The sequence below is a fragment of the Stegostoma tigrinum genome, chromosome 2, assembly GCF_030684315.1.
Source record: "Stegostoma tigrinum isolate sSteTig4 chromosome 2, sSteTig4.hap1, whole genome shotgun sequence".
Classification (NCBI taxonomy): Eukaryota; Metazoa; Chordata; class Chondrichthyes; order Orectolobiformes; family Stegostomatidae; genus Stegostoma; species Stegostoma tigrinum.
The window spans coordinates 110,485,296-111,638,728 of record NC_081355.1 but is presented as its reverse complement, the minus strand read 5'-3'; the positions used below and the strand labels follow the sequence as shown (position 1 = coordinate 111,638,728).

General features: G+C 42.6%; 1 protein-coding gene and 2 long non-coding RNA genes across 8 annotated transcripts; 1 reads left to right on the top strand and 2 right to left on the bottom strand.

The window, feature by feature from the left end:
- Nucleotides 1–239,499: 239,499 nt before the first annotated feature.
- Nucleotides 239,500–803,027, bottom strand: LOC125446424 (G patch domain-containing protein 8). Of its 5 annotated transcripts, none has more exons than XM_048520008.2 (5): nt 802,105–802,184; nt 379,463–379,578; nt 330,731–330,874; nt 247,023–247,153; nt 239,500–244,236 (listed from the first exon to the last, which is right to left on the bottom strand). In XM_048520008.2, exons 2-5 carry the CDS (start codon nt 379,484–379,486, stop codon nt 240,423–240,425), a joined length of 4,113 nt encoding a protein of 1,370 aa, XP_048375965.1. In that variant the 5' UTR covers nt 379,487–379,578; nt 802,105–802,184; the 3' UTR covers nt 239,500–240,422. The 5 variants fall into 5 exon arrangements, with proteins under 5 accessions (XP_048375965.1, XP_048375980.1, XP_048375974.1 ...); XM_048520023.2 differs by lacking the exon at nt 802,105–802,184 and adding an exon at nt 468,453–468,527; XM_048520017.2 differs by lacking the exon at nt 802,105–802,184 and adding an exon at nt 447,835–447,899.
- Nucleotides 323,072–326,251, top strand: LOC125446448 (uncharacterized). The gene is made up of 3 exons (XR_007246405.1): nt 323,072–323,177; nt 325,886–325,956; nt 326,100–326,251. It is a non-coding gene; the product is annotated as an uncharacterized LOC125446448 (long non-coding RNA).
- A 43,111-nt stretch (nt 803,028–846,138) lies between the features above and the next one.
- LOC132206076 (uncharacterized) lies at nt 846,139–1,137,964 on the bottom strand. Of its 2 annotated transcripts, XR_009442806.1 has the most exons (4): nt 1,137,816–1,137,964; nt 1,114,408–1,114,471; nt 1,059,360–1,059,422; nt 846,139–846,263 (listed from the first exon to the last, which is right to left on the bottom strand). It is a non-coding gene; the product is annotated as an uncharacterized LOC132206076 (long non-coding RNA). The 2 variants fall into 2 exon arrangements; XR_009442807.1 differs by lacking the exon at nt 1,059,360–1,059,422.
- Nucleotides 1,137,965–1,153,433: the final 15,469 nt, after the last annotated feature.

The following is a 1,153,433-nucleotide window of genomic DNA, read 5'->3' as shown; positions in this document are numbered from 1 at the left end:
CAGTGTTGAGACTACAACTATTCACATTATACATCAACAATCTAGAAGAAAGAACTGAGAAGGTTTTGCAAATAACACAAAGGTACATAGAGGGGAAGATCCTGATGAGGAATCCAGAAAACTGCGGAAGGACTTGGATAGGTTACACAAATGGTCAAAGAAATGGCAGGTGGAATGTTATGTGGGAAAGTTTGAGATTGTGCTCTTTGGTAGGAAGAATAGAGGCATTGACTATTTCCCAAATATGTAAAGACTTCAGTAAACTGAAGCACAATGAGACATAGGAGTCTTGGTTCAGGATTCTCTTATGGTTAACATTTAGATTCACTTGGCAGTAAGGAAAGCATATGCAATGTGAGCACTCATTTTGAGAGGGCTAGAATACAAGAGCAGAGATGTACCACTAAGGCTGTACAAGGCTGTGGTCAGACCATATTTGGAATGTTGTGAGCAGTTTGGGTGCCATATCTAAGAAAGGATATGCTGGCCAGAGGAGATTTGCAGGAATGGCCCAGAATGAGGAGTTTGTTAGATGAGGAGTGGTTGAGGACTCTGGATCTATACTCAATGGAGTTTGGAAGGATGGGGAGGTGGATCTCATTGAAACTTACAGAATAATGAGAACCCTGGATACAGAGGTTGTGGATACAATGTTACCACAAGTAGGAGGGACTAGGACTCGAGAGCACAGCCTCAGAGTGAAAGGATTGAGATGAAGGGGAATTAGGGAGCACATGCTACAAGTACTAGATAGGTTTGTCCCACTGAGGCAAGGAATGGATGATAAGGTGAAGGAACCTTGTATGTCAAGACATGTGGAATGTCTAGTCAAGAGGAAGAAGAAAGCTTACTTAAGGTTGAGGAAGCAAGGATCAGACAGGACTCTAGAGGGTGATAAGATAACCAGGAAGGAACTGAGGAATGGACTTAGGAGAGCTAGATGGGGGCATGAAAACGCCTTGGCGTGTAGGATTAAGGAAAACTCCAAGGCGTTCTATGCTTATGTGAAGAACAAGAGGATGGCCAGCATGAGGGGATGGCCAATCAGGGATAGTGGAGGGAACTTGTGACAGGAGTTGGAGAAGATAGGGGAGGTCCTAAATGAATACATTGCTTCAGTATTCAACTGTGAGAGGGACCTTGATGTTTGTGAGGACAGCATGAAACAAGCTGATATGCTAAAACAGGTTGATGTTAGGAAGGAGGATGTGCTAGAAGTTTTGAAAAACATTAGGATAGATAAGTCCCCTGGGCCAGATGGGATATACCCAAGGTTTCTGCAGAAAATGAAGGAAGAGATTGCTGCCCCTTTGGTGATGATCTTTGCTCTTCATTGACCACTAGAGTAGTATCAGATGATTGGAGGGTGGCAAATGTCATTCCCTGGTTCAAGTAAGGGAATAGGGATAATCCTGAGAATTACAGACCAGTCAATGTTAGATCTCTGGTGGGCAAATTATTGTAGAAGATTCTGAGAGATACTATTTATGGGTATTTGGAAAAGTACAGTTTGATTTGAAATAGTCAGCTTGGCTTTGTGAGGGGGCAGATCATGCCTCACAAACCTTATTGAATTCTTTGACAGTGTGACTAAACACATTGATGAAGGTAGAGCAGTGGATGTGGTATATATGGATTTCAGTAAGTCATTTGACAATGATCCCCATGGTAGGCTCATTCAGAAAGTAAGGACGCATAGGATTCAGGGAAATTTGGCTGTCTGGGTACAAAACTGGCTGTCCAATAGAAGACAGAGGGTGGCAGTAGATGGAAAATATTCAGCCTGGGGCTCGGTGAACAGTAATGTTCCACCGAGATCCGTTCTGGGACCTCTCCTCTTTGTGATCTTTATAAATGATTCGGATGAGGAAGTGGAAGGGTGGGTTAGTAAGTTTGCTGATCACATGAAGGTTGGTGGAGATGTAGACAGTGTAGAGGGCTGTTATAGGTTGCAATGGGACATTGACAGGATGCAGAGCTGGGCATAGAAGTGGCAGATGGAATTCAACCTGGAAAAGAGTGAAGCGATTCATTTTGGAAGGTCGAATTTGAATGCAGAATACAGAGTTAATGGCAGGATTCTTGGCAGTGCAAAATGAGGCCATTTGTCCCATCAAGATGCTCGACGATTTGATCATGTGCTGCTTCTCAACCTGGATGTTCCTCATAAGCCTTGATCACTTTACGAATCAAGAAACCATCTATCCCTGTCTTAAACATACACAATGACTTAGCCTCTACATCCTCCTCCTTGACAGAGGGATCGTGGGGGTCCACGTCCATAGATCCCTCAAAGATCCTACCCAAGTTGATAGGGTTGTAAAGAAGGTGTATAGTGTGTTGGCTTTCATTGGCAGGGGAATTGAGTTTAAGAGCTGCGAGGGTATGCTGCAGCTCCAGAAAACCCTGGTTAGACCACGTTTGGAATATTGTGTTCAGTTCTGGTTGCCTCATTATAGGAAGGATGTGAAAACTTTAGAGGCGGTTATAGAGGAGATTTACCAGGATGCTGCCAGGAGTGGAAGGCAGGTCTAATGAGGAAAGGTTGAGGGACCCACGGTTCTTCTCATTTGAGTGAAGAAGAATGAGGGGTGACTCAATAGAAGTGTACAAGATGATGAGAGGCATAGATAGAAAGGATAGCCAGAGACTTTTTCCCAGGGTGGAAATGAATATCGCAAGGGGGCATAATTTTAAGGTGATTGGAGGATGCAGAGAGGAGCTGTCAGAGGTAGGTTCTATACACAGAGAGTGGTGGGTGCATGGATTGCACTGCCAGTAGTGGTAGTAGAGTCAGATACATTAGGGACATTTAAGTGACTCTTGAACAGGCGTATGGATGATAGTTAAATGAAGGGTATGTATGTTAGTTTTGGCCTTAGAGTAGGATAATAGGTCAGCATAACATGGTGGGCTGAAGGGCCTGTACTGTGCTGTACTGTTCTATGTTCTAATTTCTTCAGCAAGAGGGTGGTGAATCTATGGAACTCATTACCACAGGAGGATGTAGAGGCTAAGTCATTGTGTATGTTTAAGACAGGGATAGATGGTTTCTTGATTCGTAAAGTGATCAAGGCTTATGAGGAACATCCAGGTTGAGAAGCAGCACATGATCAAATCGTCGAGCATCTTGATGGGACAAATGGCCTCATTTTGCTCCTATAGCTTATGATCATATGGTGAAGAGGCTGTTTTAGATTCTTGATGAAGTGCCAAATAAATAGGTTCAATATATGTTCAATATACAAATAGATGTTCACCTGCACATCTGCCAAAGTGGTATATTGTATCCATTGTACCCGATGTGGCTTCCTCTGCATTGGGCAAACCAAGCGGAGGCTTGGGGACCGCTTTGCAGAACACCTCCGCTCGGTTCGCAACAAACAACTGCACCTCCCAGTCACAAACAATTTCAATTCCCCCTCCCATTCTCTAGATGGCATGTCCATTATGGGCCTCCTGCAGTGCCACAATGATGCCACCCGAAGGTTGCAGGAACAGCAACTCATATTCCGCTTGGGAACCCTGCAGCCCAATGGTATCAATGTGGACTTCACCAGGTTCAAAATCTCCCCTTCCCCCACCGCATCCCAACACCAGCCCAGTTCTTCCCCTCCCCCCACTGCACCACACAACCAGCCCAGCTCTTCCCCCCCACCCACTGCATCCCAAAACCAGTCCAACCTGCCTCTGCCTCCCTAACCTGTTCTTCCTCTCACCCATCCCTTCCTCCCACCCCAAGCCGCACCTCCATTTCCTACCTACTAAACTCATCCCACCTCCTTGACCTGTCCGTCTTCCCTGGACTGACCTATCCCCTCCCCACCTCCCTACCTATAGTCTCCTCTCTAACTATCTTGTTTTCTCTCCATCTTCGGTCCGCCTCCCCCTCTCTCCCTATTTATTCCAGTTCCCTCTCCCCATCCCCCTCTCTGATGAAGGGTCTAGGCCCAAAACGTCAGCTTTTGTGCCCCTGAGATGCTGCTTGGCCTGCTGTGTTCATCCAGCTCCACACTTTGTTATCTTGGATTCTCCAGCATCTGCAGTTCCCATTATCACTGCCAAATAAATAGCCTGGTTTTTCTTGTTGTGAAGCTTGTTGATTGTTGTTGGAGCTGTTATCATCCAGGCAAGCAGGGAGTATTCCATCACTGTCCTGATTTGTGCCTGGAAAGCTTTGTTACTCACTGCTGGATTCCTAGCCTCTGACCTGCTTTGGTTCCTTCGGTATTTATTTGGCTAGATCAGTTCAGCTTCTGTTCAGGGCTAACCCCCCAAGATGTTGTTAATGGAGGTATTGGCAATGGTAACGCTTTTGACTGTCAAAAAAGTGTGTTTGGAGTATTGCTTGTTGGAGATGGCCATTGCATCGCATTTATGTTGTGCAAATGTTACTTGTCACTTACCAATTCAAGTTGGATAACAGCAGGCAGCAAGCATTCTCTGCTTCCACAAATATTGGAAACATCACAACACTTAAATCTTTACACTAGTACCATTAATTAATGTTGTCTGTGCAGAATTCTGCTGCAAAGCATAAGGGGCTCATCTTCATTATTGCAACTCTTTCACAGCATCTTCACTGTACTTTTAGACATAATCATTGGAACCAGTTAACGGCAAGTGTAATGAGTCAGGTATTACTGGCAAGTGTATAGGTTGGGCTAGAAAGGGAATTGTCATCAATGTCAATTTACTGAAAATGAAACACTGGAACATTTTGTTATTAGGGGGATCTGTGGTTATCTTTCAATGGTGATCAATGTCAACAGTTTTACGATTTTGCTGACTGTGCTAAAGAGATTAAAATTATTAAATATAATGGAAATCTAGTGGATAAGAGAAGATTGGAACATTATTAATGGATGTCTGACTTAATTATTTTCCACTAGCCTCAGGTATTTACTAAGACTTATTTGAACAGTGCCAGATTTACTGTACATCTGACAATAACTCTTCACACTTGTGATATACCGCAAATGCCCCAAATATTTTTAATTCAACAAATAGGTATTGTTTGCTACATATCCACTATGAAATTTTCCTTCACATTATGCTAGTCATGCTTGTGATATCTGCACCAGAATTCTGGTCTCTTGCTGATCTACAGTTTAAATTAATTTGGCATTCATTGCTGTACCTTAAATTCTATTGTCCATAAAATTTGGAATTGCATTCTTAAACCTCTCTGCCTATTTACCTTTCATTTCTCCTTTAAAAGCCCCCTTACCTTGCAATTTGCCCAAGCTTTTGAACATCTGCTCACATACCTCCTCACCAACCTCTCCATCCAGCGCATCATCCCCTGCCACCTGCAATGTGACCCCACCAGCAAAGAGATGTTTCCCTCCCCATCCCTATCTGCCTTTCATTGGGACTGCTCACTCTGCGACTCTCTTGTCCACTCCAAACTCTCCACTAATCCCGTCACAGCTGGCACCGCACGAAGTGATACACCTGCCCCTACACTTCCCCTCTCACCTTTGTCAGAGGCCATGAACAATCCAATGGGAATTCACCAGTATATCCTCCAACTTGGTCTACAGCATCCGTTGCTCCCGATATAGTCGGTGAGACCAAGAGTAGTCTCGATCACCTATTCGCGGAGCATCTGTGCTCTGTATGCTATAATCAACAGCACCTGTTAGTTGCCAACCATTTTAAATTGCTGTCCCACTCCCTTGACAGCATGTCCTTCCTGGGCCTCCTCCAGTGTCACAATGATGCTACACATAACTGGAAAAACAACGCCTCATATTCGACGTCAGGAGCTTATAGCTCAATGGCCTCAACATAGAATTCACCAGTTTCAAAATGTCCCCATCCCTGGCCTCATCCCACATCCAACCCTCCCTCTCGTCCTCGCCTCCTTGACCTGACACAACCTGTCCATCTTCTTTCCCACCTATCCCATCCTTCCCACTGAGCAATCCCTACCACTACCTGCCTGCACTCACCCATCACCATCCCACCTACATTCCCCCAGCCCAAACCCCTCCCTCTATTTATTTCCGAGCTCCCTTCACTCTCCCAGTCCTGGTGAAGGGTATAAATCTGTAACATCAACTTTCCTGCTTCCCTGATGCTCCCTGACCAGCTGTGTACCTCCAGCTCCACACTGTATTTATCTAATTTCACTTTATGTTCCTCAATATTTTGCTTTGTTCTCTGACAGATCAATGAAGTATCTTGTGGCCTTTTATTATATTCAAGATGGTGTGTAATTACAAATTGTTGCTGACTTTTAAGAATAATTGTTGTACTAAATTCATTAATGTTAACTGTTTGAATTTGCTGAAACTGAACTGAGAAGCAAGAAATAATAAAAGCAACATCTGAGTTTAGGATGAACTTCCTTTGGACAATTCTTCACCATTGTAAGTTAAAATATAGTTCCTTCACCTACCCATTGACTTCAACAAAAGGGGTCATGATGACATTTCATGAAACGCTGATTAAGTTGTGGAAAAAGAAATCTTGTTGGAAGGCATCAAACTAAGAATGCTTACTGACAGTGCACTTCTCATTAACACTGGATCTTTGAATGATTTTTTGCTGAATATTGACTGGAATTCCTTTTGTATTCTTTGCAATTAGGCAATGACACCTTTATCATCATTAGAACTGGAAGACAGTGCCTTTCATTAATTTCTCTTCTAGGAGAATGCTCTTGTCAACATGGTCAGGGTATCTAGTGGAATATTGACAAGTCTTTTGAAAATTCCTGCGTTTTCATCTGTTTGAGCAATCTCAGTGTTCAACAAAGTGATAAGCTTACTTCTAATTTGGGAAACTTCTATACTACCAACTTATCATAAGAACGGAGCAGGAGTCTGGACCCTCCAGCCTGCCCCACCATTTAGTAGGATCATGGCTAATTTTTGAGACTCAGCTCCACTTACCCGTCTACTCACCATAACCCTTAATTCCTTTACTGTTCAAAAATTTATCTCGCCTTGACTTAAAAACATTCAGTGAGATAGCTTCAACCACTTCACTGGGCAGGGAATTCCACAGATTCACAACCCTTTGGGTGAAGAAGTTCCTCCTGACCTCAGTCCTACATCTGCTTCCCTTTATTTTGAGGTGATGATCTCTAGTTCTAGTTTCACCTGCTTCCACCTTCCCTATTCCCTTCATAATCTTATATGTTTCTATAAGATCTCCCCACATCCTTCTGAAATCCAATGAGTATAAACCCAGTCTACTCAGTCTCTCCTCATAATCCAACCCTTTCAACTCTGGAGTCAACCGAATCTCCTCTGCACCACCTCCGGTGCTAGTATATCTCTTCTCAAGTAAGGAGATCAAAACTGCACTCAGTACTCCAGCTGTGGCCTCACCAGGACCCTATACAGCTGCAGCATAGCCTCCATGTTTTTAAACTCCATCCCTCGAGCAATGACAGACAAAATTCCATTTGCCTTTTTAATTACCTGCTGTACGTGCAATCCCACCTTCAGCGATTCATGCACAAGGACACCCAAGTCCCTCTGCACAGCAGAGTGCTGCAATTTTTTTTACCATTTAAAACATAGTCCATTTTGTTGTTATTCCTGCCAAAGTGGATGACCGCACACTTATCAACATTGTACTCCATCTGCCAGACCTTTCCTCACTCGCTTAGACTATTTATATCCCTCTGCAGACTTTCAGTGTCTTCTGCACACTTTGCTCTACCACTCACCTTAGTGTCATCTGCAAATTTTGGCACACCACACTTAGTCTCCAACTCCAAATCATCCATGTAAATTGTAAACAATTGCGGCCCCAACACTGATCCCTGAGTCACACTAGTAGCCACTGACCGCCAACCAGAAAAATAGCCATTTACCCCTACTGTTTGCTTTCTACTGGTCAACCAATCCCCTATCTGTGCCAATACATTACCTGTAATCCCATGCAGCTTTATCTTATGTAGCAGCCTTTGGTGTGGCACCTTGTCAAATGCCTTCTGGAAACCCAGATTCACCACATCCACAGGTTCCCCATTGTCCACCATGCAAGTAATATCCGCAAAGAATTTCACCAAGTTAGTTAAACATGACCTACCCTTCATGAACCCATGCTGGGTGTTCCCAATGGGACAAATTACATCCAGATGTCTTGCTATTTCTTCCTTAATGATAGATTCAAGCATTTTCCCCACTACCGAAGTTAAGCTAACTGGCCTATAGTTACCTGCTTTTTGCCTACTTCCTTTTTTAAACAGTGGCGTCACATCGGCTGTTTTCCAATCTGCGGAACCACCCCAGAGTCCAGTGAATTTTGGTAAATAATTACTAGTGCATTTGCTGTTTTCCCCATCCCTCTTTTAGTACTCCTGGGATGCATTTCATCATGGCCAGGAGACTTGTCTACCTTTAGACCCCATTAGCTTGCCCAGAACTGCCTCCTTAGTGATGATGATAGTTTTTAGGTCCTCACCTGCTTTAACATTCTTGCTATTAGTTTTTGGTATATCGTTTGTGTCTTCCACGGTGAAGACTGACATGAAATAACTGTTTAATGTCTTGGCTATTTCCTTATTCCCATATATTAAAACGGCCTTCTCATCCTCTAAAGGGCCAATATTTACCTTCACCACTCTTTTATGATTTACATGTTTATAGAAATTTTTGCTGCCTGTTTTTATATTCTGAGCTAGTTTACTCGCATAATCAATCTTACTTTTCATTATAACTTTTTTGTGGCTTTCAGTTGGCCTTTAAAGATTTCCCAGTCTACTAGTTTCCCACTATTCTTTGCTTTTTTGTATATGTTTTCTTTCAACCTGATACTTTCCTTTGACATCCATGGCTGGCTCTCTCTTTTCCTATAGTTCTTCCTTATCAAAGGAAATACTTCTGCTGAGCAACGTGAAAAATTGCTTTGAAAGTCCTCCGCTGTTCCTCAATTGACCCAACATAAAGTTTTTGCTCCCATTCTGTCTTGGCTAACTCCTTCCTCATTCCTTCATAGTCTCCTTCGTTTAAGCACAGGTACTGGATTTAGCCTTCTCACACTCCATCTGTATTTTAAATTCAACTATACTGTGATCGCTCCTTCCGAGAGGATCCCTAACTGTGAGATCATTAATTATTCCTGTCTCATTATGCAGGACTAGATCTAGGATAGCTTGCTCCCTCGTAGGTTCCATGACATATTGATCAAGGAGGTTATCGTGGATGAATTCTATGAACCCCTCCTCAAGACTGCCATGACTGACTTGGTTTGACCAATCGATATGTAGATTAAAATTCTCCATGATAATTGTTGTACCATTTTTACATGCATTAGCTATTTCTATGTTTATTGCCCCACACCACTATGATGTCGTTATTTGGTGGCTGATAGACCACACCTATCAGTGACTTCTTCTTCCTGCTCTTCCTAATTTCCATCCAAAAGGGATCAACATTTTGTTTAGTAGAACCTATATCATCTCTCACTACTGCCCTGATATCATCCTTAAAAATCAGAGCGACACCACCTCCCTTACCTTCCTGTCTGTCCTTCTGAACAACTTGATACCCCTAGATATTTAACTCTCAGTCATGACCATCCTGTAACTATGTCTGTGTAATGGCCACTAAATCATACCCAATTGCATGATTTGCGTCGTCAACTCATCCACTCTGTTTAGAATGCTCCAAGGATTCAGATAAAGTGCCCTTATGCCAGTTTTTGCACCTTCTTTTGGGGTCCTATTACGTCCATTACTGACAGTTCTTGAGTTCTCCTTCCCTTCAACGTTTTTCCTAATTTTCAGTGGAGTTGAAGCTTCCTTGTCACCTGCTAACCTGCTGCTTTGCCTTCCATTAATTGTTATACTCCCTCGACACTCACTTCTCCCTTCCCCCCTACTCACTAGTTTGAAGTCCTATTAACCACCCTATTTGCTGTTTTTGCTAGAACACTGGACCCAGCCCTGTTCAGGTGGAGTCCATCCCAGCTCTATAGATCCCTCCTGCCCCAGGACTGATGTCAGTGCCCCATGAAAAGGAAACCCTCTTTCCCACGCCACTCTTTTAGCCACGTGTTTACTTCCCTGATCCTCCCCTCCCTATGCCATTTACACATAGCTCGGGTAGCAATCCAGAGATTATGACCCTTGAAGACCTGCTTTTTAATTTTGTTCCTAGGTTTTCGTAATCCTGAAACAGGTCTTGTTTCCTAGTCCTGCCTATGTTGTTGGTACCTACGTGGCCCACAACAACTGGATCCTCCCCCTCCCTCTCTAGTATGCACTCAAGCCGGTCAGGGATGTCTCACACCCTGCACCAGGCAGGCAACACATCATGCGGGATTCTATAACCTGCTGGCAACGGATACTCCCTCTCCCCCTGATGATGGAATCCCCTACAACTACAATCTGTCTTTTTGCTCCCCTGCCTCTTGAATGTCTCCCTGGTCCATGGTGCCATGGTCAGTTGACTCATCCTTCCTGCAGCCACCTTCCTCATCCACGCAGGGAGCAAGCGGCTCATATCTGTGAGGCAATGTCAAGGGCTGTGGCTCCTGTGTTCCTGTCTGCAGGGTCCCTCTACCTGCCTCACTCACAGTCAATTAATTTGATTGAATTAACATTAATTAATCTACCAGGTGTGACTACCTCCTCGAACATAGTATATACAATAAACAATACGCTGCACTGAATCTTGTGCACTTTTGATTGTTCTGGAATCGCAATGCCTATCGCCATGTAAAGGTAGACAAATTATAGATTTTATATTTCCATTATTTCTTCATTGTTTGGTAGAATCTTCTTCTCCTAGAAACCCTACCGTGATTATCCTCCTTTTACCTCCTATCTTAATGATGCACATTCTGTCAATATTTCTGGCTTAAGCTATAAGCTGCATGAAGTCATGGTCTTATTGAACAGCAGGGCATGCTTAAAGGGCCGAATGATCTACTGCCTACCCTATTTCTTTTGTTCTTACACAACTTATGCACTGATATCCAGAGATAAGGTAAGCTAAACATGGGTTAACAGACAGGCTGTTGTCAAATACATCAGCTAACAGATACAGTTAAAATAGATTTCATGAATTTCTCAGTATCAGAACTTCAAGAAAGCAACATGCAGCTTACAAAATCACATTAAATTTAATACCCTTTTCAAGAGATTCCAAATCTTTACTTCCAAAGAAACTGGTTTTGAAATTTGTCATTCTCTTACAGACTGCCTCAGTGACTGCTCATGTCCTGGTTGTTCAGCCTCTTTCCCTGATTTTATGATCTGATGGATTCCTTAGAATGTGCTTCAGCAAGTACCCACAGGCATAATTCCAGCTCTTTTGAAGACCGTTAAATTCTCTAAGACTACACAAACCTTGTGGATCATCCAAAATCCAATATTTCTCTCAATTGGACCAGACATGTGGGCTTCTTTCAATCCCACTTTCAGTTGCACAAAATTATCAATTCCTTCTAAGCCCTAATCCTCCAGACAGCTCCTAGGACTTTTCCTAAGCCCTAATCTGAACTCTCAGCTGCACTTATCCACCCACTCAGTTTCTGTGAACCCTAACTGCCCAGAGCCTGCCATAGCAGGAATTTGTTAAAATGGAGCTTCTCCCTTACAGCAAAAGGAAGTATTTCTTTACTCTGGATATGTCCTCTGAACACACATGAAATGAACTATGTCACAGCTGATGTGGACTTCAGATCACTTGGAACTGGAGCTTGGCGCTGTCAGGCTCCAAGTGAGATGTCCTCTATTACTATCCACTATATATCATTATTCTCAAAAAAAACAGTTACAGTTCACTCACAAGAGGGTAGATCATGTCTTACCACATTGCTCTTCCCACAGAGCACTTCCAGTCCTGTGGACCTCCCATAGTGGAATTTTTGTGCCACCACCATCTCACTGACACCTTCCCGACACAGCAGAGGTCAAAATAAAGAGGCTGGAACGCTGGGCACAGCGTTCGTGGCCTGTTCCACCCACACATGCCAGAACATATAGGGCCTGCCAGGAATTTTTAGGTTTGCTAGACCTTACCTTCCACCCATGAAACAGTAAGTTTGGATTTCTAGGCTGCAGTTGACATTTAAAAGTAAAAGTTTTAATCTAGAGGCGTAAAAATCAAGGTATTGGTTTTTTAGATCATCACAAACATTATTTGACTATATGAATCTGAATCAATGAGCAGAATTGTTGAGGAGTCTGAACAACATGGGCTATCGTGAGATTTTTGGCAGAATCGAGCAAAAAGTCTGGCAAAGACTAACTTAATATTCAGAACATCTCACTCCATTCTTATGCTTTCGCCAAATGTTGAGACAAATCTTTTGTTGGGCATTGGTGAGTTACTGATTAAAGAGGATAATTGCTTGTTAAATGCTTTATTAACAGGTCAACTCACCTCATTAATATATAACTCACTCTCTTGCCAAAGATACTGAGATTGTTGTAATAGTGCCTTTCTTACATACCTTTTCTATTTCCTGATTTATTTGCTACCAGACATCCTCAATACTGCTAGGAGGTCTGTAAATAACTCCCATCAGGGCCCTTTTCTCCTTTGTAGCTCCTCAACTCTATCCACACAGATCCTATGCCTTCAGGCTCTATATCATTTCTTGCAATCAATTTAATTTCATTTCTTACTAACAAGGCAACCTTGACATTTCTCCTAATCTGCCTGCCCTTTATTTGTTTCCTTGAATATTTAGTTTCCAGTCCTGATCTCTTTGCAGCCAGATGCCTGTGATTCCGAGAAAATGGGACCCAACAATTTCAGTCTGCGCTACAAGCATATTTACATTCTTTCCTACACTACATGCATTTAAGTGTGACACCCTCAGGCTCTTATGAGACTCCCAGCAGAGGGTCTGCTTTCTGAGTGGGTCAGCTATAGAAATATGTGTGAGCTCTAGTGCTTCAGGCTTTCACAGCAAATTGCTGCTGAAATCGGCATTGCCATGATATCAGTGTTTTTCACGGTGGAATAGATGGGCACTGATTGCCAATGCTTGGTAATGTGTCTGTCACTGGAAGCCTTCTGCCTTCCAACCCCTTACCTCTTGCCAAGGAAGCAAGCTGGTGAACTTGTTACGAATGGATCGCATGTAGAGGGGTGAAGGGTGACTGCGTTGCTTGGATATGAGAGTGTGTTAGGCTAAGTGTGGGCATGAGTGTAGGCTGCCCAGATGACCAGACAAGGGAGAGGGGAATTACTGGAACTGGAATGTGTGGTGAGCCCTCCTCTGCTAGAGATTGCAAGAAGGCATACCAGGAATAGCTCTGGGCATATCTCTATCACAGCCACATACTGGGCATTTCCTCAGAGTGTTTCATGGAATAATAACTTGTATCAGCTTGTTTCTAATCCCCCATTTAGTTTATCAAGTATTTCAATTTAAAAATAGATGGCAGTACAGCCTACATTTCAAAGAAGATAAAATATTAGCTTTTTATGCCATTTTTCTGAAGGTAAAACATAGTCGAGTTATTTGTAAATACAGGTAAAAAGATTTAATGTCATAATACCTCTGAAGATGAAACTCTCAGGGTCTTCCAGCACTGCAGGCCTGATTTACTTGAAGATTCTCTTTCAAAAGTGAAGAGGTAGAAAACTAGGAGTGAGATTCAACAGTTATGATGGCTTCTATAGTTGAAGATTAATCCCATAGATGGACTTAGCAATAGACGTGCTGGGAATGGTGAATGCTTTTCAGCTTCACTTTTAGGGCCTTGAAAGCTACAGTTCTCGGTAGGTAAACAGGAGGCTGGAAAAGCACAGCGAGCCAGGAAGCATCTGGAGGAGGAGAAGTCAACATTTTGGGTATTACCCTTCTTCAGGAATGGGTAGCCTGATTTAGCATAGCAGCCCATTAGTTGGTTGTCCTGGCACTTCCTCACTGTCTCAGCTGAAAAGGACTTGCTGTTTCAAGGTGTCTCTCTGTGTTCATATAGTCACAGAGCTATACATCGGCACAACACCAAGGGCCAAAGGGCCTGTACTGCACTATAATGTTCTATGTTCTATCACGGAAACAGACCCTTCAGTTCAACTTGTCCATCCGACCAAGTTTCCCTATTGAAACTAGTCCCATTTACCTATCGTTGGCCCATATTCCTCCAAACCTTTCCTATCCATGTACCGGTCCAAATGGCTTTTAAATGTTGTAACTGAACCTGTATCTACCATTTCCTCTGGCAGGTCATTCAACATATGAACCACCCTTTGTGTGAAAATATTGCCCCTTGGTACCTTTCAAATTTTTCTCCTCTCACCTTAAAATTATGCCCTCTAGCTTTGAACTCCCCTACATGAGGAAATAGACTTTTAATACTCACCTTATCTAGGCTACTCATGATTTTATAAGCCTCTGTAAGGTCACCCCTCAATCTCCTCCTATCCAACAAAAGGGTTGGCATGATGACTCAGTGGCTAACACTGCTACCTCACAGTGAGTGGCGGGGTTCAATTCCACACTCGGGTGGCTGAGCATATTTGACACAGGTGGTTGCCCTAATTCTGTGTGGGTTTCCTTCAGGTGCTCTGGTTTTCTTTCACAGTCCAAAGGTGTGCAGTTAGGTGGACTGGACATGCTGAATTGTCCACAGTGTCCAGGGATGTGCAGGCAAGATGGATTAGCCATGGGAAATGCAGGGTTACAGACATAGGACTAGTCTGAGTGGGCTGTTCTTCAGAACGTCAGCGTGGATTATATGGGCCAAATGGCCTACTCCCACAATGTAGGCATTCTATCCAGAGCCTCCTCATAATTCAAACCCTCCAGCCCCATTAACATCTTTGTAAATCTTTTCAGAACCCCCTCCCATTTAATAATATGCTTCCTACAGCTGGGCAAACAGGATTGTAGATAGTATTCCAAAAGTGACCTCACCAATGTCCAGTGCAACTGCAACTTGATGTCCAACTCTTATACTCAATGATCTGAACAATAAAGGCAAGCGTGCTGTATGCCTTCTTTACCACCTGTCTATCAGTGACACAAATTTCAAGGAACTATGTACCAGAACACCTAAGTCTTTCTTTTCAAAGACACTCCCTAGTGTCTTACCAATAACTCTTTGAGTTCTGTCCTTGTTCATCTTACCAAAATGTAACACCTAGCATTTATTCTCCTCTCAGAGTTGTCTACCATTAGCTAGTTCTTCTTTCACCCCAGTGTAACAAATTAGCTGCAAATGTTACCTTTGAAGCATTGCTCCACACACCAAAGTCAACTCTGCAGGAATTCATTGTGATGTCCTGCCTGCTTTCTTTCGTCTTATGCTACAGAGGGTTTGAGCCATCGCGTCCTTCAGGATGGTGATTCTTAAGATATCTAGTTTGATCGTCTGCTTTGGCTGTGGTCAATCCACGTGTAATTTTTATGAGCTAATTTGTAAGCCCTATTTGCAAAACAGTTTAGCTTTCTTTACAAAATATATAGATTTATGATGACATTTGAGAAACATACAAATGACTTATCCACAACTAAGTTATCTAACCTTTTTGGCACCATGCATTGTAAACATTCACTCCTTCCATTCCTGCTGTATAGTGTCAGTAGTCTGTACCATCTGCGATGTACTGCAGCAAGGGTGGCACTGTGTCTCAGTGGTTAGCACTGCTACCTTACAGTGCCAAGGACCCAGGTTCAATTTCACCCTTAGACAACCGTTTACATAATTTCCCTGCATCTACAGGGCTTTCCTTAGGGTGGCTCTGGTTTCCTCCCAAGTCCAAAGGTGTGTAGTTAAAGTGAATTGGCCATGTTAAATCCCTATCTGGAGATAGGTAGGTTTGGTGGATTAACCATGGGAAAGAGATAGGGATAAGGTGAGCCTGGGGATGATGCTCTTTGGATAGTCAGTGTAGACTCAGTGGGCTGAATGGGCTGCTTTTATGCTGTAGGGATTCTATGAACTCACCAAGTTGCCTTCAAAAGCAGGTTCTAAACCCACAAATCCCATTACCTAGAAAAACAAGTAAATGCATATATAGGAATACAAGCAATATAATTGTAAGTTTACATTCTTGTCACTCTCATTCTGACTGACAACTGCACCATCGTTTTTTCACCATTGTGGGATCAAAATTCTAGAACTCCCTTCCCAACAACATTCGTGTATCTACAACACATGAATTGCAATGGTTCAAGTAGTCAGCTCAAAACTACCCTTCTGAAGGGCAATTAGGGAGGACAAAAATGTGCTAGCCCAGCCAGAAATGACTACATCCTGTGAAATTTATATTTAAAAAAGCACTGCCCCATTATCAGAGATGGGGTTGTTCATTGGTCCTCCAAATTACATTATTTTTATTATTGTTTATTTTTCTCACACCACTCTCTTACTTTTATGTGATCTTCTGGTTGTGGAATCATTTTATAGCCTGATACTTCACTCTTTAGGAGAATATAAAAAATTAATTATGAGCTAGATTGATTTTTTTAAAAAACTGGTACTATGTTTTTAACCCAAATTTATTTAATCATTTGAAATTAAACTTTCCAATAGCTGAGGGGCGAATTTGAACTTTCCACTCCTCCTGGATAGGTCAGGACTATTGATTGCTTATCGACCCACATACCCACTGTACGATCATATCTGTTATCAGCTGATGTGTGACCTGAAATGAAATTTAGCACCAGGCAAAAGGAATTCGAACACCGACATAAATTTCCTGCAAATTTCAAGCTTGGAAGATTTCAAATGATATCAAAATTTTTCCTTCTGCTTTTGTTAAGTGTTATTTTTGGTGGCAAATCCCATAGCTATGATATAATTTCAAGCAGTATAGCTACAAACACAAAGAAATTGAAATCAGTCAATTTATATATTAAAGTTGCAAAGCAATGTGACCCAAATCAATGCAATATAAATATATTTATTTGTATACGAACAGACGCAATGTGCTGCTTATCATTATTGACATAAATTGCTGATATGAAGGCAACAAAAACTTTGCTTACACCTTCCCCGCCAACATCAATTCCATTGATTCCAATAGTCATTTTAGTCATTAGTCTGACTTCACATACACAGATTTAGAGATTATTTGTGTCTGAGGTTAGGTGCTTTTCAAGTTTTGTACTAAATGAAACACTAATGCCAAACTGATTTTGAAATTAGAACATGTTCTGAAAAAAATTGATCCTGTCTTTCAGACTTGATTCTGTAACATTGTTGAAGGTCATTTAATTGAACAGGTCCTCAAGGACGTAATAACTCTGCCCCATTGACATATGTAAATGTCAAGATTTATGCTAATCAGTTGGATTGAAATGATAACTACAATGGAGCAATATTAAAGGTTTCTCTTGGGTTACTCACCATGGTTCAGATAACTACAAGAGAAATGCAGGGAACAACATCACCTCTTTGACATGGCCATCTTTCAGCTCACTAAGGGCTTCAATGTTGTGAACTGTGAGAGGTCGTGGCATGTTACTGTCAGTTTTGGCTGCCCCAAAATTTTGTCACCACCCTCTACCTGCTCAATATGAAGTTTAAGCCTTGATTCTAAGCAAGGGATCCGCCACAGACTCAATTCAGGTTTGGACTGAGATCAAAAAGGACTGTGTTACCGCACTGATTCTGTTTTCAATCTGCCTTGCTGCAATGCTCCACCTCACCCTTCACAAGCTCCCTGCCAGAATGGAGCTAATGTACAGAACAATCCCCAACTTCGAGGCAAGAACAATGCTCCCTCATCTCCATTGGGTAGCCACATTGTCTGCACATGAGACTGTTGAAGCAAGAATCCTAATAGGAGCTTCGCAGGGCAAGTGAGCTCCAGGAGGGCAGAGAAAGCACTTAAGCACACCCTCAAGAGGTCACACAAAATGGAGGGAAAGCATCTGGAAAGGAGCTGTACAACTTGGGTCTCATCAATGACGACAAGCTGGCATGAGGCATCAATAGAGAAGGGAACGTGTGACGGCCCGAACATCCAACCCTCCCATTCCCTGACAACTATCTGCCATCCCCCACCCACAGCAGAAACAGTAGGTCATGTGTTGGACTTCTCAGTCAACTGAGAAATCATTTCCAGTGTGACGCCAACTTCAAGAGACTGCCTAAGAAGATAATGCAGTGTGTTTAAATTGACACCAGTTCAATTTTAATGAATTGATACTCTGAGCAGTGCTATCATAAATGAGTAGAATTCAGAGATCAGGCATTAATGGACCAAGAGGGAGAGGACTTGACTGCTTAATGCTAATCATCAAACATTTTAATTCAGCCGTGTGTGTGCAGAGTATAATGACATGTATAATGACACAAAAAATTGGCGAAAGGGCAGGTTGCAAGAGTAATACAAATGATTTATGGAAGGATATTGATAAGTTAAATGAATGGGCAGAGAGTAGGCAAAGGAGTATAATTTGGGAAGATGTGAAGTTATTTATTTTGGAAGAGAGAACGAAAGAACCACATGAATTTGATGGAGAAAACCTACAGAAAGTTACAACACTAAGGGACTTGGGGGCACTTGTACAAGAAACACAGAAATTTAGCACACAGGTACAGCAGGTAATCAGGAAGGCTGATGGAATGTTTCCCCTTATTTCAAGGAATTTGGAGTGTAAGAGTAGGGAAGTCTTACTGCTGCTGTACAAGGTGGGGTGAGGCCACATCTGGAGTTCTGTTAGTAGTTTTAGTCCCTTCATTTTAGGAAAAATATCAATTCATTGGAGGCGGCTCACAGAAAGTTCACTGGTACTAACCCCAGTGTGGTGGAGATAATAGGAACAGCAGATGCTGGAGAATCTGAGATAACAAGGTGTGGAGCTAGATGAACACAGCAGGCCAAGCAGCATCTTAGGAGCAGAAAAGCTGACCTTTCGGGCCTTGACCCTTCATCAGAAAAGGGGGAGGGGAAGAGGGTTCTGAAATAAATCGGGAGAGCGCGGGAGGCGGATCAAAGATGGATAGAGGAAAAGATAGGTGGAGAGGAGACTGACAAGTTAAAGAGGTGGGGATGGAGCCAGTCAAGGTGAGTGTAGGTGGGGAGGTAGAGAGGAGATAGATCAGGGAGGATGGACAGGTCAAACAGGCGGGATGAGGTTAGTAGGTAGGAAATGGAGGTGCGGCATGAGGTGGGAAGATGGGATAGGTGGGAGGAAGAGTAGCTTAGGGAGGTGGGGACGAGCTCGGCTGGTTTTGGGATGCGGTATGGGGAGGGGAGATTTTGAAGCTTGTGAAATCCATTCACGCCTTTTTAACTTGTCTGTCTCCTCTCCACCTATCTTCTCCTCTATCCATCTGTAATCCACCTCCCTCTCTCTCCCTATTTACTTCAGAACCCCCATCCCTTCCCCTATTTCTAATGAAGGGCCTAGGCCCGAAACGTCAGCTTTCCTGCTCCTAAGATGCTGCTTGGCCTGCTGTGTTCATCCAGCTCCACACCTTGTTATCCTAGTATGATGGAATTGTTTTATGAACAAAGGCTAAACAGGTTAAGACTCTGCTCACTAGACAGTAGAAGAATAAGAAGTGATTTCATTGAAACGTATAGTATTCATAAGGGGTAAATGCAGAGAATATATTTCCCCTCATGGGAGAGTCTAGGACCAGAGGACATTGTCTCTTAATAAAGGGACACCAATTTAAGGCTGAGATGAGGAGGAATTTCTTCTCTCAGAGCTCTGTCAGTTTTTGGCACTCCTTGCCACAGAGAGTAGCGGAGGCAGAGTCCTTGAGTACATTTAAGGTTGAGATAGATTCATACTCAGTCAGGGAATTGGAGTTATTGGGAAAATGCAGGAAAGTGAAGGTGAGGAATGTCAGAACAGATCTTACTGAATGGCAGAGCAGGCTCAAGGGACCTTCTCCTGTTCTTATTTCTTCTCGTCTTACAATGATGTAATGATGATGGCAGTGTCACACGATCAGGTAGAGGGAGCAGAGTTCGAAGTAGAGTTGGACCCTCAAAATGCTGATGAAACAGTGCACTAACATCTTAAAGGGGAGATGTTTACAATGAAGTATTCTCAAACTTCAAGACTGTGAGCTAATCTTCAATATTTGGATTACTCAGCAAACCACTTGAGCTAAGAAGTCTCTGTTTCAAACAAATTTTGAATATCTAGTAATTATAGTCTTGCAATGTGTTCAGTTTTAAGACAGTTTTGGGCACTTATATATGTAGTTAAATGGAACTTGTTTTCAATTTTACTGCACACTCTGACCTTCATCCATTTCCTCATTTTCTAAAGGGATCCAAGCTGAACTAAATGCAGTTCACTGAAGAAAGGTACAATGAACATAGAACATAGAACATTACAGCACAGTACAGGCCCTTCGGCCCTCGATGTTGTGCCGACCTGTCATACCAATCTGAAGCCCATCTAACATACACTATTCCATGTACGTCCATATGCTTGTCTAATGATGACTTAAATGTACCGAAAGTTGGCGAATCTACTACCGTTGCAGGCAAAGCGTTCCATTCCCTTACTACTCTCTGAGTAAAGAAACTACCTCTGACATCTGTCCTATATCTTTCACCCCTCAATTTAAAGCTATGCCCCCTCGTGCTCGCCGTCACCATCCTAGGAAAAAGGCTCTACCTATCCACCCTATCTAACCCTCTGATTATTTTACATGTCTCAATTAAGTCACCTCTCAACCTTCTTCTCTCTAACGAAAACAGCCCCAAGTCCATCAGCCTTTCCTCGTAAGACCTTCCCTCCATACCAGGCAACATCCTAGTAAATCTCCTCTGCACCCTTTCCAAAGCTTCCACATCCTTCTTATAATGCGGTGACCAGAACTGTACGCAATACTCCAAGTGCGGCCGCACCAGAGTTTTGTACAGCTTCACCATAACCTCTTGGTTCCGGAACTTGAACCCTCTATTAATAAAAGCTAAAACACTGTATGCCTTCTTAACAGCCCTGTCAACCTGGGTGGCAACTTTCAAGGATCTGTGTACATGGACACCGAGATCTCTCTGCTCATCTACACTACTAAGAATCTTACCATTAGCCCAGTACTTTGCCTTCCGGTTACTCCAACCAAAGTGCATCACCTCACACTTGTCCACATTAAACTCAATTTGCCACCTCTCAGCCCAGCTCTGCAGCTTGTCTATGTCTCTCTGCAACCTACAGCATCCTTCGTCACTATCCACAACTCCACCGACCTTAGTGTCGTCTGCAAATTTACTAACCCATCCTTCTACGCCCTCATCCAGGTCATTTATAAAAATGATGAACAGTAGTGGATCCAACTGATGAAAAGCAGTGGACCCAATGCATATTGTTTTTTGTATCTGCATAAAACTGAAATATTTTTCATGATGTATGAAAATTCTTTATGCAAATAATGAAGCCGTTCACCACTTAACCTACAATATAGCATGAAGTGCTTGTAGGAAGGTCAGATTTTGCCATTTCCACCACACATGGCTGTCATTCTATGGGTTAGCTTTGAGTTGGTAAGTTTAAGTTTACCATCAAAGAACCATATCTTTTCACCTTTTCAGCTCCAAAAGAATAGCTTCTCCAAGGACAGTAGAGTGCTACGTTTTACAGACGCATAGCTTCCAGGATACTTCTTTTTAACCTCCCCTGACTTAGGTTGGCACCCACCAAAGCAGCTCTTATGTCTAGGCATTCTCTCTCCGCCCTTAAGCCATTATCTAAGGGCCCAAAGGCCTTTGTGATACACTTGTACAGAGAAAAAGGTTAGCAAACGCACTGTGACCCATTGCAGTCAGAAGCCAGAGAAATTATCACAAGGAACAAAGAAGAATTGAATACAAACCTTGGTTTAGTTTTCACAAAAGAGGGTACTAGTAGCCCGGAGAGAGAGAAGAGCAGTTGGACAGACAAAAGAGTTGACAGCGATCTGGCAAGGAAGGTGAATAGTTGTTAATGGGGCTATTAGTGACGAACAATAGGTAGTGTGTAATGGCAGGCTTTGTGATAACAAAGCCTGGTGAGTTGGATAGGGGGCTAGGACATGGAAGAGTTTAGGCCCTAAAATTATTATGCTTGATATTGAATCTGGAGGGCTGCAGGGTCCCTAAACAGAACATGTGTTGTTCTTCCAGCTTGCATTAAGCTTCGCTGGAACACTGCAGCAAGCCAGAGAGAGAGAGATGTTGGCCAGGGAATGGGTGGTGTATTAAAGTGGCAGGCAACGGGTAGTTCAGGGACTTTTCTGAGAGGAGAAATGTAGATGCTCTGCAAAGTGCTGAACAAGTCTATGCTTCATTTCCCCAATGTAGAGGAGACCACATTGTGAGCAGCAAATGCAGTAGACTAGATTCTGGGAAGTGCAGGTGAAGTATTGCTTCAGCTGAAAGGTATGCTTGGGCCCTTGGAAAATGGGGAGGGAGGAGGTAAATGGTGTTGCACCTTTGCCAGTTACAGGGGAAGGTGCCCTGGGACTGTGGTAAGGGGTTTTGAGGGTGAAGGAAGAATGGTTCAGAGTGTCCCAGAGGGAACAATCCCTGTGGAAGGTGGACAAGGGAGGAGAGGGGAATATGTGTCTGGTGGTGGCATCTCGCTGGAGGTGGTGGAAATGGCATCTGATGGTCTTCTGGATATGAATGCTGGCGGGATGGTTGGTAAGGACAAAGGGAACCCTATCGCTGTTGCAGGAGGGAAGAGAAGGGCTGAGGGCAGAAATGTGGGAAATGGGTCAGACCCAGTTGAGGGCCCCATCGACCACTGAAGTGGGGAATCCTCATTTGAGGGAGAAGGTGGACATTTCAGAGGCTCCCTTGTCGAAGTTGGCCTCATCTGAACATATGCTACAGAGACGGAGGAGCTGAGAGAATAGGATGGAATCTTTACAGGAAGTGGGGTGTTAGGATGTATAGTCCAGGTAGCTATGGGAATCAGTGGTTTTATAGTGGATATTGGTGGCCAGTCTATCCTCAGAAATGGAAACAGAGATGTTGAGGACGGGAAGGGAGGAGTCAGAGATAGACCAGGTGAAAGTGAGGGAAGGATGGAAATTGGAAGTGAAATCGATGAACAAGAGAGGGAAGCAGTACCGATGATATCATCGATATATCAAAGAAAGAGTTGTGGGTGGAGGCTGGAATGGGTCTGGAACAAGGAATGTTCACGTACCCCACAAAGAAACAGGCATAACTGGGGCCCATGTGAGCACCCATGGCCACCTCACTGACCCCAAGAAAATGAGAGGAGTTAAAAGACAAGCTGTTGCGGCTGAGGATGAATTTGGCCAAACAGAGGAGGGTAGTGGTGAATGGGGATGGTTCAGATCTTTGCTCTAGAATTGTGAGTTGTGTGGAATATACAAGGAGGTTTCAAGGTGATTTAAGTAGACTACCATGTTTTTGTCCATTCACTCATGCAGCACAATGCAACTAAATGTGAAATTTAATAGTTTAGTGTGAAAAACAAAGAAGCAGATTGTGTAAATGGTGATTTATTGGGAAGTATGGATGTAAAAAAAGTGATCTGGGTGTGTTTTTACAGTCAGTAGAAAGTAGACAGGAAGGTGCAGCAAGCAATTAGGAAGGTAGTTAACATTTTGGCAGGTGGATTTGAGTTCAGAAGTTGGAATGTCCTATTGGATCTTGGTGAGACCGCACCTGGAATGTTGCTTGTTGTTATGGTCTCCCTACCTATGAAAAGATATATTTTCCACTGAGGCAGTGCAGCGGCGGTTCACTAGGTTGATACCAGGGATGGCAGGATTGTCCTACAGGAGAGAATGGTTTGATGGGTCTTGTATTCATGACAGTTTAGAAAGACGAGTGGCAATCTGATTGAAATATACAATTCGAGCAGGACTGGGCAGATCAGATGCAGGAAGAATGTTTTCCCTGACTGGGGAGACTAGAACCGTTCTCACAAAATAGGGTAGACCACTTAGGACTGAGATGAGAAATAAACAGGAGTGAACCTGGGTAATTCTCAATCTAAGAAGACTGTGGATACCAAGTCACTGAATATAATCAGGAAAGAAATACATTTTGAGATTTTAAAGGCACCAAAGGTTATGGTGAGAAAGGAGGAATACAGCAGTCAGACAGAGAATCAGTTACGATCATCCTGAATGGTAGAGCAGCTCAAAGGGCTGAATAGTTTCTTCCTTCTGGTTTCTATGTTTCTTCTATGATACTGTTGGCATTAAATGGTAACATCCCCTTATCCCTTACAATTCTTCATAGCTACTACTCAAAACATTGGCATCTCGCCAACCTCAACCATCCTGTGCAAACAACTCCATCCCTAAATTTTCTTATAAATCTCACTATCCCTGCCTTATAGATATGATCCTTCCTCAACTGCCTTTATCAATTTTTCCCTAAGGAAATGATTCCCTGGGTCCAAAATACCCAATGGAGAAAGATCTGCGGCAGGGAAAACAAGTCAAAGATGGAGCAGAGAAAGAGGTGAGAAAAATGGGCAGCAAATGGAGGGAAGAACCTAAAAGGATCAAGAGAAGATGAAGCAAAAAATTGCTAGAGAAGAAAGAACGATAAAATGAAACCAAGAAAATGAGAAATTAGGAAAAGGCCAGTAATTCAAAGACAATAATAACAGTGTGGAGCTGGAGGAACACAACAGGCCACGCAGCATCAGAGGAGCAGGAAAGTTGATGTTTCGGCCAGGACAGCTCCTTGACCTTACATAACCTGTCCGTCTTCTCTCCCACCTAACCGCTCCTCCCACCTCACTGACCAATCGCCATTGTTGCCTACCTACACTCACCTATCGCCATCCCACCTACCTTACCCAGCCCCACCCCTCCCCTCTATTTATTTCAGAGCTCCCTTTCCCCTCCCCATTCCTGAAGAAGGATCCTGACCCAAAATGTCAGCTTTCCCGCTCCTCTGGTGCTGCCTGGCCTGCAGTCTTCATCCAGTTCTACACCTTGTTATCTCCAACTCCAGCATCGGCAGTTCTTACCATCTCTGAATTCAAAGACAATAGATGTGTTAAGCATAGATCAGAAGACGTGCTATTAGCACCATTTTCTTTTACCGCCCGTATAGTTATTCAGTGGTGAGATGGAAAAATGGACAGGGTTTTGGAGAATAATCTAGGAAATATTGTCTGTGTAAGATATAGCTGAAAATGGATTGATACTATTCTCAACTTTTGATTCATAAAATGTGAGTTCAAATTACAGTTCTTTGGCATTTCAGTGTGGTGTGGAGGGAGGATTTTATTGCAGGATATATTACCTTTAATATCAGACATTAATCCATGATTCTTGTCAGCTTGTTTGTTGGATGTTAAATATTCCATGAAGTGTACAGGAAGGTGCCTCTTGTATTTCTGATTCATATTCCTCTGGCAACACTCAGAAACAGAGACTCAGTTATATAATCTATTTGTGGGGTCTTGCTGTGCACAAATGTTTCCCTTGTTTACCATACAGTGATGGATGCTCTTTCAAGTTAATAAATTAGATGTGAAGCATAATTAAAACTCCGCATTTGTGTATCTGAGCTTGCATGTCTTTTAGGCACTTACGTTATGTGTTCAAAATGGGGAAAAAAAAGCTTTGACTCAGGTAATATTCCATCACTACTCAGTGCAAAAACTGGGATAAATTACTCCGCATAAGATAAAAGGAAAGTTATGTTCACTTCCATCCTAATTATCTTCAGTTCAGTGTATTAAAAAATTCTAAATGTAATCGTCAATGTGGTGATAGGAATAAAGACTCAGCTGGCTGCCAAGTTAAGTCTGATGAATGACAACCGCATATAATTAATACTGTCAGCTTCTTTCAGACCAAAGAGCGACTGCAGCAACTGTAGACTGTAATTGTCATCTTTGTCACATAAAACGTGCTGTTATGAAGTTCAGTCTGGATTTTATTGCCTGGAATACTCATAAATTGAATGGTCAGTCATTTAAATTACTGGGTAGAGTGCTCCACAACTTGCACTTGAGCTGCTTCATGAGACAATCTTCCTGAGTCGAGCCCTTTGCACCTAATTGCATTTCTTTAAGCTGAATTCTACAAGACATGGGCAGACTATAACCTATAAACTGCACTATCCTGACAGCCCTAACTGTGCCTGTGCTAAAAGTGCTTCAAAAATAGCCACAATACCATGTTTACACACAACGTATTATTTGTAAATGCTTACTGCTGCAAATGTTTTCAGATGGATTTTAAAGTGGTGATAAAGAAGATCTAAATATGTTCTTTCAGAGGGGAATGTGGAGGGTGCAGAAAATATGGCAGGGAAAGTGTATTTACTGAATGATTTTCTACTAATTAAACATTACAATTGTGAATAGCTGGATTAAGATGTTGACTTGAAAAAGTGTGGAGAGCTGCCTGGCCAACTGCAAATTCTATGCAAAAACATTCTGGCTGTCAGAACTTCAAATCCAAGGCATGGGAACTGAGGTAGCGGCTCAAGGTGAAGGAAAAGGAAATGAGATTATAACTGGCACTTGAGAGTGTTTGGTTGGTGTTGGATGCAGTTTTGTTACTTATTATTGAACATACAAGGATCCAAAATATGAGCAGAAGTGGGCCATTGGTTGAGGGTATTCTATCATTCATTAAGGCCTTGGCTAATCTGTTTGTGTGTTGTGTTCCACATTTCAATCTCTCCCCAGTAACCCTTGATTTTCCTGCCTAACAAGAATCAATCCAAGAAAACAAAGTGTGAAGCTGGATGAACACATTAAGCCAAGCAGCATCTCAGGAACACAAAAACTGATGTTTCGGGCCTAGACCCTTCACCAGAGAGGGGGATGGAGAGAGGGTTCCGGAATAAATAGGGAGAGAGGGGGAGGCGGACTGAAGATGGAGAGAAAAGAAGATAGGTAGAGAGGAGAGTGTAGGTGGGGAGGTAGGGAGGAGATAGGTCAGTCCAGGGAAGACGGACATGTCAAGGAGGTGGATGAGGTTAGTAGGTAGGAAATGGAGGTGCGGCTTGAGGTGGGAGGAGGCGATAGGTGAGAGGAAGAACAGGTTAGGGAGGCAGGTACGAGCTGAGCTGGTTTTGGGATGCAGTGAGGGAAGGGGAGATTTTGAAGCTTGTGAAGTCCACATTGATGCCATTAGGCTGCAGGGTTCCCAAGCGGAATATGAGTTGCTGTTCGTGCAACATTCTGGTAGCATCATTGTGGCACTGTAGGAGGCCCAGGATGTACATGACGTCGAAGGAATGTGAGGGGGATTTGAAATGGTTCGCATCTGGGAGGTGCAATTGTTTATTGCGAACTGAGTGTAGATGTTCTGCAAAGAGGTCTCCAAGCCTCTGCTTGGTTTCCCCAATGTAGAGGAAGCCACACCAGGTGCAGTGTATACAATATATCACATTGACAGATGTGCAGGTGAACATCTGCTTGATATGGAAGGTCATCTTGAGGCCTGGGATGGAGGTGAGGGAGGAGGGTGGGGGTAAGTGTAGCACTTCCTGCGGTTGCAGGGGAAGGTGCCGGGTGTGGTGGGGTTGGAGGGCAGTGTGGAGCGGACAAGGGAGTCACGGAGAGAGTGGTCTCTCCGGAAAGCAGACAGGGGTGGGGATGGAAAAATGTCTTGTGTGGTGGGGTCAGATTGTAGTTGGTGGAAGTGTCGGAGGATGATGTGTTGTATCCAGAGGTTGGTGGGGTGGTATGTGAGATTGAGGGGGATCCTCTTGGGGCGGTTTCGGCGGGGCCGGGGTGTGAGGGATGTATTGCAGGAAATGTGGGAGACGCGGTCAAGGGCGTTCTTGACCACTGCGGGGGGAAAGTTGTATCCCCTGAAGAAGGTGGACATCTAGGATGTGCAGGAGTGGAATGCCTCATCCTGGGAGCAGATGCGGTGGAGGCAGAGGAATTGGGAATAGGGGATGGAATTTTTGTTGGAGGGTGGGTGGAATGAGGTGTATTCTAGGTAGCTGTGGGAGTCAGTGGGCTTGAAATGGACATCCGTTTCTAGCTGGTTACCTGAGAACGAGACTGAGAGGTCCAAGGAGATGAGGGATGTGTTGGAAATGGCCCAGGTGAACTTGAAGTTGGGGTGGAAGGTGTTGGTGCAGTAGATGAACTGTTCGAGCTCCTCTGGGGAGCAAGAGGTGGCGCCGATACAGTCATCAATGTAACGGAGGAAGAGGTGGGGTTTGGGGCCTGTGTAGGTGCGGAAGAGGGACTGTTCCACGTAACCTACAAAGAGGCAGGCATAGCTTGGGCCCATGCGGGTACCCATGGCCACCCCCTTTGTCTGTACAGCAACTCATATTCCGCTTGGGAACACTGCAGCCCAATGGTACCAATGTGGGCTTCACAAGCTTCAAAATCTCCCCTTCCCCCACTGCATCCCAAAACCAGCCCAGCTCGTCCCCTCCCCCCACTGCATCCCAAAGCCAGCCCAGCTTGTCCCCGCCTCCCTAACCTGTACTTTCTCTCACCTATCCCCTCCTCCCACCTCAAGCTGCACTTCCATTTCCTACCTACTAACTTCATCCCGCCTCCTTGACCTGTCCGTCCTCCCTCCACTGACCTATCCCCTACCGACCTCCCTACCTCTATTCTCCTCTTCACCAATCTTCTTTTCTCTCCATCTTCGGTCCGCCTCCCCCTCTCTCCAACCCCCTCTCTGATGAAGGGTCTTGGCCCGAAACGTCAGCTTTTGTGCTCCTGAGATGCTGCTTGGCCTGCTGTGTTCATCCAGCTGCACACTTTGTTATCTTGGATTCTCCAGCATCTGCAGTTCCCATTATCTCAAGAATCAATCCAACTCTGTTTTAAAAATATTCAATGCCCTGACTTTCTGTCAGGTCTGTTAAATCCTCAGTAAAAGAATAGGTACGTAATGATTCCAAAAATTATATATACAAACGAAGAAATGTCTTTTATTTAAGAATGAAGGTTCAGTCAATGCATTTTTACAGCAAATCCTAATGACTAAAAAATGTATGGCTCATTTGATGAGCATCTAATTTGACATTTCTTTCGCCAGAAGATTCAAATATAGTGGGCCAAGTTACAGTTTGGTCCCTGAGTATTAACTGTTTCCAATTGTTAGCATAGAACAAGTAAACGTTTTTTTTTGACCACTGAAAACTAAATGGATGCTCACATCTCATCATGATTTTAATATGGGTCATGGACAGGCTGTGGCAGTGGCCCGGAGATCCCTACCTACAACGGAGCTTGAGGAATGGACTATCTTAACTGCAGTCTTCATTTAAGATAACAAAGTGTGGAGCTGGATGAACACAGCAGGCCAGACAGTACTCCTAAGATGCTGCTTGGCCTGCTGTGTTCATCCAGCTCCACACTTTGTTATCTCGGATTCTCCAGCATCTGCAGTTCCCATTATCTCTGCAGTCTTCATTTAAGTGTTTTCTACTATTCCCTAGCTAATGTCAATGCCAATGCCAAATCTGAGCGAAAGAACAAGGGCAGGGATCAGGCAGGAGGTTGACTCTGTTAACAAGCAGATGGAATTGTTCCCAATGTAAGCTTAACAGTGGAGGCGGGGTAAGGAGTCTTCAAAGTGTTGCAGTGAATCAGAAACAGAGGGAGAGCCCAATGATTCCTTGTTCCTGGTTTAATGAGAATCTTAATAAAAAGAAAATGTAGTGTTCAATTATTCTGCATTTGATTACGAGTCCATTTACTTTGTTCACACTTCCAATCGGATTTTTAAGTTAACTGAGTTCACGAGCTGCAATTTAATCACAATCAATCCAATCCACTCAAATTTTGGTAAAGATTTAATAAATAGTTTAAATAAAATTTTAACCTTGAGGCAAGATGGGACTCAGGAAGTTACGTAAAATAAGATCTTTAAAGAAAAAAGGTATTTGTTTAAACTCAGGACAAATCTTTATGATTCCATCCAGATAATCAATTCATAGAACTGTAACACATTAGAATATCCACATTGACAGCTATTCTTTTAGAATTCTGCGTTGGGGGACTTTAATACCAATCAAGAAAGCCAGCACCCAGGAGCTTCGGCATTTTGTTGCTAAATTGCTATTACCTCATTTTGAAGGGGCTTTTTATAACCAGTCAAATCTGTTACCTTGGGGTAGGGTAATGGCCTAATAGTATTATCGCTGGACTGTTAATCCAGATATGCACATAACGCTCTGGGGACTGGTGTTTGAACCCACCCGGGCAGAAAATGGAATTGCAATTCAAAAAAAATCTGGAATTAAGAATCTAATGATGACCATGAATCCTTTGTCAATTGTTGTAAAAACCCATCTGGTTCACTAATGCCCGTGGAGAAGGAAACTGCCATCCTTACCTGGTCTGGCCTACATGTGACTCCAGACACACAGCCATGTGGCTGACTCTTAAATGCCCTCTGGGCAATTAGGAATGGGCAATAAGTGCTGTCTGGTCAGTGATGCCCTCATCCTGTGAATGAATATTAAAATAAAACCTAAGTTAATTTGATTGGATCCCAATTACCACAGTTACCTCCATTCATTGTCTCAGGCAAGAATATAATGGAGGTCTTTGGCTCTCATGATGCAGTGGCAGTGGCCCTCAGAGGTATGTCATAACATGTCTAAGCAGATTGATTAAAATAGCTACATAAATAACCATATAACGTTCAACGAATACCAGTCACGGTTGGACATAGAGCAGTTTATCCGCCGTCTTCGCCTCCATGCCTACTTCTTCAACCGGGAACCTAACCCTCCTTCCACTGACCCCTTCACCCGCTTCCAACACAAGTCCTCCTCCTGGACACCACCCCCAGGCCTCCTACCCTCCCTCGACCTCTTCATCTCCAACCGCCGTCGAGACATTAACCGCCTCAACCTCTCCACCCCTCTGACCCACTCCAACCTCTCCCCCGCAGAACGGGCAGCCCTCCGCTCCCTCCGCTCCAACCCCAACCTCACCATCAAACCCGCAGACAAGGGTGGCGCAGTGGTAGTATAGCGCACTGACCTCTACATCGCCGAGGCCAGACGCCAACTCTCCGACACCTCCTCCTACCGCCCCCTCGATCATGACCCCACACCTGAGCACCAAACCATCGTCTCCAACACCATTCACGACCTCATCACCTCAGGGGACCTCCCACCCACAGCCTCCAACCTCATTGTCCCCCAACCCCGCACGGCCCGTTTCTATCTCCTTCCCAAAATCCACAAACCTGCCTGCCCTGGTCGACCCATCGTCTCAGCCTGCTCCTGCCCCACCGAACTCATCTCCACCTATCTGGACTCCATTTTCTCCCCTTTGGTCCAGGAACTCCCCACCTACGTCCGTGACACCACCCACGCCCTCCATCTCCTCCAGGACTTCCAATTCCCTGGCCCCCAACACCTCATATTCACCATGGACGTCCAGTCCCTGTACACCTGCATTCCGCATGGAGATGGCCTCAAGGCCCTTCGCTTCATCCTGTCCCGCAGGCCCGACCAGTCCCCCTCCACCGACACTCTCATCCGCCTAGCTGAACTCGTCCTCACACTCAACAACTTCTCTTTTGACTCCTCCCACTTCCTACAGACTAAGGGGGTGGCCATGGGCACCCGCATGGGCCCCAGCTATGCCTGCCTCTTTGTAGGTTACGTGGAACAGTCCCTCTTCCACACCTACACAGGCCCCAAACCCCACCTCTTCCTCCGGTACATTGATGACTGTATCGGCGCCGCCTGTTGCTCCCCAGAGGAGCTTGAACAGTTCATCCACTTCACCAACACCTTCCACCCCAACCTCAAGTTCACCTGGGCCATCTCCAACACATCCCTCACCTTCCTCTCAGTCTCCATCTCAGGTAACCAGCTAGAAACTGATGTCCATTTCAAGCCCACCGACTCCCACAGCTACCTAGAATACACCTCCTCGCACCCACCCTCCTGCAAAAATTCCATCCCCTATTCCCAATTCCTCCGCGTCCGCCGCATCTGCTCCCACGATAAGACATTCCACTCCCGCACATCCCAGATGTCCAAGTTCTTTAAGGACCGCAACTTTCCCCCCACAGTGATCGAGAACGCCCTTGACTGCGTCTCCCGTATTTCCCGCAACACATCCCTCACACCCCGCCCCCGCCACAACCGCCTTAAGAGGATCCCCCTCGTTCTCAAACACCACCCTACCAACCTCCGGATACAACGCATCATCCTCCGACACTTCCACCATTTACAATCCGACCCCACCACCCAAGACATTTTTCCATCCCCTCCCCTGTCTGCTTTCCGGAGAGACCACTCTATAGCAAAAGGATATAAGTATTATTAGCAAATGTTCCAATGATGGTATTTAGAAAAGAAATGTTCCAAACTCAGCATTGAACATCTTTCCTTTTCCCTTCCCCCAACTTGGATGAACATTCCTCAGGTTATGTAACATTGTGTTGCTATCTCTGATGGACGTGCCTTACCATTGAAACAGGACCAAACAGGAATGATAATGGAGAAATCTGTAACATTGTCTGAAAGGTATGAATCCCTGAGTTTGACTTTGTCACACTATTGCTTGGTTAGTTTATGGGACAATTTATGGCATCATTCCCCATACGACAGTTAATAGAACTCTATTGTGTTAACTCGGTCAGTTTGCCTTTTTGTTTGCCCATACCCAAGTTAAGGTTGAGTGCTGTGTTATATTTTTTTCTTGGACAGTAAAGAAACAATTTTATGTTATTAAACTGTTTTATTGAGTTACAACCACTTAACATCTTTCAATGCATTTCAGTTACCAACGCTGCATATTACCTATATATAGAGCATTGCTGCATGTTATTTTTCTGTTCCAATGGCAAATTTTTGCTATTTAAAAAAAGAAAGCTTGGAACTTAGTGACTACACTTCAAACAGTGCTTAGTTGGCAGTGAAGAGCTTTGGGGTCATAAAAGATGAATGTAAGTTCTTTCCTTTTTTCTTCTGATGGATTATGCTTTTGGAAACTGCATTTATACAATTTCAGCATGTGGAAACTTTAGTAGAATGCTGTGATTTTTTAAAAAATACACTTGAAGCAACCAAGCTGCCCAGGGGAATCAGCCTTAACATTTGCTATCCAAAACTGTGAGCAAGCAGTGCAGTGGTGGAGCGTAGCATAAGCAGATTAAATCAATTAATGTTGATGAGCCACAGCGTAGTTCCCTCTGTACTGTTATAGGACAAGGATTCTAAGCCCGTGGATTAGTGAGATGAGTACTTTTGCTACAAAATATAATTGTAATCTAGTATAATGCGTTGTGAAAATTTGCACTGAGCGCTGCCATCAGTCAATAACGTGGTGTCTAATGCTCAAAGAGGGTGAAATTAGAAATACGTATAACATTGTCAGTTGTCCTTCAACTTGAGGGTAATGCCGACTCTGAGTTGAGAGTTTCTGTCATGGGTCTTTATTTGACTGATTCTCGTCTGACCTATTTTTGGGCACATGGGGAAGAGCATTCTATGGCATTGTGGGATCTTTGAATGCAGTATTCACATTCTTACCTCCTTTGCCATCGTAGTGCCTTATCATTAAGATGTTGGAACTCTAAGCTTGAAGCAGTTTGACGGAGAAATTGTTGCTCAACTGAATGATTAGTAGCGAGCTTCTCCAATGATTAATGCCTTCAAAGAGAGCTTTGGTGTCTTTGAAGTATTTTTATTGTTCTTCCCTGGAATGTTGTTATTTGAAATTTCAGAGATCAGGTCCGAGAGATTGTGACAGTATCTGTACATGGTATCCATCCAGTCAATTGTTGATGATTTAGGAATTTTGCCTGCATACGCAAGGAGCTGACTTCAAGAAAGAAACTAACGTTTGCCCAAGTTCACCCATTGAATCTGGAAGATGATTAAGAGGCATTGCTGGTGGAAATTTTGTAACATTTGTATGTGTTGCTGATATACAGTACAAGTATACATCACTACAGAATAGGTATGTTGTGACAACAACTAATTCGGTTACTATGTATTCTGTTCACTTGTGGAGGTCTTTGTTGTCAAACATTCATTGTCTTAGTTTGCTGAAGTTTGAGCTGGTACTGCAGATACTATGACAAATGGACTGCTTTGGTTCAAGAAGGTAAGCTCACTATTACGTCAAGGGCTACCATGCATGCTAAGTAAATACTGACAGAGCCAGCAACTCCCGCATGCCATGAATTAAAAAAGAAACTCCTGTGCATTTGAAAATAAAACTGCAGCATTACATGCTTATATTTCAGGGAAAGAACACCTTGCTAAATAAAGAAAAAAAACAAATTATGATCCATCAACCCTGTTTTCGGATTGGCCCAGTAGTTACCTCATCAGGGACCATAACAAGCAGGGGCTCTGTCAATATTCAAACTCATGGGATTAAAGAGGTTTCTGTTTCTTTCTTCTAAAATATTGAGCGGGTGGAAGTTTTGGACATAACCGTGAAGTTTATTATGCAGATTTTGAATGTACTTATGAATTTTCTGGAAATGTAAGATATGACACCAAATTATTTGAATCTTGGACTGCAGCTAAACTGAGAGAGTTTGCAGATAAATTGAAGATAAACATAAAAGCTGGGTCTCAAAAGGAGGAGATACTTCAAGTGATTATCCAAAATTTAGGGTTGAATGAAGGGAAACATGAAAATGGGATCTCCCAGCTGGAATTAGTTTAAATATAGTTAGAAATGGAAAATATAAAACATGGCTTAGGGAGAGAAAGAGAAATGTAAAGACTTGGGTTTTGATGGATTTGTTTTATTTCCTCTTCACTTCTAATGTGTCATAAACCTCAGTTTCAATTTTAAAACAAAATCTGCAGCATTGCATAGTAATGTTTCAGTGAAACATCATTATGTTAAGTTCATTAAAAAAATCAAATACAATCTGGGGTTTAACTTGTCCAGTAATAATGTTATCTACGATCTGTAAGGGCTGTATCTATTTTTTTTATTTTTGTTTTTTTAAAACTAGGGACTGAAATGAGAAAGAACTGTTTCAAAAGCCAGTGTTTGAAAGAGTGGCTGCAGGTTTGAAAGCCAGTGATTTGATGTCCTTATACTGTAAATAACTGTTACAACAAGCAGCAATTGAAGGTCAAATTGCAAATGATGTGGAGTTGACGATGTGAACTGATGCAGCTCTTACTGACAACAAGAAGTTGATTGATCTGTGGGCTGGTGACAATTATCAATGAATGACAGAGATATTTTACTTGCCAATAAATGTGTGATTGATTTTTGGAGACTGAGCAGCTCGGAGCTGGAAACAAGTTACAGAGACATCGAGAGAGAGGGGAAAAAATATGTACAGACCTTCTCCCTGCCCAGAAACTGCCTGTTCTCTGCAGTCAAAAACCTAGTTGAAGAAAACCAGTTACCTTTTCCTGTAGTGGTTTCTGTAATTGGCAGCTTTTAAATTACTCACTCACAGACATTTCCTAAATGAATCAGTTACTCTGTACTCCTTACAAACCAGTGGAACGATTCAGAAAAAAAATACCTGAATGAAAGGATTATCTCCACATCAAAATCAGGAAATAAATACTAATGAGCTGATTTTCTACCTCCACCACTTAACTATTTTCACTATTTTGTGTGTGTGTGTGTGTGTGTGTGTGTGTGTGTGTGTGTGTGTGTGTGTGTGTGTGTGTGTCTGTGTGTGTGTGTGTGTCTAAGTGGGCTAGAGTATTAGTTAGTTTTTCAAGCCAATAGTTTGGAATTATTCACTTCGTCACCTCATTACTTGTAAGAAATAATAAGTCTTGATTAGTACAGAAACCCAATCCATGTGCTCTAACAACCTTGGTCTGAGCAAATCATTGAATATTAAGAAGTAAAATAATTTGTATTTACAAGCCCCAGATTTGTTCAAAGAGAGTAGTTTATTTTCTTAAAACGGAATCTGGTAAAAGTATAATTTTTTTTTAAGATGCTAAGGGGAGTGCACTGGATAATGTCTACGTGGTCTTTCTGATGAAGATCAATGAGGCACTTCTCCAAGAAAAGTCAAATGTCAATTGCTGCAGACTCTGTGTGATACCTTATCTCTTAACTGTCCCATGTTTTAGCATTAACTTGACGACTTTTATCCACCAAAGCCAGATTGGTGCATAATCCTTGCAAGTTGTTACGTGTCCTAAATCTTAACATGTACAACATCTCTTTTTTGATTGCATCGATATTTGAAGTATTGGAGAACTGCAAAGACATTGGATAATTTCAAGAAAGCAGAAGCAATGGAACTTCTATAAAACGTGAGACAGAAATAATAAAAATTAGAATGTACACAGCACAGTGAAAAATGTTTGCAAGACAAGGAGAAAAAAAAAGATGCAGAACAAAGGCCAAGAAAGCAACCGAATAAGAATTAGACAGTGAGAAATAACCACAGTTACTGGAAGAGATCTATCAGTTCCTTTGCCAGTGAGTAATGCCACATGAGATGAACTGAATTTAATATATTGTGTGTTACATGCTACAATGCTCCTGTCATTATAAAATATTGTATCCTTTGAGCCACTGTGAGCAATGACACAGGAGATCTACTGTTGTTGATTAAAATTTAGTAAATGTAGTCAGCCAGGTAGAACATCTTGGAGCCTTTGAGCAGCAAAATGTTTTGTTAAAGCCAAACATATGACCAATAAAGCACAAGTCTTTTCTTGACAGGTTGCGTTAAGTAAATGATCTATTGGAATATGAGGCTCCCCCAATTATAGCCAAATGTACACATCAATGAAATGAAAAGACATCAGTCTGACAAGATGATAGTTGTATTCATGTACCTTTGTTGCTTTTTTATACAGGGCTATTGTTAATGAACATAAAGAAGAGTGTGGCAACAGCAGACAGTAATCACTGGCAGATATTATTCTGTTCTTTATGTCTGTTATTAGCAGAATTCTAGTGAGAAGGCACAGGCAAAAATCAGTTACTTGATGCAGTACACTAAATAACATCCGAACAGATTTACATCATAACACAGTTGGTGAAATTTATGTTTTGAGAGAGTGCAATGAAAATAGCTGACAAACTGTTGCAGAAGAGCCATTTTAAATTACCCAAATAAAAGGCAACTCATCAAGTTAACATTACGCTTTCTGAGGCTTTTATCTTTATACTAACTATGGTAGAAATAGTTTCTTTATATTATTCAAAATATTAAAGGCATTTAGGCTCATGTGTTCCAAGCAATAAAATGCCAAGTGCAAGCTGTGAAAGTTCAAAAGTTAAAAGAATACAAAGTCACTTTCTAACTGTGTTTTATTCATTTGTAGAAGTGAAGGTAGTTGATAGGTAAAAAACATTTTCTACTTACCTAATTGTGCATATTGCAGTACAACAGGCTTTGTTATGACAGTTATTGATGAATATTTTCCATTGCCAATTCTTTATAACTGAAAGTAGGTGACTTGAAGAACGTACTTTTACTGGAGGTTTGGTATCTGCTGGGTTTAGTCTGCTATCTACTAACTGAAAAGCCTAATGAGAATGAATCATTCAAGGACTCAGCCAATGTTATTTTGTGCCTAACAAAAATATGTCTGACCCATAAATACTGCGTTTTATTTATTTGTAAATTAAATATTTTAAAATATTGGTAAAAGATGAACCCCCCCCGAACCAATATAAGACCATTTCAGAGATTCAGATTTCAAAAGAGATGGTAACAAACCTTTATATTTAGGTTCCCAAAGGAAAAATGACTGATTTACCACAATCTGTTGCTATCATTTTCTTTTGAAAATTGTACTCAGATGTGTAATTATACTGAGGATTATGCTGTGGAAAGGCGTCTATTGTTTCTTGTTCTTTTTTGAAAAAAAAACTTTTTTTGCTATAACATTCACTGTGTAGATAATGCCTGCTGCCTTGATATTATGGGTGAGATATTAAGTAACAAACATGCTTCAATTCTGTCTGCTATAAATCCCTTCTGAAGGCAAGCTAGATGAATTGTACAAAGCAGATTGAATTTTGTAAGCATAAATGATATTTTAATCACATCATAATGTGCAGACATAACCATACTTATTCACATTGGGGAAGCTTTCTTGCTGATTTTTCGTTAACATTTGAAATAACAGTAAGAGGAACACAGCAGAGATTTTGATATGATTAGAAAGAAAAGGCAACCGCCCTCCACAAAACCAAACTGGATATCTTTCTTCCTGCTGATAGCTGTAAAATGGAAAATAGTGAAGCAGGAATATGCTGTATGGCTGTAATACTAGTAAGAAATTGAAATTTTGTCATAGACTTTGAGATAAAGCTCAACCGGCTTATTAACATACATCAACATTTTGGGCTGAAATCCTTTGTCAGGACTGAGGAAGCAGGGGAGTGGGAGGGTGGGGGGATACCAGAAATAAATGGTGGGAGTGTGGGGCTGGGGTAGTGGTAGATGGGATGGAGATAGGTGGATTATTGTAGGGGGTTATTGTGCTTGGTCAGTGGGAAGTGTGGAGCGGATAGGTGAGTGGAGAGATGGACAGGCTGGGAGTGGAGAGGTTTCGAAGCTGGTGAAATTTTCAAGCCATTGGGTTGTATGCTCCCGAGTCAAAATATGAGGTGTTGTCCCTCCAGTTTATATTTGGCCTCACTCTGGCAGTGGAGGAGGCCAAGGATGGACATTTGACCAGGGGAGTGGGAGGGGAGTTAAAGTGGATGGCAACCAGAAGGTAGGATTGGTTGGTGTGTGCAAAGTGCAAGTGCTCCGAGTTTGCATTTGGTCTCCCCAATATGGAGACCACATCAGGACTAATAGATACAGCAGGTTAGATGAAGTGCAGATGAACCCCTGCTGGATTTGCAAGTGTTGTTTGGGACCTTGGATGGAGTGAGGTGTAGGGACAATGTAGCCCCACCTGCACGCACAGGGAAAGGTACTGGGTGTGGTAGAGGGGTTGGTGGGGAGCGTGGAGTTGACAATCGAATCACAGAATGAATGGTCCGTGCAGAAAGTGGACAAGGGTGGGAAAGGATGTATCTTTTTTGCAGTGGAGTCTGGTTGTAGGTGATGGAAATATCGGAGGATGATGCGTTGTATTCGGAAGTTGATGGGGTGTTATGTGAGGACTAATGGGTCTCTATCCTTATTGTTGTGGGGGGGAGATGGCTTGAGTGCAGAAGTGTGGGAAATGGGGGTGGTACAATTGAGGGCATCCTTATTAACTGAAGAAGGGAAGTTACGGTATCTAAAGGAGGACAATATCTGGGAAGTCCTAAAGTAGAACACCTCATCCTGGGAGCAGATTGAAATCTATAGGCAATATACTTACCTTTTCGTCCAGTCAGAACAAATTTGCACAATGGGACACTGTGGTCATTGTAGTTTATTTCCAAATTAGAACATTTGTCAGCTATGTCAATGCAAAAGCTTAATCTGCCATCAAATTGATTCAGAATGGCAAATATGATCTTCCTTCAGGTAATATATTTTATTTTCAATATGATCAGGACAGGTTCTACACTTTCATGCCTGATTGTAATATTTGACAATCTTTTTGATGAGCTGGAGAAATGAGAAGAAGCAATATTACAAATCCCCCAATTTTTAAAGAGATCATGAGAATAACAAACTGGCTCAGGTGTAAAAATCTTTGAAGGTAATAAGTCAAGCCAATAAGAATTTTTTTAAAAATATAAGGAATCCTTGCATGTGTTTTTTAAAGAAAGATGAATAGAATAAGGTTAAAGAGTTGAAAAATTGTAAGACCATCAGATAGAGAAGTAAAGTTAGACCATTCAGCCCATTGAGTCTGCTCCACTATTAGATCATGGCTGATTGTGGTTCTCAAACCCATTCTCTGGACATCTACCTGTAATCCTTAATCCCCCTTACTGATAAAGAACTTTTCTATCTCTGTCTTAAACCACTTGGCCTTCACAGTCTTCTGCAATGAGTTCCATGGATTGACAACCATCTGCCTGAAGAAATTCTTCCTCATCTCAGGTTAGGACTGTACATGACATATTGTGTCTTTATGAAAGTACCAAAGCTGCAGTGTAATAGTCAGGAAGAAATGGCTAAAAGAATTCTTGAAATTGACTCAGAATCAATGAAGTCTCATGGCACCGTGCCAACAAGAAGACAAGTCAAGCTTCTGCTGATTATCACCTCCCTTATCATTGCCCGAGCTGATAAATCGATGATTCTATGTGCTGAATATCCCTTGGATGAAGCACACAGGATAGCAAAGACATAAGCACATGTATACAACCAGTAGATACAGCATCCTAATCAGCCCTACTTCCAACTGAGAATGATTGTTTTTACTCACGCAGCATGTGGACATAGCTGGCAGGCCAACATTTTATTGCTGATCCTTAGTTGTCCCTTGAGAAGGTGGTGGTAAGCTGCCTCCTTGAACCGCTGCAGTCCTCATGCTGTAGCTTCATCCTCTCTACTCCTAGGGAGTGAGTTCCAGAATTTTGATCTAGTAACAGCAAAATAATAGTGATATATTTCTAAGTCAGGATAATGAGTGGCTTGGAGGAGAACTTGCAGGTGGTGGTGTTCCGATGTATCTTCTGCTCTTGTCCTTCAAAATGGAAGTGGTTGTCTGTTTGGAAGATGAATCTTTGGTGAATTTCTGCAATGCATCTTGTAGCTGCTGTTACTGATTGTTGGAGGGAGTGGATGTTTATGGATATAGTGCTGGTCAGGCAGGTTGCTTTGTCCTGGATAGTGTCAAGCTTCTTGAGTGTTGTTGGAGTTGTAGCAATCCAGAAAAGTGAGCAGTAGTTCATCACACTCCTTAATTGTGCCTTTTCAATAGTGGACAGGCTTTGAGGAGTCATGAGGTGAGTTACAAGCCAAAGTATTCTAGCATCTGACCTGCTCTCGTCGCCACTTTGTTTCAGTGATGTGTCCAGTTGAGTTTCTGATCAATGGTAATCCCCAGGATGTTGATAGTAGTAATTCAGTGATGGTAACAGCATTGAATATCAGGTGGTGTTGCTTAGATTGCCCTTATTGGAGTTGGCCATTGAATGGCATTTGTGTGATATGAACATTACCTGCCACTTGTCAGCCCAAGCCTGGATATTGTCTAGATTGTATTACGTTTGAACATGAATTATTAAGTGCAAATGGATCAAAATTCTGCAATCTTGTCCTAATCACTTATGATTGTGACACACAACAAAATGAGAGGAGGAGCTCCTCAGAATATCTCCATTCGCAACAGTGGTGAGAGGAAAAGACAAAAGTGGATTATTTTCAACCAACTTCAGCAGGATGTGACGAGTCGGTGATCTGTATAAACTACCTTCTGAGTTTCCTCCCATCACAGAAGTCAGTTTTCAACCAATTCAATTCACACCCCATGCTGGCAAAAAATGATTGAAGGCACTGGAGAGGACAAGGGTTATGGGCCTGGTAACAAAGTATCTGTCGGCTGGAGATTTATGTTCCTGAAATAGTTATGCTACTAGCTAAGCTGTTCCAGTGCATTTACACCACAGGCATTTAAATGACAATATAGAAAATTGCCTTTGTAAATCCTGTTTATAAAAAAAGGAACAAATTCAACCCAGTCGATTACTGCTTCATCAGTCTCCTCTTGATTATCACTGAAGTGATGAAAGGGGTCATTGACATTGTAAGTGTCACTTACTCAGCAACAACTTGTTCACTGATGTTCAGTTTGGGTTCTGCCTGGGCTAGTCAGCTCTTCACCTTATTAAAACCTTGGATCATATGTGGATAAAACAGCTGAATTCTAGTGTTGAGGTGATATTGACTGCCCTTGACATCAATGCAATATTAGATGGTGTATGATATTAAGGAGCTATAAAACTGATCAATAGCAATCAGAGATTTTTTTTTACTGGTTTCAGTCATACCTAGCACAAAGGGAGGTAGATTGGATATCATTACAGGAGTTCCTCAGGGTGGTATCCCAGGCCCAATCGTTAAAGACAGGAGTATTATTCACTACTCTCCTCTTGCCAGATGATTATACTCCAAAAACACTCGAGAAATATGATTCCATCCAAGATAAAACCAGCTCCATGCCCCATCCACCACCTTCACTCCCTTCAATAGTGGCATTCCACTGTTGCAGTGTGTAGCATTCACAGTCCATTTTTCACCTCAAAAATGAAGGCTGAAGATGCTAGGGAACACTACCATCTGCAAGATCCCCTAAGGCACGTTCATTTTATCTTGAAAATATATTGCTGTCCTTCATCACGACCAGGAAAAACTTGCAACTCCATACCTTCTGTTGTCAATAAACTCTCACTTTGCCAGTGACACTGTCATCCCAGGAATTAATCCTTTAAAATTAATGTCTTACAGAGGATAAACCTACCAGGAACATCTGGCTTGATTAGATAGATTCGCTGCCACCAAATATTCTTGTAGTGATCTACGTTGCTGATATTCAGTGGGAGAAGGATGGCCACACAATGCCTCAGGCTGAAGATGGGGCTCTTAGTTATACAAAATGTGTGCACACATACCGCAATAGCCAAATAATATTTCATCTGAGGCAGCTGATGGATTCTCAGGCTCAACTTATGAGTAATTTTACATGACTGATACAAAAACATTTTTATAGAGTTTTGGTAACAAACACAATTTGGTTTGGCTCCATCAAAGCACGATGCTTTGTATTGCAAAGGGTAGAGTTTACCTACGGGGTTAGATAGCCCTTTTAGGTTTCTAACTGCCTTATGACCGCACGATCCTGACACCCATCTTGAACGTAATAACCCAGGAAATTAATTGTGCATTGTCATTGCCATTCAATTAGCTCTGGGCTTTGAGCAACTAGAATTGACCCAAGCATGGAATCACAGAGGAGCACAGCAAAATGCTTGAATCTCAATGTTTGAAATCACTTCCCCTCTAAAGTAAACAACCTATAGCTTTGTGTGGAATTATTTCTCAGTCTCTCTCCGTCTCTCTACCCTAAGCTTTGTATTTGCCATTAGATAGTGGCACTGTGCATGAGTCAAAGATATATGTGGACATACGCTATGCTTAAGTGAGGAGGCAAAGTTACTTCCAAAGGCAATACACCTTAAAAGAAAATGACAGTAACCTTCAAATAGATCTGGATAACCACATGTAGCCTTACATTGTTTCATTTGGCAGATGAATTCTGCACTTATGCATGGAAATTACCTATCAATTTGTTAAATTTTGACACAACTATCAGCAGGTAAGCATGAAGCAATGTTCTTTATCCTATTTTTACTTCTCAAAAGCTTTGAATGAAGGACATTGTAAAATTCACAAGCTGTCTGAAGTAGGTTTTACTGATTGTATATTTATTCATTCTGATCAGAACGTTTGAATGAATCAAGACAGATAATACTGAAAAAAATATTAAATCACAACTTTTTTTGTAAATGAGTTCTCTTGTTCAACTTCCTTTAAACTTCTTGTGAAATTTTCAGAGAATAGAAGCTTTCAGACATCTGTATACAGTACCATGAGACGGACTGGGTTATTGTTTGTGGCACTTGTCCAATTCCAATTTACACGTCTGCTGATTGTCCTTCATGTGGAATAATTTAAACAAAATCTCATCTACTCTCAACCAAAAGGCCGTATGTTCAAATCCCAGAGTTGCCTGTCAATCAAAGAACCTTGTCTCAAATAAAAGTGTTTTGACAGGGTTGTGAGATGGAATAATGTTCTGGAAATGAAGCAGAAAAATGGAAAAATGAGAATCCCCAATTTCTCTTGCATAGCTTTTTCTCTTGCGATCTAAATATATAGCAGCGCTATCGTCAGTCTGCAGTGTCAACATGTTTCCTTTCCAGCTCGAGAAAGATGAATGGTAATAAACAAACTGTAATGGGGAATGAATAGAATGACAAACTAAAAACATGTCAATGCTTGAATAAATGCTTCCTGTGTTTCTTGTAGCCATTTAAAAGGGATCTGTTTGAAACATTTTGGTTTGTCTTACTAGACAAAAAGTTCTCAACATAAGAGAACATTGAATTTGACAGCTTGAATATTTTTAAAAGGCTATGTCAAAATGCTGCAACTTCTTCTCCGACAGCACTGTGGGTGTGCCTACAGCAGAGCGACTGAACTGTAGCAGTTAAAGAAGTTGGTCACTGTAACTTTCTCGAGAATTTAGGGGCTGGCATTCACTGCTGATCGAGTCAGTGACGCCCATATTCTATAAATGAGTTTTTTAAAAACATGCAGAATTATGCCATGAGGCCCATTGTGGCTGTGCTTCCTCTTTGAAAGATTTATCGATTTAATCCCACTTTGTTGCTTTTTCCCACAAATGTGCAAATATGACTTTCGAAGCCAAAATCCAATTCACTTTTAAAAGTTACGATTAAATCTGCATTCAGCTTAACTTCAAGTGGCACATTTCAAATTATAACAACTTGTTGCATTAAAGAAAAATGTTTCCCCAGTGTCCCCTTGGATATTTTAGCCAGTTATGTTTAAACTGCCTTGTCCAAGGTTGCCACCCAGTTTAAAATATTCACCGTCATCTGGAGGAATGACCAGCACTTGAGGAGAAGGTCAATGTCCTTCTTCAACCTATTTTAACTCCTCCTCCCATTCCTTAGACAACATGTTCATCATGGGCCTCCTGCAGTGCCACTACGATGCCACCCGAAGGTTGCAGGAACAGCAACTCATATTCCACTTGGGAACGCTGCAGCCCAATGGTATCAATGTGGACTTCACCAGCTTCAAAATCTCCCCTTCCCCCACTGCATCCCAAAACCAGCCCAGCTTGTCTCCGCCTCCCTAACCTGTTCTTCCTCTCACCCATCCCTTCCTCCCACCTCAAGCTGCACCTCCATTTCCCACTTACTAGCCTCATCCCGCCTCCTTGACCTGTCCATTTTCCCTGGACTGCCCTATCCCCTCCCTACCTCCTCACCTATACTCTCCTCACTATCTATCTTCTTTTCTCTCCATCTTCGGTCCGCCTCCCCCTCTCTCCCTATTTATTTCAGAACCCTCTCCTCATCCCCCTCTCTGATGAAGGGTCTAGGCCCGAAACATCAGCTTTTGTTCTCCTGAGATGCTGCTTGGCCTGCTGTGTTCATCCAGCTTCACACTTTGTCATCTAGCATAAGTGCCCCATCTCCTTTCCAATGCCTCACACACACTCTCTCTCTGCTACTGCATCCACTTCCCACCAAGGTTTATGCTTGCCGCTCTTACTGTTGCCTGCAATATCCTCCCTTGCCTTTTGCATTATTTTCAGTACTTTCTTAAGCTTTCTAAATGTTGCCCAAGGCTTCTTTAAACGTGAATGCTTTTTTGTTTGCTTTTGGGTGCAAGCAAACGACATAAGATCTGCGGTATGGTCACTGACACCAAGGCAACCTGTATAACAGTAGCTGTCTTAAATGATTTTGTAACCACTATCCCTATTGTTTGAAAACCCACTGCACTCCAAATTCTACAAGACCTCCCACCACCAAATATCACTCATGGGGTCACAACAATTGCTGAAAAACAGTTAGAATTATTGTTTCAATGGCAATGCAAAAACAGAAATTTGCGGATGCCAGAAATCTGGAATAAAATTATTAAAAAGCATGAAGACAGAAATGCAAAAGAAACTCAGTTGGGGAACCATCTGTTGGAATAGAACAGAGATAGTGTTTCAGGTTAATGATTTTTCAATCGAATCATAAGACCATAAGAGAAAAAGTAGGCCATTCACCCATTAAATCTGGTCTGCCATTCAATGTGATCATGGCTGATCCGATAATCCTCAACTCCACTTTTCTGTCTTATTCCCCGTACCCCTTGATACCGTTACCGATTAAAAATCTGTCTGTCTCAGCTGTGAATATATGTAATAACCCAGGTTATACCCTTTGCAGTAAAGAATTCCAGAGATTATTAGCCTCTGACAGAAAATATTCCTCCACATATCCACCCTAACTGACTAATCTTTTACTCTGAGCCCGAGCTTACTATTACCTCCAGTCAAAACTAGGCCCTCTGATGACTTGAAATAAAAATGAGCAGGCAACATTTGAAAGCATACTAATTTAGGTCTCTTGTCATTCTACGCAATAGGGTATTTTAAGAGTGTGATTTGATATTGTTGATGCTTTGAGTCCCTGGCCACCAGGTGCCATTGTGGAGCAAAAGTAGTTTAGTCCTTGATTTCCAAAATCGATGCTGTGCAATGTCTATATAGGTTTTAAAATTGTGTTTCACTTCTTGGTATATACTTTGATTGCGTATTATTCTGCGGATTTTTAAGAACAGTTTCTTGGGATACTTGAGATTCTGGTCAGTCCTACAACTATGTGGATCATCCTCAAATTCATCTCTCCCCTTTGTCTGCAACTATCATTTTTAGATGTAAAATAATAACCCAACTCCCTCTCCTCTGCACCAAAGGTTGCCAACAGTTCATAACTGTCCAGGGCTCAAAGAATAATCTCCTGCATGTTACTGTGTGCATCTCAAGTAAAAGTTATAGGGGCATTAATGATGATCACTGCCTGCACATTGCATTGAATTCAAGCCTCACTTAGAAACACAGAAAATAGGAGCAGCAGTAGGCTATTCAGGCTATTACACATGATCATGGCTGAATCCCTCAATGTCATCTCCTGCTGTCTCCCTTGACACCTTTAACTGAGGAATTTATCTATGTTTTCTTAAGTATATTGAGACACTTGGCCTCCATGGCTCTATGTGATAGAGAAGAATGCAGGCTCATCACCGTCAGAAAAGGAATTTCTTTTCATCCCAGCCCAAAATGAGATATACCATATCTTGAGACAAGTGATCCCTTCTTCTGGACTCCCCAGCCAGGAGAAACATCATTCCTGCATCCAGTCTGTCCAGCCCTCTCAGAAATTCATGTGTTTCAATGAGATCTTCTCCCATTCTTCTAAACACTAGAGAATGCAGACTTAACCAATTCAATCTCTCCTCATACAACTAATTTGCAGTGCCAGAAATTTGTCTGGTGAACCTTTGCTGCACTTTATCTATAACAAGTATGTCTTTATTTGGGTAAGGAAACCAAAATAAACACAGCACTCCAGTTGGAGACTCAAAGACCTGTACAATATAAATCAATGATTTGGGTGAGGGTATCAAATACTAACAGCACAATGGGGTGGGATTCTGAAAGATGAGGAGGACGTAACAAAGCTTGGAGGCTATTCAGATAGGTTGTGAGAGGAAATTCTTACTCCACTTAGCTCCAAGTTAATAAACCTCCCAGACACATTTTGATGTGGGTTCAGGTGTGGCATTAGGCTAAACAATTAACAATTAACAATTAACATTTGATCCACTTTGTCTGAGGTCCTTGCACATTATGATCTTTAGCTTCCGATTATAATAGCAGCAGATGCATCATCCACAGTCTGGGAACATTCTTACTTCAGATTCAATGGTTTCAGAAATCAGATTAAATTGCTTCTAAAGCTGTTAATGGCACGCAACAAAGAAATGGCACCATTCTGAAAGAAACACTTGCAGTGACTTAGGTTTCACTGAAATTCTCTGACTACATTCCTTAGCCTACTTGTCAAAGTTTTAAACTGACTCAACTCATTGGTAACACAGAGAAAGACATAAATATGCTCCCAGAATCCAGCATTTCTGGTCACAGCTGATGCCATTTGACAAGACTACAGAAGGCTTTTAGATGCAACACCAGACCACTGTGGATGCTTCATCAAAGATTCCTAACAACAGCACAAGCAAGGTGGGGGGGGGGGGGGGGTGCGAAAAGAAATGTTTAAGGCCTGTGTGGCCTTAACTGCTCCATAGTTTCCAGCCACAGTGAAGAGGTTACAGTAATATCATGAAGTTCGAGTTAAGTGAGGAAGACTGTGCTCATTTCCAAATGTTCTACCTTGGTGGCTGCCAAAGTGTGCCCTCAGTAATCCCTTCCTGTAGCAGTACTTTGAACAAAATTGTCTCATCAGTTTTATCAGTGATCTTTTGGTCTATAGTGAAGATATCACTGAATCACAGAGGCGTTGCAGAATGAGGTCATTTGGCCCATCATGAAAGGGTAGTAGGCTGACCAGCTCTGAGGAAGAGTCACCAGACTCAAAATGTTAGCTCTGATTCTTTTCTTCACAGATTTTGCCAGACTTGCTGAGCTTTTCCAGCAACTTCTTTTTTGGTCACCAGCTCTCCACCTGATATCCTTCAGAAGATCCATCAAGCATATTTCCAACAGTTGGATTAGGTTACAGCAATCTACGTAGTGACCAGTTTTTGCACATTTTTTTTTGAAGACATAAGACCATTAGGAATAGGATCAAGAGCAGGCCATTAAGCCCCTTGAGCCTCCTCTGACGTTCAATCATAGCTGATTTGAAATTCCTCACGTCCACCTTTCTGCATTTCCCTGGTAATCCTTGATTCTCCTACTGTTAAGAATCTATCTATCTCAGTCTTAAATATATGCAAGGACTCTACCCCACAACTCTTTGTTGCATGGAATCCCAAATACTTTCAACCCTCAGAGAAGAAATTCCTCCTCATCTCAGTCATAAATTGCACCCCTTTATTCTGAGACAATGCTATCTGGTCCTAGACTCTACTGCGAAGGGAAACACCCTCTCTGTATTTACCTGTTTGAGCACCTTAAGAATTCTATATGTTTCAAGGTATCATCTCACATTTTTCCAAACTCCAGTGAGTAGAGTTGCAACCATTTTAGTCTTTGCTCATACAATAATTCCTCCTTACCCAAGTATTATTCTAGTGAAACTTCTTTGAACAGCCTTCAAGAAAGTGAAATTTTTCCTTAAATAAGGGGACTAAAACTATTCACAGTACTTCAGACCAGGTCTCACCAATGCCTTGCTGCCTTCTGCATCATCTGCTTAGTCACAGGTAGGAACAGAAATAATTGCTTCTTTTCCAGCGAGGTCTAGGGAATGTCTTGATCTAATTCTGTTCAACGGAATTTCTTTCTCATTTTGGTTGATTATTGTTTCCAATGGATTGAAGTCCAATAGATGCATTGACCCACTGCAGAGGATGTAATAGCGTCTTTGAAGAGGATATTTTCCATGCAAAGAGTTCCGGAAGCCATTGGCGAAGAAAATGGCCACAATTTATCAATGAGTTTTCCTAATTTTTCTCCAAGCACACATAGATTTGTCTGAATTACAAATTCACCAAGCCAATGGCTTAGCTGGGAAAGAGATCTGTGCTAAAATATACCTCCTGAGAAACAGGGAGGGTTTTCATTCAGCCCTATCGAACAATCCTGGGTGGTTTGGCCATGATCATTTGCCCTGTAGTATCCATGGATACATGGGAAATGTGAGGTTATGTGGGTGGGTCTGCATGGGAAGCTGTTTGGAGTGTCAGTGTGGTCTCAATGGGCTAAATGGCCTGCTTCCATACTGAAGGGATTCTATGATCTATTCAGCTATTGTTCCACTCTATTGCAAAATGGCTTCACACAACACCAGTTCTGGTCAATGGCTGACTATGAACTCGTTCTCTTTCACATCTGCTAATAAGATGCATGAAAGTGCAGAACCATGAGTGTATAGAACAGAATGAAAGATATTATTGGGGTCATACCAAGGTTTCACTTAATACAAGGATGTAGGCTTTCACAGGCCTGTCATTTTTGAAAGGATAGTGCATTAGTGACTCAGGAACCAGCAGTGAGAAGGTACCAAGCTTGTGAAGTTTCAACAATTGAGATCATACCTTATCCAAACACCAAGCGACATCATTTGTAGAAACAAGAGGGCCTTGATCTTGTTATAGATAGCTTCATGCCCTGATCTGTGACATTCATCGCAGAAAGTAGACCTGAAAAGCCTTAGAGAAATGCTTTGGCACACAATGACCCTCATGCCCTTTAGCATTAGATCCAGATTGGTTTTGACAAAATGAGAAACAATGCTGTTCAAGGTGTTAGGCATTTGGCTCTCCTGTGACATGTTGCTAACTTTGTGTGCATTGAAAGGCATTCAGACAAACAGAAAAACATCCCTCATGACAGCCCCAGTGATGGCTGCCACGTGTGACTAAATGAGTCCCACTCTTCGTCTGATCCAGCTCTCTTCGGACGCACCTTGCATTTTGAACTAACAACCAGACCCACCTCTGTACTAAACAAGTGCTTACCTCAATGGAAAACTTTGCTTTGATAAACTTCCAACTGGAGATAGGGTGTTTTTCCCCTCCAAAAATCAACCCAGCTCATGTTTCCCTTCTTCATGGCAAAAACTCAACCCCTTTCCCTTACTACATCTCACTTTTTTTTAGCATGCCTTCAAAACTGTTCGAACTTCCTACTTCTCTCTCTCCCCCGTACTTTTTCAAACACAATCTAATTGCTATTTCAGGATTTGTTGATCCTCATCTTTTCCTTTGCCTACCTTACTGAGTCCTGGCCTTGCACTTTCACGGGCTATTTTCTAAATGGGGTCAAAATTCAGAAGTCTGAAGTGCAACTAGGCTTGGAAGTTCTAGTCCTGGACTCTTTCAAGGTAAACTTGCAGGTTGAGTCAATAGTCAGGAAGGCAAATGCAATGCCGGCATTTATTTTGAAGGGACTTGAATATTAAAGCAAGGATGTACTACTGAGGTTTTTTGAGGCTCTGCTCAGGCCACATTTGGAGTATTGCGTGCAGTTTTGGTCCCCATATCGCAGGAAGGATGTACTGGCCCTGGAGCGGGCTCAGAGGAGGTGCATGAGAATGGTCCCAGGAATGGAAAACTTAACATATAAGGAACGCTTGAGGACTCTGGGACTATACTTATTGGAGTTTAGATGGATTAGGAAGATCTAATTGAAACTTTCAGAATACTGAATGGCCTGGACAAAGTGGATGATGGGAAAATGCTTCAATTGTTAGGAGAGAGTAGGATCCAAGGGCACAGCCTTTGAGTAAAGGGAAGACCTTTTAGAATGGAAATAAGGAGAAACTCCTTCAACCAGAGAGTGGTGAATTTATGGAATTCACTGCCACAGGAGACAGTGCATGCCAGGTCATTGAGTACATTTAAGACTGAGATAGATAGATTCTAGATTATCAAGGGGATCAAGGGTTATGGCGAGAAAGCAGGAGAATGGGGTTGAGGAACTTCTTAGCCACGATTGAATGGAGGAGCAGGTTCTGTGGGCCAAATGGCCTAATTTCTGCTCCTATGTCTTATGGTCTTATGATTAAACCATCTTCTCATGTGAAAAGGATGCTTATCAAAGTTCCTAAGCACAAATAAATACAGCTATAAAATACCTTTTGGACCATTTTTTAAAATTAGAATGTAAAAATATTAAATAGAAAGATGAGATTCCTTAAAAGAAAAGACTAGATTAATGTTTTTCCATTTTGAGATGTGTGTTTTGACTTTGTTGACTAAAAATAAGGAATAAATGCTGAAGGAAGACCAAAAAAAGGATTCATTATGTGCTGTGTCAAGTAATTTTTTGTATTAGTGCGGTCCTCCTTTGGAAAGAAGAGTGTGCCTTTCCTGAAAATACCTTCCTTAGTAAGGTATGTATGCCAGGGTTATCTGTTTACTGCAGAGGAGTGAGATGCTGCCCACACATTGTATATGAAGCTTGCCCATTACGTGCAAACTTCTAATGAGAACCTTCATATATCTTATGTGTAGGTCAATTGCAATACCTCCTCTCTGTACTCCTTTAATTTCTTGTGTAGTTAGATACATGGATACACCGATAAAATTACTTTTCTCCATCTCCATTAGGCAAGACTGTATCCAGTAGCCATTTTTTTTGTCAATTCTGCCTCCTTTCCAGATCTGAAGATTTCCATACAGCCAGTCTTGGGAATTCAAGGGGTTTGAATTTCAACTTTAGTTTATACAAAATGAGTTTGACTTCAACACATACCTTTTTTTGTGATACATCTGTGCCTGACTGATAATTTTGTGCTAGCTTATGTTGAGGAATGGCATTTTTAATTAAATTCTTGTCGCACTGACAAAGCAAAGCAATAATTTATTTTTAAATATGGGATCAACTTGGTCATTTTAGGTCATTAAGAATGTATGGATAGTTCAAAATACATGCAGTGGTAATAAATTGGTGATGCATTAAAATTACATTCGGAAACCACTTTTGTTCATTTCTCCCTATTTAAAATTTATGCATCGCATTTATAATGGAATTTTCATGTAAACCCCTTAGACCTGTAGGATATAGTACCTCAAATACATCTCCAATAACTTTTGTTCATGTAATATGGATTTCTCTTTCCACTACTTTTTTAGGCAATGTGTTTCGGGGCTTCTGTGCCTCTCCAAGTGAGCAAGATTCTCTTCAACTCCCTTCTAATACTTGCATTAATTACTTTAAAAGTATGCACCTTGCCTATTGACCTCTTTGCTGATAGAAACTTGTCTTTCCCATCCATCTCCATCAAGGCCCATCATAATGTTTCGCATCCAACATAAATCTCCCTTTAGCCCCTTCTGTTCCAAATAAAACAAATTCTTCTACTCAATCTTTCCTAGTTTAGAAAGTTTATGAGATGTACAGCAATAATCTGTGGCCCAGCAATATCCTTTTACGTACTTAGTGAAATAACAACAAGGCCGATGAGGAATATAAAGGAAGCAGGACAGAAGTTAAAGAAGGAATTAGGTGGGTCAGAAGGGACCATGAAATATCCTTGGTAAGTAGGATGAAAGAGAATCCAAAGGCATTTTATACATCAATGTGGAGCGAAAGTGTTGCTAGGGAAAGGGTAGGCCCACTCAAGGACAAAGGAGGGAATTTATGCATAGTGACAAAGGAAATGGGTGAGGTCCTTAATGAGTACTTTACATTGGTATTCACAAAGGAATGAATGATGGTAATATTAGAAAGGGGTATGTTGATGATGCAGAGCATGCTGATATGAAAAACATTAAGGTAGACAAGTCCCCAGGGCCTGGTGGGATCCATCCCAGGAGACTCAGGGAGCCATGGGAAGAGCTGGCTGGGGCCTTGACAGAGATCTTTTAATGCACTTTAGCCATAGGCGAGGAGCAAGAAGACTGGAGAATAGACGATATTGTTCATTTGTTAAAGAAAGATGACAAAAATAATTGAGGAAATTATAGACTAGGGAGCTTTACATCAGTGATAGGGAAAATATTGGAGAAGATTCTCAGGGACAGGAATTACTTGCATTTGGATAATAATTGGCATATTATGGATAGAAGCACGGCTTTGACCAGGGAGGTTTGTCCCATAAATCTGTGTTTTATGAGGAAGAGATGAAGATGATTGATGAGGATAAGGCAGTGGATGTTGTCTATGTGGGCTTTACTCAAGCATTTGACAAGGTCCCTCATGGTTGGTGGGCTGGTCTAGAAGTTTAAGTCGCATGTGACCCACAGTGAGTTCGTAAGTTGGATCTAAAACTTAGGGCGGCATGGTGGCTCAGTGGTTAGCACAGCGCCAGGGACCCAGGTTCGATTCCACCTTCGGGCAACTGTCTGTGTGGAGTTTGCACATTCTCCCCGTGTCTGCTTGGGTTTCCTCCGGGTGCTCTGGTTTCCTCCCACAGTCCAAAGACGTGCAGGCTAGGTGGATCGGCCATGTTAAATTGCCCATCGTGTTCACGGGTATGTGGGTTATAGGGGAGTGGGTCTGGGTGGGATGCTTCAAGCAGCGGTGTGGACATGTTGGGCTGAAGGGCCTGTTTCCACACTGTAGGGAATCTAATCTAATCTAATATTGGTTTTGTCATAGAAGACAGAGAGTAATAGTGGCGGGGTCTTTTTCTAACTGGAGGTCTGTGATCAATGGTAATCTACAAGAATCGGCTTTGGGTACTCTGTTGTTTGTAATAGAAAAATGATTTGGATGAAAATGTACGTGATCACATCAGCAAGTTTGCAGACAACATGAAAATTTATGGAGTTGTGGATAGGAAAAATTGTTGTCAAGGGATGCGACCAGTTATAGATTAGAAAGCTGGGTGGAGAAATGTCTGATGGGCTTGAATCTGGACAAGCATGATGTGATGCATTTTGAGAGGTCAAATACATGAGGAAGATATACGGTAAATGGCAAGACTCTTAGGAGCATTGGCATGCAGAGGGACCTTGGGAGCAAGCTCATAGCATGCTGAAAGTTGCAACACAAATGGACAAGGCGTATGACATGTTTGCCTCCAGTGTTTGGGATAAGGTTGGCAAGTCATGTTGTAGCTGTATAAAGCTTTAGTTAAGCCACATTTGGATTATTATGTGATAATGGGAACTGCAGATGCTGGAGAATCCAAGATAACAAAGTGTGGAGCTGGATGAACACAGCAGGCCAAGCAGCATCTCAGGAGCACAAAAGCTGATGTTTCGGGCCTAGACCCTTCATCAGAGAGGGGGATGGGGTGAGCGTTCTGGAATAAATAGGGAGAGAGGGGGAGGCGGACCGAAGATGGAGAGAAAAGAAGATAGGTAGTGAGGAGAGTATAGGTGAGGAGGTAGGGAGGGGATAGGTCAGTCCAGGGAAGATGGACAGGTCAAGGAGGCGGCGTGAGATTATTAGGTAGGAAATGGAGGTGCGGCTTGAGGTGGGAGGAAGGGATGGGTGAGAGGAAGAACAGGTTACGGAAGCAGAGACAGGCTGGGCTGGTTTTGGGATGCAGTGGGGGGAGGGGAAGAGCTGGGCTGGTTTTGTGATGCAGTGGAGAGAGGGGACGAACTGGGCTGGTTTTGGGATGCAGTGGGGGTAGGGGAGATTTTGAAGCTTCTGAAATCTACATTGATACCATTGGGCTGCAGGGTTCCCAAGCGGAATGTGAGATTCTGTTCCTGCAACCTTCGGGTGGCATCATTGTGGCACTGCAGGAGGCCCATGATGGACATGTCGTTTGAGGAATTGGAGGGGGAGTTGAAATGGTTCGCGACTGGGAAGGGCAGTTGTTTGTTGCGAACCGAGCAGAGGTGTTCTGCAAAGCGGTCCCCCACCCTCCCAGATGTGCAGGTGAACATCTGCTTGATATGTAAGTTCATCTTGGGGCCTGGGATGGGGGTGAGGGAGGAGGTGTGGGGGCAAGTGTAGCAATCCTGCGGTTGCAGGGGGAGGTGCCGGGTGTGGTGGGGTTGGAGGGGAGTGTGGAGCGGACAAGGGAGTCGCGGAGAGAGTGGTCTCTCCTGAAGGCAGACAAGTGTGGGGATGGAAAAATAGCTTGGGTGGTGGGGTCGATAGCGGAAGTGTCGGAGGATGATACATTGTATCCGGAGGTTGGTGGGGTGGTATGTGAGAATGAGGGGGATCCTCTGGGGGTGGTTGTGGCGGGGGCGGGGTGTGAGGGATGTGTTGCAGGAACTGCAGGAGACACGGTCAAGGGTGTTTTCGACCACTGCGGGGGGAAAGTTGCAGTCCTTGAAGAACGTGGACATCTGGGATGTGCGGGAGTGGAATGCCTCATCCTGGGAGCAGAATCGGCGGAGGTGGAGGAATTGGGAATAGGGGATGGAATTTTTGCAGGAGGGTAGGTGGGAGGAGGTCTATTCTAGGGAGCTGTCGGAGCCAGTGGGCTTGAAATGGACATCAGTTTCTAGCTCCTCTCAGTCTCCATCTGGTAACCAGCTAGAAACTGATGTCCATTTCAAGCCCACTGGTTCCCACAGCTACCTAGAATAGACCTCCTCCCACCCACCCTCCTGCAAAAATTCCATCCCCTATTCCCAATTCCTCCACCTCCGCTGCATCTGCTCCCAGGATGAGGCATTCCACTCCTGCACATCCCAGATGTCCACGTTCTTCAAGGACTGCAACTTTCCCCCCGCAGTGGTCGAGAACGCCCTTGACCGCATCTCCCGCATTTCCCGCAACACATTCCTCACACCCCGCCCCCGCCACAACCACCCCCAGAGGATCCCCTTCGTTCTCACATACCACCCCACCAACCTCCGGATACAACGTATCATCCTCCAACACTTCTGCCATCGACAATCCGACCCCACCACCCAAGCTATTTTTCCATCCCCACCCTTGTCTGCCTTCCGGAGAGACCACTCTCTCAGTGACTCCCTTGTTCGCTCCACACTCCCCTCCAACCCCACCACACCTGGCACCTTCCCCTGCAACCGCAGGAAGTGCTACACTTGCCCCCACACCCCCTCCCTCACCTCCATCCCAGGCCTCAAGATGACCTTCCATATCAAGCAGATGTTCACCAACACATCTGTCAATGTGATATATTGTATACACTGCACCTGGTGTGGCTTCCTCTACATTGGGGAAACCAAGTGGAGGCTTGGGGACTGCTTTGCAGAACACCTCAGCTCGGTTCGCAACAAACAACTGCACCTTCCAGTTGCGAACCATTTCAACTCCCCCTCCCATTCTTTAGATGACATGTCCATCATGGGCCTCCTGTAGTGCCACAATGATGCCACCAGAAGGTTGCAGGAACAGCAACTCATATTCCACTTGGGAACCCTGCAGCCCACTGGTATCAATGTGGACTTCACAAGCTTCAAAATCTCCCCTTCCCCCACTGCATCCCAAAACCAGCCCAGTTCTTCCCCTCCCCCCACTGCATCACAAAACCAGCCCAGCTTGTCCCCTCCACCCACTGCATCCCAAAACCAGCCCAGCCTATCTCTGCTTCCGTAACCTGTTCTTCCTCTCACCCATCCCTTCCTCCCACCCCAAGCCGCACCTCCATTTCCTACCTACTAACCTCATCCCGCCTCCTTGACCTGTCCATCTTCCCTGGACTGACCTATCTCCTCCCTATCTCCTCACCTATACTCTCCTCACTACCTATCTTCTTTTCTCTCCATCTTCGGTCCGCCTCCCCCTCTCTCCCTGCTTATCCAGTTCCTTCTCCCCATTCCCCTCTCTGATGAAGGGTCTAGGCCCGAAACATCAGCTTTTGTGCTCCTGAGATGCTGCTTGGCCTGCTGTGTTCATCCAGCTCCACACTTTGTTATTTTGGATTATTATGTGTTGTTTTGGTCACCACTCTATAGGAAGGATGTGGAGTCTTTGGAAAGAGTGCACAGTAGGTCCACAAAGACGTTGCTTGGATTGGAGAATATTAGTACAATGGCAGGTCGGACAAAAACACCAAACAATCATCTCCCAAACCATCCACAACCTCATCACCTCAGGTGATCTCCCAACCATAGCCTCCAACCTCATCATTCCCCAAACCGCAACACCCCTCTTCTATCTCCTTCCCACCTCCTCCAGAACTTCCAATTCCCCAGTCCCCAACACTACATTTTTACTACGGACGTCCAGTCCCTATACACCTGCATTCCCCATGCAGAAGGCCTAAAGGCTCTCCGCTTCTTCCTGTCCCGCAGGACCAACCAGTTCCCCTTCACTAACATAACAAAGTGTGGAGCTGGATGAACACAGCAGGTCAAGCAGCATCTTAGGAGCACAAAAGCTGAAGTTTCGACCCATCATCCCCCTCCACTGACACCTTCATCCGCCTAGCCAACCTCGTCCTCACCCTTAACAACTTCTCTTTCAATTCCTCCCACTTCCTACAGACTAAGGGGGTGGCCATGGGTACCCACATGGGCCCAAGCTATGTCTGCCTCTTTGTAGGTTATGTGGAACAATCCCTCTTCCGTACCTACACAGGCCCTAAATCCCACCTCTTCCTCCGTCACATTGATGACTATCGGCGCTGCCTCATGCTCCCACAAGGAGCTCGAACAGTTCATCCACTTCATCAACACCTTCCACACCAATCTTAAGTTCACCTGGACTATCTCTAACACATCCCTCACCTTCCTGGGCCTCTGTCTCCCTCTCGGGCAACCACCGAGAAACCGATATCTCATTCAAGCCCACCGACTCCCACAGCTACCTAGAATACACCTCCTCCTGCCCACCTTCCTGCCATCCCCTATTCCCAATTCCTTCACCTCAGCCGCATCTGCTCCCAGAATGAGACATTCCACTCCCACACATCCCAGATGGCCTCGTTTTTCAAGGACCGCAACATCCCCCCAGCAGTGGTCAAGAACGCCCTCGACCGTGTCTCCAGCATTTCCTGCAACTCATCCCACAAAGCCCGTCCCTGCAATAACCATCAAAAGAGAATCCCCCTCGTCCTCACATACCACCCCACCAACCTCCAGTTCCAACGCATCATCCTCCAACATTTCTGCCATCTGCAATCCGACCCCACCACCCAAGACATTTTTCCATTCCCACCCTTGTCTGCCTTCTGGAGGGACCACTCTCTCCGTGACTCCCTTGTTCGCTCCACACTCCCCTCCAACCCCACCACATCCGGCACTATCCCCTGCAACCGCAGAAAGGGCTACACCTGCCCGCACACCTCCTACTTCACACCCATCCCAGGCCCCAAGAAGACTTTCCACATCAAGCAGATGTTCACCTGCGCATCCACCAATGTGGTGTACCGCTTCCGCTGTACCCGTTGTGGCTTCCTTTACATCGGGGTAACCAAGCGGAGGCTTGGGGGCTGCTTTGCAGAACACCTAAACTCGGTTTGCAATAAACAACTCCCCCTCCCATTCCGTAGATGACATATCCATCCTGGGCCTCCTGCAGTGCCACACTGATGCCACCCGAAGGTGGCAGGAACAGCAACTCATATTCTGCTTTGGAACCCTGCAGCCCAATGGTATCAATGTGGATTTCACAAGCTTCAAAATCTCCCCTCCCCCTACCACAACCCAAAACAGCCCAGCTCATCCCCACCTCCTTAACTCGTTCTTCCTCTCACCTATCCCCTCCCTCCACCTCAAGACGCACCCCCATCTCCTACCTACTAACCTCATCCTGCCCCCTTGACCTGTCTGTCCTCCCTGAACTGACCTATCTCCTCACCTGCACTCACCTTTACTGGCTCCATCCCCACCTATTTAACTTGTCTCTCTCCTCCCTACCTACCTTCTCCTCTATCCATCTTCGATATGCCTCCCCCTCTGTCCTTATTTCTTTCAGAACCCTCACCCCTCCCCCATTTCTAATGAAGGGTCTAGGCTTTAGCCTTTGTGCTCCTAAGATGCCGCTTGGCCTGCTGTGTTCATCCAGCTTCACACCTTGTTATCTCTTGGACAAATATGGAACTGTTTTTGCTAGAGAGTCGGATGCTGAGGAATGATCTGATAGAAGGTTATAAAATTATGAGAGGCATTGGTGGGATTGATAGAAAGAGCCTTTTTCCCAGCGTGGAAATGTCACTGACTAGGGTTGCTAAGTGTCAGGTCTGGAGGTGCTGAGGTTGGGAAGGTCAGAAATCAGACGACTCCAGGTTATAGTCCAACAAGTTTATTTGAAACCACAAGCTTTCGGAGCATTGCCTCTTCATCAGGTGAGGTTTAGGATGAAAAGGGGAGAGTTTAATGGAGATGTGCAAGGCAAGTCTTTTTACACAGAGGGTGGGAGGTGCCTGGAATGTGGACAACTTAGACAGACACTTGAATAGACAGGGAATAGAGGAATATGGACCATATACGGGCAGATGGAATTAGATTAGAATGTTTTCACGGTTAGCGCAGGCCTAGTGGGCCAAAGGGCCTGCTACTGTGCTGTTTTGCATTTAACTGCAGATGCTGGAAGTCTGAAATAAAAAGAGAAATAGAAATTGCTGTGGAAACTCAGTAGGTCTGGCAGCATTTGTGGAGAGAGAACAGGCTCAATGTTTTAGGTCAAGTGACTCTTCTTCAGAATTGATGGTAGCTCGGAAAATGTGACTGAAATGCTGAAAACACGGGTAGGTAGTAAAAGGTAATAAGGAGTAAGCAATAGGTGGAGACGGAGCCCAGAGGGAGAAAAAGACACGCAGTCAAAAGAAATGGATAATTACCCATCCCCACACCCCAGGCACTGTCAAAACATGAGCTGCTTTCAGCACAGCCAACAAATTTTTACCTACTTATGGATACTAGAAAGGTTGATGAAGACAGTGAGGTAGTCGTGGTCTATTTGGATTTCAGTAAGGCCTTTGATAAGGTTTCACATGGTTAGCTACTCTGGAAGGTTAGACTGCATGGAATCCAGGGAGAGCTGGAAAATTAGATAGACAATTGGCTTTGTGGTAGGAAGCAGAGAGTAATTGTGGAAGGATGCTTGTCATACTGGAGGCCAGTGACTAGTGGTGTGTCTCAGGAGTCAGTGCTGGGTCTAAATCAATGATTTGGTGAGAATATACAAGGCATGATTAGCACGTTTGTCGATGACAATAAAATAAGCAGTATCTTGGACAAGCAAGGAGGGTTATCAGAAATTGCAGCAGGATCTTGATCAGCTGGAGAAGCAGGCTGAGAAATGGCAAAAGGTCTTTACTATAGGTGAGTGTGAGGTGTTGAATTTGGAAAGTCAATTTAAGGTAGGAGTTTCATAGTGAATGGTAGGGCCTTAAGGAGTTTGATGGAGGAGGAGGGCCTTGGAGTTCAGGGGCATGGTTCTCGGTCAGTAGAGTGACAGGTTGACAGGGCAGTGAAGAAAGCTTTTGGCATACTGGCTTCATCAGTCAGGGCATTGAGTATAGCAGTTGGGAAGTTATGTTGAAGTTGTACAGGACATTGGTGAGGCCATGCTTGGAGTACTGTGTTCACTTTTGGTCACCTTGCTAATGGAAGAATATTATTAAACTGGAAAGAGTGCAGAATAAATTAACAAGGACATTGCCAGGACTCAAGAGATTGAGTTATTGGGAGTGGGTGGACAAGCTAGGACTTTCTTCTTTAGCGTGTAGGAGACTGAGGGAAGGTTAGATTAGATTCCCTACAGTGTGGAAACAGGCCCTTCGGCCCAACAAATCCACACCGCCCTTTGGACCATCCCACCCAGACCCATCCCCCTATAACCCACACACCCCTGAACACTACAGGCAATTTAACATGGCCAATCCACCTAGACTGCATATCTTTGGACTGTGGGAGGAAACCGGAGCACCCGGAGGAAACCCACGCAGACACAGGGAGAATGTGCAAACTCCACACAGGCAGTTACCCGAGGCTGGAATTGAACCCGGGTCCCTGTGAGGCTGCAGTGCTAACCACTGAGCCATCGTGCTGCCCCAATCAGTGCTCGGTGGTTAGCACTGCTGACTCAGCACCAGGGACCCGGGTTCGATTCCAGCCTCGGGTGACTGTCTGTGTGGAGTTTGCACATTCTCCTCATGTCTGCGTGGGCTTCCTCCAGGTGCTCCGGTTTCCTCCCACAGTCCGAAGATCTTACAGAAGTGTATAAGATCAAGAGAGGCATGGATGGGGTGAATACACTCAGTCTTTTTCCCAGTTTTGGGGAATTAAGGACTAAAGTTTATGGTAAGAGGGGAAAGAATACACAGAGGGTAGTACATATATGGAATGAGCTACCAGTGGAATTGGTTGAGACAGGTATATTAACAACATCTGAAAGAAAGTTGGATGAATACATGGATAGGAAAGGCTTATAAGGGTATGGGCCAAATGCAGGGAAATCGAGTTAGCCCGGATTGACATTTTGGTCGGCACGGACCAATTTGTACTGAAGGGCCTGTCTCCGTGCTGTAGGACTCTATGACTTTATTTACAGCTTTTTTTTTCTTCCTGGCTCACCATTATCTATCCCTTTATCAGCCTAACTGTCTTTCTCTCTCTGGACTCTATCTCTACCTATTGCTTACTCCTTTATCTATCCTCACCTCCTACCCTCCAGCCTCAGTATATATCTCGCCTTTTCTAAGTACTATCAGTTCTGAAGAAGAGTCAGAAGACCTGCCTTCTCTCCACAGATGCTTCCAGAACTAATACTCCGGCAATCTCTGATTTTGTTCATTTTACATATACGCAGTCTCAAAGAAATGTCACATCTATCACAGTTTCTTATTTTCTTACTTATTTGACTCTTTTCAGATTTCCTCCTTGGATTGCTGAGACATTGTTGAAATTTATTTCCAGTTCTGCTGGCCTGAGTTTCGCTTCTGTTCCATGACTTGAAGAACTCCATGCAAACTCTCACTGCCTGAAGTCGTCAAAGCGAAAACATTTCTTCTGGGGTAAAATCTGACCTCCTGAACTAAACTCTTGATTCATCTGAACTAAAGCCCAGATTGAACTAATAGCACATGGTCTTTGTTCTCTCATCTGTCCAACAATCCGTTATATAACCACTTGACCAATTAATATTACATGTATCCTTCTATTAATTTTGCTTTTATATTTCTCTCTCACTCTCATTCAGGGTGAAACTGCAAACAATTTATTTAATGGCAACTTAATTTGTGAACATCAAAGAGCAAGGGGTTTCAATGCTTTTACATCTTGATACATTCTTTCAACAGTTCTATTGACAGTCCCTGCTGACAATTCCTTTTGACAGCCTGTTGACAGTTGTGATAAGCTTGATAGTTTTGGTGATTTTAAATGCATTTTGTATATGTTCTACTTTTATGTACAATTCCAAGAATGCCAAAGTTACAGCTTACAAGCCAAAAGCCGCTGATCTCCTCAGAACTGCCCAAAGACTCTATCCAGAAGGATACCTTTCCTCTCCAAATGGTTATGCTACATTTTGGTGACACAGAGACACAATGGTTAGCACTGCTGCCTCACAGCACCAGGGACCTGGGTTTGATTCCACATTCAAGTGACTGCGTCTGTGTAAATTTTGCACATTCTCCCATGTCTGTGTGGGTTTCCTCCAGGTCCTCTGGTTTGCTCCCACTGTCCAAAGATGTACAGGTTAGGTGGATCGGCCAAACTAAATTGTCCATAGTGTCCAGGGATGTGCAGGCCAGCCCAACAGTCTGACCACAGAGGAAGTGAAACCCGACAGCAGTATAGTGCTGTGTGTGTGGACGACAACAAGGCCAGCCTCAGCAACAGGCTGAAGAACAAGAAGCCCCACAAAACGCTGACAAAATACATTAGAAAGGCCGGTATCTGCAAACCCACAATGAGATAACCCAGCGTGGAGCTGGAGGAACACAGCAGGCCAGGAACCATCAGAGGAGCAGGGAAGTTGATGTTTTGGGTTAGTAACCAAAGACTTTTTCCTAGTGTGGGGGAGTCTAAGCCCTTTTTCCTAGGATGGGAAGGTGAATCGGGATAGATTTTAAAAAGGACCTGAAGGGTAACTTTTTCACACTGACAGCTCATTCCAGACCCTGAGAAGGTGGTGGAGATGGGCATATTTACAAAATGGATGGGTATATGATTAAGAAGGGTTTAAAGGGATATGGGTCCAATGCTGACAAATAGAACAGGGTCAGATTGGGACATCTGGCTGGCATGGATGAGTTGGACTGAAAGGTCTGTTTCCACGTTGTATGACTCTATGAGATATAACAGGGAAAAAGTGATGCCAAAGAAACAGGTGATCACCACATGAGGGCATTCCGGACTCTATCCACTCTTTTAAGAAAGAGTGGCAGATAAAGAAGTTACATTATTTCCGTTATTTTTGTGGGAAGAAATACCTGGGATCTTCCTATATCTTTGGCTTGAAGCTCAAATGTTTATAAATGTTCTGCTATTTTTTTGAGAAGAGCCACCCTTTTGTTGATGAAGCTAACTGAAGGAGGTAAATTTAACTCTGCCCTGCCTTTCGATAGGATTTGAGCTGATCTAATACTTCTCACATCTACTTTTCTGCTGTTTACCCATAATCCTTGTTTCCCCAACTGCTTAAACATCTGCCTCAGTTTAAATGTACACAACATTTGTGTATGTCAGGGGGTGGTGACATAGTGGTATTACCACTGGACTGTTAATCCAGAGACCCAGATAATGCTCTGGTGACCTGGGTTCGAATCCCGCCACAGCAGAAGTTGAAATTTGAATTCAAGAAATATCTACAGTTAAGAATCTAATGAAAACTGTGAATCTATTAGTGATGGAAAAAAACCCATCTGGTTCACTAATGCCCCTTTAGGCAAAGGAAACTTCCATCCTTGCCTGATTTGGCCTGCTTGTGACTCCAGGCTCACAGCAATGTGTTTGCCTCTTAACTGCTCTCTGGGCAATTCGGGATGGGCAATAAATGCTGCCTAGCCAGCGACACCCTTATCCCTTGAATGAATAAAACAAAATCGTCTGCTTACTCCACCAATGGCATGCAACAAAGGCAGCAGTAACCACTATTGGATATGGGATACATCTAATTGTGATCCCTATGCTAAAAGCTGGAAAATTGCAGGCAAGCATAAATCAGAATACTCAAGGCCCAGCTGACATCTATTGCTTGTCAAAACTTGTAAGGGATGAATGGAACCCAAGCAAGGTTTCAGGAAAATCAACTGAAGGTGAAAATCCTTATTGTTTTACAGGATAAGTCCTACTTTAGCTCAAATGTTTGTGACATTGTTTCTTCTGGGATAGACATTTTTCACTTCCCTCAGCATTTGTTTCTGAAAGTGGTGTCCCATGTTCAAAGAATGCTCTTTGAGATGCCAACAATCAATCAATTTATTAAGAAGGTCAAGGATTAAAAGGAGAAGGCAGGAGAATGGGATTGAGAAACATATCGGACATTATCGAATCATGGAATACACTTGATGAGCTGAATGGCCTAATTTTGCTCCTAAATCTTAAATTTTACGCTGTCACCAACTCGAAAATCTCCACTACTGCTTCAAAACATATTGCTGAAAATGCCCAATAGCAGGCCAAAACTACTTACTGATCTCATTAAGATAACAAAGTGTGGGGCTGGATGAACACAGCAGGCCAAGCAGCATTGTAGGAGGACAAAAGCTGACGTTTCAGGCCTAGACCCTTCATCAGAAAGAGGTTTTGTGCTCCTGAGATGCTGCTTGGCCTGCTGTGTTCATCCAGCTTCACACTTTTGTTATCTTCGATTCTCCAGCATCTGCAGTTCCTATTATCTCTTATTACTGATTTCGTTAATTTCTGGTCAACATAGCCATTTTCTGAAGAAGAATCATATCAGATTTGAAACATTAATTCTGTTTCTCTCTCCAAATTCCCTTCCTGCCAGATCTGCTGGGTTTCTAAGCACTTTCTGGTGTTATGTCAGCCATAAGCCAGTCACCCATCACTTGGGAAACAGAAGCCCCTGTTCTGCCACTCTATCTGCAGTTTGTTGTGTTATTATTGTGGTGCTTTTCATATTCAATAAGGTAGCTTGAATTTTACGTGTCTCAGTCAGCTTATTGATTTTGGTCAGAGGGTAGACAATGGAGGATTCAGTGTTCTCCCAGTGCCTGTTGGTAAGGTTAAAACATAGAGAATAGCCACATGCTGAAGTACTGCAGAAAAATACCTGTTCACGGGTCTGTAGGTATCAACAAATTCAGAACTGTATTACAAGACAGTAAATTTGAAATTGATTTTTGGTGGGGATGAGGCATTATTTTGTTTAACTACTGCTCTAATTACAGTTGTTTACTTTGTAACAGAGAAAAGTAGTTGCAAAGTAAATATAGAGTTAGGGAATAAGGTCACCTGATTGACCTACAAATGAAAATGACGTTTCCTCCTCCAAGGAAATTTCCCCCAACACACATGAAAGCATTGCTGCAGCCCAAGATACCTACATTGACTACTAAAAATGTAATTCCAAGTTACAACAATTCTTTAATGCGTATTAGCTCAACACTATATTATCACTTTAATTTTTCTACTTAAATCAGCCAATTAACGTGATGTGTTGGAAGCAGTAGCTCAGAAAAATTAGAATCACTAATGGTTTTCATCCCATCACATCCATGCACTACCTGTGTAATCAAATCAGAGCCAATTAGTCTGTTTAGTGAGTTTCCCTATGAATCCATGTATTTGAACATATTCTTCTTCAGATAACCTCTCTGCCAATCTTCTACTGACCTCAGTTTTAGCATCATGCCATGGTTAACCGAGTACTAAATGTTCAGACTGCAAATCATTGGTTATGTTAGAACAGAATTCACCTTAATTGATGTAATTGATGCACGTCTCCTGGTACTTACACTGATGGGTGAGATTTTCTAGTGGTGCATGCAGCAGATACTCCTGTGAGATTAAGAACTGTTAAAGAGAATAATTAACAGTTCTTCTTTATCTCCTAGCCAGATGATCGCTGTAAGAGCTGCAAAACTGCACTGCTTTGTGTTTTTTAATACATTTTTAGCATGCTTTCCAAAACAGCAATGACAAGAGTTTACCGTACATTAATATGCACAGTAGAATGTCAAAAAGCTTAGTTATGGAGTCATTGAGTGATACAGCACCAAAATAAACCCTTCGGTCCAACCAGCCCATACTGAACATGATCCCAAGCTAAATCAGTTCCACCTGCTCTTGGCCTACATCCCTCCAAACCTTTCTTATTTATTTAAAGCTGGAATAAATAGATAGCCTAATTATCACCTTGTAACCAATGTTGATTGCCATAAAGACTCATCTGATTCACTACTGTCCTTTAGGAAAGGAAACTACCATTTTTATCAGGTCTGTCACAACTTGAATCCAGATCTACTGCAAATTGGTTGATTCTTAACTGCCCTCTGGGCAATTAGGGATGGACAATAATGCTCATACCCTATGAACTAATAACGAAAGAAAACTAGCAACACCACCAACTAAAAAAAAGTTTGTCTCATTTCAGTATATAACACTTCTTAACCTACGCATTAATTCAACATTACTTGAAGGAAAAAAAATTTCTTTGATATTTCCATTTGGTTGTGCCAGTTTATAATTTGGCTGGAAGAGACAGTTGCTGAAAACAAATCTCTTGCCTTATTTCCCATAAAGGGCATTTACAAATAATCAAAGATGATTCACCATAGAATATGACACCATCCAGATCCACACACTGCCTTCCACTTCATACTTTAACCCAGTGCTCCTTTTCCTTGTACTGCAGCACTCATTCTGATTGTCAGAAAAGCATCACAGAAACTTGTAAAATGCTCTAAATATAAATTAATTCAATTAATGAAAGAATCTAAGTAAGTTCATGAAAAATAGTTTAACCTTTAGAAATGGTAATTTAAAAATTGTTTACCCTGCCTAACTTTGGACTGAATTCTTCTAAACAAAAACCGAATGAACTGCAGATGCTGTAAATCAGGAACAAAAACAAAGTTGCTGGAAAAGCCCAGCAGGTCTGGCAGCATCTGTGAAGGGAAAAACAGGGTTAATGTTTCGGGTCAGGTGACCCTCACTCAGAACACACTGAACATTCAGTTGACACTGAATTTTTCTAGCCATTCTTTCCTTATTAAAGAACAAAGAACAAAGAAACCTACAGCACAGGAACAGGCCCTTCGGCCCTCCAAGCCTGCGCCGATCAAGATCCTCTGTCTAACATGTCATCTATTTTCTAAGCGTCTGTGTCCATTTGCTCCCTGCCCATCCAAGTGCCTGTCCAAATATATCTTAAAAGATGCTTATGTGTCTGCGTCTACCACCTCTGCTGGCAATGCGTTCCAGGCGCCCAACACCCTCTGTGTAAAGAACTTTCCACACATATCTCCCTTAAACTTTCCTCCTCTCACTTTGAACTCATGACCCCGAGTAATTGAGTCCCCCCATTCTGGGAAAAAGCTTTTTGCTATCCACCCTGTCTAGACCCCTCATGATTTTGTCGACATCAATCAGGTCCCCCCTCAATCTCCGTCTTTCTAATGAAAATAATCCTAATCTATTCAACCTCTCTTCATAGCTAGCACCCTCCATACCAGGCAACATCCTGGTGAACCTCCTCTGCACCCTCTCCAAAGCATCCACATCCTTTTGGTAATGTGGCGACCAGAACTGTACACAGTACTCCAAATGCGGCTGAACCAAAGTCCTACACAACTGCAACATGACCTGCCAACTCTTGTACTCAATACCCCGCCCAATGAAGGAAAGCATGCCATATGCCTTCTTGACCACCATATTGACCTGCGTTGTCACCTTCAGGGAACAATGGACCTGAACACCCAGATCTCTCTGTTCATCAATTTTCCCTAGGACTTTTCCATTTACTGTATTGTCAGCTTTGTTTTGTTCAATGCTGATCATGTAATGTACAATTCTATTTGCTCTGTTCTATATCTTTCTTAGCCTTCACTTGTCATTAGACCAATTATACAATTTTACTCTCCTGGCACAGAGAGCTCAGATTTAAAATTTACCCAGTTCAACATATTAAATGTAGTCATATCACTGGGACCACTTCGAGCCAGATTTCTTGCTGTTCTTCAAATGAAAACCTGGATATAAACAAACAGATGAGAAATATAGTTGAAAGCCATAATCCAGACTATCTCTTTTCAACTTCTAAATCAAGTTTGGCAAATATGTGAGAAATTAATTATAAGGGGGAGCATAATTAAGTGATGATTAATGTAACTTGACAAATTAGAATAAAAATAAAATGTGATATGGAACTTTAAATGTACTTTTAACAATGCAAAGGGTTTAATAGTGAACAGTGCATCAGCATTTTCATGTTTTAGCATTGCTGATAATCTCAAAATGAAACACAAGCTTCAGTATAGGAAAATGATTGTAGTTGTTGGAGGTCAGTCATCTCAGCTCCAGGACGTCTCTGCAGGCATTTCAGAGGATAGTGTCCTAGGCCCAACCACCTTCAGCTGCTTCATCAATGACCGTCCCGCCATCATAAGGTCAGAAGTGGGGATGTCCGCTGATGATTGCACAATGTTCAGCACCATTCATGACTCCTCAAATACTGAAGCGGTCAATGTTCAAATGCAACAAGTTCTGAGCAATATCCAGACTTGGGCTCACAAGTGGCAAGTAACAGTCGTGCCACACAAATACCAGGCAATAACGATCTAAAAAATACAACCTAATCGCCGCCCCCTAACATTCAATGGCATTGCCATCACTGAATCCCTCCCATTATCAACATTTTGTGGACACCTATGGACCAGAAATTGAACTGGACTAGCCATATTAATAAGTGATTACAACAGCGACCAGAGGCTAAGCATACTGCAGTGAGTAACTCAACTCCTGTCTCCCCAAAACCTGTTAACTATCCACAAATTACTAGTCAAGAGTGTGATAGAATACTCCCCACTTAACTGGATGAGTGCAGTTCCAACTACATGCAAGAAGCCTGATACCATCCAGGATAAAGTAGCCTGCTTTATTGGCAACACATCCACGAGCATCCACTCCCTCTACAACTGATGCACAGTAACAGCAGTATGTACGATCTACAAGATGCATTGCAGAAACTCACGAAGTCTCCACAGACAGTACCTTCCAGTCCCACTAGGACTTCCATCTAGAAGGACCAGGGCAGCACATACATACTGGGAACCATTTGCAAGTTCTGCTGCAAGCCACTTACAATTCTGACCTGGAAATATATTGGTGTGCCTTCACTGTCTCTGGGTCAAAATCCTGGAATTCCCTCTTTAAGTGCATTGTGGGTTTATCTATAATACATGGACAATAGCGGTTCAAGAAGGGAGCTCACCATCACCTTCTCAAGGGCAACTAGGGATGGGAAATAAATGCTGGCACAATCAGCAACATCCATGCCACATGAGTGAATAATGGGAAAATAATAAAAGATATAAGGGGTACACCACTAATTCTCTGGGCTGTGGTTCTATCTCCAATATACTCAGCTACTAGCACCTTGCTACAACTTTCATATGACAAGCCATTGAGTAAGCAGCAGGACCATGGCTTTATAATCAATCACAATTTTATTAGGTTTATCGCTCTTCTTTTTAATGTACCGGGGCATATCTTTGTTCGAGTATTGTTACGCATATTTGCAATTCCTTTTTCTTATCAAACTATGTAAGCACTACTTGTGTTCAGCTGGTAATTGTATTGCTCTGAGCATGGGCTTCTACTTTTCCTGAAGCTGAGTTGGAAGATTGCCAGTAGCCATCATGTACTTCCTGGTTCCATGTAAAGTAAAACTCATTGGGTGAAGTGTTATCAATTTAAAATGGTCACTGGTAGATTAAGAAGAGACTGTTAAGAAGAAATTTCAGCCGCAATAGGAGCGGACTCAGTTTACATGTATACAGTTGTAATGCTTCTGGGAACAATGCTTTCCCGTTTAGTGGTTGGGTCATGATCTGGGATGATGGACGTGGAGATACTAAAAAGCGACAGGAGAAATATCACTGATAGAAGTACAACAGTGGCATCGGTGTACATGACTTACACACAGAAATGTATGGGACTAGCTAGACCTTCCACATTCACATCGCATTTGAACAAGCAAGTATTCATTTAGAACCCTATTCATGTTCTCTGGCCCCAAGCACAAATTACGCCCGTGGTCCTTAATGGACCATACTCTTTTTCTAGTTCCTTTTAGCCCTCATGTACTTGTAAAATAACTTAGTATTTTTCTTTACTTTAGAACCATTATTCCTCATGATTCCTCTTTCTTTCCTAAATTCCTCATTAAGTTTCCTCTTGCACATTCTGCACTCCTCTAGGGCTTCTGCTGTTTTGAATCCTTGGTAAATATCACAAATTTCCTTCTTCTCTTTATCCAACCCTGTATAGCCGTTGATATCCAGAGTTCACTGGATTTGTGAGGATTTTCTTATGTGTCACAATCTGTGGATTGTAATGGTGATAATGGGAACTGCAGATGCTGGAGAATCCAAGATAATAAAATGTGAGGCTGGATGAACACAGCAGGCCCAGCAGCATCTCAGGAGCACAAAAGCTGACGTTTCGGGCCTAGACCCTTCATCAGAGAGGGGGATGGGTTGAGGGTTCTGGAATAAATAGGGAGAGAGGGGGAGGCGGACCGAAGATGGAGAGAAAAGAAGATAGGTGGAGAGAAGAGTATAGGTGGGGAGGTAGGGAGGGGATAGGTCAGTCCAGGGAAGATGGGCAGGTCAAGGAGGTGGGATGAGGTTAGTAGGTAGGAGATGGAGGTGCGGCTTGGGGTGGGAGGAAGGGATGGGTGAGAGGAAGAACAGGTTAGGGAGGCAGAGACAGGTTGGACTGGTTTTGGGATGCAGTGGGTGGAGGGGAAGAGCTGGGCTGGTTGTGTGGTGCAGTGGGGGGAGGGGACGAACTGGGCTGGTTTTGGGATGCGGTGGGGGAAGGGGAGATTTTGAAGCTGGTGAAGTCCACATTGATACCATTGGGCTGCAGGGTTCCCAAGTGGAATATGAGTTGCTGTTCCTGCAACCTTCGGGTGGTCCATCATGGGCCTCCTGCAGTACAACAATGATGCCACCCGAAGGTTGCAGGAACAGCAACTCATATTCCACTTGGGAACCCTGCAGCCCAATGGTATCAATGTGGACTTCACCAGCTTCAAAATCTCCCCTTCCCCCACCGCATCCCAAAACCAACCCAGTTCGTCCCCTCCCCCCACTGCACCACACAACCAGCCCAGCTCTTCCCCCCCACCCACTGCATCCCAAAACCAGTCCAACCTGTCTCTGCCTCCCTAACCTGTTCTTCCTCTCACCCATCCCTTCCTCCCACCCCAAGCCGCACCTCCATCTCCTACCTACTAACCTCATCCCACCTCCTTGACCTGTCCGTCTTCCCTGGACTGACCTATCCCCTCCCTACCTCCCCACCTATACTCTCCTCTCCACCTATCTTCTTTCTCTCCATCTTCGGTCCGCCTCCCCCTCTCTCCCTATTTATTCCAGAACCCTCACCCCATCCCCCTCTCTGATGAAGGGTCTAGGCCCAAAACGTCAGCTTTTGTGCTCCTGAGACGCTGCTGGGCCTGCTGTGTTCATCCAGCCTCACATTTTATTATCTGTGTATTGTAATTTTTTTTCACATGTAGCCTCATGATGGCGGATGCTATTGCCTCATTTAATCTGTCTGGCTCTTGTCTCCCTTCCAACCCATTTCTCACACTTTAGGCTTGGTGGATGTCTCCTGGCAGAATATTGAAGTTACACTTGTAACTTGTGTACAATGAGGCTCCTATACATTTTTTGATGCTATGTCCATAGAAAGAACAACCTTACACATTATCTCAAGTATAAATGTGTGTGCATCTTGTTGATCTTTGTTTTCAATCACCAGTCTCCACACAAATCTCTCTCTTCTCAGAATCTCTGAATTATTATGATGCTGAAAGCAGCCTTTTGGTAGATTCAACCTTCACCAGCTCTTTAAATGAGCATCATTACCTTGCTCTAATCTCCTGCTTTACCCCTATACCCTTGCACATTGTGTTTACAATAGTCATCCAATGTCCTTTTGAATGTCTCAAATGAACCAGCCTCTTCCACATTTCCAGGCTGTGTATTCCAGACCATAACACCTTTCATTTGCTTGTTTTGCAAAGCATTTTTAATTAGTTTTTATAATATTTTGTATTCATCCATGGGATATGGACATCACCAGCATTTATTTCCAACTATGTGAAGAAGATTTTTCCCACATTATCCTTCACACTGGCATTGCAGTCAGTCAATAAAAGCCCCACTGGAATGATCCTAGGTGTGGAGGAATTTTGGTTTGGGCCCGTATTTATGGAGGATTTGAAGAATGAAATGTGACCTTATTGAAACATGGAAGATTCATGGGGTCTTGACAGAGTAGATGTCGTGCGGTTGTTTGCCCTGCTGGGAAGATCTAGCACTTGAGGGTGTTATCTCAGATTTACCCAATTAAAACAGAGACGGAACTTGTTCTCTCAGAGAGCACTGAATCTGTGGAATTCTGTACCACAAAGGATTGTGGCGATTAGGTTGTTAAGTATACTCAACACTGAGACGGATTTTTAAAAAAATCAATAACAGAGTTATGGGTTACGGGGAAAAGGCAGCAAAATGGAGTTGAGAATCATCAGATCAGCCATGATCTCATTGACCAGAAGAGCAGACCCAACAGGCCAAATGGCCTACTTCTGCTCCTAAACGTGATGATCTTCTGGTCTAATTTGATGGTTTAACCAAATGTTTGCATTTGTGATGTCTCCAGGAATAGTAGATTATGATTTCCAGTGCACTGCCCCAGGTAGTCATGACAATGCACCATTGAATCTTTCATTTTTTATAACTGCTGGATGTCCAAAATAAGCTCTTACACTTTGATAGATTAGCCTGAATTTTCAAATTTTTAGATTCTTGATCTGCTTTTCCTTGTGTGACTAGAACTCCCACAGCTCATCCTTTGCAAAAGACACTTCCAAGAAACATTTCAGAACTGTACAGCCATTGTTCTCCAATTCTCACATAGCTTTGCTTCAGTTATAAATCTAATATAATGCTCCTTGTTCTTACCTTCTCCTCTGAAACAGATCACTTCTGCTTCGGTCATTGTGAACACTCATTGAGCATTGACATTCCTTTCTGTTCAATTTCTTTCCTAGACATTTCCAAAGAGCTTTTCTTTTGATATCAATGCTAGGAGACAGTGGTGTAATGATCATGTGACTGGACTTGTAATCGCTAAATTCGAACAGTTGTCCTGCCTTTCCCCATATCATTGCACATTGCCTATTTAAATAACCATCTAATACCTTCTTGAATGCCTCAATCCAACCTGCATCTACCTCCAGGCAGTGCATTCCAGACCTGAACTTTTTACCGTGGGAATTTTTTTTTTCTTTTAAATCTTTCATTTGCTTGTTTTGCAAAGCATTTTTAATTAGTTTTTATAATTTTTTGTATTCATTCATGGGATATGGACATCATCAACATTTATTTCTAATCCCTTATTGCCTACAAGGCAGTTAAAAGTCAACCACATTGCTGTGGGTCTGGAGTCACATATCGGCCAGACCCGGTATGGATTGGCAGTTTCCTTCCCTAAAGGGCAGTGGTGAAACAGATGGAGTTTTCCAACCATCAACAATGGATTCATGGGCATCATTAGAATCTTAATTCTTTTTATTATTGAATTCAAATTCCACCATTAGCCCAGGCAGCATTTGAATCTGGGACCCAAGAAAATTACCTGGATCCCTAGATTAACACTCCAGTGATAATACCACTTAGACCATTGTCTCCCCATAACAGAGCAAACTATTTCTCATCACCAAACGTAACTACCACCGTCAGGATCTTGAAACTTCTAATAGATCTCCTCTTAGTCGTCATTTCTCCAAAGACACCAGTTTCAATCTCTCCAATTTACCCTCACAACTGAAAATTCTCATCCCTAGGATCATTGTTGTATATATCTTCTGCACTCTCTCTGATGTATTCATATCCTTTCTATGGTTACAACCTGGTGACAGACAATGGAACCAAATCAGCCTTTCTATCTTTGTATTTTCAACACAAATTGAACCAAAGAACCCCAAATAGTCACTCCAATCATTCCTAACCAGACTTTCGAATAACCAATCCCCGTCTTTGTGAATAATTAATTTCCATATCCCACTTTTGAATCTTAAACAAAACAGTTAACAATTTATTAAATACAAATTAACATTGGCAGAGAGAAAATTAAACAATATGTTAAGCTGGTTAATGTCTGTGCTTCAAACCTGAAACATTTGTTGTCAGATCCATTCACACAAAAGACAGGCATACAAACAAACTCAATCAATGGATATATAAAAGAGAATAATGAAAGTGGCCAGATTACTTAAGTGACTTTCAACATGCATTGTTTCAGTTTCTTGGTTGTTTTTTTCCTGATCACCCAGGCAAAGGTCGCTATTTTGCTGACTCAGCATTCCTCTCTTTGTGTTTGCAAGCGGGCGAATCAGAGTAGGCAGGGAGCTTTCAAATCTCCATGCAGCCTCAGCAACAGCCCAGAATCATCTCTCAGAAAACATAGTTTAAAAAAAAGACTTTGATTCAGGCCCCACCCTGATAGAACGATCAACTGTCCCTGAAGCCATTCAACAACTGTCCCTTGCATAAAATAATGTCTCCTTCAGACTTACTGGCACTAACTCTGATGTACTGATCACATTAATAGCCAATGCCTGCCATCTGTTTAAACACAGTGTTCTTTCTAGGATCTGTTAGGACCTTTGTGTAATCAAGGCTCAGCCTGTAATTAATCTCCAGGCTTTGCCTTTCACCCAAACAAATCATGGTTATTGAAGGTGGCAGGCCTTATTTGGCAAGTTATTTTCTTTTTTAACCCAAGCTGTCCCAAAGTCCATCAGTCATTTCCATTTCATAATTCCAAATCGATAAAAGAGTAACAACAAATCAGAGAAGGTGCTGCCTGTAGCGTGGCACCCAGAATGTGCCCAATACTTCAGCTGAGATCTAACAAATGTCACCTCCTTCAATATCATCTCCTGGCTGTTGTACTCTATACCCTTATTAATACAGCCCAGGATACTGCTTGCTTCATTAACTACTCTTTCCACCTGTCCTGCCACCTTCAATGAACTATGCATTTTTGCACCCAAGTCCTCCTATTGTTGCACCACCTAAGGAATTAAACCCATTAAATGATATCGCCCGTTCATGTTCTTGCTACTAAATTCTATCACATGACACCTGTCTGCATTGAATTGCATCTGCCAGCTGCCCACCCACTCTGCCAAATTGTTTCTGTCCTTTTGGAGTTCTACACTGTCCTCCTCATTTTACAATGTTCCCAATTTTTGTATCATATGCAAGCTTCAAAACTGTCCCATGATCACCGAGATCAAGATCATTAATACACATCAGGAAAAGTAAAGGTGCCAATACAATACCTGGGAAACTGCACCATAAACATTTCTCCAGCCCCAAAGATATCCATTGTCCATTGCTCCCTGCTTCCTTCCATTCACCTAATTTTGTATCCATGTTGCTACAGTCCATTTTATTTCATGATGTATAACATTTCTCATTGGTCTGTGGTGTGGCACTGTATCAAACTCCCTCTGGAAATCCATATACACACATCATTAGCTTTACACTCAAAGACTCTTTCTATCATGACTTCAAAAAACATCATAGTCCATCACAACCATAAATACCACCCTTTCCCGACTGCTTGCAGTTCTGATGAAGGCTCACTGGATCTGAAATGTTAACTCTGAGCCTCTCTCTACAACTGCTTCTGGAGCTTCTGAGTTTCTCGGGTACTTCCTCTTTTTGTATAAATTATGTATAGTTATGTCATTTTTGGAAGTTGGATTTCAGAATAGAGACAGGTGGGAACTGGTTACTTCTGAGAAGGGTTCACTTAAAATAACTGTTAGGGGGTCCTTTTGGAACAGCGACCAAATCCAATATTTGTCAGGAGTCAGGTAACTATAGACTTCTTTGGTGTTATCAGAAAGATGTTTCGTTGTTGGGTTTATAACACGTAGGACGAATATGTGAGGCCATTGGCTTTGTTTTCAGTGCAGAAAAAAATCTAGGATTGTACAGGATATGAATTCAGTTCAGAAGACACCAGGTTTAAGTTTAGAAGCAAGTATAATTTCTGTTCCTAGAAGAGGTTCAGGACTGTTCAGAGAATCAATTCCCTCAGTAGAGGAGTCTATCTTGTTGAACTTTTAAACTAAGAGAATTTGGTTAGAAATCTGTAGGTAATAGAATTGAGATAGTTCAGGGTCTCAGGTTTGTGAAAAGCTAATATCAGCAGGCATGGAAAATAACACAGCAAGAAAATTGTCAGAAATCAGTTAAATACTAGCTCAGAGTTGAGGTAGTTGTTAATTCCTCTCTACCTTAGACTTTGTAACAGAATGCCAAGAAACTGCATGAACGTTTGTTTTGTATGTTTTAATGTTGTCCTTGTTCAGCATTTTTTTCTGCTTTTATGAAATAAACTTCTGTTCTATTGAGAAAAAGAAATTCTACATCCTGGTTATGACTAAGTTGACATGGTAGTCAAACAAGCGCGCACACACACACACACACACACACACACACACACACACACACACACACACACGCACATACACATACACCCATGCGCACAAATGCACGTAACACACACACTCACATGCACGTAGCACACACACACACATACACGCACACACACACACACACACACATACACACACACCCATGCGTGCGCACGCGCGCACACACACACGGATACACACACACACACACACACACACACACATGCACATACACACACACCCATGCACACACATGCACGTAGCACACACACACACACATACATACACACACACACACATGCACATACACACACACCCATGCACACACATACACGTAGCACACACACACACATACACACACACACACACATGCACATACACACACACCCATGCACACACATGCACTTAGCACACACACACATACACACACACACACGCACATACACACACACCCATGCGCGCACGCACACACACACACACACACACACACACACACACACGCACATACACATACACCCATGCACACACATGCATGTAGCACACACACACACATACACAAGCCTTCTTTCAGTCTGAGATCTGTCCAGAAACAACATCAGTCAGATCAAAACCATTCTAATAGCACATTCTCTCGCAATTTCTTTTTTGCCAATCTGTGATGAATATATTATATACTGGGAGAATATTGTTCCCTCGATAGTATGAATATGAGAAAAGGATTCAATTTGTTCCAGCTATTGTAAATAGAGAACACATCTTGAAACTAGATTTTTTTTCATTCTTCTGATAGTTTATAGTTTCTTCAGATTGGTATTTATGAAATTTTAAATGTTGAAATGTTAATGTTAAGTTGTATTTAATGGAATACCATTTTAAAAGTTCACTTAAATGAATCCACAAATGATAATTAAATCATTTTGAAGTGGGCATCAATGAAAAGTTATCTATTAATTTTAATTTGTTGACTTGCATTGACATTTTGCCTATATCAATATGTGATCTCAACAATATATGAATTTTAGATAAGGATTTATTGCTGCAAGCAGATATGCGCACATGAATATTAACAAAAACTATGGATTTCATGGTATACTTTACATCACTTTTAAAGCATGATAACAGGATGGCACATGACAGAGTGTTTAATCAACCTTACCTATTGACCTTAGGGACTACATTCACAACATTTCATTTTTTTCTGTCTATTAGTCAGAACAGTCAGGGATCTGTACTCGAGATAATGGGAACTGCAGATGCTGGAGAATTCCAAGATAATAAAATGTGAGGCTGGATGAACACAGCAGGCCAAGCAGCATCTCAGGAGCACAAAAGCTGACGTTTCGGGCCTAGACCCTTCATCAGATCTGTACTGCTGGGATGATCTTTACCTGAACTGAGCTGGGACAAATGTTCTAGCGACAAGGGTAAATAGGGTGGTCAACAGGACTTTAAATGAGAAAATGGGGGGAAGGGAAACAAAGCAGCAGTTTAGCATTTTGGGGCGTGGGGTGGATTCAGCTGCTTGGTAAAATATGACAAAAAATGAAAAGAAATAAAAATTAGGACAGTTATTGAAACCTCCAGAACACAAAATAAAACAGAGTATTTGGAAAGTGGAATCTAACTTCAAGCAGACTGGAGACAGGGATGACAGTGAGAAGAGGGATGGTAAATACCAGACAGAAGGTGTTGTATTTGAATGCACATAGTATACAAAATAAGGTAAATGAGCTTATGGCGCAGATTGAAATGAGCAGGTATGATGTGGTGGGCATCACAGAGACGTGGCTGCAAGAGATCAGGACTGGAAGCTAAATATCCAAGGATGTTCATTCTATTGAAAAGAAAGGCAGGTGGGAAGAGGGGATGGGATTGCCTTATTGGTAAGAAATGAAATTAAAACAATAACAAGAAATGAGGTAGGGTCAGATGATATAGAATCTGTGTGGGTAGAGATGAGAAACTGAAAAGGTCAGGAAAGCACAGTGGGAGTTATGTATAGGCCTCCAAACAGTTGTCAGGATTTGGGGCACCAGGCAATAGCAAAGGTGTGTAAGAAACACAAGGTTACAGGGTTCACGGGGGATTTCAATATGCAGGTGGACTCGGAAAATCAGATATATAGTGGATTGCAAAGAAAGGAATTTATGGAATGTCTGTGAGATGGCCATTTGGAGCAGCTTATGGGAGATCCCCCTGGGGTAGAGGCAATTCTGGATTTTGTGCTGTGTAATGAGGCAGACTGGATAAGGGAGCTTAAGGTGAAGGAACCCTTAGGAGACAGTGACAATAACATGATAGAATTTACTCTGCAATTTGAGAGGGAGATGGTGGAATCAGATGTAACTGTATTATAGTTGAATAAAGGCAACCTCAGAGACAAGAGGGGCAAGCTGGTCAGAATTGACTGGGAGAGGGGCCTAGCAGGAAAGACAGTGGAACAGCAATAGCACGGGTTTCTGGGGGTAATGCAGGAGAACAACAAATATTCGTCCCTAGGAAAAAGAAGCATACTGAAGGCCGGAAGAAGCAACCATCGCTGATAAGGGAAGTCACAGACAGAATAAAAGCAAAAAGAGAAGGCATATAATGTGGCAAAAGGCAGTGGGAAGCCAGGGGATTGGGAAGCCTGCAAAGACCAACAGAGGACAACTAAAAAAGAAATAAGGAGAGAGGAGAATAGATATGAGGATAAGCGAGCCAGTAGCAAAAAAGACGACTGCAAGAGTTTCTTTAGATATATAAATGGTAAAAGAGAGGCAAAGTGGGCATTGGGCTGATGGAAAATGAAGCTGGAGAAGTAGTAATGGGGAACATAGAAAGGGCGGAGGAACTGAATAAGTGCGTTGTGTCAGTCTTCACAGTGGAAGACATGAGTAGCAACCCCAAAATTCAAGAGAGTCTGGGTACAGAAGTGAGTATGGTGGTCATCACCAAGGAGAAGGTGCTAGAAAGACTGAACTATCTAAAGGTGCATAAATCACCTGGACCAGATGGACTACATAGAACATAACATAGAACATAGAACATTACAGCACAGTACAGGCCCTTCGGCCCTCGATGTTGTGCCAACCTGTCATACCGATCTCAAGCCCATCTAACCTACACTATTCCATGTACATCCAAAGACGACTTAAATGTACCGAAAGTTGGCGAATCTACTGCCGTTGCAGGCAAAGCGTTCCATTCCCTTACTACTCTCTGAGTAAAGAAACTACCTCTGACATCTGTCCTATGTCCTTCACCCCTCAACTTAAAGCTATGCCCCCTCGTGCTCGCTGTCACCATCCTAGGAAAAAGGCCCTCCCTATCCACCCTATCTAACCCTCTGATTATTTTATATGTTTCAATTTATTCACCTCTCAACCTTCTTCTCTCTAATGAAAACAGCCTCAAGTCCCTCAGCCTTTCCTGGTAAGACCTTCCCTCCATACCAGGCAACATCCTAGTAAATCTCCTCTGCACCTTTTCCAAAGCTTCCACATCCTTCTTATAATGCGGTGACCAGAACTGTACGCAATACTCCAAGTGCGGCCACACCAGAGTTTTGTACAGCTTCACCATAACCTCTTGGTTCCAGAACTCGATCCCTCTATTAATAAAAGCTAAAACACTGTATGCCTTCTTAACAGCCCTGTTAACCTGGGTGGCAACTTTCAAGGATCTGTGTACGTGGACACCGAGATCTCTCTGCTCATCTACACTACTAAGAGTCTTACCATTAGCCCTGTACTTTGCCTTCTGGTTACTCCTACCAAAGTGCATCACCTCACACTATCTCTGAGTTCTGAAGAAGATAGCTGAACAGATGGTGGAGGCATTAGTGGTGATCTTTCAGGAATAACTAGAATCACGGAGGTTCCCAGTGGACTGGAAAATTGCTAATGTAATCCCCACCCTCCCAATTAAAAAGGGAGTGAGGCAAAATACAAGAAATTAGCTGGATCTCAGTCATTGGTAAGATAGGGCAAAGTCAGAACAGCTTCATCAAGGGGTGGCCATGCCTGACAAATCTGTTAGAATTCTTTGAGGAAGTAATGAGCAGGTTAGACTAAGGAGAGTCAATGGATGTTATCTACCTGGACTTCCAGAAGGCCTTTGACAAGGTGCGGCATAGGAGACTGCTAAGTAACATGAGGGCTAGGTACTAGCATGGATAGAAGATTGGCTGTCTGGCAGAAAGCAGAGAATGAGGATAAAAGGGTCTTTCTTCAGATGGCAAAGTGTGAAGCTAGCTGAACACAGCAGGCCAAGCAGCATCTCAGGAGCACAAAAGCTGACGTTTCGGGCCTAGACCCTATTCTTCAGATGGCAGTTGGCAACTAGTAAAGTTCTGCAAGTATTAATGTTGAGACCACAACTTTTCACATTATGAATTAATGATCTCAATGAATGAACTAAGGGCATTCTGGCTAAGTTTGCAGATGTTACGAAGATAGGTAGAGGGGCAGGTAGTATTGAGGAAGTGGGGAGGCTGCAGAAGGATTTGGATAGGTTAGGAGAGTGGACAAAGAAGTGGCAGATGGAATACAACATGGGAAATGAGGTCATGCATTTTGGTAAAAGCATAGACTATTTTCTAAGTTGAGTCAAAATTCAGAAATCTGAAGTGCAAAGGGACTTGGGAGTTCTAGCCCAGGATTCTTGAAAGGAAAACTTGCAGGTTGAGTTGGTAGTTAGGAAGGCAAATGCAATGTTGGCATTTATTTCAAGAGGACTAGAATATAAAAGCAAGGATGTACTTCTGAAGCTTTATAAGGCTCTCGTCAGACCATATTTAGAGTATTGCGAGAAATTTGGCCCCCAAAGCTCAGGAAAGATGTACTGGCTCTGGAGCAGGTCCAGAGGAGGCTCACGAGAATGATCCCAGGAAGGAAAGGCTTGACATATGAGGAACGTTGGAGGATGAGTTTAGAAGGATGAGGGGGAGGGGAATCTAATTGAAACTGACTGAATACTGAAAGGCCTGCATCGATTGGATATTGGGAGGATGCTTCCACTAACAGTTGAGACTAGGACTTGAGGGTATAGCCTTAGAGTAAAGGGAAAACCCTTTAGAACAGAGGTGAGGAGAAACTTCTTCAGCCAGAGAATGGTGAATCTATGGAGTTCATTGCTACAGGATGCTCTGGAGGTCGGGTCATTGAGCATGCTCATTGAGGCAGAGATAGATAAGTTCTTGATAGATAAAGGGATCAAAGGTTACAGGGAGAAGGTGGGAGAATGGGCTTGAGAAACATATCAGCCATGACTGAAAGGCGGAGCAGACACAATGGGCTGAATGGTCTAATTTCTGCTCCTGCGTCTTATGGTCTTATGTTCATCATTTCTCACAATAAGAAGCAGCATGTCAAAGAAGACATTTGGTTCTTGAGTTTAAGTCCTAATAAGTCCATGATGAGACCCAGTTCTGAGGAAGGGTCACCAGACCCGAAACATTAACTCTGTCTTTTCCTTTACAGATGCTGCCAGACCTGCTGAGCTTTTCCTACTGCTTCCGTTTTTGTTCCTGATTCACAGCATCCACAGTTCTTTTGGCTTTTACATCGTCTCTCTACTGCAAGAATATATTCTGTCGTAACAAGCAAATACAATAAGGGATGGAAAACCTGACTAAATTGTATAATAATTTATTAAAGTAAGATTATAAGATGATGGAGCAGAATTACGCCACTCAGCGCATCGAGTCTGCTCTGCCAATCAATCTTGATTGATCTGTTTCTCAACCTCATTGCCCTGCATTCTCCGCATTACCCTTGGTTTCTGATCAATTCTGAGCACTGTTTCAAGCTTTGACAGTGCATTCACCGCAAAACTTCATATTCATTGCTTGGAGAATTTACTTTAAGAGAACATCATTTCATCTTATAATGGATTGGGAATCTTTATTTTAGCACCTTTCCTTCATCTATTGTTTCTGTGTTCAATTTTTATCGGAAGCTGAGCTGAACTACCGATGTGGAAATTGATCACACAAACAATCTGGAATATCAGGGCTTTAAAGCTTCAACTCTTTTCCCCCTCGCACTATCATGGTCTGGGGTGACGGAAGAGTCTCCCAGAAGTGAGATTGTCTCCTTATAGCATAAAACATTAAATAGCAGTTAAACATATTTATATTAAAAAAACAAATTATAATAATTTCCCCTTAATTAGTAGATGAGTTCTTTGCATCATTTGGAAGGTTGTCAGAATAGACTGACTTTTTGCTTCACCCATCGTAAGCTACAACTATGCTAATACGGTTAATCTTTTCTTGCATGTTTAAATATCGATTGCTTCATGACACATAAATGTCTTCTACTGGTGTCGAGCATTTTTTATGCTCCAATCACAAAATTGTCGTCTGCATCAATTACCATGGTTGCTTGCAGACATAATTGAGGCTTGCCGTGAACTTGATGCCCAAGACGCAGGAATGAGAAAGCAATACCTGCCCTGTCCGTACAGTTTAATATGTAAACAAAGCCATTGTATTCCTCATGAGAACAAAAATCTTTTCTGTGTCCACACATCATCAATGTTATAAACAATACATGCAGTGATATTACACAGAATCATCGTCTCATTACAGTGTGGAAGCAGGCCATTTGGTTCATTGAGTCCTCACCAACCCTCCAAAGAGCATCCTACCCAGACCCACTCCATCCCAGTAACCCTGCACTTCCCATGCTAAGCCACCAAGCTTGCACATCTTTGTACTGAGGTAGGAAACCCCCACAGACAAATGGAGAACATGTAAACTCCACATACAAAAGGGTGTGAGGGAGCAGTGCTAACCACTGAGCCGCCAGTACTTAATTGACATTCAGAGAAAGAATGCAACATTATCTAATGTTACATCTTGTTTTGCTCAGAATTGTTAGCACATTAGTTGTGAGATTTGGAAATGGTTGCATTTGGAATCAGTGATAAAGATCTGTTCGCTGGAGAGCCAGCTCTTTGCTGCCCCATCTGTTGTTTGTAGATGATTGTGATAAAGGTTACAAATCTTTATCGAATGGCAGATCGACCTAATGAAAAACTCAAGTTTCATCATCAGTAACATTAGTACTGGCAGAAAACCCTTGAAATCTTCTCTTAAACCCTAAATGATCATGTGATGTAATTAATCCTCTTGAGTTTCCATTGCAATGAAGATATCCAGAAGGTGGCCTTTCAAAATGCCAGCTAAAATAGCCTGGAGCTGAAACTGACTCACCAGCTTCTTGTGATAAAGCAAATTAAAAATGAATTTTAGTTTATTCACCAGTAAAATCAACTCAGTCAACTCAGCCCAAAGCCATTACCAAGCAGGGAAAACGTTTAAATTGCAAGTTTGAGACAAACCAACCTTTCAAAGATGTTATTAACCAGACCTAATGTGACATGTATAAGTATGAATTGCTATCATTGACCATGAAATGAGAAGCTGCAGCCTGCATCAGGAATCTGCATAATGTTAATAATTATGTTCTGACACATTTATAATGAGTCAGGTTTTTTTAAACTGTACATTTAGGATTTATTTCTTGTATGCAGATTTTATCTGATTATTTCAAGTGTATTTTACATTGTAACATTACCTGTTTTCAATTGTTTCATTTACTTGGGTCTGCCAAGGGAGTCCAGAAGCTATTGTCTTTAATACTATTTGCCATTCAACATGATTTTATTAAATTGTTTCTATTATTTCTGTGCTACGTAAGTTTGTATGGTGATTAGTTATAAGTAGCTTAGCATCAATTAAAACATTCAGCCAACAGAAATCAAGATTGATTAATTGACTATCCGTGAACTAGTTGATCTGGAAAGAGTATAGCAAACCTTATATTAATCTTTCAGATCCCATTTTAAAAGAAGCCTAGAGACATTTTTAGAGGCTTTTATTATAAAACTCAGAATTTAAAAAAATCTAACTGCTTTTATTCACTGGACAATGGGAGTAGTGTTTGTTTGAAAATGTGCGCAGAACATACCGTCCGGTGTTTGTATATGTGACACAGAATGCGCATCGAAGGTTGAGAGGTGGAGGCGGGATATGTAACATGGTGAAAGAAGGTTCTGTGTGGACTGCCAGCTGTATTATTGCTGTCTTTGCATTTCATCAGTAGTAAGAAAGGTGGCCTAACCACCCAGAGACCAATTAGCCACTTAAGTCACGAATTATTAGACTTTTCTCACTACTTTTAGAATTTGACCAGCAGTAGGTTAACCCTGCATTCAATGGGAAAGCTGCTTGATAATTCATGATTATGCCTCTGCATATTTGCTGGCCAGGCATCCTAACCAGGCACTCTGTGATAGCAACGGCCAACACAAAAGCAGTAACACCTGTACCTGTATCAGATTACTCATGACCAGACCTTTGCTGGGTCCTACCTCTCTGGGCAACGACATACAGCGTGGGAAAATTTCTAGACCTCCAACAACCCAACATCCTTTGGAGGCAACACGGCATGAAGTTGGATGAACACAGCAGGCCAAGCAGCATCAGAGGAGCAGGAAAACTTGACATTTTGGGTCGAGACCCTTCTTCAGAAATGGGGGAGGGGAAGGGGATTCTGAAATAAATAGGGAGACCGGAGAGGCAGATAGAAGATGAATAAAGGAGAAGATAGGGTGAGAGGAGACAGACAGGAAAAAGATGCTGGGTTAGAGCCAGTGAAGGTGAATATAGGTGGGAAGCTAGGGTGGGGATGTGTTAGTCCAGGGAGGACTGAAAGGCCAAGGAGGCGGGATGAGGTTAGCGGGTAGGAGATGGCGGTGGGGCTTGAGGTGGGAGGAATGGTTTGGGAGGCAGGGACTAGCTGGGCTGGTTCAGGGATGTGGTCGGGGAGATTTTGAAAATTTCTTCAAAATCTCCCCTCCCCTGACACAAGGGGAAAATCATGCTCTTTGAATCTTAAATCATACAGGTGTGTTGTGGTTGCATTGTGGTGGCAGTCCAGCATTTTAACAGATAAATACATCTTGATAATTACCCTTGAGACTGTAAAATAGAAGTGCATAATTAGACCATTCAGACCATCGAGTCTGCTTCACCATTCAGTCATCGTGGAAATGTTTCTCAATCACAGTCTCCTCCCTTCTCCCCCTTCAATCACCAGTCTAACATAAAAGAACATGCTGGCTTCTACAATCCATTCAAAGGGTTAATAATCATGTTTATATATTGCTCTGAGTAGCTGTTATCATTTGTCCCATTTCCTACTCCTTTTCAATTAGTTGCGCATTGGCTCTTTTGTGATTCCTTCCTTTATCTTTCACTACCTTCTTACCCATCAACTCCAGTAATTCTCATTTATGTTATTAAGTCCCAGTTGATTCAAATGATTATTTTCAGTGATTGCACAACCTCTTCCACGCATTGAGCTTTCAACGGTGTAATCAAGCGCAGAAAATTCCAGATATTGGGTTTGAGGGATGGGGTGTACAGAGAGGTAAGATGCAAATTTGGCAGATTCTTGTTTCAGCCTTGGGAATTGCAGGAGCACAACCTCCCAAGTTGACGGTGGGCAATCTAATATGTGAGCTGCACAAATTGGGGTCACTCAACTGGACCTCCTGAAGTCAGCTTTTGGGCATAAATATTACATCTCTGAACTACATTGTTCCTTATCACATCAGGAAACCGTGGTTAAAAAAAAAGGTGATGACATTTTAAGAAATGAGGTCTGGGAATTTGCAGAAGGTATAAGTTGATGATGTGGAGAATTCTTCAATTATCAAACATGTAGTGAAAAGATTCTTTCCATTTGTAGAAAAAAGAGTAATATGATTGAATCCAAGCTCTAAAAAATGTCTTGCAAAAGGCTTTGAACTCTGGAAGAAAAAAAAAAGACTGTTGAAATAAAGCAGTAGAGACTAACTTGTATTTCTTCCAATAAAATGGCAGACTAACCTATGATTTTGACTGTAAGAACATAAGAAATAGGAGCAGGAGTAAACTATCTGGTCCATTGAGCCAGCTCCATCGTTCATTAAGACCATGGCTGAACTTTTCATAGACTCAGCTCCACATACCCACCCGCTCACCATAACTCCTAATTCCTTTACTGTTCAAAAATCTATCTCTCTTTGCCTTAAAGACATTTAATGAGATAGACTTAACTGCTTCACTGGGCAGGGAATTTGACAGATTCACAACCCTTTGGATGAAGATGTTCTTCCTCAACTCAGTCCTAAATCTGCTCCTCCTAAATTTGAGTTTCACCCACCAGTGGAAACAACCTCCCTGCCTCGAACTCATCTATTCCCTTCATAATTTTATATGTTTCTATAAGATGCACCCCCGATTCTTCTAAATTCCAATGAGTATAGTTGCTGTCTACTCAACCTCTCCTCAGAAGGCAACCTCTCCTCAGTTATGAAATCAACCGAGTAAACCTCTTTTGTACCCCCTCCAGTGCCAGTACATCCTTTCTCAAGTAAGGATACAAAAACTGTACACAATACTCCATGTGTGGCCGCACCAGCACCTCATAGCATAACCTTTCCATTTTAAAGTTCCATCCCTGTAGCAATGAGGGACAATATTCCATTTACCTTCTTAGTTACCTGCTGCACCAGCACACCAACTTTTGTGATGCATGTGCACACAAAACCAGGTCTCTCTCTGCATAGCAGCACGTGCAATGTTTCACCATTTAAAAAATAGTCCATGCTGCTGTTATTCCTACCAAAATAGGTGACCTCCATTTACTAACATTGTACTGTATCTGCCAGACTCTTTCCACTCACGTAGCCTATCTGTATCCCTCTACCAACTTTCAGTGTCCTCTGCACACTTTGCTCTACCACTCATTTTCATGTCATCTGCAAACTTTGACACACCACACTTAATTCCCAAAACTAAATCATCTACGTAATTTGTAAACAATTATGGTCCCAACATTAATCGCTAAGGCACACCACTACCACTGATTCCCAATCGGAAAAGCACCCATTTATCCCCACTCTTTGCTTTCTGTTAGTTAACCAATCTTCTATCCATGCTGATATATTACCTATAATGTTGTGCCCTTTATCTTATGTAGCAACCTTTTGTGCAGCACCTTGTTGAATGCCTTCTGGAAATCCAGATGCAGTCCATCTATCAGTTCTCCATTGTCCACCACACTTGTAATGTCATCAAAGATTTCCAGCAAATTGGTTAAATACGACCTGCCTCTCATTACCCCAAGTTATATCTGCCAGATGGGACAATTCATTGTTTTTTTATATTCACACAACAGGTTTTTTTTAGACAAGAATAAAAAATTAAATGAAAATGTTTTATTCCATGAAAACATAGATAATCATTTTGTAAAGGTTCTACATTGTTGAACAGTTTAGGTCAGATTTTATAGCAGCTTGAGCTTGAACAATGACAAGAAATGTGGGAGAATCACATGAGATCACCATTGAGATGTTCCCAAAGTCAGGAGTAACTCACTGGCTAGCTTGACTAACTTCAAAGGCATCAAACATTGTCCTCACTAGGAAGTGGTGATTTGCCAATTAATGGACCTTAATGACCTTATTAAATGCACAATCTTTCCTCATTAATATGCATCTTCCTATCCTACCACCTGCCATGTGTAAACTGCATGCTGAGAATTCTTAACAAGGGAGTCAGAGCAGGTACCTGGTGACTTCAACTTTCTACTTGTTCCAAAGGACCTCCATATTCACAATGGGCATCAACATCTCTGAGCATGCTCCGTGGATATTGGCCACATGTGTTTCATGAAAGTTGACATCAGACATGTCTCTAAGAATCATCACGACACATCTCTGATACATTTACTGAATGGTTCAGCACTGCAGTGGTATACCTAAGAGTGAAATGACAACTGTAATTGTAATGATACAGGAAGAACACTTCATACTCAAGGACAGGCACCCAGCTCATGGCCTGGAGCAGGCTGTATGTCCAGGCTATTTGCTTGCTCTCTTAGTGTTCTTTGAGTCTGTTCAGAGCATCCTTGCCTTGCTTTTTGGCATCTTGCCCCTCATCTAGAAATTCAAATTTTCTGTACTGCTACACTGCTATGCTGGTAATTGCAGACACCAAGCCAGGAATTGAAGCAGAAACTGCTGGAGAAAGTTAGTAAGTCTGAGCAATTGTGGGAAGAGAAATTGAATTAACTTTTCAAGTCCAATATGACATTTTCTTGTTTGGAACCTGGTGATTCTGAAGACATAAACATGCACAGATCATTAAAGGGACCAGAGTAGGAACAGAGTGCAGAAAATAAGGTGTACAGAGTGCTTAACTTTACTAATAGGGCATAATATACAAAAGCAAAGGGATGATGTTAAACAAGACACTTGTTTGGTCTCCTTTTCTCAATTTTTTTTGTCACTTGTTACACCTAAGCTGGAGAATTGTGTACAGTTTTTGGTGCTACATAATAGGAAAGATGTGAATGCACTGCTGAGAGAAGCAATTTACAAGAATGCTTCCAAAAATGAGAAACTCCAGTAACGAGGACGGATCGAAACAATTTTGACTTTTTCCCAGGGAGCGACAAAGCCTGAGAGGAGACTGGGTAGAGGTTTTCAAAATCGTAAGAGGGCTGGTTAGAGTTGATAGGAAGAAGGTGTTCCCACTTGTAAAAGTGAATGAGAGGGCATGGATTAAAAACATTTGCAAATGAAGCGAGGATGATGCAGAAGGTGATGGAAGGCACAGCAGCTGCTCTGCTGATTGTGAGTTCCAGCCTCCACCTTGACATGTAGGTCAATATGCAAACTTCAATTCCTACTCCCTGTCAACTCCATTGGCCTCACACTTCATCCTCAAGTCCCCACCAAGCCCATCTATCTGCTTTTGTGTCATGCCAGCTCAGCTTTGCACCCTACTGCCTGACATGTGAGGTGAATAAATCAGGTCTGATATTTCACTGATCCCCACTGAAGACCTCATCTCACATGACTGCCTCCCAAGTGCTATTGTCTCTCCACCCTTTCACTATTGTAATCCCTTCAGCATCCCAGTATTCTGCCTCCACTTCCCATGACTAAGTTCACTTTCTCCCAACACCAGCCCACTGAAAACTTCAGACTGTTGAAAATTAGACTAATCTGTCTGAACTCCCCAGACAAAGCATGGCTCAATCTGTTGAGAAACTTAGCCGGGCCACATAAGCAATGCGTGACTGGACCCTAACTGAGATCTATATAGTTCTCTGACTGTGCTTCTGTGATTCTCTGGACTAGCGGCAATGGACCAATAGCGCCTGGATTGAGCCCCACTCCCTGGGCTATAGGGTACAGTTGCCTTGACAATGACTACTTTTACCATGCACCTGGCAATCCTCAAATCCCAGGATGAATAGTAGAGGCTGCTCTTGACTTACTCTGTACTGGGATTTCCTGACTAATAGATGCCTCCTAAGATATCAGTATGTACTATTCCCCTAAGAGTTTGAGACATGGCTGTTTGCTTGAAGAACATGTTATGTCTTTGCTGCATTAGCTGCTGGCACATGGTGAAGGTATGAGATTGATATAACAATGTAATGTACTGTAACATGCTCACTCACTTGACTACTGACTGCTAGCGACAATGACAAGCTGCCTGGCTTTGTGTCAGTAATAAACAAAAGCACTATCAGCCCCTAAGGCTCTGGTTAAGGAGGAAAAGTGCAAAAAGACAAGGCAAGACAGGATTGGGCTGAACTTGGACAGGATTGCTGTGAGCATCCAGGTAGGTATAAGATGAGTGAACGTGAACAGGGCAAGGAAGCAGTCCTGAGATGCAGCCCCGTCCAATCTATGAGCTGGGTGCCTGTCGCTGTGAGCAAAGTGTCCCTGCTGCAGCATTGCAGTGAATGATGCTGACACATTCCAAAGTTGCAGTCCAGAAGTGTACTGTAAATGGATTAGAGAAGTTTCATCATGATGCCTAGAGCTTGCACGTATTAAATACAGTAGGCCTGAAATGTTGGTGCAAGCTGCCTAAGGTGGCAGTCAATAGGGGAAGCAGTGAGCTGGAGTCAGCAGGTAACTATACTGAGCTACATGTTGGGAATTCCTGGCATGTTATTTCCATTTGTTCTGTGTTACCGTGGGGAGCTGCGTTTTAATGAATTGATATTCGGTTATAATGATAACAAGCAGTTATTGGATTACCAGTGACATAATCACAAAGCCACTGCCTCCCCCATAATCAATGGTTCACAGCAATAGTGACTGAACTTGCACAAATCAGCAAATTGTTTTCAGGTTAAAAATCTAGTCATTTTAATGTTTAAACCAGAATGCACCATTTTCAAACTAAAAATTAAAAATGTTCCAGGAGACCAGAGGAAGAAAATATTTGCATGTTTTAGCACTCTCTTAGGAAAACACACATTAGTACTTTGAAGAAACAGGTTTGACAAATGTAAAGAATTTGTTGCATGTGTTCCTCCAAATGCTAACACTTATCTAGGTTTGACAAACCGATTTGGAGAAATCCAATGCAGAGTCGAATTCAGATCCAATTTTTTGGCGCCAGTGAACTGTCGGAATGGACTTGAGATGTTAACTTGTTTCTCTATCCCCAGTTGATGCTAGACCTGTTGAGTTTCTCGAGCACTTTGTTGTTTTATTTCAGATTTCCACGTTCCAGTGCTTTACTGTTATTCTATTGTTTTATCGATAGGTTTTTATCAATCTCTATTAGTGTTTGTGCTATTTCTAAAGTAAAACAAATATGAAGGGTGTGGTGATTGTAATGATGTCAACCTGGTGGACCTCATAGAATATGAGATCCCTGATTGGGGATGTTAATCAGGTGCAATTAGAGAGCCCTGGCTGACAGATAAAAAGAGGAGTGTCAGAGATTCTGTTCATTCTGAGAGCTGGCTCTGACAAAGCCAGACCAGTGCCATACACTGTGCACCTGTAAATAAAGGGTGAATTGATGATGGCTTGCCGGTCTCTGTGGAGTTATTTTAAAGGGCTTAACAAAATTGGTACTTCATCTATATTTGCCCTCTAGGTAGCAGGGGAATGAGAGCTGAGCTAATAAAATCCCAAATTAGTGATTTAGGATGCTATTGGGACTGCTGTTAAAAGCAAATGACTTTGCACAGCCAGAAAATTGGAGACAGTACTTGTTTTCTGAAGCCACGGAGATTTCAGTGGCTAGTCCATATGATATGCAAAATGAAAATCAGGGAACGCTGATTAAATAATATTTTCTGCCTTACGGCTTGAAAGCTCAACAGCTAGACTAGCATTTTTGATTAAATATGTATTTTTTTCCAATCGCCTCACGGTTTTTATATGCAATTTGACAACACGGGAATGACAATTTTGCTGAACAACTGACAGGAGTGTTTGAAATCTTTGCTTTTGTATGGATAAATTTGATTCAGTTGAGCTCAGGGGGTGGGGGGGGTGTGGAAATTAAAGGATCACAAAGAAGTGTTTCTTTGATTCTGAAACCAGTTAGGCCTAACAGGGTTCTGAGCTGTTTGATGGACATTTAGATTTAGCTACTGATGTGGAATTATAAACTGGTCAGCAGTTTCTGCAATTACCTATATGATGCAGGGACCACAATAAAAAATGATCCGAATGTGGCCCCATGAATCATTCTTATAAATTATTGATTTCATGTAAATAAGAGGATTATTCAACTCCATCTCTGTCAGCTGTTAAGTTGTTTGCTTACTCTCAGCCTGATTGCATGACAAATCCAGTGGGCAATTTTAGGCTTTGACATACAGTGAAGCATTGATGCAGCAACATTGCCTTAAATTAGAAGAAGATAAAAGGCCTTGCAAAGAAAGAGAAAATGATTAAACTTGAAAGGGAATGGTGGTATTTTGAAATATTTTCCCCAGCACTTGCAAAATTCTTATGACCTAAATTTAGATAAAAGTTAAAAGGTATATTAGACTTTTGTCATAATTTCAAACAGCAGCCTTGATATCCCTATTGTTTTTTGGTATGATATTCACACTGGGCAATGAAATATGACTAGTCTGGGACTGTACTCAGGCCCAAATGACTTTCCAGCAGTGACCCCAAGCATGAAATGAAGTTAACAGTTAAGTAATTCAATATGAAAAGCATTTAATGGCCTTTCTATCTACTAGTGCTAAGATCTAGATAGATAGCAAATTCATAAACAACAACAAAAACAAATTTATAAATGTGACCATTCTGCAGCTTATGGGTATGCAGGAGAGACCAATTAGCTGACCACCAGCTCATCAACAAGGATATTTCTGATTACTGATATGAGTGATGCTCATCTGGGATGTGCAGCCAAAGACCATTGTACCCCAGGTCAATCAACTGCACAAGTGAGTACAAGAAAGGAAGAGTAATAGCTGCATATAACTAAATGGTTAGATGAGTAGATAGACATCTCTGTTGTTGCAAACATTGTTCCGTGGCGATGTGTTGCCTTCCAAAATCAGGGTCAGAGATGTCACTAACCTGTTGCAAAGATCAAGCAGTCAAAGTCCATACTAGAACCAACAAAATACGTAGGAAGACGGATGCAGCCAGGACTTATGGAGCTCAACAGCAAATTAGTAAGCTGCAACTTAAATGTAGCAATCTTCAAATTATTCCCAGTACTATACAAAAATGGGTACAAGAATAGGAAGCTAATACAGATAAATATTTGGTTGGAAAAATGGTGAAGGTGGGAGGGCTTTAGATTCCAGGGATCAGCTCTGTGGAAGGTAGGATTTGTAAAAGACTGGATAGTTTGCACCTGAATAGATCCAAGCCAAAATTTGAATGGCAGTGGGATTTGATTCTGAGGGTAAATTCAGTTGGAAGAAAATGAAAAATAAATATGGAAGAAATATGAATAGTGGATGAGTCTGGAAGGCAGAGGTAAGAAAGATTAAGAAATAATTTTTAAAAATGTCAGTGTTCAAGGGCATATACTTTAATGTGAGAAGTATGAAAAATAAGCAGATGATTTGAGGGCACAGATAGAAATATGGCAGTCTGACTCAATAGCTATTACAGGAACATAGCTAAGGAAGCACAGGATTAGCAGTTCAATGTCCCTGGTTATAATAGATGTGATAGACAGGGTGGAATTTTTTTTCATGGAAGCAAATATATTTGAGAAGAAGGATGATGTCTTAGGTGGATCATCAATTGAGGCTGTACGGGTTGAGCTAAGGAACAAAAAGGGGACAATCACAAGACTGGGAGTTTGCTGTTAACAGTCAGGGAAAGGTAGAAGAGGAAATCAGTCGGACAGTCTTTGAGAAGTGCAATAAAAATAGAGCAGTATTACTAAGGGAGTTTAACATACCCAATATTAACAGGGAAAGTTCTAATGTGAAAGAAATTGAAGGAGCATAATTATTTGTACATTTTCAGGAAAATGCTTTTTAACAGTATGTTAAGAATTCAACAGCCACAAAAATGTAGGGAACACACAGCAACACTAGGAATTGGTAGGGTCTGTGTAATCTAGCAGTCAATAACTTCCACAAAAGCAGGTGTCATTGACTTTCTGTCTCGCTGACTGGGTTGAATCAGATTGATATTGTTAACAGAAGATGGTTGTCTCAAGGCAAACTTTGAAAACAAAGGCCAAAATTCTCTCTTCCCCATTGTGGATTGGCAAAGACATAAATTTTGGCAAAACACAGTGAGAATGAAAAAAATCTGAATCTTAATGCCAAGAAAAAGTTTTGTGGTTAAGCTTCAAGTGGAAACTTCAGAATCTAGGTATTGGGTGGCATCTACCTTTTTCCACTCATTTGCAGCTCATTATGAGCACGCTGCACCAATTTCAATTCTTCTCTTCTTCTTGAAGAAACCGGAGGATACAGATTCCAGATTAGAGAGTTGGAGTGAGTGCCTGGTCGTTGCAGTTTGCCAGTTGCTAGTATTGGCCATCATCTAATATGAGCTCAATGTCCCTGTATGCTCAATGGCCACAATCCTCCTCAACCTTTCATCCACACAAGTCAGCATTGATAAAGCCCCAGCCTCAGACTATCATTATGGCTGCTGACCATACTAGCCTTTTCAGAGCAGATGTTTACAGTGTGTTGCTGGTGGCTACATTAGAAAAGCAGGGGAATTAATTGTGAAAGAGTGTGAATAGGTTAAGAATGAGTTAGCTGGCACGAACACAAAAGCAACACAGCACAATGAAGCTCACTGTGCTTGTTGCCTATAAAGGCTTCCCTGTCTCCAAGGGGCAGGTCATGCTCTTCCCCTGCCAACTGAGTACTTTCTCCACAAAGTCCTGATGGTTTTGGATTCTTGGCCTGATAATGGACCATTTTCTTCCTGTAATGAGATAAAAGTACAGATTGAGTAGGATGAAAGAAGATGGAAGAACAGTTAGTGGCAATGCGAGATAGTTGGAGAGGTGACTGAATAAGAAGTGCAGAGACCAGGAAGTGTTAGTTGTTTGGGAGGATGAGGAGAATAAGAGCTGTAGCTGGAGATGATGCATCCAATAGAGAAAGTTGCAGCCCGTGAGTCTTGGAGAGAGTCATGTGCAATGGCAGAGTTAAAGCGAGTAGCGGCCCTCTGAGTGTAAAGTAGCGGAGAGAAATGGATTTCCAAGAACAAGTTACGTTAACAAAGTTATAACAGTGGTTTCAGGGATGGTATAATGAAGGGAAAAATCATCTTTCACTTCCTAAAAATGGCAAATTGATGTAATCAGTCAACTAGAATATGTTGTAAAGAGAAAAAAGAAGGTTGACAAGGTCACGGAGAAATGATGTAGAATTGGATTGTGGCTATCGGCCAAATTCTTATCTGACAATGGGGGAGGGGATATTCCACAAATAAATTGAGGAACACGTATAAAACATGAACATTTTGTAATGAACATAGTGGCTGGGATCTTAAAGGGACCTGAACAACAGAGGGCTAAAGCAGAAATCTAGCAGAATGACAAGAGAAGTCAGGCAAGGTCTTTCTTGATGTTGGGATCAACTCATTGCATTTTCAAATAGAGTTCAACATGTTGCGATGTAATGCTCACCAGAAGGCAGCAAGATGTCTATTAAAAAAGGATCATCACTTGTTAACAGCCTCACAGGCAAAAAATATCACCTTCATTAATACGCAGCTTCCCATTGTACCACATGCCACGAAAAAAGTAGATGACAGCAATCACCAACATGAAAGCCAGAGCGGGTAGCGGACTACTTCAATTTGCTGCTTGAACCTTTAGGCCACTAACATCTCAAAGCATAATCCAGGGCACCACTCATACATAATGGCGCTTCAGCCTGAGCCTTAACATTCATAGTACTGCTGGATTGACTCGTCATATGGAGTGCACTCACAACCAACTGCTTGTCATGCTTTTCAGCAGTAGACAGTGTTGGGCACAAGCATGCTGCATACCACAGTGAGACATTGATAACACACCTCGAGCACGTGCCAGCTGCCTGCACGGTGACCACACTGTATGACTTTTCAAATAAGCAGTCTCATGTTTCTTTCAAAGACAACGTGAGCTGCTGTCACTCAGGGGGGATCCAGTACCATCAGTTAAGGGTAAAATCCACGCATAGTCCATGGGCTGGGCCACGGTCAGTCATCCACTCGAATCCATCACAGCCAGGGGCTGCATTTGACTATAGTCCGGGGAATACGGTCAGTCCTATAGGGCCATGACCAGCACTGAAGTGAATCATGAACAGCTAGTCAGGGAGCTACAAGGACAGTGGTATGGCATCTGTCGAGTTATTTCTTGAGGCTGTCGGTCAAAGTCAGTCTTGGGACTGGGGATGAACCAATCCTGGGATTCTGCGAAGAGGGGAAATTGGGAAATGGTGGGCAAAGAGATGCCCCATGGTGATAGTGGGTGGTGGGGGAGTGGGGGGCAATCAAAGTTGCATTGAGGTGCAGGACCATCCTTGGAGTGGGGAGAAGAATGGCAGTGGGTGTGGGAGGGGGAAGAAAATAGTGTCAAAGTTCTGGTGAATAAGCAGAACATAATGGGAGAGCAAATGTTAGAGGTCAGAACCCATGAATCTTGTTTTTTGTGGTATGTATTGTAAATTGCTTGCATGGTTGACTTTGAGAAGGATAGCTGCCATCTGAAGAAAGATAGAGCAGCACACTGGCTCACTGGTTATCATTGCTGTCTCACAGTGCCAGGGACCCAGGTTCAATTCCACCCTTGGGTAACTGGTATTGTGGAGATTGCATGTTCTCCCTGTGCCTGCGTGGGGTCTCTTTGGCTGCGCTGTTTCTTGTCACAGTCCTAAGATGTGCAAATTAGATGGATTGGCCATGGGAAATGCAGGGTTACAGGAACGATAAAGAAAGGGGAAATGGTTCTGGGTGGGATGCCCTTAAGAGGGTCAGTGTAAACTTGATGGGCTAAACTGCCTGCTTCCACATTGTAGGAATTCTATGATATCACTGGATTGGGCAGAAAACTGCCAAAAGAATTGGAGTAGTGTGAGTTGATATATATTTGTAGAGATCAAACAAAACAACCACAAGAAACGGGAGAATACTGAGGGGTGTAGAGGATGGTAATGGACTTTGGAGCGAATTTCCACAAATCCCTGCTGGTAGTAGAGCAGCTCTTTGAGCAGCCAACACATGCCTGTAGATGTGGTCGCTCAATTTTACAACAGCCTCCACCAATTCCCACATACTACAGCTATAACACATTGCCTGTCCAGCTACCTCTATTCGATTTAATTAATTAATTTAGACATGGAATGTTCCAGAAGGGAATGCTTAACCGTACTCTTCAGCTGTAATCATGTGTCAGGATTTAAACTGCTCAGCCAATCAGAAGAGAAGTGGAAGAAATATCCATTAATACCTCCTCGTTTTGCTGAGACGGCACACTTTAGCTCTGACAGGTAGATGCAGGTTGGAGGGATTCTTTGCCAGGGGTTTTATTTTCTGAAACTGCAGCCCTTATCACACAAGTTACTCATTTCTTTATCGCTGTCTCATGTTACCTGAGAACCTTTTGGCCCATTCCCTCTCTTGCTCTTTCTGAAGCAAATGTTCCCACTCTCTGTCATGCTATTTCAAAAGCACGGGGTCCTCCTTTTGTCGTTCTTTCAAAATGTGCATTTCAAGTGTTGTAACCCTTGAGGTGATGCACCAAACACTGAAAGGTGGGATAAGTCTGACCAGCTCCTTTGCAGACCATGCAGACATGATGGGCCAAATGGCCTCTCTTTGTGTCATAAATGTGCTAGTTTTCTATGTTTCTATGTAACACAGAAAGCCCTATTATATGAATCTATAGCTATGTAATAAGTTTATAGATTAAGTATTGCAAACAACAAGAGATGAGACTACTGACTTAGTTTTAAGTTCTATTTCACAGTTGCTGAAGTACTAACACATCAAGTTTGGCTCTTATAGCCTTGTTATAAATTTAATTTCCTTGTTATTAAATTCTCCCAAACAATATTTGTGAAGGAGGCATAAAGTGAAGAGTTAGTACACAGCAGCCCTTCAATTGTCCTGACACCTCGTTCAGTGAATAAGAAAGGGCATCCTGGACATTAAAAGGCATTAAATGCCTTATTATTAGCCAGCTCCACACACTAACATAAATAATATTCAAAGTTGCAACCAAAGTTGTTGGTTTTTGAAATAGATTTATTAGTATGTTACTTTTTAAAATATGATGTGGATAATGCAAGGGAATCAGAATGTTCAATATCTTTCAGCACAGTTTAGTAGAAAGCCAGGTGTGAAGTATTCATTTAACTCATTACAGATGTCTTCTGACTTTACACACAAGTTGTCTCCTTGGATTCCAATAGGCCCTTTCCCTGGCTATTCTTTTCCCCATGATATACTTGTAGAATATCTTGGGATTCTCCATAATCTTGCCTGCCCTGTTTTTTCACTCCTGATTGCTTCCTTGAGCTCTCCCCTGGACTTCCTATGGAGCTCTAGGGCTTCTGTTCTTTTAAGAACCAAAAGAACTGTGGATGCTGTAAATCAGGAACAAAAACAAAGTTGCTGGAAAAGCTCAGCAGGTCTGGTAGCATCTGTGGAGGTGAAAAACAGGAGTTAACATTTCGGGGCCAGTGACCCTTCCTCAGAACTCTGCTGTTTTGTTCCCTTTGTACCTGTTGTATGTCTCTCTTTTCCATTTTAACCAGTCCTGCATATTCCTAGACATACCTGATCTTCTGAGCTTGTGCTCCTACATTTCACCCTAAAGGGAATATGATGGGCTTGTACTCCCCTAATGCCATTTTGAATGCCTCCCATTGTTCTGCTGTAGATTTACCCTCAAGTTGCTGTTTCCAAACTATTTTGGTCAGATTTTGCTTTATTTTAGTAAGATATGCCTTACCCTAATCCAAAACTCTTTTTTGGAGACTTTTTTTTCACAACAGACATCACTAGCACTAAAGTATTCCCCCACTGTCACTTCGAACATCAGTCTAGCATCATTCCTCAAAATTAGGTCCAGCATTGCACTCATAGGATCATCTAAATGTTGACATAATAAGCTTATTTGTATACATTTCAAGAAATTTGCCTCATGCCAGCCCTTTATACTATAATCATCCCAATTAATGTTGGGGTAGTAGAAGTGACCTGATATAATTACACTATTATTATTTTTATATGCTTTAGTGAACTAACTGCATATCTGCTCCCTCAATTGCCTGTTGACTGGTTGAGAGTCTAGAATGCACTCCTAACATTGTGACTATTCCCTTTGTATTCCTATGTTCTTCCCACAAAGCCTCATTTGATGACCCTTCCGAGATATCATCCTGCCTTTCTGCACTAACTGAACTTCCTAACTAATCATGCAATACCATCTCCACTTTTGTATCCTCCCCTGCCTTGCCTGAAGATCCTATACCCCTGAAAGTTAAGTTACCGCTCAAATAACAAGAACAATACAGCACAGGAACAGGCCCTTTCGCCCTCCAAACATTCTTGTTCTTCTCTCAATCACGTTTCACAACATTGCATTTGTATGTGTTAGTCCATGCCCTTAACTCATCTGTCTGATCTCCAATATTCCTGGCATTAAAGTAAAAACCATTTAGCCTACGTTACTCTTACTTAAAATGCATTTTTGTGATGAGAATATCACTGGCTAGGCCAGCATTTATTGCTTATCCCTAATTGCCCAGAAGATAGTTGAGTGTGCACCATATTGCTATGGATCTAGAGTCATATGTAGGCCAGATCAGGTAAGGACATTAGTGAACCAGGCAGGTTTTTCCAACAATTGACAATGGATTCACAGTAACCATTAGACTCTTAATTCCAAATTTTCCTTTAGGATTCATTTTCATTTGAATCTGATCCCCAAAACATTATCTCAGTCTCTGGAATAACAGTCCAGCGATAATACCACTGAGTCTTCATCTCCCCAGGGAGACTTTCTTGATACACCACACAGCTGAACTCACTTTGCCTTAGTTCCCTTTCCAATTATGCTGTCTTGCTTTTGAGGTAACATACTGTGACCCTTGCCCCTGCTGCACTAGTTGAAAGTCCTCCCAAAAGTGCTAGCAGACTCTCCCACAAGGATGATGTGGTTCATGATGTCCTGATACCCTTAGTTCTTAGATACCCTAGTCAGGGGAAATAATTGCTCATTGCCTAGCCTATGGACTCCATTCGGAATCTTGTATGTTTAAATGATTCTTCTGGACTGTAATCCTGAAATATTACCTGATCTCCAATCAATGTCATTTTAGAAGGAAAAGGGTGATCCTCTATCCACTGCCTGGCTGTTCTGTAGAACTATATATAGAACATTTCAATATGGTTGAATAAAAGTAATCCTTAATGAAAAAGGCCTTTTCTGATTTTATATATTCTTGAGAAAGTCATTATATTTTTCAAGCTTTGAATATAATTTGTGTTTTGCAGGTGAGGCTAATTATATGGCATGAACATAATGCTTAGGTTATCCTTTCTTTCACTCACAGGCCACAAGAGGAGGCATCTGGGTCTAATAGGATAGCTCTTTCAAAAAACATGGTGGGTTGATTGACATCCTACATCCTACCCTACTGTGTGATTAACTCAATGCTGTGATCAATTCAATAAATACATTCAAAATACAGTGTTGTAAAGTTTATTCTGCTGTTTGTCAGTGTTTTTATTTTTATTTCTATTTAGTTCGAGAGTTTTAAATGTCTGACATTAAGAGGGAAAGTATGTCATGTTGAAGGCTGAGTGATACAAGTGCGATTATTGTGAATAAGGATCTATGTGGGTTGGAATTTTAAAGTATAAAATCACTCACATACAAGAAAGGAGACATATCACATGAAAGCCTTTCTACATCTAGTATAAATGGTAATCTGCACTTAATTTCATGTAACTCTGTCATCATAATTTCAAATATCTCGCTCAGCACTATTTACTTCTGTCAGTTAACACTGAGAGACTCTTATCTGGTGTTATTCTATTCCCTAGTGCTTTCCTTTGCTGTCTGTCTCCGTCTATACGACTAACTAGAGGTTGCAAGCAAACCTGGATCAAAAACTACGGTGGCAGCTCACAATCTTCATTCCTTTTCCACAGATGAGCAAAAGTGGTAGAATCATTAGTGTTGCAAAATTGACATTTAACTCCTTAAAGTACTGATTGCTCATGGAAGTTCAAAGCACAGGCGAATAGTTTCTAACAATTGTGTTAGATTTAGCCTCTATATCTGACTTAACTGAAGCAGGAAGAACATTTCAAAATTAAACAGAGTGGCCAATGTTGACATTTCATAGGGTAAAAGTAATTCGACATGAATTTCATTGAGATGGCTAGTGCAAAATAGCACCATAACCCTGATTCTGGAATTGCAGATGCATAGATGTTCACAATGCGATGACAAATTAGGATGGAACTTTGCTAAATATTTTACAAGTCCAACAAATTGTTGAACTGCTTTCACATGTGTTGGTTGTTGTATTGTTCCTATTTGTGTCACCTTGTCAGGATCCAAGAAAATTCCTATAACTATCACTAAATAAGCTAGGCACTTGAATTCAGGAATCTTCGATTACATACCTTCCTTTTTCGCCTTCAGGTTTATCTGTAGCAGTGTCTCTAGCAGTCAACTTAGGCTTGGATTATGGTCCATGATAGCTAATTTTGTTCTAACTATGCAACCATGGATTAGTGGGACACCCACAATAGTTTCCACTCTAGGAAGATCACTATCTTCTGCTGCCTGCCATGATGTTCTTCTGAAGGAATGGAAATGTCACACAATAAACACAGCCGTCTCTATCTCCTGAATGATGTCCAGAATGTAATTAGATGACTACCGTTTTCACCCATATTCAATTTCCAGTAACCATCCTTTGGATTAAGGGTAGTAAAGAATTGTGTTTTGGCAATTTGTGACAAAATTCCTTCAAGGATTAGAAAGATCCTGTCAAAACATTACTGATACTTTTGGGATCTATGCATACACTCAGTTATTCAGATTTTGTTGACTCCTACTGTGTTGCTTATCCCATCTATAGGAGATGTCACTTTCCTGATTAATCCTATCTTTTCCAGCTCTTTTATGTTTTCTATTAGCCTGAAATTGACAGCAGTTGGGAACTCTCCTCAGCAGAGACAGAGATTTCACACTACTTCAAAATAATCTTCACCAGGAAGACTTCTAAGATCTGTAGAAACATTGTTGGAGTCGTCTAACATCTCTTTAACATTCAATGCCTCAGTGGTCTATAAAACGCTACAGATCTCTTTTGGCATGTTTAAGGTTACCAATCCAAGACTTAGACATGCTTCAGTTTGGATGTAGGATGTTGCTTAGCATCCGGAGCTCCAGATATTCAGTCTTGCCTTTGTGTTGGACTCTGAGTATTGATGCGTATTTTTCCATCATAAATCCTTAACCTTAGCTTCAAAATCTCCCATTCTAGTTCACCATCTTGTGCTAATTGGCACAGGAATGCCAAGCTTGTAATGTTATTTGAAGCACCAGTGTCTGACAATTCACATTCATTTGATGCAGTCCTTCTGAAGTCTTCATTCCAGCAATCATAAGCTATTATCTTCTTTTAGACTTGAGGATGACTCCCTGTTGTTTGGCATAAAGTTATTCATCAGAATAACATATTAACATTGCATCAGTGGACATTTTCATTGGTTGGTTTTATTGAATTCTAGCTAAACACTTGTGAGCAAGTTGTTTAATTTTCTTTCAGTTATGACATGACTCCTCTCCATGCTGAATCTTCTTTCCTTTTCTTTTGTGTGAGATCCTCTTCAAGGCTTACAACTTGTCCTCTGGCCTTGATCGCTCTGCTGATTTTGTGCAAATATTTCAACCTTTTTCCAATTCTAATGCTATCATTTGAAATGCAATGCTCTTTGCCAGAATGCAAAACCTTATCAGTTCTTCCATTAATACACTCTAGCCAATGATTGACAATCTTAGAGTTTCTGCATGAGTCTCTAGTTTTCTTGAGACTATGTTTATCTTTGTTTAGTTGACATGATCTCATGGCAGTATTCCTTATGCATAATGTGATACTATCTCTGATGAGATAGAAACACTGAAAACAGGAGCAGGAGCAGGTCATTCGGGCTTTCAATCCTGCTCTGCCATTCAATAAGATCATGGCTGACCATCCAACTTAGTACTGTCTTCCTGCTTTCTCCCCCATACCATTCAATACCTTTACCCCTCAGAACCATATCTAGCTCTTTCTTGAAAACATTCAATCTTTTGGACACAACTACATTCTGTGGCAAAGAATTCCATTGGATCAAGAAATTTCTCCCCATTTCAGTCCTAAATGGCCTACCCCATATCCTAAAACTGTGACTTCTGATTCTGAACTCCCTGGTTGTTGGGAACATCCTTCCTGTGTTTATAGTCCTGTTAGAATTTTATAGCTTTCTACAAAATCCACCTCTCATTCTTCAAATCTCCAGTGAAATTAGCCCCAACAAATTTAATGTCTCTTTATACATCAATCCGGCTATCCCAGGAATCCCTCAGCCCCATCCCAGGCCCCAAGATGACTTTCCATATTAAGCAGAGGTTCACCTACACATCTGCCAATGTGGTATACTGCATCCATTGTACGCAGTGTGGCTTCCTCTACATTGGGGAAACCAAGCGGAGGCTTGGGGACCACTTTGCAGAACACCTCCGCTCAGTTCACAATAAACAACTGCACCCCCCAGTCGTGACCCATTTTAACTCCCCCTTCCATTCTTTAGATGACATGTCCATCATGGGCCTCCTGCAGTGCCACAATGATGCCATCCGAAGGTTGCAGGAACAGCAACTCATATTCCGCTTGGGAACCCTGCAGCCCAATGGTATCAATGTGGACTTCACCAACTTCAAAATCTCCCCTCCCCCCACTGCATCACTCAACCAGTTCAGTTCATCCCCTCCCCCCAATGCATCGCAAAACCAGCCCAGCCTGTCTCTGCTTCCCTAACCTGTTCTTCCTCTCACCCATCCCTTCCTCCCACCTCAAGCTGCAACTCCATTTCCTACCTACTAACCTCATCCCACCTCCTTGACCTGTCCATCTTGCCTGGACTGACCTATCCCCTCCCTACCTCCCCACCTAAACTCTCCTCTCCACCTATCTTCTTTTCTCTCCATCTTCCGTCTGCCTCCCCCTCTCTCCCGATTTATTCCGGAACCCTCTCCCCATTCCCCCTCTCTGATGAAGGGTCTAGGCCCGAAACATCAGCTTTTGTGCTCTTGAGATGCTGCTTGGCCTGCTGTGTTCATCCAGCTTCACACTTTATTACTAGTTTGGTAAACCTGTGTTGCACCCCGTCTATAATGAGCAAATTCTCCCCCAGATAAGGAGACCAAAAGTGTACACATTATTGCAGACGTGGTCTCATCAAGGCTCTGCACAATTATAGAAAGACATCCTTGCTATTGCACTTGAATCCTTTTGCTAAGAAATCCAATGTAACATTGCCTTGTTCACCAACTGCTGGACCTGCATGTTTACTTTCACTAACTAGTGTTGAGGACACCAGATGCACCTCCCTTTTTCCCAATCTATCACCATTTAGATCATAATCTGCCTTTCTAATTTTTCCACTAAGTAGATAGCCTCATATTTATTCATATTATACTGTAGTGGCCATGCACTCAATTCCAAGATCTTTCAGTTGTCCACAGTCTCAGAATTCAGCTAGATATTTCCAGGGCAGCCATAGAATCTAGTTTATTAAAAGCTGACAAATAAGCTTGGGAATTTTCCCAGAGAATCATAGAACATTTACAGTACAGAAAGAGGCCATTCAGCCCATTGTATCCATGCTTGGTCTCTGCAAGAGCTAATCCCACTGCCAACCTTTTTCCTCATAGCCTCAAAATATTTTTCGTTCACTGTGTAATGTAGTTTCCTTTTGAAGCTCACAATTGAATCTGTTTCTACCACTTTCTATCCCTTGGGCAGGGAATTCCAACTCCTGAGTACTCATGGTATTAAAAGGATTTTACCTCACATTGACTTTGTTTCTTTTGACAGTCACCTTCAATGTATGCGTCCTCTGACTCTTGGCCATTTCATCAATAGGAACAGTTTATCTCTATCCATTATTTTCAGACCCATCATGATGTGGAAGGCCTCTAGCACCTCTCCTCCAGACTTTCACTTCTGAATGAAGAACAATCCTAGGCCGTATAATTTACACTCATAATAGACATCTCTTATCTCTATTAGCTTTTCTGTGCACTCTCTAATGCCTTCACCTGGTTTCTAAAGTAACCCCCACTAAATTTGGATGCAAGACCGCAGTCTGTTTTCTGATTCAGATTTCAAAATATCCTTCATTTTCTGGAAAGTATTCTGAGATGTTCTGAGTCATGAAAGGCAAGTTAAAATAATAGATGCAAATAGACAAGTGAGCAAATGGTAATAGACTGTTCAATTACAACTATAATGATTCTAACTTCAATCCAAAAATGGGTGAAAAGGAATCAACAAATTAACAAAAGTAAGAACGTTTGCTTGTTATAAAAGAGTGCAAGAAAATAAAGCTTATCTTAAACACACACTCGTAACAGATGTCTGTGATAAAAAAGATTGGCTCCATTTCATCGCTAGTGTTTATTCCACAAAAGATCTAAGCTATCCAATGATATTTATTTAGATACATTTAAGAAAACCAAAATATTTAAAAATAATGTTTTATTAAATAACTTTTTCAATTTTTATATACTCACTGCATTTCAACAGTTTAACTATTGTATAGCTTGTAGAAAGCAGATGTTTATATGGGTAAAGGCATGATAACCCCACAGGACCATAGGGTTGTGCGCACATCCTTCATCGAACCCACGCTATTGACACCATGCTGCAATACAAACCAGCAGTCCAGCCAAACAGACAAGTTGGCAATTGACTGATGGCACAAAATGAGAACTTTGAACCATTTCAAAACTGTTGAGCGGAATCTTGTGGCTTTCACAACTCACTTGGTGAGTTTGTTGGTGTAAGTATCTCATCAGGCAGGAGGTTAATGAGTGGGGAATCTAACGCTTTCCTGCCTCCCACCTTTGTTAATTCAGTGGCAGGAAAGTCCACAGGCAGCTTTCCTACCCCAGGTGCACGATTTATATGTACTCAAACGTCTCCTCTCTCTCTCTCTCTCTCTCTCTCTCTCTCCAGTATTGTCTGAAAATTGGGTACTTGCTATGTGGGGCTTATGCGAATAGTGCGGAAGTAATGATGATAATAAGTTTTAGGTTCATGTCATGCATTCAGTCGCCATTGCCTACTTCTCAGTAGAGTTGCTGGCCTCAGATTAGCCAGGTGGCACTTGCTGGGTAGGTCTTCATAGAATCCCTACGGTGTGGAAGAAGACCATTTGGCCCATCGGGTCAGCACAACCCCTCTGAAGAGCATCCCATCCAAACCCATCTGCCTACCCCATCCGCGTAACCCTGCATTTCCCATAGCTAATCCAGCTATTCCCCAGATACTATGAGCAATTCAGCATGGCCAATCCATATAAACTGCACATCTTTGGACTGTGGGAGGAAACTGGAGCACCTGGAGGAAACCCATGCAGATGTGGGGAGAATGTGAAACTCCACACAGACTCTTGTCCAAGATTGGAATTGAACCTGGGACCCTGGCACTGGGAGGCTGCGGTGCTAACCACTAAGCTACAGTGTCGCCCAGGACTTCTGCCCCTGGGCTGATTGATCCTGGAGTAAACCCTGCTGCTGGTTTGTCAGATGCCTGAATGGAACAAAATGTAGCGTGTCTTTCCGCAAGTAAGGTGAGGCAGGGTTCTTGTTGACACTCCAGCCAAGGTACCCCCATCTCTACAAGATCCTATTCTTTATTTCTTACACAATGAGAAATCTGAAATTGTTAGCCAGAATTTACCTGAATCTTACAAATGAAATAAAATCTCGATATAACATTTTCCCATTACTCTTAAAAATACATGGATATTAGGGCAGTGTGACACAGTATTTTAAATATTTTGATGTAGAACTGGTTCAAAGGTTGAAGACAGAGGGTGGTGGCGGAGGATTGCTTTTCAGACTGAAGGCCTGTGACTGGTGTACCACAAGCATCAGTGCTGCGTCCACTGCTTTTTGTCACGTATGTAAATTATTTGGATGCAAAAATAGCAGGTATTGTTAGTAAGGTTGTGCTGACACTAGAATTGAGGCGCAGTGGACAGTGAAGAAAGTTACCCCAGAGTGCAACAGGGCCTTGATCGGATAGACTAATGGGCTGAAGAGTAGCAGATGGAGTTTAGTTTAGTTTAGATAAATATGAGGTGATGCATTTTAGAAAGGCAAATCAGGGCACCACTTATACACTTTATGGTAAGGTGCTGGGGTGTGCTGCTAACAAAGAGACCATGGGGTTTAGGTTCATAGTTCCTTAAAAGTGGAGTCGCAGGTAGATAGGATAGTGAAGAAGGCATTTGGTATGTTTGCCTTTATTGGTCACTGCATTGAGTATAGGAGTTGAGAGGCCATGTTGCGGCTATACAGGACATTGGTTCAGCCACTTTTGGAGTACTGCATGGAATTCTGATCTTCCTCCTATCGGTACGATGTTGTGAAGCTAGATGTGTTCAAAAATGATATACGAGGATGTCGCCAGAGTTGAAGGGTATGAGCTGTAGGGAGAGGTTGAACAGGCTGCGGGTATTTTCCCACAAATATCAGAGGCTGAAGGGTGACCTTATAGAGGTTTATAAAGTCATGAGGGGCATGGATAGGGTAAATAGCCAGGGTCTTTTCACCAGCGTAGGGGAGACAAAAACTAGAGGGGCATAGGTTTAAGGTGGGAGCAGAAAGATTTAAAAGGGATCTAAGGGGCAACTTTTTTCACGCAGTGGGTGGTGTGTGTATGGAATGAGCTGCCAGAGGAGGTGGTGGAGGCTAGTGCAATTACAACATTTAAAAGGCATCTGGATGAGTATATGAATAGGAAGGGTTTAGAGGGATAGGGGGCAAATGCTGGCAAATATATATAGACTTATATAGGACACTTGGTCAGCATGAACAAGCTGGACCGAAGCGTCTGTTTCCATTCTCTACAGTTCTATGGCTGTATGACTAGTGAATCACATTGATTACTGCACCACAAGATGAAAAGGAATGAATTTCTTTCTCACCTGATCTGAGCCAGGCAATCTCGATAAAACAAACAAACCTAATCCTTTCTATTTCTTATCAGTATTTTCTGTTTTCCATGCGCCCTTTTCAATCATATTTCATGCATCACTGTTCTCTAGACTGTTTGCTATTTGCTTCTAGGTCTCTTACAATATTATTATTTAAAAATGTCACCCTGATTCAGTGGTAGCAGTTTCATCTCATAGTCAGAAGGTCATCAGTTCTAATTCTAATGCATCTGGCATAGCTAAGTCTGGTTCCACATACTATTTGCGCATAGTAAACAACTGTCAGGTTTAACTAATGATCACAAATGACCTGGAAATTATGTCTTCCAAAATAAAACAATTTGCAACATTAGGCTGATTACTCTGCAACAATAAGTGCTGCTAATGTAGCTGAACTTTCTGAAGGAATTATTGTGGGGAAATTTTGATAAAGTTTCAACATTATAAAACTACATAACTTCAGGTAGAAAACACATTGTAGAAAGAGGTTTGTGTTTTATAAGTTAAACCAGTTGAATACGATTTTGTTTGCTAAGAGCTTGTGCTGATCAGAATGCTACTCTGACCGACACTGAAGTCTCAAGTTGTACATTCATGATTCTTTTTGCCTGCTCGACCCACTATTTCTAATTTTTAAAAATCCTTTGCTGAATCTGAATGACTAATATTTTGCACTTTCTTCTTCATATTCGTGTTATAAGCATAGCAAATATTAGTTATTGATGCTCAATAGTGACTTTTTTTAAAGATGGAATATTTTGTTATTTAAAAAATTGTCATGTATTTTCTTGACTAACACATTTGTAAACAAAATTTAGCAGGAAATAATGACAGATCCAGCTTCGGGCTCACTCTATTCTTCTGTTGTTTTTCTACCTTGTTTCTGATATGTTACTTCTCATCTTCCCTTTGATGTCAGATGATTCAGGGATAGGAAATTTAAAAAATACTTCATTTGGGAGGGGGAGCAAGAAAATCCCTCTGATCAGTTTGGTGAGTTAAGCAACTAGCTCAGTGGAACAACAGCAGCTTCTAAGATAGCAGGAACTGCAGATGCTAGAGAATCTGAGATAACGAGGTATAGAGCTGGATGAACACAGCAGGCCAAGCAGCATCAGAGGGGCAGGAAGGCTGACCTTTCAGGCCTAGACACTTCTTCAGAAATGGGGGAGGGGAAGGTGGTTCTGAAATAAATAGGGAGAGGGGGAGGCGGATAAAGATGGATAGAGAAGATAGGTGGAGAGGAGACAAACCGGTCAAAGAGGCAGGGATGGAGCCAGTAAAGGTGAGCATCTCATTTCAGCTTAAAAATGTAACGTTCCTTATGCACACAATTTTTCTACAAAACTAAGTTAGAAATGTTATGTCAATTTGTGATAAAATGTGGACAATTTAGTGTTTTGTGCTGATATATGGTATGTATTTGACTGAAAGAGCTTAAAATATCAAGTTCTCAGAACCACCTGAGGTAACAGACCTCTCAATATAATGGATTCAACAAAAACACTGCTTTCTTCATGTTTGGCCTTTGTCTCGTCTTTCCACCGCTGACATCAGTAAGCATTCTCCTGTTTATAGCATCAGCCATGTGGCAATAAGACCATTTAACCTGCTGTTGTGAAGTGCACATTCAGTCAAGTTCACTTCGGTTACTTTACTTCCAACTTCCAACCTCTTTCTTATGGAAATATAGTCTCTCAGCTTACTTTTCTCCCTGAAAATTCAGTCTTCAGGAACTTCCAATGTACATACATAAATACTTCCTTCTTCTCTGTCGTGAACTTCACACATTCTATGGTACTATCTCGCAAACCATCCTACTGTATCATACCACAAGCCCTCCCTTTGAAGTGCTGATAAAATGCTCTGTTCTTTTCTCAGTAGTGTGTGAAAGAAGGGAAAAGAGTAAACAGGTTGAATATCTGCTTGGACTTCTCAATGTACTAACATGCTAATATAATTGCATGCCCAGAACTGAGATAAGCTCCCTAATTTTTCATTTACAACTTTGGAATTCTTCATTATATTAACATTTTTCAGATTGGTTTTGATATGTTATCTGTCAATCTACCTTTGACATCAGGTGGTGCAGGGTCAGGAAATTTTTTAAAATAGGTCGCATGGGAGGGGGCGTGAGAAAATCCCTCATCTCTTTGGTGAGTTAAGCAACTAGCCCAGTAGAGCAACAGCAGCATGTAAGAGAGAGCAAAAACTGCAGATGCTGGAGTCGGAGACAATTTAGTGTGGAGCTGGAGGAACAGAGCAGGTCAGAACCTTCTTCAGACGGGTCCCTACCCAAAAGGTCAACTTTCCCTGCTCCTCTGACGCTGCCTGGCCTGCTGTGTTCCTCAAGCATCACACTGTGTTGTCAGCAGCATCCAAGAGATTACTTCAGCAACAGGAAGGTTGGGAAAAGTCTTAAGCAGGGAAAGGTACAGTGGTAATGACACAGAATTTGTTTTTAAATTGCATCTCTCAACCAGGTCTTCTCATTTTCAAGAGGTTTTGATTTTTAGATTTTAGCATTAACCTATTTTTGTAGGGGCAGATAAATATCCACACATGTTTGCTGCAATTTTCCTTTTGCAATATTCATACTCACCTAAGCTAACCCTGGCTCCAGATGAGGCGAAATGAAGGACATAAACTCAATTAAATATACAACACCATAACATGTTGCCTGGTGAACATGATCGTTCTGTAAGTCGCTGGAAAAGTTCTGTCCTTGTTTATTCAGTCATGATTTGAGAAAACTATCGAATTCTTTTAGAGATAGTAGGAACAGCAGATGCTGGAGAATCTGAGATAACAAAGTGTAGAGCTGGATGAATACAGCAGGTCAAGCAGCATCTCAGGAGCACAAAAGCTGACGTTTCGGGCCTAGACCCTTCATCACAAATGGGGGAAGGGAAGGGGTTTCTGAAATAAATAGGGAGAGAGAGGGAGGTGGATCGAAGATGGAGAGAGGAGAATATAGGCGGAGAGGAGACAGACGGGTCAAAGAGGTAGGAATGGAGCCAGTAAAGGTGAGTGTAGGTGGGGAGTTATGGAGAGGATAGGTCAGTCCAGGAGGATGGACATGTTCAGGGGGTGGGATGAGGTTAGTAGGTAGGAAATGGGGTTGGGGCTTGAGGTGGGAGGAGGGGATAGGTGGGACGAAGAACAGGTTAGGGAGGCAGGGGTGAGCTGGGCTGGTTTTGGAATGCAGTCAGGGGAGGGGAGATTTTGAAGCTTGTGAAGTCCACATTGATACCATTGAGCTGCAGGGTTCCCAAGCGGAATATGAGTTGCTGTTCCTGCAACCTTCAGGTGGCATCATTGTGGCACTACAGGAGGCCCAGTATGGACATGTCATCTGAGGAATGCAAGGAGGCGTTGAAATGGTTCGCGACTGGGAGGTGCAGTTGTTTAGTTTGAACCCAGCGTAGGTGTTCCGCAAAGCAGTCCCCAATCCTCCCGCAGTGCCACAACAATGCCATCGTAGATTGCAGGAAAAGCAACTTATATTCCGCTTGGGAACCCCAAAGACCAATGGTATCAATGTGGACTTCACAAGCTTCAAAATCTCCCCTTCCCCCACTGCATCCCAAAACCAGCCCAGCTCGTCCCCGCCCCCCTAACCTGCTCTTCCTCTCACCCATCCCCTCCTCCCAACTCAAGCCGCACTCCCATCTCCTACCTACTAAACTCATCCTGCTCCCTCTTCATGTCCGTCCTCCCTCGGCTGACCTATCCCCTCCATAACTCCCCACCTACAGTCACCTTTACTGGCTCCATCCCCACCTCTTTGACCTGTCTGTCTCCTCTCCACCTAGCTTCTCCTCTATCCATGTTTAGTCCACCTCCCACTCTCTCCCTTTGTATTTCAGAGCCCCCTTCCCCTCTCCCATTTCTAATGAAGGGTCTAGGCCCAAAACATCAGCTTTCTTGCTCCTAAGACGCCGCTTGGCCTGCTGTGTGCATCCAACTCCACACTTTGTTCTCTCGGATTCTCCAGCATCTGCAATTCCTATTATCTCTGATACAACATCAAACAATATGGTTTCTTTCATAGTCTTGTAGTAATGTATTTCATTCCAAAGTAAATTGTGCCTGATGTTATTAGGTACTATGTCTTGGTTAAGACAAGAAACATGGACTTCCTTAGACTGCCATGTGATTTCCATATCACACTCGACTAAGCAGGCTCTGCTTAGATCCCTACCAATAATGTACATGGTGTCAGCAAATCTATTAGCTATTTCTTTCACCAAGATGACCTGTGGTGAGAATTTATTGGGCAACAATGGTGCCAGCAGTGGGCATCACTTTGTCTCATTACTACATAATAAGTGGCAAAGGTCTGAAGAATCTTCAGGCACTACTTTAAGAATACAGTGTGCTGTGAAAGTTTCAAAGGACCACCCCCTCGTCAGCCTGTACTGCAGGTAAATTACTCTCATTCTGATTAGGAGCCAGCTAAGAAACAGGACAAGAGAAGGATGTTCTCACTCTGAGACAATAAAGTGTAGAGCTGGATGAACACAGCAGGCGAAGCAGCATCTTAGGAGCACAAAAGCTGATGTTTCAGGCCTAGACCCTTCATCAGGCCACAAGCCATTGTTGAAAGGAAGCAGACAAAACAAGTTCAAATTGACCATTCAACTATCAACGCTCCACTATCTACTCTTCATGAATTACTGGGAGACTGACACACATGGCTTTTAATTTGTGTCTTTGTTTTTGTATTCACTTCTCCTTTCTAATCTGAGCGTGTGTCACTTTATTCTTTCTTCTCACATTTAGTGACTAATAAATTCACTGTTTTGTTAACTCAAGAAAGCCTGGTTAAATTGGTACTGCTTAAAACATGACGTTATTTGGTCTGAGAGAAATGTGTCTAAATGGGAGAGAATCTTTTCGAAGTAAACCTTGTTGTGCCAAGTGAATAGAGAAGGAGCCAGTACATCCCTGTTTCCTGTGAGAATGACAATTTTGAATATCCTTTCTGAAACTAATAACTTGGAGAACTTCTCTCATGTTCAGATTGTAAGGCTGCTATATGAGTTATTTATTTTTCCGATATGTCAGATTCACCTGATGTAAATGATCAAACTACCTACAGAGCAAGTCAAATAAGAAGCATGGTTAAAACAGATTCTGGGGACTCCTTGGCAACATTCCAGACTTTAGTGACACTCTGGGTCATCAAGCCATTTTAAAATTTTCAAGGGTTTCCAATTTGGATTTTTTTGAAGACCTCGGTTCAGAACTCTCTCAAAAACTACTCCATCACAAACTGCCCGAGTGGCTGCTCATGTTCCACTAGTCCATAAGATCCTAAAGCCACAACACATAGGTACAGAAGTAGGCCATCAGCCCATTGTGATCAGAGATAATGGGAACTGCAGATGCTGGAGAATCTGAGATAACAAAGTGTGGAGCTGGATGAACACTGCAGGTCAAGCAGCATCTCAGGAGCACAAAAGCTGACGTTTTGGGCCTAGGCCCTTCACCAGAGAGCCCATTGTGTTAGCTTTGTAACTCAACGAGGCTAAACTGATAATCCTCAATTCCACTTTCCTGCCTTTTTCCTCTTCCTGATTAACTTACTGATTAAAAATCTGTTTATCTCAGACTTGAATATATTTAAAGACTCAGCTTCTACAGGCTCTGGTGGTAACAAATTCCACAGATACACAAGTTTCTGAGTGAAGAAATTTGCTGCTTTCCTGTCTTAAATGTATGATTCTTTATCTTTAGATTATGCATTCCTGTTTTAGATTCTCCCACAATGGGACCCACCTTTCTTCTCTTGATTATACTCCTATGCAACACTAGAAACTGTAATCCAGTGCTTAATGACAGGCATTGCTCCAGCTTTTCTCATCACCAACCTGTTTTTATTTCCTAAGTTTGAGCTGGTTTCAATTGAACAAAGCAATTACTCCTGTGAGCTTTCAACCTCATTCTGTGCTGCAAAGAGCTATTAATAGTACACATTGACACCACACAAGTCTCAGGAAATTTCCATGATCCTGACTCCAAAACTTGGCTGTTTACCAACTCCTAGAACTTCATCCTAATTTCTAGCAGCACATGCACATCCAATCATTCTTAGCTTCCCTTGAATCCTCAACTACACAGACGCAGTCCAGTTCAGTTGCCTTTTCAGAAGTCCAGTCCCTATGAATCCCTACTGTGCAGAAAGAAGCCATTTGATCCTCCAACCCTCACCGTTCCTCCACAAATAATCCCACTCTGACCCTTTACATAGCCCCATATCTGCACATTTTCCGTGACTAATCCACTAGCCTGCACATCCCTAATCACTGTGGACAATTTAGCAAAGATGATCCACCTAACCTGCACATCTTTGGACTGTGGGAGGTAACCGGAGCACCCAGCAGAAATCCAGAACTTGCAAACTCCACACAGACAGACACCCAAGGGTGGAATTGAATCCAGGTCCCTGGTCCTGTGAGGCAGCAGTGCTAACCACTGAGCCATTATGCCACCTGTTATGTGTGGAACCTACGAAGTTGCTACGGTCCTTGGAGAGAAAATAAGCTGAGAGGAGACCTGATGGAAGTTTTCAAAATCAAGTGTAGATTGGAAACAGGAGATAGTGACGAGCTTTTCCTGCCAGTTAAAGAAAACATATGAGAGGACACAAATTTAATTAGTATGCAAATGAGGCAAGGTTGATGGGAGAAAAGAACGTTTTTGCACAGCAGGTAGTTAGTGTATGAAATGTGAGATAATATAGTGTAGAGCTGGATGAACACAGCAGGCCAAGCAGCATCTCAGGAGCACAAGAGCTGACATTTCGGGCCTAGACCCTATATAAAAATATCAGCGCAGACCAAACCCTATTTTTTTTGTTTAAGGGCACAGGCAATTTTAGTTGTGTAGCCCCTTTATTGTTATTTTTACATTGCCATGTAAGCACTTAGAGACTGATTTGTCCATAACCTGTGCAAGGACTTTTGAGTTGCTGAGGGAACAGAGAGAAAACTGATGCTAACACAAACCATAGATGAAGGGTCTAGGCACGAAACGTCGGCTTTTGTGCTCCTGAGATGCTGCTTGGCCTGCTGTGTTCATCCAGCGCCACACTTTGTTATCTTGGATTCTCCAGCATCTGCAGTTCCCATTATCTCTAGTGTATGAAACGTACCACCTGGCAATATGGTGAAGGTAATTTCAATGAAGGCATTCAACAGGGTATCGGATGATTATTTGGATAGAAATGGTGTGCAGGGATATTGCGAAAAGCCGGGAGATTGGTGCTCTTTGATAGATGGCCTCTACGAGTACAATGGCCTTGTTCTGCTCGATAACGCTTCTGTGATTGTATGAACTATAATCCTTCAGTTATTTCAAGTAACCAAGTGAAAATGTTGAAAAATGTCCCAAGTCTAGTGCTAACATAAGTCAAATGTAATAATGCCTTAGAACTGAAATTGACTTGCATGTGGTAATGTTTGCAGTGTGTTGACTTCAGCACAAATTACATGCACCAAGAACTAATGGATTCCTTTACACTTTTCTTACAAATGGTAGCTCTGCCATCAGCATGCATAAAAAGAGAAGCTAAGTAAATATTGCCAATTGCAAGTCATACATAATTTTACTAATTTTATACAGCATCTTTTATTAATGCTGCTTCAGGTATTAAAAGTTTCCAGCATTTTCTTGACCTTTATTTTGAATGTCCTATGTTCATCAGAACTAAACCCTAATGGAGGGCCTACAAGTATGAAGCTTTCCATTTCAAAGAACAAAGAAAATTACAGCACAGGAACAGGCCCTTCAGCCCTCCAATCCTGCGCCGATCGAGATCCCCTGTCTAAACCTGTCATCTATTTTCTAAGGCTCTGTATCCCTTTCCTCCCTGCCCATCCATGTACCTGTCCAGACACATCTTAAAAAATACTATCGTGTCTGTGTCTACCACCTCCACTGGCAACGTGTTCCAGGCACCCATCACCCTCTGTGTAAAGACATTTCCATATCTCCCATAAACTTTCCTCCTCTCACTTTGAACTCATGACCCCTAGTGATTGAGTCCCCCACTCTGGGAAAAAGCTTCTTGCTATCCACCTTGTCTATACCCTTCATGATTTTGTAGACTAAGGTGCAAAGAGAATAGGTCAAGGTATTTTTTAGAAGGCACAAAGTTAAATATAGTGGATATCTATCATGATTTAGGGGTTCAGTGCATGGCTCTTTAAAATGCCATGAACTGGTGCTGAAAATAGTCAAGAAGACTAATGATTGCAGGCCGTCCTATCTAAAGGGTCGGAGAGTAGGAATGGAGGTGTTATGCTGCAGTTATATAACGTATGACCCCACTTAGAATACTGTGAGCAGGTCTGGGCACCACACCTTAGGAAGGATGTTTTCACCCTGGAAGGAGTTCAACAAAGGTCTATCAGGATGATACCTGGCCTTGAGTGATTTAGTATTGAGGACAGCTGAGACAAATTAGGCCTCTATTCTCTAGAATTTGAAAGGTTAAAGGCTGATCTAATCAAGGTCTTCAGATATTAACAAAGAAAGTCAAGGTAGATAAATTATTTCCACTGGTTAAAGATCCTCAAACCAGGGGCATAGCCCCAAATGAAGGCCAGGCCATTCAAGACAGATGTTAGAAAGCCCCTCTAAATACAAAGGGTAATGGAGGTTTGGAACTCTCAACCTTTGAACTACAGTTGATTTTAATTCAACTGTTAAACTTAAATCTGAAATAGACAAATTTTTATTAAGCAAAGGTGTTAAGGAAAATGGGCCCAAGGCAAGCATGTGGAGTTAGACCACAGATCAACTTTGATCTCATTGAATGATGGAGCAGGCTCAACACACCATGCGACTCACCCCTGTTTCTATGTTCCTTTGTACATCTTTATTGGTAAGCTTGCTTTTAACAACTACTGGCGCAGTTTTGTGTATTTTAGTTTGCACAAAATAACATTTCAGTATAGAAAATTGAAATTGTGGTAACTTTCAAAGTAAGAGCGTGGATTTCCTATTGCCAGTTAATTGTTGCAGAAGTATCGATGGAAATTTCCCAGGAAATTGAAGATTCCATTGGCCATTTCACCTACACTTGGAACCCTCCGAAGGTATCTATTTAAACTGGAGAACGTGGAAAGTTCCACTGCAGCGAAGTAACTAGTTACTCAACAAAAGTTAGACTTTTAAAAACCTAGTTTAATTCATGAGTGACTATTCAATTGGCCCCAATTTACATCACACATCCCAAACTACACCTTCCCCAAGATCCCCAACATCCGCCACACCCTGGTTCACTATTCCTTATCCCCTTGCTGCTAGATCCTATTCTCACCACCTTCAGGACCTAACACTAACCTTCTATCAGTTTCGACATCTTTCATCCACCTTGACCGATCCAAAAGTCTCCATTACTTATCTGCCCCCCTTGCAAAGTGGCTGTCTGCGATTTTGGGCATTTAAATTTCAGAATACAAAGGCTGACTGATGTGAAAAAGAGGACATGATTTGCCTTTCTTGGACAGCTCTTCACAATAAGGTAACTTTCCGAATGGAAGCATGATGCTGCATTACAGAAGGATCTGTGATCAGAACCTCCTGACAAATGTCTGAGGTCTTTCATGGTGAGAAAAAAGGAGCTGAGTGGTACTGTGCCCAAGATTGCCACTCCTCAGAAAACCCCGTCCAACATGTACAATATGCTTTAATGAAGCATTGTTGAACTACTCCTACATAACATTGGCCCATTGAGATCCTTGTGTTTCGTATCTTTTCATGAATCATGATGATTCTGCACCACCGAATTAAGCAGAACAGCTACTGACAGAGTTGGAAGCCATTGACGAATCAGAGCAATGAGCAGCTTTCCATTGAGAATATGGAGCATGTCTTTGTAGAAAACACTGAACATAGAAAAGAAAAGGAGAAGCAGTTATTCAAGAAATATTTCCAAAATACCTCTTCTGGCAAAAGTCAAAAAATATCAGTTACGTTCCTTAAAGTGGGCGTTTCAATTTATGAGGGGACAGAAGAGCAGAGAATGTCTAGGATTAAATGTAACTGCTGAAAACAGTTTCAGTCGTTACCATGGTGACAATCTGCTCTTGATGTTGCTCACAAGTCTTAAGTCTGAACTACTCTGTCAAATTAAAGATATATATGGATCTAATATACATTTACAGTTAAGATGTTTATTACTATGAAGGGTAAAATCTTCAACTAAAGATTTCAGGCAATTAAAATGCAGACAGTCAAAAAATGTTTGTAACTTTCATCCCTAGATCGTGTAAAAACTGTCAATTGACCTGATGTCACTGTTGTTATGACAACTGATGCCTATGTAAGTTGTAAATGCCAGTGGCAAACCAAAGAATGTCATCACAGAACCCCTATCAAATGAACTTTTCACGTCTTCTGCTGTACAATTGCCATACAATTGCAATGGATCCTTTTTGATAAATTCATCTTCAAATTATCCTCAACAAGAAACTAGAACTGTAGACAGCTCACAACAGGCTCGATGGGGTCAGGACAGTACAGAGCCTGTTGCCTTCCCAGTACTGCCGCACAAGTTGGGTGTATATCATACCCTAAGGCACACGGGGGGGTGGCCTTTACCTACTACAGCTAGTATAGCCAATAGGAAGGTGTGGGCACTTCATCACCTCTGGAGGCCACCCATTAAAAGCTGGTGGACTTTCTGCAGCCTCAGAAGTCAAGGCCGCAGTGGGGTGGAAGGGAAGTTGGTAGTGGGATCTCCTGAATGGACATCTTTCGGACTATGAATAGCACACCTACAGCAAGAGCTGTTATCTGATCTCCGTGTTATGCTTACATTCGACATCTGTCCCCTCATTAGACTTGCTGCTTGACCTTAGTAATCTCTGATCTCATTTATCAACCTTTCAGGCCTTCCCTGTCATACTGGTATACACAAGTATATTAAGAGCAAAAGAGTGACGGGGGAGAGAATAGGGATCCTTAGAGGTCAGTGAGGCTATCTATGTGTGGAACCACAGGAGATGACTGAGATGCTAAATGAATATTTTGTGTCAGTATTTACAGACTAGTGAACCTGACATCAGCAATGGATAAGTTGTTGGAACGGATTCTGAGATACAGGAGATACATGCATTTCAAAAGGCAGGGACTGAGTAGAGGTAGTCAGCACGGCTTTGTGTTTGGAAAACCATATCTCACAAACTTGATTGAGGTTTTTTTTGAAGAAGTAACCAAGAAGATAGATGAAGGTAGAGTGGTAGACATTGTCCAGATGGACTTCAGCAAGGCTTTCCATGAGGTTCCGTATAATAGTAAGGTTAGATCACATGGGATCCAGGGAGAGTGAGCCAATTAGATACAAAATTAACTTGATGGTAGGAGACAGAAGGTGGTGGTGAATGGTTGTTGCTCAGACTTGAGGGCTGTAACCAGCAAGGTGTGCCGCAAAGGTTGGAGCTGGATCTACCGTTGTTTGTCATTTACTAAATGATTCAGATGAAAATGTGGGAGGTATGTAATGCAGAGACTTGAACAAACAGCTCTGCCAATCATCCAACCCAAACTTTGGGTCCGCTATGTGGACGACACCTTTGTCATCACTAAACAAAACAAATTAGAGGAAACCTTCAAGACCATCAATAATACCCTTACTGGCATAACATTCACAAAAGAGGAGGAAAACAACATCAAACTGCCATTCCTAGATGTCACAGTAGAGCGAACAGCCAATGGGGAACTTCAAACCAGCGTCGACAGGAAAACAACACATACAGACCAAATACTGAACTACAGGAGCAACCATCCCAACACCCACAAACGAAGCTGCATTAGAACATTATTCCAACGAGCCACCACACACTGCAGCACAGAGGAACTACGCAGAGCAGAGAAAAATCACCTATACAGCGTATTCAAAAAGAATGGGTACCCTATGAACACAGTCCGCCAATTTCTCAGCACTAAACCCAAACAAACTGACAAAACGGGCTCAGAAACCATAACCACTCTCCCCTACATCAAAGACATTTCCAAAATGACTGCCAGACTACTCAGACCTCTTGGCATCAGGGTAGCTCACAAACCCACCAACACACTAAAACAGCAGCTAATGAATTTAAAAGACCCTATACAGACAACAAATAAAACGAACGTCATCTACAAAATACCTTGCAAGAACTGTGACAAACACTACATTGGACAAACTGGCAGAAAGCTAGCCACCAGGATACATGAACATCAACTAGCCACAAAATGACATGACCCACTATCACTCGTATCCTTACATACAGATGAGGAAGGACACCACTTTGATTGGGACAACACATCCATCCTAGGACAAGCCAAACAGAGAAATGCACGAGAATTCCTAGAAGCATGGCATTCCAAACGGAACTCCATCAACAAAGACATTGATTTGGAGCCAATCTACCATTCCCTGAGAAAAAGAACAGGAAATGACATCACCAACATAGGAAACGACATCACCAACCTAAGGAAACCTAACCAGATAAATAGAAAGCGGGACATAACACCAGCGCTTCGTTGGAGGCTCACTGATGATGGTACCTAGTATGGTGACGAAACGTCTGAAAATGAACCTTCCAGCTCAGTGAGCAAACTCACACCCATAGTTGAAAATATGCAGCAAATTCATTGCTGCCTGAAAACAAAATATTGTTTAAGTCTTTTGGTGGAGATTTTTCATTATTACTGTTGTAATACCATTTCCATTCAGATTAATAATCTTGTCTTCACTCTTAGATCATTCAATCATTCTTTTGCCATACAAAGTTTTTCAGTTTTATTCCATCAAAGAAACAATTCAAGAAAAAAATAAGATTTTTTTAGTTAAAAGCAAAGTCCTGAATTACTTGATATGATATGCAAAGGAATATCTAATTATTAACTTTGAACAGCACTTAGTTCTCAAAAAAAATTACATTGTGAAAATATTTAAATATCATTTTATAGTTATCAGCTTAGGTTTCCCTACTTAACTAGATAATAATGAACTGCCAGTAAGCATGCAAAATAAAAGCAGGCCATTTTTGGCCAACATTCATTATTCATATCTGGGTCTCAAGGCAGTTGAGACAAAAATGGAGATGAAGAGACATTGAGCAGTTACGGATCACAAGTAAATTGTCTTATGCTAAGCTGATCCTCGCTATATTTTGCCCATAGCATACATTTCTTCCCAGTTGATTGCTTGAAAAAAGAAACCTTCTGGTTATTTTCAAGGAATTAATTTTTTATGCCTTCTCTTAGCTATATAGCTGCTGTTATATGCAGTGAATCTCCCAGCTGGCTTTACTTTTCTTGTTGTTTTGAATGCAATAAGCGTGTATGAAACACGTTAGTTCTCTCTTCATTTTTAGTACTCATAGTCGGCATATCTTCAGTGTCATATAATTTTAAAAATCCAAATTTGGATTCACAAACAGAGTTCTAAAACAATATACTTAAATCATTCATTTATAATTTGCATTTTACCTTATAAGAAAATCACCCTTCCTAGATTACTTTGATTTACATCTGTTTGTCACTAAAGAATCAATATGTGAAGATTGTAGATCGCAAAATTATGTTTACTAATATTGATGTTTATATGCAATCTTTTTTAGAAAGAAATTATTTTCATCATTGCATAATAAAATTGGGGCTAGCAATTAAGCACATTATGTTTGCCTAGACGACCAAATACTATACCTAAGTGAAATCTAATCTCTTTGAAACCTGTAATTTATGTTGATGAGATTCATTAAAAAAAATCTGACGCAAAATTCAACAATCACAGATAGATTCAAAGACAAGAAATAATGAGACACAAGTGAGCCGACTAAACCTGAAAACGAAAGCATAATCAAATTTGTTGATTATGTGTTGCTATTTAGAAATTGTGCAACTGGTTAAAAACAAATTTGATTAACATAATATTTTCTTTACAGTTGGCTTAACATTTAAAGATGACTAGGATAACTTCTGCAGAATAAAATGAAACAAAAGTTAATATTATGAAAATAACAACTAAGTAGAGAACTTATTTTTGCTATAACAAATATTCCATGACCTTATTTGAATTAATTTTAAACCCCAACAGTACAATCTTTTTTTGTTATCGCTTTTTCAGTCAGCAATAACTTGGTGACAAAGGTGCAACAAATGTAGAAAATCCAGCAACACATTTCAGCTTTCAGTCTGCAAAAATCTTATAATCATTGTCACATGAAAAACAACAGTTTTTGAAGCAAATTAATTCTGGCCTTAATTGCGACAACATGAAAAAGAAAACAAAAATGCAAATTAGATTTCCTTTATTGAGAGAAGCTAAATGAAATATTAAGTGTCTTTTGAGATATATTTATTTTCAAGCGCTTTAAAGCTTCAAAGACTAGGGTAGTCAAGAGGGTTTTGGCACACGTACAAGTCCTTGACGAATGAAGGCTGAGTGATACGAAGTCGTGGAATAGTGAAGCAGACGAGCAGTTATGCTGGGAAAGCAATAACTTGAAAGATGAGTTGAATAAGAGGTTCTGTTCTGCTGTAATGCAGTGTGGCTTTACAAGAAAGATTAACCTGATTTCGGAGCAAATGGAGACAAATGTAAAAGATGGGAAGAATTTGTTAACAAATAATATTGCGACAGAGCAATGGATAACAGTCTGAATGGATGTGAATTTGTACAACCTTTTGTTGATGTACTCCTTTGCTGCCTTATGTCTGCCTTTGATACAGCCAATCTCACAAGGCCCTAAGTAATCGTCTTCACCACCATCACCCCAACACACAATTTACAATGCTACGTATGGGTGGCACGGTGGGTCAGTGGTTAGCACTGCTGCCTCACAGTGCCGGGGACCCAGGTTCAATTCCACCCTCTGGTGACTGTCTGTGTGGAGTTTGCACATTCTCCCCGTGTCTGCGTGGGTTTCCTCTGGGTGGTCCAGTTTCCTCCCACAGTCCAAAGATGTGCAGGCTATGTGGATTGGCCATGCTAAATTGCCCATAGTGCTCAGGGATTTGTAGATTAGGGGGATGGGTTTGGGTGGGTGCTCCATGGGTTGGTGTGGACTTGTTGGTCTGAAGGGCCTGTTTCCACACTGTAGGGATTCTATGATGATATGAGGAAAGAGGAACACCTATACAGACTCTTTGCAAACAATGATTATTCCAACAGCTTCGTCTGTCAATGCCTGGCAAACAAACAACACCAAGAAGACACTGTAAGCCCCAACTCACTGGCCACCCTCCCTCCCACTTCCCTCTAAATCCATCCCATCCCCCAACTCCACCTTCTGTCGCATATTCACCATTCCTCCTAACCTTCTGCTTTCCAATGCTGAATGTTTTGTACTCAGCAAAGGTCTCAGCTTTATTTCTCTGCTTCCCCACCTTAAACGAATTTTGGGCATGACATGACTTCAAATTCTTCTTCTGCTGTCTTCAAATCCGTGTCCATTTCTTTCGACAAGAGTCCTCTCCCCATCCCACAGACCCTTTTGCGCAGTTCCAACACTCTGACTCCACCTGGATCTCTCCCTCTGACTTAATATGTGCTCGCGGTCTGTTCTTTGAGAACTGTCAATCTGGTATTGGTCACCTCAACTTCTCTGCTCTACCTCACCAAATCCAACTTATTACCCACTGAACTGACTGCACTCTGTGTGCTTAGCTCTAAGCCTGACTTTATTAATAAGCCTGCCGATAAGGGTAGTGCAGTTGTAATCTTGCGTACTGACCAGTACATTGCAGAGGCTGAGCACCAGCTCTCAGGTACCTCCTTCTATCTCCCCCTTGAGCATGACCCGACCATGATGCATCAGGCCATTGGATCAACTATGGTAACTGATCTCATTTCATGATCTCCCCTCCACTGCCTGCAAGCTGATAGTCCCCCAGCCCCGCATAGCTTGCTTCTACCTCCTCCCAAAAATCCACAAACAGGACTGTCCAGGCATTCTCATTGTTTCAGCCTGCTCATGTCCCACAGAGCTCATCTCTTCCTACCTTGACGCAGTCTTCTCTCCCCTGGTCCAATCCCTGCCCATGTACCTCTATGATTTCTCTGATGCCTTACGCCAGTTTGAAAGCTTCCAGTTTGCCGGTTCCAGCCACCTCCTCTTTACCATGGACATGCAATCCGTTTTGATGGCCATCCCCCATCAGGAAGGCCTGAGGGCTCTTTGCTTCTTCCTTAAGCAAAGACCCGAACCATCCCCACCCACCACCACCGCCGTCCACTTGCCTGAGCTCATCCTCACCCTCAACAACTTCTATTTTAAACTTATCTCATTTTCTTCAGGTAAGAAGAGTTGCCATGGGTATTCGCATGGGCTCTAGTTATGCCTGTCTCTTTGTGAGCTACGTGGGTACATGGAACATTCCTTGTTCCAGTTCTATTCCAGCCTCCATCCACAACTCTTTCTCTGATACATCGATGATATAGTTGGTGCTGCTCCCCTCTCTCGTCTGGAATTGGAAAAGTTCATCGATCTTCGCCTCCAATTTCCACCCTGCCCTCACTTACACCTGGTCTATCTCTGACTCCTCCCTTCCTGTCCTCAACATCTCTGTTTCCGCTTCTGGGGATAGACTGGCCACTAATATTCACTGTCAAACCACTGACTCCCACAGCTACCCGGACGATACATCCTCACAACCCACCTCCTATAAAGACTCCATCCCATTCTCTCAGTTCCTCTATCTCTGTCGCATATGTTCAGATGAGGCCAACTTTGACAATGGAGCCTCTGAAATGTCCACCTTCTCCCTCAACTGAGGATTCCCCAGCTCCGTGATCGACAGGGCCCTCAACCCATTTCCCGCATTTCTGCCCTCACCCCTTCTCTTCCCTCCTGCAACAGTGATAGGGTTCCCCTTGTCCTTACCGACAATCCCAACAGCATTCACATCCAGAAGACCATCAGATGCCATTTCCACCACCTCCAGCGAGATGCCACCACCAGACACATATTCTCCTCTCCTCCCTTGTCTACCTTCCAGAGAGATTGTTCCCTCCAGGACACCCTGGTCCACACTTCCTTCAACCCCAAAACCCCTTACCACAGTCCCACGGCACCTTCCCCTGCAACTGGTGAAGGTGCAACACCATTTACCTCCTCCCTCCCCATTTTCCAAGGACCCAAACATACCTTTCAGATGAAGCAACACTTCACCTGCACTTCCCAGAATCTGGTCTACTGCATTTGCTACTCACAATGTGGTCTCCACTACGTTGGGGAAACGAAGCATAGACTGGGTGACCGCTTCACAAAACAGTGTGAAATTCCTTTATGGGGTGGCAGAGTGGCTCAGTGGTTAGCACTGTTGCTTCACTGTGCCAGGCACCTGGCTTTGGTTCCAGCCTTGGGTGACTGTCTGTACTGAGTTTGCACATTCTCCCTGTGTCTGCTTGGGTTTCCTCTGGATGTTCCGGTTTCCTCCCACAGTCCAAAAATGTGTAGGTTATGTGGATTGGCCATGCTAAACTGCCTGAAGTATCCAGGAATGTGTGGCTATGTGGATTAGCCATGGGAAAATGCAGGGTTACAGGGTAAAGGTGTGGGTGGGATATTCTTCAGAGGGCTGGTGTGGACTTGATGGGCCAAATGGTCTGCTTCCACACTGTAGGGATTCTATGATTCTATGAGCTATGTTCTATTCACAAAAAAAGACCCTGAGCTTCCAGTTGCCTGTCACTTTAACACACTACCCTGTTCCCTGGCGCACATCTCTGCCTCTGGCTTGCTGCAGTGTTCTAGCAAAGCTCAGCGCAAACTGGAAGAACAACACTTCATGTTCCACTCAAGGTTACTCAGAGGTAGCAAGGACTCAATATCGAGTTCAGTGATTTTGGGGCCTAACCTCTCCAATGTCCCAACCCCTTGTCCCACACACTAGGCCTTGTTACCACATAGCCTGTAATTACACACTACCTATTGTTGGTCCCCTTTAACCGCTACTCACCCTCCCAGCCAGAGCATTATCAACTCCTTTGTCTACCCAACTGCCCTTCTCTCTTTTTGGGCTCTATCCTTTATGTTATTATTGTGCCACGGCAGATGTTGGAATTTGAATTGAATAATATTCAATGTCAGGAATAAAGATTCTAATGATGACTGTGAATCCATTGCTAACTGTCGGAAAAGCCCATCTGCTTCACTAATGTCCTTTAGGGAAGGAAACTGTCATCCTTACCTGGTCTGGCCTACATGTGACTCCAGACCCACAGCAATTGGTTGACTCTTAACTACCCTCTGGGCAATTAGGGATGGGCAATAAATGCTGCCTAGCCAGCAACACCCTCATCCCATGAATGAATAAAAAAAACAAAAAACAAAAAACTCTCTACCCCATTCCTCTCCCTATTTTCTGCATATGAGCTGACATTTTCCTAGCTACCATCAGTTCTCAGGAAGGGTCACTGAATCTGAAACCTTAACCTTGAGTTTTTTTCATCACAAAAGTTCCCAGGTCTGCTGAGCTTTTCAGCAACTTGTGTTTTTGCTGTGACAGATATTGACGATCTCCATGTGCAAATTTCAGATGGCTAAACTGGTGTTATCAACTTTGCACCAAATTTGCAAGGCTCATTCAAAGTCCATATCCTAAATTCTGTATATGAGAAATGACCTGTCCATGAATGTTGCCAAAATAAAAGTCAAACATCTAACTCACATCTGGACAGCCAAATATTCGACTTCCCATATACCTTGAAACAGAGAATCTCGACTATATTGATGGCTTTCTATATCTCGGCCACTCTCAAAAAGCCGTTATTACCAAGGAGTTCACTCACTGGACCAACTGTATCAGCTCAGCTTTTTATAAATTATGGAAGTGAATATTTGGTAACAAAGACATCTACAAATCAACAGAAATCCCAGAGCACAGAGCAGCTGTAATCACTACACTCCTGCACAAAAGAAAGATCTTCACTGAATATAAGTGACACATGAAGGCAGATTAAAAATTCCAAAACCTTCCGATCAAACGAAGAACCACCAATTAAGTCCTAGTGTCCCTCTTGAAGACACCTTTATATATATTCACGCAAATTCCTGCAAAATTAGTTTTGATGGGCTGAATGATGTATTCCCTTTCCCTCACCAGGCCCTGACTTATCAATTCTCTCATTGTCAACATACCAGAGGAAGACAAAGAAATCGCTTCAAAAATACCCTGTAGTTCTCCTTCAAATGTGGCAGTATTGACATTGGTGACTGGGAGGAGCTGGCGACCGATCATTCAGAATGACTACAAAGTATCCTGCAGGCTGCATCATGAATTAAGCAGTGAAATTATAATGGTGAGGGAGGGCAGCTGCACAGAATGAAAGGAAAAGAAGGAATTTCACACTCAAGATATTACTACCTTGTAGAACAACCTGCCTCATCGACCCAACCATCCGTCAATTGAGAATTGGCTTATTCAGTCACATGAAGACCCATTTCAGAAACTCCTGACCCTGAGCTGACATCATCCTTAAATCAAAGGACAGTCAATGAAAATTTAATTTAATTCCCATGCTGTGAAGGTATTTTCTGCATTCCTGTGCTATGCAATGAATTCTAAACTCTTCTGACAGGCACAACTCATGCATATGTTTCCCACTATAAAGTAGGTAAAACTGATTGAGATCCAAAGAACATGTGTCTGTTTCTTGTGAAATACTTGGCTAAAATAAGCAACTTACATTCTCAGTCATTTCTATCTGCTTCTACATTCCACTTATGCAGCTGTTCTTCAGATTTTGTGTCATTCCTGCTGGGGTAGTAGAACTTGGTACCTATTGAATGATTTAAGTGTTTTAACACCAGTGAGTCACGAAAATCACACGTTTGCACTTTTTTCCTATCTTCAGTAAGGTGTCTCCAATGACAGTTCATTATCACCAGCATTTATCTCCCATCCTGAATCACCTCTGCGAAGATGATAGCAAAGATGCTTTTAAGGACGGACATTCAGCTTTTGACTCAGTCAAAGCGAAGGAATGAACATCCATGTCAGGATGGTGTGAAGCTTAGAGGGAAACATGCAGATGACAATAGTCCTATATACCTATTCTCCTTGTTCCTCTATGCTGTGGTGGTTAAGGATTTGTGAGTTGCTCATGAAAAAATAAGACATATAGTGATTAATCTTTTGAGACCATTTCTAAACCAAAGGTTACCAGGTTTATACCTCTTCTTATTTTTGCACAGGAAGGTAATTTTTGCAATCCTCATGTTCTCTGGTTCCATTTCTATATTCAAGAAGGATTGGTCTGAACTTCTGCCATTTGTACTCCAGTTTCCCTTCATAATCTAGAATGCATTCCAAAATTGAAACTGAATATGCTAAAGAAAGCCAGCAGTTTTGGCAGCATCTGTGGAGGGAGAAGATTAATTCTATTTCTCTCTCCACAGATGCTGACAGATCTGTAGAGTTTCTCCAAAATTTTGTGTGTTTACTTCAGATCTCCAGCATCCAATATTCTACTTCTATTATTTTACAGTTAATCTTTTGCATTATTCTATTTTATTCCTGTTATATCATTTTTCAAACTCCCCATGCACTCCCTGTAGTCACTTGATTTTTGACTGTGCCTAATTTTATATACAGGCATGAAGCAGTCTGAAAAGATTAATCTGAAAGAAAATCAGAAATTGCTGGAGAAACGCAGCAGGTCCAGCAGCATCGGTAGAAAGAAAGCAGAGTTCTTCAGAAGGGTCACTGGAGCTGAAACGTAACACTCTGTTTTCTCTTCACACATGCTGCCAAACCTGCTGAGTTTTTCCAGCAATTTCTGCTTTGATTTCAGATTTCCAGCATCTGCAGTTCTTCAGTTTTAATACTGAGAAGGTTAATACTTGGCTGCGTATGGTAAGTACAACTCACTCTGACAATATCATGGGGACTTGGTCAGAGTTAAAAAGGAGCTTGTAGTAAGTAAACCTGGGCTTAGTGTGCTTCTAACAATTTCTGTAGTAATGTAAATCACATTCATGTAACATGTAAATGAACAACAACAGATGAGCAAGCCCACATCTAAAGAGTGAATAAACAAAAAGCCTGACACTTTAAGTGAGTTGGTTAGCTATTTCTCCAGCTTTGCAATTCTGGATTATATAGGATTTCTCTCCTGGTCCTCTCAGCTTCACCTTTTCCATCCTTGCCTTGTGATGTCTGTGCAGTATGGTGCAATGCCCAATTAGAGCTACAACTCTTTTTTTATAATAAAATCACTCTCCTTCAAGCTGAATTAATGCACTGTTAATTGTTTCCTCTTTTGTACGAGGAATGTTTTGGTTTTAATTCATGTGACCCAAAATAAACTCGGGACCACCTTCATAGGCCCACGGTTTCACAATATAACCAGTATGTCTGCCTTGCAGAGGTGTTTTTTCTGTTCCTGCAGGACTGTTGTCAGAGCTGAAATCCTTTCTATATCATTCTCAGAAATGTTGTTTTTCGTTGAGTGTTGCCACAAGGTTTAGTTGGGTTCACTGTCATTGGCAATCAGCAATGTTCTTCATGCAGGACCTGAATGAAATGCAGAATCACTTGGGGGTCATTAAGTTAGAATAAAAGAAAGTTTCACACTGTATATGAGATGTAAAGCTGTGACTATAGTGGCTCAGCTAAAATAGTTTCCCTGCCTCCCAAAAGTGAGAAAAGCACAAATTCCCGATGGCAACAGCATTTAAGATGAAGAAAAGAAACACTAATGATTTCCTCAAAACACTCTAGAGGATGTATAGTGATGGACAGACAATGCAGCAACATGCAAATGAACTGAGTCAGATTGCCACACAGCACAATGAGTAACTATCTACTCCAAATTCAAGGCTATCATCAAAAAAAAATTCAATTGTTTAATTATCCTGGGCTTTCTCCTTCTCCCTCAGCAACTGATTTATTGGTGAAACTGACTTGCTACTTCCACAATTGAAATTTCATTCTTCTTTGATGTAATGCCCTTTACAGTTTGGGTTATTTTCTGGAAGGTCGAAAAGTCAGTTTTTGTATTTCAACTTGTCCTTTCCTAATTACCTCAGTCCCTAAGGGTAACCTTGAATTTGGAGTAGACAGTTACCCAATTGGAGCTACAGCTCTTTTTTTTCTCTTCCTGCAGGTCTACTGTAAGGGCTGAAATGCTTCAAGTATCATTCTTGGAAATGTGTTTCTGCGTCGAGTGTTGCCACTAGGTTTAATGGTGTTCACTGTCATCAGCAAATAAATCTTATTGTGAGTGGTTGTGTTTATTAATTATAAATTATTTCAGACATAACAAGGATAGCAGTGAAGGTGGTGCTTTGTGATTGTAGGATATGTGTTCTTCTGGATGCCAGTGTGATTTAAAGCAAACACATCTGAAAGAAGTGTCTGGCACCAGCACTGGGGAACTAGATTCTGTATTATTGGGGCAGTGTATATTTGATCCATGCTGGGAACAGTTTTCCACAGTCGCTTCACTAGAGAAGTAGAGAGGGCTTCATACTAAATAGTGAGAGTAAGCAGCCAAATTTGGGAAAATGTGGTAAATCAAAGAGTATAGACAAGGCAAGGAAGAAATATATTATTATAGAAACGATAAGAAGACCATTACCGGAAGTGATGGTGAATACATATCTAAGAATAAATTATTAAATATAGTTAGGGGTGCAAAATTAATAATGTAGCAAAGATAAAGGTTCTGTATCTGAATGTGTGTAGCATTCAGAACAAAGCAGTTGAACTGATGCTGCTAGTAGAAGTCAGTAAGTATGATTTGATAACAATTACAGAAATATAGCTTCAGGATGACATAGATCGTGACCTAATTATTGAAGGGTGCAGAACATTTAGGAAGGACAGGAAACTAAGGAAAATGTGGATGGGTGGCTCTGTTAATGAATTATAGTGTGAACACAGCGGAGAGGGTTGGCCTGAATTCAGGGGAAAAGATAAAGGCAAGAAATGACTTGTTGGAGTTGTACACAGGTCCCCTAACAGCATTCACACAATAAGCTGAAGTACTAAGGAAGAAATAATAGGGGATTGTCTGAAAGATACAGCAATGCTCAAGGGAAATTTTAATTTACATATAGATTGGAAACAACTGATGGTCACAGGTAACCTAAATGAGATAACACAGCGTGTGGAGCTGGAGGAACACAACAGGCCAGAAAACATCAGAGGAGCAGGAAAGTTGATATTTTGGGTTGGCACGCTTCTTCAGATTTTCTGCATCTGCAGCTCTTGCTACCTCTGACTAACCTTGAAGAGGAACTCATAGAAAATTTTTGAGAAAGTTTCTTTGAAGAGCATGTTCTGGAGCCTACCAGAAAGCAAGCTGTACAAAACCTCATATTGTGCAATGACATATGATTAATTAATGACCTCACAGTTAGGATTTGTCAGCCTCATATCCTGATGGATTTCACCCGAGGGATTTTGCAGAATTCACTAGTGGCATAATTAATGCATGGTTTATATTTTCCTAACTTCCCCAGGGAAAAATAATGAGTATAACTCCTTTATTTTGAATGGAAAAGACACAGAAAGCAGAAAACTACAGGCCACTTCACTAAATATCTGTTAGAGGGGAGATGTTAAAAGGTAACATCCAAGAGTTTGTAGCAGGGCATGGAGAAAAGTTTAAGGTAATCAGACAGAATTAACATGATTCCATTAAAAGGGCGTTCAAGTTTTAACAATTTAGTGCTCTGGTTTCTTCCCACAGTCCAAAGATGTGCAGGTTAGGTGGATTGACCATGCTAAATTGCTCTGTAGTGCCCAGGGGTGTGCAGGCTAGGTAGATTAGCCATGGTAAAAGAAGGTTTAGCAGGATAAGGTGTTTGGTGGGGTCTGAGTGGGATGTTCTTTGGAGGGTCGCTACAGACTCGATGGGATCAATAACTTCTTTCTGCACTGTAAGGATCCTATGATTCAAAGAATGTATTGTATGACTTTGAAGCAGTAATACATGCAGTGGAGAAAGGCTAATAAATAAGTCAATGTGTTGTATGTAGCAAACAGACAGCAGACATAAATGGTAACAAAGTGTGGAGCTGGATGAGCACAGCAGGCCAAGCAGAGCTCAGGAGCTGCTTGGCCTGCAGTGTTCATCCAGGTCCACACTTTGTTATCTTGGATTCTACAGCATCTGCAGTTCCCATTATCAACAGACATAAATGGCTCATGTTATGATTGTTAAAATGTAATGGGTGGTGCACCATAATACTCAGTGCTGATGATGCAACACTTTATAATTAATATAAAAGATTTGGATGAAAATATGGTTACTAGATTTGTTGATGACGTGAAGATAAATGTAGAGGAAATAAAGAGATTACAAAGTAATTTGTATAGGTTAAGTGAGTGGACAAAGATTTGGCAGATGGACTATAATGCAAAAAAAAGTGAAGTTGTCCATTTTCACAAGTATGAAAAAGTAAATATATCATCTAATTGAATGCAGAGTTCTAAGACACAGAGGAATGTGGGTGTCCTGGTACATGATTTGCAAAGGTTTAATATGCAGGAACTACAAATAGTTAGGAAAGTGAATAGTCCACCATTTGCAAGGCACAAGCCTGGGGTTTGATGGAATATTCCCCATTTGCCTGGATGAATGAAGCTCTAACAAGACTTAAGAAGCTTGACACCATCCAGGACAAAGCAATCCACTTGAATGGCACCATTTCTACAAACATTCAGTCACTCCACTACCAACATTCAATAATAGCAGTGTCCAAGACGCATACTGAAATTCACAAAATCACCTTGGATAGCACCATCTGAACCCAATACCATGTCCATTTTGAAAGATAATGGAAGCAGATACATAGGAATATCACCATCTGCAAATTCCCTACCAAGCCACTCACTTGGCTGAATTAGAGATTTGTCACTGCTTCGTCAGTGTCTCAGAGTTAAAATCCTGAAGCTTCGTCCCTTATGTTGCACCTGCATCAAGCAGACTGCAGCAGTCCAAGAAAGCAGCTCACTGCCACCTTCTCAAGGGCAACTAGAGATGTAAAACGAATGCCAGTCCAGCCAGCAATGCCCACATCCTGTGAGTGAATTAAACATTTTATTATAATTTATTGGAAGCAGAATTGTACAAACATAAGTAAGTTATGCTTCAATAATACAGGAATTTCACAAAACTGCATTCGAGACATACAGGATGATCAGAGGATTAGATAGGGTGGGCAGTGAGAACCTTTTTCCTCGGATGGAGATGGCTAGCACAAGGGGACATAACTTTAAATTGAGGGGTGATAGATATAGGACAGATGTCAGAGGTAGATTCTTTACTCAGAGAGTAGTAAGGGCGTGGAATGCCCTGCCTGCAACAGTAGTAGACTCACCAACTTTAAGGGCATTTAAACAGTCATTGGATAAACATATGGATGATAATGGAATAGTGTAGGTTAGATGGGCTTCAGATTGGTTTCACAGGTCGGCGCAACATCGAGGGCCGAAGGACGTGTACTGCGCTGTAACGTTCTATGTTTTATGTTCTAATTCAGCGCACATTAGTGGTTTCCTTATTTAAAGAAGGCTGTAAATACATTGGAAGAAGTTCAGAAAAGGATTATCATTCCAATATCTAGAGAGTGTAATATGTTATGAAGAAAGATTGGATAATGAAGGCTTATGTCCATTGGAATTTAAAAGAGTAAGATGCAACTTGACACAAACATATCAGAATCTGAGGAGTCTTGACAGAATGGATATGGAAAGAATATTTCTTCTTGTGGAAGAATCTAGAACTAGGGGGTTCATATAAAAATATGGGGTTACTCATTTAAGGCAGTGATGCGCAAGCATTTTTTTCTCTCACATTGGGACGTAAGCCTTCGGACCTCTCTTTCTGAAATGGCAGTGAAGCAGTGCCTGAGTACTTTTAATCAGAGTTGATAGATTTTTGACAAGCAAAAGGACGGAGTGAGGAATGTGTTCTAATCTGATCTGCCATGATCTTATTGGGTAGTGGAACATACTCAGTAGGCTAAGTGACCTATCTCTGATCTTAATTCATATTTTTATATATAACATATGGCACATTTAGGTCTAGTGAAGATGTCACTCAGAAAAGACAAACATCATACAAGGACCCAAGATATTGCAAAATAAAATTCCCTACTATAGCAGGAGTTAGACCAAAGACAAGAAACAATTGACACACATGGAGAAAGTCCTCCGTGAAAGAAACATGGAAGATAATGACACTGCAGATGAAGATAGAACTACAGATCTCAGATGATGTCAAAGACAGTCCAAGTCAACTACCTTCTGCCCGACAATCCTTCCAAGTCAAATAAGTACTCATTAGAGGAAAATATTGAAGCCACCAGTTTATCTGAATTTGTAAATGCAAAGACCTGGGGGAGATGTGGTCATAGTAAATCTAGATACTTAATATATCACAATTATGAAGGAAACAAAACAGAGAGGATTAGATATCTTGGACAAGTCTGAAAGAGTTAATAATTTATTGCATGTAATAAGACAGCCCACTGGGGACTTTGTCAGAATAAAGAAGGAGCTTGTAAAAACAGCTTGCTCTGAGAAAGGGTCACTGGACTTGAAATGTTAATTCTGATTTCTCCCACAGATGCTGCGAGCGCTGCTGAGATATTCCAGCAATTTTTGTTTTTGTTTCAGATTTCCAGCATTTGTGGTTCTTTAATTTTTTTTTGTAAAAGACAGACCTGGGGCTCATATGTTCCTAAAAGTCTGTTCTGAACATAGGTCATAATCATGTAATCTGCAAGTGGTTGTAGCATTATAATAAGTATCGTACTTTGTACTTATTAAGACTCTTCAGACCAGAATGGTGGATATCCTCACCTACTGGCTTAAGATTCCTCTAGCTTAAGAAAACTCATACATAATGCTCGATACATGATCATTATGTTAAACATGCCTTTTTTTTACACCCAGCCTCTTTTGACATTCAGGAAATCTGAGTTTTGGGTACCGCATTTTTCCTCAAATTGAATTTGAATCCAACCAGATCTGCCTTGAAATCCTGCCATTGCTTACTTACTGAATTCCTGGCTAATCTTTATTTCCAGTCCACCTACACTAAATCACTTCTCAAATCACTGAAATTGAGCACTAGTATAAGTATCACATGCTTCTTTATTGATCAACGGTCTTGAAACCTCACTTTTGGAATGCAGAGAAAAGATAACAGTCTTAATGGATATGCCAATAGCTTCAGTTTTAATGTTGTACTTCTGTGTAGAAATTTTCTAAATGGAACTTGTGAAGCCAATTTAATTTGTATGTCTTAGCATATTGTGCTTTCACTCTATGATGCCTCAATGTTTCAGAAGACAAAAGTTTCATTAGTTTAAATTGGCCTAGCTTGAAAATCAATTTCTGCTCTGAGTTCAACCAAAGCAAAGAAAGAATTTACTTTGGGCATGGCTTTTCAGTGTTACATTATATTTAGAATATTCCATATCCTTTCAATATTCTGGATCAATGCAACCAATTCCTCAACATGCAGAAGAAATTTTGTGCAGCTGGAGCATTCTTTAGGAAGATCAATAAAATTGTGCTCAATCTTAGTCATGATTCTATGCATTTCTATCGACTTTGTAATATATGTCTCATTGCGAAAAATATTCTTTAAAGTTAAAACATTAACATGCTTTGGCTTAAATTCACCTTCAATTCTTGTAAATTTCATTACTTCTTGCTATATATCATTTAGGAGTCATAAAAGGATTTTTACTAATCAATGGATGAAAGGAAGGTAACTATGAAACTGCAGCTTACGCTCAGCACATTTAGTTAAAGAATTGGTTAAAGCATGAATCTGAATCTCTATAAAAAACTTAAAATTTTATATATATACTACATGTTTCATATCAAAGGATGCATTTTGAATAATTCTTACGAAGAACTAATTTGAATCATAGTCCCATAAACTGTCCTGATGCTAATTATTTTCATTTGCATTAGAGGATTTAAGAATCCTTTAATTGATCATTACACCTCTTCTACCCCATCCATCACTCCACTGTCCAATTTTATCAGTGGTTTGGCTTGAGAAAAGGCTTCAAAGACAGAACTTGATGGTGGGTCTACAGTGGTTTGAATTCTTGAAATTAACTGATCGAATATCACTGATAAATTTCAGAAGTTATTATTATGAGGATTTTCAAGGATTGCAAATGGTTCTACACTAAATCCACTGTGAACAATGGAGGTCAAATTTGATTATGCATGCTGCTATTAGTATTTTGCTTACATGCTCATGTTCATACATTAACATGCTTTCTATTACAGTGCTCAAAGCTAAAAAAGAAATCAAATTACAGTTTGGTATGCTTTGGGAAATTATAATATAGAACAGCATTTCAAAACCAAATGTTACATTTTGCGCTTGGCTGCGTTTACCAGAAGAAAATGTGGTAATTCAATGTGAAAATTCTTGTTTTGCACAAAATAATAGGAGACTGCTTAATTCTAACAGACTTCATTTTTGACAAAAAATACTTTTGGCTTTCTTGAAGATAAGTTTTAAATTATTCTTTACTTGTAAGTGTCTATTGACTTAAGTCAATAAGATATACACTTTTTGTTTACATAATATTTGTTTGGTTCCACTGGTCATTTTGTGATATTTGACTTTGAATTTTATTATTTATAATCTTTCCAGTTTGAGCCATAATGAAGAAAGAGAAAGGTTATCAGCCCCGTCTTTCTTATTGTAATGTGCAACTGCTAAATGACCAAATGCTTACAGTATAATGAAATCTAAATTTCATTTGCCTGTGTTATAAGAACAAAAGGTGAATTTAAGCAAAACTGCACTCATTTTTTAACTTAAAAGAATGTCTGTATGCAATTTCTTTCTTTGCCTTGATTGAGCCTCATTGCAGACATTGATGTTTTAATCCTTACTTCATTAATATGTTTTATCTGCCACAAAGCAAAGTGTAAGCATTAGAGTTTGAGGGCTTGTGACTATTGCAAGACAGTCAATCCCAATGCACAAATAGTGTTTTTCCAAAAATCCTCTTTTTTAAAACAATTAAGAAGTAAATGCACTACCATCTCCAGCTAAAGACTTACAAATGTCCACAATCCACAAGAAAATTCTCGTTGATGGAAATGTTTAGAGGTATAGGGGCAAACGCTGGCAAAAGCTGGTTGGCACAGACAAATTGGACTGAAGGGTCTGGTTCCATGCTATACAACTCTATGACTCAATGATTAACAAAATTGTGTATTAATTATAGTCAGTCTCAATTTGGTCAATCTATGTACATACATCGCATGCACAATCTTTAAGTTGTGCGGGCCTTCTAACGGTATGCTTACTCATTGTCATTGGCTATTAATCTAGTGTCTATTCATTTCTAGGATGACGGTTCTTCTCTGGGCAGTGTAAATCCTGTGGTTGTGCTGTTGCCATAGTACCGAGTTTGTTAACCCATTTCCATTGTTGATGAATAGTGGGCCTTTGGCACTAATATTTGATTTTTTTTACTCTGTGCAGATGATGAGATCACATTTCTCGGATCAACTGTCTCAAGTTGTAAAACTGTTTCCCTCAGATTATGCGTATGTCTGCCGTTGCATTGTTATAAAAACATAGAACATCGAAAATTGGAGAGGAGGAGGTCATTCAACCCTGACAGATTAGTTTGGCATCCCTTCCTCACAAGCTCCTCGTTACTCTAGTTCAGATATGAATGCACTCTCTATCCAGTCACAGCACAAACAATGTCAGAAGAGGTTGATATAAAACAAGCAGTCATCAGCAGACGTGTAGATTTCTAGAAAATGTGCAGATTCCTATTTTACCACCTTTCATGAGGAAACTAAATGCAGAATTCCTGACATGAATATCAATGCTGATATCTGGCCATTCTAACCCTAACCTTCACCCTACTTTTTCCTTTGTATCGTCACCTTGGGCAACTGACATCAATAGTTTGACAAGACATTCAACAAGGTATCTCACCAAAGATTTAATTGTAAGATAAGAGCCCATAATGTTGCTGTTGTTTACAGGCATGGCTAGAGAATTGGCTAATGGGCAGGAAACTGCATTGTGGAGACAGGGTTCCTTTTCAGATAAGTGACCAGCGGGATTGCACAGGGATCAGTGCCAGGACTGCAACTCTTTACAATAGATATTAATGACTTGGAAAAAGGAAGTGAATGTATTGTTGCTAACTTTGCAGATAGAGAAATAAGTGGAATGGTAGGTTGCCAGAGAGGGAAACAAACAGTTCTGTACAGAGATACAGTCAGGTTAAGTAGGTGGGTAAAAGGTTGGCGTCTCAGTTGAACCTCATAATGTGGGAAAATGTGATAATGTTCACTTTAGAAAGGAGATGAAAAGAGTAGAATATTATTCAATAACAACAAAAACAGAAGTTGCTGGAAAACTTCAGTGAGTCTAGTAGCATCTGTGAAGAAAAACTGAGTTAACTTTTCGGGTCCAGAGACCAGAATAATACCTGAATATTATTTAAATTGAGAAAAAGTGCAGAAAGCTGTAACACACAGGGACGTAGGGATATTTGTACATGAAAGTTAGCAAACTGGTGCAGCAGGCAGTCAGGAAGGTTAACAGAATGTTGGACATTATTTCAAGAGAGTTGGAATATAAGAGTAGGTAAGTCTTACTGTAACTGTACAAGGAGATGGTGCGATTACAGCTGGAATACTGTGAGCAGTTTTGGTCCCCAATTTAAAGAAAGATATCATTCCCTTGGAAGCAGTTCAGAGAAGGTTTAGTAGGATGATTTCTGGTATAGATGGATTGTGTTATGAACAAATGTTAAATAGGTTGAGACTGAAGTCACTGGAATTTAAAAAAAATGAAAGGGTTGTGAATCTTTGGAATGCTTTGCCACAGAGAGTGATAGGGATTATGATGTCCTTCAGTCTATTAACAGATGAGATAGGTAGATTATTGCTCAGTGGGAATTCAAGAGTTGTAGGGAAAATGCAGAAAACATGGAAATAAGAAATGTCAGATCAATCGTAATCCTACTGAATGGCAGAGCAGGTTCGAAGGCTAAAGTAGCCTACTACTATTTCTATTTCTTGCGGTCTTATGATAATCTCTCATGTCCTGGTCTGAGCAGCTGCAAACAACCCAATTCATAGATTTTGGCACAGGACCTGGCAGTCTCCCAGATTCCTCATGAAACCTTTCTGATCACTTACAGGATGCTTCTGCACATGGAAGCTTCATTGCAGAGCACACCTCCAACTACTGGAATGTTGTCACAAGGATGGTGTGTGCAGGGAGATGCACACAACTGTGGGACTGGACCAGGCAGCATCACGGGGCTCGGTCTCCCATGGCTAACTGAGTAACCCCATCTCTACCTTCAATAAAAACAAAAATTGTTGGATAGACTCAGCAGGTCTGGCAACATCTGTGGAGAGAAACTAGAGTTCCAGACTCAAAACATTAACTCTGATTTCTGTCCACAGATACTGCCAGATCTGCTGAGCTTTTTCAGTGATTTCTCTCTTTGTTTCTGTGTAAAAAATCTCTGTTAACTTCTCGCACTTTCTTCACATCTGGTGTGGCCATATGTATCTGCATGGGCCCCAGTTATGTCTGTCTCTTTGTGAGGAATGTGGAGCATTCCTTGTTCCAGTCCTATTCTGGCCCTCACCCACAACATTTTCCCCAGTATATTGATGATATCATTGGTTCTACTTGCCTTTCTCATCTGGAGTTAGAAACAATTTCGCTTTCAATTTCCACCCAGTTCTCACCTTAACCTGGTCCAACCCTGATACCTTCCTTCTCTTCCACGACATCTCTGTTTCCTTATCCGGGGTTGGGCTGACACCAAAATCAATAAAGCCCACCAACTACCATAGTTACCCTGACTATACATCCTCACAGAATAAAATGTGAGGCTGGATGAACACAGCAGGCCAAGCAGCATCTCAGGAGCACAAAAGCTGACGTTTCGGGCCTAAGCCCTTCATCAGAGAGGGGGATGGGGAGAGGGAACTGGAATAAATAGGGAGAGAGGGGGAGGCGGACCGAAGATGGAGAGTAAAGAAGATAGGTGGAGAGAGTATAGGTGGGGAGGTAGGGAGGGGATAGGTCAGTCCAGGGAAGACGGACAGGTCAAGGAGGTGGGATGAGGTTAGTAGGTAGCTGGGGGTGCGGCTTGGGGTGGGAGGAAGGGATGGGTGAGAGGAAGAACCGGTTAGGGAGGCAGAGACAGGTTGGACTGGTTTTGGGATGCAGTGGGTGGGGGGGAAGAGCTGGGCTGGTTGTGTGGTGCAGTGGGGGGAGGGGACGAACTGGGCTGGTTTAGGGATGCAGTAGGGGAAGAGGAGATTTTGAAACTGGTGAAGTCTACATTGATACCATATGGCTGCAGGGTTCCCAAGCGGAATATGAGTTGCTGTTCCTGCAACCTTCGGGTGGCATCATTGTGGCACTGCAGGAGGCCCATGATGGACATGTCATCTAGAGAATGGGAGAGGGAGTGGAAATGGTTTGCGACTGGGAGGTGCAGTTGTTTGTTGCGAACTGAGCAGAGGTGTTCTGCAAAGCGGTCCCCAAGCCTCCGCTTGGTTTCCCCAATGTAGAGGAAGCCGCACCGGGTACAGTGGATGCAGTATACCACATTGGCAGATGTGCAGGTGGACCTCTGCTTAATGTGGAATGTCATCTTGGGGCCTGAGATGGGAGTGAGGGAGGAGGTGTGGGGACAGGTGTAGCATTTCCTGCAGTTGCAGGGGAAGGTGCCGGGTGTGGTGGGGTTGGAGGGCAGTGTGGAGCGAACAAGGGAGTCACGGAGAGAGTGGTCTCTCCGGAAAGCTGACAGGGGAGGGGATGGAAAAATGTCTTGGGTGGTGGGGTCGGATTGTAAATGGCAGAAGTGTCGGAGGATAATGCGTTGTATCCGGAGGTTGGTAGGGTGGTGTGTGAGAACGAGGGGGATCCTCTTGGGGCGGGTTGTGGCGGGGGCGGGGTGTGAGGGATGTGTTGCGGGAAATATGGGAGACGCGGTCAAGAGCGTTCTCGATCACTGTGGGGGGAAAGTTGCGGTCCTTAAAGAACTTAGATATCTGGGATGTGCGGGAGTGGAATGTCTTATCGTGGGAGCAGATGCGGCGGAGGCGGAGGAATTGGGAATAGGGGATGGAATTTTTGCAGGAGGGTGGGTGGGAGGAGGTGTATTCTAGGTAGCTGTGGGAGTCGGTGGGCTTGAAATGGACATCAGTTACAAGCTGGTTGCCTGAGATGGAGACTGAGAGGTCCAGGAAGGTGAGGGATGTGCTGGAGATGGCCCTGGTGAACTAAAGGTTGGGGTGGAAGGTGTTGGTGAAGTGGATGAACTGTTCGAGCTCCTCTGGGGAGCAAGAGGCGGCGCCGATACAGTCATCAATGTACTGGAGGAAGAGGTGGGGTTTGGGGCCTGTGTAGGTGCGGAAGAGGGACTGTTCCACGTAACCTACAAAGAGGCAGGCATAGCTGGGGCCCATGCGGGTGCCCATGGCCACCCCCTTAGTCTGTAGGAAGTGGGAGGAGTCAAAAGAGAAGTTGTTGAGTGTGAGGCCGAGTTCAGCTAGGCGGATGAGAGTGTCGGTGGAGGGGGACTGGTCGGGCCTGCGGGATAGGAAGAAGCGGAGGGCCTTGAGGCCATCTCCATGCGGAATGCAGGTGTACAGGGACTGGACGTCCATGGTGAATATGAGGTGTTGGGGGCCAGGGAATTGGAAGTCCTGGAGGAGGTGGAGGGCGTGGGTGGTGTCACGGACGTAGGTGGGGAGTTCCTGGACCAAAGGGGAGAAAATGGAGTCCAGATAGGTGGAGATGAGTTTGGTGGGGCAGGAGCAGGCTGAGGCGATGGGTCGACCAGGGCAGGCAGGTTTGTGGATTTTGGGAAGGAGATAGAAACGGGCCGTGCGGGGTTGGGGAACAATGAGGTTGGAGGCTGTGGGTGGGAGGTCCCCTGTGGTGATGAGGTCGTGAATGGTGTTGGAGATGATGGTTTGGTGCTCGGGTGTGGGGTCATGATCGAGGAGGCGGTAGGAGGTGGTGTCGGAGAGTTGGCGTCTGGCCTCGGCGATGTAGAGGTCAGTGTGCCATACTACCACTGCGCCACCCTTGTCTGCGGGTTTGATGGTGAGGTTGGGGTTGGAGCGGAGGGAGCGGAGGGCTGCCTGTTCTGCGGGGGAGAGGTTGGAGTGGGTCAGAGGGGTGGAGAGGTTGAGGCGGTTAATGTCTCGACGGCAGTTGGAGATGAAGAGGTCGAGGGAGGGTAGGAGGCCTGGGGGTGGAGTCCAGGAGGAGGACTTGTGTTGGAAGCGGGTGAAGGGGTCAGTGGAAGGAGGGTTAGGTTCCCGGTTGAAGAAGTAGGCATGGAGGCGAAGACGGCGGAAAAACTGCTCTATGTCCAACCGTGACTGGTATTCGTTGATGTGTGGTTGTAGGGGGACAAAGGTGAGCCCCTTGCTAAGGACTGACCGTTCGTCCTCAGTCAGTGGGAGGTCTGGGGGGATGGTGAAGATGCGGCAGGGCTCAGTGTGGCTGTCTCCTCTGGGGTTGCTGGCTGTGGAGGTTGTGGGCGGAGCGATGAGGTCGTCGACCGTGGGCGGGGTTCCGTCGGCCGTGGGCGGGGTTCCGTCAGCGTCGGCCGTGGGCGGGGTTCCGTCGGCGTCTTCGGTCCGCCTCCCCCTCTCTCCCTATTTATTCCAGTTCCCTCTCCCCATCCCCCTCTCTGATGAAGGGTCTCGGCCTGAAACGTCAGCTTTTGTGCTCCTGAGATGCTGCTTGGCCTGCTGTGTTCATCCAGCCTCACATTTTATTATCTTGGAATTCTCCAGCATCTGCAGTTCCCATTATCTCTTATACATCCTCACACCCTGCTTCCTGTAAAGACTATATTCAACTCTCCCAGTTTCTCCATCTCCATCGTATCTCTTCCGATGATGCTACCTTCTGCTGGAAGGCCTCAGAAATGTTCACATTTGGCCTCAACTGTGTCTGACCCATCCCCCACACTTCTAACCTCACGCCTTCTCTTCCCTCCCATAACAGCGACAGGATTCGCTTTGTCATTATTCTCCAACACACCAGCTCTCACATCCAAAAGATCATAAGCCACTATTTCTTCCACCTCCAGCCAGACATTATTACAAGGCATGCCTTCCCTTCCCTTCCCTTGCCAGCATTCTGCAGGAACTGTTCCCTCCGGGACACCCTGTCCACTCCTCCACTCCCAATACCTCTTCACATTCCCATGGCATCTTCCTATACAATCAATGGTTTGTGTCAAGTTAATATTCTCTACTTTAAAATATCATTGGAGCAGCAAGTAAGTACAACAATATATTTGCTGCTTATTCCACTCCATTCCCATTATTTTAATTCAAAACCAGCATATCATCACGGGATGATACAGTGTGAAGCTGGATGAAAACAGCAGGCCAAGCAGCATCAGTGGAGCAGGAAAGCTTGACATTTCAGACGGGACCCTTCTTCAGAACACCAGCAGAAGGGTCCCGACCCGAAACGTCAAGCTTTCCTGCTCCTTTGATGCTGCTTGGCCTGCTGTGTTCATCCAGCTTCACAATGTGTTATCTCAGATTCTCCAGCATCGGCAGTTCCTACTATCTCTGTGGCAATATCATCATGGGACTTTAAATTAGCAACAGATTTCCGACATTTTTCAGTGTAATTCATTAAGAGCCTTGTAATAAATGTCAAATAATATCCTTGTCAACATATATCAGCTAATCACTTCTTTTTAATTTGATCTTTTTCTGAATGTTTTCATATCTGGCTTATATCTGTTTTTTAATAGAATCATTCCAGCAATTTAATTTTTCAATCTCTTATTTTTCTATTGATTCATTTCGAACAGCTTAGTCCATTTGCAGCATATGCGCTTTGCCTCCTTGTCTTTCTTCCCTTTCATTACTATTATTTGCTTCTCTACAGAGGGTATATTGATGCCAGTCATTTTCCTGATAATTCCCAGTAAGTGTGTCTATTGGCTCTGCTCCCCAGCTGGCTTTTAGGTCCTGTTTCTTGTAACTCTTTGATCTTGGTCACCATTTGGCTATTCTTTACTCCATTGGGTCCTGCCTTTTCTCCAGGTTTGATGAGTTTGGACAGTAATCAGTTTGTACAGAAAGACAGCATTGGACTTGGCTGTCATGCTATCACAGTCAAATAGCCTGCTAATATTTATAACCCAAGGCCATTCATGAAGAATGAACACTTAGGAAAGACACTGGAGAACTGCCAGCACCCACGGAATTACCACTTTTAAAAGTCAGCATGTAGATTAAGAAGGACAAGTTTTAAGTTTATTTTCAAATGGTTGAAATGCGTCAATATCAGTATCAATGTAATGCCAAGGAGGCAAAGTACAAGAGTTAAGAAGCCAATAGTTTGGAATCAAACAAATAATGCTACTTCTTGTTGAGCCTTCCTTGTGGATTAAAAAAAAACCAATTCATTACCAATTACGTGCTGAAATGCATTTCACTATCATCCTGCAGAATAATGATATTGTAAATGATACTTGTGATCTATACCCTGCAGACCCACGGTGTTATGAACTCTCCTAGAGGCTGCCAAGATGAAATTGGGAGAACTTTAATGAAAATGTCAAACTGCGATCCTTATGTCTGTGCCAGCTTGCAGAGGTTTACTGTTGGCAGGTTGTTAGACATCAAAACATTTGAGTGCTTTTCTGTTCTGTCAATTGGACAAACTCAATGAAATTTACTGTGTTTGGAATCTGCGCGAATAAAATAATTCCAGCTAAGAGGAGCTACCATTCATTTTGGATGAAAAATGTGTCAATGAATTCACATTGCTGAATCCTTGGCTCATTGAAATCATGATTTTTGTTCTAATTCATTTGCTCTCTGACCTCAAATTTCTGGAGAACCTTCAAAACATTCCTTCATTCCACAATCTAACAGATTTGCATTGAAACTTGGCACCGATTTCATCGAAGCTTCTTGTGAATCTAACTCAATGTTGAATCAGCAAGTTGTAGGTTCAAGCCCCTCTGTAGGGATTCAGCACTGAATCTAGGCTGATATTTTGACACAATGTTGGGGGAATACTACACTGTTGGAAGTGTTGTCTTTCAAATTAAACCTGTTCAGGTGGACATAAAAGACCCCACAGCACGATATGAAGAAGTGCAGATACCTTCATCAACATTTATTTTTCAGCCAGTTCTATACAAAACAAAAGCAGACTATTTTTCATTGTTATATGCAAGTTGGTTGCTGTGTTTAACAGCAAGTGTGGCCATGTGGCAAAAGTAATTCATCAACTGAAAGTTGTTTTTTACATACTTAGGATGTGAAAGGCTGTGTGAGTATGTTTTATCTGCTTTCTGTGTTTTTTGAGACTACAATGAAAGCTAATGAACCAGACGTAACATTCTTTTATGTTTCTCAGCTTTAACTACTGAGTTCATACTTTGAGATAGTTATTAGTATACCCGTGATAGAATTACAGAAGCAAATCCTACTTAGTGTGAAGATACTAAGGGTTGCTACATTCCAGGTATCCTGATCAAACTGTGGCTGAAGACTGGCAAAACTGGTGGAAAATTATGGGTCTCCAGCATTTATCAAGGGGATCCACGAGGCTCACATCGGAGTTAAAGCAGAAGTCTGTGGAATCCCCAATGAAATTTTAGGGAAAAGATCTTTACAGTGAAAAAAATCTCGCTCAGCAAATAGGATCTTTACAGAATAAGTTTTCACACATTAGAAAGTACTTGTACCAAATTGGATTGTCAAGGTCTAATTAGGGATTGTCAGCATAGATTTGTGTGCAAGAAGTCATCTTTTAGATATTTTCAAAGAGGTAACCAAGAGGATGAATGAGGGTAGGTCATTGGAGGTTGTTAAAATGGACTTTGGTAGGACCTTTGATAAGGTCCCACACAGTAGGCTAGTCATGAGGGTTAGGTCGCACGGATCCAAGGAGAGCTAGCTAACTGGATTCAAAATTGGTTCAATAGTAGGAAGCAGAGGGTGATTGTTGAAGGTAGTTTCTCAGACTGGAGGCCTGTGACAAGTTGTGTTCCACGGGGTTGGTGCTGGGACCTCGGTTATTTGTTATTTACATAAATGACCTGGATGTGAATGTACAAGGCATGATTAGTAAGTTTTTGGATGATACAAAATTAGGAGGTATTGTTGAAAGTGAGGAAGGTTATTAAAAATTACAGAAGGATATTTATCACATGGGGAAGTGGGCTGAGGACTGGCAAATGCAATTCAATGAAGATAAGTGTGAGGTGTTGCACTTTGGAAAATCAAACCAAGGTAGGACTTATATGGTAAATGGTAAGGTCCTGAGGAGTGTTGTAGAATGGAGAGACCTGGGAGTACAAGTACATAGTTTGTTGAAAGTGGTGTCATAGGTAGACACGGCGGTGAAGAAGGCATTTAGCATGCTGGCCTTCATCGGTCGAGGCATTGAGTACAAGATTTGGGGCGTAATGTTACAGTTGTCTCAGTCATTGGTGAGGTCTCACTTGGAATATTGTGTGCAGTTTGGTCACCTTGTTACAGGAAAGGCATAGTTAAACTGGAAAGTGTGCAAAGATTTATGAGGATGTTGCCAGGACTAGTAGGCCTGAGTTATAGGGAGAGGATGACCAACATAGACTTTATTCCTTGGAACGTAGGAGAATGTGTGGTGACCTTATAGAGCGTATAAAATAATGAGGGGCGTAGATAGGATGAACGCATATAGTCTTTTTCCCAGGAATGGGGAATTGAAAACGAGAGGGCATAGGTTTAAGGTGAGAGGGCAAAGATTTAAGAAGGGCCTGGAGTGGGCTGCCAGAGAAGGTGATTGAGGTGGGCACAATAGCAATATTTAAAAGAATCATTTGGATAGGGACATGGATGGGAGGGGTGTAGAGAGTTATGGAGCAAATGCGGGCAACCGGAACTAGCTGAATGAGCACTATGGTCAGCATGTACCAGATTGGGCCAGAGGGCCTTTTTAAATGCTGTGTTATTCTATAAGTCTATGCACTCTTTTATTTTATTGGCTTGTGGGAGGTGGATATGACTGGCTCAACCAGCATTCATTGCCTACCCCTGGTTGTCTTTGAGAAGATGATGATGAGCTGCCTTCTTGAACCGCTGCAGTCCATTTTGTGTAGACAGACTCACTGTGTTATTGAGGAGGTAGTTCTATGATTCTGACTCAGTGACACTGAAGAAATGTGAATATATTTTCAAGTTAGGATGATGACTTGCCAGATGGGAAATTGCAAGTGGAGGTATTCCCATGTATCTGCTATCCTTTGTCTTTCTAGGTGGTGGTGGTCATGGGTTTGGAAGATGCTGCTTAAAGAATATTAGTGGATTTCTGAAGTGCATTGTGTAGATGCTATATACTGCTGCTACTGAGTGACTGTGGGGAAAGGAATGGGCATTTGTGGTTGCAGTGCCAAACAACATAAGAACTTAAGATCTAGGAGCAGGAGTAGGCCATCCGGCCCCTCGAGCCTGCCCTGCCATTTCATAAGATCATGGTTGACCTTTTTGAGACTCAGCTCCAATTACCCACCAACTCTCCATAATCCCTAATTCCTTTACTGTTCAAAAACTTATCTAGCCTTGCCTTAAAAACATTCAGCGAGGTAGCTTCAACCACTTCACTGGGCAGGGAATTCCACAGATTCTCAACCCTTTGGGTGAAGAAGTTCCTCCTGACCTCAGTTCTATATCTGCTTCCCTTTATTTTGAGGTGATGTCCTCTTGTCCTAGTTTCACCTGCTAGAAGAAACAACCTCCTTGCTTCCACCTTGTCTATTCCCTTCATAATCTTATATGTTTCTATAAGATCTCCCCTCATTCTTCTGAATTCCAAAGAGTATAATCCCAGTCTACTCAGTCCCTCCTCATAATCCAACCCTCTCAACTCTGGAATCAACCGAGTAAATCTCCTCTGCCCCCCTCTTCTCAAGTAAGGAGACCAAAACTGCACACAGTACTCCAGGTGTGGCCTCACCAGGACCCTATACAGCTGCAGCATGGCCTCCCTGTTTTTAAACTCCATCCCTCTAGCCACTGCAGACAAAATTCCATTGCCTTTTTAATTACCTCCTGCACCTGCAATCCAACTTTTAGTGATTCGTGCACAAGGACACCTAAGTCCCTCTGCACAGCAGAGTGCTGAAACTTTTTACCATTTAAAACATAGTCCATTTTTCTGCTATTCCTACCAAAATGGATGACCTCACACTTCCCAACATTGTACTCCATCTGCCAGACCTTTGCCCACTCACTTAGACTATCTATATCCCTCTGCAGACTTTCAGGGTCTTCTGCACACTTTGCTCTACCACTCACCTTAGTGTCATCTGCAAATTTTGGCACACCACACTTAGTCCCCAACTCCAATTCATCTATGTAAATTGTAAACAATTGCGGTCCCAACACTGATCCCTGAGGGACACCACTAGCCACTGGCCGCCAACAAAGAACATCCATTTATCCCTACTCTTTGCTTTCTACTGGTCAACCAATCCTCTCTCCATGCCAATACATTACATGTAATACCTTGGAACTTTATCTTATGTAGCAGCCTTTGGTGTGGCACATTGTCAAACGCCTTCTAGAAATCCAGATACACCATATTCACAGAGATAATGGGAACTGCAGATGCTGGAGAATTCCAAGATAATAAAATGTGAGGCTGGATGAACACAGCAGGCCAAGCAGCATCTCAGGAGCACAAAAGCTGACGTTTCGGGCCTAGGGTCTAGGCCCGAAACATCAGCTTTTGTGCTCCTGAGATGCTGCTTGGCCTGCTGTGTTCATCCAGCCTCACATTTTATTATCTACACCATATTCACAGGTTCTCCATTGTCCACCATGCAAGTAATGTCCTCAAAGAATTCCACCAAATTAGTTAAATATGACTGACCCTTCATGAACCCATGCTGGGTGTTCCCAATGGGACAATTTATATCCAGATGTCTTGCTATTTCTTGCTTAATGATAGATTCAAGCATTTTCCCCACAACCGAAGTTAAACTAACTGGCCTATAGTTACCTGCTTTTTGCCTACTTCCTTTTTAAACAGTGGCGTCACATCGGCTGTTTTCCAATCTGTGGGAACCACTCCAGAGTCCAGTGAATTTTGGTAAATAATTCCAAATGCATTTGCTATTTCCCCCATTACCTCTTTTAGTACCCTGGGATGCATTTCATCAGGGCCAGGAGACTTGTCTACCTTAAGTGGACAGCTTTGCCCTGGATGGTGACAAGCTTCTTGATTGTTAGAGATGCTCTCATACAGGTATCTGGGCAGTATTCCTTCACACTCCTGAATTTGTGGGATTTTTAAAAAACTCAGAAATGTTATGGCACAGAAGGAGGCTATTCATGCCTTCACCATGAGTATCGTTACCCAGTGCCTACTCTTCCCTCACACATTTGCATGTTAGTTTTATCCAAGTAATCTCCAATATCCTCTTAACTGCTTCTGTGAAAGTGATAGGTTGAGCTTTTATTGTCCACTGACATTTGTGCCTTTTAGATGATGAATAGGCTTTAAGCAGTCAGGAGATGAATTACATATTATAGCCTCTGAACTGGAGCTACAATATTTATAAGACTAGTGCAGTTCAGCTTCTGGTCAATAATATTGAAAACAATGGATTTGGTGATAGCAACAGCTTTGAGCATCAAGGGATAGATGTTAGATTCTTACTTGTTGGAGATCGTCATTACCTGGCAATTGCATGGTCTGATTGTTACTTGCAACTTACCAGCCTGAACCTGGATATTGTCTGGGTCTCTCTGCATTTGGATACAAACTGCTTCAGTAGCTGAGGAAACACAAATGGTGCTGAATGTTGTGCAAATTATTGGTGAAGATGCCTACTTCTGATCTTATGATGGAGTGAAGCAGCTTGTACAAAGGAAATATCCCTGGTAGAAAGTTGCAGGAAATCATGAACAACAAAATTGAGCACTTGGCAACACCTATGATTGCATCCGATTTTTGTCTTGGGCCCAACTCCATAGTGCACCTGCAGCCATCCACACACCTCAATCCACTCTACTTCTCCACTACCACCTTCTCTCCATTTCGGGAATAAACTTTTCAAGTCCCTCTTTACCAACATGTAGAAATCAAGCCTGGTAACTTCCTGACTTCTGCTATCCAGCTCTAACATGAAAACTCAGTCCAATATATCCATGCAAAGGACTACAATGAAGGCGATTTTAAAAAAGGACAATATGTCCATTGGGTAATCTTTTCATTTGCTATTCCTAGAACAAAGGATTACATCACAGGAATGGCAGACTAAGCACAGAGAAATAAATCGAGTTACATGAAACACTGCAGGCTGCTGTTTTCTGCTTCAGTAAAGCACAAAACACTGGGAAAAATCACCAGGGAAATCTTGGAACTGAAAAATCATAGAGTTGTAGAAATTTGAATGATCAACATAGAAAAGAATCTGAAATATCTCTCCAAGTTGACCAAAACATTCAGGTTATTTTTGGCATCACATAGGTCTATATTTTGTGCAGCAAACTTTATGGGAAGGATTTTAGGGCAAGAGGAATTTCTGCCAATTTCTATCATTGTTTTTGCTGAATTTTCTGGTTCATGTTGTCAGTGCCTTTTCCCAAATTTGCGCATACGCTGTCTTAAGAAACATACAAAAACTATTCACAATGAAATTAGTAGAATTGCTACCACTGAATCGAAAGGAATTTTACTTTATCAATTTCAAGCCATCTTTGATCAGCTACAAACAATCCTGAACATCAAACCCTGGAGATTGTTGCTAATATTTCAGTCTTACTTTTGCACTGATGTGCTAAGCTCCTCCATTATTGAGGATTGGGACATGTTTGGAACCTCCTCCTACAATGAGTTGTTTAATTGTCTGCCATATGACAACAGAACTGCTAAACTTATATCCATTATTTGTGGAATTCCTTGGCTCTGTCTAACAATAGCTGCTTGTGATGTTTGGAATGAAAGTATCCCATATTGTCTCCTCACCACAACTATTTATGTGGAGTTTGCGCATTCTCTCATGTCTGCATGGGTTTCTGCTGGATGCTCCAGTTTCCTCTTGCAGTCCAAAGTTGTGCATGGTTGGCCATGCTAAATTGCCCATAGTGCCCAGGGATGTGCAGGCTAGGTGGATTAGCCCTGGGTTACAGGGACAGGGTAGGAGGGTGGGTCTGGGTGGGATGCTGTTCGGAGGGTCTCAGTGGGCTTAATGGGCCAAATGGCCTGCTTCCACATGGCCGGGCTTCTATGATTTTCAGGTGTGTCTGGTGCTGTTCCTAGCATATCCTCGTATACCGTTGACTGAACAATACTTATGATTGATATTCTAAAGATTTTGATATCCCAAAGTTGCGGAAAAATATTTTTTGTATCTGATTGTCTGAAATGATCAGAAATAAATGAAACTATCACCTATGGTAGAATTTAACTCTCTTGTCCAGAGAGATGATCGTGTATTAGTAATGTCGCTGAACTAGTAATCCAGAGAGCCAGGTAAATGCTTTGGTTACAGGGTTTCAAATCCCACAATGACAGCTGGTCATTTTTGAATAAATCAATAAACCTGGAATTACAAGCTATTCCTAGCCATGGTAACTATAAACTATAAACTAAAAGTGATTTCCTTCGAGACCCGTAGCTTTCACAATTGACCTTTAGAGAAGAAAACCTGCCAACCTGCTTACTCCAGCCTACTTCAGACTCTTGCAATATGGATGATTCGGTTCATGAGTAATTAGAGATGGGCATCAAACATTTACTTTGCTTGTGAGATAGTAGGAACAGCCAAAGCTGGAGACTGAGATAACAAGGTGTGGAGCTGGATGAACACAGCAGGCCACGCAGCATCAGAGGAGCAGGAAGCCTGACGTTTTGGGTCTGGGCCCTGCTTCAGAAATGGAATAGGGAAGGGGTCTCTGAACTAAATAGAGAGGGGGGGTAGCGGTGATAGAAGGTTGATAGTGGAGCAGATAGATGGAGAGAAGACAGATGGGTCAAGGAGGCGGAAATGAAGCTTGTCAAGGTGAGTGTAGGTAGGAAGTTGGGATGGGGGTTGGTCAGTGAGGAGGGAGGAGCCGATAGATGGGAGAGAAGACAGACAGGCCAAGGAGGCGGGAATGAGAAGGGCTGCTGGTCTTGGGACGAGGTCAGGGATGGGGAGATTGTGAATCTCGTAAAATCCACTTTGAGACCATTGGGTTGTAGGGTTCCAAGGCAGAATATAGGGTGCTTTTCCTCCAGTTTTCAGGTGGCTTCGTTGTGACACTGGAGGAGGCCCAGGATGGACATGTTGTCCAGGGAGTGGGAGGGGGTGTTGAAGTGGTTTGCAACTGGGAGGTGTTGTCGTTTGTTGCGAACCAAGCATCGTTGCTCCACAAAGTGGTCTCCGAGCCTCCGCTTGGTCTCACTGATGTAAAAGAGACCACATCGGGAACAGCGGACACAGTAAACCACATTAGTGGACGTGCAAGTGAACATCTTTGCCTGTGATATCCATATGACATAAAGTAGCTAGGATAAGTTAATGCCCCTCCTTATGCTGAGTTTGGTATGTAGAAGGTACTTAATCGACAGTTCTTTTGGATTCTTGTTTGAGTGCCCAGATATCCTTCAATCTGATAAACCAATTGAACATGAGGACAAACACCACCTGACTAACATTTTTTTTCCCTTATCTAATTTCAAAGGCTCACTGTTTAATGACACAAGATAAAATGGTGACTGAGTATTAGCAGTATCTGCTATTGAGCCTTGAAAGTTCTGGTTGATTGACATTTCCATGGGGATGTTATAAAAGCAGATCTTTAATGAAAATTATGAACGACAGGTTTTAAACTTTTCTAAACATCATTTTAACCATGTGTTACTGTTCTGTACACACTATTATTGAAAAATGGAAATGGAAGTGCTATGAGTTGGCGAGGAGAGTATAGGTTGGCATATATTGGCATGGAATAGCAGGGGAAGTGAGCACAGGTGATGTGAAAGTGAAGAATGAGGGCTAGAAATCTGAATATTAAATAAAGTAACTGGTACAAAGTTGAAAGGAATCAAGATGTACCGTGTATCGAACCCACTACAGCATTTGACAGCACCTGTGGTTGGTTCTGATTTCTGTCATGGGCCCAACTCCATAGTGCACCTGCAGCCATCACACACCAGAATCCACTCTACTTCTCCACTACCACCTTCTCTCCATTTCGGAAATAAACCTTGCAAGGCCCTCTTTTCTAACATGGAGAAATCAAGCCCGGTAATTTCCTGACTTTCACTATCCAGCTCTAACATGAAAACTCAGTCCAATATATCCATGCAAATGACTACAATGAAGGAGATTTTAAAAAAGAAGGACAATTACACCCATTGGATAGTCTTTTCATTTGATATTCCTGGAACAAAGGATTACATCGCAGGAATGGCTGACCAATCACAGAGACATAAATTGAATTACACAAAACACAGCAGACTGTTGTTTTCTGCTTCAGTGAAGCACAAAACACAAGGAAGAAGTTACCAGAGAAATCCTGGAACTGAAAAATCATGGAGTTATAGAAATTTGAATGATTAACATAGAAAAGAAATAATCTGATCTGAAATGTCTCTGCAAGTTGACCAAAACATTCAGGTTGGTTTTGGCATCATATAGGCCAATTTTTTATGCAGCAAATTTTAAGGGAAGGATTTAAGGGCAAAAGGAATTTCTGCCAATTTCTATCCTTGTTTTCGCTGAATTTTCTGGTTCATGTTGTCAGTGCCTTTTCCCAAATTTGTCTCTACACACTCTCAAGACACATGTAAAACTATTCATAATGTAAATACTAGAATTTCCACATAAATGGAAATGGCTTTTACTTTATAATTTCCAAGCTACTTTTGATCAGCTACAAACAATCCTGACGTCAATGTCACTTTTTTTAAGAATCTTAATAATCGACTAATGAATAGGTTTAATAATTTATTTGATTGGTCCTGCAAATGCTGATCTCGTGATGTTAAGAACAGTACCTAACACAGACATGTTGCTCATCAAATAGCATTCAATGAAAATCCATCTTTTCGCAGTAGGACCTCTGAGATTGGAATCAGCCGCCCTCAGCCAAAGAAGACCGTGCAACGAGACTGTTGAACTCCCAGGTATATTCACTTGTTATTCCTTCTTTATGAGCACTGAGTAAATATTGCTTTGAGCCCGTTCCCACTATTAAGATATTAGTTTTTTTGGTGAAAGTCTCCACATTATGACCTGGAACAGGGTAATGGGTTTGAGGAGGTCTGGTATTGAGAAAGGTTTTACAAAAAGAGGGCAATAGCATCAGTAAAGGTGTTAAGTAACGGCATCCCATTAGGATCATTGTATGAGAAGTTGAGTTTGTAACTGAGGTAACTGAAATTCATGATTTCCTTGTGGGAAAATCTCTCTAAGATCTAATCTTCATTCTGCTGACTAGTTTTATGGCAGTGCGGTCAAATTAGTTTCGTATAATTTCCATTGCCCTTATTATCCATGATCTACATTTGTACTCATAGCACAACAATTATTAATGAAGTATCTAGACATTTTTTATAGTTCTAGCCAATGGCACTCTGCACAGTAATTAGCAAGATTGCTATTTAACTATATTGTTTTCTTTAATAATCTGAGGTGAGTAGGCAGTATCCCTGAGACTGATGTTCTAGGTGCTTTGGCACCATTTTCATTGTAATTACCAGATTTTTTTTAGTGTTGGAACTATGTAATCACTATCCATGTCTTAATAGGTACAACTCCAGTGTTTGCCTTCATCATTCTCTTTCATCATTTGTGTTTTGTCAGTATAATTTGAGTCCACCATACAATTTTGTCATGAATACATATATCCTTTGTATGGCCATCATATTCCTCCAAGGGATAGCCTGGCAGTTGTGGTTACCATTTATTTTATTAAATTTATTTTAATAAAAACAAAATTATTAAATATCTCTTCAGAGGATGCCTCAGGACAGATGTGTCCTCTGGTCCCCTACGCACCACAAGCCAGTGGGATTTCTGTCCCTCCAAGGCTGTAAGTCCTCTGAATAGGGCTTCAGCTTCAGGGATGTGCACACCATCAGACAAGGAGATGGCCTATTAATTGGTAGCCTTTGGAAAGATTTCCCAGGCTGGTCCTCTGACAGCCATTGTGAGGTTGGGACCCAGTTAAAGAGCTCACCCTTTCTTTAGTGTATGTAATAATATCCTACCATAAAAGAGCACTCCATTTACACTTTTCCCTTTCTTTATTCCTTTGAAAATTTCCCTTTTCACATATTTATGCAATCTCCTTTTAAAAGCTCCATTATGGATTCATTAGTTATCACCAATGAAAGAAAATTCATTCATCTGGTGATCAGTTGAATTTAGTCATATGGACTTATTGTTTCACTGAAAAGAAAAGACATTTTGTTCAAGTTTTTCATCTCAGGCTCATCAGAATAATTCATAATTTAGAAGGAAAACCAAGAATTTATCCTGTATAGATGGAAAGTGCTTATTGATCGGCAAGGAGGGTTTGACTGGTATAAGTATTTCTATGGAAAATGGGACCGGTTGATGGCGATAAGCAGTTAACACTCAAGTTTTGTTTAAATTTTAAACCAGGCAGTTTGGCTTTAATTGATCACCTGTCTGGCCACCAGGTTTTAAAATGCTGCCAATCATCATAAGTTGCTACATTCAACTTGGGAATACCACGACCAATCTGACTCCACTTGCCAATCAATCAGCACTCTCTTACCATCTACCCACACAACATAAATTGCTCTGCAGCCTCCTTCTTTCAACATGTGATATACTCTATTCTGCTGTTAGTGAGTTGCCACTCAGCTCTATCAACTTATTCATGTAAAAGGATTTTGTGAGGAAACAATACAGATCACAATCTGTTAGATGAAAAGCACCAGAAGATAAAGGTTACTTCACATTATCAGATGAGATATGATTTAGAAGGGGTGGACGCTAGGAAGTTGTTTCAGTTAGGCGGGGAGACTAGGACCCGTGGGCACAGCCTTAAAATTAGACAGGGTGAATTTAAAACTGAAATGAGACGACATTTCTTCAGCCAGAGAGTGGTGGGCTTGTGGAATTCATTGCCACGGAGTGCAGTGGAGGCCGGGACGTTAGATGCCTTCAAGGCAGAGATCGACAAATTCTTGATCTCAAAAGGAATCAAGGGCTATGGGGAGAGTGCAGGGAAGTGGTGTTGAAATGCCCATCAGCCATGATTTAAATGGCAGAGTGGACTTGATGGGCCGAATGGCCTTACTTCCACTCCTATGTCTTATGGCCTTATGGAAATGTCAATACCTACTTCACCAATTGATTGGATAGATTTTCTCAATTTACTTGGCCAATGCACTTTTAATTAATATTGATCAGTGTAGATTTAATTGAACAATTTCAGAATTCCTTTAATTTATAAAATATTTTTGCCTTCATGTTATCCTGTGGTGTAAAGTAGGCGTCTTTAGTCTACTCTATCAAGTAATGCTTAGCTTTTACAACTGCTAGGTAACAGCTTGGCAAAATGCACTCCTGACCAATAACCTCAACCATTTTTGCTCTGTACTGGACCAAGTAAACAATATAACTGTATTGATCTCTACTATCCCAATTCTCAGCTATTTTACTGATTTGGAGCTGGCATTTCATCCTTGGATAACATTTTATGCACCTTGGAAGCTGTCTAGGACACTGCCTGATTCAGTTTTTTCGATATCAAATCTGTCTTCAGTTTTAGTTAACTGTTCCTCTATACTCTACATTTAACACTGATAGTGGCTTGGGGATAAATATTACACAAGTGAGAGATTCTTTCCCACTCACATCAACACTGATACAATCTCCTGCAGGGAATCACTGAATAGAAACGAAAAGTCTGAATCCTACAAATTTCATCTCCATGCCTGTGGAAGCAGAGACCATGTGGCTCAGATTAACTGGCTCTGCAACACCAGGGACTGAAATTTGAGTTACTCTGCTCTAGATAAGGTGTGGCATGAAAAAGTCAAGTCTTCAAGTCATAGTTTTCTTTGAAATGAATTTGGGCCACATCTTAAATATTTCTGTTAAAGCAACATCGTTTATGCTTTAAAATCCTTGACCTTCTGGAGATAGTGCGATGGAAATGGACTAGATAATGTAGAAAAATGATTAATAGAATAAGTCAATAGAGTAGTCCTCATTTATTCTTTTTATTCAGCTGATGCAATCAACAGAAATGCTTCATCTTTCTAACCGTTGCCCCAGAAGTCAATAATAGGATTCTGAACACACAATGAAGGGCAGGTTTGCTGTATCTTTGTTTAGATTTCAAGGTCTGGCCAACAGTGATTAATGTGCAGTCAGAATGACCATGGCAGTCCAAGATATTTAAATATCTTTGACCTTGACCCTACTGGAGACAGATAAAACCGCAGTTTACCTCCCAGGCCATGCTGTGCTTTTATCAAGCACAGCAATTTATTCCTAGTCTTGTTTTTTAATTGATCTTTCGAATCATTAGTGAATTAGTGAAACCAAATAGCACTTAAAAAGATAAATGCTGGTGTTGTGTTTCCAGCCACGGAAGTAATCCATCATGTTGTAAAATTAGCAGCAAGTAAACCGAAGGGCAGAATCGCTATCAATCTGTGATAAGTAATTTCTGGTCAACTTCAGTACTGGAATTGTGGGGATTTTAACAGGATCACAGTCTTAGATGTGTGGGAGGGGTGGATGCTATTAAAAAGAAATGACGAGCGTGCACTGTCACAAACGTCAGACCTGTGGTATTTTATACACCAGTTAAAATTATATCCTACTGGCCTGCTAGCCAGCCCAAATAAATAAAATAGTCAGCCAACTGGTCTGAAGGTACCTGGCAGTTAAATGGTAGAAAGGATTGCTCATCAGAATCTTGCATAGTATGGTGGAGCCTAGGCAGTAGAGACTGAAGCATTCCTTTTGGAAAGTATTTAACATTTTTGTCTATGACTTCAATAATTTTGCCTGAACACAAGACTATTGAGCTCTTTTAAAACAAAAGCTGAAACATCTGCAAATGCTGGAAATCAGAAAAGAAAACAAAATTTGTTGGGAAAAAACATTCAAGTAATTCCTGTATCTACGATGATTGAGATCCTATTGGATTAATAGAGCCCCAGATTTCATCCACTTGAACTCCCCACCTGCTTTCACTGTCCATTTCCTGCCCTGCTACAATCAATAGTATTAAAAACTCTGAGGAAGGGAATGGGGCAGGCTCATTCTGCTCCGTGATAATAAAGTGTGAAGCTGGATGAACACAGCAGGCCAAGCAGCATCTCAGGAGCACAAAAGCTGACGTTTCGGGCCTAGACCCATCATCAGAGAGCTTGGATTCTCCAGCAGCTGCAGTTCCCATTATCACTCATTCTGCTCCGTGCCTGGTTTCCATTAGACAGGAAGAGTTAAAGTACTAGCTTATACAAAATAAGCAGTAAGTGCGATAATCTTGGTCCCCTGATTTGTAGAAGTACATTATTCAACTCAGCTGCTCAGAATATTATTTTCCATGCCTTGTGGTGGCATTTGCACTGAAGAAATGAAAAAAAAATCAACATAATTACCTTAACCTTTCACTTCTGACATGTGGCTATCCAATAAGGTTTTGAATGGAATCCATCATACAGTTTTGAAATAAATGCATGAGCTGTGCCTGACCTTTGCTAAACAAAATTTCAATTTGTGCTATTGAACTTTAACCTCAGTCACTGAATCACCTCAGCTTTCTTTTTAAAGAAATAATGCTGTGTGAAATGCTCAGCAAGGATAAATCAATCACCCGACTTTGAAGTTATAGCATATAGAAATCAGTGAAGTGGAAACTGGTAAAATCTACTTTTCATGTTGTTTTCTATATAAAGCCAAGTTCCTGTCTGTCTTTTCAAAATCACGCTTGGAAGCAGGTGAACAAAATAATTGCAAAGGTTAAAAGAAATATTAGATGGAACTTTACTGCTGTTCACACAAGTTGATGCAATGTCATCCAATTGCCGCTATAGAGTACTGTAGACAGATGCATTTTCTCCCCTTTGCTTTACTGTGCCATTAACTGGCAGAGGAGGCGAAGGATAATCCTGAACTGTCACCCAGTTTCTCTCCAGTTTGGGTCAGTGCCTAGGAAGACAGTGCCAGAGGGAACTGATCTTATCCTTGCTCCAGTAGCATCTTCCTAGCTGCCTTGAATCTGCTGTCTGTGGGATTTCCTCATGAGGAGTACAGAATGCAAAGTATTAAATCTCTCTCACTAAATTAAATCTTACAGCTTATTCCCACTCTCTGCCAACATTAGATTAACAACATTGGGCATGTCAAGTGCACCTTGCAACTTTCAAACATTCAACCTTTCAAACTGGCAGTAAAATTTGGTTCTGTGCATCTTGCAAGAGTATTCCTCTTTTCCCTTTAAGCTGGTTAAAACTGAAGTTAAAAAGGAAACCTCTGGTAACCTGAAATTAATCCAACAATTTATGAGACATTATCTATATGTGTCTGTAAAGAGAAAAATAAGGTACATTTGAGGTCTGGGGAATTGCCAATGTAGGCAAAAGACACATTCTTGTTTCATGACAACACAATCAGAAAGCAATCTCCTTAAACGTCGCCCACTTTCTTCAGGTCAAAGGTGTGGCTATGGGTTTCTGTATGGGCCCCAGTTATACCTGTCTCTTTCTGGGGCACATGGAACATTCCTTGTTCAAATCCTAATTGGGTCCCTCCCCACAGCTCTTTTTCAGCTACATTGATGACATCATCGGTGCTGCTTCTTTCTCCTGTCTGGGATTGGAAAAGTTGTCAATTTTGCTTCCATTTTCCATCCCGTTCTCACCTTCACCTGGTCGCTCTCTGACTCCTCCCTTGCCTTCCTCGACATCTGTGTTTCCATTTCTGGGGATAGGCTTGTCACTGATAGCCTTTACATACCAGCTAACTCCCATATGCTTTCTGACACCCTGTTTCTTGTAAAGACCCCATTCTATTCTCCCAGTTTCTCCATCTTCATCTCATCTGGTCTGATGATGACACCTTACTCAGGGAGGCCTCAGAAAAACCCCTATTTTTCCTCAGCTATGGATTCCCCTCTGCCATGGTTGGCAGGGGCCTGAACTACGTCTAGCACATCTCTCATACTGCTGCCTCAGCCCTTCTCTTCCCTCTCACAACAATGCTAGGGTCCCCTTGGTTCTCACCAATCGCCCCACCAGGCTCTACATCCAAAGGATAGTAAGTCACTCTTTTTGTGACCCCATATAGGATGCCACCACCAGACACATATTCCCCTCCCCGCCTTTGATAACATTCCGCAGACACTGTTCCCTCTGGGACACCTGAGGCCGTGCTTCCTCCATTTTCCCAACATCTCTCCACATCCCAGCAGTAGTTTCCCATGCTACTGCAGAAAGTACAACACCCGCCAATTTACTTCCTCCCTCCTCATTATCCAAAGGCCCAGATCAACCTTCCAGGTGAAACAACGATTTACCTGTACTCCAGTCTAGTCTACCGTATTCGCTGTTCACAATATGGTCTCCTCTACACTGGGGAGATGAAACACAGACTGGGTGACTGCATGACTGACATAAAAATGACTGAGCTTCCAGTTGCCTGCCAGTTCAACACACCACAATGTTCCCACATCAATGTTCCAGTAAGCCCCAGCACAAGTACAAAGAACAAAATCTCATTTTCTGCTTGGGGATTCTGCAGCCTCTGGGACTCAACACTGAGTTCAATAATTTTAAAGCCTGATTTCGTGTTTTCATTTTTTTTAACCCAACTCCACACCCAGTCCTATTCTGATATGATTTGTTTTTAACACATAATACCCATTCTCTGCTACCCTCAGCTGTCATTATCACGAGTTCAACTTCTCTTCTGTTCTGGCCCGCCATCCTTAATCTCTTCATTTACCTTCCCCTTTCATATCTCTCCCTCCGGGCTCCATCTCACCTCTCCCTTCCCAAACCTGCAACGTAGTCTTCAGTATAACTACTGTCTTTACCTGAGATAATAAGAACTGCAGATGCTGGAGAATCTGAGATAACAAAGTATGGATTTGGATGAACACAGCAGGCCAAGCAGCATCTTAGGAGCAGGAAAGCCGATATTTCGGGCCTAGACCCTTCTTCAGAAAAGGGGGAAGGGGAAGTGGGTTCTGAAATAAATAGGGAGAGAGGGGGAGGTGGATCGAAGATGGAGAGAGGAGAAGATAGGTGGAAAGGAAACAGACAAATTAAAGAGGCAGGGATGGAGCCAGTAAAGGTAAGTGTAGGTGGGGAGGTAGGGAGGGGATAGGTCAGTCCAAGGAGGACGGACATCCTGGGCATCCTGCAGTGCCAGAGTGATGCCACCCGAAGGTTGCAGGAACAGCAGCTCATATTCTGTTTGGGAACCCTGCAGCCCAATGGTATCAATGTGGACTTCACCAGCTTCAAAATCTCCCCTTCCCCCACCGCATCCCAAAACCAGCCCAGCTCATCCCCGCCTCCCTAACCTGTTCTTCTTCTCACCTATCCCCTCGGCCCACCTCAAGCCGTACCCCTGTTTCCTACCTACTAACCTCAACCCGCCACCTTGACCTGTCCGTCCTCCCCGGACTGACCTATCCTCTCCCTACCTCTCCACCTATACTCATCTCTACAGGCTCCATCCCTGCCCCTTTAACTTGTCTGTCTTCTCTCCACCTCTCTTCTCCTCTCTCCATCTTTGATCCACCTCGCCCTCTCTCCCTATTTATTTCAGAACCCTCTTCCCCTCTCCCATTTCTGATGAAGGGCCTAGGCCCGAAATGTCAGCTTTCCTAAGATGCTGCTTGGCCTGCCCTACTGTCTTTACCTAGCTGCTATCAGTTCTAATGAAGAGTCAGCAGACTCAAAACATTATCTCTGCTTTCTCCTGACACTGACTGCCAGACCTGATGAGTTTCACCCGAAATTTGCTTTTCTGTTGCAGGAAATTACCTTACCAGGTAGTCTATATTCATAATTTTCAGCTCAGAGATCTAATAAAATACATTTTAATTATCAATACTTATCGTTAAAGTCATACTAAAAATACCTCAAATCTCACCTGGGTTTTTGCCAATCTGCCACAGTCATTTCAATCGGAAAATTGGTTGAGCACTCATAGAATTGGTTTAAAAAATTGATTTTAACTACTTACATTTTCTCCCCACAAAAATTTGCAAAGTTATGGTATTATGAGCTTAAGAGATGTCAGCAAAAAATTCCATCAATGATAAGTACCCCATTGCTAAATACTAAGCTAGGGGCAAGATTTTCCATTAATTTATATTGTGACACCATTGGGAACAGTCGCCCAACGTTGGTTTTCACTGGATGAACCAACTAGCGGCTAGAAGGTGAGTTTGTTATGCAGTTAAGAATGGTGAATAGTCTCTTGGCAGATCACTAGGAGACCTCCAGCGCTGATGAAACTCAAATTTGCCATTTTGTGTCAAGAAAAGAGAAGGCACATCTACATTTAGTGTCCTTTTATCTGTTGTAACATATTCAAAATTAAAAATGGCCACTGACATGGGATAACCATTACTGGTGTTGGAGAAGCCTCTCCACATGCAGATCATGATAGCAGCTAAAAGCAGGCTGGTGGTGGGAGAGTGTGTTCTGGAAGTAATCTTGGGATCTTGCCTCCTACCTCCCCAGTCTGATGCTGAGAGGCCACCTGCAGCTTTTTACCATGCTCCCGAGGGCCTGTATATAAACTCGAAAATTTCAGCCAACCTCAGGCCATTTCTTTAAATTAGCCATTTAACTAATTTAACAAAGTACTCATTGCTCAAAGGCCTCATCCAGCTTGGATGTGGGTTAGTGCAGTAAATTACCACGTGGCCTCTTGCATCAGTTTCTGTCCTATCAACATTCTGACCCTGGTCTGGCACATTTTCAGAGACATATTGGATTAAATCTCAAACCATTTCAAGACTATATACCACTTCAGTGCTGGTATTGACAATATTTAGGTAGGTTGACAGGCTAAATTGCCTCAGTCAAGGTTAGACATTCAGTATGACGTCCATCCTATTTCGTAATTCAAAGGTGTCGTTGTTCCAAGAAATTGAAATGTCTAGCATTATAAATTAAGCAATTTTAATAAAAGAGCACAATTTGAATATAATTTAAAATATAATTTGAATTAGCAATTTTGAACTAAGGGCATATTCTAATGTCACCTTTTATAGTAGATTTGAATTCGATTTCTCCTGTGTTACTGAAACCTTTCTGATTGTAGTTTTGCAGACCATAGTAAAACCTAAGCACAATATGTGGTTAAGGAAATGTTCAAACACCAGGTTATGATGAAATACTATTCCTGGGTTTCTTTTACAAAAGCAACCTATCATTTCATCAAGCATTTATGCTGTTGTGATGTTGTATGTACAATATAACAATCTTAACTTAGTGCAGATAGAATTTAGTACAGTCCTTCTCTCTGAGGTATGACTGAATTTATTTGATGCTCAAAGGATTAGTGAGCCAGCTGAGCTTGACCATGGATCATTGGGCTTTGTGTTTTGGGTGGAAACGAGAGACAAACTGTAAGAATGGTTTGTTTAAGTCAGCTATACACATATCAGCTTCATCACATGTGCCATTCGTAAAATATCACTAAAAATGTTGTTCAGCCACCATGTAAAACATTGGCTGCAATTGTTATAAAGGGGCTGTTAGAATGTGGAATAAGTTTAGAAATTGAACTTCCTGGAGAAACATGCACCTAGCTTCATTGCTAACAGCTTGATTCAGGGTGAATTTGATGTCAAATCCCTTCTATAGTAAATTGTTACACTTATCCTTGTCTAAACTCCCTGGGATTAATTTTACTATGGGCCAATGTATGTTGAATAGTTTCTGAACAGAATTATATAAGTTACTCCTGGAAAGAATCAGCCCAGGGTTGATTGGCTGAATGGCCTCCTCTTTTGTGACTACTCCAGAATTTTTTCTATGAATAATTTATTTTCAATTCCATGAGTTTCAATTTTAGCTAACTGTCTCTTCTGAGAAACTTTGTTGTTGTTTTATGAATGTCTATATATATGTATGTAACATTTCCAATAAGAGGATCAAACAAACTTTCCTTTCTTCCAATAGTTTTTGAATCGCTGAATTTCCCACCACCAGCATCCTGGAACCTACTGTTGACAGAAACTGAACTGGGCCAGATATACAAACTCTGCAACTAGAACAGCGGGTCAGAGGCTGGGAATTTTCCAACATTGGAAAGTCTGAAATCGGGTGTATCATGTAATGGTGTCTATTTGTCAGGATGAGTGCAGGTGCAACTACATTTAAGCTGTTCAATGGCATCCAGGCCAAAGATATCTACTTGATTTGACTCCTCATGGTCTAGCATATCTCTCATACTACCATTATCATCAATCCAGGGGATTTACCATGGTTCCGTGAAGAATGTGAGATAGCATGCCAATAGTAGCATAAAGCAAAGCTGAGAATGAGGTATCAATCCAATTACATTACAGATCAGGACTGAAGACTAACGCAGGATATCCAAATGGGTCATCCACTTGACACTTCTGGATGAAGATTGTTATGTTTGCTTTAGCCTTACCTTCTCCTCCAGTGAGTTGTTTAATTACCTACCACCATTCTTGACTGGATGTGCCTGGGCTGCAAAGCTTAGATCTAATCTGTTGGTTGTGGGGTTCCCTACCTATATCTATCACTTGCTGACCGTACTCTTCGGCACACAAGTAATACTGTTTGGTATCCATCATGACAATTCATCTTTAGATGTGCCTGGTGCTGCTCCTGGCATGCCCTCCTGCACTCTCCATGAACCAGTGTAAATCCCCTGGCTTCTTTGTAATGATTGAGTGGAGTATAGGCCAGGCCATGAGTTTGCAGATTATGTTGGAGTATAACTCTACTGCTGTTGATGGCCTACAGTGCCTCATGCATGCCCAATCTTAAGTTACTAGATCTGTTCAAAGTCTTTTAGCACAATGATAGTGCAACACAGCACAGTGGAGGTTATCCTCAATGTGAAGGTGTGACTTCGTCTCTCTTACCAATTTTGCCATGGACAGATGCATCTGCAACTGGTTGATTGATAAGAATGGTTAAGTTTGTTTCTCCCTCTTGATGGTTCCCTCACCACCTGTCACTGACCCAATCTAGAAGCTATGTCAATTAGGACCTGAACCTGTTTGATTTCCAATTTGTACATTTCAACTGAAGATTGACAACCTCAGGATCTCCATACATGTAAATAGATTTCTTGCTTATCCTCTCTCAGGTCTCATGGAGGGACTTCTTATACCTAAGACATGAATAAGATTTTTTTTCAGTTGTCCAAGCTCGCAGATTCAATTACATAAGACACTGCTTTCCCTCTCCCCATACTGTAATGCTGCACTCACAACTTTTATAAGTAAACCTTAATATGCGGTCCAATGTGTATATTTAAATCATTCAAACCATCTCCTGCCTGGATTTTCTAAATCCTCAATAATATCTTGGCTGCAATATGGCTTGTGACACTGTTTCCTCAGCATCGCTAATTACATTGTCAGTGGCATTATATCAAGTTATTTTGTATAATTCTGCAGCTATTTCATAGTTCTTTCAAAATCTAATTTTGTCTTACATCTCCATTCATTTCCACAACTGCAGGAAATGGAAAATTCACAGCCATTCCGCTTCATCCAGCACTTTAAAGTTGCTAACTACAGTTGCAATTCTTCATTTTTCCTTGCGTTAACTGGCTCTTTTACAACTCTGAAGTTAGTCAATCTGTTTCACACTTCTGATACCATGCTGCAAGTAATGAGTTTAATGGTTGCTACAAGTTGAAGTGAAAGCAACCCAAAGGTAGCAATCAAAGGTACTGGTCAGATGACTACAACAAGAAAGCCTGGACAACAGGTGCATTTTTTTTTCCAGACTTGAGGTGTATGTATTCTATTCTAATGAATCCACGCGTCTTTCCCTAAAAATAGTAATCATCAACATCCATGCAGGTTGAATAACTGTTAAATTCTACCATTCTTTACCACCTTACAAACTCCATACGTAGCAAAAAGATTGATAAACAAGGACAACATTTGACCCACTATTTATTGCTTGTAAAAAGGAAATGGAAAATGATCTTATTTTAAGAAACAGTAAAATCCAGGTTGTCTATGTTAATGTTTCTACTGAATGAATATTGCAACTGCTAGTTTTTTCCAACCATTACCAATGCAGGGCTGCTTACTGGGAAGTGAACCAGCATGACCTTATCCTTAAGCTCAGGAGCAAGGTAGTTCCAGATTACTGTCGTCCAGTGCAAGGAGAGCTACAGCCAAATGCTTTCAGAAATGGCACTAGAAACTTCTGTATTAGTTTTCCTCCACCTAATAGGATGGAAGGATTTTGTCCCTTTGCAACCATTTCATGTAATTTTAAACTACATATCATAGAGGTGAATCTTCAATTTCCATAACAATTGCACACATTTCCTAAACTGACTAGCTGACAGCCATTAGAAGGAATTGTAGATTCAACCAGAAGCCCAAGAGACACAAATTAGCTTTGTTAGTGTCACATACCTGGTAATATCTGTTGTTATCTCAATTGTCAGGGAGCCTAAGCAGAATACTTTAAAATTAGTTTGGTTTCTTTTACCTAACCATTGGCTCTTTGCTGAGCCCATTGGGTATGTTTTGAGACTATAATGATGGTTATAATTTAGTTTTTATTCCATGCTGTTTCACAGCAAGACTGATTGAAGAATCTCTAAAACTTTCATCTCATTAATGGAATCCTCGTAATGTTTCAAATCCATCCCAGTATTAATTTAAGTGTTTCTTTCTTTCAGGAGGACATATTATTGTAAATATATCATACAAAGAAAATTCAGAGTGGGCCTATAAAGCATGACCAATCCACAACGACCAGGTTTTTTTGCACCCAAAATGAAAATGACAGATTTCTCTTATGCTATAACATCCTTTTTATGTCAAGCTCTATTGCAGAGAAAGTCAATAATTGGCAGTCAAAACAAGGCGTGAATAGGCAATTATATTCATAATTTTTGATTTTATTTGCAATTTAGTGCGTTTTTTATGACTGACGTCCATCTATTTTATGCAAGTTTCAAAATTATATTAACATCTATTCATTACGACTTGAAGTATTTTAGGGCTAGTTCAAATGGATGACATAAGGGAATGATAATGCATCTTGATTTAACTGCTTGGTGGCTGTCAAAGAATTATTGGGGACTATTTTGATCACTAAGCATTATTAAATCAGTATAAATGACTCTAAAGTCAAGGGAGGGGCATGTTCAATATCTTGAGTCATCTACCATTTGACTGGGCCAAGTAAGTTACAGCATGTTCAGAATAAAATGGAGTAAGAAAGGACCGGGGAGTTGGTGAAAGTTGATAAGACAGTCAAGGTCGAGTTAATGGATCTCTGACTCCTCCCTTCGCTTCCTCAACATTTCTGTTTCCATTTCTGGGGATAGATTGGCCACCAATATCCATTACAAACCCATTGACTCCCACAGCTACCTGGACTAACATCTCACACCCCACTTCCCGTAAAGACTCCATCCCATTCTCTCAATTCTCCGACTCCGTCGCATATGTTCAGATGAGGCCAACTTCAACAAGGGAGCCTCCGAAATGTCCACATTCTTCCTCAACCGAGGAATCCCCAGCTCTGTTGTCGACAGGGCCTTCAATTGAGTCCAACCCATCTCCCGCACTTCTGCCCTCACTCCTTCTCCTCCCTCCCGCAACAGCGATAGGGTTCCGCTTGTCCTCGCCTACCATCCCACCAGCATCCACATTCAGACGATCATCAGACACCATTTCTGCCACCAGCAGACACATATTCCCTTCCCCTCACTTGTCCGCCTTCCACAGGGACCGTTCCCTCCGGGACACCCTGGTCCACACTTCCTTTACCCCCAATACCTCCCCACAGCCCTACGGCACCTTCCCTTGTAACTGGCGAAGTGCAACACCTGTCCATTTACCTCCTCCCTCCCCAGAATCCAAGGGCCTAAACATAACTTCCAGGTGAAGCAACACCCCCCCTGCACTTCCCAGAATCTAGTCTACTGTATTCACTGCTCACAATGTGGTCTCCTCTACAGTGGGGAAACAAAGTGTAGACTTGGTGACCGCATCACAGAACATCTATGTTCTGTTCGCAAAAAATACCCTGAACTCCCTGTTTCCTGCCACTTCAATGCACCACCTTGCTCCTTGGCCAACATCTCTGTCTCTGGCTTGTTGCAGTGTTCCAGTGAAACCCAGTGCAAGCTGGAGGAACAACACCTTATTTTCTGCTTGGGGATCCTACAGCCCTCTGGACTCAATATTGAGTCCAATAATTTTAGGGCCTAAGCTCTCCCATGTCCCAGACCCCACCCCACACACCAGGCCTTGTTACCACATAGCCTGCCATTACACACTCCCTGTTATTAGTCACTAACAGTCCCCATTAACAACTATTCACCCCCCCCAGCCTGATCATTAGCAACTCCTTTGTCTGTCCAACTGTCTTTCTCTCTCTTTGGGCTCTATCCTACAGTTTACTCCCTACCCCATTGACTTCCTTATTTTCTGCATATAAACTGACATTTTCCCAGCCACCATCGGTTCTGAGGAAGGGTCACCGTACCCGAAACGTTAATTCTGTTTTCTCCTCCACAGATGCCGCCAGACCTGCTGAGCTTTTCCAGCAACTTTGTTTTTGTTCTTGATTTACAGCATCCGCAGTTCTTTTGGTTTTTATACAGCATGTTCTTTGTTGGGAACGGATCTCTTCCCAATTTCCCCAATATACATGAGGTACGATAAAGCCTCCCAGCTTCACTAACAGCATAGCTCACATTTAGCACAAGACACTACAAGAACGAAGGAACAAAAATAAAATATGCTAGATGCTGGGAATCTGAAATAAAAACAGCAAGTGCTGACAAGTCTATGGAGAGAGAAATACAGTTAATGTTAATACAGTCCATTATGACTATTTTTTGGAGCTGAAGTGAAGTAGAAATAACTTTTTTCTCTTATTGTTACATTTCCATGCTCAGTCTATTTCAGTGAAGTTCAAGGAATAGCACCTCATCATCTTATCAGACACTTAAAAACCTTCTCAACTCAACATTGACTTCAAAAACTTCAAACTATGAATTCCATTTTGGCTTATTTCCTCCAGTACCTGTTTGTTTCTAGTTTGTATGTCTTTGCTTTCAGACGAAACTGAAATTTGTGCTACTTATTAACACCTATGCTGAACGGTTGCCTTTTTCTTTACCACTATTATTACTATTTTCTTTACCTTTCGTTCCACAATGTCTTTAGAATTTATGCTTGCTTGGCTTTTAATTTATTCTTGAGCCTTCTCCTTTCCCAACAGTATAAAACCTATCGCACTTACACCTCATTCTAGAGAAAAATTGGACTCAGAACATGATTCTTTGCCCCTTCCTCACAACTCAGATTTCCCCCAAATTCTGTAACATCTGCAAACCTGCGAGTATTATAATTGGAAACACCTCCAAACAAATTGTGAACAGCTGGGGTCCAAGTACTGATCCCTGTGGGGACCCACTGATCACAGACTACCAACTGGAGAATGGCCAATCTATTCTGAGTTCTATTGATCTACCAATAGATGTGTTTATACAATTGGTGCTAAACAACAACAACAGCTCTAATAGCTACAATAATAAACAAATTAAGATAATTAGACAATTTATAATGCAAATGAAGGACATAAAGTGCTGTAAATTTTACCACAACTAATCCACCCAAACTGCATATTGCGAGGCAATTTTTAACGTGGCCAATCTGCCTACCCTTCATATCTTAATTCATTAATTCTTAATTCATGCTAGTGTCTTACCCCCAATCTCATTGCCCAAATTTTGTTTAGTGACCTTTGCATGGGACTTAATTGAAAGCCTTCTAAAAGTTCAAATAAACCATAACTGCTATCCTCAAAATTTCCTATTAAATGTGTCAAATGTGATTTCCAATTTATAAATCTATGGTGATTCTTCCCAGTCAATTGTTTAAAAAAATCCAGTAATCACATTCCTTACAAGAGATTCTAGTATTCCCCTGCTACTGACATCAGGCAAATGGGACATTTTCTTCTCTCATCCTCATTACTTGAATAATGGAGTCGCATTTGAAATCTTCCAATCTGCAGGCACGTTTGGAAGATAATTACCAATACATCAAATATCTCTGCAGTCGCCTCTTTCAACACTCTAGGATCAAGTTCATTAGATCCTAAGGATTTCTCAACTTATATGTTACTTCACTTGGGGGCGTTAATATTGTCAGCAGGTTGCTCATCAAGTCTCCAAAAGATTCCTTTAAATAAAGCTTGCATTGAACGTAAGATCAACTGGTTGTGTGCCAGTGTGTGAAAACAGAAGCAGGACACAATGCGAGACATGGTGGTTCACAGTGCCAAGGAACTGGGTTCAATACCAGTCTCCACTGACCACCTGTATGGAGTTTTCACATTCTCCCCATGCCTGCATGGGTTTCGTCTGGGTGCTCTGACCTCCCCCCTCAATCCAAAGATATGCAGGGTAGGCAGATTGGCCACGTTAAAAATTGCCCCGTAACGTCCAGTTTGGGTGGATTAGCCGTGGTAAAATTTACAGCACTTTATGTCCTTCATTTGCATTATAAATTGTCTAATTATCTTAATTTGGTTATTATTGTAGCTATTAGAGCTGTTGTTGTTGTTTAGCATCAATTGTATAAACACATCTATTGGTCAAATAGAGATAGTAGGAACTGCCGATGCTGGAGAATCTGAGATAACAAGGTGTAGAGCTGGATTACACAGCAGGCCAGGCAGTATCAGAGGAGCAGGAAAGATGATGACCAGAAAATCTGAAGGGTCCAGGCCCAAAACAGGCCCCTATCGGGCAGCACGGTGGCTCAGTGGTTAGCACTGCAGACTTACAGCACCAGGGATCCAGGTTCAATTCCAGCCTTGGGAAACTGTCTGTGTGGAGTTTGCACATTCTCCCTGTGTCTGCGTGGGTTGCCTCTGGGTGCTCTGGTTTCCTCCTACAGTCCAAAGATGTGCAGGTTAGTTGGATTGGCCATGCTAAATTGCCCATAGTGTTCAGGGGTGTGTGGGTTATAGGGTAATGGGTCTGGGTGGGATGCTTCAAGGGGTGGTGTGGACTTGTTGGGCTGAAGGGCCTGTTTCCACACTGTAGGGAATCTAATCTAATATATTGCTCAATTATATGGTAGGACATTTTTTTCAGATTAATACAGCATCTTGTTAGTGAAATATATCACCTTTCAAAGTGTCCAGTCTACCACAAATTGTCCTGGAATATCAAAGCATCTCAACAACTTGAGGAACACACTAAGAAGCCCTTCCATTCTGATACTGTTCAGTGGCTGCTTGAGCAAGATTTAGCATGTTTATGTCCTTTGAAGCTTGTTAATAAACTCCTCACAGTTCACGACACTTCTAAGTTTTAAGCTATCCATTGATTTTGAAATTATGTGCTCTATATATCAAAGTCTAAGTTATTTATGTATGTGGAAAAGGGTAGGGATCCTAATACCCATCGCTGGGGAACCCTGTCATAAACGTTCCTCTAGTCTAAAAAACAACTATTCACTTTTGATCTTTGTTTTCCAACCCTCAGCCGACTTCTTTTCATGTTCTTTACTCAGAGAGTAGTAAGGGAGTGGAACGCTTTGGCTGCAATGGTAGTAGATTCGCCAACTTTAGGTACATTTAAGTTGTCATTGGATAAGCATATGGACGTACATGGAATAGTGTAGGTTAGATGGGCTTGAGATCGGTATGACAGGTCGGCACAACATCAAGGGCCGAAGGGCCTGTACTGTGCTGTAATGTTCTATGTTCTATGTTCTATGTTACTACTGTCCTTTTTGTTCCAGGAGCTTTAGTGCTTTTCACAAATTTGTTGTGCAGCACTTCAGAAAATACGTCTGAAAATTAATGTACACCACGCCAACAGCATTACACTCATCTGTTAGCTCATTGAAAAGCTGAAAGTAGTCAATTCAAGAGAATTCAGTCCAACAAATCTGTACTGGTATCCCCTAATAACATCACATTCGACAAAGTGTCTCTGTCCTGAGTCATTATTTTCTAAAATTCTCCCCACCAACAAGACTCAGCTCTAAAATAAAAGCAAAATCTGTTTCTCAACAAACATATATCCCTGGAAAATCTCAGCAGGTCTGGCAGCATCTGCAAGAGGGATGAAAGTTAACTTTTTGAGTCAAATGTGATTCATCTTTGGAATTTCAGTAACGTAAGCTGGCAATGATATGGCTGTGGACTTCCGGGTTCATATATCACATCACTTTCCTTCATTCCAATTCTCCAGTCCTGGTTTTCTGTTTTCAGTTACTAAAGAACACCTGCCTGGACAGAATCGGTGGCAAATGTGATTTAGATACAGAAAAGCTTTGTTGGAGTGAATCATGTTGAATTAACCTGCTTCAGCTTTTTGATGCATTTGCAGAGGTAGACAAGGGTAATACTATTGCAGTTGAAAGAGGAAGAGAGAGTAAAACTATACTTTCACTAACCAAGAACACCATCTTGCGGCTATCAGTTCAGACTCTGGCAATGTGTCAACTGTTGAGGCCAGTTTAGAACCAGGACCAGAACAGGGTTAGTCATCAGGCACTTCAGCCTGGATAGCAAGGTAACAGTAAGGTGAGTGTTGAGAAGGTGCTGATATCAGAGTCAAATACAACAGGCCAAGACAGAACATTGAAAGTCGGGCTTTCTTGGGCTGGTCCAAGGGGTTCTGAAAGGCCATTGCTCTCTCCCCCAGTACAAGTAAGTCATCTTTCACCTGCCATACTGTAGCAATAGGGTGGCACTAAGTAGAAGCACAAGGCTCTAACAAGATAAGTTCATTGTATAAGGTGTTATGTTGTGAAAGGGTTAATGCAGTGGATTGTATTAAGCACCATCCTATATGATGGAATCATATAGAGTCTGGTGGAAGAATGGCTCAAGATCTCAAAGGAGACAGAGCAACGATTTAGGTTTCTCATAGTCTTAGTAACCCTGTCTATCATTTTAATGTAATTGGCATCTGATTACTATTGTGCAATGAATGACGCTTTGTTTATGACAAGGGTCCCTTTTGGTTAGACAACAGAGTGTACTTCCACTTCCACAGTAGATTAACACGGCCCTTTAGATCCCACAGTAACGTGAAGCTGGCAGCAGCAAGTCTACCTGATGCACCTTTCACCATGGTGATTGTGGTGAGGACGCATCGTACTACATAATGAGCAAACAGACATTGGAGGCTCCATGAATACAGATGAAGTCCTTGGTAGGCAAATGAAATATTTTAAAATGCGTACCAGGGTTACAGGCTGAGAAAGATAGAAGGAAGCAGAATGTTTAGTGCTCAGAGCAAGTGCTGCTACCGCTGTTGGCAGGAACTATCAACTGCTGTAAGGGAAATCACAGGCCACAGAAGTAATTTTTATAATAAGGCTGCAACACCCAAAAAATTGCAAAGCCAGATTTAAAGTAATAATAAAGCAATGTAGGAGTCTAAGCAAACAAAGTTTATCATAAGAAGTAAGTCAGGTGACTATTGAGACCACATCAGAAAACAAGGGAGCCATTATTTAAACTGCAATGAAGATGGAAATAATTTATTATGAGCTCAAAAAATGGGATTCATCCAGGAAAAAAAAGGAACACATCAGGGGTTATCGGTAATGCTACAGACAATGTGAATTGTCAAGATGAATATGTTAAAGAGAACAGCAGTATGATTCATTCAGTAAGGCCATTGAAAGAAAATGGGATAGTCTTTCAAACCAAAGGCAACAAACTGTAATCAATAAAAGAAAGAGAAATTCTTAAAGAGAATGCAATCAACCACTTTACTGAGAGGAGATATTTTGATCACAAAACCACAGGAAGATCCTTCAGGACTAAATTGCATTGAAGCGGTGTTGTTATCTATCAAATTAATCCGACAAGGAGACAATCAGCTTTATCAATGGGGATCTGCAGAATCCCTTTTTCTTAAGGTACAAAAGCTGAAAACACACATGAGGAGCCAAATGAGGAGACTAACAAGACTGCAGATTCGAAGAATTGGAGTTAATGCTGTGGAGCAAGGAATTCTCACAGGCATAAACAGTGCTCAGCTATTAAAAAAATGCTTGAAATAATTGGCTGCTTCCAGATATACAGAAGCAGGACAGGTGGTATATCTTTCAAAATTCAAAATTACTACAATCAACTCTGCAATACAACATATCAACCAAGGGATGTATACTTCTTAATGAAGAATTCTTGCTCTTGACCATTAATTCGTCCCTTGACCTCCATCTTCTTCATGAGGCAGAAGGGGTTAAACTGGTCAATAGCTCTCCAAGAAACAGGGAGTCATGCCACAAGTATTCAAGAAATAGCTGGCAATGGAACCCACAGGCCAAATGGCAATTCAAAGAAAATTACATTGTGTGTTTCAAAATTTGAGGTAGACATAGGCTATTACAGATCTACAGCACTGAAAATGGTCCTTTGATCCCATTGTCTCTACACTGGTCAAAAACATACTTGAATTTTCTACCCTCATTTTCCAGCACTTGGCCCATAGCCTTGTATGACTTGGCATTGCAAATGCACATTTAAATACTTCTTAAATTTTCTGAGAGTTTTTGCCTCTATCACCCTTGCCAGCAGTGATTTCCTAATTCCTACCATCCTCTGGGTGAACAAGATTTTCCTCACATTCCTCAAAACATTCGGGCCCTTAATTAAATCTATACCTCAAGTCGTTGATTTTTCCATGAAGGAGAAAAGTTTCTTCTGTCTACCCTATCTATGCCTCTCATAATATTATATATTTCAGTCATGGCCCCTCTCAATTTCCTCTATTCTAAGGAAAATAATCTCAGTCTGTCCAATCTGTCTTCATTAGTGGAACTAGGAAACTCAGAAAACATCCTGGTAAAGTTCCTCTGTACCTTATTCAGTGCGATCACAATCCTCCTATAATATGGATTCCAGAATTGGTACTGCTCAACATGAAGCTAGAATCCAAGGAAATTAGCTATGATGGTGTGACAGAATTGTTCCATATTGTCAACAAGTATTGTCAACTGTGGCTACGTAGGTTTGATAGAATTGTTTTCCAATTGTATCATCGCAGAGGAAAGTTCAGGTGGCAAGAATCAGCAAAATCCATGAGGAGATACAAATGCTGAGAAAGCTAATGGGTAGTGTAGACCACTCGAGCTCACCGATGAGTCTTTAACTGAAGCTAGTCAAATGATTTCAGCATTGATTTGCTCACAGATGAAGAATTAAGATTTGCTTACTGATTGAAGAAGGGCTGCGTACAATTCTAGGGAAATCACGACTGACGTTGTGATAGATGCACGAGTGTACATCATTGATTGATTAGCAGCACATGAGGTTCCTATATGTCTCCCCCTTAACATGGGGGAACAATTGATATCTGAAGATTCATGATATAGTCAAAAATTAATTGCATGGCTCAGAGATCCAGGATATGTTCAAACAGTAATTGCTTGTCTCAGAAAATCCCAACTTGCAAAAAGAAAGTTTCCATTTCAATAGTACAGTCATTCTCTACATCAGAAATTAGTATTAAATCTCTACAACATGATGAAACGGAGCATGAAAGATATCCTCTACGAAGGAAATTAAAAAGATGTAGGGTCTTCTATTTGAAGGAGACTTTACGGACCTTGCACTGTCAAGCACAACATCAAAACTAAGAGTCTTCGAGTTAAAGACTTACCAATCTCTAAATTCCAAAGAAAACATATTCTAGCAGAATACTGAGACCACCAAACATCCAAATCTGTGAAGTTGGTGACTGGGAGGTGATAGGCTAATGGTAAATGTAATTATATACAAATATTACTATTATCCTAATGAACGCCCCAAGCTGTGGGCTTTTTGGCTGCTACCAGGATTACAAGCCTTTATTGATGCTGTGACATGAGCACCGATGCCCATCAGTGATGGAATCGCAGCTCTTGAAATTTCTATGTCTCTCCCTATTGACACGGGGGACTATTCTTAAAGACCACCCTGGAGATACCAGTATGTGAGATAGGACTAACACGATTAGGGAGATGTACAGATGACAGGCAGGGATCTGGGCACTTCCTACCTAAGGATTCCCCATTAGGTCATTCAAGAGGGTGGGCTAGAGTTATTCCATCAGGTCAGTCGAAACAAACTGACAGGAAAGGAGGTGGTAGGAAAACAAGGGGGCTGCTGGCAGGGAAAACTGACAAGTTATTCTTTGCGATTGGTGCTACAGTCTAGGGGGAAAGGGGAACAACAATGTCAAGGGAGATACATGAGTATTTGTCAGGGAGGTAAATCGTCAAGGATGATGGGAAGGGGATCATGTAGATGGAGTTTGTCAGTACTCAAGAGCACCCTGACCTCCAAGGGGTGGCTGTGTATAATCAAAGCAAGAATGGTCACCTCATTTGCCAAGGGGCTGTGTGGGGAGCTGCAAAACCTGTAGAGTTCATGGGAAGGGCAACCAGGTAGGGGGTTTGAGTGCGAGGGACTCAACAATGCATAGAAGAGTAGCCTGAAAGCCATTAGTTGAAGAGCTCTCACTATTACCTGCAATCCTGTTGGCAATTGAAAGTGCGCAATGGGCAAGAAAATGGCTGCAACTGCACTCAGGTGAGTTAGGAGCTGAACCAGTGAGGGAAGGCACTGAAAGGCTCACTGATACAAGGCCCTTTAAAATGGAACCAGCATTACACACAGGACAAAGCACTGAACACAGACCTGGGGGACCCCCAATCACTGGGAATCCTAATGAATTGGCTGTCGATGTGCTGTACACCTCCCTGCCCCACACATCACTGAGTTACTCAATCACACCAATACAATTGGACCCAGAGTTCAGGGAGGAAAAAGGCATATGTCAAAACAACTCATCATCCTATCCACACCTTGTTCCTGGCAGCAGACTCTTAGTACAGACATCGAACCACAGTACATCCACGTGACCTCAGTGCCCTAAGTAATCTTCCTTCTTTTCTCCCTCACTATGCCTGAGTGTATTGCCTGGTACTGCAGCTGGGTGGACGGAGTCTGCTCAGCACTGGAGCCTATTGTTTGGCCAAATGATCCTGGGGATAGTATGTAGATAGATGCAGATACTCTAAGAGTATTCTTACTAGATTCCAGTGCACTGTCCTTGGGGCGGACTTTCAAGTGTTGTAGGGGGCCAGGCAAGGTGGAGGCAGAGGGTCTTGCCTCCTTTGGAGTGTCCTGAGTGGAGACTTCAGAGGGGTGTGTGTGTGTGTGTGTGTGTGTGTGTGTGTGTGTGTGTGTGTGTCTCCAGAGGACCCTGACGGTGCTGGGCCTGTCCATGGAGACAGGCAGTCACATGACTCCATGCACTGATGCAGCTTTGGGGCTATGAGGACCATTGTGTCCCACATCCCTGGCTGCTGATCCTGTTCCTCCCTGTGAATGTGAATGGACTACCTGACTGACAGCTCTAGAGGGTCCTCTCCTGCCTGGGGCTGAGCAGGATCCTGGTCTATATCAAAATTTTGACTGCCAGCAACCTGGGTTGCTGCAGGGCTGTCACACTGAGGTGCTTACCAGGTTGTGCTGATAAACTATCTAAAGCTAACATTGTCACTGAGGGAACAGCGTCTGAGCTGGTGGGAAGTGGTAGGAGGCAGCCTTGTTGACGCTTCCTATGAGATCTCAGTACAGTCCTCTGCGGTCAAAGAGGTGCATTCAAGGGGAACTGGCTGACTCACTGTGGAAGTGTTGGTGATGCTGGTAGAATGTGGAAGATAAAAGAGAGAGGAGACCAGAAGACATAGGAGCAGAAGCAGGTCATAAGGCCTCACAGCCAGTGATTAGAATGAATGAAACTGACAATGTAGATATAGTGAGATAAACGGTGTAGAATTGATCAATTGGTGAGACACAGAGTATTGATGATCCCACAGGAGCCATCCCAATATTTTCCTGTGTGGGCCAGGGTTCTGTCCTTGTGGGGGTAGGAAAACAAATGTTGGGCACCCCTCCACCGGTTTGGGATATTCCTGCACTCGCCTGGAATGACAGAAGGGAAGGACTTGAATGAGATGAAGGTAGGTGGCACAGCTATTAGTGTTGAAGCAGTTGGGTGAAAGGTGGTGAGGAGGCAGTGAGGAGGGAACACAGGGCTAGTAGTATGGGGAGTTGAGGGGTGTGAGAGTAAAGCAAGGAAGATGCAATAGTGAGAGGGACAGAGCTTGAGCCTTTACAGGAAGCAGGTGCAGTAGCAGAGATGGAGTGAGTGTGAGATAGCAGAAGGAAGAGCATGGCTTTTACCCTGGTACAGTGAAGACTTCCTCACAGTACAGCTGGCAGCTCCTCAGCACCAAGCATACAGCCATCTCTCAGGCTGGGCTGCCAGGTTCTGATCATATGGCCTATTCTACTAACCCTCCCAGAGAAGGACATCACCTCACCCGAGGGATCAATGTCCTTTGGAAAACCATGGAGCTTCTGCAACGTCTTCATAAAACCCCCTGACCGAACAGGACAGCTTCAGAAAGCCAATGTTTGTCAGGGTGCACTGTGGTCTTTTAAACATGATATGGGCACAAAGAATCCTGGTCTTTCAACTGATTTACATTGAGTGGCAAGTTGTTCTGTGAAGGGATTGTAATAAGATAAGGTTGGAATCGGTTGGGAGGAATGTCATTGTGTGTGATAGGTATTTAATGAGCTGCATTTGGTAAGTTACACCAAGAATTCTTGCTCAGCCTTGAAGCTGGAAACCCAACAAAATAACATGACTCAACTCTCAGTCAATGAAAGGAAAGAGTCAGCCCCGTGTGTCAGATCGACTAGAAAAACCTGGCAACCTTGTCAATGATAAACGTTTTTGTAGCAAGCTTACCCCAGTTACCCTCACAGCATGAATGAACACCATAAAACCATTACACATTGGAGCAGAAATGAGGCCATTTAGCCCATTGAGTCTTCTCCACAATTCAATCATGGCTGATAAGTTTCCCAACCCCATTCTCCCGCTTTCTCCCTGTGACACTTGACCCCCTTGACAATCAAAAACCTATCTACCTCCATCTTAAATGTACTCAATGACCTGGCCTCCATAGCCTTCTGTGGCAGTGAATTCCACAGACGCAGCACTCTCTGGCAAAAGAAGTTCCTCCTTATCTCCATTCTAAAAGGTCTTCCTTGTGCTCTAAGGCAGTGCCGTCGGGTCCTGGTCTCACTGGAAATGGCCAGAGTAGTGGCACATGCCTCTCTGTCTTGTCAAGGCTCCTGTAGCACCAACATCATTGCTGCCGAAAAGTTCAATTTAAGAACAATATAATTTTAAGAAGAGAATAAAGTGATGGAATTATAGTCAAACAGTGGGTCCTGCAGCTGCCGGGTGGTACAATCTCCCACAGGGCATTTCAGGCATTTTTTGGAGTGATGCCCATGGGTGCGTCAGTACATGCCTAGGTAGTATGAGGCCACCACTTTCAAAATGGCTTCTTCCTTAATCAGGAACCATCCATTGGCGATAAATTCTGTGGCTGTTTAATCTCTTTGCCTTCAGTTCATATAAAATAGAAACCTTGTAAGCCTCTACAGCAATGCTTTAAATCTTATTATCAATGCATGCAAACATCCACAGGCTGTCTGTTGTAGGGCAGACATTCAGCAGGAATATAAAATTAGAAGCAAATATGAATCTATGGAACAGCCATGGGCAAATAATGATGGATCTCCTGCAGCTCATCAGTCCTGCTGGCATTGAACCTTGATCTGGAAGTTTCACTCTGTAATCAGTAACCCAAGGAGCTCCAGCAATCATATAATTTCAACTTTACATGTATGCAGTCACAATGGGGAAGGATTGTCCTGGTTGCTACATATAGTGAAATCATAAGCACATCTTTTTGAATTTATTTATGGGTCACTACATGTATAAAGCAGAACAATTCTTCCCTCTCTCACCAAAGCTGGCTCATTAACTCCTTAAGACTAATTTCCTCGCTGATGTTATTAGAATCGAGTGTGTAGGCAAAAATAGTATCATGAACTCGGACATTTATAGAAAGGGAAGCAAATATTCATCATAAAACCTTGCAACTGATTTCAAATAATGCAGAAGTGATTATTCTGCTTCAGTTTCTTCTTCCGTTTAATAGAATCAATGCAGCTTGATGAAAGGGAGATCGTTTTAGGCAAATCTATTTGAATAGTCACTTAGTAGTACAGAATTTGATTATTGCTGAACAAACTCACCCATTATTAAAACTTTTCATCTTGCGTTCATCAGAAAAAAATTTCAGTTGGACAACCAGTGTGAAATAAACCTGAGTTAGCAAAGAATTATACTCTCAACTGATGTAGAAATGTCAGTCAGGTTCACAGTGTGGCACAGTTAGGAGTCCTGAAAGCTGCACATATTAATACCCGGGGCCCTGTTCTTTGTAGACAGAAAGATCATGTACACATACTTTGCCTGTTTCAACTCAACAAAATAGGTGACCACCATTTGTTGGGTCATTTCTCAGGGAAATGCCTTGACAATGAGGATATGGTGATGTTGGTGTTAGACTGGGGTGGACATCAGAAGTCACACAACACCAGGTCATAGTCCAAATGGTTTAATTATAATCACAAGTTCTCGGTGCAATGCTGCTACATCAGGTGACCTCAAAAAGGTTGTGATTTTAAATAAATCTGTTGGGCTATGACCTGCTGTTTTGTGACTTCCAACTTTGATCAATCAGAGTCAACATTAAAATTTTATGCAAAGACTGGCAATTAATTGCCAATCGTCATTAACGGGTGCATTCTCCACGGCAACGCACCTACCAATCAATTTCCACTTGACACCAACCTGTATTCTCCTGTCATGCAATATAAATGTTGGCTTTCACCTAAACACAATTTTATTGAAAATTGTCTTGATGAGTTCAAATCAATAAGATTCAACCAATTATGCCTCTATAGGCAATACGCAAACTTCTTTGTTTTAACTGGTGGATTAATAGATTTGGAATATTAGAAAATATACCATAAGATCTCATACAAGGAATTATTGCATAAGAATAGGATTCATACAATTGGGGACAATGCATTAGCATGTTTTGAGGATTAGCTAATAGACAAAAAACGTACGAGGAATAGTTAGTTGTTTCTCAGGATTGCTGGGTATAGTCGGGTCTTTTGAAGAGCATTTGCTGCTTTTATTCTGTGACAATGATTGAGCTAAGTGGTCAAAGTGTAACCTATGCACACTCATTGATGATACAAAATTGAATAGGCAGGCAAGCTGTGAGGAGGATGCAGTGAGCTGTTCAGTGAGTGGGCAAGGTGGTTAATGGTGTGCAATGAGGTATAATGTGTGCAAGTGTGAAATTATCCACTTTGACCAGAAGAATGAAAAACAGAATATTTTGTTGAGAAGTGATGAGTAAAAGTTGATTTTCAGAGAGAATTGTGAAATAACTCTTCAGAAGCTGGCATGCCATTATCAATCACTATTTATTCACAAATGCATAGCCTTTGATAATAGCCCCTCACTAAGTCGGGTATTCAGAGTCCCAAAAACAAAAACAGAAGTTGCTGGAAAATCTCAGCAGGTCTAGTAACATCTGTGAAGAAAAAATCAGAGTTAATGTTTCAGGTCTGTTTACCCTTCCTCAGAACCAGATCTGAAATGTTAACTCTGACTTCTTTCTTCACAGATACTGCCAGACTTACTGAGCTTTTACAGCATTCTGTTTTTGTTCCTGATTTACAGCATCCGCAGTTATTTCAGTTTTTGTTCAGAATACCAATCTCCCTGAAATTCACACATCTATGCCAGCCTGCACTCCTGGTTTGGATCAGATTAACACCCCAATCAGGGAACTGATTCCATGATATCCAACCAGCTAACCTCATGACAATCACTACATTTGGACAGTCATGTACATGAACCATATGAACGTGTAGGCACAGCAAGCAATTAGGAAGATAAGTCATGCATCAGCCTTTATTTCAAGGGGATTGAAGAATAAACGTGAGACAACTTTGCTGCAATTTTATAAAGCTTTAGTGAAACCACCTGGATTGCTGTGTGCAACAAATTTTCGCTAGATTGATTGAAATCAGTGGGCTATCCTAGGTGGAAAGATTTTGTATTTCAGGGCACTTAAGGCAGATATAGACACGTTCTTGATTAGTAGGGGATCAAGGGTCACAGGGAGAAGGCAGGCAAATGGGGTTGAGAAGCATATCAGCTGTGATTGAATGGAGGAGCAGACTCAGGTCGAAGGGCCTAATTCTGCTCCTATGTCTAATGCTCTTATATTCTTACTTTAGGTCTATGTAGTCTGGAGTTTAGAAGAATGAGATGTTATCTCATTAAAATGTATAAAATTACCTATTAAATGTTACTAAACAATCTCTGCATCATTTATGCCTCTTTTGAAGCTATCTGCAACCAACCGTTCATTCACATTGTACTGAATGGGCAGAAATCCTGCAAAAGTGTGCAAGCGCCTTTTTAAGAATAATTGGACTGCATGAACCCCATACACACAGGGAAGTAAAGGTAGACAAAGTGAGTTCTCTGTTGCAGCAATCTTTTTCACAGAATTTTTTTTTAAATTTGGCAATGTTTTCACTGCAATTTTGTGCTGGCAAACAAGCTTGTGAATTTTAAACATTGCAACTGATGCCTTCTCACTCACGTTGAAAATTTCGAATGTGAGATATATTTCAATGTGACTGACTTTGAAACGCTGTTTTGGTAGTATTGGATAATTGAGCTATATATACACATCCATGTGTTTGATTAAGTGGAAGCCAAGAAATAGCAATCCTGCATCTGAAACAAGAAAATTATAACTGGAGAACACTGCATCTTGAAATTATTATCCAGAACATTATTTATCTGGGCTGTTCTCTGCAACACAATAATTTTGAATAATCAAGGGCAGGCAGAATAATATTGAAGAAAAGAATTAGCTATCCAGAACAATGTTGGTTTATATATAACTCCAGACCCATAGCAATGTGGCTGACTCTTAACTTGTCTCTGAAACGATGCTGAACTATTCAGTTGCATCAAACCATAAAGAACTGATTAAAACCAGAAAGGCAATGGGGCATCAACCTAGACACTGAGTTCAGGAACAAGCGAAGCACACTGAGCCCAGTGTGCCTTTGGACATCCCCATTATTATCTGGGTCATGGTCCAAAATTTGCAGAACCGTTCTATAAACTAGTCAAGTAATAGTCACTAAATTATACCCTATAATGAGTGTCCCAATTTGTTTTATCACCCACAGGCAGAACAAATCTTTTAAAGTTATGCATAGTGACATACAGTCCTGAAATAGAATCCCTACAGTGCAGAAAGAGGCCATTTGGCTTATCAAGTCTACAACAATTCCCGAAGAGGCTAATCCACCTAGTCTGCACATTCTTGAATGCAATGGCCAATCCACCTAACCTGCAGGTCTTTCAACTGCGGGAAGGAAGTGGAGTACCCAACAGAAATCCACATAGAGACACAGACAGTCACACAAGGCTGGAATCAAACCTGGGTCCCTAGTGCTGTGAGGCAGTAGTGCTAGCCACTAAGCCACCACGTTACTCTGGGAAAGTGGACATGGGAGGCTGTAGCATTGAGTGGAAATTGTATTAACTCTCAACCCTCATGAAATTAGCTCAAGAGAATTTTTGATCATTTCCACTTCCAGTTCCCCTCCATTGATGAATCAGTACTCCTTTATGTTAAGTACCACTTAGAAGAAGCACTGAGGGTATCAATGTGTGTTGAATTGGGGATTTCATTGTCCATCAACAAATCAGGATCAGAAGTGGCACACTGACTGATGTGGCCGTGTCATTAGGACATACCCACTAGACTGCACCTGTGGAAATTTGTTGGAGAACCAACATGAAGGAAAAGGCAATTTGACTACATCCTCACCTGTCTACCTGCTGCTGATCCATCCATCACAGCCTTGGAAGGAGTGACAACTGAACTGTCCTTGTGAGACAAAATCTTGTCTTCACACTCCATGGTGTTGTGTGGGACCACTGCTATGCCAAATGGGATATATTTAGAGCAAATCTAGAAAGTCAGAAGTGTTACTCTGAGGTCTTGTTAGCCTAAAGTCACAACAGGATTAGATGGAAATACAATCTCTCATCTCTAGTATCCTGACTTATCCCTCATGTTGCCATTGCCACCAAGCCAAGGTGATCACACTCTTTCAATGGAAAATTCAGGACAGTATACAAGGAGCTTCAAAGATACTAAAAATGCAGCACCATGCTGATGAAACTATAATTACACAGGGCTACTAGCATGAACGCAGTGCAAGCAACATGCAATAGTCAAAGCTAAGTGATCCTCAATTAATGGATCAGATCAAAGTTTTGCAGTCCTGCTGCACTCAATCGTGAATAGTGAAGGATTTTTTTTTTATAAATGGAGGCGGAGGCTCCAAGAGTATCTTCATTTTCGATGATTCTGGAAACCAACACATGGGTGCAAAGGACAAGGCTGAAGCTTTTGCAAAAAGAAGTGCTCACTGATGATCCACCTCAACCTTTCCAGTTAATTCAACTCATTCCATGGCGATTTCAAGAAATAGTTGAGAGCACATAGACACACCAAAGACTACGAGAACCACAGCAGGCAAGCTATAATGCTAATGACTTGAAATCTAAGCATTTGAACCAACCTGTTCAGAACGTGGTGGCATATTTCTGGTACAGGTGGGCTTGAACCCAGAACTTTTAGCTCAGAGGTAGGGACACTATCAATGTGCCACATGAACCCCTAACTGAAAAGGCGATTTTGGAAGAAAGGTCCTGCTGAGATTTAGACTCAGGATCTCCTGTTGAAAAGGCAACCAACTAAGCCACAATGCCACCCAGCATGACATGTGCTCCAGAGGTAGTCACAATATTAGCAAATGTGTTTGGTTTAGCAACAATAGTGACATCTATCTGTCTAAGCAGACAATTACCTCGATACTTCCTGTCCAGTAAAAGCACAACAAGTTCAATTCAGACATTTGATAGTGCATTAGACTTCCCTTAATCGTCAGCGCAGTGACAAGAATTATCACTAATAGTGTTATTAATTGACAATTACTGCCTGCTTGTTGAAGTCAGTGTTAGTGCTCGCAAGACTACTTGGTCCAGGCATAAACAAAGAGAAGAATGAGTGACATTGACATCTAACCAACATTAAGCAGTTAATGGCATTCAGGAAGTGCTGTAAAATTGAAGTTAATGGGAAATCAGAGGGATGCTACCTTGAACAAAAGAGGAGGATTTTGGCTGCTGCGGACTGATAACTTTAGCCCAAGGCCATTATTGACAGTATTCCTCAGGATCATGTCCTAGGAGTAACCTTCTACAGCTGCTTTCCTTCCAAAATATGGTCAGAATTCATTAGAAATTAACATAAATGGTCATTAGTTGCATAATGTTGATTTGTATTTACAATTCCTGAATTAATGAAGCTGTCTTCGCCTGCATTCAGTAAAATCTTGACAGCACTGAGGCTTTGGGCTAATGAGCAGCAAGTAATAATCGTGCATACGTATGAGGATCTATTCTCTTTGTCCTGACTTCCAATGGAACTGCTTTCCAGCAAATACTCCAGCATCAACATTCCACAAGACAGATATCAGCATAAATGGAGCTGAAGCTATCACCTAGGTATGAGTGTGTCAGAGACTGGCAATTCTTCTGAGAGAAACTCATCTGATTCCCCACAATCTGTCAACGATCTGCAAGTCTCAAGACAGGATTATGATGGGATAGTCTCCATTTACCTGGACGAGTGTAACTCCAAAGCATTCAAGCTGTTCATTTCATCAATGCAAAACAGCCCACTTGAGTGGCATATCATTCACCACATTATGCTATCATTCCAACCACAACCGATGCATAGTGGTAGCAGTCTGTACAAACTACAAAAGCATTTGTAGAGGCCTTCAGTATTTTTCACTTAATTTTCATAATTTTTTTCTAGTTTTAAAATGTGCGTTGAGGTCAAGAGTTGAACAATTAAAAGGAGATAGTTTTAAATAGGAAGAGAACAAAGACATATTTATGCCGTTGGGAAGTGACTTTGAGGATAATGCAACCAAATTACTGTTCTAAGAACACTGAATGAATTGGCACTGAGCTGTTGCTGTGCTCAGGTTGGCAGCTGGTTGGGTGTTGAATTGGTCAATCAAGCGAAGATCAATGCTAAGCAGCCAATCACAGAGAATTTTGATTGGAAACAAGAAAAAATCATTCTGATTGGATTTTGGCAGGAGAATGAGTTTTAGGAGCTCCCAAGGCTGCTGCTGTGTTCTAGTTTTTTTTGTCACTTTAGTTGTCCAGCATATTATCAAATTGTTGAATGCTCTGAGAAAAGAATCCTAGTCTGCAAGACACAAGTAAATACTTCTAAGAGTCTGCTGAAGATGTTTGCATTTCTCAGTAAATTTAACACTTAAGCATTCATTTTGCGGTGAACAAACGCCTGTCCAAGGATTTCATGAATGACGAGTATGCATTGTTTGAAATAGATTATTAAACTGGGGCAAAGTACAATTCTTTTATTTTCTTATTAATTTATCACTTTAACTATATTTGTCTATCTGTGTGTGAGTAGGTTGTGCCTTAAGTCCTAGATATTAATTGGAATACATTATTGTTTATCTGTTTCTGCTAAGGTTACATTATTAATAACATTATTAATTTTCCTTTAATTTATAAATTTGGTGTCAAATATCTGTTATTTGCAAAGCTGATTTAGAGTAATTTGCAATTTAGGGGGTCACTGTATTTTTTAATTTATAGTGTTGCAAATCCCGTAATAGTGAGGCTGTTTGAAATTGGCTTGTTATTCCTCTGTAGTAAGCACTACAGCAACTCACGAAACAATGTCCAAAGACATAGCCCCTACCACTTCAAACACCACGTGCAGCAGATGTATTGACAGACCATCACAAGGTAAGGCACAAAGTCAAAATCCTGAATGTCTCTGCTTACAGAACAAAGGCAGCAGCGGTTTGAGATAATAGATCACCACTATTTACGATAGGTGATAAATACTGGCCTTGCCTGTAACATCCACTTTCCATGAACAAAGTAAAATGAAACAAAATGTAAAAATAGGTAGATGGAATAATTTTACTATTTTGCTACAAATAACAGAAAGAAGGGGTCAGCCTTCTTGAAACTGAATTGTCCCATTACTGGTATACATGGAGGCAACTAACAATTCCTGAAACTGATCTAAACGTGATATTGAGCTTTGGATCCACTACCATCAAGCCATCTATATCTCCTCTTGCATTCTTTCCACCGTACCTCTTTTAACCACTGGCATTCAACCGTTGACATTTACGTCTTTGCCCCCAGTTCACCATTCCCATCCTCCGTGTGTATGTATTTTGCATGAAGCATTAATCTCTAACAGTATTCTGATCATTCTTGGAGGAAGCACAGGATATGTATAACAAAACCAGAGAGTGTTGGAGAAACTCAGCAAGTCTGGAAACATCTATGAAGAAAAAGCAAAGTTGACATTTTAAGTCCAATGACCCTTCTGCAGAATTGATCTGAGTTGATGGAATAGCTGACAGCTTTTATTAAAAGCTGATTCCTAGGCTGTTCAAAAGTGAAGACAAATCAAAGTGAGGTTCTGAGGAAGGGTCACTGGATCTGGAACATTAACTCTGATTTCTCTCCATAGGTGCTGCCAGACCTGCTGATCTTTTCCAGCAATTTCCATAATTGTTTCTGATTTCCTACATCTGCACTTCTTTTGGTTTTTATAAACCAAATTGAAACTCTTAGAAGTAGCAATTTTCCAATACTTGAATGATCACAATCCCTTAAAATGGATAATCTGAATTTCTCTCCTGTCTGTGGTGCACTCAAAGCCAAAACAAAGAAAAAAGCACATTCTGAAGACTATTTCAATGATGAAAGAATGAGGATGTCAATACCACTCATGGGTAGAAATTTCGCTTTATGTATTAGAGATTCCAGTTTCAGGTTGCACCTCTGCAGTCAAGATCATCTCCAGAACGCCATCAGAAATCAAAAGTATATCACAGTGAACAAGGAAATAAGCTTTCAGACCAGGATCCATAATAAATTCCTGCACAGTTCTGTCATCTCTATGTTAAACCAAAGAGCAGAATTTGAGCAGAATATTCAGAATATGTCTGTTCCCTGCTAGTTTTAATTTTTGACAGACATTTGGACAGGCTAGATCCTTGAGTACTCGATTTTCATTCCAATTAATTCTGAAAGTAAGATTGCCATCATCTTACCAACCATAGGGTTGTTCTTTCATTACAGAGAGATAAGGGCCACCATGCCTCAAGTGAGGGGAGATGTTGAGGCATAGAGACCTTGGTGTTAACCTCAGCTGGTACAGGATTTGAAGCCATGATGTTGGTATCTCTCTGCATCGTAAACCAGTCATCCAGCCACCTGAGCTAAACAGCTCCATTTTTAAATCTAAACCTTTTATCAAGAGTCTCATCATCCAACAGGTTGTTACTGTCATTAACAAGGTTTTACTTTTCTCTGATGATCTTGTGATTCCCAGTGAGGAGTTGATCTCATTACTAGAGACTGCTGATCTGTTTCTGAAGGACAGAAAAGCAAACTGTAAAATGTGACATTGCCTGGAGTATTGTACTGTAACAACACCACAACAGAACTCATTACATTTGGAGCCAGATGTGTCCCCACCAGAATGTGGGCCAATTATGTCCTATTGTGTAGAATTGGACAAAAGATGAGATGTGAACAACAGGTCCTTCAACAGGATGCGCCCAAGAAATAAATCAACTAACAGTACGTTATGACTGATAAGTCAAACTCCAGTGACTTGGAAGAAAGGAGGAGAAAAGAAGGCCTACAATCATTCCCAACTGGAGAACCCAGGGAGAGAGAAAGAATGAGTCCAAATCCCAGAAGGTGGCCAAAGTTGAGATTGCGAAGAATACCCTGCATGTGGCCTGATTAACTTGAAGATGGATTGATAACATCACATACACACATGAGGACAGTCTAGTTTATGTCACTACCCTCATTGGTCAGTGCATTGAGTATAGAAGTTGGGATGTCATGTTGTGGCTGTACAGGACATTAGTTAATTTCTGATTTCCCTGCTTTAGGAAAGATGTTGTTAAACTTGAAAGGGCTCAAAAAAGATGTTGCCTGGTTTGGAGGGTTTCAGCTATTTTGAGAGGCTGAATAGGCTGGAGCATCGGAGGCTGAGAGGTAACCTAATGGAGGTTTATAAAATCAAGAGGGGCATGGATAAGGTGAATAGCCAAGAACCTTTTCCCTGGGTAAGGGAGTCCAAAACGAGAGGGTATATGTTTAAGGTGAGAGGGGAAAGATGTAAAAGGGACCTGAGGGGCAACTTTTTCACACAGAGAATAGTGCATGTATGGAATGAGCCACCAGAAGAAGTGGTGGACATGTATACAGTTATGACATTTAAAAGGTATTTGGATGGATACATGACTAGGCAGTAGGATGTGGGCCAAATGCGGGAAGATGGAACGAGGTAAGTTTAGGATATCTGGTTATCGTGATTCCTCTATTCTTCCTGCACAACTGCACAACCTCACATTTTCCACATAATACTCCATCGTCCAAGTTGTTTGCCCATTCACCTAACCTGCCCAAAAACCTTCTGCAGACTTACTGAGAGTGAATGTCATTCCTCACAACTTGCTTCCTGCCTACTTTTGTGTCATCCACAAATTTGGCTGGAATACATTCACTTTCACAAAAACAAGTCATAAATGCATATAGCAAACAGTTGTGGCCCCAGCGCAGATTGCTGTGACACACAAGTTACAGGTTGCAATCAAGAAAATATTGCCCTTATCCCAGCTCTCTGTCTTCAATGGCTGAGCTAATAATCTATCCATGCTAATACATTACCTCTACACCACTGATTTTTATCCTATTATGCAGTCTAATCTTATCAAATGGCTTCTGAAAATCCAAACAGATCACATCCACTTCTTCCCCTTTATTTACCCTGATTGTTAATACCTCAAAGAATTCTAGTAAATTTGTCTGCCATGATTTCCTCTTCATGAAGTCTTGCTGACTCTAATTGATCATATAATGTATTTTTAAATGTTTTCTGCTACTACATCCTTTATAATAGGGCTAGCATTTTCACAATAGTAAACTAGTCTATAATTTTTAAGACTTTATAGACTTTTATAGACTTTTTAAGATGCTTGGACCTTTGCAGAATCTAAGGATTCCTGTAAGGTTAATACCAGAGCATCCATTAACTCTATAGCTACTTTCTTTAACGTGCTAAAATACATCCAATTTGTTCTACGGAACTTCGCGGTCTTTATCCTTAAAAGTGCACTTGTATTCATTCGATAGTTATGACCTTTATGTTCTCACCTCCCTCCATTCCTTGAATATTTACTAATTTTGGAATACTGTTAGTGTCTTCTACCGTGAAGGCGAATGCAAAGTATGAATGCAACTCCTCTGCCACTTTGGCATTCCCAATTTCCCAAACTGGTTCTTCCTCTCACCCATCCCTTCCTCCCACCCCAAGCCGCACCCCCAGCTACCTACTAACCTCATCCCACCTCCTTGACCTGTCCGTCTTCCCTGGACTGACCTATCCCCTCCCTACCTCCCCACCTACACTCTCTCCACCTATCTTCTTTACTCTCCATCTTCGGTCCGCCTCCCCCTCTCTCCCTATTTATTCCAGTTCCCTCTCCCCATCCCCCTCTCTGATGAAGGGTCTAGGCCTGAAACGTCAGCTTTTGTGCTCCTGAGATGCTGCTTGGCCTGCTGTGTTCATCCAGCCTCACATTTTATTATCTTGGAATTCTCCAGCATCTGCAGTTCCCATTATCTCTGATACTATTTTAACCTCACTGCGAAACCTCTTCCAGGGATGCCTAACCTGAAGAAGTTACCCTCCGGACCAACCTCAGGGAATCTCTCTCCCATTGCAACTCTCTTGTAATCTCTTCGGCCTTGAAACTGCTCGACCATGTCCTGAAGCAAACCAGGTACCACAGCCACATCACCTTCCTCAGCACCTGCCTACGGAACCAGATCATCCCCAAGGGACTACAGTCCACATTTCAGCCTTCCCAATTTGGCCCCAACCGTGACCACCTCTACACCCAGAATATTCAGACCCTTCAGAAGCGTTTCTCCCTGCGAGTCCTGAAACAGACACTTGCAGCCATGCGCCGGCACCTCCACACACTGCAATCCAGCCTGCCCCAGCTCAGAGCCTCCCTCTCCCAGACCTGCAAAGGACCTCTGCTGTTTTTCATCCTCCGCAGGATCCACAGACTGAACACCCAGTTCCACTCAGCTTTACTGGACACCAAAAATCGTAAGTACAACCAACTCACTGGCCCCTGCCACCCACAAGAGGATTCCTGCGCCTCCCAAATCCCGACTCTGTCCCTGCCCCTCCCCCACCATGCACCCGCCGCCATTGACCATGAGGACACGGCCGGAGACCCCACCGATGACGTCACATCCGCCTCCGCCGGCCACAGAACTTCCGGAACCGCTGCTGCAGTCACCACCTCCACGTCCAGGTACAACACCCAACACACCACCCTCACCGCAGCTGCTACCGCTCACCCCCATCCTCCAACCGCCGACGGAACCCCGCCCACGGTCGACGCCGACGGAACCCCGCCCACGGCCGACGGAACACCACCCATGGCCGACGGAACCCCGCCCACGGCCGACGCCGACGGAACCCCGCCCATGGCCGACGGAACCCCGCCCACGGCCGACGACCTCATCGCTCCGCCCACAACCTCCACAGCCAGCAACCCCAGAGAAGACAGCCACACTGAGCCCTGCTGCATCTTCACCATCCCCCCAGACCTCCCACTGACTGAGGAGGAACGGTCAGTCCTTAGTAAGGGGCTCACCTTTGTTCCCCTACAACCACACATCAACGAATACCAGTCACGGTTGGACATAGAGCAGTTTTTCCGCCGTCTTCGCCTCCATGCCTACTTCTTCAACCTGGAACCCAACCCTCCTTCCACTGACCCCTTCACCCGCTTCCAACACAAGTCCTCCTCCTGGACACCACCCCCAGGCCTCCTACCCTCCCTCGACCTCTTCATCTCCAACTGCCGAAGAGACATTAACCGCCTCAACCTCTCCACCCCTCTGACCCACTCCAACCTCTCCCCCGCAGAACGGGCAGCCCTCCGCTCCCTCCGCTCCAACCCCAACCTCACCATCAAACCCGCAGACAAGGGTGGCGCAGTGGTAGTATGGCGCACTGACCTCTACATCGCCGAGGCCAGACGCCAACTCTCCGACACCACCTCCTACCGCCTCCTCGATCATGACCCCACACCCGAGCACCAAACCATCATCTCCAACACCATTCACGACCTCATCACCACAGGGGACCTCCCACCCACAGCCTCCAACCTCATTGTTCCCCAACCCCGCACGGCCCGTTTCTATCTCCTTCCCAAAATCCACAAACCTGCCTGCCCTGGTCGACCCATCGTCTCAGCCTGCTCCTGCCCCACCGAACTCATCTCCACCTATCTGGACTCCATTTTCTCCCCTTTGGACCAGGAACTCCCCACCTACGTCCGTGACACCACCCACGCCCTCCACCTCCTCCAGGACTTCCAATTCCCTGGCCCCCAACACCTCATATTCACCATGGACGTCCAGTCCCTGTACACCTGCATTCCGCATGGAGATGGCCTCAGGCCCTCCGCTTCTTCCTGTCCCGCAGGCCTGACCAGTCCCCCTCCACCGACACTCTCATCCGCCTAGCTGAACTCGTCCTCACACTCAACAACTTCTCTTTTGACTCCTCCCACTTCCTACAGACTAAGGGGGTGGCCATGGGCACCCGCATGGGCCCCAGCTATGCCTGCCTCTTTGTAGGTTACGTGGAACAGTCCCTCTTCCGCACCTACACAGGCCCCAAACCCCACCTCTTCCTCCGGTACATTGATGACAGTATCGGCGCCGCCTCGTGCTCCCCAGAGGAGCTCGAACAGTTCATCCACTTCACCAACACCTTCCACCCCAACCTTCAGTTCACCTGGGCCATCTCCAGCACATCCCTCACCTTCCTGGACCTCTCAGTCTCCATATCAGGCAACCAGCTTGTAACTGATGCCCATTTCAAGCCCACCAACTCCCACAGCTACCTAGACTACACCTCCTCCCACCCACCCTCCTGCAAAAATTCCATCCCCTATTCCCAATTCCTCCGCCTCCACCGCATCTGCTCCCACGATAAGACATTCCACTCCCGCACATCCCAGATGTCCAAGTTCTTCCATGACCGCAACTTTCCCGCCACAGTGATCGAGAACACCCTTGACCGCGTCTCCCGTATTTCCCGCAACACATCCCTCACACCCCGCCCCCGCCACAACCGCCCCAAGAGGATCCCCCTTGTTCTCACACACCACCCTACCAACCTCCGGATACAACGCATTATCCTCCGACACTTCCGCCATTTACCATCCGACCCCACCACCCAAGACATTTTTCCATCCCCTCCCCTGTCAGCTTTCCGGAGAGACCACTCTCTCCGTGACTCCCTTGTTCGCTCCACACTGCCCTCCAACCCCACCACACCCGGCACCTTCCCCTGCAACCGCAGGAAATGCTACACTTGTCCCCACACCTCCTCCCTCACCCCCATCCCAGGCCCCAAGATGACATTCCACATTAAGCAGAGGTTCACCTGCACATCTGCCAATGTGGTATACTGCATCCACTGTACCCGGTGCGGCTTCCTCTACATTGGGGAAACCAAGCGGAGGCTTGGGGACCGCTTTGCAGAACACCTCCGCTCAGTTCGCAACAAACAACTGCACCTCCTAGTCGCAAACCATTTCCACTCCCCCTCCCATTCTCTTGATGACATGTCCATCATGGGCCTCCTGCACTGCAACAATGATGCCACCCGAAGGTTGCAGGAACAGCAACTCATATTCCGCCTGCGAACCCTGCAGCCTAATGGTATCAATGTGGACTTCACCAGTTTCAAAATCTCCCCTTCCCCTACTGCATCCCTAAACCAGCCCAGTTCGTCCCCTCCCCCCACTGCACCACACAACCAGCCCAGCTCTTCCCCCCCACCCACTGCATCCCAAAACCAGTCCAACCTGTCTCTGCCTCCCTAACCGGTTCTTCCTCTCACCCATCCCTTCCTCCCACCCCAAGCCGCACCCCCAGCTACCTACTAACCTCATCCCACCTCCTTGACCTGTTCGTCTTCCCTGGACTGACCTATCCCCTCCCTACCTCCCCACCTACACTTGCTCCACCTATCTTCTTTACTCTCCATCTTCAGTCCGCCTCCCCCTCTCTCCCTATTTATTCCAGTTCCCTCTCCCCATCCCCCTCTCTGATGAAGGGTCTAGGCCCGAAACGTCAGCTTTTGTGCTCCTGAGATGCTGCTTGGCCTGCTGTGTTCATCCAGCCTCACATTTTATTATCTTGGAATTCTCCAGCATCTGCAGTTCCCATTATCTCTATTATTTCCCCAGCCTCATTTTCTAAATGGCTGATATTCATTTTGCCTTCTTGTTTTCTTTTTATGTGCTTTAAGAAGCTTTTGCTGTCCATCATGATATTACTTGCAAATTTATCCTCACTGTTTATGTCCTCGCTCTTTATTTTTATTGAACATCTTTTGTTGAATTTTAAAATTTTCTCAATCCTCATGTTGTGATATTTATGTTAGCTCCCACAATATAATACTAAACAATGAAATAAACTTTTATTATAGACTTAGTATTGATATGTGTATACTGTAATCTCAGACACTTTGGTGTCTTGGCAAGAGAAATTTGGATGTACTGTAGCACACTTCCCTCAGTATGTAATGCTACAAGGAAACAGACTTCAGAACAATGGAGATTGCGAGCTTTATATCATTAAGTCAAACGTCCTGTTATGGTGACAACATTTCAGTATGTTCCTTAAAGCTATGTCACATGGTTGCTGCTCGACATAACACATGAATACACCTGTCATTATACTTCATCTGCCTTTTATTGTAACTCACTTAAACTATGATATCCTTTTGCAAATTCCTTTTATCCTCTTCATAACAAATCAGCAAGCGGCTTTGCAGCCCTATATTCAGTCCAGTCACCCAAATCATCAATGTAGGTGGAGAGTTAAGGCTCCTACACTAATATCTGTGGCACTTCAGTCTTATCAAACCAAAAATTGCCCATTTATGCAGAGATTTTTTTCCCCTGCTAACTAATCAGGCAGGCAGTACATTGTAACAAAATGAGATGCACGGTCACCATTAGGTTTAGCAGCCATTTAGTTTCTGATAAATAGCCAGATTTCAAGGCATTGTTATCAGTGAGTAAATCCCACAAATGCTTGTAACCCTGAAACAATTTTATACGTTTATCATTACACACAATTCTATTCTTAAAGCTAGAAGATGCTGATGTAACCATTTTGTAAAAATTGAACACTGCAACAGCCATCTGGGGATAAGACAGTGGTCTACATATTTGGTTAGTTTTATTTAGCAATGTGCTGGATAATGTGTATTACCCTTGATTTATCCTTGAGGATTGGGAATCTTGTCAAAAGTTAAGTTGTACTAAATTAAAGAAAATTCAGTTTTCCTTTCTAGATAACAAAGTGTGGAGCCGGATGAACACAGCAGGCCAAGCAGCATCTTAGGAGCACAAAAGCTGACATTTCAGGCCTAGACCCTTCATCTGAGAGGCTGATGAAGCTCTCTGATCTGACATCAGCTTTCTGATGAAGGGTCTAGGCCTGAAATGTCAGCTTTTGTGCTCCTAAGATGCTGCTTGGCCTGCTGTGTTCATCCAGCTCCACACTTTGTTATCTTGTATTCTCCAGCATCTGCAGTTCTCTGATCTCAGTTTTCCTTTCCGTCTGTTTTTACTATGTTAATTTAAGATACCATTGTCTTTCATTATTCAATTTCCTGTACCTAAGTGAATTAAAATTGATTAAATTGCCACATTTCCTTCTTCATTATGTATCTATTCCTTTATCCTAAAATATCATTGGTTAAGATGATAGTCTATCGATTCTTTCAGGTCTGAAGCTCAATTTGTCCCAATGCTATTAATGCACCATTATCAGTTTGCACTTCTGAAACACAAAAACCTTTCCGACTAAAGGATGAGTAAAGGAATCTAACTAATTTAATGAGCTCTGTACTGCTGCGCCCCAGAAAATGCTGCATTTTTATTTTTTATGTCATCACCAATATTGCATTCACCTCCTTATGAGTATTTACCTTTATGCAGTTTCAATGTACATTAGGATAAAGATAAAAACAGTTCCATGGTCATTTACAGAAACTGACAGTGAATAACATTGAAAGTGCCAACTCTTTTTCTTTTGGCTTGCAGTCAATAATCTCTATCACTGTAAGATCCCTTCCCAAGTGACCTTAATGAGAAATTAACAAACTCAGCAAGGCTGCCAATGGTGAAGAATGTCAGAGTTAATGGGGTATTGAAATGAGACTCTAGTTCCACTTTTTTTTTTGGATAATGCAACTTTAACTTAATAATGCACAATTATGGTGTCTCGGTCACAGCTGTTCCAATTGAAATTTCTCCCTTGAACATTTGGTAACGGTGTCATTTCAGTGAAGTGAAATCTGAGATAAGTAGCATTACAGTGAACTGTCTCCAAGTTTTACTCCATAAAGTAAAGTTATAAATTATATGAATTTCAATATTGAAAAAAAGTAGTATAAAGACACAGCTTATTTGTCTCAGTATGATAAAATAAAAGGCATATGAGCAACATTGTGTAAATGATAATTGGACGAATAGAATTTTTCTGTATGAATTAAACCATTTAAGGTATACAATTTTTTTTTTAAAAAGTGGATAATGAAATATTAATTTATTCATGTCTGTGGGCTCTGTTTGAATTTTTCAGTGCATCTATATTTAGCATGATGGGTTACAGCCTATTGCATAATGAAATCATTTATCTTTGTTCTAGCACTGATGTTGGAATGATGAATATGAAAGAGTTTTTTTTAATCTGGATTACAAACGACTGAAAACAGTGCTGCTTTTGAAAACCAGTCTGAGCAAAACTTGCCCTCATTCCTGTGTAAAGGAGGGTACCATTAATAATTAGAGTAGTTCATAGAAAGACATACTAATTGACTTAGTAATATTTTTCCTGCAAAATATTCAATTTCACTAACTTGATTAGCACCTACTTTCCTGATGGCTGTAATAAATTTTGAAAATGTTATTTTGTTTTGATCCAACCAGGACATTTATTGTATTTTTCCTGCTTCATTAAAATGAAAGTCGTTGTTGGATTAAAATAATGTTAAACTTCATAAGTTTCTATTTGGCATATTTCTAGAAGCTGACTATTTAATTCTTGCCAAATATTTCCACAAGTATCCTCTACCATTGTTAGGTACCACTTTTCAGTTTTCCACATGATTTGCTCCCATTGTTTCAGCTTTACTGAAGGTGGAAATGTGACAGAGTCAGATCCTGAAGGAAATGATATGAAGTAACAAGGTGTAGAGCTGGATGAACACAGCCAGCCAGGCAGCATCAGAGGAGGAGGAAAGCTGACGTTTCGGGTCTAGACCCTTTTTCAGAAAGGTCTTTTTCTGAAGAAGTGTCTAGACCCGAAACATCAGCCTTCCTGCTCCTCTGATGCTGCTTAGTCTGCTGTGTTCATCCAGCTCTACACCTTGTTATCTCAGATTTCCCAGCATCTGCAGTTCCCACTATCTTGGGAATGATATAAGCTTGTTTTTCACTTAAATGCCCATTATTCAGTCGTTTATTACATACAGAGCTGATGAGTTTTTGGGAAGCCGTAAAAAGTGTAAACTTGGATACCTCTAATTTCTCCCTCCATGTTCTAACTCAATTGAAAACATATACAAGTTGTAACTGCAGCAAAGTAGATAATTTCATTAAATATCAAATAAGCTGCTGATTATTCACACAACCAATAAAAATATTTACACTATTTCTTGAAACAACTCTGCAGAGTTTTAAATCTGATTCCGCATGTTTTGCAGTTCACTTCCATTCTAATTCCTTCCAGCTAAGCTCTAATTTTTGACAAGTGTTACCTTAGTAACCACAGTGCTAATAGACAAATATTTTTCTAATGTGCTTTAATCAACATCATTAAAGCCCAGTGCTTCAGCAATCGTGGAGCAGTCTCAAAGGGCCTTATAATCTGCTTCTATTTCTCATTATTCCTTTCCACAAAAGTGACATTCCCTCTTGATACCCCCCTCCCCACATACAACAATTGGCATTATTAATGACTACTTTTCTTGAAACTACATTACATGTCTGTCAAAACTGCAGTACAACCTCCTTGAAAAAAGAACTCTACCATCAATACAATTATCCTCTTTGCCTATCTCCACATTTTTGAGGTTAAGTTTTGTGAAGAAAAGGTGAAACATGAGTCAGAAAGCTTTCAGGCTCTTGAATATTCATTTCCATTTTGGATGCCCAGTGTCTGCCATATTTTTGATCAGTGGAAACAGAAATGAAATTGATTCAAGCTTACCAACTCCTGCAGCAATCCAGAGGCACCCACAGAGCCAAGAAAATATTGAGGCCAGCAGGCTAGAAGCTTGACTTGCACTCACTGGGCCACCAACCCAGTTGTAATTGTATTTCTCAGAATCTCTCACGCTCACCTCATCCTGTTTCACCAGTGGCTTCTGTTCAAGTCTCTCCATGCATGTTGCATGGCCCCAAGTATCCTCCGCTGCCTTCATGATTCCTATACTTTCCTCCTCCATGTACTCAATGTGGAAATGTTGGCGATACAAAGTAATTACCTTCTGCCTGCCTTCACTGAACAAGGTACAAGAAATTTCTCAGAATTACAGATCAAAGGGGCTAGGAAAAATTAGGAATTGAAGGAAACAGATTGAGGTAGGAAGATTGGGTTGGAGAAATTAATGGAACTGAAGGTGGATAAGTCCCCAAGACTTAGTATTCTACATCACAAATTGTTGAAAGAGGTAGCTTTGGAGATAATAAATATATTGGGTATCATTCAGCTCCACACTTTGTTACGATAGAAAGTTAGCTTGTGTGATGGTCTGGGCTGTATTCACAACTTTTTGTAGTTTCTTACTGTTCAGGGCAGAGCAGTTGCCCTTGCAAGCCATGATGCATCCAGCTTTCTATGGTGCATCTATATATGTTGTTAAGAGTCCTTATGGACATGCTGAATATCCTTAGTCTCCTGCAGAAGCAGCATAGCTGTTGTACCTTCTTGACTGTTGCATCACACGGGACAGATTGTTGGTGATCGTCACTCACAGGAACTTGATGCTTTTGACCACGTCCACCTCAGCTCCACTGATGTTGATAAGGGCATATCCTCCTCCTTGCTTCCTGAAATTCATGATCAGCTCTTTCGTTTTGCTGACATTGAGGGAAAGATTGAGGAAGAGATACCAGAGAAAATGATGGAAATTGTGCAAATACTGATGATAATTTTCCAATCTTCTGTGCTCTCAAGGGTAATGCCAGAAGATTGGAAAATTGCTAGTTAATTTGTTCAAATAATGCTACAATTATAAACCCAGCAGTTACAAACCAATCAATCAAACTGGTGGTGTAAATTGGCTTTTAGAGACTATTTTGAGGACAAAAGTAATAATGACTTGGGAAATGCAGGTAAATGCAGCTTAGATTTATTGGGGGCAAATGGTGTTTGAATAACTTACTTGAGTTTTATGATTGCAGGAAAGAGAGGGTTGATGAGGGTAATACCTGTGATGTGGTGTAAAGAGTCTTTCAGAAGGCATTTGATAAAGTGCTATGCCATGTCTTATCAACAAACCTAGAGAACCCCTGCACTTGCGCTGTATGTTTATGTTCAGATAATATCATAACATCAACAACATATCATTGAAAATGTTGAGCCTTAATAAGCAATACAAATAGGTCCCATGCCAAGAGGGCGAAATGTATGGCAGAACATCTTTCCTTTCCACAGGCCTGTACATCAAGTTCTTGTGTTATATTGATTAACAAGGCTAAAACTGAACAAGATGAAAACATGCAAAGAGCTTCTTCACATCAAAATGACTTATTAAGCGAACACGCGTGCCCATAGAATGCAAGATCATAAATGTAAAAGAAAAATGTCTTTCTGAAAGCAAACAAAATGTACACATAGAGGTCGCAACAATTGGTACGCAGGCTGGGCATACAAATGCATTTCAAAGTGTGCACTGCTGTCTTGCTATTGATATTTATTCTGCCCCCAAGTATCAGTATTAATCTTGAAATATGGAATTTGCAAAATGTTTCAGGAGACATTTCTGATCAGTGAGCATCTCATACAAACATAGGATGTCGGAGCTGGAGTAAACATTCAAGTCTGCTCCACCAGTGAATAAGGTCATAGCTTATGTGGTTATAGTTTTAGCTCCATTTTCCTGTCTGCACCTCATAACCCTCAATTCCCTTGTCCCTCAAAACCTTATTTAACTCAGCTTCGAGTAAACTTAAAGAAGATTACTTTCTGGGGAAGAGAATTCCACACTCAAGTTATCTTTGAGAGAATAAAACTCCTCAACTCTGTTTCAAAAGAGTTTGCATGTGTGTTTGTGTGTGTTTTGGGGGGAGTGCGAGAAGGGGTGGCCTCTTATTTTTAATTTATGTTCCTGAGTGTGAGTCTCACGTAAGACAGCAAGCATCCTTTCAGTAGTTCCCTACTGAGTCAAATGAAGATCTTCTATGCTTCTAATAATCACTTCTCATTTGTCTAATCTACAATGGATATAAATGTAACCAAGCCTTTGGTCTTTCATTAGACAAGCCTTTATTCCCAAGAATGAGTTGAGTAAATCTTCTTCAAAGTTTAAATGTTTCTGTGCTTTTTTTTAAGGTATGGAAACCAAAACCGCACACAAAACTCTAGAATGTCCATACTTTTATATTTCATTCCCTTCCAACATTCCAAAATGCCTTCTTCTTCATTTGCTACATCTGCACACTGCCTTTCTGTATCAGGACACAGCAATGCCTCTCTATTTAAAAACAATGCTGTTTTTGTATTCTTCCTATTAAAATGGACAAGTTCACATTTGCATGTGATGTTTCATCTGCCAAAATTTCCTCAAGTACTTAACCTGTGTCTATCTTATTTCAGGCCCTCTATCGCCTCTTGACAGTTTACTTTCCTGCCTCTGTTGACCGTGAATTCCGCTACCATACATTCAGTTCTCTCACCCAAATCATTGTTTAAGATCTTAAATGATTGAGGGCCCAGCAGTCCTCCTTATAGCATTCTATCAGACACTGCTTGCCATCTTAAAAAATAGTTCCCATGTATTCCTTCTCGAATTCCTATGAGGAAATAAACTCTTTATCCATGCTAATGAGTTATCCACACAGCAGGTGATCTTATCTTGTGTGCTGACTTTTGATGTGGCACATTATCCTCTTTTGGAAATCAAAGTATACACCTGCTGGTTCTTCTACATCCATCCTGAATTTTATTTCATCAAAAAAACCCAAATTCTTTTTGGTCTGATCACATCATGCTTCTCTAAATATCACACATTTCACTTCCCTAGCAATGGATTCTAGAACTTTTCTTTTGATAGTTGTATGGCCAATTGGTCTTTAGCTTTCTATTTTCTGCCCGTTTCTTTTCTAGAATGAAGCATTCCATTTTCTACTTTCTATTTTTTTATTCATTCATGGGATGTGGGCTACAGCAACATTTATTTCCCATCCTTAATTGCCCCAGAGGTCAGTTAAGAGTCAACCACAATCTGCTGTACTTTCCGGAATCAGGAGGATTTTAGAAGATTACAACAAATGCATCCTCCATTTGTGCTGTCACTTCTTTTAAGACCATAGTATGCAGGGCATCCAGTCTGAGGGATTTATCAGCCTTTTGGTCGAATAGTTTCAACGTGATGATGATTGCTCTAAGCTCATCCTTCCCTGTCATCTATTTGTAAAGTTTTCTAAGTATGCCACCCAACATGAAGACAAATAAAAAAGAAAATGTTCCAAGCATCTGCCATTTCTTTTTTTCCATTATCGATTCCCAGGCTCACTCTCTGGAAGACCAACTTTAGATTAGATTAGATTAGATTATTTTAGATTAGATTCCCTACAGTGTGGAAACAGGCCCTTTGGCCCAACAAACCCACACCGCCCCTTAGAGCATCCCACCTAGACCTATCCCCCTATAACCCACACACTCCTGAACACTGTGGGCAATTTAACATGGCCGACCCACCTAGCCTGCACATCTTTAGACTGTGGGAGGAAACCAGAGCACCCGGAGGAAACCCACGCAGACAATGGGAGAACGTGCAAACTCTGCACAGACAGTTACCCGAGGCTGGAATTAAACCTGGGTGCCTGGTGCTGTGAGGCTGCAGTGCTAACCACTGAGCCACCGTGCCGCCCAAATCAGAAGGGTGTAGGTCCAAAATGTCAGCTTTTGTGCTCCTAAGATGCTGCTTGGCCTGTTGTTCATCCATCTCCACACTTTGTTATCTCGGATACTCCAGCATCTACAGTTCCCATTATCTCTGGAGATGTGGAAAGCTTGCTTACCCCCAAGGGAGAATCTAGGAAGGATCATAATCCCAGAGTAAGGAGTTACCCAGTTGGGATAAAGATGAGGGCATTTAGTTCTCTCAGCGCGTAATGAATCTATGGCATTCTTGACCACAAATGGGTGTTGAGGAGGGGTCATTAGGTATAGTCTAGTATGAGATCGACAGATTTATAACCAGCAAGTTGATAGCACCACCTCTAGTGGTGAAGGATATTTGAGAGGGGAACCATGACTTAACAAGGACATCATCCATAAGACCATGATCCAGTGGAGTTGTTGGTTAAGATAAAGGAAATCAGCATCATTATCTTTGTCAATAAGTATATATTGAAAATGCATACCTATTATCTTCAAATATCTGAGGACAGATGCCAGAAACTGTTTAAACTTTCTTGGGAAGTAGTCACTGACCAGGGTGCGCTTCTTCCACAGGACCTACACCTTTGGAGGGAAACTACACCCAGTTGCTCTGAAGGTAACTGCAGCACTGATTTTCAACTCCAGCAGCTCATTCCAGGTGCCCATGGGGGTTTGTTTGAAGTATTCAAAGCTAAACCACATTGCCCACCTCCCTGTATCTGTGTTCCATTCAGACTGGCCTACGAATTAATTCAGTACCAATTGATATTGATAACCAGGCCACTAGAACAGTTAGCCTCAGAGGCATTGCATGATTCTAACAAGTACAGAGGTTCATTTCCTCCATTCTTGTAGCTTTCAGAGTTCTAGGGGAGTAGCCAAGTTGATATGTGCATCACAGGTGGAGTCCTCCCTTAACATATAACTAGCCTATGACTGAAGAAACATTTTATACATATCTGTGCTCATTTCCCAGGAAGGCTCCATGCCTCCTACATTTTATGCATCACTAAGCACCCAGGGCTACTTATAGCCTCTGTCCAAATATAAGGTTTGATCGTAGACTATTCCTGAGAACATGGCTAGGAAGTATTGTTGATAGTGAAGAAAGTTATCAAAAACTACAGAGGAATCTTGATCAGGTGGGGAAGTGGACTGAAGATTGGCAAATGCAATTCAATACAGACATGTGTGAGGTGTTGCACTTTGGAAAGTTTAACCAAGGTAGGACTTACACAGTAAATGGTAAGGTCCTGGGGAGTGTTGTACAACAGAGGGACCTAGATGCACAAGTACATAATTCGTTCAAACCTGCATCACAGGTGACAGGGTGGTGAACAAGGCATGTAGCATGCAGATCTTCTTCAGTCAAAGCATTGAGTATAGGAATTGAGACATTATGTTACATTGTATAAATTGTTGGTGAGGCCGCACTTGGAATATTGTGCACAGTTTTGGTCACCCTGTTATAGGAAATACATAGTTAAACTGGAAAGTGTGCAAAGAAGATTTACGAGGATGTTGCCAGGACTAGAATGCCTGAGTTATAGGGAGGGGTTGGACAGGATAAGAATTTATTCCTTGGGTCTTAGGAGAATGAGGGTTTACCTTATTGAGGTGTATTAAATCACAAGAGGCATAGATAGGATGAACACACATAGTCTTTTTCCCATGGATGGGGAATTGAAAACTAGAGGGCATAGGTTGAAGATGAGAGGGCAAAGATTTAAGAAGGACCTGAGGGGTAAACCTCTTCATGCAGAGAGTGGTGCGTATATGGAACGGGCAGCAAGAGGAAATGGTTGAGGCAGATACAATAGCAACATTTAAAAAACATTTGCGTAGGTATATGGTTGGAATATGGACCAAATGCAGACAATTGGAACTAGCTGAGTGGGCACCAAGGTCAGCATGGGTGAGTTTGGGCTGAAGGGCCTGTTTCCACATTGTATTATTCTATGACTCCATGACACCAATGTGACATCTCCTCAACCCTGTGAAAGAGTTACAATGCAGCACAGAGATAAACCAGGGCAGTCATACAGAAGACTATTGTTTTGCTGAAAGAAGGACCTGTCTGTACTGCCAGAACATTGCAATCCATGCTACAGATGATATCCTGGAAAGTCCTGGCACAATGCACATTACACAATAGGCATTGCAATAAGGAGAGCAGCAGCCATGTGAAAACATGGAGGAGTTGTTAACTTCTCAGATGAGGATGGTGGAGAGGAGTATAAAGAAGAGACCATCTATACCAAGGCAGTGTTCAAACATCCAATGTTCTGGCCAGACAAGCTTATTTTTAATCAGACTTCAAGGAATGATGCACCTACCTGACCACAGGATATCCCTGTAAACCATTCCCTTCTCCAAATAAGTTAATAACTTTGGATCATTCTTATGATCCATGTTCTTTTTCCTGGAAACCCATGAGGAATGGAAATTTCTCGCACAAAATTAGATGAAAAGACTCCACTGCCCAATCAAGATACTGCATAGCTTCTTGACATCTGTCAGATTCTCCCTTTCCTGTATCTATATTTCTATTAGGTTGCTTATGTCTAGGACCAGGAGCTTATGATCAGTCTAAGCCACTAACAGGGACCGCAGTTATCAAGCCCTCCCAGCTGCAGTTAAGTGTTTGTGAGGTGCTTTGGATATCCTCAGAGGTGGAGTCATTACTGCAAACAATGAGCTGTAACCTTAGCTATGGATGATAAGATCCAATGCTGCTGGGTGAACAAGAAGAAATACATTAATTATCAACTCAGAGTGTCAAGACATCAGTGTCTCACATGTGTCTCTACATAGTAGTGCCCCAATAGAAGTTAGAGGAATTCTCACTACCCTATCAGGATAATCTGACCTCAGTAACTGCAATCTCAAAACCTTGGTATTGCACAGTGGCTCAGTGGTTAGCACAGCTGCCTTGTAGCACCAGGGATCTGGGCTCAATTCCACCCTTGGGCAACTGCCTGTGTAGAGTTTGCATGCTCTCCTCACGGCTGTGTGGGTTTCCTCTGGGTGCTCTAGTTTCCCAAAGTCCACAGATATGTAGGTTAGGCAGTTTGGACATGCTAAATTGCCCATAGTGTCCAGGGATGTACAGGCTACATGGATTAGCCAACAGAAATGAAGGGTTTCAGGGATAGGGTAGGAATGTGGGTCTGGGCTGAATGCTCCTCAGAGTGTTGGTCTGGACTCAGTGGGCACATTGGCCTACCTCCACACTATCAGGTTTCTATGAGTCCAACCAGTTTACTCCTGGCAATTGCTATGGCCTCCTGCTCAAATGGAATAGCGACTATTACTTTAAGAAGATCTACGCTCTAATTAGTCTTCACATGACCTTGAAGCTCATTTTATCTAACGTGTAAAAGTGGGGTCTTATGGCATGTCAAGTAACACTGAATCCTCTCGACACATGCATCCCCACGCCACACACTGATCCCACATTCTAACTGAGACTCAATTGCCTTTTGTTCAGTACCATAGTTTTTGCTTTAACCCTTCTGACAACTTTGTTTCATTCCTATGCAATTCTCTGAATTCATTTTGCTTTGTCCTTTGGCATTTACTTATTGAGAATTAAGACTCACATTCTTCCTTGAATTGCCAGAATTTTGCCCATATAATTTCTTGCGTTACATTTTTTTCTACTTATGTTGACAGTTCACCTTCATTCTTTTTTTAAATACTGTTGCAAATTCTTAAGATTTTTGTGAACTGCTGCATGGAGTAAATGATTTATGGTGAAAATTAACTGAAAATCTTCTGTCATCTTTCAAAATTAAATCTGGAAAAAAGGTGTCAGATTCAAAGTGTAAAAAAAACTCAGAAAATCACATTGTTACGGATAAAGAAAGCTACATATTGTAAAATGTTCTGCAAGTTTGCCTAATGAGACCTTGATCTTAGGTTGCTGCCTTCACCTCTGAAGATCCTGCATCAAGTTCAATTAAGACACTGCTGATGATCTAACCCTTCCATTACCATTGTGGAGGATCTAATGAAATTGAACATCAGCAGATAAACAGCAATTTAAAGACAGTTCACAGCATGAGAATGTACTGCAGCACCTGGAGGATGCGTGCGTATTGAAAAGAAGGGCTGTGTCACTGAACTGAAAGACAAAGTTTAAGGCTGAAAACTCAGAATTTCTGTAAACTTGAAATGCAAAGTGTAACTGCTTAGTGCTTGCCAAAAATAACGAATTGTAGAAAAAAAAATTGAATGTTTAACGGGTTATCTTTTAAAAATCAACTATATTAACTGGAGCACACATTTGATCTGTGCCTATGCAGTATAAAATATTTTCTTTGGGCTTAAAGCTTTAAGGAACATGTAAAAACAGCTAGCATGAAATCTGCCGAGTAGCAGACCACTACTTGCTTGCAAGATATGATTCTAGAAAATGCACTATTCCTGAAGAGCTGCACATAGTAAATTAGTTTCATATATCAGCATGTAACCTATTACCATTAAAAATGTAGCCCAAAAAGCAGCTGCAAAGGAATATCTATACAGAGCAGCATGAAGGTTACATATCTTATACATAAATCACACCAATTATACCATGCTGGTGCCAGTGAAGTTTATTGCAATAATCATCTGCCGTGCCATTCGGATTCCAACTTATATATACCAGACAACACTGAGACATTAGTGTGTATCAAGCATGTTTCAATTGATAACGTGCTTCCCTCTGAATTATAAAATTCTGAGTTCAAGTCTCATTCCCGTGTTAAGTATCAAAATCAAGTTTGATGTTCCATTGTGACACTGAGGGAGAATGTTACTGTTGGGAGTGCTGTCTCTTAGTTGAACTGAAGACTCAGCTGCCTGATTGTTATTCCTGTTGGTCTGGCTTACTTGGAGCCTCACAGCAACGTGTTTGATTCCCAATTGCTCTCGGACAAATTAGGGATGAGAAATACATGCTGGCTTAGTGCCACCCTGACCAGAGTGGCATGATGACTCAGTGGTTAGCACTGCTGCCTCACAGTGCCAGGGGCTAGGGTTTGATTCCACCCTTGGGCAACTGTCTGCATGGAGTTTGCACATTCTCCATGTGTTCGTGCGGGCTTCCTCTGGGTGCCCCCACAGTCCAACGATGTGCAGGTTACATGGATTGGCCAAGGAAAGTGCAGTGGTAGAAGGATAGAGTAGAAATCAATCTGGATGGGATGCTCTTTAGAGGTCTGGACTCGAGGGGCTGAATGGCCTGCTTCCACACTGTAAGGATTCAATGATGACTGACAATGCCCATATTCCATGAACAAATAATAAAAAATTGCTTTGAGATTTTGTTGACAATGAAAAGTGTTATGTAAGTACAGTTTTGCTTTCTTCTTCTTTCTTTTAATGCTAATTTAGAATCACTGCTGAATCATTTAGAAGCCATTCCTTTGTTTTCCATCCACTGGGCATCAACTTTAATGTAACACTGTGTAGTAGAAGTATATAATAGAAAAATATTTCAAATTGCAAGACCATGTCATATTTTGGAAACAACCAATCATATTAATGTGGTCTCAGACCTCGAGGAGTTGACTTTTAGGATCAAAAGCCTAGAAATTGGATTGCATTTAAATGGGGCTGTGATCTCTGTTCTTTGCATGCTGAACATGAATCACTAAAGACCATTAGTTCAGTCACTTACAAACTTGTATATACTGCATTCAGTGCAGACCAGTTTCTGGCTTGGACCCAAAAATATAAGTTAGGTCTCTTGTTGCATATTAAAGGAGGTCAACTCCTGTTTGAGATGGCTGTCTGGGTCACTTCTACAGTGTCTGAACCAATATATTGACAGTTGTCTTCTTCAGGCTATTCAGGCATTGAAGATGGCCCCATTGATCTACAGCACTTGCTTTTATTTTCTGCCTGGAAATCAGTGTAATGATTGAAAATTTATTTGACAAATGATCAAGAAGCATGGATAATACGTGATGTCTGTTGAAAAGAGAGTTCTCCAATTATTGAGGCAGAGCTCCCAGGTTAGCATTTCTCAGGGGAGGGAGCAAAGGAAAGAAGAAGCACTTTATTTGAAAGATAACAAAGTGCGGAGCTGGATGAACACAGCAGGCCAAGCAGCATCCTAGGAGCACAAAAGCTGATGTTTTGGGCCTAGACCCATTAGCTTTTGTGTTCATCAGGTGCTACTTGGCCTGCTGTGTTCATCCAGGTCCACACTTCTTTCCGCTTCAATGTTCCTAATGTATCTGACTCCACTATCACTGCCGGTAGCACATTCCACGCACCCACCACTCTCTGTGTGAAGAACCTATGTCTGACATCTCCCCTTTACCTTCCTCCAATCAACTTAAAATTATGCCCCCTCATCATAGTCATTTCCGCCCTGGGAAAAAGTCTCCAGGTATCCACTCCATCTATGCCTCTCATCATCTAGTAAATCTCTATCAAGTCAGCTCTCATCCTTCGCTCCAATGAAAAAAAGCCCTACTTCCCTCAACCTTTCCTCATAAGACCTGCCCTCCAGCCCAGGCAGCATCTTGGTAAATCTCCTCTGCACCCTCTCTAAAGCTTCCACATCCTTCCTATAATAAGGCAACTGAACACAATATTCCAAATGTGGTCTAACCAGGGTTTTATAGAGCTGCAGCATAACCTCATGGCTCTTAAACTCAATTCCCCTGCCAATGAAAGCCAACACACCATTCGCCTTCTTAACAACCCGATCAACTTGGGTAGCAACTTTGAGGGATCTATGGACTTGGACCCCAAGATCCCTCTGTTCCTCCACACTGCCAAAAATCCTGTCATTAACCCTGTATTCTGCATTCAAATTTGACCTTCCAAAATGAATCACTTCACACTTTTCTGAGTTGAATTCCATCTGGCACTTCTTTGCCCAGCTTTGCATCCTGTCAATGTCCCATTGCAACCTACAGCAGCCCTCCACACTATCCACAACTCCACTAACCTTTGTGTAATCAGCAAACTTAATAACCCACCCTTACAGTTCCTCATCCAAGTCATTTATAAAGAAGTCCCAGCTTTTGTATTACTGTCCGTTCTGGGTAGTTCTGCAGAAGTTGTAGGATGAAGATGAATGTATAAGGCCTAGCTTCTGAGAAAGGAAGATGACTGAAAATAGATTATCTTAAAGTAAGGAATGTAGTCATTATAATAGTTCCAGAGCAGAAGCATTTCAATAAAACCCTGAGGAGTTTATTTGAAGTTTGGTACCTTTAAACTGAAAGATACAGGAAGAACTGTCTGATTTTCCTGGCTAGGGGTTGAAGTCAAATTAAACTTATCACGGTGTTAGAAAATATGATTTTTGTCCTCTGGTAGAAGAACTCTGCAATTGTTGCTTTTGGGATTTGTTGAGGGGTGCTTTTTGTATTAATGGAGTTATATTTGTTACTGTGTGTTTTAAAATATTTCAGTTTGCATTATATGTAAAATATTTGGCTTGTTCTATTTTAACTTCAGTTCTTTTCTTTCAAGATAAATTTTTGTTTCATTGTTAACAGCAAATCTTCAGTTTTACATGTACTGTTTCAATGAGAGATCACCTCATTTAAACTAAAACAAAACATTCTATTATCTATCAAGCCAGATTACAGTATGAGATCTGACCTCTCCAGTAATAAGATCAGATGGAATCATACCACCTTATAGTATCTAGTTCTGCACCATAACCAAAATATTAACTCAACCAAAATACATTAGGCCTGCACTAGAATAGACAAAGTGTTAAATTCTTGTTTTTTTACTATCACAATTTGACCCTCATTTTTATCCAATTTTTCTGTACTTGTGGATTGCATGTGACTGTATGGGTGAGACATTGTGATAAGGAATGGTTAACTGTGTAGAATTCAGTCATTTTTCAATAATTTTGACCTGATTAAACAAGTGAATAATTAAATTATATTCTTTTTGATTGTTGTTAAGTTTAGAACAGTTGATGTAAGAAAGAATAGCCATAACACCCAGGTCAAAAGAAAAGAATTATAGAACATAGAACATAGAAAAGTACAGCACAGTACAGGCCCTTCAGCCCACGATGTTGTACCGTGGATTAATCCTAATCCAAAAATAAAATAACCTAACCTACATTCCCCTCAATTCACTGCTGTCCATGTGCATGTCCAGCAGTCGCTTAAATGTCACTAATGACTCTGCTTCCACGACTACCACTGGTAAACTATTCCATGCGCTCACAACTCTGGGTGAAGAACCTCCCTCTGACGTCTCCTCTATACCATCCTCCTAACACCTTAAAACTATGACCCCTCGTGGCAGTCAATCCTGCCCTGGGGAAAAGTCTCTGGCTATTGACTCTATCCATGCCTCTCATTACCTCGTACACCTCAATCAGGTCACCTCTCTTTCTCCTTCTCTCCAGAGAGAAAAGTCCAAGCTCAGTCAACCTCTCCTTGTAAGACAAGCCCTCCAGTCCAGGTAGCATCCTGGTAAATGTCCTTTGCACCCTTTCCAAAGCCTCCACATCTTTCCTATAATAGGGCAACCAGAACTGGACACAATATTCCAAGTGTGGTCTCACCAGGGTTTTGTAGAGCTGCAGCATAGCTTCGCAGCTCTTAAACTCGATCCCCCTGTTAATGAAAGCCAAAACACCATATGCTTTCTTAACAACCTTATCCACTTGTGTGGCATCTTTGAGGGAGCTATGCACTTGAACACCAAGATCCCGCTGTTCCTCCACACTGCCGAGAATCCTGCCTTTAATCCGATATTCAGCATTTAAGTTCAACCTTCCAAAATGCATCACTTTGCATTTATCAAGGTTGAACTCCATCTGCCATTTCTCAGCCCAGCTCTGCATTCTGTCAATGTCTCACTGAAGCCTGCAATAGCCCTCGATACTATCAACGGCACCTCCAACCTTTGTGTCATCAGCAAACATACTAACCCACCCCTCAACCTCCTCATCCAAGTCATTTATAAAAACTACAAAGAGCAGAGGCCCAAGAACAGAGCCCTGCGGGACACCACTCAGCACTGACCTCCAGGCAGAATACTTACCATCTACAACCACTCTCTGCCTCCTGTCAGACAACCAATTCTGAATCCAGACAGCCAAATCACCCTGCAGCCCATACCTCCTGACTTTATGAATGAGCCTGCCATGGGGAACCTCATCAAATGCCTTGCTGAAGTCCATGTACACCACATCCATTGCTCAACCCTCGTCAACCTGTCTCGTGACTTCCTCAAAGAACTCAATAAGATTTGTAAGGCATGGCCTGCCCCTCACAAAGCCATGCTGACTCCCTTTAATCACATTATGCTTTTCCAAATAGTCATAAATCCTATTCCTCAGAATTCCTTCCAAAACCTTGCTGACCACAGACGTAAGACTGATGGGTCTGTAATTTCCAGGGATTTCCCTATTCCCTTTCTTGAAAAGAAGAACAACATTTGCCTCCCTCCAATCTTCCGGTACGACTGCCGTGGAGAGTGAAGAAGCAAAGATCTTCACCAGCGGCTTAGCAACCTCCTTTCTCGCTTCCTGGAGCAACCTCGGATAAATCTGGTCGGGCCCTGGGGACTTATCAATCTTAATGTTTGCCAAAATTTCCAGCACATCAACTTCCTCAATCTCGATCTGTTCAAGCCTGTTTCCCTGCTCCTCAAAGTTCTCATTCACAACAAGGTCCCTTTCCTAGTGAAAACCATAGCAAAAAACTCATTTAGGGCTTTCCCTATCTGCTCAGATGCAAGTTCCCTACGCTATCCCTGACCAGCCCTACCTTCTCCCTGATCATTCCCTAATTCCTCACGTATAAGTAAAATGCCTTCGGGTTCTCCCTAATCCTTCCTGCTAAGCCTTTTTCGTGCCCCCTCCTGGCCCTCCTCAGTCCACTTTTGAGCTCCTTCCGAGCAAGCCTGTAATCCTCTAAAGCTGTGCTTGACCCTTGCTTCCTCCACCTTGATGAGAAGCACCTCTGTTCCTGTCATCCAAGGCTCCTTAATCTTACCCCTTCTTATCTGTCTCAGAGGAACAAATTTATGCATCACTCGCAACAACTGCTCCTTAAACAGCCTCCACATGTCTGCTGTGCTCTTTCTGTGGAACAATTGCTCCCAATCTGTACTTCCCAACTCCTGCCTGATAGCCTCATAGTTTCCTTTTCCCCAGTTAACTATCTTCCCCGGTAACTGCTCCTTTCTCTCTCCATGGCTATGGTAAATGTGAGGCTGTCGTGGTCACTGTTGCCAAAGTGTTCTCCCACCATGAGATCTGACACCTGTCCTGGCTCATTGCCGAGCACCAAATCCAAAATGGCCTCCCCCCTCATCGGCCTGTCCACATACTGAGTAAGGAAACCCTCCTGAACACACCTGACAAAAGCGGCTCCATCCAAACCATCTGCACTGAGGAGGTTCCAATCAATATTGGGAAAGCTGAAGTCACCCATAGCAACAACCCTGCTACATTTGCAGTTTTCAACAATCTGCCGGTCTATGAGTTCTTTGATCTCCCTACTGCTATTTGGGGGTCTGTAGAAAGCCCCCAGTGAGGCGACTGCTCCCTTGCTGTTCCTATCTTCCACCCATACTGACTCAGTCAACCAACCTTCCTCGATAACCTTCATTTCTCTTGCTGTGATGCATTCTCCAATTAGCAACGCTACACTCCCCTCCTCTTTTCCCCCGCTCCCTGTTCTTTTTAAATATTCTAAACCCTGGAACATCTAGCAACCATTCCTGCCCCTGTGAAACCCACGTCTCTCTTATGGCCACAGCATCATAGTCCCAAGTACTGATCCATGCTCTAAGTTCTTCATTCTTATTTCTGACACTCCTTGCGTTAAAGCAGACACATTTTAACCGATCCCTTCGTTGCATCACATGAGATACCTTCCCGGTAGATTCACTGCATCCTGCCACTGCCTCATCTACTATTACGCCGCCTTCCCCCTCAGATGTGTAGGTCTGGTTCCCAACCCCCTGCCAAACTATTTTAAACCCTCCCGAACCACTCGAGCAAATCTGCCACCCAGGACATTTGTGCCCCTCCAGTTCAGGTGCAACCTGTCCTTCATGTACAGGTCCCACCTTCCCCAGAAGGCATTCCAATGGTCTAAGTATTTGAAGCCCTCCCTCCTGCACCAGCTGCGCAGTCACGTGTTAAGCTGCACTCGCTGACTGTTCCTCCCCTCACTATCTCCTGACACCGGTAGCAAACCTGAGAACACTACTCTACTCGTCCTGCTCTTCAGCTTCCAACCTAGCTCTCTGTAGTCCCTTTTCAGATCCTCAATCCCTTTCCTGGCTATGTCATTGGTACCAATATGTACCACGATTTCTGGCTCTGTTTATGGCCCAAGCTAATGCAAATTCATACTAACAGATTTTAAAATGCTATGAGATAAAAACTAACTTTTACTCAAGGGCACAGCTATGTTTTAAACTGCTTTAGATATATGACTATTAGTTTTATATGGCTATTTTGAATTTTAATTTGCTGTATCTTGCAATTATATTTTGTAACCTCAGTACTAACAGGTACTGATAAGAAATGATTTTTGCTCATGTGACTTCTTGCTCCTTTGAACAATAAAAGTAATCCATTGGTCTTTTGAAAGTAACTTTAGTTAACTTACTTCAGACATCAACAGTTATTATGGAGTTACGCAATTTTCCAGAATGTTTAGATGTATCAGTTGGGATATTTAGGACAATATTACATCACAATGGAGTGAAACTGCATTATCTCAAACAAATAATATAATTGCTTCTCTAGTGCCACATTATGTTGGTAGAGTTCTATGAAGTTGGATTATTATTGACATTTCAAGAAACAAATGATGAGACAGTAGCAAGTAATGTTACCAATACGGCCATCAAGAACTAGACACACACGACCTCACCAATTTGATATTGATTATGTACTGTTCATGCATTGGCGAGCTGATTAGAGTTCAATATACTTCTAATCATGCACAGGGTATAATGGCAAGCCGGGACTGATAAGCAATGATGTGTATAGTTTAGAATGCAGGAAAGAAAACCAAACACAGAGGAACAACCTCAGATCTATGGATATGCACCCAGTCAGCCTGAAGCTACAAGATATATCCACTGCATTTATTGAATATCATTCTTTTGTACTTCTTATGCTAAACCTAATAAAGCCTGTGAAATATACTTCAAGATGGTGATGACACTGCAACTCCTTGCAGCAGATCGAAATCTAACATTTCTTATAACCATTCCACGCTTTTAAGCTTCTAATTTTTCTTACCCTATGGTCTGTATGTCCCTGCTTACTGCGATCTGCCTCCATTGCAAAGTGCCAAGTTCCCTCTTTCTGCCCTGTCCAGGCCAAGTGTCAACAACCATGCAGGGCAGCTCCAGACTGAAAGCGCTTGCCCAGGTGGATAATGGCTTTTAAAGATGGTACCTGTGCCAAGAATCAGACACGATTGTCACCATAAGCACTGTAATGACAATTAATGAGGTGTGTTTGGAAAGATGAGGTAACTTCCTCAGCCTCATGGTTGCTACCACTGCACCAAAATAGACAGGACTCATCTTTAACCAAAGACTTATAGGAGTTTCAATGTTATGAAGGAATTTGTGAAAGACTTTGTTAAGAGGAAGAATGATAAGACTTTCCTCAATCTTTTAGTGACAAATTTAAATTGATGACTGTTCATTTATTGCTAACAGAATGAACCATCTGCTTGTGAGTACAGTTAAAGTGGGCCAAGAGCAGCAAAGGCCAACATGAAGGAACGGTTAAGCAGATCAGCAGCAGTGAGTAGAGAATCAAGTTTTCAACAGTTGCTATGCAGGAGAGAAGGAAATGGTTTTAGCCTCTATAATATCCTCAATTTTAATTGCTTGTCATTGATGATCTAGCCTCATCCACGTAGGCCCTGTGTTTTGGAATTGTCTCTCCAAAATCCTCTGGCTTTCCACTTCACTTGATTCCTTTAAGGCATTCCTTCCGAATTAAACTCGATGAAGCTTTGCTTTATAAATTTACCATTCTCTCACCAGATCATAGGACTACTCTTTCAATAGGTTCAGATGCCTGGCGCTGGTTTAACCTGCGTTGAGGGGAGAGGTTGAGAAGGAAAGTCATTCATAGTAACCTCAGCCAGTGCAGGAATTGAACCCACACTGTTGACATTGCACTGCTTTACACAAACCAACTGACCAATCCTGCTGTGCTTATGTGAAAGTCCTTAGGCTGTCCAATTACATTACAGACACTCCGAAAATACAAATTTTAACTGTTTGAAGTTGGTCAAGGTAAACAGGGGTATTGGGACATGGTCAGGGATGGGACTGCCTGTGATCAATACTATGAAACTTGAAAGACTATGAGAGATTACAAGATTCAGCATTGAAAGAGAATGCAGAGCTTAATTGCAGGGAGATGTTTGAGGACAGGACAGGCAGCAATGCAATCAGAGAGAAGGTGAAGGGACTAAAGTGGAGATTGAAATCACAATATTATGAGATGTTGTTCATTGCTGCAGCTGAGTGAGAAAAACAGTGGAGATATACTATGCTTTTTTTCAGTTCCTGTGTTTGCAACATTTGGCTGTTCTTGCTAATTGACAAAGATCAAGTTAAATCTAGAGAAGCAACCAGCAGAATAATTTAATATCTACATGATTGTAATCTACTGGGATATCACCTCTGAATTGAAAAGTGAAGATTCACAGCTCAGAAAAATGTAATGTTTAACAAGCTAGCTGAAGAAGTAAAAAGTGAAAATGTCATTCCATGAACTCCCTCGGTGAGGTAAATAAGCACCATCAGAATAATTACGCAGCGTGAAAATAACTGCATAATCACTGCTATTTTATGTTGCATGTTTTTAAATAGTTGGCTTCAGTCTACCTTTTAAAGCAATATCTTTGCTTCACACTTTTTAAGCAGCAAATAGTGGGTTACAACAGTGTGCAGGTGCAGCTTATTCTGTAGGTGTTGTGGAGGAACCTAGGACAGGAACTAACAATCTCTATGGACAAAAACATCAGGCTGTGAGTAATATCAAAACAATAGCAAGTGACACCAGTGCTGGCCGAATAATGCTACATTTCATTTTGGACAATACACAAGAGAAGAAAAATTATAGAAGACATTCCTACACACTAGCTATTATGCTCATTTGTGACCTGTAATATTACAATCTGTGGGAGTAAATATGTTTGAAATGACGTGACTAAGCAATCTCATTGAAAGTATGCTGCACACTGTATAATTATGATAGAAACCAAATGAGTAAATGAAGGACGAATAAAATGGAAGGACATATTGATGACATTAGATGAAGTTGCATGACAGAAAGTTGGTGTGGAACACAAAGAACAGCATAGACTCAATATAAGTGCTCTTGTGGCACAATCGTACTGTAACTATCTCCAAACTAAGTGGTCTATGTTCAAGTTCTATCCACTCCAGAAGTGCATAACAACATCTCTGAACAGGTTGTTTTGGAAAATATCTCGGCGAGCGCAGAATCATGTCAATAAAGTTTTTATTTCTCATTTCTATCATGCAACATCTGCCATCAAGTGAATGTCTGGGCTCCTCCTGGGTTTCTGCCAACAGCATTCTGTAACCAGCCTCAAGAGATGGGCAGCCAATGACTCTATTTCTTTAAAATTTAATGTTTTCTCTTTCCCTGCAGGCATAACCTGTGCTGAGTGCCACACTATTCCTAATAAGACAGCCAAGATTGATGGTTAATGTGTGGGAAATTGTGGTCCAGAAAAATCTTACTCAATCTCTTCATAGTGATGCTTCTTCATGCTGCAATGTGTGGTGGTACTAAACAACTGCCTTGCACCATTTTTTGACAAGCTGAGCTTGTTAACACAAGAAAAACCCCTACTTCCAACCTAATTCTTTGCTGACGTGGACAATATCAGTTAATATGGAGATAAAGATGGTAAATTTGGCCTCAAAGCCTCTAGGATAAAATATATTGCTTACACACTGAATGTGAGAGGCCACACCAATACTTTTCACAAGCATGTGAATACAAGTGAATATTCCCACTTGTAATGGCAACTAGTTTTCCATCCAAACAAAAGCTAATCGATTCAGAATGCTTCCAAGAAAATAGGAAACGGGCAATCTTTGTAAATTGTTAATAAAAGCCCACTGGGTTCACTCATCCCCTTTGAGGGAAGGAAATCTGCAATTCCTACCTGAACTGGCCAATATGTGGCTCTAGTCCAACAAAAATGTCATTGGCTCCTAACTGCTATCTGGAGGGCAGCACGGTGGCACTGTGGTTAGCAGCACTGCCTCACAGCGCTAGGGACCCAGGTTCAATTCTACCCTTGGGCTACTGTCTGTGTGGCGTTTGCACATTCTCACTGTGTCTGCGTGGGTTTCCTCTGGGTGCTCTGGTTCCCTCCCACAGTCTAAAGATGTGAGGATGAGATGGCTTGGCTATGCTAAATTGCCTGTAGTGTTCGGGGATGTATAGATTAGGTGGGTTTGGGAGAATGGGTCTAGGTGGGATGCTCTGAGCGTCAGTGTGGACTTGTTGGGACAAAGGGCCTGTTTCCACACTGTAGGGATTCTGTCGATAATTAGGGATGGACAACAAATGCTGGTCTAGTCAATCATGTCCAAATCCTGTGGCAAAAGAAAATTAAAATCTTTAAAATTTTGAAATTATTCTGTCACTAATTAAGGCCCTTAAGTGATAAATGGTCACTTCAGGGGATTAACTTGTTACCTTTCTGATTAGCTCCTATGTAACCTACATACATAAAAAAAAATTAGAATCAGTGCCTTTCCTGGTGAGATGTACTTTTGGTTATTACTTCACCACAAACTGCTGGAACATTATTATCCAAAGTGAGAACGAAGGAATGGTGACATTCTAACTAAAGTAGAAATGCCTTAACGTCTCTATGATTACATTAACAATAAAAGTTAGGTCTAATATATTAAATGGTAACACAGTTTTTAATAGAATGTAGCTTCACATTTGCAACATGATTTGGACTGATACAATATTTTACTGTATATAACACAGATGAATCTAGCTCTGCCTCAAAATATCGTCTTGTTCAGTGACTACATATAATTGTCATTGGTACGGAATAATTATGTAATTTTGCTTCACATTGGCATTTCTTTGGTGCCATGAATCATGACAGAGAATTAGTTTGCTTCACTTTGTCCTTCACTTCAAGTGTGGAAAGTAAAACGCTCAATACTTCAGTCATAATCAAAGTACATTGTGAAATGTGAGGGCCATCATCCAAAACAGAATAAGAAATGGCATACTAACATGCAGCTGAATGCATATTGAAGTATTTCAGTTGGTACGTGTGTTAATGTGATAAAGTATGTTCATTTTAAGATCCCAGTCATGTTTTATTATGAGTGTGAATTGGGAAACTGTACCAAAAATAGATCTTTGGAAACAGTATCCACTGAAATACAGTGCACTTAACATTTTATATCTAATTGCGTCCTCTGCTCTCAGAAACATGGTGAACAATAATGTGAATGCCATTAATTGGTCAATAATGGGGCCTGGTTCAAGAGCCAAAATTGACCCTGGTTACTAACTATCACTCACATGTGCTTATTTATTATCACAGATTAAGAGATCGCTATCAGTACAGGTGGTGACTGACTATCAATTCTTTAAACATGGAAATAGAGACCAACTGTGGCACACCCGTATCTGATTAGTGTCATAAATTAGCCTAGTACAGATCACGATATATGCCTTCATTGTGTGTGTATCATGGTTCTGATGATGGTAAATCATTGGCCTAGATATTCAAATGGTCAATGATGGTTGAAGCAACACAGACTGTTTGACCCGTATGCCTTCTTAACCACCTTAATCACCTATCCTGTTACCTTGACAGATCTATGCATATTCACACCAAAGTCCCTCTGAACTTCATTGCTTCCCATGGTCTTTTCATTCACTGTGTATTTCCTTGCCTTGTTTCCCTGCCGAAGTGCAGAACTTCCCACTTTGCTGCATTGAATTTCATTTGCCACTGCTGTGTCCCCCTGTGACCAGTAATGAATGGTGCTTCTCTCGGCAATACTGACTGATTGCCATAGGCTCCTGACCTCATTCATTCCTCTCTACTAACTTCTTACATATCCTGCTGCCCTAGTCCAGAAGTCAAAGATGCAGAAAGAAATTTTCATAAGTCTGGTTCATGGACTGGGACATACTTCTAACTCTGAGCAGTCAACTCTCATATGAAAATCCAGGCCTGACTATAAACACTGATTCGAGTGCATTTTCCATTCGGACTGCTTTCACTCTTCTCTTGACATTCTGTTCACTTTCCCAGTGTCGGGAAATTCATTAATAGAATTAAGAAACTCTCCAAGTCCTCATGCACCATCAGAATCTACAATCACTTTGTCAAAGTATATAACCTGTCACAAGGGTTTCTGTTAACTTTGAAACATGCTTCATGGGAAAACTCCTCCTAACATTTTCAAGAAATTCAAGCACTCCAGTGTCTGTGCCATAGACATCCTTGGAAAAATGTCATTCCTCTCTCCAAAAGATACATTTCTTTATCTATTTCAGCTTCAATTATTGTTTCAAAAGTTGCAAGTAAGTCATTGAATAAACAATCGACGTCTCCACCTTCAGTAATGTAAACTGTCCCAGTCAGGATCCACACAGCAGCTCTAAGTGTGAACACTAAACAACACCTAAAATGTGTGTTCTTTTACTTTATTGAGCATGATTATTCTTGGTGAATCATTTGTGATTCATTTAGTCAGCTGGAATAAAATATATCATGTTTCAATTGGTTAAATTGTCTTATGAACAGAGATTGGGCAGCTTAAGCCTATACTCTCTGGAGTTTAGACAAAAATACGGAATTTCTAAAGGAGATATAAGATGTTACAGGGGATGAACAATGTAGTTGTAGAAAGGGTGTCTTCTCATGTGGGGTGATCTTGAATGAGACGTCATAGGTTTAGGACAAGGGGAAACAGAGTTAAGACAGAGATAAGACAAAAGTACTTCTTTCACAGGATCATGAATCTGCAGAATTCACTATCCCAGAGTGTGGTGGTTGCTGGGACATTGTGTAACTTTAAGGAAGAGATAGGCAGATTTTTAATCAGTCACGGGTTGAAGTGTAGTGGAGAACGGGCAGGAAAGTGGAGTTGAGGCAGAGATGAGTTCAGCCACAATTGTACTGAATGTTGGAAATGGTTTGAGGGTCTGAAATGCTTACTCCTGCTCCTAGTTCTTATGTTCTTATGTTCCATCAACCCTTTGAGGCCTTGCAAATGTCAGTGAAATGCTCTTGATAATATTACCCAAATGTGCAAGAACTGTCCAGTGGAAAATATGCTCCATCATTGAATTATAAGATTAACAGAAAATTGGTGGATTACGTTTATAGAATTGGCCCCAAAATATCTTCTAAAATCAGATATAAAATTATTAATTGAAAACTATGGCTTTAGCAGTTAGCTTCTGCATCAAATCTAGCATTAGAGGCTTGCAGAGATGGTCTATGAAGAAATGTTTGATCAAGTTTTCTAGTTTACCATTCTGAATTAGTACAAAGTAAATTACTACTTATGTGAATTTCCAATGGCTGTTGAAGAGAATGGCAAGGGAATCCAAATGTGGCAAGAAATGTTAAAACAAAGTTATGATCAACTTTATTAAATGTTGTGAAAGCAACTAGAAGAAACAGTTTGTATTCCTGAGCAGTAAAAGACATACACCTTTAAATTACTTTCAGTGCAAACCAGGACCACAGGCAGAACTTTGGCTACTTTCAAAAAAATTACTATTAGCAACAAAACCCAAATAAAGAACTGCTGAATTTGCTGGAAGTCTGCAGTTAAGCTCCTCTTTCTCACAAGTCAATAAAACTGGCAGAAATGCTATGATAGTGCTCTGGGGTTGACACTGAAAAGCTAATCAAGTATAACATTCAAATTCAAATCAAATTATCGGGACCAATCACTCAACTGAAGTGTTGCAATGGCCATAAGGAAGGTGCCTTGGTTTGTAAGAGTGAATGTGTTTGGGTTCAAGGTGGTTGTACAACTCATGTCAGAGTCACAGCTTTCTTGCTGCAGTTCTTGTTCCATTCATTCAATGGAAATTCACAAGCGGTGTGTCAACAATACTGGGATCCAATAAACTATATCTTTCAATACGGAAAGCTATTCATTTATCAGAGCAATGCATTCTGGTGTTTAGTCCCTAACCCGCTTTCAGAAATTCATTTAAGTAAAATAGCAAGAATATAGCAAGTAGGCCTAAGAATTAGGAATTTGTTTGCACGGGCAGGATTCTAACTGACCAGCTAATGATGAAAGAAAAATCAATATGAATTCCTGTGAGAAATAAATGAGCCTGGCATTTCGTTTTCTCCTTAAATAAAAGTCCATTAGTTTAGGATGGCCTGTGATATGTTACTTAATGTCACTGAACAGCCAGGTTGTTTCTACCTCATTTCACAAGCATTAGCTGTGGGTCTTTGCATTTTATTTTTAGATAAGTTACACCCTTATCCATAAGCATTCTGCTGTACACTACTATTCCTCACATGGTCCATGAAATAGAGCACAAAATTACCACCGATAGCACCAATAACAGCACAAATATTTGTCATACATGTTAAATGTCACTATGTTTCTATATAGACATTTGATTTACACTGCACTTCCCAATGCGATTCTGGGGTCTGAAATGAAAACACTTTAGATTGGAATTTAATACATTTTAACTTCAATTCAGTAACTGCTTTAGTTATTAAGTCTCAAAATCAGGCAGTTTGCAGTAAAGTCACAACATGACCCTACTAACACATGATTTAAAATGTTTGATTTGCGATTGGCCAGCAGCTATGAGCAAGATCAGTTTGAAGCGGAAAATGGAAAGAATGCAAAACTGAATCATTTCAATTTTCATGCAATATTTATGATATTGAAGCTGAGGCTAAATCAGAAATTGACTAAGATTCTCTACTTTACATATAGATTTATGTGAGGGAAAGGTATAGCACTGGCAAACAGAACATAATAATTGCTTTAGCTTTAGTATGCTCTCTTCCTAGCTTACCAATAATGCCAGCAATCCAAGTTACATTGATTAATTGATCAAGTAATGAACAAATTTGTAAAAGTCGGGAACAACACAGCTTGCTGGATGTGATGAAAAATAAAGCTTGAATTTGCAATGACATTTGATGGCATTTACCTGTATTCAATAAAGCCACATCCATTCTGAATGCTAAATGTATAAGCTCAGGGTAAAATCGGTTAAAAACTATTTCCTCAGCACGAGGGAATAGATGAGGTCTCCTTTTCCAACAGAAAATATTCAAGGCATTATTATACTTTTTTTTCTGTTTCTAATCCCATCAAGGTGAGGGATGTCATTGCAGGGAGTAGAACTTACTTTGTTTCTCACAATTCATTGTCAGCTTCAAAAAATAAGTGAAATCCAGTATTAAGCTTACACTTGAGGGTCAGTTTAGCTCAGTTGGCTGGACAGTTGGTTTATGAAGTAATGCAATGCTAACAGCATGGATTCAATTCCTATCACGGACTGAGGTTACCATGAAGGACTCAACCTCTTCCTCTCACCTGAGGTAGGGTGACCCTCAGGTTAAATTACCACCAGTCATCTTTCTCTAATGAGAGAGCAGCCCTATGGCCTGGTGAGGCTACGATGACACAAACACAACCAGTTCTTTCTGGTCACAAACACTTTCTTGCAGTTCTAGGCCATCTCTAATGTGGGAAAGACATGCTTATTGGTGAAATAGAGCACAATGCCTCCTTGGAAAGAAGGAGGGTGGGAAAAGGGCTAGACAATGAGTGTGTTTGGTCTGGATAGGTACTCATTCCCTTCTTGAAGTACTGGATGAGTAGATCCATTGGGCACAGATTCAAGGATTACGGGGAAAAGAAAGGAAACTGGACATGAGGAATGTCGGATCAGCCATGATCCTATTGAATGACAGAACAGGCTCAAGGCGCCACATGGCATACTTTTATTCCTATTTCTTATGGTCTGATGGTCTATAAATTAAAGTTCTCAACGGACAATTAATAGCCAATTCACCCCCCCAGTCAAATTATCTGCCTTCTCAACAGACAAGAAGTGGCTGGGCTGACAGTGGGGAAGAACTGGAATTTCACTTACTCAAGTCTGGGTCAGAGGTGTGTGGCTCTTGATAGCCACTCACTTACACTTGCCCCTCTGCCTCTGGCCCACCCCACAGAACACAAAGCAAAAATATTTGCCTTGTCACCATTGAATCCTCTGAAATTTAGGCCTTCACTGATGACCTCTAGGATCCAGATGCTGCCAACCTGGTAATGTCGAGACCTAGGGTTCACTGAGAAGCTTCATAGTCAACTTTGAATCAGCTGATTGGAGCCTGATACAGAAAACATTCTCATTAGTGAGGGAAGAGAGTGAGTCTCCATCAAACACACCCACAACCCACGTTTAAGCTGAAAAATGTGAAATCTCAACCACTCATAAAACAATAGATTCAATAAAACAAAGAAGGAGAGAGAAATTTATTCACTGCTCTGCGTCAATGCCAACCCAAATTTCTCATAGAGATAATGGGAACTGCAGATGCTGGAGAATCCAAGAAAACAAAATGTGAGGCTGGATGAACACAGCAGGCCAAGCAGCATCTCAGGAGCACAAAAGCTGACGTTTCGGGCCTAGACCCTTCATCAGAGAGGGGCATGGGGTGAGGGTTCTGGAATAAATAGGGACAGAGGGGGAGGCTGACCGAAGATGGAGAGATAAGAAGATAGGTGGAGAGAGTATAGGTGGGGAGGTAGGGAGGGGATAGGTCAGTCCAGGGGAGACGGGCAGGTCAAGGAGGTGGGATGAGGTTAGTAGGTAGATGGGGGTGCGGCTTGGGGTGGGAGGAAGGGATGGGTGAGAGGAAGAACAGGTTAGGGAGGCAGAGACAGGTTGGACTAGTTTCGGGATGCAGTGGGTGGAGGGGAAGAGCTGGGCTGGTTGTGCGGTGTAGTGGGGGGAGGGCACGAACTGGGCTGGTTTAGGGATGCAGTTGGGGAAGGGGAGATTTTGAAACTGGTGAAGTCCACATTGATACCATTAGGCTGCAGGGTTCCCAGGCGGAATATGAGTTGCTGTTCCTGCAACCTTCGGGTGGCATCATTGTGGCACTGCAGGAGGCCCATGATGGACATGTCATCTAAAGAATGGGAGGGGGAGTGGAAATGGTTTGTGACTGGGAGGTGCAGTAGTTTGTTGCGAACTGAGCAGAGGTGTTCTGCAAAGCGGTCTCCAAGTCTACGCTTGGTTTCCCCAATGTAGAGGAAGCCACACCGGGTACAGTGGATGCAGTGGATTCCTCCAAAATTCCATTCCCTATTCCCAATTCCTCCAAAATTCCATCCCCTATTCCCAATTCCTCCGCCTCCGCCGCATCTGCTCCCACGATAAGACATTCCACTCCCGCACATCCCAGATGTCCAAGTTCTTCCAGGACCGCAACTTTCCCCCCACAGTGATCGAGAACGCCCTCGACCGCGTCTCCCGTATTTCCCGCAACATGTCCCTCACACCCCGCCCCCGCCCCAACCGCCCAAAAAGGATCCCCCTCATTCTCACACACCACCCCACAAACCTCCGGATACAACGTATCATCCTCCGACACTTCCGCCATCTACAATCCGACCCCACCACCCAAGACATTTTTCCATCCCCACCCCTGTCAGCTTTCCGGAGAGACCACTCTCTCCGTGACTCCCTTGTTCGCTCCACACTGCCCTCCAACCCCACCACACCCTGCACCTTCCCCTGCAACCGCAGGCAATGCTACACTTGCCCCACACCTCCCCCCTCACCCCTATCCCAGGCCCCAAGATGACATTCCACATTAAGCAGAGGTTCACCTGCACATCTGCCAATGTGGTATACTGCATCCAGTGTACCCGGTGTGGCTTCCTCTACATTGGGGAAACCAAGCGGAGGCTTGGAGACCGCTTTGCAGAACACCTCCGCTCAGTTTGCAACAAACTACTGCACCTCCTAGTCGCAAACCATTTCCACTCCCCCTCCCATTCTCTAGATGACATGTCCATCATGGGCCTCCTGCAGTGCCACAATGATGCCATCCGAAGGTTGCAGGAACAGCAACTCATATTCCGCCTGGGAACCCTGCAGCCTAATGGTATCAATGTGGACTTCACCAGTTTCAAAATCTCCCCTTCCCCAACTGCATCCCTAAATCAGCCCAGTTCGTCCCCTCCCCCAACTGTACCACACAACCAGCCCAGCTCTTTCCCTCCACCCACTGCATCCCAAAACCAGTCCAACCTGTCTCTGCCTCCCTAACCTGTTCTTCCTCTCACCCATCCCTTCCTCCCACTCCAAGCCGCACCCCCATCTACCTACTAACCTCATCCCACCTCCTTGACCTGTCCGTCTTCCCTGGACTGACCTATCTCCTCCCTACCTCCCCACCTATACTCTCTCCACCTATCTTCTTTTCTCTCCATCTTCGGTCTGCCTCCCCCTCTCTCCCTATTTATTCCAGAACCCTCACCCCATCCCCCTCTCTGATGAAGGGTCTAGGCCTGAAACGTCAGCTTTTGTGCTCCTGAGATGCTGCTTGGCCTGCTGTGTTCATCCAGCCTCACATTTTGTTGTCCAAATTTCTCATATACCATTGTGACAACAATTCTATTTTTTGCATCAGCTGTCTTGTCCTCTCTAAACTGAGGCCAATTTTAAGTTGCAGGCAGCAATGTCATCCATTTGATAATGATTTGAACTCATCCCCTAATTTTAATCTGTGGTCTAAGCAGGAAAATAGTGAAGGTTTCCTTGCCTACCAAAACTGCTGAGAACTGGGTCTGGGGCAAAAAAACTGAGTAAGAATTTGTAAAAGTCTTTTTTGGCCTCCCCAATCTCAGAATCTCTCTTCCTTCCTGGGCCAGGATTGTACTCCTGAAACACTTCCTTTTTTCATGCTATTTTGAATCTATAAACAGAATCTCCTGCCACATCTTTTAAGCCAAGGCATCATTTCCCCACTGAGCATGCTAATGAAGCCAGGTCATTTGTGGATGGACCACCAATCACTTTATCTTCCAGCTCAGGAGTTAAAATTCTATTAATCAAATCTAGCAAAAATGCAGCTTGCAATGGAGCTGAAGTCAGGACAGAGGTGAACACTATTTTGGAATTGATAGGAGGTAAGAATGACAATGGAGTACATTTGCCTGATCTCTACAAGTTTATTTTTATACATTCACAGGATGCGGGCATCACTGGCTAGACAGGATTTATCACTCATCCCTAATTGCCCAGAATGCAGATAAGAGTCAACCATATTGCAGTGGGAGTGGAATCACAAATAGGCCAGGCCAGCTAAGGATGGCAGATTTCCTTCCCTGAAGGACATTAGTGAACCAGATGGGCTTTTTTTGCCCTGAAAATTGACAATGGTGTCAGGACCATCGACAGACATCTAATTTCAAATTGTTTTATTGTATTCAGGTTCCATCCTCTGCCCTGGCGGGATTTGAATGTGGGTTGCTAGAACATTACCTGGGTCTCTGGATTAATATTCTAGTGATAATTCCACTAGGCCGTTGTCTCCCTCGAACTTCCTCAAGTTCCACAGCCCTCTCTGCATTTTACCAATATTGTACTCTTGTAGATCCCAGATTTCAATGCCTCCATGATTAGTAGCAATGACTTCTACTATCAGAGGCCAAAGTTCTGGAATTTTCTCCCTAAATGTCCTTGCTTCACCTCACCCGCAAAATGGTCTTTCCTCCTCCAAAGGTGTTCAACAAAATTAAGACAATAGAGCCATAGGAAACGGGAACAGGAGTAGGCTGTTCAACTTCTTGAGCCTGCTCAGCCATTCATTAAAATCATTGCTGATCCAATACTCCATGCATTGTTCCTGTTCTTTCCCCAGAACACTTGATTCACCTACTGATCAGGAATCTATCCATCTCAGCCTTATGTAGATACAAGGAATCTGCCCCACTGCTATCTGTAGCAAGGAGTTCCAGAGATTCACAACCCTCTGAGAGAAGAAATTCCTCCTCACCTCGGTCTTAAATTGGTATCATGTTATTCTGACACTGCACTCTCTATTCCTAGACTCTCCAATGACGGGAAACATCCTCTCAACATTTATCATGTGAAACCCCTTAAGAATCCTAAAGGTTTCAATGAGATCAACTCTTATTCTTTGAAACTCCAATGTAGAGTTCCAACCAGTTTAACCTTTGTTGATAAGACAAACTTTCCATATTGGGGAAAATTGATGAAGGCGAGCTGATGAATGCAGTGTACTTAGATTTTCAGAAGGCTTTTGATAAAGTCCCCACAGGAAGCTGGTTAAAATAAGAAGCAGTGTACTGGCATGAATTAAGGATGGCTAACAATCAGAAAACAGAAAGCAGCTATAAATGGGTTATTCTTGCATTGGCAGGTTGTGAATAATAAGGTATAGCAAGGATCAGAACTTGGGCTACAACTGTTCATAGTACATATCAAAGGTTTAGAGGTGGGGCCAAAATGTAATATTTCCAATTTAGTTGATGACACAAAACTAAATAGAAATATATGTTGTCAGGAAAATGTTAAGCAGCTTCAGGTAGATTTGGATAGGCTAGTGAATGGGCAAGAACCTGGCAAATGGAATTTGCTGTAGAAAAATATGAGGTCATGCATTTTTTAGTAACAAAAAGCAAATGTTCAGTGTGTTTCTTAAATAGTAGGTGGATGGAATGGTATTCGTGTAAAAAGGGACCACGTATCCTTGTTGATAAGTCACTGAATGCTAACTTCCAGGTGCAGCAAACTATTGGGAAGGCCAATGTCATGCAAGCCTCTATTTCAAGGTGATTTGAGTACAGAATAGAGAGGCCTTGCTTCAACTATACAGGAGCTTAGTTAGACAACACCTGGAGTACTGTTGGCAGCTTTGGTCTCCTTTTCTTAGGAAAGATATTAATGCCATTGATGAAATGCAATGAAGATTCACCAGAGATAGTAGGAACTGCAGTTGCTGGAGAATCTTCAATAACAAAGTGTAGAGCTGGCCAAGCAGCATCAGAGGAGTGGGGGGCTGATGTTTCGGGCCTGTACCCTTCTTCAGAAACTTTCTTTCTGGGGAGGGGTCTAGGCCCGAGGCATCAGCTTACCTGCTCCTCTGGTGCAGCTTGGCCAGCTGTGGTCATCTGGCTCTACACCTTGATATCTCAGATTCTCCAGCATCTGCAGTTCCTACTATCTTTTGACAGCAGACAGATGTTCACCTGCACATCTGCTAATGTGGGCTATTGTGTCCGCTGTTTCTGATGTGGCCTCCGCTACATCAATGGGACCAAGCAAAGGCTTGGAGACCGCTTTGTGGAGCACCTACTCTTGGTTTGTGACAAATGCCAATACCTCCCAGACGCTAACCACTTCAACTCTCCCTCCCACTCCTTGGGCGACATGTCCATCCTGGGCCTCCTCCACTGTCACAATGATGACACCCAAAAACTGGAGGAAGAGCATTCATATTCCATCTAGGATCCCTCCGACCCAATGGTCTCACTGTGGGCTTTACGAGCTTCAAAATCTCCCCACCCCTGACCTCATCCCAAGATCAGCCCTTCTCATCCCCATCTCTTTGACCTGTCTGTCTTCCCTCCCACCTACCTGCCCCACCCTCCTTACTGACCCACCCTCAACCCAACTCCCGACCTACACTTACTTTTACAAGCTTCAAACCCACCTCCTTGACCAGTCCATATTCTCTCCACCTATCTGCTCCACCACCCACCTTCTATCACCGCCTCCCCCTCTCTATTTATTTCAGAATCTCCTTCTCATCCCTCATTTCTGAAGAAGGGTCCAGACCCAAAACACCAGCTTTCCTGCTCCTCTGTTGCTGCTTGGCGTGCAGTGTTCATTCAGCTCCACACCTTGCTATCGAAGATTCACCAGGCCCATTTCAGGACAATCCTAATTAGGGAGATTGGCCATGTATTCTCTACAGTTTCAAGGAATAAGAGGATGACATTGAAACTTACAGAATGCTTAAATAGATGAACAGAGTAGATACAGGTAAGCTTTTCCTCTGGTGGGACAGGGAGGCACAGTTTAAAAATAAAGGAGATATCATTTGGGTCCAAGATGAGGAGATTTTACCTTCTCCAGAGGGTTATGAACTTTTGGAATTCTCTACCACAGAGGACTGTGGAGGCTCAGTGTTCTGTTTGGAGATTGATAAATTTCTGATCATTAATGATGAATAGAAGGCATTGAAGTGTTTGGTTAGTGATGATTATGAGGAATGGCAGGGAGAGCTTGATGGCTGAATGACTGACTCTTGTCCCTATATTTCTTAATATCAAACTCTTTGCATCAACTTTATAAGGCCTGATATCAAGATGTTTGAAAGTATTTGAGAACTGCCTTGGGACGTTTTAATTAACTAAAAGGTGCTATATGAATGAAAGCTGTTCCTGTTGATTTTTTATTTAGTGTATATGTGGAGGAGCATTCGTATTTACAGCTTTATATCTTACAATCAGAATACTGGACAGAGAACAGGAAAATACAGAAGCATAGTGGAGGAGTCAGTGAGACCGAGCATAGATTCGATGACTGTTTTGTACAGCATTTGCACGCTGTACACAACAACCGTCAACGCCTTCCAGACACCAACCATTTTAACTACTCCTCCCAATCCCTGGGTGACATGTCCATCCTGGCCTCCTCATGTGCCACAATGATACCACCCACAAACTGGAGGAGCAACACCTCATATTCCACCTCAGGAGCCCACAGCCCAATGGCCTGAACATGGGTTTCACTAGTTTTAAAATCTCCCCAGCCCCAGCCTCATCCCATGCCCAACCCTCCCTCTCACACCTGCTTCCTTGACCTGACACAACCTATGCATCTTCTCTCCCACCGATCTGCCCCTCCCACCTCACTGATCAATCACCATCACTCCCTACCTGCAGTCACACATCACCATCCCACATATGTTTGCCTGCCCCACCCCTCTTCTCTCTATTTATTCCCCATCTCCATTCCCCCACCCCAATTCTGAAGAATGGTTCTAGCCTAAAACAGCAACTTTCCTGCTCCTCTGATGCTGCCTGGTCTGCTGTGTTCCTCCAGCTCCACACTCTTGTCTGAAGCAGAATGGGTCTGCTACTGCCATGGACAGGGCATTTTCCTGGGCCTTCTGAATCCTGAGATCAGGTCCCAAGGCGAATCAAAAGCACACTTTATGTGATAACAATTACCTTTATAATTTTCACAGGGGTAATCAATCAAAGGGAGCAATTGTCAACTACTTAGAGATGGCAGGGAGGCTCTCAAATATTGGAAGCAAATCAGAGGCCCTAGCTTGAAAGAAACAATAACAGGGAGGTAATAAAGTGTGGGGCTGGACGAACACAGCAGGCCAAGCAGCATCTCAGGAGCACAAAAGCTGACGTTTCGGGCCTAGACCCTTCATCAGAGAGGGGGATGGGGTGAGGGTTCTGGAATAAATAGGGAGAGAGGGGGAGGCAGACCAGAGATGGAGAGTAAAGAAGATAGGTGGAGAGGAGACAGACAAGTTAAAGGGATGGGGATGGAGCCAGTAAAGGTCAGTGTCGGTGGGGAGGTAGGGACGGGATAAGTCAGTCCGGGGAGGACGGACAGGTCAAGGGGGTGGGATGAGGTTAGTAGGCAGGGAATGGAGGTGCAGCTTGAGGTGGGAGGAGGGGATAGGTGAGAGAAAGAACAGGTTAGGCAGGCTGGGACGAGCTGGGCTGGTTTTGGGATGCGGTGGTAGGAAGGGAGATTTTGAACCTGGTGAAGTCCACATTGATACCATTGGGCTGCAGGGCTCCCAGGCAGAATATGAGTTGCTGTTCCTGCAACCTTCGGGTGGCATCATTGTGGCACTGCAGGAGGCCCATGATGGACATGTCATCTAAAGAATGGGAGGGGGAGTTAAAATGGTTTGCGACTGAGAGGTGCAGTTGTTTATTGCGAACCAAGTGTAGGTGTGATGCAAAGCAGCCCCCAATCCTCCACTTGGTTTCCCCAATGTAGAAGCCACAACGGGTACAGCAGATGCAGTATACCACATTGGCAGATGTGCAGGTGAACCTCTGCTTGATGTGGAAAGTCTTCTTGGGGCCTGGGATGGGGGTGAGGGAGGAGGTGTGGGGGCAGGGGTAGCACTTCCTGCGGTTGCAGGGGAAGGTGTCGGGTGTGGTGTGTTTGGAGGGGAGTGTGGAGCGAACAAGGGAGTCACGGAGAAAGTGGTCCCTCCAGAAAGCAGACAAGAGTGGGGTGGGAAAAATGTCTTGGTTGGTGGGGTTGGATTGTAGATGGTGGAAGTGTCGGAGGATGATGCATTGTAACCGGAGGTTGGTGGGGTGGTATGTGAGGACAAGGGGGATTCTCTGTTGGCAGTTATTGCAGGGTCAGCGTGTGAGGGATGTGTTGCGGGAAATGCAGGCGACGCGGTCGAGGGTATTCTCAACCACTGGAGGGGGCAATTTGCGGTCTTTGAAGAATGAGGACATCTGGGATGTGCGGGAGTGGAATGCCTCATCCTGGGAGCAGATGCGGTGGAGGCAAAGGAATTGGGAATAGGGGATGTAACTTTTTCAGGAAGGTGGGTGAGAGTAGGTGTATTCTAGGTAGCTGAGGGAGTCGGTGAGCTTGAAATGGACATCGGTTTGTAGGTGGTTGCCTGCAATGGAGACAGAAAGGCCCAGGAACCCTACCACACCCGGCACCTTCCCCTGCAACCGCAGGAAATGTTAAACCTGCCCCCACACCTCCTCCCTCACCCACATCCCAGGCCCCAAGAAGACTTTCCACATCAAGCAGATGTTCACTTGCACATCTGCCAATGTGGTATACTGCATCCAATGTTCCCGTTGTGGCCTCCTCTACTTTGGGGAAACCAAGCAGAGGCTTGGGGACCGCTTTGCAGAACACCTCCGCTGGGTTTGCAATAAACACCTGCACCTCCCAGTCGCAAACCATTTCAACTCCCCCTCCCATTCCTTAGATGGCATGTCCACCCTGGGCCTCCTGCAGTGCCATAATGCTGCCAACCGAAGGTTGCAGGAACAACAACTCATATTCCGCTTGGGAACCCTGCAGCCCAATGGTATCGATGTGGATTTCTCCAGCTTCAAAATCTCCCCTCCCGCTATTGCATCTCAAAACCAGCCCAGCTTGTCCCCGGCTCCCTAACCTGTTCTTCTTCTCACCTATCCCCTCCTCCGACGTCAAGCCGCACCTCTATTTCCTACCTAATAACCTCATCCCACCCCTTGACCTGTCCGTCCTCCCCGGGCTTACCTATCCCCTCCCTACCTCCCCACCTACACTCACCTTTACTAGCTCCATCACCGCCCCTTCTAACCTATCTGCCTCCTCTCCACCTATCTTCTCCTCTATCCATCTTCGATCCGCTTCCCTCTCTCTCCCTGTTTATTTCAGAACCCTCTCACCCTCCCCCTTTTCTGGCCTCAGCCTGAAGCATCAGCTTTTGTGCTCCTGAGATGCTGCTTGGCCTGCTGTGTTCATCCAGCTCCACACTTTGTTATCTCGGATTCTCCAGCATCTGCTGTTCCCATTATCTCTGATACAACGAGGAGGTAATGGTGGTTAGGGTCACCTTCACAGAGTAGCCAGTATCTGTTGCTGCAGCCAGGCAGGTGGCAAGATCCTTTGGGTCAGCCCACAGTACCAACAGGCCCTCACGTCCCTGAAATGTGTGGGCTCTTGAATGTCAAGTGGAATAACTATAGGTCTTCCTGGTCAGTAATCCTTTAATTGCTGAATAACTCCAATTTCCGAAAATCCTTTAAAATAAAAGCTGTAATTCAAATCATTTCAAATCAATAAACATTTCTTTGAATGTATGGCAAAATTAACTTTCTCAGCAAGCTAACCTGTGCAATATTGTGGTAACTTGCTGTTCATTCTATTCTTTTTGCTGCTGTGGACACAATGGGCTGAATGTCTTCCTTCTGCACCTGAACAACTCTGTGATTCTGTGATCTTCAAAACTTATAAAATTTCTTATTTATAAACTTGCAAACTTGTTCAGAAAAAGGTACCAGAATAATGTTTATGTTTTGGGTGTTGAATCGCCAGCGTAATTAAGTCAATGTACTGATCCAGAAACATTTACTGTTTTCAAGGCGATGTATGATATATGAATAGTCAAGCATCTCATTTGGTTCAGGAATATAACATTGAGCCCAATAGGTCTGATCTACCTCATGCCACACTCCAGCCAACTTTCATTAACTGAGCTTCTTAGGAATCTATCAATCTCTGTCCTGAAAATATTCAAAGGCCCTGTTTTTGCCACCTTCTGAAGAAAAGAGTTCCAAAGGCTCATGATCCTCAATGAGAATAACATTCTCCTCAACTCTGTCTTAAACGGAAGGCAGTGGTAGGGTTGGAGGAGGTGACAAGCGTGGGGGCAGCCTCATTGTGAAACAGTGACCCCTCATTCCAGATTCTCTCACTAGAGAAAATATCCATTCCACATGCACTCTGTCAAGACCCACCTCCACCACCACCACCACCACCCCCCCAGGATGCGATATTCTTCAATCATGTCACCTCTTATCCTGCGGAACTCCTGTACATACAATCCTCACTGTCCAATCCTTTCTCATAAGGCAATCTACCCTCACTCGGCCTCCCAAGTATTCGACAAGTAAATCGTTTCTGAACTGTTTCCAAACCATTTACATCGTTCCTCAATTTAAGAAGACCAACATTGTACACAGTACTGCAATCATGTAAAATAAAGAACTGCAGATGCTGGAGATCTGAAACAAAAACAGAAATTGCTGGAGAAACTCAGCAGGCCCAGCCGCATCTGTGGGCAGAAAGCAGTTAACATTTAGATTCAGGTGAATCTTCATCAGAACTCTGTACACAGTACTCAAGTATGATCTCGCCAATGCATCGTATAAGTGAGGCATAACTTCTCTACTTATATATTTAATTCATCTCAAAATAAATAATAACATATTAACTTGCTTTATTTTTGGTGTACTGATGTACCAAGCTTTGTGATTGCATGATTAAGCCCACCCTTCACCATTTCAAAACTATGCTTTTTAATTATTTTTTCATGCCAAAATGGGCAATTTATTCCCAAATTATATTCCAGCTAACAGATCCTTGCCTATTGACATAACTTATCCTTGGCCCTTTGTAGCCTCCATATTTCCCCTTCACAATTACTTTCCTAGCTTTCTTTGTGTTAGCAACAAATTCGGCAACCTTACCTTTGATCCCTTCTTCCAAGCCAGTTTTGGAAATTGTTTAAAAAAGTCAATGTACCAGTGCTGATCCCTGTGGCACACTCCTTCTCATTCCTTGCCATCCAGAAAGTGACTCATTTATACTAACTCTCTTACCTATCAATCTTCTTCCCATACCAACAACGGTGCATTAAGTATATGAGTTGGAGGTCATGTTGCAACTGTATAGGACATTGATCAGGCTGCTTTTGGAATACTGAATTCAATTCTGACCTCTCTGCTATAGGAAAGATGCTCCTAAACTTGAAAGGATGCAGAAAAGATTTACAAGGATGTTGCCAGGGTTGTAGGATTTGAGCTATAGGAAGAGGCTGAATAGGCTGGGGCCATTTTTCCCAGAGTGTCAGAAGCTGAGCAGTGATCATGTACAGGTCTATAAGATCATGAGGAGTATGGATAGGGTGAAGAGCCAAGGTCTTTTTCCCAGGGTAGGGGAGCCCAAAATTAGAAGGCATAGGTTCAAGGCAAGAGGGGGACCATTGAAAAGGGATCTGAGTGGCAACTTTTTCACATGGGCACTGTATGCGTATGGAATGAGCTGACAAAGGAAGTGGTGGAGGCTGGTACATTTACAACATTTAAAAGGTATCTGGATGGATTGGAGTAGGAAGGGTTTAAAGGGATATAGGCCAAATGCTGGCAAATGGGACTAGATTAATTTAAGATATCTGGTTGGCATGGATGAATTGGGCCGATGGGTCTGTTTCCCATGTTACTCCTGTGCCTTGAACTTTTATTTTCTGTGAAAACCTTTGATGTCTCACCTTCTCAAATACTTTCTGGAAATCCACCGGTTCATCTTTATCCACAGCACATGTTACTTCCTCAAAGAAGTCGAATAAATTGTTAAAACATGAATTTCCTTTCAGAAGATAATGTTATAACTGTAGAGTACCAGTAGTGTCTGCATTAACTGAAAGACAGATGAAAACTTTATGATCTAAGTTGACCTATAAATGGGTTTATGTGACAAGACATTATCTACACAGAATGAAGGACATAGATGCACTATGACCTAGCTAAAAGACATTTGTCACAGAATTGCAACTTTGTATTTGTACTGTAAGACAGCTAATTAACAATGTCAAATCTCAAAAGGAATTAGCACAAATGTCACATGAGACGATGTCATTATGGCTGACCAGCTTCACATGACATTTGTGCAATTTTCTTTTGAGTTCTGAGTTAGTTTACAAGCTGTCTTACAAATACAAGGCTGCGTTTCTGTGACAAATGCTATTTTGCTGGGTCAGTGCACACCTGTGTCCTTCATTCTGTTTGGGAATGTCATGTAAAATGAACCCATTCAAAGACCAATTGAGATCTTAAGTTTTCCCTCATTCTTTCATTTCATGCTGTCACTGCTGTTAACAGAAAGAGGTTTCATTGAAGGACATATAGAAGGTCAGGATTAATGTAATAGCTACACCAGATGCTTTTTGGTGACACCGGAGGCCTTAAGACAAGCACAGTAATGTCAAGAAAAGGTCAGAAGATATCATGCTTTGCATGCAGACTGCCTTTTGAAAATGTTAAATTCAGTTGGAACTACTAATGTTCTGAAATAAGCAACTGTGCAAACTAAAACAAACCTACCTTTTTGAAGATGATTGTGCCTATTCCACATTGAGTCTATTACATACAAACTGCTTTGACAGTGTTATTCCTGGGTGCACGTAGTAGATATGCTGAGAGCAAAAAATGATCTGTATTTGCTGTTCTTCTGTTTACATGGGATTTATTTATTTATTTTTAAAAAGGTCTTAAGAAGCTTTGAATATCAGTTACTTTTAATTTGTTCTAATTGGCAACATGGTTATGCACTTGTTCTTGCTGACAGTTTAATAAATTAAACTTAATAATAATAGGCATTTGTCTCAGATAAGATCACAAAATAAGTTCAATATTTAAACTGAACAGCAATAATCAATCAAAGCAGGGGCATAATAGTAATGTCGATGGACTATTAATCCAGAGCCTCAGGCTAATGTTCAGGAGATATGGGTTCAAATCCTGCTACAGCAGATGGTGAAAGTTGAATTCAATAAAATCTGGAATTAAAAAGCTAGTCTAGTAGTGACAGTATGCCAATCATCATAAAAGCCTATCGACTTCACAAATGCCTTTGAGGGACAGAAATCTGCTGTCCTCACCTGGCTTACATATATTTGGCTCCAGACTCCCAGTAACGTGGTTAACTGTTAACAACTCTTTGCAATGACCTAGAGAGTCAAATGGTTCAAGGGCAACTAAAGACAAGCATCAAATGCTCACCTTTCCAGTGATAGCTGCTTTCTAGTGAATGTAAGTGGTGAATGGTGAGTTATTGAGCCACACAAGTCACAGAATTGAATCTTAATAATTGCTGAGTTGACCAATTATGGGATAATCACAATCAGCCTTGATGTCCCTGAATTGCATAGTGTGTAATTTAATCTTGGCGGTGGGTTGTCATCCCATTTTGTCTCTGTTGGGCAAGGTCCAACAAAAAAAAATGTTTAGCAGAAATTTTACTGACCTTTGTCGGATCTCTAGAACATTAGTGATGAAAACCCTGGACCTCAGAGAACTATTGTGCAACCAGAATTTGATAATTCTGTATTGCTGGCGATGATATCAGAGGAATGTACCCAGGGAGAGGCAGATCACTGAAGGCTCCAGGCCACAACTGAGTGAGGGTGACGTGGCGATCATAAGGAGGGAATCAGCAGTTGGTTGGAGAGTGTGTGACAGGGAACTCAGAGGAAAAGGCAGTGGACCATCTTTTCGCAGGTCAGCCCCCTCAATCAGAGAGCCCTTGGATGAAGGCCCTTCACCAAAAGTCTGAACCGCTTATCCATTTCCCCATTTGGCAAGTCGCCATCTATCATAGCTTATATACTAGCAGTGATGGGTTGAAACCTTTGAGTGGGCTATAATAATCCACTTAAGGATTTCTGGTTGGCTAGGCCCATCCTTCCATCCTGTATTTAACCTGGTGGAGGTGAGGAGATAGTAGGGTATGTAACCCTGCAATATCTCACCAAATCAAATGCTTCTCCCATTTCTATACCTCCCTCCAAGTAGTGGGAGGAGGCATTAATTTCACCCATAGTATGAGAACCAATATTCAAATTATATCTATTTTATTGTAGGATGAGCACTTAGTGAGTTAAAATAGTTTTTACTGAGTATGGATACTTTGTATATGTGAACCCTAGTTAAGGCTGTCTAGTTGATGTTAAAGCATTGATGCAATGTATGAAATTCAAGCACGTGTTTGATAGGCTGTGAGATCAACTTCTGCAAATCCATTATACTTCCATTCATTGATACGGTCTAGTTGCTTGTGTTTATTGTGATAAAAAGCTGTAGGATAACCATGGAGCAGAAGGATAATATAATAAATGTACTTGAATCATTAAAACCAATTGTAAAGAATTAAAGATAATGGGAACTGCAGATGCTGGAGATTCCAAGATAATAAAATGTGAGGCTGGATGAACACAGCAGGCCAAGCAGCATCTCAGGAGCACAAAGAATTAAATGTGCTTTTTGGCTCTATCTTTTTTCAATGTCACAGGCACAGTTCTTTGATATATTATTATTATTTATTAGTTCTATGCATGGAGTGCAGAGACCAAAGGCATAGTTAGTATAACAGTGAGCCACCTTAGATGATACAGTATCATAATATTTCATTAAGCACTTGGTGTTATATTTATACAAGCGCACGTGCTTTCACTACAGATTTTAAAATAGAAAAAAAATCAGAAAAATAAAACAATTCTAATGTTTCCTAGAAAATGTGAACAGGAACCTCCTCAACATATTGCTGAATGGTGAGGCTGACCAGGACTGAATTTGCCTATGTTGCTATCCAACGCTGAACAGTTTGCTGATATTAATCTAACCACATGCAAAGAATGATTGATTACTTTGAGCTGCTGTTGCTCTCATTACCCCATTGTCCACATGAGGTAAAGAGAGAAAACTGGAGAAAAGGAAGAAAAATCTTTCCTGTAACTGCAATTTACATAAAAGAAGCAAACCCAGGTACTAATTTGTCAGGAGTTTCTTACATGCTAAGTGACCTTTTGCTTGAATGTACTTTGAAGTGTTTATCACAAAAGAGACTGTCTGGTGACTGGGGCTATAATTGGTGCCAAAACTCAACAGGGTTTGTGGGTTCTACATGATTGAATCTTTTGTAAGAGTACATCAGCATTTGCAGCTTAAATACTCCATTCTGCTGACAACGTGTACTAATATACTCTTTATTCCTCCTTGTAATATCAGGCCTGCCACTGTTCTGACAGCCTATGATTTACTCAACAGTCTCTCAATAAAATGAATGGAGTTACTGTTGTGTCCACACTGTGCTTTATGAAATATGCCTTACAGTACAGGCAATCTTTTAAAACCACAGAATCTGTATCTTAGTGGAAGGTAAGATCTTCACAGTTTAGTTCATTCTATACAATAGTTAAGTTTAGACTGGAGCCCAAAGTTGTTTTCCTTTACAATTTACTTAAAACGTAATAACTTAATTCCAGTCAATTTTGCCACAATTTATTTCCAACTCCTGCCATATAACAATCATTAATCTTCAGCACACAGTATCATACAGACACTTTGTAAACCCTAACAAATTTCAAGACAAATGTACAATACATGAAATAAAAAGATAATATTCCTGGTTGGGAGAATATCGTACAGGTTTTTATTTCTAAAGTAATGCTCTACTGCATTGACTTTATTTACATTAAGAACTACATTATGTACAATATCATTAGTTGATAGAACCAAATATATTATGGAAAAATATTATTGCATTATTTAGAACTATATTCCCATTTTGTATGGAAAAAACCTAATAACGCAGCACTGCATTACTGTATTCAGTGCAATTCTATCCACTTACACTGCACTCTGCTTTATTTTTACACAAAAACAAATGCTTTGAAGATTACATTTTTCAAGTCAACCAAAAGTCTAAAGAGCTATTAACAGCATAAAATACAAATGTAATACATTCAAGTTAACTCAGAAAGAGCATATCTGGAGAATAGTTATATGGAAATTGTGACATGAATCCATACATTGGATTTGAAGCATTTAAAATTGTGAAGATGATCATTGACTCAAGTATTCTAACAAAAGGCTGCTCTATCCTAAGGGAAAATTTGAGAAGACCATCTGAAAAATACCATGATACTTTCACATAGTTATTGTTAATACTAAGGCAGATGGGATCTAGGACATCAAAAGCATATATAATGCACAGGGCATTGAGTTGCCACCAGCTAAGAATTTAATTAAAAGCAAGTCTGACAAGAACCCACATGAAATACCTCAGCTCAGGAAGACCAAAGTCACTTGCAGTATATCTTTTTTAGCCACTTTTTGCCACTACCATGAAGAAACCAAGGTATTTAAAACTGGCCTTAACAACTTATTAACTTCTGAATAGTTTCTCTCAGGTGTTTGGAGGAGACCGATGTTGCAGATCATGTCCTGGGAACAGAGGATGAAGCAAAGGGTGAAAATGAATAGCTGAAGCAGCAGCTGCTGCTGCAACTGGGTGAGGGGCAAATAGAGTCGGACAGAGAGTAGTGTGTGGCAGTGGGTGAAGTGCCAGCTGGGCTGGGTGGATTGCCGCTGCAGGGATGAAATGCAGTGGGTGGCCAGCTAGGAATGTGGTGGGGTGAGCAGGAAAAATAGAATGAGTGATTGGAGAGAAGGTAAGGGGTGTGATATGCGGCTGGGTGATATGGTGAAGCTGTGTCATCGCTTGCTGGTGAGCAGCTGTAAGAGTAGCCGCAGCGTGATGTTGGAGGAGAGTGTGGTGAACAGTGGTAACTGTAGCAGCAGCAGCGGACGGCTGCTGAATGGAAACAGGCTGAAATGCTGGCACTGGAGAGAAAGTAAGCGATGCAGATGATGGGAATGTCTTAACCTGTTTGGCGAGAAACTGTTGCTGGATATGTTGCTGTGCTTGTAATTGCAATTTGCTGTATTTCTCCATTTCGTCTGGTGTAAAGGTTATAGGCTGGCTTGCCAAAGCGGTTGAGTTTGATTTAGCAGTTTCCATGAATGGAGGATCCACTTTGTCAACATTCTCCGAGTTAGTGTTGTTATAATCAAAGGTAACGTCTCCCAGTGGAACAGAATTTGTATCACTAGAATCATAAAAAGTCATTTGGGAATGTTTCTCTTTGACCACCATTGAACTATTGTCGAAATCATCAGTAACACAGGAAACAACATTGGACATAGTTTTAGGGACTGGGCTCACATCTTCTTCAGCAGGCTGGACTTGATATATAGTTGGGCCTATCTGTTCGTCCTCAGCAGTTTTTATTAGACTGTTCATTGATCCTTCTTCTATGTCTGTTTTATCCTCATATACTTCTTTCATAAGAAGGCTCTGTTCCTGGTTTGTCGTCGATGCTGTTTCATTTTCAGACCATTTTGAGTTTTCAGGCTCATCTGCTTTGTCAGTGCTAATGTTTTTGCTTGTATCATCATTTTTCTCAACTACCTTTTCTATTGCAGCTAACTTTCCAAATACAGACAACAATGTCATATTATCCACGGAGGGAGGAAGTCTGGGGCTGCCATAACCTTGTGCAGGATCGTTCAGGTTTAAATCTAGTGGAGTCGACGCTGAGGTTAAGTTTCCTGCTGTATTTTTCCCCTCTTCAATTTTGTTACATTGCAGTTTTTCTAACAGGTGCTGTGTTACCTGAGGTTCTTTTTCATCTTTAATCATTTCCTTCAAATTTAGAATGGAGCAACCAATGGTATAATTCTTCTGGAATAAGCTGGGTGACATCGAGCTGTGATTCTGTATTTTATATTCATTTTTTATTGTTCCATGGAATTTTTCTGTTCCTCTTTGTATCTCATGACAGTCACGATAGCATAGGGATGATTTTATATGATACACTCTGTCTTTTGAGAAAGATGTGGAACTTCTGTGTCTACCCTCATTAGATGTATCTTTCCTACACTGTTCTTTGTTTCTAGAACATGACCTCCTCAAGCTAGGATGTCTGCTGCGTGAGTAATCTTTAATGGGACTTTCTTGTCTATTCCCACTATGCCTTGACCTGCTCCTATATCTGCTTCTACTTCTGCTGTGATGTCGGCTACTGCTAGAATTTCTGCTTCTGCCATGAATTCGGCCTTTTGTACATGAATGAGTCCTACGCGTGTTGTCTCGGCTTCTGCTTCGGCTGACACTTCTTTTCCAATGGTGATGGTCATTATCAGAAGATAATGATGACACTGATGAATAGCTGAACCTGTTCTTTTTACACTTAGAATGACATTTGTGATTACAATGTGACCTTTGATGCATTTTTGAGCAATACCGAGACTGACTTCTATGACTGTAATCGCTTGATCTATCAGAATAATTTCTACTACTATTACTAGTCCTACTGCGATCACTTGAGGTATCAGAAGATGACCTAATTGATGAGCCATGGGAAGATGAATAGCTTCTGGATTTTCGGCAATTACTTCTGTTACTTTCTGAGTCATCTTCATAGCTACAATGTGAAGATAATTTATGGTCCTCTCCGTGGAGTTCCTTGATGCTACCGGTCTCATTGCAGTTCAAATTTAGGCTGTCATGTCTGAATTTGCACATTTTTTGGTTTTCAGACATTTCTTTGGAAGTACTTAAAGAATTATCTGGTGAAATCTTCTGTTTCTTGTTGCTTAAATCAAGAGGAGAAACTGATGGTTTTTTAATAACACTGCTGCTGATGTGCTCCGATTCCTCATTTGTGCTGCAATTCCTATCCTGTAAAAAGCATTTTGGAGTTAGTCTGGAATATTTTTCCTCTTTCAAATCTTCTTCAGTACTCTGCGATTCCGGGTCTGTTATTTTCAGAGCGTATTTATCCTTTTCTTTCAGAATCTGTTTGTACCATTTCCCTCTTACTTTTTTGATCACATTTTCTACATAGCCATTCTCAGGTTTCTGCATCAATCTCTTGTCAGTTTTGTGGTGGTGCTTCCTTTTCTTTGATTTGTGCGATCCTATTAGTTTTCTCTGCTTCAAATCTTCCTCAGTTGCTACACTTATATTTTGTGCTTCTCTTATGCCAGCTCCATTGTCTTCTTCAATTGCAACAGCTACATTATGCTGATGCTCCATATTGGATTCTGGCTCTGTGGTCCCATTCTTTTGATTTTTGTTTCTTGACAGCTTAAAGTCAAAATACAATGGATTGCAGCTGTACGAGATGGACGGCTCAGTCTGTGTGAACAATAGAAGTTCTGATGGCCATTGAAGTATTGTTGATCCGTCTCTACTTAGTACATGAAGGAAGGGCCCAGTTATTGGCTTTGGCCTGTGTGATGCTTCCAGCCTGCGCAACTGAGGTTCTGTCTGTTTCTCACTAAACATGGACAATGCTTCATTTTTCATCTTGCAAGTATCCTGATCTGATGTTTTCCCATCCTCTTGATTGGGTATCTGCTGACAAGTGAGATAATTTAGTTGTGGTGTGGCCATTTTCTTGGCATCTCTGACCTCATTCTGTCCATCTCCAATTTCAGCGATCTCACGACATTTGAAGTTACTGCTATCAGTATGAAACCCTTTGTTTTTCTCATCGTGGGCCGACAGCTTGCCTGCATCTGTTGTCTCAGATGATTTCATGAATAATAAGAAAGGGAACTTTGTCTTGGTTTTGCAAAGTGTAGGAGTATAACAATAATATTCCTTTCCTTCTTCGTCCTTATTTTCCTTCAACATCAGTGCCTTCAGCTTTTTAACCCTTGCAAAAGGATTGCTCCCAATGCCACTGCCCATCTGAGACTGTTTCATTTGCTCATTATTTTCAGTGCATGCCATGCTATTTTGTCCTCCAGGTACCCCCAACATTGCTGGTTCAGCTTTCACTTTGCAATTTTGAGGCTCGTCCTCACTTTGCTTTTCTTCAATGGTATCATCGAAAACTGAAGCTGATGACTCTAGCTTCACAGGAACTTTTTTGGAGAAAGAAAATGAAATACTACCCTTGTGGATATATGAGCTGCTTTTATTTGTGAACAGACTAAAGGGCTTTAAGCCGAACTGGCCTTGTACTTGTGCTGTAGATGGCAGGCTATTTTCCAAATTCTTTTTCAGTGCTTCTTTTTTGCATGAAGCCCTGGTATTGCTCTTTCTTCCAGTATCTCTGTCTTTGGCAATGGGTCCAGCAACAACTCTTTTTGAGTGACTGTCAATGGCCATTGTTGCAGGTTTGAACATAGGGGCACTTCCTGGAGTACTGCATAAAACCAAACAGGTGAGATAAGTGAACTTTATAGCAATGAATGAGAATAAAATGAAAAAAATGTAACATCATTTCATATTTGCTTCTATTATTTGGATAACTGCCGAGATAATTTCTTGCAATTTCAATATCTTTGAGTGTTCCACTGGTCAATAATTATGAAAAAATCCTTTTTATACCTATTACTTAAATACACATTAATTTTCATATTTTGTCCATTATTATCAACAAGATGTAGTTAGTGAATATTAGTTGGTGTGACAATATGAAGAGTGTTGTATTGTTTATGACCACAACCTAAAAATAATTCATTGTGATAGAAACTAATTGTAGGTCTGTAGCAGCTTTCACAGACTGAAACAGCAATTTTTATTCCCTGAGATTTCACACTGAAAATGTCATTTACTTTTTACCCCAATGACTGAGCTTTCACTTGGGACAACAGTGTTGCTTTAACTAATTGCTTGCATCAGTGGGGATTATTATTCACAACCCACCTTAAATTAGCTGCCAGATTGGCCTTACAATAGTTGTCAGTTGGCTATAGAAGACGCACACTCAAATAGACAGAAGTATATGTCGCATTATTAAACTGCCAACCAGGAGCTTACCATTGATTAACCAACCCCCAAGTGAAAATGACTGCAAATTGGGTACATTAATTTTCGTTCACTTCAGGGAATTCTGCATATTATCAGAATGCCCGTAGTTAAGAGTCAAAGGTGAAAAAAAACAAATCTCTACAATTACTCCTGCGTGCTGAATGTCAGTTAAAAAGGGATACAGAAAGAAGTTCACAGAATGTAAACACTTATCAATTAGATCGTGAAATGAGCCAAAAAGCAGCTGATACAAGATTTAGAATATATATCAAAGAACCTGTTACTTGCATTGTTTGAAAACTTGCTAAATTAGATCATAGGCATTTTGTGTAAGTAATCAAATGATAGTAGATTATTCTGTTTTAACTATTTTACACATAGAAGGCATTAAGACTTCAGGGCATACAAATTGAAATGTACATTCTACGATGGCTCAAAATCAATGTAATATTCATTACTTTCTCTTGCACCTATCATTTATGACAATACTATGGCTTTAAGAGGTGTATTTTGTCTGGGTTTTTTTATGGAGGAAGGTTGAGACACAGGGAAGAGTGGTCTGCTCAAAGCCAATGAGGTAAATAGCTTATGAGGGCTTGGGGATTTTTGTTTTGGTTGGAGCAAAAGAAGCAGCCTGAATGGGTGGTGCCAAGCTCCCATTCACAGAGCCAGGATTTTTGGTTTTAGCTTTGTGCAGTTGTTGGATCTTGAAGCTGGATGTGGAAGCTCTTATTCCTCTCTCTCTTCCAGTGAAATCTGGGATTCTCTTCCTGCTGCTAGAATCGTATGTGAGACAATCTATTTTACTCAATTTGCCATTGCCAAGGGTGTGTTTGTAGGAAGTTACTATACTGGAATAGTTAAATAGTCATAGTTCATTTATCTATACTTTGGTTAAGCATTTTGTTGAGTTTCAGTTCAGCCAATTCTTTTATTTTCGCTTTGTCTGTTTTTTAGTAGAAAAATAAAGTGTATTTTGCTTAATGTTCAATAGCTTGACCAATCAAATTGCATCCGGAATGCAACCCCTGCCCTTAACTTTAAAATAAGAAAAGGTTAGGGACCAGGCTCTCTTCTTATTGTATTTTGAGAGAATTTTGTCTGGTCCAAAACATTATGTTGTTATTTTTTAATGTAATGGAAGTTGATGTATCCTTAGGACTGATTTAGCTTTTACCTTGAAAGTCCACATCTAATCCAAAATTGCCAGTATGATTTTAAGTATATCCATTCAATCCACGCTCCTGTTGTGTAGTTCATACATCTCAAATTCTTGAACAATTTGTTGGCTCAAGTACCTAGCATCATTTCCAAGGTCCTTCATTGTTTATTTGATCTTCGGCTTGCTTTTGCAATCTTAAGAAACTGCATTATTGTTTTACAGCAAAATTAAATGTAGGTAAGTCGTGGTACTACCTTAATAGTTTACAATAATCCCAGAACTAACAGTAACAGACAAACCCACCAATTTTATGTTTGTATTTTAACCCCATGCAATATTTTGAAAATACATATCTGAATTTTATAACACATTAGCATATCTCCAAAGAGAGAATTTAGACATTGCAAAATTATATCATCATAAAAGTCTTAAATTTATTTTTCTTGTGGTCTTCAGCAAATGTCTATTCCAGTGTTCATCTTCTATAGCCAACTGGCAACTATTTTAAGGCCAATCTGGCAGCTAATTTAAGACTCATGGCCAGTAACACATCTTTTTGACCAGGTATTTCTGACTTCTGCCTACTTCTAACTGGTAAACAAAAAAATGCTTTCCTAGAGATGCCATTATGGCTACTCTACTGTAATGGTGGCATGATATCTTCACATAAGTCAATAGCTATTTGCTCTCTAAGGACACTATGACATTGCTGGTGAGGCACATTTACTGGCTATACTCAAACCTCACTACTCTACACAAGATGTAATGGCAAGGTTCTGACTGTATTGTCAGTCTAAAGGCAGTCTAACTGTAGGTTAGAAAGGTCAATGTAAGAGAGCAACTCAGTTGACTTACTTTTTGTTTTAATTATACAGCTAAAGTTATTGAATGAACCTCACACATTCCGTGACACTGTGACTGTGAAATTTGAAAAATATGGAAAGTCAAATAACAAAGAGGGTAAACATTTAAATATTGATACATCATCTGTTGTGCAAACATTGATGAGTACTGACCATTCTGTCTGTTTCCGTAACTCTGCAAGCTGATGGAGACGTTTGAGAGCCTTTTCCTGTTTCTTTTCATCTTTTCTCGATTTTGAAGCTACATTTCGAGCAAATTCTCTTTGCTTTAGTTCTTTTAGTCTCTGTGAGAGAAAATTCAGAATTTGCAATGATCATTTGGTATCTGTTACCCCAGATCCTGCACAATTAACTTCAAATTAGAATATCAGTGCACTTACAGCCAAATATAACAAGCAGTTTCAAACAGCAGTGACAAAATGAGTTTTGTGCCACCTTTCACTAGTTATAGCGTGATATGAAAAGGAGTCATTACACGAACAAACATTCATTTCATTGACTCCAATCTTTCTATAAAGCTTGTATTTTTGAAATTGCAACAGCACTTAACAAAAAGAATCAAAAATACCAATATAGAGAAGGTCTCTGAGTAATATTTGTGATCAAAAACAATACCATTGTATTCTAATTTAGTACCACATGACAGACATAAAGAAGCAGACGATTACATCACTTGTGTCCATACATACAGCACGTAAACAGCAGTCAAAACAAAATACTGGAACAGTAAAGCTTTGTCTTAATCATAGACTGCTTTGTTTTGCCTATTAAATCTGAAGAAAATGATGGGAGAGTAACCCACTGCATAGATTTCCTTATGTGTTAAACACTACATTTCAGCTTGAAATGTATATTGTTCATCTTCAAGCATTTTTTTGGAGAAATCAGGAAAGAAAACCATTCCCACTTGTCAAGGGAAGAACATAATGCTTTTCTGGCACTGCGGAAAGCAGGCATTGGAGAGCAAATGCCACTTCACTACTTACAGCCCACATGACAACCAGCAAAGTGATTGGGGCACCACTAAAAACAGACACCAAACTACTTACAGGCGCATTTAAACTGATGATACAGGCATTAAGGAAATGGGAGACGTAAAGAGGTACAGTTACATACACTAACTTAAGGGAATTCACTCTAGTGATCTGCACTCCATAAAATTAGAAGCACTTTTATGCACAGTAGTATTTTGTTGTCACACCTTTGAAAAAAAGAACAAAGTAAAAATACAAAGCAAAGAGAACAGGTGAACACACAGAAAGCATTACAGGGCATGCAAGATTATATTGATATCCAGGGTATTAAAACCAATACTTATACACAACCGCAGGAAATGCTACACTTGTCCCCACACCTCCTCCCTCACCCCCATCCCAGGCCCCAAGATGACATTCCACATTAAGCAGAGGTTCACCTGCACATCTGCCAATGTGGTATACTGCATCCACTGTACCCGGTGCGGCTTCCTCTACATTGGGGAAACCAAGCGGAGGCTTGGGGACCGCTTTGCAGAACACCTCCGCTCAGTTCGCAACAAACAACTGCACCTCCCAGTCGCAAACCATTTCCACTCCCCCTCCCATTCTCTTGATGACATGTCCATCATGGGCCTCCTGCACTGCCACAATGATGCCACCCGAAGGTTGCAGGAACAGCAACTCATATTCCGTCTGGGAACCCTGCAGCCATATGGTATCAATGTGGACTTCACCAGTTTCAAAATCTCCCCTTCCCCTACTGCATCCCTAAACCAGCCCAGTTCATCCCCTCCCCCCACTGCACCACACAACCAGCCCAGCTCTTCCCCCCCCACCCACTGCATCCCAAAACCAGTCCAACCTGTCTCTGCCTCCCTAACCGGTTCTTCCTCTCACCCATCCCTTCCTCCCACGCCAAGCCGCACCCCCAGCTACCTACTAACCTCATCCCACCTCCTTGACCTGTCCGTCTTCCCTGGACTGACCTATCCCCTCCCTACCTCCCCACCTACACTCTCTCCACCTATCTTCTTTACTCTCCATCTTCGGTCCGCCTCCCCCTCTCTCCCTATTTATTCCAGTTCCCTCCCCCCATCCCCCTCTCTGATGAAGGGTCTAGGCCCGAAACGTCAGCTTTTGTGCTCCTGAGATGCTGCTTGGCCTGCTGTGTTCATCCAGCCTCACATTTTATTATCTTGGAATCTCCAGCATCTGCAGTTCCCATTATCTCTCATTCGATTTTTCAGTCCCTATTAAAGCTAATCATGATGATATAAAAAAAGTGATGATGTAATTGATTGTGATATTGTCCAAGGCATATGCAAGATATTGTTTCCTATTAACCAGCTCCGTCAAGATAACCTTGTGAACATCTTAAGAAAAACATTCTTTGCAACAGCAAAGACTATTTATTCTAGCTTCATTAAAACTGGTGAAGTCTTTTTAACCTTCTTTGTCACAATAAGTTTTTTATTTGTTTTTAGCACACAGCTATCACACTTCAATTAAAATGTAATATTAGTCAAAATTTAAGGAACCAATTACAAGATTTTTTTAATGAAAGAAAGAGGTATTTTGTTACTTACTGGCTTCAAGTAGAATAATTTTGCAAGGAAAGGCTGAGGGACTTGAGGCTGTTTTCGTTAGAGAGAAGAAGGTTGAGAGGTGACTTAATTGAGACATATAAAATAATCAGAGGGTTAAATAGGGTGGATAGGAAGAGCCTTTTTCCTAGGATGGTGATGGCGAGCATGAGGGGGCATAGCTTTAAATTGAGGGGTGAAAGATATAGGACAGATGCCAGAGGTAGTTTCTTTACTCAGAGAGTAGTAAGGGAATGGAACTCTTTGCCTGCAACGGTAGTAGATTCGCCAACTTTAGGTACATTTAAGTCGTCATTGGATAAGCATATGGACGTACATGGAATAGTGTAGGTTAGATGGGCTTGAGATCGGTATGACAGGTCGGCACAACATCAAGGGCCGAAGGGCCTGTACTGTGCTGTAATGTTCTATGTTCTAATATAACATGACACCAAACACATAAATAAACCACATATAACATTAAATTCGAGAGTGTGTCTGATTCACACCGGAACAATACAGACCATGAAATTCTAAAATCTTTGCAGTCTTTCTTGTTAGATTTTTAATCTAAAGCCATAATTGTGTAAAAGGTGATTTGCGTCCTCAGGAGTGGCGGAATCTTCAAATATCATTCAGAATTTGGTGAATGGTTGTCCTACCAATTTGCCTTTTCACTGCGTGCTGTTTCTGATAGGCTGACGCAGAGATGGGGAGACAGAGAGAGACAGACTATCGGTTACTATCCCAAATCTATTCCACTTGCTACTGCAAAACAGTTCCGTAGTGTATTCCTGTGTCTTGCTTCATTGTTTTCTTGCAAACTGGATAATCTTGCAGGCACCTTTCATGTACAATATGTGCCACTTATCAGGCAAAATGCAAATTGAAAAAGGAGATGCCAATTTCCAACAACTGAATAAGCGACTGGTTTCAATTTTGGTTATCAGTATTGAAATCAATTTTGCTTATTCCACATAATTTTCCTGAACTTGCCTCAGGTTGCCAAATTGGTTGGGTAATTGCTGCAAACATTTCAGGTCAATAGTTTTCATTTTAAAAAGATTAGGGTTCAGTGTTGGGGCCACAGCTGTTCACCTTATATATTAATGATCTGGATGAAGGGACTGGGGGCATTCTGGCGCAGTTTGCCGATGATACAAAGACAGGTGGACAGGCAGGTAGTACTGAGGAGGTGGGAAAGCTGCAGAAAGATTTAGACAGTTTAGGAGAGTGGTCCAGGAAATGGCTGATGAAATTCAATGTGAGTAAATGTGAGGTTTTTGCACTTTGGAAAAAAGAATATGGGCATGAACTATTTTCTAAATGATGAGAAAATTCGCAAAGCAGAAGTACAAAGGGATCTGGGACTGTTGGTCCAGGACTCTCTAAAGGTTAACTTACAGGTAGAGTCCGTAATTAAGAAAGCAAATGTAATGTTGTTGTTTATCTCAAGAGGGTTGGAATATAAAAGCAGCGATGTGCTTCTGAGGCTTTATAAAGCTCTAGTTAGGCCCCATTTAGAATACTGTGTCCACTTTTGGGCCCCACACCTCAGGAAGGACATACTAGCCCTGGAGTGTGTCCAGCAGAGATTCACACGGATGATCCCTGGAATGGTAGGTTTAACGTATGATGAATGGCTAAGGATCCTGGAATTGTACTCATTAGAGTTTAGAAGGTTGAGGGGAGATCTAATAGAAACTTACAAGATAATGTATGGCTTAGAAGGGGTGGACGCGAGGAAGTTGTTTCCGTTAGGCGGGGAGACTAGGACCCGTGGGCACAACCTTAAAATTAGAGGGGGTAAATTTAAAACTGAGATGAGACGACATTTCTTCAGCCAGAGAGTGATGGGCTTGTGGAATTCATTGCCACGGAGTGCAGTGGAGGCCGGGACGTTGGATGCCTTCAAGGCAGAGATCGACAAATTCTTGATCTCAGAAGGAATCAAGGGCTACGGGGAGAGTGCAGGGAAGTGGAGTTGAAATGCCCATCAGCCACGATTTAAATGGCGGAGTGGATTTGATGGGCTGAATGGCCTTATTTCCACTCTTATGTCTTATGGTCTAAAATCACTTTAGTCCCTGAAAACCCAACAAAAATCAAATTATGAAAGTTTAAACATTGATAAACCAAATCTTAGTACTCTCTTGACAAAGTTATAACCATAAAAGATTATTAAACAATAAATATGAATCTAGACGAAATAATTCTACATTGATTATGGTCTCAAGGGGGTTTGTCCACGAAGCTTTACAGTGGAAACATTCACCATTGTTTAAAGAGCAATGTTATGAAATTTGCTTGAATATATAAGTCAATTTAATAGCATACAAAACTGAAATTAATGCTGTAATATTAATGTGTACCTTAAAACAGACTTGTTTTACAAGGCACTCTTCCATACAAGTGTGCATGAGAAACAAAATGTGATGGGAAAAGTCAACTGCAGTTCAGGCTATCTATGCCCAAACATTGTTGAGATAGTAGCAAGGGATAATATCAGTGTTATTCTAATTTTCATAATGAAATTAGGTTACCAAGTGCATAAGCAAAATAACAGTCCTGACCATTCGATTGAATCATTAATTTATTGTTTCACATGTGCTGAGATACAATGAAAAATATCAAGAGCTAATTGGAACTGCAGATGCTGGAGAATCCGAGGTAACAAAGCGTCGAGCTGGATGAACACAGCAGGCCAAGCAGCATCTTAGGAGCAGAAAAGCTGACATTTCGGGCCTAGACCCTTCTTCAGAAAAGCTTTTCCCATGAAGGGTCTTAGCCCAAAAAGTCAGCTTTTCTGTCCCTAAGATGCTGTTTGGCCTGCTATGTTCATCCAGCTCTACAATTTGTTATATACAGTGAAAAGTGTTGTTTTGCAAGCTATACAGATAAAATGTATCGGGGCAGCAAAACAGAATGTAGAATACTGCTTGGCAGCCGCAGAGAAGGTGCAGAGAGAGAGAGACCTACATTAACATTTGAGAGGTTCATTGAAAAGTCTGATAACAGCAGGAAGAAGCAAATAGCTTAATTAACACATTTGCTTAAGACCTAAGTAAGTGAATAACGATCAATCATCTGAATAAATGAAATAGTAAAAAGAATTTCAGATGGCCATGTTTGAAAACTTTTTGGCACAATTTCAGAGTCGCCAAACACGGAATTATTACACGACAGCAAAGGCATTCAGCCAACTGTGTCTGTGCCAGCTCTCGAAAGGAGTGATTTACCTTTTTCTCTACTACCCTGCATTCTCCCTGTAGATCAGTACATTTTCCCTCTTCAGAGAACAAATCAATTCTTCCCTGAAAGTCTTAATTGAGCCTGCTTTCATCACACTCTCAGGCAGTGAATTCCAGACCCAAACAATACATTAATGTTGAAAAGATTTTCCTCAGGTCCCCAATGTTTGTTGTGAAAACTACCTTAAATCTATGTCTAGTGATAATGGGAACTGCAGATGCTGGAGAATCCAAGATAATAAAATGTGAGGCTGGATGAACACAGCAGGCCAAGCAGCATCTCAGGAGCACAAAAGCTGACGTTTCAGGCCTAGACCCTTCATCAGAAAAGGACGATGGGGAGAGGGAACTGGAATAAATGGGGTGGGGGGGGGGGGGGGGGGAAGAGGTGGACCGAAGATGGAGAGAAAAGAAGATAGGTGGAGAGGAGAGAGAGTATAGGTGGGGAGGTAGGGAGGGGATAGGTCAGTCCAGGGAAGACGGACAGGTCAAGGAGGTGGGATGAGGTTGGTAGGTAGGAGATGGAGGTGCGGCTTGGGGTGCGAGGAAGGGATGGGTGAGAGGAAGAACAGGTTAGGGAGGCAGAGACAGGTTGGACTGGTTTTGGGATGCAGTGGGTGGAGGGGAAGAGCTGGGCTGGTTGTGTGGTGCAGTGGGAGGAGGGGACGAACTGGGCTGGTTTTGGGATGCGGTGGGGGAAGGGGAGATTTGGAAGCTGGTGAAGTCCACATTGATACCATTGGGCTGCAGGGTTCCCAGGCGGAATATGAGTTGCTGTTCCTGCAACCTTCGGGTGGCATCATTGTGGCACTGCAGGAGGCCCATGATGGACATGTCATCTAAAGAATGGGAGGGGGAGTGGAAATGGTTGGCGACTGGGAGGTGCAGATGTTTACTGCGAACCGAGCGGAGGTGTTCTGCAAAGCGGTCCCCAAGCCTCCGCTTGGTTTCCCCAGTGTAGAGGTAGCCAACCGGGTACAGTGGATGCAGTATATCACATTGGCAGGTGTGCAGGTGAACCTCTGCTTAATGTGGAAAGTCATCTTGGGGCCTGGGATAGGGGTGAGGGAGGAGGTGTGGGGGCAAGCGTAGCATTTCCTGCGGTTGCAGGGGAAGGTGCTGGGTGTGGTGGCGTTGGAGGGCAGTGTGGAGCGAACAAGGGAATCACGGAGAGAGTGATCTATGTCTGCTTGTTCTTGTGCTTTCCACCAATTAGCACATTTATTAGCTATTGGTATGACTTCTCCAATATATCTTCATAGCAAAAGTCCCTCATCCCTGGGAGCATTCTTGTAAAACTATTTTGCATTCTACCTAACGTTTTCATGTTTCCTGAAACGTGGCACCCTCAACTGGAGCTGCAGTTAAAGCTGAACCACTGCTCTGCATATTGTAATAACTTTCTTGCTCTTATACATTTTACCCCTACTAACGAAGCCAAGTATACTGTGTGTTTTATTAACTGTGCTCTCAAGATGTCCTGTTAATTTTCAATGATTCATACACATACAAACCCAGGTCCCTCAGCTCCTGCATTCCCGTTAGAATTGTCTTTCCATGTTCTTCTTTCCAAAGTGAATCACTTCACAGTCCCTTATATTTCATGTGTAACTTGTCTGCTCACTTGACCAATTTGCCTGTAGTTTTTGAAGTTCTAAACTATCCACCACTCAGTTCCCAATGCTTCCAGGTCACATATCATCCACAAATTTTGGAATTGTGCCTTCTACAGCAACGATTATTTATTACTATCATTCAAAAAGAGTACGGGAGTCAACATGGATCCCTGGGGAACTTCACATTTCTTCTCATTTTATTCATTCTTCTATCTAGTCGAGAAAAAGAACTTATGAACTGCACCCGGTTGACTTTCTTTATTTGTGCCCCTGAGGATCAGCTGTTCTTTAGGAAAAGCTGAGGGGAATAAAGGCAGAGCCCGAGCCCACATAATCCTGCCCCAGAATTTCTGAATATTCTCATAATGCTGTATGCATTTGCTTCATGTGAGGAGGCAGTAGTGTAGTGGTAACATCACTGGACTAAAAATCCAGAGGCCCAGACTATTCATCGCTAAAAAGAGACACAAAGTCAAAGGTTTTCAACTTGTATTCATCAGGACTGGAACATCAGAAGCAAATGCTTGAAAGGGTACACCAATTTATATAGTATGAGCAGAGGGTGCAGATTGGTTAGATGATGGGTGGCATGATGATGCAGTAGAATCTGTTAACTGTTAACCTCAGCTAATTGATTAACCTCAGATCTGACAGCTAGTCTCTGATTGGTCAGAGAGCCGACATGGGAAAAGGAGCAAGGATTGGCAGTCTCCATAAACATTTTCCCAATTAAAAAGGAAAAATAATGAAGAAGTATAGCATATTGCCTTTATTGTGCAGGGCATTGAGTGTCAAAGTTGGCAAGTCACATTACAGATGTACAAAAGTAATGTTCAGCCACATTTGATGTCTTGTGTAGTCACCACTGAATGAGAAGGATATGGAAGCATTGCAGAGGGTGCAAAAGAGGATTTCCAAGGATGTTGCCTGGATTGGAGAGTATTAGCTGTAAAGAGAGATTGGAGTGTAATAAACAAGAATGTTGGAGGCTGAGGGGTGACCTGATGGAAGTATATAAAATTATGGGAGGCATGGATAAGGTGGAGTCTTTTTCCTAGGGTGGAAAAGTCAAATACTAGGTGGCATAGATTTAAGGTGAGAAGAATATTGGGACTATATATACCTGATTCAGTAAAAGGCAGTGTTATTGTTAAAGGATACACATTTGTAAAATAAAGGGTGATTGGTGATGGGTGTCGGTCTCTGAAGAGTCATTTCACTTTGATTTGCAGGTTGGACAATCTGATGCTAAGATACAGGAACAGTGTAATTCAACATTTTTTTTAATCGAACGTAATCATGGGATATAAGCACAATACATTTGTATACATTACAGTTCTTACTCCACATCAATGAATTTTTAACATTTATTCTGTAATGGAAGATTATTTCAGCAAAATTTTAAACCTCTATGTCAAATCATATGATTTTTTGCCATGTTTATTCACTACTCTTCAGCTGGCACATACTTATGTTATTTCATTAGATTTTACCTTCAAATATTTTTTATCTTCAATATGCAAATCAGGTTCTTGAAATTGTTTCATTTTAATAAGACTCTATAACTCATTTACTTTAACCTCAGGCAGTACATATTCGATTCATGCTAAAAGCATGGAATGACTAATCTCCTCTCAGCAAATTCTATCCAAAGAAATCCATGGCAATCCCAATTCCATCAGGCAATATGCTATTCTGTGAAAGACAGCAGAACATAAATTCTTAGCTTGTTTTAAAAAGCATGACCTTGGACTTCATCCAAGATAACAAAACTCATGGGGAGTGCGAATAACCAGTCATATAATTTACTTCTGGAAAAGAACCCATAGGTGTAAACAGGAACAGAAGTATGTAGTGATTAAAAAAACTAGCCTAGTAATCCAAAGACCCAGACTAAAGAGATGGAAAGAGGAGTTCAAATCCCGCTGCAGCAGGCAGAGCACGTAAATTCAATTAAATAGACAAATCTGAAGTAAAAAGTGAGTGTAAATAATGGTGGTTAGAATTCTTTTATTCAAATTACGTTTGGTTCTGAAGGGATGGATATCTGCTAATTTCTCCTGGTCTAGCCTACACAGGAGTCAATTTTTCAGAGTTGGGGATTCACGGTTGGTCTTTGCAGTGACACCCACATCTCAGAAAATCATTTTGAAAATAGTTCCTCAATGACTAGATTGGAAATTTCAGCATCCTATATTTCTTTGAGCTTGATTGCAGGAATCTTAAAACAAAGTTGGGGATATGATACAAATGGAACTAATAGTGAAAAGAAAAATCTGCTTTTACTTTGGCTAAAAGTTGGCAGAGTGGGTTCTCATTGGATTGAGATGCTGAATGACAGAAAGGAAGCATCTGCCAGATCGAATAAACGTCCCTTGCTGATGGGCAGTAGATTAGGAACTGCCTCAGCAGTGATATTTTGATAAGTCAACCTGCCTGCACTGACTGAAGAATGACAGCTTAGTAAGTTACTGGACAGCCACTGTTACCTGTACAACCCTATCATGAATCATTGCTCTCAAGAAAAAAGAGAGATAACTACAGTCATAGTGTTGAACAGCACGGAAACAGACCCTTCGTTCCAATTCATCCATGCTGACCAGGTATCCAAAATTAATCTCGTCCCACTTGCCAGCATTTGGCCCATATCCCTTTAAACCCTACCTATTCATGTACCCATTCAGATGCCTTTTAAATGTGGTAATTGTACCAGCCTCCACCACTTCTTCTCGTAGGTCATTCTTTACTCGCACTACCCTCTGTGTGAAAATATTGCCCTTATGGCTCTTTTATGTCTTTCCTCTCTCACCTTAAACCAATACCCTCTAGCTTTGGACTTTCCTATCCTTGGAAAAAGACCTTGGCTATTCAACCTATCCATGCCCCTCATCATTTTATAAATGTCTATACGTTCAAGCCCCCAACCTCCAAAGCTTCAGGGAAAAAAGTCCCAGGTAATTAAGCTTCTCCTTATAGCTCTAACTTCCATCATCTCCAACATCATTGTAAATACTTTCTGCGCCCTTTCAAGTTTAACAACATCTTTCCTTGAGCAGGGACTGCTATTCCCCAGCTGAGCAGGAAAAAGATACAAAAGCACTGTTTAGGGATTTATTTTTTGGCCCCTACATTTTACATAAAGAGAAACTGATGTAAATAATGTCTCTGTCTGTCGTAGCTTCCTGAATGGAATATTTTGCATGGAAACTAGGAATGCCTAACTCATGGATTAGCAGGCCAGCTGCTGTTAAGAACTGGGAGTAGACATAACTGTGAATATGGTCTGAAGGCCCTGAAGGAAGTTTTAGGCCAAATTTATTTCTCAAAAGGGAGAGGACATTACAATATGATTGCATGAAATCTGATAAAACATCATTGGACACAGCAATACAAAGATAGTCAGAATTGGACTGCTTATACAGCAGATGTTACAAGGTGAAAGTGATGGAGGAATCAGATGGCAGATCACAGAACACTGTGTAATAAGCCAGCAAGAAGATTTTCTGTGAGATTGTCATCAAACTTGAGAAGTGTCCCTTGAGAATCAGTACATCAGGATAGTACATTAGATTTGTAAGCAGTAAGGCTGGAATTTTTGGATATACATGTAATTGTGTGCATTCCCCCGAATAGAAATCCGTTCAGCATATTAACACTCCTGAAGGATAGGGTAACCTCAGGCAATGAAAATCAATAAAAACAGTAATTCAAAAGAATGAGGACAAAAAGTATTGAGCCAGAACCTCATCTAGCTACAATCACACTTCAGGAGCTGTAGTTCTCATAGAATTTTAAAGAACCTAAGGATGGGATTTAACCTTGCCAGCTCAGCAGAAATGGAGCCAATAGGGCTTAAAATTGCTTCTGGGCCTTTCTCATATCGTGCCCATGCCCCTAAAATTTTAACCTACCACGTTTTGGCTGTGTTTCAAGGGCTAACTTTAGGCAGGTAGAATCCTAATTAAAAGGTCAACAATACAAACCAATAACATCACATCCAGCCTCATTGCATATTAATTCGAGATTGTAGTCATCCTGCCTGGGTTCAGAGCTACCAGCAAATTAATGAGATGATATGTGGAAAAATGGTAGTATTTACTCGATATTAAGTTTCTGAAGTCACCACTTAAGGCTTAAAGAAAAATTGTAAATATTTTTCTTGCTGCCAACATTCTGTTCGTTTCATTCTCACTGTATTTACCCAACTTTCTCACCATTGCTCACATTACATCAGGAAGGTGAAAACTCTACCCATGGAAACTGCAAACTCTCCTCATAATCAAGCAACATCAAAACAATTTGTCATCACAGCCTCTTCTGGTGAAGAGCTTTTGGTCTGTAGTTGGCCCTTTAGTCAGGAAGGGTTGGCGATTCTCCCCTGGTGTCTTTGGGCCAAGAGGGTCCACTTCTGCTGAGAGCCTCCGACCCAGATGCAAACTGTCCCTTCTTAGTCCAAAAGCCTGCGGAGTTTGCCACAGGGAGGGGATTGAGTGACTGGGCATCTCTGAAGGCTCCTGAGAAGAAGCTTCTATCAGTCCTGTGTGTGGCTCATCCTCCCTATGGCTCCCAGCTGGCACCATCTCGTCTTCCTGTCAGGAAGGGCACCTGGAGGGAGGCTGAGGTCCTTTGCTCCCCTCTCACCTTGCTACCGATGCTGAGCATTTATGGATAGAGCTTTGCAGTGCAGGGTTATAGACATACCTAGCCAACACTGAGTGTGTAGGACTTGGCTCTGCATTTGCATGCGAGAACCAGCACAACCCTGTCACATTGATGGGTCCTCTGATCTAGCTTACTGACTACCTCTGACAAAACTCCCAATTTGTGCATTTGGATGATGACATTGAGAGCCAAGACCATGGGCTACCCTCTTGCTTGTGTCTGAGCAGGTGCCTGGTCTCTGACAGTCCTCTGACTGCTAATAATGTTCTTCAACCTGATTCAGGGGCGTGTCACTTACCAGCCTATGCTCCTGAGTCTAATCTCAATAGAGTACCCTCCAAGGTGAAAGTCTCTGAGCAGACTATCTGCACTGACGTTACACTCTATTTATAACTTTCTACTATCCTCCTACTATTTGACCATATGTGGCAATGATGGCTGCCATGTGACAAGGAGTAACCCCTTCAGAGATGGTTGAATACACTTCTACACAAAGCCAACGTGGTCAAGTAGCACACGTATAATCAAAACCATGGCACGACCAGAATGCTGTATAGCCCATGTGTGGAAAGTTCAAATACAGGCTTAAGTATCTGGTTAAAGTCAGGGCTTTAGTCATTGCTACAAAACATGAAGTTTTGAGAGGCTCAGCAGGTCTAGCAGTGTTTGTGGTATAGAAACATGGTTCATATTTTGCATCCCATGTGGGTCATTTTAAGCATTACAAGGGACTGGAAAATGATGGCTTTTATTGTATTGGCAGAGGGTGAGTAGGAGTAAGTGGAACAGATTGTTAGTTTCCCAGACCAGTAAAACAGATGTACATGACAGGGGGAAAACAGAGTAATGGGCCTGCAATACTGGGAGCAAAGCTAATAAGATACAACAGAGTTGGGGGAGGTTGTAATTAAAATGGAGGACAGGCTTCATGCTCTGAATTTGTCGAACTGAATGTTGAGACTGAGTGGCTGCAAAGTGCATAAGGGGAGAAAGAGGCCATTGTTCCTTCAGCTTGCATTGAGCTTCATTGGAAAACTGTGACTGGCACAGGCAGACATTTTAGCATGGGAGGAAGACGATTTGACAAGGGACTGTGAGGGCACAGTAATAACTGCAGTGGAGGTGTTCTGAAAAGTGATCACCCAGTCTATATAACAAGGTGTGGAGCCAGATGAACACAACAGGCCAAGCAGCCTCTTCGGAGCAGGAAAGCTGACGTTTTGGGCCTAGGCCCGAAACATCAGCCTTCCTGCTCCAAAGATGCTGCTTGGCCTGCTGTGTTCATCCGGCTCCACACCTTGTTATATCAGATTCTCCAGCATCTGCAGTTTCTCTTATCTCACCCAGTCTGTATTTTATCTCACCGATGTGAAGGAGGTCACATTGGGAGCAGCAAATACAGTAGAATAGACTGAAAGAATTAGAAAGAACAGCACTGCTTCACCTGGAGGGTGTGTTTGGGGCTGTGGGCAGTGAGGAGGGAGAAGCCAAAGGGACAAGCGTTATTCCTGCTGTGATTGCATATGAAGATGCCAAGAATGCCATTGCTCCTGCTGTTCTGCATCAGCAGATATCACAAATAGTCCCATATCAGCAAATATTGTTCAAGATAATTTTAAATAGTGTGTTGCTGCACAATGGAAGGCCACAATGAAAGACTATACTTCTGAAATTGAAATACAGTTGAATTTGTCTTCCTCACTCCCAGGAGTTGAAAGCCAACACATTGACAACATATAAATGTGCTGGATGTAGAAAAGATTGCAACTGTCTCTCCATATCAACTAAGAATACACAGAATGAAAAGACTGTCGAAACTATGCAACGAACTACAGTAATGTTTGAGTATGGGATGATTTTAAAACTAGAAGTCTGATACATAACATCAAATGTCATGGCTGCAGGGAGCTGGAACAAATGCTATCTTTGCTATCGAGATGTATCTTCAATCCTTCGCGTGATGTTGGAAGAACTGAGCATACAACCACATCGAATTTCACTCTTATTTTTCTCTATTATTATGGAATTGTTGCAACCGTTCTCATTTTCCGAGACTGTTGAATCTGTGTAATAACTTGTGGAATTATCGAGGACAGAAGATATATGATACTTATGGAATAGAAACAAATAATTTGGTCCACTTGGGTTCTGCCAGTGTTTATTTTCTACACAAGCATTCATCCACCTTATTTCATTTAACTTACAGCCTATTGTTACCTTCCCTTTCAGCTTAATGGGTCGAATCATGTCAGTCTCTGAGTGACAAGAGGGATGATGAGATGAAAGGTAGAATCAGAAGAGGAACATCATTACATCAAGCCGATAGTAGGAACTGCTGATGCTGGAGAATCGGAGATAACAAGGTGTGGAGCTGGATGAACTCAGCAGGCCAAGCAGCATCAGAGGAGCAGGAAAACTGACGTTTCAGGTCTGGACACTTCTTCAGAAATGGGGGATCAAGATCATCTCATCACTTCGTGCATGCTCTACCCTAGTTGTAGGGCTAGATTCTCACTAGGCAACTTCGAGTTCCCAAATGATTATTATTACTACTTGCTAAATGCCTTGTTAACAGCCCAGCTCACCATGGGCTGTAACTTTATCAAACTTGCTATATAGATGAGCCATCAGGAAGATTCAACATGGGAACCCGGTCTATTCAACTCACTGTTTGCTCCAAAAAGTCGTCCATGCTAGGTACCGGGCATCAACTCCATGGGCATTGACCATATGCATCCTATATCCATGGATGTTAGTATTTGATATCAACCCAGTAGCATTGTAATACTGCAGCAGGGACACTTGGTGCTCAGTAACATGCACCCAGCTCAGTGACTGGGTCTAGGTTCTTTGCTCGCTCCACAGCATTCAGTCACTCCGAAATTACCACGGTTACTTGTAGAATTCCTGTCTTGCATTGCCTTTTTTTTGCATTGCACCCTCAGCCAGCAATATCAGGCTCATATTGCAGACATTTTGCCTTGCCATTTAGTGCCAACACAATGCTAGGTAGCTTGCTGTGGTTGTCAGCAGATTTTAGTCAAGGGGTTTCCTGCAACAGTAAGTCAAGGACAGCCCCCAATTCCAATCCAAGCTCTGCTCAGGGTGTTCAGAGTCAGAATCCTCTGCCCAGAAGTGGGTGAGGAGCCAAACGACAGGCAGCACACCGTCAATCTTGATTCGTCCTACTTTAGTGTGGGCATATTTCTTCTGGCAATGGGAGACAGGCAGATGACAGAACATGAAAGTCGATAGCATACTTTTGTAAGCAGGATTGAGAGTCCTGCTTGGTGTGTTGCCTACCTAGTGCCAAGGTAAGGGGTATCTCAAACTGATGTGACAAGATATTGGAGTAGGTGGGGGAAGATTCAATTGCTGTGGTCCATGTTGGGACTGACAACTTAAGTGTAGAGGAGGCAAAAGGTATTGTTCGGGAATTATGGGGCATTATGAGCAACCAAAATCATCGGCCCATAAGGTTTATCATTTCTGGATTATTACCCAATCCACATGCAAAGTAGAACGCAGATAAGAAAATTAGGGAAGTAAACACATGGCTAAAAGAGTAGGGCAGAAAAGAGAGGTTCCAGTTTTTTGGGGTCACTGGCATCAATAATGAGACAGGAGGGAATTGTATCATTGGGACAGGCTCCACTTAAGCCAATCTGGGATCAGGATCCTAACATGATGGCCGGATAGGGAGGGGTCACAAAGGGCCTCAAACTAATTGCGGGTTGCGCACAGAAGAGGTTATTTAAATTTCCAGAGCAAGCAAAAGGACAGAGAGTATGGAAAGAGTCAGGAATCTAACTCCTGGCACAGCAGACAAGGGGACAACTATGAGTACGGCGGCAGCCAACACAGGGCCAAGGATGCACACAGTATACAAAACAAGGTAAATGCGATTGCAGCACAGATTGAAACTGGCAGGTGCAATTTTGAGGGGTTTGCAGAGACACGGCTGTGAGGGGATCAGGGCTGGGAACTAAATAACCAAGGATACCCATCTCATTAAAAGGATAGGAATTGGGGTCGGTTGCCTTGTTAGTAAGAAATGAAATTAAAGCAATAGCAAGAAGCAATTGTAGAGTCAGGACGCAAAGAAACTGTGTGGGTAAGGTTGAGGAAAAACAAAAGAAAAAATATCCTGATGTGAGTTATAAACAGGCCTGCAAGGCATAGTCAGGGTGTGGGGAAGAAAATAAATCAAGTGAGAGAAAAGGTATGTAAGAAAAGCACTAGCACAATAATTATGGTGGACTTTAATATGTAGGTGGACTGGGAAAATAATGTTGGCAGCAGATCTCAAGAAAAGTAATTTGTATGAGATGGCTTTCTGAAAGAGCTTGTGGTAGAGCCCACTAGGGAAAAGGCAATTCTCGATTTGGCGATATGTAACGAGGCAGATTTGATTGGGGGGGGCTTAAGATGGAAGAACCTCTGACGGCAGTGGTTATAATATGATAGAATAACCCTGCAGTTTGACAGAGAGAAGTTGGAATCAGACATGATTTATTATAACTGCGTAAATGTAACTACAAAAACATGAGGGGAGAGCTGGCCAGGGTTGATTGGAAGGGGAGCTAGTGGGCAAGATGGTGGAGCAGCATTGGCAGGAGTTTCTGGGGTAATTTGGAAGGTACAGCAGAAATTCATCTCAAGGAAGAAGAAACATACTAAAGGGAGAATGACACAACTGTGGCTGATAAGGGAAGTCGGAAACAACATAAAAACAAAGGAGAAAGTATATCATGTGGTGTAGGTTAGTGGGAAGTCTTTAAAATAGCCGCAGAAGACAACTAAAAAAGTAATAAGGGGAGAAAAGGTGAGATATATCATAGCTAGTGATATAAAAGAAAATTGCAAGAGCATTTTAAGTCTGCAAAAGGCAAGAGTGGGCATTGAATTCTGGAAAATTAGACTGGTGAAATACTCATGGTGAACAAAGAAATTGTAGAAACTGAATCGGTACTTTGCAACAGTCTTCATGGTTGAAGACATTAGTGACATAACAGTGACATACTCTTCAAGACTGTCAGTGGGCAGAGATGAGTGGAGAGGCCATCATGAGGAGGAAATCACTGGGGAAACTGAAAGTTCTGGAAGTGGATAAATGATCTGGGCCAGATAGACTACACCCCAGAGTTCTGATGGAGATAGCTAACAAGAGAGCTGGCAACATAAGAGTACTCCCAGATCTAAGGCACTTTATCATTCACTTGAAATGTACCAACGCTGGTAGAATTAAATCTTCAATTTTGCAACGTAAGATTCTTTTCAAACTAGATACAGAACAGTGATATTGTTCATCCACTTAGCAGCAGAAATCAAGAGTTTGTGACATTCAGGATGATTTTGTGATGATATCATATCTAATGCTTGCCATTTAGGCTCTGTTAGCAAAGATGTCTTTCAGCAGGACTTGGGTAGGATCATTAAGACAGCTTTCTTGCTCCAAAGATACTGCTTGGCCTGCTGTGTTCATCCAGCTCCACACCTTGTTATCTTCGATTCTCCAGCATCTGCAGTTCCTATTATCTCATTAAGAATGTACCTTAGTTGTTTTTACATTGATGATGATATTGGCATCAAGGGTAAGACAAACAGCAGAGAACAACCACAAGCTCCATTTACTGGTAACAACAAGATGATGAAATGTGTTGATATTTAACAGCACAATGTGCCAGGTCAACAGCAGCCAAATAAAGTTTTTTGGTCCATTTACTCTATCTAAATAAAGTTTTTTGGTCCATTTACTCTATCTAAAGCATCTGTTCCATTCCGGGTACGATCGAGAATATTAAGCATTTCTGAACCGATGGGATAATAAGGACCTGGATATTGCCTCAGATATTTGAACTTTCTCTCATCATATACTCCCAACTTTATTAAAAATGTGAACCTTCCTGGAATGTAGATGGTTTTTGATTCTGTTAAACAGCTCCTGTCAGCTAAATCTTGTCCACTGCAAGATCGTAACCCCAGAAAAGTCATGATTTTGAAACGGATGCATCACTCAAAGGCCTAGCTGCATGCTTTTTGCTAGATGAAAATCTTATTGCTTTTACTTCAACAGTTGCTATAGGTAACTACCAAGTTGAGCAACAGAGAGTATCTATGCTCAAAAGAGCTCTCTGAAGAAGGGTCTTGGCCCGAAACATCAGCTTTTGTGCTCCTAAGATGCTGCTTGGCCTGCTGTGTTCATCCAGCTTCACACTTTATTATCTTGGATTCTCCAGCATCTGCAGTTCCCATTATCACAAATCAATAACCATTGCTTGTTGAACAACAAAGCAAGATTTCGACAGTGAATTGCAACACCAACAAGAAGGGATTACCATCTCCAGCACAATTTATGCTCCAAAGGTAAGTGTGAGTGATCTCACCGAACAAGCAATTGTCCAAACATTCTGAGACACAGGATATTCTATTTTAAAAGGCAGATGAGAATATAAGAAATACAAGAAGAGTAAGTGGGTAGGGAACTACCATCAGCAACACACAGCACAGAGAATTTGAGTTGGAAGCCCTATGAATACTTGAATACTAGCAAAGTTTCTAACATAAGGCAATTATCCGAGATCATTCAAAGTCTTTACTGATCATGGTGTGACATTGCAAAGGAACAGAATCTAGTTCAGGCCAATATATGGTACACTATTCATAACGGAAGAGAGTAAGGAAGAAAACTATGTTGATGATAATTGTGGGGTGATTTTGAGTGATAGCAACCAGCAACAAAACAACTGAGTTGCCAAATAAAAGCAAAACCTAGAACAACTGTGGTGTAACTGTGGGATTTATATGTGTAATGTTTAATGCTATTTGCAGCATATAATTTTTAACGTTGTTGCTTGAATTCCTGGGGTTGACCTAGTAACTGGTAGGTTTTTAAGTGTGCCTGCAGTTAATAATTAACTTGTAAGTATTTCTGCATTCATGAAGATTTCAGTTAAAAATCCATTTTTGAAGCATGGCTGTAGAGTCAAAGGATTTTTGAGCATTAGTGGATTCTTCCTTATTTCGATCGTTTGCAATCCTACCTGGTAAATAATAAGGCCGCAAACGTTTGTTAGAGAGTTCTGGAATCCTTTCTTTTAGTTCTGGGGACATGTCTTTGACTGGGAGAGAAAAAGTTTCAATTTCACTTTGAACTTTGGGTGGCCTTTTAATCCTGTGAAGACCTTGAAATAAGTAGCCACTTATGTTTTCGCACACCTTTTGCAGAGTTCACAGTACATCGATCTGTACTTTCCATTTAATTTTACTCATGCAGTTCTAATTTCCAGCAATGTCACTCAGAACAAAATACCAACCAAGTCCAGTTAGATTACACTGCACTAGTACAAGGCAAATGGCTTATCTTATAAAATATTAACGATTGCAGAGCTCACTGAATAAGTATTGGACTTGGCAAAAATTTTTAGCAAGCAACTGCATTGAAGTCTGGGAAGAGGTAGCATGCTTTTTATTTTTGATTTGGACAGAAATTTGGTGTAGCCAAACGGGCCATTCAAAAATGGCAGAATTGGATAATACACCAGGCATGCTGGGAAACCAAGCCAAGCACTGGCCAAAGTATCTGTCCAAAGGCACTGAAATAAACAAGCTGCAGATCTGAAGAAGGGCCTACGCCCAAAACATCAGCATACCTGCTCCTCTCTTGCTACTTGGCCTGCTGTGTTCATCCAGCTCTGCACCTTGTTATCTCAGATTTTCCAGCATCTGCAGTTCCTGCTATCTATGTAGGTCCAGACAGACAGGCTGCAGCTGCAGACAGCACAATACACAATTGACTGAGCCGATTTACCAGGACAATAGGAAACATTGAGCTGTTGCCAGAACAACGAGACACCTCACACTCTTATCAGGGAAGCCTACCTGAGGTAGGTGCCGCTGACACTTTCAGAAATGGGGCTCCAAAGATCACCCCACCATGCGCATGGCACTGCCTGATTAGGTCTGATCAGGGTAATCGATTCTTGATCGATCCATTGGTGGGAGATGAAGATCCTCCCAAAGGGATGTGGAAGATTCCAGGATAAGAACCACCGGGCCAGCACCCTTGGGAGCGGTAACTCAAGACCAATCACTGTAGGAAGATGTGCCCTGTGACCACTGGGAAAGGAAGACCAGATGACCATCACCACGTGGATCAAGGCCAAGGTCTGGTGTGATGATGTTTGATCATTTCAAGTTAAAGTACAAGATATTGACTTAGATTTACAATATTAATTATTGGTTTGTAGCATAATCATTATTGTAGTATTGTGTTATAACTAATAAAGATTATTTCATATTGCTATTAAGAATTGACTTGCAGTCCTTTGTGGGTTATGTGGGCTAAACACAGTGTGCTACACCCCTCCAATTCTCTTCCGCTCCTATAAAGTACCCCCTTTAACAGCTACATTTTGACCAAGCGTTTGGTTGTCTGCTGTAGTAATCCATGTGTCAGTCAGTGTTATATTTTGCTTTATAATCATTTCTGAAATGTTTTTTGGAGAATAAGTCAAACTGGTAAAAAAACTGTTAATCAAATACATTTCACAGGTAAGTAAACATGTTTCATATAATTCACATCCAAGTGTTAAGCATAATCAATTTTATGTTGATTTAAAATAAAAAATCAATAGCAGAACATATTAAAATAATTGAAAATAAGTTGCCTGCTAACATTGAACTAAGCAAATAAATCAAGCAATAATGTTTAAAGATTTCAATTTTAACTTATTTTCTTTTATTTACTAATACGCAATGAATTGTTTGTCAAGTTTTTGGGAGTATTGGTAGCTTGCTCCAGAAGCTTGTACCTTTTTTAAAAGTGACACAGCAGCAATTTCTATCTTCTTGTTTTTTCCCAGTAGCTTTCAGATGAATTGATGCATTACAGTCTCAGTATGGAGCAGACTTGTTTGTTCCTACCCAGAGTGTTGGGAAGATCAACTGCAGAGCTAACCTCATCTGACCCCAAAATGCTGAGTTTTATACCTGAATGATGCCAGATTGTACAGTCACTCATAATGTTTTCTGTACCCAGCTAATGCTTTGTTTGTGAATGCTCTGGGTGTGTGCTGAGGTAATGAAGTCTCAACACCTGCTCACAGTGGTTAATGTTGTCGCTATGCCCTGAGACTTTAACACTTCCTATGTATTATTCAGAGATGGGTGATAGCCTGTAGACTGCTCTGTCTTAAGCACAGATTGATGGCATGGTGTGCACTATTCTATCCTAATCTCACAAACATCTATCTCATGACTATCATCAATCTTAACCTGCATCAAGTGACAGTGGAATTTTGGCAAAACAATGAGAAGATAAATATGGACATGTCATCTGCTAATAAATAAAATCCATCTGCAGGTTAACTCATTTGATGCTGACTATGAAATGTAGTTTGCTGCAATGAAAGAAACAAGAATTGTGTGATTTCCGAATTGAAGCACAGTAAATGATTATCAACACTGACATTATGATCATTTGCAAGATATTATATATGAATAAGACTGTTAGGTGAGAGATAATGGGAGCTGCAGATGCTGGAGAATCCGAGGTAACAAAGTGTGGAGCTGGATGAATACAGCAGGCCAAGCAGCATCTCAGGAGCACAAAAACTGACGTTTTGGGCCTGGACCCTTCATCAGAAAAGGGGGATGGAGAGAGGGTTCTGAAATAAATAGGGAGAGAGAGGGAGGAGGATCGAAGATGGATAGAGGAGAAGATATGTGGGGAGGCAGGGAGGGGATGGGACAGTCCGGGGAGGACAGGCAGGTCGAGGGGGCGGGATGAGGTTAGTAGGTAGGAAATGGAGATGCGGCTTGTGGTGGGAGGAGGGGATAAGTGAGAGGAAGTACAGGTTGGGGAGGCGGCGACAAGCTGGGCTGGTTTTGGGAAGCAGCGGGGGAGGGGAGATTTTGAAGCTTGTGAAATCCACATTGATACCATTGGGCTGCAGGGTTCCCAGGCGGAATATGAGTTGCTGTTCCTGCAACCTTCAGGTGGCTTTGTTGTGGCACTGCAGGAGGCCCAGGATGGACATGTCATCTGAGGAATGGGAGGGGGATTTGAAACAGTCCACAACTGGGAGGTGCAGTTGTTTATTGCGAACCGAGCGTAGGTGTTCTGCAAAGCGGTCCCCAAGCCTCCGCTTGGTTTCCCCAATGTAGAGGAGGTCACAACGGGTACAGCGGATGCAGTATACCACATTGGCAGACGTGCAGGTGAACATCTGCTTGATGTAGAAAGTCATCTTGGGGTCTGGGGTGGGGGTGAGGGAGAGGTGTGGGGGCAAGTGTAGCACTTCCTGCAATTGCAGGCAAAAGTTCCTGGTGTGGTGGGGTTACAGGGGAGTGTGAAGCGGACAAGGGATTCCCGGAATTTTTGCAATGGTAGCAACTGTAACTAATCCATATTTCTTAAAGATGTTTTTGGTACGTCTCAACTCACCAGAGTTGATAGGTTTGGAAAGCAATCCCAGTCACTTGTTTCACTGATTGAAAAATTCTGTAAAATGTATTTTCAATTCTGCAAGGGACTTGCGGGTTGACTATTGTGTATTTCCCAACTGATAAATAACTTAAAACCAATCTGTTAAACATGTTTGCAATAATTGATCTTTATTGTTGCTGATTGTCTTAGTCACCAATTCACAATAAATATAAAAGTAAAGGGAAATACATTTATTCATAATGGGTAGAAACTGGTTGGCAAGTGAGTTATGATTGGGAGAGGCATTACCACTGAGAATGCACTAGTTACTGATAACTGACAGTTGACAGCCAAGCTGTATTTATTCATTGAGGGGATATGAGCCTCACTAGCTATGCCAGCATTTATTGTCCACTCCTGGTAGACATTAAGAAAATAATGGTGAGCTGTCTTCTTGAAAAGGCTCAGTCCATTTGGTGAAGATACACCCATAATGCAATCAGGGAGGGAGTTCCAGTGACATTGAATGATCGGCAATACGTTTCCAAGTCAGGATGGTGAGCAGCTTGATGGGGAGCTTGCAGGTGGTGGTGTTTCCATGTATCTGCTGCCCTTGCTTTTCTGATTAGTGGAAGTTGTGAGTTTGGAAGGTTAAAGTTGTGATCAGAGATAATGGGAACTGCAGATGCTGGAGAATCCATGATAACAAAGTGTGGGGCTGGATGAACACAGCAGGCCAAGCAGCATCTCAGGAGCACAAAAGCTGATGTTTCGGGCCTAGATCCTTCATCAGAAAAGCCTTTTGTGCTCCTAAGATGCTGCTTGGCCTGCTGTGTTCATCCAGCCCCACACTTTGTTATCATGAGTTTGGAAGGTGCAGTCTTTGGACCCTTGGTGAATTCTTAACAGTGCTTTGTATAGTAGGAACACATTGCTGCTAACAAACAGCAGTGGGGGACTGAATGAAAGTTTGTTGATGTGGTGCCAATCAAATTGGCTGTTTTGTCCTGGATGATTTCCCAAGTACTTCAATGACCACAGAGCAATTTACACACTCAGTGGTCATTCAAACTGTGTATGTTCACAAGTTATCTTTCTTTCCTAAAACGACCAGGGCAATATCCTAGAGTCTCACTGAAAGTGGCCAGAGTGGAAAGGAAGTGAAATGGAATGCTGCCATAACAGCCTGCATTGGTTAAATTCCAATAGTTGTGTCACACAGTGATAGGTACAGAGCAAGTATCTAGAGATGCTCAAAATTCCCAGAACAATGTTAAATGGGTCAAGAAATCATGTCCCTACCCCCATGTCCTCTCTGTGGTGTCTGATAAATGAGCACTTACTCTGGTGCTTGGATGAATATGACAGTTTTAAAATTTTATTCAAGTAATTTATCAGATTTAAATATGAATTTCTTGGACATAAAGTAATACTGTTTACGGAAATACTATAAAGGAAAACATTATTTGTACATATAAGAAAAAATACGCAAGTTCTGAAGAAGGATCACCAGACCCGAAACGTTAACTCTGTTTTTTCCTTCACAGATGCTGCCAGACGGCTGAGCTTTTCCAGCAACTTGTGTTTTTGTTCCTGGTTTACAGCAGCCGCAGTTCTTTTGGTTTTTATTTAAGAAAAAATATAGTCTTGAGTATTTCTGAAAATCATACATTTTGGCGCAGGTTTTCATTTTTGTACTCCTCTGGACAATTCACAAGAAATACCAATTTAAGAATTCACATGATTGTACTGTATGAAAGGAGAGTGATGATTGGTTGGTAAGTGGAATCTGATTATGAGGGATGTCATAGATAATGCACCTGTTGATGAGGACTGACAGTTGACTCCCAGCCTTTATTTAATGCTAAACAAGCCAGGTTAACATTGATTAGCCCAGACATTATCCCGAAAATGAATGAGAAAATGGCTATGGCCTATTTTGTTGCAGTGAAACAGGTGCAGTATGTCTATAATAGAGATAACACAATGTGGAGCTCGATGAACACAGCAGGCCAAGCTGCATCTTAGGACCACAAAAGCTGGCGTTATATATATGTTCTTTCTGTCAGCAAAAAATTGTTAAATGAGACATTGAATATAGTTTATTGATATATGTTGCAAACACAGAGTATGCTGGTGAACCTCAACGGGCGTGGGAGTGTCTGTGGACAGAGAAACAGAGTTTATGCTTCAAGTCCAATATGACTCTTCTTCAGAGCAAGGAGGTGTTGGAAACTAGGCTTTTTAAGATATTTTCGACAGAGGTAGAGAAAGAGCAAGAGAGCAGATGGTGTTAGAGATCATGGGAACTGCAGATGCTGGAGAATCCAGGATAATAAAATGTGAGGCTGGATGAACACAGCAGGCCAAGCAGCATCTCAGGAGCACAAAAGCTGACGTTTCGGGCATAGACCCTTCATCAGAGCAGATGGTGTTGATGATTTTCTTAAAGCTAATGCAATAAGATCATTTATATTCATCTGAGAATACAGAGAAATATCACATGTAAATGATTCAATGGCAGAAGCACTACCAACTGAACCACAGTAACACTCAGAGATAATGGGAACTGCAGATGCTGGAGAATCCAAGATAATAAAATGTGAGGCTGGATGAACACAGCAGGCCAAGCAGCATCTTAGGAGCACAAAAGCTGATGTTTCAGGCCTAGACCCTTCATCAGAGAGGGGGATGGTGAGAGGGTTCTGGAATAAATAGGGAGAGAGGGAGAGGCGGACCGAAGATGGAGAGAAAAGAAGATAGGTGGAGAGGAGAGTATAGGTGGGGAGGTAGGGAGGGGATAGGTCAGTCCAGGGAAGACGGACAGGTCAAGGAGGCGGGATGAGGTTAGTAGGTAGGAAATGGAGGTGCGGCTTGAGGTGGGAGGAAGGGATGGGTGAGAGGAAGAACAGGTTAGGGAGGCAGAGACAGCTGGGCTGGTTTTGGGATGCAGTGGGGGTGGGGATGAGCTGGGCTGGTTGTGTGATGCAGTGGGGAGAGGGGACGAACTGGGCTGGTTTTGGGATGCAGTGGGGGAAGGGAGAATTTGAAGCTTGTGAAGTCCACATTGATACCATTGGGCTGCAGGGTTCCCAAGTGGAATATGAGTTGCTGTTCCTGCAACCTTCGGGTGGCATCATTGTGGCACTGCAGGAGGCCCATGATGGACATGTCATCTAAAGAATGGGAGGGGGAGTTAAAATGGTTCGCGACTGGGAGTTGCAGTTGTTTATTGCGAACCAAGCAGAGGTGTTCTGCAAAGCGGTCCCCAAGCCTCCACTTGGTTTCCCCAATGCAGAGAGAGCCACACTGGGTACAATGGATACAGTATAACACATTGGCAGATGTGCAGGTGAACCTCTGCTTAATATGGATAGTCATCTTGGGGCCTGGGATGTGGGTGAGGGAGGAGGTGTGGGGGCAGGTGTAGCACTTCCTGCGGTTGCAGGGGAAGGTGCTGGATATGGTGGGGTTGGAGGGGTGTGTGGAGCGAACAAGGGAGTCAGAGAGAGAGTGGTCTTTCCAGAAGGCAGACAAGGGTGGGGATGGAAAAATGTCTTGGGTGGTGGGGTCGGATTGTAGATGGCGGAAGTGTCGGAGGATGATGCGTTGTATCTGGAGGTTGGTGGGGTGGTGTGTGAGAACGAGGGGGATCCTCTTTAAGCAGTTGTGGCGGGGGCGGGGTGTGAGGGATGTGTTGCGGAAAATGCGGGAGGCGCTGTCAAGGGCATTCTCGACCACTGCAGGGGGAAAGTTGTGGTCCTTGAAGAACTTGCACATCTAGGATATGCGGGAGTGGAATAAATAGGGAGAGAGGGGGAGGTGGACCGAAGATGGAGAGAAAAGAAGATAGGTGGAGAGGAGAGTAGAGGTGGGGAGGTAGGGAGGGGATAGGTCAGTGAGGGAAGACGGACAGGCCAAGGAGGTGGGATGAGGTTAGTCTTCCCTGGACTGACCTATCCCCTCCCTACCTCCCCACCTATACTCTCCTCTCTACCTATCTTCTTTTCTCTCCATCTTCGGTCCACCTCCCCCTCTCTCCCTATTTATTTCAGAACCCTCTCCCCATCCCCCTCTCTGATGAAGGGTCTAGGCCCGAAATGTCAGCTTTTGTGCTCCTAGGATGCTGCTTGGCCTGCTGCGTTCATCCAGCTTCACACTTTGTTATCACAATAACACTCAGCTTGATCACGCAATCTCAAGAGGCTTGAAAGCAAGTCTAACAATAAGCTTCCATTGTTCTTTACAGAGACTGAACAGAACTTCAGTGCTTGATGCATATTTGGTTTCTACCATAGAACAGAGGCCATTAGTGTGCTGAAGCTGGCAGCTGAGCATAAAACATACAATAGCAGGTCAAAGTATGTGACATTAGAGTTTCAATAATAAGTATCTGTCTAGATTGGATAGCAATTATTATTATCATCATTCAATTTTCCATAGATACAATCAAAATTTTGTTGTGGTATCAGTTACTTCTATAAGCATCTTTCTGAGAGTTAACTCACACTATCTGCATTTACTTTCATTGGAGCATAACATGCAAAAGGAATAATTGGCATCTCATTGTGATAGGGACCAGATTTTTAAAAAATCTTTCTGTGATGTGGATTGCTGCAGCAAAGCAGAATGTATTGCATTTCCAGAGACCCAACAATGGCATTAAGATTCAACCTTCATGTGCAAGATTGGAGTCAAACGAAAGCAAGATTAAGCAGGAGTAATTTTTTTATTATTCACTTATGCGATGTTGGCTTCATTGGCCGGCCAGACTTTATTGTCCATCACTAGGCACTAGCTGCCCTTAAACTGAATGGCTTTCTAAGCCACTTCAGAGGGCAGCTGAGAGTCAACCACATGCTATTGGTCTGGAGTCATGTGTAGGTCAGATCAGGTAAGGAAGATAATGCTCTTTCTCTGAAGGGAATTAGTGAGTCAGTTGGGATTTTGCAACATTGGCATGGTTGTCAGTCGATTCTTAATTCTAGAATTTTTTAAAAACCGAATTCAAAGTCCAACATTTAGCAAGGTGGGATTTGAACCTGGTTCCCCAGGACATTAGCTGAGTTTCTGGATTAATGGTCTCGTATTAATCCCAACAGACCATCGCTTCCCCAAATCCCCTCTCACCAAAGGCTCCTAGTGGACCAACTGGACTTTTACAATGACCCAATAGCTTCATTCAATATCTGGTTTCAGCCACAAATTGCACACACACCACATATATGTAAAAACCAAAAGATCTGCGGATGCTGTAAATCAGGAACAAAAACAAAGTTGCTGGAAAAGCTCAGCAGGTCTGGCAGCATCTGTGGAGGAGAAAACAGTGTAAACGTTTCACTTCCGGTGACCCTCCCTCAGGAAGGACTGAAAAAGGGTCTCGACCCGAAACTTCAACATTCCTGCTCCTCTGATGCTGCTTGGCCTGCTGTGTTCATCCAGCTCTACACCTGGTTACATCTGATATTCCAAGAGTTGCTTATTTCAATTTTTAAATTTGCAAATTGGTACAAGATAAAACCAACTGCCCTCACTGTGGGTGGTTGAATATAAATCTTCTGCTAATTATGTTATGGCCGAGATGAAACCCCTTCCTGCAGTGCTCTGTCTTCAATGGCCTTTTGCTGTTCTCTATGTGATGCCCTGTTTGCAAAACCTAACTGATCGCTGCCAGTGCTGTTTTCTTAAAAGCCTCTCACCTCCCATCAAAAAGCTTGTTCCTTTCATATTGACAGAGAGTAAAGGCCTTGCTCCCATAGTGATAAGAAGTGTCTTTTTGAATAACCAGGCAAAATAATGAGTTGCTGATTGTGCATTTGTTACTAGACGGAACTGTCAATTAGCATATCAATCAACAATTGTCTGTTTTTAAACTTGAGAATGTGCGTTGCTTTTGAAAGCCTAGTATTAAAGATGATTGCACTCTCGGGCTCTCAGGTGAATGTAAAAGAATTCCAAGGCTCAAATTTAAAGAAGAAGCAAGGAGTGAGAGATGGGAGAGGTGAGAGGTGTGAAAGTGGGAGGTATATCACTGACTGCAGATTGTTACGTCTGGCATGATCTAACCACCAGACCATTTCTGTGGCTGGTCCTGTCAGGTTTCTGGTGAATGGTGAACCCGAGAATGCTGAAAATAGGGAATTGATTAATGTCATGGGTAACGTCTGAACTAAGAGTGTCCTCCATCAACCATACCATGATTCGTACATAAATCACAAAAAACTAGCATTTAATTGGGTAATACGGAGGGCAAATGGAATATGGCCTTTATTTCAAAGGGAATTTGTTTTTAGTCATTCACAGGATGACGGCATCACTAGCTAGGCCAGCATTTATGTCCATCCCGAATTGCCCAGTGGGCAGTTAAAGAGTTAAACACATTGCTGTGGGTCTGGAGTCACATGTAGGCCACAGCAGGTAAAGATGGCCGTTTCCTTCCCAGATGGGTTTTTCCTGACAATCAGCAATAGTTTTCTGGTTATTATAGGGCTCTTAGTTCCCAGATTTTTAAAATTAAATTCAAACTCCATCATCAGCCCTGGTGTGATTTGAACCTAGATCAACAATCCAGTGACAATACAATGAGGCCATTACCTCCCCCAGTGTAGATACAGTGGAGTATAAAAGTACGGAAAGTTGTCTCCTGCATTTCCCGCAACTCATCCCTCACACCCCACCCCCACAATAACCGCCAAGAGAATCCCCCTAGTCCTCACTTACCACCCCACCAACCTCCGGATACAACGCATCATCCTCCAACACTTCTGCCATCGACAATCTGACCCCACCACTAAAGACATTTTTCCATCCCCATCCTTTTCTGCCTTCCGGAGAGACCACTCTCTCCGGGACTCCCTTGTCCGCTCCACACTCCCGTCAAATCTACCACACCCGGCACCTTCCCCTGCAACCGCAGGAAGTGCTCCACTTGCCCCCGTACCTCCTCCCTCACCCTCATCCCAGGCCCCAAGATGGCTTTCCACCTCAAGCAGATGTTCATCTGCACATCTGACAATGTGGTATACTGGATTCGCTGTACCCATTGTGGCTTCCTCTACATTGGGGAAACCAAGCAGAGACTTGGGGATCGCTCTGCAGAACACCTCCGCTCAGTTCACAATAAACAACTGCACCTCCCAGTTGCGAACCATTTTAACTCCCCCTCCCATTCCTTAGATGACATGTCCATCTTGGGCCTCCTGCATTGCCACAATGATGCCACCCGAAGGTTGGAGGAACAGCAACTCATATTCCGCTTGGGATCACTGTAGCCCAATGGTATTAATGTGGATTTCACCAGCTTGAAAATCTCCTATCCCCCCACTGCATCCCAAAACCAGCTCAGCTCGTCCCCGCCTCCCTAACCTGTTCTTCCTCTCACCTATTCCCTCCTCCCACCTCAAGCCGCACCTCCATTCCCTACCTACTAACCTCATCCTGCCCCCTTGACCTGTCCATCCTCCCCGGACTGACCTATCCCCTCCCTACCTCCCCACCTATACTCTCCTCTCCACCTATCTTCTCCTCTATCCATCTTTGATCCCCCTCCCCCTCTCTCCCCAACCCCCGTTTCTGATGAAGGGTCTAGGCCCGAAACGTCAGCTTTTGTGCTCCTAAGATGTTGCTTGGCCTGCTGTGTTCATCCAGCCCCACACTTTATTATCTTGGACTCTCCAGCATCTGCAGTTCCCATTATCTCTGATCACTAGCCAGACCACAACTGGAATACTGTGAACAGTTTTGAACCTATTGAAGTATCGAGGAATGTCAGGCTGTCTTTTGAAACATACAGGAATCTTTAGAAATTGACAGGGTAGATGCAAAAAAGGTTGCTTCCCCTTGTGGATTAGTCAAGGGTCAGAGGGTATAATCTGAGATTAAGGGATCATACATTTCAGACAGAGTCAAGGAAGTATTTCTTCTCTCAGAAGGTGGTGAATCTGTAAAATTCTTTACCACAGAGACTGGGCCATTAATATAATCTTGGCTAAGATAGATTTTTAATCAGTGGGGGAATGATGGGTTTTGGGGAGAAAACAGGAAAGAGGAGTTGACGATTATCAGAGCGACCAGGATCTCATGATCTGGCAGAGCACACTCAATAGGCAATACTAAGTGGCCTATTTCTGTCCTATAGTTTATGGGTCATATCGTCTTATCGCTGAGAGTTTCTTGCACGGAATAAACTGAGGCAATTTTCCTCGGCATTGTCAAGTAGAAAGCCAGTGTTTCAGCTGTAGCAGAGTAGCTTGGTTAGAGTCATGTGGCCCAATCTGGAGGGCAAGTCTTTAGTATTGCAGTTAAGATTTCATCACAGCCTCTCTCCAGTATGTTTGCTGTATTCAGTGCCTTCAGTAATTTATGGTATTTTGCTATATCCAATTCCGTCAGCAATTTCTTCATATAATTTGGAGTGAACTGAGTTGGCTGAAGTCTGACAACTGTCATATTGGCACATCAGGAGCTATCTGAGATGGATAATCTGCTCATCACATATAAGCAATAGACAGGCATACAAACTGAGTTCAGCATAGGTCACTGTGCCCCTCAAACGTTTAGTGGTTCATACATAGGAGGGTGGAAGGTGGAGGTTGGGGTTTTGTACCGTCCTGGTTCAGCCACAATACAATCCTAGCAACTGACACAGTGTAAAAATGCTGACTGGATCAGCAATCAGAGCGGAGTGATTCTATACATGCCATAATGCTAACGTTTACCAAGAATTATGATCACTGTTCCCAAAAGTCTCCTCCACCAAATCATCAATTACCTGGCCAGGCTGATTCCACAGAACAAGGTCCAGTATGTCAGAGATAATGGGAACTGCAGATGCTGGAGAATTCGAGATAACAAAGCGTGGAGCTGGATGAATCCAGCATCTTAGGAGCACAAAAGCTGACATTTCGGGCCTAGACACTTCAGCAGAAGGGTCTTTTTTCTGATGAAGGGTCGAGGCCCAAAATGTCAGCTTTTGAGCTCCTAAGATGCTGCTTGGCCTGCTGTGTTCATCCAGCTCCACACTTTGTTTTCTAAGGTCCAGTATGTCTCCTTCCTTAGTGGACTATCAATATATTGTCTCAGGAAATCCTCTTGGATGCACCTAACAAATCCTACCATAACGTAACACCAAGAAGAAATGAAAGGATAAATCTTGGTGCTTTTCAGTGATTTCCACACGAGTTTTATTTTAAAGAAAGCCAAGCTGTACCTGAAAATCTGCACAGTATCATACACACACAACATTCTTCTTTGTAAACAGACAGCACGTTCTACCATGTCTCACCAAATTAAATTGGCAGCCATTTTGTATACATTAAGGTTCCAGGAACAATAGTGAGGATACTAAAACATTGGAATTAGTAACCACTTTCCTGAAAGCACTTACATGGTAGAGCCACACCTAATAGTAAACAGACAATTTTAAGTCTTATTTCAAATGTCTTGCAGCAGATGGATAAAAAAAATTCGATGGAATGAAACAATAACTTTTACTATATAAGAGTGATCAAAATAAACACCAAATACTATCTATCCTCCAACACACCGTTTAGAATTAACATAAGTTTAACATGAAATAAGATGCAAATTGTGATCAAATATAAACAATAATTTACACATTAAATTACAAGTACAAATAAAACATAACTTATAAACTGGCTCAGCAGTTTATTCAAATTTTGGGGATCATTCTCAGTCATGAAACTCTTGGAATTCTGTCACCTTCATGAGAAATTTCAGCTCCTCTTTGAGGTGCTAACCTAATCTAAGATGACAATAGCTAGCTTAGGTTCCATTAGTACAGCCTTCATTGCGAATGATAGATATCTGTAAAATGTATCCAATTTGGATAGGGTGAAATTGATCCACCAATCTCATCTTCGTGAACAAAAACGCTACAGCGATTTGTTTGTGGCGTCTGGATTTGTCTTCCTTTGTATCACTGGGCACACAAATCCCTATTGCTCAGCTTAGACTGATCTGCACCCTTTCATATGCTTTAAACAGGTTGAGTGTACCAGAAATTTAGCTTTCTAAATCTCAGTTTATTTATGTTTCCCTCAAGTCTGAAATGAACTGCCAGAGGAAGTGTTAGATGCAGGTCTGGTTACAACTTTTAAAAGTCATTTAGACAGGTACATGGATAGAAAAGGTTTAGAGGGATATGGGCCAAACACAGATAAGTGAGACTAGTTTAGTTTGGAAAACTTGGTCAGCAAGGGTGAGTTGGACAGAAAGGTCCTTCTTCATGACTCTATGACTATATACTGCAATGGCTAGTTTCCTTTCAATGTTAGCCTGTTCTGTTTCCCACTCAATTCAGTTTTTGATTTACTTAGACTATCTTAAAAGGTAGGAATTAGAGACATTCCTTCATATTGCACTGAATTTCTAAAGAATTAAATGCAAGAACTAGGACTATTCAATGTGAATATAAAGTATGCCTTAATATTTTAAGTAGCATGAACTGCCACTGAATTATCAGTGTTGAATTATTGTGATCATTTCCATTTCAATCACATTCTGGTTCAAATGGTCAGACACTGATCTTAAGTGCTACTGTAACATTCATAGAAAATTTTCTTAATGAGCATATGAATAAACACATCAGGCAATGTTGTTTTTCATTTGCACAGATTGCAATGAAAATGACACTCGATAAAGTACAGTCACTTAAAAATATCAAAGGTACATTTGTATGTTCTCATTTTTAAATTTATGTTGGTGTACTCACTTTTAAATCTGATTCACTCATCTCCAAGGACTCCTTGGCAAAAATAACTTCTATTCTTCAGCTGGATACTCTTTTACTCCTTGAATTTGTCTTTCTTATTTTCTTTCCTTAACTGTTGTTATACTGGTGATTTTAGCTTCTCCAGTATTGACTGGAGTCCTTTCGTGCTGGGGCTAAGATGGGGCAGAATTTATTACATGCATTCAGAAAGCTTTCTTGAAACAATATGTAAATCGTTCAACTAGGGAAGGGCTGTACTAGAACTTGTATTGGGAAATGAGCCTCGCCAGGTGACTGAGATTTCAGTGGGGGCGTACTTTGGAAAAAGTGGTCATCATCCCATAAGGTTTAAGATAGTTATGGATAAGGATAAAACTGGCCCTCAGGTGAGTGTGCTAAACTGGGGGAAGGCTAACTATAACTGTATTAGGCAGGAACTGGAGAAATTAGATTTGGGACAGCTGTTTGAGGATAAATCCACATCTGATATGTGGGAGACTTTTAAGGGCAGGTTAATCAGAGTTCAGGACCTGCATGTTACTGTGAGGATGAAAGATATGGATGGCAAGATTTGGGAATGCTGGATGACAAGAAACATTAAAAGTTTAGTTAAAAAGAAATAGAAGCACATATAGGGTTTAGGAAACTGAAATTAGACATGGTCCTTGAGGAATACAAAGGAAGCTGCAAAGAACTTAAATGAGGAATTAGGAGGGCTAAAACAAGCCATGCAATATCCGTGGCAAATAGGACTTGAGAATCCCAAGTAACTTAACACGCATATTAGGAGCTATTGGGTAACTAGGGAAAAGGTAGGTCTACTCGAAGACAAAGGAGGGCATTTATGCATGGAGCTAGCAGAAGTGGATGACATCATTAATGGATACTTTGCATCACTATTCACCAAGAGAGTGGCCATGGATAATGGTAAGATTAGAGAGGTGTACATTGATATTCTAGGGAATACGGATTTTTAAGGAGATGTTTGTGCCTTGAAAAACATTTCATGAAACAGTTCTGAGGAAGCAGCAACAGACCCGAAATGTTAACTCTGATTTTTTTCATCACAGCTGCTGCCAGACTGCTGAGCTTTTCCAGCAACTTGCTTTTGTTCCTGTTAAGGTAGATAAACACCCAGGGGCCTGCTGCAATCTATCGCAGGGTACCATGGAAGGCTAGGCAAGAGATTTCTGGAGCCTTGACTGAGAATTTTATATCCTCTTGAGCCACAGGAGATGTCTCAAAATACTGGAGAATAGCCAATGTTGTTCCACTGTTTAGAAAGAGCCACAGGGATAATCCCGGAAGTTATAGGCCAGTGAGGCTTACATCAGTGGCAGGGAAATTATTAAAAAAGAAGATTCTTAGGAACATGATTTTCTTGCATTTGAAAAAAAAGGGACTTATTTAGAATAGTCAAGACAGCTCTGTGCAAAGGAGGTCTTATCTCCCAAATATAATTGTGTATTTTGAGACAGTGGTAAAGATGGTTGATGAAATAAAGGAGTGGACTTTGTCTTAGTGAATTTTGCTAAAGTATTTGACAAGGTCCGTCATAGTAGGCTGATCAGATTAAGTTCATAGCTCCTTGAAAGAGACAACATGGGTGGATAAGGTGATTAAAAAAAGGCAATTGGAGTTTTGCGTATAAGTATTAGCAAGTCATGTTGCAGCGATATAAAACTTTAGTTAGGTTACATTTGATTATTGTGTGCAGTTCTGTTTGCCACATTATTGAAAGGATTGGAGGTTTTGGAGACAGTGCAAAAGAAGTTTACCAGGATGTTGCCTGGATTGGACTGTATTGGCTATAAGGAGAGGTTGGATAAACTTGGATTGTGTGAGCTTCAGAGGCTGAGGGAGAACCTGAAAGAAGTGTATAAAACTATGGATTGAGTGAATAGTCAGTCATTTTTCCCCAAGGTGGAAATGTCAAATACTAAGAGGCATAGGTTTAAGGTGAGAATGGGAAAATTTAATGGAGATGTGCAGGGCAGGTTTTTTAAACAGGGGGGTGGTAGGTTCCTGGAATGCACTACAAGGGGAGTTGGTAGAAGCAGATACAATAGCAACATTTAAGAGGCACTTAGACAAATATTTGAACAGCCAGAGAATAAAGAGATACAGACCATATGCAAGTAGATGGGATTGCTTTAGAATAGCATCATGGTCAAGATAGACATGGTGGACGAAAGGGTCTGTTCCTGTGTTGTACTGTACTATGTTCTATTGTTTATCATCCCTTCCTCTTTCTTGTTACTTTTCCATTTGGTGTTATTTTTTAACCTCTTCAAATTCTTTCCCCAGTCTACTTCCTATAGCACGGAACATTTTTGTGAGCAGTTGAATGGATTTCCCAGTGACATAAGGGATGAGACTTCAAAAGAGTAGACCTTAAATAAAGAACAAGAAATGAAAGAACCAGTGTCTTTTGCAAGCTGATTCGTTGTTCCAAATGATGGGTACATTAGTAAACTTGCTTCAGACTTGCAGGTAAGTTGACATTATCTACATTGTTTTGCGAACCTTTAAATGCAGGTTGCGTACAATGTGAGATAACAAAGTGTGGAGCTGGATGAACACAGCAGGCCAAGCAGCATCTTAGGAGCACAAAAGCTGACATTTTGGGCCTAGACCCTTCATCAGCCCGAAACATCAGCTTTTGTGCTCCTAAGATGCTGCTTGGCCTGCTGTGTTCATCCAGCTCCACACTTTGTTATCTCGGATTCTCCAGCATCTGCAGTTCCCATTATCTCTTGTGTGCAATGCGGTTACTTAGGAACTGTGTAAGGAACATTACATGGGTTGGATTTTCTGAAGACTGACAATCAGCAGTCAGATTTTCACTCTGGTCTTACTTTTTTCTGTCAAGCCAAACGTATGCTTATCGAGCAGAAGATTCTAATCGTGACTCCTTCAGAAACGTGGAGCATGCCCCTGAAATTTAACAGGGGTCTCATGGCACAGGATAGTCAGAGGATACCAAGCCATGTCTCCTTTCTCAGAGCAGTCGTTTCCATACTCCGCGATTTAAATTTCCAGCAGCATGGACAGCCAATTTCGCAAATCCTATGAAAGGGTAAGTAAGTAAGTGTGGAGTTCGGGTGGCTGGTGGGGGTTGGATGACATGTTGTCAGGTAGGTAGGGTGCCAAGGTGCCTGGTAAGTGGAGTGACAAATGGGTAAGATGCCAGAACGTAAGGTGGCAAGAGTGCTACACAGGTATAAGTTGCTGTTGACAAAAAAGTGAAAGAAACACAAACAGAGAAAATGAAGTACAAAGAAGGAACAATAGGAGAGAAGGCATATAAAAAGGAAGAAAAATATTCCATGGAAATGAAGGGATTGCAGGCCGAATAGACTAGTAATGTAAAGGCCCTGCCAGTGCTCTGGGGGCAAAGGGCAGAATTCCACCACAGCAGCAGGTGAAAACTGAAATAAATTATTAACTGTGGAATTGATAAAGACTGGTCTAAGTGTGATCAAGAGGCATTGTTGCAAAGAAAAAATCTTCCCGGTTCACAAACATCCTTTAGGTAAGGAAACCTATTGTTCATACCTGGTCTGGTCTACATGTGGCTCCAGACCCACAGCAACATCACTGATTGTCACATCTCCATTGAAATGCTCAGCACTTATTCACTTAGTTGTAGCCAACACCATGAAGCCTGAGACAAAGACAGAGCACTTAGCACTGACCTAGGCACTGGAAACAGCAATTGAAACAGCGCTGTTGAAACCACAAAACCCACCTTACAAATGTCTATCACTTACCCCAACATTTGGAGACTGTCTCACAAACTAGCAAAGCAACAATCTGACAGAAGTGAATCATATAATGTCCCTGGCAATACCATCACCATTTCTGGATATGCGCTTTTTGATGAGCAGGACAGATATACGAGAGGAGTGTCACAGAGACGTACATTTGGCAAGTTGTTGTCCTGGGAGTCCTCAACATTAACTTCAGATCCCATGATCAAACATAGCATCAGATCAAACATGGGTAAGGAAACTGCCTGTTGATGACTAGTTACACACTTATTCAGCTAATGAATCAGTACTTCTCCATTCTGAACAACGATTGGATGAATTACTGAGAGTGACAGTGGTACAATATGTACTTTGGTTTGGGATCACAAAGAATGGCTTAGTAGCTCCACTGAGTTGGCCCAGTTCTAAAGAACATAGTTTCTACACAGGGAACCAAAAATAGGGAGGGACTACTTGACCCCAGCCTCTCCAGTCTACCTACAGTAGAATCATTTATCCACAACAACAATGGTAGGTGTACACCGTCCTTATGGAAACATTTACTTGGCATTATCATCTTGCTAAATAAGACATTTAAATTGGTCCAGCAATTCAGAACAGGGACTCTACAACTATTTCATATTCAATTGTATCCATCTTCAGCCAGAAGTATCCAGGGGATGAGCCATCTGTTTCCTCTTCAGCAGTCCAGCATCTTCAGACTTCAGCTGATTCAAATCACCTTGCATGGTATTGAGGAAAGGCTGATGGCAGTGGATTCAAAAAGAACTATGGACCCTGATAATGTTCTGGCAATAGTAATGGCTAGAGCTGTGCTCCACAACTAGCTATACTCCCAGATAGCCATCGGAATCTGGTCCAGGTTTGTCCTGTTCACAAAGCGCAGGATTAATCCAACCCAACTAACACCCCTTGTGTATACTCAAATAATGGAAGAATGAATGACAGTGCTAAAGCAAACCCTTGCAGAGAAATAACATGCTCACTGAAACTGTTTGGATTCAGCACCTGGCTTCATTATACCCTTGGTTGAAACATGGACATTCCAGAGATGAGTTGAGAGTCACTTTCCTTGACATCAAGGCCTTATTTTTTTCTGAGTATGACTGTAAGGACACTGAACAAAACCAAACTCGATGGGAATCGGGGGAAAGCTCTCCACTGGTTGGAGTCAGATTTAGCATTAAAGAATACGATTGTGAATGTTGGAGGTCAGCCATCTCAGCCCCAGGGCATCACTGCAAGTAGTCTTCATGGCAGAACCATTTTCAGCTGCCTTATCAGTGACCTTTTCCCTATCATAAGGACAAATACTGGGATGTTTGCTGATGAGTACACAATGTTCAGCATCATTCACTATTGCATCCCAAAATGGCCAGACTTGGACAATGTGCAGGCTAGGGATGATAACTGGGGGATACTATTCATCCTACACTAGTGCCACATGATGACTACCTTCAACTTGAGAGAATCGAAACATTGCCCCTTGGTATTCAATACATTACTGTCACTGAACAGACCACTATCAACAACCAGCACCTGTTGACCACAAACTGAACTGGACCAGCCACATAAATATAGCGGCTACAAGAGCAGGATGTAGGGAGTAATCCTGCAGCAACTAATACACTTTCAGACTCCCCAAAGTCTGTCCTCCACCTACAAGGCCCATGTCAGGTGTGTGTTGGAAAACTGCCCACTCCTTGGAATGTGTATAGTTGCAAAAACACTCAAGAATCATGACATCATCTGTGGCAAAGCCACCCACTTGATTGGCACCACATCCAAAATTACTCAATCCCTCTACCACAGACAGCGGGCTGAATAATTCCCATTTTGGCCTGCCTTGGGAGAAACTGCTCACAAAGATCAGATTTTCATCACAGGAAGGCCCATGTGGGCTGTAATGACCATAAATAATTAACTTATTTTTAAAAATTCAATATTTTGGATGTTACAATTGATCAGGCACTTAACTGGACTGGCTATATAAATTCTGTGGTGACACTTAGAACTTTTATGGCGAATAACTCACCCCCTGAATTCCCAAAACGTGTGTATCATCCAAAAGGCACAAGTTAGGAGTATGATGTGGTACTTCCAACATGCCTGGATGAGTGCAGCTTCATTAATGATCAAGAGATTACATCATCCAAGGCAATACAGCCTGCTTGAGTGGCTTCTCATTGATGAGCTTATGCACACACCCCCTTCAGCATTGAGACCCAGTGGCAGCAATGCATGCCATCTGTAACATTCACTGCAACTCAACAAGTCTTCTTCAACAACACCTTTAAAACCCACTTGCTTTACCACCTAGAAGGATATGGGCAGAAGATGCTGGGAACTCTACCAGCTGCAAGTTCCCTTCCAAGTCACTCAGTACCCTGACTTGTTATTATTTATCTGTTCCTTCACTGTCAAGTGGTCAAAATCCTGAAATTCTATTCCTAACTGCACTGTTGGCTTACTAACATCTGAAGAACCCCAATGGCTCAAGAAGACACTGAACCACCATTGTCTTGGAGGGAATTAAGGATAGGAATTAAATTCTGGCTTTACCAGCAATGCCTGTATACATAAACAAACATAAAATGAAATTTAGCGATCTACCAGGTTGGATGTGATGGGCTAAAGGGTCTTTCTCTGCCTCCAAATGCCACAACATCAGACAGAGATAATGGGAACTGCAGATGCTGGAGATTCCAAGATAATAAAATGTGAGGCTGGATGAACACAGCAGGCCAAGCAGCATCTCAGGAGCACAAAAGCTGATGAAGGGTCTAGGCCCGAAACGTCAGCTTTTGTGCTCCTGAGATGCTGCTTGGCCTGCTGTGTTCATCCAGCCTCACATTTTAACATCAGACAGTATACCTTTTACCCGGGATTTCTCCAACTCGGTTCTTAATCTCAACCAAACTGCAACTGAGGCACGATGAAACATGGCCATGTGCTTCCAACAATCAGCAGTGAGTTACACATTCTTTATTCTTCTCTGCAAAGACGCATTTCATTTAAATCCCTTATGTGTTCCATTCAATCTCTATCCCTCAAGGTCTCTTATGTAACACATTCACTATGGTGAGTTGCAATAGGCCTTCAGGGATTTCTTGTTAGCACATAAGGAACTTTATCTCATCCCTAAAATTTCTCTTATGAGGAAAGATCTAACAGCACAGAAAGCTTTTGTTTGAATTACCATATTCTTACGCTCTACCTGTAAATCTGAAGCTGTCCTGATTCTATTCAAATATAAGAAACCATAATATTTATTGACAAACTTCAAATCTAAGTATTATAAATATTTTAATATTTTCTTATCCCCTTCTTAAGCTTTTCATATTAAGATAAGTTATTTTGTAACATGGAGTAATTCCACCATTTTAAATTAATTGTTAAACGGATGTTGTTTTCCCCACTAGTTTCTCAGTCAGCGGGCTGAATAATTCCCATTTTGGCCTGCCTTCAGAGAAACTGCTCATGAAGATCAGATTTTCATCATAGGAAGGCCCTTGTGGGCTGCAACTGGGCCAGCAATCTAGAAACGACTTGAGAGGTCAGCACAGGAGCTGCTTGATGCTCAGAGGGGCTGTTTAAAAGGCCTGCCTCAGTTCTGGGAGACTTCATCCCACTTCTTGCGAGGATTATAATGCCCTCCTGCTCTTATCCATCACAACTCTTCACCCTCTGCACATTCCTCATGGCCCATTCCTGCAAGGTTTGGGGCAGACAATAGAAGGACCATGGGAGGTGGATGGGTAGGTGGTGGGGGATGGGAGACATAGCTTGGCATGGTGAGAGGCGGGGAAGACATGTTTTGAAATTACTTTTCAAAGGGTTCTCTCATCCACACTATGGTTTATAAAATCTCTGAAATGCAGTTATCATGTGTCTTTTAAAAGCTGACCTGACTCCATGCAAATAGGAGAGGAGTGGGATCCCTGAGATGGAGCTAGTAAAATTGGGAACGCAGGGTGTGGGTCAACAACGCAAATAAACCAGCACCCACTGCCCAGTATCAGAAACCTCAGCAATTGGAATCAGGTCCTGGCCAGCAGTTTCAATCTTCCATGGAGTCTCCCAGACTACCTGATAATCCAGCCCAATGTGTTGCTTTTTTTAAGAAAAAAGCTATGAAATGAGACAATGCATCCTTGAAATTGTGCAAAAATAATGTTGCATTTCTTTCCAAGAGTGATTGCTAAAATTTGCTGCTTTTAAAAATAATCATTCATGGGACATGAGTGTCGCTGGCTGGCCAGCATTTATTGCCCGTCCCTAGTTGCCCTTGAGAAGGTGGAGGTGAACTGCCTTCTTGATCTGCTGCAGTCCACCTGCTCTGTGTGGACCCACAATACCCTTAGGGAGGGAATTCCAGGATTTTAACCCAACAACAGTGAAGAAACCAGAAGTCTCAGTCCAAAGATATGAGTAGGCCATTTGGGACAGAGATGAGGAGAAATTTCGTTACCCAGATGTAACATTCCCACTAATTTTATTAACGCTCCGTGCAACACCAATTTGAGTGTACAGTCGCGATTTCCAGAACTGAACAGCAATGCTGTGATCAGCATGCCAATGTCAATCTCTGTGCGCTGAACCTTGGATGATCAATTGTGATCACATTGAATGGCAGCGCAGGCCCAAAGGGTTGAATAGCCAAATCCTGCTTTTGTTTTTGATTTTTCAATGCAATCTATTTCCTCCAAGCTGTTATATTGTGTAACCCCTTTCTAAGGAGTTGTTTGTATCTTCTGTGCTCTTTTCCAGTTTACCTTTATTCAACTATATTGTTTGTCATCTTGTTCAGCATGCAGTAAAGTGTTATTCAAGTGTGCTAACCTGTAGGCAAACATGTACAGACCTAATCTGAAACACACCTCGGCTGCCAGAAAATGATCATGCACTAGATTCTATTATTATGATAATATGCGTGAAAAACTTTAAACATACAATTTGCCAAGACTTGTAATTATAAACTGTGGCTGGAATATATGCCATTGCTGAAGTATAGATAAAAAAAGTTAACAGATTGTGGGGGAGCTTGATATTGATGAAAGATAGACGGATCTACAGTATCTTTTGATCCATGTATTTAATTCTGTGGTGCAGCCTTACGCAGCTTGGTTTTGAAAGTACCATAAGGAGCCTGACCTCCATCTCTTACAATGCATGGTGGCTGCCCATTTTGTGGGAAAAGTTCCCAAAATGCCAAACAGGGATATTTTTAACTTACAAACCTCAAATATCTACACATTACAGACATAATCAAAAATGAATCTGTAGCTGTGACTGTCTCCACTTAAAACATTGAACATAACATAGATCCCTGAAAGTTGCCACCCAGGTTGATAGTGCTTTTAGGAAGGCTTACGGTGTTTTAGGTTTTATTGGTAGAGGGATTGAGTTCCTGAGCCGTGATGTCATGCTGCAACTGTACAAAACGCTAGTGCGGCCTCATTTGGAATATTGCGTGCAGTTCTGGTCACTCCATTACAGGAAGGATGTGGAAGCACTGGAAAAGGTGCAGAGGAGATTTACCAGGATGTTGCCTGGTCTGGAGCGCAGGCCCCATGAAGAAAGGCTGAGGGACTTTGGTCTGTTCTCATTGGAGAGAAGAAGGCTAAGAGGGGATTTAATAGAGACATACAAGATGATCAGAGGATTAGATAGGGTGGACAGTAAGAGTCTTTTTCCGAGGATGGTGACTTCAGCTTGTACAAGGGGGCATAGCTACAAATTGAGGGGTGATAGATTTAAGACAGATGTCAGAGGCAGGTTCTTTACTCAGAGAGTGATAAGGGCGTGGAATGCCCTGCCTGCCAATGTAGTTAACTCAGCCACATTAGGGGCATTTGAACTGTCCTTGGATAAGCATATGGATAATGATGGGATAGTGTAGGGGGAGGGGCTTAGATTAGTTCACAGGTCGGCGCAACATCGAGGGCCGAAGGGCCTGTTCTGCGCTGTACTGTTCTATGTTCTGCGTTCTCTTACAGCGCAGTACAGGCCCTTCGGCCCTCGATGTTGCACCGACCTGTGAAACTAATTTGAAACCCATCTAACCTATACTATTCCGTTATCATCCATATGTTTATCAAATGACCATTTAATTGTTCTTAAAGTTGGCGAGTCTACGACTGCTGCAGGTGGGGCATTCCACGCCCTTACTACTCTCTGAGTAAAGAACCTACCTCTGACATCTGTCCTATATCTATCACCCCTCAATTTAAAGCCATGCCCCCTCGTGCTAGCCATCACTGTCCTTGGAAAAATGCTCTCACTGTCCACCCTATCTAATCCTCTGATCATCCTGTATGTCTCTATTAAGTGGCTTCTTCTCCCTAACGAAAACAGCCTCAAGTCCCCTAGCCTGTCCATTCCAGGCAACATCCTGGTAAATCTCCTCTGTACCCTTTCCAATGCTTCCACATCCTTCCTTTAATGTGGCGACCAGAACTGTACGCAATACTCCGAGTGCAGCCGCACCAGAGTTTTGTACAGCTGCAACATGGCCTCATGGCTCCGAAGCTCAATCCCTCTACCAATAAAGTCTAACACACCTTATGCCTTCTGAACAATCCTATCAAGCTAGGTAGCAACTTTCAGGGGTCTATGCACATGGACACCAAGATCCTTCTTCTCATCCACACTACCAAGAGTCTTACCATTAGCCCAGTACTCTGTATTCCTGTTACTCCTTCCAAAGTGAATCACCTCACTTTTCCACATTAAATTCCATTTGCCACCTTTCAGCCCAGCTCTGCAGCTTATCTGTGTCCCTCTGTAACCTGCAACACCCTTCAGTGTCATCCGCAAGTTTACTAATCTATCCTTCTACGCCCTCATCCAGGTCATTTATAAAAATGACAAACAACAGTAGCCCCAAAACAGATCCTTGCAACTCACCACTAGTAACTGAGTCCATTCCCTCTTTCTCGCTCCTTACAGTTTGTCTGTCACTTCTTTCGCTCATGTTGCCCTTGAAAAGTCAACTAAAATTTAAAATCGTTGTTGTCTTTATAAAGACTTAATATTAATTAATTACATTCTTCTAAATATTTTGTTTAAGTGCTGTTGACTTGGCAGATATTTTACCTACACATGGAAGCACATCCTGCCTTTTGGCCAATGTATGCAGGGAGCATAATACAATTGTTTAAATCAGTTGACCTCTGAAAATCACACAAGGTCATTTTATCCATCAAAATGAATACTGTTTATCTTTTTAGTCTCCTACAGACTGCAATAGATTTTCAATATTTGCCAGCCTTTCAAAGGCTACCTGGAGGGAAAGAAGGAGTCCACTGAGACCATCCCTTAGAGAAAGATGAAAACAACATAGACTGTCTGTTATTTTTCTAGTAATTAACTATGGATTATACATTGACAAACTCCCAGTGATAATGCCAAAACAGTACTTTTTCAATAATGACATTATAATCATGACACCTTCCACCAAAGTGCGATCTGCATCCAAAATGAGAATAAAATTTATTTCATCACATCGGCACTGAAGGCTGAGATAATGAATCCCCTCTATCCACTGAGTTTGACACTCAGCTGTAAATTGCTGTGAAGGTATTGAATGTAGAGAGGCCAGACATCTATCCCTGGGGAAGAAGGAAAAATCCAATAAGTAATTTCTAGTGAGCTGCTCTTAAGCAATTCTCCAGTAGACAATGAAGAGTAGTTCTAACAGTGCATGGAGCTCAATGTCTCAGATACAGGAACTAGGAAAAGTGAAAAGACTGAGACATGACTCAGAGAACTGGAGAAAAAGGGATGTGTGTTGCCACAAACAAAAATTAACCATATCTTAATTTTTATAAAAATTCTGAGCACTATTGACATGACAGCCAACGTGAAAGCTCACCTGTTGAACTGACTGATAAAAAACATAAAATCAGAAATCACTGGAGAAGCTGGGCAGGCCTGGCAGCATCTGTGGAGAGAAAGCAGAGTTAATGTTGTGGGTTGTTATTGACCCTTCAACAGAACTGATGTCATCAGAACTCATCAGTTCTGAGGAAGAGTCACTGGATTCAAACCATTGACTCTGCTTTTTCTCCAATAACTGCTGCCAGGCCTGCTGAGTTTCTCTAGTGAATTCCAGCATCTAAGGTTCTCAGTTTTATTTTACTGTTATGAAGTGCTTATTTTTGGCTATCTGATATGGGTAGGGAAGAAAAGCAGATTGAAGCCTTGTGTATTCCTCAGCGTCTATCCTGAAGCAGAGTGATTTAATTTTAAACAGGCTACAGTACATTTCACAAACTCCCACCAATGAAGTCAATTTTTTAAAAATGATGTAGTAAACTCTTAGGTTTAACTGAACAGATTCTTTATTCACATTCAAACCAAAGGTTGTCTTTGTGGTTCATATACACACATGCACACGTGCCTGCGTGATCACATTCACACACACTTGCACACAAGGAAGAAACAGGAAAGAAAACAGTTTTACACCAATGAATATTAAAACTTAAAAATTATTAATTTATGTGAGTATTAGAATTCAGTGAGGGTTTGTTCACTGGTGTTAAAAGCTCAGAAGTGTTCAGATGATTGATGGTAGCAGTTGCAGGATTCTTTTACAATTGGCAATGAGCAGCAAGATGAAAGATCTTCTGCGACCTGCTTTCAGGGACACTTGGGCTTGAGGCAGGTTTAGCTGTCATGCTAGTTAGTGTTCTCTGCTGGATGTTAAAACCAGACTGCCCAGATCGAGTCAAATATAACTTTAAAACTTTCCAAAGGTTTGAAGGTCATCTGTGGAGCCCATACAGGAGTGAGTTTCAATTACTGACTAGTTTTTACCTCTCTGATCAAGGATCCGTTGATGAACTAAGGAGATGGATGGGGTGATTAGCAAGCCCACAAGCATAATCGGGGTTGATAACTCTCCTTTTGTTGACATGCCATCTACTGTTCTTTTATGTTTTTTAACTGCAATGTCCACATGGTGAAAGCTGTGAAATTCTAGAAGGATAGTATCGGAGCTCTGTCCTTTTAAAAACCATTGCAACGTTTCAGAATTGTAGTCATTTCGCAATATGTGATGGTGGTGACTGTATTTTCCGACCAGCAGGGTTTATAATTAATAAATAAGGGTAAAATATCATTTAAACTGTTTTGTTTGATGTCTTTAAGTCTTATTGACATCAAATTCATGAATTTTCATTTAATTTGAACTGCTTGACCATTATTTTCTACTTCTGGTAACAAGAAAACTGGGAGAATATTTACTTATTAAATGCAAGGAATAATGAACATCAGGATAGGTCTTTACATTTAAGTATGTAAGTATGGGCAGTATATTTCTTAATTGTGCTTTGTTTCAAGTAAGTGATATTCAATTATGTTTATCACTAGATGAGTATTGGGATATAGCTGGGTTTTAAGATTTTTTAAAATTGTAAACTAAAGTCGTATTTTCAATTCAAAAACATAGATATTATTAAATTCATATCATTGTAGAATTGGTTGGAGAATCATAAATGTCATCATGGACTAGGTAGTCCAAATGACATCTCACAGTGTTTATCTTTGATGTAAACCTAAAAGCTATTGTGACAAATATTGCTATCTGACCATATAATCCCATGACATACCCTGAATGAGCATTTTGAATGAATATAAATAAACTTTCCTGTTGAGCCTCAGAAACTCTTGCAGTGGGGTCTGTCAGCTGCTTACAACTGACATTGCAGGACATTCTCAAGGTCCTTGCACTGGCTGAATACTTGCAAAGAAAATGCAAGCGTTCGCTTTCCAAGATGTCATTCAACATAATGAAAGGTCACAGACCTGAAACATTAACTGTGTTTCTTTCTCTATAGATGCTGTCAGCCCTGCTGAGTTATTCAGCATTTTCTGTTTTTATGTCATTCGACTGATACTGTACTGAATATTCACGTCAGGCTCCTGCAGATTTGGTCGAGGTTGTACTATTTTTTTCAAGGAGTTTGCTGCACCAAGCTCTGACAACTTTTGTCCCAGATACTCCGGCCAAAGAAGAATGACATATGTCATTGACTGAAAAACTGAAGAAAATGGGCCAGATGACATAGGGGAAGCATATATGTCCTGAGGAACATAATAGTAATGGCAGAAGACTGCAGTGCTTCCGGCTTTATGACAACAGCTGGCAAACATTTTAAACTATTGACACAAAAATTTATGTAGGCCACTGCTGTCTCCTGCCAGCAAAACTCAGTGAATATACAGCTGCTGTTTTGAAAGAGCTACCTTCCTACTTGTCCTTCAAAAATCCAAAGATGTTACAAACTGCATGAACTTTGCCTCCAAGAGTGGCATTACCTGTGACCACATAGTTGGCCATATGATTAAAATTTGTGCGTGATAGTGTGACTAACATTAAGTTATTTCAGTCATTTTCAAAGTTAAAATTGTAACACGTTCAATCAGGTGAAATAAATGCCTATATACCTCATTGTATACATAAACTTTCTCATGTTAGCTTAGATATGTCAATGTTAATTTACTTGAATCACATTTGGTAAATATTACATGACGGTATTAAAACAAATATTCAGTTAAGTTTACTGGTTAAGTGTCCACAACGGGCTGAGCTGTTCTGATGTTTAGATAGTTGGAGATATCAGGAAATGCACAGAGGGAGAACAGTTGATATTTTGGCACTTAGCTGTGAGGTGTGCTCTGGAGTAGACCTGACAAGGTAGAGTCGGGTTGGGGGGTTTGGTGATATGTGGTCTGATAACATGATGTAGATGAATGTACAACTGTACTTGTTTTCTGAGAAAAAAATACATCATTACACTCCCTCATTGTTATGAATTTTTGTGTTTGCAGTAAGGATCGCAAAACATAAGGGAATGGGACAGATCCAGATGTGATCATCCATTTATCTTGCAGATGGCAAATTAGAGGATGGTGTACATCACCATCATTATTCTGATTCATGCTGCCCACTCACTTACATGAAATACTTCATCCCCTTTCCCTCACCTGCACCAGCACTAACAGATGTGCCAGACTACTTTCATCTGACTCACACCCTCGCTTTGCCTCAGTCCAGTAGAAGACAAATAATAAGGTAGAAAGAGACAACATAATTGATAGCCGTTCAACATCATCTCCTCACCCTTAATGAGGAGAGAATTCATGCCTTAGAAGGAGTGGGCCATGACTGTTGAAGTGAAAACAAAGAGACCTCCACGTCCTGGCAGCCAAATAAGATGCATTGTCAAGTGCTGTACTCTCTCACCCCCATGGCATTCGGTGATGAAGATGAGCAACTTGTGGCTCTTCTGCATCAAGATGGCACCTATGGTTGGTCAGTTCCACACCCACTCTTCAACGTTGAGGTGTTCTCCTTCACAATTTTTAATCCTCTGTTCCAATGTGCTGCCTCCAATCCCCAAAGTTGTCAGTCCCAGCATTCTCAACACAATTGTGACCGCTGATAATCTCATCAGCCTACAGTCAACAGAACCCCTGAACTGACCGGTCTGCAACCTCCACCCCCAAAACCCTTCACCCCCTGCCACAACCTCACCAACTTGGAAAGCCAGCTCCAGGTGATGAGTGAACAGATTCCTGACTGATCTCCCTGCAACTCCCTAACTGACCTCTCACTAATCCCCCCACTGGTTAAACTGGACCTACAGGAGTGACCGCTGCTCACACTCTGAAATGTAATGATATGGATCCCCTAGTCCTGGACACACCAAGAGGCTGACTGATCATGACCAAGACCATCAACTGAGATTGGGTAATGTCTTTGGCTTATTGTGCCAATACTGCCTAACTACGAAAACTTTGAAGAGCAGGTGTGCATGCTGGAATGGATAGAGATAGAGGAAACTGATGTGCTGAAAATTTTGTCAAACATTAAGATTGACAAGTCGCCAGGCCTGGACCAGATTTGTCCTCGGCTGCTTTGGGAAACGAGAAATGCAATTGCTTCGCCACTTGTGAAGATCTTTGCATCCTCGCTCTCCACTGGAGTCGTACCTGAGGACTGGAGAGAGGCAAATGTAATTCCTCTCTTCAAGAAAGGAAATAGGGAAATCCCCGGCAATTACAGACCAGTAAGTCTCACGTCTGTCGTCTCCAAGGTGTTAGAAAGGATTCTGAGGGATAGGATTTATGACCATCTGGAAGAGCATGGCTTGATTAAATGCAGTCAACACGGCTTTGTGAGGGGCAGGTCATGCCTCACAAACCTTATCGAGTTCTTTGAGGATGTGACTAGAAAAGTTGATGAGGGTCAAGCTGTGGATGTGGTGTATATGGACTTCAGCAAGGCATTTGATAAGGTTCCCCATGGTAGGCTCATTCAGAAGGTCAGGAGGAATGGGATGCAGGGGAACTTAGCTGTCTGGATACAGAATTGGCTGGCCAACAGAAGACAGCGAGTGGTAGTAGAAGGAAAATATTTTGCCTGGAAGTCAGTGGTGAGTGGTGTTCCACAGGGCTCTGTCCTTGGGCCTCTACTGTTTGTAATTTTTATTAATGACTTGGATGAGGGGATTGAAGGATGGGTCAGCAAGTTTGCAGATGGCATGAAGGTTGGAGGTGTCGTTGACAGTATAGAGGGCTGTTGTAGGCTGCAGCGGGACATTGACAGGATGCAGAGATGGGCTAAGAGGTGGCAGATGGAGTTCAACCTGGATAAATGCGAGGTGATGAATTTTGGAAGGTCGAATTTGAAAGCTGAGTACAGGATTAAGGATAGGATTCTTGGCAGTGTGGAGGAACAGAGGGATCTTGGTGTGCAGATACATAGATCCCTTAAAATGGCCACCCAAGTGGACAGGGTTGTTAAGAAAGCATATGGTGTTTTGGCTTTAATCAACAGGGGGATTGAGTTTAAGAGTCGTGAGATCTTGTTGCAGCTCTATAAAACTTTGGTTAGACTGCACTTGGAATACTGCGTCCAGTTCTGGTCGCCCTATTATAGGAAAGATGTGGATGCTTTGGAGAGGGTTCAGAGGGGGTTTACCAGGATGCTGCCTGGACTGGAGGGCGTATCTTATGAAGAGAGGTTGACTGAGCTCGGACTCTTTTCATTGGAGAAAAGGAGGAGGAAAGGAGACCTAATTGAGGTATACAAGATAATGAGAGGCATAGATAGAGTTGATAGCCAAAGACTATTTCCCAGGGCAGAAATGGCTAACACGAGGGGTCATAGTTTTCAGCTGGTTGGAGGAAAGTATAGAGAGGATGACAGAGGCGGATTCTTTAAACAGAGAGTTGTGAAAGCATGGAATGCGTTGCCAGCAGCAGTTGTGGAAGCAAGGTCATTGGGGTCATTTAAGAGACTGCTGGACATGCATATGGTCACAGAAATTTGAGGGTGCATACATAAGGATCAATGATCTGCACAACATCGTGGGCTGAAGGGCCTGTTCTGTGCTGGACTGTTCTATGTTCTATGTTCTATTCCCATTGGCTTGAAAGTGCACTACTTCACTTAAATTTTGAGACATGGCCATTTGGTTGAAGCGTACGCAGCTTATTTACCATGAATGCTGCTGGCACATTCTTCACATGTGACATTAACATAGCACAAAGCCATATACCATACACCCTTCACTGATCACTGCTGACAGTGTAACAGACTGCCTGGCCCTGTGTCAAGGCAAGAAAGGAGGACTGTGAGGCTGTAATTTCTGAATAAGCCCACAAAGCACAAAAAAAGCAAGGCCAGGTATTCTGTGAGCATCCAAGGAAGTGAGCACTAAGGGGTATGTGATGAATCCTGAATGCACCCTCGTCCCATCCATAAGATGGGTGAATGTCTTCATGTATAAACAGGCTTGCTAGCAGCATATACTTCAGTCCAGATTAACCACATCAATGAAGTAATGTCACCATATTCCCAGAAGTCCATAGGGCTATTCTGTCATTGAGAGAGAGATATGACCTGAGTTTAACCTGAGGGCCGCTACGCCTCAGGCAAGTGGTGAGGTTCAGAAGGCAGGACCTTCATGTTAACGTCAGTCAGTGTGGGGAATTGAACCCATGCTGTTGGCACCAGAAATGCCAACAGCACAGGTTCAATCCCCACACTGTCTGCCATCCAGCCAAATGAGCTAACTGCCCTATAATACTGTACTCCATTAGCTGCTTTGCTTGTTACAGTTTCAAAGAACTCCAGTAAATTAGTCAAACATGATTTACCCTTCATCAAAACATGCTGACTCTGGTGGATTGTATCTTGACTTTCCAAGTGTCCCGTTACTACTTCGTTAAAAATGGATTCCAACAATTTCGCAGCAACAGATGTTAAACTAACTGGTCTGCAGTTTCTTACTTTCTGCTGCCTTCCCTTTTTAAACACATCAGCATTTTTCCAAACCACTGGAACCTTTTCAAGAATCCAGAGAATTTTGGAATATTATAATAAATGCATCCATTATCTTTGCTGCCATTTCCTTTACGACCCGAGGATATAGACAATCAGGCCCTGTAGATAATAAAATGTGAGGCTGGATGAACACAGCAGGCCAAGCAGCATCTCAGGAGCACAAAAGCTGACATTTTGGGCCTGGACCCTTCATCAGAGAGGGGGATGGGGAGAGGGAACTGGAATAAATAGGGAGAGAGGGGGAGGCAGACCGAAGATGGAGAGTAAAGAAGATAGGTGGAGAGAGTATAGGTGGGGAGGTAGGGAGGGGATAGGTCAGTCCAGGGAAGACGGACAGGTCAAGGAGGTGGGATGAGGTTAGTAGGGAGATGGGGGTGCGGCTTGGTGTGGGACGAAGGGATGGGTGAGAGGAAGAACCAGTTAGGGAGGCAGAGACAGGTTGGACTGGTATTGGGATGCAGTGGGAGGGGGGGAAGAGCTGGGCTGGTTGTGTGGTGCAGTGGGGGGAGGCGATGAACTGGGCTGGTTTAGGGATGCGGAAGGGGAAGGGGAGATTTTGAAACTGGTGAAGTCCACATTGATACCATTAGGCTGCAGGGTTCGCAGGCGGAATATGAGTTGCTGTTCCTGCAACCTTCGGGTGGCATCATTGTGGCAGTGCAGGAGGCCCATGATGGACATGTCATCTAGAGAATGGGAGGGGGAGTGGAAATGGTTTGCGACTGGGAGGTGCAGTTGTTTGTTGCAAACTGAGCGGAGGTGTTCTGCAAAGCGGTCTCCAAGCCTCCGCTTGGTTTCCCCAATGTAGAGGAAGCCACACCGGGTACACTGGATGCAGTATACCACATTGGCAGATGTGCAGGTGAACCTCTGCTTAATGTGGAATGTCATCTTGGGGCCTGGGATAGGGGTGAGGGAGGAGGTGTGGGGGCAAGTGTAGCATTTCCTGCGGTTGCAGGGGAAGGTGCCGGGTGTGGTGGGGTTGGAGGGCAGTGTGGAGCGAACAAGGGAGTCACGGAGAGAGTGGTCTCTCCGGAAAGCAGACAGGGCTGGGGATGGAAAAATATCTTGGGTGGTGGGGTCGGATTGTAAATGGCGAAAGTGTCGGAGGATGATGCGTTGAATCCGGAGGTTGGTAGGGTGGTGTGTGAGAACGAGGGGGATCCTCTTCGGGCAGTTGTGGCGGGGGCGGGGTGTGAGGGATGTGTTGCGGGAAATACGGGAGACGCGGTCAAGGGCGTTCTCGATCACTGTGGGGGGAAAGTTGCGGTCCTTGAAGAACTTGGACATCTGGGATGTGCGGGAGTGGAATGTCTTATCGTGGGAGCAGATGCGGCGGAGGCGGAGGAATTGGGAATAGGGATTGGAATTTTTGCAAAAGGGTGGGTGGGAGGAGGTGTATTCTAGGTAGCTGTGGGAGTCGGTGGGCTTGAAATGGACATCAGTTACAAGCTGGTTGCCTGAGATGGAGACTGAGAGGTCCAGGAAGGTGAGGGATCTGCTGGAGATGGCCCACGTGAACTGAAGGTTGGGGTGGAAGGTGTTGGTGAAGTGGATGAACTGTTCGAGCTCCTCTGGGGAGCAAGAGGCGGCACCGATGCAGTCATCAATGTACCGGAGGAAGAGGTGCGGTTTGGGGCCTGTGTAGGTGCGGAAGAGGGACTGTTCCACGTAACCTACAAAGAGGCAGGCATAGCTGGGGCCCATGCGGGTGCCCATGGCCACCCCCTTAGTCTGTAGGAAGTGGGAGGAGTCAAAAGAGAAGTTATTGAGGGTGAGGACGAGTTCAGCTAGGCGGATGACAGTGTCGGTGGAGGGGGACTGGTCGGGCCTGCGGGACAGGAAGAAGCGGAGGGCCTTGAGGCCATCTGCATGCGGAATGCAGGTGTATGGGGACTGGACGTCCATGGTGAATATGAGGTGTTGGGGGCCAGGGAATTGGAAGTCCTGGAGGAGGTGGAGGGCGTGGGTGGTGTCACGGACGTAGGTGGGGAGTTCCTGGTCCAAAGGGGAGAAAATGGAGTCCAGATAGGTGGAGATGAGTTCGGTGGGGCAGGAGCAGGCTGAGACGATGGGTCGACCAGGGCAGGCAGGTTTGTGGATTTTGGGAAGGAGATAGAAACGGGCCGTGCGGGGTTGGGGAACAATGAGGTTGGAGGCTGTGGGTGGGAGGTCCCCTGAGGTGATGTGATCGTGAATGGTGTTGGAGATGATGGTTTGGTGCTCGGGTGTGGGGTCATGATCGAGGGGGCGGTAGGAGGTGGTGTCGGAGAGTTGGTGTCTGGCCTCGGCGATGTAGAGGTCAGTGCGCCATACTACCACTGCGCCACCCTTGTCTGCGGGTTTGATGGTGAGGTTGGGGTTGGAGCGGAGGGCTGCCCGTTCTGCAGGGGAGAGGTTGGAGTGGGTGAGAGGGGTGGAGAGGTTGAGGCGGTTAATGTCTCGACTGCAGTTGGAGATGAAGAGGTCGAGGGAGGGTAGCAGGCCTGGGGGTGGTGTCCAGGAGGAGGACTTGTGTTGGAAGCGGGTGAAGGGGTCAGTGGAAGGAGGGTTAGGTTCCCGGTTGAAGAAGTAGGCATGGAGGCGAAGACGGCGGAAAAACTGCTCTATGTCCAACCGTGACTGGTATTCGTTGATGTGTGGTTGTAGGGGGACAAAGGTGAGCCCCTTACTAAGGACTGACCGTTCGTCCTCAGTCAGTGCGAGGTCTGGGGAATGGTGAAGATGCGGCAGGGCTCAGTGTGGCTGTCTTCTCTGGGGTTGCTGGCTGTGGAGGTTGTGGGCGGAGCGATGAGGTCGTCGGCCGTGGGCAGGGTTCCGTCGGCCGTGGGCGGGGTTCCGTCGGCGTCGACCGTGGGCGGGGTTCTGTCGGCGTTGGCCGTGGGCGGGGTTCCGTCGGCGGTTGAAGTATCGGGGTGGGCGGCAGCAGCTGCGGTGAGGGTGGTGTGTGAGGTGTTGTACCTGGAAGTGGAGGTGGTGACTGCAGCAGCGGTTCCGGAAGTTCTGTGGCCGGCGGAGGCGGATGTGACGTCATCCGTGGGGTCTCCGGCCGTGTCCTCATGGTCAATGGCAGCGGGTGCATGGTGGGGGAGGGGCAGGGACAGAGTCGGGATTTGGGAGGCGCAGGAATCCTCTTGTGGGTGGCAGGGGCCAGTGAGTTTGTTGTACTTACGATTTTTGGTGTCCAGTAAAGCTGAGTGGAACTGGGTGTTCAGTCTGTGGATCCTGCGGAGGATAAAAAACAGCAGAGGTCCTTTGCAGGTCTGGGAGAGGGAGGCTCTGAGCTGGGGCAGGCTGGATTGCAGTGTGTGGAGGTGCCGGCGCATGGCTGCAAGTGTTTGTTTCAGGACTCGCAGGGAGAAACGCTTCTGAAGGGTCTGAATATTCTGGGTGTAGAGGTGGTCACGGTTGGGGCCAAATTGGGAAGGCTGAAATGTGGACTGTAGTCCCTTGGGGATGATCTGGTTCCGTCGGCAGGTGCTGAGGAAGGTGATGTGGCTGTGGTACCTGGTTTGCTTCAGGACATGGTCGAGCAGTTTCAAGGCCGAAGAGATTACAAGAGAGTTGCAATGGGAGAGAGATTCCCTGAGGTTGGTCCGGAGGGAGGAGGGTAACTTCTTCAGGTTAGGCATCCCTGGAAGAGGCTTCGCAGTGAGGTTAAAATAGTATCAGAGATAATGGGAACTGCAGATGCTGGAGAATTCCAAGATAATAAAATGTGAGGCTGGATGAACACAGCAGGCCAAGCAGCATCTCAGGAGCACAAAAGCTGACGTTTCGGGCCTGGACCCTTCATCAGAGAGGGGGATGGGGAGAGGGAACTGGAAATAAATAGGGAGAGAGGGGGAGGCGGACCGAAGATGGAGGGTAAAGAAGATAGGTGGAGAGAGTGTAGGTGGGGAGGTAGGGAGGGGATAGTTCAGTCCAGGGAAGACGGACAGGTCAAGGAGGTGGGATGAGGTTAGTAGGTAGCTGGGGGTGCGGCTTGGGGTGGGAGGAAGGGATGGGTGAGAGGAAGAACCGGTTAGGGAGGCAGAGACAGGTTGGACTGGTATTGGGATGCAGTGGGTGGGGGGGAAGAGCTGGGCTGGTTGTGTGGTGCAGTGGGGGGAGGGGACAAACTGGGCTGGTTTAGGGAAGGGGAGATTTTGAAACTGGTGAAGTCCACATTGATACCATATGGCTGCAGGGTTCCCAGGCGGAATATGAGTTGCTGTTCCTGCAACCTTCGGGTGGCATCATTGTGGCAGTGCAGGAGGCCCATGATGGACATGTCATCTAAAGAATGGGAGGGGGAGTGGAAATGGTTTGCGACTGGGAGGTGCAGTTGTTTGTTGCGAACTGAGCGGAGGTGTTCTGCAAAGCGGTCTCCAAGCCTCCGCTTGGTTTCCCCAATGTAGAGGAAGCCACACCGGGTACACTGGATGCAGTATACCACATTGGCAGATGTGCAGGTGAACCTCTGCTTAATGTGGAATGTCATCTTGGGGCCTGGGATAGGGGTGAGGGAGGAGGTGTGGGGGCAAGTGTAGCATTTCCTGCGGTTGCAGGGGAAGGTGCCGGGTGTGGTGGGGTTGGAGGGCAGTGTGGAGCGAACAAGGGAGTCACGGAGAGAGTGGTCTCTCCGGAAAGCAGACAGGGGTGGGGATGGAAAAATGTCTTGGGTGGTGGGGTCGGATTGTAAATGGCGGAAGTGTCGGAGGATGATGCGTTGTATCCGGAGGTTGGTAGGGTGGTGTGTGAGAACGAGGGGGATCCTCTTCGGGCGGTTGTGGCGGGGGCGGGGTGTGAGGGATGTGTTGCGGGAAATACGGGAGACGTGGTCAAGGGCGTTCTCGAACACTGTGGGGGGAAAGTTGCGGTCCTTGAAGAACTTGGACATCTGGGATGTGCGGGAGTGGAATGTCTTATCGTGGGAGCAGATTCCCCGCCCCCGCCACAACCGCCCTCAGAGGATCCCCCTCGTTCTCACACACCACCCTATCAACCTCTGGATACTACGCATCATCCTCCGACACTTTCGCCATTTACAATCCGACCCCACCTCCCAAGACATTTTTCCATCCCCACCCCTGTCTGCTTTCCGGAGAGACCACTCTCTCCGTGACTCCCTTGTTCGCTCCACACTGCCCTCCAACCCCACCACACCCGGCACCTTCCCCTGCAACCGCAGGAAATGCTACACTTGTCCCCACACCTCCTCCCTCACCCCTATCCCAGGCCCCAAGATGACATTCCACATTAAGCAGAGGTTCACCTGCACATCTGCCAATGTGGTATACTGCATCCAGTGTTCCCGGTGTGGCTTCCTCTACATTGGGGAAACCAAGCGGAGGCTTGGAGATCGCGTTGCAGAACACCTCCACTCATTTCCAACAAACAACTGCACCTCCCCGTCGCAAACCATTTCCACTCCCCCTCCCATTCTCTAGATGACATGTCCATCATGGGCCTCCTGCACTGCCACAATGATGCCACCCGAAGGTTGCAGGAACAGCAACTCATATTCCGCCTGGGAACCCTGCAGCCTAATGGTATCAATGTGGACTTCACCAGCTTCAAAATCTCCCCTTCCCCAACTGCATCCCTAAACCAACCCAGTTCGTCCCCTCCCCCCATTGCACCACACAACCAGCCCAGCTCTTCCCCCCCACCCACTGCATCCCAATACCAGTCCAACCTGTCTCTGCCTCCCTAACCGGTTCTTCCTCTCACCCATCCCTTCCTCCCACCCCAAGCCGCACCCCCATCTACCTACTAACCTCATCCCACCTTCTTGACCTGTCCGTCTTCCCTGGACTGACCTATCCCCTCCCTACCTCCCCACCTATACTCTCTCCACCTATCTTCTTTACTCTCCATCTTCGGTCCGCCTCCCCCTCTCTCCCTATTTATTCCAGTTCCCTCTCCCCATCCCCCTCTCTGATGAAGGGTCTAGGCCCAAAACATCAGCTTTTGTGCTCCTGAGATGCTGCTTGGCCTGCTGTGTTCATCCAGCCTCACATTTTATTATCTACAGGCCCTGTAGATTTGTCTTTTCATAATTAAACTTTGCCCTTTATATTACATTTTCAGTAATCCTTTGCTGGTCCTTGAAGTTTTCCAATCCTCCAGCATTCTCCTGACCTTTGTGATTTGCCTTACTGTTTGCCCTTATGTCATTTTTAACTTGCTTGCTTAGCCATTGATGCATTTTTCCCTTATAATCTTTCTTCTCTCTGGAATATATTTTAGTGAGGAAGAATTCAATATCTCTTTAAGTATCTGCCACTGTTCTTCAACCGTCTTACCTGTTAATACAGAACACCAAAACTCATTTTGCTTACTATTTCCTTTCTCGATGCTTGTTGAAACTCTTGCTACTGATTTTCATATTTCAAGCTAGCTTTCACTCATTCTCGAACATGTTTTTCCTCATTGAACTTATAATCTGTTGTTCCTCATATTCTCACAATCTTTTGACATGTCACGCATCTTTGCACAATTGCATGCTTTCCCTTAAGTTTAACGCTTGATTAAACACCTTTATTTTATTGTGGTGGTGTGTCTTAGAACTTTGCTTCATAGAAGAAAGACACCTTATTCTGAGTATACTGCAATATTCTCTCAAATGTTTTCAGATCCTTCTTCTGAAAAGAAGGTATCTCTTCTCAACTGGTTGTAACATAACAACTACCAAAGGTATATTCTTGTTGAAAAAAAGACTCTCGAAGATAAATCAGTGACATATACTGTCAAATTTTAAAAAAAGTGTCGGATTCTGAAAAGACTGGGTGGACAGAAGATTACATAGAACTTATAAAACACCAAAGATTGAGTAAAAAAAATTGAGAAGCTAGAGTATGAGCGAAAGCTGGATAGGCAGATAGTCAGAGCTTCTATAAGTATTTGGAAACAGGAACTGAGCATGGAACTGAAGTTAATCATCTCAAACTTTCCATATTATATGCCCATTTATTTAATAGCATGTACACCATTGTTCTGGCATTTTCAAATCTTTCTTTTTTCTCCCAAAATTAAACAAAGGAATGGTAGAAATCTACGAAAATCTTGCCTGTAAAATCTTGTCATTCTTTTAAAAATATCCTTTCAGAAATTCTGCTCCAATGGAAACAGACTTGGACGATCAGAACTTCTGTGTGGATTCTCCAATCTCCAGCAATGACTTTAACAGAAGATCATAGAAGACCCAGAGAAATTTTGTAAGTAGCCTGTTATGCCTTTCCTATGCCAAGACATTGGACTGGATCTGGCAACAACTGCCAAAGCATGACCCCGTGGTCCATCTTGCAACAGATCATTAGATGAAGGATTCATGCTTCTAAAAATCCCAAAGAGCCTCACCACGCTTCCTTCTGCTTAACTCTGTACGATTTCTGATGATGAAAGATTAGGGTTCCATATAACTTAGAGCACATTGGAAGCTCCACATCTGAATAGAAGATGTTACACAAAAAACATTTAATGCATGTGTTCCAAGGGTAACTCAATTACAGTATGTATTCAGATATATAAATTATCTTTTCATATATAAACCAAGAGAGAATAAACAAATTGAACAGGAATTAACATTTTAAGTATGCCATTTGTCACAGTACTCACTGTTACACAGCACATTTATTACTGTTGCTGTCAAATGGAATGACCTGTAATCTCTTGCTATCTCCTTCTCTCAAAATGTGATCTGTCTGAGAAAAGAAGCTTTTAATGCCTGAGATTAGTCAAACATTTTATATCATCAGCATCCACTCTCTTTCCGGCATCCTTCATTATTATGATTATTTCGAGAACTTGCATTTATATAATAGTTCACACAATCTCAGGGCATCTCAAAGCACTTTATAACCAATTAAGTATTTTTTGAAGAGCAGCCACTGTTGAAATGTAGGAAACGTGTTACTCCTCCCTGCTTCGATTTTTGTACAATATAATTATTTCAGGTATTCCTTCCAGCTTTTTCACTGCACTTGCATTTATAGAATATCAACGCAGTATATTGCATCCATATACAGGCATTTCATTAACACAATTGATGAATAATAGATGCTGTTTAGATGTGGTTCTACAGGTACAGGGATTTTCTATAGCGATTTCCCTATAACACGATTTTCAATAGCACCAGGTCACAGAAGAATGCAATTAATGCATTATAGGAAAAATACCTGTGGTTCTTGATGAGGTTTATCCATTATTTTTCTCTCTTGTATTCTTTTTTCACCTTCTAATTAACATAATTTTGAACTTGAATTTAAAACACATCATTCAAAATTAGAAATGTCTGAATTGCTTGAGAATGCTAAGGAGATCTTTACATTCCTGAGGTTTTGTATACCTCTCGGTGTTAAGACAGGAAACTATGTTGCCTGAGAAGTTATTGAGCTAATCTGATTTCCAAACTCACACATGGCAACTTGCTGTTAAATATTTTATTGGGGTCTTAAGCAAGGGGAAACAGCCCAAAGCAGAATCCAATCCTTATCACACTGAAGAACAGAGTTGTTTTTGCACATCTTAGAAAGGCAATAAAACGGAAAATGAAAATGTACTGAATGTGACAAGATTAAGAAATTAAAATCAGAAATATCCCAATAAGGTACTTCAGAATCTTATAGATCTGAAATGTTCTACGAATGGCTAGACAAGGTGTATCTATATCAAGAGGAAGCACAATGGAAATTTGACTTTGTCAAATGTTCAATTTTTAATGACTTGATGATTTGACAAAACATTAATTCAGTGATTATTAATCCTCCCCAGATAATAGAAAAACAAAACAAGAATCTAACCAAAAGAAAAATACACTTGTTTCATTGATTTATTGGTAAATGCAGTTGATAGCAAAATTCCATAGATTAATTTAATACAGTTACAATCAGGCCGAAAGAGGAAATGCAAATCATGTGACTAATTATTCAGCTGATTGTGTAGTGCAATATTTAGAAAGAATCTTTTGGTACAGAGATCTATATTTTAACAGACTACTTCAGTATCATTTTCAGATCAAATATATCAACTAATGATGACAAAGGTATAGCAAAAATAGGCTCTGTCATAATATTAATACAATCTATCTCAGATCCATGAAGTTGCTTGTTTATGCAACACAATTAGAAAGGACTAATTATAACAATGTAATCCACAAAAATATCCAAGAGACATTTATTGATTTTAGAAAAAAAGGTAATGAAGATGTGAACACATGCAGAGAAAAGAAATGATTCGCCTGTTTGGATTTTTCTGTTTCATAACTCATTTCTGTCAATCTATTACAAACTGGAAAAATCTGACTTCCAATTTGAAATGATAATGAGGATTTTAATCAGCTTTTGCTACCATATTTAGATAAGTTGCCTATCAAAGTTGTAGAAATATGTGGCACTTATTTTTTGCAAAAGTATACTTTATTCATAAAAAAGGGAATCTTTATGTAAATACATAGTAACTAAAGCAGTTCTGATCTATCGTTTCTACAAACAAAGAAAACAATCATTGGCATTTTACTTTCTCGACAACGCATGGTATTAGGAAATATTTACATGGATCAGAGGGATCCTGTCCAAATACTGAATGGACCCCTGTTGTACTTTGACAACAAGATGTCAGACTGTGGTCTTTCCCCACTGCACCTTGGTGACAGCTGCCCAAAGCTTCAGTTCATCCTTCAGTGCATAGTCCTGGGCCTTGGAATGTGGCAGTCTGTAACACTTGATCGTGGTCAACCTTTTCAACAGGAAGACCTACAAGTTTTCAGACAGACCAAACAGCATCCTCCAGTGCATTTGGTGTTTGCCTCAGAGTGCGTGCCAGGGAACAGACCATGGAGCATGTGTCATAGAACTGCTCAGGGCCACTGCATCTCGCTCCAAACTTCCTTTTCATAGGGACATTTCAGAAGGAGATGTGTGACAGTCTCATTCCATCTCCACCCCTGCAACAGCTGCTTCGAGTGCAGGGTGCCTGGCAGAGAGTCTGGGCATACTTGAAGGATCTCACAGGTTGTGCCCTTTTCACTGCCAGCCAAGCAATTATTTGGTGCTTGTTCAAAAGTTCTGGTGATAAAGTGCTCTGCCAAATGATGCTACTAGTCTGTTCAGGGAAGAATTGACAGGATCTGCCCTCTCTTTTTTCACACAAAGTATTGAGAACACTACATGCTGATCACTACCTGATAGACTTGTGATCAAGGGTGTTTTCCTTCATAAATTTCTCCACGAGGGACAGGCGATATGGGATGGTCCAACTACTTGGAGCGTTCTGTGTCAACAAGGCCAGACCCATCTTTTGTAACACCGGGGATAGGTAGAACCTCAGTACATAGTGACAGTTGGTATCTGTATACTGAGGGTCTATGCACAGCTTATTGCAACCACACATCAATATGGCCATCAGGATGAGGGTGGCATTGGGTACAGTCTTCCCTCATTTGTCCAGCACCTTTTATAGGGTGTCCCTTCAGAGCCAGTCCATGTTCGACCTCCAAATAAAATAGATGGCATGGGTGACTGCAGCAGTGCAGGTTCGGGCTTCAGGGAATAGGCCAGATCTGCATCACATTCAACAACAGAGAGAGTGCCTCAAACCTGACAAAACAGGTTTTTACCTGCCATGGAGAAGGAGCTGTTCTTCCATCTGCCCAGTTTCTACCTCACCTTGGTGTTACGCCCTCCCAAGTTTTGGTGAATGCCCCAGCCCGTCTCTAACAACGACCCAGCACCCTCAGCTAATCCAACCTGATGGTGAAGGGGATAAAGGACTAGTCGGCTCAGTTTCCAAAGAACATGGCCTTGCTCTTGCCTCGATTTACCTTGGCACCCGAGGCCAGTTCAGACACTGATGGGTCTGCACACTGACCCAAGCAGAAAACAACAACGTCATCCATGTACAAGGAGGTTTTGACCTGCAAGCCTCCGCTGTTTGAAATAGTCACCTCTCTCAGCTGCACATCCTTCCTGATGCACTCAGCAAAAGGCTCGATACAACACACAAACAAGGCAGGAGAAACTGGGCAGACCTGCCTCGCTCCCGATCTGATTGAAAAATTTTATGATTGCAACCCATTGATTGAGACTATCACAACTTCCTAAGATGACAGCGGAGCATTATGACATTAGCTGTCTACAGCAGACATTATTCTTAAATATCTTATAATCATTCTGCTCTTCTAACCCTCTCTTCTCAGTTTATCAGAATTGCTAACAACATTCTCTTCAATCTATTTTCAGGTTTAAAGATTCTACAACCAATGAGGCTCGATTACTGACACTGGAATCGCAAGCCCAAGGGAACTGAGGATCCGCTGACCTCTGGAAGCTCGATCTCCTTGTGGAAACCTGGATCGGAGGCCTGACCAGTGTGGGAACAAAACATGACCCCACAGCGACCCGACTTTGAAGAGGGCCAGCCGAAGTGGCCACAAAGTATACAGTGCTATAAACAGTCTTCAGGTAGAATACCCTGAGGCTTTGTTTAGACTTCATGAGTAAGTGTTTAGATGATTGCATGGCCGAAGAGGTTAATCTGAACATTCCCCAACCAAAAACATGGATGAACCAGGAGGTCTACTCCCTACTGAAGTTCAGGTCTGAGGCATTGGAGTCCGGTGACCCTGACTTATACAGGAAATGCAGGTAAAATCTTTGCAAGGCCATCAAGAGTCAATACGAAACAAAGCCTTGAGATCCAGACTAACTGCATGGACGCTGGTTGTTTGTGACAATGCTCATACAACATAACGGGCTACAAAATGACTTCAAACAGAACTGTGGGGAACAGTACATCCCTACCAACGAGCTCAATGCATTGAACGCTCACCTTGAACAGAAGGTCAGTGAAAGAATCTAATTTATCCCAACAGCCTTGGGTGCACCTATCCCCTCTGTCACTTCTGCAGATGTTAGATCAGCCTTCTTAAGGGTGAAGCGCGGAAAGCAACTGGCCCAGATGGAATGCCCACCTGTGAGCTATGTGGACCAGTTTGAGGGAGTACTGGCAGATATCTTTAACCTCTCCTTACTATGATCTGAAGTGCCCACCTGCTTCAAGAAGACCGCCATCATTCTGGTGCCAAAGAAACATTACGCAGAGTGCCTCAATGACCATGTACCAATGGCTCTGACCTCCATAATTATGAAGTACTTCGAGAGGTTGGTCATGGCTCACATCAACTCTGGCCTAGCATATTGCCTTGATCCTTCGCAGTTTTGCTATCAGTGCAACAAATCCATGGCAGACGCCATCTCTCTAGCCCCACATTCATCTCTGTAACACCTGGATGACAAGGATGCCTAGGTCAGGCTCCTACTTATTGATAACAGCTCCACCTTCAACACCATAATTCCAAACAAACTCATCTTGAAACATCGAGACCAAGGTCCTGGCTCCCCATTCTATATCTGGATCCTTACCTTCCCGACCCGTAGACCGCAATCAGTAAGTATAGGTGACAACACCTCCTCCACGATAATCCTCAACACTGGTCCCTGCTAGGCTGCGTACTCAGCCCCGGCTATACTCCTTATTAACTCTCGACTGTGTGGCCAAGATACATCCCAATGCCATTTATAAGTTTGCTGATGACAGCACCATGGTAGGTCAGATCTCAAACAGCAACAAGACAGACCACAGGAAAGAGACTGAATGCTTAGTGGTATGGTGTAAAGACAACAATCTCTCCATCGACATCAGCAAAACAAAGGAGCTAGTCATTGACTCAAGGAAGCAAGTGGAGGGCACACCCCTGTCTGTATCAGTGGCGCTGAGGTGGAAATAGTCAACAGCGTCAGATTCCTGGGAGTTCTGTCTGTCCTGGTCTACCCATGTCGACGCAACAGCAAAGAAGGCACAACAAGGCCCACACTTCCTCAGGAGACTAAGGAAATTTGGCATGTCTATAAAGTCCTTAGAATCTACAAACGCAAATTCTTATAGATCTACCATAGAAAGCATCCTATCAGAATGCATCACAGTGTGGTTTGGCAACTGCTCTTTCCAAGAAACTGCAGAGTGTTGTGGAACATAGCCTAATCTATCATGCAAACCAACCTTCCATCTGTTGACTCCATCTACACTTCCCACTGCCTTGGGAAAGCAACTAATATAATCAAAGACCTCTCCCACCTTGTCTATACTTTCTTCCACCCTCCTCCATCAACCAGAAGATGTAAAAGTTTGAATATACATACAAATAGATTAAAGAATAGCTTCTTCCCTGATGTTATCAGACTTTTAAATGGTCCTCTCAAACATTAATTCTGATCTCTCTCTGCATCTTCTCTGTGGCTATGACACTTTGGTCTACACTCTGTTCAGCTGCTCTGATGCACTTTGTATGGTATGATCTGCCTGTATGGCATGCAAACCAATGCTTTTCACTGTATCTTGATACACATGACCACAATAAATCAAGACTGCACTACTGATGTTGGTGTAGAGCAGTCAGATCCAATTGCAGATTCCCTCGTCAAAGCCCATTTTGGAGAGAACACCTCTCTTATAAGCATGTGGTATCGTGTTAAAGGCCTTCTCCTGGTCTAGGCTGATAAGGCAGGTGTCCACCATTCTGTCCTGCACATAGGTGATTGTATACCTGTGGGGCGCTAGGCTCTCAGATATTGTCCTGTCCAGTACGGCACAAGTTTGGTCAGGATGAATCACCGGTTGGCAATGATCTTACACATGATGTTGTAATCCACATTCAACAGTGAAATTAGTCGCCAATTCCCAATTTCCTCCCTCTCCTACTTCCACCCGTAGATGAGGGTGATGATACCTTTCCTCATGAGTTTGCACATTGTATTTCCCAGAAGTATACTTTTGTACACCTCCAGCAGGTCCTGGTCTATCAAGCAGAATACAATTCAGCTGGTAAGCCATTCCTTCCAGGAGATTTATTCTTTTCAAAGGATTTGAAGTCTTTGGTTAACTCACTCAGAGACAATGGCTGGTCCAGCCTCTCTTGCATGCTGTCGTCTAATGCCTCTGTGATAGAAGGCAGAAACTGTTGGGAGGCCGCGCTATCAGTGAGGTGTGATAGAGTCTGGCCTAAAGGATTTGCTGATCCTCAAAATGTCGGACTGAGATGACATTACCGAGCCATTTTCTTCCTTCAGGCTGTGATCAGAGAGCTTTCTTCGTGCACCTTCTGGAAGAAGAAATGTGTGCATATCTCCACCTGCTCCACAGAGCAGACCCTGAACTGAAAAGTTACCTTAGAGGACTCCGAAGCAAAGAGCAAGGCTTGCTGAAATGTGTGGCATGTCAGCAGCCATTTAGCTTACTGCATTGATATTGGCTCTTTTGAAAGAGTTGTCAATTAGATTAGATTCCCTACAGTGTGGAAACAGGCCTTTCAGCCCAACAAGTCCACACTGCCCCTTGAAACATCCTACCCAGACCCATCTCCCTATAATCCATACACCCCTGAACACTATGGGCAATTTAGCATGGCCGATCCACCTAGCCTGCACATCTGTGGGAGGAGACCAGAGCATCTGGAGGAAACCCACGCAGACACGGGGAGAATGTGCAGACAGTCACCCGAGGCTGGAATCGAACCCAGGTCCCTGGCGCTGTGAGGCTGCAGTGCTAACCACTGAGCCACCGTGCCATTCCCTTAGTCCTACTTTCCTGCTTTCTTTCATTTACAGCATAGATTTTACCTTTGAAGAATTTATCCATACCTTTCTTCAAAGTACTATTGAATCTATTTTCACTTACTTTCATAGCACATACAACAAAAATCAACTATTTTAACAATTACCTTACATGTCTGCCCTCTTATTACTGAAGCCTCCAGTCAGTGCAAGATAAGCCTCTCTCTATTTGCTCTATCAAAGCCATTCATGTTTTTCCTGTATGAAATTAGCTGTGGGCGCACAACAAAAGAAACTATATTCACACTAAGTGGCCAGGCAGCTAATTTTAGCCTAGAAAATTTGCCAGCATAAACCTTCGAAATACATTGTAAGCCACTCTGTGACAATAGCTCAATATGCTAATTTTATGGAAATGCATGGACATTTTTCGCATAAGCTGTTGATTGCTATGCCCTGTTTATATCGTGCAAAAGAAAAAAAGTATTCTACTATTCAACAACTGCTTGAGAAATAATAAGCATGATATTTTAAACAAAACCAAAAGTATTATCGTATCAAACAACTCTGCTCAGTGTTAAGAGCTATCAATGCCCCCTTGTGAATTTATCATTCCCTATTTCAGGTAGATGTTCTCAGATTTACTCTTAATAGCAATTGGAATAGAGCCAATTCTTTACCAGTGACATGCATTGTAAGTATGAAATTTCCACAGAACTGGCACTTTAGTTATCAGGATTTATCCTGATCGAACCCTATGATGGGAAATAAAGATATAGACTATTAGGAGTTCACAAGTGGTTCGAAGTCCTAGATCAGTTAGTTCAGTTGGTTAGATGGCTGGTTTCTGATATAGAGAAGTGATAACAAAAGCATGAGTTCAATTCATGCACGAGCTGATGTTACTATGAAGGTCCTGTTTTCTCAACACTGCCCTTCATCTGAGGCATGGTGACCCTCAAGCTAAACTCACCACCCACTGTCTCACTTTAATGAGACAGCAGACCTCTGGTACTGTATCTTAACTGTAATGTATGCATGACCACAATCTATGTCTTTTGGTATTCTTCAGTTGAGGTACTTTTAAGATAGTTGCTATTAAACAATTTCCACCTGCCTATAAACTTCAAGTTCACTTTATCAGCATTCATTTTCTTTGACAAATGTGTTGCACATAATTATGACCATTGCAAATGAAAGTGCATTGCTGTTTCCAAAACCTGTTTCAATTACTCTAAACAGTCAAAGAGAACTTCACGAAGGTCCACATTACTAGTTCTGGTCAGTAAATGCATCTTAGGAGCACAAAAGCTGACGTTTCGGACCTGGAACCTTCATCAGAAAAGGGGGATGGGGAGAGGATTCTGAAATAAATAGGGAGGGAGGGGGAGACAGACCGAAGATGGAGAAAAGAAGATAGGTGGAGAGGAGAGTATGGGTGGGGAGGTAGGGAGAGGTATGTCAGTCCGGGGAGGACGGACAGGTCAAGGGGGCGGGATGAGGTTAGTAGGTAGGAAATGGAGGTGTGGCTTGAAGTGGGAGGAGGGGATAGGTGAGAGGAAGGTTAGGGAGGCGGGGACGAGTTGGGCTGGTTTTGGGATGCAGTGGGGGGAGAGGAGATTTTGAAGCTTGTGAAATCCACATTGATATCATTGGGCTGAAGAGTTCCCAAGCAGAATATAAGTTGCTGTTCCTGCAACCTTCGGGTGGCATCATTATGGCACTGCAGGAGGCCCAGGATGGACATGCCGTCTCAGAAATGGGAGGGGGAGTTAAAATGGTTCACGACTGGGAGGTGCAGTTGTTTATTGTGAACCGAGTGTAGGTGTTCTGCAAAGTGGTCCCCAAGCCTCCGCTTGGTTTCCCCAGTGTAGAGGAAGCCACACCGGGTACAATGGATGCAGTATACCACATTGCCGGATGTGCAGGTGAACCTCTGTTTGAGGTGGAAAGTCATCTTGGGGCCTGGGATGGGGGTGAGGGGAGGAGGTGTGGGCGCAAGTGTAGCACTTCCTGCGGTTGCAGGGTAAGGTGCTGGGTGTGGTGGGGTTGGAGAGGAGTGTGGAACGGACAAGGGAGTCACGGGGAGAGTGGCCTCTCCAGAAAGCAGACAAGGGTGGGGATGGAAAAATGTCTTTTGTGGTGGGGTTGGATTGTAGATGGTGGAGGGGTCGGAGGATGATGCTTTGTTTCTGGAGGTTGGTGGGGTGGTATGTGAGGACCAGGGGGATTCTCTTTGGGCAGTTATTGCGGGGGCAGGGTGTGAGGGATGAATTGTGGGTGACTCGGTTGAGGGTGTTCTGTACCACTGCGGGGGGGGGAAGTTGCGGTCCTTGAAGAGCGAGGACATCTGGGATGTACGGGAGTGGAATGCCTCATCCTGGGAACAGACCTGGGTTCAAATCCTGCCACAGCAGATGGTGGAATTTGAATTCAATAAAATATCTGAAATTAAGAATGTAAAGTTGACCATTGTTGGAAAAATCCATCTGGTTCACTAATGTCCTTTAGGGAAGGAAACTGCCATTTTTGCTTGATCTGGCCCACATGTGACTCCAGGCCCACAGCAATGTGGTTGACTCTTAACTGCCCTCTGGGCAATTAGGGCTGGGCAATAAATGTTGCCTAGCCAGCGACACCCTCATCCTGTGAATGAATAAAAAAAACTTCCAGACAGTGCATGCTAGACCTGAATCATGCATTCTGTTAAATAGATTTTTTTTCTCATACCTTATTTGCTACATTTGCAAGTCAATTTAAATCTGTGCCCTAACATACCCGATCTTTCACCCTATCACACAAGCAGCTGGGACCAGTAATAAATGCCGTCCGGCCACACACAGCTCCACAGGAGAATAGGGAAAAACATTTACTCACTTCAGAATTCTCATGATATTGAAAACTTCAACAAGATTGTTTACTTGAGAGTAAAGGCAAAGAAGCAAAGACAAAGGAGAGCCAATGGGCATGATCTATGTGGATTTCCATGAAGGGTCCAGGCCCGAAATGTCAGCTTTTGTGCTCCTGAGATGCTGCTGGGCCTGCTGTGTTCATCCAGCCTCACATTTTATTATCTTACAAAGGAGAGCCAATGGGCATGATCTATGTGGATTTCCAGAATTCCATTGACAAGGTACTGCACAGGAGGCTGCTATATAAGAAGCGAGCCTGTGATTTTAGGGGCAAGGTACTAGCATGGATAGAGGACTGGCTGACTGGCAGAAGGCAGAAAGTGGGGGTGAAGTGGGGATGGTGGCTGGTGACTACTGGAGTTCTGCTGGGGTCAGTGTTGGGATCACAACTATTCACATTATACATTAATCAGGACGAAGAAAATGAAGTCTTTGTTGCGAAGTTTACAGATGACACAAAGATAGATAGAAACAGGAAGTGTTGAGGAAGCAGGGAGGCTGCTGAAGGGCTCGGACAAGCTAGGAGAATTTGCAAAGAAGTAGCAGATGGTAAATAAAGTGGGGAAGTGCAAAGAAGTGTGACAACACTTGCTCACAAGGATAGAGGCATAGACTATTTTATAAATCGGGAAAGGCTTAGAAATCTAAAGCATAAAGGAACTTGCGAGTCCTAGTTCAGAATTCTTTTCAGGTTAGCATGTAGGATCAGCTGGCGGTTGGGAAGGCAAATGCAATGTTAGCATTCATTTCATTAGGGTTAGAATAGAGGAGCAGAAATGTACTACTAAGGCTGTACAAGGCTCTGGTCAGGCTGCATATGGAATGTTTTGAGCAGTTTTGGCCCATATATCTAAGGAAGGATGTACTGGCATTGTATGGGTCCAAAGGAGGTTTACAAGAATGATCTGAGGGACAAAGGACTTGTCATATGAGGAGCGGTTGAGGACTCTGGGTCTGTACGTGATGGAGTTTAGAAAGGTGAGAGGGGATTGTTGAGAAGTTATTTCCACTAGTCGGACAGACTAGGGCCTGAGGGCACAGCCTCAGTGTGAAGGGTGACCCTTCAGAACTGAGATGAGGAGAAACTGATTTATCCAACGTATGATGAACCTGTGGAACTCATTGCCGCAGAAGGTTGTGGAGGCCAAGGCATTGCATGTATTTAAGACAGAGATGGACAGGCTCATGACTAGTAAGACAATCAAGGATTATGGGAAGAAGGCACAGGATTGAGATTGAGATTGAGAAACATATCAACCATCATCGAATGGTGGAGCAGACTCAATGGGCTGAATGGCCTAATTCTGCTCCTATGTCTTATGGTCCTATGGTCTTATGTTGGTCAGTGACCAATGGGGTAATGCAGGATCACTGCTTGGACTCCTGGTATTCACAATAGACATTAATGATTTAGATAAGAGACCTAAATGAAATATTTCCAAGTTTGCAGATGACACAGGGCTGGGTGGAATGGCAACTGTAAATAGGGTGCAGAAATGTACCAGTTTGATTTCGACAAGTTCAATGAGTGAGCGCATTCATGGAAGATGACATATAACATGGATAAACATGAGATTATCCAGTTTGGCAGCAAAACCCAGAAGGTAGATTATTACCTGAATGGCAATAGATTGGGAAAGGGGAAGATGCAACAAGACCCTGGTGTCCTTGAACACCAGTTACTGAAAGTAAGCACATTGAAGGTACATCAGATAGTGAAGAAAGCAATTGGGATCTTGGCTTTCATTGCAAGGGGATTTGAGTACAGAAGCAGGATGTCTTCCAGCAACAAGACATTTGAAGTTTCTCATCCTTAGGGTCATTATTCTAAACTCTTCTGTTCTCTTTCCAATGTGTTGATATCCTGTACACACTTCCAGCTGCTGTACAACAAGTGTGTTACATAAAGTCAGCAGAAATTCCTTGCTCCTATACTCTGTATCCCTACTCAGACTGCTGAGACTCTATACGCTTTATTAATTGCTCACTCCTGCTATTTTGCCATTTTCAGTGATCCATGTACATATACATCCAGATGCTGCACTCCTTTACATACTGAATGCCAATTTTATATTGTCCTTTAATGTTTTTCCCATGAAATGCATCACCTCACATTTCTTTGCATTGAAACTGATTTGCCACTTATCTGCCCACTCAACCAACTTGTCCATGTCCTTTTGAAGCTTTACACTATCCTCCTCATAGTTTACCATGTTTCCAAGTTTTATATTATCCTTAAAATGTGAAATTGCTCCTTATACCTGAAGACCTAGATCATTATACCAGCAACAGCACCAGTCCCAACACCAACTTCTGGAGAACTCCACTACAAACTTTCCTCCAGCCTCAAAAATATCCAATGATGGTACTCTCTGTTTTCTATTGAAATTGACTCAGTCAATTCGTTATTCACATTCTTATTGTCCCCATTATTCCATGAGCTATAACTTTTCGCATACGTCTATTGCGTGGCATTTTATGGAATAACTTCAGGAAGTCAATGCATATCAAATCAGTTATGCAAAGGACATTATTAAGCTGGACAGGGTTCAGAAGAGATTTAGCAGGATGTTGCCGGGTACGGATGGTTTGAGTTATAAAGAAAGGCTGGATAGGCTGGAACCTGTCTAAGTGGAGTGTAAAAGGTGGAGAGGTGACCTTATAGAGGTTTATAAAATCATGAGGGACATAGATAAGGTGAATGGCAGGGGTCTTTTCCCTAGGGTGGGGGACTTCCAGGCTAGGCAATATATTTTTATGGTGAGAGAAGAGAGATTTAAAAAAGATTTGGGGGCAGATTTTTACACAGAAGCTCGTTCGCATGTGGAATGAATTTGCTGAAGTGGTGGATGTGCATACAATTACAACATTTAAAAGACATTCGGATCAGTACATGAATAGGGAAGGCTTGGACAGATATGGGCCAGGAACAGATAGGTAGTTTGGGATTATGTTCAGCTTGGACTGGTTGGGCAAAAGGGTCTATTTCCGTGCTATATGAATTTATGATGCTATGACTCTGAAGGCACTATTTATAGTGAAATGCAACTTTCCATTTTAAAATCCATTCTGGCTCTTCCTGAACAATCCTTCCCACCCACCACAGCTGTGAATTATACAAATTATTCTTCTCACAAGATTTCCATCCCCCAACCACCACCAAACTGACAGGTCTGTAATTGCTGGGCTTTGCTGAACAGGGTGCACTGTCTGTAAATCTCCGGTCCTCTAGCACTGCCCTTGAGTCTATGGAAGGCTGAAAAGTTATGGCCAATTCCCATTCAATTTCTGCTTTGAATTCCTACAACATCTTTGGATGTATTTCAACTGGTCCCAGTGCCTCATCAATTTTAATAATTGATTGCCTGTTAATTGATTCTTCCTTATCAATTCTGAACCTTTATGGCGCTCGAGCATCCTCTTCCATGGCCTGGGTAGAATCCATTTCCTTGGTGAAGACAAACACAACATATTCATTTCACTTATAATAGGAACTGCAGATGCTGGAGAATCCGAGATAACAAAGTGTAGAGCTGGATGAACACAGCAGGACAAGCAGCATCTAAGGAGCAGAAAAGCTGACTTTCCAGACCTAGGCCCTTCATGAGAAAAGGGTCTAGGACCGACACGTCAGCTTTTCTGCTCCTAAGATGCTGCTTGGTCTGCTGTACTCATTTTACACCTCAGTCTTTCCTCTTTCCTCCGTGTGTAAGTCCTTCCGTTCAATCCCTAATCAATTTTACTGCTCCTTAAACTGCCTTTTTACAATTAAAAAGTTCATAGAAGAATTTGGGATTCCCTTTATGTTGGCTAACAGGCTTTTATTGTAATTCCCCCTTGCTTCTCTAATGTGCTTTTTCACTTCTCTTGAACGTTCTGCATGCTTCTTGGTTCTCAATTGTATTAACTCCCTAATTCCTGTTATAAGCACACATTTTCTTCTCTAATTTCCATCGCCTTTGCATTTTCTGGCTTATCCTTTTATTTTTGTACTCACTTGCACATTGTACTGGGAGTCATCTGGAGATTGCTACATTTGAGAAATCTTGTTTTTTTTATAGCTAGCTCCATAAATCTGATTCCTCCCTTCCTACTGAAGTCATCGGTAACAATATAGACTACATTCTCTGGCTGTTGACTCTCTCTGATGGATGTTTTGCAGCTGCTCAATGTCATCCTTGACCCTGGCACCAGGGAGGCTAAACAACAACCTGGAGTGGTCATGGAAATGTCTTCCTGTTCTCCTAACTAATGAATGCTCTATTGCAATTGCTCCTCCTTTCTTCTTCCTCCACTCATTAAGATCTGAACCATACATAGTACCACAAGTCTATCACTGAGGAACTCCCTTGAGGAGGCAATACCCTCACGAGTTTCCAAAACAGAAAACTGATTTTGAGCAGATACCAAGGGAGGTGATGGCCTGGTGGTATTGTAGCTGGACTATTAATCCACAAACTCAGCTAATGCTCTGGGGACAGGGGTTTGTATCCCACCATGGCAGATGGCAGAATTTGAAATCAATAAGAAAAAAATCTGGAATTCAGAACCCACTGTTCACTATTAAACCAATTGCTGGAAAAACCCATTTAGCTCACTTATCAGCTCACCAATTCCCTGGCCCCCAACACCTCATACAATTCCCTGGCCCCCAACACCTCATACAATTCCCTGGCCCCCAACACCTCATACAATTCCCTGGCCCCCAACACCTCATACAATTCCCTGGCCCCCAACACCTCATATTCACCATGGACGTCCAGTCCCTGTACACCTGCATTCCGCATGGAGATGGTCTCAAGGCCCTCCGCTTCTTCCTGTCCCGCAGGCCCGACCAGTCCCCCTCCACCGACACTCTCATCCGCCTAGCTGAACTCGTCCTCACACTCAACAACTTCTCTTTTGACTCCTCCCACTTCCTACAGACTAAGGGGGTGGCCATGGGCACCCGCATGGGCCCCAGCTATGCCTGCCTCTTTGTAGGTTACGTGGAACAGTCCCTCTTCCGCACCTACACAGGCCCCAAACCCCACCTCTTCCTCCGGTACATTGATGACTGTATCGGCGCCGCCTCTTGCTCCCCAGAGGAGCTCGAACAGTTCATCCACTTCACTAACACCTTCCACCCCAACCTTCAGTTCACCTGGGCCATCTCCAGCACATCCCTCACCTTCCTGGACCTCTCAGTCTCTATCTCAGGCAACCAGCTTGTAACTGATGTCCATTTCAAGCCCACCGACTCACACAGCTACCTAGAATACACCTCCTCCCACCCACCCTCCTGCAAAAATTCCATCCCCTATTCCCAATTCCTCCGCCTCCGCCGCATCTGCTCCCACGATAAGACATTCCACTCCCGCACATCCCAGATGTCCAAGTTCTTTAAGGACCGCAACTTTCCCTCCACAGTGATCGAGAACGCCCTTGACCGCGTCTCCCGTATTTCCCGCAACACATCCCTCACACCCCGCCCCCGCCACAACCGCCCTAAGAGGATCCCCCTCGTTCTCACACACCACCCTACCAACCTCCGGATACAACGCATCATCCTCCGACACTTCCGCCATTTACAATCCGACCCCACCTCCCAAGACATTTTTCCATCCCCTCCCCTGTCTGCTTTCCGGAGAGACCACTCTCTCCGTGACTCCCTTGTTCGCTCCACACTGCCCTCCAACCCCACCACACCCGGCACCTTCCCCTGCAACTGCAGGAAATGCTACACTTGTCCCCACACTTCCTCCCTCACCCCTATCGCAAGCCCCAAGATGACATTCCACATTAAGCAGAGGTTCACCTGCACATCTGCCAATGTGGTATACTGCATCCACTGTACCCGGTGTGGCTTCCTCTACATTTGGGAAACCAAGCAGAGGCTTGGAGACCGCTTTGCAGAACACCTCCGCTCAGTTCGCAACAAACAACTGCACCTCCCAGTCGCAAACCATTTCCACTCCCCCTCCCATTCTCTAGATGACATGTCCATCATGGGCCTCCTGCACTGCCACAATGATGCCACCCGAAGGTTGCAGGAACAGCAACTCATATTCCGCCTGGGAACCCTGCAGCCATATGGTATCAATGTGGACTTCACCAGTTTCAAAATCTCCCCTTCCCCTACTGCATCCCTAAACCAGCCTAGTTCGTCCCCTCCCCCCACTGCACCACACAACCAGCCCAGCTCTTCCCCCCCACCCACTGCATCCCAAAACCAGTCCAACCTGTCTCTGCCTCCCTAACCGGTTCTTCCTCTCACCCATCCCTTCCTCCCACACCAAGGCGCACCCCCAGCTACCTACTAACCTCATCCCACCTCCTTGACCTGTCCGTCTTCCCTGGACTGACCTATCCCCTCCCTACCTCCCCACCTATACTCTCTCCACCTATCTTCTTTACTCTCCATCTTCGGTCCGCCTCCCCCTCTCTCCCTATTTATTCCAGCTCCCTCTCCCCATCCCCCTCTCTGATGAAGGGTCTAGGCCCGAAACGTCAGCTTTTGTGCTCCTGAGATGCTGCTTGGCCTGCTGTGTTCATCCAGCCTCACATTTTATTATCTTGGAATTCTCCAGCATCTGCAGTTCCCATTATCTCTAGCTCACTTATGCTCTTTGAGGAAGGAAATCTGTTACTCTCACCTGGTCTCGCCTACATGTGACTCCAGATCCACAGTAATGTCATTGATACTCAACTCCCTCTGAAATGGCTCAGTAAGACACTCACTGCAAGGCCAGCTACGGAGAGGTGATAAATGCTGGCCAGCAACACCCATGTTCCGTGAGTGAACAACAAAAATACAAAATACCTGGTTGTCTTCCTTGGACTGCTTGGCAGTTACCCAATCGCTTTCTGTCTCCAGGTCATTACAGTGTGTGACCACCTCTCCAAACATACTATCCACCTAACTCTCACTCCCTAGTTCTGCAATGAGTCCTGTCGTTGTGTGAGCTCGGAAACCTAGTGTTTACGTTACTGGAGCAGGCACTGGTCTGACACATGTGACTGCCCAGGGCACCAGTGAAATCCCTGACTAACCATGTATTACAAGCCAAATGTTCCACTTGAGCTCCCAAACCTTAAAATTCACTCCCTTACATTAAGTTTTCGGTACTTTCAACTACTTCATTATATTATCCCTGACTTTCCCTTATTCTGGTGTTTTTCAGTTAAATCCAAGTATGGCTTATTCTTCATTTCCTAATTTACAGGAATTTAAAGACAGTCCCTAGTAGCTGTTTCCTCCCAACCAATAACTTTCCAGATTTTCTTGATGTCACCACTATTTTTTTCTGATTCTCCCGTCAAACTCAGTGCTAGCTGGTTCTGAGCAACTAAATGGCTTGCAGCAATGTAGGTGTACAGCCTCACCCACAATTTATTGTATTTCACTCTTAGCTGCTCCCTCATGGCCTGCTGTCCCTCCCAGGTAAGTTAATGCTGAACATCTGCAGGTGTTCCTTTCACCCACTTTCTAGGAGATGGTGCTTTATACACATCAATCCTTCAAAACTTCTTTGAACATAAAGTGATTCCACTGGTTTGGACGCAAGCAAATGCAACACAGTGAAACAATACAGAAGGAAAAAGGAAAACAAGGAATTAAATGGCATTTCTGAAGATGGGTCCTGACCCAAAATGTTAGCTTTCCTGCTCCTCTGATGCTGCCTGGTCTGCTGTGTTCATCCAGCTCCACACTGTGTTATATCAGACTCCAGCATCGGCAGCTCTTTTTGTCTCTGAGTGAATTAAATGGCTAGTTAGCTTGCTACAGTCTTGCTTCAGGAAATACTGAAAACTATTATAAAGTAAATGAGAAAGTTCAATGCAGAAATTTAGCTTCAAGCAATTCAAAAGGTATGTGTACCTTTATTGTAAGGACTTTGAAATATAAGTTTAAGAAAGTTTTTCTGCAATTGTGCAAAGCTTTGGTAAGATCATACATGTACTCCTGTATATAGTTTTGGTTACCATATGTATACCACATAGGAAAGAGTACAACAAAAGTTCACAAGGGAAAAACAGGTTTTATGAGGAATGATTGACTAGATTATGTCTATACTCTCTGGAGTTTAGATTTTTGAAAAGGAATCATACCAAACATAAGATGCTGAGAGAACTTGACAACGTAGATACAGAAAGGTTGATTCTCCAGACTGGAGAGTCTATAATTTGGGAGCATTTCTTTCTAGATAAATGGTTGGCCATGACTACAGAAGTAAACAGGAATCTCTTGATTCAAAGGGCTGTGAATGTTTGGAATTCTCTACTCTACAGGACAATGGATGATCATTCACTGGGATATTCAAAGTTGAGATCAATACCGTTGGTATCTAAGGAAATCAATGTGTATAAGAATCAGGTGGAAAAGTAGATTTGAGATTGAAGGTTACAAGTAAGAAAAAGCTCAATAGTCACAGGGCCAATTTTTTATTTTAAACTGTAACCATACAGCTTTTCTTCTGTGTAGCAATACACAAATAAGAACATGATACAATGGCACAGTTGAAACAACCATTTTTTTGCTTTGCCTGAAAGCAGCAGCTTTCTCCTATTTTGGCTAGAATGTTACTCTGTCTCATTAAAATCAACTTCTGTTCAGGTGCAGTCAAGCAGAAAATCCCCAGTTCTAGGAATTCCTTATGGCCTGTCTAACTTGGGACATGGCAGCTCAATACAGTTTGATAAACCTAGTGTGTTGCGACACACCTATACTAGAAAGGTGAAGTAAGCCTCAACTGTGAGGTCCAGACCATTAATTCTGAATAAACAAAAGACTGACATTTAAAAAAAATTACTGATGGACATGAGGACACAATACAATTGGCATAGTGGGCTTGCCAACTCTGACCACTGACAGGTGCAACATTTTCTGGCTGCACAGCCTGGCATGGTGTGTGAAATGTACCTGTACTAATCTCTGCAAATACTGCGAGAGTCAGCTCCAGTGTGTTACCTCCAGGATGACATCTTAAAGGATGTCACAGCTTATGTTATGATCACTTTAACCAGATGATCCTTTACCAAGAGGTCTTTATTTAATCTTGTCTCGTCACACAGTCTAATATAATATACATTACCAAGTCTAATAGAACTGGTTCCTTGGTGGCTTTCAGTGCGTCTTGTCATTCTAAGACAATAGTCTTTGAGAATGGGCACATTTCTTGCAAAAAAATTTCCAGTTAGTTAATTATCCACAACCATTCACAAGTGGATGTGACAGGAATTCAGAGATTAAATCTGATTTTTTGGTGTCATTACCTCTGTCTATAACAGACTGCTTCTGCTGTTTAGCATGCATGCAGTCCTGTATTAGAGTTTCAAGAGGTTGAGTGTGCATTTTTGGTTATGTCCAATTCCAGGTATGCCTTACAGCATTCTTCATTGTCAATCACAACCAAATCTCAATGCTATATCCTATGTCTTGCACATTGTCCACTGAGAATTGCATTGCAAATGTCTCAATGTATTTTGTACATCAATGTGCAATTTCTTTCTGCTGATATCTTACACAATAAAGATGGAGGGAGCAGGAAATTTGTAATTACATTTTGTGCTCACTAACGAATATTGGCCTGACAACTCGCAGAATGAAAAGACTTTGCACCAGAGCACATGTGTTTGGCAGCTGTGCTGGAATTTTAAAGATCTGCATATTTTGGTAGGCATCATGACTTCACTTCTTGGCCTACATGCGGACCTTGAGCTGGCTCATGTCTCCAGTGCACTAACCATTCAACCTTCCACTCCTTACCATCCTACTAAGGGCAGTTGGCTGGGTCATGATGCTGCAGGCCCAATCCAAGTCTCTGCAATGATGGTTGGCAGCTCCACCAGGAGAGGCAGGCATCGCTCAACAGAAAGGAGAGAATAAAGATGACTCAAAATGGTGCTGCCGTCATCTGCCTGGGTGGAACTGATAAACGAAAGAACTAGTCGGGCCATTGGGGAGCTGAAGGCTCAGACTTGGTACTGGCCTTTCACCAAGGGCCCATCAATTCAGTATTTAGTCTCAGGCTTCAACGGTCTTTTGTCTGTTTCTAGGAGGTCACCTCATTTGAGCTGGTGGCATCCACTCTCAGCTGGGGATGCTCCAATGTTGACAATATATCTGAGTGCGACTTTAATTTCCCTCAGGTTGCCCATTTACGTGGAGCGGGCAGCAGATCCAGTTTTTAGTCTTTCCCTGGGATGAAGGCATTGGAAAGGTAACCTCACATTGCTCTGCTTCGTCTGTCATTTCCCCACCATATATAACTCCATCTCAACAGATCTGAGGAAATTTAGACCAAAAATGCATGTGTCTGAATCCTGCACTGACAAATTTCTAATATGTAGTTTCTATTGGCAGCTTACTACAAGAGAGAGAAAAAACACAGAAATCGAAAGCCGTGTTAGAACATTTTCAGTGACTTCTGGAACCGAGGTAGAGGAGAAAGGCAAGATGTGCTCTACTGCATCTACCCAGGACCTGGATCGAAATAGCATCTTTGTTTCTGAAAACTTGACTTGAATTAAAATTACTCCATGTTCAATATTGTGGTACTAACTTCTTTCTTGTTTTGAAGGGATCTTGGAGTATACTACCAACTTTAGCTTTTAATGATGGGTGAGCTTTGAGTCTTAATAGTGACCTTGGAGAGAAGCAGCTGGGGACCCTGAAGCAGCTAATATTGCACAACGTATGTGCACAAAATAACTTTTAGCAATTTCAAATAAGTACTTGGTAAGGCAATCTAAGCAGGGAAGTGCTGAAACAACCTCAAAGCCGGTACAGTGTCTCCAATTAGGGAGGAGGCAAGTTAAAAAATAAAAGGGAATTTAATACAATCATCAATTGCCTGTATTTACAGACAGAAGTACATTGACATGTTTATTGTAATTGTTATAACAGTGATAGTTTGTTGTTATTCCTCCTCTGAAACTGATAACAACTTCTCGTATCCACACATGTGCAATGAATCGTAGAAGTCAAATACAGTTGCTACCAGTGGTTTCCTATTCCTCCATAGGATGTGCCGTTGAAGTATTTGCAGATGGAAATCATCTAGAAAGTACTGAATTGGCAAATGTATTCACTTTTGACACTCTTTTCACAGTCTCTCCAAACCCTTGAACAAGTTAGAAAGGTTGGATAGGCAAAAGCTGTTTAAAGTTTTAGCAAAAATCTGTAGCTCAGGTTGTGGGTGAGGTTGTCGGCTTGCTCGCCGAGCTGGTTTATTTTTGTTCAGACGTTTCAGCACCATGCTAGGTGACATCATCAGTGAGGCCTCCAATGAAGCGATGTTGTTCTACTCCACTTGAAATTTACAATGTCTGGTCTGTTATGGTGAGTGCTGTCATTTTCAGTTTTGATCTGTACAGGTTTGTATATGAGGTTCAATTCTGTACGTTTATTGATTGCATTACAGGTGGAGAACCATGCTTCCAGGAATTCCCATGCATGTGTATGTTTGGCTTGGGCTACTCTAGTTACTTTGTCCCAGTTAAACTGATGGCCTTCATTGGCTGACTGTACCAATATTGAGGAGAGTTCATCGTGCCGTTTTGCTGTAGTTGATGTTCATGTATTCTGATGGCTAGTTTCCTTCCTGTATGTCCAATGCAATGTTTGTGATTTATTGCATGGTATTTTGTAAACCACGTTGGTTCTGCATGTTGTGGGAAAGGGCTAGACCTGTCTCCCCAGGAGTTTAGAAAAGTAAGAGATGAAGTTCAGAGGCAGGAGTCAGGAGAAAGCGTAAGGGGACTGCTGGGAAGGGGACCTTTTCATTTTAAAAGACTTACTTCGTGGAATCATTGGCCTCCATTTGTTCAGTGGCAGGAGTTGGGAGAGAATGCAAGTGGACTGCTGGAAATGTTAGCTTTTCATTTTAAAAGAGTTACCTCATGGAATCAGTGGCCTCCATTTTTGCAACAGGAGCAGGAACAGTGAGAGCGTGGACCCGGGGGGCTGCGGGAAAGGTAAGTGCTTCATTTCGGCAGCAGAGCTGAGTGGGAGCGGTCGAATTGCACTATGGGAAGGTGAGTGAACTGATATATTTGGGCAGAGAGTCGTGGGTGCCTGGAACACTTTGCCAGCAGAGGTGGTAGAGGCAGGCATGATAGCGTCATTTACAATGTATCTAGACATACACGAATGGGCAGGGAGGAGAGGGATACAGGTCCTTGGAAAATAGGTGACAGGTTTAGATAGAGGATCTGGATCGGTGCAGGCTTGGAGGGCTGAAGGGCCTGTTCCTGTACTGTAATCTTCTTTGTTTATCTTTGTTGTTCTTTGAATTGCTTGGTCCTGTAGAGACTTGACAGTGTGCATGTGGAGAAGATGCTTCCTCTCATGGGAGAATCTAAAACTTGGGGCCTTTGATAATAAGGAATCAGCCAGTTAAAACAGTTGAGGAGAATTTCTTTCTCATAGTGGGTTATGTGACTTTGGAACACTCTTCCTCAAAAGCCAATAGAAGCAGATTCTTTGAATATTTTGAAGGTAGAAATAGTCTCATAGAATCATAGGGTAGCAGGTGGCTCAGTGGTTACTACTGCCTCATAGTGCCAGGGACCTGGGTTTAATTCCAGCCTTGGTAGACTATTTGTATGGAGTTTGCACATTCCCCTTTGTCTGAATGAGTTTTCTCCCACAGTCCAAAAGATGTGCAGGTTGGATAGATTGGTTGTGCTAATTTTTGTAAAAAATAGAATCCCTACAGTGTGGAAACAGGGCCTTTGGCACAACAAGTCCACACTGACCTGCAGAGCTTCCCACCCAGACCCATCCCCCTGTAACCCAACTAATCTACACATCCCTGAACAATGTGGGCAATTTAGCATGGCCAATCCACCTAGCCTGCACATCTTTGGACTTTAGGCAAAAACCAGAGCACTCTGAGGAAACCTATGCAGACACAGGGAGCAACTGCAAACTCCACACAGACAGTCAACTGAGGGTGGAATCGAACCCAGGTCCCTAGCACTGTGAGGCAGCAGTGCTAACCACTAAGCCACCATGCTGCCCATAGTATGGGCTATTGCTCCATACTGCCCAGGGAGGTGCAGGTTAGGTGGGTTAGCAATGGGAAATGTGAGATTATATGGATAGGGCCATGGGCTAAGTCTGGCTGGGATGATCTTTGGAGGATGAAGGTATACTTGATGGGCTGAATGGCTCCTTTCCACACTGTAGGGATTTATTGATTCTAGGTCGGTGGATTCTGGATAAACAATGATGTAAAAGGTCATCTTATTTGTAGCAGAAAGGAGTGTGGAGTAATCAGATTAGTGTTGATCTTATTGAATTCTTGAGCAACCTCAAGGAGCCAAGTGACTTACTCCTGCTCCTAATTCATGTGATTGTATGTTCATGCAGCTTTGTCATAATAAGTGTAACGGGGTTTTAAATGCTATGAAGTTATACTTACTGCTGACAAGCCTCTCTCCATCCAAAAATCCGATATAATGTTTGTGGTGGCTCAAATTTCTCCATTATAATAAAAAGATTCCATAAATTCTTAATTTTAAAATAATGTACTTACGATATTTCAGCTTCCAGCCTAATTCCATGTATATCTCAATTTTTATTTGATGTAAAACAATTACCTAAACTGAAAGATAGTCTGTGCAGCAGTTTTCATTTCCCGATTTGTGGTATTCAATCTTGCCTGTTTAGCCTGCTTAGAGATGTCCCTATTGTTAAATGCCTGCAAAACCCAAAATTGTTGGTGCCAAGGTCAAAGCAACATTAGATAAAGTGAATCCACACTGCCGAGATTACTAGAGCGCTGTAAACAGTCACAATTGTAGAAACTGGCCCATTCCATTTCTTCCACACACATGAAACAACACTATTGTGAGCTACACCTGGGAATTTTACATGTGAATAAAGAGTACCTATGGGAACTCTTTTGCTTTTCAGCCCTATCTAGGTGATCAATGAGAGAGATGAAAACACTAATACTCTGTACTTAGTTAATTGTCAAGCATTCCCAGAGCAGCCATGGTTTAAAATTGATGACACTTAACTTTCACCAACCATGTTAACAGAGCAATATAGCATCATTTGCCCATTGTGAGCCTTTATTGATTTTGTCGTGGCTCCCATCCAATCCTCATTCAACCTCAAGCCAAACAAATTCCTAAAGAGCAGTAGCCACTGCACAAATGTGGCATTTTCTATATCATCACTGTGAAAAGCTGTCTGAATGTGATTGTGCTTAAGCAAGGTCCACACTGCCAGTATATGACACAAGATGTGCATTTAACATCCAGCACAAATCAAAATAGATAGTAAACCTCAGCAGGTGCTACTAGCATGAAGCACTCAAAGTGTTCAATGCCTTACTGAGCAAATAGACTGTGTAGTTAAAAGCTATTGCCTCATAATTGAAGGCTGGAGATACTGTAACTTTCAGCAGCAGTTGATAAGATGGAAATTACTAAGAATGATATCCTTATGCAAACAGTTAACACATTTGAATCAAATTATTCCTTTCACAATCTAAACTGCAGTCCTGATCCCGCCTTTGGACTGTCAACTCTAAGTTAGATATTTGCATTCTAAGTCCAAATTTGTCAGACTTGCTTGGTTATCTTTATTCTTTCTTAATATTGTTAGTAGTTTTCAAACATTGTAAGGTCATAGTATGATGCATACATTGCTAAGTATGACACAGGATTAGTGCACAATAAACTGCTGGCAACTATTAAAATTTAATAGAGTGGCAATGGACTTTATTTTCCTAGAGTTGCTTATGTGGACACCAGGAATTGAAACCCTACCCCCAACAAGTTATTTTCAATCAGTTTCGACTACAATTAAAACACATTCAGTACGGAGGAAAAAAAATCTATGCTGGGCAAATTAATATGACAGCCCTCTGTTTAATTAATAAGTAATAGTTTCTTGTGTAGAAACCTCTTTAACACAACTCATCTTTTGCTGAATGTAAAAATTTAAGTGTGTACGTAAGTCAACAAACTTCTACTTACCTGTTTGTGTGCATGGTCATAAGAATTAATGTGATTGTCAAACTCCTGATGTTTGTGGTACTGTTTGTCACATAATTCACAGTAGAAATTGGCTTTCAGGTCCTCAACGGCCTTTGCTATGGCCTTCTCCTTTCCAGCATAATCCTGTATGGATAAAATTAATATCTCAGTATATCATTTTTGACCAATACATTAGCAGAACAAGGTACACCAAGCAATAAGTTGTTTCTGTAGCAGCTTTTCTCAAGCACACACAAATGGGGAATAAAGCCAAGTCAGACAATAGTGTCTGTCATCATTTTTCAACTCTGGAGAGTCTTTCAAGGAGCTAAAAACAGATGCCTAAACTGACTGAATGTGGATAATCTCAGGTGAGAATAATGCCTCTATAAATCAATATAAGATAGGATAACATTACGATACCCTGTAATGCATTTTAGTCTATCTTCAAAAATAGAGAACAGAAAGCTATTCAGTATGCATTATAGTTCACCACTCAGGAAAATGTCAGTAATTTAAAAATGGAGAAGACATAGAAACCATTCTGAGGGACGGATGGACCTTAAGGACAGCTGCTTTAAGAATTTCTGGTAGGGGACAAAATGGGAGTGGTGAATATACCTCCTGGTGAATATTTATCTCCTACTCCTCCATCATTCCAAACAATCTAAACTAAAACAGCATCAGCAGCTAAGGTTAACTATGTTTTCATTCCTGGCAGCTTTGATTGATAGTGACAAATTCAATTCATACTATTAATGACATTATTTTTTTCCTCACTTGATTTGTTTTATATTTGCTGCATGTAGGAATTTCTGATGAACTGTGAGCATGAAATCAATATTATTGAAGTTCTGCTAATAACATTAACTGAGGAAGCTTGGCAAAATTTAGGAGGTTAGCAATCAACAAATCAGTGCAGAAGGAATTTAGTATCAGGAAATGTGAAGGAACACATTTTGGGGAATAAAATCAGTGATGGAAGTGTGGATTAATCTAATGACCAAAATACAAATTGCTGGAAAAATTCAGCAGATCTGGCAGCATCTATGGAGAGAAATCAGAGTTAACATTTCAGGTTTGGTGTTTCTGTTTCTGATTTCCAGCATCTGCTTTTTTCTGGATTAACTCAATGTAAAGAGTTGTTAATTGAGCTGTAAAGTGGATTTTCTTTTGTTTGGAAAATTGTTAAAGACAGCAAAGAAGTCTGTTTTCTTTTACCAACAGAGCCATTCATACAATGATGGTCTGAATCTCACTAGAAATCAGCCAAGTGTCATTTTTAGGAAGTTCATGGAGGCTTTCTCTCTGCGTGTTCCAGTCGGTTTTCTCATGCTATCATCCCAAACTCGCCTTATTAACTTTGCAAATTGTGCCAATGGTAACCTACTCATAGCCTTCTCCCACTCACTGCAGGGACTTCCTAGAATTCCTGGCAATTGCATCATCTCTAAAACTCAACTGTGCCCACAATCCACTGCTGGATGCCTGATGTTGCCCTACACAATTTATTTCACTTGGCCAACACATGCCAAAAAGAGGGTAATTGGCACACTGCTCTGCAAACGGGGACGGGAGATCCTGGTTGATTGGCAGGGTGTAGGGTGCCTACAAGCAGTCATTGCCTATGTGCATGCCCTACGATGCTGGTTACTGGTGGAGGACTGGGCACTAGCTGGAGTTACCAAGCTCCTGCTCTGACTTTCACGTTAGGATTTGTTGCCATTTAGTTTCTATATGGCAGGTGGGAGAATAGGAAACTGCACATCAATGAGGTGAGATAATGTGAGAGGGAAAATGTTATTGTGTGCTGATCCATACACATAGGCTTCTCAGCACTCACAAGTGAGAACGTGGTCTCAATGCGAGGTTGGAAATAGAAATTTTGCTCTAAAGGAAAGTAAACTACTCACTGTTGATCTCATGTGATCATCTTAACTTTAACTAAACAACTGTAGGTTTTGGGGCCCAGTTCAAATATGAGACAGAAGAGTAGTCTTAAATAACAGGTCTATAATTTTTAAAATTGCTTTTCTAGTTCTAGTAGAATTGTAGGCAAGTTACAGTACAGAAAGAGGCCATTCAGTCCATGTGTCTATGTTGGCTGAATAAGTTAGTTGCCCATTCTAATTCCATAGACCAGCAACTGGTCCATGGTCTGTAGGTTGTAGTTCTTCAGGTGTAGATCCAGCATTATTTTAACAGAGTTGAGATCTCCCATCTCCACTAAAGAATTGGGCAGTGAAATCCAGATCCTACCACTCTCTGAATGAGAATAACTTTCTTCATGTCCCTTCTAATCCTTCTGCCAGTCTTTTCAAATCTGTGCCCTCTGGTAATTGAACTCACTTCTGTGTACACTCTATCCAAGTCTTACATTATTTTCTATACCTCAATTAAATCACCCTTCAGCCTCCCCTGTCTGAAAATGAAACAAACTAGCCTAACAAATCTTTCTTATAACTGAAAATTTCAAGTCTTGGCAAAAGTTTTGTCAATTTCCTCCTTGTTCTCTCTAAAGAACTGTTGTCTTTCCTGTAATGTGGTGACTATAACTGTAAACAAAACCCGAGGTGTTGCCTGGTTGGGCCTCAGATAGTTCTAGCATTACATCCTTTCTCTTGTATTCAACACTTTGCCCAATGAAGGAACGCATCCCTGTAACCTTCTTTACCACCTTATCAGCCTATCTAGCCATCTTCATGGATCTGTGGACATGCTCACCATTGCCTCTGTCCTTCACTTACAAGATAAAATATCCTTTTAGTATCCACTCTATTAAATCCCTACATTTCAATTAGGTCAACCCTTATTCTTTTGAAATCCAATGCCATATGGGCCTAGCCTGCTCAATCTTTCCTCATATTCCATTCATACAAGGAATTAGGTGAGTAAGCTTTCTCTGTATTGCATCTAATGCAAATATAGTCTTTCTTAAGTCATAAGAGATTAAACTTGAGCACGGTATTCCAGCTGCAGTGAGCCATTGTTACTTTTCTACTGAATTTGCCTTGTAATAAACATCAACATTCTACTTGCCTCCCTAAGCACTTGCTGCACCTGCAAATCAATTTTTTGAGATTCATTAATAAGGACACCTAGATCCCTGTACTATAGAGGTCAACAGTATCTCTGTCCATTCAAATAATATGCTGCTTTTCTATTCTTTCTGCCCAAGTGGACAAGTTCACAATTTCCCAACATTATACAGCCACTGGCAGTGTTTTTGTCCACTTACTTAACCTGTTGAAATCCCTTTTAGGACTCCTAAAGCCTTTTGCCAATTTACTTTTCTACATGTCTTCACATCATCAGCAGACTTACCTAACATAATTCAGATTCTTCATCCAAGTTATTCATATAATTTAGTTGAGGCACAAGTACTGCTCCCTATAGCTCTTCAATAGCTACAAAAAACAACAAGTATCTCTACTCTGTGCTTCCTGTTAGCCAACCAATCCTCTGTCAGTGATAAATGCTACTCTCTAAAGCATGAACTCTTATTTAGTGTTGTAACACTTCATGTGGCAATCTGTTGAATACATTTTGATAATTCAAGTATATCAGGTCTAAAGGTTCCCCTTTTTCCACCTTGCCTATTAATTTGTCTAAGAAATCTAATAAAGTCATCAAATATAACATCCCTTTCACAAAACTCTACATGATGCCACTATGTTTTTTTAATGTCCTGATATCACATACTTAATAAATTAATGGATGCCAGTAATATCTCCATGCTAGATGTTAAACTAACTGGCCTAGAGTCCCCAGCTTTCAGAGTCATATTTGTGACTTGCCATTCGTAAATCATAGAATGCCTACAGTGTAGAAACAGGCCCTTCAGCCCAACAAGTCCACACTGACCCTCAGAGCATCCCACCCAGACCCAGTCCCCCTATAACCTACCTAATCTATACATCCCTGGAAATTATGGGTAATTTAGCATGGCCAATCCACCTAGCCTGTACATCTTTCAACTGAGGGAGGAAACCAGAGCACCTGGAGGAAACCCACACGGAGACAGGGAGAATGTGCAAATTCCAATCAGACAGTAGCCCAAGGGTGGAATTAAATCCGGGTCCCTGGCGCCATGAGGCAGCAGTGCTAACCACTGAACTACTGTGCCGCCCCTTCTACAGGGACCTTCAGAAAACATTATGAATTTTGGAAGATCAGAAAGAATGCATCTAGTATCTTTGCAGCTACTTCTTATAATACCTGAGCCTGCACGCTATCATGTCCAGGGGATAGTTAACCTTTAGTTTTGATAGTTTTCCCAGTACGTTTTTCCGTAATCACTGTCATTGTTTTAACTGTCTCCCTTCCTTCCACCTTATGAGTTTCAAGTATTCTTGGAAGTATTCAATCATGAAGATGAATATAAAATTTATATTCAATATTGATGTAATTTCCTTGTTCAATTATTGTTTACCATTATTAATTATTAATTCACCAGTCTCATGCATTTAGAGGTGCCAAAGGATTGGAGTGCAGCAGATATAATATTCTTTTGAAGAATAGATAGTACAAGCAATTTAAGGCCAGATATATAAACTTCAGTAGTGAGTGAGGTTTTTAAAACAGCAATCAAAGAGAAATTCAGCAGGAAGTTGGGAATATTTCAGTTGGTCAAGAGAAGCTGGCACAAACTTCGAAAAGATAAACCATGCTTGAATAAGCTAATTGAATGTTCTGATGATATAACAGCGATTTTGATTAAGTAAATGCAACAGATGTTGTCTATATTGATTTTAAGGAAGTATTCAACAGAGGACCATACAGAAGGCTAATTAGTTAAATTGGAACTCTTGGAATAGAAGGTTCAGTGCTAAGTGGATAAAAATAATGGTTTCTGGACAAAAAATAACAAGTTATGGTAAATGGTTATTTTTCAAACTGAACAATTGTAGGGAAAGGTGTTCCTCGAGGGTCACTGCTTGTACCACTGATCTTTTTGCCAATTTATTAATGACTTAGGAGGGGGTATACTGGTTAGCAACCTTCCTCTAAACTAGAAGTGCAAGGTTCAAGTTCCACTTCTGAATTTGAGACTAAGGGAATTTGTTTAATAATAGCCAGATATAGAGCCATGGAGTCACACAGCACAGAAACAGACCCTTCGGCCCAACCAGTCCATGCCAAATATAATCCCAAAGTAAATTAGTTCCGCCTGCCTGCTCCTGGCTCGTATCCCTCCAAACCTTTCCTAATCATGTATCTATCCAAATGATTTTAAATGTTGTAATCGTACCCACATCCACCACTTCCTCAGGAAGTTCATTCCATACATGAGCCACCTCTCTGTTAAAATTGTCCCTCGTGTCTTTTGTATATCTCTCTCCTCTCACCTTAAAAATGTGCCCCCTAATCGTTAGGAAAAAGACAGCTGCCGTTAAATCTATCTCTACCCTTATTATTTTATAAACTTCTATCAGGTCACCTCCTAATCTCCTATGCTCAGGATCAATGTGTAAATCCTTCAAACATATACCAATAGTGGATGGCAACAGCGCAAAAGATTTGTGCTCAGCCATGTGATGGAGTGCATTGAGATCTTCTACAATCGGTATCCATCGTGCCAGGCTACAACATGCTTGTAAAAGTGCCCTCACCCCTTCCTTTCCCTTACACAAATTGGATAGGGTCCCCTGTTTCTCACTTCCCACACCATGAGCCTCTGCATCCAAAGATCATAAGCTGTCATTTATTCCAACTCCAGCGGGATGCCATCATCTGACACATATTCCCCTTCCCTACCGAGTTACATTTCTGCAGGGACAATTCCCTTGGGGACAACCTGGTCCACTTCCCCTTCACTCCATCCCCACAGCACCTTCCCATGCAATAGCAGAGGTGCAACTGTCATGGAGAATGACCAGGAGATGGAGAGAGTTCTTCAAGAAAGTAAACCTTTATTTGCAAGTAAAGGCTGTGACAATCAGAAAGTGGTTTTCCAATCGTCCCTGACCCTCGGGGTTTGTCATGTTATATACTTTTTCAGTTGCTCTATTCCTCTAAGGTTATCAGCATGGCCAAATGTGTCACCTCGGGTTATTTCTCTAAAAGCATGCAATAAACCAATTGTGTTAGTCCATGCTATCTCTCTGAAGCTATTCATATTCTGAATCATGTCCACTACAATGGTCTTCTACCCGACCCCTAGCCTATTACACTATATCACTGTGGCCTTCAACAATCACTTAATTCAACTACATTATGCCACCATTGTATGAATCGTTACGATTATGTCATCACGTGATTTAACTATCCTCCTAGTTATATTACGCCACTATTATTTAAACAGTTGAAACTATATGGCTAACAATTGACATTACACAGCTACTCGACTTAATTGATGCCACCTGCTGGCCTGTGTCCGGCCTGGTGTTTGATCTGGGCTATCAGAACCACTTATCTGATCCTGCCCTTTGATCTATGCCATCTCAGCACTTAGCTGCTACTGCCCTTTGATCTGTACTAGCCTAGCACCTAGCTGCGACTGTCTTTTGATCTATACTAACATACTGGTGTGCACTTTATTTCTCATACATTCATGCTGTCATGCTAGCAATTGCTGACCTGTTGACCTATTTGAGATTTGGTATGTTACTTTATTTTCCATACAACACATACTCATTTACCTCTTCCCCCTCTCTACCCAAGGCCCCAGACACACCTTCCAGGTGAAGCAGCAATTTACCTGCACTTCATTCAATCTAGTCTACGAAGTTCACTGCTCAGTTAAAGCTTTCAGTAAAACTCAATGCAAGCTGGAAAAATAACACCTCACCTTCTGCTGAGATATCTTGAAGTCTTCAGGACTAGAGTTTAATTTAGATAAATGTAAAGTGCTTTTGGAAAGGCAAATCAAGGCAGGACTTATACACTTAATCTGAAGGCCCTGGAGTGCGGGCGCTGATGAACAAAGAGACTTTGGATTGCAGGCTCATAGTTCCTTGAAATTGGAATTGCCGGTTGATAGGATAGTGAGGAAGGTATTTGGTATGCTTGTCTTTATTGGTCAGTATATTGAGTATAGGAGTTGGAAGGTCATGTTGCAGCTGTATGGGACATTGGTTCGGCCACTTTTGGAATTCTGCATTCAATTCTGATCCCTGCTATCGGGGAAAATGTTATGAAACTTTAAAAGGTTCAGAACAGATTTATAAGGATGTTGGCGGTGTTAGAGAGTTGGAACTACAGGGGGATGTTTAATAGGCACGCCCTGTTTTCCTAGAGTGGAGGCTGAAGGTTGACTTTGTAGAAATTTATAAAATCATGAAGGGCATGGACAGGGTGAATAGCTGAGGTGTTTTCCCCAGGTTAGGGGAGTTCAAAACTAGAGGACATAGATTTAAGATAATAAGGGGAAAGATTTAAAAGGGACCTAAGGGGCAACATTTTCAGGCAGAGGGTTATACACATATGGAATGAGCTGCTAGAGGTGGAGGCTGGTACAATTATAATATTTAAAAGGCATCTGGATGGAAACAGGAATAGGAAAGGTTTAGAGGGATGTGAGCCAAATGCCGGCAAATGGTACGAAATTAATTTAGTATATCTGGTTGACATGGGTGAATTGGACCAAAGGGTCCATTTCGGTGCTGTACATCTCTATGACTCTATGACTCAACTTCTAGTTTAACAATTTTAAAGCCTGAATATCTCCTTCCCTATCTAGTACCTATCCCGGGTCCTGTACTATAATGGGTCGCTTTCAGTATTGCCAACTCATTTTCAACTACACATGTACCATTATCACCTATCTAACTTCTCTTCTTCCCTGGCTTAATATTAAACTATTTGTCTGCCATCATCAGTGGTTACACATCTTTTACTTACTGCTTCTAATTCTGAAGAAGGGCCACTCGATTTGAAGTGATAACTTAATTTTTTCTGCAGGTGATGACAGGCCTGCAACTTCTGATTTTGTATGTAAAAGTGTATGTTGCCATACCAAATGGCTAGGGAGGGGTGGGGAGGGGGTTGGCAGGGCTGACTCCTTGCCCTGTCTGGCAGAGGGATCATGTTGCTGTGGGTCAGAACTGCCTTCAGGCAGAGAAAGCAAGAAGAAAAAGAAAAGCGATTTGTATTTTTGAATACTGCTACTGATTTCTTATGTATCTGCTGCCTTTGTCTTTCAAAATGGCAGTGATCATGATTTCCAAAGATGCTGTCTGAGGAGCCTGAGGGAAATTTGCAGTTTATCTTCAAACAGTACGCATTACAGTTGCAGTGTATCAGTTGTAAATGTGGTACCAATCAAAAGTGAGCAGTTTTATTCTGGATAGGGATAAGCTTCTTGCCAGAGCTGCAACCATCCAGACATTTGGGGAATATTTCATCACATTCCTGATCTGTGCCTTGCAGATGAAGTCAGGAGGTGAGTTACCTGCCATAGAATTCTTGTAGCCACAGTATTTATTTGGCTAGTTCAGTTCATTTTCTGGCCAATGGTAAGGCGCATGATATTGTTAGGGGGGATTTTACCAGTGGTAATGTCTGTTAAGGAATAATGGTTAGATTCTCTCTTGTTGAAGGTGGTTATTGACTGGCATTTGTGTAACATGTATGCTACTTGCCACTTATCAGCCCAACCCTGAGTATTGTGCAAGTCTTCATACATTTTGAGGTGGACGGCTTCACTCTGTGGTGAGTGGCAAATGGTGCTTGGCATTTTCTAACCATCAGTAAACACCCTCACTTGTGACTCTATGATGCAGGGAAGGTCATCAATGAAGCAAGTCTTGATAGTTGGGCTCGGGAAGCTCCTGCAGAGATGTCTTGAAATTGACATGACTGACTTCCAGCAACTAGAACCATCTTTCTTCGTGCCAGGCATAAGTCCAACCTGAAAGATTTCCTCCTGTCCTCCTGTCAAAAAATTCCAATTGACTTCAGTTTTGCTCGAGAGCCTTGATGCCCCATTTGGTCAAGAGCTGTCACTTCCATCTCATCTCCAGAATTCATCTCCTTTGTCAGTATTTGAATCAAGGCTATAATGAAGTGAGGAGATGAGTGGCCCTAGGGGAACTCACCACGTGGCAGTAAGCAGGCTGGCATCTGTGATTCTCAAGACCTCCAGAGGAAGCCAAGATGGATCATCTGCTTGGTGCTTCTGGCCAAAGATTGTTGCAAATGATTCCGCGCTTTTTTTTTGCACTGATGTGCTGAGCTCCCCTGTTGCTAAGGAGGGGATATCTGTGGAGCCTCATCCTTCAATAAGTTGTTAAATTAGCTATCACCATTCGGGACTGGGTGTGACAGCACTGTAGAGCTTACATGAGACCCATTGACTGTGGAATCACTGAGCTCTGGCTATCAATTGCTATTTCTGCTGTTTGGCACACAGGTAGTCCTGTGCTGTAACTTTACTAGGTTAACACCTCGTTTCTCGGTATGCCTGATGCAGCTCCTGGCATGCCCTTCTGCAGTCTTCATTGAACCAGGGCGTGAGGGTCTATGTAAAGATTATTCACTGGAGTGTGTCCACTGATACAGTATTTTAATTACAAGCTTATGTTGGAATTGTTGGGTTTATTCTCCTTGAAGTAAAGGAGATTGAGGGAAAATTTGGTAGGAGTGTATAATATTAAAGATCTGGATACAGCAGATAAGGAAGAACTGTTCCAGGTGATAGTACAAGTAATAGGGAGCACAGATTTAAGATTTGGATGAGATCTGCAGGAAAGTATGAACAGGAATCATAAAGAACTGTAATGACTTGCAAGTCAGTATCGATGAGGGTAGTGGAAGCAGAAACAATTAATGATTTGTAGACGTAAGTGAATGAGCACTTGATGGCAACATACCTGCAGGGCTGCACATACTAAATGGGGGTATGATTTGGAACAGATTACTCCTCAGGAGAGGCAAAATAGACTCAACAGGCTGAAAAGACACCATTGTGCTGTTCATGACCCCATGACTCAAAAAGGGTGCATCTAAGAGGCTATTAACATTTCAGAAAAGCGCCTTTTATGAATCTTGAAGTCTCCTTTAAAATTCACCAGTTATGTCATGTCACCTGTAAGATCAGTGTCAATTCATCCCTACAATGTCACACAAAGCTACATGCAGGATCAAATAGTGGTGAAATTGTTTTCTTTGAGTCTTTAACAAAGCTGGCAATGTGAACTTTCCTTAATAGCAGCAGAGTTCCAAGTTCTGCATGTCACTCTGCTGCTGGTATGACAGCATTTGTAGAATTTTGAGTCTACTATCACAATTTGGATGCACGTGCAGAACTAGTTGTAGGAATTCTATTAATGATTTTTAATGATAAGTCCAGCATGTCATGTAAAATATCTGTACATACAAAAGCAAGGCATCAGTCAAGAAAAAGTCAAATAACATATTTTGGAAGTAAGAATAAAGAAATGAAATACACTTTAAATGGAGTAAAAGAACAAAGAACCCTTATCAATAAATATTGCCATAAACAGACCGTCAGAATCCTTACTTTTGTTTCCAAGGCTTAGTATACAAAAACCAAAAGAAGTAATGTTTTCTAGTGGACCTTTTATTCTGGCTGCAGTAATGGTTAATGGTTACTGTCATAATGCAGCAACTGTTCTGAGAAGGGCATAGAGACAGTGGAAAAGATACTGTACAGATTCCCCATAAAGTTTCCAGAGATAGGAATCACAGCTACAGAAACTGAGTTTATAAATTCAAGGAGTGAAATTGGTCTTCACAGACATTGTGAAACAGATTATAGTGCTACACTTGAATGGTGAAGCAAATCAGTCATGGTGAAGGCCAATTTCAGCCAACAGATCTGTCTCAATAGAATTGAGATAGTTAAGGACTAACCTTACAGGGGGTTTCAATATAATGAAGAGTTTGAATATTTTTGCACTTTATATGCACTTATTACTTTGACAGTCATATCCAAGGTCACTATCATGGTTAAGCCTGAACTATCCATGCTCTGAGGAATATCAAACGAGCCTTGAGATGCACGCTATTTTAAGACATTGGCCCAAGGTATTCTGAGGAGTGATACGCACAGTTGGATTGCCACTCTGCTCACATGTATTTGCTTTCCTTTAGTACTGAGTTCTGCATTTCTAGCCAGGAATTCTGATCCCAGCTCCTTCAGGCATGTGGAGTTAGGCTGAAGTCAGCCAGCTTCGCCCGTAATGCAGGATTGACAGAGAGAGTCAAATCACATCCCTTTGCAGTGATCAGTGTGATGTGCTCAGAGATTCAGATGTTCAACAGTACATCCAGAATGCTTTATAGTTCCTGTGAAATGGTAAGTAAGTATCATGTACCAAGAAAAAAGAACAAAGAAAATTACAGCACAGGAACAGGACCTTCGACCCTCGAAGCCTGCAGCGATACAAATCCTTTATCTAAACCTGAGACCTCTTTTCCAAGGATCTGTATCCCTCTGCTCCCTGCTCATTCATGTATCTGTCTAGAAACATCTTAAATGATGCAATCATGCATACCTCTACCACCTCTGCTGGCAACATGCTCCATGCACCCACCACCCTCTGCGTAAAGAACTTTCCACGCATATCTCCCTTAAACTTTTCCCATCTCACCTTGAACTCATGATCCCTAGGAATTGAGTCCCCAACTCTGCAAAAAAGCTTCTTGCTATCCACCCTATCTATACCCCTCATGATTTTGTAGATCTCAATCAGGTCCCCCCCTCAACTTCCGTCCTTCTAATATAAATAATCCTAATCTACTCAACTTCTCCTCATAGCTAGCACCCTCCATACCGGGCAACATGCTGGTGAGCCTCCTCTGCACTGTCTCCAAAGCATCCACATCCTTTTGGTAATGTGGTGACCAGAACTGTACATAGTATTCCAAATGTGGTCAAACCAAAGCCCTGTATAACTGTAACATGACCTGTCAATGCTTGTACTCAATACTCTGTCCGATTAATGAAAGCATGGGTACAATGGACATGAACACCCAGATCTCTCTGTGCATTAATTTTCCCCAGCGCATTTCTATTTACCATATAGTTTGCTCTTGATTTGGATCTACCAAAATGCATCACCCCGCATTTGCCTGGATTGAACTCTATCTGCCCTTCCTCCGTCTAACTCTCCAATCTATCTATATTTTGCTGCATTCTCCGACAGTCCCCTTCATTATCTGCTACTTCACCAATCTTAGTGTCATCTACAAACTTGCTAATCAGACCATCGATACCTTCCTTCAGATTATTTATGTACATCACAAACAGCAGTGATCCCAACATGGATCCCTGTGGAACACCACTGGTCGCAGTTCTCCATTTTGAGAAACTCCCTTCCACTACAACCCTCTACCTCCTGTTGCCCAGCCTGTTCTCTACCTATCAGCTGGTACACCCTGGATCCCATGTGACTTCACTTTCTCCATCAGCCTACCATGGGAAACCTTATAAAATGCCTTACTGAAGTCCAAATATATGTCATCTACAGCCCTTCCCTCATCTATCAACTTTGTCATTTCCCCAAAGAATTCTATCAAGTTGATAAGACATGACCTTCCCTGCACAAAACCATGTTGCCTATCACTAATAAGCCCATTTTCTTCCAAATGTAAATAGATCCTATCCCTCAGTATCTTCTCCAGCAGCTTCCCCACCACAGACATCAGGCTCACCGGTCTATAATTACCTGGATTATCCTTGCTACCCTGCTTAAACAAGGGGACAACATGAGAAATTCTCCAGTCCTCCGGGACCTCACCCATGCTCAAGGATGCTGCGAAGATATTTGTTAAGACCCCAGCAACTTCCTCTCTCGCTTCCCTTAGCAACCTGGTATAGATTCTATCCGGACCTGGGGATGTGTCCACCCTAATGTCTTTTGGAGTAAACAACACCTCCCCCTCCTTATGCCAATGTGACCTGGAGTAATCAAACATCTATCCCTAACCTCAACATCCAACATGTCCCTCTCCTTGGTTAATACTGACACAAAGTACTCAATAAGAATCTGACTCCTCACATAGCTTCCCTCCTTTGTCCTTGAGTGGGCCAACCCTTTCTCTAGTTACCCTCTTGCTCCTTAAGTACAAACAAGAGGCTTTAGGATTTTCTTTAACCCTGTTTGCTAAAGATATTTCATGACCCCTTTTAGCCCTCTTAATTCCTTTTTGCAAATTTGTCCTACTTTCCCAATATTCTTCCAAACCTTCATCTGTTTTTTGTCCATTTTTGCTCCATTTTTTGCAGTAGCAGTGGGAGCAGCGACAGCGAGGACCAGGGGCCTGCTGGGAGGTAAGTTCTTCATTTCGGTCGCAGAGCTGAGTGGGAGCGGTCGAATTGCACTCTGGGAAGGCGGACTCATTAGTGATAGGCAACATGGTTTTGTACAGGGAAGGTCATGTCTTATCAACTTGATAGAATTCTTTGGAGAAGTGACAAAGTTGATAGACGAGGGAAGAGCTGTAGATGTCATATAGATGGACTTCAGTAAGGCAGATATTTTGGCAGTGGATAAACCTGAGACACTACTAATGTAGTGTCTCCCACATGACAGCTCTAGAGCAGCAGATGGACTCACTTTGGAGTATCTGTGATGCTGAGGAGGTCATGGATAGCACGTTCAGCAAATTGGACACACCGCAGATTACGATTACTGAGGGAGAAAGGGAATGGGTGACCAAAAGGCAGAGAAAGAGCAGGAAGGCAGTGCAGTTGTCCTCTGTGGTCATCTCCCTCCAACAGATATACCGTTTTGGATACTGTTGGGGGAGATGGCTCACCAGTGGGAGGCAACAGTGGCCAAGTACATGGCACTGTGGCTGGCTGTGCTGTACAGAAATGTGGGAAATAGAGTGGAAGGGCTATCGTCTGAGGGGATTTGATTGTAAGGGGAGGAGGTAGGCGGTTTTGTGGTCGAAAACAAGACTCCCAAACGGTATGTTACCTTCCAGGTGCACAGGTCAGGGATGTCTCAGATCGACTGCAGGACATTGTGAAGGGGGAGGGTGACCAGCCAGCTGTCAAGGTGCATATAGGTACCAACGGTATACGTAATAAATGGGATGAGGTCCTACAATCAGAATTTAGGGAGTTAGGAGCCAAGTTAAAAAGTAGGACCTCAGAGGTAGTAATCTCAGGATTGCTACCAGTGCCACGTGCTAGTCGGAGTAGAAATGAAATAATAAGCAGGATAAATGAATGGTTTGAGAGATGGTGCAGGTGGAAGAGGTTTAGATTTTTGGGACATTGGGACTGGTTCTGGGGGAGGTGGTACTATTGCATTTCAGATGGTCTACACCAGGGCAGGACTGGAACCAATGTCCTAGAGAGTGATTTTGCTAATGCTGATAGGGAGGGTTTAAACTAATGTGACAGGGGATGGGAACCAAATGAGGGGGTTAGTGGACAGTAAGGAGGTAGCAACTAAAGCCATTAAAGAACTAGATAATGAAGTCGGTGTGAGTAAAGGGAAGAGTAGGCAGAGAGCAGATGACAAACCCAAAGGGGCAGGTGGTCTGAGGTGCATTTGTTTTAATGTGAGAAGTGTAGTAGGTAAGACAGATGAACCTAGGGCTTGGAATAGTACCTGGGAGTATGATGTTATTGCTATTACTGAGACTTGTTTGAGGGAAGGGCAAGATTGGCAACTAAATATCCCAGGATATAGAGGCTTCAGGTGGGAGGGAGGTAAAAGGAGTAGAGGAATTGCATTACTGGTTAAAGAGGATATCACAGCTGTGCTGAAGGAGGGCACTATGGAGGACTCGAGCAGTGAGGCATATGGGCAGAGCTCAGAAATAGGAAGGGTGCAGTAACAATGTTGGGGCTATACTACAGGCCTCCCAACAGCAAGCATGAGATAGAGGTACAAATATGTAGGCAGCTTATGGAAAGATGTAGGCGCAACAGGGTGGTGGTGATGGGAGATTTTAATTTTCCCAACATTGACTGGGATTCACTTAGTGTAAGGGGGTTAGGTGGAGCAGAATTTGTAGGGAGCATCCAGGAGAGTTTTATAGAGCAGTATGCAAATAGTCCAACTCAGGAAGGGGCCATACTGGACCTGGTGTTGGGGAATGAGCCTGGCTAGGTGGTTGAAGTTTCAGCAGGGGATTACTTTGGGAATAGTGATCACAATTCCATAAGTTTGAGAATACTCATACGCAAAGACGAGAGTGGTCCTAAAGGAAGAGTGCGAAACTGGGGGAAGGCCAACTATAGCAAAATTCGGCAGGAGTTGGGGAATGTTGGATTGGGAGCAGCTGTTTGAGGGTAAATCCGCATTTGATAATGTGGGAGACTTTTAAAGAGAGGTTGATTAGAGTGTAGGACAGACATATCTCTGTGAAAATGAGGGATAGAAAGGGCAAGATTAGGGAACCATGGTTGACAGGTGAAATTGTCGGACAAGTAAAGAAGAAAAAAGAAGCATACATAAGGTGTGTGTGTGGTAGGGGTGGCATAGAACATAGAACATTACAGCACAGTACAGGCCCTTCAGTCCTCGATGTTGTGCCGAACTGTCATACCGACAGTGGCAGTTGGATAGTTTGCCAGGCTGCCAAGAAGGCAGGGCACCAGGTAAATGATATAGTATTTGTGGTAGGCTGGGAATGGTGGATACATCAGGACCATTGATGGTGTAGACTTGAGGTATTGGAGTTGGTGGTAGGAGGGGAGGATGTTGGGGCCGGTGCCACGGGAGAATGGAAATACTGGGCTGGTAGTGGATGGTGGGCATACTCATGGGCTGAGCCAGTTTGCTGGTGGGTGAGTTGGTGTCAGGGCCAGAAGGTGAGAGAGCTGGCAACAAGGTGTGAGTTGTGGTGGCTGGCCCGTGTGTTCGAGATCATTGTAGCCTGCAAGCACAGGTGGTGGACAGGAGAAGGGAGCAGGGCCTAGAGTAGTATTCCATCCTGGGGAAGGGAGGGGGGTTAGTTTCGATGTTGGGACTGGTGATGGATTGGATGTCTGGTCCTGAGGGGTGGTGTGCTGCCACAGATGACCAACCCCATCATCCCCGTGAGGTCTGAAATATTCTTGTTATTAGGGTTCATTTCAAAAACAGATGGGATTGTGAACAAATATTCACTGACTTTTCTGTGTAAAACTAATATCAGCTTGTGGTACCTGCACATAGTCCATATCTAAATGTGGAAAGTAAGAAACTACTGTCAGAGACAGGATGAATCATTGCAATTGTGACCAATGGAATTAGCACAGAGATTCAAGCGTTAGCTTGAGATTGGCCTAACTGTAAAGGATTTGTGCAATAAACAGGACATTAAATGCTACAATTTATCTGAGGAGATGCAAGGATCCTGCATTTCTTCAATTTAATATTTATATATATATTTATTGTAGCCAGGATTCTGCAGAAAGGATACTAATTATGTGGAAAAAAGCTAAACAAAAGATTTGAGAGATCCACGTTTCTGGCTTTTTAGATTTCTTTTCACGATGACATGACTTTTTTTCACATTTGTGTGATACATGACCTGGGACCCTTAAGGAGGAAGGTTGTAAATATTCACACAGAATTGCCTTTTGAACTTATAGGCCCAATGTTGTATGTTCTGCACATAATAAGAGCTCAATGGAGGGAAGAAGAAAGAAGCAGGGACTTTTCCAAAAAGTTGATCAGAATGTACTTTCCATTGCCTCAGAAAACACATGGCTTTGTATCAGGAAATTCGTGACTCACAAAAGTTATCAAAATGGTTGATGATGGCAATGCAGTAGACGTTGTTTACTTGGATTTTAGTAAAGCCTTGGACAAGGTTCCGCATGGTAGACTAATTAGTCAAGTTAGGTCACATGGAATTCTGGGTGAGCTTGCCAATTGGATACATAATGGCATGAGGCAGAGAGTAATGGTGGAGGGCTACTTTTCTGACCAGAGGCCTGCAACCAGCAGCATTCCACATGGTTCTGGGATGTCTTTTTTTTGTCATTTATATCAATAATTTGGATGAGAATACAGAAGGCATGGTTAGTAAGTTTGTTAATGACACCTAAATTGGTGGCACAGTCGACAGTGAAGAAGGTTTTCTAAGATTACAAAAGGACCTTGATCAAATGAGTCAATGGGCTTAAAAATGGCAGCTGGAGTACAGGAGGTTAAGAGGTGATCTGATAGAAGTTTATAAAATTATAAGGGATATAAATAGAGTTGATGGTGGTTGTATTTTCCCGAGGATGGGGATTTTCAAGACTAGGGGGCATACTCTTAAGGTGAGAGGAGAGAAATTTAAAAAAGATATAACAGGCAAATATTTTACACGGAGGGTAGTTCATGTGTGGAATGAACTTTCTGAGGAAGTGGTGCATGAGGGTACAATGACAATGCTTAAAAGACATTTGGATAGGTATATGAACAGGAAAGGTTTGGGGTGTTATGGGCTAGGAGCAGGCAGGAGGGGCTAGTTCGGTTTGGGATTATGTTTGGCCTGGACTGGTTGGACCGAAGGGTCTGTTTCTGTGATGTATGGCGGTACGACCCTATGACATTGATTATCTTTTGAGATGGTATTGGAGGAGATGTGTATGAGGAACTATAGTTAACAGTTACTCAGCTGCTGCTGTGATATATTAAAGGATGATATTTGGCCACATTTCAAGTGCTATCCTGTATATCAGTGGTGATGAAAGTAACTATAGCAATCGATTTTTGTGTCAGTGGATCATTTCAGTCAACACAGGTAATACGTACAGCATCAACTAAAGGGCTACAAGGTCCTGCTTTCACTTGATGATGGATGCCACACTTCATACAGCTTCTCATTTTATCAACTTTAAAATGTTCCCTGCACAGCAATGGGAGATGGTTATTATATAACCCCAGATCGCTGGCATCCATTAAACCAATATTATGTTAAAAACCCCTTAGCTCATTGATGTGTCATTCCACTCACAAATATGAAGTGGTTTCATTAAATGTCCTTATTGTACCCAATTGTGCATCTTAAATACCAACGGCGAAAGAGTCAAAGAGTCATGTTCATGATTCATTTATCCTCTGGGACTCAAACTGATATGATGCCCTTAATAGAATGTGTCAAGGTTTTGAATATATGTTGGGAACAAGAGCTATCTGCTGAAGCTGTGGAAAAAAATATCCTATCCCCAAGGTAAGACGCAGCAAGTGGTGAAGAGGACAACTGGGAGACTGAACTAACAATTCGAGGTTCCCCGGACAGGTCCAGGGTTTTTTTTTCCCCCACCAGTGCTACGTAATGCTATCACCATTCAACTTGCAGGTTAATTGTAGTTCACTACTTGCAATTGCAGAGTTCCTCGAACTACTGCATCATTGGGGTTATGAAAAGAAAAGAATTAGCAGAGTTGTATCATGACATGCTGAGGCCCTAAACTGTGTTAAATGTAAGAGGCATTAATGAACTAGCATATTATTCTTACAGAAAAGAAAATCAAAATAGAAATACCAAAGTTTTATATCTGCATATACATAGTATTTCTATTTTGATTTTGTTCTCTGTCAGAATAATACACCAGTTTCAGTAAAGCTGTAGAGCCTCTATAAAATATATGTATATATTTACACATATATATATAAAACAGGTGAAAGTGCAGCATGAAAACTAACAATTTAACTAAAACATATATCTTGTTACAAACTTATTTGTGTTTTCCAATACTCCCAAATAAAAAAACTTTATGATATCTTAATTAGCATATATGAAAATATTTAGCCTACAGCGACCGAAGAACTACACACAACAGCACTTACTTAAAGAAAACAGCAGCATAATCCATAAAAAGTTCAAGGAATTTCTTTTATGATTTTTGAGTGGCAGTCATTGATATTATCCTCAGCTAATAAGCTGTGAGGTTGGTTACTTTTTATGCACTTAATATTTACTGCAGACAATGTTTTTGTATTTTTACTGTCCACAGTTCATTTTTGATGCTTTTCAGCTGCAAAAATGATCTTTCTCCTGAGCAGTCTGTTACCATTAGACTCAAAAAGAGCCTACATTTGAGAAAGCCAATCGAATTTTATCTTAGATGATGACTTGATGCCAGTCCTGGTGGTACAAATGCCCTTCCTCTGAGTAATTTTCCATGATGTAAGCTTGGAAGTGTTTTATTTGTCTCACAGAATTAACATCAGCATCATCAGAATATTCTTACATTCGAAGCTTTACATCCCCACACAGCTGTTTCCCCAAGGCACCTAAATCAATCAAAAATGAAAAATCATTTGGAACATATTTGTAGATGATTGCTCTTTCCCTCAAGTTGGTTTCAATGCATCCATCTTTAGAATTAAGGATTTCACTTAAAACAGGCCGCTTGGAGAAATCATTTCATCAGCTTTAGGTGTATCATCATCATTGACTTATTTTATTTCCCATTCTTTTGCATTTACTCACGCGCTTGTGGTCTATGACAGACAGGTTTCCTCTGCATTCAGTTCAAAATGTCATCAAAGAAGTGAGAGAGTGATGTACAAATCTTTGCGCATGTACAAAGTGTGATCTGTGCATTCTGCAGGGCCTCACTGATTTTGCAGTATTGATTTAGCAAAAGATTTCAGTGTTCTAATATGAACACAGCTCTAATTCCTCCATTTTCTCTTGAAGAATGTTGCTCTTTATCTTTGTATCACGTTTGTCATTGTCATCAATGTGAAGAAGATGAGCTTCAAGAAGATGAGCAATGAAGTCATCAATAATTGGAGCACAATTCTCATCTACAGCTGAAGCAGCCTGGCTGCTTATACAATGATATACAAATACTACAATAAAAACTCTGCATCTACAATCAGCAATCAACTGCAGCATGGCTAAGAGGATTCAGTGAATGTCCAGAGTGTGGAATGTACATGTCATATTTATTTTTCTTTAGAAGCTTTTGCTGCATGCCATTGGTGGCTCGGTGGCTTAGGGGCTGTGGGTTTCTTCCAGGTGCTCTGGTTTCCTCCCACAGTCCAAAGATGTGCATGTTAGTTGGATTGGCCATGAATATTTGTCCATAGTATCCAGGGATGTGCAGGCTTGGTGGTTTAATCACGGAAAACGGGGTGTTTGAACAGAAAGTATGGGGGTGTGTCTGGGTGGGATGCTCTTCGGAAGGTCAATGTGGATTTGGTGGACCAATTGGCCTGCTTCCATGCTATAGGGGTTCTATGATTCAATGGCTATACCATACCACCATGTTAGCAGTAGTATAATATGACTGGTGGCTGCAATTACTGAAATGAACTTTCCAGTCACTGATAAGGCAATCCAGCATCACGCTGGCCACACTTGCACCACTCTGCTTTTCTAATTCAAGCTACGTTAGAAAATATCCAATGGGAAAACCATCCTGGGAGTCTGAGTGCCTCATTTCTTTATGAGAACCAAGTCAAAGCTTTCTGATCATATTGAATATACGAGCAGGACTGTTCTCTTCAATAATTGTGCAGCCATGTGAATATACTTTTGTCATACTGAACAAAAATGTCTATTTTAAAGAGTATTTTTTTCCATGTCTGCTTTAGTTTCAACCCATTATTTAAAAACTGAAACTTAGTTTTTTTTTAATATTTCAAGGCGCTAAGCTGTAGCTTACTTAGTTTCTGCATAAATCTGCTACTGGGTTCGGATGCCATAAAAAATTCCTGTGTTTCTCAAATATTCTAAATACATCAATTATAATGAGGGGAGGTGTTACAATTTCCCCATTTCTATAGCACCAGAGGAAGATGAAACAGAGAAGATAGAGTATTTGAAAAGTTTGGAGGTGGGCTCTCAACAGAATGCCAGCAAGAGGAACAACCCGACTTAATCTATTCCTCACCAATCTACCTGTGACAGATTAGCAGCCATAATCCTCATGGAGTAAAGGTCAATCTTCACGTTGAGGATATGCTCCACTGAGTTGTGTGGCACTAATACCATGCTAAATGGGATAAAACTCCACAAGGCGCTGTCTGCCATCATCAGCAGCAAAATTATTTTCAATTACAATCTGTAACCTATAGCCCAGTATATTACCCATTCTACCTTAAACATCAAGTGGCATGGTGGCACAGTGGTTAGGACTTCTATCTCAGTGGCGGGGACCCAGGCTCAATTACGGTAGCTGTGTGGAATTTGTATGATCTCCCCATGTCGGTGTGGGGTGCAGATCTGATGGGTTGAATGACCTCTACCTGCACTGTAGTGATTCTTCGATCAAGCTGAGCGATTAACATCGGTTCAACGAAGAGTGCAGGAGCAGCAATATACATTCCTAACGAGGTATCAGTCTGGTGAAGTTATACAGTAGGACTTTATGCATGTTTGTCAGCAGAAGCAGCACACAACAAACAGAGAAAAATAATACTAATAGATCAGATCTAAGTGCTATAGTCTTATAGAACATAGAACATAGAACATTACAGCACAGTACAGGCCCTTCAGCCCTCGATGATGTGCCGACCTGTCATACCGATCTCAAGCCCATCTAACCTACACTATTCCATGTACGTCCATATGCTTATTCAATGACGACTTAAATGTACTTAAAGTTGGCGAATCTACTACCGTTGCAGGCAAAGCGTTCCATTCCCTTAGTACTCTCTGAGTAAAGAAACTACCTCTGACATCGGTCCTATATCTTTCACCCCTCAATTTAAAGCTATGCCCCCTCATGCTCGCCGTCACCATCCTAGGAAAAAGGTTCTCCCTATCCACCCTATCTAACCCTCTGATTATTTTATATGTTTCAATTAAGTCACCTCTCAACCTTCTTCTCTCTAATGAAAACAGCCTCAAGTCCCTCAGCCTTTCCTCATAAGACCTTCCCTCCATACCAGGCAACATCCTAGTAAATCTCCTCTGCACCCTTTCCAAAGCTTCCACATCCTTCTTATAATGCGGTGACCAGAACTGTACACAATACTCCAAGTGCGGCCATACCAGAGTTTTGTACAGCTTCACCATAACCTCTTGGTTCCGGAACTCGATCCCTCTATTAATAAAAGCTAAAACACTGTACGCCGCCTTAACAGCCCTGTCAACCTGGGTGGCAACTTTCAAGGATCTGTGTACACGGACACCGAGATCTCTCTGCTCATCTACACTACTAAGAATCTTACCATTAGCCCTGTACTTTGCCTTCTGGTTACTCCTACCAAAGTGCATCACCTCACACTTGTCTGCATTAAACTCCATTTGCCACCTCTCAGCCCAGCTCTGCAGCTTGTCTATGTCTCTCTGCAACCTACAGCATCCTTCGTCACTATCCACAACTCCACCAACGTAGTGTCGTCTGCAAATTTACTAACCCATCCTTCTACGCCCTCATCCAGGTCATTTATAAAAATGACAAACAGCAATGGACGCAACACCGACCCCTGCAGTACACCACTAGTAACTGGTCTCCAGGATGAACATTTCCCATCAACTACCACCCTCTGTCTTCTTATATCTAGTTCTGAATTGTTATGGGCAACTAACTGTTACAGGAGGGCACACACATATGTCCATCATCTATAATGAGGGAGCTCAGTACATCAGTGCAAAAGACAAAGCATTTACAATCTTCTACAGCCAGATGTGCCTAGAAAGTGTTGCATATTGTCCAACTGCTGAGGTTCCCAGCAATTTGGCTTGCTTTGCATGATATCAAGAAATAGCTGCAGCTATTGGATACTGCAGTGTGCCAATATTGCTAAAGAATTGTGGTTCAGAACCAATGTTCCCACAAACACATGTTCTTATGCATGCCCCTCCAATGTCCATGCATGGCAGAAGCTGCCGTGAACAGTGTCAGTACACCGATCACTGTGTGTGAATGCTTGCAGCAGCTGCACGTGTGTGATGTTTGAAGACACCATTGTCTGGAACTGATCTCACCCCTAGCCAAATTTTTCAGAACAGGTACAACACTTGCACCCACCTAGCAAAATGAAAAAATGCCCAGGTTTGTCCTTTTCCTAAAAGAAATGGGAGTCTAACCCGGCCAATTGTCTCCCCATCAGTCTCGGGCAGCAGCAAAGTGATGGAAGATATTATCAACAGCGCAATCAAGTGGCATTCAGTCAGCAACGACCTGCTTGTTGGTGTTCAGTTTGGGTTCTGCTGGGTACACTCAGCACTTGACCTCATTACATCATCGGTAAAAAAAGTGGAAGAAAGAGGCTAATTTAACACTGGGACTGAAAGCATGTCAACATTTGATTTGAGTGGCATCAAGGAGCTGGATATCACATACTCCTGCCTGGTGTTTTCAGTGGGAGGGGGCACATAACATAGGGTGGCTACCCACTCTACTATCTTCTCACTCACTCCCTTACAGACACCCACAGACATTCTGTACTATTGTCAGACCTTTAGGCAGTTAAACTGTGCCCCTCACTCACCACCATATTGGGAAGCTCTAAATGTTGCTAACAAGGCTCCTACTGACTTTTTAATTGTTTCTTCATCATGTGAGCACTGTCGTTGACCATCCCTAATTGTCCTTGACAAAGTGGTGGTGATTTATCTTCGTGAACATTTACAATAGGTACATACTTAGTGCTGTAGAACAGAATTCCAGGCTTTTGACGGTGTGTGACTTCGAAGGGAACTTGTAGGTGTTCCATGGATCCGCTGCCATTGCTCTTCTCAGTGACAAAGCTTTAGAAAGTGCTCTTGCACTATGCACCAGTGGTGGAGGGAGAGAATGTTTAATGTAGTGGTTAGAGTACCCATCAAAAGGGCTGCTTTGTCCTGGATGGTGTCAATCTGTTTGTACATTATTGGAGCTGTGCTTATCCAAGCAAGTGGCCACTATACTCCTGGGTTTGAGGAATCGGAAGATGAGTTACTGGTTGTCTAGTTCCCAGCCTCCGACTTGCTTTTGTAATCACTGTATTTATACGGCTGGGTCCAGTTGATTTTCTGAGCAATGGCAATTTCTTGCTTGGTGCTTGTGGGGGATTCAGCAGTGTAATCTGACATGGCAAGATAGGTGACTTTTGTCCTCTGGGTGCCCTGCTGCCCCGAAACCTGACCTGGAAAAATTGATTGCTGCCAGTAACAGGTCAGGACAATAGCCAGCTTTAATATTATTGGTGCTGTCTGCCTCTTCATTTCCAAGTGCACAAAAATTTATTATTAATTTTAATTTAAGACCTTCTATTGAGAGGACTTGTCTTCCATTTGCACAGCCATATCTGGTTTATTGATAGAAGGCTGTCCACACCCATGTTAGTGAACAACAACCATCTTCATTGAGTGTGAATATATACAGAGACAATAACAGAAGACATCTCCTGAAACCTACATGGACTCCTGTTCCATGCTACCTGATCATATTATGACATAGCTCCTTAGCCACATGTTCAGCAGCTAATACTTCTCCATGTATACTGCTGCCACTTTTTGAGTTACATTTCCATATCACATTCTATCTCTATAGGGGCTGCTGCATACAACCCTCACTAACTGTGGCAGACTTTCTTTCGGTAGGATTAGAACAATTATCAGTCCCATTATCGTTCCTTTGAAAATCCAAAAGCTAACAAAATTCTTCCAAGAATTCAATCATACATTAAAGTCTACACCAACACAATCTACTAAAACTCCCTACCTGAAAGTTGTAGAGTTAGCCCTTTAAATGGATGCGAGTAAACGGAATGGATGGAGGAATGTGCTCCGCATGTGGGTAAACAGATGATTATCAGAGGGTGTTAACTGGACCTGCATGCTCCAAAATGGCACATGGTGCCTCCATTCAATGTTGAATGTTACCCATTATGTATTCTTCTGGCACACACATGGCCTGACTGTGCTGCTGTCTAGTTAGTGTGGGTGCACTGCGGCAGAGAAAACCAGAAATGCTCTGGTCCCCACTATTTGACTTTGATGCCTTCATTGTGTCAGCATCAGCATCGCCACTGAACTTGACAAACAAAATGAAGGAAATCCAGAAAAAAAGGCAATTTAATTTTCATAAATTATTGTTGTAATACACACTTTTAAAAAGCTATTACATTTTATCCCAAATCTATAAATTCTTATAGTTATTGCTTGACATTGCTTAAATGATACTTCTTCTTAGTTGCAGCTTGGAAGAGTTTCCAATGCAGGTTGTGAGAGCACAGAGACATGAAGCTTAATAAATCAAAAATTATGCCTGTGTTTGACAAGTTTTCGCATGCATGTAATGTTGATAAAATAGCTGTCAAACATGTATCTATAGCTTTACCTTATTAAAGTACAGGTTAAAACTGCACCTAATCTCTTTGAAAAGATTTGAGGAAACAGTGTTCAAAGAACTCATCACACAAGTGATTTTGCACAAAAAGCTGCTTGCAGGGCAGTGAACAGTAATTCATCCAGCATATATTAATAATTTCGCACAATTTATGATTTATGAAATACCATCAGCTGTAGCTGCTTAATTGTTGAATTACCAGAATTAATGCAGCCTTTCACAATATTAAGGAAGCAGGTCACAAAATTAATGAATCTCATACTCATCCATTATAAATGATAACTAACAAAAGGCACCGACAATTCCATTGTGAGAAGCTCAGAAGAAGGTAATGAAGGAGTCATGAAACTGAGACAATGCTTTCGCTGACATAACAACTCATGCAGCCACTAACAACTTGGTGTTGTTTTAAAATACCTTGCTGGGCATCAATTATTCTTGTGGACTCACTGTTGCCTACGAGTTGAGAAAAAACCTTTATACCCAAGGAGTGGCGAGACTGTGGAACAGGCTCCTACATGGAGTGGTTGAAGCGAATTTAAGGGAAAACTATAAAACATGTGAATGAAAAGGGAACAGCACGTTACCTTGATGTATTTAGATGAGAAAACACGGCAGGAGGCTTGAGTGGAACATAATCCATTACATGGGCTTAGTGGGCTATCTGTGCTGTGTGTCCTATGTAATCCTACAGAAAAATTAACCCATAATCCTTGGAATTACCAGGAAATGACAAAGTACAAATGACGAAGACCTGATTTCTCTTTGTTAGCTATTTCTTTTTGTATCTCACATACAGAGTGGACAAAGAAATTGAGTATTTTAGGTTATGGATTCTGTTTTTAAGCTTGTGTCAGGATTGTGAAATTTGTCTGAATTGTCATTAATTCAGAAAAGAGGGATGAAGTGGCTCTTTTTCTTTATTCAACTGCCATCCCTCCAACTCAGTTGGTAGCAGCCATGTGAAAAAGAGTATAGAATTACAGGGAAAAAGCAAACGAGTGTGGGCGGAAAAATGTAGCTGCAGGGGTTATTTTTTGGGCACCGTGACTAGCTCTGAGGAAGGTGGCACCTGTAAAAGCTGGACAGTTTGCACCTTGTATATAGGAATATTTAACATCAAGTCTTCCGATTCTTTGAGCCAGGACTCTGTTATCATCACAACATCACAGTTCCACATAACAACCTATTCCCCAATTTAATTTACTGTACTCCATGTATTCTCATTTGTGCACAGTAACCTTGATTTAGGCTTCATAGCTTTCCTCCTCACACTGACTCCACCTATTAATTTGCTGAGTTCCGTGAGGAGTATTTTTATGGTGCTTTTGAGAGGGCTCTAAATAAACTTTGCAGCAGTGTGTGGAAACCAAGGGAGAATAATAGAGAAGATTAGCCTTCACAAATACTTAGAGATGCAACTGGCACGAGCATAGACAATAGGAAGATGATAGGTGAAGTCAGAGTAAGGAGGAAAAAAAAGTTTAAAGCATGGTTACTAGGCATATTTGTGAATGCACAGAGTACAGTAAACAAAATTGGGAAGGTATAAGTACAGATTGTCAAGTGCAATTTTGATGCTGTGGTGATCACAGAGTAATAAAGCCATAGAGCTGTATGGCATGAAGACAGACCCTTTGGTCCAACTCATCTATGCTGACCAAATAGCCTAAATTAATCGAGTACCATTTGCCAGCATTTGTCCCATGTCACTCTAAACCTTTCCTATTCATATACCCATCAAGATGCCTTTTAAATCTTGCAATTGTACCAGCCTTCACCACTTCCTCTGGCAGCTTATGCCATACACATACCACCCTCTGTGTGAATACTTTGCTTCAGTATACAGTGAGGAGAGGTTCATGACAGATGTTGAGTTTAGGGATAGGTGTTTGATTACCCTAGGTCACGTCAGCCTAAAGAGGGGGAGAAGGTGCTGAGTATTCTAAAAGGCATTAGGGTGGAAAGGTCCCCGGGTCCAGATGGGATCTATCCCAGGTTCGTGAGGGAAGCAAGAAAGGAAATAGCTGTGGCCTTAAGAGACATCTTTGCAGCATTCCTGAGCTCAGGTGAGGTCCCAGAAGACTGGAGAATTGCTAATGTGGTCCCCTTGTTCAAGAAGTGTAGCAAGGATAATCCAGGTAATTGTAGACTGCAGAGCCTGACGTCAGTGATGGGGAAGCAGCTGAAGAAGATACTGAGGGATAAGATTTATTTACATTTGGAAGAAAATGGGCTTATTAGTGATAGGAAACATGGTTTTGTGCAGTGAAGGTCATGTCTTACCAACTTGATAGAATTCTTTGAGGAAATGACAAAGTTATAGATGAGGGAAGGGCTGTAGATGTCAAACACATGGACTTCAGTAAGGTGTTTCAAAAGGTTCCCCATGGTAGGCTGATGGAGAAAGTGAAGTCGCATGGGGTCCAGGGTGTACTGGTTAGATGGATAGAGAACTGGCTGGGCAACAGGAGATAGAGGGTTGTAGTGGAAGGGAGTTTCTCAAAATGGAGAACTGTGACCAGTGGTGTTCCACAAGGATCCGTGTTGGGATCACTGTTGTTTGTGATATACATAAATGATCTGGAGGAAGGTAACGATGGTCTGACTAGCAAGTTTGCAGATGGCACTAATATTGTGGAGCAGCAAATAGTGAAGGGGATTGTCGGAGAATGCAGCAGAATATAGATAGGTTGGAGAGTTGGGCAGAGAAATGGCAGATGGAGTTCAATCCAAGCAAATGCGAGGTGATGCATTTTAGCAGATTCAATTCAAGAATGAACTATACGGTAAATGGAAAAGCCCTGGGGAAAGTCGATGCACAGAGAGATCTGGGCGTTCAGGTCCATTGTACCCTGAAGGTGGCAACACGCGTCAATAGAGTGGTCAAAAAGGCATACGGCTTTCATTCATCTGACGGGTTATTGAGTACAAGAGTAGGCAGGTCATGTTACATTTGTATAGGACTTTGGTTCGGCCATATTTAGAGTACTATGTACAGTTCTGGTCGCCACATTACGAAAAGGATGTGGATGCGTTGGAGAGGGTGCAGAAGAGGTTCACCAGGATGTTGCCTGGTATGGAGCGTGCTAGCTATGAAGAGAAGTTGAGTACAAAATTATGACAGGTATTTACAAGGTGGATAGCAAGAAGCTTTTTCCCAGAGTAGGGGAGTCAATTACTAGAGGTCACAATTTCAAGGTAAAAGGGGAAAGGTTTAAGGGAGATATGCATGGAAAGTTCTTCACGCAGAGGGTGGTGGGTGCCTGGAACGCGTTGGCAGCGGAGGTGGTAGAGGCAGGCATGATAGCATCATCTAAGAAAAAGCTAGACAGATACATGAATGGGCAGGGAGCAGACGGTTACAGATCCTTGGAAAATAGGCGACAGATTTAGATAGAGGATCTGGATCGGCACAGGTCCTTTTCCTGTGTAGTAATTTTCCTTGTTCACTTGCTAACTGATTAGCATTTATTGCCCATCCCTAGTTAGAATAGAATCCCTACCGTGCAAAAACAGGTCCTTTGGCCCAACAAGTCCACACCGAACCTCAGAGCATGCCACCTCGACTTATCCCCCTATAACCCACCTAATCTACACCTCCCTGAACACTACAGGCAATTTAGCATTGCCAATCACTTACCCTGTACATCTGTGGACTCTGGGAGGAAACTGGAGCACCCAGAGGAAACCCACAGGGAGAATGTGCAAACTCCACACAGACAGTCGCCTGAAGCTAGAATCGAACCCAGGTCGCTCGCGCTGTGAGGCAGCAGTGCTAACCACTGAGCCACTGTGCTGCCCTGTTGTCCTTGAGAAGATAGTGGTGAGCTGCCTTCTTGAACTGCTTCATTCCACATACTGTAGGTAGACCTACAATGTGCCTCAGGTGGGAATTACTGGATTTTTGATCCAGCAACCATGAAGAAATGGCAATATATTTACAAGTTAGGATAGTGAGTGGCTTGGAGGTGAACTTGCAGGTAATAGCCTTGTCACGTCAGTGATGCCCTTATCCTTCTAGATCAAAGTGGTCATGAGTTTCGAAGGTGCGGTTTGAGGATCTTTGATGAATTTCCACAGTGCATTTGCACACTGCTGCTACTAATTGCCAGTGACAGAGGGAAAGGATGCTTGTAGATATGGTTCCAATCATATGTATTGCTTTGTCCTCAGTGGCTTCAAGCTTCTTGAGTGTTGTTGGAGCTGCATTCATCCATGAAAGTGGGGAATATTCCATTACTCTTTTGACATGTGCCTTATAGATAGTGGACAGGCTTTAGGGAGTCAGGAGATGAGTTAATCGCTGCAGCATTCCTATCTCTGGCCTGATCATGTAGCTATTGTCTTTATGTGGTGAATTCATTTGAGTTTCTGGTCAATATAACACTTAAGAGGGGATTTAGTGATTGCAACACCATTGAATGTCAAGGGATGATTATTGGATTGTCTGTCATTGGAGATAGTTATTGTCTGGCATTTGTGTGGCACAAATGTTACTTGCGACTTGTCAGCCCAAGACTGGATATTGTCCAGATCTTGCTGCATTTGTCCCATTTTAGCAAGGATGTGTATCCATTGGGGAAAGTGCTGATTTACAAAAACAGTTCTAAGAAGAAGGAGCTTTGGCCATGAGGATAGATTGAAAAGGTCGTGACTGTTCTCCTCAGAGAGGAGAAGACTGACGCAAGATTTGGTGGAAGTTTTCAAAATCCTGAGCAAACTGGCTAGAGGATCATAGAATCCCTACAGTGTGGAATCAGGCTGTTCAACGCATCAAATCCGCACTGACCTTCTAAAGATCATCCTACCCAGACCCACGCCCCCATCCTATCCCTACAGCCCTGCCTTTCCCTTGGTTAACCCATCTAGTCTGGGCACTACAGGATAATTTAGCATGGCTAATCCACCTAACCTGCACATCTTTGGACTGTGGGAGGAAACTGAGCACCCAGATGGAAACCCGTGTAGACACAGGGAGAATGTACAAACTTCACACAAACAGTTGCCTGAGGTTGAAATCAAACTCAGATCCCTGGCATTGTGAGGCAGCAGTGCTAGCTACTGAGCCATTGTGCCACCCTTAAATAGGGAGAAGATAGCAAGAAACTATTCCTTGGTTTGTAAAAATAAAAAGAACAAGAGCACATAGACTTAAAGTGATTTGCACAAACAGCAAACTTGCAGTGACTCCTTAGTTTATGGAATGTATTGCCTCAAAGCGTGGTGGAGGCAGGTTTGATTGAGTAATTGAAAGGGTCTGAGATAATTATTTGAATGAATACATTGATAAACACTTCTTGAAGAAGACATGATCCTGTGTTTAGTTGTGGCACTACTATGTTCAGATAGTTACAAATTGAGTCACTTCTAGAATGTGTCAGTAATTAAATTTTCCAGGCTGTCCCCGGCATCCAATCAATGAACACCCACATTACAAACACACTCATACTTCTGATTGAGATCCTGCATTAATATTAATTTTAAGGATCAACATGCAAACATCTGTTCATATTTAGGAATTACTATTTTCTATTGTATTATACTATATTATGACTTGTGTACAAATCAACTTATGAATGTACTAAAGAATGGAAGCCATTCACAATCTAGGGATTACTTTCAAATAGATACTGTTCTTACTATCACTGAAACTACTGTAGTAAAGATAATACTGAGGAGCAAGATAATCACCTTTAATGACAGGTTATGGTGACCTATTAACTTAACCAACTTACTAGAGTGCAGCTGTGGTATAATTTATAATACAGTTACAATCAGTATGTGTAGCAGTTAAGAGCATTCACTAACTAACATAAAGCAAAATCTATTTAAAGTAGTATTTCTAATTTGGGATCCTTGATACTATCAGTGGACCCTGTGAGATTGAGCTGATTTTCAACCACCTGCCTTCATGTTTTTGAATTTTTGTGAATTTGTTGATAAATTTATTTGTTGCCAGAAAATAAAACATGATCACACTTAGAGCATGGTTTATTTTTGCACTTAGAATGCAGGGTACAACTTAAATAAATGGTAGATCCTTTATTGGGACACCTAAAACTATATTGTTACTAAGACTCCACAGGCACTATTGGCTGATATTTTAGGCCTTGATTAATGCAGACATCAAGGTAGGTTGTATTTTATAAAATTATATTCTGTTGACCTGTTCCCTTGCTCCAACTCTCCCCTGGACCATTTCTTTTCATACATCCTCATCAGTGGTGTAACACTTTGATCTTATACTTCTAAATTCTGTGTCAGATACTACCTCTCTCACTAACAGCTGAAGAAGGAGGGAAGCTCAATAACTCAATGGAGTTTCTGCAGGTGTTCCTCAGGGTAGTGTCCGAAGCCCAACCATCTTCGACTGTTTCATTAAACACCTTCCCTCCATCATAAGGTAGGGATGTTCACTGATGATTGCCCAATGTTCATACTTTTTGAGATACAAAGCTGAGATCAGCCATGATCTTATCAAATGGCAGGGCTGGCTTGAAGGGCAGAATTGCCTTCTCTTGCTCCTACTTCTTATGCTCTTTTGTCTTTAAACGGACCTTCGAACAAATGACGTTTGACTGAAAGCAAACATTTCTGTCAATGAATCAGTGCTAACAAAAAATGTTGGTCCCAAATACGGGTATTAGATCATTTGCACAAAGGAGGTCAGTGAATCTACAGAGATGATAGGAACTGCAGATGCTGGAGAATCTGAGATAACAAAGTATAGAGCTGGATGAACACAGTAGGACAAGCAGCATCTTAGCAGCAAGAAGGCTGACGTTTCGGGCCTAGATCCTTCATCAGAAATGGGGGAGGGGAAGGGGGTTCTGAAATAAATAGGGAAAGGGGGCAGGCAGATAGAAGATGGATAGAGGAGAAGATAGGTGGGGAGGTCAGCCTTCCTGCTCCTATGATGCTGCTTGGCCTGCTCTGAATCTGCAGAGACAGCTCCAAATAGTAACAGGAATGTTAGAAGGGCATCACTGTGATGGAGAAGAGCAAGCCCAAGGAAGTCCTAGAAGTGAAGCATTGAAATGTTTAACTCCACATTGAACAATTTTACGCTATTTTTAGGATCCTTCCTGGGATTTCAGCAGAATATTGTGTTCTCCTTTATATTGTGCAGGATTCAGTGAAAGTGGACTCCATCCTATTTTACCAATCTCCATCCAGTAGTTCAAAACAATTAATCATCCAACAGTCATAAATTCTAGATTTATTGCCTCCATTTTTAAGAGTGAAGTTTCTTTTTGTATAGTTTTGACATTCTTCATCCACCCCACTTCCAATGAAGCATTATTCTTGTTAGAATTTCAGTTGTGCTTTCTGGAGAAGTAATACAGATGGTGATGAGTTTCTTTATCACCAAATAGCAAAACGAAACACCTTATAGAGAGGTGTTAAAGATGCAATTGTACAATTATGCATTTGCTGATTGCAAATGCAGGTTTAGAAGATGAGACTTCAAATACTTGACATCAGGTTTCCTGAATTTTCTTACTACATGTTTCAGTTTAATGCAGTGATAGACACAACATACTCCTAGTCACCTTAGATTTTATATTTTATGCATCTCTTATAGCACGTGTTTTGTAAAACTAGACATGCATATCAAATTAACCTAAATTAGTTATTATCTCATGTATTTTAATTTAGTTAATTTACATAAAATCAGTTTCAGCTGAGAAGCATGAAGTTTCATGCTTTGAGCCATTAATTGCATTTCCCTTATGACACATACATTAATTCTCACTTTTCCCCTGGTAGGTGCTTCATTTATTTCCAGTCTCATGCCTTTCATTGTATCTTCAGACAGGAGTCTGAGACGAGTGCTGCTATGTAACTCTCAGGCTAATAATGGTTCAGATAATAATACTGTAATGACTGTTTGTCTGAAAGTGGCAATTGTTGAGTCAGTCCCACATCATTATTGCAGTGAAAGCATCTGCAGCAGCACTGTTCAGATCCTGGAAAGCTCATTAGAGTATATGTTACATTGCAATACTGGCAGATTGATCTTACTGCTTGGGTATGCGGTAGTTGCCACTTAAAACTGCAGAATCCTACTGCTAGAAAAACAACTTCCACTTTGAATATTTGTAGAATCCCTACAGTTTGAGGTAGTCTGACCTCACGAAGAGCATCCCAACCCAGACACACACTACCACCCTACCCCATGCATTTCCCATGGGTGATCCGCCTAGCCAATAGATCCTGCAGCACTATCGGCAATTTAGCATGGCCAGTCCACCTAATCTGCACATCTTTGGACTGTGAGAGGAAACCCACGCAGATGCAGGGAGAATGTGCACACTCCACATACACAGTCAACCAAGGGAATCAAACATGGGTCTCTGGTGTTGTACTGTGGGGCAGCAGTGCCAACCACTGAGCCACTGCACTATTCCTATTGAATACAGGCATTTTCCTCAGTCAGAATTTTGATAGGCTTTCTGGTCCCCTCTGATCATGTAGCATTTCCACCAGGGATAGGATTGCTGGCATAATGACCCCAGCAGAGGCTTAGGCACAGAGAGGGGTAAAACAGCCTATTATGTTCTTCATTCTTTTGGGAGCTGGTTCAAGACGGTGTTCAGAGAGCAGACCTGTGAGTTGTGCAACAAGGAAGATTGTGCATCTTTAAACACTGGACTCCCAAGCCTGACTGATATCCCCTGAATCCATTTTTAAAAGAACAAATATGTTAAAGAACTTACTTTCCTCATTTGTATAATTTCTCCCTGCATCTGCCTCTGTGTGGAGATAAGGAGGGAGTACAAGGAAATGAGATGTGATCGAGCTCAGGAGAGTCTGAGACATAGTGGCAATGGCATTTGACTAGTAATTCACTGCTCTGGGGACATGGGTTCAAATCCCATGATGGCAGAAAGTTATAATTTGAATTCAATAAAACAATCTGGAATTAAAAGCAAATATAATGGAATTCACATATCAGTTTTGTACAAACCCATCTGATTCACTGCTTGAAGGAAGGAAAGGTCTTTTCCTTGATAATAAAATGTGAGGCTGGATGAACACAGCAGGCCAAGCAGAATCTTAGTCTTCTCCTTACCTGGTTGGACTTACATGTGACTCTACACTGTGAAAATCTGGTTGACTCTTAATTACCCTCTGAAATGGCCTAGAAGGCCATTCAGCTGAAAGAAAACTCAGGTGAAACAGTTCTGCATTCCCATCAAACATGAAGCAGGCTTTAAACATCATCTTCTCTTTTTTTTATTTTTGTTACTGGTTTAGGAATTCTACTTTAAGGCTCAAGCTCATTACATAAAATAAATCGGAAATGGAATTAGCCTTTTGACTCATTGAATATACTGGACCATTTTGTTGGCCAAGGTATCATTCTTTCTCATCCAAATACCCTGTCATTACAATAATGTCAAATTCCAAAGTATGTATTGACCTCCCTTTTGAATACATGGTTTGATTATCTTTTGTGTGTCCTACATTCACAAAGCCCTTTGTGTGGATGTTTTCTGGGATTCATTTTTAATCATTCTTCATTCTAGATTCTCTGCCATAGAAAAGTGATGTTTCCTAATTGCACTGTGCGAGAAGGCATCAGTGAATCTGACGCTACAGAGCTGCTGGGATCACTGCCTATGTAATTGAACAAGGTGCAGTCTTTATTTCAGTCAATGAACAAGTGTAGCGCCAAAGTACCACACACATGGGGTGATTTTGAGGTCTTCTAACTGCCTAAAGTTGGAGAGGTGGAAATGTGTTGAGCAAGAAAATGCTTCCTTAATCCCATTGACGATAATGCTTTGTCAATGCCTCTAAAGTCTATCAATAGCAGTCGAAACACCTGAATCAGTGGTTACGGACTTTCAGTGCACAAACTAAGGTCTTATGACACATTTATGACAATACTGGGTGGAGTCTGTGCTCTGGAACAGGAATCTACCCTACGCTATACAATAATGACGCACATGCAATGTGTTAAATATTTGTAAACCTGTGTTAAATGGCTAAACTGCAGCATTGCAAACAGGTAAGTCTCTTTATTTAGTAAATTTGGATTTTATACAGAAAGCTGAGTTCTTTAGTTTGAAGGAAGTGAGTGTTGCACATTTTGTGATCTATCAGTTTGGTAAAATTAATTGCAACAGTCCTACTAAGACTTTTGCAGGGTCAAGGACCCCATATCAGCGAACCCATGTAATCCTCAACCTTACTGAATACAACTGAATTGGTTCACTAATGTCCTTTAGGGAAGAAAATTGCCATCCTTACCTGGTCTGGCCTACATATGACTCCTGACCTACGACCTTATGATTGACACTGGATGTCCAGAGGGCACTTAAGAAATGGGTAATTTACATCGGCCTGGCCAGTGACTCCCACATCCCATGATTAAAAAATGGAAATGTTAGGCCATTGAAGAGGGAAGCTTTAATGACAATATTTGAAAATTGCTATTCCTCTGTTCAGCCATTGCTTCCAAGATAACTAATACCCCTTATCAGGTTTTTCTTCCCAATTTTTTGCCTTTAATCTGAAACACATAGTGTGAGGGGTGGGCTGCAGAACACTGGGTATGCTGGAATGGCATGTTGGTTTGGAAAATGATGTGGTATGATTTGGCGATGTGGTGGAGTTGGGAAAGGTGCAACAGATATAGTGGGTCTGATAGAGTGGGATAGAGTAGGTTGAATGGATGCGTGTGAGGGGTCATATGAGATAGACTAGGCTGGGATGAAGGGGTGGAGGGGTGGGGAAAGATGGAAGAAGTGGGTGGTGGGAGGCAGTTGGGTGGGTATGATTGGGAAAAATGCCATTAATATGACAGGTTTATTTCAAGTGGAAAATAGTGGTTTCTTTCCCATACATCCCCCTGCTTGCCTATGTTGTCCTTCCTATCCTCTTTCAATCTTCACCTATAAATTCTCCTTCCTACCTTACACTTACTCCAGTTATGAAACTTACCCCAATGAACAAACCACTCAATCTCTATGTTGATGGATATCCATTACTCAATCCATTCTTAACGTTTGCCCCCAAACATCACTTTCCCATGCCCACCTCAGCATGAGAGGTTCAAGGATCCCTCACTCCTAAACATTACTCTTCTCCTGTGTGCTTTCAAATTTCAACATGTTTTTATTGTTGAAATTAGAGTGAGATAAAATGTCCACCTTTGTCGTTTCTATTTCTGTCACTCCAGCTCACTGGTGTGGACAATTAGCATTGACTCTTTGTATGATTAAGACTGGCTCAATTCATTTGCTGGTACCCCGTTTCCCAAACTTCTTCAGCAATCACCTCTGCTCTCACCAATTGGCAATGGCTCCTGGTCCCGCAACAACTCAAATTTAAAATTCTAGCATTTGGGTTTAAGATCATTTCATGGTCTCCCCACAGCCCCATAGCCCTCACTGAAATTCTTTTGCTCCATGTTAGCAACCACGCTTTCAGCAGCTAGGTTGCATACTTTGGAAGTTCCTCCACAAATCACTCCTTCTCTCCCATCCTTTCCTATCTTCAGACCCTCTTGATCAAGGTTTTGGCCATCTTTCTTAATATGCCTAAACGTAATGCCTATTCTCATTATTTACACTTAATAAAGGACTTTCATACAGATTTTCTTTGTGAGAATATATAAATCCAAATTGTTCACAATTCAGAGTTTCTAAATTAACGTAATATTAGCTTAAGCTAGTACAAAAACTAATATTTTCTGCACAATCATACACATCTCTTGATCTCCATTCAATTTCTCTCACAAACACATACCGTCTCCTCTTAAGCCCAATTAATTAATCATATTTTAAAACTTGGATACTATTTCTCTCTTATCACTTTTGCTTTTATACACAATAAATACATACAGAAAATACAAAATATGTAAGATAATTTTGACTTTGTAAAGCTTTTAACATTTCTCACAGTTTTACAAAATACATTTTAAAATCTTCCAGACTGAAGTGTTGGAGCATGAAACAAAATACTCCTCAATGTAATAAAATGTGAGGCTGGATGAATACAGCAGGCCCAGCAGCATCTCAGGAGCACAAAAGCTGACGTTTTGGGCCTAGACCCTCAATGTAAGTGACTGAGTAGTACCAATGTGTTCTTGACGAATAAATTCACACCGTATATTCTTAGTCTATCAACACAGTTCACAGGCACAGCAACAATTTAGAGACAAACTAGGTGTGAGATTTTGAATGAAAGAACCAGTCTAAGTTCCATTCATTTAATACGCATTAAAATTGCGATAAACATACATAGAACATAGAACATCACAGCACAGTACAGGCCCTTCGGCCCTCGATGTTGTGCCGACCTGTCATACCGATCTCAAGCCCATCTAACCTACACTATTCCATGTACGAAAGAATCATGAAGTCACAGGTTTTTTGTCTCACATTTAAAGCAGGAGTGAAATACAAGAAAGTCAATTTAGAAAGAAGCCAACGATTTATACAACATGAGAAGATGTATGGTAATTGGTTAAACCATAGTTGGCGTGGAGATACAGCAGGAATTATTAACCGCTTTAATTAATGAATTAAATTCAAACCGGGCAAGCTGAATCTGATTGGTTAGGGTGTAGCTATGAGGATGAACCAGGGGTTGGCTTGTTACTGTCTTGCTTTCAGTAAAAGGGTGAAATATGTAAGTATATTCTTTTGCTAACTGTCATTTCGATAGATCAGAACTCTGAATGCAATGTGATGTTTTACTTTTAATTCCAAAATGTGTTTTCTTTTGAAATGGTGACAGTACCATAAGGAAAAAAAGATTGCAGATGTAAATTCAGTGCTGTCTGGCAAAGTTCTTTGTGGAATTTGGAGTTTGCATGTGTGAAATTTCAGAGAAACTTCAAACTGAGTGAGAGGGTCACATAGCAAGTAGACATAATGACAGGGCTGATGATCTACACCACTCAGAAAAGTGATGCAAACATTGTGGAGCTGAAGGAACACAGCAGGTCAGGCAGCATTCGAGGAGCAGGAAAGTCGATGTTTCGGGTCGGGAAGAAGAGTCCTCCAGGGTCCTGTGCTCCTCCAGCTCCACATTGCGTTATGTCCGATTCCAGCATCGGCAGTTCTTACTATCCCTCCTGCAGTTTCATGTTTTGCACTTCCAGGTCTATGATTTCATAATTCTATGAAAGCGCAAAAGGGTGTTTAAAACTGACTGTAATACTGGTCTCGACATGCTCGTGGAAGATGGTGCCCTAAGAATTTAAGTTCATGCGTACTGGCTTCTTTCAAGCGCTAGTGTGCTATCAAGGTCATAATCAAAGAACCAACAACCAGACACCCCTACATTGCACATGAAATGAATCTCTCACTCGAGAACTGCCAGCCAAAGGAAACAGGACAAAAGGATTTCAACCAACAGCAAAGCGAAGAATCCGAAAACTGAGCATTCAATGATTGATAATTCTTTGTTTACAAATGACCTAGAAAGGCTTTTCCATATATCTTTTGACTTTTATCCCTTTTTGGATTTAGTACTTATTCAAATATATGTGTATGTGACTTGAGTTGTTATTTCTTTTTGCACTTACTAACTAATAAACTCAAAGTTTTGTTAACTCAAGAAAGCCTGGTTAAACAGCTTCCTTTTAAAACATAAATTCATTCCTCTGGAATAAAGGCATCGATAATGGAGTGATCCTTTTAAAATAACCCTGTTGAGAGCAACCAAGTGAGCAGGTGAATAAAGTAGAAAAAGCTGTCCATCCCACTTCAATGATTTGTGGCTTGGACCTGGTACTGTAATAACTTGACAACCTTGCCTGGGGTCTGGTCACAAAACGACAAAGAATAAAATCTTGTGCATGAATAAACAAAGCTTTGAGAATGTGTTAATGAATATTACACAGTATGTTTGAATGATAATCTTAATTTGGTGTTGGGTGTTTTACGTTGCACAGTCAAGATTGTTTAATGTTGTACAACAGCACAATCACATCTAATATTGGACAGTCTCTTCTAGGTACAATGATCATGGGCTTACTGAGCATGATTGGCATACTGTCCACTCTTCACCACTCTTCACAGTCAAAGGAATATGTTCTTTGATATGGTCTGTCAATGAATGGCACATATGATTAATCCCCTCCCCAACTCTTCTCTCCTCCGTCCCAGTCTGCACCAATGTTTCCGTCTGGGACTCGGCAGTTTTGTTTGATTACTCCCGGTAGGAAGGTTTACTGCAGTAAAAGTGTCATATGAAGGGGAACTGAAGTTGAATGTGGTACTTGGAACTATAATTCAAGGACTATTCATGACAATCATTCAGCCCTCTTTAGTCAGCTTGCTGAAGGGCTAGTAATTTGAAATAACAAAGAAGATTCACAGAGAAAAAGTGATGAAGGAAACAGAATGAAAGTGAAACTGTAGTCAAGCAGAAATTAATATCTTTTGAGTTCAAATTGAAATAATCATCAGGGGAGACTGAGATTTAAAAACAGTCAGACAGACAAAATTAAGATTAGAGCAGATGTGAGGCAGAGACGATGTCAATTAGAGTGACCTTGGTGAAAGTTATAATCAGGATGGTTTCAATTACATACAGGGAGGCCTAAGCAGAACTGGTGCAGCCTAGTACATAGTTCAGACGGGCATAGAAGGTAATGAAATTTAAATTGTCCAATTTTATTTTTGCAATTAAAGATACATTTTAGTGTCTGGAATAAAAGTAAGAAGGAATAAGGGCTAGAAGGTGACAGAACACGTTTTGCATCCTTAACATGCACCATTATGTTGTACAGTCTGAGTGGATATTTTACCAATCTCTACAAATATAATTGAAGATAGGATAGTAGACAAGAACTGTATTCTCCAAATTAATGTATAAATTCCTGAAAGGAAAATTGGTTTTGGAATACATTGTGACAACTTTCATACATTCCCTTAATTCTTACTGTACTGTCACTGTCAGTCCCAATTTCATCACTGCCTGCCATGCCCTTTAATACATGTAAAATGGGCATAGCACAACTCCTGAAACCATACTTATCTCTCACGGTGTTTACAAAGCCATTCTTAATTTTAAAAACAGGAAGGGCCTGAAATCTGAAACCTGATCAGAAAAATCAGACCGTCTGACAAACAGCGAGACCCTGCTGACTGCTTTTTTGGCTTCTCCATTTGCTTGAGAATTTTGAGGTGAAGTGGTAACATTAATAAAATCAAATTCACATTTTAATCTCTTAAACTGATCATTTCAAAACTATGCGCTTTTGTCTGATACTTTAATGTCCAGAATTCCTTGCAATGGAGTAGATTCTCTTGGGTGGCTTTATTGCAGTCTCTGCACTGTTACAGTGCAGATAGTTGCCTTCAATCCACCTTGTGCATGATAATAGTGAATATCTTCCCTTTGAACTCAAATAATTCTTTTCACAGGTACTCCCCTGGTCTTGATAGAATGTCTGATGATGATAGTGATTCATTTTCTCCTAACTGTTTGCAGTAAATGGAATGCAGTTTTCTATTACTTCCTGAATAGAGTGAATAATACCTGACAACCAGACAGAGGTGTTGCTCAAGAGTTTGGAACTTCCAAATGTCCCTGATGAATTTTTTGAAAAACACAAGTTGAAAAGCTCTTGCTATTATAAATTTCTTATTGAAAACTAGCTAGGTATCACTTACAATGAGGCTTTTGCACTGCTCAACGTATGATAAAGTATTAGTTTCTTAGGTACATAATCTAGCTAACCCACCCGAGAGTATTTCTGTATCTTGACACATTCTTCATCCTGTTTTCATGATTCACCTAATTCTTGTAGGTTCCTTTCAGTAGTTGACAACTTCTAATGGATAAGCTTTACCTTCTAATGTATATGCTTCAAACTCCTCAATAAAATTTAAATCTTCTTGTCCTGTTCCACTAGGTGATATCCTTGAGAATATATCTGCAAATTTCGATGCTGTCTCAAAGTACATTCTGTAGCTGAGTTACCTGCTGTGACTTTCGTTTAGAACCATTAAATTTTGGGCAGTAATGTGGTGATTCCTTTGCTGTTCAAAAGACTGTTCAATGATTTATGGTCAGTTCGAACTTTAAACTGTAAACCCGAAAACTGAATCTGAAAATGTTTCACACATTCATTCTGCTGCCAAATGTTCTTTTTCACTTCTGGTGAATTACTATTCCAGTGATAGCAATCTAAAGACAGCGTATTCTGGTTTACACTCTCTATCTTTCCACATTTGAAAGAGCGTTGCCGCTAATCCTTTTGAAGGTGCATTAAATACCACACTGTTCAGGAAATGCAGATCACAGTTCATCAAAATCTCTGAAGACAGCAGGAGTTGCTCGATTTTGCCAAAAGTAAAATCCTTTCTTTGCTCTGCACTTCATGACCACTAACTTTACTTCAGTTACTGATTTCAATGCTTCTTTCCTGCCTTTTCTACTGCCACTATGTTTGGTTATATATTTCGGGTCTCACCTCTATTTAGTCTTTGGGACTAATCCATGGAATTCCGTCGTGGAATCCATGTAGGAACTATTTACAGCTTGATTAATACACACATTATTTTCACATTAGGTTAGAGCTTTTACTCTCTTCCAGTTCCCTCTACTTCAATTGATGACTCTGACACCATTGTCATCATCATTATCTACGTTTCTAATATTAATCCCATTATTCTACACACTCAACCTGAAAGGTGGAGAGTATTCCATCACATTGTTGACTTGTGCCTTGTAGACTGTGGAGAGTTTGAGGAATGAGGAGGTGGGCTATTTGCCATAGAATTTCCATCTTCTCACCCGCTGTTCTAACTGTACTACAGTAAACTTTGTTTTAACTTGCACCTTATGAACTGGCACTCTCGATAAACTGATGAAAATTGCATACCATAAATACCAAAACTTACTGCATTATTGCAATCACCACAATATCAGTTGTGTAAAAAGGCTCTCTGCCGATAAGATTTATTTAAGGCAAAGTTGCCTTTTGAAGTGATTTATGCTGTAAGTAATGTACAACAATGATGTGTATACACCAGCATTATGTTTTTATGACTTAGGGTGCTTTTACATTGATTATGTGGGCCTCTTGATCAACCAGAATATTTAATCAACTGGTAGTCTCCTGGTTCCATAGATATTGCTTAATAAAAAGCTTTCTGTAATAATATGCCTTTTCAATTAACATTTTTGTTCAGTGAAAAACCCAGCACTTTAATTGTTGGGGATTTAGTGATGGTTGGACCATTGAATTTCAAAGGGAGATGGTTAGATTTTCTATTATTATTCTAATATGATATGCATATACCTACATTCTTACCTTCAATTAAATAATACACGTTATTGTTTCATCAATCCTCGAGTTGTCAAGTATGTTCACATCAAAAATAAATGGTAGCAGCTGGGGGCAGTTTGTCATTTCTCGAAATGTCTCACAAACTGAGTTAAAATCTGGGCATTTAGAGACTTAAAATCTGGAGATTTTTAAGTACACCATGTGTAACATAGTAACAGTGTGATCTTGAAAATTTGAGTACATGAACTGTATGAGCTTAAACCCTTCCTGATACAGGAAGAGAAAAGTTGGTTTGAAAATGAAACAGCCTTCAAGCTTTACGGTGCATTAGACTTCCGCAGCTTAGCAAGGATTCTACTCAAACTGTATTTTTAGTCTGGGGACACACCTTGCTCCAACAAGAATGCATTGCATCATGCTAAAATTGCTTGAATTTAGGAGAGCTGGAATAGTCAAGTCGAATTGTCAACAGTTTCAGATAGGATTAAAAATTGTGCAAACCTGTAAACTTTGATGACAAAATTTTAAACATTCAATTAGAAAGCCACATATCTCCTATCTGAGATAATGGGAACTGCAGATGCCGGAGAATCCAAGATAACGAAGTGTGAAGTTGGATGAACACAGCAGACCAAGCAGCATCTCAGGAGCACAAAAGCTAACATTTCCGGCCTAGACCCTTCCTTTTTTTTGCCTCCAAGTGTTTATTAAGACAACAAGCAACACAAAAGCCATCTCTTCAAAATATATCATGAGGCTCTCACTGAGCCAGGAGACTGGAAAAGGAGATATCCGTGGACAACAAACAAACAGCACAATCATTTTAAAAAGGAGGAGGTGTGAAGTTCGGAAGAATTAAGCAATACATGGGGAGATCCCAGAGGCAGATAAATTCAAGCAGTTTAGGAGCAGAGCCCTTCTACTGGACTGTATCACAGTCTCATGATTGTCATTATGCAGCAGTAATCAGATACCAGGATATAAAAATACTAGGGGCAGCAAGAGGAAATGGAAAAGAGGAAAAGTTCATGCAGTTTGATGCTGAAGATTGCAAAGCTGGTCAGGAAATGGTCTTCGGTGTCTCCTTGCTCCTGGTGCTGGTCACTGTTTCACCAGTTCAACCCCATCCACTTCTAGTCTGCAAACATCAAGTCAAATTGAGCCTCAAACAATGACACTGTGATCTCACAAAGAGTTGCTTTTGTTCTCGAGTGCTGATGGCTTTCTCAGGGGAGGTGTATGCATAATCTAAAGGTCCAGGGAGCTCGCAGAGTCTGTCCATGATCGCACTGGTAACCGTTGTCTTCCAGGAGGAATGAGGCAAATGTGTCTCTCCAAATCAAGAAATCAACTTTGAGTTGGTGGTCGAGGCCCGAAACGTCAGCTTTTGTGCTCCTGAGATGCTGTTTGGCCTGCTGTGTTCATCCAGCTTCACACTTTGTCATCTCCTATCCTAGTTTATTTTGTTACAACAATGCATCAAACAGTACTTTTGGAATCTTAGCATTTCTGAAGCAGATAACAGCCTTTAAATTAAAATTGCTACATCAATTCTGTCAGACGACTGTCTTAAGAATTCTGACAAAATTATGACCAATGCTTGGAGATTAATTATAAACGCAGCTTAACTTCAGTATAGCGATAGTAGGAACTGCTGATGCTGGAGAATCTGAGATAACATGGTGTGAAGCTGGATGAACACAGCAGGCCAAGCAGCATCAGAGGAGCAGGAAAGTTTGACGTTTCGGGTATTTGGAATTCCTGTGTTTTGTGCAACGACTGACAGAGGCCGTTTACAAATTCACAAGTAGATATAAAGACAAAGCATTTGATTGTGACTTCACAGCAGCTAAACCAGCTGATAGAAGAATCAAACTCATGATAATATCCACCATATTAGAAGCATTCCAAAAAGACATCTTGGACCAACAAAAAAGTTACACTGTGAATGCAGATAACGAAGCCATGCCAATGGGCAGAAAGAGTCTACATCCTATGCATATTTCGTACACCAATACCCAACACAGGCAAGACAGTAGGTGGTTTCACCCTCAAACCTGCACAAAGTAATTGTCCAGTTTTTAACTCTGTTTGCAAAACATATGGTACCAGAGGATATTGGAAGCACTAATGCAGAAAGTAAAGACCCAAACCAAGAAGTTCGAAATTATAATAAGCCACGCTACAGCCCAGATTGATATGGCATTCCAATCCACAAAGAGTGCATACAAAACAGTGTCAAGACAATATCCACAAATTGTCTAGTCAAGCTACATGATCAGGTAATGTGCTAAATGATCAAGTGACCATTGGTATGCAAAGTGAGCAGGCATTCTATTGGCAACATGCCACAATTCAGATTATCTGCACACAGATGAAGGGTTGGCGTATATTATATACATTATTATGCAGAAGTATGTAATTTAACATTGTATAAAGGAGATTAGATGCAAGAACTAAAGTTATTTTAAAAAGGAACAATAATTAGAACAGAATGAGAAGAGGGTGCTACTCAGCTGATCCACCATTCCATGAACATGTAACAGGAACAGTTTTCTATTAATTTAACTTCCCAAACCAGACAAATTGGCTCTGATTGGTCAGGGTGTTTCCAGTGCAATGTAGCGGAGATTGGATGTTTTCTTAACCAGTACACAAAACTAATGCAAATATTCTTTCATTTCACACACTGAATTATAGAAGTGGCAACAAAAAATTCATCCAACTACTGATAAGTTCACTGCATACAATGACCCAGACATAACTTCTCTGGGGTTGCTTAAACTCAAGTGTTGTCATTGTTATAATTCCAGCTGATGTTACCACTGGTCAAGTCAAATCTAAGACTGATATCAGGCTTGATGGATTTCAGGTTTATTTTTCGTGGAAAAATGATGTTTTTTACTGAAATACAAACACACGGTGTTTACTATTTAGTTTTAACAATAAAATGGAAGTTATTATGCAAAGGAAAGGAAACACATGGGAAAACACAATCCCTTATACTCATAAAACCTATCTGTTTAAAGTACTCAAAAAGACCAGAGAGAGTTCCCTTCACTATCACAGCTGGAGCATTGGCTTAAGTCTCTCCTCAACCTCTCCCCTTGCTGAGGTATGGTGACCCACCATCACCAGCCACCTCTCTCTGATGAGACAGCAGATTTTTTTGGGACTGTGGCAATTTTACCTTATAACAGATATATAACCTCCCTACTTTGTATCCAATTCCCCTCACAATAAACTATAACATTTTAATGAGCGGGCAAATGCGTGACCGGTGCAGTGAATGAATGTGAGGTTATCCAATTTCGTTGCAAAAAATAGAATAGCAGATTATTATCTGGTTATAGACTGAGAGAGGGGATTGAACTGGTTATCAACTGAGACCGGATGAATTTATAAACCGGTCAATGAAGGTAAGCATGCAGCTGTAGCAGGTGGCAAAGAAGGTAAAAGGAATGTTGGCCTTTATAGCAAGAGGATTAAAGTACAATTATACAGGCCACGGTGAGATCACACCTGGACGCGATATGTATAGCTTTGGCCTTCTTATCTGAGGAAGGATGTTCTAGCTATGGAAGGAGTGCGATAATTGCTTTCCAGACTGATTCCTTGGATGGTGGGACTGACGTATGAAGAGAGGTTGGATTGTTTAGGTTTCTATTTGCTGGGGTTCAAATGAATGAAGAAGCCTCAACATAGAAATTGATAACAGGATGGCATAAGTTTAAGGTGAGAGGGGAAAGATTTAAAAAGGACCTGACGGGTAACATTTTCACAAAGAGAGTAGTGCATGCATGGAATGAGCTGCCAGAAGTGGTGGCGGTGGGTGGAATTACAATATTTAAAAGGCATCTGGATGGGTGTATGAATAGGAAGGGTTTAGAGGGATATGGGACAAATGCTATCAAATGGGACTAGGACAGATTGGGATGCCTGGTCAGCATGCACAAGTTGGACTGAAGGGTGAGTTTCCATGTCATATGAATCTATGACAATATAACTGTTTCTTCCATTCCCTGGTCTTGACAACTTGACAGCCATTTCCTTCATTAATCATACCTTAAACCTTCCCAGCTGCAAAAGAGTTCTGTTCTGGAACTTACAGGCTAAACTCTTATACTGAGGTTACATATTTCCTACCTTTTCTTAACTAACTGCTTTCTCTAGGAGAAACTATTTCTTACATTCAACTTCTACTCGATCCTCTGTGAACTGAAACAAAAACTGCTGATAAAGAGAGGGGGGAGGGGTGGTAACAGAATGGTGGTGATAGGCGGGCACCAACAGTAGGTATGACCCGCTTGGTCGATGGGAGGACTGAATGCAGTTGGTGGCTGGAAGGGAGGATCAGAAGGTGGAATGGATGGGAGGAAGTGGGACAGCAACGGGAGTTAGGTTTGGGTGGGAAAGTAATTTGATATTGGAGAACTCAATGTTGAGTCCTCCAGGCTGCGGGGTGCCCAGGCGGAAGATGAGGTGCTGTTCTTCAAAATTGCCTACTGAGTTGCTGCAACACTTGAGGAGGCCAGAGACAGATATGTTGGAAGGGGAGCGGGGAGGCTGGAGGTGGGGGGAGCTGAAATGAGCGGTGACCGGGCGGTAAGACTGGCCGTTATGGGCCAAGCGAAGATGCTCAGCAAAACATTCATCTGGTCTGCATTTGGTCTCACCAATGTAGAGAAGACCACGTCGGGAGTACCAGATGCAATAGGCTATCTGCATATTGTTTTATCTTCATATAATGGACTCATGTAATTGTTTTACCAAATCATTGTGTGAGATTTGTATCTTTAAGTCCAAAAGAAGGATATTATATGGTCATTACCTGTCCATTGTTGGATTTGTACGTCACATGTGACTTATCAAGCCAATGCTTAAAAGTTGCTTTTATCTTGCTGCAGCAAATTTGAAAACACCACTAAACACTGTGTAACCATCAGCAAATATCCTCAGTTCTGACTTTATTATGGAAGGAAAGACCCATCATGTTTACACCACTGGCAGATTGTTAGGTCTGGGGCACTGTCCTGAGGAACTCCTGAACCAGTATCCTGCAGCTAAGATGATTGGCTTTGAATGGAAGGAAAAGCAGTTTAAAAAAAAGTTAAATTTTAAAGTAACAGTGTTGGCCAGAACTAGTGATCCAGTTTCAGGTATACTAGACCAGTTCCATCACTTCCAAGTTTTACTGAGCAAGAGAGAAATCATCTCCTCAATTTCCATTCACTTCAATACTGTTCAGGCTTCTTGATGCCATCACTGGGCAGAGGTTGCCTTGATATCAAGGGCAGTCTCTCTACCCTCACTTTTGGAATTCGGCTTTCTGCCCATTTTTGGACCAATAAGTATACTGAGATCTGTCCTGAGACATCCTGCCGAAACCCAAACTGATAATATTTCAACAAATTATTACTGAGTCATTGTTGTTTAGTAACACTGCCAACTCCAGCTTCCATTATTTTGTTGCTGCTGTGGCATTAAATGTTTAGATTGAATTTATCCCACTTTTTTAGTATTGGATATAGCTGGAGAATTTTCTACTTCATTAGGTAGCTTTCAGTGTTGTAGATTTATAATAAAACTGGAGGTGATGTGAATCTGGAGCACAAGTCTTCAGTATCACAGCCAGGATATCAATGGGGCCCATTATTACCACATATCCACATATATTAACTAGTCTCATCTCTCCAGAGACATTTATTGACCTACGGGCTATTTTATTCATTCTGTTTCTGGTTTGTTATCTAAACCATTAAAATTCAGCTCAGAAAATAGCCACTAAATTATCCAAATTCTTGGGGAGTTAAGGAGAAAATTCTGTTTTTAGAAATTGGGTTTACATCTCACAACTATTTTTTTCATTTTTTTTTAGCAAATAATTGAAAGCAAATTACTTCAGTTTTCCTCCGGGAAGTTTTAACAAATCTCCTTGGCCTTTTGAGCAAAAACCTGCTCAACCAGGGCTCACCTGAAATAATAATTTCATGCCTCTCAAGTGCGTAAGGGCAATTTAGCCAGTTAAATAGCAGGAAAGGATATTAATTCGGATCAGGAGAGCAGGCAACTACAAAAGTAAGCAGTGTTGCAAATCTGTGCAACCTAATTTAATGACACAACCATTTCTCAATTGTTGACTGAGAGATGAATTATTATGTTTTTGGGAACAAACTGATGTTTTAACCTGCCCAGTCCAGGATCATGCCACTTCCTTACCTACTCCAGCCTGCTTCTTCCAATGCCAAGTAAAGGGTCAAAGGTTATAAGCCTACACGCCAAGTGCTTGCTGACATCTGCAGTCTTGAATACTAAGATCACCTACCCTTGTAGACCAGGATGGCAGCATTGGAAGTGGGTATCAAGTGGCTGTGAATGAAGGTCAATCCTCTTCGGCCCCTGCAAAGTCAGGCTTTCTCTGAAGCTGCATGCTCCATTTTCCTGCAAGGAGGTAAAGCTGAGAGTTGAACGTTCTGATTGCATGGAAGAGTGAGAATCACACAAATTATTGAAGGATGAATGTGAGATTGCAATGAAATGCAGTCGAGTGGAAGGGCTGGCCATTCAGATAGTGATTTGAGGAGATGATTGGAGAGGGAGGATTGAATGGAATGGAATGTATACTGGTCTGAGAAGATTTTTTATCGGAGAATGCTGGAGAAGTCAAAGTTTGGAACTTGGCTTCTGAAAGTGTTGTGCCATTCATCTTGCCTACCTGAGATCTTGGGATGCTCTTGCAGTTTTATTAAGAACCTCTAGATCCTTATTAAGCAACTCAGCTAGGCTTTTTGTGTTAGGAACATAAAGTACAGCTAGAAAATGAGGTTTAAACTAAGACTGAATGGATGCTGTTGTTAGGTGAGAAAGTGTACAAAAGAGGAACAAAGGAACTAAAGAGAAGGTGCAGCACAGGAACTGGCCCGTCAGCCCTTCAAGCCTGCGCTGATCATCATGTCCTAACGAAATAAAAAAACAAATCTTCTGCCTTTATTTGATCTGCATACCTTTATTCTCTCCAAATTTACATACCCATCCAGATTCCTCCACCTCCCCTGGCAGTGCATTCCAGGCTCCTACCATTCCCTGTGTGAACAACTTGCCTCACATATCTCCCTTAAACTCTCGCCTTCTTACTTGAACATTTGTCCCCTTGTAACTGGAACTTCAACCTTAGGAAACAGCCTTCAACTATCCACCCTATCTATGCCTTAATTTTGCGGATCTCTATCAGGTCTTCTCTCAGCCGCCATCTTTCCAGTGAAAATAATCCTAGCCTTTTTAACCTTTCCTCAGAGCCACTGGCCTTGAGACCAAGTGACATCCTGGTGAACATTCTCCGTACTCTCTGCAAAGCTTCTATGTCCTTCTGGTAATGTGGTGATCAAAATTGCACACAATACTCCAAATGATGCCTGACAAGGGTTTTATAATCGCTGCAACATGTTTTGCCAGCCCTTGCACTCCATGTCCCGGCCGATGAAAGCAAGCATGCCATATGCCTTCTTAATCGCTTTGGCCACTTATTTTGCCATGTTTAGAGAACTGTGGATCTGCACGCCCAGATCCTTCTGAATGTTAATGTTCCGAAAGATTCTGCCATTTATAGTATAATTCAGACCGAAATGTGATCCTCCAATATGTATCACTTTGCATTTGTCTGGTGTAAAACCCTTCTGTCATTTATATGAAGTCAGAGCAGTGAATGTGGTGTATTTGGATTTTAGCAAGGCATTTGATGAGGCTGCACGTGGTCAGCTCATTCAGAAAGGAAGGAGGCATGGGATTCAGGGAAATTTGGCTGTCTGGATACAAAACTTGCTGTCCAATATAAGTCAGAAGGTGGTACAAGATGGAAAATATTCAGCCTGGATCTCGGTGACCAGTGATGTGTCGCAGGGATCTCTTCTGGGACTTCTGCTTTTTGTGATCTCTATAAATGACTTCGATGAGGAAGTAGAAGGGTGGGCTAGTAAGCTTGCTGATGACATGAAGGTTGATGGAGTTGTGGACAGTGCGGAGGGCTGTTGTAGTTGCAATGGGACATTGACGGGATGCAGGTCTGGGCAAAGAAGTGGCAGATGGAATTCAACCCAGAAAAGTGTGAAGTGATTCATTTTGACAGCTTGAATTTGAATGCAGAATACAGGGTTAACCACAGAATCTTGGCAGTGTGGAGGAACATAGGGATCTTGGGGTCCACATCCATAGATCCCTCAAAGTTGCTACCCAATTTGATAGGGTTGTTACGAAGGCGTATGATGTGTTGGCTTTCATTGGCAGGGGAATTGAGTTTATCAGCCGTGAGGTTATGCTGCAGCTCTGTAAAACCCTAGTTAGACCACACTTGGAATATTGTGTTCAGTTTTGGTCACCTCATTATAGGAAGGATGTGGAAGCTTTAGAGAGGGTGCAGAGGAGATTTACCGGGATGCTGCCTGGGCTGGACTGAGGAAAGGTTGAGGGAGCTAGGGCTTTTTTCATTGGAGTGAAGATGGATGAGAGGTGATTTGGTAGAGGTGTACAAGATAATGAGATGCATAGCTCAAGTGGATTTCCAGAGACTATTTTCCAAGGTGAAAATGATGATTATGAGGAGGCATAATTTTAAGGTGATTGGAGGGAGGTATAGGGGAGATGCCAGAGGTATGTTCTTCACACAGAGAGTGGTGGGCATGTGGAATGAGCTGAGGCAGCGGTTGTTGAGTCAGATACGTTAGAGACTTTTAAGTGACTCTTGGATAGGCACATGGTGGATGGTAAAACGTAGGGTATGCAGGGTAGTTTGGCACAACATTGTGAGCTGAAGGGCCTGTACTGGGCTGTACTGTTCTGTGTTCCAAGTTCTACGCCTAAGTCACCAATCTATCGATATCCTGTTGTCTGCTTTCATGATCATTGTCACTATCGGCAACTCCAATCTTTGGGTCATCTGCAAACTTACTAATCAGACCACCCACATTTTCCTCCAGATCATTTATATATACTACTAACAACAAAGGACCTAAGACTGTTCCCTGTAGAACACCACCAGTTACCAGTCTCCATGCTGAAAAACACACTTCTACTGCAACCCTCTGTCTTCTCTGACCAAACCAGTTTTGTATCTATCTAGCCAGCCCACTTGAACCCCATGTGATTTTAGTTGTTGTGCCAATCTGTCATATGGGGCTTTATCAAATGCCTTATTAAAGTCCATATAAATTACATGCACAGCCCTTCCCTCATCAATTATCTTTCTCACCTCTTCAACAAATGCAATGAGCTTGGTGAGACATGACCTTCCCTGTATAAAACCATGCTGCCTGTCACTAACTAGTCCATTTTCTTCTAAGTGTTCATATATCTTGTCCCTCAGTATCTTCTCCAAGAGCTTTCCTGCCAAGGTATCAGGCTCACCGGCCTTTAAATTCCTGGATTATCCCTTCTTCTTTTCTTAAACAGGGGAACCACATTGGCTAATCTTCAGTCTTCTAGAACGTTGCCTAGGTCCAAAAGGATGTGAAGATATCTGCTCAGAGATAGTAAGAATTGCAGATGCTGGAGTTGGAGATAACATAGTGTGGAACTGGAGGAGCACAGCACGCCAGGTAGCATCAGGACAGCAAGAAAGCTGACGCAGCAGGTCAGGACGCTGCTTCAGAAACATTTCTGGAAAAGGGTCCCGACCCAAAACGTTGGCTTTCCTGCTCCTCTGATGCTGCCTGGCTCTGAAGATATCTGCTCATGCTCCAGCTATTTCTTTCTTTGCCTCTCACAGCAACCTGGAATAGATTCCATCTGGCCCAGGGGACTTGTCTACGTTAATGCAATTTGGGAAACACAAAAATTCCTCCTTTAATATATTGATGTTGTTCCGAGTATTCACACCTTCATCCCTGACCTCAACATCAGTCATGTCCTTCTCTTCGGTGAATACTGATACAAAGTACTCATTAGGGATCTCTTCCACTTCCTGTGGCTCCACGCATCGATTCCGTCCTTTGTCCTTGAGGGGGCCAACTATCCTACTATTCCCTTGCTACCCTCTTTTTTCTAATAAATGCATAAAAAGTCTTTGGATTCTCCTTGACTCTGTTTGCTGAAGGCATTTCATGGTCCCTTTTAACCTTCCTAATTCTACATTTAAGTTCCTTCCTAACTTCTCATCAAGGGTTTCATCAGTTTGTAGCTGCCTAGATCTATTGTTTGGTTCATCTTCCCTTTTGACCCCTTTTACAATTTCCCTTGTCATCCATGGTTCCTGAATCCTGCCATTCCTATCCATCAGTTTTGCAGGAGCATGCATATCCTGTACTTGAATCAACAGCCCTTTAAAAGCTTCCCACATGCCTGATATAGATTTGTCTTCAAATATCTTCTCCCAACCCACGTTCCCCAGTTCCCATTTAATTGGCCCTTTCCCAAGTAAGGACCCTCACCCAAGGATCACTCTTGTCCTTCTCCATGACTGCTCACAATATTGAGTTGTGGTCACCAAGCCCGAAATGCTCTTCTCCTAAAATATTGATCACCTGTCCTGGATCTTTCCCCAGTATCAATTCTAGTATGGCCTCCTCTCTGGTTGGATTGTCAACATACTGTCGCAAAAAGCCTTCTTGGGCGCATCTAACAAATTGCATTCCACCCAAGCCCCTGAGTTTCAGGGAGACTAGTCAATAAGAGGAAAGTTGAAGTCACCCACCAAAACTACCCTGGTTTGTTCACACCTTTCCAGTATCTGACTACATATCTGTTCCTCTGTCTCCCATGGACTATTAGGAGCTCTATAATTAATTCCCAACAATGTGATTTTACCCTTCCTATTCCTGAGCTCCACATTTACATTCTTATGTTTTGCACATCTAATTTAGTTGGCACTATGTAGCTGGCATTGAATGGGATTTAAACATTAACCTTTGAATACAATTAACTTCTAACATTACAAACAAAGAATGAACTGCAGTGCAAGTTCTGAAAAAAGATGTACTTCTCTTCATGTTGATTGAATTGAAAACTTGATATGTTCGGATTTTCCATGAAAAAGAATGAAATAGAAAGCTGAGAAATCCATCAGGGTCTTTCAAAACTGCAACTCAGCAGTGCATTGGGATTCTTTTCAGAAAATTTTACTGCTTATTATTTTAAAGTGCTCTGAAGCCTAGTGCTGCTCAGCTGATAAGAGTGTCTATGACTATCTTGAAAGGCTCAGATATTTGGCAAAGAGTTGTTTGGTTTGACTGGAGAATGTTTTGTCTTTAGTGTATTTTGTCAGGGCAGTAGTTTGTGTCTGGTTTCCAGTAGAGCAGTCTCCAGCAGTTTTCTCCCATCTACAGTAACAACGCATCAATACCACACCAAACAATTACAGCACAATCCAGTTTGAATTGCATTCCAGGTACAAACTGGTCCATTATTGAATGAGGAACTGGCTGAGTAAATGAGTTAAGTGCTGTCTCGTAACCTCCTGAACTGGTGAAGTATTATGTCTTAAAAAGCAAAGGCAGAAGCTTCTAAGGTAACAAAGTGTGGAGCTGGATGAACACAGCAAGCTTCTAAAATGCTTGACAAGTCCTCTCTATGTCTAAGATTTTTAAAATGGTAAATAAGTATCATGACAAATAATAGAGTCTGAGAATTTTTTGCTAGGCTTATCATAGAATTATCCATGATCCTATTTCTCGTACTTATTGTATTTTACGGAAGAATTTCCTGATATCAGTATGAAAATGACCGATAATTAATCTGAAACGGTGATCCTCAGCCTTATTATTGCAATTTAATTTGGAGTTGACAGAATCAAACAGAATAGAATTTGCCGCATTGTGTCCGAGTTGTTTTTTGACTAAAAGCTTTCAATTAATCCTACCTTCCTACTCCTTCCCATTATCCTACAAAGTATTCATCCAAGTAATTTTTGAAAGGTACCATTTCCAGCACCCTCCCGGGCAACACATTTCAAAACAAAGCTCACTGGGTAATGCTTCGCCACACCACCATTATCATGAAACAAAAGGAGAAAACTACCACCTGTTGTGGAATTTAGAAGCTGGATTCTAACCTTCTGCCACTGTTGTCCGGAGTAATAAATATACACAGATTTAAACTTACAGAAAAGGAAGTGCTAACCCAACCAGTTCTCAGCCTGTTATTGATGGAACCTGAACCATCACTGGTATTCAAAGACGGTTATAAGACCATGAAAACATAACTGGTAGGAGCAAAGGTAGGCCATTCAACCCATCAAGTCTGCTGCACCGTCCAATGGGTTTATGGCTGATTTTACCATCATCAATTCCAATTTCCTGCCTCTTCTCCATAACCCTTGAATTCCTTACTGATCAACCTTGAATATACTTAATACCTGAGCCTCAACATCCCTCACAGTGAAGAATTTCACAGATTCACTATCCTGTAAGAGTTGTAAGTCCACCGCATCTGTGTTAAATGTACAACTCATTTTTCTGAAATTATGCTCTCTGGTCTGAGACATTTTCAAAGGGAAGCAACTTTTCTGTATCTATTTGGTCAATTTCACCAGAAGTCTTTTACGTTTCATTCTCTCATTGTTCTATATTCCAAAGAATACATACCCAACCCAGTCAACTTTTCCTTATAAGCCAGCCCCTCCATCCCAGGAAAAGCATAGTGAACTTTGTCTGGGCTAACAGCAATGCCACTAAATCTTGCCTTAGATAAGCAGACAAAACTGCTCACAATATTCCAACTATGGTCTGAGTAGTGTCTTTTATACTTTTAAAAAGCCTTTCTGACTTTCTACATTCTATTCCTTTTGAAATAAAGACCAATGCTCCATTTGGCTTCCCCATTACTCACTTGACATGAATGCTAGCATTTTGTGATTCATGCACAAGGACTCCCAAATTACTGGAGCTTTCTGAAGCCTTTCTCCATGTAGAAAAAAATCAGCTCCACTATTCTTCCTACCAAAGTGCATAACTTCACATTTTCCTATATGATATTGCATCTGCCAAGTTTTTATCACCATTAATAGCCTTTCTATATCCATCTACAAACTTTTTGTATCATTTCATAGAAATCATTTCAAAGAATCCCCACAGTGTGGAGACAGGCCATTTGGACCATCGAGTCCACACCGACCTTCCGAACAGCATCCTCTTTCCAAATGCCTTCCAAGATATTTTGGGCCACCAGCAAATTTAGCTGTAGTACATTCATATTCCCCAGCCAAGGCATTGATGAATATTGTAAATAATTGTAGCCCCAGAACTGATCCCTGTGCTACTCCACAAGTTGCAGGTTGCCAACTTGAAAATGGCTCCTCATCCAAAATCTCCATCTTCTGTTATTTAGTCTAACCCCTATCCATGTTAATATGAGCTCTTATCTTATTAAGTTGTCTAATGTGTGGTATCTTCTTAAATGCCTTCTGTAATTCAAATATATTACATCCACTGCTTCTGCTTTACCTATTCTGTTTGTTGCTTCCTCAAAAAATTCTGGAAAATTTGACACATACAATTACAATTTTCCCCTTCACAAAGCCATGTCGACTTGACTTGATCATACTAAATGCTCTGTTATTAAATTCTTTATAATGGTCCAATAATTTCCCAATAGCAAACATAATGTTAACTGGCCTTTACTAACTTTTTTCTGTCTCCTAATGCCTTAAATAAAGGTGCTACATTTCCAATCATTCTCCCCATGTCTGCATGGGTTTCCACCAGCTGCTCTGGTTTCCTCCAACAGTCAAAAGATGTGCAGGTTAGGTGGATTGGCCATGCTAAATTGCCCTTAGTGTACAGGGAGGAGTAGATGAGGTGCATTATGGAGGGGGGGTGGGTGGGCGGGCCTGGGTGAGATGCTATGAGAATAAAATGTGAGGCTGGATGAACACACCAGGCCAAGCAGCATCTCAGGAGCACAAAAGCTGACGTTTCGGGCCTAGACCCTTCATCAGAGAGGGGGATGGGGTGAGGGTTCTGGAATAAATAGGGAGAGAGGGGGAGGCGGACCGAAGATGGGGAGAGAAAGGAAGATAGGTGGAGAGGAGAGTGTACGTGGGGAGGTAGGGAGGGGATAGGTCAGTCCAGGGAAGACGGACAGGTCAAGGAGGTGGGATGAGGTTAGTAGGTAGGAGATGGAGGTGCGGCTTGGGGTGGGAGGAAGGGATGGGTGAGAGGAAGAACAGGTTAGGGAGGCAGAGACAGGTTGGACTGGTTTTGGGATGCAGTGGGTGGAGGGGAAGAGCTGGGCTGGTTGTGTGGGGCAGTGGGGGGAGGGGATGAACTAGGCTGGTTTTGGGATGCGGTGGGGGAAGGGGAGATTTTGAAGCTGGTGAAGTCCACATTGATACCATTGGGCTGCAGGGTTCCCAAGCGGAATATGAGTTCCTGTGCCTGCAACCTTCGAGTGGCATCATTGTGGCACTGCAGGAGGGCCATGATGGACATGTCATCTAAAGAATGGGAGGGCGAGTGGAAATGGTTTGCGACTGGGAGGTGCAGTTGTTTACTGCGAACCCAGCGGAGGTGTTCTGCAAAGTGGTCCCCAAGCCTCCGCTTGGTTTCCCCAATGTAGAGGAAGGCACACCGGGTACAATGGATGCAGTATACCACATTGGCAAATGTGCAGGTGAACGTCTGCTTAATATGGAAAGTCATTTTGGGGCCTGGGATAGGGGTGAGGGAGGAGGTGTGGGGGCAAGTGTAGCATTCCCCGTGGTTGCAGGGGAATGTGCCGAGTGTGGTGGGGTTGGAGGGCAGTGTGGAGCGAACAAGGGAGTCACGGAGAGAGTGGTCTCTCCGGAAAGCAGACAAGGGTGGTCCCCACCTCTTTCTCCGTTACATTGATGACTGTATTGGCGCCACCTCTTGCTCCCTAGAGGAGCTCGAACAGTTCATCCACTTCACCAACACCTTCCACCCCAACCTTCAGTTCACCTGGGCCATCTCCAGCACATCCCTCACCTTCCTGGACCTCTCAGTCTCCATCTCAGGCAACCAGCTTGTAACTGATGTCCATTTCAAGCCAACCGACTCCCACCGCTACCTAGAATACACCTCCTCCCACCCACCCTCCTGCAAAAATTCCATCCCCTATTCCCAATTCCTCTGCCTCCGCCGCATCTGCTCCCACGATGAGGCATTCCACTCCCGCACATCCCAGATGTCCAGGTTCTTCAAGGACCGCAACTTTCCCCCCATAGTGGTCGAGAACGCCCTTGACCGCGTCTCCCGCATTTCCCGCAACACATCCCTCACACCTCGCCCCCGCCACATCCGCCCAAAGAGGATGCCCCTCGTTCTCACACACCACCCCACCAACCTCCGGATACAACGCATCATCCTCCGACACTTCCGCCATCTACAATCCGACCCCACCTCCCAAGACATTTTTCCATCCCCGCCCTTGTCTGCTTTCCGGTGAGACAATTCTCTCCGTGACTCCCTTGTTCGCTCCACACTCCCTCCAACCCCACCACACCCGGCACCTTCCCCTGCAACCGCAGGAAATGCTACACTTGTCCCCAACCTCCTCCCTCACCCCTATCCCAGGCCCCAAAATGACTTTCCATATTAAGCAGACGTTCACCTGCACATCTGCCAATGTGGTATACTGCATCCATTGTACCCGGTGTGGCTTCCTCTACATTGGGGAAACCAAGCGGAGGTTTGGGGACCGCTTTGCAGAACACCTCCGCTGGGTTCGCAATAAACAACTGCACCTCCCAGTCGCAAACCATTTCCACTCCCCCTCCCATTCTTTAGATGACATGTCCATCATGGGCCTCCTGCACTGCCACAATGATGCCACCCGAAGGTTGCAGGCACAGGAACTCATATTCTGCTTGGGAACCCTGCAGCCCAATGGTATCAATGTGGGCTTCACCAGCTTCAAAATCTCCCCTACCCCCACCGCATCCCAAAACCAGCCCAGTTCGTCCCCTCCCCCCACTGCACCACACAACCAGCCCAGCTCTTCCCCTCCCCCCACTGCATCCCAAAACCAGTCCAACCTGTCTCTGCCTCCCTAACCTGTTCTTCCTCTCACCCATCCCTTCCTCCCACCCCAAGCTGCACTTCCATCTCCTACCTACTAACCTCATCCCAGCTCCTCGACCTGTCCGTCTTCCCTGGACTGACCTATCCCCTCCCTACCTCCCCACCTACACTCTCTCCACCTATCTTCTTTTCTCTCCATCTTCGGTCTGCCTCCTCCTCTCTCCCTATTTATTCCAGAACCCTCACCCCATCCCCCTCTCTGATGAAGGGTCTTGGCCCGAAACGTCAGCTTTTGTGCTCCTGAGATGCTGCTTGGCCTGCTGTGTTCATCCAGCCTCACATTTTATTATCTTGGATTCTCCAGCATCTGCAGTTCCCATTATCACTGAGATGCTATGAGGTTCGGTGTGGACTTGTTGGGCCGAAGGGCCTGTTTCCACACTTGTAGGGATTCTAAGAAGAATCCTCTGAGATATTCCAGAATCCAAGGATTCTTGGAAGATTACTACCAGTGCTTCCACTATCTCTGTAGCTTCTCCCATTAATATCCTAAGATGCATCCAGTAAGATTCAGGGGACTTAAAGCTCTTTAGCCCCATTAGTTTCCCAGCCACTTCTTCTCTAGTGATAGTTATTGTGTTTATTTTTTTCTTCTATTTTTGCCTCTTGATTATTTAATAATTTCAGAAAGAATTTATTGTCTTCTCCTGTGAAGTCTGTGGCAAATGATTGAAAAGTTGTTACACACCTGACAGCAGAAGCAGCTATCTATATCAAATTTAACAAGTCTTCTTTCATTGAAAAATCAGAATCATTTTGCAGGTCAATGAATGCAAGTCATTGGAAACAATTTATAAAAAGTAGCTGCAGGTTACTTAATATGCTTGTCACATCAATAGTGTAAATATCCTGGTAATGTTTTTCACAATACGTTTAAGATAACAATCCTGCATTTGCATGATAATCAAGCAATAAATCATTTTTAAAGTACCATAGCTTATACTATAGCTTTTTATAACAGCAATTCATATTCTGTAAAACTGTATTTTCAAATTCATCACAAAAATATTTCTAGCATATGAGAATTACCATTAAAAAGGCTGTTTGTTCATCCCTGAGGCTAAAATGTAATCTTCAGAGAGTACCCATATAATGCAATGAAAGCACATGGTGTGAACATATGAGATAACAGACAAAAGTGAACATAATCTAATACAGTTGCATCGTCAACAGACGCAAGTGGTCATACTAGAAATAGACTAAGAAAGCCCATAATTAATAAATTTGGATTAATTTATGAAATAAATTCAAATGACATTTTGGTTATTGAGTTCAAATTGGACTGGTCATCACAGATTACTACACTTAACCAAGTCAAAATCGAGAGAGAGAGCAGGTTTGTGTTTCCTCAACGCCATGTTGATCAGATAGATGGAGTCAACCCTGGAACATCCTGATGGATCAGGAATCACTGTTGGCTGTCTGGCCATCACTGAGTTACTCGTGGTGAAAACAAAACAAAATTATCCTGTTATAGATAATAAAATGTGAGGCTGGATGAACACAGCAGGCCGAAGATGCTGCTGGGCCTGCTGTGTTCATCCAGCCTCACATTTTATTATCTCGGATTCTCCAGCATCTGCAGTTCCCATTATCACTATCCTGTTACAGAGATGCATCTATGTTAATACTGTGTTACTCTTGCAGGATTATCCTGACTCCTACTCCTGCCCTTCAGTATCCTGAAATAAATAGTTTCTCTACTACAGCCTTGCCCATTCCTCAATGATTCCTCAATAAACTCTCCTTTTCCTATAGTACCATAACACACAAGTGCAGGATGTGCTACTCATTCACCTCCTCCTTTCTTACCAGACAAGTTTCCAAATATTCCTTACACGTGAAACACCAACTTATTTTGTACTACTATCATTTAGTTTTCTGCATTTACTGCCACTGATGTAGCCTCTTCTTGATGTTGAAACCAAACACAGACTGGGTGATCACTTTGCACAAAACCTTCAATCAATCTGCAAGAATGACCCTGAGCTTCCTGTCATTTATTATTTCAAATGTTCGCCTTGCTCCCGAGCTAACCTTTCTGTCTTTCACCTATTACAGTGCTCTACAGAAGCTCCCCTTTCAATTAGACAGTGATAGACTCTCGATTCAACATTTAAGGTCAGGAATTTTAGATCACAAACTTTTTTATTCCATTGTGCTTTTTGTTTTACTTGCTGGTTCATACGTTTTTCTTCTTTCTTTCTCCATTCTTTCATCTTGCTTTTGGATGGCTATTATCTTACTGTCCATGCCTCATCGAGCCACATCTTTGTTTTGTTTCTTTAATTTACCCACTCCCTTTTGCTATTTGCACCGTAAAACATTTCAACATTTAATCTCTTCTGCTTTCCACTCTTGAACAGACCTTCCCACCTTTTAGCCTCTCTATCTCCCTCCCAAGGGATTTCAACTCTACTTTTTCAAAGATCTCGCCTCTGATTTCTCTCAAAAGTCACTCCAACTCTGACTGCCTCACTGACTGTTCACCTCCCAGTTGCTCAATGTCTTCCCCTGAGATGGCACCCATTAGAGTTATGGGGCTGCATGCCAGCACTGGCATAATTCCAGCTCTTCAGCTGCTCTGAGCAGAAACTCACTGCTCACAGGCATTCCATTGCCCCAGCTGCTAGCTTCACTGTCAGACAACTGCTGCTAACTAGGTTTTCCTTTGCCTAGAAGCCGGCTCACTGGCAGAAAACGTCCTTTCAATGAGCTGGTAAATAACCCAGGGTTTCACAAGTGCCCATCACAGTAACTTATCTGCTTTGTCAGCTCCTGTGTCACACAGCGAATCCAGGGCTTCATTGAACCCACAGTTCCCCAAGGCTTACAACTGTACATAACTGGATGGAGCTGTCCACCATCTTCTTTTACAGCTCCTGACGAATACTCTTAAACATACGACGATATTTTAAAGAAGGTTTTTGTTTAGGAATTGCACAGCCAGGTGCTACACTGTGTTGGAGATTAATCTGTGGATGAAGTTCTGTTCTAGAGATTCCAGATGAACAAAATGTACAAAATTATGCTCCAGCTTTACAAAACCCTGGTTTAGCCACATCTGGAGTATTGTGTCCAGTTCTGATCGCCTCATTACAGGAAAGATGTGGAAGCACTGGAAAAGGTGCAGCGGAGATTTGCCAGGATGTTGCCTGGAATGGAGGGCAGGTCCTACGAGGAAAGGTTGAGAGAGCTAGGGCTTTTCTCTTTAGAACAATGAAGGACGAGAGGTGACTTGATAGAGGTGTACAAAATGATCAGAGGTATAGATAGAGTGGACAGCCAGAGACTTTTTCCTGGGGTAAATATAGCTATTATGAGGGGACATAGTTTTAAAGTGAGTGGAGGCTGACATAGGGGAGACATTAGAGGTAGGTTTTTAACTCAGAGAGTGGTAGGGGCATGGAATGCATTGCCGGAAAGGGTAGTGGAGTTGGCTTCATTAGGGCATTTAAGCAGCAATTAGATAGGCATATGGATGATTGTATAAAGTAGGGGTGGAGGTTACATTGACCTTAGTTTATGGTAAAAGTTCGGTACAACATCGTGGGCTGAAGGGCCTGTACTGTGCTGTACTGTTCTATGTTGTATGTTCTATGTTCAAAAGAGTCATAAAGTTATTGTTCCGCTCTCACCCTAAACCGATACCCTCTAGCTTTGGGGAACCCTACCCTGGGAAAACAAGATTTTGTCTATTTACCCTATCCATGGCCCTCATGATTTTATAAACCTCTATTAGGTCACCTCTCAGCTTCCAATGCTCCAGGGAAAATAGCTCCAACTTATTCAGCCTCTCCCCATAGCTCAAACCCTCTAACCCTTGCAATATCCTTGTAAAGCTTTTCAAACTCTTTCAAGTTTAACAGCATCCTTCCTATAGCAGGGAGACCAGAATTGAATGCAGTATTCTAAAAGTGGCCTCACCAATGGCCTGTAAGCTGCAACATGACATCCCAACTTCTATACTCAACATGTTGACCAGTGAAAGCAAGCATACCAAACATCTTCTTCACTACCCTGTCTACCTGCGACTCCACGTTCAAGGAACAATGCAACCACACCCCTAGGTCTCTTTGTTTTGCAACATTCTCCAGGCCCCTACCATTAATTGTACATGTCCTACCCTGGTTTGCCTTATCAAAATGCAACATTTATCGAAATTAAACTCCATCTGCCACTTCTCAGTCTATTGGCCCATCTGATCAAAGTTCTGTTGCACTCTGGGATAAACTTCATGACTGCCCACAACACTTATTTTGGTGTCATCTGCAAATTTATTAACCATACCTTCTATATTCACTTTAAAATCATTTCTATGAATGATGAAGAACAGTGGATCCAGCATTGATTGCGGCACATCAGTAGTCACAGTCCTCCAGTCAAAAAACAACCCTCCACCACCACCTTCTGTCTCCTCCCTTCGAGCCAATTTTGTATCCAATTGGTTAACTCCCCGTGGATTCCATGTGATGTAACCTTGCTAACCAGTCTACCCTGTGCAACGCCTTGCTGAATTTCAGATGGACTACTTCTACCTTTTTGCCTTCATCAAACTTCTTCATTACCTTTTCAAAAACCTCAATTTCTCATACACAAAGCCATGCTGACTACCTCTAATCAGTCCTTCTCTTTCCAAATGCATGTAAACCCTATCCCTCTGGATCCCCTCCAACAACTTATGCACCATTTCAGTAAGATACGCTGTTCTACAGTTCCCTGCTTTTTCCTTACAACCGTTCTTAAATAATGGCACCACATAAGCTAGCCTCCAGTCTTCCAGAACCTCAACTATGGCTATCAATGATACAAATATCTCAATGAAGGCCCAGCATCCTTTTTCCTAGCTTCACGCAAAGTTCTGAGAAGCCCCTGATCAGCTTCCAGAATTTAGCTACTTTTGTGCAGTTTAAGATCTCCAGTATCTCCTTTTCTACAACAAGGACATTTCTCAAGCTATCACAATTTATTTCCCAAGTTCGCTGGCTTCCATGTCCTTCTCCACAGCAAATACTGATGTGGAATATTTATTTAGTAGCTTACCCACCTCCTGCAGTTCCACGCGTAGACAACCTCATAGATCTTTAATGGCCTTAATTGTCTCACTAGTTACTCTTTCCTCATTAATGTATTTGTAGGCTCTCTTTGGGCTCTCCTTAACCCTGTTTGCCAAAGCTACATCATGTTCCTATTTTCCCCTCTGATTTCCCTCTTAAGTATACCTCTCTTGCACTCATACTCCTCTCAGGATTCATTCAAACCCCGCTTCCTAAACCTGACACATGACTCCTTTTTCTTGACTAGAGCCTCAAATTTCCTGGCCATCCAGCATTCCCTATACCTACTAGCCTTACGCTTCACACTAACCAGAACATACTGCTTCTGGACTCTCATCATCTCATTTTTGAAAGGCTCCCACTTTCCAACCATCCCTTTATCTACAACAGCCTCCTTTACTCAACTTTTGAAAGCTCCTGCCTAATTCCATCAAAATTGGCCTTATTCCAATTTAGAACTTTAACTCTTAGATCAGGTTTATCCTTTTCCATAACTATTTTAAGACTAATAGAATTAGGATAATTTGTTCCAAAGTGCTCTTCTCAGTCACTTGTGCTGCCTTACTTCCCAAGAGAAGGTCAAGTTTTGCTCCTTCTTGAGTAGGTAGATTCGCATATTGAATAAGAATTCTTTTTTTGTGCACACTTAACAAATTCCTCTCCATCCGAGCTCTCAAAACTATGGCAGTCCCAGTCTATGTTTGGAAAGTTAAAATCCCCTACCATAACCACCCCTATTGTTCTTACAGATAACTGAGATCTCCTTACATATTTCCTTCTAAATTTCCTGCTGACTACTGGGGGGAGCCTATAGAACAATCCCAATAAGGTGATCATTTTCCTAAAAGAAAATGGACACATCATTTGAAGAGTCGTCCTCATCTGATGCTTATTCTCAATGGGAAAACTTTATCTTTTGATTATGATCTGCAAACAGTGCATGGATCACAAACCACCAACCAGCAGAGTACCAGTGAATAAAAACAGAAGTTGCTGGAAAATATGAGGCTGGATGAACACAGCAGGCCAAGCAGCATCTCAGGAGCACAAAAGCTGACGTTTCGGGCCTAGACCCTTCATCAGATGAAGGGTCTAGGCCCGAAACGTCAGCTTTTGTGCTCCTGAGATGCTGCTTGGCCTGCTGTGTTCGTCCAGCCTCACATTTTATTATCTTGGAATCTCCAGCATCTGCAGTTCCCATCATCTCAGTTGCTGGAAAAGTTCAGCAGGTCTGGTAGCATCGTTGAAGAAAAATGAGAGTTAATGTTTCAGATCCAGTGACCCTTCCTGAGAACTTTCAGTTCTTTTGGTTTTTATTTAGACCACCAGTGAATATAGCTGTATTGTGGATGTGATGGGATTGGCATCACAAATGGATGTATTTGAAACCCACTTGGTTTAAAGTGCAGAATCTTAGACAAGTTGCATGCTATCTTGTGCTATGGTGCATGGGACCAGTGTTTAAATGGAACTTACAGACAGCTCAATGGGACAGTTCTGTATTAATGTTAGTTCACAGAGTGTGATTCTTATCTTGTAACATCGTGAAGGGCAAGTTTAAGATTTGAGCATTTTGTCCACATCCTTTGTGAGGATCCCCTATTCGTTGTGGTTTCAGACTGGAGATCCCCACATGCTAATCTCCTGGGTGAGAAGGAATGAATTAGCTCCCCTTCTTTATTCATTCATCTCACTCCTTTGGTCACTAGGCTAATTTAAAAAGGATCCCTTCCCTTTGGATACTTCTGTCCTAAACCCAAACAGACTTACATTTTAAATAGAGCATTTAGCCAGGCTTCTTGAATTCAGAAATGGAACTGGAAGACAGTAAGAAACTTATTTTAACCAAAGCTGCAGGAAACAGAAGCAGTTATCTGTCAAACAACTGCAAGAGCTTTCCTGAATAGGTGCTAATTACTGCATTATGGATCTGATGTAACATTCATACCTTTGAGTCATGACCGTTCTATAAAAGCAGAACAATTTTGTTACTGCAGAGAGTAGCAGTACACAGTACATGAGGATTGAGTATTAAATCAGGAATCAGGGTGCTGAGGGGAAAAGGTACTACTTTTAATACCGAGATAGCAAAAATTACAGATGATAACAAAGAAACAAGAACAGGAAAGCTGTCATTTCAGGTCGAGACGCTTCTTCAGAAATCTTTCCCGAAGAAGAGTCCTAACCCGAAACGTCAGCTTTCCGGATCCTTTGATGTTGCCTCACCTGCCGTATTCCTCCAGCTCCACACTTTGTTATCTCTGCTTTTAATACTCTTTTTCATCCTCCTGTATCCACTGGCTGTCCTTCTTTTGTTTCTAAGTAAGGAGGCTTGCTATTCCTTCAGCCACATTAATATTTAACAGATTGACTAATTAAAAAAAAGGCAGGTTAAATAGACATGACAGAGATGGTGGTGTGTCATGACTACAATGTGTGAGAGTCTGTGGAAATACATTACAGTCCCAAACATGCAAATCCGCTACAAGTGTTTGCTGGTTGAATAACTTTGATTCAGAATAGCTGGGTTGTAAGTTGAAGGGCAAGCAATGCAGAGCGTCAGGAAGGGCAAGAATTAGCTGAATGCTTTGTTCCAGGACGCAGTCACATCTCTGCAGCTCAGAACTTCAAAGTTGGCCAATGGTCCAGGGTCAGGAGGGTGCGACTATGAATCAGGATGGTATAAAGATCCTGCAGGTAGGAGACCTCAGGTGGAGACTCAGTGTTTGCTTTTGACTAACAGGTCCAAGGTGGTTGCTTCTCATGGATCAGAAGAAGGACTGTAAGTGGCTAAGAAGCCTGACCATGGTAATATAGCACAGATGGCCAGAAAGATAGCGGAGCAAAAATCAAGTTGGCTGGGATAAGGAGCTGTTTAGCAGAGCATATGCTCTGTTCTCTATAGGACCAACCCTCGACCATCACCCTCTGTTTACAAACTCCAAGCCAATTTTGTATTCAATTGGCTAGCTCTCCCTGGATTTCATGTGATCTAACCTTGCTAACCAAGCTATCATGTGGGATCTTGTCAGCAATAGAAACAAGGAAGGTATGAGGAAAGTTCTGCTGAAGGTTGATAAGAAATTCAAAGAGAAAAATTGAGGCAACAGTTCAATGCACTGATTAAAAAAATCAGATTGGGAATTAAAAGGGCAACAATTCAATAATAATTCTGCATCAGTGAGTGATGTCTCTGTGGGGAATGAGAGTTGAAAAATGAAAGTTTGTTTACGGGTAGTTCTCCTATAATGCGACAGTTGTGTTCTTGTGTGACCTCACACTACAGAAATTGCATTATTGGGAAATTGCCATAGCTGTACAGCAGAAAGTTTGCATGATCCAAGCAGTGCCCACTATTCATCAACTGTGTTACAGCCAATTCATTTTAACAATACATGCATTATAGCAGAACTACATGTTTCTGAATTGCTGAAATACCACAACGAAGTAGATAAAATAGTGGCACAAATAGAGGTAAATAGTGTACATCTAGTCACCATTACAGAGATATAGTTACATAGTGAACAAGGTTGGGAAATTACCGTTCCAAGTTCTGAGATATTTTGAAGACAAACAGAATGGCAAAGGAAAATGATTAGTCCTGATGGCAAAGGATGAAGTAAGGACATTAGATCAGATTCCCTACAGTGTGGAAACAGCCCCTTTGGCCCAACAAGTCCACACCGCCCCTTGGAGCATCCGACCCAGACCCACCCCCCTATAACTCCCACACCCCTGAACACTATGGGCAATTTAGCATGGCCGATCCACCTAGCCTGCACATCTTTGGACTGTGGGACGAAACCAGAGCACCCGGAGGAAACCCACGCAGACACAGGGAGAATGTGCAAACTCCACACAGACAGTCACCCGAGGAATCAAACCCAGTCCCTGGTACAGTGAGGCTGCAGTGCTAACCACTGAGCCACCGTACCGCCCTAAACTTTGTGGAAAGATCATGTCTCAAAAATCCTGAAGCTAAATCAGTACAGGTGGAGATTACAAATCACAAGAGACAGTAAAATCTGGATGTCCCCTGACAGTACACAATTGGATAAAGCATGAAATAAGCTGTATTGGAAGGTGTAACTTAAAACTCCAGTTGAATGCCATGCACTGTACCTCTCTCAGCTGATGAATCAGCTGTCCTTCATGTTGAACACAACATTAACACAGCACCCAGGATGGCAAGGGTGCAGAATGTACTCTGGGTCAATGCTCATTAAGATAGGGCATCAATCAGGGCACACATGCCAGGAGTAATCAACTCTCCTAAAAAATGAGGTGTCAAAATGGCAAAGATACAAAACAGGGTGCGAGAAACAGAGGGGCTGAAACAGAGTGTGAGAAACAGATTACTTGGATCAGAGGGGCAGAAACGAACAGGCAGAAGTAGTAGAGCTAAAACAGAGTTCGAGAAACAGAGAAGCTGAAACAGAGTGCGAGAAACAGAAGGGTTGAAACAGAGTGCGAGAGAAAGGGGGTCTAAAACAGACGGGCTGAAACAGAGTGTGAGAAACAGAGTGGATAAAAGAGTGCGAGAAAAAGGGGGGCTAACACAGAGTGTGAGAAGCAGAGTGTGAGACACAGACGGGCTGAAAAAGAGTGCAAGAAACAGATATTCTGAAACAGAATGCAAGAAACAGAACAGCTTAAACAAAGTACTCGAAACACAGGAGCTAAAACAGAGTGCCAGAAGCAGAGGGGCTGAAACAGAGTGTGAGAAACAGAGGGGCTGAGACAGAGCACAAGAAACAGAGGGGCTGAAACAGAGGGACTGGAACAGAGGGGCTGAGACAGAGGGGCTGAGACAGAGGGGCTGAGACAGAGGGGCTGAGACAGGGGGGCTGAGACAGAGGGGCTGAGACAGAGGGGCTGAGACACAGTGTGAGCAACAGAAGGGCTGAAACAGAAGGGCTGCCCCCCTTTTTCTCGCACTCCGTTTCAACCCTTCTGTTTCTCGGCACGGTGGCTCAGTGTTTAGCACTGCAGCCTCACAGTGCCAGGGCCCCAGGTTCGATTCCCGCCTCGGGCGACTGTCTGTGTGGAGTTTGCACATTCTCCCTGTGTCTGTGTGGGTTTCCTCCGGGTGCTCCGGTTTCCTCCCACAGTCCAAAGATGTGCATGTTAGGTGGATCGGCCATGCTAAATTGCCCATAGCGTTCAGGGGTGTGTGGGTTATAGGGGGATGGGTCTGGGTTGGATGCTTCAAGGGGCAGTGTGGACTTATTGGGCCAAAGGGCCTGTTTCTACACTGTAGGGAATCGAATCTAATCTAATCAATGTGTGAAAATCAGAGGATCAGAGACAGAAGGTCTGAAACAGAGGGACTGAAACAATGTGCAAGAAACACGGAGCTGAAACAGAGTGCGAGAAACAGAGGGGCTGGAATAGAGCATGAGAAACTTTGGGGCTGAAACAGAGTGCGAGAAACAGAGGGGCTGGAATAGAGGGTGAGAAACAGAGAGGCTGAAAAAGTGGTCTGGTACAGACGGGTTAAAACAGAAGGGCTGAAACAGAGCAGTTGAAACAGCGTGGTCTAAAGAATGTGAAGAACAGAGGGGCTGAAACAGAGGGGCTGAAATAATGTGTGAGAAACAGAGGATCTGAAACTAAAGGTCTGAAACAGAGGGGCTGAAACAGAGTGGGTAAAACAATGTGCGATAAACAGATGGACTGAAATGGCTGGGCTGAAACAGAGTCGAAAAAACAAATGTTCTGAAACAGAGTGCGAGCAACAGAGCAACTTAAACAAAGTGCTTAAAACAGAGGGGCTGAAACAGAGTGCAAGAAACAAAGTCCGAGAAATAGTGGGTTTGAAACAGATGGTCTGAAACAGAGTGCCAGAAACAGAGAGGCTGAAAAAGATCCCAAGAAACAGAGGTGCTGAAAAAGAGCTGCTCAAACAGAAGGGCTGAAAGAGAGACTGAAACAGAGGGGTTGATACAGAGTGCAAGAAACACTTTCTGAAACACAGTGAGAGAAACGAACAGGATAAAATAGAGTCTGAGAAACAGTGGGGCTGAAACAGAGGGTGAGAAACAGGTGGGCTCAAACAGAGTGCAAGAAACAGAGGGGTGGAAACAGAGGGGCTAACACAGAGTGCAAATAACAGAGGGGCTAGCCCAGGGGGGCTGAAACAGAGTGAGAGAAACAGAGGAGCTGAAAAAGTGGGTCTGGTACAGAGGGGTTATAACAGAAGTGCTGAAATAGAGCAGTTGAAACAGTGTGCAAGAAACAGTGGGGCTGAAACAATGTGTGAGAAACAGAGGGGCTGACACAGAATGTGAGAAGCAGAGTGCGAGAAACAGAGGGACTGAAACAGAGGGGCGGAAACAGACTGTGAGAAACACTGTGAAAAACAGAGGATCTGAAACACAGGGGTTAAAACAGAGTGACTGAAACAATGTGTGAGAAACAGAGGGGCTAAGATAGAGGGGCTGACACAGAATGCGAGAAGCAGAGTACAAGATACAGAGGGGCTGAAACAGAGTGTGAGAAACAGACGGGATGAAGCAGAGTGTGAGAAACAAACTGAAACAGAGTGCAAGTAACACAGGGGCTGAGAAAGAGCGGTTGAAACAGTGTGCATAAAACAGCAGGGCTGATACAGTATCCGTGAAACAGAGGGGCTGAAACAGACGAGTTGAAGCAGAGTGTGAGAAACACAGGGGCTGAAACAGAGTGCAAAAACAGAGGGGCGGAAACAGAATGTGAGAAACAGAAGCAAAGTGTCAGAAACAGAGGGGCTGAAACAGAAGGAGAAACATAGTGCAAGAAAGAGAGCGGCTTTAACAAAGTCCTCAAAACAGAGGGGCTGAAACACAGGGGTTGAAACAGAATATGAGAAACAGAGGGGCTGAAACAGAGTGTTAGAAACAGAGGAGATGAAGAAGAGTATGGGAAACACAGGGGCTGAAACGGAATGTGAGAAACAGAGGGGCTGAAACAGATGGGCTGAAACAGATGGGCTGAAACAGAGTGCAAAAACAGAGGGGCAGAAACAGAGGAGTTGAAACAGAGTGCGAGAAACAGTGGGGCTGAATCAGAGTGCGAGAAACAGGGCAGCCAAAACAGAGTGCAAGAAACATTGCGGCTGAAACTGAGGGACTGAAACAGGGGAACTGAAGAACAGGGGCTGAAGTAGAGTGTCAGACACACAGGGGATAAACAGAGTGGGTGAAACAGAGCAGCAGAAACAGAGTACAAGAAATAAAGGAGCTAAAATAGAGGGGCTAATACAGAGTGTGAGAAACACAGGGGCTGAAACAGTGTGCAAGAATCAGAGGGGCTGAAACAGAGCATGAGAAACAGAGGGGATGAAGTGGAGTGTGAGAAACAGAGGGGTTGAAACAGAGTGTGAGAAACAGAGGGGCTAAAACAAACGGGATGAAACAGAGCAGCTGATACAAATTGCAAGAAACAAAGGGAGTGAAACCGAGAGGCTGAACAGAGGACTTGAAGCAGATTGCGACAAACACAGGGGCTGAAACGGAGCGTGAGAAACAGAGCGGCTGAAACAGAGGGGATGGAAAAGAGGGGCTGAAACAGACGGGCTGAAACAGTGCAAAAACAGAGGGTCAGAAACAGAGGAGTTGAAACAGAGTGCGAGAAACAGGGCAGCTGAAACAGAATGCAAGAAACATTGGGGCTGAAAGAGAAGGGCTGAAACTGAGGGACTGAAACAGAGGGACTGAAACAGAGGGACTGAAGAAGAGGGGCTGAAGAAGAGTGTCAGACACAAAGGGGCTTAAACAGAGGAGACGAAACAGAGCAGCTAATACAGACTGCAAGAAATAAAGGGGTGAAACAGAGGGGCTGAAATGGTGGAGTTGAAACAGAGTGCAACAGACACAGAAGCTGAAACAGAGTGTGAGAACCAGAGGGGCTAAAACGGAACGCAAGAAACAGAGGGGCTGAAACAGAGTGGCTACAACTGAGTGTGAGAAGCATGGGGGATGAAACAGGGGGCCTGAAACACAGGGGCTGAAACAGAGGGACTGAAACAGAGGGGCTGAAACAGAGGGACTGAAACTGAGTGTGAGAAACACAGGGCCTTAAACAGAGGGGCTGAAACAGAGGGGCTGAAATAGAGTGTGAGAAACACAGGGGCTTAAACAGAGGGGCTGAAACAGAGGGGATAAAATAGAGTGTGAGAAACGCAGGGGCTTAAACAGAGGGGCTGAAACACAGGGGCTGAAACAGAGTGCAAGAAACAGAGGGGCTGAAACGGATGGGCTAAAACACAGTGGGAAAAGCAGAGCGGCTTTAACAAAGTGCTCAAAACAGAGGGGCTGAAACACAGGTGTTTAAACAGAATGCAAGAAACAGAGGGGCTGAAACAGAGTGTGAGAAACAGAGGGGCTGAAACAGCAGGGGTTGAAACAGAATGTGAGAAACAGAGGGGCTGAAACATGAGTTGAAACAGAGTGCAAGAAACAGAGGGTTTGAAACAGAACGCGAGAAACAGAGGGACTGAAACAGAGTGCAAGAAAGAGAGGGGCTGAAACAGAGTGTGAGAAACAGAGGAGATGAAGCAGAGTGCAAGAAAGACAGGGGCTGAAACAGAATGCGAGAAGCAGAGTGGCTTTAACAAAGTGCTCAAAACAGAGGGGCTGAAACAGAGTCCGAGATTCAGCGGGGTTGAAACGGAGTGTGAGAAACAGAGGAGATGAAGCAGAGTGCGAGAAACACAGGGGCTGAAACAGCAGGAGTTGAAAAAGAGCGCCTGAAACACAGTGCGAGAAACACAGGGGCTGAAACAGAGGGGCTCAAACAGAGTGTGAGAAACACAGGGGCTGAAACAGAGTGTGAAAAACAGAGGGGCTGAAACAGAATGTGAGAAACACAGAGGCAGGAACAATATGCAAGAATCAGAGGGGCTGAAACAGAGTGTGAAAAACAAAGGGGATGAAGCAGATTGTGAGCAACAGATGGGATGAAGGAGATTGTGAGAAACAGAGGGCCTGAAACAGAGGCGTGGGCACAGAATGTGAGCATTCGCGTTTAAGAAACAGAGGGGCTGAAACAGAGGCGCGACACAATGTGAGAATTCACATTTGAGAAATAGAGGGGCTGAAACAGAGGCGCGGACATAGAATGTGAGAATTCGCATTTGAGAAATAGAGGGGCTGAAACAGAGTTCGAGATTCAGAGGGACTGAAACAGGTTGTGAGAAACAGAGGAGAGGAAGCAGAGTGCGAGAAACACAGGGGCTGAAACAGTGTGCGAGAAACAGAGGGGCTGAAACAGAGAGCGAAAATCAGATGTGCTGAAACAGAGGGGATGAAACAGCGGCGCAGACACAGAATGTGAGAATTTGTGTTTGAGAAACAGAGGGGCTGAAACTGTGTGCAAGAAACAGAGTCTGAGAAACAGGGGGGCTGAAATGTCTGGGAGTAACACAGGGGCTGAGAAAGCGCGGTTGGAACAGTGTGCATGAAACAGCAGGGCTGATACAGTATCCATGAAACAGAGGGGCTGAAACAGAGTGTGAAAAACAGAGGGGCTGAAACAGAGTGTGAGAAACAGAGGGGCTGAAATAGAGAGCGAGAACCAGAGGGGCTGAAACAGAGGGGCTGAAACAGAGGGACTGAAGAAGAGTGTCAGACAAACAGGGGCTTAAACAGAGTGGATGAAACAGAGCGGCAGAAACAGAGTGCAAGAAACAAAGGGGCAGAAAGAGAGCAGTTGAAACAGAATGCGAGGAAACACGAGGACTGAAAACAGGGTGGGAGAAACCCTGGATGAAACAGTGTGTGAGAAACAGGGGTTTAAGCAGAGGGGACAAAACAGAGTGGCTGATACAGAGTGCATGTTGCAAAGAGGGTGAAACAGAGGGGCTGAAACAGGAGTTGAAACAGATTGCGACAAACACAGGGGCTGAAGCAGGGAGTGAGAACCAGAGTGGGTGAAACGGAACCCGAGAAACAGAGGGGACGAAGCAGAGGGACTAAAACAGAGTGACTGAAACAGAGTATGAGAAACAGAGGAGATGAAGCAGAGTGTGAGAAACAGAGGGGCTGAAACAGAGTGCGAGAAACAGACGGGCTGAAACACAGTGTGTGAACCAGAGGGGCTGAAACAGAATGCAAAAACAGAGGGGCAGAAACAGAGGAGTTGAAACAGAGTGCGAGTAACAGATGGGCTGAAACAGAGCCTGAGCAACAGAGGGGATGAAGCAGATTATGAGAAACAGAGCGGCTGAAACAGAGGCACGGACACAGAATGTGAGAATTCGAGTTTGAGAAACAGAGGGGCTGAAACCGTGTGCAAGAAACAGAGTCTGAGAAACAGAGGGTCTGAAACTGAGTGTGAGAACCACAGAGGCTGAAACAGTGTGCAAGAATCAGAGGGGCTAAAACAGAGTGCAACAAACACAGGGGCTGAAACAGAGTGTGTGCAGCAGAGGGGGTAAAGCAGATTGTGAGAAGCAGAGGGGCTGAAACAGAGAATGAGAAACAGAAGGGCTGAAACAGAGTGTGAGAAACAGGGGGGCTGAAACAGTCTGGGAGTAACACAGGGGCTGAGAAAAGGTGGTTGGAACAGTGTGCATGAAACAGCAGGGCGGATACAGTATCTGTGAAACAGAGGGGCTGAAACAGACAAGTTGAAGCAGAGTGTGAGAAACACAGGGGCTGAAACAGAGTGCGAGATTCAGAGGGGCGGAAACAGTGTGAGAAACAGAGGAGATGAAGCAGAGTGCAAGAAACACAGGGGTGGAAACAGAGTGCAAGAAAGAGAGGGGCTGAAACAGAGTGTGAGAAACACAGGGGCTGAAACAGAGTGCAAGAAACAGAGGGGATGAAACAGTAAGAGAAACGCAGGGGCTTAAACAGAGGGGATGAAGCAGAGGGACAGAAGCAGAGTATCAGAAACACTGGGGCTTAAACAGAGTGGATGAAACAGAGCGGCTGAAACAGAATGCAAGAAACAAAGGGGCTGAAACGGAGGAGTTGAAACAGAGTGCGAGAAACAGAGGGGCAGAAACAGCGGGGTTGAAACACAATGCGAGAAACAGAAGCAAGGTGTCAGAAATACAGGGGCTGACACAGAGTGCGAGAAATGGGGGGCTGAATCAGAGTGTGAGAAACAGGGCAGCAGAAACAAAGTGCGAGAAACAGTGGGGCTGAAACTGAGGGACTGAAACAGAGGGACTGAAGAAGAGGGGCTGAAGAAGGGTGTCAGATACACAGGGGCTTAAACAGAGTGGATGAAAAAGAGCGGCAGAAACAGAGTGCAAAAAACAAAGGGGCTGAAATAGAGCAGATGAAACACAGTGCGATGAAACACAAGGACTGAAGCAGAGTGCGAGCAACCCCGGGCAGAAATAGAGTACGAGAAACACAGGGGATGTAGCAGATTGTGAGAAACAGAGGGGCTGAAACAGAGTATGAGAAACAGCAGGGCTAAAACAGAGGCACGGACACAGAATGTGAGAATTTTCCTTTGAGAAACAGAGGGGATGAAACTGTGTGCAAGAAACAGAGTCCGAGAAACAGGGGGGCTGAAACAGTCTGTGAGAAACACAGCGGCTGAGAAAGAGTGGTTGAAACAGTGTGCATGAAACAGCAGGGCTGATACAGTATCCGTGAATCAGAGGAGTTGAAACAGAGTGTGAGAAACACAGGGGCTGAAACATAGTGCAAAAACAGGGGCAGAAACTGCGGGGTTGAAACAGAACGCGAGAAACAGAAGCAAGGTGTCAAAAACACAGGGGCTGAAACAGAGTGCGAGAAACAGTGGGGTTGAAACAGAGGGGCTGAAACTGAGGGGCTGAAACAGAGGGACTGAAGAAAAGTGTCAGACACACAGGGGCTTAAACAGAGTGGATGAAACAGAGCGGCAGAAACAGAGTGCAAGAAACAAAGTTGCTGAAATAGAGCAGTTGAAACAGAGTGTGAAGAAACACAAGGACTGAAACAGAGTGCGGGAAACCCTGGGCTGAAGCAGAGTGTGAGAAACACAGGGGCTTAAACAAAGGGGACAAAACAGAGCGACTGATATACAGTGCAAGAAACGTAGAGGGTAAAACAAAGGGGCTGAAACAGAGGGGTTGAAACAGAGTGTGACAAACAAAGGGGCTGAAACAGATCGTGAGAACCAGAGGGTGTGAAACGGAACCTGAGAAACAGAGGGGCTGAAACTAAGCGTGAGAAACACAAGGGATGAAACAGAGGGGCTGAAACACGAGGGGCTGGAACAGAGTGATTGAAACAGAGTGGGAGAGACAAAGCAGCTGAAACAGAGGGGCTGAAACAGAGGGGTTGAAACACAGGGAATGAAACAGAGGGGCTGAAAGAGTGGGGCTGAAAGAGAGTGGCAGAAACTGAGGGGCAGAAACTGAGGGGCGGAAACAGAGTGTAAGAAACACAGGGACTGAAACAGAGGGGGTGAAAAAGAGGGGCTGAAACAGAGTGTGAGAACCACAGAGGCTGAAACAGTGTGCAAGAATCAGAGGGGCTGAAACAGAGTGCGACAAACACAGGGGCTGAAGCAGAGTATGAGAAACAGAGGGGCCGACACGGAATGCGAGAAACAGTGGGGCTGAAACAGAGGGGATGAAACAGAGGGGATGAAACAGAGGGGCTGAAGCAGAGATGCTGTGCAAGTCAGCATATGTAGCAAATGATGGACAGAGTTAGAACATAGAACATTACAGCACAGTACAGGCCCTTCGGCCCTCGATGTTGTGCCAGTCTGTGAAACCAATCTGAAACCCATCTAACCTACACTATTCCATTATCATCCATATGTTTATCCAAAGACCATTTCAATGCCCTTAAAGTTAGCAAGTCTACTACTGTTGCAGGCAGGGCATTCCACGCCCTTACTACTCTCTGAGTAAAGAACCTACCTCTGACTTCTGTCCTCTGTCTAGTCCCTTAATTTAAATCTACGTCCCCTCATGCTAGCCATCACCATCCAAGGAAAAAGGCTCTCGCTGACCATCCGATTTAATTCTCTGATCATCTTGTATGTCTCTATTAAATTGCCTCTTAACCTTTTTCTCTCTAACGAAAACAGCCTCAAGTCCCCCAGCCTTTCCTCATAAGACCTTCCCTCCATATCAGGCAACATCCTGGTAAATCTCCTCTGCGCCTTTCCAATGCTTTCACATCCTTTCTATAATGCGGCGACCAGAACTGTACGCAATTAAATGTTTCCACAACCAATGGATCATGTTGAAGCTCTACAGTCCTGCCACATCCAGTTGTGTGCATTGGTGGACAATGAAACAATTCACTGTAGCGGAATCCTCATCCTCAATGATGGGAAAGCTCAACACATCAGTGCAAAAGATAAGGCTGAAGCATTTGCAGCAATCTTTGGCAATAAATATCGAGTGGATGATCCACCTCAGCCTGCTCCAGTGGTCCCCAGCAACATAGATTATGGCCTTTAGCTAATTCGATTCACTCCACATGATATCAAGGAATGGTTGGAGGCACTAGATGCTGCAAAGGTTGCAGGTTCTGACAAAATTTGGCAAAGTTACTAGAGGCTCGTGCTCCCAAACTTCTATAATGCTGGCATCTACTTAATAATATGGAAAATTGTCCATATTTGTCCTGTAGACAAAAAGCAGGACAAATCCAACCCGGCCAACTACCCGCCCCATCAGTCTCCTCTCGATCATCAATGAAGTGACGGAAGGTGTCTTTAACGGTGCTATCAAGCAGCACCTGCTCAGCAATAACCTGCTCAGTGATGCACAGTTTGGGTTCTGTCAGGGTCACTCAGCTCCTGACCTCATTACAGCCTTGGCTCAAACACAGACAAAACAGTTGCATTCCAGAGGGGAGGTGAGAATGACTGCCTTTGACAAAGTGTGGTTGGGTTAACAGGATGCAAGGGGGTAATACTCAAAATCATAGGGGTCAAAGGAAGGATGTTGCGAAATTTGAAAGGGTTCAGAAAAGAGTTACAAGGATTTTGCCAGGTTTGGAGGGTTTGAACTGTAGGAAAGGGTTGAATAGGCTGGGGCTATTTTCTCTGGAGTGTCGGAGGCTGAGGGATGACCTTAAAGAGGTTTATAAAATCATGAGGGGCATGGAGACGGTAAATAGACAAGGTCTCTTCCCCAGGGTGGGGGAGTCCAAAACTAGAGGGCAGAGGTTTAAGGTGTGATGGGAAAGACTTAGAAGGATCCTATGGGGACAACGTTTTCATGCAGATGCGTGGAATGAGCTTCCAGAGGAAGTGTTGGAAGCGGGTATAATTCCAACATTTAAAAGGCATCTGGACGGGTATATGAATAGGAAGGGTTTGGAAGGGTATGGGCCAAATGCTGGCAAATGGGACTAGATTTATGTAGAATATCTGATTAGCATAGATGAGTTAGACCAAAGGGCCCGTTTCTATGCTGTACAGCTCTATGGCTCTCTGATTTTAAATTTGCCCAGACTATTAGAGGTATGACTGAGGATTAGTGCAGTTGTTAAGTCCCTGACAGTGGCGGAGAATCAGGATTAACTGATATGAAAACACATTCCACTCATAGCTGCACATCAGCAGGTAAAAGGAATGGAGGAACATTATAAAATTACCATTATTAAACATAAGGGCACTAATCAAACTGATGGAGCTGTGGGCTGAGCTGTTTCTTGATCCAGATGGTTTTAATTTAAAGGACTTAACAGGAGTAGCTAATGAAGTAACAGTTGTATTGATGTTAATATTTCAAGTTAGAGTCATGGAGTCACAGTCATATCCTTGAAACCTTTCTTATTCATGTACATATCCAAAATAAATGTTATAACTCTACCTGCATCCTCTGGCAGTTAATTTCACATATGAATCACCCTCTGTATGAAAAGGCTGGCTCTCGGGCTCCCTTATAAATCTTTCTCCTCTCACCTTAAAAATATGACCATTAATTTTGAACTCCCCACCCTAAAGGAAAGACCTTTGCTCTTCACCTTATCTATGCTCCTCATAGAATCATAGAGACGTACAGCACGGAAATAGATGCTTCAGTCCAACTTGTCCATGTGGACCAGATATCCTAAATGAATCTAGACCCTTTTGTCAGCAATTGGCCTATATCCCTCTAAACCCTTCCTATTCATATACCTGTTCAGATGCCTTTTAAATGTTGGAATTGTACCGACCTCCACCACTTCATCTGGCAGCTCATTCTATCCTTGCACCACCCTCTGCATGAAAATGTTGCCCCTTAGGTCCCTTTCAAATCTTTCCCTTCTCACCTTAAACCTATGCCCTCTATTTTGAACTCCTCCACCCCAGGGAAAAGACCTTCACCCTATCCACGCCCCTCATGATTTTATAAACTTTTATAACTTCACCCTTAGCCTCTGGTGCTCTGGGGTAAAAGAGCCCCAGCCTATTCAGCCTCTCCCTATAGCTCAAACCCTCCAACCCTGGCAACATCCTTGTAAATCTTTTCTGAACCCTTTCAAGTTTCATAACATTATTCCTGTGGCAGGGAGATCAGAATTGCATGCCATATTCCAAAAGTAGCCTAACCTATGTCTTGTTCAGCCACAACATGATGTCCCCACTCCTATACTCAATGCACTGACCAATAAAGGCAAGCATACTAAATGTATTCTTCACTATCCTATCTACCTGTGACTCCACTTTCAAGGAACAGTGAACCTGCACTCCAAGGTCTCTTTGTTCAGCAACACTCCCCAGGCCCTTAACACTAAGTGTATTAGTGCTGCACTGATTTGCTTTTCCAAAATGCAGCACCTCACATTTACTTAAATGAAACACCACCTGCCATGCCTCACAAGATATTAAAAACCTCTATAATGTCCTCTGCTCCAGTGAGAGGCTCCAAGCTATCCACCCTCTTCTTAAAATTCAAATCCTCCAGTCCTGGCAAAATCCTAGAAAGTATTTTCTGAACCCACAATTAGACTGGAAGGTAGAAGTTAGACCTCCTGTATTCAGCAAAGTAGGGAGGCATAAAACAGTAGACAGTGAGCTCTGACAGAACTACTTATATCAGACAGCAGAAGCAGAATGCAATAGACAGATTTCAGCAATCTCACAACCAAAGGATCATATCTTACATCTACAATCATAGAGCAATACAGCGCAGAACAGGCCCTTCGGCCCTCGATAATCCCCAATGTTGTTTCACAATCTTCCCACATTCAGCTGTGAAAATCGTGAAACAACACTGAATTCAAATAATGTTGATTTGCAGACAATTCAACAAGTACCAGGCAGAGGAGGCTAAACAAATATCATCATTCTCATTGAGGGGGTGAGACCAGCACATAAGTGCAAAGGCATTTTCCACCATCTTCAACCGGAAATGCCTCATGTACAATCCATCTCAGACTCCTACCGAGATCCCCAGAATTACAGATGACAGTCTGCAACCAGCATCATTCATTCCATATGAAACCAAGAAACAGGCAAAGGCACTGGGTATTGTGAAACGCTATTGGTCCTGACAATATTTTGGCAATAGTACTGAATATTTGTGCTCGAGCAGTCACCATGCCCTTTGCCCAGCTGTTCTAGTAGTTTTGCTCCATTGATCTAATCTCAATTATCAGCAAAATGACGGAAACAAATGTCATCAAGCAGCACTTAGTCAGTAATAAACTGCTTGCTGATTTTCAGTTAGGATTCTGCCAAGGTAACTAAGCTCCTGGCTACATTGCAGTCTTGGTCCAAATGTAGCCAACACAATTGAACTCCAGAGATGTGATGAGACAACATGGTAAGAATTAACCTTGTTTGGCATCAAGGAAATCAAGCAAAACTTGACTCTGTGGAAATCAGGGAAAAACCTTCAAAGGAAGATGGTTGTAGTTGTTGGAGGTCAATCAGTTCAGTCTCACCACATCTCTGCAAGAGTTCCTCAAGGTTGTGTCTTAAGCTCAACCATTTTCAGATGATCCATCAAAGACCTTCTTTCTGTCTTAAAATCAGAATGTGGATTTTCACTGTTCAGCACAAATTGCAACTTCTCGGATATTGAAACAGTCTATATAAAAATGCAGCGAGGCATGATCAAAATTCAAGTTTGGGTTGATATCTGGAGAGTATGCTTTGTGAAACACAAGTGCCAAGTAGTGGCCATCTCCACCACGAGAGAACAAAGTGTGGATCTGGATGAACATAGCAGGCCAAGCAGCATCTTAGCAGTTCCCATTATCTCTCTCCACCAGGAGAGAATCTAACCATCTCCCCTGAACGTTCAACAGTGTTATCATTGTTGAATGCTTCACTGTCAAATCCTTTTGGTTTGCCATTGACCAAAATCTGAACTGGAGTATCAATAAATTGTGTGGCTGTAACAGCAGAACAGAGGCGAGGAATTCTATAGCAAGTAACTTACCACCTAACTCCTCAAAGACTGTTCACATGGAATAAGTGAGGTGTCTGATGAAATTCTCTCCATTTGTTTGAATGACATTGGTTAGAACAACACTTATGGAACTTGTTACAATCCAAGATAAACTAGCTCACTTGGCACCCCATCTACCACCTTCAACATTCACCCTTTCCATGATGAATATACAATGGAAGCCATATGTACAGTCTACAAGACACACTGCAGCAACTCGTCAAGGTGCCATTTACCACCAAGAAGGTAAAGGGCAGCAGTGAACCTCACTGAGCCATATGCCATCATTTTACTTTTGCTGATTTAAAATCCTGGACATCCCTCACTGACAGCAAAGTATGTGTCCCCAATGTCCATGGATTGCAAGTATTTGAGAAGCCAGCTCATCGCTAGCTTATTAAGGGCAATTCAGGGTGGATAATAAAGGCCGGCTTAGGCTGTGGCATCCAAATCCCGTGAACGAACATAAAAGAAATGAAGACAAAACATACAATTAAAACAAATGGATGGAGATTTAGAGTGAGCCTCTCTAACAGGCAAGATATCATGGATATTCCATGCAATGATTTGATTCTGACGTATTTGCAGCAGGAGAATGAAAATTTAAAATTCACTTGTCTGTTCCAAAATTATTTGCTCATTTACTTCCTTGATTATTTTTGAAATAATCTCGCAGAAAACTTGCACTGAATACAGTGAATTATATTATTGCTCTCTACCATGTTTTCTGCTGTTAACTTTTTGCACATTTTAATAGAAATGTTTATATAATAAATACTATGTGAAATATCTACTTATACATTTATATAATGGGAAATTGATATATTTTTATGGCATTGGCATTTCTAATCATCATATTAACATGGGAATTTAGAGATGTACAACATGGAAACATACCCTTCAGTCCAGATTGCCCATGCCAATCATTTTACACAAGTGAATTTCATAAGATAATAATTCTTTTTGTAATTTGTGATAGTTGAAATAAATACACATGTAGTCCCCTTATCTTTCCCATTAACATATTATGTTGTTAGTATCATCTGTTGTTAGCAGGCTTTCAAGCATGTGACAATTTCTGATGCACGTCCATGTCCAAATGTAGCAAGACCTGAACAATATCGAGACTTGGGCTGACAAGTATCAGGTAATATTCATGCCACACAAATGCCAGGCATTGACCATCTCCAGTAAGAGACAATCTAACAGCATTACTTGATACTCAATGGTATTACTGTCATTATACCCCCCACGTCCAACATCCTGAGGGGTTACCATTGAACTGGACTAGCCATATAAATACAGTGGCGATATGAGCAAGTCAGATGCTGGAATACTGCTGCTATTAACTCACCTCCTGACTGCAAAGGCTGTTAACTATCCACAAGACACAAGTCAGGAGTGTGCTCAAATACTCCCCACCTGCCTGGATGAGTGCAGCTCCAACAACACTTAAGAAGCTTGACACCATCTAGGACAAAGCAGCCTGCTTGACTGGCATCTTATCCCCAAGCATCCACTCCGTCCACCATCAACAGTCAGTAACAGCCATGTGTACCTCCGACAAGATGCATTGCAGAAATTCACCAGAGATCCTAAGACAGCACATTCCAAACCCTTGACCACTTCCATCTAGAAGGAGATAACAAAGTGTAGAGCTGGATGAACACAGCACACCAAGCAGCAGGAAAGCTGATGTTTCGGGCCTCGACCCTTGTTCAGAAATGGGGGAGGAGAAGAGGATTCTGAAATAAACAGGGAGAGATGGATAGAGGAGACGAGGAGGCAGTCAGGTCAAGGAGGTGGGGTTGGAGCTAGTAAAGGTGAGTGTAGGTGTTGAGTTAGGGAGGGGATAGGTCAGCCCAGGGAGGACAGACAGGTCAAGGGAGCAGGATGAGGCTAGTAGGTAGGAGATGGGTGTGGGGCTTGAGGTGGGAACAAGGTGGGGACAAGCTGGGCTGGTTTCGGGATGTGGTCGGGGGAAGGAGGGATTTTGATTAGATTAGATTAGATTCCCTACAGTGTGGAAACAGGCCCTTTGGCCCAACAAGTCCACACCAGCCCTTGAAGCATCCCACACAGACACATCGCCCTATAACCCACACACCCCTGAACACTAGCATGGCCGATCCACCTAGCCTGCACATCTTTGGACTGTGGGAGGAAATCGAAGCACCCAGAGGAAACCCATGCAGACACGGAGAGAATGTGCAAACTCCACACAGACAGTTGCCCGAGACCGGAATTCAACAAGGGTCCCTGTTGCTGTGAGGCTACAGTGCTAAACACTGAGCCACCGTGCCACCTTTTGGAGCTTGCGAAATCCACATTGATACCATTGGGGTGCAGGGTTCCCAAGCAGAATATGAGTTGCTGTTCCTGCAACCTTCGGGTGGCATCATTGTGGCACTGCAGGAGGCCCAGGATGGACAGGTCGTCTATGGAATGAGAGGAGTTGAAATGGTTTGTGACTGGGAGATGCAGTTGTTTAGTGCGAACTGAGCGTAGGTGTTCTGCAAAGCAAGCCTCTGCTTCGTTTCCCCGATGTAGAGGAGGCCACATCTGGAACAGCAGATACAATCTACCACATTAGCAGACGTGCAGGTGAAAATCTGTTTGATGTAGAAGGTCTTCTTGGTGCCTGCGATGGGGGTGAGGGGGGAGGTGTAGGGGCAGGTGTAGCACTTCCTGCAGGAAAAAGTGCCAGGTGTGGTGGGGCTGGAGGGGAGTGTGGAGCAGACAAGGGAGTCACGGACAGAGTGGTCCCTCCGGACAGCAGATAAGGGTGGAGAGGGAAAGATGTCTTTGGTGGTGGGGTCGGATTGCAGATGGCGGAAGTGTCAGAGGCTGATGCTTTGGAACAGAGGTTGGTGGGGTGGTACGGGAGGACAAGGGGGATTTTGTTTTGGTCATTATTGTGGGGAGGGGGTGTGAGGGATGAGTTGTGAGAAATGTGGGAGGCACGGTTGAAAGCGTTCTTGACCACTGAGTAAGGGAAGTTGCGGTCCTTGAAAAACACAAACATCTGAGATGTTCTGCAGTGGAATGCATCATCCTGGGTGCAGAGGCGGTGGAAGCGAAGGAATTGGGAGTAGGGGATGGCATTTTTGCAGGAAGGTGGGTGAGAGGAGGTATATTCTAGATAGGTGTGGGAGTCAGTGGGCCTGAAATGAAATTTGGTTTCCATGTGGTTGGGCATGGGCAGCAGGTACATGAGAACACCACCACCTGCAAGTTCCCTTCCAGGCCATTCACCACCCTGATTTGGAAATAAATTGGCATTCCTTCACTGTTGCTGGGTCAAAATCCTAAAATTCCCTCCCTATCAGCTTTGTGGGTCAACCTACAGCACATGGACTGCAACAGTAAAAGAAGACAGCTCACTGCCATCTTCTCAAGGGATAGGCAATAATGCTGGCCTAGCCATCAATGTCCATGTCCCACAGGTGAATTAAAGGTAAATCTCACTGACTTTACCTCTCATGGACCTCGGCTAATTTCCCAGCTGTTTCTATTCTGTTTGACCAGCCTTGGATAACAGCATTCCCGGGAGCAAAAGTATTGCCCTATATTTTGGTGTCAGCAGTGCATGTGCTACTTTGCCACTGACCTGAATTATTTTTATCCTAATGAAGAAATTTGACATTCTACAAACATAAAATTAGCTTTTTAGGGACAATGAAGGTGATGAACCACATTTTACAGTTTAGAAAATGAGCTACTAAAATTGCATTGGGATTTTAATAAAACCCTATATTTCATCATGCAGATACTTCCTGAATCAGCTGGGCCTTTCAAATGCCCCAAAAAAGTGCAAAAATCAATCAAATGGGCTGTGACTTCATTCAGTGATAATGGGAACTGCAGATGCTGGAGAACCCAAGATAATAAAATGTGAGGCTGGATGAACACAGCAGGCCCAGCAGCATCTCAGGAGCACAAAAGCTGATGTTTCGGGCCTAGGCCCTTCATCTGATGAAGGGTCTAGGCCCGAAACGTCAGCTTTTGTGCTCCTTAGATGCTGCTGGGCCTGCTGTGTTCATCCAGCCTCACATTTTATTATCTGTGACTTCATTCACCTGGGTTTCTGCTTGGCACAGGTATCTAAAATTTCTATTTACAGTTTTACAGGATCTCTCGTTCACAATTTATACATAATAAACTGCACCCTGCATCTATACCAGCTGGAACTCAACCAGAATATATTCACATTGGTAGACAGACCAACGTCTAAAGGAAAATGGAGGACAGACTGAACTGTTTCAGAAAACGGATTTTATGTAAAGGATTTTATGGGAGGCTGAGAGCTTTGAATACACCAAACAATCTGGTTGTGTCACCCAATGATTTCCACTTTTGTTTTATTTGCAGAGCAGCAATGCATCACTGACCAAAATTAATTTGAATCAGCTGATTTACAAGTCTTAAGATAACCAAACAAGCTGCAAACAGGATTCATTTTTATCTGTTTCCCTAACATTGTGTCCAACATAAGGAATACAATACATAATTCATCACTTGGGCTAGTACTGGTATCAAATGTTGAATTTTGAATGATTTTCTTTCCTTATTTGCTCCACATATGCCAGAAGGCTTAAAGACTTGATTGCAGGTCCTTTCCATCCAAACTTCTGTTTTCTAATAGAAAAATAGATTGTATGGGCACAAAAACAGAGACACTTAAAAATTCCCCATTCATTTTTTCTCTCTATCCCATCCATACTTTAACCTTGCAATGACTCAATATGCTCTTCCAGGGTTCACTTGGACAATTTACCTCTTAAATCAAGGATTTCAGAAAAAGAATTACTGGCATACAGTACTGAGCTTAAGTTCAATGCAAACTTATCTCTCAATGTAACATATGCTAATCTCATTACCTTGAATAAAGTTATTTAGTAACATCCCCCCTTTTGGCACCTTTATCATTGGTGCATATGTGGACCACAATAACTAGGTCTTTCCCCTCCCACTCCAAGTTCCTTTGCAACCTGGATGAGAAATCCTGAACCCTGGCACTAGACAGGCCACACAGCTTTTGGGACTCTTGATTCTAGCTGCATAAAATAGCGTCTATTGACCTGACAAGAGTGTGTTCCTGGGTGCCAATGCTGTTGAAAGGGAAGGTTTAAAAATTGAAAAATTACCGTGCTAGAGTAATTAATCGTAGCTCAGTTTATAGCACCCGCAGGAGTAGGTTTTTCAAATTTTTACAATTCCATTGAGCTCCTTCTATTGCTGCAAAGCTATTTCCTTTACCTTCCCCTGGATCCTTCAGATAGGAAATCTAATGGCTCATGAAATCAAATCCATAACATATTAAAATTCTGAAGTAAATAATGTAAATATCAATTATAGTGGTAAATATTGTCATTCCAGTTTTGTGCATGAAGATTGTATAAGGCATATAATTGTGACTTTTCTGTATGGTTCATTGTAATAAGTTACTCAAACATACAAATCATAGTCAATGAAAAGAAAGAATGAAAGATTTGCATTTATTTAGCAGCTATCATGACAGCTACATGTCTCAAAGTCCTTTAATGTGAATGAATTATCATGCAAGAGTTATCAGCATTCTCATGTAAGAAAAGTGACAGCCAATGTGTATGCAGCAACCTCTGCAAGCAACAACATCATACAGACCTGAATCTGTCTTTGTAACAAAATAGAAATTCCTGGAGAAACTCAGCAGGTCTGGCAGCACTTGCGGGGAGAAAGCAGAGGTAATGTTTCAAATCCCATTACCCTTCTGAAGAAGGTCTTGAAAGATCTCTGCTTTCTCTCCATAGATGCTGCCAGATCTGCTGAGTTTCACCAGCAATTTCTGTTTTTGTTTCAGATTTCCAGCATCTGCAATTCTTTATTTTATTTTTATGATTTTTTTACATGTTGATTGAGGGATTAACATTGGCCAAGATACGGAGGCTAAATCTCCTATAGTTTTTTGATATAATGCCAAGGAATATTTTACATCCATCCACGCAGACAAATAGATTCTTGCTTAAATGACTCATCCAAAAGGGAGCTTTTCAGACACTGCTGCACTCCCTTAGTGTCAACTATGGGTTCTATGCTCAAGCCTGGAGTGAGAATTGAAGCTGGAATTATATGACTTAGAGTCAAGTGTGCGACCAAATGAAAAGACCAATTCAAGGCTTGTTATTGTTCAAAAGAGCTCACTTTATAATTATGTTTTAAAAGCGGAGTAGCAGGGAAGAATAGCACAAGAGGGGCTCATGTTGAATTCATCTGAGAGTCATTTCAGTACAGCAGTAAGAGGGAAAATTGGATTCTCAGGACTTAACCATGTAGTTCTGGAAAATAGGAGCACAGATTTGAGAAGAGACAGCATGATTATGCACTTAGAGTCATTGAGATGTACAACATTGAATCAAACCCTTCGGTCTAACTTGTCCATGTTGACCAGATATCTGAAATTAATCTAATCCCATTTGCCAGTATTTGGCCCAAATCCCTCTAAACCCTTCTTATTCATATACCCATCCAGATATATTTTAAATGTTGTAATTGTCCCAGCCTCCACCACTTTGTCTCGCAGTTCATTCGATATATGCACCACCTTCAGCATGAAAATGTTGCCCCTTGGATCCCTTTTAAATCCTATCCCTCGCACCTTAAACCTCTAGTCTTTGACTCTACTACCCTGGGGAAAAGACCTTGACTGTTCACCCTGTCCATGGCCCTTGTGATATTATGAACTTCTATAAGGTCACCCCTCAGCCTCCGACGCTCCAGGGAAAATAGCCCCAGCCGATTCAGCCCCTTCTTATAGCTCAAACCCTCCAACCCTGGCAACACCCTTGTAAATCTTTTCTGAATCCTTTCAAGTTTCACATCTTTTCCATAGAGCGAAGACCAGAATTGAACATAGTATTGCAAAAGTGTCCAACATGACCTCCCAACTCCTACAACAACGCCCAGACCAATACGGGCAAGCATACCAAATGCCTTCTTCACTATCCTGTCTACCTGGGACTCCACTTTCAAGGAACTATGAACCTGCATTCCAAGGTCTCTTTGATCAGCAACCACCCCAGGACCTCACCATTAAGTGTCTAGTCCGGCCCTGATTTGCCTTCCCAAAATGCATCATCTCTCATTATCTAAATTAAGCTCCATCTGCCACTCCTCAGCTCATCGAAAACCAGGTCCCATTGTACTCTGAGGTAATCTCCTTCACTGTCCACTACACACCAATTTTGGTGCCATTTGCAAACTCACTAACAATACCGCCTATGTTCACATCCAAATCTGTGTGAGACCCAGCACCAATCCATGTGGCACACTGCTGGTCACAGGTTTCCAGTCCCCAAAGCAAGCCTCCATCACCACTTTCTGTATCCTACCTTCAAGCCTGTTCTGAATCCATATGGTTAGTTCTCCCTGTATTCCATGTTGTTGTTAACTAAATCTAATGTTGTTAACCAGTCTACCACATGGAACATTGTCGAATGCCTGATTGAAGTTCATATAGACCATGCTCACCGCTCCGCCGTCATCAATTTTCATTGTTACTTCTTCAAAAAACTCAATCAAGTTAGTGAGACACAACTTTCCTTGCACAAAACCTTATTGACTATCCCTCATCAGTCACTGCCTTTCTGGAGGAAAGGGAGTTTAGAGGTGAGGTGACCCTTTGCATGGACAGATGGATCAAGCATCAGATTTTTCAAGATGGATGACAACAGCAGGTTTGCAGATGTAGCATCTGAAGAAAGAGAACTGTTAGCAAAATTAGTTAACACTGGTGCCTGGAAGGAAATCAGGAGCTCAATGAAAATTGGAACTACGGAAAAGGACTTGGATCTCCTGGAGAGGGTGAGTTTTAAGAGGGCACAAGGAGAGATAGAAGAGAAACTTTGAGAAATAAGCCAGTTCAGGCCTAGGATATGGAAAACCTGAGAGAAAATGTGGTTTAAGCTATATTTAATGTTTCAGTGGTTGAGATCAGAAGAAAAATCCTTATTATGTTTTAATATCTCATTGTTTACCTGTTAAGCACAATATTAACTGAAGAAAAATAATATTTTGACAATGCAAATGCCAAAATGTCTCATTTCTTTTGTAGTTTGCACGACACTTCAAAAGTCTACAGGTTCTGGTACTGGAAGAGCATGTGTATTTGAAATGAAATATTCATTAAAGTAATGTTCAGGGTTATAAAACAATCAGTTTACTGCTGCCTATTTCAAGGAATTAATGTTGAGAACCAACATGCATTGACTGAATATCATCTCAAATAGTAGTGACATTTTAAAACATGCTTTCTGACAGTTTGAAATAAAATCGAATATGCCAAGCTGCAGGCAGCCAAGTCATTCATTACTTTCCATGACTTACTGATAAGCTTCATGCATCATTAGCACAAAGTGACTGGGGTAGTTTCCTTAATGAAATGCCCAGTGAATGTTCTGACACCAGATGGGATTGTGAGCTTATAACCTCAGCATACAATCTCCTGACAGCCTCAGTAGTTTCTGCTTACATCCCAAGTAATAGAACATTGAATATGCAGGTCCACTTGGAACACTTTGAAGAGTCGTGTTAAGTTTCAATTGGCTTCCTAGATACTTCAGTTGCACTCAGCCGACTACTTGCAAAATTACTTTGTAAAGTTGGACGATAAATCAAATAGAGCAAAAAATAATAATCAGCAGAATTTTAGAAAAAACTAACCACCTGGAAATTTCTGTACAGGTTGCGGGTTAAATAGTACCATTCAAACTAAATCAAAATCCTGTAACTTCTTTCATAACAGTATTGCTGGTCTAACTGAACCAGATAGATTGCAGTGATTTAAGAAGGCAACTCAGCACCTTCTTCTCAATGGCATGAAGGGAAGGGAATTAAATGCTGGTTCAGCCAGTGACAACCACATCCCATGACTGAATAAAATGAACGGGTTTAAAGATTTTCTGCAAGATCCAAGAGTAGTAAAGCAGACAGTTCAGTGTGCACATGGGCTAAAATAGTTGAGGCAAATGTAAATCTTGTGAGCATAAAACCATAAAGCCATAAGATATAGGAATATAATTAGGCCACGTGGCCCACAGAGTCTGGTCTGCCATCTAATCATGGTTGATATATTCCTCAACAACATTCTCCTGCTTCCTCCGATAAACTTTGTTCCCCTTACTAATCAAAAGCCTACATCTGTCTTGAATACACTCAATGACTTGGCCTCCACATCCACCATGGTAATGAGTTCCACAGATTCCCCACCTCTAGCTGAAGAAATTCCCCCTCATCTCAGTTCTAAACTGTCTTCTCTTCATTCAGAGTCTGTGCCTTTGGATCTAGTCTTTCCTACCAGTGGAAACATCTTCTCCATGTCCACTTTCAGTATTCTATAAGTTTTGATGAGATTGCCCCTCATCCTTCTAAACTCAATTGACTTCTGAGCTGCTTCTCATATGATAAGCTCTTCATTCCCAACAGTTATTTAAATGACCAATTTTTTCCCCTCCTGGAGCAAGAAGAAAGAGTTTGTTAGAGGCCTGAATATTAAATTATTCTGTGGTCAGGTCAATAACTCATAGCATCTCATCTTGTTGTTTCAGAGAAACCAAGGCACATACATCTTCAAAGAATTAGATGTGGCTCTGCATGAAGACAATTAGTGAGGAACAAGTAGAACAGAAAGGGAACAGACTTATCATACAATGACAAAAACTTGGTTTCTTCCTCATCTTCAGTATCTAGGGATTTGCATGACAGTGCTATAAGCTGTACTATCAGTGTAATCATGGTAGGGCATAGTAACACAGCAGTAGAGTAACTTCACAAATAATCCAGAGCCTTAATTAATGATAGCAATACACAATGAGACCTCTGCAAAGATGGTTTTTTGAAAGGGTTAAAAATCAAGTCCATAAATTCAAGTCCCACCATGGAAGCTGGGGAGTTGAAATTTAAATAAATCTGGGATTAAAAGGCTAATATCAGTAATAATGAGCATGTGTGGAATCTTGTTGAGATGTCAGGAGTCTTGACTGCCTGCTGAAGCGCAGGTAAGCGACTTGCACCACCCCTTTATGGATGGCATATCGAGGCAATCCAACAGTAGTGAGGTCCTCCTGCATCAAGGCCCTGGCAGCAGGCAGTCTCACCACTGCTCAGCAGCACACACCAGGTGAGGCCATAGCTGCTGCACAGAAAACACCTCCTGGTGCCCCAGGAGTGACCCAGGCTCAGGGAAGGAATTAAGGGGATTGGGACTGGGACCTTAAAGGTGAAGGGATAGTGAGTGCGTAGAGGGAAGCAGGGCAGGACAGTTCTGTGGTAAAGGCAAAGGGGTGGCTTTCAGCCTTGTCCAACAACCCCACCCCTGCGTTTCCCAAATGCCTTCCCTCTAACAGTCATTGAGTGTCTTCAGTTGGGTGCCGGTCTATAAAATTCCCTCTCAATTCCCTCACATTGCAGAGGTGCCAAAGAGACAAGTTAGCAGCAGATGTCCCTTCTATGCTCTAGTCTGCTCCTACACAGATCCAGAGAACATGATTTGAGATTGCTTGGCAAAATCATCACAACAGTAAGCACAAATGAGGCTGGTATCCCTCAGGACTGAGGTGACAAGAAATTTCTTCACCCAGAGACTGGTGAACCAATTAATCGCCACCAAAAGCAGTGGAAGCTAAATCACTGAATGTCTTCACGAAAGAGGACAAGAAGGGAACAAGGGGGTAGAAAGAGGGAGTGTGGGAGAAAGCAGGAACAGCGTACTGAGTTAGATGATCAGCCATGAGCATAGTATAAGGTCAAGCAGGCTCAAATGTCTGATTGTCTTACTTCTGCTTCTATCTTCTACATCTGTAATCTATGTTCCTAAATCAATTTCTACTTCATCTGATCCTCCTGCACAAATGGCAGGAAGTATGCAGGAGACATTTCGAATGGGATAGACCATCTATGGTGGTAAGTTCCCTCGTTTAAACTGCTGGATACTTACAACAATCAAATAGTCTTCTTGGCCATTTTTTTTGGTGTTGGTCTACAAAGTTCAGTTTTAAATTTCATACCGTACCACTAAATTTGAATTTATAATCAAACAACCTCGAATCCATTTCGTGTGTGATGCCTTGTACATCACAATACTAGCCCAAAATCACATAATCTTCCGTAAAAAATAAGGAAAGGAAATTTAGATAATTTGTCCCTGACTATTTTATGACAATCACAAAAATCTTGATTTTCAACCAATGTCACCTATTTATGTGCATGTGATCTCTGCCCCTACAAACAGATCTGGCTCCCTCTCATTAATTGGTAACCTCTTCTGTAGATCCCTAATACTCTGGGAAAGATGGACAACCTTACAATGTCCAACCCAGTTCTGTCCTCATGATACCCCTAGACCCTTCTCAATTATTACATTGGAAGAATTTATCCACACAATTACAATATTGTCAAATAACAAAATTACCAGACAAGGTCAGAAATCGCCTGCGATAGTCAACAACATCAGGTTTTAATCCAAACAGTTTGTTTAAAAACACAAGCTTTTGGAGCCTCACTTCTTCTTCAGGTGTTCGTGAGAGGGGTGGCATCAGACTTTATAACTAATCGGAATTTATAACTAAAAGATCAAAGGGTCCACACCACTGCTGAGGATGTACTAAACAAACTTAAGATGCTGTTAAATCTTTAATCAGTTGGAAGGTTTTAATTACACATATCTCCAAATTTTCAGGTCACTGTCCTGTGAGAACTAAAAGTTTTATCAGTGTAAAGAACAGACGACATTTTAGGTCAGACAATGCATGTTAGCTATGAGGCCTTGTTTAGAATCTGTTTTTGTTTTGGTTTGGAGGCAGACTGGCTTCATTTCTATTTATAAACTATTTATTACCTATTTATAAATTAGGAATTTATAAAATGCTATATTGGCTGACTGCCAATAAATTGTGTGCTGAATTTGAAATATAAATTGACTCGATTGATTAATGTGTGTGTGTTTGTGTGTGTGTGTGTGTGTGTACGCGCGCGCGCATGAGAGACAGTGTGTGTAGAAAGTGGATCTGTGTGCACATGTGTGTGAGAGAGAGAGAGTGTGTGCGCATGTGCGTGTGTGTGAGTGTGTATATGAGAGAGAGACAGGTGGTATGAGAAGTGATCTAATAAGGAACTGAAAAGATAATAACATCAATAATAAATGCTATTATTTCAAATTTTTATCAGTGAAAAGAATATCTGGTAGAATAATAAATTCAAATAAACATACGTAGTTTTAGAAGATGTTTTATTTAATAAGTCTGAATACAAACTGTTCAAATCTAAAATCAGTCAAATGTATTTACCTCAAAGTGCTGATAAAACAGAAAGCAGTGTTATAATTTTCCTATTGTGATAGGAATAGAGCTGTGAATACTTACTGTTGATGTACAGTGACTTTTTTTCACCTTCTAAAGTATTATGTAATTTTTTCATTGAAATATACATATATTAAATATATATTTATAATAGATAGTGAATTCTCTTTTTTTTTAAATACCAGAAGCTATTCTATGAATGAAATTAAAATAAACTCCGATATAAATTGAGAGATAATGGGAACTGCAGATGCTGGAGAATTCCAAGGTAATAAAATGTGAGGCTGGATGAACACAACAGGCCAAGCAGCATCTCAGGAGATGAAGGGTCTAGGCCCGAAACGTCAGCTTTTGTGCTCCTGAGATGCTGCTTGGCCTGCTGTGTTCATCCAGCCTCACATTTTATTATCTCCGATATAAATTGATTTATATTTGATAATATAGGTTTATAAAAATACCTGAGGATAAGTATAGCCTAAGCAACTAGGCCCAACATAAATTGGCAAAATTGTTTCTGCCTGCAAGGCCTGTGGAATACAAAGATGCCAAGGTGACCACAGACCGAAAGCCAACAAGGACCATCCCAGACTTGTCTTGCATATTGAACAGAGATGTTTAACCTTAACAATGGGAGGGTTGTTATAACATGAAACAAATCAGGGTACTCAGCCAGGAGTGTAGGGAGAGATATTATGTTATGTAATCTTCAGTTTCGGCCACACTCCTTAGCACTATGAATTAATCATATCTTGGTAAGGGGATGCATACATCTACAATGACCTGACCTGACCTAACCTAACCTTATTGGGTACTGTGGCCCCTGCCCTGTCAAAGAACAAACAAAGAAGATTACAGCAAAGGAACAGGTCATTCGGCCCTCCAAGCCTGCGCCAATCCAGATCTTCTATCTAAACCTGTTGCCTATTTTCCAAGGATCTGTGTCCCTCTGCTCCCTGCCCATTCATGTATCTGTCTAGATACATCTCAAGTGACGCTATCATGCCCGTCTCTACCACCTCCACTGGCAACACATTCCAGGCACCCACCAACCTCTGCGTAAAGAACTTTCCACGAATATCTCCCTTAAACTTTTCCCCTCTCACCTTGGAATTGTGATCCCTATTAATTGAGTCCCCAACTCTGGGAAAAAGCTTCTGGCTATCCACCCTGTCTAGAACATAGAACATAGAAACATAGAAAAGTATAGCACAGTATAGGCCCTTCGGCCCACGATGTTGTGCCGTGGATTAATCCTAATCCAAAAATAAAATAACCTAACCTACATTCCCCTCAATTCACTGCTGTCCATGTGCATGTCCAGCAGTCGCTTAAATGTCACTAATGACTCCACTTCCACGACTACCACTGGCAAAGTATTCCATGCGCTCACAACTCTCTGGGTGAAGAACCTCCCTCTGACGTCTCCTCTATACCTTCCTCCTAAAACCTTAAAACTATGACTACTTGTGGCAGTCAGTCCTGCCCTGGGGAAAAGTCTCTGGCTATTGGCTCTATCCATGCCTCTCATTACCTTGTACACCTCTCTTCCTCCTTCTCTCCAGGGAGAAAAGTCTGAGCTCAGTCAACCTCTCCTCGTAAGACAAGCCCTCCAGTCCAGGCAGCATCCTGGTAAACCTCCAAAGCCTCCACATCTTTCCTATAATAGGGCAACCAGAACTGGACACAATATTCCAAGTGTGGTCTCACCAGGGTTTGGTAGAGCTGCAGCATAACCTCGCGGCTCTTAAACTCGATCCCCCTGTTAATGAAAGCCAAAACACCATATGCTTTCTTAACAACCTTATCCATCTGGGCGACAACCTTGAGGGAGCTATGCACTTGAACACCAAGATCCCGCTGTTCCTCCACACTACTGAGAATCCTGCCTTTAATCCTATATTCAGCATTTAAATTCGAACTTCCAAAATGCATCACTTCACATTTATCCAGGTTGAACTCCACCTGCCATTTCTCAGCCCAGCTTTGCATACGGTTAATGTCTCGCTGAAGCCTACAATAGCCCTCGATACTATCAACGGCACCTCCAATCTTTGTGTCATCAGCAAACATACTAACTCACACCTCAACCTCTTCATCCAAGTCATTTATAAAAACTACAAAGAGCAGAGGCCCAAGAACAGAGCCCTGCGGGACACCACTCAGCACTGACCTCCAGGCAGAATACTTACCATCTACAACCACTCTCTGCCTCCTGTCAACCAGCCAATTCAGAACCCAGACAGCCAAATCACCCTGTATCCCATACCTCCTGACTTTATGAATGAGCCCGCCGTGGGGAACCTTATCAAATGCCTTGCTGAAGTCCATGTACACCACATCCACTGCTTGACCCTCGTCAACCTGTCTCGTGACTTCCTCAAAGAACTCAATAAGACTTGTAAGGCATGGCCTGCCCCTCACAAAGCCATGCTGACTCCCTGTAATCACATTATGCTTTTCCAAATAGTCATAAATCCTATCCCTCAGAATTCTTTCCAAATCCGTGCTGACCACAGACGTAAGACTTACTGGTCTGTAATTTCCAGGGATTTCCCTATTCCCTTTCTTGAAAAGAGGAACAACATTTGCCTCCCTCCAATCTTCCGGTATGACTCCCATGGAGAGTGAGGAAGCAAAGATCTTCGCCAGCGGCTTAGCAACCTCCTTTCTCGCTTCCCGGAGCAACCTCGGATAAATCTGGTCTGGCCCTGGGGACTTATCAATCCTAATGTTTGCCAAAATTTCCAGCACATCAACTTCCTCAATCTCGATCTGTTCAAGCCTGTTTTCCTGCTCCTCAAAGTTCTCATTCACAACAAGGTCCCTTTCCATAGTGAAAACCAAAGCAAAAAACACATTTAGGGCTTCCCCTATCTGCTCAGACTCCACACACAAGTTCCCTACTCTATCCCTGATTGGCCCTACCTTCTCCCTGATCATTCTCTTATTCCTCACGTATGAGTAAAATGCCTTCGGGTTCTCCCTAATCCTTCCTGCCAAGCCTTTTTCATGCCCCCTCCTGGCCCTCCTCAGTCCACTTTTGAGCTCCTTCCGAGCAAGCCTATAATCCTCTAAAGCTGTACTCGACCCTTGCTTCTTCCACCTTACGTAAGCTGCCTTTTTCTTTTTGACAAGAAACACCTCTGTACCTGTCATCCAAGGTTCCTTAATCTTACCCCTTCTTACCTGTCTCAGAGGAACAAATTTATACATCACTCGCAACAACTGCTCCTTAAACAGCCTCCACATGTCTGCTGTGCCCTTCTTGCGGAACAATTGCTCCCAATCTGTACTTCCCAACTCCTGTCTGATAGCGTCATAGTTTCCTTTTCCCCAGTTAACTATCTTCCCCTGGTAACTGCTCCTTTCCCTCTCCATGGCTATGGTAAATGTGAGGCTGTTGTGGTCACTGTTGCCAAAGTGTTCTCCCACCACGAGATCTGACACCTGTCCTGGCTCTTTGCCGAGCACCAAATCCAAAATGGCCTCCCCCCTCGTCGGCCTGTCCACTTACTGAGTAAGGAAACCCTCCTGAACACACCTGACAAAAGCGGCTCCATCCAAACCATCTGCACTAAGGAGGCTCTATTCAATATTGGGAAAGCTGAAGTCACCCATAACAACAACCCTGCTACGTTTGCAGTTTTCAACAATCTGCCGGCCAATGAGTTCTTCGATCTCCCTACTGCTATTTGGGGGTCTGTAGAAAACCCCCAGTGAGGTGACTGCTCCCTTGCTGTTCCTATCTTCCACCCATACTGACTCAGTCGACAAACCTTCCTCGGCAACCTCAGCCCATACCACCTCAGTAGACGAGTCCTCATCAAAAGTTCTTTCAGCCACTGTTATACTGTCCTTGACTAACAAAACCACACCTCCCCCTCTTTTACCACCTTCCCTGACCTTAATGAAAGATCTAAACCCTGGAACCTGCAACATCCATTCCTCACCCTGCTCTATCCATGTCTCCGAAATGGCCACAACATCGAAGTCCCAGGTACCTATCCAAGCTGCAAGCTCACCTACCTTATTCCGTCTATACCCCTCATGATTTTGTAGACCTCAATCAGGAGCCCCTCAACCTCCAACTTTCTAATGTAAATAATCCTAATCTACTCAACTTCTCTTCACAGTTAGCACCCTCCATACCAGGCAACATCCTGGTGAACCTCCTCTGCACCCTCTCCAAAGCATCTACATCCTTTTGGTAATGTGGCGACCAGAAATGTATGCAGTATTCCAAGTGTGGTCGAACCAAAGTCCTATACAACTGTAACATGGCCTGCCAACTCACGTACTCATGTCCAATGAATGAAAGCATGCCGTTTGCCTTCTTGACCAGTCTATCGACCTGCGTTGCCACCCTCAGGGCATAATGGACCCCATTGTTTGAAACCAGAGAACATTCCAGAACGGCTTTGAAAGTGGGGATAAGCAGAATGCCTGGTGGCCATTCTGTCAATGAAGACTTGGATGGCAAGCACTCCGGTTGGGGCCTACCTGCGTGTTAACAAGACCCTGAGTACACCCAATGATGGAGGTCAGGGATTTGAACCCAGAGGTTCATCAGAGCAGGAAGTATATGTGTTTTGAAGCAGTCCTCCTAGTTTGGGGACAAGTTTTATTTTTTTCTTTATTCATTAACGAGATGAGGGTATCATTGGCTAGGCAGCATTTATTACCAATCCCTAATTGCCCAGCAGGCAGTTAAAAGTCAACTACGTTGCTGTGGGTCTGGAGTCAAATGTAGGCCAGATCAGGTAAGGATGGCAGTTTCCTTCCCTCAAGGACATCAGTGAACCAGATGGATTTTTCCGACAATCGGTTCATGGTCATCTTTAGATGATTAATTTCAGATATTTTATTTAATTCAAATTCCACTATCTGCCATGGCGGGATTCAAACCTGGGTTCTCAGAATATATTCTGGGGCCTCTGGATTAACAGTCCAGCAATAATACCATTAGGCCATTGTCCCCCCACAAAATTAACTCAATTTGTTGTGCAAGAATTGTTTCTTTAAACTAAAGCATGAACCAGAGTTCTTTGTTTGTCTCTCACAGCGAATGCACCTGAGTAAATGCATTTTATGAGTAATAAACTGGTCAAAGTGCCTCTATAGGATATTTCCTAGACAATGTAAGGTTGGAAAGATCATTATTTATTCATTTAACTACCTTAAAAATGATTGATTTGTGAAGGGGTTCGTGCTAATGTGTCAATCATTGAACTGAAGTAAAACCTTTTATAATGATGTATGATTTATGTCAATGCCGCAGCACTGCATGAAGTATTTATATAAGAAGATGGTCCTATTGAAAATAAAACATACTATTTTGTTCAAGTTGTTTTGATGCGAGCATTGCAGGCAAATAAATTATCCATATAACAAAAACAAAGTAGTACTGATTCTAGAATTCTGAATGAAAACAGGAACCTCTGGAAAACCTCAATAGGTCAGACACCATTTATAGAGGGAGAAAGGAGATAATGGGCTGACAAGCATGCTTTTGGCTGTGGATGTGGCATGTGGCTGATCCACCATCTTTCCATTCACCCCAGGTGGGGGAGGTGAGGATGGCTGTTAAAAGTCAACAGTCCACTTTGGGCACATTGATGAGACAGATGGGATTTGAACCCAAACCTTCTGGCCTTAAGGTAAAGACAACACCATTGTGTGCCAAGAACTTTCTAGCCTCTCTGCCTATGCCATTACATAATTAAGGATCAATTGAGCTTGTTAAAAGTTCAAATGGCCCCAATATTACCTTCCCTATATCGTAAAAGTATGGGCCTCTTATAACACAGTGGTAAGTCTCTAGCTCTGGACCAGAAGATCGTGGTTGAAATGCCACCTTTCCCAAAGATGTGTCATAACTAGCCTCAGCAGATTGTTTAAAATAACTACATGTAATAGTGGGTGTAGATGTTTTTTAAATGGGGGCTTGGAGAAAGAAAGGAAGAGTTACTACCTTCAAAGGGTACACAAAGGATGGCAGAGACGACATTCCAGAAGATAGGGTGGGATGTCCTTCCTCTCAGTCAACACTGCAATGAGTCTTTCCCTGGAGAATACCCCAAATTATCTTGGCCCAGGATCCAAGGTTGCATTTCTCGTGGGCTGGTCTGTCGTCCCAGTAATGGCCACTACTGACCTCTGGAGCTCTTGTGACTACAATCTGGACTGTAACTCTGAAAGGCAGGACCCTGATGGAAATTAAAATTATAGGGGCAGGCGAAGGGTAAAATCTTACAGTGGTCAGCAGGATGATGTACTGACTTATGGAGTGTTACAATAATCAACAGAATGCTGTACCTTAACAGAATGAAGTGCTTGAGCATAGGTCAACGGAGTGTAAGACAATGGTAGGGCACATAGGTTAGCTATTAACGGCAGCTTAATTAGGTTAATTAAAGCACGTAACATAGAAGTAAGGACTAGCATGATATAATGGGGTCAATCCGAGGCGAAGGACCATTGTGGCAGATGTAGTAATAAATAAGAAACTTGGATACAGGCACAAGATGGCTTCTCGGTGCAAATTAGCAATAAAATGGCTTCTAGGCTGCGAACTTTATTAATTCTGCTAGAGCTACATAAATCACTAACCTTCAGACTGTTGCAAAGGAAGATAGTAGACAATGTGCCTTTCAGAATACAGTAGTAACCTGATAAGATAGAGGAGTCTTAACCGCTCTAACTGACCTTCAGGTGCAGGTGCAGTGGCTCTCTGTTGTAAGATAAAAAAGTGATCTAAGTGTAGTGACATAAGTTGTTTACCAGTTAATATCATTGGGCTTAGTAACTGTCTTATAGATTAGGTACAAAGTAGAAGACTATTGTGGCAGAAAATAACCAGAATGTAATAGGTTAAGTTTAAAATAAAAGACCATTGTGGCAGGAGATGATCAGGATGGAATAGGTTAAGTCTAAAAACTAGAAAACCACTGTGGCAGAAAATAGAGAACTGCTGTAGCAGAAAGTGATTCAGAAGACGAGTAGCTTTAGAGAGATAACAAGAGCTAACATAATTGGTCTGCTGCATAGCTTTGGAGAGATAACAACTGGTTATGCTGATAATCTTTGAAGAAAGTATGATAACTAAAAAGTATAAAGAATAACGGACCCCAGGATTCGGGGGCGATCGGGAAACCACTTTCTGATTGTCACAGCTTTTGTTTGCAAATAAAAATTTAGCTTTCTGAAGAATTCTCCGCGTCTCCTGGTAGTTTCTCCACTACAACCCCTATTCCCACTCAGGGTCCACTAGCAGCTTAGTAACATAGTAGAATATCACTGCGAGGCACATGGAGGAAGGTCTTGGTTTGCTGGTTAACCAACTGTTGAGTTTGACTTCACCTCTCCTGTGAAATGCGGGCCAGTAATTCAGATCAACGAGCTTTCCAGATGGCTATTTCTGGCATCTTCTATTTAAATCTGCACAATTAATCCTTTCTATGGACTGAAGTTCATGCTCTTACCCCCTCCTCTTTCCCCTAAGGATGGGTTGGATAGGATGGTGAGAGGGATGTAAGGTTGTGAGGATGGGAAGTAGTTCCCTTCCATCTTTTGCCAGATCTTGGAAATGGGAGCAAAATGCCCATCTCAAGACGATGAACAATCCAGTACAGGGTAACATGGCAAACCATTGGTAGACCTGGCTACAGCACTTAGGGCAGAGAAGCGGTGTGCCTGGCCTAGCCGACTATCCAGGCCCATGAAATAAATTTAGTATTTAGCATAGGAATGGAAAAAGCATTTTAGCAAATGGTCCTAAAATGAGACCTATTAATCATCAGGAACTATGGGCTGAATGTTTCTCTTTTTTTGGCTAAAGTTAAGTTGTGTTGCATTTTGGAGGGATTTCTGCCAGTAGGCTGAGCAATATTTCCCATTGTATCTTCCAAAGATGCCACATTAACCATCGAGACTACCTGTATGGCATTCCTCACATCCTAGTCCAGCCTCACCTTTCCTGAGCCGTTCCCATGACAACTTGTCACTTAATAAATATCTACCAAAAGACCTTTATGCCTAGTCTATTTTTAAAAGCCTGTTGTGCACCGAGACAAGCACTGCTCCCCTCTAAGTTTCCTAGTATTCATCCCAAACATGGCATTCAGGAGAAATCTATACCACAATTGTGTAGAGGGAATTGGATGTTGAGCTGGATGGGGTGTATAATGGAGGCATGACTCTCCCTTCCCTCAGGACAAGTTGTGGAAGCCATAACAGCAAACCTGGTCTGAGGCTGCCTCCTGAGCAGTGTGGACTCAGCCATTTGAAGAAACAGCCAGCAACATAGCAAAAAGGTCAATGTCATTCTCTACTTTCCCACCATCTTCTCTCTCACACCTCTTACTCACCCCAAGACTGTTACTGTATCCATCCCCCACCAAGGCTCGCACTCTACTGGTCTCATTAATACCTGTAAGATCTTCCTTCATTGATTGTCACACACCCGAACACCAACCCCACTCCAACATCATGGGGTTACCATTGACCAGAAACTCAACTAGACTCACAACATTAACACAGTGGCTACAAGAGCAGGCCAGAAGCTGGGAATACTGTGGCAAGTAACTCATCTCCTGACTCCTCAAAGTCTGACCACCATCTACAAGGCACAAGTCAGGAGTGTGATGGAATACTCCCCACTTGCCTGGATGAGTGTAGCCCCAACAACACTTAAGGAGCTTGACACCATCTAGGACAAAGCAGCCCGCTTGATTGGCACTACATCCACAAGCATTCACTCCCTCCAACACTGAAGCTCAGTAGCAACAGTGTGTACTATCTGCAAGATGCAATACAGAAATTCACCAAAGATCCTCAGACAGCACCTTCCAAACTCACGACCACTTCAATCTAGAAGGACAAGGGTGGCAAATATATAGGAACGCCACCACCTCCAAGTTCCCCTCCAAGTCACTCACCACCGTGGCTTGGAAATATATCGCTGTTCCTTCATTGTTGCTGTGTCATCTCCTGGAATTCCCTCCCTAATCGCATCGTGGGTCAACCTGCAGCAGGAGGAATGCAGTGGTTCAAGAAGGCTGTCGTCACCACCTTCTCAAGGGCATCTAGGGATGGGCAAAAAACGCTGGCCAGCCAATGATGCCCACTTCCCACAAAATGAATAGAATAAAAAATACTCACTTGCTAACTTCATCTGGCCACCTTCACCAAAATTAACAGATCTACCACCCAATTTCACTTCCCTTAATCCCTACTTCTCTCTCGTTGCAGGAGAAAAACGACCCATAAAAGAGCAGAAAGAATCAAAATGGACCAGTATGTAATTGGTCCTGCTAGAGATGAGGCAGGGCTAGTTCTAATTGTAGGGAAACAAGCTGGTCAAGCGGTTGAAGTTTCAGCGGGCTTCAATTTGGGGATTGTGAACATATCTCCGTACATTTCAAAGATCGCTTTGGAAAGGGATAGGGATAGTGCAGAAGTTGTGTCTAAACTGGGAGAAGGTCAATTTCACTATCGTGAGATAGCTTCTGGTAAATATAGACTAGGAGCACAGTTAAGTCAACATTTGGAAAGTAGGACTCTTTTAAAAGTAGTGTCACGAGAATTCAGGGCCAATGTGTTGCTCCAAGAGAAAATGCCAGGGCATAGAATACCACGGACCAAGTGCAGGTAAATGGGATTTGTGTAGTTTGCTGATTGTTTTCTGATGGCTGGCCGAAGGGCCTGTTTCTATGCTGTAAAAGTCTACGACCCCCATTAGATTAGTGGCAGGTTGCTCAATATTCAACTTCTCACCCCTAATGAGGAGAGCAGTCTGACTGAAGACCAACCTGAGCGACTGACCGATCATGTCCAAACCTCTGAACTGGTATGAGAGGCTGCCCTTAACATACTGTGCTGGGAACTGCTGAGCAATGACTCACACCCCTTGACTGGACTGAGGTCCACTGCCAACTGTGGTCAGCTGCCAGTCTTTGTCTCTGTACTAAAGAGCAAGGCAAGACTCCATCATTATGAGGCTGGTAGCCCTGGCTGAAGGGGCAAAACACATGAAGGCAAAGTAAAGCAAGGCAGGGATCCGATGAAATAGGCTCGGGCGTGGTGTGCACCATGACTGAAAGTGAATAAGCCAAAGCTGCAGCCTAGTCCAGTCCACAAGTTGGGCGTGTTTCCCTGAGTATACTGTGGCATTACAATGGCAGTTACCAGTTCAACCCAAGGCGCAGCAACAAATGCAGAAGTGTCCTGTGAGCTGATTGGACATATACCACCCTGGAGGCTGGCACAAGTCAGATGTCAGTGTCTGTGAATATGCAATGTGTGTGGTCAGAGTCCATGGAGCATGCCACAATGTGCAGGTGTTCGGTATCCAATATAGAGGTCCTTTAAAACAAGTGATGAGTTGAGTTTACCAGGTGCTCCTTCTGGTTTCCATGTCAGATATTCATGATGTCTAGTGATAATGGGAACTGCAGATGCTGGAGAATCAAAGATAATAAAATGTGAGGCTGGATGAACACACCAGGCCCAGCAGCATCTCAGGAGCACAAAAGCTGACATTTTGGGCCTAGACCCTTCATCAGAGAGGGGGATGGGGAGAGCGTTCTGGAATAAATAGGGAGAGAGGGGGAGGCGGACCGAAGATGGGGAGAGAAAGGAAGATAGGTGGAGAGGACACTATAGGTGGGGAGGTAGGGAGGGGATAGGTCAGTCCAGGGAAGACAGACAGGTCAAGGAGCTGGGATGAGGTTAGTAGGTAGGAGATGGAGGTGCGGCTTGAGGTGGGAGGAAGGGATGGGTGAGAGGAAGAACCGGTTAGGGAGGCAGAGACAGGTTGGACTGGTTTTGGGATGCAGTGGGTCGGTGGGGGGGAAGAGCTGGGCTGGTTGTGAGGTGCAGTGGGGGGAGGGGACAAACTGGGCTGGTTTTGGGATGCGGTGGGGGAAGGGGAGATTTTGAAGCTGGTGAAGTCCACATTGATACCATTGGGCTGCAGGGTTCCCAAGCGGAATATGAGTTGCTGTTCCTGCAACCTTTGGGTGGCATCATTGTGGCACTGCAGGAGGCCCATGATGGACATGTCATCTAAAGAATGGGAGGGGGAGTGGAAATGGTTTGCGACTGGGAGGTGCAGTTGTTTATTGCGAACCCAGCGGAGGTGTTCTGCAAAGCGGTCCCCATGCCTCTGCTTGGTTTCCCCAATGTAGAAGAAGCCACACCGGGTACAATGGATGCAGTATACTACATTGGCAGATGTGCAGGTGAACCTCTGCTTAATATGGAAAGTCATCTTGGGGCCTGGGATGGGGGTGAGGGAGGAGGTGTGGGGGCAAGTGTAGTATTTCCTGCGGTTGCAGGGGAAGATGTCGGGTGTGGTGGAGTTGGAGGGCAGTGTGGAGCGAACAAGGGAGTCATGGAGAGAGTGGTCTCTCCGGAAAGCAGACAAGGGTGGGGATGGAAAAATGTCTTGGGTGGTGGGGTCGGATTGTAGATGGCGGAAGCGTCAGAGGATGATGCGTTGTATCCGGAGGTTGGTGGGGTGGGATGTGAGAACGAGGGGGGTCCTCTTTGGGCGGTTGTGGCGGGGGTGGGGGATGTCTTGCGGGAGACGCGGTCAAGGGCGTTCTCGAACACTGTGGGGGGAAAGTTGCGGTCCTTGAAGAACTTGGACATCTGGGATGTGCGGGAGTGGAATGCCTCATCGTGGGAGCAGATGCGGCGGAGGCGGAGGAATTGGGAATAAGGGATGGAATTTTTGCAGGAGGGTGGGTGGGAGGAGGTGTATTCTAGGTAGCTGTGGGAGTCGGTGGGTTTGAAATGGACATCAGTTACAAGCTGGTTGCCTGAGATGGAGACTGAGAGGTCCAGGAAGGTGAGGCATGTGCTGGAGATGGCCCAGGTGAACTGAAGGTTGGGGTGGAAGGTATTGGTGAAGTGGATGAACTGTTCGAGCTCCTCTGGAGAGCAAGAGGCGGTGCCGATACAGTCATCAATGTAATGGAGGAAGAGGTGGGGTTTGGGGCCTGTGTAGGTGCGGAAGAGGGACTGTTCCACGTAACCTACAAAGAGGCAGGCATAGCTGGGGCCCATGCGGGTGCCCATGGCCAACCCCTTAGTCTGTAGGAAGTGGGAGGAATCGAAAGGAAGTTGTTGAGGGTGAGGACGAGTTCGGCTAGGCGGATGAGGGTGTCAGTGGAGGGGGACTGGTCGGGCCTGCGGGACAGGAAGAAGCGGAGGGCCTTGAGGCCATCTGCATGCGATTGCAGGTGTATAGGGGCTGGACGTCCATGGTGAAAATGAGGTGTTGGGGGCCAGGGAATTGGAAGTCCTGGAGGAGGTGGAGGGCATGGGTGGTGTCACGGACGTAGGTAGGGAGTTCCTGGACCAAAGGGGAGAAAATGGAGTCCAGACAGGTGGAGATGAGTTCGGTGGGGCAGGAACAGGCTGAGACAATGTGTCAACCAGGCCAGGTAGGTTTGTGGATTTTGGGAAGGAGATAGAAACGTGTTGTCTAGCTTGGTTGGTGTATTTGATAAAATGGGAAGCTGCTAATGAATAAGGTGAGCTGGGCCATTAATAAGACTTTAACATGTTTTGATCACACCTAGTCAGCAACTTGCTATCGCCTCAAGAGAAAGTCACCTCACACTCAGTAAAATTATAAAAGATGGAGCTACATGCCACTGACGTCCAGATCAGCTTCCCCAGACTTCTCATCTGAGTCTGCCACAAATCTTGCTGTAACCATCTTACTCAGATGCCATTAAGATTCTGCCCTATGTGATAGATTTACGGGAATTAGCAATAATTTTCTCGAACAGAAAGACTTAAATGTTTGCATTGTCATTGGTGAACTTGAATTAACAATACAAAATGAAAGGGTTGCTTAGGACCAAGGTGGCATAACAAATTATGAGCCAAAGTGACTGTCACTGGAATAGTTAGCTCATAAAATTATAGCATCTGACAATGCAACATGGCCTTAAGAATATATACTGAGATATCACAGTGTCAGATCAGTCTCTCGTATTCTTAGTTCATAGATAAGAGTTAATATAATTTTTTTGTTACTTACACTGTTGATTAGTAGCTATGACAAGGGTACTTAAAGTATTCCATCGATCTACACGTACATATGTACTAGAATTCTCATACATTTGATGCAAATTTCATTTACTTACCTGCAGTTCATTTAATTTAACTTTTATAGTGATATGTGCATAGCTCTGGGTCTTAGGTATTTCTGATTTCTAGGTCATGCTAAACTTTATCAGTTTGCTCACTCTTCCATTAGGTTTGGCAATTTTTATATGTTTTCACAACCATTAATAAACACTAGATCAGCATAAGGATTGTCTTTCATCATTTCCTTGAGATATTTGCTCCCAAGTTGAATGAAGTTGATTGAATTCTGTCATTAAGATAAGTTTCTTTATATATACTTTCAAACACGTGGTAGTGTATATTTTCCTTCTTATGCTGACTATGTAGTCAAAAGCATATCCTTGGATTTCTGAGGCATTAAGCTCTTTAAACAAGAAAAGGTTATTTTAAACTTCCGCTTCCCACAATATCAATTTGTGGCAAGGGCACTTGCTTGCTAGGCAGGAATAAGTTGCCAATTAAAGGGAGTATTAATTGTTAAATGCCTTACTGATGGGCTGAAGTCATATTATTCAGCTTTCTTTCTTGCTAAACTTGCCAAACAAGTTAGATATCGAGAATGCTCAGCATGGAAACCAAAGTGGACATCTGGCGGAGACAGGTCATGAATTTCTCTGAAGAGCCTTCATGTTGGACACTGGGCAGCAACATTCCAGGGCATGCTCTATGGGTACTGACCACATGCACCTCACATCCATGGACATTGCCATCCTACATGCACCAGCTTCAAAAGAATCCTCATGGCACATCTCCAAACTACTTACAGGATGTCTGAGCACTTCACTGCTGCACTTTAAGTTTTACAGGCAACTATCATTGTAAAGCTGCAACCCCGACACTATGGGGTCAGGGACTTGTACCTAGCTCATGAACTGGATCAGGTTGTGTCCCAGGGTTCTTTGCTCACTGTCATAATGCTCACTGACTCTGGGCCTGCCCAGATGCTCATTGAATTCCTGCCTTGCATTGCCTTGCCTTTTAATACTTAGCCCTCTCAACCACCGATATCAAGCTCATATTACTTCTGTCTTACACTGGCACAAAGAACTGAAGAGTCACTGGACTCCAAACGTTAGTTCTGTTTTCTCCTTAGGCTGACAGACCTCTTGAGTTTCTCCAGCAATTTCTGTTTTTGTTTCAGATTTCCAACATCCACAGTTCTTTATTTCATTTTAGTAGTTAATGATATGAGCCTGGTAACATTTGATGAGAAAACTGACTAAGCCTTAAGGCGGGGAACTCCCCCCCCCAAATATTTTGAAGTAACTTACATTTAGCAAAACAAAGTAAGATTCAGCCCCCAAAAATAACACCATTTTCTATCCTCTGATTTAGTCATGATAAGTAACCTTGCTGTTTACAAACAAGTTTAATGCTAACATAAAAAGAATCTCACAAAATACAACTTTAGTATGTTAAATATTTAATTGCAAAGTTTGGCAATTGGACTATCTATTCCATAAAGTTACATCAGGTGTAATGACCCATATTCATTACTGAAAGCCCACACAAAAATAGCCTTTCAGGAAAGGATCATTCCAAGATATGTTATTAGATAAACGTATTTTTACAATCTTTTTATCATGATTCACGTGTAAGCCACGTACAACAGTGCACAAATTGTACTTATCTTCAGCTGAAAGGGGGGCTTGCAAGTGGCACTCACCCCCTAGTTTGACATGAGCATGTGCCAGAAGCTACTGTTTGACAAAGTAATTATGAGCAGGTTTTTCCCAGCCTCTGAATGACATGGACTTTAGTATGATATAGGGTGAAATTGGCTGTATTTCTGTCTTGCCATGCCCTTTAGGGAAGAAACAAACTCAGACAGTTTATCATGGTGGTCAGCAGGCATCACTCAAGGTAATGGACATGCACACCATGCTACATCAAACTCACATCTGCCAATGTGTCAGTTGTATACATGGCAAACACGCTGTATGGGCGTCAACCAATTTTTTTTTACAATTCACTCACGAGATGATGGCGTCACTGGCTAGGCCAGCATTTGTTGCCCATCCTTAATTTTGCAGAGGGCAGTCAAGAATCAATTACATTGCTGTGGGTTTGGAGTCAAATGTAGGCCAGACCAGGTAAGGATGGCAATTTCCTTCCCTAATGGACATTAATGAACCAGATAGGTTTGACAATTGACAATGGCTTCATGGTCTTATTAACCATTTAACTCCAGCCTTTTATTGAATTCAAATTCCACCACATGCTGTGGAGGATTTGAAACTTTGTACCCAGAACACGACCTGGGTCACCAGATTAACGGTCTAGTAATAATACCACCAGGCCGTTGCCTCCCATGAATGGGTGTTTCAAAGCGCAAGAGGAATAGTCATCGGTGAAGTCAAGGGAGGCACCATTCAGTCAAGCCCAGGGGCTTTGACACAACCAGTCAGCCAACTTCAGCAGTCATAGCCAGATGGTCTCTCTCACTACAATCCAGGAATGGGCTACAGTCCGTTCTGTAGGTCCAATGAAATGAGTTATAGAGATGTACAGTATGGAAACAGGCCCTTTGGTCCAACTCATCCATGCCAACCAGGCAGCCTAAATTAATCTAGCCCCATTTGCCAGCATTTGGGCCATATCCCCCTAAACCCTTCCTATTCATGTACCCATCCAGATGTCTTTTAAATGTTGTAATTGTACCAGCCCCACCACTTCCACTAGCAGCTCATTCCATATACACACATTACCCTCTGCATGAAAAAGTTGCCCCTCATGTTCCTTTTAAGTCTTTCCCCCCTCAACTTAAGCCCATGCCATCTAGTTTTGGAGCCCCCTGTCATAGGGTCTGGACCTTGTCTATTCACACTATCCACGCTCCCCATGATTTTATAAACCTCTATAAGTTCACCCTTCAGCCTCTGACACGTCAGTGGAAATAGCCCCAGTCTATTCAGCCTCTCCCCATAGCTCAAACCTTCCAACTCGGCAACATTCTTGTAAGTCTATTCTGAACCCTTTCAAGTTTCACAACATTCTTCCTACAGTAAGAAGATCAAAACTGAACAGCTGTAATAAATCAATTAGAGAAGGGTGCACAGATAGGCCAAGTGTTGAACCATTGGGGTCTTCCATCCAAGTGGACATGGGTTGGGCCACAGTTAGTCCTAGGGTTCATCTCAATGAAATTCAAGGGGCTTAATCAGAGAACGCTGCTATAGTAGGGCAACTGGGAAGCATGATTCTGGGATAACAAGGTGTAGAGCTGGATGAACACAGCAGGCCAAGCAGCACAGGAGGAGCAGGAAAAGTGACATTTTGGGCTAGACCCGAGCTTGTTATCTCAGATTCTCCAGCATCTGCAATTCCTACTATCTCTGAAACATGATTCTGGGGATTGGAGACCGTACAAAGGGTGCAGTAATTGTGAAGCGAGGAGTCTTATTACAAGTGGCAGAAGATGGTAGTGCATTGGATAGGTACTGCAGGGATGTAGGGAAGGCCAGGTCATCCATGGTCACCATTATCCTGACCTCAAGAGGGGTACAACACAGTGTGATAGTTGGTATGGCTAAGCTTTAAGGGCAGGGCTCAAGGGTAATTTTAAGAGGTGAAGCTAAAATTCAGAGGTGTGTGAAGACTCACTGTGGAGATTTGGGGGAATGGGTGGGAGTAGGTGAACTCCCTGAAACCAGGCTGAGCCTGCAACTCACTCTATCAAGCTCGATGTTTATTAACTTCATTCTTCAGGAGACTTGTAACTGTGCTATTGAAATGGAAGATGACTGCGACCACACCCAGAGTATGTGGAGGAGCATGCAGGCTCTACTTATGAGTAATGTGAAGCCCTTTAAGGGGAAATTACATTGATCTGGCACTGAGTCAATATAGCATGAAATTGTCTGATCAGAGCATCTTACACATGAAACGTACGCAGTGTGTGGAATATAAATCCTGGCCATAAGCAATCTTGACTATGTCATTGGTCATTGCAGATGAAAGATAGTCACCTCTGTGAAGCAGCCTGATCTTCAATGACGCCTGTGGGCCATAATTCACCAGACAATCTGAAATAACATCAGCTGCACAGGGCCCAGAACTGATTTCCTCTTATCTTGAATTCTACGCGGTCACCAAGATGCTTTTTTTTTTGTGTTGCTGCCTTTATTGAGAAATTTGGGGTGGGGGGATAAGTTATCACTCATCAGACAACTGTAATATTTTTTACTGTATTTGCATAATACTGCTTGTGCTGCATTGATCAGAATAAGGTCCTGATGTCAAAGGTTCATAGATAGGCACTCCATGGCCCTCCTTTTTGATGAACTCCATGTCCCAATGTATGGAAGAGTGTCTGTCAAGAGTTGAATGCCTTACAAAGATGCTTACTAGGAGACAAGAGCTACCTTGAACAACGATAGCTTATGGCTCTGTTACTCAAAGCCATACTGAGGCCAAGTATAATTACAAAGATGCCCATGTTTGGACCAGGCCATTGTGGAGCTTACAGTAGATCTCCAAAATTGTGGTTGAGGTTCCAATGCATGGATTGGTCTGGGGAAGCATTGTGCAACACGTTGGATGGTGTGGACTGCACAATTCTAACGCTCTGCCAAACTCGAGCAGGCAACAAGTAAATGAAATAGACTGTGGAGAGCTAGGAGGGTTGCAGCAGTCTTCTGAGGTGGAAGATGAGGACAAACAACAGAAGGAACATCATATTCCCAAAAAAGCACTGCAGTGTTAGTGCAACAAGCTAGCCAGGATTTAATTGACACCCAATTCCAGCAGGTGAGAGCTGGATAAAAGGCAAGCAGTTCCTTTTTGTCTCCTTAGGCAAATGAAGCTTCTGTATGTTTTTGGTTGCTTATTTTGGCTATTGCTGAATTGATTTGACCAATGATCGATTTTTGTTTACAATGATTTGAAGGCTTGCCTGTATATTATGATTCTGAATTGAACAATGAGAGGATGTTAGGCTGCACTGCGAATTAGGGAAACAGTACCATTCCCTTCCATAGGGCTCTAAGATATGATAAGGCTAAAGATGGTAAGCTGTGTAGCTTGGCTTTGAAACAGCAATACAAATTTAATGCGCACTTGAGTGTACAAGAACGTGTCAGCCTTGTCACCTATGCATTTGTTTTTCGTTTTCCTCCCACTACATACAGGAACAAGGCCAACTTCTGGCTGGCAATGCCAGACAAAGGATACAAGAATATGAAGGATACAAGAATCTTTCAAAGAGAGCACCAGTGCCAGTACTCCCAGGAGGTCCCACCGGTAGTGAGTACTTCCACTAATGGAAGATGAGTGCGGCATCGCAGGAGATTTGGTCACAAATAACGAGGTGAGTTACAGAAAATAGTGAGAGAAACATTAGCAGGCCTCATGGAGAGGAATCTTCTATAAAGGTCAACAAAATTGACACTGAACCAAATGCTGATCAAATTCAGCCCAATATGATACAGATCAACAAAGTCTAGGCCCAAAACATCAGCTTTTGTGCTCCTGATATGCTGCTTGACCTGCTGTGTTCATCCAGCTCCACACTTTGTTACCTTGGATTCTCCAGCATCTGCAGTTCCCACTATCCATGATACAGGTCATCCTTTTAACATGGGGTTGGGAAAGTTGTTATGGTGAACTGTCCTTCTGTTGCTGACATTGCGTAATTTTCCTTTCCTAATACCGATGCATAATAGGACGTTAGGCCACTATCCCTAGGTATCTACCTTCACCAAAGTTGAAAGCTATCCCTTCTGTGGCAGAATTTGACTGGTGAGAATAGGGCCTTGCTGGAGGGCACTGGAGAAATTCAAAGTTTACATCATAGTAGGATCTTTTAACATGTTAATCATAGTCTTGTGATGATCATTGGATCTGAGGGCAATATGAGGCAGATTGGTCTCCTTATGCTCTACCTGCCAAAAATTAATGGTGCAGTCAAATGGGACATAGCTCAATTGCTCAATTTATCTTTGTGATACTGGGATGCTCCTCCAGTTTGAAAAATCAACTGCAATGTGATTCTTCTCACTGTTGGCTGTATTAAAATGTGGTCCAGCTGGACTAGATCTTCCACTGGGACTATTAACAACTGTCATTTATACTTCACATTCTATCTGAACATCCAAATTCCACTCACTTTGAGCTGCATCATTTACCAGTACTAGGTGTTAGACAAGCTTAGCTTGTAGATCATTGCCTCTGACCCAGAAAGTTGTGTCCATCCAGGATTGGAGTATAATGTTTGTTGGTCGGGGGGGACAGTCCCATGCAGCACCAACAGAGTGTTGCATTGTCCAAAGTGGTATCTCTCAGTGCCATTCATGTAGATGTAAAAAAAATCCTGTTGTACTATTTGATGACAAACAAGGGAGGTAATCCATTTCAAGCCTACCAACTCCCACAGCTACCTAGAATACACCTCCTCTCACCCACCTTCCTGCAAAAATGTCATCACCTATTCCAAATTCCTTGGCCTCCGCCGCATCTGTTCCCGAGATGAGGTATCCCAGATGTCCTTGTTTTTCAAGGACCGCAATTTCCCCCCACAGTGGTCAAAAATACCCGCGACCACCTCTCTCGCGTTTCCTGCACCTCATCCCTCACACCCCCTTCCCACAATAACAACAAAGACAGAATCACCCTCAACCTCATGTACCACCCCACCAACCTCCGGATACAATGCATCATACTCCGACACTTCCATCTGCAATCTAACCCCACCGCCAAAGACATTTTTCCCTCCCCACCCTTATCTGCTTTCCGGAGAGACCACTCTCTCCCATGACTCCCTTGTCCGCTCCACACTCCCCACCAGCCCCACCACATCCGGCACTTTTCCCTGCACCCACAGGAAATGCTACACCTGCCCCTAGACCTCCCCCTTCATCCCCATCCCAGGCCCCAAGAAAACCTTTCACATGAAACAGATATTCACCTGCCCATCTGTTAATGTGGTATACTGTATCCACTGTTCACGATGTGGCCTCCTCTACATCAGGGAAACCAAGCGGAGGCTTGGAGACCACTTTGTGGAACACCTATGCTCGGTTTGTGTCAAACTACTGCACCTCCCAGTCGCGAACCACTTCAACTCCCCCTCCCACTCCTTGGATGAAATGTCCATCCTGGGCCTCCTGCAGTGCCACAATGATGCCACCCGAAGGTTGCAGGAACAGCACCTCATATTTTGCTTGGGAACCCTGCAGTCCAATGGTATCAATGTGGACTTCACAAGTTTCAAAATCTCCTCACCCCCACCCGACCGCATCCCAAAACCAGCCCAGCTCAGCTCTTCCCCATCTCCTTAACCTGTCTGTCCTTTCTCCTACCTATCCACTCCTCCCACAATAACCCTCAACCCACCTCCTACCTACCAGCCACAACCCCGCCCCCTTGACCTGTCCGTCTTCCCTGGAGAGACCAATCCCCACTCTAACTCCCCACCTACACTCACCTTTACTGGCTCCATCCCTGTCTCGTTGACCTGTCTGCCTCTTTTCCACCTATCTGCTCCTTTATCCATCTTCCATCTACCTCCCTCTCTCTATTTATTTCAGAATCCCCTTCCCCTCCCCCATTTCTGAAAAAGGGTCTAGACGCGAAACATCAGCTTTCTTGCTCCTCTGATGCTGCTTGGCCTGCTGTGTTCATCCAGCTCTACACCTTGTTATCTCAGAGTCTCCAGCTTCAACAGTTCCTACGGTCACTGAAGGGAGATAATCTCTGTGTCCTGGCCACCATTTATCCCTCAACACGCATCATCAAAATTTGTTCATGTGAACTGTCATATCTATGGAAGCAATGCTCTGAGCATCACAAAAGTGCGAAACAGAACTGAATTCATTATTCTTGTAAACTTTTTTTTATTTTGACCTGTCTGATGTTGCTATATAGATGTCTATCCTTATCTTTAGCTTCCAATGCATTAAAACTTGAAAAACGTCCACAAAGCTAACAGTTACTATTTCAGAAAAAAAATGAAAAAAGCAGTTGCTGCTGCTACTGGGCTGTTGGGCCTTTTATTGACCTTCCAACCCTGCATTCTGCAAGTCCACTGTTGGCCACTAGTCATGCCATTTGGGGAAACTCACTTCTCGGTAACTGTTCCCCTTACAAAGCAAACTTGTGACCCCCATTTGATCCCATCATGAAGCCAAGACCCAAAGCCAAAATCCCAACTTTCTTGCTAATAAAATGTGAGGCTGGATGAACACAGCAGGCCAAGGAGCACCTCAGGAGCGCAAAAGCTGATGTTTCGGGCCGAGACCCTTCATCAGAGAGGGGGATGGGGAGAGGGAACTGGAATAAATAGGGAGAGAGGGGGAGGCGGACCGAAGATGGAGAGAAAAGAAGATAGGTGGAGAGAGTATAGGTGGGGAGGTAGGGAGGGGATAGGTCAGTCCAGGAAAGACGAACAGGTCAAGGAGGTGGGATGAGGTTAGTAGGTAGATGGGGGTGCGGTTTGGGGTGGTAGGAAGGGGTGGGTGAGAGGAAGAACCGGTTAGGGAGGCAGAGACAGGTTGGACTGGTTTTGGGATGCAGTGGGTGGGGGGGTAAGAGCTGGGCTAGTTGTGTGGTGCAGTGGGGGGAGGGGACGAACTGGGCTGGTTTAGGGATGCAGTAGGGGAAGGGGAGATTTTGAAACTGGTGAAGTCCACATTGATACCATTAGGCTGCAGGGCTCCCAGGCGGAATATGAGTTGCTGTTCCTGCAACCTTCGGGTGGCATCATTGTGGCACTGCAGGAGGCCCATGACGGACATGTCATCTAGAGAATGGGAGGGGGAGTGGAATTGGTTTGCGACTGGGAGGTGCAGTTGTTTGTTGCGAACTGAGTGGAGGTGTTCTGCAAAGCGGTCTCCAAGCCTCCGCTTGGTTTCCCCAATGTAGAGGAAGCCACACCGGGTACAGTGGATGCAGTATACCACATTGGCAGATGTGCAGGTGAACCTCTGCTTAATGTGGAATGTCATCTTGGGGCCTGGGATAGGGGTGAGGGAGGAGGTGTGGGGACAAGTGTAGCATTTCCTGCGGTTGCAGGGGAAGGTGCCGGGTGTGGTGGGGTTGGAGGGCAGTGTGGAGTGAACAAAGGAGTCACGGAGAGAGTGGTCTCTCCAGAAAGCAGACAGGGGTGGGGATGGAAAAATGTCTTGGGTGATGGGGTCGGATTGTAAATGGCGAAAGTGTCGGAGGATGATGCGTTGTATCCGGAGGTTGGTAGGGTGGTGTGTGAGAACGAGGGGCATCCTCTTTGGGCGGTTGTGGCGGGGGCGGGATGTGAGGGATGTGTTGCGGGAAATACGGGAGACGCGGTCAAGGGTGTTCTCGATCACTGTGGGGGGAAAGTTGCGGTCCTTGAAGAACTTGGACATCTGGGATGTGCGGGAGTGGAATGTCTTATCGTGGGAGCAGATGCGGCGGAGGCGGAGGAATTGGGAATAGGGGATGGAATTTTTGCAGGAGGGTGGGTGGGAGGAGGTGTATTCTAGGTAGCTGTGGGAGTCGGTGGGCTTGAAATGGACATCGTTACAAGCTGGTTGCCTGAGATGGTGACTGAGAGGTCCAGGAAGGTGAGGGATGTGCTGGAGATGGCCCAGGTGAACTGAAGGTTGGGGTGGAAGGTGTTGGTGAAGTGGATGAACTGTTCGAGCTCCTCTGGGGAGCAAGAGGTGGCGCCGATACAGTCATCAATGTACTGGAGGAAGAGGTGGGGTTGGGGGCCTGTGTAGGTGCGGAAGAGGGACTGTTCCACGTAACCTACAAAGAGGCAGGCATAGCTGGGGCCCATGCCGGTGCCCAACTTTCTTGTCTTGGTAGGTTTGCAGAGGACACAAAATTTGGTGGGATAGTGGACAGCAAAGAAGGTTATTAATCAGCAGCCATTTGCCTATTTACTCAGGAAGTGGTTCAGATGTGGAGTGCACTGCCTGTAAGATTGGTATAGGTAGAGAATTGGATAGTTACCTGATGCATGCACATTCGCAAGGGGTGGGGATAAATGAGTTGCACTTGTAGACAGCCAGCAGAAACACAAGACTGAATGGCCTCTTTCTGTAACTATTCTTTGACTTTGCAATTGAAACAACAGCAACAGTTTCTTCCTTTATAAATGTATGACAGATACCCTCCTCTCTTACCGAAGATGCAGTTTTGTTTTGATCTAATCTGGAGCCAATTGATAGCCAAATTTGGCTCCATGTACTCTAGTAGTCAATTGCACAACACGGCATCATTATTTCTGAAGAGCAATATTTACAAAGAGCATATTCAGCAGGTTTGTATTAATTTAAATGTTATTATTAAGCATCTGAATGTATCTGAAATAATTATTTTTCAAATGCCTAGACAAGGCCTCAAGCCCAAGCAAACTTAAAATATACAACAAGCAGTCACCTGAGACACAATATAGCATGTTGTTCTGAATTGAATATTGAAATATTTCAGCAAACCTGGAAGATGCAGTACCAAAGGTGGTTCTATTCCATTTTGTTATTTTCTTTCAACGTTTGACTTTCCTCTTACATTTTGTGCTGGAATCACTGTTAAAGCTTTTGAGAAATTTGTCCTCGCATAAATCAGGAAGTTACTTTTGCATGCACTGCAACTCCTACATTATTTTCAAAGAATATGTTTTACAAAAGATATGATTTGCTTGGTTCTTTGATGAGACACTGGGTTTGACAAGAGATGAAGGGCCTAATTTTTTCCAGTTGTCTGGGTCTATTGTAAAAATCATCCAAAAGCATTTAGAATTACATTGATAAATCTATTACAGCAATGTACTTAATTCAATGAAGTAGTCCTTGGTATATAATTTCATACTAATTTCATCATACCTGTATCATCTGTTTGAGAAACTCAAGGCCTAAGAATCAAAAGTGAAGATCTGCAATTGTTCGTTGAAGGACAACATAGAAAATAAAAATCATTGCCTGAATCACTGTCAAATACATTTGCTTGGTGGATTAAGTCATGGAAGATTACTGCTGTGGCAGCGCTTTATTTCCCAGTAAGTAATGGGAGAGCTTTCCTAATATACCAATTCCAATGTGAATAATTGATCAACAAAATAATCGTCTTACTGCGGTCTCAAAGGTTTTCAGAAATAAACAACTATTGTATTTAATCTGCATAACGCTAAGGATAACCCCTCACTCCATCAGAAAAGTGACATACGATATGACTGTAATAAAGCTGAACTAATCAAATACAGACCAAGATTAAAAAGAATTAATAGTGACATGTAAAATCCATGAGATGACAGGCAGCCTAATACTACTATAATCAAAGGATTATGACTCATCTTGCTAATCAACAACTATTTCATCAATGAGACACTTGCCAACTGAGTAAACTGAGTGGTAAAGGCTTGTCAGAGATCCAAAAATCTCCAATCATTGCTGTCAATGGACACCAGTTCCACAAAATAGATTAAGTTATGGACTAAAGTAGGGCCTGAATGTATTCTCCGAGCCCCTGTAGATGGAGACCCCTCGGCCCAGAATGGTGGGGTGGTTGCTGGTTGCATTTTCAATAAAAGATGTTAAGTGATTGAAGAAAGTTTGACTCCATTTTATTTACACAATCAATGAATTCTACCATTACTTTGGTGATGGTTAAGAGGATGTTGTTCAGGCTCCAGGTTATATTTTCTTTCTGGGGCTGTGAGCAGGGCAAACTTGGATATTTTTCCAGAATATTTGGGAGTTAGCAGTGTCATAACTATACTTTCTACAGGTTCAATTTGTTATGGTGCATGGACCTTCAGCCTGAAGCCAAATTATGACCAGGGTTTATGAAAAATTCATTTTAAATGAACTTGTAAGATAGAGTGAATCACATTTACTAGTTTTTGTTTTAAATTCAGTCAAAGTTATGTAGATGTTGCTAGCAAAGCCAGCAGTTATTACCTACTCCTAATTACCACAGAAAGGTAATGGTCAGCTGCTTTCTTGTATCACTGGAATCCTTATGGAGCAAGAACACTCAGAGAGCTGTTAGTGAGGGGGTTCCAGGATTTTAACCCAATGAAATAAAGGAACAGCAATATCGCAAATATAAACACACAAACAAGGGACAAGGGTAGGGTTCTCAGCTCCTTGAGGCCGCACTGCCATTTGATAAGACCACAGATAATCTGATTTTGACTCCATTCCTGTACTCCCCAATTATCCTTCACCTCTTTAGTAATCAATGATCTATCTACCTCTGCCATAAAAATATTTTGCAGAAGGGAATCCCAAAGACTCATCAGCCTCTGAGGGAAAAAAAAGTTTCCAAATCTCTGTTTTAAATCGGTGATCCTTTTTATTTTAACTCTGATCCCTAGTTTCAGATTCTCCCACAACAGGCAACATCTTTTTAACATAGACCTAGTCAAGTCCCCTCAGGAGCTTAGATGTTTCAATTAGCTGCAAGGATCGGTGCCAGGTCCACTGTTTTTGGTCATTTGTGTAAGCAATTTGGATGTGAACATGGCAGGTATGGTTGGTAGGTTTGCAGAGGACACAAAATTTGGTGGGATAGTGGACAGCAAAGAAGGTTATTTCAGAGCAGAACAGGACCTTGATCAGATGTGCTGAGGAGTGGTAGATGCACTTTAGTTTAGATAAATGTGAGATGTTGCATTTTAATAAGGCAAATCAGGGCAGGACTTGTACACATAATGGTAGGGTCCAGGGGAGTGTCGCCAGACAAAGAGACCTAGTAGTGCAGATTCATATTTCCTTGGAAGTGGAATCGCAGGTAGACAAGGTAGTGAAGATGGCCTATATAGCAAATACTCCACACGTGTAGCCAGCACATAACAGAAAAATTAAATGTCTCCGTGTTTTCAGTCAAAAGCTTGGTCCACTTTACTGGATGGAACTTGTCACATTAACAGTCCACTAATCAGCTTTGCATAGACCAAATGGTGAGTTTTGACAATTTCTGTTGAACAAGGAGAAATGCTCTTCCAGATTCGATTGGAGCAAAGCAACCACTAACCACTCCCAGCTCCCTCCATAATTACTATTTACTCCCTGAGCTTACCCTGCCACTGGTTCAAAGTTAGTGAATTGCAGCCTATTGACACTTTGACAATTCAGCTTTCTTTATTCTTTCATTCTCTGGCAAAGCCGACATTTATTCTCCAACCCTACTTCCTTTCTACTGTGTGACTTGCTAGGCCACTTTAGAGGACAATTAAGACTCAAACACATTGCTGGAGTCACATGTAGGTAAGACAAGGTAAATGCAGCAAATTCCCTTCCCTAAAGGGCATTGGGAGTGAACCAGGAGGGTTTTTACATCCCCAAAATAGAACAGGCATCCTGTTGTCACTATTAGTTGGTCTCCTCTGGTGTCTGATGATTAAAATCTGCCAGAGTAAATTTTAAAGAAAGCACCAGAGCATTTTTTCATTTCACACCCACTTACGCCATACCCCAAAACAATTTAATCTTCCTTATAATTTGTTGTTTTCAATCTTGGGTTTTCAGGCAATTGCATGGAAGTGGCAGAGATTTTTTTATATCACTGAGTTAGATAAAAACCTTGATAAGCGTGCATAGAATAACAAAACAAATCTATCGCTGGAAAAAGAAGTTGGCAGAAAAAATAATTCTGCTAATTGCCACTGATTAGATTAGATTCCCTACAGTGTGGAAACAGGCCCTTCGGCCCAACCAGTCCACACCGCCCCTTGAAGCATCCCACCCAGACCCATCCCCCTATAACCCACACACCCCTGAACACTACAGGCAATTTATCATGGCTGATCCACCTAGCCACTGAGCCACCGTGCTGGTAGACTTTCAAAATGGAAAACTAATTGAAAATGCTCTTTTAAGCTCTTTCATTTGAATATAAACCCCAGTGGGAGCCATGAATTTGAATCTAGATTGACGTTTTAGGAAACCGAAAGAATTCCAATTTTAATCACAGTTAACATCAACAGGATCAATGTAGTATAGAGTATGTACCATCCAAATGTCTTTAAGTGTGAACCCCCATTCAAAAACACCAGCTGTGATTGAAACTTCTTTGTTAAAAACTCACAGCCACTACTGTGCAGAAGGAAAACAGGAATTTTCAATGCAACACCTGCTTCCTCTGCAAAATTCAGAATGCAGCTGTGGTTCCAATTTATTTACACGTGAAAATTAATATGTCCAAATGGACTAAAAGGGATTAGTTTCTTAGGTCCCTCCATCACCTGAAAACTTCCACCTGATGAATTGCATTGCCACTTAGTTTTCTGATACAGTGAAAATTTGCATTGTCTTCGATTTCCAAACAAGGCATAAATCTAACATTTCACTCGCTTTACAAAAATACAAACCTAGCATTACATTGATTTTACTCATATGGCAAAACTCATTCTTATCTTGACTTTTCAAAGAGCCAAATATTGCCTTGTCTCTCCTAATGTGGATGTTGACTTATTCAATAACCCAGGTTGACAGAAAGCATATAAAATCAGAAATCATTCATTCCTAAAATATCTCTTGCCAGCTCTAAAGGACAATGACATGAATTTGTATGGTGCAGTGTTAATAGATTCAACATGTAACTTTCACTACGACAGCTCCTCACATCTCTTCATTGGCGTCCACCTCCTGTATAGCTACATCACAATTGGAAAAAAAAAATCTGGTAAACCAATGTTGATTCCCAATATCATCACTGCAGTCCATGGCTTAATTTTTTTTCCACGACAAACTTTTGAATTATAGTGGAATGGTTTCACTTTCTCTTGATATTATTGGAATCTCAAAAAAGGCCTCTCTGTCAAATTACCTGTAATATCTATACATGTATGGAATAAATTTTTAATGAATTGTTAATCTGCCTGGATAATTACTAACGTAATTTTTTTTGTCCCTTGATGTGAGTGCTCTTTAATAAAAAAATTACTATAAGTTATTAGAAACTGTAAGCAATTAAAACAAAGCCATACCCTGAACCTCCTAAAATAGCAGGCTTGAATAGGAAATCGATATTCCGTTTGAGATTTTCCTATTACAAGCAAACATGTGCAAGATTGTAAAGAATTATACCAATTACTTGCACTTGAAAACAATCTTCTATATTTGAAGTTGCAATTGTATCTAGTCAGCATTGGCAAGGTACTACAAGTGGTGCCGTTGCAAGGTCCTCTAGATTATTTGGCAAGAAAGCTGGTCCAACTGCAGAGTCCTGTCTGAAGCCAATCTGTCCATCGTCAAGGTATCAATCACACAAAAGCAGTGCTCATGGGTGGGACATGTCATTTATATGCCTGACAGCATGCTGCCCATGTAACCGTTCCACTTAGAACATGGTTGTGGGAGAAAACTCCCAAAATGACAGCAATAATCCCTTTAGGGATGTCCTTAAAATTTACCTGAAGGGATCAAATATGCTACCGAGTCATGGAAGGCTCTAGTTTGTGACTGAACAAAATGGAGAGTGCTCACCTGGGAAGGCACCACATACACTGAGAAACTTGGTTGGAAACATTCAGAGCCAAAACCAAGGCATCAGAGGAAACCTCCTATCAACCCATCTATCCAACCCTTCAACCACGACATGTGAACAGGTCTGCAGACTGTCCATTAGACTTAACAGCCGTCTCAGAACGCATTGAACTGAAGTAAAAGCAAGTCATCCTCAATTCTGAAGGACTGCCTAAGTTGAAGAAGAGATGTACATCTCCAGTGCAATCATCCTTCAGGCACAGATCACAAATTCTGTCATAGCACTTGGTAAGCAAAATTCGAATGAAAGGTTTTTGGAGAGTGTTCTCCAAATGATAATTTAATCTTTGCAGACTCAATAAATTAACTAATTCAGAACATTTTCTTTTGCAATTTATTCCTTTTGAAGTCCATTGCCTCTTAGCCACCTTTGTCTATGGTACTAGCGCAGTCTCAATTACACTCTTCTCTATGACCACCATCATGTTTGACCAAAAGGGAGCGTGTTGCAGAACAGGATGCCTTGATGAAACCTCACATCCACAAGGCTCTTCATGTTGTGGAAAAACCATCAAAAGTTAAAACTAATTTGATTTCTACTGGCATAATTGCACCAAAATCTGTACTGAGATTCAAACCCACATGTGTTTGGTCGGAGATAATGGGAACTGCGGATGCTGGAGAATCCAAGATAACAAAGTGTGAAGCTGGATGAACACAGCAGGCCAAGCAGCATCTCAGGAGCACAAAAGCTGACATTTCGGGCTTAGACCCTTCATCAGAGAGGGTGATGGGGAGCCACTTTCACATTTAACAATGAAAATCTCAACAATGCATAACTATTGAAAGTACACGTTCCAATCATTTCAAGTGAAAGGTATTTACAGAAGCATTGTCCTGAATCGTAACAGCATTTTACTGCCTTATCTCTATTTGCGCAAAGGTTCCTAATTCAGTTTTGTATCAAACATGCCGACAACTCAAATTAAATTCGGTATTAAAAATAGTACAGCTGCAAAATACACAACTCTCACCAATGATTTTAAATTCATTATGAAATAAAACAGTTTGCATTGTATCTGTGTAAATAGCCTAAACAGAGTCCCAGCTGTACGGCACATGCATCAGATTATGACTGACACATGTACTGCTTAAGAGATAAAAGGTTGTGTAAATGCCAAAGAAGATTCAATTCAGAGGTACTGTGTAAATAAGATATTATGTTTACCTCAGGAAAGACATTTATTATTAATTTTTGTTTTACGATAAAATTCTTCATCTTTGGATGATGCTATACTCCAAAGTTCATAACAAAGCTTTTCAGATGAACTGAAGTTTAGATTAGTGCTGCTGTATATAGTAGAATTTGAGAAAACTTCTAAATTCAGGCCAAAACTTTTGCTTTGTCATTTCGGTACTCTTTTTTTCCCCTTTGAGTTGCAATAGTGACATGGTATGCTTTACTAGTTACTGTGCCATCTGTTACAAAGCTTTTCAGAGCAGCTTCAAAAACCTTCTCTCAGTTGTGTACCATTGCTCTTCTCTGCCTCCTCATCATTTTCATGTTTCCAGCTTTGATTCTTCTGTGTTATGTTAAAAGGTTGATGCATCTTTCTGCACATGAAGAGTCCCACTGTTGGAATAATGCCAAGCTTTGGTGTAAAAACTAAACAAAATTGCACATTTTAATATTCAAAACAAAAACATTCATTTTTTCCCTGTTCACAAAGTCTTCTGATTTTCCTGGTAAACAACATTTTTGTTTCATTATCATTATTTATTTTTGTGTCAATTATTACTAGTCTTAAAGTATTTTGATCTGAGCTGCAGCACTTTATAACAGCTTGATAACTATTTCTCACATTATTGGGAAAAAAAATATTTTTCATTGTTAGTTCTGAGTCACCATACAAAAGAAATTGACTGCAATGGTAACAGGGATGAGGAGCCATAGAGTCATAGGGATGTACAGCACAGAAACAAACTCCTAGGTTCAATTTGTCCAAGCCAACCAGGTATCCTAAGTAAATCCAGTCCCATTTGTTAGCATTTGGCCCATACCCCTTTAAACTCTTCCTATTCATATACCCAACCAGATGCTTTTTAAGAGATTTAAGCATATGATCAAACAGGAAAAGTTGTGATAATTCTCCAAGAAGTATTAAAGCATAAAGGAAATAACACAGTGTGATGCTGGAGGAATACAGCTGGCCAGGCAGGATCAGAGGAGCAGGAAAGCTGATGTTTCGAATGTTCCTCCACATCCACACCATGTTACCTCTAACTCCAGCGTCGACTGTTCTTACCATATTAACGCTTGAAGGAGATTTGATCAAGGTGTTCAAAATTATGAAGGATTTTGACGATGTTAATATGGAGAGACTATTTCTTTGCCTTTTCTGCAGGAGGATCAGTAAAAGATGGGGCAGCGGTAATATAATTAGCAAGAATATCACAGGAACTATGAGGTGAGGCTCTTTTTCAGTACCGAGTAATGATCAAGAATACCTTTCCTGAAAGGATAGTAGAGCAGACTTAGTAATAACAGTTAAAAGGAACTTGGAATACTACTTTACAAAGAACATTTTTTTCGTAAGAACAATATACTGGCACTAAATTGATAGTGCTTTTAAAGAGCCAGCTTAGGTAGAATGGGCTGAATGGGGCCCCTTCTTTGTCGTGTAAATCATTCATGAGTTTACTGTTGAAATACAGAATTAGCAACCATTAGCAACCACTGATGATGATTCTTCTTAAGTCATGAATGTGCGATTAACAATGATAAATGGTGGAAACTTCATATATGAAACTATGGTTTGTACAATGTTTGTCTGTAATGGTTTGAAAAAAAATCAACAGAACAGTGAGGTCCTGTGGATACAATCTCCCCTGCCCTGGAAAGATGGGCCTGAGGCTAGGACTGAAATGAAGGCAGAATGAGAGACCATTCAACTGATGAGTTCTTGCCTGTGGCTGATCTTTCCAGAGGTGGTGTGGAAGTTGTGCAATAGCACATTTACATATTGGTCTACCTACTTGTGGACAGGCAAGGGAGACAGATGAGCCCTGGCTGATCAAAGGAAAAACTCAGCAGGGACCTTGAAGATACCTTGCCTGTGGCAGGCCTCGGAACTGTGAGACATTCTATGTCTACTCCACTACAATTGGAGTAATTTCTGTAACATACTACATGTGTAGAAAGATGTCTTAACATGAGGGTACCTTAACATGAGGGTATACCTTCATCTTTATTGAACAGATGTGGTCTCCTGCCTGAATACCTATCAGAGTCACAGCTTCTTCTCCAAATAGGGCTGCTGGAAGGACAAAACTGGGACCTTGCCTTTGGGTCAGCAAGTTGCTTGTTGTACCCATCGCCCTTTATTAGATGGTGGTTCCAGAGACAGCAAATTAATTGCTTAACCCTGGTTGAAATCTGCAGGCAGACAGCTAGGTCTCACCTGAAGGGCCAGGCATTTTACAGGAGTCTTCAAGACAGAACCATTTTACAGGAGTCTTAAAAGCATTCCTCAAGAGGTCAAACATCTTTCCTGACTCATGGGAAAGTCAGGCATGTCACTAGCAAAAATGGAGATGGCTCATCTGGAAAGATGTCAGCACATTGAGAAACTTTGTTGGAAATCTGAAGTTGGGGTGTCAGAGGGGATTCCATGTATCCAATCTTTCAAGCATCACTACAGTTGGCTCATCTTGTATTGGTATGAACTGTTATTTTGTACCCCATCACCTTTGAATGGAAGCAAGTCATTCTCAATCCCAATGGTCTGCCAAACAAGAGGAGCCTTTGTAAAATAAGGCATTAAGATCAAATCTATTGTAAGGATAGAAAAGCAAATTATGCCTCAAAGAGTGAATGTTCTTTGAACAACTTGGGGGACTTTTCAGAAGTTCAGAGAACAAAGTGTGCTAGTTGAATAAACGTTTGTATAAATTATTGTGTTATATTAGTGCAGATAAGAAGGCTTTGACACTTCATGTTCACTGCACTGAGCATCTTTGTAAACACTGAGCACAGCCAATTGCCTGAGTACAGCTGGCTGCACTTTTTGACTGACCATCCTGATGTGATTCAAAATTCCAAAGCCTCCTTAAATCACAAAGCAAAACAGAAGAGTCTAAATTTACCAAAATATTATTTAAATAAATATGTGATTATCATATCAATTGCTGCCAAATAATTAACACAAATATGCCCACTTAAGAGACTTAATAACCGAGGGATCAAATCTGCAGTTCAATTAGAATGGACAGTAAATTCATGAATATGAGATAAATGTTCTGTATATTTCAGGTATATCAAGGGAGCAATTTCATCTCATGCTGATTTTGGCTTTGATCCATCATCACATGTAAATCACTTACGTCATTACATATGGTTTGCTGCCTCTGTATCTTATTTAGCTTAACCAGAAACTTAATAAGAAACCTCACCACATGGTTATGTTGGTGTCAGTCACCGATATGTGATGGGGATGTTGGTTGTCAGTAATGCTGGCAATGACAGCACTGCAAACATGTGATGAGAATTAAAATAAAGACAGAAATTGAGGAGGCATACTGTGAGTTCATAAGCAAGCAGTTACTGCCTGTGAGACATAGAGATGGCTCAGGTGTTAATAATAGATTTGTTACCACGTAAACAAGATAATGCAAATGAAGATGGCCTTTGTCTTTTTTGATTAATTATGAAAAATCTTTTATTTGTACCAAAGTGCATTTCTATCAGAGCAAACCTCAGAGTTAAATAATTTTTGGAGATTGTCTCATTTAATGTGAAACCACTATTTGATGTAATTCTCCATTTGTGGTGTAGGTGACCTGACACGGTCATTATATATTATTGCCCAATTCAGGGTTTAAAGACATGACCTGAACAAATTATAAAAGCAATAGCAAAGCAGATGATTGAGATTATCATACTGTACTCAGTGATCATATTCACAAAGCCACAGGAAATGTTTAAAGTACTGAAGGTTAAAAGGAATGAATTGCAACTTAATGCTGCATGGCATTTAATTACAATTTCTCCTCAGGCAGAAAGGAGGAAAAGATTTTTGTTCAATTTTGTTCAAAGGACTATATACTCTTAAATAAATAGTTAACTTCTGGCTGTGTGACTCCAATATCTAATGGAATCAGTTAGTTTATTTGGCTTGAAGGCTGCTTTGTAAATGCAGAATGATGTCAACAGTGTGATTTCAATTCCTTATTACCACTTGAGGTCACTGTGAGGATTTTCCTTTTCAACTTCTCCCCTCACTTGAGGCATAGTGACCCTTAGGTTCCACCACCAGCAGCCATTTCTCCCGAAGGAGAAAGCAGCCCTATGGTGAGCTTGTCTTTCCATCTCGTATGTGTGCATTTAGGATGTTGATCCCTTTTGCCCATGTTCTTCCTCAATGAAGAAACAATTAGGGTCTGATCTGCCATACTGAGTTCAAACAAGCTATGACTGTGCAACACTTCAAGAATAAGGAGAAGCGGGGTGAAGCTAAACAACCTGAGATGAAGCTCTATTTGTTCATTTGCAGGAGACTGGCAAGGAAATTCCACCAGAGACAACTCAACGATGGAAACTGACGGATGAGGCAATTGAAGGTGCAGTATGTTCTTCAAGTTGGGAACCTGAGGAAGCTGATGGAGACCAATGAATGCCTGCTGGCCCACTCACATGCCTGTTTGCCCAGCTGAAGCCGGCAAGGCCATAGGAAGGTCACACAGCATTACGAAACATTGCCAAGATGTCTGACTGCCTTGATGAGTCAGTGAGCTGTATCACAGTGGTCTGAAGGTAATATGCTAAGCAGAAAAGGTCACTGTGTTATTTCATAGCGATTTCCCAACGGTCTTCAATGCCATTTAATGTACAAGGTCAAGCCATTATAACGGATCAACAAACTAAAAAAGAAAGGCATTTTCACAAATTTACTGCATCAATGTTTTCATTTACTTTGTTTACCAAATGGAGTACTTTTGTAGGCAAAACCAGATTATATAGCGGCCTTCTTGGGTATCTTGAAACTCCACTTAACATGAATTTGAGGGTATTTGAATTATGGTGATTTTACCTTATATGAAAATAAATGTAAAAACATTGGAGCTTCGAAGATCACTTTTACTATATCATTAACAACACAGAATTATTGTCTTCTCAAAAAGAAAGTATGACAGTAACTGAACTTTATTAAGCTGCACACTGACTGATTTACAAAACTGAGAATTGCTAGTCTCAGCATTCAGAACTAGGAGTAGGTTCTGAAGAAAAGCATGTGTCTGAAACATTAAAATTGCTCTCTTTTCATAGATACCGGCTATTCTGTAACATCTTTCCAGCGTATTCCTTTCATATGCCACATTTCCATAAGATGCAAGTTGTTCTTTTCACTTTCCTCTTATCTCACCTGAGTGCTTAGTGACACCACTGAGATTGAGCACTGGGATGCAAGATACTTATAAATTTCTCTACATGCAAGACAAAACAACAGAATATAAGAAGTTCTTATTAAACCAAGTTTTACACTTGATTTTGCTTCCGATTATTGACCAGTTTAAAGAATTATAGAATCCCTATAGTTCAGATAGAGGCCATTTGGCCCATTGAGCCTGCACTGACCCTCCAAACAGCATCCCACTCAGACCCCTACTCTATCCCAATAACCCTGCATTTACTATGGCTAACCCATTTTGTCCAAGCATCCCCAGACACTGCAGACAATTTAACATGGCCAATCCACCGAATCTGCACAACTTTGGACTGTGGGAAGAGACCGGAACACCCAGAGGAAACCCATGCAGACACGGGGAGAATGTGCAAACTCCACACAGACTATCAACTGAGGCTAGAATCGAACATGGGTTCCAGTCACTGTAAAGCAGCAGTGCTAACCCACTGTAGAATGGTCAACTATTATTTAAGACAAAGGTATAGCCTGTCTCAGTCATATCCATGTCAAGCTTTTTTTTAACAGAGATAGTAGGAACTGCCGATGCTGGAGAATCTGAGATAACACAGTGTGAGGCTGGATGAACACTGCAGGCCAAGCAGCATCAGAGGAGCAGAAAAGCTTGATGTTTTGGGTTGGTATCCAAAACGTCAAGCTTTCCTGCTCCTCTGATGCTGCTTGGCCTGCTTTGTTCATCCAGCTTCACACTGTGTTATCTCAAGTTTTTTTCCCCCACTTTCCCTGCAATTAACATCCTGTTAACATGAAACATCTTCAAACCCTTTCAAGTAGAGCTGAAATCATTTTCTTTCTATTTGCAACCATTTCAAAGGGTAAATCTTTCCTAAAAAGACTCTGAATGATGCAGAATTCCGGGACAGGAGGTCATTAAAGCTACAGTGAGTAAACTTGAAAAAAAGATTTGAATTTTCATGGGTTTCTAAGATGTTTATGTGATTATTATTCTATCTGTCTAATTTTGAAAATTTGACAACAACATTAATTCTGTTGATTACATAAGAAACAGTGGAAAATGCAGAATTCTTATCTCATCTCGGCATTGTATCATTGTCATCTGAACCTCATGAAAAGATAAACAGAAGGTACTTCTAACTCCAAAACATGTGGGTTTGAGTGAAATAGAAAGTTACACTATGAGTAACCTGACCACTTTCAGTTTCAGCAGAGATGGGAAAAGGGGCCTTCTATCAAGTGGAGAGTTGCTCAGCAAAACATTTTAAGGAGACCACATGTGTACATTTCACAGGGTTTCTATTTATAACTAATATTCACTGTGTTGCCTGGGAAACACATCAGGTGAGAAGAGATGAGAAAGCTGAATCTACCATGAAAATGCTTTTACAGCACTGTTTGTGGGGACCAGGCAGAGCAGGAGCGCCTCTGACAAGTGTAACAAAAATGCATAAACTCCCTAACACCGTCCGATCATCAATACTCCCGTGATCACTGACCATTCTTCCAATATTAATCCCTATCCTTGAACCTCTCCATCTCTGATTCTTCTCAATCTCATGACTTACCCCATTCTTTTTCCCCAAGCCAAATGTTCTCTGACCCCTTCTGACTTCTCCGTCACCCGTGACCACACAACAATTACCATGACACTCCCAACCACTGTGCCCTGTACGTTCGTGATTGCAACCTTCCTGTCTAAGTTTGGCAATCAGGCTGACTTCCAGGTGAGGAATACTTAAAAAGAAACACACATGGCATTAATTTGAAACTCCACAGCACTTGACAACAGTCATAACTTCTCATCTGCTCCAAACCCCTACTTCAATGAGATTGGAGCCAGAAATTCTATTCTCATACTCATTCCTGGTTTACAGTGGATTCCTCTCTCTAGCCACTTGTCAAGTATCATCACTGCTTGACAGTTATTTAATGGAATGAAAACAAAGGTACAGAATTGTTTGTAAATATAAGGCAGTCAAACTAAAAATGTTTTGACTATAATTCATTAAAATAAAGCAAGATTGAAGCCAATAGAAACAATGCTACCATATTGAGATAATTTCAATAAGACATACAAAGAAGAATAAAGAAAAAATATTGTCAAATACCAGAGGTACATTTGTGTGTGTATGTGAGAGTGCGTGTGCGTGTGCATGTGTGTGCATGTGCGTGCGTGTTTGTGTGTGTGTGTGTGCATGTGTGCGTGTGTGAGAGAGCGTGTGCATGTGTGTGCGTATGTGTGCGTGTGAGAGTGTGTGGGAGTGTGTGTGCATGCGTGTGTGTGTGTGCGTGTGTGTGTGCGTGTATATCTGTCTCTCTGTTGGATAGGGGTATGGCTGACAATGACAAATGGCTGACAAATGTACTAAACTACAAGCCTCTTTCTCCATGTCATGATAGGCTCGTTTCATCTCTTGATTCTTAGTGGATTAATCTGAAGATATCACTGAGATCTCCACTTGACTTGAAGGGAGGACGTAAAATTTTAACTATTACAGCATGACAAACGTAATACTCAGCTTAAACCATTCAATCACAATATCACTTTCAAATTGAATAAACACTGACACAGGAAATTAACACTGTGTAGCCTGTTTAGAAACACATTTCTGAAAAATGAAAATGTACATAGAACCAGGAGAAAGTAAAAATATTTCCAGATTTATAGAACATCATCTTAGAATGGGAAATTGTAAGTTGAAAATAATGAATGTCATTACTGAATAGACAACACTAATGTATTTTATTTTCTCACTAATTTTCATGTGGTTGTAAGTATTATGTTCAATTTTCTCACAGAATTACGCAGAATGCTTATCAACATATACTTCACTTCCCCTGTTACTCACGTGTGCTTGAAAAATTAAGGTTACAAAGAGTTTGTTTGGAGCAGTTATGTTTCTGATGTTTCAAAAGCTGCCAACTGCATAAACTAAAAATGTTTCCACAAATAATCCCAGTGATTCAACTTTACTAGCTAAAACATTCAGAATGGTTTGCCACTGAATCGACATTTCACTGTTGATTAAAAAAATTGCATCTGTAATCTAAGACGCTGATTTGGGCATGAAATAATCAGTCTGTCACCAGTTTATATTGGGAATGCTGCTTGGTTAAGTTGAGCATTAGTACAAAATAAACATCAGAACAGAGGGAACGGAGGATTGATGTTTAGACTGGAGGCCTGCGATCATAGGTATGCTGCAAGGATTGGTTCTGGGTCCACGGTTCTTTGTCATTTCATAGAAACCTGACAATGTGGAGACAGGCCCTTCAGCCCAACAAGTCCACATCTAACGTCAGAGTATCCCACCCAGACCCATTCCCCTGTAACGCACCTAATCTACACATCCCTGAACATTCTGGGCAATTTAGCATGACTAATTCACCTAACCTGCACATTTTGGACTGTGGGAGGAAACTGGAGTAACGGAAGGAAACCCACGCAAACACAGGGAGAATATACAAACTCCACACAGACAGTTGCCCAAGGGTGGACTTGAACCCAGGTTCCTGGCACTGTGAGGGAACAGTGCTAACCACTGAGCAACCATGCCACCCATCAGCTATATCAATGATTTGGATAAGAACATTGGAATTATGGTTATGAAGTTTGTGGATGACACGAAAATTGGTGGCATAGTGGACTGCAAAGGAGGTTAGTTAAGACCACAATGAGATCTTGATCAGATGGGCCTATGGGCCGAGAGGTGGCAGATGGAGTTTAATTTAGAAAAATGCAAGGTGTTACATTTTGGGCAGGCAAACCAGGGCAAGACTTACACAGATAATGGTAGGGCTCCGAGATGTGTTGTTAAACAGAGAAATCTAGGGCTGCAGGTACATAGTTCCTTGAAAGAGGCATTGCAAGTAGACAGGGTGGTGAAGAAGGCATTTGATACACTTGCCATCATTGGTCAGAGCTTTGAGTGTAAGAGTTGGGATGTTGCCATACCATGCTGTGATGCATCCAGATAGGATGCTTATAAAAATTTGTAAGCGTCTTTATGGATATGGCAAATTTCCTCAGCCCTCTGAGAAAGTAGAGGTGTCGATGTGTTTTCTAGGCCATAGTGCTGACGTGGGTGGTCCAGGACAAATTGTTGATAATCATCGCTTCCAGGAACCTGATGCTCTTGACTGTCTCCACCCGAGTGCCATTGATGCAGACAGGAGCGTGCCCTCCACTCTACTTCCTGAAGTCAATGACCAGTTTCTTCATTTTGCTGATGTTGACAGAGAGATTGTTGTCTTTATACCATGCGGCTAAGCAGTTCATCCCCTCTTCTACTCCATCTCATCATTGTTTGAGAGCCAATCGACAACAGTGGTATCATCAGCAAACTTGTAAATGCAGTCCATGAGGAATTTGGCCACACAGTCATTAGTGTATGAGTACAGTAGGGGACTGAGTGCGCAGTCTTGTGAGGCATCGGTATTGAGGTTATGGTGGAGGAGATGTTATTGCCTATTCTTACTGACTGTGGTCTGTTGGCCAGGAAGTCAATAATCCAGTTACACATTGGGGAGCAGAGACCTAGGTCTTGGAATTTGGAGATGAGTTTGTTTGGATTACTGCATTGAAGGCAGAGCTCTATTCAATATGTAGGAACCTGACGTAGGTATCCTTGTTGTCTAGTTGTCCCAGGACTGAGCATAGCGCCAGGGAGACAGTATCATCCATGGACCTAGTGCACTGGTAGGTAAATTGCAAGGGATCAAGACACTTTGGTTGGCTAGAGTTGATGTGGGCCATGACCAATTCCTTGAAGCACTTCATAATTGTGGATTTCAGAAGCTTTTGTTACAATTGTTGCAGAGATTACCAATGCTTGGCCAGGCTTCAAACTCTGTATTAGTTTTAGCTCAACAGATGATCTATTCATCCAAGCACAACTGAATTTTTTAGGAGGCTTCAGTGACAGAATATGCCTTTGATCTGTTTTTTGTTTGTTTGGAAACTCAAGAAAAGTGGATTATTTTGTTTTGTACTGGAGTAGATATTTTCTTGTATCAATGAAAGAAGGCTTACCTTTACATGTTACTGCATTCTCTACCCCTCCAGACTAAAATATCAGTCAGTGAGCTCATGCATGTAAAGGGTAGTCATCCTCAGTAGGCAGTAATTGACTTGGGGTAAGACTTTCACTTCATCTGGAGAGGAAATTTGGATTTTGAGAGCTGCTGGGAATTCAAACTGTGTTGGTGTTCTGTAGTCCCAGCAATGCTAGATTCAAGCAATAGCCCCTGTTGATTCTGAAAAGATAAGGCTATGAAACTCACTCAAAAAATAAGTATGAATAGGATGGCATGGTGGCTCAATGGTTAGCCTTGCTACCTCACAACATCAGGGACCTAGGTTCAATTCCAACCTCGAGCAACTGTTTGTATGTGAAATAACAAAGTGTAGAGCTGGATGAACACAGCAGGCCAAGCGGCAACTTAGGAACAGAAAAGCTGGCGTTTCGGGCCTAGATCCTTCCTCAGAAATGGGAGAGAGATCCCCTGAGGTCTATCCGGAGGGTTGAGTTCATATATTTTCTTAATGCCTGCATGGGTTTCCTCTGGGTGCTCCAGTTCCCTCCCACATTCCAAATACATGCATGTTAGATGGATTAGCCATACTAATTTGCCCAATGTGTTTAGGGATGTGCAGATTAGGTGGATTGGCTGTGGAAAATGCAAGGTTATACGGATGGGTCTGGGTGGGATACTCTTTGGAGGGTTGGTGTGGACGTGATGGGACAAATGGCCTGCTTCCATACTGTACGGATCCTATGAAGTATATGTGTTTCTGAATTGATAGGCTTAAGAAAAAGCAGGAGATAGGTGAGAACACTAGATTAAGAGGCCAGAAGGGGAGGACTCAAAGCTGGCAATATTTGAATTTTGCGTTTATTATATCAGTGCATTTTTTCTAAAACATTTTTAGATTAGATTTCCTACAGTGTGGAAACAGGCCCTTCAGCCCAACAAGTCCACACCGCCCCTTGATAATCCCACCCAGACCCATCCCCATATAACCCTCACACCCCTGAAATACTATAGGCAATTTAGTATGGCCAATCCACCTAGCCTGCACATTTTTGAACTGTGGGAGGAAACTGGAACACCTGGCAGAAACCCACGCAGACACGGGGAGAACGTGCAAACTCTGCACAGACAGCCACCCGAGGCTGGAATCGAACCTGGGTCCCTGGTGCTGTGAGGCTGCAGTGCTAACCACTGAGCCACCGTGCCGCCCCGTGGATCTGGGTGGGATACTCTTTGGATACTTTAAATTGCTATCACATGTCTCCTGAAGGTTTTACATAATGCACTAAGTGAGTGTCTGTGAAGGATACACTGGGACAGGAGGCTGAGTGGGGTATCATAGCTGGGTGAGGAGTGAGGGGATGCAGAATCAGATTTAGTGCTCCTATATAAATGATGTTGGGAATTGAGTTGCAGTTTACCAGCACACCTCCAAACTCACATTTCTCATAATCCGTTTCACAGTTCGCAAATGACAAACCCAACCTTTGTGCGAAAAGATAAAAACTGTAGCGAGGTCACACCTGGGCCAGGCACGCATTTCACACGGGATGGTGAGCAGGTCAGCCTTTCTTGCTCTCACACCAAAAGTAAGATCTCTGTCTCAACAAAATAATCTTGACAAAATATTATTAAATATTTAAGTAAAAGATTTTTTTGCAACTAGGACATCATGTAGTCAAGGGGCAGGCTCTGGCTGTTGCTATAGTGGATTCTCACTGGAAGAGCCTCTCATAAGGAGGCTGTTTCTAACAAGTGAACTGCAATTGGGAAGCATGCCACCACATAACAATTGTAATTTTTAATTTTGATGCATTTTTGCTTGTGATTAAAATGGGAAAAGCACTGTTTAAAGACAATGACTGTCAAAGGTTTGCTGCACTTATTTAGAGGCAAGTAACTGGCACTCATTGTTAGTACTGTTTACATAGCTGTTTATTCAAATGGTGGTGGAAGCCTAGTTTGTAGATGAGTTAGGGCCAAGGATACTCTTCAGGCACAGATCCATGGTCTCTCGAGACTGAGGGATATCATACACAGAGCCAGGAGGAACTTTGACTAGCAACTAGAGCTGATGGTCTGTGGACGAGTGACCAGTTATCAATAACAAAGATCTTCTGTCTGCTCCTAGGAGACTGCATAGCATGGAGTATGAATGTATGGCGGAAACAATAAAACTTTACAAAGGCAGGAGCCATCACTTCTCTGCAGTAATAAATCATCTCTCACCTGAAGATTGTATCAGAGATACTGGGAACTGCAGATGCTGGAGAATCCAACATCAGCTTTTGTGCTCCTGAGATGCTGCTTGGCCTGCTGTGTTCATCCAGCTTCACACTTTGTTATCTCACCTGAAGGTCACCAGTTTATTCCCACTTCCCAGTTATTGTCAACTGTGAATTTTAAATGAAGAGTCAAAGACCTTTATAAGTTGGAACCAGTCACCTCATGCTCTCTGCAAACAAGTGAATATATCTGGGGAAAGAAGATTCAGAAGCAGTGTTCTCTGTCCCTTCCTTCCTTTTCAGATATTCATTTCCCATATAATTCTGTGCTGACATTCCTTGACTCCAATCCTTCATTTTCTACAGCTACACAAGCCTAATCCCTCACACACTTCATTCAGTTTGAAGTCCTCTCTACTTCTTTCATTGTATGGTTTGCCACATTGCTGGTCCTGGTGCAGTTAGGTACACCTTCTACCTTCCCCAGTACTGATGCCAGTGCCCCACAAATTGAAACACACTTCTCCCGCACCAGTCTTTATGTCACGTATTCACTTATTTTATGTCCCCTCTGCCACCTGGCATGTAGCTCATGTAATAATCCAGCAATTATTACCCTAGAGCTTCTGCTCTTCAATTGAGCATAGCTCATCATACAGAGCAGGCAGAATAAATTTCCTTGCCCAGCTTACGTCATTTTTTTCTGACATGGACCACCACAACTGGATCCTCCCCCACTTATCATAAATTCTTATCTACTCCTAAGCAGATGTTCCAAACCCTGGGACCAAGTAAGCAATAATCAAGGGTTCTGCAGAAGATTAATGTGACACTGGAAACATTAACTCTCTTTGTAAGCATTTGTCGCTTCTGTCCCCTTCACTATTCTATCACCTCCTACACTACACTTCTTTTTACTACTCCCATCTAAATAGCTTTCTGTTACTTTGGCCATGGTCAGTTAGCTCATTCGCAGCCCTCATCTGCATCCATATGAACAGGAAGAACCTCAGGCCTGTTATAAAATTGCAAAGGCTGAGATTTCTGCACTCTGGGTCTCTTAACCTATCTCACTTGCAGCTAAATGCTCCTTTCCCTAACCACTGAGAAAATCAGAAAATCCAATCTAAGTGATATGACTGCCTCCTGGTACAAAATATCCAGGTAACTTTCTCCATCCCTGACACGTTGTACTGCTTGCAGTTCAGCAGCCAGCTGACATAGCCTGAGCTGAAGCTGCACACACTATAAATACTTGCTGCAGACAATTTTGCGTTGGATCACACAAGCATCCACAAGCTTCCACATGCTGCGGCCATGATACATCACCTGACTTGTGAACCTGAATGTAATTTGCAAATTAAAGACATCAATAATTAAGTACTTAAATAATTAACTCAATTATTTGTTTCCTTTCTCTTGTATTTTCCCACCACTATAACGAGTTCCTGTCCTATTTTAAACTTTCGAATTATAATAAAACTTGACCAAATTACCACATATCACCAGAGATAGTGGGGACTGCAGATGCTGGAGAATCCAAGATAACAAAGTGTGAGGCTGGATGAACACAGCAGGCCAAGCAGCATCTCAGGAGCACAAAAGCTGACATTTCGGGTTTCTCTGATGAAGGGTCTAGGCCCGAAACGTCAGCTTTTGTGCTCCTGAGATGCTGCTTGGCCTGCTGTGTTCATCCAGCTTCACACTTTGTTACCATATATCACCAAAAAGTTTAGATTCTTTCCCTGTAGCAGAATAAGAACCAATTCCATGTTACCGGTACTCTGCCTCTAGGATCCCATTTTCTTCATTCACGAGAGCACCGAACACTTAGCTCTAGAGGTTTAAGCAATATACAACATAGAAACATTGGGACAGGAGTAGGCATTTAGCACTTTATGCCTGTTCTGCCATTGAATTGCTTATTTGTCACTTAACTCCATACACGTGTCTTTGTTCCATGTTCCTGAACATCTTTAACTAACAAAAAATGCATCAATCTTACATTTATCAGCAATGATTGATCTGGCATTGATTCCCATTTGAGCAGCAGAGTTCCAAACTTCTGCCGCCCTGTGCATGTAGAAATGTTTATCTAACTTCACTTTTGAAAGGCTTGGTTATAATCATCAGACTATGAAAAAAGTTTCCCTCTGATTGCCCTACCTACTCCCGTTGATATCATTGTAAATACTTTGATCAAATTTGATCTAAATCCAAGATGGTGGAAAAGTAGGACTCCTCATCTGGAGCTTGTCCAATCAGTTCACTCCTTTTTCTTTACTCTTTTCATGTTTTCTTTCTTCTTACTTACCTTCTGTCCTTGAGACTCGAGTGAAATCATCGCAGACTCCCAAACTGAGCGTGTGCTCCAGCCTTACCAGTAAACTCCCAGCCTCAGTGTGGACTCACAGCCTCAACATGAAGCCAGTGTGGACTCCTGGCCTCAAGGTGGATCCAGAGCAGCCTCCCAACCTTGACAGGGTTCAGGTAGAGCCTGGGGCAATCTGTAGGCACCCTATCCTGGTTTGGATTATTCCTGCTTTTTGTGGAGATAACTGAACAATTTTCAACATTGTTTGTTAGATGCCATTGTTTTGCACCTGAACTGGAACAGGTTGGCTGGTTCTGGAGTATAAATCTCCATTCTTCAACTGGCATCATAATGACCAATATAGAGTCTCTTTGGATAATTACCGATTCCAGCTTCACATAATCTGACAGAGGAAATCAGAAGCAGCCAGGTTCATGTTGTGATATATGCCTTCAACTTCCAAAGGGCAACATGCCCACGGCAGATTGGACTGAAATGAAGCTCCTGCCTATTTCATGCATAAAAGTGTAAAGTCAAAATGTGAGAGATGACGCATGACAGAATATGCGTTGCCCTAAGTGTGAAAATGAGTGCAGCTGCATCAGTGTCAGAGTAGAAATTCTGGTTTGTTTGATTGACAGGTCAATTAAGAAGTTGGAGGCAGTGCTGAATTTATATGCTGTTCAAGAAAAGCTGCTGATATTCATCAAATTTAAAATTGCTTTGCACTGTTAGGTGAGAGAACTAAATCAAGAAAGTTAAAATGTAAATTACTCTTTGTAAAGATGCTATTTTAAAAAGCCGAGACTCTTATTTTATAGTCACTGAAAATGAGCTTGGGCCTAAGAGGGGCATGTAATGAGGTTGAGTAGTGGCTTAACTGAACCTGACCACCTTTACATGTCAGACACAGTTAAGTTCTGGACACAAAGGCTCATCATTTACACTCCCACCACGCTGCCAATTGAGTCCCTTATGAATTAAGGACCATGTAAATGCCTCATGCTGCTGCTGGAGTTAACCCAGTTGCTGGGGTGTGCTGAGGATAGATGTCTGTTGCTAGGCAGAATACATGGCAGCTGAAACAGCGTGATCAGTTTGTCACCTCCCGGGGCAGGGTTGTCCCTGGGTGAAAGGCCTTCAGTGCCTGAGCTTCAGGAAGGTAGGTCCTGCTGAGAGCCAACCCAGCCACCCTCTCGCTAAAAATCTACCACAGGAAACACCACCCCTCCTGTCACATTAATAAAAGCAAAGTACTGCAGATGCTGGAGACCTGAAACAGAAACAGAAAACGCAGGAGAAATCTAGTAGGCCTGGCAGTATCTGCAGAGACAGAAGCAGAGTTAATATTTCACTTCCTTTCCAGTCATGTTGGACTCAAAACATTAACTCTGTTTCTCTATACCTGCTGTGTTTTTCCAGCATTTCAGGTTTTTCTCTTTCCTGTTACTCAGCTGTGTCCTTTGTGCTCCACGATGCTGGCAAACTGGTGTCTGCTGAGGATAAGAACATCCAGCCTCGGAGCTGTCAATAAACCTTGGTATGGGAGACTTTCACAGCAGGGTCTTGATTCCAGGGCAAGCCTGCTGCTGGTCTTTCCACTGCTCAATTGGCCTGTGGTCCAGCAGGACACTCCAAACAAGAAGCTGAGACACATGAAACTGGAACACCTTCGCAAGGTTCCACCCTTTGAATTTGGCCCAGACTCTCTATCAGTCATGAAGTAATGGAGCTCACTTCTGGCTTCAAAGAAAGCTACTTGCAAGTATTTAAGCATCTCTTTGGAATAGACTTTCCCTTTGTCAATTGTATTGTCAATTCCAGTTTAGTGCTGAATGAAGGGGATCGCAGGTGTCCAGTGTCCTGGGCAATCCGCCAGTCAGATTGAAGCATTCTCACAGATAGCAAACCAGGAAGTAAAGTGCACTGAATATTTATTTATTAATATAAAATACCTGGCTCCTGAAAATAACAGAATGCAATTATGCCAGAAGCCAAAATAATCATTAACAAACCTTTTATTAAAAAAATCTCTCCAAATAGAGGGCTCTAATCCCAAATCAACTAAAAATGACACTGAGAACCAATTCATGATTATCAGTTGGGGTAACAATGTGTTTCACTTATTCTTGCTACAGGCTACATATATTCACATAGATAAAAACCTGTCACTTCTGCAGGGAAAAGAAACATACAAAGGCGTTGTGTGTATTAATGATTTTTTTTAATGCCAAGGATACAAACAGTCCTTTGGCAAAGCCTTAACTAGAGTTAATTTCTAATACAATAAGCAACCCTTTCTCATACAGTATGCATTGATGTTCCCTTTGAAATTTGACATTCTTGCATCTGTCCAAGATGAAAGATTTCAACAGCATATCTTTTTCAGCAATAACACTATTTAACTGATATATGTGGATTTTTTTTATCATTATGGTAGAATTTAACATGGCCTAAATAGGAATTTACCTTTTTCGTACAAAGTGGGGATATTTCAGATGGCTCTGAATCTTGCCTTAATACTTGAAGATTCTCAAGAACACAGTTTGCTTTGTTGCTCATGGGATCTTTTCCCCTTGATCAATTTGAAAGTGCTTTGGTGCCCATTGATCCTAAATTCTCTCTGGGCTACACAAAAACTGCAGCCACCCTTTAAACTCCTTCTGCATATCTGTTGAGGAGTCGCTGCACTGCTTAATTCTCACCCTCAAACCCAGGATCTGCCTGTGCTAATAACACAGCATGGAGGTGGAGGAACACAGCAGATCAGGCATTGTCAGAGGAGCAGGAAAGTTGATGTCCTGACCCAAAATGTCAACTTGCGTGATCCTCTGATGCTGCCTGGCCTGCTGTGTTCCTCCAGCTCCACACTGTGTTATTTCTGACTCCAGCAACTGCAGTTCTTGCTATCGCTACTTGTGCTAATTCTTTTTGTGTGTGTTTCTGCTTCCCTGCTGACTGTTAATGAAAAGATTGACAGGAAAAACTGTCCAGTTTTCCCACAGACTACTCCAGAGTGCCAAGACACATGTTGAACCCACAGTCGATCTGCTTGCCAGTCTTAAACAAAAATAGTTCCTGTGATGTTATTAAATAGGGATATTACGCTGTGTGATGCACAGTGCAGCATTTTGCAGTTAATGAAGTGTTGTGTCATTTAAAGTGGTCAGGCCTAATTGATGTAAAAGGAAAAAAAAATCCTGCTGCTTTTTAAAGTAAATAGAACATTTCGTCCAGGCACAAAACAGGAGGATGTTGACCTTAATATATTCCACAGTTAAATTGGAAGCTGCATAAAATGTGTTGTACATGTTAAAAAAATGTAGCGGATCAGTTGATTTTCTTTCTCTGTTCATTGATTAAAAGTGTTAAGGGTGCTCCCCTGCAATGGTCCCCAATAAATAATTCATATGAACACAAGAATGCCGGATCAGCAGTAATGTTTTTTTTTCCCCAATGCAATAGCTACAGAACAAAGAAAAAATAAAACTGTGGAGAAGAAAAACTGCAGTCAGCATGAAGTCATCATTTTAGAAATCCATCAAGAATACCTACTGCCCTTCCTAACAACTTAAGTTTAAATTCAAAAGCACTGATAACAGTATTGTATAAAACTGAAAACTAGTACAATTTCAGGAGTTCTAATGGTTTTGTAATTGTTTAGCTTCACCCTTGGAGTATACTATAATCATCAGAATCTCACTACCCCAATAACAGTGAATTATGAACTAATGACAATATTTGTTTTAGCTTCTCTTGTATAGCCACTTATATCTCCTGTAATGGAATTTCAGGTTTGTAACAGTTTCATACAATACTATAACTTAGATAATTCAGACCAGTCTGAATGATATGTGGGCTGTGCCAGTTTCTGCCATCCCATTCAAAGTCTGAATGAGTTTTATTCTTTATTTTGTCCTTATTGTCATTTGTCTAAGGTGACAAAGCACTTTGTGGTATAACTATAATACAGGCAACAACACTAAAAACATGCTGTTCTCAATAAATACTGACGGTCAAAGTTTACCAAGGACAAATTTGCAACTAAATTTCTAGCCAGGAAATATGATGCAAGTTTAAAAAAATGTTGCAAATCACAGTGGTTCAGGCAGCATCCGTGCAGGGACAGCAAGCTAATGTTTTGAGTCTAGATGACTCTTCATCAGAGCTTCCAAAGGGAAAAAAAACATCCAGATACACAAGACAGGCTTAAGGACCACATCTGCATACCAGTACACCAAGATTTTCATGCATATGTTCAAGTAAGACTTCTTTGCTGCATAGGATCTCCAACTAACAGTATACACCAGATACGTCAACGACATTTTCTTCCTTTGGACTCATGGCAAGGAATAACTGAAATGACTACACAACAATATCAACAAGTTTCATCCCAATGTCAGACCTATCATGGACAACTCTTTACAATCAGTTTCATTCTTGGACACGGACATCTCCAACAAAGACAGACACCTCAGTACTTCACTCTACTGCAAGCTCACGAATAACCTTATGATAATTCGAATCTCCAACTTCCAACCCAAACATGTTAAAGAAGCCATCCCCTATGGACAAGCCCGGCATATACAAAGGATCTGCTCAGACGAGGAGGAACACAATGGACACCTACAGATACTGAAACATGCTCTCATAAGAGCAGGATATGTTGCTAAACTCATCAGTCACCAGTTCTGATGTGCCACAGCAAACAACTGCAACAACTTCCTCAGAAAACAGGAATGGGACACGGCCAATAGAGTATCCTTTGTTGTCCAGTACTTTCTGGGAGCGGAGAAGCTACATCATATTCTTTGCGGCCTTCAACATGCTATCGATGACGACAAACATTTTGCCAAGGCCATCCTTAGGTCTCCTCTTCTTGCCTTCAAACAGCCACTTAACCTCAAAAGACCATTGTTCACAACAACTACCCGGCCTTCAGGAGAACAGTGACCACACAACTCTGCCATGGCAACCTCTGCAAGACATGTCAGAGAAACATAGAAGATAGGAGCAGAAAGATGCCATTCAGCCCTTCAAGCCTGCTCCACCATTCATCACAATCATGACTGATCATCCAATTCAATAGCCTAATGCTACTTTCTCCCCACAACCTTTGATCCCATTCACCACAAGTGCTATATGTAACCGCTTCTAGAATACATTCAATGTTTTGGCATCAACTACTTCCTGTGGTAATGAATTCCACAGGTTCAGAGATAACAAAGCATGAAGCTGGATGAACACAACAGGCCAAGCAGCATCGTTCAGCACTCTTTGCGTGAGGAAATGTCTCATGTTGATCTTAAATCATCTACCCAGAATCCTCAGACTATGGCCCCCTGGTTCTAGACATACCCACCATTGGGAATATCCTCCCTGCATCTACCCTGTCTAGCCCTGTTAGAGTTTTATAGGTCTCTATGAGATTCCCCCTCAGTCATCTGAACTCCAGTGAAAACAATCCCAACCTAGTCAACCTCTCATCATACGTCAGACCTGTCATCCCCAGAATCAGCCTGGTAAACTTTCACTGCACTCCCTTAAGAGCAAAAGCGTCCTTCCTCAGAAAAGGGGACAAAAGCTGCACACAATATTCCAAGTGTGGTCTCACCAAGGCCCCGTATAACTGCAAATAACACATCCCTGCTACTGTACTCAAAACCATATCATTTGCTTTCTTTACTGCCCGCTGCGCCTCCAGGCTTATCCAGCTGTACATTTCCTCTCCCAATTTACAGCCATTCAGGCAGTAATCTGTCTTCTTGCTTTTGCTTCCAATGTGAATAAACTCACATTTATCCAAATTTTTCTGCATCTGCTATTGATTTGCCCACTCACCCAACCTGTCGAGATCACACTGAAGGATCTCTGCATCCTCGTAACAGGTCACCTTCCCAACCAACTTGGTACGATTTGTAAACCTGGAAATGTTACATTTTGTTCCATCATCCAAATTATTAATAGCTGGGGTCCCTGTGGCACCTCATTAGTTTCCACTTGCCAATGTGGAAAGGATCCATTAATTTATACAATTTGCTTCTTCTCTGCCAACCAGTTTCATATCCATCTCAATACACTTCACCCAATCCCACGAGCTTTAATCTTGCACATTAATCTCTTATGTGGGACTTTGTCAAATGCTTGCTGAAAGCCCAAATATATTACATCAACTGGCTCCCCCTTGTCAACCCGAACAGTTACATCTTCATAGAATTCCAACAGATTGTTAAGCATGGTTTCCCCTTCAAAAATCCATGCTGACTCTGTCTGATCCTGCCACCGCTTTCTAAACGCTCTGCTATAAAATCCTTGACAATAGATTCGAATGTCAGATCATCAACATGGCCACTACCATCACATGTGGGAACACCACCCACCACATGCACGATATGTATGCATGGGATTTGGCGACAGTTGTCTATCTCATATGCTAACAGCAAGGATGCCCTGAGCCATGGAATTTTGGTGAGATCATGCAGATGCTATGACAACAGATGAACGGACACCATGCAATGATCGCCATACAGAGATGTTCCCTACCTGTGTTGGAAAACACTTCAGCAGTCAAGGACATTCAGCCTCTGACCTTCAGGTGAGTATTCTCCAAGGCGAACTTTGAGTTACACAGCAATGCAAAATCGCCAAACACAGATTGATAGCCAGGTTCTGCATCCATGAGGATAGCCTCAACTGTGATCTTGGATTCATGTTGCACTACATGTAACTCTACCACCCTGTTTCGTATTTGTAAAATCTTCCTTACTATTCTCTTTTGAGGCCATCAGCTTGGTAACTTGTTCTACCTGAATTAGTCTGTACAGTGATAATGGGAACTGCAGATGCTGGAGAATCCAAGATAATAAAATGTGAGGCTGGATGAACACACCAGGCCCAGCAGCATCTCAGGAGCACAAAAGCTGACGTTTCGGGCCTAGACCCTTCATCAGAGAGGGGGATGGGGTGAGGGCTCTGGAATAAATAGGGAGAGAGGGGGAGGCGGACCGAAGATGGAGAGAAAAGAAGATAGGTGGAGAGGAGAGTATAGGTGGGGAGGTAGGGAGGGGATAGGTCAGTCCAGGGAAGACAGACAGGTCAAGGAGGTGGGATGAGGTTAGTAGGTAGGAGATGGAGGTGCGGCTTGGGGTGGGAGGAAGGGATGGGTGAGAGGAAGAACAGGTTAGGGAGGCAGAGACAGGTTGGACTGGTTTTGGGATCCCCTATTCCCAATTCCTCCGCCTCCGCCGCATCTGCTCCCACGATGAGGCATTCCACTCCCGCACATCCCAGATGTCCAGGTTCTTCAAGGACTGCAACTTTCCCCCCCACAGTGGTCGAGAACACCCTTGACCGCGTCTCCCACATTTCCCGCAACACATCCCTCACACCCCGCCCCCGCCACAACCGCCCAAAGAGGATCCCCCTCATTCTCACACACCACCCCACCAACCTCCGGATATAACGCATCATCCTCTGACGCTTCCGCCATCTACAATCCGACCCCATCACCCAAGACATTTTTCCATCCCCACCCCTGTCTGCTTTCTGGAGAGACCACTCTCTCCGTGACTCCCTTGTTCGCTCCACACTGCCCTCCAACCCCACCACACCCGGCACCTTCCCCTGCAACCGCAGGAAATGCTACACTTGCCCCCACACCTCCTCCCTCACCCCTATCCCAGGCCCCAAGATGACTTTCCACATTAAGCAGAGGTTCACCTGCACATCTGCCAATGTGGTATACTGCATCCACTGTACCCGGTGTGGCTTCCTCTACATTGGGGAAACCAAGCGTGGCTTGGGGACCGCTTTGCAGAACACCTCCGCTCGGTTCGCAGTAAACAACTGCACCTCCCAGTCGCAAACCATTTCCACTCCCCCTCCCATTCTTTAGATGACATGTCCATCATGGGCCTCCTGCAGTGCCACAATGATGCCACCCGAAGGTTGCAGGAACAGCAACTCATATTCCGCTTGGGAATCCTGCAGCCCAATGGTACCAATGTGGACTTCACCAGCTTCAAAATCTCCCCTTTCCCCACTGCATCCCAAAACCAGCCCAGTTCGTCCCATCCCCCCACTGCACCACACAACCAGCCCAGATCTTCCCCTCCACCCACTGCATCCCAAAACCAGTCCAACCTGTCTCTGCCTCCCTAACCTGTTCTTCCTCTCACCCATCCCTTCCTCCCACCCCAAGCCGCACCTCCATCTCCTACCTACTAACCTCATCCCACCTCCTTGACCTGTCCGTCTTCCCTGGACTGACCTATCCCCTCCCTACCTCCCCACCTATACTCTCTCCACCTATCTTCTTTTCTCTCCATCTTCGGCCTGCCTCCCCCTCTCTCCCTATTTATTCCAGAACCCTCACCCCATCCCCCTCTCTGATGAAGGGTCTAGGCCCGAAACGTCAGCTTTTGTGCTCCTGAGATGCTGCTGGGCCTGCTGTGTTCATCCAGCCTCACATTTTATTATCTTAGTCTGTACAGTTTTGGATTACTTGTTGCTTTGGTTTGACCCTCGTCATGTTATTGTAGCCATTTGATTTGTCTCTAGCACCATCCTATTTTTAAATTTTTTGTAATTATTAATTGGATCATGGGTCATCCCCTCTCTAGCTAGTCAGCTGTTAGCACTTTACTCACATTGGCTGACACTTTTAATCACCTGCAATGCCTGATTATTCAGCCTGTCAATGCTCCACTCACACTTTTAATTACCTAGAACTATCTTACCATGGTCTCTCTGCATATAAATTCTGTGCCTGTGTGCCTCTCTTCACTGCAGCTGATGAAGGAGCAAGGCTCAGAAACCTTGTGATTTCAAATAAACCTGTTGGACAAGAATTTGGTGTCATGTGACTTCTGACTTTATCCACTTTGAGGAATCTATGGACTCACACCCCAAGATCCTTCTGTATAACAATGCATCCTAATCCTCGTGCCACTTACTGTATATTTTCCTCTTGCATTTTATAACCCAAATGCATCACCACACATTTAAAATCCATCTGCCATTTTCCTGCCCAGCATTCCAACTGATCTATATCCCAATAACCTTCCTCACTATATACAACTCCAGTGATTTTTGTGCTATCTGTAATTTAATAATCAGACCACCTACATTTTCATCCAAATCATTTACATGTATTACAAGTAAAAGAGGTCCCAGAACTGATCCTTGCACTGGTCTCAGACCTCCAGTTGGAAAAACACCCTTCCACAACTATGTTCTGTGACCAAGCCAATTTTATATCCACCTTCCCAACACTCTGTGGGTCCCGTGTGACTTAAACTTCGGGATCAGCTGTCCATGAGGGGCTATGTCAAATGCTTTAGTAAAATCCATGCACACAACATCCATTGCCCTACCGTCATCAATCATATTCATCACTTCCTCAAAATACATAACCAAATTTGTAAGACTAGATCTCCTCGACACAAAGTTAAGCTGATTAGTCCTAATAAATCCATTCTTTTCCAAATAGGATTAAAGCCTGCCTTTAGGAATCTTTTCCAATGATTTTGCTACAACTGATGTGAGACTGACCAGCCTATAATTTCCTGAATTTTATATTTCCTGAGTTATCCCTGTTTCCCTCCTTATAGAAAGGAACAAAACTGGCAATGCTCCAGTCTTCCAGGACCTCACCTGTATCTAAAGAGGTAACAAAGATCTCTATGAAGGCCCCAACAATCCCCTCCCTTGCCTTCTAAAGTATACTGAGGTAAATTCCATCGGACCCTGGGAACTTATCTACCTTCATGTTTTTCAAGATACCCAACACCTCATCCTTCTTAATATCGACATGCCCCTGTCTATCAACAAGCCCCTCTTTAATCTTACTATCATCCATGTCTTTGTCCTTGATGAATACTAATGTTACATCCTCATCAACGACGTCACCCACTTCCTGTGGTTCCATGCTTAAATTCTCTCCTTTGTCCATAAGTGGACCTACCTTTTCTCCAGCTATCCTCTTGCACCTAACATAGGTATAAAATGCCTTGGAATTATCCCTATTCACCAAGGACAAATTTAAGGATCTGTTTTAGTCATCCTAATTTCTTGCTTCCGTTCTTTCTTGCTTTCTTTGTATTCTTTAAGGATCCTGAATGATTTGTTTCATAAACCTCATATATGCTTCCTTTCCCCTTTTGACTGAACTTTCGATATCCGTTATCAAATGGAGTTCCCAAACTTTGCCATCCTTATCTTTCATCCTCACAGAAACATGCTGGTCCTGAACTCTGATCAATGGATAGCTTGGGGGAAATATCAGAGCCATTATGATTAAAATGTCAACACAAAATAGGAGAGAATCAGAATAGGTTGCCAACATACTGTCATCTATTTTTCACTACCACACTGAGTCATTATTTAATCCAGTCACTTTATGGACAGAATGTTTTGGGGTTTGACTGATGTTGGCTTTGGTGACAAATGGAGAATCAAGCTCAAATTCTGTGAGACCTAACTTGACATGGGAGACAATTTGTTGCATCTTTTAAGCAACTTCCAGGCATCAAGGCAAAATTCTCGCTTCAAAGCGGTCAGTTCCCTGTCAAAGATGATTATTGTTTTTTCACAATCTTATTGACAACACAGCTCACTTCCTTCACAAGCACCATCCTACCCTGCCACCCACCACTAGTCGACATTGAGAATTCTTGGTTTGACATCAGACTGGGCACTAGGTACTTCAGCCTGCTGCTCGCTTCAAAGAGTCTGTATGTTGTACACCAGGCACCGAGCTGCCAGGACACATCCTTTGGCAGCAATCACATGTGCGGCACACCCTCAAACACAGGCATCCAACACGACCCAGCATCTAAGAACCCTCATTATATATCTCTGATCCACTCATAGTGCACTTCTACATTTCGATTCTCCACCTTAGGGCAAAACGGTACCTCTCACTATAATGCTACAGCAAGGACACTCTGTACTCAGGGACATATACCCAGCTCCTGGACTGGGCCAGTCTCTGGGCAGTTCACTCATTCGCAGTCACTCTGAACCCACCTGGATGTTGACAGCGTCCCTGCTCAGCCAGAGATAACGCAGTCACTGAACTGGTGCATTGGCTTTCAGTTTACCACAGGCACAAAACCAGAAAGCTTGCCATGGACAGCAATGTTGAGGGAGATAGCCTTTGGTCAGGGTGTCCAGGTATGCAAAGTCTTCAATAGCAGTTCAAGGCCATGGACACAGTCAGTCAACATCCTGGGGCAACCTCAGCGAGGATTCTTTTCTCACAACAGGTGAGGGAAGCCTGTCGCCTGCCTTAACTCTTTCTGTCCTATTGTGGCTGTTTTCCTCTGAAGGAGAGAGAGGCAGGTATCAAGGGAGGTAAAAGTGGGCAGGGAGACACTGCTGTTACTCTCAGTGCAGGTGGGAGGGTGTCCCATGTGACTTAACAGGCTACAATAGAGAGCTTGCTGGGTTATTGATGTGGGTGGGTTACAGTGAATGGGAGGGAAGTTGCAGGTAATGGGGAGAGCGGCAGGGTATGCCTCTGACTCAGAAGTAGGTGCAGTTGCTCTGACTCACTTCTACAAACAACCTGTAGACATGACTGACCAGAGCGCTCATTGATGATACATGATTCCACTGACTGCTGCAGCTGGACCTATAGAACTGACCATTGAACACTCCCTGGATGGTACTGGGGCAGATCTTTGACCATGAGCATCCAAATGGTCAACTGACCATAGCAAAGCTCCTGAACTGATGTGGGCTTGTTTATTTCATTCATTCACGGGATGAGGGCATTGTTGGTTAGGCAGCATTTACTACCCATCCCTAACTGCCCAGAGGCCAGTTAAGAGCCAAGCGCATTGCTGTGGGTCTGGAGTCACATGTAAACCAGACCAGGTAAGGTTGGCTGTTTCCTTCCCTAAAGGACATTCGTGAACGAGATGAGTTTTTCCAACAATCGGCAATGGATTCACTGTCATTGTTATTGTCTTAATTCCAGATATTTATTGAATTCAAATTCCACCATCTGTCATGACGGGATTCAAACCCAGATCTCCAGAATGTTGTCTGGGTCTCTGGGTTAATCGTCCAGTGATAATACTACGAGACTTTTGCCTCCCCTTGTGTTGCCATTGTTGTTATGCCCTGTAATACAAGTCCATGCTTCCCAACAGGCTGTCACTGTGTTAAAGAGCTACCACGATCGGTATGATGTGTTTTTAGACACCAATGTCCATGGGTGAGGGGTGCCTAATGCTGGTGCTCATGGATTATCTCCAGAGGTGCAGTTTCTTTGGAGTGAACTTTGAGTTGAGTTCTGGTTTTGATGTCCAGCTTTCTTGACTTCCAGTGTGTTTGTTGTTTTCGGTAAGATAGTAAGCCAAATATTAATAAGGAGAATTGTGTTGTGAACAATGTCTTTAACAAACAATTACCACCCTTAATTGGAAACCTGTCACTGTCTTGTCAGGAACTTGCCTTGCTGCCTGTGAAGAGTATAAATTTTGGTGAGATGCTCCCAATGTTGACATTGATCTTACTGAACTTCTTGTCCACGACTGCCACACATCTGTTGTAGCCGATGTCACCCAGGTCCCAATTAGATTTCACCCAAAATGCTGCTTGTGGGCCCTACCTCTGTGTAATTTTACTGCTATCTTTACCTTCAATGGTAAAGCGATGTTAGTGTGAGAAGGGCATGATAAATCCTTTTCTTCCTTACATTTAAGTCTGGGTTTTATAATCCAAGGATATGACTGTTTCAGAGTATACGACTATAATTATTGTCAATTAGATCAGCATCTCCATAGAGATTGAAGGAAAAGCTAAAACAATCCAAAGCATTAGTACTTTCATCCCTGTTTTCTGTTTCACGAGCAGCAGGATAACAGTATAATATCTCTCTACAGCAAGATGCCATTCAATAGCAAAGCATATTTCAAATGTTATCTGATTTTCTTGTATCGCAGCTCTGTACGTTCAGCAAAAGTTTCTTCTTTAAGTTTTCATATTCATATGCATTGCTTGGTTTTGGTGTGTGTACAGAAAATGATAGAAGCTATTATTAAAGAAGTTGCATTTGGGCACTTAGCTAAGTTCAAAGTTATCAAGCAGAGTCAAAATGAATTTGTGAATGAGAAATCATGTCTGTCCAATTTATTGGCATTCTTTAAATTGTTCTACGGATAAAGGAGAACTGGTGGATGTACTGTGCTTAGATTTCTGGAAAGCATTGATAAGGTGCCATATTAAGGTCGTTGTGGATAATAACAATGTAGAGGCTGGCATCTTGGCATTGATAGAAGATTGACCAGCTAATAGGAAACAGACAGCAGGTGCAAATGGATCTTTTACAGCTTGACAAGGTATAACCAATGGTGAGCCAAAGGGTTTGGTGCTGGGACCTTTACTGTTTACAAGTTATATAAATGACTCAGATGGAACAGTCAAAAGATTTGGTAGTCAAATTTGTAGGGATGATAAGATAAAAATGGGCTCAAAGAGGATAGAAAAAGATGTAGTCTATTTATGTGAGTAGGTAATGATGTGGCAAATGGAGTTTAATGTGGGAAAAAGGGAGAGTCCATTTTGGCAGGAAAAGTTTAAAAAAGCATATTGTTTAATGGTGAGAAAGTGCAATGTTCTCAGATGAAGGGGAATCTGGATGTCTCCATGCACAATCACAAAAGCTTGCATGCATGTACAGCAGGTAATTAGGAAAGCTCATGCAGAGTTGTCATTGAATGGAAGAAATGAATTTGTAAGTATGGAGGTTATGCTTCAGTTATAAAGGGCACTGGTGAGACCACATCTGTGGATGGCGTTGTTCTTATTCAAGGAAGTATGTAAATACATTGCAGGCAGTTCAGAAAAAATTTACTAGATCAACACATGATATACTTGGAAAAAAACTGAAAGGACTGCAGATGTTGTTAATCGGGAACAAAAACAGATGTTGCTGGAAAAGCTCAGCAGGTTTGGCAGCATCTGTGAATAGAAAATCAGAGTTAACATTTCAGGTCTGGTGATCCTTCCCATCAGTTCTGAGGAAGGATCACTAGACCCGAAATGTTAACTCTGATGTTTTTCTTCACAGCTGCTGCCAAAACTGCAGAGCTTTACTAGCAACGTCTGTTTTTGTTCATAAAGCAACTTGTGTTGCCTTATTAGGAAAGGTTGGACAGTCTAGGTTTGTATTTGCTGAAGTTTTGAAAACTAAGAATCAACATGATTGAAACAGTTCACAATCTCAAGGTCAATAAAATCATGATCTTACTAGCAAGAATATGTGAAAAAAACTGCACATTTAAAAACAGTGCTTGCACAAAATTAAAGAATTTTCCTTTCCCATTACAAAGTCTAATGATGATGGTGTGAGTTTGTGCCACAACGAAAGTCCAATTTCTCTTTCTCATGTAAGTCCTTGAGCATGTTGCCTACCAAATCTGAACATTCATTTGCTGCCTTTTTCTCATCCACTTCTGCCCCAGTAGTAATATCATCTGCAGACTATCTGCTGACAGCTCCAAACCCTACCTCTTCACCACCTCTCGCACCTCTTCCCTGCTTCTGTGTTGTTAATTTGCTTTTCTGACCTCCAGTCTTGGCTAGTACATAATTTCTTGCAAATAAACATTGGCACAATCAAAACTTTTATCAATAGCTTTTGGCACAAACACTCCTTATATAACAGTAATTTTTTTTGTTCCATGGCTTTTTGAACATTCTGCTGCACCCTCTCCCTGCACACACTTAACCTTCCTATAGACAATCCTCCTCGGCTAGCTGGGGTTCATGATGAGAAATGTCATCCCTTCACCTCCCTGCCTTTCCATCTCCCACTCCATTTTTAGGACTCTGCCTGAAACCCATTTCTTTATGTGAGCTTTTGTTTACTCCTTTTCCGCCTCCATCTCCACATTTCCTTCTCCGTCTCGGTGTCCATTCTTTCCTCGTGCCTCTGACGAGTGTCTAAGAAACATTTTCTTATACATAAGATATGTAAATTGTTGGAATATCACTGTCCTAAACTAGAATAGCCTGCCAATTCCTCAACCACATAAGTACTAATATATGACCATCTCCCAAAAAGTGAGAATCTAGTAATCATCCCTTGACACCCAACTGAAATATTCACCATCAATATCCTGGCTGTTTATCATTGACTGACTAGAAACCTAATTAGATCAGCCTCATAAATACTGTGGCAACAGGATCATGTCAGACGTTGCTGGCAGGGGAGTAACCCATCTCCTGATTCTCCAAATCCTGTCCACTTCTACGGAGCACAAGTCAGACATGTGATAGAATTACTCTGCCCTTGCCTGCATTAGTGTGGATCTAAAAGCACTTGAAAATGCTGACAGCATCCAACGCGAAGCAACCGACTTGATAATCATCCTAATCATTACAACAAATGTTCCCTTTCTCCATCAGTCCCTGCCTCTTTCAGCAATGTCTTCCAAAAGTGAAACCTCTACCATCTGAAAGTCAAGGGCAGTATATGCATGGAAACACATTCTCCTGCAAGCTCCCTTGAAACTACACACTATCCAGACTTAAAGTTAATTCAAAGTCCCTTCACTAGCTCAAAATCCTAGAATTCCCTTCTTAACACCACCAGGCTGTACGTACACAAAGTAGACTGCAATGATTCAAGAAGGTGGTTAGCCGACATCATTTGAATGACAATCAAGGGTGGACCACAATTGTCGCAGTGGCCAACAGGGCACATATCTACTGAAGGAATTCAAAACAATATTTACATTTCAGATCTGTGCAGACGATGCTGAGCTGTGGTTCAGTCGGGAGCACTCTCTGGGTTAGAAGGCTGACAGTGTTTACTCTAGATACTTGAGAACACGGGTCAAGATTGACAGTCCAGTAAAATATTCAGGAAATGCTGAATCTTTGAAAGCAATGGTTTTTGAATTATATGTTATATATATTATAGGTCCAACAGAGGGCAGTGATGACGCCGATCGGTAGTTGGGTGAAGATTTGCCTCACTGTAGTCACCACTTCTAAACAGGGGTGTGTGGAGCAAGCGCTGTCTCAGAACAGTTAGTGCAGGAATCTCCTGTGGCTATTCCCCTGCTCAAAGTTACACTGTTTTGGATGCTGCTGAGGGGAATGGCCTTTTAGGGGAAAGCAGGTGTGGCCTGTACAAATCGGATGGGTTACACCTGGGCAGGGGCTGGGACTGATGTTTTAGGGGAAATGTTTGTAGAGCGGTTAGGGAGAATTTAAACTAATATGTTGGGGAATGGGAACCTACGTTAGGTGGCAGCAAGGACAAAAACAAAAGCTAGAAAAGGGAATAAGAAAAGTGATAGGCTGTGAAGCCAAGGACAAGATTCAAACAATGCTATTGTGAAAAATAAGGAGGAGACACACAACGATAAAAAGACAAGCTTAAAAACTTTGTGTCTTAATGCATGAAGCACCTGCGATAAAGTGGATGAACTAGTCTCACAGATAGATGTATAAGGGTATGATATAATTGGGATTACGTAGACATGGCTGCAGGGTGATCAGGGATAAGAACGGAATGTCCCAGGGTATTCTGTCTTCTCGAAAGAGGATACAAATCAGATACTAGAATTTTTGGAGGATGCAAGATTTAGTGAGAGGAAAGAACCGAGGAAGATCAATATTAGTAGAGAAATGGTACGGCAAATTGTTGAGATTGATGGCTTATAAATCCCCAGGGTCTGATAATCTACATCCCAGAGCACTTGAGGAAATAGCTCTCGAAATAGTGGATGCATCTTCCAGGATTCTATAGACTCTGGAACAGTCCCTTCAGATTGGAGGGTGGCTAATGTCTCTCCAGTATTGGTGGTGAGCCTATGACATTCATTATTACAGGAAATAGTTGATGCCAAAACATTTAATGTATTCAAGAGGAAGCTAGATATAGCACTTGGGGCGAATGGCATCAACGGCTATGGAGAGAAAGCAGGATCAGGCTATTGAATTGAACGATCAGCCCTGACGGTGACGAATGACGGAGCAGGATCAGAGGGCCAAATGGCTCCTCCTGCTCCTATCTTCTATGTTTCTAAACAGAGGCCCCGTCTGCTCCTTCAGGCAGAGGTCCAAATCACATGGCACAATTTCAAACAAGGACAGAAGAGCTATTCCATAGCTAATATCAATCCCTCGATCAACTCACAAAAAACCTACTCATAATTACATTGTTATTTGTTGGAGCTAGGAGCATGCAAATTGTCTGCCATGTTTCCAACATTGCAACATTGATTTACCTTTAAAGGTACTTTTTTCGCTGTAAAGGACATTGGAGTGGCTTGAGATTGTGAAAACCAATACAAGATTTAAAACTACCCTTTTACTTTAATGGTGAAAATTCAAATCATAACACATAAGTATTAAAACTCTTCACATTTTTGTTGCTTTGCCTCGATTGGACCAACTGAATTAATTGAACTAATGCTAGTGTAGCACAGATTCTTGGAATGAATAGATAATAAAATGTGAGGCTGGATGAACACAGCAGGCCAAGCAGCATCTCAGGAGCACAAAAGCTGACGTTTCGGGCCTAGACCCTTCATCAGAGAGGGGGATGGGGGGAGGGAACTGGAATAAATAGGGAGAGAGGGGGAGGCGGACCGAAGATGGAGAGGAAAGAAGATAGGTGGAGAGGGTGTAGGTGGGGAGGTAGGGAGGGGATAGGTCAGTCCAGGGAAGATGGACAGGTCAAGGAGGTGGGATGAGGTTAGTAGGTAGCTGGGGGTGCGGCTTGGGGTGGGAGGAAGGGATGGGTGAGAGGAAGAACCGGTTAGGGAGGCAGAGACAGGTTGGACTGGTTTTGGGATGCAGTGGGTGGGGGGGAAGAGCTGGTCTGGTTGTGTGGTGCAGTGGGGGGAGGGGATGAACTGGGCTGGTTTAGGGATGCAGTGGGGGAAGGGGAGATTTTGAAACTGGTGAAGTCCACATTGATACCATATGGCTGCAGGGTTCCCAGGCGGAATATGAGTTGCTGTTCCTGCAACCTTCGGGTGGCATCATTGTGGCAGTGCAGGAGGCCCATGATGGACATGTCATCAAGAGAATGGGAGGGGGAGTGGAAATGGTTCGCGACTGGGAGGTGCAGTTGTTTGTTGCGAACTGAGCGGAGGTGTTCTGCAAAGCGGTCCCCAAGCCTCCGCTTGGTTTCCCCAATGTAGAGAAAGCCGCACCGGGTACAGTGGATGCAGTATACCACATTGGCAGATGTGCAGGTGAACCTCTGCTTAATGTGGAATGTCATCTTGGGGCCTGGGATGGGGGTGAGGGAGGAGGTGTGGGGACAAGTGTAGCATTTCCTGCGGTTGCAGGGGAAGGTGCCGGGTGTGGTGGGGTTGGAGGGCAGTGTGGAGCGAACAAGGGAGTCACGGAGAGAGTGGTCTCTCCGGAAAGCAGACAGGGGTGGGGATGGAAAAATGTCTTGGGTGGTGGGGTCGGATTGTAAATGGCGGAAGTGTCGGAGGATAATGCGTTGTATCCGGAGGTTGGTAGGGTGGTGTGTGAGAACGAGGGGGATCCTCTTGGGGCGGTTGTGGCGGGGGCGGGGTGTGAGGGATGTGTCGCGGGAAATGCGGGAGACGCGGTCAAGGGCGTTCTCAATCACCGTGGGGGGGAAGTTGCGGTCCTTAAAGAACTTGGACATCTGGGATGTGCGGGAGTGGAATGTCTTATCGTGGGAGCAGATGCGGCGGAGGCGGAGGAATTGGGAATAGGGGATGGAATTTTTGCAGGAGGGTGGGTGGGAGGAGGTGTATTCTAGGTAGCTGTGGGAGTTCCTCCGCCTCCGCCGCATCTGCTCCCACGATAAGACATTCCACTCCCGCACATCCCAGATGTCCAAGTTCTTTAAGGACCGCAACTTCCCCCCCACGGTGATTGAGAACGCCCTTGACCGCGTCTCCCGCATTTCCCGCGACACATCCCTCACACCCCGCCCCCGCCACAACCGCCCCAAGAGGATTCCCCTCGTTCTCACACACCACCCTACCAACCTCCGGATACAACGCATTATCCTCCGACACTTCCGCCATTTACAATCCGACCCCACCACCCAAGACATTTTTCCATCCCCACCCCTGTCTGCTTTCCGGAGAGACCACTCTCTCCGTGACTCCCTTGTTCGCTCCACACTGCCCTCCAACCCCACCACACCCGGCACCTTCCCCTGCAACCGCAGGAAATGCTACACTTGTCCCCACACCTCCTCCCTCACCCCCATCCCAGGCCCCAAGATGACATTCCACATTAAGCAGAGGTTCACCTGCACATCTGCCAATGTGGTATACTGCATCCACTGTACCCGGTGCGGCTTTCTCTACATTGGGGAAACCAAGCGGAGGCTTGGGGACCGCTTTGCAGAACACCTCCGCTCAGTTCGCAACAAACAACTGCACCTCCCAGTCGCGAACCATTTCCACTCCCCCTCCCATTCTCTTGATGACATGTCCATCATGGGCCTCCTGCACTGCCACAATGATGCCACCCGAAGGTTGCAGGAACAGCAACTCATATTCCGCCTGGGAACCCTGCAGCCATATGGTATCAATGTGGACTTCACCAGTTTCAAAATCTCCCCTTCCCCTACTGCATCCCTAAACCAGCCCAGTTCATCCCCTCCCCCCACTGCACCACACAACCAGACCAGCTCTTCCCCCCCACCCACTGCATCCCAAAACCAGTCCAACCTGTCTCTGCCTCCCTAACCGGTTCTTCCTCTCACCCATCCCTTCCTCCCACCCCAAGCCGCACCCCCAGCTACCTACTAACCTCATCCCACCTCCTTGACCTGTCCGTCTTCCCTGGACTGACCTATCCCCTCCCTACCTCCCCACCTACACCCTCTCCACCTATCTTCTTTACTCTCCATCTTCGGTCCGCCTCCCCCTCTCTCCCTATTTATTCCAGTTCCCTCCCCCCATCCCCCTCTCTGATGAAGGGTCTAGGCCCGAAACGTCAGCTTTTGTGCTCCTGAGATGCTGCTTGGCCTGCTGTGTTCATCCAGCCTCACATTTTATTATCTTGGAATCTCCAGCATCTGCAGTTCCCATTATCTCTTCTTGGAATGAATGTTGCCTCAGTCACAAATAGAACTGCTCAACTGCTCAATGAAGGGTCATTCTGGCAAGTTAACCTTGCCTCAGTTTAAAAAAAGGCTTTCATTCTGTTGATAGTAGTGACTGAACAGAGATTAATTTCTCATGCATTTTCAAGGTGCAATCATCTAAATCCCTCTTTGTTTAGCCAGCTGATTGCACTGATGAAGCCACTTTGTAATTAGTGACACTTAACAAGATAAGAAGACTGGAAATAGTCACTGGCAGTAACCATAGTGATTTTGCAGTGGGAAGGTACGTAGGGTTCACACTGAGGCCCTTTCTCACCTTTACTTTGGGATGTAGGTAACTTCAAAGGATACTAAAACTTCCTAATCTTCTTTGGAATAAAAAAATTGGGATTTTGTAAAATTAAATTTAGTTAACACAATTTAAAAGAGCTTGTTTTGAAACATAAACACTTTACAGTTGGCTCACTCAGAATTTATTTTTTGGGCAATAGTGAAGGGCTCCGAGTGATACACATATGTTCATCCTGCATCAGATAGACAGTGTATCACATATTAGCTGGTGAACCCTGAATACTATGGGTGTTACCATGAAACTACCTTCAGGCCTATGCAGATCAACTTAAAGTCTATTTTAGAACCATTGATGAAATTACTTTAGGCCTACTTGTAGCATGCTTGGAGAATGCTGTTTGTTAGAAGCAGATGATTGTCAAACAAATGATTGCTAAGGACCGCCCCAATACCCTGATCAAATCCCTGCAGACTGGTTGATTGCTATGGTACTAGAGGGAAAAGCCACTGGGAAAAAAACTTGAAACTTAATAGCCTTATCATACTTGATCTCAATTTTAAGGTACACAAGATGACCCAAACCAGCATATGCAATTGTTTCAGAGATAGTAGGAACTGCAGATGCTGGAGATTCTGAGATAGCAAGGTCTAAGCTTGAAACGAGTAAGAGCACTTTCTGTGGTCCTCTCGTTCACCAGTTTCAATGATTCATTTGTCCCACTGGGTTTGCATAACCCAATTTATAGGCAATAATCTATTCATATCTACATCAAGGATATTCTGGAATAATGGTAATACAAATTAATAAATTGTTACAACACTGAATTTATGAGATAACAGTTTCAGACTGTTGTTTATTAAACCTTAAGTAATAATTTCTAATACCCACAGCATTAATTCATGTATGAATCAAAGTCACTCAGGCAGTACACTCACGGACAGCTGTAGCTTCATGAAAAGTGGCCACAAGCAGGAAGAAGCTTTAACCTTTGTTGCATACACATATAATTAGAATAATTCTATTTAAATATGTGCAACAGATATGAAGAAATCATTTATAGGTTGTATCAGATGGACAACTACCATGCTTTGATTTATGTATGGACGGACCATTTAGCTAATCGTAAAGTTCAAAAGATGTAACAACGCTCTTGTGGTTTATACTGAACTCAGAGCCTCCTCAATCAATTACTGTCCTTTAATCACTTTCAGGAAATTATTGTTTTATTTTTAATCTAGCTGTTCTCTAGTGCATTTGAAATATGCAGTCAAAAAAACATAGCCAACCCTTCTTTCAGCAAAAAGTAAAACTATTCCTTTGCATAACATTTCCCACACCTTCCATGATGAAGCAGTCTTTACTCACACTTCTGAAAAATACCTAAACACTGTTTATTCTTTGATCTGGGCAATTCTCTTGAAGTACTTACAGACATTTTTCACTGTTAGAATGGACCATGGCATCAATAAATGTCCAATCCCTGCTGAGCTAATGTTTTTCGATGACTCTCTGTAACTTTGTTACTATTTATCTTCCATACACTCTTGTCAGGACACAAAAGCAAACTAAACCCATGGGTGATCAGTCAGCAAGATATAACATATATCTCAGGACAAAGCGCAGAAACTAACAGATAACCAATCAATTTATCCATATATGATTCAGATTTTAAGTAACTGATGATTTTATCTGTGTAAAATACTCATAAGAAAAGGTTTGAACATTATGGACTGACTGTACCTTCAAGTGCAAGAAAAATAGAAATTGCTGGAAAAGCTCAACAGGTTCGGCAGCATCTAAGTGGAGGATTCAGAGTTAAGACTTTGGGTCCAGTTCCTCAGAACTAATTCTCTCAATAGATTTGCCAGACCTGCTGAGCTTTTCCAGCAATTTTTGTTTTTGTTCTGCTGATTTCCAGCATCTGCAGTTCTTCTGGTTTTTATTTTGTACCATCACGTAGCTTGGAATTTGTTGGGTGATGGATTCAAAAGTGTATTTGGCCTTTTTTTGTGCACAAGGGCTTCTAGATGAACGAAGTACTATCTTTTGGGGAAAAAAATGTGACAAACCTTGATTAGAAAAGCAGATAAGGCAGAACAGTGTATCCCTTTCACCAAGATGGTGTCTCAAGCAAGTTGAGTAATGATGTGTTTCCATTTCTTTCACAATGTGTTTGCAAACAGATGATTAAAAGATTTCTTGGAGATGACTCTACAGTAGAAATTAACGGGTGATATTATCAGTCACTCCTCTCTCTATTTTAAGTGAGGCATTCGTCGTATGTATTAAAGTAGCTGGCGCTTTGTTCACAGAATCACAGGATTGTCACAGCACAGAGAGATAAGTTATTTGAGCCATTGATGCCTGCACTTTACACTTAACGACATGTCGAACTGTTTGGCGAGCATTTATCTATTATTATTTCTAAAAACAATTTTCATGTTTGTATCTGTTTTAATAATCTGAAATCAATTCTGCAAAATAGTTGAACACCCCTTTGAAATTATCCCATTGATTTTTTTTTCAGACACCATCAAAATCTGCTTCTCTACTAGGCCAATTTTTTACAGCGTTTAACAAACTAAGCAGGAGTCTGTGAACTGAGGGTAGTATTAGTTTCCATTTCTTTAAACCTATTTCAAGAAGTTTATTTTCATTCCTTCGAATATTGTAAATATAAATCACCAATACAACCCACAGATTATTTCTGTGATATTCAGCTTTTTTTATTTTTAAAGATTTTAAATTTATGTAGTTTTAAGTTAGAGAAGAGATTTTCAGAAACAACAAAAAAAACACTATTAAGCTAATTTCGAGTTAGACTGTAAGCTCTTGTACTGACTATCTCAGAATAGCTTCAACATTTTTATCCTTAAACGCTGCATTACCTGCATAACGGTTTTACTAAAAAATAAAACCTTTTTTTCTTACTTTCTTTCATGGTGAGCCCTCACATCAGTGATCGCTTAAATGAGACTGAAGCACAGTTTCAGAGGAATGGATAGCAACAATATAGTCATCATAAACTTAATGGCTACCTTGTCCGCAGAGCTTTTTATGATAAACAATTTGTCTGAATCAATTTTTCCACTCTCCTTTATAAAACTGAAAGCCTCAATTAGAACAGTTAAAAGTCTACTCTTGCCTGAGAACAAACAAAACTTCTTTAGACTTCCCTCGTAATTTATAATCAAAAGATACATTCATTTTAAGTGTAGAGTGTATTGGAATAGACAACTATTTCAGGCCCATATAACGCAGCAAAGACATTAAATGAGATAAAAGGAAAGTAGCTAAGCAGATAAGGCCTGAATTCTAAATAATCTGGGCCAGTGACATGTAATTAATGACATCGCCAGATTTGTTCTGGTGAATGCAAATCGGGACTAAATCAAACATTAAACAATCATTCCAGTTCGACACAACAGCTATGTGCTTGAAGTAATCCTTTAACCAAGCTGTTCACCATTTGCAAAAGATGCCCAGGGAATCCAAATGGGATTATAAACAGCTCTGTGACTCTAACGGTTTTCTTTGGGCTTTCTGCCATTTCGAGACTTTCCTCATTGACTTGTAAGGCATGAAACAAAGTCTGTCTCTTACAAGATTGATGACAGGCAGAGGGGCTGGCATTACCCTAAGCCAAGAAATAGCTCGGCTCCGAGTTCCTGCTCAGGATCCAGTTACAACTCAGCATTTTTATGGTGATTGGTACATTGATTGAGCTGAAGTCTCACAGTCTCCATAGGCAACAGTGGGGTTTAGGCCAGGCGAGGTATATAGATGCTTGAAAACAATGAGTGTTACTCCTTTTTTTAAATTAACAACAACAACAACAAAAACAGAAGTGGCTAGGAAAAGATCAGCAGGTCTGGCAGCATCTGTGAGCACAAAATCAGAATTAAAGTTTCAGGTCATGCATTTTAACCAACGTTTTGCCAGCTACCATCAGTTCTGAGGAAGGGTCACCAGACCCGCCTGAAACATTAACTCTGATTTACTCTTCATAGATGCTGCCAGACCTGCTGAGCTTTTCCAGAAACTTCTGTTTTTGCTCCTGATTTACAACATCCGCATTTCTTTCAGTTTTTACCTTTTTTACTGTTTGGAGATTTGTGCCCTTGCGGGGAGCGAAGAACTAATGGTCATGCTCAGAAGCCAGGTAGCCTCCATTTCCCCTCCCTTGAAAAAGTGGGTGATATGTTTCATGTTGAGGTAGAAAACTCTTGACATGGTGCTTGGGTACATTCAGCTATTGAAAGCAGGTGCCCACTTACTGACAAACTTTGGGGACAATGTATCTCAGTATTCTCCTGTTCTGGAGAATATTCAATTTACACTTTACTCAGCGAAGTTTCTGATTCAAGTTGCACACCATAATGAAAATCTGCAGACTGTGCAAGTTATAATAAGGTCATCCATCATGAACTGTAGCACATTAGAGCTGTAGCAATTCAATCCTGATTGAGAGTGAATTCATAAAGTACAACAGGACAAATGTAATTAGCAGAAAGTTGGGATCATTTCATAGTTTTATCGGTTCGGTGACCCATAAAAAAAAGACAGGAAAACTGTAAGATCATGCTGAAATAAAACTAGATGGTGTCACGTTGTGGGTCAATGCATTTCCCCCTGGAGACCAGTTGAGCTATAGTTAAAGGTTCAATGTGAGAATGATGAGTTTTCTGACTATCAGCGACAAGAGCTCCGTATAAAATAGTTCTGTCTTTAAAATCTCATGTTCAGAGCCATCTAAATGTAATAGAGTATAAGTATAAAATTGCACAGCTCTTACTGAAAAAGATCACCCCTCAGCTATGGCTGGAATGATCAGATATAAAACACAGCCTCAATTACGAATAACAGGGAGTGATTTTTAGTTTGCATGTCTTTCAGGAGAGTGCTGAATGGGGGAGCTCTAGATGCCTGTTTAGAGACACTGATAAGAAGTCAGAACTAACACAATGGTCGGGTCTTATTTCGAGCAGCATTATCATGTTGTGCACAGGATTCCAACTCCAATAGGGAGTTTACAAATTTTTATCAGCGGAATTTGGCACTTTGTCTAATTAAATAGCTCCTGCAACTCTTAAAGGTATCATATCTATTCCAGGAAGGGCCTGTATTATTTGGCTGTTGGTAGGGGAAACAGACTTGTTACAATTAAGGCCTATGAGTTTCAGTGATGTTGCGAGAGATTCTGGTGGAGTGACTAAGAGTTGATAAACATCGTTTCATCTCCTGCAGTAGCACAAAGGTGTCCAGTAACTTACAGTCATACAGTAAAGTATCAGAAAACACAGTTATCTGACAAATGATTGAGCACTGTCAAAAGAAGTTCAATGTTCCTATTTGGAAAGCAAATGTGAGAATGATGTCTTCATACTTCTCTGTCATTGTATGATACCTTTTGAATGCCATTCCCCCATTAGCCCATCCCCGTTCCCCTCACATCAATCACTTCATCCTGGTTTCACATGCTCCTCCTTCAATTACAGGGGTGCATTGGAGAGAAAAAGAAAGAGAGAGAGAGAGTGTGTGTGTGTCTGTGTGTGAGAGTTTGTGTGTGTGTGTGTGTGTGTGTGTGTGTGTACATGCATGCATGTGCATGCGCACACGTGTGTGTGTCTGTGTGAGTGTGTGTGTCAGAGTGTGTGCATCTATGTGGGTGTGTGTGTATGTGCGTGCACGCGCGTGCGCGAGTGCGAGTGACTATGTGTGTGTAGGAGACTGTGAGTGTATGACACCTGAAGGACACTGTCATATGAACAAGACACAATGCTGAACTCATCGATCACCAGTTCTGACGTGTCACAGCGAGAAACCTCAACGATCTCCTCAGAACATGGATACTGGATACATCCGATAGAACATCCTTCATCATCCAGTACTTCCCAGGAGTGGAGAAACTTCGCCATGTTCTTCACTGCTTTCAAAACATTATCAATGACAACAAGCACCTTGCCAAAATCATCCCCACGCCTCCATTTCTTGCCTTCAAACAACCTTTGTTTGCAGCAATCTACCCAGCCTTCAGGACAATATTGACACAATTCTACATAACCCTGTAACAACAACCTCTGCAGGACATGTCAGAGCTTCAGCATGGGCACTACCATCACACATATGAACACCACCCACCACATACACAGCATATACTCTTGTGACTCCGCCAGCATTATTTATCTCATAAGCTGCAGGCAAGGATGCGCTGAGGTATGGTATATTGGCAAAACCGTGCAAATGTTATGACAATGGATGAATGGACACCGCGCAACAATCACCAAACAGAGATACTCACTCAGTGGGAGAACACTTCAGTTGTCAAGGACATTCAGCTCCCAATCTTTCGGTAAACATCCTCCGAGGCGGACTTTGGGACACACAACAATGCAGAATCACAGAGCAGAGGCTGATAGCCCAGTTCAGTCCCCATGAGGATAGCCTCAACAGGGATCTTGGGTTCTTATCACAATGTAGGTGACCTCACGACCTATACATTCGCACACTCACATACACACTCACTCTCTCTCCCACAAACACTCACACTCATGGAACATAGAACATAGAACATTACAGCACAGTACAGGCCCTTCGGCCCTCGATGTTGTGCTGACCTGTCATACCAATCTCAAGCCCATCTAACCTACACTATTCCATGTACGTCCATATGCTTGTCCAATGACAACTTAAATGTACTTAAAGTTGGCGAATCTACTACCGTTGCAGGCAAAGCATTCCATTCCCTTACTACTCTCTGAGTAAAGAAACTACCTCTGACATCTGTCCTATATCTTTCACCCCTCAATTTAAAGCTATGCCCCCTCATGCTCGCGATCAGAGACATCACGCACCCTGGCACCTGGGAGGCAACACACCAACCGTGAGTCTCTCTCGTCCCCACAGAACCTCCTATCTGTCCCCCTAACTATGGAGCCCCCAATGACTAATGCTCTGCTCCTCTTCCCCCTTCTCTTCTGAGCAGCAGGGACAGACTCTGTGCCAGAGACCTGTGCCCCACTGCTTTCCCCTGGTAAGTCGTCCCCCCAACAGTATCCAAAAAGGTATACTTATTGTTGAGGGGAATGGCCACAGGGGATCCCTGCACTGCCTGCCGGTTCCCTTTCCGTCCCCTGACCGTAACCCATCTGCCTTTTTCCTGTACTTGAGGAGTGACTACCTCCCTGTAACTCCTCTCAATAACTCACTCTCTCTCTCTCACATACACACGCACGCTTTCTCTCACCCCCAAACTCTCACACACACTTTCTTGCTCTTTCTCACTTACACACACACACATTCTCTCTCTCACTCACACACACCATATGCATATGCATGTGCACCACACACACACACACACACACCCCTTCTCTTTCTGCACCACCCCGCCACACACACATCCACAGTCACATGCACAAATGTACACGCGCACACACTTAAATCTACGGGTGAATTTGTATTTGCAGATACAGTCTATTTTGCTCAAAAAGCACACAATTTTTAGAAAGTCAATGTGGTGTTTTATAAATTTCTATTTTAGAAATAAACCCAGTCTGACTCCAAACCAAAACACAAACAGATTCTACACAAGGCCTCACACCTAATTTGCCCTGTCTGACATAATATGTCACTTTTTCTTCACAATGATAAAACTTTTAGTTCTCTCAGGCAGTGACTTGAAAGAAATTCGGCAATTTACATCTGCATATTAATCAATTAAAACTCTCTAAGTGAGTAAAGATTTAACAGCATCTTAGATTTGTTTAAAAAATCCTCATCAGTGGTGTGGCCCTTTGATCTTTTACTTGTAAATTCTGTGTCAGATACCATCTCACTAACACCTGAAGAAGGGATGAGGCTCCAAAAACTTGTGTTTTCACCTGGTATATAACCTGGTGTTGTGTGATTTCTGACCTTGTCCACCCCACTTCTATGCCAGCACCTCCACATCATAGACAGGGATTGCTGAGGTGGTAAGCAGCAGAGTAATTCCATCTCGCTGCTCACCAATGTAGATGAAGCTTGGACATCAGAAATAGAGACATGGGGACTTCCCAGCAATCTGATTACACAACTATCATTCAACCACATGACGTTCAGTCATTCGGACTTGATTTAAACAGTTTGAGGAATAAGATCACGAGAGTTGTAATATTTTTATCTTATCCATATCCATTCATACCTTTCATCTCTCAGGAGATCTTTACATACGTAACAGCTGATGGTGGAGGTTGTGAACAATGAGTCCTCAGAGGAGCTCAAGTGAACTCAATGTTTATGGTCATATGACTCATGTAGACCATGCACCAATTCACATGCTCACACTTCACTGAGACCACTTAGTCAGGTTTTCACCCGATGACTCACATTCTACAGTGAGCAGGAGCAGATGGTGATGTTGGGACAGCAGTGAAGAGGCAAAGAAGTCTCCCAGCTCTGCTAAGCTAGACACAGACAGTGCGCTTCAGAAACCGTCAACAACAAGGACAATCATTGAGTAGCAACAGACAACGTGAAGTGGGCTGATATGCCTTCCAAAAAGATAGACGGAATCAGTCTCAAGCATTTCAATGTCACAGAGCACTGCAATGAATTTTATTTACATGAATACACTGGACACCTCTATGGAACATATAATACCAGAATGACCTCGTACATCCAGATCCTGAACATGAGCTTGCAGACTCTGCTTGCCATCGCAGAAGGGATGAAATGTATCCCAGTGTTAGCTTTTTGCTTGTGAAAGATGGAACCAAATGGACTAAGCAAGCCAACAGGGACTAGGGATTAAGAAGGATTGAGGTAGGCCTTCAGCACCAAGTATGGGAGAAGATGGTCATTAGCAAGAGGAGAGAGAGCGGTTTTGTGTTGTGCTGAGCAGGTGGCAGATATTACCAGAGAACAGGTGGAATACAGCAAAGTGGAAGTGAGAGTGACGCAGAAAAATGTCAGCACAATCCACTGGAGAGATTAGGGGTTCAGGAGTCCCACCAACCACTGCTCCTCCAAGTTTTAGAATCATTTACTATTTGGCAAGGGCTATTTTCAATGAACATGCTCTCTAATACCTCAGATAACAAAGTGTAGAGCTGGATGAACACAGCAGGCCAAGCAGCATCTTAGGAGCACAACAGCTGATGTTTCAGGCCTAGACCCTTCATCAGAAAAGAAGATCTTTTTCTGGGCCTGAAACGTCAGCTTTTCTGCTCCTAAGATGTTGCTTGGCCTGCCGTGTTCATCCAGCTCAACACTTTCTTATCTCGGATTCTCCAGCATCTGCAGTTCCCATATTTTCTCCCCATGTGTATCCTGTGGGATTGCATTCTGGGTGGACAGAGGGAAAAATTACATGATTTTCAGTGGATGGGGCAGATATGAGAAGAATTTTATTTGGCGATTTTACTGAAGACAGGCCTACAAAGAGGTTTTGTCGTGCAATGAGTAGTAATCTTATCTACAGGTTCGGGCCCGGTGGCCAATGAAGGGGGATTAACTTGATGAAGCTTTTCAAACTGTCTTCCAAAATACCTGTAGCAGATCACAAGACAGGAGAGTCTGCTGGTCAAGCTCTGGTTTCCAACACCAGACAGAGAAAGTGAAGGCAAGAGGGGCATCTGGTTATAGAAACTCTGCCAAAATATGATGGCTGACATCAAAGTGATCAGTTGTGTTAAAAGACATGCCATGCCCCTTCACCTCCTCCCTGCTCATTGTCCAAGGGACTAAACAGTCTTTCCAGGTGAATCAGCATTTCACTCCTCCAGTCTGGTCTACTGTATTCACTGCACCCAATGTGGCCTGCTTTACATTGGAGAGACCAAACACATTTCGGGTGACTGCTTTGCGAACACCTCTGGTCTGTGTGGAAACATGACCCTGACCTTCCTGTAGCTGGTCATGTTAACACTGCATCCTGCTCACATGTCACATATCTGGCCTCAGCAAGCTGCAGTGTTCCAGTGAATCACAGCAAAAACTGGACAAACAACACCTCATCTTCAGACAAGGCACTTTACAACCTTCTGGACTTAATATTGAGTTCAACACCTTCAAATTGTGAATTCACTCCCATTCTTTCCCTTTCTGTTAGCTTTACTTGTTATATTCTCTGTTACCATGTCCTCTATCCCCTACCTGCACCCCAGTGGGATTGTCTCTCCTTTCCAGTCTGGCAGTTAGACACACCATCGTTCTGCAATTCTCACATTCCAGTCACTTAACCTTTCTCCTTATAACCAATATTCCTCCTTCCCCAGCACTCCAACCTCCCCAACTCATTCAATGTCCTCCCCACAACTGCATAAATGCTGTCCCCTCCAAACCTCATGTCAGCTCTAATGAAGAGTCATGTGGACTCAAAATGTTAACTTGCTTCCTCTCTATGGATTCTGCCTGACTCACTGCGATCGCAAGCATTTTTTGTGTTTTCAGTCTCTTTCTCCACAATTGTGGCTTATCCCACTGAATAACTCCAACACTTTTAGGTTTTATTTCAAATTTCCAGTGTGGAGGCATAAAAAATTGAACTTAAAATTATACAAAGTGCAATTGCTGATAGACAAATAAAAACAGAAATGGGAACTGCAGATGCTGGAGAATCTGAGATAACAAAGTGTGGAGCTGGATGAACACAGCAGGCCAAGCAGCATCTCAGGAGCACAAAAGCTGATGTTTCAGGCCTAGGCCCTTCATCAGAAAAGGTTCTCGGCCCGAAACATCAGTTTTTGTGTTCTTAAGATGCTGCTTGGCCTGCTGTGTTCATCCAGGTTCACACCTTGTTATCAATAATTCAGACATCATTTTTGGGAAGAGAGGGACAGAGAGAGAGACAGGGTTGACATTTCAAGATGATGACATGTGGGCAGAATGGATGAAAAGTCATCAACCTGATACTAAACGTCTCTCTCTATAATGGAGGAGCAAACCTCTACAGATGCTGGAATCTGTATGGAAAACATGAACAATGCTCATGATCACAGCAGGTCAGGCAGCATCCATGGAGTAAAAGCAGGCTTCCAATTCGAGTTTGGGTGACTATTCATTAAAGATGAAGTGAAGGGAAGTGTGGAGGGGCAGCACATAGGCCACAGTGTGGGGGTGAGGGTGGTGGTTGGAATGCTGGAGGAGATAGAATATTGATAGTTCACTGGAGGAACAACATCTTGTCTTCAGACTAGGAATTTTTCTGGGCTTAATATTGAGTATAACACCTTCCAATTGTGAACTCACTCCCATTCCTTCCCTTTCTTTTAGCTTTACTTGTTACATTCTCTGTCGCCACGTCCCCTATCTCCTCCCCATCACCCCAGTGAGACCGTCTGCTCTTTCCAGTCGGACAGCCGGACACACCATTGTTCTGCCACTCCCACGTTCCAGTCACTTAATGTGCACTATCAGCATCCTTTCTCCCTCTGCACTGCAACCCCTACCACTATGGCATAAACGCCGCCCCCTCCACACCACCTCAGCTCTGATGAAGAGTCATCTAAACGCAAAAAATTAGCTTGTTGTCTCTCCACAGATGCTGTCCAACTCGCTGTGATTTCCAGCATATTTTATTTTCAGCACAGATTCCAGCACCTGCAGTAATTTGTTCCCACTTTACAAATCTACTTTCTTTGGTGTGACACCTCTACTGATCTACAAATATGCATATGAAGTACCCTGGATGCTAAAGTTTTTATTACTTTAATGTGCCTTTGTGATGCACTGAAATTAACAAACAATGCATGAAAATGGAAAATAAGCCTGGATCTCAAAAAGCAGAAAAAAACATGATATCAAGTTGAGGGCATGAAATTACAACGTATCAAATAAGGAATCTCGATGGTTCAGGTAAATCAGCTTTGCCTTCCTGAATAAGTATTGGTCTTTTATAACATCAAAAATTAAAAGGTAAACCTTGCAAGCACCAAGCACAATCTCAGACAATGTCAAAATGTTTCATCATGCATTTTAAGTCCAATTTAAAGTCAGCTGCCAAACTGTCTCAAGCACTTTTTTTCTCATCTCAGATGTTACAAGCCACCAATTTTTTAGTAAGATTCAACTTGCTATTCTACCAGTCCATGTCATCTCCGTGAAGCCCACCAGGTTAGACAAGACTGAAATATTGCTTTTCTGTCAGCGCCTGCCATTCAAAGAGATGAAAAATTCTATAATTGTCACAGCTATTACAGCTCTTCAAAGACCTATATAGACTAAGTCAATTTTCAAACTCATCAGATTACATAAAGAGAAAAAAACTTAATGCAGCAGAGACATGTAGCCAAAACGACTGCAGTGCTTTCATTGGTATCTTGATAACAGATCTTTGTTTTACCTTATATTTTTTCCAAACTGACTTCAAATGCTATATTTGTGATGCACAAGTCTAAATTATGCGCTCCAAGGCATTTGTCATCAGTGACACAAACTGATTTGATGAGCAAGAACTGATGAAGAGTCCTGCTGTGCTTTAATCTAACCACTTCATAACGTTTTATTTTAAATATGTTGAAACCTACTGCGGCTAAAAGTCAACAGTGGAGTGCATGCCTCCCAGCATTACCATGATATGTCGCCATCCAATCTGCCCAATCATGCCAAGGGATGTAGGCTAAGATGTTGGGTGCCGTACTGGGTTAATCACAGCTATAAATGGACAGAACAAGGCTTTTCCTCAAAGCTGTGTAAGGACCAAAACTCTAGGAGGTGGGGTGTTCCCAACCGTTCTGGGAAGGCCCTACTGTATTATGGGTCTTTAATTAGAATCTAAAAAACCTATCTGAATACGAAAAACTAAAAGAAAATTAAATAAAACTTTGAAAGTATCAGTTATCATTTACTGAGTGGTGAAGTTTAAGCGCATTCTGACCAACTGATTGTGAAGAAAGCTACCGGGAAATATATACAAAATCAAACAGCCGACATTTATGGTTGTTCTCTGTGTGAACAAATAATTCTGATGGCACTTACCACATGCCATTCTGAAAAATCTGCATCTGGTTTCCTTTATCTTCTTATCATGTTCTTATAATTTCTGTACTTTAAGCTGAGCATCTCATTTGTATGTTTTGCACCGTGAACACTCTTCCAGCCATGCGGTCATCAAGTCATGAACAATCCACGCATCATCCATATCTATGTTAGTTTTAAATCACCCCACTCGGATGTGGTCTGAGGTGGTAACACTTCAATTTTCAATCTTCATCTCATTTGTTCAGGCACCCCACCATGATGCAACTGAAGACCTGGCACATTAAAACACCATGTTGGCTTGCGTCAATATTTTCACTGCCTTTCAGTCAGATTGTTCAACTGTCATAACTTGACAGAATGAAAGACTTGTGTTTTTATTATGCTTAACACCAGTATTTTGAAATATTACACACACACACACACACACACACACACACACACACACACACACACACACACACACACACACACACAGACACACATGCAGACACACAAACACAGAGGCACATGTATGGGCACACAGCTACCATCTCAAAAGCAATTATGGATAGGCAATAAATATTGGCATCGCCAGTGACAGCATGTCTCATGAGTGAATTAAATAAAAAAGATTTTTGATGACTGGCACAGACACAATGGGCTAGAAGGTCTACTTCTGTGCCGTGCTGTAAACACCAATGAATCTAGAATCTAGACTGCTGCACTCACATCAATACAGGGGCAGCTGCCATCGCTTGGCCCTGCTGCATTGGTGGTCCTTCAGTCACAGGGTTCATTGGGACCAATGGTGGTAATTCCAGTGAGGGCTTGCACCCTTGTGTCTCTTTCCCAAAAACTTAAACCTGTACTCCTAGACCTTATATCATCAGCTAATGGGAACGGACTTTATTATTTTGCCTTACCTAAAACCAAATTAGTCTTGTACTCCTCTGTGAAATCTCCTCTCAATCTCCTTTTCTCCATGTAGAATAACCTCAACATCGCTAACCATTCTTGTCGTTAAAGCTCCTAATCTCTATACCATTCTGGCAAATTTTATCTGCAGCCTTGCAAGGAATTTCACCCCCTTCCTAAAATGTGGGGACCGTATCTAGATGTAATTATTCAATTGTGGCCCAACCAGGACTCTACCAAGCTGTTGGTTTCACTGCCACAGAAGCCATCACCCATCAAAATTTATTTTTGACCAGCAACCATGAAAGGTGAGTTTCCTCTGTCACTCAGCAAGGCACGTGTGTGACATTGTAACTTTGCATTGCTGGCCAAGTGCCTTTTCAATAATTAGATCCTTTATGATGACTGATATTTATTTTTCCTCTAAAAACGTGTTTTTCAAGTTCAGATGCTTGGTTCCTAAATGAGTATGTTCTCTGAATGTGCAAAGAAAATGAATACAGGAAATGTAATTCCACTGAATGGAAGACACATAAATTATTTACAAGCTGCAGACAAAATGATTCAACTGTATTAACTGGACAAACGTAAAGTTTATACAGAAAGTACACAAAAAAATACTTTCCATATTTTCACTGGAAGACCATACATAAGATGATAAGAACTAGGAGCAGGAGTAGGCCAGCTGGCCCCTTGAGCCTGCTCCACCATTTAATAAGATCATGGCTGATCTTTTTGAGACTCAGCTCCACTTACCCACCCACTCACCATTTCCCCTTAATCCCTTTACTGTTCAAAATTTTATCTAGCCTTGCCTTAAAAACATTCAGCGAGGTAGTTTCAACCACTTCACTGGGCAGGGAATTCCACAGATTCACAACACTTTGGCTGAAAAAGTTCCTCCTGACCTCAGTCCTACAACTGCTTCCCCTTATTTTGAGGCAATGCCCTAGAGTCCTAGTTACACCTGTTCGTGGAAACAACCTCCCTGCCTCCACCGTGTCTATTCCCTTCATAATCTTATATGTTTCTATAAGATCTCCCCTCATTCTTCTGAGTTCCAATGAGTATAATCCCAGTCTACTCAATCTCTCATAATCCAATCCTCTCAAATCTGGAATCAACCAAGTGAATCTCCTCTGCACCCCCTCCAGTGCTAGTATATCTCTTCTCAAGTAAGGAGACCGAAACTGCACACTGTACTCCAGGTGTGGCCTCACCAGGACCCTATACAGCTGCAGCATAGCCTCCCTGTTTTTAAACTCCATCCCTCGAGCAATGGCAGACAAAATTCCATTTGCCTTTTTAATCACCTGCTACACCTGCAATTCCACCTTCAGCGATTCATGCACAAGGACACCCAAGTCCCTCTGCACAGCAGCGAGCTGCAATTTTTTACCATTTAAAACATACCCCATTTTGCTGTTATTCCTAATAAAATGGATGACCACACACCTATCAACATTGTACTCCATCTGCCAGACCTTTGCCCATTCACTTAGACTATCTATATCCCTCCGCAGACTTTCAGGGTCTTCTGCACACTTTGCTCTACCACTCACCTTTGTGTCATCTGCAAATTTTGACACACCACACTTAGTCCCCAACACTAAATCATGTGTGTAAATTGTAAACAACTTAGGTCCCAACACTGATCCCTAAGGCACACCACTAGCCACTGACCACCAACCAGAAAAACACCCATTTACCCCTACTCTTTGCTTTCTACTGGTCAACCAATCCTCTATCCATGCCAATACATTACCTATAATACAGTGCAACTTTATCTTATGTGGCAGCCTTTGGTGTGGTACATTGTTAAATGCCTTCTGGAAATCCAGATACACCACATCCGCAGGTTCCCCATTGTCCACCAGTGACCATGGTTAAGGATGCTTTTACACGATGAGAAAGATACTTTTGTTGTTTTAACAAAAGAGTAACAGTTAATAAATCAATGGAAAGTAAAAATGACTGCGGTTTAAAATAGACAGCTGATCCCATCCCAAAAAGATGGGTTAATGTTGTTCCAAATATGTCACCCAACTAAAAAAACTCTAGTAGAATGTAGGATAGGCTCCAAAACGTTCCATATAGTTTTGTACAGTCTTCCAAGTAATAACCTAACATCAATGAAAGCAATGGATTTTACATTCTAACCAGTACCTGCGTAATTGGAGAGAAATTTAGAATTTAACTTAGTGACTTTGGGAATAATTCGTTCATTCGCGGATTTATTACCAGAATGTACGACAACTCCTCATAATCTTGCTGATTGTAACAACGCAGTGACAGACTCACAAATTTAAAATCTCCGCTGTTGGCAAGTTGCTACCTGTAATCTGACAAAAGAGGATCCACATTTCTGGCCTAAGCAAAAGGGGTATTCTGGGTCCTTCTCTCGTCCTCTCAAAACACTAGAACAGTCCAATTTCTGAGGCCAAGATCCAAATTAAAAATTACAGTTTACGACTTAATCAACTCAAAATATTCTGAAGTATACATAGTAAATGCACAAAAATATTTGTAAAAAATGTTCAAGAAAATTCTAGTGTACAAAACCAAATTAAATTTTAGCTAAAAACATGGAAATGCTTCCTTTCTATCCATCATATCACAGAAACATTGAATGTCTCAGGGCACAGAAGGAATCTATTTGGCCCACTGTGCATGCATAAGGTCTTCAAATAGGCATGCTTACCTCGTGCCAATCTCCTGTTTGGACCCGATACTCCTGCACATTGAGTATATAAGTAGAAACACCAAATGCCCTCTGAAATGCCTCAACTGAACATCTCCACCACACTTCCAGACAGTGCATTCCATACCCTAACCACTCACTGGGTGAAATAGTTCTTTTCTTACATCACCCTTGTTTCTTTTGCACATCACCTTAAATCCTTGTGAATCGTTCTTTTTGTCTCTCCTAAGCATTCACATCTTTCCTATAATATGGCAACCAAAACTGTACATAGTAGAGTATAATCATTAATAGAGTGTACAAGATCTGTTCCCTGTAATATTCCCAGTCTCTTAGGTCTATAAGGTAGTTAAAAAAAAGGAAACATGGCACAGCATCATGGCCTCTCCATCTAGAGTGAGTGGAGGGTACCAGAGTAGAAGATATCTACCCATCCTCAAGGAGATGAAGGTGTAAATATCTCTCCACTCCTGCTGACAGGAGGATGCAATGGTTCGAGGGCTAGAGGAAGATCCACTAATGAATCTTTGGGGCTTCAGTCCCTGACTTAGTTCCATTGGTGAGTAAACACCCTCAAAAATGAGTAATTAAATAGAAGAAATCCAGCTGCCACATTTTAATATCTGCATCAATGCATTAACAATTGCAAGAATCTCTGATATATTTGGCCTTATTACCAAAGTGATGTGCATGATTAAAAATACAATTTTCCATGCTGACAACTTTAGATTACAAGTAATGGCAATCTCATATGAAGATCCAATGAGTGAAAAGGTCTGGAAATAAATCTTCATTTGGGAAGACAAGCCTATTAGGCAGATAGAAAAGTTCTTGTATGAAACAAGGAAATAAAGGATGAAAAATCAATTAAGAACACTGGTGCTTATTTCCGTATTAGTCACTGAGTATTTCGGCTGTTCACTTCCAAGAAAAACCTTTTTTACGTTAGTCAGATCATTACCCATTCCTTTGTCTGTCTAACAGCTCTTCTCTCTCTTTGGAGGGGCTCTATCCCCACCTATCCTTTACTCCTTTCGCCCTCCCCCCACCCTATCTTCTACATATAAACCAACATTGTCCTAACTACCATCAGTTTTGAGGAAGCGTCATCTTGATCTGATTTCTCTCCACAGATGTTGCCAGACCTGTTGAGATTTTCCAGCAATTTCTATTTTTTTTTTACTTTTTTATGTTACTTTGCAACAGGCAACTCAACTATTTAGGTCAACCACCACATTTCTTTCAATTATTGGAAAAATAAGGAAAACAAATGGAACTCTTTGGAAAATGCTAAAATCTTATTTCTGTTATTTCCACAAGTTTCCAGTGTGCTGTACACTGGAGAGGAACTTCTGTCTGCCTTTTGCAAGGTAAATGTTGCTGGGGGATAGATCTGGGGTAAAGTTTCCGCTAGCCTGGATCTGTTCAAACTAACTTATCTTTGGAAAATGCAATGCTTTTCAAATTCATGCAGAGTAGCTTTGAAATGAGCTAGGGATGCAAGCTGGGCTCCTGGTCACCATAGCCATTGGGGAGCAAACAAGGACTGACATTTCCAGTATAGGTGCGCATGGTTTGTTTCTGTCCATCTCTCCGCTCAAAATGAGATACCTTTCCTCTTTCAGAGTTCAGCACCAGAAAACATCAATGGATGTTATTTCTGCGCAACCATCAGAAACCGCATCCTGTGGAATTTCAGGGCCACGATTCTTACTTACATTGAAAGCTCCAACTGTTGGAAATAGTTTTGGTTGTGGCTAAAAATTCTGCAACATGTAGTGAGCAAGTTGGTCTGGGGTAATCCCCTAGTGTTGTTGGAATTCAGAAACTTCCCAATATAAGTACTGTTGCTTCCATGTGGTATTTGTCACCTCTATCAGTATGAGGTTCTGGGTAAGAGTATTTTGAGTTAATTCTCACAAACTCCTTTGCGTGTCTTTGTGTTGTCTTGGGTCTATCTAATGACTAGAAGTAGAGCATAGGGTTTGAATTAAAAGGAAAGGTAGGATAAGCTGGGACTGTTTTCACTGGAGTGTAGGAGGTTCAGGGGCAACATTACAGAGGTTTATAACATCACGAAGGGCATAGATAAAGTGAATAGCAAAGGCCTTTTCCCTACGGTGGGGGGAGTTCAAAACTAGGGGGAAAATTTTTAAGCTGAGAGGAGAAAGATTTAAAAGGGACCAGAGGGGCAACTTTTTCACATAGAGGTTGGTTTGTATGTGGAACAAACTGCCAGAGAAAGTGGTAGATGCAGGCAAAGTTTCAACATTCAAGGAACATTTGGACAGGTACATGAATACAAAAGATTTAGAGGGATATGGGCCAAATGCTGTCAAGTGGGACTAATTTAGTTTGGGAAACTTGGTTGCCATGAACAAATTGGACCTGTCCGTTTCCATGCTGTATGATGCTGTGACACTATGAATGTAGAATATCCACATAACAGGCACTGTCCTTAGTTAATGATAAAGTCTATTGCATGATAACTATAAGTAGAATTATATTTGGTTAGGCATAAGTAGTAAGACCTTAGAGAGCTGGTAGAGAGATACTTCTGCTCTCTCCAAAAACGCGAGGCGTACTCCTCATCTTTACCCACAGACTGTGTAACAATGTAACATGAACTTTAACCCCTTTGGCATCATTCCCTTAGGCAACGATGGTCACCTATATGAGTTTTTGGAGGCTATGATCCCCCTAGCAGGTTTCTATTTGTGTTAACCCAAATAATGTTTTTTGTGGAAGGCTAGATCTAAAGACAGTAAAGATTATACGTATCTGGTGTCAATATAGATTACTTGCTCATTAATACAGAAAAGGAAATGATTTTAAAACACAGATAATGGGAACTGCAGATGCTGGAGAATCCAAGACAACAAAATGTGAGGCTGGATGAACACAGCAGGCCAAGCAGCATCTCAGGAGCACAAAAGCTGACGTTTCGGGCCTAGACCCTTCATCAGAGGACGATGAAGGGTCTAGGCCTGAAACGTCAGCTTTTGTGCTCCTGAGATGCTGCTTGGCCTGCTGTGTTCATCCAGCCTCACATTTTGTTGTCTTTGATTTTAAAACACACTGTTATTTGGCACAAGTTTGCTCTGGGTGCTTTTCTTAGACCATAAGACCATAAGACATAGGAGTGGAAGTAAGGCCATTCGGCCGATCAAGTCCACTCCACTATTTAAATCATGGCTGATGGGCATTTCAACACCACTTCCCTGCACTCTCCCTGTAGCCCTTGATTCCTTTTGAGATCAAGAATTTGTCGATCTCTGCCTTGAAGGCATCCAACGTCCCGGCCTCCACTGCACTCTGCGGCAATGAATTCCACAAGCCCACCACTCTCTGGCTGAAGAAATGTCGTCTCATTTCAATTTTAAATTTACCCCCTCTAATTTTAAGGCTGTGCCTACGGGTCCTAGTCTCCCGGCCTAATGGAAGCAACTTCCTAGCGTCCACCCCTTCTAAACCATACATTATCTTGTAAGTTTCTATTAAATCTCCCCTCAACCTTCTAAACTCTAATGAGTACAATCCCAGGATTCTTAGCCGTTCATCATACGCTAAACCTACCATTCCAGGGATCATCCATGAGAATCTCCGCTGGACACGCTCCAGGGCTAGTACGTCCTTCCTGAGGTGTGGGGCCCAAAATTGGACATGCAAAATAAAATGCTCATTCAGTTTAAAAAAGAACTGCAATGTGCCATAAAAATGACTGAAGAAATGCTTAAATAAAAGCAAAATACTGCAGATACTGGAAATCTGATACAAAGGCAGAGAATGCTAGAGAAGCTTGGCAGGCCTGGCAGCATCCGTAAAGTCTGGTATGATTCTTATTCAGAAATGAGAAATTTTTTGCTTCTCAAAAGGATTTGGTATCACTGAAAAAGCGAGCACTTATTTAATTTTTTTAATGAAAATTATAATGAAATCGCCAATTTCAGAAAACGAATATGATTCAATCATGTTGTGTAGGTCTGGAATCACATGTCGGATGGACCAGGTAAGGACAGCAGACATCCTTCCCAAGGTACTGCAGTAAAATGGATGGATTTTCACTGAAAATTGGTAGCACATAGTCTAAAGTACTAATACTAACTCTTTGTCCTTGATTTAATTATTTCACTGAACAGTTGGTATAGTGGTCTTTGAGCTCATGTCCATTGATGATCAGTCCAATCCCTTTGGATTATTTAGCCACTTTGTTATCGTTCATTAAATTTTGATATTACCACAAACCTGCTAGGGTGCAACAGAAGTTTCCCAGGCAAGTGTCCATTATTAAACTCTGTTCACAGGATGTGGAGATCATTGGCTAGGCAAGCATTTATTGCCCATCCCTAACTGTGATGAGCCAACCATACGGCTGAGAGTCTGGAGTCACATATAGATCAGACCAGGTAAGGACAGCAGATTTCTCTCCCTAAGGGGCATTAATGAATTAGATGTATATTTTTACAACAATCACATGTTGTATAACTCTATGACAGTTGTTACATGGCTGCAATTTGGCCAGCTTTTTTAATTCCAGATTTTACTGAATTCAATTTTCACTATTTGCCATGGTGGGATTCAAACCCATTTTCCCCAAGAATATTAGCCAGGGGTTCCAGATTGCTAACGCAGTGACATAACTACTATGCGATTGCTTCCCCCAGTGGCAGCCATCTTCACCAGTGATCTTCTCTTTACCATAACATCAGAAAAGGGGATATTCACTGTTGATTACTCAATACTCTGCACCAGTCACCTGCTCAGAGCAGTGGTTATCCATAAAAGCAAGACTTCAACAGTGTTCAGAGTTGAGCTGAAAGTGGCAAGAAACATTTATGTTACACATGTGCCAGGCAATAGAAATCTCTAGAAAGAAAATATCCAGCCACATGGCTTTGGCATTGCACAACATTATGTTGCTAAGTTCTCCACCATCAACATGCTGGGATTTCCATTGATCAGAAACTTGTCTAGCTAGTCTAATTAACACTGTAGCAAGAGGACCGGTTGTAGCTGGCAATTCTGTCATGAACAGCACCTGTAGAGCATGATGCTCTAAGAGGCAAAACAAAAACTTTCCATGAAACCCCCATCTAGGCTATCATTGCCAATCTGACTTTTTCAGTCTATATATAGATTGAAATCTCCATGGTAAATGTTGTTGCACCTCCTAAATCCTGTCTACCATCCGCAAGGCATAAATCAGAACTGTGATGAAATACATTCAAATATACAAATAAGGAGCAGGAGTGGTCCATTTGGCCCCTTAGGCTTGCTATGCCATTTAACAAGATCATGGCTGATGAGGTTGTTGCCATAAATCCACCTTTCCATCAGCTGCAATAACACTTCACACTCTTGCTTAACAGGCATTTATTGAACTCTGCCCTAAATATATTCAAACATACTGCTTTCAACAGCTTTCAGGAAGAGAGTTCCTCTGATAGAGGAAAAAAATTGCTTGATCTCTGCTTTAAAAGGAGCACCTGATTTTGAAACAGTGATGCCTAAATCTAGATCCTTCCATGAAGGAAAACGTTCTCTCCACATTGACCCTGTCAAGGCTCCTCAGAATCTTATGAGATTTAATCAAGTCACCTCTTATTCTAAGCTCCAGCAGATACAAGCTGAGTCCATTCAAATTTTCCTCGTAAACCACACAATCATTCTAAGTATTAGTCTGATAAGCTTTCTCTGAACTACTTCCAATGCATTTGCATCCTTCCTTCGATAGGGTAACCAATATTCTATAAAGTACCGGAGATATGATCTCACTAGTGCATTACTGAAACATAACCTCTTGACTTATGAATTCCATTCCTGCATGGTAAATAATAACATTCCGTTAGATTTCCTAATTGCTTGTTATTTATACATATTAGCCTTTTGTGATTCATGCAGTAGGACACCCAGATCCCTCTGCATCTCAGAGCTCTGTAACTCCTTGCCATTTAGATAATATGGCTCTTTTTGTTCACTCTTCTTGCCAAAATGGACAATTTCCTGTCTTCCCACATTATACCCTATTTGTCAGATCTTCACCCGCTTACTTAACCTATGTAGACTCTCATATTTACCAGTTTTACTGGTTTTTGTTTCTTAAACTGTGAGTTCATGATGGTATTAGTTCAATAAAGAGAGTTGACCCAAGTTCAGGAAACCAAGATGTGGGAAGAGTTTGGGCAGAAATGTGAAATGATAAGGGAAAAAGTTGTTTGTGGGAGCGTTGCAGAGACTGGTAACCTCATGGTAGAGAGGTGCATAAAAGAAGGGGTAATGGTAGCTTGTCTGAAAGACACAACATTAATCATGGAAGATTATATTCTATATGTAGACTGAAAAAGTCAGATGGGCAAAGATAGCCTTAATGACAGTTTCACAGAACTTTTTTCAGTTTAGTCTATTCAAACAGCATGTTCTGGAGCCAACCAGAGAGCAGGCTATTCCAGATCTTTGGATACAGACTAGGTTTTGTTTCAGATCTTCGACATCTGCAGTTATTCCTTTTATACTGAACCTTGTATTATGAAATGAGATAGGATTAATTAAAGACATCAGAGAAAAGATGCCCTAAGGTAACCGTACACATAATGTGATTGAATTTTACATTCAGCTTGAAGGAGAGAGAACTGCGTCCAAGACTTTATTAAAATTGAAAACATAGCAGTGACAAAGGAGGAAAGCAGAGCTAACTAAAATGAATTGCGAAATTAGGTTGAAGGCTAAATCAAAAGAGACGTGGTAGTAGACAATTAAGGGATATTTCAGAATATACAGTTTGGACGTATTCAAATGAGTAAGAAAAATTACAAGGGGTGAATCAACCTTCTGTGGTTAACGAGAAGTATTTAACACAGTTTCAAAACGTAAGAAAAATATCCTATAACTGTGCAAAGAGAAACAGACTTAATGCTTTGAGTCCAGTATAACTTTTCTGAAGAAGAGTTGTTCTGGACTCAAAATGTTAGCTGTTTCTTTGTCCATAGATACTGCCAGGTCTGTTCAGTTTTTTCAGTATTTTCTCTGTTTGGTTCAGATTTCCAGCATTCACAGTATTTTGCCTTTATATGACAATGCAAAGACAGGTGGTTGGTTAAAAGGCATATTTTGAAAACAAAACAATGACCAAAATTTAATAAAAAGGAAAAGAACATTAGTGTATGAGAGAAAGCTAGCCAGAAGTATAAAAACCGATACCAAGTTCTTTAAAATAATGAAGAAAGAAAAGAATTGATGAAGCAAACGTTGGTCCTATAGAAAGTGAGGCTGGAGAATTAACAATGGAACATAAGAAAATGACAAGTAAACTATATGGCCAGAAAATGAAAGTGTCAATCTGAGTGGCAAGAGGCCACTACAGAGAATGACCACATGACCTTGAGATCACATTAGTGTCAAATTGAAGGAGTCTGAGATACAAAAGATCTAAGCTTTTGATGTGTTCTAATAGATCATTCCCATTCCTTTCATTTCAAGTTACATATCTACTGGATCTCTTCTGGTCTCGGACCCTTTTCCCTAAAGATTTAACCTAGCAATTGGGAGGCATCATAGCTTATCCAGACAGATATGTCTTAAGATAACAAAATGTGAGGCTGGATGAACACAGCAGGCCAAGCAGCATCTCAGGAGCACAAAAGCTGACGTTTCGGGCCTCGACCCTTCATCAGAGAGGATGCTCTCTGATGAAGGGTCTAGGCCCGAAACATCAGCTTTTGTGCTCCTGAGATGCTGCTTGGCCTGCTGTGTTCATCCAGCCTCACATTTTGTTATCTTGGAATTCTCCAGCATCTGCAGTTCCCATTATCTCAGATATGTCTTTAGATTGCATTTGGGCCTCAACTACATAACTGAGCCTGATCTGAACATTTAAACAAAGACCCTACCAGCTTCAGGCATGTCTCCTTTGTTCCTGCAATTTAAAATTGCAGTCGGCAGGTTCGGGGCCAGTGGGTAAGTCATTCATTCCATATTAACTGCCCATTAAGTTACAATCAGATAGAGTTGCTGAGTATAATCTCATTGTTTTCAATTGAGCTGAAGAAATATTGGAGGCCATGCTCTTCACGAAGCAGATAGCTTGCCTGGCCTCTCAGGTAGTGAAAAGTTGAAAGTTGAGAGATTTGACAAAACGGATTGTCATTTTCCTCAGTGTCAGGAAATTATACACTTCAAAGTAACAGTGCTCATCTCTGCACCAGTTCACAGAGGCTTCATGAATTACTCAGAAAGGAAAAGGAATATAAAGCAAATATTATTCCAGATAACAGAAAGAACCTTCTGGTATTTAAGATGGACAGAATGCTGCTTTCAAGCTCTCTTTGCCAGGTATCGATGCATTACATCACTGAACAGAACATCATATTATTAATGCACTAATCTGTATATAATAATGTACAAGTACAAAGGAGGCAAAGCTAAATGCATTAGCAATGTGATGACACAGGCGTAATCACTGGAAAGTATCAACGTTGTGGTTTTTGTCATAGCAATTTAAGTGTTTTAATTAACCTTTCTTGCTCTTAAATCTTTCAAATCGTACAATGCTTTGCAGTTTGAAGTTACTGCAAAAACTAAATACAATGTTTTTGAATTTATCATGCCCTGTGCAGTCCTACCTCCAAGAACGCCTACAACTGAATAATTCAACAAGAGGCCCTGATTAAATTTTTCAACATTACAAAAATCCTGAGATACGGTTCAGCGACCCTCAATTATTTAAGCGTTGTCAAACATCAGCTTATGTCAAGTCTCCATCAGCTGGAACTACCCCACATTGTTGATGTTGCATGCTATCCACTTAGCCAACTGAGCAAATTGGCTCCTCAATTACCAAATAAGCAAATCAAAGTTCACTTCACAATTTCACAGCAATAACTTTGTGCATAAAGTTTTGCCCTTTCAATCCCTGATATTCTTTTATATTTCCACAGTTGTAAAATAATTAACCTGCATAACAGACTACAACAGCAATAATTGATCACAGAATTTGACAAGGGCAAAAAAAACTGATGCATTCTGTGAAAACTTGAAATTAAATTATAAGCATTTGAAATCAGCCCAATGCAAGTCTCCAAAGTTAATTTCACATCTTAAACAGGTGACTTAATTTTTATATGAAGAAATGGAATTGATCACTTTCTGTGGTATGTCTTCAAGGTATTTGAAATCAAAGTTAAATTGTAAAATACCCATGACCGTCAATGATTTTGCCATGATCCAACAGCCGCACAGTCTCATATGATTACTCATGGCAGGCAAATGAAATGGAGTTTTAATAGGCATGATTTTATATTAATAATTCAATCTAATGACATACATATGCCGATGTAAAAGAGTTTAATTACACAATTTTTAAAATATTGATTTTATTTACCAAGGTAATGGACCATCAACTTGTATGAATACTCTTAAATATTAAAAAGCAGTGTCTTTATATGCTAAATGTGTATGTATGCTACTGCCTTTTCAGCATTCTGACCAGGTATAAATGTTGATTCTGCATGACCCAGCTGAATGAATTCATCCAATAGCTTAAGAAAGGCCACCAAATAAATCAGCCTCTGAGTGCTATGACTCAGCTTCAGTCCAGAGAAAAGATGTCTCTTAGTACAGAAAAGTACAGGTGTTGTGTTGTGTGACCAGTTTGCTAAATGAGGCAGACTTTGAGCAGGGTTAGCGACCCAAGTTTGTGAGGTATCAGGAGTGGCAGAACTATACTGAAACTAAATACTTGCTTGACAACACTGTGCCCAATGAGGCTCAGTTTCGGCTCCACCAAGACAACCAAGCTCCTGATGACACAGATGGGTAAATAAGCTGAATTCCAGAGGTGAGGTGAGCATGTCTACTCAAGGCCACGTTCGACTGAGTGTGGCATCAAGAAACCTGAGCAAAACCGGAGTCAATAGGAATCAAGGGTAAACTCTCCACTGGTTAGAGTCATGCCTATCACGAAGGAAGCTGGTTGTGGTTGTTGGAGGTCAGTCATCCCAGCTACAGGGCATCTTTGCAGGAGTTCCTCAGGGTAGTGTTCTAGGTCCAACCATCGACAGCTGTTTTGTCAAAGACCTTCCTGCCATTGTCAGGTCAGAACAGGGTATTCAGTGATGACTGCGCAATGTTAACCACCATTTGTAATTCCTCTGGTATTGGAGCAGGCCATGTCCATATGCAGTAAGACCTGCACAATATTCAGGTTTGGGCTTTTTTTAAATTGACTCATGGAATGTGAGTGTCACTGGTTGGCAAGCATTTATTGCCCATTCATAATTGCCCTTCGATAAATAAATGGACATGGGTTTGGAAAGTGTTGTCTGAGGATCAGTGCTGAATTTGTGCATCTTGTAGATAGAAGACACTGCAGCTCCTGACATCGATGGCAGAGGGAGTGGATGCTTGTGGGTACGGCACCAATCAAGCAGGCTGCTTTATCCAGATGATACCAAGTGATTTTAGTGTTGCTACAGCTGCACCCATTCAGCACAGTGGGGAGTATTCTCATACTCCATTGTGCCTTGCAGACGACGGGCCGGTTTTGTGGGGTCAAGAGGTGAGCTAATCATTGCAGGTTTCCTAGCCTCTGACCTGCTGTTGTAGCCACTGCATTTATGTAGTGAGCCAGTTGAATTTCCGGTCAATGGTAACCCTCAGGATGGAGATAGTAGGGGATTCAGTGATGGTAACACCTTTGAATATCAAGGGGCAGTGGTTAGATTGTGACTTAATTGGAATGGCCACTGCCTGGCATGAATATGTGTGGCATGAATATAACTTGCCACTTGCGAGCCAAAGCCTGGATATTGTCCAGATCTTGTTGCATTCGGAAATTGGCTCCTTCAGTTTTGAGGAGTTGTGAATGGTGCTGAACATTGTGCAATCATCAGTGAACATTCTACTACTGGCCTTTTGATGGAGGGAAAGCCATTGCTGAAGTAGAGGAAGATGGTTATGCCTACGACACTAGCCTGAGGAACTCCTGCAGAGGTGCCCTGGTGTTGTTTTGGCTGACCTTCAACAAACACAACCATCTTCCTATGACTCCAACTCGTGCAGAGTTTGGCCCCGATTCACACTGATTCTAGTCTTGATAGGGCTTCTTGATGCCAAAATTAGTGAAATGTGGTCTTGATGTTAAGGGCTGTCACTCACACCTCATCTCTGAAATTTAGCACTTTTGTCTGTGTTTGAAGTCAGGCTGTAATGAGGTCAGGATCTGGGTAGCCGTGGTAGAACCCAAACTGGGCATCACTGAGCCTGTTATTGTTGAGCAGAAGTTGCTTGATAGCACTTTGATGACACAATCTACACTGTTCTGATGATCGAGAGTAAACTGATGGACTGGGAAATGGCTGGATTGGATTTGCCCTGATTTTTGTGTACAGGCTATAAGTGGTGATTTTTCACATTGTCGCGTCAATGTCAATGTTGTATTTCTACGGGAAGAGCTTGCTAGAGGAGTGGCAAGTTCTGGAGCACAGGTTTTTAGTACTATTGTGTTTTTTGTTCATCCATGGGATGATGAAGTCACTGGATAGACCAGAATTTATTGCACGTCTCAAGTGCACAGAGGGTGGTTAAGAGCGAAACACATTACTGTCGGCCTGGAGTCACATGTAGTCCAGATCAGTTGAAGATGGCAGTTTCCTTACCTAAAGGACAATAGTGAGCCAGGTGAGTATTTCCAACAATCGACAAAGGATTCATGGTCATCATCAGGCTCTTAATCCCAGATTATTACGAAATGAAAATTCTACCAAATGCAAATTCAAACCCAGGTATCCCAAACATTACATGGTTCCCTGGATTAACAGTCCAACAATAAAACCACCACCTATGCAGAATACTGTCAGAGCCCTTAGCCTTTGCAATATCCAATACCTTCTGCTAGTTCTTGATCTCAATCAAATTGTCTGAAGTCTTGTATCTGTAAAACTGGCAGGGGGCTGAGTTGAATCATCCATGTGGCACTTCTGCTGAAGATTGCTGCAAATGCTTCAGCCTTATCTTTTGTACTGATGTGCTGGGCTCTTCCATCATTGAGAATGGAGATATTTGTGGTGCGCCCTCCTCCAGTGAGTTGTTTAGTCATCCACCACCATTTGCAACTGGCTGAGGCAGGACTGCAGAGATTCAATCGGATCAGTTGATTGTGGGATCATTTAGCTCTGTCTGTCACTTGCTGCTTTTGTTATTTGGAGTGCAAGTAGTCCTGTTTGGTAGCTTCACCAGGCTGACACCTCACTTTCAGGTGTGCCTGGTGCTGCTCCTGGCATGCCCTCCTGCACTCTCCATTGAACCAGGGTTGATCCCCTGTCTTGACGGTAATGGTTGAGTGAGTCATCTTCTGACACTTCCGCCATCTCCAATCCGACCCCACCACCAAAGACGTTTCTCCATCCCCACCCTTGTCTGCTTTCCGGAGGGACCACTCTCTCCGGGACTCCCTCGTCCGCTCCACACTCCCCTCCAACCCCACCACACTCGGCACTTTCCCCGGCAACCGCAGGAAGAGCTACACTTGCCCCCACAGCTCCTCCCTCACCCCATCCCAGGCCCCAAGAAGACTTTCCACATCAAATAGATATTCACCTGCACATCTGCCAGTGTGGTATACTGCATCCGCTGTGGCCTCCTCTACATCGGGGAAACCAAACAGAGGCTTGGGGACTGTTTTGCAGAACACCTGTACTCGGTTCGCAATAACCAACTGCACCTCCAAGTTGCGAACCATTTCAACTCCCCCTCACATTCCTTAGACGACCTGGGCCTCCTGTAATGCCACAATGATGTCACACGACGGTTGCAGGAACAGCAACTCATATTCCGCTTGGGAACCCTGCAGCCCAATGGTATCAATGTGCATTTCACAAGCTTCAAAATCTCGCCTCCCCCCACTGCATCCCAAAACCAGCCCACTCGTCCCCGCCTCCCTAACCTGTTCTTCCTCTCACCCATCCCCACCTCCCACCTCAAGCCGCACCTCCATTTCCTACCTACTAACCTCATCCTGCCCCCTTGACCTGTCCGTCCTCCTCGGACTGACCTATCCCCTCCATACCTCCCCACCTACACTCACCTCTACTGGCTCCATCCCTGCCTCTTTAACTTGTCTGTCTCCTTTACATCTATCCTCTCCACCTATCTTCTCTTCTATCCATCTTTGATCCGCCTTCCCCTCTCTCCCTATTTATTTCAGAACTCTCTCCCCCTCCCCCTTTTCTGATGAACAGTCTAGGCCCAAAATGTCAGCTTTTCTGCTCTAAGATGCTGCTTGGCCTGCTGTGTTCATCCAGCTCCACACTTTGTTATCTTGGATTCTCCAGCATCTGCAGATCCCATTATCTCTTAAAAGGGTCCACTGAGAGAGTATGAGCAGCTGGGAGCTAATTTTTTATTTATAAAGTGCCTCAAAGGTTATAATGCAGAGACTATTACCAAAGTGCTAAGCAAATAAAGAGAGGGATGTGTAGCCCAAAGACTAATGTGGAGCAAATATGGTCCAAATCCAATAATACTGCTATCTGAACTGGGAAAGTGGAATGATATGTTTCGACATGGTCTTCCTTTGAACCGTGCTGCTAACAATGTTGTGGCAAGCAGCAGGAGTATGGTCGAAAGGACTTAAACTAATTAATGAATGCAGGGATCAAATTTGATAAAATGTGACAAATCAAACAGTAGGGACAAGACAAGAGGGAAGGGCAGTAATATATGATATAACAAACAGATCTTGACAGGAAGTGATAATTTTTAGGCAAATCATTAGATAAGGCAAGTGGTTATAAAATTACTGGAATGACGAAAATAAAGATTCTACATTTGAACACATGTAGCATTCTAAGTAAAACAGATGAACTGATAGCACCAATGAAAATAAGTATCTTCTGATAGCCATCATAGAGGCATGGCTGCATGACAACATAGGATGGGATCTGAATATTGAAGAGGACGTGACATTAAGGAAGACAGGAGGCTCAGAAAAGGTGCAAAGACTGGCTTTGTTTATTACAGATGGCATTGTTACAATATTGAATGCTGCATGGAATTTTGGCTGGGATGCAAAAGCAGATTGGGTGAAGATGAGAAATGATAAAGGCAACAAGTTATTTGTCCGAGTTGTGCACAGACTCCTAACAATAAACTTATGGTAGGACCGAGTGGAAAAGAAGAAATAGTGGGAGCTTGTCAGAAAGGTACAGTGATAAACACGGGAATTTTAATTTACATATAGACTGGGACGTCAGATAGAAAAAGACAGTTTAGATGAAGAGTTCAAAATTTTTCTTCAACGTAGTTTCCAGGAACAGCACATTCTGGAGCCAGTCAGAAAGCAAGCAATACTCACATGGTATTGTGCAATGGATTAGGATAAATTAATGAACTTGTAATGACCATGGCCATGCAACAAGCATTTGATTGAATTTTACATGCTGTTGAGACAGAAGAATGGGCCCAACACTAGTAGCTTCACCCTAAACACAAGTAATTGTTCGGGCATGAAAGCAGAGCTAGTTTTGTGTGAACTTGCAAACTGGTTTAGGGAATACTCAACAGCCAATCTATGGCAGACATTGAAGGGGAGATTTCAGAATACACAGGACGCATGCCTTTCAATGAGAAAGGAAACTTTCAACAGGAAGAAAATGTAGATGGATGGCAGACCAGAAGATTGGACAGTATATGAAAAAAAGCAGAACTGACAGTAAGATTATTAAGGAGGGAAAAATTAGCGTATGACATTAAAAAAAAGCTAGAAGATTCTTCAGGTTCAAGAATGCAATAATAAATAATAGACAGCAAATAATAAATAAAGTAAGAATTCGTCAGCATGTTAGCTACTCCTCAATCTATTTTGAAACATTACCCCAAACCACAAGCTCCTAACAGAGTTTATTCTAAAGTAAGTACTGGTCCTTTAGCATAAAGTCTGTTTGGAGGTCATGGTTTGGGGTAATAGTTTAACATGGATTGAGGATTAGTTAACACACAGAAAATTAAGAGGTAGGATTAATATATCATTTTCAGGTTGGGTAAACATAAATAGTAGCAGGTCACAAAGATCAAAAGAAATTCACCAGGCTGTTGGTTGAACGGATTGACTGATAAAGTGCAGATAAACAGGTCAGACTTTGATTCATTGGAGATTAAAAAGAATGAGGGATCCTCTAATTGAAAAAAATATGATATACTAAAGAGGCTTGATTGTGAAAATGAGACTTGTTGTGAAAATGTTTGCATGAGTGGGGGAATCTCAAGCTAGGGAACACAGTTTGATTTGATTTAATTTATTATTGTCACATGTACCTTAGTACAGTGAGAAGTTTTGTTTTGTGAGCACTACAGGCAGATTATGAGAAACAAGGACATACAGATTGCAGCGTGCGTAGACAGATTGAGGCATACAAAGTTACAGCTGCACTGGAGGTGCACAAAGCAAGATCAATATTAGCAAGATGAACAATATTTGAAGTTAGAGAGGTCCATTCAGCAGTCAAATAACTGCAGGGAAGAAGCTTTCTTTGAACCTTGTGGTGCATGTGTTCAAGTTTCCGTATCTTCTGCCTGATGGAAGAGGTTACCGGGATGGGAGGAGTTTTTGTTGGCAGCCTTTCTACAGCAATGAGCAACACTGCAAATGCAGTCCATGGATGGTAGTTTGGTTTCGGTGATGGTCTGGATTGTGCACACAACTTTCTGTAATTTCTTATGGTCCTGGGCACAGCAGTTGCCATTGCAAGCCATGACACACACAGATAGAATGATTTCCATGGTGCACCTGTGAAAGTTGGCGAGGGTCTTTGTGGACATGCCAAATTTCCAAAGCCTCGGAGGAAGGAGGGGCATTGTTGTGCCTTCTTGGCCGTTGCATTGACATGGGAGGTCCAGGGTAGACTGTTGGTTATTGCCACTCCTAAGAACTTGACACTCCTGAAAGAATAAGGACTCATTTAAAACTGAGATACAAAGGACTTTCTTCTCCCAAAGGGTAGTGAATGTCTGGAATTCTCTTCCCCAGAGGGGAGTGCAGCCTAAGGCACTGAAACTATGTAAACAGGAGGTAGATTGACTTTTAAAATATTAGGGAGTTGACATCTACGCTGAGTCAGCATGAAAGGGGAGTAGCAACTTGGGCAGATCGGCCATGAACTTATACAATGATGGGGCAGGCTTGAGGGGCCAAATGGTTTACTTCTGTTCCTATTTTTGAATGTCAAAAATCACACAACACCAGGAAATAGTCCAACAGGTTCACTTGAAGACACAAGCTTTTGGAGTGTCACGCCCTCTTCAGATTTCAGTGAGACAGAGGGCTGTGTATCAACTTGGATTCAGACTGGTTTTATTCCCAATGTCAGAAATTATAAAATGCCGCATTGACTATCTACAAATTGTGTGCTTTTTGAACAAAATAGAATGTATCTGCAATTACAAATCTGCAGACAGTCAATGTGGCATTTTGTAAATTCCTACTTTGGAAATAAAGCCAGGCCTCATCTGGGTCTGAAAACAAGGCCTCATACCTAAAATGCATTGTCTGACTTGGGGTGTCACTTCTGATATACGAAGGGAACTGATAAAACCTTGTGTTGTCTCAGGGCACTAATTTGAAAGAAACTTGGGAATTTGTATATTAATCCTTTCTAACTGATTAAAGACTTAACACCTATCTTAGGTTTGTTCAATACCACATCAGTTCTATGGCCCTTTGATCTTTTGCTTATAAATTCTGCATCTGATGCTACTTCTCTCACTGAGACCTAAAGAAGGAGCGAGATTCCGTAATCTTGTGTTTTCAAATAAACCTGCTGGACTGTAACCTGGTGTCGTGTGGTTTTTAACCTTGTTCCACCTCAGTCCAACACTGGCACCTCCACGTCATATTTTTAATGTTCTTACGAATTTATAATGGGTAATAAGAAGAAGGCAGATGAACTGAACAGGTATGTTGTTTTGGTCTTCTCTATAGATGATACAAATAATATTCCAGAGATGGCAATAGATCAGGAAATGATGGGGTGGGAAGTATTCAAGCAAATCATAACTGCGAAGAAAATGATAAGCAAATTCTTGGAGCTATGGGCTCTCAACTCCGCAGAGCCTGATGTACTTCATGCTGGGATCTCAACAGAAGTTGGCAGTGAGATAATTAATGCATTGCTTTTAATGTTCTATTTGAAGAAAGTATTCTATTAGATCGCAAAATTATTATTGCTAATCCTTCACTTAAAAAGAGACAATGACAGAAAGTAGGAAAAAGCAGGCAATTCAGCTTAAGACCTATCATACGGAAAATGTTGCAAAGTAATGCTAAATATTTTAAAGCAGGGCACTTTGAAAAGTTCAAAGTCATCAGACAGAGTCAACATTGTTTAATGCAGGGGAACTCATGTTTAACCAATTTATTGGAGTTCCTTTTGGAAGTAACATGCTGCGGATAAGGATAAACCAGCAGACGTACTGTATTTATATTTTGAGAAGGTATTTGATAATAGATACCTCAAAGATTATTGCAGAAAATGAAAGTTCACTGTGAAAGAGGTGACAATATTGGCATAGATACATGATTTGTTATTGAACTGGAAACAGTGTCACTTTCTCATCAGAGTCAAAGGCCCAAAGAATTACCCAGTTGTTTGAAACAGAACTCAATTCAGATATTACCCACCACTTGATTGCAATGGGAAATACTTGCACTGGAGTTCGAGAAGCAAGGAGCGAATCAGGCCAGGAACAGTTCATGCAGGCAGTGATTTACCTTTAGCAAGAGTCTAATTACCTGTAATAAATGGTAATTCTTTTTCAGTGCAAAAACCTGGTCAATGCTTTCTAGCAACCTGGGTCTGAAAATCAGGTAAATTGGGAACATTGTGCATTTGCTCTAAAATCTTTAACTCTGATCCAAATCTAGCAATGGAGGCACTTGATATCAATTCAGTGAGCAAAGAGTTGTGGCACTCAACCTTAAAATAAATTCAAAGACTGTGCTTCCAACACCATTTTAAGAAGTGTGTTGAAAAGACTCAACTCTCTTTCCCTTCATCTTTTTCATAAGTGGGTGGGTCTTTATTTTTAAGTTGTGGGCCATAGTACTAGATTCACCCACAACAGCAAAGATCTTTTCCACATCCATGCTGTCAAGATTCCATAGATTTTATACCTCACCATCAAGTCATCTCTTACTCTTAAAATAAAATCCAATGCATCACCCATCACACTGATCACTTGTTCTCAGATTCCATCTGTCAATCTCTAATTGTTGCTTGACCACTTGAATCATTTAACATTGGAGGAGGCAGTACGGGTCTTTCCCAAGTCCATATCTAGGGAGTATCAGGCCCTAAACTTCTGATAGCATTTCATCCAGACTCTCAGAGCAGGGCTGCTGACATTGACCACAACTGCTTTTCGACCCCCATCTTTCTGAAGAACCTCCCGACTCCTGGCAGAGGATGTCTCTCTTCCTCTCCTGTTGCCGTACTTACAGCCTCCAGTGCAGTTTCTGAGAAATCTGTAGCATGTTCCCAATCCCTTTTGTTGCTTATTGCTTTGCTTGGAGGTTAGATGTTCTTTTGTGGTGAAGTTTCATAGCATTTTAAGATTGTTTATGAGCTTAAGTTCCAAAAGAAGGGGGAACAACATGGTTTTCAGTTTCATTTCAGTGAATCATGCTGGGGTGTCTCAAGATTTGTTTACATGCAAATAAAATAGGTACTTAAACCCCTTGATGTGATTGGTTCAGTGAATTAGTTAAAGAGTATTAGAGAAAAACAACTGCTACTGTTAGTCACAGGAGTCTAGTAATATAAAGTCAGAACAATCCAGTAATAGGCAGAGTGAAAGTTTCACTGGACAGAAAAGGCCTCCAACAGCAAAAATATTGTTAGCTCAACTGTCTCTCATCCAGCATGCTTGCCTTCACTGGCCGGGGCATTGAGTATAAAAGTTGGCAAGTCATGCAGCAGCTGTAAAAAAACAGTAGTTTTATGAGCCACATTTGGAGTATGTGTGAGTTCTGTCACAGTATAGGAAGGATGTAGTGGCTTTGGGAGGGTGCAAAGGAGGTTTCCCAAAATATTGCATGGGTTGAAGTGTATTAGCTCGAAGGAGAGGTTGGACAAACTTGGACTGTTTTTAATAGAGTATTGGAAGCTGAGGGGTGACCTAATAGAAGTATAAAAAATTATGAAAGGTATGGATAAGGTGGATAGTCAGAGTCTCTTTCCCGAGCAGAAATGTCAAATCCAAGGGGACACAGGTTTAAGGTGAGAGGGGCTTAGTTTAAAGAAGATGTGCAAGGCAAGTTATTTGCACAGAGGGTGGAAGGTACCGGAAACATGCTGCCAGAAGAGATGTTAGAAGCAGATATGAAAGCCATGTCTGAGAGGCATTTGGACAAACACATGAACAGGGAGGAAATAGAGGGATATGGAGGGAAAAGGGACAGTTTGGATTAGTCTACAATGGTATCATGGTTAGTTCAGATGTGATGGGCTGAAGGGCCTGTTATTATTCTGTAATATTCTATGTTCTTTGTGTTGGCTAGACAGTGACACAGTGAAAAGTTATTTATTTTTAATAATGTGCCTGCTTTTTTATCTGTCCATTGTGACGGTAGAAATATTTTAGCTGGTGGAAATACGTAACATCAAATATTCATGGGCCAAAAAATGGCAATTAACACTTTAAGCTTATGGGGTGGTGACGATATGAGGGGTAATATCACCAGGTTAGTAATTCAAAGACACAGGCTAATGTTCTGGGGACACTTGAATCCTATCATAGCAGATGGCAAAATGTGAATTCAATAAATCTGGAATTTAAAACCAGTTCAATGGTGACCATTTAACCATTGTTCATTTTTTTGGAAAAACCACCTGGTTGAACTAATATCCTTAAGGAGAAAAAGTCATCCTTCCTTTGTGAGCGGACCTACATGGGTTTCTAGACTCTCAGTGATGTGGTTGATTTTTAACTGTGTTTTGAAATGGTCCAGAGAGCCAATCGGTTCAGCCCATATATGGGCAACAAATGCCAGCCTTGATGGTGGTGCCAAATCCCAATCAAGATTTAAAAACAACTACTGGAAGTAAGCAACTCAACATCAGCTTCTTATCTCATCTGACCCATGGTCCCTCATAGCCCATATACTGACCCACACTGCTCCATCCACCACCATTGGCCCTTCATAGCTTCAATGCCACCTGACGGCCCGCTCACTTAACATGTACAAATGTCAAAGGTCGACTAGCATGAACAACCTCATTTCCTTTCTCCTTTTGAACAGCTTTTAAAAAAATCATACTGCATCTGAAATGTTAACTTTGTTTCTCACTCCACAGATCCTGCCAGACCTTCCGAGTTTCTCCAGCATTCTCGGAGTTTGAACTACATTGGGTTCTAAAAGATATGTGCGGTATATGAGCAAACAAACATATGAACACCGAGCAGAAATGGACCACTCATTACCTCAGGCTTGATTCACCACTCAATAAGGTCATGTCTGATCTGACTGTAACCATAAATCCACATTCCAGTCACTCACCACCCCTCCAAAAAAAAATTCACCCTGATGCTTACTGAGAATCTATTCACTTCTGCCTGAAGAAATATTCAAAGGCCATACTTCCACTGTCTTTTGCTCAAAAATACTCCACACACAACAGTCAGCACGGTTAAAGTAAATCTGCATGTTGGTGTGGGAGACATTGGGGGGAGAGGGGCTATTAGCTGCCCTCCTAATTATCCACAATAAACATAACTGTGTCAATGATTTGTGTGGAACGGTTACAAACGCCAATTCATAAATTTTCTATAGAAGCAAAAACTGATGTTCCTACAATGCTATAAGTGTGTGAATCAAACACACCATTAAAAGATCAATAGAGGCTTCAAAGACTTCACAGTTCTTAATCTTGTGCAAATAAGCATTGCAACAATGACAAAAGAGCTCACAGAATAACGGTATTAATCAAACAAAGTCTACTGCTCCTGCTAGCTATTAAAACAAAGCCCTCACTGAGAGCTTGGACACTCAGTCTAACAGGAATTGGGAGGGAAGGCTGTGGGAGTATGGGTAGAGCAGGTGGCCATCTTGATGTGGAGGTCTGGGGGTAGGTGTCCCAGATGTGGATAGGGCCCTTTAAGGAGACATCCTCCCTCCCTGTTTGCCTGAGTCTCACGTAGAGTGACTTCCCACCTGTTCCTGAACTCCACCACAGTCTCAAAAGTTTTATATTGTAGAATCCCTACAGTGTGGAAACAGGCCATTCAGCCCAACAAGGTCATATCAACCTGCTGAAGAGCATCCCACCCAGACCAATCCCCTTACCCTTCCCCTGTAATTTCCCATGGCTGATGCACCTAACATCCATATCCCTGAACACTATGGGTAACTTATTATGGCAAATCCACCTAACTTGCACATCTTTGGACAATGGGAGGAAACTGGGGTACCTGCCGGAAACCCAAACGTACAAGAGGAGGACGTGCAAACTCCACACTGACAGCTGCCCGAGAGTGGAATCGAGCCGAGACCCTGGCACTGTGAGGCAGAGTAGTGCTAACCACTAAGCCATCATGCCACCCTTAATAGGGCAGGAAGTGATTTTTAACGTGGTTAGCAAATGATGCAATGGTGTTGTCAGAATTTTTTTCACACAGTGAGTAGTTAGGGCATGTATTGTAGACAGACAGGAGGCTAGAAGAACACAAGCAAGCCAGGCAGCATCTGGTAGAAGGTAATACCTTACACAATGACTGCTCCTTTATTCCAAATGCTGCCTGACTTCTGCGTTCTTACAGCCTCCTGTTTGTCTCCCTTGGATTCCAGCATCTGCAGGGTTTTTTTTGTCTCTAACAGGGCATGTAGATCCCACTCTCAAAGTTTGTGACTTTCTGAGTAACTTTTCAATCATCTCTTAGCCTGATTAGGTCTTGATCTGATGAGTTCTGTCAGTGATGGGACATCCACTCACTCACTACTGAACATACTTACCCTCACTTCTTCCCCAGAGTGGGGGGCTCAATTACTAGGGGTCATGAGTTCAAAGTGAGAGGAGGAAAGTTTAAGGGAGATATGCGTGGAAAGTTCTTTACACAGAGGGTGGTGGGTGCCTGGAACGCGTTGCCAGCGGAGGTGGTGGACGCAGACACGTTAGCGTCTTTTAAGAGACATTTGGACAGGTACATGGATGGGCAGGGAGCAAATGGACACAGACCGTTAGAAAATAGATGACAGGTTAGACAGAGGATCTTGATCGGCGCAGGCTTGGAGGACCGAAGGGCCTGTTCCTGTGCTGTATGTTTCTTTGTTTCACGCTTAGGAAAACCAGTTGAAGAATACCTGCCATTGTGGCTACTCCTTTCTGCCTGAGATGGGTTGAGCCCTCATTTGGTCTACAAATGCGAGCTAATTTTGACATTTTCCACTTTGTGTGTGTGTGTGTGTGTGTGGTCCTGTTAAGACCATAAGACATAGGAGGGGAAGTAAGGCCATTTGGCCCATCAAGACCTCTCTGCCATTTAAATCGTGGCTGATGGGCATTTCAACTCCACTTCCCTGCACTCTCCCCGTAGCCCTTGATTCCTTCTTGTTACAGGCTTCCGAGCCATTTGAAGGAGCTCAATGAATAGACAGTGAACTGAAAGCGCTTTTTTTAAACTGCTGCACAATCTCACTTGAATGCATGCCAGTTACTTCAGCACTGTGAATCCACTCCACAATAAAAACAGAAATTAAAATAAAGTGTACACATACCCGATACAAAAGAAACAGAAGATGATGGGACTGCATAGCAGGTCCCTCTGCGCCTACCTCTCCATCTTACAATTAGTAGTTGGTCATGGATAAAAATATAAAATATTGGGCACCTAAGCAGCATTCGATTCAGTAGTTTTAGGTTTCTGCTGATATCTCAATCTGCTAGTGTTTCTGTTATTCAGTCTCTATCTCTTTTACTCTTCTCCCTGTCCTTTGTTGGACAACTCATTAAAAGTATTTTATGTTCTAGTGAAGAGTTGAATGCAAAACGTGAACCAGTTTATTTTCTTCAGAATGAACTGCTGTGTACTTCCAGCACTTTTCACTATGTTATAAAATCAATAGGTTTTAAAGGATCAGAATGTACAGTTTTGTATAAAATCTTCTTCTAGAAATAGATCATCGATTGGATGAGAGTCATCCAGCTTCATGATACACACTTACAATTAATAATTGCTTAGTACTGAAGGAATTAAAAATTATGTGAGATATAAAATCAGAGCTTTTCATCTTGCACTTGTCAGGACCAAAATGCAAGGAAACCAACTTTTAAAAGGAAGCAAAAACTCACTTTGCAAGAGAAAAGGATGCTATTGTTTAGTTTTGCTATGGGTATGGAAGGAACTGTTAACTGCTTTAGTTAGCATAGAAACCTAACAATGTGGAAGCAGACCATTCAGCCCATCAAGTCCACACCAAAGTGCATCCATTCATACCCAAACCCCTACTCTATCTCTGCAACCCTACATTGACCAAAGCTAATCCATCTAGCCTGATATGGAGGTGCCAGCGTTGGACTGCAGTGGACAAGGTCAATTTGTGACCCCACGTAGCTTGCACACCCTTGGACACTATGGACAATTTAGCATGGACAATACACCTACCCTGCACACATTTAGACTTTGGGAGGAAACGGGAGTACCCAAAGGAAACCCACTCAGACACAGCAAGAATGTGCAAACTCCACATAGACAATGGCCCCAGGGTGAAATCAAACCCAGGTCCCACATGTTTTAATAGAATTTAACACATTAAATTCAAACAGGCAGGTAAATTTTGATTGGTCAGGCATTGACATAGAGATGAAGCAATGCTGTCTCCATTGTGTTTTATTCAGTGAAAAAGATGCAAGGTGTGGACAAATTCCCACTACCTACAAAGCGCAGGGTGCTTGCTGTGTGTGAATACATGTCGCTTCTGGCACACAAAAGTTAATCACACTTCAAGTCTGAAAAATAATCGTAATTCAGTTTCTGCTGCAATTCTCAGTTCAGTCAATTCCGTTTAGTAAAACAAAAACAGGAAGTGCTGGAGGAACTCAGCAGATCTGGCAGCAACTGTGGAGAGAGAAATAGTGATCATGCTTTGAGTCTGGTTTGACTTCTTCTGAGCTCAATCTCTGCTGTGGAACATACTTAGTTGGTACTTGCAGTTTTTATTTCCAACCTACAGCATCTGCAGTATTTTCTCTTTATTATCTGATAATTGTTCCCTAATAGCCACGTTTCATCTACTGTTGGACACTATGGTTTGAGTTTTGCAAGCATGGGCGAGTCGAGCACAGTCCTGAAAGGTGCTCAGTCCACCTAAGATCTTTCTGCAAGTGTAAGATGTTTGAAAAATTTGAGCAGCAGGTGAAGCTAGCTGTCACACGCTGCTGATATTTAGTAAACACAGGAGTAGTATTCTCCTCTAACAGGATGCTTCGGTCAAGCTGAAAGGGCATTCTGCTGACCGCATGGATGAGTGATGCAGTACGTGTTCACTGGTATGATGCTTACTATTTAGGCAATGCCAGTGAATGTAATCATGGCCCTGATTCTCCTGTTTCTGTGCCTCTTATACATGTTCTATCCAACCACTCTTCAGGCTAATGTGGTGAATTGTTGGAATTCTTTGCCCTCAGGGTGGTAGAAATTCATTCATTGAGCTGGTTAAAGACTGAAATCAAATCTGGAGATTAATGTCATTGGGAGATGGGGCGATAGCACAGGAAAGTGGAATTCAGATCATTGTGATCAGCCATGATCTCAGTGAATGGAAGAACAGGCTTGACAGAATGAATGGCTTTGTCCTGTTCCCATCTTCCACAATGTTACTGATGCTTTCACTTTCAAATATAAAATCTTGCAGTGAATTTGCAACAAGCAATTCATGCAATATTGTAACATCTCTATGCGTGACAAGAGAGATTTGTTCATGGAAATATTAGACTTTGTATAAATAGATAAAAATATTTTGCGTTTTAAATTGAAACTAACCACACTTAAGAATGCTCAGCATGAAGCATTTAATAGATCAAAGCAGTGTCAATGCTGGAAATCTGAAATACAAAGAACATGCTGGAAATATTCAGCAGCACTTTGGGGAGAACAAACCTAGTCAATGTTTTAGGTCCAAAATCTTCACTAGGACTACTCAGGGTGGCGTCACTGACCTCTGCTTTACCCTGCACAGATGCTGCCAGATGTGCAAAGCATTTTTAACATCTTTTGTTTTTCCCTCCAAAAAGCAATCAGATTTCTTGTGAGACACCCATTCCTCTTCAGCAAGAAACCCAAGGCCTAAGCATTGACTGAACTTGTTCAAACTGGTTTGCATTTAATCACTACAAGAGCTAACATATTAATTGCAATGTGGTACATAATTGTCAAAGAACAGATTGATCTCCTCTCTGCTGTTCAATATCATTATCTCATGCAATTGAACGAGAAAAACATGGAAAATGGGAAGAATACTTGTGCACTTGACGAGTCTATGCTAAAGGAAATTTAAATGAGGATACAAAGGGCATTCACATCAATCCCAATTCAGTTTCTTATTAATTGAAGGGGTACTCAGAAACAGTGGGCCTTAGGTCTTGCTTCAGGCACTTTACTGACTGAATATGTAAGGCAGCAAAAAAAACAGAATCAAATCCAAATGATCCAAAGTATATACGAAAGGTACGGCAAAAATCATGAGAAACACTGAGCTACATTTAGAACCAGTGAATCAGATTGGCAAAGGTACCTACAAAAAGACATCATAAAAAGTGTATCCAACACACAAATACCTACAGCTCTATGTACTTGAGTGAGTAATATAGACTTAGCAGTAATGTAATGAGACATGAGTAATCCATACAAGAGAGGTTGCTGGAAAAGCTCAGCAGATCTGGCAGCATGTGAAGAAAAAAGGTCAGAGTTAACATTTCAGTTCTGGTGACCCCTTCTCATCGGACCTGAAACATTAACTCTTTTTTTTCTTCACAAGTGCTGCCAGACCTGGCAGCTTTTCCAGCAACTTCTGTTTTTGTAACTTCTTTTTTTGTTCCTGATTTACAGCACCTGCAGTTCTTTCAGCTTTTATGATTAATCCATAGCCTCGTGGCTAAAATGCTTCTAGGTGACTGCAATCAAAACATGATAGAATTTCAGATTTAGTCGTACAGTGAGATATGTGGTACAAAGGCTAGTGTTTTAAATGGATATGACTGAAAACTATAGGCTGGAACTTCCTTCACTGGAGTGTGGGAGATTGAGGGGTGACCTGATACATGTTTATAAAGTGTGAGGGGTATAGATAGGGTTAATGGTAGGTGTCTTTTCCCTATGATGGGGCATTTTAGGTCTATGGGGCATATTTTTAAGGAGAGAGGAGAGAGATTTTAAAAAAGACATGAGGGGCAAAGTTTTTCCACAGAGTGTAGTTTATGTGTGGAATGAACTTCCTGAGTAAGCGTGGATGTGGGCACAATTATAATGATTAAAAGACATTTGGATAAGTACGAGAATAAGAAAAGGTTTGGTGGGATATGGGCCAGGAGAAGGCAGGAAGATCTAATGTTCCACATGGACTAATTGAACTGAAGGGTCTGTTTTCATGCTATATGACTCTACAACTATAACATACACATATGAACTGCAACTATTGCTTATTTCTAGTTTTTAATCAAATATATGATCACCCACATTTTGATTGGTGAAAGATTTTGATAATGTTACTTTTCGGTGTTGGTTTCTAGTAACATTTTAAGGATTTGCCTTCGCTATTCTTTCAAATAGTTTATTTTGAATTTCTGCTATTGCAATCTTAAATGGGTAAAAGCAGGCTGACAATCGTCATGGGAACTGTCTCAGTATCAGTTTAGCTGCTTCAATACAGCTACATTTGCTTCAATTTGCTACATACTGATAAGGGCCTGGTAACTGCTAGCTGAAAAGCTGCAGCATTTCTTTGTTTTTAAGGTCATCACAACTTGAGACCTTGGTTGGCTTGAATTAGTATGACATCTTATCTTGAAAAAGAGAGTCATGGATTGTAAATAGGGTTTGGTTTAAGAACTGCCTCGATCTATTAAATATAGATGTTCAGTGGCTACAGATAGTTTAAAAAAAACTCTTTCCTGATAATTTGCAAGAGACGTTAGTTCTTAATTGCTTTAGCATTTGTCGGAATGATTTAACACATGCAACGTAAATATTTACAACAAGTTGTATTATTAGTCAGGGGATGTAACATTGTTTGGTTCACTGAAATCTGTACCCTGCATGGATTTGTCGCTTTTCCCTTCCATGAGTGACCCTTAGCCAATGAGGAAAATTAATTAAGGCTATCTGCCAAGAAGGATTCATAGAATGAAGAAACATTTGAAAATTTGACTCATGATTCTTTTAACAATAGGAATGCAAAACTCTGAGTCATTATTGGCACAGTTTACCATGGCTTTAGAGGTGGAATTCTTTCTGAAACAGTTCAATCCAATGCCACTTTAGAGACAAAAGAAGAAAACTATCACCTGGGCTGGCCACCTTCAATGAATCTGGGCCCTGAGTGATGAGAAGCGTTCACATTGTCTTCACTCGTTTTTTTTTTAAATGCTCAAAATTCTGCTTAAGCAATTCAATTTGTTTCAGAAAGACGAAATCTTTCGTACCTTCTTCAGGAGGTTATAGAGTTTTACAAAATCATGACAGGCATAGAAAAAGGTGAATAGCAAAGGTCTTCTTCCGAGAGAGGGAGAGTTCAAAACTAGAGGGCATAGGTTTAAGGTGAGAGGAGAAAGGTTCAAAAGGGACCTGAGGGACAACTTCACACAGAGAGTGGTTTATATGTGGAATAAACTGCCAGACAAAGTGCTGGAGGTAGGTACAGTTACAACAGTTAAAAGACATTTGGACAGTTACATGGATAAGGTTTGGAGGGATATGGGCCAAATATAGGCAAATGGGTTTGTTTAATTTGGTAAACCTGCTTGTCACAGATGTGTTGGAGCAAAGGGTTTGATGATGTGCTGTATGTCTGCATGACTCTACTGCTATGAATTAAGAATTCAGAAGTTAGATAATTTTGGAAACAATACCTCGAGATTCTTCAAACCTTATTCTAGCTACTTGTAGCAGCAATTACATTAGACAACGATGTCCTGAAGGACTTCTCTAATGCGTCAGTAATTCTGTACAAACGATACACTGATCTAGCTCCAAACTTCTGTCTATTTCAATATTGCATGTTCCTCATGGCTATCCATGCTTTTAAATTAATCATCACATGCAGAAATCATTTTCTTATAAAGCTGCAGATCATCAGATGTCTCAACAGTATTCATACAACACAGTGCAACAGTTGCTGACATTTTCAGAAAATGAAATTACAGAATGATCAACCCTGAAATTCCACAAGCTATAACTTCACCAGTTTATTGCGTACCTTCCAACACTGACGTTGCAAAGTCAGATTCCCTCACGCTCTCAGAAAGCAGTCACATACATTCTAACCAATGACTTGCTTTCTTTATTAGGGTTTGAAAGGTTAATCAATTGCCTTTTCTTGGTGGGAAACTAGACAACCAGAATTTGACCCAGCGGTGAACACAGTTCACGGTTCAGCAGACAGCTATAGCTGTTCTCAGCCAGCAAACTAGCCACTGATGATCCACTTGCTGCAATGTACAAAGTCCCAGTGTTTCGAATCCCGCTTTTCCAATTACACCCCAGGCTTCGTGGGGTAGTCAACACTTCTACTTCTCTCAAGGCTGTAGCTTGGACTGGGTGTAATTTGCAACTGTGAATGATGAAAATTTTCATTCCAATATGAAGATTTATATAAATGCTTATGACATTGCATTCAAAGACAATGACAAAGCCCAGCTGGCTTGGCTGACCCAACACTACCATTATCCTCTCCCCATACTCACTCATATGCTTATAGCATTCACACTGGTGTTAATTTTAGCTTGAGATGCTTTCATTTGGCAGCACACTGCTGAGATGGAGCCTTATTGAGGAAACTCTTGTCTCCTGCACATCTTAATGGCATTGATTGCGTTTTCAGTGTTTTCAGTAACCTGGGTTCCAAATGTGCAAGGATCTGATTCCAGCCCCTTTGATCTAACAGCAAGCAACCTACCACCAATCAGCTACTGAAGTGTGAATCACTTGCCTGGAACTCAAATGACACTGATACAAAAATACGCACAGCCCCAAATTTGAGTATGTGTTGTCCTCTTGCTAACCCACTTGTGGTCTGATTTATGAATGTTATATTAATTCTGGAACTCCCTGTTCTACATAAGACTGCGTTGAGATATATTCTGTCATTCTAATGGTGTGTGTGTGTATGCACTTTGTTCATCTGGCTCTGCAAATTATGCTAGTTTCTTTACAGGCTTATATCTGGCAGCAAAATAATTTGGAGTCCTTTGCTCCATATACGTTTGATTATCGGACACTGATTCTTATCCTGAATATTTTTCTTTCCAACAGAATTGACAGATAATCAATTCACCTCTAAGTAGCCGGGGCATCTATAATTTGGTTACCTACTGGTTGACTTATGATAGCATTGCTTTTTGCCAAACTTCCTTCTTTGCCTTGGTTCTGTGGCAGCAGTCACAAAAATTAAAACACCCTGAGCTCAAATCTATATGTTTTAGCTGATAAACCAGGCTGATACATCAGTACATTTTTGAGGGAATGCTACAGTACTACAAGTACTGACTTGCAGTTGAGAAGATATCCTGAAGTTGTCACCCATATGCAAGTGAATATCACAGTGAGGTCCAGTGAAGAGAGTTTAAGAGTGGATGACAGAAGCGCCATCAGGTATAACTAAATATGAAATGTCAACTTGGTGAAGTTTTAAGACAGGGCTGAATGCTAAACAATGTAAGCAGCAAACCATGGATAGAGGCTATTTAATGATTCGGCTAACAAATCAGATCAGTCTGCAGGCATGTTATATCTAATTGTAAATGGTGTTTTATAAATAATGGCCAAGTAGAGGAGGAGGCTCCAATAACATCCCTTTCCCTCAATAATAAGACATCCCAACCCATCACTGCAAAAGACAAGGGTAAAGAATTTGCTGCCATCTTCAGAAGAAAAAACTAAGTGGATGATGCAACTTGGCATCCTTCCGAAACTCCTGAGAATCACTGATGCCACTGTTCAGCCAATTCCAACCAATTCACTGCTATGATCCCAGCTGATACTTCGACTAAACAAGTTAGGTTGCAGAATGAAATTTGGCTCAATGCACCTTTTTGTTTAACTTTTACCTTTAATGTGGCAGTCTTTCACTGAAATATAATTATGTAAGACTACAGATTTTGTTTTAACAAAAAGACAGAAGTTTATTACAGGAATAAAATAAAAATAAAACAAAACAAAAAAACTACCCAGATATAACACAGTATGAAAGAATTCAAGACAGATAAAAAAACCCTATCTAACCCCCAATACCCATCATATTACAGATACTGATAAATTCCTCCCATAATCAATATTAAAATTTTGACGAAGCTACTTCTTTACAGATTTGGTCCTCTGAACTGTGACTCACATTCCCTTGATCACTCACGTAACTGAAAGCTTAGACTTGCATTAGTCATTTAACTATCTGTTCAGATGAAACACTCCTGGTCTAAAACATTTATAAACAACACTCCTTCACTGAGAGAATGCAGTTCCCTAAATGGTCCGAACAATCTTCTTTATCTAGGAGAGACAATACCTGTTTCAGTCAATTCTCCTTTCAGCTGCCCACAAGCTTTCGAATCTCTGTCTTTTTTGTAAGCTGAAACCAATCTTCAATTATTCTAAACAGAAAAGCAAGTGTCTTCCAAAGCTTTCTCATTCCTGTCCTAAGCCTTCACAGTTTAAATAAGCTTCCTTGAACAGTCCAGGTGTCACATCTTAGTAAAACAAAATCAAGGTTCTAGATTGACTGGCCTGGTTAATTTTTAAATGTAACATTAGCTTGAAATCCAAACACTAAAATGTGATATCAGAATTTATAAAACCAAGGCACCTTTCATCACACTAGGAAATGATGAAGATGAAAGACATAACGAAGGCAATGAGCCCTGACAATGTTCTGACTACAGATTTATGCTGAACATTTGTACTCCAGAAATGCTTCTTGCCAAACTATTCCAGTATAGCTAATACACTGACTTCTGCCTGATAATGTGGACAATTTCCCACAAAAAGCAGGATAAGTTGATACAGTTCAATTGCCCAGTCGATCATTTACTCTTAGTTATCAGCAAAGTGATGGCATGTATCACTGACAGCACTATCAAGTGCTCCAACTCAACAGTAACTTGCTTACTAATATTTAGTTTAGTTTCTGCGAGGATCAATCAACTCCAGATCGAAGTACAACCTTAATCCAAATGTGCTTATATTAGGATAATTGGAGAGATGAGCTGAGAATTTTCTCTTAATCATTTGTGGGATATGGGTGTCGCTAGCTGGACTGACATCACTAATTGCGTAGAGGGCAGTCAAGAAACAACCACACTGCTGTAGCATTTAATTAAGTATGGTATCAAGGAGTTGGATACCATATCCAAGTGAATTCAGTGAGAACGCGAGTAAAACTGACCACTGATTAGAGTCATGCCTAGCACAAATGAAGACGGTTGCATTTATTGGAGGCCAAATATTTCCAGCACAGGTCACCATGGCAGAAGGTTCACAATGTCCTTGTGCTCAACCATCTTCACTGCTTCATCAATGTCCTTCCATCCAAAGGTCAGCTTTGACACTACTGGGAGCACCTGACCAAGAGTCCCCACACCATGCATTCTGAAGCCCCATGAGTAGATTGCAGACTGGCTCTCATCTATTTCCTGACAGGGGCATTTGTTGAAATAAAGTTTCAGTGTGCTTGCTTTGCAGGCAACTGCCACATGCTGTAGATGTGAGACCAATGTCTCAGTATGCTGCACAGTGAGATTTTTCATCCCAACCTTTCTACCCAGGACAGATCCATACCAACAAACACAAGTGCCTTCTAACAAAAACAAAGTTGCTGGAAAAGTTCAGCAGGTCTGGCAGCATCTGTGGAGGAGAAGTGCCTTCTGTGTACCTGCATAATACAGTATGTTAATATGACAATATTGGTAGCCTTTAGACTCGAGCTGAAGAGCCAACATGTGAACAGACAGAGTGTAGCAACAAGAAGCATGGATTCTGTGGGCAAACATAAATCCATAAGAGACGGGAGCAGGAGTGGGCCTTTCAGCCCCTTGAGCCTGCTTTGCCGTTCAATTGCATCATGGCTGATCCAACATTCCTTGCATCCACTTTCACGACCTTTCCCTGTAACCTCTACTGATCAAGAATCTATCCATCTCAGCCTTAAATATTCACATGGACTCTTCCCCTACAGCACTTTGTGGTAAAGAATTCCAATGACTCACAACACCCTGAGAGAAGAAATTCCTCCTCATCTCAATCTTAAATGATGGCCCTTTCTTCTGAAACTATGCCCTCAGGTTCTTGAGTCTGGCATGAAAGGAAACATCTTCTCAACTTTTACCCTGTCAAGTCCCTTAAAAAACATATGTCTTTCAACAAGATCACATCTCATTCTTCTCAACCCCAATGAGTAGAATCCCACCTTATTTAACCTATGCTCACAAGACTGTACCAGATACAATCCTCATTAACTTTGTCTGAACTACCTCCAATAAAATGAGATCTTTCCTTAAATAAGGGGACCCAAACAACTCACAATACTCCAGCTGAGGTCTCACCAGCAGCTTGTACTGTTGCGGTAAGTCTTCCCTACTCTTATACCTCAAACCCCTTGAAATAAGGGCCATCATTCCATCAGGCTTCCTGATTACCTGCTGCATCTGTGTGCTAATTTTCTGTGCTTCGTGTACAAGTGCAGGTAGATGTTAAGTGAGAGATTGCAAAAACAAGCAAACAACCCTTCATTGCAGCCTGACTAAATCATGGGCTCAGTGCCTGTCCCTGTGTGAAAAGTGTCCTTGCAGCAGCCTTTCAATACAGGTTGCTGGTGTGCTGTCTCATGCAGAGGTGGGTCAGAAAGATGTTATGAGTATCCTGAGGGTCAGGGTGGTGGGGCAAGTATCAGACGCCAATGTCCGTGGTCAAGATGTGCACGTGACTGGCGACCATGGGTTGTGGTCTGAGAAAATGCTGCATGGTGGGTAATATGGAGGCTCCTCACAGTTAGCAGTGAGCTGAAGTTGCCAAGTACCTGCTCTGACTTCTGTTGAGAATTCTCAGAAATTAATTTGCTCACGGCAGGTGAGAGGATAGGAAGCTGCATTTAATGAGGCAGGTTGTGCGATTAATAAGGTCATTAGCAAGTAATAATCCCCTTAAAAGGTAATTTACTGTTGCCTTGCAAGAATCTTGCCTCCCCATCTGGAACCTATGTATAAGATGCAGCGAGTTGCTCCTGCTATCAAGATAGACCTCACCAAACTGCTCAAGCAATTCTACCACGTTCAGGCCCCTTTCAGAGTTTGCTTGTGGAACACCAGAAGAAATACTACAGATAAATTCTAACATTTTGATTTCAAAAGTGTGATTATTTTAAATTCTGGAAAATCAGAACACATAAGCCCTTCAACGCCTAATATTGAGTAAGCCTACCCACCTTCCGATTAGGATTGTTCCCTGCCCTGTTTCCATCATCTCCTGTTTCACCCGTAAGATCTCTTTCTGTGTCAAGTGAAATTTTCGAGATTGAGTTCACTGTATTTTTGTGTGCTAATGGTACCTTGGGATATGGAGCGAATGGATTGAAGTACAGAAAGCCATAATTTAATTGAATGGTGAATCAGTCTCGAGGAGTTGAATGTCCTAGTTTTGCTCATAATTTTCTTGAACTCAAATAAAAATTGTGAAGCGGCTCTGTGAAAGTTCAGCTGCTTTTCTAATATTGATTTCTTTAAGATTGTTACTTGGCTCCCTCAGTTGTCTGCCTCACACTTCCGCAGAAAATTCAATCATGAATCAGTGTCTTTTCCAGTTAGCCAAACTGACAAGTACCTGCAATATTCTTCAACGATCAATCAGTTCATCAGATCCTTGATTTTCGAATTTACTGCCTCATTCCTAGGTGTAGAATTTTCCTTTGTTTTCTAAAAACTGAAACATATTGTTTTTTCTTTCAACAGTCACCATGTATCAGAAGATGTGTGTTTTCTAAATCAACAGCTTCATTCTTGCTTTCTGTAAGGGACATTGTCATTGCACATTTTCCCCATATTTTTGCAATTGCTTCAACTCAGTTCAGCACTGGGTTTCCAATTGAGAATTATAATTGGTTGGTAAAAGTTCTTGGATGGCTTTTTCTTACATTCTGCTTTTAACAATTATTCAAACCTAACACCACATCTAACAAATCCATAGCCATAACTGTGTTTTTAATTGTTTTTTTGAAAGCCTGAGGTATCAGGGACAATTAGAACTGACCCCACTCGGTAGGACCTCAGGGAATTTCAGTCCGGCACCAACTTTAAATGCTATCTGTTGAAATCAAAGACATTAAAATTGGGTGGGGTGCAAAGTAGGTTCCGACTGGAACTCTTTCATCTCCCAACCTATGGACTAGGTTAAGATCATTTCCAGTTAAACACTTTCAAACCAGATTGCACTCCACAGCAAAACATGCATAATTTTTGAACTGTTTATGGTGTATATATTTATTAGCACATTAATTTTGACTTTATTCTGTATCACTCAAATGCTGATTTTTTTTTTGTTTCTGTCTGTCTCAGAATAAAGAAAGCTGGTAAGGAAAAGCCCGGGAACTATAGATCGGTGAGCCTGACGTTGGTGGTGGGCAAGTTGTTGGAGGGAATCCTCCAGGGACAGGAATTACATGTATTTAGAAAGGCAAGGACTGATTAGGGATAGTCAGCATGGCTTTGTGCATGGGGAATTGTGTCTCACCAACTTGAATGAGTTTTTTTTAAGAAGAAACAAAGACAATTGATGAAGTAAGAGCAGTGGATGTGATCTATATGTACCTCAGTAAGGCATTCAACAAGTTTTCTCATGGTAAACTGGTTAGCAAGGTTAGATCACATGGAATACAGGGGAACTAGCCAGTTGGATACAAAACTGGCTCAAAGATTGAAGACAGAGGGTGGTGGAGGGTTGCTTTTCAGACTGGAGGCCTGTGACCAGCGATGTGCCACAAGGATCGATGCTGGGTCCACTGATTTTTGTCATTTGTATAAATAATATGGATATGAATATAGGAAATATAGTTAGTAAATTTGCAAATGACAACAAAATTGGAGGTATAGCGGAAAGCATAGAAGGCTACCTCACAGTACAAGAGTATCTTGATCAGATGAGCTAATTGGCTGAGGAGTGGCCAATGGAGTTTAATTTAGATAAATGTGAGGTGCTGCATTAGATAAAAGCAAATCAAGGCAGGAATTATACATTTAAATGGTCAAGTCCTGCTGAACAAAGACGTTGGAGTGCAGGTTCATAGTTCCCTGAAAGTGAAGTCCCAGATAGGGTGGTGAAGAAGGCATTTGGTATGTTTGCCTTTATTGGTCAGTGCATTGAGTATAGGAGTTAGGAGGTCATGTTATGACTGTGCAGGATATTGGTTTGGCCACTTTTGGAGTACTGCATGCATTTCTGGTTTCCCTGATATAGGAAGAATGTTGTGAGATTTGAAAGGTTCAGAAAAGATTTACAATGATGTTGCCAGGGTCTAAGGGTTTGAGCTGTATGAAGAGGCTAAATAGACTGGGGCTATTTTCCCTGGAGTATCAGAGGCTGAGGAGACCTTATGGAGGTTTATAAAATCATGAGAGGCAAGAATAGACAAATTTTACCCAGGGGTTGGGGAGTCCAAAACGAGACGACATAGGTTCAGGGTGAGAGGAGAAAGATTTAAAAGGGACCCAAAGGGAAGCTTTTTCACTGAGAGGGTGGTGTGTATATGGGATGAGCTGCCAGAGGAAGTGGTGGAGGCTGGTACAATTACAACATTCAAAGGCATTTGGATGGGTATATGAATAGGAATCTGGTTTAGAGGGACATGCCCCAGACCAGTTAAGTTTTAAATCAGTCCTCTAGTTCTCCCATGGCATTGTACCGAGGTGCTTCACTGTGCTTGACAATTCTTGCAGCTTATGACTTTATATCCGAGAGTTTATGTCTTCATGTGGGGTTATAGGAGCAGTTTGCAGGGGCCTGAATTCAAATATGTAGTGTGTGCAGAGCACTAAACCATCCAAATATTATACCTCTGTGCTACAAAACAGGAATCATTCTTATCATTAGCACATCCCATCCATTCCTCTTCCCCTGACTTAGTAATTTCAGATAAGTAAGCCTCTATTATGGTATGCCTGGAGCACATCAGTAGGAGTCTGGTGGCATGAACCAGACTGCATTAACATTAGTACTGTGCACCACTGGCACACATCCAATTGTGTCAGATCATTAAGTGTGATCCACGACTGGAGGATAAATCACTGGCGACTATTTCCTTGCAATGCATTCACTCAGCAACTTGTTGTTAATCTGTATTCAGAAAAATTCAAAGGGTTGAGCTAATCATTCTCTACCCTAATTCAGATGGATTGTCACCAGCTTTCTAAGGGAAAAGAAACTGAAAACTGTCTTGGTATGAATTTAGCTGTTATGTGGAAATGTTTGTTTTGGAATTTTTTTTTCATTGTTGTAAGTTAACTAAGTACACCAATTTAATAAAATGTGAGGCTGGATGAACACAGCAGGGCAAGCAGCATCTCAGGAGCACAAAAGCTGATGTTTCGGGTGAAGGGTCTAGGCCCGAAACGTCAGCTTTTGTGCTCCTGAGATGCTGCTTGGCCTGCTGTGTTCATCCAGCCTCACATTTTATTATCTTAGAATTCTCCAGCATCTGCAGTTCCCATTATCTCTAAGTACACCAATTTCCTTCTTCTTGAAATAGGCTATTACATTATGCACACCTGGAACACCCAGAATGTTGAGTCAAACCAGAAAGAATTTGTTACTGGGTTTTTGACATTCATCAGTTAATTAACCACGGTGCAGCCACTGCCAATGAGTGAACTTCTGCTCAAGCAACCTACTTCAGCTGCTGTAGATCATGAACGCAAACAGGAAATGCTGAAAACACTTGAGCAGGACAAGTTGCATCTGTGAAGGGGGAAACAGAATTAACTCTGGGTGGTATCTTCCCAGACCACTGGACTTCAGTTTGAAGCTAGGATTAAGAGCAAAGTCAGGACATTAGGTCATTATGTTGGTCCACTGACATGTTCTCACCTCTGGCAATCTTGCCAGGCAGGGGCAATTGGCAGCAACCACTCCCCACCCAACAATTGCAGGTTGTCACTTGGCGTCCATTACATTCCCAGCGTGGGAAAGAGTGAGGAGCCTTTCAGGACCTTGCTGATGATGGAGCAGTCCCCACCAAAATCTGAAGCCACGAGCTCCGTCAAAGAGGCCTGCATGCAGCAGGCTGTGGATTCGATCACAACCACAAAGCCTGAAAATCCTTCATCAGGAAAGTCCGGCAACATTTAAGGTTGATGCCCTGTGATCAGATTCTACACTGGTTTTATTTGGTTGAATATTGGTGAGAAGGCAGCAGCCTGTCTGAACCCAGACATTTGGCAAAGTACTTTTTCGTCAGCCACTAGAATGTGTGTGGGGGGAGGTGGGGTGGGGGGAGGGTAATCCAAATGTAACATCTTCAGCCAAAGTAATTTTGTCCTGAGAGCAAGTACTAGCAAACCTCGTTTTACCATCAATCCAATTTGAGCATGCGTGGGAGAATGCATACATCTCTATCCCCATAGCACAGTCTCCACAACCCTTCAACCTATTACTAATAAATACACAGAAACAAATTAACAACAACATTCTTGCACGAAACAATAACTATATCGGCAAAAAATGTGAAGATTTTAGAATTAAATGATAGAATCATATAAAACCATTGTGGTTACTTTTGGTGAGCAATTAAAAAATAATTAATGGTACAGGCATAGCTAAATTACCAACAAGCAGTACCCTCTGACACACTGCTGGTCCTTCCTCCCAAACTAATGGTGTACTCTCTACTATTTAATCGCTGATTTCGAACTTGGCTCCAAAATAATTAATATTTGCAATTTTGAACATTTTCCATTCATCATTGTACTTACTTCACAACCAACCACTGTCCACAGCCTTGTTCATCCAACTGCAAAACTTCACTTTCAAAGTAGTGCCATCGTACAGGTAGATATTAACGGGAGTGAAACCACAAAGTAATTAACTTGTAAAATTGTTTAAGACACATTTGGATATCTGCGGGTTAGGGTGAATAACAGATGTAATTGACACTCCCACAGCCACATTCCACTACATGCTACATTTGTCCTATCTTATGCAACAGATATAAATCAGACAAATGAATCAATTGCAACAGAAGGAACTCATCACAATGGCCATGTTAGAGGACAGACTGACATTTCCGATGGTAAATCTCAGGCACTTCATTCATTTGAAGTCTGACCAGTAACAGCTTTACATCTAGCGAGTTTTGAGAAGATTTGTAGCTCAGGTTGAGGTTCTGGATGTGAGTTTGCTCGCTGAGCTGGAAGTTAGTTTTCAGACGTTTCTTTTTTTTTTATTTGAAAAAATGTACTTTATTCATAAGATGTACAAAAAATAAAACATATTTACACACCTACCCAGTCATGCAAGTCGCTCCGGGTTACCCGGGGGTACATACATTAACTAAAGGAAAAGAAAACAAAGAAGAAAAAAAACAAAACAAATACCCCGGCAGTCGTCACCCCGCACAGTCCCCGTTGGCCCCCTGACCAGTTGGGGAAGGCGCCAGCTGGGCCCAGTTACCAAATAGGGGCCTTTTTTCTATTCTGGACAAGGGGTTTCATATGGTGGTCTTTCCCCACCGCGCCTCGGCGGCGGCTGCCCCAAGCTTTAGCGCGTCCCTCAGCACGTAGTCCTGGACATTGGAGTGCGCCAGTCTGCAACACTCGGTCGGGGTCAGTTCTTTCAGCTGGCAGATCAGCAAGTTGCGGGCAGACCAGAGAGCGTCTTTCACCGCATTGATGGTCCTCCAGGCGCAGTTGATGTTGGTCTCGGTGTGGGTCCCGGGAAACAGCCCGTAGAGCATGGAGTCCCGCATCACGGAGCTGCTCGGGACGAACCTCGACAAATACCACTGCATCCCCCTCCAGACCTCCTGCGCACAGGCACACTCCAGAAGGAGGTGATCGACAGTCTCGTCCCCTCCGCAGCCGCCTCGAGGGCAGCGTGCGGTGGCGCAGAGATTCCGGGCATGCATAAAGGATCACACTGGCAGAGCCCCTCTCACCGCCAGCGAAGCAATGTCCTTGTGCTTGTTTGAAATTTCTGGCGATGAGGCATTCTGCCAAATGACTTTGGCAGTCTGCGTGGGGAACCACATGACGGGATCCACCCTCTCCTTTTCCCGAAGGGTCTCGAGGACACTACGTACTGACCACTGCCTGACAGCCTTGTGGTCAAAGGTGTTTCCCTTCAAAAATATCTCCAATAAGGACAGGTGGTACGGGGCAGTCCAACGACTCGGAGCGTTCCGCGGCAACGAGGCCAGGCCCAACCTTCGCAACACCGGGGACAGGTAGAACCTCAGTAAGTAGTGACACTTGGTGTTTGCGTACTGAGGATTTACGCACAGCTTGATGCAGCCGCACACAAAGGTAGGCATCAGGGCGAGGGTGGCGTTCGGCACGCCTTTTCCCCCATTTTCCAGGTCTTTGTACATGGTGTCCCTGTGGACCTGGTCCATCCTCGACCGCCAAATGAAGCGGAAGATGGCCTGGATGACCGCAGTGGCGCAGGTCCAGGGAATAGGCCAGGCCTGTGCCACATACAACAGTACCGAAAGCCCCTCGCACCTGACAACCAGGTTCTTACCTGCGATGGAGGGGGACCAGAGCGTTCACCTGTCCAGCTTCTGCTTCAATTTGGTGATACGCTCCTCCCAAGTCTTATTGCACGCCCCAGCTCTGCCGAACCAAACACCCAGCACCTTCAGGTAGTCTGTCCTGACGATGAAGGGGATGAAGGAGCAGTCATCCCAGTTCCCGAAGAACATGGCCTCGCTCTTACCCCTATTGACTTTGGCACCTGAGGCCAGTTCAAACTGGCTGCAGATGTCCAACAGCCTACTCACCGACCGACGATCGGTGCAGAAGGCGGCGACGTCGTCCATGTACAGGGAGGTCTTGACCAGAAGGCCTCCTCTGCCTGGGATAGTCACGCCCTTCAGGCTCACGTCCTTCCTGATGGATGTGGCGAAGGGCTCCTCACAGCACACGAACAAGGCAGGAGAGAGCGGGCAGCCCTGCCTGACTCCAGATCTGACGGGAAAACTGTCCGATTCCCACCGTTGATCGAGACTGCGCTAACGATGTTGGTGTAGAGCAGCCGGATCCAATTGCGGATGCCCTCCCCGAACCCCAATTTGGACAGGACGTCCCTCATGTAAGCATGAGAAACCCTGTCGAAGGCCTTCTCCTAGTCCAGGCTGACGAGGCAGGTGTCCACCCGCCTGTCCTGCACGGAGGCGATCGTATCCCTGATGAACGCAAGGCTCTCAGCGATCTTCCTGCCCGGCACAGCACAGGTTTGGTCAGGGTGAATCACTGACTCCAGGACAGACCTGACCCGGTTGGCTATGACCTTGGCCAGGATTTTGTAGTCCACGTTCAATCGTGAAATGGGACGCCAATTCTTAATTTCTTCCCTCTCCCCCTTCCTCTTGTAAATGAGGGTGATGATGCCCTTCCTCATGGACTTGCACATTTCCCCTGCCCGAAGCGCACTATCGTACACTTCCAGCAGGTCCTGGCCGACCAGGTCCCACAGACCGGACTACAGCTTAACCGGTAAGCCGTCGCTCCCGGGAGTCTTATTCCTCTCCAAGGACTTGAGGGCTCTGGTCAGCTCGTCCAGGGATATCGGCCGGTCCAGCCACTCCCTCGTGCCGTCGTCTAAGACCTCCGTGATAGACGACAGGAACGACTCGGAGGCCGTGCTGTCCGTGGGCTTCGTGTCACACAGTCCGGCACAGAAGGATCTGCTGATCCTCAAAATGTCGGGCCGAGATGACGTCACCGAGCCGTCGTCCTCCTTCAGCCGGCTAAGCACAGAGCTCTCTTTGTGCACCTTCTGGAAGAAGAAACGCGAGCACGTCTCGTCCTGCTCCACGGCGCGGACCCTGGACCGGAAGATTATCCTGAAGGCCTCCGCGGTGAAGAGCGAGGCTTGCTGGCTCCTCACCTCGCGGAGGTCCTCTGTGACATCGAACCCCATCAAATCCAGAAGGAGCAGGTTCTGCACCCTTCTCTGGAGTCGCGACAGCTTTCCCCGCCCCACTCTCGCCTTCCGAACACCCTTAAGGACAAAGAACCTCTTGGTGTTCTCCTTCACTGTCTCGCACCAGTCGCCCGGAGGCTCAAAGAGGGGTTTCACGGTTCTCCAACCGGCGTTCTCCCTCTTAAGCTCCTCGAAGTTCTCTGGGGTCAACAGAGTCGTGTTGAGCTTCCACTTCCCCTTGCCAGCCGGCTGGTCGTCCTGTGACAGTCGGCCAGCACGAGGCAGTGGTCAGAGAAGAACACCGGTGCGTCGCCGGTGGACCTGACCGAGAATGCCCGTGACACAAACAGGAAGTCTATCCTTGAGCAGATAGACCTGTCTGGCCGCGACCAGGTGTACCTCCTCTGCGCTCCGTCTGCAGGGGTGCTGATGACATTGAGCAGCTTGGCGTCCTTCACCGTGCCCATCAGGAATCTGGACGTGACGTCCAGTTGACTCCCCCCACCCGCTGTCCCCACGCCGGATCTTCTATCCGCATCGATGATGCAGTTGAAGTCTCCGCCCAGGAAGACCGGCCTGGACGTAGCCAGCAGGGGTGGAAGCCGCTGCAGGACGGCCAACCGCTCACTCCGTACTGCTGGGGCGTACACGTTGATCAGCCTCAGGGGTGCGTTCCGGGAGGTGACGTCAGCCACTAGGAGGCACCCCCCCCACCACCTCCTGAACTTGAGAGATGGTGAAGTTGCGCCCCCGCAGCAGAATAGCCAGGCCCGAGGAGCGACAGTCGTTAACCCCCGGCCAGATGGAAGGCCCACAGGTCCAGGCGCCGGACCATTTCCCGTACCTGCCGAGGTGCGGTATCCCGCACTCCTGCAGAAACAGGAGGTCCGCCTTGACAGTGATCAGGTAGGCCAACGTGGACACACATCTTGCGGTGGACTTGACACTGTGCACATTAATGCTCGCAACTCGTACCCCCATTGTGGGCAGTGCCCGCAGTATCCTCCCCAAGTCCAAGGTCCAGCCCCTCCATCTGTCCTTTCATGCCCATTGCCCGGGCTAACTGCTGGGCGCTCCCAGGGCTCAGGAAACCGTCCATGCTGCCTTCCGGGTGGCATCCCCTCGTCGGGGGTACAGAGACAGAAGAGTCTGGGTCAGGCTGGGGACGCGTTGTTTCCTCCTTCCCGCCTGGGAGTTCCGGGGGGCCCTCCAGTGCCCCAGCGGCACGTGACTGGGTGTCGGAGGGAGCCTCAGGACGCCTCCTGTCACCTGGAAGCGGGGTGCTGCTTCCCTTGTCCCTTGTGATCTTTAGCTTCTGCTTTGGGCGGGCTCCCTCGTCAGAGGAGCTCTTATCGGCCCCTTCCTGCCTGATAGTTGCGGTTCCTGGGCCCACCAACGTGACTTCCTGGGGGGGTGGGGGAATTGGAGGCTGGAGGGTCGCTTTGCTGGCCTCAGGCCCATCCTGTGGGGCTGGGCCCTCCTGCACGACCTGGCCCTCCTGCACATTAGTGGGGTCCTTGCAGGGACCTGGTGCCTTCCTCTCCTCCGGGGGGGCTGGCCCCACATTGCCCCTGCCGGCGACCTGGGCGTAGGTGGTCCCCCGCCGCGGGTATGCCCTATAGAGGTGGCCCGCTTCCCCGCAAAGGTTGCAGCGTTTCTCTTGTGGGCAATCCTTTGCAAGGTGTTCCTCCTCCCTGCAGTTCCTGCAGATGGTGGCTTTGCAGTCGGCCGCCACGTGACCTGACCTACCACCGGCATGGCAGGCTTTAGGTTGCTCTGCGTAGGTCAGGTAGCCCTTGCTCCCGCCGATCGCGAAGCTGGACGGTGGGTGTACGATGTTCCCGTCCGAGCCCATCCTCTGCGTCACCTTGACCTGCCTCTTACTCGTCCAGATGCCAAAGGGATCCATGATGTCAGTTAGGTCCCCTTCCACCTTCACGTACCTTCCGAGGAAGGTCAGGACATCAACTGCTGGCACATTCGGGTTGTACATGTGTACAGTCACCATACGGCTCCTCTGTGCTGGCATCACAAACAGCAGGACAGCGGTCAATACAGAGAGGGGGCCCTCACCTCCTTTCTCCTTTGAAAACCTCCAGGAAGCATTCACAAAGCTTGGCACTCCGGAAGGTCACATCGTAAAAACCTCCTCCGGGGAAATCCTGCAGGCACTAAGTGTCCGCAGCAGCGAACCCACAACAGTCCAACGGGACCCTCTTCGTGAAGAAGGTACAGTCCACAGGTGCACCTTCATCCACCTTCTTTACGGAAACACAGATTGTGTTCCGGACCCCCGACCCGGGGCACGAGCGCTTGCCGCATCCAACGTTGCAGGTTGGCTGCTCCCCTGGACCAGCGTTAGGCGGAAGCCAGCATTAAGATCCACCAGTTGCAAGGGTGCACAGCCAACCAGACATCAGTTGGAGAACTGTGAAACCCCTCTTTGAGTCTCCGGGCAACTGGTGCGAGACAGTGTGTACGGAAGGCGAGAGAGAGGCGGGGAAAGCTGTCGCGACTCCAGAAAAGGGTGCAGAACCTGCTCCTTCTGCAGTTGATGAGGGTCGATGTCACAGAGGACCTCCTCGAGATGAGGTGCCAGCAAGCCTCGCTCTTCGCCGCGGAGGCCTCCAGGATAATCTTCCGGTCCAGGGTCTGCTCCGTGGAGCAGGACGAGACGTGCTCGCGTTTCTTCTTCCAGAAGGTGCACAAAGAGAGCTCTGTGCTTAGCCGGCTGAAGGAGGACGACGGCTCGGTGACGTCATCTCGGCCCGACATTTTGAGGATCAGCAGATCCTTCTGTGCCGGACTGTGTGACACGAAGCCCACGGACAGCACGGCCTCCGAGTCGTTCCTGTCGTCTATCACGGAGGTCTTAGACGACGGCACGAGGGAGTGGCTGGACCGGCCAATATCCCTGGACAAGCTGACCAGAGCCCTCATGTCCTTGGAGAGGAATAAGACTCCCGGGAGCGACGGCTTACCAGTCGAGCTGTATTCCGCTCTGTGGGACCTGGTCGGCCAGGACCTGCTGGAAGTGTACGATAGTGCACTTCGGGCAGGGGAAATGTGCAAGTCCATGAGGAAGGGCATCATCACCCTCATTTACAAGAGGAGAGGGAAGAAATTAAGAATTGGCGTCCCATTTCACGATTGAACGTGGACTACAAAATCCTGGCCAAGGTCATAGCCAACCAGGTCAGGTCTGTCCTGGAGTCGGTGACTCACCCTGACCAAACCTGTGCTGTGCCGGGCAGGAAGATCGCTGAGAGCCTCGCGCTCATCAGGGATACGATCGCCTACGTGCAGGACAGGCGGGTGGACACCTGCCTCGTCAGCCTGGACCAGGAGAAGGCCTTCGACAGGGCCTCTCATGCTTACATGAGGGACGCCCTCTCCAAATTGGGGTTCGGGGAGGGCATCCGCAATTGGATTCGGCTGCTCTACACCAACATCGTTAGCGCAGTCTCGATCAACGGGTGGGAATCGGACAGTTTTCCCGTCAGATCTGGAGTCAGGCAGCGCTGCCCGCTCTCTCCTGCCTTGTTCGTGTGCTGTGTGGAGCCCTTTGCCGCATCCATCAGGAAGGATGTGAGCCTGAAGGGCGTGACTATCCCAGGCAGAGGAGGCCTTCTGGTCAAGACCTCTCTGTACATGGGCGATGTCCCCGCCTTCTGCACCGATCGTCGGTCGGTGAGTAGGCTGTTGGACGTCTGCGGCCAGTTTGAACTGGCCTCGGGTGCCAAAGTCAATAGGGGTAAGAGCGAGGTCATGTTCTTCGGGAACTGGGACGACTGCTCCTTCATCCCCTTCATCCCCTTCATCGTCAGGACAGACTACCTGAAGGTGCTGGGTGTTTGGTTCGGCGGAGCTGGGGCGTGCAATAAGACTTGGGAGGAGCGTATCACCAAATTGAAGCAGAAGCTGGGCAGGTGGGCGCTCCGGTCCCTCTCCATCGCGGGTAAGTACCTGGTTGTCAGGTGCGAGGGGCTTTCGATACTGTTGTATGTGGCGCAGGCCTGGCCTATTCCCTGGACCTGCGCCGCTGCGGTCACCCGGGCCATCTTCCACTTCATTTGGGGGTTGAGGATGGACCGGCTCTGCAGGGACACCATGTACAAAGACCTGGAAAATGGGGGAAAGGGCGAACCAAACGCCACTCTCACCCTGATGGCTACCTTGGTGTGCGACTGCATCAAGCTGTGCATAGATCCTCAGATCCTCAGTACGCAAACACCAAGTGTCACTACTTACTGAGGTTCTACCTGTCCCTGGTGTTGCAAAGGATGGGCTTGGCCTCGTTGCCGCGGAACGCTCCGAGTAGTTGGACTGTCCCGTACCACCTGTCCTTATTGGAGATATTTTTGAAGGGAAACACCTTTGACCACAAGGCCGTCAGGCAGTGGTCAGCACGTAGTATCCTCGAGACCCTTCGGGAAAAGGAGAGGGTGGATCCCGTCGTGTGGTTCCCCATGCAGACTGCCAAAGTCGTTTGGCAGAATGCCTCATCGCCAGAAATTTCAAACAAGCACAAGGACATTGCTTGGCTGGCGGTGAGAGGGGCTCTGCCAGTTAGATCCTTTATGCATGCCCGGAATCACTGTGCCACCGCACGCTGCCCTCGAGGCGGCTGCGGGGGGGGACAAGACTGTCGATCACCTCCTTCTGGAGTGTGCCTATGCGCAGAAGGTCTGGAGGGGGATGCAGTGGTATTTGTCGAGGTTCGTCCCGAGCAGCTCCGTGACACGGGACTCCATGCTCTATGGGCTGTTTCCTGGGACACACACTGAGACCAACATCAACTGCGCCTGGAGGACCATCAATGCGGTGAAAGATGCTCTTTGGTCTGCCCACAACTTGCTGGTCTGCCAGCTGAAAGAACTGACCCCGACCGAGAGTTGCAGACTGGCGCACTCCAAGGTCCAGGACTACGTGCTGAGGGACGCGCTAAAGCTTGGGGTAGCCACTGCCAAGACACGGTGGGGAAAGACCACCGTATGAAACCCTTCGTCCAGAATGGAGAAAAGGGCCCTATCTGGTAACTGGGCCCAGCTGGCGCCTTCGCCAACTGGTCAGGGGGCCAACGGGGACTGTTCAGGGTGACGACTGCCGGGGTATTTTCTTTGCTTTGTTTTTTTCTTCTTTTTTTTTTCCTTTAGTTGGTGTACGTATCCCCTGGGTAACATGGAGCGGCTTGCATGACTGGGTGGGTGTATAAATATGTTTTATTTTTTGTCCATCTTATGAATAAAGTATATTTTTACAAATTAAAAAAAAAGGTGACGAAACATCTGAAAACTAACCTTCTAGCTCAGCGAGCATTCTTACCTCCAGAGCTTTACTTCTGTTTGAGTAGCATACTTTAATAGGCCAAATACAAATGGACAATTACTGGGAAGAATTCATGACTGATAATTTCCTCGGAGTTGCTCCTGCTTTGCTGGAGTGAGGGCATAGAAATTACACAGAAACTCTGTTTAAGACATAAGAAATCTCATCATCCCACAGCTCTGTCATGTGACTGTATGAACATGTTACATTGGCAGTTCCAACAGTGAAGCAACTTCACAGCTTTTCCTCATTTTATTTCCTGACTCTTACTTTCAAAACCCCAGCAGCAAATTACTTGAACGTTTTTGTGGTAAAGTAAATCAGATCTAATATTACTAGTGTCTACCTGCTGACTCCTCATACCACACGCAACACTCCCAACTCTTTGTCATCAAGATAAATGCAGCTTTATCCTGGATGCTAGCTGTTCTGGAGAAGGGTCATTGGACTTGAAACATTATCACTGTCGTATCTCCACAGATGCTGCCAGACCTGCTGAGTGTCTCCAGCAATTTCTGTCTTTGTTTCAGCTTTCCAGCTTCTGCAATTCTTGTTTTTGTTTTCTTGTTAGATTAATTCCTGAGAAGAGAAAATTGGGTCTTTGCAGCCTCAAGCTTAGAAGAGTGAAAGGTGAGCTCATTGAAACATTCAGGGTTCTGAAGGAATGGACGTTAATTTTGCTTTCCACCCTCTGGCTGGAGATTTTTGATCTGGGGATGCAGTCTCAGCCCGAGGGACTGATTATTTTGGACTGAGATGAGGAGTTAGTTAGTTCTGCACCTAGTGCATTGTGAACCTTTTTAATTCTGTACTCCAGAGAATTGCATGTGCTGCATTTTTGAATCTGTTCAAGTCTGAGATGGACCAGCTTTTTGATCTCTCAGGAATTCAAAGGATATTGGAAAAATGTGGAGAAGTGAGGTTGAGGCAGAGGATCAGCCAGGAGCATGTTAAATAAAAACTGAAAGAACTGTGGGTGCTGGAAATCAGAAACAAAGTCAGAAATTGCTGGCAAAGCTCATAGATCTGGCAGCATCTGTGGAGAGAAAGCAGAGTTAACATTTTAGGTCCAGTGACCCTTCCTCAGAACTGACAGTAACCAGTAAAAAGATAACCAAGTGTGGAGCTGGATGAACACAGCAGGCCAAGCAGCATCTCAGGAGCACAAAAGCTGACATTTCAGGCCTAGACCCTTCATCAGAGAGGGGGGTGGGGAGAGGGAACTAGAATAAATAGGGAGAGAGGGGGAGGCGGACCGAAGATGGAGACAAGAGAGTTGCGGTGGGAGAGAGATTCCTGAGGTTGGTCCGGAGGGAGGAGAGTAACTTCTTCAGGTTAGGCATCCCTGGAAGAGGCTTCGCAGTGAGGTTAAAATTGTGATCAGAGATAATGGGAACTGCAGATGCTGGAGAATTCCAAGATAACAAAGTGTGGAGCTGGATGAACACAGCAGGCCAAGCAGCATCTCAGGAGCACAAAAGCTGACGTTTCAGGAAGTTGTTTTTAACACAGAAGATGTGGTGGGGGGAGTCATAGGGAGTAAACAATAGATGGAGATAAATCCCAAAGAGAGAAGAACAGTTGGACAGACAAAAAAGCGGATAATGATCAGCCTAGGAGAATGAATAGCTACTAATAGGAACAATTAGTAGGCAACTGGCAGCTCACTCTCGTGAAAGTCACAATTAAATCTGCCTCCCTCATATTCACAAGAAAATGCATTTTGGACCCTATTCAATCACGGCATTGGAAGAAACTTCCTCATGCTTCCTTACTTTTTACCAATCATTTTAATTTGGCATCCTCTGGTTCTCTAAGCTTCCATCAATTGGTACAATTTCTCCCTATCTACTCTGTCCAGGTCCATGACAGTTTTGACTATCTCAATCAAATCCCCTCTTAATCTTTCTCTTTTCAAAGGAGATCCACCACAGTTTTTTCAATTTAGTCTGGAAACCAATGACCCTCATCCTAGAACCATTCTCAAGTCTTTTCTGTATTCTCCCCAGTGTCTTTCTATCTCCATTAAAGTGTTAATACCGGAATTAGGCCCCATATTCCGGTTGAGGTCAAACCAGCCCTTATGAAGTCTCTCTACAATTTGCATCCTTTTGTATTCTATACTCCTTTCAATAAATGCCACGTCCCGCTATCCCTCTGCTTCTGTACTCTCCTTTCAGTATTGTATCACTGCATAAAACATACCTCCTCATGCTGGCAGCCATTCCAAGAACCTGAAATATTAACTCTGATTTTTCTCCACAAATGCTGCCACACCTGCTGAGCTATTCCAAGAATTTCTATTTTTGTCTTCCTCATTCTGTCTTTGCATTTTTTGCCAATCATTTTAACTTGGCATCTGCTGGCTCACTCACCTTCTACCAATAGGTACAATTTCTTCCCATTTACTCTGTCCAAACCCTTCGATTTTGAATACCTCTACCAAATTTCCTCTTACCCCTTTTGCATTACCTTTCTCAATCCCCCGACTAACTCACTTCATATTTTTGGTGGTTAAAATTTTATCTGTCTCGTGTCCAGCCGCACCATTAGCCTGTTTATGTCTTCTTGAAGCCTATCACCAAACATAGGTCCAGGAAAGCAAAGGTATCAACTTTGATATCTGTGGGACTCCATCTTACACTGTCCTCCTGTATGAAAAGCAAATATTCACCACTATTCTTTTTTCTGTCACTTATCTAACGTCATACATAAGTTGTAAATATCCCTTTTATTCCATGGGCTTTAACTTTGCTGTTATGTGGAAAAGGGAAAACAGGCCGCTTGCATCCCATTATCAGCAACACATCACTGTCACTTGCTGCAAACGGACCATGTCAGCAGCTTTGGAAAGAGCAGAGTAGAACTGCAGATACAAGTCTTTGCCTTGAAATGATGTAGCTAGCATAGGGAGATCAATTTTATGTATTATTGGCTGCAATTGGTATGTTGTGAATTGCAGCCCATATGGCCAAAAATTGGAATGATTGAATTTTGAGCCCATTGCATCTGATTGTCAGTCATGTCATTGTGATTTATTGGAAATATCCAATGCCCGTTTCTATCAATATTATGTTGGCATTGATACATTGTGTTTACTAAAGCATACCAAGAAGTATCGTTAACAGTTTAGCTGTAGTTCTATTGAAAGTTAACCTTATAGAACAGTCTCTTAATCAGGTTCCGCTAGTCATTCTCAATCCGTGCTGCATCCACAAAATGGACAAAAACAAACTTTGATCCGTTGTCCAGTTCTAACTAACATAAATTAGACATAACCCATACGAGTATCATAATTAATCAGGCACCATATTTAAATAAGGAAGGCAATGAATAAAGATTTACAAGGTTGTTGTGAGATTTAGCACACCAAGTACTATTAAAGCTTTCAATGAAAACATGAGCTAAACCTCTTTATGATGAAGAATAAAAGATTTGGCAGCTGGCTGCTGCCATTTAAATGTATAAACATGTTTATCTGCATCCAATAAAATGTTATTATCTAATTTTAAAAAGCCACTGTTTATAACAGCTATTTATACAAACATGATATGAAGTAGCTTCTCATCCTCAAATTTATGTTTACTCTGGGTGAATTATTAATTGTTTTCCAAACTCGCAATACAATGTTTTGTTTCTATAATGTCTAACACACTAGACACCTTCACTATCTGCTGAAATCAGTGGAATTTCACGAATTGTGAGGCTCCCTAATTTTGGGTTCCATATTTTTGATACTCTCTCTTTTGAGTCAAGAGGTCAAGTCTTATTCAAGAATTCAGGAGCAGCCAACCAAACAGGACTGAACATCCTTTTCAATTAAAAATTAAAATAAGACCATGTCTTCCCTCTCAGGTGGACATGAAAGGCTTGTGGGATCATTCAAAAAGCAGAAAAGATTTCCCTTTCCACTGAATAATGGTTACTCAGCAATCAAATTACAATAAACACAATATCTGGACATACATCTCATTGCTGTTCCTAGGATCTTGCTTTACATAAATTGGACATTCATTGTCATTACACTTTTTCAAAAAGGACCATAAAACACTTTTGAACTGCCTGATGCCAAAAATTACACCTTTTAAACTAAATCAGAGATAGTAACTGCAGATGCTGGAGTCAGAGGTAACACAGTGTGGAGCTGGAGGAACGCAGCAGGCCAGGCAGCATCAGAGGTGCAAGCTAGTTGACGTTTCAGGTCAGAATCCTTCTCCAGAAGAAGGGTCCCTACCCAAAACGTCAACTTTCCTGCACCTCTGATGCTGCCTGGCCTGCTGCGTTCCTCCAGCTCCACACTGTTCTCTCCACCTCGTAAGCTAAAGGCTCTTTATGTCATGGGAATATAAATAACACACATTACCTTGGAAATAATAATGTCTCCACATTAGGATCTCTTCACCAGGCTTCACACATTTGATAGGGCTGGTTACATTACCACAGCAAATTTCACAGCCTGCTTCGCTGAGTTAATACTGAGTTAAGCCAGTAGCTTCGGTTGTCAGGAAGGCAATAGATCGTGGGACAAATGATGGTCAATAGCAGCCTGAAATTTTAAGATGGAGTTAGGAAAAGGAATGCCCTTCTGGGCTCCACATTCTGGTAAATACTTTTGAACATTACCTTTTTGCTGGTGACGTTCAGTGTTTCTGCTGGTTGGACTGCGTATGCACTGTATAACAGTGAATGCAGCAGGGGCAAATTTGAATCTTTAAGTAAGTATCATGCATCTTATAAGCACATTTGGTGGGACTATTGCCAACTTGCAACAGCTGCCAGTGATGCACCTAAACTGCCCAAATCAAACGGATTTGTTTCCAATGCTGTTCTCATGTGGAAGGCTGTCCATAAGCAGGACTGCTTTATGTCTGTTTCAGATCTGGAAAACTGGTGCAATAAGAAACAATTTTACTCCTTGTGTTCAGTTACCTTGGAATCCAGCTTATTAGGATCTAATCCATACTCTTTCTGTGTAAGGAGTTGTTGACAAATAGCATTGTTCAGGTAGTGAAGTAACTGTCCTCATTTTGAAGGCCAAGTTTCAAGTAACTTCCAATTAAGTGTCACTTAACATAATGATATGCATACTGCAAAAGGGAAGTGATACAGAAGTTTAAAATTTCTTTATTGCAGATTCAAATTTAGCTGAATGTGTTCTGAAAGAGAACAAGTCATTTATTTTTATTAACCACACTCTAAGTAGATAACAAGTGAGGATAATAAGCAACGATATTGGACAATGGAATTATAAGCAGTCTGAGTCTATAAGACCACGGGTCCATAAGATTAAAGAGCAGAAGTATGCCATTTAGCCCATTGAATCTGTTCCACAATTCAAACATGGCTGATATACTTCTCAACCCCATTCTCCTATGTTCTTCCCATAATCTTTGATCCCCTTACGAATCAAGATCCTATCTTTCTCTGTCTTAAATACACTCAGTGACTTGGCCTCCACAAGCTTCTGTAGCAATGAGTTTCATGGATTCACTACTCTGGCTGAAGAAATTCCTCCTCATCTCATATCTAAAGGGTTATCCCTTCATTCTGACGCTGTGTCCCCAAATCTTAGTCTCTTCTACTGGAGGAAGCATCTTCCACATCCACTCCATTCAGACCTCTCAGTATTCTACAAATTTCAATCAGTTTCCTACTGATCCTTCTAAACTCCATCAAGTACAAACCTAGAGTCTTCAATCACTCCTCATGTGACAATCCCTTTGTCCCAAGATTATTCTTGTAAGCCTACACTGGACACCCCCCCAAACCCTCGCTCTAAGTTCAGCGCATCCTTCAGTAGATGCAGGACCCAAAGATGCTCAAAATCTTCCAAATGTGGTCTGACCAGGGCCTTATAAAACCCTCGGCAGTTTACCCTTTCTCTTGTACTCTATCCATAAAACATGGGAGTGGAAGCAAGGCTATTTGGCCCATCGAGTCCACTCCGCCATTTAAATCATGGCTGATGGGCATTTCAACTCCACTTCCCTGCACTCTGCCTGTCGCCCTTGATTCCTTATGAAATCAAAAATTTGTCTATCTCTGCCTTGAAGGCATTCAACGTCCCGGCCTCCATTGCACTCCGTGGCAATGAATTCCACAGGCCCACCACTCTTTGGCTAAAGAAATGTCTCCTCATTTCCATTTTAAATTTACACCATCTAATTTTAAGGCTGTGTCCATGGGTCCTTGTCTCCCCACCTAACAGAAACAACTTCCCAGCATCCACCCTTTCTAAGCCATACATTATCTTGTAAGTTTCTATTAGATTATCCCTCAACCTTCTAAGCTCTAATGAATACAGGCCCAGGATCCTTAGCCGTTCATCATACGTTAAACCTACCATTCCAGGGATCATCCACGTGAATCTCCCCTGGACACGCTCCAGGGCTAGTATGTCCTTCCTGAGGTGTGGGGCCCAAAATTGGACAGAATTCTAAATGAGGCCTAACTAGAGCTTTATAAAGTCTCAGAAGCACATCACTGCTTTTATATTCCAACCGTCATGAGATAAACAAGAACATTACATTTGCTTCCTTAATCACAAGCTCTACCAGCAAGTTAACTTTGAGAGAATCCTGGACCAACACTTCCAGATCCTTTTTGTACTTCTGCTTTCTGAATTTTCTCACCATTTAGAAAATAGTCTATGCCTGTATTCTTTTTTCAAGAGTGCAAAACCTCACATTGAATTTCATCAGCCATTTCCTGGACCACTCTCCTAAACTGTCTAAATCTTCCTGCAGCTTCGCCACCTCCTCAGTACCACCTGCCTGTACACCTATCTTCGTATCATCAGCAAACTTCACCAGAATGCCCCCATTCCCTTCATCCAGATCATTAATATATAAAGTGAACAGCTGCAGCCCCAACACTGAACCCTGCAGGACACCATTTGTCATTCCCAAAGAGAGCCTTTTATCCAACTCTGCTGCCTGTCAGACAGCCAATCCTTAATCCAAGCCAGTAGCTCACCTCAAACACCATAGGCCATCACCTTGCTCTGCAGCCTTACTTGAGGCACCTTATCAGCAGCCTTTTAGAAGTCTAGATAAGTAAAATCCACTGGGTTTCCCTGGTCTAACCTACTTGTTACCTCTTCAAACATTTCTACAGGCTTGTCAGGCACAACCTCCCTTTACTAAATCCATGCTGACTTGTTCTAATCTGACCCTGCACTTGCAGGAATTTAGAAATCTAAATTCCTTTCAAAATTAATGCTAACATTGCATCACCAAGCCACCCTTATTTAAGGTGTGTGCACAGTATGCTGGCTGCATCCAGCCAGCTTAGAGTCAGTGCTCAACTGGGGAGATGCTAATATCCTGTTTATATTGGTCAACCAGGGCTTCCTGATTGGCCCAGGTTAACAACCCCAGTCATAGTCAATGAGGTCTGCCTGGTTGCAATCACTAAATCCCTCCCTTACTAGATCCGGGGATGTAGGCCTGGTCTTTTGCTTATAGCTTTTCCAATGGTATTTTCATCCTTAGTCCTGTTCCTCTGACTGAGACGCAGACATGGCAGGCTGTATTGGACTGTAGCCTGTCTCTTACATCTGGAGTGTCCTGGGAGAGTTTCCACCTCTTTTTCCAGCAGTTATAGTATTCAGGTTGCATCTATTTCAGTCTCCGAGGTTTCCTCGATGCTGGACAGAGGGGGAACACCTACAGTTTCAGACAGGCCTTCTGGCTGTTCTGAGGGGGCGGGTATGTTTTTCTCCTGCCCCGTTTGCGACGTATCAGTTTTCAGGTGATCCATGTGTTTGTTCATGACTGCCTCACCTACCCAAACTTTGTAAATCATAGCACCCGACCTCACATCAACCTTGACCTGTGCCCATACAGGGCCAATCCCATGGTTCTGGCACCAAATGTCATCCCCTGAATTAAATTGTCTCTCTTGCTCAGAGGAGTCATGTGGCCCACGTTGGCATTCCTGCTGCAATTTTACCCTCGCTCCCACCCCAGGTCTGGAAATATCAGGTTTAACCTGGTGCAGAGTCTTCTCTCCAACAGCAACTCTGCTGGATCTATCCCTGTTGTTGTGTGTGGGGCGGTTCAATAATCAAATAGGAAATGGGACAGTTTGGTATGAATTGATGCTGTAGGCTGTGTCTTTAAGCCTGCCTTCACTGTTTGGACCACTCTTTCCACTATACCATTAGAAGATGGATGGTATGGAGCTGTCCTTATGCGCAGATTGCCATTTGACTTTAGGAAATATTTGAATTCCCTCATGGTAAATGGCATACCATTTTCTGTGTCCAACACTTCTGGGAGCTTGTGCATCACGAACAATGCTCGCAGCTTCTCATTCAGGTTCAATCCAAAAGCACATTCCTCTGGTAGTCATCTTAACCTTGTCAAAAATCCTGAGACGGATTCACCCAGTTCTCCAACAGCCAATTAAATCTGATTGCATCTCAGAATTAGAGGACGTTTGAGGTCGTAATATTCCTTAGCCAATTCTGTCAACTCATGGAAGGTTTTAGTGTCTGGTGCCTCTGGGAAAGTTAAGCCCCTTATAACTGAAAATGCTGCAGGTCCGCAAGCAGTCAGCAGGATTAGTCATTGCTTGTCATCTGCCTCAATGTAATTTACCTGGAAAAAATATCACTTTTGTTCCACATACACGGCTCAGTCTTTGACAGCAGGATCATACAAGTCCCAAATAAAGGCATGATGCCAGAAATGCTCACCCTAATTCCATGAGGCATGTACTGTTTTTCTCATATCATCATTGGAATAACCGCATGTAGGCTTGTATCCCATCACCAAGACACCCTTTATTTACTTGTGCACGTGATTTACTGGCTATAGCCCGCTAATCTCCTGGCTATGTTGGTCAAACAGGGCTTTCCTGATTGGCCCAGACAACACTTATCAAGGACCTCATCGTCAACAAGTTCCACCTGGTTCCAATCACTACACCTTCCTAACTGACAACTGAACCTTTAAATTAATCTTAAGAGAATCCTGAACTAGAATTCCAAAATCCTTTGTTCTTTAGATTTCCAGAGCCTTTCCCCATTTAAGAAACAGCCTATGTCTTTATTCTCCCTAACAAATTGTACAACCTCATAATTCCCCACTTTGCAATCCATGTGCCACTTCTTTGCCCACTGTCCTAGCCTGGCCAAGTCCTTCTGCAGCCTCCTCGTTTCCTCAACACTACCTGTCCCCGTACCTATTTTTGTATCATCTGCAAACTTTGCAATAATGCCCTGAGTTCCTTAATTCAAATGGTTAATGTACAACTTGAATAGTTGTGATCCCAATGCAAACTCCTGTGGAACTGCATGAGTCATTGGCTGCCATCCCGACAATGATCCTTTTATCCCCACTCTCTGCCTTCTTCCAGCCAGTCCTCTATCCACGCCAGTAGATAACACCATGGGCTCTCTTCTTATTGAACAGCCTCTTTGTCAAAGGCCTTCTGAAATCTAAATAGATCATGTCCATAGACAACTCCTTTGTCTAACCTGATCATTATGCCTCAAAATTCTAACAAGTTGGCTGGCATGATCTCCTCTTGATTAAGCAATGCTGACCCAGCCCTATTTTACCATCCACTTCCAAGTACTCTGCCATCTCATCCTTGATAATGGATTCTAAAATTTTACCAACAACCAAGATCAGGCTAACCAGCCTATAGTTTCCCATCTTCTGCAGCCTCCACCCACCCCACCCTTTCTTAACTAGAGCTATTACATTATCCATTTTCCAGTCCTCTGGGATCCTACCTCACTCCAGTGATTCCTGAAAGATCTGTACCAATGCATCCACAATCTCCTCAGTTATCTCCTTCAGAACTCTGGGGGGTAGTCCATCTGGTCCATGTCATGTGACCACCTTCAGATCCTTCAGTTTCTCCAGCACATTCTCCTTTGTGATGGTTACTATACTCACTTCTGTGCCCTCTTAAAGTTCTGACATGCTGCTCATGTCTTCCAGTGTTGAAACTGTTGCAAAATATCTATTTAGCTCCTCCATCATTTTTTTTCACAGTTACTACTTCTCCAGTCACATTTTCCAGCAGTCTAATGTTTACTCTTGCCTCCCACTATCTTTGATATACCTAAAAAACACACTCTTGCAATCTTCTTTTATGTTACTAGCTAGCGTGCTCTCACTTTTCATCTTCTTCCCTCTTATTACTTTTTCAGTTGTAATCTTTTGATTTTCAAAGGCATCCCAATCCTTTGGCATTCCACTTATCTTGACCAATGGTCACTTTATCTTTTGCTTTCATGCTGTGCCATCTTTCCCTTGTCAGTCATGGATATCTTGTTCTCCCCTGAGCATATTTCTTTTTCTTTGGGAAGAATTTCTGCTGTGTCCCATCGAGCAACAGCCAAAAACCCTTGCCACTGTTGCTCCACCACCTTCCCTGATAGGCTCCCCCTCCAATCAACTCTGGTCAGCTCCTCTGTCATGGCTTTGTAGTTACCTTTACTCAGTTGTAACACCATCACATCTGATTCCGGCGTCTCCCTCTCACACTGCAGGATGAATTCCATCATATTATGGTTATAGCCCTCTAGGGGTTCTTTGACCTTGACCTCCTCAATCAAGTCTGCCTCATTACACATTACCAAGTCCAGAACTGCCCGTTCCCTAGTGGGGTCTACCGCAGCTGCTCCAAAAAGCCATCTTGTAGACATTTCACCAATTCTTTTTCTTGGGATCTGCAGCCAACCTAATTTTCCCAGTCTACCTGTATACTGAAGCTCCTACGGTTATGTGATAGTGCCTTTCTTGCATGCTGTTTTCTATCTCCTGATTTACTTTCTTCCCCATCTTCTGACCATAATAGGAGGCCTGCACATAACTTTCATCAGGGACATTTGCAGTTCTTCCACAGGTTCTACATCTTCCAAACCTATATCGCTTCTTGCTATCAATTTAATTTCATTTCTTTCGAACAAGGCAACCCTGACGCTCTGCCTGTCCTTTTGAAAGGATGTGTTTTTCTGGTATTTAGTTCCTAGCCCTGATCCCCTTTGAGTGACATTTCTGTGATGCACACTGTACCCACCAATTTCAATCTGCTTCTCCTTCTTGGAAACCACAGAAATGATAGCTTTCTGTACAGATCATGCTTACTCTGCTAGTTGTAAGAATTTCTGATTTTTTTTCCAGTGTTCACAAATTCACATCTACAAAACAATAACATCTATTCCTATGGGATCCATTATCATCCCCTGATTGGAAAATGATGCCAAATTTCAACAATAAAGATTAGTTTAACTCTGTTTAGAGATAGTAGGAACTGCCAATGCTGGAGAATCTGAGATAACAAGGTATAGAGCTGAATGAACACAATAGGCCAAGCATCGTAAGAGGAGCAGGAAAGCTGACATTTGGGTCTGGACCCTTCTTCAGATTAGTTTAACTCCTGTTTTTGGAACAGACAAATGCTTGGTTATGTTCTCCATTCATGTAAGTCAGGAAGCAAAGCACCATACAAACAAACAAACATAAGAATAAGGAACAAGAGTGCGCCCCTCGGCATTTTGAGACTGGTCCACCATTCAATATGATCACGGCTGATCTCATTTTAACCTCAACTCTACATTTCTCCATACCTCTAAAAATTTTCCATATCACTGATGATTAAGATTCTTAACAAGCTCTGCCTTAAAATTGTTTAAAGATCTTGGATTCACTGCCTTTCAAAGAAGGAAATTCCAAAGTCTCTCAGCCTCTGACAGAAAAACAGATTTCCTTATCTCTGTTTTAAATGGGCACTCTGTTATCTTTAAATTATGATCCTTTGCTGTAGATTCTCCCACAAGATGGAATATCCTTTTGACATGCATCTGGTGAAGAGTTAAATGTCTTCCCCAGAATTCAGGCTAATTGTACTATCAATGTAAACATGAGACGTTTCAACTGCTAGAAAGATCCTACTTGCTGTCTTAGGGCGTGTTTATAAGAAAAAAACAAAAATTAATGGGGAGAAAAGAAGCAGCTTTGAAGGTGGAATTAGATTTTTGAAAATTAGTATGGTACCACACAGGAAGGAACTTTAGAAAATATTCACCATTATGGAAGATAATGAAATGTGAGGCTGGATGAACACACCAGGCCCAGCAGCATCTCAGGAGCACAAAAGCTGACGTTTCGGGCCTAGACCCTTCATCAGAGAGGGGGATGGAGTGAGCATTCTGGAATAAATAGGGAGAGAGGGGGAGGAGGACCGAAGATGGAGAGAAAAGAAGATAGGTGGAGAGGAGATTGTAGGTGGGGAGGTAGGGAGGGGATAGGTCAGTCCAGGGAAGATGGACAGGTCAAGGAGGTGGGATGAGTTTAGTAGGTAGGAGATGGAGGTGCGGCTTGGGGTGGGAGGAAGGAATGGGTGAGAGGAAGAACAGGTTAAGGAGGCAGAGACAGGCTGGGCTGGTTTTGGGATGCAGTGGGGGGAGGTGATGAGCTGGGCTGGTTGTGTGATGCAGTGGGGGGAGGGGAAGAACTGGGCTGGTTTTGGGATGCAGTGGGGGAAGGGGAGATTTTGAAGCTGGTGAAGTCCACATTGATACCATTGGGCTGCAGGGTTCCCAAGCGTGGAATCAGGATTAAAATAGCAATGGAACTGAAAAGTAAGTACAACGAAGGCAAACAGAGATGGGGTAAAGTGCATTTTCACAGCACAGCCAGAACCAAGCAGTCATTTTTCAGTGTTCTGTTCTGTAGCAGTTTGGGCTGTATCTTCCAATAAGTGCTGTCAACCTGGGTCTGGGATCAGGAAAGTAGCAGATCTTGAGTACTTATTTTAAAATGTTTAACTTCTGTCACGACTCCGGAACTAGCAGAGCTTTATTTCCAGTGCACTATCCCTGTAAGTAATGACATTGGGATTCACAGCCCCTCAGAGATGTGAATTCTAGTCTGGATGAGGGAAGTGTGTACAATGAGGTTTGCTTGAGGGCCCAGCAAAACAGTGCTGAAACAGCTGCACCACCTCCACCAGCATCCCGCACGCCCATCCCTCACTGCCCCAGCCATAATAAGGATGAAAATCTGGTTGTTGCAGGTGAATAGTCTGGGTAGGGACAATCCACAACTTCTACTCCATGTTTCAGAAATAAAAATAAAATTAACGTAAATGCCTAGATTAGTAATCTGGAATCTTGGATGAATGAGCTGGATATTTGAATTGAGCTCCCACCACAGCAGCTGCAGCGTTAAAATTCAGTCACTTTGAAAAGGAAAACAGAGTCATAGAGTCAATTAGCACAGAAACAGACCCTTTGGCCCAATTCATCCATGCCAACCAAACATCTCAATTTGGACCAGTCCTGGAATCAAAATATAAGACACGTCAGCAGCAGTAATGATGAGACTGTAAGACTGTTGTAAAAGCTCATTAGGTTTACTAATAGTCTTTAGAGCAGAAAATCTGCCAATCTTTCTTGGTCTGGCCTACATGTGATTCCAAACCAGCAGCAATGCATTTGACTCAGAATTGTGTCCTGAAATAGCCTAGTCAACCATTCAATTGTAACAAGTCTGCACACTGGAAACAAACCTCAGCTGACCAACTGATGTACCTTCAGGCACCAGACACAATAAATTTATTAAGCTCAGTCTGTACTGCAAAGTTCTACTCATTAATCAGGCCTAAAATGGAAGGATCTGTCCAATGGTTTAGTTATGAGAGGTTGAGGCAGATCCATACACAGGAAAGATGAAGTGTCCCTGGGAGTTCTCAATATTAACTCTTCACCCAAATAAACCTCGTCAAACATTAGGTCACACATGGGCAAGGAAGCTTCCTGCCATATTCCTTCAGCTGGTGAATCAGTGCACCTCCATGTTGGGAACCACCTGACAGACATAAGGATACAGACACAGCAGTGCAGCAGATAGATGTTAACCATGTTCTGAAGGGCAAAGCTACCCGTATTAGACATGTGGCAGCTGGCAAAAGAAACAACACAAAGGAAAGATTTACATGACATCATCATCTCCAATTTGTCTTGTTCCGTCTTTACTGATGTAACATTTCGTGATCAGTTCTCATGGGTTAGAGTTCCATGATATTTGGGACTTGGGGTTCTGTACTATACCAGTGAAAGCCTGCAACATTAGCCAATACTGCCTTCCTTCATAGCATGCTGCATCTCGATCTCTGTATTACTCAGGAGTGACTGGGACTTAAGGCCATCTCTCAGGTGTTGCAGCAGACTCTAATTTACACACTACCATACTTATTAGGATCTCTGTCATTCACCTCTGTAATACAGGTTTGTCCAACCTCTTTTCTCAAAGTTTCAATAGCGTGTCACTGCTGATGACAATGTTACATCTTATAGGTCATCATATCATTGTACTGTAATTTTAATTGTTATAGATCGCCATTTATCCACAACAGTGTTGGCAGAAGGGATCACCACACAGTCCTCATGGACACAAAGGCCAGCTTTACACTATTATATTCATGTTGGGCACCACCTGGCAGACATAAGGATACAGACACAGCAGTGCAGCAGGTAGACGTTAAACACGTCCTGAAGGACATGGTATTACTGCCAGGTTATTTGGGATAGATTCAGAACAAAACTTGCAGCTCAAATCTGAGTTCCATGGCAGCAATAGAGTTGTGTCCAATCATTGTCTGTGAATTCCTATCCTGTAATATCCCTCACTGAATCATGGCCGTTATGCCAGGGAGCCTGTCTCAATATCATACGCAAATGCTGCAATGCCAGACTTTATAAGTTTCTTAATAATCTCTTTTAAGTTAAAACAGAGTTCCCCAGAATTGGCAATGGTGTTAAATTGTCTGAACTCTGTAGTGGTAGGTCAATGGACTGAGTTGCCATGGGGACACAGGGCTCAGGTCAATGTCAGATGCAAACTTTAATACTGTACACAAAGGAACTTGCAACTATTTTGGCTGCTTACTGACTCACAGACTGTCGGAGTTAGTGAGGCCAAGAGCTGGGACTTGAGCAATAGATGCTTACCCACCAAGCAGAGGCTTGCTGAGCACAGAATTCTTGTGCAAGGAATCAAGAACCATGAAGAATGAAAGACCACAGGGGCATCAAAGTACCACAGATTAGCCTGTAACAGCAAATCTATTCCATTTAGCTCACGGTCAAATGAGGGGACATTGCTTAAAAGGACATTGGAAGATTCATCCTGGTGAAGGGGGGAGAAGAAATCCCATAAAAGATTAGAGGAATTTTGGAATATACACTGAAGACTACTTGTCCACGGAGAGGGCAGAAGCATAGGATGATACTTTTTGTTGCAATAAGTTAATGGGCAGTAGCTTTTCTACAATTAAGTGCATTTGCTTATACGATGTAATGCTTATTTAATTTTTAGTTTGTTCATTAAAGAGAACCTCATAATGCAAAATGTTGTCATATGATCCTTCAAATTGGGGACTAAGAAATTAAATAGTTAAGCCCCTCAATGGGAATTGTAACTTATATAACAAAAAGTTCTTGGAGCACCTCCAGGCATACCTAAAAATAAGGTGCTAACCTGGTGAAACTACAATGCAGGATTACATGCATAATAATACAATGGAAACCGTATGCTACAGACAAAACTAAATGATCCCACAACGAAAAAATCAGATCAAGACCTGCAGCCTGCTGCATCCAATCATGAAGAGTGGTGAACACAAGTAACAGGAGGAGAAGACTCCCTGAATATCCCCATCCTCAACAGATATGTGGCCCTGAAACATCCTGGTTAGGGTATTGTTATTGGGCTCTGGAACCAAATGTGACCTTCTGTAAATTTCATCTTGTGTTTCTTGCTGAGGTTAGGAGACTGGTTCAGTTTGAGCTCAGTTTGAGAGTCCACCTCCTAATTTCATCCTCCTTCTTTCAGAGGCATTTTCTTGCTGTGTTGCTTCTGCCCTTTCTCTGTGTCATCCCATGTCTGGAAATAGGTGACTATGTGAAACTCATTGTCAGGACAAAATCCTTCAGCATTTGCCATCTCACTACATGTAGATTATAGCACATTTCTGCAATTCTACAAACCACTAAGTGCTTATATAACCATAGCAAGTGGCAATCATCATTAATCTTCAATTAATATGGACATGTGTTGTTGATCCATCTCTGTAGTAATGGTTGGGAGATCTCAGAGGGCTAGTGCAATTCTATCTGTTGCTGAATGGGCTATATGAGGTAAAAGAGGGATTCAGGTGGAATATTGTGTTCCAAAATGAGTCACTGTATCAAATCAAAGCAGTATATGAATTCACATCATGATCTGTCTGCTTTGCTTACTTGAAAGGCAATTGTTGCACGTACACTGATGCGGTCATAAAAATGGCATCCATCTGGCTCGCACCAGAAGTTTAAGCATCTGCCATCAAAGCAGAGCAGTACCCATATCACCCAAAAACAGTTGTTACGTTGCCAAAACCACACTGCTAATTCTTATTATTCATCCCAATATTTATTTCTGTACTCATAGCATTTTGTGTGGGGTTAAAAAATGTCATTCCTTATTCTGAGTCTTATGCAATCTAATTAATAAAATACTGTGCCATGCTAAGCAATTAGCACTTTTAGCATAGCTTAGTTTTTTTTCACAAACAAAAACAGAAAGCGCTGCAGAAACCCAGCAAGTCTGGCAGCAACTGTGGAAAGAAAAACACAGTAAACATTCCCAGTCCAGTAACTCAAAGGTTCCAGATTTCCAGCATTTGTAGTTCTTTAATTTATTTTCATTGTCTCACAACCTGTTTAATCTCTTTAGTAAGGTCGGCATTTTGTGTGATCTTTCTTTCTTGATGCATTTAGAATGTGGAATAGTAATTCTTCTAAAATATGCCTCACATTTAAAGCTGTCGAAAACAAATTCTTATCTATGACATGACATGCTGGGAGATAATTCATGAAAGTAAAGAAACCTATGAGCACAACAATTTGCAGTTAGAAATGTTTCAAGAGAACAACTGATCCTTACATGGTTGTGGATCATACAACAACGAAAGATGGGAACAAAGCTCTACTTCAAGGTTGGGAACAGGATGAAAATTAAGTAATGTGATTCGCTCTCTTTTAAAAATAAGAAGCAGTTCTTTGAAATCCAGTTAGATTTTTTTTCAAACCCTTGTCTATGTTTTGGGAGTATTAATAATTCCAATAGGCAGATGAGCACACATAGTTGCTGAGGGGGCTATTACAATCATTGACTTTCTTGCAGAAATTTACTACAAAGCTCAATTCATTAATTAAGGTAAAAGGAAATGTGCTCAGGACACTCAGGAGTACATGACAACCTGAATTTGACACAGAAATGTGAGTAATCCACTAAGCTATGGTTCTAAAAGAATGATGTATAGTTTGTTAAAAAGACTGGAGCAAATGAAAAATTAACTCACCAATGTACAAAGGTGCAGGAAAAAATAATGAACAGGTCAACTGTTTTCACAAGTACTGCTGCTGAGTGCCAAAATAAATTAGCTCCTTACTTGATATGCACACTATCATATTCAGTGTATGGAGTATAAGATCTGTCTTTTGTAGAAAAAGGACAATTGCCCACATTCCTGTTATTTTGTTAGATTGCTTATTAGTCTTGCTTTAATTATATACACATATAGTTCGAATGAACCGGAGTACTGTGCTGTGTGCAGTCTTGGTCTCGTTTCCTCAAGAAAGATATTGCTATTACAGAAGGAGTCCATCTTGGTAAGACTGGAGACTTATTCTCAGGATTGCAGGGCTGTCTTATGAAATGAAATTGGACAAATTGGGCCTGCCATTCTCTCAATATTTTTAAGTTACTGGTATGGAAAATAAAATTTGAAAACTGTCAGGATAATGGGAGTCTGGCAAAGACTGTTTCAAACAAAGAATCACACATTAAGCAAGATGTGACAGGAAAGGGAAATTTAACAAGGGACAAAGTTAATAAGCCAATTCAACCCACAGCAGTTATGGGGCACGCAGACAAGCATGGATAAACATGGAATAACAACTAAGTGACTACAATAGATAAAGTAGAGTAATTGTGTGAGCATTCGTGCTGGCGTGCGTAGGGTAGATGTGATGTGTGACAAGATAAGATAAACACTAACATAAGGGAGTGAGGTCACTTGAAGGTGGGGGTCACTTTAAGGTTGGAAAACCATTGTGGCGGAACTAGCAGTAGAAACCTATTTATAATAGAATAAATTAGAGGTAAGTCAGAAGTTGAAGAAACCATTATGGCAAGATAGGAAATGAATAGTCATTATATTATGAATTAAGTAGTAGAGGAGAAAACCATAGTGGCAGGAGTGGAAAGATAAGACAGGCTGATCTCATAGGGTTGAGATAAGATAACTCGGACTGACCCGGTTGGGCATGCTGATAAGCAGAGCGAGAGGCTGATAATGAAAGGGTATAGGAAGTGTAAGCCAAAGAGGCTCGGGGGCACTGTAGGAAAATACTTCTGGATTGTCACAGCTTTTATTTGCAAATAAAAGATCATCTTCTTGAGGAACTCTCCGCGTCTCCGAGTGATTTTCTACCACAGAAATTGGCGTAGCCGGCAGGATTGGGAAGAGACCCACCTGCAAACAGGCGGCAGCAACAGGACACTTCTCAGTCCGCCGGGGACGCTCCCGATGCTGACAGAATAAAGGGTACCCAACAAAATAGGTAAGCACTCTTGTTGCTAAATTCGGACTGTGTTCTGTTGGCCTGGGGTAGCCCTCAGGGACTCGGAGGTGAGGGAAACTGCCGGAGGGTCTCTCTGATCCAAAGATCCAGGCGGCGAGGGGTAAATTGTAATTAAAGGAGACGCAGAGGACTGTTCAAGAAGGCTACGCAGCGGGGACTGGGGTGAGGAATTTTTATGACAGTATAAGTAAGCCCTTGTGGATACCCCATCGCGAGAGGCGAGGGATTGTACGGGCAAGGCACAGTGTGCTGCGGATGCTGCCCTGAGGGAAACAGGGGTCAGTACGGGCAGAAAAAAGTGGAGTTATTTGTAGAATAAAAGCAAGAGAAACTAGCAGAAAGTGCAAGTGAACCATCTAAATTAAAAAGCCGGCAGAAAGCAGCAGAGTAGCTGAGAGAGAGTGAGCTGCTCAGCACGGGGCAGTAAATCATCGACTGCGCGTGCTAATAGGACTGTTTAATCCTTGGACTGACTAGACTTGACTATGGAAAAAGTAACTGCAGTAGAAGTACTAAGTAGAAAATACCCAAACATTAAAGATGATGTTATAAAAATCTCAGAAAAATGGAAAAAGAGAACTGAAAAACTAGTAACCAAATGGCCAAGAGATGGTACCTTTGATGTGAAAGTGTGTGAGGCTATGGAAGTGTCAATTACCAACAATAAACCTGGAGACAAATCTAAAAAGAGGTGCCAGAGCAGAGATCAGGAAGAAGAGATACTGAGACTTTTTAGAGAAGAGGGGGAAGGGCTGAGAGGAGCATATCAGGCACCAGTTGTGACCAGAAAAGCTGCCAGAGAACAAGCTAGGCAGTTGCAGGACAGGGAAGAACGGAAGGATGAGCCTCCTCCCCTGTACCCAGCGCTGAAATAATTGGAAAGACCCCCTCCCTATGCAACTAATGAGTCCGCAAGACAGTGTCCTGTGATAAAAGGGACAGTGGAAATAGAGAGACAATTAGAGTGCAATGAGAGTGGAGGAGAAGGAAACAAATTGAGGGAGGAGAGAGCTGGAAGAGAGAGAAAGACAGGAGGCAATTGAAAGAGTGCAGCGCCAACAGCAAGAACTAAGGCATGAAACTGACGTGCTACACAAATTAAAGGAGCGAAAGGAATATGAGGAATTTTTAGTGGCCAAAAGGGAATTTGGGCGAGAACAGGCGAAGGATGTTCGAGTAAAGGCAGAAGTGTGAGGGGAGAAACAGGAGAAACGAGCAGAGAAAAAAGTTCAAGTAGGACGGGAGGAATTAGAAGTAGAGTCAGAATCAGAATCAGATTCCGAGGAGGAATCACCTAAGTGTAGTTGCGGAAAGGGAAAAGGATCCCAGTGGGAGAAGATGTTACCACCACTCTTAAAGGAGGGAAGATGGCCTCAATATGCTCCCTGGGGGATTCAGGATCTGGAAGGGCTGAAAAGTGTACTGCCCAGTATACATGAGGGGGCAGGGAAGTGGATTAGAGCCTTTGAGGATGAGACAATGCGCCGGTTGCTGGCTATAGGAGATGTGAAGGCACTGTTGGTGAACCTGGTGGGACTTCCGAAATTAAAGGAAATAATGGAACAGGCGGGGCTAAAAAATGCAGCGGACAACTCGATGATCGACGGGGCCGGGTTGGAACAAGTAAGACTGAGAGTATGGCAGGCCCTAAGAAATTGCTATCCACCTAAGCTGGACACACAAGCCTTGAAAGGGGATCCACTGGGTGACAATGAAAACCTGTACGCTTATATAGAAAAGCAGCTAGGAAGTGGAAGCTGGAAACACAGCAAGACATAGAAGGCAATCAGTTGTTGACTGCAATGTTCCGCAATGCTGTCATTGAAGCAATGCCCCCACAGGTCAAGGCAAGACTGGGTGAGGTGGTGGGACTGACTGACACAAAGAGCCACCAGGAATTTAAAAATCATGTGGCACATGCAGTTGAGAGATATCGAAAAGACAGAAAAAACCTGACTGAACAGCAGGAAGAGTTGCAGAGAAAATTGACGCAAATGCAGCTCGAAGAACTCAGAAAGAAAGAGAAAGAAAAAGCCAAGAAAGTTATACCCGTGAGAACAGACATGGGTGCTCAGCTGCATGCACAAGGGGGGTTCTATCAGTCAGCCGAACAGGGCCCGGACGGTCCTATGTCAGCAACGGGGGGCTCTGGAGGGGTTCGTCCACAAGCGCCGCACCAAGGGCAGGGCGGAATGAGACAGCAGCCTCGGCAGAACTGGACTCCTCAGGGGCAGGGGCGCAGGGATGGGGGGGACACGAAATGGGGCAAAGAATCAGACTCAAGGGTGGTCAGAGGTGGTGTGCTGGGGATGCAACCAACCAGGGCACTTCAGAAGAAATTGCCCATATTGGTTTGTGCCCGGGGGAACTCATAATGGGCCACAACAGCAGGAACCCCAGGCAGTCACACCCCAGGCAGCTTCAGGCCTAGCAGGACCTGTCAATCCGTATGGGAGGTACTAGGGGTGCCCCAAGTACCTACATGGGAAAGGTGACTACCCTGTAGTAACGTGGGAGGCTAATCAAGAACCAACTGTACAGGTTAATACAGAAGGGCAACCGACGCCAGTAATGATAGATACTGGGGCTACATATACATGCCTACAACCGCGTTATGCCTCTCACCTTCCCATGTCCAACAAATTTGTTAAAACAATAGGGTTCTCGGGGAAATCATAGTTAACTCAATTTACAGTTCCATTAATATTGGAAATGGAGGGCAGGGAAATAGTCCTGCCAATATTAGTATCAAGAGAAACACCAATAAATTTGTTAGGTAGAGATGCCTTGCTAAAATTAGAGATGAGATTAGAATGTACTCAGCAAGGTTTAAGTGTAGAGAAAGCTAACACCCAACTAGTAGTGCAGGAGGAGAAAGAGGCTAGTATATACTGGATAGATGATATAACAGACGATATCCAGAAAATCTGGAGGAAGTGGGAGGCGGAAATAATATCAATAATGCCCAGGGCAAAGCCACCTAGGTCTGAACTGCATTGTACAGTAATATTTGATGAAGCTCAAGATAAAGATCTAGAAAGAAGATGGCATCAGAAAGTTAGTGCTCCACAGCAACTGAGTGGTGAGACAATTACAACAGGAGAGCAGGGAGCGATCTTACAGATAAAGCGAAACGGGTTTTTGGAAGAATGGTATAGTGTGCCAGGTGCTGCGCCTCATGTGACATTATTAGTGAATGAGGGATATCAATCCAAGGACTTAGGGGTTATGGCTAAGCACGCAGAATCAGTTCAGGAGTGGTATGAACTGACAGTGGAAATATGGGAATCTAGGGATGGCAGCTACATTAAGGTCATGGCATGCGGCAATATGACAGGGAATCCGAAGGAAGTCACAGTGACCCCCAAAGGAGTATGCCAGTGATGGTAGAAAAGAACAGACAACAGGCTGATCAGCAATTGGATACATTACCAACTATTTTATGGTCAGGTCATGATACTGATGTGGGAAGAGTAAAATCACTGAGACCAGGGGAAGTAGAGGTAAAGCCAGGAGCCATTCTGTCTTGGCGACCATAGTATCCCCTAAAACAGGAAGCGATAGAAGGAATAGCAGCAACAATACAGGGACTGCTGGAGTCAGGGGTTCTTCTAAGGACATGTAGCCCCTGTAATACCCCTTTGATACCAGTTCTGAAAGCAGATGGAACAAAATGGAGGCTAGTACATGACCTAAGAGCATTCAATGAGGTAGTGGAGGACTGGCCTTCAGAAGTCCCGAATCACTGTTAACTAATGTACCTCCTCAAGCAGAGTGGTTTTCGGTTGTTGATCTATGTTCTGCCTTTTTCAGCATTCCTCTAGCAGAATGCTATCAGTATTTGTTTGCATTTACATATGAAGGCCAACAATATACATACACTGGGATGCCATAAGGGTTTAAGCATTCCCCGCATACCTTTAATCAGATATTGAAGGCGGAATTAGAAGATCTGGTAATGGAGAGCACGCTGCTACAGTATGTAGATGATTTACTTGTTTGTTCGAACAGTTGGGAACAGTGCGAGCAGGACACCGTCCTCCTCCTGAGAAAACTGGCAGAGGGGGGACATAAGGCGTCTAGGAAAAAACTTCAGTTTTCTCAGCAGCAGGTTGAGTATTTGGGCAGGCTGATCTCAAGGGGTACTCAAGCAATTGACCAGATTGAGGCCATTGTTAAAACTCCAAGGCCTGAAACAGTAGGACAGATGATGATGTTTTTGGGTATGACAGGATTTGGCTCAGATTGGATTGAGGGATATGCTGAGATTGCAGCGCCTCTAAGAAGGATGATGAAAGAAGTGGGACACTCGTATTTAAAAGGAAGGTTGCAGTGGAATGAGGAGGCAGCAACTGCGTTCAACACCTTTAAACAGGCTTTGATGTCAGCTCCAACATTAGCCCTACCTGACTATCACAAGTTGCTTCACTTGTATGTGTCAAATAGACGGGAAGGATATGCAGCTGCAGTGCTAATGCAGGAGGCGAGTGTAGGGAGGTCTATGCAGCCAATTGCTTACTATAGCACACGATTAGATGAGGTGGCTCAGGGATATCCACCGTGCTATCAGGGGCTAGCAGCTGCTTATTTTGCATATGAAAAAGCATCCTCAGTGACAATGGGATATCTTGTTGTTTTACACATGCATCACAAGATAGCAGAACTCTTAGAGAATGGGAGATTTGTATTGACACCAGCTAGGGTGCTAGCATATCGAATGTTGTTGACATTTCCAGACGTGACTATAGAGGTGCACCACAAAAAACATAGCAGACTTTGCCCCAGTGGAGGGTGAGGGGAACCTCATGACTGTGTAAGGGAAGTGACTATGTCTGCTAAATTAAGGGCTGGCCTGCAGTCTGAGTCACTACCTGATGAGGATAAAGAGGTTCTATTTATGATCAGAGATAATGGGAACTGCAGATGCTGGAGAATCCAAGATAATAAAATGTGAGGCTGGATGAACACAGCAGGCCCAGCAGCATCTCAGGAGCACAAAAGCTGATGTTTCGGGCCTAGACCCTTCATCAGATGGCTCTTGTTATAGGGACTTATGATGGGAATCATACAGGATAGTCAGTTGTCAGATAGGATCAGCCTCAGTTCAGAACAATTAAGCTAGAGTTGTGTCCACAACCTTGTTCAGCCCAATTGGCAGAAATTAAGGCATTAACAGTGGCATGTGAGATGATGGTAGGCAAAAAAGCTGACATATATACTGATTCGGCCTATGCCACTTATTTGGGGCAGTGTGGAAGCAGAGAGGTTTTAAGAAAAGCAATGGGGAACCTATACAGCATTATCAGCAGATACAGGAGCTAACAGCAGCCATGATGAAACCCAGAGCACTGGCTATTATTAAGTGCCAGGCACACAGGAAAGGCGACGATATGATAATATAAGGCAATCAGGCAGCCAATGAGGCAGCCAAAATTGCTTCAGGATGCTCTTCAGCTATCATTGCTCCCCAGGTGCAATTAGATCCAGAGCCAACGATAGAGGATCTTATAGACATACAGGGGAGGGCGACCCTTGCAGAACAGACACTGTGGAAGCAAAGCGGGGCCAAACGTAATCAGAATGGTTTGTGGACTATCGAGAGTGGGTTATGGGTGGCGCCTACCCCCTTGTTGACAGTTCTTATTTCAGAAGCACTTGGATTGGATCACTGTGCAAGGGGAGAAGTGATGAGGAAGATAAAGCGGGATGGTTTTTGGTCACCTTATCTACAGGCCTCAGTGGACTATGTACTGTCGCAATGTGAGGTGTGCGCACAGTATAACATCAGGAAGGGGATAATGACCCCAATAGGACACATACCTGTACATGAAGGACCATTTAAACATTTGGTGATTGACTATGTGGACATGATAAAGAGAGTAAGGGGAAAGAGATACATGCTGGTGGTGATTGACAGGTTTAGCGGGTGGATCGAAGCAGTTCCATCTCAGGATGTAGGAGCAGCAACAGTAGTGACGTTTTTGACAAATGAAGTGGTCCCAAGGTTTGGTATTCCTTCTGAAATTAGCTCAGATAATGGATCTGCTTTCATCCAGAAAGTAATGAAGTTGGTACTGCAGGCATTGAGAATTAAGCAGAGGTTTGGCTGCATATATCATCCTCAATCCCAAGGAATGGTGGAAAGGATTAATGGGACATTGAAAGCGCAACTGAACAAAATCTGTGCAAGTACCAACATCAATTGGGTCGATGCGCTGCTGCTGGCACTGATGAGTTATCGCATGCAGACTAACCGCATGACTAATCTAACACGGCATGAGATGCTAACAGGAAGACCAATGCCAGTACCCAACTGGAGAGGCCCCTATGAAGGGCCCAGTCTGGAGCAATTGAATCTAGAACTTAGGAGATACATGCAACAACTAACCATGATACATGAGTCTATGCACACGCAGGAGAAAAAGAAAGAACCAGAGCTCGATACTGAAGAGGGACCCATTAAGCCTGGGGACCTGGCGTACGTACGAGTGTTCTGCAGAGGGTGGAATGAGCCAAGAAGAGAGGGACCCTTCACAGTGACCAAAGCATTGCCTACGACTGTTCAAGTGGAGGGAAGAACTATATACTATAACCACTTTAATCACTGCACCAAAGCTGTCCCACCTGCACATGCAGACGCAGGGGAGGAGGTAAGTGAGAGTGAGGCTGAGGGAAGTGGACGAGAGGAAAGTTCTGAATTAGCACAAGAAGACAGCTCCCCACTGCAGGTCCCTGAGCCAGTACAAGGTGATAGTCCTCCACCCCGAGATTCCGAGTCGGCACAAGGTGACAGTACCCCAAAGCAAGATTTTGAGTCAGTACAAGGGGACGAAGCTCCACAGCAGGATCCCGAACAAGGTGTAGAGACAGACTTTGAGGACAGTAACCAATCAGGGAATGATAGCCCTGGGGATGTGGAGGGCAGCCCTTCTCCTGACAGTGGGGATGAAGGAGGTATGGGGGAGGCCCCCAATGACCCCCACCCCCCAACCCTGACAACAGATACTCAGACTTTGGGACTATCAACTTGGATGACCTGGTCTGGTGGTGCTGAGGTGGACCAAGTTGGGGGATACCAGAAGGGTAGGATTTCTGACCTAGCACCCCTAACATGGATGCGAGCACGCAACAATCATGGGTATCAGCGGGCAAATTATACAGCTGTGATGATGACCAGACAAGATTGCTTTCTATGCACCAAGGCAACTCCTTCATTCTATGTTGTCCCCATGCCATATAACTCAACCACTTGTGACCAGTGGTGGGAGCAACATTCTAGCCGACCCCTTAACCCAAATGATACATCAACTTATACTCAGTTTCACTGCCCCTCTGGTGTCTCCTTCTTCAGGCCTCAACATTTTACCAGCAAACTGAAATGGAAAAGCAACAATTTTGTCAATGGTGTGGTTACAGAACCCATGGTCCACTAGTAAGACCAACCACACGTTCCCCATGACAGCTTTTCAAATACAGGAGGATCTGAGTTTTGAGTGCTCCCGGCGGAATGGTTCTAGAGCAGTGGGTCAGTTTAGAGGGTTCTGTGGGAACACAATTGAGGTTGAGGTGGATACTACAGTTGGGGCTGTTTTAAACTCTCAACTTATTCCACTGGCAGACACATGGTGGCTATGTGGTAAGAGAGGAGGGTTGCGTCCAACTCTATCCATAGATTGGAGTAGCAGCTGTGCCCGCGTGATGCTTCTGCATGAGCTGGTTATCTCGCCACGTGCCCAGTTTGGCACATCAAAGCAGTCTGTCATGCGCCGCTCCAAAAGGCGGTATGTCCCTGACCCAACAATAAGGATTGATAGCATAGGGCAGCCCAGGGGTATCTCTAATGAGTTCAAGGCTCGCAATGAGATTGCTGCGGGCTGGGGCGCTCTTATACCAGTGATAGGAATTAGTAAGAATGCTGAATGGATTAATTACATCTATTACAATCAACAGAGATTTATTACCTACACTGATGATGCCCTTGAAGCCTAAGGGCGCAGCTAGGTGCCACCACTAGGATGACATGGCAGAATAGGCAGGCCTTGGACTGGATATTGGCTGAGAAAGGCGGAGTTTGTGTGATGTTTGTGTGATGCTCCCGCCACTGGTCACAAGTGGTTGAGTTATATGGCATGGGGACAACATAGAATGAAGGAGTTGCCTTGGTGCATAGAAAGCAATCTTGTCTGGTCATCATCACAGCTGTATAATTTGCCCGCTGATACCCATGATTGTTGCGTGCTCGCATCCATGTTAGGGGTGCTAGGTCAGAACACTGTTGTACCTTTATACCAAATAACACCAGCCCTGGAGGTTCATTCACTAGGGAAATGGAGAAACTGAAGAACTTAAGGCAGGAACTGGAGGATAATGCAGGGTTTGGCCACCAAGCATTTGATTGGCTGAATAATGTATGGGGAGCTTGGGTTCTTTAGGATAGGAATTATTATAGGTGCTGTGTTGCTTGTTGTTGCCTTTGCCTTCTGCTGTGCTTTTCCTCTCATTAAGTCTTTTCTAGTACGCATTACTACGCGGCAGCTTGTGGCTATATCATTGATTGCTGGGCACACCTTGTCATATGACTGGGAATCACGTTACTACTACAATCCAGCGTCCAAGACAGTGCAGGAAACATATCCAACTGCACCTCCTGCAATTGAAGAAATGCGCGGGCAGTAGATTGTAAGGGGCCTTGAGTCTTTTTCCCTGTTCTCAACTGTTACAGGACAGGTTTTTGGCTCAAGGGACCCCAGGGCAGAGGAGGAACCCAGCAAGAGGAGAACTCTGAAATTTTCTGGTCCACCTTGAGGCCTAGTGAACTTTAATTGGAGTCCAGAGGACTATATTTGTTGGTTTCCTTCTCTTGGTGAGACCTATAGGTCTCAAAGGGGGAAATATGGAAAATAAAATTTGAAAACTGTCAGAATAATGGGAGTCAGGCAAAGACTGTTTCAAACAAACAATCACACATTAAGCAAGATGTGACAGGAAAGGGAAATTTAACAAAGGACAAAGTTAATAAGCCAATTCAACCCACAGCAGTTATGGGGCACGCAGACAAGCATGGATAAACATGGAATAACAACTAAGTGACTACAATAGATAAAGTAGAGTAATTGTGTGAGCATTCATGCTGGCATGCGTAGGGCAGGTGTGATGTGTGACAAGATAAGATAAATACTAACATAAGGGAGTAAGGTCACTTGAAGGTGGGGGTCACTTTAAGGTTGGGAAACCATTGTGGCGGAACTAGCAGTAGAAACTTATTCATAACAGAATAAGTTACAGATAAGTCCGAAGTAGGAGAAACCATTGTGGCAAGATAGGAAATGAATAGTCATTATATTATGAATTAAGTAGTAGAGGAAAAATCCATAGTGGCGGGAGTGGAAAGATGAAACAGGCTGATCTCATTGGGTTGAGATAAGATAACTCGGACTGACCCGGTTGGGCATGCTGATAAGCAGAGCGAGAGACTGATAATGAAAGGGTATAGGAAGTGTAAGCCAAAGAGGCACGGGGGCACTCTAGGAAAACACTCCTGGATTGTCACAGCTTTTATTTGCAAATAAAAGATCATCTTCTTGAGGAACTCTCCGTGCCTCCGAGTGATTTTCTACCACACTGGTAAATAAATTCTTGCCAAGCAAAAGGATCTAATGTATATATATATGTATATATATATATGTAAATACCTTCCCCTGCAACCGCAGGAAATGCTACACCTCCTCCCTCACACCCATCCCAGGCCCCAAGATGACATTCCACATTAAGCAGAGGTTCACCTGCACATCTGCCAATGTGGTATACTGCATCCACTGTACCAGGTGCGGCTTCCTCTACATTGGGGAAACCAAGCGGAGGCTTGGAGACCGCTTTGCAGAACACCTCCGCTCAGTTCGCAACAAACAACTGCACCTCCCAGTCGCAAACCATTTCCACTCCCCCTCCCATTCTCTAGATGACATGTCCATCATGGGCCTCCTGCAGTGCCACAATGATGCCACCCGAAGGTTGCAGGAACAGCAACTCATATTCCGCCTGGGAACCCTGCAGCCATATGGTATCAATGTGGACTTCACCAGTTTCAAAATCTCCCCTTCCCCTACTGCATCCCTAAACCAGCCCAGTTCGTCCCCTCCCCCCACTGCACCACACAACCAGCCCAGCTCTTCCCCCCCACCCACTGCATCCCAAAACCAGCCCAGCCTGTCTCTGCCTCCCTAACCGGTTCTTCCTCTCACCCATCCCTTCCTCCCACCCCAAGCCGCACCTCCATTTCCTACCTACTAAACTCATCCCACCTCCTTGACCTGTCCGTCTTCCCTGGACTGACCTATCTCCTCCCTACCTCCCCACCTACACTCTCTCCACCTATCTTCTTTACTCTCCAACTTCGGTCCGCCTCCCCCTCTCTCCCTATTTATTCCAGTTCCCTCTCCCCATCCCCCTCTCTGATGAAGGGTCTAGGCCCGAAACGTCAGCTTTTGTGCTCCTGAGATGCTGCTTGGCCTGCTGTGTTCATCCAGCCTCACATTTTATTATCTTAGGATCTGATGTATTTGTGTTAAGTTGGAATGCAGAGTTCTATATTACTGTTCCTTCAGTGGGTCAAAATCCTGGAATCCCCTCTCTAATGGCATTGTGAGTCAAGAAGGCAGCCCACCACTACCTTCTCAAGGCAACTATGGACAGGCAATAACTGCTGGCCAGCCAGCAGCACCCACATCCCACAAATGAATTAAATAGTGGAATCGGCTTGAGGTGCTGAGTGGCCTACTCTTTGCCCCTAATTTGTGTGCTTGTACGCATGTCCATATGTACTTAAATATGTCGCTTTCAAAATAGATAAAATTGTAAATGGGTGACAAATGACATGCAAATTTCCCTTCAAGCTACACTTCATCCCCAGCAGAAATTTTACCACTATTTTTCCACTGTTGTTAAGTCAAAATCCTGGAATTTCCTTCCTATAGCACTGTAAATTTACCAGATTGAATATAAGGTTAAAGAAATGGCTCACCACCATTTTTTCAAGGGTAATTAAGACTTAAAAACAAATATTGACCTCAGCAGCTCTCACCCCACAAATAAAATATGTAGAATACGTAGGTACTATAAATCATTCTTTAATGTTATGTCCCTGGCAAAACCCACCTTTTTTTCTCATCACTGATTGACTTCACGAGATTGTGGGCTTCGTTCTTGAACCACTGCAATCTATCTGGTGAAGGTGCTGCCACATTGTACTGTTGGCAGGGACCTACAGGATTTTGAAACCCTGCTAATAAGATGGCCCCTCATTCTTCAAAGCTCTGGTGAATACAGGTCTAGCCTGTTAAGCAATTCTTGGTAAGTCAACTCCGTCATCCTAGAAATCAGTGAAGTGGCTCTCCTTTGATCTGTCTCCAATGCCAACACAAACATTCACTCTAGTCCAGGTCCCATATCGCCTAAAGCCTGTACAGCTGTAACACAACATTCTTAATTTGAAACTCCAATTCTCTTGCAATGAAGGTCAAAATCCCATATGCCTTATTAATTACTTGCTGAATCTGCACACTAACTTTTGTGTTTCATGCACAAGATGACCCGGATCTATCTTTTGGAATTTTTGGATACGTTTTTAGAATCTTTCTCCAGTTAAATTATAGTCTCCCTCTTGATCCTTCCTGCCAAATTGCATAACCTCACACCTTCTTGCATTAAACGCCACCTGCCACGTTTTGGCCCATTCACTCAACCTCACTACATTTCTTTGCAGATTCCTTTCATCCTTATCAAAACACATCTTCCAACTTATTTTTGTATCATTGATTAAATTGAATACATTGTACTCTGCCCCCTCCTCCAAGCCATTAGTGTAGCATTTGATGCCGAAGGATTGATCTTTGTGGACTCCAATATTTTTATCCTTCCAGCCTGAAAAGATCCATTAATCTCAAATGTCACTCTTCTGTGTGTTGACTAATTTTCAATCCAATTAACATTTGACTACCAATACTGTGACCTCCTATCTTGTGCAATAACCTTCTATCTGAAAACCCAGATTGACTCTGCATGTTACATTCTCAAACTTTGTTTCCTTTTCACAAGACAATCTTGACATTGTTTGACTGTGTTAAACTTTTCAATATATCCTGCTATTATTTCCTTAATAACAGGCTCTCACATTTTATCAACAACAGATATAAGGTTAACAGGCCTGTGGTTTCCTGCTTTCTGAGTTCACTTCTCGAACAGTGGCATCTGAGCAGTTTTCCAAACCAATTGGTGAACTGCTTGGGAAAAAATTATAAGGAACAAGCACTGGAAGTACCCCAGGTGTATCCAGAGTAGAAAACAGAGGAATGGTTGAAGGTAATTACACAGATTGTCTCAAGGCAAAGAGCTCTTCCACAAGAATTGTTGATGGGGTGACTGACATATACTACTTGCATAAACAGTTTAGATTTAGGAGTTGGAAACAAGTACAAAGTTTACGGATTATGCAAGATTGAAAGTTGTACTGAATTTGGAGGCAGACTGCAACAAATACAGACATTAGTAAATCTGAAGATGTGTATTTCGAAAATCAACTTCAATAGAGATTAGAGGTAACAGATTTTGCTAGGAAGAATAAGGACACTATAAATTCCATGGAATATTAACATCAAAATGGAGTAGAGGAACAGAGGGTACTGATAACCGAACAAAACAAATTACTATGAGTACCAACAAAATAAAGCAATTTACAAAAAAAAGGCAAATTTGGTACTGGCTTCATTTCCAATTGGAAAAATGGAAAAGGTAAACTTGTTAAAGATGGTCAGCCCACACATGGAAGTACTGTGGTGACTAGCTCTAGTCTTCATATTATAAAGGAAACACTGGAAAAGTACAAAAGGTCTGACTACAATGATATCAGAATTGAGAGATTACACCTATCAGGGAGCACTGGCCAGGCTAGAGCTCTAGAAATAAAAAATGACTGAGGAGTGACCTGAAGAAAAGCCTTCAGAAGGATGAACTTGTGGGATCAGGTAGATCCTACATCTAGAATCTGCTTTCTGGGAAGACCAGATCCAAGGGTGTAAGTAGATAATGAAAATGTTGGTCCTTCGACAAGGCACAAGTCAGGAATGTGATGGAATACTCCCCATTTGCCTGGGTGAGTGCAATGCCAACAATACTCAAGAAACTTTACAACATTCAGGGCAAAACCACACATTTGATTGATACCCCAGCTGACATCTTTAAAATTCACTCCTTTTAATGCACAGTAGCTGCAGGGTGTACCATCTACAAAGTGCAGTGCAGAATTTGCTAAGACTCCTTATGCAACACCGTTCATCCCATGGCCTCTACCATCCAGAAGGACAAGGGCAGCAAGCACATGGGAACACCACCAACTGCATGTTCTCTTATAAGTCACGTACTATTCTGACTTCCATATATATCACGGTGTCTTCATTGGTTTTGGGTCAGAAACCTGGAACTCTCTTCCAGATAGGACAGTGGGTGGCCCTACAAGGAATGCAGCAGGTCAGATTGAGGCACTAACATCTACCCCAAAGCAGTTGGAGTGGGCAATAATTGCTGGACTCAAATTTAATGAGGGAATAAATAAATAAAGAAGCAGGAAAAATTTACTCACTCAGTGAGTAGTTAGGATTTGGAGCCCATTGTAGCTGAGGCAAATAGTATTGATCAGTGAAATTATCATCCACCTACTGGAGGTGACATGGAAGGCAGCAAGAAAGGCAGAGACCGGGCCTGGTGCTCCTGGAAGGATATTCTTCCATTGTTATCAATTAAATAATAGTCCATAACTGGGATCTTCTTGGAATTAAATGGTACAGAAGCCCTTCAGCCCATCACGTCTTTGCTGCCAAAAATATCCTCCTACCTACTTTCTCAAGCCATCAGCCATTAAGGACTTCATGTGGTCAATTAATGGCCACCCAAGGTTTGCAACTTGCCACTATACATACACCACATGACCCAAAGAAAATGGATTTCCTGAAGGCAAGACCTTTAGAAGTGATCTTGAGGACCCAGAAGGTGGCATCATCTGACTGACTAGCAGCTTCCAGCAAGATGCGACTTCAAAGTTAAGGCCAGCGATTTGCCAAACAGCTTGTCAGTCAGCTCTTGGTAAGCTAATTGCAGTTTGGTTTAGTGAATGTCCCTGCTGTTGGGGACACTGAGTTAGTTGCCACTGAAAACAGCCATCCCTGCACTTGGCCACAACAGTCTGTTTTGCAGCCTATGTGTTCAAGTGAAAATTAGGTATATAGGAGGGAGATAGGAATAGTTTGAATATGCTGATAAACATGGATAAAGAGGAGAAAGATGAGGCTTGTGTGGAGCATTAACATTGGCAATAAAACCTCTGAGACAAATTGCTAGCTTCCATAAATAATCATTCAGAATTAGCAATAATATTATTTAAAATAAAACAAATGACAGTTCTGACTGTAATTTATACCAAGAGCTGCAATGTTGAACATTTAACTTATTTTTCTATTTTGTACCTAAGATTTTGGACCTAAGTATCTTTGTACTTAAGATAGCAATTTTGTACACGTTTCACTGTACTCCTGTACTTCTGTACTTGACTACATTGGACAATAAACCTAATTTTATTTTTTAATTGGCTACCTGGGGTAATTCCACGCTTGCTGTTGGATTACATGATGATGGAATCATTTTTCTTAATCATTCTTGGGATGTGAGTGTTGCTGGCTTAAACAGCATTACTATGCACCCATAATTGCCCTTAAGACGATGATGGTGAGCTGCTTTCTTGATGGACCACATAGTCCAAAGTGCAACCACAGTGTGGCAAGGAAGGAGCCTTGATGAGTTGCTGCAGTGCATCTTGTACATGCTAGACACTAGTGACATGTACATGATGGTGGAGAGAGTTGAAAATACTCCACAGAGGCTGGTATCCATCACCAAGTTGCCCTCCATTTACACATGAACAATCCTTGACTTTAGTACAGTCAGTCAGGTGTCAGTACCTCTGACACTCACCCTTTACATGTGTATACCAGGGCTCTCTTATTAGACCAGATTAACAGCACCAATCAGGGAGCTCTTATTCTATGAAGTGCAGCTGGCTGACCTCTTTACAATCTCTACAAGAGTGAATGTTAAAGGTGGTGAATGAGGTATCAAACAAGCAGGCTGTTTTCTCTAGTATGGTGTCTAGCTTTTTGAATGTTGTTGGAGCTGCACGCATCTAGGTACGTGGGAAGCTTTCCACCAAACTCCTGACTTGCACCTTGTGGATGATGGACAGGCTTTGGGATTTAGGAGGTGAGGTACTTGCTGCAGAACTATTAGCCTCTGAACTGGTTTTGTGGCTGCTGTATTTGTATGGTTGGTCTAGTTCAGTCGTTGGTCTATATGAACCTTCATGATGGTAATGGAGCATTCAGTGATAGTAATGTCATTGAATGTCAGTCATTCTTTGATAACATTTTTATTTTGAGATGACTTCTAACTTAAATAAATTTTAGCATGACCACACATTTTACAAGCAAAACCGCCTCAAAGGCTGAATCTTACACGTCCCAAGGGGTGGGATAGGATGAGTAGCAACAGTGTTTAAAGGCTTGGGAGCAGGTAGGGAACAGAGACTGGGGAAGTCATCAGACAGTTTGAGGGACACTAAAATTGAGCTCAACGTGACTAGCATTGTTCCCAGCATCTAACTGTCTGCCCCAGCTGCAATTTTAATTTGTCTGGCAGCATCTGTGGAGACAAATCAGAGTTAATGTTTCGAGTCAAGTGGTCTGATTTCTCTCGACAGATGCTGCCAGACCTGCTGAGCTTTTCCAGCAATCTGTGTGTTTTTTTCTGATTTACAGCATGTATAGTTCTTTCAATTTTTAATAATGAAATTTTAATTTGACTTATTAGGCTGGGACATCATAAGTCCAGTATACCCTTGGATCAATGGAGACCCTTAAGTGGCCAGTCAATGGTTTTTAAATGGCTCCTTCCCACTAGCACTATGATTTAACCTAGGGTTGGCAAAGAGTGGCACTAAATGTGAAGTAGCTTCTGAGCTTAGACTGATGATGGGCATTGGACTATTGAAGACTGGTGCAGTCCCACAGTGGGCACTGCTGCTGTTAAATAATTGCAGAATGAGTTGCGGTTTGGGTTTCCCCTGACTTTTTAGCCAGGAGTAGGAGGAGGGGCCCTAGCCCAGCATAAAGTCTCAGCCAAAGGTAAAACTAGTCACAAACATAAACATTTTCGGAGACAGAGAAAATAAGATTGAAGCTAGAGATCCCGCTCAAACCCAGAAATAGTGGAACTGATACCTATCCTTATCGGCACTGACTGAAAATTACAGTTGAAACACAGCACCCTTATTAACAGAATAACAACAGTGAGAGATAAAGCCAAATTTGTGTGCAGTGATAGCCCGGGGGACTGTCTATGCCTTATCAGTTTCTACTGCTCACTAAACCTCTTGCTTTTATCTATTTAATTTAAAATGGCATTATGATACACTTGCGTTTTTTGTATTGAAACATAATAGCCAGCCAGATTGGAAAACATTTGGTCACTCGTCCATTAACGGCATTTACAGAAATCTAATCGAAAACAGTCATCGTTTCAAATGTAGAGGGAATAGACCTGATACCGTATTGTCTAAAAACGGAAAACAATGTCGATTCTTTCTTTTGCTGCACATCCCTTGGAACTTGGAGGATGTAATGGATGAGGCTTCACGCGTTTTGGGTTTTTTGCAGTATTCATCCAACTGGTTCTCTTTGATCCTTGACATTTCCACTTTAACTATACATAATTGTAGTAAAATAATAATAATATTGCATTTCTTTCTCCAGTATATGGGGAACCCATTTTTGTGACATATATCAGGATATTGTGTTTTCAGTGGGTCAGCTGCCACTATCACTGCTATGACCTTGATTTCTCTCACCCTGGCCTTGCAGGGACTGTTGGTGCCTGCCCTTTCCTCATCTACTTGATGCTGTTCTAACTGCAGTAACAACGGACTGTAATGTTTCAATTTCTATCATCCAATTTTAATAGCTTTCATGGACTAAAATGGATTTTGTAAAAGAAATTCTTAAGAGGGTTAATGTCATAAAGCTATCAATAAACAAGAATCTGTCTGAGGCAAAATTAACATAACTTAAAAATGCAGTGCAACACAGATCGGTATCTCCCGGTTGATTCACAAGGGTGTAGATGTTTCTTGTATTGGGATGAAAGCTGTCTGCAGATTATACAGCTTGGAAAAAACAATGAAGCCAAACATGGAAGTACACTCTGGCTGAGAGCCGGAGTGAAGCAGGCTGGAGGCTTGGAGCAGCGGTGTGGAGTGGTTGAGAGCCGGAGCGCAGTGCGCTGGGGATGTGGAGTGGCTGAGAGCCGGAGAGGAGTGGCCTGGGGGTTTGGAGTTGCTGGGAGCCACAGCAGAGTAGCCTGGGGGTGTGGAGTGGCTGACAGCTGGGGCGGAGTGCGCTGGAGGCCTCGAGTTGTGTGGAATGGCTGAGAGCCAGAGCGGTGTGGCTGGGGGCGGGGAGGGGTGTGGGGACATTTGTTGGATTGGGATCTGGCACAGGTGGTCAGGGGATTGAGAAGTCGATCAGACCATGCGCGGAAGTCCCTGACCTGAGCTACTGCAAAGCTTTGTTTATCTGATTGTAATGTTTATCCTTTAAATTATATTTTACTTCTAACTTATACTACAAATCACTGTAAGGCGATGCAACTTCTTTTCTTTTTTATTCCTTTTTTTGTGTCTAAGATTTGTACCTTGGTACTTTGTATGTAAGATGGTGTCATGGCAGGCAATGCAGTAAACATTTCACTGTACTCCTGTACTTCTGTACTTGAGCACACAGGATAATGAAGGATATTCTATTCTATTCTACAGTAGTGAACTGTAGTTCATGCAACAACTTTTGGGGAGTGAGAGAAAAAAGTGAGGTTATAGCAGGAACTGGAAAGCTTGCTTTCTTTCTCTGATCCTCTCAGCCTCTTGAATAGCAGTGCCTGGTTATAAAGCAGGTTGGAGAAACTGAACATATAGGAAATCTACAAATTCCACTGCAGAGGATACAAGTCACCAACTAAACAATGTTGGCCTTAAGTTAAAACCTACCACCTCAAGGACTTACAGTAGAAACTGTCTGTTTGTGATCTTCCTCCTTGGTCTAAGTACTCTCCTCTTTTTAAACTAAACTTGTGGTTGTGCATTTTTGATACCACATTTTACTTTTTTCAAATTATGTCATTAACTTCCACTTTCTTTCACTTACCACAACCTTATAACTGGCTCCTTAATTTTGAGCAGTACTGTGTTTTAATTGAAGTGAGATAACTGCATGCTGAAAAGATTCAGCACCTTTCATCTGGTCGCAGCAAATGTGTTGTACGTTCCCATAGGCAAGAAAGCAGAATGGTTCTTCAAAAGATTTATTTTAAATGCTAGACTCTCTTGGATCTGTAACATTAAACTGCTATCACTTTATGTTAATACTTTCACAGAGCATAATGAGAGTGTTTTCATCAAATTAAAGGTATTGTCCTTGGAAAAACTAAAATGGGTAAGTGGAAACTTACAGTGAAGTTCTGTTCAACAAAAGCAAAATATCTGGAGTTGGAAACAGTTAAAGTACAAGTGCAATCGATGAGATTAGAACTGGAATGCCAACTGAAAATAAGGAAAGAGTTTTCAAGGAGAGAGATAGAGGCTGGAAAGAAGTGAGAGAATACCATGACAAAAGGACAGAGAAAGGAACGATCTTCTGAAGAAATGTCCAGACCCAAAACGTCAGCTTTCCTGCTGCTCTGATGCTGCCTGGCCTGCTGTGTTCCTCCAGCTCCACACCTTGTTATCTCAGACTCCAGCATCAGCAGTTCCTACTGCCTCAATGAGAAAGGAAGTTCTGACTGAGACAACTCAAATAAGAAGTGACAATTTCACTGAAAGCACCCCTGGTATGGAAACTACACCTAACTCAGGCTTAAAAACTGATGTAATTGAGTTCACCCATTTGATTGTAGCTTTAATGAGGGAGACGAGGACCCTTTTATCATCTTTTTTTAAAACGATAGCACAGGAATTAAACTGGCCAGTTAAACAACGGATGTCATTGTAGTTCTGAGGATTGGTCAATGGGCCCGAAATATTAATTCTGACTTTTCCTTCACAGATGCTGCCAGACCTGCTGAGCTTTGCCATCATCTTCTGTTTTTCGGCGTCATTGCAGAGTGGGTTAACAAGGAGTGCTCAAAGTTTACTTTCCCTTGCCTGTAGGAGTAGGAGGAGTAGGCCATTGACTATGAGACTGAAAAAGGCATACCAGTTTGTACCTGAGGGAATCTAGCAAAAAAAAGTCTCCCTCAGGAAATTAGGTTAGATTCCCTGCAGTGTGGAAACAGGCCCTTTGGCCCAACAAGTCCACTCTGCCCCTTGCAGCATCCCACCCAGACCCATCCCCTTATAACCCACATGCCCCTGGACACTACAGGCAATTTAGCATGGCCGATCTACCTCCCCTGCACATCTTTGGACTGTGGGAGGAAACCGGAGCACCCGGAGGAAACCCATGCAGACACGGGGAGAACGTGCAAACTCTGCACAGACAGCCACCCGAGGCTGGAATTGAACCTGGGTCCCTGGCGCTGTGAGGCTGCAGTGCTAACCATTGAGCCACCGTGCCACTCCAAATGATTGGAATGGACTCACCTGGAACTTAAACAACTTAAGCAGCTTACTTCAGACCAGCAGTTAGGGCACTTAAAGCAAAATCAATAAGTTTCCAATCTATAGCCACATGGAGAAACGGAGGGTAGCAGGACAGGACAGACAGCCATTCTGGCCAGCAGTTCTGAGCAAACACAGAGGTTCATAATCCATGGTAGTCTGGAAACTTTCAGAGGCCAGAAAGAGTTAAGGACAAAGTAAATACCCCTGAAACAAGCTGGAGAGAAAAGGATAGCCAGATAGAGACAGTCAAACTATCTCCAGTCACTCAAAGAGGGAATGCAAATGGGATACATGTGGGGCAAGTACTTCCACTGTGGATGTCGCACAAAAGTTCGGGCTGCAGACAGTGTCTGTAGAATTAAAGATGGTCAGTGTTTGCTCTGGCATGAATGTTGGCCAAAACAGCTGCAAAGAGGTGATACTCAAAGCAACAGTGACCATTGACTTATTTTAAAACTTTAGAGAAAGAAATTAGCATTCTCTAACAGTCTGCACAGTAACTTACTTCACTAGTGGAAAAATGCAAAGTTTTGAAACAAATCAAACCTCACTGCACTGATTAAAAGTGCATGATGTGGAGGTACGGGTGTTGGACGGGGATGGACTATGTCAAAAATCACACGGCACCAGGTTATAGTTCAACAGGTTTATTTGAAAACGTGAGTGTGGTTTCAAATAAACCTGTTAGACTATAAACATAGAATACACCTCCTCCCACCCACCCTCCTGCAAAACTTCCATCCCCTATTCCCAATTCCTCCGCCTCCGCCGCATCTGCTCCCACGATGAGGCATTCCACTCCCACACATCCCAGATGTCCAAGTTCTTGAAGGACCGCAAATTTCCCCCCACAGTGGTCGAGAACGCCCTTGACCACGTCTCCCGCATTTCCCGCAACACATCCCTCACACCCCGCCCCCGCCACAACCGCCCAAAGAGGATCCCCCTCGTTCTCACACACCACCCCACCAACCTCCGGATACAACGCATCATCCTCCGACACTTCCGCCATCTACAATCCGACCCCACCGCCCAAGACATTTTTCCATCCCCACCTTTGTCTGCTTTCCGGAGAGACCACTCTCTCTGTGACTCCCTTGTTCGCTCCACACTGCCCTCCAATGCCACCATACCCGGCACCTTCCCCTGCAACCGCAGGAAGTGCTACACTTGCCCCCACACCTCCTCCCTCACCCCCAAGATGACTTTCCATATTAAGCAGAGGTTCACCTGCACATCCGCCAATGCGGTATACTGTATCCATTGTACCCGGTGTGGCTTCCTCTACATTGGAGAAACCAAGCAGAGGCTTGGGAACCGCTTTGCAGAACACCTCTGCTCGGTTTGCAATAAACAACTGCACCTCCCAGTCGCAAACCATTTCAATTCCCCCTCCAATTCTTTAGATGGCATGTCCATCATGGGCCTCCTGCCGTGCCACAATGATGCCACCCGAAGGTTACAGGAACAGCAACTCATATTCCACTTGGGAATCCTGCAGCCCAATGGTATCAATGTGGACTTCACAAGCTTCAAAATCTCCCCTCCCCCCACTGCATCACACAACCAGCCCAGCTCATCCCCTCCCCCCACTGCATCCCAAAACCAGCCCAGCCTGTCTCTGCCTCCCTAACCTGTTCTTCCTCTCACCCATCCCCTCCTCCCACCCCAAGACGCACCTCCATTTCTTACCTACTAAACTCATCCCACCTCCTTGACCTGTCCATCTTCCCTGGACTGACCTATCCCCTCCCTACCTCCCCACCCATACTCTCCTCTCCACCTATTTTCTTTTCTCTCCATCTTCGGTCCGCCTCCCCCTCTCTCCCTATTTATTCCAGAACCCTCACCCGATCCCCCTCTCTGATGAAGGGTCTAGGCCCGAAATGTCAGCTTTTGTGCTCCTGAGATGCTGCTTGGCTTGCTGTGTTCATCCAGCTCCACACTTTGTTATCTTGGATTCTCTAGCATCTGCAGTTCCCATTATCTCTGAGACTATAACCTGGTGTTGTGTGATTTTTGACTAATAAAAGGGATCACTAGAAGGAGAATAGAGGTGGCCTTCATTAAAGTTTACCTATTACTGAGCCTTCCAACAGTGGTGTATATATTTTATTGTCGAATACTTTAAATAACAGCAAAATATCTCCCTCAAATAGAAAAGGACAGGCAGCAGGAATGGAAAAGCTGTAAAAACTAGCAGCAAGTCACAGATAGGCAGGAAACTAAGGTTTTCCAGGAGCATCTCACTGGAAACAAAACTTGTAATATTCGAAGTAGCTCAGAAAGGGTCACTTGAATTCAGCCAACAGGAAACACTCAGAGGTCAGGAACTATGACAGGTTCAGAAACCCGACAAGGGGCAGTAAACCAGTGCAGCTTGGGAAGAGTATATTGAACTAGACATGGCTGAATACAAGCCAGCAGCATCAAAAGGTGTCAGGGCAGAACAGGAAGAAATTGTAAGTATCTGAATTTTGAGAAGATTTGTAGCTCAAGTTGAGGTTCTGGATGTGAGTTTGCTCGCTGAGCTGGAAGGTTAGTTTTCAGACGTTTCGTCACCATTCTAGGTAGCATCATCAGTGAGCCTCCGACGAAGCGCTGGTGTTATGTCCTGCTTTCCCCTCCAGTTCTTTTCTCTCCATCTTCGGTCCGCCTCCCCCTCTCTCCCTATTTATTCCAGAACCCTCACCCGATCCCCCTCTCTAAGAACTGTGACAAACACTACGTTGGACAAACTGGCAGAAAGCTAGCCACCAGGATACATGAACATCAACTAGCCACAAAACGACATGACCCACTATCACTCGTATCCTTACATACAGATAAGGAAGGACACCACTTTGATTGGGACAACACATCCATCCTAGGACAAGCCAAACAGAGACATGCACGAGAATTCCTAGAAGCATGGCGTTCCAACCGGTACTCCATCAACAAACACATTGATTTGGAGCCAATCTACCATCCCCTGAGAAAAAGAACAGGTAATGACATCACCAACCCAAGGAAACCTAACCAGATAAATAGAAAGCGGGACATAACACCAGCGCTTCGTCGGAGGCTCACTGATGATGTTACCTAGAATGGTGACGAAACGTCTGAAAACTAATCTTCCAGCTCAGCGAGCAAACTCACATCCAGTATCTCAATTAGCCATTAGCCATTAAAAGAAACAAGATACAACCAGGGCAGGTGACATAAGATGACGTGGCACAGCCAGAGATCTGGTCTACTGATATGTTTATATTAAATTTAATGGAGGATTATAGACATTCGACCAGTGAGCCTGACGTCAGTGGTAGGGAAGCTACTGGAGAAGATACTGAGGGATAGGATCTATTCCCATTTGGAAGAAAAAGGGCTTATCAGTGATAGGCAACATGGTTTTGTGCAGGGAAGGTCATGTCTTAACAACTTAATAGAATTCTTTGAGGACGTTACAAAGTTGATTGTTGAGGGAAAGGCTGTAGATTTCATATACATGGACTTCAGTAAGGCGTTTGAGAAGGTTCCCCACGGCAGGCTGATGGACAAAGTGAAGTCACATGGGGTCCAGGGTGTGCTAGCTAGATAGATAAAAATACTGGCTGGGCAACAGGAGACAGAGGGTAGTAGTAGAAGGGAGTTTCTCAAATTGGAGACCTGTGACCAGTGGTGTTCCACAGGGATCTGTGCTGGGACCACTGTTGTTTGTGATATATGTAAATGATTTGGAGGAAGGTGTAGGTGGTCTGATCAGCAAGTTTGCTGATGACACTAAGATTGGTGGAGTAGCTGATAGTGAAGGGGACTATCAGAAATTACAGCAGAATATAGATAGACTGGAGAGTTGGGCAGATAAATGGCAGATGGAGTTTAATCCGGGCAAATGCGAGGTGATGCATTTTGGAAGATCAAATTCAAGGGCAAACTATACAGTAAATGGAAAAGTCCTAGGGAAAATTGATGAACAGAGAGATCTGGGTGTTTAGGTCCATTGTTCCCTGAAGGTGACCACACAGGTCAATAGGGTGGTCAAGAAGGCATATGGCATGCTTTCCTTCATTGGGCAGGGTATTGAGTACAAGAGTTGGCAGGTCATGTTGCAGTTGTATAGGACTTTAGTTCAGCCACATTTGGAGTACTGTGTACAGTTCTGGTCACCACATTACCAAAAGGATGTGAATGTTTTGGAGAGGGTGCAGAGGAGGTTCACCAGGATGTTGCCTGGTATGGAGGGTGCTAGCTATGAAGAGAGGTTGAATAGATTAGGATTATTTTCATTAGAAAGACAGAGATTGAGGGGGGACCTGATTGAGATCTACAAAATCATGAGGGGTATAGACAGGGTGGATAGCAAGAAGCTTTTTCCCAGAGTGGGGGAACTCAATTACTAGGGGTCATGAGTTCAAAGTGAGAGGAGGACAGTTTAAGGGAGATACGCGTGGAAAATTCTTTACACAGAGGGTGGTGGGCGCCTGGAACGCGTTGCCAGCGGAGGTGGTAGACGCAGACACGTTAGCGTCTTTTAAGATATATTTGGACAGGTACACAGACCGTTAGAAAATAGATGACAGGTTAGACAGAGGATCTTGATCGGCACAGGCTTGGAGGGCCGAAGGGCCTGTTCCTGTGCTGTAGGTTTCTTTGTTGTTCTTTGTTTGTTATTCTCAGACCGGCCAGAAGAAAATGAAGTTGAAGCTTCACGTATTAGAACAGCCACAGAGGGAATAGAAGAGAACAGGCATCCATGGAAGTATTACGATGGCAGTAGTATTCATGTTAAAATGGAGCAGGTTAGCGAAACACCTATTCCCAAAATTAAGTGCAAATGGAAGGGAGCTACCCTTCATAAAACCTAGAGGCCACCAGGGGCATGCCAGTGAGGTAAAAACAGAGGGAGCACTGGGAGATCAAAGGATCAAAAACAAATTTTAAACCTCAAAATATCCAATCAGCTTGATATCCAGGTCAATCAGACAGAGATGCAGGATGCAATTCTAAACACCCTACTGGAGGCAAACATTAGATTACTATCCATTGACCTCCAAAAATGCCAAATTTGTAAGAATGTCTGAACCTGGTACATGGATCATGGAAAGTGCTTGTTTGGCTCAGGAATATAACACAGCCCAGGGAACAATAGCTGCTATTTCCAAAGTGGGTTTCAAACCCAGGTTAGGATGAAGAAACTGAATGCAAGATGTGTGTTGGCATCATAGTTTTGCATAGTTATTCCACACTCTTCTTGTAATGAAATACAATAATACTCATCATTTTTGTTCCTCATGCTAAGAGTGTAGTACAATAATGGCAAGAAAGGACTGTCAATTGTCAACTTCCATAATCTGATTTCAATACCAGGGGCTATATAAACTAAAATGACTTTAAAAATGTTGAAAAAAACACTGATTAAGATGGCCAGTGTGGTCACGTGACATGTTTATGAAGCTATGAATAAGTCGGTCTGAGCCAAAATTAACAAAAGATATTGAAACTCAGATCTGTATTGCCTGGTTGATCCGTATTTTACTGAGAATTTCACATATAAAGATAAATGTTGGCTGCAGATGATCCAGCTTGAATACACAATAAATCAGACATGGGAATACACAAGTAAACTGTGTTTCAGGCAACAGCTTTTAGGCAGAGAAAGAAACAAATTGATTTATAGTGGAAGAACTGGAAAGCTTGCTTCCAGTCTCCCTGCTTCTCTTTGCATCTATAACAGCATCAAAGTAAATTGGAGAAACATGCCGTGACAGAGAATGCAAGACTACCTACAAATTTCATTACTGCTGAGGATACAAGGCATCAGTGAAACAACCATGTGTCAAGTTAAAACATAACATCTCAAGGATTCTAAGGATTTACTGTTAAACTGCCTATTCTAAGCACTGTTTTAAACTGTGTTCTTACATTTCAGCACATTTGAGGTCACATTATATTGCATTATTTTTCAGGGTATGTAATAATAGAGTATTACTGAGTTTCTGACTGTTGATGAAAACACCGTACTGCATTACCTCTTTCCCTTCCAGACTTTACCATCTCTTCAACCTGCCCCCTTACATATTGACTTGCCATCCTACACAATTGTTAACCCTTCAGCATCCCAGCATTCTGATTGTGATCCCCAGAGTTTACTTTCCCAGATTCCATCACATTTAATAAACTCTGAAAATCCGCCCTCCCTTGACAGCTCCCAGACTGACTTCCCATGGCTCCCTGGGCTGGTTGCAATGAGCTACAGGGCGGGCTGTAGGCCACTCCCTGCAGGTATCAGTATGAACCCTATCCCAAATAGCTGACCAACTATGCCAAAGCCCTGCACTGATATTGGAGACTCTGGACTGAATGTGCCTGGACACTGTGCTGAAGGTTGTCTCCATTGTCTTGACTGTGGACGACTCCCCTCAGAATTTGAGACATGGCCATTTGATTGATGCACATATAGTGTGTTTTGCACACACACAGCTGGCACATGGTGCAGGTATAAGAGTAAGTGGCATAGTTCCTTGCAGCAACATGTCTGCCCACTTGACCAATCACTGCTGACAACCATGACAAGCTTCCTGTCATTGTTCTGAGATAAAAGACCATGCAGTGATACAGTGAAATTGTGAGTAAGCTCTAAGACAGCATGTGAGTACCCCTGAGATGCAGCCTAGTCTAATCCATGACATGGATACTTGCCCCTGTTGTGAAAAGTGTCCTGGCAATAGCAATATAATGCCAGGTGCCAGTGCTGAAATAATTCTACAGAGGCCGGTATCCCATCAACAAGTCACCTGTTAGTTACACGTACATGGTACACGACACTGAACCAACTCCCTCAGAGCCAGCTCTCAGAGTGAACAGAATCTCTGACACTCCTGTTTATATCTGTCAGCCAGGGCTCTCTGTTTGGACCAGACTAACAGCCCCAATCAAGGCACTCATATTCTATGACCCTAATACACATCATTACAAGTGCACTCCAAAGTGCAACAGTGAAGTGCAGAATTGTACTCTAAGTGGAACAGAGATGTGCCATGATACTACAGGGAGGCCACTAGATGTCAGATGACTATGGATTGGAGGTGCCGTGGTGGGGGGTGCTGAGTGCACGCTGTTGCTGTTCACTGAGTGTGCATTAAGATGTTTGTGCTATTGTCTAAGTTCCAAAGAAACATGTAGGAGTCACCAGGTAACGCTCTGACTTCTATGTCAGAAATTGTTGTCATTTAATTTCTATCCAGTAGGTAACAACATAATAATGAGATTAATTAAGTAGCTCAAAGGGTACTATAAAGAGATAATACAGCTGATAACTGAGAAACATTGCAGTAAGTAGCTCACCTCCCAACTCCCTAAAACCTGTCCACCATCTACAAGGCACAAGTCAGGAGTGTGATAGAATACTTCCACTTACCTAGATGGGTGCAGCTCCAACAACACTCAAGAAACCTGGCATCACCTGAGACAAAGTAACTCCTTTGACTGGCACCACATCCACAAACAACCATTCCTTCCACCACCAATGCTCAGTAGCAGCAGTGTGTATAGATGCACCACAGAAATTCACCACAGGTTCTTAAAGAGCACCTTCCAAGCCCACAAACACAGCCATCTAGAAGGACAAGGGCAGCAGGTACGTGGGAACACCACCTTCTGCAAGTTCCCCTCTAAGCCAGTGTCCTGACTTGGAAATATATCGCTGTTCCTTCATTGTTGCTCAGTAAAACTCCTGGAACTCCTTCGTCATCAGCATTTTGCGTCTATCTACAGCACATGGACGGCAGTGATTCAAAATGGCAGCTCAGCACCACCTTCTCAAGGGCGACAAGGGATGGGAAAGAAATACTGGCCTGGCCAGCGATACCTTAACAGCATGAATGAATTTTAGAAATCTAAAGGAAGGATCATTGGGATGACAGTCAAAACTGGTTTAAATGTTTTGGAAAGAAGAGAGACAGACAAAGCAGAGGGCCTTTGGCAGAATATTTCCAGACACATGGTCAAATCAGCTGTAAATTCTGCAACTGAATGAAGAGAAAAGGTGAGAATTTAATGGTGAACCCTCACCAGAACAGAGGGTGTAAACTGGGATGCAGGCTGGATGAAAAAACCTACAGGTAAATTCAAGAGATAACAGGGTGTAGAGCTGGATGAACACAGCAGGTCAAGCTGCATCAGAGGGGCAGGAAAGCTCCTTCAGGCCTAGACCCATTTTCAGAAATCGGGGAGGGGAAGGGGATTCTGAAATAAATAGGGAGAGAGGGGAAGGCGGATAGAAGATGGATAGAGGAGAAGATAGGTGGAGAGGAGACAGACAGGTCAAAGAGGCGGGGGTTGAGCCTGTAAAAGTGAGCATAGGTGGGAAGTTAGGGAGGGGATAGGTCAGTCCAGAGAGGATGTACAGGTCAATGGGGCAGGATGTGGCTGGTAGGTAGATGGGGGTGGGGCTTGAGGCAAGAGGAGGGGATAGGTGGAAGGAAGGACAGGTTAGGGAGGCGTAGACAAGCTGGACTGATTTGGGGATGTGGTAGATGGAGAGGAGATTTTGAAGCTTTTGAAATCCACATTGATATCATTGGGCTGTGGGGTTCCAAGTGGACTATGAGCTGCTGTTCTTGCAATCTTCGGGTGGCATTGTTGTGGCAGTGCAGGAGGCCCAAGATGGACCTGTCGTCTAACGAATGGGTGGGTGAGTTGAAATGGTTCGCGACTGGGAATGGCAGTTGTTTTTTGCGGACCAAGCATAGGTGTTCTGAAAAGCAGTCCCCAATCATGTGACAGTTATACTTTTGTCAAGGAATAATACAATGTGTTTTGCAAGATGTAATGTTCGTGACCTTTCAAAATAGTACAAACTCTGTTTTATGAGAACACTGCCAAAGGTAATGCATTAGCACGTAATAAAACAAATATACATCGTGTGTGTTTCATGTCTGTCACATTTTCAAAGTTCAGTCCAACATACTTCAAGCTTCACTTACAATTTTTTTAACATGGACAAAGATAAAATAACAAAGAAAAATTAGAGGGGTAGATTTTGGCTTAACACCCCAAAGACTAAACTAGCATTGGAAAGCACTGACTTTTCATTTCCATTGATTTCAATGTGAATTTGAGAAACAAGACTAGGATTTTCACCTACGGCTTGAATTGCCATTAGGCTGAGTGGATTTTACAATGTTTACTTAACAACAATTAGATTTGGTTACATCAAAATAATACATCTTGGATTAAATGGCATAATGTTCCTGCCCTTATAGGCTTGCATACAGACTGTCTTACCATAGCAATACCAGAGATCTGCATCTAGTTGCTGATATACATAATCATTGCATATGCAAAAAAAGAAATAATTAGACTATGTATGAAATCACATACATCACTTAGAATATTTTACCTTGAAATTGCATCAGTGGAGTAGAATCAGATGAAAGTCTTTTAACAGTAAATTAATTAAAAGACCATTTGATGCAACCTCTTCAACATTTTGCATTTCAAGCAGAGTAAGATGCTTATGGACATATTTTGTTTGGCATTTAAGTGCAGAATTATATGAAGTGAAAGGGCCCAAAGGGCTAATAATTAACTGAATAATATGGTGGTATTACTTGATTTGTGAAGCCAGTTTAAGTGATGGGTCTCTTATGGATGTTAGTTTACTCAGCATGATGAATTCACAGCAGAAAAATATTTGTTTAAGTTTTGGCTGTTTCAATCCACAACAGGCCATATACAACACGAGGTGGAAACTTTGCATGTGAAGTAGAAAATATAGGGGCTGATTCAATTTTAATGCTTGGAAACTGTGGTTCCTTTGACAGCGCCCCTGTTGAAATAGTGTAGTGAGAGATCAGATGATCTTAGTGGCCAGTCTTCATTAGGCTGCAGTGGATAAGTTGTTAGCATTGGCCAACAAGGGCCTGCAAGAATAGTTAGAGGTACTTCTTATGGGCGAACTATAGAGTGGTTGCTAGTGTACTGAAGTGAAGCCTGGAAAATTAATACTTCCTCTTGATCTGTTTTGGAGTAGTCTACATTGGTCATTTATATGCTATTGCCCAGACTATTCCATGCCAAGCAATGGCAGGGTGAGAACTCAATTCAATCAACATGAAAATCATGTTGGGTTGTGCTACAATTATAGGAGACTGCTTTAAATATAGAGGTTGCTGGGAAAGCACTGCAAGTCTGGTAACATTTGTGAAGAGAAATCAGAGTTAATATTTTAGGTCCAGTGACCCTTCCTCAAAGTGAGGAAGGGTCAGCAGACTCAAAACGTTAACTCTGATTTCTCTTCACAGAGATGCTGCCAGACCTGCTGAGCTTTTCCAGCAACTTCTGTTTTTGTTTCCAAGTTACAGCATCCATAGTTCTTTGTGTTTTTGTTTTACTTTAAATATAACTTTCAATGGTTATGATCCAGATTCTTGATCACTTCATTGAGCACCTGAATATTGAGTACACAGTGGCCAATGGATAGGTCATTATTTTCCCTACATTTTCATTTGCTTCCTGCTGATTTTTGCAGTGTAAATAACGCAGTTGGAGGATGAAAATTAGTCCCCATGGACTACAGCCAGTCGACTGGAATGAACGTGAATTGGTGTCAACTATGATACGAACATGAAGTTGAATCTTGTTTATTTTGGCACCAATTTAGAATGCTTGAATTAATCCTAATATCTTATTTTTGAGACTGACAGTTAGGCTTCAGCAGTAAATTGGCTTCTCAAGGCACTGTAACTACAACATTAATAAGAAAATGTTCATCTTACACCACTACTCAACTTATTACTAACCAGAAAAAAGTTCAATAATCATGTTATTGAAAATAAATAAATTCCAACTTACAATTCTGTAATTGTCTTAACTATAAATTTAGCCATCTATATCCATAGTACAATCCATAAGTGAAATGTTTTCAATTCTCTTAATACAGTCAGTTCTTGATATTTTCGAACTAGCACCAAAAGGAGCAGGTTCAATCTTAAATTCCTCTTCAAGCCATTATTAATAATTTTGCACTCAATCTTTTTCACTTTTAAATGACTTTAGAAACTGTTATTAGATTGTTCTAAAGAGCTGGGGATTTTCTGTTTAGAACGACAAAAGATGAGAGGTGACTTGATAGAGGTGTACAAAATGATCAGAGGTACAGATAGAGAAGACAGCCAGAGACTTTTCCCTAGGGTGGAGGTACCTATTACGAGGGGGCATAGTTTTAAAGTGAGTGGAGGTAGATACAGGGGAGATGTCAGATGTAGGTTCTTTATTCAGAGAGTGGTATGGGAGTGGAATGCATTGCCAGAGAGGATAGTGGAGTCGGCCTCATTGGGGCATTTATGTGGCTAATAGATAGGCATATAGATGATAGTATAAGGTAGCGGTGGAGGTTAGATAGACTTGAGGATTAGGGTAAAAATTCAGCACATCGTGGGCCGAAGTGCCTGTACTGTGCTGTACTGCTCTGTAAAGCACTAAATAATTTCCATGGGAAACCATCTGATTTCCAGTGGTTGATCCTGTTTATAACGATCATCTAACATTCACCATAGGTACTTTTATGGATTCTGCTTTAAGTCTTTTTATTCAATACATTCCATTACATTTCCTCTTCATCATTAAATATTCCATTACAACAAACTAACACAGATCCCAGAACGACACTCATGTAACACAAATATAATAACATGGACAACAGCCACTCAGTATTCTTTTAAATGAGATCTAAATATTTTTAATGAGTTGCAAGGGCCTTTCTTCATATTATAGAGATGTTTTGATTATAATCAGCATATCTCAGCATTTTGATATAAATTTGTATAATAACCCTCATTCAGCATGCAAGATAAGTTCTATAACCAGTGTCATCAAAACTGTCTCGATGTTAATTAGTGGAGAATTTTTTTTTTTACAGTCCCTTATTTTTATTAAAGTGCATGCAATTCCACATTTTCTTTTTAATAACCCAATAACAAGGGCACAACAAAGAGAAATAGGGATAGAAATTGGTACATGCTCGCACTGTCTTCAGGTTGGTGAGTAGTGCAGTGAATTGGAAATACTCCAACTGCAGCAGAAGACAATCCCAGGCTATTTTTACCTCCCTTGCCTCATTAAAATTCTGCTGAAGTCAAGTGTAGATCGGACTAAGCAAAGGCAGCAAGTTTTCTCCTCATTAGTGGACTCTTGCAGGTTGTGACAGGCTTTATGGTCACTCTTACGATTTATTCTAAATTTGTTTAATTAATTGAATTCAAATCCACAAATACTGTCAGGGTCAGATTTGTGAAGTGAACTAAACCAGTTAGAAACTGAATACTGTTATATTTCACTACTTTTGCATTATCTCTGTTCACAGCAGTCCCAACTTAGAGCTTTCTTACATGAAATGAATTTGAGACTTAACGGAGCCAAGAGTACCAGCTTATTGCTTTGGCAATAAGAATTCTATGATGCTACTTTGCATCTGGGAGCGTCGATCAGACGAGCTACGGTGTCATGAGGTATCTCTGCTTCATCGTAGGTATGAATATGGTTCACAGGTGGGATCAAAGGTTTATGGAACGATCCTTGATATCTTGAGGACGTACAAGTTGATTTGGCATGTTCAAATGCTAGAATCTGCTTGCTTTTTACTTAGCAATGCAATAAAATGAGTTCACAGGTTAATAGATTCTGTAGTTTTCTACGTTGTTAAAACCAGCATTGTTGTAGAATGCTTCAGGACCATGAGAAAACCTTGCAATGATGTCACAGAGCTGCTCCTCACTGGACGTAAGTAGTACAGAGTTAAAAGAGAATGGAAGTTAGAAAGATTTGCAGAGAAGAATGTGAAGTAGACCGACCAGTATGATGCAGTGGACTGCATTGAATAGTCTTTCAATAATGGAACAGTATGGGCTAGAGTCTGAGATATCACTTAATAGCATGTAGAATCTTATGGAGTACAAATGAAACACAACGGTTGAGACAATTTCGACATTGCATCATCTCTGTAAATTTTAACTACCATAGTCCATTGATATCAACAGTAAACTATTTATGACCCCTTTTTAAAAAATCTGACATCTAGTTTTGGACAAGGTTCAGACTCACAAATCAAAACTACATCCATTTCTCTACAAGTGATGTCAAAAATGAGTATGAATAACGCGTTGCAATAAAATAATTATTTCTGAAAAAATCATGCCCAAACTAATGGCAATTTGTCAGTAAGATGACCAATGAAGCTTCTTGTTTTTAGCACGGTTGGGGGGTGAGCAGTTTGAGACTCCAGGTTTAACATCCACCAGTAGATCAGGGCCTATAGAATGTGCATTAATCTTAAAACATTTTGGGTAGAATTTTCTCACATTTTGGGGAGGTGTCAATTTATTTTCTGTTCATTTGTGAGATGTGGCCCATTCCTAGTCACTCTTGAGAAGGTGGTAGTGACCTCCTTCTTGAATCGCTGCAGTCCAACTGCTGTGGGTTGACCCACATGCTATTACGGAGGGAATTCCAGGGTTTTGACCCAGCAACAGTGAAGGAACAGCAATATATTAACAAGTCAGGATGGTGAGTGGCTTGGAAGGGAACTTCAAGTTGGTCGTATTCCCATATGTCTGCAACCCTGTACTTCTAGATGGAAGTCATTGTGGGTTTGAGGATCTTGGGTGAATTTCTGCAGTGCAACTTGTAGATAGTACACACAGCTGCTACTGAATGTTGGTGGTGGAGGGAGTGGATGCATGAGGATGTAGTGCCAATCAAGTGGGCTGCTTTGTCCTGGATGGTGTCAAGCTTCCAGAGTGTTGTTGGGGTGCACTCATCCAGGCAACTGGAGAGTACTCCATCACACTCTTGACTTGTGCCGTGTAGATGGAGGACAGGCTTTGAGGAGTCAGGAGGTGAGTTACTCGCCACAGTATTCCCAGCTTCTGGCCTGCTGTTGTAGCCACTGTGTTTATGTTGTGAGTCCAGCTGAGTTTCTGGTCAATGATAACTCTCAAAAATGTTGACAGTGGGGGATTCAGTGATGGTAACACCATCGAATGTCTAGGGACGGTGGTTAGATTGTCTCTTATCGGTGATGGTCATAGCCTGGTATTTGTGTGGCGTGAGTGTTACATGCCACTTGTCAGTCCAAGCCTGGATATTGTCCAGATCTTGTTGTATTTGAACACAGGCTGCTTCAGTATCTGAGGAGTCGCGAAAGGCGCTGAGCTTTGTGCAATCATCCAACAAGCATCCCGACTTCTGACTTATAATGGTGGGAAAGTCATTGATGAAACATCTGAAGGTAGTTGGGCCGGGGACACTACCCTAAAGAACTCCTACAGAGATGTCCTGGAGCTGAAATGATTGACCTCCAACAACCATGACCATCTTCCTCTGAGTCAGATATGACTCCAACCACTGGAGAGTTTGCCCCGAAATAGGCATTGATTCCAGGATGACGAATGTCTGGGAAGTTTCATAGTCATTTTCCGTTCATGAGCTCTGGTGACTTTTCCCACACAGTTCTCCACTGCTCACTTCATTAAGTATGCACTCCCATCTCCACAGTGCCACTCTCATGCTAATTTGCATTCAGCAATGGCGGATGTGCTTGCTGGTACTAGAATCGTAGAGTCATAGAGATCCCTGTCATGGAAGTCATGTCCTGGAAGCCGTTTGTGAATTCCAGCTGTGCACTGTCTCAAAATCTGCAGGCTAGAAAATCTCCTTGATAGTGCATGCCTCCTCATTGCTATGTTTGAGAGTGGCAAATTGGCACTTAGCTTTGTTGCTGGGGTCTTGGTGGATGGGGCGGTTCAAAAAGAGGCCTTTTATCTTTCTGCGACTGTCAGAAGAGAGCACAGCACCAGACCCTGCCAGCCTGATCCATGGTTGCCACCCAGGGCAGTGCCATTTCCATGTTCTGGAAGAGCTTACAGCAATGCTGTGAGAAGATCAATGATCTTCTGTATTCTGCAAAGATTAATGCCACCATTACTCTCTGCTACCTCACACACACTAATTCTGCCACCACACACACCACACTCATAGTCTGCCATTCTCATTATCACATGCGGCTTTGTCTCTCAATGTCTCTCACCTACTCCATTCCCCTTCCACCCCAATTACAAAGAGTTCCTGCCCTTAGAGTTTCCTAGCTATTTAGGCCAGCTTTCCTGCTGCAAAACTAACAGCTATGCCAAGATCTTTATGACCATTATCACCACTGAATACATATTCTTAGCTTTCAATAGACCCAAAATACCGTCAGAGAGTTCCAGGATCTGGGCCTAGTGACATTGAAAGAATGTTGATACATTTCCAAGTCAGGATGATGAATGGCTTGGAGGAGAACTTGTGGGTTTCCCCTGTCCCTACAGGGTCTGCCAATTATTCTAGGAGGCTCCCACATCAACCATATTCTGTTCTACACTGTAGACTCTGTCAACCCTATCAGTTTTGAGTCATAAAGACCTACTGCACAGAAAAATGCCCTTCAGCCCATCGAATTTTCATCTGTCATAAAATAATCTAACTATTCTCATCCTATTGTCCACAATTGCCCAGTGGCCTTTTTTTTAACCTCGGCATTGCAAGTGCACATCTAAAGATAATAGTGTTCCTCCAGTTCTACAATGTGTTATCCCTGACTCTAGCATCTGTAGTTCTTACTATCTCTAAGTGCACATCCAAATACTTCTTAAATGTGAAGAGGGTTCTGCCTCTATCACCCTTACAGGCAGTGAGCTTCCACATCTTCCATGAGTCTTTTTCTTTGAACTATTTGAGCTGTAACTTATCAGAAATTGGCTGTGTTGTTTTCGCCAACCTTCATGGAGGGTTTCTCTCTATGAGGCCAAGCGACTTTTGTCACACTTTCATTTCAAATTCACTGCATGAACTAAGTACCTTAGCCCAATGGCACTCTACTTCTCTGATGGCAGCCTTATTCTCCTCCTTGCTATAGCTGGAAGTACTCACTACTTATGTTCTATCCCAGGATCCCTAGCACTGGTGCCATATTTATATAGCCAGTGTGCACTGGGTCAAGCATTATGAGTCGAGAGCTACCCTGCATGGCTCATGACATTTGTCCCAGATATGGCATGTAAGGGGTAACTGGCACCCTACTTTTCAGACAATGACATGGAGGTCCTGATGGACAGAGTGGTGTAGAGGAGGGCCTTCCTCTTCCAAAAGGAGTGACACACAAGGCCATGCCACCTGACCCTGCCAGCCCTGCACCCGGTGTGGCTTCCTCTACATTGGGGAAACCAAGCGGAGGCTTGGGGACCGCTTTGCATAACACCTCCGCTCAGTTCGCAATAAACAACTGCACCTCCCAGTCGCGAACCATTTTAACTCCCCCTCCCATTCCTCAGACGACATGTCATTCATGGGCCTCCTGCAGTGCCACAATGATGCCACCCGAACGTTGCAGGAACAGCAACTTGTATTCCACTTGGGAACCCTGCAGCCCAATGGTATCAATGTGGACTTCACAAGCCTCAAAATCTCCCCTTCCCCCACCGCATCCCAAAACCAGCCCAGTTCTTCCCCTCCCCCCACTGCATCCCAAAACCAGCCCAGCCTGTCCCTGCCTCCCTAACCTGTTCTTCCTCTCACCCATCCCTTCCTCCCACCTCAAGCCGCACCTCCATTTCCTACCTACTAACCTCATCCCACCTCCTTGACCTGTCTGCCTTCCCTGGACTGGCCTATCCCCTCCCTACCTCCCCACCTATACTCTCCTCTCCACCTATCTTCTTTTCTCTCCATCTTCGGTCCGCCTCCCCCTCTCTCCCTATTTATTCCAGAACCCTCTCCCCATCTCCCTCTCTGATGAAGGGTCTGGCCCGAAACGTCAGCTTTTATGCTCCTGAGATGCTGCTGGGCTTGCTGTGTTCATCCAGCTCCACATTTTGTTATCTTGTCCAATGTTGCTGTTCAGTTTCACCCACCATGAAGAATGCCTGGTAATTGCGGGAGGTCAATAACCTTCCCTACTCCATCAGGGTAATTGTCACCCATTTTCTCTCTGCTACTGTACCCTGCACCCACCAAAGCTCATGCTCTACCACTCTCACATGCAATACCTTCCCTTGCTCACTCATCCATTCCCACTAGACAACTAGTCTCACCTCCTACTCACTCACTGGGACAGCTCACCACCTGTCTCCTGGCTGCACATGCACTAAAAGATGTGCTAACCAATTGCATCTCATGCAAACCCCCTTTTTCTCTCGTTCCAGGAGGAAAAGACCACCTGTAGAGAAGGATGAGCCAGGATAGGTGGTATGGTGCTATCGTTTGGCTCCTCACACCCTCAGAGGGGTGGATCCTGACCATGACCGCTGAAAGTTACTGACTGAATTTACTCAAGCCTCTAACATCAGACCATGCCATTGACCTATGTGGTAGAAAATCACTCAGAGGCGCAGAGAGTTCCTCAAGAAGATGAACTTTTATTTGCAAATAAAAGCCGTGACAAGCTAGAAGTATTTTCCTAGAGTGCCCCCGAGCCTCCCTGGCTTGCACTTCTTAATCCATTTTGTTATCAACTTCTGGCTGAGTTCATCAGCATGCCCAATCAGGTCAGTCCGAGTTATCTTATCTTGACCCAATGGTATCAACCTGTCTTATTTTTCCATTCCCGCCACTATGGTTTTTTCCTCCTCTACTTAATTCATAGTATAATGACTATCCACTTCTTATCTCGCCACGATGGTTTCTTCTGCTTCAAACTTACCTCTAATTTATTCTATTATAATTAGGTGTCCACTGCTATTTCTGCCGCAATGGTTTTTTCCACTTTGAACTGTTCTAATTTTCTAAATATTTTCTAAATATTTTCTAAAGTGACCTCACTATCTCATTCATTTATCTACTTTATCCGTTTCATGTGCCCTTACCCTAATCTGATTATACTTGCATGCATACCTATACTATGTCTAATTATGGTCAGCTAATCTAATGGCTTTTGATTCTTGTCCTGTTTCTCCTCACTGCCACATAGCTGACTTCAATGAGTTGACCTAATGGCTTTTTAACCTCTGTCCTGCTTTACCTCACTGTCGCATCATGCCTAATGTGTCATTGGTTGATTAATGTACTTTAACAAATCTTTTACAGATTCTTAATATTCTACCAGGTTCCAAATTTTATTTTCCATACTTACTGTCCTAGAGGCTCCTGCCTGAAGGGCGTCTCCCTTCACTTGAGTGAGGACTACTCCCCTTCAACTTTGATACTTGGCCTCTTAATTGAAGCATGGCTGGCACACAATGAACATGTGAGATTGACACAGCACAGGGCCATACGGCAACATGTCTACCCCTTGAATGATCACTGCCAACAACTATGACAAGCAGCATGACTTTTGTGTCTGCACTAAAAGGCAGGGATAACAATATTGTGAGCCTGTTAGATCTGGCTGAGAGGGCATAACTAAAAAAAGGCATGGATTGCATGAATACTTAAGTTGGCACAAAGGGAGTGAGGAGCTCTGAAATACACCTTAGTTCGATGCATGAAATGAGTGCCTGTCCTTGTGTTCAAAGTGAACTGGCAGCAGCATTACAAATGAATGGTCCTTTGTGCATTCCCAAGTGCAGCACTGAAGTGCAAAAGGGTACTGTAAGTTGTCCAGACAAGTGCCGTGATGATGCAGAGAGGCTGGTATCTGTTGGATGTCAATGTCTGTGGATGTGCGGTGCATTGAGTTCCTGCCCATTGATCTCTGCCTGGTGCTATTAGTGCTAGGTGTACAGAAATGGAAGTCTAAGGAGGAGGAAGCAGGAGATGGAATTGCCAGGCAATCGGTCTGATTTTCATGTTGGGAATTCTTGATATCTATTTTTTAACCTGGTGGGTGGGAAAATGGGAAAATGCGTTTTAATGTTGTGAGATGGGGCACCAATGAGAGTGATAATGAGAGATAATCTACACAAAAAGGCCACTAACTATTCATTAATGAGAATTTTGTCTCGTTGTCCAACACTTGGTTCAAAATTGGACTTTTTGGTCTTGATGTCAAGAAGGCTGTCAATGGACAATTTACCAAATCTTTCCAAATTATTCACTATGAATCAGACATGCAGGGGCTGGGACAATTCCACCCTTATTCTCCCAAATGTCATGTCTCACCAGAATACTGAGATCAGGCTCCGCTATTCTTGAAATTTTCACAAATGTAAAAAGTCGATAAAAGATCACCAAATTTCCAATTCTACCTGTCTATGTCAGGCAGACAAACTAAATTCTTAGTAAGGACTCTTAACATTATCCCTTTCTTTTAATTCTCATAGAAAAACTAACAGATACATAAAAATACAACATAAAACTTATTTTATGGGTATGGAAGGAAATAACGTCAAAAAAGCACAGTTCTGGTGCTTTTCTGGATCATAGGCATTGATGAGTTGTTTCCTCTAGATTTCTCTGACTGTGTTAATGATGTGACATTGTGGATTCAGCCATTCTCAGTCTTTTGTTCACGGGATGAATACTTGCTCTTTCAATGCCTCCAAAGGTGGTTTCCTCCTTTTTCCTTTCAACAAGGAAATTCTAGAGAGGATAGCTAAGAAATATGAGCAGAGTGGCTAGCTACTAGGAATTTGAATGTACTTCTCTGCATAGAAAGGCGAAGAAGAGACAGGATACTTACTCTTCACAAGATAGTTGCTTCCATTATATTGTCCCCTGACAAGGCTTCCGGGAACAAATCCAGTGGTTTTTGCTATGCTCAGCACACAACTGGTACCACATTGCCTGGAATACTCTCTACCAGTCCAGTGAGGCAACAATATATATACAACTCATGATGTGCTCTGGTAACTCATTTTAAAACTGAAAACATCTTTGTACATTGGTGTTAAGCAATATCCTCTCCCATTTTAGTCCATAATCTGAACAAAAATAAAGTGGTTTTTGAACTCATTTATCCCGTGAGCCATAGGCCTATGGGTTAGTGAAGCACAACATTGAAGCTAGGCTGGCCATGTTCTTCTATGGTGTATTATCCTCCAGCTCTAAATGTAGAGATCTACCACCCCCTTCACAATGATGGGCTCCGCTCTATCCTGCACACTGACTCCACAATCATGGAATCATTGAATCCCTACAGTGCTGAAGCAGGCCTTTTGGCCCATCAACTCCACACTGACCTTCAGAAGGCCATCCCATCCAGATCCAGCCCATCCCCATAACCTTGCATTTCCCCTGGCTAATCCACATAGCCCGCCTATCCCTGAACACTATGGGCAATTTAGCATGGCTGATCTATTTAACCCACACATCTTTGGACTGTGGGAGGAAACTGGAGCACTTGGAGGAAACCCACTCAGATACAGGAAAAACATGCAAATTCCATAGAGACGGTCATCCGAGGATGGAATCGAACTTATCCCTGACATTGTGAGGCAGCAGTGTTAAGCCCAAGAGGCGGCATGGTGGCTCAGTGGCAAGCACTACTGTTTTACAGGACCAGTGACGCAGGTTCGATTCCAACGTCGGGCAACTGTGTGTGAAGTTTGCTCATCCTCCCGGTGACTGTATGGGTTTCCTCCCACAGTCCAAAGTTGTGCAGGTCAGGTGGACTAGCCATGGGAAATACAGAGTTACATGGATAGGGTAGGGTGTGTCAGTCCACAAGGGATGCTCTTCAGATGGTTGATACTAAGTCAATGGGCTGAACATCCCGCTTCCACACTGATGGGATTTTATGATTTAGCGCACAATCCGCAGGACTGACCACGGCCCATCCCCTGATTGACCTGGAAGGATAACCTTGAATTATGATGGAGCACACCAGAGCTGATTGAGCTCAATACACCTCTCGGATTGGCTTACCAGGCTGTTTGAACTTGATACCCAGGGCTGTCAGTGGCCGAATCAATGGATGGTAAGGATATGGATTTCCAAACACAGATCACACAAAACTGTGGCTCAAACTGAGATTGAATCATATCCTCCGACTGAGCCCAGCAGCACTCTCTGGCTGACCAGAGACTCTTGATCTGTTCACCTTAGACTTTCAGAAAAGCCACTTGGCTATAGCACATGCATATTGTTTGCCATGTTAGCTGTTGATATTGGCCATGAACTTGAAATAGTATGGTGCCATACAGTAACATGCCCAGTCCTTTAAGTAATACATTGCTGGCCAATATGACACGCTACATGACATTCATCCCATATGCAAATTAATTACAAGACAATATGACTTGAGGCCTGGAAATTTTGAATTAAACAGCAATATACTAAGTCACAAGGCAAGGCAAAGTTGCTGTAAGCATCGAATACATTGCAAAGTGAGTGAATGCTAAGAAAGCAAGCTAAAAGCCCTGTTGCAATTCATGAGATGGTTGCCCAGCCCTATGCACAAAGTGGCCTGGCAGCAAAATGGCAATGTGAGGTATCCGTGAGTTCTAAATTTCAATAATTCCATGTTTAACTGCATTAAAATTAATCCAAGATGTACCATAATGATGTAATAGTTTGCTGATGCCAACTTGCATGGTTGGAGGGGAGGAGCAGGTAGTCACTGTCCAGGAAGTGTACCATGGGATATTGAGCAATGATTGCCAAGGGGGAAGGCCAGAACCCTAACCCTAACTCTAACCTAGGGAAGACCAGTGAGGTGCAGGCTCCAATTTACTGCTCTGTCTCCGAAGTTGGGAGGTGGTACCCTCTATTTTCTCTCTATACCTGGGAAAATAACAACCTGTAGAGAAATGAGATGAGATTAAGTGATAATGAGCTGTTAACACATGCAAATAGGTCACTCACCACTCACTGGTGAGATTCTCATCTAGTCCTTCAAATATCAGGTGGATCCCCAAACTTCTTTTCTCAATATCAGGAGTCTCATTTTTTCATTCTCACTGCACGTTTCCAATTTTCCTGCCTGCCCACATTATTTGCACCCTGTAAAAATTCTATCTTTTCTCTCAGAATCATTACATAAGCAAATCAGTTTCTGCTGATCACAGTTTGCCCTTCAAACAACTGGAAGGACAGTCAAAGAGTAACCTTCCCCTTCAGCTCAAAGCTTGTTTACTATACCAGACTTTGCGGAAAAATAAAGAATTCTTGACCTCATTAGTTTACCCTGTGGAATCCATAAAGATTGCATTTATATTAAGTGAGGCCAGCAGTTTGATCCAGTGGCAGTGAACAAACACAACATAATTCCAAATCAGCGTGGTGGATTATATGGAGGAGAGCTTGCACATGGTGATGTTTCAGGCCTCTGCTGCCTTTGTCCTTCTATGCAATAGAGACCATGGGAAAGTATTGCCAAAAGAAGCCTGGTACATTACTGCAATGGATCCTGTAGATGGTACACATTATAGCCAAGTGCACTGGTACTAAAGGGAGTGAATGGTGAGTAAACATTGTTTGTAAACAACTTCCATCACTTTGCTGATTACATTCCCTATAGTGCGGAAACAGGCCCTTCGGCCCAAAAAGTCCACACTGCCCCTTGAAGCATCCCACCCAGACCCATATCCCGATAACCCACGCACCCTGAACACTATGGGTAATTTAGCATGGCCGTCCACCTAACCCGCACATCTTTGGACAGTGGGAGGAAACCGGAGCACCCGGAGGAAACCCACGCAGACATGTAAAGAATGTGCAAACTCCACACAGACAGTCGTCCGAGGCTGGAATCGAACCCAGGTCGCTGGCGCTATGAGGCTGCAGTGCTAACCATTGAAACACCGTGCTGCCATCTCATGATTGGAGAATGGACTGATTCAGCAGTAATTGGCTGAATTAGATTAGTCCTGTTGCTGTAAATAAGACATCTGTATTTTGTTTCATAGATGTCAGTGTGGTAGCTGCATTGGAACAGCTTGGGTTGAGGTGTGAATGGTTCTGGAACATAGGTTTTCAGCAGTAAATCTGGGAACTTATCAGAACCCATTTCATCTGCTATAACAGAAGCACTCAACCATTTCTCAATATTATTTAGAGTGAATTGAACAGACTGATAGTGGGTACATGGTGGTGGGGACCTCTGAAGACGGCTGAGATGGAGTATCCATTTAGCAGTTCTGCCTGGAGATACATCCAAGTTCAACAGCTATTAGAGAAGCTAAATAGGACAGTGGTTTTTAGTTCAAAAGGAATGAAGTATAAAAATGGGGAAGTTTTGCTCAAACTATACTAGGCACTAGTCAGACCACAGCAGGAATACTGTGAGCAGTTTGGTTCCCCTTATCTAAGGAAAGACATAATGACATTGGAGGCAGCCCAGAGAAGGTTCCTTAAGCTGATTCTAGGAGTGGAGAAACTGTCTTAGGCAGAGCGGTTGAGCAGGTTGAGCCTGTCCTCATTGGTGTTTAGAAGAATGAGAGGTACCCTTATTGAAATATAAAGGATTCTTAGTGGGGCCCCGTGTTTCCCCTTACGGGAGGGTCCAGAACTGGAGGGTATAATCTCAAGGTAAGGGGTCATTGAGATGGGGAGAAATTTCTTCTTCCAAAGGGTAAGGAATATGTGTAATTCTTATCATAAAAGGCTGTAAGAGTTTGTCTTATTAAGTATATTCAATTCTAAGATGGTATTTTAATCAGTGAGAGAATCAAGGGATATTAGGAAAAGTGAGGAAAGTGGAGTTGAGGATCACTAGATCAGCCTATGATTTCATTGAGTGATGAAGCAGACTGGATGAACTGGATGACCTACTTCAGCTCCTACATCTTATGGTCTTATGCTTGCAAATATTTTAACCTTGTCTTTGGAACTCATATACTCAGCTGCACCATCATTGAAACTGGGCATGTTTATGGAGTACCCTGCGTTCAGTAGTTGTTTAATTATCCACTATCCTTTCCAAGTGGATGTGGCAGCATCATAAGGCCATAAGGTATTGAAGCAGAATTAAACCATTTGGCCCATAAAATCTGCTCTAGCATTAAATCAATACTGGTATGTTTGTCAACCCTATTCTCCTGCCTTCTCTCCATAACTCTTGATCCCTTTGCCGATCAAGAATCTATCTCTCTCTGTCTTAAATACACTCACTGTGGCAATGAGTTACACTGATTTACCACCCTCTAGCTAAAGAAAGTCCTCATCTCAGTTCTAATGTGTAGTCCCTTCACCCTGAGGCACTGTCCTTGGGTCTAGTCTCTCCTACTAGTAGAATTATTTTCTCCATGTCCATGATATTCAGGCATCTCACGGCTCTGCAAGTTTCAATGAGATTCCACCTCATCATTCTTAAACCCCATTTTGAGTACTGACCCAGAATCCTCAACTGCTCCTCATATGACAAGCTCTTCACCTCCAGGATCATTCTTGTAAATCTCTTCAGGACCTCTCTAAGGCCAGTACGTCCATACTTAGATACAGCGCCCAAAACTGCTCTCAATGTTCCAAATGCAGTCTGACCAATATATCTCTGCTTTCATATTATGGCCCTCTTGAAATGCACACCAACATTGCATTTAACTTCCTAACTGCCAACTGAACCTGCATATCAACCCTCAGAGACTCTTGAACTTAGCAAGTCCTTTTGTACTTTCACTAGCTGCATACAAGAGGTAATCTCCCACCTGCCTTTCCCTCACAAAATACAGTTGAGCTAAAGCCCTATCTGTACTTCACAATGCAAATGATGAAGTTAGTAGTTTCTCTGAGTGAATTGCAGAGCTAACTCAGTATGACCTCACATTAAACTTTCTCAATCTGGAGTGATCAATCTTCACTTTCATGTTGGGAATTGTTAGGGTCCAGCTTCTAGCTGATGCACGGGGGAGCAGAAAACTACAGTTCGCTGAAATGAGATTAGGTACTCAATGCATGCAAATATTTGCAAAAAGGCCTCTTGTTGCTTGCTAGCAAGGTGCTTGTTTTGCTGTTCTGAGCTTGGTTTGCAGAACTGGACCGCCTTTTCTCAACATGGAGATTCTCATTTCTCTGAATTCACTACATTTTCCCGACTGAGTCACCATTGCTCATGTCATTCAAGAGCTAGCAAAACATTGATAATTGTTCCCAGTCTTGCTTGTCAAACTGATTTTCTTGTCATATCAGATAGCACTGTCTCTTATGTAGATGACACTGTGGTTCAGTGGAAGAGAATATGGTAAATTCAGAATGACAGGACAGTATGCTTTAAGTAACTGTGGCTTGTGAGGATTTTTTGGATATAACTGTAAATTTCATGAGATTCTGCTGCAGAAATACAAGTCAAGTCACCAAATTGATGACACTTGATTTTTTGATGATTTTCCAATCTGTGCTCTTGTCAAGTAAGGTACTGAACTGATAGCCCTGCCTCACTAAATTTACCAAATAGTGCTCAAATTGAGCTTTCTACTTACATTAACGGTGGAGGCTTTCCACTGGTTATTATGATCACTTTTGTGCTGGAGACTCCTGTAATGTCACATCTTTGGCATCTTTTGATGTTACACCAAATATAGCAGCTTTGTGTTCAGTCTCATTTTTGTCAAAATGACTGCAAGTAGTGCCATTTGGAACAGTCTTGCTGAGAAACTGAAGTGAGGATGCTGGGCAGCAGATTATCCAGCAGTTTACGATGTTGTGGATATTTGGCCATGTTGCTTAGTAGGGTCATTCACATTGTTTACACTTGTTGAATTGGTTGTAGCAATCCTTCAAGCCACTGGCTAAATTGAGCACAGTTATCAGAATTCATTGTGTGATGTATCCTAAAATACCTGGAGCAACTATATTTGAAAACTTGCACTTTTTCATAGAAGACTACTTTTATTACTGAGGAGTTATTTCCTTTGCTTTCACACTTTCAGGAAGGAATAGTTCTGTTTATCTGACTATTACTGCTATCCTGATCTGGAATGGAACCGGCCTATTCCAGATATCTTTGGGTTCTGACTCAGCCAATATTTTAAACATGATAAACAATATGTTTAATTATTATAAATACAGCAAAAGCTGCAGGCAATTATTACTGCTTTTGCCATAATGCACATGCTGAAAGCAGTGTCATTCCTGAAGTCTAATGTTAGGGTTTTTTTACTGTTAAGTAAATGACTTGATCTCTGCAAAGAAATATTGAAATTAAAATGATTCTGTAGACTTTGAGAGTGTCAGATTCAATTCCTAAATACAGGCAATGGTGGCCTGAGTTGGCCAAACAAAAGAAGGGTGAACTGAATGAAGGTTCACATTGCTAATTGCTATCCAATGATCCTGTTGGGAAGGCCAGTGCATGATGACAGATGAGGTCTGTGTTTAAGTATCTCAGTAAGACTTGAGACTGAAATCTACAGGATGCAGGCCTATAATGTCTATGATGACTCAATTATTAAAATCCCTAGCGTGGAGTTGGTCATTCGGCCTATCGAGCCCTAACCGACGCTTTGAACAGCATCCAACCCAGACTCATACCCTATAACCCTATTGCTGTAATTCTGCATTTCCCATGACTTTCCACCTAACCTACATATCTCTGGACACTCTAGACAATTTTAGCATGGCGAATCCACCTAACCTGCACATCTTTGGACTGTGGAAGGAAAACAGAGCACTCAGAGGAATACCATGCAGAGACACGGGGAGAGCGTACAAACTCCACACAGTTGCTCAAGGGTGGAATTGAACGCAGGTCCCTGGCGCAGTGCGGCAGCAGTGCTAGCCAGTGAGCCACTGCGCCATCCAAATAGTTAAGGCTAGGCATTAGAGTATTAAAAAACAAAAAGCTTCAGTGTATGACCTTTGATCTGGTTTTCATGTTCGCAATGTTAGAGTTAGGAGCAATGGTTAGCTTTAAGTTGAGATGTTAGTGGGTCAGTATATCTAAAATTATGATCAAGATGTCACCAGATGTGAGATGTAAGATCAAAGTCATTTAACATGGGATCAAATATTTATCTACAAAATGCATTATTAGCATAATGGATAATGCATATTCTATGTGAAAATATTCATATACTGAGTTAGATATAATTAAATATTCAGAGATTGGGGTCTGAGTTTCATTATCAATGCAGAGAGCTTGAATTTTTCAACTCATCGAACCCACTGAGGTAAAAAAGGGCACTGACATGTGCAGTCTTAGTCTGGAGAGACGGCAGACAAAGACAAGGCCGTTGGCCACCAGCCTCAGAGGCAAAGTGTAAGTGACACCTGGGAAGGCAGATGGATCATTGCCAAGGAGAGCTAATTGGAAGGTCCAGAGATAATGGGAACTGCAGATGCTGGAGATTCCAAGATAATAAAATGTGAGGCTGGATGAACACAGCAGGCCAAGCAGCATCTCAGGAGCACAAAAGCTGACGTTTCGGGCCTAGACCCTTCATCAGAGAGGGGGATGGGGGCTACCAAAAGCCTTTGTACGTCTTATCAAAGACCTATACACTGGCAACACAACAGTGGTGGAAGGGAACGGTAACTTAACCACCCCAATAACCATAGAGAGGGGCGTGAAGCAAGGCGACCCACTCTCACCAATTCTATTTAACATTGCTCTGGATCCGTTGGTGTGCTCTCTGGAGAGGGCCAACTCAGGGGTCTCCATGCCCCTGGGCGGCAGAAGAGTCAACTGTTTGACTTTGGCCTTCGCGGATGACATCGCCCTTCTAAGTGACTCACACACTGGTATGGCTAGGAACCTGAAGCTACTCCAGGCATACTGTGACCATACGGGCCTCAGTATTAACATAGCGAAAACGAAGGGATTCCACTTCACCTTTAAAAGGAAGACCTTCATATACAACCATTTCGCAAACTGGAAGCTAAGGGATGAATCCATAGCCTACATACCCCCAGGCGACACCGAGAAATACCTGGGTGCCCGCATCGATCCATGGGCAGGTGTGGCAGAAGGGCAGTGGGAGGAGAAGCTTAAGTCCTGGGTTCATGGAATACAGGCAGCGCCCCTCCGACCACGACAACGGTTGGAAATCCTGAAGGTGCATGTCATCCCCAGATTGTACTTCCATCTGATCCTAACAGAGGCATCACAAACTACTCTTGTAAAGCTGGACCAAATCATCCGTAACGCCACGAAAGAATTCCTACACCTACCACCTCATACTGCAGACGGAATACTATATTCGAGCCACAGGAACGGTGGTCTCGGCGTCCCAAAACTCGAAGTGCAAATACCATCCGCGATTATCCGTAAACGCGAAGCACTAGACATGTCAAGTGATGTAGTCATTCGGGCCTCCTTTCAATATAAAGGAGAGAGCATATTTCCACTCCCCCTCCCATTCTCTTGATGACATGTCCATCATGGGCCTCCTGCACTGCCACAATGATGCCACCCGAAGGTTGCAGGAACAGCAACTCATATTCCGCCTGGGAACCCTGCAGCCATATGGTATCAATGTGGACTTCACCAGTTTCAAAATCTCCCCTTCCCCCACTGCATCCCTAAACCAGCCCAGTTCATCCCCTCCCCCCACTGCACCACACAACCAGCCCAGCTCTTCCCCCCCACCCACTGCATCCCAAAACCAGTCCAACCTGTCTCTGCCTCCCTAACCGGTTCTTCCTCTCACCCATCCCTTCCTCCCACCCCAAGCCGCACCCCCAGCTACCTACTAACCTCATCCCACCTCCTTGACCTGTCCGTCTTCCCTGGACTGACCTATCCCCTCCCTACCTCCCCACCCACACCTTCTCCACCTATCTTCTTTACTCTCCATCTTCGGTCCGCCTCCCCCTCTCTCCCTATTTATTCCAGTTCCCTCCCCCCATCCCCCTCTCTGATGAAGGGTCTAGGCCCGAAACGTCAGCTTTTGTGCTCCTGAGATGCTGCTTGGCCTGCTGTGTTCATCCAGCCTCACATTTTATTAATTGGAAGGTCCATCCTGGTTCTCTAGAACATTTTACCAGTTATTTTACAAGCTGTTAGGCCCTCTACCCTTCAGCACTTACTCTTGCTTTAACTCCTACACGTGCATCACATCCTCCAAGCCAACTCCCTTTTGAGATAATGGGAGACTTTGAAACTCCACACAAACAGACACCTGAGGGTGGAATTAAACCATGGTCCCCGGTGCTATGAGGCAGCAGTGCTAATCACTGAGCCACTATGCCACCCCTGATAAAAGAAAGTTTTGTTTTTGATATTTGCATAAATGCCACCACTTGTATGATTGATATTTACTATTACCAACAAAATTCAATTTTACTTTTAAATTAACTATTGGGTTCTTCATGTTTAGACAAGATACTGTAAATTCCAAGGTTCTGTACAACACATTTCATGTCAAGGATTTGTTGGTGTGATTTCTTCATTCCATACATGTATGGTTAGAGAATTAAATGTCAACATGTTAGAATGTGAATTTATGAGGGTATAACTCTGTGTTTTATCTTGTAAAAATGAAATATCGACGCTATGAATTTATTCAGTTTTACACTACTTACTATTCAAATGTATTGCAGCATCTTCTGCTCATCCCATATACATTCAAATGCAGAATTGGTGATTTTAAAAAGAAAAAAAAATGACACGTATTACTTTCTGAATTCTTGATCATGAAGTTGCTGTCAGCCGTGAGTAAGTGAAAGTAGTGGGATTCATTTCTCTGACCACTGCCCAAGTTTTCATCAGTATTTATTGCATTACAGGGAGTCATGACATTGATCTCAGCTCACTGCATACGCAGTTCTGTAAAGTGAAAATCTATTCATTTAAAACAGAAATGTAGTCACATTCAAACAGTAAAATAAAACTTCTAAAAATACAATTGCTTTGTGGAAAGGCTTTGGCAATCAAATTTTCTACAAGTACGCACTATGGGAAATGTGTTGTTTCTATTGACCACCCATCACTTCAGTTACACAAATGCCATGGTCTCCAACTTCATGGTCCAGTACACCCCTCACTAGATGGGAGTGACTCTGCATTCATGGTTAATGGTGGAAGCATCATGCTACAGACAGAACCAAATGATCAGATCAAAGTTATGCAGAGGTGTTGGGGGCAAGGTGCTTGCATGGATTGAGGTTTGGCAAATTGACACTGGAGTTGTGCATTGGTCCACAATGGGACCACAACTATTTATATTATGCATTAATGTTCTTGGTGAAGGAACTGAGGGCGTTGTTGTGAAGTTGGCAGATGACCAAATACAGGTGGAGGGACAAATGATGTTGAAGTAGCAGGGAGGCTGCAGGAGAACTTGGACAGGCTAGGAGACTAGGCAAAGAAGTGGGAGATGGAATACAATGTGGGATCATGTCAAATTATTCACTTTGGTAAGGAGAGGTATAAACTATTTTCTAACTGGGCAAAGGCTTCAGAAATCTGAAGGACAAAAGAACTAGGGAGTTCTGGGTCTGTATTCAATAGATCTTAGAAGAATGAGAGGAGTGTCATTGAAAAGTACAAAATACCGAGAGGCCTGGACATTGAGAAAATGTTTCCACTAGTAGAAGAGATGAAGACTTGACAGCACAGAGTGAAGGGACAACATTTAAAACTCAGATGAGGAGAAATTTCTTCAGTCAGAGGTTAGTGAATCTATTGAACTGGTTGTCACAAAAGGCTATGCAGGCCAAGTTGCTGGAAGTATTTCAGACAGAGATAGATACATTCTTAATTGCAAAGGAGATCAAAGGTTACAGGAGAAGGCAGAACAATGTGGTTGAGAAACATACCAACCATGACTGAATGGTGGGACAGACTTGATGGGCTGAATGGCATAATTCTGCTCCTAGATCTTATGGTCATATGGTCTGATTGGGTGTATTTTCTTAGACTGCCTTAATCATTAGTGATCTTGAATCTTTTATTTTTATTCACATTCCTCCCAACTTCTTGAAAATGCACAGGGTCATTCACATTGCACTTCACTCAAAATTCTTTTTGGAGGCTGGTGGGGAGGGCAAGGGGAGGTTTTTCTGCTCATCTTATTCGATAGCCTCTTATATTCCTGTAGAAACTCCTGCGTACGGAAGCTTGCCTTTGCTGCCTCTGACAGAATTTCCAGGTTAAAAGTGTTTCTGTCTTACTTTGCCTTTCAGTGCAAAGTTAATGCCAAAAAGCTTGTCATGATTGCCAGCAATGACCAGTTGAGAGAAGTGGATATATTGAGAGAAGTTGTCCTCATTCAAGTCAAGTCAAGGGGGACTGTTATCAGTCTGGGGAAGGGGCACAGTTAGCCAAGGACATCATCCAAGATCAGTCTAATTGGTTGGACATGTACAATGGTTGCTTGAGGTGTTCAGGGTTGGACGTTCTGTTTTTTGATAGTCCTGGGAGTGGTCCATGCTTATTCCTGAAGATTCAATGCAACCAAGAGATCATCCACTGTTCTACCATCATCTATCACCTCGGTCATCTCCTCAAAAAATTCAATCAAACTAGTAAGACATGACCTGCACAAAGCCAGAATTCTCTTTTGGAATACTGCATCCATTTCTGGTCACCCTGTTATCAGAAGGATTTAACCCGATGTTGCCAGGATGGAGGGTTTAATTTATAAGGAGAGGCTGGATAGGCTGGGATTTTTTTACTTAAGCATAGGAGGCTGAGAGGTGACCTTATATAGGTTTATAAAATCACGAGGGGTATAGATAAGCTGAATGGTGAGTATCTTTTCTCTGTTGTGGGATATTTCAAAACTAGAGGGCACACCATTAAGGTGAGAGGAGAAAGATTTATAATAAATACATGAGGTAATTTTTTTTACAAAGTTGTGTGTGGAATAAACTTTCAGAGGGAGTAGGATGCAGGTACGGTTACAACAAAATAAAGACATTTAGCTAAGTACATGAGTAGAGAAGGTTTGCAGGGATATGGGCCAGAAGCAGGCACATGGGACAGATTTAGTTTGGGGTTATGGCTGGCATGAACTAGTGGGCTTGAAGGGGCTGTTTCCATGCTGTATGACTCTATGACTCTATATTGGAATGCAGAGGGGATAATAATTGTGAAGGGTGTTAATTGGGAGATGAGCAGTTAAAGAATTGGATGCCAGTTGGGTGGGAATGTGGGGAAGATCAAACCTATTGCAGAAAGGAGTATAATGGTTTTCCCTGGGTTTAAATCTAAATGTATGATTCAACTGGTAATGGGAACTGCAGATGCTGGAGAATCCAAGGTAATAAAGTGTGAAGCTGGATGAACACAGGAGGCCCAGCAGCATCCTCTGATGAAGGTTCTAGGCCTGAAGCATCAGCTTTTGTGCTCCTGGGATGCTGCTTGGCCTGCTGTGTTCATCAGCTTCACACTTTATTATCTTATTATGTATGATTCAGCTGTCTGGATTTTATTCTAATTCTCTTGAGTAATCGAACTATTCCACCTGGGTAAGATTCTATAGCTGTCCTTCCACCAGCATTTGGCTATGGGATCTTTATGGAACTCATGATTGGGAATGCCTCAGGTCCTAGTTCAGTTTGCCAGCAGATATCCAACTGCCTTCCCTTAGTAGCTCAAGCTTGCACTGCTGACTGCTTTATGTCTCAAGGCTGTGTGAGGACCATTGTAGGTATCTCTCACTAGGTCCTTTGCTTCACTCCCACAATTGACACTCTCAGCTATCTTTGTGTCAACAGCCCTCAATGTTCCAGATTCCCTACCATGTCTCTCTGTTCCCTAAACCAATATACCTCGTCACAGGCTTCGGCCTTGAGAAATAGATTTCTTGCCCAAGAAGCCTTTAGCCTGTCAGATTGCCTCTAGGTCGGAAACACTACATGATGAGAAAAATAATGGAACTCCAAACAAATTCTACAAGCCATTTAACAAAAATCATTCTTCATGGTTTCCCAGCTTCACAACGGAATTAATCTTGAGGGTAATATTACTTCCAATAAATTTACGAATGTTAGCTGCAACAGACGCTCATATTATTTTTATTATAGACTAAATTCACAGGATTATAGATGATTTGACAAAAAATCCTAAATTAAGTAATAAAGCAAAGCACAAATGTATTGTGCAAAGGCACTCAATTGTAGCAATTGTAGCATGTTCAGGAGAATTATTTACAGCTGAAGAAAGGAAGTACTGCTAGCCTTGGAAATTATTATGAGCCAACTAGATCAAGTGTCATTGGAAGAATATTTTGCAGATAATGACTACTGTATCATAATGTTTAGGGTTACTATTGAACAGCATGATGAACAATTCAGTGTAAGAATAATTAATTGAGGTAAAGCCAACTTTGATGGGATAAGAGTGTCAAATAAACTGGAGTCAAAGGTTGGCAGGAAAAACAATATGAAATAATACCTGAATCCTACCTAAAACATTCTCTTCAAAGAGATGGGTCAGACACAGTCAGAGTATGTTTCCTTAAAAGTGCTCAGTAAGACAAGTGAGTGAGAAAAGAGATGTGAATTATGATAAAGAAACAATGTGTGATAGTTATCAGATAGAAATACAAATGAGAACATCATCAAATATCAAAAGTTCAAAGGATTCATTAAGAAGCAAAGGGTGAATTTAAGAACAGACTAGCAGCTAACATAAAACCGAATTGCAAATCTTCTAAGAGAAACAGTAAATGGTGTTGGGGGGAGTGGGGTGGGACGGTGAGCAGGGTAGGTGCAAGCAGGACAGTAAAAAGAAACAGGGACCAAAAAGGGGATTTATAAAAGAAAACAGAGGCCACAATTGAAGTATTAGATGAATGCCTTTACAAAGAAGGAAGACGGCAATCAGACTGTTATGAAAAGGAACGAAATTCAGTCACTAGAATAGTTTAAAACTGGTAAGGGGTAGGTATTGGATGGGCTGTCTATGCTAAAGCAGCAGGGTACAGGACTGAGTGAAATCTATCCATGTACACAGAGGAAAGTGAGAATGGAAATTGCAGGGGCACTGGCAATAACCTTTCTGTCTTGCATTAACTCAGAGGTGGTGCCACAGGTCTGGAAAATTGTAGTTATCAACTTACCCAAAGGAAAGGCCTGGGAAATCTGGAGACTACGTGTTCCCATTTATTAGAGAATAGAGAATGAATGGGCACAGATTTAAAGTAATTAGTCAAAGAAGTTGTGTCGTAAGTGATTAAATGAGCTACTTATAAGAGAACAATGTACAGGATTTTAGGAAAAAGGCAGAGGAGTGGTACAAGGTAGACACTCTTTTGGAGAGCTTGCGCAGGCACAATGGGCTGGATGGCCTCTGTTTGCGCTGTGACATTTCTGTGGATCTGTGGAATGATATTCCTGTGTAGTCTGCACTGTTAGTTGACTCAGCTTTTCCATTTACAAAACAGACATGCTTACACAGCTAACTGGAAGTTGTTCAACCCTGACCACCTGCAAGGAACTGGACAAAATTCTACTCCTGCAGTAACTGAGCGAGAAAACTGAGTCATTCAAATTTCATAGAATATCTGAAGACAGTCAAAAAATCCTTGGTGAATTGTGCGCTGCTTATAGGATAGCATGGCAAAGATTCTTCCTCATGTCACAGCATAGGCCTAACTACCGTTTGACCCGCAATGATATTTATTCATAAATCACTAATTGGGATGCTTGTAAAGAAAAGTGAGAGCAACTGCAATTTGCAAGACACATATGTCAATAAGAAAGTATTTTAAAATCCAGGATTATGAGCAGGATTCCTGTTCTTGCAATAAAGAACAACTTATCAAATGGCAATAAATGTTGATGAGCATTGATAGGGTTACTTAATTTAGAAAAGGTTTTGCCAAATTAAGTGAGTTAACAAGGTGTAGAGCTGAAGGAACACAGCCGAACATGCAGCATCAGAGGAGCAGGAAGGCTGATATTTCAGGCTTAGAGTCTTCTTCATTTCTGAAGAAGGGTCTGGGCCCGAAAAGTCAGCTTTCCTGCTCCTCTGATGCTGCTTGGCCTACTGTGTTCATCCAGCTCCATCCCTTGTTATCTCAGATTCTCCAGCATCTGCAGTTCCTACAATCTCTTGCCAAATTAAGTATTTGGTTACTTAAAATATTCAGTTAACTGAAGCAAAGCTACAGAAGGTACAAAAATGTGTTGAGTATTACAATATTCCAGCAATTGGTTTATGGATGAGAAAGGCTGTAAAATTCCTCAAGTAACCCTTCCACCTGAGTCTCACCTACCCAACAATCTGCCCCCCACCACCTTTCCCCACCCACTCTGGCTGCAATTTATGTGGGCAGGTCAATAAGACCCAGGCAAAACGATAGCTGTTCACCCAAGTGAGGCCTTTAGGTGCAAATGGAAGATGCAGGAAGGGGTTTGGATACCACTCTCTAGCACTCATTTTCCCCTTGTGCAGTTCTACTCTAGCTCCCCCATCCAACATTTCCACCCACTTTTTCCTCCAACACTCACCACGACTAAGGTGCCCTTCTCCCCAACCTCTCCCAAAAAAAATTCCAGATACCATCACTGCTTTCTGCTGCATGAATTAACTTTAGCTAGGATGGTAACAACATTACAGAGGAATTACAGCTTAGGACCTGCTCATTGGCCCAAAACATTCTATGTTGGAGTTCTCCTTCACATAAACCCTATGCAAACCCTCTTATCCACACATGTCACTCTGTGGTCTCAGGTGCAGACCAAGATAAACAGGTCAGTACTGTGATGGTTGAGAAGAGGCATTTCTGACTTGAAATTGAAGCTTGGACCTCAGTAATTGCCACCGTCTGTTGGGCCCCGATATTTCACTTGTCAATTGATGAAATGAATTTCAGGCTGCTTCCTCATCAGCAACTTGACGTTGATTCCCCTGGTAGAGCGACCCATTCACTTCAATTTCTGCTTGGTGACTGGATCTACCCTGTAACTTCATAAGACAGCTTCAGAAAGCAACAAGCCCGACTTTAAGTCTTTGTTTAACTAATTGATAAAATTATTAAATATTAGACCGAAAAGTAAATAAACCATATAAGTATATTTATTGCAATAATTATTATGATGTACTAACTTCATGAAAAGAAAATAATCTCTCTTGACATCATTATTTACAGTTAATCCCAATATGTGCTGTTTATTTTTTCTTCTAGTCCTGCCAACAGCATGAGCTATTTATTCCTTTAACATTGTTAAAGTAATTCTGTGATTTGAAAAGTTGACATTTATGAAAAAGATCCTCCAACATTTATGGATTTGAATAAAGTTCTAACTTCCAGCTAGTAGCCAGGCAATAGTTCCTAGCAGAGCAGCCAAAGGTCATTGGCACAACATGAGCTTTCTTCCAGTCTTTGTCTCCATTCTCAGGAAGAAACAGAAGTTATTGCAATTGAATCGCAAACAGCTTTTGAGCCGAACACAGGTAATGGAATAATGAAAAACTGCTTGGAAGCAGACAGCAATGTGTCAAAGCTTTGCAGAAATTAATTCTGTGTTTGGATTTGTGCCTCTGCCTTTTGAGGTCTATCTGAGTAAATTATTGATACGATGCTGGTGCTTCTTTGCAGAATCAGTCATAAATCATCCTGAAGTATAAAGGTCTATAATGTCACTTACTGCCTTTAGTATTTGTCAGATAGGCTCAGTTGATGGCCCTTCCAGCTGTGAGTCAGACGGCTGTCACTTTAGGGTCACGGCAGGTTTGCAGCGATTAATCTGTATTGACACCTCAACACAGGACTGAGGAGATGTTGGAATTGTTGTTCATTCAAATAAAATGTTAAACTGAGAAATCCTCTTACTCAGGTGAATTTTAGAGATCCTCAAACCGCTCAAAGGACATCAAGGAGTTCTGCCAGGATCCCATAGTCAAATTCGAATCCTGGGCAATGCAATCAAAAAACAAGTTAACTGATTATATCTAGTTTGTGGGCTCTTGTCATGCACAATCCGACTGTTGCAAAATGGTGCATAGCTGGCTGCAGCTCAAAAATAATTTTATCTTTATTTTAGGTGCATTTTGTTATGTTTTTCAAAGATGTGTTAGGGCATTCACTAGTGAATTAATATTGAATTACAGCAAAAATACAGTTAAACATATTTCTCAAGTTGCAAGCAACTCAAAGTGAAGCAATTGCAGGATGTCAAATGCATAATTTGTATCTTTGTGGCATGGTGTGACTTGTACACCTATAATTTAATACTTGACTGATCCCTTCAAAGTTATGAATATGTTTAAGACATCCTGGAATAAGCGTGATTTTGTGACAGTGCATACTTTTTCCCCGTATAACACCCTACTGCTTGCCTCTCAACAACAGAACAATGAAACAAACAGCATCCCGTTTAACTGTTAATCGAAAGTCAAAAGACATGGGCTCATTCCATTGAAAACCATTGCTTCTTGAATGTCAATAAGTTACTGATCCATGACAGTGGTGACAAAGCCAGTGAGAATGATGGATCATATCGCAGGCTTACAACAATGCACTGACAAATGCAAACCTCTCTCAGGTAACAAACTACTTATCATCAAATCATGATTTGAGTTGAAATGGTTAACACTTCCGATGCAGTCCTGATTAAATTTATCAAGCAACTCTTTGATCTGATTGTAGCCTAATTAACAAAATGGTTCCTGCATGCTGTTCACAAATTGTGAAATGGCTAGTCAAACCCCTTGATTTTCTGAGATAACAAGGTGTAGAGCTGGATGAACACCGCAGGCCAAGCAGCATCACAGGAGCAGGAAGGCTGACGTTTCAGGCCTAGACCCTTCTTCAGAAAGTTCCTGCTATCTTTTTACCCCATTGCAAAACCTCTTCTAAGGATGCTGCATCTACAGTTCCTACGATCATTGATTTTCTGTTGCCTTTGGCTTTTTATAAGAAAGGTATCATCTTTCTTTGTGGTTCTGAACTCAATGCTGCTTGAACTTTTGACTTTGAGTCCTGCTTCCCTTCACCCAATTGCTTGGTCTCACAACCTGTATGTTGCTTTCTCTGAACGATTATTGAGCAAACCTTATTGAGCTTTATTATCTGCCTGACAGGCAACCCAGCCTGGCCATATCACACACAGCACAGAAGATCTGCAAAGGTAAAGGTACCATACTTCTACCAGACCACAGGGCTGCTCTTTCATTAGACAGGTGACTGGTGATGGTTCAACCTGAGGGTCAGCACGCATCAAGCAAGTGGGAAGAATCCTTCATGGTAACCTCAGCTGGTGTGGGAATTAAACCTACACTGTCAGCATCTCTCCACACCACCAGCCTGCTGCTCAGTCAACTGAACTGACTGACCCCAACCCACTGCAGATCTCTTAGTATACAGTATGAGAAAATTAACTTCCTGTAGCATTGCTTCTATTCTTCATAGAATCATAGAATCCCTACAGTGTGGAAACAGGCCCTTAGGCCCAACAAGTCCACTCCGAGCCTCAGAGCATCCCACCTAGACACAGAACCATCCCCCTACAACCCACCTAATCTACACACGCCTGAACACTACGGGCAATTTAGCATGGCCAATCCACCAAGCCTGCACATCTTTGGACTATGGGAGGAAACCGGAGCACCCGGAGGAAACCCACGCAGGCACAGGGAGAATGTGCAAACTCCACACAGACAGTTGCCTGAGGCTGGAATCGAACCCGGGTCCCTGGGGCTGTGGGGCAGCAGTGCTAACCACTGAGCCACCGTGCCGCCCCAAAACAGCGATTGCTTTGTCCCCCAGTGGTATTGAACCATCAACATTTTGGTTACCAGGGGAATGTGCTGACCAATTGCATTGTCTCTCTTTGTGAAAAAAATATGCTTATTTCAAGCTCCAGCTGCATTGAGAACGGGAGAAGGAGAAAAGTCACATGTAGGAAATCTAGAAATGACGGCATCATGTCTTTCAAACCAACGTCATTTCTGGGTGGTCATCCTCATTAATCGACACAAGCAAGCACGTGTGAGATTTTGGCTCTAGCCTTTAAAGGTACATTTCAACAATTTGATGGATTTTGCTGTTGAGAAAAAAGCGGAAGGAATTGGTGCCAAATAGTTTAGACATTCAATAGTGCCACCTTATTTTTGTGGGTGCTTCCATAGATGTGATGCTGGTGACTCCATGGGCCTGTAAAGAGATATTTTTAACTACTGATAGGGAAGAAGCCTGCCAGTGAAACAAAGTAGGTACAGTTAGAAGTTGCTCATGAGGTCAACAACAAATGTATTGTGTCTCGTTTTTGGGTTCAATGCCAAAAGTAGTTTCATTGCCTGAGCAGGGCTGTATTAGAGTTCACTTCCATATTCACTCACACCTGATGTGCTAAACATTGAGATCCCTTCAGTCTACCTCCACAAACCTAATCGAATCCTTTTAGGTGAGATATTAAAATGAGGTCCAACCCTCTTTCCCACGTACATATAAAAGATCCTATATGCCACTATTTCCAGACATCAGGAAAACTGTCCCTGTTTTCTTTAGTCATATCTATTTTCTGTCAAGATCACTCAAACAGCGCTAGTACTATGAAAATAATCCCTTAACCAAAAAAGGCGAACAAAAGATCTGTAAAGCTTCAGCACTTATTGACTTAATTTCCTCTTTATGTCTTCGATGCCTTCCTTAGTTGTGTATTCTCACCCCATTTTCACTGCTAAATTCCCAGAAATCTGACAACCCATGGAGCCAAAGTCAAAATGCAAAAACTATGTTAATCTCATTGTAATTGACAGATTAACATATTGAAATTGGCAAACTCTCTTTCCTGAGGGACTTGCTTACATAAAGCCTAAGGCAATTAAGTGCAGAGGTTGGTGGTTGCAAGTCAGTTACCTAATCAGTTTTCCCATTTTAGTCCTTCTTACTTACACCCAAGCCTATACATTCCTACACATTATAATGCAGCCCTATGAGTTTCCATTTGTCTTCTACTTTAAATTTCTTTCCCTATCTCTATTCTTCTATGTACTTTCTATTTCTTTTTGTTTGCCATACCTATACTTCTCATTGTTCCTGCCATCACTAGATGTCTGAGGTTTGTCTTCATGTCCTTTCTTTTCACAGATATTTTGTTGATAGCTGTTACGTAAGGCCATAAGACATTGAAACCAAAGTAAGCCATTTAGCCCATCAAGTCTACTCTGTCATTAAGTGAAATCATGGCTAATCTCGTCATTCTCAACTCCATTTTCCTGCCATATCCTCATAAATCTTGAATGCTTACTGATATCTGCATCAGTGTCTGTATCTCGCAGCTGTGAATATAATTAATGACTCAGCCTCAACAGCTCTCTGTAGTAAAGAATTCCACTGATTCACTAGTTTCAGAGAGATAAAGAGCCTCCTCATCTCTGCCTTAAATGTGTGACCCTGTAAGCTTACATTATGCCCTCTGGTTTTTAGGCTCTCCCAGAAGGGGAACCAACTTTTCTTCACCTACCCTGCCAAGCCCCCTAAGAATCTTGAATGCTTCGGCAAGGTCTCCTCTCATTCCCCTAAATGCCAATGAGTACAGGCCCAACCGAGTCAACCCCTACTCATAATAAAATCCATCTGTGCCTTGGATTAGGCTGCTTGGCCTGCTGTGTTCATCCAGCTCCACACCTTGTTATCTCAGATTCTCCAGCATCTGCAGTTCCTTCTATCTCTATGCCTTAGATTGACTTATTGAACCCTCTCTGGGTTGCCTCCAATACTAGCATATCTTTCCTTAGATAAGGGGGCCAGAACTATTCACAGGAGTCTGGCTGTGGTCTCGTCAGTGTCTTGTATAGATGAATAAGATCTCTGTACTTTTAGATATTTTTGTGATCAACCTATTGAGAGCTGTTATGACACATCTCCAGAGCAGGTGGGAAACACCATTTGCTAAACGGAGGACATTCGGCTAAGTGTTCTGAAAGTCATAACAGACTCACAACATTACCTCTTTTTCAGTCTCGACAGGTGCTGCCAGATCTGCTGTGTTCCTCCACTAATTTCTATGTTAGTTTCAGATTTCCAGCATGTATTGTACTTTGCTTTGATTGGAACCTATGTTTTCTATTTATGACTGATACAATGGAGTAGGCCTTTGCGATGATATTTTCAAGCACGGAAAAAGAAGCCACCTGTATAGACCAGAGTACAAAGTACAGATCAGCTTACAAATCTTCAAAGCTGTTGAAATACCATTCCAACTTCTAAAGTGCCTCAAAGTAATTGAAAGAACCGTGCACAGACATTGTATCAGAGATAATGGGAACTACAGATGCTGGAGAATCCGAGATAACAAAGTGTGGAGCTGAATGAACACAGCAGGCCCACCAGCCCAGCTCGTCCCCGCCTCCCTAACCTGTTCTTCCTCTCACCTATCACGTCCTCCCACCTCAAGCTGCACCTCCATTTCCTACCTACTAACATCATCCCACCCCGTTTGACCTGTCCGTCCTCCCCGACTGACCTGTCTCTTCCCTAACTCCACACCTACACTCACCTCCACTGGCTCCATCCCCGCCTCTTTAACTTGTTTGTCTCCCCTCCACCTATCTTCTCCTCTATCCATCTTCGATCCGCCTTTCCTTCTTTCCCTATTTATTTCAGAACCCTCTCCCCCTCCCCCTGATGAAGTGTCTAGGCCCGAAACGTCAGCCTTTGTGCTCCTGAGATGCTGCTTGGCCTGCTGTGTTCATCCAGTTCCACACTTTGTTATCTCTGTGCACAGACATTGGTGAGTGTAATTCCTGCCAACATGCAAAGTTGGAAAATGGCTCCAGTAGGAATAATATCCCAAAATCCCTGACCGATTCACTCAGTGCCTTCCTGTCATTTCATCTTGCTTCTTTTCATATCCCATATACAGCATTAAATGTTACTCATTCTCATTGCACATTTACCTATGTCAATATCCCTAGAATTATAAAAACAATTTACTGTGTGTATTATCAGCTGCAAAGAGTTGAGAAGGGAACTGCAGGCACGTACTGAGGAATAAATGAGAGGTGACAGATTAATGGAAGCATCTACTGAACCATGCGAAAGACTATTCAGCAGAAAATACCACTAACATATGTGAACAGAGCTTTGGATGTGCATTATAGCCGGACTGTTAATCCAGAGGTCCAAGTTATGTTCTCCTGCCGTAGTAAACAGTGGAAGTCGAATTAAGCAAATATCTGAAATTAGGAGTTTAATGATGACCATGAAATTGTTGTTAATTGTTGGAAAAACCTGTCCGGTTCATCAATGTCCTTGAGGGAAGGAACTGCTATTCTTATCCGCTCTGGCCTACACATGACTCCAGGCCTATGGCTAACTCATAACTACTGTACAGGTAATTAGGGGTGGACAATAAATACTGGCGTAGCTGGTCTCACCCTCACCCCATCAGTGAATAAAAAAAAGAGATGTATGCGAGAACCTTTGATTTAAGGACCAGACAGCAAGAAGACTCTGATGGGTGGGAAAAATAAATTGGAGGACTTCAAAGTCTAACCTCGAACCAACAATAGTATGAACAGATATAAGAATTGGAACAGTCTGACAGTAAGTCGGAAAAGCTCACGTATTCACCCAGACAAGTCGCGGTCAAAAGTTACAGACACGAGGTTATCGTCCAATAGGTTTATCTGAAGACACAACCACTAACATGTGAAGAAGGCACGAGACTCTGAAAGCTTGTGTCTTCAAACAAACCAGCCAGATTATAACCTGGTGTTGTGTGATTTTTGTCTATCCTAGTCCAACACCGGCACCTCCACATGCCAGATAAGTCAAAGTACAATAATGCATAGGGATGGCAGCTCAAGTGGAATCTTACCACGACCTCAACCATTTGAGGAGGTGGATGACCCACAATGGGTTGGGAGTTCTGGAAGCAGCAGTTTAAAAGCCATAGAATGGCTTCACACATAAAGGTGCAGCGCCACCCAGTCACCACATTCTACAGGTCCAATAACTGGTGATATTTTGCTAAAACAAAGCATGGAAGGCAGTACTACGGAATATGATGCATTGACTAAAGCTTTATATGCATACTTTGGCCCCAAAAGAAATTTTGTGCTAGAACAGGTGAGCTTTAATCAGTGATTTAACACTTCAGAGAATCAAGTGAAGCCTTTATAATGGATTTACGTTGTCCAAAAGGATTTTACAGATTCAGAGTCTGAAGGATGAATTACAATCAAAACCATATAGTAGCAAGTATGAGAGATTAGAAGTTAACAGATTTTCTTCATCCAAGGAAAATTTAATATTTTAACAGTCAATTCAATTCACTACACTGGCAGAAATGAAGGCATTCAATCAATCAGTCGGTACTATTCAAAACTGGATATTCTTCTTTTGTGGTAAAGGAGAAGGCCCTGATATGGTGTCGTCACCCTCCCTAAAACTCAGAAAAACGGCGAAAGGTGGGCTTCAGTGTCATCAACTATACCAATCTCCAGCAAGGGGAGCAGAGTTAGTGTAACTACCTCAGGACACTTCAGAAAATAGCGTAAATGAACTGCACTTGCGGTACCTCACAAACAAAGAAACGGTCCTGCAAAAGAAAACTTCCAGGAGAATGGAAATCCCAACAAATTTCAATAAAGATGCAAAACAAACGGTGAAGAAGTGAAGGCAATATTCCTACGTGTGGTCAAGAAAATTCAAAACAGATTCAGTATCACAAGGTTGAAAATAAAGGAGATTGAAACAGAATTTAACTCAACATAGAAGCAGCAAACATAAAGCTCCTCGACAGACAGGGCACCACAAGCTTAGTCACAACAGATGAAATCTTAGTCAAACACTCTACACACAGAATAAATCAGAACACTTCGTTGTTGAGAAGAAATGCATGGATTCACCCAAGTCTCTCAAAGAGAGAGTGATGCAGTATGCTGTATATCAGAATGAACAAGGAGAGAATTTCAGCAAGAATTTTCAAAGCTATTCAACTGTTTAGACAAATTGAAGCAGAATACTTTGCAAGAATATGGAAAACCCATCTGCTGGCATCGTTTCAGGAAAATTCCTCATTCATCGGTGGTTAAAGTAAAAGCTCCATTGGACAGCATAATGGAAGAGAGGTTACATCACCAGTGATGGATGCAAAGCAATGGTGCTCAGAGAAAGAAAGTGTGTCTAAAGCAATTGGAGAGCAAAAACTCTGAGGATTTCATTCAGTTGAAGGAAGGAGTTAGTAGGGAAATCCATCCTAATATCTATGTTGCCAACAGCTGGGCAAAACTGGCAGCAAGCAAGCACTTTATGAAACTAGGTGGCTAGTGGGTTTGGGCAGTTCCCTTAGACCATGAGTCAAGATGACTGATCAGAGTCATTACACCATTGCATGATGCCACCTCATCCATGTATCCTTTGGGATCTCCTCCACACTGGAGATTTTCGAAAGGGCAATGTCCTGAATCCTGGAAGGGACATTAGGGTCATTTGCCAAATGAATGATGATCTAGTATAAGGCAAAATGAAGTCGAAACACAGCCAGAAAGTCAAGAACGACAAGATCCTGACCTTACATTAAATGAGAAATGCCATTTCTTCAGAATGAAGGCTGTATTTTTTAGGATACATTATCCAAGAATAAAATATATCTCTAAATCGAAGGAATAGAAGAGAGTAGTGGCTTTCTGTCACTGAGGTGAGTACATGGTGTACCTTTCATAGGCATGGTCAATCCATTTGGAAAGTTTCTCCTTAATTTAGTCAGTCTTATGCAACCCAAAAGAGAGCTTTTAAAACAAGGCTATCAATGGTGTTGGAGTCAGGAGTAGATTGCAGCTTTTGGAAATATTAAAGTAAAGCTAGTTTTGATTTATGTTTTAGCACAAATCATGCATATTCTCCGGTACAGCTGTGGATGCATCCTCCACCAGACATCCTTAACAAGTGCAAACTAATGAAACAGGAAAATCAGTCTATTTCACTCAATGATCTTTGTGGGAGATGGAACAGAAATATACATCCATGGAGAAGGGATGTAATCATTTACCTTGTGTGTCCAGAATTCCAGGTTGAGATAGACCACAGGTCCTTGGTAGCATTCATGAGATCGAAAAAAATCTTAAAATTGTCTCTATGTGTGCAAAGATTCAGGCTTAGGCTGATGGTATATTACAATGTCTTCATATTTAGAACTAGCTTACGTTCCAATTAAGATTCAAGTAATAACAACTATACTACAAAGACCAGCAGCGGTAGGAGCACGGAAAAAAAAGTCTTATTCTTGTCACCAAAGTCGAGTTTTATTCTATGGCAATAGCCAACACTTTACAGGCAACTGATGGCAAAGCCAAATTCATGGAGCTCAAAAATCTGACAAGGAGTGCACGATAATTAGCCAAGTGTATCTGCAGGGTGATTAAAGTAGAGTCCAGCAGCTCGGAAGAGGTGTTAAGAAGAGAAACATTTTGCAACAAAGAAATTGAATGGTGTATAACCATTAGACGTTTGTATATTAAAACTGACTTGAAAAGGAAACCTCTCACATTTCTGAAGAAGGATCCAGACCCGAAATAACAAGGTGTGGAACTGGATGAGCACAGCAGGCCAAGCAGCATCTTAGGAGCAGGAAAGCCGATGTTTCGGGCCTAGACTCTTCATCAGAAAAAGGGGAGGGGGAGGGGGAAGAGGGTTCTGAAATAAATGGGGAGAGAGGGGGAGGCAGATTGAAGATGGATAGTGGAGAAGATAGGTAGCGCAGAGACAAACAAGTCAAAGAGGCGGGGATGGAGCCAGTAAAGGACAGTGTGGGTGGGGAGGTAGGGTGGAGATAGGTCAATCCAGAGAGGACGGACAGGTCAGCGGGGCAGGATGAGGTTAGTAGGTAGGAAATTAGGGTGGCAGCTTGAGGTGGGAGGAGGGGATAGGTGTGAGGAAGAACAGGTTAGGGAGGTGGGGATGGGTTTGACTGGTTTTGGGATGCGGTGGTAGGAGGGGAGATTTTGAAGCTGGTGAAGTCCACATTGATACCATTGGGCTGCTGGGTTCCCAAGCAGAATATGAGTTGCTGTTCCTGCAACCTTTGGGTGGCATCATTGTGGCACTGCAGGAGGCCCAGGATGGGCATGTCATCTGAGGAATGTGAGGGGGAGGTGAAATGGTTCGGGACTGGGTGCAGTTGTTTATTGCGAACCGAGTGTAGGTGTTCTGCAAGGCAGTCCCCAAGCCTCTGTGTGGTTTCCCTGATGTAGAGGAGGTCACAACGGGTACAGCGGATGCAGTATCCCACATTGGCGGATGTGCAGATGAACATCTGCTTGATGTGGAAAGTTTTCTTGGGGTCTGGGATGGGGGTGAGGGGGGAGGTGTGGGGGCAAGTGTAGCATTTCCTGCGGTTGCAGGGAAAAGTGCCAGGTGTGGTGGGGTTGGAGGGGAGTGTGCAGCGGAGAAGGGAGTCATGGAGAGAGTGGCCCCTCTGGAACGCAGACAAGGGTGGGGATGGAAAAATGTCTTTGGTGGTGGGGTTGGATTGCAGATGGCAGAAGTGTCAGAGAATGATGTGTTGGATCCGGAGGTTGGTAGGGTGGTATGTGAGGACGAGGGGGATTCACTTTTGGTGGTTATTGTGGGTGCGAGGGATGAATTGTGGGAAATGCGGGAGACACGGTCGAGGGCGTTCTTGACCACTGTGTGGGGGTGAGATTGCGGTCCTTGAAAAACGTGGACATCTGAGACGTGCAGGAATAAAATGCCTCATCCTGGGAGCAGATGCGGCAGAGGCAAAGGAATTGGGAATAGGGCATGGCATTTTTGCAGGAAAGTGGGTGGGAGGAGGTGTATTCTAGGTAGCTTTGGGAGTCAGTGGGCTTGAAATGGGTATCGATTTCCTAAGTGGTTGCCTGAGATGGAGATAGAGAGGTCCAGGAAGGTGAGGGAGGTGTTAGAGATGGTCCAGGTGAACTTAAGGTTGGGTTGGAAGGTGTTGGTGAAGTGGATGAACTGTTTGTGCTCCTTGTGGGAGCACAAGGTGGCGTCAATACAGTCATCAATGTAACGGAGGAAGAGGTGGGGTTTGGGGCCGGTGTAGGTGCGGAAGAGGGACTGTTCCACGTAACCTACAAAGAGGCAGGCATAGCTTGGCCACCCATGGCCACCCCCTTTGTCTGTAGAAAGTGGCAGGAATTGAAAGACAAGTTGTTGAGGGTGAGGACGAGTTCGGCTAGGCGGATGAGGGTGTCAGTGGACAACCAAAAGAGAATCCCCCTCGTCCTCACATGCCACCCCACCAACCTCCGGATCCAACGCAGCATCCTCCGACACTTCCACCATCTGCAATCCGACCCCACCACCAAAGACATTTTTCCCTCCCCACCCTTGTCTGCTTTCTGGAGAAACCACTCTCTCAGTAACTCCCTTGTCCGCTCCACACTCCCCTCCACCCAGCACTTTTCCCTGCAACCGCAGTAAGTGCTACACCTGACCTCACATCTCCCCCATCCCAGGCCCCAAGAAGACTTTCCACATCAAGCAGATGTTCACTTGCACATCTGCCAATGTGGTACACTGCCTCTGCTGTACCCATTGTGGCCTCCTCTACATTGGGGAAACCACGTGAAGGCTTGGGCACTGCTGTGCAGAACACCTACACTTGGTTCGGAATAAACAGCTGCAACTCCCACTTGCGAACCATTTCAGCTCCCCTTTACATTCCACAGTCGACATGTCCATCCTGGGCCTCCTGCAGTGCCACAATGATGCCACCCGAAGGTTGCAGGAACAGCAACTCATATTCTGCTGGGACCCCTGCAGCCCAATGGTATCAATGTGGATTTCGCAAGCTTTAAAATCTCCCGTTCCCCACTGCATCCCAAAACCAGTCAAACACGTCGCCGCCTCCCTAATCTGTTTTTCCTCTCACCTATCGCCTCCTCCCACCTCAAGCCGCACCTCCATTTCCTACTTACTAATCTCATTCCATCCCCTTGGCCTGTCCGTCTTCCGTGGACTGACCTATCTCCTCCCTACCTCCCCACCTACACCCTCCTCTACTGGCTCCATCCCCACCTCTTCAATTTGTCTGTCTCCTCTCCACCTATCTTCTCCTCTTTCCTTCTTCAATCCGCCTCCCCCTCTCTCCTTATTTATTTCAGAACCCTCTTCTCCTCCGCTATTTCCAATGAAGGGTCTTGGCCTGAAATGTCAGCCTTCCTGCTCCTCAGACGCTGCGTGGCCTGCTGTGTTCATCCAGCTCCGCACCTTGTTATCTCGGATTCTCCAGCATCTGCAGTGCCTATTATCTCCGGACCCGAAATGTCAGCTTTCTTGGCTCCTCTGATGCTGCTTGGCCTGCTGTGTTCATCCAGCTCTGCACCTTGTTATGTCTATCAAAAGTCCACCTGGGTTATCTTGGTACCACAAAGCATAGACCGAGAGGAAAATAATCAGTGTGGCAGCCAGGCAATCTAAAAGACATGCAGGATTACATTTCATCATGTCAAATATGTGCTGTCCACAGTCACCCACTGACAGAGGCAACAATTTCATTAAAGTTTCAGGAATGGCTGTGGGGAAATCCAGCAACACGTTTGTTTGATTTTAAAAGGGATGATTTATTCAGTCATGGTTTACTATTATTCAGGATGGATTGAAGTGATAAGGCTTCATTCAACCACAGCAGATTCAGTGTTCAGAGCACTGCAAAAAAAATTCTGTGATACATGGCTTTCTGGGAAAATTTGTAGCAGGCAATGGCCCTGGATTCATGAACATCAATTTTGACAAGTTCACTTTTGCAGGGATCATCAACCAAGTGACAACTTCACTCTTTTCTCAGTCAAACGGAAAAAGCAGTCAAGAATGTGAAAGTGCTCATTCCTAAGAATTAAGACTGGGAATTATCTCCACTCAGCTGTAGAGTAACACTATTCAATGAAGATATTCACCAGCAGAATTGTTAATAATGCAGAAGTTAAAAATGGATGTCCCAGACTAAGACAACCTCAAGCCCAATGGAACTGCTCATAACAAAACAGGTCAAGAAAAGATACAGCAAAAAACAGTAGATGGAGGACAACTCTTGACACAAAGTGAAAGTTCTGTTCATCCCAAAAACAGGGCAGAAAGTCTGGTTAATGACAGGAAGTTGGAAGCCACAGTCATCAGAAAAATGGATCAACTGAGATGTTGTACTGTCAGAATACCTTGAGGGACATTGAGAAGCAACAGAAAGACATTGATGTCACTCAAGCCGACGAGCAAGTCTGAGTATAACTAGCACAGAAAGCTGAAAAAGATTCGAGAAACTCAGCAGGACCGGCAGCATCTTTAGAGAGAAAATAAAAAAAAAGTTTTGAATCCAATATGTGATCAAAGATGATGGGAACTGCAGATGCTGGAGAATCCAAGATAACAAAGTGTGAAGCTGGATGAGCACAGCAGGCCAAGCAGCATCTCAGGAGCACAAAAGCTGACGTTTCGGGCCTAGACCCTTCATCAGAGAGGTCTAGGCCCGAAACGTCAGCTTTTGTGCTCCTAAGATGCTGCTTGGCCTGCTGTGTTCATCCAGCTTCACACTTTGTTATCTTTGAATCCAATATAACTCTTCTATAAAATCAAAATACTGTGAATGCTGAAAATCTGAAATAAAATGAGAAAATGCTAGAGAATCTCAGCAGGTCTGCAGCATCTGTGGAGAGAGAAACAGAGTTAACTTTTTGAGTACAGTATGTCTCTTCTTCATTCTGATACTGAACTCAAGCAAACCAGATGTGGATGTCCAGTCAGAGTACCACATCATTTTAACCTGAGTAAATTGAGTCATTCAAAGGACTGACAAGTTGATAATCAAAGATAATGGAAACTGTAGATGCTGGAGAAATCAACCTGTTTTGCTGCATTTTTCTTGCTCATCAAGTACTGAATGGGACTGAAGCCAATGTTTCTGGCGAAGACACAGGGACTCTACTGCTGTGCCACAGTACCTCCTTTGTGCAGCTCATTCATTTAAATATGACCATAGAACATAGAAGCAGGAATACGCGATTTGGCCCATTAGGTCTTCTCTGCCATTCAATGAGGTGATGGCTGATCTGCTTGGAAATTTAAATCTGGATCTAAATAGAAAATGTCGAATATTTTTAGTCGCAGCTATTGCAAATGCAATTACTTAACATTTTGTGGCAATTTAATTTTGCAAAAGAAAACACTTAAGACACAGAATATAGCCAAAGTGAAATTTCTGCTTGTTCACCTTTATTCATATCACGTCAGTTGAGAATTCCTGATCAACCACACTTTTAAGTTGATTCAGCTCATGTATACAAGGTACCTTGCGTTTATTTTTGAAATTGTGACCGAAGTGCAATATTCAGGACATAGTACTATTTAAAAATATAATTGGTGGAGTTCTTAATGTATAAAAGGAATGACCTGCTGATTAAGATTGTATGACTATTCACTGGGAAGTCTAGTAACAAGGCATTGTCAAGTCTCCAACTACTTTTTGTTAATCACTTGTCCTTCAAATCAAAGTTATAAGGCTATTTTTACAAAACCATACACTTGTTTACTGAACAAAAACTGATGGATGCATGTCACTACTATAGGTCGGAACCACAAAGCATTACAGGCATTTTTAACTTGTAATTCAAAAGAGGGCTGATACACCAAAAATGTTGGTAATTTAAGTGGTTTTCTGGAGAGGGAATGTCACACCTGGAGATGCAATTGAGGCTTCAACAGCAGCCCTTCAAAGGGGGCAAGATGGAAGGCAAAACAGACTGGATGTCATCTTTGTGACTGTTAAGGTAATGAGGGGCTGATAAAACCCAACTCAACAGCAGGCCACCGCCTCATGATTATTTCTCAAACTACAGTCAGCTTTTGTATTTTTCCCTTTGAAGGCATGCCATGAGTATCAAAGTTGGAGAACTAACAGTGAGCCTCCCTGTTATGCTGGTAAAGATCTTCTCTCTATCTTAGTTGTGCAAACCAGACATCAGGAAAAAGGATTTTTTTTCACTCTGTATGTTGGAGTTCAATCACAGTCAAAATAAATCAGAATGACAGAATCTGAACCAACCTGAAAAACTAAGGATCATGAAACTCACTGTTTAATTACCAATATCATCACCACCTACAAGTTCCACTGTCACAGACGCAAACGTCAGTTACCTGCTCTTTACAAACAATTCAGAAACTGATCTGTACTTCTTTTTTAACTTGCTTAATTTTGGACTCACTCTTATGACTATACTTTGTGTGTTGTGTTACCAATGCTTCTTGCATATAATGACATAATTTTTTTGTAAATTCAAGATGTCCTGGTTAAAATTGGCTCCTTTTAAAACATAAATTCACTTGGAAGATAGATACTCACAAGGGATGGATTCTTTCTAAATTCAATTGTTGTGACCATGTGACAAGATAGATGAATATTGAAGAGAAGTTAATTTATCCATCTTCACCCTGGAGCTGAATGATTTGGGGTATATCGTACAGATCCATAAGTAGTTGGGGAACCTTGCCTGGGGTCTGGTGCTGACAGTGCACATGACAACATTTCTAAGATGCAGCCGAGCATACAATTATCCCTTGCACATCAAACTTACCACTGATTTGAAATGGATCCTAATGTACTAATGCTGCCTGGCATCAGCAAATAATATAATAGGAAATGTGAATGAAGCATCTTGAAAATAGTTAAAGGACAAAATGACTCTGAGTAAACATGGTGATCAATATTTAAACCGAGGCAGTTTCAAAATTTTGCCAGTAATTAATTCATATATTTCCAGTCTGCATCTTTCATTTTATCCTCCAATCAATGGAATGAACAACAAACACACATCAGGGGCATTGTACTGTAAACCATCAAATTTCATAATTTTATTTTTAAATATGATGGCACACAATGATTTTGAAACTACCGAAAATGCTAACTACCATTACCAATAGTTATCTCAAAGGTCTTTAAACTCGATAATATCATTATTATTACATAGCCAAGAAAACGAGAAAGGTTGTTAGTGGAGACAGCTATCGTAAAACGAGGTTATTTAATGTGAATGGAATAGAAATGTTCAAACAGCATAGATAAATTGTGATTTAATAGTCTTCTTCAATCACTCCTCAGTTCAGCGGCCCAGCCATCTTTGACCACTTCATCAATGACCTTCCGTCCATCATAACATCAAAAGTGGGAATATCGGTTGATGATTGAACAATGTTCAATTGCATTCACGATTCCTCAGATACTGAAGAAATGTGTGTCATGTTGCAGAAACATCTGGACAATATGTAGGTTTGAACTGAGAAGTGACAAGTGAAATTCACACCACACATATTCCAGGCTAGGAACATATTCAAGAGAGAATCTAAACATCCTTGACATTCAATGACATCACTATCACTGAATCCTGCATTATCAATATGCTGGATGTTACCAAACACCAAAACTGAACTGAACTTACCATATAGATAATAAAATGTGAGGCTGGATGAACACAGCAGACCCAGCAGCATCTCTGGAGCACAAAAGCTGACGTTTTGGGCCTAGACCCTTCATCGAAACATCAGCTTTTGTGCTCCTGAGATGCTGCTGGGTCTGCTGTGTTCATCCAGCCTCATATTTTATTATCTTGGATTCTCCAGCATCTGCCGTTCCCATTATCACTTACCATATAGATACGCTGGCTACAACTGCTGGTTACAGACTAGGAAATTTGCAGCAAGTAACTGATATTTTAACTTCCAAACCCATCTAACATCTAGAAAACAGAAGTCGGGAGTGTGATGGAATACCCCCCACTTGCCTGGATGAGTGCAGCTCCAACAACACTCAAGAAACCTGATACCGTCCAGGACAAAGCAGCCTACTTAATTGGTATTACATTCACAAACATTCACTCCCTTCACCACCAACACTCAGTAGCAATAGTGTGTATCATGCACAGCAGAAATTCAGCAATTCTCCATAGTGCCTTCTAAACCAATGACCACTTGCATCTAAAAAGACAATGGCAGCAGATACATGGGAACAGCACCACCTGCAAATTTTCCTCCAAAACACTTACCATCCTGACTCAGTTGTTCCTTCAGTGTCGCTGGATCCAAATCCTGGAATAGTTCCCTAACAGCCTTGGGGTTTACCTATACTTCATGGACTGCAGCAGTTCAAGAAAGCAGCTCACCACCACCTTCTCAAGGGCAGTTAAGAATGGACAATAAATGCTAGCCAACCAGCAACACTAATGTGCCATAAACAAATTAAAACAAAATTTGGTAGGGTTGTGTCTGAAGAGCAATTTAATACCTTTCAATTAGGTGACTTTCAATTACAATTGTGCGACTTAAAATAATTATGTTTAATCTTTCACTCTACAGATTTTTTTTTGCATTGTGTGTGTTATTTTAATCATATAATAGGACAAACCAAATTATATCAACGTAGTTATCCATTCAGTTTAAAAGCCACTTGTTTAGATTCAGTAATACCATAAACAGGAGGAGGGAGAGTGACACACATTCAAGTGAAATAGACACTGTAGCACAATGGACAAATGGTAAGCAAAAGAAATTTACAAAAATGGTACCAGGGAAGACGGACTTCAGTTAAGTTGAGAGGCTGGAGAAATCGTGGCAGTTCTGAGAGTGGAGAAGGTTATGTAAACATTTGATAGAGTTGTTCATATATGAGAATGTTTTTTGATTAAAGTAAATAAGGAGAAACTGCAAAAGGGTTGGTAACCAAAAGGACACAGATTTACTATAATTGCCAAAAAAGATCAGATGTAACCCGAGAGAAAAAAAAGTAATGATTTGTGATCTTGAATGCACTGCTGAAAATGGTGATGAAAGTCATTTAATACCAACTTGTAAAAGAGATTTGGATAAATATTTGAATTTGAAGAATTTGCTTTCATCTGGGGAGGACTTCGGCATGAGCCTGTGCTGGATGAGAAAATAAACTAAAGAACTGCAGATGTTGGAATCCTGAAACAAACAAAATTAGAAATTGTTGGAGAAACTCAGCACATACAGCAGCAACTATGGAGGAACAAAGAAACACCATTCATGCCCTCCACCTCCTCCAGAACTTCCAATTCCCCGGTCCCCAACACCTCATTTTTGCTATGGACGTCCACTCAATATACACCTGCATTCCCCATGCAGATGGCCTAAAGGCCCTCCACTTCTTCCTGTCCCGCAGGCCCAACCAGTTCCCCTTCACTGATACCCTCGTCCGCCTAGCCGAACTCGTCCTCACCCTCAACAACTTCTCTTTTGATTCCTCCCACTTCCGACAGACAAAGGGGGTGGCCATGGGTACCCACATGGGCCCAAGCTATGCCTGCCTCTTTGTAGGTTACACGGAACAATCCCTCCTCTGTAGATACACTGGCCCTAAATCCCACCTCTTCCTCCGCTCCATTGATGACTATCGGCGCCGCCTCGTGCTCCCACAAGGAGCTCGAACAGTTCATCCACTTCACCAACACCTTCCACCCCAACCTCGAGTTCCCCTGGACTATCTCTAACACCACCCTCACCTTCCTGGACCTCTCTAAATCCATCTCAGGCAACCACTTCGGAAACCAATATCCATTTCAAGCCCACCGACTCCCACAGCTACCTAGAATACACCTCCTCCCACCCACCTTCCTGCAAAAATGCTATCCCCTATTCCCAAATCCTTCGCCTCCGCTGCATCTGCTCCCAGGATGACGCCTTCCACTCAGGTACATTTCAGATGTCGTCGTTTTTCAAGAACCGCAACTTGCCCCTTTCAGTGGTCGAGAACGCCCCGACCGTGTTTCCCTCATTTCCTGCAACTCATCCCTCACATCCCGCTCCCGCAATAACCACCAAAACAGAATCCCCCTCGTCCTCACATTCCACCCCACCAACTTCTGGATCCAACGCATCATCCTCTGACACTTCCACCATCTGCAATCCGACCCCACCACCAAAGACATTTTTCCCTCCCCACCCTTGTCTGCTTTCTGGAGGGACCACTCTCTCCGTGACTCCCTTGTCCGCTCCACACTCCCCTCTAAGCCCACCACACCCAGCACTTTCCCCTGTAACTGCAGGAAGTGCTACACCTGCCCCCATACCTTCTCTTTCACCCCCATCCCAGGCCCCAAGAAGACTTTCCACATTAAGCAGACGTTCACCTGCACATCCGCCAATGCGGTATACTGCATCTGCTGTACCCGGTGTGACCACCTCCACATTGGGGAAGCCAAGCGAAGGCTTGGGGGCCGCTTTGCAGAACACCTACGCTTGGTTCACAATAAACAGCTGCACCTCCCAGTCGCAAACCATTTCAACTCCCCCTTACGTTCTGCAGATGACATGTCCACCCTGGGCTTCCTGCAGTGCCACAACGATGCCACCCAAAGGTTTAAGGAACAGCAACTCATATTCCGCTTGGGAACCCTTCAGCCCAATGGTATCAATGTGGATGTCACAAGCTTCAAAATCTCCCCTCCCACCACCGCATCCCAAAACCAGCCCAGCTCGTCCCCTCCTCCCTTACCTGTTCTTCCTCTCACCTATCCCCTCCTCCCACCTCAAGCCGCACCTCCGTTTCCTTCCTACTAACCTCATCCCGCCCCCTTGACATGTCCATCCTCCCCGGACTGACCTATCCCCTCCATACCACCCCATCGACACTGACCTTTACTGGCTCTATCCCCACCCCTTTAACTTGTCTGTCTCCTCTCCACCTATCTTCTCCTCTATCCATCTTTGCTCCACCTCCCCCTCTCTCCTTATTTATTTCAGAACCCCCTTCCCTTCCCCCATTTCTGATGAAGGGTCTAGGCCCCAAACATCAGCTTTTGTGCTCCTGAGATGCTGCTTGGCCTGCTGTGTTCATCCAGCTCTACGCTTTGTTATCTCAGATTCTCCAGCATCTGCAGTTCCTATTATTTCTGTACTGAAGGCAATCCATTTTGTGGCAGGACTTGGGCTCGTGGGGGCGAGGTAACAGATAAAGAAGCAGATATTCACTCTAAAATTGTTAAACTTGACATTGGGGTCTGAAGGTTGTAAGGTGCTTTAGCAGAAGGTGACATGTCACTTCAAGCTTGTGTCGAACTTCACTGGAGCACTGCATCAGGCCTGTGACAGAAATGTTGGCTTGGAACACACAGTGTTGAAGTGACAGGCAACTGGAAGCTTCAGGTCATTTTTACAGATAGAACATAGATGTTCCATAAAATGGCGACCCGGTATGTGTTTTGTTCCTCCAGTGTAGTGGAGATCACATTGTGAACAGCAAATACAGCAGTCTGGATTGAGTAAAATGCAAGTATATCACTGCTTCACCAAGCAGGTGTATTTGGGGTCTTGGATAGTGAGGAGGCAAGAAGTAAATAGGCAAGTGATCTACCTTCTGTGATTGTACAGGAAGGTGGTGTGGAGTGTGAGAGGTGATGGGAGTAGAGGAGGAATGGACCAGGGTATCCCCAGTGAATGGCCCTTGAATGTTGATAAGGGAGGGGAGAGCAATGTGTGTCAGGTCACAGTTTCCCACGAGAAATGGTGGAATTGGCAGTTTACTCTGTTGCAAATATGGATTTATTAAATATAGATTAAGAAATGGATCTGTCTGCTGGATAAGTACAGTAAGTATATTCACAGAGCACCTGAGGCATACAGGCCAGGCTCAGCAGTCTGTGAAATAATTGATCCAGCTAGTATAGTTGTAAAAGAATGCAACCACTGACCCTGACAAAGCAGGAGGGCAGTCAACCCACTATTGCTCTGCCAATTCTTTGAGGTAGCCTTTCAAAATTAATCCCATTGCTTTGCTTTCTTCCCATAACCCTACATCTTTATCTGCAACAAATGTTTATCTACACTTCTCTTAAATAATATTAGTCTGAATTTAGAAGACTGCTGCTTGGAAAAATAGGCTGCTAGATCCCTTGACAACTGTGAGGAAAGACTTAACATGTTTCAGCTGTTGCAGTGGCCGTGGCTATTTTTATTGTATAGGTAGCAATTGTCACGCTGACGGAAATCTCTGATTGCCTTTAATTCTGATTTTCACTTTTACATTGTCACATTGATTATACTTGTTATATTTATTACAATCCAGTCAGCAAATCAAAACCTAATGAGGCAAAGTATTATATTGGATAAACTAGCAGGAAACTTTCAAGCTAAGAATTGCCGGTTTAAGATATGGGCACTTGTCAATTACGTAGCATTAACAAAAACTCTAATGGGTAAAAGTTGAATCTCATTGCAGCCCTTTCATGCCCAAGTCCCTGAATGTTTCCCGATTTGGATGAAACATTTTCCAGGTTTAAAACAGCAAAGGGTGTCCCTCAAGTCGCTTGCCGAGTAAGGGCTGAATGCATGTTCTAAAACTGCTCTCGGAGACTCAGCTGCAATAGATGGAGCAGCTATTGGCTTTCTCTCGTCGTAACAATCCAGATAGCAGCTAGCAGGGCAGCTACATTTATTTTTCTGAAATCAAGGTGGGGGAATGGAGGAATATGCCTCCCAGGACCACAGTATACCTGCCGGAGTGAACATGGCAATCCCTACTCTATAGCATTTAACATTGACATGATCGCCATGCCCAAGAGCTTTGGTTAAAAAAACAGGGCTCTGCCTGGTGGTCTCAAAACACCATGTGATAATGGGAACAAAAACAAAGTTGCTGGAAAAACTCAGCAGGTCTAGCAGCATCTGTGAAGATTAAAAAAGGAGTTAACATTTCAGGTCCAGAGACCGTTCCTCAGTTCTGAGGAAATATATTATAATATTATATTATATTATAATAAATTATATTATATTATATTATATTATATTGTATTAAAGGAAATATATTATTTCATTAGGTATAGTTCTGTGAAGGTTCCCTAGGATGACTCCTGGTATGGAGAGACAAAAACAGAAATAGCTGGAAAAACACAGCAGGTCTGGCAGCATCTTTGGAGGGAAAACAAAGTTAACCAGTGACCCTTCTTCAGAACACCCTGCGATGAAGGGGCAATCTTCGGAGCAAAGATTAGACCAGTCGGGACACTACTCACTGGAGGTTAGCAGAATAAGAGCTCATCTCATTGAAATATAGGATTCTTGAGGGGCTTGACAGGGAAAATGCAGAGCAGATGTTTCCCCTCATGGAAGAGTTCTAGGACCAGAAAACATAGTCTCAGAATAAGGGGGTGGCAATTTAAAATTAAGGTGAAGAGGAATTTCTACTCTCAGACGGTTGCGAGTCTTTGGAACGCCTTGCCCAGAGAGCTGTGAGGGCATAGTCTTTGAGTTCCTTTAAGGCTGAGATTGATGGATTCTTGATCAGGAGGGGGATCAAGGGTTCTGGGGAAAGGACAGAAAAGTGGACGTGAGGAATGTTAGATTATGTTGAATGGAGGAACAGGGTCAAGGGGCTGAATGATCTACTCCTCTTCCTACTTCTTATGGTCGTGTGGAACAATTTGTGTAACTTAGTGTTGATATTTGCTTTCACTTTTCAAACATTCCATGCGCTCAATGACAGGGGTACCCAGCACATCAGAACAAAACTTAAGGATTTGCAATGATTTTCCACCAGAAGAGACGAGTGAATGGTTTATCCCAGCCTCCTCTGGAGGTCCCAGAATCACCGATGTCACTCTTCAGCCCATTTGATTCACTCCACATGATATCAAGAAATGGCTGGAGGCAAGTTCCTATGCCCTTAAGAAAACAGACCCAAAAATCTCAGCTCCTGCACAAGTTTTTCAAGAGAGCATCCTTTGCCCAACCATCTTCAGCTGCTTCATCAATGACGTTCCATCCATCCTAAGGTCAAAAGTGGGGATGGTCATCGATGATTGCACAATGTTCAAAACCATTCATGACTCCTCAGATATTGAAACAGTCAGTGACCAAATACAGCAAGACCTGGAAAATGTCCAGATTTGGGCTGACAAATGACAAGTAACATTTGTGCCATACATGTGCCAGGTAATGGCCATCTCCAATAATGCCCCTTGGCATTTAATGACATTACCAGCACAGAATCCTCCACTGTGAACATTCTCAGGGTTACTACCGACCAGAAACTGTACTGACGTAGCCATATAGATACTCTGGCTCCAAAAGCAGGTCAAAGAGAAGGAATCCTCCAGTGAGTAACTCAAGTCCTTTCCTCCCAAAAGCCTGACAACCACATACGAAGCACAAGTCAGGAGTTTGATGGAATACTCCCCACTTATCTGGATGTGTGCACCGCCAACAACACTCAAGAAGCTTGACATCATCCAGGACAAAGCACCCTGCTTGATTGGCACCAATTCACAAACATCCACTCACTGTGCCACCGACACTCAGTAATAGCAGAATGTTCCATCTACAAAATGCACTGCAGAAATGCACCAAGATCCTGAGACAGCAGCTTCTAAACCCACAACCACTACAAGGATAAAAGGAGTGATACGTGGGAAAACAACCACTAGTAAGTTCCCCTCTGAGTTTCAGTTCGGAAGTTGGAAAATAGTGATGCTTTGCTGCTGTTCTACAGGGCATTCATAAAACCACATCTGGAATACTATCTGCAGGTTTGGTTTTCCTCTCTAAGAAAGGATGCAGTGGCCATACGGGGAGTGCAGGGAAGATTCATTGGACCGAGTGGGCTTTTGCTGACCAGGATGGAGATGGATAAAAGTGTATCTGATTGAAACATGTAAAATTCTAACAGGGCTGGACAGTCTAGATGCAGGGATAACATATTCCCTGGTGAGGGGTCTACAATTAGGCCATTTATGTCTGAGATGAGGAAATATTTCTTCAGTCAAAGTATAGAGAACCTGTAGAATTCTCTATTACAGAAGGCCAAGTCACTGAATATATTTAAAAAGAAATTCTATGTTTTTTTTCAAAGATTTTAAAGCCATCAGGGTATGGAGGAAAAGCAGAAATATAGCATTGAGATAGAGTCTCAGCCATGGTCATATTGAATGGTGCTGCAGTCTCAAAGGGCCAAATGGTCTACTGCAACTTCTAGTGGTCCAAGCCACCTCACCATTCTGACTTGGAAATATATCTCCATCAATACAGTGTGGAGCTGGAGGAACACAGCAGGTCAGGCAGAGGAACACCAGAGTCAATGTTTCAGGTCCGGACCCTGCATCAGGGCTCTTCAGTCCGTAACTGAAACATTGACTTTCCTGCTCCTCTGATGCTGCCTGGCCTGCTGTGTTCCTCCAGCTCCATACTGTGTTATCTCTGATCCCAACATCTGCAGTTTTTACTATCTCTGAGTGAAATATATCTCCATTCAAGTTCAGCATAAAAGCTCACGACCGAAGGCAACTAGGGATGGGCAAGAAATATTGGCCCAGCTCGTGAACCACAAATGTGCTGACTGAATAAAAACTCCACTGAAAGCAACAAATGTAAATCATAGAATCCCTACAACGTGGAAGCAAACCATTCAGCCCACTGGAGAACATACCCACCCCCAACCCCCAGACTCACCCCTTACACTATTCCTGTAACCCCACATTCTCCATAGCTAATCCGCCTAGCTTGGACACTATGGGACAATTAACATGGCCAGTCCACTAAACATGCATATCTTCAGACTGTGGGAGGAAACTGGAGCACCCAGGAGAAATCCATGCAGACATAGGGATAACATCCAAACTCCACACAGACATACAGTCACCTAGGTCTGGAATCAAACCCAGGTTCTTGGTGCTGTCAGGTTACAGTGCTAACCGCTGAGCCATCATACCACCCCATAAGTCTGGCAAGTTCCGTAACACTGGAGCCTTTTCCCCAGATTATAGGTCAATTAGTAAAGATAAAGTCCACTGCATGATTCTCTTCCACAGACCCAGTGAAAATTTGTTCTGAAACAACGGAGTAGGGTTAGACTTTGTGTCGTACTATGAAACAGGTGATAGCAAATTGGCAGTCTATTTTACAACACTCCTTATTCCTTTTACAATAGAAATAAAAATCAGCAGAGGCGTAAAACTGGCTGCTGGGATCATTGTCATCTGTCTTACACAATGTTGTAAAGTTACAATATATACCTAGGGATTTCATCCTGATTTACCATTCAGGCATCATACCCATTTCACGGAAAGAAATTTGAACAGATGATTCCGCTATTGACAACATGCAAGCAATGCCAGGAATGTTCTACTGTCTTCGGAGACTGGCAGTAAATAATGAGGAGAATTGGTTGGAATATTTCTAAATAAGAATATAATGGAGATAACAAGAAGAATACAGAGTTTGGGTTTCCCCATTTGAGAGGGAGATCAGCAGCACTGTTCTGTCAGCAAACAATCTACACCAGACTTCAGGTTTTACTTCAGTTCCTTCACTGGGGGTTTCGTACTCCAGTAACATCGTGTAGGTTCTTCCAATCATATCCTAAGTGTGCTTGAGGTGTACAGAATTCCACCTGTTATTTAGCTGTCCAGAGATAAGGCTATTCTTTCATGGGAAATGATCAGTTGAAAGATAGAAAAGATTATAAAACAAAATTGTCAACTTGGCAGGATGTCAAACTTCTGGCCTTTCTCGAGGAAGGTGTGTTTGTTGGACAGGCAAGATTGATGGCTTATCTATTTGCTGCAGTCATAACTAAATGCTTCTGAAGGGAAAGAAGCCAGATTTGGCAGCATCAGAGATAATGGGAACTGCAGATGCTGGAGATTCCAAGATAATAAAATGTGAGGCTGGATGAACACAGCAGGCCAAGCAGCATCTCAGGAGCACAAAAGCTGACGTTTCGGGCCTAGACCCTTCATCAGAGACCTCTCTGATGAAGGGTCTAGGCCCGAAACGTCAGCTTTTGTGCTCCTGAGATGCTGCTTGGCCTGCTGTGTTCATCCAGCCTCACATTTTATTATCTTAGATTTGGCAGCATGGTGGCTCAATGGTTAGCACTGCTGCCTCACAGTGCCAGGGACCTGGGTTCGATTTCACCCTCGGGCAACTGTGTGCATGGAGTTTGCATACTCTTCCTGTCCCTGTATGGGTTTCTGCCGGGTGCTCCAGTTTCTCCCACAGTCCAAAGATGTGCAAGTTAGGTGGATTGGCTGTGCCAAATTGCCCAGAGTGTTCAGGAATGTTTAAATTAGGTGTGTTAGCCATGGGAAATGCAGGGTTTCAGGGAAAAGGTAGGGGGATGAGTCTATGTTGTGTTCTTCAGAGTGTTGGTGTGGGCTTGTTGGACCAAAGGGCCTGTTTCCACACTGTAGGGATTCTGGGATTGAAGTTGCCCTGGTAATACGATGGTGCCTTGTTAACTGTAAAACAAAGGGGCTTTTATTTGATCATATATGGAGTAAAATTACTGCTGTCAATAATTTTACTTGAAAAGTCACACATACAGAATAGGAAACTTCACTTAGACCCTCAACTGATTTTTTTAAACAAAATGATCAAGAAGAGGAATGAGACCCCTTAAGTGAAGCTAAATGTCAATGGGTACTGAAGCATTTGTGAAAATAAAAGGGCAATGAAAAGAGTTAGAATGAAACAACTCCAGGGAGATTATTCCTACTGTTTCTATTGGCTGCTGAGACTCCTCAAGAGCAAGTGAACAAACAACTGAAGGGCAGAAGGAATAAAGGAAGGCAACACAAGTGTACGAAATGCCGTTAGTATTGAAGTCATTTTACAAATTTCATTCTTTCAAAGTAATAAAGTGTGAAGCTGGATGAATACAGCAGGCCAAACAGCATCTCAGGAGCACAAAAGCTTTTGTGCTCCTGAGATGCTGCTTGGCCTGCTGTATTCATCCAGCTTCACACTTTATTATCTTGGATTCTCCAGCATCTGCAATTCCCATTATCTCTCATTCTTTCAAGGTATTTTGTTAAAGTTTCTGAAAGCAACCCTGTGTCCTAGCTTGAATGACTGAAGTTACATTGAATACGTAAGTGACCCTAAAATGAGCTCCAAAGTTTCAATCCTTCAGAAAATATATCATAGCATTTGATTTTCTACAGTAGATTCTTGTAATACTTTTCCCATCACATAAAGCATTTAAATTAAACCTCATAGTAACATAATATCTCAGAAGTCAAGTACTTTCATTTCATAGAACCCCTACAGTGTAGAAAAAGGCCCTTCAGCCCGACAAATCCCACTAACCCTCAGAGAATCCCACCCAGACCCATCCCCCTATAACCCACCAAATCTACACATCCCTGACCATACAGGAAGTTTAGCATGGACAATCCACCGAGCCTGCCGATCTTTGGACTGTAGGAGGAAACCGGAGCATCCGGAGAGAGAGTGTGCAAACTCCACACACACAGTCACCCAAAGGTGGAATTGAACTGGGTCCCTGGTACTGTGTGGCAGCATTGCTAACAACTGAGCCACCCCACAGTACAAGAAATTAATTTAACTCATTGCAGACACATTCTCATTTGCTCTCCCAAATAAGTGCAATTGTGGTCTGCAATCAGGAAAATCTTGGATCCACAGCATTTAGTGATTTCCCAATACAATCGTGACCATCTCTCCTTAAAAGTCCACAAAGCTTCATTTTGTGAATGTTTTTGGTTTGTTGAGTAGAAGAAGAACACATGCATTTGCAAGTATTTATTATGAACATACACAAAGTTGCAGTTCGATCCACATTTAATCACGCATGACACAATAGGGGATTTGTAAGTCCACATAGCATATATGAAAGAATATACCTATCAAGAGTAATTTTATAAGCTCTCATGTTCATAAAATGTAGAATTTGAAAAAAGTGAAAAAATTGAAGATGAGACTGATTATTTCAGAGGGAAGGCCCATGATGACCTAAAGCACCTCAACCAAGCGTAGAATGCATGACTCCAGCAAAAGATAATGAGGAAAACATTAACATGGATATTTTTGAGTGTGTGGATCTCAGTGCAAGATTACATCACACCAATTCTCACTGAGGCAGGCAGCACACAAAATTAGTGCTATGTATTCTTTAACACATGGATTACACTGTGTGGTCAACTATGAAATGCACTGCTCAACAAAGGGCCCAGCAGCATGTGGTCAGCTACTCTAGGTTTTTCCCAGGGAGATGCACCCAGAATACTTCAGCTGCTGCAACACTCTCTAAGAAGTTGGAGTGGATGATAGAGGATGGCAAGTATCACAGCAAGCCAGAAGGAAGGATTCAGGGCTCTTAATGTGCTGTTCAAGGCTTTGTCATGGACTTGGAAAAAGAAAGCAAAGATGCCATGTTCTCTCAGGAAGCCCGAGGACACTCAAGGCACATCCTGAGAACCAAATGGGACCAGCTGACCAGGAAGGTGAATTTGAAGCGTCATCTTCCAAGGATAGTGCTAAAAAAGAATTGAATGGCATCACAAGAACAGTCAACATTAATATATTTCCAAATGACATCAGGCTGTCTCACCCCATTCAATATGTTACTTCCCCATCACTCACCATTCAGCAATAAGGGCACATGCCTTACACTGTAAGACTCCATCTCATACTCATAATTTGATCAATGCAAAAATTCTCATTCCTAAATCTCACTGCTTCAACACGCAACCAGCTAATCAGCCAGGGCAGACACATCCCTCAAATGCACCACAACAAACTCACTGCTGTTCTCCCCTTTCTCTTACAGGACAAGGCAGCCCATAATTGTGGTGAACAACCAAGAATCACAGAAGCTAAACATATCTTCATTGGCTGAGAACTCCAGTGTAGACAGTGTGCCACATCACTAAGCTGGCTGAGACTGTGGACATTGCATACAGATTTTGCCAAGAGCATTTGCATACAGCTTTTGCCAAGAGCATTCAGAAGGATGGCATGTTCCTGCCTTGTACCCCTTTTCATATACCGTATTACCATCATCCTGTTATCTGTCTGTTCAAGCTGCAGATGGTGTGACCATGGATCCATTCCACCTTCTCTCAGACTGACTTTCTCTTTGCTGCTATTTTACATGCAGGCATCCAAGGCCAATTGTTGGAAAGCAGTACATCTTCATCATAAAGGGCAAGAGCTGATCAGACCATTGGTGAGGAAGCTATTTCATTTCATCTAACACTTTCAGCTGCCAGCTCAGATAGTGGCACTACAGATATATTAAGATGCAACATAATGTCAAGATCAACAAATGTTGAGTCACTGGGGATATGTGGCATGAAGTCATGCCAGAGAAAAAGGATAGTACATGTGCCAACTTAACAGAGGGTAAGGTAGTAAGCTAATTTTGCTATAGGGGACAACGTAAACTTTGATCAGACAGCATACAGGAGAATGTCAATGGTAGGTATTTTCTAACCAACCTGTTCAGAGATGTTACACCATACTTCCAGATGGGACTTGAACTTGGGCCTTCTGCATCCAAGGTAAGGACACTATCGCTGTGTCAGTTTGACACAGAGTCCAATGCTCTGTCTTGCTGCTTAACTCTGGTCTGCGAAAAGGTGATGAAATTTCCTTCAGCTGTAGCCAGCTCCCATTTCATTTCACTGACACAATGATTGGCAGCCAATCTGCAAGGATCCATTGTAGAGTGTAGAAATTTAGAGCAACGGTGATCGTTCAGCATTGGAAGCATCATCCGCACTCCATTATCTTGCTGCAGGTTGGCTTGCGAGAGGAGAACAGCTCAGTGACTGTCTTCAGTGATGACGATGACAGCGGAGTCAAGATGGTGCTGAAGAATGGCGGCATGGTTCCAGTGATGGCAGTGCAGCTCCAGGCCATGGCTGGGTCCTTGTACCTGACAGGCAGAGGTGAGTGGCATTCCAATTGCAACAGTGTGCAGAGACTCTAGGCATGCAATTGTTTGCAGACTGAGGTATAAACTTTGTGACTTTTTGTTTGGTGGCAAGAACCCAATGGCAGAGGTGAGGGAGTGATCTGGTTGTTTCTTTTTCTTTCGGCTGTTTACTTCTGCTTCTGTTTTTAACCGTGCCTTTTGTGTATTAAGATGGTGCTAAAGATTGACAACTTTGTAAACTCTTTGCTATATTCCTGTGTTCTTGTACTTGAGTACACTTGATAATAAAATCTAAATCAAGATCGAAATCTTGGTCAGATGCCACAACTGAATGTATTGTTGCTGGCTGAGGTAAAGTATGAGGATTGCTCCTTAAACATCCTAGATAACAATTATTGGAGCCTATTACCTTCCTCGGTGCACTGTTTCCCTCTCAGCTACCTATGCTCCATTTCTAAGTTATCCTGGTAACTATGGTGTTCATTCATGAAGTAGGTTTTCTTGTGGAACAGCAAATAACTCTACTAGGCTCCTTCTGAAAATTCAGCACTGCTATCAAGCAAATCCAACAATCGGATATGTTATAACTGTGGTTCCCTCTATTCAGGTGTAATTTTCATCAGCACCAGTGACCGAGGTTCAATGCACAGTCACCCGAGGCTAGAAAACTCCACATAGACATTCTCCACATGTCTGTGTGGGTTCCCTCCAGATGGTCTAGTTTCTTCCCACAGTCCAAAGATGTACAGGCTATGTGGATTGGCAATGCTAAATTGTCCATAGTGTCCAGGGATGTGCAGGCTAGGTGGGTAAGCCATGGGAAGTGCAGAGTTACAGCGAAAGGGTGGTTCTGGGTGTGATGCTGTTTGAATGGTTGGTGTAGACTCAACGGGCTGAAAGGCCTCCTTCCACAACGTAGAGGTTCCATGATTCTGGACGTGAGTTTGCTCGCTGAGCTGGAAGGTTTGTTTTCAGACATTTCGTCACCATTCTAGGTAACATCATCAGTGAGCCTCCGACGAAGCGCTGGTGTCATGTCCCGCTTACTATTTATCTGGATAGGTTTCCTTGGGTTGGTAATGTCATTATGTCACAATGACATCACCAACCCAAGGAAACCTAACCAGATAAATAGAAAGCGGGACATAACACTAGCGCTTCGTCGGAGGCTCACTGATGATGTTACCTAGAATGGTGACGAAACGTCTGAAAACGAACCTTCCAGCTCAGCGAGCAAACTCACATCCAGAACCTCAACCTGAGCTACAAATCTTCTCAAAACTTGCTAGGTTCCATGATTCTATGATATGCTTTCAGAAATTTTGAAACTGTTGTGATTTTATTTGGTTCCCTTTAATTAGGCATTATGGGGACAGAATAGAGTAGGGGATGGGGGTGCATCTGGGTGGGTTGCTCTTTGGAAGGTCAGTGCGGACTCGATAGGCCAAATGGTCCACACTGTAGGGATTCAACAATTCTGAGAATTGTCTCTATGCCTTTAAATTCACTTCACTATAAGTATCTCACACCCGTTTTGCAAAGTGGCAATCAGAAATTTGAATAATTATCCAAATCTCCTGACCAAGAAATTAGAATTATATTCAGAGATTACAATTCAGGCAATACTATTTTGGTAAAGCTGAAAAAATCTCGTTTTAAAAGTTGACAAATGTCATTCCCAATGGATAAAATTCTTTCCTGGATTTGGATGCACACTAGAAAAAGACTGACTTGAATTTAAATAGTACCACACATGATCGCTGGATAGCTCAAAGCTCTCTATGTCCAATTACTTTTGAAGCAGCATCACAACTGTAATGTAGCAAATGCAACAGAAATTACTTCTAGTGATAATGGGAACTGCAGATGCTGGAGAATCCAAGAAAACAAAGTGTGGAGCTGGATGAACACAGCAGGCCAAGCAGCATCTCAGGAGCACAAAAGCTGACGTTTCGGGCCCAGACCCTTCATCAGAGAGGGGGATGGGGAGAGGGAACTGGAATAAATAGGGAGAGAGGGGGAGATGGACCGAAGATGGAGAGAAAACAAGATAGTCGAGAGGAGAGTATAGGTGAGGAGGTAGGGAGGAGATAGGTCAGTCCAGGGAAGACAGACAGGTCAAGGAGGCGGGATGAGGTGGTAGGTAGGAAATGGAGGTGTGGCTTGAGGTGGAAGGAAGGGATGGGTGAGAGGAAGAACAGGTTAAGGAAGCAGAGACAGGCTGTGCTGGTTTTGGGATGCAGTAGGGGAAGGGGAGATTTTGAGGCTTGTGAAGTCCACATTGATACCATTGGGCTGCAGGGTTCCCAAGTGGAATATGAGTTGCTGTTCTTGCAACCTTCGGGTGGGATCATTGTGGCACTGCAGGAGGCCCATGATGGACAGGTCGTCTGAGGAATGGGAGGGGGAGTGGAAATGGTTCGCGACTGGGAGGTGCAGTTGTTTATTGCGAACCGAGCGGAGGTGTTCTGCGACACGGTCCCCAAGCCTCCGCTTGGATTCCCCAATGTAGAGGAAGCCACACCGGGTACAATGGATACAGTATACCACATTTTCAGATGTGCAGGTGAACATCTGCTGGATATGGAAAGCCATCCTGGGGCCTGGGATAGGGGTGAGGGAGGAGGTGTGGGGGCAAGTGTAGCACTTCCTGCGGTTGCAGGGGAAGGTGCCGGGTGTGGTGGGGTTGGAGGGGTGTGTGGAGCGAACAAGGGAGTCATGGAGAGAGTGGTCTCTCCAGAAAGCAGACAAGGGTGGGGATGGAAAAATAGCTTGGGTGGTGGGGTCCTTATCTCCCTTATTGCAGTGTAGTGCAGAGAGACAATGAATGCTGTCTGAAAAACCAAGGAAATGCAAATGCTGCAAATCGGAAACTAAAACAGAAATCGCTGATAAAAACACAGCAGACCTGGCAGTATCAGTGGAGAGAAACCAGGGTTAGCTATTTGGGCCCAGTGACCCTCTTCAGGACTGATTTTAGCAAGGAAAAGCTTGGTATTTGTACTAAGGATGGGGTAAGAGTAGGGGGTATGAGTAAATGATAGGTGGAGATGGAGCCCAGAGAGAGAGAGAGAAAGACGCAGTTGGGCCGACAAAAATATAGGTAAAGGTCAGCCTGGGAGAATCAATAGCTGCTAATAGGGGCCATGTGATGATAAGACTTGATGTGTGGGAGTTGGGGTAAGGACAGAGAAGGTGCTCAGACCCTAAAATTATTGAACTATTAGCTGTGAAGGCTGCAGGGTTCCCAAGCTCAAGAGGAGAATCTATTCTTCCAGCTTGCACAGCTTCGCTGAAGCACTCCAGCAAGCCTGAGGCAGAGATGTTAGCCACAGGGCATGGTGGCACGCTGAACTGTCAAGCAAAGGTAAGCTCAAGGTTATTTTTGCAGACAGAACGTAGATGTTCTGCAAAGCAGTCACCCAGTCTGTGCTTCATCTCTTGTTGGAGAGGAGCCCACATTCTATGCAGCAAATACAGTAACAGAGATTGAGTGAAATGCAGGTAAATCACTGCTCCACCTGGAATGTGCATCTGCTGCCTGGGATAGAGAGGAGGAAGGAGGTAAATGGGTGGTGTTACACCATTGGCGATTGCATGGGGAGGTGCCATGGTGGTACCAGATGATGTTGAGATTAGAGTGGACCAAGGTGACCTGGAGGGGATGGTCTCTGCGAAAGGCTGATAAGGGAGGGGAGGGCAATATGTAGCTCTTAGTGGCATCCCACTGGAGGTGGTGGAAATGCAGCTATTAATCCTTTGGCTGTAGATGCTGGTGGGGTGGTAATTGAAGACAAAAGGGGCCCTATCACTGTTGTGAGGTCTGTTTCTCACCTTGGGGCTAACAGTCCTATTGTTAGCACCTGGGGAAGATCAATTCCCTGGATGCTAACATCAAGAATTCTGAATGGAGTCCCTTGATGCCAAGAAGCTACTTGAAATGCTTCACTAGTTTGAGAATATGGGAGGAAGAGTGTTTGAAGCCTCAGAAAAAAAGTTGCTGGAAAAGCTCACCAGATTTTGCAGCATCTTTGAAGGGAAAAAATCGTAGTTAACATTCTGGGTCTGGTGACCCTTCCTCAGAACGGAGTTTCTTTCCTTCACAGATGTTGCCAGGCCTGCTGAGTTTTCCAGCAACTTTGTTTTTGTTCTTGATTCACAGCATCCGCAATTCTTTGGCATATATCCAGTATTTTTGCTGTCGTGTGGATGTGCAGGTACTAGCACCTTAGCTATGAGGCATTTGCAAGGAAATCAGTTAATTCATGTCCAGCAAAATGATGTTTCCAGCTGCAGCATCTCCGAACTAATAAAAACCAAGGGCTGAATTCTCCCGAATTTTGGCTGAGTGTCATTTTCAAGGATTGTCTTGCAGGATTTTCTGTGGCACATGGTAACTTTTCTCAGGTGATCTGCCACTGCTCACCTCAATAATGTCGCATTTGGGATTCCTCGTGCCCTTCTTAGTCAATTGTACAATGAAAGAGTGGACATGTTCACTGCCTCTGGGACCTTCCACACACACCGTAGCTGCCATATTTAAAGGCCAGCTCTACAGCAGTTCTGCCTCTGCAAGTCAGGCACTAGGTCTTCACCACTGCATTCTTACTGAGGACATGGCTTAGAGAGCAAAGGTGATAACTAGAGAGAGAGAGACATGGGGCTGTTGTGGATGGAATGATGGAAATGAGAGTCATCCTCTTCCATCACAAGCACCAAAGAAGGCCACGCCACCAGATGCTGCCAGCCTGGGCAGAGCCTGGTACCCAGATCACTGAGTCTCCTTGGTGAAAAGAAACATCCAGCATTGTTGAAAGAAGGTCAATGATTGGTGAGAGTCATCATGGTCTCCCTGAGGCAGGGTCACTGGACCCAAAATGTTAACACTCATGTCTCTTCCCAGATGCTGCCAGATCTGCTGAGCTCTTCCAACAACTTTTGGGAATGTGAACACACTGTGCTACATGTAGAGTCACTTCGTTTTGTAACTACATTATTAGTCACGATTGTACACTCCTCTCGGATCAAATATTCACTCTGGTTATATGTAATACAAGGGAACATCCCATTTTAAGAATGTGTGATGGCCAATGCCTCATTGACATTCAAAGGCTGCCTCATAGCACATTGTTCTGGTGGGAAAACATGTTTTAGGTGCAGCGTCTGTCACTCTGGGCATTGGAGTGAAATGTATTCAAGCATTACACACTCATTTAGCAGTTTATGCCAGTTCCCGGAAAACTGAACAATGTCAGTTCTGTCAGGATACTTCTCAAACTGATAATGCCCACAGCAGGACTCAGTGCACAACTATAAAAGCAAAATGCTGTAAATGTTGGACATCTGAAAAAAAGCAGAAAGAGCTGTAAGATCTTAGAAGGTCCAGCAACATCTGCGGAATGGGAAACAAAGTTAACTTTTTGAGTCCATTATTCCTCTTCTTCCAAACAATGAATTGCACCCAATGCAACATTGTGCTATCATGTTGAAAGTGATGTTCCTCCTGGGTAATACCCTCACCTTTCTCCTTGGTGGGGCTGCTCTCCCAACTCCTGAGCATCCATGTGTAACATACCATCCATCCTTGGTACAATTGCACAGAGTCCGACATGTTGGGGATTATGCAGCACAATCTAACTGGAGTATACTGCAAGGCCCCTCCATTGCAATCCAAGCATTGGAGCCTTATTTTATGGAGCCCTATGACTGTTCCATATTGGCCCTGGTGGAAGTTTGTGCTGCACTGTCTGCGGTTGATCTCAGTCAATGGATTCTGTAAAGGAATTACTTACCATGGTTGGAAAGAATAGCCCTTGTCTATGAGCAGCCAACCATATGACATTCAGCCTTGGAATGAAGCAGGAACTTGACAATTATCAAGAAGCTAATGTTGCTGCCCTCTAAGGTGTGATAGCCAGGGATGGTGATGACTTTCCCCATTACCCTGAGCCTTCCTGTGCTATATCACCTTTATTTTGAAAGTGACCCCCTTCATAGTTATTGTCTTCTGTATACCACAGCATAATGGCTCAAATTCCTACACCTGAGCATTCCACTTTCCCCAGCATGCCACAAACTATACCGGATAAACTAGATGACATCTTCTACCCTAACTCCCAGAACTGATAAGGGAAACTTCTTGGACTGATGTGTGAGGCCAGCATTAAAATAGCGAGGGCCAGCCCCCAGGCTTGTGTCTCTACAGTTCTCCACCTGATTTACTTGGACTTACTGGACTGGTTGGATTTGACCTGCAGGACTGACTATAGCTCCATACTCAAAGTGATATGGAAACCGAAAGAACTGCGGATGCTGTAAATCAGGAACAAAAACAGAAGTTGCTGGGAAAGCCCAGCAAGTCTGGCAGCAAGTGTGAAGAAAAATCAGAGTTAATGTTTCAGATTCAGTGAGACTTCCTCAGAACTTCCCAAGACATTAACACTGATTTTTCCTCAGAGACGCTGCCAGATCTGCTAAGCTTTTCTAGCAACTTCTACTTTTGCTCAGAGTGGAATGGCATGGATCTCTGGATTCCAATCACACCAAGAGTCCAAAAACAGTGGCTAATCCCCTCTCTAAGGTCAGATGATGTCGTTGACTAAATGTGGCCCCCGTTTTATTTTCGGCTCTCTGTATCAATGAGGCTTTCAGAAAAGGCTGTTTGGTTAAAGGAAATGTACTGTGTTTGCCCAGTAAGCTTCAGGAACATGCTGTAGGTGTGACATTGGCATATCTCAGTGCTACAAAGTAACACATTCATCCACTTAGCTGTTCAATGCTGGCAACACAAGACAAGCCACCTAGCTCTGAGCCTGTGTTAAGAAGCAAGGCAAGGCAGATATTCCATCAATCAGTAAATTGTCAATGACAGAAATGTGAGAAAAGCAAGACCTGGTTGAGATGCTGTGAGCGTCCAAGGAAATGCAAAGTGAGTGAGCACTAAGAAAGCAAGCTAAGAGCCATAAGGTATGTCTTAGATGATAGGAACTGCAGATGCTGGAGAATCCGAGATAACAAGGTGTAGAGTTGGATGAACATAGCAGGCCAAGCAGCATCTTAGGAGCACAAAAGCTGATGGTATCCAGCTCTGCACTTTGTTATATAAGGTATATTTTGTTCTGTTGCATGAGATGGATGTGTGTTCCTATGCATTGGGTTATCTGGGAGTAGCGCTGGGATATAAGATGTTGATGAACTCGAAAATGCTGCATTGAAGCCCTGAAGCGCCTTCTGAGTCAGTGTGAAATCAGCCACAACGGTATGATGAGGTTGGTGTTTTGCTCATGCAAACTTCCATGGATGAAGGCTGGAGGTGGTCACTGCCCGTGGAGCATTCCTTCAGATGTCGATGGAAGAATGTGAACAGGCAGGCCTGAAGAAGCACCAGCAAGTTGCTCCCACCAGTTAACCTCTCAGATTTCCATGTCAGGGACTGGCGCCATCTATCTTCTCACCTGTGCGTGGGTGTATTGCAAACTGCATATTCTAGGGAGTGAAATTAGCTAATAACAAGGTGCCAAATTCATGGAAATAGGGTCCTTCCTGCTTACCAAAGAATTTTTCAGGTAGGATCTTGAAAGCTTTAAAAGGAGAAATAAGGCTTTTTTTCTTGGCACCAAGAACCAGATTGTTTTCATCCCCACCATATCCTCCTTAATTGGCATATTGTTCAAAGGCTGGGAAAGTTCCTTTCTATGAATCATTTAGCTCCCCTTCCTGTTGGGAAGCATTCAGAGTCACAAAACCCTAACAGCAAAAGGAAGCAAGTAAGTATTTTCTTCAACAAATGCACTGGATTTGCAGATGTTAGCAAACCTTCTCTATATTTCCAGTGTTTTCCTCTCTTAGTACAAGGCGGAGTCTTGTATACGTACTCCAGTGAAATGTAGGTTTAATCTCATTGAAGAAATAAATGAGTTTTAGTGTGTGACACCTCAATATGTATTCAAGTGAATACAGTATCTGCAAATTTCTGCAGTTACAATGAAAAAGCTGCAACACATATTTTGACCGTTTTAAAGGTTACTCTGCTAGATCTCATATAACCCTTTCCATTCATTGTAGATTCTAAAATATTGGCTCAACATTTAACAACATGCTTCAGATATATCAATTACCAGTCAAAAGTACTTATTACAACTTACATTCAGACTTGGGGCTCAGTGCTAATACAGATACATGTATTAACGATCCGGTGACAAAAATTAAAATCCCAACCACGCAGTTGAGTTTTAGAATTTGAGTTCAGTTAATTCAATAAATCCGACATTAAAAAAAAACTAGCAGTAGTTTAAGTGACCACAAAACCACCGGATTATCACAATATTCATCTCATTCACTAACATTCTTGAGGGAAGGAAAGCTATTGTTGGTATCTGCTGCGTCCAAAGATGACTGCAAACCCACTGCAATGTCATTGGCTTGTTGAAATGGCCTACCAAACCACTCAGTTGCATCAAACTATTGCAAAAAAAAACTAGAATAAAACCAGACGGGCAAGCTGGCATCAAAATTAGATACCAGATTTGGATATGATGAAAGCTCACTCAGTTCAGTCAACCATATAAGTTTCTTCACACTAAATTTGTCAGAATTGGGAGGGGTATACCGCTTTCCAGAAGGAAAAATTAGTAAAGTTTGCAAATAAATGCCTGGTCCAAATCCTCTTCCATACATCAAAATGAAGCTCCAGTACACCCAAAATAATCACTTTCAAATATGACTGTTCATTTTGTTTTGGGTGTTTTTAGCCCTCTGGAAAAATATACTGGCACAGCCTGATGTTGTCATAGTCACAGAATCACATATCATGCAGTGTCCTAGATTCCACCACTACCATTCCTAAATATTCTTGTGATCATCCGCAAATCTCCCTCACTCCTTATAGAGAAACTTCTGCAGCAATGTCTTTAGGCTGAGATGAATGGTCTCCAATAAGCACAACCTATTTGTTTTGGATTTTGCAGTCTAAAGAGGCATGATGGTGAAGCTTTACACCTTAAATTCACCAGGATAAATAGAAGAATTATAAACATCAAACAATAACAGCAATTTATACGACATGAGTCAAAGATTCTGAACAGATAGCAAGTCAGCTCTGATCTATGGAGGCATTGCCAAAGCGAAAACAGCGGGGAAGTAAGAACTTGCAACGCTCCCAGGCAAGTTAAAAGTATCTCATTCCTTTGTTGCCTTCACTGTGGAGAAAGAAATGGAGGCTAGAGAACTCAGGGAAATAAATATTGATGTTTTGAAAACACTACAGAAGAGGAATCGCTGGAGGCCTTCGAAAACATACAAGTAGATAAATCTCTGGTACCTGATCAAATGTATCCCAGGGCATTGTTGGAAGTTTAGGGGAAAATTCTGGGGCCGGTGGCAGAAATACTTGTATCATCTGTAAACAGCGGTGAAGTACCAGAGGAAGGTGGCTAATGCTATGGCGTTGTTTAAGAAAGGCTGTAAGGAGAAGTCTGAAAACTATCAGCCTGTGATTGGTAAGTTGTTGGAGGTGATTCTGAAGGGTAGGGTTTACATGCAGTTGGAGAGGTGAGGATTAATGAGGTATTTAAATTAGATTCCCTACAGTGTGGGAACAGGCCCTTTGGCCCAACAAGTCCACACCGTCCCCGAAGCATCCCACCCTATAACTCACACGCCCCTGAGCATTACAGGCAATTTAGCATGGCCAATCCACCTAGCCCGCACATCTCTGGACTGTGGGAGGAAACCCACGCAGGCACTGGGAGAACGTGCAAACTCTGCACAGACAGTGACCCAAGGCTAGAATCGAACTCAGGACCCTGGCACTGTGAGGCTGCAGTGCTAACCACTGAGCGAATGTGTCAGCATGGCTTTGTGCAAGGGAAATTGTTTCTCACAAAATTGATTGAGTTTTTTAATGAAGTAACAAAAAAGACCGGTGTTTGGCAGTGTTGGGGGTGTGCAGAGTGGTTGATGTTGTTTACATGGACTTTAATAAAGCCTTTGACAAGGTTTCACATGGTGGACTAATTAGTAAAGTTAGATTACACGGAATTCAGGGTGAGCTTGCCAATTGGATACAAAATTGGCTTTATGGTAGGAGGCAGGCTGGTGGTGGAGGATTGTTTTTCAGACTGGACGCCTGTGCCCGGCAGTGATCCACAGGGATCGTTAGTGAGTCCACTTTTTTGTTGTCGTTTATATAAATGATTTGCATAAGAATATAAGAGGTAAATTTGCAAATGACACAAGAATTGGTGGTATTGTGGACAGTGAAAAAAGGTTATCTAAGATTACAAAGAGATCTTGATCAATTGAGTCAGTGGGCAGAGGAGGGGCAGATGAAGTTTAATTTGAATAAATGTGAGGCATTGCATTTTGGTAATAAAAACAAGGACAGGACTGACACAATTAATGACAGGGCCCTGGGTAGTGTTATGGGACAGGGAGACCTAGAGGTTCAGGTACATAATTCTTTGACATATGCATCACAGGTGAACAAGGCGATGAAGAAGGTGTTTAGCATCCTTCCATTCATTGCTCAGACCGTTGGGTAGAGGAGTTAGGATGTCTTTTTCAGGTTGTAAGGACATTGATGAGGCCTCTACTGAAGTACAGTGTCCAGTTCTATTCACCTTGTTATAGGAAGAACATTATCAAACTGGAGCAGGGTTAGAATAAATCTACCTGGATGTTGCTCCAAGTGGAGGGTATGACATATAAAAATGGACTGGAAATGCTGGGACATTTTTCACTGGAGGATAGGAGGTTGAGGTTTATAAAATTGAGGTTGATAAAATCGTGAAGGACATAGATAAGATGACTGACAAAGGTCTTTTCCCTAGGGCAAGAGAGTTCAAAACTAAGGGTTATAATTTTAAAGAGAGAGGAAAAAGATTTAAAAAGGACGAGGGGCAGCGTTTTTTTTAAACACAGAGAGTGGTTGTGTATGGAATGGACTACTAGACAAAGTGGTGGATGCAGAGATAGTTACAACATTTAAAAGACATTGGATAAGTTCATGAATAGGAAAGGTTTGGAGGGACATGAGCGAAGCACAGGCAGATGGGACTAATTTAGTTCGGGAACATGGTCAGCATGGACGTGTTGAACCAAAGGGTTCATTTCCATGCTGTATGACTCTATGACACGATGAAAATTATATTCCCTGCATTTGAATGAATGCTGTTTCAAGAAAGTATAAATAAGATACATTTCAAGGCCAGGTGAACTAGGTTACTCATGTAGTTATTGGTATACTCGTTATTATTCGTCCTCTGCTGTTCAATCACAGGATCTTATCTAACATCAAAACAAAATGGCTACTACTCGAGAATAGAACAAGAAAATGAATAGCACAAAGGGTTTTGGAGTGGATCTGTAGCTTGGGCTGTGGGTGTTGAGGTTGGTTGGCTTGCCGAGCTGGTTTGTTGTTCCGCAGACATTTCGTTACTGCGCTGGCAACACTCAGTGCAGCCTCCAATGAAGCGTTGGTGTGTTTTCCCGCCTGGTTTTTAAACTCTGGGGCCCGTCGAGATGGATTGCCTCACTTCCAGGTTTCGTCCGTATAGGGGGTCAAATTCAATGTATTTATTAATAGCATGCTTCGTGGAGTGTCATGCTTCCAGGAATTCTCATGCTTGTCTCTGCCTAGCCAGTCCCAGGATCTTGGTGTTGTCTCAGTCAAGGGAGATGATGAAAAATTCTGAGGAAGGGTCACCGAAATCGAAATGTTAACGCTTTTTTCTCCTCCACAGATGCTGCCAGACCTGCTGAGCTTTTCCAGCGACTTTGTTTTTGTTTTTACTCTATGAAGCATGCTGTTAATAAACATATTGAACTCGACCCCATATACATTCCACTACAGAGGAAACCCGGAAGTGAGGCAATCCATCACAATGGACCCCAGAGTTTAAAAACCAGGCGGGAAAACACACCAATGCTTCATCAGAGGCAGCACTGAGGATGTTACCAAGCACACTAATGAAACGTCTGCGGAACAACAAACCAGCTCGGCAAGCCAACCACCCTTAAAATAAACAGCAATTAAAGGCGAAGATTACAAAGTGTGCAGCTGGATGAACACAGCAGGCCAAGCAGCATCTCAGGAGCACAAAAGCTGATGTTTCGGGCTTAGACCCTTCATCAGAGAGGGAGATGGGGTGAGGTTTCTGAAATAAATAGGGAGAGAGGGGGAGGCGGACCGAAGATAGATAGAGGAGAGTATAGGTGGAGAGGAGGGGAGGGGATAGGTCAGTCCGGGGAGGACGGACAGGTCAAGGAGGTGGGATGAGGTTGGGAAGTGGGAAATGGAAGTGCGGCTTGAGGTGGGAGGAGGGGATAGGTGAGAGGAAGAACAGGTTAGGGAGGCGGGGACGAGCTGGGCTGGTGTTGTGATGCAATGGGGGGAGGGGACGAGCTGGGCTGGTTTTGGGATGCAGTGGGGGAGCGGGAGATTTTGAAGCATGTGAAGTCTACATTGATACCATTGGGCTGCAGGGTTCCCAAGCGGAATATGAGCTGCTGTTCCTGCAACCTTCGGGTGGCATCATTGTGGCATTGCAGGAGGCCCATGATGGACATGTCGTCTAAGGAATGGCAGGGGGAGTTAACATGGTTCGCGACTGAGAGGTGCAGTTGTTTATTGCAAACCGAGTGGAGGTGTTCTGCAAAGCGGTCCCTAATCCTCCGCTTGGTTTCCCCAATGTAGAGAAAGCCACACTGGGTACAATGGATACAGTATACTACATTGGCAGATGTGCAGGTGAACATCTGCTTAATATGGAAAGTCATCTTGGGGTCTGGGAAGGGTGTGAGGGAGGAGGTGTGGGGGCAAGTGTAGCATTTCCTGCGGTTGCAGGGGAAGGTGCCGCGTGTGGTGGGGTTGAAGGGGAGTGTGGAGCAGACAAGGGAGTCACGAAGAGAGTGGTCTTTCTGGAAGGCAGACAAGGATGGGGATGGAAAAATGTCTTGGTTGGTGGGGTCAGATTGTGGATGGCAGAAGTGTTGAAGGATGATGCGTTGTATCCGGGGGTTGGTGAGGTGGTATGTGAGGATGAGGGGGATTCTCTTCGGGCAGTTATTGTGGGGCCGAGGTGTGAGGGATGTGTTGTTTGAAATGCGGGAGACACGGTTGAGGGCATTCTCGACCACTGTGGGGGGAAGTTGCAGTCCTTGAAAAACGAGGACATCTGAGATGACCGGGACTGGAATGCCTCATCCTGGGAGCAGATGCAGTGTTGGCAAATGAATTAGGAATAGGGGATGGAACTTTTGCAGGGGGGTGGGTGGGAGGAGGTATCTTCTAGGTAGCTGTGGGAGTCGCTGGGCTTGAAGTGGACATCAGTTTCTAGCTGGTTGCCTGAGATGGAGACTGAGAGGTCCAGGAAGGTGAGGGATGTGTTGGACATGACCCAATGAACTTGAGGTTGGGGTGGAAGGTGTTGGTGAAGTGGATGAACTGTTCAAGCTCCTCTTGGGGCAAGAGGCGGCGCTGATACAGTCGTCAATGTAACAGAGGAAGAGGTGGGGTTTGGGGCCAGTGTAGATGCGAAAGAGGGACTGTTCCACGTAACCTACAAAGAGGCAGGCATAGCTTGGGCCCATGCGGGTACCCATGGCCACCCCCTTTGTCTGTAGAAAGTGGGAGGAATCGAAAGAGAAGTTGTTGAGGGTGAGGACGAGTTCGGCTAGGCGGATGAGGGTATCGGTGGAGGGGAACTGGTCGGGCCCGCAGGACAGGAAGAAGCGGAGGGCCTTAAGGCTATCTGCATGAGGAATGCAGGTGTATAGGGACTGGACATCCATGGTGAAAACGAGGTGTTGGGGGCCAGGGAATTGTAAGTTCTGGAGGAGGTGGAGGGCATGGGTGGTGTCACGGACGTAGGTGGGGAGTTCCTGGACCAAAGGGGAGAAAATGGAGTCCAGATAGGTGGAGATCAGTTCGGGGAGTCAGGAGCAGGTGGAGATAATAGGTCGGCCAGGGCAGGCGGGTTTGTGGATTCAAGCCCACCGGGTCCCACAGCTACCTAGAATACACCTCCTCCCACCCACCCCCCTGCAAAAATTCCATCACCTATTCCCAATTCCTTTGCATCCACCGCATGTGCTCCCAGGATGAGGCATTCCACTCCCGCCAATCCCAGATGTCCGCGTTCTTCAAGGACTGCAACTTCCCCCCTCAGTGGTCGAGAACGCCCTTGACAGTATCTCCCGCATTTCCCACAACACATCCCTCACACCTCGCCCCCGCAATAACCGCCCAAAGAGAATCCCCCTCATCCTCACATACCACCCCACCAACCTCCGGATACAACGATCATCTGCTGACACTTCCACCATCTACAATCCGACCCCACCACCCAGGACATTTTTCCATCCTCATCCTTGTCTGCCTTCCGGAGAGACCACTGTCTCCGTGACTCCCTTGTCCACTCCATATTCCCCTCCAACCCCACCACACCTGGCACCTTCCCCTGCAACCGCAGGAAGTGCTACACTTGCCCCCACACCTCCTCCCTCACACCCTTCCCAGGCCCCAAGATGACTTTCCATATTAAGCAGATGTTCACCTGCACATCTGCCAATGTAGTATACTGTATCCATTGTACCCAGTGTGGCTTCCTCTACATTGGGGAAACCAAGCGGAGGATTGGGGACCACTTTGCAGAACACCTTCACTCGGTTTGCAATAAACAACTGCACCTCTCAGTCGCGAACCATGTTAATTCCCCCTACCATTCCTTAGACGACATGTCCATCATTGCCCTCCTGCAATGCCACAATGATGCCACCCGAAGGTTGCAGGAACAGCAGCTCATATTCCGCTTGGGAACCCTGCAGCCCAATGGTATCAATGTGGACTTCACCAGTTTCAAAATCTCCCACTCCACCACTGCATTCCAAAACCAGCCCAGCTTGTCCCCACCTCCCTAACCTGTTCTCCCTCTCACCTATCCCCTCCTCCCACCTCAAGCCGCACCTCCATTTCCCACCTACCAACCTCATCCCGCCTCCTTGACCTGTCCATCTTCCTCAGACTGACCTATCCCCTCCCCACCTATACTCTCCTCTCCACCTATCTTCTCCTCTATCCATCTCTGGTCCGCCTCCCCCTCTCTCCCTATTTATTTCAGAACCCTCACCCCATCCCCCTCTCTGATGAAGGGTCTAGGCCCGAAACGTCAGCTTTTGTGCTCCTGAGATGCTGCTTGGCCTGCTGTGTTCATCCAGCTTCACACTTTGTTATTTTGGATTCTCCAGCATCTGCAGTTCCCATTATCTCTGATAGCAATTAAAGGCTAATGGCCTGCATCCTGGCATATTAATGATCAAGGTGTGGAAGGAGTAGAAATAATAATAATTACAATAATAACAGAAATAATAGACTAGAGGTCTGTGACCAATCATGTTGCACAAGATCAGAGCTCAGGCCTTTGTCTTTTTGGAAAACATATACACGATTTGGATGAAAATGTAGGTGGTCTGCTCAGTAAGTTTGCAGATCACACAAAAATTGATGGAGTTTTGGATAGTAAGGATGATTGTCAAAAGATACAGCAGGATATAAATCAATTGGAAAGGTGGGCAGAAAAATAACAGATTGAATTTACTCCAAACAAGTTCAAGATGATGCATTTTGCGAGGTCAAATACACATGGAAATTATACAGTAAATGGCAGGACCCTTCACAGTACATCAAATATTACAGGCATAGGCTTGAAGTGAGAAAGGAAAATTTAAAGGAGTTCTCCGAGGTTAGCTTTTTACACAGAGGGTGGTGGGTGCCTGTAACATGCTCATCAAAAGTGGTAGAAGCAGACACAATAGTAACGTTTCAGAGGCATTTAGACAGACATATAAACAGCAGAGAGAATAGAGGGATATGGACCATGTGCAGTCAGATGGGATTCGTTTAGAATGGTATTGTGGTCAGAGAAGACATATTTATGTGCTGTATTTTTCTATGTTCTTTGTTGTTCTATACTGTACAAAGGAAGATGGCTGTAGTTGTTAGAGGTCTGTCATCTTAAATCTAGAGCATTTTTGTAGGAGTTCCCAGGATAGTGTCTTTGCACAACTTTGGCTTCATCAATCATTTTCCCTCTGACAAAGAGGCAGAGGTGGGTATGTTCGCTGATAATTGCAAAACGTTCAGCACCACTCACAACTCAGATATTGAAACAGTCCATGTCCAAACAACTAGACCTGGATAATACACAGATTTGTGTTGACAAGTCACAAGTAACAATCTCGACAGCAGAGGCAATCTCCAACAAGACAGAATCTAGCTATCACCTCTTGAATTCAAGGGTGCTAGCATCATTGATATCCACACTGTCACAAGAAACTGGCCTGAACTAGCCACATAAACACAGTGGCTACAAGATCAGGTCTGAGGCTGGGAACCCTGAAGTAAGTATCTCATATCCTGACTCCCCAGATTTTGTCCATCATCCACAATGCACATGTCAGGAGTGAGATGGAATTCTCCAAACTTGCCTGGATGTGTGCAGCTCCAAAACACCAAGAAACAACACCATCCAGTACAAATCAGACTTCCCAACATTGCTTTGCAGGTCCCAAATAGGACTTCCAACCTCCCTTGTTATCATGAACCTTGTTACCATGCAACTGTAAATGCCATCTATTTCTGCTAAGCCTACACCCCTCCCTGTGACATTCTCCCCCTTTTTCTAATTCATTCACAGGATGCGAATGTCACTGGCCCATCCCGAGGACAGTTGAAAGTCAACCACATTGCTCTGGGTCTGAAGTCACATGTTGGCCAGACCAAATAAGGTTAGCAGTTTCCCTCCTTAAAGGACATTCACGAATAAGATGGTTTTTTTTGACATTGGACATGGTTTCACGGCCACTGTTAGACTCTTAATTCCAGGTATTTGTAATTATATTCAAATTCTATCCTTGCCATGGTCAGGATTTCAACCGGGGTCCCCAGAACATTATCTATGTACCTGGATAACAGTTTGACAATAATAACCACTAGGCCGTCACCTCCACCCACACCCACGCCCCCACCGCACCCCCCCCACCACCACCACCACCACCACCATAGGACCACTGATCATGTACCATCCCAACATTAGTATTAGAGTTTTTGCTAGGTCCTGTGACTTGGTCAATGATACCTTTAATTATGCCAAGCTCTGACTGAATCAGCTCTCCCACCAAATCAATTCCTCTCCATGATTCGTTCTTCACAGATGCTGCCATACCTGCTGAGCTTGTCCAGCCACGTTGGTTTTTGCTGTGAATGGAATGCTTTGTCCTTTTTACAAGGGGATAGGGTAGAATATATCAAAAGGGAAGACTTGCTGCAAGGGCACAGTGCATTTGCAAGTCTGCACCTAAAGTACATTTTTCTTTATGAATGCGGATTCAGTAAGATACCAGAAGTTCATCAATGCTTGTTAGGCACCTCAACTACAACATTAAACATTCACTTCCTTCATCACTGTAATAGTGTGGCTGCAGTGAATACGATCCACAAGATGTCCTGCAGCAACTCACCAATGCTTCTTTGACAGCAGGATCCAAATCTGCAAGGGCTGAGAACATCACCACCTCAGTTGACCTCAGACTCACACAGTATAATGATTTGGAAACATGACTATGGCAGTATGCCTTGCAGGGTGAAAATCCAGCATTATAGGAGCAGATCCATTATATAACTGCAGTGGTTCATAAGTTTGCACACCATTGCCTTGTCAAGAGCAATTAGAGAGAGGCAAGTGTTGCCAATGACTCCTCAATAATCACAGAAAAAAAATGAATAAAATCTATTTTACTTCCTCTGAACTAAAACGCCTGAAAGGCACTGGCTTACGGACAAAATGCCATTGTAAAACAAAAATGGATGATTGCTATACTTCAGTGACATAAACACATTTCAGCATTAATACATTCAAGACATTTTCCGATTTTTGTGTATTAGTCTCAATTCTAACTTTCATATCTGGATTGATGAAAATTTGATCTATTAAACTCTTTCATTCAAAAGAAAGCTCTCATCAGTTTCTATAAAAAGGCCAAAACATATTCAGAGATTATTGGCAGTATTTTAAAAATGTGCTGAAGCTTTTCACTTGATCTTTCATGTGTACATAAATGTTGTTGTACTTAAGGGTAAACAACGTTGCGGCTTTGTGCCAGGATTGATTTGACTCCCTTCTAGCTATAAAGCGTGCCAACTCAAGGATGCTAGCACCAGGATTTTCGGCATGACTGTCTCCACCGTATCATTCTGTTTACATTAATATTTGGAAACAAAAGATGGCTTCACACAGCTCACAGTTGAAATCGGGTGCAAGTAATATTTTCACAATGCAATTCTTCTGCCAATATACAAACTGCAAAATACAAACGACATTACAGGAGGTATGCAATTATACTTAGGGTGCACAGAGCAGATTCACCAGGATTTTGCTGGGATGAAGCATTCCATGTGTGAAGAAAGGCTGCATAAGATCAGAGATAGCAAGAACTGCAGCTGCTGGAGTGAGAAATATCACAGTGTGAAACTGGAGGAACACAGCAGGCTTGGCAGCATCAGAGGAGCAGGTAAGTTGACATTTTGGATCAAGACCCAAGAGCAGAGAAGATTGAGCGAGGAAATGATAAAGGTGTAAAAAATTATAAGTGGCCTGGAAGAGGTGAATAGAAAGCAGCTGTGTCCCTTCAATGAAGGGTCAATATAAGGGGACACACTTCTATAAAAAGCAGGAGGTTTAGTGTGGATTTGAGGAAATGTTTTTTCAAACAGTTGGGGTTAAGGTCTGGAATTCATGGCCTGAGATGGTATTTGAGAGCATCTTCTACTCTATATGCATCTATGGCGCGTTTAATCAAAAGTTATCAGTTTAGCAGAAATTCATCTTAGCTATTAAAAGTGAGGGAATTGAACTAAGTATCTGTCGTGTTTTTCTGTTTTTTACAAAAAGTTGAAAAATAGCACCAAGTTCACATGACAAAATTCTAAATTTTTAATTGTTTCTTGGATGACTCAATAAACAGTTAATCCGCAATGTTATATCATTATGAACCTGCTCGATTTTCACTTCCATTTTATCATAAAGGCTTGACATCTAATCCTTATGTTTCCTCATTTGAACTGCTATTGAACCCTTCTTAATAATGAATGATTTAACTTGGTCAGCATTGTCTTTCCTTTCAACACCTTGAAACCTCAGTGGGGTTACCTTGAAGTGACTTCCAAAAGGAGCACAGCTAATGTCTTTAATCTTTCTTTAGAGCTTGATTTTTTTTCATACTCCTTTTGTACTGAGAATTGACTGTATGGGGAATTCCGGGTCTCAAGCACAATATTTTATTTGGAAGAATCATTGTGTCTTACATTCAACTTAATTGAAATCTGACATCATGGAGAACAAATATGGAGATGGTAATTCAATCTTTTTTGAAGACAATGGGTGGCACGAATGGTGTATTTTTGCCGAGGGCCGAGGAACAAGTGTAGATAAGTAGATAAACACAGGCCAGTTATCATAATTTCCAGGGAAAATAAACTGTAATTCATGATTAAGAATACTATTTGACGTGTTGTCTTCATTCAAACTGCCTACAGACAGGGATGAGAGACAGAATTCTAAATTAATGGATCTTACAAGTCTCTGTAATTTTAGCCACAAAGTTCTTTATCGCATAAATATAACAGCAAAATAACACATTTCTTTCAAGATCAAAAGATGCATTTATGACCAGCCATTCTAGTGCAATAAGGATAAATTATTTTTCAATAATTCGTTCATTTGATGTCCTGGTTACCGCTCATAAAATACTTTCAATAAATCTTTTCTACATTTTTTTTAATACAGTTATAACTGCTCAAACCGACTACTCCAGTGGAACGGAGTCAAAATAGTTTCTCTCAGCTTCACACCTCAAAATTACAATTGTGTCTCCCAAACAGATTATCATTGTATGAGTTATTATTGTTCGACAGAAACAGAGAGAAGTATCCTCGGAGTTTAAAGTTAAAACATGTTTTTCCTCCCTGTCCTGAAGACACTGGCTCTTGTTGAGTTTAGGTACATCTATTTTCAGGGGTCTGATATTAAACTAGTAACATCTGGGTTTGGTCTATTTGGTGAAGGGGTTCAAAATTAACGAGGCTAGTCTTTTCAGAACCATATGTTTTAAACCAGTATGTGCTTCGTGGAGTGTTAATGGAAGTTTATTTGTACTCTTGGGGGTCAGGTTTAGAAAAACAGAGAGAAAATGTTTGTCCATTACCTGTCCAGAGTCTCGGTTAGGCAAGTTTACATTTTAAAATAAAAAGTTCAAAAACATTTGGGTGCAGTTTGAAGCAGAACTGACTAAAGTCAAATGCAATGTGGAGCTGCAGGAACACAGCAGGCCAGGCAGCATCAGAGAAGCAGGAAAGCTGACGTTTCGGGTTGGGACCCTTCTTCAGAAAAGCTTTTCATTTTCTGAAGGAGTGTCCCAACCCAAAACATCAACTTTCCTGCTCCTCTGATGCTGCCTGGCCTGCTGAGCTCCTCCAGCTCCACACTGTGTTATCTCTGACTCCAGCACCAGCAGTGCTTACTATCTCAAAATCAAATACAAGCCTAGTCTCTTCTAGAAAAAGAAGAATATCCAAAGCAGTTAAAGAAATACGTTACCACAGTTAAGGAATCTAGTTTGTCAAAACTTCCAGATCGGGAGTGCTTAGTTAAAACCTTCAATGGTTACTCAAAGCAGTGAAAGTCTAAAATCTGTTGAAAATTGTGGTCCCCTTTAAACGTGTGTTCACTTGGCATTCTATACTTTGTAGTTAATTAGGGCAATTAGGGATGGGCAATAAATGCTACCTCACGAGTGTCGCCCTCGTCCTGTTAATGAATAAAAGGTTAGAAACGCCATTTATCTAATCAACTAATGCATCGTATCTAATCTGCTGCTCCCTGACAAACTCAATAGATTACCAGAAAATTCCTACAGATTGTTGACAGCCTCTATATGGTAACTGTGATTACAAACCTCCAAAATCGACAGAACCTCAGATCTCAGTTGTGACAATCAAAGAAAAAGGCTATGCAGCTCACAGGATCAGAACCTGAAACAAAGCAGCTAATTTAAATTTACAGATCTGACAGGGACGGAAAATTTCTCTGGTTTTTGAGTAACTGTAAATTAATGGTGTTGGTGAGTAAGGGGGATTTTGTTTTGCCAAGTGTTTTGAATTTTTCCAAACTGTATGTAGATAACTTGGTTTGATTTGATTTAATTCTAGTTCTTTTGCATTTTGAACTTCTGTCTTATTGATAAAATGAAATCGGCAGAGCTGTGAGCTTATGTTTTAATGAAAGACGGCCACAGTAAGTTAAGATAAAAATAATATATTATCTATCAGGTCAGATTTCACTCTGGGAACTGAGTTGACCTGTAGTAACAATGGCTGGAATCATCACATAGTCATCAAAATCCAGCTTTCTCTTGTATTCTTCTATATTACACTCATTAACAAGCTCAGAGAGGAGGGACACGCAACCATTCAGATAAAGAGAGCTGTGCTACAGGAGGGTTTTCTAAGGAACACAGTAATTCTTGGGTAATTCAGACTATGGATGTTAGTGCTGATTAGCATGAAAATGTGACCATTGCCAAATGTAATGTCTTTGATTAATTTGGCTTGACTGACAAATCACTGTCTGACAGCCTGTTGACAGAAGTAATATATTCAAAAAAGCATATTTATATAGCATCTTTATCATAATTTGACATCTCAAGATACTTCAGTGAGCAGTATAAAATGATAATTGACACCAAGCCACATAATGAGATATTATGTCAGATGACCAAAAGCTTGGCAAGAGAGATAGGTTTTAAGCAGCAACTTATGTCATGATGCAAGATCAGAATTCTAAAGCACTTACCAGCTTTTTTTTGCATTTCTGGTTCCCAAATCTGCTTTATTTAAGGGGGTACCAGCTAGTGCTGGAGTCATGCCACCAGAACTTCCATAATCTCAGGGACTATGGAACGAGATGGATCAGCTTGCTATTGACCAGACGGGCCAGACACAAGATAGACACCACTTATAAAAAATTAATTCCCCTTGAAGAGTTCAAAAATTCCACAACAATATAAGACAAAGAACTGCAGAAGCCATTGATCTGAAACAAAAGCAGCAATTGCTGGAGAAACTCAGCAGCTCTGTCAGCATCTGTGGACAGAAAGCAGAGTTAACATTGCAAATGCAATGACCCTTCTTCAGAATGCCTGTCCCTCCTGCCTGGTTTTCAGAAAACTTTTCCAGGTGTCCAGAATACCCAAAGCAGTAATAAATAGAATTTCCTTGGTTCCAGCCTAACAAACTGACCCACAGTTTAAAAAAAACAAAAACAGAAATTGCTGGAAAAGCTCAGCAGGTCTGGCAACATCTGTGAAGAAAAATCAGAGTTAACGTTTTGAGTCCAGTGAGCCTTCCTCCGAACATTGTTTTGTTCCTGATTTACAACATCCGCAGTTCTTGTGATTTTTATCCACTGTTAAGAAACACTGGCTCAGACAGCTCACACTGAAGCTGAAGCAGAAGTTGCTCCTTGAATGCCACTATATTAAAAATGAGATGTGGATAAGGAAATGGAGACTTTCTCACAGGCCTGCCAATGAGGAGCAGACAGTGATTTACCAGGCTGCGCTGCTGCCAAGAAGTTGCACTGAAATATTATGGCCAGCTCAAAAGGATCCAAAAGTTGGGAATGTCAGTAAATGCGAAGCCGGCATCAGCCAGCATTTTTACTGGACACAGCTCTACAAAGATACTGTAGAACCTGCCACACGTTACAGGTTTTGGAAGATCCCCAATTTGCAATAAAGTCTGTCTCAATGATTCTTTTGTTGGTTTTTCAAAGAAATTTTCAGCAAGGTGTTAGCAGGCAGCTGGGAGGGCAGGCAGATTAGTATCTACATCCTTGAAGGTCCTAACTGGGGCATGTTCATTCAAAAGCAACTCTGCTGGGCCAGGCATGTACTTAGGATGCCTGAGTTCTGTATGCCAACAGGAGAATCAAGTAAACACTTCAACTCCTCCCTGAGAGTTTAACTCAAGAAACGCAGTATAGGACAATGCCTGGGAGGCCTCCACTCAGAAGAAGCCGACTTGGAGGAACCTTCTGTATGAAAGCACACAACTCTTCAAAAAAAAAATCATTGGCCAGAGAGTACGCAAAAGAAACCTGAGAAAGGAATGCTAGCAAACTCACGGCCTATGACCAATTCCACCTCTTGGAAACATCTGCCAAATGAATGGTTGAAGATCTATGTTTGGGCAAGGACCACAGAAATAATGAGCAGTAACATGGAATTTCTGAGGTCATCATATCTATTAGCAAGTACCTGCTGATGTGTGGACCGTGTGGGACAACTACCCACTACAAAAGTGGATTATCATTGTTATCACTGATATGGCTAACTGTTCCCCAGATGTTGATCCTTTGAGAATATCTGCCAAGACAGTTGTGAGGGAACTGACTCAATTTTTCTCCCATTATGGTCTGCCCGCCGAGAATCAACCAGTTCACAGCTCAAATTTCATACCCAGCATGTCATAGGTAACTTGCACATGACCCAGCTGAAGTTTTCAGCATATTGTCTGTAGTCACAGGGGCACTTGACTGGTAGCAACAGTCCCAGGAAATGGTGATCAGGACATGCTACTGTTCTCACCTCCAAATGAAGATAAAGGACAAGATCTTTTTCTGTTTGTTCCAAGGACTCACTCAATAAGTCAACCGCCCATACACCATTTGAATTAGTTTATGGGCACCAAGTATAAATGCTTCAGAAATGACGCAAGGAGACATTTTTTATAGCAGAATGAGGAAGTCTCCAATCACAGAATCTTTACAGCGCAAATAGAGGCCATTTGGCCTTTTGCGTCTGAACCAACATTTGGAAGACCTTCCCACAACCCTGGCCCCATAATCTCATATTTCCCATGGCTAATCCACCAACCTGCACACAGTGGGAAATTTAGCATGACCAGTCCACCTGCGCTGCACATCTTTGGCTGTGGGAAGAACCAGAGCACCCAGAGGAAACCCACACAGACACAAGGAGAACGTGCAAACTCCACACAGACAGTCACCTCAGGCTGGAATTGAACCCAAGTCCCTAGCACTGTGAGACAGCAGTGCTAATCACTGAGCTATTGTGCTTCCCCAAGTTGGACTACATAGCAGACATCTGAGGGCATATCTTACGAGCCTGTGAAGTGGTCTGAGAACACTCGGAAAATCTCTGAGTGGTGAGGCAAATGGTGATAAACATCTGGGAGCTCAAATGTTTCAGCCAGGAGACTGACACAAAGCTCCTGGAACTAACAGGTGAACCCTTGAAGGCCCATTCAGCAATCCCTTTGGAGCAGCTAAGAAGCTTGGGACGTGAATGATCAGACCAAGATACCAGATCAGGGAAAAAAGCAAAGGTGATGTCATGTCAGATAGTGATCTGTTCAATAGCCACTGACTGAGGGGCTCAGGGTAACAGCAGGGATGAATTGAAAGGAGATGTGGGTGAGGTCCCACATTGAACCCAGTTTGTACCTGGCTAACCAATATTAAAACACTATCAAACTTAACCTCCTTGTTCTCTCACCTAAATGCTGAACAGCGAGCAAATTTAATGAGGCTGCTGGCTACATTTAAACACGTATGCATTAACAAGCCAGGCTGTAAGTCCCCTCCTACAAGATCTACTGGGAAGGCCTGTCCCACAAGACAATATCCCCATTAGCTCAGCCATGAATAGCTGGTCCAATTTAAAGCAGAGATTAACTAGTGCTGAAACAACATCTGGTAAAGCCTAGCAGCAGTAACTAGCACTACCTAGTTGTGCTTCTGCTCAAGCCAGGCAGCTCTGCAAGGCACTGCATTAATTACTAAAGAGATAATTGGTGACCTGAGCTCTCTCCTAGCCAATACCCCAGCTGGAAAGCTGCATAGATTGGGTAGGTAAAGCAGCCTAATTTAGATTTACTCGAGAGGTAGGGCAATATCCCCTCACTGTCTGCACAAAGGAAATTTCTGCTTTTGTCGCTCTAGTCAAGTTACACCAATGTCATTTTCTCTCTGACATGTCCCAGCCAATTTTCAAAGGCTGAGTAACCAGATAGCTTATCTAAATGCATTGTGTTTCTAAAAGACTTCCAAGTGACGGCAACATTGGGACGTGCATATGGAGCAACAGTCAACTGACTTATTCATCAGTCTAGCAAAGAGTATGTTGACTAAGGACAGTGTGGTCTATCTAGGACAGGTGGTCAGTCAAGGATGAGAACTATCAGGCTATAAAGGGAGAAGCAACAGAACATCCTCACAACAAAACAGGAAATAATGAGTTCTTCGGATAGTGCCAAAGTTTCTTCTAAACATCTGCAACACAGCTACCCCACTGACGGAACTAGAGCAGGAGCAAAAAACAAAGGTAATATGGACAGAGAAATGCCATTCTAACAAGTGAGACTATGTTTGCAACTCCAGATATTAAAAGTAACCATTAATGCGTCTGACAACAGAATGGGTGCTACTCTACTTCAGGAAGAAGAATCCAGGAAAGATAGACCAAAATTTTGCTAAGAGCTGACAGAAACAAATTAACCAATGTTCTCTTTTTACACAGTGATGCAGAGGTAAAAAGACAATGCAAAAGTGCAGCAGAAGTGAGCTGACAACATTTGGAGCATCTTGTACATTGTGAAAAACATTTACCATTGTTCTGTTTTCCCAACTGGCTTTTAGCACCAATACAGCTCATAACTTGGCAGTCTCATCACAATCTGAGACAAGTGAACTCTGAAAGGAGAAAAGGACAAGTGCACCAAACATCTCAAAATGCATAGGGAAGATAATTGCGGGTAATTCACAAAGTCTCTGTAACAATGCCTATCACATCAATGTAATCTGTAACCAGGACCCAAGGCAGGGGTTACATCAGGTCCCAATAACTGCAACATGGCGATCTAGAAAGCTCACTACGCTCAGGTCAGCGGCCCTGTCTCTGACCCGGCCTTGCAGCTTGTCGCTAACATAATAAACTAATCAAATATGATTTCCCTGCACAAATGGCATTGACCCTTCCTTGTATTGAGATTTTCTTCTTACCCAAATATCTAATTTCTCCCTTTGTATTCTCACTTAAGTCATTTTTATTATGGTCAGGTCAATCTTCACACCTGGCATTAACCTTCATAGTAATCTTTGTTTCAATTTGATGTTTTCCTTGTTTAGTCATCGATGATGTGTCCTTCTTGCTCACTGGGACGTATATTTGGAGATTCTCCTTAAATATCTTACACGAGACATCTACTAGATTGACATGAAAACAGTTGATATGTAGGCAAAGGATGAAAAATGAAACAAGAGGACTTATGTGGTTCAATAGCAGAATCCCTACCTCTGAGCCAGGAGGTCTAGGTTCAAATCCTCTCTCTGCAACATGTTTTCTTTAAAAAATTAATTGATGGAATGTGGGTGCTGCTGGCTGGTTATGTTCCCAGGTATCTGCTGACCTTGTACTTCTAGATGGAAGTGGTTTTGCATTTGAAAGTACGTTCTGGGGATCTTTTGTGAATTTCTGCAGTGCATCTAGTAGATAATACACACTGCTACATTGTTGGGAGGGAGTGGATTCTTGTGGATGTGGTACCAATCATACAAGCTCTTTGTCCTGAATAGTATCAAGCTCATTAAGTGTTGTTGAGCTGCACCCAATCAGACAAGTGGGGAATATTCCATCACACTCCTGGCTTGTATCTTGCAAATGATGGAAAGATTTGGCGAGTCAAGAGGTGAGTTATTTGCCGCAGTATTCCTAGCTTCTGACCAACCTTTATAGACGCTGTGTTTATGTGGCGAGTCCAATTGAGTTTCTGGTCATTGGTAAGGCCCAGTATGTTAATAGTGGGGGATTCGGTGATGATAACGCCATTGAACGTCACGCAGTAGTGATTACATTGTTTCTTACAGGTGACGGTCAATGCCTGCAATTGTGTGTCATAGTCATAAGAGTCATAGAGATGTACAGCATGGAAACAGTCTCTTCAGTCTAATTCATCCATTCTGATCAGAAATCCTAGATAAATCTAGTCTCATATGCCAACACTTGGCCCATATTATTCTAAACCCATTCTATTCATATCCCCATCAGATGCCTTTTAAATGTTGTAATTGTACCAGCCTCCACCACTTTCTCTGGCACCTCCTTCCAAACGTACACCAGTCTTTTGTGAAAAACGTGCCCCGGAGATCCCTTTTAAATCTTTCCCCTCTCACCTTAAACCAAGCCCTCCAGTTTTTGACACCCCCACGCTCGTGAAAAGACCTTATCTACATACCCTATCCATACCCCTCATTATTTTATAAACCCCTATAGTTACCCCTCAGGCTTTGGCACTTCAGAATAAATTACTCTAGCTTATTCAGCCACTCCCTGTAGCTTAAACCCTCCAATCCTGCAACATCCTTGTAAATCTTTTTGGAACCATTTCAAATTTCACAACATCCTCCCCATAGCAGGGCAACCAGAATTGGACACAGTATTCCAAAAGTGGCCTAACCAATGTCCTGTATAGCTGCAACATGACCTCCCAGCTCCTACACTCAATACACTGTCCAATAAAGGCAAGCATACCAAACGCCTTCTTCACTATCCCATATTCCTGTGACTCCACATTCAAGGAACAATGAACCTGCACTCCAAGGTCTCCTAGTTCAGCAACACTTCCCAGGATTTTACCATTAAGTGTATAAGTCCTGCCCTGATTTGCTTTTCCAAACTGTAGCACCCCACCTTTATCTAAATTAAACTCCAAGTGCCACTCCTCGGCCCATTGGCCTATTGGCCAATTTGATCAAGATCCCGTTATACTCTTGAGATAACATGGCATAAACGTTACTTCTTTGTGTCAACCCAAGCCTGGATATTGTCCAGATCTTGTTGCATTTGAACAGTGGACTGCTTCAGTACCTGAGGAGTCACGAATGTGCAATCTCCCGCGACACATCCCTCACACCCCGCCCCTGCCACAACCGCCCCAAGAGGATCCCCCTCGTTCTCACACACCACCCTACCAACCTCCGGATACAACGCATTATCCTCCGACACTTCCGCCATTTACAATCCGACCCCACCACCCAAGACATTTTTCCATCCCCTCCCCTGTCTGCTTTCTGGAGAGACCACTCTCTCCGTGACTCCCTTGTTCACTCCACACTGCCCTCCAACCCCACCACACCCGGCACCTTCCCCTGCAACCGCAGGAAATGCTACACTTGTCCCCACACCTCCTCCCTCACCCCCATCCCAGGCCCCAAGATGACATTCCACATTAAGCAGAGGTTCACCTGCACATCTGCCAATGTGGTATACTGCATCCACTGTACCCGGTGCGGCTTCCTCTACATTGGGGAAACCAAGCGGAGGCTTGGGGACCGCTTTGCAGAACACCTCCGCTCAGTTCGCAACAAACAACTGCACCTCCCAGTCGCAAACCATTTCCACTCCCCCTCCCATTCTCTTGATGACATGTCCATCAAGGGCCTCCTGCACTGCCACAATGATGCCACCCGAAGGTTGCAGGAACAGCAACTCATATTCCGCCTGGGAACCCTGCAGCCATATGGTATCAATGTGGACTTCACCAGTTTCAAAATCTCCCCTTCCCCCACTGCATCCCTAAACCAGCCCAGTTCATCCCCTCCCCCCACTGCACCACACAACCAGCCCAGCTCTTCCCCCCCACCCACTGCATCCCAAAACCAGTCCAACCTGTCTCTGCCTCCCTAACCGGTTCTTCCTCTCACCCATCCCTTCCTCCCACCCCAAGCCGCACCCCCAGCTACCTACTAACCTCATCCCACCTCCTTGACCTGTCCGTCTTCCCTGGACTGACCTATCCCCTCCCTACCTCCCCACCTACACCCTCTCCACCTATCTTCTTTACTCTCCATCTTCGGTCCGCCTCCCCCTCTCTCCCTATTTATTCCAGTTCCCTCCCCCCATCCCCCTCTCTGATGAAGGGTCTAGGCCCGAAACGTCAGCTTTTGTGCTCCTGAGATGCTGCTTGGCCTGCTGTGTTCATCCAGCCTCACATTTTATTATCGGTGAACATCCCCACTTCCTAGCTTATGATGGAGGGAAGGTCATTGACAAAGCAGCTGAAGATGTTTGGGCCTAGGACACAACCCTGTGGAACTCCTGCTGAGATGTCCTGGAGCTGAGATGACTGACCGCCAACAACCATGACCATCTTTCTGTGTGTCAGGTATGAATCAAACTGGTGGAGAGCTTTCCCCAATACCCATTGATGCTAGTTTTGCTAAGGCTCCTTGTTGCCACATTTGGTCAAATGCAGATTGATGTCAAGGGCAATTACACCTCACCTCTGAAATTCAGGCTTTTGACCACTTTTGAACCAAGAGTGCAATGAGGTCAGGAGCTGTGTAGCTTTGGCAGAACACAAACTGGGTCAATTAGGTTGATTAGGAAATAGTTTATAGGGAAGTAAGAACACTGTCAGAGTGAGAGCACTGAGGACAGAAATCCCATCCAAGCAACTGGCTCAAATCAGACTGAATCAATTAATCTGCAGTCAATCTAACTAGAGTACAACTACAATTCTCTACACTGCAACTTTTTTTAGGTGTTATCTTTTGCTTGCGAATAAAATCTGTTGAATTTGTTGAAAAATCGAGTCAGCAGCAATTCTCAATCTCTTGAATGTTAATGTTGTTGTTTAACCAGGGCCCTAATGAATTCAGTCAGACTATTTGGGCTCAGTTTTGGCCATGTTATTCTTTAGCAGAGTTGATGATTTGCAATTTGGTTATGCTCATTAAGGGAGAAGGTGGTAGCATGCAAATTTCATGCTGCTATCTCATTTTCCAAATTGTAGTGGAGGATCAAGTATCTCCAACATTTTTGGCTATCTCTGTGCACAGTGCGGGGCCAAGCAGCAGGTGCTAATAGCACATTAAGTGTTGAAAATAAGCTCCACTCAGTGATTCCATTGCTCAAAGAAGTACATTAGTGATACGTTATACAACTTTAATGGTTTACAACATTACAGGATTTGATATTAAACATCATTATATTTAAATTCAAGGGTGATTAATAAATTCTTCACTGAGATGTTTTAATAAATCTTATTTTTCTTCTAAGCAAATACTGTGGATGCAGTTTTCATATTGTTAAAAGGAACACTATATTTTGTGGGGGGGCAGGAGGATGCTACAAATCCTTTCATCAACCCTCCTTGCCCCCAAGTAAAAGTCAGCTGGCAGATGACACACATGATAAGATCCCAAACTGCAGCTAGAATGCTTTGTGGGTGGGCTAAACAAAGAAAGAGTGGGATTTCTGCTCCTCAGTGGGAGAAAATCCTGCTCCAGAGCTTCCAGTCATTCTGATCAGCTAGCGGTTCAAACAGTTCCAGTAGGGTCAGTGTTCAGTAGTAGGCACTGCCAAGGCTGTAAGCAGTCCCATGGAAGATAAGTGGTCACTGAAACAGAGAAGGTTTTGAGCTATTAATTCTGGGAGGGATCCAACAGCTGAAGGAGAGGGGTGGAGCTGGGGCAGATTCTAGACAGCCCCCGAGGCAAACAACAAAGTGGGGCTTGACATCTGAGTCGAATGCACATAGGAAAGCCCCCATACTCAAGCTCGGCATTTGCCAACAGTCTGCATTAAGGGGGACAGCTGGAGGGTGGGTAGGAAGATAGTGGGCTTGACTATTCTCATATTTTCCATGGTCTACTACACATCCCTAACACCCCTCATCCCCCACTTACTCCCACCTGTTGAAAATAGATTCCACCAAAAAATCCAGTCCTTCAATTCAGTGTTAGGAACTCATCAGTCCAACAGCAAAAGGTTCGGTACGTGGGAATATGTGACTGTGTCACGTCCTTGAGGCCTGGATTGTGTCAGATTTTCGTGTTAGATCTATTCATTAAAGTGTCTGCATGTGTACCTGTCTATCTATTATTGAATGGTCCACGAAGAGTGGGTAGCTGTGAAAGAGAGGTAATAATTTCTAATTCAGCATTCAATCTGCTGTGAGGAATCAAAATTGCAACTGTGTCAAAAAGACTTGCTGAGCCTTGTATTCAAAGACCAGCTATATCACTCATACTTGGCGATTTAGGCTTGCTGCACCCAATAACTCTCACCAACAATTATGCTGCTTCTGAAGGATAACTATTTCACCACGAAATGTGACAAGAATAGCTATTTGTGAGATTTTCTGAGGTGGCATCTGGTTTGTGAACCTTCACAGTCTGTTGCAACAATATATAGCACTTATGATATGTGCAAGAGAGAAAGTGCAACAAATCCTTGTTAACTGGGAGCAATTAAAAATGTGGTGCTAAACAGTCATCTTACCCAGCCATATCATGATCACATCACAACATTAAATTTAACAATGAACTTTTCAAGGTTACAGAAACAGCTTCAGAAAGAATGAGGAATATCAGTACAGTAGAGAATAATCAGATAACACTGAATTGTAATTCTTCTAGAGATACATTTATTGTTAAATTACTCTTTTCACAGAAATTTGACAACTTCTGTGTTTGCTGGCATGATGAATGTCACTCCTCCATAACAGAACAGTTTTCTAATGTTGTATCTGTTGGTAGCATCAGATATATTTTCATTCCAGCGGTAAAAAAAGTCTATAGACAATTGAATTGCATACAGAAACATTAAGTGTCTAAGCTGGTGACACGTTAGTTACTGGTAGAATTTAAAATATCAAAATGTATTTTTTTTACGTCTATAATATTACAGCTCAAAATGAAAACATTGAGTCGATTTGCCTATGTCAGCTGTTGGCAGCAGCCATCTTCCACTTTCCTTAAGCCTTCTCACCTCAGCTCGTCTTTAAAAGCTCCCACAGAATCATTTGTGATCATCTAATCAAACAGTGCTTCAGGACGAAGCTCAGCAGTCCTTCCAGGTTCAAGAGTGAATGGTGGTGGGCATTTAAACAACTAATGGGAAGAGGTGGGTCCATAAGAATCCTACCCTCAAGGGTGGCAGTGCTCAGCATGTCAGCAAAAAGGCAAGACTGATCTGTTTGCTAAGATCCACCACCAGAAGTATCAAGTATACAGTTCATCTTGGTAACCTCCTGAGGTTCCCAGTCTCACAGATGCCAGTCATCAGTAATTGTAATCCACTCCACAGTGCATCAAAAAATGGTTACATTTTCAACTTCAGACAGAGTAAAGGCGTGTAAATATCAAGGCTGTAATGCTGAAGGGCTGTACTTGAGACCTAGTCATGCTTCCAGCCAAGATGTTCCAGTGCACTAACATCTAGCCGATAGTGTGGAAATTTTCCAGGTATGTTCTGTTAAGAAGCGGGATTATTCCAATCCAGCTAATAACTGCCTTAGATGTCTGCTTCAAATCATCAGCAAAATATTGAAAGAGGCCATAATGCTATCAATTACCAGTTACTCAGCAAACGCATGTTCACAGATTCTCAATTTGTGTTTCAGCAGAATCACTCATTCCCAAGCATAATTACGACTTTGGTCCAATCATGGACAGAATAGAAGAATTCCAGTGGTGGGGTTATAATACCTGACCTTGAATTCAAGCAACATTTGTCTGAAAGTGGCACGAAGATTTCCTAATTCTTTTAAGTCAATGAGACGTGGGTGGAAACTTCTCAGCTGGTTGAAGTCATATCGAGCACAAACAAATTTAGCTGTGTTATTAGGGGTCAACTATTTCAACCTCCACCCAAACATCATTGTGGGACTTCCAAGGGTAGTGCCTGAGATCCAACTAACCAATTCCAATTGACTTTCACTCTATCATAAGTTCAGACATGGGGATGTTCGCCAATGAATGCACACTATTCAGCAGCATTCTTGACAACATTGATATCGAAGCTGTCCGTTTCTATATGCAGCAAGACCTGGACAATATTCATCAAGCTAAACTAAAGTTAATGGAAGTCAGGAAGAAGTCTTCGCTGGTTGGAGACCGCATTCTAACACTTCAGATACTGAAGGAGTCATGTGTAAATACAGCCAGACTTGGATAATATCTAGGTTTGGGTTAAGAAGTGGCAAGTAACAAGTGCCAGGCAACAAGAGAGAATAGTTTACCACTGACCAGAAACTGAACTGAACGAGCCATGTAAACAATGAAGCCATAAGTGCAGATTGAAGGCTCGGAATCCTGCCGTGACTAATTCACCTCTAACTCCCCAAAGCACATTCTCCATCTACAAGGCACAAGTCAACCTTCTACTGGAATACTCCCCACTTGCCAACAATGCTTCAGGAGCTGGACACACCAACCAGGAAGTGGGTGTAGCAGCAGAGATAAAGTGAGTGTGAAGACTTACCCTCCTGGAGCAGAAAAGTTCATTGATCCTCCTATAGATTCGCTGCATGATCCTCCAGTTGGTTGAGGCCACATTGACACGAATGACAACTTCAGGTCAGGCTTGCAAGTCTGGTGTCATGGTCACCTCTGGAACTCTAAACGAAGCAAACAGCTTTTCTTCGATCACACCATCCGCCATGAGCTCACATTCCCGTCTGCAAAGTGACATGCTAACTTCCCCTTATTTGCCATGTAAGGGGAAAATGTCACAACTCCAGGCTACCAGCACTTGATGTGCACATTAGCCTTTTCAGGATGGTGCTGGTGCTAGGAATCCCAGCAGTGGACAGTACTTCTGCCAATGACAAGTGTATGAATCAGGCAAGCCTCAGTGGAGAGAGGTGCCACAGGGACAAAGTGCCCAGTGCGGTAGGTTTGAGCCAATAGAATGAGAAAACATGCTTGACATTACATAGAGAAACTTGCATGAAACCTAATGAAAATGACACTTAGTTGATTTCTGACCAGATTCAGCCCACTAATGGTAGAAATGGACAAAAGTTCAACGCCATTGTTGCAGGGAAGAGAAATCTCCAAGGTCTTGACTGTGCAAATACAATAGCAATGGTAAACATAGTTAACAAACCACCTAAGTCATGTAAAAGGTGCAGATTCATCACCAAAATATTATGCAATGTTGTATGACACAGCTATGCACCACAAACTAGTTCTGGATAAAGATGTGCAGAAAGTCTAATCAAGCAGGAACAGTCCAAGATGTAGCATAACGTTCAACAACAACACAGGAAACGGGTTCAGTAAAATTCCAGCACTCAGGTTATTGCTGAGATTACACCCTGCAAATGCAAATGTGTGGACGAAAGTTAAGAAATATCTGTAACTAAGCAATTTTTCAAATGTATTTGTGGTCGATTTGACTCACCAAATCAATAACAACGGAAGAGCTGAAACATTCACAGTAATCAAAATTATGTATCCTGGGAAAAACTGAGAGCATGAATTGCGAACCAGGGTAACACAGATGCTAATGTTATCCCATTACACATTCTGGGTGAGATGTATGCAGGTAAATAATACAGTTTGGTGGAGCTTACATAGGGCAATCCCACTACCGAGAATGGACTTCAGATTCCACGTGTTGGCAATTTACACTCAATTGTTAATATGGTTCTTCTGGATGAAACCTTCAACCAGCAATTTTCCATTTGCCAGTGTGCTTGGATCTTTGCATCATAATGATTCATAAGATAGTGAAAAACATCTGCTGCGGCACCAAAGGTCATAAACAAAATAAATATTGATTTAATCCAATTTGGATCATAATCAAAAAAAACAAATTCAACGTACTACATCTGATAGCAATCAAATACAAGAGTTGAAACACATCAGAGTCAGGAGAGAACCTGAGTACATTGAGCTAGGTCTAGAACAAGGATATTTATTTTAGCTTTTTAGAAATGACTTAGGCCTATTAAGGAATGTTATTTTCAAAGGTAAATGAATGTTGAATCTCAATTTCCTACATCAAGGCAACTTCAACCATCTCCACATTGATCACAAGGTCCACAGAAAACCAACAAGTTGGCGCACAGGAACGGTTTATCGGCCTGGCATCAAAAAAGACATCAATCAATGATTCAACTGTGTAAGTCATGTTAATATTATCACTCCAAACAACATAATTCCACACAAATTTCCCTCTGAACATTGGCACCAGGCTGCGACAGACCCATCTCAAGGTCAAGATTATGTAATATAACAGTTTACTTTACAAGTCAATTTAGGCAAGTCACGGATGCTAATCATGACATGTTAACTGCTATCTTCAGTATGTTTTGTTATCCCACAGTAACATGTGTCAGACAATGGTCCTCATTACAAAGGAAAGTCTTTCTAAACTGTGATGAAATTGGAGAACCAGTATACCACATTCCCTTCTGCGTCTTCAACAATCCAATGGTCTACCAGAGCATGATGTGCACATAGTTAAGGCAATGATCATAACATGTAAAACAATTTGGCACGCCTGCAGAATTAGCATGTGAAACCAGCCAGCTATACCTTTAAGGCAGAGATGTACCTTCACCTGCAACTCTTACTTTCAGTAACATATTTGTGCTGTCATTCCATATCATACACTTACATATGATTCCTTGTTGGAAGGAAGTGAGATAATTGCCCAGGAAGCTGATTAAAGAGCAAATAAATTGTTACCTCAGCCTCACCCAAGTCTAAAAGTAAGACATGAAAAAATAACAGCCAACACTAAAATACAGTGATTCAGTTAGCTCAGTTGGCTGGACAGCTAGTTTCCAAATACACTGACAGCAACAGCATGGGTTCAAATTCTGTACCAGCTGAGGTTATTATGAAGGATCTTCCTTCTCAATCTCTCTCCTTGCCTGAGTTGTACAGATCCTGAGGATACTTGTCATCTCTCTCTAATGTAACAGTAGGTCTATTGTGATGGCAGTGGAGAGAGTGAAGACAGGATTCACCAGGATGTTGCCTCGGATGAAAAATCTCAGTTATAAGGAGAGACTGGTAAGGCTGAGTTTGTTCTCATTGGAGTTGAGGGAGGATCTGATAGAGGTATTCAAAATTACGAGAGGCATAGATAGAAGAGATTGTGAGAATCTTTTCCCCATGGCAATATGTCTAAGGCCAGAGGGCAAAGGTTAAGGTGAGGAGTAAGTGGTTTAGAGGAGACCTGTGGAATTTTTTTTTAAACCAAAGGGTGGTAGAAATATGGAATGTGCTGCCTAACAGTGTGGTGGAGGCAGGTACATGTGCAACAATTAAGAAGCACCTGGATGAACATTTAAAATGCCAGGGCAGAGGAGGCTGCAGACCAAATGTGGGTAAATGGGGTTCGCACAGTTTGGTGTTTGTTGGCCAACATAGACAAGGTGGGCTGAAGGGCCTGTTTCTATGCTCTATGACATTGAAAAATACTGAGGAAAAAGTTCTCCACTCAGATGGTATGACACTGCTATTAGCATCAGGCATGTTCGAAACAATAGACAATAGACAATAGGTGCTGGAGTAGGCCATTTGGCCATTCGAGCCAGCACCACCATTCATTATGATCATGGCTGATCATCCACAATCAGTATCCTGTTCCTGCCTTATCCCCATAACCCTTGATTCCACTATCTTTAAGAGCTCTATCTATCTCTTTCTTGAAAGTATCCAGAGAGTTGGCCTCCACTGCCTTCTGGGGCAGAGCATTCCATATATCCAGCACTCTCTGGGTGGAGAAGTTTTTCCTCAACTCTGATCTAAATGGCCTATCCCTTATTTTTAAACTGTGTCCTCTGGTTCTAGACTCACCCCATCAGCGGAAACATGCTTCCTGCCTCCACAGTGTCCAATCCCTTAATAATCTTAGACGCCTCAATCAGATCCCCTCCCATCCTTCTAAACTCAAGTGTATACAAGCCCAGTCGCTCCAATCTTTCAACATATGATAGTCCCGCCATTCCGGGAATTGACCTCGTGAACCTACGCTGCACTCCCTCAATAGCAAGAATGTCCTTCCTCAAATTTGGACACCAAAACTGCACAGAAACCAGAGCAGAAAACACATTCATATTGCATCTGATAATCTACAGATATTACAACAACATGGTTCAGCCACTGAAAGTATTTTATTAACACTAGATGACAACACATAAACAGTGAAAAGACCTATAATAGCAGACAATACATAATAGAATTCACAATAACAATCAGCAAACAGTACAAGAACTCAATCTGTCTATATTATACATTTGCCAAAATATTATCTCAATTTGTGAAAATAATGCTTGTATCTGCAACTCTTATCTTTGCTCAGTGTCTTTGTACATGTTTCTCATGGGAGAAATCCTATTCTTTGAAGAAATATGGGTAATCTTATGATATTTTACATAATATTCACGACTACTGAGACACAGAAGGAGTGCATGCTCAAATACAACAAGGTCTGGACAATATCCAGATGTGGGCTGAAAAGTGGCAAGTAACATTTGTACCAAATACCAGACAATGACCATCTCCAAAAAGTGCCATTCTAACCACTGCCCCTTGACATTCAATGGTGTTACCATCACTGAATCCCTGACCATCAACATCCTGGGGGCTACCATTGACCAGGAACTCAGCTGGACTCACCACATAAACATTGTGGCTTCAAGAACAGGTCAGAGGCTAGGAAAAGTACAGTAAGTAACTCACTCGCCAAAGCCTGTCTACCATTTACAAGGCACAAGTCAGGAGTCAAAATTTAGAAAAAAGGCTATATGCATTTGAAAAAGAATTATCATAAACAGAAAAAAAAAGTTCAATGTCTTCCCAGCAATCTCCTTTACAGACATGACATTCAAGCCCAGTGAAGTACCATTCTTATTTTCGTTCTTTAACTTTCTACTCAACAGATGAGTTTGCAGGCATTTCCTTTTGTCAATTTTCTGTAGATTAACCAGATGTGATTTTTTTTCTGTTTCTCCCTGAGACACTCAGACAGGCTAACTCACTCAATGCTCTCTGGCTTCCACTACTTTCTGGCTGCCAAAAGCAGGTAACTGGTATGGATCCTATGAACTGAACCTCCAAAAGAAACTTACCTCTTTTGCTGTAGGTCATTAAAAACTCAACTTAGTAAACACCTCTGAAATCACTCGCTGATGTATCTAGCCATTTTGCTAGTCACATGACCTCTTGGAAATGTTTTTGATTCAATGCTTAAAAATAGCTTCTGTCACTTAAAAATGTCATCTTCATAGAACTAAAAACCAAAATAAAAGCATTTACCTCTAATCTAGAACCCAACAACAACAATATACTGTGCAACTTTATAAGTTTGTTCTCAGGATTCAGCTACCAGTGGTGCTACCAAGCCACTCTTAACATTAGATACCCAAGTCCCCAACCAGAGTACATTCTGTACCATTGTTACCCTCAGTACATATTCCAAGTAGTATTCAACATGGAGGAAAACCAATTCATCAACTAATGGAGGGCATTCAGCAGGAGGTTTTGTTGCCTTAAATTTAATTAGTGTGCAGTCAAAACTAAGAACTCCAAGATAACTCCCTTTTGACTGAATATCACCTTGTCTCCAACAGGACGCAACATCTCATAGCACTGTATTGGAACAAACTAGGATATCTGTTTTACGGGTATATTTGATGAGTATAACTATGTCAGGTTGTCACTTGTGGAATACATCTCTCCAGTTTCGCCACACTGCCCAAATATTGATGAGGTGGGCCTTGGGGTTGACTGAGATGTGTCATCTCTTGTCTCAGTGGATGCCAAGTTGTATGTGCATCTTTATGATTGTTCAATTTACTTCTCCCAATTTGTTAGAACTGATGGGTTATCTAGGCCCTTTCAAAGGACAGCTAACCTGATTGCAGTCAGTGTGGAATCACGTTGGCCAGACCAAATGAGGACAGAAGATTTCCTTCCAAATGAAAATTTTTAAGCACATAGGTTTCTAAGAATTCTGCTAACTTTGTGATCAATCTTAATGAGATGAGTATTTTATTCCAGATTAATTTAGTTGAGCCTCTGAATTATCAGTCCAATAACATAGTCACTATGTAAATATTCCTGTCTTGTTAATGGTGGTGGATCTCAGACCATGTGGCACCATTAGAAGATTAATGTTGCTTTGCCAGTTCTTGTGTGGGTATCAGGGTCACCTTGCTGCCATCCAATTGTGATAGTCTTGCTCTTCTTTCAGAGGATGCACAGACCAACCCTGGCTGTGCAACTCTCAAGACTGGTAGTCACGCCTCTAAGTCTTTATGGCTCTTTCACCCAACAAGGCAATATTATTTATTAAATTTAGGTCTGATGACTGATGCTGGTGATATGGGATATGAAAGCCTACATGCAACATTTGATTTTATAATAAAGAAAACAATGTGGAAAGGAATGAGAAGAGTACGCAATCTTGCCATTTTCTGTAATGATATTGGAAGAGTCCATGGTGCCTGTGCTGTTATTGATGGACAGCTAGAGTTACTGTTCAAGACTCTGAAGTTTTATTACACCCTTCAAGGTGTTTTACTGCCTTGTTACGTATGAGAGTGCTCTGTTCATTCTAACCTATCTGCTGATGGATGTTATTGACTGCTTATTGAAAACAATGAAGTTGATCGCAAGCAAAAAGATTTGCTCACATTTATGACCTGTTGTCCTGGAAACCTTCCTGGATCTACAGAAACGCTCCTGTCTACTTCTGCTTTCAATCTGTTGAGAGGCCAGGTAGTGACAGCAATGGTGTGCACCTCTGGTTGTTGCAGTCACTGAAGTTTCCTGTCACTGGCAGTTTGACAATAATTCCTCGCTCCCAGTTTTCCATTACATAACCCACATCCCAAATCTTGCAGAGGAGGTCCATGCCATGCTGGTAGACCTTGATCCTAGGTACCTCAGTGTTCTTCAACACAGCCATGAAGTTGTGACTCTATATGCCTGTATTAGTGTCAATTAAAATTCATGCTAATGAGACATGGGAGAGAACAGCAAAGATGTCAGTTGAGTCAGATATCTTTCACCAGCGCTGCCCACGCAAGATCCTGAGGATCGGATGGAGAGACAGCATGAGCAATAGAGACGTGCACCTGAGGACCGGTCAGAGGCCCATGCAGGATATTGTGGTGAACAGAAGGCTGAGACTGGCTGGGCGTGTATTTCTTAACCTAGATGTATGCCCCCTCAAAGTGGCAATGAAATGGATACCACCAAATTGAAGAAGAGATATCCGGGCAAAATACACCTTTAAGACACTACCTGAGCTGGAGTGGAAGCGATTACCAGGAATTGGGGATAGTGTCAGAATCATGCCACTCATTGAATCCATGTGACTAAATGTCTCAGACTAAACTCTGTCCCGGTACTCTTGTAAAGTTCCTAAGACTGAATCAGTTGTAAATAAGTTAGAATGGTCAAAACACACAAGAAACTGAGTTACGTGGAACAGTCCCTCTTCCGCACCTACGCAGGCCCCAAACCCCACCTCTTCCTCCGTTACATTGATGACTGTATCGGCGCCGCCTCTTGCTCCCCAGAGGAGCTCGAATAGTTCATCCAATCCACCAACACCTTCCACCCCAACCTTCAGTTCGCCTGGGCCATCTCCAGCACATCCCTCACCTTCCTGGACCTCTCAGTCTCCATCTCAGGCAACCAGCTTGTAAGTGATGTCCATTTCAAGCCCACCGACTCCTACAACTACCTAGAATACACCTCCTCCCACCCACCATCCTGCAAAAATTCCATCCCCTATTCCCAATTCCTCCGCCTCTGCCGCATCTGCTCCCATGATGAGGCATTCCACTCCCGCACATCCCAGATGTCCAAGGTCTTCAAGGACCGCAACTTTCCCCCCACAGTGGTCGAGAACGCCCTTGACCGCGTCTCCCACAACACATCCCTCACAACCTGCCCTCGCCACAACCGCCCAAAGAGGATCCCCCTCGTTCTCACACACCACCCCACCAACCTCCGGATACAACGCATCATCCTCCGACACTTCCGCCATCTACAATCCGACCCCACCACCCAAGACATGTTTCCATCCTCACCCTTGCCTGCTTTCCGGAGAGACCATTCTCTCCATGACTCCCTTGTTCGCTCCACACTGCCCTCCAACCCCACCACACCCGGCACCTTCCCCTGCAACCGCAGGAAGTGCTACACTTGCCCCCACACCTCCTCCCTCACCCCTATCCCAGGCCCCAAGATGACTTTCCATATCAAGCAGAGGTTCACCTGCACATCTGCCAATGTGGTATACTGCATCCATTGTACCCGGTGTGGCTTTCTCTACATTGGGGAAACCAAGCAGAGGCTTGGGGACCGCTTTGCAGAACACCTCCACTCAGTTTGCAATAAACTGCACCTCCCAGTCGCAAACCATTTCCACTCCCCCTCCCATTCTTTAGATGACATGTCCATCATGGGCCTCCTGCAGTGCCACAATGATGCCACCCGAAGGTTGCAGGAACAGCAACTCATATTCCGCTTGGGAACCCTGCAGCCCAATGGTATCAATGTGGACTTCACCAGCTTCAAAATCTCCCCTTCCCCCACCGCATCCCAAAACCAGCCCAGCTCGTCCCCTCCCCCCACTGCATCCCAAAACCAGTCCAACCTGTCTCTGCCTCCCTAACCTGTTCTTCCTCTCACCCATCCCTTCCTCCCACCCCAAGCCGCACCTCCATCTCCTACGTACTAACCTCCTCCCACATCCTTGACCTGTCCGTCTTCCCTGGACTGACCTATCCCCTCCCTACCTCCCCACCTATACTCTCCTCTCCTCCTATCTTCTTTTCTCTCCATCTTCGGTCCGCCTCACCCTCTCTCCCTATTTATTCCAGAACCCTCACCCCATTCCCCTCTCTGATGAAGGGTCTAGGCCCGAAACATCAGCTTTTGTGCTCCTGAGATGCTGCTGGGCCTGCTATGTTCATCCAGCTTCAAATTTTATTATCTCAAGAGACTGAATCCTGTTTTTCTGAGTAAGTCAGTTTGTAAGTACCTTTCCAATTAATAAAGTAGAAATATATTTCTAATGGATTGACCTACCTGGCAAAAAGAGAGTAATATCTAACCTTGCTCCACTCCCAAGAGCATTTTTAAAAAAGTGATTGCCTATGTCTAAGTGCACATAGATCATTACTGCACTGTCTCCTGTCTTCTATCTCTCCTCCCCCTCCTACTGTGTATTTATAGCCCTGTGAACGTGATCAACATTTGAATGGGTCTTGAACTAGAGAAACTTAACACACCCAATTTTATTGACAGATTGTGAGCTTGCAAACAGAACAAAAGGCTTGTTACATTGAATAGCATCATTAGTTGTAGCAATAATATGCTGTAAATATTTTTGTCTTACCTATTTATTGGTAGGTAAAGTAAATCAATCAGATAGCAAGTGACCTCAAATCTATCACAGGTTGCAGCTGTCTAAAAACCTCATTTTATTCCAAAAACATTACCGTGCAAGGTAAAAATATCATGCATTAGCTCTGTCTAGTGGTAAATGTTCAGTTGCAAAACAGAAAGCTTGGATTTATATCCAAGGCAGGTAATCTTTGATGAAGAGAAAATCAATATTGTCTCAAAATCTAGTTATTCCCCTTTTTCTTCAAATAGTATAAGATCACTGTACTACACCTGTTTGAAATTTTCTATGTCATACATCAGGGATACATATTACTTTATTTACTAAATGCTCATCTGATAATTACATGTAAGATCATAAGTCCACTAGATATAAGGAGAGATAACAGTCTAGTGGGATTATCACTGGACAGTTAACCCAGAGACCCAAGTCATGTTCCAGAAAATAATGCTGCTTGGCCTGATGTGTTCATCCAGCTTCACACTTTATTATCTTGGATTCTCCAGCATCTGCGGTTCCCGTTATCTCATGTTCCAGAAACCCATGTTCGAATTCTGCCATGGCAGATGGTGGAAACTGAATTCAATAAAATCCGAGAATTAAGAGTTTAATGGTGACAGATTCCTTATCAATTGTCGGGGGGAAACCCATCTGGTTCACTGATGTCCTTTAGAAAAGGAAACTGCCATCCTTACCTGGTCTGGCCTACATGTGACTCCAGGCCCACAGCACTGTGATTGACTCTTAACTGCCCTCTGGGAAATTAGGGATAGACAATAAATGCTGGTCTGGCTAGTGATGCCCTCATGCCCTGAAGGAATTAAAAACAAACAGGAGCAAAGTAGGTCATTTGACCCATCAAGTCTGCTCTGCCATTCAATGCATCATGGATGATCTGACAAACCTCAATTCCACTCTCGTGCCTTACCCCCAAAATGCTTGATTCTCTCATCCTGATTAAAAAGTTGTGGATCTCAGCCTTAAGTATACTTAACAATCAAGCTTTAATAGCCCTCTGAGGTAAAGAATTCCACAGATTCATTTCCATGTGAGAGAAAAAAGTTCCTTATCAGTCATAAATCAATGACTCCTTCCTCTTAGACCATGTCCTCTGACTCTTGATTCTAGCAGGTGACAGCTTCTCTGCCTCTAACCCATCAAATTCCTAAGAGACCTACATGTTTCACTAAGGTCTCATAGCTGAGGATCAACCTAGTGAACCTTCTCCACACTGCCTCCAATGTAGTAAGTCTTTCCTTTGATAAGGGGATCAAAACTGCTCATAGCTGACATTGAAAAGCTCAAGTTATTTAAGGAACCAATTACCTAGTCTCATTTTGCACAGAATTTACAGACAATTTAATGCATCGAAACAAACCATTCAGTCCAACGATTCCACTTCAGTGCCCACACATTTCGCTAATCTCCTACCACTCTGGTAACTTCTTCCCAGTATGTTCTCACATTCCCCCAAATCATCTTCTTATTGATGTACACAGATATATATTAGGTATAACATGTTTCATGCACTGACATAATGGAAGAATTTGCCTATGCATTTTACACATTTAAATACACATTTAAATATTTCTCCTTCTATTTCTTTTCTATTAGTTGGTGGCTTATCAATTGTCAAAGGGGAAAACCACCTGGTTCAACTTTTACTAGCACGACAAGTCAATTTTTAAGTTTCATTTCAATCTCTATGATTCTGTCCTAATTTCATTCTTAATTATATCCTTTCTTAGTGGAAGGTGAAGGTAATTGGTGAGTTGGCATCAGGGAAATACCCACCAATGTCTGACCCTCAGGGCTTGATGGGATTTATCCCAAGATACAAAAGAAGGCAAGGGAGCAGATTTCTGGGATCTTGACAGAGATCTTTATATCCTCTTTAGCCACCAGGGCGATCCAAGAGGACTGGAGAATAGCCAATGTTTTTCCTTTTGTATAAAAAAGGGCAATGGATAATCCAGGAAATTATAACCCAATGAGCCATTTATCAGTGGTAGAGAAATCATTGGGGAAGATTTTTAACAATAGAATTCACTCACATCTGGAGAAAAATGGAATTATTAGAGATAGTCAGCAATGGCAACAACTGAAATTGTTGGAAAAAACTCAGCAGGTCTAGCATCATCTATGGAGAGAGAAATCACAGTTAAAGTTTCAGATCAAGTGACCCTTCCTTAGCATAGCATTATGTGGTGTAGGTCTTGTCTCACAAATTTGATTGAGCTTTTTGATGCAATTGATTGATGAGGGTAGAAGAGTGCATGTTGTCTGCATGGACTTTATTAAAGTATTTGATAAGTCCTTTATGGTAGGCTGATCCAGAAGATTAAGTCACATGGGATCCAAGATGAGTTGTTAAATTGGATATAACATTGGCTTGGTCATAGAAGACAGAGGGTAATTGTGGAGGGGTGTTTTTCTGACCAAAGGCCTGTGACTGGTGTTGTTCCACAGGCATCATATTATGCATATTTATTTCTATTACAGCCAACCATTTATCATTTTGTTTTGAATGCTGCACATTTTGAACAGAGGGCCAATTTTTTTTTTGGCTGAGTACAAGTCAGGTGGGGTTTGGTGAGGTGATTCTTGTCTCAAGGCGAAGCACATTTTATTGCCGTATCATATCAAATTCATTTAATCAATTAATCAATCTTTTCAACTGTTGTGCCATTGCATAACAACTCCCCAATCACCGGATATCTGCCCTAAGACCAACATCCCTTGCATCTGTGCCATCTTCCAATGCCCATTGCACACCTGCAAGAATGCTGGCATTTGGAAGCTCCCCTTCTTGGTCATGAACAGAATATAAAAATCTCAAAGACACACAATATAGTAGTGGCCATCGAGTCTGCACCTCCAAATATACACTCCTACCTACACTAGCCCTACTTTCCCACATTAGGCTCATAACTTTGAATGTCATGATGATTCAAATGAAAGTCAAGCCCCACAGATCATTGAGTCATCACAAAAGTTATAGATTTTGAAAAGAATGCAGACCTCCCCAATCTGCCTGTCTTTTCGAACCAGGCTGACAGAAAGCACGGACCAGGTTTAAGCACTTAAGAACAGTAACTATTAATTCTAAATCTATATAATCTAGTTACAGGTAAACTATTGTGAACAATCGGCATATTACTCTGCTAGTTAAAACTCTAATAACCTTATAAACTCCCCCTTACAAGCACATCCTGATAGAAACAGACCGGGGAAAATAGGTATTAAGGATGAAGGGAAAAATTGAGAATGGAGTTCAGTTGTTCTTGTTCACAAAGCTTGCTGATCAGAATGCTGCTGCTCAATCTTCCTTCTCTGAATGGTTTCACTTGTTTGCAAGAAGCACGGGGTAACTGATTTCCACATAAAGGCCTCTGACTTATTGCTAAAAAGTCACATCTTAAAGCAACTGCTGAAGGAAAAGTAAACTGGTTTTCTTCAGGCTTGAAGTTGTCTTCATTGCAGTGAACAAAGACAGCTTCTGAGTTTGCAGAAATCGGATGGCTTCTTGGTATTTTGTCTCCTGCCTCAGGAATTCAGCAATTTGGGAGTAATCACATAATTGTTGTCAGGCCTCTATCATTGATAACTGGTCACTCGTTCAACATTTTGCAAGTATTGAAAGTAGGTGGGATGTGATTCACAGATATAATGGGAAGTGCAGATGCTGGAGATTCACACCAGTTAAAAACTGAATAAAATAGCAGGGCCAACTGAGCTCATTGAGAAACAAAAGCAGAGAACTGCAGCTGCTGGAAATCAGAAACAACAACAACAGAAATTGCTGCAGAAACTTAGCAGTTCCAGCAACATCTACGGAGAGAAAGCAGAGTTCATGTTTTGGGCCCAGTGACCCTTGCTCAGAACTGATGGTAGTATATACAAAGGAGTGGGTGAGAAGACGGAGGAGTAAATGATAGAAAGAGAGAAAAAGACTTGTGCAGACAAATGAATGAGTAAAGTTCAACCTGGGAGAATCAATAGCTGCTAATGGGGGCCAATAGTAGCTGACAATGGGTTGTTTATGGTAGCAGCCCAAGTGATGACAAGGCCTGGTGTGTGGGGATTATAGTAAAGACACGGTAGAAGATGACCAGGCTCTAAAATGATTGAACTTAAAATTGAGTTCTGAAGGCTGCAGTGTCCCCAAGTGGGAAATGAGGTGTTGTTCTTGCAGCTTGTGCTAAGCTTCGCTGGGACACTGCAGCAAGCCTGAGGCAGAGATGTTGGCCAAGAAACAGAGTGTGTGTTAAAGTGGCAGGGAACTGGAAGTTCAGGATCATTTTTGCAGACAGAACATAAGTTACCTAGTCTGCATTTTGTTTCCCCAGTATAGAGGAGACCATATTGTGAGCAGTGAATATAGTAGACTAGATTGACTGAAGTGCAGGTAAGTTTCTGCTTCACCTGAAAGGTGTGTTTGGGCTTTGGATACTGGGGAGGGAGGAGGTAAACAGGCAAGTGTTACATGTTCTGTGATTGCAGGGGAAGGTGGCATGGGTGTGTTGGGAGTGGAAGAGGAGTGGACCAAGGTGTCCCAGAGAGAACATTCCATGCAGGAGGCTGACAGTAGAGAAGAAAGGAATGTATGTCTGGTGGTGGCATCCCATTGGAGGCAGCTAATGATCCTATAAGTGTGGATGCTGGTGGGATGGTAAGTGAAGACCAGATGGATCCTATCATTGTTGTGGGAGGAAAGGGAAGGGGTGACGGCTGAAGTGCAGGACATAGAACATAGAACATTACAGCACAGTACAGGCCCTTCGGCCCTCGATGTTGTGCTGACCTGTCATATCGATCTCAAGCCCATCTAACCTACACTATTCCATGTACGTCCAAATGCTTATCCAATGATGACTTATATGTACCTAAAGTTGGCGAATCTACTACCATTGCAGGCAAAGCGTTCCATTCCCTTACTACTCTCTGAGTAAAGAAACTACCTCTGACATCTGTCCTATATCTTTCATCCCTCAATTTAAAGCTATGTCCCCTCGTGCTTGCCGTCACCATCCTAGGAAAAAGGCTCTCCCTATCCACCCTATCTAACCCTCTGATTATTTTATATGTTTCAATTAAGTCACCTCTCAACCTTCTTCTATCTAATGAAAACAGCCTCAAGTCCCTCAGCCTTTCCTCGTAAGACCTTCCCTCCATACCAGGCAACATCCTAGTAAATCTCCTCTGCACCCTTTCCAAAGCTTCCACATTCTTCTTATAATGCAGTGACCAGAACTGTACACAATACTCCAAGTACGGCCGCACCAGAGTTTTGTACAGCTTCACCATAACCTCTTGGTTCCGGAACTCGATCCCTCTATTAATAAAAGCTAAAACACTGTATGCCTTCTTAACAGCCCTGTCAACCTGGATGGCAACTTTCAAGGATCTGTGTACATGGACACCGAGATCTCTCTGCTCACCTACACTACTAAGAATCTTACCATTAGCACAATGGTAGGACAATGAGTTGGATACGGCTGAGTATCTTGTCAATTACGGGACTGGGGAATCCTCGGTTGAGGAAGATGGACAGAGGTGCTTTGTAAAATTTGGCTTCATCAATACAGATGTGATGGGAGAAACTGAGAGAATGGGATAATATCATTACACGAAGCAGGGACTGTGATGGAAATTGGTAGCCAGCTTATCCCTGGAAATGGAAACAGAGATATTGAGGATGGGAATAGAGGAGTCATAGATAAGATGGAGGTGAGGGTGGGTGGAAATTGGAAGCAAAATTGATCATTTTTTCCAATTCCAGACAAAAGTGGGAAGAAGCAGTGATCATGTCATCAATATATCGGAGTAAGAGTTGTGGGTGAGCAGCACGACTAGGACTGGAACAAGGAATCTCCCATGTACTCCACAAAGAGACAGGCATAACTGGGGCCCCTGCACGTATCTGTGGCTACCCTATGACATTGAAGAAAGTGAGAGAATTTAAGAGAAAAGTTGTTCAAAGTGAGGACGAGTTCAGTCAAGTGGTGAGTGTGGGGGGTTTGATCGAGAATGGAGGCAGCTCAGTGCATTTTTCCCACAAGGAGAGCTCTGAAATCATCCTGATGGGGGAAGGATGTGTAAATGGATTGCACGTTCAAGGTGAAAAGGCAGGGGCAGGAGACTGCAAACTGGAAATTCTGAAACTGACAAAACACATCAGGTGAATCATGGATGTAAGTGGGAAAGGGCTGGACAAGAGGGGAAAAGAAAAGAAAAATCGAGGCAGGAAGAGATGAGTTCAGTGAGACAGAAGCAATGGGTCACAGATTCTCTGTAGTGCAGTTAGATGTCATTCAGCCCATCAAGTCTACACTGACCCTCTGGAGGGCATCCCACCCAGACACATTCCCCACCCTACATCCATAACACTACTTGGCGAATCCACAATTTTTGGACTGTCAAAGGAAACTGGAGTACGCAATGGAAACTCACAGACACAGGGAGAATGTACAAATGCCTCACAGTCACCCAAGGGAAGAACTGAACCCAGGTCCCTGGCACAATAAGGCAGCAGTGTTAACTACTGAGCCACCATGCCGCCTGGTCAGTCCTGTTTGTGGGTTTTGGGAAGGAGTTAGAAGCAGGTTGTACAGGGTTGGGGAGGGTCTATGAGCTTAAAGGCTGTGACAGGGGACATGACCAGATGAAATGAGATTAGAGACCATGTGACCACAAAAGCCCAGTAATCAATGGTGAGGTCATGGTTCAGGGCAAGATAGGAGGAAGTGTCCGGGGGCTGGCACTTAGTCTCCGCATTGTAGAGATCACTAGACCAGACAACAAAAGCATCACCCTTATTGGCAGGCTTAATGACAAAGTCTGGGTTGGATCTGAGAGCACGGAGTGCAATCAGTTCAAAGAGAGATAGGCTTGAATGAGTGAGAGGGGCCAGAGAAATTAAGGTGACCAATCTTACATCAACAGTTCTTCCAAAACAGGTCAAGTGCAGATAATAGGATAATAGGCCAGAAGGAGTGATCCAGGCAGAGGGATAGTGTTGGAGACAGGTGTACATGTTTGTGGGGCAGCGAGAGGACGCTTTTCCAAAGAAGTAAGCGCACAGGTGAAAGCAACAGAAGAAAAGTTCAAAGTCATGTAATTCCCGAAATGTATTGAGCTGGAGGCGAGGGAGAATAGAATGAAGGTCTTTGCTGATTCAGAACATTCAGCATCAGGGAGCAGAAGATGAGAAAGGATAATAAATGCATGATAGAAGGTGGGATTAGGAGAGGGGATGGACTCAGATGGAGGGGTAGGGTAGGAGAGTTCCAGAGGGGCATGGGTATTCTAAGTTATTCATCTTATATTCCTTAATGCTTGAAACGGATAAGAAAATGTTTCTTGTTGGACATTGAATAAGCCAGATGACGGAGTGGAACTGAGGGACCATGTTAGTTATGAGCCAGCATGAGGCAGTGCTAACAGAGAGCGCAGTCAAGAACTGTATCTATGGCTACACATGGCACTCGCTGTGAATTTCAGGATGCAGTAGGAATTGCTGCCTGAGGAATGTTGAACATCACAGAGATACATGTGATCCTGGGTGGATTCAAAGCATGAAAGATGAAACTTCCGTTGTAATTAATGGAGTAGAATTGAACGTTCTTGAAGCACTGAAAAGTTGTGTATGATTGTCACAATGTGAAGGCTTTTTAAAAAGTACTCACTCTTTAAAGTTCCAAAATAAAGAAATGGCTGCAGTTGTCAGTGAGGGGCTGCTGGACAGCTTTGATTGGCACATGTAAGTTAGAAAAAACAGTCCAGTTCTGCAGTTTCAGGAAAGATCTTCTTTTAAAATTTTCCTAAGGGCTATTATTATGCAATTACGCACATCTAGCTGTGTTTCAAAAGCTACAATCATCTCAGCAAGTTCTGCGTTCAAAATTTGATTGGCATCTTAAAGAGACTGTTAAAGTATTAACTATCTTTGATGCAGCTAATCTCACTGAATAGCAGTTTGTTCCGCTCTGTGAGAAATTAACCATTTGAAAGTACTTAAAGAGATTGAGTAGATTTTCTGAATGGGAGTTTTGTTCACAAGCACGCAAAATTGACAGCAAATTTAAATTGCTGCTGGGTTTTTTAAAATTTCATCTCGGCATGGTTCCTGAGTTCTACCTGTGGTGGATACTGCAAGTGGCAATGAAGAATCACAGAGGTGGTGACTGATTTGAGGGCATGAAAGGGATGGGCTAGGTGGCCTAATAAGTTCTAAAACAACTGACCAAGATGGGCTTTCTAACCAACCTGTACTGCACTCACCCACTGCTATGGCCAACTGCACACTGATTCCAGGTTCAGCTCACCCAACTTTGTTCTACAAGAAAATCATATCATTTGGGTGTTTTACATTTCAAAGTGGATCCTGTGAGCTGGGAAAACTCTTGACTCAGGCCATTCAAGGAAAGGAACCCTGTTTCTACATTAACATTGTTGTGACCAACCAAGATGACAAATGAATAAAGAAAGGGATCCTGATCACTCCTCTTCACCCAGGAGCCTGACACTTTGAGGTATCCCACCTACAACTGCAACAAATTGTGGAAACTTACCTGTAGACTGGTTATAACAGTTACTTGGTTTTAAAATGCCCCTTAGATGCTTTCTTTTGGACAATAATAATAACTTCTCATGAAATCTGCTCTCACAATGGGGTGTTTACAACATAGGGATTTGACAGCAGCAGTTCATAAAGATTTTTTAAAGGCAATATCTTATACCTCATATTCAAGTGCAATTTCTTAAATTATATAAATTGATAACAAATTGTTATTGAAAATTATATTGGTGAATCAGTTTAATTTGTAAATGATCCTGACATTAAAATGAGGACATTTTTCCTCTTAAATTAATTGTTTTTAGGAGTTCAGTGATTGTATTTTACAGCATAGTAAAATGACAATATGCAATGATTGGTCAATATAGAAACATTTTGACCCTTGGAGCAATATTGCAACAAATGGGTCTCAACGAACTAATGCTAAAGATACTTACAGAGTCATGGAGTTGTGCAGCAGGGAAAAGACTCTTCAGTCCAACTAAACCATGCTGACTGGATATCTGAGATAAATCTTGTCCTATTTGCCAACACTGGGCCCATTTACCTCAAAATTCTCCCTATTCATATACCCATCCAGATGCCTTTTAAATAATGCAATTGTACCAGCCTCCACTACTCCCTCTATGTGAAAAAGTTTCCCCTTAAGTCCCTTTTAAATCTTTCCCCTCTCACCTTAAACCTATGCTGTTTAGTTTTGGACTCCACCACCTGGGGGAAAAAATCTTGTCTATTCATCCTACCCTTGCCCCCCTATAAGGCTACCCTCAGCCTCCAATGTTCCAGAGAAAATAGCCCGAGCCTGTTCAGCCTCTCTCCCTGAAGCTCAAACGCTCCAACCTTAGCAACATCCTTGGAAAACTTTTCTGAACCCTTTCAAGTTTCACAACATCCTTCCTATAGCAGGGAGACCCAAAATTGCATGCAGTATTCGAAACGTGGTCCAATCAATGTCCTGTACTGATACAACATGGCCTCCCAATTCCTATACTCAATGCACTGACCAATAAAGGCAAGCATACCAAACAACTTCTTCACTATCCGGTCTCTCTGGGACTTCAATTTCAAGGAGCTATGAACCTGCCCTCCAAGGTCTTTGTTCTGCAACACTCCCCAGGACCTTACCATTGAGTGTATAAATCCTGCCCCGATTGGCCTTTCCAAAATGCAGCACCTCGCATTTATCTAAATTAAACGCCATCTGTCACTCCTTGGTCCATTGGCCCATCTGATCAAGATTTTGTTGTACTCTGAGGTAAATTTCTTCCCTGTCCTCTATACCTTCAATTTTGGTGTCATCTCCAAACTTACTAACCAAACTTCCTATATTCATATCCAAATCATTTGCATAAATCACAAAAAGCTGTGCACCCAGCACCAATCCTTGCAGCACACCGCTAGTCAGAGACCTCCAGACTGAAAGGCACCCCTCTCCTTCCTCCCTCCTGACCAACCTCAGGGAATCTCTCTCCCACTGCAACTCTCTTATACCTCCTCACCTATACTCTCCTCTCCACCTATCTTCTTTTCTCTCCATCTTCAGTCTGCCTCCCCAGTCTCCCTATTTATTTTAGAATCCTCTCCCCATCCCCCTTTTCTGATGAAGGGTCTAGGCCCAAAACGTCAGCTTTTGTGCTCCTGAGATGCTGCTGGGCCTGCTGTGTTCATCCAGCCTCACACTTTGTTATCTTGGATACTCCAGCATCTGCAGTTCCCATTATCACTGATACAATTTTAACCCCACTGCGAAGCCTCTTCCAGGGATGCCTAACCTGAAGAAGTTTCCCTCCTCCCTCCGGACCAACCTCAGGGAATCTCTCTCCCACTGCAACTCTCTTGTACCTCCCCACCTATACTCTCCTCTCCACCTATCTTCTTTTCTCTCCATCTTCCGTCCGCCTCCCACTCTCTCCCTATTTATTTTAGAACCCTCTCCCCATCCCCCTCTCTGATGAAGCGTCTAGGCCCGAAACGTCAGCTTTTGTGCTCCTGACATGCTGCTTGGCCTGCTGTGTTCATCCAGCCTCACACTTTGTTATCCTCCACAACTACCTTCTGTCTTCTACATTTGAGCCAGTTCTGTAAATGGCTAGTTCTCCCTGTGTTCTGTGTGATCTAACCTTGCTAACCAGTCTAGCATGAGAAACCTTGTTAACCACCTTACTGAAGTCCAGATAGATCACATCCACTACTCCGCCCTAATCAATCCTCTTCAGTACTTCTTCAAAAAACTCTATCAAGTTAGAGAGACATGATTTTCCATGCACAAAGCCATGTTGACTATCCCAAATCCATCCTTGGCTTTCCAAATACATGTAAATCCTGCCCTTCAGGATACCCCACAACAACCTGCCCCCACCAATGTCAGGCTCGCTGGTCTACAGTGCCCTGGCTTTTCCTCACCACTCTTCTTAAATAGTGGCACTGTGTTAGTCAACCTCCAGTCTTCCTGCACTTCACCTGTGACTATCGATGATTTGCTTTAACGAAAAATGGGTTTTGGGGAATTCAATGCTGACTTCATGAATTTAAATGTACATAATGTCTCAACTTTTAAAAAATAATCTGAACAATTTTGTGAAGCAGTGCATATTTAATGAAAACATTACACAGGAAATAAGTCACTCTTATTAAAAATAGTAGCAAGCTGAAATTTATATGGGATTTCCCTGATTATATTTGTAATTATTGCAAATGATATATCAGAATCAGCTGAGTGTTGAGCATTTAACCCTGTAATTACTACGATATCAAATGTTCCATATTTCCCGAGGTCCATCTTGAGAAATTCTGCTAGGCATTTCTGAAGAAATGTCTCTGTAGCTGAAAGGGTTTTTTCAGAGGAAGTTGACCTAAACTGTCAATGTAAAACCATCATTATGAGTTATACCATTGTTATAACTACAGAGGCAGTCACCTGGGAGGCACAGTGACCAATACTGAAGTAATGATACTCGGCCACACACTGTAACAGATTCTGACATCATAACTCAGTTTGTGGTAGAGGTTGTGAAAGTTCACCATTGCACTGTGTGCCAGTTCCTGCAGCTGTTACAGGTCCTCCATTCAGATTCTCTTTGACTCAGTTCTGAACTCCCAGCTTTGGCCTTTCACATGAGAGTTGAGTTCCTGCCAGTCAAGGCACCTTTATTGACAGTCCCTCAGTGAGCTGAGTCAGTTAGTTGTGGCTTGTGGAACTAGTTGTGTTGCTGCTTGCTTTGCACTGTGCACAAGCCTCTTGGCCTGGTTATCTGCTGCTGCTATTCTCTCACACAGTTTTTAGTGCAACCAACATGTTTTCGAATTATGGTATAAAGGGGCAATTTGAAAGCTCCTTGGTTTCTCGTCCTACTCCAATACAACACCCATGTTCACATTTGAATTGTGCTTTGAAAGCTAGTAAAGATTATTGCGAGTCTTCAAAGCTTCTCTTAATGGTATGCTGCTTTCCCATCATAATCCCAAGTTTTTTTTAACATCCAATGCCTCACAAGAAAAGATGATGGCCTAGTGGCATTATTGGTGGACTGTTTATCTAGTGACCCAGGTCATGCTTTGCAAAGTGAGGTTTAAATCCCACCATGGCAGATGGCAGAATTTGAATTCAATAAATATCTGGAATTAAGAGTCTAATGCTGATCACGTTTCAATTGTTGGAAAAACCCATCTAGTTCACTGATGTCCTTTAAGGGAAGAAACTGCCATCCTTACCTGATCTGGCTTATACTTGACTCCAGACCTACAGAATGTGATTGACTCCTAACTACCCTCTGGGCAATTGGGAATGGGCAATAAATGTTGGCCTACCCAGTGATGCCCTCATCCTGTGAATGAATGAAAAAAACAAGAAAAATAAACAAGCCATATCAGGGAGATCAAATTGCAGCACAGTCAAGTTAGCAACATTGACTATTATGGTACTAATCATATCCCGAGTTTAAAAGCTATCATCCAGCATTGACCCAGAAGATTTTTTTTTTGAAAACCCATAATGGACAATGTATTGGCCCACTATACCAAAGATACAGACATTCAGCTACCATCACAGAAACAATGCTGTCAGCAGCACTCAGAATCACCATTACTTTCAACTTGGCAGTCTGTCTCTCTTTCTGGGAAAATCTGCAATATCATTTAACTTGCTGATCATATATGTGTTAAGCAGATGATTGATACATATTGATCAAGACTTTTCATATTATTTCTCTCTAAATAGCAGCAAATATGCTAGATTTCTTGAAGCACAAGAATTGTTGCCAAGATATGTTGGACATAAAGTGGAAATTTAAAGCTTAATTCAAGACGAAAGTAATTCACGCAAAGCCATGAAAGATATTGCAATGAAATCTCTGTGGCCCATGCAAAATTTCAAGCCAGCCAAACTGCTCCAAAAACCATTTTCTAGGCAACCTTTGAAAAATTAGCAAATCATTAGAGATCAAATGACATCACATCACACTTCAGGCCTTACATCTTTCAATCCTTGGAAAGATTGCAAGTTGTGCTATCAAAAAATTGAATTAGGGGCAAGTCTCCTGAGGAAAATCAATGGAGAAACAAGTGACAGAGAATGAAATGGATTCAGCTTCAAAAATACTTAGGTTGGATTTAGCTGTTGGCTTAGAGACCCCAGTGTTGAGGAGGATGGGAGTCTCTAGTCCACACAAAATCTTTTAGTTTTTATTTACAAAGATGATTAGTATCTTCTTTGCATTGTTTTGGCTGTGTTGCCCTCAATTGTTCTTATATTTGTGGGTTTTCTTGCCCGAAATTGTCAACGGTGTTGTAGGAGCAGAAATGAAAGCAATAACGCTCTGTCACTGATAGACCACGCAAGAATACTCTCACTATAGCTGTGGCTATTGTGGCGACCATCAGTTGAGGAATATCCAAGAATGTCAGGATGGAGATGATTTAATTAGGGACATTTAAGGCGATGGCCTACTTACAGTCACAAACTGGCAGTAGATACTGTGTACTTTTTCAAGGTGACTGTACCTTTCGATCTATAGAAATTAGCACTGGCCAGAGCCAACTTACAGAAACATAATGTGCTACATCTAAGGAGGTCCACTGTGCTGTTTTGTAGAGCCATCTAATTAGTCAGACTCTGCTCCTTTCCTTTCAGGGATTTATCCAATTCCCTTTAATAAGCTACAACTCAAACTGCTTCAGGCAGGCTTTAGGTCAGTGCATTCCTTGCCAGTCAGTAGGGTTGAACTACCCCCATGCAGCTGACAATCCCAGGATGCCAGAGAGATTTCAAGTCTCCTCTTCCCCATCCCATCATGTTTGTTTGTGCCCTACATCATCCCCCACCTCCTTTCACTTGCTCAAAACATTTCTAACTTTTCCCAGTTTTGATCATACCTTACAGATCTGAAAGGTTACTGGGATTGGATGGGAATGTGGAATTTAGAATGGACACAGATCAGCTGTTGTTGAATACAGAGCAGGCTTGAAAGGCCTAAAGACCTATTTTCTGCTCTGAGTTCATCTGTTTGTAAACTTTTAAATAAGTGATTCATAGGATGCGGACTTCCCTGGTTGGCCTAGCATTTATTGCCTGACCTGAATGGTCCTTGTAAAAGTGATGGTTTGCTGACTTCTTGCAGTCCCTAAGGTGTAGGTTGTGCTGTACAGGGGTCCTGGAGGTAGTGTGTCTAGACACAAGACAATGTAACACATAGAGCGGTGATATTTTAGAATCAAGCAAGGCCCTAGTTCCAGCTTCCTGCCCTACTGCCAACTGATGTACTTAAGTCATCAATTAATGACCACTTAATGACCTATGAGCAAACACCTGAGACTCCCAAACATTCCATCCTGGAAACTATTCATCTCTCAAAACAGCCTGACTGAATACTTTCAGCATTTTCTGTATTCAGCTTCCTCAATTTTTTGCTTTCATATTACCATTCAATTTATTTACTATTCAACATTTTCTTGCCCAAGTGTGTCACTTTGCACTTCTGTGGTAAATATCACCTGTGATTTGTCAGTATGTGACCAACCTATGTCCTTCTAAAGTCAGCCATTACCATTCATTGTTTGCTGTTGTTTTGAGTTTTGGGCTACCGTCAAACTTTGGAATTTTGCCCTGCATACTCAAGTTCAAATCATATAATCTGAAAGGGGCTAAATCAAGTGATTACTAACTTCTTACCAATGAAGACATTGTAAACTTACCACACCCACAAAACTGATGGCAGTGGGTGCTCACTGGTTTTATTTCCAGGCTGACTTTATTGTCGACTGAAGCAAAGGCGCTTGATGTTGGCCTGGGTGCAAAACAATAATTTCACTCCAGATAACAAGGTGTAGAGCTGGATGAACACAGCAGGCCAAGCAGCATCAGAGGAGCAGGAAAACTAATGTTTCGGGCCTAGACTGAAAAAAGGATCTAGGCCCGAAACGTCAGCCTTCCTGCTCCTCTGATGCTGCTTGACCTGTTGTGCTCATCCAGCTCTACACCTTGTTATCTCAGATTCTCCAGCATCTGCAGTTCATACTACGTCTGAAATAATTTCACCCAATTCTGTTGACTCATTGACCAGCCACATAGTTCTTCCAAGCAGTAGAGACTCTGCAACAACGTCCATCTGCATTTCCATCATCAGTTCTTCTGCTCTGTCCTTCCAATCCTGTTCTATTTAAATAGCCACTCTCACTTCAACTCCTGACTTTGTGCCTGACACCCAAATCAAAAGTAACCCAGCAGGCTACAGAGAAGGGAAATGTTAAAATCAGCTGTGGCAGCCAGGACTGAAGTCAGTAGGGTGAGCTTCTATTTGAATATCAAAGCGTGCTGCAGGATAGGAATGGAGCAGCAGCAGATGGCAACAACTGATACAAAGTGCTGATATGTTCCTGCTGCTGGCATCAACATCTTTTCAGATGTCACACTGAGGTAGACTTAAGTGAAGATATGCCTAATGTAGAGAGTAACAAAGAACCTTCCTCACAATTTTTACCCCAAGCAAACATAAACATGTCTAGTTTTCTGCTAAGTACACACAGACAACACGTAGCAAAGACTGGCATACCGGGAAGAAATTGCTGATTAAAAGCAGAAAGACCAGAGTGAAGATATATTTAGAAAATCAGCTTTAATGTAAGTGTTTTGATAGTTAGAAGCTCTTTAGCAGTGAGTCATTGAGGGAGTTGCTTTTTGAGTGGAATTTGACAAGAGTCACTTTATGAGAGGGATATGATCGTGCTGGAGAGGTTGTAGAGGAAATTTACCAGCATGTTGCTTGGCCTGGAGAATTATAAAGTGAGATCGGGCAGACTGGGGTTGTTTTCCTTGGAACAGAGGAGATTGACAGAGTCCTGATATAGATGGATAAAATTATGAGAGGTACAGACAGGAAGAAATATTTCCACTTGGTGGAGGGATCATTGACCAAGGGCATAAATCTAAGGCAAGAGGCAAGAGGTTTAGAGGGATGTGAGGATTTTTTTCACACAGCTAGTGATAGGATAACAAGGATTCCCACTCTGATGAAGGGTCTAGGCCCAAAACGTCAGCTTTTGTGCTCCTGAGATGCTGCTTGGCCTGCTGTGTTCATCCAGCTCCCCATTTTGTTATCTTGGAGCTGGATGAACAGGCCAGGCAGCATCAGAGGAGCAGGAGAGCTGCCGTTTTGGGTCTGGACCGTTCTTCATAGGAATCTGGCATTCTCTGCCTGTAAGGGTGTTACAGGCAGAAAGCCACATAACATTTAAGAAGTAGTTAGATATATACTTGCAATGACAGGACACACAAGGTTATCGGCAAAGTGCTGGAAAATTGGATTAGAATAGTTACTTGGTTGTTTTTGACAGGTGCCGACTTGATGGGCTGAAGATCCTTCTTCTGTGTAAACCTCTCTGACTATGACTCTGAATAGGTCAGAAGTGGGGACTTCTTGGAGATAAGAAGAATCCCACTTCTTCTTCTGGTCTTGATTTGGGAGTGGAATCTAGAAGTTGCAGGAAAAGTCCAAAAAGATTTGCTTAGCAATCACTCTCACCCAAGGTTTCAATAAACATTGATGCTTGTGAAACAACTGGGAGTAGCTATTTCGAGGTTTTCTCCTCAGATGGCTATCAAAATCCAATCTCTTCTTCTCTGTGTTGCACATATGTTACTTGCCACTTATCCCTGAGGAATTCCTGCAAGGATGCCCTGCAAGATGATTAGCCTCCATTAGCTACCACTATCTCCCTTTCTCCCAAGAATGATTCCAGCCAGTGAACAGATTTCCCTCTTTACATCCACTGACTTTCATTTTGCTAAGTCTTCTTGATGCTACACTCAGTCAAAGTCTGCCAAGATGTCACTTTCACCTCACTTCTAGACTTCAGCTGTTTTGTGCATCTCTGGACCAAACATGTAATGAGGTTAGGCATTGGTCTTGAGCGGCCCTTGTGGGACTCAAACTGAGCATCAGTGAGCCCAGGTTATTGTCGAACAAGTACCACTTAATAGGATTGGTGATGACTACTTCTGTCACTTAGCTGGTTGTCAAGAGCAGACTGATAGTTTGGCAATTGGTCTGTTTGGATTTTCCCTACTGTTTGTCGACAGGATAAACAGTGCAATTTTCCACATTGCCAAAGAGGTTACCAGTGATATAGCTGCACTCGAACAGATTGGCTAAGGGTGTGGCTAATTCTGGAACACAGGCCTTCAGAATATTGTCAGGGTATTTGAAGTATCCAATGCTTTCTGAATGTCATGATGCCAAGTTGAATGAAGTGAATTGGTTGAAGACTGGCATCTATAACACAGAGGGCCTCACGAGGGAACCATGATGGACCATCCACTTGGTACTTCTGGGTGAAATTGGATGCAAACTCTTCAGCTTTGTCTTTTGCACTAATGAGCTGAGCTGCCCATTGTTGAAGATTAAAGTTGTGCACATTTGGTAAGAATCTCCCTCCAAGCAGTTATTTAAATTGCTCACCACCATTCCTGCTAAATGTGGTAGGACTGCAGAGAGCATAAGACCATAAGACATAGGAGTGGAAGTAAGGCCATTCGGCCCATCGACTCCATTCCGCCATTTAAATCATGGCTGATGGGCATTTCAACTCCACTTCCCCGCACTCTCCCGTAGCCCTTGATTCTTTGTGGGATCAAGAATTTATTGGTCTCTGCCTTGAAGAATTTAACGTCCCGGCCTCCACTGCATTCCGTGGCAATGAATTTCACAGGCCCACCACTCTCTGGCTGAAGAAATGTCTCCTCATTTCCTTTTTAAATTTATCCCCTCTAATTCTAAGGCTGTGCCCATGGGTCTTAGTCTCCCTGCCTAACGGAAACAACTTCCCAGCGTCCACCCTTTCTAAGCCATGCGTTATTTTGTAAGTTTCTATTAGATCTCCCCTCAACCTTCTAAACTCCAATGAATACAATCCCAGGATCCTCAGCCGTTCATCGTAAACCTACCATTCCAGGGATCATCCGTGTGAATTTCCGCTGGACACGATCCAGCGTCAGTATGTCCTTCCTGAGGTGTGGGGCCCAAAATTGACACAGCATTCTAAATGGGGCCTAACTAGACCCTTATAAAGCCTCAGAAGCACATCGCTGCTTTTATATTCCAACCCTCTTGAGATAAACGACAACATTACATTTGCTTTCTTAATCACGGACTCTACCTGCAAGTTAACTTTTAGAGAATCCTGGACCAACAGTCCCATATCCCTTTGTACTTCTGCTTTACGAATTTTCTCACCATTTAGAAAATAGTCCATGCCTGTATTCTTTTTTCCAAAGTGCAAACCCTCACATTTGCTCACGTTGAATTTCATCAGCCATTTCTTGGACCACTCTCCTAAATTGTCTAAATCTTTCTGCAGCTTCCCCACCTCCCCAGTACTACCTGCCTGTCCACCTATCTTCGTATCATCGGCAAACTTCGCCAGAATGCCCCCGGTCACTTCATCCAGATCATTAATATATAAGGTGAACAGCTGTGGCCCCAACACTGAACCCTGCGGGACATCACTCGTCACTGGTTGCCATTCCGAAAAAGAGCCTTTTACCCCAACTCTCTGCCTTCTGTCAGACAGCCAATCCTCAATCCAAGCCAGTAGCTCACCTCGAACACCATGGGCTCTCACCTTACTCAGCAGCCTTCCGTGAGGCACCTTATCAAAGGCCTTTTGGAAGTCTGCATAGATAACATCTGCTGGGTTTCCCTGGTCTAACATACTTGTTACCTCTTTTTTGAGCTTTTGTAACCAGAGCTTTGATCTGATGTGTTGATTGTGGGATCTGTTGGTCCTGTCCATCGAAGTTACAGCCACAAATCAGAACTGCAATGATCTTATTTAATGCCAGAGCAGACCTGAGAGGCATACTCCTGCTCCTATTTCTATGTTCTTATGTGCTAAGAAGGCAATTACTATGATTTTTGCAAAAGCTCAAGTAATTGCAACATTCTATCCAAGAGCAAAAAGAAAATCATAATTTTTGAAATGCTATAAAGGTGTCTCACTCCTACTGGGACTAATGATAACCCTTTTATACGTAATGATTTTAGATGCAAATCAACAGAAACTTTGAAGTCTCTGTCAACAAAAAGCTGAAAAGAAAGCACTGTCTATGCTGGAAATTCAACAAGGGAATCCAATACAAGGACACATCTAATAAAAAGGATCAAGGAGCAGAATTTGCCTGTGCACTTAGTGTGGCAAAAGCTTAAAACTGTGAACAAAGAAGTGAAGTATGATTTGAATCATAGAATTGTTATGTCATGGAAGGGGGCCATTCGGCCCACTGTGCCTGCACAAGTTCTATTACCTCATGTCAATTTTGTACCTTTTTCCTACAAATGGCGGGCATGGTGGCTCTGCAGTTAACACTGCTGCCTCACAGAGCCAGGAGCCCTGGGTTCAATTCCAACCTCGGGAAACTGTCCCTGTGGAATTTGCATATTGTTCCTGCATCTGCATGGGTTTCCTCAGGGTGCCTTGATTTCTGTCCACAGTCGAAACCTCTGCAGGTTAGGTAGTGCCCATAGTGTCCGGAGTTGGGTAGGATGGATGGATTGGCCACAAGGGTTGGGGTTCAGGGACAGATGTGCATCCGGGTGGGATGCTCCTAAGAGAGTCAATGTGGACTTGTTGGGCCAAATGTGCTGTTCCATGCAGTCACAGTTTGTGGTGACATTCTGCTTATTTGTTGTCTCAGTGTCTCATGGATGCCAGTTGTGCATTGCCCTATCAATTGTTAGCCTGTCACCACGAATGGTGTCGCACCAAACAATGGAAGATTTCCTAATGAAAGAAAGGAGAATTTCCCTTAAGAATTATTTAGTATTATTCACTCTAGCACTGCTAGAATGTTATCTTGGATTAACATATCTGCATAGGTAAGTTTGTTTCATTGATAAGACCGTAAGACATAGGAGTGGAAGCAAGGCCATTCGGCCCATCAAGTCCGCTCGGCCATTTAAATCATGGCTGATGGGCATTTCAGTAGGAACTGCAGATGCTGGAGAATTTGAGATAACAAGGTGTAGAGCTGGATGAATGCAGCAGGTCAAGCAACATCAGAGGAGCAGGAAGGCTGATGTTTCGGGCCTAGACCCTTCTTCAGTCTAGGCCTGAAACATTATAGCCTGCCTGCTCCTTTGATGCTGCTTGGCCTGCTGTGTTCATCCAGCTCCACACCTTGTTCTCTCTGCATAGATAACTTCTGGCTTGATTAGTCAATAATACAGGCATCAACTTGGGCAACAGACTAAAAACTTTAGTGAAGTGAATTATTTAGTGAAAAAAATTAGTCATGGTAAATTACGCTGAAATGACCTGTCCTGTCCTGATACTGGTCAGTATTTTGTAACCACAGTGATCTTATGATGGAGGGAAGGGATTGAAGAAGCAGCTGAAGATTAATTGCAACATTTAATGACTATTATAAAATTGTTTATTCAAATCCAAATCTGTAGCTCAGCAACAGTTTGCTGTTAAAATCAAAGATAAAACTGATTAAGAAAGGCATTGGTTTTATGGGAATTCCTTACAGCAAAAGCAGAGAAGGGAAAGGTATTGACCCATCAACTAGTTTTACTGAATGGTGATGAGTGGTATCTACCTCGCAGTTTGTCGTGAATGACAGAATACAGCTTTGGGATTTCTATGCTAGTCTGCCTATATGCTATGCCCTTCCCATTCAGTCAGTTTTAGAGATGTCATGGCAAAGAATACTGACAGTGTGCTATCAAAGCACCAATCAAATTTCATGTCTGTTTGTGTGTTTGCAAAGAGTGTCCAATTTCCTTACTTTATAACTGCTGTACTACTTATAAATGAGTTACTTCTAGGGCATGGGCAAGCCTTTATACTGTCAAACAGTGTTATGTGAAACACAGAAACAGAGCAAATAGGAGCAACAGTAGGCCATTCAGGATTGCTCTGCCATTCAATATGACGACGGCTGGTCCTCTCTTAATGCTAGACTCTCCCATTTCCCATACCCGTTGAAGCTTTATTGTTAAGAAGTCTATTTTATTTTCCTTAAATATATTCAATGGCTAGTTTCCAAACGCGCTCTTGAACGAAGAAATTTCTCCTCACCTCAGTCCTAAATAGTCCCTTGTTCTCCACCTACACGTACCCCTCCCCAGCTAGGGTGAACATCATCCCTGCATCCACTTTGTCTAGCCTTGTCACAATTATATACATTTCAATAGGATTCCCTCTTTTTCTTCTAAACTCGAGTAAATATGGGCCCAATCAACTCATCACTCCTCATAGAACAAGCCTGCCATTCCACAAATCAGCCTGAGCTCTCATTACAAAGTGTGTAGCTGGATGAACTGCAGATGCTGGAGAATCCCAGATAACAAAGTGTGAGAGATAATGGGAACTGCAGATGCTGGAGAATTCCAAGATAATAAAATGTGAGGCTGGATGAACACAGCAGGCCAAGCAGCATCTCAGGAGCACAAAAGCTGACGTTTCGAGCCTAGACCCTTCATCAGAGAGGGGGATGGGGAGAGGGAACTGGAATAAATAGGGAGAGAGGGGGAGGCGGACTGAAGATGGAGAGTAAAGAAGATAGGTGGAGAGAGTATAGGTGGGGAGGTAGGGAGGGGATAGGTCAGTCCAGGGAAGACGGACAGATCAAGGAGGTGGGATAAGGTTAGTAGGTAGATGGGGGTGCGGCTTCGGGTGGGAGGAAGGGATGGGTGAGAGGAAGAACCGGTTAGGGAGGCAGAGACAGGTTGGACTGGTTTTGGGATGCAGTGGGTGGGGGGGAAGAGCTGGGCTGGTTGTGTGGTGCAGTGGGGGGAGGGGACTTCCCCTACTGCAAACCATTTCCACTCCCCCTCCCATTCTCTAGATGACATGTCCATCATGGGCCTCCTACACTGCCACAATGATGCCACTCGAAGGTTGCAGGAATAGCAACTCATATTCCGCCTGGGAACCCTGCAGCCATATGGTATCAATGTGGACTTCACCAGTTTCAAAATCTCCCCTTCCCCTACTGCATCCCTAAACCAGCCCAGTTCGTCCCCTCCCCCCACTGCACCACACAACCAGCCCAGCTCTTCCCCCCCACCCACTGCATCCCAAAACCAGTCCAACCTGTCACTGCCTCCCTAACCGGTTCTTCCTCTCACCCATCCCTTCCTCCCACCCGAAGCCGCACCCCCATCTACCTACTAACCTCATCCCACCTCCTTGACCTGTCCGTCTTCCCTGGACTGACCTATCCCCTCCCTACCTCCCCACCTATACTCTCTCCACCTATCTTCTTTACCCTCCATCTTCGGTCCGCCTCCCCCTCTCTCCCTATTTATTCCAGTTCCCTCTCCCCATGCCCCTCTCTGATGAAGGGTCTAGGCTCGAAACGTCAGCTTTTGTGCTCCTGAGATGCTGCTTGGCCTGCTGTGTTCATCCAGCCTCACATTTTATTAACAAAGTGTGAAGCTGGATGAGCACAGCAGGCCAAGCAGCATCTCAGGAGCACAAAAGCTGATGTTTCTGGCCTAGACCCTTCATCAGAGAGGGGAATGGGGAGAGGGTTCTGAAATAAATAGGGAGAGAGGGGGAGGCAGACCGAAGACGGATAGAGGCGAAGATAGGTGGAGAGGAGAGTATAGATGGGGAGGTGGGGAGGGGATAGGTCAGTCCGGGGAGGACGGGCAGTTCAAGGAGGCGGAATGAGGTTGGTAGGTGGGACATGGAGGTGCAGCTTGAGGTGGGAGGAGGGGATAGGTGAGAGGAAGAGCAGGTTAGGGAGGCGGAGACGAGCTGGGTTGGTTTAGTAATGCAGTGGGGGGAAGGGCGAGCTGGGCTGGTTTTGGGATGCAGTTGGGGAGGAGGAGATTTTGAAGCTGGTGAAGTCCACATTGATACCATTGGGCTGCAGGGTTCCCAAGTGGAATATGAGTTGCTGTTCCTGCAACCTTCGGGTGGCATCATTGTGGCACTGCACGAGGCCCATGATGGACATGTCATCTAAAGAATGGGAGGGGGAGTTAAAATGGTTCGCGATTGGGAGATGCAGTTGTTTATTGAGAACCGAGCGGAGGTGTTCTGCAAAGCAGTCCTCAAGCCTCCGCTTGGTTTCCCCAATGTAGAGGCAGCCACACCGGGTACAGTGGTTTCAGTATACTACATTGGCAGATGTGAAGGTGAACCTCTGCTTAATATGGAAAGTCATCTTGGGGCCTGGGATGGGGGTGAGGGAGGAGGTGTGGGGGCAAGTGTAGCACTTCCTGCGGTTGCAGGGGAAGGTGCTGGGTGTGGAGCAGACAAGGGAGTCATGGAGAGAGTGGTCTCTCCCGAAGGCACACAAGGGTGGGGATGGAAAAATGTCTTGGGTGGTGGGGTCGGATTGTAGATGGCGGAAGTGTCGGAGGATGATGTGTTGTATCCGGAGGTTGGTGGGGTGGTATGTGAGGAGTTCCCATCTGCAGTTCCCATTATCTCTGAACTCTCATTACAGTAAGTATATATTTATTTACGTAAGGACAGAAAAACTGTACACAAGTCCCCAAATGTAGTCACACCTAGACCGAGTATATCTACAGTAAAACATCCTTACTCCTATATACAAATCCTCTTGCAACAAAGGCCAACATAACATTTCGCTTCCCAACTGCTTACTGCATCTACATGCTTGCTTTCAGTGGCTGTGTCTAGGAATGAAGTAGATAACTTCACACTTTTTTGATATTATATTTCATGCCATTTTTGCTCACTTATTCAATTTGTATAAATTGCTTTTAAGTCTTATTACATGCTCCTCACCACTCAATTTTCCTCATTGTTTTGTGCTGCCAGGAAACTTGGAAATATTGCACTTGATTACCTCTTGTTATTCTATAGTGAATGGCAACAGTCCAAGCCCTGAGCCCTTTGGTATCCCATAAGTCTTCACTTTCCACTTCAAAAAGAGACATTTCCATTCCTACTCTCTGTTTCCTGTCTGCTAACCCATTAGCAATCCAAATCAGCATATTATTCCCAATCCCATGTGGTTTAATCTTGCATTCTAACCTCTAATGTGGGACTTCATAAAATGCATTCTGAAAATTCAAACATAGCACAACCTCTGATTCACCCTCATCTATTTTAACAGACATGTCCTCAAAAGACTCCAATAGGTTTGTCAAAAAAGATTTCCCTCTTATAAATCCATTTTAACTCTGTCCAGTCCCGTTGATATTTTCCAAATGTTGTTTTATTGCATCCTTTATAATAGACTGTGGCATTTACTTACTACCTATGTTAAAATTACTAACATGTATGTCCCCTTTATCTAACTTACTTCTTTTTTAAATTGTGGAGCTACATTTACAATCTCCATTTGTCAGGGCTGTTCCAGATTCTATTGAAGCTTTGAAGATGACAACCAACACGTTCATTATGATCATCTCCTTTACTACACACGGATGTAGATTGTCAGGCTCTGGGGATTTATCATGTAGTCCAATTAATTTTTCCATAACTTCCTTGTTACTAACTTCCTTCAGTTTCTCCTTGTCAACAGATCTTTTCTTTCCTAACCTCTCTGTTATTGTTATCTTCCTGCATGAAGACAGGAGTAGTTATTTAAAATGTTCTGCTCTTTCCTTATACTCCATTACTAATTTTCTCTTTTCAGATTGTAGAGGCCCTACATTTTTCTCCACTAAACTTTGATTTTTTTCTTTTCACATACTATAGATGCTTTTATCATCCACCTTTACCTTCATTGTAAATTCAATCTCATACTTACTTTTCCTCTCCTCACCTTTTGGTCATTCCCTTTTGTGAATTCCATTGTGCTCCCAATCTTCAGGCTTGCTACTTTTTCCAGAATCTTTATGTGACTCATCTTTTTATCTAACACAATCTTTCATTTCTTTTGTTTGCCATGATTGGGTAATATTTCCAATTATATTTTTTATACTGATTAGTACCTCTATTGCAATGAAAGCAAGACGAAGTAAGCTTATGAAGTAAAAGCAGAAAGAATTGTGGATGCTGTAAATCAGGAACAAAAACAAAATTGCTGGAAAAGCTCAGCAGGTCTGGCAGCACCGGTGAAGGAGAAAACAGAGTTAGCATTTCGAGTCCGGTGACCTTCCTCAGAACTGATGGTGACTGGGAAAACGTTAGTTTATATGCAGACAATAGGGAGGCCGGTGGGTTAGGGAGTAAATGATAGGATAAAGAGAGAGAGAGAAAGACAGTCACACAGACAAAGGAGTTGCTAACGATCAGGCTGGGAGGGTGGACAGTTGTAAATGGGGACTGTTAGTGACTAACAGGGGGTGTGTAATGGCAGGCTATGTGGTAACAAAGCCTGGTGTGTGGGGTAGGGGGCTGGGACATGGGAGAGTTTAGGCCTTAAAATTATTGAACTCAATACTGAGTCCGGAAGGCTGTAGGGTCCCCAAGCGGAAAATGAGGTGTTGTTCCTCTAGCTTGCGTTGGGCTTCGCTGGAACACTGCAACAAGCCAGAGACAGAGATGTTAGCCAGGGAGCAGGGTGGTGCATTGAAGTGGCAGGCAACAGGTAGTTCAGGGTCTCTTTTGCGAGCAGAACATAGATGTTCTGTGATGCGGTCACCAAGTCTACACTTTGTTTCCCCAATGTAGAGGAGACCACATTGTGAGCAGTGAATACAGTAGACTGGATTCTGGGAAGTGCAGGTGAAGTGTTGCTTCACCTGGAAGGTATGTTCGCCCTTGGATACTGGGGAGGGAGGAGGTAAATGGGCAGGTGGCGCGCCTTTGCCAGTTACAGGGGAAGGTGCCGCGGGGCTGTGGGGAGGTGTTGGGGGTGAAGGAAGTGTGGACCACGGTGTCCAGGAGGAAACAGTCCCTGCGGAAGGTGGACAAGGGACGGGAGGGGAATATGTATTTGGTGGTGGCATCTTGCTGGAGGTGGCGGAAATGGCTTCTGATGATCTTCTGGATGTGGATGCTGGTGGGATGGTATGTGAGGATAAGGGGAAGTCTATCGCTGTTGCAGGAGGGAAGAGGTGGGGTGAGGACAGAAGTGCAGAAGATGGGTCGGACCTGGTTGAGGGCCCTGTTGACAATAGAACTGGGGAATCCTCACTTGAGGAAGAAGGTGGACATTTCGGAGTTTCCCTTGTCAAAGCTGGCCTCATCTGAACATATGCGACGGAGACAGAGGAACTGAGAGAATGGGATGGAGTCTTTACAGGAAGTGGGGTGTTAGGATGTATCATCCAAGCTTATGAAGTTCCCTTCTTTGAGGGACATTTTTGAATTGGTTGTATTTTTCCAAAAATATTTTTTATGTGCTAACCCATATAGAAGTAATAAATTGATGGACTTATTCCAATGAATATCAACATTTTTAATAGTACTCTTTTTTTAACTTATAAACTCTGTTATTCGTCCATGGGTGTACCCTTCATTTCTCAGTAAGATTTCATTTTATTAATAAACACCAATCATGGCCAATGGTCACATTAAACAATACAAAAACAATATAGCGAGTTTGAAACTGTGTAGATATGTGTATTGTTAGAGATTGTTCTGTTATAAAATAGATGCTTCCCTTGATTGGTAAAAATTACATTCTTAAGTGTGTTCTTTAGATTTTACCAAGATCAAAATGTCTGATATGCTGTACTCATTAGTTATAAAGCCTGTTAAAGAATTACACACAATGTTATTTGTAGGGAGACATAAAAATAGTTCTTTTGTTGGTCAATCAAGAATATATCCTGTGTTGTGAATCAGATATAGCGCTCAGCAGATGCTAACACCTATATTTTGGAAGTTTGCCTGATTTTCCACCAAATAACAGTTTTCTACATAGAATATTACCGGAAGTCAAACATTAAGTTGTTGGAAATTTTTCATAAAAACCATAGAATGTTGTTACAGGACAAAACAGACTTGGTTCATCAAGTTTGTGGCAATGTTCTTCTCCACACGTACATTTTGTCTCATCCTACTTTGCTGATGCTTCCTATCCTTTACTTTTTTGTTTCTTTTTTCAGCTAACTTTGCAAATTCCTTCAACAATGGTTTGCATCACAGAATTTAATATTCTACAAACATCAGTGTAATATCTTTCTAACTTATGCTTAAATTCTTTTTGTGACTTAAGCTGTATCCTCTTGACACCGTTTCACTGAAGAGTGGAAAACAATTCAATCAGCACTAAACTTCCCATTAACCTTCAGGATCTTGAAAGCCTCTCTCAAGCCAACCATGAGACTCATATACAGCAAATGCCTCAAGTCTCCCTTCCACAGTAATACTTCATCCCTGGTAATGCTGAAATATTAAAGGCAACATTTTATACATGAACCAAGAGCAAAAAGCTGTAATTCTAATTTTTGTAGGAAAATCTTGAAATTCTAGCATTTTGAGAGATTACTACTTGTACAAGTAGGGGTGGAAGGTTGGAATTTAAAGCAGAGCCTAAGTTACTGAGATAATGGGAACTGCAGATGCTGGAGAATCCAAGATAATGAAGTGTGAAGCTGGATGAACACAGCAGGTCAAGCAGCATCTTAGGAGCACAAAAGCTGACGTTTCGGGCCTAGACCCTTCATCAGAGAGGGGGATAGGGTGAGGGTTCTGGAATAAATAGGGAGAGGGGGAGGCAGAACGTAGATGGACAGAAAAGAAGATAGGTGGAGAGGAGAGTATAGGTGGGGAGGTAGGGAGGGGACAGGTCGTCCAGGGAAGAAGGACAGGTCAAGGAGGTGGGATGAGGTTAGTAGGTAGGAAATGGAGGTGCGGCTAGGGGTGGGAGGAAGGGATGGGTGGGAGGAAGAACAGGTTAGGGAGGCAGAGACAGGCTGGGCTGGTTGTGTGAGGCAGTGGGGGGAGAGATCGAACTAGGCTGGTTTTGGGATGCAGTGGGGGAAGGGGAGATTTTGAAGCTGGTGAAGTCCACATTGATACCATTGGGCTGCAGGGTTCCCAAGCAGAATATGAGTTGCTGTTCCTGCAACCTTCGGGTGGCATCATTTTGGCACTGCACGAGGCCCATGATGGACATGTCATCTAAAGAATGGGAGGGGGTGTTGAAATGGTTTGCGACTGGGAGGTGCAGTTGTTTATTGAGAACCAAGCGGAGGTGTTCTGCAAAGTGGTCCCCAAGCCTCCGCTTGGTTTCCCCAATGTAGAGGAGGCCACACCGGGTACAATGGATACAGTATACCACATTGGCAGATGTGCAGGTGAACCTCTGCTTAATATGGAAAGTCATCTTGGGGCCTGGGATAGGGGTGAGGGAGGAGGTGTGGGGGCAAGTGTAGCATTTCCTGCGGTTGCAGGGGAAGGTGCCGGGTGTGGTGGGGTTGGAGGGCAGAGCGAACAAGGGAGTCACGGAGAGAGTGGTCTCTCCGGAAAGCAGACAAGGGTGGGGATGGAAAATGTCTTGGGAGGTGGGGTCGGGTTGTAGATGGCGGAAGTGTTGGAGGATGATGCGTTGTATCCGGAGGTTGGTGGGGTGGTGTGTGAGAACGAGGGGGATCCTCTTAGGGCGGTTGTGGCGGGGGCGGGGTGTGAGGGATGTGTTGCGGGAAATGCGGGATTTCAAAGCCCCTTCAGACTTGAAAATGAATATTTGTACGATTGAGATAATTAGTTTTCTTTTGGAATCTCAAGGGAGCAAGCGGTAAAGTGAACTTGGAGATGAAGATCAACCATGACAATGTTGAATGGTAGAGCAAGCTTATTCTTCCTCCCTTTTCTTACGTTCTTATCATTTGACAGCATTACAAATTGTGTACCACGGATATTTACGATAGTGAGTCCGCAAAGTGAATATGGCATAATTTGTGACAAGATTCTAAGATATAAAAGGAGTGCTAGAAATCCTGCCTAGAACTCCCTCATAGAACATGGGGGGTATTGGCCGGGCCAGAATTTACTGTTTATCCCCAACCGCCGTTGAGAAGGTGTTGGCAAGGTGCCTTTTTAGACCGTTGTGGTTAATTATGTGTGGATACGCTGTCAGAACACAAATTCCATAATGTTGATCCAGCAACAGTGAAGAAATGGTGATTTATTTTCAAGTCAATGGTGAGTGGTTGGAAGGGAACTTGCAGGTGTGTTGTTCCCTTGTATCTGCTGCCCTTGTCCTTTTATATGTAGCGGTCACATGTTTGGATGGTGCTGTTTCATAAGCCCTGGCGAATTTCTGCAATGCATCTTATAGACAGCACACACTGTTTCTATTGTACATTGGTAGTGTAAGGAGTGAACGTTTAAGGGTGTGGTGAATGTCAAATGGGCTGCTTGTCCTGGATGGTGTCAAACTGCTTAAGCGTAGTTTCAGCAGCACACATCCAGTCGAGCAGGACTGTCTTTGGCCTTGTAGATGGTGGACAGAATCCGGGAAATCAGGACGTGAGAAGATGATTTTGGACGATTCAGCAGAAGTAGCACCATTGAATTTACAGCGGTGAGGTGTGGATTCGCGCTTTCTGGAGTAGTCGTTAACTTGTAGTCGCATAGCATGAATGCTTTTTAAGCCCCAGCCCAAGTACTGTCTAAGTTCGGTTGCATTTACACTATCTGAGGGGTCACAAATGCTGCAGTCCTGCATTGTTCTGACCATATTCCTGTTTTAGTGTTGTCAGTAAAATTCTACACTGTGTTCCCCATTCCAAAGTCCAAGTTATATAGTTATAGCAAAAGCAAAATCAAACCCAATATTGATCTCTAGGGTACAATACGCCAAATGTTTCCAAATCCAATTCACACTTATGTACCCTAATTCATTATTTTCTCTCTGACAACACGGTGGCTCAGTGGTTAGCACTGCAGCCTCACAGCACCAGGGACCCGGGTTCGATTCCAGCCTCGGGCGAATGTCTGTGCAGAGTTTGCACATTCTCCCCGTGTCTGCGTGGGTTTCCTCCGGGTGCTCCAGTTTCCTCCCACAGTCCAAAGATGTGCAGGCTAGGTGGATCGGCCATGCTAAATTGCCCGTAGTGTTCAGGGGTGTGTGGGTTGTAGGGGGATTTGGGTCTGGGTGGGATGCTGCAAGGGGCGGTGTGGACGTGTCGGGCCGAAGGGCCTGTTTCCACACTGTAGGGAATCTAATCTAAAAAAAACCCAGGTTTCTATTCATGGTGCTGTATTTCCTTTGAGGACATATGTTTGAATTTTGCTAACTAGCCTCTTGTAAGGCACTTTATTGATTGCCTTCAGAAAATCCATGCACATTACATCTGCTGCATTACCATTTTCTTTGCAATTAGCAATTTCTTCACAAAACTGAATTAGTTTAGCCAAACAAGTCTTGCATTTCACAATTCTGTGTTGACTGTCCATCTTGAATTATTGATTCTAAACGATTGTGTCTAACTTACAAAATGAAAACTAACTGTTCCAGTTAGAGTTTATCATTCAATAAATTTCATGGTCAACGTTATTCACTTGGCTTTTTCTCAGGCAGTCCCTCAAGATTGTGGATTACTTGCTTCATCTGTAGAATTGTGGTTGAAAGCTGTATCTGTGCAGTTTACTGTAGGTGGAGCAGCTGGAGTATAAAGAGGTAGTTTGTTTTCACAAACTCCTTATGTTGTTGCACTTGGCCTCAAACTAGGCAGAATGAATACATTGGAGATGGTGGTACCCTTCTGGATGCTTTTTCAATGGTTTATAAAGGCTTGGCGAAGAGAGTTCCATGAATCAATAGGATACAAAACGGTCCACCAAGCCTGCACCAATTCCTAATCCTTATTTATTGCCACTACTTATTGCCCATGTGTGATTTCTATCCCTCTGTTTGCCTCCCATTCATATGTCTATCAAGATTCGTCTTGACCATCGCAAACATGTCTGCTTCCACCACTTTCAGTGGCAGTGCATTCCATGCAGCTGCTACTCTCTGTGGGAAAAACTTTCCCTGCACTTCTCCCCTAAACTTTCCCTTTTTTACCCTGAAGGTGTACAGTCTTGTAGTTGAGCTTTCCATCCTGGGAAGAAGCCTCTGACTATCCACCCCCATCAATGCCTCTCATAATTTTGTAGACCTCTATCAGGTTGCCTCTCAGCTTCCACCTTTCCAGAGAGAACAATCTGAGTTTATCCTACTTCTCCTCATAATTCAAACCCTCCAAGACCAGGCAACATCATTACAAACTTTTTCTGCACCCTCTCTAAAGCATCCACACTGTTCTTGTGGTGTGGTGATCAGAATTGGTCAATATTCTAAATGTTGCCTAACTAAAGTTTAATACAGTTGTAACATGTCAACTTCTTTATTTGATACCCAGCCAATGAGGGCAAGTGTTCTGCATGCCTTCTTGACCACCTTATCCATCTGTGTTGCCATTTTCAGGGATATGTGGACCAGTATGCCCAGATCCCTCTGCATATCAATGCTCCTCTAAAGGTTCTGCTATTTATTACACAATTTATATCTGAATATGATCTTCCAAAGTACATCATCTCACATTTATCTGGTTAATTTCTATCTACTATTTCTCTGCTAATATCTGCAATCTACATCCCACCATATCCTTTGACAATTCTCCTCACTATCTGCAACTTCACCAATTTTGGTGTCATCTGCAAATTTACTGATTGGCCAGCTACACTATTCTTCAAATCATTCATAAATATCACAAACAAAAAAAGGTCCCAGCGCTGATCCTTGTGGAATACCACGAGTTACTGATCTCCGTTCTGACAATTAGTGGGCAACTGCAATTTGTTCAGGAAGGCTTGGAAATTCCTTGAAGAACTTTCGCTGTAGCTGTATGATGTGGGAGCTGGATGATCCCATTGTGAACGGCAGCGACCACATCTGCAGCAAGTGCTGGTTGCTGGAAGAACTCCGGATCAGAGTAAATGATCTGGAATCTGAGCTTCAAACTCTGCAGCACATCCGGGAGGGGGAGAGTTACCTGGACACTTTGTTTCAGGAGGCAGTCACACCCGGTTGATTAAATAACTCAAATTCAGTAAGTGTTCAGGGGCAAGGTGTGACTGTAAGTGAGGTAGGTAGGAGGATTCAGAGTTCAGGAGTGCAGGAGCCTCAGCCCTTGACCTTGACCAACAGGTATGAGATCCTTGCTCCCTGTACAGTTGAGGAAAAGGACTGTGGACGGGATGAGCCAGCTGACCACGGCACCGTGGCGCAGAAGGTCATTCAAGAGGGGGGAGCAAAAAGACAGGTAGTTGTTATAGGGGATTCTATAATTAGAGGGACAGATAGCATCCTACGCAAGCCGGATCAGGAGTCCCGCATGGTGTGTTGCCTGACGGTGCCAGGGTGCGGGACTCCGACCGGGTTGAAAGGATATTGGAGCGGGAGGGGGGGGATCCAGTTGTTGTGGCCCACGTTGGGACTAACGACCTGTTCAAGGATTATGAAGCACGAGGAAAGAAATTGAAGTACAGGTCCTCAAGGGTCATAATCTCCGGATTACTGCCCAAGCCACGTACCAATTGGCATAGGGAAAAGAAAATTAGGGAAGTAAACAGTGATAATGGGAACTGCAGATGCTGGAGAATCCCAGATAATAAAGTGTGAGGCTGGATGAACACAGCAGGCCAAGCAGCATCTCAGGAGCACAAAAGCTGACGTTTCGGGCCTAGACCCTTCTTCAGAGAGGGGAATGGGGTGAGGGTTCTGGAATAAATAGGGAGAGAGGGGGAGGCTGACCGAAGATGGAGAGAAAAGAAGATAGGTGGAGAGGAGAGTAGAGGTGGGGAGGTAGGGAGGGGATAGGTCAGTCCAGGGAAGACGGACAGGTCAAGGAGGCGGTATGAGGTTGGTAGGTAGGAAATGGAGGTGTGGCTTGAGGTGGGAGGAAGGGATGGGTGAGAGGAAGAACCGGTTAGGGAGGCAGAGACAGGCTGGCTGGTTTTGGGATGCAGTGGGGGGAAGGGAAGAGCTGGGCTGGTTGTGTGGTGCAGTGGGGGGAGGGGGCGAACGAGGCTGGTTTTGGGATGCGGTGGTGGAAGGGGAGATTTTGAAGCTGGTGAAGTCCACATTGATACCATTGGGCTGCAGGGTTCCCAAGCAGAATATGATTTTCTGTTCCTGAAACCTTCGGGTGGCATCATTGTGGCACTGCACGAGGCCCATGATGGACATGTCATCTAAAGAATGGGAGGGGGAGTTGAAATGGTTTGCAACTGGGAGGTGCAGTTGTTTGTTGCGAACTGAGCGGAGGTGTTCTGCAAAGCGGCCCCAAGCCTCCGCTTGGATTCCCCAATGGAGAGGGAGACACACCGGGTACAATGGATACAGTATACCACATTGGCAGATGTGCAGGTGAACCTCTGCTTAATATGGAAAGTCAACTTGGGGCCTGGGATAGGGGTGAGGGAGGAGGTGTGGGGGCAAGTGTAGCACTTCCTGCGGTTGCAAGGGAAGGTGCCGGGTGTGATGGGTTTGGAGGGCAGTGTGGAGCAAACAAGGGAGTCATGGAGAGAGTGGTCTCTCCAGAAAGCAGACAAAGGTGGGGATGGAAAAATGTCTTGAGTGGTGGGGTCGGATTGTAGATGGCGGAAGTATCAGAGGATGATGCATTGTATCTGGAGGTTGGTGGGGTGGTGTGTGAGAACGAGGGGGATCCTCTTTGTGCGGTTGTGGCGGGAGCAGGGTGTGAGGGATGTGTTGCGGGAAACGCGGTCAAGGGCGTTCTCGACCACTGTGGGGGGAAATTTGCAGTCCTTCAAGAACTTGGACATCTGGGATGTGTGGGAGTGGAATGCCTCATCGTGGGAGCAGATGCGGCGGAGGCAGAGGAATTTGGAATAGGGGATGGAATTTTTGCAGGAGGGTGGGTGGGAGGAGGTGTATTCTAGGTAGCTGTGGGAGTCAGTGGGCTTGAAATGGACATCAGTTACAAGCTGGTTGCCTGAGATGGATACTGAGAGGTCCAGAAAGGTGAGGGATGTGCTGGAGATGGCCCAGGTGAACTGAAGGTTGGGGTGGAAGGTGTTGGTGAAGTGGATGAACTGTTCCAGCTCCTCTGGGGAGCAAGAGGTGGCGCCGATACAGTCATCCCCTATTCCCAATTCCTCCGCAAAGACAGGAAGGTGGGCAGAGGGGGTGGGGTTGCCTTGTTAGTTTTGAATGGAATTAAATCCACGGAACTAAACGACATAGGATCAGAAAATGTGGAGTCTGTGTGGGTGGAATTGAGGAACCACAAAGGCAAAAAAACTATAATGGGAGTTATGTACAGACCTCCTAACAGTGATCAGGACCAGGGGCGCAAGATGCACCGAGAAATAGATAGGGCATGTCAGAAAGGCAAGGTCACGGTGATCATGGGGGACTTCAATATGCAGGTGGATTGGATGAATAATGTTGCCGGTGGATCCAAAGAAAGGCAATTCATGGAATGTTTGCAGGATGGCTTTTTGGAACGGCTTGTGATGGAGCCCACAAGGGAGCAGGCTATTCTGGACTTCGTGCTATGTAATGAGCCAGACTTTGTAAAAGACCTTAAAGTAAGGGAACACTTAAGAGGCAGCAATCATAATATGGTAGAGTTCAGTCTGCAGTTTGAAAGAGAGAAGGCAAAATCGGATGTAATGGTGTTACAGTTAAATAAAGGTAATTACAGGGGCATAAGAGAGGAATTGACGAAAATCGACTGGAAGCAGAGCCTCGAGGGGAAGACAGAGGAGCAACAATGGCAGGGGTTTCTGGGTGTAATTGAGGATACAGAACAGAGGTTCATCCCAAAGAAAAGAAAGATTATCCGGGGTGGGATTAGACAGCCACGGCTGACAAAGGAAGTCAGGAAATATATCAAAGAAAAAGAGACAGCCTATAAAGTGGCCAAGAGCACTGGGAAATCAGAAGGTTGGGAAGGCTACAAAAACAAACAGAGGATAACAAAGAGAGCAATAAGGAAGGAGAGGATCAAATATGAAGGTAGGCTAGCTAGCAATATTAGAAATGACAGTAAAAGCTTCTTTCAATACATAAGAAACAAACGAGAGGCAAAAGTAGATATTGGGCCACTCCAAATTGATGCTGGAAGGCTAGTGATGGGAGATTAGAAAATAGCTGAAGAACTTAATAAGCACTTTGCGTCAGTCTTCACAGTGGAAGACATGAGTAGTATGCCAACAATTAGGGAGAGCCAGGGGGCAGAGTTGAGTACGGTCGGCATTACAAAAGAGGAAGTGCTAGAAAAGCTAAAGAGTCTAAAAATTGATAAATCTCCTGGCCCCGATAGGCTACATCCTAGAGTTCTGAGGGAGGTGGCTGAGGAAATAGCGGAGGCTTTGGTCGTGATCTTTCAAAAGTCACTGGAGTCAGGGAAAGTTACAGATGATTGGAAAATTGCTGTTGTAACGCCCTTGTTTAAGAAAGGATCAAGGCAAAATATGGAAAATTATAGGCCGATTAGCCTAACCTCGGTAGTTGGTAAAATTCTAGAATCCATTGTCAAGGATGAGATTTCTAAATTTCTGGAAGTGCAGGGTCAGATTAAAACAAGTCAGCATGGTTTTAGTAAGGGAAAGTCGTGCCTGACAAACCTGTTAGAATTCTTTGAAGAGGTAACAAGTATGTTAGACCAGGGAAACCCAGTAGATGTTATCTATCTAGACTTCCAAAAGGCCTTTGATACAGTGCCTCACGGGGGGCTGCTGAGCAAGGCGAGGGCCCATGGTGTTCAAGGTAAGCTATTGGCTTGGATTGAGGATTGGCTCTCTGACAAAAGGCAGAGAGTTGGGATAAAAGGCTCTTTTTCGGAATGGCAACTGCTGACAAGTGCTGTCACACAGAGTTCAGTGTTGGGGCCACAGCTGTTCACCTTATGTTTTAATGATCTGGATGAAGGGACTGGGGGCATTCTGGCGAAGTTTGCCGATGATATGAAGATAGGCGGACAGGCAGGTAGTACTGAGGAGGTGGGGAAGCTGCAGAAAGATTTAGACAGTTTAGGAGAGTGGTCCAGGAAATGGCTGATAAAATTTAATGTCAGTAAATGTGAGGTTTTGCACTTTGGAAAAAAGAATACAGGCATGGACTATTTTCTAAACGGTGAGAAAATTTGCAAATCAGAAGTGCAAAGAGATCTGGGAGTGTTGGTCCAGGATTCTCTAAAGGTTAACTTGCAGGTAGAGTCCGTAATTAAGAAAGCGAATGTAATGTTGTCGTTTATCTCAAGAGGATTGGAATATAAAAGCAGTGATGTGCTTCTGAGGCTTTATAAGGCTCTAGTTAGGCCCCATTTAGAATACTGTGTCCAATTTTGGGCCCCACACTTCAGGAAGGACATACTAGCCCTGGAGCGTGTACAGCGGAGATTCACACGGATGATCCCTGGAATGGTAGGTTTAACGTATGATGAACAGCTAAGGATGCTGGGATTGTACTCATTAGAATTTAGAAGGTTATGGGGAGATCTAATAGAAACTTACAAGATAATGGATGGCTTAGAAGGAGTGGATGCTAGGAAGTTGTTTCCGTTAGGCGGGGAGACTAGGACCTGTGGGCACAGCCTTAAAATTAGAGGGGGTAAATTTAAAATTGAAATGAGACGACATTTCTTCAGCCAGAGTGTGGTGGGCTTGTGGAATTCCTTGCCGCAGAGTGCAGTGGAGGCCAGGACGTTGGATGCCTTCAGGGCAGAGATCGACAAATTCTTGATCTCAAAAGGAATCAAGGGCTACGGGGAGAGTGCAGGGAAGTGGTGCTGAAATGCCCATCAGCCATGATTTAAATGGCGGAGTGGACTTGATGGGCCGAATGGCCTTACTTCCACTCCGATGTCTTATGGTCTTATGGTCTCTTGTCCTGCTGGAAGTGGCTTGCTGCCACAACATTCAAGATAGAGAGGTTCTATTGGAAGTTTGTGTCAGGCATTTGGACAAAGTGGTATCCCCAACATAAATTGCTGGACTGTAACCATTGCTGCTGATGTTGACTTGAGAGATTGGTAATTATTCGTGGAGACAGTGCTGGTGATCTTTCCTGCAATGTTAAAAGTATTTCTGTACCATTCCCCATGACTCTGTAACATACAGAAGATCACACTACTAGAAAGTTGTAGACCAACAGCTTGGGGAACATGCAAGATCATTATCAGGAAGGAGCTAACTGCATAGAAATTAAGAGTCATGGTAACTTGAGTGCAACAAGCCAGGCACAGGGTTAGTCAATTGTGACACAACAACCTTCTCCACCATGGTACAGCTATTTCTAGCCATTTACCTCAACATTTCGAGTGTTTACCTACACCGCCTCTGACTGATGTCAAGATAACTTATTCAGAGATGGCGTAATTACCATTCAGGATAATATGTCTCCCACTCATTTCTGCTCAAATCCACACTGGCTCCACCAATTCCAGGAATTGTGTACTCTAGCTCTGATTCCATGTTATTGCCACAAGATTGAGAGAAGCTACGACCCACATTTTTTCCAACTTCTTGCCTTCCTTTGCTGCACTGCCCTTCACCCAGCAAGCCTCGAAGTGTGACTCAACTCCCATCTGGCTGCCAGATACAAAAAAAACCCCAAGGGCCAAACAGATATATCCTTCCACTTGCACAGCAACCCACCAGCTCCCCTGTGGTTTGCATCAACTTCAATTTGTAAAAAGGCTTCTGCCTTCAAAGTCTAACTTTTGCAGAGCTCTGCACAAGGGAAACTCAATTTTTAGGTGAAAACAAACTAAGAACTGTGGATGCGGGAAATCTAATACAAAAACAGAAATAGCCGGAGAAACTCAGCAGGTCTGGCAGCACCTGTGGACAGAAAGCAGAGTTAGCATTTTGGGATAATAAAATGTGAGGCTGGATGAACACAGCAGGCCAAGCAGCATCTCAGGAGCATTTTGGGTCCTATTTTTCTTTGGAACTGATTGTAGCTGCGGAGAGGTTGATATCTGTGCTGAAGATGGGTGGGGGGATGGGAAGGAGTAAACAATAGGTGGAGACGGAGCCCTGAAAGCGAGAGCAGCAGTTAGGTAGACAAAAGAATGGATAATGGTGAGTTGGGAAAAAGAAAAGCTTCTAAAGGGGACCTTCAGTGGGTGGAAATGGATTGGCTGCAATGACAGCAGCCCATGGGATGACAAGACCTGGGTATGTGGGGACATGTAAGGGACTTGAAAGAAGGTGCTAAGTCTCTCAAATTATTGTACTTCATATTGAGTCATGAAGGCTGCAGGGTTCCCAAGCGGGAAATGAGATGCTGTTCTCCCAGCTCTCACCGTGGGTCACTGGAGTGCTGCAGCAGACCTGAGGTACTGTTGGCCAGGGGACACAGTGGTACGTTGAAATGATAGGCAACCTGAAGCTCAAGGTCATTTTTGTGTACAGAACATTGGTGTTTTACAAATGTCGAGGAAACCACATTGTGAGCAGTGCATACAGTAGACTAGATCGAGTAAAGTGCAGGTAAATGGCTGCTTCATCTGGAAGGTGTGTCTGAAGCCTTGGATGGTAAGGATGGAGGAGGTAAACGGGCTGATGTTCCACCTTCTGCAGTTGCAGAGAAGGTGCTGTGGGTGTGTTGGGAGGTGGTGGGAGTAAACATAGAACATAGAATAGTACAGCACAGTACAGGACCTTCGGCCCAAGATGTTGTGCCGAACTTTTCCCCTACACCTAATATCTAACTAACCTCCACCACTACCTTATGTTATCATCCATATGGCTATCTAATAGCTGCTTAAATGCCCCTAATGAGGTCGACTCCATGCCCCGACCACTCTCTGAGTAAAGAACCTGCCTCTGACGTCTCCTCTATATCTACCTCCACTCACTTTAAACCTTCGTAATAGCTACCTCCACCCTAGCAAAAGGTCTTTGGCTGCCCACTCTATCTATATCTCTGATCATTTTGTACACCTTTGTACACCTGAAAGGAGAGTGTACCAGGGTATCCCAGAGGAAATGGGTCCTTGCAGAATGCTGACAAGGCAAGGGAAGTGAATAGGTGTCTGCTAGTGGCACCCCACTCGCTGTGACAGAAATTGCAGCTTATAATCTTCACATTCTACCCTACCAACATCAATTTCCAAAGGATCGTAAGCTATCATTCACTCTCTTCCCCTTCCCTCATCACCTCCTGTCTTCAGCATAAATACCTACTTTTCCCAGCTACAATCAGTTCTGAAGGAGGATCACTGAACCCGAAATATTAACTCCGCTTTCTCTCCCCAGATGCTGCCAGACCGTCTGAGTTTTTCCTGCTATTTCTGCTTTTATTTCGGCTTTTAGGAGGCCATGCATTTGCAACACCACCATACATTTGTGACTCCTATACCATAGGTTAAGGCGCTTATCACTTTGGATATTGCATCTGTTTTAACACTTATTAAATTGTAAATGGAGCATGAGATTCAGGATTAACACTTGTTCTGTATTTTCCTCTTCCTGATCTCACACCATTTCGATAACACTGCTGTTACACTGCAACTATTTTTCTGACAGCAAACAACCTACGTATGACCATTACCCACAAAACCATAAAAAGAGCAAAAATATAGATTGTTCCTGAAAGGAGTCGAAGAGATAGTAAATGGTAAGAGATTCAGTTTTATAGGGCTCTACATGCAAATATATCTAAGTCAAGAAAGTGGCAGGCTTGGAGAAGAAGTTGCAGATAGTTTCGCTCCCATGCATCTGCTGCCCTTTTCATTCTGGGTGGTGGAAGTTGCAGATTTAGGTGGTGTCAGAGGAGCCTTGGCAGTTACTGCAATGCACTTTGCCAATGTTAGAACACTCCTGCTACCGTGCATCAGCGGTGACGGGACAGAATATTGAAGGGAATTAGTGCTTTAATCTGAATGGTGTCATTTGTTGTTTTTTCAGTGTATTGGAGCTGCTAGTCAAGGCAAGAAAAGAGTATTTCATCAAACTTCCTTATGCCTTGTAGATGGTGGACACGCAGTGGGGAGACAGGAGGTCAGTTACTCAGCATAAAACTCCTTGCCTCTGACCTGCTCCTGTAATCAATGTATTTATATGGCTTATCCTGTTTGTTTCTGGTCAATGGTAATCCCTACAATGTTCAACATGGAGGATTCAGCGATGGTGATGCTAATGAATGTCAAGTCGACAAGGGTAGGTTCTGTCTTGTTGTGGAAGGCTACTGCCTAGTGCCTGCATGATGCAAATGTTATTTGCCAGGACTTGCTGCATATAGCTCGACTGCTATCAGCATCTGGGATATCATGACTGGCACTGAGATCTAGGGATGTTTGTACAGGATTGCACACATCTGATCTTATGTTGGAAGTGACGAAGCATTGAACACAGTTAAACCTCAGACACTACCCCAAGGAACTCCCGCAGAGATGTCCTGGAGTGAGATGACTGGCCTCTATGAACTACAACCATCTTCCTTTGTGCCAGATATAACTCTAATCAGCAGACAACTTTCCCTCGATTCCTATTGCCTTCAGTTTAGATCTGGTATCTTGAAGCTGTACTCAGTGAAATGTGCTTTAATGCAAAGGGCAGTCACTTTCACCTCACCACTGTTGTTTAGCTCTTTTTTCCAGTTTTGCACCAAGGCTACAATGCGGTCAGGAGCCAAGTGACCCAGACAGAACCCAAACTAATTGACAGGGTGAAGATTATTCCTTTCCAGAATAATTCTGTCGATAACAATTTCGATCACTTCATTGACAACCGAGACTGGATAGATGATACAGTTTGGAGATGTCTGCCCTTCCGTTTCCAGGACATACTGGGGCAATTTCCCACACTGATGGTAGCTGCCAATGTTAGCTAGGTTTTAGATTAGATTAGATTCCCTACAGTGTGGAAACAGGCCCTTGGCCCAACATGTCCACATCGCCCTTTGGAGCATCCCACCCAGACCCATCCCCCTAAAACCCACACATCCCTGAACACGACAGGCAATTTAGCATGGCCAATCCATCTAGCCTGCACATCTTTGGACTGTGGGAGGAAACTGAAGCACTCAGAGAAAACCCACGCAGACACGGGGAGAATGTGCAAACTCTTGCACAGACAGCTGCCCAAGGCTGGAATTGAACCCGGGTTCCTGGCACTGTGAGGCTGCAGTGCTAACCACTGAGCCAACATGCCGCCCATTGCAGAACCCTTAGGCAGAAGGGTTCTACAAGGGCCCCTCTAGCTCCATCTGCAGTTGCTGGGCCTAATACTGTGGCTGTTCGGGGCCAACTGTTCCAATCAGTCAGTCATTTCTGGGAAATGATGTTAATAGGCAGAGGAGGAAGAAATGACCTGTGAGGCTAAGCTGTGTCTCAGTGTCTGAATTGGCAAAGGGTCACTATCCCCAGCTGGGAAAAGTGGAAGGAAATTTAATAGCTTGCAGGCCTGACTGCCCATTGTTCCCTCAATGTTTGACAGGACAGCAGAATGAGCCAAGCGTGTTAAAAAGTCAATTAATCTATGTCCATTTATAGAACATTCTGCATGGTTAGACCACCGTTCAGCACTGCATGATTTATTACATACCTCTGGGAAAATCATATTAGAAGATTTTTTTCAATATTAAAGAGATATACTAAAAATAATCACCTCAGGCAGCCTGGTGGCACAGAGAGTTTATACAGTGATGGGTTGCGCTGAAGGTTGATGAGGCAAATCTTCCGCCTCAGAAGACTGAAGGGGAAACACTGCATTTGTATACTGCCAGTCATTTCACTTCTGCAAGCACATTTTGGCGATTAATCTTTTCAGTCAAACCAGATCAAAATGAAACATTTGAACATTTCAATAGAACATTATACAGAGAATAAGATTGGATGGAACAGTTTATCTGGAGATGTGAAGCTCCAGCTGAGAAAGAACTGGATAGATTTTTGGCAGAGAAAGCCACTGAGAGATATGAGAAACTAAACAAAAGGGTAATTCTGTATTCTGCGATCAGAGAAGCAGTGTTGGAAACCTGTCTGTAGCTTGGTTTCCAATCTTGCCAAAAGATTCAGAGTTTGCCCAAACTGCAGACACCTTGCCAACAGCCCAGGAAATCAGCGACGTTACAATAACATGCCACAGTGCTTAATTCTGCGATTTCACCGACCCACCCACCACAAGGGAGAGGCATGAGTGCTGGGAGCGCAGTTAATGGGCAGCTGGAAAGTGTGGATGCGAGGGAATTATGGATGTCAGCAAACAGTCTTTTTTTTGTGAGTCTTTTGCAATTGAATAGAAATTGGGGGCAGGTCTAAAAATGGGAGAACTCTGGGATCTGGGGAACTCTGGAATGGGGAAGAGCTTGGAAGCAGACTCTTAACTACCTACAGGGCAGTAAAGGGTGGAAAATAAATTACGGCCTAGCCAGCGATGCCTACATCCCATAAACAAATAAAGAACAATGTCTGGGATTGCTTCAACAACTTCTGACAGCACTATCTCTAACATATACATTTTCCTATTATTTGTCCTACAGAGAACTGCATTATTTTGTATTTCTGATAATGCGTTGACATGTCTTTATGTTGAAATTTCTTAACTTTCAAGGTTTATTGATGTTACTGAATTTAAAAGATATAATTTAATTGTACTAGGACTTCAGAATTCGAGCAGACTTTACCAGAATTGGTTCTTAATCTACTTAGCTGCACGTCCTTGTGAATTGTTGAATAATACATTCAGACAGATATGAATAAATTCTGATTCACATAGCCCAGGTCACAACCAGCAGTTATCTTACTTAAGTAATTTTAGAACGTAATCATTGTTAGCGGTAGCCGATTTTAAAGCATATAATCAGGCATTGGAAATCACTTGAAAAAATAAACTTATTAAATGCTCAGAGACTTTTAACTGCAAATTTAGACACCTATTAACCCTACATTGTTAATACCAGTTGCCTGATAGCTTTTTATGAATGCTTGGCTTATTTTCAAGGCATATTAATACAGTCTTTCCTGTAAAAGATTATTCACACAGTTTCCATAGAGGCTACCAGCTTTGTTTGTTTGACCAGTTTATGAGTTTGTAATGTTTATCATTCATCGAAGAGGTTTTCAATATCTGGTTGTTTATTAGTCTGAGATTAGGGGTGTTAAGCAGATTAAACTTTTTGTTGGGTGCTTCAACAGAGATGTTTTGAGAATAGATTTGTGAGTTTGTAAGGGGGACAATTTTTCAAAGGTGGTTTCAAATGGCTGATTGAAATGCCCAAGAAACAAAGACTTGTGAGAATCTGGATGTGAGTTTGCTCGCTGAGCTGGAAGGTTCGTTTTCAGACGTTTCGTCACTGTTCTAGGTAACATCATCAGTGAGCCTCCGACGAAGCGCTGGTGTTATGTCCCGCTTTCTATTTATCTAGTTAGGTTTCCTTGGGTTGGTGATGTCATTTCCTGTGTTGGTGATGACAGCTCAGCGAGCAAACTCACATCCAGAACCTCAACCTGAGCTACAAATCTTCTTAAAACTCACTTGTGAGAATGATCGTATGGTTTATTGTCCCTGTATTTAGTGGATATGAAAGAATGCTCCAAAAGGTTCAATAGATATCAGGATATTAATCAGTGTCCCAATCAAACCACAGGGCCACCTGGATTCATTAATATCTAATTCACCATAATGTTATCGCAGAAGGCTTTATCAATTGATACAGTGCTCTAGCTCACCTCAATCCTTTCACAGCATTGATTAAAGGTCTCTTATCATTTAAGGACAAAATCTTATGATTAATCACTGTATTAATAACTTACACCACTATTCCAATAGAATTTCAAAATGACAATTATGTTAGAAAAATCTATTTTAAAGAAAGGTAGCTATCAAGTGGTTCCTAACTCCAAAGCAGGATTTTCCCTAAGTTTGTTAATTTAATTTGTATTGTACCCATATCCTTCAGAAACCCACCCACTTCTACTAAATTAGAAATCTAATAGAGGCATGTAATAATATCTCTGAACAGTTGATTAGAAAGTATTTGTATACGGGCAGTTTAATAGCAACTCCATATCACTTTATTCAAATGCTGCGTTGTGACAATTCATTTTTCTGATCCAGGTTAAATGATAGTTGGCAAAAAAACAACGAGCAAGTATGAAATTGCAGCCCTATATTCTTCCATTCCATCCTGTCATCATGTGTCTGCTCGGTGCCAGGTGGGAAGAAACATTTAGTCCATTTTTCTTTGCATATCAGCGGAGCTTTTATCCTTTTTCTCTCCGAATGCCACACAAAGCTTCGGATGAAGTCAGGCAAATGGAGGAACATGCAGTTCAGTTCCTGGTGTGTCTTTCAATTTAATGTAGCAAGTTAAAGAACAATTGTATTCAGTGCAAAGACTATAGGTCATTGTGGCTCATATTTTCCAGGGACTGGGTGTAGTTGAAAAATATGCAATGGGGTTCCTCACATGTCCCAGTGCATGGGTTGCACAGAAATTGCCTGGCAAATGTGAACCAGTGGCAGACAAATTCTGTGCCCCCACAGCACCCTCCAAAAGCATCTTGTACTCTAGCCTAGAATCTGTGATTTCAGACACTTCCAACTCACTGAACTGGACACTTATTCAGAAAATGTATGACAGAAAAACCCTAGTGTTACTTGAGTAATTAGGCAGCTGACCCCCAACTACTGATAGTCTCCCCCTCAACTGGGTAGGTAACTATCCTACTGTGAGCTGACCTCACAAGCCCTCAGCAAACAAATATCCCCCTATCTTCCCCTGACCCCATCTAAAATGACTCTTATTTCATTGGATCCAATTAACCATTGGTTTACTGTAATCCTACCCACTTCACCTACCTGACACCATATCCACACCACTCTCCTCACCAGTTACCCAGCACCCCGTCGTCTTGCTTCGAGCCCTTTACCAACAGCCTTAACCACTCTTCCCACTTGGACAGTTATCATGAGAATTCATCTATTCCCCATTGCTTTTTAAAAAGGATGTGGGACATTTAAACTTGTTACCTTCTGGTAGGAGCACAAAAATTGGGTGTTGTTTCTGCATGGAGTCTCTGCGCTGCTTCCTTTGAAGTTTGTTCTACTGGAAGGTAGCTCAGGAAAAACTGGAGGGAGTTCCAAGCTCTGACTTTGAAAGTACTGTACCTGAGCCAAGGAGGACGTGATATGGCAGACAGGAATCTTCGGACTTCAGGGTCAGCTCAAGACAATTTCAGCTACTGAGCAGTACATGCTAGTTTCTCTCTGCTTGCATATTATCAAGTCTGTTTCACAGACCATCAGTCAGTTCATTTTTAATTCACTCGTGGGACATGGCCTTTGCTGGATGGCCAGCATTCTGTTACCCATCCCTAGTTGCCCTTGAGAAGGTGGTGGTGCGGTTCATCTTGAACCACCGCAGTTACATGTTGTAATTATACCCACAATGCCATTAGGGAGAGAATTCCAGGATTCTGACCCAGCTACAGTGAAGGAATGTTGTTTATGTTTCCAAGTCATTATTGTGATTTGCCTGGAGGAAAATTTGCAGGTGATAGTGTTCCCATGGGTCTGCTGCCCTTTGTCCTTCTAGATGGAAGTGATATGGGTTTGGAAGGTGCTGTCTAAGGATCTTTGGTGAATATCTGCAGTGCATCTTGTAGATAGTACACACTGCTGCTACTGAGCATTGGTGGTGGAGGGAGTGGATGTGGTGGCAACCAAGTGAGCTGCTTTATCCTGAATGGCATCAAGTGTCTTGAGAGTTATTGGAGCTGCACCCATCCAGGCAAGTGAAGAGTATTCTGTCACACTCCTGACTTGTGCCTTTTCGAAGATGGACAGGCTTTGTGGGGTCAGGAGGTGAGTTACTCACTGCAGTATTCCTAGCCTCTGTCCTGCTCTTATAGCCAGTGTGTTTATGTGGTGAATCCAGTTGAGTTTCTGGTCAATGGTAACCCCAAGGATGTTGACAGTGGGGGATTCAGTGATGACAATACTGTTGAATGTTAAGGGGCGTGATTAGATTGTTTCCTTACTGGAGATGGTCATTACCTGGTATTTATGTCATGTGAATATTATTGCCACTTGTCAGTCCAAGCCTGGAATATCTAGATCTTGTTGCATTTGTGCATGGACTGCTTCAATATCTGAGAAGTTGCAAATGGTGCTGAACAGTGTGCAATCATTGGTGGGCATCCCCATTTCTGACCTTATGATGGAGGGAAGATCATTGATCAAGTTATGATCAAATATCGACTGACCTCATTAATCAGCATCAAGCTGCTGCATCACAAGTTGAATCAGGCATTTACAGGAAAATCTTTGGAAAAATTTTCTGTCGGGGAATTCATTGTGGACAGGGTGTTCATGTAGGAAAGGTTGGGTAAGATTTTATGTTTCTTACATGAGGGCATTGCAAGTTTATTTGGATCAATGAATGATGAATAAAGTACACGTCGTTCAAGCAGAAACGTAGCATTTCACTTGTCCATAACAGGCTTCCTGCTCACTTGTACGAATCCAGAGTTATATGACTGCTTGACTGCTGGTTTTCTTCATCTTGAGGTTAAACCTCCATGAACTCATTTTGTAAATCAGAAAAGCTCAAGCAAAAATCACTGGTCCGGTGAATTGAAAAATACCAAACAGTAGTCCCCAAATCTTCACACAAATGTAAGCCTTAACTTCGTAATACGTTATATCTAAATGTCTTAATTGCCTAAATGCAGCTCACGTTAAAATGGCAAACAAGGTTAAGAGACAGGTCAAATAGAAATGCAGTTGCAGAGTTCACAGAATAAATATATTCTAGCAAAGAAGAATGCTAGCAGGAAGATCTGTGGTATCCTCAAAGACCTAGAGATAGTCTCAAACAAATGAGACAAAACATAATTGCATAAAGATGCATGGCAGGTCAGAAGATTAGACTGATTAATTAAAAACAGCCAAGAATGATTAAAAATTAGAGTTCAAATGAAAGGTGACTAGAAATACAAAAACAGATACAAAGAATTTCTATGAGTATTTAAAGAAAAAGCATGAACAAAGTGGACACCAGTCTTACAGAAAGTAAGCATGTCTGGGGAATTAACAATGAAAAATAAGAATCTTATGGATGAATTGAACAGGTGCTTTGCATTGATCTAAACTACAGTGAATGCAAATAACTTCTCAGGAGTAGTTGTAAATTAGGAAATGGAAGGAAATGAGGAACTCAAAAAAATTACAATAAGAAAGGAAGTAGAACTGAGGTAGCTGCTGGCTGACAAATCCCTGGGTTCCAAATGATTTCATTTGAAGATCTCAAAGGAAGTGGCTAGTGAGATAGTCAATGTATTCTTTCTAATTTTACAAAATTGTTTAGATTGGGGGAAGGCTCAATTTGACAGAGAATCAGTGAATGCAAGGAATAAAAGAGAGATGAGAAAGTAGGAAACCGCAGGCAAGCTAGCTAAGCATCAGTCATAGGGAAGATGTTAGAAGTTATTATTAAAGACGTTATGACATTAACACTTGGAAAATTTCACAGTAATCAAGTAGAATCAACATGGTTTTGCAAAAGGGAAGTCATAGTTAACCAATTTATTGGAGTTATTTGAGAAAGTAACAAGCTGTGGATAAATGGCAACTGATTGAGAGATTATACTTGGATCACCAGAAGGCTTTTCATAAGGTGCCACAAAGGCTATTACTGAAAATTAAAGCTTTTGGTTTCCATATTGGCTCGGGTAGAAGATTTACTAGCTCACAAAAGAAAGAGAGTCGACATAAATGGATTATTTTCTTGCTGGCAAGCAGTATGCCACAGGGATCAGTGCTGTGCCTCAACTTACCTTAAGTTATAAAAATGAAAGGGTGGAATTGACAAGAGATCATTGTTAGGTGCATCCAGAATGATTTCTTGAAATAACTTGGCAAATAGTCCAACTATAGTAGACCTCGTATTTGGAAATGAGCCTAGCCAGGTGAGCAAAGTTTCAGTGAGGGAGCGGGTATGACAATTCCACAAATTTTAAGATAGCTACGGATGAGGACGAGACTGATCCTCAGGTGAAAATGGTAAACTGGGAGAAGGCTAACTACAACTGTATTAGGGTACAACTACAACTGGATTGGTGTAGTTGTTTTGAGGGTAAATCCACATCTAAAATGTGACAGTCTTTTAAAGGTGAGTTGACCAAGTTCAGGGCAGCATGTTTCATACATGGATGAAAGATAAGGATGGCAAGAGATATTGAAAGTTTAGACAAAAAAGGAAAATGAAGTATACGTAAAATTGAGGAAACTGAAATTGGACACCTCCCTTGAGGAATATAAAGGAAGCAGGAATGAACATAAACACAAAATGAACAGGACTAAAAAAGGGTAATTAAATGTCTTTGGCAAGTAAGATTAAGGAGAAACCCAGGGCGTTTTATATGTATATTAGGAACAAGAAGGTAGCTCGGGAAAGGATATATCCACTCAGGCCAAAAGATGGAACTTATGCATGGAGCCAGAGAAAGTAGGTGAGGTCCTTAATGAGTACTGTCCTCAGTATTCGCCAAGGAGGAGATCATGGAAGATGGTACGATTACGGTAGGGTATGTTGATATTTGATGTCATGTTGATAATTAAGGAGGAGGTGGTGTTAAGTCTCTTGAAAAACATGAAAAGGTAGATAGCTGCCCAGGACTTAATGGGTATATCCAAAAATAGGACTGGAAATTGCTGGGACCTTGGTAGAGATCTTTGTATCATCTTTAGCCACAGGTGAGGTTCCAGAAGATTGGAGAATAATCAATATTATTCCTTTCTTTAAGAAGGGCAACAAGGATAATCTAGGAGGTTATAGGCTGGTGAGCCTCATACCAGTAGTCAGAAGTTAATGGAGAAGATTCTCAGGGACAGGACTTACTCACATTTGTAAAAGAATGGATTTATTATGAACAGTCAGCATGGCTTTGTGTGGGGGAGGATCTCTCTCAAATTTAATTGAACTTTATTGTGGAAATTGAGTTGATGACTGACAAAAATGTTGTCTACATGGGCTTTATTAAAACCATTTGACAAGATCCCTCATGATAGACTGGTCCAGATGATTACGTCACATGGGATCCATGGAGAGTTGGGAAGTTGGATACAAAATTGGCTTGGTCAGAGAAGACAGAGGGGAGTTGTGGAGGAGTGTTTTTCTGACTGGAGATTTAGACCAGTGCAAGGGTCTATTTAAATATGCTTTGGATGAAAATGTCCGTGGTCTGCTTAGTAGGTTTGTGGATGCACAAAAGTTGCTGGAGTTGCAGATGGTGAGGAAAGTTGTCATACAGCAGGATATAGATTAGTTGGAATATTGGGTTGGGCAATAGCGCATGAAGTTTAATCCATACACGTGTGAGATGATGCATTTTGGGATGTGAAATGCAAAAAGGAGAGTATACAGTAAATGACAGGCCCCCTAGGAGCATCGATACACAGTAGGATCTTGAGGTCCAAATCCATAGTTCCCTGAAAGTAACAAAATACATGGATAAGATGGTAAAGGTAGTGCATGGCATGGTACCTTCATCAGTCAAGCTATTAAGTATAAAAGTTGCCAAGTCATATTGCGGCTGTTTAAGTCTTTAGTTATGCCACATTTGTGTGCAGTTGTGCTGTATAAAGGCCTTTGGAAAAGATGCTAAAGAGATTTACCAGGTTGTTGAGATAGCAAGAACTGCAGATGCTGGACAAGTCAAATTCCAGAATTCCAGAGTGAGCCCTGTTTGATAAACTATAATGAAGTGTGGAGCTGGATGAACACAGCAGGCCAAGCAGCATCTTAGGAGCAGAAAAGCTGATGTTTTGGGCCTAGACCTTTGGGCCTATCTTTGATAAACTATAAGTTTTTTTTGCGATCAGAGAAAATGGGAACTGCAGATGCTGGGGAATCCAGTTTTCTTTTGCAATTTGTTTGACATGCTGGTCAGACTGCCAATGTGTCTTGAACAAGAGGACATAAAAATTTATTAAATGTGAAAAAAATTTAAAAACTAAGTGTATTACACTGAACAAAAATAATTGAAACAGTCTTATTGCAAGCATCAGAAATAAATATTGGACTTTTATCAACTTAACAATAGCATTGCTGTACTCAAACATAGGATCAACCTGTTTCCACATAAAAGTTCCTTCCTCAGTGGGCTCAGCTGTCATTGATTTATTTTTGGCAAACTTTTCACACAACGCGATTTCTTCAATTAATGGCTCTTCCTGAGACCCTTAAAATAAACTGCTCACACAAGTCAATAGTTCTTAACACAGATTCTTTAAACTCCTTAAATATAGGCTCCAACAAGAGAAGGCTTTCTCTTACTAAAGTCAAAGTGACTCAAAACGTCTTCCTTCTGCCCTGATGGCTTTAGAGATGAATGACTGAATGAAAGAATAATGAATTATTGTCACTTGTACTCTACAATGAAGAACACAATAAAATACAGTGAAAAGCTTCAACTGTCGCCACAATCTGACTTCATTTTGAAGACTTTAAGAATATAAAGAATAAAAAGGCATAGCTGAAAGAGCGTCCTTCTTTGTTCTGCTGCCTCTACCATGAGCCCTGACCTGGCTCACCAATGATATCTGTGCTGCCAACCCCCCAACTCCTGCTCTGGACCACCAATGTCGGGTTCGCAACTCTTCATGAACCATCTCTTCATCCAACCTCGCAGACAGGCCAATGCTGGATCTTGTGCTGGACCCACTCCCACCCAGCAATCAGAAGCCCTGCTGCTGCCGCTACCACAACCACCAGCACCATGCTGATAATCAGGAGTCCCCACTCAGGGCCTACAATGCAATTGGGAGTCCCTGGCTCTGCTGCTACCACCATCTCACCAACACCTGCCTTCCCAGCTCGAGGCCTACCACAACCAGGAATCCCTTACTCTACTACCAGGCCAGACCTGCCATCTCACCAAAAGTCTGCCTCCGGACACCCTCCTACATGATGTCACCTTCTCTGCTGCCTCCGACGTGAAGGAGATGAAGAAAAAGATAAAGAGAAAGAAAGAAGAAAAACAAAAGGGTATGGAGAGAAAGGAGGAAGCAGTCGGTCTGGGCCCGATGGGCCCAGGAGCCCAAATGCTGCCTACCTTCCTCTGCCACTGGACAGTTCTGGATAACAGTTGAGTTATTTTTCTCTCTTTTAATCATTTTCTGAAGTACTGAAGTATTCAGACAGTTTTTTTTCCTTAGAAGCCACAGTTAATTACAATTAAACACAGCTCCAGACAAACAATTGGCACTTACTCAAATCAAAATGGAACCTAGTCGATGTCCTTCTTTTCTTAACTCTTAACGTAATGAAATACACATCAAACTTTAAAGCTCTATTTGGTTCTGTCCACCAAAGAATGAAATTTTAAAAATACGAATTACAACATTGCATGAGCATCCTTCACCTTCAAGTGGAGGCAATAGCTGGGTTGTATTATTGCTGGTCTGTCAATCAGAGACCCCGATAATACTCAGGGGATTTCTGCTGAAACCTTGCCACAGCAGGTGGTGCAATTTGAATTCAATAAAGAGGAAAAAAAATTCTGTAATTAAGAGTCTAACAATGACGATGAATATGTTGTCAATTGTTGTAAAAACCTATCTGGTTCACGAATGTCCTTCAGGGAAAGAAACAGCCATCCTTACCTGGTCTGGCCTACATGTGACACCAGACATACAGCAATGTTGTTGACTCTTAACTGCCCTCTGGGTAGAACATAGAACATAGAAAAGTACAGCACAGTACAGGCCCTTCGGCCCACGATGTTGTGCCATGGAATAATCTAAATCCAAATATAAAATACCCTAACCTACATTCCCCTCAATTCACTGCTGTCCATGTGTACGTCCAGCAGTCGCTTAAATGTCACTAATGACTCCGCTTTCACGACTACCACTGGCAAAGTATTCCATGCGCTCACAACTCTCTGGGTGAAGAACCTCCCTCTGACGTCTCCTCTATACCTTCCTCCTAACACCTTAAAACTATGACCCCTCGTGGCAGTCAATCCTGCCCTGGGGAAAAGTCTCTGGCTATCGACGCTATCCATGCCTCTCATTACCTTGTACACCTCGATCAGGTCACCTCTCTTCCTCATCCTCTCCAGTGAGAAAAGTCCGAGCTCAGTCAACCTCTCCTCATAAGACAAGCCCTCCAGTCCAGGCAGCATCCTGGTAAACCTCCATTGCATCCTTTCCAAAGCCTCCACATCTTTCCTATAATAGGGCGACCACAACTGGACACAGTATTCCAAGTGTGGTCTCACCAGGGTTTTGTAGAGCTGCAGCATAACCTTGTGGCTCTTAAACTCGATCCTCCTGTTAATGAAAGCCAAAACAGCATATGCTTTCTTGACAACGTTATCCACCTGGGTGGCAACTTTGAGGGAGCTATGCACTTGAACACCAAGATCCCACTGTTCCTCCACACTGCCAAGAATCCTGCCTTTAATCCTATCTTCAGCATTTAAGTTCGACCTTCCAAAATGCATCACTGCGCATTTATCCAGGTTGAACTCCATCTGCCATTTCTCGGCACAGCTCTGCATTCTGTCAATGTCTCGCTGAAGCCTGCAATAATCCTCGATACTATCAACGGCACCTCCAACCTTTGTGTCATCAGCAAACATACTAACCCACCCCTCAACCTCCTCATCCAAGTCATTTATAAAAACTGCAAAGAGCAGAGGCCCAAGAACAGAGCCCTGTGGGACACCACTCAGCACTGACCTCCAGGCAGAATACTTACCAGATACAACCACTCTCTGCCTCCTGTCAACCAACCAATTCTGAACCCAGACAGCCAAATCACCCTGTATCCCATACCTCCTGACTTTCTGAATGAGCCTGCCGTGGGGAACCTTATCAAATGCCTTACTGAAGTCCATGTACACCATGTCCACCTCTCAACTCTCGTCAACCTGTCTCATGACCTCCTCAAAGAACTCAATAAAATTTGTGAGGCATGGCCTGCCCCTCACAAAGCCATGCTGACTCCCTTTAATCATGCTATGCCTTTCGAAATAGTCATAAATCCTATCCCTCAGAATTCTTTCCAAAACCTTGCTGACCGCAGACGTAAGGCTGACTGGTCTGTAATTTCCAGGGATTTCCCTATTCCCTTTCTTGAAAAGAGGAACAACATTTGTCGCCCTCCAGTCTTCAGGTACAACTCCTGTGGAGACTGAGGAAGCAAAGATCTTCGTCAGCGGCTTAGCAATCTCCTTTCTCGCTTCCTGGAGCGACCTCGGATAAATCTGGTCTGGCCCTGGGGACTTATCAATCTTAATGTTCACTAAAATTTTCAGCACATCAACTTCCTCAATCTCGATCTATTCAAGCTTGTTTCCCTGCTCCTCAAAGTTCTCATTCACAACAAGGTCCCTTTCCTAGTGAAAACCAAAGCAAAAAACTCATTTAGGGCTTCCCCTATCCGCTTAGACTCCACGCACAAGGTCCCTATGCTATCCCTGATCGGCCCTACCTTCTCCCTGATCATTCTCTTATTCCTCACGTATGATTAAAATGCCTTCGGGTTCTCCCTAATCCTTCCTGCCAAGCCTTTCTTGTGCCCCCTCCTGGCCCTCCTCAGTCCACTTTTGAGCTCCTTCCAAGCATGCCTATAAGCCTCTAAAGCTGTGCTAGACCCTTGCTTCCTCCACCTTACGTAGGCTGCCTTTTTCTTTTTGACAAGAAGCACCTCTGTACCCGTCATCCAAGGTTCCTTAATCTTACCCCTTCTTACCTGTCTCAGAGGAACAAATTTATACATCACTCGCAACAACTGCTCCTTAAACAGCCTCCACATTTCTGCTGTGCCCTTTCTGTGGAACACATGTTCCCAATCTGTACTTCCCAACTCCTGTCTGATAGCGTCATAGTTTCCTTTCCCCAGTTAAATACCTTCCCCTGGTAACTGCTCCTTTTCCTTTCTATGGCTGTGGTAAATGTGAGGCTGTTGTGGTCACTGTCGCTAAAGTGTTCTCCCACGGCGAGATCTGACACCTGTCCTGGCTCATTGCCGAGCACCAAATCCAAAATGGCCTCCCCCCTCGTCGGCCTGTCCACTTACTGAGTAAGGAAACCCTCCTGAACACACCTGACAAAAGCGGCTCCATCCAAACCATCTGCACTAAGGAGGTTCCAACCAATATTGGGAAAGCTGAAGTCACCCATAGCAACAACCCTGCTACGTTTGCAGTTTTCAACAATCTGCTGGCCTATGAGTTCTTCGATCTCCCTACTGCTATTTGGGGGTCTGTCGAAAACCCCCAGTGAGGTGACTGCTCCCTTGCTGTTCCTATCTTCCACCCATACTGACTCAGTTGACAAACCTTCCTCGGCAATCTCAGCCCATACCACCTCAGTAAACGAGTCTTCATCAAAAGTTCTTTCAGCCACCGTTATACTGTCCTTGACTGACAAAGCCACACCTCCCCCTCTTTTACCACCTTCCCTGATCTTAATGAAAGATCTAAACCCTGGAACCTGCAACATCCATTCCTGACCCTGCTATATGCACGTCTCCGAAATGGCCACATTAGGGACGGGCAATAAATCTGCCTAGCCACTGACGCCCTCAACCCATGAATGATTTTTTACAAAAACCATTAGAAGTTAGCTTTCCAATACCCGAAGCAAGAAGCCAAACCTCCTCACTTCTGATTTTAATAGGCGCATTATTGAAGGGCAGGCAACCAGTCAGTTCACAGCAACTTGTCTGGGCAAAACATAAATGATAATGAAATGTGAGGCCGGATGAACACAGCAGGTCCAGCAGCATCTCAGGAGCACAAAAGCTGACGTTTCGGGCCTAGACCCTTCATCAGAGATGAAGGGTCTAGGCCCGAAACGTCAGCTTTTGTGCTCCTGGGCCTGCTGTGTTCATCCGGCCTCACATTTTATTATCTTGGATTCTCCAGCATCTGCAGTTCCCATTATCACTAAAACATAAATGAACTTGCTTTATCTCAACTTTACTGGTGATTTTTAAAATAAATTCATTCTAATCATGACAATTGTACCACAAAAAAAATCTAGCAGTTAAACACATGATCACAACCATGTCCCTGACAACCTTGATCACCATTGGAACCCAAGTTTTAAAGGGAGTCTTGACAAATACATGAATCAGATGGGAATGGAGGAATAAGATCCCAGGAAGGGTAGGGAGTTTTAGTTGAGACGGGCAGCATGTCAGTGCAGGCTAGGAGGGCCGAAGGGCCTGTTTCTGTGCTGTAATTTTCTTTCTTCTTTGTTCACACCTCTGTAAGCATTTGGCACAAGACATCTCCAACCGAATGACAGCCATTGGAACTCCCTCCCTGTAAAGAACATTGTTTTTACAATATGACAATAAATATTGTAAGCCCTTACCAGGAGTCAGAATGTTCTTGTTCTCCCTCTCTCTCTCTCTCTCTTTCTCTCTCTCTGTCTTCAGAAAAATCAATCTTGGCACACAGAGAAGGAGGCAAAATAAAGGTGTGCACACTTCTGAGCAGACTGCAAGAAATCTTCTGGCGCCTTCTGTGATTGTAGCAGTCGCTGCATTGCAAGCGAAAATTATCATTGAGAGTTGGCAATTGCTTCGGTACCTGTGCTGCACTCACTGGCCAGAGCTGGTTGAACAAATGACTGTCCTGGTGTTTAGAACAAAAACCTTAAATATAAAGTATATTAATTCAGAGGAAGGGGACAGTGTTTGTCAGGCAGCAGCCTTTAAATGAATGAACATCAGAGAAGAGCTGCCTAACACTTTGCTACGGTTGCCATATCTACAGTGATCAACGCGCTCTGCACTCTGTCCTTTCATCCCTCGGGTTCAGTCAAATACTGTTAACTGTCACAGGTCATATGTCTTTCCTCCCTATTGCGTAATGTTGCATGTTTTTTCATCATATTTGAATGTTTGCTATTGTTAATAACACTAAGGAGTTATTGTTCACCTATTTCAGGCAATTTATGACTGACTCCTGAACCTTTAAACCTAAATACCTGACAGCCACTCAGACTCCCACCCCAAACCACCTCACAACCATCATGGCATGTCTTACCTGCCTGACAGTATAGGAACCTCCCCCAACAACTAGCCGCTATCGCGACGTGTCCCCTTCAACTTGACCATTATGACAAACTGATAAGTGATCCTACAGAGAGCTGATCAGCATGAGAGCATGTCTGCACACCCAAACGACCCAGTTATCTGACCACAGCTCAACCATCCTCCCATCACGATCACCAGAACTACCCACCTTGGTAATCAGGTCTTCTCCTGCCCACCATTAGATATAGCAATCCCAAATGCAACAACCCCAACAGTTGAAGCCTCTATGATCCAAGCTGTCTTCACATGTCCTCCCACAATGCACTGAGTTAAAAAGTTCAGGAAACCTGTTCTTCTATAATTCCCAATCTCACAACTGTGATCCTGAAAAGGAACTCATCTCTAGGTTAAAGTCTAGGCCACAATTTCCAAGCATCTAAAAGGTACACTGTAAGCCACAGAAAATTTAAAGACAAGTTTGCAGAATGAAATAAAATCTCCCCGTGGAGAGTCAATGTTCTTCTGTTACAATGTGATGGATAATGTAAGTGTGGAAGATGAAGAAATGGAGAAAGGAGAATGCAGAAATATGTTCAGCTTGCAGATGTCTGCATCACAGAACTAATGGATCCAGGAAATTAGAAGGACCAATCGACAGTTTTTAAAAATGCTGTATCTGGGAAATCTGCACAACTATGAGACACAGGGACATCTGTAGCCAGTTTTTGTGGCTTATTAGTGCAGCGTATAGGTTCTACTGAGTGAATAGATTTGTATATTTCCAGAAACGTCAGAGCTAGGGTGTTGCAGACCATTCATGGAAGCAGACTTTGCTGCCTCTGTAGAAGTGGCAATTGTCCTTAAAGCTTCTTCCTGATGTCTTGAGGTTTCCATGATTCCTGAGCCATCCTAATTATCACATTGGTCCTCATTTCAGTTCCTACATTGGGTTGTAGCTGGACCTTGCGCATTCTTTCAAATTTGCAACTGTCACAATGAGAGGAGACTGTCTCCACAAGATCAATATTCACAACTGTGGGGATCTTATATGAACTGGGCTCCTGGGATTATGGTCCTTGGGCATCCTGGCTATGGACAGTTGAGACAGCCGTTTGCTCATCATTTCTTCCTAACTGTTCCTTCCCAGAATGCCCTGCATTTTAACAAGTGATACCCTTTTTGATGCTCTCATCTGTTTTGGCATATCCATTTTGGGGTTTATTTTTGCTTCTTTCTTGCTGTTTTCTTTTACCCTGGGATGTGGGCATCTCAGACAAAGGTGGCATTCATTGTCCATCCTTCATTTCTATTGAACTGAGTGACGTGCTGGGCCACTGCAAAGGGCATGTGAGAATCAACCACATTGTTGGGTGTCTGTGGTCATGTGCAGACAGATCAGATTAGGATGGCATCCCTAAAAGTACATTAACAAAGCAGGTAAAGTATTTATGACAATTGACGATAATTTCATGATCATCATTACTGAGGCTAGCTTTCAATTCCAGATTTTATTAACTGAATTTAAATTCCACCAGCTGCTATGGTCAGATTTGAAGTCAGGTCCTCAGAGCAGACTAGACTTAATAGTCTGGTGATATTAAGACTATGCCATCCTCTTCTCGTGTTTCAGTAAAATGTTATGATGAGGTGAGTTATGTAACAATCGGGGAATTCCCCATGATCAAGGCGTTGTCTTTGACCAGAAACAAAACTTGCCAAGCTCTTTAATTTAAGAGCAGGTCAGAGCCTGCAGCAAATAACTCACCTCCTGTTACGCCAACATCCATAAGGCACAGGTCAGGAGTTTGACGCAACACTCCACATTTGGCTGCATGGGTGCAGCTCCAAGAACACTTGAAGCTTGAAACCATCCAGGGTAAAGCTGAGATGTTAATGGGTTAACATCCCATGAATTTTTATGCCCGTCGTACAGGGGTACGTGAACACTGTCCAAGCTTCCTGCCCGAACAGGATTGTGTGTGAAACATCTGTAGGGGTGTGAAACATTTGTAAAAACAAATGGCATTAAGCTCTATAATCTTTATGGCTCTACCCACACTGCTGCCTACCCCCGTTCCTGCTGAGATGGCCAGGTCAGTGACCTTTGATCAGGCCAGGCAGTCATCACCAATTGAAATCGCATCCTGTCGTTACCATACACTTCGTGATGATCAAACTGTATCCTGTTCTCAGATGTAGTACCTGTTTTATTTATCCGTCAATTCCAAGGGTATAAAAGCGGGGACTGTCCTCTGCTCGGGTAGAATCGCTCACGATACTCAGCACTCTGCGCCGGGTTGCATACAGCGATCCTCTGCAGCTTGTACTTGCTTAATAAGAAGGGATTGTGTTTTTGTAACCGGGTCAGTGTCTTGCTCTTGCATCAAGTCCGTGAGGGTCTGTGAAAAACGAAGCCAACAAAGCAGCCTACCTGTAAATCCACAAAAATCATTGACACTCAGTTGCAGCAGTGTACACCAGCTACAAGATGCACTGCAGAAATTCACCAAGGCTCCTTACTCAGCACCGTCCAAACACCTGGAAGGACAAGGGCAGTAGGTTCATGGAAACACAACCACCTGCAAGTTCCTGTCCAAGCCACTCGCCATCCTAACTTGCAAATATATCACTACTTCTACACCGCCATTGGGTCAAAATCCTGGAACTCCCTCCCTAATGGCGTCGTGGGGCTACATATAATGCACAACACGGACTGCAGTGGTTTAAAAAGGCAGCTCACCACCACGTTCTCAAGGGCATCTAGGGATTGGCATTAAATGCTGGTACAGACAGTGATGCCCATATCCCTTGAGTGATTTTTGGTTAGGAAAGGACAGGAAAACTCCATCTTGAGTTCTGTCGGTTTTTCATTTGCTTCTTTGTGAGGGTATAAAGCATAAATCACAACTTGTCAATCATAAAATGCGCCTGAGCGATAACTGCAAATTATCAGAATGTCAGAAAGGGCACTAAAAATGAGATTCTGTATTTACAGTGATCCTGTCAGACTGCACAGTATCAATGTTGCAATGCTGATTCCAACTGAGCAGTGTCACTCCTCAAGGCAGTAATGGGACGTCGACCTTTACAGCTACTTGGAGTTGGGTTGGGTGATGATTAATTGCATGAGATTGAATTGACAACTTTGAGTGCCACTGTGCCTGACATGACACTGTGCTCCAAGGCTAAAGTTACAGAAATTTTGTGATCAGAATCTAATGAAAAAATTCCATTACAGTAGCAAAAGACTTCCTGTAGAATTCAGTTAGTAGTGATATAAGCTTTTTAATATACCCAAGTTTTTTGTTTACTTTTTATTTGAACATTGGTATTTCAACCAAATATTCTTTTTGCAATCATTTTCTTGATTTAAATAACTGTACATTCTCTCAAAATTAATTATTCTCATGAAACGCTATTCTCATCATGCACTTAGAAAATAAGGAACAAAAACAAAGTTGCTGAAAAAGCTCAGCAGGTCTGGCAGCATCTGTGGAGGAGAAAACAGAGTTAAAGTTTAGGGTCCGGTGTCCCTTCCTCAGAACCGATGGCAGCTGGGACAATGTCAGTTTATATGCAGAAAATAGGGAGGTGGGCTGGGTAGGGAGTAAACGATAGGATAGAGCCCAAAGAGAGATAGAGACAGTTGGACAGACAGAGGAGCTGCTAACGATCAGGCTGGGAGGGTGAGTAGTTGTTAATGGGGACTGTTAGTGACGAACAACGGTGAGGGGGGGGCGGTGTATCATGGGAGGCTATGTGGTAACAAGGCCTGGTGTGTGGGGTGGGGGTGCTGGGACATGGGGGAGTCTAGGCCCTAAAATTATTGAACTCAGTATTGAGTCCGGAAGGCTGTAGGGTCCCCAGGTGGAAAATGAGGTGTTGTTCCTCCAGCTTGCGCTGGGCTTCACTGGAACACTGTAGCAAGCAGGAGACAGAGGTATTGGCCAGAAAGCAGGGTGATGCATTGAAGTGGCATTGAATTTCTCCTTCGTCATATGGCAAAGTTTGATTTAGTGAATAGGTCTCGTTGATTTAAGAATTTTGTTTTGGTAATGTTCAGGACAGGCAGCATCTCTTGTATGAACAACTGAAGGGATCAGGAGTGGCATATAAATTTGGTGCAGAATGAGCAAGACACTGCAATCAACTTCACACTGCAAAGCATGTATGTTTAGCTTTGGCATGGAGCAACAGAGTGGAAAAAGAGACTTTTGTGAATTCTCAGAATTCCTACAGTGTGGAAGCAGTCCATTCGGCCCATTGAGTCCCCACGCGAACCCTCCGAAGTGCTAATCCACCTAACCCACACATCTTTGGGCTATGGGAGGAAACTGGAGCACCCAAAGGAAATCCATGCAGTCACAGGGAAAATGTGCAAACTCCACACAGATAGTCATTCAGGGAGTGGAATCAAACCCAGGGTGTCTGGCGCTATGAAGCAGCTATGCTAACCACTGGGCCACCATGCTACCCTCATTCTGAAAAAATCATACTGGGCTTGAAAAGTTAACTCTGTTTCTCTCTCCACCAACGCTGCCAGACTTGCCGAATTTCTCCAGCATTCTCCATGTTTGCTTCAGGCTAAACAGCATTTTATCTCGGGAGCACTTCAGCAAAGGTTAGTTGATGTTTTAATGAAGTGCTTGTAAATATTATGGTGTCTATCACTCAGCCTTGATTATTATTGGTCCAGATTTTAAATGCCACTGTTTCAGATCTCCCAATCGACAATTGCAATCATGGGATCATGAAACAATTGCATGAGGTTTCTGGGATGAGTTTCTGAGAACAAATTTTTATTCGGTAAAAACAGGTGATTAAATAAAGAACCTCAACAGCAGTAATTTCAGGATTACTTCAAGCACCAAGTGCTAATGAGTTTATGAATAAGAGAATAGATTGATTAAATGTAGTGCTGGGGAGTTTGTGTAGAACGGCATCAGATATCTTTGGCACTGGGAACATTCTGGGGCAGCTGCAGCCTGTACACCTCAACAGGAATGGGACTGATATCTTCATAGAGATTTGTTACATTTAGGGAAGAGGCCTTTTAAAAAGTTGTCACAAGGATGGGAAACTGCGAGGTGGTTCAGCTAGGAAGGAAGTAGAGCTAGTAATAGTAGGTTAAAAAGCCACAAGTGAAATTAAGAGGCAAGTGAAATGAAGGCAAATCAACAACTAAGTTTAGAATGTCGAATAATGTCAAAAAAAACAAACAAAATTCAGGGCACTCAATGTGGATGTATGCAACATTCACAACAAGGTAGATAATTGAAAGGCAGCAATATAGGTAAATGGGTATGACCTAATCACCAGAATAGAATTAAATAGGAACTTATTGTCATGTGATAACAAAGTGTGGAGCTGTATGAACACAGCAGGCCAAGCAGCATCTTAGGAGCACAAAAGCTGACGTTTCGGGCCTAGACCAGAAAAGATGAAGGGTCTGATGAAGGGTCTAGGCCCGAAACGTCAGCTTTTATGCTCCTAAGATGCTGCTTGGCCTGCTGTGTTCATCCAGCTCCACACTTTGTTATGTACATCTGCAGTTCCCATTGTCTCTGATACACTTACTGTCTTGTGCAGTTTTACAAAAGTGATGTGAAAACTTTATAAGTTGCCATACCACAGCACCTAAACTAATGACAGAAGATAAATACGAAAGGAAAGTAAAAGTTCATCAGAGTTCAACAAATGACTCCTAGATTTGGGGTACACTGGAAAACTGGGTTGAAACGGCCACGCAGGGCCGGGCTGAGATTTCTGCATCGGGACGAGAGCTTCACACCAGGCTGCTAAAATACCCAGAAGCCACGAAAGAGGACCTCCATGCTGGGAGAAGAACATCACTCCAGGCCAAGACATCCCCTCTGGTGAAGACTACAACAGCAGGAGATCTCCCTGCCAGGTGTCAGAAGCCACCTCATTGCTGTTCCTGAGCCAGAAGGCACCTCAGTGCAGGTACGAGCTCTTTTCTTAATTCTTTTTGCCATCCTGGTCTTTTTTCTTAACCATGCATTTTCCTGCACAACTTTCCACACCTGAACGAAAGAGACTCACGATTGGTGTGTTGCCTCCCAGGTGCCAGGGTCCGTGATGTCTTGGATCGTGTCTTCGGGGTCCTGAGGGGAGAGGGTGACCAGCCCCAAGTCATGGTCCACGTAGGCACCAACGACACAGGTAGAAAGAGGGATAGGGATGTCAGGCAGGATTTCAGGGAGCTAGGGTGGAAGTTGAGGGCTAGAACAAACAGAGTGGTCATCTCTGGTTTGTTACCTGTACCACGTGATAGCGAGGCAAAGAACAGGGAGAGATTTCAGCTGAACACGTGGCTGCAGGGATGGTGCAGGAGGGAGGACTTCAGGTACATGGGCAATTGGGGCTCATTCTGGGGAAGGTGGGATCTCTACAAACAGGGCAATCTCCACTTGAACCAGAGGGGCACTAATATCCTGGGTGGGAAATTCGCTAGGGCTATTCGGGTGGATTTAAACTAGCTCAGAAGGGGGATGGGAAACTGAGGTGTAGTCCTAGTACACAGGAGGATGAGCGTAGGGAGGACATGTTCAAGACCTCATTGTCAAAGGAGTGTGCTGGCAGACAGCAAGCTGGATTGAAGTGTGTCTACTTCAACGCCAGGAGTATGCGGAATAAGGTAGGTGAGCTTGCAGCTTGGATAGGTACCTGGGACTTCGATGTTGTGGCCATTTCGGAGACATGGATAGAACAGGGTCAGGAATGGATGTTGCAGGTTCCAGGGTTTAGATCTTTCATTAAGGTCAGGGAAGGTGGTAAATAGAGGGGGAGGTGTGGCTTTGTCAGTCAAGGACAGTATAACGGCGACTGAAAGAGCCTTTGATGAGGACACGTCTACTGAGGTGGTACGGGCTGAGGTTGCCGAGGAAGGTTTGTCGACTGAGTCAGTATGGGTGGAAGATAGGAACAGCAAGGGAGCAGTCACCTCACTGGGGGTTTTCGACAGACCCCCAAATAGCAGTAGGGAGATCGAAGAACTCATTGGCCGGCAGATTGTTGAAAACTGCAAACGTAGCAGGGTTGTTGCTATGGGTGACTTCAACTTTCCCAATATTGGTTGGAACCTCCTTAGTGCAGATGGTTTGGATGGAGCCGTTTTTGTCAGGTGTGTTCAGGAGGGTTTCCTTACTCAGTAAGTGGACAGGCTGACGAGGGGGGAGGCCATTTTGGATTTGGTGCTCGGCAATGAGCCAGGACAGGTGTCAGATCTCGCCGTGGGAGAACACTTTAGCGACAGTGACCACAACAGCCTCACATATCCCATAGCCATAGAAAGGGAAAGGAGCAGTTACCAGGGCAAGATATTTAACTGGGGTAAATGATGCTATCAGACAGGAGTTGGGAAGTACAGATTGAGAGTAATTGTTCCACAGAAAGGGCACAGCAGAAATGTGGAGGCTGTTTAAGGAGCAGTTGTTGCGAGTGATGTATAAATTTGTTCCTCTGAGACACATAAGAAGGGGTAAGATTAAGGAACCTTGGATGACGGGTACAGAGGTGCTTCTTGTCAAAAATAAAAAGGCAGCCTACGTAAGGTGGAGGAAGCAAGGGTCTAGCACAGCTTTAGGGGATTACAGGCTTGCTCGGAAGGAGCTCAAAAGTGGACTGAGGAGGGCCAGGAGGGGGCACGAAAAAGGCTTAGCAGGAAGGATTAGGGAGAACCCGAAGGCATTTTACTCAAACGTAAGGAATAAGAGGGAGAAGGTAGGGCCGATCAGGGATAGAGTAGGGAACTTGTGCGTGGAGCCTGAGCAGATAGGGGAACCCCTAAATGAGTTTATTGCTTCGGTTTTCACTAAGGAAAGGGACCTTGTTGTGAATGAGAACTTTGAGGAGCAGGAAAACAGGCTTGAACAGATCGAGATTGAGGAAGTTGATGTGCTGGAAATTTTGACAAACATTAAGATAAGTCCCCAGGGCCAGACCAGATTTATCCTAGGTTGCTCCGGGAAGCGAGAAAGGAGGTTGCTAAGCCGCTGGCAAAGATCTTTGCTTCCTCACTCTCCATGGGAGTCGTACTGGAACACTGGAGGGAGGCAAATGTTGTTCCTCTTTTCAAGAAAGGGAACAGGGAAATCCCTGGAAATTACAGACCAGTCAGTCTTACGTCTGTGGTCAGCAAAGTTTTGGAAATAATTCTGAGGGATAGGATTTATGACTATTTGGAAAAGCATAGCGTGATTAAAGGGAGTCAGCATGGCTTTGTGAGGGGCAGGTCATGCCTCACAAATCTTATTGAGTTCTTTGAGGAAGTCACGAGACAGGTTGACGAGGGTCGAGCAGTGGATTCAGTAAGGCATTTGATAAGGTTCCCCACGGCAGGTTCATTCATAAAGTCAGGAGGTATGGGATACAGGGTGATTTTGCTGTCTGGATTCAGAATTGGTTGGCTGATGGGAGGCAGAGAGTGGTTGTAGATGGTAAGTATTCTGCCTGGAGGTCAGTGCTGAGTGGCGTCCCACAGGGCTCTGTTCTTGGGCCTCTGCTCTTTGTAGTTTTTATAAATGACTTGGATGAGGAAGTTTAGGGGTGGGTTAGTATGTTTGCTGATGACACAAAGGTTGGAGGTGCCGTTGATAGTATCAAGGGCTATTGCAGGCTTCAGCGAGACATTGACAGAATGCAGAGCTGGGCTGAGAAATGGCAGATAGAGTTCAACCTGGATAAATGCGAAGTGATGCATTTTGGAAGGTCGAACTTAAATGCTGAATATAGGATCAAAGGCAGGATTCTCCGCAGTGTGGAGGAACAGCGGGATCTTGGTGTTAAAGTGCATATCTCCCTCAAAGTTGCCACCCAGGTAGATAAGGTTGTTAAGAAAGCATATGGTGTTTTGGCTTTCATTAACAGGGGGATCGAGTTTAAGAGCCACAAGATTATGCTGCAGCTCTACAAAACCCTGGTGAGACCACACCTGGAATATTGTGTCCAGTTCTGGTTGCCCTATTATAGGAAAGATGTGGAGGTTTTGAAGAGGGTGCAAAGGATGGAGGGCTTGTCTTAAGAGGAGAGGTTGACTGAGCTCGGACTTTTCTCTCTGGAGAGAAGGAGGAAGAAAGGTGACCTGATCGAGGTGTACAAGGTAATGAGAGGCATGGATAGAGTCGATAGCCAGAGACTTTTCCCCAGGGCAGGATTGACTGCCACGAGGGGTCATAGTTTTAAGGTGTTAGGAGGACGATATAAAGGAGACATCAGAGGGAGGTTCTTCACCCAGTGAGTTGTGAGCACATGGAATAGTTTACCAGTGGTAGTCATGGAAGCGGAGTCATTAGAGACATTTAAGCGACTGCTGGACATGCACATGGACAGCAGTGAATTGAGGGGAATGTAGATTAGGTTATTTTATTTTTGGATTAGGATTAATCCATGGCACAACATCGTGGGCCGAAGGGCCTGTACTGTGCTGTACTTTTCTATGTTCTATATTCTATGCTCTAGAGGGTGACTAAGACTAGGAGCTGACTTGTCAAGGATATTAGAGATTTTAGAAGGATATCAGGAAAGGAAAAAAAATGGACTGGTGTTTTGATGGTGATAAAGAATTGGATTAGTTCATTACTCGAGGAGGGTCTGAGATCCAAAAGGACAAAATGCAGAAACTGTTGAATGAAACTTATAAACTTTGATAGGAGTCATTAATCGGGCACATGATGGTAATATTATGTGGAGCACAGTACTAATTCCTGGATCGGCTAGTTTGCCTTACAAGGTAATATTGGACAGGCAGAGCTTGTTTTTATTGGAATTTAGAAGGTCAGGTATTGAAGTGTGTAAGTCATGGAACAGAGCCTAAGAGCATATTCCTCCTGTTCCAAATAGGAACTTGGGCACATTCCAGTGCCCGGGACTAGAATATGTGCTGCAAGTATCCTGGAAGCCCGGTTTTGGAGCTGGACCCGTGGTTGGCTATGCTGTGGAGAATCCACAGGACTGAGAGTATTGTGCACAGGACTTAGAGAGAGGTGGTCACACTGCATCCCAGCATTCTAATCCTCAGAATTAAATTCCCCAAATTCCCTACCAGACCAGTGACCCCTGATAGACCCACGATTTTCAGTAAGCTGATCCCCAAGGGTGACGGCGGCCCACACCCGTGATGGCATTGAGATGGACTTCACGATAAAGGCTCTTCCAAGTGGCTGACTGACTGTGTCCAAACCCCTGGATTGATACTGATGCTGTCCTTGGCTTACTGTGCCAAGGCCCCCTACCTGAAGGGTGCCTCCCTTGACTGACTGAAGATTACTCCACTTAGATTTTGGGAAACAGCCAGTTGTTAATGCACAGAGAATGTGTATCTTGTATGCCACTAGTATATGCTGCAGATGTGAGGCTGACATCTCACAGTAGTGTACGGCAATTGGTGCCTGCTGACAACTATGGCTGGTGTATGTTTCTGTGCTAAAAAGGAGAGGCAAGACAGAAGTACAGTGAGCCTTTAAGCGCTAGCTGAAGGGAAAAAAGCACCAATAAAACAAGGCAAGACATGGATGCTTTGAGTACGGATGTAGGCTCAAAGTAAATGAATGCCAAGAGAGCACATAAGGAGGCCCAAAATGCAGTCATCAAATCTAGTAGTTGGTTGCCTGTACTGATGTGCTAAGTGTTCCTGACAGCAGCACTGCATATGAAAGGTGCTATGCACTCCAAAATGCACCATGGAAATGCAGGAACATATTGTATGCAGATCGCATATGTGCCATGGAGGTTACAGAGAGGCTGGTACAAGGTCGATACCAATGTCTTTGGATCAGGAGGCAAGGGGGCAGCAGCTACTGTCTGTGGAGAATGAACTGAGATATTGGAACTTGTCTCCAGGATGGAGGAGTGAGTGGCTGCTGGAGTTGCCAGGGACCTGCTTTGAATTTTGTATCAGGAATTATCACCATTTATCTGGCAGGTGGGAGAACAGGATATGACGTTTCAATGAGGCGAGGTTAGGCAATAATTGGATCTGTAAGAGGTACAAACGAGAGACCGTCATCTTGCCATTCAGCACTTAATTGGAGTATCAGACATTTTCCTTGTGTTTTCCATGGTAGAAAAGGTGGCGACATTGCTTTCAATGATCAATGCAATACTTTTTACACTTTCAAAGAAACCAATCCTGATTGTTCTGCTAAAGTTCAATTATAAACTTGTAACAGCCCAATAAAGTATATAATTTTACCTCAAACCAGAAAATTTATTTCTGCCTTTTAAATGGTACAGTATTAATCGATAAAAGGAGTACATGCTCCATTTTAAAAAGGTGTTGCACATATATAATAGCTCCTGAATTTTCTTTCCACAAATTAGATCATTTTTCAGAACTTACTATTATCGCAGTCTGCAATCAGGAACGCAACGGTATTTAAATTCCAGTTTTGTACACTTTAAAGGATTATCTGTACTATGTTTAAATACCTAGGTAATTAGTGTTTTTCCAATGTCGCCTTCACAAGCATCATGTTAGCTCTTCCCTGTTAATCACAAAGGTCGCCAGAAGCAAATGCTGGTGCTCAATTTTAAATTCAGTCTCTCCATTTGACACTGTTCCGGCCATTTAAACTTGCAAAGTGTCACAACGAATACTGATTAATTACCAGGAGCCACAAAACAGCAACAACCACGTGATTATTTTTGCTGTCAAAGTCGGAACAGCTATAATAATTAACACCATTTCTGTAATACATACTTTGTGTCTGTAAAATATCAGACGATCCCAACACAATTGCATAAATTTTGCACCAAGAAATATGCAGTTATGCATATTCATTTATTCACAATTATTATTCAAATTATTAATATCACAGAAATTTTAGCGTAACTCCAATGATTCGGTGTACAACTGATACAATATTAGCTGCAACACTGCTATGTTTCTGTCAATTGTGCCAGTTATGGCTAGGTTGGTAGCACTCTCACACAAATCAAAGTTTTGAAGTTCAAGTCCCATTCCAGAAATTTTAGAACAGAAGTTTAGATTGCAAGTGTAGTGCAATTCTGCTGGAATCATTCATTCATTCATCCATCCATCCATCAGCGGTTCCTTGCAGATAAGGGTCACTCTCTGCCACTCTCTGGGTGAGTCCATAGGTGGCTCTACAGACCAACACAGCTATCGCAGGCTCTGTTACATTTGGGGTAGAAGGTGGTCACAGGAAGGGGTGGCTGGGGCATTGGCAGGGCAGGAACTCCTTACGTTGTTTTCACCTGGTTTCTGCTTCTTCTCCGATGGCAAGTCTTCAGGCAGCTGATGCCTCCCTGGATGCTCCTCCTCCACTTTGGGCTCTTGGGCCAGTAATTCCCAGATGGCTGTGGAAATGCTGCACTTTGCCAGTGAGGCCTTTGGGGTATCACTGAAGCACTTCCTCTCTACAACTGGGGCTCACCTGCCATTTTTAAGCTGGGAGTAGAGCACTAGCTTGGGGAGTCTTGTGTTGGCCATATGGATGACATGCCCAGCCCATCATAGCCGATCAAGGGTAGTCAATACCCCAATGCTGGCGTGGTCAGCAGGAATACTGTACAAAGGTGCCAACTTTCGAATGATCTGTTAAACCAAGGCCCTAGTTGTCCTGTGAAGTTGTGTAAAGAATCCCATGGCACTTTTTCAATGTAAAACATTTGAATTATCCTGGTCAACTTGTCAATATTATTCCCTCAAACAATGTTAATGAAATAGATTATCCAGTTATTAATATATTGCTGTTTCTAAGTATCTCTGTGCACAGACTTGCTGTGCATTTCCTAAATTACAACCATGATGGCAACAGTTCTTCATTTCAAACTAGTTAGCAGGTCATGAAAGGAGCTAGATAAACACAGAATGATTTTTAAAAAATGCTTTCAAAAAGTTAGAAGTCATTAATCTAGAAGGAGCTGTAAATAAGTTCTTGTATGCACTTCTTCTCCTCAGTATTTTAAGGGGTATTAGCTCAATTATTCCAACAAATTAACATCTCCTTTTAAATAACGAAGGCAGGAAATGAAGGCAGATGTCTCAAGTCTCCTCAAGTCGTAGTTGATGATATTTTCAGGTGATTTTCTGCTAACACAGGAGTTCTGCTGACAGCCGTGTGTGTCAGTGTGATAACAGTGTTGTGTGCAAATACCATTTAACAACATAACATTATGCCAGGTGAGGAACTGAGTCAGAACACTTGCTTTAAAATGACAGAAGTAAATGTTATTAAACAAAAACAAGCACTCAAAAATACTTTAATAACAAATTCCAGTATTTTTCATTAATCTAATTCAACTCACTGTTATGTATATCTTGCTGGAAAAACAATGACAACTCAAAGCAATTAAAATTACAAAACAAGAGAATCAGTATCTTGAGTCAATAAACATGGAGCAGGACAAACACAGCAGGTCAAACAGCATCAGAGGAGCAGGAAAGTCAATGGTAGAAATCCAAAGGCTAGCTCCTCTCTTTGAAAAACAAACAAACATTCTGTGATCCAATAATGTGACCAGGAAATCAAACTTGCAGTTTCTTTTCCAAATTACTGGTAGCGACTGTTCAGATGCAAGCTTTGTAATTATATGAGGAAGCAATGTATTGTTATTGCAGCTTTTATTAAAGACTGACGGTGATTGAAAGCTGGTATTATGAGATAAGAAACAAGACTTCATTACATAGTGAGATTGCAATGATTTGTCTAATTTTAGCCTGCAGCCTTTGTGAGGACTCTTGAAACTGTAGTGCTGGGGCTCTGCGTTGGCCATCACACAGCGGTCTAGTTTATTTGTTTTCTTGCTTCATCCTATTGATTGGGGCAAATGAAAATAGCAAATTAAATGCTGAGAGCTAATAAACATCCTTACCACAAATGTTTTTTTTTACAGAGAGTAGATTTACATTCACCAGGCAGCTGGTGTAAAGGGGAGATTTTAAAATCTTTTCTATTCAGCTCCTGACTGGAGGTAACGCTTTGCTGTTATTTATTTTTGATTTGTAAAATACAAACTCTGTAATTGCACCTTATCACTCTTGTCTTTCCTGTCTGGGTAATTTTTCACAAGAAATCGATCTTGTGAAATGCGCTATTTAAATTTGTACATCTCAAAGTGTGAATGGAATCTAACACTCAAATTATGACATTTAAGTGTAAGGTCTGAAGTGTGACAGGTGAATTTTGATGCATATTTTCATGCTGGGCACAAAGCTCCTCCACATGCATGAAGTTGGATCATCGGTTATACAAAAGAAAATACTCATTTTTTTCCACAATTGCCAGTTATTTGTCACAACATACTTTTATTCAGAAAGTTGAATGATCTAGCTATATAACTTTACATTACTGACAGATGACTGGAGTATGAGCTGCATGAAGCTTTTCTCCCCCTCTTATTCTCTTGTCTTAAAATGGAATATTTTAATCCTACATCATTTTGCACTTAGCAGTTAATATGGGGTACAATAAGCAGGCCAGATGGACTGGCCATGCTAAATTGCCCGTAGTGGGTTCAGGGATTGGTGGGTTATATGGGGATGGGTCTGGGTCGCATGCTGTAAGGGTCAGCATGGACTTGTTGGGCCGAAGGGCCGTTTCCACACTGTAGGGATTCTATGATTCTATGAAGCCCATATGCTTCAGTTGGGTGAAGTTTAAGCGCTAAATCAACCTAACACAAAGTTTTAATTTTGACAATTTAGCACTCAACGTGTTACATCAGATGGTCTTTAATACGCTATTCATCAAGTATGAGCAAGCTAACAATATTTTGTTTGGTAATACACAATACAACCCAAACTGATAGACTAAACACAGGAACCATCTTCTAGATCTTAGCTTGAAGTATTAACCAACAACATAATTACTATCTGTGCATTGATTTTGAAGGTAGATAAACGGAGTTGAAGTACATAACAAAATGATCTTCAAAAACAAAGCAAAGACAGGTTTCAGAAGCTGGATGACTTTTTCTTGTCATTACACATCCTCAATTTGCTGTCTTGTACCTCCCCTCTTCTGAAACCTCTTTTTCCTATGTTTGCCTTAGGTCCTTCTATTCTGAGGTGATATATGTACCTTGATCTACATTCCATTTTGCCTGCAAAGCCTTCAGCAATTCAGATCTGCTCTCTGGAAAATTCTGTCGAAGTTCCTGTAAAAGGTTCCTCTATCATTAATGCTATGATATCAACCCTTTTTTTTTGACCAATTTATCTTAGTTTTTGGTTAATTTCATCTCTGGAAGTCTTTAGATGCTAATTATATCAACAATACTCCACAAATAAGTTGATTTTGCACATATCTTGCATGAGAAAATTATCATAAATTGTGGGAAATGATTTTCTAAAAACTGAGCAGTTCCCACACAAATCTCTTGAAGGAGAGAAGCAGAAGGTACATGGAGACACCACCACCTCCAAAGTACCCTCAAAACTATACAGCATCCTGCGGGGCACATGTGTCACCATTCATTCCCCATTGCTGAGTCATAATCATGGGATTCATTACCTAACAGTACTTGAAGAACATTGCCACATCACCGAATACACTGATTCAAAAACACAAAATCAGTTTCCTATCTTCTAACCAAGGACAATTAAAGTTCATGATGTCCAAATCTTAAGCATCATTCTTTAAAAAAAAATGTCAAAACATGAATCATCAAACCACAGGCTTCAAATACAGAATATCAACTGAAATATGTAGAATAGCAAATACCTCTGTAGTCTGACTTCAAATAGTTGCACAATGTGTAAGAACATGAGGAAGGGTATTGAGAAAATGTGAAGAAAAGTGTAAACTATAACCAGAAACAGAAATTGCTAGAGAAACTCAGCAAGTCTGTCAGTCTCGTTGTAAGAAAGCAGAATTAAGCTTTCATCAGAACTGTTAACAGCTGGGGAAAAGTGGCATTATGCTGAATTTGGCAATAGTGGATGTGGTGGGAGGGGTGATGGTTGCGGGGCTGGGGAGGTGGGCTGGAGGGGAAGCTATAAAGGTGAGCAAATAGACAGTGACAGACCCCAGTGAGAGAGAGAGATAATAAAAGCTAAAGGAGCAGAAAATTCTTGAGCTGCAACCCATATGATGTGATAATAGACCTATGAGTATGAGAAAATGTGTGACTGTGCTAAAAGCAACCCATGTCATAACAGGACTGGGTGTGGGGTGGGTAAAGAAACATGGAAAGGATGATATCAGGCTCTAAAGTTATTGAAATCCATACTGAGTTCTAGAGAGTGCAGGAGCCCCCAAGTAGAAAATGAGATGCTGTTCTTCAATCTTGCTCTAAGGCTCACTGGAACACTGCAGCAGACCTGAAACAGAAACGTTCTGCATGAGAACATGGTGCTATGTTAACTGGCAGACAACTGGAGGCTCAGGGCCGTTTCTGTGGTTAGAACATACGTGTTCTCCAAAGAGGTCACCCAGGCTGGACTTTATCTCCCCAGTGTCGAGGAGGCCACACTGTGAACAGCGAATACAGTGGAGCAGGTTGAATGAAATTCAGGTAAATCCCTGCTTCACCTAGCAGGAGTGTCTGGATCTTGGTTAGTGAGAGGGAGGAGGTAAACAGGCAGGTGTTACACCTACTGTGACTGCAGAGACATGGTGCTATGGGGGTATGTGGAGATGTTGGAAATGAAGGAAGAATGGGCCAGGGTGTCACAGACTTAATAACCCCTGAGGAATGCTGAAAAAGGGGAAGGAGTATAAGAGGTGACTTGATTGAAACACAAGATCCTGAGGGATTTTGACAGAGTAGTTATGGAAAAGATGTTTCCTCTAAGGGAGAATCTAGAGCTAATGGTCAATATCTACATTTGAAAGTCAATGTGTCCACATACCAATCAATGCACGTAAACCCTCCAAGTGGCAGCACAGATGGGTCACTGTTTAAAAATCAGGCGGAACCACTTAAAACCCACGATTCAACATTTATTCTCTCAGAAGCTCTTGAGACTTTGGAACTCTCTTTCTGAAAAGGTAGTGGAAGCAGAGTTGCTGAATATTTTTAAGACAGAGGTAAATAGATGCTTGTGAAGCAAACGGGTGAAACATTGTCAGGAATAGGGCAGAAATGTGGATTTGAGATAGAAAATCAGCTGATCCTTGTTCTTACTGAATGGCAGACCAAGGCCACAACAATGGCTTCCTCTTGCTCCTAAACTGCTTGTTTTATTTTTATATTTAATTTTATTCAATGAGACAGACTGATTTTCTATCTGAATTCTACATTCCCAACCAAATTCTACATCACTTGGCTCCCAATGTACAAATATCTATGCCTACCTTGAACATGTTTGATGATTGAACATTCATGGCATCTGAAGCTACAGAATTCCTAAAATTCACAACACCTACTTCTCAGGATCTCCTTCTTAAATGGCTTGACCCGTAGCCTGTGATCCTGCCATTTAAGCATCGTATTTGTATTTGTTTCAATGAGATCATCCTGGGTTAATCTAAGCTTCTAAAGATTTTAGGGATATTCTACACCATTTCTCCTCGTTGAATCAGTCCAAATGAGACGGCTGAAGAGATAATGGAGGTGTTAAGTGGGAACGTTTCAGGAATCACTGGAGTCAGGGAGGGTCCCAGAGGACTTGAAAATCGCTAATGTAACCCCACCCCAACCTGTTTAAGAAAGGAATAAGGCAAAAATAGGACATTACAGGACAATTAGCCTGGCTTCGGTCGTGGGTAAGACTTTAGAGTCCATTGTGAAGGTTGGAATATGTGAATAGTTGGAAGTGCATGGTAAAATAGGGCAAAGAGAGCATGATTTCATCAAGGGGAGGTTATGCCTGATAAATGTGTTAGAATTGTGGAAATGAAAAGCAGGTTAGACCAAGGACAGCCAATGGATGTTAGCTAGCTGAACTTCCAGAAGGTTTGGCAAGGCACTGCACAGGAGGTTGCTGCATAAGATGAGAGCCCATGGCATTAGACATATGGACTAGCATGGATAGAAGACTGACAGTGTGGCAGAGAGCAGAGAATGGGGATAAAAGGGTCCTTCTCAGGATGACAACTGGTGATTAGTGGTGTTCTGCAAGGGTCCATGTTGGGACCACAACTTTTCACTTTATACATTGATGAACTAGACGAAGGGACTGAGGACAAGTTTGAAGATGATACAAAGATAGGTAGAGAGACAGGTAGCATTGAGGATGCAGGGAGGCTGCAGAAGAATTTAGACAGATTAGGAGAGTAGGCAAGAAGTGGCAGATGGAGTACAACATGGGAAAGTGTGAAGTCATGCACTTTGGTAAGAAGAATAGAAGCATGGGCTATTTTCTAAATGGGGAGAAAATTCAGAGATTGAAGTGCAAAGGGAGTTGGGAGTTCTAGTCCAGGATTCTGCCAAGTTAAACTTGCAGGTTGAGTCAGTGGTTAGGAAGGCAAATGCAATGTTGGCATTTATTTCGAAAGGACTAGACTAGAACAGCAGGGGTGTACTTCGGAGGCTTTATAAAGCTCTGGTCAGGTCAAATTTAGAGTATTGTAAGCAATTGTGGGACCCATACCTCAGGAAGGATATACTGGCCCTGGAATTGGTCCAGAAGATGCTCAAAAGAATGATTCCAGAAAGGAAAGGCTTAACATAAGAGGAATGTTTGAGGACTCTAGATTTTTACTTGATGGAAATTGGCAGGATGAGGTTTCCTTTAGCAGGAGATACTAGGACCTGAGGGCACAGCCTTACGGTAAAGAGAAGACCAGTTAGAGCACAGATGAGGAGGAACTCCTTCAGCTACAGAGTAGTGAATCAATAGATAACAAAGTGTGGAGCTGGATGAACACAGCAGGCCAAGCAGCTTCTCAGGAGCACAAAAGCTGACGTTTCGGGCCTAGACCCTTCATCAGAGAGTTTCGGGCCTGGACCCTCTCTGATGAAGGGTCTAGGCCCGAAACGTCAGCTTCTGTGCTCCTGAGATGCTGCTTGGCCTGCTGTGTTCATCCAGCTCCACACTTTGTTACCTTGGATTCTCCAGCATCTGCAGTTCCCATTATCTCTGAGTGAATTGATAGAATTCATTGCCACAGAAGGCTGTGGAGGCCAGGTCATTGAGCATATTTAAGATGGAGATAGATAGGTTCTTGATTATCAAGGGGTTCAAGGGATACAGGGAGAAAGGAGAATGGGGTTGAGAAAATTATCAGCCATGACTGAATGGCACAGCAGACTCAAAATGAGCTGAATGGCATGATTTCTGCAGCTACGTCTTATGGTATGATTGTCCTTTATTTAAGGCAAATATATCCTTCCTTAGGTAATAAAGTGTGAAGCTGGATGAACACAGCAGGCCAAGCAGCATCTCAGGACCTATCTCTGACACAATATATCCTTCCTTAGTTGAGGGCAGTAAAACTGCAAACAGTAATGGAGGTGTGGTCTCTGAATTTAACCTTCTAACTCTGAAGGGAGATCTAAATCCTTGGTGATAGTCACTGGTGCAACATTAAAAAGCCGACAGCAAGATTTAGGAATTAAATCATATGGAAAAAAGTTTTTTTTTAAAAAGTGCCAAAATCACTAAATCGCGTTTGCTCAATAAGCCCTTGCTGATGGGCAATTCCCAATTTGTCTGTCTGACCCTGTCTCTCAGTTTACTTTACATCCTAGCTTTGGAAACATCCTTGGACTGGTAGACAGTATTTGTGCCTCAGACTGCACTGCTCTTAACCCTCTAATTCAAGGAGATCTAAATCAGAAGTAATGGTCACTGCTTCAAAATTAAACAGCCTCAGGCAAGGCTTAAAGGTTAAATTTTTTTTCCCAGACAAGTAGTGAAAATTGAATAGACTTCCAGTTAAAATAATTAATGCTCTGTTGGTTAATAACTACTTTAAAAGAAGCTGGACACATTGCTATTTGGGATCGGCTGGAAGATTTGTAATGGTTACTGATTTAAATTACGCAATTTGTTGCAACCATGGAAATGTCATGCTCTGGAAGACAAATTGATCAAAACAAAATAAGGTGCGGATTTTAACATTTTTTTAGTTTATTCATGGTTCAGGACATCACTGGCTAGGCCAGCATTGATAGCATATATTGCTGTGTGTGTGGAGTCACATGTGGGGCAGGCCAGGTATGGGTGGCAGTTTCTTTTCTATCATTAAGCAACAACGTTACAGAAAATTTATATCATGGTAAGAGGACACTTGGTCCATCATTTCCGTGCTAGCCAAATTGTGTCATTAAGCCTTAGCGCACCTACCATAGCCTTGCAGATATTAACACTTTAAATACTGTTCCAAGTATTTTTTAAGTGGATTGAGAACTTATGTCTCTACCATCCTTTTGGAATTCCAAAGCTGTTCCTTTCCTATTTACTCATTTTGGCAACACTTGCCCCTTTTTTTGCTTTTTATTCACACTGTCGTGAGCTCGAATTTACATGAGAACAATGAAAGTCCTTTATTCGCTTCCACTCTTCTGACAAGAGCAACTCAAAAGCTGGTGAGCTAGTCAGTGGGTGGTCCTATTACTCTAAAGACACCCATTCTACTGGCACAAGCCAGAATTCAAGTCAAAACATCTCTGTCAATACCGGCTGAGAAGACTGCAGGGTTTTCCAACATCTTCCCTAATGCTCCTCTCTTTGTTTAACTCTTACAGTGACATACTTACTTACCTCCTGAATATGACAATCCTGCTATTACATGGTGTTGGCAGCCATCTGCAAACATGGAGGTAGAATGTAGAAACAGGAGAAGGCCATTCAGCCGTTTGAGCCTGCTCTGTTTTTTAACATCATTACGATTGATCATTCCACTCAGTACCCTCCTCTAGTTTTCTCCTAATACCTTTTGATCCCTGAGAGCAATATCTAATTGCTTCTTCAAAACACCCACTGTTTTGGCATCCATCGCTTTCTGTGGCAAAGTTCCATTGGTTTATCACTCTCTGGGCAAAGAAAGTTCTCCTCATCTCAGTCCTAAATGGCCTACACCATATCTTTAAACTGTGATCTTTAAACTTCTGGATTGCCTAGTCAACGGGAACATTGTTTCTGCCTTTACTCTGTCCTCGTTCTGTTCAAATTTTACAGGTTTGAAACCACATCATAAAACTTGCCCTTTGTTCCTAAATTGAGAGCCGTCAGAAGAATGTTCATGAAATGAAAACAAAGATGATAATGCACAATCAATTGCTCTTATCATGCAAAGTAACGCCACAGAAATCAACGTCCCTACCCATCTGATTTGATCTAGGCAGTGAGTCTGTACCACTGAAATTCGCTGAGCAAAAATGAGAAATAGCAAGAAGAGGCAAGGTGATTCATTGGAAGAGCAAACTAGAAAGTCAGCTTAAGTGGACTGAAGGGGATAACAACCCTACTTTGAAGGTCCAGCTTTTTAAAAGGCCGATATCTGTCTGCCCACAAATTGCTCGAAGATTTAGGTTGCCCTCCATGCAGTTTTTGAAATATATTTGACAGAGAGTGGAGCCCAGTAGGTGATTAAGCATTTCCACAAACAGCACCGACACTCTGCTCTCATCCAAATCCATGCTGTGGGTGAATTGACAACCTACTGCACCATCCAAAAGAGTTTGTTTCACCAGTGGTCACATTGTTTTTTTTGGCAGACAGAGCTGAGCTAAACCATTAAGCCTTAAATAGAATGACAAATTAAATAATTAGTGCATTTACTGTAAAGTTGAAGCTAAAATTACCCCCATTACTTCATGACTTCAATGAAGTCTCAAGTTGAGCCATGGCCTCATTGTACTGTTGAGTGTGGCTTATCATTAAGATGTGCCATAAATCAAGTGGTTTGGGAGCTGTTCTGATGTTTTCAGGGTGTATGAATGTAAGAAATAAGAGCAGGAAAAAGCCATTCTTTCCATTGAGCCTGCTCTACCAGTCAGTAAGTGAATAGCTGATCAAATATGGTGTTAACACACTTTTCTGTCTGTCATCCACAAACCCTGACTCCCTTGCCATTCAAAACTCAAGGGATGAAACAATGGGTAATTGTTGGCTAATGTAATTTAAAAGCACAAAACCTTACAGAAAAATAGATTGTCCCACACAATAAGTTGAGCTGTCAGCCACACCACATGAGCTTATAAAATTGCTGAAGGGAGCAGCATTGTGTGAAGCAGCAAAGGAGTGGTGTGGATTTAGAACAATGCCCTGAACACAGGAAACCCAGCAAGCTGTAAACTCTTAATGCCCCAACATGGTGCTGTATACTGAGTCCGAGTACTGAGAATTATTGAGTCGGTCTTCTCCTGCAAACTAGGCATCAGTCATTTGTTTAATACAGGTAATGGACCACAAGTTATCTGATGTTGCTGATACCAGGAAAGAGCTGGAGGCAAAGAGGTTAAGGGTTGCAATGAGTGTGACAACAACGTGCAGTGCTGTGCTAGTTTTTGCAATTGGCTCTGTTCTTATTTCAGAATATCATATAACTGTCAATTCATTCCTGCTAAAACGGACACTTTTTACGTACTGTGGCTCAATGTGCCATCACCTTCACTTAGTGTGAGAAACTTTGCTCTGGGTAACCATCTGTCTATTTGCTCTCCTTTCAACTGCATTGTATCACATAAAACATACAGCATGATACAAACCATATTCAGCCAAACAAAGAACCAAACAAACAAACAATCTTCATAAATATTCCAATGACATGTATATGCTCCACTCCAGCCTCCTCCTACTCTGAACTCAATATTTTTATTCTCTTTTCCCTTATCTATTTTAACTTGCATCTCCTTAAAGGCATCTTTATTATTTGCCTCTACTCTGTACAATACTTACATTACGATTTCAATCTAGAATATAATCTATACTATACAGGCTAAATAACTAAGAAAATGCTTGTTACCAACATTTAAAACAAATTGTCAACATGTACACAAAACAATCACAGTTATGTTGAAGATGGTAATTGTTCTGAAAGGATTGATGCTTGATCAAGCTTAGGACACATTATTTTCCATTTGCAAGGATTTTTGTTGAGGACTTGTTTTTGATTTGACAGTGACAATCACAATACGACATTACCATTTGTGTTGATGTTTAGGGTAGTTGGACAATCTCAGAAGGAGAATTAGAGGAATTAATCAACTTCCTCAATTATTAACCCTGCTGTGTTACCCTTCAGTGCAGGTGTACCCATAAGAGACATGCTCATTTCTCACCACAGTATCATGGCACATCATCAAATGATAGAAGACACAAACTCTAACTTACTGAGCTTTGTTTCCCTCGCAGTATAACACACTGACAGAAACATTCTAGAGTACATCAGAATTGCTTTGTTTTGATTTGCTTGAACTTGTACACACAATTGTCTGTGGCTGTTCTGTACTATGTACATAGGGCTGCAATAAAAGTTCATTTGAAGTTCAGGACTGGTCCTGAAGAATGGTAATACCTGAAACGTTGCCTTATTCTTTCCTCCAGATGCTGCCTGGCTTGGTGTGTTCTTCCAGTCTCCTGTTTGTCTACAGCAACATAGCAATGAGATCACAGCTAATGTGTTTCCATCACATTCATAAAGCTGGAGCAATTTAACCTACACTTTTTATGTTCCTCGTTCACATTCTCAGTTTTAAAATTTAACAATTGAAATAGTGTTCATCATATTAGCATCTCCTTTTATTTTCTATCTAGCTCCTGCACATGTGCAGCCTTAAGATATAAAATTACTTTCATAAACAAATCGATCATTACTTAGTGATTTCCAATTTTCCTAACTCTTAGTGGAGTGTTCTTTCGCTGATCAATTTGAAGCTGGTCTTTTTTTGCAGCCTGCCTCTTCCTTTGCTTCCAACTTGCATCTTCCCCAAATCCCCATAATCCTTGTGGCCTCTTTGTATCCCCACCCCACCAGGCTTCACTCATCACCCTTGCAGCTCCATTGTCTTTTCACAGTGCCTCGTGTCTATCTCCATTGTGGTGCTCTGTAGTCTGCCTGCAGCCTCCCTACCTCCCCATTGGCCCCTTCCAGCCACTGCCTCCTCTCCATCCTCCTTGAAGCCTCGCTCTTCCCCTCTCCAAGCCACCACCTCCAAAGCCAGGGAGCAGAAGCCACCCTTGCAGAAAGGCCCTAACTTTCCCTCCTGATCTTAACGAAGAAGTAGCTGTCAAAGCAAGTGGAATGGTCTATCCATAAGTACTACAGATTGCACCTTACAAGAATTTAATATAATTTGAAGCAGCTGTCCAACTTTTATTGTCACCAGTGGCTTACAGCAGGTCTAGGAAGTGACAAGTCAGCCACTAAGTACATGAAATCAGTATGTCTTTGTCACGTGATTCTCATTTACCTCAATTCATAAACTTCTTATTACAGATGAGAGCTCTGGTTGCCAGGGAGAATGACTCAAAAATTTCTAAACTGTCTCAAATTCGACAGGATCAATTCAAATATCATTTTAAACCTGGTACCAGCCAATTATAAAAGGAACAGAAAATATATGCAAATGGGTTTACAGGACAAAAAACTATCTATGCATTACTATTGTGAGATGGCTCAAAAGTACCTCACTGGCAGTGAATTGCATTGGGAGAATCTAAGGTTGTAAAAGCTGCTAAATAAGCAAGTCATTATTTCAATTTGACAAAGACATATGAATCATAAATCAGGAGAAAGTAGAAGTATGATTGCTCTATTCACAAACCATTTTGTTAAATCAATTTTCTCAACATTGTGTATGGACAGCTTCCCTACCTAAATACACAATACCAAACTCACAACAGATGAAACTTAGTCAAAATTAAATGTTATTTTCATTACTTAATGGAGAGTTACCATTCTAAAACCAGAACCAGTGGTAAGCTACAACAATGGACAAGAAGGTATGGATTCATTACAGAGTAGCTTCCAAAGGAATAATGAATTGGCTTTCCAGTGTTGGCCATCACCCAGTAGACATGTGTCTTTCTCCACTAATGATGTTTAATGTCAACTGTGAGAATGGCTAAAAATCCAGGGTCGTGTTTAATTTTCAAAGTGATAGTTCAGGGCCTGTAGTGTATCAACTGCGATTATACACCATGCCCAAATTTTTATTAAACTCATTCACAGAATGTGGGTGATAATCACCCATCCCTAATTGCCCAGAAGACAGTTAAGAGTCAACCACATTGCTCTAAGTCTGGAGTCACAAGTCAACCAGTCTAAGTAACAATAGCAGTTTCCTTCTCTAAAAGGACTTCAGTGACAACAATCATCACTAGGCTCCTATCTTCAACCTGCAATGGCAGGATTTGAACCCAGCTCCCAGAACATTACCTCTGTCTCTGGATTAACAGTCTAACAATAAACCAACTAGGGCGTCACCAGTCCTGGGCTAATCTCCTTCTCTCCAAAACAGCAAGGATATAAAACAGGGCTGACTCTTTCCAGCCATATTTTCACCAATTACCAGTGTCATATGTTGGTCCATTTAGAATAGAAAGGTAACATTAATCTTCCTCTTTACAATATCTGGTTAATTTGAACAACTATGTGACTAGACATCATGCTTTTTAAGCATGGGATTCCTGAGAATATGAATGTTGGTGATAATGAAAATAGAAACACCTTGTGATCAATCTGCTGCAGTGATTTATTAAACTTTTCTCGTAGCTTAACGTCACTTAACCAACATAAATGACCGTACATTACAAATTCAGCTTTAAGTGCAGAATGTTTATGATGAATGCATCAATAAAAATGAATAAAGTCTCAGTTTCTTCACAAACCCTGACATCCACTCAGATCTGGAGCTATTGTACTAACTGGAAGTACTTCAAGTATTGTTATAAAATGATATTTGAGTGCCATGAAAATCTCAGACACATGTTTTAAAATATGTCTAATTTTATGTTGTAATTTATTTCCAGATTTGTATCTCAGCTCTGTACGTGTCCAAACTTCACTCTGCAAACCTACCTCCTCCATTTGTTGAAATTTCTATATTATCAGCTGACAATTTTTTTTTTAATTATTTACTCATGGGGCATGGGCATTGCTGGTTGGCCAGCATTTATTGCTTGTCCCCAGTAGCCCTTGAGAAGATGGTGGTGAGCTGCTTTCTTGAACCACTGCAGAAAAAGAAATTCAGGAATTTATAATAGGATTATTCATTTTTTAACTCGTCAATATACCCACTGACTCCTTGAAAGGGTATGTTACTACCCATCAATTTTTAATGTGACTTTTTAAATTTATTCTTATACAGGATGTGAGATGGGCTAGCATTTATTGCCCATTCCTAATTGACCTAGACAAAGGGATGATCATCCCACAGCTCCCTCTGTAACAGCATTGGTGGGTGTATCTAGACCATGTGAGGTGCAGTGATTCAGGAAGGTAGCTCACTACCACCTTCTCAAGGGCAGATAGTGATTGGCAATAAATGCTGGCCTTGCCTGTGAAAAGCAACCCAATGGGAAAAATTAACTACCCAGCCTTTTTGTTCAAATTAGAGAAGATAAAAATTTGCCAAACTGAATTATCTGACAAGTCAGATGGTGATGAAATCTGTGTAATTTATAAGTATTTTAATAGCATTTATTTCAGAATTGATGGTATATGGGTTTACTTTGTGACTAAGAAGGTTCAATGATCAACATGTAAACAGTTCTGCACCCATGGTAAATTCTTTTAAAATATAGCAGTAGAAATAGACTTCCTGGAGAGATTTTCTTTTTTAACATTGGGAGAGTTTACAAGCAAGTAAAGTAAACAACACAATATAACAGGCTTTCAGATAGCTTCTCAAATTGATTTCCTTTCGGCATTTTGAGAAACACCCAGAAGTTGAAATAATACCCTTTTAGTTTCAATTTGGGGCAAATGGGTACACTGCTAGAGCCATGGTGGGATGAAACAAAATCAAGTTTTAAATGTATACTGACGACTGTATTTTAAACAACACAATACAACTGTTGATTGAAAAAAATTACATTTTAATTCTAATTTAATCCCTTATACAAACAAACATTTGTATTAATTCTGAAGAAAGGTCGCTGGATCCAAAACATTAACTCTGATTTTTCTCCACAGATGCTGCCAGATGCTGAAATTTTCCAGCAATTTCAAGTATTCTTTCTGATTGCTAATATTCTCAGTTCTTTTAGTTTTTCATTTCTATTCACACTTCCAAGTCAAAGACTTTGTAACCATTTGTAGCAGTAAGTTAAACTGGGACCTGACAAGTACCCCACGGTAATTATGATAGTTTGTGAAATCAGATAATCAGCACAAATCTGATAATTACAGTTCTTGGGCACATGTCAACATAATGAAATAGCAAGCAAGTTTTCTTTTAGTTCTGCAGGTTTTTCCATTTTTTTAAATTTAAAAGGTCAGCAAATGTAAATGGACTGGCAGGTTGACAGTTCCAATGGGCTTATCTACCATGTGTGTGCACTCATGTCCAGTTCAAACAAACCCCAACATGCACATTACCTATCCCAAAGGGTACTTTACCAAAGATGCCTCTTCAAATGGGTTATTTCACCTCTTCAAAGCATTTTGCCAAGTTGAAGCCTTCTGTTAAAAAGTGTTAAGTCCACAAGTTCTGTTTGGATATCACACTAACAATAAAACAGATCTTTCGCACTACAGCTGTCTCAGTGAGCTACGGACATATAATCTACAACACAATTTGTTTCCACCTCAATCCCAGCAAAAATGGTGAGTGCGGAGTTCAGACGTGAAAATGCTGCAACTGGGGCTCATTTTAGCTAAGGCAGAGGATCCCATGTGGTACTGCAGAAAATCCAGCAGAGAATTAACATATCAGTTCGATGACCTTTCATTACAAGGGCGATAATTTTGATTTGTAATAGATTTTAAGCAATAAGAAAGGGACATTTGAAAAGAAAGGAAAAGATCTGTGAAGATGCTGGAAGACATGAAAGATTAAATGGCACAAGGATTGGTGCTACAAGATCAAAATAAATGTTAATGGAACAAGTGTAGAAGCCAAAAAAAAGGTGTTTCTAGGAAAGCTGTGAATGGTGGAAAACTAAACAGCTGCAGGGAAAAACAAGGGTTGAGAGGGGAAAAAAACATAAACATGAGTGTCAGTAGACCCAAGCCCTAAAAAGAAAGGAAATAATTTCATAGGTAAAGCAGGAATTTGATGTTGGGTTGAGCTTCATTGAACATCGTCAAGAGATTGTGGACAGACATATCATGAGGCTAAGGTGGAGTATTAAAATGAAAAAGTGACTTGGGCTGTGCTTGTGGGCAGAAGAGAGTCATTCTCAAAACGCTCACCCAACTTACAACTGGTGTTCCCAATTTGCACGAAACTGTATTGTAAGGAATGATTACATTCAATTCAAATGTAAGAAATACACACAAGTTGCTGTTCCACCTGAAAGGGGCGTTTGAAGCCATGGCTGGTGAAGGAAAAAGAAAGAAGTGTTACATCTCCCATGTTTGCATGAAAACCGGTGTGGGAAGGGGACAGAGAGTATTGGAAATATGAAAATATGTTACTATGGGGAGTCAGATGGGTGCTAGTTATGCTTGTCCGTCTGTTTTGTTCCAATCCTACTCAGGCCCCTCACTCATGAACCAAAAATAAAATGAAAGAACTACAGATGCTGGAAATCAAAAGCAAAAACAGAAATTGTGGGAAAACTCAGCAGGTTTGACAGCATCTGTGGAGAGAAAGCAGATTTTCAAATCCAGTGACCCTTCCTATCTACCATCAGTTCTGAGGAAAAGGTTGGCGTGGGGGCTGTGGACAGGAAACCATGGGTGCGACAGACAAATGAGTGGGAAAAGATCGGCCTGTGAAAATGAATAGTTGCTAAAAGCGGATTATTAGTGGCTGACAATGAGTGTGCATGAAGATAAAGCCTGGTGTGTGGGTGTTGAGGTATGGACATGGGAGAAGGTGCCTCAAGCCCTCAAATTGTTGAACTCAATACTGACTCCAAAAGGCTGCAGTGTTCCGGGGTAGAAAATGAGGCGCTATTCTTCCAGCCTGTGTCAAACTTCGCTGGAACACTGCAGTAGGCCCGAGACAGACATTGGCCAGGGAACAAGATGGTGTGTTAAAGTGGCAGGCAATAGGTAGCTCAGGGTATTTTTTGCCCAATGTTGGGGAGACTGCTTTGTGAGCAGTGAATGCAGTAGACTAGGTTGTATAAAGTACAGGTCAAGCACTGCTTAACAAGGAAGGGGTGTTAGGGCCTGTGGATATTGAGGAGAGAGGAGGGAAATGGACAGGTGTTACCCCTGGTGCTGTTGCAGGGAAAGGTGCTGTAGAGGTGTGGGAATGAGTTGGGAGTGGAGGAGGAGTAGATCAGGGTGTCCCAGAGGGAACAGCCCATGAGGAAGGCTGTCAAGGGAAGGGAGGAGGATACATATCTGGTGGTGGCATCCCACTGGAGGTGGCAGAAATGGCGGCTAAGGATCCTCTGGATGTGGGTGATGGTGGGATGGTAAGTAAGGACAAGACGAACCCTATTGCCATTGGGGGAAGGAAGAGAGAGGCGAGGGCTGAAATCTAGGAGGTGAGTCTAACATGACTGAGGGCCCTGTCAACTACAGTGCTGGAGAATATATGGTTAAGGAAAAAGGTAGACATTTTGGAAGCTCCTTGTAAAAGTTGGCTTTGAATAGATGCAATGGGGATGGAGAAACTGGGAGAATGGAATGGAGCCTTTACAGGAAGCAGACTGTGAGGATGTATACTCAAAGTAACTGTGGGATTATAGTGGATACTTGTGGCTAGCTTATCCCTGGAAATGGAATCAGAGATGTCGAGGAATGGAAGGGGTGAGTCAGAGATGGATCAGGTGAAGGTCAGAGAAGGGTGAAAATTAAAGGCTAAATTGATGAACTTTTCCAATTCTGGGCAAGAGACGGAAGCAGATTATGCCATCAATATGCCAGAGAAACATCAGAGAAACAGTTGTGGATGGGGTCTGGAGTAAGTCTGAATCAAGGAAAATTTCATGTACCCTACAATGAGACAGGCAAAACCGGGGCTTATGTGGACACCCACGGCCACTCCCTTGACCTGAAGAAAGTGAGAGGAGTCAAAAGAGATGGTGTTCAGATTGAGGATGAACTTGGCCAGGCAGAGATGAGTGGTGGTAGATGGGGACAGGTCAGGCCGTTTTTTTGCCCAGAACTTTCCTACAAGAAATTCTTCTTGCGACAAGAATGACTGTATCATACCATTTCCTGCTCTCATGAGGTCTTCTATTCTTGTCAACTGAAAATGACAATGCATTCTAGTCTGTATTCCCTTTAAATGTTCTTGCCAAAGCACAGATTTCCGCAGCACCGTATAATGACAGTGGCTTCTGAAACTGGACGTGAATGAGGTTACATCCTAGTCACTGTACGTGGACCCTCCAAGAAGCCGAGAGGGAGCTTTCATTGATCCTAGTCTCCAGCCAGTGGTTGACAGGGCATTCGATTACATCTCCGTTCCAATGGGCACATACAACTTGCAGTTTGAGAGAGAGAAGGCTCAGCATTGGCACAGTGGACAGTGGGGTTTACCATTGTCTGCATTGACTGGATCATTGATTCCATTCCGAAATCAAAATCAAGCCACTGACCAACCACCCAGCCAGATTCCAGAATTAGAAAAGGCTTCCACTCAGTGATAATCTATGACCACAGAAAGTGCTTTCTGCAGGAATGTTTCCAGTTCCTGGGCAACTGTCAGTATTTATTCATTTAAAGAAAAACAAGAGTGAGTCCATGATGCTGCACCTCTTCAGAACAGCATGCAGCCTCTGTAGATGGCTGCTGCGAAATCAAGGGTTAGCAGAGTAAAACATTGCTGGTGATGCCCATCTATTATGCGGAACTTGGATGGAGAGACACTTCACAGACAGGGCCATCTTTTAACAAGTATCTTTACCAATCAGACTATAACTTGACCAGCACCAGAGTCTGCTCACCATGACCTCCGCCCGCCAGCAACTTTCATCTCACTTGTGAAAGCCTCATGGAGATCATAAGTAATATCTATTCAAGGACAAATAACTGATCAAAATAAATTTGGCAAGGTCAGCCATTTGATTCAGACAGTCCAGCAGAAACACTTCTCTTTGCAGTCATGTCCAAATCTACTGGGAGTCCCTCTCTGGGAGAGGGTGAAGAGGTGGAGGCCAGTTATCTCATTCTCTCTTGTGCAATTTGGTGGAGTGCCCATGCCTTTGTCTTGGATGTGCCTCCTTTATAGGTTGCCATACCCAAATCATTGCAGGGTCCTGTGATCTCGATGCTTCACAGTCAAAGGGACTGAAGAGGCAAGGGATTGTACTTCCTTTATTCTATCACGGATACTCGTATCACTGGCAAGGTCAGCACTAGTTGCCCATTCCTGATGGTCTTCAATTAAGAGGCAGTCACATCATTAAATCGTGCAATTCAAATCCACAACCTCAAAATATGGTTTTCTGGGTTACTGATCCAGTGATATTACCACTATGCCTTCCTGAGAGAGAGCTATAGGTGTACAGTTTGCTCATCTGTCATGAATGTTGTTGTGTGCAGAGCTGGAGTTTTGTCACAGTGTTCCTTAACAGCCATTGAATCTTTCCAGAAGTAGAACCATACCCATCTCACTACTCCTCCACTTGTGAACTTCATCACCACCTCCATCCAGCCTCTTCCTGCCCTGGTAAACTTGTTTCACCAGATTCTCGGGAAAAATGTCTCTCACCTCTCACAAACTGTTTCCGTTAATGCCCCAAGAGAGGTATTGAGTACCACGAGTTGGCACATAGGTGCCTGCTTATCCCAATGCTGATCTGGTGTGCATTTGCAGCATTTTCCAATTTTATCTCAGTTTTGTACCAACTACAGTATTTTGTGTTTGTTCCAGGTAAAATATCCCATTAAAATACAGCTGTAAATGTAAATTTTATTTACAATTTTGCAACTGAAAATGAAGAACGCTTGCCAATAATAATTTAAACTAACTTGCCAATAATAACTTGAATCATTCAGAAAAAAATTTAGGATTGCTTTCAGTTTATTAATCTTTTATCATAAAGTGGAAATACTTCACAATGCCATTTTGAATTGAATAATATTAATAGTTTTGCTACTTCTGACCTATAATTGTGTCAAGAAATTTATTCTTTCCAATTTGAGTTTATATTTCCTTGAAGAGCCACAACAACCACTATGATAAAAAATAATTTAAGACCTTTACCTTCTAAAAAGAATGAACATCAAATAAACTGTGGCCTCATATTCTCAACAGCTTAGTAAATTCTATTCAGTGTAATTCTAATTCAAAATAAAAAGGTGCTTTTGGCATTCTCTGTTCTGATATATATATATAATATAGCCCATAAATATATATATATTTAGTCATATTTTCTCTTTCGGATACTGCATCTCTATTGCTTTTCCTGTAATTCAGTGGAGCAAACTTAAATGAAGCCTCAATGAAAGCGCTCCCTAGATTTGCCAAGATGATGAGAAGTCTGATTTGGAAACTATCGAGAAAAGCAGCAAGTCATCACAAATGTATGATAAACTCGTGCCTTGTATGACGTATTTCACAATACATGCTCCTAGAACCATTTTAAAAAGTCATAGAATGAAGAATCCATATAGTGTGACAGCAGGCCATTCCACCTGTCGAGTCCACACCAACCCTTTGGAGAGCACCCCACCGAGACCCAACCCCATGCCCCCAGTTCTATCGCTGTAATCTACATTTCTACCTTGCCTACATATCTCTGGATACTATGAGCAATTTATCATGGTCAACCCGCTTAAGTTAACTTGTAACTCTTAAAAGGGTAAGTGTGTTATGGCTGCACCATGGGAACATAAGAATAGCAGTAAGCCATTCATCCCCTCCAACTTGTTCACAATTAAATGAGATCAGGGCTGAAGTGTGGCCTAACTCCAGACGCCTGTCTTTGGCCCATATTGCTTAATACCTTCGTTTAATAAAAAAAATTATCTGTCTCTGACTTAAAATTAATAACTGATCTAGCTAATGTTCCTCTCTCTGCACCAAAAGGGCTGGGTTGAAGACCTATCTTTTCCAGAGGTGTGTTATAATATTTCTGAGCAGGTTGATATATAAAGAAAACCGATCCCGCATTGGCTGCCATTTGTGGAAGAGAGTTCCAAATATCTAACACCCTTTGTGGGTAGAAGTGCTTCCTAACATCTCTCCTTTACGGTCTGGACCTAATTGTTAGACCATGATCACTATTTCTGGAATGCCCAACCAGTAGAAACTGTTTATCATTATCGACACTGTCATTTCTTGTTAATATCTTGAAGTTTCAATCAGATGACCTCTTAATCTTCGGAATTCGAGTGAAAACAGGTCTAATTTGTCTAATTTCTCCACATAACTTAATCCCTGAAGTCCAGGTATCATTCTTTTAAACCTACATTACACTCTCTCTAAGACCAATAGATCCTCCCTAAAGTGCGATGCCAAGATCTGCTCACAGCATTCCAAATGGGGTCTAACCAGGTTTTGTATAACTGCAGCATAACTTCTGCATCCTTGTGCTCCAGTCTTCTAGATATAAAGGCCAGCATTCCATTCTAACACAGTGTGGAGCTGGAGGAACACACTGTGTTATCCAACTCTAGTGTCGACAGTTCTTACTATCTCTGGGCCAGCATTCCATTAGCCTTCTTGGGTATTTTCTGCACCAGTTTTAAAGGAACACCCAATTCTTTTTGGTTATCCACTGTATTACACATCATACCATCTAGAAAGTACACCAATCTATCCTTTCTCAGTCCAAAATGGATAACCTCACTTGCTCATATTGAATTCCATCCACCAGAGTTTTGCCATTCATTTCCTCTATCAACATCTCTTTGCCGATAATAGCATAAAATTACACTGTCTACATTGCTGCCAGATCTCGGCAGCCACGTAGGAACTGAATCCAATCACAGAATCAATGACGAATAGCACAACATGGAAGAACATGAACTTCAAGTCTTTGGATATAGTAATGGAAGTTTTGATGGAAGTAGTAAAGTAGTAGTAAAGATAGCTTTTATCTGGATGGAAGGGGCAGAAGCCCCCACACTCTCAGACTTTGGGGATAGTTGGAGCAGCTAGCCATGAAGATCCATCACAGAAGTCAAGCTTTAAGCACTTGGATGTAGTGCCACAAGGAATCCAATGACCTTAAGTGAACATTCAAGTTAAGTGAATGCATATTAAAAAGCCATTCACAATGCCAAGCCATACCAGATGCCATACTGCACCAGCAGCCCCAGTTGCTGGTCACATCAGTCCACATGCATTACTCATCTAGCAACTACTATTAAATCAAGATTCATATCCAACAATTATATGCTTTACTTTCAGCTCACCACTTAGCACTGAAAGCTTTGCATACACATCTCAGTTTGCATTTAAAAAAGACACTTACATACATAACCCTCCTCAAATCCTATTTCCTCCATTTCCTACATCCAATCTTGACCTATACAAGTATGGTCCTCTTACTAAATAGACACACAGCTCAAGAATCTTATCCTTGTGTCTTTTTCTTTCCAGATACCCCCAAGATCAAACCTTGCCAAGCAGTGGAAGGACACAAGACAGTGGTGGTCTGTGTGCTGCAATGTGACATCATTTTATACTCAAAGTCAACAGTCAACACAGGTACTGATGTAACAGATATCTTAGAGGACGGATTGCAGATAGGATCTCGAAGTACTAAAACACCAGGCATGAGTGTACTGCAGTCAGAGCAGGGAACAAGGGCAGCACAGAAGGCATGGAAGAGTCTTGTCACACATGGGTCCTGCTGTAGAGATTGTATCTCACTGATCCGATCTGAAATCTACAGAAGTATGCATACACAAAAATCATTAAAGAAGTCTGACAGCCTGCGCTCAAAGTCAAAATCAGTGACCCAGAGGAAAACAGACCAAGTTGGCACAGGGTTGTAAACAGTCTGGAGCCAAATGTTTCCAGTAGAGAAGCACCAGCTAACTCTATCAGCATATTTGTGGACCCATCTAGGAGGCAGCATCTAGGGGCTGAAATTGCCACTGCCTCATTCTTTTTTTGGTACAGTAATAACTGTATCTAAAATAGGACCCGAAATGTTAACTCTGCCGTTCTTCCACAGATACTGCTAGACCTGCTGAGTTTTTCCAACAATTTCTGTTTTTGATTGATTTATTGTCACATGTATTAAAGTACAGTTAAAAGCTTTGTTTACAAGCAGTACACGCAGATCACAGCAAGTAAGAATGTACGGATCATAAAGATCTAGACAGAGAGCAAGATCAGCATTATTTGAGGCAACAGAGTCCATTCATCAGTCAAATCATGGCCTGGAAAAAGCGGTTCCTGAACCTGCTGGTGATTGTGTTCAGGCTTCTGCATCTTCTGCCTGATGGAAGAAGTTGAAGGTGGTCATTACTAGGTTGCAAAGATTCTTTGATGATGTTGGCCGCCTTTCTGCAGTAGCAAACTATGTAAATGGAGTCCACAGCTAGGAGTTTGGCTTCCATGATGGTCTGGGCTGTGCACACCACCCTCTATAGTTTCTTATGGTCCTGGGCAGAGCAGTTACCATACCAGGCTGTTATACATCCAGACAGTCTGCTTTCAGTGGTGCATCTGTAGAAGTTTGTGAGGGATCTTATGGACAAGTCAAATTTCCTGAGCCACCTGAGAAAGAAGAGGCCTTATTGTGCCTTCCTGACTGTCACATCCACATGGGAAGTCCAGGACAGCTTGTCGGTTATCGTCACTGCGAGGAACTCGACAGTCTCCACCTCTCAACCTCCGTTCTGTTGATGTACATGTGGGCATGTTGTCCTTTTTTTTTCTGAAGTCAATGATCAGTTCTTTAGTTTTGCTGATGTTGAGTGAGAGACTGTTCTCTTCGCACCACTTCACCAAGCCCTCTATCTCCCTTCTGTATTTTGACTCATCGTTGTTAGATATCTGTCCTACTGCAGTGGTTCATCAGTGAACTTGTAGATAGCGTTTGTAAGGAAGTTGGCAACACAGTCGTGGGTGTACAGGGAGTACAATAGGGGCCTGAGGATCCACCATTGGGCAGCTTTTGATTTCTACTATCTAGCTTTTTCAAAAACAAAACTTTGCTTATTTGCTGGTCTCATGAACACTACTTTCAGCTGTGAACTATGAAGCCTCCAGCTCATCACACTGAACTTCAACTGGGTTTGAAGCAAGTGACAGAAGCTGAACCAATTAAACATTTCATTGTTCGGAAGAAATTGCAAAGGAACATTCTGAGCACTTACAGGAACACAGTACTATTGGAGGTCATGAGTTTCAGATGAGATTAAATGGATGTCCCACTTTCCTACTTAGATGGATATAAAGGATCCCAGGATACTTTTCAAAGAAGAGCAGGGCAGCTGTTCCAATAACCTGACTGATATCTTTTCTTCAGTCAACATCACAAACAGATGATTTTGCTCATTAGCACATCCATACAGCATGGGGGTTATATAGATGTTAGCCTGTTCGACACAACTAAAGCAGAAGCAGAACCTGAAACATTCACCGTTTCGCTCGCCACAGATACTGCCAGACTTGATGCAAAGCTCTAGTATTTACAGATTTTATTTCCAATTTCCAGCACTATTTTGCTTTCTATTTGACGTCCTTCTCCTAGTATTCCAACAGGGCCCTTTGTTGTTTCCTGTTAACTGGTTAGCACAGATTGACTGCCATCTGTGACATATTGGTTCGGTCTACAACAGAGCCTTCCAAAGACGGAATGGCACAAAGTAACTCATTACAACCAATGGCAATCTCCTCCTGCAAGTCATCAACTTTCGACCGAAAATACCAGACACCAGGAGCACTATAAAAGCAGCATCTCTAAGAAATGTACGTGGTTGAATAGCTGACTTTTGTTTGCATTGCAGTATCACTTTATTTATAAATTTTGCTGGAATGTTTATTTTGTTAAAGTTTTTACTTTTCCATTGTGGCCAAGTAGATTATACAATGGCCAATGACAAAGGATAAGAAAGACACTGGACAGTTTAGCTTAGGATTTTTGGTATAACTGCTGGATAAGGTAGCCACAGTGATCCTGAGCTGAAAGGGCAGGTTCTGTTATGTTTTCCCTTTCTCTTCCTGCTGCTCATGTCTGTTCCCCAGTAGCTTGCTGTGTGGCGTTGTGACTGAGGCTGGAGGAGAGCACTGTCATTCCAGTCTCACCACTCCAGCTGTCATAACAAAACATAAAAACACATTTTGTAATTATCAAGATGACCAATATATCATCTATATTATCTACATCAGGTCTTAAGCAAAAATGATTTCTCTTAAAAACACGTTTATTGATTTATTATCAAAACAAAACTTCAATATGCAGGAATAGAGATGTAAAGATACTTAACGTACCAAGTATCTCCAAAGGAAAAAAATATCACATGCAATCTCTTGCACGCTCTCTCTGTGTCTCTAAAGAGGAAAAGAAAGCAGGCTTCTTTGCAGAGATTCGCTCTCTGAAAAACAAACTTTGGCCAGTGGGTTATTACAAGAAGGCAAGAGGACAAATTAAAGCACACTGTAGAACGTAGGGCTCTGATACTCTGATGTGGCTGGTCAAGTAAGTTAATAATCATACATGGTTGTCGCTAAAGTCTTACAGATACATGTGCTTGGGAAATACAATGCTGAGATGTTTTTCAAAAGAACAAATAGTTACTTCCTGGAATCAACACAAATTACATAAATTCCTCTAAACAATACTACATGTAAATATAAAGCATCTCTGCAACTAAGCTGAATGATAGAGGTTATTCATTGGCGGAGGTGTGCAGCGTGCAGTAGAACACAGAACATAGAACATAACAGTCACGATAACTGGTCTGCCACAATCAGGAGAGTCTGTCCAGAGTGATTCACATAGGAGAAACATAATTTCAACATGCTGATAATATGTTCTGTCATTTATTATGTGGCAGCATGGTATTCATTACATGCATAATATGGACCAGTTCATGGGCTATGCACCCAAATCATGAGCTATATTCTTGGTAGAGTCCCCATGTTACTCAATTTCTGCCTTGTGCTTATTTTTTCCTCCCGTGGCTCAAATGCACCTGACAGTGAACTGTTGCAGAATGAAAGCATCACTAATGTTTTCAGGATATTATTGCCCTGTATTATTTGATACGCATGGTCGCAAACCAGCTAGATATTGGAATTCCTTTTGTATAAGTGACACACAGCAGTAGCTGCAAAGTGATGGGTATGCAGTAATTGGCAGCCCGCACCACAGGAAAGTCTGCAATTTTAGCTAAATCTTACACTCACGTTGCCTACTTGTCTCTGCAGAAGAATCTCTAACTAGAAATCCTCAGCAACGGGGGGCAACAAGTTGTGAGATATTACAGAAGGTCTTGTTCCAGACAGGATAGAGCCAGATACATAAATATTCATTGCTGTAGCGACATTAACAGCCCTAGTATTTTGTTCATTGTCCTGCTCTTGTAATTACACATGGCAATATATTTCAATAACGACATCTCATGTATTGTACTTTATCCAAGTTCTAGTAAGGACATTGCTCCCTGAACACCTTGGGCAGATATGGCTTCCTGGTAAGAGCCCTTCTCCCACCCCTCCCTCCCTCGCCTTGATTGTGTGGCCTCAGTTCATCCTCCAAGTTATGCTATGTTCCCTACATGAGAAATGAAAACTTGCGCATCCATGTCTGGGAGCAACTGGCTTGGGCAGAAGCCTTGAAGTCAACAAAAACATCCATAGAATGAGCCACACCGTTCCATTTTTGACTTTCAGAATTAGAAATATCCATTAAAAAATCCAAACACTAGCAGAATTTTAGTAGCTGTTGTTTACCATTTTACATAGGAAGTGTGGGGTGGAGAAAGGAGGATTCCATCTTGCTTCAAAACTTGTCTTAAGTTTAAGAGAAGGCATTAACTGCAGCATCAAGCTTCAATACCATGAATGACATGTCATCTCAACACTGTATAGTCTTCAATATTATGTTCTGCCTGCTCTGTATACTTGTGGCAGACATTCACTTTGCATGTACTCACACACTCACCAATCTGGCAGCGAGCACAATTCATGTTCCCCAGTGTGTGCACAAATCATGTATGTCACTCTTGTTATCCCAGATATCAGGCACTAATGACCAACATTTCTCAGTCTTCATCCTTTTTGTGTTTAAACTTTGTATTTACAAGTCTATCTACATTAATAGTTAAACCCCAAGGTTAAAGTATTATCCAACTGATGTTACTGCAAGCAAAAAAAAACTACTGTAGTTAATTAAAAAGAAAGGTAATTGAGAATTGACATTTCAACACTTGACCATTTCAATGGCAGGCCATGCTCATCTAGGAAACAAAGTATGGTGGTGCACATCTGATGCAGTAACATTGAAGAAAATTGGACAATCTGCAGTGAACCTGACATTTAATAAATTTGCATCAATTTAAGCATCCACTATTTACCAAAATACAAATTGGTAAAAATCGCAAAGCATGGATAGTATCTTTTTCTTAACTAAGTGTGCAGGTGGGCCTAAAAGCTGTAAGTACACCTTCTCGGGAATAGGATGGTTTTCTTGTGCATTTTTTTTGTCAACTCACTGCACGGCTGAAACACCATTTTTTTTAGTGAACAGATGGACAGGAAGATCTGGGTCTTGTCGAGACCGCCTGAACTCCAAATTTAAAAAGCATCTGGAGAGTACAGCACTCTTTACAACCCAGGAGCATTGTTCAACCTCTGCTCATCACCTCCAGCCAGGCCTGGAGATGTCAGAAACCAGGCAAAAAAAAAAAAAATGACATACTTTCGTGAAGCCTCTCTAGAGATTCTCCTGAAGTCTCTTCAGCAAAGAAGTGAACTTTGCTTCCCTTGGGATGGCAATAGGAAACCATCCCAACTGATGAAGGCAGCCTGGACGGAGGTGGCTGTGGAGGTCAGCCCCCTCGGGAGGTTCAAGACAGGCTGACTCCTTTGCTGCAAGAAGAAGAATAAAGCAACTGTGCTCCATCCAGGGTATACAGCTGTCTACTCAATGCTTTGTGCCCTTACAAATCTGAGTTAGTACTGCTCTAGTCAGACTACAGCTAGAAAATTGAGAGTAGTTTTGGGCTTCATATCTAAGGAAGGATGTGCTGGCATTGGAGGGTGATCAGCAGAGGTTGATAAGAATGGGATGAAGAGCTGGTCATATGAAGAAAGGTTGAGGACTCTCGGTCTGCACTGAATGGAATTTAGAAGGATAAGGGTCGAACTCATTGAAATTTACAGGACATTAAGAGGCCTGGATAGAGTAGATTGGAGAAGATGCTTCCACTGATACGAGTAACTAAGATACAAGAGAACAGCCTCAGAGTGAAGTGATAACCTTTGAGAACTGAGATGAGGAGGAATTTCTTCAATCAGTGGGTGGTGAATCTATGGAACTCATTATCACAGAAGCCTGTGTTGGTCAAGTTGTTGAGTGTATTTAAGATAGAGACAGACAGGTTCCTGATTAGTGAGGGGATCAAAGGTTACTGGGAGAAGGCAGGAGAACATTGCTGAGAAATATATCAGCCATATTTGAATAGTAGAGTAGGCTTCATGAACTGAATGGCCTAATTGTGCTCCCATATCTTGTGGTCTACGGTCTCATTAGTAACTTTACTTACACTGTTTAGGGGCCTTGGGGAGTATCGCTGAATAAAGGGACCTAGGGATGCAGGTACATAGTTCCTTGAAAGTGGAGTTGCAGGCAGGCAGGATAGTGAAGGTGGTGTTTGGTACCCTTGCCTTCATTGATCAGTGTATTGAGCAGAGGAGTTGGCATGTCATGTTGTGGCTACACAGGACATTAGTTAGACCATTTTGGAATACTGTGTTCAATTCCTGTCTCCCTGCTACAGAAAGATGTTGTGAAACTTGAAAGGGTTCCAAAAAGATTTACAAGAATGTCATGAGGATGGAGGGTTTCATCAATAGGGAGAGTTTGAATAGGCTGAGGCCTTTTTTCCTAGATTAAAGGAAGCTGAGGGGTGACCTTATAGAAACTTATAAAATAATGAGGGGCATGAACAGGGTGAATAGCCAAGGTCTTTCTCCCCAGGCAGCAGAGTCGAAAACTAGAGTGCATAAGGTGAGAGAGGGAAGATTTAAAAGGGACCTAAGGGGCAACTTATTCATGCAGAGTGTGGAGATGTATGAAACAGGCTGCCAAGAGGAAGTGGTGAAGATAGGTACAACTACAATATTTAAAAGGCATCTGGATGGATACATGTATAAGAAAAGTTTAAGAGGGATGCGGGCCAGATGCTGGCAGATGGGATTAGGTCAGTTGAGGACATCTGGCCGGCATGGACAAGTTGGACCAAAGGGTCTGTTTCCGTGCTATATAACTCTATGCTAATTGTTCAGAAGAGTTACCAAAATTAACAATGAAAGGAAGCTAAATTTTCACAATTAGCATAACCACTAACCTCAAGTACTTTATCAACCCACACATTATAGTTCTCTACAACTAGTGAGACAAGTTTTTCCATGCACAAAGCCATTTTAACTCTCTAGGCAGCCCCTGCCTTTCTAAATGCATGTAAATCCTGTCCTCATGATCCCTTCCACTAAGTTGCTCACCATTGACATCAGGCTCATTGACTATTGATTGCATCACTAGAGAAACTCAATGTGCACCTAAAGATTAAAAACAAAATTCCACAGAAAGAGATTTCATACAAGCATTGATGGCAAAGCTTTCCGAATATATGTCACGTTTTGTTAGCTCTGTATAATTACAAGTTATAAATAGCAAAATTGCCATTCAAGTAAATCAATTTATTCCAACCACATAAGAATGTGTAAGCATTTTACTAAATTGTGATTTTAGGTGTGAAAAATATCTTTTTTACGGATTGAAATATGTAATTTAAAGTCTAGAGATACACAGCTCATGGAAGCTTAATCACGCAACAAATTTGAGCACCATCAATCGTTTGATATGAAGTTTCTTTCTGACAATTGTAGATTTATTTTTAAATACCACAAACTGACTGAGTGATCTCAGCCCAATTCTTAGTGATGTTAAACTTTTGCACAGAACAACTTTCAAGTCAGCAGTCTTGGTGCCAATTTATCATTCACATCCATTAGGGCAGGTTTTGCGGAATGTGAAAATTTCAAGGCTCTCTAGACTATTTCAATATTTTTCACTCACAGTTGCAAACGAAAGACAAAAGTATGCCATTATATACCCAGCAGACTTTGCATGTTGAGGTTGTCTTTATTGCTAGCCAATAATAAAGAACAGTGAGTAGACTGCCTCTTGGACAGTAACAAATTCTTTTCAATAAAAGAGTTTACAGCTATGATCCTGTGCTGCTTATAGAAAAACTTCAATGACCTGTGACAGATGAGAAGTGTCTACAGTGAAAGCGATAACACAAGTATTTAATGGTTATGTACCCTCTAATGTCACAAGTTACAAACAAAGCTGAACTCTGGGCTGCAGGCTACTGTTAACTATCTCCTTTCTCGTTTCCTTCTTCAAGACATAGCAGTAATTTTCCACCATTAGTAATGATGTCTACAACATGAATAAGGTGGAATGATCCTATTTATATCACTTATTATCAACAATGGAATTTAGAAGGATAAGGGTCGAACTCATTGAAACTTACAGGACATTAAGAGGCCTAGATAGAGTAGATTGGAGAAGATGCTTCCACTGGTACGAGTAACTAAGATACAAGAGAACAGCCTCAGAGTGAAGTGATGACCTCTGAGAACTGAGATGAGGAGGAATTGTTGAAGTCTGTCTGTGAACATGGCTTTTGAGGGTTGCATGAACTGATGATGGAATATGGTAAAACTCATCCACTGATAGTTATTTAGTGCATTATCGTAGTGGCGTGTCTCCAAGAACTCAAATGAAAATCATCAAATGAAATTTGACACATCACATATTAAAAAGGATATTGACAGAAATGACTCAGTTTTTGGCCAAAGAGAAAGACTGGAAGGGGCACATAAATGAAGAGAAGTAGTGAAGCTGAGACTTTTAGGAACTGAATCCCAGAATTTAGGATCAAAGCAACTTAAGGCACAGCTGCCAAACATGGAGCAAAGAAACTCTAGCAATGACTGTGCAGAAGTGAGAACAAATACCAGTGCTTGCTTTATTGGGACAAACAGGTGAGAAATACAGACTGTCATGCAGACAGCGTAAATCAGCGAAGTATGATGGCGTGGTTAAACATGCTAAATGCTGGAGCAACTCGAAAAAAAAACATGTTACAGTCATAGGCAATAAGAAAACCATTAGCAACTTTAGTCAGGGTAGGCTCAGAACTCTGACAAGGTGGAAATCAGACAGAAGATTTATGAACAGGGAAGACTGGAAGAGATGGAATTGAGCACAGAGTCCACAGCATATTCAAGGTCTTTCGACCTGAAACACAAGTTAGAATTTGGCTTGCAGTTAGCAAGGATCGAAAGATGGAGTGAAGGTTTTCGTTTTAATATAATTAGCCTTACCGTGTAACTATTTTACATGCCCATTCTACTCAACCACTAAGAAACTAATCTCAAATTTAAATGTCAGTGAATGACGAAACTGACTGGGGAAGACTATGATAGTCTCATGATTAAAGCAGACCACTTACTCCACTGAATTTTTAATCTTCCAACCAGATGCTTTTTCACCAGTTCACTAAGGCTAGGTTATACTTCAAGTGGAAACAGAAGTAGGTAATCTGAAAAATCTAAAATTTTCAAACATTCAAAATTCAATGTAGATTTGAACAATATTCCCCCAATGCTCTCTTTCTCATGTTACTCACATGCAGGCATATTGTCAGTCATTGATGCTACTGAAACTGATCATGGAGCTTAAAGGTTCTGCATCGATAACATCTTATTCATTGATCAAATTGAAATCATTAAGAAATCCCTTGAAATCTAATACAATAAAGCTATTGGTTCAAAACTATACTCCAATACAAGACAATCTGTTTGCTGTAGAATCAAAAAGATATTGTTCCTTATTCTGCTTTATGACATAATAAGGGTAATATTATGTTCAGGCATATTTTTAAGCTCAAATCCACCTAGCCTAGACGAGTTTGAAATTTTAAACTGTTTGTTGTTTCATATCTAGTTCCATATCAGGTGTAATTACTTTGTTTGGTTAACACCACTTTTTTTAAAATGCCAAAAGTTACTTTCACACCACTGGAGGAACATTTTTCTTAATGCTAATTTGTACCATTTATATGATAGCTTTATATTTATTATTTGTTCAGTGGACACAGAATTGTTTCAATGCAACATCTGTCACCGTAACATCATGAAGTCTGCTTAATGGGACAAGGCTACAGCTTACTGCAGAAGCTCAGCTGCAGTATCTTTAATCCAAACAAAACACATTGTAATTACAATTTTCCATAAAAATTGGAAGTTAATTAAGAAGAATGCTTCATAAATCCTGTTAGCCAAGTCACATCATCATATATGGTCCATATGTCTATTTGGCTTCACAGGATAAATTATACAGTAATGAATAAGATTTATACTGAAATAGTGCTGCTAAATAATTTGAATTTTATTTCAAATACATTTTGTATTGTTACCACCAGGATTACAATTTGAGCTGCTCTACAACTAAAGTTTTAAAGTATTACTAAATTGGTCATAGTGTTTTGGAACATCCTGAGGTTGGGTAAGGGTCAAGTACAAAATCTTACAGTAAATATTAAAACGAGATTCAAAATTAAATGAATCTTCAAAATTGACCTCTTTGAATATGAGATTTTCAAAACTCTTTTTCTCATTATTCTAATGACAACATTAATCCATGAATAGCATCTCCATTAAAATATAGGCAATGATTTTCTAATAAACTTTCAAACATGAATACTCAGTGAAGTCTCAAGGACAAGAAAATCTTTGCTGTCATTTATAATTTAGAGTATTTTCAGATGACAGTTAACAGAATGCAGAAAAAAATTCAAATTTAGGATATCAATCTGAATGTTATACGCAACAAATTTATGAGATATATGTTGCACTGCAACAATGAAATAGATAGTCAATTTAATGATTAATCTCAACAGGATGTTTCCTCAACTCTGAAAATGGGTTGCTCCAAGAAAAAAATTTGCAACACAAAGAAATATTGATATTTCAGTATCAAACGATACTAGATTTCAATCATGAACACGTCTTGCAGATTTTCACTCTACAATAGAACACCAGCACTGTGTATCATCCACTCTGCCAGTTTATTACCACACTTAATGATCTTTGATTAGGAGTATCAACAGGTTATTTGTCCATGGGCAACATCAGATCTAGTCTCCTTTGACATTACCAGTGCTGCCAGACCAGTTGTACAGTTTTGGCTTTGATAGTTTGAACAGATCAGTTACATGCCATATGTACAAGCCAGCCTCACTATTTGGCAATACACTAGATAGGCATTATCTCTTGTTATGATGGAACATACAAATCACCCAGATGCGGATGACATAAAAATAACTACAAGATAAAAGTATGCATGAATGGAGACCAAATAAACAAACTATCACTTCACCTTCCACCTTTACTGAGATGCTGGGCAGCTCAAAAACGAGGACAGTAAGGGAATCAGAGGAATTACTGAAAAGCAGTGTACTTCTTTTTAAGAGACAGCATCTGCATTTTATATGTCTGTGTACATAACTGTATTTGTATTAGGTTTATAGGTGCATCATATCAATAAGTTCTAACCTATTACAGCTTTCAAAAGGAATTTCTTCCTGTCATTCCCAAATGCATATCACTTACTCAGAACAGTGCTCTTTTCCATCCCAGTTTACAGCAATCTTTGCTGCATACAACCTCACCCATAGCATCCACCTCCCATCACCAACTCCACCACACCTATAAATCACATACATACATTCATACACACTACATATTGTTCCGCTGGCTGTAGCGCATCCAGAAAAAGTGGGTCATACACAACCACAACAGATTACTTACTTAGATTAGACCAAAATACAAGATTAATCAGCAATCGCAACATCGTTATTTTGGTTGACCATAATAAAATAATTACACCTGTAGGCTACTTCAGCAATAAAAATCTGACCCCGAATAGTGGATTGCCTGTAAATAAAAGCAGAAAGTGCTGGAAATACTCAGCATGTCAGGCAGCATGTTAAAGTTATATAACTTTCCAGTTTTGAAGAATATCTGAAATGTTAACCCTGCTCCCACGCCCGATACTGCCAGGCCTGCACATGTTTTCAGCATTTTCTATTTTTATTTCAGATTTCCAGCATTCTTAGATTTATGTTGAGAGTTACATCGCAATTTTAGTTAGCTAGTGATTAATGCATGTTCGTTAACAATAAAGGCAAGTATTTAGGAAATTCAGCTATACAACTGTTAATGGCAAGTTTGTGTTAACCTAATCTATAATGTTGCCTTTTTTGCCCTATTTACTGGCTTTCTAAATAATTGCCAGGCTCTTTTTAAGTTATTTGTGGAACGTTGACAAAAATACAATGACATTTGGCTCAGATGTTAAACTGTTTTCCTTTTTTTCATAAACCATCATTCTACGAAAGTGAGGAATGCTTCCAGAGTTCTGAAACAAATTGGCTTGGACTTGGAAAGCTTTCAGTTCAATAAATTCCAGAAAGCTAGAGAAATGAACCCACTTCGTCTGTAATTTTACCCTCATAACAAATTCAGTCAACAAAAACTAACATTATATTTCTACGTGATTGTATTAAGATGACAGCAATGTAAGAACCTTTAGAGGCATCTTAAACTCCAAATCCTGACATAAACAGAAACACAAGGTGCTTTACCGATAGTCACAGGGCGAATTGTGGTCGCATCTCATTCGAAATTTGAGTCAGTGACAGACGCAAATTAAATGTGGCAATTTTCGACATTTTTCTGTGGGAATTTCAACTTCCTCATCATCAATCGCACTGCAGTTGTCACATAATACAAACTGACACTGGCAATAAAGAACACTTGCACGACCGAATCGGTTATCATATAACTCTGAGTAAACCAGCTCCGGAATTCAACCGAGTTATGTGGACTTTGTTTTCGTGAGTGCCAAACACATTAATGTCAAATTCCACTTCCTGCGCCCCATTCAGAGCTCCCAAAAACCGAGTCGACAGATTAAAAAGTCAGGACCGAAACGCCGGAAATGAACAAGTGTTTCGTTTAAATCGATACCGGAGTATCTAAATTGACATTTCCATTGCAAGAGAAATACTTTGTTTCTCTCTCCCACACACGCAAGTTCACTTTCTTTTCCACTTTCCAAAGGCAACATTGTTGCAATTTATACTTCACTGCAACTTCTCACATTCACGCCGCGTGAATATTGTCAGGAACATATAAATGTTATCAAGGAATCTTTCAGAGCATTCAGGCTGCAATAAAATCTACCGTGGGTGGTCGTTTGCACCTTTTCATTCGAAATGGAAATTGCTCAACTGACACAGTCGAAATAGATACTTTAATTCTAGGTTCGAAAATGTGTACGGAAATTACATGGACAACACAGACGGGCAATTTGAAAAACACAATTATATCTGCAGCAGCAAAATAACTCGCAGCACAGGGGTGCTTGGAAATGTAAACTAATTGATCTGCAAAAGTGAGTTTACTATTCAGGATTAATCTGATTCAATAGACAGATATGCAGCGAGGCGGCCGTTCCAATTAACTCAATGAATGTTCCACCGGCTTTTCTGGGCTATCAGAGCCTTAAACCTATTCCTACGCTTCAGCTATACATTTACATGTACTGCCTGCACCAACTACTTCACGTCACGTCTCTTCACACATCAAAGCAGTACCGAAAACCAAAGTGCCTTATCCATATCAAGAAAAAGGATCAGTTTCAATTTGCAAAGAATAAAAATTAATTTCGGTGACTGCGTGTTCCCCCTCCCCCGCAAAGGGCACAATTTACACAACCAGATGTTGCAATTGTAACAATGCTAAGCAAAAAAAAGTTTATCACATATTTAACAGGAAAGAATAATGTATTAAATTTACCAGTGATTCACTCCCATTCTTGCACAGAGGACCTCTAAAAACTCCTTTAATGCTTCTAAAATGCCCATTGCTGAGATGCGTTGAGCTGATCACAAGGTAATAGCACGCCATAAGGTTATGTGTCTCCCAAACGTACAGAGGGTTAACATAAGCAGGGGGAATTCAGCAGCCGTACAGCGAAGTGAATGCAGGAACCCGATCAGGCAAAACCTAGACACTGTTTTACTTCGGCGTCGCCAGGCAGAGACATAACACCAACAGGCGATCCATCGGCCCCGATGATTAAATGACGAGCCTGCAAATCCATGCACTTCCCAAAATGCAGACCACGTGAAAATGCTAATCTTCAGTCTCGGACAAGACAGGAAAATCCACACCATCTGACAGATGCAGCAGTTCACCACTGGTTTACATAGGAAACCGACAAAAGAGCTTGCTGTGAGCAGTCTGTGATAACCAAGTCCCTGTTACACACCACCACCAGTTTTCCATGGCTTCAGTCAAACTGCAGTCTGCCTTCAAAAGCCAGGTACAGGAACAAATGGACTGCAAACCCAGAAACTGTCACACACAAGGCACTAACAGGAACAGACTGGAAGCAGAGTTCTACAGATGACAGCTCCCAATCAACAGCACTCAGCCTGAAGTGACTGCAACCATTTCGAACTCTTCCAGCTTTTGTTTATTCCCAAGACTTTTAGTTTTCTCCCTTTCGTCTGTTCCTCGTTTCCATTTCCTCTGCCTGAATTTGCTTGCTTATTTTCTGCCCACTTTCCCTTTGACACCTTTCTTATTCCTTTCTGGCTCGATATCAAGCTGCAGTAATAGCAGTAGCAGCAACCCCCAGCTGACTGCGAGAATGATCAATCCAATTCCAAATAGGGTATAAAGAGGAGGAAACAGAGAACAATCACTTTATCGTCTTACTGCCATTCTCCTCAGTAACATGCATTTAACTGAATTGTTTCATTTGCTGTAAACAGTGCCACTAGGGAGCAGGCTGGACCAAAGCAGCTTCAGATTGTTGAGATGAATCCGGGGAAAAGAGAAATCTCAGTTATTTTATTCGGAATTGTAATTAATGAAACACCAACCAAACTGCAGTTTAGTATAAGATGAGCTAAACAAGCTGTTGTTGTTTACACTGCCAAAATGTCATGTTAATTATGAAGTGTGTAACGTTTAACCACTGAAGAACTGTAAATATAGGGAACCCTTTGATTGAATGAAGGAACTCAACAATGTACAAGTCACCTCTGTCAAACTCCTTTCAAGTTTATAACATTAATTATTTTCCATCCTGTCAAATCCCTGTATGTGTATCAAACTCTTATAGTAGTTCTTACATGCACAGTTATGATGCATTGATTAATAACAATATTAACATTCTAGATATGGAAATGATATAGATCATAGACTTACAATCGTCATCTCTATGCAGTGGCACTGAAAGGAACATTCTGTTCAGTATATAAATCTACTGTCATTTCTCAAATGTCCCATATTGATGTGATGCACAGGATCTATTCACACTTTGGTATTTTGTTTGAGTAAAGCTTCCTGTTAAGTAGTTGATATGGATTTCTGGCTTACATTTGATAGCATGATTATTGAGCTGCCCAGAAAATGCAAAAGTATTGACTAAAATAAAATGCACAATGCTGTTTCATATTTTTAATTCTTACAATTTGCAAAGGAAATGGTTAAACAATAAATCTCAGTAACAAGTTATTTGCATCATCTGCATGCTAGGAGTATCAGTCCTCAAAGAAAATTCAGCATTAATGGCAAAACAAAACAAATTCAAACAGATCACCAAACACTGGAGTCACGACCTAAGTAACAGTCTTCATAATCATCACACACAAATTTGCTGATCATTATTCTATTACATGTTCACCCACAAGAGGGAACATTTGCACTAGACTGGCAGCTTCTCAGAGAGACTTCAGTTCTGAAGAATAGTCTTTGCACTCAAAATATTAACTCTGTTTCTCTTCTACAGCTGCTGCCAGATCTGAGTGTCTCCAGCATTTTCTATTTTTTTTAATTTCAGATATCCAGCATTTGCAATATTTTGCCTTTAGTTCTTGAGAGGTAAACAATGTGAAAATCAAATGCAGAACTAATGGTTGCCTTCCATCTCTTAAGACTATACTTGCATCTTGATGGTCAACTCTGTGCTAAACATTGTCTGGTGTGGTTCAGGCACTCCTTGTGGCATGGCAGTCTTGAATCATTGTCTTTGTGATGCTCATGGTCAAATCAAACTGTTTAAAGGCATGGCAGAGTCTGTCGATTTGCTGTTGAACACGTTCCTTGGTATGCAATGCCAGTGTGGCCTTTGTCAGTGAGGAACTGACACTTTTACCTTGAATCTCAGGTGAGCAAGGCTGAAGAGTTTTCCATCTGTTCTGATATGAATGGAGACATCCACTGTTGATGACCCAAAAGCATATGGCAGGGGCAAAATGAATATACATCACAAAGAGTGTTGGTGCAAGACCCAACACTATTTGACTCCTCTGCAGTTCTGCAAGAATTCTAATGTTGCCCCTACATTGATGACCTCACCCATCATGTTGCCATCGAAAGAGATCACACTGAGCTTCTTGAGTGCGTGACCAATTTTCACCTGCAGCTTAACAAAGCCATCAACAAACACATAGAACTCGACAACATATATACTCTACTACAAAGGAAAACTGGAAGTGACGTAATCCAGCTAAGCGGACTCCAGAATTTAAAAACCAGGCGGGAAAACACATCGGCGCTTCATCAGAGGCTGCACTGTTGATGTTACCCAGCAGTGTAATGAAATGTCTGCGGAACAACATACCAGCTCAGCGAGGTAACCAAACACAACAGGCCACCTCTGCTCACATGACTGAATGTATTGGTGGTTCTCTCTGTTCGTGGCCTTTTTCTTACAGCTGCTTTGTGTCAATTATCCAGTTCTGAAACCACACTGGAGTTCAGGGTAGACATGTCCAGTCAGGATCCTCAGTCTGACAAGAGCGATAAGGACAATTATTTTCCCCACTATGCTCAGGATACAGATGACTCCATAGCTGTGGTCATCTTTCTTCTTGTACAGGGTCACAATCTTTGCAGCATGAATATCTCAGGGCACATATCCGCACCCTCCAGGAGAGACACAGAAGGTTATATAGTTGCTGCCGTATTACTGGTTTCCACAGCTTGATGTAATAACACCAGCTCTTGAAGCTTTTCTCACAGCAAGTTAGCGAACAGTTTTGTTTGGTTCCTCCACTGGGGGTTCAATGTATAATTTTTCTATAATGGACAGCCTAGAGCTTCCTCAGTCACAGTGTTCTCCTAAAATACAATTCAAAGTAGTGTCCTTTATATTTCTAAACAGTTTATTGCAGCTGGTGATGACTTTCCCTTCCTTTATTTTGGAAGCAGTCTTTTTTATTTACTGATGGACCATGTTTTTGTTCCCTCATTTGTGCCCCTTGCAATAGCTGTATTGAAGGATTTTTGGGCAGACTGGCATAGTTGTAATCAGTCCACTCTGGTGCACCACCTAACAATCTGTTAAATGATTTCAAGCAGATATTAGAACATTCAAAGTCCTCTCTCTCACTTCTCTCAACTATAGCAGGATCAAGGTTCCGGAAGAACTGGAATTTCCCCTCTGTAGTAGACAGCAGCATTACAGCATGGTTACTTCTGAAGCTATCATGCTGTTTTAGAGATGAGAAGCAGGTGCATGCAGACTGCAGAACTGTTTGTATGTTGTGTGTGTGCATATGTTGGCAAGGGTGGGTTCTATGGTCAAGATTAGCGAGTTCCTTACGGCAAAGCTAACACCTTTCTCACATTTCTGAAGAAGAGTCCAGACCCAAAATGTCAGCCTTCCTGCTCCTCTGATGCTGCTTGGCCTGCTGTGTTCATCCAGCTCTACACCTTGTTACCTTTCTCACAGACCTCCTTTGAACTTTTGCCCTGCAAGCTGAATGTATAACATTTTTCTTTCACTAATCCACTCTCAACAAGCCTGATCTTTTGTCAGGAAGCTGTGTCAATGTTCAGCCTGTCAAGTTCCATGGCGATCATGGCTATCTGCCACAGGTTATCAATCAGCTGTAAATTATCTGTCAATCCTGTGCACACGGTCCTGACACTCCAGTTTCCAGGCAAAGAGTCAGCATCTTCGTTCTTTTCATTCGCTTTGTTTGCCTGATGCGATGGATTCCATTCATTTGTTAAGTAGACGTTCAAAACTAAAAGCAGCCACTAAAGCTGGAGGAATGTGATGGGTCAGCACCTTAGATGGCAGCAGCTGCCTAACTTGAAGTGGGCAGCAGCTGAATGTTGACGCACTGTAGCACAATGGTCCTCCTCACCATCAGAGAGTCAGCTTGTGGCACACATTCTCTATCCCTATTATGCTGGCTATATCACTCATAGCATCATCTTGCTGTGTTAACACTTTGCAGTAAAATTGGAGATTCAACTCCAAGGTGCAAGCCTGGCTGCTCAAATGCACTTTTAAACAAAAATACAATGATCTCTGTAAATGTGAAACAAAAACAGAAAATACTGGCAAACCGCAGCAGGTCTGGCAGTATCTGATGAATGGTCACTAGACCCGAAATGTTAATGCTGCTTTCTCTCCACAGATGCTGCCAGACCTGTTGAGTTGCTCCAGCACATTCTGTCTTTGTCTCCCTTTTAAATTCATGATTGTGTCCTGTGGCATGCAAAGCATTAAGTTTTGCACAGGCTTGTTTGCAGGAAATACTGGAAAGATATTTCAAAATCAGTCTGTCTTTATACTTTGCTTTCTGTTGTCAGTGTCCACATTTTAATCCTCAAAGTGAAACTGTTTGCCCATAACAAGGATCATGAGTGCCAGTGTGTGTTTAATACCAATATACTTGCACATTGTGTTTCTGGGGTCAACATGCTCTGACAGCCTCTCAATCTTTGGCTTGGGTCTGTAGAAATCCAAGTTTCACTGTGTTATTTTGAGGAGGCACAGCTGAGGGCTTGCCAATGGGGAGAGGCTATCTATTGTTTGATGTAAACTGTGAGATACATATAGGTAAAGTCACCATAATCTTTGCAGACTATAGGGCCTTTTGCTCATTAGAGGAAGAGATGGCTGGTGGTGGTTTAACGTGAAGATCCCCACACCTCAGTCGAAGGGAGAGTTCCTCACGGTAATCTCAGCCAGTGCAGAAATTAAGGCCACACTGTTAGCATTGCAAACCAGCCGTTCAGCCCACTCAGCTAACTGACCGCAGAGGTTTCTGTCTGTTATTTATTGGAAGTTTGGATGTTTTTGCATTAGTAACCGGTGAGTTTTCTGTTTACCTGAAGTTAGTAATTAACTTGTCAGTATTTCTGTAGCCGTGGTTATTTATTTTAGGGCAGTGTTTGATGCCTGGCTTTAAGAATTAGTACACCATTTTAGATTGTTTTGAAGACCAGTTTCATAATGGGATTTGTTAGGGACTTCTGGAAGTTTTTGTTTTAAAATGTAAGGGAGACACCCATGGCTTATGGAGCGAGCCATGAGTATCAATTGTTATTTTGAGTGGGGAAATGCTGTGAAGTCTTAGGAATGGGATGGCTTAGTGTTAGTACTGCTGCCTCACAGTGCCAGGGACCCAGGTTTGATTCCATTCTCGGGCAACTGTCTATGTGGCGTTTGCACATTCTCCCCAGGTCTGTGTGGATTTCCTCTGGGTGTTCCAGTTTCCTCCCACAGTTCAAAGATGTGCAGATTAGGTCGATAGGCCATGCTAAATTGTCCGTAGTGTTCAGAGACGTGTAGGTTGGTTGGGCTATAGGGGGATGGGTCTGGGTGGGATTCTGTGAGGGTCAGTATGGACTTGTTTGGCCAAAAGGCCTGTTTCCACACTGTAGGGATTCTATGATTCTATGGTCCTTAGAAGGAGAGAACATATAGTGAACTACATTACCTTAAATTGAGGAGTTACTGTAGTCCCAGACAGAAGTATTGGGATAAAACCCTGAAGAGGTCACTTAAAGCTGAGTACATTGAAGTTAATGTTTGGTATCTCTAGAAAGTAGCGACCTACAGTTCAATTCTAAAAGTTAAAGTCACAAATAACTTAAACCTATTGGGGTGTTAGATACAGAGACTCAGGTGTAAGTATAATGAGTGATATTTTGAGTAGGGTACCAGGGTTTATTTCGAGCACAATACAAAAGATGTTTTGTTTCTTTTCCATTTATTAAAGGGGTGTTTCTAAAATAATAGGATTCTAATTTTACTGTGGATTGAAATTTCTTTGAATTTGATTTATAAGTAAATGGTTTTATTCAATTTTATCTTCATTTCTTCTGTTAATAAATATCTTATTGTTAATAAATGTCTTTTTGCCTAGTTTTGGTAAGATACAATGTTGATAAAACCAAACCAAATCAACATATGATTGATCAAACTAGTTTCTTGTCTGGTATCTGACGAGTCTGATTATAACATTAACTGGGATTGTGACAAGTGAGAAGGAGAGATTAACATATTAGGCTCTCGTTTTCAAACTGCTGCTAGCCAATAAAATGGTCTGAAAATAAGAAACAGCATGACACACAAAAGCAGACAGCTTGCTAAGTCTCTTCATGCAACCACATCCAGCTATCCACCTCACATCTAGCTATCACACATCATGAGAGAAGCAATAATAACAAGAATAGAAATATTACAGCTAGGATCACAACATCACAGCATCAAAGCTGTCTCTTAAAAGTATACAAGAGTTCTGATTCAAAACTCTCACACACAACAGGACAACATGAGAAATCCCAATTTTTAGCTTGATCTGATAACTCATAAACAACAAAGTTCACTGCTATTCAAATTTTATTGGTTTGTGGGATGAGAGTATCCCTCACAAAGCCAGCAAATATTGTCCATCTATAGTTAGCCTTGAACATTCAATGGTGAGATGCATTCTTCAACTCTTACAATGTTCATGACAAAACTCAAGGATATTGAATAAGTTTTATAAACTATCATTAAAGAGATCATTAGTGACCATTTAGAAAAAAAGTCAAGGTGTTGGGAAGAGTCAGGATGGCTTATGGGAGAGAGATTATGTTTGACCAATTTATCAGATTTTTCTGATGAAGTACCGTACTTTGGATAAAGGAGAATCAGTCAGTTGGCATACTATAGTTGAATTTCCAGAAGACATTTGAAAAGGTGCCACAGAAACTGATATTGGAAAAGTTAAATCTCATGATGTGGGGGTTTACAGATCATCATACTAGTCAACAAATATGCCTAAATGGATTTTTGCCTCAATGGAAGGATGTGACAAGTAGATTCCTGCAAGTGTCTATGATGGGGCTTCAAATTTACATCAATGATTTGAATGAGGGCAGTGGAGGGATGCAGGGTAGCTGCATTTACAGGTGACACTAAGATACATGGAAACATATATAACGAAGACTAGGTTGCAAAAAGATATATATAGGTTGAATGAGCAAAAAATCTGTCAGATGGAGTACAATATAGGAAAACATAAATTTATTCACTTTGGCAGGAAGAATGAAAAAGCAGAGTGTTACTTAAATGGACAATGATTGCAGAATTCCAGGCTGCAGAGGGATTAAATATTCTTGCACCATAAAAAGTTATCAAGCTGGTACAACAGATAATCAAAAAGACTAATAAGATGTTATCCTTTATGGAAACAAATTATTGCAGATGTGGAATCTGTACTTAAAGTAAAAGGTGCTGGAAATCACAGCAGGTTAGGCAGCATCCGAGAAAGAACAAGCTAACGTTTCAGTCGAGATGACTCTCCGTCAGACCTGACGTGAAGAGTGGAGGGGGCAGCATTTATGCAGTAGTGGAGGGGTGGAGTGCTGGGGGAGAAAGGATGCTAATAGTGCAGGTTAAGTGATCAGAATGTGAGAATCGCAGAACAGTGGTGTGTCTAACTGCCAGACTGGAAAGTCAGACAGTCCCACTGGAGTGGGAGGAGGAAAAGAGGACACGGTGACAGAGAATGCAACAAGTAAAGCCAAAAGAAAGGGAAAAAGTGGGAGTGAGATCACAAATTGAAGATGTTGAACTTAGTACTAAGTCTAGAAGGTTGTAATTTTTATAAATTGTGAATATAATTTTTTATAAATTGTAATAATTGTAAAGTGCCTAAAGGTTGTAAAGATAAAATGTTCCTCCAGTTTGTGATTCACTAGAACATTGCAGCATGCTGAGGACAAGTGTGCATGCAAGCAATGATGTTAGCCTTTGTTATGAGAGGTATTGATCATACAATAAGGATGTTAAGCTTTACTTGTACAGGCATTCATGAAACCACATTCTGTAAATTATGTGCAGTTTTGACCTTATTTGAGGAAAAATGTCTTAGATTGGAGGCAGCTGGCATGGGTTTTACTTGTTTGACACCTGGGATAAGAGGGTTGTGTGATGAGGATAAGTTGGACAGGTGGGAAATCTTTTCATTGGATTCTTTTAGATGAATGCGGGATGCCTCGATTGAAGTGTCAAAGGTTCTGAAAAGTCTTGACAAAGTAAATACATATAAGATGTCTCCACTTATTAGTCATTCTGGAGCGAGTAGCAACTGTTTTAAAATTAGACATTGCCTTTTTAGCACCAAGATGAGGAGAAATGTTTAGTCTAATTGAGCTGTGCTCTGGGTAAGAGGAAAAAAACGTTGTAGCTTTAAAAGCTGCTCCTTATCTGAGGTATTTTCTGTATTAGAGCTGATTTCCTCAAATTCTAGGAGCAGTAATTATTGTTTTATAAGTTGTTGCATTGTTTTGGAACCTTGGGGAAATAAAAAATCAAAATAGCAGCACCTTATAAAGGAGGAAGCGAGACAAAGGGCAGTGACCATATGAATCAAATGGAGAAATAAACCTGCACTTCTGTCAGAGATAATGGGAACTGCAGATGCTGGAGAATTCCAAGATAATAAAATGTGAGGCTGGATGAACACAGCAGGCCAAGCAGCATCTCAGGAGCACAAAAGCTGACGTTTCGGGCCTCGACCCTCCTCTCTGATGAAGGGTCTAGGCCCGAAACGTCAGCTTTTGTGCTCCTGAGATGCTGCTTGGCCTGCTGTGTTCATCCAGCCTCACATTTTATTATCCTGCACTTCTGTCTGACCCAGTTGTGAATCTGCACAGCTACTGCCTCTGCTGTTTGATTTCAAATATCTCTGGATATCAGAGTTTGTCTAAGAAAAAAATTACCGGTGAAATTCAGAGCTGACCTTGCCGAAACCTGTGTGGGAGAACTCACAGCAGTGCAGCAGCTAAGTGACTTTTTACAGTGTAACCTCACTGTGTTTTTTTGGTAAATCTACAATTGTGAGTAGAGTTGGTTCTTTCTTCATTATGTATTTTATTGAGATCTGTCTCTTGATTAAACTTTAAAGATATGAAATATAGGTACTAAGTTAGCCTGGAGCAGTGTTTTAAAGTGGTAAGACTGTGCTATTTTCTGTACCTGTGGATTGCTAAGGTGCAAAGATAGCCTTTAGTACAGTAATGTGCTCTCCCTGTCAGATGTGGGAGATTAGGAAGATTTTCCATGTTACTGATTATTATGTCTGCAGGCCAAGTATGTTCAGTTGCAAATCCTAGTGGATTGCATGGGTCGGTTGGAGCAACAGTGAGACGCAATGAGGAATTTATAGGAGCTAGGGGGTGTGATGGATGGCAATTGCAGGGAGGGCGAGAAACTAAAGATATAGTCAGGTATATGGGTGAACTCCAGGAAGTTTAGGAGAGGGAAGCAAGTCATGCAGGAGTCTCCTGTGACTACTCCCATCTCCAACCAGTATGCTGTTCTGGAAAATGTAAGGGGTGATAGACTGTTGGGGGAATGTAGCACTGATGGCCAGGTTTCTGGTACCGAGACTGATCCAATGTAACCAATGATACATTAGGTTTCATGTGATCGATTGTGATAGGGGATTCTCTATTCAGAGGCACAGACAGATGTTCCTGCAGCTGACCACAAGACATCATAATAGTGCATTGCCTCTCTGGTGCCAGGATCAAGGATATCTTGGAGAGGGTGCAGAATATTCTCAAAGGGGAGAGGGACCAGCAGGATGTTATTGTACACATTGGAACTAACAACACAGGAAAAGAAATAGATGAGATTCTGATGAGAGACTATAGGAAGTTAGGCAGGAATTTATAAAGGAGGTCCTCGAGGTTAATAATGTCTAGATTACTCCCAGTGCCATGAGCTAGTGACAGTAGGAATAGGAGGATAGGGCAGATGAATGCATGGCTGCAGAGCTGGTGCAAGGGAGATGAATCCACATTTTTGGGTCATTGGAATTTCTTCTGGGGTAGAAGTGACCTGTATAACAAGGATGGATTGTAGCTGACCTGAAAGGGGAGTAATACACTGGCAGGAAGATTTGCTAGAGCTGCTCAAGAGGATTTAAACCACTAAAGGGATTGGCAAAGGGGCAAGTCATACACTCAGGGCAGGCAAGAACAAAGCAGAGAACAATGTAGGACTGATCAATTAAACTGTATTTATTTCAATGCAAGAGGCCTAGCAAGTAAGGCAGATCAACCCACGGTCTGGTTGGGAAGATGGAACTGGGATATCATAGTAATTACAGAGACATGGCTCAGGGATGGGAAAGACTGACAGCTTAATGTTCCAGCATATAGATGCTACAGGAAGGATAGAAGGGGTGACAAAAATGGAGGGGGAGTGGTGGTTTTGATTAGGGACAATGTTATGGCTCTGCTTAGGGAGGATATTCCTGGGAAGTTATTTGGATCGAACTGAGAAATAAGAATGGGACGATCACCTTATTGGGATTGTACTATAGATACCCCCAGCAATCAGTAGGAAATTGAGGAACAAATTTGTAAAGAGACATCAGTTATCTGTAAGAATTACAGATGGTGGTTATGGTAGGGAATTTTAACTTTGCAAATATGGACTGGGACTGCCGTAGTATAAGGGTTTGGATTGAGACGAATTTGTTAAGTGCATACAAGAAAAATTTTATGATTCAGTATGTGGATGGACCTACTAGAGAAGGTGCAAAACTTGACCTACTCTTGGGAAATAAGGCAGGGAGGTGACTGAGGTGTCAGCGGGGGTGAACTTTGGGGCCAGTGACCATTATTCTGTTACTTTTATAACAGTGATGGAAAAGGCTAGACCAGATCTAAAACTTAAAGTTCCAAATTGGAGGAAAGCCAATTTTTACGGTATTTGGCACAAACTTTCAAAAGTTGACTGGGAGAGGATGTTTGCAGGTAGATGTTCAGCTGGAAAATGAGAAGCCTTCAAAAATGAGATACAAGAGTCCAGAGACAGTATTTTTCCATTATGGTGAAGGGCAAGGCTGGTAGGTGTAGGGAATGCTGGGTGATTAGAGAAATTGAAGTTTTGGTCAAGAAAAGAAAGGAAGCATATGTCGGATATAGACAGCACGGTTCAAGTGAATCCCTAAAAGAGTATAAAGGCGGTCAGAGTATAGTTAAAAGGGAAATCAGGAGGGCAAACAGGGGATATGAGATAGTTTTGGCCAATAGGGGTAGGGAGAAACCAAAGGGATTCTACAAATACATTAAGGACAAAAAGGCAACTAGAGACAGAATAGAGGCCTTTACAAATCAGCAAAGCTGCCTATATGTGGAACTGCAGGAGATGGGGGAGATACTAAATGACTATTTTGCATCAGTGTTTACTATGAAAAAGGATGTCGAAGATATAGAATGTGGGGAAATAAATAGTGACATCTTGAAAAATGTCCATTTTACAGAGGAGGTGCAGGATGGCTTATGATGCTTAGGATAAGCCCCCAGGATCAGGTGTACCCTAGAACTCTGTGGGAAGCTAGGGAAGTGACTGCTGGACCCCGTGCTGAGATATTTGTAACATTGATCGCTGCAGGTGATGTGCCAGAAGACTGGAGGTTGGCTAATATTGTGCCACTATTTAAGAAAAAGGGGTAAGGAAAAGTTAGGGAGTTATAGATTGGTCAGCCTGACATCAGTAGTGGGCATGTTGTTGGAGGGAATCCTGAGGGACAGGATTTACATGTATTTGGAAAGGCAAGGACTGATTAGGAATTGTCAAAATGACTTTGTCTGTGGGAAATCATGTCTCCCTAACTTGACTGAGTTTTTTGAAGAATTAATGAAGAGGATAGATGAGGCCACAGTGGTGGATGTGATCTATATGGCTTTCACTAAGGCATGCAACAAGGTTCCTCATGTTAGACTGGTTAGCAAGGTTAGATTGTATGGAATACAGGAGAACTAACTATTTGGATACAGAACTGGCTCAAAGATAGAAGACAGAGGGTGGTGGTGGAGGGTTGTTTTTTGGTCTGCAGGCCTGTGACCAGCGGTGTACCACAAGAATTGGTGCTGGGTCCATTGCTTTAAATCGTTTATGTAAATGATTTGGAGGTGAAGACAGGAGGTATGGTTAGTAATTTTGCAGATGACACCAAAATTGAAGGTGTAGTGGACAACGAAGAATGTTATCTCAGACTACAACAGGATCTTGATCAGATCGGCCAATGGGCTGAGGAGAGACAAGTGGAGTTTAATTCAGATAAATGTAACATGCTGCATTTTGGGAAGGCATATCAGAGCAGGACTGATACACTTAATGGTAAGGTCATGGGGAGTGTTGCTGAACAAAGAGACCTTGGACTGCAGGTTCATAGTTCCGTGAAGGTGGAGTCACAGGTAGATAAGATAGTGACGATGGCATTTGGTATGCTTGCCTTTATTGGTCAGTGCATTGAGTATAGGAGGTTATGTTGCAGCTGTACAAGACATTGGTTCGGCCACTTTTGGAATACTGTGTGCAGTTCTGGTCCCCCTGCCATAGGAAGAATGTTGTGAAAGTTGAAAGATTAACAAGGATGTTGCCTAGGTTGGAGGTTTGAAGGCTGAATAGGCTGGGGCTATTTTTTCTGGAGTGTTGGAGGCTTAGGGATGACCTTATAGGGATCTATAAAATCTTGACAGGTATGGATAGATTGAGTAGCCAAGGTATTTTCCCCGGGATGAGGGTGGGGGGGGGATGTCTTTAACTAGAGGGCATAGATTTAAGGTGAGAGGGGAAAGATTTAAAAGGGGTCTAAGGGGCAACTGTTTCACGCAGAGGGCGGTACATGTTTGGAATGAGCTGCTAGAGGAAGTGTTGGGGGCTGGTACAATTACAATATTTAAAAGGCATTGGGATGAGTATATGAATAAGAAGGGTTTAGAGCGATATGGACCAAATTCTGTCAAATGGGACTAGATTTATTTAGGATATCTGGTTAGCATGGATGAGTTGGACCAAAGGGTCTGTTCCTGTGTGGTATATCTCTAGGACTCTAAGTGGTGAAAATGGAGTCAAAAAATGGATTCAAAAAATTGAATAGCTCTAAAAGAGTATTAAATAGATTTTTGTTAGGATGGAGACTCTGGTGCGGCCGCACTGTGTATAGTTCTGGTCACCGCATTGTAAGAAGGATATGGAAGCTTTGGAAAGGGTGCAGAGGAGATTTACTAGGATGTTGCCTGGTATGGAGGGAAGGTCTTATGAGGAAAGGCTGAGGGACTTGAGGCTGTTTTCATTAGATAGAAGAAGGTTGAGAGGTGACTTAATTGAAACGTATAAAATAATCAGAGGCTTAGATAGGGTGGATAGGGAGAGCCTTTTTCCTAGGATGGTGACGGCAAGCACGAGGGGGCATAGCTTTAAATTGAGGGGTGAAAGATATAGGGACAGATGTCAGAGGTAGTTTCTTTACTCAGAGAGTAGTAAGGGAATGGAACACCTTGCCTGCAACGGTGGTAGATTCGCCAACTTTAGGTACATTTAAGTCGTCATTGGATAAGCATATGGACGTACATGGAATAGTGTAGGTTAGATGGGCTTGAGATCGGTATGACAGGTCAGCACAACATGGAGAGCCGAAGGGCCTGTACTGTGCTGTAATGTTCTGTGTTCTATGAAATGGAAGGTTATCAGGTGTAGATTGAAATGTAGAATTTGAGGGACAAACAATGGACTCAAGTGGCTGAATGGTCTATTGCTGCTCCTATTTTATATTTGATTCTATTTATCAATTTGATTTTATTTATTGTCATATGTATCACAATATAATGAGAAATGTTGTTCTGTGTGTTCTACAGGCAGATTGTACCATACAAAAATGGATCACATAGGGCACAGAATGCGGTATTACAGCTGCAGAGAAGGTGCAGAGAGAGAGGTCAGAATTACCATTTGGAGGTCTGTTCAAAAGTCTGATAACATCAGTGAAGATGATGTTCTTGAATCTGTTCACACAGGTACTTGCACTTTTATATCTTATGCCCAACAGAAGAGGGTGGATGACAGTACAACTGGGGTGGGGCTGGTCTTTAATTATATTGATTACTCTTCTGAGGCAATGGGAAGAATAGATGCACACAATGGATGGAAGGCTGGTTTGCATGATGGGCTGGTCTGTAGTCACCACTCTCTGTAGTCTGGGAACAGCAATTGCTATACCACACTGTGACCCATCCAGATTGGATGCTTTCTATTGTTCACCTGTAAAAATTGGTACCAGTATTTGTGGACATGCCAAATTTCCTTAATCTCTTCCGGAAGTAGAGATGTTGTGCTTTCCTGACCATCGTGTCAATGTGGGTGGATCAGGACAGGTTGTTGATGATCATCACTCCCATCTCCACCTCAGCACCATTGACGCAGATGAGGACAGGGTGGTCTCCACTCCACTTCCTGAAGTCAATGACCAGCTCCTTCATTTTGCTGACTTCAATGGAGAGATTGTTGTTTTTACACCATGCCGCTAAGCACTCACTCTCTTTCCTGAACTCTGTCTCATCATTGCTTGAGATCTGACCAAAAATTGTGGTGTTGTCAGCAAACTTGTGAATGGAGTTACAGCAGAATTTTGACACACAGTCATGAATGTATAAGGAGAACACCAGGGGACTGTGTGCACAGCCTTGCAAGGCACCGGTGTAGAGGATTGTGGCGGAGGTGGTGTATTCGTACAGATTGTTGTCTTTGGGTATGGAAATTGAGGACATGTTGAGAATATTTTGGTAGTACATTCTTGAGGTTGGCCTGGTTGAATTCACTGGCTACGATAAATAATGCCTCAAGACTGTTTGTAGTGTTGTATACGTCAGCAAGTGTACTCTTCATTTCTGCATGGAGTGGGATGTAGATCGCTGGTATCAGGATCACGGAGGTAGTAGGGACAGCATTGCACAGTAAGATACTCTAGGTACAGGGAGTAGTAATCCACCAAAATGGGTGTAATGATTGGAACAAGAGCCAGGTGGATCTCATTAACTAGGAGATCCTTGATGAGGTTGTTAACCTATGCCAGTTAGGGAGTTCTGGTTGACAGATATAAACAGGAGATTCAGACAGTCTCCACATTCTAGGGACTGGTTCTGAGTTGGCTGGTCAGAGTCAATTTACTTTCCATAGGTAAATAAAGGATGACTTGATGATGGGATACCGGCCTCTGTGCTGTTATTTTAGTTGCCACATCTGAACACCAGGAACTGTTATTTCGGAGACAGACCGCACAGCCCCTTGCCTTGCATGAGGACACCAGACAGTCCATGTGATGAACTGATAAACCCTCAGGTTACGAGGCACAGACAGGTGGAACAGCAATGAGCCACGTCTCCATAAAACGAAGCATATGGCAGAGTCTCAATTCCTCTTGGAATGTAAGGCTAGCTTTAAGGTTGCCCATCTTGGTTTTAATGGTTTGGATATTTATCAGGAATACAATCGGGAGGGGGGAATCTTGAAATTCCATAGTTTCAGTCTCACCTACAGTCCAACATGTCTCCTATATATTCTCGGCAGATAGCAGCTCCTAGTTGAGAGATAATAGGAACTGCAGATGCTGGAGAATCTGAGATAACAAGGTATAGAGCTCGATGAACAAAGCAGGCCAAGCAGCATCTTAGGAGCAGGAAGGCTGACGTCTCGGGCCTAGACCCTTCATCAGGAATGGGGGACGGCAAGGGGGTTCTGAAATAAATAGGGAGAGAGGGGGAGGTGGGTCGAAGATGGATAGAGGAGAAGATAGGTGGAGAGGAGACAAACAAGGTGGGGATGGAGCCAGTAGAGGTGAGTGCAGGTGGGGAGGTAGGGAGGAGATAGAAAAGTCCAGAAAGGACGGACATGTCAAGGACATGACGGGATGAGGTTTGTAGGTAGGAAATGGGGGTGCGGCTTGAGGTGGGAGGAGGGGATAGGTGAGAGGAAGAACAGATTAGGGAGGCAGGGACAATCTGGGCTGGTTTTGGGATGTGGTAGGCGGTGGGGAGATTTTGAAGCTTGTGAAGTCCACATTGATACCATTGGGCTGCAGGGTTCCCAAGCAGAATATGAGTTGCCATTCCTGCAATGGCACTGCAGGAGGCCCAGAATGCACATGTCATCTGAGGAATGGGAGGGGGAGTTGAAATGGTTCGTGACTGGGAGGTGCAGTTGTTTATTGCGAACCGGGCGTAGGTGTTCTGTAAAGCGGTCCCCAAGCCTCTGCTTGGTTTCCCAGATGTAGAGGAGGACACAACAGGTACAGCGATGCAGTATACCACATTAGCAGATGTGCAGGTGAACCTCTGCTTGATGTGGAAAGTCTTCTTGGGGCCTGGGGGTGAGGGAGCAGGTGTGGGGGCAGGTGTAGCATTTCCTGCGGTTGCAGGGAAAAGTGCCAGGTGTGGTGGGGCTTGAGGGGAGTGTGAAGCGGACAAAGGAGTCATGGACAGAGTGGTCTCTCTGAAAAGCAGACAAGGGAGGGGAGAGAAAAATGTCTTTGGTGGTGGGGTCAGATTGCAGATGGCGCAAGTGTCAGAGGATGATGTGTTGGATCTGGGGGTTGGTGGGGTGGAATGTGAGGATGAGAGGGAATCTCTTTTGGTTGTTATTGTGGGGATGGGGTGTGAGGGATGAGTTGCGGGAAATGCGGGAGACGCAGTTGAGGGGATTCTCGACCACTGTGGGGTGGGGGGGGGCGCGGTTAGTTGCGGACCTTGAAAAATGAGGACATCTGAGATGTACAGGTGTGGAATGCCTCATCCTGGGAGCAAATGCTGCAGGAGGTGAAGGAATTGGGAATAGGAGATGGCATTTTTGCAGCAAGATGGGTGGGAGGAGGTGTATTCTAGGATGCTGTGGGAGTCGCTGGGCTTGAAATGGATATCAGTTTCTAGGTGGTTGCCCGAGATGGAGACAGAGAGGTCCAGGAAGGTGAGGGAGGTGTTAGAGATAGTCCAGGTAAACTTAAGGTTGGGGTGGAAGGTGGTGATGCTGGGCATCAGTGAGTGAAGTATGCTGCTCGAGAGGTAAGCGTTTGCTCCTGATGGGGTGCTGGGCACCAGTCACAGCCTTCAACAATCAAGATGGTGGTGCTCTTGTGGTTGGTTCAGTTGGGCCTCCTTGAAGACAGGTCACGTGGGGTCTTGTTCCTACACTGGTTGGGCCTCGGTTGGGGGTTTCTGTGAGGAAATGGAGGTCGAGCCTGCGAGAGGCTGAAAGGCCTCTGATCTGTCTGTCATCGTGGTTTCAGTGTTGGCAAGGCACATGGGTGCATCCGATGGGGTCCTGGGCACTCGTCATCTTCACAATCCCCCGGGGGGGGTTGGGGGCAGCCTTGCAGTCAGTCTCATCGGGCCTCCTTGATGATACGTGATAGTAAAGAAATGGTGATACAGTCTCAAATCAGAATGGTTGACTTGGAGGGAAGGTTCATGAATCTGGTGCCCTTGCCTTTTGAGATGGTAGGGGTTTCAGATTTTGTAAGGTGGTATTGAAGAAAGTTTGCTGAGTTCTTTTAGATGGAACGCACTGATGAATCTCTGCATTGGTGGTGGGGTGCCAATTAGCAGGCTACTTTGTTCTGTACGGAGTCAGCTTCTTGAGTTATTTTGGTGCATTCAGCCATTGGAGAGTATTCCAGTGCTCTCCTGTTTTGCCTTGTTGATGATAGACATGCTTTCAGAAATAATGAGATGTGTTCTGAGTTCCCATAGCTATTTGGCTGGTCTAGATGAATTTCTGGTTCTTTGTAACTCCTAGGATGTTGATAGAAGGGGAAATCAGCAATGTTAATGTCATCAAGGTTCCCACCCTCCCAAGATTAGATGATTAAACATGTCCTCACTGGAGATGGTCGATGCCTGGCATTTCTGTAGGAGCGAAGTAACTTGTCACTTTAACAGCCCAGACCAGAACTGGCTGCACATCGAGATGGACTGCTTCCTTTCCGAGGAGCTCTGAATAATATTGAATACTACAATTATCAGCAAACATTCTTACTTCTGGTCTGGTATTGGAGGAACGTTCATTGATGAATCAACTAAAGTCACTTGGGCTTGGACATCACCATGAGGAATAGCTTCAATGACTGATAACTGACTTACAACAACTATAACCATCTTCATTTGTGCTCGGTATGACTCCAGTCAGTGGTGCATGTTTCTCCTGCCTTCCATTGGCTTCGATATTGCTTGTGCTTCATGATACTACATTTGATCAAACACTGCCGAGATGTCTCTGTAAATGAGCTGTTTTGGATAAAAGTTGTAATGAGGTCAGGAGCTGAGTGAACTTGATGGAATCGAAACTGAGCAGTAATAAAATGGGTATTGCTATGTAAATGCCAGCTGAGATCACTGTTGTCAATACCTTCCATCACTCTAATTCCTTTCCTGAAGTGCATCATTAAACCAGATGAGAATTCAATAGTTTTACAATCTTCATTACCAATACCACCATTTTGGTTTGGAATGATTAATTAATTGAATTTAAATTCATTGAGCTCTCATGGTGCGATTTGAACTCACTTAGGCTCTATTTCTATAGGGTCCAGGAATATTACCACTATACGTGATTGGCCTGAAATGACTACAAATTTTAATCATATTGTTATATCATTATAATTGCACAAGCCAAATTCTAGATTTATATTGATTGGATTCTAATTACATTTGACAACATTATTCTCCCACCCTCCCAGTGCAAGAACTAGTGTTTGGTGCTGCAGAACACAAGGCATCATCAAACTCTGAAAGAAATGCTCAACAAGCTCAAGAGACATTCAGTGAAATCATGTTTTTACCTCTGCATGCACATGGTAAATAATTTCAATGACATATAAGGCTAGCCTCAAGGAGATTTCTTTTGGTACAAGTGCCCAATTCTGATGTCATGTAAAAATCAATACATACAGATTTTTAACAAGCCCATTCTAGTATATAATGTTAAGTGCAGTAAAAACCTGCGGAAATAGGATATTCCTTGTTTCCACCTCACGATTCTCAAAATGGCTGCTCAAGCAGCCTAAAATGTAATATTTATAAATGTGCTAAAAGTTATTTTTGTACATTTGATGTCTGCAAAACAGCTTACCAGAATCTGACTGAAAAGCCACTTACAACTAAAAAAAATTTTTTGGAACCACAGCAATATTTATTATTTTTCACTTTTCCTCCTTTATTTATTTTCTCTCCTTTATCTTAAGCTAGACTGTTTGCTGAATAAAAGTTCCATAGATATCAGTAACCAACGGTCACCTCACCCATGCCTGTTCACAGACAGTATGGAAGTTGTGAATATCTTGTATTTATACAATTATCAGCAAAGCTTGCTGAGTTATTTTCATAATCTGGCATGCTGGTTAGTTTGAGTTTCTTCAGAAGACTGAGGCCACTTCTTAGATTTTTACCACAACTGAAATCTACTAAGTCAGGAGACAAAAAAATCCAGAGACCCACTCTGCAGGAATGGCTTCAAATTCCACCATTGCAGCTGGTGGAGACTAAATTTAAATGAATAAAGACTGGAAAATAAAATTGGTCTCAGTGATGGTAACCATGGAGTTATCATCAATTGTAAAATTCCATCCCAGAAGGGAAGAACTAGCAATTTTGCAAATAAGTGTACTGGACCTCCAGTTTGAAGTCTACGAGACAAGTTGGACCATTATATCTCCTTCACCCATTTTACTATATTATCCTTGTGTACAATGGTCTCTTAGGGAAGAAAATCTCCCATGCTAACCTGGCCTGACCTCCATGTATCTCAAGGCAATGGCACCGAATCTTAGCTGTCCACTAAGTTACTCAGTTTAAGAACAATTAGCAACAGGGACAAAAAATGTGATCCTTGCTTGTGATGCTCATATTTCATGAAAGAATAACTATTATGAAATCTTAGTTCACTTATTAATTTTTAACATGACTTTCTTATCAGAACAACCATTACGTTTCACCATCTTTTTATTCTATTTTGAATCTCCAATGGCCCAGACATCTAGCACTGTACTGTTCACTTTTCGTTCGAATGCTGAAGTGATAATAGAGGTATGGACAAAATTACTGTTTGGGAATGCACTCAGCAAAAAAAATCAATACCAGAATCTGGCAAAAACCGCCACAACAATTAACCCAATATTCAACAAACTGTGTATCCAGTGTGAATGAAGCTATTTTGATGTAGAGAATCTGGTCGCAGGCAATAAAACATGAGTGAATGAAAGTTGAGGTGATAATTAAACACAGACAGACAAATAAAGCAGATTGCAAGAATGTTCTGGGTAGAGTAAAAATGTGTTTAAAATCTGAGCTCTAAGACCATTTCTGAAAATGACAAAGATAAAAGATGCTTATAAATGTTTTATAGTTATAAAAATACATTCTTAATATATCATGAAAAGCTGCCACAGAGCCAGGAACAAAGGCACAAAAACAAGTGCAGCAAATAATAGGGAAGGCAAATGGAATGCTGACCCTTATTTCAAAGGGAATGGAATATACAAGGCACTATTTGAACCACCCTGTGAACAGTTTGAGATACTTGTCTAAAGAAAATAATACTGGCATCAGAAGCAGTCCTGAGAAGGTTCACGAGGCTGATCCTGGGTAGAAAGGAATTTTCTTCAGAGGACGGGTTGAGTAAGTTAGGCCTGTACTTGATGGACTTCAGAAGAATGAGAGGAGATTGAAACATATAGAATTTTTAGGGGGCTTCAGAGGTATGGAGGAAGAGTTTAGGACAAGATAGCATAATCTCAAAGTAAGGGGTCACCCAAATAGAACACACATGAAGAGGATTTTTTTTCATCCTGAGTGACTGAACCTGTAGAATATTTTCACCACAGAGAACTGTCAAGACTGGTCACAAAGTGTATTCAAGGCGAAGACAAGATTCTTAATCAGTAAGGGAATCAAGGGTAATGGAGAAAAGACAGGGACATACAACTGAAGATTTTCAGATCAGCCACAGTCTGAGTGGCAAAACAGAGTCAATGGGCTGAATGGCCTACTTCTGCTCCTATTTCTTATGGTGTTAATAGAGTAGCAATTATATTACAGGTCCACTAGCCCAAAGGCCTAATGATCCAGAGATGTGAGTTCAGTTGCTCCATGGCAAATGGAAAAGTTAAATTCAGTGAATTTTAAAATTTGGTATAAAATAGTAGCATTAGTAAAGGTGACCATGATGGACCAGATTATCATAAAAACTCACCAGTTCACTACTGTCCTTTAGAGAAAGAAAACTGCTGAGCGTACAGGATGTAACCTGTCCGTATGTGAACCAGGCCCACAGAAACGTGTGCCTCTTAACTGTCCTCTGACAAAGCTGAGCAAACCATTAGTCTGTTTTAAACCAACATGAATAAGTCTGTTAAGAATAAATCCATATGTCAACTGCACAAATGCTGGACACTTCAAACTGTCGGCGACCATTCAAAGTGTATCTAGGGATATGCACCAAAATTAGGAGAGCTATATCTTACACCAGCCAAGTGGCAGCCTCAAATCGAGAGATTGTCAGAACCACGACTTTCAGCCAAGTATATGGGTTGTCCATCACCGTCCCTGCAGTGTGCCCTCTTTGACTAGCAGGAATGATTCATCAGATGTGGCAGCACAGTGGTACACATTCAGTGGGAATGACTCTTATACACCATACGTATCAACTGAGATCCTACGAAGTTTTTTTTAGTTCGTTCATCGGATGAGGGCATCACTGGCTAGGCAGAATTTATTGCCCATCATTATTTGCCCAGAGGCCAGTTAAGAGTCAACCACATTGCTGTGGGTCTGGAGTCCCATGTAGGCCAGACCAGATAAGGATGGCTGTTTCCTTCCCTAAAGGACACTAGTGAATCAGATGAGTTATTCCGACAATCAACAATTCATTCACAGTCTTAATTCCAGATATTTAATTGAGTTTAAATTCAACCATTGGCCATGGCAGGATTCGAACCCAGGTCCCCAAAATGTTATCTGGATCTCTGGAATAACAGTTCAGCGATAATACCACTAGAATATTGTCTTCCCCTAAAATATTCTGAAACCTGGTGGAGCACAGGCAAGAAAACTGATGTATAACATAAGCATTCTGATATGGATAATTTTGGAGAATGCATTAGGTACCAACTGATCTGATGGTGTGGAGAATAAGGAGTCAAACTGATGAGGTTAGATGTATAATCTCTCTGCTCCTATTAGTCTTAATGATAATATCTAACTGGGTCAATGGCACTTATACCTACTGCTATAATTCAATAAACTACCTCTTGTTGTTAAGACAAGCACGTCTTCTTATTAAAACTCACTAGTGGTTTATTCTCTACCACAAGTGGCTAAACAGGCTGTTGAACCAAATAGAGAAAGTAGGATTGGTTGGAGACAACCCCAACTACAAACCGCTGCACTTAGTACTATAACATATGACCGAAACCTGCTGCTGACTACCATTTATTTGATTTAGTAGTCCATATTAAGTAAAAACCTGAGTTAATTTTTACACCAATATCTTAATTGTGATTATCCTTAAAGCTTCTGGAAACTTGTTTGGCATGTCCATAGCTGTAAGCATATAGTCGTGCCCTGCTTTTGTTTTCAGTGACTGTCCTACACAATCAACTATCATTCAACTAAATGGTTCAAACTATGGATAGTAAAGATTCTGCATTCAGGCTTTTCATCCACCTGACATGTCTTGGACAGGTAAAATGCCTCTTTACTGATCCTCAAGTTTTCCTACATGTCTTGCCATAGGATTTTCATGTGATACTTGCAATATCTTGCAATATTTCAGCAAAGAACAAAGGACAATGACCCATCTGAATGTCTGCAAAGGTGTCTCCACTTCCTCATCAGGACTCAATTCATTGGTATAATAGCACTTTGGAACTCCTTCAATCTCAGCTTCAGCCTGAGCTGCCTGCACGGACATTTTGAAGTGAATTAAGGCCTCAAGTAATGAACATACACTAAGTTTATTCTTCTAGTCATCCCTATCCTTAAAGAAAACTTTGGCTACTCTGAGATCTGTTTGTGGCATTACATTGATCTCTGGTAATGGACTTTGATTTGCCATTGCTCTGATCACTACACATGATGAAAATATCTGAAACTTGTTCTTGTAACTATTCCATGTCTTTAATTTCACTCATCTTTTTATGATGATGGGCAAAGCTATAACTTTCGTTCCATCCAAATCATTACCCAGGTGTAAGGCAACTCTGTTCATGGATAATTTCTTTGCAATTCCCACTACTACTGATCTGGATAACAAATTACACTCTAATTGCATTTTGTACAAAGGACACAATATACTCTACACTTATCCTGTTTATAAATCCTTGTTTTCATTGCAATCTCTGGAGGACAAAAGCAATGTTCTTTGCCAGCAAAAAATTTGAGTAGATCCTGTGTATCTTAATATAGTTTAGCTTGAGGAAATAGCTATCTCTCCATCTGACAAAAAAGCTTTTATTTCTCTCATAAAAACCAAAAGAACTGCGGATGCTGTAAATCAGGAACAAAAACAAAATTGCTGGAAAAGCTCAGCAGGCCTGGCAGCATCTGTGAAGGAGAAAACAGAGTTAACATTTCCAGTGCGGTGATGCCTTCCAATGTATTCTTACTTTGGTATGAGAAATCTGACACCTGTTCTTTTATCTTGAGGTGCTCTGAGGAAGGGTCATCGGATCCAAAATGTTAGCTCTTTTTTGCAGTCCACTGATGCTGAGCTTTTACAGCAACTTTGTTTTTGTTCCTTTTATTTCTCTCACCTACCTTATTCACTTCTAGCCTCACAGCATCGTTTACCTCCAGTCTCTCAGTTATACATAGAGCTTAGAACAGTACAGCTCAGGGATAGGCCCTTTGGTTCACCATATCTGTGCTGACATTCTAAACTAACCTTATCTGCCTGCACATGCCCCATATTCCTCTATTTCTTGCCTTTTCATGTGTCTGTCTAAAAAACTATAACTGAATTCTTGCTTACTGAATTGCCTCATCAATTGGTGTACCCGAGTGCCCCTTAAGTTTCCAGTGATCGTAGAGATATGGAAACTAGCAGCAAATCTAGCCTTTCAAGACTGTTCCACCATTCATTATAATCATAACTGATCCTGCGTCTCAATGCCATATTCCTCATTCTCTCCATACCCCAGCTCCAATGACATCTGCCTTCTCTTCTCTGGATGGTAATTCCACCCCTAATTTATTTGTTAATTCTATGGTTTTTGTTGGTTTTTTGTTCATTCATGCAAGCCCATCTGAGCTATGTATTCAAACTGCAGGATGATCTCAACTCCTTCCAATGCATTCTTAATTTGGTATGAGAAATCTGACACCTATCCTTTTATCCTGTGCCATTTATCCTTTCTCTACATCCAATCTTATGTTGTCTTTGTTCAAAGATCCCAGACCCATGAGTCCTCAAACTTTTGGGGCAGTTCAATTGGAAAGAGTATGCCAATAATCATGGATCAATATTTCACAAGCAATCACTAATGTATATACCAATGAAATCATCAAGATGATCAAGATAATTGACTCTCTGCTTTCATTACAAAAGTAATTCACTCCAGTTTCCATCATTAACCAGAAAACAACCCTCTTTATGGTAAGAGATAATAGGAACTGCAGATGCTGGAGAATCTGAGATAGCAAGATATAGAGCTGGATGAACACAGCAAGCCAAGCAGCATCCGAGGAGCAGGAAAGCTGACATTTCGGGTCTGGACCCTTCTTCAAAAAAATGTAGAACGGTCTAGGCCCGAAACATCAGCTTTCCTGCTCCTCTGATGCTGCTTGGCCTGCTGTATTCATCCAGCACAACTCTTTATAGTAAACACATTTATTGTCTAAGAAAGTACTGCTAATTTTTTACAATGTAATTTAAACTGTATCTCTTTAACCCTATAACTGCACACAGACTCAATTACAAATAAGACAGATGAAAAGGAGATGGTTTGACACAAATATTAAGGTGGAAAAATATAGTCAGGAAAACAAAATTTCCAAGATCACAAGTTCAGTCCATATGGTGAGTTAAATTTCTTCTCAGTTCTTTTGATTTTAGCAAAGTTGACATAGTTTTGCACGAAGAGTGATTGTCATTTTTTGATTCGATAGATGATTGGATAGATCTAGATCTTTTCTTGCAGTACAATTAAGTTTCTTGGGTTTTGTTTTGTGTTCTCACTCACACAGAGCGAAGGCAAAAACAAGTTTTCTCTTTGCCCACTCTGGATGGTTATGGCAGCACTGCTCCCACTAGTGTGTAGCAAACTACATTTTAACCGATTTATCGCGTGTTGTCAAGCAGTTCTTCCCCAGCTCAAACATTTTTGGTGTTTGTCAGACACCATGGGGTCACAATCTCTCTGCTCCAAAAGCAACATCATCTCGTAAAGCTAAAAAAAAAGCGCAATTTGATTTTTCCAAGTTGCAAACCTCTCTTGCAATTTCAGCTACTTGGCAGTGTCTGCCTTCCATTCCAGATTATAGTCTAAAACACAAAAATATGTGGTCCCTTTCAGCCCTGGCAACATTTCAGATAAGTACTGAATGTTGATGCTCCAGAATTAGCTGAGCCTAATGTCCAAGATGTTCCATTACATCAACTAAACTGCTCTCCTTGACACTCTGTAAAATTGCTCATGTAATGCTGTCTTCAAAATGGAGGAGAAATCCAATCAAGCCAATCTCCACTCTAGCAGCTCTGATGAAGGGTCTAGGCCCGAAACGTCAGCTTTTGTGCTCCTGAGATGCTGCTTGGCCTGCTGTGTTCATCCAGCCTCACATTTTATTATCTTGGAATCTCCAGCATCTGCAGTTCCCATTATCTCTCTCTCTCTCCACTCTAGCAGTTGACTACTTAGCTGCAGATCCATCATAGAGGACACCACATCATCAGCAGCGAATATAGCATATTAAAAAAGTACCAGTAAATTGTTTCTTCATCCCCCAATAGGAAAAATCAGTAAACCCTGTGAATAACTGGACAAAAAGACGAAGAACTACAGATCCTAGAAGTCAGAGACGAAAACAGAAATCGATGGAAAAACTCAGCAGGTCTGGCAGCATCTGTGGAGAGATAGCAGAGTTAACGTTTTGGATCCAGTGAAATTCTTCGGAACTTATGGTAGCTAGGAAAAGGTTGGTACACATGCTGAAGGCACAGTGTGTGGAATGGGGGAGGGAGTAAACAATAGGTGGAGATGAAGCCCGGAGACAGGGAGAAAAAACAGTTAAGCAGATAAAGGAATTGGTAACAGTCAGTCTGGGAGATTGAGTGACTGATAATGAGGACAATTAGTGGCTGACAATGGGTTGCTTGTGGCAACAACCCAGGTGATGACAAGGTCTGGTGTGTGGGGCTGGGGGAAGGGCATGGGAGAAGTGGTCAGGTCCTAAAATTATTGAACTTGATATTGATCCTAAAGCTGCAGGTTCCAAGTGGGAAAATGAGATGCTGTTCTTCCAGCTTGTGCTGAGCTTCACTGGAGCACACTGTTACAGTTCCAGAATAACTTCCCTGCTTTTATATTCTATATCATGATGAATTCACAGATCAGAGAATCCCTACAGTTTGGGAACAAGACCTTCGGCCCAACAAGTTGACACCAACTCAGAGCATGCCACCCAGGTCCATCCCCCAATAACTCACCTAATCTACACATCCCCAAACACTATAGGCAATTTAGCATGGCCAATCCACCCAGCCTTTATATCTTTGACCTGTGGGAGGAAACCCACGCACACACAGGGAGAATGTGCAAACTCTGCACAGACAGTTGCCCAAGGGTGGAATCAAACCCAGGTCCCTGGCGCTGTGAGGCTGCAGTGCTAACTACTGAACCACCGTGCTGCCCTGATTTATTTATGGGATTTCCTCTGCTGAACTAATTTATCAACTTTTTTTTATTCATTCATGAGATGAAGGCATTGCTGGCTAGGCAGTATTTATTGCCCATCCGTAATTGCCCAGAGGGCAGTTAAGAGTCAGCCATATTGCTGTGGGTCTGGGGTCACACGGAGGCCATACCAGGTAAGGATGGCAGTTTCCTTCTCCAAAGGGCGGAGTCTGCACATTCTCCCTGTGTTTGCATGGGTTTCCTCTGTCTGCTCTAGTTTCCTCCCACAGGCCAAAGATATAAAGGCTGGGTGAATTGGCCATGCTAAATTGCCTGTAGTGTTTAGGGATGTGTAGATTAGGTGAGTTATTGGGGGATTGGCCTGGGTGGCATGCTCTGAGTTGGTGTCAACTTGTTGGGCCGAAGGTCTTGTCCCCAAACTGTAGGGATTCTCTGATCTATGAACCAGATGGGGTTTTCTGGCAATTGGTAATGGATTCACAGTCATCATTAGATTCTTAATTCCAGTTTTTTTTTAAATTGAATTCAATTTCCACCATTTGCCATGGTGGGATTTGAACCCAGGTCCCCAGAACATTATCTAGGTCTCTGGATTAACAGTCCAGCGATAATAACGCTAAGCCATCACCTCCCCAAGTTAATCTGTCCTGTTAACTTTAAGGATATAGGTATTTTCACTCAAAGTCCCACATTTCCTCGACACGTCTCAGTATTTTCCCATAATTACATATTCCTATGTGTTGTCTGACATTCCCAAAATTACCTTATACTTATCTGGGTTGAACTCCCAATCTTCTGCCCACATCACCAATCTAATGATATCTTCCTGCAGGCTACAACTGTATTTCTCGCTATCAATGACGCAGCCAATTCTTGTGCAATCTGCAAACTTCTTGCTCATTCCTCATACATTTATACTTAAATCATTAGTATATACTACAAAAAGCAACATCTCCTACTGAGCCCTGCAGAACTCCAAAAGAATCAGCAGAAGAGCCAGGAGGAGACATGAGAAGTTGTTGGCAGATAGGATCAGGGTAAACCCTAAGGCTTTCTATAGGTATTTAAGGAATAAAAGAATGACGAAAGTAAGATTAGGCCCAATCAAGGATAGTAGTGGTAAATTGTGTGTGGAGTCAGATGAGATAGGGGAAGCGCTAAATGAATATTTTTCAACAGTATTCACTCTAGAAAACGACAATGTTGTTGAGGAAAATACTGAGATACAGGCTACTAGACTAGGTGGGACTGAGGTACACAAGGAAGAGGTATTAGAAATCCTACAGAGGGTAAAGATAGATAAGTCCCCTGGGCCGGATGGGATTTATCCTAGGATCCTCTGGGAAGCCAGGGAGGAGATTGCCGAGCCTTTGGCATTGATCTTTAACACGTCATTGTCTACAGGAATAGTGCCAGATGGCTGGAGGATAGCAAATGTGGTTCCCCTGTTCAAGAAGGGGAGTAGAGACAACCCTGGTAATTATAGACCAGTGAGCCTTACCTCAGTTGTTGGTAAAGTGTTGGAAAAGGTTATAAGGGATAGGATTTATAATCATCTAGAAAAGAATACATTGATTAGGGATAGTCAGCACGGTTTTGTGAAGGGAAGGTCGTGCCTCACAAACCTTATTGAGTTCTTTGAGAAGGTGACCAAACTGGTAGATGAGAGTAAACCGGTTGATGTGGTGTATATGGATTTCAGCAAGGCGTTTGATAAGATTCCCCACAATAGGCTATTGTACAAAATGTGGAGGAATGGAATTGTGGGAGATATAGCAGTTTGGATCGGAAATTGGCTTGCTGAAAGAAGACAGAGGGTGGTAGTTGATGGGAAATGTTCATCCTGGAGACCAGTTACTAGTGGTGTATCGCAACGGTCAGCGTTGGGTCCACTGCTGTTTGTCATTTTTATAAATGACCTGGATGAGGGCGTAGAAGGATGGGTTAGTAAATTTGCAGACGACACTAAGGTCGGTGGAGTTGTGGATAGTGACGAAGGATGCTATAGGTTGCAGAGATACATAGATAAGCTGCAGAGCTGGGCTGAGAGGTGGCAAATGGAATTTAATGCAGACAAGTGTGAGGTGATGCACTTTGGTTGGAGTAACCGGAATGCAAAGTACAGGGCTAATGGTAAGATTCTTAGCAGTGTAGATGAGCAGAGAGATCTCGGTGTCCATGTACACAGATCCTTGAAAGTTGCCACCCAGGTTGGCAGGGCTGTTAAGGCGGCGTACAGTGTTTTAGCTTTTATTAATAGAGGGATCGAGTTCCAGAACCAAGAGGTTATGGTGAAGCTATACAAAACTCTGGTGCGGCCGCACTTGGAGTATTGTGTACAGTTCTGGTCACCGCATTATAAGAAGGATGTGGAAGCTTTGGAAAGGGTGCAGAGGAGATTTACTAGGATGTTGCCTGGTATGGAGGGAAGGTCTTATGAGGAAAGGCTGAGGGTCTTGAGGCTGTTTTCATTAGGTAGAAGAAGGTTGAGAGGTGACTTAATTGAAACACATAAAATAATCAGAGGGTTAGATAGGGTGGATAGGGAGAGCCTTTTTCCTAGGATGGTGACGGCAGGCATGAGGGGGCATAGCTTTAAATTGAGGGGTGAAAGATATAGGACAGATGTCAGAGAGTAGTAAGGGAGTGGAACGCTTTGCCTGCAACAGAAGTAGATTCGCCAACTTTAGGAACATATAAGTCATCATTGAACAAGCATATGGATGTACATGGAATAGTGTAGGTTAGATGGGCTTGAGATAGGAATGACAGGTCGGCACAACATCGAGGGCCGAAGGACCTGTACTGTGCTGTAATGTTCTATGTTCTATGTTCTTCCTGCCACAAAGAAAATCAACAATTACACTGTATTTCCAGCCGCTGAGCCAATTTTTATCCAGCTTGCTACATTTCCCCAAATTCCATAGGCTTTAATTGTTTTTCTTCGTTTGCCATGTGGGGCTTTATTGAAAGACTTATTAAAAATCCATTTAGACTCTATCACCTGAAGCACCCTTGTCAATCCTCATTTTTTACTTCCTCATAAAATTCAATCAAGCTAGTCAGACATGATGTTTCCTTGACAAGTACATGCTAACATAACGGATCAATCTGTGCTTAAGACAGGTTATTATATTTCTCAGTAAAGATTCCAATAATATGATGCTACTGAGGTTGAACAGACTGGTCTATAATTATTTGGTTAAATCCTTACTCAACTTTTGAAACAAAGGAACAATATTTTCAGTCATCCGGTCTTCTGGCTCCACATTTGTGTCTAATGAGGAATGGAAAATGATGGTCAGATCTTCTATCATTCCTTTCTCGGCTTCTTATAACAGCCTGATGTGTTTGTCATCCTGCCGTTGTGATTTGTCTCCTTTCAATGATGTTAATTTCTTCTACCCCCTTGTTTATCACATCAAATACTTCACATTACTCTTTAACTGCAATATTTGCAATGTCCTCTTTCTGAAGACAGATGCAAAGTATTCATTAAGAGCCATATCAGCATCTTCCACCACTACACAAATGTTGGCATGTAAGAAAGGCACTATCACAATGATCATGGGGGACATCAATGTGCAGGTGAACTGGGAAAATGAGGATAGTTGCAGATCTCAAGAAAAATGAAACTGTCAAATGTCCATGAAGTTGTTTTTTTTGAAGCACCTTATGCTAGAGCCTACTAATAGGATTTGGTGTTGTGTAATGAGGCAGACTAAAGTTGAAGGTACACTGGACAATGAAGAAGGCTATCTAAGATTACAAAGAGATCTTGATTAATTAGGTCAATGGGCTGAGGATAAATATGAGGTATTGATTTTGGTAGAACAAACAAGGGCAATTAATGGTAGTTTCCTAGGTAGTGTTGTAGTGCAGAGAGACCTAGGGGTTCAGGAACATAACTTTTTGAAATGTGCATCCCAGGTGGACAGGGCGGTTAAGAAGGGGTTTAGCATACTTGCCTTCATTGCTTAGACCCTTGAGTACAGAAGTTGGGATTTTTGGGTTGTACGGGATGTTGGCATGGCCTCTTCTGGAGTACTTTGTGTAGTTCTGGTCATCCTGTTGTATGAAGGATACAACTAAACTGCAGAGGGTTCAGAGAAGATTTACCATGGGACCCAGGGCACTTTTGATTGCCCTTACTTTATCTTCCAGTGGGTGTAACCTGATCTTGTTAACTCTGTAGTGGCTGCGATGCCTTTGCCACTCGAAGACAAGAATGAAATTCTACCAAGGCCCTCCTGTTGCAAGGGCTCTCCCCATGTGTTACACACTGCCTGTATTGGACATTATATTTGCCAAGTATCTGTCCATCCTGCTAGCCCGTCCGAGTTTTCGTGCAGCCTGTTAGCTTCCTTCTCACAGCATACAATGCCACCCAACTTAGTGTTGCCTGCAAATTTGGAGATATTGCATTCAATCCCTCATCCAAATTGTCAGTGTGTACTGTGAACAGCTACAAGTGTCAAAAATACTGACACTCTGATTGCTGAATCTGAAAAGGCAGTACCAAAGTCAGAGACTGTTCATGTGTAAGTAAAGGGTGACTTAGTGACAGATACCAGCCTCTGTGCAGTTAATTCAGTGGCGACAAGAGTAAAGCACGATGGCTGAAAAAAATTCCTCATTTCAATTCTAAACTGTGACTGCTTTCTTCCTCTAGGTTTGCATGAAATGGCACTTGCAGAAGTGTGGAATTGCTTCTGGTCAACATGCAAGATGGCCTTGTTTGTCTGATTATCCCTACACCTTCCTGGAAAACTTCCGGGCATTTACTTAGGTCCTCAATCAGGAAGCCATTTTCTAATCGAAAAATGTTGAGCCAATCTAGGTGACTCTCTCTCAAACAAGTTCACCCCATCAAATTTGGGGATTTTACGACGATTCACTGGTAACTGAACCAGCTGCTATTCATAACAGACCAGAACCGAAATTGTCCCCTTAAACCGTAAAACTTCCCCAGTCTAGGTTCTCAGCCTAGCCAAGGTCTTGCAAAAACTTAAGGGCTGGAGTCGAGAGCGAGTTTTGTTAAAAACTGGTTCTGCGATCTCTGCCCAGTGAAGCGGTTGAAGCTTCTCACTGGATGTTTTTAAAGCAAGGCTAGATAAATTTTTGAACTGTGAAGGAATTAAGGGTTATGGTGAGTGAACGGGTAAGTGGAGCTGAGACTCAAAAAGATCAGCCATGATCTTATTAAATGGTGGGGCAGGCTCGAGGGGCCAGATGGCCTACTCCTGCTTCTAGTTCTTATGTTCTTATGATACAGCCATGCCAGTATCGAAATCCACTAGAACCAGACGACCATTTAACTAGATGTTTATTTTGATTGGTTCAGATTTGCATGTTGCTGAGCAATTTAATTTTGTTCTAAACAGATATAGGTGGATTTTTCATAGTATGAACTCTCCTGGTAACTGGCCGAAGGTCTATGGATAATCAGACAAACAAGGCCACCTTGCATGTTGACCAGAAGCAATTCTACACTTCGGCAAGTGCCATTTCATGCAAACCTAGAGGAAGAAAGCTGTCACAGTCTAGAATTGAAATGAACTCAACATAGATCCACGAGGACTCTCTAGCTGTCTCATGTCTGCAGGGAGCAATTACAATGGCTTGCTGACCTGGATCCTGAAGAAAATTTTAACTGTTTGGCCAAGGCTTGGCTACGTTTTGGGGTTTTGCTGTAAACCGACCTACAGTCCCTCTGAGTAGGATATGTCGGGAGCGAGGCTATGTAATTACCTGCACTCAAGTTCACTCAGGCTGGTGAGTGTGTCCACTTCCATCAGAATAGCCTGTATAGCCTTCTCAATGACAAATTGAGTTGTAGCACTTGTTGGGCTTCAGTTAGTAGGCATTTTTACATAGTTACATCATTAATCCCACATACCAAATGATCTCTAAGCATCTCATTAAGGATTAAACCCAAGTGACGGGCTTCTGCCAGTCATTTTAACCTAGCCAAAAATCCTGATATGGATTCCTCTGGTTCTTGAATTGCCAAGTAAAACCAATAGTACCCCAGAATTACAGGAGACTTGGGGTCATAATATGCTTTATCTAGATATGTCAATTCTTGAAACGTTTTAGTATCTGGTGCCACAGAGAAAGTCAGGCTCCTATTAACTGAAAAAGCTTTGACTCCAAAGGCTATCAGAAGAATTCCGTGTTGCTTTTCGTTTGCCAGAAAAAGAGAAACATTCTTTCCATATACAGGGCCCATTCTTTGATGGCAGGGTTGAATGATCAAGCTTCCCAAACAAAGGCATTGTGTAGAAACCCAACTCAAAGTCGACTGCTGTGAGTGTATTTCTTCAAGATGGTGCTTTGCTCTTGTTGCCACTGAAATAACTCCTGAGGCTGGCATCCCATCACCAAGTCACCTCTTATTTGTACAAGAACAGTCCTTAACTTTAATACTGCCTCTTCAGAATCAGTAATCGGAGTGTCAGTATTTCTGACACTTCCAACTGTTCACAGTACACATTAATGATTTGGGCAAAGGATTTGACTGCAATATCTGCAAATTTACAGATGGCATTAAACTGGGGGTAGTGTGTGCTGCGAGAAGGATGCTGAGAAGGTCAGGGTAACTTAGACAGGCTAGCTGAGTGAACAAATGCTTGGCAAATGCAATATAATGGGGATATATGTGAGGCTATCCACTTTGGTGGCAAAAACCAGAAGGTAGATTATCATCTGAGCAGCGGCAGTTGCAGGAAAGGTGAGGTGCAACGAGACTTGGGTGTCACGGTGGGCAGATGGTTTGCTGATGGTTGGCATGCAGGTGTAGCAGGCAGTGAGGAAAGCCAATGGCAGGCTAGTCTTCATAGTGAGAGGATTTGAATATTGAAGTCTTACAGCAGTTATACAAGGCCTAGGTGAGGCCACACACTGAGTTATTTTGTGCAGTTTTAGTCTCCTAGTCTGAAGAAGGACATTCTTGCTACCGAAGGAATCCAGCGAAGGTTCACTAGACTGATTCCTGGGATGGCAGGACAGACAATCTGTTTTAAGTAACTGCTGACTGCAGACTGAAAGATGCAGCTGATGATCCCCACAGCCATTTGGTTAGAATTAATGTCAAATCAGTTACAAGCTGTTGTGGCTTGGACAGTCTCAATGTAGAGCCTCAGTCCAAGAGTCTGCTGTTGCAGGGGGCTGCACTGAACTTCTGCAGCCTCCTTGAAGAGCCAGAGCCTCTAAGTGCTTATCAGAAAAATCCAAGAAACTGACTTCTGTCATGTTGTGTCATAGGTATATGTTCTTACAAGTAACCACCCTGCCTACTTAAGGTAAAGTACTTCCTATGCACGAATTGAATCCACACCATTGGCATTATTCAGCATCAGAAACCAGCTATCTAGCCAACTGAGCTAACCTACTGCCTGGCCACTGGCACACTGCTTTCCATTAAACCTTTCTGCTTTTGAAGTTTGAGGCTACTCTCACTGTTCCTCTTCCTCACAGCTGCTGCTCCATTCAAATTGAGCTAGTGATAATCACAGATCTGATGAGGTGGTGCTGGAGTTTCCTGTTTCCGGAAGCTAAACCAGGCAAATACAGGAAAGAAGTATCAGAGATAATGGGAACTGCAGATGCTGGAGAATTCCAAGATAATAAAATGTGAGGCTGGATGAACACAGCAGGCCAAGCAGCGTCTCAGGAGCACAAAAGCTGACGTTTCGGGCCTGGACCCTTCATCGTCCAGGGTCCAGGTCTGTCTGAAGGGTCCAGGACCGAAACGTCAGCTTTTGTGCTCCTGAGATGCTGCTTGGCCTGCTGTGTTCATCCAGCTTCACATTTTATTATCTTGAAATACAGGAAAGAAGCTGGAAACTGTTCTTGATCATTCACAAAGTACAACAGACTAGGAATCCAATGAACTAATTACCTGCAAGTGAGAGCCTTTTTTTGTGCTGATTGGTGACGCAGACTAATTAATTGCACAGGGTTTTATGCAGATTAGGTACTGGGAAAATGGATTTGGGTACAAATTGTCTTCTAAGAGCCAGCCTTGTACATACCAGGTTTAAAGGACAGCTGCTGGGAATGGTGCAGCAAGTGGCGCACTGCAATTTGTACACAGGAGGGGCAGGGTTAAAATCAGATTGATAACTTACATGTGATAACTCCTGCTGGAAAATGCACGTGTACAGCTGAGATCTCATCATGATTGTCAGAGTTCCAGTGACGATGAAGTAATCGCACATATACGCAGTTTGATAGCATCAATACCAAAGTCTGAATAGAAATTGAACAGATTGGACAAGAGATTGCCAAAAACTGAAGCGTGCAGAATTTTTCAGAGAATACAAATGTTCATGAGAAAGAAAATGCATTAGGTAGCATTTTTATAGCCAATGGATATATATGAAGTGCAGCCACTACTCATAATGCAGAAAAATGCTGTAGCTAATTTGGAAACAGTAGGCTATCACAGACAGCAATGAGACAAATGGTTTAGAAACCTGTTCTTCATTATGATAGTTGTGGATCTATAAATGCTGGCTAAGAGAACTTGTCTGTTTTCCTCTGAGCAGCACCATGGGATCTTTACATCCATGTGAAAGGGCAGACAGAGTCTCTACTTAATATCTTATCTGAAAAAACAGCACCTGCAAGAATACAGCAATGATACATTTGCCAAGATTGCATCGCAAATCTCTGAAGTGGATTTCCTGCTCAGATGTGGGAATTCAACCACTGATTCAGGGTTTGAGATATATTAAGTGAAGCTCAACTCAAACATTAAATGAAGTACTGTGCTCTTTAACATAAATCTGTCTGGTTTTCTTATTTCCTGTTCTGGTATAGTCACAGTGACCCTTTGAAGAACTGCTCTACATTTAGATTCAGTTGGCTGTTTTGATTTAATAAAGTCTGTTTGATAAAAGCATTGCTCGTCTCTAACTTGTGATAATTTCTGAGTCATGATCATGTGGTAACTGCTGAAGATATGAGATTTCATAACTTTTCTCACAAGGAAACACACTACCTTCAGCCTGGTCAAGTCAAATCAATTGTACAATCAATGTTATTAGTTGTCAAGATCCATATATTGGCTTATCAGTTTAACAGGGCATACTGGAGAATATATAAACACCAACACAGCATCTAACGGGTTACAGAATTTGCAATGCAGCGTAATACCAGCAGCATGGGTTCGATTCCTGCACCAACTGAGATGACCATGAAGGAATGCCTTTCTTAACCTCTCCCTTGCTTAAGGTTAAACCACACCCAGTCACCTCTCTCCAGTGAGAGATCAGCCCTATAGTCCAGTAGGACCAAGATGACTTTAGCTTTCCCTTTTACCCTGCTACAAACAGGGCCATTGATGACTTAATTCTCTTAAGAAACATTTTAACAAATGTGGTCAAAACCACAAAGTTTTATGGGAAACAGAAGTTCTACGATAACAAGCGTGTCAAACAACTTTCTTTGATATCATCATCCATGAGATAAAGCTAATAAAACTGAATGAAATTGCCAGGCTGTGTTGAGTCCTGCTCTTAAATTATGAGGAAAGAGATGGTCAATGCTATCAGAGATAATGGGAACTGCAGCTGCTGGAGAATTCGAGATAACAAAGTGTGGAGCTTGATGAACACAGCAGGCCAAGCAGCATCTCAGGAGCACAAAAGCTGACGTTTCACGCCTAGACACTTCATCAGCAACGCTATATCATAATTGGAACGCCTTCATGAAACTAGTGATGTGTTAGTTAATATTTATCAGGTCATGACAACTCTCTACAAAGCCACAACATATCTTAGATTTTAACAACATTCTAATGATTCAGATTCTATTAAATTAAAGAATCAGCTCATAATAGAAGAGCACACCAGGATTGCATAAAGTAAAAGAAAAATACTGACGATGCTGGAAACCTGAAATAAAAACAGCAAGTGCTGGAGAAACTCAGCAGATCGCCAACACTTTCTGATTTTATTTCAGTTGCTGCCAGACCTGCTGAGCTTATCCAGTCCTTTCTGTGCATAATGTTCCGTGGTGTATATCAGTAGGATGGATAGATAGTAAGTTCATTGAGAAGATTGCTGGTAATCTGCTGTAAACCCAGGTTGGTCCAATTCTTCTGGTCAGCATCAATATGAGCTCATTGATCCTGCTCTCAAAGATTCCTGCAATCCCAACCTTTTAAAACTTTTTTTCAGCTGTATCTTCCAGTCCCAGCGATAACACTAAGGAGTCATTTACAGTTATTCACAGAGAAGGTGACTGGGTCTCGAGAAGTGACAGAAGAAGGATGGATGTGTCCCTTTCTAACAACAGCAGCTGTCACATTAAGGTAGTGTTTTTCTTTAAAAAGCCAAGACATTCAATAAGTGAGTGAATTAATATATGGATAAGGAGATGGGGGAGTGAGTGAATCAAGGGTGAGGGTTGCGGTGTATGTGTGGATTGCTGGGTGAATGGCTGAAGTGGGTAGATGAGTGAGTTGATGAGGTGATTGATGTCAGTAGAAAGTAACTGGCAAGTGAGTCAAAAGGGTTTTTAGGCCTTGGTGGCAGCTTGGTGGTTGGGGAGTTGTTGGGTGCTGAATAGGGGTGCATTTGCATCATTAAGGGTAGTTGGATTTGGTGCAGGGTGTATTCAGGTTATTATGGGGAGGTAGGCAGTGAGACCTGGAAAGTGTGTTCCAGTCAGCAGTGCTGTTGGTTGGTTGGACGTCTAGCCTGGTCTGGTCATGTGGGGAGATGGTTGAGTGTTCAGGGTATACATCTGGTCAGGTTGTTACAGGAAGGTCAGGTCTGGTTCGAGGTAGTTGTGTGGTTGGAGTACATTCAGATCTCATGACAGTGTCTTAGTTGGGTTGTCGAGGAATAGTAGTTGAATCTCATTGGGGTGGGGGATTTGTCAGATGACAGAGGGGTAGCTGGGTGGTCAGCAAGATAGTTAGGCTGGCTCGAAAGGGTGATTAGGCCTCAGTTGTGGCTCTCAGTCAAGGTACACATCACATCCACTAAGTTAGGCAAGGTTTTAAACTGTGCAACATATCTTGGGTAAGTATGCCATTACGTGCTAGTATTTTTTGACCCAAATTGCCACCTCGAGCTCAGGAATTCTCCACAGATCTGATATGAATCTTCTAACTTATATCTCATTTTGACAATGTGGAGTCTGGATAATGTGTCTCATTTCTGGAATTTGTAAGCTTTCAGCAAAATTTAAAGAGCCAGAAAAGATATTGGTGAACACAATGCAGAAAAGATACCTGGGAAATGAATGCATTTGATCTGGTGAAAAGTTATGGCTCTGGTCAGTAATAAAAATGTGAACAAATGAAAAATTGAATTTGTGGCATATTATAGATTGCCAGATAAGTACAAAATGGAAAGCAACCTGATCACTAAAAACAGAGGAAGTGTTTGAGGACAGGGATATTGTTTAAATGGATAAATTCAATTAATCATAAATAAATCGCAAAAACCCAGTAATTTGGAATCAGGGTTGCTAAATACAAGGCATGATAACTTCATTATCTGCCGCATCAGGGAAGCCATAGGGGATAGTGCTTGGGTTAATACATAAAGTCATACAGCTCGAAAACAGACCTTTCAGTCCAACCAGTCCATGCTAAATATAATCCCAAATTAAAATAGTCCCACCAGCCTGCTCCTGGCCCATATCCCTCCAAATCTTAAGAAAAACCGAAAGGGCTGTGGACACTGTAAACCAGGAACAAAAATTCAGTTCTGAGGAAGGATCACCGGAACTGAAATGTGAACTCTGATTTTCTCTTCACAGATGCTGCCAGGCCTGCTGAGCTTTTCCAGCAACTTTGTTTTTGTCCCTCCAAACCTTTCCTATTCATATATCCATCCAGATGTCTTTTAAATGTTGCAATTGTACCCACATCCTTAACTTCGTGAAGACGTTCATTTCACACACAAACCACCCACTGCGTAAAAAAATTGCCTCTTACATCTTTTTTAAAATTTCTTTCCTCTCACTTTAAAAATGTGTCCCCTAGTCTTGAAATTTCCCATCTTAGCAAAAAGACAACGACCAGCATCTCTATTTAAACTATAATGACTATAATAACAGTAAAACTGTAAAAAAATGTCTTTGATTAAACCTGCAATCCCATGAGCATTATCTCTGATCCCATGAGCAGCTGCAAGATCTAAGCTGCTCCTCATCAGAGATAGCAAACAATGTATAGAAAAATGATAAAATGGTATTATGTTTTGGGAGGGGTAAAGCTCAATTATTATTGAATGATTAAATTCAACATCAGACATGGGATATAGGACACAGGCCATTTGGCTGTAGGTGTCACTGTATGTTCCACTGAGCTTCTCCCATCTTCCCTCATCTAAATCTATCACCCTAACCCATTATTCTTTTCACCATGATATGCCTCTCTACCTTCCTCTGAAATGCAAGAATTTGCCACCAGTCCCTCAGATTGCAGGTTCCACATCTTCAGCCCTCTTGGTAAAGATGTTTCTTCAGAATTCTCAAGTGGATTCCTTGGTGACTATCTTATTTTGAGAGCCTATCGTTCTCTTCCTCAGAAGAGGGATTATTTTCTCCATATCCTCCCTATGAAAGCTTTTATTAACTTTAAATAAGCCTTTGTTAGATCACCCCTCAGACTTCTTTTCTCATGATCAAGGATTCAAAGTTACCAAAAAGCAGGGGCCTTTTATATCAACTCCAAAGGATAAACTTCAAAGAGATGAGGGAACAACTCAAACAGTTTTGATTGCAGCAAATTCTCCAACAATGGTATAAGAGATGACAAATGGAACACCTGAAAAACCAACATTGTGAGTGTACCTTTTATAATGTTATCCTTCCAGTTTAGAATATTGTCCATCTGAACATCTAAGCCTGTTTGTTGTTTTTTGAAGTTTTAATGTTTAATGCATATGACACATTCTTCAAAAATCAATCATCTTAGAGTTCACTACATTAAATTTAATCTATACTATCCATACTATCAGCCTTCACATGTCACACTGGGGTTATTTACAATCCTTTCCCACAATTAATCACACTTTCTATTTTTGTGTTACCTGCAATGTTTGATAAATATTTTCTCAATGCTGTAAACAAAATCACTTACATACTTTAGGCACAATAGTTTCAAACTGGGCTCCATAAGCACCTGTGTTTACATCTCTCTATACCAGAAAAGATACTGACTTGTTAGCCATTGTCAAAACTCCAGAACTCATCAAACATGGGAAACTGGCGCTCCTACAAGCATCTGAAAGAGCCTCTCCATTTCTCCTGCAGGGTGGGGCAATACCATAGGATGTACTTGATGCAAAGATCATGACTCTGTACAATTGTACAGATTGTTACAGCGATTGCAACAACCATCAAGACATTTATCTGCAAAGTGAAATGGGAAGGATGTAGATCCTGATTAAATGCACCTATCACAAATTACAACATGGTTTCAGAGCGGCTGTGAGCTGATGCAGATTATTCGAACTGCTGGAGAAAACTGACTGCCTACTACAACTGTACATTACGGTCACCTCTTTCCAGGCAAAATGATGAGTAAGGTCAACTAAGGCAGGCAACCTTATATACAGGATGGACTGAAAGGCTAAGATTGATATTTGACAGCTGCATGACCTTGATTGAGTCCCGTGAAAATTCCTGTATGTGCTGAAGCTGGCACAATCAACGTGTTTGTTTCTTCTGTAGTTGTTTCTTCCATGCCTGGCTGTTTGGTACACTGTATAAGAGAGATAATTTTGTTCCAAGTTGCGGGACTTCACCCCAGACTGGGATTGCGAATGGTGCCAGGAACAAGGTCAGCTTCCAGACCAGTTGTCGATCAAAAGGACCCCGATGGGCAGAAGGGCGTGAAGCTTATGGGCTTTTTCCTCGCTTTTTCCATCTTGTAATTTATTTAATAAATGTTCTCTTTTCATCATATTATTACTCAATATTATTATTATTATTCAATAAATGTTCATATTTAAGCAAATTGCTGTTGTCAAGCCTTCTCTTAACCACATTTAACCAAATCAGAAAAGAACCACTTGGTCACATGCTGATATTCACGACAATTTTGGTGACAAGGATGTGATTTTGGAAAATGTGTAAGAAAAGGGAAAAGCAACCTAATGTTCCGAAGACCTTCTGTATTCCAGGGTGGAATGTGGCAGACTCTGGATTTGGGTCTGTAACTAATATGTTAGCACAATTTGGACCCCCAAAAGGATAGGGCATCAGTGATAACTGGAAAAAGAGAAAACTGTAGACCAGGTTTCTGCACTGTACCTTGCAGAAGTTTTAACTCTTTGTGGTCTAGTTTGAATGCACCTTTGTTTGTCGGCTGCTAAATGTCATCGTGTACAATTTGTGTCTTTCTGTACATGCAGCTCAAGATCTGGGGCACTTTGAAATTTTAGTTTGCATTTTAGGAATGCGTGGTGATTTGAAAGTGTGTTGTGTGCCTGTATCTGTGTGGGACATGTTTGGTTAACAAAATGCCTTTTTAAGAAACCATTTGTAAAGCTTGGTAAAAATTTGTCTTTTGGAATTGGCTCCATGTTGTGTTTAGGATGGGTACATTTTAATTCCAGAAATTATCATGTATGGAATTTCATTTTCTGGCCAGAGTGAATTTCTAAATATTGTTTTAACACATGAGTGAATCTTTAACTCTGGATGATAAGATTGACCCATTGTCAATATCCAAGTGATAGGGACTTTGGAAAGTTGAAAATGCAACTCCACGTGAGAGAAGTTTAGGAAAGGCAAATTTAATAAAGGGGTGGGCTTTTCCTTCCTTCAAGGAGGAGAACAGACAGATGTCATAATTACAAGCAGGAATTTACCCCTACCTCCCTTTTAAATCCTGAGTAGATTGATGCTAATTAACTCATGCTGCATGACATGGTGTGGATGGAACTTGTTTTTGTTTAAGAATTGGAGACACTGAAGGCTGAACCCATTTGCAGAATTTTAACATTGCAACACAGTGACGGACGAAGCACCCTCAACTCATCAAGCCATTCATCAATAACATTCTTCAGTGTTGGGGAGGTAGTGTGGAAATGTTATTTGTAACGAGGAATCAAGAATCTTGAAACCACTGAGCCTGAGTACAGTCAACCATATCATCACAAAAAACATATTAAGAGTTATATGAACTGGCATTCTAAAACATTTAAATGGGATAGTTACCTGAAAATTTAAAGGGACTCTGGGAAATGACCAAGTGCATGCACACAGTCTGTGGTTTCAATGCATTCAAAAATGGCTAGTAACTTTAACAGAGAAATTAGAATATTGAAATTGGACAAATTTACATCGAGATATATCAAATATCTAGAATGAATTATCAAGTAACTTTAAAGAAATGGGTCATCTTAAAAAAGAACTAAGTATGTTGTGTCTGAGTCAAATAGAAATGCATGACTTCTGTTTTGAAATATTATAAGATTATGTTCCATGGACTACAAATCTCTACAGATCTCTGGAATTAAATATGGTGGTAATATTTAAGTTGCAAAATTGGATGAGATGAAGTAATTAAGGGTGGAGACTGGTTGCAGAAGATAAAACAAAATTAGAATGGGTTGAAGTAGCAATTCAGGTTAAAAAGTTAAGTAGTGAAAATTAGATGAGAACATGAAACTGATAGCTTTCTCCTGGTGATGTTTGTATCCTTGTCAAGAGAATTGAATTGGTGATCGAGCCTCTGCCTGAGGCATTGAGACCATACGTGGAGAGAGAAGTAAAACCTCACACATCACTTGATAAGATCATGTGGGCGTCAAGAATGTGTGACATGGTCTTGGGATAATGATGTGAGTGTGCAAATGTGAATGTTACCCCAGTAACAAACATTAGACAGTTAAAAAAACATGTACTGAAGAACAAGTTTCAGACACATGCATCTACTTGACAAATGGATTAATGTAGTTTGGAAGAGCACAAAAACATAGTTTAAATGATAAGACACGGACACAAAATCCATAGAGAAACAAACTTCAAAACAAAGAAAGTAATACTAGTGAAAGGGATTTAAAAAGAATTATAATCAAAATAAAAAGTGTGACTAGTTATTACGTTAAAATATTACGGAGATGAAAGAATAGGGGCTCTGGGAGGAGTAATAATGGACTGAGTGAAAGCCACATTGGCTGACACACAGATACCCCATCTTGGGCATTTGTATGATACATGTTCTTGAGTATTTAAACCAGTAGGTGAAATCGTAATGTATAAGGAAAGTTAGTGTATGCGAAAGAAGGAAGACTCAGGTGGTGTAGGAGTCTGTGGTAAGGGAACTCCGGGGGAAAATAAAAGACGGGAAGCATAAATTGAAGGTAAAGCCTGATGAACATTAGAGCGGTATTGTTTAATCCCATGTGTACTGTCGCTCAAAGGGTGCTTGATGGGCAGGTTCACTGTTGGAAACATCTTCTTGTCATCTGCTCTGTCAAGCTCCCCTTCTTTCAATAAGATCACCCATTATTCTTCTAAATTCTCATGAGTTAAGGCCTAATCTGTTTAATAGTGCTTGATAAGCGTGAAGTTTATTGTTTTATTCCTCTCTTTTTCATTCTTTTTATTTACTTAATAAATATTCCTTTTTTTTCATCTTTTACATTACTCAATAAATGTTCATTTTTAAACAAACTGTTGTTGTCAAGCCTTCTCTTAGTTACATTTAACCAAATCCACAAAGAATACTTGGAAAAACTTTGTGATCCAAGATACCTTGGAATGCTCGGGGGGTCGACAGCACGTTCAAACAGGGTTATAGCTAGGTGCCAACATGCTTTCAGCACAAATAGAGGATGTATACTTGCATTGCAGGACTGTTCCGCCTTGCTTGCTTCAGATCTGAGAGAAATGTATGCCGAGTTCGCGTAACAGAGTTGCTTTATGCCGATGATGGTGCATTACAATTCCATACTGAGGAATCCCTCTGCTGCATACCTGTAAAGGAGTTTAGTGTGAGCATCAGGAAGACAACTATTAAGAGCTTGGATGTTGCTATGACTCCACTTATCAGCACAGACAATGTGACACTGGAGGTTTCTGGTTGATTCACGTATCTGACTGCACAATCATTAGCAATCTGTCACTTTATGCAATCAACACACATACACATTGCAAAAGCTACAGCTGTTGTGTCCAAGGTGGGCAAGAGGGTGTGGAGCCTGACCTACAATACCAATCCGTCACATCCTTAGCATATTCTTTTTCAGTAAAGAGACCTGGACAGTGCGCACTATGGGGGAGAAGAAGCTGAACAGTTTTCAACTTTGCTGTTTCTGAAGTACCTTCAAAATCTATTAACAGGTCAAGGTCAGAGATCCTGGAACATGGTAATTCTATCAGTGTACACTCGTTGATAAGCCAACAATATCTGCATTGGCTCAGCTATATTCCTTGGATGAAAGAATCAGCTTGTACCCTGTAAACTAACTACTGGGTCAGGACCTGCTGGTTATGTATACCTCCTGTACAAGGACAATTTCAAGATATGAAGTTGGCAGACATCAACATTGATAACTAGGAGACTGTCATTGATGGACTTAAAGTCTGGAAGTGAACAGTTTGCAGGGGCCATTGGAAAAATTGGAAAACTCAGCTGGCCAAGAACAGCACCAAACTGAATAGAGATCTACGACCCCTGTACCCTCTCAGGTCATTCCTTTCTTCTGCAGCAATGACAAGGATTGTCACACTAGAACAAAGGCAAATAAGCCACATCAAGAAATGCTTAACACAGTTGACCACCACGACAGGAATGCTTTGACCAAATTGTCAGACCTGGGTCAGAATCCCTATTTCCAATCCTGATCCAACTAAAACTTGGCCAATTATCTTTGGTGCAGTTTTAGTAGCAAACTTTGAGGCCAAAAGTCTTTCCAATGGAAGCAATGTGAGCAGGTCACTAATAAGATAAATGGAATTTTGGTCTTTATTGCTAGACAATTGGAGTTTAAAAACAGAAAAATCTTATTAGAAATGGACAAGACATTGGTGAGGCTGCATCTGGAATTCTGTGGTCAGTTTTGGACCCCACATTTGAAAAAGGATATCCTATATTGGAGGCAATTCAAAAGAGATTCACTCGCCTGTTTTCTAGGATGAAGGGGTTGACTTATCAAGCACTGATAAACAGATAAAGCCTCAACTCATGTGAATTTAGAAGAATAATGGGTGATCTTATTGAAAGAAACAAAGTTCTGAGGAGACATGACAGGGTAGATGTTGAGAAGATATTTCCACCAGTAAGGGAATCTCAAACTAGGGTCATTGTTAAGGAATAAGGGACAATTATTTATGCCCTTTATGCAAAGGAATTTCTTCTGTCAGGGGGCTTTGAACGTCTGAAACTTCCCTAGGGACCTGTGGAGGCTAGGTCACTGAAAGAAGAGGTAGAGAGGTTTTCAAAACATCAGAGTTGAGAGAGATAAGGGACTGGCATGAAAATTGGAGTTGCGGGCTGGGCTGATCAGGCATAATCTTGTTGAATAGCAGGGCAGGCTTGAGGGGTTGAATGGTCTACTTCTGCTCCTATTTCTTGTGTTCTTATTTCTTACGAAAACACATTATCTTTTGAGCCTAAATGCAGTATTCTGTAGTTTAAAGTCCCTTAAACCACTTTAACTTTAAAGTTAATTCAGCCATTTTGACAGCTATTGAGAGGCAGTAAATGTCTATGGTAAGATTTGGGGTGGCACGTGGGTGGAGCAGTAGACAGATGAGGGATTAGAGGGCTAGCTGACTGATAATGTAGGGTGTTAATTGGGCAAGGGGTTAGAGAATGGCAATTCAATGAAGAGGTATGGTTGCAAGGTGAGTAAGAAGCCATAGATGGCAGGTGTGAGACAGCTTGGGGTGCTGGATGGGTGAGGGAGTAGGGTACCAGGAGGTGGGGTGCTAAGTTAGAAGGTTGATGGGAGGCAGAGTGCCAGGTGGGTGGTGGGATGCAGGTGCCTGGCAATTAAGATGTTGAGGTACCAAAGGGCGAAGGGTATAAATGCCAGGTGGGAGGGAAGGGTATTGTGTACCTAGTATCAGGTAATGAGTACAGGAGCCAGGTCAGTGAGGAGGTAGAAACGCAAATAAATGAGTGAAGGCTTAGGTCAGGCAAGGGGGTTGGGTTGGTGGGAGGTGGAGGGGTAGGAGTTTGGTATTGTCAGGCCAAGTCCAGTTGGGGTAAGCTGTGTGGATTAGCCTTGGGGAGATCAGGTCATAGGAACATAGAAACATTAGAAAAGGAATAGGCCATTCAGCCCTTTAAGACTGTTCCACCATTCAATGAGATCATGGCTGATCAGTGGTCTAATTCCATCATATCCCTCAACACCACCGTTTCACAAAAAAAGTCAGTTTTAAAATTAAAATTGATGTGTCCGTCTGCTGTCCGGTTGGGGGTGCAAACCCAATGAACAGAATTGGGTGAAGTTTGGGTCCATGGCTGATTAGGTCAGGAGGTGATTTCAGTTCACAATGCGGATTGGACGTTGATAGAGGTAGTGTGCTGAGTCCAGGGTAGGGTGCAGGTGGGGTCTGTGTGGTAAATCAGGAGTTCAGTTTTATTGTCAAGAGTTATAGCAGATTTTAATTCCTCTTAACATCTCCTCACTAACAATTCAGGTAAGTTAGTCAGAACCATCTAAAACCTTTCAAACTCTGACTTCAAGTTAGGATCTTTTCCAGAGAGTTCTAGGTTTTGGGTAATTTCCCATCAGGAGTTTCGGCTTCCTACATAATTACTATGGAGTGAGCGGTGCCATGTTACTCATACTGCACCAATGCATAAATCCTGTCTGTGCTGCTGCGATGACTGTCATCTGATCCAGTCCTTGGCTGATGAGCTGGAAAGGAGCCCAAGAAGACAGAAAATTATTTATGAACCACAATTGTGATGTTGTTTTCTGTCATTTAACCACTAATCTCCCCATGTTTCCACATTCCATTTATATTCTTCCTTAATTTTATGAAGAAGTTCCTTATCCAGCTTTTCATTGAATATTTAAAATCCGTACACAAACTTACTCCACTATTATTGCTAAAAATTCTTTTAAAAGTTGAGCACAACTTTTCCATAATAGATTCATGCTGTCTGTACTAAACCCACAGGTTTCTTGCGTGTGGACTAATTTTGTCCTATTGCTGTCACCTTAATACTGTTCCACTAATTACACTCAATCTGGAAGCCCCTCTAAGAAATTGTGTGAGAGCATATTAAGGCTAGAGTCTCAATAACAATATTTATCGTACCAATATGATATGTAACTGGTTGCTAACTTATAATACACCAAACCTTGTTAACTACAAAATACATTTCTGGTCTGACCAAGAAGTGGTCCTCTTCAGGCACAATGGACGAAGGCAAGCCTCGTAGTTTATTGCATTTAAAGAGGATAGTGGTAGCAACCCTCATCATGAGCAGGATTGCTCAAACTTCAGTAACGTCACGAACATTGCTGAGGAGCTTGGCTGATTTTCTTCTTTCTGCTCAGCTTTGAGATATCGGATTTCATCAAAAAGGGAAGAGGACAAGTGGCTAGCAACGAGGAACACTGAAAGGTTCAGGTTCCCAGCAATAGAGAATGACATGTTACACCTGTCACCTGCTTTCTCATCTTTCCGGTTCTGAATCCTTCAGCAACAGTATTGGGAGCAAGGAGACAACCTTATAAACATTTCAGCTCTTGAAATATATTCTGTACTCAGCCATGGGCATGATTTGTGTTTGGTGAAAATAATTTGTACAATTACACATAAGCCTTGAGGTGAATCCTAACTAAAACATACGTTGTATCAGAGATAATGGGAACTGCAGACGCTGGAGAATCCGTGATAACAAAGTGTGGAGCTAGATGAACACAGCAGGCCAAGCAGCATCTTAGGAGCACAAAAGCTGACGTTTCAGGCCTAGACACTTCCCGAAACATTAGCTTTTGTGCTCCTAAGATGCTGCTAGGCTTGCTGTGTTCATCCAGCTCCACACTTTGTTATCTAAAACATATGTTGTATTGTAATTAACGCACACCAGATGGGAAGTAGGCTGTTTACAGAGGTCTTGCTACTGTTCCAAAGTTCATACCAAATATCTAAGAAAGACAGAATATAATGATAACAGTAAAACAGTGATTAATCTGCAATGATAATGCACCTTTCACATCTTTAAGATATACCAGAGTCCTTTACAGCCAAGTCCTGTTGAAGTTTAGTCACTGTAGTTTTAAATGTAAATGTAGATTGCAGACTGAATCATAAAAGTTTGGCAAATTACAGGTTGGGCTCATTTCTGGGTTCCATGCCTGCTCTTGCTGGCAGTGTGCTGGCTGATGGACAGGTCGCTGAGCTCGTAGGCCCTGCAATATTGAATTATTAGTTGCAAAAAGTTAAAATCTTTATTACTAACTGATGCACTGCAGTCAGGTGCCAAGTAACAATGAATCAGACCACCAGCTACATGGAGATCAGTAAGAATTACACTTAGTGAGGGTCCGCAATTTAAGTCTAAAAGTATAATTATTAAAAGTGAACTTTGAACACTAGCAGACATTATATGGTGGCAATATTTGTGAGTAACAATGAAAGATCTTGGACAGATTTGATGATGATTTAAATTGAGCAAAGTCAACCGAAGTTAATATCCGACAAAAAAAATCTCTCCAGCGAATATGTGAAAGCAAAACGACCACCACTACAACAATGTTGCATATCTACAGCGCCTAATGAATTTAGAAGCTGTCAATTTCATGAAGGCCTTTGAGAAATTTCAATAAAAGGACAGATGATGTACAGCAGCTTTCTAAAAGGCCTTAGTGAAGGCGAAAAAACAATTACATTCTTTTGTCAGCAAGTGAGAAAGAATTAAATAGGTTTACTAGCCAGGAGATGATTGAGGATGATAGTAAAAACCCAGAATAATTTTTAAAACTTTCAGCATACATCAGCATGGAGAACAGGGTGAGTTGGAAGTCAAAGAAACCAAGTCAATCATATTCTGAATTATGACAATAAGTTTGGGGGAAACAGTACGCATTGTACCATACAACCACATGAAATAAGTGGATGTGACAATTCTCAGAGAAAGGAAATTTTCACAATTGTTCGGATGAGGAAAATGGTGAGAAATAACCCCACCAACATAAATCTAAGGCTGAAACTTGGTATGAGAGCAAATAAGAGGTACATCATGCCAGTCAGACTATCCCAGGGAATTCTGTGGAAAATTTGAAAGGTGGTGGTAAACAAAGAAAAAACAATCATAAAAAGGGCAATGGCATTATCCAAATCCCCAAGGGAAAGATATTAACAGATCTTTCGAAGAATTGGCAGCCTTTGAAAGATGGCAACTCCACTGGGAAATGTGGGCACTGCTGCTGTACGAAGATCCCAGTCGTCATTCCAATCTACCCAAAACCAGGTATTTGTACAAGCAAACATGTTACCAACTGCTTATAGGCCATTAAGTCTTCAGTAATTCCACTCCAACTTCAGCAAGTTGAGCCAGAGGAATGATCTTATTGGCTAATCCAACAGCCTTCCATCCTCCCTTCCTCCTGGTCCTGCCATCAAAGCTGCCTCGACAGGACTGGTAAGATCTTTGTAGCAGCAGTTATGATTCTCATTACGCTGCTAACTATTTGCTTGAACCTATCTATGAATTAATTCAGGGACCTGTATGAAATACCTGAATCCAAGTAAACCAAGCTACCATACAGACATAAGTATTAATCAGTATTTCTGTTCTCAATACCTGTTGTATTGCAAATTAACAAAGTGTGAGGCTGGATGAACACAGCAGGCCAAGCAGCATCTCAGGAGCACAAAAGCTGGCATTTCAGGCGTAGATCCTTCAGCAGAGAGGGGGATGGGGAGAGGGCTCTGAAATAAATAGGGAGAGAGGGGGAGGCGGACTGAAGATGGATAGAGGAGAAGATAGGTGGAGAGGAGAGTATAGGTGGGGAGGTAGGGAGGGGATAGGTCAGTCCAGGGAGGATGGACAGGTCAAGGAGGCGGGATGAGGTTAGTTGGTGGGAAGTGGAGGTGCGGTTTGGAGGTGGGAGGAGGGGATAGGTGAGAGGAAGAACAGGTTAAGGAGGCAGGGGTGAGCTAGGCTGGTTGTGTGAATGCAGTGGGGGGAGGGGACGAGCTGGGATGGTTTGGGGATGCAGTGGGGGAAAGGGGAGATTTTCAAGCTTGTGAAGTCCACATTGATACCATTAGGCCGCAGGGTTCCCAAGCGGAATATGAGTTGCTGTTCCTGTAACCTTGGGGTGGCATCATTGTGGCACTGCAGGAGGCCCATGATGGACAGGTTGTCTAAGGAATGGGAGGGGGAGTTAAAATGGTTGGTGACTGGGAGGTGCAATTGTTTATTGCGAACTTAGCGGAGGTGTTCTGCAAAGGTGTATTGCAAATTACATTGCTTGAAAAAGTGTTTTTGAAAAATAAATGATTTTATCCATCAAACTAAAGCTGGCCAAAGACATTAAAAGTACACAGTGTATTTCACAACTTCAGGAGAATGTGAACTGCCGATGAGGTTTGAACACTGTTATAATGCAAGGAACTACAACAACTCTTGTTAACACAGGAAGATCCCACAAACAGCAGAGAAGTAAGTTGCCAGATAATGTAAAATTACCTTTCTTGGTACACTTATGCCTACTGAGAGTTTTGTGCAAAAGTCTGCACTGCACAGAATTGTACAAAGATGGGTTAAGGTAAAATTTAAACATATTTAGTTTTAAAAAAGGCTACCTTGAACAAACCTTGGTTTTAATCAACAAATATTACAAAATCGATGGTGTAGAGGAGGCTGCTTGGCTGTCCCAGTGAGCATCATGTCTTAGTACCATTTTGTTTCTTTATCCCCATAATCCTGCACATTTTTTCTATTCAGATAGTCATCAAACGCTCCCTTGAATGCCTAATTAAACCTGCATCCAATTCAATTAAAGGCACTACAATTCAGAGCTAATTACTTGCGGTGTGGAAAAGATCTTTCTCACATTGTATTTTCCTCTTTGGCAAGTTACAGTAAATCAGTGCTCTCTCATTCTTGTTCCTTTAATGAATTTCTTCCTATCTATCTACACTGTTCAGATCCCTCATGGCTTTCAAAGCTAGTGAATCTAGTAGCAGCAAGTCCGGACAAGACGTGGCCTCTGGTCAGAAGAGCATCTGGTTGCAAAACTTCCTGTTCTGGAACCAAGTTGGATGGATGGATGGATCGAGCTTCTTCTCAGACAATGCTGTTGAACAAGTCCAATGTGGGGCAAAAATTTGCAAGAAAATGACAAAGAAGCATCAGAATTATAGAACTGTCATAGCAAGGGACTTTAATTATCCAAATATGGAATAAAATAGTAGCAGAAAGGGCCAAGAGATCCTTGAGTGTTCAGGAGAATTTCCTACAGCATTATGTTATCAATCCAATGAGAAAGTAAACATGATAGACCTGATTCCTGGTAATGAGATGAACCAAATGGGTTAACAGTCAGTACGAGAACATTCAAGGTACAGATATTGTTGTAACAAAAAGTTTAGGTTGCTAATGAAAGTCAACATGGCACAATCTGGAGTAAGAACAATTAACCTGGGAAAGCCAACTTCAATTTGATCAGAATAGATCTGACCCAGATAAACAGAAATCAAAGGTTGTCAGGCAAAGGTATAAGTGAAACCAGCCCAGCTCGACCCCTCCCCCCACTGCATCCCAAAACCAGCCCAGCCTGTCTCTGCCTCCCTAACCTGTTCTTCCTCTCACCCATCCCTTCCTCCCACCTCAAGCTGCACCTCCATTTCCTACCTACCACCTCATCCCACCTCCTTGACCTGTCGTCTTCCCTGGACTGACCTATCCCCTCCCTACCTCCTCACCTATACTCTCCTCTTCACCTATCTTGTTTTCTCTCCATCTTTGGTCCGCCTCCCCCCTCTCCCTATTTATTCCAGTTCCCTTTCCCCAACCCCCTCTCTGATGAGGGGCCTAGGCCCGAAACGTCAGCTTTTGTACTCCTGAGATGCTGCTTGGCCTGCTGTGTTCATCCAGCTCCACACTTTGTTAATTTGCAATACAACAGGTATTGAGAACAGAAATACTGATTAATACTTATGTCTGAATGGTAGCATCTGCAGTTCTCATTATCTCTGACAAGTGAATCCTGGGCTGCCTTTAAAGAAGTTGGTTTACAATTAAGGTATATTCTCACAAAGGGAAGAGGGAGAGCAAACAAATCTGTAACTTCTTTAAATGACTAAATAGACAGCGATTAAGATTAAGAAGAAAACATGTATTTATAACAGATGGCAGTAGAAAATCCAGCTGAGCATAGAAAGTTCTGGCTAAATATAGAAGGTTCAGAGGAGATTTAGGAAAGAAAAAAATAAGAGAAACAGAGTATCAGAAGAGACTACCTGCCAACAGAAAAGGAATTCCAAAAGTCTTGAGTTAAAATATAAATAATAAACAAATTGGAAAAGAAGAGGAACTGTCAGAAGCCAAAAAAAGCGGATTACATATGGTGGCAGGAGATGGGGCTCAGGTACACATTTTGTTATTGTATCAATTCCAGACCAGATTGGCAGTGTAATTCACGGGGCATCACATTCCTGTACAAAAGGTACACATCTCACTTTCAATAAAATTCAAACTGCAATGGAATCAGTGTAGTGTGTTTAGTCAGTCATGCGCTTGAAATGTACTATAATATCAAGTTATTGTTTACTGGTGAACCTATCAGCAGGAAACATGGTAGAGAATTGGCCTTTGCAAGAGTCCAGAGCTGTGAAAATGTTAAGAGATTGATTCAACCTGAGTGCTACATATAAGGACCTTCACCAACAGTGGTGGTGTACAGTCTTATAGCTTTACCAGGCTGACCCCTCATTTCTTTTTTAAGTAGGCCTGGCACTGCTTATCATATTCCCTCCAAAACTCTTCATTTGACTCCAGTTTACTTCTCAACCTGGCAGTTGTGGTAGAGAGTTGGGGAGATTCCTGCTTATGAGTGTACAAGTTTTGGAAGAATGCTGTTGATGACCCAGTATGTCACATATACACAGTTGTGACTTGCTAGATTTATTTGCAAAATGTAAGCTAATAGAGAAAAACCAGCATTGACTTTTTTAAAATTGCTTGTTTTTAACTAACTTTCTTGTGTTTTTGATGAAGTAACAGAGAGAGTTGATGAGCGTAATGTTGTTGACATTACGTCTGTGGATTTCAGTTAGGCATTTGATAATGTGCTATACAACTGACTTGTCAGCTAGGGGTATGGAATATAACAGTCAGTAGTAATGTGGATACAAAATTAGTTGAGGAAACAGAGGGCTTTCGTGAATGGTTGTTTTTCAGACTGGGAAAAGGTTTATAGTACAGGTCCCCAGGAATGAGGGTTAAGGCCCCAACTTTTTCTGATAAATGACATAGACCTTGGAATTTAACACACAATGCCAACTTTCTTTGCTGATGCAAAACTTGGAAACATTGTGAACTGACTGGAGGATAGAGTAGAACATAAAAAACACACAGACAAGTTGATGGAATAACTGAATATGTAGCAGATGAAATTTAATACAGAGAAGTGTGCTTCTCTGATTCATCCTGGTGAAACACCACATACAGGCAATTTAAACCAAAAAGAGTACAATTCTAAATGAGTAAAGGCATCTGGGAGATTTTGTGCAGAAAAAAATGCCAGTAGCAGGACAGATTGAGGGTGGAGTTGGATTTTTAATCAGTACAGTGTGAAGGTGGTTATCTCAGAGTACAATGGCACCTTGATCAATTGGGATGATGGGGTGAGGAGTGGCATATGGTGCTTAATTTAAATAAATGTGAGGTGTTGCATTTTGGAAAGGCAATTCAGGGCAGGACTTATGCACTTAATGGTAAGGTCCAGTAGAGTGTTGCCAAACAAACAAACCTAGGGATGCAGGTGCATAGTTCCTTGAAAGTGGATTTGCAGAAAGACAGGGTGGTGAAGGTGGTGTCTTTGTCGGTCAATGCATTGATTATAAGTGTTGGGATATCATGTCACAGCTGTACAGGACATTGGTTAGGCCACATTTAGAATCCTGGGTTCATTCTGCTATCCCTGCTATAGGAAAGTTGTTGTTAAACTTGAAAGGGTTGAGAAAAGACTTACAAGGATGTTGTTGGGATCATCCGATCAGCCATGATCTCATTGAATAGTAGTCCAGACTCAATGGGTGGAATGGTCTACTTCTGCTCCTGTATCTCATGATATTACGGTCATGTTAATGAAGCTTAATAAGAGTATATAGTACAAAAGTAAGGAAATTATGTTACACATTAATAACTGGTTGGCCTCAACTTATATATCATGTCCAGTTCTGGGCCCCACACTTAAGGAGGACCATGAAGGCACTCGAGACAGAAATGAGAAGATTCATGAGTGTGGTTTTAGTTACAAGGAGTTTCAGTTATGAAAATAGATTGGAGAAGTTGAGTCAATTGATCCATGCTCTTTCAGCAATCACAATGGGATGGAGGGGAAGTATTTAGAATGTAGTTGAAGATAACACAGTGTGCAGCTGGAGGACCACAACAGGCCAGGCAGCATCAGAGGAGCAGGAAAGTTGACATTTTGGGTCGGGACCGTGCTTCAGAAATGGGGGGATAGGGGAAACGGAACTGGGAAATAGAGAGAGGAGGGGTGGGTCTGGGGTAGGTAGGTGGGATGGTGATAAGTGAGGGCAGGTAGGCAGTGGTGGGGATTGGTCAGTGAGTTCGGAGGGGCAGATGGGTGGGAAGGAAGGAAGATGGACAGGTTGTGTCAGGTCAATGAAGCGAGGATGAGAGGGAGGGTTGGACATGGGATCAGGCAAGGGGTGGGAGATTTTGCAACTAGTAAAGTCCACATTGAGACCATTGGGTTGTAGGCTCCTATGGCGGAATATGAGGTGCTGCTCTTCCAGCTTCCAGGTAGTGTCATTGTGATACTGGAGGAGACCCAGGATGGACATGTCGCCCAGGGAGTGGGAGGGGGAGTTGAAGTGGTTCGGTTTACCCTTGGGCAACGAGAAAAAGGGATCGAAAATGGCCTCAATATTAACTGCCTTGCCTGGTGGAACACAGGGTCCATCTGAAATTAGTACAGCAGCTGTTTTCGTTTTGATAAAGTCAGGTTTGCAGGCAAAAGGAACACAATGCGGAGGGCATTCAGAAATCAGCTGTTGCTGTGCTAAAAGATTCCTCACGATCACCCCAGAACCAGTGAACAACTTAAAACCCTCTCTTTTCCAACTGCTGCTGACCTGCTCAGTCCATTTGTAGAGACAAACTCAGACTATTCAACTAGTGAATTCATCACAGCTGCTGATTCTGACTTCATATTTCAATGTGTTTGCTTCAAAAAGAGAAACCTTAAGAAGTAACAGGCCTACAATGATCTTAGGAGAAAGATCAATCTTTCTCTTGTATCAATATATTTTGTTCTTATATTTATATTTTAGCTAATCACAAATTTGCTTAAATAACTTTCAGCAGTTCTAGTGTAATAAGCCTATTTTCCATCTGGTTCAAAGCATATAGTTGTGCTGAAGTGTTTGATGAAGAGTCACAGGGCTCGAAATGTTAACTCTGCTTTCTTCCTCGTAAATACTACCGGACATGCTCAGTTTCCTGAATAATTCTGTTTTCCAGCATCTTCAATTCTTTGAATAAAATTGAATGAGAGGTATTGTCAATATGCACTTAAATTGAGTACAGTGAACAGATCACAAGTCACCACTTGCGGCACCGTCTTAGGTACAAAAGTGCCTAGGTACAGAATCTTAGGTACAAGGCAGAAAAATAAAGAAAACAAAGTCAAGTTAAACATTACAGTCCTTCTTACTTGAAAGAATAAAAAAAAAGAAACAGAGTTAACAGGCCAACAACACAGTCGATAAGCACCTGGCTATGCTGGGTACTCAATCTTCACAAAAGCTCATCCTCACCCAGCTCTGGGCTTAGCCCTGCCCTTTCCCTTCCTGGTCTCTCCATCCCAGGAATGCGCGCGCCCACTCTCTCTCCGCCATCCGCCCAGGGTCGCGCGCTCCCACGCTCTCTGCCATCCGCCCCAGGCCGTGCGCTCCTGCTCTCTCCGCCCCAGGCCGCGCGCTCCCTACTAGGTTTCTACTTCAAACGGTAGTGAATTAAATGAATATCACACGTGTAAGTGTGAGGAGAGAACTGGGGACTGCAGAGATTGTGTGCATAGTGCTTTCCTTCCTGTTACAACTGCTGAATTGTTTTATGTTACTAAAATTGTTATATTAAGTGTGTCCAAATTATAAAACTCAAACACAAAACAGGAGCCACAAAAGAGTCTGAAACAATATTTTAGTCCATGGACCACTGTGGGGTCATGTTGAGTGTGTGATTACGACAGAGTGTATTCAAAATCATCGCAAGTTTAGACACAGGAAACAGGAAGAAGCTGTTCACACTGGATTGAGAACAAGGCAGCAAAGATTCAAGGTAACTTTCAAAAGAAGCAACGATGACACTAAGAGAAACCTTAGCTCAGGGACATTTAAGAGACTGCTGGACATGCATATGGTCACAGAAATTTGAGGGTGCATACATGAGGATCAATGGTCGGCACAACATCATGGGCTGAAGGGCCTGTTCTGTGCTGTACTATGTTCTATGTTCTATCAAGGCAACAGCTGAGATTATGGTGAGGACAAGTTCAAGATGGAATTGGATTATATTGTTAAAATGAAGAATGCTCAGGCATACGGTGAGCAGGAAAAAAAATGGCATTGGGTGAATTACTCTTCCAAGAAGCAACACAGACACAATTGACTGAATGGCATCAACCTGTGCTGTAACCTTTCTGGAATTCAATAATGCCTTGAAAATTGTGAGCTGATAAGAGACAACCATCATGGATTTGTACAGGGTGGGTCACATTTGAAAAACCATCTTGAAGTCCATCGAATTGAAGACCAATGATTAAGATAGTCAGGAAACTGACTGTCAGGAATCTGAAGGCAAGAGTATGAACACTTTAACTGATAGGATGTGAAGAAAGGTCTCTCAAGAATCTGTACTGAGGCCTCAGCTATTTTCATATTTATTAATTACTTAATGATCAGAGAAAACCATACAGTTTGCTAATTACATAGAAGGTGATGAAGGAGAGCTGTCAGGCTAGATGGAGAGAAACTACTTCTGATGACTTAAGAATTATATGACCACAGGCTTCTAAAAATAACAGACAGACCTATTAGAATTAAAAGGAGGAAACATGTCTGTATGCAATGAGCGATAGGCATTTGGAATTAATTTCCACAAATAGCAATTGATGCTGGATTACTTGATTGTTTTAAATCTGAGAGAGATTGACAGATTGTTGTTTGTCAAATGTATATGAGGTATGGCAGAGATGTACAGTTGGATTGCAGACCACCCATGATCTCATTAAGATAGCAGAAGGGCTCCAGGGGCTGAATGAGCAACTCCTGTTCCTATGTACAGGTATTTTTGGGTGGCCGAGGCTTCCCTCAATGCTGAAACCAGTCAGTATGAAACTTGTCCCCTCCAGTGGGCAGTCATTTAACATTCAACAGGGCACTAAATAACAAAGGGCAAGATCTCCAACCTGAGCAGGGACCAGCAAAGAAGCGCTAAGAGGAGGTAAATTGTAGATGTTCCCAACAGGGACTGCAAAGGGGGCCATGCTGAGGAGTGGGGGTGAACACGTTGGTAGATAAGGATGGGAGGGGACACTCGGAACTCAGAGGGAGAGGTAGCCCTTCCTTTCCTGCCCAAAAAGGTCAAGCAAATTACCTGTCAGGCTTCCTATCTGTTGCCAGCACCCACCTGTCAGCCAGTAAGTTGCCAAGAATTGCCCACCATGGAGCCTAAATCAACATGGGAATGGGTAGGCACTGAGGCCTTGCACACTGTAGAACATAGAACATTGCAGTGCAGTACAGGCCCTTCGGCCCTCTATGTTGTGCTGACCTGTGAAGCAATCTGAAGCCCATCTAACCTACACTATTCCATTATCATCTATATGTTTATTCAATGACCATTTAAATGCCCTTAAAGTTGGTGAATCTACTACTGTTGCAGGCAGGGCATTCCATGGCCTCACTACTGAGTGAAGAACCTACTTCTGACATCTGTCCTATATCTATCACCCCTCAAGTTAAAGCCATGTCCCCTCTTGCTAGCCATCACCATCCAAGGAAAACGATTCTCACTGTCCACCCTATCTAATTCCCCCATCATCTTGTATGTCTCTATTAAGTCACATCTTAACCTTCTCTTCTCGAACAAAAACAACCTCAAATCCCTCAGCCTTTCCTCATAAGACCTTCCCTCCATACCAGGCAACATCCTGATAAATCTCCTCTGCACCCTTTCCAATGCTTCCACATTCTTCCTATAATGTGGCAATCAGAACTGTACGCAATGTTAAGTGCACCCGTACCAGAGTTTTGTACAGCTGCAACATGACCTCATGGCTCCGAAACGCAATCCCTCTACCAATAAAACCTAACACACCACACGCCTTCTTAACAAACCTATCAACCTGGGTGGCAACTTTCAGGGATCTATGCACATGGACACCGAGATCTCTCTGCTCATTCACACCACCAAGAATCTTATCATTAACCTAGTACTCTGTATTCCTGTTGCTCCTTCCAAAGTGAATCACCTCACACTTTTCCAATTAAACTTCATTTACCACCTTTGAGCCCAGCTCTACAGCTTATCTATGTCCCTCTGTAACCTGCAACATCCTTCCGCACTATCCACCGACTTTAGTGTCATCCGCAAATTTACTAACCCATCCTTCTACGCCCTCATCCAGGGTCATTTAAAAAAAATGACAAACAGCAGCGGCCCCAAAACAGATCCTTGCGGTACACCACTAGTAACTGAACTACAGGATGAACATTTCCCATCAACCACCACCCTCTGTCTTCTTACAGTAAGCCAATTTCTGATCCAAACCGCTAAATCACCCACAATCCCGTGCCTCTGTATTTTCTGTAATAGCCGACCATGGGGAACCTTATCAAACACTTTACTGAAATCTATATATACCACACCAACCACTTTACCCTCATCCACCTGTTTGGTCACCTTCTCAAAAGAACTCAGTAAGGTTTGTGAGGCATGACCTACCCTTCACAAAACCGTGTTGCCTATCCCTAATTAAATTATTCCTTTCTAGATGATTATAAATCCTCTCTCTTATAATCCCCTCCAATGCTTTACCCAGAACCGAAGTAAGGCTCACTGGTCTGTAATTACCAGGGTTGTCTCTACTCCCCTTCTTGAACAAGGGGACAACATTTGCTATCCTCCAGACTACAGGCACAATCCCTGCTGGCAATGACGACAAGGATACAAGCCAAAAGGCTCTGCAATCTCCTCCCTAGCTTCCCAGAGAATCCAAGGATAAATCCCGTCTGGCCCAAGGGATTTATCTACTTTCACACTTTCCAGAATTTCTGACGCCTCCTCCTTATGAATCTCAATCCAGTCTCGTCTAATAGCCTGTATCTCAGTACACTCCTCGACAACTGTCTTTTTCCTGTGTGAATACTGACAAAAAAAAACAAACATTCATTTAGCACCTCTCCTATCTCTTCGGACCCCACGCACATCTTCCCACTACTTTCCTTGACTGGTCCTAATCTTACTCTAATCATTCTTTTATTCAGTTGTTTCAGCAGCAGGAATCTGGAAGAAAGCAGAAGCAGTGAGAGCAAGGACCAGGGGGCTGCGGGAAGGTAAGTTAATCATGTAAAAAACTTACCTTGTGAATAGGCGGAGCGCATGCTGAGCAGGAGCGGGCACGGGACAGCTGAGTGACTGAGGTAATATATTTGGGCTGTTGCTTTACCCAAAACACTACTTAGGTAGTGTCTCCCACCCACCCTCCACCTCTAACCAAAAAAAGCTTCTAAGCACTGATTTGGTAAGATTACTAGTTTTTGTTTCTTCTTTTTTTCAGTAGTCTGTTCAGGAGTCCAGAACAGTGGGAATGGACATTAGGGCAGTTGCATGCTCCTCCTGTAGAATGTGGGAGGTAAGGGTCACCACTGGTGTCCCCACTGACTTCCTCAGCGGGAAGTGCACCCAACTCCAGCTCCTTGGAAAGCGCGTTGGGGAACTGGAACCGGAGCTGGATGAACTTCAGGTCATTCGGGAGGCTGAGGGGGTAATTGAGAGGAGTTACAGGGAGGTAGTCACACCTCAGGTACAGGAAAAAGGTAGATGGGTTACAGTCAGGGGACAGAAAGGGAACAAGCAGACTGTGCAGGGATCCCCTGTGGCCGTTCCCCTCAATAACAAGTATACCGTTTTGGTTACTGTTGGGGGTGAGCGACTTACCAGGGTTAAGCCATGGGGTACAGGTCTCTGGCACAGAGTCTGTGCCTGTTGCTCAGAAGGGAAGTGGGGGGGGGGGGGGGGGGGGAAGAGGAGGAAAGCATTAGTCACTGGGAACTCCATAGTTAGGGAGACAGACAGGAGATTCTGTGGGAACAAGAGAGACTCGCGGGTGGTGTGTTGCCTCCCTAGTGCCAGGGTCCGTGATGTCTCGGATCGTGTTTTTGGGATCCTTAACGGGGAGGGGGAGCAGCCCCAAGTCGTGATCCACCTAGGCACCAACGACATTGGTAGGAAAAGGGATGGGGATGTGAGGCAGAAATTCAAGGAGCTAGGGTGGAAGCTGAGAGCTAGAACAAACAAACAGAATTATCATCTCTGGAGCACAAAAGCTGATGTTTCAGGCCTAGACCCTTGTGCTCCTGAGATGCTGCTTGGCCTGCTGTGCTCATCCAGCTTCACACTTGGTGATCTTGGATTCTCCAGCATCTGCAGTTCCCATTATCTCAGAGTTATCATCTCTGCTTTGTTACCCGTGCCACGTGCTAGTGAGGTGAGGAATAGGGAGAGAGAGAGAGAATGCATTTGAACGGATCGCTACAGGGATGGTACAGGAGGGAGGGATTCAGATACCTGGATAATTGCGGCACATTCTGGGGTAGGTGGGACCTCTACAAATGGGATGGTCTACACCTGAACTAGAGGGGTACCAATATCCTGGCGGGGAATTTTGCTAATGCTCCTCAGGAGGGTTTAAACTAATTCAGCAGGGGTACGGGAACCTGAACTGTAGTTCCAGTGTAGAGGAGGTTGAGAGTAGTGAGGTCATGAATTAGGTTTCAAGGTCGCAGGAGTGCCAGCAGGCAGGAAGGTGGCTTGAAGTGTGTCTACTTCAACACCAGGAGCATTCAGAATAAGGTGGGTGAACTCGCAGCATGGGTTGGTACCTGGGACTTCGATGTCGTGGCCATTTTGGAGACATGGAAAGAGCAGGGACAGGAACGGTTGTTGCAGGTTCCGGGGTTTAGATGTTTCAGTAAGATCAGGGAAGGTGGTAAAAGAGGGGGAGGTGTGGCATTGTTAGTCAAGAACTGTATTACGTGATAGAAAGGATGTTTGATGAGGACCCGTCTACTGAGGTAGTATGGGCTGAGGTTAGAAAAGGAAAGGAGAGGTCACTCTATTGGGAGTTTTCTATAAGTCTCTGAAAAGTTCCAGAGATGTAGAGGAAAGGATTTCAAAGATGATTGTGGGGGACTTTAACTTTCTAAATATTGACTGGAAAAGCTACAGTTAAAGTACTTTAGATGGGTCAGTTTTTGTCGAATGTGTGCAGGAGGGTTTCCTGACACAGTATGTAGATAGGCCAACAAGAGGCAAGGCCACATTGGATCTGATACTGGATAATCAACCAGGCCAGATGTTAGATTTGGAGGTAGGTGAGCACTTTGGTGATAGTGACCACGATTCGGTTACGTTTACTTTTGTGATGGAAAGGCATAGGCATATACCACAGGCCAAGAGTTATAGCTGGGGGAAAGGCAATTATGAGGTGATTAGGCAAGATTTAGGATTCACAGGATGGAGAACGGCTGGGCACAATTGAAATGTGGAGCTTGTTCAAGGAACAGCTACTGCGTGTCCTTGATAAGCATGTACCTGTCAGACAGGAAGGAAGTGGTCAAGCGAGGGAACCGTGGCGTAGTAAAGAAGTTGAATCTCTTGCCAAGAGGAAGAAGGAAGCTTATGTAAAGATGAGGTGTGAAGACTCAGTTAGGGCGCTTGAGAGTTACAAGTTAGCCAGGAAGGACCTAAAGAGAGAGCTAAGAAGAGCCAGGAGGGGACATGAGAAGTCTTTGGCAGGTAGGATCAAGGAAAACCCTGAAGCTTTCTATGTTAAATAATAGCCACATCAGAGGGAAGACAGGTAGGTGGCAGCAGAGGTATCCTCTGATATTTATGGCCATTTCTCACTTGCAATAATTTCTACGGGGAACCATGAAAATCTATGCTCTGTCTTTCCAGTCGAAGAGTAGCATCAACAACTCTTCTGATTTAATGACCATCAGCTGGGAGCAGCAGAGCAGTGGGAGATGAGAGTCCAGCTGGCAGCAAATTGTCTTTGCAGAACTCCAATGCCATATTTAAAAATTGGATGTTGAAATCAAAAATTAAATGCACTTTATTTGTTTTGCATTTGCCTCTGTGTGCATTCATATCCATATGTAAGGAAGATTGGCATCAGTATGTTATGTAATGAATTACACTCTATCAGAGAATGAGTTGGAGGCTCATCATATGTCTAAATTAATCCCAGTCACTTATAGCTGGTTGTTGTTGCCATGATAAAGTCATTCTCTATTCTGGCTGTGGCTTGCAGTGCTACATATTGCAATAAAAAACAACTTTAGAAAAAAATCATGCTCAGTGTTTGTAATGCGAAAACAGTACAGAACAGTTTAGGGAATTTAAGATGAATTTTTACAGCGTCTGTTTCGAGCAGCTAGAAAATAATGAGGTGCTAACTTGACTCATTCGTAGTAACTATTAACACATTTGGCGTTTACAGAAGTGACAATTGAAGTTGCTAAAGGGCACCATTGTATGCTGTTCAAGACAAATGTGCCAATTTCAGCAGCACTCAGCAAAGTGGTACAATCGCAGAGCGGTTATACAACATAACTAACAATCCCGAAACTTGAATTAATAGCAAAAACCTGGTCTAACATTCTGAAGACACAGATCAAAGCTCACCACAGAAAACAGATAATCTAAAACGAAAACAGTAATTGCTGGAGAAGCTCAGCAGGTCTGAGATAATGGGAACTACAGATGTTGGAGAATCCGAGATATCTAGGTGTGGAGCTGGATGAACACAGCAGGCCAAGCAGCATCTCAGGAGCACAAAAGCTGACGTTTCGGGCCTAGACCCTTCATCAGAAGTGGGGGATGGGGAGAGGGTTCAGAAATAAATAGGGAGAGAGTGGGAGGCGGAGAGAGAGATCTCCTGAGGTTGGTCCGGAGGGAGGAGGGTAACGTCTTCAGGCTAGGCATCCCTGGAAGAGGCTTCGCAGTGAGGTTAAAATGCTGTGTTCATCCAGCTCCACACTTCGTATTCTCAGCAGGTCTGGCAGCATTTGTGGAGAGAAATCAAAGTTAACATTTGGGGTTGAATGATCCTTCCTCAGAACTGGAGAATCTAATTCAAGTAATCAAATTAAAAATTTGCAATAAAAAAATTAGCATTAGTAATGGAGAACATATAACTGTGATTCTTATAGAAAAGAAACCATCTGGTTTACCACTCTCCTTTAAGGAAGAATAACTATTATTTACTGTTGTCTCTTTACAATCTGCAGATGCACAGTCATTTGGTCATTTATTAACTGCCCTCTGAAATGACAAGTTAGTTTGTTACGTCAAACTATTATAAAAATACAGGTAATACAGACATGCTATCCATCATTAACCTAAGCGTTGAAGACATCAAAGAACATCTAGTGGAGCCTGAAAAGTTCTCCTCGAATATCTGGCAGTTTGTCCCCAGATTGGGACAGCTGACTCACAGATTAGTTAAGAATTAGTCTGATAGAATCATACTCAGAATAATTCTCTTTCAGCCAATTTCCCTGAGTACACCATTATTGGCAGGAAAGACCACAACATATGCTCAGACAAGAGGAAAGTGTGTCTTTGGGACATCTCAATACTGTTGTTGAACTGTATGAATTCTCTGTCATTCATTTCCAATTATCATGAGTGAAGAAACCTTTTTTAGTCATTATCTGCCAGCCTCTCTCAGCTGATGAGTCATTTCATGTTAAACACCACTTGGAGAAGTACTGAGGAGAGCAAGAGCATGGTATGTATTCTGGATGGTGGATTGCAAGCTTTATCACCAGGATAAAGTCCCACTGAATGCTGAATACATCTACTGACCAAGCTATCGAAGACCAATACAGGCACGCATCAGGCAGCAAGAGAACCAATGTGACATGATAGAGAGATAGTGAATCAAACCCAACCAAATCAGCATCCCTATTACCAGATTCATAACAGCATAAATTTTAAACATTTAATAACCCTCAAAGTTGCCAAATTGTTCCTTACCAGGCTTAACAAAAAATATATTGGACACCAAGTTTATACCTTAAACAAAAAAAAACAATTTATTATTAATGTAACTTTACCAGAATAAAGATAAACAAACACTTAATCTAATCAATATCTAAAATCTAAGCCCTGTCTTTGATCATAACCCCACTCACGCAGACAGACCGACAAATGGACTCATTTGAGGGATAAATTTTTTTGCCAGTTCAATTAAACAGCTTCAAATGATGAGTACTTTGCCTTTATTAAATCCTTGGACAATGATTTTTTTTTCAGAGACATATAATACTGTATATCTTGCTTGAATTTCAAAGTTGGCAGTTCCTGCAAACAATTTCAGCAGACTCTTTGGAATATTTGCGTATTCCTTGCAGGCTATTTTTTTTCCCTCAGAATATTGAACAATTCCACAACTGGAGAGAAACAAAACAAAGTAAAACAGAGCAGCCAATCCAGAAGCTTCCAAAAATCACACTGTCCCTGCAAAAAAAAGTCAGAACCAGTTTTTTCCATTTCTTTCCTTTTCAGTAAACTTTGTGGTTGGCTGGCTCAACTGATCAATTCAATGTCCCAACAGCTGATAAGCCCTGAGCATAGCAACAGCTTGGTGCCAATTTGTCTACAGTGTCCATTGAACAGTAATTATGTTGCATTATCTTCCAGGCCAGTTGCCCACTGACATTTACCTTTGTTGCCTTCTCTTTTTAAACAGGCAGACATTCAAATTCAATCTTTAACCTCAACTCACAGCTCCAAACTAAACAAAAAAAAGAGAAAAATTTTTTTAAAATAGTGATGGTATCCACAGGGGGAATAAAAGACACTTGACTTCACCCTCACAAATATACCTGCAACAAATGCCCAAGATAATTTGGGAGGAGTGATCACCCCATAGTTTTTGTGGCAACAAAAACCTATCTTGATGGCACCCTCCATAATGTTGTTTTGGTAGCATCATTACGATATGTGGAAAAGATTCAGGATAGATGTTGCAGCTGAAAAATGGGCATTCAAAAGCTGAATTGGACCATCAGTTGATGTTATGTTAAAAATAACATTACATTATTAAAGCATGCTAAATGTAGAAAGCCCCTAGTAGCTCCGTGGCTCAAAGACAGACCCATGCACAATAAAAGGACTCAGTGGATATGACCACGTCAAAGCATGTGAGAAGAGAAACATGAACATAGGATAAGGGAGAGTGATCCTACTACAGTAATTCAATATTCCCGCAGCTATAATTGTATAGTGAGCATGCAGAGTGTGGAGCATAAGACACTATGTAAGAACTGGGATTTAAAATTAGAATAGATTACAGAGATGCAAAGTTAGGTGGAAAGGTGAGTAGTGAGCATGACACCAGAAGTATAGGGACGGATACAGTCAGTCAGTTAATTCAGTGTGCTAAAGTTGGCGGATGGAAGATAATATGGGAAAATGAGGTTATGCACTTTATCAGGAAGATTAGAAGAGATGATTATTATTTAAATGGGAAAGACTTCAGAAAGCTACAGCATTGAGGGACTTGGGTGCCCCTGCGCATGAATCACAAAAAGCTGGCAAAGTTCAGCAGGTAACAGGGAAGGCAAATAGAATATTGGCAACTATTTTGAAGGGAATGGAATGGAATATAAAAGTAAGAGTTTTTTCTAAACTAAGTCAGATCATACCTGGAATACAATGAATAGTTTTGTTTCCCTTATCAAAAGGAAAATACACTGGCATTGGAGGCAGTTCAGGGAAAGTTCACAAGATTGATTCTGGTTATGGAGGATTATCATATCATTATAGAATCCCTACATTGTGGAAACAGGCCCTTCAGCCCAACAAGTCCACACTGACCCATCCCCCTATAACCCACCTAATCTCTACATCCCTGAACACTATGGGCAATTTTTTTTTAAGCACAGCCAATCCACCTAGCTGCACATCTTTTGCTTATGGAAGGAAACCGGAGCACCCAGAGGAAACTCACACAGCCACGGGGAGAATGTGAAAACTCTACAAAGACAGTTGCCCGACGGTGGGATCAAACCTGGAGGCCTGGTGCTGTGAGACAGCAATGCTAACCACTGAGCCACTTTTGTAGGTTACACCTGTACTCATAGGACTTTAGAAGAATGACATCATACCTTATTGAAGCATAAGATTTTGAGGGGATTAGATGCTAAAAAGTCATTTCACTTACAGGAGAAACTAGGACCTCAGGGCATAATCTCAGAGTACGTAGTCACCCATCTAAGGCACAGATGAAGACAACTTTTTTTCCCCTCACAGCAGGTATTGAATCTGTGGAATTCTTTGCTGTTGAGGGCAATTGAGGCTGGCTCATTGAGAACCTCATGGCTGAAATAGACAGATTTTTAATCATTAAGGAAATCAATGGTTATAGACAAAGGCAGGAAGGTGCAGTTGAGGATTATCAGATCAACCATGATTGCGTTGAATGGCACAGCACAATGACCTACTTTTGTTCCCATTTCTTACAATTTTATAGGTCTGGGATGGTGTAATGGTTTATCATTTCAAAATTAATATAACTAGGGAGTGGGAGCTAAATGAAGGCCAGTGATTTAGGGGCAATAAGAAAACTAGGCTTTCAGCGAGATATGATAAGGGCACTGTTCTAAATGTCTTGAACTTCAAGTCATTGAAAATTAGAAGACTACTAAAGGAGGGCACTGAAAATGTAATGGTGAGAATGGCAAATATATATCTGAAAGCATGGATAAGGTAGTGACTCTGAAAAACAGTGATATATACATTATAGAAAAGGAGATGACAGCAGATAGTTTTCATAAAAACCTAAAGAATTGCAGATCCTGTAAATCAGTAACATAAGCAAAGTTGCTAGAAAAGCTCAGCAGGTCTGGCAGCATCTGTGAAGTCAAAAACAGAGTTAACATTTCGGGTCCGGTGACCCTTCCTCAGAACTTCATAAACTAGTTTACGTGTTTGACTGAACTAAGACACAGTTTAATTGAGATGTAATGCTGATTTAGCATTTTCACTGTCCATCACACGCCAAACAATTTTTCAAAACGCTAACAAAATGGAAATATCTCTAAAATATTTGTTTTAAAGTATTGAGACTTATAAATGCCAAATAGAAAAGGTATTCAGAGCTCAAGAGACTTTCTAACCATTTCATTAATTTAAGATATAAGAGACTAGATTGGAAATGAAGCATTCTTAGTGGGTAAAACATAGAACATAGTACAGAATGTTGTGCCAAACTTTTACCCTAAACCTAAAGTCTATCTAACCTCCAGCGCTAGCTTATATTTTCATCCTTATGTCTATCTAACAGCTGCTTAAATGCCCCTAATAAGGTCAACTCCACTACCCTATTCGGCAATCATGCCCTTACCACTCCGAGTAAAGAACCTACCTCTGACATCTCACCGATATCTACCTCCTTTCAGTTTAAAACTACTTTGTAAATGCTACCTCCACCCTTGGAAAAAGTCTCTGGCTGTCTACTCTATCTATCTATACCTCCGATCATTTTGTACGATGATCAATTTATCTCTCATCCTTCGTTGTTCCAAACAGAAAAGTCCTAGCTGTCAACCTTTCCTCGTAAGACCTTCCCTCCATTCCAGGCAACATTCCGATAAATCTCTTCTGCACCTTTTTCAACGCTTGCACATCTTTCCTGTAATGAGATGACCAGACTGGACACAATACTCCAGATGTGGCTAAACCAAGCTTTTGTATAGCTGGAGCATAAATTCAAGGCTCTTGAACTCAATCCCTTATTAATGAAAGCTAACACATCATACGCCTTCTTAACAACTCTATCCACCTGGGTGCCAGGTTTCAGGGAACTGTGAACATGAACCCCAAGATCCCTCTGCTCCTCGACACTGCCAAGAATCTTTCTATTAACCCTGTAATCCTGTTTTCAAGTTTGTCCTTTCAAAATGAATCACCTCACACTTTTCAGGGTTAACCTCCATTTGCCACTTCTCAGTCCAGCTCTGCATCCTATCAATGTCCCTTTGTAACCTAGAACAATTCTCCACACTGTCCACAATGTGACCCACCTTTGTATCATCCGCGAATTTACTAACCCACCCTTCCACCCCTTCATCCAAATTATTTACAAAAATCACAAATAGAAGAGGACCCAGAGCAGATCCTTGTGGTAACTAACACAAACAATTAATTGATGAATGAGAAATGGATTTATGTATCAATGTACCAAAAACAGTAAAATGATACTCATTAATTAATTTCCTTTGAGAGTTTTGAATGCATTTACAATTGACAGTCCAGAAGAAATATCAGATAATAAATTATTCATGTGTATTAAAGTATTGATATGATTTCCACAGCACTCTGGCTGGTAAAATAATCATTTCACACACAAAGCAGTCAGATCCATGCCAATGATATAAAATTGGTGATTGTATGGGATTTTGAAAGAACATTTGATTCTGTTCATTTACACAAAGGCAGAGCAATTCACTGAAGCAGAAGCTAAAAAACTCTAGCAATTAAAAATCAAGCTATAACAACTGCCACATGTTTAGCGTTTTCAAACTAAAAACCATAAACAATGCAAACAAAAATGGTTTGGACCAATGTAAAATATAGTCAAACTTGGACCATGATTTATTTGCTCAATTTCGAAAAAGTAGTGGCAGTTGATTTGCAGTTGAGCACTAAGAAGCTGCACACAGCAAAATCAAAAAATGATCTAAACATTTTCTCTTTTGCGAATAGCATACCTGGAGGCCAACAATATAAAATACAGCAAGTAATCCAATTGGGAATTCAGAATTTTTTTTTACCATACAAGTGGTGGGAATGTGAAAGCAGCTATCTACACAGGGAGTATAATCATGTAGATGGATTGGAGGAGAAGCTGAACAGACATAAAGGAAAAGGGGATAAAAGGTAAAGATGATAGACTTAGATGAGGCAAAATAGTTCAAAAGCAACATTACTGCCATTATAGAATACTTGGAATGGATGACATATTTCCTGTAAAAGTCTATGAAACAATGTACAGATAAATATGCATGTAAATTGTAACATTTCTCTAATTATACTTTGCTTGCATTTGTACAGCACTTCACCGTAGCCTAGAATTTCAGTAGTGCACAAATGTTTTTCAAGTGCAAAATGAGGACCTAAATTACTACATGACTTGCTAGGTGCCAGCTTACTTCCAGCCTCATTGGTAAAAGCAGGGAAAGAAACATCAAGGACTTGAGCTAGAAACAAATTTGAAATTCACACGAATGTGTAAATATGTCAATCTTAATGATCATGGTATAATAATCAATTGTTTGTCACAAATCAGGTTAACTTGTTTAAAGCAGTGAAACACATTATTTGCTATGAAACGTTCATTTCAGCAAATCAGCAGCTATCTTGGTCTGCAGCTTGTAGACCACAGCAGACCAGCTGTTAGGAACTGTCACGATATCGTGTGCCCACAAATCATTTAATCTTTTGCAACAAACTCTCCTAAAGACAAGGTAGCCTTATAATATTCTTTCCTTTCCAAAAGAAATTTAACAATTTACAATAATGTGTAAGCCTATGTTTCTCACAAGGGCTCCTGATAGTGATTTGTCTGCAGGTGTCGTTGTGAAAGTGGTATTGTCTGTTATTTCTGCTTCTGTTCAGGATGCTGTATGAGTGCTGATACCAGCCAGTATACTGACTCTACTGTGAGTAGAAGTGTTAGAGTTGAAGAATATCAAGCCGCAAAAGAATCTGATACAATGACCTGCTTTCCTTTAAAAATGATTCCTCAGCAGTACCCAGCTAATGGTCTCACGTATTAATACATACTAATATGTATTAATACTCACATATTAATGCTGAATTGCATCAGGCTGTCCTTCAATGACTTTTTTAAAAATTGTTCAGTATTGTACAAACTTTTCAAGTTTCTTCTTGTAACTGCTGGCATTTGCACTATATGAAATTTACCAGGTCAATTTAAAGAGCATTTTCAAATTTGAGGTCAATTAAGTCAACTTACACATCCAACTTGCAGATCTAGATCGTTCTGCAGTATACTAAATACATCTGATGTGACAATCAGGTCACCTAGCTTGTACCCAATCCCAAAGTCATAATCTCAATATTTTAATCTTAATCTTAATTTTAATCTTGATTTTTAATCTTTCAATTTTTAATCTTGATGGTGCGTATGTCAAAGGATTTCACCAAATAATCTTCAGTGGTTTATGGCCACTTAAATCTTTTGCTGAAAATATACGTATGATAAAATAGGACTCCAAAAACTAAAGCTAATATTCCCCACTCAATGTTTGAGTGGTTGAGAAGGAACCATGTACAATTCTTATATATTCTATTCCCATCTTATACTCTGAGATAACGAAGTGTGGAGCTGGATGAACACTGCAGGTCAAGCAGCATCTTAGGGGCACAAAAGCTAATGTTTCGGGCCTAGACCCTTCTAGGCCCGAAACGTCAGCTTTTGTGCTCCTAAGATGCTACTTGGCCTGCTGTGTTCATCCAGCTCCACACTTTGTTATCTCGAATTCTCCAGCAGCTGCAGTTCCCATTATCTCCCATCTTATACTCTTCTTTGTGTTGTGTGGTACTACACTACGCTAAATAGACAGACTTTAAAAGTTCTACCAACTCAACACTGAGAAATCTGGGACATTTCTGGCAGCAGAATTGTATTCAACTACAATATGTAACTTCATGTCCATAAAACCATAAGATATAGGAGCCAAATTAGGCCATTTAGTCCATCGAATCTGATTTGTCATTTGATCCTTGCTGATATGCTTCTCAACTCCATTCTCCTGCCTTCTCCCTGTAATCTTTAATCGTCTTATTAATCAAGAACCTATCTGTCTCTTTCTAAGATACTTTGAGGAGGTTTGGTCTGGTCCCCAACAACAAATGCAATTGACTTGCCTGTTTGTAGAACGCACACTCCTCTTTCTGTGCAACACCTATCTCCAGGGTAGTTATCACCCCAGACTCAAAGTTATAAGTGTGATGCTTCTCATAGTGATTGTTTCAATGTTTCTGAACAGGGTACAGAATGTAGTGAGATCCTGGGACTCCTCCACATGATGCACTGACCAGTAACAATGCAAATCCCAGACTTAGTCCTTCGAAAGTAGGTATATTGTAGGGATCCATTTCAAAGTGTTCAAACTCCATTTTATTTCTACATCAATACAGCAGAGTTCTGGTCACTGGAGTGAGCAATTTCAAACTCCTGAATGGAATGATGAAGCTATATGTAGCAGTTAAATTCCAAATCTGCAGGTCTAATCCATTGCACAAAACAGCAAAGACATCAATACACTGCATTTTGCTTCGCAATTGCTGACTGTACGTAGAGGGCCTTCGAATATATAAAAGCAGTGAACAAAGCTTGGCACAGTAAGAACATCAGCTACAAGGCCTATCTTGTTAAGCAGCCACTGCAACATCCAGGGTTTGTAAATGAATAACGGCTGATTGAGCAGCAGGGAATCTATAACTGTTAAAGTGCACCCGTGGAAACTGTCAGTGCTTTCAGTAAAAGGATGGCAGATTTCAAATCCTGAAGCTAAACAATAATATACAAAAATAATTATTGAGCTTTGACTGGACAGAAGTAGGCAAATACACAATTAACAAGCATCAACAGGGATTATAATTAGTCAGATCCTTCTTTCTAAAGAATTGACTGAGACAGGAACTAATTATTTGGCTAAAGATGTGCATTACATTTCAACGTTCTTTTCTCTAACAAAAACTGATTTATTTATCGGTCATTCTTTCAAGTAGATTCAGATTATGTTGTTTGTTCTTATTGGGAGGTTTGTGGTTGCTGTCAAGTGTCCTCCCTAATCATGCATAAATCAAAACTTTTCAATAAGTATACACTTTTGGGAGCTTTAAAATGTAAATACTGCAATATTTAAGGTTGTTGACCTGCTCACCAAACTGGTTTGTTTTCATTCAGATGTTTCGTAACCACACTAGGTGACATCATCAGTTGAGTCTTCGATGAAGCAATGTTATTCCGCTCCACTTGGAATTTATACTGTGTGGTCCATTATGGTGAGTACTGTCATTTCCTGTTTTGTTCTGTGTGGGTTTATGTATGGGGTCCAATACTATATGTATGTTGATTGAAGTGAGGGTGAAGAACCATGCCTCTAGGAATGCCCCGTGCGTGTCTACGTTTGGCTTGGGCTACTATGGTTACTTTGTCCCACTTAAACTTATGGCCCTTAAGGAGCATTCATCATGCTGTTTTGCAGCTGGCTGACGTTCGCGTATTCCAATGGCTAGTTTCCTTCCTGTCTGTCCAAGCTAATGTTTCTGGCAGTCATTGCATGGCATTTTGTAAACCACGTTGCTTCTGCATGTTATGTAATGGGGTCTTCGGGAACTGTCAGCGCCCATAGAAAACATTAACATTAAGACATTAACACAGACAACAAGACAAATCTAACCCAATCAATTACTGCCCCATCATTCTAGCCTTCGTCAGCAATAACCTGTTCAAAGTATTGGCAAAGATCTGTAGATCAGGTTGTGGATGAAGTTGCTGACTTGCTCACTAAGCTGGTCTGTTTTTGTTCAGGCATTTTGTCACCTTGCTAGGTTATGAATGAACTCACCTTAACATCTGTACGTTCAGACAATGAAGGCTACCACCCCCAACCTCATCCCACGTCCAACCCTCCCTCTCATCCCAAACTCCTTGACTTGACACAACCTGTCCATCTTCTCTCCCACCTATCCACCCCTCCCACTTCATTGACCACTCCCAACCACAACCTACCTACCCTCACCTATCATCCCACCTACCTTCTCCCATCTCTATTTATTTCTCAGCTCCCTTCACCACACCATTTCTGAAGAACAGTTCCGACCTGAAATGTCAGCTTTCTTGCTCCTCTGATGCTGCCTGGCCTGCTGTGTTCCTCACTGTGTTAGCTCTGACTCCAGCATCTGCAATTCTTGCTATCTCTGACGGACTTGAAATGTTAACTCTTTCTTTCTCCACTGCTGCAGCCAGACCTGGTGAGTTTCTCCAGTATTGTGAGCATTTATCTGAACTACTTTCACTGCTACAGTGATCTGTTCTTTGATAAAAACAGGTGAAAATTACTAATTTAGGACCTGAGTAATGGCCAGTACCTCAGTGCGTAGATCCCTGATTGGTATCATGCTTTCTCTTTCCATCTGATTAAATCTTCTATCAGCCTATAAGCAATAAAGGGTTTCCTTTTATTTAAGTCGCCAATCTATTCTCATACTGTCTCTTCACTCTTTTCATTTCTCTTTCCATTACCCCTTCAAACCTTTTACACATAACCTGGTTCTCACTTGGGTTTTCAAACTGACATCAGTCAAATGACCCCCTTTCCAGCTTCATCTAACGTACAATTTATTTTGACATCGAGACAGCTCTACTTTGGTAACTCTACCGCTTCTGGTAATGTGCCCAGATTATTACAGCTACTAGTGCTGAAGAACAGTCACGCCAGACCAAAAACTTAATTGCTTCTCTCTCCACAGATGCTGCCAGACCTGCTGAGATTCTCCACCATTCTTTGAGTTGATGACAGAAACTACCTTGTCTCTAAATGCTGCCCATTGCTCAGTTACAGTTATGACTGCTAATCTCTCCAATGAGTTTAGCTTGGACAGATCCATTGTTAATCCAATCAAATTAGTCTTAAATATTTTTACGCTCAATGTTCCATATATGTTTCCAGTCCAACAATTTGACCCACCATTTTCCCCAAAACCACATCCACCAACAACTCCAGAGAGGCACGGTGGCTCAGTGGTTAGCACTGCCGCCTCACAGCACCAGGGACACGGGTTCAATTCTACCCTCAAGTGACTGTGTGGAGTTTGCACATTCTCACTATATCTGTGTGGGTTTTGTCCAGGTGCTCGAGTGTCCTCTTAGTGTCCAAAGATGTGCAAGCTAAATGGATTAGCCATCCAAAATACAGGGATAGGGTAGAAGGGATGATCTTCAGAAGATCAGTGCGGACTTGATGGGCCAAATGGCCTGCGTCCATACTGTAGAGATTCTAGTTGGATTGTAAGTGTACTGATCAAAAAAAAAACAGTGCCCATGAATGGGACGGTCAACTGATCATTTATCAGAATTGACAGCGGCAACTGGCATTTTTCCACCCCAACTTAGCTTATCAAAGCATTAAAAAATGTCCTCCTGAAATGAGGAAGTAAATGACACCAAATATCTCTCTTTTAAAAAGACTGTCACTATAACATGCAAAACATTTAATATGACAGTCAGATGGCTTTTAACAAAATTGTCTCAAGATAAGATGCACATTTATAGTACTTGAAGTTGTGGAAATCATCTGAACTATAATTAGCATCAAACTGCAAGAGTACCTTGAACTAGTCATAATTGCATCAGCTAAATGCTTTCTGTCATCGCAACAGAAAATATCCTGATAAACTCCTGGGGATATGTTTATTCTCAAAAGAGCAGTTATTTTAATACAGGTAGTATCAATAGCTTCCAATAGATTTGTTCGCTTGCAATACAAAGTGCTGATATTCCAAACGCTTGTAATTGGCCCCACTCTAGTTGGCTAAGAAAGATGGAAAAACAAAGAGCTTACTCCCAATTCTGAAAACTCATGCATTAGTGCTGCACAAGCTAGCTCTATCACTTGTACTAAGCAAACTCCAGTCTGGTTATTTAAAAAGAATTACAAATAATAAATTGTGTCAATAAACCAGTTGCAGAATCATTAAAATATTGAACCTGCCTGAGGCAATAATCAGCAGAAAATGCCAAATACATCTTCTCCAAGTACAGTTCAGACAGGGGTTTGGGGAGAAGGAGTTGGGATGGGCGTAGGTTCTTGGGGAGAAGTGCAAGCAGAAGATAAAGGAATTGAATAATCCTGGAGTTAATTAACTTGGCTGATCCTTTGAATGTTCAGCAATCAGACAGTAAAGTATTAACCAAGTGATCAAAACATATACCAAAACTTTTCACAACTAAATGGATTTCATAACAAGTACAAGAAATCAGGCCAAGTTATTTTCATTTTTCTTCAAGGTGGTTTGGACTCAGGGATTCTCCCTAACAAAAAAAGTGAACAGAAGACCAAACCACAGGCAATTAAAATGGAAAAAAATGGACTGTAAAAGCTTTACAAACACGAAGGAAATGTTTGGCTATGGAGATAAATCAAAGAATTGGTAATCATCTTCCAAAATTCCATCAAATGGAATGATTCTTTCAGATTTGAAGTTGCAAAATGTCACCCATCTATTTAAGAATGGATTAAGAGGGGAGGGAAAAAAAACATGGAATTACAGATCTGTCAGCCTTGCCCAATAGTAGGGAAAAATACTCAAAGGAATCACAAAGTGTTGGCAAATAGGCAGCGAGATAAAAATGATCTGATTGGACATAATTAGCATGGATTTGCAAATAGAAAATCATGTTTGACAAATGTGTTGGAGTTTTTGCAGAAGTTACCAACAAAGTTGGTAAAGGGGAGTGGATGAATGTCATATTTGACTTCTCAGGAGCTCCTCACAACAGGTGGTTAGCAAAATTAAAGTACATCGAACGGGAGGCAAAAATCAATAACTTGGCCGTGGGACAAAATGAAACATTTCCCAGTTTGCAGATGATATAAAGCTAAACATGAATGTGTGTTGTGAGGAAAATGTAAACATTTTCAGGAGGAATTGGATAGGCCTAGTGATTGGGCAAGAACATGGCAGACGGAATATAATGGGACACGTATGAGGTTATCCACTTTAGGTAGGAAGAACAGATGTGAGCACTTCTTAAGATTGAGAGTTTGGAAAGTGCAGATGTTCAAAGGCACTTAGGTGTCCTTGTCAATAAGTCACTGAAGGTTAACATGCAGGTACAGCAAGGTACCAGGAAAGCTAGTAGAATAGCGAGTTTTGAGATGATTTGTAGCTCAGGTTGAGGTTCTGGATGTGAGTTTGCTCGCTGAGCTGGAAGGTTAGTTTTCAGACGTTTCGTCACCATTCTAGGTAACATCATCAGTGAGCCTCCGATGAAGCGCTGGTGTTATGTCCCGCTTACTATTTATCTGGATAGGTTTCCTTGGGTTGGTGATGTCATTTCCTGTTCTTTTTCTCAGGGGATGGTAAATTGGCTCCAAGTCAATGTCTTTGTTGATGGAGTTCCGGTTGGAATGCCATGCTTCGAGGAATTCTCGTGCGTGTCTCTGTTTGGCTTGTCCTAGAATGGATGTGTTGTCCCAATCAAATTGGTGTCCTTCCTCATCTGTATGTAAGGATACGAGTGATAGTGGGTCATGTCATTTTGTGGCTAGTTGATGTTCATGTATCCTGGTGGCTAGCTTTCTGCCAGTTTGTTCAACGTAGTGTTTGTCACAGTTCTTGCAAGGTATTTTGTAGATGACGTTCGTTTTATTTGTTATCTGTATAGTGTCTTTTAAGTTCATTAGCTGCTGTTTTAGTGTGTTGGTGGGTTTGTGGGCTACCCTGATGCCAAGAGGTCCGAGTAGTCTGGCAGTCATTTCGGAAATGTCTTTGATGTAGGGGAGAGTGGTTATGGTTTCTGGGCCCGGTTTGTCTGTCTGTTTGGGTTTGTTGCTGAGAAATCGGTGGACTGTGTTCATAGGGTACCCATTCTTTTTGAATATGCTGTACAGGTGATTTTCCTCTGCTCTGCGTAGTTCCTCTGTGCTGCAGTGTGTGGTGGCTCGTTGGAATAATGTTCTAATGCAGCTTCGTTTGTGGGTGTTGGGATGGTTGCTCCTGTAGTTCAGTATTTGGTCCGTATGTGTTGTTTTCCTGTAGATGCTGGTTTGAAGTTCCCCATTGGCTGTTCGCTTCTACGCTTCTACACCACGCTTCTACGGACTACCAAAAATTCACAAACCAGAAGCCCCCCTCAGGCCCATAGTGTCGCTACCTGGAACACCAACCTACAGATTAACCAAGGAACTACACCAAAGACTAAAACACCTAGTAGAAGACTCCCACCACTCCATTCGCTCCACCCAAGAATTCCTGAACACCAAAGACACCAAGATAGAAGAGGATGAAATAATGGTCTCCTTTGACGTAACAGCCCTGTTCACATCCATCAACATCAACCTGGCCAAAGAAACACTGACTACACTATTAGAAGAACCGAAGACACATACACCAGACACCACCAACCTCATCAGTAAGGACAACATCATCAAGCTAGTGGACCTATGCCTCACCACCCACTTCACTTTCAATAACAAAACCTACAGACAAACCAACGGTACACCCATGGGATCTCCGATATCAGGGTTCTTAGCAGAGGCAGTAATGCAGAGACTCGAACAAACAGCTCTGCCAATCATCCAACCCAAACTTTGCGTCCGCTATGTGGATGACACCTTTGTCATCACTAAACAAAACAAATTAGAGGAAACCTTCAAGACCATCAATAATACCCTTACTGGCATAACATTCACAAAAGAGGAGGAAAACAACATCAAACTGCCATTCCTAGATGTCACAGTAGAGCGAACAGCCAATGGGGAACTTCAAACCAGCGTCTACAGGAAAACAACACATACGGACCAAATACTGAACTACAGGAGCAACCATCCCAACACCCACAAATGAAGCTGCATTAGAACATTATTCCAACGAGCCACCGCACACTGCAGCACAGAGGAACTACGCAGAGCAGAGGAAAATCACCTATACAGCGTATTCAAAAAGAATGGGTACCCTATGAACACAGTCCGCCGATTTCTCAGCAACAAACCCAAACAAACAGACAAAACGGGCTCAGAAACCATAACCACTCTCCCCTACATCAAAGACATTTCCGAAATGACTGCCAGACTACTCGGACCTCTTGGTATCAGGGTAGCCCACAAACCCACCAACACACTAAACCAGCAGCTAATGAACTTAAAAGACCCTATACAGATAACAAATAAAACGAACGTCATCTACAAAATACCTTGCAAGAACTGTGACAAACACTACATTGGACAAACTGGCAGAAAGGTAGCCACCAGGATACATGAACATCAACTAGCCACAAAAAGACATGACCCACTATCACTTGTATCCTTACATACAGATAAGGAAGGACCCCACTTTGATTGGGACAACACATCCAATCTAGGACAAGCCAAACAGAGACATGCACGAGAATTCCTAGAAGCATGGCATTCCAACCAGAACTCCATCAACAAACACATTGACTTGGAGCCAATTTACCATTCCCTGAGAAAAAGAACAGGAAATGACATCACCAACCCAAGGAAACCTAACCAGATAAATAGAAAGCGGGACATAACACCAGCGCTTCGTCGGAGGCTCACTGATGATGTTACCTAGAATGGTGACGAAACGTCTGAAAACTAACCTTCCAGCTCAGCGAGCAAACTCACATCCAGAAGCTAGTAGAATGTTTACTGAAATGAGATGACATTTATTCAGCCAGAGAGTGGTGGGCTTGTGGAATTCATTGCCGCAGAATACAGTGGAGGCCGGGATGTTGGATGCCTTCAGGGCAGAGATCGACAAATTCTTGATCTCAAAAGGAATCAACGGCTATGGGGAGAGTGCGGGGAAGTGGTGTTGAAATGCCCATCAGCCATGATTTAAATGGCGGAGTGGACTTGATTGGCCAAATGGCCTTACTTCCACTCCTATGTCTTATGGTCTTATAAAGTTAACCTTTATTGCAAGAGGAGTTGAGTATAGGAGCAATAAAGCATTGCTTTATTGTGTAGGGGCTCGTTTGGCCAGCACCTGGAAATAACTGGGCAGTTTTGGTACCCTGATCTCAGGAAAGATGTTTATACCATAGAGGGAGTGTAATGAACGCTCACCAGAGCTACTCCCTGGATTGCAGGAATGTCCCACCAAGAATGATTGAGAAACTGGACCAGTATTCTCAGGAGTTTTAAAGAATGAGACGTAAGCATACAAAATACTGAAGGGGCTGGACATGATTGATATCTTCAACATATTTTTCCCACAATAAAACTAAAATATTGCAGGTGCTAGAAGTTTAAAGTTTTAAAAAATGCTGGAGAAATTCTGATGAAGGGTCACTCAATCTGAAACGTTAACTGATTTCTCTCCACAGTTGCTGCCAGACCTGCTGAGCTTTTCCAACAATTTATATTATTGTTTCTGATTTACAGCATCCACAGTTTACTTGTTAATATGGGGTCCATTGAAACCTATTAGATATGTCTAACTGTCTTGAAGAACTGCAACCGCAGAGCCATGTGCACTCATCGAAGATTCTATGACATGTAGCAACGACCCACTGGAAATTAAGGTATCCCATAGCTCTTCTGTAAAAGAAGTTTATTTGTTATGACCTCAAGATAATTAGAGAATTCTAGTCCCATTCTCTTAAGGCATTGTACTAAAATTTTCAACTCATGACATCTAGCTTTAGCAAGTTTTCACAAATTGAGTCTGAAAGTAAGAGATATGACAAAAAGAATTTAATTCTTTTCTGAAATTGCACGGTTTCAACTTTGCTGTGGTTAAATTTGTTCTGTTCTGGCAATAAGTAAAAAAGATCAAAAGGATTTAATTTATCGGTTATGAAGTTATCTGCACTGGTTTCACTGCCAATTTAAAAACAAAATCTCAGTAGTAAGCAGTAAAAATTTATTTGAGAAATGTTTTACTTGAAATTTTCAGATAAAACCCAGGTCACTGTATCAACAATTATTTTATTCTTCACCATTCACTGAGAAACTTACATGCAAAATCACACTGTCAGAATTTTTCAAGTAGAAAGATATAATGAAGATGGGCAAGCTTTATCTTTCTGATTAATGAATCCATCCCCTTCTCATTAAACTGCTGGCCAGTTCATTTAATATGCATGTTGGTGAACATTTGAATTTTAAAGATGAAGGGCATCAAAGTCAGATTGATAATGTTGCTGGAGCTGTTGCTCCAGACAGTAGAGTCCTCCGAGAGGGACATATAGTCCTCTGGCCACTTTTAGTGCAAAGCCTACATTTGGTATCTCCTCAGTTGGACATTCCATACAATCGATCAGACAACATTTCCACCACTTTCAGCATGCTGCCACCGTCACACATTCCGCTCCCCTCCCTTGTATGCCTTCCGCAGCGACTGTTCCCTCTGGGACACCCTGGTCCACACAACCTTCATCCCCAACACCACCCCATAGGCCTGCAGCACCTCCCCAGTATCCAAGGGCCTAAACATAGCTGCCATGTGAAGCAACACCTCACCTGCTCTTCACAGAATCTAGTCTACTCCATTTGCTGCTCACAACGTGGTCTCTTCTACATTGGGGAAATGAAGCGTAGACTAGGTGACCACTTTGCAGAACATCTACATTCTGCTCGCAAAAGTGACCCTGAACTACCTCTTGCCTGCCACTTCAAAGCACCACCCTGCTCCCTGGCCAACATGTGTCTCTGGCTTGTTGCAGTGTTCCAGCAAAGCTCAACACAAGCTGGAGGAACAATACCTAATTTTCCACTTGAGGACCCTACAACGCTCCGGACTCAATATTGAGTTTCATAATTTTAGGGCCTAAACTCACCCATGTCCCAGCCCCCTACCCCACACACAAGGCCTTGTTACCACATAGCCTGCCATTACATACCCCCTGTTGTTAGTCACTAACAGTCCCAATTAACAACTATTCATTCTCCCAGCCTGATCATTAGCAACGCCTTTGTCTGTCCAACTGTCTTTCTCTCTCTTTGGGCTTTATTCCATCATTTACTCCCTACCCGACCCACCTCCTATTTTCTGCATATAAACTGACGTTTTCCCAGCCACCATCAGTTCTGAGGAAAGGTCACTAGACCCAAAATGTTAACTGTTTTCTCCTCCACAGATGCTGCCAGACCTGCTGACCCTTTCCAGCAACTTTGTTTTTGTTCCAGTCAATATATTTGTTTGCTACTCACCATGAGACACAGTAACGAAACCAACCACTGCCTTATTTAAATTCGCAGGTACAGCAATTTAGACTAACTAATGTGATTGCAATGAATGCTGAAGGACTGTCAAGTGTTTCTGTTTGTAGTGAGTTGACTTTGTATAGAGTGTTTTTGAATTCTCACTGTGATGGTAGAGAATTTAGCAACACAAAAGTTGCAATCAGCATGGAGGCTAAAACTACAGTACCTTTAGGTCTGTAACATAATGGAGAAAGTTCAACGTGGCCCCTTCACTAAATTGGAGCTGGAATCATCCAACTCACACAGTATCTTTATGATTATTCTTCTTTAGGCCAGCCAAACACGGTCCACAGAATCCCATTCTTGTTTCCTGGTGAGCTAGAACAGGAGCATGAGATCAAATAAAGAAGCCTCTTCATTACTGCTGTGGGGTTGCTTTGTCTTCTTTTCCTGTGTTGCTATGGCTTGTTAGGTGGTAGTAGTTGAAAGGAGAAGTGGCAGATGGGGAAGATTGGGCTAGAAGAAGAATTGAGGTAGGTAGAAAGGATGTAAGAAAAAGATAGCAAATTGGAGCAGGAGTAGACCATTCAACACCTTGAGCATGCCATACTACCCAGAAGATAATGGCTGATAGTCTAAAACCCTCAACTCCCCATTTGTACCTGGAAGAGATCCATAATGGCACCAACTGAAGTCTGCATATTATGCCAGATAGCAGGATGAAGGTTCGGTGGAAATTAAAAATGGACATCAGTTTAAATCTCCACTGAATCACAGAAATGTTGTGGTGCAGGAGGATGTCATTTAGCCCACAATATGTGCACCGGTTCTCCAAATCAGCAACATGACTTAGTGCCAAGCTCTTGCCTTTGCCCGCACCATTGTACATTGTATATAGAAATAATCATTCAATACCCTCTTGAATACCTCAGTTAAACCTGCCTCCTCCACACTTTCCAGGCAATGTATTCCAGTCCCAAATTGCTCATTGTGTGCAGAAGATTTTTTTTCCACTTCCATTTGCGTTTTTTTTGCAAATCACTTTAAATCTGCACACTCTCATTCTTGATTCTTGAAAACATGCCATTCATTCCAACTTTCCATCTTCAAGTTCGCCAGTCCTCGATTTAAAATACTATTTCCAACACCATGCAGACTCATCTTATTAAGTAGCCTAAGCTGTGGTATTTTATCAAACATCTTCTAAAAATACAAATATATTATATTCACTGCTACCCCTTCATCTACCCTGCTTGCTACTTGCTCAAATAATTCTACTAAGTTTACTAGGCATGGTTTCTCCTTCTTGCCATGCTGACTCCGTGCTCAATAATGTTATGTTTTTCTGAGTGCTCTGCTATTACAACATTTATAACATTTTCCCAAGACAACACATTAAGCTAACTGGTCCATAGTGTTTTTTTGTCTCATTCCCTTTTTAAATAAAAGAGATGCATTGGCAGGTTTCTAATCCTCTAACCTATGGATTCTTGGAAGATTACTTTCAATGCATTCACCATCTTCATATCTACTTTCTTTTATATCCTACAATGCATCCAATCCAGTATGGGGGAGTAATTGGTCGTTAGGCCTCTTTGTTTCTCTAGCACTTTTTCTCAAGTGATAGTTCCTTGCTGGCCAATATTATTTCCCTTGACTTGTTCTCCAAGGACCCTACATTAACTTCACTCTCTCTTCATTAAAAGAAGCTCTTGCAGTCTTTCTTGATGTTATCTGCAAACTACCCTCAAGGTTTATCGTCTCCCTCTATTTTGTGGGTCATCTTTCGTTGGTGTTTAAAAATCTCTTAATGCTCTTCTTACCATTAAGCTTTTCCACATTATATTTTCATTTGCTTTTCAATCTGATCCTACCCTTAACACTTATGGTTGACTTATCCACTTCCTCTGATTTTTTGTTTCCTTACTCGATACATCTTTTGTTATCCATGAATTATTTTCTTAAAGATCTGCCATTTTTCTTTGTAATTACTCTTATTTAAGCTTCACACATTTGTTTTTGACACAAATTGCAAAATTCTACTAAGTTATGGTTACTGTTTCCTAGATATTTCAAACAAGAGAGGGAATCTAACCATTTCCCTTCACATGCAGTTATATTACCACTGCTGAATCTCAATATCACCATCCTAGAGATTACCAATGACCAGAAATTGAACCTGACTCACCTTATAAATACTGCAGCTACAGGAGTACATAAGAGGCTAGGAATTCTTCAATTAATCCTAATTCATCCTTCAGTCTTCCTAGTGTCTGCACCATCTACAAAAGGTACAAGTCAAGACTGTTACAACAGTGGGGAGCTGGAGGAGCACAGCAGGCAAAGCAGCATCAGAAGAGCAGGAAAGCTGACATTTTGGGTCAGGACCCTACTTCAGAAATGGGGCAGGGGGAAGAGGGCTCTGAAATAAATAGATGGGGGGGGGGGGGGTTGGCCTGGGGAAGGTACAGGTCAGGACTCTGATGGAATACACTTAATTTGCATGGATGGGTGTAGCTCCTACAACATGCATGAAACTGAACACCATCCAGGACAAAGTAGCCCATTTGATTGGTACCACAGCTACACCTTCAGGCTTCATGCCCCACCAGTGACAGCAATATGTACCATCTATAAAAGAGGCATTGCATCAAGGCTGCATTCGACTGAGTGTGGCATCAAGGAACCCTAGCAAAACTGGAATCAACGGTTTTTGGGGGCAAGCTCTCCAATGGTTAGGGTCATACCTGACATATCGGAAGATGGTTGTGATTGTTGGAGGTCAATCATCGCAGCTCCAGGACATCTCTGCACAAGTTCCTCAGGATAGTGTCCTATGCCCAACCATCTTCAGCTACTTCATCAATGACCTTCCCTCCATAAGGTCAGAACTGATGATGTTGACCGATGATTGCACAATGTTCAACACCATTCGTGCCTCCTCAGATACTGAAGCAGTCTGTGTTCAAATTCAACAAAATCTGGACAATATTCAGGCTTAGGCTGACAAGTGGCATCTATGCCACACAAATTCCAGGCTGTGACCATCACCAGTAAGAGGCAATCCAACCACCGCCCCTTGACATTCAATGGTGTAACCATCGCTATCAACATGTAGGGGGTGATCATTGACCAGAAACTCAAAAGGACTCACCATACTAACTGCTACAAGAGCAGGCCAGAAGCTCAGAATACTGCAGTGAGTAACTCACCCCCTGACCCCTCATCCCATCTACAAGGCACAAGTCAGGAGTGTGATGGAATACTTCCCACTTGCCTGGATGAGTGTAGTCCCAATGCCACTCAGGAAGCTTGACACCATCTAGGACTACTTGACTGGCACTACAACCAGGGGCATCCACTACATCCATCACTGAAGCTCAGTAGCAACAGTGTATATTATCTATAAGATGCATTGCAGAAATTCACCAAAGATTCTCAGACAGTACCTTCCAGACCCATGACCACTTCCATTTAGAAGGACAAAGGCAGTAGACATATGGGAACACCACCACTTGCAAGTTCCCCTCCAAGCCATCCTGACTTGGAAATATACTGCCCCTCCTTCACTGTCACTGGGTCAAAATCCTCGAATTCCGTCCCTAATGGCATTGTGGGTCAACCTACAGCAGGTGGCCTGCAGGGGTTCAAAGCAGCAGCTCAGCACCACCTTCTCAAGGACAGCGAGGGAAAGGCAAGAAATGCTGGCCAGCCAGCGATGCCCACATCCCACAAATGAATTCTAAAAATGCACCCAGAATTTTCTGGCAACACCTTCTCAACTCAAATACTTGACTTTCATATAAGGCAGTCAGCACCTGCAAGTGTGATGAGCCTATCATAAGATAGGCTTCGCCCATCAGGACATAAATTTGTGAAAGGGGCTAATCTCAACTGTGTATCCATGTACTTGTGCAAGTTCCATGTAGCTATCAGCAACACACTCTTATGCAGACCCTGATGTCTCGCAAGAGACTATCATGTAACTCAGATGTTACGTGACTAGTTTTAGTAAGAAACCTACACTGTTTATCTCGGCTGAGACTATCTTCTGCCAAAGACTTCATGTTAGCTGCTTTCCTGACGTGGCACCAGTAACTCAGATGAATACAGAGAAGGAAGATTGGTTGTACTGAATCTATCCAAGGGATGCCACATGGCTCAGGTGAACATGACCACAACAAACACCATTCTTTGTTTTTATTCCTTTGTTGGATATGGGGGTCGCTGGCTGGCCAGCATTTATCATCTGTTCTGAGGAAGGGTCACCGGACCCGAAAAGTTAACTGTTCTCTCCTCCGCAGATGCTGCCAGACCTGCTGATCTTTTCCAGCAACTTTTTCTTTGTTCTTGATTTACAGCATCTGCAGTTCTTATGGTTTTTATTCAGCATTTATTATCCATCCCCCGTTGCCCTTGAGAAGGTGGTGGTGAGCTGCCTTCTTGAACCGCTGCAGTCACCCTGCTGTGGGTTGACCCATAATGCTATTAGGGAGGGAATTCCAGGATTTTGACCAAGTGACAGTGAATTACTTACAGTAATTCATATCTTTAAATATATACCCATCAGACGGACAATGGCAGCAAATGGATAGTTAAACTACCAGCTATATGTTCCCCTCCAAGCCACAAACTAACCTGATTTGGAAACATATCAGTGTCACTGAACATTAAAGAAAAATAGGTGAATCCAAAATTTTCAGCTGAAAATATAACCAAAAAGCATTAGGATTTAGAGGAAAATAAGCTCAGTGTGAAATTTCAAGTGTAACACTTACACAGGTCTTTCCATTGTAAATGTGGAAATACAAACTCATATTGGAAAGGTGAAAGTTATTGATATTTTAATGAATATTGAGAGCAAGATTTTTGAACAGAATGTGTGAGCAAGCATAAAATCCTGGGAATTTGTGCTTTTCATCAGGCTTTTTCTGTAACTGTGAAGGAACCTTGTTCTATTTCTGTCAAAGAAAACTACAGTACAGGAACAGGCCCTTCAGCCCTCCAAGCCTGCGCCGATCTAGATCCTCCAGCTAAACCTGTCTTTCACATATCTGTCCAGATACATCTTAAATGACGCTATCATGCCCACCTCTACCATCTCCACTGGCAATGCATTCCAGGCACCCACCACCCTCTGTGCAACAAACTTTCCACACATATCTCTCAAACGCTTCCCCTCTCACCTTGAAATCGTGACCCCTAGTATCCCAGACTTGGGGAAAAAGCTTCTTGCTATCCACCCTGTCTATACCTCTCATGATTTTGTAGACCTCAATCAGGTCCCCCCTCAACCTCCGTCTTTCTAATGTAAATAATCCTGATCTACTCAACCTCTCTTCATATCTAGTGCCCTCCATACCAGGCCACATCCTGGTGAACCTCCACTGCACCGTCTCCAAAGCATCCACATCCTTTTGTTAATGTGCCGACCAGAACTGTACACAGTACTCCAAATGTGGCCGAACCAAAGTCTTATACAACTGTAACATGACCTGCCAACTCTTGTACTCAATACCCCGTCTGATGAATGAAAACATGCCATATGCTTTCTTGACCACTCTATCCACATGCGTTGCCACTTTCAGGATGCAATGAACCTGAACACCCAGATCTCTCTGCATCAATTTCCCCCAGGGCTTTTCCATTTACTGTATAGTTCACTCTTGAATTGGATCTTCCAAAATGCACACATTTTCCTGCAAAGATACTTGTTAAGGCCCAAGCTATTTCCGCTTTTGCTTCCCTCAGCAACCTGGAAGAGATCCCATCCGGACCTGGGGACCTGTCCGCCCTAATGCCTTTTGGAATACCCAACACCTCCCCCCTCCTTATGCCAACTTGACCTAGAGTAATCAAACATATATGCTTAACCTCAACATCTGACAAGTCCCTCTCCTCGGTGAATACTGACACAAAGTACTCATTAAGAATCTCACTCTGACTCCTCACATAACTTCCTTCCTTTGTCCTTGAGTGGGCCAACCCGAACTCTAGTTACCCTCTTGCTCCTTATGTATGAATAAAAGGCTTTCAGTTTAAGAGTAAAAATGGCAGGAGATTCCAGACCTTGCTCATTGTGGGAGCTCGGGGACACGGCTGATGTCTCTGGCTCCTATACGTGCAGGAAGTGTGTCCAGCTGCAGCTCTTGTTAGACCGCATGACGGCTCTGGAGCTGTGGATGGACTCACTTTGGAGCATCTGCGATGCTGAAGAAGTCATGGATAGCACGTTCAGCAAATTGGTCACAACACAGATTAGGATTACTGAGGGAGAAAGGGATTGGGTGACCAAAAGGCAGAAAAAAACAGGACTGTTCTGGATAACCATATGGACGTACATGGAATAGTGTAGGTTAGATGGGCTTGAGATCGGTATGACAGGTCAGCACAACATCAAGGGCCGAAGGGTCTGTACTGTGCTGTAATGTTCTATGTTCTATGTTGGAAGGCAGTGCAGGTGTCCCCTGCAGTCATCTCCCTCCAAAACAGGTATTCCGTTTTGGATACTGTTGGGGGAAGATGGCTCACCAGGGCAAGGCAGCAGTAGCCAGGTTCACAGCACCATGGCTGGCTCTGCTGTACAGAAAGGCAGGAAAAAGAATGGAAGAGCTATAGTCTTAGGGGATTCGATTGTAAGGGGAGTAGATTGGCGGATCTGCAGTCGAAAACGAGACTCCTAAATGGTATGTTGCCTCCCAGGTCCATGGGGTCAGCAATGTCTCAGATCAACTGCAGGACATTGTGAAGGAGGAGAGTGACCAGCCAGCTGTTGTGGTGCATACAGGCACCAATGATATATGTAATAAATGGGATGAGGTCCTACAAGCAGAAGTTAGGGAGTTAGGAGCCAAGTTAAAACGTTGGACCTCAGAGGCAGCAATCTCAGGATTGCTACCACTGCCACGTGCTAGTCGGAGTAGAAATGAAAGAACAGGCAAGATAAATAAGTGACTTGAGAGATTGTTCAGGAGGGAAGGGTTCAGATTTTTGGGACATTGGGACCAGTTCTGGAGGAGGTGGGGCTATTACACCTGCGCAGGACTGGAACCAATGTCCTAGGGGGTGATTTTGCTAATGATGTTGGGGAGGGTTTAAACTAATGTGGCAGGGGCATGGGAACCAAATGAGGTGGTTAGCGGACAGTAAGGAGGTAGCAACTAAAGCCTGTAAAGAACTAGATAATGAAGTTGGTGTGACTAAGGGGAAGAGTAGGCTGAGAACAGATGATGAACACAAAGGGGCAGGTGGTCTAAGGTGCCTTTGTTTTAATGCAGGGAGTGTAGTAGGTAAGACAGATGAACTTCAGGCTTGGATTGGTACCTGGGAGTATGATGTTATTCCTAATACTGAGATTTGTTTGACAGAAGGGCAAGATTGGCATCTAAATATCCCAGGATATAGATGCTTCAGGTGGGATAGAAAGGGAGGTAAAAGGGGACGAGGAGTTGCATTACTGGTCAAAGAGGATATCACAGCTGTACTGAAGGAGGGCACTATGGAGGACTCAAGCAGTGAGGCATATGGGTAGAGCTTAGAAATAGGGGTGCAGTAACAGTGTCGGGGCTGTTCTACTGGCCTCCCAACAGCAAGCGTGAGATAGAGGTACAAATATGTAGACAGCTTATTGAAAGATGTAGGAGCAACAGGGTGCTGGTGATAGATTTTAAATTTTCCCAACATTGACTGTGGTTCACTTCGTGTTAGGGGTTTAGATGGAACAGAATTTGTAAGGAGCATCCAGGAGGGTTTTCTTGAGCAGTTTGCAAATAGTCCAACATGGGAAGGGGCTATACTGGATCTGGTGTTGGGGAATGAACTCGGCCAGATGGTTGAAGTTTCAGTAGGGGATTCCTTTGGGAATAGTGATCACAATTCTGTAAGTTTTAAAATACTGATGGACAAAGATGAGAGTGGTCCTCAAGGAAGAGTGCTGAATTTTGGGGGGGGGGGGGGGGGGGGGTGGAGAGAAGGCCAACTGTAACAAAAATTTGACAGGAGCTTGGGAATGGGGATTGGGAGCAGCTGTTTGAGTGTAAATCCATGTTTGATATGTGGGAGGCTTTTAAAGAATGACCAGAGACTTGCCCTTCACAGTTCCCTGTTGTCCTGAGAGTCTTCTGACAAAGTTACAGGAGAAAACTGGAAGGCAAATACTTCAAATTTCCACTGAATACACCTTCCACCACAGCTTGGAGAATTGGAGAATCACAGCTGAAGAATGAGCCACAAGCACATTATCACAGATTAATGGGAGTGGTTGTCAGCTTTGATTCGTATTTTGCCAGAAGACCATTTCCTGCAACTGAAAGCACTCTGTGCAAAGCTCCCCACATTAAATAACTTATGATTTTCACTGCATTGCTAGAAACTGATAATCAGCTATTTATTATGTACCAATACCAACACAGCATTACCCTCCTCCCTCCAAATAAACCTCAGGGGATCCCTCTCCCACTGCAATTCCATCACCACCTCTTTGACCTGTCTGTCTCCTCGCCACCGATCTTCTCCTCTGTCCATCTTTGATCCGCCTCCCTCTCTCTCCCTATTTATTCCAGAACCCCCTTCCCCTCCCCCATTTCTGAAGAGTCTAGGCCCAAAGCGTCAGCTTTCCTGCTCCTAAGATGCTGCTTGTGTTCATCCAGCTCTAAACCTTGTTATCTCACTGCATAGCATGTATTACTTTATAATTGGATCTATGTTTGATTGCTGCATTATATTCCCTCTATTAATATTTGATACTGTTTACAATGAATGACAGTGACTGTGATGTTACTACTGCAAGTAAGCCTGAACATCACTTGGATGCTGAGATTAGGTTGTAGGATATTCATGCACAGATGATTAACATTTATTTGAAGTTTCTCCATCTGCTTGTTCAACAGAGCACTAATTCAATTTAAGTAAATGTGGCTAATGCTATTTCTCAAATAGTAGAGAAATGAATTTCGTGGAGTGCACAACAGAGCTCAGCTGCATCAGGGGCTACAGCCAGATGAGACATTTGTTTTCATTCATTCATGGGATGTGGCCATTGGTGGCTGCTCAGCATTTGTATTGCTCGCTCCTCATTGCCCTTGAGAAGGTGGCAGTGAGCTACCTTCTCGAATCACTGATTGATACTTGGTTCCAGGAGAGGGCAGCTGGGTACAGCAGGACATTATGGAATGTCAAGGTCAATGGTTGTCATGCCAGTATTGGGTTTGTATCTCAGGGTCAAACTGAAGCATCTATTGCTTTTGTTTTTGTTCCTTTTTGTTGACTATCAATAAAGGCTTGTTCGTCAACTTGTCCAATTTCTCACCCGAGTGTGATGTTTCCTACAGAATCACAAACTCACAAATATTATGGCACTGAAAGAGGCTATTCAGCCCATCTACTCTACACTTGTTCTATAATCCAGTACCAATCTTCTGCCTTTCACCCATATTCCTCCACATCATTTGTCTAAATAATCATTCCATTGTCCTCTTGAATGCCTCAAATCAATCCAACTCCACCACATTTCGGTACCCAATCTGCCTACTTTTTTCTCACATCACCCTTGTTTTATTTGCACAGCACTTTGAATCTCCACCCTCTTGTTCTTTTTGTTTTCTTCTAAGACAGCTCCAATGCAAACTTTATCCAGCTCACACGGGATTTTGAAAACCACTATCAAATCCCCTTTCAGCATTCTTCCCTACAACAAAAATAGTCCTAACTTCCAAATCTAACTTCACTACTGAAGTTTCTCATTCCCCTACTTGACAATCATAAGATATAGGTGGTCAGTGGGCACTGGGGGTACAGCAGTACTGGCTTAGAGTGTGTTTAGGTCGGATACAGCTATGGATAGGTAAGACGTCTGGTCTGGTGCTTAAATAGTGACTGTGGTGAGAGAATGAAGTTCTTTGTGCAAAGAAATATTTGCCTTGCGAGCTATATCTCCTGAGAAGCATGACTTCATGTCTGCTGTGCCAGGATAGTGTCACTGAAGAACAATGCCAGACTGCCAACATGGCTGGCCTTTTTCAAATTTGGCACAAGTGTAAGGGATGCCAATCATTCAGTGGATATCCGTTGAGTGGTGAGATCGACTAGGGAAGGAACATGGTAAGATGGGGCTATAATTGGACATGGGGGCACCATGGGGCAGGTTAGCTAGATAAAGCAGCACATTGGTAAGATACAACAAGATATCTTACGCAGCCTCATGGTGAGTCAATGCAGCTTGCAATTAGTCATAAAAAAGGAAAGCTTCAGCCCATTGTTTCATTGGTAATATTTTTATATGGAATAATTTTTACTCCAGAAAGTAATCTGATTTTCAATCTATCAATAATTTATTCAGAATTAGCTTGGCATTCACTCTCTCCTATCCATATGGCTTGATGAGCCAAAGGAGAATATAGTTCAGAGTCAATGACATCGCTTTTAAGCAACATTTACTCAGCAACCACCTACTCGCTGTTGCCAAGGCTACTTGGGTCCAGACCTCATTACAGCCTTGGTCCAAACAAAGTAAGAGCTGAAAGTGAGGCGACACTGACTGCCCTTGTGATGAAGGCACTACCTAGCTGAGCACAGAATTGATGAATCCTCATATAACTGACATCACAGAACCACGGAATTGTTATAGTGCAGAAGGAGGCCATTTGTCCCAACATGTCTACACCTGCTCTGAGCATTTTGATTCAGTACCAATCTCTTGACATTTCTGCCATTGAAGCACATCGTTTCTACTTATGTCGTCATCCAATGATCTCTTGAATACCTCTACAGAAGTCAAAAGGAATCAGAGACAATTCACCATAGACTGGAATCATATCTACCACAAAGGAAGATGGTTGTGACTGTCAGATATTGAACAACTAGCCCGACAACTCAGCTGTGAGAGTTCCCCATGATAATTTATGCCCAAACATTATCAGTTGTTCAGTGAATGAACATCATCTGGTCTAAGGGAAGATATGGGGATCATCATTGATTGTTGCACAGTATTCACCATCATTTGAAACTCTTCAGATACTGAAACAGTCTGCCTGCTTGGCACAAGTCCTGGACAGCATCGTACTGCGATAAACAGCAAGTAGCTTTCATGCCATGTAAGTGCCAAGCAATAATCATTGCCAACAAGGGTGACATGACATAGTAGCATTGGCAGAAATGTGGCTCAAGCCAGAACAGGACTGAATGCTTAACCTCTCGGGTTATAAGGTTTTTAGCAGAAACAGGGTGGATAAAAGGGGAGTCAGTGTAGCAGTTTTCGTCAAATATAGTATCCTTGCCCTTAGATCAGGTACAGTTCCTGAATTAGAATCTATATAATTGGAGATGAGAAACAGGAAGGGAGTAGAGCCCTTGTTGGGTAAATAGTATGAAATCGTGGGGAGGAAGAAGAGGAGAACATTTGCAGGCAGATTATGGAAATGTGCAGAACAAGTGGGTTGTGACAGTTGGTGATTTCAATTACCCGAGGGAAAAAGGTAGAGTGTGGAGCACAGAGAAACAGAAATTCCTGCAATGTGTGCAGAAAAACATTCTGGAACAGTACATTTCTAATGCTACCAGGGAGAGGCTGTATTTTATCTCAGCCTAGAAAATAAGGCAGGCCAATTGGATAATGTAGGGGAGCATTTGGAAAATAATGATCACAACATAATATGGTTCAATATTAAGTTGGAAATGGATATAAACAGTCAATGATAAAGATCCCAGACTGGAAGAGGACAGATTTTAGGAGTCTCAAAGTTGAACTGGAAAACATCGATTGCAAATACATTTTGGTAGATAAACAGTGGCTGAAAAATGGAGCAATTTCAAAAGGGAAATGAATAAAGTGCAAGCTTGGTACATACCCATAAGAAATAAATACAGGGTATCCAAAGCTAGTGTAGCCTTGATGACGAAGGATATTGATGAGAAAATAAGAAAAAGGAGGCATATGATATATATCAGAATAAAAATAGCAATAGAAATCAGGACGATTATTTCAAATGTAGGCAAGAGATTAAGGCTGAAATAAGGAAGACTTAGAGGAAGCATGAGAAAATGATAGTAGACTGCACTGGAAGAAATAGTTAAATGTTCTACAAACATATTAATAGTCAAAAATTAGTAAAATGATAAAGCAGGGCCCATTAGCAACAAGGGTAAGCTGCTCACTGAAGCAAAGGAGATGGCTACTAAATGAATACTTTACTTCTGTTTTTAATCAATCAGAAGATAATGACAATGGCCGAGACTGTTAAAATCATGGGTGTTGAGCGACTAAGCAGTACAGTGATAGACAAAGAACAGGTGCTTAAAAAGGCTGGCAGCACCCTAGGTACAGAATTCGTCAGGTCAAGATGGGATGCTTCCTAGCTTGCTGAGAGTGTTAAAGAACCAAATCGTGGAGGCATTGACAGAAATTTTCCAGGCCTGTCTTGACATACGAGTTGTCCTGGGGAACTAAAGGATTGCAAATATGACATGATTGTCTAAGAAAGGGACAAAAGGCTGAACCAGGAAATTATTGACCTGTCAGCTTAACATCAGTAATGGGAAAACTAATGGAGGCCATAATATGAGTTAAGGTAAATATGCACTTAGAGAAAAAATAAATTAATACTAGACAGTCAACATGGCTTCGTCAAGGACAGGTCATGTCAGACAAATTATAATTAAGTTCTTTTACAAGGTGACACAGTCAGTGGATGAGGCTGGTGCTGTGGATGTTGTATATTTGGACCTTCAGAAAGCATTTGATACAGTGCCACATAGCAGGTTGGTTAGTAAATTATAAATGCTTGGGATTCATGGGTCCTTGGCCCCATCAATTAGAGGTTGGCTAAAAGATGGGAAAGAGAGGGCAGGTAGAGAGGCAGTAAAAAACTGCAGATACTGGAATCCAGATAGACAAACAGCAGGCTGGAAGAACACAGCAAGTCAGGCAGTATCTAGAGGAAAGGAGCAGTCAACATTTTGGGTAATACCCTCAAGATGGCTAATATGAGAAAAGGCGGCAGGTATTGGTGGCATTTCTCTGATTGAAGATGAGTTGAAAGTGGTGTTTCCCAAGGATCAGAGTTGGGACTTTTTTTCTGATCTATATAAATGATTTGGAGATGGGTGTTGATGGCAAAATCACCAAAAATAGATGATACTAGGCTAGGGAGAATGGTGCATTGTAAGGATGATGCTGAGTGACTTCACAGGGACATTGACAAGTTGGCCAAATGTGCAGAAACCTGGCAGATGAAATTCAATGCACAGAAATGTAAGGTCATGGGTTTTGGTAGAACAAAACATGGAGAGACAATACGGGTTCAGTTGTACAACTTCAAGGCAAGTACAGGAGCAGAGGAGACTTAGCGTTCATGTACATGATTCCTTGAAGGTGGCCTGGTAAGTTGAAACAGTAATTATGAAGGCTTATAGGATCCTTGGGTTTTTAAATAGAGGCATAGAGTATAAAAGCAAGAAACTGAAGCTACACCTCTACAATTCATTGATCAGATCACATTTGGAATATGGTGTTCTGTTCTAGATACCTTATTTAAGGAAGGATGTTAAAGCCCTGGAGAATGTTCAAAGGAGATTTACTGGAATGATACATAGAATGAAGAATTTTAGAGACAAGGAAAGATATGAGAGATTGGACTTGTTCTCCTTGGAGCAGAGAAGATTAAGAAGTGACTTAGAGGTATTTAAAGCAATGAGCAATTTGACAGGGTAAAGAGAATATTCTATTTCCACTAGGTGCTATGCCAGTAACTAGGGGTCACAGTTTCAAGACTGACAGCAAGAGAGCTGTGTGAGAAACTTCTTTACAAAAAGAGGGTTGTTAGGATTTGGAATACACTTCCTGAGTGAGTGCTGGAGGCAGATTCCTTAGGTGGTTTCAAAAGACTGCTAGATGTACATTTGAAAGTGTTCAGGTAGAGGGCTACAGAGACAGAGCTGGACAGCAGGACAGTTCCTTCAGGAGCTAATGCAGACACAATGGGTCAAATGGCCTCCTTCTGTGCTGTAAAAGTGTACGATTCTACAAATCAATTATCATTGCTTGATATTCACTGGGATTACTATAGCCAAAATCCTTATTGTCACATCTTGACAATTAACATCACTCAAAAACATAACTGGTCCAGCAATAATAAATACTGTGGCTGCAGGAACACGTCAGTGTTGGGCGTTCTATGCTGAGAACTCACATATTGATTCACCAAAGCCTGTTCATCATCTACAAGCTACAAGTCTGGAGTGTGATGGGATATTCTCCAATTCTTGGAGAAGTGTGGCATCAATACTACTCAAGCTTAACACCATCCATGACAAAGCAACCCTCCTGGCAGCGGCAACAGTGTGTATCACAAGACAAAGTACAGCAACTCAGCAATGCTGCTCAGATGGCACCTACCATGCTTATAGTTCCGACTACCTAAGAGAACGAGGTTGGCATCCACGTGGGAACATTGCCGTCCACATGTTTCCCTCAAAGCCACACACCATCCTGACTTGGACCTATATCAGCATTCCTTCACTTCACTGTCCCTGGGACAAAGTCCTGGAACTGCATCCCTAACAGCAGTGTGGGTGTACCTCCAACTATGTTTACTGTAGCAGACCAATAAGACAGCACATCACCATCTTCTCAATGGCAATTAGGGATGGATAATAAATGTTGTCCTTTGTTCGTAACCTCTCTGCCCCAAGAATAGATCTTAGTGTCCGGTGTAGACCAAACAATCAGGACAATATATTTCCTTCTCCAAAGGAAGGACATTAGTGAACTAGATGCATTTTTACTACAATGTGGATAATATGTTTTGGCCACAATTACAAGTATTAATTTTATCTTCCTGTTTCATTTAATTAATTCAGTTTCAACTCTCTACCTGCTGTGTTACATTAGTCTAATCATCAGGATTACTCATTCAATAACCAACACAATGTTATCACATCACCTTGAAAAATCACTTGGTTTCCTCTTATCAATGCTGACATTCCCAGCTTCCTTCCTCCAGTGTTACTATCCATTTACTGCTGTTGCCAGTTTCATTTTCAATACCCTTGTCACCTACTGCCCTACCCAGTCAGCGTTATCTTTCTTACATGGATATGGTTACTGTGTCAATAACTACATCCCTATTCCATAGCAAATATTACCATCTCAGGGAATTTCATGGATGGTTTCTCTACATGAGCTCTAGTGGGTTATCTTGTACAACTCTCCACTGCTCTCATTATGTGTGCACCAAGCTGCTATGGAACAACAGTCACACTATCTTATGCTCGCCAGCAGTAGATGTACTTGCCTCTGCTAGGGCATTCCAGGATTCCTACCATCAGCATCAGATTTAAACTCAGCCATGCTCCAAAGGACACACATGGGGACAGGAATGACAAACAACAGCTGGCCAAAGGATGAACATACCATGATTGAACCCCTGTCTGATTTTTATGCAGCTCCCTGTCTGACTTACCTTTAAATCCCCAGCTACACTGGACCTGACAGATTGACTATAGCCTGCTCCCCGACTGCAGTATTAAGGAACCTCTCACCCTGACCACTCCAAGTGTCCAACTGACCACATCCAAACCCCTAAACTGACTGACTGTGACAGGTACCCGCACACGAAGCTCCCTCCACCTACTCAACACCTCACCCCACACCGACAGATAAGAGAACAGACCTTCATGGACTTTGAGAGATGTCTGTTTAGCTGAAGCATGTTGATTGTGCTTACCGTGTTAGCTGCTGGCACATAATGTAAATATGACATTGACATAATTCAGTGCGATACAGAAACATCGCCCCCTCCTCAAGTGATCACAGCTCACGAGCATTAAGGCTGCCTGTCCTTACGTCAGCATTAAAAGGAAATGCATAATAGAAATGCTGTGAGCCTGTAAATTCTGAATGGAGGTGGCCAAGTGCAAACAACAAGACAAGGCGGAAATGTGATGCTGTAAGCATCCAAGTAGGTGCAAAGTAAGTGAGCACTGAGCAAGTAAAAGCCCGGAGGTATACCCTATTCCAACACATGAAGTGGCTGTTTATTCCTGTATGCAATGTAGCCTCGTAGTAGCATTACAACAAAAGATAGCAGTGCTTTTCAAAGCACAGCAGTAAAGTGGATGTGTATTTGAAGTGATTCAGACAGGTCTCATAATGACAGGGTGAAGCTGGTACATGTCTGTGGACAGGGGTGTGCAAACCCATGGAGTGTTACCTGAGAAGTTAAGAACCGTTTTCCCAAGATGGAGGTACAGGATGAGCAGCTGAATTCACCAGGAACCGGCTCTGACTTTCTGGTTTGGAAAGTTTCACCATCTAGTTCCTATCCACCATGTGGGAGAGAAGCAAACTGCATTTGAATGAGGTAAGCCTAGGTATTTATGTGATGTGAATGCCTGGAAATTGGCCTCTTGCTGCTCATCACTGAGATTATTGTCCCACTGTTCAAACAATCAGATTTAGTGACTCGACACGAAGAATTTTATTTTTCTAGACTCATGTGTTTTCACAACTTAACTCACCATAGCCCAATTTGTCTTTCACTTACATTCCTCATGTCATCGATTGTGACCAACACTGGCATTCTCAACCAGGCCAACATCCCCAGCATCAAAGGACTGACCACCCTTGATTAGTTGCAATGGGTTGGACATGTTATCCACATGGCCAACACAAGATTCCCCAAACAGGTGCTGTACTTCCAGCTCCAACATGGCAGGTAAGCCCCAGCTGGGCAGACAAAGTGCTCAGTGATACCCCCAAGGCCTCACTGGTGAACTTGGCATTTCCACAGACTCCTTGCAATCACTGGCCCAAACCAGTTCAAAGTGGAGGAGCAGCATCTGGGAAGAAGTTGAGCACCTTGAGGCATGCCACCGGGAAAAAGTGGAAGCTAGGCGAAAACAGTGTGAGGAGTTGCCATGCCAATAACCACCTTCTGCCCCAAGTGTAACAGGGCTTGCACAAGACACATGGGTGTTCCAATTCCCTGGCCCCCAACACCTCATATTCACCATGGACGTCCAGTCCCTGTACACCTGCATTCCGCATGGAGATGGCCTCTAGGCCCTCCGCTTCTTCCTGTCCCGCAGGCCCGACCAGGCCCCCTCCACCGACACTCTCATCCGCCTAGCGGAACTCGTCCTCACACTCAACAACTTCTCTTTTGACTCCTCCCACTTCCTACAGACTAAGGGGGTGGCCATGGGCACCCGCATGGGCCCCAGCTATGCCTGCCTCTTTGTAGGTTACGTGGAACAGTCCATCTTCCGCACCTACACAGGCCCCAAACCCCACCTCTTCCTCCGGTACATTGATGACTGTATCGGCGCCGCCTCTTGCTCCCCAGAGGAGCTCGAACAGTTCATCCACTTCACCAACACCTTCCACCCCAACCTTCAGTTCACCTGGGCCATCTCCAGCACATCCCTCACCTTCCTGGACCTCTCAGTCTCCATCTCAGGCAACCAGCTTGTAACTGATGTCCATTTCAAGCCCACCGACTCCCACAGCTACCTAGAATACACCTCCTCCCACCCACCCTCCTGCAAAAATTCCATCCCCTATTCCCAATTCCTCCGCCTCCGCCGCATCTGCTCCCAGGATAAGACATTCCACTCCCGCACATCCCAGATGTCCAAGTTCTTTAAGGACCGCAACTTCCCCCCCACGGTGATTGAGAACGCCCTTGACCGCGTCTCCCGCATTTCCCGCGACACATCCCTCACACCCCGCCCCCGCCACAACCGCCCCAAGAGGATCCCCCTCGTTCTCACACACCACCCTACCAACCTCCGGATACAACGCATTATCCTCCGACACTTCCGCCATTTACAATCCGACCCCACCACCCAAGACATTTTTCCATCCCCACCCCTGTCTGCTTTCCGGAGAGACCACTCTCTCCGTGACTCCCTTGTTCGCTCCACACTGCCCTCCAACCCCACCACACCCGGCACCTTCCCCTGCAACCGCAGGAAATGCTACACTTGTCCCCACACCTCCTCCCTCACCCCCATCCCAGGCCCCAAGATGACATTCCACATTAAGCAGAGGTTCACCTGCACATCTGCCAATGTGGTATACTGCATCCGCTGTACCCGGTGTGGCTTCCTCTACATTGGGGAAACCAAGCGGAGGCTTGGGGACCGCTTTGCAGAACACCTCCGCTCAGTTCGCAACAAACAACTGCACCTCCCAGTCGCAAACCATTTCCACTCCCCCTCCCATTCTCTTGATGACATGTCCATCATGGGCCTCCTGCACTGCCACAATGATGCCACCCGAAGGTTGCAGGAACAGCAACTCATATTCCGCCTGGGAACCCTGCAGCCATATGGTATCAATGTGGACTTCACCAGTTTCAAAATCTCCCCTTCCCCCACTGCATCCCTAAACCAGCCCAGTTCATCCCCTCCCCCCACTGCACCACACAACCAGCCCAGCTCTTCCCCCCCACCCACTGCATCCCAAAACCAGTCCAACCTGTCTCTGCCTCCCTAACCGGTTCTTCCTCTCACCCATCCCTTCCTCCCACCCCAAGCCGCACCCCCAGCTACCTACTAACCTCATCCCACCTCCTTGACCTGTCCGTCTTCCCTGGACTGACCTATCCCCTCCCTACCTCCCCACCCACACCTTCTCCACCTATCTTCTTTACTCTCCATCTTCGGTCCGCCTCCCCCTCTCTCCCTATTTATTCCAGTTCCCTCCCCCCATCCCCCTCTCTGATGAAGGGTCTAGGCCCGAAACGTCAGCTTTTGTGCTCCTAAGATGCTGCTTGGCCTGCTGTGTTCATCCAGCCTCACATTTTGTTATCTGGGTGTGTACAGGCTCACCCTGCGAGTGGGAGAGAGTAATTTTCATCTGCTAGGGACCACCATTGATATGACATGACATGAATTATGGCATTATCAGAACAATTAAGTGATTTCTCGTCCAGTATCCTCAAACGTTCCAATTTTTACATAATAACTGAGAGTAATCTTCAAAGTGGAGAGATCCACCCTGTTACCTCGACTTTCAACGCTGAACCTAAAATTGCACAAAAGGACTGTACAGGTATTGTACTGAGAATTTAAGTTGAATTACCAAACTTTAAGCAATGTTCTATATTTTACCATAATCACAGCATTCCATTGTGATTGTTAAAATGGCCACAACCAATTAAGATGTTTTTATTTATCAGTGAATTTGAAACCCAAATCTATTTTTTTCTTTTTATACAGATACCCCATGAAAGTAACATCTTTTCTTTAACTAAATTGTGTGCCAACATACTATTGTTAGCACTAAATTTTATCAGACACCTTTTTTTAATTCATTCCACCATCGTATCCACTTTCATTTTTGTTATTTGAATTGATTACTCTGCCTCCTACATTACTCTAATTTTTCTTTATCCTCTCATGGGATGTGGGTGTCACTGGAAGATCAATATTTATTTCCTATCCCTAAATGCCCTTAAACTGAGAGACTTATTAGGTCTTTACCAAAGGCAGTTAAGAGTCAATATATTGTTGGGGGTCTAGATTTAGTGGTAGGCCAGACAAGATAAGGACAACAGATTTCTTTCCTTAAACAGACATTAGCTGTAGAGTCAGAAAACATGGAATCAGACCCTTTAACTCAATTCATCCATACCGACAAGATTCCTTCAACTGAACTGGTCCCGTTTGTCTGCATTTGTCCCAAATCTGTCTAAATCCTTCCTATCCATGTACCTGTCCAAATGCTGTAATTGTAAATGCCTTTACCAATTCTCTTGGCAGCTTGTTCCATGCTTGCACCACCTTCTGTGTGAAAACATTGCCCTCAGGCGCCTTTTATATCTTTTCCCCGTCACCTTAAACCTATTCACTTTATCTATGCAATGCACCATGGTGAGGTGTGAACCTATGTCTCCAGACTATTAGCCTGGCTCTTTAGATTACTAGTCTAATGACAGCATCACTACCTTAGCATCTCCCTGCAATTTGAACACTATTTACTCTGGATCCATAACCAAACGAGACAGCCACTGTTGTCACCAAGACTAAGCTAGAAATACATAAATAGGTATAGAAGGCCAAAGAGTCAAAAATCTTCATTCTCATGGATCCTTCATACGCAGGAAATCTGAATAAATATCAAGCCAACCATTTGATCACCTACAAAACTGGTATTCTTGAATTTAAACTAAATTACAGCAAACTCATTTACAACAATTGTTACTCAAGCTATAAATTTAAACAAATTTGCTGCAATAAATGCACAACTGAGTTTCCAGCAATTTTGGATAAATCTTTGTCACAGAAAATTCAACCAGTAAGCAGTTCTGATAAAGGGACCCAACTTGAAACATCAACTTTTCTGCTTCACTGATGCTATGACCTGCTGTGTTCCTCCAGCTCCACGTAGTGTTGACTCTGACTCCAGCATCTGCAGCTCTTGCTATTTGTCAACTAGTAAACATGTCTTATGCATAAGTGCTACTTCCTCAGTTGAGTAGGATGCAAGTTTCTGTCTAAATACATGTGGGTTTTTTTTAACCTGGGCATTAGAGTAGATGCAAAGTGCAATCTACCTGACCAGGCCTTGTTACTATGGTGAGGTTGCACCACTAGAAGGAAGTGGAATTGCTTTGGCAGGTCCCAAACACTTACGTATCTGGTCTCAGGGTTTTTGGGTCTCTGATGGTCAACAGCAACTAGAAATACATCAGATTCAAAAATGCTGGCCATGCCATGAGTGGAATGTCCATGCCAGCTTCCATAGGTATCCCTGTTCCTACAGGAAACAAAAAGCTAAGAGAGATGGGACCACACTCTACTGGCATTAGATACTTTTTGTACAGTTGTGATAAAACCAGTGTCACTTTTGGAGCAGTTGCCCTTTCAAAACAAATAAACGATCTGAACTTTAACATGGAATCACAATATTAATGTGTGTAAACAAAACAAAATGGACAAATGATTAACCAGCAACAGGAAGGTAAACTTAAACAGACATTTTGGAAGATTCCATCCGTTATTACTTAATGGGATACAACAAATAATAAATTTTTTTTTAAAAGTGTAACATAATTTCAGGTACATATGTATTTAAAACTTGAAGGACATTGTTGATAAAACAATAAAAGAACGTGATCCAAGGGTTTCACAAAAGCATACAAAGGGGCAATGCTATAGCTGCACGTGGGACTAGTTGGGCTGTGGTCAGAATAGTACATTCGTCTATGAATGCATTAATTAAAGAAAGCCGGGAAGACTGTGGAAAGGTTACTGAGAAGATTTATTAAAATTACAGCAGGGGTGGGAGGTTCAGGTGACATGAGGACTTCCTGATTCAATGAGAAAACAGTATGCTTTGCTACATTGTATGCAATGAAGGGTCACACTACTTAGGTCTAAAATATACTAGCTCCAAAAAAAGAACAGTCCAGCAACAGTGGCATGAGATAGCAAAGTGAATGGATAGAAACAGCACCACAACAATACTACAAAGATTCATAGCACAAAAGATTTAAAGTCCTTTGCTAAGCTGCTTACATGAAGGAAGGCACTGTAGAAAGCAGATACTCACAGGAATATCTCTTCCTCTCATTTTACAATATCAATATTCCAGAAGCAACATGAGACCCTGACATCCCCAAATCTAAGTTTTACAGTGTTACTTTAATCACAGTAGCAAAAGCCTTGCATATACTCTAATTGCATGGTGCATCACATTCATTCTTGTTGTTACCGCAATTTTACAGACTGTCATCGTTCCCAAAGGTCATTATACATTTTCTTGAGTGCAATAATAACAGGGTGTGAAACGTCATGGGTGGGTTTTATCCACCCACACCTTCCCACCCAAAAACATGAAGAAGCCTTTGAAATCCTGTCAAAGAAAAGTGCTGGAGTCAAAGACAGTGATAGGAGCCAGATGCCAAAGGAAAAAGCAGGAGTGGTGCAATATTCCTGGCAGCATACAAGTTGCATAATTCAGGGCAGAACCTAATTCAATTGATGTAGGGCTCTGATGCAGGATGCATATGGCAATATAGTCCAATCGATGACTCCCTGGTAGGTTGGCCATCCATTCAGTTTTCACTTGTTTGGTACAGTCTAACACTGACACCTTAATGTCCGCTGCCTCTGTTGTATGGTCACAAACTATGCAAACAGTTGTGTCTTGAATAGGATAAACCCCTGTGCCTCACACTAACTACTCTGCAGTGAAGCAGCAGCAGCCTGTGCTTGTTCACCTCCTTGTTATTATTTAACCACAAACAGGTTTGCGGATAGCAGGCTGGTGGTGACAGTGTTTCCAAGCATGATGCAGCAGCGAGTTTACTTTCCCCACTGCACTGAAACACGTCCGGTCTCCTGTCTGCTATTCTTAATAACAATGGCTACCTATTTCTTGGATCGCAAGAAGTCCTGCCACACTGAAATTTGATTTGATTTATTTTATTCTTATTTTCACTGAAGTACAGTGATAAGTATTGTTTTGCTTGATCACCAGACAAATCATACCTTACATAAGCACACCAGGTTAACAGAACAGAATGCAGAATATTATGCTACAGAGACGGTGCAGAGAGGATAAACTCTGATATATATGAGAGAGCTGTTCACAAGTCTGATAACGGCAACGAAGATGATTTTCTTAAATCTGTTGGTACAGGTTTTCAAACGTTTGTATCATCTACCTGATGGAAGAGGGTGGAAGAGAGTATAGCCCAGGTGGGAGGGGTCTTTGATTATGCTGGCTGCTTTCTCAAGGCAGCAGGAAGTAGAGACAGTGCTAATGAAACGAAGCCTGGTTTGAGAGATGGACTTGGCAACATTCATCTACCTCTGCAATTTGTTGGGGTCTTGGGCAGAGCAGTTGCCATTCCAAGCTGTGATACATCTGCATAGGATGCTTTCTGCAGTGTATCTATAAAAATTAGTAAGACTCCTCATGAACATACCAAATTTCCTTAGCCTTCTGAGGAAATAAAGGTATCGGCATGCTTTCTTGACTGTAGGGTCGTTGTGGATGGAGTTGTGCATTTTTGTGACTTGTTTTGCTTCTGTCTATAGAGAAAATGACAAATTTGCTGGCTGCGGCAATTAATGCATTTGAAACTTACTTCATGTTACTTTTTTAATTCATTGGCCAAACATGGGAGAGACTGCCTAGGCCATCGTTTATTGCTCATACCTAATTGGCCTTAAGAAGCTGATTGTAAGCTGCTTTCTTGAATTGTTTCAATCCATATGATGTAGGCACACTCACAATATCAGACAATATCAATACCTGGTAGTTTAATATAACTGAGTGTCTTACTCGACCATTCCAGACAGTATTTTTTTTTAAAATCAACCACGCTGTTGTAGATCTGGAGTCACATGTAGGGCAGACAAGGTGAGAATAACAGGTTTTCCTTCCCTAAGGAAATTGGTGAGTCAGATGGGTTTCTACAACAATGGTTTCACATCACTGTAATGTAAGAGGACTTCTGACTGTGGGTGGGATGATGTAGGTGAGCACATCAGCTCCTCTGGGATCCTTCCAGGGCAGAGACAGGCTGGCAATGGGCAAGGGGCAAAAACAAGAAGAAACAAAAGACCACTGCAGTGTTCCAGATTGGCAGGTCAGCACTGAAGTACCAGGACCACAGACATTGCAGCCCATAGCCACTGATGCGGAGATGTAGTAGTTAAGCTGTAAAAGGCCGAGACAGATCATCTGGACAGAACTTAAGAGTGAGGGGCTATGAAGAGAGAAAAATCCCATGAGGAGAGAAAGATCCCCTTTCTGTCTGAGGCAAGGACAGCATTATATGGTCATGGGAAGTCAACAGTAGGAGCTCCTCCAACTGAACTGGTTACCTGTTGTTTAGAAATCTACCACAATATCCTGATGAGCAACATCAGCTGAACATCCCAGTATAAACAGATCATTATTCAAAGCTACATGTTTCCAAATAAACATTCGTTGCCGCTGGAATAAAGAATCTAACTTTTATAATCTTTTAGTAGAATGCATGTTTAAACTGCCTGTTACAATTTGAATTACTTTTTAAATTTCACATTTATTAATTAAATTCATACTTCATCTTAAGTGGTAACATTTGAACCCATGTTCGCACAATATTGGCCTGATGACGTTATAACAACATGCATTTTAATGCCACCTTTAAACGTAAAAATAAAATTATCTGCAGTTACTTTACTAGCACTCAACAATACTAAGTCAATGGGAAGAATGGCCAAAGGTTTGGTTGGCAGTCAGGTCTGGGCTGCTTTGAATCATTTCACAACCTTAATGGACAAATTCTTTTTATAAAACTCTTCAGAGCAAAGGCCATGATCCACTCTCCACCTTCTCTTGATGTATGATATATCAGGTTAGATGCTGGAATTAACCTCTGTTAGCTTGTCTCAGAAAACCGCTAGATTAGTGAATAGCATTTTACAGTCTGCTGATCCACAGCTAACCATGATTAATTGCTTATGGAGGTACATTCCAACAAGAATGTTCAGGTCATTCATATAAAAGCAAGATGCTTGACATATGAAACAGAAATAGAAGATGAGTTAATGAGTGGCAACACTTGTTGAGAGAAAATAGAATTAACTTTCAGGTGGATGACCTATTGCCAGATGATAGTTTGTTTGTATGAAATGTTGGATGGATTTCACCTATGTGCAGGAGAGCTGCTGAGAGATCAGGCTACTGAACGATCTACCCATGAGAGAGAACTGAGGCCAATGGCAGGCCATCCCCTATAAGGATGGATGGAAGAAGTCACACCTCGTGGGAGCTGCCAGTCAATCAGAAGCCAACAGCTCGTGCTCAACTGCAACACAGAGGAGACTGTGGTTGATGCTGTGCCCTCAGCTAGGAGTTCCAGGGTCGTGCTGGAGTTTGGAACAGGAGTCAGACCAAACAAAACATTAGAGATAATGGGAACTGCAGATGCTGGAGATTCCAAGATAATAAAATGTGAGGCTGGATGAACACAGCAGGCCAAGCAGCATCTCAGGAGCACAATGTCCATTACAAGCCACCAGCTTGTAACTGATGTCCATTACAAGCCCACCGACTCCCACAGCTACCTAGAATACACCTCCTCCCACCCACCCTCCTGCAAAAATTCCATCCCCTATTCCCAATTCCTCCGCCTCCGCCGCATCTGCTCCCACGATAAGACATTCCACTCCCGCACATCCCAGATGTCCAAGTTCTTTAAGGACCGCAACTTCGCCCCCACGGTGATTGAGAACGCCCTTGACCGCGTCTCCCGCATTTCCCGCGACACATCCCTCACACCCCGCCCCCGCCACAACCGCCCCAAGAGGATCCCCCTCGTTCTCACACACCACCCTACCAACCTCCGGATACAACGCATTATCCTCCGACACTTCCGCCATTTACAATCCGACCCCACCACCCAAGACATTTTTCCATCCCCACCCCTGTCTGCTTTCCGGAGAGACCACTCTCTCCGTGACTCCCTTGTTCGCTCCACACTGCCCTCCAACCCCACCACACCCGGCACCTTCCCCTGCAACCGCAGGAAATGCTACACTTGTCCCCACACCTCCTCCCTCACCCCCATCCCAGGCCCCAAGATGACATTCCACATTAAGCAGAGGTTCACCTGCACATCTGCCAATGTGGTATACTGCATCCACTGTACCCGGTGCGGCTTTCTCTACATTGGGGAAACCAAGCGGAGGCTTGGGGACCGCTTTGCAGAACACCTCCGCTCAGTTCGCAACAAACAACTGCACCTCCCAGTCGCAAACCATTTCCACTCCCCCTCCCATTCTCTTGATGACATGTCCATCATGGGCCTCCTGCACTGCCACAATGATGCCACCCGAAGGTTGCAGGAACAGCAACTCATATTCCGCCTGGGAACCCTGCAGCCATATGGTATCAATGTGGACTTCACCAGTTTCAAAATCTCCCCTTCCCCCACTGCATCCCTCAACCAGCCCAGTTCATCCCCTCCCCCCACTGCACCACACAACCAGCCCAGCTCTTCCCCCCCACCCACTGCATCCCAAAACCAGTCCAACCTGTCTCTGCCTCCCTAACCGGTTCTTCCTCTCACCCATCCCTTCCTCCAACCCCAAGCCGCACCCCCAGCTACCTACTAACCTCATCCCACCTCCTTGACCTGTCCGTCTTCCCTGGACTGACCTATCCCCTCCCTACCTCCCCACCTACACCCTCTCCACCTATCTTCTTTACTCTCCATCTTCGGTCCGCCTCCCCCTCTCTCCCTATTTATTCCAGTTCCCTCCCCCCATCCCCCTCTCTGATGAAGGGTCTAGGCCCGAAACGTCAGCTTTTGTGCTCCTGAGATGCTGCTTGGCCTGCTGTGTTCATCCAGCCTCACAAACAAAACATTAAACGGTTTCTCTCTTGACAGATGTTGCCAGAGGTGCTGAGTTTTTCCAGCACTTTCTGGTTTAATTGCAGATTTCCAGCATCCACGGCATATTGCTTTTACGATAATTATGTAATGTTGAGTTGGGGATTTTGCAGATTTGGGAGCCATTGGAGCAAGAAGGTCAGAAGCCTATGAAGGGGTATGGCTCACAACAGAATGCTCACATTCTCGACGTCCTTGATCAGGCATTGAATGCCTTTGATTGCAGAACACCCCACCCTTTATCAAGGTGACTATTCTTAACCATTATTGACCATTTAGGGACTTCAATCAACAGCAGATCAGATCAGTTGACCATAGGCCTCCTGCCTGGATCTTAATTCTGGGGAAGTTGGGCAGGCTACAGGGTTCAGGTATGATTTCTCACCACCTAATTAAATGTTATTTCTGCTCCAGATGGTGATTAGAGAGGATTTTGTTTGGTGACTCCACCAATGCTGCCAGACCCCCATGAAGGATTTTTCACACTAAACCTTGATGCTCACCTTTCAACAGCTAGTGCCACCACCAAACGAAATAATCACATTGAAATGTACCATTCCTGTTTTACAATGGTCTTCCAGATAAAATATTTCTTCTGTGTGATATGTTAGTAAATGAGTGAATGCACCAATTTAGTTTCTATAGCACCAGGAAACATGCTGCCATAGATAATTAGGGATCTTCTTGCTGGGGAGATAGCTGGAGGTGCAATCTCCGGTGTGGTGGGGCCCTTTGAGACAGACTCAGGCCCCTCTGTGTCAGTGGCACCTGATTGAATATCCTCCAATGGTTGTGTGACCCTGGACTTCTTAACTTGGACCAATGAACAAAGTTGCCAATCTCGCTATGAAATCAAGCATTGAGCCACAAGATGGACCCAGCAGCCTTGCTATTTAAAGAGTGAAGCTCCTAACTTGATTTTGAAAAAAATCTGCTTTTGCAAAATGCCTGGAGGTAATTGGTCATGCCTACAGAGGTGGGGCCTTGGATATGGCAGGACATGGTTGCTGCATCCCACAGGAAGGGCAAAGGTCTTGGTGAACTGTCCATGTAAATGCTTCAGAACAGACTGTCTCTGTCACCTCTCAAAACAAGGGCAGATACATGGAAACTCCTCCAACTACAATAAACCCCAGCCCCCATACTAACTTGAAACTATTCTGATGTTTCTTCATTATCACTGGGTAAAAATCCCTTAAACTTCCTTCCCAATAGCATTGCAAATTTATCCCATGAACTGCACCAGTTCAAGAAGGCTGCTCACCACCACCTTCTTAAGAGCATTTAGGGACAGGCACTGAATCCTGAGCTTTCCACTGACAGTCACATCCCAAGAATAAACAAAACAATATGTTGGAGCACTTATGAAGGTAATGGCGGTAGATTTTCCGAATCTGCAGTATGATGGGGATATGAATGAGGTGCTACAGAGATGCATTGCCTTCTGTCAAGTTGGAGTCACACAGAGTCATAGCGATGTAAAACACGAAGCAGACCCTTCAGTCCAACGCGTCCATACCGACCAGATATCCAAAATTAATCCAATCCCATTTGCCAGCATTTAGCCCATATCCCTCTCAACCCTTCCTATTCATGTACATATCCAGATGCCTTTTAAATGTTGTAATTGTACCAGCCTTCACCATTTCCTCTGGCAGTTCATTCCATACAGGCACCACCTTGTGTAAAAAAGTCGCTTCTCATTTCCCTTTCATATCTTGCCCTTCTCACCTTAAACCTCTAGCTATGGACTCCCTAACTCTGGGAGAAAGAATGTCTATGGACCCTATTATCACCCCTCAATTTTATAAACCTCTCCAAGGTCACCCCTCAGCCTCCAGCGCTCCAGGGAAAGTGACCCCAGCCTATTCAGCCTCTTCCTATAGTCCAAACCCCTTCCATCATCTCCATGCTTATGGAGAATGATGAGAGTCTGTCAGGCAGTGCACCCAGCGTCCTGACGTGCTTACCCATCATAGTTCTCCCATATCTCATGGTACTCATGACAATAAAAATCAATCAACTGATTTCTCTGTAGCAGAATTCCTCTGCAAGTTTACTTTCTGGTGAGCTTACATACAAACCAACATTATTGCTTGGTCTGGCTGGAAACCATTTTGTCTGTGGTGACTCACCGCTTACTGATCCAACTTTACCATAACTTCAAACTATATCACTGCCTGAGTTATTGATGAGCATCAGATTCAGCAACGTGGCCTCTTCATCAGTGCCTTGCTGTCACTCGGTCACCTTCTTGGGCTGATATAGCCAAGCAGAGAGAAATTCTGAGAAGGGGACATGTGGAAGGAGGAAGATCAGGCAGAATTGCGGTCACATTACCCTCAGCCTGCCATCATATCAGATAAAAACATGGAAGATAGGAGCAGGAGGCCGCCATTCGGCCCTGCTGCACCACTCAGTCATGGGTGATTGTCCAACTCAATAGCCTAATCCTACTTTCTCCTGAGAACCTTTGATCCCAATCATCCCAAGTGCTATATCTAGCTGCCTCTTGAATACATTCAAAGTTTTAGCATTAACTACTTCCTGTGGAATGAATTCCACAGGCTCACCCCTCTCTGGGTGAAGAAATGTCTCCTCATCTCGGATTACAAACTGGAAGTTAAGGAAGGAACATGTCTTTATTCCGAATGTTCTCAGTGGCACTGCAAGCCATGGGCTTGTTTGTAATTTATGAAAAAGTAATTCCCTTTTTAAGATTCAAGAGATGAACAGGCCTTTGTACCCCACTGATTCTACACTGAATTTTTAAATGAAAAATTACCTTGTCTTGCAAGATAGAGTGAAGCATATCAGTAATTGATGGTATTATTGGTGTGATGTTTGGGTGACAAACTAAATAGCTGGGGGCATCTGGAAACAGTTAAACAGTGAGATGGGAGTGTGAGGATCAGTGTGCTGTGGTAGTGGGACTGAGTAATGGCTGTTAGGTATGAGTGCTGATGCTTGTGAGTGCTGGTGCGGTACATTGAGCAGAAAGAGAATTTAGCAATTTGGTGGATAAATGCCATGTGAAGACCACATTCAATGACCATGATAACCGTTTTGCAACAGTTAAACTCCTTGCTGCACTGCTGTCATATATCTTCAGGATGCGATGCTGTGAAATATTCTCCCTGGACACCTGCTCCCAATCCCTTCTAAGATGATTCTTGTGAGACATCCTTGGGGGATGTGGCGACTCTCCTTCTGTTCCAAAATACCACTAGAAACTCCAGCATCTAACACCAACCTGAAGACCCCATCTTCCAAAATTAAATGTTACTCCATTCAACATCCTTTTAGTTAGTTGGTATAATGCTAAGCTTTCAAATGACTTTATGGATTTACTAGCTGAAAATCACTGACTGGAGTTTTACGAAACTGAACAAAATAACTTACTGTTCTAAGTTTTTTTAAGAAGACAAAAAAATTTACACGATACTTTACAATGCATTCAATGTAATCACCTCAGATTGTGAATTCTAGTGGAGAAAAGGGAATTCACCTAGCCACAATCTAACCAAATTGAAACCATGGACTTGAAATACACAAGCCTGAACCATCTTTCAGTAACTAATCAGTTGGAAATTTACAGAAGGTTTCCACCAGGCGCTCTGGTTTCCTTTCACATTCCCATGATATGCAGGTTATGTGGATTGGCCATGCTAAAGCGTCTGTAATGTCCAGGGTTATGTAGGCAAGGTGGACTAGCCGTAGTAAAAACAGGGTTACAAGGATACGCTACAGGCTGACCTTGGTGGGATGCTCTTCAGAGGGTCAGTGCAGAATTGATTGGCTGAATGGCCTCTTTTCACACTGTAGGAATTCAATTAATTTCTATTTTAAATTGCTTTTCTCTATAACACAAGGTAGAATCAGAAGAAATGCAAAGGGAGCAGAACTCCTGAATGAGATTCTCTCTCCCTGTCATCATCCAACACAGGTTGAGCCCTGTCTGCTGTTCAGCCGTCCACAGTTTATACTGAGTATTTTAGAAATTCAACTCAACAGTTGCCTACTGTGCAAGAATAGAGGGATTATCATCTAACACCCTTGAATTGTTCAAAATGTTGAAATCAGAGGGACCATTGAGCTCAGTCTGAAAACTAGCCAAGTTATCATTCTCAAGGCTGAATACCTTTAACTTTTAGAATCTCAAAAATATTGCTTTACCTGTCCTTGCCCTCTGCAACCTGTACTGTGCTTCTGTGAGAGCTGGAGTATTTTTACAATGCTATCTAGATTGGATTCAGCACAATAAATGTAATTTATTATTTGAATTTTGTTTCAGAAAAAGCTGTCTGCATGCATTTTTTTTTCACAGGCACAGCTCAAACAGTTAAACAGTCACTGAATTGGCACAAACAACTTTTAACAAACCTCATTCAGGTCAAATGAGGAGTGGGAGGATAAAAAGGGTGGAATCCTCACCCCATCATTAAAAGTAGATCAAAAAACTGCATTTAAGAGTAAGGCATCGACTCTTATGCCATCAGCATATGATTCAGCTCCTAAAACACTGAGCCACCAGGCCACAAGTCAGATGCTTGGCCCTATGCTGCCATCATGGTAATGAGGTGCCTCAAGTTGCAATGTAGCCCTTGCAGGCAAATTATGATTGGGACTCAGATTTGAAATTCAGTGGAAGTCAACCTCTGGCCTTATTTCATATTTTGATATTAAGTAACAATTTCTACCATTGGTAAGACGAAACAAATCACTTTGAACTTCTCTAGTGTGTAATTTTATTTAACTATATATTCATCTTTATATTCCACTGAGAATTATTTCCGTTTATTTATCCCTCACTCCCACACATTATCATTAAACAAGGAAGGACTGGTTAGACACTCCTACTTTACTACCAACACAACTGAGTCTCAGCAAAATGTCTTAATGGTTCTTCCAAATGTTGAATTTAATAAATAATAGAAACAAACAATTCTGGATGTGAGTTTGCACGCTGAGCTGGAAAGTTAGTTTTCAGACGTTTTGTCACTTTTTTTAATTTGAAAAAATATACTTTATTCATAAGATGTACAAAAAATAAAACATTTATACACCGACCCAGTCATGCAAGCCGCTCCGGGTTACCCAGGGGGTATGTACACCAACTAAAGGAAAAAACAAAATAAAGAAGAAAAAATAAACAAAGCAAAGAAAATACCCCGGCAGTCGTCACCCCGCACAGTCCCCGTTGGCCCCCCGACCAGTTGGGGAAGGCGCCAGTTGGGCCCAGTTACCAGATAGGGCCCTTTTTTCCCCACTCTGCACAAGGGATTTCATATGGTGGTCTTTCCCCACCGCGCCTTGGCGGCAGCTGCCCCAAGCATCAGCACGCCCCTCAGCACGTAGTCCTGGACCTTGGAGTACGCCAGTCTGCAACACTCGGCTGGGGTCAATTTTTTCAGCTGGCAGACCAGCAAGTTGCGGGCAGACCAGAGAGCGTCTTTCATCGCATTGATGGTCCTCCAGGCGCAGTTGATGTTGGTCTCGGTGCGGGTCCCGGGAAACAGCCCGTAGAGCACGGAGTCCCGTGTCACGGAGCTGCTCGGGACGAATCTCGACAAATACCACTGCATCCCCCTCCAGACCTCCTGCGCATAGGCACACTCCAGAAGGAGATGATCGACAGTCTCGTCCCCCCCGCAGGGGCCTCGAGGGCAGCGTGCGGTGGCGCAGAGATGCCGGGCATGCATAAAGGATCACACTGGCAGAGCCCCTCTCACCGCCAGCCAAGCAATGTCCTTGTGCTTGTTTGAAAGTTCTGGCGATGAGGCATTCTGCCAAATGACTTTGGCAGTCTGCGTGGGGAACCATACAACGGGATCCACCCTCTCCTTTTCCCAAAGGGTCTCAAGGATACTACGTGCTGACCACTGCCTGACGGCCTTGTGGTCAAAGGTGTTTCCTTTCAAAAATTTCTCCACGAAGGACAGGTGGTACGGGACGGTCCAACTACTCAGCGTTCCACGGCAACGAGGCCAGGCCCATCCTTCGCAACACCGGAGACAGGTAGAACCTCAGTAAGTAGTGACACTTGGTGTTTGCGTACTGAGGATCTACGCACAGCTTGATGCAGCCGCACACAAAGGTAGCCATCAGGGCGAGGGTGGCGTTCGGTACGCCCTTTCCCCCATCTTTGTACATGGTGTCCCTGTGGACCCGGTCCATCCTCGACCCCCAAATGAAGTGGAAGATGGCCCGGGTGACCGCAGCGGCGCAGGTCCAGGGAATAGGCCAGGCCAGTGCCACATACAACAGTACCGAAAGCCCCTCGCACCTGACAACCAGGTTCTTACCTGAGATGGAGGGGGACCGGAGCGTCCACCTGCCCAGCTTCTGCTTCAGTTTGGTGATACGCTCCTCCCAGGTCTTAATGCATGTCCCAGCTATACCGAACCAAACACCCAGCACCTTCAGGTAGTCTATCCTGACGGTGAAGGGGATGAAGGAGCGGTCGTCCCAGTTCCCAAAGAACATGGCCTCGCTCTTACGCCTATTGACTTTGGCACCCAAGGCCAGTTCAAACTGGCCGCAGATGTCCAACAGCCTACTCACCGACCGATGATTGGTGCAGAAGACGGCGAAATCATCCATGTACAGGGAGGTCTTGACATGAAGGCCTCTGCTGTCTGGGATAGTCACGCCCTTCAGGCTCACGTCCTTCCTGATGGATGCGGCAAAGGGCTCCACACAGCACATGAACAAGGCAGGAGACAGCGGGCAGCCCCGCCTGACTCCAGATCTGACAGGAAAACTGTCCGATTCCCACCCGTTGATCGAGACTGCGCTAACGATGTTGGTGTAGAGCAGCCGGGTCCAATTGCGGATGCCCTCCCCAAAACCCAATTCGGAGAAGACGTCCCTCATGTAAGCATGAGAGACCCTGTCGAAGGCCTTCTCCTGGTCCAGGCTGACGAGGCAGGTGTCCACCCGCCTGTCCTGCACGTAGGCGATCGTATCCCTGATGAGCGCGAGGCTCTCAGCCATCTTCCTGCCAGCACAGCCTAGGTTTGGTCAGGGTGAATCACCGACTCCAGGACAGACCTGACCCGGTTGGCTATGACCTTGGCCAGGATCTTGTAGTCCACGTTCAATAGTGAAATGGGACGCCAATTCTTAATTTCTCCCCTCTCCCTCTTCCTCTTGTAAATGAGGGGGATGATGCCCTTCCTCATGGACTTGCACATTTCCCCTGCCCGAAGCACTCTATCGTACACCTCCAGCAGGTTCTGGCCCACCAGGTCCCACAGAGCGGAATACAGCTCGATCGGTAAGCCATCGCTCCCGGGAGTCTTATTCCTCTCCAAGGACTTGAGGGCTCTGGTCAGCGCGTCCAGGGATATCGGCCAGTCCAGCCACTCCCTCGTGCCGTCGTCTAAGACCTCTGTGATAGACAACAGGAACGACTCGGAGGCCGTGCTGTCTGTGGGCTTTGCGTCGTACAGTCCAGCATAAAAGGATCTGCTGATCCTCAAAATGTCGGGCCGAGACGACGTCACCGAGCCACCGTCCTCCTTCAGCCGACTAAGCACAGAGCTCTCTTTGTGCACCTTCTGAAAGAAGAAACACGAACACGTCTCGTCCTGCTCCACGGAGCAGACCCTGGACCGGAAGATTATCCTGGAGGCCTACGCGGCGAAGAGCAAGGCTTGCTGGCCCCTCACCTCGCGGAGGTCCTCCGTGACATCGACCCCCATCAACTGCGGAAGGAGCAGGTTCTGCACCCTTTTCTGGAGTCGCGACAGCTTTCCCCGCCTCTCTCTCGCCTTCTGAACACATTTGAGGACAAAGAACCTCTTGATGTTCTCCTTCACCGTCTCGCACCAGTCACCCAGAGACTCAAAGAGGGGTTTCACGGTTCTCCAACCGGCGTACTCCCTCTTAAGCTCCTCAACATTCTCTGGGGTCAACAGAGTCGTGTTGAGCTTTCACGTCCCCTTGCCGGCCGGCCGGTCGTCCTGTAAGTGACAGTCGGCCAGCAGGAGGCAGTGGTCAGAGAAGAACACTGGCTCGACGCTGGTGGACCTGACCAAGAACGCCTGTGACACAAACAGAAAGTTTGCAGGGGTGCTGAAGACGTGGAGCAGCTTGGCGTCCTTCACCGTGCCCATCAGGAATCTGGACGTGACATCCAGTTGACTCCCCCCACCCGCTGTCCCCACACCAGATCTTCCAGCTGCATCGATGATGCAGTTGACGTTTCCGCCTAGGATGACCGGCCTGGACGTAGCCAGCAGGGGTGGAAGCCACTGCAGGACGGCCAACCGCACACTCCATACCTCTAGGGCGTACACGTTGATCAGCCTCAGGGGAGCGTTCCTGTAGGTGACATCGGCCACTAGGAGGCGCCCCCCCCCACCACCTCCTGAACTTGAGAGATGGTGAAATTGTGCCCCCGCAGCAGAATAGCCAGGCCCGAGGAGCGACAGTCGTTACCCCCCGACCAGATTGAAGGTCCACAGGTCCAGGCACCCAACCATTTCCCGTACCTGCTGAGGTGCGGTATCCCGCACTCCTACAGAAACAGGAGGTCCGCCTTGATGGTGGTCAGGTAGGCCAACGTGGATACACATCTTGCGGTGGACTTGACACTGCGCACATTACTGCTCGCAACTCGTACCCCCATTGTGGGCAGTGACCACAATACCCTCCGAGTCCAAGGTCCAGCCCCTCCATCTGTCCCTTCATGCCCATTGCCCGGGCTAACTGCTGGACGCTCTCCGGGCTCAGGAAACCGTCCGTCCTGCCTTCCGGGTGGCATACCCTCCCATCGGGGGTGCGGAGGCAGGAGAGTCCGGCTCTGGGGTCAGGCTGGGGACATGCTGTTTCCTCCTTCCCGCCCGAAAGTTCCAGGGGTCCCTCCAGGGCCCTAGCGGCATGTGGCTGGGTGTCGGAGGGAGCCTCAGGATGCCTCCCGTCACCTGGAAGCGTGGTGCTGCTTTCCTTCTCCCTTGAGATCTTTAGCTTCTGCTTTGGGCGGGCCTCCTCCCAATCTCCCTTGTCGGAGGAGATCTTATAGCCCCCCTGTAGCTGCCTCTTCCCGCCTGATGGTTACGGTGCCGGGGTCCGCCGGTGCGCCTTCCTCCTCGCTTTCCGGACTGTCGTCCACTCCCCTGGGTCACCTGTTGCCTCCTCCATCGACTCCAGGTTGGAGCAGAGCCTGCAGGAGCGCTTTGCTGGCATCGGGCCCATCCTGCGGGGCTGGGCCCTCCTGCACGACCTGGCCCTCCTGCACATTAGTGGGATCCTTGCGCCTCCCTCTCCTTCCGGGGGGGCTGGCCCCACATTGCCCCTGCCGGCGACCTGGGCGTAGGTGGTCCCCCGCCGCGGGCATGCCCTATAGAGGTGGCCCGCTTCCCCGCAAAGGTTGCAGCATTTTTCTTGTGGGCAATCCTTTGCAAGGTGTCCCTCCTCCCTGCAGTTCCTGCAGATGGTGGCTTTGCAGTTGGCCGCCACGTGACCTGACCTACCACAGACATGGCAGACTTTACGTTGCCCTGCATAAGGTCAGGTAGCCCTTGCTCCCGCCAATCGCGAAGCTGGACGGTGGGTGTACAATGTTCCCGCCTGGGCCCATCCTCAGCGTCACCTTGACCTGCCTCTTACTTGTCCAGATGCCAAAGGGGTCCATGATGTCGGTTAGGTCCCCTTCCACCTTCACGTACCTTCCGAGGAAGGTCAAGACATCAACTGCTGGCACATGCGGGTTGTACATGTGTACAGTCACCATACGGCTCCTCTGCGCTGGCATCACGAACAGCAGTCAATACAGAGAGGGGGCCCTCACCTCCTTGCTCCTTGAAAACCTCCAGGAAGCGCTCGCAAAGCTTGGCACTCCTGAAGGTCACATCATAAAAACCTCCTCCCGGGAAATCCTGCAGGCAGTAAATGTCCGCAGCAGCGAACCCACAACAGTCCAACAGGATCCTTTTCACGAAGAAGGTGCGGTCCACAGGTGCACCTTCATCCACCTTCTTCATGGAAACACGGATGGTGTTCTGGATCCCCTGACCTGGGGCACGAGCACTTGCCGCAGCCATCGTTGCAGGTTGGCTGCTCCCTGAACCAGCGTTAGGCCAAAGCCAGCATTAAGATCCACCGGTTGCAAGGGTGCACAGCCAACCCGACGTCTTCCTTCCACCAACACAGCGCTCTTCTCCTCTCGGTCCACAAAAGAGAGGGTCTTTATTGTGTTCCACATGTAAGCTGGTTCACTGAGCTGGAAGGTTTGTTCCCAGATGTTTCGTCACCATTCTAGGTAACATCAACAGTGAGCCTCCAGTGAAGCGCTGGTGTTATGTCCCGCTTTCTATTTATCTGTTTAGGTTTCCTTGGGTTAGTGATGTCTTTTCCTGCATTGGTGATGTCATTTCCTGTTTTTTTCTCAGAAGATGGTAGATAGACTCCAAATCAATGTGTTTGTTGATGGAGTTCTGGTTGGAATGCCATGCTTCTACTAATTCTCATGCATGTCTCTGTTTGGCTTATCCTAGGATGGATGTGTTGTCTTTGCTCATCTGTATGTCAAGATACTAGTGATAGTGGGTCATGTCGTTTTGTGGCTAGTTGATGTTCATAAACCAATCTACCATCCTCTGCGAAAAAGAACAGGAAATGACATCACCAACCCAAGGAAACCTAAACAGATAGATAGAAAGTGGGACATAACACCAGCGCTTCATTGGAGGTTCACTGATGTTACCAAGAATGGTGACAAAACATCTGAAAACTAATCTTGCAACTCAACGTGCAAACTCACATCCAGAAACTCAACCTGAGCTACAAATCTTCTCAAAACTCACGACAAACAATTCTCCTAAAAATAGGATAGCTTAGATGATATATATTAGCCAGCAACTGTACATTCAAGCTAAAAAGTAACAAAGTGAAAGCCCAAAACAGCAAGTCTGTTTTTATCATTCTGTAACTGTAACCAAGCCAGAAATTCAGAGCAAAAGTGCTAGATTTATGTAACTATATAGCTACCGAGGGGATTGCAAATAGAGATCATAGCAGAAGCATCTATAAAACAATCTTCATCAATTCTAGACCTTAAAAATTGTTGTGTTGCCATGCAATATGCTTTTCACTGTAAATGGTACAGATATTCTGTGAGATGTTGCAGATCTATGCATAACAGTATGTAATTTATCAAATTAACACTTAATCGACACAGAATTCATTAAAATCACATTTTCTTACTGCACACTAACGATAGTGACATGAATTGTGGTCTGGCTTGTACAGATATGATGGCATGTTTAATGAACACCCACAATAGTGCCCTTCAGTTCACACACATTGATTTGCTTCCTGGTGTACTAAATGGAACTTGCTGTGGGTGCTGGTGTAGGTTGTCATCAGTCTTTAAGATAATATTGTCAAAAGCATGTGATCTATTAAAAAGCAATTTGTGGCTGAGTACTGAGTGGGCAGATGACCCAGAAAGATGGGCTATGTTGCAATGATTCATAGCAATCTCATAAAAGGAATATGTAAAAAGAGACTAAGTACACCTCAAACACACCCATAGTACAAAACTGCTGTACTATAATAGATTATGCAGGAAGATGGTTAAAACAAAACTCTAAGACAAAGTACAAAAGCCATAGGAAAATAATAAAACATTTAAAGTTGGAGAGCTAATATATTGTAAATCATCTTAATTATCAAATAACATATCAAGGATTGACTGCATAACATTTGCCATTACTATGAAAGGCTAACATTATAACATAAGCAATAATTAACAATTAAAAAAGACATATAATAATTCTTTATACACTCACATTTAATAACATAATTAATATGCAAATCTTCTAACCACAGTCCCTTAAAACTAATCCAAAATCCATTCCTGTTGCAAATTCTACTGCATGCCAATAGCAATATTACATATCCATCTGCCAGTTCATTGTGTCTATGGGCACATTATCTTTCTCATAAATCTCTCTACCTGACAGCAATAATAGCATTCAGGGAGCCTTGTGAACAACTAACAGAAGGGATCGTGTTTAACATGCTTTTAATACAATGTTTCATCATCTGATCAAAATCCCTCTGCTCTCTTATTCACAATAATCTCTTCCCTGCTCTGAAAACAGATAAAATCTGAAATCACATTTATGAAATGCTTTATTTAAAGAATAGTGTGCATGCTTTGCATTCTCATTTTACAATATTCAAACATTAAATCACAGTTCCAACAATTTCGCTTCATGTTGTAAGCTGCAGAGTACACTAAAATTAATCACTGTTTGATCAGTCCCTCACCAAAGGTCGAGGAGGAAATGTCCAGTAAACTGTGTCAGATATTAAAATTTCTGTAAAATGTCTGAAATGATTGACATGTGGCAGCATTTCTTTACATAGCAATTACAGCATGAAGACAGGCCATTCAGCCTAACAAATCCATCCTGGTGTCCATGATTAACTCAAGCCCCCTCCCACTCCTCTTCATCTATCACCATCAATAGAATGGTCTGTTCCTACCTTACTTATCTGTTTATTCAGCTTCTCTTTCTTGCCAGCTGCCCCAAAGACTCCTTTCGATACAGGATTTTAACTTCGGGTGAAGACAATTTCCTGAATTTTGGACTACGTTTAGACATTATTTTCTGTAAATTGTTGCCCTTTGGTCTCTCCCAGAAGTGGAAACATCCTTTTATCACCTGCACTATCAAACTTATTACAACCTTAAATTTCTTTAGCAGGTCACCTCTCAACTTTCTGTTTCTGTTAAACTGTTCTTGATTAGTATTACATCTTTTTTCTAGTCGATCTTTGTTGCACCTTCCCCAGTGGCTCTATATCTTGTCCAAAAAAAAATGGAGAGTAGACTGTGTCCAGTACTCTGAGTGTGGTTCTGTTCAAGGTTCTATGCAAGTCCAAAATACCTTTACTGCTTTTTATTTATATACCTCCAGAAACGAATTCCATAGGGTGGAATTTTTCCACGCTTTCAGCAGTGTTAGAATGACAATAACATTAGGAAAATGCAGGATGAATAAGAAAAGAAAGAGTCTGGATGGAAAGGAAACATTTTCTGATTTCTCCTTTAAACAGCAAGTTTTGAATCTAGAAGAAGAGCAATGACTGCCTTATTTTGATGAATTTGTGTCTCATTAATAGCTGATCTCACCTCAATTTGATTCAGCTTTCCAATCCACCCTCCTTCCCAAGGGTGGTTAACTGTTGCTATGACAGTTCTGTCAGTGCTTCCCACTTGCTTTTCCAAACCTGCAGACAACCCCACTGTCACCACCACTTTCCTACATGCCACATGGGCACGGTCCTCTTCTAGCCATTAACTATGAATGTCAGCATCGCCAATGACACAGCCTCACCACATCAAGGCTGTTTGCAGAATGGCTCTCACACCACTGCAGCCCGGCAGGACTTCACTTTGGAGTTTGTGGAAATTCCTTCTCCAATGAATTGTTTAATTGTTCACCACTATTCATAGCTGAATGTGGCAGAACTGCAGAGCTCAGATGTGACCCATTGGTTGTGCGTTCGCTTAACTCTGAGTTGCTGCTTGTCACACAACTGGTCTTGTTTGGTAGCTTCAGGAGGTTGAACATCCTCCTCAGGTGCGCCTGGTGCTGCTCCTGCCATGCCCTCCTTCACTCTCCATTGATCCCCTGGCTTGATGGTAATAGTTAAATGGGGGATGTGCCAGGTCATGAGGTTGCAGATTGTGCTGGGGTACAATTCTGTTGTTGCTGATGGCCCACAGCGCCTTGAGTTGCTATTTGTTTGATGTCTGTTCTATTTGATGCAATGGTAGTACCGCATAACACAACATGACGTATTGTCAATGTGAAGGTGGAACTTTGTCTTCACAAGGGCTGTGTGGTGATCATTCCTGCTAATACTGTCTTGGACAGACACAGCTGCAGCTGGCAGATTGGTAAGAATGAAGTCAAGTATGTTTTCTCTCTGCTGCAGACACAGCCTTTTGGGCTTGGAAAGCTCAATCGCAAGTCGTGTCGCTGAGCCACTCTTAGTCATGGACGTTGAAGATTTTAACCTTAATCGGTGATTCCCCCAAGTGGCACTCAACATGGAAGATTACGGATTCCTCTACTATGTTATTATGAGCAAGCGGCTACCTTACATTCTTGAGCCGATTTGTTGCGCAGGGTGTGGATGCTGTGGCTGGCTTGTTCCCTGAGCTGGTTCGTTAGTTTGCAGACGTTTCATTATCCTGCTCGGTAACAGTGCCAGTGCAGCATCCGATGATGCACTGCTGTATTTTCCAGCTTGCTATTTAAACTCTAGGGTGTGCTGGAGTTGATTACCTCATTTCCAGTTTTTCTTTGCAACGGTGTCTATATAAGGTCTAATTCTATGTGTTCATTGATGGTCTTCTTGGCAAAGAACCAGGTTTCCAGGAATTTCCTCTGCCTGTCTCTGCTTGGTTTGTCCTAGGACCCTAGAGTTGTCCCAATCAAACTGGTGGTCCTCCTTGGCTATATGTATGGAGATGAGTGAGTATTAGTCATGTGTTTATGTATTCTCATAGCCAGTCTTCTTCAATGTAATGCTTGTCACAGTCATTGCATGGAACCTTGTATATTACATTGGTTCTATCTATAGTGGGTAAGGGGTCTTTGGTTCTTGTTAGCAGTTGGCATAGGATTGATGTAGGTGTGTGTGCCACTGATGCCCAGTGGCCGTAGGAATCTTGTGGTCAGTTCAGATGTGTTTTTGATGTACAGTAAAATGACAAGTGTGCCGGGGCATACTGTATCTTCCTGTTGTTGTTTATGTGACAGACAGCTGGATCCGACGATTTCCTGTCACAATCAGCAATTCATCGGAAGCTGCACTGATGATTTTACCCAACAGATTAATGAAACATCTGAAAACTAATGAACCAGCTCAGCAAGCAAACCAACCACAGGAGGTTGTCTTGCCCATGTTTGACCTGTTCCAATGAGACATCACAGGGTCTGGACTCCCAGGGCAATTCCCTCTTGACTGTATACCATTGTGAGGGGATTCATTTTGAAAGTAGAATTTGAAAGTAGAATATAGGGTTAATGGAAAGATTCTTGGCAGTGTCAAGGAGCAGAGGGTTCCTGGGGTTCATGTCCACAGCTCCCTGAAAGCTGCTACCCAGGTGGATAGAGTTGTTGAGAAGGCTTATGGTGTGTTAGCTTTCATTAATAGAGGGATTGAATTCAAGAGCCGTGAAGTTATGCTTCAGCTATACAAAAGCCTGGTTTGGCTACATCTGGAGTATTGTGTCCCGTTCTGATTGCCTCAATATAGGAAAGGTGTGGAAGCATTGGAAAAGGTGCAGAGGAGATTTACCAGGATGTTGCCTGGAATAGACGGAAGGTCTTACGAGGAAAGTTGAGAGCGCTAGGGCTTTTCTCTTTAGAAAAACGTAGGATGAGAGGTGACTTGGAGGTGTACAAAATGATCAGAGGTATAGATAGAGTGGGCAGCCAGAGACTTGTTCCTATGGTGGAGATAGCTATTAGAGGGGGCACAGTTTTAAAGTGAGTGCAGGTAGACATTGAGGAGACGTCAGAGGTAGGTTCTTCAGTCAGAGAGTGGTTGGGAAGTGGAATGCATTGCTGGAGAGGGTAGTGGAGTCAGCCTCATTCGGGGCATTCAAGTGGCTTTTAGATAAGCATACGAATGATAGTATATAGGGGTGGAGGTTAGATAGACCTTAGGTTTAGGGTAAAAGTGCGGCACAACATTGTGGGCCGAAGGGCCTGTATTGTCTTGTACTGTTCTATGTTCTATTTTCAATGTTCTGCTACCCAGGACATACACAGGACAGTCACTTTGCAGGGTCACTGTTTTTGCTGATGTCAATGCCAGCTTGTCTGTCAGCGTCTTTTCTGGAGGTTGATAAAATGAAATGGTTTGCTCAGCCATTTTGGAGCACAATTAAGAGTCAGCAACCTTGTTCTGGTGTCATATGTAGGCCAGAAATATAAGGACGGTAGTTTCCTCCTGGATGGGTTTTTAATGACAATCAGCAATGGTTTTGTGGTCATCATTTTAACTGGAGTTTTTTTAACTGGATTTGAACCAAGGTTCCTAGTACATTATCCGAGTGTCAGGGCTAGTAGTCTAGGGCAACACCACCTACGCATTGTCTCCCTGGGGATTAAATTGGAAATTGCTTTTTCAAACCATCAGCAATGGCATAAATTTACTATTTGAGGAAAGGGTGCCATTTATTAAGGCTATGAACAGCACAATTCATCCCATAAACTGCGAAAATCCAGGGAATCATCAAGTTTGGTTGTTAAATGCCAGAACCTTCCATTTTAGCTGCAAAAGACAAACTGTGGAAAGGCTAATATAATCTATTCTGGCTGCAAAACACAGGAAAACCCTCCAGCAACAAAGAGGAGAAGACTACTACTACTGTAAATAAAAACCTTTTAAGCAATAAATATAAATAATCACATTGAGGTTACGAGACACCAGAAATCATATTGCCAGGAAGATTTGATTTGAGAGATGGGTCGAATAGAATAGGACAATCTATCTTAGAGAAAATAGTTCTCAGGGTACAGAACAGCTTCAAATTATATCCTAAATCAGAAGCTCAACAAATAGAAGTATTTTTATACACACTTGAGAATATGGCTGGTGTCATTACGTTCACCAACATGTAAGGGAAGAAACTGATGCTGCTGAAGAGCAACTGAAAACCTTTCGCCATTACTTTAATCTTAAAAAATAAAATTGTTAAAACTCCAGAATTTAACAGAAGAGTTCAGCAGGCATGGGAATCCATGGATGATTTCATTAATGAACTCTCCATATTAAATGGGACAATGCAATTTTGGTGATTTAAAATCAGAATTCAAAAGGACAGTTTTTTGTGGGAAATGCTGATTAATCAGATTTATTACAATCAAAAGAATATTTAATTCTTGTGAAAACCAGTCAGATAGTGAATGAAGCAGATGTCCACAATCAACACAGACCAATTCTGAAAGGAAAGGATCAATCTTGGCTTGGCACAGGCAATCAACAGAATCCATTCAGTTCTTAAAAAAACAAAACCACAAATGACACATGAGAAACCAGATTAGCGAGTAAGACAGGCATCAGATACTCAAAAACCTTGTCAGCGCTATGCAGCTAAGAAGCTTCACAAACACAGACAGCACCCAGATAGTAAAAGTGAATGTTTTGTCACTCAATTGGTCATTTTCAGAAAATTTTCCTAAGGACATACAAGCAAGCAAGATGTTAAATACCTACTCACTAAAAAGAGGTTAATAAGAAAGAACAGTTTAAAACAGAAGAAAAAAAAAACTTTCCTATGTGAAATAACCAATTGTATCAATCACCATCTGGGTGTAACTTGCTGGGGACAAATGGGCTTGTCGGGCTGAATGGCCTGTTTCCACATTGTAGAGATTCTATGATCCTGTATGATCTAGGACATTTCAAATTTCAAGTTAGGTACTGGGATAGTGAGCCACGGTTGAAAAAAAAACACCATCTTCTGCCAACAACAATGGTTGCCACAAAGGCTCAGTGGTTAACATGGCTGCCTCAGTGCCAGGAACCCAGGTTCCATTCCGGCCTGGGTGACTGTGTGGGGCAACTTACACATACTCCCTATGTCTGCATGGGTTTCCACTGAGTGGTCTGGTTTCCTCTCCATCCAAACATGTGCAGGTTGGGTGGATTCACTGTACTAAATTGCCCTATAGTATCCAGGGTTGTGTAAGCTAGGAAGATCAGCAATGGTAAGTGGACGGTGATGGGGACAGTGTGGGGAGAAGTGTCCGGATGGGATGCTGTGTGGAGGACAGTGCAGAAACATTAAGCCAAGTGATCTCTTCCTGCATTGTAGGATTCAATGGTCTGGAAGGCATAGCATTTAAGGTGAATGGTTTGTTACAAGCAACTCCCTGCTATAAGGAAACCAAGTAGTATGAAACCTATATGCATTTCACAATCAAGAATTCACCCTCTTGTGTAGAAAACTATGCTTTGGTGAGTAACCAGAGAACATTGTTCCAGTATGGAGAACAATTTTACTGTCCATTAAGATCTGGCAAGGTGAGTGCAAAGTGGCACAGTGGACATTCATTTAACTCAACACCAGAATACACCTGAGCAGAACAGATTGATTCAAAATGAGTCTCCTCAACTGAGCCAGTTAAAGTAGCCACCACCCTCAAGACTTGAATGTAAGCTGGTAGCATCACTGATGGTGATCGTGGGCTGAGTTTTACAATTTTTGCCTAAGCCTAAGTTGCATCAAGCTTTTTGGAGGGCTTTTCACATCAAGGCCCAGAGAGTTTTCACCTCCTTTCTAAAAAAAAATTCAAATCATTAACTGTCAACCACAATCCTACGGCACCCGTCATACCTGATTTCTGCCACATCTTACCAAACATCATTCCTCGGACCAACTCACTGGATATGCCAGAATTTATTGGCATCCCCTGCACCCATGCCATTTGTGCACCCTGACATGCGCGGTCAGTCCAGAGCTGTATTGTACTGCTAACATTTGCCCCAAATGTAACTACAGGCGGAAACTGGTGCCCCACTTTGTGGGCATGGTCTTCAAGGAGCTACTGGATGGTGCAGAGCACACATAGGACTTCCTCATTCTGAGGAGCAACACATGAAGCCACAATACTACACTACACCATCCTGAATGAACAATGGAAGTTGCAATACGACAGTATGCCAGTCTGCACTGATGTTGGCATCTGTGCTAAAGCATGCTCAGCCAACAGGAGAAATGTACAGCACGACAGTAGAAAGTCAAAGTCATCTTCCACTCTGCTACGGTAATTTTAGTCTCCACCATTTTACTGAAAACTACACAAATTCTATAAGAATAGAAGAAGTAACAGCAGTAGACCATCTGGCCAGTTCAGCCTGCTCTATCATTCAATAACGTAATGGCTGATCTTTTCATGGATGCAGCTCCACTCACCAGCAAGCTCACCAAAACCCTCAATTCCTTTACTGTTCAAAAATCTATCTTTGCCCTAAAAACATGCAACAGCGTAGCCTCACCTGCTTCACTGGGCAGGGAATTCCAAAGATTCATCACCCTTTAGGTAAAGAAGTTCCTCCTCAACTCAGGCCTAAATCTGCTCCCCCTAATTTTGAGGCCATGCCTCCTTGTTCTAGTTTCACCTGCCAATGGAAACAACCTCTCTGCTTCTATCTTATCTATTCCCTTCATAATTTCACAGGTTCTGACAAGATTCCTCCTCATTCTTCTAAATCCCAATGAATATATTCCATGTCTACTCAATCCCTTCTCATAAGCCAACCCTCTCAACTCTGGAATCAACCAAGTGAACCTCCTCCAGTGCCAAGACATCCTTTCTCAAGTAAGGAGACCAAAACTGCATGCAGTACTCCAAGTGTGGCCTCACCAGCACCCTACACAGCTACAGCATAACCTCCCTGTTTTTAAACTCCATTCCTTTAGCAACAAAGGACAAGATTCCATTTACCTTCTTTATTCCCTGCTGTGCCTGCAAACTAACCTCTTGTAATTCATGCACAAAGACACCCAGGTCCCTCTGCACAGCACATCTGGTGGCACACAGTGGTTAGCCCTGCTCCCTCACAGTGCCAGGAATCTGGGTTCGATTCCAGTCTCAGGCGACTGTCTGTGTGGAGTTTGCACATTCTGCCCGTGTCTCCATGGGTTTCCTCTGGGTGCTCCACGTTTCCTCCCACAGTCCAAAGATGTGCAGGTTAGGTGGCTTGGCTGTGCTAAATTGCCCATTGTGTCTACAGTGGGAAATGTGGGCATAGGGTGGGAGGGGGTTCTCTGAGTGGGATGCTCTTTGGAGAGTCAATGTGGAATTGATGGGCCAAATGGCTTGCTTCCACACTGTAGGGATTTTGTGACGATAATGATCTCTGCTACTGCACTCACCTCCTACCATGGCTCATGCTCTACCGTTTTCACTACTGCCTGTAACATCTTCCATCACTCACTCTACTTCACCCTGACCCTAACAACAACAACCCTGCATGTCCTATGCATTGCCTACTCAATCCATCAGGCATTCCCCCATATGCACCACACTAGCTGTTCTGCCATTTACGTTTGTCTTCCAGTGCACCCAAGCGAGCTTTCTGTGCCAGTATGTAGATAGCCTTACCAGAGATGGGGTAGTGCTATAATTAATCCTAGGGAATGATGCCTGTCGAGCAGTTGAGGTTTCAGTGGGCATGTATTTTGGAAATAGTGACCATAATCCAATAAGTTTCAATGTCATTGTGGAAAGAGATAACGACAGCGCAGAAGTTGTGTCTAAATTGCAGGAAGGCTGATTTTGATATTATTACACAGGATCTGGTGGACAAAGACTAGGAGCAGCTACTTGCAGGTAAGTCTACATTTGGAAAGAGGTTCTTTTAAAAGAGATATAGTGAGAATTCAGGGCGAGTGGCTCATTTAAGAGTGAAGGGCAAAGGCAGCAAGTCCACAGAACCCAGGATGTTAAGGGATTTCAAGAGTTTGATAAAGGAAAAACAAGCATATGTCAGGTACAGCGCATTAAAAACAGGGGAAGCCCTTCAAAAGTATAATGTGTGGAGGGGGGTGCTTACAAAGGAAGTAAGGACGGGCCATGATATATCTGTGGAAGATAGGATCAAGGAAAACCCCAAGGCTTTCTAAGTATATTAAGAGAGAGCAGATGAGGGAAAGAATGAGACTTAACGGAGACCAATGAGGCAACGTGTGCACAGGTGCAGTGGATGTGCGTGAGTGTCTGAAATGAAAACTTCTCATCTACTTACAGAGGAGAAAGATAGTGTAGGCAGGGATATCTGTTGGGATGGTTCTAGAACATTTTAATACTTCACTGGCCACAGGTGAAGTGTCAGAAGACTAGAGGATAACAAATGTGATTTTTGTTCAAGGAGGGCAGCAGGGACAGACTAGGTAATTACACCTAGTTAGCCTGATGTAAGGACGGGCCAGCAAGTCCACAGAACCCTGGATGTTAAGGGATTTCAAGAGTTTGATAAAGGAAAAACAAGCATATGTCAGGTACAGCGCATTAAAAACAGGGGAAGCCCTTCAAAAGTATAATGTGCGGAGGGGGGTGCTTACAAAGAAATGGAAATTATTGGAAAAAATTCTTAAGGACAGGATTAATTAACACTTGGAAAGGCTGAGATTGATCAGAGATAGGCAGCACAGATTTGTTAGAGGGCGATCCTGTCTGACTAATTTATTTGACGTTTTGAAAAGGTGACTAAATATATTGATGAAGGTGGTGCAGTTGATGTGGTTCACATGGACTTTAGTAAGGCCTTTGACAAAGTCCTCCATGGAAGACTGGTCAAAAAGGTAACAATCCATGAGATCCAAGGCAAGTTACCAAATGGGATCCAAAACTGGCTTACATTTGGGAAGCAACAGGTGATGGTGGAGGGTTGTTTTTGCAATTGCAAGCCTGTGACCAGTGGCGTACCACAAGGATCAGTGCTCTTGCAGGACCCTTGCAGTTGTTACGGACATTTACATCGAAGTTGTTAATGTAGAAGGTTTGCAAATGACAAAAATTGGGGGCGCTGTTGTCAGTGGGGAGGATGGTCTAAGGCCACAGTCTGATATTGATTAGTTAGTAAGGTGGGCAGAGCAATGGCAAATGGAATCTAATCCTGGTAAGTGTAAGGTAATGTAATGTATTTAAGGAGGCCTAATAAGGGAAAGAAAGACACAATGGTTAGTAGGTCCCAAAGGAGTACTGAGGAACAAAAGAACCTTGGTGTGAAAGCCCATAGAATCCTGAAGGTGTCAGCACAGGTGGACAGGGTAGTTTGCCTTCATTAGCTGAGGTGTGGAAGACAGGAGCAAGGAAGTGTTGTTACAACTTTATAAAACATTGGTTGGGCCACAGATCGAATACTGTGCGCTGTTCTGTTCACCACACTCAGATGGATGTGACTTCACTGGAGGGTACAGAGGAGACTCACCACGATGTTCTCTGGGATGCAAAGTCTCATTTATGAGGTGAGCTTTGATAGACTGGGTTTGTTTTCTTTGGAGCAGAGGAGGCTGAAGAGGGAATTTGATTGAGGTGTACAAAATTATGACAGGCATAGACAGAGTTCAAGAATCTTTTCCCCATGACCCGTGTCCAAGGCCAGAGTGCAAAAGTTTACGGTAAGGAGCAAGTGGTTTAGGGGAGATCTGAGAAAAGTTTTTTCACCCAGAGGATGGTGTACATCTCTGCTACATTCTGATAGTCTTGTAACATTTCAGAAGGATATAGATGAGTGCTTAAAGTGTGTGGAAATAAAAGTTATGGACTAAGTCCATGTAAATGGGATTAGTGTAGTTTGGTGTTTGTTGCTCAGCAGAGACAGCGTGCGTGAAGGGACCTGTTTCTATGCTTTATGTCTGTATGATTTTATTCCTTTCACTGATTACAACAGGCAAAGCACTGAGGTGAGGACCATGAGTCTGACCATCCCGAGCCAGGCCTGGTCTAGTACTGGGGGCTGTCTGTGGCCTACTGTGTCAGGAGCCCCTGAACGGAGGCTGACTGACAACAATAGCCTGTTTCCTTGTTTTGGGTCTGCACTCAACAGTAAGGTAATACAATAACGCAAACAGCAGTGATGTTAGCATGGTTTCTCTAGATGAGGATGCAAAGTGCAAAAAGGCGAAACAGGGCAAGTTACAGATGCACTGTGTCTCGTCCAGTCCATGAGTTGTGAACATCTACCTGACCGTACAAGATCCTTGCTGCAGCACGAGAATGATAACTGTCTAATACAACATTGAAGGGCAGAAACGATCCGCAAGTGTATTAGAGCTGGGCCATGAAGATTAATACAGGCTAGCACACATCAGAGGCCGAGGTCTGTGGACGTGCAGTGTAAAACACTGGTGCTCATGGAGCTCCTCCTGAGATGCTGGTGCACAGTTTCTAACACTGAGATCATTCCAAGAATCATTTTTGTTTCCTCGTCAAGTTTTCCTGGTGTTGAACTAGTTTGGTGATTTTGGTAAAATGCAACTCTCAGTATAAATGTGTTGAGTTGTGGCATTAACAGCATTTCACAAATAACAATCAATTGACATCTTGCTGCAGCTTAGTGAAAGGCTTGCAATGCCACTTGTGAAAAGCACAAAACATGGAGTGAGATGATCTCAACGTTGAGAAAGACCATGCTGATTTTGCCACATATCTCACCATTGCCCACAATCAATCAGATCCCTGTTAAGGTTCTATCCTTGTTAATTACTGCTCCCAAAAGGAATTAATCAAAGCATAAGAGTTGCCAGCTCACTTTCCACACTCCCAGGCAAATCTAAATACATCCTGAGGTATCAAGAACTAGAGACACTTCCAAATCCTTGAATTTCTGAGCAGCCAGCACCCAAACTCATGAAATACAGCCCCTATTCACGGATTCTGTTTTATTACCAAGCTGCCTGCAACTTGTCCATTGACTCAACATATTCTGATCGTGGTCATGAGGTTACTATAATACATTACGGTTTCCCTTTAGAAATCTGAATGCATTGTGTCTCAACATTTCTTTTATCAGACCCTTTCTTTGTTACTACTTCAAATAAACCAAGAAGATTGGTTAAGTATGATCTTTCCCTTTTGAAATCTCTGCTGATTATTCTTTGTTACATTTTAAGTTTGGCGAGGTTTTTTGTTAGATTTGAGAGCATAGACTATTATTTGTACTGCAGGCATTAAGTTAATTGGTCTGTAAATCCTTAAATACGTTCTTTCCCCTGGTCTTTACTTTTTTATAAAATTTGGAAAGGAATGTGCAAAAACATGCAATATCAGGGGAAAAGAACTAATTGTTGTCAGTAAACAGAAAATACATGCAGAATTAATGGAAATATTAAAATGTAGGGGGTGGGGGGAGTTAGGGAATTTTTTTCAATGATCTCAGAATAAGGGTAGCATAGAAGGACTCACTTTTTAAAATCCAGATATTGCAAACGTACAGACATTTTAAAATATTCACAATGAGATGTTAGAACCACATGACAGAGGTGATATTCCAACATGGTCAAAAACTGCACACAGTGCAGCCCTACACTTCAGGCATGGTGAGATTTCCAGGCCTGAGCAAAACTGGAAAATTACTTTTGAAATATTAGCTTCAAGTTAAATTGGATTTGAGACAAATGCTGAAGTAAGCAAGAAACTCAACCTCAGCAGAAAACTCGAAACCTACGCCATTTAATATCTGGCCAGCACGTTGGCATTATTGAAGCATTTGTCATTCCATTCATGACAGAACCAGAAACCACTCAGTTTTCATATCTAGTTTCTGATAAATCTGCAGAGGTCGATTAAGATCAGGAATGTAAAATTCATGCCATAGATTTATGGTAGGAGGCAGAAGAATTCAGAGATGTGAGAAAAAATTTGTTCATCCAGAGGGTGGTAGGAATCTGGAACTCACTGCCGTAAGCATGGTAGGAAACCCTCATAACATGTGAGAATATTTAGATATGCACTTGCGATGACAAGGCATACAAAGCAAGAAGTCAAGTACTGGAAAATGGGATAAGCACAGTTTGGTCCCTGGCACAGACTGCATGGGCTAAAGGACCTTTTTCTGTGCTGTAGACATTTATGACCCAGTGTTTGAGGGACTACACTGTTTCCTAATCAAGCAACATCCTAGCTTTAAAATTCTCATTATAAATTCTTCCAATGCCTTGTCTGAAATCTTTCCAATCCTATAGCCTGAGCTTTTGCACTCATTCAAGCCTCTTGTGTATTCTCAATTATAATTGTTCCACCATTGGTAGCAATGTCTATTATCTAATCCCTCCCTAAAGCTCACTGCCTCACTACAGTGCTTTCTTCCTTAAAAGTTGTTAAAAGCTAGCGCTATAACCAAGCAAGTTGTAGAGCTGGATGAACAAAGCAGGCCTAGCAGCATCAGAGTAGGAAGGCTGACATTTTGGGCCCAAAACGTCAGCCTTCCTGCTCGGCCTGCTGTGTTCATCCATCTCTACAACTTGCTATCTCAGATTCTCCAGCATCTGTGGCTCCTACTATCACTATAACCAAGCTTTTGATCATCTGATGTATCTTGCTGTGATTTTGAGCCATACTTTGTTTTATAAAGACTTTGTGAAGTGCCTTGACGTTTTGTTATGTTAAAAGAACTACATAAATATCAGTTGTTATTATTGCTGTAAGGCAAAACAGGTGTTAATGGGATGAGTAAAGCAACAAAAGATGAGATTACAGGACTGTAGTGGAGATAATAGGAACTGCAGATGCTGGAGAATTCAAGATAACAAGGTATGGAGCTGGATGAACACAGCAGGCCAAGTAGCACCTTAGGAGCAGGAGAGCTAACGTTTCGGGCTTAGACCCTTCATTGGAAATGGGGGAGGGGAAGAGGGTTCTGAGATAAATAGGGAGAGGGGGAGGCTCATTGAAGATGGATAGAGAAGACAGGTGGAGAGGAGACAGACAAGTTAAAGAAGTGGGGATGGAGCCAGTAAAGGAGAGAGTGTAGTGGCCTCCCCACCTACACTCACCTTTACTGGCTCCATCCGCACCTTTAACTTGTCTGTCTCCTCTCCACCTGTCTTCTCTATCCATCTTCAATGAGCCTCCCCCTCTCCCTATTTATCTCAGAACCCTCTTCCCCTCCCCCATTTCCAATGAAGGGTCTAAGCCCGAAACATCAGCTTTCCTGCTCAGCCTGATGTGTTGGTCCAGCTCCACACCTTGTCATACAGGACTAAGTTGTTGCAGAGTCATTAGCAGGATTCACTGTCCAAAACAATGGGAGCAGTGGCTAGGAGCTGTTGGACAGAGTAAGGAATGTGAAATACCATAAACCATCAATCCATACTGAGATTGATTATGTGCGGGGAGCTTTCAAATGGAGATTGGTGTACTCAATGCCCTTTATTATAAGGAGAGTATATTTTATTGCAGTTGTCGTATGCAGTTCTAATTCACCTTGTCTCATCTTCCTCCTGCTCAGTCAACCTTACATTTATTGCTCTTTCCTAAAATCTCTGAAATAGAGTTAACCTGTAGACCCTGGGCTCTGACCTGCTGATTCACAATGTTAAAAAAAAACAGAATAATAAGAGCGCAATGCTGTTAAAAGAAAGCAATTTGTCTATTTTTAAAAGGCACAATGCATTAAAAAAAAACCAATCCTGCAGAATCACTTGGGCTTAACAGAATGATGCTGGAAAACATTTCCTTATAGAGAGTCTTCAGTGATTCTCTACTGATAAAAATATCACTAATACTGCTGAGGGATCATTGGTGAAATTGCTAATGCTTAGCTGAAACGGCATTGTTCAAGCAAGAGTATATTTCAGAAAGTGGCTCCACTTTGAACCACACAGTGGATAAATAAAAGATCACTCCTATTCCCCCTCTCCAAACAGGGAAAAAATGCCTGGTACAGAGAACAAGGGTAAAGATGATGAGATGGAGGGGCAGAGCAGAGAAGAGGGTGAAGTTTAGCAGAAAGCTGGTGGATACAAGTTTAAAGAGGATCATGTACTGCAGTTTCATGCAAGCTGGGTGCAGCACCAGCAAAATGATAATGTGGGATTTGATACACCACCCCATTTTTATGCTGGGTCATTAGTTGCAAAGCCAGTAAAGGAAGGCAGGCTTTGGACTGTGTGCAAACACTGCTGTATTCTTGGACGGAGAAATGTTAAAGGAGATACAAACAAGCTGAACTTTTAAAAAAAATATTAACAGGGATGCTTATCATGAATCATGACACTTCAAAATGAGAGCAAGGGCTTGAAGGAAGTGAGAAATACCTTGAATATCTAGACCCTCTCCATCAAAAGTACTTTTGGCAACCGTTTGAGGTTGTATTCTTAGTGCTCTCCTGGCAGTCTCTAGGGTTAATAGCTAGAAGTCAGGAAACTGGGCAGGTTGCAGAAACCACCTTCCTGTCAGCATTTACCTTCTGTTGAACGATGTCATTGATGGACAGTGGAGAAAGATTTCAACTGACATAAGGCCAAGTTGGCAAAATAGCAACAGCCTTTCTGCTCTCATTTCACCTCATTATATTGCCTAATGTCAGAGGGACTATGAGTGCCTAATATCCAACCTCATGTTACATAGCAGTCTCACAATCATAATGCAGTCTACATTTCACTAAAATAAAGTGGTCTTTTCTGCAACATTCGAGCCTGAAAAATCTTCAAAGCTACTCCCCTCAGGTGATTAGTTTATTTATTTCAACAGGTAATGCACATTGAGACTAAAGATCTGATCTTTAAGATCCCATCAATGGCATCAGAAAGGCATTATAGAACTACATCAGACAGCATGCTCACCTCCTGATGCATTCCTGCTGAAATAACTCCACAGAAACCAGTATCCTGTCATTTACACATAGAACCTCCTTGACACTGATCTAGCTCTCTCAAAGTGAGCAAGAGGCCTGACACTCATGTGCTTATCTATCAGCCAGAGCTCTCTGATTGGACCAGATTAACAGCTCCAATTAGGGAACTCAATCTATGAGGTTTACCTGGCTGACCTTGTTACAATCATAACATTCCCCCCCACCCCACCTCCAAGTCCAAGGATATAACCTGGTTCTTTTTTTTGTAGCTCCTCCTGGGGCATTTTGGCACTGGGTCAGGTTTCTCCAACTCTGCCACTAATACAGGCAGTGTGTAATGCACAGTACCTCACCTCTTGCACCCAGAGCATCTCAGAAGAAATTCACTTTTCTTCAGGTGGCAAAGCGGTCGAGGTGACAATATCTGCAATGTCCATCCCAGCTTCCAAGCTACCTTCAATGCTTGGACAGGGAGAGCCCATGAGTTCCAGAATAGTTGGAAAGGCGGTTGAGGATCTGGGCACATTTTGCTCCCACACTATTTATGGGTTTGCAGCTTTCATATGGTCCTCGCGCTTTTTCAGGGTCATCGCACCTACCTGAACTTTATACAGCACAGCTCCTGATCTCGCATCAGACATGCCTCTTACCCATGCTGGGCCATTCCCATGGTTCTTACACCAAACTTCATTCACTGACGTAAACTGAGTCTCTCACTTAGCGGAGTCTTTTATCCAGCAATGGCTTCCACCAAGTCCAGGAAGATCTGATTTAACCTGGTGTGGAGTCTTCTACCCATCAACAACTTTTCTGGAGGTATTCCTGTAGCTGCATGAGGGGTGGTCCTATAATCAAATAGGAACCAGGACAGTTTGGTATGTAGTGAAGCTGTACTCTGTTTCTTTAAGCCTGCCTTCAAAATTGGGACTGTGATTTCTGCCAGGCCATTGGATAATGGATGATATGGGGCTATCCTGATATCATGAATACCATTTGACTTTAGGAAATACTCAGATTCCTTGTTGGTAAACAATGGCCCATTATCTGTGACCAACACTTCCAGGAATCCGGGTATTGCAAAAGGTACACAGTTTTTCCATCATCGTCCCTGTGCTTGACGAATGAGCTGTGTGCTGTCCAACCATTGAGTCATAATGACTGAGAGGACCTGCCTAACTGACGTCTAACCAAGTCTAGAGTTTTCTCAGCCATTCCCACAAGTACAAGTACAGGGGAGCTGCTGATAGTAATTTTTGTTCTTGTCAGCACTCTGTGCACTGCCCCACCACAGTAATATCGGCACCAATCCTGGCTACCAGACATAACTTCTCACCAAGATCTTCACCTTGGAAACACGTGGATGTCTCTGGTAGAGTTCAGCCAGCATCGGTTGTGACCTTGGCTCAGGATAACCACACTCGCTCCCCATAAGAATATGCCATTCTAAGAACAAAGAGCAACGAAGAACAGCACAGCACAGGAACAGGCTCTTTGGCCCTTCAAGCCTGCGCTGACACATTTTGCCATTCCATATTTAAATTCTTCACTTACACGATCTGTATCCTTCTACATATCCATCTGGCTGATGGATATATCCATCCAAGTTCTTCTTGAAAGCTGCTATTGTGTCTGCTTCCACCGCCTCCTCTGGCAGCGAGTACCAGGCACTCTGTGAAAAACGTGCCTCACACATTTCTTTTAACTTTCCCCCTCACCCCTTGAACCTCTCACCCCTAGTAAATTGACCCCTCCAACTGGGAAAAACCTCATATTTTCCACTCTATCCATGTCATTCACAGTCATATAAACTTATAATAGGTCGCCCCTCAACCTCCTGCATTCCAGTGAAAACAAGCCCAGTCAATCCAACCTTTCTTCATAGCTAAGATCCCCCATACCAGAAAACATTCTTGTAAACCTTTTCTGTACTTTCTCCAAAGCATTCAGCGTGGTGACCAGAACTGTATGCAATACTCCAAATGTGGCCTCACTAAACTTCTATAATAGCTGCAGCACAATTTGTCTATCCTTATACTCAATACCCCTTCCAATGAAGGCAAGAATGCCATAAGTTTGTTTTACTACTTTATCTACCTGCACTGCCACCTTCAGTGATCTGTGGACGTGCACACCCAGATCTCTCTGTATATCAATACTCCTAAGGCTTCTGACATGCACTGTACTTAACCTTCCAAAATGCACCACTTCACATTTGTCCAGATGAAACTCTATATACTAATTACTGATCTATGTCCTGCTGCATCCTCTGACAATGCTTCTTACTATCCACAATTCACTCATCTTTATTTCGTCCACAGACTTACGAATTGGACCAGCTAAGTTTTCCTCCAAATCATTTATATAGATCATGAACACCACAGGTCCCAGCATTGACCCCTGTGGAACACCACTAGTCACAACCCTCCATTCCATAAAGCACCCTTCCACCATTACCCTCTGTCTCCTATGAGTAAGCTAGTTCTGTATCCATCTTGCCAGCTCACCCTGGTACCATGTGACTTCACTTTTTGTATCAGTCTGCCATGAGGAACTCTACGGTAATCTGGTCTCCGTACATACAAAAAAGTTTTAAATCTGCTTGTGACAGCCTTTTGGTTTCCTCCATCACCACCAACTGTTTCAGTTTTGCCCGGAATAGATCTTTCTGCGTCCAGGGTCTGAGATTGTCAGCTTTAACTGGAAGTGTATCCTTCAAATTTAAAACCATTGTGGATTCTTTCAGTGGTGATTCCACCAATGGTGCATCTGCCAGTGGGAGGCAGATCAATGCATCCAGATGGCGTTCCAACTGGTAATTGTACACAATTATTAGAGCTCTGAGCTGAACCCAGTCTAAAGCTATGGGCATCACTGTCTTGTTCTCTTCAAGTTGACCTAGCAGGGTTTTGAATTCAATTATTACTGGAAATTTATGTCTGTAAAGCTATTAGTGGAACTTCCTGATTTCAAATATAACTACCAAACCTTCCATCTCTGTCTGGAAAGAACTATGCTCTGCATCAGCCAAAGTTGTAGATGCATACACTACTGGGCATTCCTCAGCCTTGGGCCACCTATGAGCTAATACTATCCCAATGCTGTGAGTCATCATATATCAATACCAGATCTCATTTGTGATCATAGAGTGCCAACACCTTAGAGGATGGCATTTACACGGCTTTTCAATAGCATATGTAGGGGTGCCAGGATGGAGGCCAGGTTATGTATGAACTTTCCATAATAATTCACCAGTCCAAGAAAAGACCTAAGCTCCTGGACAAACTTGGGAGCCAGGGTATGCCTGTTTGATCACCATCACTTTATCCTCCAATAGGTACAACCTGGTCCTGTCAACTCTGTAGCCCAAGTAGGTCACTTGGGGTGCCTGCAACACACATTCTTCCCTTCTACGTCGTACACCCACCTGGGAGAAATGTTTAAGGCCTATCCCCAAGTACTCTAAGTGGTCCTTACTGGTCTTTCCTGTTATTAGCAAGTCATCCATGTAAATGACAACATGAGATAAACCTTGCAACATGTTCTCAGTCATCAGCTGAAAGATTGCACAGGCCGATGATACCCCAAATGGCAGTCTCATATTTCGGAACAAACCCTAATGGGCATTAATTGTAGCATTCTTCTGGGAACCCTCATCTAACTGCAATTGCAAGTACATATGGCTCACATCCAGCTTCATGAAGGTCAGACCCCTTGCCAGCTTTGTGTATAAATCCTCTATCTGAGGAATTAGGTCATTATCCAGCTGCAAAAAGCAGTTTACCTTTAAAATCCCTACTAAGGCAAACCAATCTATTGGTCTTCACAATTGCTACAACCGGTGCTGCCCATTCCGTAAACTGCACTAGTTTGATAAGTCTTTCACTTTGCAGCCTTTTGAGTTCGGTCTCTACTTTCGCCTGAAAGGCCAATGGCACTGGGCAGGCCTTGCAGAAATCATGGAATTGCTCCCTGGTTAGCATGCAATGTGGTCTTGACTCCTTTGATAGTCCCAAGATCTTCCTGAAAAGCTTCCAAGTATTTAGTTAGGACTTCACTCAGGTAGTTAATTCCTAATTAAAAATTGTTCAGCCAGTCAAGGTGAAGCTCTCTCAACAAATTTCACCCCAACAAGCTTGGGTCTGGGACTTTTCCTACAATCAATGGTAGCCAAGCCAGTTATTTCTCATTAGAAACTGCAGTAGTGCCCTTAAATCTGTAGAGGTTCCCCAGTACATGCTGTCAAACTAACCAAGGTCTTCTGCAAACTTAAGGGTTGGAGTCCAGAGCAAATTTTGTTAAAGACGGGTACCATGATCACTGAAATGATTATACTGGTATCAACCTCCATTAGACCTGGGTGACCAGTTAACCAGATATTTACTTCAAGTGATTCTGGTTTGGATGTTACTAAGCAATTTAACTGTTCCAAACCAGATGCAAGTGGATTTTCTGGGGTGTGCACTCTCTTGGACACTAGCCTATGAGGAAGGGTCACCAACAGAAGCATTAACTCTGATTTTTCCTCTTCACAGATTCTGCCAGACTGCTGAGTTTTTCCAGCAACTTCTGTTCTTGTTTATGAGTTTTCTTACTCAGTTAAGGTTTCATGTCTCTCTTTTGCCATCTCAAGTCTGTGTACTGACAGCTACAACTACAAGGGCTTGCCAACCCAGATCTCAAAGAAAATTTTAACCATTTGGCCAAGGCCTGGTTTTGTTCTGGGCTTTTGCTATAGGGTGACCGAGAGTGTCTCTCCGTTCAGTATATGTCCTGAGTGAGGCTATGCAATTGCCTTCAGTCAAGTGATGCTCCCCAAACCCAATGTTACTAGCAGGGGTATCTACTTCCATCAGAATACCCTGTAACTCAGAATGTTCCTCTTGCTGCATTTTCTAATGTAGCATACTGAGCTTTTCCAGCAACATCTGTTTTTGTATGCTGTTGTAGTGCCTGTTTAAAGACCACTTGGGCTTCAGCTACTGGGCAGTTATGTATCATTAATGCCACATACCAAACAGTTTCTCAGCATCTTATTAAAGACTAAACCAAAGTCACGTGCCTCTGCCAGTTGTCTTAACCTAGTCAAAAATCCTGATACAGATTCCAGAGGCTCTCAAATTGCCAAGTAAAGCCAGTAACATCTGAGTTTAGAGGTGGCTTGGGGTCATAGTATTCCTGAGCTAGAAGCCATAAATTCTTGAAAGGTTTCATTCACCTCCTAACAACCTAAAAAAAAAACTGTAGATCCACAAGCTGTCGGGGTACTACTTGTTGCTTTTCATCTGCCCCAATGTCACTTGCCCAAAAAAAATGCATTCTTTCTACATATTGGGCCCAGTCTTCAACAGCAGGATTGAAGGAGTCAAACTTACCAAATAATGGCATGATGCCAGAAAAGCTTACCCTAACTCAAAAAGCAACTGTTGTAAGCAAATTTCTTTAGGAGTGTGTTTTTTTGCTTTTTGTCCTCAGCATCACTGAAATAACTCCATAGAGGTAGGTATCTCATCACTAAGTCATCTTTTATTTACACATAGCAAGTTCTTGACACTGATCCATCTCTCATAGCAAGCAGAAACTCTGACATTCGTGTTTATATCTGTCAGCTGGAGCTCCCTGATTGGACTAAATTAACAGCCCTAATCAGGGAACTCATCACAAGATCCACCCAGCTGACCTTGTTACAATCATTACACCTATCCCCAACCTCTCCTGAGGTTGAGGTCATGGGTTAGCAGCTTCACAGGACAGATTCATTAGGAATCTTAGCAGGTCTGGCAACATCTGTGAAGGAGAAAATAGAGTTAATGTTTCGGGTCCAATGATTCTTCCTCATCCTTTACAGATGCTGCCAGACCTGCTGAGCTTTTCCAGAAACTTTGTTTTTGTTCCTGATTTACAACAGCCACAGTTCTTTTGGTGTTCATTAAGAATCTTGTTGACTGCAATTAAAAGGAGGCTGACTAGAATTTTCCAGGAAACTACCCATTTCCTGAACCAGCAGGGGTGTGTGGGTGACAGAGACAGAGACAGAGACAGAGACAGAGACAGAGTGAGAAAGTTGTCTGCACAGTTTAAATTCTGAGAGATGGGTGTCTAGCATAGCAGGATAGTGTACAAGAGCTCTGCCAGATCCAAAAGCCCCATCTGCCTCTCTGGTTGCAACAGCCCCAATTATCTGGCTTTCAAAAGTATATTTGACGTGAGGTTTCAAAGTGGTTGAGGCATGTGTTGAGACACCCCTCTTGGTTGCTCATCATTTGTTGCAGCTTGCTATTCATCTCCAGTGTTAATTGAGGCTTTTGCAAGCCAACCCACAGCCGTGAATTGGATTGAGAATCTGTCTCTATGCCAACAAAGGGTACATTTCTATCAAAATCCCAAATATGGGTGGCTCAAACCAAACATTGCTGGGCCACTGAGGGTGGATTCAGGTTCCACCTCCTCCAGACGCTTATAATAACATCCTGAACACGTTTTTGAGAAAATATGTATATACAACATATGGCAAACATGCAGCTGAAAAAGAATAGGCAATCCCATTGGGTCAAGCTGCATTGTCCTCAAATATTACAAGTGTTCAGCTTTACAAGGGTTTGGATTACTATTAGAACTCACTCTGGTGTTTTTTTTGGCCAGTGTATGCACAGTTAATAGGCTGAGTTAATACCACACGTACCCTGGTAACCCCTGTAATTCAGAAGCTGCAGGCAGTTGAACGATATTGTTCTTGGTTTATACCAATCTTCATTGCAATCCTGCCCTTACGCCTTTTCCTTTTCTCCTTCAAGTGGTTATCCAAATCCTTTATGAAAGCTGCCAATGAGTCTACAGCCAACAACCAATAGCTTATGAGGCAGTACATTCCAAACCCTAACCATTTGCTGTGCAAAGATGATTCTAATTATACGGCATCTGGTTCATTAGCCAATTCTCTTTAATCTGTGGCCTCTGGTTATTGACCCTTCAGTCACTGGAAAGAATTATTCTTTATTTAGTCTGACAACACTGTCATAATTTTAAACACATCTACCATATTTCCATTTAGCTTTCCCTGTTATGAATGACCTTACCTTCTTCAGTCTATCCATGTTAACTGTAAACCCTGTTCCCTAAACCATTTTAGTAAACCTGTTGAGTGCTCATTCCAAACTCTTTCCACTGCCTTCAAACCCTTCCTGAAGAGTTGTAATACTTCTGTTGATGATGAACTTGTATCTTATTGGCATAACTTCTGGGCTTTTATTCCTTAATGATTCTACATTAAAAGCCCAGGCTCTTGAGTATAAATAACCTATCTTGTATTTTCAATAAACCCTGTGCAAACATTTCAAGACCTCTTTATTTGTCCCACTTCCTCTTTAAAAATTGCTCCCTTTAGCTTGCATCATCTTTCCTCCTTCTTCTTGTCAAATCTATGACTTTACATTTTTCAACCTGCAGATGATAAAGCTCGGAAGAACAAAATTGTCTTTTTGGCAAAAGCATGTGAGGGGACTGACCAGATTACTCTTCAAAAGAGCCAGGCAGACATGATGGGCCAAAGGACTTTCTTTCATGCTGTATATTCTACAAATTCACGTCATCTTGAAATCTATTACTATATTCCTTACTCAAAGATAGTAAGAATTGCCGAGGCTGGAGTCCTTGCTGTATTTTGCATTTTCAAGTTCCATGCAAATTTCAAAATTGTGCATTATCAGCCCAAGTCAATACTTCTTTTGTTTTCAGTACAGATTGCAGCATCTGCAGTGATTTGGTCCTACATTGCGTTTAATTGACTGCCACTTCTCTCCCAGGAATGCCCATCCTGAAGAGGTTTCACTCTTCCCTTTGACAGGAATTCTGGTTGTCTCTTTCAGCAGGAACATCTTCATTGCTTTTCACTTCACTGTTGCTGTTCGAAATACTGCCTATTCCACATTTCACATCAGCTCTGATGCAGTCATTCAGACTCAAAAAGTTAGCTTACTCTCTCGCCATGGATGCTGCCTGACCCGCTATGATTTCCAGCATCTTTTGTTTTCAGTCATTATGAAGGTTTATTGAAAACAACAGTGGTACTAGCAATAGCAGTACCACAATCTAGAACTCCACTGTGTAACTCACTTTTGTTCAAACAAATAGCCACTCCCCAGTTCTTTGTTTGTTTTCTATTCTTATTTTATATTCATATCTTTTTTTCTCCCACAGATTTCAGTTTTATTAACAAAACTATAACACTTTTGAAAGTCCATGTACGGAACAATATCTAATGGTATCCTACAAAATTTAAGAAAGAACTTAAATCACCCTTGAATAGAACATTTCACCAAAATGAGGAGATTGAAGCCCAATTTTCTTCACGCTGCAGCATTTTTAAGTTGTGGTAAAAATACCAGAAAATGCCAGAACTTTTCTGGAGTCCCAACATCAAATCTGAAGTTAGCCATTTAAAACAACAGCTACCTTCACAGCAATGAGATTTTGGTGTCCCTCTGACTGGCACCCGGAGTGTGCAGATTATGCCAGGTAAGAGGAGGTCTGTTTTTGGTGCATTTCTTTTGGCGGGGGTAAGTGTTGGTCTGGTACCCTTTAAGAGTGGAATTCAGGTGTTAATAGGAAGAGTAATAGCCAGAATTAGGTTAACTGCAGAAAATATCGAGTATTATTGATGCATGAACCTTGGCATACATTCCACTTGTCATTACCTGTCAACAAGTTTCAAGAAGTGTCGATGTATCAGGAGGTATCAAGTATTGGCACCAAATGTGCACCTGTCAAGAAATGCCCAGAAGACTAAATGTAGAAGTTGCCATTGACCATTAATTAAACTGGACCAGCTTTATAAACGCGACAAAGCTACAAGAGCAGGTAGATGCTGATGCTAAATGCATGCTTCACTGACCTGTGAGAATTGGCTGAAGCTGGTGACTGGAAAATGAAACTGTTGAAGGGAAAGTTGATGGTACATGATGGAATGGTGCTCATTTTAAGAGGATGAACTAGACAGAGAGCCCAATACAACAAAGAGAAAGATTATCTAGAAATTCAAATGGTAGACATTAAGCAAAATCCACCTGTCTCTGTTGAAACAAGTCAAAAAATGTTTGACTGAGAACCCTCCCCAGAACATATTGGCAATGTTTTCCATATTGTAAGATTGCCATAGCACTGGAGCACCACTGTGCTGCTCCCTAACTAGACATGATGGTTTAATCTGAGGGTCACCACGCCTCAGGAAAAGGACAAGGTTGTGAATGCAAAACCTCAGTTGGTACAGGAATTGAACCTTTGTTGCTGGAATCACTCTGCATCACCAAGCAGGCATCCAGCCAAATGAGCTAATTGATACCCATTTTTGCATGGCATTAAGTCATTGACTAACAAGAAGACCCCACAAAAATATTTGCACAGATCGTTGATGCCTTCCTGTTAGATAACATTTTGAAGTAGATAAGGATATGTGACCACTTGGGAGCATTTAAACCAGTGTGGCGTTGGGACGGGAACAGGTCAGTTAGTGTAGGGAATAGGGAAGAGCTTGAGTCTTAGGCAAATATAGCAAAAGGAAGAGCAGTCAGGGAGAGGTTGCTGAGCTCAGCAGTACAGGAGGCTTAGACTGTATTTCCGTCAATGCAAGAAGTATCGTAGGTAAAAAAGACGAATTTAAGAGCATGGACTAATGCACGCAATTAAGATGTTATTGCTTACTGCTCACAGAGACATGGTTAAAAAGATTGGCAACTTAACATTCTACAATATCAAAGTTTTAGATGAGACAAAGGAGAAAGCAAAAGAGGTGGGAGATTTGCATTACTGGTTATGGAGCATCTCACAGCCATACTGAGGGAGGACACCCTGGTGGAGCTTGCAGTGAGACGTTATGGGTAGAGGTCAGGAATAGGAAGGGTGGAATTAGAATGCTGGGATTGTACTGCAGACCTCCCCGTTGCCAGTCGGAGATAGAAAAACAGATGTGTAGTCAGATTCTGAAAAGATGAGAAAATAATAGGCTGGTTGTGGTGGGTGATTTTAACTTTCCCCATATTGGCTGGAGCTTCCTTGGTGGGGGGGTTTGGATAGGGAACAATTGTTTGGTGTGTCCAGGAAGGGTTTTTGAAATAGTATGTGGAGCTGGCCATTCTAGACCTGGTATGGAGAAATAAGCCTGGCCAGGTGATCAAAGTTTCAGTGGGGGAGCATTTTGGGAATAATGACCATAACTCTGCAGGTTTTCGAACACTTATGGATCAAGATAATAGTGGACCTTGGATGAAGATATTAAATTGGGGGAAGGTCAGCTATAACTGGATGAGGCCAGAATTGGAGAATGTGGATTGGAAGCAGCTGTTTGAGAGTAAACCCACATCTAACACGTGGGAGTATTTTAAAAAGCAGTTGATAACGAATATAGAACAGGCACATTCATGTGAAAAGGAAAGGCAGGAATGACAGGATTTGGGAACATTGGATGACAGGGAAATTATCAACTTTGTCAAAAGAAAGGAAACATTCTTAAGATCTAGGTAATTAAAAACAGACAAATCCTTAAAGACTATAGAAAAGTAGGAAGGAGCTCAAATGGGGAGTTAACAGGGCTAAAAGAAGTTATGATATGGCATTGAAAGAGAATCCCAAGACATTTCATCCATAGTGTAGGAGCAAGAGGGTAGCTAGGGAAAGACTATGCCTACTAAAGGATGAAAGCGGAAGTTATGTGAGATGCCAGAGGAAATGGATGAGATCCTTAATGAGTACTTTACAATGGTATTCACCAAATACAGAACATGAATGATGTTGAGGCTAGGGAAAGGTGTGTGAATACATCGGGCAGGTCAACATAATGAAAAAAGAAGTGTTGTGAAATAGATTAAGGTAGACAAGTCACCAGGGCTAGAGAAGATCTATCCCAGGATACTCCGGGAGGCAAGGAAGGAAATAGCTGGGGCCTTAACGGATATCTTTGCATCCTCTTTGGCCCCAGGTGAGGTTCCACAGGACTGGAGAATGACCAAGGTTTTTCTTTTGTTTAAGAAGCCTGACATAAGTTGTGGGAAGCTGTTGGAGAAGATAATGAGAGACAGGATTTATTTACATTTGGAAGCAAATGGTCTTTGTTAGAGATAGGTAGTACTAGTTTGTGCAGGGAAAGTCATGTTTCACCAATTTGATTGAGCTTTTTGATAAGGCGACAAGATTAATTGATGAGAGAAAGACATACTGTCGTCTACATGGACTTTGGTAAGGTTTTTGATAAGGTACCTTGTGGCAGGCTGGTACTGAAGGTAGAGTCTCATGAGATCTGGGATGAGCTAGCTAGATGAATACAAAACTGCTTGGTCATAGAAGACAGAGAGTAGCAGTGCTAGGGTGCCTCTCAGATTGGAGATCAGTAATTAGTGGGTGTTCTGTAGGGATCAGTGCTGTGACCTTTGTTGGCTTTAATATATAAATAATCTGGATGAAAATGTAATTGGACTGATTAGTAAGTTTATGAATGACATCAAAATTGACAGAACAAAAACAGAAGTTGCTGGAAAAAGTTCAACACGTCTTGCAGCATCTGTGAAAGGAAATCAGAGGTAACGTTTCTGGTCCAATGACACTTCCTCAGAACAAAATTGACAGAGTTGCAGGTAGTGGTGAGGTTTGTCAAAGGATACAACAGGATATAGATTGTTGCTGATTTGGACAAAGAAGCATGAGAGGATGCGTTTTGGAAGATTGTATTCAGGTGCAAATTATACAATAAATGGCTGAACCCTTAAGAGCATTGACATACAAAGGGATTTGGGTGTACAGGTACACAGATCACTGCGAGAGACAACACAGGTGGATACGGTTGTCAAGAAGGCATACAGCGTGCTTGCCTTCATTGGCCAGGGCATCGAATATAGAAGTTAGCAAGTTATGTTACGGCTGTACATAACTTTAGTTAGGCCATATTTGGAATAATGTGTGCAGTTCTGTTCAACACGCTACTAAAAGGAGACAGTGCAGAGAAGGTATACAAAGATGTTGCCTGGTCTGGAGGGTTTTAGCTATGAGGAGAGGTTGGATAAACTCAAATTCTTTTCACTGGAAAGATGGAGGCTGAGGCCGACCTGATAGTGGTCCACAAAATTATGACAGGGGTAAATAGTATAGTGGTCAAGGCTTTTCCCAGGGTGGGAAGAAGGCACAGGTTCAAGAAGGGGAAAGTCTAGATGAGAAGCTTGGGGAAAAGTTTTCACACAGAGGGTAGTGGGTGCCTGGAACACGCTACCAGTGGATGTAGTGGAAGCAGGTATGTTAGCAATGTTTAAGGCATATCTTGATAGAAACATGAACATGAGGTGAATACAGGGATAGAAACTGTGCATGGGCTATAAGTAGTGGGTTTAAAAAGGACTAGTAATCAGCGCAGGCTTTGTGGGCTAAAGGGCCTGGTACTTGTGCTGTATTGAATTGAATTGAAAAAAAAATGAAAAAGTAATAAAAGAGGAAACTGGAACCAATTCAGCATCTTCTGAGGAGAGTTTCAGCTGCCACCAAGGCAAGCTCAAAAGACAAGACAGAGAAGTTTGAAAAAAATAGAAGTAATCAAGAAAGTGACAGCCATGAGTGATTGGATTAGCAGCATGGTAGCAATGAGAAGAAACAAAAAATGTGAAAAGCACCTCAATTAAGTTGTGAACAAAGCAAATCTCACTCGATCATTTAAGAAATTTTGCCACAACTTGACAAGACAATGATAACACAGTGTGGAGCTGGAGGAACACAGCAGGACAGGCAGGATCAGAGGAGCAGGAAAGCTGATGTTTTGAGTCTGGACCCTTCTTCAGTAAGGGGAAGGGGACTCTGAACTAAATAGAGAGAGGTGGAGGCAAAGACAGAAGGTGGATAGAGGAGCAGAGAGGTGGAGAGAAGACGGAGAAGTCAAGGAGGCGGGGATGAAGCCAGTATAGGTGAGTGTAGGTAGGGAGTTGGGATAGGGGTTGGTCAGTGAGGAGGGAGAGGCGGGTAGGTGGGAGGGAAGATGAACAGGTCAGGGAAGCAAGGATAAAGGGGCTGGTCTTGGGATGAGATGAGGGTGGGGAGATTTTGAAGCTTGTAAAGTCCACATTGAGACCATTGAGCTGCAGCGTTCCCAGGTGGAATATGAGATGCTGCTCCTCCAGCCTTTAGGTGGCATCGTTGTGATACTGCATGAGGCCCAGGAGGCCCACGTATATCCCTGTTCCCGATGTGCCCTCCTCTAAATCGGGAAAACCAAGCGGAAGCTTGGAGACCACTTTGTGGAACACCTATGTTTGGTTTGTGACAAACAACAACACCTCCCATTCGCAGACCACTTCAACTCCACCTCCCACTCCTTGGATGGCATGTCCATCCTGGGCCTTCTCCACAATGATGCCACCTGAAGGCTGGAAGAATAGCACCTCATATTCCACCTGGGAACCCTGTAGCCCAATGGTCTCAATGTGGGCTTTACAAGCTTCAAAATCTCCCCACCCCAACCTCATCCCAAGGCCAGCCCCTCTCGTCCCCACATCTTTGACCTGCACGTCTTTTCTTCCACCTATCCGCTCCTCCCACCTCACTGACCAATGCCAGTGGTCCTATGTACCTACTAGCATCATTCCCACCTCCTTAACCTGCCCATCTTTCCTCCCACCCACCCCCCCTCCCTCCTTACTGACCAACCCCCATCCCAACTTCCTCCTTACACTCACCTGTACTGGCTTCATCCCTGCCTCCTTGACCCGTCTGTCTTCTCTCCACCCATCTGCTCCTCATTCCACCTTCTATCATCGCCACCACCTCTCTCTATTTCAGAGCCCCTTTCCACTCCCTATTTCTGAAGAAGCGTCCAGGCCCAAAACGTCAGCTTTCCTGCTCCTCTGATGCTGCCTGGCCTGCTATGTCCCTTCAGCTCCACACCTTGTTATCTCTGACTCCAGCATCAGCAGTTCTTACTATCTCTGAATGTAGAAAGCACAGAACTTTGAGAGGTGAAAATGATTGCAGACGATCTGTTAGTTTGTGGTTGTGGAGATCTAATGGAAGAAAGCATTGCAAACCATGATCAGAATCTAGTGGGGCTGCTCGGGACAGCTCACCAAATGAGCCAGTAAAACGGATAATTGAAGTAAGGTACATGGATTATGTACCCTCAGTGAAAGCATTTCATCCTGATCCTGATAAGATTTGAGCTGTAGCAGAGCTGCAGCAACAGACAGTAGTGAACGATTTGTAGGATTGTGATCTGTCTAGCCAAATCCTTGTTAATATATCGTCAGAATGTGAGCCTCCACACGAGTTCACTACAACGGATAATCAATGGCATTGGGACACAGAACAAGAAGAAGGGTTCACCTGCACCAAACAACTAGTGACAACAATTCCAGTGCTAAGGTACTACATGTCAATGATGATGTTACTCTGCAATGTGATGCCAGCTAAACAGGACAAGGGCAATTCTCATGCAGCAAGGACATCCAGGTGTATCTGCATCTACAGTGTTAACACAAACTGACTGGTGTTATGTACAGATTGAGGAAGAGTGCCTCGTTATTGTTTTTACCTGTGCATATTGGTTTATGATACAGGAGGAGATGTTAAAGTCTGACCACAAGCTATCTCAAAGCAATTTTTACAGACAACTTCTAACCACTACAAAGTACCTGGAAAGGATATCACTTTGATTGCAGAGATATAATTTGAGTTTGAAGTACAACGAAGTGAAGCACACGTAAAGCGGTGACAGGCTGTCAAGAGCTACACTGTCTTTAAAGAAAGTTGATGATAGAATAGGATGTGAAATCTTCCAGATTTAATATGAAGCAACAGGACAGTTATCAAACCAGCACAGACATTGAATCTGACAGACAAATCTTCCTCCGATCAAACAATTAAGTAATGAGTTGCAATTGTCCAAGTGCTATTGGAAGTGCTCATGAAAGGATAGCCTGAAACCTTCAAGGATCTGTTGTTATAGGATAGAATTGGACATAGAGAGATGGAGTGATTACCCAAGATGTCATCTTGTATAAAGGTACTAGAGTCATTATCCCAACGGAGATGGGAAAAGGTTGCTAGGCAACACTTCCAACCTTTGCACAAATAAGACCCTTAAAAGGGCAACTAAGGGTCACAAAAGGGCCTCTTTTCCAAGCAGCAAGAGCCAAAGTAAAGTCAGATGATGGAGAATCTGTGTGGATAGAGTTGAGAAACCACAAAGGTGACACAACCATAATGGAAGTTATGTACAGGCATCCAAACAGTAGTCAGGATTTGGGACACAAGATACACCAAGAGATAGAAAAGATGTGTAAGAAAGACAAGGTTACAGTGATCATGGGGGATTTCAATATGCAGGTGAAGCGGGAAAATCAGATTGGTAGAAAAGAAATTTGTGGAATGTCTATGAGATTGCTTTTTGGAGCAGCTTGTGGTGGATCCCACTGGGGTACAGGTGATTCTGGATTTTGTGCTGTGCAATGAGGCAAACTTGATAAGGGAGCTTAAGGCGAAGGAACCGTTCGGAGGCAGTGACCATAATATGTCAGAATACAGTCTGCAATTTGAGAGGGAGATGGTGGAATCAGATGGAACTGCATGACAGTTGAATAAAGGCAACTACACAGTCATGAGGCAGCAGTTGACCAGAATTGACTGGGAGAGGCGCCTAGCAGGAAAGACAGTAGAACAGCAATTGCAGGAGTTTCTGGCAGTCATTTGGGAAGCACGGCAAAAATTCATCCCGAGGAAGAAGAAGCATACAAAAGGGAAGGTGAGGCAACCATCAACAAGGGAACCAACAAGGGAAGTCAGGGACAGCATAAAAGCATAAGAGGACGCATATAATGTGGTGAAGGGCAGTGAGAAACCTACAAAAATCAATAGAGGTCAATGAAAAAACAAATAAGGAGGCCAAAGAAGAAATATGAGGGTAAGCTGGCCAGTTAAATAAAAGAAGATTGCACAAGTTTCTATAGATATATAAAGGGAAAAACAGAGGCAAAAGTGGACATTGAACCACCGGAAAATGATGCTGGAGAAGTAGTAGTGAGGAACAAAAAAATGATTGAAGAACTGAATAATATTCCACATCAGTCTTCATAGTGGAATACATGATCAAGATCCAAACATTCAAGAGAGTCGGGGACAGATCTGAGAATGGTTGCCTTCATCAAAGAGAAGCGGCGAGAACAATTGAAGGGTCTAAAGATGGATAAAATGTGGACCAGATGGACTGCACCCTAGCATAGCTAAAGAGATGCTGTGGAGGCATTAGTGGTGATCTTTCAGGAATCACTAGAGACAGGGAGAGTCCCAGAAGACTGGAAATTTGCTAATGTAAACCCCCTTTTTAAGAAGGGAGTAAGGCAAATCATAGGAAATTACAGGCCAATTAACCTGAACTAGGTTGTTGGTAAGATTTTAGAGTCCAATGTGCTTGAGGAATTTCTGAATACTTGGGAGTCATGGTAAAATAGGGCAAAGTCAGCACGGTTTCATCAAGGGGAGGCCACGCCTGACAAACCTGTTAGAATTCTTTGAGGAGGTAATGAGCAGGTTAGACCAAGGAGAGCCAATGGATGTTACACACTTGAACTTTCAGAAGGCCTTTGACAAGATGCTACACAGGAGGCTGCAGAGTAATACCAGAGCCCATGGTGTTACAGCAGAGGTAGTAGCATGGATAGAATATTGGCTGTTTGGCAGAAAGCAGACAGTGGAGATAAAAGGGTCCTTCTCAGGATGGCAGTTGATGACAAGTGAGGTCTTGGCCGAAACGTCAGCTTTCCTGCTCCTAAGATGCTGCTTGGCCTGCTGTGTTCATCCAGCTCTACACCTGGTTGTCTCGGATTCTCCAGCATCTGCAGTTCCTATTATCTGTGATACAATTTTAACCCCACTAAGAAGCCTCTTCTAAGGATGCCTACCTGAAGAAGTTACCCTTCTGCCTCTGGACAAACCTCAGGGGATCTCTCTCCCACTGCAACTCTCTTGTTCTCCTCTTCACCTATCTTTTCCTCTATCCATCTTCAATCTGCCTCCTCCTGTCTCCCTATTTATTTCAGAATCCCCTTCCCCTCCCCCATTTCTGATGAAGGGTCTAGGCCCGAAACGTCAGCTTTTGTGCTCCTAAGATGCTGCTTGGCCTGCTGTGTTCATCTAGCTCTACACCTTGTTGTCTCGTGTTCCACTAGGGTCAATATTGGTGTCACAACTTTTCACTTGATACATTAATGATTGAGATGATGGAACTGAGGGGATTCTGGATAAATTTGCAGATGATACAAAAATAGGTGGAGGGACAATTAGTATTGACAGTTAGTATTGGAGGCTGCAGAAAGATTTAAGACAGGTTAGGAAAGTGGGCAAAGATGTGGCAGATGCAACACAACATGGGAAAGTATGAGGCCATGCGCTTTGGTAGGAAGAATAAAGGCATGGATTATTTTCTAAAGAGGTAGAAAATTCGGAAATTTCAATTGCAAAGGAAATTGGGAGCTCTAGTCCAGGATTCTCTTCAGGTAAACTTGCAGGTTGAGTCTTTAGTTGGGAAAGCAAATGCAATGTTGGTATTTATTTCAAGAGGACTAGAACATAAAAGCAGGGATGTACTTCTGAGCCTTTATAAAACTCTGGTCAGACCACATTCGGGAGTAATGTGAGCAATACTGGGCCCCATATCTCACGAAGGATGTACTGGCCCTGAAGTAGGTCCAGAGGAGGTTCACGAGGATGATCCAAGGAAGGAAAAGTTTAACAAATGAGGAAAGTTTGAGGACTCTGGGTCTGTGCTCAATGGAGTTGAGAAGGATGAGGGGACGATCTAATTGAAACCTACAGAATTTTGAATGATCTAGACAGAGTGAATGTTGGGAAGATGTTTCCATTGGCAGGAGAGGCTGGGGCCTGAGGACACAGCCTTAAAGTAAAGAGACGACCTTTGAGAATGGAGATAAGGAGAAATTTTTTCAGCCAGTAAGTGGTGAATCTATGGAATTCACTGCAACAGAAGGCTCTGGAGGCCAAATCATTGCGTATATTTAAGATGGAGATAGATAGATCCTTGACTGTCAAGGGCATCAAGGATTATGTGGAGAAAATGGGAGAAAAGGGTTGACAAACATCAGCTATGATCGAATGCAGAGGAGACTCAATGTGCCAAATGGCCGAACTTATCCTCCCATGTCTTATGATCTTATGGAGAGTATACCCTGGCAACATCTTTCTGGGATTGACGTGTTTGGACCTCTTGTGACCAACATTTTGCCTACATCTAGGGCATGTTTGACAGACTTCCTCTATGATAGTTCGCCCAGTCATGCTACTGCCCCAGAAATGGTCACAATTCCCAGTGATACCACTTAGGGATATGATATTGTTTCTTAAAGGGGTTAAAGTCCTAACTGTAGACAATTAATTGCTTGAGGAATGTAAGCGTTACCATCACACCATTCAAGCCCAACCAAGACTATCATGCAGGTGCTGTGGTTATTATAAAGTCCGCTCGTTTAGTTGAGGTAAAGGTAGAGGAAGAGGTTGGTCTCATTTTTAGATATTCCATTCACCTCCATAAGAATTGTTCAAAAACATTCCCACTTTTCATTCAGTCTCTTCCTGCGCGATAGTGACACCAATGGAGCAAGAGAACAATCTTCCAATTTTCCTTAGGTCAGGCATCTCAGAAGTCCCGACAGCATCATGGGTTTCCCACCCTGAGGATTTAATAATGCAGTCCTCATGATTAGGGACAGGGTCTGCAACATTGTCAGTGATGGATGTGATGTTGCTCTGAACTTGTGAAAACAAATACAGGCAAACCACATGAAGCTATTGAGACTGTAAACAGAGAGCTGTCTTTTCAGAATACGATGTAAGAATTGCACTTCTAAAAGCTGCTAAGCGGGTATCAATTTCTATGTTGTCAATATCAATTTCAAAAATGCAACACAAAGATTCTGTTACATCTAGGTATTTCTTCAGAAAAATAACCTCATTGCTTTAGAAGGGGGAAAAGATTCTCAGAAGTTGTAAATGGGCTTGCTCTGTCATAAACTATGTTAGATTTGTTTGAAATTTTGGGAACTTGCTTTCCGATACTTTTGCTAGCCCAAAGGAATGTATGAAAAATGCAATTTCATTTATAATGTAAGATAATACTTCTGATATTTTCTGCAGTACTCGATTTCCTGAAACTTCTAAGGAGATTTCAAATCTGCAATCCATTCCTGCTTCAACTTGCACTCCTTGAATATAAATGAGACTGACATAAAGACTTCACCTGCAGCAGCAGTGAGTGTGAGAGTGAAAGGGAGATAACTTGGAGATAAAGAGCTGTGGCAGACCAGCAGTGAGATCCATAGAACATGGAACAATACAGCGCAGAACAGGCCCTTCAGCCCTCGATGTTGCGCAGACCTGTGACCTAATGTAAGCCCATCCCCCTACACTATCCCATCATCATCCATCTGCTTATCCAAGGACTGTTTAAATGCCCCTAATGTGGCTGAGTTCACTACACTGGCAGGTAGGGCATTCCACACTCTTACCACTCTCTGAATAAAGAACCTGCCTCTGACATCTGTCTTAAATCTATCACCCCTCAATTTGTAGCTATGCCCCCTCGTACAAGCTGATGACATCATCCTCAGAAAAAGACTCTCACTGTCCACCCTATCTAATCCTCTGATCACCTTAAATGTCTCTATTAAAACTCCTGCTTCCACATCCTTCCTGTAATGGGGCGACCAGAACTGTACGCAATATTCCAAGTGAGGCCACATGAGCGTTTTGTACAGTTGCAGCATGACATCACGGCTCCGGAACTCAATCCCTCTACCAATAAAACCTAACACACCGTAAACCTTCTTAACAGCACTATCAACCTGGGTGGTAACTTTCAGGGATCTATGTACATGGACACCAAGATCTCTCTGCACATCCACACTACCAAGAATCTTTCCATTGACGCAGTATTCTGCATTCCTATTATTCTTCGCAAAGTGAATCACCTCACATTTATCTGCACTGAACTCCATTTGCCACCTTTCAGCCCAATTCTGCAGTTTATCCAAGTCTCCCTGCAACCTGCAACATTCTTCCACACTGTCCACCACTCCACCGACTTTAGTGTCATCTGCAAACTTTCTAACCCATCCACCGATGCCTGTGTCCAAGTCATTTATAAAAATGACAAACAGCAGTGGTCCCAAAACAGATCCTTGAGACACACCACTAGTAACCGGACTCCAGACTGAATATTTTCCATCAACCACCACTCGTTGCCTTCTTACAGAAAGCCAGTTTCTAATCCAAACTGCTAAATCTCCCTCAATCCCATGCCTCTGTATTTTCTCCAATAGTCTACCATGTGAGACCTTTTCAAAGTCTTTATTGAAGTCCATGTACACCACGTCAACTGCCCTACCCTCATCCACATGCTTGGTCACCTTCTCAAAAAACTCAATGAGGTTTGTGAGACGCGACCCGCCCTTGACAAATCCATGTTGACTATATCCAATCAAACTGTTGCTTGTGAGATGATAATAAATCCTATCTCTTATAATCCTTTCAAAAACTTTTCCTACAACAGACTTAAGGCTCACTGGTCTACCAGTGGTTACCTGGGTCATCTCTCCTGCCCTTCTTGAACAAGGGCACAACATTTGCAATCCTCCAGTCTTCTGGTACTAAACCTGTTGACAATGAGGACTCAAAGATCAAGGCCAAAGGCTCCGCTATCTCCTCCCTAGCTTCCCAGAGAATCCTCAGAAAAATCCCACCCAGCCCAGTGGATTTATCTACCTTCACACCTTCTGGAATTGATAACACCTCCTCCGTACTAACCTCAATCCTTTCAATTCTAATAGCCTGTAACTCAGTCTTCTCCTCTACAATATTCTCCTTTTCCTGAGTGAAAACAAATGAGAAATATTTGTTTAGCACCTCTCTGACCTCCACAGGGTCCACACACAACTTCTCACTTCTGTCTTTGACTGGCCCCATTCCTACCCTAGTCATCCTCTTATTCCTCACATTCCTATAGAAAGATTTAGGGTTCTCCTTTATTCTACCTGCTAATGTCTGCTCATGTCCCCTCCTTGCTCTTCTTAACTCTCTCTTTAAATCCTTCCTAGCTAATCTGTAACTCTCCATCGCCTCAGCTGAACCATCTCGACTCAATATCACATAAGCCTCCCTCTTCCGCTTAACAAGAGATACAATTTCTTTAGTAAACCATGGTTCCCTTCCCTTATCACTTCCTCCCTGCCTAACGGGGACATAACTATCAAGGGCGCGCAATATCTGTTTCTTAAACCAGCTCCACATTTCAATTGTCCCCATCCCCTGCATTTTGCTAACCCATTCTATGCCTCCTAAGTCTTGCCTAATCGCATTATAATTGCTCTTTCCCCATCTATAATGCTTGCCCTGTGGCATGTCCTATCCTTTTCCATCGCTAAACTAAACATAACCGAATTATGGTCACTCTCTCCAAAGTGCTCACCTACCACTAAATCAAACACCTGGCCCGGTTCGTTACCACATATCAGATCCAGTGTGGCCTCCCCTCTTGTCGGCCCTTCGACATACTGTGTCAGGAAACCATCCTGCACACATTGGACAAAAACTGATCCATCCGACGTACTAGAGCTATAGCATTCCCAGTCAATATTGGGGAAGTTAAAGTCTCCCATAATGACCACCCTGTTCCTTTCACTCCTGCCCAGAATTGTTTTTCCAATCCTCTCCTCCACCTCCCTGGAACTTTGCGGAAGCCTATAAAAACTCCAAGAAGTGTGATCTCTCCTCTCCTGTTTCTGACCTCAGCCCATACCACTTCAGTAGACGAGTACTCATCAAAAGTTCTTTCAGCCACTGTTATAGTGTCCTTGACTAACAAAGCCACACCTCCCCCTCTTTTACGACCTTCCCTGATCTTAATGAAAGTTCTAAACCTTGGAACCTGCAACATCCATTCCTGACCCTCCTCTATCCACGTCTCCGAAATGGCCACAACATCGAAGTCCCAGGTACCTATCCATGCTGCAACTCAGCTACCTTATTCCAGATACTCCTGGCGTTGAAGTAGACACACTTCAAACCAACTTGCTGTCTGCCAGCACACTCCTGAGACAGTGAGAACCTGTCCATGTCCTCCCTATTCTCATCCTCCTGTGTGCTGGAACTACACCACAGTTTCCCATCCCCCTTCTGAGCTAGTTTAAATCCACCCGAATAGCACTAGCGAATTTCCCACCCAGGATATCCGTGCCCCTCTGGTTCAAGTGGAGACCGTCCTGTTTGTAGAGGTCCCACCTTCCACAGAATGAGCCCCAATTGCCCATGTACCTGAAACCCTCCCTCCTGCACCATCCCTGCTGCCACGTGTTCAGCTGAAATCTCTCCCTGTTCTTTGCCTCACTATCACGTGGCACGGCTAACAAACCAGAGATAACCACTCTGTTTGTTCTCACTCTCAGCTTCCACCCTAGCTCCCTGAAATCCTGCCTGACATCCCTATCCCTCTTTCTACCTATGTCGTTGGTGCCTATGTGGACCATGTACTTGGATGGGACACTAATGGCAACCCTCAACTCAAACATCATGCAGGAGGAACATTCCTCTCCCTGCACTGCCATTCCTGCTAGTCCCCTTATCAGAAAGTTAAAAAAAAGCTTACCTGATTTGTCCCTGGTGTATAAAGGGAGAGAGCCAGAGCCAGGCGAGACTAGTGGGTCATAAAGAGTCATGCCAAACTGGGTAAAGAGAGCTGCTGGGGCCAGCAGATAACAATTTAAATTGCACCACAAGAGGATTTCCCCATTACAGTCAACAGTATCACCATCACCAAATCCTCCTCAACATCCTGGGGATGACCACTGACCAGAAACTCTACTGGAGTAGTCCTCAATGTACTAAAGCTACAAGAGCAGGTTGGAGGCTAGGAATCTTGCAATCAGTAACTCACCTCCTAACTCCCCAAAGCCTGGCACAAATCAGGAATGTGATAGAATACGTACCAGTTGCATGGATGACTGAAGCTCCAACAACACTCAAGAAGCTTCACACTATCCTATCCAAGTAAAAACAGCCTCTTTAACTGGCATCACATTGATAAATATCCAGTCCCTCCACCAACAATGCTCAGCAGCAGCAACATATGTGCTCAACAGTGTGTATCACCATTCCTTCTATGTTGCTCAGTCAAAAGCATGGAATTCCTCCCTTGTGATATTGTGGGTTTACCTAAACCAAATATACTGCGGTTCATGAAGTAGCTCACTGCCTCTCAAGGGCAACGAGGAATGTGCAATGAATGCTGGTCCAGCCTGCTACACCCATATTTTCTGGTAAATTTAAGAAAAACAGTATTCTTTGTTAAGTGCAGAATCCTGCTCCTTGCTTCCTGTCAACATTGATCTAAAAGGTTAAGTAAATTGAAGGGCCGATGGACTTGTTCCTGTGCCACACTTCTGTTTTGTTCTTGATATCTCTTCATGTCTGTCTCAGCCTTCTCTCAGCCACTGTCTGCCTGGCCTTCATTCACTTGATTCCTTTCCAAAACTTCACTGACAAAATTGTTACATTTCCAGTCAGGAAATCTCAGGGATGAACACCCATTCTTCTATCACAAGATATAACGATCAGAATACCAACATACTGGAGAATGGATGATGTGCGACAACATTTAGGAAGATGTGACTGTAACACACACAGACTTACAGGCTCTCCCATGCAGTGATAAATGAGGCAGAGAAAACACATGTCTGTTTCCAGGGCTATCTTTCCCTGCATGAGTTCACTAGCCTATTGCCAGAGCTTGTGGTGTGAGACTAGGGGTGGGGTACGCCACATCAGGAGACTGGGAGGCTTACAACCTTCTCCCCACATATCACAGACTTATTGAAAAGATCTGCAACCACATGAAATATACAAAACTCGCTGCCTCGGAATTAACATTTTTAATCCAAAGGCCCATGAAACGCAGTGAATCATCAGGAAATTTGCATCCTTTGTTTTACTCACACTTAACTGATAATTTTACGTATTAAGGGATGAAAGATTGTCAACAGCTATCCATCTGGGAATAAAAAACAGACACTGACACCAGAATCTACAGAGGAACTGGATGTCAATAGAAACCTTTGAACAAAATGGAGGGAGAAAGCATCATGAACTGATAACAACATGAAATTTGGAACCTCTTCTCTCTCTCTTGCGTGCTCTCAACCTCGATGTCAATATCAATTGTAGAAACCAGGGTTTGTGAAATCACAACTCGAAAGAAACATCACTCACTAAGAACTCAAGATCTATAAACTGCTAACAAAACATGACAACAGCTAAGTAATTGGACTTAGGTACTGTCTTTCTCATGACTCAAATAGATCCCAAAGATTTGCAACCCTATTTGCCTTTACTTTCCCACCTGCACCAGACACCCTCACCCCTTTCTTTGTAAGCTCATTACTTGTATGCGTGTGTGTTTGATGTCACTTTTAAAAATTTTTACCCTCAGGTTTAGGTATTAAAGCTCCATTCACTTTCACTCACAAAAATCTTTCATTTTGATCTAGTTGACTGTTTATTTGAAGTGCAATAGTGCTCAAAAACAAAAATCAAAAGACTATTGCAATGAATTAAAGATCTATCAACAATTTGGACATGTATTTATGTCATACAAGTACAGAAGTAAATGTTTCATTCCCAGGAACCTAGTGAACCTATAGTAAATAGAACAGAATCCTGTGTCCTCCCATGTAGTGATCTTGGTAGCTAGGTGGCAAGTGGATCCCCAGCACCATCACCATAAAGTTGGAGGCAGGAGGACCTATCATCAAGCTGGAGGAACACATCAGGACAGGCAGCATCAGAGGAGCAGAAAAGTTGATGTTTCAGATCAGGACCCTTCCTACTCCTCTAATGCTGCCTGGCCTGCTGCATTCCTCTAGCTCCACACTGTGTTATCTCTTATTCTGAGACTGTGTCTGGGTTTTGGATTCCCCAGCCAGCAGATAGTGCCTTTGGGGAAAGTATTCATTTCTGCTAGTCCAGCTGCCCAGCTGTCTGGTGTTTAATCTTTGTTCAAACTTAAACACACAAGGTCAGGTGATGTCTATGGCCAATTTAATGCAGCATTTTTGGTTTCTTTGTGAAAACCACTTCAGTGCACTACAAATTAAAAAGAAGCAACAGAGTACCAAAAACTCAAAGGATAACTGAAATAATCACTGCTGTTCATTATCCAGAACATCAACTTATCAATTGTGTTCTCAGGTTAAAAAACTACTCAGGTCATGAACACCCTAAGGAATTACATACTCTATTCTTACTTATCTTTATTCTGTACTTGATGTCATTTCCTATTTAACTACCCACCTGACTGTCTACATAAATGCTCAAAGTCATGTCTATTAATTTTCTCAGAACTACCACATAATAAAATTGCTCTTTCTTCCACTCAGAAATCAGTAGTGATTGGCTGCTTATGGTGCTGTAGAAATTAGGCAATTTAAGTGAAGAGATGGGGAGCCTCATGCGTAAAAAAACAACCTTTGTTCCAGCAAACTGTAGACAGTCAAAAGAGGGGAGCCCGATTCCCTCCCTTCACACGGTCATAACATTAGTCTATGCCACATAGAACTGCAGCCATCCTTCCAACAGATGGCAAGGATCTGTATCTGGCTGTTTATCAATCCTGCAGAGGCTGTTCCAAACAATTTCCAAATAGCATTCCACACTCTTTTTATACTGATCGTGACAAGTTGATGGGTGTACACTAACTATTAATTACACTTCACATGTCTTCCTTCAGTGGTCAGGGTGCTTCAAAAGAAACATCCAGTACTGTGATTAGTCAGGTGCTCACAACTCTTAGCTGTGGCATTGAGTTTGCTGTTCCAACTTCCTGTGGGAATAACAGTTTCTGCTGTAATAATCATTTGCCAAAATAAGCCCGATCTCCCAGCCATTTCTCTACGAGTTGTCATTCCTTCATCAAATATTTCAGACAGCTGCATTATCTCTGGGAAGCCTATGATGCCAATAATGGTACTGACCACATAAAAAGTTTGAACAAAGGCTCATGAGAATCAAAGTTCCAGCGGGAAAGAAATACAACAGTTTCTGGTCAAAATACACATTACTGCCTCCTTTCCATCACTTGTTGTATATAGAGTTTTACTTAATAATCATAAGTAACTATTTCACTTTTTGATTGCAGCTTTAATTGAATACCCAGGACATCCCACTGTCAGCTAACGGCTTGCTGAACATCCATATTAGCAACTGAATAGGGAAATAGTTTTATCAGAGATAATGGGAACTGCAGATGCTGGAGAATTCCAAGATAATAAAATGTGAGGCTGGATGAACACAGCAGGCCAAGCAGCATCTGTGCTCCTGAGATGCTGCTTGGCCTGCTGTGTTCACAATAGTTTTACCAGCAGTGTTAAACCTGAAAACACTTGCTTTGGGGTAAATCACTCAATAACTTATAGCTTTAGCATATGCACTGTCAGACGAGTAAATCTAAAGGTAGCTGACAGAGATAACCCCACTTCTTGCAGTTTTTTAGTCCTTACTGACATACTCAGATCCAATTGCGGATGCCCTCCCCGAACCCCAATTTGGAGAGGACGTCCCTCATGTAAGCATGAGAGACACTGTCGAAGGCCTTCTCCTGGTCCAGGCTGACGAGGCAGGTGTCCACCCGCCTGTCCTGTACGTAGGCGATCGTATCCCTGATGAGCGCGAGGCTCTCAGCGATCTTCCTGCCCGGCACAGCACAGGTTTGGTCAGGGTGAATCACCGACTCCAGGACAGACCTGACCCGGTTGGCTATGACCTTGGCCAGGATTTTGTAGTCCACGTTCAATAGTGAAATGGGACGCCAATTCTTAATTTCTTCCCTCTCCCCCTTCCTCTTGTAAATGAGAGGGATGATGCCCTTCCTCATGGACTTGCACATTTCCCCTGCCCGAAGCACACTATCGTACACCTCCAGCAGGTCCTGGCCGACCAGGTCCCACAGAGGGGAATACAGCTCGACCGGTAAGCCGTCGCTCCCGGGAGTCCTATTCCTCTCCAAGGACTTGAGGGCTCTGGTCAGCTCGTCCAGGGATATCGGCCGGTCCAGTCACTCCCTCGTGCCGTCGTCTAAGACCTCCGTGATAGACGACAGGAACGACTCGGAGGCCATGCTGTCCGTGGGCTTCGTGTCGTACAGTCCAGCATAGAAGGATCTGCTGATCCTCAAAATGTCGGGCCGAGATGACGTCACCGAGCCGTCGTCCTCCTTCAGCCGGCTAAGCACAGCACTGAAACAACTGTAACAATAACTTATTGTACTTGCCACGAGAACCAGGCTAAAAACGACGGAATAGGTTCTGGGAGCTGCTTTCAGAAATAAGATATCATTGCTGTGATCATTATTCCTCAGGATCCTCTTTAGGCATGAAAAATGTGTTTGTTACCTTGTTGTTTCCACTTTCCATTTGTTTTTTCGTAAGAAAATTAGTGCAAGAGATTGTTATTTTGCTTATTTTCCTTCTGCCTGGTGTATTTCAAGACAGTGGAAAGATTTAGAATAGATAAGGAGTAAGTACTAGGCAGATGCCTGTACTTAAAAGACGACAGAGCATCATGTTAACGAGACCCGTGTCAGGCACCATACCCCAGCTATGTAAAACTGCGCACTGGCACAATTGAAAAATACTCTCTGTGCACTCTATTTAATGGCTCTGGCCCTGGTGGAGAGGTACATTGTACTCTGTCATACGTCAATGGGCCTCTTAACAGACCAGCACAGTTACCATTAATTCTCAATAACATAGCATTCTAAGCGTGCAAGCCATTGTGCATGTTAGTATGCACTTGGCTCACTACTGCATCTGATGCTCCATGCAAGTGCCCAGCCTTTCCATGGACTGAGGCATTAGCATGAAGCTCCGAGAATTCATGATAATCATCCCAGGAGCAGGTTCCTCCAATCTTGCACATTGCGGTTCAAAAGACCGAGAGAACAGCACATGTTTTGCATTGCTGCTCTAAAATAGTCTTCTACATTGTTGGTCTGTGAGGCCCAGCATCTGGACACAGCTGAGCAGAATTCAGAACATTTTTTGATGAGGTTGCTCCAATAGTGTATCAGGTTACTGTGCCTGTCATACTCAGTCATGATGTGCGCTTCACAATGCAAGTTCCTGTCATGGCAGTCACGTTGAACTGTACCTATCTGAGCTGGCATGTTTGAATATTGTGGCAGTACATCCCCACGGCAAGTGCCATCTTTTGGGGAATCTTTGCCCTCTTCCAGCGCCACATCCTGAAGGATGTTTGAAGGACCTATGGATGCTGAAGAAACAAGAATTACAGCTGACAGTGATAATGGGAACTGCAGATGCTGGAGAATCCAAGATAATGAAATGTGAGGCTGGATGAACACAGCAGGCCCAGCAGCATCTCAGGAGCACAAAAGCTGACATTTCGGGCCTAGACCCTTCATCAGAGAGGGGGATGGGGTGAGGGTTCTGGGATAAATAGGGAGAGAAGGGGAGGCGGACCGAAGATGGAGAGAAAAGAAGATAGGTGGAGAGGAGAGTATAGGCGGGAAGGTAGGGAGGGAATAGGTCAGTCCAGGGAAGACGGGCAGGTCAAGGAGGTGGGATGAGGTTAGTAGGTAGGAGATGGAGGTGTGGCTTGGGGTGGGAGGAAGGGATGGGTGAGAGGAAGAACAGGTTAGGGAGGCAGAGACAAGTTGGACTGATTTTGGGATGCAGTGGGTGGAGGGGACGAACTGGGCTGGTTTTGGGATGCGGTGGGGGAAGGGGAGATTTTGAAGCTTGTGAAGTCCATATTGATACCATGGGGCTGCAGGGTTCCCAAGCGGAATATGAGTTGCTGTTCCTGCAACCTTCGGGTGGCATCATTGTGGCACTGCTGGAGGCCCATGATGGACATGTCATCTAAAGAATGGGAGGGGGAGTGGAAATGGTTTGCGACTGGGAGGTGCAGTTGTTTATTGCGAACCGAGCGGAGGTGTTCTGCAAAGCGGTCCCCAAGCCTCCGCTTGGTTTCCCCAATGTAGAGGAAGCCACACCGGGTACAGTGGATGCAGTATACCACATTGGCAGATGTGCAGGTGAACCTCTGCTTAATGTGGAAAGTCATCTTGGGGCCTGGGATAGGGGTGAGGGAGGATGTGTGGGGGCAAGTGTAGCATTTCCTGCGGTTGCAGGGGAAGGTGTCTACAATCCGACCCCATCACCCAAGACATTTTTCCATCCCCACCCCTGTCTGCTTTCCGGAGAGACCACTCTCTCCGTGACTCCCTTGTTCGCTCCACACTGCCCTCCAACCCCACCACACACGCACCTTCCCCTGCAACCGCAGGAAATGCTACACTTGCCCCCACACATCCTCCCTCACCCCTATCCCAGGCCCCAAGATGACTTTCCACATTAAGCAGAGGTTCACCTGCACATCTGCCAATGTGGTATACTGCATCCACTGTACCCGGTGTGGCTTCCTCTACATTGGGGAAACCAAGCGGAGGCTTGGGGACCGCTTTGCAGAACACCTCCGCTCGGTTCGCAATAATAAACTGCACCTCCCAGTCGCAAACCATTTCCACTCCCCCTCCCATTCTTTAGATGACATGTCCATCATGGGCCTCCTGCACTGCCACAATGATGGCACCCGAAGGTTGCAGGAACACCAACTCATATTCCGCTTGGGAACCCTGCAGCCCCCATGGTATCAATGTGGACTTCACAAGCTTCAAAATCTCCCCTTCCCACACTGCATCCCAAAACCAGCCCAGTTCGTCCCCTCCCCCCACTGCACCACACAACCAGCCCAGCTCTTCCCCTCCACCCACTGCATCCCAAAATCAGTCCAACCTGTTTCTGCCTCCCTAACCTGTTCTTCCTCTCACCCATCCCTTCCTCCCACCCCAAGCCGCACCTCCATCTCCTACCTACTAACCTCATCCCACCTCCTTGACCTGTCTGTCTTCCCTGGACTGACCTATCCCCTCCCTACCTCCCCACCTATACTCTCCTCTCCACCTATCTTCTTTTCTCTCCACCTTCGGTCCGCCTTCCCCTCTCTCCCTATTTATTCCAGAACCCTCACCCCATCCCCCTCTCTGATGAAGGGTCAAGGCCTGAAACGTCAGCTTTTGTGCTCCTGAGATGTTGCTGGGCCTGCTGTGTTCATCGAGCCTCACATTTCATTACAGCTGACAGGGTGGGAGGGTTGGGTGTCATCACCCTGCACACAATCATTTCCCATTGCCCACTGACATCAAATCAACATCAGTCAGTGTGGCTTGCCTTGTGGCTGTATGATATTTAATTCTGGCAATATTTAATTCTGGCCAAGTTATTGGGAGACCCCATCTCCAAAGACCAGCTTGTTTATCCCCAGTGCTTCCTCTTCTGCAGCTGTCACATTCTAGATGGCTACCTCTACCTGTCATTCTATACTCATTTCCTACCACAAAGAGAACAATCAAAGGGAATGAGTGTAAGAAATGGCGTCTTGAGAGGATAGAGGGTCACTATGGGGGTTAAGTGTTGTACTATACTCGTGAAGTTTATTTTCTATGGGGGCTGATCAAATGGGGATTTGTGTTGGTGCCTTGATAAAGAGGCACAAATGGAATATCTGCTTACATTAAGAGCAGGCGAGAGCTTGGGAAGGCAATGTGTCTGAGTTTTTATTAGAATGTGCCATGCGACTCGCTTTCCCTGCGTTGGTCAAGTTATTGAACAATTTTCAACTCAGTCTGTCTCCCAGCAATATCCAGTTTTTCAATAATTTGGTGCTATCCACTAAATTTGATATTCTAATTCCAACAGTATTGTAAACTGGAAGGTATACTAATGTGGTGGCAGAACATCAATTGGTTCAAAGTGCCCAGTTATAATGACTCACTTTAATAAAGATAGTCTGTTTCGCATTATCGAGACAATTTATCATTCGATTACAGCATCCTGTTTGATTCCAGCTGCTTCATTTTAGCCAAAAATCTCTTGTGAAAGACATTACTGCCGAAGTCATGCTCTTTAGATAGACTGTTTTCATGAGCTGTTCATCTGTTTTCTGCTTATTTCTGGGGTGATGTCCCTTCTCCAGAGGGTGATGTTGCCATGGTGAGTGTCTGTGCCATGATAATTCTTATTTCTGATCCACTGCCCTTTGTTGGAGGAATGTTGGGCTATTGAGACTTATGGTCACTGCTTACTCTGTGGAGATCTTCCTAATCTGTTGCATTCAGTTTGCCTAGTTGTAGATGTCAGTCTGCAGTGGCAACAATACAGCTGATTGTTCATGTTCATTGCATATGACTGAGGTGACAACTGCTATTCGCAGGCACCAAGTTGACAGATAGGCTGACCTCTGTTGTGTGTGTTAAACATTTGCACCTTGACTCGCTCTCCAAAAACCAAAACTAGGAATTATTTGACAGATTTTATTAAAGTGAAATTTGTCAGCCTGTCCACATCTCTCTTATATCAACATATATTTTCATGATGCTTCCAGAGATCTTCACTAATTCCTGCAGCACTTGCAGGGATGCATCCTATTGCATTGATTGATTGATTTGAACAAGACGTTTGTATCTCTTCCAGATTGATAATGTAGGGGCATGGTTAGCCATTGCTTCTTGTTGAATCTGGAAGAGTTCACATTATGAGTTAGCCAGTGTTACCCTCAACAGCATATTGACAATATGCACTTATTTCTCTTGCCTGCTTGTCACATCCAAAATGATGTCTCTGTAACCATGGTAACATTCTTTCCCGACACTTTGGAGCAGATGGAAATGATTGAGAGAGATGTTTTGAAGTGACTTGTGGTTGGACTCCACTGTCATTTTTTCTGTGCCAACCTTGTGTAGATTAAAATTCTCACAAGCAAAGACATTAGCCAGGCACTCATTCTCAATCTGAGTGTAGCATTGTTCAGTTTGCTTCAACGCCCAGGGTGCAAATGCAACTGGCTGTTGTCGGTACATAAGGATTGCTCCAAATCCTGTCTTGCTGGCACCATACTACAAAATGACTTAATCATTGACTGCACCACTTCAGTCCTAGCATTGTCATCACTAGTTGCTTAAATTTTGTAAAAGCTGTGCCTTATTCTGCATACCAATATCACTGGACAACCTTAGCAGTGGGCTGGTGCAGATGTTTACATTCTGATGATAAACTGAACAAGAACTTATCTAAACAGTTCACAAATTCAGCAAATAACTGCACTACTTTCATGTCTGTTGGTTGCTGCATCACTGCTACACCACTCATCATGTTAGGATCCAAGCAACATCCTTTTGTGGATAGTACAAAGTTTTACTCAGCTTCAGGATCATCTCACAAGCTCTCTCTGGCAGTTTCACTCAATTCTGATCAATGTAGCTCCTTCCTTTGTGACTCTACATCCATTGGTTATAAGATTATCCACACTAGCTTCCACTTATCACCATCTCATGTTGATTGCATTGATCTACTTCTACAGCAATGGAAACACCAAACAGCAGGCACTACCATTTGTATCTCCCAAGTGGTACCCAGAATGTCATTAGCAAATTGCTGCTTTCATCCAGTTTTGTTTACCGCTAACCACGCTTCACATTGAGGATAGTAAGACCTTTGCCTTGACAAGGTAAATTTTGTCAATGATTAGGATGCGGTAGTGAGATCTGTTAAAACTTAATGGAGATGTTTTGGATTTATTTATATTTGGGATCTACACATTCTCTCAGTTTTCCAGGAGAGTTCATTTCTGTCATGCTGCTCATGTAGGAATTGTCACTTTCTTTTTTACTCACTTCTTTTCCAGCTGTTTCACCTTATCTTTCAGACTGGACTTAAGGGCAGCTGTAATTCTCCACAGCAAGTGCTGAGTTGGTTTCATACATTTATTAACTTTGAAATGATCTTCATCAGGAAAATATCTGTTGAATCACTTTATGATCTTCGGGGATCTGTTCAGCAGCAAATAGCTTCGTGGTTTTGAATATTTTCCTGTATTTTCTGGCACCTATGGGGTTAATATTTCAAGCTTTAGAATTGCTTCAGCTGGAATGAATAGATTTTGGCCAATATCTATTATCTAGAACTCTAAATCTTCATTTTCCCCAATGCAATGGACTTATAGCTTCATTTCTCCTCTTGACATGAGGCTCATTCTATCAGATGATAGGTTCCACTTAACTGTTGAGAGCTTCATTTTTGTGTCACCATCTTGAATCACTTTTCATCAGTCCCTAAAATTATAATATTGCATAAATGTGTGTGTATCTGGCACTTCACATTCACTTGATGCTCTTCTTCTGCAACCATCATCCTAACAGTGACAAGCTACTTATTACCCTTAGACTTGATGATGCCAACTTCTTGAACAGTGCAGAGCAATTTGTCAGAATCAGTGGATGCCATCGTTTCATCTTTACAGTCAGTCATCTTCACAGCCTTGGTTAGTTTCTCTCCAGCTAAATACTTGCATGCAAAGTAATGTAGCACCTTGCAGTTATAGCACTGCTTTCCCTATGCTGGACCAGCTTGTGTGGTGTCCAATATTTACTTTCCTGACTCTGGGTCTTGATCTTTCTGCAGCCAATTCTGTAATTATTTCTCCCATTTTCTCCAATATGTTATTCTCATTCAGCATAATACAAATACATTAATGCATAATGTCTCTCAGTATAATGCAGGCCTTATCTGTTCTCCCATGAGTATTTCTGATGATTGACGGCACCCAAGTGTCTGCACATGTTGACAATAATTTTTTGAGAGTAATCAACAGACGTACTCTTGTTGCAGAATCTCTTCTGCCAAAGACAATCTCATCTTTGATGAGATCATTCTTCCATCATCAAAACTCTCAAGATTCAGATGGATGTCTGTGCCAGCACACACTGATTAATAGCCTCTGCCTTGCCTAAGCTTTGCTGTTAAACATGCATCATTTAAAATAATAACCTTAATTGGGGATACAAAATATGTCTTCAAATTCTCGACTATCTGGATTATTTCCTCCTCATTGATGTTTAAACAGTAGCACAGCCTTTCGCAGTCTTTCTCCAACACTGGTAACAGAGTTGCAATTTTTATTTGCTGTCTTTTTTATTTAAGCTGTAACTATTTCACAGTTTTGACACAAAGACTGGAAAAAATTCCAGCTCTGTTTCATTCGTCCTTTCATTTTTACACTAGCAATGAAAGGATAATTCAGTCATTCTGATTTATCTAGCCCTTCAAAGCTGCAGACTCTGGTTTAATTCTCTCTTTCTGGTTTTATACAGTAGCTGCCTCTCTTACAGTTCTGAAAATATACCCAATTTCAACTATTTACTTCGGACATCATGTTCAAGTAATGGTTGCCATAGAACTAAAATGAAAATAATTACAGCGATGGTAGAAGTCACATGACTACAGCGAGCTATATGCATTTCTCTGAACAGGCTATACTGTGACTGAGCTGCAAACTGACAAAACTGTTGTTTGAGTGTTGTTTGAAGGTTGCAACTGTAAAATGAGATTCCTGGAGAACAAAAACGTCCATCCAATTCTTACAAAGATGGATTATAGCAACGGAACATTCAGAATTGAACCAGCAGGCACACTAAGCTCTGTTATTGTTTATTTATAGACGTGCAAATTGTTTCACTTACATTCAACATTGTTCTCATTTGTGAGACACATTGCTTAACTACTTCACAGTAACTTTTGCCAGGACCAAGGAATATCTTAACAGTGTTTCACTCTTGAGTGCCTGAACGATTGCTAGTGGTTGGCCAAATCATCTCATTTGTTGTTATGATACCAAACTTATTTTAAACTATGGACACATATCCTCCAAAGACTTTACCTGTAATACTCAGTAATGATCTGTGAAATTATTCTGGTGCTATTTTGCTTTTGGCACTGGCAAACAGATGAGACAGAAATGATTATTATAACATCCTCCTTTCCTATACAGGAAATAGAAAAAAGCTCATCAGCACTTATTAACTTATTACTATTCATGGGCAAATTGCTGTATGTGAATTTACAAAAGCAATTATATTGAACAGAATCCTAATCTTTATTCCTGTTGTCTTGAGAAAACGTATACCACTCCCTATACAGCGACTGAGCATATTATTATCTGTCAAAATGTAATCTTTAATTCCTTACAAATGTGCCAAAATTATAATTGATGAAACTTTTAAGTAAAATAAATCAGGTTTTTGTGAATTCATCACATTCCCATCTATTGTCTGCATTAATTTTGTTCAACTGAAAGGAAATGTTTCACTCCCTGAAGTGATCGTTCTCATTTTGTCAAATTTGATGATTCTAGTTGAGCCCTTTCCTTAAGGACATCTTTAAGCTAGTTATATTTTCAAATAGGGAAATGTAGCAAGAAAACACCATAAGCCCTAAAGGGCATATAAAACAAATTAATGCACCAACAACACATTAATACAGTTAATTCACATCCTTTTTATGGAAACATTTACATTAAGGGAACTTTTGTTCAGGCTGTAATTTATTTCAATCAGAGAAATTCTGGTGTTTCATGGGAATATTTTCAGAAGCGTTCCCAGAAGGAAAACAAAAGCCAATGATGGAATCATACAGTGATTTGATTTCCTGAACCGTTAATGTGGCATAATTTTGAAAACATCACGAAAAGTAAAACATGAACTGCATTAAATACAGGCAAGTATTGTTCAATGTTATCAAATAACTTCTTTGAAAAAGTAAAACTTTCTGTTTTAAAGGAAAATATTTTTGAAGTATTGCTCTGCGTTGTTTTAATGTATTGCTTCAGAGGATGCTCCAAAGAGCAAAGATATGCACAAATCAATAACAAAAAAGGCAATTCAACCCATAAAGCCTATAACTTCCTTCCTTCCCAGTGTGTAACCTAAACCTTGCCAAATTCTTTTACTCTCCTGAAAATGGCACATAATTATATCTAAACCTTTCAAAAATACATAACTGTGAAGTTTTTAAAAAATCCAGCTGTTAATAGAAATTTTAACTTCCATGTTCAACCTTGATCACTTGAATTTCACAGATTCTATACCAAGGCGCACAAACTACAGTTGGTAACCAATTACTAACATCTAGACATGCCAAGAGACAGGCAACAGGAGCATGATCTGGAATCCACCTTCAGTGGAAAACAGATCAAAGTTAACATGTTAATATGGATTAGCCTTAATTAGCATATACCAGAGGGGTATAGACAAGGTGGATAGCAAGAAGCTTTTTCCCCAGAGTGGGGGACTCAATTACTAGGGGTCATGAGTTCAAAGTGAGAGGAGGAAAGTTTAAGGGAGATGTCCGTGGAAAGTTCTTCACGCAGAGGGTGGTGGGTGCCTGGAACACGTTGCCAGCGGAGGTGGTTGACGCAGACACAACAGTGTCTTTTAAGATGCATCTGGACAGGTACATGGATGGGCAGAGATACAGACCCTTTGAAAATAGATGACAGGTTTAGACAGAGGATCTTGATCGGCACAGGCTTGGAGGGCTGAAGGGCCTGTTCCTGTCCTGTAATTTTCTTTGTTCTTTGTTCTTTGTTCACAACTGTAAGACCTCTACGGCCTTCCTCCCAAGTGTCGTCCTATTGCTTGGAGTTCCACAGCTTCCTGCAGAGGGCTTTGCCCCTCATCATCACTACACCCAAATTTTAACAGTCATTCCCTCATTTCAAATTGCTGCCTTCCTTTTACCAGCCTATGTCTGTTCCATTCAGTTCTGAGGAAGGGTCACCAGACCCAAAATGTTAACTCTGTTTTCTCCTCCACAGATGCTGCCAGAACTGCTGAGCTTTTCCAGCAACATTATTTTTATCCCTGTTCCATTATGACTGACAGACTTAGATGCTGCTCCTCTGCAACACCAAGGCATGGCAGCGGCAGAGGAACAGCTGTGCAGGGCATTGATGGATGCTTGTTCATCCCTTTTAATGCCTGGGCCACTTTCCATGCCACCTATATTGCCAACAGTATCCCCTACCCAAATATTAAGTCTGCCTTTGCCCCAATGATCCTTCTGAGGCCAGGGTGAAGACCAAGGACAGCCACCATTGGCTCTCGAATGTTCCTGCCTCCTTCAGTTGATCAGCTCCTGACAGCCATGCACCCTTCAAATTTCTCACCTTCCCCCTTCCAACTAACTTTCAACATGCTTTTTAACTAATTTGGTTAGCCTCAGGTAGGGAAGTAAGTGGGATTCCAGTACTAGCCCAACCCAGCAAAACAGCCTCTGTGCCCATCTTTGGTGTGAGAGTAGTGGGAGGTTGTAGGGCTTTTGGCAGATCTGACAATGTAACTCCTGGTCAATGGTCAATGAGGTTTCAACGCTTCCTTTAGTTCTTTAGTCTGTAGTGTAGCATTACAGCAAAAATAAATCAACAATATTAAGTAAAATTCAACAGTCTACACATGAAATCAAATCTGAAAAATATTTGTTACTAGTTGAATTAATATTATACGATTAATATTTGTCATTCTTATCTGCCTTACAAACAACAATGTGCATTTTTTAAAACGTTAACATCACTAGCTAAGCCAGCATTTGCTGTCCATCCTTAACAGTTAAGAGTCAGTCACATAGACTCAGGCCGGATAGGACAGCAGATTTCCTTCCCTGCAGAACATTAACTAAATGAGGTCTTGCAAAAATTAACATTGGTTACCATTAGGTTTTTTTTTAATCCCAGGCTTTCGCTGAGCTCAAAATTTACCGTCTGCCATGGTGGGATTTGAACCCACAATTACTGGAGCATGAGCGTAGGTCTTTGATCACTAGCCCCATAACAATGCCATGAGGCCACTACCTCTTTATAGTGTATATAGTTCTTTCAATATGGAAAATAATCCCAAGGTGCTTAACAATGACACAATCAGACAAAAGCGAACACTGAGCCACACAAGGACAGGCAACCAAATGAGGGTTTTCTTTGGAGGGTTTTACATTGAGAGAAAGTTAGTGAAAGAATGTCGGTATTCCAAAACATGGCACCTAGGCAGTTGATGCAACATTTGCCAATGGGGTGATGAAGGTGGGAAAGGATGACTAACTTGGGGATGCGAATGTGGAATTTGGAACACAAACACAATAGCCACAAACATTGAATGGAAGAGCATTTTCTTTATAGAATCTCTCATAGGACCTGGGCTTTGCTGACTTGGCCGGCATAAAGTGCCCATCTTGAGTTGCCCTTAAGAGGGTGGTGATGAGCTACATTCTTGAACTGCTGCAGTCCATGGCTTCTCCAATTTCATTCATTATTGAAAGTTTCCTGAGCACAATTGTAAAAAAAGTCAGAGAATTCTGCCAGTTTCTTGGCTAACATTTCTCTATCACCCAAAGCCTAAAACAGCTGCCAATTACATAATCTTGGGAGTCAAAATACATCTGCCTTTAATTTTGCATATTTTTATGTTGTGATATCTAGCACATGAAATGGAATTTACTGCCCTTAAATTAGCATTATTTCTGCATTTTAGCCATTTATAATTCTTTTAATTTAACCTGCTTTTCTAATAAACCCTCTGAAGGGTCTAGGCCCGAAACGTCAGCTTTTGTGCTCCTGAGATGCTGCTTGGCCTGCTGTGTTCATCCAGCTCCACACCTTGTTATCTCCATTTCTAATAAACCTGTTCAGAGATGTTATTACACACTTCTCGAGCAGGTGGGCATTGAACCTGGGTCTTTCAAGAGACCCCACCCCTTCATTTGCTTTATTTATACACATCGTCCATACTGCTCTTCATTGGTTAATTTATTAGCAAATAGAAATACTTCAGGCAAAGGCAATAATCTGGAGTTCAATTTCCAAATGTTTGCCCAAGCACTGTGACATCTGATGCTGGTTAGATTTTATCATAGGCCTTTATTGTAAATGTTATCTGATAGCATTCATTTCATTTTGTTTTTACTTAACATAATGAAGTAACTCCTGAAGCATTAAAAGAAACATTCTAATATTATTCACTTATGACGTCCAGCTGTAAGGGGCAGGTTAACAACACTAGTTTTTGGTCAACTGTGGTTGATGAGGTTTATAGGTACACAATAAATGCTGTAAAATGGTTAAGAATAATTAGATTATAAGAAAGCAACAACATACTAGTAATCATCCTGAACAATACATTGTTATATACTTTATTAGTTATCAACTAAGCTACTATGCAGAATTTAACTATATCCTTCTTAATCACAAAGATACACGATCATATGCTGGCAAGAGTAACACAGCTCTGCAGAGATACCATCGGTTGAAAATAAAGGTAGAAATGGTACAAACCACATAAGTCAATTCTACAACTTCAAAAAATAAAAAAAAAGTTGACTTCTGGGCAGTTCTTTTTTTCAACTCCCCATCAATGAGATAAAAGTACTGACAATTGCAGAACAATGGAAGATCTTCAGACAAGATTTCAGTTTCAAATGGGAAACAGTGAGGAGTTCGTAAATGTAAACTTTGTCAGATGTTCATTCCGCAACACTGAGAGGGACAGCTGCTGACTTTAAGGTTGTCTCTTACTGACTGAGAGACGGAGAGAGGTCTGCTTCCTCCACAAGACATCATTAACAACTTACAAATCTAGATCTATGAAACACCCAGCACATGACCCCATGGACTGCTGCTAGGCAACAAATATCACAGTTTATCCGAGTCTGCTTGTTCTCCAATTAAGCCATGAAACCCATCCCTTATCATTCTTGGAAACATTTATTGGATTCCTTCTCCCCAAATCATTTGCTTTTCCAGCAAACAGCAAATGATGCACAGTCCTCTTTGACCTTCTAACCTTTCGTTTTCAAGATAACACACGATAAAATCTCCTCAGCCCAGAAATGTCCAAATGATTTTATAATTCAATTACTCACAGCCCATAAAGATATTTGCAGCCGTAACATAAATCATGTGATATTTTAACTGTTTGGTTCATGTTGTCCATTATATAGGTTTTGTTTATTCCATCAAAAGCGATAGGGCACAAACCCATTCTTGCTGCAGGTTCCAGGTCTTTAATTGCTTCTCCTGTTTCATACACGACTGAGCTTATTAACTTCCAGACCTCATCAGTACAGCGAATGTAGCTACCACTGCTCAATAAATGTGTTTGAATAACAATAAGCTTCGGAACAAGATGTGAGATTTTGATGATTTATGACAAAGTATGGAAACATCCTGGCAGGTCAAAATTACAAATACAACACAGTCAGCTCAAAAGTTTAACTCCCACTAAACATAGGTGGTTTTCCAAGCCCTGGCACTTGCACAGAACAAAAATGATCACATACTCAAGATCTTGGTGAGGTAGCTGGACCCAGATGCCCAAAGCCCTGCTTCAAAGAAGTTTGCAAGTGTAGCATGTAAATCCTGAAGAGCAGGTGGCGATGGTGAGGGAAGATAACAAGCAGGGGAATTCAAGGTGTTCAGTGCATCCTTTCCTGTGAACCTGAATGAGGCTTCTATCAGATGGTATCAGAGATAATGGGAACTGCAGATGCTGGAGAATTCCAAGATAATAAAATGTGAGGCTGGATGAACACAGCAGGCCAAGCAGCATCTCAGGAGCACAAAAGCTGACGTTTCGGGCCCAGACCCTTCATCAGAGAGGGGGATGGGGAGAGGGAACGGGAATAAATGGGGAGAGAGGGGGAGGCGGACCGAAGATGGAGAGTAAAGAAGATAGGTGGAGAGAGTGTAGGTGGGGAGGTAGGGAGGGGATAGGTCAGTCCAGGGAAGACGGACAGGTCAAGGAGGTGGGATGAGGTTAGTAGGTAGCTGGGGGTGCGGCTTGGGGTGGGAGGAAGGGATGGGTGAGAGGAAGAACCGGTTAGGGAGGCAGAGACCGGTTGGACTGGTTTTGGGATGCAGTGGGTGGGGGGGAAGAGCTGGGCTGGTTGTGTGGTGCAGTGGGGGGAGGGGATGAACTGGGCTGGTTTAGGGATGCAGTAGGGGAAGGGGAGATTTTGAAGCTTGTGAAGTCCACATTGATACCATGTGGCTGCAGGGTTCCGAGGCGGAATATGAGTTGCTGTTCCTGCAACCTTCGGGTGGCATCATTGTGGCAGTGCAGGAGGCCCATGATGGACATGTCATCTAGAGAATGGGAGGGGGAGTGGAAATGGTTTGCGACTGGGAGGTGCAGTTGTTTGTTGCGAACTGAGCGGAGGTGTTCTGCAAAGCGGTCCCCAAGCCTCCGCTTGGTTTCCCCAATGTAGAGGAAGGCCACACCGGGTACAATGGATACAGTATACCACATTGGCAGATGTGCAGGTGAACCTCTGCTTAATGTGGAATGTCATCTTGGGGCTTGGGATGGGGGTGAGGGAGGAGGTGTGGGGACAGGTGTAGCATTTCCTGCGGTTGCAGGGGAAGGTGCCGGGTGTGGTGGGGTTGGAGGGCAGTGTGGAGCGAACAAGGGAGTCACGGAGAGAGTGGTCTCTCCGGAAAGCTGACAGGGGAAGGGATGGAAAAATGTCTTGGGTGGTGGGGGTCGCAACTTTCCCCCCACAGTGATCGAGAACGCCCTTGACCGCGTCTCCCGTATTTCCCGCAACACATCCCTCACACCCCGCCCCCGCCACAACCGCCCCAAGAGGATCCCCCTCGTTCTCACACACCACCCTACCAACCTCCGGATACAAAGCATTATCCTCCGACACTTCCGCCATTTACAATCCGACCCCACCACCCAAGACATTTTTCCATCCCCTCCCCTGTCAGCTTTCCGGAGAGACCACTCTCTCCGTGACTCCCTTGTTCGCTCCACACTGCCCTCCAACCCCACCACACCCGGCACCTTCCCCTGCAACCGCAGGAAATGCTACACCTGTCCCCACACCTCCTCCCTCACCCCCATCCCAGGCCCCAAGATGACATTCCACATTAAGCAGAGGTTCACCTGCACATCTGCCAATGTGGTATACTGCATCCACTGTGCCCGGTGCGGCTTCCTCTACATTGGGGAAACCAAGCGGAGGCTTGGGGACCGCTTTGCAGAACACCTCCGCTCAGTTCGCAACAAACAACTGCACCTCCCAGTCGCAAACCATTTCCACTCCCCTTCCCATTCTCTAGATGACATGTCCATCATGGGCCTCCTGAAGTGCCACAATGATGCCACCCGAAGGTTGCAGGAACAGCAACTCATATTCCGCCTGGGAACCCTGCAGCCACATGGTATCAATGTGGACTTCACCAGTTTCAAAATCTCCCCTTCCCCTACTGCATCCCTAAACCAGCCCAGTTCGTCCCCTCCCCCCACTGCACCACACAACCAGCCCAGCTCTTCCCCCCCACCCACTGCATCCCAAATCCAGTCCAACCTGTCTCTGCCTCCCTAACCGGTTCTTCCTCTCACCCATCCCTTCCTCCCACCCCAAGCCGCACCCCCAGCTACCTACTAACCTCATCCCACCTCCTTGACCTGTCCGTCTTCCCTGGACTGACCTATCCCCTCCCTACCTCCCCACCTACACTCTCTCCACCTATCTTCTTTACTCTCCATCTTCGGTCCGCCTCCCCCTCTCTCCCTATTTATTCCAGTTCCCTCTCCCCATCCCCCTCTCTGATGAAGGGTCTAGGCCCGAAACGTCAGCTTGTGTGCTCCTGAGATGCTGCTTGGCCTGCTGTGTTCATCCAGCCTCACATTTTATTATCTTCTATCAGATGGTGTCTACTTAATTCTAAGCTTAATTCCAAGTAAATACTCCTGAGTTTAATCTTAATTTTCTTTCAACTTTGTAAAGACCTGATGCCATTAGAATAAAGAATTCTTGTCTCATAGTCTTCTGGGTGTCATTGTGCTTCTATTGCATGTTACCTTTCCAGCACAGTTGACAGGATTCTACAGCACAGGCAGACGAGGTTGAAAGGTGGCTGGCCAATGTGGAGTGGATGATGAGAAGCTGAAACTGGCATTGACCTTGGGGGAGGTCAAATCTGCTCCAGGATCATTGGAGGCTCAAGGCCTGGTGAAGAAATCAGACCTTTAGACCAAACTCAAGCAGAGGCTCCACATGTGCATTCTCTAACACTACGTAGGAAGGCAACACTACTTCTGGTTGGATAGTTTATCATCAGTGAGTAGAAAACTGAACAATATGCAATGCTTCAATGATTGCAGACAAGATTGAAGACACAGAGCTGGGGATATGGTGTCCAAGAGCCTTGACATGAGCGACCAGGCTTTATTTCTGATTGAACACCTCTGTGGGAAAGGCCATTGAGGAATGCTCAAGAGAGATACAGATGTTCAAACAAGTCTGCAGTAGATATCTGAGGTACATTGAAACATATACATTGAAACATATAAAATAATCAGAGGGTTAGATGGGGTGGATAGGGAGAGCCTTTTTCCTAGGATGGTGACGGCGAGCACGAGGGGGCATAGCTTTAAATTGAGGGGTGAAAGATACAGGACAGAAGTCAGAGGTAGTCTCTTTACTCAGAGAGTAGTAAGGGAATGGAACGCTTTGCCTGCAACGGTGGTAGATTTGCCAACTTTAGGTACATTTAAGTCGTCATTGGATAAGAATATGGACGTACATGGAATAGTGTAGGTTAGATGGGCTTGAGATCGGTATGACAGGTCGGCACAACATCGAGGGCCGAAGGGCCTGTACTGTGCTGTAATGTTCTATGTTCTATGTGCTCAGAAGGGTTTCTGGGGACATCTGTAATTTGTTAATGAGAATAACAAGCCAAATGGGTGGACCTCTCTGATGAAGGGTCTAGGCCCGAAATGTCAGCTTTTGTGCTCCTGAGATGCTGCTTGGCCTGCTGTGTTCATCCAGCACCACACTTTATTATCTTGGGTGGACCTTGTCTCTGTATCCCGACAGCTCGTGAAGGCATTCAACTGCATTGTCTTCCTGGATCCCTCCTCCAAATCAATCAGGGAGAGATAGCTGAAGGACTGCACAATGGAAGTGGTGAGAAACTGAAAAATCCTGATAGAGTTGAGAAAGCTTAAAAGTGGCAAACCTCAATTGTTCTGCTTTTCAGCATGGGATGACATCATAAGGTTCACGACTCCTAAGACCAGGGAAGAAACTACCGTCACTGAAGTGACGAATGGTGTAGGGACTGCAGCCCCAGGCCAAAAAGACAGGTGGAACATACTGAAACTCAGCAAGCACTGATGCAGTCCTTGATATTCTAGCTCCATATTAAACCACACAGCCTATTATTCCCAAGGGATTCTCGAAAGAAGTGTTGGAATTGTAACAAGATGCTCTTAACTATCAAATCCATCACTACAGTCAGGCACAGAGATCCCAACCAGTGTAACAGCTTCTCTGCTCACCATGTGTTAAGCTGGACGGGTCCCCAGTAAGACCCAGGCAAGGTCATGAGGATCTCTCTGGGAGATGCTCGGTTTTATTTTAGGAATAACGTATTGTTCTGCAGTGAATGTGAAGGTAGGGACATCATACTGAATTGACACTGGAGTGAAGGTGTCAATCATTACTCACCAGCTTTTTCAAGGGTATCTGGCTCAAGGATGGGAGCTGATTGACTCAATTCCCTCATCTGGGTTTCTGCTTTGTGGTGATTGGACATCCCTGATCATGTTTACTTTGACTTCTATCTATCTGTTCTCCATCAAACTTTTCACTATACAGCTATTCTGACAATCTGTGACCAAATTGATTGTCCAGTGGAAGTGGGAGATTGAGGATATTATCTGGATGAAGGGACTGGAGGGGATTCTGGCGAAGTTTGCTGATGATACGAAGATAGGTGGACACGCAGGTAGTACTGAGGAGGTGGGGCAGCTGCAGAAAGATTTAGACAGTTCAGGACAGTGGTCCAGGAAATGGCTGATGAAATTCAACATGAACAAGTGCGAGGTCTTGAACTTTGGCAAAAAGAATACAGGCATGGACTATTTTCTAAACGGTGAGAAAATTCAGAAAGCTGAAGTACAAAGGGATCTGGGAGTGTTGGTCCAGGATTCTCTAAAAGTTAACTTGCAGGTAGAGTCTGTGATTAAGAAAGCAAATGTAATGTTGTCGTTTATCTCAAGAGAGTTGGAATATAAAAGCAGTGATGTGCTTCTGAGACTTTATAAAGCTCTAGTTAGGCCCCATTTAGAATACTGTGTCCAATTTTGGGCCCCACATCTCAGGAAGGTCATACTGGCATTGGAGTGTATCCAGCGGAGATTCACACGGATGATCCCTGGAATGGTAGGTTTAACATACGATGAACGGCTGAGGATCCTGGGATTGTATTCATTAGGGTTTAGAAGGTTGAGGGGAGATCTAATAGAAACTTACAAGATAATGTATGGTTTAGAAAGGATGGACGCTGGGAAGTTGTTTCCGTCAGGCGGGGAGACCAGGACCTGTGGGCACAGCCTTAGAATTAGAGGAGGTAAATTTAAAACGGAAATGAGGAGACTCTTCTTCAGCCAGAGAGTGGTGGGCCTGTGGAATTCATTGCCACAGAGTGTGGTGGAGGCCGGGATGTTAAATGTCTTCAAGGTGAAGATTGATAAATTCTTGATCTCACTAGGAATTAAGGGCTACGGGGAGAGTGCAGGGAAGTGGAGTTAAAACGCCCATCAGCCATGATTTAAATGGCGGAGTGAACTCGATGGGTCGAATGACCTTACTTCCACTCCTACGTCTTATGGTCTTATATCATGATGTTGGGAATTAATGTGTTGTGTGATCACCCTTGGACATCCTTGGAATGCAGTGACAGGTAGGGGCAGCATATAATAAAGTCAGGAGATAGGGTCTTTCATATTGCTCCAAGCATTCATGGTGTATCAGCCACATGGCACCATAGAAATGTTCGAGTAGCAAGGAATTGAGTTGTTCTTTCACCCAAATGTACCTTTTCTTGAAGGCTCACACCAATCATTGCCAACTGGTTAATAAATAGAAAGTCAGATGTTGTGAAACTCTGCGTTGGTGTAACTCTCAGCGTCGAATTCCTCATTGAGAGAAGGATAGGCTTCCCTTACAAAAAGGCAATTTTGGACAAGGATGTCATAGACTGTGGACCAAATGGAGAAGACATCGCTAACCTCAGTTCAAAGATGGACACTGGTAAGTTAGAGTAGCCACAGAGGAGGTAGATTATTTCAACTCTCAAAAAGTATGAGACACTTTTCAGTAAAGATGATGATGATATTGGGTTTGTGTCCTGCTAAGGCACAGGTTTTTGACTAATGGTGAATATTACATTTGAGACTGCTTACTGCTGGGTGACACTGTAACATTGGGAGTAAGTACAGTACCTACTGAGGTCTCTGGAGTGAGTTGACATCTAAGAACCACCAAGTCCAAACACTTCCCTTGTAATCCTCACAAGATAGTGTATATTTTAGGGGAAATGTATATTTTATATTCTGTGTCATAAGTTTGGATTTCTGCTTCTTGATTTAGTAACCTGTGGGATTTATGACGTCTGAAGTTAATAATTAACTGTGTGTATTTATGTAACAATGTAGTTTCTATAAAGCAGTTTTTGCCAACTGGCTTTCGAGTGAATATGTTTTTGTGCACCACGAATGGAATTTTTAAAGTCTTACTTTACATTGTGATCCAGCAAGGAAAATAATGGGGATATTGAAAAGACAGCATTCCAAACAGGCACCACAGGACTTGATGCACATTGTACAGGAGAATGTTGTTTGGACTCTGTATTGGCCCGCCAGCTTTATGCATGTAATGGATAAAGCCTTCAGTGGCCTATATTTCCTGATCCTCTTTGTGTATCTGGACAACACAGTCATATTCAGGAGTAATGCCTTCCTTGGTAATGAGTTTTTCCAGGTACTTTGCTTTTCTGTGAAAATGTTGTCACTTGATTTGACTTTCAAGGTAAAACTCAACAAGTAGGTTAAGATGGTTTGGCCTGCTGTGTTCATCCAGCTTCACACTTTATTATCCTGGATTCTCCAACATCTGCAGTTCCCATTAACACAGTCATCTTCAATTTGACATTCAAGAGGACTCTATAAAGACTAGATGCCATCTTAACCTACTTGTTGAGTTTTACCTTGAAAGTCAAACCAAGTGACAACATTTTCACAGAAAAGCAAAGTACCTGGAAAAACTCATTACCAAGGAAGGCATTACTCCTGAAGATGAGAAACATTGAGTAGTACAGGAGTGGCTGCACTTGGGAGGCCTACTCCAGGCCTAGAATACAGCATAGAGATGACCTGTTGGAAGTGACAGCTGGAGCAACAAATGCTACCCACTACATGCCTTGTGGAGTCTTGATCAGCCTGACAGACCAACATGTGAGACCCTCCATAGTGCCTGGATCTCCTATAAATGACCAGTACACATAAAAAGCCATGGACGTCCTCAGGCGGAAATGCTGAATACAGTCCCAATCACCAAGCATTCTGTGGGTCATGGCACAAATGGAAGAGCTGATCATATAACTGTTTAATAAACGGCCACTGCATACTATGTGTAGTTGCTAGGTTGGCAAGTCTCAAGCATGGAGGTGCATAATGAGTCCTCTAGCAGTGGGTTTAGTCGCTAGCTGGTGTTCGTGGATGTGGGTTGCTAGTTGTCTCCCTGTTTGATCCACATAATGTTTTGTGTAGACAAGTCAAACAGAGGACAGCCAGGGAATTTTTGGAGTCTTGGCATTCATCTGCAGACTCCATCAACAAACACATTGAGTTAGACCCAATATACCGACCATTATAACACACAGCCAGAACCAGCACCTACCAGAAGCAGCAAAAACCAGACCATAAAAATTTGAAATGGCACAAGTAAACGGCACTTCACAAGAGATTCCACAGTACTGGGGATGTCACATAGTAAGGAGACGAAACGTCTGCTATCAAACCTCCCAGCTTGGTGAACACACCAACATCTACAACCAGCACCCGAGCTACAAAGCTTCACTCAAACCTTGAAGGAGGTTGTAGTGCAGGTGTGCACTGAGCAAAGGAGCTCGTAAAAGATCCAATCCTTTCTGGAGGAAAGGTTTTCATTGTCAGATGGAAGTCTAATGGAGATGGAGAGAGAGATGAATGAATGATTTCTACACTCCGATGTGAATCGCATGCTTAATTCCATATAAATTTTTCCAAGTTTAGTCTTAATTTCCCTTCATGATTGTAGAGACGCAATGCTAGTAAATTAAAGAATCCTTGCTTTATAATCTTTGAGCTGTGTATGTGCTTAAATCTCATTGTACAAAATGAAAATACCTCATCTAGAATGGATTATTTGCTGAATGTCCATTATCCTTCACTGATGGCAGAATTCTGTCAACAGCCAGTGATGCCCATATTGAATAAGGGCAACTTTAAAAAAGGCCAGTTGATTCATCAATAATTTTTAATTATCAAAAATATGAAGTCAGTGAACCAATATTTTTATCCAGCTGATTTAGTTCTTAATTTATTTCCATTGTCTGCTTCAATGCAATGTATACAATAACATTACACATTTGAAAAATGAAAGAATAATTTAAAGTGCACAATTCCCTACTCTAAATATGTAAATATTCGGCCTATATTTTAGATAATTTTGTAACAATGAGCACATAAATGGAAAAGATCACATTAAACATGAATATTGCAAAATAATAATGATGATGGACATTTCAAGATCTTGCAATATGAACTTTGAACTCAAAGGCATTTTGATAAATTAGCCGCTTCAGGGTTTATCCATCATGGCCATCATTATCACAATGAAATGAAGGTACTGAGGTGGGTTAATGCTCCAAGCATATCTTTTATTATGTACAAAAATGATGGTGATGAATGGCTTCTTGGGTTTTTACCATTAGTTCTAAACATTGTTGTTTTTCAGTTATTAACCTGAGACCCCAACACACGTGGCTAATTAGCTGAAAACTGACACATGTATAGGAAGCACTGGACTGTACTTTAGACATCATCCATCATTAAAAAAATGGACCAGAAAAGTGTAATAATGAGTTGCTGTTCCATCGGATGCTAAGGTACAAATTTCTGCTTTGACTCCTCCAGTGTAGATGTATTTATCTCTTTTTGACAAAGAAAGCCAGCATCAGGGCAGTTATGTATGAAGAGCTTGACTGTGTGTTGGAGTTGCCAATGGCTGAACAGTTGTTAGTGAGGAAGCAGTTTCCTCAGTCAGAATCATAACCTTCATGTTTATGGCCACCAGGCGGGATAATGCATTACCTCATAGAAATCATAGTGGGAACAGCACACTTGTTATGTAGTGAAGTGTAAAAGGAAAAGTCTGATCCCACCACAACCAAATTAATGTCCAGGAATTCAGCTGAATTCTTTTAGACAAATGACGATAAATAGTGGAGAAAACTCCCATTCCATCAGCAGTTGTGTGTGTGTGTGTGTGTGTGTGTGTGTGTGTGTGTGTGTGTGTGTGTGTGTGTGTGCGTGTGTGTGTGTGTGTATGTGTGTGTGTGCGTGTGCATGTGTGTGTGTGTATGTGTGTGTGTGTGTGTGTATATGTGTGTGTGTGTGTTGTGTGTGTGTGTGCATGTGCATGTGCGTGTGCGTGTGCATGTGTGTGTGTGTGTGTGTGTGTGTGTGTGTGTGTGTGTGTGTGTGTGTGTGTGTGTGGGGGGGGGGGTGGGGGAGGCGAGAAGGGGGCAGGGATGTCGGGGTGGAATTGGAGGATAAATACTGTAAACAACAAGTGCCAGAGGAGGTACGACGAATGGTATAAACACTAAGAACGGAATGATGTATAGCAAAGTGTACAAACAGATAATCTCGTGAAAGAGCACCGCAAAACTGAGCATTATAAGGGGGCAATTGCAAAACATTACTTAGTCATTATTACCTCAGGAAAATAAACAATCACAGCTTCACAAGGTAACAACAGCACCCACCCAGTATGATGTAGCTGGCAAATGTCTGGGGAGGGGCTTAACAGGCAGAGGGGACATGGCAAACACTGATGTCAATGCTGCATGCCATCACTGTGCACAGAATGTACAAATATCCTGTACTTTACTGGGAAAGGTACAGTGTCCTAGAGATCTCTCCCATGCTGTGTGGTAAGGAGCTCTGAATAAAGATTGATTTATGCTACTGAACACAGTACTCAGGCTCCTCTTTAGAATCTCTCTCCAACACTGTGCTTAACTCCTCTTTTCAACCTACTGGTCATAATGTCATACAGCATAAAGACAGGTCCTTCGGCCCACCACGTCTCTGTCAACCAACAAACGCAAAGCTACACTAATCCCATTTATCCGCACTTGGCCCATAGCCTACTATGCCTTGGCATTTTAAGTACTTAAATGTTGCAAGAGTACTAGCCTCCACCACCCTCTGAGACAGCACGTTTCATATATTGAACCCCTTGTGAGCATAAAAAAAATTCTCAGATCTCTTGTAAACCACTTGCTCTTCACCTTAAATCTATGCCCCATGGTCTTAGGTAAGTTTGCTACAGAGGAGGGAATTTTAACGATCTATGCCTGTCATAATTGTATATACCATAATCAGTTCACCCCTTAGTCGCCTCTGCTCCAAGAATACAAACACAGCCTATCCAGTCTCTCCTCATAACAGAAACTTTCTATCCAAGGTGACATTCTGGTACTTCTCCTCCAAACCCTCTCCACAATATTCACCTCCTTCCGATAGTGTGATGACCAGAACTGCACACGCTATTCCATCTAACATCCAACATTTATAAAACTGTAATAAAACTACCCTTCTTTGACTATTCTGCACCCCAGTTAATGAAGGCAAATGTTCCAAATGCCATCTTTACTATTCTGTCTACCTATGCTGACTTCTTCAGCGATCTATGGATTCAAATACCAAGGTTCCTTTGTTATCATCGCTCCGTGGGGACCTCAATTCATGTGTATATCTTTCCCTTATTAGACCTCCCAAAATGCACCACCTTGCACTTAGCGGGAATAAATTATCGGGAATACCGTGGCTATGATAGCAGTTCGGATGTTGGAATTTTGTGGGAACTCACCTCCTGTTTTCCCAATGCTTGTCCCCCATTCCAAAGCACAGGTCAGGAGTTTGATGGAATAATCTCATTATTCATTTGTTGACTGCCACCCTAAGGTTCCATAATATTTCCTGTAGAACCAGAAATGAGGAAGAAACCAAGGGTGAAGATCGGAGAGTGGTGCTTTGACAGTCAAGAGTAAATGTGGCCACCAGGAACTTGGCAGCTGGTCTTACTCTCTGCAGCTGAAAAGATCTGCCCCTATTTCATGCAATACCCTAACTCGCTGAGACACTGTGTGCAGGCAGGTTGAGGATGTATTCCAATGCTGCTAGACCTGTGAGTGAGCTCCATCTTTCTGATTCCCCCTTTCATCTGTGGAGCTACAGGTCTGTGAGTAACAGGTCGTGGCTATCACAGTTGTTGGGAATTTTGCTCCTCAGCTGACATTGAAACCATGAATCGTGATCCTGGTCAGACAGATCAAAGTACCAGGGTGCAGATGAAATCTCCAAACCTCCAAAGCATCTGTGACACCTTCAAAGTGGTGAGAAACTTCCAAGTGTATAAGGTAACTTGTTAGCATGTGAACAAATCATTTCCCATGAGCAAGTAAGAAAACAGTTGTCAGCACTGCGTGCCTTTAGGCATTTTACCCTAACATGGCTTCAGCATCCACAAAAGCCATTGTAATCTCACCTTGCTTTCATTGATGAGTTTCACACAGTCCATGAAAACCTGTGGAGCCAAAGTTAAATGTCAAGTCAATATGACAAATTGGGTGATCAGGTTAAATGGCAATGCCACCTCCTGAGTGGAGCGTTCAGACACATCCCGACTGCTGCAGTGATCTGCAGAGTTCAACAGGTTAAAGCCAGCTTCCTGATATGCTGTCAACTTTACTTATTTTAACCAGCTGCTCTCCCAAACACACAGATCCCTGAACAACAAAATCCAGCTCAGGTAGTTAGGACAAAGGAAGAAGGTGTAGCTGTTCCCCACACTATGGAGCTTCATCCCAAAGGTTAAAATTGTGCCAAAATTCAGATACCATCAACAGACCATGACTACTGCACATTAATTAAAAATCCACTAGCCTCACTTGCCTGAGGTGAAAAAAAAAGGGCCATTATAATGATGTGATAATGGGAACTGCAGATGCTGGAGAATCCGAGATAACAAAGTGTGGAGCTGGATGCACACAGCAGGCCAAGCAGCATCTCAGGAGCACAAAAACTGACGTTTCAGGCCTAGACCCTTCATCAGAGCTCTGATGAAGGGTCTAGGCCCGAAACGTCAGCTTTTGTGCTCCTGAGATGCTGCTTGGCCTGCTGTGTTCATCCAGCACCACACTTTGTTATCTCGGCCATTATAATGATAGTGGCTTCAGAAAGTGTTCAGAAAAATGCAGGTAAATTCCTTGGAGTAATTTTAAATACTAGCATGACCATTCCTGGCTTGTAGGCAGGGTTAAAATCAAGGTACTGGACAATTCATGTGGTGCTGTCACAAATGAATGCTCAGCAAACTCCAGACATAACTAAATTACAGTTTTACCTCTGTCCAAATACATCATACAATAGAATCTATCAATCTTTCAATTAACTAAAATATATATATTGTGTGGTTAATTTTTCTTCTTGGTCTCTTACAATACGGTTTTAATGAGCAGCAATTATTCATCTTCAATGCTGCGCAGAAAGGTGAGACAGCTGATTCCTGCAATACTTCATGCACCGGAAAACCCTTGTTTGAATCATAGCCTCAGCCCTCACCAGGAATAAATCTACCTTCTTACGGCCAATTTGGGGGCTCAATCCGACCATAGCTTCCACATGCTATAAAATAAAATACAGGCTAAAAATTAACCAAGTTCCATTTTCAGGCATGTGTTGCAATTCATGTTTTTATGCTATGCATTTTCTCATCAAGGAAGGGAGCGCAGAAATATTTGAATGATTGTTGTTTTCGGTTGAGCGGCGTCCACGTTTAAAATTTTCGAGAAGATTTGTAGCTTGGGTCGTGGATGAAGTTGTTGACATGCTCCCCGAGCCGGTAGGTTTGGTTGCAAATGTTTTGTCACCCCACTAGATAACATTGTAAGTGCGCCTCTGATGACGTGTTGGTGTTGTGTCCCACTTGTTATTGATATGCCTCAGCTTGCTGGGGTGATTGGTATTACTTCCGGTTCTGTTTCTCTGTGGTTTATACACAGGGCCCAATTCAATGCATTTGTTGATGGAGTTCCAGTTGGAATACCAGGCTTCCAGGAATTCCCTGGCATGTCTCTGTTTGGCTTGTGTGATTATGGATGTGTAGTCCCAGTCGGATTTGTGTCCCTCGTTGTCTGTGTGTAGTGAAACAAGTGAGAATTGGTCATGCCTCTTTGTGGCTAGTGGGTGTTCATGTGTCCATATTGTCAGCTTTCTTTCTGTTTGATCAATGTTGTGTTTCTCACAGTCTTTGTATGGTATTTTGTAAATAACCTCAGTTTTGCTGGTTGTGGGTACGGGATCCTTTACATTTGTCAATAGTTGTCATAGAGTGATTGTCAGTTCATGGGCTACTCTGATACCTAGAGGTCTGAGCCGCCTTGTGGTCCTCTCTGGAATGTCCTTGATGTACATGCAGCTGCAGGGCTAGTCTAGCCAGATTGCCAATGGGGAGAAGACTCTCCACCAGGTTAAATCTGATCTTCCCAGACATAGGGGAGGAGTGTGAAATAGCAACAGGAAGGCCAATGCCAGACATAAGACTCTGCTAAACAATAAAGATAGTTTATTTCAGGAGACAAAGTTTGGTGTAGGAACCACAGAAAGTGGCCCAACATGGGAGGCAGGCATGGTGGACGCAAGGTCAGGTCCAAGGATGAATAATGTTCAGGGAGGTGCAATGATACTGAATAAGCATGTGAACCCCATACGAAAGCTGCAAACTCATCAATGGTGCAAGAGCAAAATATGCCCAGCTCCTCAACTACCTTTCCAACGTTCTGGAATCCATGCATTCTCCCTCTTCATTCAGCATTGAAGATTCCTCAGAATCCAAGATGGACACAGCAGATGTCGCCACCTCAAAACCTTTGTCACCTGAAGAGGAGAACGCATTTCTTCTCAGACACTCTGAGCGAGCTATGATTTGTTATACACTGCGGGGTATCAGAGGCAGAGTTGGAGGAATCTGACCCAGTGCCAAAACACCCCAGAAACAGCTACAATAATAAGAACTGACCTTTGTCCTCAGACCCAGAGGGGTGGGATGTTGGGACTGTAATGAGGTCAGCCAGGTGGACCTCATAGATTATGAGTTTTCTGATTGGAGATGTAAATCTCTTTCTATAGATATTTAAGGAATAAAAGCATGACGAAAGTAAGATTAGGACCAATCAAGGATAGTAGTGGGAAGTTGTGTGTGGAGTCAGAGGAGATAGGGGAAGCACCAAATGAATATTTTTCAACAGTATTCACTCTAGAAAACGACAATGTTGTCGAGGAGAATACTGAGATACAGGCTACTAGACTAGGTGGGAGTGAGGTTCACAAGGAAGAGGTATTAGAAATCCTACAGAGGGTGAAGATAGATAACTCCCCTGGGCAGGATGGGATTTATGCTGGGATCCTCTGGGAAGCCAGGGAGGAGATTGCCGAGCCTTTGGCATTGATCTTTAACACGTCATTGTCTACAGGAATAGTGCCAGACGACTGGAGGATAGCAAATGTGGTTCCCCTGTTCAAGAAGGGGAGTAGAGACAACCCTAGTAATTATAGACCAGTGAGCCTTACCTCAGTTGTTGGTAAAGTGTTGGAAAAGGTTATAAGGGATAGGATTTATAATCATCTGAAAAAGAATAAATTGATTAGGGAGAGTCAGCACGGTTTTGTGAAGGGAAGGTCGTGCCTCACAAACCTTATTGAGTTCTTTGAGAAGGTGACCAAACAGGTAGATGAGAGTAAACTGGTTGATGTGGTGTATATGGATTTCAGCAAGGCGTTCGATAAGGTTCCCCACAGTAGGCTATTGTACAAAATGCGGAGGAATGGAATTGTGGGTGATATAGCAGTTTGGATCGGAAATTGGTTTGCTGAAAGAAGACAGAGGGTGGTAGTTGATGGGAAATGTTCATCCTGGAGACCAGTTACTAGTTCTGTACCACAAGGGTCGGTGTTGGGTCCACTGCTGTTTGTCATTTTCATAAATGACCTAGATGTGGGCGTAGAAGGATGGGTTAGTAAATTTGCAGGCAACACTAAAGTCGGTGGAATTGTGGATAGTGACGAAGGATGCTGTAGGTTGCAGAGAGATATAGATAAGCTGCAGAGCTGGGCTGAGAGGTGGCAAATGGAGTTTAATGCAGACAAGTGTGAGGTGATGCACTTTGGTAGGAGTAACCGGAATGCAAAGTACTGGGCTAATGGTAAGATTCTTGGTAGTGTAGATGAGCAGAGAAATCTCGATGTCCATGTACACAGATCCTTGAAAGTTGCCACCCAGGTTGATGGGGCTGTTAAGAAGGCATACAGTATTTTAGCTTTTATTAATAAAGGGATCGAGTTCCGGAACCAAGAGGTTATGCTGAAGCTGTACAAAACTGTGGCGCGGCCGCACTTGGAGTATTGTGTACAGTTCTGGTCACCGCATTATAAGAAGGATGTGGAAGCATTGGAAAGGGTGCAGAGGAGATTTACTAGGATGTTGCTTCGTATGGAGGGAAGGTCTTACAAGGAAAGGCTGAGGGACTTGAGGCTGTTTTCGTTAGAGAGAAGAAGGTTGAGAGGTGACTTAATTGAAACATATAAAACAATCAGCGGGTTAGATAGCGTGGATAGGGATAGCCTTTTTCCTAGGATGGTGACGGCGAGCATGAGGGGGCATAGCTTTAAATTGAGGGGTGAAAGATATAGGACAGATGTCAGAGGTAGTTTCTTTACTCAGACAGTAGCAAGGGAATGGAAAGCTTTGTCTGTAACGGTAGTAGATTCGCCAACTTTAGGTACATTTAAGTCGTCATTGGATAAGCATATGGGCGTACATGGAATAGTCTAGGTTAGATGGGCTTCAGATCAGTATGACAGGTCGGCACAACATCGAGGGCCGAAGAGCCTGTACTGTGCTGTAATGTTCTATGTTCTATCCTGTCCAATCAGGGAGACCTGGCTGACAGATATAACCAGGAGTGTCAGAGGTTCTGAGATAATGGGAACTGCAGATACTGGAGAATCCAAGATAACAAAGTGTGAAGCTGGATGAACACAGCAGGCCAAGCAATTTGTGCTCCTGAGATACTGCTTGGCCTGCTGTGTACATCCAGCTTCACACTTTGTTATCTTGTGTCAGAGGTTTTGTTCACTCTGAAAGCTGTCTCTGAGGAGGCAGGGTCGGTGTCAAGGACTCTCCACTCGTAAATAAAGGTTTGTTTGGTGATGGATTACTGGACTCTTGTGGAATTATTTCACTGGCCATGTATTCCACAAGTGGAACATCAGGATTAGCTCAGCTGAAACTGTTGAATGTATTGTTAACCTTGATATCAAACTATAACTGATTTCCCTATCATATGAGTAAAATAAAACTTTCCTGCCTGCCCCTTTAAAAAGTGCTAATGAGGAACTCCCTCCTGATCCTGAACATTTATAGGTGAAATTTAACAATGGCAGATATGGTGTCAGGGAGCTAATCCAAGACAGCTTCCTGAAGAGTTGATAAAATTCTAACAGAAAGCATAGCATGATGAACGACACATAACGGCTCACAATAGAATACACATTTTTTCTATTAAAAAAGCAACATTTGCAATACGGTTTCTATTTTTATCACCAATTGTCATTATTTCTCTTTTCCTTTACAATATGGTACCAAAGGCTACAGTGTTCATACTGACCTGAATATTTATTCCTTAATAATGATCCTGGATTAAGAGTGCTGGTGAGATACTGGGCTGTTCAGTCTGGTCTGATGAGAGTGTAATGTTTACCTTAGATGTGAATTTTAACTAATAGTCCAATTTCAGTAGCCAGATTGATGTTTCCTCTCACAAGACCAGACGGTCAAAGGCTGCTACCTGCTGAAACTGAGACCTGGGAAATTCTTCAGGTTTGTACTACTTAATGCCATGCTACAAAGAGAGAGCAAGTTGGAAGGGTGAGTGATGAGAATAGTGTGCTTTCTGAATTAAAAAGAACAGCTGTAGGACTCGATTCTATAGCTTCCTATTGTCAAAGGCAAAAGGCACAAAGAAACTGTAACATTTGTGGACAGAGTCAATGACAGAGATTACAAGGTTCAAAATTGCCAATAATGCACTCAAAATTCCTCATGTTGCTGTCTCCAACCTTAGCATAGGCATAAACCATTAATTTTAAAATAGGGTTGCACTTCTATTGTGAAGATCAGCATTTATAGTATTGCAAACAATTCCAGGTTGATATTATTCATAATCAGAAGCCACCAAATGTCATAGTTTGATTAAATACAGATGGAACTTATCACATACAAAAGCAAACTCTAATATCAGGGAACACAAGACATCTAGCTCAAACCCATAACTCTCCTCTGGAACAATGTTCCTGCATGATGACATGAGGATATGTGACAGCATCTTGAATGGCTTTCCTCTCCTCAACTGTTGTAACACAAGTGAGTGTATACTGGAAATCAAACTGATGAAGAACAGAAGGACCCCTTGCAGTCTGTCATGACTGTCAATCACTATCTTTCCCAATAGTGCAGCAAATTTTCCTGCTCAAGTTGTGGGGATATTATGGAAACTAGTGTCACCAACAAAACTAATTATCATTTGGAGAAACGTAGATTGACAAGAAACAACCAGCAAAGATTTGTTGTCTGTCTAACCTTGATTTCCTTTGTTGCATTGACAAAGAGGTTTGATGAAGCTAGTTCATTAGGTGTTGTACGCATAGGCTTCCACAAGATATTTGATAATGCACCCTATAACAAACATATTCAGAAGATAGAAGAACATGGTCTTAGAGGAATGATGGTAATGGGAACATGTAATTGGCTAAGAGATAAGAAGCAGTGAGTGGTGACGAAATAATGTTTTCAGGCAAGCATTTGAGTTCCCAGGAGTCAGCTTATTATACTGGTATACAACAGGCTTGAACTAACATAAGGAGTACATTTTAGACGTTCTTATCATGCATCATAACTTTTATCTGAAAGCTTATTGAAAGCCTTTTGGAAATCAAATAAACTACTTCAACTGGTTCCCCTTTATTCATCCTGCCTGGCATATCTTCAAAAATCTTTAATTTTTTTCTCTATCCATCCACACAATATGGGCTTTGTCGGCTGAACATTGATTGTTCATCCATAACTTCCTTTGAATTGAGTGGCTTGCTAGGCAACTTCACAGGGTAATTAAAGGTCAACCGTATTGCTTTGGGTCTACAGTCACATGGGCTCGACATTGAGTTTATTTTAATGATAGTTGATGGTTACACAGGTGTCATCAGACTAGCTTTAAATTCCAGATTTTTTAATGGAATTCAAACTATCTGCAATGGTGTAATTCAAGCTTATGGCCCCATGGCGTTAGTCTGTGACTCTGTATTACTAGTCCAATGATATTACCATTGCACCACCATCTCCCCTTTCTTAGTTGTCAAAATAGCTTCCTTTCACGAAATCATGTTGACTCTGTCTCGTTGTATTATGATTTTCGAAATATCCTCCTGCTACCTCTTTAATTATCGATTTTACCATTTCCTAATGGCAGATGCTAGCCTGAGTTGGCAGAAGCTCTATTTACCTTCACAATTGCTTGCTGTGCCTTTTTTTGAGTTCATTCATGGGATGAGGGTGTAGCTGGCTAGGCAGCATTTATTGCCCATCCCTAATTGCCCAGAGGGCAGTTCAGAGTCAACCACATTGTTGTGGGTCTGGAGCCACATGTCAGCCAGACCAGGTAAGGCTGGCAGTTTCCTTCCCGAAAGGATGTCAGTTAATCAGAAGGGTTTTTCCCAAAAATAGGCAATGGATTCACAGTCACACTTCCAGATATTTATTGAATTCAAATGCCACGTCTGCTGCGACAGGATTCAAACCCAAGTCCCCAGAACGTTATCTGGGTCTTTGGATTAACAGTCCAGTGATAATACCATTAGGCCAACACCTCCCCAGTATCCAAACTTCTTGTATAACTTATACATGTAAACCCATGTCATTCTGAACATCAACATTAATAAGTTCTGTGTCCTGAAAAATTCAATTCTTTTAAATCTATTCTTACCACCAAAGTCTAAACTTTCACACTTCCCCACATTATATTCCATCTGCCAGATTGTTGACATTCACCTGGCCTCACTATATCTCTTTTTAGCCTCTTTCTGTCCTTCTCACAATTTAAATGCCCACCTAACTTTGAATTATCAGTGAATTGCTTGAGGCAAAGAGGCCAAATGTAACTTAAGTGATCAATTTAGGTTGTAAATGGCTAAGGTCCCAACACTGTTTATTGTGGTACTCGGAGATAACGAAGGGTGACGTCAACTCTTCTGCTACCTGACTTGCTGTGTTCCTCCAGCTCCACACTGTATTGACATATTGTGGCACTCTACTGTTCACAGCCTGTTAATTTGAAGATGCCATGTTTCACCATATTCTCTGATTGTTGTCTATTAACCAAGCCCTCATCCGTACAAACATATCAACTCCAATTCCATAAACTATTATATTATTTAATAACCAATGTTGCGGTGCATTTTAAATTTTTTTAAAAATCCAAGTAGATGACATTTCCCCATTTACTTGCCCTAGGTGTTACGTCCTAAATACTGTAATAAGTTTTTTGACATAAACCTTTGACTTCATAAAAATATGTTGACTTTGCCTGATCAGACAATGATTTTCTATGTGCATGGCTAAGAAATCCTTAAGTATTGTGTCTGGCATTTTTTCAATGAAAGGACAGATACAAGGCAGATGTGATTTATTCTGGATAGATATGAAGTACTGAACTTTGGGGGAAATAATATGGAGAACTTGCTGCATTCCGTTCTCAAAGATTCAACCCTAATACTGTCATTAAGCATGTAACGAAGACAACGATATTTTCATTTGGCAAATCAATCTCTACCTTGTGCAGGATGATCATCAACTTCTTGAAACCTTCCCTGAGCTACGATCCCATTTCTACATACTAGTATGTAATTCTCCATTTTATTACTGGCTTCATGTTCAGTGCAGATCTTTCATCTATGGCTTCTAGCCGCATATCCTTTCAACCATACATGGTCTATTTTTATAGCCTTCTCAAGATCAGCAAGTAAGGTGCCTCTGGAAGAACAAACATTTTAGCCTGCTCTTGACCCACAGAATTAGTTTAGTCTGATTTCAACTCTATTGTATCTAATTTTCTATGCTATGAATATTGCTTATCTATTTGAAAAAGAATGATCAAAATTACTCTCTAAATAATATTGATCTATTTTGATAGCCTGCGCTATGTTGTTCACCCATTTAAGTTTACAGAAATATTTTCTCTTTCATTTATCGGTTCGTCATATGGCTCAGAAGAAATTTATTGCACCAGTTGTCACATGGTTTCTTCATGACAAATGCAAGAAAGGACTCTCAGTCATTTTTCTCCATCACAGAGGCACAAATTTTGTTCAGAAGGAAATTGTTTACTTACTGAAGCTTTCTAAACTGTTTCCTTGCGCTTGACATTTAGCTGAAATAGGGAGGTCATAGAAAATGTGCCTGTGATTTGTTTCACAGCAGTAGTAGTGTTTGTTTTTAAATGACTAGGCTTTCAACTGGGGTTGGTGGATTGTTTGAGTGTTTTAATTACTATTGAACATCACTGAACTACTTAAGTGCCACAACACATTAATGCACTGATTCAGTGTAAAAAAATGTACTTTCTTTTTGTGACTCTCAACAGTTCAGTATCCCCAGTTTTAAATGAGCAGAAAGATAAGGATGGAGACAGAAAGTCCAAACAAAATGTTTATCTGGAGCGTGATGGAATATTCCCCTCTTGCCTGGATGGGTGCAGCTCCAACAACACTCAAGAAGCTTAACACTATCCAGGACAAAACGGCTGGTTTGATTGGCACCACATCCACAAATATCCACTTCCTCAAGCACCAATGCTCAGTAGCAGCAGTGTGTGCTATCTACAAGCTGTACTGCAAAAATACTTAGACAGCACCTTCCAAGCCCATGACTGCTTCCATCGAGAAGAACAAGGGCAGCAGATATGTGGGAATATGATCACCCCCACGTTCCCCTCAAAGCAATTTACCATCCTTATTTGGAAACATATTGCCATTCCTTCACTGTCAATGGGTCAACATCTTGAAATTCCCTCCCTATGGGCATTGTGCAGCAATCTATAACATGTGGACTACAGTAGTTAAAGAAGTCAGCTCACCACCATCATCTCAAGAGCAACAAAGAATGTGCAAAAAATGCTGGCCCAGCCAATAATGCCCATGTCTCCGGAATAAATAGAAAAACTTAGTGAACTTCTGATGTACCCTTTGTAGTCCAATCATATCCTTCCTGTAGTGTTGTGACCGAAACTGCATACAGTACTCCAGCTGTGGTCTAACTAATGTTATATACAGATCCAACATAATCACTCTGTTCCTGTTTTCAATGCCTCAATTATTAAAGTCATTGGATGCAGACTTCCAGTCATAAAAATACACATTGACTATAAACCACTCCTTCCTGCCAGTAATCCAATATTGGATCCATTTTCAGAAATTGCCTTAAATTCCATGGGCTCCTGACTTCCTAATCAGTCTGGCATGCAAGACTTTGTCAAAAGTTTTACTGATGTCCATGTAAACTGCATCAACTGCACCACCATCATCTAAACACCTCGTCAGCTACTGAAAAACTCAATCATATTTGTTAGACTTGATCTCCCCTTTACAAAGTCACAATGACATTCCTTGATTAATCCTTTCGTCTCCAAGTGGAGATGAATTCTGTCCTTCAGTACTTTCTCCATTACTTTCCTATCATAGATGTTAAACTCACTGGCCTGTGGCTTCCTGGTTAACCCTTATTGACATTCTTGAGTAAGGGTACTGCATCAGCTGTCTTCCAATTCTCTGGTACCACTCCTATGGCCAGAGAGGGTTTGAAGATTAATAGCAGAGCCCTATAATTTCATCCCAGGCCTCCCACAACAACTTTGAATGCATCTCATCTTGGCCTGGGATTTATCCACTTTCAAGCCCACTGAAACCACTAATACCATTCTCTTTCAATTCTAATTTGTTTAGTTATATCACAGTCCCATGTAGATTTCTCAACCTAGATCATCCTTTTCTATTGTGAAATAACGTGCAAAGCACTGATTTAAAACTTTAGCTATGTCTTTAGTTCTGCACACAGATCGCCACTTTGGTCCCTAAGAGACCCTACTCTTGCCCTGATTATTCCATTGTGCCCAATATACTTATAAAATGCCTTTGGATTTTCCTTAATGTTACCCACCAGTGTTCTGAATCTTCTCTAGTGTATTTGCTGTTTTGAGCTTTATGTTTTGAGCATAATATTCCTTCTTTCTACTTATCCAATCCCACACATTCTTTGATATCCAAAGTTCTCTGAACTTGCTAGTCCTACATTTCATCAGTATGGGAACATGTTGTCCCTGCATTCTCACTGTTACCCTTGAGAATATCTCCCAAATGCTCTGTGTGGATTTTCCTGCAAGTAGCTGCTACCAGTTCACTTTGGCCTGATCCTGTCGTATTTTGTTAAAATCGGCCTTCCCCAATTCAGAACCTTTATTTCCAGTCCACTTTTGTCCTTATCAATAATTACTTTAATTCTTACTGAATGATGGTCACTACTCCACTGCCACATTTACTACTTTCCCAGTTTTCATTCCCTCTCCTATAGGACTTTCTATGTGTGGCTTTAAAAGCTTTCCTGAATATACTTTAAGAATTCTTCTCCCTCTGAGCTTTTTTCAAACTTTATCTAACCTAGTTAATATTGAGGAAGTTGAAATCTCCTGCTATTATTACCCTTTTGTTGCACTTCTCTGAGATTTGCCTTCAGATCTGTCTTTCTATCTCTACCTAACTGTTTGTGGGTCTTTGGTACACCCCCACTGAAATTAATGTTCCCTTTTTATTCTTGAGCTAAACCCAAATGTCCTACTTTCAGGAATCATCTAAGATATTATTGCTCTTTACAGCAGTAATTGTTTTCTTGATCAATATTGCAACACGGCCTCCTCTTTAATATCCTATCTCACTTAAAGATTCTATACCCCAGAATACTGGGCTTCTTGTCCTGTTTCTCCCTCAACCATGTCTTAATTTTAGCATTGATATCACATTCCCACACAGTAACCAACTTCCTCAACTCACCTGCCTAACTTGTAAAACTCCTCATATTAACATAAGAATCATATAGTTCCCTTGTCTGCCTCAACTTGACCATATTTCCATTGCTTTCTAGACTGACTTGGCTCTTCTTCAATACTTGCCTGTGTATCACGTTACTGTATCTCTACTTCTCATCCCATCCTCCAGTCAAATTAGTTTAAGCCCCTACCAACCGTCCTAACAAACCATCTTGAATAGCCTGAAGATAACCAAATCATCCTTAAACAAAGGCCCAAACAACCTGCAACCTTGCATTTATCTCACAGAAACACATTCTCACAGTGAACAGCTTCCCTCGGACTGCTTTAAGTAACAAGTGTAGGTATGAGACTCCACCTGGGTTTCGGTAATGTCTGCCATTTTGTAGGGCATATGAAACATTTTTTGCTCCAGTCATAATCAGGTCTCCTCCCTCACCTCTACTCGCCTGCCCATTTTTAAAAATTGCACCATTTAGTTTATTGCTGAAATTACACCCGTTTCAAATTAACAAAATACGTTACAGTCATTCTCTGGTTCATTCTTCAAGACAATGCCTTGACAAATCAAATTCCACATAGTTTAAACTTAAATGAAGCTTGACAGTTAACTGTTAGTCATCTTCTAAATGGTACATTCTCCACAGCAATACCTCCACCAGAGTCCAGTTGCCAACTTATCAGCACTCAATATAAAAAGTATAATCAGCATAAATATGATGTTCCCCTTTACACTGATATTCTTGCAAATATTCAGTTTTGTTTTATTCATTCAGAGCATGTGGGCATCAATAGCTAGGACAACCTACATGCCCACCCTAATTGCCCAGTTAGCAGTTTGGAGTCAACCATATTGTTGTAGGTGTGGAGTCACATGTAATTCAGACCAGGTAAGGAAATCAGATTCCATTCTTAAAAGACATAATAAATGGCAATGGTTTCATGGTCATCATACACTTCCAGACTTCTATTTAATTTAATTCAAATTCCACCATCTGCCAGATAAGTGCCAAATAATAACTTCCAATAAGCTATGCCTTTTTTTTCAGCAATACTCAAGTGCTGGACCACCAAAAAATCATTTTATTTGGACTGTCTGTCTCCATCCTTATCTTTCTGCTCATTTAAAACTGGGGATACTGAACTGTTGGGACGCAAAAAGAAAGGATGTTTTTTTTCACACTGAATCAGTACATTAATGTGTTGTGGCACTTAAGTAGTTCAGTGATGTTCAATAGTAATTAAAACAATCAAACAATCCACCAACCCCAGTTGAAAGCCTAGTCTTCAAAAAAACACTACTACTGCTGTGAAACAAATCACAGGCATATTTTCTGTGACCCCCCTATTTCAGCTAAATGTTAAGCGCAAGGAAACAATTTGGAAAGCTCCAGTAAGTAAACAGCTTCCTTCTGAACAAAATTTGTGCCTCTGTGATGAAGGAATATGACAGAGAGCTCTTTCTTGCATTTGTCATGAAGAAACCATGTGACAACTGGTGTGATATATTGCTTGTGACCCATGTGATAAGCTGATAAATGAAAGGGAAAATGTTTCTGTAAACTATGGCGAACACCATAGTGCAGCCTATCAAATTGATCAAAATTATCTAGAGTGCACTTTTCATTATTTATTTCAAATAAATAAGCAATATTCTTAACATGAAAATTGGACAACCAAATTACAAAATTAAACCTTTTTTCCAGAATATTCAATTCCAAATAGTTACTCAATTTTTCTATATCAGCGTAGAAATTTGATCATCTCGCACAATTATTATCACTGGTAGTGTTAACTAAAAAAGATAATAAGAATAGAAACTATAATACAGAGCTCCATTTCTATTCTCCCTGTGCCCATTCTGCTCTGTTTGTTAATGTTTGGGATAGGGACGTTTTTTCAAGTGAAATAAAATAATAATTGGATTATCTACAGAAACAGATTTTACTTTTTTCAATTAAGTAGTGAAAATATGGATATCAGCACAGAAAATACAGTTCAAAATACTATTCTAAACACTGGAATCCTTTGAAAGTTTATCTCTGAAAATTCATACATGTGTTTTACATTCATAAAGTTGACAACCTTACATTTCAGCACTAAAATGAAAACATAATTGTGTACTGACCTTTCAATCGGCAGTCATCAATGTATTTTAATACTATTTGGACAAGAATTTTGACCATTTCAATGTATAATAAGAAAAGCTTGGTCAAGAATAAGCAGAGTGATTAATAATACAAAGGACTGATTCCATTTGATTGTACTTGTGAGTATACAAAGGAACACATTTTCACAATTCTTTTTCATCTAAGTCAAAAAGTATATGGTTGATTGATCTCGTTGAAAAAAGGTTTCATTCACTTTATCCTTTATCTTGTGCTGACAGCAGTAACTTGAAGTGGACAATGAAAAATTCTGCAAAATGACTGTAGAGCACAAAAGCCCAAAAGCAGAGAGGTAAGCAGAAAGCTACCATTATAGTCAATAACCACAGATTGCAATGTTTATTTGTCCAAATGGACAATTTGTCAGTTCTAAGATATATAATGGGTCAGATTTGTTTTCCTCTTCTATCAACTGTGAAAATGGTTTTAGCACTTGCTATCATTTGAAGAATTTGCCACGTTCAGCTGCAACCATACAGAACTCTAAACCAAAGTGGAAAAACAAGCAATCGAGCACCTGAAAGTTTGTGGAAAATACATTTTTCAGTGTTACATCAAAACAAAAATGATAGCTAACTTCAAACAAAATTATCTGCTGCCTGGACTCCCAAGTGTTCACAGTATTTTCCATTTTTAATTCCTATTTGGAGCATCCAGACATTTTGGTTTTGTTTGTGTATTAATATAGGCTGGAGGAAACAAAGGCTGGGACAAGAGGTTCAGTTGAAGTCTGTCTGAGTTAGAAAAAAAAGGTGCATATTGAGAGTTTTTGTGGGGAGTTGAAATGATGTCAGAGTTGAATAGAAAACTGAGGTGGTGAATAATCCAGTTCAGGGAAGACAGAACTGTCTGTGTATCCTTATTCATATTCATTCATGGGATGTGGGTATTGTTAGTTGGACCAGCTTTTATTCACCACCCCTAAAATTAAAACAAAAAGGGAGCTTCAACCCCACTTCTGACCCTAAGGATGGAGAGCTGACCATTGAAGAAACAGCTGAATATGGTTCAGCTTAAGACACTACCCTGAGATACTCATATAGAAACATCCTAGAGCTGAGATGACTGATCTCCAACAACCACAAACCATTCTCCTTTGTGCTAGGTATGAATCTAACCAATGGAGAGTTTTTCCATTGACACTGGTTTTTCTAAAGCCCCTTAAAGTCATACTTGAAAAATGTGGCCTTGATGTGAAGAGCACTCATTCTCACTACTCTTTTGTCTGAACCCAGAACAATAATGAGGTCATGAGCTAAGTAGTCCTTGCTGAACCCAAACTGAGCATCAGAGAGCAGTTTATGGCTAAGCATGTGCCGCTTGAGAGCACTTACTATTGATTCCTTCCATCAAGAGTAGACTGAAGGGGTGGCCAGTGTTGGATTTGCCCTGCATTTTGTGTACATGACATACCTGGGCAATTATCCACAATATAGATCCCAGTGTTATAACTGCTCTGGAAGAGCTCTGATGGGGAGCAGTAAATTCTTGCGCTCAAGTCTTTGCTACTATTGCCAAAATGTTGTCACGGCCCACAGCCTTTTCACTGTTCAGTGCCATAGACCATTTCTTGAATCAACCTGGATGAACGCTAGCATCTGTAATGCTGGGGACAACTGGAAGAAGCCAAGATGGATCATCCACTCAGCATTTCTGGCTGAAGACTGCTGTAAATGCTTCAGCTTTATCTTTTACACTGATGTGTTGGACTGTTCCACCATTGAGAATGGGGATATTTGTGTAGTCTCTTCCTCCTCCAGTGAGTTGATTAATTGTCCACTACCATTCACAACAAGGTGTGGCAGGATTGCAGAGCTTAGATCTGATCCATTGGTCATCACTTAGCTCTGCCTATGACTTGCTGCTTATGCTACTTGGCTTGCAAGTAGTCCTATATGATAGCTTCACCAAGTTGACTCCTCATTTTTAAGGTATGCCTGGTGCTGACCATGGTATGCCATCTTGCACCCTTCTTTGAACCAGGGATGATCCCTTGGCTTGATGGTAATGGTTGAGTGGGGGATCTGCTGGGTCATGAAGTTACAGATTGTGCTGGAGTACAATTCTGCTGGTGTTGATGGTCCAATGTGCCTCCTGGATGCCCAGTGTTGAGTTGCTAGATCTGTTGAGGTTTGTTCCATTTAGCACAGGGTATGCTATTTTCAATGTGAAGGCAGGATTTAAACTCTACAAGGACTGTGCAGTGGTCAATCTTACTGATCCTGTCACGGATAGATATATCTGCTGCCAGCAGATTGGTAAAGATAAGGTCAAGTGTGTTTTTCCCTCTTGTTGGTTCCCTCACCACCTGCCACTGACCCAATCTTCTAGCTGTATCCATCAGGACCCAATCAATCATGCTGCTGCTGATCCAATCTTGTTAGTGGACAATGGAATCCCCCACCTAGAATATATTTTGTACTCTTGCCACCTTCAACATTTCCTCCGATTGTTGTTCAACAGGTATGTGGCAATCAGCAAGGGGTTTCCTTGCCCATGTTTAACCTGAAGCCATGAGACTTCATGAGATCTAGAGTCAATGCTAAGGACTCCCAGGATAACACCTTCCCAGCTGTATACCACTGTGCTACTACCTCTGCTAGGTCTGTCCTGCTAATGGGACCAGGATGTTATCTGGAATGGTCATGGTGGTGTCTGGAACATTGTATCCTTAGAATCCCTACAGTATAGAAACAGGCCATTCAGCCCAGAAAGTCCACACCAACCCACCAAAGAACATTCCACCCCGACCCATCCCCTGCCCTATCCCTGTTAACCTGCACTCCCCATGGCCAATGCACCTAACCTACGCATCCCTGAACCCAACGGGCCAATCCACCTAACTTGCACTTCTTTGGGCTGTGAGAGGAAACCGGAGCACTCAGCGGATACCTATGTAGACATGGGGAGACTGTGCAAGTTGCACACATACAGTTGCCTGAGGGTAGAATTGAATCCAGGTCCCTGATGCTATGAGGCGGCATTGCTAACCACTGAGCCACTGTGCCTCCCATAATGTGCACGTAAGGTACGATTCTGTAGGTATGACTATGTTAAGCTGTTCTTTGACTCGTCTCTGAGACAGTTCTCCCAGTTTTGGCACTAGTGCCCAGATGTTAGTCAGGAAGACTTCGCATAGTCAACAGGGCTGTTTTTTGTCATCTTTTCCAGTGTCTGGTGGTCTGTACAGTTTAATTTATTTTTGACACTTTATTGTGATTGATACAACTGAGTGGCTTGTTAGGCCATTTCACAGGACAGTTCAGAGTCAGCCACGTTTAGGCCAGACCAGCTAAGGATGGAAGATTTCCTTCCCTGAAGGACATTAGTGACAGGGATGACACACTTTATAGAACCACTCTACATTACTTAGATGTCTTTGCTAGGTAAAACACATGTTTAGTGATGTTTGCATTTTACACATTCTTTTATGTCCTACCAAAGGAATTTCATGTGCTACTTCCAATATCTCCCTACAACATGTGAGCAGTGGCAAATCTGAAAAACAACTGTCCTTTCCTCATCTCCAGGTATGTCAAAGTGCCTTCACTTCCGTGTCATAACTCTGCTTATAATAGTATTCAGATGTGCCTTCAGCCTCAGCTTTGAATTCTTTGGTCTGACTTACTTTTCTGGACTTATTTTCAGAGCTTCAATTAATGAAGTTGGGGCAAATATTTCCTGTGAATTATTTCCCGCTTTATGGAAAATTTCAGCTCCTCTAACACCTGCTTTTCTAGTATGTTGACCTCCAGTGATGGGCTATGTTTCGTTATTGATCTGGTCATATATGCAACGGGACAATATATGAACCTGTTCCTGTAATTGTTGTGGTGTTTTCTTTAAACCTCTTTCTGACTTTGCTACTTATGAGTGAACCTTTACCTGAACCATATCATTCCCTAGGAGTAAGTCAATTTCATTCATGGATACCTTTTTTGAACAATTTCTATTCCCACTGTTTCAGACAAGTGCAAAGGAACTGAGATATCCACTCCACTTTAGCTTTTATCGCTCTCTCTGGAGGAAAAACAATCCTTCTCCAACAAGAGTTTGAATAACTTTAATATAGATATGATTTAGCACCATTGTTTGAAGGGGAGTTATTTTTCCTTTTGACAAAAAATAAACACTAATTCTCTAATTTACTATATGCACCTTTTCTGCACTCAGTTGGTTTCCTAGCTGTAGTTAAAGCTTCAAATTGTTTTCTAGTATTTTCCTTTTGAGTTCCCTTTTTGGGTTCACTCTTACAAGCCCTAATATGTTCCACAGGCTTCCCTTACAACTTCCAGCATTTTGTATAGAGGTGGCCCCACTTTATTGCATTGGAAACACTTAGGCCTTCAATTTATCCTTCCACTTTCACCTTATTTCTTTCAGACCTGAGGAGATGACCTTGTGGCATTTCCCCAGCTGTCCCTTCTTTACCCTGGTTATTAGCCTCCCTTTCACTCTCCCACCTTCTATCCTACTCAGGTTTGTCAGGGTGATAGAAAAAAGAAGTTTAGTTTCATGGATCAGCTCAGAAGCATTAGCCATTACAGATGCCTGTCCTACAGCTGCAGCTCTCTGGTCTTCACCATGGGGTCATGTTTGGAAACACTATGAGTTTGTTTAAGTTCATCTGAGAGAATAATCTATCTGAGAGCATTATACCTTGGTCTCAATGTGTAATACTCATATCCACCCATCAAAATTAATTTGATTAACCCTTTCAAATTCAATGTAGGTGTTTTTATAAATGTTCACAGGATGTGGGTGACACTAGCTGGGCCAACATTTATTCCCCATACCTAACTGCCCTCAAGAAGGTGATGATGAGCTGCCTTATTGAACCACTGCAGTCCATGTGGTGTAGGTAGACCTACAATGCCATTAAAGAGAGAACTGACCCAGTGATTGTGAAGGAACACTGATAGATTTCCAAGTCATGGCTTGGAGGAGAACTGCAGGTGGTGGTGTTCCCATGTATCTGCAATTCTTGCCCTTCTAGATGCTAGTGGCCATGGCTTGGAAAGTACTGTCTATACAGCCTTGGAGAATTTCTGCAGTGTATCTTGTAGATGATACGTACTGCTGCTGCTGAGCAGTTGTGAGAGTGATGCCAGTCAAGTGGGCTGCTTTGTCTTGGATATTGTCAAGACTGCTGAGTGATATTAAGCTGCACTCATCCAGGCATAAGGGGGCTTTCTCTTCACATCCCTCACATGTGCCTTATTAATTATGGATGGGATTCAGGGATTCAGGAGGTGAGTTATCTGCTGCAGTCTAGCTTTTGAATTGCTGTTGTAGCCTCAGTATTTATATGGCTAATCCAGTTCAGTTTCTGGTCAATAGTATCCTCCAGGATGTCGATAGTTAGGGATTCTACAAGCAATAAAGGGAAATGTTTGGATTCTGTTTTGTTGGAGATGGTTATTGCTGGGCACTTGTTCTTGAATATTAATTACCATTTCACAACCCAAGCCTGGATATTGTCAAAGCCTTGCTGCATTTGGATATGGACTGCTTCATCAGCTAAATGGTACTGTACATTATTCAATCATCAGTGAACACCCCCACTTCTGACCTTACGACAGCAAGAAAATTATTGATGAAGGTGATTCAGCCTGGGAACTAGACATACATTTATCCAGGTTCAAAGATAATAGGAACTGCCGATGCTGGAGAATGCGAGATAACAGTATGTAGAGCTGGATGAACACAGCAGGCCGAGCAGCATCAGAGGAGCAGGAAAGCTGATGTTTCAGGTCAGGACTGTTCTTCAGAAATGGGGGTGGGGAAAGGGATTCTGAAATAAATAGACAGAGAGGGGGAGGCAGATGGTGGGCTTGAAATAAATAGACAGAAGGGGACATGGATGGAAGGTCTGAACTAAATAGACAGAGAGGGGGAGATGGATGGAAGGTCTGAAATACATGGACAGAGAGGGGGAGGCAGATGAAAGGTCTGAAACAAATAGACAGAGAGGGGGAGGCAGATGGAAGGTCTGAAATAAATAGACAAAGAGGAGGAGGGGGATGGAAGGTCTGAACTAAATAGACAGAGAGGGGGCGATGGTTAGAAGGTCTGAAATAAATAGAGAGGGGGAGGAGGATGGGAGGTCTGAAATAAATAGACAGAGAGGGGGAGGCAGAAGGAAGGTCTGAACTAAATAGACAGAGAAGGGGAGATGGATGGAAGGTCTGAACTAAATAGACAGAGAGGGGAAGATGGATGAAAGGTCTGAAATACATGGACAGAGAGGGGGAGACGGATGGGAGGTCTGAAATAAATAGACAGAGAGGGGGAGACAGTTGGGAGGTCTGAAACAAATAGACAGAGAGGGGGAGGCGGATGGAAGGTCTGAAACAAATAGACAGAGAGGGGGAGGAAGATGGAAGGTCTGAAACAAATAGACAGAGAGGGGGAGGAGGATGGGAGGTCTGAAATAAATAGACAGAGAGGGGGAGGCGGATGGAAGGTCTGAACTAAATAGACAGAGAAGGGGAGATGGATGGAAGGTCTGAACTAAATAGACAGAGAAGGGGAGATGGATGGAAGGTCTGAACTAAATAGACAGAGAGGGGAAGATGGATGGAAGGTCTGAAATACATGGACAGAGAGGGGCAGACGGATGGGATGTCTGAAACAAATAGACAGAGAGGGGGAGGAGGATGGGAGGTCTGAAATAAATAGACAGAGAGGGGGAGGTGGATGGAAGGTCTGAAGTAAACAGAAAAAGAGGGGGAGGCGGATGGAAGGTCTGAACTAAATAGACTGAGGGGGGGCGCGATGGTTGGAAGGTCTGAAATAAATAGAGAAGGGGAGGAGGATGGGAGGTCTGAACTAAATAGACAGAGAGGGGGAGGTGGATGGAAGGTCTGAACTAAATAGACAGAGAGGGGGAGGCAGATGGTGGCTCTGAAATAAATAAATCCATCCACCTCCCCCTCTCTATCTATTCATTTCAGAATCCCCTTCCACTCCCCCATTTCTGAAGAAGGGTCCAAACCTGAAATGTCAGCTTTCCTGCTCCTCTGATGCTGCTGGCCTGCTGTGTTCATCCAGCTTTGCACCTTGCTATCTCATTTGACCAGGGTGTTTCTTTAAAATTTGAAATTTCTACCTGTAGCTTCCAAAACTATTCATATGCAGCTGGAATAGTCTGCTTTATAGCATCATAATCCATAGAAACCTCATTTGGTAGTGAAGCATAAATTTCCTAAGCTCTACCTATCAATTTACACTATGCGTGCAACATCCAACTTTCCCTCAAACACTTTATCTGGTCTGGTAGTATCTGGCATAAAAAATTGCCTCCACATCCTTTACCTTAAAGCTTTTGGTAGCACCTGTACAAATTTAAACATTATTTTACTAAATTTGAAATTATAACTTTATCAATTATGAATTATGCAATTAGAATATTCACCATGAGAGCACTCTCAGAGGCTTCTTTCTCAACTGTAAAATTTTAAGCTTGAATGCTCTCCCTCTTTCACTATCTCTTGAATCCCTTGTTCCATCCTTTTCAATTACATCTCCCTTTGTTCATCCTTCATTTCCCTCTGAAACTTAAGTTTTTAAAATTCCCTTTCCGTCTCCAGCTTCTTTGCCTTTTTCATTATGCTCAAGTTAGTTTAATAGCATCTCAATATATTCTGATGCCTCACTACTTGGAGTACCTGGTCTCCCACGTATATCTATTAAGCCCAATTGCTGTGCTAGTCCTTCAATTATTTCTGCCCACTCAGCTTCATCAAGTAATTCCACTTCTAATTTACTTGCCAATTCAATCAGCCCGGCTTTTGTGATCTCTTTGAAGGGCATCAGAGACACTTCTCCATCTGCAGGGAGGCTTTAGCAGCATCTAGTGCCACTTTATTTTATAGTGCAAAGCCTAGTGGTTATGCTTTTACCCCTTATCACCTACTTTAATTCCACATCCAATCTTACATCACCTTTGCTCCAAACTCTCAAACAAGGCCAAAACTTTACCACGACTAAGTGAAATAATATGGTGCAAATCAAATCCTCTGGTGTTATCCACTCCTGGTGTCATCACAAATTTGAAAAATTGATTAAACCACCAAATTGTCCCATTTTACCCAATGGTCTAATCAGTTTAAAGAATATACACTGCAGATTTTTCAATGACAAAAAAAACTGTTTACTATAATCAAACTATTTTTGATCAAAAGTAAGAAAGAAATATGAATTGCTAACTCACAACTCCATGTTTTAAACTCTGCTCTTTTTAGAATTTCCCATAAACAGATATAAAAAGACAAGAGAACAGACAAATTTTACAAAAGGGAATGGGATTAAAATGTCAAAAACACAATTCTGGCATTAGTTCAGATTGCAATACTTTTGTTTTCTTGTTTTTTTTTCCTTTTTACTTTTGAATTTTACATACCCTCTTGTGCAGAGCTCAGCCTCAATGGCATCAGTGCCAAGGTGCCCCCAGTGCATTGGGAAGCGAGTTTGAGTTCCCTGCACTGACAGTGGAGAAGGGAGGGAGTTTTGGCCCAGTACAGGAGCCAGCAGCATCTGCTTTGACACAGTGGGCCCAGCTTCAAGTTTGAGCCCAGTTCAGGACTCGGCAGCATCAGCAGCAGCTATATTGCCAAGATTGGCCCAACGCAGACTCATAGTGGTGGTGACATCGGCAGAGACAAGATGGCACCAAAGAATAGCAACTCTGTTCTAGTGGTGGTTGCACAGCAAAGAGACTCAAGGCTGGCCACCTGCGTCACGCTGGTGTCAGTCTCAGCATCAGGGCAAAAGAGCCTGGATCTAGGCCCACAGCTAAGCACTTAAAAAGGCCAACTATAAACTTAAACTTTTTATTTCCTCAATTTCTACCTTTGTAATCGAAGTCTTAGTTTATTTTCTGTGAAAAATCACCAGACTCAAAACATTAACTCTGCTTTCTTCCCACAGATGCTGCTATATTTACTGAGTTTCGTCAGCAATTTCTGTTTTTGTTTCTGCTTGTAACCTAACTAGATCAAGCACTTAGTGATAACCTAAGCAAAAAACAGAGTGTGAGAAATGTCAGAGCATGGGAGAGGAGGGGACAATAGGATGCAGAGGTATGTACACCGCAGATCCAAGACAATAACAAAAGTGATCAAGGGGTGATATTCTAGGATGGCAGACTGGTGGTCAGTTAGTGAATATTACCGCTGTGTCGCTCCTGTAAATTAAGACAGTTTAGAACAAGAAATGTAGTTAGTTGTCTAATAAAAAGATGAATGCCATAACACTTCAGTCCTATTAAATGTAGATCATGTGAGATGTAGAAACTCCAGATGTGTCCTTCCCATGTCTCAGCAACATACAGTACAGGAAGTGTCATCAGTTGGAAGTTTTTGAGTTTGAGTAACAACTGCTATCACTGCAGTACAACTCTGAAACCAAACGTTATATGGATTGCATGCTTCAGGTCACTCAGCAGCAAAGGGTATGCAAAATTTAAAATTATACTTGTTCACAACAGGCTTAAGTGAAATCAAAACCTCTCACATTCTGATCATTTGCGTTGGTGCAGCAATATCGTGGAAAATCATGCAGTACATTTCAGTTTAACCATATTTTTTAGTAAATAAAAGCATTTTTCAAAACCATCCTCGATGTGAAACTGAGTAATACAGATGAGAAATTAACCAGACTTGCCATTAGGTTTCCTAATTGCTGGCTGAAATGTACACAATTCCTTGGAGATAGTTTGCATTAATAATAAATTCTATGAAATAAAGAAATGACATTAATGCAATTACATGTTCAACTCTTAAGATTGTAAAGGATACCTAATAATTTTATAAAATCATTAAAATATCCTTTAAATAATAATAACACCAAATTAATGATAAAACACTTTTCAAAACTAGTTCAAGATAAAACCCAAGCAGGAAGGTGAGTAAGTAGAAAGTGTGGTCAAAGAGGTAGGTTTTAAGAAGGCTTTTAAAGCTCAGAAACAGAGTGGTTTGAGCAAAGAGTGTTAAAATGTGATTGTCAAAGTATAGCTGTATGGTAAAGCATTAAGATTAGTGATCACACAGCAAATCAGAGCTGGAAGATCAAAGAATATATTCTCGAATCAGGACTTATTGAAACTTGCAGGAGTAATAAAGCCAAACCAGAAAGAACATTTGATGCATTGAGGAATAAGAAACTAATAGTCATGAGTTAAGATGGGTTAGCCTAGTTTGCAAATCAATTGTACTTTTATCTGGTAAGTTGCACCTTCTAAAACTAAGTTGTGTTGAGAAGACTGTTCTTCTGCATAAATTTTGTTTACACGTTGATATCGTTGAAAAAAGCACTCATCACAGGTCCCCTCATTATACAGAACTTCTCTTCAAAATAAAGTGTGGACGGCTTACCATCAATTAAGACACAAGATTCATTAATGCATATATGCCAAAGAGAGAATTTCCAAGTTCCCCATACAGTAAACTAGCCAATGAGATCAAGTGTAGACCTACAATCATATCAATAGTATCCCCAATGGTAATGCATTCCCTCAGTACTGTACAGGAGATGAGCCTTAATTCTTGTTCTCATATCCTGGGCTGGATTTGGAACCACAATTGTATAAAAGTGTTATTCAAGTATCAACTTCAGTCCTATCCTGCTGAATTAGTTTTTCTGAGTTGAAACGTAGCTGAAGCTTTTATATTGGATCCTGTGGCTTTTTGGCGAATGAGAAGAAAACTTTCACACTCTTGAATGCCACCAGTGATCCCTGCTGGAGGTGCATCTATGTCAATGGCAAGTGAAGACAGGATGTTGCACCCTCCGCACTCACATTGCCTTGCTGACACTATTCATGCTCACATATGATGGATGATACCTGGAAGAAGTTACAAAGAATTGCATCAATCATTGAAGCTGCACCTTCACAGTAAATTTAGCAGCTCAGGAAACTTAATTCACATTTAGGAAATGTTACTGTTGAACTGGCTGACTCTCACGAAATCAACAGTGTGACAAAAAAAAACCTGAAACACTTGTTTGTGTATACAGCAGTTGCTAAACCAAATCTCAAAAAAAAGATTCTGGCATCATCTATTGGAAACATTCCCTTATCATAGATCATAAGTCTAATGGAACTCCACCTGACATTCAAATGCTAGATGCTTTGGGGTACTGTCTGTCACATTTCATTTCAGGATACAGATGGAAGATATAGTGGGCTTCAGTCAACCATCTGTTACTTTGGTTTTAGAGATGTCAAATGAATAAAGAAGAAACGGCAACACATTTCATTACACATCCTGTATGGAATGGCACTACTGTCAACTTGTTGTGACTTTATTGATTGACTGGTCGTAACACAAAATTGATCACACTATCAGGATACAATAGCATTTTGTAAGTCTAATGTAAATAAAACATGAGTGTCTTGGGTTATAATTGTTCAACAATTTACGTGATAACTTCAAAATAGAGCTAAATTAAATGAAATATCTTTGAGGGACTGGTCGGTTATACTATTAACCTTCAAACTACACATTGGAGTGCCAGCTGTTCCAGTTTTAGTATTTAACTCGTACTTCTTTCAATGTTCAGTGGCAAGTATCTCTCTAATAGACATATTCTCATTCCCTTTGAACTGATATACGTTATTAAACGCACTATATCTCGAATAGTAGAACTGCTCAAGTTTCAAACAGAAATCAATATTACTTCCTGTAGCTTAGTGGCTGCAGTAAAAAGATCTACCATGGCTTCAGAACCAAAGCAAACTCACTGGAAGGCTATGTGGTATGCTATAAACTACAGAACAGCTTTATTAAAAGTAACAGATAAGCAGGCAAAATTATTGCTTAATTTATTCAGCTTATACATTCACAGAATGTAGGCATCGTTAGCCTGGCAGCATTTCACACCCATTTCTAATTGTCCTTGAAAAGGTGCCTGCTTCCACACAATCCCAGGCACTGTATTGTAGATACTAACCACTTGTTTTCTGTAAAAGTTTTGCCCCCTTCCAGTTTTGCTTCTTTTGCAATTTCATTTAACTCTGTGGCCTCTTAATCTCAATCCTTTCATGAGAGGGAAGATATTTTCCACATTTACTCTGTGGAGACATAGAACATTGAACATAGAACATAAAAGACCTCTCATGATTTTTGAATACTTTAATCAGAACTCCTTTCAGCTTTCTCCAAGGAGAAAAGTCAGTTTCTTTCATAATTATCTTTTCTCTTTGTAACTGAAATTTCTCATCTGTGGAACCATTGTCAAAAAGCTCATATGTACTCTTTCCACTGATTTCACAACCTTCCTAAAGTGTGGCACCCAGAACTGGATGCAATACTCCTACTCAGCTTAAACTGGTGCCTTATATAAGTTCAACCTGACCTCTTTGCTCTTCTACTCTATCCCTCATTGATATGTCCTGGGATACTGTATGCGCTACTAACTGCTTTTTTCAATCTGTCCCGCCACCTTTAATGAGATGAACTTCAGCCCCTCTGCCCCAGCACTCACGTTGGAGTTATCCCATTTATTTTGTACTGTATCTCCACATTCCTCCTCCCAAAATGTATCACTTAACACTTCTCTGTGTTGAACCTCATCTATTGGCAAACCCTGGCCTGCCACTGTGCACTGCTCTTTGTGGAGTAAATGTTCAAGCTGAAGGGTGCAATGCCAATAAAATTAGTTACTTTAATCTGGATAGTGCCAAGTTTCTTAAGGATTGTCGAAATTACACTCACATAGTCAAATTTAAAGTGTTCTACCGCATTCCTAACTTGTGCTTCATAGGTAGAGAATAACAAGTTTGGGAGTTAGGAACTGAGTTACTCTCCACAGGCTTCCTACAATCTGATCACTTTTGGTAGCCACTACGGTTATGGGGTAGGTCCACTTCAGTTTCTGGCCAGTGGCGACCAACATCCCCTCTATTTTTTTCCATCCAAGTGTACATGAATTTTGTTGTATTTTATTCACTCATGGAATATGGGTGTTGCTGGCTGGCCATCATTTTATTGCCCATCCCTAGTTGCCATTGAGAAGATGGTGGTGAGCTGTCTTCTGGAAGTGCTGCAGTTCCCATGATATAGGCTGACCCACAGTGCCCTAAGGGAGGGAATTCCAGGATTTTGACCCAGCAACAGTGAAGGAACAGCAATATATTTCCAAGTCAGGATGGTGAGTGCTTCGGAGGAGAACTTTGTTGGTGTTCCCACGTAACTGCTGCGCCTGTTCTTCGAGATGACACTGGTCGTGGATTTGCAAGGTTCTTCTAAGTATCTTTGATGAATTTCTGCAGTGCATCTGGTCGATAGCACACACTGCTAGAAACTGAGCGCCGGTGGAGGACGGAGTGGATGCTTGCACATGTGGTGACAATCGAATAGGCTGCTTTATCCTGGATGGCATCAAGCTTCTTGAGTGTTGTTGGGGCTACGCAATGCCGACAAGTGAAAAGTATTCCAGTACACTCCTGTGTTGTGTCTTGTAAATGGTGCACAGGTTTTGGGGAATCAGAAAGTGAGTTACCCATTTCAGTATTCCTAGCCTTTCACCAGCTCTTGTCGTTTATGTGCTAAGTCCAGTTAAGTTTCTGGTCAATAGCAACCCAAAAGATGTTGATAGCAACAGATTCAGTCATGGTAACACCATTAAATGACAACTGGCACTGATTAGATAGTCTCTTATTGGAAATGGTTATTGCCAGGCATTTGTGAGGCACAAATGGTACTTGCCAAAGCTTGGATACTGCCCAGATCTCAGGGCATTTGATCATGGACTGCTTCCATATCTGAAGAGATACGAACGGTGCTGAGCATTGTGTAATCATCGGCAAAACTCCCATTCTGACCTTATGATGGAGGGAAGGTCACCAATGAAGTAGCAGAAGACAGCTCAGCCCAGGACACTACCCTGAGGTGCTTTGGTAGAGATGTCCTGGAGCTGAAATGGCTGACCTCCAACAACCACAACCATCATCCAGTGTGCCAGGTTTGACTCTAAATGGAGAATGTTTGTCCCCGATACACACTGATTCTGGTTTTGCTAAGATTCCTTGAGGGTACACATGGTTCACCCTTATGTCAAGGACTGTCATTATGCACATCAACATTGAGGCAATGTTCAAGAGTGTGCCACCAATAGGAACAAACAAACTTAAATATAATATATATTTTAACGCTGAACTGGAAGGTTCATTTTCAGACGTTTCGTCACCATTCTAGGTAACGAAACGTCTGAAAATGAACCTTCCAGCTCAGCGAGCAAACTCACATCCAGAACCTCAACCTGAGCTACAAATCTTCTCAAACCTCGCTATATATTTTAACATTTATGTTCAAGATGGTATAATGGATATGAAAGAAATAATATTAAATGAGAAGAGTGCTACTTAAGATATTGATTTGATATGATTCGAATTGAAAGAAAATTAATATTGCAACATTCATAGAAGCTTTTTAGATTTACGTTATCTAATCCTTTCAAGCATTGAAAAAAATAACATATTCTTGACATTAGAAATAAATGTTCTATTAGTATTGTTGCATGAAATAATTCTCAAGGGTTTTGAAATCTCCAAGCTTCAATAACTTAGAAATAACCAAATCTCAATAATTTAACCCTGCCTGCTACCTCCCACTTCTGGCTCTGAGCATCTCAGATTCTCTCCTGAACCCTCCCTCTCACCTACTTCTGCTGCCTCACCTCTTCCCTCCTATCATGATTTTCCCTTCGTCTCTTCCCTTCAGCTTGTTTTTGCCACCTGTTATTTACTTTTTCCCCTTTTTATCAACATTTTGGTAGTCTGTTGCTGTTTCGAAAAGACTTCAATCCTTAGACTTGGTCCTGTCTTAACAACATTGTAAGCCTCTTCTTTTAAGCTAAGACTGTTTTGAACTTTCTGCAAGAGTTATTAATTGGACTTCCTTGTTGAGATTTTCTTCCGACTGGAATGCAATTTTTGTGAATATGTTGAATTATTTCTTTAAATGTTAATTTACCGCCAAGCCTTTTAGTATATTTATCCAATCAATGTAGCCAGTTCACCCTTGTTTAAGTTTAAGCTTCTAGAGTAATGCTGAAGTAAAGACAGCTTTTGTTGAAGGTTTTTGCTCTGCACCAATCAGGACATTTTGCAAGAAATATCAATGAAAACAATCTTTTTTATACTTTATGAATAGAGAGTGCTGACTAATTGGCAAGTGGACTTTGATTAGAGACTAAATCATTTATATGATGACTAACAGTTAACTGCCAAGTTTAGACTGAATTTAAGCTAGCAGATTAACTCTGATTAGTCACAGTATTACCCTTAAAAATGAACCAGGGCATAGCTGTACCTGCAAATGGATGTAAATAGTCATTCTTAACAAGCATGAGTATGAATAAGAAAATAATACACGATTCTTAATAATATGTACAAATTCATATCCATTGTACCCATTACTCAGCATGCCTGAACAGGCTAGCTCAAAAGCAAGCTAACTAAGTGCTTGAAAGATTTATTTAAGAGCAATGAACTGACGGGTGATAGAGTTTGTCCTCACAGCTCACTGCGTCTGCATATACAAGATGTAGATTCTGTAAGGCACCCAAAGTAATGTCTATTTATGTTGTCTATTTCATCCAACACTAGTTCTGTACAATGTGAGCTAGCAAATAGTTGGGCAAACTGCTACAATCAGTTTTGAGCAAATTTTCATATAAATGGTGAAGAGGTCTTTCACATTTGACTACACAAGGCAATACAGCATCAATGTGTTGATTTGAAATTCCTAGCCTGTTCACGAGTGTATCAGTCAAGGAAGTTGCAGGCATGTGTAATGCAACACTATACCATCATGATCCACACCTCCTCTACACTCCAGGGAGTTGGACTGACCTATCTCCTCTCTACCTCCCTACCTACACTCACCTTTACTGGCTCCATCCCCGCCTCTTTGACCTGTCTGTCTCCTCCCACCTATCTTCTCCTCTATCCATCTTCTATCCACCTCCCTCTCTCTCCCTATTTATTTCAGAACCCCCTTTCCACTGCCCCATTTCTGAAGAAGGTTCTAGGCCCGAAACATCAGCCTTCCAGCTCCTCTGATGCTGCTTGGCCTGCTGTGTTCATCCAGCTCTGCACCTTGTTATCTCAGATTCTCCAGCATCTGCGGTTCCTGCGACCTCTATCTAACTGTGATATTGGATCTATCACCATCTGTTGGTAGGTGTGGGTATCTGATCTTTTGTTGTTGTATGCTAATAGCTTGTTCCAGCATGGATGTCCATTCCTGGACGCAAAAACAACAGGGAACTTCTGACCACAGTATATTAAAAGACCACACATACAGACCAGATGCTCAATTACACTGGCAACCACCTCAATGCCACGAATGGAGCTGCATCAGGACACAACCTAAACAAGCCGCCACACATTGAAGCAACCCAGAAATGCACAATGCAGAACAGGAGCATCTATATGGAGTCTTCAAAATGAATGGATACCCGAAAAGCACAATCCACCTTTACGTCTGGGACAGACCATAACAGGAAGGCACAACATGACCAGGTTCACTAACCACCCTACTGGACATCAAGGACATTTCAGAGATGACCACAAGGCTGCTCAAGCCCTTAGACATCAGAGGAGCCCACAAACCAACAACCACCTTATGACAGCTAATGATGAACATAAAGGATCCCATATCCAAAACCAGCAAAATTGGGGTAATACAGAAAATTCCATGCAAAGACTTTGAAAAACACTACCTAGGCCAGACCAGAACAGAACTGACAATACAGATACACAAACACCAACTAGTCACCAAAGGCATGACCAATTCTAACTTGTCGCACTACACACGGACAATGAGGTATACAAATTCTACTGGGACAACACATCCATAATCACACAAGCCGAACAGAGACACACCAGGGAATTTCTGGAAACCTGGTATTCCAACTGGAACTCCATCAACAAATGCCTTGAATTAGACCCTGTGTACAAACCACTGAGAAAAGGAACCAAAAGCAATACCACCCACATGAGCAAACTGAGGCATATAAATAACAAGCAGGCCAGAACACCAACACCTCACTGGAGATGCACTGATGATGCTACCTAGCAGAACACAAAATCTACAAAACCCAGCAGCTCAGACAGCATGCCTACAACCTCATTCACAACGCGAGCTACAAATCTTCTCGAAAACGTTTTCTTTCTTTCTGTTTTGCCATCTATTGCAGAATCTGCTTAATTGTTCCCAGCATTTCATCAGAGCTCTATGTACATTGTGGAAATTCAGGTCATAATGAAATAACCACACAATTCAGGCTTGAGCCTGGGTCAGCAAGCAGGAAGCCTCAGCAAACAAAAGGTGATGGTTTAGGTTTGTGGCATTAATGCAGCACAGTTACTCCAGAGCGAGTACCACTCCATTTCAGTCAGGTGTTCCAAGTTATTCGCAATAAATGAATACCTTTGGGTGTTAGGATGAAGGGTTCAGTATTCATCTGTTGTCCACAAAAAGAACTTGGCAAAGATTTCCAGAGTTCAATGTGCTACTGGAAGAGCTAGCTGTTGGAAATAAACAATGTGGATAGTGATAAAAATGCAGACAAATAGTCTAGAGAAAAATTCAAAGGCATGTGTGCAGAAGATGGTAATAATAGTTCAACACTGAGGTGATGATGCATTCATAAAATCAATTCCCTAATGCCCACAAGCTGATGAATTTCTTGTAATTCAGCATTACAAGTGACCCGATAACACTATAAATCCTAAATTGCTAATCTAATGTTCCTTTCGGGTCCAATATTTTAAAGCAATCTTTATTTAGATGCTATGACATGAAGTGCTTTGTGAAGGCAATTGAATACATGGAGCACAAAGGTAAAAAAAAGTTGTGCCACGGTGCTCACTCACTTGAAAATCTGAGTCACAATGATAGTTCAGTTCAGAATTTCGTCTCCTATGTCCACAAAGTTAAAAAAAATTCATCTTTGTTCCAGAATTATGCAATATCATCACCCCTTTGCCTGACGTACTACTTTGGAAATTATGGAAAACATAATTACTTACCTTACAGCATTACAACTCCATTGTCAACTCTTTATCAGAAACTTTGCTCCAGCTCATGTTTATTGCTCACTTCCTCAACAAAACAAATTTAAGCCCCCTCAGCCCACATTTCCAACAACATTTACATGCCAGCACAGTCTGATGGCCAATTGCTCCTGCGGTCATAGCACACTTCAGGCTAGTGAAGGGGGAGCAGTTGCGATGTGGAGAAGTGGTGCATACTCATGGATCAGAGATCAGGGGGAGGGTTTCAGGTGGCTCTCAGTTGCTGTTCCTCCCATCTGTGTATTTGGGTACGTACATTTTAATAATCTACCTAGTTGCTTTGGCCTGTTTTTATTTCTGAATGTGACTGATTTATCTAAGGTAGTTGGCCATCAGAAATAATGTCACATGGTGACCCCAGACAGTCATTTAATCTCCTATTCAGCAAAGCACTGAGACTCATTCAACAGCACTTGCAATCCCCTGTCCTCTACCACTGAGAAGGACATTGGCAGCAGATATAGGGAAACACCACCCTCTGCAAGTTCCCCTCCAAGCTACTCACCATTTTGACTTGGAATTTCAGCAAACTTTTTATTAGCTGGCACTATGGGACTAGGAGTGTACTTATTGGTCAAATATTTCAGTTGATCAAGAAGTCCACATAATCAATGTAAAGACACACATGAAGTAAGGGACACGTAATGCAGCTGGTGTACACATCATTGTTATACTTTATTCACAGCATAAATCATTTAAATAATAACATAACTTTGCCTTAAATAAACTTATCGGCAGAGAGCGTCCTGACTTGCACCATCAACTGACTGTTTGCAGAGGTCATGACAGTACAGTAAACTTCAAGTCATTCAGGTATATATTTTTTGTCAATTCATGGAGAGTGCCGGTTTATAAGATGCCAGTTATAACAAAGTCTGCTATTCCTTCAGCGTCATTGGATCAAAATACTGGGACTACTTCTCTCACACCGTGGTTGGTGTAAGTGCAGCAACTGGACTACAGAAATTCATGGAAGGTTCACCACCATCTTCGCAGCAATTAGGAGTGGACAACAAATTGTGGCCAGTGACACCCACACCCCGCTCCCACCACAGCACATGAGAAAACTAAAGAATTGTAAGTGGCACACTTCAATTTATAATTGTATAAGCTCCCTCCTTGCCATAATCAAAACTGACAGAACTGTTTAGCTCCAGTTGCATAACTCTATGTAATATTGAGCGGAGCAAAATACAGCAAACAAGAAGCATCATTTTTCATTTCAATTCTTATTTTCCAATTCGTCAATTCACATTAGCACACTTTCCAAACAAAGGAACCTTTAAAAAATCTGAACAAATGCTTGTAAACTGTACTGCTGAAACACACATTCATAACGTTAAACAGCAAAAAAATGAATTAATTTCCTTTTCAGAACAGCCAAGCATACAGATAAAGCAAAGATGGCATCATGCTGTGAATTTCAGTCATCTTCCTAATCCAGACTACTAAAATTCCAGTGAAATTCAGGATGTTCGGACTGTGTCTTCAGCCATTCACTAAACTAACATGCATGTACCTGCAGTGGTGGTATTTGCTGGTGTCATATCCCTTCACATTAACCACCCCTAAGCCCACACAAGGCTTTACTTTTAAACTATACTAACAGTAGCCATCGCAAAAAGAAATAAAGTATTTTATATAGTACTTCTCACAACGTGACGTCTCAAAGCACTGTACAGACAAGTGAGTATTTTTTTGATTGTAGCCATTGCTGTAATGTATTATAAAAGGTGTATAATTATCTCTCATTTTCCTTTGGCATTCAATTTTATTTTAAATAGGGGAAAATGTGTGGTTTCAGTTCTGTGAAGATAACATGTTTTTAATAAGTTCAGAAGGTCATTTGGGAACAATAAATCAAAACAAAGTTGCTTAAGTAGGAAATTAAAAAGTTGAAATAGGAGTGATATTTCGCTGGGATTCAGTATCTGTAAAATGACAATGTTAAGAAATAGGCTGAAACTTTGTTTTGCTGTTTATGTTCAGATCCTCTTACACTGTTGTCTTGCTTTCACATAAACAACCTGCATTATTTTCGTTAGAAAGATCCAGTTTTGAGCATATGATCTGAAGTGGCTACCAACCACAGTAACTGGCCACAAAAATTAAACTTGCTATCAATCAAGCCAGATTTCATTTTGAGATCTGACTTTTCCAGTATTACCATGATCTGTAACAAACTGGGGGCTCTTGCAGGATGAAATTCTTTGAATTTAAGAGGGGTGCATATCTCTTTTGAGGAGAGGAGTACATGGAACATAGTATATAAAACAGAAATGTCATGGTGAAGTTTATGACAAGGGGTGGAATTTCAAAATGACTTTGAATGTTGCTAAGACTTTCCTAGAAGTAAAAGAAATAACAGTGGATGATTTGAAATATCTGACCAAGACTAAACTGACAGAGTTAGTAGATAATTTGAAGGTAAAAGGTGGCTCTCATATGAGTGAGTAATTGCACAGCATTTAGAATTTAAAGGAGAGAAGCTTGAATTTGAAATGGCATTGTTAAAATTACGAAAATTCAGTGAGAAAAATACATGAACTGGAGTTAGAGGAAAGAAAGAATAAAATGGAAAGAGCAACGGAATCAGAAACAGAATTGAGAAGTTTGATCTTCAAAGAGAGTGAGATCACAGACACCGAACTTAGAGAAAGAAAAGCTTAAAATAAATAAGAAAGAATCTGGAGTAGCACAGAGAAAGATTCTGATCTGAATGCTTTAACTAGAAATTTATATTTAGGCCCTACATTTGCAGAGGTTGGAGCTGAAAGATATTTCACTTCATTCGCTGGGGCTGTTAGGAAAATGAACTGCCCAAAAAATATTTGGATTTTAAAATTACAGTGTACTTCGACAAGTATATCTATGAATCTGTAAGGCAGCTTCATATCCCATTCCATAGCAGGAAGATTGTGTTGAAGGAACTGGATAAGCATGATTTGTCATGAATATTGACTTGCTAAAAGGATATTGGCTAGTTCCATTGACCAATAGAGCCGAAGAAGTAACAGCAGTTGTAGTATGGGATGAACTTTATAAATATAAAGTGATGCTATTTGGAATGAAAAATGCTTCAGCAGTCGTTTGACAATTAACTAGCAAAGTGCTAAGACAAATGTGCAACTGTGTTGTCGACACAGTAATTTGACTGTATTCAGCCAAACCTGAGCAGAACATTGACACCGGTTGAACAAACTGATTCACTACAAAGAAATAATCCGACTGAAAGTAAATTTGTCACAGCAAAAGTGAATAATTTAGATCAAACTGTGAAAAGAGGCCAAGTAGAACTTACAGAAGCAAAAATAAGTGCTATCTTAGATTTCCACATGCCGAATACAAAACACAAAATTTGCAATTTATCAGCATGAGTGGATTTTATCAGGGGGTTCTGAATTTGAACACTCCTGTGGCTCCTTTACCAAGTTATTGAACAAGGACAAGAAATTTGAATGGCCACATGAATGTCAGAAAACCTTTGACAGTTTGAAATTTGTGCTGACAAGTGCATTGGTTTTAGCAGCACCAAATCATAAGAAGTCATTCAAACTGACTGTTGATGCAAACAATACCAGACAACATCAGTGTAGATGCCATATTACAACAAGAAAACAAGATGGGGGATCAGAAGGCCAGTCAGTTATTTTTCTCAAGAACTATTTAACTGTGGAGAAAGCAGCAATGAGCTTTGTGTTCACCCAACAAAAGTTTAACATTTACTTATCCATCAACAGATACAGACCATAACATTTGGTCATTTTGGAAAGATTCCTTGAAGTTTACTGTTACAACCATATAATTTAAAAATCTGGAAAAGACAATGTTATATCAGATGCTTTATCAAGATGCTTTATCAAACAGGAATGAAAACAAATGCCAGGATTGAAAAGGAATTAAACAGAATATTTTTCTTATGGAAGTCATTATATGTTTTATGTAAATATATTATTACTGTCAAAATAAGAGCCAAAAAGAAATTTTGATAGAAGATTAAAATGCCTCTTAAGAACATAGAGTCATGGAGTCATAGAGTTATACAGCATGGAAACAGAATCTTCAGTCCAACCAGTCCACACCGACCACATTCCAAACTAAACTAAACCCACTGCAGGCATTTGGCCCATATTCCTCCAAACCTTTCCTACTCATGTACTTACCTAAATGTCTTTCAAACATTGTAACTACATCTACTTCTATGATTTCCTCTGGCAGTTCATTCCACAAACTAAACACTCTATGTGTAAAAATGTTGCCCCTCGAGTCCCTTTTAAATCTTTCCCCTCTCAGTTTAAAAATATGCTTCCTAGTTTTGAACTCCCTCACCTTTGCTATTCGCCTTATACATGCCCCTCATGATTTTACAGACTTCTTTAAGGTCATCCCTTGAGCTCCTGTGCTCCAGTGAAAAGAGTTTTATAACTCAAACCCTCCATTCCTGACAACATCATTTTCTGAACACTCTCAAGTTTAATAGTATCTTCCCTATAAGAGGGCAACCAGAACTGCACACAATGCTGCAGTAGAGACCTGACCAATATGACCTCAACATGACATCCCAAATCCTACACTCAAAGGTCTGAGCAATGAGGCAAGCATGCTAAACACCTTCTTAATCACCATATCTACCTGTGACGCAAGTTTCAAAGAACAATATACCTGAACCCCTAGATCTCTCTGTTCTACAATGGTACCCATTGCCCTACCATTAATTTTATAAGTCTTGCCCTTGTTTGTTTTACCAAAATAAATAGCTCATATTTATCCAAATTAAAATCCAACTGCCACTCCTCAACACATTGACTCAATTGATCAAAATCTCTTAGCAATCTTAGATAATCTTCTTCACTCTAAGCTATACCACCAGTTTTAGTGTCATCCATAAACCATGCCTCCTATATTTATGTAAATAACAAACAAAAGTGGACCCAGCTCTAATCCCTGCAGAACATCGCTGGTCCAGTCCGAAAAACAACCCTCCACCACCACCCAAGGTCTCTTAACATAAAGCCAATTTTGTATCCAATTAGCAAGCTTTCCCTGAATTCCATATGATCTAACTTTATTAATTACTCTACTATGCGGAATCTTATCAAAGGCATTTTTTCATTGTTTTCTGGATTAAAAAAAATTTCTGTGATTTAAAAAAAAATAAGCTTGTAAGAGGACCAAGGACTAGGGGGCACAGATTTAAAGTATTTTGCATAAGGCATGAATGCAATGTGAGTAAAAAAGCTTTTGCACACAGCAAATGGAAGGGAACAGAATGTAGTGCCTGGAATTGTGGTGGAGGCAGGTTTTACTGAAGCATTCAAGTTGACATTTGATGATTCTTTCATTTGAAACAATATATAGGGTGTTGGTGAAAAGGTAGGAGCTTGGCACCAGAGAAAATCCTTAGACCTGATGCAGAAAGAGTGGGCTGAATGGCCTCCTTCTCAATCTTAACAGTTTTATGATACTGAGCACAAATCTAAAGCCCTGGGAGACAGTTTCAAAATAAGATTCTGTCATTTATGATGGTGATGATGGACACAGGTACAGTGAACATTGAGGCCATTTGCTCGTTATCAGTTTAGAATGAGCAAGAATTATTCTGACTTTAGAAAACTCAAAGACCGAAGGGGTTAGAAGGAATATAGTTTTGCTCCTAAAAAGGAGTTTATTTTCTCTCTCTCAGAACAGTTACACGACTTCCAGACCGTATTGTTTGGTTATTAAACATTGAGAATGTATAAGTTGCAAATTTTTTAAGTGATCATGTAGAATGTCTCCTCAGGTCAGAAACTAGGGAGAATCAGTCAGTAGAAATTTGAACAGAAGGATATTCTTTCCAGATTTTAATCTCTGTAAACTGAAGGTGTTGTGAAGTAGATTAAGAACTTTTCTTTGCTGTGCATTTTAAGATATTTCTAATGGTGTGCTATATCTGGATGGCTTCAGAAGATATGGTGAGGTACCTTCCTAAAACCAAGCCTTCCCCTTGCTTTTGAATGTCCAACACCCACCATCTCTCTCAATCCTCACTCTAAGATCCCTCATCTTCACAGCTTTCTTTCATTATCATCCATTTGTGGCCTGAGATCCAGTGGGGATCAGGTGATAGTAGACACCACCCACCAGAGACTGATTGGCTGGCTGGTCTTTGCAGTTGGGACTTCAAATCCCTGGGATCCATGATTCTGGGAAAAGACCACTACTGTCTAGTTAAGAATTAAAAGGCATTTAGCACACTCATCTTCATTGCTCAGACCACTGAGTGTGGGGTTTGGGACTTCACATTGAGGCTGTACAGGACATTGGTGAGGCCTATTCTGGAGTATTGTATACAGCTCCGGTTGCCCTGTTATTGGAAGGATATTATTAAATTGGAGAGGGTTCAGGAAAGATTTACAAGGATGCTACCGAGACTGAACGATTTGGGTTTTCAGAAGAGGCTGAATAGGCTCATTGGAACTTCGGAGGTTAAGGGGTGACCCTATAGAAGTTTATAAAATCATGAGGGGCACAGGTGAGGTCACTAGTAAAGGTCTTTTCCTTGGGTGGGGGAGTTCAAAACAAGAGGGCATATTTTTAAGGTGAAAGCAGAAAGATTTAAAAGGGGAAGTCTGAGGAAGGGTCACCGGACATGAAACGTTAACTCTTCACAGGTGATGCCGGACCTGCTGAGCTTTTCCAGCAACTTCTGTTTTAGTTCAAGATTTCAAAGGGACCTGAGGGACAACCTGTTCACACAGTGGTTGGTTAGTATGTGAAATGAACTGTCAGAGGAAGTGGTAGATGCAGGTATAGTAACAATATGTAAAAGACATTAGGACAGGTACATGAATAGGAAACACTTAGAAGGATATGGGCCAAATGAAGGCAAATGGGACTAATTTAGTTTGGGAATTTGGTCAGCATGGACAAGCTGACTAAAGGTACTGTTTCTGTACTGCATGAATCAATAACTCTAAGTGTCTGAGTGACATTCAGAAGGACTTCCATAATAGAGACAGCAAGGACCTCCATTAAATCCAGTTACATGCAAAAGAGTAGTGACTGATTAACGGCTGTTGAATGGTCGTTACTTTTTAAGGATGGTGGACTGGCAGTCTAAATTATAGGGTCAATCATGAGATGAATGTATTGTTTTAGGGGGAAGTCTACAAGCCATATCTATAAGTCTATGCATGCTTTTGACGCTGTTTTATTTCCTTTACAAGAAGGGGATGATCGACAACTAGCTAGGAATTAGGAAGGTGAGAGTATCAGCACTTGAAGTGCTAAGCAAACAAGAAGTGGAGGCACATTCAAATCATTAGCAAGGAGGCAGAAGAATCTGTGACAGTCTGCAGATAAAGTGGCAACAGGTTGTTAAAAGCTGTGAAATAATCTCCAGTAGGTAATCTCAGTATTTTCTGTTTTCTCAAAGAATTGCATTCATCTCGATACCTTGAAGGAAAAATGTCAGTGTGTGCATTAATAATTGACAGCTCTATTTTGGATAACAGGGGAATTCCAGAGGAAAAGGCTGCCTTTGATGATGATGAAACAGCAAATGTAACAATGGAATTAGCTGTCAGGAACTACTCAACTGCTACCTCTCCTCCAAGTTCTTCTGGCATTTGAGTTGTGCAAATACCAGCCTAAAGACACTCTCACTGCAGGAAATAGTTACTGAGTCAGACAGACTAAACTTGTGTGAGAATAGGTTTCTGTGGGTGGAAGACTTTTTGAATACCATCTCTTCAAGGAAATAAATGACCTGTCTTGATTGGGAAGCCTCAGAATTCAGCACCAAGGCCTGTGACTCAGGAGTATTGACACATCAGGAATAAACAACAAAGACTTCTCTCCATAGGGGAGTTTCTGTGCAGCTCATCCAAATGAGACTGAGAGCTGTACACTGGATGGGTTAACTGGTCATGGCACTGTGGTGTGGGAAGCCATTCTATTGGGGAAAGTTTAAAAGGAATATTATGGTAGTATGAGACGGTGTATTCTCTGCAGCAAATAGGCAATAGCTAAGTCCAGAAGGCTGTTTTGTTTGTCTGATGCCAGCATTCAGAATATCTGCTCAGGGCTGAAGAGAAACTTACCATGGGAAGAAAATGAGTCACTGTGGTCCAAATAAGTACCAACAACAGAAGCAGGACAAGGAATTAAAAAAGAAGCACATCCGCATTTTGGGAATAGTGACTATAATTCCGTAAGTTTTCAGATACATACAGATGAGGACATGCGTGGACCTCAGATGAAGGTGTTAAATTGCCTATAACCAAATTAGGCAAGAATTGGACAATGTGGATTAGGAGCAGCTGTCTGAAGGTAAATCCACATCTAACATGTGGGAGTCTGTTAAAGAAAAGTCGATTAGAGTGAAGGACAGGCAGGTTTCTGTGAAAATCAAGGACAGGTGTGGCAGATTCAGGAACTTTGGATGACTGGGGAAACTATCAGTTTTGTCAAAAGGAAGCATACCTAAGGTCTTGACAACTAAAAACAGACAAAGTCCTTAAATAATAGACAGAAAGTAGGAAGGAGCCCAAACAGGGAGTTAGGAGAGCTAAAATGGGCCATGAAATATCCTTGCCAGCAGGATTAAGGAGAATTCCAAAGCATTTTATACATATACTAGGAGCAAGAGGCCAGCGGGGAAAAGAGAAGGCCCACTAAAGGATAAACAAGGGAGGTTATGTGTGGAGCCAGAGGAAATGGGTCAGATCCTTAATGAGTACTTTGAGCCTGGCTCAAAGATTTTTACCATGGATGTACGTTCAAGATCTCATGGGGCACTGGCACCATTGCTGGAGAACATGCGTGCTGGACCATTGGGACTGCCTAAACTGGAACCATGCTGAGGCCAATCTAGCCAGATGAATAACTAAGGAAGTAGACAGACTTTTAAAATAAATGGTGGGAGCATGGGATCAAATTTGGTAAATCAGAGTAGAGAGAGAGAAAATGTGTAAAGTATTAATATGAAATGGTAAACAGACTGTAACAGCAAGGGACAAAAGTACAACTCTCAGACTAAATCAATGGATAAGACAAGAGTTTACAAAAATAGTGAAGAGCAAAACTAAATGCTTTGTATTAAATGTGTGTGCATTTAAAGGAAACAGATGACCTAACATCAGTAAGAGAATAGAAGTAAATAGATATAATCTGGTAGCCACTGCAAAAATATGGCTGTAGAATGACATAGATTGTGATTTGAAAATAAAAGGGTAAATGACATTTAGAAAGTGCTGGAATCTCAGAAAAGGCGAAGGGGTGGCTCTGTTTATTAATGATAAATTAGCACAATAAATAGGGATGCCCTAAGCTCAAGAAAAAAGCATATAGAAGCAGTTTTTGTAGAGATGAGAAATTAAAAAGGCAAGAAATCATTTTCCTTTATTCACTGATGGGGTGCAGGCATCGCTGGCTGTGGCAGCATTTATTGACCAGCCCTAATTACACTTGCAAAGATGGTGGTGAGCTGCCTCCTCGAAACATTGCAGTCCACATGCTTTATGTTGGAAGACTTATAATGCTGTTAGGAGGAATTCCAAGATTTTGAACCAGCAACAGTGAAGGAACTGTGATATATTTCCAAGCCAAGTTGGTGAGTGGTTTGGAGGGGAACTTGCAGGTGTTCCCATGTCTCAGCTGCCCTTGTCCATTTAGATGGTAGTGATCGTTGATTTGGATGATGCTAGCTAAGGACAACTCTCAGATTTCTTCAGCGCATCTTGTATTGAGTGTATACTAATGCTACTGAGCTGGAGATGGTGGTGGATGTTTATCGCTGTGGGATTTGTTCTGGATAGCATCAAGCTTCTTGACTGTTGCTGGATCTGCACCCAACCAGGCAGGTATTCCCTCACACTCCTGACTTGAGTGTAATAGGTGATCAATAGGCTTTGGTGTGTCAGGAAGTGAGTTACTCACTGCAGGATTCCTAGCCTCTGGCCTGTTCTTGTAACCATTGTGCTTATGTGGCTAATGTAGTTCATTTCATGGCAGAAATGTTGGAAGCGGTTGTTAAATATTTTATAGCAGGGCACTTTTTTAAGTGTAAGCTATTGTGGCACAGTCAACTTGGTTTGAGAAAGGAAAATAATATTTAATAAATTTATTGTCACAGAGTAGGAACTGCTGATGCTGGAGAATCTGAGATAACACGGTGTGAAGCTGGATGAACACAGCAGGCCAAGCAGCATCAGAGGAGCAGGAAAGCTTGACATTTCGGGTCCGGACCCTTCTTCATTAAATGGTTCATCCAGCTTCACACCGTGTTATCTCTAATAAATTTATTGGTGGTTTTTGTTGAATAAATATGTGCCACGGATACAGGGGAGTAGGTGGATGCACTGCACTGAAATTTCCGGAATGTACTTGACCAGGTGCCACAATAAAGAATACCACAGGAAATAAAAGCTCAGGGTGACACACTAGCATGTGCAGAATACTAGCTGAATGAGGGGAAACAGAGAGGAGGCATACATGTCAAAGTACCTTTTAGTAATAAAGACATTTGATTTTATCAAGCAAGTGAGATATTAAATTAGCTTTTCTTCAGTTGTAAAACACATCCTAGAGGGGAAAGCTACATGGCCCAGGTTAAAAGTAAGTTCTGAGGAAGGGTCACTGCACCCAAAACATTAACTCTCATTTCTTTCCACAGATGCTGCCAGACCTACTGAGCTTTTCCAGCAATTTCTGTTTTTGTTTCTGATTTACAGCATCCACAATTCTTGCCGTTTTCTTTTGGTTTATGGCGATGTGGTTATATTTATGGATCAATCTGATGTAATCTTAGGTTAAAAAACTGTGAAAATGCTTTGAGGTCAATGATTTTAATCAAATAGTTTAGTTTTGTAGTTTAATGTACGTAATCGGCCCATGTATGTTAGTTTGCAAGGGTATTTGGAGATTTAATTTAGTTTAGGCATCAATATTCATCATGGAGTTACATATATTGTTTTTAATTCAGAATCTTCCAGATTACTTAGAGGTGCCAGTTGGGACATTCGTGACAACATTAAATCACTTCGGGATGATACTACATACTTGAATCAGATGCATTGCGCAATGTTATCCTGGGAAAGATGAGCAGAATAACTGCTGGACCAGCCTGTGGTGCCTACATCTCATGAATGAATTTAAAAAGTTGTTAAACTGTAAAGCATTTAGAAAAGGGATGATCTGACAAACGATTAGCATGTCAAGGAATCAATCAGGAAGCAGTAGGAAGTGATGTCACTGAGAAGACCGTTACACTTAATGAAACCAATCACTGGGAGAAGGCTGGTGAATGGGGATGAGAAACATATTGGCCATGAGTAATTTAATGAACTGAATAGCCTAATTCTCCTCATATCTTATGGTATAATCAGGTAATCTGCATACATTGTTTAACCAATCTGAGGTTGTTGATATGATGTTCATGCACTAACCAGCTAGTTAGAGTTCAGGATGTCTTTGATCTTGCACATGGGATAGTATCTCACAAGGGATATAAATAGTTCTTCATCATTTAGCACACCAGATAGGAAACTGAAGGTAGAAAGAAAACCTTGTCCAACTAGTCTGGGGAGTAGGAAAGCTATGAAGGCATGGTGGCCTTCATAGCAACAGGATTTGAGTTTAGAGTAGCAAAGTCTTGCTGCACTTATATAGGGCCTTGGTGAGGCTGCAACTTGAGTGTTGTTTGTTGCTTTGGTCTCCTAATCTGAGAAGGAACATTCTTGCTATTCATGGAGTCCAGTGAAGGTTCACCAGACTGTTTCCTTGGATGATAGGATTGACATGTGAAGAAAGACTGGATTGACTGGGCTTATCTCAGAGAAACGTACAAAATCCTTCTGGGACAGGATAGGCTAGATATGAGAACAATGTTCCTGTTGTTGGGGAAGTTCAGAACTCGGGATCACAGTCTAAGAATAAGTATAAGCCATTCATGACTGAGCTAAGGAAGAATTTCTTCATTCAGAGTTGTGAGCCTGTGGAATTCTCTACCACAGAAAGCTATTGGAGCCAGTTCATGAGAAATGTTCAAGATGCAGGCACCTAAAGGGATTAAGGGGTATGGAGAGAAAGCAGGTGTGGGATACTGAAATTGGATGATCAGTTGTGATCATGTTGAGTAGTGGTGTAGGCTTGAAGGGTTGAATGGCCTACTCCTGCAGCTTTTTTATGTTTTTATGTTTAACTAATCACCTAGTCCCTCAATTGAATGTAAAACCTTTGATTTCAATAAGTATTGTTTCTTTTGTCCTTGTTATAATAAATTTTAAACTCTGTAAAGCCTGTGAAAACATTTGTACTGTAATTAATGAGGATTTGCTCTGTCGACTATAATTGTAATTGACTTAGGTCTTACATTTAGAGCTAAAATGAAGCGTGGAATCTTACATAAATGAATAGTTTGCCAAGTGCCAATGTGTAGTGAGAAACAGTCTAGTTTGGAATGAAGAATAATAAAATACAATATTAAATGGTGAAAGCTTATAAAGCTTTGAGTTGCAGAGGGGTCTGGGCGTAGTCATGTATGAATTGCAAAAGGTTAATAAATAATTAAGTACAGATACAGCAAATAATTAGGAGGTCTAACAAATCCATGCTGAATATCCGTGATTAATCCATTCTCTGCAAATGCAGATATATCCTACCTCAGCATTATTTATAATAACCTCTCCTCCAATGAGGTTAGACTGGCCTGATCTTTCCCTTATTCCATCTTTTAATATCTGTCCTCTGGCACCTTACCTGCATCCTCTGCAGATTCGAACAGTAAGAGGCAACTAGACAGAGACATTTTATTTACTCATTCAGGGAAAGTTGGTTACTAGCTAGGCTAACATCTGTTTACATCAGCCCTTGAGAAGATCCTGAGGGATCTTGACAGAATACATATGGAAAGGATGTTTCCTCTGGTGGGAAAATGCAGTGGTAGGGATCACAGTGCAAAAATTACAGCTCTCACACTTGAGTCAGAGATATGTAGTATTTCGTTTCTCATAAAGGGTAATGAGGCTTTGAAACTCTTTTCCTCAAAAGGTTGGGGAGATTGAATCCTTGAATATTAGTTAGACACAATTAAGTTGTTAGACGAAAATGTAGAGTTAGCAGATCAGCCACGAACTTGTTAAATGGAAGGGTAGTCTTGAGGAGCTGAATGACCTGCTCCAACTCCTAATTCACATGTTCACTTTTGATTGAACAAAAGGCAGGAGCCTTCTATCCGTATCTGGCACATTTTGCTGGAAGATTCCCACGATCTGGAGCATATCCCAGACAATGTAATTGCTAAAAGATTCCTATGACAACAAAGTATCAGGAAGAGTTTCTAAAGAGCTTAATGGCTTCAAGAATACCTTCAATAAATGCCTGAAAGTCTACCTAAATGTAACAACTGCACAAGGCCTCAAATACTGTGAATAATATGTAGCCATATGGGTCTGACCAGCCAGAACAGAATTTTTTTTTATTTATTCACAAAATATGGACATTGCAGTGAGGGCCAATATTAAGTACCCATCCCCAATTTCCCTTCAGTAGGCAGCATCTTTTCTGAGCACTGCCATTGTGTGGCACAGGTGTATTTTAGAATTATAGCGATCAACAAGCATTCCAGGATTGAGATTCAATGACAGTTAAGGATTGCAGCTGAATTTCAAAATCAGAATGACATCCCACTTGTAAGGGAATTTCCTGGTTGTGGTGTTCCTAGATAGTGTAAAATGTCTTAAATTTTACTGAAGCTGCAGTCATCCAAGCAAGTGGGCAATTCTCTTTTATAATCCTGATTTATGCCTTAAAGTTAATGGAGAAAGTTTTAGCAGGGGCTGGGGTCATGAGGTGAGTTGTTCAGTGCAAATTAGCCTCCCTCTGACCTGTTCTTGTAGCAAAAGTATTTATATGGCTGGGCCCGATGTAATTCTACACAAAGTTGCTTCTGAGGATGTTGACAGTGAGAGATTCTGCAATGGTAATCCTGTTGACGGTCAAGGAAAGGTGTTCAGACTGTTGTGTGGTGCTAATGTTATTTGCTGCTTGATAGCACAAGCCTGAACATCATTGAAGTTTTGGCATGGATTACTTTATTACCTTTGGAATTGCAAATACTGTCAATTATCAAACATTTCCCACTTCAGACCTTATAATGGACACAATGTTATTGAAGCCACTGAAGGAGATTGCATCAAGAGCAGTGGCCTAAAGATCTCCTGCAGGAATATCCTGGGACTGCGACGATTGGCCTGCGATGAAGAACCACAAGCCCGTTCCTTTGTGCTCATATCATTTCACCATGGGGTAAGCTTTTCTCCCAGTTTTCACAGGCATGAATTTTGCAAAGGACTCCACAAGGCCACAGTCAGTCAAATGCTGGCTTGATACCAAAGGCAGTCATTCTCACCTCATCCATTGAATTCAGCACTTTTTTTTGGACCGAGACTGAAATGGAGCCTGAAGCCAAGTGGTCCTGCTGGAATTCAAACTGAGCATCTGTAAGCAAGTTTCTGATGAGTAAGTGCTACATTAGAACACTGATTTCACTGACACCTTCCGTCGGTTTTTTGATAATTGAGAGTAGGTTGATTGGTTGGTGATTGGTCAATTTAGATTTGCTCTCTGTTTCGTGTATAGGCCATAATTAGGTAATTCCCTAATCTGTCAGGTAGATGCCAATGATGTAGTTGTACAGGAGAAGCTAATTAAGGGGATGGTTAGTTCTGAATTCTAGCTCTTCAACACCACAGTCAGGCTGTTGTCAGGGCCCAAAGCCTCTGCTGTATCCAATGTGCTAAGATGTCTCTTGATGTCACATGGAATCAATCTAATTGGCTGAAGGATGATAGCTGCACTGGTGGAGCCCGCAGCAGGATGCCAAGATGAATCATCCGCTGAGCACTTCTGGCAGCAAATGATCATAAACACTTCAGGCTTATGTCTTACATTTGTGTTCGGATCTGCCATCACTGAGAATAGAAGCTCTCTGCTCCTTTTAGTCTTTTAGTCATTGAGTCATAGAGTCATACAACACAGAACCAAACCCTTTGGTCCAACTCATCCACATTGACCAAGTTTCCAAAACTAAGCTAATCCCATTTCCCCATTTTTGACCCATACCTCTCCAAACCTTTCCTATTCAAGTACCTGTCCAAATGTTGATTAAATATTATAACTGTACCTGTATCTATTACTTCCTCGGGTAGTTCATTCCACATATGAACCACACTCTGTGTAAAAAAGTTGCTCCTCAGGTTCCTTTCAAATCTTATCTCTCACCTCAAAAATACAGCCCCTGGTTTTGAACTCCCCCACCCTGCAGAAATGAAAACCTTTGCTATTCGCCTTATCTATGCCCCTATGATTTTATAAACCTCTATAAGGTCATCCCTCACTTCCAACACTCCTAAGAAAAATGCTACAGCCTATCCAGCCTCTCCTTATAACTCAAACCCTCCAGTCCCAGCAACATCTTGGTAAGTATTTTCTGAAACCGCTCCAATTTAATAAGATCCTTCCTATAGCAGGGCAATCAGAACTACACACGGTACTGTAAAAGTGGCCTCACTAATGTTCTGTACAACCTCAATATGATGTCCGATTTCCTATACTCAATGGTCTGAGCAACGAAGCCAAGCAGGCTAAACGTCTTCTTAAACACTCATCTACCTGTGATGCAATTTTCAAAGAACTGTGCACCTGAACTATTAGGTCTTTCTATTTGACAACATTACCCAGGGCCTGGCCATTAGCTGTTTCAATTAATCCACAAATTTACTTACCATGCATCCTAAACTCTCATCAGAATTGTTAATATAAATGACAAATAAATATGGACCCAGCACCGATCCCTCCGGAATGCTGCTGGTCACACGCCTCTAATTCAAAAATTGACCTTCCATCACCACCCTCTGCCTCCTACCATCAAGCCAATTTTGTATCCAATTGGCAAGCTCTCCCTAAATCCCATGTGTTCTAACTTAACTATTTAGTCTACCATGCAGAACCTTGTCAAAGGCTTTACTAAAGCTCAAGTAAACAACATCTACGCTCTGCCCTTCTCAATCTTTTTCACAGCTTCCTCAAAAGAACTCAGTCAGGTTTGGGAGACATGATTTTCCATGCACAAGGCCATACCGACTATCCCTAACCATGCCTTGCCTCTCCAAATGCATATAAATGCCATCTCTCAGAATCTCCCCCAACAACTTAGCCACCACTGATGTCAGTCTTGCAGTTTATAGTTCTCAAGTTTCTCCTTACAGTCCTCTTCAAATAAAAGTACAATACCCACTCTCGGTATCTCAATTTTGAAAGCCTCCCACTTTCCAGTCACCCCTTTACCTGTGAATGTCTACTCTAGTCAAGTTTGAAAGTTCCTTTCTCACACCATTAGAATTTGTCTTAATCCAATTAAGAACTTTAACTTTCATACAAGGCTTATCTGTTTCCTTCGCTACGTTAAAATTCATAGAATTTTGACCACTGGTCCCAAAGTCCTCAATGTTGTTGAATTGTCACCACCATCCACAGACAGATGTGGCAGGACTACAGAGTTTTGATGTCATCATTTCACTCTGTGTAAATCCTGCTTCCATTGTTGAATGCCATATTGAGACCAGTGAAGCTTCAGGTCAGCAAAGAAGAGTACCGTAGATCACAGTGAATTTTAGTCAGTGAGTATTGGGGATAGGGAGGTAGCCAGGTCTCAGAGAAAGGGGGATTTGGGTTAGTTTGGAGCAGACTGATCAGGGGTTTGGTTGTCATGGATACCACAATGTAAGGGATTGGAAAAAGTGTTGTTTGTTTGGGGGCAGAGAAAGGAGTGGTTGATTGAAGGCTGGGATCTGTCAATTTAATCATAACTCAGGAATTAGGCAATGGCCTAGTAGTATTATCACTTGACTATTAATCCAGAAACCCACCTAATGTTCTTGGGACCTGGGTTCGAATCCCACCATGGCAAATGGTTGGTATTTGAATTCAATAATTTTTAAAAAGTCTGGAATTAAAAATCTACTGATCACCATTAAATCAGTGTCAATTGTCAGAAAAACCGACCTGATTCATGAATGATTTAGGGAACTGATTCGGGAATGAAAGCAGCCATCCTCACCCCAAACCCACAGCATTGTGGTTGTCTCTCACTTGCCCTCTGAAATGGCTTAGCAAGTCACTCAGTTGTACCAAGCACTACAATGCCTCAAAGAAATGAAACCGAATGGATCACCTGGCATTGACCTTGGCACTGGGAAAGCCAATGGCAGAAAGAGCCCTATTGACCCTGTGAAATCCAACTCACTAACAGCACTGCCAAAATTGGGAGAGCTGTCTCACAGACAGTTAAGCAAGAGCCTGACACTGTCATATTCACAGAATCATACCTCACAATGTCCCAGATACCCCCATCACCACCCCTGGGTACATCCTGTCTCACTGGTATACAGTCGGGAGGGAGTTGCCCTGGAAATCCTCAACATTGACTGCGGACACCATGAAGGCTCATGACTTCAGGTTAAACATGGGCAAGGAATCTTCCTGCTGATTACCACATACCGTCGTCCCTCATGTTGAACAACACTTAGAGGAAACACTGAAGATGACAGGGGCACAAAATGTACTCTGGGTTGGGGGTATCTATGCCCACCACCAACAGTGGCTCGGCAGCAGTACCACTGATCGAGTTGGTCGGTCCTATACAACATAGCTGCTTGTCTGGGTCTGTAGCAGGTGGTGAGGGAACCAACAAGACGGAAAAAAACATATTTGACATCATCCTCACCAATCTGACAGCTGCAGATGCATCTGTCCAAGACAGTATCCTTAAGAATAACCACTGCATGTCCGAATGTCCAACCCGAATGTCCCAACTGGCACCTCTAAGTAATCTGGAAGATTCTGAATTAAAAACAATATATGTAACTCCATGATGAATATTGATGCCTAAACTAAATTAAATCTCCAAATACCCATGCAAACTAACATACATGGGCCGATTACGTACATTAAACTACAAAACTAAACTATTTGATTAAAATCATTGACCTCAAAGCATTTTCACAGTTTTTTACACTCCTTGTGGAGACGGCGTCCCACCTTCACATTGAGAACAACCTCCATTCTGTTGTGTGGCACTATCACCGTGTTAAATGGGCCAGACTTCGCACAGATCTACAACTCAAGACTGGGCATCCATGAGGTACTGTGGGCCATCAACAGCAGCAGAATTGCACTACAGCACAATCTGTAACCTCGTGGCCCGGCATATCCCCCACTCAACCATTACCATCAAGCCAGAGGATTAACCCTGGTTCAATGGAGATTGTAGGAGGGCATTCCAGGAGCTGCACCAGGCATGCCTGAAGATGAGGTATCAAACTGGTGAAGCCACCAAACAGGACTACTTGCACATCAAACAGCAAAAACAACAAGTGATAGACAGAGCTAAGCGATCCCTCAACCAATGGATCAGATCTAAACTCTGCAGTCCAGCCACATCCAGTCATGAATGGTAGGAGACAATTAATCAACTGTCTGGAGGAAGAGGCTCCACATATATCCCCATCCTCGATAATGGAAGAGCCCAGCACATCAGTGCAAAAGACAAGGCTAAAGTATTCGCAGCAATCTTTAGCCAGACTTGCCAAGTGGATGATCCACCTTGGCCTCCTCCAGTGGCCCCCAGCATCATAGGCACTAGTCTTCAGCCAATTCAATTTACTCCACGTGAAATCAAGAAACGATTGGACACATTGGATACTGCAAAGGCTATGGGCCCTGACAACATTCCAGCAACAGTAGTGAAGACTTGTGCTCCAGAACTTACAGCTCCCCTATCCAAGCTGTTCCAGTACAGTTACAACACTGATATCTACCCGGCAATGTGGAAAATTTCCCAAGTATGTCATGTACACAGCAGGACAAATCCAACTTGCCCCATCAGTCTACTCTCGATCATCAGTAAAGTGATGGGAGGTGTCATCAAAGGTGCTATCAAGCAGCACCTGCTCAGTAATAACCTGCTCAGTGACACCTAGTTTGTGTTCTGCCAGGACCACACAGCTCCTGACCTCATTACAGCCTTGGTTCAAACATGTACAAAAAAGCTGAATTTCAGAGGTGCAGTGAGAGTAACAGCCCTTGATACCAAGGCTGCTTTCGACTGAGTGTGGCATCAAGTTGCCCTAGCACAACTGGAATCAATGAGTATCAGGGGGTAAACTCTCCAGTGGTTGGAGTCATACCTGACACATAGGAATATGGTCATGGTTGTCGGAAGCCAACCATCTCAGCTCTAGGACATCTCTTCAGGAGTTCTTCAGTGTTGTGTCATAGGTCCAACTACCTTCAGCTGCTTCATCACTGACCTTCCCTCCATCATAAGGTCAAAAGTGGGGACATTCGCCAATTATTATACAATGTTCAGCACCATTCATGACTCCTCAGATTCTGAAGGAGTACAAGTTCAAATGCAACAAAATCTAGGCTTGGGCTGACAAGTGGGAAGTGACATTCGTGCCACACATTTGCCAGGCTATGACCATCACCAATAAGAGACAATCTAACCACCACCCCTTGACATTCAATGGTGTTACCATCACTGAATCCCCCACTATCAACATCCTGGGGATTATCATTGACCAGAAACTCAACTGAACTCACCACATAACAATATTGGCTACAAGAGCAGGCCAGAAGCTAGAAATACTGTGGTGAGTAACTCATCTCCTGACTCTTCAAAGTCTGTCCACACATTTGCCAGGCTATGACCATCACCAATAAGAGACAATCTAACCACCACCCCTTGACATTCAATGGTGTTACCATCACTGAATCCCCCACTATCAACATCCTGGGGGTTACCATTGACCAGAAACTCAACTGAACTCACCACATAACAATATTGGCTACAAGAGCAGGCCAGAAGCTAGAAATACTGTGGTGAGTAACTCATCTCCTGACTCTTCAAAGTCTGTCCACCATCTACAAATCACAAGTCAGGTGTGTGATGGAATACTCCCCACTTGCCTGGATGATTGCAGCCCCAACAACACTCAAGAAGCTTGACACCATCCATAACAAAGCAGCCCACTTGATTGGCACTACATACACAAGCATCCACTCCCTCCCCCACCTACACTCAGTAGTAGCAGTGTGTACTATCTGCAAGATGCACTGCAGAAATTCACCAAAGATCCTCAAACAGCACCTTCCAAACCCACAACCACTTCCATCTGGAAGGACAAGGGCAGCAGATATTTGGGAACACCACCCATTTCAGGCCACTCACCATCCAGACTTGGAAATATATCGCCATTCCTTCACTGTCATTGGGTCAAAATCCTGGAATTCCCTCCCTAATGGCATTGTGGCTCAACCTACAGTAGGTGGACTGCAGCGGTTCAAGAAAGGCAGCTCACCACCACCTTCTCAAGGACAATGAGGGACGGGCAGGAAATGCTCGCCAACCAGTAATGCCCACATGCCACTAATGAATTGAAAGATCGTTTTCAATAGTCTTATTTTTTTCCCAGGTTACTACTCATGGCAGCAAAACTTTCCAATGTTATGGGGTTTTTTTTCTGGAGTTTCCAGATGCAGGGGCTTGCCTGTTGATAATTCCCACAGAGATAGCTGCAGGGTTCTGATGTAGAACTTCAATCTGTGCTTCTCTGATAACTATCTTATCACTGGAATATCTGAGCCATAGTTTTCACCATCTGTAGGAATTGTGTTTTCTTTTGCCCCACTCATACAATAACTCTATAAAAACACATTCACATTCCTACAGCTACTGTTTACAGCGATGCAGTGCAGCAAATGGATAAGATTACTTTGATGGCATTTATCTCACTAGGGACATTAACTGATGAAAATAGCAAGAGCTTGGAGAACACAGACACATTGTGCTCAGCTCTAAGAAAGCTGCAGCACATGTCACTGTTTCCTCAACAATTAACAAATGAAAGTCACCAGTTAAAACAAACATGATATCAGCAAAACCACAAGGACTTCGTGGAACAGGCCCAATACCAACAACCTTCTTAAAGCACCAATAAAGAGGGGAGAAGTGCAGCTTTGTCAGCATTGCCCTACATCACAGTAACAAATGAAAAAAAAGCCTTCTGACCAGAAATGAAGAATTCAGTTCATCGTGCATTTGTACCCCTGTGTGTGCCACGTTTTTGATCTAGCGCTACCGGGAACTGTGACTTATTGAAAGTTTACATAGATTTTCCTTAAGAAACTGTTAATTGCCTCACTGATTTTAATTCGACTCACTCTGGAATGGCCTGGCATGGAAACAGAAGAAAACAGTGGCTGTCAAGGGCTAAGTAACTTTGAGAGGCTCAAAGTATTGCCCAGCAATGGAATTTACTGTCCTCTCATTAGCAACATTTTTCACCACCCACTTCGGGTGTCCATCTCCCATTTCACATGAAAATCAGCCCTGTATTTTTAAACCGGCTGACATCTCCCCCTCCAACTGGAAAATAAAGTGAACATAAAACATAGAACATTACAGCACAGTACAGGCCCTTCGGCCCTCGATGTTGTGCCGACCTGTCATACTGATCTGAAGCCCATCTAACCTACACTATTCCATGTACGCCCATATGCTTATCCAATGACGACTTAAATGTACCTAAAGTTGGCGAATCTACTACCGTTGCAGGCAAAGTGTTCCATTCCCTTTCTACTCTCTGAGTAAAGAAATCACCTCTGACATCTGTCCTATATCTTTCACCCCTCAATTTAAAGCTATGCCCCCTCATGCTCGCCGTCACCATCCTAGGAAAAAGGCTCTCCCTATCCACCCTATCTAACCCGCTGATTGTTTTATATGTTTCAATTAAGTCACCTCTCAACCTTCTTCTCTCTAACAAAAACAGCCTCAAGTCCCTCAGCCTTTCCTTGTAAGACCTTCCCTCCGTACCAGGCAACATCCTAGTAAATCTCCTCTGCACCTTTTCCAAAGCTTCCACTTCCTTCCTATAATGCGGTGACCAGAACTGTACGCAATACTCCAAGTACGGCCACACCAGAGTTTTGTACAGCTTCACCATAACCTCTTGGTTCTGGAACTCGATCCCTCTATTAATAAAAGCTAAAACACTGTATGCCTTCTTAACAGCCCTGTCAACCTGGGTGGCAACTTTCAAGGATCTGTGTACATGGACACTGAGATCTCTCTGCTCATCTACACTACCAAGAATCTTACCATTAGCCCCGTACTTTGCCTTCCGGTTACTCCTACCAAAGTGCATCACCTCACACTTGTCTGCATTAAACTCCATTTGCCACCTCTCAGCCCAGCTCTGCAGCTTGTCTATGTCTCTCTGCAACCTACAGCATCCTTCGTCACTATCCACAATTCCACCGACTTTAGTGTCATCTGCAAATTTACTAACCCATCCTTCTACGCCCTCATCCAGGTCATTTATAAAAATGACAAACAGCAGTGGACCCAACACCGACCCTTGCGGTACACCACTAGTAACTGGTCTCCAGGATGAACATTTCCCATCAACTACCACCCTCTGACTTCTTTCAGCAAGCCAATTTCCGATCCAAACTGCTACATCTCCCACAATTCCATTCCTCCGCATTTTGTACAAAAGCCTATTCTGGGGAACCTTATCGAATGCCTTGCTGAAATCCATATACACCACATCAACCAGTTTACTCTCATCTACCTGTTTGGTCACCTTCTCAAAGAACTCAATAAGGTTTGTGAGGCACGACCTACCCTTCACAAAACCATGCTGACTATCCCTAATCAATTTATTCTTTTCTAGATGACTATAAATCCTATCCCTTATAACTTTTTCCAACACTTTACCAACAACTGAGGTAAGGCTCACTGGTCTATAATTACCAGGGTTGTCTCTACTCCCCTTCTTGAACAGTGGAACCACATTTGCTATCCTCCAGTCATCTGGCACTATTCCTGTAGACAATGGCGAGTTAAAGATTAATGCCAAAGGCTCGGCAATCTCCTCCCTGGCTTCCCAGAGGATCTGAGGATAAATCCCATCCAGCCCAGGGGACTTATCTGAAGGATTCACCCTCTGAAGGATTTCTAATACCTCTTCCTTGTGAACCTCAATCCCACATAGTCTGGGAGCCTGTATCTCAGTATTCTCCCCGACAACATTGTCGTTTTCTAGAATGAATACTGTTGAAAAATATTCATTTAGCGCTTCCCCTATCTCATCTGACTCCACACACAACTTACCACTACTATCCTTGATTGGGCCTAATCTTATTTTCGTCATTCTTTTATTCCTTAAATACCTATAGAAAGCCTTAGGGTTTACCCTGATCCTATCCGCCAACAACTTCTCATGTCTCCTCCTGGCTCTTCTGAGCTCTCTTTTTAGGTCTTTCCTGGCTACCTCGTAGCCCTCAAGTGCCCTAACTGAGCCTTCACATCTCATCCTAACATAAGCCTTCTTCTTGCTCTTGACCAGAGATTCCACCTCCTTCATAAACCACGGCTCCCACGCTCTACAGCTTCCTCCCTGCCTGACAGGTACATACTTATCTAGGACACACAGGAGCTTTTCCTTGAATAAGCTCCATATTTCTAATGTGCCCATCCCCTGCAGTTTCCTTCCCCATCCTATGCTCCCTAAATCTTGCCTAATATCATCGTAATTGCCTTTCCCCCAGCTATAACTCTTGCCCAGTGGTCTACTCCTATCCCTTTCCATCACTAAAGTAAACATAACAGAATTGTGACCGCTATCACCAAAGTGCTCACCTACTTAGTGGTTGTAATACTGTGAACATAAAATATCCTGTTTATGAAGGCATTTCAATCTTCCCTGTAAGTAAAGTTTCAGTCAGACAGCACACTTCTCCCAACATCTCCAGGCATACAAACACTCCTACCAAGCACAGAATTGTCAGTGCCAATGGCTCTTTAATCTGATCTTTAATGTTTATTTATGGTGTGATAAAACACTGCAATGCCACAAAGGATTCATACCTTATTTAACATGTTGCAGTCTATCTTTGCAGGTTTTGATTTTTTTTTCACTTTCATAAAGGAAGTGAGACAAAGGCAAAAAAAAAGTGGCTGAATTAAATAAATCTGAGGCATATCTTAATTCTGTTCCTCTGGAATGAAATTTGTCACAAGTGGTAATCAGAAATGCTATCAAAACCTTGCAGGAAATTGATTTTTTATTTCCAACTAAGAATAAGGCAACTGTTCGCAAAATCAATCCAGTGTTATGGAACAAATCTACAACACAAGTGTTTTGAATTACATCCTGCCCCTCTCTAAAGACAATGGTGAGACATGTTAAAAAAAACAGAATCTTTTCAGAAACAAAATGCAATTTCTGACAGGCTATTGCCAAGCTACCTGTCATTTCTTCTTCTCATGGTTGATCTTTTTCAAATAGTACCAATTAACATTACATTTTACCAACTGTTACAGTACTGAGAGCTTGTGACTTGTTCCACTGCTGTAAACTCCATTTTCATCTATTCTTAAACTGATCCTACTGGGCACATTTAAACTGGCACCTTTAGTCATTATATACGCCTCCTACTCACTAATTAGTATTAGCAGAGAAACTAACTCTCAGATTTAAAACGATGAGATGAAACAGTACACACATAATTAGCAATGAAGATCAGGCACCAGAGAACAGTTCAGTGAAGGATGCATAACAGAACATGCAGAAAAAAAATCAGGGGCAAAAACTAATACTAAAAATTAAAGCAAAAAATGCAACTCACCCAAAAGTACTGCTGCACATTAAACACATGATTGTTGAGTGTTGTAAGCAAAGAGCGGAGAAGAAAGCTACTATCATTTACAACGATTTTGCAACGGGACACAAGGCAACCAAGAAGATGGAGGGCCTCCCCACCTATACTCTCCTCTCCACCTATCTTCTTTTCTCTCCATCTTCGGTCTGCCTCCCCCTCTCTCCCTATTTATTCCAGTTCCCTCTCCCCATCCCCCTCTCTGATGAAGGGTCTAGGCCCGAAACGTCAGCTTTTGTGCTCCTGAGATGCTGCTGGGCCTGCTGTGTTCATCCAGCCTCACATTTTATTATCTTAGAAGGAAGGCAGCGGCCAGCTTTCAGATATAGTGCTCTTGTCTGTAGAAGAGCTGAAGATTATGGGCTAAATTTCCTGAGCAGTAGCAGTTTTATGCGTTTTATGAATGAAGGCAGTTCCACATTTCTGTAAGGAGCTTCTGCTCAGGTCTACTTCAGAACCGCAGAGCTGTACTTCCCCAATCTGACAGTTCTTTCCAATTCTAGAGCATTTTAATTCAAATTCAGTCATGGGATTTGGGCGTTGCTGGCTGGGTCAGCATTTATTCCTTGTCCCTAGTTGGCCTTGAGAAGATGGTTGTGGTGAGCTACCTTCTTGAACCTTTGCAGTCAGTTAAGGTGTAGGTAGACCCACAATGCTGTTAGGGAAAGAATGTTGACCTTGCGACAGTGAAGGAATGGCATATAATTCCAAGTCAGGATGGTGAGTGGTTTGGAAGTGAATTTGCAGGTGCTGGTGATCCCACGTTTCTGCTACTTTCAGTAGGAGGTGTTATATTGGGTTTGAAAAGTGCTGTTTTCTGCAGTGGACCTTGTAGATGGTGGAACTATCAGAATCAGGGAAACCATGCACCCGTTTCACAGCTGTTGTACTCAGAAATTTAAAGATCTTGGCAGTCACAGCTGTGGAGGCACTAGGATGGCAGGGGAAGAATGCCAGGTTATTAGAGGAGTAGGGTGCCAGTTGGGTAATGTATCAGATCCAAGACAAATAGGTTTCAAGCTCTGAAAGTGATAAGGTGCCAAATGTGTGGGGGATAGCATGCCAGCTGGGGAGTGTACCAGCTTGGTAATCGGTAGAGTACCAGGTGGCTAGGACGCCAAGTGGGAAAGGAGTAAGCATGTTGTGTCTGACAGAGGTAAGGGGGTGTTGGTGAGTCAGGTTTGGTGGTCTGGTACAGTCCAGGGGGGAATGGAGTATCATGTCTTGAGAGGTATGGGATGTCAGATCGAGGTCTGGGGTGGCGGGTGCTGTAAATGTTGAATTTTAATGCAGTTTTCAGAGGATTCTATGCATAGCAGATCCACCCAGTGGAAAATGCAATTTCCTGGGCAAGTCCTTTGGGGTGTACTGCAATAGGAATTTTGCAAGGTGCCCATGCACAATATCTATCTGTGTGAGCATAGCAACTGTTTGGCCAGCAAACAATCTGGGCCGATGACTCCAGCTCAGCCTGCCCTTTCTCATCAATGTAAAAGATCCCAAAGATCCCAAGGTACTATTTTTAAATAATAATATCTGAACTGTGGTGGCCTGGCATATAATTATTAATTAACTAGCTTCGCAAAATGAATTGTCCGGTTAATTATCTCATTGGTGATTTTGTTTTGTGAAACTTGAAGGGAAAATCTTGCTTGACGAACTTTATTGAATTTTTTGAGGAGGTTACAGAGGGAGTGGACAATGATAATACAGTAGATGCAACTAAAAACTGGGATAGTGATCTGTCCTCTGCAAATAAAAGGAAATTGCCCAGACAGGGCATTGTTTAAATTAAAAAGTGTGGAGAATAATTGTTCCCTGGTGCATTTTTCAGGGAAATGCCTGACCCAACAAAGTCAACTTACTACCTTACCTGCATTCCTGCTCTCAAGAACATAAATTTCTTACTCCCTTTGCTATTTGACATTCCTGACTCTGTCTTGTTGCGTGCAAGATGAACGGTTCAAAAGATGGTGATTTTTCAGCAATGTTTATGTTCTTTATTTAGGGTAAGAGCTGAGTTGAGGAAGAATTGCTTCTCTCAAAGGGTTGTGAATCTATGGAATTCACAACCACAAAGAGTGGTGGATGTTGGAACTTCTAAATTTACACAGGATATAAACAGGCTTCCTTACTAGTAATGGGTTGAAGGTTTATGGACAGCAAGTGGGTTCAGTGATGATCATATTGCATAAAAGGCTTGACGTGGTGAGTTGCCTATTCCTGCTCATTGGTGTTATGTTCTTATCAATTGTATGCTTGGTAGTTTATTATAGGGAAACTAAAACTGTATCATTCGATGTTCGATCACAATTAGAATATTCATGCAGTTTTGCTTGCAATATTGAAAAAAAGAGTTAGACACACTGAAGAGGATACAGTGAAGATTTATAAAGATGATCCCAGAAGCGTGTCAGCAACAATGTATTCCAAAATATTTTGACAGAGTGGATATGAAGAGTGATGTATGTTTGCAGAATAACTCTACCAACTCTACCAATGGCTGGGGTACAGTGCAGCCACCAATCTTCCTTTCTGTACTGGATGTGTGGCCTGTTTGCTTAACAGTGGCAGAGGATGAGCAACTAGTAAATGCTAACGAGAAGATGCACTTGTCTTAGGAAGTAGTTTATTGCAAAAAAGCAATAGATATAACTTACATCAGAAGCCAGTGATGATACATCTGAGTCCATCAGGACTCAATCTAGATTCGTGATTCACCCCTCAAGATTATATGATCATCATATGGAGCTTAATGCAGCCTCCAACATCTTCTCTGAAGCATTTTTGCCCAGAGTCAACATTATACCCATTATGTGGAGGTGCCAATGTTCTACGGGGGTGGACTGAATCAGAAGTCACACGCTACCTGGTTATAGTCCAATAGGTTTATTGGAAATCTTTTGGAGCGCTGCTCTTTCATCGGGTAAAGTTTTCATTTGTTGTGTAAATTCTGACGATATATATCTAGATATGTAATTATTCTTACATTTACCATGATTCACCTTCATTCAAGTCTCTGGCCTCTCAAATTCAGGTGGTGCAGAGATTTCACAATTCTTCAAGAATGTCTTCTGTTTGGGCTTGAAAAGTTAGAAGGTCATTAGCTTACTCTTGATTCTGATTTTGACCTTGATTGGTCTGTAATCCATTTTCTCTTGACATTCCTTATCGGATTTGTTTCATCTGAGCATTAGTGGGTAATTGTTCGCAATAGACGAGGTTCCTGCTGTTCCCCACATAACTCCCTCAGCTGCACAAATAACGTACAGTTGCAGTTAGTCCACTGTCTCTTGAATAACTGTACCATCCCTGTTGAGGTCCCTTCTCCATGCCTGTTGTCCTTGGTCCAAGTGTGACATCCATCGTGCACAGGGACATCTATTCTAGTGAGTAGTGGGTTGCTTCCAATCTCAGAACCATTTTTATCAACCCACAGACTCAACAGTGGAGTCAATGTCTTTGGGAGGATTGGAAGTTGAATCTTCAGTTTTAGCCCTATCAACAATTGTGATGGTGACAAGGCACAATGGAGTTGGGTGACCTGTGGTTTAACAAGGCTGTACAAAAGCCAGCTTTTATTTTTTAAAGGATTTTGGATCTGGATCCTATGTTCAGCTTCCCCACTGCTTCAGCTGTGAGTTTCCACCCTCCCCCCAACACCCCCCGCATCTTATTACATGCTCAAATCCAGAAGTGGCTACAAACTGGCTGAAAAAAATTCCTGGCAAATTGTAGACCATTATCTGACTTGCCCACATCAGGGATCTGATGTGTGCAGGATGTTTCATTGAAGACCTTAATAACTGCTTCTATGGTGAGAACATTTAACTTTTTCACTTCTAGTCACAGGCAATAAGGTAAGACCATCCATCAGATGTATCTAGTTTGGTTCCCACTTGTTTCTAAGGTCTGGTGATGAATGCAGTGAGAATCAGTGGCTATCTCTGAACAGATCTATGAATATCCCAAGTTTTACAGTCAGCAATGAGGTCCTCAATCAATCTTAGGATTCCTGAACACAGCACCGGTCATAGACCCATGGCTCTACACTTGGTAATCCTCATGTGGGCCTGATAAATCATGTCAAAAATGTTTTCTTCAAACAAAGCTGGAACTACCAGCATTTTGACAAAAATTATAAAATAACTTTAATAAATAAAAGTTGATGCTTGGTGACTTGTTGTTGTCTAGTTTGATTCAGCCTGTTTTGGGTGGCCAGCCGGCTTATGATAGTGGCCTGACTATATGATTCAGTTCACTAACGAGTATCTCATCAGTCATTGTAAGTCTGTTAACAGTTGAGCTGGAGAGTGCATTAACCATCATTTGTACCTTTCCCTGCACGTATTTGAACTCGTAGACAAACCAAATAAGACAGAGCTCGATTCTCTGTATCCATGAAAGAATCCGAATCAACTATTTCTCATCTAATAGGGAGTTTGATGGTTTAGGGTCTGTTTCCATCAGTGTTTTTAGGCCAAGGTTGCTAAAAATCTCTTGCAAACCCATATAACCGTTTATCCTTTCTAACTTCATAGTGGTGTCTAAGTTCCAATAATCCCTTGAAATAATAGTACAACAATTTCTGACAAACATCCACCTGATCCTGAAACAGCACTGCTCCTATACATCGACAGTTATGCTAGTTGGAAAGGATGCATTGTCATGGGTCAGGGCATCTGTGGACATCAGCATATCCTTGATGTCCTTAAGAGTATCCTTCTGGTGCGGCGCCCAACACTATAATCGAGTCATGGTAAGGAGCTGCCTCAAGGGTTCAATAGTCATTCCCCAGTGAGTTAAGACTTTCATGAACAGGGTTACCATGCTGGGAAATCATGCTGGTCACAAACTGATTTCTGAGTGGGAAACTCCCAAACTGCCTTCATTTTCTGTGGGTCTGGCAATTTTCCACTCTTGTTCCGAGGATGACGACTTCAGCTTGTACAAGGGGGCATAGCTACAAATTGAGGGGTGATAGATTTAAGACAGGTTCTTTACTCAAAGAGTGGTAAGGGCGTAGAACGCCCTGCCTGCCAATGTAGTTAACTCAGCCACATTAGGGGCATTTAAACAGTCCTTGGATAAGCATGTGGATAATGATGGGATAGTGTAGGGAGAGGGGCTTAGATTAGTTCACAGTTTGGCACAACATTGAGGGCCGAAGGGCCAGTTCTGCATTGTCTGCATTGTTCTATGTTCTGTGTTCTATGTTCATAATATGTCCCAACTAATGAATCGATTCATTGAATCCCTACAATGCAGAGCAGGCCATTTGGCCCACTAGGTTTACACCAACCCTCCAAACAGCATCCCACCCAAACCCATCCCCCTGCCTTATCCCTGTAACCCTGCATTTCCATGGCTAATCTATCTAGCCTGCACAACCCTGGACAATTTAGCATAGCCAATTCACTTAACTTGCAAATCTTCGCACCATGGGAGGATACCAGAGCACCCAGAGGAAACCGATGCAAACATGGGCAGAATGTACAAATTCCACAGAATCAGCCAAGGGTGGAATCAAACCCAGGTCCATGGCACTGTGAGGCAGCTGTTCCAACCACTGAGCTACCATGCCACCCCAAAATTCCTTTGAAAATTTCTCTTTCTTGATAAGGATGAGACCTTCAGCTTAAGTCTATTAAAACTATATCAATATGTATCAATGTATAATCCATATAGCATATGACACCTTCTAGGTACACAAAACCAGAGTAGGCTATTCAACCCCTTGAGCCTGTTCTTCCATTCAAAGAGATCATGGACGATCTGTGCCTTAAATCCAAATACCTGCTTTTGGCCCCTTCATAACTTTGCCTTACAAAAGAAAATCAATCTCAGTTTTAAAATTATCAACCGATCGAGCATCTGCTGCCTTTGCGGAAGACTGTTCCAAACATTTACAACCTTTGAGTTTGGTCCTAATTTTTAGACTATACTCCCTCGTTCTAGAACCCCTAACCAGTGGAAATAGCTCATCTTTATCCACCCTGTCTTTTCCTGTAAATATCTTGAAGACTTTGATCAGATCATCCCTAAACTTTCTAAATTCTGGAGAAAACAGGCCTCATTCGTATAATCCCTCCTCACAATTTAATGCCTTAAGTCCAGGTATTGTTCCTGTAAACCTACCCTGTACTCCCTCCAAGCAATATATCATTTGTAAGGTGTAGTGCCTAGATCTGAAAGGCCTGGCAACTTGAACAGCCTGCTCACTGTTCTTAAATAGTCATTGCCAATGTGCTATCTCCCAATGTAGGCTTGGGGAAAGCTGATCATTCCAAAGGTGGAACTTCACTTTTTTGAGTAAGTGTATGTCCACAGTCTTTGCCATCCCTCCAAACATTCGGACTAAGGCATTCAGCACACAATTATGTTCCTGGGGTGTACTCTCTGAGCTGTGGCTCCATTATCATTTGTTTTCCTTCCATCAAAACCTTTCTGGACTGTTGTCTCAGCTGCTACTGGTGGTGTGCAGTTGCCAGGTTGCCTTCCAGAAGTGCAGGCTAGCTGTGCATCATGTTGTTCATCATCAAGTCAGTAGGCCCTCTACAGAGCACACAGCTTGCTGGCAGTACATTTTAGACTGAGCTAAGCACTATCGAGACAGTGGTAGGCAGGCAGCACAAACCCTTCATCCAATTTGCTTGATGGAAAACATACCAGTAAGCTAAGTAATATGATGACTATGGAAACAATATTTATAAATGTGAACTCTTTTGTCACATCAAAAGTAAGATGAAAGTCTGAAAGAACTGTGGATGCTATAAATCAGAAACAAAAACAGGAATTGCTAGAAAAGCTCAGCGATTCAGGCAGCATCTGTGGAGAGAAATCAGAGTTAACATTTCAGGTCGAGTGACCCCTTCCTCAGAACTTTAGAATGATACTAGGGATAGAAGAAAGTCATTTTATCTTAGACATTTTAATAAGAGGTGAAACAAAATGACTCTACCTGCAACATGAACCTACCTTTTTTCTTCAGATGCTGACAAACCTGCTGCGTACCTCAAGCATTAGTTAGTTGTTTTTAACAGGCAGGAATCTAATTATTAACTGAAAAGAACAAAAACGCTTAACAGGTCAGGCTACTTCAGTCAAGCGATGAAAAACAAAGTTAATATTTCAGGTTGACAAACTTTCATCAGAACAGGGAAAAGTCTGAAATGTAATAGGTTTTACGTAAGCAAAAGTTGGGGGAGATTTAGACGGAGCGGAAGACAGCAGAGATACAATGAATACAAGGTTGGTTGTTCAAGGCCAAGAGGAAACAAATTGGGATTAAAAATTACAATCTAAAAGTGTACTGAGTGTTATAAACAAAGAAACCTACAGCACAGGAACAGGCCCTTTGGCCCTCCAAGCCTGCGCCATCAAGATCCTCTGTCTAACCTGCCATCTATTTTCTAACGGTCTGTGTCCAATTGCTCCCTGCCCATCCACGTACCTGTCCAAAAATAGCTTAAAAGACGCTAATGTGTCTGGGTCTACCACCTCCGCTGGCAACGCATTCCAGGCACCCAGCACCCTCTGTGTAAAGAACTTTCCACGCATATCTCCCTTAAACTTTCCTCCTCTCACTTTGAACTCATGACCCCTAGTAATTGAGTCCCCCACTCTGGGAAAAAGCTTTTTGCTATCCACCCTGTCTAGACCCCTCATGATTTTGTAGACCTCAATCAGGTCCCCCCTCAATCTCCATCTTTCTAATGAAAATAATCCTAATCTATTCGACCTCTCTTCATAGCTAGCACCCTCCATACCAGGCAACATCCTGGTGAACCCCCGCTGCACCGTCTCCAAAGCATCCACATCCTTTTGGTAATGTGGTGACCAGAACTGTACACAGTACTCCAAATGTGGCCGAACTAAAGTCCTATACAACTGCAACATGACCTGCCAACTCTTGTACTCAATACCCCGCCCAATGAAGGAAAGCATGCCATATGCCTTCTTGACCACCCTATTGACCTGCGTTGTTACCTTCAGGGAACAATGGACCTGAACACCCAGATCTCTCTGTTCATCAATTTTCCCTAGGACTTTTCTATTTACTGTACAGTTCACCCTTGAATTTGATCTTCCAAAATGCATCACCTCGCATTTGCCCGGATTGAACTCCATCTGCCATTTATCTGCCCAACTCTCCAATCTATCTATATTCTGCTGTAATTTCTGACAGTCCCCTTCACTATCAGCTACTCCACCAATCTTATTGTCATCAGCAAACTTGCTGATCAGACCACCTACACCTTCTTCCAGATCATTTACATATATCTCAAACAACAGTGGTCCCAGCACAGATCCCTGTGGAACACCACTGTTTACAGGTCTCCAATTTGAGAAACTCCCATCTACTACTACCCTCTGTCTCCTGTTGCCCAGCCAGTTTTTTTATCCATCTCGCTAGCACACCCTGGACCCCACGTGACTTCACTTTCTCCATCAGCCTGCCATGGGGAACCTTATCAAATGCCTGACTGAAGTCCAGGTATATGACATCCACGGCCTTTCCCTCATCAATCAACTTTGTCACGTCCTCAAAGAATTCTATTAAGTTGGTAAGACCTTCCCTGTACAAAACCATGTTGCCTATCACTGATAAGCCCACTTTCTTCCAAATGGGAATAGATCCTATCCCTCAGTATCTTCTCCAGTAGCTTCCCTACCACTGACATCAGTCTCACCGGTCGATAATTACCTGGATTATCCTTGCTGCCCTTTTTAAACAAGGGGACAACATTAGCAAGTCTCCTGTCCTCTGGGACCTCACCCAGGTCTAAGGACACTGCAAAGAAATCTGTTAGGGCCCCGGCTATTTCCTCTCTCGCTTCCCTCAGTAACCTGGGATAGATCCCATCCGGACCTAGGGACTTGTCCACCTTAATGTCTTTTAGGATACCTAACACTTCCTCCTTCCTTATGTCAACTTGACCTAGACTAAGCAAACATCTATCCCTAACCTCAACATCCGTCATGTCCCTCTCCTTGGTGAATACCGATGCAAAGCACTTGTTAAGAATGTCACCCATTTTCTCTGACTCAGCGCATAACTTTCCTTCTTTGTCCTTAAGTGGGCCAATCCTTTCTCTAGTTACCCTCTTGCTCTTTATATATGAATAAAAGGCTTCGGGATTTTCCTTAACCATCTTTGCCAGCAATATCTCATGTCTTCTCTTAGCCCTCTTAATCCCTTTTTTACAGATATGTCCAAAAGGTTATAAATTGCCTGATTGAATAATCAGGTGCTGTCCTTTGAGCTTACGCTGAACTTCAGGAGGTCTCAGCTTTAGAGATGAACATAACTGCAAAGTGGTGAATTTGATAAAATCTTATTCAAAATCTGAAAATGCTGCGCGGCCTTCTGAATATTTCCAGCATTCTCTTTTCTCCATTACAAGTTTTTATTTCAGATTTCCAGCACCTTCAGTATTTTACTTTGTTGTCATAACCTAATTATTAACCCTGAATGTTACACATTCTTACAGTTTTCTCCTGGGAAGAATGTGTACTAAAGTAACTCAAATCAGAGTGTTTTACCGGAAACTCCATGGACAAACATGTGGCAATAAACCCCATACACCAATCACTACCAAGCAGAATGGAAACAAGGCCAACCACCACATCACACCGGACCGGACAGGCCAACAATGCTTCACTGGAAGTAGACTGATGATGTTGCCTAGTATGGTGGCAAAATGTCTGCAAACCAGCCCACCAGCTTGGCGAACAAATCAACAACCTCAGAGTGTTTTATGTCTGAATGACAAACTTCATTTTTTTATCAATGTAAGCACTATTTGAAATTCAATGTTGAATTTGCAAGGTACTGTTTCAAATGCAAATCTCCCAGTGATGTCACTGGACAACTTTTGACATGTAGCTGGGAGTTTGGTTTCGAGACCTTGAGTCATGTAATTTTGCACAGAAACAGACTTTGCAGCTTACATCAACAATGACTTGTATATATCAGATTTTGCTAATTTAAGTGAATACAGAAGCAGGAACATCTCCAGGATTGTTGAATAAACTGATTCAAAATTTTAGATATAAATCTCCAATATGGAATTTCAAATTTATTTTATGGAAAAATTGAAGGATTTCAGGCTTGAATAATAAGGCACAAAATGCCAAGATAGAAGAATTAGATGCGAAAAGCCTGTATATAAGTTGCAACAGAAAGACCATAGAAGTGCAGGGATTACTGGATTTCTAAGTTGAAGGTCTACATAGGAACTTGGATCATAGTAATGATTTCCTGTAGTTTATTAACTAAAGGAAAACAATACAACAGATTAAGTTGGAACTTCTGATCCTAATTAAAAATTACACAGCACAATCTTCTGCCCCCTTGTAATGTTTATTTTGCAGTTGTTATCCAACAACAAATGGAGAATCCTGATCTGCTTTGCTAAGCAACCTTACACCTCTTTCAGGTAGGTGGGTTACTTGTGTATTGGCAAATCCACCTCAATATTGCAGCAGGGTAATTTCTACTAAAGAATAGCTAAGACTCACAATTGTTGATCACATGAAGACTAAACATTTATTAAAAATATGGTTAGTCCTTGAAATTATACCTGGTAGGGAAAGAGGAAAATTAATAAAAAAAGCATTTTCATCCTACATGGAAACGTTCAAAACCTTCAGAAATCCCAAATTACTTTACAGTCTAGTTAATGGACGATGAAGCCAATGGAGTATATTTGCTATTGTAATATAAGAAAACACAGCAGCCTGTATGCAAACAGAAATGTCCGCCAAACAACGAGATAATGACCAAACAATCTTTGTTTAATGAAGCAGACTCAGAGCTAAATATTGGGAGGAGATTGGGCAAGTATATTATGCACTGAGGCCAGATAGTACCTCAATTTAGCACCTCGTTTGAAAGACAGCACCGTAAACAAAGCAATACTCCCACTGTTATTGCATTGAAATTTCAATCTAGATTTAATACCCAAGTCTCTGGAATGGAACTTGTAGCCATAACCTTCTAGCTCAGCAGCAAAAGTGCTACTACTGAATCAAAGCCGATACCTGGGTCAGGAAAAGGGAGACACTGAAATGTTAAGAGCTTGATTTTAAACTCAATTGATATTCCCATGCCCCTGTTCATTTTCCTTTTAAAAAGAATGACAGTGAGGTAGATGCAAATTGTGAGTTGCAATCTCTTTTTCAAGACAGTTGAGTAATGTAGAACCATTTAAATTTTCTCAGCAGGGATCATTTAAATTGTGTTAGAAATTATAGGATACAGTAGCCACAACCAGTTCCCCATTAAGAGAACTGTTCTTTGCAATATGATTGTTATCTCCACTTGTTAGTTCACAGGTGCAGCATTTAATACTGATAAGTTACTTATGGGGCTGCAGTTTGTAATTCAGAAGTTAAGAGCTGCAAAATCTTAGTTCGACAAATTATGTAGCACATCAACTCTTCACCTAATTTATAAATCATTAAAACAACTCAAGCTTACATGCAAATTCAAATATCAACAGATTTTCACTTCTTCCAGTTTTGGGTATTTATTTCTGACACTGGTATATTGAGGACAATTTCAGAAGGCATTTGCAGAATACTTTTTTACTATTGTCCACATTCAGAACTCAGGTCCATTAAAATGGGGATAGAAAATTGAGACAATTATCCAAATTTCCAGTGTAACATCCATACTTGTGGAATGCAAGCAAAGATAATGATCATGGATTCTTGGAAATTCTGCAATAAGTATGCAGGACATCAGCAAATAACTCTAATTATATGTAATAATCTCATATGGACACAGGAGAGACTCAGGATGATTTTATTTTGTTCAATCCTCTTGAGTGAATGTAACAAGGTGTATTTTTGAGAAAATGCTTTAACGCTTTGAGTGCTGTGACTTTCAGGAACAAGTAAAACTCAGGTTATCTTAAAATGTTATTATTCAAACCATATGAAATGTAATTCAGATTCTATTTTACATGGTGGAAGAAACCAGCAGCATACGAGAACTTCAAGAGAAGCAGGGGGCAGAGATAGAACATAGAACACAGAACAATAGAGCGCAGAACAGGCCCTTCGGCCCTCGATGTTGAGCCAACGTGTGAACTAATCTAAGCCCATCCCCCTACACTATCCCATCATACACTGGCAGGCTTACCACTCTCTGAGTGAAGAACCTGCCTCTGACATCTGTCTTAAATCTATCATCCCTCAATTTGTAGTTTTGCCCCCTTGTACAAGCAGTCATCATCATCCTCAGAAAAAGACACCCACTATCCACCCTATCTAATCCTCTGATCATCTTGTATGTCTCTATTAAAACTCCTCTTAGCCTTCTTCCCTCCAATGAGAACAGACCCAAGTCCCTCAGCCTTTCTTCATAAGACCTTTGCTCCAGACCAGGCTTCATCCTGGCAAATCTCCTCTGCACCTTTTCCAATGCTTCTACATCCTTCCTGTAATGGGGCGGCCAGAACTGCACGCAATATTCCAAGTGAGGCCGCACTAGCATTTTGTACAGTTGCAGCATGACATCTCGGCTCCGGAACTCAATCCCTCTACCAATAAAACCTAACACACCATAAGCCTTCCTAACAGCACTAACAACCTGGGTGGCAACTTTCAGGGATCTATGTACATGGACACCAAGATCTCTCTGTACATCCACACTACCAAGAATCTTTCCATTGACGCAGTTTTCTGCCTTCCTGTTATTCTTCCCAAAGTGAATCACCTCACATTTATCCGCACTGAACTCCATTTGCCACCTTTCAGCCCAATTCTGCAGTTTATCCAAGTCTCCCTGCAACCTGCAACATTCTTCCACACTGTCCACCACTCCACCGACTTTAGTGTCATCTGCAAACTTACTAACCCATCCACCTATGCCTGCGTCCAATTCATTTATAAAAATGACAAACAGCAGTGGTCCCAAAACAGATCCTTGAGGCACACCACTAGTAACCGGACTCCAGGTTGAATATTTTCCATCAACCACCACTCGTTGCCTTCTTACAGAAAGCCAGTTTCTAATCCAAACTGCTAAATCTCCCTCAGTCCCATGCCTCTGTATTTTTTCCAATAGCCTACCATGTGGAACCTTATCAAAGGCTTTACTGAAGTCCATGTACACCACGTCAACTGCCATACCCTCATCCACATGCTTGGTCACTTTCTCAAAAAACTCAATGAGGTTTGTGAGACACGACCTGCCCTTGACAAATCCAAGTTGACTATATCCAATCAAATTGTTGCTTGCGAGATGATAATAAATCCTATCTCTTATAATGTTTTCCAAAACTTTTCCTACAACAGACGTAAGGCTCACTGGTCTATAAATCCCTGGGTCATCTCTTCTGCCCTTCTTGAACAAGGGCACAACATTTACAACCCTTCAGTCCTCTGGTACTAAATCTGTAGACAATGAGGACTCAAAGATCAAGGCCAAAGGCTCCGCCATCTCCTCCCTAGCATCCCAGAGAATACTCAGAAAAATCCCATCCGGTCCAGTGGATTTATCTATCATCACACCTTCTGGAATTGATAACACCTCCTCCGTACTAACCTCAATCCTTTCAATTCTAGTAGTCCGTAACTCAGTCTTCTCTTCTACAATATTCTCCTTTTCCTGAGTGAAAACAAATGAGAAATATTCGTTTAGTACCTCTCTGACCTCCACAGGGTCCACACACAACTTCCCACTTCTGTCTTTGACTGGCTCTACTCCTACCCTTGTCATCCTCTTATTCCTCACTTACCTATAGAAAGCTTCAGGGTTCTCCTTTATTCTACCTGCTGTCTGCTCATGTCCTCTCCTTGATCTTCTTAAATCTCTCTTTAAATCCTTCCTCTCCATCGCCTCAGCTGAACCATCTCATCTCATCATCACATAAGCCTCCCTCTTCCGCTTAACAAGAGATACAATTTCTTTAATTAGCCACGGTTCCCTTACCTTATCACTTCCTCCCTGCCTGACAGGGACATACCTATCAAGGACACGCAAAATCTGTTCCTTAAACCAGCTCCACATTTCGATTGCCCCCATCCCCTGCATTTTGCTAACCCATTCTATGCCTCCTAAGTCTTGCCTAATAGCATTATAATTGCCCTTCCCCCATCTATAATGCTTGCCCTGCGGCATGTTCCTGTCCCTTTCCATCGTTAAACTAAACGTAACCGAATTATGGTCACTCTCTCCAAAGTGCTCACCTACCACTAAATCAAACACCTGACCTTGTTCATTACCAAGTACCAGATCCAGTGTGGCCTCCCCTCTTGTCGGCCCTTCAACATACTGTGTCAGGAAACCGTCCTGCACACATTGGACAAAAACTGATCTACCCGACGTACTAGAGTTATAGCATTTCCAGTCAATATTAGGGAAGTTAAAGTCTCCCATAATGACCTCCCTGTTCCTTTTACTCCTGCCCAGAATCATTTTGACAATCCTCTCCTCCACATCCCTGGAACTTTGCAGAGGCCTATAAAAAACTCTCTGCAGTGTGACCTCTCGTCTCCTGTTTCTGACATCAGCCCTTACCACTTCAGTAGCCGAGTCTTCATCAAAAGTTCTTTCAACCACCATTATACTGTCCTTGACTAACAAAGCCACACCTCCCCCTCTTTTACCACCTTCCCTGATCTTAATGAAAGATCTAAACCCTGAAACTGCAACACCCATTCCTGACCCTCCTCTATCCACGTCTCCAAAATGGCCACAACATCGAAGCTCCAGGTACCTATCCATACTACAAGCTCACCTACCTTATTCCGGATACTCCTGGCATTGAAGTAGACACACTTCAAACCAGCTTGCTGTCTGCCAGCACACTCCTGAGACAGTGAGAACCTGTCCATGTCCTCCCTACTCTCATCCTCCTGTGTACTGGAACTACACCTCAGTTTCCCGCCCCCCTTCTGAACTAGTTTAAATCCACCCGAAGAGCACTAGCTAAATTCCCAACCAGGCTATTAGTGCCCCTGTGGTTCAAGTGAAGGCTGTCCTGTTTGTAGAGGTCCCACCTTCCCCAGAATGAGCCCCTATTGTCCACCTACCTGAAACCCTCCCTCCTGCACCTTCCCTGCAGCCACGTGTTCAGCTAAAATCTCTCCCTGTTCTTTGCCTCGCTATCAAGTGGCACAGATAACAAACCAGAGATAATCATTTGGTTTGTTCTCGCTCTCAGCTTCCACCCTAGCTCCCCGAAATCCTGCCTGACATCCCTATCCCTCTTTCTACCTATGTCGTTGGTACCCTCTCCCTTCAGGACTCCAAAGACACGATCCAAGACATCATGGGCCTTGGCACCTGGGAGGCAACACACCAACCGTGAGTCTCTTTCATTCCCAACAAACCAAGATGAGTGCAGTGGCTTTCACTAAAGAGAATGTGGTGGGGAAGCTGAAAGGTCTGAAGGTGGATAAATCACAAGGAACAGCTGGACTTTGCCCCAGAGATCTGAAGGAGATAGCTGAGGAGATTATGGAGGTATTGGTGGTGACTTTTCAGGGATCACTGGAGTCAAGGAAGGTCCCAGAGGAAAATGGCTAATGCAATACCCCTGTTTAAGAGGGGAGGGAGACAGAAGACAGGGAACAATAGGCCAGTTATCCTGAACTCAGTTGTTGGTAAGATTTTAGAGTCCATTATTAAGGATTAGATTATGGAGTATTTAGAAGTGCATGCTAAAATAGGGCTGAGTCAGCACGACTTCTGCAAGAGGCAGGCTTGTCTGACAAATCTGTTCGAATTCTTTAAGGAGGTAATGAGCAAGTTAGACAAAGAAGAGTTAGTGGATGTGATCTATTTGGATTTCCAGGAAGTTTGTTGTAGAAGCTGTGCAGGAGCTTATTAAATAAGGTAACAACCCATGGAATTAGGGGAAGGATACTGCCATGGATAGAGGATTTGCTGACTGGCAGAAGGCAGAGTGTAGGGATAATGGGGTCTTTTTCAGGATGGCAACTAGTGACTACTGGAATTTTTCAGGGATCTGTGTTGGGACCACAACCATTCACAGTATACATTAACAATCTGGATAAAGGAACCGAGGGCATTGTTAAAAAGTTTACAGATGACACAAAGATAGGTGGAGAGACAGGTAGTGTTGATGAGGTGGAAAGGCTACAAAAGGACTTGGACAGACCAGGAGAGAGAGCAAAGAAGTGGCAGATGAAATACGTTGTGACAAAGTGTGAGATTTTGCACTTTGGTGGGAAGAATGGAGTTGTAGACTATTTTCTAAATGTGGAAAGGCTTCAGAAATATGAAGCACAATGTATCCTAATTCAGGATTCTCTTAAGGTTAACATGCATATTCAGTTGCCAGTTAGGACAGCAAATGCAATGTTGGCATTCATTTCAAGATGGCCAGAATACAAAAGCAGAGATGTCCCACTGAGGCTGTACAAGGCTCTGGTCAGACCACATTTGGAATATTATGAGCAGTTTGGGGTCCCATATCTAAGGAAGGATGTGCTGGTATGGAGGGGGTCCAGAGGAAGTTTAAAAGAATGTTCCCAGGGATGAATGGCATATCATATGAGGAAAGTTGACGACTGTGGGTCTGTATTCAGCAGATTTTTGAAGGATGAGTGGCCATTTCATTGACAGAATATTGAGAGGCCTGGATAGAGTGGAAGTGTAGAAGATATTCCCACAAATTGTAGATACTAGTACCCAAGGGGACAGCCTAAGAGAGAAGGGGTAATCCTTCAGAACTGACATGAGGAGGAATTTCTTCAGCCAGAGGATGGTTAATCTGTGCAACTCATTACTGCAGATGTTTGCAGAGGCCAAGTCATTGGTGTATTTAAGGCAGAAATAGATAGGTTCTTGACTGGTAAGGAGATCAAGGGTTACAGGAAGAAGGTAGGATAATGAGTTGAGAAACATGTCAGCTATAAATTATACGATGGAGCAGACTCAGTGGGCTGAATGGCCTAATTCTGTTCCTAAGCCTTATGGTCTTTATCACAAAAGAACACCTACTGCTCATCCATACAAGATACGCATATACAAGGTTACACAAAAAAGGGTAACATGTACTGATACCTTTATAAACAGAGTTCATAAGTCGCTATTACACAGTTTCTTCAAGATAGCTATTGGAAGCAGGGCAGAACTGTAAATTCACTTTGGCCTCACAGAAGGAAAAATGAAGGCTGGAGGTTTCTAGTGATGAATTCACAATGACACCTCAAGCAGGAGCAGATTTCTCGGCTTTCTAGACACAAATGTGGTCAAACCTCTGAAGTTCCATTCACTAATCATGTAATTGCAGTTAAAGATATAAACTTGGTGGTCATGCTGTAGTTATCCTGCAGCTTATTTCATACAAGGCTTGGACGATCAGCTTTAGATGGGAATTTCTGTTGCAGTATATGGATGGTCCAATCTATGGATGCAACATTAGAAAGATTTTTGAACTAATATTATGGCTTTTATATAAAAATCCAGTTAAATAATGATCAACTTGTTCATGTCCTCGAAACTACTTTCAAACCTGCATATATAGATCTCCCTTCTCTCTTCAGTTTCTTTCCCCATTCCCGTCATGCCTTTAGAGATAATGGGAACTGCAGATGCTGGAGAATCCGAGATAACAAAGTGTAGAGCTGGATGAACACAGCAAACACAAGCAGCAAAACGGAAAGTACTAGCGCTGCAAAATCTTGAAATGATAGTTCATTTACCTTTCATTATTGTAGACTGTGCAATATTGCTTTATTCAAAGTAGATATTGATACAAAAACATTTGTGTATTTCTTTTGTTAAATTTGCTATGAACTTTTTTGACATGGGACAAGGTTCTTTCTCTTGTACATTTTTTGAAGTAGTGTCATGGCCGCCTGCGGATTTGCTGTGGGCTGGGTGTGTGAGGAGTTTTTATTTCACTGAGCAGGAGCTGGTCACAAGCCGGTGCTCTTAAGATGCTGCTTGGCCTGCTGTGTTCATCCAGCTCTACATTTTGTTAAATCCCATCATGCCTTCCCTGAGCTCATCTTGTCCATGAGACCTACCTCCTGTTCCTCTGGCCTTATTCCTAATAAAGTATTGATCAGCCAACTTCTCCTCTTGCTGACCATGTTAATAGACATGGTAAACAGCTCTCTTTCCCCTATCACCAATTCTTAACATCATTTGCTTTCAACAGCTTTCATGTGCACTCAGAAATAATCATTGAGGCATCACTTGATCTCATTTGAGCTTAGATGCAATTATTCAGCTATCATTTTACATCAATTGCACTCAAGAACAATTACATAGCTATAATCTGGCATCCCAAGTGGTCATCAACAATTATCATTGTCGTCAAATGAGATATTGTAGCACTCAAACATTCCTTTCAACATTCAGAAATGAATAATTGTTTGAGAAATTCAGCAATCCTGAGAAAAAAAATTAAGTAAGTTTTACACATCGGTTGACATCAACAGTATTTTGGCCGTAGATTTTTCCCAGTTCTAACAAACATGGTCTGTATAATGTGCACTATTTAATAGACAGATCATTGCAGATTATGCACTGGAGTTGTGAACATATATGTCTTTGCATTATGTATATCTACATTATGGAATTTAATTTGTTAATAACACTATAATCCTCATACCCCAACCTCACCAAAGTAAATTTATCTAGTTGAAATTATTGTAAAGGCACAGCTTAGAGTAACTGGTGAGGGAAAATGAATTGGCTTTCTTCAGGATTCAGTTAATTTACCAGAAAGAAAAACGCACCACAGATCATCGCAGCAGTCCAAATGCTTCTGGCAGAATCAGGCACACTGCAATCTGTTCAGTTGCACAGGAGCCAATCTAATAGTTATTGTGAGGTTGATGATCTGTGGCATCCACAACCAATCATAACTGTGCAAACCTAACAGCAATCTGTGGCTGACCAAATCTCACTGTGTATACATTCTCTGATGCCAGGCAATCTATAAACAGCCTCCCCCAGTGTTTGAATAAAACTGCAATGTAAACATGAATTACAATGAGTTTCAGTAAATTGTTTTTTGGAAGTGCAGCAAATCCCTCTACAATCCTTGGTTTTAAAAAAAGTGCTTATCCCACTTCGGTTCACAATCAAAAACACAGAATAGTAAAAAGATGCAATTTTTGCAGTGTGGGGAATGCAGGTATCTTCTCCACCATGACATGAACAGAAGAGATGAAGACGCATGATCCACCACAAACATGTCCTGATGCTGCATGCTGCTTCATAAAAAGTATTACAGCTTTAATAGGACAAAAAGCCATTTCATAGTGCACAACATTAATCCTATCAGTAAGCTCTCACTTAGTCCCCCAGAAAGAGAAATATTACGTGGTATAATACATTAATTATAAAACGATATGGAAAGCATGGAATGCAGACTTCAGACACATTATTACTGACACTAGCTGCAGAATTTAATAGGTTTATCGGAAATTTTTGCAGCCTTTTTATCCTTGTTGTTTAATTAACTTTCTTTCTGAATGCTCATTAAATTATGACAATCAACTATAAAAATATCCCACAGTAATTAACTTTTTTGAATTAACTATTGATGGGATTGCTGCAAACGACAGGACTATGCTGAAAGATGCAGAGTTTGTTCTCACTCCCATCCAACATGGTTAAATTGAGATACACAGAAATACAGCTTGAATTTTTAATCTCATGTTGATGGCGAGTTTCACCAGGGCAAGTGGAGGTGCCCCCAAGATCCTGACCAATCCCAGAACAACAGCAATTAAGATTCTTAAGCAACTAATTGACAGCTCGCTAAGGGATATTTTCTCAGCTGGCAGGGACACGCGGACTGAACACATTCTCTGTAGCAGGGTAAGGGAGTGGAGCAGACAGCCTTTTTTATACATTGCGGTGAAGTAGGTGGGCAAATGAAACAGTGAATGGTGCAGAAGGGTAAGTCTGCCACTGACACACAGATATTGGCAGGTCAGAGCAGATAGCGGCTGTTGTAGGTGCTTGAACTATGACGCATACTGTAAATGGTGATGATATCATGAGTATATTGCTTAAAGGTACACTGCACATCTGCTGTAATACATAATACAAAATCCCTATTTTTCAAAAAAAATTCCAGATATAGAAATATATAGTACATTGGCATGTGATGTCAAGTCAGCATATATGTCAATACAACAATACCGCATATATTTAAAAGTCAAGCTGACAAGATTAATAATTAAAATATTGATGTAAAATATCTGAGGATTGACAACATGATTTGATGATTGTGCGTCCATCTGGAAAGGTACATATTATTCTCAGTTGCTCCTGGCTGGTATTTTTTCAGTTCATTCGTGGGACGTGGGTATTGCTGGCCAGACCAGCATTTCTTGCCCATTCCTGGTTGCCCTTGAGAAGGTGTGGTGAGCTGCCTTCTTGAATTGCTGCAGTTTCTGTGTTGTAGGGAGACCCACAATGCTGTTAGGGAGAGAAAACCAGGATTTTGACCCAGCGACAGTGAAGGAATGGCAGTATATTTCCAAGTCAGGATGGTGACTGGCTTGAAGGGGAACTTGCAGATGGTGGTGTTCCCACGTATCTGCTGCCTTTATCGTCCTCGATGACTGTGGTGTTTTTGGGTTTAGAAGGTGCTGTTAAAGGATCTTTTCTGCAGTGCATCATACGGATACACACTGCTGCTGCTGAGTGTCAGAAGTGGTGGGACGAGTGCTTGTGGATGTGGTGCCAATCAAGCGGGCTGCTCTCTTCTGGATGGTATTCACTTCCTGAGTGTCATTGGTCCTACACCCATTGGGAATTGAGGAGTATTACATGTCCCTGGTAGACGGTTGACAGGATTTGTGGATTCAGGAGGTGAGTTACTCGCTACAGGATTCCTAGCATCAGAACAGCTTATGTAACAATATGAATTATGTGCTAATTCAGTACAGTTTCTGGTTAGTTGTAACCCCCAAGATGTTGACAGTATGGTATTCTGTGATGGTGATGTCATTGAATGTCAAAGAACAATAGTTCTTTTTTTCTTTGAGATGGTCATTGCATGGCATTTGTATGGCACGAATGTTGCCTGCCACATTTCAGTCCAAACCTGGCTAGTTTCCAGATCTTGTTGCATTTGGATATAAACTTCTACAATATCTGAGGGGTCGTTAATGGTGCTGAACATTGTACAATCATCAGTGAACATCCTCACTTCTGGTCTTATAACGGAAGGAAAAGGATTAACAAAGTAGCTGAAGATGGTTAGGCCTAAGGCATTACCCTGAGGAATTCTTGCAGAGGTGTCTTTGAACTGAGATAACTGACCCTCAACAACCACGACCATCTTCCTATGTACCAGGAATGACTCCAACCAGTAGAATTTTCACCCTTTATTTCCCATGACTCTCGGCTCCATCATGTCAAACTCAGCCAAATGTGGTATTGATGTCAAAGGCTGTCCCTCTCACCTCACCTCTGGAATTCAGTTCTTTTATCAGTTTGAACCAAGTCTGTAATGAGGTCAGGAGCTGAGTGGCCCTAGCAGAACCTGAGCTGAGCCTCAAGTCAGCAGGTTACTGTGGAGAATATGTTGCTTTATAATCACTCTTAAATGACACCTTCCATCACATGATCAAGAGTAGTCTGATGGGGTGGTAATTGGTTTCATGTCCATCATTGGACTTTTTAAGATTTTTATTGAATTCATTTTCAAACTTCTGCTGTGTTGGGAATCGACCCTAGGTTCCCAGAATGTGACATGGATCTCTGAATTACTAGGCCAGTGACAGTACCACTATGTAATCGACAACTTAGTTGTCTAGTAGCTGTTTGCTGCCAAGCAGCATCAGAACACAATATTGTCAAAGTTTTCCTGCACCACCCTGTGTACATGATTGATGTATTGTCTGTCGGTCTGGGCTGGCTTCTCTTCCTTTGCAATGTAGTACAATGGTCAGTAATGACTTCAGACTTTCTCAGTTGACTGCATAGTTTAGAAGCGGTTGCCAGTATCAAAGTGTTTCTGAAATGATTTCTGCATTGCAGTCTTTGTCAGCAAGTTTTCAACCTGCTCACTTGTATATCTGTTGCTTTCCCCTCCATCTTTGAAGTGTAAAATATTGTGTCACTTTCATTCTCACCACCATGGGTGTGGTTTGAATCACATGAATGGTTATGATGTTGAAATATGTACATGCTGTTGCTGGTCCACTGCTATCTACCAAGCAGAAGATTTTGGGATTCCAAGATGAATTAATAACAACTTTTGAGAAGATTTGTGGCTCAGGTTGAGGTTCTGGATGTGAGTTTGCTCACTGAGCTGGAAGGTTAGTTTTCAGACATTTCGTCACGGTTCTAGGTAACATCATCAGTGAGCCTCCGACAAAGCACTGGTGTTATGTCCCGGTTTCTATTTATCTGTTTAGGTTTCCTTGGGTTGGTGATGTCATTTCCTGCATTGGCGATGTCATTTCCTGCACTCTTCTAGATGGTATTCACTTCCTGAGTGTCATTGGTGCTACACCCATCCAGGAATTCAGGAGTATTACATGTGCCTTGTAGACAGTGGACAGGATTTGTGGATTCAGGAGGTCAGGAAGAACAGGAAATGACATCACCAACCCAAGGAAACCTAAACAGATAAATAGAAAGCAGCACATAACACCAGCACTTTGTTGGAGGCTCACTGATGATGTTACCTACAATGGTGACGAAACATCTGGGAACAAACCTTCAAGCTCAGTGAACCAGCTTACATCTCGAACACAATAAAGACCCACTCTCTTGTGGACCGAGAGGAGGAGAGTGCTATCTTGGAGGTGAAAGGAGGATGTCGGGTTGGCTGTGCACCCTTGCGACTAGTGGATCTTAATGCTGGCTTCGGCCTAACGCTGGCTTCAGCCTAACGCTGGTTCAGGGGAGCAGCCAACCTGCAACAATGGCTGCGGCAAGTGCTCGTGCCCCGGGTCAGGGGGTCCGGAACACCATCCGTGTTTCCATAAAGAAGGTGGATGAAGGTGCACCTGTGGACTGCACCTTTTTCGTGAAGAGGGTCCTGTTGGACTGTTGCGGGTTCGCTGCTGCGGACATTTACTGCCTGCAGGATTTCCCCGGAGGAGGTTTTTACGACATGACCTTCAGGAGTGCCAAGCTTTGCGAGCGCTTCCTGGAGGTTTTCAAGGAGAAAGGAGGTGAGGGCCCCCTCTCTGTATTGACCGCTGTCCGGCTGTTTGTGATGCCAGCACAGAGGAGCCATATGGTGACTGTACACATGTACAACCCGCATGTGCCAGCAGTTGATGTCCTGACCTTCCTCGGAAGGTATGTGAAAGTGGAAGGGGACCTAACTGACATCGTGGACCCCTTTGGCATCTGGACGAGTAAGAGGCAGGTCAAGGTGACGCTGAGGATGGGCGCGGACGGGAATGTCGTACACCCACCGTCCAGCTTCGTGATCGGCGGGAGCAAGGGCTACCTGACCTATGCAGGGCAACCAAAAGTCTGCCATGTCTGTGGTAGGTCAGGTCACATGGCGGCCGACTGCAAAGCCACCATCTGCAGGAACTGCAGGGAGGAGGGACACCTTGCAAAGGATTGCCCACAAGAGAAAAGCTGCAACCTTTGCGGGGAAACGGGCCACCTCTATAGGGCATGCCCGCAGCCGGGGACCACCGACGCCCAGGTCGCCGGCAGGGGCAATGCGGGGCCAGCCCCCCCGGAGGAGAGGAAGGCACCAGGGCCCAGCAAGGACCCCACTAATGTGCAGGAGGGCCAGGTGGTGCAGGAGGGCGCAGCCCCGCAGGATGGGCCCGAGGCCAGCAAAGCGCCCCTGCAGCTCCGCTCCCACCCAACAACCCGGAGTTGATGGAGGCGGCGACAGGCGACCCAGGGGAGTGGACAACGGTCCGGAAAGCGAGGAGGAAGGTGCACGACGGGCCCAGGAACTGCAACCATCAGGCGGGAAGAGGCAGCTACAGGGGGGCTATAAGAGCTCCTCTGACAAGGGGGATTCGGAGAGGGCCCGCCCGAAGCAGAAGTTAAAGATCTCGTGGGAGAAGGAAAGCAGCACCCCGCTTCCAGGTGACGGGAGGCATCCTGAGGCTCCCTCCGACACCCAGTCAAGTGCCGCTGGGGCACTGGAGGGACCCCGGAACTTCCAGGCGGGAAGGAGGAAACAGCGCGTCCCCAGCCTGACCCGGAGCCGGACCCTCCTGCCTCCGCACCCCTGACGGGGGGATGCCACCCGGAAGGCAGCACGGACGGTTTCCTGAGCCCGGAGAGCGTCCAGCAGTTAGCCCGGGCAATGGGCATGAAGGGACAGATGGAGGGGCTGGACCTTGGACTTGGGGAGGATACTGCGGTCACTGCCCACAATGGGGGTTTCTTCTTTCAGAAGGTGCACAAAGACAGCTCTGTGCTTCGCCGGCTGAAGGAGGACGACGGCTCGGTGACGTCATCTCGGCCCGACATTTTGAGGATCAGCAGATCCTTCTATGCCGGACTGTACGACACGAAGCCCACGGACAGCACGGCCTCCAAGTCGTTCCTGTCGTCTATCACGGAGGCCTTAGACGACGGCACGGGGGAGTGGCTGGACCGGCCGATATCCCTGGACGAGCTGACCAGAGCCCTCAAGTCCTTGGAGAGGAATAAGACTCCCGGAAGCGACTGCTTACCGGTCGAGCTGTATTCCGCTCTGCGGGGCCTGGTCGGCCAGGACCTGCTGGAGGTGTACGATAGTGCGCTTCGGGCAGGGGAAATGTGCAAGTCCATGAGGAAGGGCATCATCACTCTCATTTACAAGAGGAAGGGGGAGAGGGAAGAAATTAAGAATTGGCGTCCCATTTCACTTTTGAACGTGGACTACAAAATCCTGGCCAAGGTCATAGCCAACAGGGTCAGGTCTGTCCTGGAGTCAGTGATTCACCCTGACCAAACCTGTGCTGTGCCGGGCAGGAAGATCGCAGTGAGCCTCGCGCTCATCAGGGATACGATTGCCTACGTGCAGGACAGGCGGGTGGACACCTGCCTCGTCAGCCTGGACCAGGAGAAGGCCTTCGACAGGGTCTCTCATGCTTACATGAGGGACGTCCTCTCCAAATTGTGGTTCGGGGAGGGCATCCGCAATTGGATCCGGCTGCTCTATGCCAACATCGTTAGTGCAGTCTCGATCAACGGGTGGGAATCAGACAGTTTTCCTGTTAGATCTGGAGTCAGGCAGGGCTGCCCGCTTTCTCCTGCCGTGTTCATGTGCTGTGTGGAGCACTTTGCCGCATCCATCAGGAAGGACGTGAGCCTGAAGGGCGTGACTATCCCAGGCAGCGGAGGCCTTCAGGTCAAGACCTCCCTGTACATGAACGATGTCACCGTCTTCTGCACCGATCGTCGGTCGGTGAGTAGGCTGTTGGACATCTGCGGCCAGTTTGAACTGGCCTTGGGTGCCAAAGTCAATAGGGGTAAGAGCGAGGTCATGTTCTTCGGGAACTGGGACGACCACTCCTTCATCCCCTTCACCGTCAGGACAGACTACCTGAAGGTGCTGGGTGTTTGGTTCGGTGGAGCTGGGGCGTGCACTAAGACTTGGGAGGAGCGTATCACCAAATTGAAGCAGAAGCTGGGCAGGTGGACGCTCCGGTCCCCCTCCATCGCGGGTAAGAACCTGGTTGTCAGGTGCGAGGGGCTTTCGGTACTGTTGTATGTGGCACAGGCCTGGCCTATTCCCTGGACCTGCGCCACTGTGGTCACCCGGGCCATCTTCCACTTCATTTGGGCGTCGAGGATGGACCGGGTCTGCAGGGACACCATGTACAAAGACCTGGAAAATGGGGGAAAGGGCGTACCGAATGCCACCCTCGCCCTGATGGCTTCCTTTGTGTGCGGCTGCATCAAGCTGTGCGTAGATCCTCAGTACGCAAACACCAAGTGTCACTACTTACTGAGGTTCTACCTGTCCCCGGTGTTGCGAAGGATGGGCCTGGCCTCGTTGCCGCGGAACGCTCCGAGTAGTTGGACCATCCCGTACCACCTGTCCTTCGTGGAGAAATTTTTGAAAGGAAACACCTTTGACCACAAGGCCGTCAGGCAGTGGTCAGCACGTAGTATCCTCGTGACCCTTCAGGAAAAGGAGAGGGTGGATCCCGTCGTGTGGTTCCCCACGCAGACTGCCAAAGTCATTTGGCAGAATGCCTCATCGCCAGAACTTTCAAACAAGCACAAGGACATTGCTTGGCTGGCGGTGAGGGGTGCTCTGCCAGTGAGATCCTTTATGCATGCCCGGAATCTCTGCGCCACCGCACGCTGCCCTCGAGGCGGCTGCGGGGGGGGACAAGACTGTCTATCGCCTCCTTCTGGAGTGTGCCTATGTGCAGGAGGTCTGGAGGGGGATGCAGTGGTATTTGTCGAGGTTCATCCCGAGCAGCTCCGTGACGCGGGACTCCATGCTCTACGGGCTGTTTCCCGGGACCCACACCATGACCAACATCAACTGCGCCTGGAGGACCATCAATGCGGTGAAAGATGCTCTTTGGTCTGCGTGCAACTTGGTCTGCCAGCTGAAAGAACTGACCCCAACCGAGAGGTGCAGACTGGCGCACTCCAAGGTCCAGGACTACGTGCTGAGGGACACGCTAAAGCTTGGGGCAGCCGCCGCCGAGGCGCGGTGGGGAAAGACCACGGTATGAAACCCCTTGTCCAGAATAGAAAAAAGAACCCTATCTGGTAACTGGGCCCAGCTGGCGCCTTCCCCAACTGGTCAGGGGGCCAACGGGGACTGTGCGGGGTGACGACTGCCGGGGTATTTTCTTTTCTTTGTGTTTTTTTTCCTTCTTTTGTGTTTTTCCTTTAGTTGGTGTATGTACCCCCGGGTAACCCGGAGCGACTTGCATGACTGGGTAGGTGTATAAATATGTTTTATTTTTTGTACATCTCACGAATAAAGTATATTTTTTCAAATAAAAAAAGTGACAAAACGTCTGAAAACGAACCTTCCAGCTCAGCGAGCCATCTCACATGAATTAATATATTGGCGCTGCATATGATTGTGCCACTGCACATGACTCTGGAGTCATTGTGCACTGAAATGTTTTGTGCATGGCTCTTGTTTGAATTTTGGCTTTCAGTGTGTATTGAACTACCTTCTCATGTTGATGTGTGTAAAAGCTTCTGATCATCTTATAATGATTGACATGTTGCATGCGGTTGTTAAACAAGAGGCTTGGTCATTTTTCAAAGGTTGCTTTATGTTTTGTTGGCGGTTCACTTTGTTTGAAAGAGTTACCATGTTACTGCACAGTGTTGGTCACCTGAGTCTTGTTCCAGGCTGAGGCTTGGCTTTTAGCACATACATGACCAATGTCCTTTGGTAGAACAGGCTTTGCGGGTGAGAGGAAACCTCAACAATTTCTACGTATTTGTGACAGACAGCAACCCCATTCATGACTGACCTTGTTGGCTTGGAGCATTTTTCTGAGCACAACAATTGTGTTGGCTGCACCAAAAGCAAGTAATTGAAGTTGGCCTCCCACTTTGTCTCCATACTGACATTTATCTTCGAGCGAGGGGTTAATGTTACAGCCTTTATTCCTTGCACAGAAGGTCTTTCCTGAAGTTTCTGAACAGAGTAGAGGTGAATATCAACTGGATTAACCTCTCTGCAAGTTGCTGTAGCATGTGGCAATGAAACCATTGATCGACTCTTAGGATTTCTATCTGTAAAAATTGAGTTGGTGTCTCTTAATCTTGAAATTGATTTGTACCTTGAGCTGGTTCTCAAGTACTCTCCAGATCTTCTCTGGATCTTTTTAACATCTTCAAAAATACCAGATTTATTTATTCTGCGGACACCAGCCTTGCCACTAACAAGCAAGATTTTTAGAATAGCAAAGTGTGGAGCTGGAGAAACAGAGCAGGCGAGGCAGCAGCAGAGGAGCAGAATGCTGCCTGGCCTCAGAGATAGTAGGAACTGCCAATGCTGGAGTCATAGATAATCTTTTCTGCCAAGGGTCCTGACCTGAAATGTCAACTTTCCCACTCCTCTGCTGCTGCCTGGCCTGCTGTGTTCCTCCAGCTCCACATTTTGTTATCTCTGACTCCAGCATCTGCAGTTCTTGCTATCTTGCTATTTCTTTTTGTAATCATGGCACAGTGGCTCAGTGGTTAGCACTGCTGCCTCATGATACCAGGAACCTAGGTTCAATTCTAGTCTTAGGTGACCGTGTGGACTTTGTATTTTCTCCCTGTGTTTGCGTGGGTTTCCGCTGGGTGCTCTGGTTTCCTCCTACAGATTAGGTGGAATGGCCATGCTAAATTGCCCCATGGTGTCCAGTCATATACAGGTTAGGTAAATGTGGGTACCTAGAGTAGGGGATTGGGCCTGGGTGGGATGCTCTTTGGAGGGTTGCTGTGGACTTGATAGGCCAAATGGCCTCTTTCTGCTCTGTAGAGAATCTATGAAGTTTTATTTAAGGTGTAATCTGCAAAATAGGTTGCTTAAATTGCTGTAATTCAGTGCCCACCCATAATCAAATGTTTGCTTTCCCTTTTTTTGTAAATTGAAGTACATTCATTGAATGATACAGCATAGAAACAGACCCCAAATTAAACTAATCCCACTTGCCTGTGTTTGGACAATATCCCACCAACCTTTCCTATTCATGTGCTTATCCAAACGTCTTTTAAATGTGGTAACTGTGCTTGCATCCACCAGTTCCTCTGGCAGTTCATTCCACACAATAATCACTCTCTCTGTAAAAAATGTTGAACGTCACATTCTTTTTAAATCTTTCTCCCCTCACCTTAAAAATACTGTCCCCTAGTTTTGAACTCTCTCCACTCTTGGGAAAAGACCTTTGCTATTCAGCTTAGCTGTGCCCCTCAAGATCTTATGAAGCTTATAAGGTCACCCCCTCAGCCTCCTACACTCTCGGGAAAGACGTCCCAGCCATTCTAGTCTATTTATATACTCAAACCCTCCACACCTGGCAGCATCCTGGTAAATTGTTTCTGAACCCTCTCCAATGTAATAACATCTTTCCTACAGCAGGGTGATCAGAACACAGTTATCCAGAAGAGGCCTCACCAACGTCCTGTATAACCTCAACATGACGTCTCAACTACTTTACTCAAAGGTCTGAGTAATACAGTTCAGGGTTTGCTTCTCCTTTTCTTTACAGGATCACTGTCCTGCCCTTTAACTATCCGTTCTTTTGCTTTGATTTTACTGTATTTTTTCACAGTAATGGCGACTTTAAGAGTTTCTGTTAATTGTGGGACTACGCCTTTAACAGAGAAAAGCCAGTAATACCACATTTCAACCACTAGACAGAGCTCCAAACCAGGAATGAAAACATAACAGAGATTGTAGGCAACTGCCAATGCTGGAGAATCTGAGATAACAAGGTGTAGAGTTGAGGAAGGCTCTGATCCGAAATGTCAGGTTTCCTGCTCATCTGATGCTGCTTGGCCTGCTGTGTTCATCCAATTCTATACCTTATTATCTCACGGTAATGTAACACCAGCTTTGGTGCTAAATTGGAGGAGACAAAGTGGCAGAACTAACCAACCACTGCAGAGAGGTAAACTTCTCAGGGTTCAAAAATTTTCTTTAATAAGCTTATAAAGTTGTCTGTCTTTTCCCCAAACAGGAGGGATGTACAGTTAACTTGAGAGTATCTTTTGACTGTTAATACTAGTTTTAAATCTTTTGGAAACCTTTAGCTGCTAATTTAGCTTTTAAAGTTGCAAAAAGTCTTCTAACTGCTGTAACTCAATTTATCTTTTTCTCAGGAATCAGTCTGTAACTTTTCTTTTCCTTTGTAAGAACAATTGAAGGCTTCTAGTCTGATATGTATTGAACTTTAAGGAGTAAAAAGGCATATCATAGAATCCCCATAGTATGGAAGCAGGCCATTTGGCCCATCAAGTCCACAGTGACCCTTCAAAGGGCATCCCACCCAGTCCCACCCCTTACCCTAGACACTATGGGCAATTTAGCAGAGCCAATCCACCTGATCTGCATATTTTTAGATTGTAGGAGGAAACCGGAGCCGCCGGAGGAAACTCATACAGAAAAGGGAGAAAATGTGCAAACTCCATCCAGTCGCCCGAGGCTGGAATCAAACCCCAGGACATTCAGAGATACAGACACATCTTGGATGCTTGGCCAATAGATCCCTGAAGGCAGCAGGATAGGTTAATAGAGTGGTTAAGAATACATACTGGACACGTCTCTATTCAGTTGTGGCTGAGATTATCAGAGTAGGGTGATTGTGTTGAAGCTAAACTTTGGTTAGGCAACAGCTGAATTACTGATGCAGTTCTGCTTGCCACACTACAGGAAAGATGTGACTGCATTGGAGGAAATGCAGATGAGATTCAGCAGGACATTGTCTGAGTTAAAGCATTTTAGCTAAAAGATAATGCTGGATAAACTCAGTTTACTTTCTTTAGAGCAGAGGTTGAGTGATGATCTGATAAAGGTGTACAAGATTGAGGGACAGGCTGGATAGGAAGCAGCTATTCCCCTTATTTGAAGGGTCAATAAAGAGGGAGCATAATTTTAAGGTGAAGGGCAGGAGGTTAGAGGTGATTTATGGAGACTTTTTTTTAATCCAGAGAATGGTGGGAATTTGGAGCACACTATTTGGAACAGAATTGGGATTGGAACCTCACAAGCTTTAAAATCTGCACGTTGACTGCTTGAAATGTCACAGCATTCAAGGCTATGGGTCAAGTGCTGGAAAGTGTGATTAGTGTAAGGTGGGCGCAGCTTTGATGGGCCGAACAGCCACTTCTATGCTGAATGACTCTATGACATGCCATGATATAGTGATGACATCATGAGCATGTTCCTTCAAGGTACATTGCACAACTGCTACAAGGCATAATACAACATCAGCTTTATCCAAAAAAAAATCCCAAACAGATACACATTGTTGTATATAGGCACGTTCCTAATTCAGTAATTGTACATATGTGTAAAAGGGGAATTAATAAAATTAATAATTCCAAATCTTGGATTTAATATGTCAACGTTGGATAACTCATTCTGATCCCGTGATTGTATGTCCACCCGGAAAGCTATTTATTATCCTCTGTTACACATGGCTGACAACTTATTTGTTTTGTCACTTGTTCCTCAGCATTACTGCATAATTATTGTTGTCGGAGTGTGTTTCCTCACTCTCTCTCGTTTTGCATGATTGTTGTCTTCTACATTGTTCTGAGTTGCCTTCTGTTCGTTTGCAACGTAGCACCACGTTCAGTATTTTTTTTGCAAATTCACTCGTGGGACACTGGCGACACTTGCTGACCAGCATTTATTGCCCATCCCCAGTTGCCTTTGAGAAAGAGGTGGTGAGCTGCATTCTTGAACTAATGCAGGTCATGTGCTGTAGGTTGTCCCACAATGCCCTTAGGGAGGAATTTCCAAGATTTTGGCCCAATAACAGTGAAGGAATGGCAATATGTTTTCACATCAGGACGGTGAGTGGCGGGGTGGTGGGGGGGGAGGGAGTTGCAGACAGTGGTGTTTCTGATGTATCCAATGCACTTGTCCTTAAAGATGGAAGTGGTTGTGGTTTTGCAAGGTGGTGTATCAGAATCTTTGGTGAATTTCTGCAGTGCATCTTATAGATACTGCCAATCAAGCAGGCTACTTTACCTGGATGGTTATCCCATCTAGGCAAGTGGGGAGTATTCCAACACATTCCTGATCTGTGCATTCTGTCTGGTGGGACAGGCTTCAGGGAGTCAGGAGGTGAGTTTTTTGCTGCAGTATTCCCAGCATCTGACCTGTCCTTACAGCCACTGTGTTTATGCACTGAGTTCAGTTGAGTTACTGGTCAATGGTAACTGCCAAGATGTAGAAAGTGGGGGATTCAGTGATGGCAACACCAGTGAATGTCAAGGGGCAGTGGCTAGCCTGGCATTGTGTGGCACTGAATGTTAGTTGACACATCTCAGCCCAAGCCTGGATACTGTCCAGATCTTGTTGCATTTGAACATGGACTGCTTCAGTATCTGAGGAGTCATGAATGGTGCTGAACATTGTGCAATTAACGGTTAACATCCCCAATTCTGACCTTGTGATGGAGGGAAGGTCATTGATGAAGCAGCTGAAGATAGTTGGGCCAGGGACACTACCTTGATGAACTCCTACAGAGATGTCCTGGATCTGAGATGACTGACCTCCAAACATAATCATCTTCCCATGTGTCAGGTGCGATTCCAACTAGTAGCAATTTTGCCCCGAGACCCATTGATTCCTGTTTAGCATGGGCTCCTTCATACCATACCTGATCGAATGCAGCTTTGATACCACAGGCTGTCACTCTGACCTCACCTCTGGAATTCAGGTCTTTTGTCCACATTTGAAACAAGACGGTAATGAGGTCAGGAGCTAAGTGGCCCTGGTGGAACCCAAATTGGTCATCACTGAATAGGTTATTGCTGAGGAGGTGCTGCTTGACCGCACTGTTGAAGACACCTTCCATCACTTTACTGATGGTCAAGTGTAGATTGATGGGTTGGAAATTACCTGGATTCGATTTGTCCTGTTTTTTACATACAGAACAAACCTGAGCAATTTTCCACATTGCCAGGTAGACACCAGTGTTGTAACTGTACTGGAACAGCTTGGCTAGGGGCACAGCAAGTTCAGGAGCACAGGTCTTCAGTACTATTGCCGGAATGTTGTCAGGGCCCATAGCCTTTGTTGTATCCAGTGTCTCCAACCTTATCTTGATGTGATGTGGAGTGAATAAAATGGGCTGAAGGCTGATATCTGTAGTGCTGGGGACAATTGGAGGAGGCCGAGACAGATCATCCAGTCAGCACATCAGGTTGAAGATTTTTGCGAATGTTTCAGCCTTCTTTTGCACTGACGTGCTGGGTTTTTCAATCATTGAGGACGGGGATATTGGTGGACTTTCCTTCTCCAGGGGGTTGTTTAATTGTCCACCACCATTCACGACTGGATGTGGCAGGACTGCACAGATTAGATTTGATCTGTTGGTTGTGAGATTGCTTCGCTCTGTCTATCACTTGCTGCTTATGCTGTTTGGCATGCAAATAGTCCTGTTTGGTGGCTTCATCAGGTTGACACCTCATCTTCAGGCATGCCTGGTGCTGCTCCTGCCATGCCCCCTCCTGCACTCTCCATTGAACCAGAGCTGATCCCCTGGCTCCACGGTAATGACTGAGTGGGGGATATGCCGGGCCATGAGCTTACAGATTGTGCTGGAGTGCAATTCTGCTGCTGTTGGTGACCCACAGCACCTCATGGATGTTGAGTTTTGAGTTGCCAAATCTGTTCGAAGTCTGTCCCATTTAGCACAGTGATAGTGCCACACAACATGATATAAGTTATTCTCTATATGAAGGCAAGATTTAAATGCCACAAGGACTGTGCAGTAGTCACTCTCACTGATGCAGCTGTAGCTGACAGATTGATATGGATGAGATCAAGAATCCTTTTGTTTGATTCCCTCACGATCTGCCGCAGACCCCAGTCTACCAGCTATGTCCTTTAGGACCCAAACCAGCTGGGTCAGTAGTACCGCTGCCATGCCACTAATGGTGCTGGACATTGAAATCCCCCACCCAGAGTACCTTTTGCATCTTTGCCATCCTCAGTGCTTCCACTAAATGTTGGTCATCATGGAGGAATACTGATTCATCAGCTGAAGGAGGATGGTACGTGGTAACTAGCAGGAAATTCCTCGCCCATGTTTAACCTGAACCATGAGACTTCATGAGGTCTAGATTCAATGTTGAGGATTCCCAGAGCAACGCCTTCCCAGTTGTATACCACTGTGCCACCACCTCTCATGAGTCTGACCTCCCAGTGAGACAGGATGTACCCAGGAATAGTGATGGTGGTGTCTGGGGCACTGTCTGTAAGGTATGATTCTGTGTATGACAATGTCAGATTTTTGCTTAATGGTCCGTGAGACAGCTCTCCCACTATTGGCACAAGCCCCCAGATGTTAGTCAAGACGACATTGCAGGTTTGACAGCACTGTTTCTGCAGTTATCTATTCTGGTGCTTAGCCCATGCCTGGTGGTCCATCTGGTTTCATATTTTTGTTGAGACTTCATAACGATTTATATAATATAGTAGCTTGCTAAGCTTTTTCAGAGGGCAGTTTTGAGAGTCAACCACATTACTGTGGGTCTGGAGTCACCCGTAGGCCAGACCACATGAAGATGGCAGACTTCTTTCACTGAAGGACTTTCAAAGCCTACACTGGATCTGGGCTGGTTGCATATCTGAGAAACTAGACCCCTTGACTCAGGAGAAAGGGCACGGTTTGGAACATAAGGCAGTAATCTGTTATTGGTGCTGCTGATCTAGTTTCCTTCCCTGTGACTTCAGAGGGCCTGCACCTGTTGATCGAGGCTGTGTTCCCTCTAAAGGGAACTGCCATTGATACCTCCTGCTGCTTATGGCAGTGATCATTACCAGTGCCATAATAACTAACTATGAGCAAGAACCCACCAAGTTGACTTTTTCTTTGCTGCTAGAAGCTCCTAAGATCTGGCAGTGCTTTTTCTGAGCTTGCTGAGGCTGCATTTAGCCTGGTGTAAGTAAAAGGAATGGAAATTGCCTGAATGTGTTTACCTATGGGTGATTTGGGGAGCAATGATGAAAACTAGCCAGGAGAGCATCAATCTCTGTAATGCTGCAGCTTTGACATACAAGTCAGTCTTCACTACATTGAGGTTGGGGACTAAAACATTCCTTCAAATAAACACACAGCACTCTCTAATCATCAGGCATCAATGCTCATTTCACTTCGCCAGACTTTCTCATGGTCTCCGATCTTAGTGATGTCCACAGTCCCATTCTCCATGTTGGCAATTACATTCAGATACACAACCCCTCCTCATTTTCGGGGCACCTTGGGAATTATATGCCCATTTGTCCTGTAAGAACGAAGCGAAAAAAAAATGAAGAACAGCTGACTGATGCCAGAACTCCCTTTCACCTGAAGATGCATTTTCCAGTGGTTAGTTGTCCTAAAAGGACTGTGGTAATGAACCACTCTGAGGGAGTGACTAAATGCCGCAGACACACACACACACACACACACACCCTCCATGTTCAGCAGTAGCATGTATCCTCAGGCTCCTCTGTTTGTACATCATCTGGACAGTGAACAACCAGGGACAGATCTGGAGGGCTTAGCTTTGCACTCACTTGTCCACAGCAGATCAGGCCATTACACTAATTCCTATCCTCTCATCCAGGTTCTGTCAGTTAACTGCATTCAAGTTTATTCTGAAGAAGGATCACAGGAGCCAAAACGTTACTCTGCTTTCTCACCACAGATGCTGCCCAATCTGCCAAGTTTTTCCAAGAATTTCTGTTTTGTTCCATTCAAGTCTGTATGGTCTGGGTGCAGGCTGGCCTAGCCCTGTCGCCATCCAGACAGAAGCCGTCCCTCTTCTCACTCATGGCCTGCAAGTTGGCCACCAGGCCCTTATACATGAATTAAGGAACTGCCTGCCCAGGCTCCCAACCTCAGTATCTTGGGATGCATCTTCAAAACTGAAGATAAAGCAATGTGGCAGTCACAATAATTGGATACAACAATACATCCTCAATTTTTGCACGACAAAATAGAGGTGCCCCTGTGGAAAAAATGGAGCCTTGTGTCTGCTTTCTCCTGGTGTGGATTTAGCAGCCAGCTTCTGTTTGCTGGCCCAAGAAGGAAAAACCTATCAAACATGCCAGCTGTTGACTGTGGTGTGGCTTCTGGCACTCAAGACTGAAATTTTTTAGATGTTTAAAAAGACACATTTTCCAATACCTAACAATGGCAAAATATTAATTTCTGGAATTCTCCAAGTGTGAAAATGAGAAGCATCACTGCAGAAATACAAAAAATGCAGCACTGAATTGTTTCAATTTTTAACACACTATGGAGATTTAAATAATGTCAAATGACAACAGTAACACCCCAGTTCCAAGCTCCTGAGACCACGTCACACTAATGCAGTTTCACTTTCTTCCTGCTGCCAAATACAGGTCAGCTCAGGGTGCAAATGATTGAATGATAGTAAAATCATACATCGGCCAGTTATTTTCAAGGAGATGCCTTTGTTAGGACAGAAAGCACAGTAAGTTCACACTCAAAACATGAACTCTGTTTGTCTCTCCACAGGAGGTACCAGACCTGCTGAGTTTCTCCAACACTTTTTATTTCAGATTTCCAGCATCCGCCGTATTTTACTTTTGCTAAGGAGATATAGTCTGGATGTTAGTGTGTTGGCATCATGTTGATTACCTTTGAATTGTCGAAACATTTCTCGACATTATTAAAAGAACTTGCACTTACTTAATGTTTATAACATCTTTGGGATGTTGCAAAGTATTTCACTCACAGTGACTGTCTTGAAGTGCAGTTACAGTTACATCAGCCACTATGCTTCACATCTCAGACTGACATAGTGTTTAATAAGAAGATTCCCCACAGTTTCTGGGGCATTTTTTTAATGACAAGTGTCACATAGAAGTGTGAGGATCCAAGTAACAAATTAAAAACAGATCCAAAATAGTAACAGCAGAAATAAAACAAACTTTAACTTTTCTGTACATGTTCTCAAGTATTTTTATCACCAACTAACAACACTGGATCCCGCTTTAACATGGGCCTAATTTAAATTTATCATCTTACATTATAATAGCAGGCTAGATGTAAATTAACTCAAATTACTATTGAATTGAACTACATTCTTGCAACAAGGACATATTTTCGAACTACGGTTGCCAGGCAACAAACTGTGCAAATGAAATTCCACCAGGAAAGAACTTCTTGGCTCTTTCTCCTCTAAACTCACCTCTACAAGCCTTTTCCCAGAGTGGGGGACTCAGTTACTTGGGGTCACGATATCAAAGTGAGAGGGGAAAAGTTTAAGGGAGATATGCATGGCAAGTTCTTTATGCAGAGGGTGGTGGGTGCCTGGAACGTGTTGCCAGCGGAGGTGGTAGAGGCGGGCACAATAGCGTCATTTAAGATGTATCTAGACAGATACATGAATGGGTAGGGAACAGAGGGCTACAGATCCTTGGAAAATAGGCAACAGGATTAGATAGAGAATCTGATCAGTGCAGGCTTGGAGGGTCAATGGGCCTGTTCCTGTGCTGTAATTTTCTTTGTTCTTTGTACAACAAGAAGCTACAGACAGTATATCCAGAGATAGTAGGAACTGTCGATGTTGGAGAATCTGAGATAACAAGGTATAGAGCTGGATGAACACAGCAGGCAAAGCAGCGTCAGAGGAGCAGGGAAGTTGACGTTTCAGGTCTAGACCCTTCTTCAGAAATGACAGTATATCCAGCGAAGTTTTCACTTGTATTTTCTTCCTATTCTTCACATTTTATTGTACTGTTATATCTGTTTACATTGGTTTGTTACTTTAAAAGAGGATCTCCATTTGAAGCACTTCTATAGGCATGTGAAGTAGTTTTCATCAAACTTGCATTAGCAATTAGAAGGCAACTGTTATTGCAATAAGCTACTACTTCTGCCTTATCTGAATCAGCCTTGTTCAGTGTGACCACATATAGGTCAGAGATGGTGTAACGCCCTCCTTAGAATCTTCCACAGCCTCTGTGAGATAAGAGGAATGAATGTTGTGTTCTTGCAGGCCTTTTTTGCCTTTGATACTGTTGCTGTGGATCTATACTTATAATAAAATTTTTTTTTTTAAATGAAGCGTTGAGTTTCTTAGGAAATGAATGATGACATGAGCTCTTGTGAAAAGTGCTGGAATTAAACCTGACAAAATATGCCTTTTCTGAAAGAGAACTAGAAATCTGGGTATCAATGTGGAACAGTTCTAGTTGAGAGAAAATTAGCATGTAAAAGAACAGATTCAAACAGATATACAAGAAATTAGTTCAACAACACATAAAAGTGCTTCTGCTAAAAGATTCCATCTTTCTGTAATATTGGGAGCAGAGCTCATTTCCTGGCTAAAGTGGGCCTGAGGAAATATTGCTAATAATAAAAAGAATTATCTTCCTCCACAGGAAAACTCTTTTTTGATATATCTGTGTTGTAATCTGATTGAAACTAATTTTAAAAGCTTCATTCTTCAGAAAAAGAAGCAATTTCAAATTTTAACTGCATTCAGAATGTGCTGAAGGGAAGACACAGCAAGTTTTAAAAGTATGACTGTCAGTACTTTAGAACAGTTATTGCACAGGAAGCGGCTATTTGGCCCAATGCACATGCTTGTTGAATGAGCATTCTTACCTTGTGTCTATCTCCTGCTTTTTCCTCATATCCTTGCATCTCATTTTAACCAAATAATCACTCAGTGCCCTCTTGAATGCCTCAACTGAACTTGCCTCCACTACATTTGCAGGCAGTGTATTCCATCCTCTAACAATTTGCAAAGTTAAAAAGATTTTCCTCACTTCATCCTGGCTTCTTTTGCAGATCCCTTTAAGTTTATGCCCTCTTGTTCTTGTCCCTTTTACAAATGCGAACAGTTTCTCCAAACCAATTGTTAAACCAATTCCATTCATTGTGAAGACATTGTGGGTGAATATCTGCACTCATCAACTCTACTTTAGGTGAAGAACTGAAAAAGCCAGGAAAAAGACATAAAGCCATGAAAATTCATCTGTATTCTATCTGTAGACATGGTGAAACAGGGATCCCATCCCTAAAACCACAACAAAATTAAAACAATGGATTTTCAACTTAACAATATAAAATAAAATTCAATGAAAAAAATGAATGTAAAGAGGTTTTCAGCAAAAGACCAGAAATATATTGTTTTGGCTCTGCAAAAGCTTCCAATATAAAGAGGTAATTTTTTTTGTTTTGTCAGCTAGATATCTATCATGTGCAGTGAGTTGCCATTATGCCTGGAGTCTCCCAATTGAGCTGCTGGGAAATCCAGAATTTATATTGGTGCAGTATAAATACATGTATAAACTACCCAAAGTCGAGGAAAAATAAACAAATTATCAACTGGTCTTCAAATGAGTGCAGAATAACGCTGAAGCTCAACTAGCCAATACTATTCTCTTTACTAGCACAGAACATTAATAAAATTCCTGCTGTTTGTCTAGATAGCACCAGCTGCCACTTTCAGCATTCCACAGAAGCCAAGTAGGTGGCATGGTGGCTCAGTGGTCAATATTGCTGCCTCACAGCACCAGGCAGCCAGGTTCAATTCCAGCCTTAGGTGACTGCATGAGTTTCCACTGGGTGCTCTGATTTCCTCCCACAATCTAAAGATGTGCTAGTTAGGTGGATTGGCCATACTAAATTGCCATGTAGTGTCCAGGGATGTACAAGTTAGGTGGAGTAGCAATGGAATATGCTGGGTTACAGGGCTAGGGCTGAGTCTGGGTGGGATGCTCTTCAGAGGGTCAGTGCTGGGCTTTTTGGGCCAAATGGCCTCTTTCTGCACTGTTGGGATTCTATATTAATGTGGAACTCTATTTCCCTCCTAATAGATGCTGCTGGAGTGGCTGACTTTCTTACTTATTTGTTTGAGGTTAATGCCTGAAAAGCGTTCTGGACTGGAACAATCACATTTCCAGGTATCAGTAATATGTCTTCATTTCTATATCCTTTCAATGAAGCAAAGTGAGCACATCAAACAGCAACAACTGGAAATATTGTGTATTTACTTGACTCAGTTATTGAAATGCAATGCTTGCAACAGAGCAGAAGGCCGACTTGATTCAAATCCCCCATCAGTGGAAACATTAAGCAGCTTCTAAAAAGTAAACCTGTCACACAGCATTGGACTTTGATGTCCAGAACTCTAAGGTGGTTGCAAATGTCCATGAGGTCCAATGTATGAAGGAGACAGATGTAAATCCACCAGTAAAGGGATTAAAGACTACACGGTTGAGACTATAGGTGAATGAGGCATAAAACACGTGTGAAGTTAGGAATTTTGTTCACACATGAATTCAGTATGTAGCAGAAAAGAAGTACTCCTTTTTTTCTGCGGTCTCCTCTACATTGGGGAAACAAAGTGTAGACAGGGTGACCACTTTACAGAACATCTACGTTCTGCTCGCAAAAAAGACCCTGAGCAACCCGTTGCCTGCCACTTTAACGCACCACGCTATTCCCTGGCCAAAATCTCTGTCTCCGGCTTGCTGCAGTGTTCCAGCAAAGCTCAACGCAACCTGGAAGAACAACACCACATATTCTGCTTGGGGACCCTGCAATCCTCCGGACTCAATATCGAGTTCAATAATTTTAGGACCTAAACTCTCTCATGTCTTAACTCCCTACCCCACATCCCAGGCCTTGTTACCACATGGCATGCCATTACACATCATCTATTGTTAGTCACTAATAGTCTCCATTAACAACTATTCACTCTCCCAGCCAGATCGCTCTCAACTCCTTTGTCTGTCCAACTATTTTTTCTTTGTTTTTGGGCTCTATCCTATCATTTACTCCAAACCCAACACTCCCCCCTCCCTATTTTCTGCATAAAAATTGGCATTTTCCCAGCTACCATCAGTTTTGAGGAAGGCTCACTGGACCCAAAATGTTAACTCTGTTTTTGTCTTCACAGATGCTGCCAGACCTGCTGAGCTTTTCCAGCGACTCCTGTTTTTGTTTTTGATTTACAGCATCCACAGCTCTTTCGGTTTTTACTCCTCTTTATCTACTGCTTTTCTGGGTGCATACGGTGTAAAAGATTCTAATTGTTTCCCAGAAATAGAGGGTATACCAGAGACAGCAGTAGGACTTTGAAGAGACGTGTTAGGATGGAAAGGGGAGGTGAATTTCTGATTCAGCAAATACAAAAGAAAATGTAAGTCTGAAATAACAGGAACGAAATTAAGTGATTGAGCGGTTGAGTGTTTGGTAAGCATTTTCTCTTACCCAAAATATCCAATTTTAATTTAAACACATCATGAATTAAAATAATAAGAATATTAGTAGGAAAAGAGGTATTAATTAGAACTCATTTAAGAATATTACTAACTGATTACTACTTGTGACATAAATGAATTAGTATAGGAGAAATAAGATAAGAGAGTTTAATGAAGAGTTCAACAATTAGTCTAAAAGAAATGAGCACAGGCATCTACTGTTTCCTGTTTGAGTCAGTCTCCTTTCTTAAATTGAGGTTATTATAATATAATAATATTATAATTGAATTATGCTAGTGGTTCTCCACAAGGTTCACAGGTTCAAGCATCAGGTTCACAGCATGTTTGTGTGCCATGTCAGAAATTGTGTGGATTGTGGGAACGCAGGCAGACCAATTAAGAGGTCTCCCTCACTTCAGCGACGCAGCATTCCAATTTTCAGCATCTTTTACAGGTTCCATTTATTCATTCCTCATCCTCTCTCCACACCATGAACTAACTCTCTGCCATCCCATGTCCCTCAGGTTAACCCCGCAACCCCATGTCGTCTCAGTTCATCCAACCACCTTCACATCACATAATCATACCAAATCACCACAGACAGCCCATGTCAGCAAAACTATCTCCATAATACTTGTGTATTTTCTTTAGCTACTCACTCAATACACACTATGTACAGTCTTCAGGCGTCATTCAAAGGGAAATTAACATTTCTTTAAAAACTACTGAAAAATCTTAAACACTTAGTAACCTAATAAATCCCTGAATTCAACACAAAGGACCAAAGCGGGAGATAATAGTGTAGTGGTATTATCAGTAGACTGTTAATCTTGAGACGCAGGTAATGACCTGGAGTACTGAGTTCAAATCCCACCACGGTAGATGGTGGAATTTGAATTCAACTTTAAAAATCCAGATTTAACACTCTATTGACAACCATGAAGCCATTGTTGATAATCAGGAAAAACCCATCTGGTTCACTAATCTCCTTTAGGGAAGGAAAATGCCATCCTCACCTGGTCTGGCCAAAAAGGTGACTCCAGACCGACAGCAATATGGCCTCTGGAAAATTAGGAATAGGCAATAAATTTGGCCGAAAGCATTTTGAAGTATTTGGCCTAACGAATTTTTAAAAAGCCAAAATACTAAAGTGGAAAAATAGTACTCCCTGAAAGGGCTGATTAGATTTTTAAACAACAAAATACATCAAAGGCATACTCTGTTATTATAGGCTGTTGAAAACTTTGACTAGTCTTGACTCAATTAGACTTCCTGATGATAAGAAGACATTCACAGTTTTTTTGTTTTGAAACCCAGCCAGGCATTCATAATGACAACAAAAACTTCCAAGTACACTATCTTTCAAAAGCAGATTTTAAAAAATAGTCAGACATTTAAATTGTCACTGAAAACACAACAATAGAGGTTGACTGGTTTTCTTTATACACTAATCCATCAGAGCATTTTCTCCAATGGAAAAATACTTAGGACATTTTTAAGAATAGCAGTCAAAGTAAGGGTCAGCTTACCTTTGCTCAACAGATTCCATTATGTCAATCACTGCATTAAAACACATACCTACACTACAATTCAGCATGTAGTAGTGGCATTTCATGGTATCCAAATATTCTATACTTACCTCTCAGGACGCTCCAGACTCCTCAGAAGGTTTCCTGATCAGTCACAGACTCTCTAAGGAGGGTTTTTTTTAAAAAAAGGACTTTGAAAATTCACCTATCACACCAAAATCATGTTCAAGAGGCAGTATAATTTTCATGAGGCCCAAATCTTGAGAGCCGTGTATGTGCATTTTGCATCTAAGATCTTCCCAAGCAGTGAAACAGCTACAGGAAAAGGTCGTGAAATGGCCACTTAAAAATGGCATGTAGTGAGGAAAGTGGAGGCAGCTTGACCAGGGAAATAAAAGTCCATATTCAGCATTTCAAGACCTGATTCACATCCCCATGAGACAAAAAAATCCAAACCAGTCTGTAGCAGCTCCATCTCATGATGACTACATCCTAATATAAAGCTACTTTACTCCTAAAAGCCTATTAAATGAAGAAATCTGTTTGCCATCTTGTGCACACCTGTTAATCCAGTAATCTAGTGGAAGCATATGATTAATTCCTGAAGTCACACATTGTAAAGTATTACTGAAAAGGAGTACTGGGAAGTAATAAGTAATGCAAAGGTTTTGTTGAAGTTGTGGCTCAAGGAGAGCTGATCTTTTCAGCAATGTTTGTGAGAAGTATTGATGGTTAGTATAAATAGGATCATTGTGAGTTGACATCAATGCAGGAATGGTATGGAAGAAAATATATTTATGGTGAAAATGGGACAGACATTGACAGAACTATTTTTTCAAAGGACAAAGGAGGAAATCAAATTAGTGCCTCTGAAAGAAGATTACCTCATGCAGCTGCCAATGAGTGGTTATTGTGTTTCTGTTTCTGGCATTGCTATTCAACTCCAGAATTTTTCTTGAACACCGTTCTTCTCTTTATCTGGAAAATTTGAGTAACAAGCAGCACATTGCCATTGTCTTTGAAACCCTAGCTGAACTGTACGGTAAATTACCTCCCAGAAAGATCCTGGCATTTGAAGCAGGTCTTTGAAACTGCAGTACAAGGATAACTCTGATGGTATATTGCACACAGCTATAGCAGTTTATAATCTATTGCTCTGGGAATTCCACTGAAGTTTTGCCAGCAACAACAGGATCAGTCACTGAAGTCGAAGCAGTAATCTGATGAAAATCTGCCCTTTACCTCTTTCTATAAAGATAGCAGGACTTTGAAAATAACAACTTGTGGATTGACATTTGATGTTTCGCTCCTATACCATTTTTGATTACGTTCAATATCAGTTGTGTACAATTATTTTCATCCCACTGAGTACTAAGACATTGTAAGTTAATTTCTTCATTCTGGCATCAATTATCAGCAACAAGAGTATATATGTACAGGGTAGGAGATGCACGGTGACACCAGAACCTACAAGCTCCCCTCCCGAGTCATTCATCACCCTGAAATGGAACTATAATTGCCACTCCTTTGTTGCTTGATCAAATTCCTCAAACTCCCTCCTTAACGGGTGAAGGTGAACATAAACCCCTTGCTGTCTGTGTGGCGTAGGAATGCAGCTTAACACTACCTTCTCCACAGCAATCAAAGATGAGTAATGCAATGCTCAGAAATGTAATCCAAAGCATTGTGGAAGCACCAACATCCTCACATCTCAAGAACAGATGAAAAAAAAACCACATAAAAATAATTTCAGAGATAGTAGGAACTGCAGATGCTGGACAATCTGAGATAACAAGGGGTAGAGCTGGATAAACACAGCAGGCCAAGCAACATCAGAGGAGCAGAAAAACTGACGTTTCAGGTCTAGACCCTTCTTCAGAAAATGAAGAATTTTCTGAAAAAGGGTCTAGACCCGAAACGTCAGCTTTCTTGCTTCTCTGATGCTGCTTGGCCTGTGTTCATCCAACTCTATACCTTGTTATCTCATGTAAAAATGAGCTGTTAACTTTACAGGGTTCCTGTGAACCAAAGAATATTGCAATCAAATTGACATCTTCCTTTTAACCAAATAGTTTTGTATTTGCTATATCTCCAATACAATTTACAACCTTTACTTGAATAGAATTTTAATAATATTTCCATCTCTGTCCTGTAATGTTGCCTTCAAATGTGGATGCTCTAGTTCAGCTAGCAGCAAGTTTAACACCAAATCAGTAGTGCCAAACACTTCCAGAGGGCAGCAGATAACTCCTGAATATAAACCCCAAAGGCAGATGGCGGCCATGGTGAAGCTTACAGATTGTAAAGGCAGGAGATCAGATGGTCAGCAGGCTCTCTGTATGGACCAGTGGCCAAATGGCCAACAAAAGGGTATTTGATTTGATTTGATTTGATTTATTATTGTCATGTATACTGAGATACAGAGAAAATTACTGTTTTGCATGCTAGCCAGACAAATCATACCTTACATAAATTTATTAGGGTGATAGAACAGAATGCAGAATATAGGAATATAGCTACAGAGAAGATGCAGAGAAAGATCAACTCTAATGTTTGAAAGGTCCATTTATAAGTAATGTAACAGCAGGGAAAAGGCTGCTCTTAAATCTAGCATTCAATCTGAGATAAGATTTGAGGGCGGCACAGTGGCACAGTGGTTAGCACTGCTGCCTCACAGCACCAAAGACCTGGGTTCGATTCCTGCTTAGGGTGACTGTCTGTGCGGAGTTTGCACATTCTCCCCGTGTCTGCATGGGTTTCCTCCATGTGCTCCGGTTTCCTCCCACAGTCCAAAGATGTGCAGGCTAGGTGGATTGGCCATGCTAAATTGCCCATAGTTTTCAGCGAAGTGTAGATTAGGTGGGTTATAGGGGGATGGGTCTCAGTGGTATGCTCTGAGGTCCGGTGTGGACTTGTTGGGCCGAAGGGCCTGTTGCCACACTGTAGGGCTTCTGTGTCTATATCTATTCTACAAGTGCCCACATCCTCAAAAAACATGTTTCAGGAAATGAAACCTTGATAACTTCCTACAATGCATGTGACAATGTTTTAATAAGCATTAGACTGTTTCAGCTTGATTATCTATAGTTTGAAAATCACCACTGAATCTCCGTTGTCTTAAGGAGTTTCATTGGCAGCTAAATAGAGGTGACTGGGTACCAGACTCTGGCAATCCCATTAAATACATCCCAATGCATTTGAGAGACATTGGGACCCTGACACAACATCTAGGAAAACTATAAACAAAGCGTGTCTGCACAGATTCACATCCTTGTGAGCAACTAAAAATCAAGCACCATCTCTCTCCACCAAACAGACCTCCTTGACAAACACCATTCACCACACACAAGTGGCATCGAAGCTCTTCTGCACCCATACAATGCCAGCTGGAAATTAGAAAAAAAAATGTCCAGGCATTTCCCATTCCTACTAGCCTTCCCCAGACCACAGTTGCAGTACCATCCTGAGAATCCTGTCTAAATTCCTTCAGATACTCAGCTAATCAACTAAAAGAGCAATTTTACATAGAATTGATGCACATCGATTAATTGCATGACTCAGTAGCTGTGGCAAACGTGAATTCTTGAAGTTATACTGCCACTCACATCATTGAACATATTTAGCCCAAGCATCAGGAGCAGAGAACTATTACAAAATAAAATGTCCCAAAGAACACAGAGTACAGCTGTCTAAGAGTTCCTGTGAGTGTTATGAAAGCTGGATGGTTATTTGTGGATCTGTGGTGTCAAGTTCTAATTCTGCTTTGACACATTGAACGGAAAAACAGGAACTGGAAAGCCTTCAACAGTACTTCTAGTTGTAAATTTTTGCATATAATCATAGTTGGAAAACAAACATTTCCATTTCAAGCACCAGCATTAAGTACTCCCAGGTCAGCCTTCGCACAGGTGTAAAACATAGGCTCCTCTTACTTTGACCCAAACTCTCAAAAGCACCCTCATACCTATATACAATTTTTCAATTGCCAAACTGAGGCATGCTCTAATACTTCTCAGTCAGATTGACTGTGATAATGGTAAATTTTCATTTGCAATCAACTTAAGATAAGAGAATAAAAAAAATTGTCCCTCAGCCATTTTAAAATCTTTCTCCTCTCACCTTAAAAATATGCCCTCGGTCTTGAAAAGTTTAATAAGCATTAGACTGTTTCAGCTTGATTATCTATAGTTTGAAAATCACCACTGAATCTCCGTTGTCTTAAGGAGTTTCATTGGCAGCTAAATAGAGGTGACTGGGTACCAGACTCTGGCAATCCCATTAAATACATCCCAATGCATTTGAGAGACATTGGGACCCTGACTTGAAAAGTCTTGAAAAGTGTTCATCTCCTTCAACAGTATAGATCTTGCATTAAATATCAATGTAAATACAAAACAACTACGGGGAGTGGATCATTGTTCTAGAGGCATGATTCTCACTTAGGGAACTGTACAGGGTTGGGATGCGAGAGGTCCCAGGTTCGACTCGCGGACAAGCCCAAGATTCTGGGGTGGCACAGTGGCTCAGTGGTTAGCACTGCTTCCTCACAGCACTGAGGACCCGGGTTTTATTTCATCCTGAGGCAACTGTTTGTGTGGAGTTTGCACATTCTCCCGTGTCTGCGTGGGTTTCCTCGAGGTGCTCCAGTTTCCTCCTGCAGTCCAAAGGTGTGCAGGTTAGGTGAATTAGCCATGCTAGTTTGCCCATTGTGCCCAGAGATGTTTGGGTTAGACATGCAGAAATACAGAGTTAGGGGAATGGGTCTGGGTGGGATGCTCTTCAGAGGGATGATGTGGACTTGTTGGGACGAATGGCCTGTTTTCATGCTGTGGGCATTCTATGATATAATATTTACTGCAAATAAATCACAGGTGGGAACTGGCTGTAAAAATAGCAATGACTGTGAACTTAAATGTTACCGTGCCTCAAACCCAGTAATGTAGTGATGATGAAGTGCACAGTAAGTTGCGAGCTACTAAGTGACCACTATCTATCTGAAAAATTTATACTAAAATAGGATATCATGAACAAACACCTTCCACCCAGACCCCCCAAACAAACTATGAATGTCAAAACTTTTCAGGAATTGCACTGTAAAAACAAACAAAAGGTAATGCACAAAGTCTGTTCTAAAAGGAGGGTCACTGCACCCGAAACAACTCTGATTTCTCTCCACAGATGCTGCCAATTCTGCTAAGGTTATCCAGCAATTCCTGTCTTTGTTTCTGATTTCTAGCATCTGCAGCTCTTTTGGTTTTTTTTTTAAACACAGAAGTCAGGGTTCATATTTCATGATATAAAGAGACAAATTACCATCTTGGTCGTCCAGTCAATCCTGAAGGCATGGAAACAGAAAGAACTGAAACTGTTGTGTTTCCCCACTGAGAGTCTGTCTCTTTTGCTATATTTAATATAACCCAAATTCTCCCCATTTACATAGAACATAGAACATTACAGCACAGTACAGGCCCTTCAGCCCTCGATGTTGCGCCGACCTGTCATACTGATCTCTGTAGTTTACTCTGCTTCTTTACACACTTCATTGCTTTGGGAAATAAGCTGATAAATGCTGTTAGACAAAGTCTCAGAAGGGGGATCTTGTGGTTCAGGGGCAGTATCCCTACCTCTGAGCCACAGGCCTGACAGGGTTCCAATTTTACCTGCTCGAGATGTGAGTCCTGACAGGTTGATTAAAAATATCTATACCGTCCCAGGTCTCCTGCTGATCTCTCTTTTATCAGCTTTCATATCTAACAATTAGACACAAAAGGGCCAGAAAAGTTCCAACTCATGACGCAAGATAATCCACTCTAGCAAACTGTGGGTCAGTAAGGCTGTTAATTTAAATGAGAGTAAATTTGGTTGCCCATTAGGGAGGTTAATTTGGCAGACCTATGAACTAAATAATGAGACTGGTGGCTCATGAGCAGAGTCTTGAAACAAAAGGTGCCCTAGAGCACTGCACAAGAAGGAAAAATAAGTTTGAAAATATTTGAAACAGTAACAATGTTTAAAATTAAATTCTATGTTGAATGATTTTACGTCACTGTCAAGCTATATCAAGCTATATCCAGTCATGAGTCATTCCATATAGGAACAGAAAGGGGAGTAAAAGTGGAGTGAAAATGAAAGTAGAAAGGTTCACGATACCACGCTGCAGAGGAGACCAATAGGATAGTCAAATCTAGAGCTAACATAAGCATGGCTGAGAGTTTCAGCAGCAATGGGCTGAGTTGGGACAGACACTTCTGAGATTACTCAGGCAGAAGTCATTGGTCCAGAAAAGGGTAAGGGATCAGAAGCTCAATTTGGGTCCAAATAGAATACCAAGGGTTTGAAAGTTTGGGCCATCCTGAAATGAAAGGTAATGAAGGGTATGCAATTCTGGGGCAAGACAGGAGTTTTTCTTTATTCATTCATGGGATGAGGGTGTCGCTGGTTAGGCAGTGTTTATTGCCCATCCCTAATTGCCCAGAGGGCAGTTCAGAGTCAACCACGTTGCTGTGGGTCTGGAGTCACATGTAGGCCAAACCATGTAAGGATGGCAGTTTCCTTCCCTAAAGGACATTAGTGAACCAGATGGGTTTTTCCGACAATAGATTCACCGTCATCATTAGATTCTTAATTCCAGATATTTACTGAGTTCAAATTCCACCATCTGCCATGGCAGGATTCAAACACGGATCGCCAGGACATTATCTGGTTCTCTGGATTAACAGTCCAGCAATAATACCACTAGGCCATCACCTCCCCTAAATAGTTGCAAGGCATGAAAGTGGAAGAACAGCTTTAAAGCTTCTACATGCTGGCAATTTATAGTGGAGGTGTTGGCAACACATATTGCATGGTCCAGAATTAGTGAAGGTCTTAGCCACAATTCAAACACGAAGGAAGTCTGTGCCTCTATTAAGTTTAAGACCAATGGTTCAGAAAGAAAAAGGTGGATAAATCTATTCACTTCTCATTCCCACCTCAATTTCTACTTCGGCATTTTACTGTCTCCAGGACTCAATACTGAATTCCTCAATATCAGAAACTGATCACATTCTGTCTGTTCCTCTTTTGTCTTACATTCCCCCAGCTTTGTCTTGTTTGTGTTTTGTTTAATTTGCTCTCAGCAGAGAGAGCCCATTCTCTCCCTTCCACAATTTAATTTGCACCTATCTTATCTCTTTTTTTCTCTTTCTCCACCATTAACAACCTCTTTGTCTTTTGCACTGTGCCTCAACCTCTGTCACAAGTATAAAAAGAAATCCAACAGCTTTCAATCTGAAGAAGGTAGAATCAAATCAAAATACGGGTTCCGTTTCTCACTCCTAGGATGATGACAGGCCTGTTGACTAGCTCCAGCTTTCTCTGCATTTATTTCCGATTTCCACCTTCCACAGTGTTTTGCCTTTAGATCTAGTCCCTTGTTTGCCTCATGACATCACTGATATTTCTTCAATACCGGTTTGCATGATCTGAGGTGAAACAGCTATCGACCAGTTCCATTGCCAGCTTTCCTTATGTGCCACACCTTTCTGAGATTTCCCCCATGAAAGACCGCAGTTTTCTCTCCTTCACCACATTTCCTTCAATGGTTTGTTAAAGTCCAGCTCAGTAAAAACTGCACTTCTTTTCTCCTTCCAATGACTTGCTCCCTTTTCTTGCCCCTGCCCATTCTCCACTTGAAGAGTCCTTTAAAAACAATGGCTTTTGTGATAAACTGTATAATACAGCTCCCTGACAATCTGAACAGTTCTCTAATATAACACAGTGTGGAGCTGGAGGTACACAGCAGGCCAGGCAGCATCAGAGGAGCAGGAAAGCTGATGTTTCGGGTTGGGACCCTTCTTCATTTTCTGAAATGTAACTGTGTTATCTCAGATTCCAGCATCAGCAGTTCTTACTATCCCTGAACAGTCCCCTAGTAGTTTATACTGCGTATCTTCAGCCATTTCAGGCTTTTTAAAGGCTGCAACCTCCCACAACCTCAGCTCAACATTTTGATTTTGCACGGAAGTTCTTTTTATCTAATATATGTTGTTGTTAAATTTATGCCATAAGTTGAGTCACAAAAAAGATGTGAACTGATGTCTGCAGGAAAAGCTCTGAACATGGAATCTTCAAAGAATGCAAAAGCAAATCAGCAAAATATACACATCATTGAATTTTAAATAATATGCCTCTGGATAATAAAATCAAATAGAAGGAGTTTAAGAGTAAAAGGCAGCACCAGAAATATGTTTTCAACTATTAAGCAATTTTGGTTACAGATACAGCAGAAAATTTCCATACCAAATTCACTATTTGGTCACATATGGTTCACAAAGATGTAACTTTAAAAAATCTCACAATTCTACCTGACAGGTCTATAACCTGCCTCTGTGTAGCCTCTGTGTAAGTATGAATAGCAGCACTGATAACAGAAGTTAAAAGCTGTTTCTGGTGTCGATAAAGTATGCGTGCTGGATGCATGTAGCTGTTGTCAATGATCCGCAAACTGCTCCGAGCTGGCCACCTGGTGGCTGAGAAAGAAAATAACTCTACAGATTCTTTCCTCAGAGCTAAAGATTCCCAACATTGCAACAGCATCCAAAACCATGCTCACTATAGGACAGATGATTTTAACCCTGTCTGCTCAGCAGAAACTAAGCAGGTGGGTCACTAAAATCCCTCACTGTGCTAAACCATGGAGACAATGCCCTCTTATCACAGACTGCAATACTAACTTGCTTTTATGGAGGCATAGAGTCATATAGTCATACAGCACAGAAACTAATCCTTCATCCATGCAGACCAAGTTTCCCAAACTTGGCAAGTCCCCATTACCTGCACTTACACCATATCCGTCTAAATCTTTCCTATTCACGTACCTATCCAAAAGTCTTTTAACTGTTGTAACTGTACCTGCATCCACCACGTCCTCCAGCAGTTCATTCTACCTTCTGTGTAAAAAGGTTGCCCTTCAGGTCCCTTTTAAACCTCTGTTCTCTCACCTTAAAAATATACCCCCTAGATTTGAACTGACCCACCCTAGGAAAATAGACCTTTGCTATTCACCTTATCTATTCCAAGTAGGCAGGAAGGGGATCTACAGAAAGCAGTTAAGGTCAGTCTGTAAATGTGTAGCTTGGTTTCTCACTTATGTAACCAATGGTCAGCTACTGTTTCAAGCAGAGATTCACACGGGGAAGTGATTTAAGAAGGTTTTTTGTGTTAAAATTAAATTCCATTGTGGGGTATAATGCAGCAACAAGCAAAATTGACACCTTTTAGATCTTGGACTTTGCCATTGTCCAGGTCTTCCTGACCCACCTCTTAAGAACTCATCAGCTGATATTTTGTTCCCTCCACTCGCTAGCTGCCCATGAAAAGGTAACTTAACTGTGTCTTCATAGGTGAGCTCTGGGAGTTTAAATCCCCTGGGCTTCATGCTACCAAGATAGTGATGATTAACCACTAGTCTCAGTCTTCATTCACCATCCTGAATTCATATACAGTACAATTTGTTCTCGAAAGTAGGGCACTAATTATAGTGTAAGATTTGAACTTCAATTTCGCATGTACAAATATACAAAGACTGTAAGGTGCTAGCAATTTATGACTTCTAACATAAATATATTATAAATGTTTCTAACTCCAGATGGAAAATGGAAGAAATTAATAAATTCTATAGCCAATAGATCGAAAGCAAATCTACCATTTTTTAACATCAGTCTCTTGATTTAATAAAGCCCTTAATCACAGATTTCCACCAATGAATTTCCAACTTTTCTGGGTTAGTAAATCAGTCAAAACAGCTTCTGTGTATTTCACACTCTCAAAGACATTCCTCTGAGCCTACCTGATCTAAGGAGGAGTGCATGTCATGGTTATGATATTATTATGGCCATTGTACGATATCATGTGCACACATCTCAGGAGCATTTAACCTGTCAAAGTCAGCAAGAGAAAATACTTGAACTAAGTTCCTTTGCAATACATATTGCTCTTTGAGTAAGCAACATCAAAAGGAAGTTTAGAAATAGCAAAATATAAAAGGTATTTACAACGTAAGGCGCAGGAGAAGAATTAGGCCATTTGGCCCATCTAGTCTGCTCCACCATATAATCATGGCAGATAAGTTTCTCAACCACATTCTCCTGCCTTCCCTGGTAACCTTTAGTGCCCGCACAAGTCAAGAACCTATCTCTCTCTGTCTTAAATAATCTCAATGACTTGACCGCCACAGCCCTCTGCGGCAATGAGCTCCATAGAGTCTCCACCTTCTGGCTGAAGAAATTCCTCCTCATCTCAGTAAAAAAAGGTCATTGCTTCACTCTGAAGCTTCCCCCTTGGACATTAGTTTCTCCTACTAGTGGAAACATCTTCTCCACATCCATTCTATCCAGGCCCCTTGGTATTCTGTCAGTTTCAATAGATGGGGAGGCAGGGTGACTCAGTGGTTAGCACTGCAGCCTCACAGCACCAGGGACCCAGGTTCAGCTCCACCCTCGGGTGACCGTCTGTGTGGAGTTTTCACATTCTCCCCATGTCTGCATGGGTTTCCTCCAGGCACTTCAGTTTCCTCCCACAGTCCAAAGATGTGCAGGGCAGGTGGACTGGCCATGCTAAATTGCCCATAGTGTTCAGGGATGCGTAGCTTAGGTGGGTTACAAGGGGAAGGGTCTGGGTGGGATGCTCTGGTGTGGACTTGTTGGGCCAAGGGGCCTCTTTGCACACTATAGGGATTTTATGATACCCACCCTGCCTCATACTTCTAACCTCCATCAGGTACATACTCCGAGTCCTCAACTGCCCTCATGTGACTAGCCTTTCATCCCCAGGATCAATTTTGTAAATCTCCGTTGGACTTCTCCAATGCCAACAGATCCTTCCTTGGATATGGGGCCAAAACTGCTCATAATTAGATTCTATTAACATATAAATCATATATTAACAAATTCTATTGTCACAGTGTGCCCAGGTGTGGTCAGTGAAATGTGAATTTATACAACTGATTTGGCTTCCGTTGTTGTCTGGAGTGTTGAGTATTGTTTTGAATTTAAAAATAAACAGCAGCAAAGTTTTGGTTTTAAACCAGGTCAAAAGTTACTATTTTACAGTGAACTAACAATTTAAATTAATGACTTAAAAACATAATGCAATAGAGAAAAAGGTTAGAAGTAGACATGGATAAAAGACTCTGATAAAGCTAAATATAAGGCAAATCTTTTAACATTGCAGATGAATTAATTGCTTGCAGATTCTATTCCAGAAGGTGAAACACTGAAAACTTGAAGTCAGAACTCAGCAGCTGTGGTGACTCTGTAGTTGAATAGTTGAAGTTTACATACACAGGTGGAATCGGTGAGTACATCATATTTTGAGTGAGCTGTTTCTTGTTCCTCACTGGATCAGGAATTGGATTCTTTCAGCAGCACTGTGGTTGATTTCTGAAAGTATTTTCCTTTCAGCCTTGATCTCTGTCTTTGATGCTTGTCTCAGAGACCTTCCTGGGAAGTTCAGGTTTAAAATTGCACGTTCCAGTCTTATACAAATCGAACTTAAGACGGCTGCTATGTTACTTTTGCTCAGTCACTGTCCCACAGTGGAAAGTCAATTATGCTGGAATTCTCTGTTTACGTCCCTCCAAACGCCATTTCTTTCCATGCCTTTAAAATTTCATGCCATTGAACAATATCACATTGCGTTGTCCAAAGATTAACTGAATTCTAAATTATTCCTGCTGTGATTGATGCTGGGATAACTCAGATTGTCAGTCCTATCAGCTAAAGTGACTTTTCTTTTGCATTCTACTTTGAATGTGGGCATCGCTAACAAGGTCAACATTTGTCACTCCTCCCTCTTGAATTGCCCCTTGAATTGAATCAGCCATTTCAGAGGGCAGTCAAGGTTCAACCACATTGCTGTGAGTCTGGTGTCAAAAGCAGGCCAGAGGAGGTGAGGACATCAGGTTGGACAATAGTGAACCAAATCGCCTTTATTTTAGCAGCAATTGATGGTATTTCAGAGATATATTTATGGAATTTAAATTCCATCAGCTACAATGAACTTCAGCTTGGGCCTCTGGATTATTCATCCCATTACTAGGAAACTATTAACTAGAGATGTTGCAAAATATTGGTGGCTCGGGTAAATTGGTTGGCAGTTGGTTTGTTTGCCGAGCTTGGCAAATGAATTGTAAACGTTTTGTCTCCAGTCGAGAAGATATCATCAGTGCGTAGGTGGGTGTTTCCTCTGGTCCTCACATTTATATAGGTTGCCTAAGAGTAGTTAATGTTCTTGATTTTGATTAGTGGATATTTTTGGTAGTTAATGTTCTCGATTTTGATTGGTAGATATTTTAGTAGTTAATATTCTCAATTTTGACTGGTACAAACAAGAACGGGAATTTATCGAGGCATGGTACTCATCCGAAGAAGCAATAAACAAGCACATCGAAATCGATCCAGCCTACCAACTGTTATGGACAAGGGAACAACGAACTCGGGCGAACCGCAGAAGAGACCAAACGCCACGAGCCCGAAGTGCGCAGAAACGATTCAAACAACCTCCAAACAACCAATCAAATGGCGACTTGACAAACCATAACACAAACTTGAGTTAGGTTACTAAAATATCTACCAATCAAAATTGAGAATATTTAGTGGATATTTTTGGTAGTTAATGTTCTCGATTTTGATTGGTAGATATTTTCATAGTTAATATTCTCAATTTTGATTGGTAGATATTTTAGTAACCTAACTCAAGTTTGTGTTGTGGTTTGTCAAGTCGCCATTTGATTGGTTGTTTGGAGGTTGTTTGAATCGTTTCTGCGCACCTCGGGTTTCTGGCGTTTGGTCTCTTCTGCGGTTCGCCCGAGTTCGTTGTTCCATTGTCCATAACGGTTGGTAGGCTGGATCGATTTCGATGTGCTTGTTTATTGCTTCTTCGGATGAGTACCATGCCTCGATAAATTCCTGTTCTTGTTTGTACCAGTCAAAATTGAGAATATTAACTACTAAAATATCTACCAATCAAAATCGAGAACATTAACTACCAAAAATATCCACTAATCAAAATCAAGAACATTAACTACTCTTAGGCAACCTATATAAATGCGAGGACCAGAGGAAACACCCACCTACGCACTGATGATATCTTCTCGACTGGAGACAAAACGTTTGCAATTCATTTGCCAAGCTCGGCGAACAAACCAACAGCCAAACTATTACCTCCCTGAGGGACAGATGGTGGTATTGTAGAAATGTCAATGGGCTCATAACCCAAACCTTCAGGTTAATGATTTAGGAACATTGATTTGAAGTCCATCATGGTAGATGGTGAGAATTGATTTTAAAATCTTGATTAAAAATGAAAAAATAGTCTAATGATAACCATATAACCACCATCTATTATCCAAACCCCATGTGGCTCACTAATTCTCTTTAAGCAAGGACATCTGCCATCTATACCTGCATGTGACCCTAAATCCTCTTAAATTGCCAAGAGTACCACAACCATTAAAGATGGGCAACAAATGCTGACCTTGCAAGCAATATCAACATCCCAAGCAAGAATTTTTAAATATCATATGACTCTTAGGAACTACGTTTTAAATTGCTATGTCAGATTTGCCTGCTTTATCAAATATTTTATAATTAATTGTCTCAAACACACCCATAATAGTGTTATACCAAGAATCATTAACCTACCAAATCAAGACTTTATGCAAATGCTATAGAATTTCCCAATGTGTAATGGTGGAATTATTCTAGACCCTAATTTGCTGAACAGAGTGTCTCATACGTTATTCAGATTAGAACATGCCCACTAACTTAATGAAAGCCAATTTTCCAAGCTGCAAAAACATCTGCAATTTGCAGACATAATGACAGAAAAAACAAACTTTGTGAACTTAATGAATATAAACTCCTCCTGCTTTCAAGGGGAGCAACACAATAAGCCACAATTAATTTACATTGTTTAAATAATACTTGATATGTCAACATTTTCCAATTTGCAACAACTAATGAGCTAACGCAATTAGTGGCCAAACTCAGAAAAATGATGCCAGAGTTATGGAAATTATACTTAAACTACTAAACTTTGATTTAAAATAAACTAAATATACACAACTTTAAAATACTTAAATGCATCATTTGATCTATTTTTGGACTCACCATGCTACTTTGTAAATTGAACAACATGCGTCATCTAGGATAACAAATATACACCTTTTCTCTATTTATGTGGTATATATTGGCATAATGGGGCTATTAACAGGTAACAAATTGAGCAACTATTTCTTAAAATATGAAATAAAGATAAAACATGAGAAATAATTTATCAATTATTGAGCAACGATCAATAGGCAATTAAGAGACAGCTATCAACCAGTCGTAGGATTAATGTACCGCGAAAACTATTTCATCTATGAATATTTTACAGACTCCTCCTAAAATCAAATCCTCAAGAGTTCATTGGTACTATCCTGTCAAAGACAAATTAAATAATTCACTTAACATGAGAATCTAGAACATTACAGCGCAGTACGGGCCCTTCGGCCCTTAATGTTGCACCATCTGTGAAACCAATCTGAAACCCCTCTAATCTACATTATCTAATCTATTCTATTATCATCCATACGTTTATCTAAAGACTACTTAAATGCCCTTAAACTTGGCGAGTCTACTACTGCTGCAGCCAGGGAATTCCACGCCCTTACTACTCTCTGAGTAAAGAACCTAACTCTGACTTCTGTCCTATATCTGTCACCCCTCAATTTAAAGCTATGTCCCCTCATGCTAGCGATCACCATCTGAGGAAAAAGATTCTCACTGTCCACCCTATCTAATCCTCTGATCATCTTGTATGTCTCTATTAAGTCATCTCTTAACCTTCTTCTCTCTAACGAAAACAGCCTTGAGTTCCTCTGCCTTTCCTCATAAGACCTTCCTTCATTACCAGGCAACCTTCCAGTGAATCTCCTCCAAACCCTTTCCAATGCCTCCACATCCTTCCTATCATGCGGTGACCAGAACTGTACGCAATGCTCCAAGTGCAGGCACACCAGAGTTTTGTACAGCTGCAACATGACCTCATGGCTCTGAAACTCAATCCCTCTACCAATAAAACCGAACACACTGTACGCCTTCCTAACAACCTTATCAACCTTGGTGGCAACTTTCAGGGATTTTTGCACATGGACACCGAGATCTCTCTGCTCATCCACACTACCAAGAATCTTACCATTAGCCCAGTACTCTGTATTCCTGTTACTCCTTCCAAAGTGAATCACCTCACACTTTTCCACATTGAACTCCATTTGCCACCTCTCAGCGCAGCTCTGCAGCTTATCTATGTCCCTCTGTAACCCACAAAATCCTTCCACACTATCCACAACTCCACCGATTTTAGTGTCATCCACAAATTTACTAATCTATCCTTCTGCATCCTCATCCAAGTCATTTATAAAAATGACAAACAACAGGGGCCCCAAAACAGATCCTTGCAGTACACCACTAGTAACTGACCTCCAGGATGAACATTTCCCATCATTTCCCATCAACTACCACCATCTGTCTTCTTACAGCGAGCCAATTTCTGATCCAAACCGCTAAATCACCCTCAACCCCATGCCTCTGTATTTTCTGCAATAGCCTACCGTGGGGAACCTAATCAAATGCTTTACTGAAATCCATATACACCACATCACCAGCTTTACCCTCATCCACCTGTTTGGTCACCTTCTCAAAGAACTCAATAAGGTTTGTGAGGCACAACCTACCCTTCACAAAACCGTGTTGACTATCCCGAATCAAATTATTCCTTTCTAGATGATAATAAATCCTATTGCTTATAATCCTTTCCAACACCTTACCCAGAACCGAAGTAAGGCTCACTGGTCTATAATTACCAGGGTTGTCTCCACTCCCGGTCTTGAACAAGGGGACAACATTTGCTATCCTGTAGTCTTCTGGCACTATTCATGTAAACAATGACAACATAAAGATCCAAGCCAAAGGCTCTGCAATCTCATCCCTAGCTCCCCAGAGAATCCGAGGATAAATCCCAGCTGGCCCAGGGGACTTATCTATTTTCACACTTTCCAGAATTGCTAACACCTCCTCCTTGTGAACCTCAATCCCGTCTAGTCCAATTCTCCTCGACAAAATTGTCTTTTTCCTGTGTGAACACTGACGAAAAATATTCATTTAGCGCCTCTCCTATCTCTTCGGGCTCCACGCACATCTTCCCACTACTGTCCTTGACTGGTCCTAATCTTACTCTAGTCATTCTTTTATTCCTGACAAACCTATAAAAAGCTTTAGGGTTTTCCTTGATCCTTCCTGCCAAAGATTTCTCATGTCCCCTCCTGGCTCTTTTCAGCTTTCTAAGTCCTTCCTGGCTAACTTGTAACTCTCAAGCACCCTAACTGACCCTTCACGCCTCATCTTTACATAAGCCTCCTTCTTCCTCTTGACAAGTGATTCAACTTCTTTCGTAAACCACAGTTCCGCCGCTGGACCACTTCTGCCCTGTCTGATAGGTACATACTTATCAAGGACACACAGTAGCTGTTCCTTGAACAAGCTCCACATTTCAATTGTGCCCAGTCCCTGCAGTTTCCTTCCCCGTCCTGTGCATCCTGAATCTTGCCTAATCGCCTCATCATTGCCTTTCCCCTAAGCCATAACTCTTGCCCTGCAGTATAGACCTATCCCTTTCCAACGAAACATAAACGTAACCGAATTATGGTCACTATCACCAAAGTGCTCACCTACCTCCAAATCTAACACCTGGCCTGGTTCATTACCCAGTACCAAATCCAATGTGGCCTTGTCTGTTGTTGGCCGATCTACATACTGTGTCAGGAAACCCTCCTGTAGACATTGGACAAAAACAGACCCATCTGAAGTACTCAAACTACAGCGTGTCCAGTCAATATTTGCAAAGTTAAAGACCCCATAACAACTACCCTGTTACTTTCGCTCCTATCCACAATCATATTTGCAATCCTTTCCTCTCCGTCTCTGGAACTTTTCAGAGGCCTATGGAAAACTCCCAACAGGGTGACCTCTCCTTTCCTGTTTCTAACCTCAACCCATACTACCACAGTAGACGAGTCTTCATCAAATGTCCTTTCTGCCACCGTAATACTGTCCTTGACTAACAATGCCACACCTTCCCCTCTTTTACCACCTTCCCTGATCTTACTGAAACATCCTAAACCCCAGAACCTGCAACAGCCATTCCTGTCCTTGATCTATCCATGTCTCTGAAATGGCCATAACATCAAAGTCCCAGACACCCACCCATGCTGCAAGTTCACCCACCTTATTCCGGATGCTCCTGGCATTGAAGTAGACACACTTCAAACCACCTTCCTGCCTGCCAGTACACTCCTGCGACCTTGAAACCTTATTCATGAGCTCACTACTCTCAACCTCCTGTACACTGGAGCTACAATTCAGGTTCCCATTCCCCTGTTGAGTTAATTTAAACCATCCTGCAGAGCATGAGCAAATTTTCCCGCCAGGATATTGGTACCCCTCCGGTTCAGGTGTAGACCATCCCATTTGTCAAGATCCCACCTAATCCAGGATGTCCCCCAATTATCCAGGTATCTGAATCCCTCCCTCCTGCACCATCCCTGCAGCCACGTGTTCAACTGCTCTTTCTCCCTATTCCTCACCTCGCTAGCACATGGCACGTGTAACAAACTGGAGGTAACAACTCTGCTTGTTCTAGCTCTAAGCTTCTACCCTAGCTCCGTAAATTTCTGCCTTACATCCCCAAACCCTTTTCCTACCAATGTCGTTGGTGTCTATGTGGGCCATGACTTTGGGCTGCTCCCCCTCCCCCTTAAGGATCCCAAAAACATTATTGAGGCATCACGGACCCTGACACTTGGAATGCAACACACCAACCGTGAGTGTCTCTTGATTCCACAGAATCTCCTATCTGCCCCCCTAACTATGGAGTTCCCAGTGACTAATGCTGTCCTCCTCTCCCCCCTTCCCTTCTGAGCAACAGGGACAGAGTGTGTGCCAGAGACCTGTACCCCAAGGTTTACCCCAGTAAAGTCATCCCCTCAACAGTATCCAAGGCAGTATACTTGTTATTGAGGGGAACAGCCACAGGGGATCCCTGCACTGTCTGCCTGTTCCCGTTCCGTCCCCTGACTGTAACCCATCTACCTCTTTCCTGTACCTGAGGTGCGACTACCTCCCTGTAACTCCTCTCAATTACCCCCTCGGCCTCCCGAATGATCCAAAGTTCATCTAGCTCCAGCTCCGGTTCCCTAACGTGGTTTCCGAGGAGCTGGAGTTGGGTGCACTTCCTGCAGATGAAATCAGCGGGGACACTAGAGGTGATCTTTCCCTCCCACATTCTACAGGAGGAGCTTGCAACTGGTCTAACATCTATTCACACTGTTCTGAATTCTCAAACAGGCAATTGAGAGGGATCTATTGAGCAAAAATAATTACATTAGCATTTGATGCACAGGTTCACAGTTGAAATTGCATCACCATATATAGCAACAGCATTAGTTAACTGACGCAGTTTAAGATACTATTCTACAAAAGTTTACTGAGCTACTTATCAATTGCATTACTAAATCAGTCTTACATTGTGGACCCAAACTGTGAGCTCCATTTAAATTCCATTTAACTCCTTGGCAACATTTTTATTACAAATATTTTATATTCTGTTCACTCACAGAGATCTTGACTGTTATAAGCAACTGACAGTATGGAGTATTTTGGGTAATATTATTAATTCTGTGAGTTATCCAGTCAGGATAATGTTTGAACTTTTACAATTATGATGCAAGGCAATACAGATGTCGTTGAGCTTCTAAGAAGATGGAGTTTTTGAACAAAGTAGAAGATGGAGCACAGGAAGGAGATAGAGTATTTAACCCCATGGTGTAAAGGCAATAATTTCTCCATCAACAACAGCAAAACAAAGGAGCTGGTCATTGACCTCAGGAAGCTGAGTGGAGGGAACGCCCCTTCTGTATCAATGGTGCTGAGGTGGAGATGGTTGAGAGTGTCAAGGTCCCGGGAGTGACAATCACCAACGATCTGTGCTTGTCTACCCAAATTGACACTACGGTCAAGAAAGCACAACAATACCTCTAACTCCTCAGGAGGTGAAGGAAATTCGGCATGTCCACAACTTTTTATAAATGCACCAAGCATCCTGTCTGGAAGCATCACAGCATTGTATGGCAACTGCTTCATGCCAGACCACAAGAAACTACAGAGTTGTGAGCCACAGCCAATCCATCATGCAAACCAGCCTCCCATTCACTTACTTCATCTATACGTCCCGCTGCATTGGGAAAGCATCCAACATAATCAAAGACCACTTCCACCCCTCCATCTAGCAGAAGATGGAATTTATAATACAAATACAAACAGATTCAAGAACTGCTTCTTCCCTACTGTTAACAGGCTGTTGAATGAACTCTTCAATGTTAATGTTGATTTCTCCCTGGACTTTCTCAGCAGGTATAACATTGTATCTTGCACTCTGTTCTGTTACCATGATACACTTGTATAATATGATCTGCCTGTAAATCATGTAAGACAACAGTTTTCACTGTACCTGGGTACATACGAGAGTAATAAAGCAAATCAAATCAAAATCTAAAGGAAGCAGCAGAAAGGACAGGTATAAAAGATTGATACCGGATAAGGAGAGATAATGGGAACTGCAGATGCTGGAGATTCCAAGAAAATAAAATGTGAGGCTGGATGAACACAGCAGGCCAAGCAGCATCTCAGGAGCACAAAAGCTGACGTTTCGGGCCTAGACCCTTCATCAGAGAGGGGGATGGGGGGAGGGAACTGGAATAAATAGGGAGAGAGGGGGAGGCGGACCGAAGATGGAGAGTAAAGAAGATAGGTGGAGAGAGTGTAGGTGGGGAGGTAGGGAGGGGATAGGTCAGTCCAGGGAAGACGGACAGGTCAAGGAGGTGGGATGAGGTTAGTAGGTAGCTGGGGGTGCAGCTTGGGGTGGGAGGAAGGGATGGGTGAGAGGAAGAACCGGTTAGGGAGGCAGAGACAGGTTGGACTGGTTTTGGGATGCAGTGGGTGGGGGGGAAGAGCTGGGCTGGTTGTGTGCTGCAGTGGGGGGAGGGGATGAACTGGGCTGGTTTAGGGATGCAGTAGGGGAAGGGGAGATTTTGAAACTGGTGAAGTCCACATTGATACCATATGGCTGCAGGGTTCCCAGGCGGAATATGAGTTGCTGTTCCTGCAACCTTCGGGTGGCATCATTGTGGCAGTGCAGGAGGCCCATGATGGACATGTCATCAAGAGAATGGGAGGGGGAGTGAAAATGGTTTGCGACTGGGAGGTGCAGTTGTTTGTTGCGAACTGAGTGGAGGTGTTCTGCAAAGCGGTCAAGCGGAGGCTTGGGGACCGCTTTGCAGAACACCTCCGCTCAGTTCGCAACAAACAACTGCACCTCCCAGTCGCAAACCATTTCCACTCCCCCTCCCATTCTCTTGATGACATGTCCATCATGGGCCTCCTGCACTGCCACAATGATGCCACCCGAAGGTTGCAGGAACAGCAACTCATATTCCGCCTGGGAACCCTGCAGCCATATGGTATCAATGTGGACTTCACCAGTTTCAAAATCTCCCCTTCCCCTACTGCATCCCTAAACCAGCCCAGTTCATCCCCTCCCCCCACTGCACCACACAACCAGCCCAGCTCTTCCCCCCCACCCACTGCATCCCAAAACCAGTCCAACCTGTCTCTGCCTCCCTAACCGGTTCTTCCTCTCACCCATCCCTTCCTCCCACCCCAAGCCGCACCCCCAGCTACCTACTAACCTCATCCCACCTCCTTGACCTGTCCGTCTTCCCTGGACTGACCTATCCCCTCCCTACCTCCCCACCTACACTCTCTCCACCTATCTTCTTTACTCTCCATCTTCGGTCCGCCTCCCCCTCTCTCCCTATTTATTCCAGTTCCCTCCCCCCATCCCCCTCTCTGATGAAGGGTCTAGGCCCGAAACGTCAGCTTTTGTGCTCCTGAGATGCTGCTTGGCCTGCTGTGTTCATCCAGCCTCACATTTTATTATCTTGATACCGGATAAGGAGTTTTATTAATTGGAAATAGAGAAGAGTCAGCAGAATTAGTGGTGAAGTAGAGCTTATGTTGTCAATGTACATGCATAGGCTCATGCTGTACCTTAATCTGATGTTGCTAAGGAACAGCATATAGCTGAAAAATGGTTGGGAAGGGCAGGGTGAGGATAAATTTTTGGGAGACACCAGAAACAACAGGAAGTAGAAAGAGAAGCAATTACAAATACTTCCAACAAGTTTTAGATATGAATCAAAGCAACTGGCAGCAGCCTTACCCATATGGATGAAAGTGGAGAGGTGGTGATGACAGAAAGGTGGTGTGGTTAGCAGCATTAAAAGTTGCAATAACCATTAAAAGTTGCAATTAAATCATGAAAGACAAGGGAGAAAAGTTTACCTTTAACGACCATGAGGTATTATTTTTAACAATAAGTCAAAGGCAGAATGGAGGGGGCTAACCCTGAAGAGGTCATGGCTATGAATTGGTGAAGTAGGAAACTGTGAATGACAGAATATGAGGCTAGACGACTACATTCTTGATCAAACATAAAATAAAATTTTCACGTAGTGAGGTTTAACATAAGCATAGGGCAAGAATGAGCATGAAGTCTGTTGAAATACAACAGTCATCTGTTCTTTGGACTTACCATGTTCAGTTAGAGAACATTTGATTGATCACTGCCTTCCTATATTTCAGATAACAAGGTCAGCAGAGGTGGTCGCAAGGTAGAGATGGTGGTTGGTTACTGTTGTCAGCATCCACTGAAACTATAAACTAAATGATGATTTCTTATTTAACTGATGTTTTCCAGCTTTCCTTCTTAGGCTTTTGGAAAAGCTATAAAACCTCTTTCCTAGACTGATAGCCAGAACCTTTTCCCAGTTTTGACAGGTTGAAAAATGTCTGAATATATTCTCATAGCTTGCCAGCATGAACTTAAAAACTAAACTGAAAAATTTCTGCTGGGATAAAACTGAATAAAAACTGAAAGAACTGTGGATGCTGTAAAACAGAAACCAAAACTGAAATTGCTGGAAAAGCTCAGCAGATCTCGCAGCACTTGTGGAGAAGCCGGAGTTAATGTTTCAGGTCAAGTGACCCTTCCTTCAGATGCTGTCAAACCTGCTGAGCTTTTCTAGCAATTTCTATTTTGGTTCAGGATAAAACTGAAACCTGGTTCTTCTGAACTGAGATCAAACTAAACTAATGGCCCTAACTAAACTAAATTTTTTTTCAGTATGTGTAATCCTAGCAGTGTAAACACTTTATTAATTAACACCATTGGTAACTAGCTAAGAAATGACTAATTCACATACGTTTTTGGTGCTTAGGTTACTTTTACAAATGTATTTCTAACGTTTTAGAAAACAGCAGTTACTTTTACAGAACTGAAACCAAAAATGATTTGCTTCTAATTAAAAATCAAATTCTAACTGATGAGATCATATGATGCACCTTCATCACAGGTGGAGGATGTTTGGAATGAATTACAGGAAGTTGATTAAAACTTATCACATTAGGTCAGAAAGAATTAACAAGCATTTTGTAAGAAAAACAGTTAAAGAACAGTGTTCAGAATGGGAAAAAAAAAGCAAATGGATACTTTGCATTGCTCTAGTGTTCCCAAGCTACAATGGAATTTGTACCAGTTTTAGTTGAGGAGTTTATGGCACAGTCATGCTTAAAATGCACAAGCCAGATTATGCAAGTTGTGCACTAGCCTGAGTAATGTACTTCTGCTTACAGTTCTCAACTGGTTCTGCCCAATTTATATCTGATTAGGAGGAAGACCTATCAAAAAGTCTATACTCAAGAAAGCAGAGAAACAGTGGCTGGAAATTAAGATTAAACTTTTTGTAACAAAACAATTATGCATGAAACATGCTCTGGGCAATTAGCTGGTATGCACTCAACATTTATTCATTATAAATAACAAGCTTTCCGCATAGTAACAAAACAGAAGTTGCTGGAGAATTAGTCATAGTATAGAGACAGTGGGAACTGCAGATGCTGGAGAATCTCAGATAACAAGGTGTAGAGCTGGATGAACACAGCAGGCCAAGCAGGCCTGCTGTGCTCATCCAGCTCTACACCTTGTTATCTCAAGTAGTCATAGTAATTTGTTTTGTATCTCCACAATAATGGTTATGTTGTAATGGGCAAATCTTACCTTGTAGTGTCATCATTTTTATGTTTTTGTCTGATTTTACTTCAAGATACAAATGAGAAACAGACAACATGAAAAGTAAAGAAAAATGGAAGAAGCCAAAGTACTTTTCTTATTTAACATTTTTTAGGTTTTTTTTAAATTTAGAAATGTAACGTTAAAATCAGAATAACAGAATTTAATATGAAAATCTAATGAGAAGGTCTAGCCCATGGTATCAAATGTTGCTCACAGCTTCAAATACATGAAGATTAAACTTCATCGGACATTTAAGAGCAAAGTGAAGCCACATTCTGAGAGAAAAAAATTAAATTATATCAGGAAATGAAGACTCCAATTTAACTCCCAAAACACAATGTTCCAGGAATATATCTAATACCTACCATCTGGCCACTTGCCATTTCATTACTCTGTCTTGCTCTCACACTAGTATTTCAAAACAAGGCTGTTGCAGTGTTCCAGCAAAGCCAAATGAACAATGAATCCATATGGTGTGGAAGCTCATCAGCCCAACAAGTCTACACCAATCCTCCAAAGAACCGCACACACAGACCCACCACTAATCTCCTGTCTGATTACCTAAAAACCAAAGGACTTACTGTGGCCCCCTCTGTGAACTGATATGACACAGAACATCTGACCTTGATTGCCCCAAGTTCCAGGCTGACTATGTCCAAGCCCCTGGATTGATGTTGGATGAGCCTTTGGAATTATTGTGCCAGTGTTCCTGACTAACAAAAGTCCCCCTTGACTTTGGATGTATCCCCTTCGACACTGAGACTTGGCCATTTGGGTGACACACACGCCGTGTATTTGCTGTGTGAGCTGTTGGCACAGATATGACATTGATGTGGCACACTGACACAAAGCAACATGCCCTTGGCAGATCACTGGTGGCAAACAAGACAAGCTGCCTGGCTTTGTGTCTGTACTTAGAGGTGAGGCAAGAAAAGAATATGGTGAGTGCCAAATGATGAGGCAATGTACAAAATGGCGACGATACTGACAGTGTCCGTGTACATGCACAGTAAGTGCTAAGAAAGCGCACACAGCACTGAAATGCTTCAATCAATGAGATGGCTGCCTGAGCTCCCATACCCCTGTCTTGCTGCAGCAATATAATGCACGGTTGTAGTGCCCTCCAGTGTGTAACATTGAAATGGATACCTGTTTTCTAAGTGAGTTGAAGATCTGCCATGATGGGGTGAAGCTGGTGCATGTCCAATACTAATCTCAATGGACAAAGGTTGCAGGCTACTCATTGAGTGTGCCCTGAGATATTGGAGATTTCTAACCATGATGGAGGCACGGAGGAGCTAGCAGCAATCTATATCCACTAGGTACCCACTCTTTCATGTCAGGAATTGTTGCTGTCTACTTTCTCACTGCCACGTGGATTTGATTTGCTTTGATTAAAAAATTACAAACCACATATAAATGAGGCGAGAAAAGGTAATAAAGGCAGTCACCGTGTTGTGAACAGGTTCTGTTCTGGGGTCCATTCATTAGTCAACTTGTATGCAAGTCAGAACTCATTGGTTCCTTTATAGAGTCCGACATTCACAAGTAGAGGAAGTGTTTGTATATCAAATCTTTAATATTACATCCTTGCACAAGATCACATTCGTAAGGATAAACATTGTAAGTTGTACGTTTGTAAATCAGGGACCCCCTGTAATGACATGTTAATACGTCAAAACTGACCTCTCATCACTCACTAGTGACATTGTCACCTCACTGTTCAAACCTCAGGCATGAAGTCAGACTTCTTTTCCCAATATCAAGTACCTTATTTTTTGAATCTCTGCATATTTTCCCAACTGACTCATCATCGTTCACATCGCTCAGGGGCTGGGACATTAACGTTGTTTCTCTCTCCACAGATGCTGGCAGGCTTACTGGGTTTCTCCAGCATTTCCTGTTTCATTTTACATCCTGGAGTTTATTCACCTCATTTACAATTCCACTATGAAACTGGAATATTTGAAATTCAAGCCAGCACACATTGGCTACTATATGAATTAATATGCAGCAGCCTAAAAATCTTGGAAATGACAGCTGATTCCTAGTTGCTTGCCAGGCTGGTAAATTAAATGATTTTAGACAGGATAACCTAGTATCTCTTTCCAAGTAAATGGACTACAATGTAACATGAAATCACAACTTGGCAGGCAGAAGAACAACTGGTACATGACTCAGAACAATACTGTTAAGTAGAGAACAGCCCTTTGGAGCCTAGAGTTCAGGCTGAATGGAAAACATTTTCATTTGACTTATTTTAATCATCAGAAAATAACTACTGTCACAGTCTGATATGGAGATCAAGAAATACACAAGTCACTATCAATGTCGACATTTACTTTGTTTCGCACAAATGTTAACAGGCAATATGAATAATTAATATATTAATTCGGCCTAAGGAAGTTAAAAAATGTATCTGCTTATAGGGTATTAAAATATTTTCTAAGTAACAAATCAGGTGGTCACCAATAAGCTAATCATCTTGTCTATTTTATGCTTGATGTTCATTCAAAATTATAATGATACTCCTGCCATCTTTATAAAAAATCCATTTAAGGATGTTCCAATCAGAACTATTTAGTAGCAAAAATGTTCCTTCTTATCTGCCACTTCATCACATTACCTTTTCGTCTTCTCTGTGTGTTTTCTGCTGCCTATCATCCTCCATATTTTATGCACTAAATCCTTTCCCTTCCATCTCATTCCGTCTCCAATGTCTGCTATCTCCGCCTTCATCCTCTTCCCACCCTCTGACTCCTTTGTCCTCACTGCTCCTCTCTCCCTTTCTCACACTTTCACTTCTCCCTTCCTGCATCTCCATCGACTTAAATAAGTCAATAATGGCAGAATTGCAGTGCTGTCGTCGGCCAATTCACAAATCATTCAGGATTCAAGTGACATCTAGTGTACATCAGCAAGACTATCATCTCAAACTCAAATCAAGGTAATATGACATTTCTAAAGCTGTCAGAAAATGAGCACATACCCTGTAGAGATTTTCCAACGCTGTTACCAAACTTCCATCCATAATTCTGTATCAAAATAATGTTCTGTGAAACAGATTAGAGAATATATTTTTCAGCAGTATCAATTTTTTGTGCTTTGTAAACAATTAAAATGCAAAATAATGTGAGATTTCTGAAATGCAAAATAAAATGAGATTTCTAAAAGCAAACATTCCAAAATGCTTTCAGGACCACAGAAAATCTTTCCCATGGAAACAGTTCAGTATCACGATGTTGTATTTTCCCGATATAGCTGTGATATAACCATTTAAGAAATGCACTGCGCTAAAAGATTAGTCATTTGATGCCATCTGCAAGGGAATTTGAGAATTGATTTAGATTTGAAGCAAGGAATAACGTACTGTGAGAATTCAACTAATCTAGTAGGGTTCTTAGCCATCACTGAAAGGTTACATCACCAGTCTTGCATTCTTGGTGTTAAGGACCACACCAGACCCCCTCAAAATATTTTTAAAAGTAGCCTTATTTTAAGGGTAGATGTGAAGTGGGTGCTCCAGGTGTGATACAACTTGTCAAACCATTCAGCTTTAAGCAAAACACAAATGTATTTAAACACTACGGTTAAAACATGAACAAAACAAAGCAGAATTTAGAAATGACTAAACTATTGGAAAACTAAACTGAATACTCGTTACAGTGACAACTAATTAACTGTTCCAATATAGTAACATCCCATAAACACACCACTTGGCAAAAAGGTAAATTCAAACACAGATTCAGACAGGCAGGAGGGAACAACATCAGGAAAGATTTCAGAGAAAGTCAGTTAGGAATCATTTACTGAAGCTTGCAACCTCTGGTACTCAAAACATCTTGAGTGCAAAAAACAAAGAAAAAAACCTAAACTGAGAGAACTGGCCCTGCCCTCCCATTGTTAATCTGCTACTCCCGAGACTCTTCTGCACCTCTGCCTTCACAACTTCTCTTCAAAAAAAACCCAAGGACAAAATAAACTTTTTTAAAGTGACAGTATTGTCATACCTGACCCTTAAAAAAAAAATGAACCATCAATATAAAAGATGGCTTCATTTTTAAACCCCTTAGTCTTACTCTATTAGTACACCACTATATACATTACATTGACTCTAAGCATGCAAACCATGACTACTACATTCTATTTCAGTCTGTTTAGTTCTGCCAACAAATGCCACCATCTTTTGTCATCCAAGGTGCGACAACATGTCAGCAATTATGTCTTCTCATTCTGCCACATGAATAATTTTCAAATTGAATGAATATATTAACAAGCTCCATGTAAACAGTCTGGAATTTTTGTCCTCAAATTTGTCCAAAAATCTTAATGAGTTATGATTGGTATTGACAATTTTCTCAGACACATTACTGGCAATGTACAGAAAACACAGTGTGGAGCTGGAGGATCACAGCATCATCAGATGCAGTGTCAGAGGAGCAGGAAAGTTGACGTTTCAGGTCAGGACGCTTCTTCAGAAATTTCTGAAAAATTGAGATTAAGGTTAACATGCTTCATGTCCAGTCCAATGGGTTCATTGGTTGCTGTTAAATTCATTGTGTGATTTGCAGACTCTGCCAATGCAGGACAGGCAAATGTTATTTGGAGGATAATTCTGAGGAGTAGTTGAGAGGCCCAACCAATCACAGGTTCCCTCTCTCCCACTCTTGTTGCTATTCCAGAAATAGAACCTGTGACCAGGGAGTCGGAAAGGGTGGCATGGAGCCAACTTATGATTGGATGTGCTGGCAAAGTTATTCTGGCCAGTTCCAGGAAGCATGCAGGAATGTAAAAGGAGACCAGAATATAGAGGCCATTCAGAGCAGTGGGCACATATTGAAGCTACATGTGGAAGTCACCAGACAAGGAGAGAAGGGAGCAAGGTTTGAGAGTGAGGAGGAGCAGGACTCAAGTGTCAGAGTGGTTGGGGGACAAGAACAGGGCTGTCGGGGTGGGAGGGGTCGAGAAACATTGTTCATTTAAACTGGGTACTACACTAATCTTGATAAATGACTGGTACAAATTTTCAACAAATAAGCCAGACCTTGGACATGCTTTTGATATTCATCCACAAATACAAAGTCACATCAGTGTCTCTTATGTTACACAGAATGTTGAGCTCCATTTTAACTTTGGTGAAGAATGTACAGTGCTCCCAATAAATGGCATTGCACTGCCAGACAAAGCTACTGATCGTTAAATTGTCAAGTCACAACATACTGTTACAGCAAAGGTGGCTGAAACATTAACATTACCAAGTGTTCCAACAGTACTCAGTATTGTATAAGTAAGGGAACTGGCTGAACAAACCCTCAATAAAGCAGTTCAATAAAAATATTGCTAATCCCAAACTATGAGAGCTTCTGATTAATGGTGGCATTTCTTGAAACCCTGCAACATAGGAGTGTATGCTGGAAGAATAGGGACTGATTGCAATGTACACATAATATATTTTGAAAACAAAGTTATGAAGTCTTAAATAGCCAAAATGTTTTACTTATAGATTCCAAGTTAAAATATTTAATAAAATGTATGCATACATTCTCGTGCTACACCATTTTTAAGTAAAATAAATAATGAAGAAAATCAACATAAAATAAAGCTAACATTACAAAACGTCAGCTTCAGCTGATGAAAGAGTCAGCAATGAAAAGTAAGTGCTGAAAATCAAAAGTCAGACATCAAGAATGTTTCACAAAGAACCCTAATTACAAAAGAAATATGTATTTAACCCCTGTTCTCAACAGTTTGCTGCCTGTGTAAATTAAACATCTTCACCATATCCTGCACGTACAGACAATGTCTTGTCTTCACACGGAGAACATCGTATATAGTGTTGTGTGGAACTATCATCGTGCTAAATGGAATTGATTTTGAATAAAGCGAGCAACTCAAGACTCAGCATCCGTGCTTTGATGTGGGCTATCAGCAGCAGCAGAACTGTTCTCCAATCTGTAACCTCATGGTTCAGCATTCCCCTCACTCAACCATTGCTATCAAGCCAGGGGATCAACCCTGATTCAATGAAGAGTGCTCAACGGCAGCACCAGGCAGACCAAAGAATGAGGTGTCAACCTGGTAAAGATTCAAAAGTTCGGGACTACCTGCATGCAAGCAGCAAGTGAAGACAGAGGTAAGCCTTTCGACAGCCAACAGATCAGATCTAAGCTCTGCAATCCTACTACATCCAGTTGTCAGTGATGTAACAACTCACAAGAGGAGGAGACTCCACAAATATTCCCCTCCTCAATGATGGAAGTGCCCAGCACTTCAGTGTAAAAGATAAGACTGAAAGAGTGGCAACAATCTTCAGCCAGAAGTGTCAAATGGATGATCTATCACAAATACCAATTTGATTCACTTAAGAGGATATCAACAAACAGTTGGAAACACTGGATACTTAAAGGATATGGACCCTGACAACATTACCTCTACAGTACTAAAGGTTTGTGTTCCAGATCTTGTGGCAACCCAAGCCAAGCTCTTCCAGTACAGTTACAGCACTGAAATCTACCCAAAAATGTGGAAAATTGCCCAGGTATGTGCTATACTCAAAAAGCAGTACAAATCCAACCTGGCCAATTTCTACTCCATCAGTCTTCTCTTGATCATCATTAAAATGATGGAAGGTGTGCTATCAAACTGGACTTGCTCAGAAATAACCTGCTCAGTGACACCCAGTTTGGGTTCCACCAGGGCCACTCAGCTCCTGACCTGATTGTAGCCTTGGTTCAAAACAGTTGATTCCGAATGAGAGGTAAGAGTGATTGCCTTGACATCATGTCGTCACTTGTCTGTGTGGTATGAAGGAATGTTAGCAAAACTGAAGATATCAACAATCAGGAAGAAAACCAAAATCTCAACCAGCAAGGAAAGGCAATTATGATGAGATTAGGCAAGATTTAGGGAGCATAGGATGGGGAAGGAAACTGCAGGGGATGGGCACATTAGAAATGTGGAGCTTATTCAAGGAAAAGCTCCTGTGTGTCCTAGATAAGTATGTACCTGTCAGGTAGGGAGGAAGCTCTTGAGCGCGGGAGCTGTGGTTTACAAAGGAGGTGGAATCTCTGGTCAAGAGCAAGAAGAAGGCTTATGTTAGGATGAGATGTGAAGGCTCAGTTAGGGCACTTGAGGGCTACGAGGTAGCCAGGAAAGACCGAAAGAGAGAGCTCAGAAGAGCCAGGAGGAGACATGAGAAGTTGTTGGCGGATAGGATCAGGGTAAACCCTAAGGCTTTCTATAGGTATTTAAGGAATAAAAGAATGACAAAAGTAAGATTAGGCCCAATCAGGGATAGTAGTGGTAAGTTGTGTGTGGAGTCAGATGAGATAAGGGAAGCGCTAAATGAATATTTTTCAACAGTATTCACTCCAGAAAACGACAATGTTGTCAAGGAGAATACTGAGATACAGGCTACTAGACTAGGTGGGATTGAGGTTCACAAGGAAGAGGTATTAGAAATCCTTCAGAGGGTGAATCCTTCTGATAAGTCCCCTGGGCCGGATGGGATTTATCCTCAAATCCTCTGGGAAGCCAGGGAGGAGATTGCCGAGCCTTTGGCATTAATCTTTAACTCGTCATTGTCTACAGGAATAGTGCCAGACGACTGGAGGATAGCAAATGTGGTTCCCCTGTTCAAGGAGTAGAGACAACCCTGGTAATTATAGACCAGTGAGCCTTACCTCAGTTGTTGGTAAAGTGTTGGAAAAGGTTATAAGGGATAGGATTTATAATCGTCTAAAAAAGAATAAATTGATTAGGGATAGTCAGCACGGTTTTGTGAAGGGTAGGTCATGCCTCACAAACCTTATTGACTTCTTTGAGAAGGTGACCAAACAGGTAGATGAGAGTAAACCGGTTGATGTGGTGTACATGGATTTCAGCAAGGCGTTCGATAAGGTTCCCCACAATAGGCTTTTGTACAAAATGCAGAGGAATGGAATTGTGGGAGATATAGCAATTTGGATCGGAAATTGGCTTGCTGAAAGAAGACAGAGGGTGGTAGTTGATGGGAAATGTTCATCCTGGAGACCAGTTACTAGTTCTGTACCGCAAGGGTCGGTGTTGGATCCACTGCTGTTTGTCATTTTTAAAAATGACCTGGATGAGGGCGTAGAAGGATGGGTTAGTAAATTTGCAGACGACAGTAAGGTCGGTGGAGTTGTGGATAGTGATGAAGGATGCTGTAGGTTGCAGAGAGACATAGATAAGCTGCAGAGCTGGGCTGAGAGGTGGCAAATGGAGTTTAATGCAGACAAATGTGAGGTGATGCACTTTGGTAGGAGTAACCGGAAGGCAAAGTACTGGGCTAATGGTAAGATTCTTAGCAGTGTAGGTGAGCAGAGAGATCTCAGTGTCCATGTACACAGATCCTTGAAAGTTGCCACCCAGGTTGACGGGGCTGTTAAGAAGGCATACAGTGTTTTAGCTTTTATTAATAGAGGGATTGAGGTCCGGAACCAAGAGGTTATGATGCAGCTGTACAAAACTCTGGTGCGGCGCACTTGGAGTATTGTGTACAGTTCTGGTCACCGCATTATAAGAAGGATGTGGAAGCTTTAGAAAGGGTGCAGAGGAGATTTACCAGGATGTTGCCTGGTATGGAGGGAAGGTCTTACAAGAAAAGGCTGAGGGACTTGAGGCTGTTTTCATTAGAGAGAAAAAGAGGTTACTTAATTGAAACATATAAAACAATCAGGGGGTTAGATAGGGAGAGCCTTTTTCCTAGGATGGTGACGGCGAGCACGAGGGGGCATAGCTTTAAATTGAGGGATGAAAGATATAGGACAGATGTCAGAGGTAGTTTCTTTACTCAGAGAGTAGTAAGGGAATGGAACGCTTTGCCTGCAACGGTAGTAGATTCGCCAACTTTAGGTGAGCTCCGCCCACAACCTCCACAGCCAGCAACCCCAGAGAAGACAGCCACACTGAACCCTGCCCCATCTTCACCATCCCCCCAGACCTCCCACTGACTGAGGACGAACGGTCAGTCCTTAGCAAGGGGCTCACCTTTGTCCCCCTACAACCAGACATTAACGAATACCAGTCACGATTGGACATAGAGCAGTTTTTCCGCCGTCTTCGCCTCCATGCCTACTTCTTCAACCGGGAAACTAACCCTCCCTCCACTGACCCCTTCACCCGCTTCCAACACAAGTCCTCCTCCTGGACACCACCCCCAGGCCTCCTACCCTCCCTCGACCTCTTCATCTCTAACTGCCGTCGAGACATTAACCGCCTCAACCTCTCCACCCCTCTCACCCACTCCAACCTCTCCCCTGCAGGACGGGCAGCACTCCGATCCCTCCGCTCCAAACCCAACCTCACCATCAAAACCGCAGACAAGGGTGGCGCAGTGGTAGTATGGCGCACTGACCTCTACATCGCCGAGGCCAGACGCCTACTCTCCGTCACCACCTCCTACCGCCCCCTCGATCATGACCCCACACCCGAGCACCAAACCATCATCTCCAACACCATTCATGACCTCATCACCTCAGGGGACCTCCCACCCACAGCCTCCAACCTCATTGTTCCCCAACCCCGCACGGCCCATTTCTATCTCCTTCCCAAAATCCACAAACCTGCCTGCCCCGGTCGACCCATCGTCTCAGCCTGCTCCTGCCCCACCGAACTCATCTCCACCTATCTGGACTCCATTTTCTCCCCTTTGGTCCAGGAACTCCCCACCTACGTCCGTGACACCACCCACACCCTCCACCTCCTCCAGGATTTCCAATTCCCTGGCCCCCAACACCTCATCTTCACCATGGACGTCCAGTCCCTATACACCTGCATTCCGCATGCAGATGGCCTCAAGGCCCTCCGCTTCTTCCTATCCCGCAGGCCCGACCAGTCCCCCTCCACCGACACCCTCATCCGCCTAGCCGAACTCGTCCTCACCTTCAACAACTTCTCTTTTGACTCCTCCCACTTCCTACAGACTAAGGGGGTGGCCATGGGCACACGCATGGGCCCCAGCTATGCCTGCCTCTTTGTAGGTTATGTGGAACAGTCCCTCTTCCGCACCTACACAGGCCCCAAACCCCACCTCTTCCTCCGGTACATTGATGACTGTATCGGCGCTGCCTCTTGCTCCCCAGAGGAGCTCGAACAGTTCATCCACTTCACCAACACCTTCCACCCCAACCTTCAGTTCACCTGGGCCATCTCCAGCACATCCCTCACCTTCCTGGACCTCTCAGTCTCCATCTCAGGCAACCAGCTTGTGACTGACGTCCATTTCAAGCCCACCGACTCCCACAACTACCTAGAATACACCTCCTCCCACCCACCCTCCTGCAAAAATTCCATCCCCTATTCCCAATTCCTCCGCCTCTGCCGCATCTGCTCCCACGACAAGACATTCCACTCCCGCACATCCCAGATGTCCAAATTCTTCAAGGACCGCAGCTTTCCCCCCACAGTGATCGAGAACGCCCTTGACTGCGTCTCCCGTATTTCCCGCAACACGTCTCTCACACCCCGCCCCCGCCACAACCGCCCAAAGAGGATCCCCCTCGTTCTCACACACCACCCCACCAACCTCCGGATACAACGCATCATCCTCCGACACTTCCGCCATCTACAATCCGACCCCACCACCCAAGACATTTTTCCATCCCCACCCCTGTCTGCTTTCCGGAGAGACCACTCTCCGGAACCTTCCCCTGCAACCGCAGGAAATGCTACACTTGTCCCCACACCTCCCCCCTCACCCCATCCCAGGCCCCAAGATGACATTCCACATTAAGAAGAGGTTCACCTGCACATCTGCCAATGTGGTATACTGCATCCACTGTACCCGGTGTGGCTTCCTCTACATTGGGGAAACCAAGCGGAGGCTTGGAGACCGCTTTGCAGAACACCTCCGCTCAGTTCGCAACAAACAACTGCACCTCCCAGTCGCAAACCATTTCCACTCCCCCTCCCATTCCTTAGATGACATGTCCATCATGGGCCTCCTGCAGTGCCACAATGATGCCACCCGAAGGTTGCAGGAACAGCACCTCATATTCCGCCTGGGAACCCTGCAGCCTAATGGTATCAATGTGGACTTCACCAGTTTCAAAATCTCCCCTTCCCCTACTGCATCCCTAAACCAGCCCAGTTCATCCCCTCCCCCCACTGCACCACACAACCAGCCCAGCTCCTCCACTCCACCCACTGCATCCCAAAACCAGTCCAACCTGTCTCCGCTTCCCTAACCTGTTCTTCCTCTCACCCATCCCTTCCTCCCACCCCAAGCCGCACCCCCATCTACCTACTAACCTCATCCCACCTCCTTGACCTTTCCGTCTTCCCTGGACTGACCTATCCCCTCCCTACCTCCCCACCTATACTCTCTCCACCCATCTTCTTTTCTCTCCATCTTCGGTCCGCCTCCCCCTCTATCCCTATTTATTCCAGAACCCTCACCCCATCCCCCTCTCTGATGAAGGGTCTAGGCCCGAAACGTCAGCTTTTGTGCTCCTGAGATGCTGCTTGGCCTGCTGTGTTCATCCAGCCTCACATTTTGTTGTCTTGGATTCTCCAGCATCTGCAGTTCCCATTATCTCTTAGGTACATTTAAGTCGTCATCGGATAAGCATATGGACGTACATGGAATAGTGTAGGTTAGATGGGCTTGAGATCGGTATGACAGGTCGGCACAACATCGAGGGCCGAAGGGCCTGTACTGTGCTGTAATGTTCTGTGTTCTATGAACAGACACGAATGTATGTGGTCACAGACACAAATCCAGGATGGTGTTTTGCCTCAGAGATAGTGGGAACTGCAGATGTGGAGAATCTGAGATAACAAGGTATCGAGCTGGATGAACACAACAGGCCAACCAACATCAAAAGAGCAGGAAAGCTGACATTTCGGGCCTCGACCGTTCTTCAGAAGGGTGTTTTGCCTTCCTGACGCTGGTTGAAAGATATAATCGAGATCATGAACAACCAATGTCCATGAGGCATATCATTCCCAAAGTCATAGGCTGAAAGATGAATGAGATTGTGCACAAAGATTTTAGTGAGCTAGAAAGTAGACCAGTATACTGGACAATGTCCTGAGTATAGTCATAAAGCAGATGAACGTGTGGTTCGAGTGATAGTGCAGAAAGAAGGGCTTCAGATTCCAAGGATATTAGGAATTGAGAGGCAAGTTGAATCTCACAGAACCAAGACTAAAACACTTGCAGGGCACTTTCCTAGTACCATTGCTAAGGTTTAAACTAATTTAGCTGGTGGACTTGGAAAGCAGGATTTTGTTTACAAAGGAGATGCAAGTGTGCAAAAAATGAGGAGTGACAGCTAGCACAACAATAGAAACAGAAAGATGTCAGGTGAGGTCAGAGTGAGAGGAAATCCACAAAGATCTAATTCAGATTTACAGTGAATTGATAGAAGGGAGGGCTTGTGGCACATCAGTTGCATTCCTGCCTCCAAGCCTGACTCTCTGGTTTTGAGTAAGACTTCAGAAGTTGACGGCAAAGGCAAGTGCTTTTAGAATGTGGTCAAAAGATTGAGCATCAATTTACTTCAGAACAAATGGGAGAGATTTCTGGAAAACCAAACAAGAGAAAGAAATTGCAGCCTCTACCATCACGTAAGAGCAGTCCTTGGTGCAGTGATAATATCTCTGATTCAGTAATCCAGCAAACTTGGCTAATGATCTGGGGTCAGGGTTTGCAGCATCCAATAGAGTTTAAATTCAACTGATCTGGACTTGGATGCTTTGCTGAGAGATTATGACTATGAAACAATCATTACCTTTTGTAAAATCTATTTGGTTCACTGTGGTTAGTTTTTAAATGCCCCAGAAATGCCCCAAGCCACTTAATTCAGAGCAATTAGGGATGGATTACAATCTTGATAGTGATGCTCACATCCCTGAAAGAATTTTGTAAAATTATTATCCACAGCTCCTGGCTAAAATATCTGGGGGCCAGTGGGTCAGTAAGATGGACTGCTGGTGTAAATCAACATGGGGTTTGATCCCCATTCCAGCAGGGGTGGACATGGGACCTGTTTCCTTGCTCGATTCATGGGAGAGAGAAGGATGCTGTAGTTCAGACCTACTTTCAGGCCCAGAAGTTACCTGTTGTGATTACAGTTACAGGGCTTGCAATGTTGCCTGTAGATGCTGATGAAAATTTTAAAAATTAACATGCGCTAGGTTTCCTTATCACATTTAAAGTTTCCAATGGACTTTCCCAGGTTACCATTCAAAAACAAAGTGAAGTCAGGTAACAAGATGGATCACCATAAGAATGGGAAGGCAGTACCACTTGGACTTTAGAGACTGACATTCAATTGAAACCAGTTGAGCAGCCTTCCAGCAAGCTGACCTGAACAGCTACATTGTGAGGAACTGCCATGTTTGTGATGAAAGATCTAACATCATTATGATACTACAGACTTCGGCACTTTAATAACTTCATGGACTGAAAGAATCCGCCATAACTCTTTCCGGAATAAGTTGTTTCCTGAGATGAAAGGGACAAGGAAAAACTGTTATAAAGGAATTAAAAGTGACATGCTGATTAACCAACCTTGTGCAGGAGTCAAAGGACCATAAGCAAGGCTTAGTCCTGGGATACAGGAGGTAACATTGCTTGGTAATTTTTTGCTCCATGATAAATTGATAATTATGTCTGTCTGCAGGAAGAATATCCTGAAGTAAAAGGTTAATTGCAAGAGAGGCTGTTTCAAACAGATAGCTAACAATGAATGTAACAAGGAACTAGGGAATTATTTCTGATAAGAAGCTACAGACTTCACGTCTCCAGAAGTGTAATCAATGTTGGGGAATGAAAGAATCTAAAAGCATCATCAATAATGTCACACCACGAACTTGAAACAGAGGAAATTTTATAAGAATCCAGCACCAGAACAATTTAGCAACAGAACTTCAAAAAACAACACCGCAAAAGGATCGAACCCAGGACACATTCAGACACAGACACTATTGGTGGAATTGTAGCTAAGTTCCACTACTAATCAGGTAACAGCCAAGTTGAATAATAAGGCTTAAGTTGCTTATTTGAGGAGTCTCGTTTTGGTTGCCACATACAAAAATGTTTAAATCATTGTTTCAATACTTGATTGTCTGTGAGATTTATTTAATAGTTGGCAGAATTAAAAGTAATGAGTCGTGATTTACCCATAATATCTTGTCATAATGGCACAGAACAGGGCCATTCAGCACATCAACTCCATGCTAGACCTCTGTGTACAGCATTTCAGTCAATCTCATTTTCCTGCTACATTCCAATAACCCCGCAAGTTTATTTCCCTTCGTGTGCCTATCCTAGTTACTTTGAAAATCACTCAACATCTCTGCTTCCAGGTCATTATCACATATTGCATTAAAATGTTCTTCTTCATAGTCCTATGCTTCTCTTGCGCAAAACCTTAAGTATGTCTTTACTGGTCCTTGCACTGTAAGCCAATGGGCACAGAACCTAAATCTGTCATAATCTTATACACTTGTGTCAAGTCTATACATACATGTTCATAGATGTTTAAAAAAAAAGCAAGGAACTGCGGATACTGGGAATCTGAAACAACAACAGAAATTGCCGGAGAGAATCAGGTCTGGCAGAACCTGTGGAAAGTAGGATTTTTGGGTGCAGTTTTGGGTCCAATGACCCTTCTTAAAAACAAAAAAGGGTCATTTTTGTATAGAAAACATTCACTGGTCCATTATGTCAGTCAAAAATTTCTGTCAAAAAATGCAGAGATTCATCAGGGATCAGCTTATCTTTACAAATCCATACTAACTCTACTACCTCTGGGCAATTAGGGATGGACAGTAAATGCTGACCTGGGCAGCAATGGCCACATTCTGAGAATGAACAAAATCTCCCCCTAATTTTCAAGTGTACTACCATCACTAGGTCTCCTATCGTCAACACCTTGGAGGTTACCATTTACCAAATAGCATAAAACTACAAAGAGATATCTAAGGTTCTGGAGTGGATTTGTAGCTCGGGTTGTGGGTGTTGAGGTTGGTTGGCTCACCGAGCTGGTTTGTTGTTCCGCAGATGTTTCGTTGTTCCGCAGATGTTTCGTTACCATGCTTGGTAACATCCTATATGCAGCCTCTGATGAAGCACTGGTGTGTTTTCCCACCTGGTTTTTAAATTCTGGGGTCCACTGCGATGGATTGCCTCACTTCCGGGTTTCCTCCATAGTGGAATGTATATGGGGTTGAGTTCAATGTATTTATTAATAGCATACCTCGTGGAGTGCCATGCTTCCAGGAATTCTTGTGCTTGTCTCTGCCTAACCTGTCCCAGGATCTTGATGTTGTCCCAATCGAAGTTGTGGATCTCCTTGTCCATGTGGATTGAGATGAGTGAGTACTGATCATGTCTTTTTATGGACAGTTGGTGTTCATGTATTCTTTTGTTAGTTTCCTTCCTGTTTGTCCAATGTAGTGTTTCTCGCAGTCTCTGCAGGGGATCTTATAGAGGACATTGGTCCTGTCCATGGTTGGGAGTGGGTCTTTAGTTCAGGTGAGCACTTGGCATAGGGTTGATAGGGGTTTGTGTGCCAGTCTGATGCCCAGTGGTCGTAGAAGTCTTGTGGTGAGTTTTGACGTGTTCCTGATGTAGGGTAGTGTGATGAGTGGGTCGGGGCGTGTAGAATCTTTCTGATGCTGTTCCTGTAGGCATCTCCCGACCCAGTTCTTTGGATATCCATTATCCTTGAACTCTTGGAAGTGGTATTGCTCCTCCTCTTCGCACAGAACAGACTGGAGGAGCTCAATGGGGTTCTCCTATTCTTATGTTCCTACAAGCCGAACAAGATGTAGCTATATAAATAATGTGGCTAAAAAAGTGGGTCAGAGACTGAGAATCCTGCTGTGTGTAACTCACTTCCTGAATACACAGAGCCTGTCCACCATCTATAAGGTACAAATCAGAATTTGTGATGGGCAGACATGTTCTGGCTCAATCTCGTAGCAACAGCCAATTAAGAGGACACTTTAGGATTATTGTGCAATGGAGAAACACAGCATTAGTACCCATCAAAATGTGAACAGCAGTCTGCAGTGTCTGCTCTGATAATGCTTCAAAAGGTATTGGCACACAACAAGCTAGACCAAAATGGAAAAGAGACAAGGAAGGGTTGTACCACATTTCACAGATGCTGTCCTGGAGATTGTATTGTCACAGAATACAACATACACAAAACAATCTGTTCCACTGGCACAATGAGTCTACTGGAAGCTCTCAGCATTGTTCCAAAGACAATTTTCCTGTTAGCAAGTAGTAATGAATGTTAATAAGTTATTTTTGATTTTGTTATGAAAATTTTCATTATTCTACATCCAAAAATAATAATTGCAATGGTACATTCATAACAAAATATTAATATCACATTCATCTATCATTCACAGAACTGCAGGAAGGGCTGGAGATTGAAACCCATCAAGACAATGCAGAAGTAATAAATTCTGACAAGGCAAGTGTCATTGTTTCTTAATTACGTCAAACGCCAACAAATAAAAATTGACAAAGAAAGAAATGTTTAAAATACAAGAAAGCAACTCAAGATTAAGGATTTAGAAAGGAAGCACTTGCATTTAATAGAATAGGTTCCCATTCTCAGCATTTTGCAAAGTAGAACTTATTGGAATGTTATTTTTGCTGGATGAGAAGAAAAATAAGACCATAACAAATTAATAGTAGGAAAAGAAACAGATCATTCAGCCAATCAAGTCTGCTCATATTCAATGAGATTTTGGCAGATCTGATAAACCTCAACATCTTTCCTACCTTTGCCCCATAATCCAAGATTTCCTTACTGATTAAAAATCTGTCTCAACTTTGAGTATGCTTAATGACCCAGAATTCCATACATTCACAACCCTTTGAGAGAATAATTCCTCACCATTTGTCTTAAATGGGCAATCCTTTATTCCTAGATTATGTCCTCTGGTCCTAGACTCTCCCATAATAAGAAACAACCTCTCTGCATCCACCCTGCTAAACTCCCACAGAATTCTGTATGTTTCAAAATTGTATCCTCGCATTCTTCTGAAGTCCAATGAGTACAGGTCCAACTTACTCTACCTCTCTTCATTAGACAATCCCTCCGTACCTAGAATTAATCTAGTGAACCTTCTCTGGGCTGCTTCTAATGGCGGTGTATCTTTCATTTGATAATGGGACCAAAAACTTTCCTAGAAATCCTAGATCTTAGCTTTATGCCATTTGTGAGAGAACATTCAACTCTCTTACCAGGTCCCAAGAAAAGTGGTCTTATTATTTACACTGAATGGTCAATCAATAACCAGATAACATAAATTAAAGATCATGACGAAACAATGAAAATACACAGGGAGAGCAAAGGACATTTTGGCTTAGTAACATAATGTTTTTCACACATAAAATGTTTGGTCAGAAAGAGATGGATAAATCTGCAATAAATATTGAAAAAGAACAAAAGATGAAATGAGACTGGAGATAAAACAAGGACAGGTATTATCGTCCAAATGTTTACCTTCTATGTCATAAAACACCACATTTTGAAAAGAAGTTAATTTGATCCAGAAATGAACATCAGTAATAGAGACAATGTCTAGGAGGGCAGTGAGGGAACCTGGGAAAGCAGAACCAAGGCATTAACTGGGGTCCACCATAATTTTGGTCCAAACAGGCAAAAAGTGAATTCTGAAGACCAGAGGTGCAAGATACTGGAAGTCAGTAAACCAATGAACTACAACCCAAAATCAAAAATTAGGATAAATCATGAATTTTTTTTTCTCTCTCTTAAATATTCCCACTTCTCTACCACTTTCCCTGGCTTTCCTCGCCAACCCTAAAGTGAGGCTTTTTATATTGTTCTTACACTTGTCCCTTTCTATTGCCTCCTGTTCTGTTTGTCTCTTATTGCATCCTCACAGTGGTTAAATTGTGATGTTACTGTCACTAAGGACAGCAGGAATGTGAGCAGGTGAGGGCCTCGAGTCATGAGGCATGAGGCATGAAAATACAAAATAAACCTGCTTCAATCTCAGGGTGCTTAAATTGACAGCGCAGTACAGGCCAGCAGCTTCAAAAACTGTATTTATTTAAGCCTTACCCTAGAATTGTGTTCGTTTTTACATTTAGGAGCTTCAGAACAGTTGAATAGCAAGCATACTTTACTTTTCTATGGACCATTGCAAATTGATTCAGTGCTGTAACTTGGTGATAAAAGGATAGCTTTCTTAAATGTGCTTTACAGAAAGCACAGTATTAAGTTATGTACTAATTTGAATAAGCAAATGATGCAACAACTTGAAACACAATGTTGGTAATGGCAAAGTCACCATGATCCTAAGGGACCGTAGTGTTGCGCTCTCATTAGAAAGAGAGATGACTGGTGGTGATTTAACCGACGGTTACCACACTTCCAGGGAGGGGAGAGGTTGAGAAGCCCAGTGATTTCATAGTAACCTCAGCAAATGCAGGAATTGAACCCACACTGTTGGCATCACTCACCAGCCATCCAGCCAACTGAACTAACTGACTCCCACAAAATCAATACACTGTAGTGGATGCATACACAGGATTGAACTTTCCTCTTAATATTAATCAAGATCACATCAGAAGCGTCAGGAACTGAGCTGGTGAGACCGACTGCTACTTCTTGATTTCTATCTCATTACCTCCAACAGGACCACCATTGCCATCCATCCATCCAATATTTTACTCAGTGTTTTAAATCAAAGCAAAATAACCGCATTGTTGGAAATCTGAAATAAAAACTGAAAACTCGAGAAGTACTCAACAACTCTGGTGGATCTGTGCCAAAAGAAACAGCTCATGTTGCAGATTGATGATATTTCATCAGAAATGAGAAAGGTTCGAAATGAAATAGGTTTCAAGAAGGTCAGATGGGAAAAAGAACAAAGGCAAAGTAATAGGGTGGTGGACCGGAAGAAATAAATGGCAAGAGGAATGATAATACAAAACCAAAGGGAGCAGTAATGGGACAAAAAAGAAAAGGTCTGTCTAGAGGAGTGAATGGCAAAATGATAAACATCTTGACCAAAAGCTAAAAAGAGACACAAGAGTAAAATAAATAAAACAATTAGTTAATATTTTGATGTGTATAGTTGTTGCCTTGGAGGGAATCTCTGTAATTATCTCATTTTGCCTCTGTATCAGATGTCAGTGACTGAAATGTTCACAATTCTTGACTAATGGCACATTATAACAAGTGGATGATTTCAGGCTTTGCTTAATTCAAAATGCAACCGATTTATGACTCATTTAAAATGGAGCTGTCAATTAGGTGCAGGAAAACTACTGTAAATGGAGGTGTTCAAAGACGCTGTAAGCACAGCCAATTTATAGGAATATAAATGGATGCTTTGTTCATATTATGGTGTCTATAATATGATATGAAAGGAAAGAAAATAATTAACAATGGATTTTTTTTAGCCAAACTGTTAAATTGCAAGGAGCTGGGCCTCAGAAAATTCTTCCATTTGTGCATTATGCATCTCTTTCTGTCATCTGTCTTGAAGGTGTCATTAATTGGATTGTCTGCATCATCTAATCATTAAAGCAAAGGTTAACATTGGGTGAGAATTAAAAACAACTGTTACTTCCACAACACCATGACCCATTCTTCCATCCAAACAGCCTTCCCTTTTCTCTGGTATTTGCCTCAATTTGCAAACACAGGATACAAAATCCCTGACCTTTCACTTCTCTCCTTCCAACCTTCCAGGATCCCAAACACTCCTTCCAGATGAAACTGAAATTCATAAATATCTTTCAGTTCAGTACACTGTTTTCATTACTCACAATTTGGTGTCCCTTACATTGAGAGATCAAATGGATTATTGGGTGCTCTATCTGCTGAATGCCCTTGTTCAGTTTACAAGCTTGATCTTCTCATCACTTTGATTCTCCATTGTACCTACACTCTCTAACCCTGCACTTTTTTATTCTATTAAAGCTCAACTGAAGTCGAAGGAACATCTTTCATCTTTTGATTATACACTTGGCCACTTTCAAACCTCAACAATTACATAGACTATAAAGCATAGAACATTACAGCGCAGTACAGGCCCTTCGGCCCTCAATGTTGCGCCGACCTGTGAAACCAATCCGAAGCCCATCTAACCTACACTATTCCCTTGTCATCCATATGCTTATCCAATGGTCATTTAAATGACCTTAATTTGGCGAGTCTACTACAGTTGCAGTCAGGGCATTCCGCGCCCTTACTACTCTCTGAGTAAAGAACCTACCTCTGACATCTATCTATCACCCCGCAATTTAAAACTATGTCTCCTCATGCTAGCCATCACCATCTGAGGAAAAAGGCTCTCACTGTCCACCCTATCTAATCCTCTGATCATCTTGTATGTCTCTATTAAGTCACATCTTAACCTTCTTCTCTCTAACGAAAACAGCCTCAAGTCCCTCAGCCTTTCTTCATAAGACCTTCTCTCCATACCAGGCAACATCCTGGTAAATCTCCTCTGCACCATTTCCAATGCTTCCGCATACTTTAAGTAATAACTACCACTCCAATTTTCTCACAAAATTTATGTTGATAATGATTCTGCTGTCATCGTTTACACATTTATACCACACCCACTTCTGTTATTCGATTCTTGTTGTCCCATTCCCAGTTCCTTTTGATTGATTTCATCATTCTTGTGGGAGAATTTACAACTAAGGCTCACAGTTACGAACCAGGTTGCCCACTTATAAAAAGAGATAAGGACTTTTTTTCTCTTTCATGGAGAATCATCTCCAAAGATGCTGCAAGTTAATATGTTAGCACACCCAGCAGCATGAATGGAACCTCGGAGCAGAGGGAACGATGGATATGTTTTGATTTCAAAATGATATCCAATGACATTCAGTACAGTAGACTCGTGACTAAGCTGAATCATGGGACATGTGGCTGTAGCTACAACACAGAAAGGTTAAGGGTAAGTACTCAGATTGCAAAAGATGGAAAATGCTGTTCCACAAGGATTAATGCTGAGATCACTGCTGGAAACAATTTGCATAAGCAGTCTGGACTCAGGAAATACAATTTCAAAATTTACAGATGACATATTGTGGGTGTTAGATTATACTGAGATAAAATGTGACCAAACACAGGAAAGCATGAATAAATTTACAGTACAGATCTGTAACTGGCAAATAGAATTCATTTGCAAGTTGGTATTTTTTGATGGGAAGAATAAGAATTGTTGACAAAACATAAGTCCAAACCGGGCAGAGAAGTAAAAGCATTCAGAAATTGAGAAGGTGAGTTGAGGAGTAGCCATAATGAATTGAGGAAGAATTTCTTCACCCAATGGGCTGTGAATCTGTGGAATTACCTACCAAGTGAAGCAGTTGAGGCTACCTCATTGAATGTTTTTTAAGGCAAGAATAGACAGACTTTTGAACAGTAAAGGAATCAAGGGTTATAGTGAGCGGTTGGATAAGTGGCGATGAGTCCACAAAAAGATCTGCCATTATCTTACTGAATGGCGAACTAGCTCAATGGGCCTCTAGCCTACTCCTGCTCCTATTTCTTATGTTCTTATGTCCTTATGAAATACACAAATCAGTGAAGTGGTGGCACATTTTAGTAAAGGTGTTTTTAAACGAAAGGCAACCCAAGTATTTGCTTCATTTCTGGATGGATAATGTCACGATATGGGCTATTGATTTTTAACATCCATCATTGTTTTTTAATACCTGAGACAGTTATAGACTGATATCATTTTTAAAAATAAATAAATATGGAGCTAAACTGGCTTCAGCAATCTCCTGACCACAGACTGAAGCAAGTTCAGGAAATGTGGGAAAAACAAAATGGACTGAATGAAATTACCATTTATACTAAACAGACATTAACCAATCAACCGAGTCAGCTGTCAAGAACACACATCCCCTGTTTTAATTTACACTCGTATCAGCAAGTGCACGTATCAGTCAGGAAAGGGTTCTCTACAACGATCCAGATCAGAAAGATAATGGAGCCAGACTCTCAAACACGGTACTGAAGTTTGTACAATTTTTGAGTTCTTCGTAACTGGGTGTTTCTATTATATGTTTTGTCACCAGTGCTGACATTCAAGATGATGAGAAGAAAACAAAGATAAAGTCCTTGCTGATAGTCATCCATTTTCAAATTTCAGTAGCTGCTTAGTAGAATAGCAGACTGAGAGAAAGAAAATGGATGACTATCAGCAAGGACTGAAAGATTCTATCCTTGTTTTCTTCTCATCAACTTGAATGTCAGCACTGGAGATAAAACATACCAAAGAAATATCCATTTACTCAGAACTCAAGAATTCTACAAACTTCACTACTGCTGCAAATAACAAGTCATTAACTAAACAGCCACGGTCTTGAGTTCAATTGTAACAACTAGGATTTTATAAACTTGGTAAACTGCTTAATTTATATCTTCCTATTTTACCATACACTCTCCCTTCCTAAACTTTACACATGTCTACCATAGTTTATAATTTCTTCAGGGTTAAAAAAATAGTAAAATTCCTTTATCCTTCAGTCATGAAAACTTTACCCTTGACTCCTTATTCTAGAGGCAATGTTTTAACTCGAGAGCGGTATAGCTGTGTACTAAAAGAAGCAAAAACTTGTATTGCAGCCTAACAAGAATGTTAAGAGGACAGGCAGTTTATCCTCCTCACCAACTTGTAACAATGACCTCGAAAAGATGAGAAGTGAAAAAACAACTTGTACGGAAACTCTGTTCGATTACACGGTGTATAATTCTAAACTCCATACAATATATATGATGCCGGGGTTCAGGAGAAGATGCAAAACAAAAATCACAAGTACGATACCAGAACAGAGACTATGTAGTAGTAAAACCTGAACAGGTTGTTGGTCTTTACTCTAGATAAAGCGAAGACTAAAATGTGACCTCATTAAGGTTTTTAGTATTATGGAAGGATTTTAATTGTGTATACATAAATATATGTTGAGGAACAGTGCAAACTAGAGCTCCATAATGGAGAGTAATCACCAGTAAATCTCAGAAGGAATTCAGGAGACACCTCTTCGGCCAAAGAATGGTTGGAATTTGTAACATACCACCGCAACAAGCAGCTGTGGCAGGTAACACTGACACACTTCAAGGTAGGCTAGGTAAATACATGAAGAAAAGCATAAAAACAAGACGTTTTGATGGGGCTGAGTGGAGAGAGGTAGAGGATTTGTAAAACATGAATGCCTGGCTGTTTGTGCATTTTGCTTTCTTTTAAAATCATTCACAGGATGAGGGTGATACTGGCTAGGCCAGCATTTTTTGCCTGTCCATAATTGTCCAGAGGGCAGTTAAGAGTCAACCACATTGCTGTGGGTCACATCTCAGCCAGACCAGGTAAGGATGGCAGTTGCCTTCCCGAAAGGAAATTAGTGAACCAGATGGGTTTTTTTCTCGACATTCGGCAGTGGATTCATATTCATCATTAGATTATTAATTCCAAATATTTATGGAATTCAAATTCCACCATCTGCTGTGGTGGGATTTGAACCCAGTTACCCAGAACATTATCTGGGTCTCTGGATTAACAGTCCACTGATAATACCACTAGGCCATTACCTCTCCATCAGGAGATTAATTGTATGGGAACCGGAATCCACAGTGCCAGGCACAATGGAAACATGAAGAATGGCTGCAGCACTAAGACAGGAACAACAGGTAAAGGTGAAAGAAATCCTACCGTGGGTATTGGCATTTTATTCTACTGATGGTCCAATGATAAAGTAGAAACAAAAACAAAGGATTCCCAGCGGAGGAACCATGGAAACAGAGGAGGAAAGTTGTTTAATTAAGCGTTGTTAGACCCATGGGACACTTCAACAAAAATAGCTATTGAGATAGGAATTAAAGCTTAATTTAAAATGGAAGGAGATAAATATTTGAAAGGGTATATAAAAAGATCTGGGGAATGGGATTGCAGATGAGCATGTCAGTAACAGGAACCAATTGTGTCCTCTTCTACAGTCATTTATGTAAATTTAATGCACTCTCCCTTACTATGACCAATTTCAAGATATAGTTTAGAAAATTTGCCTTTGAACCGGGTTTAGGTCAATGTGCACTGTCAGAAGTGACTCTGAAGTAGTCCAATGCGTGATATTAGTTTGCCTGATCTCTGTCTCTATACCGGTTAGTTTTGTCACATGAGTTCCAAGCACTGAAGTTCTGAGTGTAGAGTCATTATCTTCACATGGAATTAGAACGCAAGACAGAGCTCGAGCAGATGAAGGAGAAGAAAAAGAGAGAGAAATTACTTGTTCAAAGTAGCAACAGCTGGGAAACCTGACCATATCTTGTACAGTGCAGGCTAACTTGACCTACAGCTCCAGAATATATAACAATGAATTATAGGATTGCTGGTCATGACAGATAGAATGGTAGTAGCAGTCACTTAAAATCTGTGACATATAAGTCATTGATGGAATCAAAGTTCCTTTAACTTCCCATTTCTCCTTTACAAATTGCTTCTGCTTCTTAGGTTTTCCCTCTTGACCTCATGTGTGTTCTAATTCTTAACACAGCTGCCAGTAGAAAACCACAAGTGAAGCTGCTCAACTAATGTGGGCACAACCTTTGTTAAGTAAAGGTAAAATAAAATTTGTAGAAGTCATATGATCAAATGCCGTGGTCATAAGATCAAGTGAGCATCAGATCAGGTAACCAAACTCACAAGAAGATTACCAAAGAGAAAAGGGGCAAAAAGGGCTTGCAAAAATGCAACAAAAAAGCACAAATTCTGCTGAATGGCAAAGATACAAAGGACAGCAAAGCAGCTTGTAAGAACTACTCAAAGGGATAATGAAAGAAAACTTCAAAAGAAAAGGAAACTTCCTTCAGAAGAAATTTTACAGTTACATAAAGGGAAAGCGGGTAGTCAGGAACAATATTGGCCCACAACAAAACTGAAAGTGGAGATATTGTCAATGACTTTACAAAAATAGCAGACATGTAGTATAATCCTGAATATTTACAGTAGAAAAGGAGAACAGTTTGAAAGAAGTCACAAGGAAATTAATAGTGAACCACAAACAGGTACTTAGGTTAATTTTTTTAAGTAAAACATCAGTAACGAGGAAATTAATGGAACTAAAGAGCGACAAATTCCCAGGACTAGGTGGCTTCATCCGAAGGTGTTAAAGGAAGTAGTGGAGCACACTGCAGTTGCACGAACTATAATCTTTCAGAATTTCCGAGATACAGGAGTCTTATCTTTGGAGATGTTAGGGAGCACTTCCACACACAGAAAATCAGATGTATCTGGCAGCATCGGAATATGGAGTTGTCAGATTTGGTCCAATTTGGACCAACCAGTGGGGAGGCGGCGGGTAAGGGGGTCTGAGTCCAGGGGACAGGGTGAGGCAAGTTGGGTCTGGCAGGTTGAGGAGGTATCAGGTTGGGTCTGACGTCAGTAGGGGTGAGCAGATGGATTAGCAAATTGAGTCTGGAGGGCGTGTGTGACAATAGGGCCGAGTCGGGAAATGGCACGGAGACAGGAGTGTTAGGACCTGGGGCAGCAGGTGCAAGGTCCTATCTGTCAGGAGTGGGATGGTCATTTGTGGATGGGTGGGTGACCCCAGGGAGGGATTCCTGAGAGGGTGGGGGGTTTGAGTTCAACTCAGTGAGCACCAAGGGGGGTGGGGGGAGAGTGGAGTGGGAGGTGTCTATGGTCTGAAGATAGCGTGGGTGGGGGTGCATGAGGTACGTTTGGGATCCGCTGAACAGTCACTCGGAAGGTAGACGGTCATTAGCAATCTAACTTTGAGAGTTAACTATTTACTGAAATTCATTCAAACCAGCAGAAAATCTGGTCCGTTATTTTTTTTTAATGTGGGAGTTTACCTCTTCACACAGGGTAAGATGGTCTGGGAACCAGGTGAATCTCTCTAAAGTCCCTAGGACAGGCTACAACCTCGGGGTAGGGGCTCACTTCCAGCGTCAGGATTAACAAACCCATGAAACTCATCTGTTTTTATTTGCTGATTCATAAGCTCCCACAGTTGCAACGCAGAAAATGCACGCGTTTTGATATCAATGCGAAAGAATATACATGCACGGAGAAGTATGGCAATGCTTTCACCCAGGACAATAGTTTGAAAATGAGTATCATGCTCCTGTCAGCTCTTATCGCCGATTTATCATCAATCCAATCGGACCGTGACCGGCGTTCTGTTCGAAAAGGCCCAGATCCCAGTGCTTCCCCAAAACCTGAGACCCTACCTCGAGAGGCGGATGGGTGGGGGAAAGAGAGGAAGGATTTTTGTTTTGGTGAAGGTTTTTCAGGTACCTGCGGCCAGCCGGCCTGTCCCGCACCCCCCCGGGAGGGTGGTACAACCTCTCCACAGCGCGGGTTGCCACGGCGAGAGCTCGCTGACCTTACCTGGCTCACTGCACCCCTCAGTCAGAGCGGCCCCCCCAAGCTGACAGCCATTCCCCTCCTGTCAACAACCGGATCGCTATCTGCATTGAGGGGGAGGGGAAAGGCCTCTCCTCTGTCTCACTGCAAGCAAATCCGGCCACTTCGTTAGGTTGCTGTTCAATGTCTGACTCATCCCCTCTCCCCACCCCACCAACCCTTTCAAATATTCCCAGGAACGTATCGATTCAAAGGGTCGAGTCCGTAGTCTCTTCATTAGACACGCCACTGGACCCCGAACCTTGACTGTGCTTCCCTCCCACAGATACAGCCCGACCTGCTGAGTTTCTCCAGCAATACCCCGTTTTGTTTTTGTTGTTTCCAAAACTCAGCGTCCGCAGATCCTTGTTTTAAATTAAGAGGGGAAGCGGTTCAAGCGGTGGGCCATGCAAGGCGTTATAAATTCCAACTGCCGACCTCTCTTCCGTGCTTGGATGGAAAGGTCCAAGGTGTCACTTACAAAGCTGAGCACCACAGAGGCTGGCGTGGTGTTATTTCCATTTACCCATTTATTTCTTTAATTTTGTTAACCCTGTGCCAATAGTCGCAGGTACCAGCCCAGAGAACACTTCCTCTTTTTTGTAATTCAGTCCCTAGCTGCTCATATTCCCTCAGCTGATCCTCTTTTTGCCTATATCATTGGGACCTACATGGACCACAACAACTGGATATTTCCCCTCCCACTCCAAATTTGCCTGCAGCCCGGAGAAGATACCCTGAACCTGAGCGCCAGGCAGGCAACACAGACTTAAGACTCACGACACTGGCCACAGATATCCTCTGATTATATTATTCCTAATGACAACTACATTTCTCTTTTCTCTCCCATCTCTGGGAGAGCTTCCTGCATCATCGTGCTATGGTCAGTTTGCATCCATAAAGGAGCAAGATTCTCAAACGTGTGAAACAAACTCTAGGGCTGATGCTCCTTCAGTATTATCTCCTGGATCCTTTTACCTGCCTTTCTCATAGTCACACTCTCCTGCCTCTGCCACTGACAGAATTCAAAAGGTAGTTAATCTCAAGGGTGTGGCTGCACCTGAAACACAGCATCCAGGCAATTTATCCCCCTCCCTGATGTGTTGCAATGTTCAAAGCTCAAACTCATGAACTCTGAGCCAGAGTTCCTGAAGAACCAATACTTGCTAGGGATCTGGTCACTATGAACCAAAATGGGGTCCACCAACTCCCACCTCACACAGAAACATCACATTGCTTGGCCTTGCATCTCCATTTTATTGTTTAATTCTTAATTTGCTTTTCAGAAATTTTCTACTGGTCTTTTAGTTTGTAATCTGAAATATTTCTCCTATTTACCATCATTCTGAAAGTAACATAATATGTAGACAAATTAGCAGCTATTACCATGTAATAAATGTAGGGTTTGACTATGATGTCACTCTTCCTTTTTGTGCTGCTGCCCCATTCCTGTGCTTCAATTTATCCCGTTTAAAAAAAGCTTACAAACTATGAACCAAAAAAAAAGCAAGCAAAGGGCAACTCTCCCCCTCTGCTCCAAACTCCCCAAACAATAAACTGATTCTGGCTGTGTCCTATTCCCAATGTGATCTCTCCTTCCTGACCATGCAAAGTTTAACAAAAGATAATAGGAACTGCAGATGCTGGAGAATCCGACATAACAAAGTATAGAGCTGGATGAACACAGCAGGCCAAGCAGCATCAGAAGAGCTGACATTTTGAGCCTGGACCCTTCATCAGAAACTGGGGAGGGGGAAAGAGGGTTCTGAAATAAATAGGGAGTGGAGGGGAAGAGGTGGAATGAAGATGGATAGAGGAGAAGAGACAGACAAGTTAAAGAAGCGGGATTGGAGCCAGGCAAGGTGAGTGTAGGTGGAGAGGTATGGAGGGGATAGGTCAGTCCAGGGACAAAGGGCAGGTCAAGGGGGCGGGATGAGATTAGTAGGTAGGAAATGGGGTGTGGCTTGATGTGGGACCTCAGACTACACCCCCATTTCCTACCTACTAAACTCATCCCACCCCCTTGACCTGCCCATCCTCCCCGGACTGACCTATCCCCTACCTTCTTCCTCACCTATACTCACCTCTACTGGCTCCAACCCCGCCTCTTTAACTTGTCTGTCTCCTCTCCACCTATCTTCTCTGTCCATCTTCGATCCGCCTCCCCCACTCTCCCTAATTATTTCAGAACCCTCTTCCCCCATTTCTGATGAAGTGTCTGGGCCTGAAAAGTCAGCTTTTCTGCTCCTAAGCTGCTGCTTGGCCTGCTACGTTCATCTAGCTCTACACTTTGTTATCTCACAGTTTAACCATGGTGCATTTTCAATAGGCCCTCTTAAATAGAGCCGAGGTAAACTAAGATGATTCACACCAGTTAAGCTTTAATTGTAATCAACATCTATTAAGGCCATCCTTTGGGTTCATGTGAATTGTCCCTCAGTCAGCCAAATGAGCTACCTTATTAACATCAACAAGACAGAAATTGACAGAAAAGCTCAACAGGTCTGGCAGCATCTGTGAAAAGAAATCAGAATTAATGCTTTGGGTCAGGTGACCATTCCTCAGAATTGCTACATTATTACCCTTTTATTTTGACTACTAAATTTTAAACTTTTAAAATGCAGAAAGAGTCACCAGTTCTAATCCCATGTTGCTTTCAAAATCTGAGGGTCACCGGACCCAAAATGTTAACTCCTTTTTCTCCTCCACAGGTGCTGCCAGACTTGCTGAGCTTTACCAGCAACTTTATTTTTGTTGCTTTCAAAATCTCTGAACTATATGCTCACTTTGGCTGCGTCTCACTTCAGACTCTTTCCATACCCTTCCTTTGTCGTTGTCATTGATGGGAAGAGCTTCTAACTTGTTAATTGATTAATTAGTCAAACAGATAATTTGGTATCAAAAAAAATTGGGAGCCCTCTTGTGATGCAATGCTTGTGTCCCTACCCCAGCCCAAGAGACCTACGTTTAAGTCCCACCAGCTCGGCACGTAATAACATTGTTGAACAGGTTGATTAGTAAAAAAGAGATATTTTTTAAAAAGAAACGATGAGAACTCTTAGAGTACTGTGGTATTGTCCTTATCTCTGGGCCAGAAGATCCTGGTTCAAGTCACACCTGCTGCAGAAATGTGTCACAACATACACAGAAAATGCTGGAGAAACTCAGCTGGCCAGGCAGCCTCTGTGGAGAGAGGAAACAGAGTTAACTTCTATCCCAATTATTAATCTTCTTCAGATCCATACCAGACACTGCTAACCTGGTGAGGTTTGTTAATCAGCAGCTGGGTCATGAGTTTTCATTTCTGTTGCTGGGATTTGACAGTTCTTACACATTCATTCGTGCAATTTCATGGAAGCGCTGTTTTTAGGTAAGTTTCTGAAAGGAAATAGCATCTCTATTTAATATATTCAATGTTTGTTTTAATTCCCAGGTTCACAGTAGTATTATTTTCTTTGTCATAAAAAAGTGTTTGAACAGGTTGATTAAAAGCATCTATAAATTGGAAGGCTACAGTATAGCATGATGGTACGTCAACATTACCCTCCCTAATAACCTTTCAACCCCTTGTTTAAGAATTGTGAGATTGTATTCAATCATGGCCAAGATCGGTGAGTGGTGAAAATAGCCTCTTTATTGAGTATCTGCAGGCGCTCAGTTCGAGGCGGTGATGGAATCCAAAGTACAGTTTTATAATAGCATCTTTTATACACAGTTTTTACATACATTAAAATTTTAGCACTCTGGTGTTACACAGTTGTGTCTATTGTACGCAGATTTGTGTGACATCTATCCTGGGGAAACAGGAGATGGTTAAGCACGTGCTAAATGTTGGCTGTTACTCAGGTGGGATTAGAATATCTGTCTGGTCTGAGCTTGTTTAATTACCAGGCGTTAGTTCTTTTGTCTTTAAAGTTAGTAATGTTAGTAAAAATGCTAGACCTAAATGATCTAAATAAGTGAGAAATTATACAGGTACTGTAAAAGTGTAATAATAAAAGTGTAGAGGATATTAAACCGATCTCCTGCTGGGTCATGTGATTTCATTTCTATTGCCGGTTTTAACGGTTCATAGACATTCATTCATGCAGTTTCACGGAAGCGCTGTTTTGATGTAAGTTTCTGAAAGGAGGTAGCAGCCCTATTTAATGTATATTTAAAAGTGTAAATCCATACGCTGGTACAAGATGGTAGACTAAATAAAAGTTAGAAATATGTAGCACCATATTATAGGAATGGGTAGTGCAGAAGGAAATTTTAAGGAGACGATGAACAGCAGACTGTCAGGACATGAAGTTGTTCGATGTCCTGCAACCTATTCAGATCCCAATGGACGGTTGCTATGGGCTAATTAATATTATAATCTTTTCATAGTTTTGAGTGAGTTATGGAGACACAATGGCATGGATGGCATTGTTTTGAGTAGGTTACAGTATTAACACTTAAGAGGTAGCCTTTGCAGAAACAGGTTTAAACACTGCTTTCAGCACAGGGCAATAAGAATTGAAAGGTGTAAAGAAACAGAACTGGGTTGGAAGGGATGTTTATTTTAGTTTATCTTGTAAGAGTAAAATGTACTACAAATACGCAGTTTTATGAATGTCTGAATGGAAACGTGGTATAGTAAACATAGAGCTCATGATGAAGGGTCTTGGCCCGAAACGTCAGCTTTTGTGCTCCTGAGATGCTGCTTGGCCTGCTGTGCTCATCCAGCCTCACACTTTATTACCTATCAATAGATTTTTGTAACCACCTGGTGTCCCATTCACAATTTCTTTTCCTTCTAATTTTTGCATCATCAGCAAATTTGGCAACCTTACTGTACATCCATTATAAATAGCAGCAGGAGTAGGCTCTTCATCCCTTCATAACTGCTCTGCCATTCGATAGGACCATAGCTGATCTAACATTCCTCACATCCATGTTCCTGCCCTTTTCCATAACTACACATGGTGCTTTCTGTCCCCTCATCTGAATAAAGGAGTAATATAAATATCTCCCTATCTAATGGGATCACCATTACGTATTCTAGACAGTGGGTTCCTAATGCTGATAGCTCGATCTGAAGCTCTGCAGCTCTAAAATATGAAAGCTGCTTGTGAATTTTTTTTTGCTAATCACAATACAGTGAACCGGTATCAGCTGTTTCTGAATGGACACAGCAGGCCAAGCAGCATCAGAGGAGCAGGAAAGTTGATGTTTCGGGTCAAGACACTTCTTCTGAAGAAGGGTCTCGACCCAAAATGACAACTTTCCTGCTCGTCTGATGCTGCTTGCCCTGCTGTGTTCATCCAGCTTCACACCGTGTTATCTCAGATTCACTAGCATTGGCAGTTCCTACTATCTCAGCTGTTTCTCAACTTGGTTAACATGTTACTGAGAAAGTTATTCAATAATTATGTCTTTTTGGAGTTAATTGATTGAATCTTCACTGTTGGTGTGGAACTTCATCTTCCAGCAGCACCATTCTCCTCAGAAAATGATCAGCAGTTTTGGCCTGAAAATGTATTAATTGCAAATATTTACAAAAATGAATTCATTCAGTGTACGTTAATGCTTATCTAGATTCAATAAAAGCCTATAGATTATATGAATCCTGATGAAAGTCTGGACACTGACTTTAGCCTAAGGGTGGGAAAAAGGCAGGTTTAATCATTCACAGAGGTTTACCAAGCTGAATTTCTGAATCCTGGTTACCATAGCATCTTGCATTATAGAATCATTAAAGCAGAGAAGGAGGCCATCCAGGCCTTGATGACAATTCTAGCTCCTGGAAGAGCAACTCAGCTGGCCCCACTCCCATGCCTTTCCTCATAGTCCTGCATTTATCTTCTCTCAGATAACAATCCAGCTCCCTTTTCAAAGTCATGACTGAATATGGCTCCATCACATGCTCTAAATCCTAATCATTCACTGCATAAAACATTTGTTCCTCAAATCACATTTGAATACTTTGGCCGTTTACCTTGGATTGGGGAGGTGATGGCCTTGTGGAATTATGACTGGACTGTTAACCTAGAGACCCAGGTAATGTTGTGGGGGGGTCCTGGTTCAAATCCCACCATGGCAGATGGTGGAATTTGAATTCAATTAAAAAAAGCAATTTAGAGTCTGCTGATGACCATGAGTCCGTTATCAATTGTCAGTGAAAAAGAACCCATCTGGTTCACTAATGTTCTTTAGGAAAGGAAACTGCCATCCTTATCTGGTCTGGCCTACATGTGATTGAGTCTTAACTGACCTCTAGGCAATTAAGGGTGGGCAATAAATGCTGGTCTAGCCTGTGATGCCCAAATTCCCTGAATGATTATGAAAAAAAAAGTGTGTTTAGGACTAGATAGAAAGTATTAGCATTGCCAGTGATACCCACATCTTGCGAAAATTTGTACTAACAAATTTTTTTTTGGCTTTTTACGTGTTTGTTAATCTGTGAAATCCTTTTAAATCTGTTTGGATTTTGTTATGATATTGATCTTTTAAGTATCTTACATCTTGTCATTCAATGCAGTTTTTTTTCTTCTTATAGCCTGGCATTGGGCCAATAGTAATATTTCTAACCATGTTCAGCACTTTAATGAATGAGTAGGAGATGAGTAATAAAAAATTGTTGATATAACCAGCTGGTGACACTGCCTCTCATACTCCCATTCTAGCTCATCGGCCCTTCATGCCACTTCATACCCTATGCCACCTCATCATCCCATACCACTTCCATAGCCAAACGTCCATTAAAAAAGTAAACTTCTAACAGTTTGACAAGGTCCCTCATAGTAGGTTCATCCAGAAGATTAGGATCATGGAACCCATAGTGACTTGGCCACTTGGATTCAGAGTTGGCTTGCCTATAGAAAGCAGAGAGTAGTGGTGGAAGGATGTTTTTCTGGCTGGAACTGCATGACTGGTGGTTTTCCGCAGGCATCTATACTGAGACCTGTGCTGTTTGTGATATGTTAGTGAGTTTGCACATGACACAAATCGGTGGAGTTATGGATAAGGTAGAAGGTTGTCAAAGGTTACAGTAGAATATTGATTAGTTGCAGACATAGGGAGAGAAATGGCGAATGAGTTTAATCCAGGCAAGTGTAAGGTGCTGCACTTTGGGAGAACAGATGTTCAGGAAAAGTATACAGTTAATGGCAGGACCCTGAACAGCATTGATGTACAGAGGGATCATAGAACATAGAAAAGTACAGCACAGTACAAGCCCTTCGGCCCACGATGTTGTGCCATGGAATAACCCTAATCCAAAACTGAAATAACCTAACCTACATTCCCCTCAATTCACTGCTGTCCATGTACATGTCCAGCAGTCGCTTAAATGTCACTAATAACCCCGCTTCCACGACTACCACTGGTAAACTATTCCATGCGCTCACAATTCTCTGGGTGAAGAACCTCCCTCTGACGTCTCCTCTATACCTTCCTCCTAACACCTTAAAACTATGACCCCTCGTGGCAGTCAATCCTGCCCTGGGGATCATGGGGTTCAAGCCCATAGCTCCCTGAAAGTGGCCACACAAGTAAATAGGATAGTAAAAAAGACATATGGCATGCTTGCCTTTATTGGTCGGGGCATTGCAAGAGTCAGGTTGTCATGTTGTAGCTTTATAAGCCGCACTAAGAGTGTTGTGTTTAATTCTGGTCGCCACATTTACAGGAAGGATGTGGAAGCTTTGGAGAGGGTGTAGATTTGGTTTACCAGGATGCTGCCTAGATTACAGGGTATGGATAGGATAGGATAGAAGAACTTGGGTTGTTTTCTCTGGAGCAACAGAGTTTAAGGAAAGACTTCATAGAATCCCTATAGCATGGAAGCAGTACACTTGGCCCATCAAATCCACACTGACACTCCAAACAGCATTCCACCCAGAGCTACCCCCATCTCTGTAACCCTGCATTTCCCACAGTTAATCCACCTAATCTTTGGACTTTGGAAGGAAACCAAAGAACCCAGAGGAAACCCATGCAGACACAGGTAGAATCTGCAAACAAAAACCAAAAAAACTGCGGATGCTGTAAATCAAGAATAAAAACAAAGTTGCTGGAAAAGCTCAACAGGAGAAAAGAGAGTTAACGTTCCGGGTCTGGTGACCATTCCTCAGGACTCCAGAATCTGCAAACTCCACACGGACAGTCTCCCAAGGCTAGAATTGAACTCAGGTCCCTGGCTCTGTGAGGCAGCAGCGCTGACCACTGAGCCACTATGCCACCCTTGATATAAGTCTATAAAATTATGAGGTGCATAGGTAGAGTTGACAGTCAGAATCATTTTCCCAGAGTTGAAACGTTTGATGGGGGGGTGCAAACATCTAAGGTGAGAGGGGAGAAAGTTCAGAGGAGAATTGGAGGAAAAGTTTTTTTCCACAAAGAGTGGTAGGTGTCTGGAATGCACTGCCAGGGATAGTGGTGGAGGCGGAAATAATTGGGGTGTTTAAAGGAGCTTTTACATAAACACATGAATATGAAGGAATGGAGAGAGATGGACAAAGGGGAGGCAGAAGTGAATAGTTTAACATTGTGAGCTGAAGGGCCCACTCCTGTGCTGTACAGTTCTATGTTCTATTTTCTAACTAAAGCAGTTGTCAGTCACACAGACGTGATACTGAAAATGAATTTCATTTAGAAAGCTTTTAAACCCACACATGTTCAATCAGTTGTATTCATGAAACACATTAAAGACAGCTGATCTTTATAAACTGTCAAACAAAAAATATAAACTTCATGCGCCTCTTGAGAGAAGTGATTTTGTGACCCTTTTCAAACTCAGCCTAGAATTCATATTGACCTCAGATGTGATTCACAGACTGTGTAAAATATCAATGAAGATCTCTATTAAAACAGCAAGAACAGTGGTCGTCTTTTAACCTACATCAGGTGGCCTGTCAATAAAAGATATCCATCAAAGTGTTGTTCCTAACACGAATTGATAATTCATGCATCTTCCTTTTTATATCTAAATGGTCAGCAATTTAAGAAACATCAGATCATGACACCTTTATTCACCCTTCACAAGCATTTACACCTACTTTATTAATTCTTAACTCCCAAATTGCAGTTTGAAACTCTTGAAAAAGTAGAAGTCGGGGTAGAATGCAGTGCTAATCTTAAATAGTTCTGCTGAGTATGGGGTTCTTGCCTGTGTAATTCACCCACTCCCCCATGCAAGCAAATATGGGACCTGGCAGAAATGGGGGTAAGACCTCCACACCTGGGCAGAGTTGGATGGACTTGGCCAAAATAATACCCCGCAGCTTTTTGCAGATAGATAATTTTAAGATAGTCAAATGGCCTTCTTCAATTATAAATGTCTTGTGATGAAAAAAACTCATACAGAAACTAACAAGTGCAAACACATCTTTAAGTGCTGTCTCTGGGAGCAGCTTGGGACACACACACACACACACACACACACACACACACACACACACACACACACACACACACAGAGTGCCATTAGGTATCTTCCTCTACGGCTTGAACGAAGCAACAGTATAAACACAACTCACAATGAGTTCAAGTAACTTCTGTTTAAAAGTGCATCAACTCCTTCCACTGTCCTTGGTTTATAGCAGTATTCTTTTCCCATCTTGGTTCACAATTCAAAATTTTTAAAAATGTTGAAGTCTTTACAAGTCTTGAATACATTTCTTCTGGATTTTGTAATTTGTCCACTTTAAAGATGTAACAGCATTTAATACTTCCTCTCTCAGAAAGTTAACTTCACTTTATGTTTCATACTTCTACTCCATACTTTCAGCACCTATATTTTCCCACTCTTTGTGAAAACTGATACGAATTATTCATTACGAAGTGCACCAACATACACTTTCCCCCTCTTCTGCTCAGCAGGATTATTTAAGACTAACACTGCATTCTGACCCCACTTTTACTTTACCAACATTTCCCTCTTTGCACGGGTTCTTCTCATGGTCAGGAATAGACTCTATTCTTTCTTAATCTTTGTGTTATTAATTTTAAAGGCTTTGAGATTCCTTGACTTAAGTTTGTTTTTTTCCCCCATATCTTCATTTTGCTTTCCAATTTTCCATTTTAATTTCACCCCTACACTTATGGGGCAGGATTTTTCAGATAGCAGGATTTCCCACCCTCCCACCAAAAGATTTGGCAGGTAATGCATCCCTGTGAAGCACATTGCCTCCATCAGTTTAATATTCTGCGGGAAGTTAATTGGCTAAAAAAGAAAGGATGTTTTCCCACTTTATTTTAATTTGATTTTAGGATGTGGGCATCGCTGGCTGGACCAGCATTTATTCCCCATCCCTAGTTGCCCTAGAGAAGGCAGTGGTGAGTTACTTTCCTGAACCACTGCAGTGCACTTGTTGTAGGTTGACCCAAAATGTCACTACTGAGGGAATTCTAGGATCTTGACCCAGCAACAAAGAAGGAACATCCAATTAGGATGGTAAGTGATTTGGAGGGAAACTTGCAGGTGGTGGTGTTCCCATGTCTCTGCAGCCCTTACCTTCTAGATAGAAGTTAGTCGTGTCTTATAGAATGGCTAAACAATTGCATGACCAGCATCCTATCAGAGCCTGGTTTGAGTGTGAGCCACAACAGGAAGTGAAGGCAGGTCCCTAAGAAGAGGAGTGATTGGAGACAGGCAATTGTGAGATCTAATGAGTGGACTGAGATGATAGTAGGTGTTGGACATGGAATGGGAGGCAGGAGCTATATTTGCGTGGCTGAAGGGGTTGAATAAAAGAATTCATTATCTTCGGAGCAGCCCTCCAATATGGACAGGGAATCTCCAAAGGAGGCAGTTGGCCATTTTCCAACATCAGTGTCACCCCACTTTGCCCATATCAATCCAGTCAGCTTAAGTTTCCAGGTGACATACTAGGTGTGGAGCTACCTCTGCCCAGTACGTAAAGTAATGGTAAGGTTGGGATGAAAAATGTAAGTGGCTATTAATTGGCTTCGATAGGAAAAGGGCAAATGCCCCCACCACCCCCATATAATGGGAGGTATGTTGAAGTTAGGCAGATTGACAGCAGACAGGCTACATGCCACATTTTGAGTTCTCCCCAACTTCAAACCTTCCAGTGAAATTTCATGAAATTCCACAGATACACTCCACCAGGCTCTCTGCAGTTTTACACCCTTGATTAGGTTCCCTGTTTTATACCATTTCCTTCAAGCCCTTGACATCCAAGGAGTGCTAGATTTTTTAGTCCCACAACATTTCTTTCAGAAAACGTATTTAATCTGAATCATCATTGTCGTCCTCAGTGCCTCCCATTGATCTAAGACTTGATTTATCTTCAAGTAACTGTTTCTAATCCACTTGACCTAAATTAAATCTAGCTCTGTAATGCTAACTTCTGCCTAATTCAGCCTTTTCCCCATTATGATTACTCCCACCAAAAAATTCAACAACTGATACTCCTCCCACAACACCAGTTTCATTCTCTAAATTTCAAATACCTTCGCAAACCTTTAAAACATCTGAACACTTAGTTCAACTCTAAGACATATATTCCAAAAGAATCCAAGCTGCCTCTACACACAATATTCTCATAATTTTAACATTTTAGTTCCAGCAGCATTCTGATGAATCTGTGCTGCCCCCAGATACATTGTCCTCCCCTCCACTTCCAAGATGCAATGCTTAGAATTGAATGTTGCATTCAGACATCTGACAAAAGCCATGTACAACTGTAGCATAACATCCATCCCTTTAGATCCCAATCCTCTTGCAATATGGCTGGCAAATCATTATTTAAAGATATTGTTGTTGTATCCATCCATTAGCTTTTGATCGTTCATGTCGTGCTGCAGCTGTACAAAATGCTAGTGCAGCCTCATTGCACAGGCCCTATGAAGAAACGCTGAGGGACTTGGGTCTGTTCTCAATGGAGAGAAGAAGGCTAAGAGGGGATTTAATAGAGATATACAAGACGATCAGAGGATTAGATAGGGTGGACAGTGAGAGTCTTTTTCCGAGGATGATGACTTCAGTTTGTACAAGGGGGCATAGCTACAAATTGAGGGCTGATAGATTTAAGACAGATGTCAGAGGCAGGTTCTTTACTCAGAGAGTGATAAGGGCGTGGAACGGCCTGCCTGCCAGTGTAGTTAACTCAGCCACATTAGGGGCATTTAAACAGTCCTTGGATAAGCATATGGATGATGATGGGATAGTGTAGGGGGAGGGGCTTAGATTAGTTCACAGGTCAGTGTAACATCGAGGGCCGAAGGGCCTGTTCTGCGCTGTGTTCTTCTATGTTCTACGTTCTATGTTCTATGTTCTAAAGTTTGGAAGTCTCTCAGTTCCTCCACAGTTATTAACTTCACCATTTAGAAATAATTTGTCCGCCTTTCTGAGTTTCAAAGTTCATGACCTCATACTTCCTCACTCTGTCTGCCTGGGTTGCTCACTCATTTAATCGAACAACCTCCCTGAGAAATATTCTGTTCATGGCATCTAAATTCATGCTGTTAGCAAGCATCAATGTACAGTTTTCTATGTTCCCTTACCTAATTCATTGATAAATATAGAAAAAAGTTAAGTTGCCAAGATAGATCCCTGGGGAAAACACATCCTGCTACTTTGAGTACATTGAGATCCATCGTTAAGCCAGTTCTGAAATGTAGCGTGTGATTTTGGACCCGTTCCTCAACAATGGGCAAGTAAATGGACAGGAAAGGTTGCAGAGTAACCAGGATGATTCCAAACCTTTGGGGAGTAAATTGTGAAGATAGACTCACGTTTGTTTTCTCTGAACTTACAAGTTACGGAAGGCATAAAACATATTGGACAACATTAACTTAGACAATAGAATTAAAGGAAACAAGTAAATAATTAAACATTTTTGAACAAAATTTAAGTGAAGTTCTTAGAAGACAATTGTTATGTACCAAAATCTCCAGAAGAGAGTGGTTTCAAATGGTTTGGAAAAGTGTTCTATTGTTTTTACACATATATCACAATCAAATGCAAGAAGGAATGGAGAAAGTCTGTAAGCAAACAAAACTCAGAGATTAATTGCACAGCACTTCTGTTGGTACGCTATATTCAGAAACCCTGTAGAAACATTAAACCATAAAACAATGTGAAATATGATCAGGAGTAGGCCATTCAGTTCCTCGAGCCAGCTCTGCCAGTGAATAGGATCATGGCTGATTTGACATTCCTCATGTCCACTTCACTGCCCTTTCCCCATAACCTTCATTCCCCTGCTGATCACAATTCTATCTGTCTCAGCTTTAAATTTACGCAAGGACTCTGTCCCAACAGCTCTCTGTGGCAGAGTTCCAAAGACTCCCGACTGTCTAATAGAAGAAATTCCTCCCAATCTCAGTCTTAAATTGGCATCCCATTATTTTGAGTCTATGCCCTCAGGTTCTAAGCTCTCCCACGAGAGGAAGCATCCTCTCAGCATTTGCTCTGTCAAACCCTGAAAGAATCCTATATGTTTCAATGAGATCACCTCTCATCCTTCTAAACACCAGTCAGTGGTCCCAAACCATTTAGCTTTTGCCCATAAGACAACCCTTCAATATTGGGAATCATCCCAGTGAATCTTCCCAACTCTTGTACTCTAAATCCTCTGAAATAAGTGCCAAAATTCCATTTGCTTTCCTGATTACCTGCTACACCTGTGTGTGAACTTTCTTTACAGAGATAGCAGGAACTGCCGATGCTGGAGAATCTGAGGTAACACAGTGCGAAGCTGGACGAACAGAGCAGGCCAAGCAGCATCAGAGGAGCAGGAAAGTTTGACGTTTTGGGTCAGGACCCTTCTTCAGAAAAAGAAGGGTCCCGACCCGAAACATCAAACTTTCCTGCTCCTTTGATGCTACTTGGCCTGCTGTGTTCATCCAGCTTCGCACCGTGTTATCTGTGAACTTTCTTTGTCTTGTGCATAAGCACACCCAAGTTCCTTTGTGTTGCAGCTTTCTGCAGTTCTTTTCAATCTAAATAATACTCTGTTCTTCTGTTCTCTCTTCCAAAATTAACAACTTCACATTTTCCCATTTTAGACTTCTTTTGGCAAGCTTTTTGTCATTTACTTAACCTATCAATTACTCACTGTAAACCGTTTGTAGCCCTCTTGCAATTTGCCATTCCAACTATTTTTGTGTCATCTACAAAGTTGGCTACAGTACATTCACTTTCTTCCTCCACGTTATTAATATATATAGTAAACAGTTGGCGTCCCAGCGATCCCTATGGAACCCCATTTACTACAGGTTGCCAACCTTTAAAGGAATCCCTTATCCCCATTCTCTGTTTCCTGCCTATTAGCCAATTCTTTATTCATGCTAATATATTGTCTCTAACACCTTGGCTTCTTATGTCTTAACCTTTTGCAAGGTACCATGTCCAAAGCCTTCTGAAAGTCAAAATACAACATATCTATTCTATCCACTCTGGTTGAGACTTCCTCAGTAAACCCTAATAAGTTAGTCAGACATGACTTCCTTTTCATGAAGCCATGCTGATTGCTTAATTAGATTATGATTTTCCAAATACACTGTTATTAGAACATAGAATATAGAACAGTACAGGCCCTTCGGCCACAATGTTGAGCCAACCTATTACCTTACTAAGATCAATCTGCCCTGCATACCCTACATCACTTCCTTAATCATTGATTCCAATACTTTCCCAACAATAGATGTTAGGCTAATTGGCCTACAGTTACTGCTTTTACCTCCCTCCTTTTTGAATAGGAATGTCACATTGGCACTTTTCCAATCTTCTAGTACTTCTCCAGAATCCAACAACTTTTGGAAAATTACAACGCATCCAGTATCACTATGGTTACTTCTTATATAATCCTAGGATGCAAACCATCAAGATTGGGAGACTTATCTGCCTTTAACCCCATTACTTTGTCTGATACTACTTCTTTTATGAAGGTGATGGTACTTAATTACTTCATTGCATTCTTTGATATTAATGGGATATTCAAAGCATCTTCAAGTGTAAAACTGATGCAAAATATCTATTTAACTCCTCTGCCATTTCATTATTCTTCATGATCACCTCCCCAGATTCATTTTCTAAGGGGCCTATGTTCATTTTGACCTTTCTCTTCATCTTTATATTTTTAATGAAGGTCTTATTATCAATTTCTATATTCCTCACTAGTTTGCCCAAATGGTTTATTTTCTGTGGGCCTCCTGCAGTGCCACAATGATGCCACCCGAAGGTTGCAGGAACAGCAACTCATATTCCGCCTGGGAACCCTGCAGCTCAATGGTATCAATGTGGACTTCACAAGCTTCAAAATCTCCCCTTCTCCCACCGCATCCCAAAACCAGCCCAGCTCTTCCCCTCCACCCACTGCATCCCAAAACCAGTCCAGCCTGTCTCTGCCTCCCTAACCTGTTCTTCCTCTCACCCATCCCTTCCTCCCACCCCAAGCCGCACCTCCGTCTCCTACCTACTAACCTCATCCCACCTCCTTGACCTGTCCATCTTCCCTGGACTGACCTATCCCCTCCCTACCTCCTCACCTATAATCTCCTCTCCACCTATCTTCTTTTCTCCATCTTCGGTCCGCCTCCCCCTCTCTCCCTATTTATTCCAGAACCCTCACCCCATCCCCCTCTCTGATGAAGGGTCTAGGCCCG

Excerpts from the sequence above, each read along its gene's own strand:
- LOC125446424 (XM_048519990.2), bottom strand. The coding sequence starts at position 802,215 with ATGGCGTGCTATTACCTTGTGATCAGCTCAACGCATCTCAGCAATGGG. Across the intron at positions 330,875-802,104 it reads AGAATGGGAGTGAATCACTG|GATTATGCTGGAAAGGAGAA; the intron begins GTAAATTTAATA and ends TTATCCATACAG. Across the intron at positions 244,237-247,022 it reads TTACGGAAACAGACAGAATG|TACTCCAGGAAGTGCCCCTA; the intron begins GTCAGTACTCAT and ends GGTTTTATGCAG.